Source organism: Pleurodeles waltl, chromosome 6 (genome assembly GCF_031143425.1).
Source record: "Pleurodeles waltl isolate 20211129_DDA chromosome 6, aPleWal1.hap1.20221129, whole genome shotgun sequence".
NCBI lineage: Eukaryota > Metazoa > Chordata > Amphibia > Caudata > Salamandridae > Pleurodeles > Pleurodeles waltl.
Genome location: NC_090445.1, coordinates 1,378,822,677 through 1,379,932,172, shown reverse-complemented (window position 1 = coordinate 1,379,932,172; position 1,109,496 = coordinate 1,378,822,677). Strand labels below are relative to the sequence as shown.

The window sequence follows — 1,109,496 nt, the reverse complement described above, 5'->3', positions numbered from 1 at the left end:
ATGTGGGCCTTATTTAGAATGTGGTCGACATAACATGCTGTCACAAACGTGGTAGATGTATTACAATAGGTATGTAACCTATGACACTATAATGCAGCAGACAGGAAATCCTTCACATTTTAATTGAGTACCCTGTCTGTCAAACTCTAAATGAGGCGCTTGGAATTTAACAAAGTATATGCATATATCTCTGAGCTATATACATTTTAGGTAGGTCTTTGCTCTTCTTCACATGCTTTTTTGCATTTAAATACAGTGTTTGGATTTTGGAATTTATACCTATCAGTGCCTTTACTCGAATGGTTGGACATGGAATTAGAGAAATCCTTACAGTAGGACACTAGATCAAAAAGCTCAGCCATGTTTATAAGTACGGAAAATGCAAGTAACAAATGTTATTGTAGGCAGTAAACTAATAGGCCTCCAGGATGTGTAAATCAACAAAGTTTATAGACAAATTAACAAAGCGTATCACCTCAATAAGTATTCATAAATAGCTTGGCGATGGAGCAAGAAGGGCGGTTCACTCAGACAAGGTCATCTCACGGATTTTACTGTCCCTGGTGAATTATTTTTCTGGGTATCCTATTCAGAACAGCTTTAAATGTTGAACTATTGACCGCTGATTCCAGCCCTCATGATATCAAACAGTGTTGAATTATATGTTGATCTTTTTGAATTGGTGTATACAAAGCCAGTTGGAAGTTCAAGCTGCATATCGTCTGCTAGCCAAGCATTGCCCAATTTCTGTTTGTGTTTGTATCTAGTATTTTTGTTTTTGTTGTTCAATAATGATTTAGGTGCAATTCAATGTCTAATCAGGCTGGACCTCTCATTGTATGAAAAGCGTGAAAAGATGGGTTTCTGGATGTTTCGTGGGCTGATGCATGACAGTGATATAAGTTAGATGCACACAGTGCTTGAAATTGTAACTTTGTCTGATGTTTGGAATTACAGAGAACTTTACCTTCACAACTGCCATTTTTGATGCAACAAGAAAAATCAAAGCCCTGTATCTCTGACTTTCTCTCTTCCATCAGTTGAAATCTAATAATATTTGCCCTAATTGCCTTCCCCTCCCTTGTCCCTCCTCTCTACTTTTTGTGTGTACACTTCCATGGCTAGATTGTAATCTTCGGCTAGGCATAAAAGAAAAAATGGGAGAGGAAAGAGAGAGGTGAGGTATAGAGAGAATACAAGAGTAGGAGATGTGAGGTAAAGAAAATTGAGATTGAGAGAAAGATGAGGTCGATGGAGTAGAGATACCAGTAGGTGAAATGGAAACAGAGAAGTGAGGAGCATAGAGAGCGGTGAGGAGAAGAGAACAAGAGAAGGGAGTAGAGGTTGGCGCAAAGAGTGGATGAGAGACAGGCGACATGAGAGAAAGAGAGAAGTTGAGTAGGGGGACATATATTGCAAGAACGTTGAGCTAAATAGGGGTTAGTTAGAGTAGGCTTTGAAAGGATAGATGAGAGATGAAGTGGAGGGAGATAAAGAGAGAGGGCGAGGAAGATGATGTGATGTGAAGCATAATATAGGGGAACGTTTTGTGAGTCGAGAAAAGTTGAGGGTGGTAGAGATAGGAGATTCAGAGGTTGTTAAAGGGAAAAGCAAATAGAAATGAGGCAGAGAGAAAGGCATGACTTTATTGATTAGTAAAGTAGAGAGAGATGAGCTACAACAAGAGAGGTGGATGAGAGAAGTGAAGATAGAGGTGTAGAGCGGGGCAAGCTATGCAGAGAGAACACCTTATGAGGGAGGCAGTAGTAGACGCGAGAATTTGTAGAAAGCAAGGTTGAGACATGTGATAAAGCAAGAATTTATTGATGAAGAAATGCAAGGTACTAAAAACAGTAGAGTGGTGAGGTAAGGATAGGTAGAGTGTTAGAAATAGAGGTCGTCAGAGAGAGAAAGAGGTAAAGAAAGATGAGAGGATCTACTTACTGTCCCACTCACTTAAGAAGGAGGACCCTTGGAAGGTGGGGGCCATGAGCCAGTGGCCACTTGGCCCAAGCCTTAACTTGTCTCTTCCAGACGCCGGAAAGGCTATGTATGAAATACAGCCCGGACTTAATCTCATTGAGCCAAAAGGGAATGCACATTCAGCTCCATTCACCAGGAGTGTAACAGTGTGCTTGGAGCATTGGTGACTTTCTGGGTCAATGAGGATGCTGAACATTTGCTGCCATTCCCCTCCCCACGCCCCACCCTACTGGGAGCTGGAGTAATTCCTAGTGGGCTTACCCACGTTGCTGCACTTCAAGCTGGACCCTGCAGTGTGCTGTATTCCTATAGAGCCTGATGATGGCAAAGCTGTCCAAGTGGAGTGAAAATACCAGCAGAGTTGGTGTGGATGTTTGCGGAGGTAGCTGCAAGGAGTGATCTAAAAGCTGTGTGGGTGCCAACTTGAAATCAGGCAGCTCAACTTTGTCTGAGGTGTGCAAAAGGCTGAGATGTGGGGAGAAACACTGAGGTTCCAGTTGAATGTAGAGTCATCTCAGTGAGGTACTTTATGAGTGATGTACAGTATTGGAGGTACTGGTGATGGGAGCTCCCGGCCCAAATAAAGGATGAGGCATGAAACTTTCACTTGTTACTCAATTAATGACAAAATAAAAGCTTGTCAAAGGGGGACAAGTAATGTGCTATTACCTTCTGAAGATTTGCACACGCTTCTCTTGAGGGTATAGAGGTAACGCTATCACCTATTTCAGTTCTAGAAGGTTCTACCAGCAGCATATTGTGCCTTAGGGCCCCGGAGTACCACCACTCTAAAGTGCGGCTATGTTTGTTTCTCAAAATGTAATATGAAATGTAATATTCATCTTTCTTAAATAATTGGTTTTGAACTTCTTACGTGACTACCTGGCTGGCCTGAGGTTCATGGTGAGACCATCAGGCACTGGCATGCCAGTCATACATTTGCGCTTGCGTCAAATCTCGAAGGCTGGGAGAGGTCGATGCAGGGCTGACCTCTTAACTGCCCTCGTTTCCCACGAGGAGACCTGAACCCATCCTATTCTTCAGCGCAGATGAAACATAAGCCTGGTAGGGCGCTGCAATTTGAAGTCCTGCGTGCTGTAAACCATGTCATGCATGAGGATTCACCTCACTCGTTAAACTAGAGTGTCACAATAGCCCCACCCTTTATGACAGTCTTTCTTTGTGCCAATCTGTCTTCACTTTTTTCTTTTTGTAAAACAGACTGCATGCCACGGTGATTGTTTTTTGCCACTCTGCACTGGACAGGTAATGTCTAAAGGAGGGCACAACTCAGATCAACACAGCTTTATGGATGTGGCAGTGTACTTAATTGTGCCACTTGAGACAAAGCTACTTAAGTAACAGTGGGTACACCAATAAAGCTGTCCCAGGTAAGATATTTGGCAGCAGAAAGTAATGTATTGCAAGAGACAGCGCGGGAGCGAAGTTGATCTGGTTTCCATAGAGTCAAAACCACTTTAATTAAATAGCAGCAAGCGCCAAGAGCCAAAAAAGCACTATGTGCTCTTTAGTTTCAAAACTGCAGCAAAACTAGATTTTTAATAAAGGGGTCGCAAATACCCATCTCACTTGCATGCCTGGTTTTTCAGTCACCACCGTGTCTCCACGGATCTGAAAGCCTAGAATGATAACGTTTTTAAATGGTCTTTTCTATGGCCTGTATGGTCAACCTTTTTGTGCCACACACACACTCACACTGGCTCTCCCCTTCAAGCCGTAAACCTACTGGACTTGGTGACTGAAGGCACAGCTGAAGTATTGCACTTGCTGACAGTGGACCTAGACAACTGTGGCCCACATCTAAGTGTCTGATTACCTACATTGCCCGCTGCTGTGTTTGGGAAGAATAAGCACAGTGTGTTGTGAAAAGGTTTTAGAATTACCTCTGGCCTTTTTAAAATCATGTCACTGTTTCAGTATATATACATTCCTAAATATTCATAATGTGTGTGCTTCAAGTGAAAGAGTTAAAGTGTAAAAGTGCAGAGCGTTGAAGCACATAGCTCTTGGTGCAATATTTTCTTTTGAAATTGCAATGACATTCTTAACAGATTCACTCCAGCCCTCAGATTTGCATCTCTGTCTGACAGAGATCTGGCGGATTGCAGGTGCTTCCTAAATTAGAGTTTATCTAGTGGCTAGCTGCTTGATATACAATTTGTGGGTGTTATTTTAACCTATAACAATTCCAATGTAGCATGCAGCCAAAGTAAAAGTAAGCAGGAAGCAGTGAAATTAGTCTAAGGACCTGGTAACAATAAAGTAGGTAAGTGGAATAGTGTCTTTGCAGTAAGGAACAATGGGGCATATTTACAAGCCTCTGCCGCCACGTTGTATGCAAGGGGACGGTCTGACGTAAGGGAGGCCCGAAAAAATGTCGCAGTGAAATTTACATTTCACTGTGCCATTTTTTCCATCATTTTTAATGCCTGCTCAGAGCAGGTACCTTTTGATGCTGTTGTCCTAATAACCACCACGGTGCACCATGTTGTAAATGTGGCGCAACCATGTGGGGCAGTGGCAATGCATGAAAAGTGATGCATAGGGGCCGATGCACCACTTTTCTTGTAATTATGCCCCTTTGTTGGGTATTGGAATGGTAACAGACTATTCAACCTTTTAATCTTTCTGAGGCGACTTTCTGTTGCTGAGTAGAGTAATGGCAACTTTGGGTGGTTGTAAATCTCTAAATGCAAATGTCTTGGTGTTACTGTATGTGCACTTGTATGTAGCCATGTATTTGATCACTGGTAAGTGGACACACATTTGTAGTCTATTATAGAGATTTTGGTTACAGGCATTTTACTATCTTTATTGATAAGGGTTTTATTATGTTTTCAGCATCACTGTCTGAGCCATAAGCAAGTAAGGGTGATGTCATTTTTGTGCTGTCTGATCACGGAACTTCTTTGTAATAGAGCAGTAGCACTGCTTTGTGCGCTTGTAGGAAAGTGTTACTGCTTTACCCATGGACTTTCATTGTGAGATTGGAGTAACTTTTGATTTGGTCACCCTACCCCCTTCCATGTAGAATCTCAGCCACAACATAACCTGCTTCTACGGGACTGTGTGAGCGAAATGTAGTGAAAACAGATCCTTTTGAAAATCGATAGGCCAGGATGACTTTGCATACCCTGTTTTTCTTTGCTGATTGAAATTAACATTGCTGTAACTTACTTTTAAAGAAAATTACATTACAAAGTGCTCGGTTTGTTGGGGAGTTGCAAGAACCCTTAGTGACGGTGAAGCATACTTGGCAAAACTCCAAGGAGCCTGTTGAGAACCACTGAGATTTTTTTAATAGATGTATGTCTAATTTATGTTGTAATTATCTAATTTTGCCTTGTTTCTTTTCAAATATTATCAGGGCAGACTACACCCACTTGCAAACACTCTAAAAGGGCTTCAGTCGCTCCCTCCTAGCTTACTTGTTCCATCTTGAAGAAATAATTTACCCCCTCTAACACTATCAAAGTTCACTAGTCGCCACTGGGTTCTACGTGTGTGACAAACAGGTAAGAACCCACCCATAGTGGTGCTTGTGATTACAAAAGATGATACAGACTAAGAAATACACTAAAAGATGCGTACTCATATTTTATGATACTAACATGACAAAAACGAGAAACTGCTTCAGGTACTTGGGCTCACAGACACTCACCACCTTCAAAATATGATTCTGGATATGTTAAATTGAGTAGTGAAGACGACGACATAGATTGATGCCAAGCTGGATAAACTGAAAAAGTCTTGCTGAAACAGGTGAGAAGATTAGATAAAACTGAAAGTGGGACTAAGTAACAGTACATTAGCGTCATGGGACTGATCTCTAATAAAGCAGAGTGAGGACATTTAAAACACTTACAAAGGATAATAAAGCACTGGTGAGCCCCCAAAGAGTGAATACAAAATAGTACGATTGCTACCTAAATGAGGGTCTGTGGATTTTCTCTAAGTGTTAATTCGCTGGATTTCAGGAGTTTTTTCGGTGAATGGTAAGAGAAACAATAGAGTTCTGAAATGGGGGTATGCAAATTATAATTACCGTATGTCACCATACCCTGTATAAAAGAGCAATTACTTGAGAAGCAAAAAGTGGCCTTAAATGATCATCGTCCCGTTCACCAGTGAGTTGCAGACAACTTTTTTTTTTTTTTTTTTAAAGGGCAAAGTCCACTTCAATGACCCCCAGATTAGGATGTTTCCAGATTTGAGAAGATCATATACTTAGTTCCACACCATGAGGTGGAAATGTAGCAAATATTTTCAAATTCACATTAATTCTCGGGTAGAACAACTGCTAATTGCAGCATAATTAATATAAATTAATATAAATCAATACAAATGTAGCCCTAAATTTAAATCTCTAATATCCTCTGTTGAGTGGTCAGAGTGGCAGCTTAAATGCATGCATGGGTTTCTCGTCTTATTGACGCTGCTCCTTAAGGTGCTTCTCCGTCCACTGATTAACAAACTGACCTGTATAATACTTTCCAGATAAGTCAGCTAAGCACTCACAGCTGACATGCCCTTTAACCTCCAGGTCACAATGTTTGAGTGCTACCAAGGTCAACACAGCAGGGGACAAGACAACTATTTCTTTTCGCTTTGCACATTGTACAAGATGTTTGCTCTCCAGGTAAGTAAAAGTATTTTTAGATCGAGCCTACTAGACAGAACATACGCTGTCAGTTGGGCGGCATATTGTGGATTGCATAGAGGAACTTGGAGACAGCCCATTGCTTACCATTGGTTGGCTTTTCTTAAAACTCCTGTTTGCCTGCTTCTTATTCGTGCCCCAGTTTGTCAATCTTGTGCTTGTCCTTCCCTTGAAGCAGTGTCTCTGTCCCATTCCTTTGATTGGCTGCTATCTCTGCTTCCATTGCTTGCTTTTCAAGCAGTACTTTTATCTTTGAGTGAAGCACTCCATAAAAGTGCGTTTTTTGAACCGTCTCCCAAATGTACATCTCTCGCCATGTAGGTCTGTCTCCTGACCCTCCCTTTTCCAACTATCTGTGTGCTTCTCTCCATTGCCTCCCACCACTCACACCCTTCGTGCTGCTTCCCAGTCCTTCCTAACCTCCCTGTGCTGCTTACCTATTCCTAACGCCTTCGCCACGCTGCTATCATGTCAGTCACCCCACACATTCCCCCATTACTTTCATGTTCATCACCTGTGTTGCTGTGCCCCAACCCACCCGCTTCTGTTTGCACCTCCCATTGGTTTCGTCCCCCCTCCCATCTCGCTTTATTAAAAATGTTTATTTTCTTTTTACCTTCTAATCTAACTCTAATCTGTAAAAATAAAAAGAAAACGGGCCAGCGTCGTTTTTTCCTTTTAAATTACCCACCCAGCTCAGCAGTGTGGCTAAACGCCATTGGCAAAGGCAATAAGCCACAAATGCGAGCCCTACTGGTTTTGCCAATGCTTATTTATATGTCTGTTGCAGTGCAGCCTCCCGGGGGTGTACAGCAAAGTCTGAAGCACCGAGCTAACATAAGATTCCAAGAGAAAAAGCTGCACATTACCAAAGATATCAAATTCTTCTTCTGGCTGTGATTGTTAGGTGGCAGTAAAAATCTGTGATTTTCAAACTGCAATGTCCTTTTGACACGGATGGGTAGCGGTGTAGTAGTCAGCAATCAGTGTCTTTTCGACGCGTCGACTGTTTCTAGTTGAAAACAACGTATGCCTTTGCATACGAGGGACTTGATGCAGTCCCCTTTTATAGTTGACTTTAGGTTCCCTCCCCTGAAATTCGGTTGAGTGGGTTACTTTGAGAAGCAGGCCGGAAGGATGCCGCAGCCATCTCAGATATCGATCACAGCAGAACTGTGCTGGTTACAGTTCTCGGGAGGAGAAAGAGATGTCTTTGGCTGGTTGCAAATAGAATGGAACTGATAGGTGACCCATCTGGTAGTGCACATTATCAACACACCCCTGCAAGTACCACAATGTAGGGTCTGTTTCTAAAAACCAGCACCGATCTCTTCACTGATCAAATATTTATTTTAAACAGGGGCGCAGCTTGGTCAGTTTGATTTGGGTATTGGGGGGCACTGAGCTTTTGCGGTGGGACATTGTGTTAAAACACATATGAGAAGCAGAGGGGGATTAGGGGCCAGTGGAAAGGGGGAAATTCAATTGTTAGGGGTACTTAAAACGCAATATTTTTTCAACTGATCACCATTCTTTAAGGCCTACAATACATAGATGTAAGTGTGTGTGTTTTTGTCATTGTGGGCATGTACAAGTCCCAGGTGAAATCTGACAGACACTTCACATTACCCGACTGAAAGCACTTGTACCCAACTATTTACTGCAGAGTACCTTTTTAGGGGCATGTGACACCCCACAAACACCCTTCGAGCACGCCTCTGATATTAAAACAGCCGGCACTGCAAAATATTTTTTTTGAGGAGCAGCACCCGCTTTCTGACTAAAACAGAAAATACTATTCTTTCCTGCCATATGGCACATTGACTCTCAGGACAGAAATGGCAAGAAAAAAATAACTGCAGGAAGAAAATATTCACAGCAGGGCACCGTGATTCAAATGCATGTTTCGCAGTCACATCATGGGGGCTCTGTCATATTAGTGGAACTTAAATAACCGAAAAGACTGACAAAGTAATAATGCCCAATGCCCCTTCTTGTTTGACTTAATTTTTCTTCTTAGGAAAAACAAAAGGCATATTTCGGCACATGGTAAAAATGACGAGTTGCTTCACCTTTCCATAATGTTTGTCTGTCTATCTAATCTGTATCTCTTTCCATTCATTACTCTGCAGTGTGCGTGCAACACATTTTACATACTAGTGGCTGCAGATATTTGATGGGACGAGTTACTATGTAGTCTTAACATCATTCATAATTCTGCACATGCTTAATATTTAAGAGTAGTTATTATATAGTCTTCCTGTAAAGTATCTTTCTTACTATTATGCATGTGCATTACATTAGAGAGGATTGACTGCCAGCAGTATTTCTATCTGATAGAGACTTCCAGGTGCAGATTCCTTACTTTAGAATTTCCCCAGGTGTCAGACTGGATCTGCCACACTTTTTGTGAGCAGTACCCATGCGGGCTGATAGGTAGCGTCATTCAGCTCTGTATGCATCGTTGGTGTCATCAGCGCTGGAAATGATGTCCACAGCACCTATGTAGGTGCCACCGAGGTGCGCTGATGTCAGTTCTTTTCGTGCCTGCTAGCGCTGATGCTGGGAAGAGCTACCCTGTTAGTCACTTTTTGATTTAACTTTTTCATCCTATTGTTGACTCTTTTTGAGGTTTTTTTCTCCTAGTGTGGCAGGGATTTCCTCCAAGGAGGCTGGTTTGAAGTCCTGCGGCACCTGTCACCTGGGCAGACTCTGCACCTCCCTGAATTTCCAGGATCCGGAGCGACCCGCACCCAACTTAGTGTTCAGTGAGGCCATATGCCTCATTTTTGGCCAGGCCAACTCCTCTGGTGTGCCTTCGGGTCCAAAGGAGTCAGCAGGGGGATCCCATTGGTTCCGCCCGAGGTCCTGTTTGGCCCTGAGGATCCTTTCCCAATTCCGGACCGGCGCCAGTTGTACCATCTCAACCTTCCCCAGCGCCTGTTCCAGTGCTGATGGTCCTGGCACCACCCTCATTCTGATCCCCAACTCCACTATGGCGCCAGAGGGGCATCAATCCATACCTTTTTGGCATCATCTGGAGCCATGCTTTGCAGGTTGAGGCCTGCATCCTATTGCATGGGAGGGGTAATTGGGTCCTGAAGAATACCAGCCCTGTGAAGATCCCAAAATGGACTGGTTTGAGGAATTGGATGAAGCCAGTGGGCTGGTTACTGCTCCAAATATTGGTATGTTTTCTTCCTCTATTGTGGCTATGGAGGAGGAAGCTTCATTTGCAATGGTGGTACAGAGGGCAACTGAGGTCCTTGACCTACAATTGCCTTGAGTGGCAGTAAAGACTAATGACTCAATGAAGGTGCCGCAGCTGGGAGTTTCCCCCTCAGAACCGCTGCTTCCCTTAAACCAAGCCCTCATTGATGTTCTTCTGGGTACCTGGTCCAAACCCAGCACAGTGGCTTCTGTGAATAGGATGATTGCCTGTCTCCACCACCCAGCACCAGGGAACACAAACTTCTTCATCCAATACTCTACCTAAGAGAGCTTGGTGGTCCATGCCTCTACATCCCTTGTAAATCCTGGCACATTCCCTCTCACACCCCCAGGCATGGAATCCAAAAGGCTGGGCACTTTGGGGAACACAATGTTTTCTTCCCCCAGCCTGGCATTCCGGTACGTGAAAAATACATGCTTTTTCGGCTGCTCCCACGTGAAACACGGATCCACTGTACTGCCAATGGTCCCGAAGGAGGCCCAGGCTATGCTCTCTCAGGCTGTTGACAATGTGAGAGATGCAGCAAAGTTCACATCTGTTGTGGACTTGACACAACCGACTCACTAGGCAGAGTGGGTTCATTGACGGTGGCCTTAAGGTACCATGCCTGGTTGGGGACAACTGGCTTTTCAGGTGATGTCCATTCATCCCTTTGAAGGATTGCGTCTCTTCGGAGACAGGTCGGTTTTGGAGCTGGAGTGCTTTAAGGACAGTGGGGCTACAGCCATGTCATTGGGCCATTCTATAACCCCATGTCACCCACAATCTGCCATTCGCTTCTTTCGTGCCTATGGAAGGGGCTACCAGCCCCAACAAAACCCTCCCAACTACCATGCGGTTCATGCTGCACAGCCTCTGCATGGCAGAGGCCACAGTACCCCAGACTTTGTGGGTCAGACAACCAGCGGATGAGTCAATCCACCACTTTCCTGACAGCTGCAGCCCCCAAACCCTCCTAATCAGCCCCCATGAACTCATGGGCATCCCCTTGGTGGTAGGATTCCCCATCACCTGCCCCTCTGGCAGTCCATATCATCGGACGGATGGGTTTTGCAGCTTGTCCAGGGCTATTCCCTCCCCTTCACGACCACTCCACCCCGTATGCTGTCCCTTTTAAGTCAGGCTGGCAGAGAATTATCTTTCTCTTCTCCACCAGAATGTTACAGCTCTCTTGGCCAAGGGAGACATAGAGAGGATACCAATGCCTTTGTGGCTATTTTTGCTAATTTCTGGTGCTGAAAAAGGACAGAGGCCTTTGTCCTATCCTAAACCTATGGCCCTTCAAGAAGGAGAAGTTCAAAATGCTCACATTAGTCCAGGTCCTGTCTACCCTGAATCCAAGAGACTGGATGGTAGCACTGGACTTGTAGGATGCACATTTCCACATCCCCGTCCTGCCTTACAGTCTGCTCACAGTCTGCTCACAGTCTTTACCTACGGTTCATGGTAGGCCATGAGCATTTTCAGTTTGCTTTGTTCCCTATTGACCTTACCAGCCCCCCTTGGGTGTTAACCAAGGTGATGGTGGTAGTTACAGCTCATCTGTGGAGATCAGGGATGTCAGTCTTCCACTATCTTGCCAATTGTCTGTTAAAGGTAGGCTCACCCCACCCTGTCAAATCCCACCTCCAGAGTACAGCGGGCCTCCTGCACTCCCTGGGGTTCACTGTAACTGTGGTGAAGCCACACCTGACTCCCTCATGGGCACTCCCTTTCATCAGAGTTGTCCTAGGCACTGTGCAGTTTTGGGCGTATCCTCCTGAACAGTGAGTCCAGGATATTCAGCCTATGATACCGATGTTTTAACCTCTACACTGGATTTCGTGAGACAGACTCAGAGGCTGTTGAGACTCAATGCCTCCTGCTGGTAACACGTGTGGGCTTCATAATGGGACCTGAAGTTTGAAGGGGCGCAGGATCAGGGGAATCTTTCCGACATGGTCGCAGGGGAGGGTCCTCCACACGAACCTGTTGAGTCTCTGCTTTCTTGAGTGGAGGCAGTTGATAGCTTTCAAACCTTTCTTTCGAAGTCCGATGTCATCGTGGTGGCCAGGCTGCCCTTCACTAAAACAGTATACACCTGCAGATGGGAAAAAAATGTGGCATGGTGTTGATCCCCTTTCTGCCCTCCTTTCACAAGTTCTTCTTTCCCTAATTTCTCTTGCCCAGCAGGGCTATACAGTGGGCAATTTCAAGGCTTACCCCTCTGCTATTTCTTCTGCTATCTCTTCTTTCCTGCGGTTGCCTGACCAGTCTTCCCTTTTCAAGTCCCCTACTGTAAATAGGTTACTCAAGGGTCTTGTACATATTTTCCCCCTTCACCATTTATCATGCCTCATTCAAACCTTAATTTTGTTAACATTCTTGATTTGTGCTCCTTTCAATCCGCTCCATAATTGTCCCCTCAGGCTCCTTACAATCAAAACAGCCTTCCTCGTGGTGATTACATCTCCCCCAAGAGTGAGTGCGCTTCAGGACTTATCATCCAAGCCTCCTTACATCACTACGTATCTTGTCAAACTGGTGCTTTGTACAAGCCTCCTTTTTTCTGAAAGAGGTCTCTCCATTTCACATAGGCCAATTTATCACCCACCCTACCTTTTTACTCTCCTCCACAGCTCTCTAAAGAAGAGGAATGACTCCACCATCTGGATCCAAGTAGGACATTGTTGTTCTACCTTCATCGAACAAAAGAGTACTGGATGGATGACCACCTCTACGTGGGATATGTTGAAGCAGAGAAAAGTAGTGCTGAAGGCTGGACTAGCCCTACCAAGCATCAGGTGTATCCCTGGGAGACTGGAAGGGTAGGGGGATGCTTTTGTTACTGGGGGCTGGATTTGTAGCAGTGCATCTGTTGAACAAACACTGCAGAGTTCCTTGTATATCCAAAACTTTTAAGGCAACAATAAAAGTGAAGTGGAAAGATTACTCTGGTGATTAATGTACCTGCTAGAGAGAGATCAGGTTTTGTCTATTGGCAGTCTTAACTCATCTAAGGTAGTGCAGAGGGTTAATATGCCTGCTTCAAAGAATGTGTACAATACAGATCACAAAACAGTATTTTATGTGCATAGCTCAGTGGGATACTGCTTTTGTCATAGAGAGTCTTTTGTTACCTTGCAGTTCATAAGTTACAATTGTAGAACAGTGTGCTATGAACTGCCATCAAAGAGCCGTGTGCAAACTGTGTGGTACAGGTTAGAAAGTTATGTTTTTTCCCAGTTTTTGATTATCCTAAGTTTGCTAAAAAAGGGTTTGATTGGGTAGAAATAATGAGTTTATGCTTCCCCCAGACCAAGCACTCTTCAAAAAAGCCTACCACCGTGTAGTCCCCTTTGTCAACATTTTCCATGTACTGATTTATACACGTATGATTCATCAGCACTGTATGTGTGATGTAAAGTGCTTCAACAGCCCATGCTGGTAAGAGAAGCACTATAAAACAAATGAAATACATGTGAAAGAGGGGCTATGGAGAGATGAGAGGCACTGTTAGAGGGTGAAGGTGAGGGAATCATTGAAGAACCCAATAAAGATTGCTGTAAGGTCATCATTTACTGTGGTTTAAAAACAAATGAATTACAATTGAAGACATAATTAAGAATTTGTTTTAGAATGCACAGTTTTTGCCATTTTCTCCCAAACCTTTCTTTGGTTGGGGGAGAACCCCGCAAAACCCCATTATAGTGGACAGGTTTGCTCGCTATGCATCCTATGGGGGCTGGTCTGGCAACATTTTCCAGGCTGCTTTGGGTTCCCAGTCCAGCCCTGGTCGGGCCGTGCAGAAGCATGCCATCTCCAGATCAGTTGTACTTTGCATTAAGATCTGCTATGCATTAACCGAGAAGCAACCACCTGAGGGTTTACGAGCTGATTCCACAAGAGCTAAAGCTGCGAAAACTGCATTAGCATGCAGAGTTCTGGTCCTCGATATCTGCCGGGGCAGCAATGTAAGCCTCTTTGCACATGTTCAAAAAGCACTACTGCCTCGACAGTCAGGCCTGTCGGGATGGGCACATTGCCCGTTTGATCCTGCAGGACTTCCTCATTGAAACTGGTTGGCGGATCCACCTCCGGGGATGGTATTGTTTGGGTATCTATTGTAAGGTAAGGAATCTGCAGCTAGAAGTTTCTATCATATGAACACCTTACTTACCTTCAGTAATGCCTTATCTGGTAGAGACTATATCTAGCTGTAGATTACATACCGACCAACCCATGCTCCCCACGCTGTGAACAGATTCCGAAGGACAGGGTTGTTTCCTTTTCAGGCCCTAGTTTTCCACTTCAGTCGGTGTCCTTCATGGCTCCCGGCTTCTGGCTTGGGAAGTCATAAAAAATAAACTGATGTCAGTGCGCTTGGTTGGTGCCTATATAGGCACCACGGACATCATTGTCGTGCGGACGATGCGCATGATGCATGGGAGCCAAACAACGCCACCTACTGGTGCACAGGGGTACTGCTCCTGAACAATCTTCCAGATCCAGTCTGACACCTGGGGAGATTCAAAGACAAGGAATCTGCAGCTATAGTCTCTACCAGAAAAGGCGTTACCTAAGGTGAGTAACTTGTTTTTCATAACTGCTCATACCTAATTGTATGAGTTGTTTCACAGCCTTTTTGTAACAAATTAGAAATAATCCTTCAAACAAATGCAGAATTAAGAAAAGTCATATTGAAGCATACATTCTATGTATAAATCTAAGTGACATATATGTTTGTAACATATGTAACTTAAACCTAGCTACAAAGCATCAGAATGCCCATACTTGATGGTTATTTTTATGTCCCATCTATAGACAGCTTTAGCTATCTGTTATTAAAAACCTGTTATGGACAAGATGATTACTTAGAAAAGGTTTTCAAGTAGCCCATTGGGAGCCATTGGTTGGATTTCTTCTCAACCTCGTTTGCTTGCTCTTTTATGCCTTGTCTTGTTTCAGTCCCTCACATTGAGCTTCTTTGCCATCATTTGATTGGGTGCCTTGCATCATTCCACAGTTCCACATCAGTGAACTACTTTTTAGGTCTTGCCTACTAGACAGCACATTTGCTGTTTGCTATGAGAAGTATTATTAGCTTACAGTGGGCTTCAAGCCTACCCATTGCCAAACATTGGTTGGCTGTGTCACTCTCACTTGCTTCCTATTTTCAGGCTGGGTGGCCTTTTCTTCCACATTTTAGTTCACCCCTGGAGCATGGGCTCATTATTAGTGTCCTTCAACTGCTCACTTTCCAAGCACTGTTTTTTTCTTTCTTTTTAATTTTACACTCCACAAGAACTTATGTGTTTTACAGCTTTCTCCCTATGGTATTTCTCTTCCCCCTCTGCTGTGCTCTGTATACCTCTCTCTCGCCTATGTGCTTCTCCTTTCCAGCTCAACTTTGCTCTCTCACCCATTTGCTTTTCTTCCACCCACGCCCTCAGTGTTGCTTCTGGCCCTCAACCCAGGACCTCTCTGTTGCTTCTGTCCATGTGTTGCTTCTGACCCCACTGACCTGTGTTTCTACTGCCCCCTACCTGCGGCCCCTGTATTACTCTGTTCCACTCACTTTAAAAAAGAAAACGTGTTCACACATTTTTATGATCTGGCTTGGCAGCGCAGCTGTCGCCAGACAATTATGCGAGGAACACTTGCGAAGGGCTTTGGGTTCACACATATGTTGGGAGCCAGAAGCACGTTTTGACTGTGCAAAGTTTGGTGCTACCACAAAAAGAAAAAGTGCTTGCCCTCCACCCAGCGGTGATATTTATATTCTTTTATCCAACTGCCTGATTTTGAACTTTTAGGGGCCTACAAATAACTTTGTAAAGCTATTAAAGTTTCTTTGATAACTAGAAATGTATGGGGTCAGATTTAAGAGCCCCTAACTCCTCCTTGCACCACATTAATGTCATGTTTTAAATGGTAATGTGGCCCAATGAGGCCAAAATCGCGGTGCCATATTTACAAAGTGACGCAGGGCAACCCTTTGCACTACATTACGCCTGTGCCAGGCATAATATATGCAAAGGGGGCGTTCCCCCTTTGGGGGGGGGCTGAAAAAACGGCACAGAGATTTATTTGCCTAGTTTGTTTTCAGCACATTTAACGCCTGCTCAGAGCAGGCGTTCAAAGGAGGCTCCCATTGGTTTCAATGCTTCAATGGGCCTCTGGGTGCTTTGCAGGATATGCACCAGAATTTTTTACGCGAATCCTGTAAAGCGCTGAACTAGTGTCAAAAATTCTGACGCTAGTTCCCTAACTACCACCATGGTGCACCATATATTAAATACGGCACACACAGAGGCATTTTTCATAAATCTACCCCCTGCTGTTTTTCTCTGGCAGCAGCACAGATGGGAATTGGGCAGTCATTAACCTATATGGTAGTTTAGGTCTGGGTTGAAAGTTCATCTTTCACCTGACCTTCTAACCTTAACCACTGTTATTCTACAGTTCTTTGCTTCTACACAAATACATATCCATTCCTATTGTAGTTATTTGTAATGCTTAGCATTACCTACAACATTCCTTTAAAGCCAAACCTATTGGCACTGTCAATGCTTGTTTTCTTTTTAATTACTTCTCCTACTTACCAAATTTCATCTTGCTGGACTCTCACAAGTGGATCCACAGATGGAACAAGGCCACTGAGCCAGAACTCCTTTGTAATGAGAAGTTCAGTGAAATAACCGCACACTGTCCTAGAGTGAGAATATTTCTCCAAGAGCAGAAAGATCTTCCACGAGGAAACTCTGAGTACAGTCCATCAGAAAGATCCTTTCGGAACCATCACTCTGCTTATGGACAACTTCTTCCAGGAAAGGAAATAATCCAGAAAATTGACTATTTTCTTAGGGCAGCTAGAAAATCAGGAGCTCAGGTAACGTATCTCTGGATCTACTGAATGTCCTCTGATTGTTGTCACAAACTCCAGCACTTGACAAGTCTTTATTAGGAGCGGGGTCACATCTATCCTTATCTTCTGTCTTTTATTTTTCATCACTGTGTTTTCCTTCTCATTTTGGGCTTGTGGCCATTTCCCTTATGACCCTGTCCATAATGTAGCACAAGAAGTGCTCAAGAAGTGAAAAGGCGCAAATGTTGCTTAGACCATGGCCACACAGACTCAGACTTCAACAAAACCTCTAGCACACTTGGTGAAGGTTCACATATCTTATATCTCCATACCTGTTTGTCTTTTCATACCGTTCCTTTCTCATTGCACCATGGGGCACATGACGGACCAACTGTTTTCCTTCCTCTTTCATCTCATTAGTATTATAGGCTTGGTAAATGTTTTCGTGCCTCAATAAGTGTTTTTTTTTTTATGTTTTGCATGCAAAGGTCTGAAAGACTGAATACTTCATAAAAAATTAAAAAACTATAGGAGTCAAGTGATTGGCGCTGGTCCCTTTATATACCTCCGTAGAATAAATAGGGTCCAGAGATTTTCATTTTTTGTTTGTGTTATTTTATTGAAGAAGTAATTTAGCTTAGGTAGACATTGCTAATCTGGGCTGATTTTCTTTTCTGGACAACATTTTAAAAGTGGCAGATGTGTTGCAGTCATGATGTAATATTTCAGGACCCATGAGACCTCCATGCTTCATTTTGATGTCCAAATATAGGTTTTGGTGGGTGGGTGGGTCAAGGAGTCTTATAGAGACAAAAAATAACTCCTCAGAGCAACCCTTCCCCCATTTTCCAAAATGGCGGCTCTATAATGATGTTTTTTAGCCATCATATTAGTAATTTATTTTAATATTGTTTTTGTTTCAGGTTTTCCCTTGATTCAAATTTGTAAACATGAGTGAAGCAGGTGGTAACAGAGGATATTTACCTCCTGACAAAGTGTTGCTAACTACAAAATCTGAGGACTCCTTCAACAGAGAAAAATGTGTCATATGCCAAACAAATCTGAAGGAAAAGCTAACATGAACTGCTGCTGGACAGAAGAGAGTTTAAGATGCTGCAGAAATACAACAAGTTGAAGTTCACAAAAAATTGAAACTGACTGGTGAAGAGGGTCAAATGTTTTATCATTGTAACAGCAAGTACTACAAGTCATATACAATGAAAAAAAAGCCTGGAAAAAAATAGCAGAAACCAGTAAATCACAACAAGAATCCGGGTCTTATGAGAAAGTGATGACCACCAAACCAAATGCCCATCCACTTAGAAGATTGATGGCTACCCCTTGTCCAGATTCAACCACTGATCAGAAAGCAGTTGATCTTGAATGTATTATCTGTTGTTTAGAAAAAAACAAGGGCCAAAGGGATTGATGAAAGAACCAAAAGAACAAAGTACAGAGTATGTGAGTCTCAAAGGGCAAACACGTTTTTATCTGCTGCTAGTTTCTTCAAAGATTATGTTTTCAGCCAAGTAGCTGGTCTGAACAGCGAGTTGAATTTATTTGCAGACGATTTTTATTCCTACCCAAACTGCATGTAGCATCATAACAGCCAGTCTTCAGGTAAGTTTCCTCTCTTTGATAAGCAAATTAAGTGTTAAAGCCACTGTTGAGTGCTGGCTACAGGTTGGTACTTAGTGAGATCAAAGAAATAATGGTCAACATTGATGAAATTGCATTGATCCATAATAATGAAATTTAGATTTTTCTGGTGAGACTGTACAATGACAGATTTAATTTTTGTCAGTCTTTCAAAAAGAATGAGCCACTTATAGTGTTTTCAGCTGATTTGACTCCTGACGTTCTTGCTGCCAAAATAAGACCACAGGATGCAGTAAAATCAGCATAAACCATTCTAAGAAATGTTCTTAATGATTTAGATTTTGGACTTAATGACACATTTTGTAATATCCCAGAGCTCAGCAAATCATGGGAGTCAACAAGAATGCCTGATGTTCTATTAAATTCTTTACATCGTTGTTTAATATTATCAAAGCAAACCTGTTACAAACTAAAGTTATTGAGTTTGGAACAGAAGCCGACAACATTGATGATGGCTTTGAAGATAAAATCGAAGAAGTGTAAGACAATCGTATGAACCAATAGGCTTATGCTGTGCAAATGCACTGTCTTTTGCAAATCATGTTTTATGAATTACATCACAGCAAAAAAACAAAACTTCACGACACATGATGACTGCCCACTCAAACTATGACAAGTGCAAATGTAAAGTGCTAATCACTTCAATGAATTGGATTGGTGTATCCACAAGTTATGACATAGTACGGGGCAGGAACTTGTTAGCAGCTCATGCTGTAAAATCTTGTGAATTTGAAAGCACAACACTTCTAAGTCACTTTACCAGGAAAGGATTTACTTGCTGCTCTTGATAATTTTGACTTTGAAGACAGCTGTTTCTTGCCTGGAACATCCAGCACTCATGATACTGCCATGGTGCTTTTTCAAGACTGTACTAATGAAGTAGCAACTGGAAAACAAGCTGGGTCTGCTGTAAGCATAAACAAACAAAACAGCAAACTTATAACCCAACAGCCTTTCTAATTTGTGCAAAATCACTACAAGTTCAATCTACCAGAAAGTTTCAAAGTGGCTGAGGACATGGATCTTCTTCTACCTGATGTTGTGGTCCGCAAAGCTGATTTAACTTAATTTATCATATTGCTTGTTCGGTGTGGACTGAAGGATGAATGATAGTCAGTTCCCCCAGTCTGGGATGTAATTCTTCCTCTGATCTACCAGAATAATGTCCCACTGAAGAAGTTTGGGTTTTTACCCGTAATACAATCTACAGTCACAAACTACGCAACAGTATACCCAGCTCTAAAAATCTTTGCAAAAAATGTGCCTGCTCAGTTTGGAGACCAGCCTATCCTGCCAATTTTCTGCGATGCAGGTGTTTTCCATATCATAGCTGACATTTTTAGGAGCAATCCAGAAATGTTATGATCTTTATTCAATGATGGGTGTTTTTCCACATGACAAAAGTTGCGTTGCTGTGTGCAGGAAGTTATCTTTGTGGATGTGGCAATGCACTTATTGAGGCTGAAATATTTGGAAGCAAAACTGTCCAGTCAGTATTGAGCGGAAGTAATTATGTTTGTTCGTTACAAGGTAAGCTCATCATATCTGAGGTTATAGAAACATTGAGTTGAAAAAAGAATAACAAATACTGTTTTGCATATCTTATCTCAGAAGTGAACATGGCACAGGGTTCACTCCATTCAAAAGACATAATGCAAAGACAGGCAATGTTCAAAACACTCAGTTCAAAATTAGAAAACCTGAAATCCAAGTTCACAGAGATTGTCAAAGAATGTGAAGAAAAATCAGAACCTTGCAAGTACTGGGGAAATGTTTTACACATGAGAGCTCCAGTGAAAAACTTGGTACATGCTGATCGGAAGGATGTTTGGGAGCTGCATGTGAAGACTCTGGAGTCACTGATTACTATGTTTTGAGAATTTGATTGCATAAACTACCTGAGATATGGGTGCTGGTATTTAAAAAGAGTGAAGAAGCTAGAGAAAGAAAACCCATACCGCTACAGAAAATAAATCCAAAGACATTTTGTGGTGAAAGACAGAGCGGGAAGGTTCAGTGCTGTGGCTTTAGATATAAAACTGGAATAGACAATCCAGAGATCAGAGAAAAGCTCCAAGGAAATTGTTGGTCAGACATGTAAAAGTAAATATGTTGCTCAATGGCAGCTAGTTTAGCATGAAGTCCTTTCTATTTGCAATGTTTTTGGAGAGATAAAAGATTCAAAATTAATGAACCATCATGAAACTGTTCCTCACCACAAACTTGTGAGAAGGAGGAGGGAACGTTTTAATAAACATGTTGAGATCCTTCTTCATTTCATGCAGCAGCAAGGAAACCCGTTTGAAATGACTGAGCCCGTGCAACTACACAACTTTATGACCAAACAATATATGGATAGCGATATAAAGACACGTCTACAAGATGATCTGGAACATGGATCGAAACTATATACGGAACTGAAGCAGAAGAGATTTGTACTGAAAGAGAAAAAGCAGTTTGACATAGTCACTAAAGCTAAACTTCAACGCTTCAAAAGCCATAGTAAGAGTTTCATCAAACCAACCACTACAAAACAGGTTACAAACAACATCTTTTGCAAGCACATAGAGAGAAGAATGTAGCAAAAGAAAGGGGTGAATTCATAAAGGACATTCTGTTACATGATCTTCTCCCAACACACACATTATTTGACAGAGATGCTGCAACCAAACCAGTGAAGCACAAACTCGTACGAGAGCTGGAAAAATACCTTTCACCTGAAGAATTTCAATTTGAGAAGGTTTCCTCGTTGAAAACTGTTGTTGTGTCACAAGTGCAAATGGTCAAGATTTCATCCATGCAAAACTTCAGAGAGGTCATTCAGGCTGGTCTAGAGATATTAACATCCGTGTGCACCTTGCAAGAACTGCACATTGTCTTTGACAGTTATCTTGAACTATCTCAAAGAATGTGAGAGAATCAGACAAATGTTTCCAAGTGGATCAATTGACCATGCCTGTATCAAAAATGCTACACCTATACCTGTGGAACTTGATAGATTTTGGTCATCAATATCGAACAAGATGAACTTGGAGATGTTAACTCGCCAAAACATTGCTGATGCTTCAGTGAACACTGAATTTTAAATTCTTGCAAGTGGAATGATTGTCAATGAGGAATTAGTGCCTAGAGGGATATATTCAAAAGGTATGGGCCTTATTGTTCAAGAGCTTAACAGCAACTTGGAGGAAGCTGACCCTTATATTGTGCCACATGATGAGTGGACTGTTCAAAATGGTTCTAATGGAGTCATTGTACAGTCAAATGATCGAGATATTATTATTGTGCTACTTAGAACTGTTGCAATGTTCATAATTCAAGGATAGTGAGAGTTATGGATATGTTATGGAACAGGCGAGAAAAGACAGTTAATCATGCTTGATATTCTGTACAAAGAACTTGACACAGAGATGCCCAGTGTTCTTATCAAGGCACATATTCTTACAGGTGATGACACTATGAGCAAAACTGGAACAAAGCTTGGAGTTTTAACTGCTGACCCTGTGAAGTTTTTAGAAGGATTTGCTGCGACAAGACGACTGTGACTTTCAAGACGTAGAAAAATACCTTGTGTATGTGTGGAAAACAAGTTCTGACTGTCACACATTTGACGATCTTCGGTACATTGAGTTCAAGAGATCTGTCCCACTAAGAGACTTTCCACAAATTAGTTTTCTGTGCGTGGACACTTTAAAAAAGTGTTCTACTTGTTCAGAAAATGTGTAAATGTTTTGGATCATGCACATGTAGAGAAAGATCTGTGTGAATTTGAGTGGGAAGATATTGATGGGGTGCTAAAACCTACAAAATTTCAAAAGCCTCTACCCATAAAACTTACATGTACATGTACTTGCAAAACCTGTGCTACAAAAAGATGTCCCGGTCGATATGCTCTTCTTAAATGTTCAACATTCTGCAAGTGTACCACAAGTGATTGCTGAAACAAAGTGCACTATGAAAATGTGTCTAAAACAGGAGTGATAAACATTCATTTTTCATATTCAGATCATAAACATTGGTGTGTACATAAAAAGATTAAAAACCATTATTATTTCTTTCATTTCTAAATATGTCTCTTGTTCCTCTTTTAAAGCGCCTTTTTGGAAAGTTTGGAAATGTTGCTCTGAGGAGTTATTTTCTGTCTCTATAAGACTACTTGACCCCAAAACCTATGTTGTGACACCAAAATGAAGTATATAGGTCTAATGGTTCCTGAAATATTACATTATCAATGTTGTCTGGAAAAATTCGGCCCGGATCAGCAATGTCTATCCAAGCTAAATTACTTTGCTAATGATCCAAAATCACAAATCAAAAATGAAAATCTCTGGACAACAAGAGGTATATCAGGGAGTCGGGATTAGATGCTGTTAGACACCTAAAAGGATCTGTGGTAGCACTGTAGGGATAATGATCATTATTTAACTTTACCCTTTTGTATTTTTAGAGGATTTGCTGGGCATGTTCAATTTAAAATATTATTCTCTGCACTGATGATATGTCAAGGAGCTATAAATATCTCCGCTGATTGTAAAAAAAATAAAAGCTGGCTTCTTCTTGCAAGGTGCTGTGTTGGTTTCATCCTTATGCACAGTAGAAGGAGAAACCATACGCCACCCACACACAGCTGCATAAGCTAGCCATTAAATGGTATGTTCTCTCTAAAAAGGAATGGTGCCTAGAATAATTGAGAGAATGAATAGAACACTCTGTGAGAGACACCCAAATCTGAGCTGGGAAGGTAAAAGTGAAGGAGTGTTTCAGAATACAAATAAATGTGGTCGAGTTTGGATGGGGAGATGCAAGGAGAAATGGAGGAATTTCAAAGATGAGGGGGGAATTATAAAAATTGAGTCATACAAAGGTCGAGTTCATATTTTCTTCATAGCTTTTTCTGCAGAAAATGCCAATATATTGCATTCCTGCAGAGTTTGGACATTTTCGAAATTCCCTGCACCATGTTGATATTTTGGAAATTACCAGCCGATTCAGGGAGTTTTCTGTAGATTTCCTAGCCTTTGCTTACATTTCCAGTCACAGAGAAATAGTGCAGAAAACTCAGAAGGAAGGTCAGGGACCTAAGACTCAGGGTAAGAGCAAGGGCGGACACTTCAATAATGTGAGGTACAAGCTGCTCCAAATTTAACAAAGGGCCAGAAAATTGACCTTTTTCTAGGTATAGCGTTAGCGTAGATACTTTGATTGTACTAAAATTATATAGATAATATAGATAATATATTTACTTATTGAGGATTGTATCCAACTTTCTTCATTCATCCTTCTGTTGTTGTGTCATTGTCATCTTTCTTCAACTCACTACACCATAAGGCATGGGGGCAATTCGTCAGCCTACTTCAGCCATTGGCTAACTTCATTGGGAATGGCTGCCTCATGCTTTTTCACAAGACCGCATCCCCACACAAAGTAGTACCCTTAATGGTCTGAGACCAAAGCAATATTTTTTATTTTATGTTGTTTTGTTTTTTTATATTGGCGGGAGGCCAGGAGATACCCAACAATAACGTTTTTCAAAAGCATCCATAAAAAAACAAAACGTGAATTGGCAAAGCAAAAAAGGCTGGCAGCCTTCTCCTGAGCTATTGGCTTTGCCATTGCTAGTTATTACAATATGTGGAGAGCTGTAGCACTGAAGGTCCTTGCCCCGTTCATGGCCACAGCAGTGCTATCAACCTAGCCAAGTCACAACAATTTACTGTGGGTTGTTACACTTGGTCATCTTAATATCACGTTGCACTTTTTTCCGATTGATGTAAAAATACGCTACTCAAAATCAAAGGTTATTGAAGCTCATTAAAAGAGCTACCGATTGATAGCAACACACTAGAGCATTTGGCCAATCACACATATTCACCACAATGGTGCTGAGGAGATGAATAGAACAACAAACCAATGTTTTTTCCTCACAAATGAATATGTTGATCTGTGGAGAATAGCCTGTGGTGGAGGCTGGAGTCCTCTCTTGATCCCCCATTAAAGCACATTTTAGGCTTCCTGACATTACTTTCCTCTCTTTTGGTCCTCCTTCTCCTTTTAGTGTGGAAAGAAAAAAAAACTCTGAAACTGATATGTATGGAAGATAGTGACAGGGAATCAAGAAAAGAGTAGATGCATTTTTCTCTAAGGACGGTACTGTCCAATACACTAATTAGTACATAAACTACTTTTGTCATCACTATTTCGGCTACTCTCTTTGAGTTGTGATATGTTAGTTTGAAGGGTGAGATTAGTGCGTACCACTTGCTCCTCGTGTGTAAGGGTGGATTGTGCCTGATGAAGCTGCCAAGGGGCTCTGCCTGATCCGTCTACCCTTTTACTGGTTGGCAGGGACTTTGTTCTGCTGGAATGTCACAAGCATAGGATGGACACTTGTAGAGCAGCACGGATAGGACCCCTGAGTAACCACAGCCAATGATAAGGGAGGCTATAGCAAGCAACCAGTTAGCGGTGTCCCCACAAATGGCTACACAAGAGTGTAGTGAATCCTAGTTTGTTTTAATGGAATAACAGGAGTTAGCTTAGTCTTTTGGCTTGCAGGCTTGTGCCCCCGTGCCCACCTAGTGACTTTTAACCTACTTAGCTTGCTCTGTCTTAGACTATTTATTTACTTAATTCTTCTAAGATGGATGCCTTGTTTATAGTTAGGCCCTTTTGTTTAGAGTTATGTTATCAGTGTCACTGCACTAAGGCGTCAACTCAAGCAACAAAGACAAACAAACTGTAGGTGCTCACATTAGAAATTACTGTTCCAAGCATGCAACGTTATCTATTGTTTTGGAACAACCTACGTCAGGGGTCCAAGTAGATCTGTATAAATACATCACACTTTAGACAGATAATTAGAGGGAATCTGACCAGATACCATCGCTACTATCGATGTTGCACGTCGCCTTGACGCTGACCTGGACTTCGTGTTCTTCCGAAGTCTGAGCTCGAGACCTCATTCAAGGTAACCAGGGTTGGGGGCTCCTTCCAGGGACATGGCATTGGCAGATTAGGTTTAACATACCCAGCTCTCTTCTAGGTAGAAGGTTAGACCTATCATGATAGGGTACTAGGACATACTCCATACTTTATGTCTTTCCATGCTAACGCAAGATTGTGGGGGTCTTCATAATTATGACTCTCGTCTTTACAATTCTATTTCTTGCACTGTTCATTATCTTAATCATTGCAGCCCATGCGATTTACCGCATTGTATTAAATAAAAACTATTGAAACATTATTGCATCTTTGTCATTGCCTGTGTTTTGTTGAGACATGATATATCTGTGAGAAAGGGGTAATCTCCTTTTAACCACAACATTCCCTGAGATGTCACACTTCTGAGTCCATGCGTAAAGGCTGCCACAAATCACCTTTAACTGTTTGGGTTGTTGGTGAGGTACTGCTAGTGAGCCGGAAGGGGTGGGACTACAGTTGCAACTTGTAGGATAGGCATAGTCACCTACAAACATAAGTACTGTCATCCTTGAACCAGCAGTCTTGCCCAGAGCAAGAGTCCAAATTTCTACAAGAGCACCAGATTGCAAAAATTCCTCAAAATGGACCTTGCTGCTAGAAGAACGGTGCACCAAGGTAGTAAAATCCTGATTTGCCAGAAGTCTGGAAATCCTTGCACTGGCCGTAAAGGACCCAGTAGATGTGCAGGTCAGAACTAGATTGTACGAAGCTACTCTCACGCATATTGCACATCACCCCCTCAGAGCCCTTATCTCTTCTGCCTCTTCATAGTTCAAATCATCTATGTCATCATTTCCCCATCCTTGGTAGTCCCCATACCACCTACCAGAGTGCTTGCAATACACTTACATCGTCACAATCTCACAACTGGTCTTTTTTTCGACTGCAACAACTTATAAAATTTGGGGCAATCAGTATGGTCAGCGAGCATCCTTTCCTGCCACATACGCCACACCAACGTAATGCTGCAAGTTGCCAACCACATTGTAACATTTGATGTGGCCAAGCCCAGTCAACCTCAATGAAGAATTGGCAAACAAGTGAAAGAAAGATTTAAATATTCTATTCCTATTGTGCATGGCACCCCACAGATGTGCAGAGCTGCAGTCCTCAAGGCCTCACCCCATCCTCCAACGGGGGAAGGATTCATGAACTCTGGGATATTTTATACCCAGAATAATTGTGAGTAAAGGGGCACCTCTTTATCACACCTATATGGGTTGGGCGGGTTAGACTTTCTGAACTTCAAAAAGGATTCCCAATTTGGGTGTGGGTTTGAACTCATTTGTGAGGACTGTAGCAAGGAAGTTAGAAAGATGAGGATTGAGGATGATTTCAGGTAACACATATAGACATTCAAAAGACTAGATGGAAACAGGAAAATGTAGAGCACCATGCTATTTGAGCTCACTACGTAAGGCTACTTTTTGCTTTCGTTTGTAAACTCTATTTCATTGCAGATGTTGACAAGTTTCTATTTGTAGCAGGGTAGGATGTTTTATTCTTTCGTGATTTTTTTGTATACTTTGCTTAATTTCTTTTCCTTAATAATGGCTTTTGGTGACAAGTTCTCTTTTTTCCAACAGAGTCCATTCACCTCCCTACTATGTGGCCAAGGAAGCATTGCTCCAGAGTTGAGCTTTGTGTTTTAAAATTACTGTGAAGCGTTTCATGAGACTAGTCACTAAAAGCTCCGCATTCTACGGCAGGAGAAGTCAGAGTGTGTACATTCAGCGATCTGGGCTTTTCCTATATTTACATTCGGAAAAAGGAATTTGGACCTATACAATTTTCATTCATTAATCAAAACTTTACGTTCCTTTGTGAATTATAACTTTCAAAAAGTCATTGGAAAGATGCTTTCAAAGTTAATGATACTAAGTGAACAAAATTATTTTTACACAAAAAACTGAGATACGATTTCATTGTAAAAAGTGCGCTCTTAATTGAAATAGCAAACAGGAAAAAAACTTAACAGTCAAATGCCCTGCTTCAGAGTTTGTTCGAATCAAGGTCCTGTTTATCATACCTGATAAAAAAAAACATCACGAGGTCTGTTATTTTTCGGGTGCAGTAAACACCTATCATGAGTTTCTGCTGAATAACATGCAAACTTTGGTGTTTATGGCACCAAAATCCGCATGGTGCGGTAAATACTGTATACATTTCCCCTGTAATATTCCGGCATATGTGACCTGCTGAAATTTAACGAAGGTTGAGATATTTAATGCAGCCACTTATTACCAGATGCAGTAAATACGTCCCAGCTAGGAATACCAATTCCCAGTTGTAAAATTCCGACCAACTTGTAAACAGGAACTTTATTTACCTGTTGGCATTTATGTAGTGCAACCATATAGAAGGAGCACCTGAGCACTGTACATCATGAATAGGTGTGGGTGAAATACAAGATTTATACATCAAGCAAGGATTTACATCTTTGAATTACATTGAACATGTTTACACGCAGGGAGATTAGTTTACCCCAAATCCCATAATTTTCAGTCGTGTCATGGCCAGGATTCAAACCCTTGTCCCCTAGTTCCAAATTTGACATCTTAGCCGCTGACCACATGCAGTTCCATAGGAAGAATGCATAGGGACCTTGTTGTGTTTGTTTATGGAGACTTAGTGGAATGACAATCTCCATTAGTTTGATCCATCCGTATCTTGTGTTTGGTTTTGCAGAAAATATAACACCATGATCATTTGAATTGTGGTTGTTTGCTTCAATTTCCTGTGATCTACCCAAATTATTGGACTGCTTTGGTGGTGTGCCTTTTTCCTCCAAGCCCAAGCATGCCTCTCAATCTCTTCTCCAATTTCTTTAAAAGTAAAAACACGAACAGTTCATTATCATGATTAACACGTAGCAAAAAGTTGCTTGTCATGGTGTCAGTCCAAGAAAGAAGTCTGTAGGTTGCAATTTGTGAAACTTTTATTTGAGTGATAAAGACATACAAAGATGAACAATCTGACCCACATGTATCTTTTTGAGATGTAACAGCTTGTTTTTAAATAGAAATAAGCTGGTGCACACCACTTGATCACGTGTTAAAAATGTATTTTTACATTTCAAGGCAGTACACTCGCACTAGCTCGGGCAAGCAAAGATGTGCATGGTTCACAGAAACTAACTTCCTTTTTTTTTTTTTTTTGGTGTCAGCAGGAGTGAGTCACTGGGACACTATTAAAATAACACAAATTATTGCATTACATACCAGTATTTGCCAAGTAATATAAAAAATATTTCGTTCAAAGTTTCAGTGAAAATATCCCCAATGTCTTTTATAAACACTATTTCTTCATAGATCTCCATGTTCTTAGATTCTAGTAACTTTGAATATTTGCTTGTCAGCCAAATGACATATATCAACATTTACAATTAAAAGTTTGGATACTAACCCATCAGATCCATGTCACAAGTAAATCGTAGTTCCTATGCATGTTTTTTTTTTTTCAAAATTACTGTTCAATACCAGACTCCTCACAAGCAGAATGCTATCATGTTATGTGTGAGGGAAACACACAGTGCAGATTTGTATGTATTCCTGTTTGGATTATTCCACATACTTTATCTTGGGACTTTTCTTGCATTGTAATTGATACACAAGATTGGCAGGTTTAGGGTGGTATCACTCCTGAATATGGTGGAATTAGTTCTGGTGTGTTTGGCATTTTGGGCCGTCATGTTTTTATCAGGAACAAGATGCAGATCTCTGAACCATCAGCAATCTGATGGCACTGGAGCCAGGCCTTAGGATGATAATGGGTAAGAAGAACTCCCAAAAAGGTGAAACCTGTTGGTGAAGGAGGAGAGCTTAGGAACACCTTTTGAATTCTGTTATACACGAAAGAAGTGTCCCCCATTAAAATATAGACCTCTTGCTACCAGTCTTGCTATGATTAAGACATTAAGGGGCATATTTATACTTGTTTTGCATCGAATTTGCATAATTCTTTTACGCAAATTCAGTGCAACACTAACTCCATATTTATACTTTGGTGCTAGACCTGTCTAGCGCCAAAGTTATAGAGTTAAAGCCATTTTTTGGATGTGGAAACCTACCTTGCGTAAATGAGATGCAAGGTAGGTGTTCCCGTGCAAAAAATGACTCTATGATCTTAGTGCCATATTTATCCCCTGTGTTAAAATCACGCACGGGGGCAAGGTGGGGTCAAATAATGGTGTAAAGCTTGCTTTGCACCATTATTTAATGCCTGGGTCAGGGCAGGCATTAGGGGATTAGTTTAACCATTGACTCAAGGCGATATACTTGAAAAGCAGAACTATCCCTCTATTTGTTCTGGGGGCTCCAGCTTTTGTCATGTAGAACTTAAATTCTGGGAAGTCAGGTTGACTCTCTTTTTCAGAGCCTATCCCTCCCACACCACAAAATTTGCTTAGTCTTCCGAGACCTTCAGAATCTGACCTAAGCCAGCCAGAATGGTCTCTAAGCCCACAGAGGATTCTGAACCTCTGCAATGGTCACCTAAGTCCATCCACCAATATGAGGAAAATGTTGTGCCTCCTATCTTCATATAATCACTTCCTGAGCTGTCAGAATACTCTTTATTTCGTCACGTATAGATCCTAGGACAATGAGGAACCTCCCTCCTGCAATTGGGCTCTACTCAGGATTGAGTCGTTTTGTGCCAAACGGAAGACTAACATTTACCACTTGCCTCCCCCCTCTAAATTCCTTTTGTGTCTTGTGGTTCGCTTATTGATTTGTTTATTGTGAAGTTCAGTACTCCACTGTTATTTCACTGAGATGAGGGTCTACATCTATAAACTAATAAAAAGAAAACAATAAATAAACATTTTTGAAAGAAACAGTATCAATTGCACATACACACTATTTAAAAATGACATTATTCACATACACCAATTTAAGATGTATTTACTGTGGTTGTCAAAACCAATACAGAAATTTCAAAAAGGCAAACCTTGTTGCTGTATTTAGCAGATGATAAATATTGTACCTGTATTGTTAATAAAACCTCAATTTCCTTTGAGCCAGCTCTTAGAAAATCAAAACTATGCACCTTGTATGAATTATCGATTAAAAGTGGTTCAAAATCATAAAACTGAGTAAGATATTTGGTTTTGCTGAAACCTTCACACGTTCAAAGGCAATCATATAGGAGCAGGTATAAAACTACCTTCTGATAAGTAACCTGTGCTGTTTGTTTAGAAAACAAGGTTATTGGTACCCAAATGCCTGACGACAAGGTAGGCAATGCTGGGGTATGTCTTGGGTCTCTCTGGTGTCCTCGAAGGGATCAGGCTGCCTTTAACACAGGCAATCTTTGTCCCATGTTGCGTAACTGAAACCTCTGCTCTTCAACTCATCCTTAGGGTGGTGCAGTCTATTCTTGGAAGTCCAGGCATGAGTCATGCTCGCTCTGGGTATTTCCCTCCTGTGGGCTCAGGGATCCTGAGTCACTGGGCCACCCACTTCTTCCTCCGGGTAATGGCAGCTGCAGCCATCTTCTGCTTCTGCTGTTTTGACTATCTGTGCAGGAACTGGACATAAAGGAATGAAATTTAGAATTTTCAGCCTACATGGGTTCATCTTTCAGTCCCCACCACACACATAAGTTAAGGTTTTCCATTCATACAAACATTCAGTAGTCAAAGAATAGGCCAAGCAAACATTTTGCAGGCAACGGAAATGGGTCAAGGGACAGATCGATTTGCTGAGTATAATGTAGCAATGTAAAGTTGTGAAGAATGGATTAATGATTTGGTGTCTTGACTCCACCATTAACAATTCTGTACCAAATCAAATCATCTACCATAGACAAAAAGACTTGTTCCACGGCTGATCCATCCTTGAGTCGGAGTTTTTAGCACCCATCTTTATTTTTTGAACATCTGTTTATTGTGTTTTAGGATGTTAAACATTAAGCAGTACAGCCATGATGCAATATCACAATGTAAGAGAGCACCCTACTGTCATTTCTATCCCAACATCCAATGAAAGGGTCCATCTGGTCAATGGCACATTGACTTTCTACAATTCTTATAAGTCTTATCTGGGGGTGGTGGGGTGAGTGTGGGTTGAGGATGTGGTATCAGTGGAATAAATGTGAAAACCCCCATTACATGCACACCTGCTTTGCACTGATTAATAAGAGACCGACCACATTGTTCACCACCACCACAATTCATATTGGCCCTTTTCACAAATGCACTGCCTTGCAGAGAAATCAAAGGAACTGATTTTTGGCATTTTGGCTGGTATTCATAAATATCTGGAGGACTGGGAGAGAGTGACTTAAGTTACGAAACACTGACATTCCAACATATCAATAATAGCTTTACTTTTGTAGACGCTATTTGAGACGGATTAGACCATGATAGATGACTTGAATACAGAATATTTATTATCAAGTTAATTATTATTCATAGGTTGCTGGATTTAGTTGGTTTGACCACACTGCCTTCCGAGAGGGTATTTGCTAAATCCAGGTAAAATTAAAGTACGGCTTGGCTGCTGCCTAGCGATATAGGCCCATATTTATACTTTTTTAGTGCGCATTTGCGTAATTTTTTGATGCAAAAGTGGCACAAACTTATAAAATACACTTGTATTTTGTAAGTTTGCGCCACTTTTGCGTTAAAGCAGCGCAAATGCGGCGCTAAAAAAGTATAAATATGGGCCATAGTTTGAGTCATTCCGATGTCAGCTTTTTAAAGAAGTGTACTTGAAAATGTGAAAGTCTTCTCATTAGCATGTTTGTTATTTTTATGTACACACAACCAAAAACTTTTATTGGCGTTTCAATGCCTGGTACAGAACCAGTACATGCAGTGCCAGGGTGGGACCAAAAATACAAGTAATTGTCTCAGCTTGCTACCAGGGCTTAATTTGTAAAATAAATGCATAAATAACAGTACAAGTGCCTAAGTCATTTTTTAGACAATGCTGCCCACGCTTACTACTGGTACTGCTCACTTTGACAGCAGTTGTTGCGCACTTACACGAACGGCACATTCCAAAGCCAAGTGTAATAACTGAACTGAGTTGTGTGCCATCTCAGCTTCCTACTAAGACTATATTAAAAAAGTGGTTAAATATGAAAATAGCCCACTTGTTGGGTAGTAATGGCCAGACTAACTTAGGGCACAGTGTACTACTCACACTCCTTGGTTTCGGTGCCACTTTACCTCCTGCACAAATGATAGCTTTACCTATTACTCTGTGTGCTAGAGAAGCTTGCACTGTTATTGCTAGAGATGTACCTGCTCTGTGTTTACAGATAATATACACCGTTGGCATTTGTGCTTTTCCTGTTCATAATGCCTTATTGGAGCATACAGATCCTTAAGCACTGGCAATATCAATAGGTCTGTCAATAAAGGAATGTTGTGTGATAATGTGAAACATTACAAGAAAATAGCTTGGGAAGGGATACGTATTTGTGAGGAAGCAAAGAACTGTAGAATAATATTGGTGTAGGTTAAAAGGACAGGTGACAGTTGAACTCTCAATCCATATACCATAATGACTATCATCCTCGCATCTGTGCTGCTTCCAGAGAAAAACACCTTAAATTATCTAGTTATCCGCCATACTTTAATAGCATGACAACGTTATGCATGTGTCCCTTAAAGTTCAAGCTCTGGCAGCTGGATGAATAAACAAAATGATCACAGCTGTGTGGAAAGCAAGCACTTTTTTTTTGTTGCAGAAGCACCAAAAACATGTACTTCTGACTACCGACCTGTGGGGTCTCTGGTAATGCGCACATCACATTAATTTGTCAGGCGACTGCTGAGATACCAAGCCAGACCATTAAAATGGAACATTCATAGTATACAAAGTATGGCTTGACTTTTTTTTTTGTGATAATAGTGATATTGTAACATGAGGTTTAACAGACGCGGTGCTGCTGCTGACAGTTTTGTGCATTCGAGTGCCATTTGCAGTGGTGTAACGAAACTTAAGGGGGGCAAAGTACCTATAAGGGGGACCCACACCCCTGGACGCAGTCAGGGGCCTGCCACACATGCACAGTGTACTGTGCTGAGTGAGCCCCCCTACAGCGCTGGGACTGCAGGGGTCTTTGCTATGTCACTGTGCTCCATTTATTTTGGCTATTGCTTTGCATTTCTGAAACATGTTGGCAGAAATAAGTAGGGCATGTTGGCAAAAATCACTAGAAAATACATAAAATGTCAGCAGCAAAACCGCTTCTTTGACTGCCCCCGTTTATTCTGCGACCATGCCTGGATTGCTTTTAAATATGTTGCTGAAAGTGTTGATTGAGTTACCTAACCTCGTTTAATGATGAATCCGAATCAATGTTTGTTGCTGCTCTTGTTATTTCATTCATTGTACCGCAGTTTCCTTTCTTTTCCAATCCACACCAAGTTGTAAAGAGGTTGTCTTTTACTTTTCATTTCCCTCTGACAATGTCTCTTGGGGATTTCCCACATCAATAGCCAAGCTCTCTCCCACATCAATAGCCAGGCTCTGTTTCATTTCTACTCCCTCCCACTTTGTCTGTTCTTTATATTCCGCTGCAAGCAGAGGCAAAAGGGGTGTTGCCTTGCCACCAATGGGGGAGAGGAAAGAACAGGGAAATAAACAAAAAGCAGCTGAAAATAAATCAGTGTGCTGAATCTCCTGGGTGAACTCTAGTGAACTTTGAAGATGTCCTACTGCACAGGTGCCAGCCAGGGGAGTTATTCTTGGCCCTGCAGGCACAAGCTACAGCAGTGACATAATCAGAGAGGGAATTCTGATTTACAATGCAACTGATCCTGTTGCTTTTGTGGTGTGTGAACACTGGCACTGGGAGGAGTTACAAAACTCCATTCACTTCAATGACTGGGGGTGGGGCAGGCCAAAGAGGACAAGAAGGGAGTGGGTGGCAACAATTGTTGGTCATCACAGAGGGGTAGGATTTAGGAAGGGTGCACGGGGCTGCTCTCCTGGCTATTACACGTGTTTAGTACTGCATTTGGTTTCACTTTGAAAAAATTGTTATGGAGCTGAGCATGACAACATGCTCCTTATCTCGACTGTAGAGAGAGAAGAGAGGGAAGGAACCTGCTGCAGACAACAACTGCACTAGTAGACTAAGAAGTAAGTGTGCAATTAAATTAAGCTTCTGTTAAAGGGGAATCGTCAACAAGCCCAACCCCTCGTATAGTAGCTATGGGGGAGGTTCTTAAAGGGCCTCTTCTTCTGTCTACAGCTTCACAGACAGAGGGTCATAATTAACTTGGGAGGGTTAGTGCGTGGAAGGATGGGGTGGATGAAATGGTGGATGGGTAGATGTATGGATGAATGAGTGAAAGGACAGATGTAAGAATGGAAGCGTGAATGGGAGAGAGGGTATATGAATGAAGGGGAGAGGGTGTATGAGTGAAAGGTGGATGGATGAAATGGTGGATGGATAGATGCATGGATGAATGAGTGAAAGGAAGGGCGTAGGAATGGAAGAGTGTAAGGCAGGGAGGGTATATGAGTGAAAGGGTGGGTTGATGGATGATGAGAGAGAATTGATGATGAGTAGAAGGGTAAATGGGTGGATGAGTGGATGGATGGGTGAAAGTATGGATGGATGAGCAAAAGGATGAGAGAAAGAATGTATGTAAAGATGGATGAGTAAACAATAGATGCATGAGTGAAAGGCAGGGTAGATGGATGTCTGGATGAAAGGAATGATGATTGAAAGCATGAATTGGTAGGTGGACGAATAGATGGATAGATGGATGAGTGAGTGAAAGGATGGATGGCTGAGTGAACCGGTAAATGGACGGATGCATCAATGGATGGATGGGATGAAGGGTGAATGGATGGGTGCAAGGATGGATGGCCGGAGCAAAAGGGTGGATGGATGAGCAAAAGGACAGATGATTGAATGGATGGGTGAATTAATGGATGAGTGAAAGGGGAGATGGATAAGTGAAAGGCTGGATGATTCAGTGGATAGATTGGTTTGATGGATAGGTGTCCCTGGACCAGTGGTGGCTCTCCTTTGTGGGCTCCACAGCTACAATATACTATCCTTGTTTTGAGATCCATTTTTGCTGTATAAAGAGTAAACAATTATTCACTCTTTGTATAACAAAATGCTGACTCGCTTTGGGTCCAGCAACAAACTGAGGCAGATAGTGACGGTTGATTGCTGACACAAGTGCATGAAGGTGCCTGCGCCAGCCATCAAAGAGAAGTTCAGAGCTGGTGAAATCCCAGCACTCTGAGCATGTATGTGTGACTATGTATGTGAGTTAAAGTGAGAGAGAGTCAGTGAGGGAAGTGAGCCAGTGAGTGAGAATGAATGACACTTAGGCCCATATTTATACATTTTTAGTGCCACGTGTGTCATTTTTTGACGCAAAAGTGTCGCAAACTTGCAAAATACATCTGTATTTTGTAAGTTTGTGCAGTTTTGTGTCAAAAAGCAGTGAAAATGCGGCGCTAAAAAAGTATAAATATGGGCGTAGGGATGAGTATGTGAGTGAGGGAGAATGACAGTGAGTGTAACTGAGTGTTACTGTGTGTGAGACTGAGTCACAGTAAGACTGAGTAATTCAGAATGAGTAAAAATGAGTGGGACTGAGTGAGAGAAAGTGGGCCAGTGTAGAATGAGTGAGACTGCAAGAATTAGTGAGACCACGTGAGGCTGAGTGAGACAGTGAACATAGGGTCAGATTTAAGAAAAGTGGTGCTGCACAAAGTGCAGCACCATGTTTCTTGTGCCCATTAGCGCCCCCCTAACACCACCATCTGTGTGCCGTATCCAAGATACTGTGCACCATGGTAGTAGTTAGGGAACTAGAGTCTGAATTTTTTATGCTAGTTCAGAGCTTTGCAGGATAAGCATAAAAAATGTTGACCCTAATCCTGCAAAGCCCATTGCGGCCCATTGTAAACTATGCTGTGCCTCCCTTTAACGCCTGCTCTGAGCAGGCATTAAAAGTTCTGAGATAATGACATAAAGAAATCTCTTAGATTTCTTTGCGCCATTTTTTCTGGAACGCTTCCCTTGCATCCATTATGCTTGGCACAGGCATATTGTGGCTCAAGGGGTTACAAAGTGGCGCAATGTATGCATTTCACCCGTTTGTAAATTTGCTGCAGTGATTATGGCCTTGTTGGGCCACATTAGCGTAAAAAAACGATGGTTATTTGGTGCAAGTAGATGCTGGGGGCTCTTAACTCTGCCCCTTAGTGCAAAAAAGTGTGAGAGAACCCTTCAAGAAAAAGCTCTTTGGAATTCGAGGCAGGGATTACGGCTCACCACCTTTAAAGGTCACCAGCCACCACTGGCTGCAAGACACAATTTGTGACATGTAAACTGAAACCTCTAATGAAAAAAATTGACACCTCAAGCCCAGTATGCTTAGCGCTATCAGATGTAGAACTAGAGCTGGAATACGATCTTCTTCATCAAGGTTGAGAGAAATGAACACGAATAACACATGTTTCTGCATGGAGGCGTAAGAGCTCAAGTTAAGGCCAGTTTAGGATGAATGGTTCTGATTTTTGTTCTGCAGGGGGTGCATAGAACAGTGAAACACTATTCTATGTTTTTAGATGTATTTTCTTTACAGACAGACTTTGAGGTTCAGTAGCTGATGGACAGAGGATCAGTCTTCTGAAGCCAAGTGTGGGAAAGGGGTGAGCAGGAAAGTAGCATTCCAATCAAAGCAGGTACTGACCCGAATCACGTTTACATATAAATAACATGGACATAAAGTGCAAGAATAAATTCACCCATCAGCAAAGCAGGGTATCGCAGACCATTCATTGCCAATCCAAGCCATCTCCACTCATAACTAGCCAACCTTCCACCCATCACCACCATTTTAGCAGTGCTTGGTCATCCATCACAAATCAAAGCCATATCCATCCAATTTCAACCAACCACCTTTCACCACATTAGGCCACGATTGACCATCCACTGGTAATCCATGCCATTCCCGTCCATTCAACTTCGGCCATCTCCAGCTATCCACCCATCACCACATGAGGTCATGCTTGACCATCCATTGCTAATCCAAGCCAACCCCATCCATTGATACATCCAAACTCCGATTTCTCCAGACATCTATCCATCACACACTTATCCACAATGCACTATATCCCAGCACACATCTATGCCAAACCAAAATAAACCCTTGCTCCATCACCAACCAAGTCCATGTATAACAATGCACTCAAAATCAGCTATTCCTAGCCATCATCATCCACCCCAAGTAAACTCAGCCAATGCAACTGCACTTTTTAAACAGAAGACAAGAAAATCTTACTTTGCTTGAAGCCGTTTTTCACCTTCTTTTTCACCCAGGCCACCATGACTATGAAAGGGCAAACCACACACATGAAGAAGAAGACAGACCCCGCAATGATGATATGGTATGTAATGCCTTTTTCTTCTGTAACACATGAAAAACAAAAATAAGTAACATTAACTACAACACCAATATAAATGATTTTGCATTCACCATTAAACTTTGTACACATTCCTGCTATGTTCAAATATGTCCACTCTTGTCAACAAATCTCAATGCACTCCCTCATGCAGAGACAGCTTACGGTCTTCATATTGCAGTTTAGAACATTTGAAAAGGCTAAATATCACACAGACACTAATTATTTCAGTTGCATCTCATAAACTCATATTGTATTTTGGAAGTTTGCGCTGCTTTTGCGTAAAAAAATGACGCAAATGTGGCGCTAAAAAAGTATAAATATGGGCCTTAGTTTATTGGATTGGTGGAGCAATAAGTACAATGATAAAAGAAGAAAGTGGAGGGAGCAGAGGTCTTAGAATAAAACATCACCTTTGATTAGCAAGAGTCAGATAGCTTATTCCTAATATGGAAACAGTGAGGTTTGAGTTTTCAAGGTGTTAGGAATACAGCAAGAGGTGGAAAGTGACAATAAATGCTGCATTGTTTGAGACTGCATGGTGAGATGCTGAACATCAAGAAAGAGGACGTGGAATCCTATGGTCATGCTATGCCGCTGCATTAGTGGTTCAGACTGTGAGTCGAGGCAAAGGGAGTCAAGACCAGTGTGATGTTAGGTTGCATAGTCATTGGATGCCAGGATTGTGAATTTAGGCCCATATTTATACTTTTTGACGCACAACTGCGCCAACGCAGTTGTGCGTCAAAAATTTTACCGCCGGCTAACGCCATTCCAAAGCGCTATGCGGGCGCCTTATTTATTGAATGACGTTAGCTGGTGCTGCGGACTGGTGTGCGTAAAAAAAAATGACTCACACCAGGCAGTGCCGGCGTAGGGGAAAATGGAGGTTGGGCGTCAAAAAATGGGGCAAGTCAGGTCTGAGGCAAAATTCAGGCCTCAACCCGATTTGCGCCATTTTTTTTTTACGCCCAACCCCCATTGAAATGACTCCTGTCTTAGCAAAGACAGGAGTCATGCCCCCTTGCCCAATGGCCATGCCCAGGGGACTTATGTCCCCTAGACATGGTCATTGGGCATAGTGGCATGTAGGGGGGCACAAATCAGGCCCCCCTATGCCACAAAGAAAATACGGAAAAAAAAACATACCCCAACTTACCTCTACTTCCCTGGGATGGGTCCCTCCGTCCTTGGGTGTCCTCCTGGGGTGGGCAAGGGTGGCAGGGGGTGTCCCTGGGAGCATGGGAGGGCACCTCTGGGTTCCTTCTGAGCCCACAGGTCCCTTAACGCCTGCCCTGACCCAGGCGTTAAAAAACTGCGCCCATCAGGCTGGGCGCCGTTTTTTAAGGCCTGCCCCCTCCTTCCTGTGAGTCAAAATGACGTCAGGGTATAAATATGGGGCACAGGCCTTAAAGTCATTTTTTGGAAGGGAACGCCTACCTTGCATATAATTAACGCAAGGCTGGTTCCCCCTTCCAAAAAATGACGCACATGGTGGAACTTTGACGCCCGCGGGGTCGGACGTCAAAGTATAAATATGGGGCAGGGTTTGCGCCGATCGCACATTTGGCGCAAACAGAGTATAAATATGCCCCTTAATCTATAGGTGCAGTTCACAATATAGAACAGAAGACCCTATAAAGGGTGCAAGAAGGGAGCTAAGCAAATATTAGTGTCTCTAGAGTTTGTGTTAGAAATCCCCACACAAACTGTGTGACAGAAGGAGGAACACTGACTCAGCAACACCAGAAACTCTGCGAGCCTCAATAGGTGTGACCAGAAACTTTTGAAGGGTGAATGCAGAAGGGTGGGAGGTGGGAGGGAAATCAAGATACTTTCCTACTTCCCTTCAAGAGAACAGACAGAAAAGAGCTGTTAGTTACACCCTCACACTTCTACCCTTTTACTTCTCTCTTTCTCGTTTACCCTTCTACTCCTCATCCTCCACTGGATGAGATGTGGCACTATGCTGGCAGACACCTTAATGTTTTCCTAGTGGTAAGTGAGGGAGTATTCGGGCACATGGGGGCAAAAAGGTAAAAACAGGAGCAGGCCGCAGCTAAGGTTAATTTCTCCACACAATATACCACCAGTAGCGCAAAAAAGCATGCAGGTATATATAACAGTGGGTTAGACTCCTTAACAAACATGGGATGGAATCGTATCCAGAGGAAAGTACCTTTATTCTGGAATGTATAAATAACCTCTGATAACGATTAAAAGAACCCAAAAGTAATGTATACATAACCAAGGGCCAGTCTTCCTAAATTGGTATGAGGAAGCCAATAAAAACATGGGGGTATGAAAGAAACCCACAGACGTCAGAAATATAAAATTACCATTAAAGGGATGGGGTTAGGCCAAGTTCCCCTACTGATTCGATTTCTCCTTGTTACCCCAGTCACATCTGAAAAGTTAGAGCCAGTAGAAACAATCCACTTCTGTACCAGGGTTGGTGGGCTAATTACTGCTTTTATTCTTTCGTTCATTTCACACTTTTTAAAATTTATACTGGATGGATCATTGTTTTTTTAATTTTTGCAAACATATGCACACCACCTTTAGACAGCAGCCTTTTTACTTTGTATTACCTTTACACTTAATGCCTAGAACATACATTTGCAAAATATATACATTAATAAACACAGGCTTGCCAAAACCAGAACTATTGACTTTGTCAATTCATGTTTACCATGGTTGCTTTCTATTGTCATTGGCTCTGATGCGGCTTTTCCTGTACTGCCATCTGAACTTTACTTATTTTCCAATATCAAAACATTATTGTATGTAAATTATGTAGTGCATTCGCGCAAGCTCTTTACAATAAACAATATTTACTAATGATGAGTGGCCTTGTTATGCCCAGCTTGATATTCTGTGCAGTTCATAATGATGTGCACGTTTCTAATTCCCCCCAAGTACCTTTCAAGGCGTATTTCATTTTATCTAACCAGCACTCTCCAAGTCAGGTATCAAAACACTCTGAAATATCCACTAGTGTTATACAAATTCTATACAATAAATCCTAGTATTAAAAAACCATGGTGGGCTTTAACCATACCAGCTTCCTTCACACTTGTCTACTTGTTGTAGATATGACAAGACAACTATGAGAAGTGACAATTTTAATGAAGGTGTCTGATTGGTGTGGTTAAATCAGGGCCTAGGATCCCTAAGCCTCACGTTGGAGGAGGAAAACTCTAATTAAATATTAAGAGGTGTAATGTAAAAGGTCTACTTTACCCAAGGAATAGTACTATAGTACCAAGCGGTCCCAGGAGAGGACGGCATAGGCGCACGGCGAGCGCCCCCTTTGATGTATGTTTGACTTTAAGGGGACACACCCCCTCCTGGATACCAGAGGCCAGTAGCCTCTAGGGAAAGGGCCTCCACAATGTAATTCCTTGGGTAAAGTAGACCTTTTACATTACACCTCTTAATATTTAATTAGAGTTTTCCTCCTCCAACGTGAGGCTTAGGGATCCTAGGCCCTGATGAATGCCCTGAGACCACTTTTGGCTCACTCCTGAGGGCAGAAACATGTTGGCTACTATTTGATAGTTAGGTGACCCTGTGAGTCCTTGTTCTCACAGAGGTGTCCCAACACCTTTTTTTAACCACACTAATCAGACACCATCATTAAAATTGTCACTTCCCACAGGTGTCTGCTTAGGTGATTTTAATTTTTCACTACATTAGCTGGATCCCGATCTTTCCAGAACAAAAGTTTATTTACGCACTCCCTCCTGTTCCTTTAACAGCGAGGTTGAGTCCGCCCAGGTGGCACTGTCCTACCTGGGTGGGGCTAGGTGGTCAAATGATGAAGCATGACACTATATAGTGTGTGAGACCACCTTGTTCGTAAAGGGAATTACCCCCTCCCCCCCTTTTTCCTTTTTGCCCCCCACCCACACACATCGCAGTCTCTTACTGACCTCTCACTGACCTCACCTATCCAAATAGGAACACGTACAACCAAGGGCAACAATTGTGCCCTTAACGTCTTCTCTATAGAACCCCGTACTTCTTTGTGTGCTTTTGGTTACAGATTTAGGGAGCTAAGTTCGGTTGGGTTCCTCCATGAATTGCCCCTCCTTCTCCCTTACACTCTCTCCATGTGTATTGGTATTCAAGAAATACACCAATTGTATTTTGCGCCACTTTTGGGTCAAAAAATGACAGTAATGTGGCGCAAAAAAGGTATAAATCAGGGCACGAGCGCGATGACTCTTGGAGGCCCTGGGTTTGAATTGCAGTTAACACTGATTAGTGTTTTTGACCCAGTGAAATGTATCTGCATGTCACAGTTTCTACTACCTGATTGGTAGCTCAGTCAAGTTTGCAGTGATTCCTGCATTAATCAGTGTTTCTGATGCAGGCCAAATGTTCGAAAAGCATTAAGACAGTCCAGAGGTCTGTGTGTATCCAGGCGGTTGCAAATTTGATTTGCATGCCTAATATAGTCTTTGAATATGTTAAACAAACCTGTGAATGGATTAGAGGACAAGGTTTCAAATCGTAGTAAGGAGGACCAATAGGTCCAGGTCCTGCTGCTGCGATCTGTGTGTAACTGAAGGTCACATGTTCGAACAGTACTAAGATGCCACTGTTGGCGGAGTATTCTCTCACGAATGTGTCACCTGCGTATGGTAAGTCTAAATCACTGTAAGAGAGATTGGCGGGCCTGCGCACAGTCATCTTTGTAGCACCTGTGGGTTAGAGTCACATTTTAAATAGTTCAGATGGCTCAGTTCCTGTTGCATACATCTCTGCAGGACACAGGTCCTGAGATAGCCGGTAAGTTAATGGTGCAAGCAGATATCTATATGACTGAAAGACACTTACTCGAAATTCAGTAAGGAATGAGTTTATACTTCCCTTAAAGAGATCTGCCTGTAGCATACTGATCACAATTGGCACCTTGGTTAAGATGTGTTTATAAAATGAAAGTCACAGGAGCAAAACAAAAACAGTACTAAACTAAAAGGCAGGGCTTTTATTTGGCACCTGAACAAGTCTAACCTGCAAGTGAAGAGATCTTATCTATTTAGCAGTAGGATAGTTCAGTACATCTGACATCCTTACTGAGATCTGGGTGTACGTTCTCCTGGTAAGTGTATGCACCTGCATTAGAGTGTAATGTTGGAGTGCCAAGTTTGATTTGTAGCATGACTGGGTCCGTTATCCTTCCAAGATTAATACGTATGACATTTGATTGGGTAAACAGAAAAGCAATTAGTAGAATCCACCAGAGGCATCTAGGTGCTAGGATGAAGAGTTTTCAGTTTCTGGCATGTGCTAATCAACATATTACCCATAAAGGGAAAACTGTACACCTCTTTAGGCTGCCAGATGTACAGTTCACTGTACTACTGAATGAAAAAGAGTCTCCCTTGTGCCAACTTAGTGCTGCTATAGCGTCACTTTTTGATGCTAATGCAACGCTAAGGTGGCCTTTCCCCTGCGCCAGATTTACAAAGTGGCACAATTCATGCATTGCGCCACTTTGCAACCCATAGCGCTTCATTATGTCTGTGCCAGGCAAAATGTATGCACGGGGGCATTCCCTGGCAAGGAGGTCCACCAAAATAGCAAAGTGCAATTTACTACATTTCAATGCGCCATATTTTCCATCATTTTTAACACCTGCCAAGGCAGGTGTTAAAATGACGCACCCATTAAAATTAATGAGCCTCCCTGTGCTTTGCTGCACTAGCATCAAAATCTTTGACGCTAGTGAAGCAAAGAGCCACAACAGCATCAAAAATTCTGACACTGTTGTGGTAACGACTGCTATGGTGCGCCGTATTATAAATATGGCACAACCATGCTGTAATTAGGTGGGGCAAGGGCGAGGTAAGAGAAGTGGATGCAAGTCTTCAAAAAAAAAAATGTCTACTTAGGACTGAATGGTGTCTGTGTTTGCGGGGACCAGGTGATTTTCTTGGACGGTCTTCTAAAACTGATCAAGCTGATGCACATTTTCATGATATGTTACTACCTTCCCGGTTCATGTTAGAATGGTGGCTTGCCATACCATGACATAACAGTTAAAACTCGAGATCTCAATTTGTCCTAAATATGGGTCAGTGGCATGTTCAGTACCAATCTGTGTCTACGCATTCTGATTTTCTGTTAATCCTCCATTTAAAACTGTAAAACAAACCAGACGCACCAAAATTTAAAGATAAGAAAAAGACTGGATGAACTACTCACATTGTGTTCAGAGGTCAGTCCCCTGTCTGCCTTGGGATGACCCGTGAAAATAAAAGAGGCTCTCTGCTGCCTTGTTTTATGCACCAATAGCATATTGGGCACCCACGGGCTTATTTATAAGCCCCTACCACCAGCTTACACCACGTTAGCTAATGTGGCCCAACGAGGACAAAATCCCCGCACCATATTTACAGAGTGGCGCAATGCATTGCGCCACTTTGTAACCCTTTGCGCTACATTATGCCTGCAACAGGCATAAAAGTATGCAAAGGGGGCGTTCCCCTGTTAGAGGGGCCAATAAAATGGTGCAAGGCAATCTAAGAGATTTCATTGTGTCATTTTTTTCCGGCACTTTTAACGCCTGCTCAGAGCAGGGGTTAAAAGGGGGCTACCATTATGTATAACTGGCCCCTATATTTTGGCGCTACTCCTGCAGAGTACATCAATAGCGTCCCCCTAGCCTGTGCCATGGTGCGCTATATTTTAACTATGGCGCAATATAGTGGCGGTAGGGGAGGCAGTAAAGGACACAAGAGAAGTGACGCTACATTGTGTGCAGCGCCACTTTTCTTAAATATGCCCCCAAATTTCTTTCCGCCCAGACCGCTATCTGAGCAATCAACTTCCCGTGGCTCACTGCAAACTTTGTAGTGACAGAATCAACTGCACTCATATTCTCTGACTCAACTCTACCTGCTTCCGCTCCACCATGCTAAAAATAGACCACGAGTTGTTTGCATGTCAGACACGGAAGTGAGTCTCATTTCCGGAAGTACACGTAGTGTTCACTGCCTTGTACACCCCGGAGGTTCCTACACAAGCGATTCTCAAGAACTCCAAATCTGTGGTAAAACAATATGACACAGCAGAGAAGGAGGCAGCGCACCATCATAGTCGATTTTGGGAAGCTCTAGACGAACGGACGTTCTTCTTTTTACACAGCATACCGCACTTAAGTCACCTCTGGGTTTTTGGTCAATGAAAATATCCTTATGTACACTCTAAGTGTGAGATTTAACTCTTTTTTTATAATCAAATTCTGCTAGGGAAAATTATGCTTGCTTAAAAATTTTACCATATCATAAAATAAATTCATTGCACGTCGACTGATTTAAGAGAGCTCTCTTGACTGATACACATTTTGAGTAGTTTCATTTCCGACCCTTTGAGACACAGAGCTTCCCTGCCTGATTGCAGCTTGTTTTGTTCTGCATCTGAGTTTGGCAAGCTAGGTCTGATGGGCCTGTGTTGTCCATTGCTCCCACAACCTATACATTTCAGGACCTGATTTAGAGTTTGACTTAAAGCATACTCTCTGACAAATGTAACGAAGTACCGTGTTCGCAAAACTCCTGGGCCCAGATTTAAGAGGGTTTAGTGCTTCCTTGCGCCACATTAGCGTCATTGTTTTGATGCTAATGTGGCCCAATGAGGCCAAAATCGCCACATCAGATTCACAAAGTGGAGCAATGCATGCATTGCAACACTTTGTAACCCGTTGCGCCACATTATGCCTGCGCCAGGCATAATGTATGTAAAGGGGGCATTCCCCTGTTGGGGGGGCCTAAAATATGGCAGAAAGAAATCTAAAAGATTTTTTTGCGCCATTTTATGTAGCATTTTTAACACCTGCACAGAGCAGGTGTTAAAAAGAGGCACACCATTATTTATAATGGGCCTCAATGTGCTTTGCAGGGTTTGCGTCAACATTTTTGCTGCTCCAACTCAAAGCACCAAGCTAGCGTAAAAAATATTGACGCTACTTCCCTAACTACTACCATGGTGTGCCCTATCTTTCATACAGCGCACACATGCTGGCGTTAGGGGGTGCTATGGAGTGCAAGAAAAGTGGCTCTGCCTTGGATGCTTTTCTTAAATCTGTCCCTTTGGTCCGAACGTTTCCTCATTTTGAGGGCAGTAGGCTTTCCATCGACAGAGCCTCCATTGGTTCCCTTTGACAAAAAGTTTTCTCTGACTGTTGGACATAGCAGTGGCCTTGGAGAAAAGCCCCTTCAGGAAGAAAAGACATACACAACCCGCCCTATCTACGGCAGATTGTGTAATGGCTTTTTAGGTGTCAAGTGAGATGCCCTGGCACTTGTGAGGTATTTTGTTAGCTTACAAGGGGCTTAGAGCCAGCCCATTGCTTACCATTGGTTAGCTTCACTGTCACTCTCATTTCCTTATTTCTCTTTTGTCAGTGCGTACCAACTTTAGATCCTCCTTGTGTGTTTGTCCCTCCAATGGAGCATGGCCAAGTACTGCCTCCTTTCAGTGACCTGTAACCGTCCACTGCTCATGGGCTTTCGGAGGTACTTTTTAAAATTTTAGTTGTAGCATTCCATAAAAGTGTATTTGTTTGCAGGCTGTCACTCTCTCACTCCCGCTTACGTTGTTGTTCATCCATTGTTTGTGCTCCATCATTGTTGCTCCATTGCTTGCCCCTTTGTTGTTGCTGTGTTGCTTCCGGCTCTGTTGCTGTTGCCCTGTTGTTGTTGCTTGCCCTGTTTCTTGCCCTATTGTAGCTGTTGGCCCCTTCGTTGCATGCCATGTCATTGTTGCACTGTTGTTTCTAGCCTCATTGTTATTTACCTGACGTCCATCCTCCTGTGTTGTTGTTCGCACTAAAAACACTTGTCTTCCTCCCGCATTGGTGCTTGCCCCCCACTTCCACATCCTCCTGCATTCTTGTTTGCCCCACTCACTCTAGCTTTGTTGCATGTCCGCCCATCCCATCAGGAAGACCAAGCATTGGCAAAGCCGGTAGGTCTTGCCTATGCAAGATCCATTGGCTTTTAAATGTATTTTTTTAGACATGGTGTACAGTAGCTGTGCAGCACTGTTGAATTTTTTTTTTAAAGCAATATGAAATGGCCAGTGTTGACCCTGTTGTAGTTTTACTTTATTTCTTTTTACTTTCAGCTGTGCTCCTTAGAAGCTGTGCTAGTGTACACCATTGCTATAAACATTTACAAAGCCAATAGCTCTCAAACAGGGAAGACCATTTTGCTTTGCAAGTTCAGATTTGTATTTGTCACCACCAGGTGGGCCTAAACTTCACTTCAGCAGTGTTTCTTTCTGGGTATCTTTTATTTCTTTTAGTCACCCATGCGTGTTTCCACAGACTTCAAGTCATAGTAATTCAAAACCAATTTTTCATTTTATTTTCTCCAGTAAGAATCCCTTTCTCCTGTGATCAGCCTTACAACTAAATAGGGTTCCCATAAAAGTTATGTTTACACATGCAGGTTAGAAGGCACAATTACTATTTTTAAATGATATGTGATGGTTCATTTTTACATTTAATATTGGTATTGAAGTTTTGCTGCTATACAAAAATTGTCCCTGTGCATATTCCCTGTTGCACTCTGTTCTTGTATATTTGTTTCAATCAGATTTGTAGCTCTGTAGCCCTTGTTTGCCCTCTTTCCTGGATGACTTGCAAAATTTTCTGAGAAATTCGTACCAGTGGAGTTTCCACATGACCAGGTATGTCTGTCTCGTGCCTTGCATTTAACCCACTTTTACTTTTGTTTCCTGCTGAGTTTTTACCTATTTGTTACCTAGGATTTTCTTAACCTGAGTTCTTTAATGACATCAGCGGAGATTGAGGTTGGTGTCTCTGTTTCCTTGTTTTACAATATCAGGTGTGGCCGCCACCCCAGAATACAGCTCTAACTATGCTAATACCCTTCTGCCCCTCAGTCCCTGAATGTGCATTTCCTTCAGTTTTTTCCCTCTGTCTGCTGTGACCTTCCATTCTTGTGGTGGTACTCCTGTCGGTGTTATTGCTCCACACTATCTGTTGACAGAACTTGTTATCTCTGTCTTTGTTCTTGTTCCATGAATCTCCTGTGGCCTCGGCTACTCAGCTGGAAGCTCTGGTCATGTTTTGTTCTGTAGTGCTTGCAGTGCTTCTTAGTTCAAGAACTAGTGTCTCCTCCTGTCTGTGTTGTTGTACTTTGATACAGACCTACCAATTCGGAAATGGCCACCATGCGTCACGCTATATCGGGCACTCTTCACACAGTTACCCGGTGAAGAACCATTATCACTCAGGCAACATAAGATGGAAAATGGACACAGGGAGAATTTCCTACTAGGATGTGAAGGTTCTGCACTTCTGAAATCCATAACAGGTTTTGAAAAACTGATCTAAAACAAGAGAATATGCTTCAAAAGTCTTTTGTCTGCTGTTTGGGAAAGGTTAGGATTGCCAAAGGCCATGCATATACCATCCTCAACAGGTCCCACCTCCTCAAAGGTCATGCATGTCATGGCTGGGAGGTTCTGAAACCCGCCCTTAAACTCCAGGTCCTGCTCGCACCGAGGCCTCACCAACTCACTCACACGGTGAGAATATTTTTAAAGTTGACAAGTCTGTCTGTTTCTCCTATATCCCTCAATCCTACAACACGCATCTCTGTGCTGTGTTTCTTTTTTTTATTTGCTGTTTTTGTATAATGATTACACTGAGTTAAGGATGCCTCACAACGCCTAATACAGAAATGAGAGTGAGGCCTCTATTAAGAGCAGTGGCGTAGCGTGGGGGGTCCAGGGGGGGGGGGCGTCCGCACCGGGCGCAACATCTGGGGGGGGGACTCGAGTGCTAAAATCCACGGGTTAGGGGGCGCAAATTACTTGCCTTGCCCCGGGTGCTGACAACCCACGCTACGCCACTGATTAAGAGTGATGTGATACAGGAGCAATTAAGTAGTCAAAGAGGTAAAAATTATGTTTTTAAACTATTTACGTCTGATAACAAAATTACAACAGAACATACTTCCAAAGATAACAGCCTTGCGAATGGAGAGATCTCCTATCAAACTATTTATTTTGAGCTGGGTGAAGCCAGAGTGGATCTTGGAATGCAGACCTTAGGCTTCATCTCGGGTGCTATGGAAACATCAGCACCACGAGCCAGATGGGGGTGTAGTCCTGTGGTGCCTTGTGAGCAAAGCACGGGTTTGTGTTTACATCTCTTCTTCCTCACGACAGTAGATAGAATCATTTCAATGATTCTGCAATGTGATCAGTTCTCTTTAGTCTAAACAAATGAGGTGGATGACATAGGTTTACGCCATCCATAGTTTGTTGCTCTACTGATTGACTAGGACCTGTGGCGTCTCTGTCTGTAACAAAACTCCTGTCTTTGTGTTCTTGTTCTCTGATACCACTTCTGCCCTCGGTTTCTGGCTGTGTACCGCTGTCTGTGTTCTGATACCTGTTCTGCACTTATTTCTGATGTTTTATCTCCCAGTGTGAAAAATCTTGCACTCCTATTGATCCCTTTTGCCTATTGTACTTGGGAGCATATTTATACTCTGTTTAGACCGAATTTGCATCATTTTTTTCAGGCAAATTCAGCGCAAACCTAACTCCAGATTTATATTTTGACATTAGACACGTCTAACGTCAAAATATGGGAGTTTGCACCATTTGTTGGATGCGTCAATGAGATGCAAGGTAGACGTTCCCATCTAAAATCAGTGCTATCCCCTTAGTCCCATATTTATTCCCCCATGCTAAAATGACACACAGGCGGGAGGAGAAGCTAAATAATGGTGCAGAGCTAGCTTTGCACCATTATTTATTGCTTGGGTCAGACCAGGCATTAGGGGACCTGTAGACCTGGTTCCATGGTTAAACACCATGGAATGGGTTCGAAGGTGCCCTCCCCAAGCCCCAGAAAAAACCCCACCCACAAAAGAGGGACACCAGAGGATGGGGAGGCCTATCCCAGTTAAGTAGGATAAGTATTGGTAAGTATTTTAATTTTAAGTGTCATCAGGGGCCCTAACGTTGGGCCCCCTGCATGGCACATGGTGTAATGGCCATGCCCAGGGGACACTTGTCCCCTGTGCTGGCCACCAGGGTGGTAGGCATGAATCCTGTCTTTCCTAAGACAGGAGTCATGTTTTTGGTGGCTGTGCACCAGGAAATTGTGCTAGTCTGGTTAGAGGCATTTTTGTTTGCCTCTAACCAGGCTAGCATAATTTTCTGATGCACAACCCCCTCCTTCCCAACCACCACCCCACCCAGCTGGCGTCTTTCTTGAAGATGCTTTTCTTGAAGATGCTAGCCCAAGTTTAGCTCTGGCTTGCACCATTCAATAAATACGGCTCCCAGCTGGAGTTGTTAAATGACACAAGCCGGCGCTAAACCTTTTGCCGCAAAACTGCGTTAGCGCAGTTTTGAAGCAAAAAACATAAATATGGGCCTTGGTTTGTAGAAATCCTTATCCATTCTCAGAAAGAAGCTTCTTCAATCAAAGCCATTGCAACAACTTTTGCTATCCTAGCCAAAATGACATTTTGTCTCAGATACATAAGCAGCCCTGTTGCAGTTGTAGAAGCATCCTAATGAAATAAAATGCCTCCAAATTCCTGGCTACTGTTCCCAAATTGCACTAGTTTCATTCTTTACACATGCGTAAGCCTTAAAAACAGGCATTTTATTTCGATATGCGCTCCCCTTCCTATTATTTCTGTTGTGTCATGATTCTCCTGTCCTGTTCTACCCATTCATACACGTCCTTATGTTGACTTGGGTGGTCCTCTGCAATCCAATCAAGAGCACTTTGCCAGGTAACTTTTCTTTGACCTTCGCCTTGACAATGTATAATAAATAGGTTACTTTGTGATGCATATGTCTTATATAGCTCTTGCCTACAGAGTTTGTGCATATTCCCACCAACTGGCCTCTCTGTTATTAATTTGCTTGGTAAAGCACTGGCTTGGGTCACAGAGCCACTTTGTAGCACTGATACGGTATGGACTGACAGTTCTTCGGAGCTTTCTGGTGCCCCAACATGGACATTTATGGTGCCAGACCACCTGCAATCGACTAAACACTCTGGCCAGTATCTGCATAACTCTTTTATTTGCAGTTAGCCCTGCTAAAGTTTATTCGCCTGTGCACCTATGCATCCTGACAGTCAAACACCAACCATGCGCCGGCTGCGCAGCTTGAAGAGTCGTATACAGAAGGGTGCATGGCCCAGGCCCTCCTGCACTATGCTCAAATGAGGAGGAGAGACAGGCTGCTCCCCAGTGTACTGAATACAAAAGTGCACGGAGTCATGCAAAGTTCATTAAAGTCTATAATATATTTTTAAACAAAAACAGTAACAGGACATAAATTCTAAATAAATGAAATCATCTCATACAATCAACAGTTCCCATACCCCAGCTATAAAGTGCACCTTCACTAATGTCTCTAATACATACATGTGCACTCATAGCCCACAGCAGGAAACCAAAAACTATAGCAATATCTATAAAGACTAAGACCCATATTTCTATGTTTCACATTCCAATGCGCCAGCCGGGTGCCTTATTTATGGAATGACGCTAGCCGGCGCTGCGGCCTGGTTAGTGGCAAAATACATTACTGTAACCGGGCAGCGCAGGTGTAGGGAAGAATGGGGGTTGTGCGTCAAAAATGGTGCAAGTCAGGTTAGAGTCAAAAATCTTGGCTCTAACCTGACTTGCGCCATTTTTTGACGCACAACCCCCATGGAAATGACTCCTGTCTTAGCAAAGACAGGAGTCATGCCCCCCTGCCCAATGGCCATGCCCAGAGGACTTCTGTCCCCTGGGCATGGCCATTGGGCATAGTGGTATGTAGGTGCCAGTTAAAAATAAAATAAAATGACTTACCTGTACTTACCTGGGATGGGTGGCAGGGGTTGTCCCTGGGGGCAGGGAAGGGCACCTGTGGACTGCTTCATTGGTCGGAGACCATGGAAAAGAGCCCATAGGTACCTTAACGATGACGGCGCAAAACTGGCTGGGCCCCATGTTTTAAGGCCTGCCTCCTTCTGTGCGTCAAAATGACGCAGGAGAATAAATAAGCCGCACATGCCTTAAAGTCATTTATTGCACGGGAACGCCTACCTTGCATGTCAATAGTGCAAGGTAGGTCTTCAAGTACAGAAAATGACTCAAACTCCACAAATTTGGCGCTGGACAGGTCCAGCACCAAAGTATAAATATGGAGTTAAGTTTGCGCCGAATGTGCGTAAAAATAAAATGATGCAAATCCGGCGCAAACAGAGTATAAATATGCCCCTAAAACTGCCTCGTCTCTAGCATATTGCTGGCTATAACATTTCAAATCTGTTATCAATAGAACTTATAATTATTTAATGGGTGTCCTAAGTATTGGAAATTGTTCCGAAGTACAGATTGAGAGTGACTGTCAGTATGTAGGATTAAGTACTCATGAGTCAAAGCATTGGAACAACAGTTAAGATCACCCCACTATTGCAGGTTCATGAAGATATTGGAATGGGAATAATAAAGAGCTGTTGTAAACAAATATATATATGAGCTGTATGGATCTCGGAGAATTCATTCTTCATTTAAAAACCATAATTGCATAGTTAATTTTCATTCATACATCAAATAATTATCATATTTGACTTATCTATTGTCACTGACGTAGGTATTAAACGTATGTAGGGTTGTACTAATTCCTGAAACATTGAAAGTGCAAAGTAATTAATAGATAAAATATTAATGGCTAACCTGAAACTCCTGCTACAGGACTAACAGTGACGACAGGAGTAGCGCACATCGTGTCACTTCTGGTGGATCCATTTACCAGAACCTCGAGGCCTTTACTGAGACAGCTTTAGTGTAGAAAAGAACAGCATTGTTATTTGATTGCATGTTTCTAACTATGTTTATACATACTATTTATGCTTATTTTATGCATGTATCATCAAATAACAGAGGACAAAGATGAAAAAAGTGATGAGATTGAGCAGAGTTATAATCAGAGGAATGATAAAGCTCTATTGTCCGGTGCAGAGGAAAATAACAGCTGTTAACTACCCAAGCAGAATAACAGGATTGTGTCAAAGGCAAATAAAAGGGCAAGGTCAGAAGGCTGTGGAAGGAGCCCAAAGAAGTAGATATTGCACTCATTTTGAGATATTCTGATTGAATGATACATCTATAAAGTCCAGCCAAGACACAGTGCTTAATAGTTCGTAGCACCGCAGATCTGACCGTCTAGACAATGATCTTATACGTCTGTCTTAAAGGTGCTAGAATCATCATCCAAACAATTTAATCCACCTTAGAAGACAAGCAACCTTGTCCCCGTCTGCCTTGCTGGGATTCAAAACGGTTTACAACCCCCATCTTCTCTTCCTTCCTGTTACTTGTTTCAGTTTTTATCTTGCTTCTAAGTATACAGTATCTTGCTTAAGCTTAGATATAGCGAGGTAAATGACTGTCATCTAATCTAGTAAGGCAGTGGTTCCCAAACTGTGCGTCGTGGCACCCCAGTGCGCCACCAGTCTCAGCCAGGTGCGCCACGGTCACTTCTTGCACACATTGTTCAGCAGTGAACCTTTGCAGATCATTTCAATGAACTGCAGTTCTTGTAATAGACACCAGATGCTAGTATGAGCACAGACTTCGGAACATCAGCTCTAGTTGCATCATTTTTATTGCTGAAGGACAGTTTCTTTCTACTTATCCGTGTTTCCACTTTTGTAAGCCACCTCATCCAGGTGCAGTTTTTGAGAAGAATGGTATCCCTGCCCTACACACTCAACGTGACTCAGTTTTGTTTTCATTGTTGCATTCTTTCAGCTTTCCTGGAATACTGTTGATATTTTACTCTCTTTTGAAGTAGTGAAACATGCTGGTGTTAACATGTTTTTCTACATTCCTGTGTTAGTAACAGTCAGTCGGGCCTTTAAATTATCATAGATTCTCAGGCTTACCCCTGCAACAAATTGATATAATTTGGATTCCAGAATATATGCAGTAGTAATTTACACATATCCTCTTTCAGTGTCTGATGGTGTACAGAAACAACAGTCTGCCAGGATTGCATTTAGCATTTTAATGTATTCTCTTTTCCCTCACTGTGAACTCCTGCTGCATTAGCCATCATTATACAACGTCCCTGCAAGAGGGCTGATGAATGAGAATCACAGTGCACACTGTAGTCCCCCTCTCCCGTCTGCCAAATAAATGTAATGTAATGGGGAGCTGCGGCCAACGGCCAATTGGTCAAGGGAGCCTCGGGTCGAAATAAGTTTGGGAACCACTGTAGTAAGGGATTTACTACCTGTGTTCATGTAGAAATATTACAATGTGAACCTTCCGTGTATATCATATCCTTCACTATTGTCCCATAGGCACTTCCTTACTCTAAGGTATTTTCATATCAAACTTAATTTTTATGTTATATCTATCTTCTTTTGATCCCCACCTTAGACCAATATTGAAGGTCACTATTGTATATGTTATGACTGACTTCAATTAATAACTTATGTAGTAAATGAAAATCTATAACTCTTTATCTAATTTCACTTCCCTTTGCCTGACCTAATAAAGACCTGTGACAAACTGAGATTAAACAAACTTTGTACACTGTCTAGGTTTTTAAAAGTCCTAATTAAAATCCAAACTGTTTCTAGCTCCTTGCTGGGACAGTTCTATGGTGTCTGTGCCCCTGAAAGGAGGCAGACACTATTAGGAATGTTTTCTTAGGCAAATAAAAATCCAAAGAAGCCTCTTGTCTCCTTGCTGGGGCACAGACATACAAGTCTATGCCCCAGCAAGGGGACAGAGGGCCTCATTACAAGGCTAGTGGTCCCTGGTCTGACTGCCATGTTACAAACCTGGTGGCTGGAGTTATAACGAGCCACGGAGGTGCTGAACTGAGCGCCGCCTGGCTGATTACAACCCCTACTTTCTGCCATCCTTTTCATGGCCGGGACCCCGAGATGGAAAGGCTGGGAAAAAGCCTGGGCATGGTGTCACAAGGGGGCCCCTGCTCTGTCCAAGGCATGGACAGTGCAGCGCCCCCCCGCCCAGCACCGTCAAAATGAGCACTGCCTGCTTTGCACACAGTGCACATTCCAAGGGTGCTGGAGTGCTACAATATTGGCCTTGGCTCCCTTAATCTTAGCACTGTTCCTCCCTGGCAGCCCAGCGGGAACGCTTATTACAATGTTCCAGCAGGTCAGCCAGGCAGGAACATTGTAATAGGCTCAGGGGGGACATCACCGCCATGGCAGTGGGCCCTGCCCGTGGCTTCAGTCCTGTGGTGGGACCGCAAAAGTCGTAGTCACGCCCAGAGTCTGTTTGTCTAAGAAAATTTCCAGTAAGCATCTAGCTCATTTCTGTGGCACAGAGTCACAGCCTTGTGCCCCAACAAGAAACTAAGGACTGTCTTGATTTTTTCTTAAATAAGAAAAAATCTAAACAGGTGCTGGCTCCTTTTTCAGACACAGACAAACACGTCTGTGTGTCAGAAATGAGCCAAAGGTTGTTTGGGTCTTTTTGTAGTCTAAGAAATTAATACAAAATGTGTTTTGCTCCTGTAAGGGACACAAACAAAGACATGTATGTCCCAGCAAGGATCAGGATGCTGTTTGCATTTTTCTTGATTGACTGATTGAAGTGCCTGACTCCTTTGAGGAACACAGACACAAATGTATATGGCTCACAAATAATCCAGATACTAGTTGCATTTTTTTCTTAGGCTTAAGTAAAATCCAAGTCGCATCTGGCACCTTTCTGGGGCACAGACAAACAGGTAAGAAAAAAGGGGCCTTCCAGTCTTTATAATGGGGCGCTATGAACCCGCCAGGAGTAGCGCCAAAGTTTTGGCGCTACTCCTGCAGAGTAGATCTATAGCGTCATGAAGGATGACGCTATTGCCCCCTACCCTGCGCCATGGTGCGCCGTATTTTAAATACGGAGCACACATGGTGGCGGTCGGGGGATGCTAAGGGGTGCAGGGGAAAGTGGCACTGCACTTGGTGCAGCGCCACTTTCCATAAATGGCCCCCATAATGTGTTCACTGCTTGTCCAAAAGACCACAATACTCAGAACCAACAATTGAGTTTTGGGGTCCACTTTGTACTGACCCTGCAAACTTCATCATCAAAACTCAAATGAATATATGTTGGGGGGGTGAACAAAATCTATGTATGTTGAAATGTTCCCAAGATTCTAAGTCTAGGGATCGGTCATCACTCTGAATTCTGTAGCAGCAAAAGTCCCACGCCCAGTGTCCACACACTTCTATTGATAAAAACAGTATCTCAGGTGTGGTGAGGTCTATCATAATGGACAGAAAAAGGAGAAAACTGTGACCATGTGAAGTCAGTGTACTGTCAATATAGTCTTTACAAGGTAATAATTTTGACCTATACTTTTCCCATGCAGTAAGTTCACCCATGCACAAGTGGTACTGTTTTAATCAGAAGAATTGTGGAAACATTGGATGGTGGTATATTTGCAGTTTGACGGAAGTTATGGAATTTTCTGTTGCAGAAAAGCGAAGAAATTGTGACTTATTTGTCAATGATTTGATATTTGCAGGGCATGCTGGGTACTCAAACATGCTAGGATTCATTCTGTGACTAGGATGTTAAGATGTCTGGGTAGAGCATCTATTACAAGGACAATTTTACCTGAACACCACATTTCTTTTTCCTATAGGGCAGTTTTTTCCAAACTATAAGTTGCGACCTACTCGTGGGTCCCGAGCCGATTTTTGGTGCGTTGCAAAGTCCAATCAATACATAAAGATGCCTTTAAATTCTGTCTTTATTCTGTCACATTTGCTGTGCTTTAAAGACAGAGGCAAAATGTCAGGCTACATCTTCTGTCCAAAGGCTGCTTATTTTTTAATAGGGGGATTGGTGTTTACAACTCCACTCACTTTGAAGTCAGAGAAAGAAAAGTACAGTGAATTATGTGACAATCTTGGTAGGGCACAGAGAGTGTGAAATGAAAGGCTAGAGGGTGTAATTTTTTGTAACACAAGGAAATGCTAGTACCTGTAAACGAACTGCCCACAGTCAGCATTTAGGAAGGCAAAAGAGGAGTACATTTTTTAAAAATGTTGAAGTGTGAAGCAAACAAAGATTTTATTAGGATAGAAAACAAAAAAATACACTTTGGTGGTGCACAAATGATAAATATTCACTGAAACCCGATTTTCACACATTATCATTTGTGTGTAATATAGTTCTATCAGTAAAACTGTCTGTCGGTACAAATGTAATGCTCATTTTAATAGAAAGCAAGCTGTCTGTAAATTACACTGAGCTACAATACGATGACTTACCAGTATTAAAAAATTGCCTGCCTCGTGCCCATTAGGGATAGATGGGTTTCAACAGTTTGTCATTCTAAAATTTGAGTTGTGGTTCTAAACGATTTGAGAAGCAATGCAATAGGGTATTCTTAGTTAGACACAAATGTAGAAAAATAGCTCCCTGTTGCAGTTACCCCCCACTTTTTGCCTGGTATTGATGCTGACTTGATTGAGAAGTGTGCTGTGACCCTGCTAACCAGGCCCCAGCACCAGTGTGCTTTCACTAAAAATGTACCATTGTTTCCACAATTGGCACGGCCCTGGCACACAGATAAGTCCCTTGTAAAAGGTACCAGTGGTACCAAGGGCCCTGTGACCAGGGAGGGTCCCTAAGGGCTGCAGCATATGTTGTGCCACCCTAAGGGACCCCTCACCTAACACATGCACACTGCCATTGCAGATTGTGTGTGTTTATGGGGAGAAAAAGGCAAAGTCGACATGGCATTCCCCCACAGGATGCCATGCACACAAAATGCTGCCTGTGGCATAGGTAAGTCACCCCTCTAGCAGGCCTTACAGCCCTAAGTACTATACCACAGGTGAGGGCATAGCTGCATGAGCAAAATGCCCCTTCAGTGTCTAAGTCTATTCTTAGACATTGTAAGTACAGTGTGGTCATATTAAGTATATGGTCTGGGAGTTTGTCAAAAACAAACTCCACAGCTCTATAACGGCTTCACTGAATACTGGGAAGTTTGGTATCAAACTTCTCAGAATAATAAACCCACACTAATGCCAGTGTTGGATTTATTACAAAATGCACACAGAGGGCATTTTAGAAGATACCCCCTGTAATTTACCCAATCCTTCAGTTCAGGACTGACTGGTCAGTGCCAGCCTGTCACTGAGACGAGTTTCTGCCCCCCCCCCACCCCCCTGGGTAAGAGCTTTTGTGCTCTCTGAGGACAGAAACAAAGCATGTACTGGGTGGAGGTGCTTAACACCTCTCCCCGGCAGGAACTGTAACACCTAGCAGTGAGCCTCAAAGGATCAGGCTTCATGTTACAATGCCCCAGGGCACTCCAGCTAGTGGAGATGCCCGCCCCTTTGGACAGAGGCCCCACTTTTGGCGGCAAGTCCAGAGGAGATAATGAGAAAAACAAGGAGGAGTCACCCACCAGTCAGGACAGCCCCTAAGGTCCCCTGAGCGTAGGTGACCCCTGCCTTTAGAAATCCTCCATCTTAGTTTTGGAAGATTCCCCCAATACGATTAGGTATGTGCCCCCTCACCACAGGGAGGAGGCACAAAGAGGGTGTAGCCACCCTCTAGGACAGTAGCCATTGGCTACTGCCCTCCCAGACCTATACACACCCCTAAATTTAGTATTTAGGGGCACCCCAGAATCTAGGAAACCAGATTCCTGCAACCCGAAGAAACAAGAAGGACTGCTGACCTACAAGCCTGCAGAGAAGACGGAAGACGACAACTGCTTTGGCCCCAGCCCTACCGGCCTTCTCCTGACTGGAAAACCTGCAACCAGCGACGCATCCAACAGGGACCAGTGACCTCTGAAGCCTCAGAGGACTGCCCTGACCCCCAGGACCAAGAAACTCCTGTGAGCAGCGGCTCTGCTCAACAACCTGCAACAAACTTGCAACTTTTTTCAACTTTAAAGACTTCACTCTTCCTGCCGGGAGCGTGAGACTTCCTACTCTGCACCCGATGCCCCCGGCTCAAAATCCAGAGAACAAACACCACGGGGAGGCGAGCGACTGCGAGCCCGTGAGTAGCCAGAGACGACCCCCCGTTAGTCCCCATAGCGACACCTGAGGAGACAATCTGGAGGCTCCCCCTGACCGCGACTGCCTTTAACAAGGGACCCGACGCCTGGACCAAGCACTGCACCCGCAGCCCCCAGGACCAGAAGGAACCGAACTTCAGTGCAGGAGTGACCCCCAGACGGCCCTCTACCTAGCCCAGGTGGTGTCTGTCTCGAGAAGCCCCCCCTGTGCCTGCCTGCACAGCTAGAGTGAACCCCGGGTCCCTCCATTTTTTCCTATCTGAAACCCGATGCCTGCTTTGCACACTGCACCCAGCCGCCCCTGTGCCGCTGAGGGTGTATTTTGTGTGCCTACTTGTCCCCCCCCCCCAGTGCTCTACAAAAACCCCCTGGTCTGCCCCCGAGGACACGGGTACTTACCTGCTGGCAGACTGCACCCCTGTTCTCCATAGGTGCCTATGTGTTTTGGGCACCTCTTTGACCTCTGCGCCTGACCGGCCCTGAGCTGCTGGTGTGGTAACTTTGTGGTTGCCTTGAACCCCCAACGGTGGGCTGCCTATGCTCAGGAACTGAGACTTGTGTCTTACTTACCTCACAAACTAACCTTTACTTACCTCCCCCAGGAACTATTGATTTTTGCACTGTGTCCACTTTTAAAATAGCTCATTGCCATTTTAACAAAGACTGTCAATGATATTGCTTTTATTCAAAGTTTCTAACTTAGCTGTGTGGAGTACCTTGCATTTTATGTATTTACTTCAAATCTTGAACCTGTGGTTCTTAAAATAAACTAAGAAAATATATTTTCCAATATAAAAACCAATTCGCCTGGAGTAAGTCTTTGAGTGTGTGTTCATCCTTTATTGCCTGTGTGTGTACAACAAATGCTTAACACTACCCTCTGATAAGCCTACTGCTCGACCACACTACCACAAATAGAGCATTAGAATTATCTAAGTTTACCTCTATCTTACCTCTAAAGGGAACCATTGGACTCTGTGCACACTATCTCTTACTTTGAGATAGTATATACAGAGCCACCTTCCTACAACAAATAATTAATTTCTTATTGTATAGAAATGGAAAGCAAGCACTTACTTTGTCCAGGGCCTACAGAAGCCATTGGTCTTATTGTTGAATGTCTCTGGGGGACACTTCTGGCAACCTTCAATAGCAAAAGACATTATTTACTTGAAGGTAATCAAAGCAAGGAACAAGTACACACAATCAGTATATTTCAGGAAAACTGGTCGATGAGAAAACCATTCTCTCCTTTATACAGCAAATGGGTTAAATTCACTTTGTGACTCACTGGGGTCATGAATTCGTACAAAGCAGCAAGCAGTCAACATTTTGGTGAAGAGTCCAAAAACATGCACTACACTACTCTTTATCAGAAGGTAAAAGTTCTGGTCAGTTCCCTACAGGTAAATAAGATTTGATTCACATAAACAGTAAACTTGCATCAACGTTATGATTTAGGTTAGAGCATGTGCTAGGGTGACCACCTCCACCTAGGTTGCCAGAGACACTGTTTCTAGTCCAAGACCTTTATGTGATAGCCTAATGCATTGAGGGGCATTTTTAAAAATTTTTGGCTCTGCACTATGTGCAGCCCCACTTTTCTTGGCCCTTTACCATCCCCCTACTGCCACAATGTGTACACCGTATTTAAAAGACGCTGCACCATGGGGCAGGGTAGGGGCCAATAGCATAATTTATTATGACGCTATTGATGTACTCTGCAGGAGTAGCGCTAAAAAATTGGCACTACTCCTGCAGAGTACATAGGGGCCCATTATAAATATTGGAAACCCCCTTTTAACGCCTGCTCTGAGGAGGTGTTAAAAGTGCCATAATAAATGACGCAAGGAAATCTGGTAGATTTGCTTGTGCCATTTTTTTGGCCACCCTATCGGGGGAACGCCCTCTTTGCATACATTATGCCTGGCGCAGGCATTATGTAGCGCAAAGGTTTACAAAGTGACTTTGTAAATGTGACACGAGGAGTTTGGCCGCGTTGGGCCACATTAGTGTAAATAAATATGCCACTGAGAGTGTTATAGTCTTGCTTTGCTTCCATTGTTGATCAAACACACCTGAAAGCAATAATTTATAGGTGAACCTGGAGCTAGATCATTACCATGAGTTGCCCAAAATACTGCCTCATCGCCTGGACAACTTCAAATACCATAGGATACACTTGCGATCTTCTTTTGAACAGATCCATTAATGTAATAATCATTATCAATACTAATTGTCAAACGCACAAAAAGAATGCAACAATATTAATGTGACACCTGTTCTATATAACCGAGGCAGGATTCTGAAAGGGGAGCTCCATTATAAAAGCTTCCCTATGTAATGGGCCGGCTTCAGACTGCTGCTGAGAATGTGCCCAAGCTAAGCCTGTAGGAGCGCCCTGTTCCATCAAACGTTTTACCTTTTTTTCTTCTCACGTTCTCGTGCAGGATAACAACATATACCAATGAGAATTGTTTTTGGGTGGGGGTGGAGTTATTTTATTTAATACGAGTTCCCCCTTCAGTGGCAGCCCGTCCTTTAGGGCGGAAGGGCCACGCCCTCCCACCTTTTGCCCCTCATGAAGAGTGTCTGTCAGGCTTAACAAAGGTCAGCCTGACAGACACTCTCCATGTTCAGCTCAGGCAGCCAGGAGTGAGCCATGCGTGATTTGCGCATACTCCTGGCTGCCTGAGCTGAACTTTGCTGGGCTGAGGAGGTCACAGCTCCTATGGGCGTGACCTCCTCGGCTCAGGAAAAGGTGCCTCGAGGCCCTCACCCAGGTGATGAGGAAAGCGTCACCCATTGACTCTGACCTGGGCGCTTCAGATTTAAGCCCTGACGCACCCAGGGCGAGTGTCAATCAGTGACACTTCATCACAGAGTAGGGTGGGGTCAGAAGTCTCACTGACCCCAGCCCACTCTGTGACGAGGCTGGGACTGCTGCCTTCCCTCATTGGCTGACCCAGGGTCAGCCAGTGATGGAAGGCAGCAGTCACAACTCTCCTGATACCTGGAGGCTGAAGGTAAGTGTGTGTGTGTGTATGTGTGCGATCTTTTAAAATGAATGTTTGGTGCATGCGTGCATGTTTGAATGGTATGAGTGTTGTAAATGGATGTGCGTGCGAGCGTGTCTGTGTGTGAAAGAATGAGTGTGTGTGTGTATCCTGCCCACCCTCCTAAAGCTGCCGGCCGCCACTGTCCCCCTTAAATATACTGCTAACGATTTAGAAGTGACCTGAAAGATATTCTCTGGCATTAAAAAAAGGAGGACAAAAATGGGAAAAAATACATTATTAAGGTAAAGGGGGAGAAAGAGTCTTACGTCGGGTTGAAAAAAGGGGGGAATCAAGAAAGGATGGATGGAGAAGAAAAAAGGTACAAAATAGGAAAATTGAAAGGATGACAAGCTGGGCTGATGAAAAGAAGGGAGACATAGATGGTCCTGATGAGTGACACAGGCAGAAATGAAGTAAAGAAGATGTAAACATGAAAAATGAGTTAAACGAAAAAACACAAGTTATAAAGAGAAGGGCAATGGGGGAGAATTCCCAAGGGCTAAGGCATTGTGTAGAAATAAGAAACAAGCTCATCAAAAAATAGAAGGATGTCATTACAATAAAAAGTGGTTCAGGTTATAATGACACAATAATACAAAACAGTAATGAAGGCTCATGAATTACATGAAGATCAAGCAAGTTATACATGGTTTGCAGGGTCTAGGTTCGTCAGGCCACCTAATTGTAATGCTCATTTGGGGTTCAGAATAAAAAGCATGCAAGTCATCTCGACTGAAATTGAAGTAAATACTTATAATAGATTTTGAATGTGAATGTCTGGAAGACCAGACTGCATTTTACCATTTGATACCTAGATGAATCCAGTGTATTTTAAACTCATGCTGCACATGTTATACAGTTTTAATCTTTTGGGTTTTGGTGATATTTGTGTATCTGTGTCAGGGATTAAGGAGCACATTTACAAGCCTCTTGCGCCACACTAGTGTAATTTTTTCTTACGCTGATGTGGCGTTAAGGAGGCAATTTCCCGACGCCATATTTACAAAGTGGCTCAATGCATGCATTGTGCCACTTTGCAAACCCTTGCTCCACATTATGCCTGCGTCAGGCAAAATGTATGCAAGGGGGCGTTCCCACCTAGGGAGGGACAAAAAAATGGCACTGTGAAATTTACTAGATTTTACTGCACCATTTGTGGAGTCATTGTTAACAACTGCTCAGGGCAGGCTTTAAAATGATGCACTCATAATCTCATATGGGCCTCCCTGTTCTTTTCTGGACTAGTGTCAATATTTTTGGCGCTAGTGAAGTAAAGCGCCACAATATCTCCAAAAATGTTGACTTTATTGTGGTATTGTGCGCCTTATTGTAAATACAGTGAACCCATGGTGCTGTTAGGGTGGCGCACGAAAAGTAGTGATGCACCACTTTCTTGTAAATATGCTCCTAAACCCTTTAGCCCTGTGATGCATGAAGCCTTTGATTAAAGTTTTGAATTGTGCATAGATGCAGTCTTACCGTTCTCTGCAGGTTCCTCTCCTTGTTCACAATTCTTGTGGCAATAGTCACACCCCACCCCTCCACATCTGAAACCATTTTTGCATTCACACAGCGCATCTTGTGTGCGAGAGCATCTCTCTTTATACTGGAAAATACCTGCAACCACAAAAAAATCAGTTATAAAAATAGGTGTACACAAGATACTTTTTAAAGTACTTCCTGCTTGTCGCAACTTAAGAGAACCTGTCAGATTGGGTACATGAGTTCATTTACATCATTCAGAATCACATGGGACTCTTAGATGATGCTCCAATTTATTGTCAACCCTATTTTTAGTATGCCCTGACCTACATGCAGCAGCAATATCAAATTGCACACAAAAACAAAGAGTAATGTTATTGCATGAGTGGTGAAAAAGTGGAGTGATGCACTTTACAAGGACCAAAAGTGTTTACTGAGTGGTGAAAAATGACTTTGCCTATAGCGAACGAGAGTGCATTTAAGAAACAGTTAATCAGCAAAAGGACTATAAGGCTTTTAGAACCCCCCCCCCCCCCCCGGACAGTAGAATGCTCTAAATTAAATCTGGAGTATCACAAATACAAACCAAGGAATTCTGCTGGAATGGGGCAGCAGAAGGCCTGTACCAAGAATTACTAGCCCTAGTTCTCTCCATTGTCTTCAATGACGCTCCCAACTTTCTGGTCCTCTCAGGTTTGCAGCAAAAAGTATAAATCAGGACCCTAGTGAATTATTTAGAATTTGGCAGACAGGGTACTCCGTCACATACATGGCAGACAGTCTGAGGTACTATTTTTCCTGTTTGAGACAGGCAGGAAATGTCTGGTGGCCTGAAAAAGAAAGAATGACTACCTCCCTCAGCCCAAATCCAGTAAGAAACCTCTGAGGATATCCGGCTCATTATGTTTTTGTTTTTCAAAAACGAACTCCAGCTTTGGGAGTTTTCTGAAAAAGAAAAAAGTTTACTGAATGGCCACATGAACATGGCAAATGCTCAGTAAACCTTCGGTGCCTTCAGAAAAACCTTTCAATTTCAGAGGAGAAGCTGAAGGCATAAATATCTCCTCCAGGAATGAATAGATATCTAAATATGATAGGCTGTAGTCCACCAGAGCAGTAGAGTATCCCTTCCGGGGGCCTGGCTGAATGTAGTACAGCCCAAAGGTATCTAAATGACCTACTTAGTGCAGAACTGAAAATGAGTTTCACTTTTATTTTGTTACTCCTGATTGCTGCAATCTCAACTAGGCTCCATTGACACTCCATGTTACTCTGGGGTGAATGTCTTTCAAGACCCTGGAAGAAATGTGACCTTCAAAGCCAGTCCCTATGTCACATAATCATCTGGACAAAGTCTGCTTACTATATCTAGTACATCTCACCACAAGCTCGAAGAGCGGGTCTTCTAGAATGTAGTTCCCAAAGCTTACAACACCCTCTTTCAGTTATCAGATGTTCCCTGTAAGTTCTGAAAACTTTACAAGATCTCTTTCTTACAACCAGTCATTTCCTGCTATTTTCCATATTTCCTTTGAAAGGGCCAACCAGTATAATGTTCTCTTCGCCTAATCCTGTGTCACTAGCAAAGAACAACAAAAGATGTTCTAGAATATTTCTTTGTTTGAGGATGCCTACTTGAGAATTGAGATGTATTGTGACAGAACTCACAAGACGGACACTTTAATGCTGTTTTCGCAATGACACTTCCTTTGTTTTGTGATTCCCTGAGAGTGGAGGTGATTATTTTACTATAATGTAAGCAAATGGTATCTCATAACCTATACAGAGAATCAAACATTTTCAATATTTCCAGAGAAATACTTACATAAGAATGACCAACTCACAGGTAATACATAAGCACAAAGAATTGTTACTCTCACACAGTGTAATACTATAGCCTTAGAACCCGCTGTAGCGGGCTCTACCGGCTATTAAAGGCCCGCTCCCGAGTTAAATGCCCGAGCCGAAGGCTCGGGCATTTAACAAGGGAAAGGGCCTTTAATAGCCGGTAGAGCCTGCTACGGCGGGTTCTAAGGCTATTAGAACATTCTGCCACTCAGGGCAGAATGTTCTCTTAAAAAAAACAAATTGCTCACGGAGCCCAAGGGGATTAGAATCCCCTCGGGCTCCGTGAGGCTTTGTTCACAGCTGCCGCTGTGAACAAAGCCCATTGGAAAGTTGGCGCTGCGGGCTTTTACAAGCCAGTAAAAGCCCGCAGCACTCCATTGTTTTCAATGGAGCTGCCAACTTCCAATGTTCTAATATTTATTGTTACTGTACAGCACACAGCAGAAAGGAGCTCAGAAGGACACTGTCTGTTACCTTCACACAGTTTGCACCTGCTGCAGGTCGATGGTCTCATGCCAGCCTTGTTGGAGAAAGTATTTTCTGGGCAGTATTCACATTTACAGCTTCCAGGGCTAAAGAAAGTACCTGTGCGAGTAAAAGTTGAAAATATGCTATTACTTCAGGATTTCATAATATTCATCGGAGTAGCAAGAGGACATTAAATAAACCCACTTAACTCTGATGACAATAGCATAATCTGTAAATAAACGCATTCAAGAGAATCAAAGCACGGATTAAATAAAAGGGAGTATTTAATCCATAGTTTTTGTGATTATTTAGAAGGGGTGTTGCAGCAGGTGGCTGATGGGGTTTTAAGAGCTATAGGACCACAAATGTTTCCAAAGAATCATGGATCATTGAAGCTTCTCATATTCTGAGGAGTTTCAAACGGGTCTGGAAGGTAATCTGAGAAATAAAACACCTTTTAGAGTGTGTAAATCATTGGCGTAGTGAGTGTACCATTGGCCCTAATGCAAGCATTACACTATTAATTATTCATTATTAGGCGGGTTTGGTGCCTGTCAAACAATGCAGCCACTTCATGGATCAGAGTTTAACGTCATGGTCATAGGTTTGAATCTCAGGAAGCCCACTCAGACTTTTATCCTTCTGAGTTAAATCAAATTAGTACCATTTAGTTGGGTGATGATAAACATGTTATTTCAGTGTCAAGACACCCTTCTGGGTGGATGCATACTTTACAAATACACATCATTTTACCATTAGTCATTGTCCATGGAACGCACAAAAGTCAAGATCATTTATCCGTGTGCTTTACACACATCAACAGTATAGCACTAGTCTACACGAGCAATCATAAGAATATGGATCATATCGACAAGTTTACAGCTATTTAAGAGCACAGGAAAAAATAACAAGTCGTGAGAAGAGGTTAAATACCGCATATCAGTTATACCCAAGACACAATCACAGCATACCCACCCAGAAACAATTCTTTTGGAACTAGTCGGGTAGTGTATTCCTGATAACCCTTGGTTGGGAACTAAAAAATAACCATAGTTGAAATGTAGTGGGCCATTCATAAACCTAGGCGTGCTGTACCTAGTTATTGAGACTAGTAATCAGGTAACACCTCTACTTTTTTGCTGTGCAGAGTCAGTTTTGTGGGTGTTCTGCTTTGGGTCATTCTGAGGGTGATACACCGGTTCTGACATCTATTCTAGGGTCTAGGTGTGGGAAATTATTACAGTTGTGCATGTGGATTTGAAGGGACCACAGCATATTAGGCTATTCACCAGCTAGACGCTACAATCTGGTCGAGATGCAAAGGATGTTGGATTCGTGTGGCCCATGATTATGGAAGTGAAGCTGCCAAGCCAGGGGAGACAGGAGGCTTTGAGATGATGGTTTGATATAGTTTAGGGGAAGCTAATGCAACAATAAGTCAGTGATTTAAATGTGTTCAAACATTGGCTTGTACAATTGTTAGTGTGGGAGAGGTATGAATTAAAAACAAAGAGCTCCAATTCAGAAAGTTATTTTTTCTGTATTAGGCACAAAACAATGTCAGAAGTAGACTGCGCTTTGAAGAAAACATGAAGGTTCCTGGTATCAAGGAGGCTGGAAATGGCACTATTTCTTCCCTAGCAGCCTTCGAAGGGAGTCTACTATCAGGTTTCTCTAATCGGTAATCTGTCCCAATCCTATAAAGGCACCCCTAAAGGATTTGTAGCTGTTTGGTTTTCTTTCATCTATTTGCCTTCCTTTTTCCACTGACTCCATAATCATACCAACCCTCTCCTTGCCTCCCTTTTTCCATTTCTCCCAGTTGCTTTGATATCAAGCTTGGGATGTTCTATCTAGATAATCTCTGCTGCAATTTAAGAATGTGTTCCAGAAATGTTGCCAAATCCTTGCAAGAAGCAACATACCCTATGATGAATTACTGAAACCCCTGATTCACTTATACCCTTCAGCATAAGTGCACAGATCTCTTACAATCATAGAATGACAGAATAAATAGAGATTTCTCAAGATGTAGACACTATTGCTATCGTCTGTTGCTATTGCAGCATAAGGAATAAGGGGCAGCGGCAAGCGACCTTGGTCTCAGTTCAACTACTCAGCGACTCAGTGGGCTCTGTTCACCTCATCCGTGGTTAAGGACCATGGCTGTAGATTGTGCCATGCCATGCCCTGCTCTGTCTATGCTCAAGGGGGGATTACATCTCACCCATGGAATCCAGGGACTAGACTTGGTCATGTAGACCTTGAATCACATCATGAAAAACTTAATGACGCTTGAAAGCACATTCACCCCTTGCTATTAGATGCTTTTATCATTTCAACTCTTAGAAAGAAATATTGCAATGCAAAATGGACCATCTTATATTTGAAAAGTACATTCAATGATATCACTTCTTGCCACATTCAGATTTTTCATACAAAGATCCTATTTGCAATTTTTGTTTTTACACTGTGAGACACTGGTTGACTTTAAGGCAAATACGCAAGAGGTGACAAATGGTCTTTCTTCTAATGGTTTATGTGAAGGAAATGGCTCTGGGCATCCATTGTAACCTACTTCAAGTGACAATAATGGGGTTATGTGAGTTCGGGAAGGATTACGTGGGTCCGATCGGGACCCAATTTTAACAGCATTTACAGAAATGGTCCAGAAAAAACTGTTATATGGAACCGAAATGTTATTCCTGAGTGGGATATAAAAGTGTGAAAATATAGAAGGTCAATGTTTGAATAGTATTTAATATGCCCAAATCGGCCAACATTTAGGCGATAAAGTTGGAGACCGGATTGATACCCTGGTATTGTCTTTCTGAGAGGGCAACGCTGAGAATCTGGAACAGATTATTAGTGTCTGGAGATGAAAAAAATAGCTATCTAGAGATGAGAATGTGAGAAGTGAGCTAAAATGGGCTGCGAGGCTAAAACAGCCGGTGTTGAAAGTAGAATATCATTTCTCCCTTGACTCTCCCATTTTTTTCAGTACTCATAAAAATTATGAAAATTGAAATGCGTGTAAGTCAATTCCAGATGTATTTTAATGAAGACGTCTACAACCCAGTAGAGGGATTTGTGGCAAAATGATGTAGTATTCCATATATATCTGCTTTAGGAAACACCGAAATGAGGCAAGAAATGTTCAGATTCAGAACTGGGCTGAATCCCTTTTAAGCGACGTTCTGGTGGCGCTAAGGGCTCATAAATATGCCCCTTTGCATCCGGCGTGTGTCACTTTTCTTACTCAGACCTAGTGCAAAGTGTTGGCTTGGTATTTATAATAATTAAATCACAATTTGGGTTCAATTGTAACGCAAATTAAAGCAACGCAGCGCAGTACTTTGCATCAAACAGGTGTTCCATGGGGGTGGCATGGGCATTCCAGTACGTTCATCCTTGGATTTTGAAGCAACTACATATCTAGAAAGACGTGTAGACATGGATTTGTGCCAAAGTCCTGCACCTCCCTCATGATGGTATAACAAGGAGAAATATTTCCATTTCTTCTCTTTTTTTCTCTTTGCGTCAGTGCTGTATTATAAAGCACACATACAAAAAGGAAATGGCCTTTTAGCATAGTTCTTGTACAGGAAGGAACCCCTTCCTGCACAAAATCTATGCTGACCACAAAGCAGACACCCTTGCACTATGGCCAAGGATGCCTGAATTGGAACATGGCACAGAAAGAGCACTAGGGCAGGGAGAGAGCAAAACAGGACCACATTTTTCTAGGCGCTGTTCTGTTTGCTTCCATTCACACAAGTCAGTCCAGCAACTGCACTTGTGCTTCATTGAGCTATTTTTAAATCTGGCCTAAGTTTCCACAAACAAAGTTGTATAAAGTTCACAACTTCTGCATTTTCAGAAGTTTCAAAGTTGTTGGACTTTACAAATCTTTGTCAGCAAAAACAAAGTGTGTGCGGGAGCATTTGTTCACAAAACCTTATATATTTTATTGGAGAATGCTTACACTAAAAGTAGGATTTACTTTGTTTTACTCCTCTAATAATATTTTTCTTTTAGCTCATTTTCCCGCTCACCTAAAAAAAAACGTCAACTTTGTGAAATGAGGGAAGGACCTTGTGGTCTAGTTTTACTCCTGCATGCACACTAAATACCACCTGAACTTGGCCAACACTGATCTACTCCCAATATATGGGCATGCTGGTGTGCAATCATGGAGCTGAAGGTGCTGTACATAGTAGAACACAGCTCCTACCCAATACACAGGGTGACTAGTTTTTGGTTGATTTTTCTCAGTTTTAAATAATTTGTGTGGTGAGAGGCTGTGCTGACCAGCGCTGTTTCTGTTTCCACCACTGAGTTTAGAAAGGTCTGCTCTTTCAGGAGTGAACTTCATGTACCAGTCTAGTATTAAGAAAAAACATGAATATTTTCCATTGTCTATGAGGATAAACCTCGCGCAAAACTACGGACCATGTCGACTGTTCGTGACCTTAAAAGGAGGTGTGCTCTTTGTAACCGAATAGCACTTGTTAGCGATGGTTGACCTATCATTTCCTGAAGGTGGGTGTGTCGTGCTTCGTACTGTAAGGCAACTGCCCACATCAGGTATTGTAAGGGTGTCCACACATAGTATGTGTGTGGGCAAGCAGTTCATCTAGGCCGCCTACAGTGAACTAGAGCAACCAGACTGTAAATGTGAGTGACGTGCCTATGATTCTTTTGACCTTTCTGCATATGAGGGAGCAGACTCACACGTTCATCAGTCGAAATGTCATATTGCCGTTGTGTGGTGCATGAGTGGTGAGCATGCAACAAGGTAACCATAACAATGCAACTGGTAAATGAAATAAAAAGGGAGTTTATATTGTGATCCCTCAGACAAACACAATAGAGTGGATTTACATTGTGAACTCTAAAACAAGCACCATACAAAGGGGTGGGGGGTAGAATATAAAGCACTGACAGACTTTTGTACAAAGATCTCTAGTTCAGGAGGGATTCGTTTGATCTGGTTTTAATTGGGTGTATTTTTAAGTCTATGTTTAGTGTTTAGCTGTGTGGGCTCTAGGTCAGAATATCATTGTCATAAATATTGACTGAAGTAAAATTTTGTGTCCAGAATATCATTTACGAAAATATCACCACTAATGGGTATCGACTGCAAAGAGTCAATACTTTTGTAACTGATATTTAGGGCACAATTTTAATGTCACGCCGTATTCTGACAATGACATTCTGATATCACAGCCCTGTGTGTGAATTAAAGCACTGATGAAAGTTGATTTATTACGTATTATTGTTAGCTTTGTGGACTTCTTAGTTTCTAACCCACACCACCACTCTGAAGAATGCTTGGATTGCTACCTCATGACCCTGAAAGTTATGTGCTAAAGGTATCTTTGAGTCTAATATGGCCTCAGAGCGTTGGCTCTGCCTCTTTGTTGACCTTCTTTATCTGCATTTGATTGGGCAATATTTGAGTTAACCAGCTTATGACGTAGTTCCATTTCTCACAATTGAGTGAGCCATTATTAACACTGACTTCATATCATATATAGTAGGTAGAGCTTTGAATGGTGCCTCTATATGACAAAAACAGTAGGAAATGATTTTAAATTGTGAACTCTGAAGAATACTGTATGAAGTCGTTTTCTTATATACTCATGCAACGGGATGAGGTTTCGCAACACCCGCTTCAGTAAGTCTTGGACTGCTCTGCCTCAATACACTTACAGTAGTGCCTTAGCGTGAACTTGGTGGTCAGATTTGGTCCAAAAGTAAGCTGGTTTCAGTACCCAAGAGACTAAATACTTCATCTGTGGCAAATGGAGTCTGGTTGTCCCTGATTGGCCACGAACCCTGCAACTTAGTTCCCTCATTCCCACATTTTGCACAGACGGTGCACTGCTATTGCCCAATGGCCTAGAGAAACAGGTCCTGCTGGTCAATCTTCCCCAGCACCCCCTACTGTTGCACTGCCACATTCAAAGGTTGTAGTGCCAGTCACAGGTAAAATAACAGCTAAAACACAGCAAAAACACACGGTGCCACATGTGTTAGAGCAGTAGGCCTGGTAAAATTACAGGAAGACATGCTCTGGATTCCCTGCTCCTCAAGTGGACTTTTCTTGCCACATAAATTGGACATGGCGGTGTCTAGCTAGATGAAAAACGCCTAAGAGAGGAGGCAATGTTACCAAAAAGCAACACACTTAAACATATAAACGTGGGCTTTTTTGCAGTGTGAATTAGTGGAAGACATGGCAAATGTGTTTTCCACTAAGTACTGCACTGGTGAGGCATATGGTAGAAATAATGCTTACATGGCTTTCTCAACCGGATAACGAAAAGTAAAACATTAGTTGGCATAAGCGAGCCGATTCAAAGCGCCATGGCCACCATCAGCATGAGCGCGAAGGAGAGACACTAAAGGAAAAGCTCACATTCAAACTTATCGGCAATCGTGCAATTATCCATGAAATAGGGTCAGCCTGCTGGGCGGTACCAAAACCACCCCAAGGGGGGACAAACGTAAAGCACTTACCAATGATAACGAAGGATTTTTGAAAAGGCAAGCCAACAAACAAGTGAAAGTGATGGGCGTGGTCAAAAGGCCACAATACTTACAACAGGTCAAAGCGCTTGCAAGCTCAACTTAAAAAACACAAACTGCTCTGGTATTTTTCTCGGGCAAAGATGGCGACCCTTGTGCAGCTGCCACATTTTCTATTCACGAAATGTGCCTTCTCGTCATAAAAATGTTCACAAATATTGCAATGGAAGAATGAAAATGCAGTTTGTTTTTTTCAAATTGGTAATATTTCAACATTTTTAAATATTGTTGATGTGAACCGAAAGAGAGAATAGAAAGGAACGGCGTGGTTGGACATACATGTAGAATCTCCACTTTTTAGTTATTCAAACTGTATGGATAGGTTATTTTATTTAAAGGTACATCTATTATATTGTGCATTAATTTCAAGGTTATTAGTCTAGCAACATGGCGTCCAAAGCAAACCTACTTTTTTCAAGATCATATTAGATGTATAGGACTCTTTTTCTTCATTGGAACACTGTGACAGAAGTGGCGCACACACCAGCGCAAAAGCATCTATCACCAAGGAGTTCTTTTGTTGGCCATGTTAGCAATGTTTTTTTTTACTGCAACTTCTATTTCACTGATAGGGAACTCTTAAAAAACACATTTACAGAAACCTGAGGCGAAAACTATTGTTGAAATAAACAGAAAGGTTGGCTTTCAGTAGGAACAATCATTTTATATAAATAAAAAAAATTATGCATTTAAAACATTATTTACTGCCGACGGAAGTGAAAAAATAAAAATGCACTTCTATTAAATTGTGTAGTTTGTAAATGGTAAAGATTATGGGGGTCATTACGACCTTGGCGGGCGGCTACCGCCGCCTACCAGGTGGTAACCGCACGCGGCCCCCATTATGACATTCCCGCTGAGCCGGCGGGCGCAAACCAAGTTTGCGCCCGCCGGCCCAGCGGGGATGAGGCCGCAACATAGGAGCCGGCTCCTAATGGAGCCGGCGGTGTTGCAGCCGTGCGACGGGTGCAGTTGCACCCGTCACGCTTTTCACTGTCTGCTATGCAGACAGTGAAAAGCTGTCCGGGGCCCTGTTAGGGGGCCCCTGCACTGCCCTGCACAGTGGCATGGGCAGTGCAGGGGCCCACAGGGGCCCCAGGACACCCCTTACCGCCAGCCTCTTCTTGGCGGTGCAATAGTAGGGGTGTCATAATGCTTGCAGCACTGCCCTGGCAGATTATCACCGCCGGGGCTAAAACGGCGGGAAACCGCCGGCCACGGCGGGGTCGTAATAGGGCTAGAAGCACCGCCAGCCTGTTGGCGGTGCTTCCGTCCTTTTAGCCCTAGCGGTCTCGGACCGCCAGGGTCAAAATGACCCCCTACATCTTTTGGTCGATTTTGTAGTCAATTGGACCTGCCAAACAATCGACTACTTTAGTTATTCTAAGATGGCAGCAGAGAGTAACTGCTGCCGTGAGGTGGCACTGAGGCAACTCGATCTATTTTACTCATCAGTCCCATCGAAAAACCAGTGTTTACATGAAGAACCTGTACCAAAAACATGGCGGCCTACGGAGGTAATAACAGAGACCCAGCTTGGTGAAAATTGGTGAAGTACCGTTTACCATAATATCTCTCTGCAGCGTATGTGCAGAGCATGAGCGCAAAGAAGAGACACAAAAGAGAAAAGAAGTTCGCTCACAGTCAAACATATCGGCAATCGTGCAATTATCCATGTAACAGGGTCAGTCTGCAAGGCGGTAACAAAACTACCCCAAAGCTGGACAAACATAAAGCACTTACCGATGAAGACAAAGGACCTTTGAAAGGCAAGCCCTACAAACGAGTAAAAGTGATGGGCGTGAGGTGGGCATGGTTAAAAAGCCCACAAAATGTAACTGGTGCTCATGTAAAGCGCTCTACTACCTTCGGTTTCAGTTCGGACTATATAAAACTGCAAAAAAGACCTGCCCAACATCAATCTACTTGCAGGTGCTGTTGATGTAAACAGGAGAACGTAACTACTACCACATGAGTAGCATATTTCGTGTCTAGTTGCATTTTCTCTATTTTAAAACGTCTGTGGTTGGAAGTTGTGCAGACCAAAACTTTGTTCCTGTTTCCACCGCTGAGGTTACTGACGTCTGCTAACATCAGCACAGAAAAAAGAACAAGCATTAGCAATGCAATTGGTCGCGCATTTGCTTGAGTTAGAGGCTATTAGCGTTTTAAACTCCTAACCTGACTTTTCTTACCACATAACTTGGAAATCACAAGTAAAACAGTTTCACATAGGCGAGCCAATTCACAGCGCCATGGCCACCATGAGCATCAGCGATAAGGTGAGACACAAAAGGAAAAAGAAGTTCACTTGTAGCCATGCTTATCGGCAAAAGTGCAATTAGGCATGTAACAGGGCTGATGGCCAAGGCAGTAACAAATCCTCCCCTAGGAGGGACAAACATAAAGCATTTACCAATGGCATCAAAGGATTTTTGAAGGGCAAGCCTATGAACGATGATAGTGATGGCGTGAGGTGGGCATGGTTAAAAGCCCTAACACATAGCAACACGTCGGAAAAGCAGCGCATGCGCGCTATTAGGCTCGACTTAAAAACATAAACTTTTTCTATTTTCTGTGAGGGTTTTACTCGTGCAAAACTGCGGGCACTGTTGAATTTATGTGATCTTTCAAGGTGTTGTGCAAATGAACAACATTTGTAATAAATCAGTTGGTCGGTGACCTATCATTGCACGAAGGTGGGTGTGTGGTGCATCATACTGTGAGCAACTGCCCACATTCAGGTGTTGTAAGGGTGCCTAAAGGGCACATGTGGGCCAAGCATTTAATCTAGCCACCTACACTGAGGTTGGCCAAGGCAACTGCGAACGGGAGTGACATATGTATGGCTAGTTTGGCCTTTCTGTAGATGGAGGAGCAGTTTCACACATTCACAAAGAGAAAGGTTACACTGCGTTAGAGGGTAAATGAGTGGGGAGCATGCAAAGAGGAAAAAATAACAATTTCATGTCTATCGTTCAGTGGTGCGGCAAAGGGGCATAATGCATGCAAGGTAGATGGGTCTTCTGTCCCTTGGTTGGGGAGTAAAAAACAGACATAAGTGGGGTGCAGTGGGCCCCTATTAACCGGGGACCCTGGTGCTACTGCCCTGCATTCAAGTGCACTTGACAGCCAAGGCTTGGCTCTCATTTATCATGTAGTTTCAGTGTCAGTCAGTCTGGGCCTCATTTACAAGATTTGGTGCAGGGCAGGAATGTGCAGTACTGATGAAATACAGCACATTTGAGTCCTCTCTGCCTGCGCACAAATTGGTGCCTAGCGCCAATGCAGGCACCCTTGCATCATGGCGTCTATGCTGTTGTCATGAATGTTTTTGCGCAGGAAGGGGCACCGTACTGCACAAAAACAATCAATGCAGCTGTTTTCCTGTTTGTATGTGTGCTGACATAGAGAGAGAGAGAGAGGAATAAAGTAGGAGAGTCTTTATACTGTAGAGAGGAAAGTTAGACCCCATTTAGGTGACTCCATCAGATAATCTTCATGTCTCTAGGTTAAGTTAAACAGTTCAGTTTTTATGAGTTAGTTCCTCAATCACATATAGATTGTTCCCTCTCACAGGCTCGGATTCAATAAATTCCTCAGCTTTGGACTGTTAGCCAGTAATCTATAAGGAAGGCACCAGAACTAGGCTGGAAATTATAATGTTAGGCTAGATAGCATAATTATGCACCATTCATAGCAAACGTTTCTTCTCAGGAACCACAGAAATGATCAAAACGCAGGAAGCTGCTGTTTGTGGCACTTGTATTTTTTTGGGGGGTTTGCACAAAATACTAAAATATAACGTCAAATCCCAGTTTTACAGGTTGCTTAACTATGCATAATTTTCCTGAAAATATCATGTAATTACGCAAAACCAAGTTATTCACATTTCACACACTCCTAACACGAACCAAAGAGGTGCATAACCAACCCAAAGTGTTGGGGCAAGGAATGACACACACACCCTTGATTGAAGTCACTGCACTGGGCATTGGATTATGTGGTGTGTTGCCTATGGTAAGGATGCTGTGAAGGCCAGTTGTGAAGCTATTAAAATAGTCATTGGGTTTAGCAGCTAGGGAAGATATGAGTGTTGTGGAAAGCTAGTGCCATGCCCCAGCTGGTGTCCAAGAACTTGGGGAGCAATTCCATGTTTTATAAGTGGAGGGAAATTCCAAGGATGGTTCTACGGTCATGCATCAGTATGGTGCACAGCAGTTTAAATTCTTCACTGGGAAAGCGTTGGGGTGGATTCAACTATAGTCAGGAAGAAAAGGAAGTTACTCAGGGGGAGGAATGGTGTTTCTGCAAGTAAAGAAATGGGGTAACAAGCTGAAGGATAAGGTAGTAACCCTGGCAGTGCTTAATTTGTAAATAAAAAGGTGCCTGTGCTCAAAGCTCTCCTCTTAAACAAGCTGCTGCTGCAATTAAAAGTGCGAGCACATAATACTGAGGCAGCGTAATCCTGAAGCAACCTCGGGCCTCTTCAGTCCTTTTACAGCCACTCCCTGCCCCTTCAACTCACTCTTGCAGCTTTCTGCTTTCTCACTTTGTGACGCTTTTTCGTTTTTCTCTTCCTCTGTCTTTCCCAGGTGTCTTTTGCCCACAGCAAATGCTTCAAGGAGAAGACTAAGCGTCGGCCCTCAAAAATAAATGCTGGTGCTCCGCACCGGAAACAACAAGCACAAATTAAGCACTGAACCCTGGAGAATAAAAGTCAGACAGTGTATAAGGAGGCACAGCAAAAGTAAATTCACCTGGGAGGAGCAGGGTTCAGCCAAAACAGCAAGGTAGGGAGACTCCCCTGTAAAGGCTGGGGTTGTAGCAAAGAGTAGGCCTAACAACAATTGGAAACAAATGCTGCAAAGACAACCAAAGTTGTAAAAGTGCTTCTTGTATGCAAGTGTGACCCCCTACAAATGCAAACTGCATTTGGCTACAAATAGGCACGGTCAGGCAAGAGTGGACAAATGACTGTTGCACATCCAAGTAATCTTTTGATGGCGGCAGGCAGAAGTGGACGGTGCTGTAGACCCACGTAAGCAAAGTATATGCACTTCCTTAGATTGGTGGAAGGTAGAAGGTGAGTAAGACGAAGGTGAGTAGTGGCACAGCACAGGAAAAGCCCACCCGTCTATAGGATAACACGGGTGGGGCTGTCAAGAGAATAGGGAGCATGACGCCATAACAAGAGACCTTTGCTCACCGAGTTTTGCTCCTTCTTTAATCCATTTGAACAGTTTTTGAATAATCAAGTGTCCAGAATCTGAAAGTAGGAGATCCTATTGGGTGTTTAGTGAGGAACTAGTGTTTGCAGTAATCCCACTATTTTACAGTGAAAGGTCTTGCTTGTGGTGCATTTTTAAGAATTTCGTTTTTAGACTGATTGTATGGAGCAAGCTGCTAACTAAATTGTCTGTTGTGGCTGGCAACAGGCATTTTATGCCTTACCGCATCATTGCCAGTAAAACAATTGGCCTAGTAAAGATAACAAGGTTAGTTGACCTTTAGACTTAAGGTTACACAGACGGTTTTGAAGCAGGGTCATTACGCCTGAGAACTGTCGTAGCAACTCTCACTGGCTTATATTTCGAGCACACTATAGTCATGTAGATCAAAAGCCTTACTTACCAACAGGGCAGGTCACATCAGCCTTTCCCTGGCATCCTGGTTTTGCAATGCAGCCTGGCCCCAATGCCAGCAACAACAAAACCACAAACTTGATTTCACCCGAACTATCCATTTTTTGATTGGTCAACGAAGGTGTAGGTTAAGGTTGACGTGATAATAGTGTGTTCCGGGAGGCTCCAAAGACTGCTGATCCTGATCGTCAAACCCTACAGAGATCCTGTAGACACCATTTTCCTAGAATAGAGAATGGTGAAAAGGAAGTGAAGAAACCAAATAGATTCATATTTTCATAGTGTAAAATAGATTCAGAAATGTCCACTTTTTTACATTATTTAACATATACATATTATAATTTATGGTATAACAATAACTATAAATGTAGCCCAATCTCACAAGTGAATTAGAGGACCTGTACCAACAAAAGTACATTTACACTTTTATTCCTAAAGTGCAAGGGCCAAATTCGAGTTTATTACCTTAGTACAGCAACATTGACTCAGAAAAACACTTTTACTGCCTCACCGACCGCATGTAACAATTATTTTACATTTGGAAACAACTCTGCTAACTGTCATGAGTTCCGTCCAATGTCATTTTACCTTACCGCATAAATGTAGTCTCTTGAATCCTGCATCTTGGCTTTTGTTAAATACTTTTTATTGAAACAAGCACACTTGAAAACATGCCAAAACTATGGCCCTCATTACAACCTTGGCGGTCGGACAAGTCCGACTGCCAAGGTTGTACCGCCAGGCGGCTGCTCATGCAGCCGGAAACCCACCGGCCGCATTTGGACATCCCCGCTGGGCCAGCAGCCGGAAACAGAGTTTACGCCTGCTAGCCCAGCGGGGATGTGGGCCGTAACATTGCCGCCGGCTCCTAATGGAGCCGGCGGCAATGTGGCGGTTCGGTGGGTGCAGCAGCACCCGTCGTGCTCTTCACTGTCTGCCAGGCAAACAGTGAAAATCGCAACAGGGCTGTGCCTGGGGGCCCCTGCACTGCCCATGCTAAGTGCATGAGCAGTGCAGGGGCCCACAGGGGCCCCCGCGACTCCCCTTCCCACCAGCCTTTGCATGGCAGTCTCTACTGCTATGGACAGGCTGGCGGAAAAGGGAGTCATAATCCCCAGGTCAAAATATGGCAAATTGTTGGCGGTACAATCGGCAATTCAACCCTGGCGGTTGTAATGGGGGTCTATGTATGCAGATGCGCAGAGAGTAATGGAACTGCAAGGTGACTTGCAATATCCTTTAAAGTACATCAGAGAGTATTTTATTCCTTATTTGTTTTGGCCACCCCATGATCTTCCCACACCCTGCTCAAATTCTTGGTGGCTTTCTCTATCATTTTCATTTCAGATATGAAGAATAAAAGCAGAGTATGAACTGCGAAATTTAGCATACCAAAATAGTTAGTGTTTTTTGCCAAAAGATATTAGGATCAGTATCATATGTCAGTTTTTAAACAAATGTCGTATTGAAGCATGGATTCTATGCTGTAATTACCTAAAGCGTGGAAAAACATTAAAGGTTGCCATAAATGTCACATTTCAGCTTAGCACTTCTCGTTTCAGAAAAACATATCAGAAGAAAGGAAAGCCAGTTCCTGCTTTCCTTGTTTAATTGCATTACAGGTGACGAGATGCGTCACAAGTCGCCTGTAATAAGGAAATTAGAGACAGGCTTTCATACGGGGTTAGAGGACCCCATGTGTCATAATTATATATTATACAACATTATGGGGGTTATTACAACTTTGGAGGAGGTGTTATTCCGTCCCAAATGTGACGGATATACCACCAGCGGTATTACGAGTTCCATAGGATGTAATGGACTCGTATTATGGCTGGTGGTATATCCGTCACTTTACCGTCACTTTTGGGACAGATTAACACCTCCTCCAAAGTTGTAATAACCCCCTATGTATGCTATCATATAAAATTTGAATTTTGGGTAAAACCTTTTAAATTCTGGTTCCAGAAGCCTCAAACATTATTTATCACAGGCATCTGAAAAAATGCAAAGATTTCTTAGCCGAAATAGACCCCTTACCAAGGATCGCACGCAATATTGCAAACTCATCTGAAAGAAATGGAAAGCCACCGCTGTGTACATTGTGACAGCCATGCTAAACACTGCACATACCTTCCCCTATACATCCCAACCCCTAGAGACAGGCCAAGCCAATATGAATACAGCAGTCATCTTGCCTATATCTGACAGGTGATTGGGTTGTGGCCCACTAATAGGGTTGTAATGAGTAAGGCTGTCTGTTCCTTTTCCAAAAGACAGCAACGAAGGCCCATATTTATGCTTTTTTTGCATCGCATTTGCATCACTTTTTGACGGTAAAGCGGCGCAAACTTACAAGATACAATTGTATTTTGAAAGTTTGCGCCACGTTTGAGTCAAAAAGTGACGCAAATGCGGCACAAAAAAAGTATAAATATGGGCCTTCGAGTGTAACTTACTTGTCACATGGGTAGTGTCTTTTGTAAGTTCTTAACATTGCTAGTGAGCTATCTCAGTGAAATAAAGATTGCAAAGGGGAACCATGAGCGGGCAAATGCAACTACATACTCTACCTAAATGATCAGAGGGAGCAGGTAAAACATTACACGTCCCAATCGAAACAATTGTGTCAATCAAGTCCCGCCAACGGCATCAGCATGCCAGTCAGAAAGGCGCACGGTTAGGAGAAGGGTGATAAGCAATCTTTCAAAGGATACGTGGTCATCATTTTTCCCTTGGTTCTATCACTGTGGACTAAAAAGTTGTGTCCCAGCTTGGGTTTGTTTTAAACTTGTTGCGAACCTCAAAGACCTGTAGCAGTTCTCTATGGCAGGTTTGTTTAATGCATGCTGTTTTCAGGTCTTGCTTGACAGCACAGCCTTCTGTATAACTTATAAGTTCTTTAAAGAATTCATAAAGTGGGCTTTGGCTCCACCCGTGGGGAGAGTAGGGGGGTCACTTTCACTTCTTGGTTTTAACTAGTACTTCATTCTCCCGCCAGGAAATTCTTCCATTGGAATTCATAGGAACTAATTCACACCTTAAAAATGCACCCAATTATCACTTGGTCACATTCAGTTCTTTATATCCTATATACATTCTACACAGAAAATTAACACTGTTTGCTACTTTCTCCCCATCCATGTCCAGGGGAGATCTGGCTTTAACATGCTAAATAAAATGCATGCAAACAGCATTTGAGCAAGCTTATTACATTAGCACATTAGAGCAAGACCTATAGGTTTTGACAAAGCTTGTTCAAATTGTTACTGCGTATTTCCACAAAGTTCTTGATAGCCCCTCAAAAGTGCCTTGAACATAATGTGGAGAATTTATAGGTAGCCCTCATTTCCGACACATAACAGCAATTATGTATTTTTTTATGGGTGACTTTCTAAGTGGCCTGCTTTTCCCTAAATTAGCAATAGCAAATCAAAAAGATCGAAATTTCAGGTATGGAGCAAAATTAGTTAATGTGGTTGCACTAGTTTGTTTGCAGAATTTGTTCAAGCCAAGAACCAAGCAGTATCCGCAAAAGTGATATATACAATAGAAAAACATCCCCTCTTTCTTACCATTTGTATGTATTGACTTATGATTGAAGGAAAGTATGTGCGTCACAGTCAACGCCATATGATTGTTTCAGGAGTAAGGAGTTTATGAGCTAACCAGGAAACTCCCTAGAGTTTAGGGAGGCTTGTGCTTCCTGTAAAGACTACGTAACAAATTACTATTTCATTTCTGTAGAAAGGTAGCTTGTGGCTGAATGACAGAAGTCATAAAAAACAGTGGGAAGTTTAGTTAGATCGGTGTGGAAACTTAGGGGCAGATTTAAGAAACGTGGCACTGCACCTAGTGCAGTGCCACTTTTCTTGCATCCCTTAGCACCCCTAATGCCACCATGTGTGCGCCGTTTTAAAATAGAGTGCACCATGGCGCATTGTAGGGGGCAATAGTGTCAAAATTCTTGATGCTATTGATGTACTATTCAGAATAGATGCAGTCGTGCTGTAAAGTTACCAATTATGCGGTAAACAATATCAGACAGAGAAAGTGCTCTGAAGTGCATCAGTGGGATTATATGGTAAATCCTTTAGCTTCAAAAGATCCAACTCATTGAAGGAACTCTGAAAGAACAAAGGGAGGACCACATGAAGTCCACTAAGGATGAGTCAGGACCACCTCTGCTGGCATACTTTTAAACCTTTGGATTTAATTGGATGCAGCACCACTTTTCTTACATCTGCCCCTACGTTTGGTGACCTTTTATCCACAGCAATCATGCCCCTCTGTCTTCAACATGACAACTTCATGATTTTGGGGAACTACAACACACATGTGGATGATAACAACTGTAAAGCTGCAGAAGTGCTTAGGAGAGTCTTGTCTGACTTTAACCTTGTACAGAAAGTCAAGGGTCCCACTCATAAGGTGGGGCATATGCTCAATGTCATCTTCTTAAATATCTCTTCTTTTGAAGTTGGCTCCTTGGTCCCTATAGCTTGGACTGATCACTTTCTCGTCCCCTTCAGTTTAATGCTACCCACTTTCTAGGCCCCCGGACCACTGAAGCCATTGCTCTGTCACCCGTGGAATTCAATTAACGATGCCACATAGAATATGGCCTGCTCTCACATAGTGGTTAGCCACCACACTGACATCACGTCGGCAATATTGTCCTTCAATTCAAATCTCAAGGCTACCCTTGATGACTTAATGCTTCTGAGAATTAATAAAAACAGAAGGACCTCTTCCTTGGTGCCTTGGTTCTATGCCTTTCTTGAAGCTGAAAAACAAAGGTGTAAATCCCTGTGGAGGAAATGGCAATGCATCTTCCTGAAGGAAGACAAACCTAGATGTAAAAAAATTACCCCGAAACAGTTTAGAAAACATATATTTTTTTAAACCAAAGCTTCACTTTCCTCCAAACAAATCAATGAAGCAGAAAACACAACTCTAATAAAACCTCTGGTTCAAAATCAATCTGTACCTGCCTCCCAGGAATTTGATGACAGCTTATTCGTTTTTTTCCATGATAGGGTGTTTTTATTATCTATTTGAAATTTCCCAACACTATGGACACAGGGTTGGTCGTCCCTGGACCAAACCCTTACCTGCCCTACATCCTCGTTTGAAAGGCTTGCTTTAGAGGACTCAGGGGGTCATTCTGACCCTGGCGGTCATCGACCGCCAGGGTCGACAACCACGGAAGCACCGCCAACAGGCTGGCGGTGCTTCCTTTTGTATTCCGACCGCGGCTGTGAAGCCGCGGTCGCCCAGCCGGGTCCGGCGGTTTCCCGCCGGATTACCCCCGGCTGGGAGAATCCTCCATGGCGGCGCTGCTTGCAGCGCCGCCATGGGGATTCCGACCCCCTTCCCACCAGCCTGTTTCTGGCGGTTTTCACCGCCAGAACCAGGATGGCGGGAAAGGGTGTTGTGGGGCCCCTGGGGGCCCCTGCACTGCCCATGCCATTGGCATGGGCAGTGCAGGGGCCCCCTTACAGGGCCCCAGAAAGATTTTCACTATCTGCATTGCAGACAGTGAAAATCGCGACGGGTGCAACTGCACCCGTCGCACCCCTGCAACTCCGCCGGCTCCATTCGGAGCCGGCTTCATTGTTGCAGGGCCTTTCCCGCTGGGCCGGCGGGCGCTCCTTTGGCGGGCGCCCGCCGGCCCAGAGGGAAAGCCAGATTGGCCTCCGCGGTCTTTTGACCTCGGAGCGGCCAAGTGGCGGTTCCCGTTTGGCTGGCGGCGGTACTCGGAATGAGGGCCTCAGCAAGACTCTTTCTAAAAGCTCATTCTGACTCACCTCTTAACCTGTGCCCGTCCCACATCCTTGACCTGTACCCGCTTACACATTCTCAAAAGAGCATCTCAGTCACTGAAATCACAGATTAATGTTCTTTTCAACCTCTCCTTCCATTCTGGCTAGGTGCCCATGCGTTTGAAGGAGGGTGTTCCTTCCACTCTTGGAAGAAACAATTTGGGCCCTTCATGCCCTGCTAGTTACAGGCCAATTTCACTTCCAGCTCCGTAAAATGCTGTAATCTGCAGTTTATCACCAAACCACAAAATTTATCGATGTGAATAATATGCTACATCCTTCATAATCTGAGTTCAAGTCGGATTTAGCACAGAGATAGCACTTTTAGAAGTGACTGAGTTTATTAAATCTTACCATGACTTGGGTACCAATATCATTGTAATTTTGATAGACTTATCGGCGGCCTTCGACACAGTGTCACATTCCATATTCCTGCAAAAACTGGAAAAAGCTGAAATTGTTGGCATGTTGTGGAAATGGATTAAATCATTCCTTTACAACTGCAAGCAAGCAGTGGCTCTCCCTCCTTTTACATCTCACTATCGTGAGGTCATCGGTGATGTTCCACAGGGTTCGGTCTTAAGACCGTGCCTTTTCAACATTGATATGGCTCTGCTTGCTTCTGTTGCTTTAGAGTGGAATTTTCGCATGGTGTCATATGCAATGATACCCAGTTACTGTTTTTCTTTAAACACCTTGATGTCTCGGTGTCAGACAATTTCCAGGGATGCTGGCTGGATGTATGATAGCTGCCTTTGCCTAAATTCCAATAAATCTGATGTTCTGCTCTTAAGCTCTTCTTCATTGTCGGATCTCACTCACTTGTGCCCTTCTGTAATGGAACTCCCCATGTACCAATCCACCACAGCTAAAAACTTGGGGGTCAAGCTTGACAATGCTCTCACTTTCAGGCCTTTCATGAAAGACACTGCAGGAGTGTTTTTCCCTTTTGAAAACCTTAGGGATGACTCTTAAATTTTTGCCAGAACACCGCAAGAAAATCACCATTCATGCATTAATAAGTTCAAAACTTGATTATGCCAATGTGTTGCTCCTGGGCTGTCCTCAAACATTGCTAAACAGACTTCAATGAGACGTGAATGCTGCAGCCAGACGTGTGCTGGATATTCCCAAAAGATAATCAATTTGGAATGGGTTAAAAAGCCTACATTGGCTTCCCTTCAAGCAAAGAATAGAATTCAAAGCCTTGACATTAACATTTAAGGCCACCCAACAGAAACGCCCTGTGTACGTCTGCGACAAAATCAAAAGATATCTTCCTTGTAGATCCTTACATTCAGCAACTCACACCTGCATTGCATTCCCAAGATTAAAAGTCCAGAGCAGGCGGACGTTCTTACTCCTTCTTGTCCCTAAAACTCTGGAACCTCTTACCAGATCACTTTAGAGAGGCTACCTACGAGAATTTATTTAAGAGCCTCTTAAAGACTCACCCCTTTTGGAGAGACTTACTTATGATTGGTCCTTCTTATGTCTGCCCTTCTACTGTGTCTTATTTTTCACCCAGTGCTAGGATGCTCCTTTTTGGTGCAGATGTTTTGTACTTTACTAATCTATTTCATTCATTCAAATTTACTTCACTTTCAGCCATTGTGTAATGTCAGCAAAGTTAACCAATGGCTAGTGCTAGCACAAACCCTGGCCTGAGCTAAATTAAATATATTGGGAGGAAGGCTGCAGTCAACGATTCAATAGAAGGAATGCAGTTATGTTACTGAGGCCAGGGATGAGGTGGAGTAGTGCCAAGGAGGATGTAAGAGCAGACGACACGGCCATGGGTTATGGTCCCAGATCTGGGCTCTCTCTATTCAGAGCCACACATATTGCATGCAAGTGTTTGCAGTGAAGTGTTTCACAGGATGGTAGCTTATGATCTGTTGGTTACACAAGGATGTTTTCAACATCTGTATTAACCTGCTTGCATAGTACAGGCATCCCTATGGAAAAAAAAACACTATTGTTGCTATCAGAGTGCCTTTCCTTGGTAACAGGTGGGGGGGGGGGGGGGGGGTGTGTGTGTGTGTGTGTGTGTGTGTGTGTGTGTGTGTATATATATGTATAGAGAGAGAGAGGGGGGAGAGAGAGAGAGAGACACAGAGACACAGAGAGAGAGCAAGAGAGAGACAGAGAGACAGAGAGAGAGAGAGGACTATAGTTTGACTTTTCCTTGAATTACATCCTAGGAACTGCAGGTTAAGTGTCCTGGTGGCACGCTAAATACAGGTGACTTGGGGGGGGGGGGGCTGTAGCCTGGGGAGCTTAGTACAAACTGTCAGGAAGCCACCATGTGGTGCCAGGAAAAGTGTCTGGAGCCATCGGGAGTGTCTGATGGGCTTTGGTGGCACAGGCTAGGGACTGATGATTTCTTAGGGTCACACTGAGGATCCAAGGATTAGCTGGTGTGCTAATATCTAAGGGTCAGCAGTGAGGTTCTCCGAGATCTCTGCTCACTCTCCTTTATCATACATAATCAGGGTCTGCTCTCTATTGCTGAACATGGCAGCCACGCAGGGAGCATCATCACAAATCCTTTGTGAGAGGATATCTTTAAATCCCTTTCACCTCGCTCTGCTTCCCTCAATCCCTTCCTCCCCCAAAGTCCCTCCCATCCATTAAGTCCTAAACCACTTTAGAGAGGCCCCGTCCCAACTTGGGAGGAGGTGACATATGTGAGTTACAAATCTCAGGACCCTGCATTTCTTTTTTTATTTTGTTGCTTTGTTGAAGAATTAGACTTTTGGTAATGGGGGTCTGGAGCCAGCAGTAGGTAACCCTAACTTAATCTAATGCTTGTGTAATTAGGTGGAGATGTGAATAAACCGCATATCAGTGGCAAAATCAGCAAACGCTTCAGGTGGCTAGTTATCTAGTGCCTGCCAACCAAGAGACAAAATTAAACTATACCACTGTGATTTGTTTCTGCTTTTCAGTCTTGCATTTTGATACTTGTAAATCTGCATTTGGATTCAAATAAAACCGGAAGAATTAGAAAACAGTGAATAAAAGGACAAGATGGACCATCCACATCTGACATGGCCCCAAAGGATATGTGTGCACATCGCATGGTACAAGCTCCAATGTACTAACCTGTTGCCTGTACTGTGGTTTGCAGCTGTAACAAAAATCTCTTAAAGCCCAAGTCGGGCACGCCAGCTTTTCTCACCATTGGTAGCATCTGACACGGGTAGTTCTGCGCTTAAAGAGTTATCTCAAATTAAACGAGAAAGACAAGTGCAAAGAAATGAGTAGGAGAGGATGAACTGACCACTCACGCCTGCCATAGAGCTAAGATTCGTCTGCCGCCCCCTGCACTGTACTTGACCTGTGTTTGTGAGTCGGAGACTTGCCCTGCGGATGTCTTTACTGTACCTCTTAGGGTGAGAGAGAAAAAGGTATAGCAACCTGGCTCTGAAGTTCTGGTGCCCCTGAATTGAAAGAATACCAGTGCTGCTGAGACGTTCTGGCGCTGTTCTATTAGGAATATATCACTCTGTTTGGGATGTTGACACTGACAATATAAAAGCACCGCGGCCAGGTTGGGAACTCTATTGTCCATTTTTAAAAGGGGCGGTACTGCCCCATTCAGATTTTAGCAGCACCTTTGTGGTCTCTTTGTACTTCCCTGTAAGAGATTTATCGTGAGTGCCCTGGTAATGAAACAGGTAATTCCCTCCTGTGGTTATGGTATGATGGTTCTAGTACGTCTGGGGATTACCACTCATCTACAAGTGGAAATTTGAGGGTTCCCTGAGAGATGAGAGGTTACTAGAGTAATCGATAATCCTGGTCCCGATTCCCTGCTCTTTAGTACGATAACCAGTGCAAAGTTCTCACCAAAGTGAAATATCATGGGATCCAGTGATCAGCTCTTGTTTGGTTGGTTTCTGTCATAAAGGAAAGGGGACAATCCCTGTTCAAGGCTCCCTGCTGCTCTAAAAGCAGCTGAATAGCATGCACAGGCTTGCTGGGCACTTTAATTCAAAGTACGCCGTACTGTCGTGTAGCCAAAACTGAAAGCAGCACACACACAAGGAATAAAACACACATCATGCTTTGAGCAAAAAAAGGACCATCTGCCAGATGGCACAGTTTGCTCTTTATCACTCAAACAAGAAATGAGCAATATCCTGAGCAAGAGTCAAACAGACCCAGAAAAAGTCCCCTCCTCCTCATCAAAAAAACACACCACATTGTTTACCAAAGCCAGCCTTGACCCCCACGCTGCCCATAAAGGGGGCAGGAAGCTTCACGTTCAGTTACATTATCTTTTCAGCAGAACAATCAGAGGAACCCGTTTGTTTCTTATTCATGTATGCATCCCACAACATAAAGTAAAGTAACACTAGCTACACAACGTTAGTATTTTTTTACCTAACGGTACTTCTTTCACCAGAGTCAGAGAGGTGAAATGCTGAGCTGTCCAGAGAAAAGTTGTTTACACACAGATGTGCGGACCAGGGGCTCAACGCACTGACACATTTCTCTTGCCAATTCACACTTACTCAGAGTTCTGAATCTACAAATCCAACTGAAATTTCTAAAAGAAATTTCTGAAAAGTAAATATGCGCAGCATTTACATTATAAGCACAGTTCAATAAGTCAGCCCTCTTCTCTCCCCTCTCCAAATTCTAGAAGCGCTCCTTCCTTCTTCTAGTCTGTCTATGTAACATACACATCTGTGCCCAGGTTTACTAAAGGCTTGCCTTGCCCAAGCCTTTAACTGGGATTTACTAAGCCACAAGGTGACGCATGGGAAACACAAGCCCTTAAGTGAAATTTACAAAGCCAGGCAGGGCCACTTTGCTAGCATAGTAAATCTAGAGTGACACAAGGCGGCCCTTGCTGTGAGAAGGCATTCAATGGGTGGAGGATGGGTGTTCCTATGTATCCATCCATGGTTTTGGTGCCCTTCCAGATTTACTAAAACTAGGAAACATGGGAATGTGTCAAAATGGTACGCCTTTCAAGGGGAGGTATAACAAGGAGTAACAAGTTTATTTCTCCTCGTTTTTCCTTTTTCTACAGCACACATGTAAGGAGGAAAAAGCCTCAGAGGTCCCTTTCCTGCACAAAAACAATCCTGGCTGTAACACAAGCACCTTGGCACCGTGGCAAAAGGGTGCCATCAATAGTTCTTTCCAGCCACAAGTGAGACAGTGCAGAGGAAGACAAGGCATGTGCCATATCTTACTAGATTTGACAGTTTCTTGCCCTCTCCATTTGACTCAGTACAGCCAGTTGACTTGCTGTATTACACTGTGAGAAATGTTAGTAAATCTGCCCGCTGTCTTTATCAGATTACATATCTTGTCAATGCTGTTGTAACTTCCTTTTGGAGTGTTTTTCCTTTCTGACTGGTGCTATTTATTTCACATCATATTAGATCAGATTGTGTCCATTTGAAACTATTCTGTTTTATGTTGTCCTCTTTTTCCCTTTTTGTTTCTATTCTTCTTTCATCTTTATTTCCTAATTTCTTCTTCCTTTTCTTTTTCCTTCCCTTCTTTCTCTTTCTGTCCCTATTATTTTCATCTGTCTTTCTTGCCCTCTAGCATTCTTTCCTTTCCTTTTTTTCTCCTTTCTTTTTTTCTTTCATTTTACTTTATTTCCTTCTCACAGTCTTTCTTTTTGCCATCCTTGTTTCTTTCATTCATTTTTTGATTTCTTTCATTCTTACTTCTTTCATTTCCCTTTTCCTTCTCTATTTTCTTCTATCTTTCTTTCTCTTTGCTTCTTTCTCTTTCCTTCTCTTTCTTTCCTTCTTTTCATCTCTTTCCTTCTTACGTCTTTCGCTCCATCCAGCCAATGCCAGGCCGATTTACTTTTTAAGTCTGTGTTAGCCAGCATGCATTAATGGGCAATGTACCAGCTCACTTCGGCCATTGGCTGGCTTCACTACGAGTTACAGCCTGCTCCCTTTCACAAGGAACACATCCACAGACAAAGTAGTATGCTTCAGTATCAGGGAGTACTATGGTAATGCATGTTTTTTTAAACCAAAAAACTATTTTGCCTGTAGCATTTTTTTTTTTTTTTTTTTTAGACTGGTGAAGGCCCAGCATATTCCCAAACAATAACGTTTTACAAAAACCATGACAAAACAACACAAGAAATGCAAGAAGGCTGGCGGCCAACACCAGACCTATTGGCTTTGCCAAGGCAAGCTGTATTTGATGTTTATGTAGCTTGAGAGCTTTCTAAAGTGGTTAGATATTGACTGGTTGGAGCTGCAACCAAAATGGTAAGAAAATACATCTGTGACTATATCATCACCTGTGAATCCAAATTTGTGATCCTTGGCAAATCACTTAATCACATTGTGCCTCAGTTCACTGATCTGCCAACCATGGAAAGTCCTTAGGAACATGCTAGTGTATTGCACTATATAAATAGCTGGACTTTTACGTTCACATTTGACTCACATTAACAATAAAGTGGTGATTCAAACTATCAGGCGACAGTGTGGAGTTTCCCAGAAGGCAGTGTACTGTGACTTCAATGAGGTGCCTGCCAGGGTTTCACTTGGACACATATACAAGAAGTGCTTCGCTCCTTGGTGACAGTCGGCAGCAACCAAAGCTGTGGCATAAACCACAGCTTTAAACAGTAAAGACTGTTTCGTTTTCACTCCCTGTGACATCCTGCAGCTTTTTCCTCAGTGTGTAATTGAGGTATCTTGCTAGTAGAAGAGTATGGATATAGCACCTTGATCAAACAAGCCTTGGACACAGGGTCAGGTTGGGAAGCGGGCATTTGGGCATTGGGCCACGGGCTGGTGCCTCAGAGTCACCTGTGGGCTGGTTTTCTAGGTCATCTGTAAACCATTCCAACAGACTTAAGGCCAGATTTACAAGGTCATAGTGCCACTGGAGTATCACTTTTTGTGACGCTCCGCTGGCGCCGTGCACTGCGCCGTATTTACAAGATAGCATTAAGTCACTTTTTATGGCTTAACCCTACCTTGTAAATATGGCACCTTCACACACTTCCTGCACAATAACAATCTCCCCCTGCAACGCATCCTTGCAACGTGGCACAAGGGTGGCTTTGTTGGCGCTCAGGAGCAAAGTTAGCATTGGCAGAAACACAGGGGTGCACCATATTATTGTTAATTCAGCACACCCCTGCATTTTGAAAATGACGGAGTGCAGTGCTACCAAATTAGGCACATTGTCGTACTGCATCATTTTCTTGTAAACCTGAGCCTTACTTTCTTTCCCGGTTCCCGCCAGAACATGTTACTATGGCGCCGCACCCTATCCCGTGTCATGCCATAAATTGAGTATGGGGACAAGGTGTTGCTTTAGCCTTTGGGGAATTTTCATCTCAGTGCCCTGAATAGCATGGCCTACCCTGCCAGATCCCCTGCTGGGCCATCATATTTAGACCATGAGGGATGTGGGGAGGGTGAAAGCAGGGGCCTGCTTGGGGGGGGGGGGGGGGCGGTGGTGAGCAGGTGATCTGGTGCCATTGGGGCATTCTCACCTATCCCTCCCTGGAGCATCATCAGCTTGCTTTTCGTGACACCTCCCTTGCCAGATTATAGCCCTGCCGCTATAATGGACTGGAGAGCGGGTAAGAGAAATAGATTTCCTAGGGGCCAGGTGTTCAACTCATCCCCAGTGTCTTTTAGGCCTTATTGGGAGAGGGTGAAAGGGGAGGGGAGGGTTGCATAAAATTTTATGTAGCGCCATGGTCAGAGTTGCAGACGCTGGAACTAGGTTCGAGTCCTAGCATAAGCTCAACATCCTGTGATTCTGGACAAATCACAATCTCCACTAAAAGAAAAACACCTCACCTAAATTGCTTCAACGCCTTTGGGCCGAGTTCACACTACATGAAACACCAAAAAAAAAAAAACATAACCTGCCAGATTCCAATGACGAGATGGTGATCCACGAAATGGACGATCAGGGAATGTGGCCGCTTTTTTGGGAGAGCCCAAGCCTAATTGGAATCCCATTCCGACCCTCGACACTAGATAGGATTGGCGTTTCAGTTTTAGAACCCCCTCCCGCCACCCTTGCAGTGCTTGAAATGGCAAATTAGAAGTTCAGGCACCTTGTACCAGAGTTCCTACTTGTTTCGCAGATGTACTGGTACCCTCCAATTAAAAGTATTACAGTTATGCCGAGAAGTGCAGGTACTCTCCCTCTCGAAATAAAAAAGGCGCAGTTACTCGGTACAAGCCTATTTAAAGCACTGATTCCCCCGCCTACCTGCCCCAAAATGCTTATACTTTTTGTATACCATTCATCACAATACAAACTGCCTTGCCTAACCCACTGGCAAACTATTCGTTATTGGAAATGCAGTGCTTTGACGCGGCAGCAAAATTAAGTCACATGAAGCAGAGAAGTCTAGCGTAAATCGATTTTCAGTACAACGCGTCAGCTCACCATTACTCTTTTCGGAAGAGCACTGAGGCTGTTTCAGTTACCGAAAAAGACATACCGGAGGTGCACGCTCCCCGCTGTCACGGCTAACGCTGGCCGCTGAGCCCTCAGATCATCTCTGCTTTCGGCACCCGCGGCAACCCCGCTAGACGTCTCGGCTCGCAGACCTCGAGAGGAGAAGTCACTAAGTCTGTGGTACTTGGCATTACTCAACCGATAAAACTACACTGAGCGGCACTCCCCTCGGTGGGCGAGCACCGACTATCATTGTGGGAAATTCCCTCACACACGCAGCCCGGCAAAGGTCATTCTGTTTGCTCAACCCCCAGCCCAGAATATGCCCACTCGGTGAGCAGTTCCTCGGGATTACTTTACATTCCTCTGAGTTCGGGGAAGTGGTTTTAAGCAGAGTCCCTGCGCTAGGTTACTGTAAAGTCAGGGCACCAAAGGGCAAGAGTATATTTTTTGATGCGCTTTATTTTATTATCTAATCGCTGCAGTGGCGTAACAAAGGCTCCCGAGGTGTATTACACCCTCCCCCGCCCCCTTCGAGCTCGGGGGGAGGAGGGGGGGGGGGGCTCAGGACAGTACACTGTGCAAGTACTGCAGGCCCCTGACTAGGTCCGGGGGGCAGAACCCCCTCCAGGTACTTTGCAGGGGCGGGTTGGATAGGGGACGGGGCTCATGTTTCGTTACGCCACTGCATCACAGCACTGGATGTACTCGCTCGCGCAGCGCTTTAAGTGGTCCGGGACACGGGCGCGGGTATTCAAAAACGGAACCTGAAACAGGGTCCTATTTAATGTCGTTAAATATTATGGCAAAACACTAACGGCTTTCCGAACCATGAATGTAAAAAGCGTCTAGGTTATCCATCTCAGCTTTTTAGTTCCCGTTTATAACCCACCCTTTACTTAATCTTGCATTAAGAATGTTAACTACTTCCAGGATGTTGTGTTTCTGTACTTTTTGCTTGTAGCGCAATATTATTGTGTAGTGCATACTTTCACCCAGGTGTTTATGACGGCCACGACTGAGTGCTCTAGCGACGAGACTATGGCAGTGCGAGTTACTCACTTTGCATGTCAGTGATCAAAAAGCGTTCAGATTTCGTAATCATCCAATCCCTGGCCTCTCTGTAGAACACACAGAGCAACGGTCATGTATTCCAGTTGCAAATGTGATTCCTTGCAAAATATTGGCAAGGTGAAAGTAAAGACAGTCCAGTGGTGACAGATGAATGGGTGTGCTTTGTTGTAATGGATAAAGTGCCATATGTCATACTATATAATTCTTTCATCTTTTGTGGTAGACGATATTTTACTTCTTATAACACATGATCCAATCACTATTCTTTCCTCAAAATACCTCATTGCTTGATCTCTTGTTCTTTTATGTGAAAGTCGCAGATATGTCGAATAGGTGCAGATCCTATAGTGCACAATTTAACACTATATTGTGCACAAGAAATGTGTTACACAATGCACTATAAGCAGTTTAACGTAAGTCACTGTAAAAGAAACAGCTTTAGCGCAAAATGAATGGTAACACTGTAATAAATAAACTCACTGCCACAATGACTGTTCATTTCTTGATTATTGTCTGGGTAGAATGTAGGCAGAGTGTGTTACACTCCCTATGTACATAAGATGCACACTTTTCACACAAATCTGCTGCCTTGACACATGCCTACGTTAAAACAGGAGGGGTCTAACCAATTTACCGTCCTAGACCTGGGTAGAAACAAACCATTATTGAAAAGCATGGAAACATTAAAAAGTGGTTCAGATATATATACAATATATTCATGATCTGGCAAGGAGACCAGGCGACTCTGTCCTTATTTCACCAATGGCTTAATCAGCTTACACTTGATTTTAAGTTTACAATGCATGCCAATAACAACAAAGTCAACTTTTTAGACCTTTGGATCATGTCCAAAGAGGGCCACTTAGAAATCAGTTTATATAAGAAACCGACTGACTGTAACACCCTATTGCATTTTTCTAGTGGCCACCCCATGACATTGAAGTAAAATTTGCCAAATGGCCAATTCCTCCGAATTAGGAGGAGTTGTAGCAACAAAGAAGATTACTTAAACAATGCTTTAGATTTGATAATTAAGTTGATTGACAGGGTGTATCCCAAGAAATTGGTTAAATCAGCATCAAAAAGAGCTTGGTTTACTCCTAGGGAAACCCTCCTTACTCCGAAACAACGTCAGAAGGCGAATCCATTAACCTGTGTTATTACCTATAGCCCCAAGGCCAATAATATCAGGTCGATTATTGAAAGGAATTGGAGAATTTTGGGAGGATTAAACATTGATAAACCTCTATTTGTGTTTAAGAAAGCCCGTAATTTACGAGAGCATTGGGTTAAGACAGCACAACCAGTAGAAAATAAAAAAGATTTGAGATCAATGCTACAATTGCCTCCCCTGGAGGGGCACTTCAAATTCAAAAACTGTGTTGCAAGTCAATTTACCAGTGAAACAAATGAAGTAATCTTGAATGGCTTTACACACCGGCAAAACAAAATTTCAAACTGTAATACAAAAAATGTCATATATTGTATAAAGTGCCCTTGTGAGTTGTTTTACATAGGCCAGACATCTCAACCGGTAAAGACGAGGATTTTACAACACAGGTCAAGAATCAAATGTATTGTCAGAAGTGCGCCATTAGTGGGACATTACTGTGAAGCTAATCATAAACCGGATGATATATGGTGGACAGTTTTGGAAGTGATACACACCAAGAGTGATGGAAAATCAGTCTCTTATGTTCTAAACAAAAAGGAGGCAAAACTCATTGAAAAATTCGGAATGGCCAGACATGGATTAAATGATGAAGATGAAATGTGGGCCCTTATATAAATGGCTTAGACATTGGACTCTGTGAACATTTTTCTTGTAACATTATACCCCTTGCTTTAAGTGTAATTTCTTGTGTGGTTACTTATGTATTTTCTTAAGTAGGCAACATGTATAAATGATTTTCCATACGTTCTGTAATGTGAGAAGGTAAGAATACAGGGATGCATGTTTTGAGAATACACAATATTCTATGTTACTGTTTTTGCACTCTCTTTGAGCTCCAATCACCAATACATTGTCAATCTAAGCCGGATAATGAATTCGCCGTAATGGGCCCCAGTGGGCACACTCTTTGTCCTCCACTCTAAGATGGCCGCCGCATGGAGACCGTATTACCCTATAAAGATGGCTGTCACGGAAGCAGTAAAACCTTTATACTTCTGTGTTTTGCAGTCCCTCCGGTAACACCAGGAGACGGATTACCGGACCGGCAGAAAATAATTACAGAAAAACGACAATGCTATTTTCCCCTACAGTAAGTAGGAATGAAGGCAAATGATCCTTTTAATAAGGCCTCGATGTTTTGCCAAACAATGTAATTATGGCCATTCGTTTATAGAGATATTCCTCTATAGAGCTATTTTTCCATAGCTAGTTTCTCTTTTTTAGGCAGCCACCGGAAAGGAATGCTCCGCATTTTGAACGGGATACAAATAAGCATCCCCGGTTTCTAGGGTGAGTACAATATGAAATATGGAACGCTCACCTGACACTTTGAAAGTGGGTTCCTCTTACTACTTATCTATAATCCTCCTGGTTGGTATGCGCAATAGACAGGGTACATATACTTCTTATAACAATGCTGGTCTGTCTCTAACCCACCTGTGTATTTTTTGTCGTAGAGCATGGAATTATTTTTAAACAGCACCACTAGATTTGTGTTTCTTATGCACTTTATGGTGAAGGGTATTCCTTATTTTGGACTAGGTAGTTATTTAGTAACATTGTGGATTTATTTGTTCGGTTTGGCTCTCTCCAGGAGTCCTGAAGAGGCCCAGATTTGGAAAGGGGCCGAAATGCGTCGACTGGTTACAAATGGAGAGGTTGTTTTGAAAATTGGAGTTACCATTTAAGGAATCTTTAATACAGTCCCTTGTTTTTCCCCGAACTGGGTCACAAGTAAAGATGTTTTAGGATTGGGACTGAGTAGACAACCATCTCTGCAATGTGGATTCTCGGTTTAGTTTTAATTGAGTACCGCTTGGTTTCATGGAAAATAAAGGAGGAGAGGAATGTTGGACCAATAATTTATAAGGACTGCTGAACTATTGATTTATGTCTTATGTCGAATATGTTTGTTTGTAATGTTTATTGTTACACCATATAAGTGAATTTTTTCCTGTGAATGAACAAATTGTCTTACCTGTTGGGAATGGAAAAATAATAAGTGAATTTTGAGCAATTAAATTGTGTTCTCAATGATAGATTTATGGTCTCATTGAAAGTGAATTATAAACTTCATCCTTTTCTACTAATTGTCTGTGCTTTTCGATAATGGCTTGACACATGTTTACAGCAATTCCAGATAAGCATGTGAAGACTGATGTACTGGTGTATGTCCTAGGTAGCAAAGAGTTTGATAGTACCAACAATGGTTGACATGTGTCAGCATGACTACCTAGTTTGCTCTGTATAACAATATCACACAGCACATAGCAATACACACAACTTATTGTCACTCACATGCCAGAACAAGAGCAAGGTACCTACAGTTACAAATTATCCCATACATGTTTTGGGCTCCAACAGGGCAATCATATGTGGGATGTGCAACTATATCCAGCAATGTCCAAAAATGTCAGAGACCTATCCAAAAAATGAATGGGAGTAGAAGTAGCCATATATGTTGCATTTGGCTAATGAAAATAGCAGCACTGAAATTATTTCGCACATCAACATCATTCAGTCATGGTAAGAGTTACCATGCAGGAATAAATGCATACCCATGTTCAATGGAGTATGTGGATGGAGAGCTGAAAGATACCCACAGATACTTGGAAATCCAACATGGGAGGTCACTTTGAGATATCACAAGTGCTATGGCAGGTGTAATGTCATGTGTGTGTGGCACTCATTACATCTCACAAATACCGGCAATGAGACAGTAACTATCATGTAGCCAGTAGTAGAAGATGTGTTCATCTACAATTTACACAAGTCACACGTAGCATCCTGTTCATGTATGACCAGACAATGTTGCAGTAGAAGATGTGTACAAAGTGTAAGCATGCTAAAGAATGGGAGCAATGTAGGAGACAAAATATACCTCACCAGTAATGCGTTAAAACATGGAGAAGAAACACGCATATACCAATACTGACTGTGCAACACATCAATGCCTAAATGTGAACATCCAACATATTTATTGAGAGTGTGGCCAGGTCAGTACATAACCCTGTCGTGTTTGCCACTACCATAACCTGGTAGATACCCATCGCATGGCAACATGAGAGGAGGAAGTAACAGATAACACCATCTGTCTACTGTAAAATTGCCAAAATAGAAGTCACAACAGAGATATAACACCTAACTAAGCTGCCCATGGACACAACTCAGGGTGATTGTTGTTTTGCCTGCACAGCACATGTGTGACAATGGGGGGACATCATTGGTAACTATGGACCTTCAGTAACTGTACAGGGTTTGATTAGATATGTCCTACACATGGAAGTACCCAGTCCTCTATACATGAGAGGGGAAGGCTGACACCAAGTACCGCAGAGGAAAATGTGATATCCTGGTCCGTTTGATCACAATTCACAATTATGCATGTGTCTGTCTGCAGGGGAGTGTGCATTGCTCTGCTGATTAGCAATCATGAAGAGGCTAGATCCCTGCTCAAACCACCATAACACCACTGCTCTGGCTACATAAACTTTTGACATTGTCAGGGGCATGATGCATTTGCACAGTGGCCTGAGTAATCTTGAGCTCCGTAAACCAGCCCCTTCACATGCAACCATGGGTTTGTGTTGCCATACAAACTCCCACAGTACTGATGAAGAGTAGGCTGCAATCTATGCCAGACTGCAACACTGCTACACAGTGGTATGCCATTGTATATGACAGTCATAACAAACATGATGTGGACGAATGGATGTGCCTAGTTGGTGGCATGCACACATATACCACATATCTCAGCACACATGTACCACTGTAATGGCTCAGGCATGGTAATGTTTATTGGATTCTGAACAAACGAACCTACCACAAATGGAATGGCATATGTATCACAATATCACTGACTGAAAAAAATGACCTTCACATGTGTTCCGACATACGGAAACATAGGTGGCCCTGATATGACAACATGGGCATTTGTCAAAGTCCAACATGTGTCCATGCAGGAAGATAGATCTGTGAGGTTTCACATCCCATGAACACACCACTGTGGACATATGTTATTGAAATGACACTACATATATCTTTACACCCACATGGCATACAGCAATCTTCAGTGACACGTGTTCATACCATCTCCTGCAACTAAGATGCATGGGGAACAATATGTCACACGTGTAGCAGAGGATCATGAAAGCTAAACCAACAACACACCACAGAGTGGACACACATGCACACCCAAATCGCCAGGGGTAACGTGATGTCAACCCACGTCCTAGTCCATTGCATCCTCTGAGTACAAACTGCCATGGCTGTCACACGCCTTACCATGTTTTGGACAGAGGCCATCATATATTTTGTGTTGTTGAGATGTGTGCATTTGTATATCAGACATAATGTGGTACACCCACAAATAAGTGTTCAAACACATATGTACACTCACAGTACACATGTGCTAACATGTATGTGGACACAGTGTAGCTACACATGCACAATGTATAAGTCATTGCATGCAGCAGACACATAAACAAACATATAGGTACAACATACCAATGTCACCGTAAAGATATCACTGGATAGTTACACACATGTAACCATACCACAATGATGACATTATTGCATAGCCCAGGTGACATGGTATGCAAATCTGGGTGCACTCACACAAGACCTCTTCACGCACAATGAGAAAAAATCATTGCATGACCATCTTGCGTGAAAAATGTATACGCAAACGTCTATACCATACTTTTTGCTTAAGCAAACAAATGCCAGCCCCTGAGCGTCTAACGCACGTCCACAGGCCTTTCCACGCACAATGTGAAAAAATCGATGAATGATCATCATGCATAAAAAAAACGACACATGACTAGAAAAGTGACACACAGGCACAGGACGTGATGAAACAGGATATCCTGCCTGCATACATGGTACAGTGAGTCCACTTTCATTTCACAGTCTTATTGTCTGTGACTATGTGAGGGTGTGTGGAGCTGGTGCTGTTGGTGATTTGGAGTAACTGGAGTGTTTTTGTGCTGTGTCCTGTAGCTGTTGTATATTTTTGTCTTTTAATCAGTCTTTTGTATTGTAATTGTTTTGTATCTGTCACTGTATTGTGGGGTATTTGTCTAGGGGTAGGATAGTTTGTTGGGCAGTTGGGGTAGTGTGAGGATATTTTTTTTCTGCCAACTGCATTTGCATGATGTCAGGGAAAGGGAGGATGGCCAAGATGTTGGCAGATCAGTTGGGGGGCTTCATTTGGCTGGTACAACATTACTTCCCCATGATACTAGTACTGCGTGGCCATGTAATTCAGGGCTACCCCACAGAGGCCAGGAAGCTGCGGGGGTGCAAGGTGCTCCACCACCCGACTTGAGTTTTTGACACCTGATGTAATAACCACCAACTGAAACACCATTGGGATGACCTGATCACAAGGGAGCAAGATCTGCTGGATCACCTGGGCATAGAGATTGGTGGAGCAGTTGGTAAGCATCCCATTTCCATATCAAGTCCTTTATTTGCATGTGCATGACAGGTGCTGATATGGCTGAGTGTAGCATTTCATGTTTAAGGATCTGGACATATTGTAAGCTGCCTGTCTGAAGAGCCTCAGCGCCACTGTCGTAGTTTGGACTCTTGCTCTGAGCAAGACTGCTGGTCTCAGGATGACAGTACTTTCGTTTGTAGGTGACTAAGGCGGTCATTCTGATCGCGGCGGTCGGCGCCCACCAAGCGGTTCCCGCCGAAAGACCGCGGCGGGCATTCCGGCTTTCCCGCTGGGCCGGCGGGCAACCGCCAGAAGACCGCCGGCCGGCCCAGTGGGAAAGCCCCTTCAACAATGAAGCCGGCTCGGAATGGAGCCGGCGGAGTTGCAGGGGTGTGACGGGTGCAGTGGCACCCATCGCGATTTTCACTGTCTGCAAAGCAGACAGTGAAAATCTTTGTGGGGCCCTGTTAGGGGGCCCCTGCACTGCCCATGCCAGTGACATGGGCAGTGCAGGGGCCCCCAGGGGCCCCACGGCACCCGTTCCCGCCATCCTGGTTCTGGCGGTGGACACCGCCAGAAACAGGCTGGCGAGAAGGCGGTCGGAATCCCCATGGCGGTGCTGCAAGCAGCGCCGCCATGGCGGATTCCCTGGGCCAGCGGTAAACCGGCGGGAAACCGCCGGCTCCCCTTTTCTGACCACGGCTTTACCGCCGCGGTCAGAATCGCCCAGGAAGCACCGCCAGCCTGTTGGCGGTGCTTCTGCCACCCTCCGCCATGGCGGTCATGGACCGCCAGGGTCAGAATGACCCCCTATGTCTTTTCCTACAACTATTCGTAACTGTCGTCCAAACCTTACCGGCTTACTAGCTGTACCTCACCAGAAACACAATAGTAAAAGGTGATTTGTAGCAGTCGCTTACGCATGGACTCAAAGTACGATATCTCAGGGTTGTCGTGGTTAAACGGAGATTACCCTTTTCTCACAGATTTATTATGTCTCATACAAACAAAGGCAATAACACAGATGCAGTGAAGTTATAATAGTTTTTATTCAACATAACTGCAATTTGTGATAAGTTGCATGAACTGCAATGATTAGGATAATGAATATACCAAGCAACAATATTGTGAAGAAGAGAGTCATTCTTATAAAGACCCCTACCATTGTGCAATAAATGAAAGAAATATATGTATATGTAAAAGATGGAATAAGCCCTAGTACCCTAAGGAGAATAGGTCTAACCTCCTACCTAAAGGAGAGCTGAGTTCATTAAACCTAATCTGCCAAAGTCGTGTCCATGAGAGGAGCCCCCAACCCTTATTACCTTGGAATGAGGTCTCTATCTCAGACTCCGCAGAGACACGAAGACTGGGTCAGCGTCAAGATGACTGCAGCATCGGTATCAGCGATGGTGGCGATGCCCTCTGGTCGGAATCCCTCTGATTATCTGTCTAAAGTGTGTTGTATTTATACAGATCTACAAGGTCCCCTGACATAAGTGTTATTCGTAACAATAGATAACAGGCATGCTTGGGACGGCAATTAATATCAACAATCCCTCGAAAGTATAGAGAGGGAAAATCCCTAAGTGTGAATACCTACTGTATGTTTGTCTTTCGTGCTTGATCTTGACGCCTTGGCGCAGTGACACTGATAATAGAACCCATAACAAGTGGCCTAACTATAAACAAGGCCGCCATCTGAAAGGAAATAAATAATTAAATGGACTAAGACAGAGCAAGCTAAGTAGGTTAAAAGTCACTGGGTGACGGGGGCATGAGTTCACAAGCCTACGGCTAAGCTAACTCCTGTTATCCCGTTAAAACAAACTAGAATTCACTACACCCTCCCCATTGCCGTAACAGGTATGATTAAGGTAAAGCAACCCAAACTCTAAAAAAGCTGCTACTGAACTAAAAGCCAAAAAACAAAAACGAAAACTCAAGCTAAAAAATGTACTTAATGACAAAATAATTGCTGTGTGTTAAAATTTGTTTAAAAAACATACAGAGATGTTAATATCAACCATGACAAGTATAGCAAACTTTTAGTATAATCGCTTATTTTGGAACCGGGAACTGGTAAGCAAAATTCATCAAATCATGTGTTATATGCAGGATCTTGAAGAATGTCATCGAAGTCACCATTCAAGGATCTTAAAAACAAGTCAACATCGTCTGAAGTGAAATCGAGAGCTGGACGGACAAAAGGGTCCACAGAGCAGAAGTGAGCCACATTCATCGGTGTATCGATACTCGCTGCAGCGTCCTCATCCATGTTAGATCTTATAACAGAAGGCTCATAGGTGGCCTCGCGGAGCAACCTAAGTCTCAAGGGGCATGACCGTGTATGAACCCTCACCGGGGACATCAGCAGTTCGTGTTCCACAGGAGATGTTGGTGCAACAGCAAGACAGACCATAGGCAGATGTTCAAAGAGACACCATATGCAGCGGAACACTGGTTGTACACACCAGAGTAGAGGCCGGAATGACAATGACCAGTCAAACTCCAGTTCTACCAGCAAAGGCGTACCGAAGATCCGAACCACGCGTTCACGGCACAGCGGGGTTGACGGGAGCGGCTCCATTGCTCTGTGTCGCTGGAAAAAAACAACCACCGCGAATCAGAAAAAATAGCAGTAGCTGTCCGCCAATTAAAGCCAAAATAATTGGAAAGCCACCAAACACACTGGAAAAGAGAGGATGGATGGCTGATGGGATGACTCCGAAGACAGTCTGGAAGATGGACACGAAACCAGACCCGACAGCCTTAAATAAATGAACATTCCCAGTTGTGCTTGAAGCATTGAATATTCTGGATACCAACTCTCCAAAGTGGTTGGGGAAATCGGTATTTAAAAGGGATTGTATCTCGGCTGATGATCTCGCAATCTGGAGAGCATACGTCTCTTTTGCGGATGTCAAGGCGACCTGTTTCTGAAACAATAGCGCCTTTAGTCTACTCAACTTGTCATAGTTCACATTAATAGTATCAATGTGGAGCCACATTTCAGATACTTGTATCTCTCGTGTGGGGGGAAACAAAACATGACCACAACACGTAACGACCTTCGTGACTGAGATTGCGTAGGCAATTCCAGGTCGCAAGCCGCAACAGCTGTCATCGCTCAGTAGAATATAACTCCCATTAGAAAGTACATGAAACACTGAACGAATCAAGGGGACAGGAGTACCCTTCAGAAAACAGGCCAAATTCGCGACCCCCGCATTGCAAAGACCGTGAAGAGACACCTGTTTGCATATCATGGAATGACGAACAGCAGTCTCACATTCACTTCCGCTAAGAAAGACCTCCTGTTCACCGTTCAAACATCGATACTCAAAGGGCAACTCCCACTATTCCTTAATAAAGCTAACTCCTAGCCGTTCATATCGTCCTACTGCAAGATGTTTCAGGCAGCTCGAGAAACGAAAGGTCGAAAACGGTAAATTAATAATGCTGTGTAAGAGCCAGATAGTTGAAGGACTCTCTGCTACCGTGAAGGGCAACTTATCTAACTTCTCTAATTGAAGCAAGGTGAAACGAGCCTCCCTTTTAGTCATTGTCTCTTGTTCCCTGGAAAAATTAAAAGCAGCGAATAGTTCACTCCCATTAATGTATTTCCATGGAATGTGGCCACTTCCTAGTGTCTGTAATAACCAACCCAGCTGCATGATGGAACGTAGCTGTGTTTTCCCATGATATAACCGGGACAAATCAGTCTGAGTGTTATCAATAGCAGACAACACTATGTTTGACAGTGAATAAATCCTGTTGGACAGTGTGTTCATGCCATTGTCGACAACAGCGAATGTTTTTTCCAAATTCTCCTTATCAAGTTGCCTTAAACCTGCAGCAGCTTCAATTTGAGAAAGTTTCCAAATTTCATTATACATAGCATATAAAAAACGTTTCGAGCGTTGTTTCCTAGGACCTAATAGGAAATCCTGTAAGTCTATACTGTCAGAAAGAGTGTTCAGGTGTTGTTTAACCGCTGTTAAAGTGTTTGTCTGCACCCATTGCTGGCACAGCTTACCCACACTGTATGTTGTAATTATACCAGTATGTTGACCTGATAGAAAGCGAGGGTCTGGCCTATGTATGGAAAAAACCCCTGAAGAGTTCAAAAAATGCCTTTGACACTCATCAGTGTCGGTGGGCCAAACCAACCACCCGCCAGGACGGGAAAGTGAAGAATTATAAGCACCAGCCTTAACCATTGCATCTAGCCTATCCTCTGAAACATTAAGAAAGTGTTGCCAATCTCTAAATTTTGTCGGAGTAGGGATACTGGGCGTGTTCAGATCTTTAATTTTGCTAACCCTAGACATGATGTCTGCTCAACAGTGTCATTTAAAAAAATCATTTGTACAGGAATTAAGTATGCTCGAAATAAAGCTTCCCTACCCTGTATTTGCCAATCTTGTGTCCCCCATACACTCTTCAAATCGATAGTGTTTTTTTCAAATTCATAACCCTCAATCGAGAGCCAGGAAACAAAGGGATCTGAATAAATCAGTTTTGTATCTGTTAGCAAAAGTTTTTTAAATTGCGCTGTAGGTAATTTAAAATAATATGATTCAGCTTTCTTTGTATCATGCCCAGAAAAGTATGTGAATTTGTCACTGTAATACTTTGGACTCCCCACCTGTGGTGTTGAACAGTGTTCCCATTGTGTGTAGTTAAAGAGAGGCCTATATCTAGTTGCACAGTGCAGGTAGTGATGTCCCCAATTGTTATAGCAGAACATTTCCCCATAATTCATTGTATAATCATATACATCATCACTTCCAAAAGTGGAGTAGTCCTTCATTTCAGTTAGCATTGAATCAACTGTTTGGACATCCCAATCATCAGAGACAACATTAGGTGTAATAACATCAGACATTGAAATTTTGAACACGTATGGTATTTGAATTATCTCTGTAGGCCCATATATATAGAACGGAACTTTGTCCCACACAATCCCATCAGGAATCGGAATAGCTGTAATATTGACAGGGGACAAATCACGTCGGACCTTATGTGATGAATGATGTGGTGTTAAAATTTCATCAACAGGCTCCACAGAGGAGCGATCAGCGATATAGTGACCATTAATTAGTAAAAAGAAAACAGTCACAAAACCAATCCATAAAAATAATGCAATGAATGTCAAACAGAACCAGAGATAGTTCCATGGATATATCAAATAGTTCTCCTTAAGCCATCGATAGAATTTGCTACTTCTCGAAAGTTTGTCAGTCTCAGTTGAGGATGAATCCAAAGAAAAATCATCAATGTCTACAAAATAGCCAGAGGAAGTCTCTGCAAACACAGGACCCGTCGAATTCTCATCCATTGCTCGTGGAAGTTCTTGATAGACAACGTTATTAGCCGTGGAAGTGTTCGTGTAAAACACAGCCAAATCCTGAAGCGGGGTGGTCTCTGAAGTTGTTACTGGAACCAACAAAAGTTCATTTTCCACCCTCCCCATGATCGAAGAAGTGTTCGGAACAGCAGTTGACATAGTTGCATAGTCAGTAGTAGTGATATTCATCCTATTCTGGAGATGGATGTCCTGTTGGGTAGTGAGAGGGGATCGGGAACTACCCAAGGGACCTCCTGGTCTACTGTGAAGAATCGGCCACATGGTGTAATTTGATGTCATCAATGGAGATGAATCTGTTTGATTTGGAACCAGACAATGGTGGAAGGATGACAGTCCTGGTGCCTTTTATCCCCAATGCCGGTACAGGTGCTCTGTATGATGGACCAAACTCTTTTTTGACAGCGATCTTCTCACAAACCAGATCCCCAACGTTAGGAACCCAGCCAGTCGAAGTTTTCGCCAATTCCCTTATTCCCAAGGTGGCAGCACTTGTAGATGATTTATCATCCAGGGGCATCAAGATCGGGGACATACATAGGTGTCCCAAAGAGAACCTCATATGGAGACTTTCCCCCCAAGGACCGTCTTGGCAGATTATTCAGTGCTCTCTGGACCCCATATAGGTGATGTAACCAAGTGCGGCCTGAAACTAATACTCGAGCTGTTAAGGACTGCTTTAGATCACGATTCCGCCTCTCCACGACCAAATTTCCCTCGGGATGGTATGGTGAGGAGTAATGGAGTTCAACACCCATCGTTCTCATGGTGTCCCTGAAAGCTTTAGAGGCAAATGCATGGTCCTGGTCCGAATGGAATGCTGCAACCGCATATGTACCGATAAAGATCAGCAAATCTTTTATAACAGTCCGGCCGTCAGCCGACCGCTGTGGCCATACCCACAGGAATCTAGAACAGGAATCTACAGCCACTAAAATGAATTTATATGCACCATCAGGCTGCAAAGGACCACAATGGTCCAGGTACACACAATGGAGTGGCTTGTCTGACACTAAGGGCCATATTTATACTTTTCGACGCACAACTGCGCCAACGCAGTTGTGCGTCAAAAAATGTAACGCCGGCTAACGCCATTCTGTAGCGCCATGCGGGCGCCGTATTTATTCAATGACGTTAGCCGGCGTTAGCCGGCGGAGCTGCCTGGTGTGCGTCAAAAAAAATTACTTACACCAGGCAGCGCCGGCGTAGGGGAAAATGGAGCTTGGGCGTCAAAAATGGGGCAAGTCAGGCTGAGGCAAAATTTTCGCCTCAACCCGATTTGCGCCATTTTTTTTGACTCCCAACCCCCATTGAAATGACTCCTGTCTCAGCAAAGACAGGAGTCATGCCCCCTTGCCCAATGGCCATGCCCAGGGGACTTATGTCCCCTGGGCATGGTCATTGTGCATAGTGGCATGTAGGGGGGCACAAATCAGGCCCCCCTATGCCACCCAAAAAAAAAATATATATATACTTACCAGCACTTACCTTAATGTTCCTGGGATGGGTCCCTCCATCCTTGGGCGTCCTCCTGGGGTGGGTAAGGGTGGCAGGGGCTGTCCCTGGGGGCATGGGAGGGCACATCTGGGCTCCTTCCGAGCCCACAGGTCCCTTAACGCCTGCCCTGACCAGGCGCTAAAAAATGACGCAAAAGCGGCTGGAATTCATTTTTTTTGACCCGCCCACTCCCGGGCGTCATTTTTGCCCGGGAGTATAAATACGGCGCACATGCCTCGGAGTCATTTTTTAGATGGGAACGCCTACCTTGCATATCATTAACGCAAGGAAGGTGTCCACGCTAAAAAATGACGCAAACTCCATGAACTTTGGCGCTAGATGCGTCTAACGCCAAAGTAATATGGAGTTCGTTTTGCGTCGAATTTGCGTCAAAAAAACGACGCAAATCCGGCGCAAACAGAGTATAAATATGGCCCTAAGAGAGATGTCTGCGGAGGGCGTTTGATATTTGAGCCCTTAATCTGCTGACAAATGTCACAGCAAAGGACATACTGTTTAGTCCGTCTGCATAGACCAGGCCACCAGTACCGTTGTTGTAGAATGGTGATAGTGGCCTGTATACCAGCATGTGCAGAAGCGACACCCTCATGTGCAGCTGTAATCAGCTCTAATCTTTGGTCTTCATTGGGGATCACTTGATCACCTACCTCAGGAATTGTTGCAAAAGCAACATTCTGTGCACTGATATGATAAGTATAGTTCGTAGGGTATCCTTTCGGAAGGGTCTTGCCTGCAGCCGAAGCTTTAACGGCAATCAGTATTTCATTATCCAACCTCGTCCGAGAACGAATCACTGCAGCCACAGAAGCCGTAGCTACTGATGCTTTGGCTGCTTCATCAGCCAATGTATTGCCAGCAACGTGTATTCCTACACGTTGGTGCCCTAATGTATGAACTACATGGACACATGGAAGCTTATCTTTAACATCAGCCACTCTTCCCCACAACATTTTGTGTTTAATGGTGTTCCCTTTAGAATCTCTAAACCCGTTCGGTTTCCAATGATTGAGATATTCATTGTATGACTGGACGCAGTAAAATGAATCACAGACGATCATAGTCTGTGTTCCTGTCTCAGAATGTTCGAGCGCTAGAAGAAGAGCTTTAAGCTTGGCGAACTGGGCTGTGCAGTCCCCTAAGGTCTGAGTGTAGGTATTGTGAGGATGGAAAACTCCTTCTTCCATTACTCCGCACACGGCTGCGCAAGCTGCCGAGTATTGAGGTTTAGTACCCACAGCCAGTTGTGCTGATCCATCAGTATAAATGATGGTATTATAACTGTCTATTGGCAATATATGTAGAGGAGCGGGGTACTCCTGTTCATACTGGAGAAATTCTTGTGTCTGAAGTCTTGGGTCAAACACATAATCAACATCAGTGGCGGTCAGAGACGTTGCCCATTGAATCCAGTGTGGATGTAATGCCTTAGCGTTTGGAACACTCGCTTTAGTGACAGCCTCTAAGGCCGGCACCGGGGAGACAACAATAATACATTTCCCCTGGGCAAGTGGCCTCTCCTTTATGACGGCCATCTGAACTGCTGTCAGAATTATTTCAGTAGGAGCAAAACGTTTCTCAGCATTGGAGTACAAATGTGATTTGTATGCTATCGGCACCGTGTCACCCTCATTAAAGGTGACATAGGTAAATCCAAGGCCCCCAGCTATTATTCTGATGACCAAATTTGTTTTATTGTCACATGTGTATAAGTGTCTAGCTTCCAGCATGTCCCTAAGGATGTGTGTGTGTTCAATCGTCCATCGCCTGCTAGAAAAATTGGGCTGAATTAAGTCATAAAGAGGCTTGATGCGTTCAGCATAATCTGGAATGTATGTTCTGCCAAAATTAAAGAAACCCAGTAATGACTGTAATTTCTTAAGTGTGTTTGGAGGCTGTAGCTGAGCACACTTTTCTAGGAAGTGCGGGGCCAGGCTCTTCCCCTCGTTTGATAGCTCATATCCCAGGAACAATACACTAAGAAAAGCTATCTTGCTTTTCTTAAAATTTAATTTATAGCCGAAGGCTGCAAATCCCAAAATTATCCGATCGACCCTTGCAAGATGAATGTCGAGGGTGTCGTCATTGAGATAGATATCATCCACATAGGATAATGCATCGGAATCAAGCTCGTGCAAGATTGATGTTACATGGGCCGAAAACAGTCCTGGGTTGTTTTTATAGCCTTGTGGTAAACGACAAAAGCGTTCTGAGAGCCAAAGGAAAATGCACTTAGGTCCCTACTTTCATGTGATAAATTCTGGCAGAAAAACCCATTAGATATATCCAATGTAGTTTTATATTTTTTACGCACTATATTATTGATCAGCGCTGTGCGAATTCTGGATAGCATATGTGCGTGTATGACTATTCAAGTGTCTATAATCAACCACTATTCTATATGAATGATCAGGTTTTGCAACGGGAAATAACGGATTATTCAGTGCCGATGTACAGGGCTCAATTACTCCCTGGTATTCAAGTTGTGACAGTATCTCTGTCACTGGAGCTTTCGCTTCATGTTTAACAGGGTATTGTGGCTGCGGGTGCGGTGTAGACCTAACGGGAATAACATGACAAGGAGAGTCCTTGTCCCAACCTACATGATTACGGTATAATGCAGGTGCCTGCGCTAAAGCCCATTCAGCAGCATAGGCTTTTTTGTCTGCCTCCCGAACAAGATCGGAGAAAGAAGGCAAAATGACATCTTGTCATGTGGGAGCTTGCGGACATGTTCAGGTGGCCAGTCTCTCTCGGCCAACAGGATATCTCTAGTAAGTTCACCCAAAAATATTACACTAATAGTGCGTTCCACGTCTCCCTCTATCTGAAGTGTTAAATCATAAACCCGATCGGGTGGGAGTACGTGGCCATCCGCCGTCTCAACTGCGATGTAATCGCTAGTTGCATCCAGATGATCTTTCAGACTCTGGTGACATATCGTGACCTCTGCCTCGCTGTCAAACAGAGTCACTGCCCACCTCTTGTTCCTCAACAGTGTTCTCAATACTACTGGCATTTTTAACGGTCAGTGCTGCCACTTTCTTCTTTTTAAATTGTGGCTTTTGCTGAGGAGTCTTTTCTTCTTTTTTAATGGTAGACTGTGGCGAGTCTTTCTTTTCTTTCATGTATTCTGGACGTCGATCTTGACGGCCTCCTCTCTCGCTACGTTTATCCGGTGCGTCCTGAAAGGAACGAGAAGGACGTGAATCAGTATATCTGTCTGGAGTTCTAATGTTATCCCTGTTCCTGAGATTATACCTCCTTTCGGAGTACTCCGGATGTGGAGAATGAGCTCTTCTATTTCTCCTGTCTTTGAAATCTTTCTGTTTGTCCCAGTGCTTTTTAGAGCCCTCTTGTGCTTGCTTTGTACCTTCCTTTTGGGCGGTACTCGGTATGTCCAATTTTTTAGGTTTGGCTCCCAAACCATCCCGTCCTATACTAGTATAGGTATCGGAGATTATTTTCAGTAGCTGTCTCTCTTGTTCCATATTTGGAGTTTCCCGGAGACGCTGGCGTATTGCCAGTGCCACCGCTTCCCCTTTAATATTACTTAGTATTAGCGAGGAGACGGCGTCAAAGTTACGCATCAATTTCATCCCCAGATCCAGGGCCGGTGCAGCCCCATGCTCATTTTGTATTTGTTTTAACACTTCCGGCAAATTGGCAAGTGTAGGGGTACCGTGTGTGGTAGTATAAACGGCAGCGAATACTGTACCCCAAGTGGCACATTCATCCACCTAGGGAACCATCCCAAACGGCAAGCACATAGTGAGCAATCTATGTTTCTCCTGTGGCCCGTATGGGGGAACACAGCTTCCAGCTGATTTGTTTTCTGAGCAATCCAGAACGGTATTTTTTCCCGTTCCGTGGGCACTTTACCCATAATAGTATGCACTGTTTGTGGATTAATTCCAGTAGCCAATTGATATCCACCAGGTACTGGTGGTGCTGGACGCGCTGGTGTAGTGTTCAATGTTCGCATTACGAACTGAACAAATCGTCTATATAATGACACTAATTCATTATATAATATTCGCAAATCTGCGATCGGCATAGTCTGTATGCCTGGGTGAGGTGTATATGTGGCAAACATGGGCCATGTAGGCCCTTCATTACTTAAAGGACCTAGCCTCACCCATCGTAGTACATGCGGTAGGGAACCTTCAAACCAGTTCTGATGCTCTTGATATGTGAGCGATATTTCATGATACTGGTATGCTTCGTATCTTACGGGTACGTTCGCAATGTCATAAGTGTGAAATGTGTGCGTTCGTTGGTCAGCCTCAGGAAAGGCAACCCAACAGTAAAACGTTTCTGTTTGGCAGGCTTCAGCCACTTCTATAATCAGAGTAACATCCCGCCCTCTTCTGTAAGGCCATGCGCTAATAAATGTTGTGTAAGTGCATGTCTAGCATTTGCAGGAATGTCTATGGTATTAGCCATAGTTGTTTAGAGAAACGGAACACCAAAAAATAGGGGAAGCTTTTTCCGTTTGATGAGTTCCAGCTCGAACAACCTACAGCCTAATTAGGCGTTACCTGTTCAGCTGAGGAGGATTCTCCCAAAGACCACGGACGTCTCCGTATAATGGTACTGAGGGTAACTGTTGTCTGTGAGACAGTGATAGTCAGGGTATCCGTAAATTAGTGCCTAAACACCATCGTTGAGGGCGCCATGTCGTAGTTTGGACTCTTGCTCTGAGCAAGACTGCTGGTCTCAGGAGGACAGTACTTTCGTTTGTAGGTGACTAAGTCTCTTCCTACAACTAGTCGTAACTGTTGTCCAAACCTTACCGGCTTACTAGCAGTACCTCACCAGAAAAATAGTAAAAGGTGATTTGTAGCAGTCGCTTACGCATGGACTCAAAGTACGATATCGCAGGGTTGTCGTGGTTAAATGGAGATTACCCTTTTCTCACAGATTTTTTATGTCTCATACAAACAAAGGCAATAACACAGATGCAGAGAAGTTATAATAGTTTTTATTCAACATAACTGCAATTTGTGATAAGTTGCATGAACTGCAATGATTAGGATAATGAATATACCAAGCAACAATATTGTGAAGAAGAGAGTCATTCTTATAAAGACCCCTACCATTGTGCAATAAATGAAAGAAATATATGTATATGTAAAAGATGGAATAAGCCCTAGTACCCTAAGGAGAATAGGTCTAACCTCCTACCTAAAGGAGAGCTGAGTTCGTTAAACCTAATCTGCCAAAGTCGTGTCCATGAGAGGAGCCCCCAACCCTTGTTACCTTGGAATGAGGTCTCTATCTCAGACTCTGCAGGGACACGAAGACTGGGTCAGCGTCAAGATGACTGCAGCATCGGTATCAGCGATGGTGGCGATGCCCTCTGGTCGGAATCCCTCTGATTATCTGTCTAAAGTGTGTTGTATTTATACAGATCTACAAGGTCCCCTGACATAAGTGTTATTCATAACAATAGATAACAGGCATGCTTGGGACGGCAATTAATATCAACAATCCCTCGAAAGTATAGAGAGGGAAAATCCCTAAGGCCCATATTTATACTTTTTGACGCTAAACTGCGCTAACGCAGTTTAGCGTCAGAAAATTTCGCGCCGTCTAACGCCATTCTGAAGCGCCATGCGGGCGCCGTATTTATGGAATGGCGTTAGCCGGCGCAAGCAGACCGGCGCTGCCTGGTTTGCGTGGAAAAAAGCCACGTACACCAGACAGCGCCGGCGTAGGGGGAAAATGGCGTATGGGCGTCTTAAAATGGGGCAAGTCAGGTTACGTCGAAAAAATCGTCGGAACCCGACTTGCGCCATTTTTTTTCGACGCCCATCCCCCATCAACATGACTCCTATCATTGTAAAGATAGGAGTCATGCCCCCTTGCCCAATGGCCATGCCCAGGGGACTTCTGTCCCCTGGGCATGGTCATTGGGCATAGTGGCATGTAGGGGGGCACAAATCAGGCCCCCCATAACACAAAAAATAAAAAATAAAAACTTACCTGAACTTACCTTAATGTCCATGGGATGGGGCCCTCCATCCTTGGGTGTCCTCCTGGGGTGGCCAAGGGTGGCAGGGGGGTTCCCTGGGGGCAGGGGAGGGCACTCTGGGCTCATTTTGAGCCCACTTGTCCCTTAACGCCATGCCTGACCCAGGCGTTAAAAAGCGGCGCAAATGCGCCGTTTTTGGCCACGCCCACTCCCGGGCGTCATTTTTGCCCGGGAGTATAAATACCACGTAAAGGCCTGGGAGTCATTTTTTAAGACGGGAACGCCTCCCTTGCATATCATTAACGCAAGGAAGGGGTTCATGCTAAAAAATGACGCACACTCCGGGCACTTTGGCGCCCGAAGCGTCTAACGCCATAGTATAAATATGGCGTTAGTTGGCGTTAGTTTAGCGTCGAATTTGCGTCGAAAAAAACGACGCAAATTTGGCGCAACCAGAGTATAAATACGGCCCTAAGTGTGAATACCTACTGTATGTTTGTCTTTCGTGCTTGATCTTGACGCCTTGGCGCAGTGACACTGATAATAGAACCCATAACAAGTGGCCTAACTATAAACAAGGCCGCCATCTTAAAGGAAATAAATAATTAAATGGACTAAGACAGAGCAAGCTAAGTAGGTTAAAAGTCACTGGGTGACGGGGGCACGAGTTTACAAGCCTACGCTAAGCTAACTCCTGTTATCCCGTTAAAACAAACTAGGATTCACTACACCACGTTAGGGCTACCATTGTAATATAGAATAATAAAGCTGAGGCAGGGCAGAGGTGCCATCTTCCCTGCACAACCTTTACAAAGTGTTGTGATGTATGCATAGGGCAACTATGTTTTGAGCAGCACAACAGAAGGCCTGCGCCATTCATCATGTATGGGATGGGGGCCCAACATCTTTTAAGGGGCGCAAATGTACAAGCCTCTGGGAAAAATGAGAAATACCTAAATGCCATTTTTCATGCACTTTGAAAGGCTGCTGAGAGCACGTGTTATACGGGGGCATATAAATGTATATGATGGGCCCCTATGTACTCAGCAGAAGTCATGATGATCGGTTTTGTTGCTACTCCTGCTGTGTACATCAGTTTACGCCATATAAATAGATGCAGTTGGACCCTACCTGCATCATGCAGTGCCTTAATTCTCATTATGCGCACACATGGCTGGGGTAAGGGGTGCACTAAGGGCCACAAGGATGATAGTGATACACTTGGTGCTGCACCACTTTCGTTCAATCTTCCCCTTTATGTAATTGGCCAAGGCCATGTAAAGGAGATTGACTATGCACTGGGTACAGATTACTAGCATTTTCCTCTTCCTGTACATTGTGTATCACATACACTCCAAATGATGTCTATTACCCCACACACATATGCTGATTTGGTACCACAAGCCTGCCACATCTTACTGACAGTATGGGGCAGCTGTGCATCTGCACCATCACTAGCACAGTACTCAGAAACCTGCACCAACATATGCATCCTTGGACCACAGAGCAAGTCTGTCTGTGTTGAGGCATATGTATATGCACATGTTCTTATCCCTTCCTGGACAGAAAATGGAATACCATGCCAACAATGGATGGCCACACAGTATTGGCAATACATCCGTAATTTCAAACAGTCAATGTGCAGATAGGTACAACTAAACAAACATAAGTAAACTCCCATGGCATTATTGCTTATGTGTGTGCCTTTTGATGGCACACACATATTAGTAACTACAGAAAGGATGTATCAAAGCATTCCCCAACACTTTGGAATACCCACACAATCCCAGGGCAGTTGTTCATCAGTTTGCGGTGACAATGAGGTAGATGTTTTCAACATCTGGGGCAGGCTCAAAAGCTATGGGTGTCACAAAGGGATGGCCATTGCAATAGCCATTGCATGCCCCTCAGTTGCAGTATACAGTGTCATGCAGTCCCATATGGTCACGGAGGTGTAAATCTAACAAACACCTGCATGACAATGTCATGTATATATGGTGCAGTGAAAAGCACCACAGGAGTGTTTGGGAAAGTGATGATTTGTAGGTACCTGGGTCTCCATTATCTGGGGCTATGTGTGATTGACTGATCATAGATGTTTGTCAGTTGGTCTTATCTACCACTAGGTTGACTTGCTCACTCAGCCTAACAAGTTGATAGTAAACAATGTCATCCATTAACTGAAATGTACAAATATCACTAAGCAATGTTTTCCATTCATGTATTGCAGGTGGACCTCCACCCTACACCAGATTTGAAGACTCCGGTGCAGCCAGTGTTACCTTGTGTGTCATGTGTGCCATCCAAGGTTTGGTGTGAATCAGTCGGGTGTGTGGAATGCTACGAATTATAGTTTTGCCTGACCAATGATATGATCTCATTGGAGTTAGGATGGTGATATCATGTCTGTTGGCATGTTGAGCATTGAGAATGGCTTGGTTGTAGCACAAAGGGCAACATGTGCTGGTATGGAATTATGGGTATTATGAAATGGAATGCCTGGACACATATTTATCGATATCTATCATGATAGGTGTCAGAGCTGCTGTTTATTTGATTAGCATTCCTATTGACAACAACTTTGTCACAGCACTATTGACAGCACTGTGTGACACACATAGCTTTAACATACTCACATAATGGTACAGATGTAGGTTATGTATAGAGGTCTCTAGGGGGCTTATGTAGGAGACACTTGCACCACAGGTGCCTCAGTACTCTTCAGATATAAATTGAGTCTGTAGTACTGCAAGGACCCATAATGTGCTGGACAACAGTCAGTAGTGTACACACAATTAGGAGACAACTCAGCTCAAGATGGTTGTGGGAAACGTCTGTCAATTGTCCTAAGCTAGATCTCAGCAGAATTCCCAACATGGTCCTGCCACCATGACATTTGTGAGTGATGTAGGTCACATCAAAATTCATATGATGTGAATACTGAGTGTGTACCTGGTACTTTGATGGTGTCTGACATGCATGTGCACATGATATTCAATATATAAGAATACAGTAGCAGCACCCAGTGCAGCGCCAAACTCACTGTGGCCCTAAGGGCACCCATACAGCCACCATGTGTGTGCAGTTTTACACATTTAGCACAAAATAGCACACGGAAGGGGCAGTAGTTCTGTAATGTGTAGATAACTTTGATGTGCTGGTCAGGCTTTGCCCAAACTGTCTGGGGACATTGCATTATTTGTTCATGTGGGGACATCATTAGCAAATTGTGTGCCCCTTGTAACGTATGCTCAGACCAGGTCTTAAACCCGCACATGAATGAAGATTTACCAAATCTTAGAATAGCTAGTGGCAAGTTTCTACCCCCCCCCCCCCCACAAGATTGCCCACATCTTGCATCCATGAGGGCTGGGAAAGCCTTGATGTTTTGCCAGGGGTGTCAAAGTGGTAAATTTTATACAAAGCCCCCTTATGGACAAGGACACAGGTAACCTGATCCTCACAAGTTTGATAATACAAATGTTGATCAAGGACAAATTTGTCCACTCACCTCTAGGCCCTGATGGCCAGCAAGGGATAGCCGTCATCCCAATGACATATGCATGATACTGTAGATGGCTGGTAGGAAATAGTCATGATGAGGAGTAAGTCATTGTTGAGGAATGTGTGGTGGACTGCACATATCATCTGAAGATACATTGCACATTATGTGTCTGTTCTACCTCCACCCAATGCTGTATGCAATGCTTGATTCTCCTCATTTTGCAGCTGCCAATATGACACCTGAGCAACGGCATGCATACCGCCAAAGGGCTGAAAGGTACAAACATAGTTTGGGAGTGGATTCTGGATACCACAGAATGGAAAGGAGGTTCCTCATGGAAATTGCCACAGGGGAATGGCATGCGTTTGCACATGAGGGACCTCCACAGCAGCTTCAGAAGAAAAAGGACAATTTGAGGAAAACATCAGTGGTGCAGGGGGGCTCTGCAGGTCCAAGCCCCTTCACGTCTGCTGCACCTGTAAGAAGCCACGCACTTGTGCAGCCACCTGCTGCAGTCATAAGCACTGACTTTGAAAGGGAAGTGGGACATGGCCACCATAATGGCCAGACTGGACAGGTTGGAGAAGGAGAGTGCGGACAATAAGAAAATGTTATTGTATACAAAAAAAAAAGAAAGGAAATGAAAAATGCCTGTGCCACACCCTCCCAGTTCCTTCCCTCTGCCTTTTACTGTTATAAATAGTTTTGGATGCGTAGTTTTAGGTTAGCGTAGTAGTGTAGGAAAGGCATAGGTTAGATTAAGTATAGTTGGGGGGTGAGTTTTAGTACATTTTGTTTATTGGAGGGGTTCAGTGGGGGGGTCATGTTGGGGTATTTGTGTACATTTTAAAAAAATATATAAAAATTATATTATATATATATATATATATATATATATATATATATCCTAGAAAGAAGTGACTCAAACAGATGATCTCACTAAAGAACAAAAATATATTTCTACTACAACGTTTCAGCTTCCGCCTTCCTCAGGTAGTACAAGATTGTTTGCTCAGTGGCTGCACAGCTGACACTGGTGGATTTTCAAAAAGCATCATGGGTGAAGATTCCAATTGGAATGATGCTTTTTGAAAATCCACCAGTGTCAGCTGTGCAGCCACTGTTGTCGTATTTGTTTCATGTCTCTTGAGGGGGGTAGGAGGACAATGTTTAGAGTGTGATGTTACATTTGTAAGATAAATTTAGAATAGGTTAGATAGGTGTAGTTGTAAGTTAAGTTAGTTTAGGTTAGTTTAGGGCAGGATAGTTTTTGGGATTGTATTAGGTATATAGTTATTAATATTTGACAAAAAAATCCTGTTTGTATAAGACTAATATATTTCCATGTTGATTGAGTGTCTAGGGGTTCTCATGTGTGCACTGACCAAGTTGGAGGAATGGCCTACGGTATGCTTACAGTCTTGATTTCCAAGGATTACCACGTGCATCCCCTATGACAAAGGAGCTGTCAGTTTGGCTGCTAAATAACATTTACTAGTCCATACATTTGCCATCCACAGTTCCAGCCATTCACAATGTGTATGTATACTTTATCTTGGACAGGTAAGCATGGAAATTCAACTATCATTGGTGGGGTCTTGCAGTTTCCTTGTTGGCATGTGTGGCACATCTGACAACAGGCAAATTTGGAACGGTATCCTGCAACACTGACAGGTGCCCATCACTGATATGGTTAGCCTCTTCTGTACCACACAAATTAGTTGTACTGGTACTCCCGACTTGGTTCTGAGCCATACAAGCTGTATGTTAGCTTCAAAGGATAGCTGTTCAATAGTTGTATAGAGTACTTAGTATGTTGGTTGTAGCTGACTACACATTACTCATATTAGGATCCTAGTATGTGGCTTTGTGTTTGACAGTAATGCAGTCATGTAATGATGTTCTGCAATCATTGACATGGATTCACACAATTCAATCATTTAGCTGAGTATATGGATCACAGTAAATGTAGAAATGCAACATACATACAAGGTGCTTTATTTACAGGTACAAATGTATTTTCAAATGCCATACAATGTCCAGTTCATAGACCCCATGAGTGAACGTTATCCATATGTAATACAATCAGGGGTGAGGGACATGTCATGAGACATGGTTATGAGAATTGTGTATTAGTGAGGTGGATAAAAATTTCCTATTGGTAAGAATGGAGATCATTCTCCACCCACACCTGCTTGGCCAACTCCCGCTGGACACCTACCACTGTCCTCTGAAAGGTGATCTCTGGATCCTCGGAGTCCAGAGCTGTGTCAGTACTGGCTTGTGGTGTGTGTTGGTAGCTGGGTCATTCATGTGGAGACCCGCAATGCTGTGTGTCATCCCTGAGACTGGAGGTTGTGTCTGGAGGGATCCTAGCACATCCTGGAGTGTCTATTCATCGATGGTTGGCAGTTGGTCATCCATGTCATTTGTAAAATCCAGGGCAGGCAGCTCGGCAGGAGGTAAGCCATCATTCTCTGCAATGAGATAGTGTAAAGTCAATCTTAAACTGTTGTGGCTGTTCACATAGTACATCATTTATTTGCTACTGGAGGCTCAGTGATACTCACCCAAGGTTGTAATTATACATTGTGTGTAGCATTGTGCATCACGCATGGGTCAAGATCACATGGTATTTTGTGGCATATTTAGGTGTCCTGAGTACCACCTGAGTGTCACTTTTGGTGACGCTCCGGTGGTGCAATGCCCTGCACCGTATTTACAAATTGGCGTTAAGCCACTTTTTTTGTGAATTAACGCCACGTTGTAAATACGGCCCCTTCACACGCAACATTCTGCGTGGAAGATGCATGCAATGGGTGTTGCTGTGGAAATGCCACAGCAAAACCCATTGCATTTTGACGCTGCCTCAGATTTACGAGTTTTCATAAACTGGAAGCAGTGCCAGAATCTAATGCCATCCTAGGGGTGGCGTTAGCATGGCAAAACGGTGAGTAATGCTTTCATTTCTCTTTGCTCTTTGCTTTTTTTATGCATGCTGCATTCAGCAGCACACATAGAAAGAGCAAATCACCATTTTAGATTGTTGTTGTGCAGGAAGGTGTTCTTTCCTGCATAAAAACAATCTCCCCTTCAACGCAGCCATCCTTGCACTGTGGTGCAAGGGTGGCTGCGTTGGCACACAACAGTTAATTTAGCGCTGGCGCAGAGGGAAACACAGGGGTGCACCATATTCTTTTAAATATGGCGCATCCCTGCATTTTGAAAATGACAGTGCGTGACACTGCCAAATTTGGCGCAGCACCACCCACCGCCATTTTCTGTTAAATCTGGCCCTCTATCTTGTCAGATGGTGAGATTGCAGCTACTTGTACAGCTGCACACATGATGTTCACAGACATGTTCTGTTTTCTGATTCAGGGCCCAGATGCAACCCGTTAGCATACATTGAGTGTGTCCTGTGTGAATCCCCCTACTGCAATTTGTGGAATTCCATAAATTCCCACCAGCCACTTACCCTGCATTTGTGATGGTTCTTGGTAGTCTGTGCTGTCCTGTCATGCGAATCCAGTGACCAGCTACTCGGGGATGATCACTGCGACCATCTCCTCCAGCTCATCCCGGTCCTCCTGTGGTGCAGGACTTCCACCTCTAGCCTGCAGAGCTGCCTTTTGGTTCGTGGCCAGTTTCTCCTTAGTCCTGCACTTGCAATCGAGCCAGCGCTTTTTGCACTAGGTGACAGTCCTCTTCACCTCTGCCACGCTGTTGACTTTGTCTACTATCTCCTGCCATAATGCGCCTCTCTTACCGACTGGCAATTTGGAAATGACTAAGAGCTTGTGTTGATGCTCCGTCACCTCTCTGACCAGGATGTCATGCTCCTCCTCACTAAAGTGACACTTCTCCTGGGAGTTTTCAGGACCCTCCTGGCTAGTACTTGGGTGATTGGGTTCTCACTGGGGTCTCTCCTGGCCTGAGAACTCCATTTTGAGTTTCAATAAAAAAAAAATCTGCTTCTGCACTTTGTCTTGACGCTAATGCGGTAAAAAATGGCGCTAACCACTTTTGCGACATATATACGTGCCGCAAAACCGCTTGCCACCACTTTTGCAGCATTACCGTCATTTTTCCTAATGGCATGTCGCAATGTTTAATCTAAGTTTTTTTCTACTCTATTTCCATCAAGGCCTGACAGCTGTGGCCACTGTGGAGTGCCGTCGGCTTCATTTGACCACATAACGTGGGTCTGTGGCTCTGTCCAACCGTTTTGGCGTCAAGTAGTGAAGACACTGAGGGAGGTGACAGCTGTGCAAGTGCAGGTGACGATGAAACACTGCCTGCTGGGCCTCCTCCCCATCCCTAAAAAGGGTTGCAAAATGGCTGATAGATTTGCGCAGCTGGGGCTTATTTTGGCAAAAAGGTGCATTGCGATCCGATGTGCAAGCCCGCACTCCCCGCTGCATGTTACCAGGCTGAGTGATTTAACTGAATGTGGGCAACCGCAGAGGAATGTCGCCTACAAAAGGTTTGAGTGGATGAGCATGCTGACCGTGATTTGGAGATCTGGCGTACTATGATTAATGAGTTATCTGGTGTGCAGGAGAGCGAGGGGAAGGACTCCTTAACAGACGTTTCCGCTAGTTGAGGGCTAGCCTGGCTGATGAAGGGTGATACCCTGAAGCCAGTCCCATGATGCTTGAATCCTATCCAGGGAGGACCTGGCTTGGCAGTTCGGGCTGGATTGCTCCCATTGGGAGCAGGGTCAAGACTGATTTGCATATATCTGGTTCCGAACTGGGGTGACGTGGCAAGCAAAATAACGATGGATTAAACCCAGATCTATGACTGGGGGTGAGCTCTCACCATAGTTGGGCCATTCGAGGAATGAATTTGGGAGTTATAGGGGTATGGATGTGAGCTTTGGTGTTTTATGGGAGGGTGTCAGGTTGGATGCAACGTGACCCCTTGTCTGTAATGTGTGGGTCTTTGAGGGACCTCAAATGGGTAGAATATGTCAAGAAAAAGTTTTTTTTCCCCAAGCGCAATATTCATGAAGTCATCACGACCGTCAGCGAGGCCCTGTATAACGCTGCAACAAATTTGTGAATAACACCGAAATGTTTAAAAAAACACTCACAGACTCATTCAGACACTAATTAATTCACTTATAGATGCAGAGACTCATGCACCCACTCACCAACCCACTCAGAGACAAAACACCAACTTCCACACCCACTCAGATACTTACACACACACTCGCAGACCCACCGAGACACTCACAGACCCACTCAGACCCTCATGCACCCACTCACAGACCCACTAAGTCACTCACACACCCACTCACAGACCCACTGAGACACTTGTGCACCCACTCACAGACCCACTCAGACCCTCAAGCACCTATTCACAGACTCAGTCAGACACTCATGCACCCACTTAAAGACCCACTGAGACACTAACACACCTACTCACAGACTCACTGAGAGACTTGGGTGGCAATAGTGGGATGGCCATGACTAGGCCCTGCAGCCAACCCCTGCTGCGCATGGCCAAAGGCCGTGTGTGGAGAGGGGTTGGGTGGTTATAGTGGGTTGGCTGTAAGGCATCACCACAGGCTAGGCCACGCGGCTAACCCCCGCTGTGAGCCAGCCAAAGGCCATGCTCAGCACGGATTGCATTAACTTATAGTACTTAAAATTACTTTACGTTAAAAAAACCTTAGAAATTCACTGAAAAAAACTAAGGTTACAGAGATGTTACAGTTAGGAAATAGAATTAAAAAACATAGAATGTCAATTAAAAAAACAAAGGTTGCGGGGACTTTAGAAGTAGAATCTGAATTTACTCGCACAAAACCATTGAAATTCATCAGTTAAAATTGTGGTTAGCACAAGTAACTATAATTCGTGCTCTAAGGTAATTATAACTCACACACTCACCATGCACTGATAATTATCTCACATATTACATCACTTATGACATCTTTGATAACAACATTGATAATATCAGTCGAACATTTGCAGTAAAACTAATCAGCAGAAAACTGTGCATGGCCAAGGCGTGAGTTATAGTTACCTTGGGGCACGAGTTAAAGTTACTTGAGCTAACCCTAACTAAAACTGATGAATTCCTATATACTCACTCACTCACTCTCACACACACACACACACTCTCTCTCTCTCTCACTCTCACTCTCACTCTCACTCTCTCTCTATATATATATATATATATATATATATATATATATATATATATATAAAACCATAAAACCCAACTTATCGAGGCTCAATCGTGACGGTCTTGACATGGGATCCAGAATCCCAAAAATATACACCACATATTTTCTCATCCAATAAGACAGAAAGATCAAGACTCAAAACGGATAGTTGCAAAAATATATTAGCAAATACAGAAAGGTCTTCCTCCCAACGCATTTCAGCCGTAGCCTTGTACACGGATGGGGGAATACTACATACACCAAGTATAAATACAAATAATTAAACATAAAGAAAGGACTTACTCCACAGTGCATACATATATCAAAGTGGAAACTGTGGGCGCCGTCTTGTAAGGTTATGTAGAGCATCATACATTCAAAAAGATACTAATGATTACATATATATTTTTGTTTGTACCTCATATATCATTCAAAATGTCATATGTCACAGACATTCATATTTCTGATATCCAACAACTTCAGACGCTGTGGTATGACCAAAAGGCTGCTATGGTTGAGTTTCAGCCAGGGAAGAAAGTCTGGGTTCTGGAGCCAGTGGCCCCCAGGGCACTTCAAGACAGATGGAGTGGCCCTTACCCAGTGCTAGAGAAAAAGAGCCAGGTCACTTATTTAGTGGACCTGGGAACTAGCAGGACACTCAAGAGGGTGAGCCATGTTAACCGCCTTAAGCTCTACCATGACAGGGCAGATGTTGTCAGGAATCCCCAAGGTGCCTCCTGCGTTATCTGTCAACATCCCCAGGGATTAGGGTTCAATCATATCTCTGTTCTTGGTTAAACCTTCATGTTTCTAAGTACACATAATGTGCTGTGTTACACAATTGGATTTATCAATGCTTGTTTTACCAATGCTTGTTTGCTAATGAGAGCAGGTGTGAACATGTGCTTCTAATTGGGTGTGGTGTAGACATGGGTGTGGTGACTCATCCTCATGTGGAAACTCAACTGCTTTCCCGATTGGCTATAATACCAGAGTGAAGCATGCCTCCCTGCTTGTCTTTGTTTTGCTTCCTGATCTCAGCATCTGATTTGCCAGTCCAGCCCCTGCTGTCATCCTTGTATTCAGGACTTTTGAGGCAATTCTTTTCTTCGTTCCTTTACCAGCTGACACTAGGCATTCCTCTAGCACTCCGGAAAAGACTGCAGCTAAGTGACTAGTATTCTTCAGGGAGTTTGTTCTTTGAGTGTTGTGCTTTCCTAGAACAGCTGGTGTATTTCAGACCTCGTATTTTGGCAGAGTGCTTATCTTGAAGAGACAAATGCATTTCTGAACGTTCTACATTATTATTGTAGTTACTTGCCTAAATGTGCTTCAGGAAATGTGCTTGAGCTCACGTACTAAAAAAAAGTGACAGTGCAATTTTAAAAGAGCATTTACATTACTTTTCTTTCTCTAATAGAATAACTCTTGGATTTAAATTGTGTTATTCATGCCTGTCTTTCAGGAATTTGCTTTTGAAGGGGTTTTCACACCCACAGTGAAACCAAACCAAACTGTGCCACCCTAACTGTTTAAACCCAGAGTGGACATTTGTATTTCTTGGATTTTTTTGTTCCTTTTAGTTTAACCCTATGCATGCAGGAAAGTTATATGTGGTATAATTAATGCCCTTGTTTGTCTTTCTTGTGCATGATAAGTGCAACCACAGTTCTAATTGTAGTGTGCAACAGTGAATCTCTGTGAAGCCAGCCCTAGTGTCGCAGTACTTATTGTTTTGGTACTCAGTTTGGGTTTTTGGTAATGCAGTGTTAGTAATTGTGCCAACAGTTATTATTATCCAAGAAAAGTGTTGGAGCATCCCAGTGTTCTTCTACCTCTGCCGTTCCCATATCAGAAAGAGAGATTCCGTTTCAAGGAAGTTGGGTGCACTACCTCCACTATCACTCTGTCAATAACGACCTGTAACCCGAAGATACAGGGTGCGTGGCTGGACTGGCAAGACGTGGCAGTGTTTTGACTCTTTCTCTTCCACTCCCCCTTTCCTTTTGGGACACCTGCTGGGGTTTCTGTGTCCACCAGGAAGTGCCGAGAGGTGTTCCAGGAAGTCGGGGCATACCATCGCCCCTGCAGACATCCTGCTTTTCAGGAGAGTGGCCCCATCTCGACAAATGTAAACATGCTGATGGTTACTGATGAGGATCAGGAAGCAGAGAGTGAACCTCTCCCTGACCTCCTCTCTACTGACTCTAAAGATGGCTCAGTAGATGGAGTTGTCTACTCAGACACCCTCTCTGGCCAATAGCAAGCTGACTGTAAAAAGGTCCTCCAGCAGTTTGCTGAGCTCTTTTCTTTGACCCCTGGTCAGACACGCCTGTGTACCCATGCTGTGGACACAGGAGACCGTTTACCTGTCAAGAATAAAATATTCAGACAGTCTGACGAAGTCAAGGAAAGCATCAAAGTGGAAGTCCACAAGGTGCTGGAATTGGGAGTTATAGAGCACTCTGACAGTCCCTGGGCTAGCCCAGTGGTCTTGGTCCCCAAACCTCACACCAAAGATGGAAAGATGGAGATGAGGTTTTGTGTGGACTACAGAGGGCTCAACTCCGTCACCAAGACAGATGCTCACCCCATACCAAGGGCAGATGACTTAAAAGACAGACTTGAGAGCAGGGTACTGGCAAATCAAAATGGCACCTGGAGCAAAAGAAAATACAGCATTATCTACACCTGATGGGCATCATCAGTTTACTGTTATGCCCTTTGGCTTAAAGAATGCCCCTGCCACCTTCCAAAGGTTGGTGAATTAAGTCCTTGCTGGCTTGGAGTCCTTTAGTGCAGTATATCTAGATGATATTGCTGTCTTTAGCTCCAACTGGCAGGATCAGCTGGTCCACCTGAAGAAGGTTTTGCAGGCCCTGGAAGCAGGAGGCCTCCCTATCAAGGCATCAAAAAGACAGATAGGGCAGGGCACAGTGGTTTACTTGGGACATCTTGTAGGTGGAGGCTAAGTTCAGCCACTCCAACCCAAGATCCAGACTATTCTGGACTGGAAAGCTCCAAAAACCCAGACTCAAGTCAGGGCATTCCTTGGCTTGACTGGATACTACAGGAGGTTTGTGAAGGGATATGGACCCATAGTGACACCCCTCACAGAACGTACCTCCAGGAAAATGCCTAGAAAAGTTAACTGGACCTTTGACTGAAAAGGCCTTTGACACCCTGAAAGAAGCTATGTGCTCAGCACCAGTTTTGAAAGCTCCAGATTATTCAAAGCAGTTCACTGTGCAGACTGATGCCTCTGAGCATGGGATAGGAGTGGTTATATCCCAAACCAATGATGATGGCCTTGACCAGCCTGTCGCTTTAATTAGCAGGCAGTTACTCCCCAGGGAGCAGCGTTGGAGTGCCATTGAGAGGGAGGCCTTTGCTGTAGTTTGGTCCCTTAAGAAGTCAAGACCATTCCTGTTTCGTACTCAATACACAGCTGAAACTGACCACAGACCTCTCAGAATGCTTATGCAAATGAAAGGAAAGATCCCTAAACTGTTGAAGTGGTCCATATCCCTACAGGGAATAGACTTTGTAGTGGAACACAGACCTAGGACTGCCCATGTCACTGCAGATGGCCTTTCCAGGTTCTTCCACTTAGAAAATGAAGACTCACTTGGGAAAGGTATGTTTGACAAACTCCCAGACCATATACTCTTTATGGCTACCCTGCACTTGCAATGTCTAAGATTTGGCTTAGACACTGTAGGGGCATAGTGCTCATGCAACTATGCCCTCACCTGTGGTATAGGTCACCCTGCCTTAGGGCTTTAAGGCCTGCTAGAGGGGTGACTTACCTATGCCACAGGCAGTGGGTTGAGGGCATGGCACTCTGAGGGGAGTGCCATGTCAACTTAGTCATTTTCTCCCCACCAGCCCACACAAGCTGTGAGGCAGTGTGCATGTGCTGAGTGAGGGGTCCCCAGGATGGCATACTACATGCTGCAGCCCTTAGAGACCTTCCCTGGCCACAGGGCCCTTGGTACCAGGGGTACCACTTACAAGGGACTTATCTGTGTGCCAGGGCTGTGCCAATTGTGGAGACAAAGGTACAGTTTAGGGAAAGAACACTGGTACTGGGGCCTGATTAGCAGGGTCCCAGCACACTCAATCATAACTAGCATCAACAAAAGGCAAAAAGTTAGGTGGTAACCATGCCATGAAAGGCGTTTTCCTACAACGGACATCTAGTAACTACCTGCGGCACTGCACCCTTTCGCCGCTGACTCCACAATTAAATAATATTTAAAAGGCCTGCTAGGCTTGAAAATGTGTAATACTCTATGCCAGTGGTGCCCAACCTTTCGACTTCTGTGGACCCCCACTTTGTCATTAATGGACCCCAGGGACCCCCACTGAATCATCATTGGAATCTGGGGACGCCCCACTGAGTCATTACTGGAAGCTTGGGACCTAATTGGTCAATATTCTTTTTATTTTTTTATTTTCTAAGCAGTCGCAGACCCCCTGAGAAGGCTTCGCAGACCCTCAAGGGTCTCCGGACCACAGATTGGGAACCGCTGCTCTATGCACTCAAGGGGCTGATTATAGGGTTACACTTCAATGTTCTTTGCCATGCTGTGTTTTTTATGTGATTATGCCCTCTGGGACTGACTATATAGTTACATGACCATGTTTCTTCCAAATGCTATTTTTACTATGGAGCTCAAAAGGAGCTGTTCGGACCATTACAGTCCAATGCCAAGTGTATGAAGGAATGCACAGACACAGTTTTTTTCCTGATAAAGGTTTAATGTGCTGCATGGCTAAATATTTCTAAGGTCCCAAAGGTGACATTGTCATTATCATTTACAACACCAACAACTCTAACTCTCGCTAAAGCAAGACGAATTACATTGCAAATGCTTGTTAATATATAAACAAGTTATCCCACCATGGCACATTTTGGCCACTACAATCAGCCTTGTACAAGTTTTGTGCAGGAATACTACTTGAGCAGCGTGTCCTTCACGTTTAACAGAATTTACATTTGTAGCTTTAGTAGAGAGAGGATCTAAGTTGTGTCTGAATGTCACTATTGATGTGCAAGGACTCATTGTGACTCACAAGTCCAAAAGAATTAGAAATTCATGTTGTGAACAGTCTGTAGTTTTTGGAATTTTTCCAATTCCTTTATTTCCACTTCACAGAAAGTTGGCGGAATGGCCTAGATTCAGTTTAAACATGTCAAGAACACAAGGATAAGAACTACTGTATGCTGCCCTGACGGGATGCAAAGAAAGTCTCCAGACGCCAGCAGGTAAGGTGTGTGAGGTGCTTACCAATGCTTTGGCAGTTATTTATCCAAAATCTTCTGCCACCAATTTTAGACAGGAGGATCAGGACCATTACAAGGAGGTGCAGCTGGAGATAGCTTTGCCGCACGCCCCACGCTTTACCAGGGCCCTTAACATCTCAATGTGCAGAAGCATGGCCCAAATGAGGCTGAGTGCCTTTATCCCAGCTTCGGCAATAATGGAGGTGCTATATTCTGAGCTTCCCCATGTGGAGAGCAAGGTTTTTATTTTCCTAACTTCCTCGGCCTCCTGTGCGACTCAGTGTCAGGGAGAGCAGCATAGAGCGAGTCCAGTGAAAGCAGAGCGGGGTTATATCTGCACTCCTGACATCTGATATTGTATCTCGGCAGCCGGTGTTGTCTCTGGTCCACTGAGAGGAATTGTAGTGCTTTGCTAGAGCCCCTTCAGCACCTTGCCATACCTGGACACAGCGGTGGTTTCTTCTTGGGGGTGGAGGAGTGTCACACCCTCCTCCTGCTGCAAACTACTGAGGAAAAAATAGAGTGGCAATGAAAAAATGCCATTGCCATTTTATTTTTTCTGTGCAGTGCACATGCTGGACATGTCAGGACTTGAGCAGTGCCTGGACTGGATGCTCCAAAGTGCTCAGGTCAATTTGTCTGGCTGTTTTGTGCCGGCCAAAGTGACATGCAAACTTTGAAGCTCTCCATTCAGCTGTCTTAAGACAAGTGAGTGGAGTCCAAGCACAGGCCTCCAGGGCATGAAGGAACATCCAGCCAGGCCGCTCCATCCAATTCAGGTGTCGCTCTCATGCTGGTTAATAGCGTGAGAGCAGTGTCTGGATTGGTTAGAGGAGCTCTTCCTCTATTGGAGAATAGATGAACACAGAGGATGACATGCCACCCATGGGTAAGTGCCTTTTTTCAAAATGTGTAATGCATGTGTGTGTAATCCATGTAAGAGTGTAATGCATGTAGGTGTGTTTATTTTATAGATCGTGTTATTTGGGCTACTGGAGGGTGGGGTGGTTTACTTTGGGCAAAGTGGTGAGGCACGTCACTCGCCCCACCACTTTCAAAGGGCACAAGCCGCCACCCATGCTTGTGCATCACCGCCAATGGTCTGTGGCATTGCTTGTCACATTGGGGTACTGATCTCTACATGACAAGCCCCTGTGCCTGCCCAGCCTTGGACTGAGAGCAACAAAACTGGTAGTGACCAAAACTTGTTGAGCGAGAGATTGTGTTTATATGTGTGAGACAGAGACTGTGAGCCCCTTCCATGTCTCAAAGTCAGCCCACCAATTAAAGAGCCTACAAGGTGTCTGTAACACAGGCAATAAGCGGAAATGTGTGTATGTAGGAGGGTTACACTGACTCAAGGCAGTGGTGTAATGAAACTTGAAGGGCCCCCTTGAGAAGTACATGGAGGGGACCCCTTGCCCACTTGGATCTCTGTAGCATTAATCTTATTTCAAGCCATGTGCCCAGGCTTTTAATGGTTACAATAAGCATATAGTTTTGCCAAAAAACATAAAATAAACACATGCAGTCCAAACAACTAAAAATATCTTCATTTCCACATGCCATTTCCTTTCATTTTCCAAACTGCCCCTTCGTAATAGATTCCCAGTCATATGTTTATGTCTTAGAATCTACTAGTATGGGGCAGAATGGAAAAAACAAAAGTAATATAAATCTCACAGTAACAGTTAATTGACACGAGACGTCGAAAATTGGACAGGCTCAGCAGTGCTATCACTCAATTTTCAAAGACTTCACAGGATCAGAACACGTTACATCAGGCTTACAATCTCAGGACTCAGACAACAGCAGCAATAATATAATCACAAAAAAATCTATCTACATAGATGATAAAATGCTTATAATCAGGTCTAACACAATAGCCTTAAAAGTAAACGTTTTCTGGTATCAAGAAGCTAAGTTCACCAGCGTCCCTCACGAACTCAGCGTGTTCAAATATCCATTTTTAACATTTTTCAATAATTCAACTATTTTGTCCGCAAACATCAAATTGCCAATTTCTCCAAACACACACACATTGGTGTCAAATGCCGACTTATAAATGTTATTAAGTGTAAATCCCCCAAACAAAAGCTTGTCATGTCCTTGAGCAGAACATTAGCCTTGGCCTGAAATATGAGCTTTTAATTTGTAATGGATATACTGACATTCACAGAGTCTGAAATTAATAGCCATTTCACACTGCTTTGCTACACTTCTACACTTCAGGCACGGTAGTGGGAGAGCAGCAGGCCAGTCTACCAATATCATTTACCCTCTTTCTAGAGGTGATGGCGCTCCGGATCAAACAACACTGTGTGGGACTGGCTCTGCATATATATTGTTGCCTTCTGATCCTTTCCAACAAAAGGGTGTAAGGGCCTTTCACCTTTCTTTCATAATAAACTTTCACAGCCTTGAGCAACCACCCTTGTTTCTAGTCATGTCTTGCCACACACAATAAGCACGTTCTTTGTTTTTTCCCTTAAGCTTTTGTACGTGCTCTAAATTGTAGGTATGACATGGGTAAACCATTCAATCGGTCTTTAATCACTACTAATTCTAGGGCCTACCCTTCTTTTATCCTCAAGAATTCCATTGTGTTTTTGCCAAAAATTCCCTTTTCAAATATCTCCACCTTTTTTCCTTTGTGACAAACCCTACCTGCCCTCTGGGCGCCCTTTAAAAATGAGTGGAAAGTAGTCAAGGGTGCCTTAAATAAGGAAATTTTACTGCAGCATAATTTTACCAATGGATAGTCAGGAATATCCCATTTAATAAGTTAAACTCAAATGTAATAGCAAAGGGTATGCATGACCCCACAATTAGGGTTGCCACCACGGTCGGATTTTACTCCCTGGTCAGTCTCTTTCTGTGGAGGTCATCAAAAAAAAGGAGGCAACCCTCGCCACAATACAATACCATTAATTCCAGATAAGTGATATACAATGGTTTGAATGGAAAATAATAACATCAGACACCTAAATCAAGGAGGACCAGTACTCAATGTGGATTAATTATTGTCTTTCTCCCTTCCACGCAGTATATCACCTACAGTGCAAGGTGTGGTGTGGCCAGGGTGTTATAACTCCTGTCACCAGCAGTGAGAGATTACAGAGAAATAGGTAAGCAGTAGGAAACACTGTGTGACACGATTTGCAGAGGGCTTGGACTACATGAGTGTGGTGTGGTGTATGGTGGATTGAAGTTAGTGCAATCCATTTTGCTATTTACTCCAGGTCATAATGGGCAATGTGTTTGTTCCTGTTTTTCATTCCCACAGGAAACTCGGATAGAATTAAAGTGAAACATTAGTTCTACTGTACTTCTTTCCACTTGGCGATTATGACCTAGAACATATAGTAGGGCTCCTGAACCATGATGACTTACATAAGGTAGAGATGGAAGTATTGTAATAAGTACCACTTTTCCCACTCCTTTGTCTGCTTTTAAGATAGCATGGGGCAGTTTAGTTTACAAAATAAAGTAGTCTCATGAATACATACCCCAATATAATTTTAATTAGTTCTATCTCAAGACCCTTGAAAGATTAGAAGAGGCTCTGATACATAGAAAACAAAAATATAAAGCACTCCAGATGAGCCCATCTTGCACGATTATGGTACTGAGAACGGAGCGTTCCTTTGATGCAGCATGTCACATAATGTCGATGAGGGGTTGCACCCTTTAAAAAATATTTTTCTGTGTACTCATGACACAGAAGAGTGGGACCATTGACCACTGTGTCAGTCTTCTAAAGACAGTTCCTCAGGCACATAATGATATAGCATTGCCCTCCTTCGCCCTATTATTCCTTCAGACTACCAGTCTCTTGACATTGAGTTAAGGGTTTTACCACATCTGTGCACTCTGGCAGAGTTGAAAAGCTGTTGAAGTTTCCTGACCTCACCCAGTTTACTGAGGCAAAGTTTAAACTCTCAGGAAGCACCCTATTATGATTTGAAGCTCTCGGATGATCCTTAGACAGGATAGTGTGAAGCTGAAAATTATGTCACCCTATAGTCCTACATACGGTCTCCAGGTGCTGGTGGGTGGCATTGGATGGTGCTGGAAACTGGGACACCTCAAGTTCAGTTGGAGCAGTAGTGAAAAAAGCAAATGCATGGGCTGTTGCTCCCTGTAGCCCATAATTCATGCAAGCGGGAAACCTCTGAAGCTAATTAAAAAGTGCTGCTAGATATGCATGAAACTTCTGTTAGCTGGTGACATAATTTGGAAGGATTTGGCACCATTTCATTGTAATTTAAGATTATCAAAAATTTCTCATAAGAAGCCAGTTTAATTAGTAGATTTAAAAGGTCCAGATTTATATTCTGGAGTTTGGGTCATCCTCCACCAGTGCAATGGAGTAAATTTCTCCATCGCCCTAGCAGAGGACCCAACAACAGAATTTAGAAATTGTTTACTGGGCTGACAGATATTTCTAGCATTCACAGAAACCGCCATCAAGGCAGTTCCCATGAATGCAATGTAACTTTGATGAATGGCTCCGTCAAACGTGATGGAGCCATATGGCAAAGTTACAGGGTTGTTTTAATTTTCAAAAATAAAACCCTAAAGTGGGATTTTGTTTTTCAAAATAGAAAAAGAAAATCCCCCTATGCCATAGAAGTTATCTCCCATTTCAAGGGAGGCATTTTATGTTTTTACTGCCCCTTTCCACCGGGGTTTTTCTAGCGGTGACAGGCATTAAAAAAACGCTTTATGTCAGCCTTTCTAAATTGGGTAGGCAGACACATAGCCAATTCTCGTATGACCCTTAATCCATCAGATAAGTTTGACCACAACAAAGATAGAGTAGTCTCTGTCGTTGCCAAACTATGGTCTGCCAATTTTTAAATTTTTTAGAGGGATATTATGTTGGCGGTAAGAATACTACGTTTCGTCAATATTCTACCCCCAACATATATGTCATCCTCAAAGTTTCTGAACACTTTTCTTGGCAAGAATCAGAATCATAGTTCACTTCTAACTTCTCCATCAGCATACCAAAGTATGCACCCTACGTCGTAATTCAAGTGAAGATTACAATCTTAATATTCACAGGGCTTGCACTGAGGCACAAAAATGAGCTCAAGTGGGATTTGCCCTTGGTTTACATACCACTAGTGGACGACTTGCACAGCTCTTCCATAATCTGTTGAAGCTTGGGATGTGAGATAATGTGACCGACTTCGCAAAGATGCACATCACTTGAAAGTGGCCCACATATCCTCTGATCCACCCTGTACTGTCGAGGCCTTAGCTGACAGAGGTTTTGGGCCGTGAGCTGTACTAGGAGAAGGTGACTCCTGCTGATGCCTCTTTGCACCCGGTTTCACCTACAGAGAAACACCGATTACTTAATAATCATGGATGGGTGCTCTCCATGTCGGTAGGGGATTCTAGCGCCTCGCTGCTTCATACTAAAACCACCGTCTTGATGAAGTTCGGGTGCTTTCTCACTATTCCTCCTTCCATTTCTTTTCACATCATAACAAATAAGATTGTTTTTTTCTGTACTTATGTACTTATTCCACATTTTCTTACTATATGAATTTTATGACCCTGATTTACCCTCCTTATGTGGGTGTTATTGCTGAGGCTGGACTTTAATGGTTCGAGTGCCGGAGGCCTCAAAATCAGATGTAAATATAAACAAGCAATAACCTCCACCACGTTTGTAAGATGCAGATAGATGTTTTCAAGCCTAGAGGCCGAAATATAGAGTTACACACAATTATGTTCCTCGGTCGTTCACCCTGGTGGGTGGTTGAAAGGTTTTAGGACTCACACAAATGAAGAAACTATTACACGACCTTCCAACTTTAATAGTGCTGTCAGGACTTTCTAAGGCAAAAGATGCTGCAGACAGACTCCCTCCACAGTATATGTAGAAACAGAAGAGAGACTTAGCAAAAATTGTACTGCTGGGGAACTGGCAGAAAATCAGAATCAGTGCAACTATCTTTTTCACTTGGGTTAAGCATAAAAATAACACCTATTTTACACATGATATTTGCCACTAGCAAGAATGTATAACAAGTACCCCAACTTTATTTTAATTGTTAGTAGGGCTGTGACAAAGAGTGGCACCTTGCAAGTCAGGTGGACTTGATCATATGTCGAGCTCTATTGGAAAGATGTTCTGTTCATGAGTAACAATAACATCTCAGTACAAGTGCCAGGGGATACACTAAATGTCCTACTAGGTACCAGATACCACCCATGTTAGTTTCTTGATGGAGTAAACTTGCCACACATTGCATCATGCAACCAAATTTTCATTAGCACATAAGTGGATGCCTTCTTCCTCACATCCTGTGACCTATCGTGGATTAAAATGGGATAACCATACATAATATCACTGCCATAGTATGTGGCCTGTGTCCTTCATGGCTATCTGGTCCCTTTCAAAGAGTATGTCAACAAGAACCTCTTACCTAACCCAGACCGTTGAAGCAGTATGGCTTTCAGCAACCTTGACCTGACAGCAGCACATTCCTTGCATCTACATCTGAATGCCTACTATCATAAAATGCTCTCATCAGATTATAGTAATCTATTGCTTCTATTAGGACACCTAACCATTGATGATTTACTATCTCCCTTCTATTTTCATACGTGATCTCTATATGGTCCTATGTTAGTAACCTTGAAGTTTCTTACATTGCTGATGTTTCCATCCCAGTTGTATAGTCTTGCCTTATGCAATGCTCTAAATGTAATGACATCTTGCTTTATGTCCTGATCCACTAATGCCACATTACAGAACAAGAATTGTGCTTATATCTCAGTTTATACACTTGCCTAATGCAATGCTTTATAAGTAAAGAGATCTTTCTATATGTTCTGATAACAACAATAAAACATTAAAGATCAAGAATTGTGCTTACATCTCATTTATATTCCGTTGCCTTATGCAATGCTTTTTATGTCATGAGATCTTGCTATAGGTCCTGAGACAGTAATAACACAATACAGAAAAATAATTGTGCCTCTATCTCAGTTGTACACTATTGCCTGGCGCAATGCTCTACGTGTAATGATGTCTTTCTATTTGTCCTGATCCACTAATAACACATTACACCAGAGCAAGAAGTGTGCTTATATCTCAGTTATATAGTCTTGCCTAATGCAATGCTTTTTTTTATTTAATGATATCTTGCTCTATGCCTAATACAGTAAACAAACACATTACAGAACACGAACTGTGCTTATATCTTAGTTATATAATCTTGTGTAATGCAATGCTTTATACATAAAGAGATCTTGCTATATGCTCTGATACAGCAACACACTACAGAAAAATACTTGTGCCTATATCTCAGTTGTATAGTATTGCCTGTTGCTACTATTATCAACACTTACAGAAAAAGAGTTGTAATGTCATGATTACCTCCTCAAACAGATTGTTGGCACTTGCTCGAGTTTACATTTAGGACTATCTCAGACAGAATCTTAAATCTTAAGGTTCATGAGCACTGAATGCTCTTGGTGGCGTGCTATCAGACCAGCAGTCAAAATATCGTCTGGTATTAAATAATATGTCCTAAATATCCTACACAATACTATTGCCTCGTGGGACTTAACAAAAGAAAATCTGTGCTGGCTTTATTTTTATTAATTATATTTAGGAAACTATATTTACGTCAGATGAATTTTCTGTATACACTATTCTGATACATAATACTTCTGGCAGATGAGCCTTAAACATGAAAGCTCATTTTAAAAAGCCATTCTTTTTTGGATATGTGAGTACTCTTAAATAGACATAGCACACGTGCAGTTCAAAAGAGAATACAGAATAGCAATACCATGAATGGCATCCTGTTCCCCACTGTCTTGCTATTTGCATTGTGCCAACCACTGCTGCAGCAGTTACCTCAATCGAGGTACCTCTATATCTTCTTTAAGGAATGCAAATTCAGACAAATAGACTCTTGTTTTCAAGCTGATTTACAAATGTTTAAGAATTGTGCCTGCCGTGAGGGTCTTCGACTCTCTTGTCTGCCTTGGAGGATGAAACCTTGAAATTTAATTATCTTTCAGTCCACTAAGTAAATAGAGGCAGGACAAAATACATAGGGGCATATTTAAGAAAAGTGGCGATGCACACAATGCAGTTCTCCTTTTCTTGCACCCTTTACCGCCCCCTACCGCCACCATGTGTGCCATATTTAAAATACAGCGCACCGTAGTGCAGGGTAAGGGGCAATAGCGTATTTGTTTATGACGCAATTGATGTACTCTGCTGGAACAGCGTCAACATTTTGGAACTACTCCTGCAGAGTATTTAGCGGTCCATTATAAACAATGGTGTGCCCTCTTAACACCTACTCTGAGTAGGCGTTAAAAGTGCCCAATAAATTGACGCAAGGCGTTCTGTTAGATTTCCTTGCGCTGTGTTTTTTGGAGGAACTCCCCCTTTGCATACATTATGCCTGGCGTAGGCATAATGTAGCGCAAAGGCTTACAAAGTGGCGCAATGCATGCATTGTGCCACTTTGTAAATATGGCCCGTGGATTTCGGCCATTTAACGAAACATTAGCATAAAAAAATGAAGACAATGTTTCAGTAGATGGCACTAAGGGCTCTTAATTAGGCCCTATAGTGTATACAATTCTGCCATTACTTATTCTTCTTGTTTAAATATATGTCCCTTCATGCCCTTGACATTCTAACTTATCAGGGTATAATGAGTATTTTATCCATTGAACATCAACCGTCGGCGATAATGGGAAAATATTAATGTCTACAATATACATGATTATTACATATTTCTTCATATAAAGCTTTAAATTAGAATATACTTGAAAGAGATGGAAACAGATTAATAGGTGCACAGTTTTCAAATTAGAAGAACAAAAACTTGAAAGAGGTACAAAATCCGTAAACGTCTAGCTGCAGACTCTGGGTTTGTCACTTGTGAATCCTTGCATGGGAGTGAAGTTAAAACACCAGAAGCAAGAGAACAAAACAGGCTATGTATGTCCCTGGGCACAATACGAAACACAAAATGGTAGTTATGAACTAATATGCTCTCGGCTGCTTGGGTAATTTTGAAGTACTTCTCTTGAAATTCCATATAACAAAACATCATGGTTCTTAGGATCCCACTATGCTTACCTAAAATGTTATGCAGTTGAAAGGAGTTGGTAGGAGTTGGGTCACACCTCTAAAAATAACCCAGAAAATGTGTTCAAGGACACCATACCTCCTTGAGCTGGGTCCATTGTTTCCTGGCCCAATTCTCCCAAACCAACAATTAAATTTTGTATCTGAAAGTTGGAAAAGCTGCTATTTTGGTACAACATTAGGTCATGATACAAGGCTAACATCATGTAGAGTAGCCTGATATCAAAAGCAGTTATCAAAGTTCAGAAATGTTGGGAGGGTCAGTAGGACTAGGACATCTTACTATGGTTGACATCATGTGATCTATCTATCATTCCAATATAAGGAACCAAGCAGCTATCTATTAACGAATTGGATGGTTCTAGATTATATCTTCAGCAGTCGTTGGAAATATATTAGGCCTACCATGTGTAGCCTCAGACATTTGTGTCCCAGAACCTGAGATAGTGGAATGTATCTCTGGGTCAGTTCCATGGTCTGTTGATGAATCTTTTGCATCTCTCTTATCTTCTTAATAACTGTTACCTTATCCCTTTCTGCCTAAACGCTGTTTAAGATTGGTAATCTTCCAGCAATGCTTCCTGTTCTTTGGCCTTTGATTTTACAATAGCCACATTTCTTGTTCTGTGATCAGTAACATGTCAATCTGCCAATCTAGTGCTTCCTTAGCAGGTTTGGAAAAGTGTGCTTTCCTTCTGAAAACAGCATATATTTGAATCCCATTTCAAGGAATCTTTTCTTCACGTGCAGATCAGTAATCCTTTTATGTTGCCCACTAAATTGTAATCAGAAAAAGATATACTGTGGTATTCTCATAATGTATAGAGCCAAAATCTCTTGTTCTCTGAAGTATCATTTATCATTCTGAAATTCAAGAGTTGCACAATGACTGGTCAGGATATGAACAAAGGTGTCAGTGGAGATTTATGTGCCCTTTTTACTATGAAACGTTTGGAGGGACCCTTCAGAGCCACTATAGTGCTAAGCCGCTCTTCCAGAACTAACTCTACTGATGGGTCCCATGCATTTTCAGAGGGCCTACCATTCACATGGTGTTGCTTCTGGAGCAGCCTTCAGCATCTTCAGCCCTATACCGAAGATACTATAGTGTTTCCTCCATGTCTGAGGGCCTGATTGCAAGGGGGTTGGTGTATTCTGATCCATGTGCAATCCCGTGTTTGCGCACGGGTCAGAAATATGAGTTGAGAGGTATTTAACACGTACAATAATTATCAGCTATATTAAATATCTCAACCTTCGTTAGTGCATGAAACACCAAAATCAGCATATTCTCTGAAAACTAGTAATAGGTGCTACCTATTGAACCCGATAAATAAAATTTCCTGGAGTATCATTATTTAGGAGGTGCAATAATCATGACCTTAGAGGGTTAACTTCAATGATAGCTGTCAATCTTGTGTTTCAGTGCTATACGTGCTTCCTGAATGGTCTGGAGTGTTTTTACATCACTACTGGCCTTAGTGGCTGCAACAAGTACAGATCTTTAAGCAACATCCCAGACTTAGTTTCCAGCTGTATATTGTGAATCTGTTGTGTATATACTGTTTCATGTTTTAGGGAGCCCGGGATCTGCACATGGTAGCAGGTTGTACATGGCAAGTGTTATCTCCCAATTGGCACTGGAAGTTTTTAACGTGCCATCAGACGAGAATTCCCATATGACAAAGTATGTTGTCAGGTCCAAAGTGTACTAGTCACATAGTAGTTATGGGAATGCACCATTTCCGCTCTCACTGCTAGCCGTGACAATACTTTTAATGTGGCCCAGAGAGAAAATAGTTCTGTGTCTTGTCTTAAGTATGGCCTGTGCAGCGCATTACATGGTTTTAGAAGCAATTGTCGTTGTTTCCAATTTACAGTGTCTCCATCCTGGGCCCAGCACTTTTTATTCCATAGTATACAGCTTCATGAGGGTACATTTCAATGAAGCTGCTTAAGAAAAATGCAGTAAGCAATAAATGTGATGAATTGGAGGAATCCCTCAGTTGTTCAATGTTTACTGTGTTCAATGTTATGAAGTATGTGGTAGCTCCAAGGTGTTAGTGGAAGGCAGTGTTCTCAGTACTGTCCCGGTTGTGAATACCAGAATGTGTATTTGAGTGCAATTTGTCATTACAGTACAAAAATAAGTTACTCTTCAGCTCATGCCTTCGACCTGTTGTCTGGAGAGGGCAATACTTTTTCTGCTTTACATCCCACTCAGACATTCGTTGTCAGGATCAGCACTCAATTTTAAGCTTAACCTTGTAAGCACACCCTTTCAAGGTGGCCACTTGCATGCTTTGATTCAGAATGGCCGCATGCTACGAGCTCATTGCAGCTTCCAGATCAAGTCTAGCTCAGCTATTGATCCCCTGCCTGAGTGATGGTGTTTGTGACGTATAAGCAAGTGACTATCTTTACCTGAGCAGTCTTTCAGGCATGATGTTTCATCTCCCCCGTCCCCTACCACCCCAAGTCAGCTCTTAGAGCAGAAGTTCAAACTACATCAAGGTTTTACCCGATCTCGTCATGCACCTATCAATGGTTGTAGGCCTATTTTAATTTTTTTCTGTGATGTTATTGAATCAGCGAGTCTCTGAACGGAACACATTTCCAAATTGTTATGTCTTCTTGAAAGCTAAGATGACTGAAGATCGAAACATATACTAAACTCAGAAGGTGACCAGCTGCACTGTCGTATACAATTAAGTGCATGTCCTCTATCTCTTAGCCATGACTTTTCTATCTGTCACAAAACACACAGAGGTCTATCATTGTAATGGCTCCTCTGGAATGTGTACTCCGTAAGGAAGTATATCTGTGGAGCCCCTATTGATTGGTGAAAATAATCTTGATGAGATAGGTGAATCTTTAGAGTGTCAATAATAATGTATTATAAGAAGATAATAAATGTGTAAATAATTGATATTGCCTATGAGGTATTCATCTGAAATTGGAGAGAGCAGGAGGGTCTTTGTGTTTTTTTTTCTTGGGTTATCACCAAAATCCTTATAGGTTTGTTGAAGTCCCTTTCAAGTTATGAGAGTATGGGCCAGATGTAGCAATTACCGAATTTGCGATTCGGAAATTGAGAGTTGGTGCGACTCTCAATTTCCGAATTGCAAATTCGGATGCAGAACGGTGTCTCAGACACCGTCTGCGAATCGCTATGGGGTCACAAAGAACCACCTCATTAATATTAATGAGGTGGGTCGCATTTTGCGACCCCATAGCGATTCCCTGCACTCACAGGGATTTTTTTTTTTTTTGTATTGCAGCCCGTTTTCCTTAAAGGAAAACGAGTTGCAATACAAAAAAAATTACAAAACCATTTGGTTTCGTTTTTTCAGAGTAGGCAGTGGTCCGTATGACCACTGCCTACTCTGAAAAAACATTTTTGGCACATTTCCAAAGGGGAAGGGGTCCCATGGGGACCCCTTCCCTTTTGCGAATGGGTTACCACCAGTGTGACACTGGTGGTAACTGCGAATTGCTTTGCGACCGCGTTCGCGGTTACAAAGCAATTTAGCATTGCGGTGCAAGTCGCAAATAGGAAGGGGACACCCCTTCCTATTTGCGAGTCGCATTCCCATTTTGTGAGTCGGTACCGACTCGCAAAATGGGAATGAGCATCGCAATGTGCATTTTACATGCACAAACTGCGATTTTCGCAGTTTGCACCATGCAAAATGCTACCTACATCTGGCCCTAAGTGTCAATACTATGCTTTTCCAATAGGTCACTGCCCACTTAACTTTGCCATATAGATTCATACACCTCACATTACGAATAAGGGTTTTGAGCTGTACTTCAGATTCAATTCTACTCCTCTGCAGGGTATATAAGTCATACAGTATGAGCCAGATATACTAAAAGATTCGACAATAGCAACCTATTCGATTTGCGAAATCACTGGGTTTGCAAGTTCAAAACTCTTTTGTGAAGTAAAATACCTATTTTATCAGTCAAATACACTTTCTGAAACCTAATGAATCCCAAAGTGGAAGGTGCGTAAAAGAGTAATTCCTTCCAAATTGCGTGTCAATATACAAAGTGTCATGGTTTGTGATTGCGGTTCTGGTAAAAAAAAAAAAAAAAAAACACTGTAAGTTACTCACACCTCAAAGGAGGTGGTAACGGATTCGCTTGTTGGCCAGACTCACTCTTTGGGCTTCTTCACGTTTACGAATAATGGTTTCAGCCTCTGGAGTGGAGGTGGAACAGTCACTGGGCAATTGGTTCACTGCATACTCACCTTTATGCTTTTACAAATGGGAAACATTTACATTTTTTAAAGAAGCGCCAGTTCTTTTAAGGAACAGAGGTTGCTTAAAAAAATTCTGCTTGGAGATGCAAGTACAGACGTGGTTGTCTGAAGGTCATTGTCCGTATGTTTGCAGCCAATCACAGAGGGTATCAAATTGCGACCTCACTAATAAAACAGTCATCAGGTATGCCATTGTGCGACTTCCTCCGATTGAGGATTTTGCAATTTAACCTAAAAATACGTAGGTCGGTTCACAAAATCAGACAGTGATAGCAAAAAGTTGGTGAACTGTTTACGACCAGTATATTATTACATCTGACTTTATGGGCCAGATTTACAAGGAACTGGCACCGTGCTGCGTCAGTTCTGAAACGCAGGGACGTGCCCTATTTTCCAAAGTATGGCACACCCCTATGTTTCCCCTAGCACTGGTGCTAAGTTTAGCTGCCAGCAGCAACGCAGGCATCCTTATATCAAAGTGCAAGGGTGTCTGAGCTGAAGGGAATGTTTGTTTATGTGCAGGAAAGGACACCTTCCTGCAGATAAACAATCTACAAAGGCAATTTGCCACTTCTATGTGTGCTGCAGAATGCAGCACACATAGAAGAGGCAAATCGTCGTTATTGAATTATTATGTGCCGGAAGGGACATCTTTCTGCACATAAACAATCATTGAAGGCGTTTTACTCTTTCTATGTGTGCTGCAGAATGCAGCACATATGAAAAAAGCAAAAACAAGGAGAAATAAAAATATTTCTCTTCATTGCACCATGCTAACACCTCCCCTGGTGTGGCACTACCACATATTTACAAATTCTTGTAAATCTGGGATGGCATCAAAAACAATGGCTGTTGTGGTGGAAACGCCCACAGCAACACCCATTGCACGCCCCTCTGCCACAGAGAACTGCTTCGGCAGGGCCCATATTTACAAGGCAGCTTTAATCCACAAAAAGTGGCTTAGCTCCACCTTGTGAATATGGCACAGTGCCACTGGAGCGTCACAACAAGTGATGCTCTGGTGGTGCTAGGGGCTTGTAAATATGCCCCCATGTGTCTTATTGTTATTATGTTGCATATAGGACATTTGTGAGTGGTCTATCAGTAAGCTGTCAGGGCTTAGGAGTGCAGTAGGTGAATCCTGCGCTCTTTTGTCGTGCCCTCCTCCCATACTTTAAAATCCCTATCTCTCAATGTAGCCCCAGCCTCAACTATAACCCTTTTGTCCTTATACAGCCAATAGCGGAGTATCTAAATCCAAAGTGAAGACTGCGATTACCCCACAGGGGATTACTACTACTCCAGCCACTGCAACTGAGACAGTAACATTGTAGCAGGAAAGCCGTTCATTACCCCTGTGCATGCCATGTAGAGGCAGTAACACATAGTCATTTTTCATTCTTACTTCCCCCTCCATTCGCAGGGATCTAAACATTAGTCAGAAGTGTGGAGATACAGTGGCTCTGAGTGTTTCATTTATTCTCAACAGTTCTTTCTGGAGTCTTCGTGGCATCTCTTTACTTTATTTACTACCAGCGTTGCTCTATCATTCACTGTTCCACCTGAGGCATCCATTTATCTCCACGCTGTTGTTTAATGCCTCTGTCCAACCTCTTGTCAGCATTTATGTGGTTCTTATTTTTCTTATTTTTGGAAGGTTTGTGCAGCCTTGCACAGCACTGAGGCAATTTCTTCCCGCTAAATGCACGTTGACTTTCGCTGGGAATGCCATAGGGTATTTCACAAAATGTTCTTACGTTGTCTTCTCAGTCTCTAAGCAGGATTTTGGAGTTTTCTACCAATTAAGTCTGGGAATACAATTTTTCTGGTTCCTTCAAATCATATGTTCCCTTCTCTGGTAACCAGTGTCCCCTTCACAGCAATCTAAGTGACGAGCCGTTGTAGTCAATGGATACTTACCAAGCACAACAAGCCCTCCCAAGTGTACTACCAGAATACTGTGGCCAGAACATCATCTGACAAATACTGTGTCCTACGTATCATTTACATTAATGGTGTTTCATTGTACTTAATAATAGGGAATCTACTTCCAATGGGACGATATTTTTGTATATGATATTAATGTCAATTATATTTATGTCAGAAAATATTTTTATATACAATATACCGAAATATAAACTGCTCACAACCTCAGAATAGCTCAGGGAGGAGGATTCACTGAATATGTTGACCTGCTTGGTTGTGCCATAAGATCTTCAATTATCTTTGGTCTGTTTGTTCTCCTCAGTGTCCTTGGTGCAAATGTTACTCCTGCTGGAGCAGCCCTCAGACTCTCCCATGGTACCGGAAGCATTGCAGACCACTGACGTGCACCTTTATGATCTGGTCTTGAAATCCTCTTCTGCGCACTGCTCCAGCCTGCCACCAAGTTTATTCAACAAAGCATTGCGTTCTACCTTACCATAAGGGGCTTCTAACTTGTTGAGCTACTCCCTAGCGATCACCGCCTTCAGCTTCAAGAACATACTCTTAGCCTCCATGGACATCAGTTTACGTGGAGCCATCACTTCATTAGGGGCTGTTAGACTTTTCATCCTTGGCGTGGTCTCCCTTAACTTGTTGCCTCTGTTCCCCAGGTTGTTGATGTGTGCTGGACTCTGATTTTATTGTTTTTGTTACTCTGGGCACTTTACCACTGCTAACCAGTGCTAAAGTGCAAGTGCTCCTGTTTAAAATATGTACGTAATTGGTTCTCCATGATTGGCATATTTGTTTTACTGTTAAGTCCCTAGTAAAGTGCACTAGAGGTGCCAGGGCCTGTAAATCAAATGCTACTAGTGGGCCTGCAGCACTGGTTGTGCCACCTACATAAGTAGCTCTGTAATCATGTCTCAGACCTGCCACTGCAGTGTCTGTGTGTGTATTTTTACACTGTAAATTCGACTTGGCAAGTGTACCCACTTGCCAAGCCTAAACCTTCCCTTTTCTTACATGTAAGGCACCCCTAAGGTAGGCCCTAGGTAGCCCCAAGGGCAGGGTGCAGTGTATGGATAAGGTAGGACATATAGTAATGTGGTTTATATGTCCTGACAGTGAAATACTGCCAATTTCGTTTTTCACTGTTGCAAAGCCTGTCTCTCTCATAGGATAATATGGGGGCTACCTTTAAATATGATTAAAGTGTAGATTCCCCTAGAGAGTAGATGGACATGTGGAGTTTGGGGTCCCTGAACTCACAATTAAAAAATACATCTTTTAGTAAAGTTGATTTTAAGATTGTGCGTTTGAAAATGCCACTTTTAGAAAGTGAGCATTTTCTTGCTTAAACCATTCTGTGACTGCCTTGTTTGTGGATTCCCTGTCTGGGTCAGTTTGACAATTGGGTTGTTTTTCACCTCGCACTAGACAGTGACACAAAGGGGGCTGGGGTGTAACCTGCATTTCCTGATTAGCCATCTCTGCTAGGAAGGAGGGGTGGAGTGGTCACTCTCATCTGAAAGGACTGTGCCTGCCTCTGACAATGCCGGCTCCAACCCCCTGCTGTGTGTCTGATGACTTGCCTGGGCAAGGCAGGATTTCACAAGTAGGTGTGAGTCCCCTTTGAAGAAAGGTGACTTCAAAGACTAAAATGGGTATAAGAAGGGCACCCAAATCTACAGACTTCAGAAACACTTCTGGAACCAAGAGGAAGCTCTGCCTGGAGAAGAGCTGATAGCTGAGGAAGACGTGCTGCTCTGCCTGTGACTGTGCTTTGTGGAGCTTTCCTGCAGTGCTGCTTCTGCCAGAGTAAGAGGGCAAAGACTGGACTTTGTGTGCCTTCCATCTTGTGAAGAAATCTCCAAGGGCTTGATTTAGAGCTTGCCTCCTGTTGTTTGAAGTCTCAGGGACAGCAAAGACTTCTCTCTGCCAGCACCTGGAGTCTCTGGAGAGACTCCTGCTCTGACAAGTGGTGCCCTAACCAGTCCCTGGGCCCTTGAAAGGAAAGCTGGTGGAATCCAAGGAAATCGACTTCGGACGACTTCAGACCGACGCCGCTGCTGAATCCGGTGACGCCGTCTGCACCTGACGCTGTGACCTTCGCTGGAACGCGACGCTCTTCACAGGCCCGACGCTGCAGCAGCCCTGCTGAAGTCCGCGACTCTGTGGAAGTCGCCGCACCACGTCGTGACCGACGCCGCTTGAAGTGCACGGATTCAACGTTTCGCACAGACGCCGCGATTCCCGACTTCGCGCATCGGCTTGTTTTCACTCTTCACCAAAGGTACTGTACTTGGGGGTCTACACGACTCCGTGTCCGGCGCCGCTGGTGTCGGCTTGTTGGGAACGACTCCGTCACGACGCCGTGTTAACATCTCATTGAAGCATTTTTGTTTCTAAGCGCTATTTTTGAGTTTAATCTTTAAAAATTCATAACTTGACTTGTGTATGTTGGATTTTTGTCGTTTTGGTCTTGTTTTGTTTAGATAAATATTTCCTATTTTTCTAAACCGGTGTTGTGTCATTTTGTAGTGTTTTCATTAAGTTACTGTGTGTGATGGTACAAATACTTTATACCTAGCACTCTGAAGTTAAGCCTACTGCTCTGCCAAGCTACCAAGGGGGTAAGCAGGGGTTAGCTGAGGGTGATTCTCTTTTACCCTGACTAGAGTGAGGGTCCTTGCTTGAACAGGGGGTAACCTGACTGTCAACCAAAGACCCCATTTCTAACAGGGGATATGCCAGGTGGTTCATGGGCATTAATAGGTTCTGTAGTGCCCCTGGAGGACAGCCTTACCTGCTGTTTGCTTGCTTTGCCAATCTTGCTGGTTGTGTGGTCATAATGTAAACCTCAAGGCCGAGGTATTATGCAAACACTGATGTATTTAGGAGCCAAAAACAAACTGTTCCTGTGTATAGCAGAGCTCTTCATGTCGAAACTCATGTTATATTCAACAATGCAACTGCTAGTAAACTGGACCCATGTCTATAGCTCTGAGGAAGTCACCTGTGACAGACAAGCCAAGACTGCACTTCACCCCGTTTCTCCAGGACAGAGGACCATCTCTGCAGGGAATGCAGCACTTTGATGCCCGCATCATCCCTCCCAGGTCCCACATACAGACTCTGGCCATGGCCCTCCTCAGTTTTTACAGAGGGAGGGGTCGACCACTGCACAGATTCTTTCCCATTCAGCTCCAGACTCTGTTGCTACCGGGCACAGCTGGACATGCACTGGTTCATTGGCTATCCTGCACAGCATTCACATGGTAGGGACAGGTTCTCTACTGGTGTTCTTAGGATAAATGGTAAGTTCCCACTTGCAAATTGATAATTTATAAACATTCAATTGCCAAAAATACAAGGATGCTCTGTACTCCGAAACTAATGATCAAACTTGAAATTTATTAAGAAGTTGTAAGTCACTTCATGTCGTGCTACAGGTAGAAGAAACGTAGAAGCTAGTGGATACTCAGCCGTGGATACTCAGCCAACACCTGCTTCTTCCTATGAGCTGCGTTAACCAGGGCTTTCTCAAGGCATAATTGTTGTTCATTTTCGCTAGTGAATAGTGTTCAGAATACTAATATGATAATAGTCAATCCGTACCAATAACTGCCGCAATCGGCCGAGCACGAAAATTCAGAGAGGCGCGTCCGCCGCCATCTCTGCTGGTTTTCCAATTCCTCCATTGCACGAGGGATCGTTTCAATCCATCAGTGCAAGGTGGATTACCCATTCTTCCACTAACTGTTTCCCCACATGCTGTTTATTTGTCCACCATCTCATTGTAGCATTTCCCTTCCTTGCCATTTCTTTGTTATCTGTTGTTCGGCCCTTTTTCCATTTCCTCACCATCTCGTTGTTTGTACAATGCTATGGCACTGTGACTTTTACTTTACCCCCTTTAATAAATAGCATATTTTTCTTATTTTTTAATGCTGCTATATGTACATATATATATATACATATACGCATAAGCACACGCACAGTGTATTAAAAAGGCATTTTTTTTAATTTGCCTAATGCGTTCGTCTCCATGGACGGATCCACACCAAAACTGGCTGTCGCTTTGTATAATCAACCAAAACCCTGCATGCCAATTTTCCTGACATGAATGCAGGTGGAATAAAGTTGAGGTGAGGGCGTGCCTATGGTTACAAAGTTATGCTTTCCCACTGTACTTGCTTCAACAGATTTTGCTCCTACCTACAAAAAAACTGCAGAACAGATTTAGGCTACACTTCGCATGAAAACAGAACTTTACCCAGAAAGTGCTCTTTCACTCGTTTGGCATAAATCCATTCAATATTTAACGAAAGATGAGCTTTTAAAAAAGTTGCAGTGGTTGTTATAAAGGTTTAATACTAACGTACATTGCTGCAGTTCAAAATTGGGGTTCAGAAAATCACGAATCCTATTGCTCACATTTGAATTTTTTCTTAAAAGTGATTGGCTTGGCTGATAAAAGGACTTTTTTCGACTATCTTGAAAATAACAATTGTTTTAAAAATGCAATTAAAAAAATCATAGTAACGCTTAAAAAAAATTTACACGGCCCCCGGGTGGAGGGAGGGATAGAGCGGGAAGAGGGTTTGCACGGGGTAGGGTTGGGTTTACACAACATGTGAAATGCCCAAACCCAAACATCTGTGGGTTGCACCCTGAGGCATGTAAAATGGAACAACGAACAAAATACATAGGCTCGCCGCAATAATAGTGATCTTGAGCTACTAGCTAGTTTCTCAGAATGTACCATTTTCCTTTGAAAATCGTTATTTCTTTAAAATTGTGATTTTTCACTAAAAAACGAAAATGATTAAAAAAAAATTCCCATGAAAAGTGAAAAGAACCCACTGCACACAGCTGAAAATTGTGTAGCAGGGGTTGCCTGCCAGCTTTGGTAATCCCTCAGCAGGTTGGTTGCAGGGCCTGGTAGGGATGCGGCCACCCTCCATGCTATGGGTTAAGACTGTGCACAGCTGTGATTGTGTGTGCACAGAGGGTTGGGCGTTGGGTTTTGGGTCTTGTCAAAGATCAGACCAAAGCATACTGTTTATTGGAGTCAGCTGTGTGCAGCAGGGGTTGACAGTCACGGCAGGTTATTCGCTGGGCCTCGGTTTAGGTAGGCACTGCAGGGACAAGTCTGCAGCCAATGTCTGCTGCACGTGTACTGCAGGGGTTGGTGGCTTACAGTCGGTTAGGCACTAGGCCTGGCCCAATAGTTATACCCTGCTGCACAAGGTTGAACACCATGGCACAGCAAGCGTCGGAAACCCATGTCAGGTTAGCCACCTGACCTTTTCATAGGCTAGACTCTGCCACTAATAACCACAGTGGCCTTGGACAATTGGGCGTGATCACTTGTGCCGTGGGGCGAGGGTGGGGGAGTCCAATGCAGTGCCTGCTCTGCACAGGCTTCAGCCATGCACAGCCGGCAGGGGCGAGCCTTCATTGAGTTGGTTACTGGGCCTGGCCAAAGGCTGTGTACAGAGGGGGTTAACAAAATGACTTGTAAAAAGCCCTAGAAATTCAACAAAAACAGTTAAAAACTGGTATTATGGTTCTGGCTCAAACTTAGAAAACAACTGAAATTCACCCATTATAGTTACCAACACACCAGGGCCTTCCATAACTCATTCTGCTCACAATGCTGAACACATCATTTTGCAAAGGATACAGCAACAAACGACAAACTATCCAGATAAAAACATTGTGGGTAGAGTAAGTTATAGCGGAGATACAGTGTGTCAAAGGTTATGCCTAGATCTAGGACCCTTGCTCACTGGGCAATAGGATTCAAGCTGTACCTCACTGGCAAGGCTAAGACTTAATAAGGTTGAAATCTGTCTGGAATTGATTGAGTTCCCCTTCTGTCTGGACCTGGTCTGGCAGTTCAGGATGGACTGTTCCCATGAGGTGCAAGGTCTGTACTGATTTGACAGGCCTTTGCCTAGGGTGCCAAAGTGGTTGAAATGCTGCCCAGAGCATGCTTTTCACTATGTGCAAGCACAACACTCATCATCTTTTGTGTATTTGGAGTCACAGCGGTGCCAGTGCCATCACAAATGAGAACACTTTATCCTTGGCTCTCCAAACCACCACTTTTTCTGCCCACCTTCAACACTTCTTCGGTGAGCCTCATTGGACAGGGCTGTCCTTTGGTGCTGACAGTAACTTGCCTCTTCTAACCCATTCTCTTGTTGCAACTCATGCAGCCTGCAACAAGTTAGTGCCCCTTGTAGTGAGCATCAGGTTGGATTTTTTCGCTCTATGAATAAGAGGATTAATAAAATCGTGGACTTGCTTGATGTGCTACGATGAAGGTTTGGAACCAGCTCCTCCTGAGCAGCAACAACAGGACAATCTGGACCCCACTCTTACCGTTACCTCTCTCCCTCCGTGTCCACAGTAGCCCTGCCCATTGCGGTCAGTAGCCGCCCTGTCTTGAAGTAGTAGACTCAGAGTCATTTCACCACAAGACATCGCCAATAAGGCGAAGGAAATGATGGGGAAATGGTGAGGAGTAGGGCCTACATGCAGACCAGGAACAGCACATTGCGGAACACCAGATGCAGTAACTCAAAGTCTCTTTCATTGCTGGCTTAGTGAATTTTTTGTTCCTTTGGACATTTATTTTGCATATAGTTTTAAGCTGGCTGGGACGAATTTGTCAGAGCGTTGTTTTCTCAATTTTTATTTTACGGCAACGGAGGTCGTCTTTGATATTTTTAAGCTTTCCTTATTTTGTACCCCCACCTTCCAAGCTTAGACATTTTTTCATAATTTATGAAATTCGTCTCCTCGCAATCTTTACTACAGCCTTGTAGTGAAAAATGTGTAGCATTTTATGGAATCAAGAATTCGTTATATAAAGTACAGAGAACAAATGCTGTTGATATCTAGATGTTTACCACAAACACCTGATGCATTGCTCAAGAGTTTAGCCTTCCTAAAGTCCTAACACTTGTTAAAAAAATGAATGCAAAGCCTAACAAAAAAGGATCTTTAATCATCAAAAAATGCAGTCATGCAGCTGTTATATTTAGTGACAATGCAACAGGTTCTATCATTTGGATTGCAGGGTTTTGTATCAACAGCGAACACAGTTACTAGCAGCCTCCACAGAACACCCACAGCCCGAACATATACTTGTATTAAAGGGATCATAATTAAGAGCATTTCTTTTGTCATAACGAGGCTGCAAATAGAATCTAAAGTGTTTTATAAGATGTCTTACGTAATTTTTATCCACCAATGTTTAATATAATTCCAAGTTATCAAAACAATAAAGGCAAAGTCATAAAACTTTAACACAATATATTTTTATGAAGTTACATGAATAGCTGCCCAAATAGATACGTCGAATGCCAGAATACTGTTTCACCGCATGAATCACCGGGCCCCAAGACTTTGTCCACATATTGTGGCTCAAGGATCAGTTAGAAACAAAGTTAAGAGCAGAGCGCCCATATTTCAGAATACATAGAACAAGAGTGTTTTGCAATGAAGTTTACAGCAGCACAGGTGAAGGGGAGAAGAGGTTAGAAGGCAAACGTTAAGGATCAAAAACAAAACAGAACGGAAAAAGGGACATAAAGGCCAGATGTACTAAAATGTGGCCGCAAAAAGTTGCTGCAATTTGACAAATTATGTTCCGAACCGACCTATGTAGGAATAGGTCAGTTCACAAAATAAGGAATTAGAGTTAGTCACAAGCTAACCTATCTCATTAATATGCATGAGGTAGGAGGCAAATTTAATTCACTCTGATTGGGGGCCGCCATAAAGAGGATGGCCTGCTGGTGTCAGCAGACCACCATACAGTGATCACCTTTACTTAAAGCCAGCTTTTTTTTAGTGCAGTGAGTATCCAACAAGTAACAAGGCTAAGTTTAAAAACAAAAATGTTTCCTTTGTTTGAAAGATTTGTTTGCGAGTTGGTAGTGGTCCACTTTATCACTGCCTACTCCAAACAGACCTTTTTTTCCCCAAGGAGTAGGGGTTTAAATTTGTGAATGGGTTACCACCTCAACTCGGGAGCCAGTAACTTTTCAATGTTTTGCAATCAGATTACAAACACAAAATATTGATGCATAGGGCATCATATCACTATTTGGAAGGGACACTGAAAAGTTGGCCCTTCCGAATACTGATTCAGTATCCATTTCTAAACACATTTAGCTATTTGGTAAACGTTTTCCAATCACTATGTGTGTTTAGTACATAAGAAAAAGGGCTTTAGAATACCCAAACCTCTGGTTTACTGATTTGGATATTTTGCATAAAACCTTCACACATTTGGTTCAAAATTAGAAATGTGAAACGGTCAGCAGTTTCAGTGAGTGTTGGAAAGGAGAGACACAAGACAGGGGACACTGGGGGTTTTCACACTGATTAAGAAATTCAAATAATAAAATAAACTAGGCAGCCATCATCACAACATTTTTTGCAGGTTTTTAACAGGTACGTTTGGTGTGGTGTGTGGTTTTCCCATTTGAAATATTTGCATTTACCGTTGCAACTGTTTTCCTTCAGCAACAACGTCCCTGGCTGTAAGACATTTTATTTGCATTCATTCCTGAATTTTCAGGAGTAAGACACATGTAATCATGGGTCATTTGCATTCTTCAGAAGGTGGGATCTTACACTGCTATCAGTGCCATGGTGTAATAAGAAGTTTGGGGGGTGGGCAGAGTGTAAGAGCGAAAATGTGGACTATTTCGTCAAAGCCAGGTGTGGGGATTTTCTAGCATTCATGAAAATGAATTCACACCCATAATACAGCAAGATTTCCACCACCTAGTTGGATGTAAAGTCCCATAATATGGCAACTTTCCTGCTAAATATTGGCAGGGGTAATGGTTGTACTTCCTTTGGGCTCCTCGATATTTGTCCCTCCTCTATGTCAGGGTCTTGGTACTCTCTCTCTAGTGTCAATCAAAGGCTACTATTGGCTACTAACGACCCAAGGGCTAAAGCCCAAAAGCAACTCCGAAAATACACGACAAAATACCCTTTTTTATGTCTGGCTTGACACTGTGCTAGACATATTGTTGCCATAACAAGTTGTGTTATAGTTATCATATATTCACAGTTTTCCTCTGATAGATTCTAACAGGTCAAACATGCGAATGTAATCAGGGCAAAAAGCACAGAAAAAGGTAAGGCATCAGAACTTTAGTGTGTTAAATTCAGATATTCCATGTTATGTCATTTCCAAGTTGAAAATTCAAAATAGGAGATTTTTAACAAAACTGGCAAATACATCACCTTGAAGTAATGGTATTTACCAGTGATGGTAAATACCCCACACAACTTGAAATCAGAGCCCTAGCGTTTCAGTGGAAATATCTTTACCTGACTTTTTACTCTCTAAAAACGCCTTTGGCATGACCTCACCCTGTCCTCTTCAAATGCCGTTGGACAATTCCAATAAAAGATTCACTGAAACGTACATGAAATATATGAAGAAATCTAGAAAAATGCACATTCAGCAACATTTCTCTGCTATTGATCCCCTTTTTCCCAGGGATTTGTAAAGACATTTGGGCATATTCAACAGTAAAAGTTTCCAAGAACACCTCCAATGGAATTAAAAGATACAATGCACTACCATTAATTTGTTTTTGTTAAACATGATTTTTAAGAATTTTACGGCAATATTCATTTAAATCTCTCTACATTTGCTCTCTCAGAAATCTTCATGGTGATCTTTACTGAAATATCTGGAAACTCTTCTGAACAAAAGGAAATAATGGATTTGCAATTTCTTTGCAAATGTCAAAAGACTTGACTTCCATTAAAGCGAAACCATTATTCTTTAAAGTTCACAATTAGGCAGAAATGAAAGGCACATTCCCCCACAGCTGATAATGTCAATATTTCAAATTCTTGCCCCCTCACAGTATTCTCAATCAAATACCTTGATTAGATTTTCACACCTTTGAATGGTAACCATCTTGTATATACCTTTGGGTGAGCACTGTATTCGTGTATTCAGTAAATCGTATGTGGAGTTCCAAATCATGTGAAAAACAACTAGAACATACTACATTTTGATGATGACGCTGCGGAAGTGGTTTTGGACGCCACGAAGGCCGTTGATTCATTGGTGTGGGAGTATCTGTTTGCACTCTTGGGAAGGGTGGGTTTGAGCCTGCACTTTGTGGGCTGGATTCGCATATTGTACACAGAGCCAGTTGCTCGACTTTGTCTGAACGGAGACATATCCGCCCCTTTCTGGGTGGCTCAGGGGACTCGGCAGGGGTGCCCGTTGTCGCTGCTGCTGTTTGCGATAGCGATAGAGCCACTTGCGCCCTTTTAGCATCAGCATTACAGCAACAGGGGGCTGCAGTTCCTGCAGCGACCCATCTTGATTTCCATGTACGCCGATGATATTGCATTGTATGTGCGAGAGCCCGGTAAAAATCTGGATGGCTTGCTGGATGAAGTTGTACGGTTCGGAGAATTTTCGGGTATAGTGATTAACTGATCTAAATCTGTGGTGCTGCCACTGTCGCGGGGGATGGCGGGCTTCTTGTCCCGGTATCCTATTGCATGGGTGGATGGCCCTGTGAGGTACTTGGGAGTCTGTCTGAGTGGTAACATTGAGAGGCTTTGGACTGCTAATTATGGTACTGTCATGTCCTGGCTGGAGTATAGGATTGAGTTGTGGCGCGCCTTACCACTGTCTCTATTGGGACATTGCCAAAATGATAGTGCTACCCAAAATTTTATATCTGTTTGTGAATCTCCCTCTGGTCCTCACAGCGTGTTTTTTTGAAGCGTCTCCGCTCGGCCATGATTCGTATGGTTTGGGCGGGTCGTCAGCCTAGAATCGCATGGGAGAGGTTGGCGCTCCCGTTTGAGTTGGGCGGGCTAGCCGCTCCGGACATGGAGCTTTACAAATACTGCGCCCAGGCCCATTTTGCGTATTATTGGATCCACTCTGTTCGATACATGCCGCATCTCGCCCCTGAGAATGACGCAGTTTGGCGGGGCGATCTGATTCGCGTATTTGGGGGCCTGTCTCGGCCAAGATCTCAGATGGTAGATACTGTGGCATGCACTGCCTGGGCATGGCGGGCACTTTTGAAGTGATCTGGTGTGCGTGAGCCGTTTGCGCCATCAATGGAGGTGGCTGCTGTGGCAGATGAGAGGCTGTTCCGCATCTCGCAGCTGCGGGCTTATCTTCGAGACTCGGACTTGTCTCTTTTGGGGGACTGGTTTGTGGATGGGCGGCTGATCTCCCCGAAGGTGGCGCTGTGAGACGGCTCCGGGGTTGCGCTGCACCGGCTGTATGTACTGCGTGTGTGTCCGATGCTCCAGGCGCGGTACTCTAGCCTTCCGGCATCCCCGGTGACGTGTCATGCACTGGAGGTTGTATGGAGTGCGCAGACGCCGAGGAAGCTTGTCACCAAATTGTATGGTTGCATGCAGGAACAAAGGGGTGGGCTTGCATTGTCTGCTAAGGTGAGGTGGGAGGCGGATACAGGTGCGGCGATTTCAGATGAGATATGTAGGAAGTGCTGTGAACATATGAGGGCGCTATTGCCAAGCTACATGCTGCGGCTAATTCATTTTAAGTTTCTGCAGCGACTTTACCATACTCCTCGAGGCCTGTGCGCCATGGGGCTGTGGGCGGATGCTTCTTGTGAACGATGTCACGCTCCGGATGCTGACTTTTTCCACCTGGCATGGCAATGTGAAGCAGTGCATGATTTCTGGCTGGAGGTTACGCATGTGATTGGGGAGATGACTGGACTTGAGCTGGCTCCCTCCCCTGTGATGGCGCTGCTGGGCAGTATGGATGCGGTTCCGCTGGCTCAGAGGAAACTGGTGGGCATGTTGCTGCTTTTGGCGAAGCGCATGGTTGAGCTTTTTTGGGGACGCGGTCGGCCTCCTCGGGTCACTGACTGGTTGCATGATTTTGCTTTTTGCCGAGAACAGCTGGAGATCTATTGGGAGTTGGCGCCAGAGAGCACTAGGCCGCGAGATATTTGGGCACCTCTGCATGCCTATTTGGAGACTGCTTATTGAAGATGTGCGCTAGACTCAATAGACATGCATTGTGGGAATGGTTTGTGCCGCCCTGCCTGTGAGAAGATGAGAGCTGTGGATGTTTGCCAGTGCCGGCCTGCCCGTTCCAGCCACCTTGCTATATTTCTGTTTGTAGAATTTGTTCTTTGCTCCTTGAACGCTGACAGTTTTTGTTGAGACCCATAAACTTATATTGCTACGGTTCATCTGTTGGTAGAAATGCTGACTTTTGCTACACTTGAGTAGGGGTCCTTTGGTGCTGATGATGTTATGAAAGAGGGGACTGTTCCTATTGCTGTATGTTCAAAATTATAAATAAATAAATTATAATAAAAAAAAAATATGACATTTTATGGGGCTGTTTTTGATGTCTGTTCTTGCTCCTGTGTCAAACCTTTTAAGGGGAACACTCATCAGAATCATACAACACCCATTTTAAGTAGTTGATGAGGGTGGAAAGATGTATTTAGTGTTAAAAATAAACCTAATGCGTTAACTTTAAAATCTGTTTTATTTTTTTCAAGAGACTAAATTCATGTGTTTTCTTTCAGTTTCTCGACAACTGTTATTTGCTATACAGCGATTTCTCTTTGTGGAGTTATTTATTTGTATAAAAGATGCACAGGTAACACAAACTAGAAACAGTTGTAAACTTTTCATAGCTTGGATCCACAATCTTACAGCATTAACCATACACATTTATTTCAACTAAGGCCTTTCTCTCATGACTTATCAGCTTCGCAGCCATTGCCCCCCGTCCATCTCCCATAACATTCCTGTACTGCTTTTTGAGTCCCACATTTGCTATTGGTCGATTTTAATTCTGAATGGCATTCAGGCTCTGTAGGTGGTGCATGGCAATAAAGTGAGTTTTTAGCAATAAGAAGTGGAGTTTGCTCATATTTTCTAGTGGAGGTTGTGGGAGCGTTATAAATATCAAAAACAACGTACGCATTATAATGAAAACATGCAAAGGTAACGTTAAAGTACTAAAAGGTATGCTGACTGCAAAATAAAAAAAGCAACCATACTTACACGTACTAGGCCTGAAAAGCATAGAAAAAGTAGTTTAAAAGATGACTTGACTAAAGAAATATGCTAGCAAGGAACTTATTGTGACCTTTTGAAAGGCAAGTTTTCATAATAAATAGGTGTTGTGCACAGTGCTTTTTCTTTTTGGTGGAGATGTTGCGACTCCTGAAGTTTATGGTTAGTTAGTGAATAGACATTGTTTGATTTAAACAAATGATAATGAGCAGCGGCAGCTCCTCCGCAAAGGAAACTAATGTTACGATATTATCATTTCTTTTCCCGGGGAAAAGGGGTGGGGCTGTGGTGGGCTGGAGGGAGGGGGCCGGAGGAGGGCTTTGTGCACACAGATTGCGCATGTCTATTTGGCGGCCGTGGTGGGCCAGTCAAAAAAGACATGCGCACTTTGCATGTTCTCTACGCGGCTGTATAGCACAGCCGAGTGGAGAACATGCCCAGGCTCCCTTTCCTGATCTTAGCGGCAAAGCAGGCCACTCAGACCAATCACAGCGCTGCTGTTGCTGGTGACAGCAGCATCCTGATTGGTTCGGAGCCTGGTTACAGGAAGAGCGCGGAGGGGAGACAAACGCATCTCCCCCCACAGGTAAGTTTTTTTCAATTTATTTTCACCCAGTTTACCCCCCCGCCACACCCGTAGAGTGGCAGCCACCACTGATAATGAGGCTCACATAGGGAAGATGCAAGAGGCCAAGAAGGTAAATCATGAGAAACCAGACAAGACGGATGTATGATAAGAAACTGTTGCTGCCCTAAAGTTACTGTTTGAAAGGCATTGTGCACCTGACCAATTGGTCAACACATTGAAAGAATGGGTCAAAAGTTGCAACATGTAATGTGTGTGTTTATAATAGTGTGTGCTCCCAGAGTAGGTTTCATTCCATCTTTTCCTTTATCACATTTTCATTGTGCGACTTTGGGCTGTGGATTTACTCATCCTGGCTAACGTTAGAGACCTTTCTAAGCTTTTGATCTGAAGACTCTACTGAGTTTCTTAGACTTCTCTTCATGAGAGGTTCTGCTTGACTGATTCTCTTTTCTTGTCTGCTGTATTTAAGCTGAGAATATTTTCTACCTTCAAACAAAAACTTTATGCATATGCTTTATTTTCTCTCGAATCAGAGCTCTTCATGGGTTTCTGAATTTACACCTTTTATCTTTCATTCCTAGATAGGGGTTCTTTTCTTTATGGAGCATGTTCATTGCATTAAATTGTGATTTATTGATTACTTATTGACTTTTGATAGTTGAACTAATCTTTAGTGATTGAAACTAAAAGATTTATGCTGTAAACGCAATAAAAATGAACTACTAAGAGATTTGAAAATAAAACCCTTTAACTCACACCAACATCTCTTTATTGACTAATGTAGAATTAGAATCTGAATGTGATAAATATTTTTATTTATAGCTTCTGATTAATCTCCATCAACAGCAAAGATCCCCTGGCCTGATAAAGAGGGGGTTTTTCATAAGGGTCGTTGCCTCCCCTCCATCAGGGTTGATAGCCTCCCCTTGCAAAGTACATTAGTAATACAACCCACACTTGTGCTGTGTCTGTTGCCTCATTTTCTCAGGACATTTGTCTTAATTGTCACTATTACAGCCTCTGCCCACTTTCCCTTTTTTGCATCTCAGCTGAGTAATGTGGGCAGTTTGTGTGATTTCCTGGACGTAGAGACTTTGAACTTCACTAATAGGTGTGCCAGATCAATAAATGTGCATTTCACTTTCATCGTTTTACGTTTCAGAGTATCCCAAAGCAGGCATGTCATTGGTCCAAGTAAGTTCAGCCTACCAGTAACTTCCTGAAAACTAATCTGTTGATATGACCATGAAGCCTTGAGGGTCTTCAGTTTTCTTTTCTTATTTGTTACCCTTCTATGTGTTGAAATAAATACTACGTTTTAGATAGAAATATATATGTATGCAGTGGCATAACCCAAAATGATGGGGTACACCTTGCAGAATGTGATGAGGGACACCTTAGTCTTCCATATCTCACAAATAATATTTGGCCTTTGGCTGAATGGGGCCCCACTTATAGAGTTGGGAGCCCCTTCAGGGTTGGGGGACCACCCGCACCGCAGGGGCTGCAGAAGCCTGTGTTATGCACTTGCATGTATGTCTTCACATGTTTGGTTTCCTTTTAGTGTGGTGCTTTTGAATGCCCTAAATGAACAGAAGATGATGTGAAACTTTCTTGTATGATTTTTACATTGAAAATTAAAACACATTTATATATTTTTATGTATCCTGTTTGTAAATGTTAACTAATTATATATACTTTTTCAAAACAAAAGCATATTCTATTAAACTATGTACTTTTGCAGATGAAGTTAAAATATATTTTATAATACTTAAAGTAAGAATAGCAGTTACACAGCTACAGCCTTCCCCATGACCCCACACACGTTTCCTCTGTAGTGGTTTCTCAATTCAGGAAGTTGAGTTTTTTACAGTGAACCTCATTATGTGGTTTTTGATCCGCCCACCTAGCTAGTTTTTTCGTCAGTTACGCAGCCTGAAAGTTCCGCTGATGCATTTGGTTCTCGCCTAGTTTCTCTAATACGTTCACAAAGAGCTGACAGACGTTCAGCTCATGATCATGACGAAAACATTGCATCACAAAACCTCCAAAAACAGAAAGAAGGTCACAGCACTGAACAGGCCACATTTCCTATGCTGAATGCTTACGGTTTGTTCTTAAAGGGATATCAACATGAGCGAAAAACATTTCAGTGGAGCGGAGGATGTTTAAAAATACCTGCCTGATGTTAGACAGTAAATGGAGTCAGGGTGTCATTAACTCGCTATTTGTTCACGTTTAAAGAAAATAATAATTATTTTAAAATGTCCGAGCATAAAAACTCTCTCTGGGTATAATGATAAAGGGGGTGATTCTAAGCTTGGCGGGCGGCGGGAGCCGCCCGCCAAGCGGGAACCGCCAGAAGACCGTACCGCGGTCAAAAGACCGCGGCGGTCATTCTGGGTTTCCCACTGGGCCGGCGGGCGACCGCCAAAAGGCCGCCCGCCAGCCCAGTGGGAAACACCCTTCCCACGAGGAAGCCGGCTCAGAATGGAGCCGGCGGAGTGGGAAGGTGCGACGGGTGCAGTTGCACCCGTCGCGAATTTCAGTGTCTGCAAAGCAGACACTGAAATTCTTTGTGGGGCCCACTTATGGGGGCCCCTGCAGTGCCCATGCCATTGGCATGGGCACTGCAGGGGCCCCCAGGGGCCCCACGACACCCCATACCGCCATCCTGTTCCTGGCGGGCGAACCGCCAGGAACAGGATGGCGGTATGGGGTGTCAGAATCCCCATGGCGGATTCCCATGGGCAGCGGAAAGTCGGCGGTACACCGCCGGCTTTCCGCTTCTGGCCGCGGCTGTACCGCCGCGGTCAGAATGCCCGGTGGAGCACCGCCAGCCTGTTGGCGGTGCTACCGCCTACTCCGGCCCTGGCAGTAATTACCGCCAGGGACAGAATGACCCCCAAAGTTTGCTCTAAATTAAACAGTCGAACTGGTCCAAAGTCATAACCTTTTCTTAACGCTCACTGACTCTCACCAGAACTACAACCATCATTCGAAATGGGTGAAACTTTCTTGTATCCCAAATCATGAACGATTAGAAAGTCAAATGAGATGAATATTAACAGTGGACGTTTCACAGCTGGCCTGATTGAAACGTTTCTCATATGAGACTAGCCTGTTTCAATTTTCGATTAGTGGTTACTAAAAGCATCTGGATTGCAGTTGATGGCTGTTAGCCCTATGGTTCCCCCGAAGCCACAGGCGACACCCCCATAATAATGCTTCGCCCCTCCAGATGCAACTGTCAGAAGTCAGTACTCAGATGTAGAGAACTAGTTTTGAAAACGAAAACACAGTTTATATTAACGCTTCCTTCACCTCTGAATATGTCCAAGATGCAGGTCAAAAATAAAGACCTAGGCTGCATAGTGCAGGAAACTTCAAACTTTCCTTAATTCTCAAATTATATGCCAAACTGCTGTTGCATGGTTATTTACAAAACATATAGGGGTATGTTGCCATCATTTCACATGCTGAAACTAAAGTTGCTGAACTGTATGGAGGGATAGAACAGAGCAGCACCATATCTCCTAAGTTAAGGTGGTGTTCTCTCTCCCTCTGCGCCAGTGTTCTTTGAGCCTGCTCTGCACAATGCCCACACGCTTGTGCTACAGAGCAAAGTTGCATTTTGTAGCATAGGTTTTGTACAAAAGTAATACCCTTCCAGTACAAAATACTATGGTTAGACATGGATAAAATAGTTCCCACACTGGAAGTGTGTTGTTGAAAACATTTCTCCTTTTTAACGCTTATCTCGAAGAGGTGCTATTTTTTGGTGCAAAGCTGGTCTACTATTATTAGTACACAGGTCTTTGCATCCAACTTTGGGAACTCCCAAGTATCACTCAACCGATGCCCTCCTGAAGCAGCGCAACACACAGCAGCACTAGCGCTACTTAGCGTTACTTTAGGGTTACTGTCCAGCACAAATAGAATTTGTGCTGGAAAATAAATCCCAAATCAACAATTTGCACAGGGCTGTGCCACTTCTGTGATGCAAACCCAGTGCAAATTATTAGTAAATCTGACCCTAAGTGTAATATAGAGATTAACCTTAATGCTGCAGCCGTCACTATAATATATGCATCAGAGTTATTTAGGGCCAGATTTAAGGGAAAATGACGGTGAACGTCACTGCACCAAATTTGGCAGCGTTGCGCACCTTCATTTTCACAACATAGGGAAGCGCCGTATTTAATAGAATAAGGTGCACCCCTGTGTTTCTATCCTGCTTAGCCCCCCCTTAAATACGATGCAGTGCGTAGTGCCACCACAGCATCACTAGCGGTGGCGCTAGGGGCTCTTAAATAGGCCCCTAATTTTTACTTGTCAACTCTCCCTTTTTTAAAGTCTCTCTCTCGCTAGGAACATGAAGCAGATTTACTAAGACAACGCAAAGTCTCTGGAAAGAATTTACGTTTCAGTGGAAAAGGTAATTTGTGCTGGAAAAGTGCCCATTTCTTGTTGCAAATTGACTTCGTGGTACTTTGCGCCATTTTGCGCCAAGAAGGAGTTACATGGGGGTTACTTGGGTGCCACTGCACAATCACCCATGTTTTTTATGAAATAGTAAGACAGGGCTTTGTATCGAACAACGCCTCCCTGAAGTAGGTGCAAACTTGGACAAATGGTTTTATTTATCTTTATTTTTGTCCTCATCACCGTAAGTCTGATAGCCACTGGAGCCCACCACGCTGTGATGGAGAAACCACAGCTCTTGTGGCTGCACTCACCGGCTGTCATACTCAGCAAACATTAACCTTCATCTGCATAGGAAGGTGTGGTAGTCATTGGACCTACTCAAACCCGGAACAAAACCGTTCAATCACTGGAGACCAAGAACTTTCTTTCTTGTTAGGACTAACATATTTCAGATAGAAGTCTTCTTTACCAGTGATATCCATTCTCTATGATCCAGAGGCGATGGTTTAACCCATTTCTTACAGATCATATATCTGGCTAATAGTAGTAAGTAGAACCTAAATTTCAGTTTCATTGTGCTATCCCCATCCATCATCTCTCCTGATTGTGTTACAAAAAAACGAGTAAAGGTGAAGCCAAAATAGCTTGCTACAAAACTGCAGCAAGAATCAAACTAACATTATTCCCAAAAATACCTGCACTCTTGGGTACTCCAGGAAAATCATCCGCCTTTGGACAATTGCACTTCTTACATCTATATTCTTGCCTCCCTTGAGCTTAAATAGTTTAGATGGTGTCCAATATACACTATGTAATGTAAACAGCCAATTCCTTTTGAATGTGTCCAGTTTCACAATATCATATAACATAACAAAAGATGCCTGCAAGGTTTACTCAAAATCTCCATCAAACAGCCTTCCTTCCCAGTAGAGTGTGGGGTGGTGGAGTTTACTCATCCTTTGCTTGACACATAAGATCATACCATTTAGCGATCTCTCTGGTTATCTTCTGGGGTAGCAAAATAAACTTGATACCCCAAGTTTCTTCCAAAACCTCACTAGGAGTTCATTTCCATGAACATAATTAGAGGTACTTAAATTCATTTAACTTGCCACCTGTGGCTCTCTTTAGCTCCTCCTGGGATTTTAGCACTTTGCCATCAAGAAAGTCACCTCATCTTCTTATCTCTACAACCTAGAGCGTGAGACAAAGATCACCCTTTAAACAATCCGGGGTGTGCATTTAATCCCATATTGGAAAAAGTGTGGAATAACATGGTTTCACCCACTTTTTCTGCAGGTTGCACCACAAGCCAGCTGCAGACTAACAACTGTAACCACACTTTATTAACGTGCTTTGGGTCTCTGAACGTCTAGAGAAACCCTTTCTCTAGCCCCTGGGTATGTAACACAGCTCTAAACATCTGTGCTTCATCAGAGTCTTCACCCACCTCTTGAAAGATTAACAAGAACTGAAATGCCATACAATACAGTTGGCCATCTGGGAGTTGCAGAAGTCCTTACCTTAGTTTACATCCTAATTTCTTCCCAAGATACTCTGGCTCCCTTGGAAGTCGATATCAAAGTTAATATTCCCCTGTATTTAAAATAAGCTTTTTGTCAAACGAAAGGGGAATACAATTAAACAAAAAAGGAAACTCTTGGTAAAATACTTTTTTTTACCAAATTGATTCGGCCATAAATAGGCAAGGGTAGATTTTGCCACAGTTTGAGAATAGCCGTAATCTCACTATACACTTTCTAAAAAGTATTAATTGTGATCACTTCGAAATTTGGGTATATCTTAATTCAAGATACAATATTTCTTTTTAACCATATTATTGTGCAGAGCATGATTCCAAAGCATTATCTCAATCTTGTCCTGATTAATAGCATACCACGAGTTTGCCCCAAAATCATTAACTAGTATATCAAAGATGAAAAGATATTCCTTTACACTAACAATATAAAATATCAAGTAATTTGTTTATAACACAAGGTTTTTTGTTTGTTGTTTTTTTAGAAACACTGGACCTTACAAGTTTTGATGGCCAGTTCTTCTCATAGCCTCTGTGCAAAAAGCTCAAAGCAAAGATTAAAAAGCAAGCAGACAACGGCAACCCTGACCAGTTCCCCTTCTCATCTTAAATGTCCCTTTCAGGGCCCCATTGACCAACACCCTAGCTGAAGTATTAGCATAGAGATCCTTACCCACTTGTATAAAAGTCATCAGAACTTGGAATTGAGTTAAGCAGGCCCATAAGTAATCCCACTGCACCTGGTCAAAAGCTTTTGCTGCATCAAAAGTCATTATGGCCAGAGGCACCTTGTGTATGGTTGCCAAATCTTTGAAGTCTGACAACAAGTGCACAAGCTAATGCATTTGCCTGAATTGTAAGAAGCCCTTCTGGTCCTGATGAATGAGATCACCTATCTTCTTCCCCAACTTACTTGCCAATATGCTCACAAATATTTTATAACCTGCATTTAACAAGGAGGTTGGACGTAAGAATCACATGATTTAAGATTCTTATTCAGCTTCAAAATCACCATAATAGTGGCTTCACACCAGGATACTGAAGGTTCTTGTCCCCTCATCAATATGTCATTAAATAAAGTTTTTAAGAAGGGGCAAATCTCTTTAATGGTATATAAACACATTTCTCCCATGTCTCCACCAGGCCCTGCATCCTTCCACTTCTCAATTCTCCCTATAGACTCACAAATCTCTCCCTCTGATGTTTCCTGCACTAACTCCTCTCTCCTTTCTCTTCTGACAAAAATGGTAGTTGTACAGAATCTAACCACTTCTCTATATTTAACATATTAACTAACACAATATTTCTATACATTTCTTTATAAAAACCCTTCAAAGGCAAACTGTATCTCGCCCAACAGCATCAGCTGTTTCTGCCGTACTGTCTGCTATAATACATTGGATATTGTTATGAGTAGCATGAGTTCTTGCTCTCTATGCTAGAATTTTACCCGACACCTCAACAGATTGAAACTGCTCCTGTCTGCTCATCTCCCAAATTTATTGCTGCTTTCCTACTAATACAGACTTATATTCTTGTCTGATAAACTGTATGAGTGTATTGACCTGGTCGTGTTGGTTGGCCAATGCAGGATCGCACAGCATTCTATCCAAATGATATAATTATTTTTGTAGGGACTCCTCCACTGTTTTCTCCCCATCTTCGGTTACTTCCCCATTTAGATATTCCCTCTGTCAGATATACATTGTAGGCGTCCCAGACAATTCTATCTGCACATGTTCCATTTTTATAGATCAAAGACTCCTTAGTAAGAGTCTTAAGATTATGAATAAAGTCCTGTTGTGTAAAGAACCTTTGCTCCATTGTCCATCTAGTCTGTTGTGGACTCATACCTGCTTCAAACATGATTTCTAAATGCACTGATTTATGGTCTGAAATAGCAGTTGGAATGTATTCAACTTGCTTCACCGTGGAGACCATTTTATTATTCATGAACCAAAGGTTTAACCTGCAAATATGGCTGTGGATTCTATAAAATGAATATGCTAATTGGTCTCCCATCATCTCCCTCCACATATCTTTTACCCAAGATCCTTCAACATGAATTTCAAGGTGCGTGTCATCCTAAATGTACTTGTTCCCACCTAGGGGGAAAGACCTTTCAAGGTTATTTTTCATTAAATTATTAAAATCCACACCCCATATACATGGATCTCTATATTCCAGTAGCCTACAAAATGATTCCCTAAGTGGGTCTGGGTCATCCAAGCTGGGGGTCATAATATACCACATACATCACTTTACTCATGTCCACTCTCAGTTCTGCTATCACCCATCTCCCTTTTCTATCTGCCTCTGACCGTAGTACCCATATCTCAGTTTGCCAAGCAATCAAAATGGCCACCCGTTTTGTCCCACTTAACTGAGTTTTGCTAAACTCTTCAAGCACCTATTTCAGTCTAGTCATTACATGGTTTAGCTCTGTTTTCGACAAGTGTGGTTCTTGTAGGATCATGATATCTGCCTCAGAATTTTTAACTGCTGTGACAAGAGCCTCTGTCTTATTCTCACCTGCATACCACTTACATTCCACTTTACAAACCTACTAGATGTATTACTCAATTTTGTCATTTCTATATGTTCACAGATTTGCCCAGCCAACCATATTACTGTAAGGGTGAACTTTACAGTTGCCTAAGCTTAAACCTGTGTTTTATTAAATAAGAAACAAGGAATAGAGGACTTTTTATTTCTTTTTCCCTGAATGCTCCTCACCCTGTGCCCCCTATGCAACCTATCTTTTCCATACACTCAATTAGTGAACCCATCCCAGGAGAGTCCTCCCAACTTCCATGCATTTCCCTTAGCTCGGACAGCCATTTGAGTGAGCCATCATCATCCCTCTCCTAGTGATTATTATTATGTATTGTTATTTGCATCCAAATATCATAAGTGAACTGGAACTAATTGTCCCCCTTTCTCAGCTAGTATGTATGTATCCACCAGATAACTTGCTCCATGGTTCACCAAAATATCTCCATGCTACGTTAATTCGCAATGACAAGTCAACTTCCCTTGTTGTATCTGCTGAACTGGAGGTCTGCATATCTCCCATTACTACTCACATGCATTTTATTTTGCCACATAACTTTCAGAGTGTCTGGGAATTCCAACTGTGCATTTGCTCCCAGTTCCTTGAGCTGAGCAAGTCTATTCTCCAATTCCCACCGCCTCTCCTCTGTTACACAACATATATCGGACCATATAAAACAGAAGAAACCCTAAAAGGAAACATCTCTCATATTTAGGCTTTAGATGGAATTGCTTCTGTGACTAAGTAAGAGCGAATAAAAATGACTAAGATATTCCTTGGCTTCATCCTATTAGGTCTCAGATAGAAAGGGCCCCAGTGAACTCTTTGAATCTCTGCTTCTAGATCTTTTTTGGCATAAACGTTTAAAGAGATCACCCTTAATCATACTAATCACAATTTTCTTAATGTGCTATCCTTTTGGTCCTTCAGGGATATAATTTATCCTAATGTTCTTTCCTCTTGTTGGTTCTATAGTCTTTCCAGGGTGGCTTGGGTAGCTTCATTTTGAGACCTGAGCTCTGCCAGCTCAGGGCTATTTCTAAGTCCAAAGTAGCCTAGTCATTACCCCCTTCTAGTGTTGTTGTCCTTGCTGTTCGATTGACTATTTTCTCCAATAAAGTTTGGAAGGTCTCCTGTATTTCAGTTTGGTTGTTCTCCATGACATCAGTCCTGCTTTTCATCTCCCTTACAATCCCCCGCAATAACTCTTTCATGTCAACCCATCATGTAGCTGTATTGGAGGACCCTCTAAGGAACTCCTTTGGGGAAAGATATTGTTGTCTCTTCTGTCCCTCCCACTTAAACCCGAAACTAGAAGGATCTCTTGTGGTTCATGGGGTAAAACCTGCAGGGCGTTTCCACCATCTTCTGTTGCTAGTTCTTGCAGTGGGGGAAAGCTATTTGAAGTCTGTATCATTATCTCAGGATTACTTCCTTGGGACACTTGATGTTCATGAGTACTATCATCAGTCATCATAGCCATGTTCCCTTTCTCCTGAGCAATGTGAAAATAAGACCTCAAAGAGAAGGTCGACCTTACAAAATTGACATAGCAAGGTCACTGGCCTTCAGAATCTTACTTGTAGCACCTCCCTCCTATACCTTTTTTTTTGCTCCTACCACGTTTCTGCTGAGAGATATTGTCAATTCTGGAACTTTTCTCGGTATGTCCTTCTTGTTGTCGCTCCTTAGAGAGTACTATCACCTACACCTGCCAGAAGAGAGGGAGCACAAGCCTCTGATAAATTGCTGGATCTTGATTGGTATCTATTTAGGCCACCTTCAGCTTGTCTTAATCCTTGTCCCTGTCTTTGCTGGGGCACACCTCAAGTGGCTTATACACATTCATATGACCACAGGAAACCTTTCCCACCACCTTTCTCAAGCAATACACCATGCTTATGCAGGTTACCTGAATCCACTGATATCATTTGGATAGTTTCTAACTTACCTGCTTTGTATGGATTCCTTCGCTTTCTGACTTCAGATTTCAGTCCGGTAGTACTTTCTCCTCTGGAGACGTCTCCTTCCTTACTTCCACCAAGGTAGGTGATCCAGCCTCCTTGTCATCTGCAGGAGCCTCCACTCTGACCCCAGAAAAGATTCCGAGCAATAGCCAGATGATCTATCAGGACTGCCACCAACACCACTCGGAACCAGCCACACCCTGTAAAGGTATCGGCTCACACTCCCTTCAACACCTTTCCACGCACCGTGGCAGCACAAGCATACAACATCAGCAACCAGAGAACAAGCCTGAACACTGGTAATTCACAAGCCTGGTTACAGAGTGGGGCATTGTAAGTATAGGGACAGAAATCTTTAAGGCTGCTACGCTTCTGGCCACCACCATGTTCCCCACCACTAATACAGTCCAGTATTACACCGCTTCCTTCTAAAACTTGCTGGATTTTTTGTCCTAATATTTCACATGTATGTGCTGCACTGTAGATGAAACACACACCCAATGTTTGGGATGTTATAAAATCTGTCCCGTCACAAGATTTTGCACTTGAAGGGTATGCTTCCATTCCAAAACCGATGCTTGATATCACACATCTTATCAAAGGTAAGTGCATGGGCTACACAGACTATTTTTACAAAGGGTAAGAGAGCCGCAGAAGGCCATTATTAGTAAACATGATACTCTACGCTTTCTCTCCTTTGCGTAACATAGTCGAGCAACTTTGGCTGCCGTGCTGCTCTAAAATTTTGTAAAATATTTTCCAACTTTTTCAAGCTATCTTTTTTAACATATGTGTCACCCCGGTTCGTTTTTTAGATCTCCAGAATTCTCCATCCGTAGACTCAACACTTGTTTTTCATTCATTTCCTTAGTGTTTCAAAGTGGATTCAGGACGGAATAAGCAGTTTATAAGGAAGCAATGGCACCACGTCACTAATTGGCACTGTCACTAATATAATGACACAGCCAAATCCAGACTGACACTCGGTCACTGGTACTGAGGGCACTGAAACACAAGCACCAATACAGGCATGAGATTAGAGACACTGGAACAAATCTACAGTCTCAACAAAACATTGCTTTATAACCACCCTTAGCACCAAAGGGACATAACATTGGCAAATGCTGTGAATCAGCAATAGTTCCTAATCTAATGTTGAGGAAATAAGGCAGCCTATGAGCTTCCAAACAAAACAACTCGTTAAGCCTGCCCAAAATAATTAGAATTCTGTGTTGTGCCAATAGAAGTTCACCAGATGCACGTTCACAGAATGCACCTTTTTTTATTTCCAACCTGCAAGATAGCAATATGCTTTCTTATGCAAAACTAAAGAAAAGCGTGCCTCAGTAAGGCTAGCTGTTGTATGATCCATCTTCATCATTTATATTGCAATACCTACCACCTGCTCAGTCAATTCAATTTGCAAGCACTCTACAGACTGCGACCTGAAGAGACCAGTACAGAGTGAGGATTTGGACCCAAAATGTACCACTACCACTCCTTCAGTGAATTGGTTCCCAAAAATTAGTGCTTGGTGTTTGCTACCTCCTATCAACTGCACAAATTAAGCTCTAGGCCCAATGCTCTTGAATGAAGGATGAGTGGTTACATGGCTAGTTCTAGCTCCTGCAACCATGCACTCCCAACAATATGTGCCAACCATATCTTTCTCTCCTGCTAGCTATTTCAGGTACAATCAGTGCAGTCCTGACAGTGGAATCATCCATATCTTAAGATGCACCATATCTGTGACCTAAAACTGTGCCAATGTGATTAGAACGGCATTTAAAATCATTCAATTAGTATCAATGGTTGGTGTTAAAATGTGCCTAGGAAGGTAACACTTGCCTTATATTTCCCCCAAGTTGCCTTAATAAAGATCACATAACCGCATGGATAACTGCATATATATTCTATTCAGTTTGTGCTAATGTTATTGTCCAGAAATCTTTTCAAAGTAACCTTTGACATGCATTTCATAAAACATTCCTGATGTTGCTATTTCACTATGCTTTTAATTGCACCATTTAATACTACTATCAAAAATAGCTGTGAAGGAAGAATGCTTAAAAATACAGCCATATGTGTTGGGTCCTTTAAAATCTCACTATATTGTGTGTTCTTTTTTTTATTTTTTTAAAGGAACTGTGGGAGGGGGGAGCTAGTTCCCTGTCCACTCTGATACCCCTTTAAGCTATTCTTTGGGGACAGACCCCCCCAAAACATTTACCCCTGGCAATAGCTAAGGGTAAACCAAATTCTATCAGCCTTGATGGCTAAAGGATTTTGTGTTCCAGGAGTCCATTCCTCGATGAATTTGTGAACCTCTCTTTCACACCAGGACAGGTGACACCACCAATAAATATTAAGAGTCTGATTTAGAACTCAGAGGATGGGTTACTCCGTCACAATGGTGACGAACATCCCGTCCACCAAAATCTAAAACCCAGTATAGCCAATGGGATTTAGATTTCGGCAGTCGGGATATCATCACATTTGTGATGGAGCAACCCGCGCTCAAGTTCTAAATCAGGCTCTTAATCATAAATAAACATTGTCTGGATAGTCAAGAGTCAGTCTTACAACACCATCAAGGTACTGAGTCAGCTTTACCTTCCAACTGTAATGACACAAATTCGGGGCCCCCTAACAAAGAATTTGTGGTGATGTCTTGGTCTTCCATAAACCAGTTTTCTCTTAGGTGTTGTGGAATCCAATAGCTGGCCACATTCCATACTGTCAGTTGCCCCTGTTGAAAATAAAACTGTTCTGTTTATACTCTAAGAACGTGAACTTAGTTCAAGTGCCAATCAATCAATCAATCAGTTGTGTGCAAACTTGTACAGTTGGTTGTAATTTACTTCACAGCGTATTTTGGTTTTGCACTGCATTTTCATTGCCTTTGGTTGTTGTCTTATTCCCTTAAACTGTAGGTTATTTCATTATGCTGCCAACCATGCAGAATGTTTTACTTCCATCTCCTTTTTCTACAAGAACATGAAGATCCTCCCATGGAGTGTAGGTTCTGGTTAAGCTATATTAAAGCTAATTCAGGGAAGACAGTTTGTGTGGGTGGTTGTGTATTATATGGTATGGCTGTGCTTCTCTACTGTGTAATACACTTGCAAAACTGTCTTGGGTGCAGTCAGGGTCATTTGTAAAACCTTTAGATGAACCATGGATAGCTGTGGTTTTTATTCGCAAAGCTTAAACAAAGGAACTAGTGTAAAACGTTTAGGAGCACCAAACAATGATATAAGAGAGTAACACAACACAAAAGAAATTTGGCACTAATTTATACAAATAGATCATATTTTTATGAATTTCTAGACAGCAAGAAAAGCAAAATCCACCAAAGGGTTACAGAATTATAGATTTGTAGGCAAAACATAAATTTTAGTTTTGTAGACCAAAGCGCAAACAAACATTGGTAACCCAAAAGTTTAGAAACTTGTGAAAAGTTTGAAAGAATTGTGTTTGGCTACTCAGGCCTGAGTGAGACGGCCGAATCAGACAGAGAGAAGGCCAGGGGGGGCCTAAAGATTATTTGGACAGTTACCTGGTCACCAAAGCAGTCTTATGTCCAGTTCCATACTTGAAGTGGTCTTGATGCTGTGGGTGCAGGAGGCTGAAAGATGCTCTGAGTGCTGTGTGGTCGATGGGGGTGCCCTTTCAGTTATTCTTCAGTCCACAGAGTAGGTGGGGTGGATTTGGCCACAGGGCTCTGTGTCCCTTTAACTCCTCGTTGAGCCTGTAGAAGGCCTTCTGTGGCTGGTCTACTGATCGAGGTACTCAGTGGGCCCAGCGGTATCCTTTGGTGAAGGCCGTTATCCCTATTGGAGACCAATCTGGACTCAGGCGACACCCCTGCATTGAGCTGACTTGGGACAACTTTTGGCCATTGAAGATCAGTCTCTTAGGGCACTCAGCAGCAGTCAGCTGCAATTCACAGAAAGTGGCTACTCGCTTGCCAGAATGGGGGTCTTCAGCTCTGATGGCCCTGGTGCTGATTCCTGGGGGCAGCAGACTGATCCTGTGAGTCACTTCCTTGGTCTGGGGCTCGGAAGTGACTTTTCATCAATCAGGAGCCATAGTTTCAGTCCTCTTTTTGCTAGCCCAAGGTATGGCAGGGGCAGTCCAGCAGACAATGCAGCCTCTCTTTCCATGTCCAGGAGTCAGCAGAGCAGTCCTTCTTCGGTCCTCTCCCCAGTTCTGGTATGACCTGAAGTTCAGAGTACCAGGGGTGTCATGTTTATGTCAAGAAAGTGCCCTTGGGAGATGATGCAGTCACAAGTCATTGGGCTACCACGGTTCCCTCTCGCCCTGCGATGACTTCCAGTTATGTGTGGCATCTACTAATCCCAGGGTGCACCATTCTGCCAAGATGTCTTAACTAATCCTTGGAGGTTAGCAGCATAGTAGCACACCCTGGAGGTGTGGCTACTTGTGGCCTGCATAACCGTGGAAAACCAGTTTGGGCACTGGACTCCCCTCTCTGTCTCCCACGCTGTCTATCAATCCCTCAGGTGTGTGATCGTCATTTGCCCACCAAAGGTGGCTTCAGCTTTGAAGCTCGCCTTTTGGCCAACTCCCTCAGTGGCTTCCTGCAAGAGGGAGGTAATACTTCACCCTGTAGCAGGTATCTATTGCTCCTGGGCCTGAAAGTCATTCACACTACTCCACAGGAGGGCAGGAGGCTGTCTGGTGGCAAGCAACTGCGCGAGGTCCCTGGACAAACTGGACAACAGAGTGGCAACTTTCTAAAAGTAGCATTTCTTAAAAGTGATATTAAATTCAACGTGGACATCATATTGGGTTTCATACCATGGTTAATTTAATATCTTGCAGTACCCATTTCAGTAGCCCCATCCAGGTGTTAGCTGGTGACTCTGTGTTAGCCAATGAGTCTACTAACTTTTCCACAGCAAATACAACAATTTAGAAGTTTTGCTGTCAGGACAAATTAAAAGCATATGCCCTACTTAATGATGTACAGCTACCTGCCTCAGGGAACTATAGGCCTTCCTTAGGGGAGACATACATATATTGATAAGGGGAGTGGGATCTTTGCCATTGGTTTAAATAGCAGGGTCGAATTAGTAGTTTAAAAACTGCCCTTTCGGCCCACATTGGCAGCCTGGAAGAAATGTTGTACTTTGTCCGATACACAGTGGCACAATCAGTGCTGCAGTCCTATGGGGAAACCTTGTCTCACATGCCCTAGGTACCCTTGGTAACATATACTAGGGACTTATAAGTCAGCTTATGGCTATTAGTGGCAGCCAATTGAACACACATTTTGAAAGGGGTTAGAGCACTAGCACTGAGGTCTGGTTGTCAGGATCCAGTGCACTCTCAAAGTTGAAACCACCAGCAGGATGATCAGACACAGAGATATAGACCTGAAAGAAAAAGAAAGCTTCTATACAACTATCACGGATGGAAGGTCAAATTGTGTTGAACAATTTGCCTTGGTACAATCTACCTTACTGTGAGGATCCTGACGTTTTTGAGATTTACATTATTCAGTTGGAGAAAGAATTCTCAGGGTCCAGTAGTACACAGATATACATTTTTGACAGTTGCCTGCCAATGAGGCAACTGATGCATTTGTCAAAGTATGAAAAGTATTAGCAGCGGACTGCGAATTTTAGGGATTCACCTCCAAGGTCCTTTGAGACCAGTTAATGGCGAGATGTCATACAAGGAAAATACATAAATGGCTGCCTGCATGCAACTATTCTAAGACAAGGCCATAGATTTGCTAAAGGAATTGAGAACTCCATGAAAGATGCCAAACAATTAGAGAGATCATTGTCAAAAATGTCTGTTTCAGGTGCTGCCACTATTACATCAGAGCAATCTTCAATGCAATTGGATAGTTACACAATTTCCCAACAAAAGCAAGTTGTATGTTACAGATGATGTTCACTGTCAGACATGTCAGCTGCTAGGAAATTCCAGCTACTGCACAGAGGCAAAATGGGTCTTTTCTTTGGAGTCTGTAAGGGGGGAAATCATTGTGCTATTAAATGTGATTTGAGAAACAATCTAGAAACAAAATTGAAATAAAAACAACACCGAAGAACTTATTTTGGTGGTAATCCGTAACACCGTGTCTGGAATTGGTAGAATTGCTGTTCCTAGACTAAATGTGCTCACTGTGTTATATTCAATTACATCATTTCAGATGTTGCAGGGGTGTTAGCAATGATGTTATAGAGCATATCGTAGGTGATGCAATATGTTAGATAGTTAGCAGGTCATGGCAAGGGTGGGAGTTATAGTTACTTTAGGGCACAAGTATAGTTACTTGAGATAACTATTACTGGTGATTTTCACCCAAACTCCATGGATGCCCTACCCCTGCAGTGCACGCCCTTTGGCCCAACTTCCCCCGTAGAGGGCACAGCTGACGATGTGATGTAACAAAATAAAGGATGTAATTTAAAGTAAGACAGACCTACTGGCTTTTTTCAAAGGGTCAGAACACCAAAGTGGACCTATTGACTTTATCAAGGGATCAGCGCATCAACATATATATATATATATATATATATATATATATATATATATATATATATATATATATATAGAGCAGATCTATTGTCTTTGTCAAAAAGTCACCAATGATTATAACAAAATGTGTATTTTATAAATTCATACATTACAATGTTTAATAAAAGCGATTGTCAAAATATTTTCAATAAAGACTTACTAAAAACAAATCCTTGACATGCCTTTGAGCCTTTTTATAAAATCATTTTTAGGACCACAAATACAATCCCAGAACCCACCAGAAAGAGTCCCTAAACAGAACCAGCTATGAGTTCTTTAGAAAGCCATATGGAAATCTCTACTGTGCATGGATTCAATAACCCAGGAACCTTACGGTGTTTTTTTTCTTCAGTGTTGCATAAGAAAAATTGTTAGTGGTGCCCCTGCCTCTTCTAGTGGGACCACCAGGATTAAAAAAATATAATTTTTAAAAGCCCTACGGTTCTAGGGGACACTCCTTGCCAGAGCATTGAATAGTAGATGAGCGACGCCTGCGGCTAATTTATATTTTTTTTTTTAGCCTTTTTAAAACTTTCTTTTAGGTGCCACCAAACTTATTTCATTTTTATACATGGAGTTTATGCATGGAGTGCCCCAGGCCACCACAGGCCCCTGCCGGCTCCCCAGGGAGCACCCATACTGGCTTAGTCATTTTGCATCTGCCCAGGTGGGAGCTGCCTTCTTCTTTGCTTCCACCCTTGCAGGAGCAAAGTTGTGTTCCCTGCCTGGTAGAGTTTGGGCAGAGAATGCCCGCACTCTCATAGGCAGGGAAGGGATGTGGTCCCTAGGACACTACAGCTGCATGGAGCTCTTGGGGGGTGGGCCCCCCGGGGTCTCTACGAGGCTCAAGGAGAGTGCTCCCCCCTCCTCTGAAAGTAATAATCAGCCTCAGGGATGTGGTCCCAGGCACCTCTGCTAGGCTTGTGAGGTGGAGAGGGAAGGGGTGTCAGACCTGATTCTCATGAGCATCATAGTATTAGGTACAGATATCCATTGTAGCTCATGAGTGGGCCATGTACAGCAGCAGTTCCATCACTCAGGTAGTGGAACTCAAGCCCTTGCGGTTTCGGCAGTGCAAGGGAGCCCTCCACCATTCAGCCCCCTCCATCACCATTCTGGGGGCCACCAACCCTTCAGGTGGCTCCAACTCAACACAAGCCAAATGAATATCTGTGACATACATGAGATTGAAGTGCACCTCATCCTATTTTGCTGGTGGGCCCCATTATTTTGCCTTAAGCCACTGTCCTGACTGCCTGTAACCAGTGCATAGCGTACGCTGCTCCACAGAATCGTCTATGGTAACCCATTAGACCACTTACTCTGATTTGGTTGTTAGTGACTCCTCTGTTGCTCCTGACTGGGTCAATAGAGAACGTTTACTAGCAATCAGATACTGAACTCTACCAGGCACCAATAATTGTTGATAATAAAGGGCTGAATCTGACTTAGGGGATGCCATTATTTCATCTTCATCTGTGACTGGTTGCATTTGCTGGTCTCCTTTTCTCGAGTTCAGCTAGTTTTACATGTGTATGGGCTCGATTGCCATTTCATGATCCCGGAGGCCTGGCCATCTGTAAAAACATCAAGCCTGGGGTTGGCCCTGGATTCAATTGTGGGTAGTCTCTAAAAGGTGTGCACAATTACTGGATTTATCAAGCATCCATGTCCTTTTAAAACCGAGGTCTTTAAACTTTTGTTTTTTGCTCTGAGCGCCCCGAAGCAAAATATTTTGAAGTTGGTCCCCCCCCCTCAAAAACTGCAAGGCAAAGATTTTGCGACGGCCAGGGCTGAGTGCAGGGCTCACACTTCAGAGGTATTTTTTCTGTCGCTCATAATTAAAATTGACTTAGAGTCAAAGCATCAATCAAAAACAGAAGTTGGCCAAAAAACATTTCTCCCTATAGTTGGGATGTTATGAGCCTGGAGTCTAGAACTAACTACAAGTAACCTTGCAGGGTTTCCTACCCCCACAATCTCATGCTGCTCAGTGCCCTGTTGACTATGTTTGCTCACTGCCTGAAAAATATAAGTCCAAGAAGAATTATTACCATAAACGCACTTAATGATAAAATTACATAACGCTCTGCAAACAGTGCAAAGCTGAAGAGGAAGAGCTGTATAAAAATTTCCAGCGGCTGAATGCAAAAAATGATGTAATTTATTCAGTGCCTGGGGAAGCAAATTAAAGCATACATGTTGCAACTAGAATTACAGGGAAGAAAGTAATTAAACGTTTCCCATAACAAAAACAACGTTTTCTTGATAGAGAACAAGGGGTCAATGTTTGCAGAAATGACCTGTGGGTATTCATTGTAACAGTCATAAAAGATTTCCAGTAAATTGGCAGCCGTTTTAAATTACGTTCCTTTTCACTTGTCTGTTTTTTAGTTACTTGATTTAGCTTTTTTTTTTTTTTTTTTGCAAAGCACTACTAATCATCCTCCAGTGGTCTCAGATTGCTTTGGGTCTGGAAGCAGCAAAAATGGCAGATAGGAGGACAGTTGTTTGCAGAGTTGGTGTTGAAGATTCAGGTTGTCCATCAGGAAGGGCTAGGCGTGTCATGAACACGCGCCATGTTGTTCTTAGGAACCAGACAGCTGGGACTTGAAGGGCCAACAGAGAAGGATAACTTGCACAGGAAAGAATTATCTGAATGCACCAAAGAATATCTGTGTACTTTTTTGACATTGGCAAAGGTCTCCACAATTTTAAGATATGGAGGTAAGGACTGGTGGAACTTGACCGTTATACCTCTTGTATCCAGTTTTTGGCAATGTCTTTATTGGGTTACAGGAAAACAATACGATTTACGATTGTCCCTGCCTTCTTTTCGGTAGCATCATTTGCATAGTTTGGCTCCTGTATGTACATTTGTTTTCAAATTCAAAGGTCTGAAACTGCGCGAGAAACATTAGTCGAATCACTGTTGGGGGCACACATTTGATTATGTCCTTTCTTTTGAAACAGATCAGTCTATCCGCACTGATGGGGACACACCTCCAAACTAGAGATGGCGCTACAAGACCCTTCAGTTCTACAGAATGTTCTCCAGTGCTGGTGCGCATCTGAACAATCCTTCGTGTGCATGGAGAACAGTCTTGTGTAAATGTGGGAACCGCTTTGCTGATGGAACGTGCTTTTCTTCCTGAAGCAAGTGTATAAGCAAGGAGGCCTCTGCACGCAGCAGAGTGCCTATCATCCAGGAGGTCGCCGATATTTTACACAAAACCGAAGGTTGCCTTTGAAAAAGGGGCTTGAAACATACATACAGCAAACAAACATGCGACCTTGAATTGCATTGTACCCATGTAGGTTCCCTGGCCCCCTTTCATAGAAAGGCAGGGAGAGTATATGTCATGCTTGTCAACACAGCTGGGGGTGATACGTCTATCTGCTGAGAGGCACACTGTCCACCTTGATTGGGGTCCAGGGCTACCACCATTATGGGTGCATCTACCTGTCAACGAGAGGTGCCCCCTCAAACACCAGGGGCCACATCGCCAAAATCCACAATAAGGGTCAAAGTGTTACATTCAATTATGGGACCAGATAGTATTAATTACGGTTTGAAACCAACTTGTCAAAAAGGTAGAAGTGATTAACAACATTCCAGAATGTACAGGTGGGTGAAGGTGGAGCTTTAGCTGATAAAAAAAAGTTTATAAAGTTTGAAAACGTAAAATAAAATAGACCGTGTTAGTGGCCATTTGTGAGAGCCAGAAACTGTTCCAGCTGCTGCTTAGATGCTAATGCCAGCAGCGAGCTGTGTTGCTTTGTGGCCTTCCCACCCCCTGCTTGGAGCAGAAATAATACCAATACACAAGAAGTGTAATTTAATACATACGTAGCTATCGTCCGATCCTTGATAAACTGCAAAACATCTGCACTTCGGTAGTATTCCCTAGGCGTGAAGCAAAATGATCAAATCCCTTAACCAGACAGGTTTTTGAACGAAAACATGCAGAAACTACTAGGTGTTCAGGTTCCCAGAGAACCACTGCCTCTTTCCAGTAATCTCTTGCCAAACAGGACAATTTTGTTTTCTTAAAGTGGTACGTTTCCCCTTAATAGATACAGACTGTTTTTTTCAATGGAGTGTTTCCTGTTAGAGAAATAAAATGCGGGGATGAATGACTACCGTCCATCCCAGGCCTCCATCCCTGCATTCACAGCTAATCACAGGGGGTTGTAGACTGCGACCTGAATAATGAATATTCAAAGGGCAAGTCATTGTATGACCCACTATGAAGGGACAATCTGCAATGAGGCATATATATTATAGGTCACATGTAAACTGCTGTCACAAACTAATTGGTGTGTAAAGTGTACTTCCATGGTTTGTGAAAAGTAATACAACATGAATCCCAAACCACTTTGGAGCATCAATATGTTCAGGAAGGACCAAGAAAAATGTGATGAAGGATGGGGCTTATATTTATTACTTACTTAAAGGTTTCATTCATTTGATTTGTTTGATGTTCCAGAGGTGTGCTTTATGGTTTTGACTGCTATGCTTCTTTGGTAGTAATATGGGTGCATTAGGAAGGATGTGGTTATTTATGTATTCAGACAGATGAAATGTTGGTTTCTCGTCGAGCAATGTGGCAAACGCTTGCCTCAAGATTGGGACAAGGAAAGTTTTCTCAGAGTGATGGAAATTACTGTGAAGAAATAGAGGCATTAATTCAGATTTGCAGCTGGAGAATTACAGTAATATTGTAATGACAATGGAGTATAAACCGAAAATATTCAAAGTAGTAGGCCCAGGAGTGCATCTAAGTCATTAAAAGGGTTGCAGAACTGTAAGTATGACCAGGCCTCATATTTCTAGCCACTTCATGACTCGATTGACACCCCACTGATCAGTTTTATGCAATTAATCTGCACTGTGCATTGAGTGTTCAAAGGTGAACATCCAATTGATCTTTTTAAACATTTTTCGACGATTTTATGACATTCAAACCTACCTATACAGTGAAGAAACGGGTCAGTATCCAGGAGTTCACAAAAGCAGGCCGGTCCAAATATTCATTATTCAAATGACTGCCCCACATGGCTACCAAAGGACGTCTGTTAATGATCAATCTTCTATTGTGGGTGTTTGTTCTCTTTCTCACCAATGGCACAGTCACCTCTCTCCAATCAGCAGATCTTCAGCTAATTTGCCATCAGTCCACTAGTCTCATAGTCATCCCCTCAGATCTTATATCCACCCAACAAAGGACGGCCCAATGGCTTGCTGCCAGTGGATAACTCCATATCGCTTTACTAGGGGAAGGGGCAACCCCGCCAATCTACAACCAGTTTTCTGTTTTTTGGTCTGAGGTGGAACCCAAGTGTACACTGTTTTATTGTCAAAGCGACCACCCTACCCACAGCTCTGTGCATGTGCATTACAACCTGGCCCCAGTGCTCTACTACCATGGGTGTGTGACAGATAATCTTATGCAGCAACGCAGTGGCGATCTAGGCTCGGTAAACAAATCAATACTGTGTGGAATGAAATATTGCATCACTATTCATGTTATAAATGACCATTGGATGACATTCAACTTCCACAACCTGCTCCCCCCTCCCCCTATTTCTCAGACATTGTGCTTTGAACAGCAAAGATGTCTGAAGTGGCCCCTACATAGCACATTGTAAAGTACCACAATTATTCTACCACCTGGCAACAATGAGAGGAGCTCCATTGACGTATTAGATTCAGGTGGGTTCCTAGGGAACCCCTCCCAAATAAGCTGGGCAGTCTTTACCCACGAAGCATACATCCAGAATTGTCCTACATGGACTCCAAACATGTCCCTCGTTTCAGCAAATGGAAGGAACTTGTCTTCATCACCCATCAAAGCTAGTCACCACTATTCTGCTATCCAACACTCATCTCACTTCTCAGCTTGGCATACTGGTACATCCCACTGATTAACTATGTTCTTCAGTGAGCAAACCGATCTACATCAGTTGATCATATGTCTCATGTGTTCAGTTCTTTGTCTGCAATGTTCATTTTCTTGCCCCCTCAGATCAGTTGTTGGATTTCACTTCAACTTCTAGTTGCCCATACAGATACATATACATGTTTTTAACACATACGATAATACAGCTAATTCACTTTTCGAAATGTAATATAATAACATCACATCAGCACTCTGAATATACACCAAGCATAGTCCAACCATGCAATTAACTAGCAGTTAAGGAATCAAACATCGCTTTCTACCATCATCTCCTCAACTCATATATACTCCTGTCAGTCAACGAGAACACATGCCAACTGAAGAGACACAGAAGCAATCTCGTATTGCAATCGACCTCCCAAAAACGTCTCAAGCCATCAAGGTGAACGCCAAACAAGTGCTTATTAACAATATCACTAATAAATGAGAGCGCCTTTATAATGAGTGTATCGAGAGGGAAAGTGTCTCTAGGTGAGTCACTGAGGCCTAGTATATAAAGGTCACAAATACTGCCATGCACGAATACTATCCTAAATTGGCCGGAATTCCAGTACGTTCCTTTGGCTCTGGTTGCACCCATTTGCCCAGCCTCCCTCTTCCGAAACAATGCCCGAAATAAAAGAGGACATTTAATTTGCTGCTACCTCCAGGTCCATCATCTGGCAGTCAGTCTATGCTTAACAAAGATGGTGCACTGAGGTAGGCCAGGCAGCACGGCTGAAGGAAGCGTTCAGGATTTGCCTTCACACACATTCACCTCTGCTCCCAGCCCTTTCTGAAAACTCGCTGCCTTCTTTGGCCACTGTCCTTGCTGTTTTCTGACCTTTCTGCTCCCACACCGACATTGCCCCCTGTGCCCTCTCAGTAGTCACTACATTCTATTCCCACTGCTCTCTCTCAATGGACACTCCTTGCCCGCTCGATCCCAGCTTGTTCACACGGTGCCAAGCTCTGCCCCATCTGCCCTCTCCTTTGCTTAGACACTGCCCTGTCTGCTTCCTGTCCCTTCTCACGACAGTGCCAAATCTGGGCACACACTGTCCACTGTTCCTTGCCCCCTATGAGCACTCAATGCTGCCACTGTTCACACTCTCCGTGTCCCTCCTCCTCATACACTTCCGACATTATTTTGTGAGTTTAAGCAAAATTTAGATGTTTAACAATGTATTTTTGCACGATTTTTTCCATAAGGATTTTCCACCTCCTAGAAAGTATGAATGAGTGAAAAATGCGAATTGGAATATAACTGGAAATCTATCAAAGATTTTGAGAAGGACCTCTGAGATAATTTTAGGATTATATTTCAGGTGGGTGGTATGATTAGCTAAATTTTGAAATTACTAGGAGCCTCTAATTTTCCCCAGTTGTTTTTCAAAATAAAATTTATGCTACTTAAAATACCTAAAACTACTCTGCAGGTGAACTGGAGAGAGGGGTGGATTTCAGGTGTTTCACGTTGTTCCAGAAAAATGTGTAGTTCTTTCTAGCAACAAAACATGGTCAAGGGAAAATAACCCTTAAAAGTATTCGCAATTTATCAGAACCCTTTGCAAAATGTAAAAACATAGGACTCATTCATAAACTGCATTTTGTAGTATGAAAAGTAGCACTGCAATATACAATATAAAATATCAGTGGCGGCCGGCAGCTTTAGGAGTGAGGGGGGTAGGCGGGAAGTGCGCACACACACACACATTGTTTCACACACGCATGCATGCACATCCATTAACAACACTCATAATGTTCAAACATGCACGCATGCACCAAACACTCATTTTAAAAGATCACGCACACTCATTCTTTCACACACACGCACGCACATCCATTAACAACACTCATAACATTCAAACATGCACACACGCACTAAACATTCATTTTAAAACATCACACACACACACACATTTCAGCCTCGGAAGTCCCAGGAGGGTTGGGACTGCTGCCTTCCCTCCTTGGCTGACCTTAGGTCAGCCAAGTAGGGAAGGCAGCAGTCCCAGCGTCACAGAGTGGGATGGAGTCAGTGAGATTGCAGACCCCACCCCACTCTGTGACGAAGTGTCACTGATTGACACTCACCCTGGGCGCTTAGGGGCTTAAACCTGAAGCGCCCAGGTTGGAGTCAATGGGTGACGCTTTCTTTGTCACCCAGGTATGGGCCTCAAGCACCTTTGCTGAGCCAAGAAGGTCACGCCCATAGGAGCTGTGACCTCATCGGCCCAGCAATTTCAGCTCAGGCAGCCAGGAGTCTGTGCATGCCTGCTCCTGACTGGCTGACCTGAACATGAAAAGTGTGTCAGGCTGACCTTTGTTCAGCTGACAGACACTCTTCATGAGGGCCAAAAGGTGGAGGAGCGTGGCCCCTATGCCCTAAAGTACGGGCAGCGCCTGTATACAGTTCACAAATTTATGCCTGAGATCTTTATTTCTCCGTTCTTTTCTGTGCAGAGGCGCAAGTATAAGCTTTAGCAGTAAATGTGGGTTAATTGAGGGGGACTGATAGTAATTATTCCTAATTTTACTATTAAATGGGAGAAGATGAGGGAAATTTAAGTAGGCTGGGGAAGGGGACACACTAATACATACAGACATAAACCCACAAAAGAGTAAGACCATTGCTGTTCACAAACAACACTTCTATATTTACTACAGCCCTAAATGTATCAAAAGATACTCAAATGTACTTTAGCCATCCTTGGAGGAAGTCAAGCACCACACGTGGTCAACTACTGATAGTGCAACACACTCCAGCATAAAAAAAGAAGCATTGGCAAAGCCAACAGACCTCACCTACTGAAGAGCTACTGGCTTTGCCAAAGTGTTTTAGACATGTTGTACACCAACGTGGCAGCTTTTCAGCATGGATACAAGTTAGTGGCATAGAGTGAAATGTCAGAGTGGTTCAGTAGTGTAGAGTGCACTGGCATAGAGTGAAGTGACAGAGTGCAATGGCATAGAGTGCTGCAGAGTAGAGTGCAGGGATGTGGTGTAGAGTAGAGTGGACTGGTGTAGAGTGCATTGGCATAGAATGTTGTATAGTATAATGATGTAGAGTGCCGTGGTGTAGAATTCAGCTGTGCACAATGCAGTGTCTATGAATGCAGTGCCATAGATTAGAGGGATGCATAGTAGAGTGCAGAGTGGAGTGGGGTAGAGTAGTTCAAAGTAGAGTGGTATAATTTGCAGTAGCCCAGAGAGCAGCGACGCAGAGTAGAGAGGCATAGATTGCATTGGAATAGAATGCAGTAGTGCTGAGTAAAGTAGTGTAGAGGTCAGTGGTGTAGAGTGGAGAGGCTTAGAGTAGAATGGCATAGAGTGCAGTGGCGCACAGTGGAGTATAGTGGCGTAGCACGCAGTGGCATAGAGTAGATTGTTTCAGAATAGTGTTGCAGAGTGGCGCCCGGTGGAGTTGTGCAGAGTAGAATGGAGTGGCATAGACTATAGTGGTGTAGATTGCAGTGGAGAAGAGTGCAGTGGTTTAGAGTAGAGTGGCATAGAATGCATTGGTTTAAGGTAGAATGTGTCTGCTCAAGCTAATGAGTGCTGTTGAATGTTTTTGCATTCAGTGAGCAAAAGCCAGTCAATACGAGAATTAACATTCTGATGATCGCCGTCAAGGGGTGGAGGCAGGAAGTGAGGCAGCAAACTGTCCGCATGTGCTGGGATCAGGAAAGAGGATCAAGGTGGTGTTGCCGGGGGTCAGAGGCGGAGTGTAGAGGTGTGTGTGTGTGGTGAGCTTCAGCTTTAGGTCGCACCCCTCCTGTATCGAGGCAAGTGGTGCAGGGAGATACACCCCCAAAGCTGGTAAGCCCGGTATCCTGGCTGTTACCCCAGAGTACCCACTTGTCTGCCTGCTTTGCATGGCAAGGTTTGTCTCTGCCTGCAAGGGCTGCCTCTGCCTGCCCCTCACCTTGCACCTCTTTCTACTTCATTGATGCTTAACCTCCACCTCTTCCCCATCCCTCTCCCCCATCTCATTTGTTCTGCCTGGCCATTCACAGATCACAAGTCACGATCATGAAGCCAACCGCCAGCTCTGCCCCTCATCTTGTTTGCTCTGCCAGTCATTCACAGCTCACACAGCACAGTCAAAAAGCCAGGTGAGACTCCCAGGGAGTAAAAGCATCAAAAACGGTCAGCAGGTGGAAGATAAAAATGGATGAACCCAATGAAGAAAAGTACACACAGAAAGGGATAAACTGTTTAGCTTATTTAAGCACAGATATAAACGTGTCTTCTCAGGAAAGGGGCACAGAGGAATAACTGTCATCATAGAACATGGAACATCATGACATCATAACAATGATGTCCCGATGTTCCGTACCTCTGGCAGATATTGACAATCAAGATCACCACATTTTCCTCTCCTTTTTTTTTTTAAAACTAATGAAAAGATGAATCTTAAAAGACAGAAACTAAAACAAATGCATACATACGTGTTTATGACATGACGTGTTTATGAAACTTCTTTGGCTTTTGACAAACTCTTGTGCTGGTTCTACATCTGTGTTTATCATTATCATCGGGTATATTAACATTATACTTCCTAACCTCCTTGATTGGTTGAGTAACATCAGATTTACTCTATGCAGCTGGATTCAAAGCTATGCGTGATGTATTCCACCAGCTCCCATCTGATAATCTCACAGCATTTTTACGCAATTCACTTATTTGTTGAGAATCATTGAATTTTGATAAACCTTTTCTAACTAAGACAGGATTTTTTTTACTCCTATCCAATCACCCACCTGCAACTTCCCACTTCTGTTATTTACATCTGTTAACCTCCTCAATCCCGTAATGTTAGAATTGTGTTCTGCAAATTGCAGAATTTCTTTTAAATTACTACCTGCATGGAACAATTTTATCATCCAAAAAGGACACATCTCAGTCGATGCCATTCTCCCTCTCGTAAGTTCAAAAGGGGTTTTACCTGTAGCAATATGAGGTGTGGTGCGATAAGACCACACTAACTCTTTGATAGCTCGATCTACCGACAAATGATTTCTGTACGAAGCTTGAATGCAATCTACCAACACACGATTAAATCGCTCAACCATGCCATTACCCTGTGGATGGTAAAGAGGTGTTCTGATGTGTTTGATACCACATTTGCTCAGAAACTGAAGCATTTCCATTGACACAAATTGAACCCCGTTGTCAGTTAAGATCTGTTCCGGGAAACCTTCACGACTAAAGATCTTTTTCAAACAATCAATCACAATTTGAGTTGTGGGAAACCTCACCAGCTCAACCTCGACCCATCTGGATAAGTGATCAATTATAACTACAAAATATCTCATGTTGGGTGGCAAAATGTGGCAAGGACCAAGAAAATCAAGACCAAGTTTTTGCCAAGCTCTCGCTAGTGAAGGAACAAATGAATCAGTTACGCCTTCAGTGATCAACACTTTGGGGGTTATTCCAACTTTGGAGGAAGTGGTAATCCGTCCCAAAAGTGACGGTAAAGTGACGGATATACCACCAGCCGTATTACGAGTCCATTATATCCTATGGAACTCGTAATACGGCTGGTGGTAAATCCGTCACATTTGGGACGGATTACCACCTCCTCCAAAGTTGGAATAACCCCCTTTATCACTTGTACAGCATCCTGTACAGCTTCTAATATAGTCATCAGTTTCTTTATCCATCCTAGGCCACCAAAAGTCTGATCTCAACTTTCTTTTAGTGATTGTAGCTCCCAAATGACCAGCGTGAGTTGTGGCAATTAAATTCCTCCTCCAACATACTGGCGGAACAAGTTTGTTACCTCTGACCAATTTATCTCCCTCATTGGATAATTCATCAGACACTTTCCAAAACGATTGTAATTCTGACGATAAACTTTTCTCCTTGGGCCAACCTGATTTGACCATGCGTATCACTTCACACAGTAACTTATCTTTAAGTACAGCATTTACCCATTCGTTTTCATCCAAAGGTATGTCACTTTCAGTCACACAAGCAACAAAACATTCCTCAATTCTGTTTCCCACTCCTGTTCATCGTTATCTTCAATGGGCAACCTTGACCAACAATCTGCCCTTCTGTTTTTCCCACCAGGAATATATTCAACTGAAAAAGTGAATTCCAGAAGCTTAGCTGACAATCTTGCAATACGAGCTGTCGAATGTTTCATTTTCTTGCCAGACAAAATCTCTACAAGAGGTCTATGATCAGTCTTCAAAACAAAAGGTCCGCCCCACAGATATTGCTTATATTTTCCAATACTCCATACACAAGCTAAGAGTTCCTTTTCAATTACAGAATATTTACGTTCAACCTGCCGTAAGGTTCTTGATGCAAACCCTAGAGTGCTCTCATTTCCTTCATCCGACAACTGTAAAATAACAGCTCCAACACCATATTCACATGCGTCAACTGTTACTATGGTACTCTTTCCTTCTGAAAACGGCTGTAAGGCTGGAACATTGACAATCTCAAGTTTGATTTGTTCGAACATCCTATTACATTCGTCTGACCACAGGAATGTGGGATTCTTCAATATTGCTCTGAAACATTCAGTGTTTTTTGCAAAATGTCCTACAAATTTGGCATAGAACTCACATAATCCAAGAAATGACAATAATTGATCTCTGGATCTAGGGGCGGGAACTTCTAATATGCTTTTTACCAAGCTTGGTTTAGGCTTAATGCCATCTTTTGAAAAAACATGACAGAGATATTCAATCTTCCTAGCTTTGAAAATACATTTATCTTTTCTTAATTTCACACCTCTGCCTTCCAGTGTACTCAATACATCTTCAAAAACTTTTTCGTGCGTTAATTCGTCATTAGAAAAGACTAGGATATCATCCTGAAAAACCACTACATTGGGATTATCTAGGAACATGTCTGAAAATATTCTCTGGAAGGCCGTGGCAGCTGAGGCTAAACCAAAAGGTAACCTACAAAATTGAAAAGTTCCATCAGGAGTAATAAAAGCAGTCAAATGTCTTAAATCTACATCTAACTCCACCTGATGATATGCAGATCTTAAATCTAGCTTAGTAAACCAACTGGACAAACCAATTTTCACAATTAAATCATCAATTCTCGGTAGGGGAAAACTGTCTACCCTAAGTGCATCATTTAAACTTCTCAAATCTACGCACATTCTTACGTCTCCTGATTTTTTCTTGGCTAAAACTATGGGAGACAACCACAATGTCGCCTCAACCTTCTCAATTATACCCTGCTCACACATTTCTCTCAGAAGTTTAGACAATTCAGTCCTCACACTCAAGGGTGCATTTCTTAACTTGGGCTTGACAGGGGTAGCACCCTGTTTAAGTTTTATTGTGCGAGTGTAATTAGTAATCTTTCCTAATTGCTCTTGAAACAATTTCTTAAATTTCTGTTGCCAATCACATACATGATTAGAAACCGTGTTAACCGGACTTAAACTTCCTTTTTCTCTAACTATAGGTTTGTCTCGTCCAGGCTTGATGGCTAGTTTAAATTCTGCCTGATGATGTAGCCCTAGAACATTGATTCCTTTCTTAGCGACAGACTTTTCCACGCAAAGTCTTATCTGAGATGGTCATTGAAGCCCAAAAATAACCCATCAAATCAATCTTGCTTCCTTCAAAAGCAACAGTAGAGACATCTGGGGGATAAAGAATTTTGGAGGCCCAATTTTCTTACAATTTTTCTTGAGACACTATAGTTATGCGACTCCCTGTATCTACTAATAGTCTAATTTTTATCCCTTCAATTGTCACATCAATATCTGGATCAACAACAATTTTGTTAGACAAAGTGGAAGTATCCTTAACCACCATTACATATTCATAATTTGTTCTTCCGAAATATTCTCAGTGTCATCATTCAACACACAAGGGACATTACTCTTTCTGGTACTTCTACACACTCTTCCAAAATGTCCAGTTTTGTTGCAGTTTCTACGTTGTTGATGAGTCGCTGGACTGTTTTTAAAAGAGGAGACATGGGCTGAAGAACCACATCTGTAACAGATAGGTTTCTGATTGAACTTGCTTCTGAAACTGGTATTGTCCTGTTTTCTCTCAGGGCGCTCTTGTTTTTTGTTGTTGCCACTTTGCGCACTTATGACTGCTCCAAAAATAGTCGTATTGGACAAAGATACTTCTAACTGTTTGGCATCCTCCATAGAACATTCAATGCTCTTAGCAATATCAATGGCTTCATCCAGCGAAGGATCCTTACACGTCAGTAATTTCTCTTGGATTCTATTCGAATAACATCTGGCAACTAGTTGATCTCTAATGAGTTGAAATGTAAAGTTCTCAAATTCACACTTAGCCGCTAGAACCTTCAATGCAGTTATAAAAGTATCAATACTCTCACTAGAACCCTGTGACCTTGTAAATAATTTGTAGCGATGCACCACAATGTTCTTTGTTTTGAAAAAATATTTATCCAATTGTGCAATGGCCATTTCAAACTCATCTAGTTCTTCTTCTTCAGCCAATTCATAAGCCGGGAGATGATCAAATATGTTCTGGCCCTCAACTCCCAAATGATAATACATTAAGCTCCTTTTTCTCTCCGGTTTGAATTTATGTCCATCAATGGCACCAAGGTACACTTTAAAAGACCGTAGCCATAGTCTCCACTCAAGAGGTGGATCTCCAGAATCTTGTAAAAAAGGTGCTGGAGATATACGTTTTGCATATTTATTTAGTTATTTATTCTTTGGTTTATCTTTCAAAAAGAAAAAAAATACAAAATAGATTACCTATTTTATAACAGAATTAGGGAAAACCCAAATCCCGACATGCAAAACGTAACATTTACAGGCCCAAACTAAGATGGCTGAACTGTGAATCCCAAAATCAAAAATCAGAGTCTGTTTTCTATTTTGTTGTAGTTCTGAAGTCCAAAATCCGCTTTCTATTTCAGTTCCTGAAGAGAGAAGACAACAAAGCAAATGCCGGCACCGTGTGACTCTCTGATGACAACTCTCTGAAGTTAAGTGTCAATTTCAGTGATAGCTTACTGTACTGGCAGCTCACGCGCAGGTAGAACCAAAACCTTGTTAGAGAACAAGGACATAAAGTTTCTTTGTACAGAGTGCAGCGAAAATGGCAACTCTGATAGGTGGCGCTGTGCACTTCTAGTGGAGAGAGGTCTCTGCACCTTCTTACTCGATATTCACAACTTTACCATCAAGTCTCCTTAGCAAACACCAAAACAAAACGGCTGATGAACACGCGTGCATTCGTAGTGACGAAAACGCGATCGAGCGCCCGCGCAGCGATCAAGCCTCTGTGCCCCATGTAAACAAACAACTGTGGTACACTCACATGAGATATCTGATGAGCGATAAGCAATGACAGAAATGAACCAATAAGGTAATGAAACCGGTTGAGGAAATCAGGCCGATTTCTTCTGGCAAAGAGGTCCCGGATGGTCCGGCAGTGTGGGAGCGGCTTGGCTGTTCCACTTGAGTTCGCCAGCATCCGAGTATGTTTTTTTAACTTTTTTATCCTCATCGCCACTGAAGAAAAGTACACACGGAAAGGGATAAACTGGTTAGTTTATTTAATCATGGAAATAAACGCGTCTTCTCAGGAAAGGGGCACAGAGGAATAACTGTCATCATAGAACATGGAACATCATGACATCATAACAATGATATCACGAAGTTCCGTACCTCTGGCAGATATTGACAATCAAGATCACCACACCCAGACCACTAAGAGCTAGGCATTGGCAATATGCCACCCCACAAGCGGCAGCAGATAGCTGTGGGTCGGTACAGCTTGCTGGTAGAGGGGTGTCTGCTCCTGTAGTGGCTTGTCTCTCTCCTCTTGCAAAAGAAGAAAAGGGGGTCAACTGGTGCCAACGTGCCGAGGAGACAAGGTGAATAGGAACCGAACCATATTACAAGGGCCCAAAAGATCTCAGAATCAAATAGAAGCAATTCAACACAAATATATAAATTACAATTAAGTTCCTCCTTCTTAAGACGTGCATAAGAAGTTCTCTACTTTTACAGACAAGCGCAACAAGACGTACGACAAAGTAGAAGTAAAAACTTTCTAAGTAAGGCAGCCAAACAACTGGTATAAGACCATTAGACAAGCATGCAATAGGCAATGAAGGATTAAAAAAGCATTACTGATTACAAAATCAGCAGCAACCCACAAGGGAAGGTTTTGGATCTTTGTTGGGTGAAACTGCACCAGTTACTAACCTCCATCAGTTGCAAGCAGACAAGCAGGATGTGGCTCTCCCAAATGATGACTGGCCTGATATGGAGATTATTAAAACAGAGAAAACCGGTAATGGCGGGATGCCTGAGGATGAAAATCAGAACTGTGTCCCCAAAAAGAAGTGATCAAAGTTCACAAAAAGAAGACAAGGAAGCCCAGGGTAATGTGGCCTCACCAGTGGTTTTGCCTGACAGTGGCAATCAAAGGGAAAAAGGCCATATTGACCATTTGTTAGGCGGTCATGCATTGAAACCACCATGGCCACTCTCCCATGAAATGAAAATAGTGGCAACTAATAATTGTGAAAACATCCAATCATCTACAGCTTCAACACTAGCGGGTCCCATCCAAGCGTTGGGAGTGGATATCTCTAAAAGTCCTCTTGATATCAAAAAGGCAAATGCTCTGATGGCATAGACATTGTGAAATGCTGCAATCATCAATTCTAGTGTGTCACTTTCTCCACAGGGCCATGCACTGCAAACAAGGGGATGACACCTTTTGAATTTGCTACCAACAATGACATTGATAACCCTCATGGGAACATGGAAGATGAATACATTCTGGACAAGCAGATCCTCAGCATAATGGACCCGTTAGCGTACCAATACAGGGCAGAATGCAGCCTCTCACTTTAACAATCTCACAAGACAAAGAAAACCCAACAGAAATGATCTCTAAAAGCCAAGACCCAGAAAAAAACAGACACTAGCCCCGTGTTAGGTTACACGCCGGAAAACCCATTAAAATCAAACACAAATTCAAAGCAACTAACCACAGACCCTGAATCATGTAGGGGTCAAGGCCAGGACAAAGAACAAGACAAAACTGTTTTGCCCTGTGGAATGCCATTGATAAAGCCCTTACAGCTATTAGTCAAGCATCACTAATGCACGCTGATCAACAGGAAATACAAATAAACATCTTGCAATCATTGGCTAGCTATATCAGAAACCTAGAAATCCAGTTAGATAATCTTAATGCCCTTATTTCAAATGCTCAGCAGTCCACTGTCAAGTCCACGATCTCCTGTTATTGCTCTCACCTATTAGGGACGTTTTCAGCCCTACCAGATATTATGTCTGCTTTAGTCAAAGAATGCAAAGCAATAGCTAAATCCAAATCATGTCCAGCAGTAAATGCTGAAGATCAAGTCAGAAAAGAATGGTCAAAATCCAGATCAAATGGTGAATCTCTGGATAATGCTTCAAGTAGTCAAAGTCTACTTGACAAAGAGAGTGTCACAAACTCTTCTGACATGGGACTATTAAATCCATCTAGCACTCATGCCGATCCCAATACCCTTTCGAGAAAATATAAAAAATACTTCAATAAATTGAACAAACAGCTAAATGGCTGCACAAAAGCAGCACAGAAATAGTATCCTATTTTTGAAGAGGCGAGTGTGGAGAGAAAAACATCAAAAGAAACTCAACAAAAATAAAATACTGTACCTCTTGGAAATTCCACCAATCACTGCTCACAAAAGGAGAGGGACACTGGTGCATATCAGGCGCCCAACAAACAATTGGAGCCAAGTGAACCAAAGGTGCCAGGTAAAACTCACAAAATGACACCAGTTGAGGGGTCCTCACTTAATAGAGTGATGGTGGTACCCCCTCAGGCTGGCACAGCAGACATCAAAGCGGGGCTAGGCATACCTTCTAGTGAATTTGGAGGCACCTCAACTAACTTTGAATCAACAAACTCCACAAAAGAGAGTCAAACTTTGTGCCAGACAGTATGGAAAGATCAGCAAGCACAAGGGCAGTGGGATAACAGCAGCTTTAATGCACTTCAGGAAAGATGCGTGCCACAGGCACCATGAAACCAGAGGACCCCAAACCAATGCTTCCCGCCACTCTCTTAGTAAAGGAAAGAAATCTCGATGACCTAGAGGGACAGGTTCGCAAGGGCAGGAGGACCATACACCGCCTCTCTATTTGCAAGTGACAGTGTCCACCCCTGGAAATCAAGAATCCCGGAAGAGCGTCAGGATGGATGGGTACATCCTGGTAAAGGAAAAATCATTGGCCCCCTACAGAATAACCCTCTGGGGAGGGGTTGCAATGCTAATCCTGTACCGAGAATACACCTCCCAAGGGAGGAAAGCCATTCTAAATCGAAGCAACATTTTAAAGCTAGCAGCCATTCCAGGCTTGGGTAGGATTGAAGTGAAGGAGATCAAATATATTTCCTACATACCTGGTACCAAGGACCGCCCAAGAGAAGCAACCAAAGTGCAGTGTAACCATTCAGAGACAATAAGATGCATCTTGAATCAAACAAAACTGCTGACCCAATGCAGTATAGCAATTAGCATGCCATCTCCGCCACAATACCTAGTTATTTCTGCCAAGATATGTAACAGGCTTTCTCAGGGAACTCAGTAACCCGTAGTCCCAAAGGTCCAGAAAGTGCTAGGCCTGGTGCTGAGCCAATACAGATCATGAAAGTTCTTTCGTACGATACACGAGTAAGCAGGATACAAGGCAATCCAAACTGAACAGCCTCTGGGAAACTCAGAGTTCAGACTGCTAAAACAAGTCTCCAAAACATTCAATGACCATGCAACTCTGCTCTTAGAATATCCACAGCTCAAGCACCTTGGTTACCAATGACGATGTAAGTAATGAACTCAGTAAGAATGAAATAATCTGCCTCAAAGAAACATGGCAACTATCTGAAACATTCTGGCCAGACCATCTTGAATGTTATTCATCAGTTGAACCGTCTAATAAAAAGCTTCTGGCAGAATATCAATCTAATACAGCAAGCTTAGGCAACAAACGTAAAAGAAATGGTAAGTGGCCTTGCGCTCATATATTTAGAAAACTAGCCTTGCCCAATGAAATATCACTCAGGAAATAGTCACTAAACCTCTTAGAGTGCATCTATTTAAATCCTAAACAACCAAAGAAAAGAACAACCACAGCCAAAGTCCCAAAAAGCTTCAAAGCCCTAAGACAACAATATTTGGATGTCATGTTGCTATTAGCAGTTGACTTTAACATGTTCCTTCTTGAATCAGGGTAGTCCATGATTTGGCGGCAAGAGACAGATGCTGCATGGCTGATCCCTTAGATCGCCCTTGAAAAAATCAAGGATAATGCAAGGTAAAGGTTTGCTACCTGGCTCAACCAACCGGGCTTTAGAACGCTAAACGGCAGGAGTATCCTAAACAAGCCACCAGCGTGCATATATATCACACAAAACAGTTCATCATTAATTGATTACATTTGGTATTGGCTGAGAACTACAACCAAGTGAGCAGTTTTCAAGGGATCCCCAGCCTGATTAGTGACCATTCAATGTTGGTCTAATTTATCTCTACAAATGTGGCAAGGTTGCCCCTTGTAGGAACTATTGGCATCCAGGAAGATCTGAGTGGTATGCATAGAATCAAATGGACTACTGGCATACCAGATTATAGAATAGAGGAATTGAAGAATTCCCTTACGGCAGAATTACTTGCCTGTCCAGGCTTTATTTCCGCTGCAATGGCCTAACCTAACGATGAAGCTACTAACTCAATTTTTGCAACCCCCCTTAGTTACTATGGGCCTGATTTAAAACTTTGTGGATGGAATACTCCGTCACAAACATGTACGATATCCCGTCCACTGTATTACGATCTACATAGGTTATAACTGTATCGTAGTACGGTGGATGGGATATCGGTCATGATAGTGATGGAGTATCCCCCTCCGCCAAGTTCTAAATCAGGGCCTATGTCAGGTCAAAAAACGGCTTTCTCTTCATGCATCAATGGAACTAAGAATTCTCAATTTGAAACTGAACAATTTTTTGAGATGGAGTCAGACCAATAATATTTCCCAAGGGCTCCCTAGTGACATGCAAAATGCAAGAAAGGCACACAGATCAAAGTATGGGCACTCCACAAATCAGTTGAAGAAAAACAGTGGCAAGAATTCTACAAGGCCTTGAAATCAAGAAATTCTCACAAACTTTGGAGGTCAGTGCAGAAAAAGTCAAAAGGGAATGCTTTGAGTGGGCAGCCACACATCTCGGCAGTAACAGGGATCAATTATGTCACAAACTTGAATGTTAAAAATGCAGAAAGCTCCAATGACGAGATCTTGATCCTGGGTTCAGTGTGATATGTGGGCACTCAGACAGAAAGGGAGGCTAATAAATACAGGAAAAGTACAGTCAATAATTTTCTCCCTCCTCTCGGCTGGTGCTCCGGGCCTTAATGGACTGTCTGCCTATATATTCAAAGTGGTGTAAGAAAAATGGACCAGTCTTCTTTGCTCGCTGTTCAAGCAATACATGATGACAACTGAGGATCTGGACAGTTGGAGGGCATCAATATTATGCCAAACACATAAAAAAGGTCCAACACACCAGCAAGCCAACTTTAGGCCAATATTACTGATTTATGTAGACAGGAAACGCTTTGCAAAAGTTTTAAACTCAGAGTTCGAAGATTGGGTCACAGCCAACACACTTATGCCTTTAATGCAGTCAGGCTTTAGACAAGGCAGCAGCACAAAAGATAATCTGGTGATACTTTCTTCTTTGATCTTCCTTGATCGAAGCAGCAAATAAAAAACAAGCACCAACTGTATACTCATCCTTCACCGACTATACCACCACCTTTGATAGAGTCGACAGGGCAAGGTTACGGTAGAAGCTCAATAATTGGGGCATACTGCCCACACTGTTGAGAGCCATCGTGAGTTTATATGTAAAGGCCTGGGTGAGAGTCAAAGTCTTTGCCAATAGGGTGACCTCAAAAAAGACCTGGACAACCCAAGGGTTGAAACCGGGCTGTATAGTGGCTCCCTTATTATTCAATGTTTACTTGGCTGATTTAAATAAGGCCCTAACCAAAGCAAATGCATTTCCACCTAAGTTTTAGGGCCCTCACCTTCAGTGTTTACAATACACAGATGACACAAATATATTTGACCATACTGTTGTTAGTCTGCAAAGATCGCTGAATGCTTTTTCTTTCTATTGAAATGCAAACAAGATTACCATCTACGTCTCGAAAACAAAAATAATGGTGTGTGAGAGGAAGAAAGTCAAACAGACCAAACGTTTTTCCTGGATCATGTCAACATCGAGCAGGCCTCTAGCGTGAAATATTTCTGCATCTACTTCATCCAGCTGGCCCGCAGCAAGCACAGTTCGAGGCGATGAAGGGAGTATAGGAAGCCATGTTTTTTAGCTTTCAAAATGATTAAAACAAATGGGAGGTCCTGACCTAACTGAAATCTGCCTCTATTGATGCCAAATGTATTCCAAAACTGTCATACGGCTATCTAATATTTAAAGATCGCCTAGGAATTTGGCTGGACAAGGCCCAGCGTTGTTACTATGGAAGCCCTTTTGAGCTGCATGTTGCCACCCTGTCATCTAAAATCCATCTTGAAGTCAACCTAAGCAAACAAGTGATCACCGAGAAAACAAGGTTCTTAAGTGACTATATTAAACTCAAGCAGCCCCGCCTGGCTCACTGAGGGAGTTAATATGGACAATGCAGGCTAGCAAGCTTGCAAACGGATCACATGCGATTAATTCAATTAACAACATGGGCGCGCGAGAAATCATCGACTGAAACCTTTAACTAAAACCATGTGCCAAAATACTCACTAAAAATGCAAGATTAAAGTCAGTGGTGGATGATCAACAGGAGCTGTCAGCTGAGGCTATGCTCTATTTTTATTCTTCGTTATGACAGTGGGTGGGCGACTAGTACGGCTTCATTCAACAATTTTGATCTTTACTACATTTAGGCATACCATTTGATTGTTGTGGTTTTCCACATGGCACAGTTCACTTTTCACAGCCTTTATTGCACTTTTAACAGTCCCTGGCAAGTAATTCGAGTTTGACGGTGCAATGTAACTGGCGTATATGATGAGCTAACCCTGATCAGCAATACACACCTCGTACTCCCGGAAAGAGCAGCTAATAGACCATTCTGCACATTGTTTTATTATTATAATGCTACAGTTAAGTGATTTTAATTTAGGGGGAAAGTTTTATGATGTTTCAATGTAGGACTGAAGCTTGTGATATCTTGAACTTTCTTTTGCTGTTTTTTTATTAAAAATTCTTACAGTTTTAATAACCAGAAATTATACAATTATTTACATATAAGGTAGAATGGTGCTGTGCAGAGTGAAGTGGCATGGAGTGGTGCAGAGTAGAGTGCAGTGAAGTGGTGCAGAGTAGAGTGACAGAGTGGAGTACGCATGGTGAGGTAGCGCACTGTCATTACAGCCAACACATTTTGAATTGAAATGACCATTATATTTGCACAGACATACAGTTTTACTAATAAAACTATGCAGCGCACAAATGATAATGTGTAGAAATGGTATCGCCTAGTTTACCAATTTGATCATATTAAAGTATTTGCTTCTAACACACTTCAGAATGAACAGAAAATGCACTTCCCTTGTCTGTACGTAATTCTGCTATATCCTGAAATACTCACACAGTTCCTTGAAATATTGTGTGCTATAAAAAGCCCTGTCCTACCCCAAGTATCCAGCAAGGTTGCCAGCAGTTTTCAGGCAAAACATAAAAATGTCAAGATGCCTCTGGTGATTAATGTTTCTGCTGGTGAGAGATCAGAATGTTGTCTAGTGCCAGTTTTGACTCATAGTAGCCCAGAGATTTATAGTATCTGCTGCAAAGATTGTGTACCATGCAGATCACAGAACTGAGTGTGAGTGAACTATGAGTAGATCTACAAAAAAAACAATGAAATGTATGTCAGGTAAGGGCTATGCAGAGATGAGGGGGCAAAATAGATTTCCACGCAGGGCGCTACAACAGCTAAAGTTAAAGTGACAAGATAAGAACAAGATTTACAGGCCTGTTGACAGAAAAGGTACTAATGGAAGAATACAAGGGGAGTTTGTGTGAAAAGGCTTTGCTCTTTGGGAGGGACGCATTGTAGGGAAGTACCATCTTGCCTGGCATGTTACCCCCATTTTTACTGTATGTATGTTTGTTTTTGCCTATGTGTCACTGGGATCCTGCTAGTCAGGACCCCAGTGCTCATAAAGTATGCCCTGTATGTGTTCCCCGTGTGGTGCCTAACTGTATCACTGAGGCTTTGCCAACCAAAACCTCAGTGTTTATGCTCTCTCTGCTTTTAACCCCTTTGCTGCCAAGCCTTTTCCCCCTCCTGTGCCAGGCCTTTTTTTGGCTATTTGGGGCAGTTCACGCTTAGGCCCTCATAACGTTTTGTCCACATAAGCTAGCCAAGCCAAATTTGCGTCCTTTTTTTCCAACATCCTAGGGATTCTAGAGGTACCCAGACTTTGTGGGTTCCCCTGAAGGAGGCCAAGAAATTAGCCAAAATACAATGAAAATGTAATCTTTTTCAAAATAATGGGAAAAAGGGGCTGCAGAAGAAGGCTTGTGATTTTTTCCCTGAAAATGGCATCAACAATGCCATTTTGCGGTGCTAAAATCCCCAGCTTTCAGGAACAGGCAGACTTGAATCAGAAAACCCAATTTTTCAACACAATTTTGGCATTTTACTGGGACATACCCCATTTTTACGATGTTTTGTGCTTTCAGCCTCCTTCTAGTCAGTGACAGAAATGGGCATGAAACCAATGCTGGATCCCAGAAACCTAAACATTTCTGAAAAGTAGACAAAATTCTGAATTTAGCAAGGGGTGATTTGTGTAGATACTACAAGGGTTTCCTACAGAAAATAACAACTGAAAAAAATATATATTGAAATTGAGGTAAAAAAACAGCAATTTTTCTCTACGTTTTACTCTAACTTTTTCCTGCAATGTCAGATTTTTAAAAGCAATATACCGTTACTTCTGCTGGACTCTTCTGGTTGCAGGGATATATAGGGCTTGTAGGTTCATCAAGAACCCTAGGTATCCAGAGCCAATAAATGAGCTGCACCCTGCAGTGGGTTTCCGTTCTATACCGGGTATACAGCAATTCATTTGCTGAAACATAAAGAGTGAAAAATAGCTATCAAGAAAACCTTTGTATTTCCAAAATGGGCACAAGATAAGGTGTTGAGGAGCAATGGTTATTTGCACATCTCTGAATTCCGGGGTGCCCATATTAGCATGTGAATGACAGGGCATTTCTCAAATAGACGTCTTTTTTACACACTCTCTTATATTTGGAAGGAAAAAATGTAGAGAAAGAAAGGGGCAATAACACTTGTTTTGCTATTCTATGTTCCCCCAAGTCTCCCGATAAAAATGATACCTCACTTTTGTGGGTAGGCCTAGCGCCCGCGACAGGAAATGCCCCAAAAACACAACATGGACACATCCCATTTTTTGACAGAAAACAGAGGTGTTTTTTGCAAAGTGCCAACCTGTAGATTTTGGCCTCTAGCTCAGCCGGCACCTAGGGAAACCTACCAAACCTGTGCATTTTTGAAAACTAGAGACCTAGGGAATCCAAGATGGGGGGGACTCGTGGGGCTCTGACCAGGTTCTGTTACCCAGAATCCTTTGCAAACCTTAAAATTTGGCTAAAAAAAACACATTTTCCTCACATTTCGTTGACAGAAAGTTCTGGAATCTGAGAGGAGCCACAAATTTCCTCCCATCCAGCGTTCCCCCAAGTCTCCCGATAAAAATGATACCTCACTTGTGTGGGTAGGCCTAGCGCCCGCGACAGGAAATGCCCCAAAACACAACGTGGACACATCCCATTTTTTGACAGAAAACAGAGGTATTTTTTAGCAAAGTGCCTACCTGTAGATTTTGGCCTCTTGGGGGAACGCTGGGTGGGCCAGGTGCCTGCAACAGAATAAGGCCAAAAACGTGTAAAGATAGAGGGGATAGCACAGCGAGTTGATAAGGACATATTCTTCTTTTATACATATTTAGGCTGACTCTGCTTTGAGGACCCCCACAAGTGAGGTGTCATTTTACTTGGGAGACTGAGGGGAACGCTGGGTAGTAGGAATTTTGTGCTGGAGCAGTGATCGTACAAACGAAAGTCAGGAAAATATGCTTTTTTAAGCAAATGTTGAGGTTTGCAGAGGCGTCTGAGTAAGAAAATGTTGGGGGATCAATGCAAGCCACACCTCCCTGAACTCCTTGGGGTGTCTAGTTTAAAAAAATGTCTGGGTTTGGTAGGTTTCCCTAGATGAAGGCTGCACCCAGGACCAAAAATAGATGCCCCCTCCCCCCAAACATAGGTAGTTTTGCAATATATCATTTTGATGTGTCCACATACGCCTGTGATGTGCCAAACACTAAAATTGTGAAAAGAAATGCACTTAGGTTATGTGAAAAAGACCCCTCACCCACCAACCAAGTTGGTGGCATGCTTCATTATTGGGGTCCCACCTGAGTCACCTAGCGTGTCTCAAATGTGCTGCGATGCTTGATTACAGTGGAGCAGGGTTTGTCATTTGTACCACACATACTGGTTGGATTTGGCACGAGGGTGAGTGATGGTTCAGTACATCAAATTTTATTAACAAGAGATTTCATAAAAGTGAAATGCACTGGTAATAACTGAAAGGCCCAAAAACCGAACCAATGACTCACAGCTCGTAAGCTGTAATGCCACGGCAAGGCACCAACCGCTTTACAGTCCATTCACACACCTTTCATACATGACATGCACAAGACCATTGACGCCGCCAGCCACGGGCCCAGTACATTACAACATTCGCAACGACAGACAGTGCCAGTCAAGGGCCCATCACTTTCATACGCCCACATGCCTGATACAGCAATCACAGCAGCTGATGAGTGTGTGTGGACTGGCGTTTGGCTGGCACCGCTAGCCAAGCGCCACCCCACCCATACCACCAGCCAAGCCTCACCCCAAGCACACCGCCGGCCAAGCGCCACCCCACCCATACCGCCAGCCAAGCACCACCCCAAGCACACCGCCAGCCAAGCGCCACTCCAAGCACACCGCCAGCCAAGCGCCACCCCACCCATACTGCCAGCCAAGCGCCACCCCATGCACACCGCCAGCCAAGCGCCACCCCACCCATACCGCCAGCCAAGCGCCACCCCACCCATACCGCCAGCCAAGCGCCACCCCAAGCACACCGCCAGCCAAGCGCCACCCCAAGCACACCGCCAGCCAAGCGCCACCCCAAGCACACCGCCAGCCAAGCGCCACCCCACCCATACCGCCAGCCAAGTGCCACCCCAAGCACACCCCCAGCCAAGCGCCACCCCAAGCACACCGCCAGCCAAGCACCACCCCTCCCATACCGCCAGCCAAGCGCCACCCCAAGCACACCGCCAGCCATGCGCCACCCCAAGCACACCGCCAGCCAAGCGTCACCCCACCCATACCACCAGCCAAGCGTCACCCCACGCACACCGGCATCACTATTTTTTGTTTATAAACAACAAAGAAACCACTAACTAATTATAAAATAAGTATAAAACTACAAACACAAAACCTCTAACTAAATACATGACAGTAATGCCAACCGTGAAACCGAACATATCAAAATATAAAATAGGCAGTTTACGCTCACGGTATTTCCCCAAAGTTTTTCCTTGTGTGGTAACTTCTAAAACAGCCGGGTACACACAGCCCAGGCTTTGAAGGGCATTCGGGGCAGTACATCCGGCTCTCCCTCCGGAATGATCTCCGGGCACATACTCTACATTTCTTTGTGGGCAAGTCTTTTTTGGGAGTGGGAGGAATGTGATCTGGAAAGTGCCGATCTTTCAATCTAGCCACATCCTCCACCACTTCTACTCTAGGAACTCTTGCCTGTTCCACCACAATAAGGCTTTCTATCACTGACTCCTGAAATTTAACAAATGTCATCCTTGACTCAGGTGAACAATCCTTGAACACAATAAAGCATTAAAAGGTGCCAAATGAAATAAATGTAGGGCCAACTTTTTATAACACACGTAAGACTTACGAAGAGCAGTGTAAGGTTCCAACCTCTGATCTACTCTATCAACACCACCCATGTGCCTATTGTAGTCCAAAATGCACGCGGGTTTGCGCACTTGCGCAACCTGACCCCAAACAGTCACAGGGGAAGTACTCTCGTCATGGATGGTAGATAGCATGTACACATCCCTCCTGTCTGAAAATTTCAGAGCTAGCAGCTCATTATTCCACAAGGCACTGCACTGTCCCCTCTCAAGTTTTTTTTTTTTTGTACAGACAAGCTCCCTTGGATAGCCTTTCCGGTTAGAACGGATTGTGCCACAAGAAACAGTGTCCACTCTAAACAACTCCTTGAACAACTGCACTCCAGTGTAGAAATTATCTACGTACAAATGGTGACCTTTGTTAAACAGTCGTCTACCAAGTTCCCATACAATTTTTTTGCTGAGTCCAAAAGTGGCCGGAAAACCAGGAGGGTCAATACTGGAATCCCTACCAGTGTAGACCCGGAAATTATACACATATCCTGTACTGCTTTCTGACAGCATATACAATTTAATCCCATACCGTGCCCTCTTACTAGGAATGTATTGCTTAAAAACTAAAAGCCCCTTGAAAAGGACCAAAGACTCGTCCACACTTATCTCTTTGCCTGGAACATAGACCTCTGAAAAACGATCTACAAAATGATCAAGGACAGGCCTAATCTTAAAAAGACGGTCACAATCAGGGTGGTTTTGTGGCAAGGCTAAAGCATTGTCTACAAAATGCAGCATACGAAGAAGAAGCAAATACTGATTACGTGTCATAGTTTCAGGAAATATAGCCGTTGCCATCAAGGGACTAGTAGACCAATAAGAAGCCAGTGACGGCTTCCTGATCAACCCCATGAAAAAAGTTAAACCTAAAAACTTTTTCATCTCTTCCAAATATGTGGGAACCCACTGAGTAGCTCTAGACTGAGGCTTAAGTCTGGCAGCGTTGTCCCGCAAATATTGCTCTGCATACAAATTAGTCTGCTCCACAATCTCTTCCAAAAATACATTGTCCATAAACAAGTGAAAGAAATGGACATGCAAAAAGTTTTCCGTATTGACTCTTCACCCTGGGAGACCGGTAAATGCAGGTAACTGAGGCTGCTCCATGTTTAAGGCAATCCAGGTGACAGGTCTTCTCATGGGAAACCCTTCAGCCCCAGGCTGCTGCACTCTTGGCACATCAATGTCCTCCTCTACATCAGGCCCTTCATCTGCACTGAGAGTAGCTTCCTCATCAGAAGAATACTCTCGGACAGAAAACTCACTGCTAGAATCTCTCACTTCCTCCTCTGCCTCAGATGCAGAGTCAGTCTCGTAATCATGGTCTGAAGACGACTCAAAGAGCATGCCAACAACCTGCTGAGCGGTCACTCTGCGGCTAGCCGTGATCCTCACTAACAACAAATGGATTGCCAACAACAACTAGCACTAAAATAAGTAATAAACAAAGTGTAGCTTTATCACAAAGAGTTATTTACTAAAAAACTATACCACTCACTTGCCTGAAAAAGCTACTCACCAGCAACTACTCTGCACAGACACAGCAATCACCAATGATATCCCACTAAAAAGAATAATGAAAAAAACAAATTAGACATATGACAACACAAATATCATTGTGCTCAAATCTAAGGAAAATTTCACACACAATACTGCATTTAGTACACCACCTACAAACATGTCATTCATGCATGTCAACAATACTCCTTTGGAGTAAATTGCTTTCACTTACCTAAAACATGCAACTATGCAAACCGCAGGACAACTACTGCCAAAACCGCAAGGATCCACAGCAAAGGAAGCAAAAACTTTGAACTAGAACAAAAAGAAGAAATAAACTGTTATAATCACAAATACAAATACTTTGCCAAGGGGGGCAGAGATACCCAATACGAAATTTCCCCCCTTGGGGGGGGCGACCCTTGCCCAAGGGGTGCCCCCAAACACACAAAATACACACACACCACACAATCCCTGGCACCTAGTGGGTTTCGACCCCCCCCCCGGGGGGCCAGATCGGACAAAAACATGGGCTATCTAGCCCCAGGGTGGCCGAAACATATTAAAAAAATGATTACCCCCCGGGGCAGCGACCCTTGCCTAAGGGGTCGCTGCCCTAAAACAAAGAAAATAATTTCCCTGGTGTCTAGTGGTTTTCGCCTCCCCCTGGAGACAGATCGGCCAAACAATTGGCCAATCTGCCCCAGGGGGGGCCGAAATAATAAGAAAAAAATAGCCCCCAATGGGAGCGACTCTTGCCCAAGGGTCGCTCCCAAAATATATACAAAATAATAACATCCCAGGTGTCTAGTGGTTTTGTGGCCCCCCTGGGGGCAGATCGGCCGAAAAATCCGCCGATCTGCCCCCAGAGGGGCCTGAAAAAGGAAAATAATGCCCCCCAATGTGAGCGACCCTTGCCCAAGGGGTCACTCCCAAAATATATGCACAATAAGAAAATCCCTGGTGTCTAGTGGTTTTTTGCCCCCCCACCCCCCCGGGGGCAGATCGGCTGAAAAAAGGGGTCACCCCCCAAAACTACCTGAAAAAGGTAATCCCTGGTTGCGATCCTGGAGAAGGAATCCACTGAAAACAGGCACCGGGGGAAAGGAAAAACCCTTTCCTTTACCCCGTGTCTGTTTTCCCCCACCCCCTAAAGAGGGAAGGACTCACCTGAAGTCCTGCTCCCTCGACGCGCTGGAAGCAAATGGCTTCCAGCGCGCCCCTCTGCAATATTTGATGACGTTGGCGTGCTGTAAGCGCGCTGACGTCATCGGATTGCCGAGGGAGGGATCGGGGTGGAAGGGGAAGGGCTTCCCCTTCCATCCACTACCGGGGGTGTGGGTGGGGGGCTCATGAGGGGAGCGCTAGCGCTCCCCCCAGTTCCCGGGTGCAGGACGAGGTGATCTCGTCCAAGGCACCCAGGAACCAGTGCCTTGGACGAGATCACCTCGTCCAAGGCACCGTATGGGTTAAAATTGTCACTGCAGGCTAGTGACTAATTTTACCAATTCTGATTGGCACACTGGAACACCCTTATAATTCCCTTGTATATGCTACCCAGGTACCCAGGGTATTGGGGTTCCAGGAGATCCCTATGGGCTGCAGCATTTCTTTTACCACCCATAGGGAGCTCAGACAATTCTTACACAGGACTGCCACTGCAGCCTGAGTGAAATAACGTCCACGTTATTTCACAGTAAGTTTTACACTGCACTTATAAGTCACCTACATGTCCAACCCTCACTTAGTGAAGGTTAGGTGCAACGTTACTTAGTGTGTGGGCACCCTGGCACTAGAAAAGGGCCCCCACATTGTTCAGGGTAAATTCCCCAGACTTTGTGAGTGCGGGGACACCATTACACACGTGCACTATATATAGGTCAATACCTAAATGTAGCTTCACAATGGTAACTCCAAACATGGCCATGTAACATGTCTAGGATCATGGAATTGTCATCCCAATACCATTCTGGTATTGGGGGGACAATTCCATGCATCCCCGTGTCTCCAGCATAGAGCCCGGGCACTGCCAAACTAACTTTCCGGGGGTTTCCTCTGCAGCTACCGCTGCTGCCAACCCCTCAGACAGGTTTCTGCCCCCCTGGGGCCTGGGCAGCCTGGTCCCAGGAAGGCAGAACAAAGGATTTCCTCTGAGAGAGGGTGTTACACCCTCTCCCTTTGGAAATAGGTTTGAAGGGCCTGGGAGGAGTAGCCTCTCCTGGAATCTGGAAATGCTTTGAAGGGCACAGGTGGTGCCCTCTTTGCATAAGCCAGTCTACACCAGTTCAGGGATCCCTCCAGCCCTGCTGTGGTGCAAAACTGGACAAAGGAAAGGGGAGGGCCACTCCCCTGACTAGCACCTCCCAGGGGAGGTGCCCAGAGCTCCTCCAGTGTGTCCCAGACCTCTGCCATCTTGGATGGCCAGTGCCAGCAGGTGAAGTCGGAGACCCCTCCTGATAGGTGCTTACCTTTCTCTGTAGCCAATCCTCCTCTGAGGACTATTTAGGGTCTCTCCTGTGGGTATCTCACCAGATAACGGATGCAAGAGCCCACCAGAGTTCCTCTGCACTTCCCTCTTCGACTTCTGCCAAGAATAGACCGCTGACTGCTCCAGGACGCCTGCATAACCGCAACAAAGTAGCAAGAAGACTACTAGCAACATTGTAGCACCTCATCCTGCCATCTGTCTCGACTGTTTCCTGGCGGTGCATGCCCTGAGGGCTGTCTGCCTTCACCCTGTACTGGAAGCCAAGAAGAAATCTCTCGTGGGTCGAAGGAATCTTCCCCCCGCCAATGCAGGCACCAAACTTCTGCATCACCGGTCCTCTGGGTCCCCTCTCATCCTGGCGAGCGTGGTCCCTGGAACACCAGAGCTGGGTCCAAGTGTCTTCGACAGTCCAGTGGCCCTTCTGTCCAAATTTGGTGGAGGTAAGTCCTTGCCTCCCCAAGCCAGACTGTAATCCTGTGTACTGCGTTAACTGCAGCTGCTCGGGCTTCTGAGCACTTTTGCAAGACTTCCTTTGTGTACAGCCTAGCCCAGGTCCCCAGCACTCTGTCCTGCATTGCCCAATTCACTGACTTGGACTCCAACGTCGTGGGACCCTCCTTTGTTGTTCTGAGTCAACGGTCGTCCTCAGATCTTCTAAGTGCCTGTTCAGGTGCTTCTGTGGGTGCTGCCTGCTTTTGCGTGGGCTCTCCGTGTTGCTGAGTGCCCCCTCTGTCTTCTCCTCCAAGGGGCGTTCTTCTGGTCCTTCCTGGGCCCTGGCAGCACCCAAAACCGTAAACCGGAACTCTTGCAGCTAGCAAGGCTTGTTTGCGATATTTCTGTGAGGAAACAACTCTGCATCCTCCAGCACGCCGTGGGACATCTTCTGACCAAAGGAGAAGATCCTGGCACCTTCCGTTGTTGCAGAATCTTTGGCTTCTTCCACCCAGAGGCAGCCCTTTTGCGCCTTCTTCCGGGGTTTAGTGGGCTCTTACCCCCCTGTATTTTGCAGTCAGTTGTTGTCCTTGCAGAATCCCCTATCTCGACTTTACTGTCTTTCTGGGGTAGTGGGGTAATTTTACTCCTACTTTTCAGGGTCTTAGGGTGGTGTATCTTGGACACCCTTAGGGTTTTCTTACACTCCCAGTGACCCTCTACACACTACACTAGGCCTGGCGTCCATTCGTGGTTCGCATTCCATTTGTGGAGTATATGGTTTGTGTTGCCCCTAGGCCTATTTCTCCCTATTGCATTCTATTGTGTTCTACAGTGTTTGCACTATGTTTCTAAATGTTTACTTACATGATTTGGTTTGTGTGTGTATATTTTGTGTATATTACTCACCTCCTAAGGGAGTATATCCTCTGTGATACTTTTGGCATATTGTCACTAAAATAAAGTACCTTTATTTTTAGTAACTCCGAGTATTGTGTTTTCTTATGATATAGTGCTAAGTGATATAAGTGGTATGGTAGGAGCTTTACATGTCTCCTAGTTCAGCCTAAGCTGCTCTGCTATAGCTACCTCTATCAGCCTAAGCTGCTGAGACACCTCTAATCTACTAATAAGGGATAACTGGACCTGGCACAAGGTGTAAGTACCACAAGGTACCCACTATAAGCCAGGCCAGCCTCCTACACGCATTCACCCGGGACAGCATAAAACAAATAAAGCCAGCAAACACAAAAAGCCAGAAAATGTGAGTAACAAATCACAATGGTGAGCAATGGGTGGAATGTATACCCAGGGAAGCTTTCTGAGTATAGCCAAGATATCTTTAGCAAACCAGACAGCTGCACAGGCTGGTAGGCTTCAGCTTAAAAATGGTGGCAGGAAGCTTAAACTATAGGAACTAATAAATTAAATTAGTTCTACATTTATATATATATATATATATATATATATATATATATATATATATATATATGTATATATATACACACATTTTTTTCATTGATAAAAATGCTACATAATCGTTTCTAATTAATAGAATATATAACTTTTAAAAACGCTTCCAGTATATTAAATACAAAACATTTACTGAGTGAATACTTTTTTTTTTTTTAAATCATTAAAAAAAAAAAAAAATTATTACATTAATATATTGAATTATTGGATTATTTATTACACATTTAATTTGATTAGTTCTGTAGGTTCGAATTGAAAATGCTACTTACATTGCCTATTCCAGCCATGAGTAGGAAAAGTCAATGCAGCATTCATACCCCCACTAGTTATGGAAGATTCCACTTCTGTTGCCTGTGCTGGGTGTGTGCAAGGAAAGCTCGACCTTCTGCTGGCCGCAGCATACCTGGTATCTGTATTTGGGAAACTTGTAGTACCGCTGTGTGATCCGTACCTCTACTTCTGTTTGTGAGGGGAGCTTGGCCTGCAGCTGGTTATGCGGTACATGCCCTGTGTATGAGGGAGGTTTAAACGTCTGCTGCCCTGTGCTGTACCTGTTCAGTGTAGGAGGGAAGCTTGCATCGCATCTACCTGTCCTGCACCTGCTCTGGGTTGAAGGGAAGCTTTCATTGCCGCTGCTCCTCCCATACCTGTTCTGTTTGTGAAGGAAACTTGTACTACAGCTCCCTTAGTGCCCCGTGTATGAGGTGAGGTAAAATCCGACATTTGCTGCCGTGTACCGTACATGATCTATGTTTGACAGGAACGAGCATCACAATCCCTGTTCTGTGTACAAGGGGAGCTCGCCTGCTGCTGCCTGGCCTGTATTTGTCCTGCTGAGGAGGGAAGTTTGTACTGCTGCCTCCTCTGCTTCATCTACTCTGTGACTGAGGCAAGCTTACAGCGCTGCCCCCAGGCCTGTACCTCTTCTGAGGGTGAAAGAGCCTGACATTGCACAGCTGCTGACATCCTGTACTTGTGTGCTATGTAAAGGGAGCTTACACTGCTGCTGACATATACAGCACCTGCTCTGGGCATGGGTAGAGGCCGGAACTGTTACTGTGAAGTGCCTGTTTCTCGCATGTGTGTGAAAAGAAGCAGATTTTCACTGGTGCCAGAGGTGCTCCCCATGCTTTGTGTGTGTGATGGAAGCTTGTGTACATTTTTCCCCATGCCATACATGTCATTTGTATGAGAGAAACTTGCACTTCTGCTGCCCCGTGCTGTATATGTTCTTTATGGGTACATCAAACTACATGTATGCCCACTGGAACACTAGTTTCAAATATATATGCAAACGTTTTCGCATCTGCTCCCCAGTTTAGCACCTATCCTCTGTATTTCTGGGAAGCCTGCATTGCTGCTGTTCAGTACTGTACATGTTTTGTGTACATGAAACTTGTACTTGTACACCCCCCTGTATTACCAGCGCCTTGAACCTAAGGCGTAAATGTCCTGCTGCTGCCCAATGCTTAAAGTATCCCAAAGAAAAATAAATCAAAGACATGTTAGGATAATAATTGTTTTTTCTTTTACTGCCCGCTACCATAGTCTAATGAGTTCGTAGCACTGTAAATATCAAGTGCTTTTAGTACTCAGTTCAGTAGTACTCCTTTTTAAGTTTTTTTTTAATGGAGTGCTGAGCCATAGCTTTGTTTTTTAGCACGTGACCTAAATGTTGTACAGGGATCTCTTCAGCAAGCCCATAGACCCACTAAGTCCAGGATTACAAATGTAGGTGGTATTTATCGCACCTTATAAATAACCATACCTCTGGGTTCACTATTTATTGAGTGCGATAAACAGCACCTACTACGACTTTATGTGAAAAACATGTGGATTTTAGCGTTTAACGCAGCAAAATCCTCATGATACGCTAATTGTCTGATACTGTAAATTATTAAATCACAGTCGGAATGACAAATATCCCCAACATGATTTTTAAGAATGAAAGTAATTTGAAAAAACAAGTTTCTTTAATAGATAGTATAAAAGGGTTAGGCAAAGTAAATGAGAGACTTTAGAGTTACATAAACTTTTATTTTTGTTTTCAGCAAATGTACTCCTACTCGACATTTTAATTTATTTATTCCTAATTTCATGTTCCATGCTTCTAGCTGTAGGTCTAATCATCCCGGATAAGTGTCCATAGGAAGGATAGCCTGTCGAATTATTAATCTATCATTTAAACAAACATCAGGTTTGTAATGCAGGAAACTCAATATGTTTCTAGGTGTTATGGCTTTGACTTGCACAACTGCACTGGCGTTGACTTAGATAACTGCAGAACAAGCAGCGTTACACATTAGTTAGTGCCTGGGGTTGGTGTTTGGATGGTAGGGTGGCATCTGATAATATGTTAAAGGATGGCAGTGGTGCCAGAGAGTTTGGGGTGTTACCCACGGTGAGCCCCAGATACCATGCTTGCACCGTGGTCTCTGTCACTTGCCACGCCACGTAGCTGCCTGAGGATGCTGCGCGTGCAATTTACCATTTCGAACACATTTTTTACTGCACAATTAAGTGCTGAAATTCATCCTACGAAGGGCACTGTATGTTTTGGTTCAAGACCATCTGTCTGTTGATGAAACTAGGAGCCGCTTCATGAGACATACGGTAAACGAACCAAAGTAAGGCAACTGTCGCCGAAGTAAAGCACTCACTTTCTGTATCAAAAATGTCTGTACATATACGGCAGGCTATCCGCCAAAGGCCCATGGCCTCCGGCCTAGGTTGAAAGAAGTGACGAATAACTTCCCTTTCAAAAGAAAATGTGCCATTGTTAGACGGTACTCATTAAGAGTTAGACTGTCTCTAAACACTTCCAATTTTGGCAAAAAAGGGAACGAACATAAAGGGAGGTAAAGTGATTTCTACATGATAAAGCAATCTGGTCATGTGACTAAGCTGGTGTTAGAAACTAGGCCTTCATTTACTAAAGTGTGCATGGGCACTCCTACAATGCAACAAAACTGGTGCTGCATAGGTATGCCTTTAGAATGGGAAATAAATTGACCCGACCTTTAGAATCGCTTTGCTATACGAGAACCCACGAACACAACTTTAGTAAAAGAGGACCCAGATAAAGGTTCACCTCTGGCAACTTAGCTGCAAGACCACATCCTCCATCATGTTTAACTTCCTTTAAAGCTTACTTTTAAATGTTTTTTATCAGATGAAATCAAATGGGAGTTACACCTATTCTTAACATTGTCTTTTACTCTACTGCATGTTATGAGGTTATCCAGCGGTAATGACAAACATTGAAATAAAACAATTTTTTCTATAAATATAATAAGTGGGAACACTGATCTAAGGTTGTGCCCTCTTTTTCTAAGCACTCCCGGAAAAGCAACTCTTTCATAAACCGAGCTTCAGTAATTATATTCGTTGTGACACACCACTCAGGTGAATGCAACGTAAGAGCTAAAAGAAGATTGCATACATGGGATCTCCCACTTTTGACGTACAAGTAATCTTAACTGCCTTGTCACACACTCTTAAGGCATCTCAAGTAGTACACTGGGAACCAATGCAGCGTTGCTCTCAAACATTTGTTACTCTGAACATACACTACACTAAACGCATCCTTTAATAACTTGGTTAACTGAAGTGTTCATGACAGACCACCAATATCCCTAAATATCCTCAACCTGGTCTTGTCATCCCTAAATATCCTGCATGCAGTGTCTGAATATCCAGTTTCATGGTGCTTTCAGGCTGGTCAAAACGATCATCCCCTGCAGAGATGTCCATCAACCACACAAACTACTTCTCTATAGCCCAATAACTGAGCACACCTCTCCGGATCTGTAGTTCAAAGCCACCTCTTCAATATAGACTCTACCACTAGCCATCACTCCTAATCCCTTTCCAGTTTTGCCCTTCAGTCTTCTCTACTCACCCCTGACTTCTGACCCTGAAAGACTTTCCCCAACCTCTCTTCTTCTCCAGGGGTCTTAGTCTCATAGAAATGCAACAACTAAACATTATACTCAGGTCCAATAAATGCAATGAAAATTTAAATAATGCACACAAGAATGCATCATCCGCTTGCAAATCTTTGTAGAGACATCTTAACTATTCATCGTGAAGATAGCTGTAAGGGGTTTATGATCCATTATCAGTCAAAAATGAATTACCCAAGAAAGAAACAAAACTTTCCCACCGCTCACCCTGCAGTAAATTACCTGTTTTGTTACCAAATACCTAACCTCCACTCTTATGGATCCTGAAAACATAGTCACTGTTAATTTTTCTGAAATTAGGCACTTCAGACACATTCATGCCGTCTATTCTTACTAAGTGGCCACTGTAATGTTGGCACGATCACAATCAATTCAACATTGGTCCCACAATAATACTCAACTTGACCCCACTCTGACCAAACCACTACGATCTAATCATAGAAAACACTACTCCGGATATAGCTTTGGTAATCTTAAATAAGATGTCTGGCCGATGGCAGTCAGGTCAAAGGCGTCTTCTTGAACAGAAAAACTCAAACTGGGTTGATGAATGACATAAGCCTGTAAGAAAAAAAGAAACCCTCTGAACTGCTAGTAGGCCAACAATAAGTTTATCACTGTGAATTTTGTGGTCGGTCTCAAAAGCATAATCATCTCAAGCATGTCTGGCAGAAAGAAAAGGGATGACTGCCACATTGCTGTTTTTAGACACACATAGTAAAATCTCAGCTGAGAACTATAATACACCACCAGTGGGACAAGCCACTCTGTTCCATCCACAGGTTGAAAGATTCCCCTCCTTTCAACTCCATAGCATCCATCAAACATTTTGGTACCCTCCTCAAATTACTCAGATGATTTGTTGCTTGAGGTTAGTCTTATTTCTAAATCTATTCAGATAACATAATTACATTTTTACCAACCTCAAGAAATAGTTCCACTTTCCAGTTACAATTACTTATCAGCAAAACGTGATACTAGCTGTACAGTTTGAATATACTATCTTGTTGTGGCCACCAAGTAGCAATTCATTCTTCTCCTCTGAGATGGAGAAAGCACACCTTAGTTCAGTCTTCCCCATTTCAACCCACCATGCAATATTCGCCTTTTTCAGAACCCTTTTATCTAGTCTGTAAACCTTATTTATACTGCTTGCCGAAATCATAATTCAAAAAGAATCGAACTGATTGTTTACAAACATATCCCCATGATGTGTTTTATCCTTATCTCTTCAACCATCGATTTGTGCCAACCTGCAATCATGGCCTTCTCTCAACAAGATCCACCAAGGCATACCTGGCACACAAAGTCAGATCCCCTTATATTCCCTCATGCCCTTTACAATCATTTTGAGAACCTGCCTTTGGTCCCACAACAAAGCAAGGTCTCTTTGTCTCTTTCAGAGTATTCCATCTCATTTAAACAACTAAGGGGGTTATTACAACTTTGGAGGAGGTGTTAATCCGTCCCAAAAGCGACGGTAAAGTGACGGATATACCACCAGCCGTATTACGAGTCCATTATATCCTATGAATCTCGTAATACGGCTGGTGGTATATCCGTCACTTTACCGTCACTTTTGGGACAGATTAACACCTCCTCCAAAGTTGTAATAACCCCCTAAGTATATTATCAACCCTTTTACTCTATGATAAATAAAAAAAAGAGCCAAGTTCCACTCAGCCACAAATCATCACCAAACTTATTGGGCCTGCAATTAAACAAAGTGGTACCAAATTGCATGGCACGAACCTCACTGAAATCTGTAAATGAAAGAAAGACTACACAAAGCTGTGATATAGTCCCTCGCGGTCTCACCTATATGAGTCTTCATTTTACTGAAGTGATGCTGTTTCATAATTCCATTGTGTGAACATATGGAATCTGTCCAGGCGGAACAGATGTTATCAAACAGATCACACCCAAAGATTTCTAAAATCGTGCATCATGCTTACCATAATGGAAAGGACCACTCTCATTTGTAGCTGTGCAAGAAACCTATAACGAATGCACTCCATCTCCTGCCAGTTGTGGACAGCACGCCGTGGAGCCACTGCTGAAGCTGTAAGTGCCAGTAACTCAGTGAGCAGAATTGCTGTTCCGAATGCAGCACATTCAAGGAAATTTGAGTGAGGCTACCTTGGGGTCTGAGACAAATCTTCATCAAACTACCTCTTCTGCAAACCAACCAATGCCTAGAATTAACCACAGCCGTTTGATGGGTTAGTTAGACTCAGTGCTTAATGTGTGCTTGTTGTTTCCGGTGCTGAGCACCGGCACTTATTTTTGAGGGCCGGGGCTTATTCGTCTGCCTCAAGCATTTGCTGCGAGCAAAAGACACATATGGAAAAGAAGGAGGAACGGAAAAACGAAAAAGCGTCACAAAGGGAGAAAGTAGAAAGCTGATAGAGTGAGCAGAAGGGGCAGAGGGTGGCTTCAAATAGCTTGAAGAGGCCCGAGTTGGCTTCAGGATTACGCCGCCTCAGTATGCTGCAGCTGCGTGTTTAAGAGGAAGACTTTGGGCACCGGCACCTTTTTATTTACAAATTAAGCACTGGTTAGACTACTATCTATGCCGACCTACAAGTTAATCTCAAACATTCCTCATTGGGTTGGTAACCAAGCAGCCTAAAGGTTAGAAGACGAGAACACACCATGCTAGCCTTTAAGGCACCACAATACTTCCCCTGGATGTTAGGATCAAATTAAAATCCTTTGTACCATGCATAAAGTCCATTTGAGGGGAGGTCCTGGTATCTACATAAACTGGCATTCCAATAGATACCATTCAGAGCTCTCAGATTAGGTAGTTCCCCCTTGAGTATACCTACATAATTTAAAAGGCCGAACACGGACACTAAGCTTTAGGAAACCTAGGACGAAAACTCTGTAATTCTCTAACCCTACTTTAGGAGCAGAACCAAATCATTTATAGTTCAAGCACTGAATAATCTAAGCTAGATCCTACTTAAAAATAACTAATGGTGCGAGTAGACACTATCTTATCCATCACAAAGATGTCCTGACCAGCTTATCAACTGAACATCATTATCTGTTTTGATATGACCTTGCATGTCAAAGAAGATCAAGTCTGACCGCCCTACCAACGACTAGCACACACTAATGCCTTGTCTAGGTCACTCCTCGCTCTACACAAACTGGGCTACTGTTTATAATTGGGATTTTGCTAACTTTAGCACGATGAAATCCATGACTTCATTAACAACAATGAGGCAACAATGATATGCAAATCCCTTCATTATAATCAATGCCGGCAGCAACGAAGGCACCAACAAGCAGATAATATCACTGTATTCTGGAACATGGGAAGTAGATGTCTAGTGCTATCCTCATTATTCTGCACCACCAGCAAGGACTCTGAAGGAGAATGCAATTGGCAGCCACCAGCACCAAATGAATTTTCAGTCCAGAGCAGCACATGCAAAGATCCAGTCAAAGGGTCACCAAGCAAACTGTTGGGTGAGTAATGGAAACGTCAAACAGAAGATGGTGTTTAGTATGTGCCAGGGGGCGTTACCAGTACTTATTTCAAGGGACTGGGACTCTTTCAGTCCCTCCCATTGGTGGTGGACAGCAGGACGTGTTGTCAAATTGTCTGGGCGGCTGTCTTTCGTTACAGGTGTCTGCACAAGCCCTTAATTAATCATGGATATACTTTTGTCCAGTGGGTGTTGACCCTCTCTCTCATTTCTATGATGGGCATTAATATTAATTGGTGAGCAGGACAAAAGAGCTTCCTGTCATGTGCCTCGGCTTGCCTCCCATTGATGAGCAGCTGGGCAGGCAAGGATGCAGGACATGGCATGCCTTGATTAGTGCACTCTCCGTGTGCAGTAAGTGTGTCGAGGTTTGAGTCTGGAGCTGAGCCGTCAGTCAAAGGTCAACTGCCCAGGGGCATTTACCACGACCAACCTGCAGCCTTTGCTATCGGGCAGGACCAGTCTCCCAAACAGAACAGCAAACACGATACAAGCTGAGTCATTTTGGGCCAAACAACACAGCCTCTCTGTAGCGGAACTCCACTCACCCAGAATGTGTGTTGATCAAGGCTACGGCTGAAACGCGTTGTTCTGGGAGGAAGCATTGGTGAATAAAAGTTTTTGGGACCTCCATTTGGTGTCCGGGAACTTTCTGCATGTAACAGGAGGATTGTTGGCAATAATATGTGGATGGTTTTTAAGCCGGCTGCAAAGAACAGATCTGTATTTATGTGGTTGCTGAGTAGATTAGTGAAGACATCAGTTACCTGTGCTTTATACCAAATTAAATGTATGTGTGAGGCAGTTTAGCCAGGAACAGAGATGGTGTCTCGTTGGATGACTGCTGCTGAAGCCGTAACTCGGGTTATGGCGGACAGCTCTGAGGCAGGATCAGAGACTGAGACAGAGGATACTGAGACAGCATCTGAGGGACAGGACAATGGAGCAGAATCTGGGAGTGATTTTTCAGTCAGCTACCACTTCACATGTTCTCGAGGATGTGACAAGGCTGCAGGAGTGACACTTTGAGGATCGCATTCCTAAAACAACCAAAAAGGATCATCCACGTTTTTGCTGTAAAGTGTGCTTGAAGGATGGAAGCGGCAGGAGATTTGTTGTTACTGTCCCCAATGCCCATCTAAGCCAGGCCTCAGTTTCCCTACTTGCCTTCCGTTGTATCATACTAAAGCAAAGCTCTGCGAAATCCACTGAGGTGGAGCTGTCCTTGGGTAAACCTTTCAGTGGCTGTGCACGAATACCGAATGTCCACAGGCCACTGCTTCGTTAGGCTAGCACACAGATTTTTAGTTCATCTACTTCAGGAAATAATGGACTTCCTTTTGGCCTCCTCAACACCATTTTCCACCATCAGAATGTGGTAGATGTTCTGTTCTATTAACATGCATTATAGTCCCCACACTGCACATATTAGTGGGCAGAACATATGCCACATTGCTATGAGGTACCCTGTACGGCAAAATGTTAAAGGTGTTAAAGACTGAATTTTGAAGTGCTTGTTAGGGGACTTATGTAGGCTACAGAAGGACCACCCTGATAGCCAACGAGAACCAGTCAAACAAATGTCCTGTGGGACATATTTACCAACATTTCTACTTGCTTGAAAGTGTGCAAACTCTATTTGTAGCTTTACTTTCAAAGCAAAAGTAGAAGTATTGATGAATGAGCCCACAGAATATTTGTTTGGCTTTTTACTTTAGAGTCCTTAGGTAGTATTCACCATCATGTCTGCCTTAGTTTCAACAGTAGATTTGCTTGCTCAGTTCGAGGAATAGGCCTCACAAGGCATATGCGGACACCACCAACTTGCATCCATAAAGTGGAAGGAATTGGATTTAGCACAGTAAGTGCACTGATGGCGCATGAAAGGCATGTTTTCTTGAGCTTCAAGTAGCTGGCACTGAGGGACAATGACACGTATGGGTCCGTGTTTGACCTGCTTGCCATGTTCATCTTCTGTCATAACTTAATAGATGTTTAATTTGCTGTATGAGAAGTGCATTACAGTCACAGCACTGCACAAATGGTGGCTCGTACATATGCTACGTTCTCACGGACTATCCTGTGTGCCAAACACTACCCTTCTTTATAGTTTATGATGTTCTCTTTATGGAACTTCACGAAAATTCCCCAGCACTTTTGCCTTAGTTTCAAAGGTAGATATGCTCACTCACTTCGAGGCATAGGCCTCACAAAGCATACTCGGAAACCCCCATCTTGCATCCACAAACTGGAAGGGAGTTGGATTTAGCACACTGTGTGCGCAAAGGGCCAATGAAAAACATGTCTTCCTGAGCCTCATGTAGCTTTAATGGGGACCATTAATAAGGGTTCCTTATGCATGCCTTGGTAATTGACAGGTGGTAAAATGTAGTCAAACATATTCCATCCTGTGGCGCATAAATGTGAGAAGTTGATGTGAATGCGGGGATTGGTTGGATTGGGCCGGTAGCCAGTGATGTGAAAGTGTTGTGCGTGAACAGCATGTGAATGGACCATAAAGCGATTGGTGCCGTGAAGTGGCTTTGTGGCTGACCTTCAGAAAGCTTGGTTTTAATATTCAGATACTTTGGTAAGTATTCATGCATTGACACCATAATTTCTAGGTGCTTAAGACAACTAGTGTGAGTGGTGGATTAACTTTAACACACTAGTACCAGAGAAGTACAAGGATGCAGGACTGGCGTGGCTCATCAATTTTCTTTCACCCAGAATACCCTTCAAATCACAAACGTTGCTTAAGAATACATTTTCTTTGCATTTCAGTGAGGTAAAGTCCTGGAGTCTGCAGGCAACCACAAATTTCCCACCACCCAGCATTCCCCTAAGTCTCCAGAGAAAAACGTTGCTTCACTTGTGTGGGTGGGCAAGTAACCACAACAGGGTAGGGCCCAAAACGTGTTGTGGAAACATCTAAATTACCTATCACAAAACAGGCTTGTTTTGTAAGACGGTCATCTGTGTCTTTGGTCCTAGGCTCGGCGGCCATATAGAGAAACCTACCAAACCCAGGCATTTCTGAAAACTAGAAACCCAGGGCAGTTCACGGAAATGTGGCGTGTGGGGATTCCACAAAGCTTTCTTACCCAGAATATCTTTTCAAATTTGAAACGTTGATTGATTTCCTGCTTTTCTGTCACATAAACTACAAGAATGTGCAGGGATCAACAAAATTCATACCACCCAGTGTTTTCCCACTTGTCCTGATAAAAACACAACCCCAGTTGAGTGCTTGTGCCTAGTGCCTGTGTCAGAAGTGGATCACCTCAGGGTCAACACTAGCCCTCATGCAAGGACTATCATTGACTCTTGTGTGATCAATTCCTGTCACAGGAACTAGGCCCACGCACACAAGTGGGGTAGCGCTTTTATCAGGACAAGTTGGGGAACACTAGGTGGTAAGATGTTTGTGGAGCCATACATATTCCTGTAGTGTTTTTATTCAATGTTTCACCTTTGCAGGGTATTCTGGGGGGGAAAACTTAGGGGAATCCACACAAGCCACACTTCTGTGGACTCCCCTGGGTGTCTAGTTTTCAGAAACGTCTGGGTTTGGTAGTGTTCCCTAAATGGTTCCAGATCCCAGGACTAATTAGCATACTCACCTCAGTTATCATTATCGCCACAGTACGTTTTGGGCCCTTACCTGTTGCAGGCACTTGGCCTACCCATACAAGTGACTTACCATTTTTATCAGGAGGCTTGGGGAAATGCTGGGTAGAAGGAAGTTTGTGGCTCCCCTCAGATTCCAGACAAAGTTTGAGGTTTTCAAGGGATTCTGATTGACAGAACCTGGTGAGAGCCCCACAAGTCACCGAATTCTGCATTCCCCTAGGAGTCTAGCTTTAAAAAATGTATAGGTTTGCTGGGTTTCCCTATGTGCCAGCTGAGCTAGAGAACAAAATCCACAGCTAGGCACTACGCAAAAAAACACTTCAGTTTTCATTGTAAAAATGTATTGTGTCCAGGTTGTATTCTGGGGCGTTTCCTGTCACAGGCACTAGGCCTAACCACACAAATGAGGTACCATTTTTATCAGGAGATTTGGGGGAATGTTGAGCGGAAAGACGTTTGAGGCTCCCCTCAGACTCCAGAATTTTGCATCACTGAAATGTCAGGACAATGTTATTTTTGGCCAAATATTTAGCTTTGCACAGGATTCTGGGTGACAGAACCTAGTGAAACCCCCACAAGTCGCCCCATTCTGGATTCCCCTAGATGTCTAGTAATAAAAAAAAATGTATAGCTTTGAAAGGTTCCCTAGGTGCAGGCTGAGCTAGAGGACAACATCAACAATCTGGTACCTTGCCAAAAAAGAGTTTGTTTTCAATTAAAAAATGTAATGTGTCCAAGTTGGGTTTTGTGGCGTTTCTTGTCTCGAGAACTAGGCCTACCCACAGAAGTGAGATACCATTGTTACAGGAGACTTGGAGGAACACAGAATAGAAGAGGCGTTATTGCCAATTGTCTTTCTTTACCTTTGTGCCTTCCAAATGTAAGACAGTGTGTAAGAAAGAAGTAATTTTGAGAAATGTCCTGGAATTCACGCTAGTATGGGTACCTCCAAATTCAGAGATGTGCAATAACCACTGCTTCTAAACTCCATATCTCGTGCCCAATTTGGAAATACATAGGTTTCCTTGATACCTATTTTTCACTCTTTATATTTAGCCAAATTAATTGCTTAATACCCGGTATACAATGAAAACCCATTGGAAGGTGCAGCTCACTTATTGGTTCTGTGTACCTTGGGTTCTTGATGAACCTACAAGCCTTACATATCCCTGCAACCAGAAGGGTCCAGCAGACGTAAAGGTATATTGCTTTAAAAAACCTGTCATAGCTGGAAATAGTTACAGAAGAAAACACAGTCAGAAATAACAGTTTTTTCAACTCAATTTCAATAATATTTTATTTTCAACTGTTACTTTCTTTAGGAAAACCTTGAAGGATCTACACAAATTATCCCTTGCTGAATTCAGAATTTTGTATACTGTTCAAAGATTTAGCTGTCCAGGGTCAACTATTGGTTCCACACTCATTTCTGTCACTAACTGAAAGGAGACTGAAAGCACAAAAGAACAGTAAAAATGTGGTATGTCCCAGTAAAATGACTGTGTTGAATATTTGGTTTTCTGGTTCAAGTCTGCCTGTTCCTGAAAGCTGAGAAGATGGTGATTTTAGCACCTCACACCTTTCGTTGATCCCATTTACAGGGAAAAAAACGATGCTTTCTACTGAAGCACTTTTTCCCATTTTTTCCACAAGACCCAAATTTTAGCTGTATTTTGGCTAACTTCTCGGTCTCCTCCAGAGGAATACACAAACTCCGGGTACCATTAGAATCCCCAGGATGTTGGAAAAAAAGGACGCAAATCTGGCGTGGATAGCTTATGTTGACAAAAAGTTATGGTGGCCTAAGCGTGAACTACCTGAAGTAGTCAAAAAGGGCTCAGCGCTGGGGAGTGAGGGGATGGTGTGGGGGCAGGGGGGGAGGCCCTGCAGTTAAGGGGGTAAAGGAAGAGTTACTTACCTTTAGATTTTAAATAGAATGTTGAAACTGTGGGTGTAGAAAGAAATTGATGAACCACTTATTCTAATGAACAGTGTGCCTACCAAAAACAAAAAAGTATGGCAAGAGTTAGTGGATGTAAATGAAGAAAAAAAAAGTTATATCACACCTGAAACAAAATAATATCTATTACAAAAATGTTGATGTTGTTGGAGATGTAGCTTGTATGAATGATGAAACTTTACCATCAAGTGGACATATTGAAAAAGTTGCTAGATCCAAGTCAGAAGAACTATATGAGCACTATAGTATCCATCTACTCAATTCCCAAAAAGTTGTTGGAGATGCTATTGATCTCTAACAAACGAAACAAGCAAAAGGAGCTCTAATGACTGTGTGGGAGAAATCTTTAGAGGTTCGCTGTTTTCCAGAACTATTCCCAACTGGAGTAGGTGGGTTGTATGATGACCAACCGTAACAAATACCAGCTGCTGAGTATAGGTCAACTACATTATATTCAGATTTCGGCAATGCATTCCATACCTATTCCATCTGTTATTTGAGAGAGGCTTGACCAGACTATCATATGCTGTAAACCACATACTTAAGACAGGAAGTAATCCCCAAAATATTTCCGCAAGACAATTTGCCGACAAAGTTCAAGGTAAGCATGAATACTTGCCATATATTTCAAATAATTTGATGGCATACCAACGTGGAACCAATGAATACTGGTATTGTCGTCATAGAGAACTGAAATGTATGCTGCGGAACTTAGTGCAGCTACTTGGTTTGTCACACTCAGTTGTGCAGAGTACACGTGGGCCAATTTATTTGACTTTTTAAGGGAAGCAAACTCAAACATTAAGGAAATCAATATGGAGACACCAAGAGAACTCAGCTTTTTGGATCCTGCTAAAGTTTGCAGATATTTCAACCACAGGTTTCAAGCCATGTTGTCTTATCTGCTACAAAACAAATCCTCCTCTTGGTGAAGTTACTAATTTCTTTTGACGTAAATAGTACAAAGCAAGAGGTGCTCCTCATATTCACATGATGTTATGGATAAAAGATGCACCCAAATTTGGAACACTGTTGCTTGTTATGTCACTTCTTACATTATGAAATCATAGAAGACCGAGCTGAAGGAGATGTGGGAGGGGATTTCTGCTGAAAAGTCTCTAACCAAAAAATTGTAGAGCTTCAGCTTGAAACTGTTTTCATAAAGAGAGATCAGTTCCAATTAAGGCTGTGATCAGTTGAGCTCAGCCAGTTTCTACTCAAAGTCTAGAAGGAACGTTTGGGTCAGTCTAAGCCTTGCACGCATGTGAAATAGAGTCTTGAACTCTTGCCCAGAAATTTGGTACCTAGCACAGCTCGACCCAGAAAGTATGGATATTATGAAAACAAATATGTTAGAAACTTACTATCCAAGAAAGAGTCAACACTATAAAAACATAGGTGGTCATTCCAACCCTGGCGGTCGGCGTCAAAGCAGCGGCTAAACCGCCAACAGGCTGGCGGCAAAAATATTGGCATTCCGACCGTGGCGCTAACTGCCAACAGAGGCCGCCACTTTAACACACCGATCGCCACGGCGGAACCAACAAACAGCGCGCCGGTCACCGCCAACAGACAGGCGGGAGTCAATGTACCGCCCACACTATCACAACCCACCAATCCGCCACCTTTTCCGGGGCGGTAGCACCGCAGATAAAAACACGGCGGAAACCGCTATACCGAAGGGAAAACGCTCACCTCAATACACCCCACGAGGAGCCAGGACAGCATGGAACCGGAACTTCACATACTCCCAGCGATAGTATACCTGCTCCTGTACCAGGAGTACGAACGCCGGTGCAGAAGACAACGGTGAGTACTGCACCTACGACACAGGGGAGGGGGGAGGCAAAAAATTACGGGCACACACATACGTGACACACCCACCCCCACCCTCACCCCCTACAACACACACATCAATGCATAGCAAAACATCACAGTTACACCCCCCAAACCCCCTGGAAGAATGCAAAGACAAAAGGAATTAGTTTGAAACATTTGCATATATCAAAAAACTAGCTATTTAAATATTTACACCAAAACACAATAATAAATACAGTAATGTACAAGTCTGAGCATTGTAGCAGGCATTGTCCGTGGACCACTCAGGCCAAATCACATGGGCAAAGCCCACACAGGATACCTGAATCCAACGGAGAGAACACTACAGGGGCATCAGATGGCAAAACTACAGGCACCTCAGGGGGAAGGGAAGGGGGAGCACCTCAGCCGGATGAGTGCACTACGCCAGATCCACGAGGGGCCTCCATGCCCACTGTTCAATCCTGGGGAGTGCAAAGCCACAGTCTCACAAGTCTATACAGTGGGTGGGCTGCCCACTGCTCAATCCTGGGGAGTGCAAAGCCACAGTCTCACAAGTCAATACAGTGGGTGGGCTGCCCACTGCTCAATCCTGGGGAGTGCAAAGCCACAGTCTCACAAGTCTATACAGTGGGTGGGCTGCCCACTGTTCAATCCTGGGGAGTGCAAAGCCACAGTCTCTCAAGTCGATGACAGTCTCCACTGGTTCTGGAGGGGGCCTGGTGCCCTGAGTGCCTCATCCTGTGCAGGACAGAGGTAGTGGATGCCTTCTTCCACTGGTTCTGGATGGGGCCTGGTGCCCAGAGTGCTTCGTGCAGGCCTGCCCGACACAGATGCGGCCCAGCCCCTGCCGCTCATGGGCCAGCGGTGCTTGAGACGGCGGTGCCCGGTTTAGCGTTGCTTGAGTTGGAGGGCCCAGTTCAGCGGTGCCTGAGATGGCGGTGCCCGGTTCAGCGGTGCCTGAGACGGCGGTGCCCGGTTCAGCGGTGCTTGAGATGGAGAGCCCAGTTCAGCGGTGCTTGAGATGAAGGGCCCAGTTCAGCGGTGCTTGAGATGAAGGGCCCAGTTCAGCGGTGCTTGAGATGAAGGGCCCAGTTCAGCGGTGCTTGAGTTGGAGAGCCCAGTTCAGCGGTGCTTGAGACGGCGGTGCCCAGTTCAGCGGTGCTTGAGTTGGAGGGCCCAGTTCAGCCGTGCTTGAGACGGCAGTGCCCGGTTCAGCTGTGCTTGAGATGGAGAGCCCAGTTCAGCGGTGCTTGAGATGAAGGGCCCAGTTCAGCGGTGCTTGAGTTGGAGGGCCCAGTTCAGCGGTGCTTGAGATGAAGGGCCCAGTTCAGCGGTGCTTGAGTTGGAGAGCCCAGTTCAGCGGTGCTTGAGACAGCGGTGCCCGGTTCAGCGGTGCTTGAGATGGAGAGCTCAGTTCAGCAGTGCTTGAGATGGAGAGCCCAGTTCAGCGGTGCTTGAGATGGAGAGCCCAGTTCAGCGGTGCCTGAGATGAAGGGCCCAGTTCAGCGGTGCTTGAGTTGGAGAGCCCAGTTCAGCGGTGCTTGAGACGGCGGTGCCCGGTTCAGCGGTGCTTGAGTTGGAGAGCCCAGTTCAGCGGTGCTTGAGATGAAGGGCCCAGTTCAGCGGTGCTTGAGATGAAGGGCCCAGTTCAGCGGTGCTTGAGATGAAGGGCCCAGTTCAGCGGTGCTTGAGTTGGAGGGCCCAGTTCAGCGGTGCTTGAGATGAAGGGCCCAGTTCAGCGGTGCTTGAGTTTGAGAGCCCAGTTCAGCGGTGCTTGAGACAGCGGTGCCCGGTTCAGCGGTGCTTGAGTTGGAGGGCCCAGTTCAGCGGTGCTTGAGATGAAGGGCCCAGTTCAGCGGTGCTTGAGACGGCGGTGCCCGGTTCAGCTGTGCTTGAGATGGAGAGCCCAGGTCAGCGGTGCTTGAGATGAAGGGCCCAGTTCAGCGGTGCTTGAGATGAAGGGCCCAGTTCAGCGGTGCTTGAGATGGAGAGCCCAGTTCAGCGGTGCTTGAGATGAAGGGCCCAGTTCAGCAGTGCTTGAGATGAAGGGCCCAGTTCAGCGGTGCTTGAGTTGGAGGGCCCAGTTCAGCGGTGCTTGAGTTGGAGGGCCCAGTTCAGCGGTGCTTGAGTTGGAGAGCCCAGTTCAGCGGTGCTTGAGATGGAAGTGGGCAGGTCAGCGGCCCCGGCCATGGCGGGGTGCTCATTTCCCACCTGACTTGTTGCTGGCGGTGTCCTCCTGGGCAGCTGGGCCGGGCCAGTTGGTGGGGTCCTGCCCACATGGGATGGGGCTGGTGGGCCACTCCTGGCCAGCTGGGCTGATGGCGGTGGTGTCGGCCGTGCTGCCCTTCCCAGCCTTCCCAGTTCGCCTGTGGCCCTTCCCCACCTTGCCCGGTGTGGCAGCTGTCTCCACACTCCCTGGCGGAGGCCTGGTCGGGGTTTTGGTGCCTGATGTCATCTGCCTCTCCCGCCGGCCACTGCCTATCTTCGGGTGTTTCTCCGGGGGTGGGCTGGCCGTGCCTTGGCTCCGGACCAAACTGGCTGCCCTGGTGGGTGGGGCACTCCACTGTCCCTGGCAGACCTTGATGGCAGGGCCCGGTTTTGTGGGGGCTGAGGTGCTCAATCGAGTCATATGACATGGACGGGGTGGGGGAGTTGGTGGGAAGAGGTTGAGTTTCGACAGGAAGAATTTTTTGGGAGCAGTGGGATGGGTAGGTGTAGTGGTTATGGGATTGGAGGAAGAGGTAGTGGTTGGACTGGAGGCTGTCGTGAGGTGGATGGCTGTTGGGTGGGTGGCTGCCTGCGTTTGTGTATGTTGGGAGGGGGCGTCACAGACACACTGGGAGAGGACACAGGGGACGTGTAAATGGCAGTGGGGGTGGTGACTGCACGTGTGCGGGGTGTTCTGGTGTCTGTGCTGCTGAGGGACGTAGTGGCTGAATATGGTGTGCATGCAGGTGTGAATGTAGAGGTGACAGGGAGGGAGGAGGGAGACGTGGAGGAGGGGGACACAGTGGAGGCAGTGGCTGTTGCTATGTCTGCATGGGTATGATGCTTGTGTGACTGCCTGTGGGATGTGTGGTGTTTATGTCTGGCTAAGCCCCCCTTGGGTGTTGAGGTGTGTGCAGGCTGGTCTGATGGTGTCCCTGGGATAGGCAGAGATACAGGTGATAGGGAATGGGTGGAGGAAGTTGGAGGGGGGAGGCTAGACACAGGGACAATGGCTGCCATCAGTGCTGAGGCCAGAGTCTGGAACGATCGCTGAAGGGCCGCCTGACCAGAATGAATGCCCTCCAGGTATGCATTGCTCTGGTGCACTTCCCTTTCTACACCCTGGATGGCATTCAAAATGGTAGACTGCCCAACAGTGAGCGTCCTCAGGAGGTCAATGACCTCCTCACTGAGGGCAGCAGAGGTGACTGGGGCAGGGCCTGAGGTGCCTGGGGCGAAGGAGATGCCCACCTTCCTGGGAGTGCGGGCACGGAACAAACACTGAGGGGCTGCTGGGAGGGCGGTGCTGGTGCGGGGGGGTGGCGGCTGTACCTGTAGTTGGGGTGGCCACAGATGTTGCCGCCACCACAAGGGAGCTCCCTTCAGAGAACGAGTCGGTGTCACTGTTGTCGGCCCGAGTCCCCGCTGTGGAGCTCCCCTCGCCCTCAGTCCCACTGGTGAACTCAGACTCCGTGGTGTGGCCCTCCATGGCCATGTGGGATGCAGCTCCAGTGCCACTTCTCCTCCGCCTGATGATGCTAATGCACACATAAACAGGAAGACCACAAAAAAGGGGGGGGAAAACAAAATAAAGACATGTTGAGGGCATGCATTGGCGACATCGTTGGCGGACAGGACAGACACAGAAGCCCCCTGCACTACGTCGCGCACTTGGGGTCGACTACTCAATCCCTGGGACATGGCCTACAAGCCAATGGACGACATCCGCACACATAGATGACACAGGGCCATGATCTCCTGTACTTGGCACCCTACAGAGGTGGGGGGCGGGGGCACAGGGCCATGCCTTACTGAGGGGCCTAGCCTACAGAACTCGCCCTGGCCTAGGGAGACCCACAGCCCTCCCCCCCCACCCAGACACCTCCACTGCGCGCAAAGTCAGCAGAATGAGAGTGTACTCACCCCCTTGTGTCTGCTGTGATGCCCTCACGCGCCCATCCAATTCGGGGTAGGCCACCGCCAGGATCCGGGACATCAGGGGGGTCAAAGTCCTACTGGCACCCCTCCCACGTTGGGAGGCCATCCCCAGCTGAGCCTCCGCCGTCTTCCTGCTCCTGCGGCGGATGTCCTCCCATCTCTTCCGGCAGTGGGTGCCCCGTCTGCGGTGGACCCCCAGGGTCCAGACGTCCTTGGCGATGGCACGCCAAATATCTACCTTCTGGTGGGCGCTGACCTATATGAAAAGTACGGAGGGAGAAGAGAAGTCATTACCTTCTGCACCGTCAATGTGAGTGGCCCCCATCCCTACCCTTGCCATGTGGCACATGCAATCACCGTCGTTTCATGCACGCCTCAATCTCCCCCCCAACCCCCCCCCCAACTTTCATACACCCCACTCCACACAGGCATAGCCCATACAGCATGCTCCCAGTGTATTTACCTGTTTGTCTGGAGGACCGTAGAGTTGCGCGTACTGGGGGAGGACCCCATTCACTAGTTTCTCCAATTCCTCAGTGGTGAAGGCGGGGGCCCTTTCCCCAGTCGCTTGACCCATTGTCTCCTCCAGACCGAGGTAACAGCAGCACTTGCAGTGTAGGTCCTCTCCTGTCGAAGATCAGGTATCGAGTGATTAAGCAGATAGAAAATGGCGGTCACGTCCACGGCGGTGCGTTCCGCGACCGCCTGCGCACATCGTCATTGGCTCCTGGGACCCATAGGGTTCAATGTTAACCAATGCAGCATTGCGCCGCGGTCTTCGACCGCCTACCGCCACGGTGTACAACGCCAGCGCAGTTACCTCACATCCCATTGTCACACTTCACAGGTCAGGCAGCCGCCATTTCAGGGGCCCACATGCCCTAATATTTTAACTGTGTCACACATACCTAGGCCTTGTCTCAACACTCATACAAGCCAATCTATGGATTAAGATTCTTGTTCTGTGCAAGCTGTGGTTGCGTACCTCTGGGATGTTTGACTCTGTGCTCGCTGTTGTCCTTCATAGGCCCCGTCCGCTGGGACATGTGAGGAGATGGCGGCATCCTCCGGTGTACCGACCTCTGGTGGACCTGTCGACAATGGAAGAGAGACATGTCATACTGACCTACAGGCTTGACCGTGCCACAATCCTGGAACTGTGTGCCCAGCTGGAGCCAGACCTGATGTCACCTATCCGCCAACCCACAGGAATCCCCCCTCAAGTGCAGGTGCTGTCAGTGCTCAATTTCCTAGCAAGTGGGTCCTTTCAAACAACAGTGGCCATATCATCAGGGATGTCCCAGGCTATGTTTTCCAAGGTGTTGTCCAGAGTGTTGTCTGCCCTGCTGAAACACATGCGGAGCTACATCGTTTTCCCTGAGGTGGGTGATTTGCCTACAGTGAAGGGTGATTTCTATGCCCTTGGACATATCCCCAACATCATAGGTGCCATTGATGGGACCCATGTGGCTTTGGTCCCCACCCCCCACAGGAGTGAACAGGTGTATAGAAACCGGAGGAGTTATCATTCGATGAATGTCCAGATGGTGTGTGTGGCAGACCATTACATCTCCCATGTTAATGCCAAGTTCCCTGGGTCAGTGCATGACGCGTACATCATGCGGAATAGCAGCATCCCCTACGTGATGGAGCAACTCCAGAGGCACCGTGTGTGGCTAAATGGTGACTCTGGATACCCCAACCTGTCCTGGCTACTGACCCCAGTGAGGAATCCCAGGACAAGGGCAGAGGAACGCTACAATGAGGCCCATGGGTGAACTAGGAGGGTGATCGAGCGGACCTTCGGCCTCCTGAAGGCCAGGTTCCGCTGCCTCCATATGACAGGTGGATCCCTATTCTACTCACCAAAGAAGGTGTGCCAGATCATCGTGGCCTGCTGAATGCTTCACAACCTGGCTTTGCGTCGCCAGGTGCCTTTTCTGCAGGAGGATAGTCCAGATGGTGGTGTTGTAGCAGCTGTGGACCCTGTGGTGAGTGAAGAGGAGGAAGCAGAAGAGGATGACATAGGCAACAGGAACACAGTTATACAGCAGTATTTCCAATGACAGACAGGTAAGAATACATAGCTGCCTACTACATGTACTTAATCACTACTACCTCTCTCCTGTCTGTCGTTTTCACCCAGTGTATGGTAACTGACTTGTCACTTTCCTTTGCGATTTCAGAAATGTGGCCCCCAGTGTGTGACATCTGCTTTGTTTACCCATGGACTACAGCTGTGTGACATTGGTATGTTGGCATCACAATGTAAATAAGCATTTTGGCACGATATTGTCGGATACATTTGTTCCAAATCACAGCCAGACTCCTGAGTTTTTTGTGCAATAACTGTGTTTATTTGAGTGCTCTATATTGTGGGGTGGTTGCAAATTGGTGAGGGGGAATGGTGGAGGAATGTCCATGGCAGAGTCCAGACTATTGGGATCACATGTGCATTGTCCAGATGCCTGTGGAAAGTGGAGCTGGGGCAGTTTAAGGATGGACAGGGTGACAATGTGGGACAGTGGGATGACAATCAGGGTGGTATCCTTTGCTGGCGGGGGTCTTGGCATCTTACTCGGTCTTCTTCCTGGATCTCAGGGACCGCTTGCGGGGTGGTTCTCCTTCTGCAGGGGGTGGGGTGCTGGTGGCCTGTTGGTCCTGTGGCGGGACCTCCTGTCCACTAGCGCCGGCGGAGGTGGTAGGCAGTTCTTGGTCCATCCTAGTGTCAGGGGCCCTTTGTGGTGCCACGGTGGGCTGCAATGAGGTGGCTATCACATTCAGCACCCCTACGATGGTGCCCAGGGCAGAACTGATGGTTCTTAGTTCCTCCCTGAACCCCAAATACTGTTCCTCCTGCAGGCACTGGGTCTCCTGACACCTGGCCAGTACCGTCGCCATTGTCTCCTGGGAGCGGTAGTATGCTCCCATGATGGTGGTGAGGGCCTCGTGGAGAGTGGGTTCCCTGGGCCTGTCCCCCCCGTCGCACAGCAGCCCTCCCAGTTGCCCTGTTTCCCTGGGCCTCTGTCCCCTGGACCGTGTGCCCACTGCCACTGCCCCCAGGTCCCTGTTGTTGTTGGGGTGGTGGGTTAACCTGGGTGCCCTGTAGTGGTGGACACACCGCTGATTGACGTGTCCTGGGGACAGAGGTATGGGCCCGCTGGGTGGATGCTGTGCTGGTGTTCCCAGAGGGGGGAAGGTCTGCTGTGGCCTGTGGCTGTCTGAGGGGAACCGACTGTCCCGAGGTCCCCGATGGGCCGGGCTGGTCATCTTGATCCAGGTCGACAGAGCTGCTGTCATCGCTGTGGGCCTCTTCTGGGGGTGGGGTGGACATTTGTGGACCCTCCTGCGCGGTGACTTTGCGTTGGGGTCCTGCAGGGGTATAAAGGCATGATTATTGCATCTGTGTGTGCCATGGTGTGCAATGGGTGGCTGCCCGTGTCCCCCAGTGCTTGCGTTGCTGTGTGGGGGCTTTTGTGACGGGGCTTTGGGGGGGGGGGGATGGGTATGTGCAGTGGGCATGCTTTGGTGATGGGTGTCCATGCTTTGTGGTCGCATGCAGGGCTTGGTGTTGGGATGGGTGGGTTGTGATGGTGAGACTTTTGCAAGGAGTAGGAGTGATGGGGGTGAGGGTGAGGGTGGGGGTATGTATTGGCATGCAGGTGGGGTGGGGGGGATGAAGTAGTGAAGATGTGACTTACCAGAGTCCATTCCTCCAGATACTCCGCCAAGGCCCTCAGGATGCAGGATCGCCAAGACCTGCTCCTCCCATGTTGTAAATTCTGGGGGAGGAGGTGGGGGTCCGCCGCCAGTCCTCTGCACTGCAATGCGGGTGTCTGGATACCACGGAACGCACCTTCCCCCGTAGGTCGTTCCACCTCTTCCTGATGTCATCCTGATTTCTTGGGTGCTGTCCCACAGCGTTGACCCTGTCGACTATTCTGCTCCATAGCTCCATCTTCCTGGCAATGGATGTCTGCTGGACCTGTGATCCGAATAGCTGTGGCTCTACCCGGATGATTTCCTCCACCATGACCCTGAGTTCCTCCTCCGAAAACCTGGGGTGTCTTTGCGGAGCCATGGGGTGTTGTGGGTGATGTGTGGGGTGGTGTGTGTTGTGATGTGTGGGGTGATATTTAGTGGTGTGTTGTGTGCGGTGCGTGGAAGTAATGTGGGTGATGGTAATGTGTGCCTGTGGTTGCTAGTTTGTAGATGGTGGTGTCTCTCTCTGTGCCTCGTTCCTAATTTTTGGTTGTAGGGGTTTGTGTGTGATGTGGGTGTGTGTTTTATATTTAATTGGGTGTGTGGGAGTGGTGTGTATGTGTATCAGGTGTGTGTATTTCGATTTGTCCAATGTGGCTGTGTTTTGTAGGTTTGTGTGTATTCTGAGCGCGGCGGTGTGTACCGCCAATGGAATACCGCGTTTGAAAGACCGCCGCGTGGATTCGTGGGTCATGATAGTGTGGGCGTATTTCTGTTGGCGTGACGGTGTCGGTTTTGTTTTCGCCAGTCTATCGCTGACCTTTGGTGTGGCGGACTTCTGTGGGTGTCGGTATTTTGGCGGTTTCCGTGTTGTGGGTCAGAATGACCGTGGCGGTTTACTGCGGCCGCGGCGGTATGGTGCCGGTCTTCTGACTGCGGTAAGAGGCTTTTACCGCCGATGTTGGAATGACCCTCATAGTCTTTATGAGATACTTCAACACTATAGAAACAATGTAACAGAAAATGTAGATGAAGGGAAATATACAGTGGTTGGTTGCTACAGTTGTTTGGTTTGACACACAAAAGATAGTCTACTATACCAGAGGAAACTTAGGACCTGATTTAGGTGTCGGTGGAGAGAATGCTGTGTCACAAATTTGCCAGATATCCTGTCCGTTGTGTTACGATCCCCGTAGGATTTAATGGGATCGTAATACAGCGGAAGGGATATTAGTCATGTTTGTGACAGAGTATTTGCCTCCACCAACATCTACATCAGGTTCTCAATTACCAAACTCTCAATAAAAGAGAGCTTTTCTATTTGGCACTTCTGCAACTGTTTAAGCCTTAGCATTCTGAATCAGAGTTACTTGGCCACTTTGACAGGTATGCAAATACTTTTAGCGCTGTGAAAGACAGCATTCAGCCTTTGCCAACTACATGAAAACGCTAAATGATGAAATTGAACAGGAGGAAACGATTGCTGCTGAGATAGCTAAGGAGAATTCACAAAGCAGTCAAAGTTCAGGACCTCTAAGTCAATAACATCTTGGACACCAGGTATTGAAAATAAAGCTGGCATGAGGTGCAGACTGCAATGCAACAAGCAAGACAGTAAAGTGTGGAACTGGAGCAGTTAGTTGGCAACTGAATGGCAAACAGAAAGAAATACATATGGAGGTAAAAAAGAAAATAGAGCATGGCTCCCTTCATGAGAAGAATTAAATTGAAAAAAGGTCATCATTTAAGTCAAAACTACTATACGTTAGTAGTCAAGCTGGCACTGGGAAAAGCTTTTAAATTTAAATTCTCACCACTTACCTACAGAGGGCTACAGTCTCGAATTTGTCATGTGTAGTAACAGCACCAACTGGATTAGCTGCACACAACATTAAAGGAATTACTTTGCATCGACTACTTATGCTACCTGTAAAACATGACAACAAACTGGAGAACCAAAACTTTTCCAGTGAAGCTTGTCATGACGTTTTCAGAGTACTGAAGAAGTTGAAAGTTTTAATCATCGATGAAGTAAGCATGATCTCAAATTTAATGCTTGTCTTTATCCACTTGAGAATTCAACAGATTCTGAAGACAGACTATGACATACTGTTTGAAGGGAAGCACTTAATTGTATTAGGAGATCTACTACAACATGACACTGGTGGAAGGACAGCGTGTGTTCCAGACACTTCTACATCAAGAAACTTGCAACTCTTTGGGAAGGACTGGAAATGTAGACATTTGGTTAAACTTCCAGTACAAGAAACTACAACTGGAGAACAAACACATTTTGGAACTCATATAAATTGATAAAATGGAGTACCAGGGGGTGACAGTCTGCTAACTGAAAAACTACAATCAAAATTGGATTCATTGGAGAAGTCCGTTTCCAGAAATGCAGGATTAGAAAAGTGTTTACATGTTTGCAAACACTTTAGTGTAACTTTTCTCAGTAATTTAAATATTGAGGAAGGATTAGTCAATTTTTGCCATGGGTAAAGTAATTGATTTCATTTTTCTTCCTAACAGGAATGAGTTTGAATGCCCAGCAATTAAATTTGATCAACTCGAAGGTGTAAAACAGATTGCAAAGTCTGCTGCACATTTTTTGCTTGTAAAAGACTTGTGTGTTCATAGAAAGCAGTTCCCAGTATCGCTACCATATGCTGTAATTATCCATAAATCTCAAGGTACAAGTGTTGATGCAGTATTTATTAATAACTGTACTACTATGTTTAAGCAAGGTATGTCATATGTAGCCTTATCGCGTATTAGAAAATTGTCCGGTTTGTATCAAGAAGATTTTGATGATAGTATAATAAATGTTGATTCAAGATTTGACAAAGAGTTCAACTGAGTGAGAAGCGTTTATGCTCCTCATTTAGGACAGTATCCGGTTTTTGAAAAACCTATCATCTACCCAAAGAGAAAGATTTGAAGGACCATAGTGATATTGTTGAGAAGAAGTGTAAGCAAGAGAACAAGGAACTTCTTAAGAAAAAAAAAAATTCTTACAATACAGGTGATATTGTTGGTTACCAGTTGTCAAACCCCTCTGGTGTCAACTGCTATGCCAATGTGGTTCTAAATGCACTGTTGTCTTTACCTCATCTTGTTCACGCAATTGAACAGAGAAAAGATAAAAGACCGTGCTCTGCACTTTTTGCTTTGTTAGAATGTATATGCAGTGATAGAACTAAAATATATTCTGCATCTCATATTCAAGACCTTGTGTGCGCTGAATCTGTACACTTTACTCAAAACACTCAAGAAGATGCACAATAATTTTTTGGGGTACTTTGTGGTATCTTAGAAGAAGAGAGGGTACCTTTTGACAACTTATTTGGACTCAGTTACTCATGGGGTCATAAGTGTGAAAATTGCTCTTTTACGTCAAAACTCAAATAGATTCAGAGCCATTTATTTACTTAACTCTACCGGATTGCAAAACTTTCAATTTTGACAGGTTGTTTCAAGAAGCTTCACTGAATAATACCAGCGGAAATTGTCAATCAGATCTTCTATCACCTTTGCATATATGACGAAGTGGCAAATATGTTACCCTAATGCTACAGCGATGTACAGTAGATGGAAGTAAATTGGAAAAATAAATTAAATTTTTTAAAGAGGGACAAATATCTATTTCTGCAAAAACATGCAGCACTATGGCTGTTATTCCATCTATTAGAACTGTTCATGACATCATACTGCCTACCAGGGGTGATGTCTACACAAGGAAATTGACACACCCAGGTATACACTGATGCAGACACTGACACACTCAGACACACAATGATAGACACTGACACACCTAGGAACACACTAATGCATACACTCGAATAGCCAGGCATACACTAACATATACACTATTACACTCAGATACACACTGATGCAGACACTGGCACAGCCTGGCATACACTGACAAATACACAGACACACCCAGACACACATTAATACTGACACACCCATATAAACACTCATGGCTATACTCACATACCCAGGCACACACTCACATATACACTGACATACTCAGGCACACTCTTAAACATGAACTGAGACCCCATGCACATACTGATGCATAGAGTGACACAGTTAGGCACATACTAATGCATACACCAACACACCCAGGCATACATTGATGCATACACTGAGAAACCCAGGCACACACCCATGCACACATTAACTGATAGACTAACACACCGATGCATACACTCACACACACCCAAGGACACACTGGTGCATACACCACCACACCCAGGAACATACAGATGCATACTCTGACACACCCAGGGGCAGACAGATACATAGACTAACAAACCCATGCACACACTGATCCATACACTTAGAAAACCATGCATACAATCGTATAAACAGTAACAAAAACACACACTAATGGATACACTGACAAACACAGGCACTCACTCATTCATACACTAATAGACCCATAGACACATATAGACACTCATGCATATAGTTCCATTCCCAGGCACACACTCATGCAGACACTGGCATACCGAGGCACACACTCTTGCATACACTAACACACTCAGTCACACATTGACACAGACACTGACACACCCAGGCACACACTCATGCATACAGTGATACACCCAGGCACACACTGATTCAAAGACTGACACACCCAGGTACACACATGCAAACAGGAACACACCCAGGCACACACTGATAGACAGACTGATACATCGAGGTACACACTAATGCATACACTGAAACACCATAGCACACACTCATGCATACGCTGGCACATTCTGGCACACACTGATACATACACTGACATACCCTGGCATACACTGATACATACACGCATACATCCAGACACACACTGATACAGACAGTAACAGACCCAGGCACACACACTAATACAGACACTATCACACCTGGGCACACACACATGCATACACTCACATACCCAGATATACACTAATACTTACACTATTACACCCAGGCACACACTGATGCAGACACTGACACAGCCAGACACACAATGATGCAGACACTGACAGAACCAGGCACACATTGATACAGACAATGACACATCCATAGACACTCATGCATACTCTGAAATACCTAGGCACACACATATATGCACTGACATTTCCAGGCATACACTTACATTTACACTGATACACCTAGGCACATATCGATGCATAGACTGACCCAGCTAGGCACACACTAATGCATACACTAACATATCCAGGCATACATTGATGCATACACTGAGGCATCCAGGCACACACTGATGCAGACACTGACTCACCCAGGTACACACTTAGCCATACACTGATACATCCAGGCACACACACATACATACATTGACCCACCCAGGGACACACTCATATACACTGACACAACCAGGCACACAGTGATTTATAGACTCAGACACCCAGGCACACACTTGTGCAAACATGAGCAAACCTAGGCACACTCCGCAGATACACTAACACACTGAGGTACACACTAATGCATACACTGACACAATCATGCATAACATGAGACAGCCAGGCACAAACTGACACATACACTGGTACACCCAGGCACACACCGATACATACACTGACATACCCAGGCATACACTAACAAACCCAGGTACACACTGACAGATACACTAACACACCCAGTCACACACTGATGCATGCACTGACACACCAAAGCACAGACTCATGCATACACTGACACACCCAGGCACACAATAATGCATAAACTCACACCCGGGCACACACTAATACATACATTGACATACCCAGACACACACTAAAGTGTACACTTACACACCCAGTCACACATTCAGGCATACACTGGCACACCCAGACACCCACTGACGAATACACTATCAAACCCAGGCACACACATACATACACTGACATACCAAGTCACACACTCATGCATAGACTGACACACCCAGGTACACACTAATGCATATATTGACATACCCAGGCACACATTGACATACTAAAGCACACACATATATATCTATAGAAGCAGACATTCATATATTAACATACAGACATGCAACATATAGTTTATCGCTCTTTAAACCATAAAAGGTTGTTCTAAAAATAAACCTTTTTGTACTTTTTTGTGTTTGAAGAATGTTTTTATTTTATTTTAACTATGGAAAACTGGCAAATTTAAAAAATACGTTCAAAACAGAATGCACAGAACTAGTGCAAGAAGTGGGAAAAAAATGACAAGTGTGGCTTCTTGCCGCATCCAAAATTGCTGGTATTGTCTGTTCTCCAACAGTCAGCCCTTTATGACAGTGCGAACAAAAAGTACCGACATTCGACAACTCAGGAGCCACTGCTGGAATCATAGTTGGAGAAGGAGTTGTAGACTGTAAAGTGTCTCTTGGTGGCCCAGTAGGTGCAGTAGATGTTGAAGCCTGCTGTTCGTCATCCCTCTATGCTCTAGCTAAATGCAGAGGATGAATGGTTTTTAAGTGTTTCAGTATAGAGATGGTGCCATGTGAGTACTTTGTGGAAGTACCCCTTGATAATGACTTCTTACACAGAGTGCATTCCATCCACCTTGTTCTCCACTAAGGGGATGGTTATGATTTCAAGGCTATTTAGGCCTCCTTGGCTGGTAGTTTTTCTTCTTCTGATGAAGACTCCAAATGCTGCACACCTGCTTGATTTTGAGATGAAACTGCCATTTCCCCAAAACAAAAAAACACCAAAGCAAACTACACTGGTATTTAGGTGAATGGGAAAGGTGTGAGAGAAAGCACCACACCCAAAGAGAAAAAAATAATAGAGGGACTTCCTTCACACCAGGTGGAAAGTGTTTTCAGACAATTAAATGCTTTTTTACTGTGTCACAGGGGAATGACTGCGACGCTGCGCCGTCATGGAGTATGATACATACTACTATGTTTCTAGAAAACTTGAAATGTCAAATTACTTACTGTTATGTCAGTTTGTATGACATAATATCAAATCCACGATCTCAAAAATTAATTTTATACATAGATATGAGTTTACATATTGCAGAAAATCACAAAACATTGCAAAACCGGAAGGTGCTGGCAGGATGGTCCGCAACAGATTCGCAAACCTTAAAAATATTTTACAATAATATAAACACTATATTTATACCAATATTATTTAATTCACATAAAGAACATAATATGTTTATTAATGTATTGTAATGAAGGGCATCTGGTTATCTTTGCTGCGCCGAAAAATAAGACGTTGGTTGCGCAGCTGCCTAAAGTACACTTTCTATCTTAGCAGAACAAAACAGAGAATAATACCCTAAATTCCACGGCAAAACAGGACAGAGAATTAAATGTCTGTTCTAGTAACTAGGTGATTGTGAAAAAACAAGCTGTGTCTGCAAATTAGCACAGCTGTGATTAAGAGCACTTCCTAATAAAAACACAAATTAATGAAATATGCAAACGTACCTCTAAAGAGAATTGGGCCTCACATATTTGGCTTTTAACAAGAATAATAATTGTGTCATTTAGATGTCCTCAGTGATGTCATGAGAGATGCCACTGACCACGTCAATGATAATGTAATAATTGGGGTCATAAGCAGTGCATTGCAGGGGTGTAAGCTATAGTTATGGGAGGTAACTATATCTGCTGAATATTCACTAGAAACCTAAAGGTTACAGGGACCTTATTGTTAGGTTCTGATAAACACACAAAACCACAGAAATTCAGCTGTTATAGTTCTTTCAAGTAGCTATAACTCGTGCCTTAAGATAACTATAACTCGCCCCCTCACCATGCACAGTTTTCTCATCAATAAATTTACTGCAAATGTGACAGTGATATTATCAATGATGTCAAAGAAGATGTCATGAGTGATGTAATATCTGAGGTAATTAGCAGTGCATGGCAAAGGCATGAATTATAGTTACTTGATAAAAAATCTGAATTTCTATAGTTTTGTGCATGTAAAATCTGAACCTAATGATACCATCCCTGTAACCTTTGCTTTTTTAGTGAATTTCTAATTTTTTTTTTTAATTCTATCTCCCAACTAGAACGTCCCTGTAACCTTTGTTTTTTTTTAGTGACTTTGTAGGGGTTTTAAGATGTCCATTGCAAGGCAGGATGGGCGGGGGAGGAGGGGTGTAATGCAGGGCCTGGCCTAGCATTGTGCTGCACCTACCCAAACTTGCTGCTCCTTGTCATCTATTGTCCAAGTTCATGCCCCTTCTCCCTCATTAAAGTCATGTGTGCCGGTTATTCTGACATTGTCCTTCCCACCTGCCCTGAACAGTTAGCTTGCTGCCCCGTCCATCTTATCCCTATCTGCTGTTGTCTACGTCCATGCACCAGCCCCCTTACTCTTGCCCTGCCTGGTCTAATGTGCTGCTACTGCCCTCCATTTAGCTTGATGTCCCTGCCTACTCCCCTTGCCCTTCATTGCCAAATACTATGTCCCACAATTGCCCTCCTGCTTTGCCTCTGTGCTTAGCCTGCAGCCCCCTACCCTCCTTACTTTGCCCCCTGATGTCTGTGTGCATATGCATGTCTGCTCCCCACTTTTTACCCACTATGTTGAATAGACCTGCCACTGCTCCTCCTATCTACTCTGAGTGTTCTGTTGAGATGCCACTGCCCCTCCTACCTGCCTGGCATGATCAGTTAGCTGCTGCCTGTCCCTGCCATCTCTACCCTGCCTGTCGTAGTTTGATGCGCATAGCCCCTCCATCCTGTCCCTATGGTCCTATTTGCTGCCACTCCCTTCTGCCCTCCATGCTCTGTTGAGCTGAAAGTGTTTTTCCTGCCTGCCCTATGTAGTCTGTTGTGAAGCCTCTTTCCCTGCCCCCTCTTGTCTGTTTCCAACTCCTACCACTCCATTCTGTCCTCCATTGCCCTTTGTGCATGCTCCTGCCCACTCCCTCTTGCCCACCATGACCATTGTGCTGCCACTACCCCTCCCGATTGCCATGAATTTCCTTCTGTGCTGCCACAGCCCCTTTCACCTGCCCTGTGTAGTCAGCTTGCTGCCCCCGCCCCCTCCCACCTTCCCTTGTCTGAGTGTATACCATTATAGTGTCACTGTTGCCCTCCAAGGTTTGCTGTGCCTCCAGTGCCCATCCTGCCTGCCACCTACGGTCCGCTTGCTGCTCCTGCCCCTTGCCCCGTCCTCTATTTTCCATGTGCAGGCCCTATTCCCTCCCTCCTGCTTTGACTGGTCCATTGTCATGATCCTCCCCACTTGTCCTTCATGGTCTGTTAGGTTGCAACTGTCCCTCCTGTTTGTTCGATATGGTCAGCTTGTTGCCCTTGCCTCTTCCCCCTCTGCTCTCTGATGTCCATGTGTATGACCCTGTTCCTCTCTATTGCTTTCCATGGTCTGTTGTGCTGCATTGCCACCTCATTTGCCTTGTGTGGCGTATTCTGCTGCTGCAACCCCTGGCACCCCCCTTTAAGTCCACTTTGGTGCCCCTGCCTATCTCTCTCCTGCCCTTTGTTATCCAAGTTCATGTTAATACCCCATTCCTCTTGCCCTCAGTGATCCAATGTACCACACTTGCCAATATTTTGAACTTGGTAACAGGGAGATTTGGAAACGGAAACCTGGGGAATTGATTTTCCCTATTGACGTACATTAAAAAAGAGGAACGTTTAGGCAGAAGACAGATAAAATAACGTTGTTTTGTGTTTAAAAACATTGGGAGTCCCCTTCCTGAATCGGGTCTGTTGCTATGTATGGTTGTACTGCCACTGCTGTTTCCATATACCCTCAATTGTCTTGCCTATCTAGCATGGTTGGTTTGTTGTCCCTGCTCCTTTTACCCTACCTTCCATGGTCCATTGTTGTGCTACTGCCCCTCCTGCCTGCCCATCATGGTCAAGTTGTTGCCTCTGCACCCTTCCCCTGCTCTCAATTATCGGAGTATGTGACTCTGACCTCTGCCTCCCTACAGTATTCTAATGAACAACTAGATTGCTAACATTCTATAACAAAAGGGTGGCACACCTGACGTCATCTTGATGCAATCAAAACTATAATACCTGAAGCATTTCCTTTAGAAATTGTAAAAATGAGAGGGTCTTATTTCCATAGAAATTGTGGTTACTGTTCTAAAAAAACTAATATGAGGACATATTCTCTGAGTTCCCATATAGTGACAAAGCACTTTTAAATTATTTGCAATCTGTGTTTTTTATCCAGTTGATCACTTGATTATATGTTTCACTTAGGGGAGAGAATGTAGGGTTACAGCCAGAGCTGCAGACTTTGCAACTGGGAAATGAGGTTCGAGTTACAGTATCAGCTCAACCTCCTGTGATTCTGGGCAAAGCACTTAAGCCCCCATTATGACATTGGTGGTAAGTACCGCTTACCGCTATGCTGACTGCCGGCAACATACCGCCGGGGATCACCGTTACCCAAAGTATGACACACACATAGCAATCCGTCACTATGCAGCCACACACACAAGTCCGCCAGCCCAAAGGTCGGTGATAAACTGGCAGTAGCAAAACCCACACCGTTACGCCAACAGAACTACACCCACAACATTATGACCCCCGAATCACCGCCGTGCTCAAAATACACACACAAAACACCACCACATTGGACAACTCAAACTACACACACCTGACACCCATTCACACACCACAACCGCTTCACTAAAAAACCCACCCACATTATCCACAGCCTTTTACCATCACAAACAAGTGCCACAAGAGAGATAGCAAGACCACAGACAAGACCACAGACACACACCACCATCACCTATACACAATCCACGCACCTTACATCACACACCCTAACACATCACCATACATACCCTCACCCACACCACTTACACTACACCCATGGCACCACAAGACACCCCAGGTTCTCAGAGAAGGAGCTAAGGGTCATGGTGGAGGAAATCATCCGGGTAGAGCCACAGCTATTCGGATCACACGTGCAGCAGACATCTATTGCACGGAAGATGGAGCTATGGCGGAGAATCGTGGACAGGGTCAACGCCGTGGGACAGCACCCCAGAACAAGGGATGACATCAGGAAGAGGTGGAATGACCTACGGGGTAAGGTGCGTTCCTCAGTATCAAGACCCCAACTACCTGTACAGAAGACTGGCGGTGGACCCCCACCTCCTCCCCCACAACTAACAACATGGGAAGAGCAAGTCTTGGCAATTATGCATCCTGAGGGCCTGGCAGGAGTAGGAGGAGGACTGGACTCTGGTAAGTCAAATCTCTATTACTATCACCCCACCCTACATGCATGCCATCCCATACCCTACCCGTACCCTCACTCCCATCACTCCACCACCTCCCACACACACCCCACCATCACAACCCACCCATCCCAATACCAAGCCCTGCATGCAACACCAATGCATAGACACCCATCACAGACCTGCATGGAGACCTATCACTAAAGCATGCATACTAGAGGGAAACAGCTAGCCCACCAAATAACTACTCACACAAGCCAAAGCTACCAGGGCAAAAACAACATTAGATGGCAACCTACCCATGCACAAGATGTCACACGCAGAAACAATAACACTGCATTTACATCCCCACAGGTCCCCCACCAAACGTCACCGGAGAGGAGGTGCCAGCAACATCCAGTCCCCCCCAGAAGAGGCCCACAGTGATGGCAGCAGCTCTGGACCCATGGAAATGGATGACCAACCTGGCCCATCAGGGATCTCCTGACAGGCGGTTACCCAGGCACAGTCCCATACCACCACAGAGCCCCCCCTCTCAGGAAACACTAGCACAGTACCCAACCAGCGGGCCCATACCTCTGTCCCCAGGACACATCAATTGGGGACCCCATGACACCCCACAAACCCAGGACAATCAGCGACCTGGGGTCAATGGCAGTGGGCATGTGGTTCAGGGGATGGAGGCACAGGACAACAGGGTAGTTGGGAGGACTGTTGTGCGACAGGGGGAGGATAGGCCCAGGGAACGGACTCTCCAGGAGGCACTCACCAAGATCCTGGGAGACGATGGTCCAGATACTCGACAAAATGCAGGAGAACCAGCGGCTGCAGGAGGGAAAGTACCTGGGGATCAGGGAGGCCTTGAAGGACATAAACACCACCCTGGTCACCATTGCAGGGGTGCTGGCAGACATGGCCAACACTATGAGGGAGGCAGTGGCACATCACCGGGCCCCTACCACTAGTCAGACTGATGAACAGCCCTCCACCTCTGCTGACGCTAGTGGACAGGAGGCCCCGCCACAGGACCAACAGGCCACCAGCGCCCCTCCCCCTACAGAAGGAGACCCACCCCGCAAACGTTCCCTGCGATCCAAGCAGAAGCCAGAGACTATTGCCAAGACCCCGCCAGGAAATAAGACTCCTGAATGTCACCCTTGTGTCCCACCCGGTCACCCGGTCCACCTTAAACTGCCATTGCTCCCCTTCCAAATTTGCCTTGGACAATGCACCTGTGATCCATATAGATTGGACTCTATCCTGGACTTTCCTCCACCATCAACCCAGCCTATTGCACACCCCTTCTACTTATTAGCACTTAAATAAACAATCTTTGACAAATATAGTATGGAGTATGTCAAATGATTTAACTATGTATTTGTTTAACAAGGTATAAACACTGCAATACAACTGTGCAGTAATATATACATAGGAATGACCTGTAGTTGGCTGCAGTCAACACACCAGGAGAGATAGTGGGACACAAATATCTGAAAATAGAGATGCCAAAGGTTACAATGAGTGGCCATAGAAGTGGGAAAATCAGCCTGCCAGTGACAATGTCAAACACAAATCTGTCAATTATAAGTGAAGTTACACTGTCTTACCTGTGTGTCATTGGAAGTATTGATGAATTATTGCATTTCTGTTGTACTCATCCTCATCCTCCTCATCTTCACTGTCCACAGGGTCCACTGCTGCCACACAGCCGTCTCTAGCCTCATCCTCCTGCAGAAAAGGCACCTCGCGACGTAAGGCAAGGTTGTGCAATATACAGCATGCCATGATGATCTGGCAGACCTTCTTGGGTGAGTAGCACAGGGAACCACCTGTGAGATGGAGGCAACGAAACCTAGCCTTCAAGAGGCCGAATGTTCTCTCTATAATTCTTCTAGTTCGCCCATGTGCCTCATTGTAACGTACCGCTGCCCTTGTCCTGGGATTCTTCACAGAGGTCAGTAGCCATGAGAAGTTGTGGTAACCAGAGTCACTGCAGATATTGAGGGACAACTGTTAGCCACACACCAACCCTTATGGCCCACACTATACCTATACACCAAAATCCACTGGGTTGGAACCAGGGCTCACCTATTAGCCACACCCAGTGCCTCTGAAGTTGAGCCATCACATATGGGCTACTGCTATTCCTTAGGATAAAGGCATCATGCACAGACCCAGGATACTTTGCATTGACATGGGAGATGTACTGGTCCGCCAGGCACACTATCTGCACGTTCATTGAGTGAAGCTCTTTCGAGTTCTGAACACCTGTTAATTTCTCCGGGGGGTGGGGGGGCAAATGCAATATGTGTACCATCAATTGCCCCAATAATGTTGTGGATATGTCCCATTGCACAGAAATCAGCTTTCACTGTGGGCAAATCCTCCACCTGGGGGAAAACAGTATAGCTGCGCATGTGTTCAATCAGGGCAGACAACACTCTGGTCAGCATTATTGAGAACATTGGCTGTGACATTCCTGCTGCCAAGGCCCCCGTCACTTAGAACGAGCCAGTTGCCAGAAATGGAGCACTGATAGCACTTGCACAAGGTGGGGTGGGGTGATGGATACCAGATATCAGGTCAGGCTCAATTAGGCACACATCTCTGTGATTGTGGCCCTGTCCAGTCTGTAGGTGAGGATAATGTGCCTGTCCTCTATTGTTGCCAAGTCCACCATGGGTCTGTACACAGGGGGACGTCTCCATCTCCTATTCATCTGCAGCAGTTGCAATCTATGGGGTAAAATGGTGAGCAGTTGGTCAGTATCTCATATTTCCAAACACTACACTTCATTGCATATTGTGATTGTAACAGTATATTGTACAAATGGTGCCTATGTGTACTGTGACGCAGTTAGGTACCATGGCCTGCCCCCCTCTGAAATGGCATCCGCCTGTCCTGTATGGAGGGACATGTGGAAATGAGGTAATTCCGCTGACGCTGTGCGCCATTGTGGGAGGCGGTCGGGAACCGCCGTACAACTCCTCATTGGTTATCATTTGGGCCGTATGGGTTACAGTGGTCAATGGTGATGTACGCCGGCGGTGACGGTATGTACCGCCACGGACGTGACCGCCATTTTCTATCTGTTCACCCACCAGCTACCTGACCTTCAACAGGAGAGGACCTGCACTGCAAGTGTTGCTGTGACCTGTGTCTGGAATCGACCATGGCTCGTGTCACTGGGGAAAGGGCCCTTGCCTTCACCGCAGCAGAGCTGGAGAGACTGGTGGATGGGGTCCCACCCCAGTACCAAATGCTGTATGGACCTCCAGACCAACAGGTACATTGTGAGCAAGATGCATGGGGTATGAATGCATGGAGTGCTGTATGTGAAGACCTCATGGGGGGGGCTGGTGGAAGGGCCCTGGGCAGCATGCTGCATGTATGTGTGGCCATGTCTGTGCATAAGGGGATGTGAAGGGCTATGGTGGGCCATGAGTGTAACAGGCTAAACTGATGGACTAATATCTTTCCCTGTGTCCTTTTCCCTTCAGGTCAGCGCCCATCAGAAAAAGGGTATATGGCGTGCCATCGCCAAGGAAGTGCGGATCCTGGGGGTCTACAGCAGGCGAAGCACCCACTGTTGGAAACAGTGGGAGGACCTGAGACGCTGGGCACAGAAGACGGCGGAGGCCCCAGCAGGGGATGGGCTCCTAACGAGGAAGAGTTGCCCGTGAAAATCTGGCCCTCCTGATGGCCCACATACTGGCAGAGGCCTACCTGGAGCTGGATGGGTGCTTGGGGGCATCACAGCAGCCAAAAGGGGGTGAGTACAGTGCCCCAATATACTACTAGCGCCTGGTGGGGTGGTATCCGGGTGGTAGATATGGGCCTGTAGATGCCCCTAAGCCAGGCGGACATTGCAGGGTAGGTCCCATGTCGGGTAGGGTCCGATGTAAACTTCCTCCAACCAAGCTAGTAGGCATCCACTAATGGGAAGGGGTCTGTGGGTCTCAGGTATGCTGCAATTGCCGTTAGGTGTTCATGTCCATGGGCTGGTGACTAGCATTGTGACTGGTAGTGCATTGCCTAGTGCGTAGGACTGTTCCCTGTGAGTGTGTGTCGTGTACGCCAACGGTGGTGTTGTTGGCACCATTGACAAAGCATATCCTTTGTCTCCCATGCTCTTTTTGTTTTGTCACCATGTCCTTATGTGCATTAGCATCATCTGGCGGAGGAGCAGAGGCAGGAGCGACTGAGGGAGCTGCATCCCACAGGGCCCAGGAGGCCGAATCCACCGTCGGTGAGGGCACCAGTGGGATGGAGGGCGAGGGGAGAACCACGGCGGAAACTGGAGTGGACAGTTTGGACAGTGATACCTCCTCCGATGGAAGCTCCCCGGTGGTGGTGGACACCTCTGTGCCCACCCCAACTACAGGTACAACCGCCACCCCCGTACCAGCACTGCCCCCCCAGCAGCCCCTCAATGAGTTTCCCATGCCCGCTAACCCAGGAAGGTGGGCATCTCCTTCACCCTAGGCACCTCAGGCCCTGCTCCAGTTAGCCCTGCTGCCCTGAGGGAGGAGGCTATTGACTTCCTGCGATCCATCTCTGTTGGGCAGTCAACCATTGTGAATGCCATCCATGGGCTGGCAGCCCAAATGCAACAGACCAATGCATTCCTGGAGGGCATTCACACTGGCATGGCGGCCCAACAGAGATCAATCCAGGCTCTGGCCTCCTCTCTGATGGCAGCCATTGTCCCTGGTTCTAGCCTCCCCCCTCCAACTTCCTCTACCCATTCCCATTTCCCTCAACCCCAACCCATCGCAAGCACACAGGCAGACCAGCATGCACAGAAGACAACACACAGGAGTGGTTCAGGCAAACATAAGCACCACACATCATCCCACAGGCACCCACACAAACATCATCCAGATGCAGACATACCAACATCCACTGCCTCCACTGTGTCCCCCTCCTTGGCCACCTCCCTCCCAGTTGCGTCTCCACTCACACCTGAATGCACTACATCCTCATCCACTCCCACCATCACGCCCATCACTACACGCTCCTCACTGGCAGTCACCACCACCACATTCTGCACACGTCCCCCGTTTCCTCTCCCACTGTGTCTGTGCCCCCTCCTCCCAAAGTACCTAAATGCAAGCACTCAGACACCCAACATCCATCCATCTCACAACAGCATCCAGCACATGCACCTGCACCCAAACACAGCAAACTGACACGCCCTACAAGCACTTCCTCCACTCCCAAACCTTCACCCTCTTCCCACCCCAATATCCCTAAGAAGTTTTTCCTCTCCACCGTTGACCTCTTCCCTACAACTCCCCTCCCCCGTCCATGTCGGGCCAGGGTGGTCAGAACCCAGGGCTGCTTCAAGGACGGGCAAGGAGCAATCCCCAGCTGCTTACAGGAAGGGCAAGGGGCCTGCACCAGCAGGCAGGAAGGACAGGAGGCCTGGTCCTGGGACTCATTCAGAGCCCCCACCACCAACTATAGTGGCTCAGCCGTCTGAGGCTGCTGGGGAAGGGCTGGAGCCTCCCCCCACCACTGCCAGCACCGCCACCAGGCGCAGCAGCCCCATTGGGCAGCTGTCCGAGGCTGCAGGGGAAGGGCTGGAGCCTCCACCCACCACTGCCAGCACCAGCACCACTGCCAGCAGCAGCCTCAGTGGGCAGCCTTCCGAGGCTGCAGGGAAAGGGCTGGAGCCTCCTCCCACCACTGCCAGCACCGCCACCAGCACCACTGAGCAGCCATCACTGCCAGCGGACAGGGTGTAGTCCTGCATCCATGGGCTGTTGTGCGGCCGGGCCCCTGTGGGTCTGACACCCAGGTGAGAAACTTTGACCTTGCTCACCCCAAGATCTGCATCACAGGGCCCAATGCCCCCTCCAGAACCAGTGGGAGAAGCCATCCACTCACCCCATCCTCCACAGGATGAAGCACACTGGGCACAATGCCCCCTCTAGAACCAGTGGAAGAAGCCATTCACTCACCCCATCCTCCACAGGATGAAGCACACTGGGCACAATGCCCCCTCCAGAACCAGTGGAGAAGCCATCCACTCAACCCATCCTCCACAGGAAGAAGCACAGTGGGCACCATGCCCCTTCCAGAACCAGTGGAAGAAGCCATCCACTCACCCCATCCTCCACAGGATAAAGCTCACTGGGCACAATGCCCACTCCAGAACCAGTGGAAGAAGCCATCCACTCACCCCATCCTCCACAGGATGAAGCTCACTGGGCACAATGCCCCCTCCAGAACCAGTGGAGAAGCCATCCACTAGAGAGACTGTGGCCTTGCACTCCCCAGGACCAAGCAGTGGGCAAACCACCCACTAGAGAGACTGTGGCCTTGCCCTCCCCAGGACCAAGCAGTGGGCAAACCACCCACTAGAGAGACTGTGGCCTTGCACCCCCACGGACTGCGCACAGGGCATGTTGCCCCCTCCAGAGCCAGTGAGAAAGTCACCCACTTGTGAGACTGTGGTCTTGCACTCCCCAGGACAGAGTAATGGGCATGTTGCCCCCTGAAGGACCAGTGGCGTTGTACCATCTTCCGGCTGAGGTGCCCACCCATTCCCCGCCCCCCTGAGGTGCCTGTGTATTTTCAACCTGATGCTCCTGCAGTGTTCTCTCCGTGTTGTTGCAGGAGTGAGGTGGGGTCTTGGCCTATGTGTTGTGGCCCTGTGGCTTACAGACATTGAGGACTGGGCAGTGTCCATACATTTGTAAATATGTATATATGTTTGGATTTTGATGCACTTATTCATAGTATTTTATCGTATTACACTCACTTTCTTCAAATAATTTTGTCCTTGCATTATTCCTGAGGGGTACGGGGTAGATATGCTATGTTGCTGCTTCTGGTTGTGTGTATGGTGTTGGGGGTGGGGGTATGTGTGTTGCGTGTGTGTGTCACTCTCTTTTTCCTCCCCCATCCCTTGTGTGCTAGGCGGAAGTACTAACTGTTGTAGTCTTCACCGGCGTTGGTGTTCATAATGTAGCAGAAGGTAGACAAGCATGGGAAAAATTAGCAGCTCGGGCTCCATGGCGTGGTGGTTGTTCCCGGAGTCTCCACAGGTGAGTCCTTTGACTTCTGAGTTCCGTTTCCGCCAGGCTTTTGATGTCGTTGGTATCGCCCCAGAAAAGGTGGCAGATAGGCCGGTCATAATATAGTGGGTGGTACATGGTCTTCCGCCTGGCTGTTGGCGGTTACCGCCGTGGTGCTTGTTGATTCCACCCTGGCGGTCGGTGTGTTAAAGTGGCTGTCTGTCTGAGTGGTTTCCGCCGTGGTCATAATTCCACTTTTGTTACCGCTGGCCTGTTGGCGGTATTAATGCTGCTTTATCACCGACTGCCAGGGTTGTAATGAGGGCCTTAATCTCCCCATGCCAAAAAACAAAATCCTTTTGTAATGTCGCTGATGGTCATGTAAAGCAGTCCAGTACCTTCCGGTCAAGTCTGCGCTATATGGACTGCAGAAAAACAAATGAGTGTTTTGCACACTTCTGTGATTGGGCTATACTCGGGCTACATTTGGTTGATATTTGCGCTATAGTTGGAAAAAATTTTCTTTGGTGGCCATCTTGCGGGATTTACTTGTTATAAAGCTTTGTAATATGATTTACTGTAATATTCTCTGTAGAAAATGCTTTCAGTTCTTGACTTCAATTCCATCCAGATGGCGCTCAGATGTGTACACTTTTGGGATAAATTCAGAATGTTAGCACTCTAGTTGCTCATTAGAACACTAAGGGGGTTATTACAACTTTGGAGGAGGTGTTAATGCGTCCCAAAAGTGACGTTAAAGTGACGGATATACCACCAGCCGTATTACGAGTTCCATAGGATATAATGGACTCGTAATACAGCTGGTGGTATATCCGTCACTTTACCGTCACTTTTGGGACGGATTAACACCTCCTCCAAAGTTGTAATAACCCCCTAACACTGTAGTAAAGACACTCATCACCAAGGAATTAACTGGCAGTCTGCTGCTGGTGTTGAAAGTGCATGTTTCAGTCTGCATGTCAGAATGCTTCAATGAAATAGAAGAGGAAGATATTTGAGAACTCTCTTAAAACGGTTCCTAATTTTTCTATTTCATAGAGACTTGTAGTTGCAGATTCCTCACATTAGAACTTCCCCCAGGAGTCAGTTTGCATCCAGAGATTTTACTCCAGGGGTACCCCTGCGTGCTGTCAGGTGGCATCGGTCAGCTTCACGTGTCGGCATTGTGCACACCAGACATGTCGTCGCGGGTCCTATATAGGTGCCACCCTGGTGCGCTGACGTCAGTTCTCCATGCCAGCCAGTGTTGATACAAAGAAGAGCTACCCCTAAGTCACTTTTTAACTAGTCCTTTTCAACTTTTTGTTGAAGATTATTGTCTACACTGCTGGTGCGTTGAGGAAGTCGTCATGCAAGACCAGGTTCATGCCCTGTGTATTCTGGTATCGGGCAATGCCTATGACGGATTAGCACCTTGTGTTCCTGTGGTGTTTGGAGCACAACCATGACCCAAAGTTGTGCTCAGAGTGTCGGGTCATGAATCCGAAAGCTTTGAGACAGCGGTCCCGGCCCTCAGCTCCATGCCATTCCCGATCTCGATCGAGAGGAAGGTACAATACTAACCATAATTTCTATGACAAAATGAACCACCTCATTTTGTTCCTGTCTAAATTAAATGGTTTGGGCTTTATCAGTTTGATTCACTCAAGATGGCTTCATTTGTGTCACAATTTTGTCATAAATAAGACTGTTAGTACTCTCATTGTTCTTTAGAAAACTCTGGGAGGCTGTAGTAGAACATAAGGGAATCAACTGACAGCTCCTGCTGGAAGTACATGTTTAACTGAGAATGTCAGGCTCCATTCTCATATGCCTGAAAAAGACACAGTGAGAATTTATAGAACATATGGTCTCATTTTCGCTTCTGGAGCATAATCATGAGGTCGTTTTTCTCTCAAACATGATTCATGAAATTGCAGCAGGCTAAAATCACATTAGAACACACCACAATTCTTAAAACTAGTATGGTACCATCAACAAATTATTTATATTGTAACAAAGATTTGTTATATCCCTTTATATAATTTCCTTTTTGTGAACCTCAAAATCTGCCATTCACTACAATGCATTTCAAAGGGGTGCTATCATGTTCCAAGATGGCTGCCACCACTTTCCGGTTGAGGTGCTGATAGCCAATCAGATTTCAGCATGAGATCTGTGCTTAGGCTCCACAGAGATATACAAACTTGCACCCTAAGGTAACTATAACTTTCACCCTTGACATGCACAGTTTTCTTATCAATAATTTTTATTGGAAATGTTACAATGATATTATCAAAGATCCCATACAAGATCTCATCAATGATATAATATGTGGAGTAATTATCTGTGCATGGCAAAGGTGCGAGTTATAGTTCCCTTAGGGTGCAAATTATAGTTACTTAAAAGAACTCTAACTATAAGTGCTGAATTTCTATTGTTTTGTATGAGTAAATTCAGAACCTTACTATAACGTCCCTGTGACCTTTGTTTTTTTCAGTGAATATCTATGGTTTTTTAGCGTAAGTCAATTTTAATTACTAATCGTTATTCCAACCTCTGTTGCAAACAACTGTGGGGTTGGTCACAAGGCCTGGCCTGCAGCAAGGCCTTACAGCAAAACCCTTATACCCACCCAATCTCACGTCACTTAACCACCCCAAAACACACCTAGCACATTCAAGAGCTCGATTACAGTAAGGTGCTGCTGCTTGCTTGGGTATATTTATTACATCCCTGCATATCAAGTTTGCAATAACCAATGCTTGTTAAATGTCCACTGCTTGTTTATTGTACACATTGGATTCCACCTGCTAAACCTGTGCCAACTGTAACTGCCAAAACATGTGCTCTCCCCAATGTGATCTGTACTGAACATGTGCCACAATCAGAAGGATAATTGCTCATTTCCTTAACAAGCAACTGAAGTGAAATGTGTGTTTTGACCACTGACTTTGTGTTGCACCACTGTGCACCTGGATTAGCTGTCCAGTGTTTACCAGTTACAGACTACATTTTGTATTCAGTTCAGCCTTAGATTTATTCTGCCTACTGACTTTATTGTAGCATTAGACAATGCCATGTTAAAAGCTGCCCGTAATTTTCCACATTGTAAACTGTGCATTATGTCTTGTTTTCATGCTTTTTCTCACAAAGGGCTTTGGTTGATAAGGATAAACTCAGACGGCAGGGAACAGCCTTGTTTTGACTTGACATCTTGGGATTGTGGCCAAACCCCAATGTGTTATTTTCAAAGCATACCTAACCTAGCCAGCATGTTTGAATCAAAATATGAGGGGTTTTACAGCAAACCTCCTTTGGTTTATTAAGATATAAAAAGACCCAGTGTGACAGTGAGAGTGTCAGTGGCCTCACTCAGGATTCTAGACGTCGGATGCCTGATATATTTCCCGTGAGGGTAGAGATCTCTTTCTCTTTCGCGGTCGAACGGGGTCATCGTCTTGCTGGCATGAGAAAGATGAAGCACCTGACAGGCCCTATGGTGATGCAATTTTAATTCATTATTTGCTTTGCATTATAATATAGATACATATATTTGCTGTGTATGTTGCAGTGGAGAATCATTTTTGTATGTTTTCCTTTCATTGCTGTGACTTTTTAAACGTGTGCCCTCAAAATGCTAATCTCCTTTTAGGAACGTTGCATAGTGAAATAATAAATGTCTTCTTTGGATAAAGAAGTCCATTCCAGAGATTTTTGTCAGCTCGGTCATTAGTGAAAAGCAAAACAGAAACCAACTGCCTTTCCACCTGCTCCAGTTGTAACTGCCAAAACATGTGCTTTTCACAATGTGATCTGTATTGAACATGTGCCACAATCAGGAGGATAATTGATAATTTCCTTAACAAGCAATCAACTGCCAAAAAAGCACATATGTACATGTGCTTATTAAAGGTTGCTTGTGAGTCTGAGGCCCTGCTTGGCTTCTTATCTATTGCTCTCCTCACCTGTTTCCAGTCATGTTCCTTGTCCTCCAGCCAGCTTCCATTGGAGTTTCAGTGCAAGTCTAGTTCCTTGTTCTCCAACCCACTTCAAGTCAAGTTCCAGCATTTCACGTCCTCCGGACAGACTCCAGTCAATTTCAGGCAGTCCTCGTCCCCCGGTCAGCTTCCTGTGGATTCCCAGCTCTCCTCTTCTGTCTTCTAACTACAATCCTGTATTTCCTGTAAGAGAGAAAATAAGACATGTGAAAACACCCAGTTGGGGCTCTTCTGAAATTTTCAAGCAAGTAACTTCATTTCAAGGTGAAAGAAGATTAATCGCTTAAAAGAAACAAAACGGAGCTCTGCCCTTTAAAAAAAATTATGACACTAACTACTAGCGTAGTTTATCGTTTGGGAGGAAATCCAAGATACCTCTAGACATTAGGGAAAGACGCATTTCCAGTAACCAGCTCTTCCCTGAGAGTTAGAACCAAGTTTATCAAAACTAATATTGTCAAGAAATTACGCCTGAACACAAAGAAGCCCTTTAGTCAAGTTGATTTGTTTTGAGTTTGGACATTGCTTCAGAGACTCTGAAAGTACTGTAAAAAGAGGAAGAGACTTGTTCAGCCTTATAGAAGGGTATGCACAATGTGTGAACAATAACTCACATTGTGCAATAGTTTATGCAAATTCAATGTATTAATGAAGTATTTGTTAGCAGCCCAGAATCACAAAAACCAAGAACCCAGTATTTTGAGAAATCAGAAGTCCTTACGCCCAACACAGCACGCGGTCCAAGGTCCAGCAGTCCGACACTGTAGTCCACGAAGAAAAATCTGGTATTTTCTCTTTTTCTCTTCCCAAAACCCCCTCCACCTTGAGGACTTGCGAGAGGGCAATGTTCACGTTCACGTTAGTCCTCCCTGGGATTGGGGACTGCCATCGCCACATTGGAATGCCTGGAATTCAGGTGAGTGGATCGCACAGAACAACTATAAACCCTGAAAATGCCCTTGTCATCCAAATCCTCTTACCCATCCTAAACCCTAAAAATACCTATACAACACAAATGCCCTTACCCACCCTAAACCCTACAAATACCTATACCATTCAAACACTTTACCCACCCACCTAAAAATAGGTCTGGTTAAGGATGAGGTGGTGCATGAAATCATGACAAAATGATGGACTTCCCTAAACAAAAGGGCATAACTACCTTGGGAAGGAATTCTGCCCTCTTTCAAAGGACCAATTTATCAGGAAAGAAGTAAACATAAGGAGGCACTGATAAAGTCTGAGGTTCACTCATTTGCCTAGGAGATATAATAAGCTATAAAAAACACTGTTCAGAGACAGCAAACGCAAAGGAGAACTCAAAGGGCAAACACATTAGGGAGGTTAAAACTAAATTCATGTCCCACTGAGGCATAACAAAATGGTACAGGAGGAAACATATGGACCAATCTCTTCAAAAACAAATCACAACTGGAGATGTGGAGAGCGATTGTTGAACTGGCAATTGTAAAATGGCGAAAAGGGCTGGTAAATAACCTTTAATTATGGTCACAGCATGGCCTTGGTGGCCCACCGACAATAAGAGAATATCGGAAAGGGAAGCTTGTACAGGTTGGATATGACGGGAGGAACACCACATCACAAACTTCTCAGTGCCCACCATAAACAGTTTTTGTAGGATGCTTGGCTGCTACACCAACCACTTCAAGACGGAGACCATATGGTGTCAGTTGCTGTGCTCAATCTCCATGCATGGAGTTGTAGGTTGTGCAGGTTCGGATGCAAGATCTGACCCTGCTTCTGTGACAGGAGATCCTCCCAAAGAGGCAGACGGATTGGAGGACCACACTTTCCTTCTCCACTCTGAGGCCACTAGAATGACTTGGGCCCTGGTTTCTCTTCATCATTTTTAGTACCCTGGGCTGTAGAGGTAGGAGCAGGAAGGCATATTGGCGTACGTAGTACTCAAGGCAGTACTAGAAAGGACTACCTTGGGTACCCTAATGCAAAACACCTCTAGAAACCACAAGTTCTCTTCGATGGTGAAGATCAAGCCAGGGCTCACGTTGTTGCTGGAAGATGTCCTGTGCCATCCTTGAGTGTAAATACTATGTGTGATACACTAGGCAATGCTGGCTAAGTTCGTCGACCCTGAAGTTTAAAGATCCTATTAGGTGTTGGACAAAGATATGCACAGCTCATTCAGTCACTTCCAGAGATGCACAGTTTTTAAGCACAGAACTCACAACACCCCACCAGCCTGTGAGTACCTGTACTTATTCTCTCTTGATCTTTGGAAGGAAAGCTTTTAAAGCCAAACGGATTGCTTGACGCTCCAACAGATTTATGTGCAGATGAGTTTTCACCGGAGACCAGAGGCCACTGATCTCCATCTCACCCAGGTGACCTCCTGAAACCATTAACAACGCATCACTCACAATGGTCAGTTATGGAGAGAGTACAGAAAGAGATCTATCAATGGTGCAATTACAGTTGAGTATCCACCACTGCAGATCTTTTGAAGTCTCCTGCAACACTTGAATGGAATCTGACAGACTTCCTTAGTGTTGAGTTCACTAAAACTTTAAATACCACTGCAGAGCCGGCATGTGCCATCTGCCATGGTCCACTAACAGGATGCAGGCAGCCAGGAGACCCAGAAGTCTTACAGCCTCTCTAAGTGAGACCCACGCTGCAGGCTGATACATCAGGATCGTAGGCTGAATGTCCTGGTCTTGTGGCGGAAGTGGTATAGCTCGAAACAACAACATATCTAAGACAGCTCTACTGAAAGGTATCCTCGGCGAAGGAGTCAGGTGTGTTCAGTATAGGGAAAGATGCGGAAGACATTGTAACGCGAAGGGTTAATTAGCTTGAGCAGTGTAGATGAGTGTAATGCCTGTTGAAACCCCCTCCCAAACATCGTGGAAAAGTTCATGATATTATTTTCAAGCTTGTTTGTGTAGAAGACTCTGTCTCAACCTTGAGAACGAGAGTACAGGGAGAAGATGGAATGAAAACAAAGGCTGGAGAAGGACAGAGCAGCCAAGTACTGATAACATAGCTAGAAAATGCCAGAATGAGATAGAATCCAAGCTTCGAGTTATTTAAGCACTGAAGTGTGGGTGAGGGATTTGGAAGCTCGCAGATGGAATTGTGGAAGCTGCCATGGCCCAGCGCTGCCTCCCTGTTTCCTTGTGGTGCTTGAGGGGGAGAGAGGTCCAAGCAGGCGGTAGAGGGCTTCCCAGCATGTCGTGGACTAAGTTAAGTTTCCACACAGGGATAAAAGACCTTTGTTTCTCTGCTCTATTATTATGACTGATTATTTATGCCTGCACTGTGTTTATAACCTGAAGTATTCAGCTCGTTTATATTTTGCTTTCTAAACCTATTTGTGTGAACTGCTACAATAACTGAAACATGCATTTTGGTGTGCAGTAAATCAAAGCTTATCTGAAGTATTCAAATCATTTATATTCTGCTTCCTGAATATCGTAGTGCGATGCATTTTAGTATACAGTTAATCAAAACTTATATCTGTCAATGAACTCTTTGCTTATATATATAAATAGATGCTTTTCATTGCTATTCTTATTCTACTATTGTTAATGTGCTAAATGCCTACATTTTACCTGCAATTCTAGTAAAGCTAAATTGTATTTATAATTGGCGTGTGGTCCTTCATTGAGCATTCTTATTGACTTATACCGAACAGGTGTCAACCAGACACCTGGATAAGACAAGGTGTAACTTTGGCACATTGATGGTAAAACCCAACAATATTAGCAGGTTGTTGATTTTCTGGATCTGGTTTGCAATTGAAGTGAGCTCACCTTCAATAACCACTCATCGAGGTATGGGAAGGCTTGCATTCCCAACCTCTGCTGACCAGCACTATCTCCTTTGTGAACACCCTAAGTGCACTGGTTAGCCCAAAGGGGAGAACAAGGAACTGAAAATGTTCCTGTCCCACCTGAAAATGTGGGTAACATCTGAGATTGCAGGATGGGAATGTGAAAATACACACTCCGCAGATTCTATGCTACTCTGAAATCCCCTGAATCCAGGGCATATTAAACTTGAGCAATGATGAGCATCTTGAACTTATTCTTTCTTAAAAAGAGGTTCAGTGGACAAAGATCTAAAATTGGACGAAGACCCCTTTAATTTTCCGGTATTAGAAAATAATGGAAGTAACAACCAGTTACAGTTTCTGAATTTGACCATGGTAATACCTAGCCAACGAGTCCAGCAAACAATCTGGCAGCACAATCTTCCCTTCATCTGAAATCCTGACATCATTTCCCTCTCTTTGGGCACAACCTGCTATTATCCAACTTCTGTGTTCTTCCTCTGTTGCTTCTTCCTGCAACCTCTTAATCTCATCCCAGGTATCAACCGCTGATATCAAGAAATTTTGATTTGTTTCACCAGTGTCACTTTCATTACTCCACTCTTCATAGAAGGTGAAGCAACAAAGTGCACAATATTTGGCAATTTGGTCAGCATAGGCATTGCCCAATGTTACATAGTCATTAGACTTCTGGTGGGCTACTCTCTTCACAACGGCAATCCTCTCAGGTAATAGTAAGGCATTTAACAACCTATAAATTCTTTCACCATTTCGAATGGGAGACCCAGACAGGGTCATAAAATCTTGCTGGTGCCATAACTGCCAGGAATCGTGGACAACACCAAATCCGTATTGACTATCTGTGAATATTGTCACTTTGAGCTGCTCTGATGTGCAGCATGCTCTTTTAAGAGCAACCAATTCAGCTACTTGGACCGAAATGAATCCTTGAAGCCTTGAGGCTTTGACAACTCCGGAGAGGATGCACAACCTGCTCTCAGAGTACCTTCACTGTCTCTTAAGCTGAACCGATCAACAAAGACGAACTTGGTCATTCTCCTCTAAAGCAGTATCCTGAATATCAGATCTGGGTTTGGTGCACAGTTCAGTGACATCGAGGCAGTCATGTTCTATTTCACTAACATCAATTGAATCATCAATATTTACAGGCATTGTTGTGGTGGGATTTAAGACCGCACATCTTTTGACATTTGCCAATCCAAGGATCAATAACTTATAATGGGTAAGACGGGTATTGGTCAAAAGTTGTGTCTTTGATCTGGTTAAGAGTACTTCAACTGAGTGTGGGACATAAACAATTAAAGGGTGTCCCATCACAATGCCTTGGCATTGACTGATACATACACCAGCACTGGCCACGGTTTTTAAATAGGCAGGCAAAGCAGCCGCAACAGGATCCAGGATCCACTGACCTATCTGTCCTTCCTTCAACTGCACCAAAACGGAAAGAGCACAACCATCACGTTCATGATAAAACAGTGCAAATCCTTTTAAATTTTGAGTCATTCCCAAAGTTGGAGCTCTGCACAAACTCTTTAAACTCAGTGAACGCTTTCATGCACTCTTCATTGAAGGGGACTGGATCTGTGACTTCCTAGAGTGTCAATTTCTGCAAACGGTTTGGAAATTACTGAAAAATTCTGGATCCATTGGAGGCAATAGCTCACCCTGCCCAAATACATATTAATATCTCTGTAACTGGAGGATTCATTTACATAATTGCTGCAACTCTTTCTGAGGAAACTTTCCTTGCACCTTTCTAAATTTGGTGATCCAAATACTTCACTTCTTCACAATACTGTAACTTTGCAGCCGTTTTTACCCAAATGATTTAACAACGCTATGGTATCTTGTCTGCAAGCTTCACGTGTTTCAGGTCATCAACGTACTGCAATAAGGCATACTGAAATAGCATGTTGAAAGACTCTAAATTCTTCTTCAGGATCTGATTCAAAATTAACGGAGATTCCGAGAACCCCTGTGGAGTACGGCACCCTGAATACACACAGTTGCAGAGTTGGAAGGAAAAGCGGAACAGACTATTCTTGTGCAAGGTCACTGAGAAAAAACGCCTGTGACAAACCAATAACTGAAAACCATTCTGCTTCACATGGAATCTGAAATAAAATCACTGCTGGATTTGGCACTAAGGGACAACAGGATACTACAATTTTTCTCCTTTTTCAGATTCTGAACTATGTGACATTTACCACTTGCCTTCCGCAAGTCCATAATTGGTGAATTACACAGGCTGCCCATCACTTCTTTTAGAACTCCCTGCTCAACAAAATCTGCAATTATTGGGGTAATACCTTCAATCACTTCTGGGGTCATGTGATATTGTGGTATTTTGGGGAAAACTGCATTCGTTTAGTAGTCACTTTGACTGGTTCAACACCTTGAATAAGTCCAATATCTTTTCCGTAGAGATCCCAAACTCTCAGTGTTACTGTCTCTTGTAATTCATCAGGCAAGTACTTAACTGTCATGGCTGGAAATAATGTAATGAGAGGATACATCTCATCAATTTGACTGGAAGTTTCATCATCGCTATTGGTTTAAATTGCTATCCCTTCATGTGTACAAGTGATGGAAATTTAAATTTACATAGCATGTCTCTTCTTAATAGACTCACAGGACTTGAATCACAAACTACAAATCGATGCAGACCTTCAAATGTTCCTATCTTAGCTGCAATGGGCTCTGCTATGGGGTTCACCAAGTGCTGATTTGATACTCCTACTATCTGAACTTTCCTCGCCGAAAGGGGACCATTAGGGACTTCTGCAGATCTGACAGTGGAACAAGTTGCTCCAGTGTCAACCAGGAATGAAACACCATGACCCATAACACTCGCATTCACATTAGGACCATGCTGATCTACCTCCAAGGAGCCAGCCAAGACATATTCTTCCTCATATGAACTCTTGCTCATGTATTATTCACTCATATCTTCATCACTGAAATTTATCAATGGGTATTGTGCGATTAACTGATTTCCATTTGCATTTATTCCTTAGTTCACATTCTGCTGAGGAACCATCTCCTAATTCTCTGCCATCGGAGCTTTTAGTATCTGGATTTGCTGAGCAACTTGGATTTGCTTTTGGGGAAATTGTACCTGTGGCTGGGGAACCTGCATTTGGACTACTCCTGAAGTAACATTAATGTTTTGATCTTGTAGCCCTTGGACTCTCTGATTTTGAAACTGACTGGTGTCAACCATCTGCGCAACACCATCATCTTGCACCAAATTATTTACATTATTAAAGGGACACTTCAGTTTCCAATGTCCAACGTTGCCACACGCATGACAAGGAAGCATTTTCTGACCATCTGCCACGTTCACACCTACTCGAAATCCACAACCTCTGCTTCTGAACTGAGGTACCATATTGTCTTGCTGCTGAGTGTCAGGAATCCCCAAGGTGCTCCTGCGTTATCTGTCAGCATCCCCAGGGATTAGGGTTAAATCATATCTCTGTTCTTGTTTAAACCTTCATGTTTCTAAGTAAACATAATGTGCTGTGTTACACAATTGGTTTTATCAATGCTTGTTTGCTAATGTGAGCAGGTGTAGACATGTGCTTCTAATTGGGTGTGGTGACTCATCCACATGTGGAAACTCAACTGCTTTCCTGATTGGCTATAAATAGCAGCGTGAAGCATCCTTCCTGCTTGACTTTGTTTTGCTTCCTGATCTCAGCACTTGACTTGGCAGTCCATCCCCTGCTGTCATCCTCGTATTCAGGACTTTTGAAGCAATTCTTTACGACATTCCTGTACCAGCTGACAGCAGGCATTCCTCCAGCACTCCGGAAAAGACTGCAGCTAAGTGACTAGTATTCTCCAGGGAGTTTGTTCTTTGAGCGCTGCACTTTCCTGGAACAGCTGGTATAGTTCAGACCTCATATTTTGGCAGAGTGCTTATCTTGAAGAGACAAATGTATTTCTGAACATTCTACATTATTATTGTAGTTACTTGCCTAAATGTGCTTCAGGAAATCTGCTTGAGCTCAAGTACTACAAAAAAGTGACAGTGAAATTTTAAAAGAGCATTTACGTGACTTTTCTTTCTCTAATAGCATAACTCTTGGATTTAAATTGGGTCATTCATGCCTGTGTTTCAGGTTTGAGGAATTTGCTTTTTGGAGGATTTTTCACACACATAGTGAAACCAAACTAAACTGTGCCACCCTAACTGTTTGAACCCAGAGTGGACATTTGTATTTCTTGGATTGTTTTTGTTCCTTTTAGTTTAACCCTATGCATGCAGTAAAGTCATATGTGATATAATTAATGCCCTTGTTTGTCTTTCTTGTGCATGATAAGTGCAACCACAGTTCTAATTGTAGTGTGCAACAGTGAATCTCTGGGAAGCCAGCCCTAGTGTTGCAGTACTTATTGTTATGGTACTCAGTTTTGGTTTTTTGGTAATGCGGTGTTAGTAATTGTGCCAACAGTTATTATTATCCAAGAAAAGTGCTGGAGCCCCCCCATGTGTTCTTCTACCGCTCCTGTGCCCATATCAGAAAGAGAGATTCAGTTTCAAGGAAGTTGAGAACACCAACTCTACTATCACTCTGTCAACAACGACCTGCCCCATCAAAGACACAGGTTGCGTGGCTGGACCGTCAAGACGTTGCAGTGTTTTGTCTCTTTCTCTTCCACTCCCCCTTTCCTTTTGGGACACCTGCCGGTGTTTCTGTGTCCACCAGGAAGTGCTGAGAGGTGTTCCAGGAGGTCGGAGGGCATACCATCGCCCCTGAAGACATCCTGCTTTTCAGGTGAGTGGCCCCGCCTCAACACTGAGTACCCTGTATTCCTTCTGCATTCACCATCACTTGAGTTCCCTGCGCACCTGCTGCCTGGGCTGACTTGATTTGAAACACCATTGCCTTTTCCTTTAACCATTTTTGCTCCAAATCAATCTCATCACAACAATATTTTGCATATTGCAACATCTCATTAATCAGCATTCCTTGCCAGCAAATCAAATGATTCTTAATCATATTGCCTATTTCAGGCTTCAATCCCTGAACAAATCTAAACACAAAATGAATCATGTCTCTTAGCTCAATAATCTGTGCCACTGTATTGTATGAATGCTTTTAGCAGTCTCTCATAATAAGCAGGAACAGACACCTTCACTTCATGAGATGTCCTGTCGATCCTTTGCCAATCAATAGCTTTAGGGGAAACTCTAGTTTTCAAAAACTCAATTACCTTGTAATAGTTCTTCATCACCTCTTCCGACGGCACACCTGTTACTACAGCCCTCGGTAGCTCACACGTTGGACAATCAACACTCCTCTTACACTCAACCCACAAATCTTCTGGAACCACAGTCTCCAACAAAGAGTGCAGATCTTCCCACAAACACTTCTCAAGTTTGACAAACCTCTGTTTTCTTGTATCATTCCACTGGTTTCTCCCTCAAATTTGGGTAATCATTTGTAAATGACAATATGCCACTTCTGCTCCAAGGAACATGAACAAAATTCCCTCCAGGAATTTCTCTCATTGGCATCATTTTTACAGCTCCCTCAGTCCGCTGTACATCATTTGAAGATGCAGTCAACTTCAGCTGATCTCTTTTCTTTGCACATCTGCCTTCCGATTTATGTAATGGTCCCCATGTTTGAATTCCTTGAATCAATTTCCGAATGGGAATTTTTATTCCTGGTGATCTCCTGTTTGCGATGTCTCTTGCATCAATCTGTAACTCTTCTTCAACTGTTTGGATTTATTCATTTCGATTTCATATTTATCAGCCAAATTAGCTAATTTCCCAAAAACATGTCCTGCTCTAAGAGTAACATCCTTGCACATGAAGCGCAATTCATTTTCATTGTAAGAATCAAATGTATTCATTTCAAGGGATCCCTCAATCATCTCTTTAATTCCAATTTTAATCTAGCCAAGTTCAATGTCTTTTCTCCCCCAGGCATGCTTCCTGGAACTGATGCTCTGTTCAAACTGTCTTAACCATTTAGTCAATTGTTGGACAGTCAATCCTTGTAAACTATTGTTATTCCCATTGTTTCAAGGCACAAAATGTGGTACATTGCATGGGGCTCTCAGTCAGCTCTTGAACTATGACTGATGATCCCACAGAGCATGGGGAACATGTCACATCAATCAGTGGACCAACTCCTGTATGTGCCTGGTTCACATCAAAGGAATTCATACGGGTCATGGCTAGTACAGCAATGCTCAGTCTCTCTATTTCTGCAGTAGTTCCAAAAGGTGAATACATTACTAATACTGGATTAGGATACTGGGGTCCACTCTCGTTATTACCCTGGGCATACGACAGGACTACTGGACCTATAGTTTCTGGAACTGTTTTTGCTTCTGGTCATGACAAATTCGTCTGAATTAGCGGGGACATTAATCCTTCACCTTGGCCAGTCAATACTGTACCAAAAGCTTGATTTGACTGATTTGGGGCAATATTCTGTGGTCTCATTACTGGGGAATACACAGGCATTGTCTGTCTTTGGTTCACAAATTGTGCAGGTGTCTGTGCATTAGGAATGGACTCAAACTGAGTCTTTCCTGCACTCAGAATTGGCTGTGGCAGGACTGGAACTGTGACATTCTGGGCTGGGTTAACAATTGAAACTGGATTTGGGACAATATTCTGTGGTCTCATTACTGGGAAATACAAAGGCATTGTCTGTCTTTGGTTTACAAATTGTGCAGGTGTCTGTACATTAAGTATGGACTCAAACTGAGTCATTCCTGCATTCTGAATTGGTTGTGGCATAACTGGAACTGTGACATTCTGGACTGAAACTGGAATAAACTGCTGGCACCTGTGCAACATTAGCAGCAGGCATATTAGGAATCATCTGAACCTAGCTTTGTGCAACTGGAGCTGTGACAGCACTTGGAATTGTATTCTGATTTAGTGGGAAACTGCATTATACAGGAGGCGATTCTGCAACAATTGCATTATAAATTCATCCTCTGCATCACTCTTGACATCTGCTACCTTTTATTCTCACCAAATTTCAGTATCTTACTCAGGTTTCTTTTTGGCTTTAGGCTTAACACTTCCGTCATGTTCATGAGTATTTGCTGGGAACAACTTCACTGCATGTAATGTATCTGCTCTCCACATTCTCTACTCTGCTTCCCACTTAGCTTCTGCTAGTGTCTTTTCTGCTTTCCTCACTCTCCATTTGATTTTCTAAGCCTATTTTTGCCTCGCAACGAATTCCCAAATAGCAAGTGCTTCAAATGCTGCAGGTCGACGAAGGGTCTTTGATTTACGCATTACCCTCCTCAAATTCTCCAAATTCTAAAATTAAAAGATCCAAAACTGGCAAAAGCTAAGGTACCTTCCTCAGCAAGGATTTTGCACTATTGATTTACCCAAAGACATGCTGAATCCCCTCTCTCTTTCATTTCCTCGAATGCTGCTGTACCTTCAGGTGGAGTAGGCTCACCCTCCCTAACTGAAATAAAACAATCGCTCCTCTCAAAGCACTACTTAACGCTTTGAAAACTTAATTTTTACTAAATTTGAATTAACACACATTATCTAAAAAAAAAAAACAGGAAATAATTTTCAATCCCACAATCCTTTTCACAACCTATAGCAGCGTAGTCTTGTCCACCAACCCATGCGTGGCTTTTCTCACCAACCGACCTATCCCAGTGTGGACCAAATGACGTCACACTCACTTCGCTTAGTAGGACTGTCAGCAGCTGCAACTCTCACTTCAGAGCCGTCTCATACACCGCTCACGGAAACTTTAAAAGAAAGTATTGTGAGCACAAAAAACAAACCCTGTCTGCTCACTACGGGTAGGACTGAAACACTTTGAAAGCTGTACGGAATTTTTGACTGTGGCCTTTCGCACAAACAGCTACTCTTTCGGCTATGGCTTTCCCACAAATGAATGTAAGATGTGTCCTGAATATCTCATTCCCACTGGTATGGAACCTCCATGTGCACTCAGGATTCACCTAATGCCAACCAACAACAATTACACTCAAGGGAAATACTACTGGTATTGTCAACAGCGCTCAATCGACCAACACCTTACCTGCAGAAAATAAATTAACCAATTGTCTCCATACACTTGTACAATACTACAGAGTCTTAGGTCTCAGAGGACACATTACAACAACCATGTGGACAATGTTTTAGCACAAAGCACAATATTCATTTGAAGTACGCAAACTCCCTTCTCCAGTACCTTGGAGTACGCAAACTTCCTACTTCACTTCATACTTCACCACAATTTAGCCAACGTGTTGCAAGCGCAACCCCTACTCAAAACACGTACCGTACACTTGTAACAACACAGGAATTCCATCAACCCTTACACTACACCAATGTGGGCAAATTCTGACTCTCCTCCTCACAAGAGAAAATCATAACTCTGCTACCTAAAACTTGTGTGATCTCTGGGATCAGGAAAATAAATTCTCTCCCTAGTTCTGGGTTCAACAACCACAAGCGCTTGGGTGGGATACCATCACTATCCACACCTATATAGACTGATTAAATCTTTGGACTTGGCGAAGAATGTAGTAGTCAGAATAATTCAATCACAAATCAATGACATTATTACACAAAACATACTAAACACCATAAGCAATTTAACACTAAATCAAACTCCAAAGTGAATAAAGTTTCAAATTTTTACTACAATCCCAAATTCAATGTCAAATATATGATGCGCAAGACTAAATTATAAACATACATGAAAACCAGAGGCTGACCAAACGCCTGAAAAGATTTAGCCTACCACACGTCAATACTGTTAGAAACTCCAAAAGGATAATGTATATTAACAACAATACAATATGCACATTATTGTTAGAATTCAAAGCAGATGATGGTGAAATCAATAAATCATGAAAATACAGTTTAACCTTCAATTTTCAGATTTCAAAGCTGGGCCATCCCTAACACTAGTATGAATTTGGACTTGCATGTGTGGGAATGGGCTAACATATGTGGGAAAAAGCAAAAATAAAAGACAGACAAAAATAATTTGGAAAAACACCTAACTAGGACAATTCACTATAAAAATATGCTGGTGTAAATACCAAACTGAAAAGGAAACAAAACAAAAACACATAGTTATACCTCTCCTCATGGGACAGCAGACAATAGTAGTTTGTCAGGCAGGACAGTCACCTTCTTCTGGCGTCAGTTGACAGCAGTATCAGGATGGTGCAGAACAAGGGCTGCATTTAGGACAGATTAGCAGTTTAGAATTAGTTAGCCTTATTAGTGCTAAACCACATGACAGAATAGGGCAGTCAAGACTATGATGAGGAAACGCATCAGGGATTTTAGAGAATGGGAGACTTATAAAAAGGGTTCTGGACAGCTTCAAGACAGAAAAAGAACTAACTTCAAGTTTCAAAGTCTCTCACTAATTAGAAATATGCACGGTCCATTAATTGGTCCTTCAGGTAGGCGCATTTCAGACATCAGATTAAGCAAAAGTGCATTGTCATCTATATAATTTCACACATTTCTAACAAAATCTTGCATTCTCTAATTATTTGTGAACTTGAGATCCTTTCTCACATCACACAATAAACTAAACCAATACCTTTCACATGAGAACTACACATTTCCTGTCCTGGTCGACAGCTAGAACAACTAGTGTAACATTGTTGCTTCTAAAACATATATCTTGCCTTCAATACAATAGGCCATTCAACATTCACATTAACAGCCTAAGGAAAGATTTCAGGTCAGAGGGGACAAAATAGAAGGGTGATTTTCAATTGCTGCAGCAAAATGAACCTTTTCAGGACTAGTCAAATTAAGAAGACTTAATACACATTAATATTTTAATACATGAAATAATTATTTGATGCAAACATTATTCATAACATGTTAGAACAAATTCAAACGTGCACTTATTTTTCTGCACATATGTAACTCATAATAATAAAACTATTTAATTCAATGTAAGTACGATTAATTCATATTCATTTAATGCTTTCAATTCTTAATGTACATTTGATAACAATTCACAGTAGTACCTCATTTAAAATGAATGCAAAAACTCACATGTTGAAACAAGGTGTTTAATACGAATTGTGGCCACATGGTTTACCATATTTGAAACATGCCCATTTCCAACTCATGTTATTTTCTCTGTTAGGTCTTTTAAATGTAAATTAATTTGTCACTGTATGTTAACTTCTATGCCACTAATATTTTAATAAAATCTAAACTATCTCAGGTGCTATGGGCATATATCTTTCTGGTTGCCACAGACTTTGTTCCTTCTGCTTGCATTGAGCGATTTCTCATGTGCTAGCTTGGACTAAGTTCCTCCTGGATGCTATGGCAATCTTTTCTCCAGGCTGATATGGAAATTGTTCCTCCTGGCTGATATGGACACTCCCTCCCCATACCCCCCCACCTCTGTTGCTAATGAAATACGTCTACCTGGTTGCTACTGACATTTGTCCCTGGTTGCTATGCACATTTGGCCTCCTAGTTGCTATCAACATAGTTCTCTCTGCTATAGACATTCTCCATCCTGGTAGCTATCAATATATTTCTTCATGGTAGCTACGGACTACTTGCTTTAGACATATTCTTCATTGTAGCAATACACATTATTTCTCCTGGTTGCTATGAGCATAATCATCCCTTGTTGTAATAGTATTTTCCCTCCTAGCTGTTATGGACATATTCCTCACTGGTTTCTATGGTCATTGCACCTCTAGGCATTTTTCCTCCTGTTTGCTCTGGGCACAGCTGACCCAGGTTGCCACGAATATAAATCCTCCTCATTTCCAGGAACATAAATCTAACTGGTTGCCATAGGTATTATGTCTTCTGAATTCTGTGGACATTTTTTTCTCCTTGGTTGCACTGTACATGAATCCTCCTGGTTGTATTTTGTATGGTTCTTCCTGTTTGCTATGAACATTTTCCCTCCTGCTTGCTATGGGCATTGTTCTTCCAGATTGCTATTGACATTTTTCTCCTGGTTCATATGGGTGTAATTCACCTAGGTCGTTTTGGGCTGAACCTGGCTGCAATGGACTTCTGTCAATGGTAACTATGGGCATTGCTCTTCGTGATTTTTATGGACATGCTTCCCACTAGTTGCTATGTGCAAAGTGCTCCCTGGATGAAATGGATATTTTACTTCCCAGTTGCTATGAACAAAGTTCTCACTGATAGAATAAAGTACATAAAAACTAGGAGGAACATTGTCTGTCTGATTTGCTATGGCACATTTCATCCTGGTTGCTATGGACAATGTTTCACCAGGTTGGACATTTCTCCTTGTTGTGGTCATGAACATACTTCACACTGGTTACTATGGACACTTTCTTTCTGGTTGCACAGGGCACAGTTTTCCTGGGTGCTACAGGCATTGTTATTCCTGGATGCCCTGGTCATAGTTCTCCCTGGTTGCCATGCATACTCTCATACCTGGTTAATGTAGACATATTTATACACGAGTCCTATGGATATTCTCCTCCTTGCTCCTGACATAGTTCTCACTGGCTGCTATGGACTGTTTCCCCCAGATTAACACGTTTTTATTCCATCTAGCTATGGACATTCTGGCCCTCATTATGACCTTGGAGGTCTGAAGACTGCCAGGACCGTGGTGGTGGTCTCACCACCGGACCTCATTATGAGTGTGGCGGTTTGGCCTCTGCCAAAGCACCACATCCCCGCTTGTACCGCCAGGGCAGTTGGACAGCTGGCCCGGAGATCAGCATCTCTGACCCGGCGGTCCACGGAAGACCACCGGCGGTATAATGAGACGGCTTTCCACCAGGATTTCCGCAGCAGTAGCACCGCCATGAAAATCCTGGCGGAAAGGCTAGCGGTGACAGGAAATTTCTATCCTGTCACCAGCCGATTACTCCCACACCCACCCCTTGCAATCCCAATACCTCCACCCCCTCCCCTTGTATACCAGCATCTTCCTCCTGCAACCCCTTCCATACAAGCACCCTCCTCACCCCACCACACCTTCCCTATATACACGCACACAGGCACCCCACATATACTCATTCACCAACACTCACATACATACATTCAATCACACACATACACACATTCACTCACACGCATTCACACAAACATTACAACACGCACTCACTTCAACAATCATACTCGCATTCAAACACCCATACACACATGCAAAAACCCATACACACACACACGTACACACTTACATTCAGACATGCAGACAACACCCACTCACATACAACACCTCCTCATCCTCCTCCCCTGTCGGACAATCGACTTACCTTTTTCTCCGGTGAGGAGGTCATCCGCCAGGGAAAGGAAACAGGCGCTTCCACTGCCGGCAGCGCCCCGCCATCTGGACACTACCAGGCCGTATTACAGGTCGTAATACGGCTGGCAGAGTCCTTTTGGCAGGGTGGGGTCGGTGGTGGAACCGCCTCTGCACGCAGCACGAGTACTTGAGGATTCCCGCCTAAATTGTGGCAGAAACTCTTTAGTACTCGTAATATGGCGGTCGGAAGTCCGCTAGCACTGGTGGTCTTCTGGAACCGGTGGCTTCGGCGGTCTTGTGAAAAGACCACCAAAGTCATAATGAGTGCCTGTATCTCCAGAACCCTGTGGGCATGGTTGCTAGGATTATTTTTCCTCATGTTTGCTGTGGTATTTTTCTCCTCATTAGTTTTGCATCATTTTCCTCCTGGTTACTATAGACACACAGTTCTCCATGGTTGCCATGGACATGCTTCTACCAAGTGGCTATAAAATATTTTTCTCCTGGTAGCTATGGACATAGTTCATGCTGGTTGCTGAGGACAATTTTCCTAGTGGTTTTTAATGGCATTGTTTCTCCTAGTTTCTATAGGCTTTTTTCTGTTTGCTATAGACTTTATTCCTCCTAATTCTTAAGGACATCGTTTTTCCAGGTAGCCATGGACATTAGTCCACTCGGTTGCTATTGATAGTTTTTTGTCCTGTCTGCTTTGGACATAGTTTTCTCTGATAGCTAAGTACCTGGTTTCTCCTGGTTGCTAGGGGCATAGTTTTCCCAGGTTGGTATGGATACTATTCCACCTGTTTGATGTGGACTATTTTCCATCTGGTTAGCCATGCACTTAATTCTCCCTGGTTGCTGTCGACAGAGCTCTCAGTGTGAACATTTTTCCTTTTGGTTGTTCCTAGGCATATCTTTCCCCGCTTGGATATTGGGCCAGATGTAGCATTATTGCAAATTGCGACTTGCAATTTGCGAGTCGGAGCGACTCGCAAATTGCAAATCACAATTTGCAATGCAGAACGGTGTCTCAGACACCGTCTGCGAGTCGCTATGGGGTCGCAAAGACCCACCTCATTAATATTAATGAGGTGGGTCACAAATTGCGGCCCCATAGCGACTATAGGCACTCGCAAACATGGAGGCCTGCTGTAGTCAGCAGACCTCCATGTTCGTGACTGCTTTTAAATAAAGCAGTTTTTGTTTTTTTTAAGTGTAGCCCGAGCTGCACTTAAAAAAAAAAACGAAAACTTTAGTTTCAGTATTTTTTCAGGGCAGGTAGTGGTCCCTTGGACAACTACCTGCCCTGAAAAAATTGTTTTGGGTCCATTCACAAAGGGGAAGGGGTCCCATGGGGACCCCTTCCCGTTTGCGAGTGGGTTACCATCCACTTCAAGTGGATGGTAACTGCGACTCCATTTTCGACCACATATGCGGTCGCAAATGGAATTGCATTCCACTGCGAATCGCAAATAGGAAGGGAACACCCTTTCCTATTTGCGATTCGGAAATGCATTTTGCGAGTCGGTCCCGACTCGCAAAATGCATTTCTGCATGGGAAACACGCATTTGCGAGTCGCAAACGGCAAATTTTGCCGTTTGCGAGTTGCAAAGTGTTTCCTGCATCTGGCCCATTGTTCCTACTGGTTGCTGTGGATATGTTCCTATCTTGTTACTACTGACATATCTCCTCCTCGTTTCTTTGGAATGAGTTTTCAATAGTTGCTATGGACATTGATCCTTCGGATTGCTACGGACACCTTGCCAGGGAACAATTTCATATTTTGATATGTCGTGTGGGATAGAAGGGAAGAAAGAGGTCAGTAACGTAACCTACACTCATTACCAGTGTTTCGAATTATAAAACAAAATGACTACTGAAATCAAACCATGAGCTTTACAGAAATATCGACCAGAATGCAGAAAAATGTACGTCTTCAGCATGGCAGATGTAGATAATTTTGTTTCTCAAGAACGATTTAGAACACACACTTTCCAGTAAGTCATTCTGTGATCCTTCTCAATCGTATCCATCAATTGATGAAAAACAGACACAACATAGCGTATATAAATAAGTTATTTATTTGTTAAGTACATTTCATAAAAAAGGAAACCCATATTCCCTTGGCCCACGTTCTGGTCCCTCATCTGAGCATGGTTAATCACAGTGGTTATGAAAAATGAGTCTTGCTGGTGAGGGATGTGGGATCCAAACCTCCTCTCCTGTCCTCCGTGCTGGTAAAATCACAGTTTCAGCCCTGATGATGAAATGCAAGGTAGCAGGCACGGGTATTAAAGACTTTTGCAGAGGAAATTATCACACATGGTCCAGACAGATTGCACTATAGTCCGTTGATCCCAGTCTTAACCACACCAACAACGAACTACAAGGGCACCAGCCAAAGGTTTGCAAAACATTTCAAATACATGTTTTACCCAATTCCTTTGCAGCGCTAGCAAGGAAGCCACTTGATAAAAAGCATATCAATTTCAAATAGACTGCATGCGTTGATAAAACAGAAATGAGAAGGGTTGATCCTGCTTCCATTCTGCCAACAATGACGGTCGTAGATAAATCAGAATGAAATACTGATATGCGTCTGCCACTGCCCTATTCTGCCAAAAGTTCAGAAACACTTCCTGGGTGGGAAGACCAGGTACATTCTCTAGGAGTAAGAAGTGCAACCGTCAGCATGTGCTACATTATAAAGGTACATCGTTACGCTCTCTTCAGTTGAACTCCGCAAAAAAAAGAAAAAAGTAACAGGAGGAAGGCAAAATACCACCCTACAAGAAAAGTATGGGGCATTTTAGAAAAACCGGGGGTGGTTATGACCAGGACAGTTCAAAAGTGCAGTAACATGCCACTCTGTTCCTCGAGGCTTTGCAGTTATCAAGGCATCAAAGTAATTTCACAAAGTAACTTCCTTAGGGCAATAAAGCCCCAAAGCGGAGAGGGCTGAGGAAAGGTTCATCAGTGCCAGACACAGGGAGACCTTAATCAATGGGCACTTTATCACCACTTGCATCAAATATCCCTGTGATCACTCTGATTACCTATCTCCATTAGCACACTTTTCCAGCGTAAGTAAAAACCTCACCATTTTGAGGAAAGTTTCCAGCAAACGAGGTTTGACCCTGTACAAACCAGGATCATAAGGTATGTTTATGAACAAGAGAAGAGATAGGGAGTACAAAACTATCAGAAGAGCACAAGAAAAACCCTGGAAAATCAGGCACAGGAGCAAAAGGCATCGGAGAACAAGAAAACCACAAGAGTTTGACAAAAGGCCAAAAGCATCAAGATGCCAGACAAAAGACCAAATACAGACAACAATTTAGGAGCCAGGCTCAGGAGCACAAGATAAGTACAAGAGCATGCCGAATGCCAAGAAATATCACAAGACGGGCTCAGAGACTCATGAAAATAGACCCAGGAGAAAGGAAAACATCTAAGAACATTAAAAAGATGAAGAGATGAGATGCAGAGCACAAGAGCAGCCTACAAGCAACAGTGGGGCTGAAAAATCTGAACCAGCAAAGGAGTATAAGACAGGTGTAGGAGCAACAAGTGTAAAAAGGCATAGAAGGTTACCAGACAGGCTGATGGGCAACCACACATCTAGACCAGTGTTGCGCACCCTCTGCTCTGCGTATATCAACTTGCACTGTCAAATATACCTTTGGAATACACAAACTTCAAAATGTTGATGGGCATAAAATTATTTCAGCTCAAGAACTCAAATTCAAATTTTATTTCATACCAGCCTAACATGTTTCGTGATCTCCAAATCACTTCCTCATGGCCACCAGTTACCATTTTCTTCAATCAACAGTATCTATAGATCACATATCTCAGAAGGCTCATATGCATCTTGAGATATACTAATTATTACAAGGCATGTATAACAACCTAATATAAAAGGTCCAGAAACAACATAATTCTGAAAAAAGGGCAGCATTCATTCAAGTTCTGTTCAGTACATCCTAAATGTCAAGTGACCTCATTCTGCCTAGCACTGCTGTTTCACAAAAGGCTCAGACATGAAAACAGTTCAGGTGCAACAAGGCTATACTGAGGGCCATCTGTTACAGGGCAAGGACTCCAGTTCCGGGAATCAGAGACAGAGGTAGGTATTCAGCTGGAGCTGTGGACATCATGAGATCTGGCTTTACAGCAGCACATACCATTTTGACCTTCCCAAATAATTCTAGACTCACATCACCCTCTTGACTTGGGGCTCAAGTTATACACCTTGTTTCAAGTTTTGGGATATATATAAGTAAAATTTTAATCACCTGAACTCATATTTTACTATGGGGATTCATGCATACTTAGATGGATATGGATACACGTCAGTTGTAACAAATTAATTTCCTTGGTTTATGTTCGCATTAAGTGACTCAGCAAAAACCAGTGAGGAGCCTACGGGAACACATCTGAAAAGAGGAGTCCTTCTGATCAGCTTCGGCACCTGTACACAAACCCTGACCATTTATATATCAAAAATGGTAAATGTAGCTTTGTCAGCCAATTAAAATAGACAAACTGATAAAAATATTTTTAAATTGACACAATTAAAAATTAGTTTAAGTTGCATAACAGCACATCACGTTTCTCCCATCTGAACCTACATTGTCGGCCACTGGGGTAGGCCAGGCTACAACATTAAGCTGAATACCCACCTTTGTCACAGGATTCAAGAGAGGCTTTCTTCAACATCATCAGGACCAATCACAGTACGTATAAATTATATGACAGTGGGCTACCCTTCCCCAAATGTCGTGCGAGGGCCCAGCTGTAAACTCATTTTTTCTGTAGTGAACAGTTGTTAAAGTGCTCCAAAGTGGCCTTACTCAAATTTAAGCACGTTTTCCATGGCACTGGAAGAGGCAAACACTTTTCACATACTCACTGTACCACAAATACCTTCATTTAGTCCACACAAACAGTAGTAGTGAAATATTCCACTATGTAAACCACATAATCTTTGTGCTGGATGTTGAATATTTGACATCTCTGTTCTCCTAAAGAAGATAATGAGGAGAGACTCCAGCATTAATTGCCACCAACAGAGAAAGATGTGGATTTGCGATCCATCCTAATTTTCCAGCAGTAGGTGCGACGGAGAAGGAGCAAAAAGAAGCCCCTCCTTAAAAGGGTATTTGCATCAGAAAGGCAAAACACCATGGAAGTTCCTGCTATCTATAGCTGGTGGCTAGCAGAACCTCATTCAGGGGTGGCCAGGACAGCTGCTCGCACAGTTCTTTCTCAAGCCTCTTGTAGGACTTCTTGGACTCCTGCTTGCCACGAAGAGAACGAAGACAGTTCAAGGCACCATGGTCAATGGCAGTCTGAAAAAGAAAAGACAGTGTTCAGGACCTAATGGCTGTTTGCACCCTAGACGTCTAAGCCTAGGTTAAAGGGTTTATCATCTCTTCAACGCTGAACTGTAGGGAACTGGAACTTTGCTTTTGTATTTAATAATTTTCCTGTGGTACCCTCGATCCGCAAGTTGGAATATTTTCACAAATTGCACATTTTGCCTTATCCTGCACATTCAAGGGGCTGGTTTGCAGTGAATCACTTTAAGACCAGATTACATGATCTGCCCAGAGCAATCATGAAACCTCAAAACTTGCAAGTACAAAAGTGTTGTGCCTAACTCGGAACCAGTAAAGTGCACAGTCAATATGTTCTGTTTAACTCTGTGAGCTATAGGGGAAGTAAGAGCACTTGTTATGATCAGCGGCTGAGGGTGAGTTACTAAGAGGTGGGTGATTTCCGCAGATGGCCAACAGATACTGGCAGTTCTGCTGAAAAGCGTGATCTCTGTAGAAGCAAGCTATATGTTTAGCAGCAGAATGTATGTTAGTAGCAATGGGCCTGGTCAAGGCAGTGAGGGTTTATTAAAGCCGATGGAGAACAAGGCACTATACTACCATGTGGAGTCACTGTCGCATTTAGTGTAGCAGACCAAACAGTGCAAATGATGCTTGTGAAGTATAGGCCCCAGGAGAGTAGAGTCAACTTCTGCAGCAGGACCTATTTATATTTTTATATATATATATATATATATGTCTAAATGCTCTATCTTATAGTAAGATGTGGAAGAGTTTTGTGTATCTGAAGTGTTTCAGTCTTCAATTTACTAAAAAGCCTAAGATGTGTTCTGTGGCACTAGTTTTTTCCCCTGTGGAGGGGGGGGGGAGAACTGCAGCAGAATAACAGTTCTTCATTATTATATACGTTGTGGTGCAGTGTAAGAAGCCACCAGGTTCTTCTGTAATGGATACTGGCTTGCGTAGTGAAAAGGTGCTGCAGAATTTAACACATTCAGTGTGTGCTATGCATTGTTTAGTGGAGATCATTTTGTATGCCTGCAGGGCGAGAGATCATGAGGTGTTAGCAGAAGATAAATATCTCCTAGTAGCCTTACCTCCAGGAGGAGCGCAGTGATGAAATTGAGTGCTGAAATCCCCAGCAGAACCATCTTGAAGTTCATGTCATTGATGACTTTCAGCTGCAAGAGGGTTTCCAAGAACTGTGGCGGGTAGAGTGCAAGCCATATCATCAGGGCTCCAAGGAAGAGAAGGACACCCAGGAACAATACTGTTGGAGGAAGAGAAAAAAGATCAAACCCTAATCTGTGTACCATTTTAGTAGAACAAGATGAAATTAAATGGTTGGGAGCTGGCCCATTCCAGACACTAGTAACCTGTCAGTAGGCACACACTTTAGTGATGTCAACTTTCGTTAGTCGCAAAGACATCTGAGAAGGTACTGGAAAGGGATTAAATTTGAGTCCCTGTTAACAGGGTCTGAGCAACAAGTGCAAGTTACAACCGCCTAATGTGGTCTTATCAGGGACGTTAGAATGTCATACTAGGCATTTTAAGGCTGACCTCGGGGCAATAGTAATGTGCAACTGCTTCTCTTCCATGAAAAGATGCAGATGGGGAAGAAAGATGGATGAGTGATAGGCTGGTCCTTGTAGAAAGTGAAACTACCTTTGGCAGAAAAGCGCAGCATTTATGTAGGACTAGCATGTCTGGGCAGGAGACATTCAATGGAAAACAAGATCTGAAATTCTCAAAACCTATGGGCTCAAGTAATCAACACTAGGAAATAGTATTAAGAGTGAACAGACAAACAGAACAACTGTTCATTGTTGGTGTAATGGGGACACCATGAGAAATTTAAGAACAAGGGGCCAGATGTATGAAAACTGCTAGAAATGGGGTCTCTGGTTGGCAGTCATGATGCCCTCGGTCTAAACTGGGACCCTCACTCTACTAAGGGTAAGGGAGATGCACACCTAGGGTAACCCCTGCTCATCCACTTGGCAGCTTGGCACAAGCAGTCAGGCTTATCTCAGAGGCAATGTGTAAAGTATTTGTACAATCACACAGAATAACACAGTGAAAACAACACAAAAGAACTCAACTCCAGTTTATAAAATGTAGCCAATATGTATCTAAGTAAAACAAGACCAAAACAACAAAAATCCAAAATACACAAGCAAAGTTATGAATTTGTAAAGATTAAACTTCAATATAGAGCTTAGAAACACAAACTAATGCTTCAGTTTGGTGCTAATATGGCGTAGTGACGGAGTGTTCCCGACAATCCGACGCCAACGGCACCAGTCACGGAGTTGCATGGACCCCCAGGTACAGTACCTTGTGAAAATGAGGAAACAAGCCGGTGCACGGAGTCGGGGATCGAGGCGTCGCTGGATCCGGTCATCTTCGGATCAGGTGCAGCATTGATTTTGGGGCTTGCGGAGCAGAGGAGTCGGTGTGAGGCACCTGGTCCCTGCCACGGAGCTGTGGAGGTGAGGTGGCGTCGGTACGAAGCATCAGATCCTTGCACTTCTGGCAGGGTCGATATCCTAGGGTCACAATGTGGTACAGCAACCTCACGGGGTCGCAGTCACGCCACGAGGCTCCAGGTGCCGATGCAGAGTCGGGTGTCACAGATGTTGGTGACATGCTACTTCAGAACTCACAGAGTCGTTAGGCCTGTGGGGTTGTCGCACTCCAGCGGATACCATGGCTTCAGTTACAGGCAGCACTGCGGGATCCGGCAGCAGTATCAGTCCATGCATCGTCCGAAGTCGGTGCACTTCGTTCTTCTTGGTTTTTCACCAGCTTCTCCTTTCAAGGGCCCAGGGACTGGATTAGGTACCACTTGGCAGGGTAGGAGTCTCATCAAGAGTGCACAGGCACTGGTAGAGGAAGTCTTTCATGGCCCTGAGACACAGAAAAGGGGGCAAGCTCAGTCCAAGCCCTTGGTGCAGATCATTTTGTATGCCTGCAGGAATCTTCTGAAGCAGGATACACAGCAAAGTCCAGTCTTTGCCCTCTCTAAGGAGAAGCAGCAACTGCAGGCCAACCCAGCAAAGCACACAAACCAAAGGGGCAGTAATCTTCCTCCAGCTCTTCTCCTTAGCAGAGCATCCTCTTGATCCAGAAGTCTTCTAGAAATCTGGGGTTTTCGGTCCACTACTTATACTCCTTTCTGCCTTTGAAGGAGGCAAACATCAAAGAAAAGTCTCTGTTATTTACAATATCCTGCCTTGCCCAGGCTTGGCCCCAGACATACACCTGGGGGTTGGAGACTGCATTGTGTGAGGACAGGCACAGCTCTCTCAGGTGTGTCAGCTCCTTCCTCCCCACTCTAGTCCAGGCGACTCATCAGAATATGCAGGCGACACCCCAGCTACCTTTGTGTCACTGTCTAGTGGGCATTCACTAACAGCCCAACTGTCAGACTGACCCAGACTTAGATTCCACAAGCCCAGAAGCACAGAATGGTTAAGCAAGAAAATATCCACTTGCTAAAAGTGGCATTTTCAAACTGACAATCTAAAATCCAACTTCACCAAAAGATGTATTTTTAAATTGTGAGTTCAGAGACCCCAAACTCTGTTCCTCTATCTGCTCCCAATGACAAACTGCACTTAAAAGATATTAAAAGGCATTCGCCATGTTAATCTATGAGAGAGATAGGCCTTGCACTAGTAAAAACCGAATTTGGCATTGTATCACAGTCAGGGCATGTAAAACACATCAGTACATGTGCCACCTTTAACATATACTGCACCCTTAGGGGTGACTTACATGAAGTAAACGGGAAGGTTTAGGCCTGGCATGTGGGTATGCTTACCAGGTCAAAATGGCACTGCAAAACGGCACACACAGACACTGCAGTGGCAGGCCAGAGATATGTTCACACAGCTATTCATGTGGGTAGCACAATCAGTGCTGCAGGCCTACTGGTAACATTTTATTTACATTCCCTGGGCACCTTTAATGCACTTTACTAAAGGCTTATTAGCAAATCAAATATGCCAATCAGGGATAAACTGATCACCAATACAATTTAGACAGAGAGCAAATGCACTTTATCAATGGTCACGAATGAGACATTTTCTTGGTGGACCCATTAGGAATATATCCATCAATATTATCTTTACATGTAAATATATACAGAAAGAGTTAGTAGTAGCTGTATATAGATTTTCAAGTAGACAGTAGTGTAACAATGATGCCATGAGCTCTGAACCCAGCAAAGAAAATGACCCATATGACTGCTGCTGGAATATGACAATACAGAAATTTACATTGTTTAATGGTGCCTGCTGCCCCTGCACCTGTTGCACTAACAGTAGCTCCTCCCCTGATAATAACATCAGCTCATGCCCACTACATGGAAACAGTGAGCTGGTGCCTCTAAAAGAAAATGCTACAATTAGTGTTGTGCAGATGCATAGCTTCCATTGAAGCAGCAGGTGCCGCGACACCGGGGCCCACTGAACGCTGATTACTGTTGTATTTCACAGTTCAAACACTCATTTAGTGGTTGATTTGTACAAAGTGAAACCAGAAAACTGGGATTAATCCCAGCTTTACTGCATAACCATATTGTGTGACCTTAGGTAAGTATTTGATTTCAGCAATATGATATTTTATTTATTCATGTGTATGAAAGCACCTTCAAATATAGGAATAAGAGGCCTACAATCATATTGTGTTTGATGTAACTATAATGTTGCTCTTTCTACACAAATGTGGGCACATACAAGGTGTACATGACAACTTACTTCCCTCAGTTCACAAACAGCAATGTTACAGGCCAGAAGAGGTATGATTCTAAGATTATGCTTAAAACCCGCCTTTCAGTGCAGTGATATAATATGATGTATTAATGCTAAAGTCTTTGTGTTAAGGAAAGGTGCATTTTTGTATTTTGAAGAGTTTTTATCCCATAGCAGGTGATGCTTGCTTCATGATTTAGATGACAAGCAGGGCTCAGCTTGTCAGCCAGGCCTGTCCAGTGATACACTAAGCATGATCAGGCTGCTCTTTATCCACAAGTGGGATGGTTGAGACAAGAACAGCAGAAGCCCTCCTTGCAGGAGCAACAGCATTCTGTGTGTAAACACGAAAAGCACTCCACATTCAAAGAGAAGGAAGGAACCTTCACTGACTTTGCCGCTACTAAGGAAACTTGTACCCATGTTGTGATGGATTCAGCAGGGTACCTGCCAGAGAGAGCCAGATAGATTGCCTTGGGAAGATTGCCAGCCCAGTCTTCACCTTCTAGTCATTGTTGACTGAAGGCACCACTACCTTCTGAAAATCTGAAAACTGGTCTGATTTCAGGGCCTTCTACGCTAAGTTATATTGCCATGGGCAGAAAAACTGTCTTAGCCTTTGGTGACAAAGCAGACATGGAGTCGGCAATACACATGGGGTTCAACTGAGTTTGGGGTGCCGAACGGAAGGGTAGTCAATAAGTCTACAGGCCACTGGCGGCTCAAAGGTGCACTTGAGAGTGCCAGAACAAAGCACCAGGTGTCGCAAAATATGGGAGTGGCTCCAAAAGCACCAGGCGCAGCACCAGAATACAATGATGCTTTGTTGGGCCAGGCAGGAGTAGGATCCAAAGACAATATTAACGATGAGTTAAAGGACAAACCTGCGGACTATTTAACCTGCCTTGAGGTCAGGAATGACGTCAGACTGGAGGAACATTCCTCAAACTGATTGCCATGAGGAGGTCATGTGATGGTAACTCACAGTGGGAAGGAGACTCCTCAAAATTACCTTGCAAGCTAGATCCAGATGAGAACTGTAGCAACAACTACTGAGTGTCTGCATGTGTTCCAGTGGAGGTTGCTTTTCCATCTGTGACAGATTACAAAAATGAAGACCCAATTTAAATCAGACCCAGATTGATCTCAAATTAGGGCTCCTAGAAAGTCAAGTCAAAGAGGGACAAGAGTCAGGCAAAGCAAATTATCTAGGACTAAAATCCCTACAGCTCTGTAAAAAAAGTTTAAATGGAAGAAAATTTCCAAAGGAATGCATTTCGGACTTGCGTCAAAGGGTGAGAAAAAAAAGAGTCGACACTGAAGTGCCACGTAGTGTCATGTTACATCAGGGAGGTCACAGAGCTTGCTGGCACCATCTGTCGATGCAGTACAATGACTAAAATGTTTCAAGATCCAGTCCTGGATGAGATTCAGGTGAAGAAACACAGGAATAAGTATCCATCCGAAGGAAGAGTTACTTACCCTCAAGTAATGCTCTTTTTGGTGGGTAGTTTATCTAACTGCAGATTCCTCATCTTTAGCCTATCTCCAGGTGCCAGTCTCAAGGTGGAAATTTTCTCAACAGTGCTACCGTGCACCGCTAGGTGGTGTTGTGCCTCGTGATCAGCTTCGTTCCACCCCAGAAGAAACAGAGTTGAGTTGCAGAAAAGCGCTGCACCCTTTGTGCCTACTTCAGTTACTTGCTTCACTCTTTCTGCACCATTGGAGGCAGAGCACAAAATATTAGTTGGTACCAGTGTACAGGTCTCAAAATTGGGACCTTTATAGATGGCATAGAAAATGTTACAAAACAGTGCAAACAGTAATAACCAATAGTGACTGACCCTAGGGGGAGCACAAGCCATATATTAAACAAATGGAATGCGAATAAGGTACCCCCACATAGGTAAGTAAAATGTGTGGAGGTGAGCTGGGAGTACTAGAAAACCACGGAGGTAAGTAACAGTACCCCCCAGCAACCAGGAATACAGGAGTAAAAAACTGGATTTTCCCCAAACCACCCAAAAGGAGCAAAAGAAGAAAAACAAGACACCCAGAGAAGGCTGCAAGCAAATCAGCGCTGGAGTCCTGAAGAAAGAAGACCTGTGGAGAGAGGGAACCAAGTCCACGAGTCACAGTGGAGTCCAGGAGGAGTAGGAGCTACTACCCACCCAGCTGTAATTGCAGGAGTTGGTCGACGGTGATGAATAACAGGTCAGCAATGCAGCCCTAGAGCTGGAGAAGAGTTCCTGATGGATGAAGATGATGTCCCATGCTGGAAGGAAGATTGCAGACGGGTGTTGGTGCAGAAATTCCACCAACAACCCTTGAAAAAGGCAAACCTGCTGCCAGGACCAGCAAGGCCCAGAATGTCGCAACCCAGGAGGGGGAGTCACAGGAGACCCTCAGCGTTGCAGAGAATCTACAGGAGCAGAGGCAGCACCCACTGGAGTCCCAGAAGAAGACCGTGTAGCACTACAAAAGAGGATCCCACCCGCAGGAAAACCACGCAGGAGGCTGTGCTTGCAGGATGGAGTGCTGGGGGTTGGAGCTACATGTTGCCTGAAGACCCCTTGGAGGAGATGCAAACAACCCTTGGCAGCTGCAAGAGATGTGGTGCACAGGGGTACTGTCCTGCCTGGGAAGGCAAAGGCTTACTTCCACCAAAGTTGGACAGCTGGCAGAGATGACCAAGAGGACTACTCTGGACCACCGCCTGTGATGCAGGATCCACGCAGCTCAAGATGAGGGGAGATCCACGCAGCCGGTCGTCGCTTATTATAGGTGCCTGCGGTTGCAGGGGAGTGACTCCACTCCGAAGGAGATTCCTTATTCTTCTTGTGCAGGATGAAGAGTTGCAGTCTTCTGAGGATGCACGGCCGGGGAAATGTTGCAAAGCTGACAGAAGAGGTGGAAACAAAGTTGCAGAAGAGTCTTCTTCGTTGTAGCAGCATTGTTGGTTCCTGGAGGGTCCAGTTGCGGTTTCAGTGGACAGAAGTCAAAGTGGAGGTTGCAGAGGATTCCTGATGGAATCTTGCAAGCTGAATCCGAGGACCCACCGAAGAGAGAGACCCTAAATAGCCCTGAAAGTGGGATTGGTCACCTAACCAGGTAGGCACCTATCAGGAGGGTCATCTGACGTCACCTGCCTGACCTGGCCACTCAGATGCTGCCTGAGTTCTCTGCCAACCTTGGAAACAAGATGGCAGAACCCAGGGACCCTCTGGAGGAGCTCTGGGCAGCAGCCCTGCGGTGGTGACAGACAGGTGAGCGGTCAATCCCCTTTACTTTGTCCAGTTCTGCGCCAGAGCAGGGACTGGGGGTCCATGAACTGGTGTAGACTAGTTTATGCATGGAGGGCACCAAATGTGCCCTTCAAATCAAACCAGTGGCTTGTGGAGTGGGTAGTTCCAAAGGAAGAGGGTGTTACCTCCCTCTCCCAAAGGAAATCCTTAGTTCCGCCTTCCTGGGCCAGAACAGATCAAGCAGCAGGAGGGCAGAAACCTGTCTAAGGTGTGGCAGCAGATGGGCTGCCTGGAAAACCCTGTAAGACTGGTGGTAGCAAAGCTAGGGGTCCTCTAAGGAGCCCCCAGAGTGCAAGAAATCATAATTCCAATACTTGCAACAGTATTGTGGTATGGTTCCGACACTTTTGCATGCCCAGGTTCGGAATTACCATTATGTAGCTGGACTTGATAGTGACCTATGTCCAGCACAGGTGGAAAATGGCGTCCCTGCATTCACAAAGTCCGAGGAATGGGTCTGGGTTTTGTGGGGGCACCTCTGCTAGTGCACGGGTGCCCTCACACACATTTACCTACACCCTGCAGTCTGGGTTCAGATGGCCTACCATAGGGGTGACTTACAGTGAACTGGTGTAGTGACCTGTAGTGAAAACGGGTGCACGCATCAGTTTCACGCAGGCTGCAATGGCAGGCCTACAGAACCCTTTGCATGGACTCCCTAAAGGTGGCAGAATAACTGCTGCGGCGGAATGGGAACCATGGAACCGCAATGAACTGGGTACCTAGGTACCATATACTAGGGAAATACATGGGGGGACCAGTATGCCTATTGTGGGAAGAAAAGGTACATTTTAGAGGAGAGAGTAAAACTACTGGGGTCCTGATTAGCAGGATCCCAGTAGACACAGTCAAACATACTGACAATAGGCTGAAAGTGGGGGTAACTATGCCAAGAAAGCGGGTACGTTTCTACACACACGCTGGGCCTGTGCTGATTTACTGTGGGCACTTGTTTACTGAAACAAAAGTCAACTTGTTGAAGAACAGTTTTTTCAAGATTTACAAAAGGCAAAAGTTAAAAACTCATCATATCACCATCTGAGGGGAAAAAAACAGCATTGTTTAACAACAATCACCAAACCTTACCAAACCCAACATCACTGCTCCAACTCATTCAAATTTTCTGGCTGAATGAATCCTGCTTCTCCTTTCCGCGCCACTAAACACTTGCCGATTCGGAGTAGCTTTCATCCATTTCCACATAATAATAATATAATATACACAACACAAAATATATATATATATATATATATATATATATATATATATATATGGAAAATGTCACTTACCCAGTGTACATCTGTTCGTGGCATGAGACGCTGCAGATTCACATGCTGTGCATTATCCTGCCATCTAGTGTTGGGCTCGGAGTGTTACAAGTTGTTTTTCTTCGAAGAAGTCTTTTCGAGTCACAAGACCGAGGGACTCCTCCCTTTCAGCTCCATTGCGCATGGGCGTTGACTCCATCTTAGATTGTTTTCCCGCAGAGGGTGAGGTAGGAGTTGTATATATAGTAAAGGTGCCCATGCAATGGAGTAAGTATGTATGTACATAATGTGTATAAGAGTGATATATATTTACAAATTTACAAGTTTCATCAACCTATAATGTACAATTTTCATCAACTTATAACGGCTACAGGCTCCCGGGGAGGTGGGAGGGCGCATGTGAATCTGCAGCGTCTCATGCCACGAACAGATGTACACTGGGTAAGTGACATTTTCCGTTCGATGGCATGTGTAGCTGCAGATACACAGGCTGTGCATAGACTAGTAAGCAGTTATCTCCCCAAAAGCGGTGGCTTAGCCTATAGGAGTTGAAGTTGTCTGAAATAATGTTCGTAATACAGCCTGTCCTACTGTGGCTTGTTGTGTTGTTAACACATCTACACAGTAATGTTTTGTGAATGTATGAGGCGTAGACCATGTGGCTGCCTTACAGATTTCTGTCATAGGTATATTTCCTAGAAAAGCCATTGTGGCACCTTTCTTCGTTGTGGAGTGCGCCTTCGGCGTAATAGGTAGATCTCTTTTTGCTTTAATATAGCAGCACATTTCACTATCCATCTGGCAATGCCTTGTTTGGATATTGGATTTCCTGCATGAGGTTTTTGGAATGCTACAAACAATTGTTTTGTTTTGAGAAATTGTTTTGTTCTATCAATATAGTACATTAGTGCTCTTTTAATGTCTAACGTATGTAAGGCTCTTTCAGCTACTGAGTCTGGTTGTGGAAAAAAGACTGGGAGTTCCACTGTTTGGTTTAGGTGGAACGGTGATATAACTTTTGGTAAAAATTTGGGAATTGTCCGGAGAACCACTTTATGTTTATGTATTTGTATAAAGGGTTCTTGTATAGTAAATGCTTGTATTTCACTCACTCTTCTAAGAGATGTGATAGCTATTAGGAAGGCTACTTTCCAGGTTAAGTATTGTATCTCACAAGAATGCATGGGTTCAAATGGTGGACCCATGAGTCGTGTTAATACAATATTGAGGTTCCACGAGGGAACTGGTGGTGTTCTCGGGGGTATGATTCTTTTTAAACCCTCCATAAATGCTTTGACGACTGGGATTCTAAAGAGTGATGTTGAATGTGTAATCTGCAGATAGGCAGATATTGCTGTGAGATGTATTTTAATGGAAGAAAAAGCTAGTTTAGATTTTTGTAAGTAGAGTAAGTAGCTTACAATGTTTGTTGCGGAAGCATGTAGCGTTTGAATTTGATTATTATGGCAGTAATAAACAAATCTTTTCCATTTGTTTGCGTAACAATGTCTTGTAGTAGGTTTTCTAGCTTGTTTAATGACCTCCATACATTAAGACTTCAGGAGCCAGATTGCTAGATTGAGCGATGCTGGATGTGGGTGTCTGATCTGTTGTTTGTGTTGAGTTAACAGATCTGGTCTGTTTGGTAGTTTGATATGAGGTACTACTGATAGGTCTAGTGGTGTTGTGTACCACGGTTGGCGAGCCCAGGTTGGTGCTATTGGTATTAGTTTGAGTTTGTTTTGACTCAATTTGTTTACCAGATACGGAAGGAGTGGGGGAGGGGGAAAAGCGTAAGCAAATATCCCTGACCAGCTCATCCATAATGCATTGCCCTTGGAGTGTGGGTGTGGATACCTGGACGCAAAGTTTTGGCATTCTGCGATTTCGTTTGTTGCTAATAGATCTATTTCTGGAATTCTCCAGCGTAGAAAGTACGTTTTTAGTATCTGGGGATGAATTTCCCATTCGTGTGTTTGTTGGTGATCTCGACTGAGATTGTCGGCTAACTGGCTTTGAATCCCTGGGATATACTGTGCTATTAGGCAAATGTGATTGTGAATCGCCCAATGCCAAATTTTTTGTGCTAAGAGACACAGTTGTGATGAGTGTGTCCCTCCCTGTTTGTTTAGGTAATACATTGTTGTCATGTTGTCTGTTTTGACAAGAATGTGTTTGTGGGCTATTAGCGGTTGAAATGCTTTCAATGCTAGAAACACTGCTAACAGCTCTAGATGATTTATATGAAGTTGCCTTTGTTGAGCGTCCCATTGTCCCTGTATACTGTGCTGGTTGAGGTGTGCTCCCCACCCTATCATGGAAGCATCTGTTGTGATCACGTATTGAGGCACAGGTTCTTGGAATGGCCGCCCTTGGTTTTAATGTATAGGATTCCACCATTAAAGCGAGGAGTGTGTTTGGCGGTCTATCAACACTAGATCTTGAAGTTGACCCTGTGCTTGTGTCCATTGTGTTGCTAGGCACTGTTGTAAGGGCCGCATGTGTAGTCTTGCGTTTGGAACAATGGCTATGCATGAAGACATCATGCCTAGAAGTTTCATTACAAACCTCACTTGCTAATGTTGGTTTGAGTGCATGTTTTTTATTACATTTTGGAAGGCTTGTACCCTTTGTGGACTTGGAGTGGCAATCCCTTTTTGTGTGTTGATTGTTGCTGCTAAGTATTGTTGTATTTGACACGGTTGTAGATGTGATTTTTGGTAGTTTATAGAGAACCCTAGTTTGTGAAGGGTTTCTATGACGTATTTTGTGTGTAGAAGACACTGTTGCTGAGTTCTGCTTTTTATTAACCAATCTTCTAAGTAAGGGAATACGTGCATGTGCTGTCTCCTGATATGAGCAGCTACTACTGCAAGGCATTTTGTGAATACCCTTGGTGCTGTTGTTATCCCGAACGGTAACACTTTGAATTGGTAATGCACGCCTTGGATTACAAACCTCAAGTATTTCCTGTGGGAAGGATGTATGGGTATGTGGAAGTAAGCATCCTTGAGATCTAATGCTGAAATGTAGTCCTGTTGTTTGAGCAAGGGAATCACGTCTTGAAGTGTCACCATATGAAAATGATCTGATTTGATGTAAAGATTTAGCGTTCTGAGGTCTAATATGGGTCTCAGTGTTTTGTCCTTTTTTGGGATTAGGAAATACAGGGAGTAAACACCTGTTCCTTTTTAAAGTTTGGTTACCAGCTCTATTGCTTCTTTTTGTAACAATGCTTGGACTTCTAGTTGTAACAGATCTAAGTTTTGTTTGGACATGTTGTGTGCTCTTGGAGGCACATTTGGTGGCAAGTGTAGGAATTCTATTCAATAACCATGTTGGATAATGGCTAGGACCCACACGTCCGTCGTTATGTGTTTCCAATTTTGGTAATAATCTGTGAGCCTCCCTCCCACTGGTGTTGTGTGGTGGGGGTTTGAGACATTGGAGTCACTGTTTAGTTTGTGGGGTTTTTGGGCTTTGGAATTTCCCTCTTGTTTTAGGGAACTGTCCACCCCTATATTGTCCCCGAAAACCTCCTCTCTGATATTGGCCCTGGTATGTGGGTCTGGCTTGTGAGGTGGAAGGTTCTGTGGTCTGGACCCGAAACCCCCCTCTAAAATGCAGCTTCCTAAAAGTGCCTCTGCTCTGTGGGGAGTAGAGCACAGCCATGGCTTTGGCCGTGTCAGTGTCTTTCTTCAGTTTGTCTATTGCTGTATCCACCTCTGGCCCAAACAATTGTTGTCTGTTGAAAGGCATATTCAGCACAGCCTGCTGGATTTCTGGATTAAATCCGGAGGTACGTAGCCATGCGTGTCTCCGAATGGTTACCGCCGTGTTTACTGTTCTGGCCGCTGTGTCTGCTTAGTCCATAGCCGACCTTATTTGGTTGTTGGAGATAGTTTGGCCCTCCTCGACAACCCGTTGGGCACGTTTCTGGAACTCTTTGGGAAGGTGTTGAATGAAATGTTGCATTTCGCCCCAATGTGCCCTGTCGTATCTTGCCAGTAGAGCTTGCGAATTGGCAATTCGCCATTGATTGGCTGCCTGCGCTGCCACCCTTTTGCCTGCTGCATCGAATTTCCAACTTTCTTTGTCAGGTGGTGGTGCGTCTCCAGAAGTTTGTGAGTTTGCCCTTTTCTGGGCTGCTCCTACTACCACCGAATCAGGAGTTAGCTGTTGTGTAATGTACACAGGGTCTGTAGGGGGAGGTTTATATTTCTTCTCCACCCTAGGTGTGATGGCTCTGCTCTTGACTGGGTCTTGAAACACCTGTTTGGCGTGTTTTAACATGCCAGTTAACATTGGTAAACTTTCGTATTGGCTGTGCGTAGATGACAGGGTATTGAACAAGAAGCCATCTTCTATGGGCTCTGCATGCAATGCTACGTTATGAAAAGTAGCTGCCCTAGAAACCACCTGCATGTAAGTAGTACTGTCCTCCGGTGGTGATGGCCTTGCCGGGTAGCATTCCGGACTATTATCTGAGACCGGTGCATCATACAGATCCCATGCATCCGGGTCATCTTGGCTCATCCCTGTGTGCGTTGGTGACTGCATCATTGGGGGTGTTGCTACTGGGGATAGATGTGGCGAGTGCGGTGGCGATGGCTGTGGAGAAAACTGTGGTGGTGTTCTTTCCTTAGCCACTTTTGCTTTTGGCTGAATTTCCGCCTCATGGAATGCGAGCTTCCGCTTCATCTTAATTGGAGGAAGAGTTCTGATTTTCCCCGTGTCTTTTTGTATATGGAGCCTCCTCTGGGTATGTTCCGGCTCTCCCATGCCCAGTTCTTGTTCAAACCTGTGGCCTTGTAATTGTGAGGAAAGGCCCTGTTCTTCTGTGTAGGAGCTGTGTTTCGGCTCCGAGGCTGCGTGTTTCGGCACTGAAACCTTTTCGGCAGTCTTTTTCGGCTCCGAAGAAACCTTTTTGGATTTCGGGGTGCCGACCTCTTGGTGCTGAGTCTATTCGGAGCTGGTATCTCAGGGCCGAGTCTGTTCGGAGCCGGTATCTCGACCGGGGTCGGATGTCTTCGGCTGCTGGGAGGCCTTTTTCGGTGCCGATGTTTGGTCACCGTGTTTTCGGGTAAAGCCATGGCCTGTTGGCGGTGGCGTCCCCTGGGCCTTCATGATTTTAGAAGGAGTCTTTGCCGGGGCTGGTTTACTCACGGTTTGTTGCCTCGTCGGCTGCTCGCTCTCGGGCTTGTCCGAGTCAGAGTCCGAATCTGGAATGGAGAATGTCTCATCCTTCTTCGACGTCGGGGTGTCCGGCCGGTGTCGACGCCATTTGAAGTCTTCGAGCTCTACGATCCCGCAGTGTCTTCTTGGATCGAAATGCCCGACAGGCCTCGCACGTATCCTCTTTGTGTTCGGGGGACAAACACAGATTACAGACCAAGTGTAGGTCTGTATAAGGATACTTCGCGTGGCATTTGGGGCAGAAGCGGAATGGGGTCCGTTCCATGAGCCTTGAAGATGCACGCAGTCGGGCCGACCAGGCCCCGCCGAGGAGTGGAAGCCCGAAGGGCTGCCGGAGCTCTTCTTTTCTTCGGTGTCGATGTGCTAGCACTAACCCGGTACCGAGCGCAAACAATACCGTTGAATTTTCCGATTGCTAACTATCTTTTCCGAACCGAAACACGGAGCGAAGAGGAACACGTCCGAACCCGATGGCGGAAAGAAAACAATCTAAGATGGAGTCGACGCCCATGCGCAATGGAGCCGAAAGGGAGGAGTCCCTCGGTCTTGTGACTCGAAAAGACTTCTTCGAAGAAAAACAACTTGTAACACTCCGTGCCCAACACTAGATGGCAGGATAATGCACAGCATATGTATCTGCAGCTAAACATGCCATCGAACATATATATATATATATATATATATATATATATATATATATATATATATATATATATAAATTTATAATAAACACATTACCAATAATTTATATTGTGCCACCTATTTTTGCTCAGGGTTAAAAGTGGCACCGGTGCAGTCCACTGACTGTCCACTCACTCTACTCCAGAGTCGGATCTTCGTTCATTGATTATCACTGCATGGTTTGACAGTAAGCCATCACAGTGATTGGTCATGCGCCTTTTGCAGAGCCTCTCACCCCCGTGGTGCCATGTGCACAAATTCTGCACCAGAGGCCTAGAGACTAGGCCCAACATCTGCATCTGAGGTGTCTCTCAGCCAATCCAGACACTGCTCCTTTGCTGTTACACAGCATGAGAGAAGCGCCAGGAGTGGCTTGAGTGGGCAAACTCACTCCTCATTAGAACACTGGGGGGGTCTGCAGCTATGAGCAACTCCTACTCAATAATGTGCAGTAAAGGAGAAGCCTCTAGTGAGCATGTCAGGCTTGTCGGAGGAATGGCAGCTGTTCAACCAGACATGCGCACTTTGTGGCCAAGGTGCTGTGCGCTCGCTGCTACTACGTGTGTGTATTAAACTATTGACGCCCCACCCCCTTCAGAGCCTTCCCCTGCACCCATGGCTGCAGGTCGACTCCTGCGGCTGATTGAATAAAAAATAAAAAATAAAGATGCTGGTTTCTAATTCTTGTAAGTGTACTGTCTGTGTAGTGTATATTCAGATGTAATTGGGGGGCTGAGGAGGTGAAATAACAGTGGAGCAATGTCCCAACACCCTAGGGCAGGAACCGCCCCTGTCTGAGAGTCTCCTTACAGGCCCGAGAAAGGAACATCTTGGCTTCCCACTCCCCAATGGCCTTTTGGAAGTGAGAAAGTACAAGATTCACATATAGAAGGATTGTGGTCAGGGTCCAGGCACCAACACAGACATTGTGGGGATCTTATCGAGACATCCTCTTATACCAATGTTGCAATGTTCTGAAGGCAGATACTTCAAGAGATTACAGATTAGCTAGTGTGCTAGTGTTGATAATTTGTTTTGCGGTAATTCAATGAATACCGAACAGCTCCAGCCATGCGTAAGGCATGTCAAATTTATAACTGATCCCAGTGCGCCAGGCAATGGCATATGTAGGTTAGTGTTTTCACTCCTTGTTCAAGTGGAACCTTGAATGGAGAGCCACTGCTAAAGCAAAAGGATTCTGGACCCATTGTGGCAAAGGGGACAGGGGGATTCATCACATAAGGAATGAGCATTAAGAACAGTCCATTAGAAATATGCCCTGCTCTATTGAGTCCCTATGAATCAAGTGAAGGGTGAGCCATGAGAACCATTTGAAAGTCACACAAGAAATATATTATGAATAGTGCTACCCTCCCAAGCACAATTGGCCGTAGCAGCTGTAGTGCATTTTTTGTTCTGTAACATGTTGCAGAGCAGGGGTAGCCAACATAGGTCAAAGCAGGCCTCAACCTTGCCAGATGTTCAGTTGTACCAGTTTCTATGTAAATGAGTTTCAGTTAGGTAAATGCACGTAATTTTATGTTATGCTAGTACTTGGTTGGTAGCATAGACACGACCCTCCATGACATGTTATACATCCTGCTCTAGACATGCATATCCTGACTGACGAATTTAGAGCCATAGTCAAAGTCTGTCTTCTTCATGATAATGAAAGCTCCAGTTCCGTTTCTGGGACTGTTGCAGGCGCAATGCATTATCTGTCCTTTTCTTGGCTTTGCGTTTTCCTCTGTGAGATAGCAGATTACCAATAGCATGGTTTCACCTGTCTTAGGAACTCCAGTTCATTGCTGCCAAGTTTTCATTTTGCTTATGTGTGACATTTGTGTCTGTGTCATGGGAATTATTTAAAAAGTGAGCATCTTGTGTGCAATCTAAAAATCTGGAGAGGGTATAAAGTAGCTGCAGCATCTCTCTGACGTCCTTGAAGCAGGTGACTGATCTACTTCACTTATCTGACATGTAGCAATGTAAACTTTCTGGTGCAACGGAAAACAACTTCGCACACAAGTCATTTTTAGCCATTTTATGACCATTATGATTATACCTGTACTGCCCTCACAACACTGCAGTCTCCTGTGACACAATCGATGAAATGATTCCTTGCAACAGTCAATCCTTTTCACAAAGAGAATCAACCTACTCCACATACTTAGTTTGGAAGTGCCTGTCGGGTTTACCATGCAAGAGAAAGCTCTATTGTACTGTAAAGTCCCTCGCACCTACCATTCTCACAGAACCATGAATCAAGTATACAGGCAGCCCAGAGCCCAGGCACATCCTTCTCACTTCCTCTTTCCTCCTTACATCTGCAAAAGACGTCCGACATACATCTCCTTGCCCCCTCCCCCGCTACCAGACTATTGACACAAACTCCAACTCTTACTAATCTGAAACTAATTTAAGCTTTAAGAGTAAAAAATATTTCATCAAGTAAATTGCTTCAGTTCTGGCCCACCTCAGAGCGTGTGCTTAACAACTTTTATTACAATTTCTTCCAAAGTCATAATTTGTTAAAGCACACAGACCGACTATTGGAATGCACCTCAAACCTACATATATTTCTTCCTAAAATAAACATTTAAATGATCGCAATTTCAGTTTTTAAAAACAGACCTGCATATACAATATTGAAATGTGTGCCTAATGGGACGAAAGATATCACTGACCCCAACTGTAACATGGACACAGAGAGAATTTTTTTATCGAATCGAAGGAAAATGTTACTTACTCAGTAAGCATCTGTTCATGGCATGTAGTGCCGTAGACACACATGCGGTGCATAATCCTGCCATCTAGTTTTGGACCCAGATGCGTGCAAATTAATTTTCTTTGAATAAAGTCTTTCAAGTCACGTCTTTCAAGTAATAGATTGTTTTCTTGTACAGCGGGTGAGGATGGAATGTGAACCAAAGTGTTGTATAGAGAGATGCCTACGCAAAGAAAGAGATCATTGGAAAATAGGAAGGAGACTGCAACTGCCAAAGGCGTCCAGGCTGGAGGGTGAGCGCGTGTGAATCCACAGCACTACATCCCATGAACCTATTTTTACTGGGTACGTAACATTTTGTATTCAAGGCATGTGTGGCTGTAGACACACATGCTGTGGAAAGACTGTACATCAGTCCTCCCACAAACAGTAGTGGCTAGCCTGCGGAAGTCATAGTGGTTTGAAAAAGTGCACATAGAACTGCCTTGCCAACCTTGGCTTGTTTGAGGGCTAACACATCTACACAATAATGCTTTGTAAAAGTATGTGTTGTGGACCATGCAGCTGCTTTACAGATGCCCACTATAAGAATGTTACCCAGAAAGGACATAGATGCCCTTTTTTCCTAATGGAGTAGGCTCTCAGAGGAATGGACAAGGTCCTTTTAGCTTTGGCACGGCATGTTTGGACACATTTAACAATCTACCTTGCAATGCCTTATTTAGACATGGCTTTCTGTCTATGGGGCTTGGAGAAAGCAACAAAAAGCTGTTTTGTTTTCCTAAAGGATTTAGGGCCAGATGTAGGTAGGCTTTTGCACCTCGCAAACGGCGAAAAACGCCGTTTGCGAGGTGCAAAAGCCCTCAAGCGATGCAGAAACACATTTTGCGAGTCGGAACCGACTCGCAAAATGTGTTTCCGACTCGCAAATAGGAAGGGGTGTTCCCTTCCTATTTGCGACTCGCACCGCGATTTAAGTTGATTTGTGACCGCGAAAGCGGTCGCAAATCAACTCGCAGTTACCATCCACTTGAAGTGGATGGTAACTCATTCGCAAAGGGGAAGAGGTCCCCACGGGACCCCTTCCCCTTTGTGAATGCTCACAAAATTATTTTTTCAGAGCAGGCAGTGGTCCTATGGACCACTGCCTACTCAGAAAAAAACCGAAACAAAAGGTTTCGGTATTTTTTTCTATTTGCAGCTCGTTTTCCTTTAAGGAAAACGGGCTGCAAAGAGAAAAAAAAAACTGCTTTATTTAAAAGCAGTCACGAAGATGGTGGTCTGCTGACTCCAGCAGGCCACCATCCCCGTGAGTGCCTAGACTCGCTATGGGGTCGCAAACTGCGACCCACCTCTTGAATATTAATGAGGTGGGTCTTTGCGACCCCATAGCGAGTTGCAGAAGGTGTCTGAGACACCTTTCTGCATTCCAAATTGCGACTTGCAATTTGCGAGTCGCAGGGACTCGCAAATTGCAAATCGCAATTTGGAATCTTTCTACATCTGGCCCTTAGTTCTGTCAATATAATACAGGAGGACTTGTTTAACAACTAAGGTATGGCGAACACATTCCATTACTTAGTCAGGTTGAAGGAAAAAAACAGGTAATTCAATGGACTGACTGAGGTGCAACTGTGAGACCACCTTCAGGAGAAACTAGGGGTTGGTGCGTAGGACAAACCTATCTCTGTATCTGGATAAAAGGTTCTTCCAAGTTGAATGCCTGGAGCTCACTAAAAGGCCTGAGTGAAGTGATTGTGACCAGAAATGTTACCTTCCAAAGGATAAAGTGGATGGGACAGAAGTGAAGGGGTTCAAACAGAAGGCCCAGTAGTCCTGTTCATACAGTGTTAAGACTCCATGTTGGGGCCCGTGGGATTCGAGGAGAAATGACTCTCTATAGAGGTTTTAATGAAGGAATTCTGAAGAGAGAAACATTTGACCTGTTTTGAAGTCAGGTGGCTACAGCTGCTAGATGCAGTCCATATGGAAGTGAAAGCTAAACCACAAGTTTGCAAGTGAAGCAAGTAGCAGACAACTTATTGCACTTTGACTGCTAAGGGGTAAATATGTTTGGAACAACAACCGTAGTAAACTAATCTCCTTCACTTGGCAGCATAAGAGGCATGAATAGTAGGCCTGCGTGCCTCCTTTAGAATGTTCATGCATTCAGGTGAAAGATTAAGGTACCCCCATTCTAAGACTTCATGAGCCAGATCGCAAGGTTGAGAGACCTGGGATCCGGGTGCCTGATTTCTCCATGAATCTGCATAAGAAGGTCTGGCCTGTGGATGAGTCTGTTGTATAGAAACACAGAGTTCGAGGAGGGTGGTAAATCACAGTCGGCATGCCCAGGTGGTTGATACTACATTGAGGGTGAAAGATGTTTGCAGAAGTCTCTAAACCACAAAATGAAGCAGCGGGAGAGGAGGAAAAGCATCAGCAAATATCCTTGACCAACTCATCTATAGTGCACTGTCCTTGGACTGTGCTTGAGGGAACCTGGAGGTGAAGTTTGGGCATCTGGTGTTTTCTGTTATGGCAAAAAGGTCTATGTCTGGTAGTACCCTACTCTGGAAGTTCTGGAGAAGGATTTGTGGGTGGAGTTCCCACTTGTGCCCTTGTTGCCGCATTCTGCAGAGGGAGTAAACAAAGTTGTTGTCCACTCCCGGTCATGAAGTCACCTTGTTGTAGTAGCGGGATGACATCCTGAAGAGTAATCATGTGAAAATGCTCCGACACCATGTATTAAGGGCCTGAGGTCCAAATTTGGTCTGAGGGACCCATCAAGTTTGGGGATCAGGAAATATAGCAAGCAAACTCCAGTGCTCTGCTAATAAGGGAATGGTTCTATTCCTATTTTGTGAAGGAGCGTTTGGACCTCTTCCCAGTGTGGCGTTTGGTGCTTTGCGGAGAGTTTGTGTTTGCAAGGTGGAGTGTGGAAGTGAGCTCCAGACAATAACCATGTTGAATAATATCTAATACCCTCTAGCCGAGATGACGTGCTGCCAGGCAGGAAAGAACATTTTGAGATGACCCCATACAGCTGTTATATGTCTGGGGTGGAAGTAGAAGTAAGTCAAGGGTTAGTGGTAGTGGCAACTCCTTTAGGGGGGGCCACCTGTACCCCTGCCTTTGGAATTGTTTCCTCTGTAGGACCCTCATGAATAGACTGTGGGAGAGGACTGTTGGGCATTTAGCCGTTGGCATGAGATGGAGGTCTCAAAGGAGGTGGTCTTGGAACCCAGAAGGGCGTGTGTTGAAAGGAGCTTCGAGAGGGTAGGTGTTTTTAAAGAGCACCGATCGCTTTAGCTATTTCAATTTCCTTCTTTAATTTTTCTAACAACTGGTCAAATCTGCGGTCCAAACAGATGTTGCCCACTGGAGCGCAGGTTGAGAAAATGTTGTTGGACTTCCGGGCTAAAACTGAAGATATGGACCCATGCAAGCCTGCACATAAGGAGACTGAAGTTGACCCCCATGCAGCAGTGTCCGCAGCATCTAGTTCTCAGGGGATGTTGGAGGTCTGTTTTCTCTCGTTTTCTCTCAGATACAATCTTATAGCCTTTTTTCATGTGCTCCTCTTTGAGGTGTTAGAGGAGTTCCTCCATTTTATCCAAATGGGCAGTCATACCTAGAAAGCAGACCAATGGAATTTGCAATGCATCAGTTGTTGGCCGATTGCGCAACTACCCTTTTACCTGCAGCATCTACACATTTACTCTGGTGGAGGGGCATCACCAGTACTCTGAGAGTTAGCCCTTTTACTTGCAATAGTGGCTATTAGAGAGTCGGTGGAAACTGGCCTCAAATGTAGAGAGGGGGTCAGTAGGAGATGCTTTATATTTCTAGTCCATCCTGGTTGTAATTACTCTGGCATGGACTGGGTCTTGGAAGATGTTGGGGATATGCGGAGCATGCCTTTTAGCATGGGGATAAACTGGAGGAGGTGAGGGTCTCGAAAAGGAAATCCTTCCCTAAAGGCGCTGTATGGAGATCGACCTTTGGAAAGGTAAAAGCCCTATCAAAAAGTACATTGTTGGAGGTGGAATCATCAGGGTGTGAGGAGCGGCCAGGGTACAGGTCAGGATCTGTGTCCCCATGTGGGTCAGCATCATAAGAGTCCCAGGCATCCCCTCCGGAGAAGTGTCAAATGTATCCCCTCCCCGTCCTCCCAGGTCTGAATGTGAGCCTTGAGGTATGTATAGAAAAGGTACACCCTGGAGAAGAGGGTGGGGAGGGTGAGTCTTTTGGAGCTGAAAGAGGCGGTGGTGGAAGAGTGACAGGCAAAGGATTTGTAGCCTTGTTCACTATCTTGACAGCTTTGGTGGCATATTCTGATGACTTATTATTCTCAACTATATTTACAAAAACAAAAACTGTTTAGAGTTTTGTTTCCTTTACTCTCTGTTTTTTAAATAATATTTTTAATATTTATTATCTGATTCAAAACGACTCTAATCCTCCTCAGAAAGCTGCACAACTCTTCCTGTTTTGTGCGATTCCCCCCAGCACTCTGTTTTGGTGGGTCATGGATATTAAATGCATGCTTTTTGACCGTTAGGTTTTATCCACAGGTGTGGTTACCTATCAGAGAATACTTTTTGAAGGGTTGTAGTAATGTTTGGATATTATAAGTAATCACACCTTTTCGCTGAATAATAGGCCTTCATAACACTCGTAGAGAACAAGTCACTAATCTTCTGTAACAATCTTTCTGGTGGATACTTTAACTGCAGATTCCTCACCTTTAGATTATTCCCCAGGCATCACATTGCTTCCAGAAACATAAAGCAGTACCCTTGTGTGCCGGCAGGTGGCGTCATGCTATTTAGCGCTGACGCTGTTCCACTCTGTAAGTGATAAGAAGAGCCGCAAATAGGCCCCACCGATGCATGCTTATATCATTTGTTTTTTTAAGCTGTCCAAGCCTTCAGAAGCACAGTCTATTGGCTTATTGGCACGACCATTGTGCAGATCTCAAAACTGGAATCATTTTAGATGGAAAAATAGTCCAGGTCACGGAAAGAGGTGGTGGTAGGGTTGGTGCGGAATCTGTGGTTAGACAGAGTATCCACCAGAAAGAGCATTTCTGACGGTAAGTAAATTGTTCTTCTGATGGACACTTCTAATCACAGATTCCTCACATTAAGAATGGATACTAAAGCAGTATTTTTCCCAGTGGTGGGTCTGTGAACTGGCTCATACCACAAAATCCTTAATTTCCAAGCGGGAAAAATGGCCCTTAACAGATCTGACTCTCGAGGCGATAGTGCTTTGTGAACAAATGAACCAATGTCAGGGTCTGACTGTGATAGAATATAGGTCCAGGCACCAAATAAAGGTGAATCCCATTAGTGAATCAGAATGCTATAAAAAGTGCCCCACATCAGCAAATTAAGGCAGTTTTAGACTTGTAAAGACAAGCTGTATACTGCATCCATTTGTGCTTGCAGCAGTCAATGTTGGTGGTAATATCAGAGAAATCAGAAGTATAACCATACCACCGGACCACAAAACAGTCTAGACACTAGCCCATATATTGACATATCAGACCAGCCCTTTGCGCACTGCAAGATTGCCCTATTTGCCAGTCCGACCCTAACCGATGCCCACAAAGCTGCCTGGCAAAAGTTCAGGGCAGGTACTCTCTATACTAGCACAGCCTTAGCTCTGGTGAATTGGTCCCATATCCCTTCCAGAGCAGGCTTCTTCACCGGTGTGAAGGAGATATTCATGCTGAAAACAATCCTTTGAGAGATGATCTATTTTTTGCACTGCCTTGAACTTGAAGCATGGAATCCTGCAGAGCTGATGGCCCACCCAATATCTTTCTGCGATCAAAGTAAAAGCTAGGTGCCCTGTCAGTGTCCAAACGGTCAAGTCTCTCTTCCTCCTTAGAGGGATGAGGTAGGGCAAAGAATATCGGAACTGTGACAGCCTGCCCAACATGAAATGGAGTGGTCACTTCCATAGAAAGTAAGCTGGGTCCTCAGGATTAAGTCTGCCTTGGTGTATATAGATCCCCCAAGGCAGCTCACCATCAGAGAAATAATCTAGTGGTCTAGCCACTTCCAGAGGCTTATAGTCAACTGGAACCGGGCCCAAAACCCTACCCTGCTTTGCTTGTTGCAGTACCATATGGAGGTGGAGAACAGCACATTCATCAACCTTCATGTGCCGGTGGGTAGAAAGGTCTTTAACTTTAAGTAAATCACCTGAAACTTCACTGCTCTCATATGGTCTCTCCAACCCAGAAGCGATACAACTGACCCCACTGTTAATTTCCGGTTGAGTAGGAGAAAGGAATCTGACACTGACCCAAGTGCAATCTCGTGGCCACCACTGCAAATCTTTTGCAGTCTCCTATGAAATCTAAACATAACCTCACAAATATGCCTGGTGAAGTGCCCATTGGAGCCTAGTGCAGAGCTTGCATATGCCATCTGGCATTCTTCACACCAGGATGCAAGGGGCCAACCCCAGCGGCCTCAGAATCATCTGCACGGAGATCCAGGACAGAGACTGAAACATTAAGATCAAAGCCAAATGTCCAGGGTTCTCAACTCCAGGATATAGGCATGAAACCATGCTGTATCCAGAATGGCTCAGATGAACATAAGCATATGAGAAGGAGTTAGGTGTGACTTCGGCATGTTGAAGTGAACCCCATCAATGTTAGGAGGAGTTCTGTCATTTGGAGGTGGTTGATAACTGCATGGGTTGAGCCTAGTCTCTTGGGTCTAGGGTAGACAGTACATGGGCAACCTTGAGCCTTTTGAATTAGTCTGCTGGAATACGTTGAGAGAGTGAATATCTAAAATAGGATAAAGACTTCAGTCTTTCTTCGGCAGAAGGAACTAGAGGAGTAGCTCTCTATGGTTCCTCTAACTAAAAGCACCTGCACTTGCTGCCACATGACACACAGGTGTTCCTCTGTCAACTGCTCTGATGGTGGTGGAAGGTGTGTGGAGTAAAGAAAGATAGACAGGCATAGCCCTGATGTGCAATTTGGAGGAGCCACTTATCTGCCTCCCATGGAGTAACTATTGGATCCCGCCTCCGACAGGATGGCGGTATGCCAGAAATATTACACTAAAGCGATTTTGTGTGTCCTGGCGGAACGGGTAACTGAGCTGCACATTTGCCTGGATGGTGTCAGTGTGAGGTGCATCCTCAGACTTGAAAAAGCTGAAAAGCCTGACTGAACGGTCTGGCTTTGGTGAAAATGAAAACACCTACCATAGTCATGGTTGACGAAAAAAATGGAGAATCGTCTGCCGTTACCAGACGGACCCAAGGAAACATGCTGTGGCACTACTCTCTGTGAAACATTCAAGGGCTTAAGACCGAAGACACCCACAACATCCAAGTCAACTTCCGCAACGCCATGACCAACGTAGCAACATGGATTAAAAAAAAAAGCTGCCTCAAACTAGACATCGAAAAAACAGAAGCCCTGATCTTCAGGAAGCAAACCTCGATATAGGACCACTGCTGGTGGCCAACAGAACTGGGATCAACGCCCTCTTCATCAGACCACGCATGGAACCTTGGCATCATCCTCGAATGTCAACTATCCATGAATTGATAAGTAAACTCAGTCGCTTCCTCCTGCTTCTACATCCTCCATATACTCTGCCTAATTTTTAAATCGATCCTTAAGGACACCAGAAAGACAGTCATGCATGTCCTGGTCACCATACCCCTCGACTATGGCAACGCTCTCTACGCCAAATTGGCCTCCCAGCTACTTAAAAGACTCCAGAGTCTACAGAACACCGCAGCCAGACTCATCTTCAACATATTTAAGTGCTCAAGGATCACCCCACACATCCTGAACTTCCACTGGCTCCCCCTCCTGAAAAGATGCCAATTCAAAATTCTCACCCTCGCATACAGGGCTCTCCACAACCTAGAGATGTTCTATATCAACCATCGACTGAGCCTCTGTGTCCCATCAAGACAACTATACTCTGCCTCACTAAACCTTGCGCACACACCCCACATCTATTACGGCCACAGCGAAGGCAGCTCCTTCTCCTACACAGCAGCCAAGTCCTAGAACAGCCTGCCCACCCCACCTCCGAACAGCTCCCTCTCCGGCAGACATCAGAAGGGGAATCAAGACGTGGCTTTTCGACGGAGACACAGCACCCTCAACGCCCAGATAGTGCTGCGCTTTCCAAATTCTATGATTGATGGATTAAAGGCTGAATCCGTCTTTTCGCCAAAAAAGTGAGTGCCATTAAAAGGCATGCCCATTAAAGATACTTGGGCAACCCTGGACAAGATGAAAGACGTTATTCAGATGTGGCGGCTAAGCACCACACGAGTACCCACCAAGTGACCTAAACAGTTGGTGGTGTCCAGGCTGGAATGGTTACAAATTTTGCTGCATCATGGCCATCCTAAATGGTGTGAGTAAGGGAAGCCCAAAGGTGCCACAGTGCCCAAAGGGCATGGCAATAGCTGCCTATTAGACAGCTGGCATTGACAGACGTCAGAGGAAGGTTTGTAGAGGATCCAATCTGCTTGTCAAATTTTTCTTTCCTTTTTGATTCACAATCAAGTGGGGTTGCAGGAATGGCGCTAGAATCTACCTTACTGGGGGACAACTGCATGATCATATTCTCAAGAGTAAGGTGTTGCGTAAGAACGGCTGGGTCTCCTATGGCTGGCCAATTGACTGGTGCTACTAAACATGATATTGCACAAGTGCCCAAGAGAATATCTATAAGGGCTTAATTAAAAGGTAATAGTTTATGTACGTGCGTGCCTACACTGCAGTACCACTGTCAAAACATTTTTCTTCTCTTACATAGTTGGAAGCTATAGGTTTAATACAGAGCTATACTTCTGCTGCTCTATTCATAATCACATCGAAGGAGGTGCTTTCCTCGGTGGCAGGGCCAGGAGGAGAAACAAGGCAAGTGTCTGGAAAAATATCCAGGCCACTGGCATCTTGCAGTTCTCCATACCAGTTGTCATCATATTGTCAATAAAATCACCCCTTCACAGAAGTTGTCATTATCTGATTCAGTACCAAAAAGATTACACAAAGTTTGCGCCCTACTGCATTGTAAGGGCAAGGTGCCACAATCAGAGCAATTACTGGTCGGCTGTACCCCGGTGAAAGGCAGGAACAGCCGCCTTGTTCGTGATGTATTCTGCTCAGAATCTGACAGCACAATAGGCTGCAAGTCCTCACTTGGTAGCAGTATCGCTGTGAGGAGAACTGGCGTAGAAGATGGAGCCGAAACCAGAGATGGCGCTGACCCCAATGTGGGTTTGAGGGCACAGGCAGCGCTGAGGGTGAACCCGGGGCTGAAGCCCATGTAGAGGCCTCTGTGGATTCTTGGGGTTCAAAGGTGCGTCAGAATTAACTGGTAAAGTGCCAAAAATGTGCAGCATGTCCTCCATGAAGGAACCTACTTGCAGCAATGTCACAGACGGTCATGGAATCTGTGAGGTGCAGCAACACTAAACTGTGAATCATTTCCAATGCTGTTCGTGAGTGAAACCGAGAGGCACAGTGATGACCGTGTGCCCTCTCTGGAGGCCAAGAATAGCAGGAGGGGGGCAGATTCCCAATTCAACCTGTTTCTTTTTGGACTTATTTGAAAATTTCGACTGTGGTGATGATCTGCTGTGGGACCAACTTTGGAAGCAGAAAAGGGACCTTCATTTTGACTTCAATCTGGGGGAGGGGTTGCTTGGGGGTAGGGGGTTTGACTGCTGGAGAGGCGGAGGTGGGGGCATTTTCTCTTGCAAAATGAAAAATCCTGCCAAAAAAAGGTCTAAAAGGATGAGCTCCAATCTGCATTTGAAAGTGCGTTAAAAAAAAAGGAAGTCATGTTAGCATGTTTGGGAGTGCAGGAGCACAGCTTTCAAGTTTTCAGATCCAGCCAAATGCCTGGGTAACATTTCAAAGGTTAGGAAACTATCAAATAAAAAGCGCATCTTAATCTGTACATTTTATATGAAGTTTTCCAAAGAACTTTTATCACATTTTAGTTTCTTTAGAGCGCTAGTGGGGGTAACACGATCACTGTTTGACGGGAGTGACCTTGAAAGTTGAAAACCAATTAGGAAAAAAATGAAAGCCAAAATCCAATGTTCTCTACAATTCAGTTTTCCGAATTGATTGTTTTAGGGTTTCACTGTAGAAATGAGGATGTGCTACGACCATTGGCAAATCTTCTACTCTCTCCAATGATAAAAGATGGCTGTAAAGGGTGGGTGATGAGTGAAGGGACATTGAGGTTCCAGTTGCTACTTGTAGTGTAGTGTGGTTAGTTTTCCGTATCCTTTGCACATTAGCTTCTGGCTTTAGGCCTTTGTGCACTTTGCCCTGGTTGTATTTTATTCGTTTGCTTGCAGCTTAGAGCCTCTGTGCACTTTGCTCTAAATGCTTTTTATTAGGCTTCGTACTGTTATTTTTCAAATAGCCAGTTCTACGGTCTTGTTTTATATTCATATCACACTGTTTAGCCTACTTCAGCACTGGAGTTCTCCATAACACATTCTTGTTCACTCTGTGCTTCAGTCAAGGATACAGTCTGGTACATTGCCGATAGACATGGTAGGAGTTTAGTCTTTGGCATTCCTGCGTAGGGACATTTTGTGATCACGCTGACATGTTAGTTATAAAAACACTTCCTTGTCCCAATACACGCAAGAGGGAGATTCCGACCAGGGAACCACGACTATACGCTGACTGCCTCGTTGCAGATGCTGAACCAAGATCACAGGCCTTTGCTCAGGTATGAGGGCTGATGTCTCCCCAGTGATTCAGAAAGGCAAGTTAAAAGCTTAACATGCTGTGCTCGAAATAGAACAAGCAGAGGGAGAGTAGAAACTATTAGACACCATGATAGCTTTGTTCTTATGTTTTACTCTCCTGGTGACAATTTCAATCCTACTGTGTTGTATGGTTCTGGTTATTGCGGCTCACGCCTTATTATCTAAAATGCAGTCGTTTTATTAAAACATTATATAAAACTTATACTGCCTTTGTCATTTGTATATGAGATCATACTGTAAATGAGAGAGTTGGTTTGGATCTGAGTGACCACGACTTCCCTGAGAAGTTCCAAAGATGTCATGCGCTCAGCTGCCCAATCATCTCTTCCCTGTGGGAGAAATGAGGCACTGCTAGTTAGCCGGAGCAAAAACCGGATTTAGGGTGACAGAGTTCCTTACACGTGGGTCAGACTTAGTCCCCCACACCGTGATCGATCCTGCTGCCTAGAAATCCAGCAGTCTCATTTAGGATAATGAGAGCCAACGCGACATGGCGCCGCCAACGATTGGTCAGGCTCTAATTTTTAGGTCCGGCTGACTCTCTCGGTCTCATATATATATATATATATTGACTCCTCGGTTCCATAAGCGGAGACGTCCGTGGGGCTGAGGATTTCCGCCACCACGGGATAGGCATCCTATTACTTAGTGGTTGGTTGTTCAAGCTTGAACTTTGAAAGGAAAACCCCAATATTGGTGTGCCTTCTCTGACCATTTATAAATGGCGAATCCTAATGTAGTGAATATAGCGCCTAATATGCGACACCCGCTCACAGGACATCTGATAGCACATGGACTGACGGTCCAGGGGGGTCCGGTCACTTTTGTGGTGGACGCCCATGCAGCCTATAGAACAGAACTTTTTTATTCTTGGGTCATATTTCCAGCTGTAGATGGGGGTACAAACACTTTTCACGAATACACTGTTGCGAATGTCCCTGGACAATACAGGGCTTATGCATACTTAGAGATATCTTTATCTTATCAAGAACACCATAATTGGCTTGATGGCGTCCTCCCACACACGGTAGCACAAGTAAGGTTAGGTCCACTGAGTAATGATGGTCCGACCTGGCCTTTATTGGCTACTTACACACCATATCCTGCGGTTGCTAATTTGGCAGTGGCTGATGTGCGTCGTTTATATATAGACTTAGCAACTACATACAGAAGACTGGTTCAGTTTGTAATGCAGGCATTAAATACTAATGCAGCGCGTGCTGCTCCGGCGCATCCACAAGCAGTGGTTCCGGGTATTAATCTGGCCATTCTACACTCAGTTATGGGTAAAGTGCCGGCTAAACGTGAGAAAACTCCATTTTGGCTGGCGCAAAAAATGAATACGCTGGAAGCAGTATTTCCCCATACGGGACCTCAGGATAAACATAGAATTTTGGCGATGTGTTTGCCGTATGGGATGGTTCCTACTGTGGATCATTGTAATACGGTGTTTGCCGCGCTCTACACTACGGCACACGGTACACCGACGTTAGCTAATTTACCGGAGGTACTTAAACAAATTCAAGATGAATATGGGGCTGCCCCTGCCTTAGATTTGGGCATGCAGTTGATGGGCAATTTTGCCGCTGTTTCTTCTATTATTTTGAGTAATCTCAAGGGAGAGGCAGTAGCACTAGCAGTGCGGATGCGTCTTCGGGACGTTCCGCAGATTAATCAAGAGCGGGAACTCCCGAGAATAATAGCAGAAACATATTCTAGTATTGGTCGCGATAGCCTAGGGGCTAGACCACAAAAACCCCAATTACAGGGTAAAAATAATAAAGAAAATGCTAAACAACAGCAACCTGAGGGGACTAAAAAGCGCTGGGAAAAGAAACAACAGCAAACACCTAAGAAAGATGGGGGACAGTCTCCGCAACCGGAGAGCCCGCAGAATAGGTATAATCTCAGGAATAGGGATAATTTGAAAACGCCTGACAGATATCAATATACTGATACATGCCAATCTCGTTCCTTTCAGGACTCCTCGGACAAGAGAAGTGAGAGAGATTGGCGGTCAGAGCGGAGAAATGAGTACGTGAAACCAAGACAGGACTCACAACGCTCAACAGAGGTTTCTATTAAACAAGAAGAGAAACCACTCCAACAAAAGCAACAATTTAAAAAGAAGAAAGTGGCAGCTGTCTCAGTTAGACATGCCGCTCAAGAAGAGAGTTCTCTTGACGAACAAGACATGGGCGTTGGCACTGTTAGACAGCGCGGCAGAGGTCACAATAGTTCGCCGGAGTCTTCAAGAGCATCTGGAGGTGAAAGCAACTGATGAATTCATACAAGTCGAAACGGCGGATATGCGAGTCTCTGATCCTGATACAGTACATAAAGTAACTCTGCGATTAGAAGGGGACATTGACCGCATTGTACTCGCCATCTTTTGGGACCATGTGGTAAAATCATATGATGTTCTGCTGGCCGAACAATATTGGCCACTTGACTTTGTTCGCGACTGTCCGGTTGGGGAGGAGGTTATTACACCTTCATTCTCACCACTTGTTCCGAAAGAACTAGCGGTATCCTATAGTAAATCATGGGCTCTGGCACAAGCTCCCGCCTCATATAGAAATAACGTGGGGTGGGATAGACAATCACCTTATCATGTAATTCCAATAAAGGGCGAACCTCAGCCGCAGCCGCAGTATCCTATCAAATTTGAGGCAAGGGCATCGGTTAGGAAAATTCTTACACAATTGGAGTACCTGGGTGTAATTGAACCCTGTGTCTCGCCGATGAATAATCCCTTATTTCCAGGTGCTAAACCGGACCATTCATATAGGATAGTGGTGGATTACAGACACTTAAATGGACATACACGCACATATGCAATACAGAATTCACATAGCGCAGCGCTTATGAATAATATTGTGCGTAAAACATACAAAACAACATTAGATATCTCGAATGGATTTTTCTGCCAAAATATAGCGCCCGAAAGTCGGGACTATACCAGTTTCAGTGCGTTTGGCTCTCAGAAAAAGTTTTGTTGTTTGCCTCCGGGGTATAAGAATAGCCCAGGACTATTTTCGGCTTGTGTAACTGAAATTCTGCATGAGTTGGACCCTGAGGCGTTATCATATGTTGATGATATATATTTGACAGACGATGAGATTCTGCAACATCTAAGGCGTGTAGCACGCATTGTTGTGGGGTTTGCTGAAATTGGCTATAAGTTTAATTTTAAGAAATCAAAGATTGCCTTCCTCAGCATCATTTTCCTGGGATATGAATTGTCGAATGAGGGCAAGAGCTTAGCGCCACATTTTTTGGAGAAATGTGCTCAGTTGCAGCCTCCTAATACGGTTCGGAAGCTCCAGTCATTTTTGGGGTTTCTGAATTTTGGCAGAACTTACATTCCTTATTATGCTACGCTTATAAAACCATTATACGAGTTGATTCGCCCAAATTTTTTGAGTAGATTTTGGACAATTGAGCATACACATATACTACAGGATTTGCAAACTAATCTCTTAGCAGTTCAACATTTACACACACGGGACAATAAAACGCATTTAGTCATCAGGGTGATACCTGGGGCTGTTGGGTTTACGTATGTCACCTTTAATGAGGGTGAGACAGTCCCGATTGCATACAAGTCCCACTTGTATTCTGCTGCAGAACAACGATTTGAACAGATTGAGAAAATACTCACTGCAGTACAGATGGCTGTGATTAAAGAACGACCTCTTGCCCAGGGCCAACGCATCATTGTCGTTTCCCCAATTCCAGCCTTGGAAGCTGTTACAAAAGCGAGTGTTCCTAATTCGAAAGCTTTACACCCGCGATGGATACAATGGGCTACGTCTTTGACAGCCACTGATGTAGATTACATATTTGACCCTAAACTGCAGACTCAAGAATTTCTTCAATATGAAATGGAATACCCAGTTCCTGCTGGCACATTGCCTATTGACCAATATCAAATGGTCATGTATACCGATGGCTCTGCGCAACCGGCGGTTGGGACTAAACAGCAATATTCTGCTGCATGTGCGGTGGTGAGCGGCACTATGGAGGGGGAAGTGTTCTGCCCCCGACATACTTATACTCAAACCTTGGGAGATTGTACAGCACAGCTGGCTGAGCTCAAAGCTCTATTGTTAGCATTGGAGCGCGCAGATCCGGCGACTTTAACATTGCTGGTCTGTGACGCCTACTACTGTGTTCAGTCTTTCAATGAATATTTACACTATTGGAAGTTGAATGGGTTCAGAGATTCTAAAGGCAACACCATTAAACACAAATTGTTGTGGGGTAAGGTTGCGGATCTGAAAGAAACGCTTCCTAAAGTCCATGTTGTACATACACTTGGACACCAGTGCGTTGGAATACACGTTGCTGGGAATACTTTGGCTGATGAAGCCGCAACGTCGGCAGTAGCTGTCGCCACTGTGGCCACAGTGACTCGTTCGAGTTCCAAACCAGACACAGAGATTTTGGCTGCCGTAAGGGCTACGGCTCATGGCACGCCCTTTGCTAAGGGATTTCCTTCTAAATATAGTTACTGCTTGAGTAGTGCGCTAAATGCTGTTGTTAATATTCCAAGCATTGGTGTACGTGAAATGCCCAATAAAATTGAGAGACCTCGATTAATTTCTGCAGCACATGAGGGGGCGGCATCTGCACATGCTGGTGTGGCTGCCACGATTTCACTTTTACAGGCTCGTTACTGGTGGCCTGGTCTCTATAAAGACACAAAGCAGTATGTCCTTTGTTGTGACGTTTGTCAACAAATTAAAGCTTCGTCGGCTAGACGCCCGCAGCAGACGCCCCTTCTGATTTCAAATAAACCTTTCCAGTGTGTGTACTTGGATCATTGTGGTCCGCTGACACCAGTTAGTGCATACAAATATATTTTGGTTGCTGTAGATTCATGCTCCAGATTTGTGTGGGTCTGGCCACAACGCTCGGCTGACGCTCGAACTGTTATTAAAGATTTGCGCATCTTTGTCGATATATTTGCAGTTGCGGCTTTTCATTCGGACCAGGGCCCTGCTTTTGCCTCTAAGGCATTCAGGGACACCATGGCTTCGTTGGGGGTCCAACTCCAATTCTCGTCTCCATTTCATCCCGAGGGAAATTCTGTTGTGGAGCGTTTAAATTGTGATTTAAAGCAATCGTTAACGGCCAGAGTTATAGGTACGGGTCGTAGTTGGCTAGCCCACCTGTATAGAGTACAGAGAGCACTTAATAACTTGCCTAGAAGGTCACTGGGGGGTCGTACTTCATATGAGTGCCTGTTCGGAACACGAATGTATGTTCCTGCTCTAGATGGTCCTGGTGTGGAGGCGGCAGATACGCCTTTTGACATAAATGATCGTGTCAATGTTTTGCAGGATTTACAACAATTCTGTGAAGATAACTCTTCTGCAAGTGCTGGCTCCTCAGGAATTAAGGATGAGCCAGTAACACCTACTGGTTGGATACCCAGGATTGGGGATCTAGTGCGTGAAAAGGTTGCAGTAAAGAAAGAATTTGGTTCTTCTTATCGAGCACCAGTCCCTGTATTAGGGGTTAGCGGTACGAGAACTGTAATTTTACCGCCGCTGCACGGGGCCAAAGGGAATCACTTTGTTTCCATTGATAATTTCAAGTTACAACATGTGGCCGATTCTGCACAGCAGACCACGAGGGACACCCAGTAGTTCCGGAATCCCTCTCACTACTGGGGAAGAAGTCCCGCTGCAGGTGATTTGCACCGACGCTGTTTCCTCTCCGAGCTTGGGGAGGGTGGAAGATGATCTTGCGATTGTTCCACAGACGACGATTAATTTGGAATCTTTTGATCAAGTTGCTATACGTTCTACTGATGTTTCTGAACATGTGGTTTACAGTGTGCCACGGCGAGAGCCTCCTTCTGCTTCTTTGTTCACAGTTGCACCTTTTGCAAGAACTGCCTCTGGCTGCTTCAACGACACTGATGATGCCGTCTCAGGCTCCTCGTCCTCACTATCTTCAATCCGAGGTCCACGTAAGCTGCTGTGTTGGCTTAAACGCACATACTTTGTTTTTCCTTGGAACAATTTGTGGCTTTTTATGGCTGTAATTACTCTTTTTTTGTGGTTGGGATTTGTGGTTACTTTTTTCTGGTAATACATGGTCATTTTCTTCCTGAACGATCGGACATTGAGCACGTGGAGACAGTGTTAAAACCACATTTTTCGTCTCATATGGTTCGAAGCGACTTGTCCAATGTAAACATTTCTGCAATACCGATTCCGGATGGGATTGTGTGAGATAAAGTAATGTTTGATATATATGGTCCCACTGAATTGATTCAAATACCGTATGTTCACAAGTTATCTATGAATGATATTGTTATACCAGGCATTGTTTCTGATGATTGGGATGTGAAGACAGTAGATTCTATGCTGACAGAATTGCAATATTATACTGTCTATGACGATGAGGATGCTTACCTATTTAGAGATAATCATGGTGACATGTTTTGCTACAACTATTATGGACACCACTTTATTCATAAAGCAAGTAGCCCTAAGTCCATATTTGCTTATGTGCAATGGGAACATTGCCCAACTCCTCCACAAGGGAGTTAAAAAACATATTATGATAAATTTGCATATTTTTCTGGGCATAATCAACAAAATGCTAGGTCTTACTATTTTAAAGTTACTCCGTATCCTAATAAGCAAATGTTATTGACCGATACTAAATTACTGTATTCGACTTTGTTTGTATCTAAACTTTCGGTTGAGGGGTATGAATATTGGTTTAAGACTGTTGACTTAAAAAGTGTCTGGGGAACAAAAAATTGGCAGATGCAGGGCAGGGACACATTATTTAGAGCATGTATTATCCCTGTGCAAATGATTTTTCTCAATGACACAGTACAACAGACTAGCTGTTTGGGCTTGGCAACGATTAGAGAGTTAAATTTGCCTAGTATACCTGTCCCTTCCAAATTGAACAATTGGCAGCGATATGTTAATGCTACGTTTAATGAGTTTACACACTGGGTCCAGAATGGTACACTTAACATTTCATTGGTACATCCAGGCGGGTGGTTATTATGGCCTGTAGACACTAATAAGTGTCATCAACGTTTTGTCACCTCTTCAGGGGGGTTCTGGACTAGTAGGGCAGACCCTCGCTACATTTCACCAGAACATGCTGATATCATAACTACATACAGCGTGGGAAAGCTTTGTCAGCAATGGTTGAAATCATCCACGCTGGATGCAGTTAAATCACATCTCACGTTACTGTCTAATGATACTGAATTACAAGATTTTTTTGTCAGGACCTAAGGTACCTCGGAAGAAACGATTTTTATACGAAGTATATAATGAGATTTGGAAGCTTTCACAACAGGAGGCAGCGGCCCGGCTGAGGCAAATTGATCAGGAAAACCTGATACAGGCTTTGTCAGTTGTGGATAATGGCATGCATACCCTTTCTGACCGTGTTTACACAATTGACAGCATCGTTTCCACTGAAATAGACATTAATAAGTCGGATATGTCTTCTTTATATCATGGGCAGAGTCAGACGCGGTCCGTCATGCAGCTGCGTTGGACTCTACAGACCTTGAAGGCAGGTCGCGTTCCGTGGCAGCACATTCGTGCCAAAGAGATCTTTGTCTCCTTTAATTTAACTCGTCAACAACAGCTGATGGCGAAAAAGGAAGCGACGTATGCCATGTTAAATATTGAAAAATTGGAGAAACTGCCTTTCACAGTTGCTGAGATTCCGTCAGCTGAGTGGTTGATTCATGGGGTTATTAATTTGCCTATCTCCACTCTGCAATCTACTTCTTGTTTGAAGCACATTCCGGTGGGTAGATACAAACGGTTGGGAGACAGTTACATACACGAGGTGTGGGAGCTTCCCTTTCTATACAAATGTATTAATGGTTTGAGGGAGGTTTTTCTTAGCGGTAGTGAATGCGAAACTTCTGTCAGCCATTCCATGGTTTGTAAACAGCTGTCCTTGCACGGGCGTGTAACGCTTTGATTGCTAACTTAGCTTGTTATCTGAAGGGAGTTCCAGTCCCGGTTATTAAAAACACTTTCCAGGTGCTTTCTAACGGCAGTTACATTGTTCTTAACAGCGAACGCTGCTGTGGCATGCGTGCTGGAATAGTTTACGTAGTCGTTGTCACCAAGGCCGTTACGTGCTGTGGGAATGTGTTGTTTCCCCCCACTCAAATTAGGGAGGTGGCAGACATCTGGCCTCATATTGCTACTTCCAAGGTGAATTTCGACAAGTTGAGTCGACTAAGGGCTTTATTGTTTCAAAAGCATGTGGCCCTTACATCTGCTAGCGAGACCTACGCATTTCAGGTGGCAAGGTCATCAGCGGAAATACAGTCCCTTTTGAATACTAACTTTCCGAGTCACTTTGGTGAGCTTGTGGGACGTATATTTAATGCGTCCAGCACTGCTGGAATTGCACATTTTTTCAAAGCCGTTGGTGTTGGTTTTGCTCACACCTTCTCTTCCATATTCGGTTTAATACCTTCGGCTATACATTCTATTATCGGAAGCATTTTTGGGGGTTTCCCGATTACTTTGGCTTTATTGGCTGGAGTCTTGTTATTGCTGCTGTTCTTCCGCAATGGCTGTCCCGCCACGACGAGATCCTATATTGCTGCTCCCGTCAGCGCAACTGTGTCGTGAACGCATGATGCAGTCTTTTGGAGCAACTCTCCTGGGACATTTGGAGTGTGACTGGTCGCTGTCATTCCGACCAGTTTTGGATTGTGTGCAACCAGTGTTTCGGTGCCTTTGGTGTTCGTTTGAACATGCACTGGCTTTCTGTCTCTCACTGCAGCGCCCTCCAGTGGTCGATACTCATCTGTTGATGTTCCCGATTAGGGCTCATTCCCAGACTTGTGCACTAAGGTTGCGTTTGCTTCGTGAGGCAGTTTATGAGATTCCCTTCCTGGAGGAAGATGGTATTGTCTCATTCATAGGCCCTGCACGGGGTGCCGCCCTGAATGGTTTTGGGGCTTTGGAACACACCTGCTCCATGGTACTTTTTGGCGTGGATCTTCCGATATTGACAATTATCGAAGTGGAGGAGCTCCTGCTTTCTATTGCTTCTGTCTGACAATTGTTTTTTTTTTTTTCTATTTCCTTAAACATTGACATTATATTGAATTTGGCTTTATCGTCACATGCTTCCAAAATTTATGACTTTGTTGTCTTCTGACCTTGTCGAAATATATATTTTTATCCTCAAGCAAATATGGTCTAAAAGTTGTTGGGTGGCGCACTCCACTGTCGGTGCCAGTGACGGAGAGGACCAGTCTCGTAAAAATATAAATTTCAAAAAGTATTCACTGCACTCCACGAGGTATCAATAGTGCAAATTTAATCCAAATAACAACCACCAACGCGTTTCAACTCCCTCAGGAGTCTTGTTCACAGTAAGTGAGTCCCTTTTCCCTTTTGCTATTTATACCCCCAGGTGATACAGACTAAAGAGTGCATTATGGTCCATGTAGTTCCCAACTAAATAGAAATAAAAATACATTTTTTCTGTATCTTATACTCTCCTCAAAAATAAAATAAAATAATAATATACTAAAAATATATACATTTATAATAAATGGTGCTCTTTCTGTATATTTTCCTTCATGATACTTCTCTTTCCACATTCATATTTATATTGGCTACTGATTACTTCCCCATTAATTTCTCCACTATAATTGTCTGCGCTAGACATGTATATTAATGTCAACCTTTCAACATTTCCCATATGTATATTGTTAAATATTTCATATTATACTACTGTTATTATATTATCTTGGTCGCGACATTCCTATGCATCTACAGAGATCTGTTTACTATATACATAGTGATAAGTATCTTTTTGAATGGTTCCATTGTCCATATATCTTGTATTAATGAATGTCAGTCCTCTCTCGCTCCATCTCTATCATTTGTTTACAATACATATGGTAGTTCAGTAATTCTTAATGATTGAGAGTCAGTAGCCATATTGCATCGTTGTTAACATATATACCTCCTCATTGCTTGATCATAGATGTACATACAGTTCCTCGTCCATGTTCAACCCATAAGGCATCTTTGTACGGAGCTGAATAATAAATTTACTCTCCATTTGTCTCAACAGAGGCCAGCCAAGAAACATTAAATCAGATACAGGAAGATCAGAAGAGGCAAAAGAAAGAAAGAATTATCCTCTTCGCAACAGACAAATGAAACAATAGAGGATGTGGAAAAAACTCAAGAGGAAAATCTAGTGATTAATCTCTCTAATCACGTATTAACGAAGGAAGAGGAAAGTGTACTAAACAAGGGACTGTCATTCTGCCCTGAACACCACATGGACAAGGTTGAAACTAAAATAGACACTTATAAATTTGTAAGGAAAATCAAATTAGCCAAGCACTTTTGCAAACAACAACAAAGGTTCAGAGACACAGAAAATGTCCAGAATGAGGAAGGTCTAATAATTGATCAAATAGAAGATATAAAAGTCTGCTATGAGTTAATGAATAATTTGGAAAATGAGGAAATGACATCAATTCAAATATTGGAAACCAAGATATATGGACAATGGAACTATTCAAAAAGATACTTATCACTATGTATATAGTAAACAGATCTCTGTAGATGCATAGGAATGTCGCGACCAAGATAATATAATAACAGTAGTATAATATGAAATATTTAACAATATACATATGGGAAATGTTGAAAGGTTGACATTAATATACATGTCTAGCGCAGACAATTATAGTGGAGAAATTAATGGGGAAGTAATCAGTAGCCAATATAAATATGAATGTGGAAAGAGAAGTATCATGAAGGAAAATATACAGAAAGAGCACCATTTATTATAAATGTATATATTTTTAGTAAATTATTATTTTATTTTATTTTTGAGGGGAGTATAAGATACAGAAAAAATGTATTTTTATTTCTATTTAGTTGGGAACTACATGGACCATAATGCACTGTTTAGTTTGTATCACCTGGGGGTATAAATAGCAAAAGGGAAAAGGGACTCACTTACTGTGAACAAGACTCCTGAGGGAGTTGAAACGCGTTGGTGGTTGTTATTTGGATTAAATTTGCACTATTGATACCTCGTGGTGTGCAGTGAAAACTTTTTGAAATTTATATATATTTTTATGTATTATTTTTATCTGGGGCATATTTTCTATTATTGGAACCACTTGCTACCGACAAGGGGAGGGTGTAGTGTGGTTAGTTTTACGTATCCTTTGCGCATTAGCTTCAGGCTTTAGGCCTTTGTGCACTTTGCCCTGGTTGTATTTTATTTGTTTGCTTGCAGCTTAGAGCCTCTGTGCACTTTGCTCTAAATGCTTTTTATTAGGCTTCGTACTGTTATTTTTCAAATAGCCAGTTCTACGGTCTTGTTTTATATTCATATCACACTGTTTAGCCTACTTCAGCACTGGAGTTCTCCATAACACATTCTTGTTCACTCTGTGCTTCAGTCAAGGATACAGTCTGGTACATTGCCGATAGACGTGGTAGGAGTTTAGTCTTTGGCATTCCTGCGTAGGGACATTTTGTGATCACGCTGACATGTTAGTTATAAAAACACTTCCTTGTCCCAATACACGCAAGAGGGAGATTCTGACCAGGGAACCACAACTAGACGCTGACTGCCTCGTTGCAGATGCTGAACCAAGATCACAGGCCTTTGCTCAGGTATGACGGCTGATGTCTCCCCAGGGATTCAGAAAGGCAAGTTAGAAGCTTAACATGCTGTGCTCGAAATAGAACAAGCAGAGGGAGAGTAGAAACTATTAGACACCATGATAGCTTTGTTCTTATGTTTTACTCTCCTGGTGACTATTTCAATCCTACTGTGTTGTATGGTTCTGGTTATTGCGGCTCACGCCTTATTATCTAAAATGCAGTTGTTTTATTAAAACATTATATAAAACTTATACTGCCTTTGTCATTTTTATATGAGATCATACTGTAAATGAGAGAGTTGGTTTGGATCTGAGTGACCACGACTTCCCTGAGAAGTTCCAAAGATATCATGCGCTCGGCTGCCCAATCATCTCTTCCCTGTGGGAGAAATGAGGCACTGCTAGTTAGCCGGAGCAAAAACCGGATTTAGGGTGACAGAGTTTCTTACACGTGGGTCCGACTCAGTCCCCCACACCGTTATCGATCCTGCTGCCTAGAAATCCAGTAGTCTCATTTAGGATAATGAGAGCCAACGCGACAGTAGGCTCTATGGACAGTGGAAAGAGAACAATACATTAGATCCTGGCTTCAACTGGACAGCAGTCAGGGCTGGCTTTATATGGTGAGTTTACAGAGGTTAAAAAACTTTCTGGCTACCTGGTTCTTTTGTCTTTGTGACCCTGCAGTGAGTTTCTTGGGGAGGCAAGTGTAGATGAGATTACTACAGTCCACGCTGTTACAACTTCTACACTGTTGTGATTCTGAGAAGTAGCAAGATTTCAAGAAGCAGATTAATAAATAATTCCCAACTGACTTGTTTTTTGAGTGGTGGATGCAAGGGGTGACAGTGAATGAGAAAGAGGAAGGTTGGGTGTGAAAGGCAATGTGAGGGGGTCAGTTTCTCTGAAGAGGATAATCTCAATTGTAGCTCATACTTGTAAAGGAAGCTCTCCTTCATTCACTGGAGCATATGATGCACAAAGTGATGCTGGTATGCTTGTTTTCTCTTTGGCATAGCCAGATGTGGATTTGTGTATCATCTGCAAACAACAAAACGTGATGCTTGATGATTGCAGTGGATTCGTTTGCACTCTCATCAGTGATTTTACTGATTAGGCACCCACAGCAAATAAAATAATGTATGTTTTCGTGATAACTCTCTTTGTATTTAGTCACTTCATGATGTGAGACCTGGCATCATTGGCATAGACTCGCCTGTCTTTTTGCCTCTGTTTCCTATGTTCTGACTGTGTGCTAGACTTTGTTTTTGTAGGTTTTGGTACTCTGAGCACTTTACCACTGCTGACCAGCGCTAAAGTGCAAGTGCTCTCTGAGTAAACTGTATGTGTAATCGGCGTTTCCATGATTGGAATATTTGATTGACTAATAAGTCTCTAGTAAAGTGCACTAGAGGTGCCATGAGCCTGTAAATCAAATGCTACTAGTGGGCATGCAGCACTGTTTGTGCCACCCACATGGACAGCCTTGTAAACATGACTCAGACCTGCCACAACCGTGTCTGTGTGTGCAGTTTTAACCTGCCAATTCGACCTGGTAGGTGTACCCATTTGCCAGGCCCAAACCTTCCATTTTTTGTATATGTAAGGCACCCCTAAGGTATTCCCTTATTAAGCCCTAGGGGCAGGGTGCAGTATATGTTAAAGGTAGGACGTGTACCAATGTGTTTTACATGTCGTGACAGTGATATACTGCCAAATTCGGTTTTCACTGTTGCAAGGCCTATCTCTCTCATAGGTTAACATGGGGACTGCCTTTAAATATCTTTTAAGTGCAGTTTCCCATGGAGAACAGATATAGAAATGGAGTTGGGGTCTCCGAACTCACAATTTTAAAATACATCTTTTGGTAGAGTTGTTTTTTAGATTGTCAGTTTGAAAATGCCACTTTTAGAAAGTGAGAATTTTCTTGCTTAACCATTCTGTGCCTCTGTCTGCTTGTGTATTCAACGTCTGGGTCAGACTAACAGTAGGGCTGGCGTGAATTCCCTCTATATAGTGACGAAAAGGGAGCTGGGGTGTAGCTTGCATATCATGATGAGTCTTATGAGAGTGGGGAGGGAGGAGCTGACACTTACACCTCAAAGGGCTCTGCCTGTCCTCACACAATGCAGTCTCCAATCCCCTGGTGTATATCCGGGGCCAGGCCTAGGCAAGGCAGGATCTTGTGAACAACAGAGACTTTCCTTTGAAGTTTGCCCATTTCAAAGACAGAAAGGGCTATAAGTAGTGGACCTTAAACCCCAGATTTTTAGAACACTTAAGGATCAAGAGGAACGTCTGCCAAAGAGAACAGTTGAAGAGCTGGAGGGGGAGTACTGCCCGTAGCTGCGTGTGCTTTGCTGGGTTTGCCTGCCGTTGCTGCTTGTGCCTTAGAGAGGGCAAAGACTGGACTTTGCTGTGTATCCTGCTTGAGTAGACTCTCCAAGCACTTGGGCTGAGCTTGCCTCATGTTAATAAGTCTTAGGGACAGCAAAGACTTCACCTACCAGCCTCCGGGTTCACTTGCTGTGGACTCTAGCTCGTAAGGTGGTGCCAATTCCAGATTCTGGGACCTTGGGAGGTAAAGCTGGTGAAAAAAAACAAGAAAACCAAGTGCACTGACTTCAGACAACGTCCGTACTGACTTCGCTTCGGATCCCGCGCCGGTGCCTGCAACTGAAGCTCTGGTCCCCGCTAGAGTGCGAAGACTCCGCCGCTGCCTTGGCGGAGTACATGACTGAGTTCTGAAGTGCCGTGTCATCGATGTCCGTGACACCCGACTCTGCCACGGTGCCTACAGACTCATGGCGTGACTACGACCCTGTGAGGTTGCCCCACCACGTCGTGACCGCCGGCTATCGAGCCCACAAAAAATGCAAGGACCTGACGCCTCGCACAGAGGTCTCCACTCCTCTGCTCCGCAGCCCCGGAACAGATGCACCTGATCCAGTGACGCCTCAATCCCAGACTCCATGCACCGGCTTATTTCCTCATTTTCACAAGATACTGTACCTGGGGGTCTGTGCAACTCTGTGACCGAAGCCATTGGTGTTGGATTGTTGGGACGCTCTCATATCACCAAATTGAAGCATTTGTGTTTCTAGGCGCTATAATAAAGTTTAATCCATAAAAATTAATAACTTTGCTTGTGTTTGATGGCTATTTTTCGAACCTGGTGTTGAGTCCTTTTGTGTTTTCACTGTGTTACTGTGTGTGGGTGTAGAAATACTGTTACAAATTGACTCCTAGATAGGCCTGACTGCTTGTGCCAAGCTACAGAGGGGTGAGCAGGGGTCATCCTAGGTGTGTCTCTCACTTAACCTGATTAGAGTGAGGGTCCCTGTTTGGACAGAGTGCACTGACTGCCAACCAGAGACCCCATTTTAACAATATTCCTTAACCAGCTTTGTGAACACCACTCTTTGTGTTTGTTTGTAGTTTAGAAAGTAAGTGATAATAATCACAGTGATTGATCCTCCTAAGCTGCATAATTAAACTGAGTTATCAGAGATAAAACACATTTTTATATTATATTTCTCCTCTTCTTGTTTTTAGTAAAATATCTTTAACTTCTATTGCTACTCCCTTTTTGAACGATGACTTACTTGTAGTTCCAGTGGCCCTTTGCTTACTGTGAAGTTTCTGTTTTTCGAAATCTAATATTTGGCGCATTCTAGACATTTACATTGGTACAGCTACATTGCGTCCCCTTTCTGTGATGTTCAGATTTAAAATACCACATTTTTGTTGAGGACTTTGTTAAAATCGAATAACGTAAAGTGACACCTGATTTGCAGCATCTTTCCCCAAAACAGCCATTGATTATCTATGAGAATGTGATTCTAATCCAGAGATAATTCTTTACAGCCTGCATAACATCAAACATGTTAATATCTGCATCTACTGCTTCTATTTAGGTAGCATGTTTCTGTTTTATGACGCCTTATTATTACCATCACCAGGCATGTATTTCCTGAACACGTAAATTAATTTTCTATGTGAAATTTGGTGACCATTCCACTTATGTTGTTGACCCTCATGAACACCCCAAAAACTAATTGAGAGGCTCGAACAACTGAATTACTACATCCCACAAACTGACGAAGTGTATAAGGGCTACCACATGTTGAAGGAAACATGTATTATTGTAAATGTCTAATTTACTATAAGCTCATCACAATTTATATTTTTTGTGTAAACTACTGTAAGTAATTTACATAACCCACCCTAAACTGCTTTGCCAACTCCAACTTAAAACTTTACAACACATCTTAATTGTTCTTTGAATTATATAGAACGATAGAACAATGACAATAAAAACTGTTTTCTTACTAAGGTATCTTCTAGGTGCTTCTCTTATGTATACTTTACATAGATGGGCATATGCACTTTTGGATTTATTTTTTATTTTTTATAATGTATTCATTTTTGGGATCAGATTTCTTTCATGGCCCAGGAATCTGTGAATCATTTACATATATCCAATAGAAGCACTGTGTATACAGGCTACTGAAATAGCAATTACCTTTGAAAGAGGTTCTGCGAATCTGAATGCCTAATCATGGAGGTCATTTAGGGGTCAGCCAGGGGTCTCAGCTGTCCTGTGCGACTCCCTGACACTGACTTTGCGATCCCTGGCCACAGAGATGGCACATTTAGTGCCAGAACCACGACAGCTCCTCCTTCAGTTGGACCTACATTCTCTGTTTTCTGGCGATATTGTATTAAATAGTGAATATGTGAATAATGTATTATTCACTGTTGGTGTAATGAAAATAGAGTACAGTTAGCTAGAATATGCCCTTCTGTGGCAGCTGAGGTAAGTAAAACATGCTTTGTGTGTGGGTGCTTGTGGAGGAGTGGGATTATGTGGGAGAGTGTATGTGTGTAATTGCATTTATGTGTAAGTATGTGTGTGTGAGTGAAAGTGGAGGTGAAAGGGTGCGTGATGTCACTTCCGCTACCACTGGCATTTCGGTGAACGACGTCCATGTGCCTAATCAGCATTTTGCATATTCTGTGGTGGCAAAAGGGGACAGAGCTGTGAAGAGACTGTAAAGCACTTTGATGTTTTAAGTTCCGTTGCGATTCTACCACTAAGGAGATCAATGGGTGCCAATTTGATGAGGATGTTAATTGATAGTAGCTGCGTCCAGATTGTCTATGCCTCTTGAGAACTATTTCTCTGGTTTGATAACTTGGTACATAATGAAGATGTTTTCCATCTTTAACAGCATGCAGTTTGAGAAGATCACAGACAAGGGGGACTTACCTCAGCTCTACTACACTGACATGATACTCTGGCTCTATGAGTGGACCACATGCTCTGTGGACTGAGCTGTTCCGTAAGATTCCCTTTCCTCTGCAAATGAACTGGTTATAATCATCTGGTGCTAAGATTCTGGAGAGGGATGCCCTGCAGCACGTTCCTCGAAATTAATCTGTCACGGTATCCTATCATTTGACTCCAGTGGTGCGCCAAGCCTTCTCACAGGTGTCTTGTGCTGCCAAGCATTTAGCACAGGAAGGAACACCATACCATGGCGCTCAGGAGCGAGCACAATTATCTCACTGTATGACAAGGAGACATCCTAAGTCACAGATAATTAATCTGTATAGAAGATAGTTTGCAGGCAGAGAAAACACTCGGTTACAGCGCTACTCCCAAATTTTGAATAATCGTATTAGAAGACTGGCAGAAACTGTGTTGATCTGCAGATCTAGGTCATGAAGGTCTATCCTCAACTGTATGTGTTATTTAGGATAAAATAGGTCTTTTATATATACACACACACCAAAAATAACATTTGGATCCTGATCGTAACTTGCAAGAAATTGTTTGGACCCTAGTGGGTGTTTTAACCTGGTACGTAGTTCTTGGGGCATTACTCACTCAGTCACTAACTTATACTAATGGGCACTAATGACAGTGCACTTCTAATTATACCTGGTCTTTTCTTCTACTAAGCCAGTGGGGGACAAACGTTTTTGTGCCCAACTTTTCAGAGGTACACTTCTCTTGTTCTTACCGTTAGTGTAAAATGGCTTCCGGAAAGGATGTCCCTTGGATAGAACAACAGCTAGGATCAGGTACTGGAAGCCGGAGACGCAGAATATGACTGTGTTCTCATAATTGGGCAGATGGAGGTGTACTGTAGATGATGCATTCACAGGGACAAACCTGACTCAAAAAAGAAACGGTGAGATGGCTGAGATAATAGTACAGACTAGGAGTAAAAACTATGCCTAAAAACTGTACATAAGCAAAAAGAACAGATAATGGATGGAATGCCGAACAATGCAAATATTCAACCCAGTCACAAAGGTCTGGGTTTAATCTATCGTTTTTTTCTCACCACGCCACCCCAGGTTGGACCGAGTTATATGCGAATCAGGCTTGACCCTGCACCTCATGGGAACAGTTCAGCCCGAACTGACAGGCCAGATCTTTCCTGGACCAAAAACAAGCATCCCTGGACCAGTTTCGGGGTATCACTCCTCATCAGCCAGGCTAGCTTGAATCCAGAGACACAGTTAGCACAGGACCTAAGTCTGGGCATACCCATCCCACTTAGGGCGACAAAAGCAAAAAGAACAGGTGATGGACGTAATGCTGAATAATGGAATCATCCATCCCCAGTCACAAATCTGGGTTTAATCCATCATCTTTTGATTATAGCTGTGTCCAAAATGGGGTGGCGTGGTGAGCAGAAAACGAAACGATGTATTAAACCCAGATCTGTGACTGGGGCAAATATTTGCATTGTTCAGCATTCTGTCCATCATCCGTTCTTTTTGCATGCCATTCATACAAACCTTGAACCAAAGACCATACGGGTAATTCAAACAAAGTGCAGCCAAACCACTGAATCGGTCTTTCATGCACATTTAGCACTCTGCAAGCCTTTCAAACAAACCACACCTGAACACTTAGCATACATTTCAGGCAAACTGTACGAAAAACAACTTACACGTGATTCACAAAGTATAAAGTATGGCACTGCATCCACATTACACAAAAGTCTAAAAATACTGCACTGGTCAAAAATACAAACTAGGATTTTTACAGCTTTTAATTCAAATTGTGCCTAAAGCGCTTTAGAAAGCTTAACTGCAAATTTCACTGAAACATTTTGCAGGCTCTACCAGAAAGAGGGAAAGGGAGAGAGAACAGGCAGTGCCTTTCAGAGTGCGAGAAGAAGTGTGTGAGGAAATAATGTGCTCGCCACAGTGTACTCACTAGTTCTAAAGAAAGAAGCCTGTGTCTGTAGGACATCGTGCCCAGAGATGATCCTCCTGGTCGGAGGTCATCCGCTATTCACACAGAGATCAGTCTGCAACAGGGCTGGCACAATAAAGATGGCGAGTGAAGGAGCTGCCAGCTGTGGAATTCACTTCAATGTTAAGACAAGCCTGTTCGATCAGTGTGCACTCTCCGCTGAAAGCGGGACATGGGTCTGGCTTTTGTGGAGTGCTACAAGTGACAGGGATGAAAAGGTCTCTTATTGCAGAATGGCCCAAGCTGGGGACAGAGGGCTCGGACTGCCAAAAGAGTGTGAGTGAAAGAGGTATAAACTAAACATTTGCCAGCCGCGCAGAGAGCTTGTTTCTACTAAAAGATGCAACAGCTCTGGGGAATGCACCCAGTACCCGCTTACCAGCTCTGTGTGGTGGTGACGTAGTAGGCTGTAATCTGGATGAGGATAAGCAGCAGAGTTTGCAGCAGGAGGCTGCCCAACACCATGATGCTTATCAGAGTCCCCTGGGGGCGCACAATGCCCAACTCCTTTGCCGGCCCAGTGCGGCCCATCAACACTGCCACCGTAGTGGCGATGACCAGGTCAAAGAAGAGGAATTCAAAGTCACTTATGTTGGTGTTGGCCTAGGAGAGGAGAGAAGTTATTTTGTTGGCATGCAGATACAATGGGAAAGCAAGGTACCCAAACACTCATCTCTCTGTGTCCCTCTTCCAAAACGGAAACAATGAATGAAGCAGAAAAGCTACTTACTTGGAACCCCACTTCTCCATCACAGGTAACTTCCGAGATTACCTGCAACACTTTTTTTTCAATAGGAAGCATTACCTCCCAATCGTAGAAAAAATAAGGCATGTGTATTTATTTTACTTTATTACAGTATACATATATTAAAAATACCAACACATTCAGAATTGGCTTAAAATTAGATAAACCAGCATTGCTTGTAAATCTTTTTTTTGTTTTCTATTTGAAAATAGAAACAATTGAAGCAAACTTTTCATATGAACACAGCCATGAATGAGGTAAACTGTGCAGCAGCTTCAAGGTGTCAAGATGCTACATAGCTCCAGATGGCCCCTCAGTTTATTTTGAAAGTTCCCCTATGCCACTTAAATGACTTTGGTTTGTCAAGAGGAAGGAGGGTTGCCTCTGAGTTTAATTAAAAATCCAAGGATGGTGAACTGGTGTTAGAGCTTAGTAACGTAGCAATCGGGCTTCACAGAACCTTTACCAATATTCATAAACACTTATCTGATCAGCAACCTCCAGGAACGGATTGTTTGATACCAGAGATACTAGATAGTGTCACAGTTCTCGATCGCTCCCACTATATTTATAACTAATATTGTTGATATGACCAAATCCTACCCCTCTGTATCCCTTTCTCTTTATACCTCACAGCGACTACTGGAACCATTTTTCAAGGCATGCAGGTGACGTGGCAATTATTACGTGTACTAGCAGCTTTCCTTTACACCCTTGCACCCTCTAGGTCCTTTATACTGGGTGTTTCTTTCAGCCACAATAAAGAACCGATTATTAATGTGTTACATCCAAATTACCTTTGTTGAGTGTGTGGCGGGGACAAGACATGCCATGGCATACATTTCATGTGTACGTTTTTAATACAAAGGTATTCAATCAAAACCAGGATCCGAAGGGTTACAATTATGCAGTAAGGTAAACAATGACGAAGTGGCCTGCTGACTAGAAGGTGAGTTGTTTCCATGTTTGAAGTAATTGAAGCATGCACTCTGTGAGAGGATGAACGATGGCTTTCTAATGTGGTGTGATGCTTCAGTGGTAATAATCGGGAACTTGACCTTTCACCACTGTAACAAACTCGTGAATGTGCCTTTAAAAGTGCAATTGCTTTAAAGGACGTTATTGAACCGCACGCATTTTGGCCTCGTGAGTTATGGCTCCCTTCCCCACACTCATTCATGGCAATAAACCATATTTATCACACTGCCCATGTGTATATATAGATATAAGGCACAGACTGAGGAAGAAGAGGCCACCTAGTATTATAACACTAGGAGTTCTTTGTTTCTGGTTAAACGCCCGCCCTCCCCCTCCAGATAAATTGACTTTTTATGGCTACGCTGTATGACGTCACCTATGGTAATCCTTTAGCAACCTATGTAAAAATCTAGAGCCCGTGCTCCCACCCATTGTTTGCCTTTTTGCTGCCACGTGTGTGCAGACAGGGTCATAACACTAACACCTTTTTTGGGACATGCAGTGGCTCGGGCGCCATCAGCAGTAGTAACTGTAAATGGGAAACAAATGTAGATAACTGTAGATAACTGTAGAGAAACAACTGTAAACGAGAGAACGTGCGCGGACACGAAGGGGAGGAGAGTGGATAAAGCAGACCATGAGAAAACCTTTTGAGATAAACTCAAACTCTAGCATGGCAAAGGGAATATGATGCAGGCATAATTAGGTTTTATGATCTTGGAGACTGGTGATCAGAAACACTACTGAAGTCCACCAGTAATGATATTTCGCAGGGCTGTTAATCCAGATCTGATGTGTATGGTTTTGAATAAAAAGATCTGCAAGTCTGACAATTACATTTAATGGAATCAAAATATGCACCTCGTAAAGAAAGGCTGTTGTTGAAGTCATAGGAACTTCATCTGAAGAAACTTGAATGCTAGAGTCTGGGAAGAGGATATGGCATGCATGGAAAAAGGCCCTCTTGATATTACATGCTTAATCAGAGTACCTGGATCTTTGAGGTAACTGAGGAGAGAAGCGTTTCCTCCTGCGAAACACCCTAAAAGCCTGACTCACAGCTTAGATCAGTGAGTCCGCAGAAAATCTGATTCTAGACGCAAATATAGCGTGCAATGAAATTGTAGATTAGAAAGCAGCACTGCAGTCTCAAAAGAAGAATCAGACTGCATTATAACTTGCCTATGGATTCTAGGCAATCAGGCGGATAAGGTTACTGACTCTGGAAAAACATGAGTCAGGTTCGCATGAAGCCATATGTTCTAAAGGATGACATAGTAGTGCGAGAGAAATTGAAGTTTTGCCTGGAACACATAAAAGAAAAATAAAGATAAAATGAGTTTGTGGTATGTTTTTGTTTATTAAAATAAAATCAGATATCCATGAAGTAGTTCATTATTAGCTTACTATCTACTATGAGGCCACCATAAGGGACTGTACAGAAATATTGCTCTATTATATCGGGATTCTGCCTGAAAAGATGTTTTGGCACCACAATTCCAGCAGCAGATACTGGTGGAGGTGCTGATGGTGCAGAAGAATTAGCAGGTGCTACTGGAAGTGCAGATCATGGTGCTGGAGGTGCTGATGAACCAGGGGAAGTAGAAAGCGTTGCATTAACTGAAGAAGTGGCCGCAGCCGATCTTCCTGCTTGAGCCTCTTCCATCACCTTCTGATGCCCTCTTTCCACATGCGCCAACCAGGTAGAATGAATTTCCTGCAGGCGTTTCTTAATGTTTCCATGGAAAATAACTTTGTTACATAAGTTGCATCTAACAAGTTTGTACTCAACTTTGCTTCCTTCCAGGTGGCAAAGAAAAATGATTTCAAACAATGGAGCCCTTCAATTTTTTCCTCCGTACCACCTCTTCTCAGAATAAATAACAATTCAATGAAAAAAAACATAAGGTTTAATTAAGATTAGTTATAGCGAGGAAAACTATTTATTATTTACATGGAAGGGAATTCCGTGCCCCTAGAAATAAGTGTGCAGAGCGGGAAGGATGGGTGGGTCGGTAAGGAATCTGCAACTAGAATATAAGTAGCTTCTAGACTTTTAGTTGTAGAATCCTTACCTTAGAATAGATACCCCAGGCAATATCATCCGCGGAGGTGGGACTGCAAGCCAAGATCATACTAGGAAGTCCTGCAGGACCAAAAGGACAAAGTACTCATCCTTTCGGGACGGACTGTCCAGGCAGTAATGTTTGGTGAACATGTGCAAGGATCAATGTTCCCTCTAATTTTTTTCCACTGTGTGCGGCAGTGTGCGGTCTCTGTGCGCTGCAGCCAAGGATACGTGCGCCAAGAAATTGACCATTCACGCGCGCGCAGCGCATAACTAGCCAAGATCTTTGGCATTAGCCTCTCCATACCACCAAAGCAAAAAAGGGATATCATTGCACCATGCAATAGGGCATCAAGGCAGTTTTGTGACCTGGTTGCACACCCCAAGGACATGACCTGTTAAGTGCCACCTACACCCCAGTTAGAGAAAACAGAAATCAGGAGGTTGAACCATTATGAAACTTTAATGAATACTCTCAGAGTGCTGCAGAGGACCCCGCACATCAAATACAGCCAGTTGTACAATTGGTTAACATTTACAGTTTGATGAACACACTGCTGATGAATGCCATGATGCCCCTGCCAAGATACAGGCTGAGAAATGTTCCTACCCCACCCACACACGGACTGTAGGAGAAGCCGCATCAGAGTTTAGACAAGTCAGGTGTCAACGTTAGATGTGTGACATGTTTGTTTTTCTCACCGGTCCTTGCCATTTTTCCAGTGCTGATAAACTCGGTCTAAATCAATTTTCCCATTTGAGAGGTAAGCCTTTGTCCTCATCAGCATATCTAGGTGACTCTCCTCTAGTCTGTTTCTTAATTTGGACTTGATTGAGTTCATGAGGCTGAATCCTCGTTCGCAGTCTGCACTTGAAGCCTGGAAAGTTGCACAGATATCAACAAGCTGAGATACAACACTATACTGTGCAGCATTCCGCAGAGTGAAATTCACCATGTCTTGAAAGGTCCTAAACAATCCGTTTTTTATATGCGCTGCCACCACATATTTATAATCTCTGTACTGCCGAACAACATCACCAGGGGTGTCACAATCACCCAGGACCAAGACCTTCTTATACTTCTCAACAAGTCTTTGTACATTCTCAGTCCCAAAATCAAACTGTGATTGTGATGTTACTGTATGGAAATCAAAGCTTGTCCATTCCTTCAATTCATCTTCTGGGAACCTTCTTTCCATGTGCTCACAAAGAAGTTTAATGAAAGATAACATCGGCTCACTATCATACTCTCGGTCCTCTCTGCACAAAGCCATGAGATCCCTTACTGTGTCGCTCCAAAAGACAGTGTCACCCAAGTACTGTTCCTTTATTTGGGTAATTTTTGCTCTTGCATACTGTACAGCTTCAACGGTGGTCAAAAAACTTTTCTGAAACAACTTGCACAAAGATGCAAGTTCACCCAGAATGTCATTTAGTGCTGCAAAGGAAATATGGTAGTTTGAATCCGATAGTTTTTTGTAGCAATATTTAGCAATTGGGTCATTATCCTCAACTCCTTCATGATCAAAGTATTTGAGAGCAACCTCATACAGGGAACATTGCCCGCGGCCTTTAAACGCTGTTTTCATTGACTTCAATCCAGATTCAAATATTAGCATTTTCTGCAATAGGAGAGCACGACTATCGCTGTAAAAGGCTTATTTGCGCTGAGAAAGTGATAATGCATATAAACAACTATGAAGTATGACAATGATGGAAAAGTTGATAACAGCACATTTTCTACTGTTCTGAAGCATTTCCTAGCTCACTAACCATTTTTTTTCAACATAAATATCACTTGTTTGCTTGTATGCTAAAGTATGCCAAATGATGTTTAAAACACTCCCCGCTGCCTTTAAACGCTGTTTTCATTGACTTCAATCCAGATTCAAATATGAGCATTTTCTGCAATAGGAGAGCACGACTATCGCTCTAAAAGGCTTATTTGAGCTGAGAAAGTGATAATACCTTACCTGCAAACCTGCGTCCTGAAGATGTCCTTCCTGCTCGTCGGCGGCAAAGAGTGACCCTGTCCTTGCGCTGCGTCTGTTATGTAGACGCAGCGCCGACGTCCTCTCTGGCGCACGATGCAGGGAGCGACGTCGCAAGAACGTGCGCGCTTTCCAAAGGGGCCTGCGCGCTGGGGGAAGGAAAGGTGCGTGCGCGCGCCTTACAGGGAACATTGGCAAGGATGCCCACATTACTGCCTGAAAGATGTCAAGGACTGGAACTCTATGTGCTAACGCAGTGGTTGTAGATGTTGCTCTGGTAGAGAGGTTGCGTTATAGCCAGTGCATAGCACATTTCAATGCAGAGAAGAACCCGTCTGGAGATGGTTCTCTTCTGCATTGCTGAACGTTTATCCGTACCCACATAACCAATAAATAGTTGTTCATCCAACAGGAACTCGGTATGAGCAAGATAGAACGCCAATACTCTTTTTGGGTCCAGGCGTTTGATCCTCTCCTCTTCCTTAGGAAGGATGTGGTGGTGCATAAAAGGTAGGCAACGTGACTGACTGGTTTACATGAAAGGGTGTGATGACTTCTGGCAACAAGGAAGCCCTAGTGCGAAGCACCACTTTGTCAGGATAGATGGGAAGGTGGGGCAGCTTAGATAATATCTGCAGCTCACTAACCCTGCGGGCAGAGGTAATGGCCACAAGGAAGGCTGTGTTTAACGTCAGAAGCCTAAGAGGACAATTGTGGAGAGGCTCAAAAGGAGCGCACATAAGGATACCAGAACCAAATAAAAATTCCATTGGGGCATGATGAACAGGGATGGAGGAAACATATGGGTAAGACCCTTAAGGAGCCTACTACCAATAGGAGAAAACAAAGAGGGTTGGTCAGGTAATCTCAGAAATGCGGAAATAACAGACAAAAAACCTTTAGGCTTGCCCAAAGTAGTGCCCTGCTGGGCCAAATTAAGTATGAACAAGAGGATCTCAGAAACAGGGCAAAGAGGGGGTCAACTGACTTGCCTGTGCAAAATGACATAAATTTGTTCCAACAACAGGCATATACTGTTTTGGTGGAGGGACGAATGACTGCCAAGATAACATTACAGACTTCGGGTGGAAGGTCAAAAGCTGTCAACTGCTACCACTCAATCTCCTTGCAAGAAGGCGGAAACTAGACAGGTTCGGGTGGAGAACCCACCCCTGCTGCTGCAACAGAAGATCCTCTCACAGAGGCTGTCTGATCGGAGGATCGATGTTCAACAGCTTGGGATACCAGACTCTTTGAGCCCAGTCTGCAGCCCAAAGTATTACTTGGGCCCAGTCGTTCTTGATGTTCTTTAGAACTCTGGGCAGAAACGGTAAGGAAAGCATCGCCAAGTGAATGCCACCTTGGAAAACTCGCAATACAGCTAACATTGCGAATTCTCTGCAGAGGTGAATAGATCTAACCAAGGTTATCCCCAGTGCTGAAAGAGACCTTGTGCCACCTCGGGATGGAGACGCCATTTGTGATCGACCAGGCATTGTCTGCTGAGTTTGCGCACTCCACGTTCAGAAAGCCTGCCAGATGTTGAGCTGCAGTGTAATGCCCTCATGTTCCTGCCACATTCAAGGCACACAGCCTTCTGACACAATGCCACCCCACCCTGCTTGTTGTAGTAACACATGGCAGTGGTGTTGTATGTGAACACCTGCACTACTTTCCCTTTGAGAGAGGGAAAAATGCTTTCAGTGCCAGTCTGATTGCCTGGCGCTCCAAAAGGTTGATGTGGAGTCTAGGCTTTACCAGAACCCAGATGCCTCTTATCTCTGCCTCTTTTAGGGGACGCCCTAACGCAGGACTGACACATATGTCACTACTGCCAGATCTGGTTGGGGAAGGGAGCGGGATCTGCCTATGACCCAACTGCAGTTCCTTAGCCACCACTGCAGATCTTGCGCAGTTCTCTCTGAGATCTGACCACGTCAGAGAGATTCCCCTGATGCTGGGCACACTGGAACTTCAGGTCCCACTGCAGAGACCGCATATGGCATCTGGCATGATTCACCAACAGGATGCAGGAGGCTATGAGGCCCAGCAGCCTTCGAGTCATTCTCACCGAAATCCAGGATAGAGGCTGAAATATCAGTATCAAAACCTTAATATCCTGGACTTGCCGCTCAGGAGGATAAGCCCGAAACGGTACTGTGTCCAGAACAGCTCTGATAAATGGGAGATTCCGAGAGGGAGTCAAGTGTGACTTGATACGTTTATGGTGAACCCCAGCACATGCAGGAGATCCGCTGTAGTCTGAAAGTGGGAGACGTCTTCATCAGCCAGTCGTCGAGGTAGGAGGGTCATCGAGGTAGAAGGAAGGCTGAAACCCCTAACTTGGGCAGATGAGCTGCAACCACCGCTATCACCTTGGTGAACACCCAAGAGGCGCTAGTAAGGCCGAAGGAGAGCACGTGAACTGCAAGTAACATCTGTGGGCAGGCAAGTAAGTGTCCTGCAAGTTCAACACTACTATCCAGTCTCCTGGGTCCAGGGCAGATAAGACCTATGACTGGGGGTGAGTGTTTGACAATGTTCAGCATTCCGTCCATCACTTGTTGTTTCAGATAAGATCTGAGCCAGTGTGTGCATTTTGAACTTCTCCTTTCTAGGGAAGCGAATGAGGGCCCGAAGGTCGTGTATAGGTCGTGCATAGGGCACAGACCCTTGTCCTTTTTGGGCACCAGAAAGTAGAGGAAATAACAACCATGCCTACTTCTGGCACAGGGACCTTCTCTGAGGCTCCCTTGGCCAAGAGAGTCGTAACTTCCTCGTGGAAAAGTGGCCGTCATCGATCGCAGTATGGTGGTATGGATGAAGGGGTATTCTCAAAGGGGAGGGAGAACACCCTTTGGATTATTTGCAAAACCCACTTGTCTGACTTGATGGACTGCCAGGGGAGCCGGTAATGGGGAATCCTGCCTCCGACTGGTCCCTGGTGGGGAATTGTAGACTAGGTAGGTTTGGAAGCAGCTACAAGGGGAGGGGCTGTGGACTGACCACACCACTGCCTCCCTGATCCCCAAGGACAGTGGATCTCATGTCCCTGGCCACACAGAGGCTGGGCAGCATGCGCGCACGGTGGTGGGAGGTAAACAGACGTGATGGGACTCCCCTTCCGTGGCCACGAAAGGGGAGAAAAGCAAGCTGAAGTGGGCAAGGGGAAGCTGCAAGGCCCAAGGACCTGGCTGTAGCGCGAGAGTCCTTGAAGCGACTAAGCCTGCTTTGTCTCCGAAGACATGAGTGTCATCAAAGGCGATGTCCAAAGGGGTAGATTTGGACATCCTCCAAAAAGCCAGATGTCCTCAATCAAGTGTGGCGTCTCAAGGCCACAGTCAATGCTACAGCTTTGTCCAGTGAGTCGGACGAGTCGAGCCCACATCTTATTGTGAACTTCACTGCGTCCCTCTCATCAGCAACAGCCTGGGAGAGAACGGCCCGTGCCTCCTCCAGAACCCGTGACAGCGCTTGCACAACTGTGCCCTATAAAGCATGGGTATAATGGCCCAAAAGACATGAAGTGTTCATGAAGCACAATTCTGGGCTGGAGGGAGAGAACATTTTCTTCCCAAGTTGTTCCAGCCTCTCGGATCCCTTTCCAGGAGTGCGGAAGGGAACGCATCAGGAACAATGGGTCATTTTGAGCAGGTCTATGGCGGCGGGGGACTGTCCTGTTCACAGGAGCCCCTGTGCTGGGTTTGGACCGGTACCCAGCAGGAAATCGATAAGGGCATCATTGAAGGAAAAAAGGGATTCAAAGGATGAAGCTCCAGGCTGAAGCACCTCTGCCAGGAGGTTAGTCCTAGCTGCCACCGAAGGTAACTTGAGGACGAGGACCTAGGCCGCTCTTGGCACCACAATTGAATAAGACATGCCCTCCTCCAGTAGCCAAGGTAGGGTAAGAAAGCATGCCAGTGTCAGGGGAAGTATGTAGACCACTAGCCTCTCCCAGGTCCATCTGCCTGTCCATAGGGTCCTGAAGCTAGGATTCTAAAGTGTCCAGTGATCCCTCAAATCCCTCACTGTACCCCAATCCACAAGAAAAAGGGTCAGGATCTGATATAGGGGCAAAGCCCCTGCCGAAGTCGGTGTCATGCAAAGCCGATCCGGCTTGGTGTTGGAGTCGGCAATAAGGATGGGGGTTGGTACATTTTACATTTTTGATGCCACCCGGGCACATGGGTGGCATCAGGAGCTTTGACGTCGGATACAGTGTAGGGGACACGACTGATGCAGGTTCGGATCTGGGAATGGATACATGGGTGCCCCCTGGAGCCGAAGCCACCGGCAAGGAACCCAAGGGGGCCACCCTGCTGAACCCACAGGGCCCGAAGGATGCTGCAGGGGAGTTGGACTGCCTAAAGATGAGGCACAACATCTCATAAAATTCCCTCAATTGGGCAGGGGTCGCTCCAGCTCCTGGAAACTCCTGGAAACTCGGGGAGGCGCAAAGCCGACCCAGACACAGGCTCCGAGGACGCATGTCGTGAGTGACAGCGCTCGCTTTCTCTCGTCAGCTGACAGATAAGGTGAAGTCGAAGAACGCTTGTTGTTCTTCTATTTCTTCTTGTGCCTCTTACCCGACCGTCCAGAGGAATCGGAGTAGGATGCTGAAGAAACGGACCTCCGCAACTGTTCTCAGGACCTTCCTCTTGACCTAGATCAGGAGCAATGCAGAGCTGAGCGCCGGGCCGCAAGGAGCTTTAGGCAACACTTCCACAAAGCTTTCAGATCTATGACAAGACACTCGGAGCATGACTTTGGATCATGAGCACGCATCAAACACCACAAGCACATGAGGTGTGGAGTCGTCACAGACACCACCTAATGGCAGGATCCGCAGGGCTTGAACCCCATCTTACGTGAGAACATCCTTGACGCACCAGGAGTGTAGTCACTCAAAAATCTTCAACAAAAAAAAGCAAAAGAGCAGTCAAAAAGTGACTGAGGTACAGCTCTTCTTCAGTTCGGCACTGGCTGGCGCAGAAAGAAAAGAACCAGGGTTGTGCCTATATAAGACCCACCACGTCATGCCTGGGGCACATGACGCTGAATACAGACGCAGAGCCAACTGACACCACCTGACGATGCGCAGGGTTACTGATCGAGAAAAGAGAAAAATCTCCAGATTCAGACTGACGCCAGGGGGAAATTCTAAGAAATCTGGCCTGCAATTCTAAGGCAAGGAATCTGCAATAGAAGTCTCTATTAGATATGAATGCTATGATTTAACACGCTATATGATGTAATATGAAAAGGTATAGGCAGTGAATGGGAAAGGCGCAAGTCATAGTTAATTCAGTCTGGCTAGGGATTTGACAACACTCTGTATGGAGGTGTCAGAGTATTAATAATTTTTGGGCAAGGCGTAAATCATAACCAAGTTGTAGCCATAACTTGAATTTCTAATGCTTTTGTTGCTTAAGTTGCTTTTGTATGGAAATACCAAATTAAGGGTTCCTAACTATAAATAATCTTAAGCCTTTCAAGAAAACACACACACACACACACCATATATATATATATATATAAAAAATGCACCTTCTCAGGAAACTAAAGGAACTCGCACTCCAAAGCCTGGGTATAATCCAAAAGTTTAAGAGCAACACGTTTCAATCTAAATAAGATCTTCCTCACAAACTCTTCCTCAGTAAGTAAGAGGTCGTGAGGAAGATCTTATTTAAAATTTTGCCATTAACTTTTAGATTATACACCGGCTTTGGAGTTAGAGTTCCTTTTGTTTCCTGCGAAGGTGCATTTATTTTAATTATTATTAGCGGTGCCGACTGCAACTTGCACAGTCCTCTGCGTTTTTTCACGTTGGTGGATGTAGCCAGCACATGCAGGGATTTCTTTCTTTCTTTATATATATATATGCTTAAAGATTTTGCTGTACAAATAGCAAAAGACTTTGTCACTATCTAGCTCGGCGAGGATAGCACTATGTTAATCCTATGCTTAAAGACTTTGCTAGATAAGCAGACATTTGAGGTGAGCAAATCTAGAGTGTCGCTGGTGTTGCAGGGTGCTCCTTACTAGAGCAGCTCTCCACCTAAAATTGGGAACTTCCCAGAGTTCTCCTTTGTTTTTTGCATAATTTATGCATCACTCTATCCCTGAAGGGGCCTTGGTTTGACTTATACTGGGTGCTCCCTTGTGTCTGGACAAAGCTATACCCCTCTGGAGAGCTCTAATGAGAGCGAAACACGTGTCAGGGGCTGCTTTACTCATTCCAGGTTGGCTTGGACGGTATTTGACCAGTCCAAAGCTGTAATACTGTGCCTGGAGTGGTAAATGGCTTTTGTCATTTTACAGCTCGGCAAGGATGACACTATGTCAATCCTATGCTTAAAGATTTTGCTGTACAAATGGCAAAAGTCTTTGTCACTATCTAGCTCGGCGAGGATAGCACTATGTTAATCCTATGCTTAAAAACTTTGCTAGATAAGCAGACATTTGAGGTGAGCAAATCTAGAGTGTCGCTGGTGTTGCAGGGTGCTCCTTACTAGAGCAGCTCTCTACCTAAAATTGGGAACTTCCCAGAGTTCTCCTTTGTTTTTTGCATAATTTATGCGTCACTCTATTCCTGAAGGGGCCTTGGTTTGACTTATACTGGGTGCTCCCTTGTGTCTGGACAAAGCTATACCCCTCTGAAGAGCTCTAATGAGAGCGAAACACGTGTCAGGGGTTGCTTTACTCATTCTAGGTTGGCTTGGACGTTATTTGACCAGTCCAAAGCTGTAATACTGTGCCTGGAGTGGTAAATGGCTTTTGTCATTTTGCAGCTCGGCAAGGATGACACGGCGAGGATAGCACTACGTTAATCCTATGCTTAAAGACTTTGCTAGATAAGCAGACATTTGAGGTGAGCAAATCTAGAGTGTCGCTGGTGTTGCAGGGTTCTCCTTACTAGAGCAGCTCTCCACCTAAAATTGGGAACTTCCCAGAGTTCTCCTTTGTTTTTTGCATAATTTATGTGTCACTCTATCCCTGAAGGGGCCTTGGTTTGATATATATATATAAGATATTGCCTACTGGTGGTTGCCAGTGGGGTAGGTAGTTGTAGTTAGGACCTATTTTCCAAAGCGAAAGCGTTTTTTGTTTTGCTAACAACTTTGGTGCTGTTTAACAAATCTTTACAAAACATTCAAAACTAGTTTGCCAGCCACTCCAGCAGCTTTCTGGAACATTTTGTGATTCGTGTCAAGCCTGGGCTGAGAAATAGGGGAGTCCCAAAGCAGGGTTTCCCCAATGAATTCCCCATAGGGATTTTAGACACAACTACAGCCCCACACCACTGAATGGAATTACACCAAATTTGGCAGATGGTTGTCCAGAAAGAGTGCTTTTTGTAATTTGGGTTAAATCTGTTCTGTAGTTTTGGGAGTAATTAAAGAAAAACGATTTCTGAATGCCTAGTGACACCTCTGGAACGATTTCAGCCCTGGGGACCCCATCCCTCGGGACCCCGTCAGATATGGGAAAAGAGGAGGGGGCAGCACACCCCCCTCAATGAGGCATTAATGGCTCTGGGCACCTCATTAAGACCCAGGGCTGGCTCAAGCTATGTCCTGGGGTGCAAGTAATAGTCACTTTAGAGCACAAGTTATAGCTACTTGAGATAACAATAACTGGAATTGCTGAATTTTTTGGTTTTGTCTGTATAAAATCTGACCCAAACTGTAACATCCCCCTAAGCCCCAAATTATATTGCTTTTCAATCAAGATTTGGTTTGTGCTTTTCATTCAAGAATTAGCTTGTGACTGCAGTTAATTTTAAATTTGCCAAACTGCCTAGTTTCTACAAGCTATAAAGAAAAAGAAAGGATACTTCATACACTTGTCTTTTGCAAGACCAAGAACCACTGCCTTAAAAGCTAGCTCTGCAGACATTCACTCAACCCTATTTTAGAGAAATAACCACTCACTGATAGTCCTGATTGAGAAATCTATTACACCTCTTTACTGGGTTTCCAACACATTGTGGCTTTTTTGAGCCAGAAAACAGTACACAGCTGAAGACCTTTTTGAAAACGGTGAGATACAGAAGGCATCTTCATGTTAATAGCGTGCATCTCTGATATTGTGGTCATGGCATCTACATTTGGCATTTCAGTCTTCAGGTATTATCACCCCCGAGGCATTGTTTCTTATAGGGTTTTCCCCTAGAAAGATTGACTGGGAGCCCAAAACTAAAAATGCAAGGACAGAAGAAGTATAGTGCCTGAGGCAGCACAGCCTTGTGGCAACCCAGAAGTATTGTACTTTAGCTCTGTTGTGGGTATTATCATGTTCCAGTGAAACTGCCCTTTTTACTCATGACTTCTGTTTACCTGCCTATGATGGTCTGGTCGCCCTGCAACACAGCTGTCACAGGTTTGATTTCCCAAACTCTGAGTAATTTAAGAGCCAACATCATCTCTGCTGGTTCACTGATTGCTATCTAATGTTGAGGATCCTATAATGTTGAAGTCAAGAAATATTTCAATGTAGAATGCTTCAAGACTAACATCATAGCTTCATGATGTTAAGGACCTTTCTAGTTCCCTCCCAACACTGATGCCTACAATTTGAGACCTATTAAGTGGTCAAACATCAATGCCATCAGTCTCTGTCAACAATGAGGAGCTTTGAACAGTGAGGGCTGCACAAAATGGTAGGAAACCTCAGCAGGACTTTGTTTCATTGTAGATGGTAGGCCCGATGGACTGCAGAACGTAGGGCAGTTCTTCCATCGCCCTTTAATGCCCTCTAATCTGGTGTGGAAAAAATCCAGTCAGGAAAGGGGTATAGCCCTAACCCAGCACAGGTTGCTTCCATTCAAAGTATTAAAGAAAATGTTAAAAACAAACCTCCACAAAAAATGTCCAGAGTGAAAAATGCTGGAAAATACTAATGAAATCCCTGCCTTCCGACTCTTGTCAGAAAACAAAAACAGGGTCTGCATTGGAAGGGATTAGATGAGGGTAAAAAGATTGAAATAGAACACATACTTGCCAGAAAAACAACCTGGCATAAAAACATCCTGATATAAAGTAAAAGATATACAATGACGTACAAGTGATAAATTACTTTCAATTGAAACAGATGAAGATCGGAGCCCCTTGTTTATGTACTCTCTCCACTATGCTGCATTCTTGGGCTATATAGTGTCTTAAAATGACAACACAGTTTAGGGACACACAAGACTGAGACCCAGGTAAGGAAATATGAGGAGACTCAAACGCTATTATGGAATTTGCCTTCAGTACAGTTACAATTCTGATGCAATGTCTATTCATACTGCAGCATCCAGAATCTTAGATGTAGGATTGCGAACCTCTGAATCCAAAAAGCTTAAACTACCTGCAATAGAATGAAGGTAATATATTTAATCACTCGTTCCTACAACAAATACTACATAGGTGTTACCACATGAAGAGTGAAAATCAGGATCGAGGACACAAAGCCCATAAGTCATGGCATTCTGTCCACTAAACTGATGGCCCATTTCAAAGGGTTGGATCCCAGTCCTGACAATTCAAATTGGACAATACTGAGCATTCTATACAGGGCTGGTTGAGTAGTATCCTTCTTCAATTGGGACATCTGAGTATGCTTTTTGTTGGCACAGGAAACAGGTGCTCAGGTGATGATTTAACTTAAGGTCCACCAATTTCTAACTGAGCAGGCAGACCAAGGGTTTGGCAGACAGGGTATTTCATCGCAATTGCAAAGTCAAACTCTACATCAAGGCTTTACTGTCTTGTTCTTTTTGGGACTACATAAGTAGGACAAATATTATGACAAATGGGATCCATCTCAATATCCTCCCAAACCGCTAGTGGATAAATAGGAATAAAAAGGTAGGTCACTCTTTTGCAGCATGAGTACCTCAACTTCGGTCACCTCTGGACCTGCAGTAGGCTCATTGGACATATTCTGCTGAGTGACCTAACTATTATCCTTCTTAAAAGGACTACCGTTGTTGAAATGGTTGCCTGATGTTGCTAAGATCTGCTTTTTGTACTGGCCATGTTTGGGCCTTGCAAACCCGTGGTTGGGTTATTGAAGCTGCAGGACACCCTTAGTCGTAGCTGTATCAATTACTTTTTACCAGCATTTCATCTACCTGTAGGTCAAAGAGGTGTTGCACAGCAAATGGCTAGCTTAATGATGTACTGTTTTACTTTCCCAGTCAATCTTCACAAACACTGCATGAGTCAATAACAGGCTTATTACCCAGTTAGTGAAAATAACCAAGTACCTTATTTAACGTCAATGAATACTCCAAAAGAGATTACTTAATTGATTGAACAACAAAAAACAGCTTGCCATCTGTCTTTACAGACTAAGAATATATTTGGTCTTGTCACGCAAAGTGTGCAACAAATACTAATTCTCTGTTAAAAGTTTCTTTTTCGATTACACAGTGGTCCAAAGTAATGATGTCATTTTAAATTACATTTGGATTACTTCTTACATAAGCGAGAAAAACAATCATTGATCTGCCGCCATAAGGTTATATATTTTATATGAAAGCCAGAAAGAAACCCACAGGTGTGACTACGAACCAAATACCAACTGGTATTCTCCTGTCTTGCGGCTGTGCCTGTGACATCAAATATTTGCAATGGAGATTGTTTGTCTTCCTCACCATTTTTTGCCCTTTTCTAACAAGTGTTTGGGAGATGCTGTATAAGGTCTTCAATCTCGTATCATTGTTGAACATATCTTGAGAGAAGTGCCATGGAATTCACTATGTGCCACTGCGCAGCTGCTCTCATACTAACAAGTTTTCTTGCAGTGTATCTTTTTATCTCCTTATCCAGAGGTGGAGTATCACAATTCCTCTGAAATATTGCCTTAATACCTGCTGCGGGCACAACCAGGCAATCAGGTGTCATGTCCACAAATGACTATGGGATCTTGTGAGCAGCTTTAAATACTCTCTGCAGCCATGGTATTAAACCCTCACCTTAAAAGGGTCTTTTGTACGTAACGTTTTGCAGTGGTCTTTAACACAGGCAAAACGTGTAGTGCTACGCTGTGTTATTGTCAATGTCCCTATGAGCAAATCCTCTCCTTGTTCTCTACAAGCTGCTGGATCTTACGTTGTGCAGATGCTCTAGCTATGACTGCATAATAGCAAGAAATGAAGAGTTGCCCTGGAATACTCTCTGTAGTCTTGCCATACATCCTGCTCATCAGAGGATGGTGGAGAGGACTCTGGTGGTGCTGCAGATGTGATATCTCTCTTCCTTGACACAGGAAATATCCAGATGTCCTAAAAATTGCTTCCTCAAGAGTCAGCTGATATTCCTTGAGTAGTGCCTGACAACCATGAGGTGGTTGAACAATAATCTGCCCCATGTCTGAATCAATATACATAGTCCTTGGTGTGCACCTGGTTGTGTGAGTGGTTTAGTGTCTATGAGATGTGGTTCTGGATCATTCAATGTCACACTGCTTTTCGTGTCAAAGCAGTTTTGGGTGCCAAAGGATTGCCAGGATCATCTGACCTCCAAGGTGTTCTCTTGGCCTCTAGAAGTATTCGGTTTAGAATTTGCCATTTGGTGCATATTGGTCTCGAACACAGTCACTGATTCCAAAAATCTAGGCTTCTTTGGAGGTGTCTATTTGGATAAGGGACACTGCCCTGTGCTATAGCTTACCATGGACAAGAGGGTCCTTTAGAGGTCACTACCTGAAGGGAAGTTGATCAATAGATTGTTTTTCATATCTCCTCTCAAGGCTTGGGGTATTGTGTCCAGTTTTCGGTGTTGTGCTCAAAAGTAATCAGAGTAATCTTTGTCCTGGGTATGGATTTCGAAGGGGCCACTACAGACCTTGTGCCTCCGGAGTCCCTGCGCTAGTAAATGGTTTCTGTGGCAGTAGAGGTGTGGCACCACAGTTAGGACAAAGAAGACCAATAACTGCGTTAAACAATTGATAACGAATGCCATTCCTGAGGCTTTCAATTATGTTTTAGTGATTGAGATTCTGATCACACATTTTTTCCTTTGAGACACCAATTAAACAGTTAATGAGTACACCTAGTCAGGTGTATCGGGGATTGATTCTCCTATTCAAGGATAGGAAACTGTTTTTGACAGTATGTGAATACAGTTGTGGTCCCCCACTATAGTCGATAAAGTTGTGGGACCCTGCAATTGCAGGATAAGGGTGAACACGAGTGCTACATGTTCACATTTTGTTTGGCATGAATTGAAGAAGTTATTGACATAAGTGAACCAAATGACATGTTGTGTTTTTAGAGTGACTCACTTTACATTTCTCCGCTAGAAATGGACTAGTTGGATACACCTGGTTGCGATATTTTATAATAGATGTGTCGTATCCCTTTATAGGAACACTGGCAGCAAAAGGTATATGTGAGACTTATTCTTACCTTATTGCATGACTGTAGTATGCTGGACGGATGATAGGTGTTTTTGTTCTACACCCTGAAGAAGGTCCAGGAGCCTTCTGTTAGAGAAATATTTTTCTAGGAGGGCATCCTTATAAGGGGCAGAAACATGTTGGCACTAGACAATGCTGGAGTGTGGGGAGCCAATGCCACTCTATCACACCCACTTTTGAAAGTAGAACTGTTTCTTGCTTTTATAACTACACTGAGTTCCCTACTAATAACGGAGACTGTCCTGGGATTACACAGAGGTTGTTTTATGTTGAGACTATCTGGAACCCTACGTTGTTCAGAAATGCTTTATTCTGAGCTCCCTTTTCCCCTTTTGGGTTAAGGTCGATACCACTGGTTTGGCACAGTCCTAACACAGGGGAGCGGACAAGCCAATGAGCACTATGTGGGTGAGGCCTTTCCATCCATAAACAACTGAGTGTCTTAGGAATACTGGTACATCTGGCCGGCCCTCACAGTCCGGAATCAGGGATTTCTTAGGTAGTACCCGTGAGCTGCTTCAGTGAGCATAGTGAGTTAAGGCTGTAGGGCGGGTATTTGGACCTCTACCTCTCTTTTGCGTAGTGCCACTTGTAGTAAAAGCATGTCATTTATGCAACAGTTACTTTGGATGAACCCGCCACTCTAAGCCATGGCCATTCATGGTAACTGTGACCCGCATGGCCATTGAAGGTGACTCTCTCAAATATCTATGAGTAATTAGCTTATACAATTCACACAATACTAAAAATTAAACATACACAGCATAATGAGCTGTTCTAGCAGTTCCTTGGGTTGTTCTCACTTCACCTTCCATAGTTTAGCATCACAAACTCAGAACCAAACACCCCAGAGTGGCAGAGGTGTTGCAACATAGGAAGTCGAACATTAGCAAAATCCCCCATTAGTAATGGACACTTACTGTGTATAGGATGAGGACAGACACAAACTGTGTGAGGCTGTACAGTGCCATGAATTTTAAGATGCCAAAGGATGTGACCAGGGAGCAACGTCCTTCCCTGCAGAAGACAGAACACATTTATTATCAGTAACCAGAAATACACCAATTGATCTCGAAGCAAAGAAAAGAGACCTCTTTCAGAATGTATTAAAAACAAAGGAGGGTATAAATGATAAAGCATTTGATGGAGATTGTATATTACTCCCCTACATTCCACAGTCCAGTGAGGCAGATGGAAGGCCCATTTAAAGGGCATTTATTTCTAAACATGTGACACACATTAAATTAGCTAGCTGAAAAAAGAAAATAATCATCATGCTAATTCCTGTATTGGTAATGGTTAATCTTCATTCCTCCGGAGTCATGGGATGTCTTGGCAAATGCCAGAAAGCTAGTAAAAATCTAGTCTCTGAGAGAGACAAGGGACTTAGGAATGAATGCGCTAGACTCCTTAATGTACCCACTTGGGTTTTCTCTGTTCTCTGTATGTACACTTATAGGTGGATAGTGCCGAATCTGTGTGAGTTCATTTAAAATAATGGGGTCTAAGATGAGCAACTGGAACTCCTACTGTTAGTTGCATCTCTCTTACTTTCACAAGCATAAACATTTAAAAATGCATGGGATGGGACAAGCATTGCATAACCTCGATAAAAAACCTTAGAGCGCATAACTAACCTTGGGAAGAAAAAAAACGGAGTGTTCACTTTTTCTGCACAATTGAGGACAACCTCCAAGGTAGGGAGACTAGCAGCCTCAAGGCATTCAAGAAAAGCGCTAGTAGCCTGTACCTCTTGGAAGACACAACCGTTATGTAACAAAACCACACTCAAAAAGTGTGAGTCCTTTTTTCTATGTTCAACTAAAACCTGGAGTCTCTTTAAATTTCAAATGTGAATAATTTTTTTACTCTCAACATTGTACTGAATTTTGTATAAGGCATGAAACTACGACAAAGGTTCCACCTATCTCCCCAGAATTTGTGACAAGGTATTACAGAAGTGTGTCTAGTATTTCACAATAATTGGACAATCCCAGACTAAGTGAAAGAAGTCTACCCTAACATTTATGCACCAAAAGCATGTAGATGAAGATCTTCTTAGTCCGCCAGGGCCTGCATGGGTGAGACAGGTGATGTGTAAGTATTTTAACTCAATGTCATCCAGATGTCCCACCCGTGTTTGCCATTTTGTCTTCAGTACTGCAAATAACTCTGGGAGTGGACAGTTATGGATTTCTAAATGGGGACTGACCCACTTTCCCCCCCCAGGTCCCATCAGGATTTTGGCCTCTGATGGGGTTGATGAAACAACAGAGCATGAAGGAGCTGCAGGTATCTGTAATATCTTGATGGAGTTCAAACTCTGACTGGAAGTCCAGAAAGGATTTAATATGATTGGATAGCTATACATCCATTACCTTCAAGTCCCTGATTAGATTCAATTTCCGAATGGGATATGCACAATGGTCAAGCTAGGTACTGCATCATAATGGGGTCTCCAAAGTAATCTGGTGGTCTGATCCGATCCAACACATGGTCGATCTCTCAATCAACAGCATCGCCCAGTAACTGACCTCTGGATAAGCGCTGGGAACAGGGGACCCATAAATCAACCCAAAAGATTTTATCTCTGCCCACTAGGACAACCTCAGCTCAGAACGCAGGATTCTGCCACCCAGAACTGAGCCAGTTAATTAGGACCAGTATCTGGGATGCCCAATAGAACAGCTGCGGCTCCACCATGCCCATGCTACCATCCTAAGTGGACTGTGAACATTTGATGAATGTTTTTTTGAGGGGGCTTGATTCACTCATGTAAAACCTTATTCCTGTTCTCAGAACAAACTCCAAGGAAATACAAATGGGAAATTCTGAAGGATATAAAGGAATCATGGCAGCATCCTCTTCTTAAACAACACTAACCTACAGAGAACATTATTGATTCTGCAACTGGGGAGGTGGGAGTTAGGAATGATTTAAACACAAGTAAGAAAGACTACCTTGCAACTGTAAAAACCCTATAAGGTTTCAAAACAGAAAATGGTAATGTCACTAGTAGCTACTGATTCAATTCTGCAGGGTTAAACAGCACCCAGATAGGATGTGCAGGACTGTATTTGCATTCCTAACATTACAGTATTCAAAAGAAAGTATAACATATCACACATAGTATATTTAAGAGGATTGAGGTCATTAACTGGGGCTCTAAGGCAGAACCTCAGCTACTTGCTCTTGTATTGGGTCCTCAAAGGCTTTTCCTGGGGCTGTTGCCCAATATGCATTTTGGCTTTCTACAGGTAGGGGCCCCAGAACCAGGTTGCACTCATCGACAGAGGCATATGCTAAAGAACTAGCAACCCTTGCCACTGCAAGAGGTTATCCTAAAGCAGAAGCAGAAAATGCGGGCTCCTTCTCATCAAACAAAACACCTTGCTCTTCCAGAAAGCAGCATGAAATCAATTGCATCTCATGGCTAACCGATAGAAAGTGAGAAAGCCCCAAACATGTTAAAAAAGAGAAACTATTAAACTGTTCACCTCTCCATGGTAAGAGGAATTTGTCAGTTTGCTAAGGCAGTCCTATGCTGGCTGATCTCCACTGCCAGGTGAACTGTAGACTTGGGACAAAGGTGATGAGATTAAGTGCCCCCTTGCTCATCTGTGAACCTAGTCAAATCTTTGATGGAGATTGACTCTTTCCGTTTTTAGGGGCATCAGTAGAGACATGAGAGCCAGAAATACTGGATTTATTACCAGGATAGGTATATGAAGACATCGATCCAGAGGAGAACAGAGGTCAGGGAAATCCTTGCCATTCATGTAGCTCGCCAATTAATTTTCAAGGGGTTGAGCCCTGCAGCTTAAAAAAAAAATGCACTCCACAATATTGGCTTTCTGAATCAAACAATAAACGTTCTCCTGACCTGAAATTACCAGGTTTACCAGCTTTATAAAGATAGCACTGCACACTGTTAAGGTCAGTTCCATCTGTTTTTTATGCTACAGATTTCTTATCCTGCAACACGTTTTTACAGTTGCGCAAATCACAAGCACAACAGAAGGTCTCCAACTTGGATAAACAATCTATTCAGTTTACCAAGGTCTGACATTTTATACAAGTGCACACTTAGAGCTATTAGTCAGATGGGAGCCTTGGCTTTCTGGTCTTGTACCAAGGCAAAGGGCCTGCTTCTCAGTCACCCCTCCTTTGGCGAGATGAGAAGAACAAACACATCCAAGACCACTCCTCATCCCCACAAGCATGAGAAAAGCAGCCAAAAAGAAACCGGATACTTTATCTTTGTCACTTCTGACTTTGGTGATCAATGTTGATCTGGTGTAGACATGAACATTCCATGGCACTGTAGCTGACATTCTCACCTAAGGTGACTGTGCCAGTTCATAAGGAAATCTGACATGCACAGATTGCTTAATCAAACGTGCTACGCAGATCACTGCACTTCAAGAGACATTACTTCCAGCATTTATTGTAATTTGTCACCATCCCTGTGATCTCCAGTGCTCCTTTAGTGAAGCCCTAGGCCACTGAAGTGCCTTTTCAGCACCAAACCTCAGGTAACAAATTTGGTGCTAGTTTCGCAGAGAGTTTTTTCAGCACTTTTCTAGCTCTGTCACTGCGTCAGTGGATTCATCTGTGATTTCATACAAGGTTCCTATCATAGCACCACCTTCAGAGCAGAGCTGTCCTCCCTGCCTGACCTGTTGGAGAAGCCAAGATATAATTAGTGGAAGAGCAAGAACCCTCCCCACACAAATAAACCAGAAAGAGGATGCGTTACACTTTTGCAGGATGTTTTTTCAGGGAAGGTTATGACTCCTGCCTTTCCATTCCTGCCTTTGGCAGCGACAACAATGTTGACTCTGAAGAGGATAATCTTTTACCACAAACCAACTTGCGTATGTGTCTTTTAGCAGAATTGCAGACTTGGCATCGGTTTAGATACATACACTTGGGTGGGGTCTTTCCTCTTTTACAAAAGGTCCTTCATTGGAGTTGCTGGAAAGCTCTCTTGACAACCTTAAAGGTAATAATTAACAAGTTGCTCTGTGTCACACAGGACAGCCGGCTGAATCGCACATTCCACTGATCAATCCCCTCTTGGAACCCAAACTGACAGTCTGAGAACTATTATTATCTGCTTCAGAGGAAAGCTAGAAGGCCACACAAAAACACTGTCTAGAATTCAATGGTAGTGGTTCTTGTGGCTCAACACCACTCACAAACCCTCATAGTCCAAGCTTCCTCCGTGAAAGGAGACCGTTTACCATCTATTATTTCATATGGCCATCTGGCCCCCAAAAGGATTGGCCTTCTGTTTTGTTCATCAGACACGACAGAGATTGAGATCTGTCCAGCTGACTCCCTCATGCTAAAATCAGGTGTCGATTGTGCCTGCAGGATGCTGTATGTGCCTCTGGAAATGAATGTGCAGATTATGTGAAGTGGCTATGAAAAGAAAACTTGCATAGAGAACCTTTCAAGAAGCTAGGGTGCACAAATGGAGAAAAACCCTCTCACTATTCTTGAGCTGTGGACCAATATTTTCCCACTACTGCCCTTAGTCATTGTTTGGCAGAACAGTGTGCTACATGTTTAAATGAATACAGGGAGTGCAGAATTATTAGGCAAATGAGTATTTTGACCACATCATCCTCTTTATGCATGTTGTCTTACTCCAAGCTGTATAGGCTCGAAAGCCTAGTACCAATTAAGCATATTAGGTGATGTGCATCTCTGTAATGAGAAGGGGTGTGGTCTAATGACATCAACACCCTATATCAGGTGTGCATAATTATTAGGCAACTTCCTTACCTTTGGCAAAATGGGTCAAAAGAAGGACTTGACAGGCTCAGAAAAGTCAAAAATAGTGAGATATCTTGCAGAGGGATGCAGCACTCTTAAAATTGCAAAGCTTCTGAAGCGTGATCATCGAACAATCAAGCGTTTCATTCAAAATAGTCAACAGGGTCGCAAGAAGCGTGTGGAAAAACCAAGGCGTAAAATAACTGCCCATGAACTGAGAAAAGTCAAGCGTGCAGCTGCCACGATGCCACTTGCCACCAGTTTGGCCATATTTCAGAGCTGCAACATCACTGGAGTGCCCAAAAGCACAAGGTGTGCAATACTCAGAGACATGGCCAAGGTAAGAAAGGCTGAAAGACGACCACCACTGAACAAGACACACAAGCTGAAACGTCAAGACTGGGCCAAGAAATATCTCAAGACTGATTTTTCTTAGGTTTTATGGACTGATGAAATGAGAGTGAGTCTTGATGGGCCAGATGGATGGGCCCGTGGCTGGATTGGTAAAGGGCAGAGAGCTCCAGTCCGACTCAGACGCCAGCAAGGTGGAGGTGGAGTACTGGTTTGGGCTGGTATCATCAAAGATGAGCTTGTGGGGCCTTTTCGGGTTGAGGATGGAGTCAAGCTCAACTCCCAGTCCTACTGCCAGTTCCTGGAAGACACCTTCTTCAAGCAGTGGTACAGGAAGAAGTCTGCATCCTTCAAGAAAAACATGATTTTCATGCAGGACAATGCTCCATCACACGCGTCCAAGTACTCCACAGCGTGGCTGGCAAGAAAGGGTATACAAGAAGGAAATCTAATGACATGGCCTCCTTGTTCACCTGATCTGAACCCCATTGAGAACCTGTGGTCCATCATCAAATGTGAGATTTACAAGGAGGGAAAACAGTACACCTCTCTGAACAGTGTCTGGGAGGCTGTGGTTGCTGCTGCACGCAATGTTGATGGTGAACAGATCAAAACACTGACAGAATCCATGGATGGCAGGCTTTGAGTGTCCTTGCAAAGAAAGGTGGCTATATTGGTCACTGATTTGTTTTTGTTTTGTTTTTGAATGTCAGAAATTTATATTTGTGAATGTTGAGATGTTATATTGGTTTCACTGGTAATAATAAATAATTGAAATGGGTATATATTTGTTTTTTGTTAAGTTGCCTAATAATTATGCACAGTAATAGTCACCTGCACACACAGATATCCCCCTAACATAGCTAAAACTAAAAACAAACTAAAAACTACTTCCAAAAATATTCAGCTTTGATATTAATGTGTTTTTTGGGTTCATTGAGAACATGGTTGTTGTTCAATAATAAAATTAATCCTCAAAAATACAACTTGCCTAATAATTCTGCACTCCCTGTAATAGCAAAGTAATAGACATTATTATCAAAAGGAGAGTTTGTCCACTTCATTAGCAAGAGAATTCTTAAGGAAATGAGAGACTCCCTAAAACATTCCTAGATTTAGGACTCACTTGCAGTATGGTGAAAGTTCAAGGATAAATTTGAAGCTGGTTGAATAGACCACTTCAGAAGTGGGTTCAACCGGATTTGGTGGACCTGGTGTAGGTAGTACAGGTCCAGTGTCCAAGGTCCATAGGAAAAGGTGAGAGATGACAATGAACAGTCAACAGGGTGTGTCAATGGAACACAAGGGAGAATGTTCAGGAGAGGTTCGCTTCAAACAGTGTTTTGGCATCTACTCCAGCCGGATGTCTGGATGGACAACCACTTGTTCATTGTGCACATATTGTCCTACAGTTGATTAGTGGGGTCATAGTGGGTGATTTCATTGGAGTAGATAGTTGACCTAATAATTTGGTGGCTATAATCCTAATAATAGACACCATTTCCACTGTGAGAAATGCTAAGTGCAGCCTTTTTTGCTTGCTAGAGTTTTCACTTCAGAATTATGTGGTTAAAGGTAGCCTGCTGAGCTTCAGGCCTCAAGGCAGATCTGAGTATCCTGTAAAATTTGTCACTGTCAGATGACATGGTTAACAGTGTTTTAGACATGGGGTGTCCAACACATAAATAGGTTTATTCTTCAAGATGGGAGAAATTGTGATGCTTATATGCTTCACAAGGCAGGGACCTACTTTCACTTTGGTTTGCACAAGACCTGAATTTTGAACTTTCCCTAATCAAACAGGCTTTCAATGAAGGGGAGTTATTCCTTGAAGTGGATGACCTTCTCTTCTGTGTATGACTCACATGGCCCGGCTTTTATGAATGACTCTGGAATTCTGGAACTTGTACTCACTTTAGCTAAAGATGGACATATTACTATGGGCCACGCCCACTTAAAGAGAAACTGAGCAGTGAGACGGTAGCCAGAAGTCTGAGGTCTTGGACTTATGCATATAAAAGTGAAGGAATGACAGGTGTGCATCTGCTCTGAAACCTTTCCAAGGTTTGACAGTAGAGTAAAGAACTCCTGAGACACTTTCTCCAGCCTCAGTGGAACACCAGAGCAAACAGAGGTTAAATTAACTTAGGAGGAGTCCTGTTCACAGGTAAAGGGTGCCCGTTGGAACAGGACATAGGCACAATTCAACACAGACCTCTCAAGATGAATTCTTGTGTGCACTTCTTGACAAAGCCAGAAAGAGTTAAGCACATGGTTCATCTCAGAGAACTCTTATGTAAGTATATTAGTTTTGGAGCTTTTGGGGAATCTCAAGATAACTTACGCTTAAAAGACACCTGGATGCAGGCTCCTATACAGTTAGGTACAGAAGGCACTCAGCCCTTTGTCTGGTAGTAATAGACTTCAGGGGCAAGTTGGAAACCACACCAATGTTAGTCAGGTGAGGCAACTCATTTGTGAGCACAGAGCAGAACTGATACCAACTTACATTCAGCTCAAGGGACTCTTCCAGATTGTAAAAACACTTGGGCTAGAAACACACCCTACTCTGGTAGTTTTCTGGGGCTCAATTTCTGTTTGCCACAGTGAACTTGACAGTCAGTAATGCCACTGGATGGGTTTTAGCTTTTATCAAACAGCAGAGTCATTGAAATGAAGTACCCACCAATCTGTACCTCAGAATATGGATATAACTTCCTCATATCAGTCTATGGTAGCTTGTGAAAGTGGTGGATGATAGTACTTCATTACAGGCCTTTTTACTTGCTCCGCTGGTAGGCAAATTACAATCCTCAAAAAGGGTGCTGCCCATTAACCAATGACTGCTCCAGAACCCAAAGTAAATACCTCACAAAGAAAACTGAGTGGACAACTGGACGCCTGGTAGTGTGGCAGTGAAAAACCGGTTCGGCTCAAGACTGCTGAAGTTTACTCTGTTTCTCTGCTTTGAAACCTTGAAGACTGCAATGGATGGCAAATTCAAAGCTTAAAAGCCATAGCAGAAGCAGGTCTTTAGAAGGCTAAAAGAGACATGACAAAGCCGATAAGACTAGCCAGTGTACCCGAATATTAGGAACTGCAGTTGCGGCAGTCACAGTAAAACTCAGCATCACCTACCGATAGCTATAAGAAGCATTAGCAGAGGAGGTGTCCAATTGCATAAGCTAGGACCTCTTTCAAAAAAGGGCAGAAAAAATTGAGGATGGATGCACGCTATTAAAAAATATTGGATCATCTGGAGCTGGAGAGTAGGATTGAGATGAGTGAAACTGTTGAGTAAATAACGCTGTGAAGCATGTGAGTGTACAAACACCCCAACTGCCACTGACATTTTTAACTTGTTTCTCTGAAAATAGTGCAGCAGGCCCCTGGTCTGCCACTATGATATTCTATAAGTCTGAAGGAAGAGGGACATATCATTATTAAAAGCACATATCTCAGTCCTTTACTGCTGCATTAGCCTGGTCTTTTAAATCTGAAAGGACAACCTTTGGACAAAATTGGGTGGATGGCTATACGTTCCTGAAAGAGAAAAGGCCCGATTCCTGACACCCCCACCAGTGAACCAAAAACATTTGACAAATTTTAGGAATGGCTAACACATGCAGATTTTAAGTTGTGGAATATGAAAATCATCAAAAACATGTGAGTTTATTGTGTGTGTATTCCAAAACCAGTTGGTTCAGGCATAATTTATTTTAATGGCCATATGCCTCGTCTTAGTTATATGATGCACCTACCAGCCTACTGGTGATCGACCTCACAGTCCATTACCTTAATTCCTTCCCCACAGAACTGTCTTGAGTACATTAATACATGTCAACCAGAGACATCGAGGAGACTGCAAGAACTGAATTTCATGACAATAGTTTCATTTATGCTGTATATCATGACAAACATTTAGTAGGTTAGAGACCCCATACATATTTGCAAATATGTGGGAGTGAAAAGCCATAGAAGCTCACAAGCAGAGACATGCACATCTACAAGGAAGACTATCAACTCACCTGATTACCAATGGCACACACTCAATGTTGTCCAGTTTAGATGTGAACGGTGAAGCCACAGATGCTTCTGCCTCAGACAGTGAGATACCTACATCAGCAGCCTTCAGAGCTCCACAGTCATTGGCCCCATCCCCACACATGGCCACACAGTATCTATAAGAGAAAGACATCTCACATGACAACATTCGTTAGATAACAGTTATCATCCCTCTTTGGTATCTTGCAATGGATTCAAACACTCTAGGCTAAAGGTGGTAGGGGATGATTATGAATGTTTCATAATATGAAACGAGGACTTATCTCAAACATCAGAAGCAATACCTCAGAATCACACTGTTAGACAGTAAATGTCATGTTATGATCCAAATTCGAAGAGGGTGGTGCATAGGGGCTTGACGTGTCAAATTTTACTATGACAGTTCTGTATTAACACATTAAAAAAAGAGCTGGAAGCTTTACCATACAAGTTATCTTATGTTTTAGGGTATGCAGTGATGAAAATGAATCGTATGCCACAGTCAGCACAAGATAATGTTCTGCAGTGCAACCATCCAGTGGCGTAACGAAACTTGTGGGGGGTCCACTGCAAGTTCGTTTGATGATGGCCCTATTCCTCCTGGACCCAGTAAGGGGCCTGCCACCCATGCACGGGGGTGCTGCGGGAACCTTTATTACGCCACTGCACCCAGCAAGGTACCACATCCTTGCAAACCTTAGTTCCTATTAAAAGATTAACATTTCAAGTCAGCCAAGACATTTAGGGCCTGATTACGACCTTGGAGGATGGGATACTCTGTCACAAGCATGACGGATATCCCGCCCGCCGTTTTACAAACTCCATAGGATATAATGGAACTTGTAATACGGCGGGCGGGATATCTGTCACTTTTGTGATGGAGTATCCAATCCACCACAGTCGTAATCAGGCCCTTAGTTTGTTTGCTCTGGCTGTTGTAGTGAGAATTTGTGTTATTGTTTGGTGACCAAAGAAATTAAGACATTTACAAGGAAATACAGAAAGTGGAAAGCAGATCATTGAGTAAAAACAGATTCAATCAGTGTCACAAAAGAACGAGAACATCACTACAGTGTCAACACAATCCATTTTTGAAGATTTGGGCCTACTGCATCCTAAAGAACCTTATACGGGATTTTTTTTTTATTTTATTCATGCAGTATTTGTTATGGTTTTAAATAACCAAACAAATGCACTTTTACTTAGGTAGGCCTATTTCTACCTCACAGCATATTACTGTGCATTCAATAAGTGGTAATAGGGGATATGATATATTAAACAAACGAGCAGTTCAACACTCAGGTGTCTCCACCCATGTCCAGATGAGTGAGAAATTCAGGGGAAAATGAATGGGATTGTGTGCAAGCAGTGTAGATGCTCTACATTATGTCAGAGAGCCATTTAAAATGTATAAATATAATACATCACAAAGTGGGTGATAGCGACTGTGGTTAAGGTGAAGTTTGAGGGTGCAAGGAAAAGGCAATTTTTGTTTTGCCTGTAACTTCGGTGCCTGTCATTTAACAGACCAGCACAAAACCTTTCCAAATAACTAAATAATTAAATCAGGCGAGGCTTTGGCACATTAAGTTTCATGCAGATGCATCTGAAATGGTGAGAGGCAGGGAGTTGGTGGTGAAAGAAAAAAGAATGTTACTATTTAATTTAATGAGGGAGATTTCCTCTCTGCTACCGCAAATACTGCTGAATGGAATTACACCAAACTTGGAGTCAAACTAGAAAGAACTTAACTCAGAGTGCCCTCGTTTTGTAGATAGGAGGTTGTTAAAAGTCTGAGCAAAGAGTTAAGTTCTTTTTTCATGTTAGGCCCGTATATTACAGCCACAGTCTGCAGTGGTGTAACAAAACTTAAGGGGATCGCCCCTGCAAAGTACCAGTAGGGGGCCCCCTGCCCACTGGACCCAGTCAGTGGCCTGCTGCCTGTGCACAGTGTAATGTGCTGCGGGCCCCCTGGAGCTCCGGGGACACCCGCACCGCGGGGCTGCAGGGCCTTTGTTATACCGCAGCCACTCTGGTAGACACACAGACCAAACATTCAATGGATCATCACATTCTCACAGCATCCACACCCCAAATTTTACAGCATGGCACTTATACAACACATAAACAGACACATCATGACACTGATCATTGTTTAGATTAGTGTAAATCAGTTTCATAGTTGAAAAATGTGTTTGGTGAGTTTTCAAGGGTTCGAGATATTTCTTGACAGGTGAAGAACAACTTACTTAGCTTAGGTTACACCTTATCTGGTGTACCCCTGGCCGCTGTTAGGTGGCATTGGTCAGCTCAGCCTCCGTCGTCAGCGTTGTGCGCTACAGATATGATGTTTCAGGACCTATACAGGCACCACCCCAGCACGCTGACGTCAGTTTCTTTTCACGACTTTCCACGCCAGAAGCACAGAGCCATGAAGAACACTGACTAATGGTGCATCAGAACTAGGGCCCTAAAATGGAAGTCCTTGTCCCTAGAAGTCAGTTCGCAGAGCGAGGAGGATGGGTGGGTCAATAAGGAATCTGCAACTAGAATCGGTCTATCTGAGATAAGGTGTTACCAAAGGTAAGTAACTTGTTCATCTGATAGAGACTTCTAGTTGCAATTTCTTTACCTTTCAATAGATACCTAAGCAATACCATCCCCGGTGGTGGGTATGAGAACCAAGATCATACTAAGAAGTCCTGCAGGACCGAATGGGCAAAGTACCCGTCCCTTCCGATCTGACTGCCCAGTCAGTAATGTTTGGTGAAGGTGTCCAAAGATGCCCACATTGCTGCCTGACAGATGCCCAGGACTGGAACTCTGCGTGCGAATGCAGGAGTTGCAGCAGCTGCGCTGGTAGAATGAGCGTGCTAACCATCCAATGGTTGCTTTTTAGCCAATGCGTAGCAAACTTTAATGCAGAGAACAACCCATCAAGAGATGGTTCTCGTCTGCACTGACCGACCTTTCTGCGCACCCACATGCCCTACAAAGAGTTGATCATCCACCTGGAAGACTTTGGTAATTTCATGATAGAATGTCAACGCTCTTTTAGGGTCCAGGAGGTGGAGTCTCTCCTTCTTTCTGATAAGGGTGAGGGGGTACGCAAAAAGTAGGAAAGGTGACGGATTGGCCTACATGAAAGAGCGTGACTACCTTTGGCAAGAAGGACGCCCTAGTGCAAAACACCACTTTGTCAGGATAGATGGGAAGGTAGGGTAGCTTAGATGACAATGCCTGCAGCTCACTCACCCTGCAGGCAGATGTAATGGCCACAAGGAAGGATGTTTTTAATGTCAGAAGTCTGAGGGGACAATTATAGAATGGCTCAAAAGGAACACACATTAAAAAAGTAAGAATCAGATTCAAATCCCATTGGGGCATTATGAATGGTGATGGAGGAAACATAGATAGCAGCCTTAAGGAATCTTCTGACAACAGGAGATTTAAACAAAGAGGGCTGGTCGGGTAATCTGAGAAAAGCAGAGATAGCAGACAAATAACCTTTGAGGGTGCCCAAAGCAGAGCCCTACTGGCCCAAAAGGACCCCGAAAGAGGGGCAGAGAGGAGGTCAACAGACTTGAATGTGCATCATTTATTCCATTGGCAGGCATATACCGTTTTGGTGGAGGAAGGCCTGGCTGCAAAGATAAAGTTATAGAATCATGGCGAAAGGTCAAAAGCTGTCAACTGCTGCTGCTGAATCTCCACGCAAAAAGGTGAATCTGGACAAGTTCGGGTGGGGAACCCTCCCCTGCTGCTGCAACAGAAGATCTTCCCAAAGGGGCAGTGTGATCGGAGGATCGATGGCCATGCTCAATGGCTCGGGATTCCAGACTCTTCGTGCCCAGCCCAGAGCCACAAGGATTACTTGGGCCCGGTTCTTCTTGATTTTCTTCAGAAATCTGGGCAGAAGTGGTATGGGCAGAAAGGTGTACAGGAGGTCTGAGCTCCACTATGGGTGAAAAGTGTCGCCGAGAGAGTGCTGTCTTGGAAACTCCAACACACAAAACAGCTGACATTGTGCGATCTAACCAAGGTTCTCCCCACTGCTGAAAGAGGCCTTGTGCCACATCCAGATGGAGACGCCATTCGTGATTGACCAGGCATTGATGGATGACTTCGTCCGCCAGATGTTGAACCACTAGGAAAATGCCCTCATGTTCCTGTCATGTCCAGAGGCACAGAGCCTCCGGACAAAGGGTCTACGATCCCCACCCAGCTTGTTGCAGTACCACATGGCAGTGGTGCTGGCCGTGACCCTGCACCACTTTCCTTTTGAGAAAGGGAAGGAATGCTTTCAGTGCCCGTCTGATCACCCTAAGCTCCAAAAAACTGATATGGAGCCTGGACTTCGCTGGAGACCAGACGCCTCTGATCTCTGCCTCCCCGTGTGGGTGACTCATCCCAGGAGTGACGCATCTGTCATTACTGCCAGATTTGGTTGGGAAAGGGAGAGCAATTTGCCTCTGACCCAACTGTGGTTCAATTGCCACCACTGTAGAGCTTGTGCTGTTCCCTACGAGATCTGGACCATGTATGAGAGGTTCCCCTGATGCTGCGCCCACTGGAACTTCAGGTCCCACTGCAGAGCCTGCATATACCATCTGGCATGTGACACCAGCAGGATGCAGGAGGCCATGAGGCCCAGCCTCAGAGTCAGTCTCACCAAAATCCAGAATACAGGCTCAAACATCAGTATCGTAGAAGCCCGTGCCCTTTTTGGGTACCAGAAAGTAGCGGGAGTAACAACCACAACCTACTTTTGTCACAGGGACCCTCTGTAGAGCTCCCTTGGCTAAGAGAGCCATAACTTCCTCCGGGAGAAGTGTCAAGTGACCTTTCATCATCCGATCATAGGATGGGGAGGGAGTAGCTCCTTCAGATTATTTGCAAAACCCACCTGTCTGATGTGATGTTCCAGCGGGGAAGGTTATGTTAGGTAGGTTTAAAAAGCACATAGCTACCAAAGGCATCCAAGTGCTGGAAAGATAACAGCATGCTCCTCTGAAATAGCAGAGACTAGTTAGCATAGAGACAGATCTTAAGTATCTTACAGAATTTAATTTAGCCAGGTTCAGTTCTCAGATCTTTAGGCATGGAGTTCCACAGTCACAGTGACAGAGATGAGAAGAATCTCCCCCCTCATCTGGCCTTCTTTATGTGTGGAATCTTGAGAAGACCAGTATTAGAGGACCTCAGAGTCCTACTTGGGGTATAGGGTGTCAGCACTGACCTGATCGAGAGGGGGCTTCTCCCATTTGATGCCATTAGCATCAGGCAAAGTGTCTTGAATTGTACTCTTGTGTCCTGAATTGTACTCTCTTCTCCACAGGGAGCCAATGCAGAGCCTCCAGGGCACTTCTGGCTTAGGACCACTTGGGTAGCTTAAATATTGTCCCAGTCGCAGCATTGTGTGCATCTTGAAACCTTTTTACAACTACTTTTGGCGCATCCAAATACAAGGAGTTTTCATAATCCAGGTGTGGCAAAGTGAAAGACTGTACCATCATTCTTCTGTCGAGGGAAGGTATTAAGTCAAGAATCTTACATAGTGTTCTTAACACCGCAAAGCAGGAACTAGTCACTTTCTTGACTTGTGCTTCTATTGAAAGAGAGTTGTCTAGCCACACTCCAAGACTTTTCATATTGGATGATGGAGATGGTGGTGGCCATAAACCAACCGGACAGTTTAGCAGAGCCCGAGAGGGACCAGGATTCCCCACTACCACAAATTTGCTTTCATCACTGTTGAGTTTTAATGAGCAGTTTGTCATCCAATACGCCACTTTCTCCAGACACGGACCCAGCTGATATTCTGAATTTTCCTTTGAGGCAAGGGAGACAACCAGCTGACTATTGTCAGCATAGGAGACAATGAAAATTCCAAATTCTTTTACAATAGTTGCAAGAGTCCGAAAGTAAATAGTAAAGAGAGTGGGGCTGGGAGTAGACCCCAGTGGCCCTGTGACCTTCTGGGTACCAAGGAGGGTTCCCTAATTTGGAAAGTTCTATCTTTTAAAAATGACCGGAGACACTTTAGGGCACCATTCCTTAGTCCAATGTCTCTCAGTCTGCCAGCCAGAATCTCATGGTCGATCATGTCAAAGGCTGCCCTCAGATCAAGCAGTATAATGTTTGCAGATCCACCGCCATCAAGGATCTGTCTCACTTCCTCCATTACCCCTAAATGTGCAGATTCCTCGCCATTTTTGGGTCGGAAGCCATTCTGGGTTGCATTCAGGAGGGAATTCACTTCTAGATATACAGAAAGATGAATAGTAGTATGCTTCTCTAGTACTTTCCTCAATGCTGCTAGCAGGGAAATGGGTCGATAATTTCCCGGACAAGATTTGACTTCTTCAATAAAGGTTTGACCTTTATTAAAGGCCTGTTTCCATTCTCTGAGAACTTGGCCTGTGAAGATTAAGAGATTGAGTAATTCCTTGATGATGGGGAAAGTTTCTTTGCCACCCAATATAAGAATGTGCAGGTGGCGGATTTAGAGTAGAGACAGATTTCACTTCTCTTCGAATCTGCCCATAGGCTGGCGGGAAAGGAAAAGAACTGATGTCAGTGCACCGGGGTGGTGCCTATATATGACCTGCAAAGTCATATCTGGCGACTACAACACCAACGATGGATGTGGAGACGACCGACAACACCTAACGGCGCCTAAGGGTACTGCTTGAAGAAAAATCTCCAGATTCAGACAGACACCTGGGGGAAATTCTAAGGTAACGAATCTGCAACTAGAAGTCTTTATCAGACAAAGAAATTCACTTAAAAAAACAAAAGTTACAGGTACACTATAGTTAGGTTCTGAATTTACTCTCACAAAACCAAGGCAATTAAGGAGTTCTAGTTGAGCTATTTCAAGTAACTATAACTTGCGGCCTGAGGTAACAACTCACACCCTCGCCATAAACTGCTAATTGCCCCAGATGTTACGTCACTCCTGACATCTTCTGTGACATCACTGATAATATCACTAACATTTGCAGTAAAATTATTGAGGAGAAAACTATGCATTGCAATGGCGAACAAGTTTTATCCACATTTTGATAGCATGCTTTGTCATTTAATTGCCTGTAGGCTTCAGCCACATAGCTCGCGCTAGTCATAATATAAACATTTCCCCCTTTATCAGAGGGTTCAATAACAATGTTATCTTCCCTCTGCAAAAAACAGACCACTATCCATTGGCACTTACTCAGGTTAGATCTCTTGAGTCTACTCTTATTTAGTTTCAACATATTCACAGCAACCAGATCACAAAACACATTTCTACTATCTAGTGCTGAGGCATATATATATATATATATATTTATTTAATATATATATATATATATATATATATATATATATATATATATATATATATATGGAAAATGTCACTTACCCAGTGTACATCTGTTCGTGGCATGAGACGCTGCAGATTCACATGCTTTGCACATCCCGCCATCTAGTGTTGGGCTCGGAGTGTTACAAGTTGTTTTTCTTCGAAGAAGTCTTTTCGAGTCACAAGATCGAGGGACTCCCCTTTCGGCTCCATTGCACATGGGCGTCGACTCCATCTTAGATTGTTTTCCCCGCAGAGGGTGAGGTAGGAGTTGTGTATTATAGTAATAGTGCCCATGCAATGGAGTAAATATGTATGTACATAATGTGGTTCAAAGCGATATATTTACAAATTTACAAATGTTCAAGATCAACTTCACACGGCTACAGGCTCCCGGGAAGGCGGGCGGGCGCATGTGAATCTGCAGCGTCTCATGCCACGAACAGATGTACACTGGGTAAGTGACATTTTCCGTTCAATGGCATGTGTAGCTGCAGATACACATGCTTTGCATAGATTAGTAAGCAGCTATCTCCCCAAAAGCGGTGGCTCAGCCTGTAGGAGTTGAAGTTGTTTGAAATAAAGTTTGTAGTACTGCTTGTCCTACTGTGGCTTGTTGTGTTGTTAACACATCCACGCAGTAATGCTTGGTAAACGTATGAGGCGTAGACCATGTGGCTGCCTTACATATTTCAGTCATTGGAATGTTGCCTAGAAAGGCCATGGTAGCACCTTTCTTTCTAGTTGAGTGTGCCTTTGGTGTTATAGGCAGTTCTCTTTTTGCTTTGAGATAAAAAGCAGGTTTGAATGCATTTAACTATCCATCTGGCAATGCCTTGTTTGGATATTGGATTCCCTGTATGAGGTTTTTGGAAAGCAACGAACAATTGTTTTGTTTTTCGAATTTGTTTTGTTCTGTCAATGTAGTACATTAATACTCTTTTGATGTCTAATGTATGTAGTGCTCTTTCAGCTACAGAATCTGGTTCTGGAAAGAACACTGGCAGTTCTACTGTTTGATTTAAGTGGAACGGTGATATGACTTTTGGTAAGAACTTAGGATTCGTTCGTAAAACTACTTTATGCTTGTGCATCTGAATAAAGGGTTCTTGTATGGTAAATGCTTGTATTTCACTTACTCTTCTTAGAGATGTGATGGCAAATGCTACTTTCCATGTTAAGTATTGTATCTCACATGAGTGCATGGGTTCAAACGGTGGACCCCTGAGCTGTGTTAAGACAATGTTGAGGTTCCACGAAGGAACTGGTGGTGTTCTTGGTGGGATAATTCTTTTCAGGCCCTCCATAAAAGCCTTTATGACTGGGATCCTAAATAGTGAAGTTGAGTGCGTAATTTGCAGATAAGCTGAAATTGTGGTGAGATGTATTTTAATGGATGAAAAAGCTAGCTTTGACTTTTGTAAGTGCAGTAGGTAGCTGACGATGTCTTTAGCAGATGCATGTAAGGGTTGAATTTGTTTATTATGGCAGTAATAAACAAATCTTTTCCACTTATTTGCATAGCAATGTCTTGTGGTTGGTTTTCTAGCTTGTTTTATGACCTCCATACATTCCTGTGTAAGGTCTAGATGTCTGAATTCTAAGACTTCAGGAGCCAAATTGCTAGATTCAGCGATGCTGGATTTGGGTGTCTGATCTGTTGTTTGTGTTGAGTTAACAGATCTGGTCTGTTTGGTAGTTTGACATGAGGCACTACTGAGAGGTCTAGTAGTGTTGTGTACCAAGGTTGTCTTGCCCACGTTGGTGCTATTAGTATGAGTTTGTTTTGACTCAATTTGTTTACTAGATATGGAAGGAGTGGGAGAGGGGGAAAAGCATATACAAATATCCCTGACCAACTCATCCATAATGCATTGCCCTGACACTAATCCTGTGGGTACCTGGATGCGAAGTTTTGGCATTTTGTGTTTTCTTTTGTTGCAAATAGGTCTATTTGTGGTGTTCCCAATCTTTGGAAGTAAGTGTTTAGTATTTGGGGTTGAATCTCCCATTCGTGGATCTGTTGGTGATCCCGAGAGAGATTGTCTGCTAACTGGTTCTGAATTCCTGGAATGAACTGCCCTATTAGGCGAATGTGGTTGTGAATCGCCCAATGCCATATTTTCTGTGCCAGGAGACACAACTGTGTTGAGTGTGTTCCTCCCTGTTTGTTCAGATAATACATCGTTGTCATGTTGTCTGTTTTGACAAGAATGTGTTTGTGGATTATTATAGGTTGAAATGCTTTCAGCGCTAGAAATACTGCCAGTAGTTCGAAGTGATTTATGTGAAACTGTTTCTGCTGAGTGTCCCATTGTCCTTGGATGCTGTGTTGGTTGAGGTGTGCTCCCCACCCTATCATGGAGGCATCCGTTGTTATTACGTATTTAGGCACTGGGTCTTGGAAAGGCCGCCCTTTGTTTAAATTTATAGTGTTCCACCACTGAAGCGAGATGTATGTTTGGCGGTCTATCAACACTAGATCTTGAAGTTGACCCTGTGCCTGTGACCATTGTGATGCTAGGCACCTTTGTAAGGGCCGCATGTGCAATCTTGCGTTTGGGACAATGGCTATGCATGAGGACATCATGCCTAGTAGTTTCATCACTATCTTGACTTGTATCTTTTGTTTTGGGTGCATGGCCTGTATTACATTGTGAAATGCCTGTACCCTTTGTGGACTTGGAGTGGCAATCCCTTTTGTTTTGTTGATTGTCGCTCCTAAGTATTGTTGTATTTGACACGGCTGAAGGTGTGACTTGTTGTAGTTGAGTGAGAAACCTAGTTTGTGAAGGGTTTCTATGACATACTTTGTGTGTTGTGAGCACCGTTCCTGCGTGTTGGTTTTGATTAACCAATCGTCTAGGTACGGGAATACATGTATTTGCTGTCTTCTAATATGAGCAGCCACTACTGCCAGGCATTTTGTAAAAACTCTTGGTGCAGTTGTTATCCCGAATGGCAACACTTTGAATTGGTAATGTACCCCTTGGAATACAAACCTTAAGTACTTTCTGTGTGAAGGATGTATCAGTATATGGAAGTATGCATCCTTTAGGTCTAGTGTTGTCATGTAGTCTTGTTGTTTGAGCAATGGGACTACGTCCTGCAGTGTCACCATGTGAAAGTGATCTGATTTGATGTAGATATTTAATGTTCTGAGATCTAATATAGATCAAATGTTCTATAAAATGTTGCATTTCGTCCCAATGAGCCCTATCATATCTCGCCAACAAGGCCTGTGAGTTGGCAATGCGCCATTGGTTGGCTGCTTGTGCCGTCACTCTTTTCCCCACCGCGTCGAACTTACGACTCTCTTTGTCTGGAGGTGGTGCATCTCCTGAGGTGTGTGAGTTCGCCCTCTTGCGCGCTGCCCCTACTACCACTGAGTCTGGTGTTAACTGTTGTGTGATGTACACAGGGTCTGTTGGTGGCTGTTTATATTTTTTCTCCACCCTTTGAGTAATGGCCCTTCCTTTCACAGGCTCCTCAAACACTTGTTTGGAGTGTTTTAGCATTCCAGGTAGCATGGGGAGGCTCTGGTACTGGCTATGTGTGGACGACAGTGTGTTAAATAGAAAGTCGTCTTCAATTGGCTCTGCAGGCAGGCTGACATTATGAAACGCCGCTGCTCTTGACACCACCTGTGTGTAGGCGGTACTGTCCTCAGGTTGTGACGGTCTAGCTGGATAACAGTCGGGACTGTTATCTGACACTGGCGCATCATAAAGATCCCACGCGTCTGGATCATCCTGACTCATCCCTGTATGAGTTGGGGACTGCATCATTGGTGGAGTGGCTACCGATGATGGTTGTGGAGAACGTTGTGGAGATGGTAGCGGGGTTACTTGTCTTGCCACCTTTGCCTGTGGCTGCTTGTCTTTTTCTTGGAAGGCAAGTTTCCGTTTCATTCTTATGGGAGGGAGAGTACTGATCTTCCCTGTCTCCTTTTGAACGTGGAGCCTTCTTTGGGTGTAATCTGGCTCTATTGTCTCTAACTCCTGTCCAAATCTATGTGTTTGCATTTGTGAGGACAGGCCTTGTTCCTCTGTGTAGGAACTTGTTTTCGGTTTCGAGGCCGGATGTTTCGGTACCGAAACCTTTTCGGCTGCTTTTTTCGGTTCCGACGACACTTTTTTGCTCTTCGGCGTACTGATCTCTCGGTGCCGACTTGTTTTGGTGCCACTCTCTCGGTGTCAAGATTGTTCTGACCCGGTGTCTCAGGGTCGAGTCTGCTCTGTGCCGGTATCTCGACCGGAGTCGGATGACTTCGACACATGCATGCCCTTTTTCGGTGCCGATGCTCATCACCTATTTTTCGGGTTAAGCCATGGCCTGCCGGCGGTGGCGTCCCCTGGGCTTTAGTCGTCTTTGCGTGAGTTTTGTGTATCGACGTCTTACTCACGGTTTTCGGCGTCTGTTCAGGATCGACCTCTTCCGAGTCCGAATCCTCGATGGAGAAGGTTTCCTCTTCTTCCTTCATGTGTTTTTGTCATGTCGGCACCGACACCATATGTAGTCTTCTTGCTCTTCAGTCCCTTAAGGTCTTCCTGGACCGAAACACTCGACAGGTCTCACAGGTATCCTCCTTGTGTTCTGAAGACAAACACAAATTACAGACCAGATGCTGATCTGTATAAGGATACTTGTTGTGACATTCGGGGCAGAAGCGGAATGGGGTCCGTTCCGTTAGCCTTGAAGACGCACGTGGTCGGGACGACCAGGCCCCGCCGGGGAATCGAAAACCCCAAAGGGCCGCAGGAGCTCTTAAAAATGGGTGTCGGTCTGTTGTAACTAACCCGATACCGAACGCAAACAATACCGTCGAATTTTCTGAGATTTTCACTAACTTTCTGAACCGAAACGCGGAGCGAAAAGGAACACGTCCGAACCCGATGGCGGAAAGAAAACGATCTAAGATGGAGTCGACGCCCATGCGCAATGGAGCCGAAAGGGGAGGAGTCCCTCGATCTTGTGACTCGAAAAGACTTCTTCGAAGAAAAACAACTTGTAACACTCCGAGCCCAACACTAGATGGCGGGATGTGCAAAGCATGTGTATCTGCAGCTACACATGCCATCGAACATATATATATATATATATATATATATATATATATATATATATATATTCACAGTAACAAGATAGGTTACAGGGACGTTATAGTTAAGGTCTGAATTTACTCACACAAAACCAGAGCAATTCAGCAGTTATAGTAATTTCAAGTAACTATAACTAGCGCCCTAAGGTAACTATAACTCGTGCACCTGCCGTTTTTTCTTCATTGATTTGACTGCTAATGCTGAATTGATATTTTAAATTTTATAAAAGTTCTCATGATTGCAGTAATAAGTAGGGTAATTAGCAGTTCATGGCGAGGGCGCGAGTTATAGTTAACATAGGCCGTGATTTATAGATACTTGAAATGACGAACTCGAACTTTACCGTGAGAATTTCTAAGGTTTTGTACGAGTAAATTAAGAACCTAACTATAACGTTATTGCAACCTTTGGGTTTTTTAACTGAATCTCTATGTTTTGTTTAATTCTATTTCTTAACTATAACAACCCTGAAACTGCTGTTTTTTTGGTGAATTTCTATGTTCTTTTTTAACATCAAGTAATTTTAATTATTATACATTATTCCAACCATCCCTGCGCACGTCCTTCGACCAGGCACGCTGGGATTAGTTGCAAGGCCTGGTCTGCGGCCAGGCCCTGCGGCCAACCTCCTATAACCATCCAACTCCGTGCCGTGCACGGCCGAATTGTCTGGCTGTGAGATTGGGTGCGTGAGGGTCTGAGTGGTTCTGTGAGTGGATGTGTGATGGTCTGGGTGGCACTGTGAGTGGGTGTGTCAGTGTATAAGTGGGTCTGTGTGTGGGTACGTGAGGGTCTGAGTGGGTCTGTGAGTTGGTGACTGAGTGGGTATGTGAGGGTCTAAGTGGGTATGAGAGTTTGTGCGTGAGTGTCTGAGTGGGTCTGTGAGTAGGTCCGTGTGGGTCTGTGAATGGGTACCTAAGGGTCTCAGTGGGTCTATGAGTGGATGTGTGATAGTCTGAATGGGTCTGTGAGTGGGTGGGTGGGTAAGGGCCTGAGTGGGTGCTTAAGGGTCTGAGTGGGTGAGTGAGTAGGAGAAAGAGATTGAAAGAGAGAAATTGGGAGAGAGAGAGAGAGAGAGAGAGAGAGAGAGAGAGAGAGAAAGAGTGAGAGGGAGAGAGGCCAAAAGTTTTTTGGCTTTGATGAATGATATACTTAGAATGAGATATTTGGGGACAAATTGAAAAGAAAAATGTGCCTGTCAATTAAAAAGAGTGAGATCACCTTTCAGTACGTACCTTAAAGTTTTCAAGTTGAAAATATCTAGGGCAGGGAAATGACCACAGACCCACCTAGACTGGAACCCTCAACCTTCAGTGTGAGAGCCTAAGACCTTAACCGCTAGGCTAGAAGTGACTGCTCACTGTGCTTTTTCCAGACTTACCGATGATATACAAGTCACAGATTTTGATGGGAAAAGCGACTTAAATGATCCATTACTGGAAATGTTTAACAGTCAAAACATACGAAAATAAACAGACACGCTTGCATGAGATACCAGAATTTGAACCTTCAACCTACTGAGTGACAGTCCAAGAGCTTTATCAGTAGCCAAAAGTGACTCTGTTCTGCTGTTTAATAAAACATAACTATATTATTCAAATCAAACATTGCTAGTGTGATGCTTTCATGTCATTGTATGGTGACACCATTTCAATAACAATCGAGAGAGAGATTAACAGGATTGCGGGGGAAGCCTGACGACCCCTGCGGTCCTAGCTGGTTCTCCACATCATGAGGGAAAGCGGGCATTGCTCCCGCAAGCGGGGGAGCTTTTGAAATAGCAGCTCCCTGCTTACAGGAGCAATGTTTTCATCCTCATACTAGTGTGCAGGGAAACAGATGAAAACTCTGTTTTCTGGAATCAGGAGCTGTTCGACAGCTCCTGTTCGCAGAAAGCAAAGTTATGTATGCTTTTGCTCGGTGGAAGTGGTCAGCTCCCACAAAGCAAAAGCAAACAGCTATGTCTCGGGGGTGGGCACCCTGGGATGTACCAGGAGCCTGCCCTAGAGGTGGGAAGAAGGGGGAGCTTGGGGGGGGTGGGGGGGGAATTCAAGTCACGTATCTCCCACACTTATGGCTTGCTGGGCATTGATACTGTTGGAATACATCCCTTTATTTTTAAACACCGTGTTCAGCGGCAACACACATAGCCCGCAAGTGGCTTACTGACATGACACTGTTGGGGGCCACTACCAGCTTTTAAGAAACAGCGTGTGGTCAAAGATGACTTGCTCCACACCAGTGCTGCTAGTCTGCATTACCACAATACTTTGGGACACACGTTATTTGTCTATGCCAAACCCAAGCGACCCCTTTATCACCAGGTTGCTCCACATGCAACGGATTGCCCCTACTTGTGTACTGCTTACTTGAATCAGACCCGAGTGGTCTCAGCAATGTCATAATGCGTTGCTCCAAGTCGGGGGAAATCACGAGCTGCATCCCACAGGAACATAACGTAATTAGTATAATAGAAGCCCACAAACGCTCCTGCATGCACCAACTTGCATACATGTTTCAAATGCCTAAGTATTGATTCAGCATATATTCAATGTTTACTTATGATATTCCGGCTTACATTAATTACATCGACCTGTGCTTTAGATGTAGAAGCTCATGCTATTAAAACCTTTGAATTGAATTTTTTAGTTGATGAACTTGTTTTACCCCTTTCGGCAGCTGCTACACATTATTTTAATTAAATGTATAAAAAGTTGTGAAAAGAAACTGACGTCAGAGTGCCTGGGGTGGTGCCTGTATATGACCACCATGTGTCATCACGGCAACCACTAGAGACGCTGAGTCAAATGATGCAACCTGACGGCATGCAGGGGTACTGCAAAAAAATCTCCGGATCCAGTCTGAAGCCTGGGGGAAATTTTAAGGTAAGGAATCTGCAACTAGAAGTCTCTATCAGATAGGCTTATTCAGCTGGACAGAATTCATTTTGTTGCTCTCTGCTGTGGCAAGGAGGCGCGGAGAGGCTAGATGTTCGGCTTAAAGGTTTCATTGCGAATACTAACGTACAAGGTGTCCATGTTAATGATCTTGCTAATTGCTAGCGCATTTATCATATGCAGAATATACTTGACCTTGTGCTCCTCTGGCCCACCAATCACTATTGAGCCCTAAAAAGTCCAGCAAGGCCTCCAACAAAGGTCAGGCTCTCTATGGAAACATGCTATTAATCACGCAGCCTGGAAACTTTCTCAATATTTGACCTAAATTTTCCAATAACACTGATCTTTTCACAAAGCTCTTGTCCAGGGCAAAAAGCAGCAGTGAGCCAGCCATAAAGGACTGCAGCTTGCCTATATTTTATTAGCTTCATCAGTCTCAGTAATAGAGATAGATAAAATGGCGACCTCTGCACCCAGCCCGTCCTGCAGGGGTTGAAAGGTTGCTACTAAAAATGTTCTCAACATGCAAACAACCGCATAATATGCTTGTTTTGTTTGTCCTCCACCCTTTACCTAACCTCCCCATGGTTGCACGCATTTCAAACTTGCTTGGCCGCTGCATTATTTTTTTAAATCTTCGTACTCCACTCTTTACCTTATCTCCCGGCATCATATTACCACCAAATACTGCACAGTACATTTGCTTTCTTAATAAACAAGTCATAACACGAATGGTGTTTCAGTAACTTATATTGCCAAATGCTCACAAAGCTAAAACTTACCACAAATTAATCACATAGGCGAAATCTAATGCATTTACCTATGCTTGTTCTTTGAAGGAAGTCTTTCGAGTCACCTTCTTCATGTTATATTGTTTTTGGTACAGTGGATGAGAGTAGTAAGGAGTGGTGAGTAAATAAAGTATGGTGAGCATGCATAGGAGGACATTTGTGATCAGAGCCACACGCCTCTGGGGAGAAGGGTGGGTACATGAGAAGCTACAGCACTACACCCTACAAACAGATGCTTACAGGGTAACATTTTCAGTTCATAGCATGTGTTGCTGTAACCACACATACTCTCCATAAACTGACACAGTACCCCTTACAAGCACCGGCTAGCATGTATATGATGCAGATGTCTGAAATAGAGTCCTAGGGACTGTTTGGACAACCATATCTTGTTGCCTGGTTATCAAGTTCACACAATGTTTAATAAAGATGTGTAGGGTTGCCCAAGTAGCTGCCTTACAAATGTCAGCTAGTGAAAACACCATGGTCGTCCCATTTGTGTGTGTAGAGTGCGCCCGGGGGTGGTAGGGAACAGGGTGTAGTTGAGAGAACTCTTAGATTTAAGATTGCTGGTCTGGAGGCATTTTCTTCTTCAACCAGCACAACCTGCTTTGGACATAGGCTTGTAACGGTTTTGTAAAGGCTATGAACCTAATGGTTAGTTTTGCGAAAAGGTGTGGTCTTGTCAATGTAGGACATGAGATCTTGTTTGATATATAGGGTGTAAAGGGATCTCTCTGCCATTGAGTCAGGTTGAGGGGGAAAAACTGGAGCTCTATTGTTTGATTAAGGTGGAAAGGGAAAAAGATCTGGAGGTGGAATTCTGGGTTAGTTCTAATCATTACCCTGTTTTTGTGAGCCTGAAAGAAAGGCTCTTTAGTGTGAGGGTGTACATCTCACTAATATGTGTGGGAGATGTTAGGGCCACAAGAACAACTACCTTCCAGGAAAGGTACAAGAGGGGGCAAAAGTGGGTGGGCTCAAAATGTGCCTGGTGAGGGCTATAATAAGGTTCCAGTGTGGTGCAGACAGAACTCTGTGAGGGTTAATTCTTTTGGTGCCCTCCATGAAGGTTTTAATGACCAGTATGTGGAAAAGGGAGGAAGGCTCCCTGTTTTGCATAAAAGCAGTTTTGGCTGCTTAGTGGAGTCATATAGAGGTATAGGAAAGGTTTGACTTTTGAAGACTGAGCAGACAGTAGGTAATGTCCTGGACTGTAGAATTGGGGGTGGTGGGATGTCAAGATGTTTGGGGATGTAGAAGTGGACACATCTGTTCTATTTTGCTGCATAACAGGTATAATTGGTGGGTCTGTCGGCCACACATAGGATGTACATACATTCTTGTGGAAGACGAAGATAGCCGAGCTCTAGGACCTCAGGTGCCAGATCACTACTTTGAGCTGATTGGTATGTGGGTGTCTGATTTGGCCATGACCCCTGGTGAAGAGGTTTGGCATGTTGGGGAGCTTCTTCTGGGGGCTGACTGACATTTTGAGTAGTGCTAGGGGTGTCTGGCCCAGACGGGGGCTACTGGGATGAGAGATTTACTGCATTTTCCGAACCAGAATAGAAGGAGTGGGAGAGGCGGAAAGGTATAACCAAAGATCCCTGACCAGTTCATTCACAGTGTATTGACCACTGGTTGTAGGTGTGGGTACCTGGAGGCAAACATTTGGCATTTTGCATTTTTGGGTGTGATGAGCGGGTCTATGAGTGGAGTACCCCCACGCTGGAAGTAATAAAGCAGTACCAATGGGTAGAGTTCCCCCCTGTGAACTTGTTAATGAGTCCCGCTGATCAGGTAAGCCAGTTTGTTGTCCACTTCTGGAAAGTTGTTGTCCACTTCTGGAAAATTTTCAGCGAATGCCAATTATCATGTGTTTAGTGCTAGTAAAGAGTCAGGGAGCAAGTGAATGACCCCTGTTTCGGGAGGTTGTGAATCGCTGTCATATAGTCTGTTCTGATTTGAACTTCCTTGCCCTGGATGAGGGGAAGAAAGACTTTGAGGGTGAGGTATATTGTAAGGTGCTCGAGGTAGCTGATGTAGTGCCACTGGTGATGAGGAGCCCACACAGGTTGTATAGTTTTGTGTTCCAGATGCGCCCCATCTGGCTTAAGAGGCGTCTGTTGTGATGGTAACTTGCAGAATGTGGTCTGGATGGGTTTGGCTGCAATCGGGTTGTTGCTGTTCCATCACTGCAGAGAGCGATGGGTGTTGGCACTTACCTACATTAGATCTGCCCATACACTCCCTGCTTGTGACCACTGGATTGAGAGACAGCACTGTAGCGGGTACATGTGAAACCGAGCAACCGCAATAAGGTTCCAACAGAGAGATGAGTATAACAGAGAGATGAGTATATGGCTGAAAAAGAGAAAAGAACAGCTGGATAGCTAGCACTGTTTCTGGGCTATGGTAGCCCTTCTCCATAAAATAATTTAGGACTACCCACAGGAAGGGTTTAGTTTGAAGTGTTTGTTTGTGTCTTTCATGGTTTACGCAAGGCTGTGGAAGAGGGAGACAATAGTGTGGGTGTCTGTTTGCTTTCGCTCTTGATTAGCCAATCGTCGATGTAGGGGAAAACATGGGAGATGGGCAACTACTACTGCCAGGCACTTTGTGGTGGTGGTGATTCCATAGGGGAACACCTTGAATGGGTAGTGATATCCACTTACCATGAAGCGGAGATAGTGCTGGTGGGTGGGATGGATGGAAATGTGGACACAGGAGTCCTTGAGGTCTAACACAGTCATGTAATAACCTTGTTGCATCAGCAGGATGACTTCCTGGAGAGTGATGATATGGAAGGTGTAAAGAAATGGCTCCCTGTTGCAGTTACACCCCACTTTTTGCCTGATACTGATGCTGACTTGACTGAGAAGTGTGCTGGGACCCTGCTAACCAGGCCCCAGCACCAGTGTTCTTTCACCTAAAATGTTCCATTGTCTCCACAATTGGCCCAACCCTGGCACCCAGGTAAGTCCCTTGTAACTGGTACCCCTGGTACCAAGGGCCCTGATGCCAGGGAAGGTCTCTAAGGGCTACAGCATGTCTTATGCCACACTAGGGACCCCTCACTCAGCACAGACACACTGCTTGCCAGCTTGTGTGTGCTGGTGGGGAGAAAATGACTAAGTCGACATGGCACTCCCCTCAGGGTGCCATGCCAACCTCACACTGCCTGTGGCATAGGTAAGTCACCCCTCTAGCAGGCCTTACAGCCCTAAGGCAGGGTGCACTATACCACAGGTGAGGGCATATGTGCATGAGCACTATGCCCCTACAGTGTCTAAGCAAAACCTTAGACATTGTAAGTGCAGGCTAGCCATAAGAGTATATGGTCTGGGAGTCTGTCAAAAACGAACTCCACAGCTCCATAATGGCTACACTGAATACTGGGAAGTTTAGTATCAAACTTCTCAGAATAATAAACCCACACTGATGCCAGTGTTGGATGTATTAAAAAATGCACACAGAGGGCATCTTAGAGATGCCCCCTGTATTTTACCCAATTGTTCAGTGCAGGACTGACTGGTCTCTGCCAGCCTGCTGCTGACAGACGAGTTTCTTAACCCAATGCGTTGAGAGCCTTTGTGCTCTCTGAGGACAGAAACAAAGTCTGCTCTGGGTGGAGGTGCTTCACACCTCCCCACTGCAGGAACTGTAACCCCTAGCAGTGAGCTTCAAAGGCTAAAGCATTGTGTTACAATGCCCCAGGGCATTCCAGCTAGTGGAGATGCCTGCCCCCTAGACCCAGCCCCCACTTTTGGCGGCAAGTCCAGGAGAGATAATGAGAAAAACAAGGAGGAGTCACTGGCCAGTCAGGACAGCCCCTAAGGTGTCCTGAGCTGAGGTGACTCTGACTTTTAGAAATCCTCCATCTTGTAGAAGGAGGATTCCCCCAATAGGAATAGGGATGTGCCCCACTCCCCTCAGGGAGGAGGAACAAAGAGGGTGTACCCACCCTCAAGGATAGTAGCCATTGGCTACTGCCCTCCCAGACCTAAACACACCCCTAAATTCAGTATTTAGGGGCTCCCCAGAACCAAGGAACTCAGATTCCTGCAACTTAAAGAAGAAGAGGACTGCTGAGCTGAAAAACCCTGCAGAGAAGAAGACACCAACTGCTTTGGCCCCAGCCCTACCGGCCTGTCTTCCTCCTTCAGAAGAAAACTGCTCCAGCAATGCTTTCCCCAGGTCCAGCGACCTCTGAATCCTCAGAGGACTGCCCTGCTTCCAAAAGACCAAGAAACTCCAGAGGACAGCGGCCCTGTTCAACAAAGACTGCAACTTTGTTTCCAGAGGAGCAGATTTAAAGACCCCTGCAATCCCCGCAAGAAGCGTGAGACTTGCAACACTGCACCCGGCGACCCCGACTCGACTGGTGGAGAACCAACACCTCAGGGAGGACCCTCCGGCGACTCCGAGACTGTGAGTAACCAAAGTTGTCCCCCCTGAGCCCCCACAGCGACGCCTGCAGAGGGAATCCCAAGGCTCCCCCTGACCGCGACTGCCTGACTCTAAAATCCCGACGGCTGGAAAAGACCCTGCACCCGCAGCCCCCAGCACCTGAAGGATCGGAACTCCAGTGCAGGAGTGACCCCCAGGAGGCCCTCTCCCTTGCCCAGGTGGTGGCTACCCCGAGGAGCCCCCCCCTTGCCTGCCTGCATCGCTGAAGAGACCCCTTGGTCTCTCATTGAAACCTATTGAAAACCCGACGCATGTTTGCACACTGCACCCGGCCGCCCCAGTGCCGCTGAGCGTGTACTTTTTGTGTGAGCGTGTCTCTCCCCCGGTGCCCTACAAAACCCCCCTGGTCTGCCCTCCGAAGACGCGGGTACTTACCTGCTGGCAGACTGGAACCGGGGCACCCCCTTCTCTCCATTGAAGCCTATGCGTTTTGGGCACCACTTTGAACTCTGCACCTGACCGGCCCTGAGCTGCTGGTGTGGTAACTTTGGGGTTGCTCTGAACCCCCAACGGTGGGCTACCTTGGACCCCAATTTGAACCCCGTAGGTGGTTTACTTACCTGCAAGAACTAACATTACTTTACCTCCCCCAGGAACTGTGAAAATTGCACTGTGTCCACTTTTAAAACAGCTAAATGTGTTTTATGTAAATAGTATATATGCTATTGTGATTATTCAAAGTTCCTAAAGTACTTACCTGCAATACCTTTCAAATGAGATATTACATGTAGAATTTGAACCTGTGGTTCTTAAAATAAACTAAGAAAATATATTTTTCTATAACAAAAACCTATTGGCCTGGAATTGTTTCTGAGTGTGTGTTCCTCATTTATTGCCTGTGTGTATGTACAACAAATGCTTAACACTACTCCTTTGATAAGCCTACTGCTCGACCACACTACCACAAAATAGAGCATTAGTATTATCTCTTTTTGCCACTATCTTACCTCTAAGGGGAACCCTTGGACTCTGTGCATACTATTCCTTACTTTGAAATAGTGCATACAGAGCCAACTTCCTACATTGGTAGATCAGCGGTGGGGTACAAGACTTTGCATTTGCTGGACTAGTCAGACAATACCTGATCACACGACTAAATTCCAAAAACTGTCATTAGAAACAGATTTTTTAAATTTGAGCTATTTTTCTAAATTTTTAAAAGTCTTGCTAGGGCCTTGTGTTAGTCCCTGTTAGCATTTCTTTTAGAGTTTAAAAGTTTTGTAAAAGTTTGAATTAAGTTCTAGAGATAGTTTTAGATTCTTAAAAAGTATTCCAACTTCTAGAAACACAATGTCTACTGCAGAAGAGACAGTGGTGGAGCTCAACCTCACACCTTACCTGTGTCTTAGGATGTCAGAGTTAAGGACTCTCTGCAGAATCAAAAAAATAAAAACTGGATCAAACACTACCAAAGAACAGATCCAGGAGCTCTTGGCAGAGTTTGCTAAAAACAACCCCTCTGATGATGCCCTCACAGAGGGGGAAGCTAGTGATGTGGAGGAGAATTTCCCCCCTCCAGTCCTAGTTAGGGAGAACAGGGTCCCTCAAACCCTGTCTCCACAAGTGATAGTCAGAGATGCTGCTTCTCTCACAGGAGAGTCCAGCAACTCTGGAAACATTGAGGACAGCCTCAATGAAAAGGACCTCCTGCTAGCCAGGATGGCCAAAAGATTGGCTTTAGAGAGACAGCTCCTAGCCATAGAAAGGGAAAGACAAGAGATGGGTTTTGGTCCCATCAATGGTGGCAGCAACATAAATAGGGTCAGAGATTCTCCTGACATGTTGAAAATCCCTAAAGGGATTGTAACTAAATATGAAGATGGTGATGACATCACCAAATGGTTCACAGCTTTTGAGAGGGCTTGTGCAACCAGAAAAGTAAACAGATCTCACTGGGGTGCTCTCCTTTGGGAAATGTTCACTGGAAAGTGTAGGGATAGACTCCTCACACTCTCTGGAAAAGATGAAGAATCCTATGACCTCATGAAGGCTACCCTGATTGAGGGCTTTGGATTCTCCACTGAGGAGTATAGAATTAGGTTCAGGGGGGCTCAAAAATCCTCGAGCCAGACCTGGGTTGATTTTGTAGACTACTCAGTGAAAACACTGGATGGTTGGGTAACTGGAAATGAAGTGCATGACTATGTTGGGCTTTATAATTTGTTTATGAAAGAACACATTTTAAGTAACTGCTTCAATGAAAAGTTGCATCAGTATCTGGTAGACCTAGGTCCAATTTCTCCCCAAGAATTGGGAAAGAAGGCAGACCACTGGGTCAAGACTAGGGTAACCAAAACTTCCACTGGGGGTGACCAAAAGAAAGGGGTTACAAAGCCCCCCCAGGAGAAAGTGGGTGACACTAGAAATAAAGATAAAGAGTCCTCTGTAGGCCCCCAAAAACCAGACCAGGTGGGTGGGCCCCGAGACACAACCCAAAACAAAGGTGGGTACCAGGGTAAGAACTGGGATGCCACTAAGGCATGGTGCCATAACTGTAGACAGACAGGGCACCACACCAAGGACACTTCTTGTCCCAAAAACAAACCCCCTAGCAAAATCCCAGGGGTGGCCAGTGTAGCCATTGGGGATGACTCCTCAGATGAGGAGGCCTTCATAGCCTTCAACTGGAAAAAGGGCCCAACAGGTGAGTTGGAGATTCCAGAGTGAAGTAGACACTTCCACCACCTACTGGTGAATGGAATCCCAGCCACTGCCCTGAGAGACACTTGTACCAGTCACACTATTGTGCATGACAGGCTGGTGTTCTCAAACCAGTACATCCCAGGTGAGACTGCCAGAGTAAGAGTTAGCCCAGACAGGGTCACTGATAGGCCTGTGGCTTTTGTGCCCATAGAAGTGGGTGGGACTTTTAGCTGGAGAAGGGTGGTAGTCAGTACAGACCTCCCCCTTGATTGTCTCCTTGGAAATGACTACCCAGAGGTTAGTCAGAGCCCAAGAGAGGAACTGGTCCAGTGCCAGTCCTCTCCCAAGGACTCTGGAGGTGCTACCCCTGCAGTAACTGCAAGTAGGCCCGAAAAGAAAAAGAAAGGAAAACAGAGTAGGAAAGGTGGACAACCTTTAGCCAAGGTTCCAGCAAGCCAAGGAGATTCTGCTCCAGTAGGGGAGAACTCCAAAAATTGCACTGTTAAAGTCCAACCTGACCCACAAGAAGTCCTGGATAGTCAGGCAACTGTTAAGCCTGAGTGGGTGGCTCCTCAGCTAACAGAAGAAAGAGTGGAAGAAGGGTGGTTACTACAAGATGTGGTAACCCCCCACTCTAATACAGCAGACAGGCACCCTGAACCCAAAGAAGCCTGTAACTTAGCCCCTTCCCTTGTAGGTGAAGAGCTAAAGGTGTGGTTCTGGGCACTGACAGCTGTCAGTGGCCTCTGCTGGGCGTTAGCCTTTAATGGCTGCACTATCCTTGGCATGGTGGTCTGACCCCATGCCAAATAGCAAGTTAGGCCCCCTGACCCTGTTGGTCATGGTGGGGTTACTCCAGCTCTGGGTAACCTCTTTGGGTAAGCTCGGGGTAACCCTGGCTAAAATAAGATTAGCAGAGGTGGATACCTCTAACCCCAAAATAGAGAGAATGGGTGGAGACATTAAAGACACAGACAAGAGGCAATTCAGACTAGGTCCTATCACTGCGGAAGTGGGTCAGTTCCCCAGAGGGAATGACTTGGACAGGAGGATGTAAGGCAGAGTAGGCCCTGCAACAAACCAGCCTATTTCCTCTACTCTTCCTCGCCTGACAGACTAGGAAGACTCTCCCAGCTTTGGCTGAGTCTCCTGGCCTGTGGGCTGGGGGGGGGCTTGTGTAAAGAAAGGGCTCCCTGTTACAGTTACCCCCCACTTTTTGCCTGATACTGATGCTGACTTGACTGAGAAGTGTGCTGGGACCCTGCTAACCAGGCCCCAGCACCAGTGTTCTTTCACCTAAAATGTACCATTGTCTCCACAATTGGCACAACCCTGGCACCCAGGTAAGTCCCTTGTAACTGGTACCCCTGGTACCAAGGGCCCTGTTGCCAGGGAAGGTCTCTAAGGGCTACAGCATGTCTTATGCCACCCTAGGGACCCCTCACTCAGCACAGACACACTGCTTGCCAGCTTGTGTGTGCTGGTGGGGAGAAAATGACTAAGTCGACATGGCACTCCCCTCAGGGTGCCATGCCAACCTCACACTGCCTGTGGCATAGGTAAGTCACCCCTCTAGCAGGCCTTACAGCCCTAAGGCAGGGTGCACTATACCACAGGTGAGGGCATATGTGCATGGGCACTATGCCCCTACAGTGTCTAAGCAAAACCTTAGACATTGTAAGTGCAGGGTAGCCATAAGAGTATATGGTCTGGGAGTCTGTCAAAAACGAACTCCACAGCTCCATAATGGCTACACTGAATACTGGGAAGTTTAGTATCAAACTTCTCAGAATAATAAACCCACACTGATGCCAGTGTTGGATGTATTAAAAAATGCACACAGAGGGCATCTTAGAGATGCCCCCTGTATTTTACCCAATTGTTCAGTGCAGGACTGACTGGTCTCTGCCAGCCTGCTGCTGACAGACGAGTTTCTGACCCCATGCGGTGAGAGCCTTTGTGCTCTCTGAGGACAGAAACAAAGCCTGCTCTGGGTGGAGGTGCTTCACACCTCCCCCCTGCAGGAACTGTAAACCCTAGCAGTGAGCTTCAAAGGCTAAAGCTTTGTGTTACAATGCCCCAGGGCATTCCAGCTAGTGGAGATGCCTGCCCCCTAGACCCAGTCCCCACTTTTGGCGGCAAGTCCAGGAGAGATAATGAGAAAAACAAGGAGGAGTCACTGGCCAGTCAGGACAGCCCCTAAGGTGTCCTGAGCTGAGGTGACTCTGACTTTTAGAAATCCTCCATCTTGTAGAAGGAGGATTCCCCCAATAGGAATAGGGATGTGCCCCCCTCCCCTCAGGGAGGAGGAACAAAGAGGGTGTGCCCACCCTCAAGGACAGTAGCCATTGGCTACTGCCCTCCCAGACCTAAACACACCCCTAAATTCAGTATTTAGGGGCTCCCCAGAACCAAGGAACTCAGATTCCTGCAACTTAAAGAAGAAGAGGACTGCTGAGCTGAAAAACCCTGCAGAGAAGAAGACACCAACTGCTTTGGCCCCAGCCCTACCAGCCTGTCTCCCTCGTTCAGAAGAAAACTGCTCCAGCGATGCTTTCCCCAGGTCCAGCGACCTCTGAATCCTCAGAGGACTGCCCTGCTTCCAAAAGACCAAGAAACTCCAGAGGACAGCGGCTCTGTTCAACAAAGACTGCAATTTTGTTTCCAGAGGAGCAGATTTAAAGACCCCTGCAATCCCCGCAAGAAGCGTGAGACTTGCAACACTGCACCCGGCGACCCCGACTCGACTGGTGGAGAACCAACACCTCAGGGAGGACCCTCCGGCGACTCCAAGACTGTGAGTAACCAAAGTTGTCCCCCCTGAGCCCCCACAGCGACGCCTGCAGAGGGAATCCCAAGGCTCCCCCTGACCGCGACTGCCTGACTCTAAAATCCCGACGGCTGGAAAAGACCCTGCACCCGCAGCCCCCAGCACCTGAAGGATCGGAACTCCAGTGCAGGAGTGACCCCCAGGAGGCCCTCTCCCTTGCCCAGGTGGTGGCTACCCCGAGGAGCCCCCCCCTTGCCTGCCTGCATCGCTGAAGAGACCCCTTGGTCTCTCATTGAAACCTATTGAAAACCCGACGCATGTTTGCACACTGCACCCGGCCGCCCCAGTGCCGCTGAGGGTGTACTTTTTGTGTGAGCGTGTGTCTCCCCCGGTGCCCTACAAAACCCCCTGGTCTGCCCTCCGAAGACGCGGGTACTTACCTGCTGGCAGACTGGAACCGGGGCACCCCCTTCTCTCCATTGAAGCCTATGCGTTTTGGGCACCACTTTGAACTCTGCACCTGACCGGCCCTGAGCTGCTGGTGTGGTAACTTTGGGGTTGCTCTGAACCCCCAACGGTGGGCTACCTTGGACCCCAATTTGAACCCCGTAGGTGGTTTACTTACCTGCAAGAACTAACATTACTTTACCTCCCCCAGGAACTGTGAAAATTGCACTGTGTCCACTTTTAAAACAGCTAAATGTGTTTTATGTAAAAAGTATATATGCTATTGTGATTATTCAAAGTTCCTAAAGTACTTACCTGCAATACCTTTCAAATGAGGTATTACATGTAGAATTTGAACCTGTGGTTCTTAAAATAAACTAAGAAAATATATTTTTCTATAACAAAAACCTATTGGCCTGGAATTGTTTCTGAGTGTGTGTTCCTCATTTATTGCCTGTGTGTATGTACAACAAATGCTTAACACTACTCCTTTGATAAGCCTACTGCTCGACCACACTACCACAAAATAGAGCATTAGTATTATCTCTTTTTGCCACTATCTTACCTCTAAGGGGAACCCTTGGACTCTGTGCATACTATTCCTTACTTTGAAATAGTGCATACAGAGCCAACTTCCTACAGAAGGGTTCTGAGAGAATGTGGTGATTGAGAAGCCTGAGACTGATGATTTGGCTCAAAGAGTCGTCCTTCTTGGAGATGAGGAAGTAAAGAGAGTAGACCCCTTTTCACGTTGGTAAGGGGGGGAACTGGTTCCATGGCATTCTTATGTAGAAGCACTTGCACCTTTTCCTGCAGAAGTATGAAATGGTCAGTGCTCCGGGTATAGGTATAAGGTGGGATGTTGGGATGGGTGTGAGAAGATATAGGAGGTAGTCCTGATGCACCACCAAACGAATGAAAGAGTAATTTTATTGCATTATTTATTAAAATCATTGCAATTCCTTTGAAGTATATACAAAAGTAACAGTAAGGACACAAATAAATTCATGCAGCCAGTATACTGCAGTACTTTAGTGCAAATTCTATGTTTCCATTATATGTTTATGAAAGCCTATTTGTGCATTAAAATACTTTGGCAATAAAACAAGGCATAACATCATTAAAACTTCTCCCTAATGTGCAGACACAGAACAAAAAGTGCTATATCGAGTAACAGTAGATATGCTCTTAAATACAGTAAAATACAAGGTTAGGTATGAAATTTTATTACAACTTTCATACATTAACCTCAGAGATGACCCTACTAGAAAAACTGATGAAGTGCCTTCAGGTGCGCAACATACAAGGTATAAAATGCAAAGCCTGCATTCTTTTAGGCGAGATGGGTGGCAGGAACCAAAAGCAGCTTACCAGAGTGAATTTAATGAGGTGAAGTATGGAATCTCCCTCATGCGGATGAATGAGGTGAGCATACTAAAGTGCAATTGTCAGTGCTGAATTTCAGTAAGGCTTTTCATCATTAGCGGTAGGGACAGCCTTTCAAAGGGACTGAGTCGAGTGACATTAAGGTGTACAAAAGAGCAAAAAAAAAAGTAAGACGTCTGCATGCATCTCAGCAAGATGGATCTCCCTTGTGTGGCTGAGAGACAGGAGCAGAGTAAGCTGCAATGATCAACACAAAGTTTTGTTGAAACCTTCATGTTGTTAACATCAGGGACAACCACTTTATGGAACTAAATAGAGTGACTTAAGAGGTGCTAAAAACGCAGCATAAACTACAGAATCAGTATGCTTCTTAGCACCATGGATGAAATTAACCTCAAAGACAATTACTCAAGTAAATAAATCAAGTGACCTAAAATGTGCAAAAAAGTAGAATAAAGTGCTAAATCTGCATGCTTCTTAGCAACATGGGTGACAACACATGCCAGCAAATTTAACACAGTGTAATTGGTGAGATAAAGTACCAGGTCACCCTCATATGGATGTACGAGTGGTCATCGTTCCGGAAGATTGGTGTAAGACTAATGTCAAACATTTTTACGAGAAATTGTAATAGACACCATAGTCTGTGCTTTTTGCGCAGGATTGTTCCACTCTGGATGTTGTTCTGCACCGGAGTGTAGTTGCACGTTCATTGATGGAGTACGTCACTATTTAGTGGGTGAGGGCAATTTTAAAAACTCACATGATTCCCAGGGTCATATATATTTCTAGTTAATACTTCCAGGAAGAAGTTGCTAATATTCCACTTTTCCCCTCTTTTCAGTGTGTGAGGTTAGCAATAATACGGGAGGTATGAGGGGAGAGGGTACCTCTCGCCCCTCTCTTATGTGAGAATCTAGTATTAGGATTGCCGGAGATCCCCAGGGGTATAAGGGAGCAATTAGCTCTCCTAAGGAGGATGTCTATAGTGAGAAGGAAAGTAAAGGAAGGATGCTAGTGAAAAAAATAACATGACTGACCGACAGGGCTGGCCGTACAGTGACGATTTGGTAGCATCGATCCTGGCAGGCACGTCCCTATTAGGAAAAACAACCATTAACCGAGTGCTTCCTCAAGGAGAAGGATGGGACATAGACTTAAAGAAGACCATACTACATGGAGCAAATTTACAGGAATATCTTAGAGCCAAGGCAGCCCCAAGGGTCTACTGGTTACAAACGAACCATTCATTTCTTGGAGGATGTTTCCTTCAGAAGAAATTGGTCGTTATTAGAATGGAAACGCACTAGGGACTGGCTCATTTTAATAATAAATACAGCCCACAAACTGTCTGAAACACTTCTCATACAGATCCAGATGAGCAAAAAACACTTGGAGAACCCAGATTCAAATTGCGAGCTTCAAGAAGAAACTGGAGGAAGCAAATGGGGAAGTAAATGAGTATAAAGAGTACTTGACCCAGTCCAAAGTAAACAAATTAAAGAAAGACCTTAAGAAATTCTCTAGGGAGAAGGTATACCCATATACCAATGAGGAGGACATAAGACAGAAGGAGGCCCAGGGCAGTAAGACTAATGCCCAGCATAGGAGGAACCAGACAATTCCAGCACAGGGAGCAAGTCAAGTGACTATGAATCGAGACCTAGGGCAAGAGGCCAGGGTTTCCAACCACAACAGTTACAACGATGCCGGCCAATGTTTAGCCCGGAGTATGGTTGGCCCCCAACATACGCCCACATAAAACCCTTCCACTACCCACAGGCCAATCCTGACACTTTTTTAGTCAGAGTCTGCGGAAGAGGAAGAGGCAAGCAAAAAGGTTTGAGTGTACAGTGGGAAGATCTAAATCAGGGAGTTACCAGGAGTATGAGCTGGGAATTTCAGCAAACCACAAGCAGGAGGCAATCTGATTATGAACAAAGAGCTAACAAAGGATCAGGAAAGTGTCCTTGAGAAGGGATTAGGTTTTGTACCAACCAACCAAGTGGAGAAATGTAAACTATGATGTGAACTCAGTGAGTTCTTTAGGAAACTCAGGCTGCGGGTGTTTTTTAAGGGCCAAGAGACTGAGGGGAAAGAACAAAGGGGACACTGACCTGCGTCCAACATCCACTTTTATACCACCTTCATCCCAGCTATCTCCCGAAATAGGGACCTTCCAGCTGGCAGTCATATATGACTTAGAAGGGTGAGATAGGAAAATAAGCAAACTCTATTTGAACCAGACGAAGGGACAAAGACAGTCCATTAGGGAACTCAGTGAGGAACCCAGTACAGTGATAAAGCCAGCAATAAAGGGGGAGCCATGGTACTTATGACAGCAGAAGCCTACGAAATGGAATGTCTCTGCCTTTTGAATGACAAGAGTAATTATCAGATCTTGAAAGAAGATCCTACACCAGATTGCAGCAGGACAGAAGCTTAATGGTGGAAGAGTCCGTGGCTAATTAGTGGATCACTGATCAAGAGCCCGGTTCCTAGGTACAGAATACCCCCACACCACCATACTTTTACCAAAACGATCACCACCTGGATGACCTGTAGTCTCTGGAATAGGGTCAGTCTTAGAACCATTGTCAGAATTTTGTGACTTTTTCCTCAGACCCTTGGTAAAAACCATGCCCTTGTATTTCAAAGATACCCGGGAGGCACTAACCATTATGATGGATTTGACCTTTGATCCACAGAGGAAACTTTTAGTAGGGATGGACAATGAGTCCCTCTATACCAATATCCCCCAGGACGAAACTCAGAGTGATTGAATCCATATTATACCAACAGCAATGGGATTACAGCACCCCCGAGGAGTTTCATACAGAGTTGAGGTGCAATTGAAGAGAAACTTTTTCCAGTTCAAAACCACTCTTTACTTACAAACCTACAGTACCTCAATGGGAAGCACATTCACGCTGAGCCTTGTGTGTCTATATATTTCAGAGTTTGAAAGATTGCATATTTATTCCCCCACTAATCCATTTAAGGATTCAATCAAATTCTGGCATAGAACCATCAATGATGTCCTAATCATTTGGTGAATGGAACACGCAGTCCCTTCAGGCCTTTATCAAGAGGATTAATTACAGAAACTGTTTTTTGTATTTCACTTTCTCTACAACCAGAGTTGACCATTTTTAGACCTAATAATTAAACCTAGGGGTAGGAATCTGGTTTCAGAAGTCTACCATAAACCTACAGACAAGAATAGTCTTATCATTTAAGAGTTTCCATCCCAAGTCATTGAAAGAGAACCTCCCATAAAGACAGTTCATACGAATCCCCAGGAGCTGATCAGAGGTTGGGGATTTTGACAGGGAAGCCCAAGTACTGAGCATAAAACTGGTGGAACGAGATTACCCAGTGAAAGTGACAGAACGGTCTAGGAAAAGGGCCCGCAATAATAACAGAGAAGCTCTACTGGATATCAATGTACGACCACCAGTAGACAGGGCATCTGTGTGACTACATTTAGCACAGCTTCAAACTTTGTGGAAAAGATTGAACAAACATCGGAGACTTTTTAACTCAAATGGACAAGACTTGGAGAAGCCCATGTTTTTTTTTTAGAAGGGGTGCAAACACAAGACACAGAGACCCAAAAGTCCGGGAGGAATGGAGACTATTAGCTCTTCCCCTGATGTCGGGTCATAACACATGGGGGACCTGCAAAGCCTGCCCACTGACGAACACCACTAAGGAGGTGGAGCGGAGTCTAAGATACCCTTAGAAACATACCACATGCAATTTTGCAAATGTAATATATCTGATCCAATGCCTCTGCGGTTTGCGGTATGCTGGTATGATCACCAGGAAGGTGAAAAACCGGATCATGAAGAAAGTGAGCAATGAGAGATGTGTCAAAACTATGGCTCGGCTCACGTCTCATTATTATGAGTACAATCACAAATTGGAAGAACTAAAGTGGGGAGTTATCGATAACCCTTCAATTCCTAAGTAACAATAGGAATGTGAAACAGTTCCTGTTTCAACATGAGCAAAGATGGGTGTACAGGCTAAGGAGTCACCCGATAAGCCTGAATGATGAAATACCCTGGAAGTCTCTCAGTACTTCATATTAAAGATATCCTTTGAAGAGTGAGGAAGACACACAAGGGTATAGGTTCCCCTAGGTATGACATCTCAGGAGGAGTTTTTTGACAGCCTTGAATGGGGTCTCAGTGTTTAATTTCACAAACAAACCATGCATGCCGGCCGGTGTATTTATGTTGGAGGTAGTGCACAGTTCCCCAAACAAATAGCTTGAATGAGAAAATGGTCGGCATAACAGAGGATTTTATGGGTACACACCACTGATCAGTGTAGACCATTTGCCAAGAAAGTGCCTCTTCATAATAATGAGATGTGCATGTAACAACACATATGAGCACATGTAATATTTTAGCATAGTCTGGAGTAGGAGTGTGGAGTAGGAGCTACTCGAACAAAGGAATTGCACTGTTCTGTCTGCGCGGTCCGGATAGAGCCAAGAGGGCTTAGGAAATATATGGCAGAGGAATCAACTTGACTTGACACATGGGTCTACAGAAGAAATGATATAGACCTTTAACAGTGACTACCTGATCACAGGTCTAGATACGATCCAGTAGGGACCTAAGTTGAGGACGGTCTCTGGATTATGCAGAAAATAACTATGAGTAATATGAAAGTAAGAGAACATAATTATAGCTGATAAGACACTTATCTTCTGTGTATGTAACTAATTTGTAGGGACAGAAGAATTGGGGCCTGTATACAACCCCACTCCAATATCGCGGCCAGTGAGGCCCACCTTTATTTAGACCACTTCCAGCAGCCATCAGATAGGCTGGAGCCAATGTAAGATTCTGCGTACACCAGCCCACTTCCTCATCTTCAGTGGTGCAAGTAGCTGTACGGGCAGCATCAGACCCTTGACAATGTAAGTGAGAAGCAGCAGAATGACCATAAGGGGGCAGAGGGCAGAGGACTCATACCACCCATAACCTGGAATTGTGTGGGGCGTACTCCCCTTGTGGGGATAAAGATTTGTGGGAAGAGAGTGGATAACGGAAGGCTCTGAGTTGAGGTGATAAGCACACCCTAAGCGCCAAACATGGTAGGAAAAAATATAGACTCCTGATACTTCCAGATGGTTGCCATGAGTAGAAGAGGTATATAAAGGCTCCAGCGTCAGATTGACCAGGGTTAGTGAACCCGGAGGTACGTAGCTGTGAGCGGGGACTCGATGTGGAAAATGTCACTTACCCAGTGTACATCTGTTCGTGGCATTAGTCGCTGCAGATTCACATGCTGTGCACATCCCGCCATCTGGTGTTGGGCTCGGAGTGTTACAAGTTGTTTTTCTTCGAAGAAGTCTTTTCGAGTCACGAGACCGAGGGACTCCTCCCATTTCGGCTCCATTACGCATGGGCGTCGACTCCATCTTAGATTGTTTTCCCCCGCAGAGGGTGAGGTAGGAGTTGTGTATGCTCGTAATAGTGCCCATGCAATGGAGTAATGTACATAATGTAGTTTAAAGTAATATATTTACAAATATACAAATGTTCAAGATCAACTTCTAAACGGCTACAGGCTCCCGGGGAGGCGGGTGGGCGCATGTGAATCTGCAGCGACTAATGCCACGAACAGATGTACACTGGGTAAGTGACATTTTCCGTTCGGTGGCATGAGTAGCTGCAGATACACATGCTGTGCATAGACTAGTAAGCAGTTATCTCCCCAAAAGCGGTGGTTCAGGCTGTAGGAGTTGAAGTTGTTTGAAACAATGTTCGTAGTACTGCTTGGCCTACTGTGGCTTGTTGTGCCGTTAGCACATCTACACAGTAGTGTTTAGAAAATGTATGAGGCGTAGACCATGTAGCTGCCTTACATATTTCGGTCATTGGAATATTTCCTAGAAAGGCCATGGTAGCCCCTTTCTTTCTAGTTGAGTGTGCCTTTGGTGTAATAGGCAGATCTCTTTTTGCTTTAAGATAACAGGTTTGAATGCACTTAACTATCCATCTAGCAATGCCTTGTTTAGAAATTGGATTTCCTGTATGAGGTTTTTGGAAAGCAATAAATAATTGCTTTGTTTTTCGATTTAATTTTGTTCTGTCAATGTAGTACATTAACGCTCTTTTGATGTCTAATGTATGTAGTGCTCTTTCAGCTACAGAGTCTGGCTGTGGGAAGAACACTGGTAATTCTACTGTTTGATTTAAGTGGAACAGTGATATGACTTTTGGTAAAAATTTAGGATTTGTTCTTAGAACTACTTTATGCTTGTGTATTTGAATAAATGGTTCTTGTATGGTAAATGCTTGAATCTCACTTACTCTTCTTAAAGATGTGATGGCAATTAAAAATGCAACTTTCCATGTTAAGTATTGCATTTCACAAGAGTGCATGGGCTCAAAAGGTGGACCCATGAGTCGTGTTAAGACAATGTTGAGGTTCCATGAAGGAACTGGTGGTGTTCTTGGTGGTATAATTCTCTTTAGACCTTCCATAAATGCTTTTATGACTGGTATCCTAAATAGAGAAGTTGAGTGCGTAATTTGCAGGTAAGCTGAAATTGCTGTAAGATGTATCTTAATGGAAGAAAAAGCTAGCTTTGACTTTTGCAAATGTAGTAAGTATCCTACGATATCTTTGGCAGATGCGTGTAAGGGTTGAATTTGATTATTATGGCAGTAATAAACAAATCTTTTCCACTTATTTGCATAGCAATGTCTAGTGGTAGGTTTCCTAGCTTGTTTTATGACCTCCATACATTCATGTGTAAGGTCTAAGTGTCCGAACTCTAGGACTTCAGGAGCCAGATTGCTAGATTCAGCGATGATGGATTTGGGTGTCTGATCTGTTGTTTGTGTTGCGTTAACAGATCTGGTATGTTTGGTAGTTTGACATGGGGCACTACTGAAAGGTCTAGTAGTGTTGTGTACCAAGGTTGTCTTGCCCATGTTGGTGCTATTAGTATGAGTTTGAGTTTGTTTTGACTCAACTTGTTTACTAGATATGGAAGGAGTGGGAGAGGGGGAAAAGCGTAAGCAAATATCCCTGACCAACTCATCCATAACGCATTGCCCTGAGACTGATCTTGTGGGTACCTGGATGCGAAGTTTTGGCATTTTGCGTTTTCTTTTGTTGCAAATAGATCTATTTGTGGTGTTCCCAAACTCTGGAAGTAAGTATTCAGTATTTGGGGGTGAATCTCCCATTCGTGGATCTGCTGGTGATCCCGAGAGAGATTGTCTGCTAACTGATTCTGAATTCCTGGAATAAATTGTGCTATTAGGCGAATGTGGTTGTGAATCGCCCAATGGCATATTTTTTGTGCCAGGAGACACAACTGTGTTGAGTGTGTCCCTCCCTGTTTGTTTAGGTAATACATCATTGTCATGTTGTCTGTTTTGACAAGAATGTGTTTGTGGCTTATTATGGGTTGAAATGCTTTCAGCGCTAGAAATACTGCTAATAGTTCTAAGTGATTTATGTGAAACTGTTTTTGGTGAGTGTCCCATTGTCCTTGGATGCTGTATTGATTGAGGTGTGCACCCCACCCTATCATGGAGGCATCTGTTGTTATTACATATTGTGGCACTGGGTCTTGAAAAGGCCGCCCTTTGTTTAAATTTATACTGTTCCACCATTGAAGCGAGGTGTATGTTTGGCGGTCTACCAACACCAGATCTAGAAGTTGACCCTGTGCCTGTGACCACTGTGATGCTAGGCACTGTTGTAAGGGCCGCATGTGCAACCTTGCGTTTGGGACAATGGCTATGCATGAGGACATCATGCCTAAGAGTTTCATCACCATTTTGACTTGTATTTTTTGTTTTGGATACAAGGCCTGTATTACATTGTGAAATGCCTGAACCGTTTGTGGACTTGGAGTGGCAATCCCTTTTGCTGTGTTGATTGTCGCCCCTAAGTATTGCTGTGTTTGACACGGTATAAGGTGTGACTTTGTGTAGTTGATTGAGAAACCTAGTTTGTGGAGGGTTTCTATGACATACTTTGTGTGTTGTGAACATTTTTCTAGCGTGTTGGTTTTGATTAACCAATCGTCTAGGTACGGGAACACATGTATTTGCTGCCTTCTGATATGTGCAGCTACGACTGCCAGGCACTTTGTAAAAACTCTTGGTGCAGTTGTAATTCCGAATGGCAACACCTTGAATTGGTAATGTATCCCCTGGAATACAAACCTTAAGTACTTTCTGTGTGAAGGATGTATCGGTATATGGAAATATGCATCCTTTAGGTCTAGTGTTGTCATGTAGTCTTGTTGTTTGAGTAGTGGAATTACTTCTTGTAATGTCACCATGTGAAAGTGATCTGATTTGATGTAGGTATTTAATGTTCGGAGATCTAATATAGGTCTCAGACTCTTGTCTTTTTTGGGTATGAGAAAGTACAGAGAGTAAACTCCTGTTCCTTTCTGGTGTTTTGGTACTAATTCTATTGCTTCTTTTAGTAGCAATGCCTGAACCTCTAGTCCTAGAAGATCTATATGTTGTTTTGACATATTGTGTGTTTTCGATGGGACATTTGGAGGGAATTTGAGAAATTCTATGCAATAACCATGCTGGATAATTGCTAGGACCCAAGTGTCTGTTGTTATTTCCTCCCAATGTTTGTAAAATTTGGTTAGTCTCTCCCCCACAGATGTTATGTGTTGGGGATGTGTGACTTGGAAGTCACTGTTTGTTTTGAGGAGTTTTGGGACTTTGGAACTTTCCTCTGTTCTTTTGGAATTGTCCCCCTCTATATTGTCCCCGAAAACTTCCCCGCTGATACTGGCTCTGGTAAGTGGGTCTTGTCTGTGAGGTTGTGGGTTCCGTGCTTTGTCCTCGAAACCCCCCTCTAAACTGTGTCTTTCAAAATGTGCCTCTGCCCTGTGGGGAGTAGAGTGCGCCCCTGGCTTTGGCCGTGTCATTGTCTTTTTTAAGTTTTTCGATCGCAGTGTCCACCTCCTGCCCAAACAACTGCTGTCCGTTGAATGGCATATTCAGCACAGCTTGCTGTATTTCTGGTTTAAATCCTGATGTACGCAGCCATGCATGTCTCCTTATTGTTACTGCTGTGTTGACAGTTCTAGCAGCTGTGTCTGCAGCATCCATTGCTGACCGTATCTGATTGTTGGAGATACTCTGTCCTTCTACTACTCGCTGCGCTCTCTTTTGGAACTCTTTGGGCAAATGTTCTATAAAGTGTTGCATTTCGTCCCAATGGGCCCTATCGTATCTGGCTAACAAAGCCTGTGAATTGGCAATACGCCACTGGTTTGCTGCCTGTGCCGCCACCCTTTTGCCTGCTGCTTCAAATTTTCTACTTTCTTTATCTGGAGGTGGTGCATCTCCTGAAGTATGTGAGTTCGCTCTTTTGCGCGCAGCCCCTACTACAACTGAGTCCGGTGTTAGCTGTTGTGTGATGTACACGGGGTCTGTTGGTGGCGGTTTATATTTTTTCTCCACTCTTGGAGTAATGGCCCTTCCTTTTACAGGCTCTTCAAACACTTGTTTGGAGTGTTTTAGCATTCCGGGTAGCATAGGAAGACTTTGATACTGGCTGTGTGTGGACGACAGTGTGTTAAAAAGAAAGTCGTCTTCAATGGGCTCAGCATGCAGGCTGACATTATGAAATGCAGCTGCTCTCGACACCACCTGTGCGTAGGCTGTACTATCCTCTGGTGGCGACGGTCAGGACTATTATCTGACACTGGTGCGTCATAAAGGTCCCATGCGTCAGGGTCATCTTGACTCATTCCTGTATGAGTTGGGGATTGCATCATTGGTGGAGTGGCTACCGGTGATGGTTGCAGAGAGCATTGTGGAGATGGTGGCGGGGTTACTTGTTTAGCCACCTTCGCCTGTGGCTGCTTGTCTTTTTCCTGAAAGGCAAGTTTGCGTTTCATTTTAATTGGAGGGAGAGTACTGATCGTCCCAGTTTCTTTTTGGATATGGAGCCTTCTTTGTGTATAGTCTGGCGCTATTGTTTCTAGTTCCTGTCCAAATCTATGTGTCTTCATTTGTGTGGACAGTCCTTGTTCCTCAGTGTAGGAACTTGTTTTCGGTTCCGAGGCCGGATGTTTCGGTATCGAAACCTTTTCGGCTGCTTTTTTCGGTTCCGACAAAACCTTCTTTTCTTTCGGCTTCGTGGTCTCTCGGTGCCGACCCATTTCGGTGCCGCTATCTCGGTGCCGAACCTGCTCGGAGCCACTATCTCGAGCCCGAGATTGCTGTGTGGTGGTATCTCGACCGGAGTCAGATGACTTCGCTCCCAGCGTGCCCTTTTTCGGTGCCGATGATCGGTCACCTATTTTTCGGGTTAAGCCATGGCCTGTTGGCGATGGCGTCCCCTGGGCTTTAGTGGTTTTTTCGTGAGTTTTGTGTTTCGACGTCTTACTCACGGTTTTCGGCGTTTCTTCGGGATCGATCTCGTCCGAGTCCGATTCATGGATGGAGAATGTTTCTTCCTCCTCCTCGAAACGCTCTTGTCCTGTCGGCGCCGACGCCATTTGCAGTCTCCTTGCTCTTCGGTCTCTTAGTGTCTTCCTGGACCGAAACGCTCGACAGGCTTCACAAGTATCTTCCTTGTGTTCTGGCGACAAACACAAGTTACAGACCAGATGCTGATCTGTATATGGATACTTGTTATGGCATTTTGGGCAGAAGCGGAATGGGGTCCGTTCCATCAGCCTTGAAGAGACACGTGGCCGGGCCGACCAGGCCCCGACGGGGGATCGAAAAAACCCCGAAGTGCCACTGGAGCTCTTCAAAAGTTGGTGTCGATCTGTTGTAACTAACCCGATACCGAACGCAAACAATACTGACGATTTTTCCGAGATTCTAACTAACTTTCCGACCCGAAACACGGAGCGAAAAGGAACACGTCCGAACCCGATGGCGGAAAAAAAACAATCTAAGATGGAGTCGACGCCCATGCGCAATGGAGCCGAAATGGGAGGAATCCCTCGGTCTCGTGACTCGAAAAGACTTCTTCGAAGAAAAACAACTTGTAACACTCCGAGCCCAACACCAGATGGCGGGATGTGCACAGCATGTGTATCTGCAGCTACACATGCCACCGAACATTATGTTACGTGATTAGAGGGTAATAACTGACTGACATTGAAGTCTCCAGGTGCATATCTGGAACTGATTAGTAATAACAAGACATTATCATTGTAGATCCTGGGAATGGCATATGAGTAATTAACACTTATGATTTCTGTATTTAGTGTGTGACTACAGGGCGATGCTCCCACTGTTAACGGGCTTTGAAGCATACTGATGAGACTGGGGTAAGGATGAAGACCTAAAGACCTAGGTCTACATTGGAACAATATAAATGCACAAATGGACATAGAGGTATGTCACGGTATTGCATCACTTGTGGATGAGCACTTGGTGATGGGCAGTGTGCAGCATGCCAACGACCCAATGAACTCCTGATTTGGCAGTCCGTGTGAGTGTATGGAGAAAAGTAAAAAGTATATATTTTTTTCTTCACAGAAAGAATCGAGGTGTTACAAGGGTAAAGGGCCAACAGGGCCAGATGAATGGTCTCTTATAGCATCAGATCAAGTATTATCACATGAAGGTGAGATAAAAGTAAGGCATTGTTTTCTATCCTGATAAAGGCCCAGTGACCTTTGGAGGCAAACAGGGGGCATAAACATATGCAGATCCAGGGAGAGGGAGATAGTGACCCGAAGTCCACCCACACCTTGAGTTTTTAACTCTGCCAAGGGGGGAACTGTGAATACATTTCTGGGGGGTACCTCCCCTTAGACAGTGTTAACAATGAGCTGCAGTAATAGATCCCTTTGGAAATAGGTTTTATTTCCTACTACACACATACACACTTTATTCCGCTGTGAATGTTGATCTGCACCAGAGTGTAGTGGCACGCCCAATGATAAAGCATGCCACTACTTAGTGGGTGAAGGCAATTTTAGAAAACACACAGGGTTTCGAGGGTCATATATATTTCTAGTTAATATTTTTTCCCCACTGCCTGACTTAAAGAAGGCTGTATCCTGTGAATCTCATTTGGTGGCAATAGAGCTGACTGCCATTGTTTTTTCTTAAGACTTGTAATGTCTGCTCCCCACGATAGCTAATGAACTTGTCTCCACTGCTCTATTTAAATAGTTGCTCCAAAATGTGTACCGCACTCTGTATATTGTATTCAAGGCTCCTCAAAATGGAGTAGTAGTATTTTGCAGTTGTACTTAAGCATTCATACTTCTGCTGTGCGAGGCCAAACTCCATTCATATCAGGCTGTAGCGTGTATGTATCAGTAGCTGAAAAATGCGCTTATAGCCCCAACACTGGGCTCTCTCTAAAGGTTTCAATCATTGCCCTGGGAAAGCTTATTGCACACAGGCATCAGTTTTGCTTTGATAACCCTCCTGACTGCCTCAGTCCTTCGGCTGTATAATTGTCCCAAGCCAGTTTGACTTTCACTCAGGTCCCGCTATAAATGGAAATGATGGTGTTCAGGAGGTTGTCTGAGATTTTCCAGCTTCTAAGCTTTTTCCATAATTTGCAGCACACTACCCAGTTCAATGTGGCGGTGTATTCTACAAAACAAGTGAACACCAGCATATTGTTCTTAGCTTTGGCTTGCAGTGCGATGAAGATAAGGCAACAATGGTGTTATTAGTTGAACCCTCCTTACAAAATCCGGTTTGATAGAAGGGGAGTAACTCCTTCTTCAATCCATCTTGTTAATTCCCTTAGTAGGGTATTCGCATCAGGCTTCCCCTCAATATCCAAGTGGGAATTAATTTATAGTTTTTTGGGTTGGTGTTATCCCCCTTTTTAAATACTGGTTGTAGTAATGACACTTGCCATGCATCTGGAACATCTGTTTGCAAGCTGGTTACCCGGGTCCTGCCTAAATATTACTCCTGGAAGTCCATTCGAGCCCAGGGCCCCATCCTTTCTTAACTTTTTTTAATTATTATTATATTTTTTTTTTTTTACAACTGTCAGCTTATCCATCATTATTGATCCTTCAGCTGAGGTGTTTGTTCTTTCCGCACAGGTCCTTGTTGGAAGTGGATCTGGCCTTATTTCAAATGTCAATTTTCCTGGTTTCTCCCTATATATATTCTCTACGTGGTTTTGCTATACTTCGCCAGGTAAAGAGTTGCACTTGTCAGTGTTATCATTCTCTAGCATGCTAACGTATTTCAAGAATTACTTCGGCTTATTGTTTTTTGAAAGGTCAGATGTGCTTTAGTTCTAGCTGTAAGATGAAGGTTTAGTGTTCCTGATTTGCTTCTTAACCTTTGTCTTGAGTCACTACTTCCTGCTCTTTGATGGACTTGCTTGGACCACTTAACTTATAGTAGATGATTGCGCAGTGATTGTATAAATGTACTCAGTGCACTGGACTGGATTTAGATACTAGTATTTCTGCTAAAGCTGAACTGTTTTCGACCAGGCTATACCTCCCCGTATGTTTTATGTCTGCACCAAGGTTATGTAGGTTGAAGTCCCCTATTACTACCATGCCTAAAGTTGAATATTCAAACAGTAATTCTTCCAGGTGAGGTTTCACTGTATTTGTAATTTTCAATTTGTTCTGTCCATATGCACTGATGAATATGTTTATTTGTGTCAATGATACATTGTCTTTGCCGGATAACCTTCCTCTATAGCTGCCTGCCACAGACCTGATTTCACCTTGATTTCTTGGGCAACTAATTCTGTTGAGTGCTTTATGTAGATGGATAGACGGTCTTCCATGGGTATGTTGTTTGCTGGCTGATATATGTATTTCCGAAAATCCCTGCAAATGCATGAAGGTTACTGGCCAGGTTGCTTGGAGGCAGACTATGTCCGCTTCTTGTGGAATTTTAATAGTTGAGTCACTTCTTAGGACCCCAGGTAGACTAGCATCATTCCAAGATATTTTTTGTTGCAGAGTTATTGAATGCCATGCTCAATAGGACGGATCTTACTTTGAAGCCATTGATGGGTTGTATTTGGGCTAAGCACAGCTTTTTTTGTTCTGTTGGTGCGCACACTAGGAGGAATTTTACTTGGAGGCCCTTGATGTACAGCTTTTGTACTAGGTATAGCTGTAGATACCGTCCCTTTTGTTGGCTGTTTGCCTGCTCCAGCCCTCTTCGTGGTTGTTGGTTTTTTCCGCCGACCAGATCATCTTCCTTTGTGCTGTTCCCTCGTTCGGTATGTATTGTATACTTAAGTTTCTGAAATTATAGTTTACTTGTATCCTTGGTGCTCCCCTTAACAGGCCTTAGACTGTTGATCGTTTGACTAGTCAGTCTGTAGTTTTGGTTGTAACGTCAACATGTAAGGGTATTTCACCTCCCTGTTTTCTGGTACCAAAATGCCCCAATCTGAAAGCCTTTCCTTCTCCGTCAATACCCTTTTTTAGCAGGACTGCATTTTTCCATTTCATCACTGTGTACTGCTGGCTGTTATTTTTGTTGTTTCTTTCACAGTGAATTCTGAGGAGGTCCTTATTGGTTAAATCAGATGATGACAGGATGTGCTGCCTTCTTCAACGTTGAGCTATGCCTCTTTACAGAAGAAGTCGGGGTATCGCTGGAGGCCTGATGCTACATCTTTTGGGCACCCACCTCCTTTCTCGACAGCAGAGGGTTTTCTTGCAGTGAAAGGTGAGGCTTGCCTGGCACATGGAGTCCCTGTCATCGGGGGAAGAGGCAGAGTTTGTGCACCATGTGATGATCAGAGCAAAAATACTTGGGGTGGCACTGGGACAGTACTGAAATGGCATCTGAAAAAAAGCAATCTAACAAGAAGTTGGTGCCCTTGTCAATTAAGAGACGAGTCACAAGGCACTGCTACTCGAAACACTTCTTCAAGAGAAAAACATCTTGCAAAGATCCGAGCCCAAAACTAGATGCCAGAAGTATGCAACACACAGACACACACATATATACATATATATTATGTAGTGGCAGTCACCACTACGTAGTTATAGTTAGGACCTAGTTTCAATAGAAAAAGCTGTTTTTGCTTGCCTATATCTTTGTTGACGCTTGACTAATCTTCACCAAATTTTCCCAAAAATTTGACAGTCACGTGAGCTGCTGTCTGGAAAATTTTGGGGTGATCCGCCAAGCGAGGGCTGAACCCACTAAAACACCGATGTACACACACCCAGACAGATAATTTGACAGCCACTCTCGCATCTATTTTCACACCCAGAGAGGCCACGGCCAACTGGGTGCCCTAAGTTAACTATAACTTGAGCCCTTGCCATGCACTGCTAATTAACCCACAAATTCCTGCACCCATTACATCTTTGATAACATGCTTGATAATATCAATGTAATATTTGCAGTAAAAAAAAAAACTTTAGGAAAAAACTGTGCATGGCGTGTACATCTGTTTGTGGCATGAAGTGCTTTAGATTCACATGCTATGCATAGGTTCCGCCATCTAGTGTTGGGCTCGGAGTGTTACAAGTTGTTTTTCTTCGAAGAAGTCTTTTTTCGAGTCACGGGCTCGAAAGACTCCTCCCTTCGGTGGTAATGCGCATGGGCATCAACTCCTTTGTTAGAATGTTTTCCCGCAGAAGGTTGTAGGAAGGAGTGATAGAGTGAAATAATATAGATGTACAAGTAAATGTAGTAAGTAGATATGATGTCCAGGTAAAGGTAAAAAAAACTTATATATACATATGAAAAAATACATACTACAGGCTTCCAGGGAGGAGGGTGCATGTTAATCTGCAGCACTTCATGCCACGAACAGATGTACACTGGGTAAGTGACATTTTCCGTTCGGTGGTATGTGTAGCTGCAGATACACATGCTACGCAAAGACTAAAAAGCAATCCTTCTCCCAAAACAGTGGTGACTAGCCTGTAGGAGTTGAAGCAGTTTGAAATAAAGGTTTAAGTACAGCTTGACCAACATTGGCCTGTTGTTTTGAAAATACATACACACAGCAATGTTTAGCACATGTATGTGGAGTGAACCATGTGGCAGCTTTGCACATGTCTGCCATTGGTATATTACCCAAAAAAGCCATGGAAGCACCTTTTTTTCTAGTAGAATGTGCTTTAGGTGTTATTAAAAGTTGTCTTTTTGCTTCAATGTAACCTTTGTGGATGCATTTAACAATCCATCTAGCTAATTCTTGTTTAGATATAGGATTTACTTTATGTGGTTGCTGAAAAGCAACGAAGAGATGTTTACTTTTCCTAAACTCTTTTGTTCTATCAATATAGTACATTAGAGCTCTTTTAAGGTCAAGAGTATGAAGAGCTCTTTCAGAAGTTGAGTCTGGCTGTGGGAAGAAGACTGGCAAGTCCATTGTTTGGTTAATGTGAAAAGGAGAAACTACTTTTGGCAGAAATTTTGGATTAGTCCTAAGTACAACCTTATGTTTGTGTACTTGGAAAAAAGGTTCCTCCAGAGTGAATGCTTGTATTTCAATAACTCTTCTTAATGAAGTAATTGCTACTAAGAAAGCAACTTTCCAAGTTAGAAATTGAATATCACACAAATGCATGGGCTCAAATGGTGGCCTTTTGTGAGTACAATATTCAGATTCCAAGCAGGAACTGGTGGGGTTCTTGGTGGAATAATAAGTTTTATTCCTTCCATGAAGGCTTTAATAACAGGAACTCTAAAGAGAGAGGTATGTTGTATAGTTTGTAAGTATGCTGATATGGCAGTGAGATGAATTATAATAGAGATGGACGCTAAATTTGCTTTTTGTGAATTGAGTAGGTAGCATACAATATCTTGTATTGAAGCTTTAAGTTGGTCTATATTTTTAGGTTGACAGTAGTAAACAAAACGTTTCCACTTGATAGCATAATATTGTCTAGTTGTAGGTTTGCATGCTTGTTTCAGAACTTCCATACATTCTAAGGGAAGTTGTAAGTATCCAAATTCTATGACTTTAGGAGCCAAATCGCTAAGTTAAGAACACTGGGATTGGGATGTCTGATTTGACCTTTGTTTTGTGTTAACAAATCCGGTCTTTCTGGAAGTTTGCAATAAGGCACTGCTGACAGATCTAGGAGAGTTGTGTACCAATGTTGCCATGCCCACGTGGAGGATATGAGTAACCTGGTGAGAGAGGTGTGACAGAGTTTGTTGACAGAAATGGAATCAGCGGGAGAGGGGGGAAGCGTAAACAAACATCCCTGACCAGTTGGTCATAGAGCATTGCTCTTGGACAGAGGGTGTTGGTGCCTGGTTGCGAAGTTTTGGCATTTTGCTTTTTCGCTTGTTGCAAATAGGCCTATTTCTGGTGTTCCCCACATTTGAAAGTAATGTTGAAGTACCTGAGAGTGAATCTCCCATTTGTGTATCTGGTGCTGTGTCCTGCTTAGCATGTCTGCTAGCTGATTGTGTATCCCTGGGATGTATTCTGCTAGCAAGTAAATGTGATTGTGAATTGCCTATTTCCAAATTGTTTGGGCTAGAAGGGACAGTTGAGATGAATGTGTCTCCCCTTGTTTCTTCAGATAATACATTGTTGTCATATTGTCTGTTTTTATCAAGACAGTTTTGTGCTTGAGAAGGGGTCGAAAAGCTTTTAGGACAAGAACACAGCTAACAATTCTAAATGGTTGATGTGGTAAGTTAACTGAATTGAATTCCATTCCACTTGTATGGTAAGGTTGTTGAGATGAGCTCCCCAACCTATTGTAGTATTGTCATGTTTAATCTTGCATGTGGTACTATTGCTATGCAGGATGCCATCATTCCCAGTAGTCTTGTGATAAACCTTACAGTGTAATGTTGATTTGGCTGTATTTGTGGTATGAGTTTTTGAAAAGCTTGTATCCTTTGTGTATTGGGATAGGCTAATGCTTTTTGGGTATTGAGAAGAGCATCGAGGTAAGGTTGAACTTGTGCTGGTTGAAGATGAGATTTTTGGTAACTGATTGTGAACCCTAATGTGTGTAGGGTTTCTATTGTGTGTTGAGTGTGTTGCTGACATTGTATAATATTGCTTAATTTTATTAGCCAATCGTTTAGATAGGGAAAGACATGTATGTGTTGTCTTCTTAGGTAAGCTGCTATTACCGCTAGACATTTTGTGAAAACCCTTGGAGCTGTTCTTATGCCTAATGGAAGAACTTTGAATTGGTAGTGGTTTCCCGCTATCACGAAACTTAGGTATTTTCGATGAGCTGGATGTATGGGGATATGACAATATGCATCTTTGAGATCTAATGCAGTCACGTAATCTTGTTTTTTTAGTAGTGGAATGACGTCCTGCAGAGTTACCATGTGAAAGCGTTCTGACAGGATATATAGATTTAGTGGTCTGAGATGTAGAATGGGTCTGAGAGTGCCATCCTTTGTGGGAATGAGGAAGCAATTGTAAATCTTGTAACAGAATGTTGTGTTCTGGGGACAACCTGTGATAACGAGGAGGAATGTTTGGAGGAGTAGAAATGAGTTCTAGGCAGTAACCATTGCGGATAATTGAAAGTACCCATTGGTCTGTGGTGATATGTTGCCATTGGGAGTGGAATTGCTGCAATCTGCCCCCCACAGGAGATGTGTGGGGTTGTGGTATACTGAGGAAGTCACTGTCTTGATGAAGTGGTGACACTTTGAGGCTTGAAATTTGCCTCTGAAGTGTTGGCCTCTGTAAGAGCCTCTAAATGCTCCTGTTTGGTATTGCTGTTGGTCTTTTTTAGGTTGTGAGGTGGAAGCCTCTGCGGATTGGGGATTGAAACCTCCTCTAAATTGTTGTTTACGAAAGAAGCCTCTATAAGGTGTAGTGTATAGAGCTCCCATAGCCTTTGCAGTGTCAGAATCTTTCCTGAGCTTTTCAATTGTGTCATCCTCACAACCAAATAGGTGTTTTTTGTCGAATGGCATATTGAGTACTTTATGTTGGATTTCTGGTTTGAAACCAGAATATCTTAAACATGCATGTCTACGTATGGTTATGGCAGTATTTACACTTCTAGCTGCTGTATCTGCAGCATCAAGAGCAGATCTTATTTGGTTGTTGCTTATTGCCTGACCTTCTTCAACAATTTGTTGAGCTCTTTTTTGATGTTCTTTTGGCAGGTGTTGTAAGAATTCCTGCATTTCGCCCCAGTGTGCCCGGTCATATCTCGCTAGTAGGGCTTGTGAATTGACAATGCACCATTGGTTAGCTGCCTGTGTAGCTACCCTTTTACCAGCAGCATGAAACTTTGTGCTTTCTTTGGCAGGGGAGGGTATCCCCTGAAGGTTGGCTATTGGCCCTTTTTCTAGCAGCGCTGACGACAACAGAGTCTGGTGGTACCTGTTGCATGATGTAAGCTGGGTCTTTTGGTGAAGGCTTGTATTTTTTGTCTATTTGTGGTGTTGAAATTCTAGCCTTAACTGGCTCTTTAAATATCTGTCTGAACATGCCAGGCAATATTGGCAAGCACTGGTAAGGATTGTGAGTGGGTGGAGAACAATGTATTGAAAAGGAAATCCTCTTTCAAAGGCTCACTTTGCATCAGTACCCCATGGTACGCATCTGCTCTAGAATTCACTTGTGAATATGCTGTGCTATCCTCTGGTGGCAAAGTATATAGGTATGGGTCATTTAGTGGTATGGGATCAGGATCAAACAAATCCCAGGGGTCAACTGTATCACCATGTGAATAAGAATAGGTATGGGAGTGTGTTGGTGAAGGCAATGGTGGTGGGCTAGCAGATGGTGGTGAGAAATAAAGTTGTGGCGAATGTGGTGGAGAATTTTGTAAAGGTAATGGTTTCTCCTTCCTTTTAAAGATTTTTGCTGGTGGTGGAGCAGAATCAAAAATTTCTTGAAACAACAACTTTCTTTTGGTTTGTGGAGGAGGTGAAGCAATGATCCTCCAAGTCTCTTTTTGGGTATGTATCCTTGTTTGTTTGGCGTCCATGACTTCAGGTATAGGCTGAATATCTGAATCTTCAGAAATATATTCTGATGTTTTAGGCAATTTAGAGGATTGTTCATCGAAAGTCTTTGAGCTGTGTTTTAATCGGCTCAAAAGTCCGTATTCCTCTGTATAAGAAGATTTTTTCAGTTCCGAAGTGGATAGCTTTTTCGGCCCGAAGATACAGCCTGTGGTTTCAGCTCCGAAGCTGGACGTCAAGCTTTGGACTCTTAAGACTGTGCACACGCCCCAGGACCCACAGGACGAGCGGGACGGAAGGGGCAATTGGTACATCGTGAGGAGGGCGCTATGGTATTGTTATATGAGTGTTTTTATTCATCGCTATGATGTATTTTCGTTGTGTTTTTTCTTTTCTGTTCTTCTCTAAAATAAATAAAAATCTTTATAAAAAAAAAAAAAGACTGTGGACACCGGCTCAGCTCGGATGTGGCGCTTTTAATGGATTTGCTCGACTCCAGCATCGAAACAGCGCTGAAACCGAAGGTCGGTCACTAATGATTTTCATTCGGGTGGAACCATGGCTCTCTGGCAGTGGTTCACCCAAGGCCTTAATTGGTCTCTTGACCTTCTTTTTGTTGGCTTTAGGACTCTGGGTACTTTACCACTGCTAATCAGTGCTAAAGTGCTTGTGTTCTCCTCTAAAACATCATATGATTGGATTACATCTGTTTGTCATATTTAGTTTACCTTTACGTTCCTTGTAAAATGGGATACCATATACCCAGGGCCTGTAAATTAAATACTACTAATGCACCTGGAGCGCTGATTGTGCCACCCACAGAAGTAGCCCTTCAAACCTGCTTCAGGCCTGCCACTACAGTGCCTGTGTGCACAGTTTACTGTCACCTTAACGTGACATTTCAAACTACTTATCAAGACCTAAACTCCCTTTTTGCTACACCTAGGTCACCCCTAAAGTAGGCCCTACGTAGCCCTATGGGCAGGGTGCTGTGTATGCAAAAGGTAGGACATGCAATTTTATGTTTTCTAAGTCCTAGTAGTGACAAACAACATATTTTGTTTTCACTACTGTGAGTGCTGCTCCTCTCATAGGTTAGCATTGGGAATTCCCTCATATATTTTTAAGTGGTAATTTCTGATCTGAAAGGAACAGCATTGACATGTTTGGAATGGAAGTGAGAAATCCTACTTACCGGTGTAGTTGAATTTTACATTACTATTTTAGAAATGCCACTTTTAGAAAGTGGGCATTTCTTTGTGTTTATAACTATGTGCTTTGCAGCCTGACCCAAATCCATGTCAGCACTGATTAACAGTTTCACCTTGTGCATACTTTCCAGACAGACAAAACACAGGAGTGGCTGGGTGTAAAAGGATATGATCTGCATCCATCCGAACACGGACAGTCTTCCTGGGCTGGGAGAGGTTGTTTACACCTAACATGTCAATAGGCTATGTCCTGCCCCATGCAAAGGGCTGACATACCCCTACTGATGTCTTGAGCCAGGACTAGGTTGAAAGGGGTTGTGCTACACTTGAAAGGGTTCCTTTGGAGTCACCGATTACATCAAAGACATTTTTGAGTATAAGTACACTGGCTCTGACCCTATGCTTTTAGAACACTTTTGGAACTTGGACTGAACCTCAGTCAAAAGGACTGCTGCACTACACAAAGGACTCATCTGGACTGCTCTTCTGCTGATGCTCTGCTGCCTGCTACTTTCTGGGTGGCCTAAAGGACTCACTGGATTGCTTTTCTGCTAATTGCCCAGCGCCAGCTGCTCCCTAACTCTGTTCCACCAAGAAACTGTAGTGCTGCAAGGAGAGATCGCTCTTAAGAATGCAGGTGTGGTTCTGCTGGTCTGCCTGCCCACTGCTGTCTGCCAGCCACCCCAAGTGTTCTCCCAAGGGCCCAGCGCGTGGTGAGCATTGTCTGTTGCCCCTGGCCCCTGCACTCATACCACATGGTGAGTGCTTTATATCTTTACTTTAGGAATTGTGCCTGGCATGTACTGAGCGTTATCTTCAGCCCTTCTCCCTTGGTGCTCCGTGTACGTTAAGGTCTTCCCTTTTCATCCAGCGCTTGGTGAGCACTGCTATTTATCATATTTAAGCATGTGTGTAGCGCTACTGGATAGAGTGGAAGGATCCTAGAGGGCTCAGGTGCTCTGACCCTGCACCCTCTTCTCCCGCCTCGAGGGACGCACTGCAGTGAGGAAGCTGCAGCGCCTCTCATCACGGCCCCTACGTGGAGGCTCTGTTGGCCACAGATAGACTCTACGTGATGCAGCTGCCTTAACCCGGACCTCCCAGCGACAGTGGGAGGCAGCCAGGATAAGGCGGGTGAAGGTGCTGTGGACATGTGGCAGGCGCGGGCTGGGGGCTGCACTCTGCGTAGATCACGGAAGACCACTTTTGCTGCTGGCTCGTGGTGCACCATGGCCACCCCACTTTTGAACGAGTAGATCGGAAGTGCTTTGATAAATTAGTAAACTTACCTCGCACCCGACGTCCATCAAGGAGCCCAGAAGAATGACTGTCTTATCCTTTGTGGTAATCACAACAATTCCCTTTCGACCTCGAGCATGGAAGTCCTCCCAGATTACCGCAGAACCCTCAGAAGAAGGGAAGGCACTTCTACCTTCCAGCAAGGGTCTTCCCTAATTACAGTATGCTGTGTAGTAGGTTAACAGGCGCTCCTGCAGCTTGCGATCAAAACCTGTATAGCTTAAGCAGTATCCACAGGAAATGTGTCATCTAGCCTTGTTGGCTACAGATCAACGAGTGGTTATCTGACAGATGTGCAGAATGGGAAAGGTAAACATGGTAATCCTACCGTCTGGGTCTAGTTAGGATTTTAACACAGAAAAAAACGTATAAAAATGTACTAGGAGCGCAGGTTCGCTGTGCCTTATGTTTTCCCTGTGATTAATGTGATTTACCTAAACAAACAGGCCTTACCTGCAAAGTAATTATGGATTCATGATATTACTTATGTGCTTGTGCAGCCATATTTCCTACCCTGATGCCATTACATATGTCTGTTGATACGTGCACTGTCAGGATGATGAGTTCTACTCCAGCAATTACACAGTATGTGCAGTACTTATGATTCATGTCGCTATGGCCTAACAATATATTTAGAATATAAGAATCTATTTTCATATAATTCTGTGTGGAGTCTCTTTTGTGGTGTAGTTATTGTGTCACTGGTGTTAGTGTGTTGAACAAATGCTATACAGATTACCTCTGGGATAAGCCTGACTGCTCTCCACTAGGCTACCACAGGATGAGCACAGGTTATCTTTGGTGGGCAACTTATTTGCCCTTACTAGAGCGGTGGGTTCTGCCTGGCTTAGGTGCATACCTAGCCAACCAGAAATCCAAATTCTAACAGTGATGCATCCCTAAAAATAGGAATACAGTGAATATCTAGTGAGTGCTATCACTTCGAGGAGGAACTGTAGTACATCAACAAGAAAAACTGGACAAGTATTCACTAAAAAACACAAAAGCAAAAGCCTGTTTTTTCTGTGCCAACGTAGTAGGGCTGGGCAGACTTTGATATAGACGGCTGAATCAAGGACTCTGGGTCCGATATAGATATTGGCAGACTGGTTACCCAGTCAAAACAGTGCTGGTCATCCCGTCCACCAAAATCTAAATACCATGGATTAAAATGGGATTCAGATTTCGGCAGACAGGATGTCCGTCACCATTGTGATGGAGTGACCCAACCGCCAATATCTAAATCAGTCCCTTAATTTTTTTTTATAACTTCTCATCAGAAACCTATGCCACACTCTTCCCATTTAAGTCAAAACTTAAAGACATTTGGTCTCCTCTAAGACAAAGTGCCTAATTTAGAGTTTGGTGGAGGGATTACTCCATCACAAACGTGACAGATATCCTGTTTGTCATATTACAATTTCCACAGGCTATAATGGAATTCTAATATGGCGGGATATGCGCTACGTTTGTGATGGAGTAACCCACTCTGCTAAACTCTAAATCAGGCCCAAAATGTATTATCACAGACGCAGAGCTAATAGTTTGATATGGCTGCTAAACCTTATTATTGCACCAGTTGGAGAGTTAAACGTTTTCCATTCAGTGACTTCAGTGAGGCTGGAGGAGGGGATAGTAGTAGTGAGTAAAAGAATGGCTGGTGAGGCGGAGAGACAGTAGGAAACAGAGAAGAGAGAAAAGAAAGTGGAATAAAAAGCTGGTAATTAGAGAAGAGAAGTGTGCAAGGCAGCAATGCAACACTTAACATTCATATTCCAAAAAGCAGGTTAGGATGATCCTTTCTTTACTGGGCAATTCAAAGACACCAGATACTCGAGTTCAGACCGCTAAACTGGCAACCAGCGTGTCCTCGAAATCCAGGTGAAGGATGATGGACTGGCTTAAAGTGGCTATATTGAGGGCACTAGCAAAAAGTAAGGGTCAAAGTCAGACTCAAAATTAAGATGCAAGATTGTTTTCGCTTAAATAATCCTCCAGTCAGAGGAAGTGCATGATAGACCCCGAGATTGGTTGGCATTTCCCAGCAGGCAATCGTGGACAGGCTGGTCAGAATTGGTCAAGGTGACATTTTTGAATTAGAGGTTCACCAGTCAAACAACAGAGTTTGGGGTTACCAGGAACAGCCTGCAGTACAAAGTGGAAATGCAAGGGTCAGGTATAGGCAAAGAAAGGCTGTTTTAAAGCAAAGGTATGGTGTTTGACCATGAGAATGCTTCAAATTTGTGAAGTGGGCCCTGACCAGAGGAAAATGCTGAATTCTATCCTTAAACAAGGCAGGCCTGCAGTCTGTAACTCAAACATGGCATTAGAAAATGGACAACGGAGCCAATATACCATTGTTAACCTCACCCATGTGAACGACAAACATCCTCCATATATGAAAGGCAAGGACCCCAGATATGGCAGCAGGTGAACAGTGTCTGAAGGTGGTACCTGTCCATTTGAGGAACAAGATAAAAGTCCTATATCCCTGGACCATAAATCACACCGAGTGACATCACAGCCTGTTAAGAGGGAGGAAAATATAAACACTATGGCTGGAGTAACATTTTGAGTGCACATCCTTTCAGCACAGCTAAGCGATGTGTCAAGCATCCTTTTGATGAAATGTTGAGTATGTCTAGTACAATTACATTTGGTGGATTTCATTGGAAAAAACAAAGCAGGACAGAAATATGAAGAGGACAGTAGATTTTCAGAGGCAGCGCAGAAAACTTGTATCCTAACATAAGGATACTTTTTGAGGAATTTTCCAAGTAGGAGCTCATACAATGGTTTCATTCTGTACCGCATAGGGGTACAGTGAATGCAATGTATGAAGTGATTAACAATGTTAAGCACAGGACAGGGCTGGAAAGAAGAAGTAAAGAATTAGTACAGGTAAACAAGAGACCGTAATAAAGGGGAGTGTGAAACAGGTGCATAGAGAGTGCACAAAGACTTCAGGTGCTGCTGCTCGGCATATTTTGTCCTTTAGGTCCACCCCAGCAGCAACCGGAACAATACCTGGACTGGCAAGGAAGGCTGCCATTAGTGCTTTCCCATGAAAAAGCCCCTGGAAGCCCAAAAGTGCAAGTGGATTTCTTTCTCTGTGTAGGACAAGCCAAACAAGTGCACTACACTACAACTATTAAAGCGATTGAGGGAGAAGTCGGCCTTCTCTCCCAACAGCATTTCTCTGTCTAACACTATGTGCATCGGCACTGGCTGGGTAGCTCTAAGAGCATGTGGAATGCATTCAGCATGTTTTCTTATAGTAACAGCCATTGCCATGCATCAGGTCACTGTGTTAGCAGAATCCTGGCTTCACTTCAAGATTTGTTTGGAGGCATCCATGCCATCACTGACTAGGTCAGGGTTGGGCTTCGTCAGGAGGTCTCCAAGATGGACTGCAGCCATTTTAGCCGGCTCCCATAAGGTGTAAACATACTGACTAAGGAGGTATCTAATATCCATAATACAGAGTGACTTTTAGCAAAGACATGATCATAGACTAAAGCACTATAGCCTCACAATCAAGAGGAATGGGGGGGGGGGTGGGGAGGGTTGAGTTATGATTTAGATTTAATTTACCAGAAGATGTATGTGCCACTTAGCTCTACAGCAAAGCATGTGTTGACAGAAATGTAGGGGAAGCTGGCACATGCCCACAAAACTGTACAATCTGTTTGTAGACTGCTGGCCCAAGACGGGTTGTTCCAAGCAGCCAATTCTGGCTACTAGTGTGTTTCATTAACTGACAACAATAGTTGCAAAGTCACATAAGACACCTGCAAGATTTCAGTTAATTATAGTAATTAAGCTCAGCAGAGGGTAGGGACAATTAGAGTATTTCCACTGCTTTCCTTACTAAGGAGGTAGTACCATGGACATCTTCCAAAGGGATGCCTTGCGGCTAAGGAATGACCCTTTCTGGTGATGTGTCAATGCATTTTGGAGGTTCAAGTAAAGGCCAACATCAACATTATAAGAAGGTAAGAGGTTGTCAGCGTATTTCACTGTGCACCCATAATATTTATTGAGCATATCAAAAGCACTGGGATAAGCCCCAAAGAGTTTCACCACCTAGAAATATTTCTAGGCCATAAGGAAGTACTGTCACATCAGGTTGTCATAAAAACAGGCACAAACCTTTTTTTTTTGCTATTTGGATAATGTCAGCTGAATTCGAGGGTGGAACCAAAGCTGAAATCAGCTCCAAGGGCGGCACAAGTGATGGAATTAGAAGCAGTGGCAAAGGCACATGAGCCAATACAATGGGGGGCAGGAGTTTCTTCAGTTCTTCGGAAGCAGAACCTAGGCCAGAGCCTGTGGAGGTGCAGAGTTCAGCAACATCTGTCACTGGTATCATCAAACCCGCAAGGTCAAGCCCATCCTTTGGTAGCAGCCCAGAGGGAAGTGGATTTGTACTGATAATGGCCCGACAGAATGCCTCTTCCTCGGAAAGGTTGACTGTTTGAGTTGGGAACTCAAGCGTCATCTTCTTCAAAACTGGAATTAGGACCATGATTAAGAAAAGACCAGTATTTGAGAATGTTTTTCGTTGAGTTTCTCAACAGTCCTGGGAGTGTGCGAGGCCCCAATGAGCCCTCACAAAGGATATATGTGGAAACATATGTATTAAACATTTAAGAAAACATATAAGAGGGGACTTGAAGGCAGTTGGTCCGGTAGTGCAAAAAAGCCAAAAGGGCCGATAAATAACCTTTGACAGTGCCCACTGGAAGTCTCTGCTCGGGCTAAAGACAACACAAAAAGCAAGACATCTGGCAGCTTTGCCTGTATTCGGTCCATAATGCAGCAACCACACCAGACCACAAATGTATCCCAATGCAGAAGGATTTTGTAGATGGGCACCTGGCCACTAAATAGACACCAGCTGCTTTGGGGGGGAGGTTCAGTGCAGTGGCTGCTCAATTTCCATGCATGGAGGTGTAGACTGTTCAGGCCTGCATGCAAGGCTTTGCCCTGCTCATATCATAGTATATCCTCCTAAAAGTAGCAGCCCCATCGGAGGACCGATGCTCATGCCCAGAAGCCCCACGCACCACAGTCTCCTAGCCCAATCCAAAGCCATTAGGATGAAATGGGCACCACCGTCATTCTGGATTTTCTTGGTCTGGAAAGGAATTTTTTTGGGTGAGGCATACAGACGTTTTGTGCTCCATTCTAGAAGGAATGTGTCGCCAAGGGAGAGTCTTCTTGGGAACTTCAGCACACAACAGTGTTAACATTGGGTACCCTCAGCGACGAGATTAAGCCAGGATTCTCCTCATTGCTGGAAGCCACCATGTGCCTGAATTAATGTCAGCCACTAGTAAATACTTAGGGTCACAGCTCGTATCATCGTTTTTGGCCTACAATGCCACGTCAAATTAAACCTAGTCATAAGCAAATCAACCCTCATCCTGCTCCAACGGGAATAGTTCAGCCCGAAATGTCAAGCTAGGTCCTCTCTCAGAAGGAACACAAGCAACCCAAGACCCAAGTTATGGCTCTTCAGTAGGAATCAGCTTGGCTCCAGTAGCAAAGTAAGCACCGGACACAGATCTGGTGACACCCGTCGCACTGAAAGATAAACCAAAAAAAAAAAAAAAGATTGTTTGGATGCTTGAATTATCTCAGCCACTGGCAATTACTCAGGGCTGCATTGCAGTCCACCGTTTTTTGCTCACCATGCCACCTTGGTTTACACCAAGCAATAGGCAAATTTGCATTGACCCTGCTAGATGTGCTAGGTGTTGCTAGCTGAGTTTATCCGTCGTGGTGTTCAAAGATTCCACCAGTTGGTTCACATGACTAAGCCATATCCAGAGGGGGAAAGTTTCTTAGCACAAGACTCCACCACACTTAACTGCTGCAATGCCACATGGCGGTGGTGTTGTCCATGAGAACCTGAACTAGCCTCCCTTTGATGGTCAGAAGGCAGGCTTGCACCACTAAGCAAATGGTCTGTGCAGGAAAATGTCCCTTGCTGCAGTGAACCCCCCCCCCTTTTTGACTGATATTGATGCTGACTTGATTGAGATTGTGCTGGGGATCCTGCTAACCAGGCCCCAGCACTAGTGTTCTATACCTAAAAAAATGTACCTTTGTTTCCACAATTGGTACACCTCTGGCACACAGATAAGTCCCTTGTAAATGGTCCCAGTGGTACCAAGGGCCCGGTGACCAGGGAAGGTCCCTAAGGGCTGCAGCATGTGTTGTGCCACCTTAAGGGACCCCTCACCTAACACATGCACACTTCCATTGCAGATTGTGTGTGTTGGTGGGGACAAAAAAGCAAAGTCGACATGGCACCCCGCTCAGGGTGCCATGCACAGAAAACACAGTCTGTGGCATAGGCAAGCCACCCCTCTAGCAGGCCTTAAAGCCCTAAGGCAGGGTGCACTATACCACAGGTGAGGGCATAGATGCAGGAGCACTCTAAGTCCATCTTTAGACATTGTAGGTACAGTGTGGCCATATTAAGTATATGGTCTGGGAGTTTGTCAAAACGAACTCCATAGTTCCATAATGGCTACACTGAATACTGGGAAGTTTGGTATCAAACTTCTCAGAATAATAAACCCACATTGATGCTCGTGCTGGATTTATTAAAGAATGCACACAAAGGGCATCTTAAAGATGCCCCCTCTGTATTTTACCCAGTCCTTCAGTGCAGGACTGACTGGTCTGTGCCAGCCTGCCACTGAGAAATGAGTTTCTGACCCCATGGGGTGAAAGTCTTTGTGCTCTCTGAGGCCAGAAACAAAGTCTGCACTAGGCGGAGGTGCTTCACACCTCCCCCTGCAGGAACTATAACACCTAGCAGTGAGCCACTAAGGCTCAGGCCTCGTGTTACAGTATCCCAGAGCACTCCAGATAGTGGAAATGCCAGCCCCCCCGGACAAGCCCCCACTTTTGGCGGCAAGTCCAGAGGGATAATTAGGAAAAACAAGGAGTCACCCCCCTCAGCCAGGACCACCCCTAAGGTGTCCAGAGCTGAGGTGACCCCCTCCTTGAGAAATCTTCCATCTTGCCTTTGAGGATTAGGGCCAATAGGAAAAGGAATGTGTCCCCCTCTCCAAATGAAGCCACCCTCAGGGACAGTAGCCACTGGCTATTGCCCTTTAACCCCCAAAACGGCCCAAAATCTTGATTTTAAGGGCTCCCTGAACCAAGAGATTTAGATTCATGATGACCTCAAGAAAGAAGAAGGACTGCTGAGGTGAAAACCCCGCAGAGAAGAGAAGGAGATACCAACTGACTTGGCCCCAGCCCTACCAGCCAGTTTACTGCTTCGAAAAGCTGCAAAAGAAAAAGCAAAGCATTCTGCAGGAACAGCGACCCCTGAAAAGCCTCTGAAGGACCGCCCACCTCACGGAGGACCAAGAAACTCCAGTGGAGAGGGGTCCTGTCCAATAAGAAGACAAATAAACCATATTTAATGGGACTCCCACCTCACTGCAGAAGCATTAGTCCGAACTACTCTGCACCGACACCCCCGGCCCGGGTCCAGAAGGACCAACCAGCCAGATAGAACCCCCTAAGGCGATTCCGACCAAGTGTCCACCCTGGGCTGACCTCTCCACCCCTCCACGAAGATGCCTGCATAGAGAAGCCAGAGGATCCCCTTGACCGCGACTGCCCGGGACGAAGATATCCAATGCCTGGAGAAGCACTGCAACCACAGCAGCCCCCAGACTCAAGAGAACCTGACCTCTAGCACGGTAGTGACAAGCAGGCACCCCTTCTCCCTGTCCAGTCGGTGGTATTCCAGAGAAGCCCCCCTGTGCCTTGCCTGCAGCGCCTAAGTGACCCCTGGGTCTGCCCATTGAATTCCATTGGGAACCCAACGCCCTGTTTGCACCCTGAACCCAGCCGCCCCAGTGCCGCTGAGGGTGCGTGTTTGGTGCCTACTTGGGCTCCCCCCGTGCTTCTCTAAACTCCCCTGGTCTGCCCTCAGACAACACGGGTACTTACCTGCAAGCAGACCGGAACCGGAGTACCCCCTGTCTCCATAGGCGTTCATGTTATGTTGGCTCCTGTTTGACCTCTGCACCTAACAGGCCCTGTGTTGCTTGTGCTGAGTGTTTGGGGTTATCTTGAACCCCAACGGTGGGCTACCTATGCCCTAGAGACTGAGTCTGTAAGTCAATTACTTACCTCCAAATCTGTACTGTATTTTCCTCCCCCAGGAACTGTTGAAAACTGCAGTGTCCACTTTTAAAATAGCTTTTTGCCACTTTACAGAAAACTTTATGTATTGTCGATTTGATTCAAAGTACTGAACTTACCTATGCAAAGTACCTTTCATTTAATGTACTTACCTGCAAACTGAATCTTGTGGTTTTAGAAATAAATTAACAAAATATATTTTTCTACATAAAAACCTATTGGACTGGAGTTAAGTCATTGAGTGTGTGTTTTCACTTATTGCTTGTTTGTGTACAACAAATACTTAACACTACCCTTTGATAAACCTAACTGCTCGACCACACTACCACAAATAGAGCATTAGTATTATCGATTATTGCCTCTGTCGAGCCTCGAGGAATCCCTGAACTCTGTCAACACTAACTCATTTTGATATAGTATATACAATGCCAGCTTCCTACAGTCTGCAAGTCCAGTAAGTTGAAGTGGAAGCAGGTCTCTGCTGGAGGCTTGAGTTCCCTGAACTCGTGCACTCCCAGATCATTTCCCCAACCCAGCAGTGATGCCTCTTTCACCACGGTCAAGTCTAGGTAGGGAAGGAAGAGACCTCAGTCACTGGTCCAATTGCAGCTGAGCAGCCAGCACTGCAGCTATTTTGTAGGCTCCTCTGAAACCTGGATGGAACTGGACAGCGTCCATAAGTGCTCAGCCCAATGAGGCTTGAGATCCCAATGCAGAGCCCACTTGTCACATCCAGTGTGTTCATCAAGCAGCATGCAAGTGTCTCACAGCGATCCAGGATCGAGGATGAAAAATTAGGATCATATCCAAATTGTCCTGGATTCGTTAACCTGGTAAAAAGACTCCAAACTGCACTGTTCCTGGAAGGGCTTTGATAGATAGGACTCTCTGCAAAGGAGTCAGGTGAGACTTTGGCACGCTCGATCGAGAACTCCACAAAGATGTTAGAAGGTGTACCATCATCTAGAGGTGGTGTACGAACAATTGTGGCACGCCCGGTTGCAACAGCCATTCGTCAAGGTAGGGGGAAGACTGGTATACCCAACCTCTGAAGATGTGCTGCGACCACAACCATCACTTATGTCAACACACGCGTGGCACTAGTGAGGCCAAAGATGAGCACGAAACACTCAAAATGCTATTCGTGACCATGAACAGCAGGTAATGCCTGTGAGTCCGCAGTACCGAAATATGAAAATAGGCACCCTGCAGATCCTGCGCTGCCATCAGGGGTCCTGGATCTAGGGCAGGTGGAATGTGGGCCAGCATGAGCATTGTGAATTTGTTCTTTTCCTGAAAGAGGCTGAGAGGGAGAAGATCTAAAAAAAAAAAAAGAAAAATGAAAAAAGTCTCCGTTCTTCTATAGCACCAGGAAATAACAGGAATAACATCCAGTCCTGATTTTCCATAGCTGGAACACTCTCTATGTTTGTACAAAAGAGCCTGGACTACCAGCAGGAGAATAGGCAAGTGTTCTCCCGAAAGCTGTTCTGATGTAAGTGGAATATGCAGTGGGTTATAAAAGAAGGGCAGGGAGCAACCCAGCTGGGCTATTTGGAGGATCCACTTGCCGGATGTAAAGCGTTGCCACCCTTGGAGGCAATAACTCATCCTGCCTGCTACAGGGTGGCCATATGCTGCAGAGGGAAAACTTAATTGGGTTGGAAGCTGAAGCAGGAGGTGAAGTTGATAGGGTAGTACATTGTGGCTGCAGGCCTGGGCATTGTCAGCTTGATCGTTGATCTCAGCTACAAAAGGATTGTAAGACCTACTACTGAGGTGGCAGGCCTTAATGTTCTCTCTCTCTGAGCCTCAAAAGGGTCAGAGTTGTTCGAGATATTGTTGCGTGCGAACAGAAAGGCCATGGAAGCGTGCCATTGCCCTACTTTCTCCACAGTGCTCCTGCTTTGTCTCGAAAGAGATGGCTGCCGTCAAATGGCATATCCATTAATGACGCCTGGACATCACCTGAAAAAAACGTGGATCTCATTAACACGTTGCATTGAAGCACCAGGCTGGTACCAACAGTCCTGCCTAAACAGTCGGTAGAGTCTAGTCCTGAATGGAAGGCATACTTCGCTCCATCTTAGCCATACTGAATGATCTGTGTTAGTTTGGTGCAGAAGTCATCTGGGATTGTCAGCAAGACCTCTTTGACCATGTCTCACAATGCATGCAAATACTGTCCAGGAAGATATCAAGCATTTACATACCAAAGGTCAACACTGACTGATGAAAGCATGATTTTCCAAAATGCCTCCATAAGTTCTGACTCCCTATCAGGAGTTGTCGTAGGGCACATGTTTAGGTTCACCCTTCTTGTAGATGCCTGGACCACTAAGCTCTAAAACATGGGATGCTGAGTGAGGAAAACAGGGTCACCTGGGGCAGGTCTCTGATGTTTCGGCACTGGCCCATTTGCGTGGGCAAGACCAAGGCACAGCCCAAGGTCCATTACATGTTCATGAGGGCCTCATCAAAAGACAAAAGCAGCTCTGTCGCAGCATGCCCAAGGCTGCAGAACCACTGTCAAGACATTAGTTTTAACCTCTATGGTTGATAGCTGCAGGTCTAAAACTTCACCTGCATGAAGTATCACTACAGCAAATGATGCATATTGGTCAGTTGAAGAACCAGGTGGGAACACAAGCCAGGGTCAGGGAAAGTGTCCAAACTACTGACCTCTTGTAAATCCATAAAATAGGTTTTCATCATAACTGAGAGACTGGCCATCCCCATCATCACCCAGGCCTAGTTGGAGATAATCCAAATCTTATTTAAAAAGGTTGTGGAGTACTTGTGAGCAACTCCTAGGTAATGGCAATGCTCAGAGTTTGAATTAATACCCGTTCCACTGGGACTTGAGCAGGAACAGACTATGGTTGGTGTTGTGTTACATTAGTTTTGGAGTCTTACAAAATAATCAGGTTCTCTTCCAGCATCAGCTGCATTAATGTGGTTACAATGTGGTAGAGTTTGGTGCCAGAATTGAAGTTTAGTTGTGCATTTGCCCTGGAAGAGGGCCAAAGACCGTAGTGGGGTCAAGAGGCACAGATGGCTTTGAGGATGTATTCGCCAACAGTAATCCAACTGAAGGCCTCCTCAGATCCGTGGGACCTGAAGGTGCGGCACAGGGAGCTGAAAGGGTATCAAATATTCACAGCATGGCTTCCTGGAAAGCCTCTGTATGCTGCAATGTCATCAACTGTCCAGAGAATATGGGGTGCATCAGGTTAAGTTGAGGAATCGGTTCCTCAGTAGGGGACTGAGACACAGAGGCACCACGTGCAACTTCTTCGTCTGAGAGTGGAGGGACAAGGAGGAATAATGCTTCTTTTTCTTGCTTATCCTTTTCTTAACTCACTTGAGGGTTTCAAATGTGAGGAAGGTCTTTTGCAGGAACATGAAGAAAAGAAGAGGGACTGGCAGATTGATTGGTCCAGTGCACGTTCTCCCAAAATGTACGATAAGAGTCACTGAGTGCACAGTTCCAAAGGATGAAGGGTATTAACACCCCTCTCACAGGCACACACTTAATTAGAAGCAATAGCCCTCATGCATCATCATCGGGCCATGCTCCACATTAGACTGGCGCTGAAATTTCTGACGAGGTCCAGCATAAGACCTTCAAGCCATTAAGAGTGAAAATAATGTCTTGGTACCACAAAATCTTTAGGTAACCAAGAGGCGACTGGAGAGATGCATAAAAATATTAATTGGCTCAGGAGCCCCTTCAATATAAGGAAATGTTTAATAAATAGGCGAGGACCCGGTCAAGATTAAAAACAAAAGAAAAGTGAAAGGGAAATAACGGTCCCACACTTTACAGACACAAAGGGAAAAGTAAAGTAACTTAACCCTCTACAAAAGTCCACATGTTTCGCGACCAAAAAAATTGTCCAAAAACAATCCACTGGCGCTTCATCAGGACTCAAACATAAATCTTTCTCCAGAACAATAAATGTAAAGGAACATACTAGTCAATCAAAATAAGAAAAATGGAGTAATTACTCACTATGAGTCTGTGTTTACTAGACAAGACTGTTGGTCATGACCATTGTTTCAAAGAAGAACTACTTCCAAAAAGGAGGGTGAAAAATCATTCAGGATATTGCATTGTCCGGGTAGTACGTAACGCGACGCAGTCCTGAGCCCTATTCTTGAACTACGAGAGCATGGCCCGATGATCATGCATGAGGGCTATTAATTCTTATTAAGTGTGTGCCTGTGAGAGGGGTGTTAATACCCTTCATCCTTTGGAACTGTGCTCTAAGTGACCCTTTTGCAGTAACAGCCTTCAGTGCAGCAGCGGGCCCGTACTCTCAACTTCGACTGTGTTCAATGACAAAGAGCTTGCTTTGCGATCAAAGATTGCCTTGGGGTTTATCAGGGTGCAATCCTCACAAGACTCGGAGTGCTGAAATGGCCTTGAACACTAATGACATACCTCTTAGGAATTTGTCATAGACGTCTGTTTTTGACAGTCCCTGCAAGGTTTAAACATTGTGGTTTTAAGTGGGAATGTGGACTCTTTCATACTGAAAAAAATTACAGTAAAAAGTTTGTCAAAGGTGAGGAATGCCTTTTAGACCGAGCTCTGGAGCTGCATCCAAAGGTGTGGAAAGAAAGGAACTAACAGTTTACAGTAGTGGCACTTGTTTGTGGCTCAGTGGTTACTTCTGGGGCAGGATGAAGAAGACACAGACCTGCACGACACCATACGTTGTAAAATCTCTAGTTCCAGTCCGGCACCTGGGGGTATTCACAAGGTGAGTAATCTATAGTTAGAAGTAATGATATTGAGAAAGAATACTACAAAACGGTAATTGAGATTTTTGAAGATTAGCATAATCATATCATACCCTGAACAGGTATGAGGTACTGGCCATAATGGAAGATTTTGTTGTGGTTGATCCTGCTATGTTCTGCATGAAGGGCATTGGGTTCATTTTTTGTGAATTTAAAAGACATTTTGGCAGTGACTAGGTCTTTGTGATAAACGGTTGGGGTGGGTTACCCTCCTGGTGAACTGTATTATAATTTTTCCAATAAGCAAGCCTATGTTTCAGTGTCACATTTTTTCTTCTGTATACTTGTAACAAAAAAATAATTAATACAAAAAGTAAACAACTCCATCCCTCACTGTCCATATAGGAAATTGAATGATGCAAGAGATAAAGAAGAAGGCATTTCACCCAAGTTCTACAGCATACTTCAAAAAGAATTCCATCTCTTCCATGTATAGCCAATCTCACAGAAGGCTATGCGTATACTAGAGCGACTTACTGCAGAGCTTGAAGGCTGCGCACAAGCTGGGTCTTCTGGTCAGGAGACATGCGGGCAAAGATAGTGCCCTTGACTAAGACCTGAGGAGAAAAAACAGATGTGCCAATTAGATGCAACTGAACTCTGGAGAAGGTGAACACATACCTTAGTATGGTACTGAACTGAAAGCTCAAATCTTAAGAGGGCCTTTAGATCTTATTTTGGGTTAATATGGAAGTGTCAAAGATTGGCTGTGCTGCAAACACTTTACAATAAAAAATGTAAAGAAATATTTAATCAACTTTGAAGATTACATAAGCAAGCATTAAGATAGCACTTTAATTAGCACTGACTCTGGAATGTTAGCCAAACCTGAAGAAAGACTGCATAAGTTTGGGACTATGTCAGAGAACAATGTGTGCCAGAGGGGGGGCAGAACACAGTAGAAAAATGGACAGGTTCCATGAAGGCATATAAAAAACCCAAGTCTCCCATCAAACAGTTTTCTTCATCTGCTAGTTGTGCCATGCATGTATTGGAGGGCTGCATATTGTTAAAGAAAGCTGTCAGACTGAGGTGTAATGTTAACACAGATGCAAGGTTGCTTTCACTCACCTTGGGTAGCAGGGTGGGAAAGTAGTCACACACAACAGCAAATGACTTCCCATTCAGTGCAAGGTGATAGGGCCCCTGGTCCATCGAAACAGTCTCCTGCTGATACAAGTCCTGCTAAAATTTAAAAAATATATATATGTTGACACCATACAGGTATGTCACGGCCCCAAAATGACACACTTGTGGATGCAATTCAGAATAGGTCCTTGTCTGGGAACTTCCATACTCCTACATTAAGCCTTTATAACCTCCTCTAATATGAAGTAGAACAAACAGAAATCAAACTGCTTTTTATCCAGTTAATGTACCAAAGGTAGGCAGCCGGTGCTATGTCTCTGCACTCTATGCACATGGCAACACCACCTAAGTATTCCTAAATGACTAACTGCTTTTCCAGATGTTTTTAGCCAACAGTCTGCAGACGTGCCTATAAATATACAATATAAATATTGAGAAGTAATTAACATTTTTTTATTCTGATGTCTTAATTGAGCTAAATAATTACAGTACTGCCTATCCCCTGGAGTATAGAAGTAGAGGATAAATCCTAATTTGTTTAAGGCTGGTTCCAGTCTGAGGTGGCCTGGTGGCCAAAAGAACAATAGACTGGAATGTGGCCACAGTAAATACTAGTGGTTAAGATTAATTTAAGCATTCCACCCATCACTTTTTTGTGTACCTCTGCACAACTCCTCAGATGCGGTAGAGACATTGAATGATGTATCCATGATTTACGTTAGCTATAGTCAGATATTGGTTTGTGGTAACACGACCAGGATCAAAGGGCATGATATTAAATATTTGTGCAATCATTTTGTCAACCAATGCCATAAATTACAGTGTCCTTGAACATCAAAATGAAAAAAAAGCACTAAGAGAAAGCTTAATGCTTGACTCCTGAGCAGAGTCCTCTTTTTAATATGTTCACTCTGATGGCTAAAAAAGGCTGGAATATATAAACTGTAGTTTCAACACTAATTCAAATGTAGATAAACATAGATTCTGAGAAAGGATAAAGGCTGCAGTCACCTCCTCTCAGGTGGAGTGAAATTGGAGTTGGTTAAACAGTACGAGCTGTTTCACAAATTGGAAAGTCCAACTCTATTGTATTTTATTCTCGGTCTATTTTTCACTAGTTAGAATGACAAAGTATCTGCACAATAATGGCAAGAAATGGTGGAGTCCAAGAACTCATGGCCTTGGGAGGATCCTACTGACATGTATTTGCACTGCAGTAGTTCTTCTCACAAACAGATAGATTTGGCAAACACATCCCTCAGTGACTGAGGAACATTAGATAGTTTCAGTGCAACTCCGAGGACTCTGTCCAATCAAACCTCTTCAGGCTGATTTCATAATAGAAAGGAGAAAAGATGCTTCATGAAGACTTAGAAGTTCTGGCCTCCCACCTCCTAGTTATGAAATTCTTTACGACAGCATGATTTGTGCCTTCCATTGACCAGCTTCCAATTGCCAGGTTTAAGAGCACCTCAGCCTTTTGCATGCAACTAACTCAGGGGTTAGTCTTCCCTTCGTACATTAACTTGAGCAAGAACCTGCTGGAGCTTTTATATCCTAGTAGTAATATTTGCCTGCATGCCCAAATATTTGTATTTTTTCTGAAAAAAGCCAAACTACAGACAGATCAGGCTGTTGCACATGTACTTCGGTAGCCTGAAGATACGCTTTTACCCCGGACACTGGATTATTTCCAGAATTGTATCCATTTGGCCAGGGAATGTTTTTTCAACATACACTGTGATCGCCATTAGCTTGTTTTTTGTGACCCCTCCTGATTGGTACCGTTGTTGGACTACATAGTTTTCCATGGAGTTTGCATAAAGCATAGATAGTCACTTGTGCTAGTGACTTGATCTTTAGATGGTGTATGGATGCCTTCCTTGAGACACTTAGCCATGCCCAAGATAAGTATACGTTCTTCCGTGGCCATGGTCTGGTCACCCAACTTTCACCCGAGTAAGGACTTTTGTACAGTGTCCAAAAAACTACCACTTTGGCCTTGTTTGGTTTGGCCACTAGATTGTTGCTTTCAATGTAGATGTTTAAAGTGTCCAAGCCCCTTTGTAGACCTACTTTGGTGTGGTCTAATATAATCAAAGCCTCCGCATACTGCAGTCAGAGCATCTTTTGCTGCCCAATTTTCGGACTGGCTAAGTTTGCTCTCTGAAGGGCCTTGCCCAGGTTGGGCGTATATGGCTTAAAACGTGTTGGGGCTAGGATACAACTATGTTTTAGTCCCCAGTCAGTGTAGAGTTTTTGAGAGACTGTCTTCCCAGATAAGTTTATTCTTTCCCAGGCTCTACTGTGTAATGAAATGATTGAGTTCAAAAGATTGTCTGGGATCTTCCAGTTTTTCAGCTTCATCCATAACTTATTACTTGCGGCATCACTGAACACAGCCTAGTAATCCACAAAGCATGCAAACAAAGGCATGCTGTTTTTGTGTTTGCTTGCTGTGCTATGTCGGATAAAGTGACGATGTTATCAATTGTTGAGCAACCTTTGTGGAATCCAGTTTGATAAAAGTGTAATATCTCTTTTTCCTTAATCCATCTGGTTAAATCTGCTAGTAAGGTACTGGCATTTGCCTTTCCTTCTATGCCCAGCACAGCAGCTAATCTATCATTTTTTGGGTCCGTATTGTTATCTTTCTTGAAGATAGTTTGTAACAATAAGCCGCTCCATGAATCCAGGATGTCTGCTTGTAGCCTACACTCCGAGTACAAGGTAGATTGAATTTCTGCCGAGCAGGGCTGCTCTTCCTTGAACATACCATGTGGAAGGCAGTTGGGGGTCTGTGGCCCATTCCTTCTGGTCTTTTTTATGATTTTTCTGACCTCAGACTCATTCTGCGCTTTGCCTCCTTCCTCCATTGAAGACTCAGTAGTACTATTTGCTTTAGCAATCGAATGTTCACACTTATTTCCTTGCTAAATCTCATCTGGGTTTTTTGCTGTACATATTTGCTATGTGAGGTAACCATGCTTCCATGGTCACAGAGTTACGCCTATCGATATTCCCAAAACTGCTTCTGTCTAATGTTCTTAGATAGCTTGTGAACTTTAATCAATTCCTCCTCAATGTGCCTTTGTTTCAGCCTTCAAATGAGGCGTTTGCGGACCAAATAAAGTTATTTTCACACTCTCCCTGAGTCTGGAGTGGCTACTCTTTGGTGAATCATTTTTACCCCCCTTAGTTGGCAGATGCAGTTCCTTAGGCTTTCGTCATGTTCCAACTTTGACCCTGGTTTGGCGTAACTTTGTGTATTTTCCTCCTGCCACCCCCAAGAGGGTGGTGCTTAGATCCATTATCCAGTTGCCCCAGTTTTGGATGGTAGGTGTAGATTTTGTGAGTTTCCTTGCACTTTATTGCGCATTCTTCCACTCCCCCAACTCGGCAGCCTTACATGCATTCCGTATAATCCTCTCACAAGTATATGGTCCACCATTCCCCTTGTGTGACTAATGGTCTCAGTTTGTTCACCATATAACTCTAGTTCCAATTTGTGCATCACCTGGTCACTTATTCTATACTGTGCCACTGAGAAATCAGACATATGGTGTTTGAGATTGATGCTTAGAAAGTATCAATTGTAGTACAGTTGCTAAATGAAAAGGGTTTTGGTGTGTTGTGGTGATACTCCTTGGCCAGGGCTTCTACAGATGTAAGTTTAAAGGCTTGTAGAAAGCTGTTGAAAGATCTTTCTGCTGAGGTATTAGCCCCAGTATTGCTATCATCTGACTCTAGATAGTGATGATTAAAGTCCTCCGTGATTACTGTGTCTATAGCTGGATGTGCACACAGTGCCTCTTCTAATGTGGTAATTGCTGCTCTGGTTGTCTCCATCTTTATGTATCCATTTGCGTTGGGGGACATGATTTTTAAAAGTGACATCTTTCCATCTTTGCCTTGTTTGCTTTCCACTATTGCCAACAGCTGCATATCCGAATCAAACTTAATTCCTTCGATGGTGAGGTCAATTTCATGTGTTATGTAGATTGAGATGCAGCCAGATAGCCTTCCGCGGTGGTGCTGTTTACTAACTGGTTTGTGTCGGCCTGCAAAGCCTTCCATCTGTGTTGCATTGGCCTCCTAAGTCTCTTTCAGGCAGAAGATGCCCCCACCGCAACATATTGATTGCAAATTCACTATTTGTAGGAGGCTGGCCTGGCTTGTAGTGGGTACCAGAGGTACTTACACCTTATACCAGGTCCAGTTATCCCTTATTAGTGAAATGTAGTCAGTGTCTACGAGCCAGGCTGTCTAGAGGTAGCAGCAGGCAGAGCAGCCAAGGCTGAACTAGAAGACATGCAAAGGTCTTGCAATACCATTGTACTCACACAGTACTCACACACGAAAGACAATAATCAGTGTTACAAAAATAAAGGTACCTTATTTTAGTGACACATGGCCAAAAATACTTTGGAGACTTTACTCCCTTAGAAGTAAAATACACAATAGGTACACTAGTAACCGAAACAGGTGAGTACACAGTAAGAAAACAGTGCAATTAGTGTAAATCACAATAGGTTGATATGGGCCTAGGGGGAACACAAATCATATACTAAAATAGTGGAATGTGAAAGTCGGTTTCCCACCTAGGCAAGTGTAGTGTGGCGAGGGGAGCTGGGAGTGTAAGAAAACACCAGTAAGTGATAGACCCCACCCCAGAGCCCAGGAAAGCATGAGTAAAACACAGCAAGTTTCCTAAAACACACAAGAAGTCGTGATAGAAGATTATGCTCGAACCAGAAGAGACTGCAAGACACCAACAATGGATTCCTGGACCTGAGGACCTGTGGAAGAAGGGGACAAAGTCCAAGAAGTACTGAAGAGTTCAGGGAGAACAGGAGCCCCCTGCTAACCTGGAAGAAGGTGCAAAAGAAGAACCACCTGTGAGAAGACAAAGTCAGTATTGCACCAAAGAAGACAGATTCGGGTTCCTGGTTGGTGCAGAAGATGTCCCACGCCGGATGGATAAATGCAGTCTAGACTGCATTGCTGGATTCCACCAACAAGCCTTGGCACACGCAAAGCTCGCAGTTAGCGATAACTGGCGCTACCCTGGCACAGTAGGCAGAGATGTGTTGAGGTATGCCTGCTCAGCTGTGTCAGGGGTCCTGCTTCTGCATCCAGATACAATAGTCTATGCACAGACATGGAAGTAATCTATTCCAGGAAGCCCAAAGGTAGCAGCAATCAAGACGATTATTTCCTTCAGGACTGGTAGTTGGCAGTACAGAGGGAGAGGGGTGTATGCAGTTTAATTCACCTGGCACGTAAAAAGGAATCAAATGCTAGTTAACACCGTTGCAACCAAGGCGAAGGAGGTTGGAGATATTTCTGACATGTAGGGTTGCTGACAGACTGAAGTATTACTGTTCGTCTCCAAAGAGCTAGAAGTCTCTTCAGTGACTGTGGAGGAAGAAACAATTCAAACCAGCCAAATGGCCTATTCGTTGGAAAGTTTGCAATGAACCACCCTGCTTTGATCAGGTCACAATTGAGAACTGTGAGCCTAACTGGTAGGCCAATGAGTGGATGGATACGAGTGTGCCAGAGTAGTTCATTACAGTTTCTGCAGGCAATCAGAGGCACTAGACAGCAAAAGACTAAAGAAGCTGTTACTCAAAATAGGAAATGATTATTAACACTGTGGTTGTTTACACAGCATGGAGCATAAATTCTACACACATGCTATTACAGTAGATATAATTTATAGGATGCAGGATTTATAAGGAAGGTGGTCCCAATTCCACACTAGACATAGTGGGCCATTTTAAGTGCTTAAATTATGAGGCTGCTGTTCCATGCAAGTTGGCGGAAAGGACACCTACCGCTGACCATGACTGCTGGGAAATCATTGATTCAGACAGAATGAACTTGAGAGATGCTGGCTTGCTGTTAGAAGGAGGTGATGCACTGACAAAGATGACTCGTTCACTCTGCTCCACCATCCTGCAGCCCCGAGCCACATTGACAGCTGTTAGCATGTTGTCACCTTGAAAGAAAAGTAGAAATGTTGATTGTAGCAAATCATCTTTTTCCCACACATACACGCAAAGGTGCTGGCACACATCTGGCAGGCTTTGGTGAAGCGGAAAAGCGGAGAAGAAAAACAGGTAAATGCATATAATAGACAAGCCGTATGGCTGACAGGAACTGGAAGAACAAGTCACTTTCCTTTGTAACGATTTATCTGGTAAAGACATATTCTATTGCAGATTCCTTACCTTAGAATTTCCCCCAGGTGTCAGACTGGATCTGGAGATTTTTCTTTGAGCAGTACCCTTGCGCGCTGTCAGGTGTTGCCGGTCAACTCCATGTCAGTTGTTGGCGTCATGGTCACCGTGATGATGTTGGGGTCATACATAGGCTCCGCCTCAGCACGGTAACATCAGTTTCTTTTCACGACTTTCCAAGCTAAAGCACGGAGCCATGAAGAACACTGAAAATGGTGCACCACAGCTAAGGCCCTGAAAGGGAAATCCCTATCACTAGAAATAAATTTGCAAGAAGGGAGGATGGGTGGGTCGGTAAGGAATCTGCAACTAGAATGACTCTAGCAGATAAATCAGTACCTTGTTTGTCTGATAGAGACTTCTAGTTGCAGATTCCTTACCTTAGGATAGATACCCAAGCAATAATATCCTGGGTGTTCGTCTTCAACAGCCAGTCGGGCACACTAAAACCCCTAACCTGCAAAGATGAGCTGCAACCACCGCCATCACTTTCATTAACACCCGAGTGGTGCTGGTAAGGCCGAAGGGGAGCACGGTAAATTGAAAATGCTCGTGACCGACCACGAACTGCAAGTAGCATCTGTGGGCAGGCAAAACAGGTGTATGGAAGTAAGCGTCCTGCGAGTCCAACGCTACCATCTAGTCTCCTGGGTCCAAGGCAGACAGGACCTGAGCCAGAGTTTGAACTTCTCCTTCTTGTGGAAGAAATTGAGGGCCCAAAGTTCTAGGATAGGACGTAAGCCCTTGTCCTTTTTGGGCACCAGAAATTAGCAGGAATAACAACCACAACACAGGGACCATGTCTATGGCTCCCTTGGGCAAGAGAGCCATGACTTCCTCACGAAGTGCCGGATGATCCTCCGGTAAGCAGCCGTAGGGTGGAGGAAGGACCAGAGGGGCAGAATGGAATGGGAGGGAGTAGCCCCTTCGGAAGAGCTGTAAAACCCACCTGTCCATTGTGATGGATTCCCAGTGGGGCAGGTGATGGCGTATCCTGCCTCTAACTGGTCTGAGATGGGGGAATGGACTAGGAAGGCTTTGGGGCTGCAGCAGGGACGGGGGTTGACTGGGCAAACTTCTGGATCCCTGTCCAACGAGCTCATGGGATTCCGCGTCCCCAGCCATGCAGAGGCTGAGTAGCGTGGGTGGCACGGTCACTGGAAAAGGACCACAATAGGCGAAAGGTAGACTGCTGTAGGCGAGTGGAGGTCGAAAGGCCAAGGGACCGAGCCATAGTGCGGGACTCCTTGAACCTCTCAAGCGCCGAGTCCGCCTTGTCTCCGAAGATACGTATGCCATCAAAAGGCATGCCCATAAGGGTTTGTTGGACATCCCCCGTAAAACCAGATGTCTTCAACCAGGCGCGGTGCCTCAAGGCCACTGTCGACGCATCCAATCTACCCAGAGAGTTGGTTGTGCCCAGCCCACATCGAATAGTGAAATTCACTGCATCTCTCCTATCAGCAACAGCTTGAGAGATGATAGCCCGGGCCTCCTCTGGAATCTGTGAAAAGACTTGCGCAACCGTATCCTGCAATGTGTGGGGATAGCGGCCCAAAAGTCATGCGGTGATCACGGACTGCAACGCCAGAATGGAGGAAGAAAAAGTCTTCTTTCCAAGTTGGTCCAGTCTCTGACTTCCTAGCCGGGGGAGCAGAGGGGAATGCTTTGGAAGAAGAGGAAGTCTCAATCACAAGACTTTCAGGCATAAGGTGTTGGGACAGGAATTTAGGGTTGTTTGGGGTGGGCCGATGGCAGGGGCTGATTGCTCTGTTCACAGGAGCCCCTGTGCTGGGTCTGGACCAAATACCCAGAAGGACATCAGTGAGGCTTCACTGAATGGGAGTAGAGGTCCAAAGTTGAAGCCCCAAGCTGAAGCACCTCCGTCAAGGACCTCAGCCACCCTACTAACCACCAATGAATAGGAGACTCCCTATGGTAGGAGGAGAAAGCATGCCATCGTCAGGAGAAGTATCTAAGCCACTGGCCTCGGCCAATTCCTCTGCCCAGTCCATGTTAGGGTCATCCAGCTGGTATTTATAAGGGTCCAGCGACCCCTCCACTCCTTCCTCATATTCCTACCCATGGGAAAAAGGGTCTGAATCCTACCTGGGTTCAGTAGGCCCCATCAAAGTCAGATGCGGCGTCGGACAAAGGTGTTCCAGCTGCGGGTCGTCGGGAATTAGGACTGGGTCGATGTTTATTGTGGGCCCAACCATCGTCGTGAGTGTTGATAACTTAGCCGGCACCTTGGAAGGTTGCGATGGAACGACCGGTGTAGAAACAGATCCAAAAACGGATCCAGAGGGGCCCTCGGAGGCCAAAGCCACTGGTGCGGAACCCAAAGGGCCCCCAGTCGAACCCCCAGGACCCGAAGTCGCTGCCGGGGGGAGGTGGTCGGACAGCCTAAATATGAGACGCACAGCCTCAAAGAACTTTTTCAGTTGGGCAGGGGTCGCTCTGGCTCCCCGAAACTCTGGGACGTGCAGAACGGCCCCAGAAGTAGGCTCCAAAGATGGAGGCCTGGAGCATCGATGCTTGTCCTGCGTCATATCAGCCGAGGGACGGAGGGAAGTCGAAGAATGCCTATCCTTCGTGACTACTTCTTACTTGAGTGACCCAAAGACTTGGAAGAAGACAAGTGGTGGTGACTCCGTGAGCGGTCTCGAGACCTTCTGCTCGAGTGAGACAGGATGCTGAGTCGAGCGCCAGGCCACCATGAGCTTGAGGGACAGCTCCCCTCAAAGCCTTCGGGTGCATGGCCCTGCACTTGGAGCACGACTGGGTTGTGGTCGCGCTCCAAACACCACAAACAAACCTGATGCAGATCCGTCACCGATATCATGCAGTGACAGTACCCAAATGGTTTGAACCTGGTCTTCAGGAACATCCTCGACGCACCAAAATTCAGCAAAAAACATGACAAAAGTGTTGAAAGTGGTCAAAAAACGACCAGGGTAGCTCTGCCTGGATCTGCGCGTGGCGCAGAAAGAAAAGAACTGCTATCACTGCGCCGAGGTGGAGCCTATGTACGACCCAGACATCATCACGGTGACCACGACGCCAACGACAGACAGAGTCGACCTACACCACCTTACAGTGTGCAAGGGAACTGCCCGAAGAATCTCCGGATCCAGTGTTGCGCCTGGGGGAAATTCTGAGGTAAGGAAACTGCAACTAAAAGTCTCTGTCCGATTCACATGTTAGGTTGGTTGTGAGATTCCAATTAATGCAATAGGGAGGACATGGAGAACCAGAAGCATGCAACAAGGGGACATGAAAGTAAGATCACTTTATAAAAGGGAGACAAAAAGAATCAAGAGGCGCTGGAAAGAGCAACAGTTACAACCGTAGGGCGAGACACAATTAAAGCCAGATGACAGACATTGAAATTCCAAACAGAATATATGTGCAGCAATAACAAATCAAATGGAGGCGTGTGATAGAAAGGCAAAGAAAATAAATTCCACATAATAGGAAAAAATATAGTCCATGACACACAATAAAATGATCTGGAGAACAAAAATCATGGTAGGAAGCCCATGAGAATCTCCTGCTGCCCCTCTAGAGACAATGACACAGAATAATGGAGACATCTGTAAGGGATTAACTATATAACAATACAGAGAATATGAGTCCCATGATAAAATGATAGAGATTCCCAGAGACACAGTATGGGCAGATGGAGAATCTAAGCCACATGATAGGTATGCTCATGCTCAAACAACCCAATTGGGAGAGAGTGTCAACATATTGCCATGCTACAGTACAACCAGGACTTCCCAGAACATACTTAAGAATGCAAGTCTTCTCAGTACTGCTTGATGCCAACGCCAAATAATTATCAATGACACTGCAAATTTAAAAGCATGTCAATGAAAAAACAGCATTAAGCATTATTTATTAACTCAAACTACAAAACAACCAACAACATACTCAATGAGTAAAAGCATCTAATGTCACCACAGGAGCAAAGGTTTCAAAACCACACTCTTGACTGACATCTGTCTCAAATGCTTAGTATAATCCTGGTATGTATGGACTTGTCCAGACAACTACTGCAGAACTTTAGAAAGATAGACTAAAAATAGACTAGATGGAAAGGACCTGAGGGTACTGCTGGATTGCTAACGTGAGCCACTGTAGAAGGCCCATGTATCCAGTCTTCATGCGCACTGTCTCTATGAGCATGCAAAGTCAATTTATTGGGTGGACATCTCCAGGTCTGAAGCGGTCAGTGTATGCTGGAATGTGTGGCCTGAGCACTACACCTTACAGGCCCTTGCACAAGCAGGTAGTTACAATTTCTCACATACTACACATAATATTTACCAGGGTTCAGGAACAGGTAGGATTAATGTGAACACTAAAAGTCTTTCAGGTTAGTAGAAGATCCTAGTCTGAGGTGCAACCGTCTGATAATAATACTCAGAAAGGAGTGGACTGAGATATGTCATCCTGGAACTTGCTTTACTTCAGTAATATCTCTGGGAAAGGGAGTGTCACCTGAGTTGTAGCTCTGATCTGGCTTGTGCTAATGGGTAATAACACTCCAGGGAGGCAAATACTCAATGCAAACAAGCAGGATTACCAGCAGGCCGGTCTCCACTTGATGGTGAAGCCAACTATTCTGGAAAGGCACAGAGTACTAGTTTAAGTCAAAAGTTGTTATATGTCGGGGAACATGGCGGCCGCGTGAGGGCCGCAGTCAGGAGCTCACTTAGTTCCGGTCGGCGAGCGGTGACGGAAATGATTGTGCGGCGAGTGGAAGCTTGAGCGGTCGGGCATATTCCTTCTGCCCTTCTAGTTTTTTTGTTTTTTGATTCCCGGCGAGTAGCGAGTGGCAAGTGGCAGTGCGGGGAGACCGTGGCGGAGAGCAGGCGGAGATCTGGAGCCTCGGGCGCAGCGCTGTGGACGGAAGCCGCACACAGCGTGTGCCGCGGGAAACGCTGCCGGATTTTCTGCAGCCCTCGCAGGCTGCGATTTGGAAACTTTCCTGGCGCTTGGAAGGGGAAGGAGAAGGCATTCCCAGACTACAGTAATTTGCCCCCTGATACCATGGTAAGGGATTGTGTTTGCATGATGCCGGTTAAGTTGAGGGCTCGGGCAACTTTTCGAAGCCCCCTGCCGGCATTTACTATGCAGCAGCAAAGCATAGGGGAGGGTGAGGAGGCTCCCTCAGGGTTAGTTTTTAGACCACTCACGGGGGCTGGAAAGTATGGCCACGGGAAACGGGAAGGTCACGGGAAACTTGCGGATGACATTAAAAGGGAGAATCACCTGGCGAAAGCACAGCCTTAAACTACGAAAGAGGTACGGCAACAAACCAGGCTTTAATCCCAATTTGAGTAAGGCTACCCTTGCACAGGTCCAGCTGTTAGAGGGTAGTAGGCCGATCTCCCCTCTAGCACATTTTTTGAGGAATCTTTCTGGAGGCTCGGAAATGCTGCCTTCACAGACTCTCGCTTCTGCCTCCCCAACCGAGTTGGTACAAGCGGGGGCACGGCAGTGATAAAGTGGCTGCACAGGTCAACCTGCTAAGCCATTAGACGCACCTGCCCCCCTATTAGTTGGGGTGCCAGAGACTGCTTCACAATCACAGGACTCTGTGGTTCAGAATCTCCTGGTATCATTAACAAATGAAATCAAAGGAAGTTTGAGGTATCTGAGCATAACCAAGAGAAAATTAGAGAATCCTGTGTACCCTTGGAAACTAAATTGAATATGTTAACTGAGAGAATTAGCAGGATAGAGAACGTGGTTGCGGAGCATGAAACAAGGGTACTAGCCAATTCTCAGGGCATTTCTCAATTGGCACGTAACGAAAAAGTGTTTCAAGAAAAGCTGGAATCCTTAGAGAATAGTCTGCAGAGGAATAATATCAGACGGTTGAATGTTCCCAAAGGCATGGAGGCCGAAGACATTAAGGGCTACGTAATAACTTTGTTCAAGACATTTTTTCTGTCTGTGGCGCATTGAAATCTGGAAGAGGATATACAGACAATTGCTTAGGAAAATTCTTATTAATTTTGGTGCATATTCTATGAAGGAGAAAATCCTGTCTGAATCTCTTAAGGCAGGTAGCTTTTCTATGGGCGAATGGTCCTTTCGGATACGTTCAGACGTTTCCAAAGCGACTCTGGATAGGCAGTGGGAGCTGGGCAAGTTCATGCAAGAACTTAGATCCTTCGGAGACACCACGCAGATGAGATTTCCGGTATTTTTAAAAATTATGTGGAGCAATACAATGTACAACATTAGTGATCCTGCTGAAGTTCAGGTCCTGATTGAGAAGAAGAAAGTGTCACCTTGATGCAGCGATTTTCTTTAGAAATAAGCTGACCGGAACTGTACTGAGCTCATATGGGTTGTAATATTCACCCCTTTAAAAGGGTATGGAGGGTTCCCGCAGGGGGGCAACACAGGGTTTCTTTTGAAATTGGATGGTGGTTTTTTCTCACTAGGAGGGGGGTTGAGGGAGGTAGGGTAAAAAAATGGGTATATAAAGGTCCTCCAGAATGCTGTGGAGGGAGAAGTTATGGGTTCGTCAGTTTATCTATATCCTGGTCTTTCTTTGTTTTTTAATCGCTAGTGATTTAGACAACGGCTAGTCATAAGGGAGTTTTGTTGAAATTTCTTTCATGAAATATCAATGGCCTACGGGTTAAAGGGAGGAGGAGGAAAATCTGAGTTCCTAAAAGGGATAGATAAGGAAGCGATTATTTTACAAGAGACTCACCAAATACAGTCCGGCTGGAATGAATGTCTTAAACATTTGAATTGAATGGGTGGGCTTTAGTGCATGTACAAATCAATATTGCGCTGTGAAAGGTGTGGCAATTGTTATAAAGAAATCTGTAAAGGTGGCAAATGTCACAAGAGATTCTAAGGGTAGGTGGCTGATTGTCGAGGCAGGGTTGCATGGGGTTTGGTTTACAGTAGTGGGATATTATGGGCCTGATGTGTATGACCCAGCTCCTTTTCAGGAGTTGTACAACCATTTACTGGAAGCAAAACACCTGATTATAATAGGCAGGGATTTTAATATTTTGTTGGACCCTATGTTAGATAAGTCAACACCAAGGTTGGCGGTGAATCTTCCTAAATCTCGCTCGTGGATAAAACAAGCAATGGTGGATATGAGTCTGATTGATATTTGGCATCAGAAAGGCAAGGTCCAAGGTTTACGTTTAATAATAAATTAATTCTTAATACAGAGCAATTTGAGGGATATGGTGAGATATGTTGGTCATGCCTCGGCTCACCTATCGGATCATGCAGAGGTAAAAATGCATATCCTTCTCAAAACTCAACCATCCTCTCACAGGTGGACAGTTAATCAAGGTCTTTTTTTTTTGGATCAGATGGTTGTTAAGGGTTTGAGGAAGGACACTAAAGAGTTTTTTGTAATTAATCATGGTACCACTACCTTGCAGACTATGTGGGATGCGTATAAAGCATTCATTAGAGGGAGGCTTGTGGGTCTGGCTGCATTTAAGTATAGGGAAGAAAAGAATCAGCTAGAGTAACTTGACTTTCAACAAGAAGCAATCTTTAATGATCATACAGGTGAGGGAAACCAGCTGGGCAGACCTATCTTTGTTCTTGGAGGGGAAAATTAGGAGGAGCTGGGACAGTAGCCGGTGTGCTCATTATGAATACGGAGAAGGCTGTGATAAACTTTTAGCTTGGGAAACTAAAACAGATCACTCCAAGAGCTATATTACATCTATTAAATCGGAGACCACCGGAACATTATGCTCAGTTGGATCTGAGATAGAGGAGGCCTTTGTAGCTTTTTTTCAGGATCTCTATACCGATGATTTGCAATGTTCAGAAATAACGGTTAGGGGTTATTTAGAAGGGATACACCTCCCCCAACTTACAGAAGCTGAACAGTTATATTTCGTGAGGAGGATAGATGCAGGGGAGGTAAAGGCGGAAATTCAAGTTTAAAAAAAGGAGAAGGCCTCGGGCCCGGATGTGCTCCCCCATGAGCTATACTGTGCATTTTGTGATGAGGTTGTCCCAATTTTAGTGAAGTTGTTCAACTTTCTTCTACAGGAAGGTGTAGATATGCCTATTTTGTGGAATGAAGCGGTCATATGCCTTCTCTCAAAGCCTAGGAAAGACCCGGCATTGTGTAGCTCATACAGACCAATATCTTTGTTGAATTTAGATAATAAACTTTATACTTATGTTTTGTATAAGAGACTCCAAGATCTGATTAGGAGGCTGATCCATGAAGACCCTAAAGGGTTTATTAGGGGGCGGCAACTGCATGGGTTAACTCATGACTTATTAGGTGCAGTAGATTTGGCTAATCTAAGAAGGCTCCCTTTGACAGTTCTCACCTTTGATGCTGCCAAAGCATTTGATAGGGTGAATTGGTATTTCTTACAGAGTGTCATGAAGGGCTATAACTTGGGTTAAAAATTTATCAGAGCAGTTCAGGCTATCTATAAAGTCCTGGTTGCTAGTATCTTGGTCAATGATAGAACATCTTTGAAATTTAAGATCGAAAGAGGGACGCGTCAGGGCTGTCCACTGTCCCCTCTCCTTTTTGATTTGTATATTGAGCCCTTGGCTGCAATAATCTGAGCTGATAACCACATCCCTTCTTTTCAATATCAAGGCTGGACAAAGAAGGTTGCATTATATGCCGACGACTTGATGATTTATACTGGTGACCTGACGCATGTCTTTCCTAGAATTATACAACGTTTAAATGATTTTGGTATGGTGTCAGGTTACTCTGTGAATCCAGAGAATACGGAAATTATGTGTTGGAACACTACTTACAAAAGTCCCCTAGTTAAACAACAAATGAGATATTTAGGGATTCAAGTTACCGCTTGCCTTCAAGAAATAGCTAAGATAAATTTTGATAAGGCGTATATAGAGACTCGTAGACTGCTTAGAACTTGGGCGGGCCTTCCATTGTCTTTTCTTGGAAGAGTCAATTTTCTTAAAATGATCATCCTCCCAAAGTTAACTTTTTTGTTTAATGCAATCCCTCTAGAATTTAAGAAATGTTGGTTCACAAAAATACAGGCAGATTTAACTTTGTTTGTGTGGTCATCCGGGGGGGGGGGGGGGGGCAGAAACTATGTAGGACAAAAGGAAAAGGCGGGATTGCGGCTCCAGACTTTTACAAATATTATTTAGTTTTTCATTTGAAGAATGTGCGGATTTTGCTTCGGCATAGATCAGAATATAAGTTTTTTTGGTTTGCAATGACTCAGGAATTGTTAGAGGCCGGCAGGCATTTTTTGTATAAGTTTGGTCATCCTAAATATTTTAAAAAGATTTGTTTGAAGATCCTCAAGGATGCCGCTAGAGTATGGTGGCTGGTTCGACAAGCATTAGAAATTAAGTACTATAATTCCCTGGCCCCGGTTTGGGACTCCCCTGGCACCCTAGAATGTCTTACGGATAAATTAGCACTTCCATTAAAAGGGGTGACATGTTGGGGACAAATCCTGGAAGATTCAAAGTTGGTGTCATGGTATAGGCTCGAGGAACTAACCGAACACAGGATTTCAAAGTTTAAATATTATCAGTTAGTTAGTTGGGCTGCAACTCTTCGGGATAAGGGGGTTATGAAGAATGCTTGGGAGGAGAAATTAGCTCAGGTTTCAGTTCATAAAGAAATTGCGGTCTGGTATCAGGCGCTACTAGAAGCCTCCGATTCAAGCTTTCTTCTACCTGAGAAGAAATGGGGTGCTGTGTTACCAACTTTGGATGTGGCAAAAGTTTGGAAACCATCTTGTTCTATGCTTTGGTCTGTTATTAGGCCAGTCCTGTTAAAGAAAAATCACTTGTTTACCTTGTACAGGGCCTACTGGTCCCCTCAGAGGCTGTCAGCTTTGGGAAAGTCTGATAGAAGTTGCTCACGATGTGGGGAGGTTAACGCAAATGATATTCATATGTTTTGGAGCTGCGTCAGCATCAGAGGTTTTTGGGCCATTATAGGAAGAATTCTTAAACGTATTATAGACCCTGATATAGAGGTAACTCTTCCATTAGTGATCTTTGGGGTAACACCTGGGGTGTCAAAACTCTCTAATCCCTATAAGGATTTGATGTTTTTATTGATTCTACTGGCTAGAAGACAAATATGTTTCAGGTGGATCCCTTCCACCCCCCCCCTCTTTATCTGGCTGGTTGGCATCGGTTAATTATTATTGTCGCCTGGAGGGTCTCGGCCCGCTCGGTAAAAGGGATGATTGCTGGGCCATATGGGAACATTTTCAGCAGAGTGGTGATCCCCTTCTTTCTATAGTCCAATGATTATTGGCCGCTTGTCCAGAAGTTTAACCCCATAAGTCTTGATGGCCTACATTATATAATACGCCGATCAACAGGCTTGGAGATCTGGTCGAGACCGGGAGAGGTGAGAATATATGTGCCTCCCTTTGCAGGGGACACAGGTTGATGACCCTCATCTGGAAATAATGGCTTCTATGATGACAAAAAAAAAAGTTATTTGTCACTTAGATGTCTCCTCGCTGGGCCATAGCCTTTGAACCTACTGAAAACCATTACAGTGAGAGGCAGAGTTTCAAATGGCATTCAAAGTTTGTGGCTGAGGTGGCAGCCTCAAACAAGCTCTTTGCCTCCTTCTAATATAACAGCCTTGGCCTCTGCTTCTGGGTAATTACGGCAATATTACATTGGCACAGACATCGTGTGAGGGATTGACCAAGGCACAGGATTCCATAAGGGGTGTGCAGGAACTGCATCTTAAAGTGGCCAGTCAGTCACAACTAGGGGTGGCATTGGATGAGGAACATTATATGGAGAGATACTCTCCCAACGTAAAATATACAATTACCTCAGGGTTTTCCTTAGAATCTTCTGAAAGGCACAGCGTTCCTTTTGGAATTTTCATTAGTCCTCTTTTCTCCATTGACCACCTCTTGATTCTATATGATGTTCAAATTCCCTTCGTTGAAATATATGTCATAGATGACTATGATCTTTTCTACTTTGGAAGCACTACGGTGTAGGATCGGTTTGGCACAAACTCAATGGCAGACTACCAGGTTGCGAAGGCTTTCAGGGATCAGTGCATCAGTTTGTGTTGATTTTCTCAAATTCACTGTCAAAGAGTTATTATTATTGTAGTTTGGGAGCCAATTTCTGAGCTGGCCCTACAGCCCACTATATAGGAATGAAAAATTCTCATATGACCAGGAAACAGATGCCTGGGAAACAGGTCTAATTTTTTATTCTTGATCAGGTCTTTACTAAGGATTGATTCCAAGTATGCACAAACTTTATAATTCAAATAGAGAACTTCATTTCCAAGCATCTTCGAAGAAATCGTCCTCAAGTCATACTGATTTGTTAGTGTATTTTAACGAATGTCACCATCATCTTCTAGTGGCTGAGTTACTGAGGCCACACCACAACCTACAGATGTTTGCTATTTCTTATTTCATTTCTTCCAGATGTATGGTCAGGCTGCCAACACAGTGCCACTTGCAGTTGAAATTTGAGTTAAGCATATAACCCAGAAGAAGGCATTTTCCACTTGTGGTGATCATACACACTGCCTAAATGATTGATGCGGAGTGCAAACCTGATGCTGTGGTGGTGGGAAATGAAACAACCACTACTCTTGCTCTGTAAGCAGGGTGAAGTGCACCATTGGGAGGCTTTAAATGAAATGACCACTCTGAGCTGCAACAGATGATAAAGAGGTAAGGTGTTCTATAATTAATTCAGAGAAATGGAGTATACTAGAGAGCAACTAGTGGCTTATCAGGATGATAGGGGACTGGCTCTTTTGATGGTTGAGTCACCATGGACAAAGAAAAGGGAGATTTGACCTCTATGACGCTAATGATGTCAAGTCACTCTTATTAGGCTGACCCCGGCCAAACAACTGAGGTGACTGAGGAGGAGGAGGGAGCTCAAGAAGCCAATCTTTGAGAGGGAGAGGAGCCACCAGGGGTGAAAGCCTTGCCACAGCAGCAGGCGAGGAGAAACCAAAGGACTTGAGGCATGAGATACCCCCCACCCAAACTGTGTTTCAGGGAACTGTTTTGCTAAGTTGAAAACAACACTTCCGAACTGGGTTTAATTTTGAAACGTTTAACTGAAATCAGGAAACCACAGGAGGATCAACTTGCTCAGCATAAGGCTCAAAGATCTGGAAACGGAGCAGCAGAAAGCAAAGGTGGGCAGCATGTTGTGTAAAGTCAGAGCCACCAGATTGGCACTTCATCAAGAAACACAGCTTTGAACAACTCACAAAACTCACCAAAATTCAGAATGAGGTTAGGTTTTTTAATTATCCATCAGAAGAGCCTGTGTACTGTAGATTACAGAGTTGCTTGATTAAAAAAAAGGCTGAGAGACACAGCAGGCGTGACCAAAGACGTGTGGTCAGATCATCCAAGCAGGAGAACATTATCCATTTTGACACTCAAGAGAAAGCAGCTGTCCTGCATATGGTGAGGTTAAATGAAAACTGGTAAACAACGGAAAAGACTTTAATGGGCAGCAGACTGACTCTTCCTCTGTCCACTTGGACCAAGGCACTCCCTTTGAGGTAAAATGTAACCCTCAATACACTCAGATTAAGTTCATTTTGCCTTATTATGTGTACTGTAATGTTGAATTGAAAGAAACATTTGCAGTATCTTAGTGATTGAGCAGTCGGCGTTCGGGTTAAAGAACCTTAGAGGAAGCTATTGAGGATACACATTAAGAATTCAGAAGACTTATAAGCTAGTGGCAAAGGTATCTACTTTCCATTGGCAATAACATCCCAGATTTGCCATGTTCTGTCCACTCCTATTTTTTTGTTGTATCTTTCTCTTCCTTGCCCTCCCTCCTTTTACCCTGCCTCAATCCCCTCCTTTCTTAGTTAGCACACCTTACAAAAAAATAGGGTTCACTGAAGCACCAGCATGGAACCTATTGTTTACTTCCTTTAAAAAGGGGAGAGGGGTCCTTAGGGTAATAGTACTTCAAATCTCTGCTGGGAACGTGAACTACACTGGAGGACTAGAAATTAGCTTTTGTTAAGGCTAACTGAGAAGTTTAATACCCTGGTTTGACCACTAAGCTTTCAGAATGGCAGCGTCAAGGTGTCAATTCTTATAATGAGAATACCAAGTGATTGATTTTGTTAAAGATCTTCCTTGAACCATGTGTAGCACAGGTAGTGAACTTAATGATGGGTAGGTTATATGGCAGTTTCTATACTGCAGTAATCGTATATGTCGTATCTCCAATTTGGAAATTGAATCACAATTCCTTTTAAGGTGAAGATTCATTGGTTTTGAAGTCATTGAGATAGTGGTATCACAGGCATAGGCTGTTATGAAGGCGTACACTCAAGTGCTATGCTGAAAAGCAAATACAAGGAAATAATTTGATATGACAAGTTCTTGAGATTAATATATTTTAATCTGGTCTACCGTGGTCTCCTGCTATAGAGCCAAGTAATCCCATTAGTTTCTGGGAAAGCATTAAAGAGATCTTCATATTTCTCTAATTATCAAGGTTTTCGACTGTGTTGCTACGGATCGAAAGAGACTGAAAAAAAACAACAACTTGAAATTGGTGCTGAAGTGATGGTTTCGGTGGGTTTCTGTTTTGTGTCCGAAGGCTGTATGATTGCAAACATGCCCTCAACTCAAAGCCAACAGAGATATTGTTCTAAGTGCTTCTAAATGAACCAACCACAAAATACAGAACAATGCCCAGCATGTGAGTCTCTAACAGATTACTAGGGCAAACATTTCACAAGAAGCAGAATCAAAAACAAATAAAAGTGTTTAAAGTGCTTCTTAATTAAGTTACTAAGAATATGAGCAGACCAAGTAAAACATTTTTTCCCCTTGTGGTCTTTGAACAAAATGTTTATCACCTTGGTGAGATATTAAACTGCGGTCACTTAAAAGTACAATGGAGAATGAATTACTTTGGTGTCCATTTATTTACCTGTCACCATGACTGTTCGGATGTTCGCATTGCGTAGGAGATGTATAACAGGGGTGGTCTCTGGTTTCAGCACGTTCCTCATTATAAGGAAACCTAGGAAAGTCAGCCCATTCTCCACTGAGTTCCTGTGACACAAAATCAGTAAGATCCAAACAGGAAAACACATGCTATGACACAGAAGCGTAAATGTACTAAAAGACACAGCAACAAATTCAGAGTCATGAAAAAAGGGCAAAATAAACACATAGAAAAATCACCAAAAAAATCAACAATACTTGGAAAAGCTGTGCTGTCTGGCCTGGGCCATATCTTTCTTCAAGTGAAAATGAATCTGGGCCTCTAATGGAGGATTTGCCAGAGAAAGTTTGGATACTACCCCTCAAACCTGAATAGGAAAGATGCTGGCTCTGGTTGTAGAAGAATGTTACTAAAGGGGTGCTGGTTTTTTCAGCATAAACACTTTGGAGAGACTATTTACATGCCCTACTTGGTCAAGGTTTATTCAGTACCAGATATTTTGGAACCTTTCTTATTTTCATGTCAGCACATTTAGGAGGAGGGTCTTTTTTAAAATAATCTTTTAATTACATTTTGCATACAACATTACTCTGTGTCGGAGAAGATAAAGAAGTTAGATATAAGTAGTTGGAATCAGAGCATATCATTGCAACAGGCACCATGATACATTATCAGTGTATATATTAGCAAGTACTATGCCAGCTTTCAAAAACGATTTATCGTTGGATCCTTCGAGGCAAAGAATTGGTTCACAAGGATGTTGCCTAATGTATTCTCAACTGAAACAGAAGAGAAAAAAATATAAACTTTCTTAACTCCCATCCACCCATACCGTAGAAACTCACCAATTAACTGACAGACATTTGTCTTCCCCGAGAAGAAGCTATCTTAGGTAGCAGGATCCAAGAGGACATTACTATAGTTGGAATACTTAGGCAAAAGAGATGTATGTATGTATGTATATGGACAGCACAACAGACAGGGCTTATATTATACATTTATGCTTACGGAACCTAGTTTCTTCTTGAGCATTCTCTGCATGTATTCATTGATTGGACCTTCATCCTATAGCAGACGAGTATCCTCTTTGGCATGTTCTATAAAGCTCTGAAGGATTGCATCCCAGTATGTTGCCAAGAGTTACTTTCTCCTTCCCTTTGGAGCTCCGTGCTCTCTGCCTGTGCTCACCTAATAGTTCAGGTAGCCCCCTAGCTCCCGTCACCCCCCAAGGGCTGAAAAGCTTTTTATTTTTATTTTTTTAAATTTGTGGTGAAAAATGCAAATATTTGTGAATCTCACCCTTGCTTATATTTTTGCCCCCAGGAGGGCCAGGTCCTGGGGAAAATTACTTTAAAGAAGAGGCGAACAGGGCCCCATCCTAGGGCTTACTAAAGCCCCGGGGACCACCACCTCCCTGGGGCAAGCTACTGCCATCTCCCCAGGGCTACAAATAATAAAGTATGCAGGGTGTGTCAGGGCTGTGCTTGTTGTGAAGGTGGGTGGTTAAAGTGGGTTGGCCACAAGGCCTGGGGCAGGCCACACTTTGGAGGCCAACCCACACCCCCAAGCATGGCCTTTGGCTGTGTGCACGGTGGGTGGATTAATGTAAAGTAATTAAGGTTACTTTAAGTTTTAAAAAAAACATAAATTCACTGAAAAACACAAAGGTTCCCGTAACATTATAATTAGGAAATAGAATTTACAAAAACATATAAATTCACTTAAAACAAAAAACAAAGGTTACAGGGACGTTATAGTTAGGTTCACATTTAAAACGTACAAAACCAAAGAAATTTACGTGTTATACCTAGAGGGGCTGCGCTGGACAATACGTCCTTCTACTCAACCCTGTGTCTGGCGTTATAGTCACCATCGGACCTGGCTGCCATTTGCTGCTACTGCAGGGAGACATTGCTACTAGCGTCGTCTGTGTGAAGGGAAGAGCCTCCGCACCCAGCAATGCAGGGGACTCCAAGTCTCAGAATCCCCTTTTGCCACAACAGCTGCAGCCACTAAGTGCTATTTAAGCACCTCGCAGTCCCACTGCATGGGATGCACCCCTGCGAAGTCTGGTTTAAGGGCAGGCCTGTTCACGCACATCGGAGCCCAGGCTGGGAACAATCCCCTGTTCCCCCCGCCCCCACCCCCACCCAGCCTACCAACATGGTTTTGGTTACTTAGGCACCATCACACATAACAGGTACTGTGCTTGAACATTTAGACACCGCAACCACAAAGGCTTTTTAGCACAAGCCAATTTGAGAGGCATTCAAATAGAAACAATGACAGTGACATTGTGTGCTTACTAGAGCAGCTGGGTGCTTGGGTCTACTACCAGCACATGGAGTTGAGTTGAGTTTGTCAAGGCAATATTAAATCTTGAACTGATTTAAAATACGTAGCATATTAATGGTAGATGAATTGCAATCTAACGATATTTGTTTTATGCAGGTTGCCTGCGCAAATTTTAGGCCCTATTATTACTTTATCTTATATATTTGCCGAATTAACTGGTCTCATCGCACGTACAGAGGCGATCTTCCAGGAATACATTGCAGTGTGTAGATCAAAATGGGGAAACGAAAGGTAACCAAAGCATCCTCTGGAAAGGGGAAAACATCGAAATTAGAGAGGTGCTGTAGACAGCACAACAGCAGGCATAGATAGCCTCATAGAGGAAATTGAAACTATGCTAGGAGAAAAACCCACGCATCAAAAAGCGGCATTAACAAAAATAACTTCCTTCTGTGTTAGGAAGGAAACTGGGCATACAACACAACACTCTCGGGGAACACATACTTGAGAGGCACGCAGCTCCAACTACAATGGTAATTCCTAACCACCCACGAGTAAGCCCAACATTGTTAGTGTCACAGGGAGAAGGAAGAGAGGGAAATGTGGATTTATTTGCACAAATAGATTTGCACCTCTAGCAGATGAGGAAGCGAAGAATATGATTCAAGACCCAAGCCAATGTGACAACAGGCAGGCAATTCAATAAACCCAAGGGTGGTAGGAGACCCCTCAACTAGTGGGAACACAGAAATGCATAAACAATGCCGGAGAATGACAGGAACTATTGTTAGCAAAGATAAATGTCCTGACCAAGGAAGTTGAAGGTTTAAGTGGTCTAGCAAATCCTTGATGACACAACTGAAAGGTAATGATAACAATCCCTCCCATAAATTAGCTGAAGTGAGCAAAGGGCTATCTAATACATCACACCTGCACAACTTGGACCCTCATTTGCACAAGATAGAGCACCATCTAGTAGGGTCATGCTGGATTTTAAAATACCTGAATAATCCACACCAGTTAAGAAAATAGCCAATATTTATCTGAATTCAACAATACCAAAATGACAAAAATCCAACATACACAAGTAAAGATATCACTTTAGAAACTGGAACTGAGTATTAATCCATAGGAATCAATGACTGTATCTTCTAAGCACAAAGTACATGACAAAACAAAGACAAAGATAAAGCGGGCTGCAGGGAAGGTGAGGTGTTGAAAAGCAAAGCAATGTGTCAGTTCCTTACTGTGCTGTTTTGCTTCACTGCTGAGCAAGCAAAAATACACACTGAAAGGAGTCTGAAATGCACTTCTTAGTCCAAAGAAGACATTTGTTATTTTACTTCGCAAGGCTTGTGAAGGAAGGCCAGAATAACCAAAAGTGCACTTTTAAAATGTGCAACAATGAAGTAAGAACCTGTACAAATAATATTCAATCTATAAACAGCAAATATATACATGTAAAGATTTAAACACCTATATTGATATATATATATATTTGTTTTTTTTCATACACAATGTAAAGGAAGTAATTAATAAAAATGCATCACCGTGGGGCCTATCTGGTGCTTCATCCTTCTCCTGCCAGCAAGTCGTTGACCCCAGTTCGACTGCAACGAGAAAGAGAGATCTACCTTCACGGGAAATATATCAGGCATTCAACGTCTCAATCCTGATTGAGGTTTCTGAATCTCCCACTGTCGACCTGGGTCTCTTATATACCTTAAACAAGCAAGGAAGAAGATTTCTGGAAAAAAAACCTCCTGCTCCGCAAGAAGTATGAAAAACCCCTGACTATTTTAGGTCAGGGTTGAAAGAAACAGGTTGGAACTGGCTAGTTTCACAAGGTGTCTCTCCCAAGCCTTAGCCGTTCCATGCTGTACCATAAACATCATTCTAGTACATCCTTATCTAACTGACTGACTGACTGACCTCTCAACGTTATGTCCTAGCCCTTTGGTGAGAAAAGAACAAGCAGACACGTAGAATAGAAAACACGTTCCATAACATGTTTTGTATGGAAAGATACTAACACTTTTAACGTGGTGGTAAAGCCAAGGCTAAGCTGAATACAAAATGGAGTCTGTAACTTGTAACTGCTGATGTGACGGTGGACAGCTAAGCCAAGTGTAAAGTGGTGCGACACGGAGTCAGTGGTCAAAACACAAATATCACTACAGCAGGGGAGGTGATGCATTGATTCTTTCCTCGCAGGCGAGGCGATTCGGCGGTTTCTTACTGGTAGGGGAGGTGATGCGTTGGTTCTTTCCTCACAGTAAAGGCTATGCATTGATTGCCAGACAAGCAGCCTCGGTTCCTTACTGCAGTGCGGGATTGATAAGAAACTGACATCCCGAGTACGATGCGTGAAAAATCTAGATGCGCTGTGTTGATGGAGCCGGGGTGAAACAGGCGCTGTCGATTCCTCAGCCACAGGACAGGCATTGCGTTGATTTTTCAGCCACAGCACGTAGGTGCATGCATTTCCTTCTTCAGGTCACCACCTTACACTTCCAAGGACTGGAGTTGGCAGCACTTGGCAAGTCAGGACTGTACGCAGAAGAGCCCGGGCACTGGCAAATGAAGTCTTTGATGGCCTTGAGACTCCTAATAGGAGGCAAGCTCAGTTCAAACCCTTGGTGAACCTTGGAAACGTGTAGAAAGCAAACTTGAGTCCTTTAACTCACAGAGTAGCAAGTAGCAGGCCAGCACAACAAAGCAACAGGCAGAGTAGCAGTCTCGTCTACGGCATCCAGCTCTTCTTCCTGGCAGGATGTCCTCAGTCCAGAAGTGTTCTAACTATGTAGTGTCATAGGTCCAGTACTTATACTGTAAGCAAACTTCAAAGAGAAGTCTTTGTAGTGCTGAAGACTCTGCCTTCTCTGTGTTGGCCCCAGATACACTCCAGGGGGTTGGAGACTGTTTTATGTAAAGACAGGCACAGCCCTATTCAGGTGCAGGTGTCAGCTCCTCCCACCACTCTAGTTAAGGAAGACCCATCAGCCTGTCGATGGGCCATCAGGATATGCAGGGCACATGTCAGCTCCCTTTATGTGTCTGTCTAGACTGAACACACAAGCAGCCCAACTGTCATCCTAAACCAGACGTGTATTTAGCAGACAGGCAGAGGCACAGAATGGTTAAGCAAGACAATGCCCAATTTCTAAAAGTGGAATTTTGAAACTTACAATTCTAAAACTAACTTCACCAAATTTGTGTTTTTAAATTGTGAGTTTAGAGACCCCAAACTCCATATTTCAATCTGTTCCCAATGGGAAATTACACTTAAAATATATTGCAAGATAGCCCCCATGTTACCCTATGGGAGAGATGGGTCTTGCAATAGTGAAAAACAAATTAATCAGTATTTCACTATCAGGACATGTAAAACACACCAGTACACGTCCTACCTTTCAAATACACTGCACCCTGCCCTTTAGGCTGCCTCTGCCTACTTTAGGGATGACCTGCATGTAGAAAAAGGGATGTTTTGGGCCTGGCAAGCAGGTTGAAATGACAGTTTACAACTGTACACATAGACACTCTAGTGGCAGGTCTGAGACATGTTTGCAGGGCTACTCATGTGGGTGGCGCAATCATTGTTGTAGACCCACGAGTAGCGTTTGATTTACAGGCCCTGGGCATACATGGTGCCCTATACAAGGAACTTACTAGTAAATCAAATATGCCAATCATGGGTAAACCAATTACCAATACAATTTAGACAGAGAGCACTTGCACTTTAGCACTGGTCTGCAGTGGTAAAGTGCCCAGAGTCAAAAACAAAGCCAGCAAAAACTAAATGCAACACAGTCAAAAATAGGAAGACAGAGCCAAAACGTTTAGGGATAACCCTGCAAAAAGGGGGCATTTCCAACAACAATTATAATGCATCTGTGACCAAATTGATAATGCCGGCACTAGAAATCTATAAATATAACGTCTAGGTGGCTGTCCTGTATGGGTTGAGGCTGTGGGGTACAGGCAATGTCAAACAGCTCGTACTTGGAGAGAATACATTTATGGGAGGATTATTAGGCCTAGCAGTGGCAACACCGCTACTACAGAGATTTGAATGTCAAACAGATAGAGCATATAACTAACCTGCAGCTATTCCTCTATTGCATTGGACTATGGATGATGCAGGAGTTGGTTCATTACATAGAGGCATAGAGGGCTGTGGAGAACTATTGGAGCTTGATAAGGCACTAACTTTCCCATGGCTTAGACACGCTCCGAAGAGGCTAAATAAGCTTGGTCTTCTTTCTTATTGGACCCAGCCACAATTGCTGATGCAGAGCTCGAAGAGGGCAACCTTTGACCCTGCTTGCAGGTAGGTCGCTCCCCGCTTTGTCCTCCGCGCCACCTCCTTTCTCCCGTCCTCTCTGTCTCATTCCCTGCCGCTGCGTCCCCTGCGGCCCCTCCCGCCTCCCCCCTCTTTCTCTCACCGTTCTTTTTCTTTCCCTTTCCCGCCGCTGCGTCCCCTACGGCCCCTCCCGCCTCCCCCTCCTTCTCTCACCGTTCTTTTTCTTTCCCTTTCCCGCCGCTGCGTCCCCTGCGGCCCCTCCCGCCTCCCCCCTCCTTCTCTCACCATTCTTTTTCTTTCCCTTTCCCACCACTGCGTCCCCTGCGGCCCCACACCCCAGCCCTCTCATAGGACAGGCCCTCCCGCCTCCCAGCTGCCACTCCCACCCTCCCCTCCTCTTATGGCAGCTGCGGTGCGGCCGCGCCGCTGGCGCGCCAAAGGCAAGCCCGTCCGCGCCTGGACCGCACCCAGCGCCAGAACCCCTGGCCCTCACAGACACACCTACTCCCACCTCACCCTCCACTCCCTCAACCCAGGCCCCCACCCCACATGCACCACATCTAGCCCCACACACACTCATGGCCCCTTCACCTGCTACACCTGCCACTTCTCCTGCTCATCATCCCTCACACCACACACCAACCATAGCGACCCCACCCTCAACAAACACAACACCACCAACAAAAACTCAGCCACCCTGCACCCACCAACCAACCAACCCCGCAACACACCAGCCCCAACCAGAACACACCCCGCAACAACACCCTCACGCACCACACCAACGCCACCCACCACAACCACCTGAACTGCCTGCTACTCAACATCCGCTCCCTTCACAAACATGCCATAGAACTCTGGGACCTCATCACTACACACTCACCTGACATCGCCTTCCTCACGGAAACCTGGACTTCCTCTCCTCAGAACCCGACATAGCCATAGCCACCCCCAAGGGATACAAACTCCAAAGCAAAGACCGCCTAAACAAGCCATGCGGAGGCATCGCCATCCAACACAGAGACACCATCTAAGTCACCACCAGCTCCCAAGACACTATCGGCAACACTGAACACATGCACTTCCTCATCCACATCAACAACAACTCCACCCTCAGAGGTACACTAATATACAGACCACCCGGACCACGCCCCGCCTTCTGCGACACCATCGCTGACAACATCAGCCCGTACGCCCTCTCCTCCACAGACTACATCATCCTCGGCGATTTCAACTTTCACTTAGAAAACCCACAAGACCACAACACTACCTCCCTCATAGACAACCTCAACAACCTCGGACTCAAACAACTGGTCACCGCACCCACCTACTCAGCAGGACACACGCTGGACGCAATCTTCACCTCAAGCCAACACATAGCCTACACCCACACCACCGAACTCCTCTGGACAGACCACCGCTGCGTCTACTTCTCCTACACCAAACCCCCCAAACACTACCATCAACACACCACACCCTACCGCATGTGGGACAAGATCCCCACAGAACGACTAAACTCCCAACTGGCCCACAACCTCCCCACACACCAGCGACCCCAATGCAGGAGCACACAACATCTCCAAATGGATCACTACCTGCGCAGACACACTAGCACCCCTCAGAAAACACATCACCACCCGCAACATCAAGAACGCCCCATGGTTCACCCCTGAACTCTAAGATTCCCAGCGCAAATGCCGCCAAGCTGAGAAAATATGGAGACTAGAACCCTCCTCAACCAACTTCTACACACTCAAAACCAACATTTGCACCCATCACCAACTCATACCGCACCGCCAAAAGAGATCACTACAAGACACGCCTCCCAAAACAGCAAAGAACTCTTCACCATCATCAACGAACTTGCCAAACCCAAAGCCAGCAACATAGACCCCACTCACACACAGCCCCTATGTGACCCCCTTTCCAACCACTTCCTCCACAAAATCCTGGACATCCACAACAGCTTCATATCACACACACCCACCACACATACCCCTCTCCCACCCATCTCAACCCCCCCACCACACTATCCACATGGACCCCTACCACACGAAGAAACCGAAAAAAACTTGAACTCCATCCACTCCGGTTCCCCCTCCGACCCCTGTCCACACCGCATCTACAACAAAGCTAGCCCTACCATCGACCCCATACTCTACAACATAATCAACTCCTCTTTCCACTCCGCCACCTACCCAGACCCCTGGAAGCGCGCGGAAATTACCGCTCTCCTAAAAAAAAAAAAAAAAAGCCGACCCGGAGATCCTCTACAACTACCGCCCCATCTCCCTCCTCCTGTTCCCCGCCAAGGTTGCAGAGAAATTAGTCAACACTCGCCTATCCCACTTCCTCGAAGCAACCAACACCCTTGACCCCTAACAATCTGGGTTCCGCAAGAACCACAGAACAAAAACCGCCCTCATTGCATGCACTGACGACATCAGGACCAAAGTCGACAAAGGTGAGACCGTCGCACTCATCCTCCTAGACCACTCAGCAGCTTTTGACACTGTCTGCCACCACACACTCCGCACACGCCTCCACAACATAGGAATCTGCCACATAGCCTTAGACTCGCTCTCCTCCTTCCTCACCGACCGAACCCAGAGAGTCCGCATCCCGCCCTTCCACTCCAACACTACCAAGATCACCTGCGGAGATCCCCAAGGGTCCTCTCTCAGCCCCACACTCTTCAACATCTACATGATCCCCCTATTCTAACATTCTCCGAGCACACGGAATCAGCATCCTCTCATATGCAGATGACACCCAACTTATCCTCTCCCTCACCCGCAAACCCTCCACCGCCAAAACCAACCTACACGCCGCTCTCCTAGACACCGCCAACTGGATGACCACGAACCATCTCAAGCTCAACTCAAACAAAACCGAAGTCATCATCTTCGGCCCCAACAAAACCACATGGGACGCCTCCCGGTGGCCCACCGCCCTAGGACCCGCACCCACAAACCGCAACCCACGCACGCAACCTCGGCATCATCCTCGACCCCGCCCTCTCCATGACACAGCAAATCAATGCTCTAACCTCCTCCTGCTTCCACACACTCCGCAACCTAAAAAAATCCTTCAAATGGATTCCCCCAGAGACCAGATAGACAGTCACCCACGCACTCATCAGCAGCAGACTGGACTATGGCAACGCTCTCTACGCCGGCACCACACTCAAACTCAAACGCAAACTCCAAAGAATCCAGAACACAGCTGCGCGCCTCGTCCTGGGCCTCCCCCGACACGAACAAATCTCACCACACCTCAAATCCCTACACTGGCTCCCCATAGACAAGAGAATCACATTGAAGATCCTCATCCATGCACACAAATCCCTCCACAACACCGGCCCAACCTACCTCAATGAAAGAGTAAACTTCCACACTCCCACACGCAACCTCCGATCAGCCGACCTCGCCCTAGCCACAGTCCCCCCGCATCCAGCACACCACCACAGGAAGCAGGTCTTTCTCCTACCTCGCCCCCAAAACCTGGAACTCCCTCCCCACGACCTTCGCAAAACCAAAGACCTACTGGTCTTCAGAAAGAACCTCAAGACTTGGCTGTTCGACCAGTGACCCTACCTGAGCCTTGAGACCCTCACGGGTGGGTAGAGCGCTCTACAAATTTCTTTGATTGATTGATTGAAAGACCCATTTAAAGCAAGTGTATTGGGAATATGTTCTAAATGCCCTCAACAGAAACCCAAATCTAGGCAGGCTCACAACCCAATTACTTGCTGTTAGGGCAATGCCATGCTTTGAAGATTTCCTAGGCCTAATCCAACCACAAGACGATAATTTTCTGTATGAAATTTCGTTATGATATACTTCAAATTAAAGCCTACTCTGTGAACTGTAAGTCACATACTGAAGTTATTTGCACTCGATGCACTTTAGGCTACACTGAAGATGTTTTGTTCTTTTACACAGCCTATGAAGCGATATGGAAAAAATAGATACGCCCATCATTTAAAAGATTAGGGTTTAGGAAACATCAGGAAGCTTAAAGGGTATTGAAGAGTGATACAGCCCCATATATGTAGTCTTTAGCATGAGCAAATACCTGCTATCAGTAGGATTTGCAAGGAGTAAGGTGGGCCTGAAACTGTAACTATAATGATAAATGACCTAATCACTAAATGTGTTTGTAAATCAATTACTACTAAATGTGAAAATGGGGGCATAACTATCATGTCCCTGTAACCTTTGGCTTTTTAACTGAACATAAACACACACACTACCTAGTTAGTTATAGTTAGGACCTAGTTTCCATAGGAAGAGTGTTTTTTTTTGCCAATGACTTTGGCACCGCTTGACGAATCTTCATGAAATTTTCAAATGTAATACAACAGTTGGTTCAGCGGCTGTCTTTGAACTTTTGGAGTGATCAGTCAAGTGGGTACTGAGAAAAAAAAGCAGAGGTCCCAAAATACGTTTTCCCCAAGCATTTTCCCATCCTGACTTTGAACACGACTACAGCACAAACAACTGGATGGAATTACACAAAATGTGGCTAGCTCTTGGTCCAGAAAGCGTGCTTTTTGTGATTTAGCGTAAATCCGTTCAGTAGTTTTGGAGTACTCAGAGATTAAAAAATATCAGAGTCAACGGACGCAGATCCAACTGTCCCCTTACTGGTATCTTGAGCTGAGCCCCACAAAAAAAGTTTAAAAAAATGAAAGTAAGAAAGAAAAGGGGCCAGGGTAGCGTCACCCTTAGTCCCCACCTTGGTTTAGGGTTAACTTACGAATCTCAGAAAAATACGTGGATCCGCGGATTTTTTTGAGATTTAAAAAATAAAAACAAATAAAGGGGGGTGGTTTGTCTCCAGGGAGGCCAAACCCCAGGGGTATTGGGGATTGAAAAAGGAGTGGGGGGCACATAGGACCCCCCTCCTAGGTCTTATATTGGCACCGGGGACCAACACCTCCCTGGGGCTATACCCAAAAATGTGTTGGGGTAGCCGTGGAACAAGCTGTATTTTATATGGGGGAGGCCAGTATGGCCTCCCCAAAAGCCCTGGGGTCCGCCATCTCCCTGGGCTAAAGACAGAGTTTGTGCAGGCGGGCCCATGTGCCCCCCCACCGCAGTCCTGGAGACAGCCACTTCCTCAGGGCTAAATTTCTTTGTTATATGACGGAGGCCCATAAGGCTTTCTTCAAAGCCCTGAGGCCGCCACCTAAATACAGAATTTGTGTGGGGGAATAGAGATGAAACAATTGCTTTTGCAGACAGGGAGCTGCACGCTTAGCAGCTCACTGAGTGCAAAAGCAAAGCCGGCTCCCGCAGGAGGTGGGGAGCTGGCGGGCACCGCAGGGGCCTTGAGGCTCCCCCTGCTGTCCCATTGCACACTGGGTGCCACCCAGGCAGATGACTGGGCCCCGGGGGATTGGATCCCAGGGCCAAGATCAGCCCCACTCCTCCATTTAATAAAGACCGAGCTCCAGTAGATGGGGTCCCCCAGGATGAGATCGGCGCACAGAGCGGGCCGCACAGACCCCCTCCCTCCTTTTAATGAAGGCAGGCCCCAGGGATTTTTGCAGTAAATATATATACATCAAATATGTTACTTACCCTGTAAACATCTGTTTGTGGAAATTAGTGCTGTAGATTCACATGCTTTGCAAACTCCTCACATCTAGTGTTGAGTCCAGATGTGTGCAGGTTGTTTTTCTTTGAAGAAGTCTTTCGAGTCACAAGGTAGAGTGAATCTTCCTCTTGGTGATAATGTGTATGGGCATCAACTCCATTATTAAGACTGTTTTCCACCAGGGAGGTGAAATGGAGTGTAGAGTAAGTGTAAATGATAAGATGTCCAAGTGAACATAAAGAAAATACCTTCAATGGCCGCAGGTGTTGGGGGAGGAGGATGGGCTTATGTGAATCTACAGCAGTACATGCTACAAACAGATGCTTACACACATGGGTAGTAACATTTTCTGTTCGAGGCATGTGTGGCTGTAGATACATAAATAGACTGTAAAACAGTCCTCCTCAGAAGCGATAGCTAACCTGTGGGTGTTGCTTTTGTCTGAAAAAGTGAATGTAGTACTGTCTGACCTACATTGGCTAGTTTGGTGATAGAACATCTGCACAATACTGTTTAGTGAAGGTGTGTGGTGTAGACCATGTAGCTGCTTTCCATATGTCAGCTATTGGAATATTTCCTAGGAAAGCCATGGATGCTCCTTTTTTCCTAGTAGAGTGTGCTCTTGGAGGTGTAGGTAGAGTGCTTTTGGATTTGGAATATCATGACAGATATACATTTAAACACCCTACCGGCTATACCAGATTTAGATATAGAATTTCCTTTATGGGGTAGGGGGAGAGCAATAAATAGTTGTTTCGTTTTCCTGAAAGCTTTAGTTCTATCAATGCAGAACATAAGGGCCCTTTTAATGTATAATGTGTGGAAGGTCCTCTCTGCAACTGAATGTTGTTATGGGGAAAAAACTGCAACTCAATTGATTGCTTGAGGTGAAAATAAGAGACAACGTTAGGGAGGAATTCTGGGCTTGTGCAGAGTTGGAAGAAAGGTTCTTCTAATGTTAAATCCTGGCGCTCACTAACACGTCTAAAATGAGGCAATAGCAATTAAAAATGCCACCTTTCAAGAGAGGTACTGAAGATAGCACGTATGCAGAGGTTCAAATGGATGGCCCATACTTGTGTAAAAATAATGTTAATGTTCCATAAAGATTGGAGTGGAACCTGTGGTGGAATAACTCTAGTAGGCCCCTCGATCAAGGCTTTAATAAACTGGCATTCAGAATAAAGAAATGTGTTATCTATTCTGTAAATAGGCAGCCACGGAAGCAAGATGTAATCTTATGGAGGTGAAAGCCAGACCAGATTTATGAAAATAAAGCAGGTAGATGACAATGTCTTGCACATTGGCTTTGAAAGGGTCAATTTGTTTTGATTGACAACTGACAAAACTTTTCCATTTTGCTGTGTAGCACTGTAGGCCAACGGGCTTCTCTAAGAATGGTAATTCACTCAAGTGGTAGATTGAGGTAAGCAAACTATGACCTCAGGAGCCAGATCGCCAACTTGAGAACTGATTTCTCCATTGTTCTGATTGAGAAGGTCGGCCCTGTTGGGGAGCTTCTCTTGGGGAACTATAGAGAGGTCCAGTAAGGTTGTGAATCAGGGCTGATGGGACCAAGTGGGAGGCAGTAGTAGCATTGTGAGAGATGTTTGCCTGAGCTTCCGAACCAGAAATGGAAGGAGACAGAGAGGAGGAAAAGCGTAGGCAAATATCCTGGATCAACTCATTCATAGTGCGTTACTCCTTGATAATGACTGTGGGAATGTGGAAGCAAATTATGGACATTTTGTCTGTGGCTGCGAACAGGTCTATTTGAGGGAACCCCCATCTGTGGAAGTATGGGCAGAGGACTTGTAGGTGGAGTTCCCACTCATAGACTTGTTGCTGCATCTTTCTGAGGAGGTCTGCAAAATCGTTGTGTGTCCGGGAGGTATTCCTCTGACAGGTCAATGTTATGATGTAGAGCCAATCTCCAAATGGTCTGTGCTAGACAACATAATTGTGGAGACCCACCCCTCCCGGTTTTTTACATTGTACATGACAGTCATATTGTCTGTGCACACTAGGACAACCTTGTGATTGACGTGAGGTAGGAATACTTTCAACTGCAGGTGGACTGCTTGAAGCAATAGGTAGCGGATGTGGAGACCCCGGTGCTTGGCATCCCGGAGACCCTGTATTTCAAGATCCTTCTAATGAGCACTCGATCCCATGAGTGATTCGTCCGTCGTGACAATGATGTAGGCAACAGGGCAGAGAAAAGGCCACTCTTAACAGGGTGTTGTTGGTATTTCACTATTGCAGAGAGTGATGAGTTTAGCGGTATATTACCACTAGATCTTTTAACTGACCCTGTGACTTAGACCACTTTTGAGCTAAACATTACTGTAAATGATGCATTTGAAGTCGGGCATGGGGTACTAGGACAATGCATGAGGCCACCATCCCTAAGAGGTGCATGACTGTCCTCACTGTAAGTTGTTGATTTGTCTGAAATTGAGGTATTAGTGTCTGAACATTCTAAGTTCTTGTAGAATTGTGAAAGGCTAATCATATCTGTGTTTAGAATAGCCCCAAGATATGGCTGAACTTCTAGAGGGTGTAGGTGAGACTTTGTAACACTGATGTTGAAAGCCAGGCAGTGGAACAGATCTATTGTAATTATTGGTATTAGGAAGTATATAGACTAACATACTGAGCCTACGAGTTGAAGAGGGAAAGATTCTATAGCTCTTTTGAGAACTTGGATCAATTTAGATGTCCCGGGGATAGCCTGTGAGTGTGAGGTGAAATGTTGGGGGTTGTGATAGTGAGCTCCAGACAATAACCATGTTGGGTAATGGCTGATGTAATTGTTTTCCATGTGGGTACACAATCCTCTAATCGGCCTACAACTGAACGAGAAGCAGGAAATGGAAGTCGCTGTTTGGGGGTGGGTGTTGCTCCACGCAGGGAGGTCCCCTTCCCTCTACCTTTGGCACTGATGTCCATGGATAGAACCATGGTAGTAGCCCCTTGAGGAGGTACTTTGACCCTGCTGACTTTGATAGGAGGTGAAAGCATTTGAGGTCGCCTCTGAGCTGCCACAAAAGCGGGATGGCAAAAAGCTGTCCCAAGGAGCAGGTGACTGAAGGGCCTTCCACTGCTTTCCCCGTCTCTGTATATATTTTTTTTATCTTTTCCAATATGGCATCTACTTGGGGCCCAAAGAGATGTTCCTCGTCAAAGGGCATATTAAGTACCTAAAACCAGAAATACGTAGCCATCCTGTGGCGCCTGAGCAAAATTATAGTATTAATCCCTCTAGCTGCAATGTCAGCAGTATCTAATGCACAATGTATTGAGGTGTCGGAGATAACTTTGCCCTCTGCCACAAGCTCTTGACCACATGTTTATGCTCATTAGGGAGAAATTGTAGCAGATCCTCCATTTCATCCCAGTTGGCATGGTTGTAACGAGCCTGAAGGCCCTGAGAATTGGCGATGTGCCAATGGTTAGCAGCTTGTGCCGCAACTATTTCCCGCAGCATTGATACACTTGCTCGACTTGTCAGAAAGCAGAGTAGCCCCAGTTGCTTGCAAGCTGTCAGGTTTGCAAGCAGTGGCAGTTACTATGGAGTCTGGTGGTAACTGGGCCCTAATGTATATGGGATCAGATGGTGAGGAATTGAATATTTGTATCGACTGTGGGTGTTAATACCCTAGCCCTAATAGGATCCTTAAATATGTCTTCTCTGTGTTGGAGCATGCCCTTTAATATAGGGAGAGTGTGTGTAGCCCTGTATGTGGTTGAGAGGGCACTGTGTAATTCCACATTGTGGAATGCAGAAGCTCGGGCTTTAACATCCTGATAAGATGTTATGTCATCAGAATGAGAAGGGGAGGAGGATAGAAGTACTGATCAGTCTCCACTGGGGTATCTTGTGTCCTGCATACCCAGCAGTATCCGAGAGAGGAGAACTGTTAATATTGGGAAAACATACGTGGTCAGGCAATCTCGGAAATTTAGGCCTAGGCCTGGGATTACTGACTGACAGGTCACAGGTGGGGCCCCACGAAGCTGGCAGACAAACATGCAAACAGGAAACTCAGATCACAGATAGGCGCAGCAACACAACAATGATCTCAGGAGATTTTACTCCATAAAACACACATGGCCAGAGGGATGCACGCATTCCCAAACACCATAAATGCAGATGCCACATGAAGTTAGGAACACACAGCCAATCAGAACACAGCATGCACAGTAACGCACAGCGATCACGTGCCCCTCAGGCTGAATATCTGGACACATTACTGACTGGCCCACATTGTGTCCATACAAGGTCGAGGCCCAACTTCATTAGTTATCAGGACCTTATTTATGACTCCACGACAACTGTTCACATTCTTTACCTCAAAAGGAATGCTGTAATTGTTTTACAGTACTCAAAAAATGTATAAAACACTGTGCAGAACAAATGTACTTTGAGACAGTCCTCAGTGCCCGGTTCTTCAACTGTACTCCCGGCTGTAATGTTTAATTAAACAAACCATTCCTGTTTTGACAAACGTTTCTTGTCTTTTGTTTTTTCAAGGTAAATTCACATTCAAGCAAAAGATCCTTGGGTGAGATGTCTAATTGGTGTTCCATATATTGTGGTGGTGAAAGTGAACTTGGTGGGGAGGTGGTGCGGCTGGTAAAAGGGGCAAAGGGCTGATGGTTTTCTTCTGCTATTTCGGAGGAACCGGTATCCAGAGCCTCTTGAAAAGTTAGCCTCCTTTTAGGTGTTGGTGGAGGCATCGGAGCTGAAGTTCTGCTCGGCGTTGAGGCAGTCATGGCAATGGTTGGCTCAGCACCGATGGTAAAGTAGGAGCCAGCTGCCATTCCGAGGCCGAAGGGCTCTATGCCGAAGGATTTGGCTTCGATTAGAGTTTCCACGCCAAGCTGGAAGGTGGGTAGTCAGAACTAGTTGATCGGTGCTGACCCTGGCTGGAAGGCAGTGGCGGACCTAGGGCCTCTCAGTGTGGATCCAGAGGGAGCAGAGTGTTGATCTTGGAGGGATCGCTACAATGTAGGGGGTCGGGATCTCTCACTCACAAGTTGTTGAGCTGGTATAACATTCTCCATTGCCAAATCGACCTTGAGGATGGAGCCGGAACTGCTCTCAATGGCAAATGCCTCTTTTCAATGGCGGAGGGTGGCATTCCTCTTCTTCATTGTGTTATGGACCAAGGATGTTTGGAGTGTCATCGATGGTTCTCTGTGATATTTCCAGGCGATGACCTCGATGGTCCTGAAGAGTTTTCTTTGAGCAGAAGGATTTAAACAGGCGTTACAATCCGTGTCCCTGTGTTCAGGTGACAAACATGTAATAGAACACCTGTTGGTGGGTGTGGGGATGCTACGGTAACAACGTGGGCAGTAACAGAAGGGCATCTGTTCCAACACCAGTCAGGCATTCTCAGAAGAATGTGATGAAGCCCAAAAGGAGGCCCCGCAGGGCGAGGCCCTGCTGAGGCCGCAGTCAAAGAAAACCAAGCAAATGAGCCATTTAGAGATGTCAATACGCAAATGGGAAACGTGATCAAAACAATACAGACAAAGGAAATGGGTTACACGAACCGAGTGGCAAACCATGAATCGAAACCGAGCGAAGGCACACACTTCCGAACCAAGCAGTGGAAAGACAACAATCTAACAATGTGTCGACGCCTCTGCACATTTCCTACAAGAGGAGTCACACTAACTTGTGACTCTAAAGACTCCTTAAAAAAAAACAAAAAAAAAAACTTGCACACATGGGGACCCAACACTATATGGCAGGGGTATGCACAGCTTGTGTATCTACAGCCACCCTGGCCTCAAACATATATATATATTCTAACCTTGAAGAATCAAGGCAAATAATTAGCCTAGCTCACCATGTGAAAAAATATGGATGCCTACATCTAGCTTTACAAGACAATCAGTATTAGCATAACTCATAAATCTAATAAAACAGGCTCATAAAGAAAATCCATTTAATTACTATTGATAAAATTCTGACTCTTGCCTTGTGTAATAAGCCATACAGGAGCCCTTAAATTGGGGTGACCTGGCCTTCGTATTATGTTGGAGAAATATTTTCCAACATAATATTAATTGAAAATTCATCAAATTACACCTTACTTGTTTCTAATATAATTTCCCCTATACACTGGTAATTGTTTTTACGTTTTATGTTGTCTATGTTAAGACAATAAAATATATTTATATCGCTTATTTGGTCTTTAATGGGAACTGTGAAATAAAAACCCATCAAGGAAAAAACAACCAGAAAACTCAATGCAATCCTATCACTAGTGAAATCTGCATTATGGGATGTTGTACTCAGAACTGTAAAAGCCCATTTCTTTATTTGGTATACGAGACTACTAAACAGCGTTAAGAAGAGAGAATTTTCTTTGTAACAAGAATTTAAAACATGCACAAAGTTAAAATAGCCTCTGGAGGTCTGGACACAAGTACTGAACGTAACCAGTGCTGTGCCATAAATCATATTGTATTGCTAGAGCACAGAGACAAAACAGAGTAATAGCAACTCTTCTAAAACTATCTCACAGCCATAAAAGCCCAATGATTCCAAAGTTGGAAAGCTAACAAACTCTCTCTCTCTCTTTAGAAAACTCATACCACAATACTTATTAGTTTCTGTGGGCACATAATAAGCAACAAAGCCATTCTTCTCTGTAGTGACCATCATAATGTACTATAAAATTTGCACTTATCTAGAGTGTAGTTAAAAGTCTAGAGAGAACATCTGACACCTACCACTCTTCAAAAAAAATATGGAAGTTTTGTAGCCATTCCTCACTATACTCCCAATAAAGATATACTGCAAAACCTTTTTACGAAGAAGAAAAAATGACATTTGCCTGCACAATACAATCATCTAGAAATGAAAACTATAGCATGGATTTCAAACAATTACTTTAAAAAAGAAATGGAATGCATGTTCTCCGGTGGCTACTGTAGAATATCAACACTCAATTAGCTGCTTAGGAGTAACCCTAATTTCAGAAGCCCAAAAGATGGGAAGGAAACATGTGCTGCTACAGACGTAAATATCCATAACTAGAAGTTTTTATTGCACTTAACGTTTGCTGCAGAGAAATGCTGTTTCCTGGCAGTAATGAGTTTGCATCCTACCATACAAGATTCAGGCTTATTCACTTTGAAAGTTTGTAACTGGAATATCCTAAATTGGGTAATAGTAATATGTCATACACAAATCTTACAAATGGCAGAAGTGTAGTATTTAGAACTATATAAAAAAAAATATGTATTAATAAAGTACCACACATTTGGGGACATTGCAGGGAAAGCATATCTGATAAGTGACATATGGGCCCGCCTTTAGAGAGAACCACTGTCATGAAATCGGGGGCTCCCCTTCTAGCTAATAATACACATCTTTCAAATATTTGTATGTAACCCACAGACCTTGTCAGGCTGTTGAACAATCAGAGTTCTATACGGAAAAGGAGACATGACCAATTTACATATGTCGAAAGAACAACAATGCCACAGATTGCAGGAAAGGCTCAATAAAGAAAGGTAATACAAAGAAATTGAGAAGGAAAGCATTCTTTTACGTTGTAAAATCTGTCTTTCCTTATCCTAAGAAGATTCATACAAAGTAAATAATTAGAGAGGCAGAGGAAAAGCAGAGAAAGTGCCTCCTACCATACACAATAGTCCTTATGATGGAGACAGAAAAGGACATATGTAAAATACTGTTCCGCTTATCTCCTGTTTAGTAATGAAACATGTTAGTTAGTAAGGTGAGAGAAGTGACTAAAAGCTTTAACCTGTTTTCCCACTGAATAAATTTAACTAGTTCCCATTACTAATATAAACTACCTCATTTTGTACCGAAAAAGACATTTAAAGGGAAGGGAACCTGAAGAAAGGAACACTCCAGGATCTCCATTAATGAAAGAAAGGTGCCAGAACACACTTATAAAGACATTAAAAAGAGCATGCTAGAAATACAAATCAAAACTTTCCCTTTACCAAGCATGCTAGTGGACGACTGATGCAAATGCGTACAGCAAAAACATTTGAGGAAGAAGAAACGAAAGGGTTGATTCTCGCATTAATGTGGTCTTGCTAAAAACAGAAGAGAAATATAAATATTGACCTGCAATGCATTGCTCATATCTAAATGTGGCCTTACCAGAAGACCCTTTGAGCGTCCACCCAAGTTTTCATGGTGGTTGACAAAACAGAAATCTATTTCTGAGCCATCAGAATAAGAAAAGAGGTGTCCTGTATGTTCCTTTCATTCTCTAAAAAGTCCTAAAAGCAGTCTGAACTAAAAAACAAAAAAGAAAAGTGAAATTTCTCTTTTATCAGAATTTATCCAAGGAAGACAATAGATCCAAGTAATAAAATAAACCTTTAGTGTGGATAAATGTTATTCTCCACTCCGTTTTAGTAGCTCTCATAAGGGATGAAACACGAGTCGGCTGAACTCTCGACTTGATTAAGAACATCGATACAGATCAGAGCTGTTGCATTTTTATTTACATGAATAATCAATTATTCCAAGAACTATGTATCATGTCAAACTAATTTGTTGTTAAAATTGATCTTTTGTTGATTTATCTACCTACCTAACCACAAGCAGTGTTTTTATTTAATGTATATGTATATTTAATTGATAGTAAAATGTGTACATTCCATATGTTCCTAACCCTTCTTTATCGATATAGGTTTAACTAGAGTGCTCTACTACTTTGTGTTATTAGTCTTAGCAGCGTTAATTCTGGTTGGATCATTCACATTAGGGCAACAGATGTGTTGTAGCATATGAGCACCCTAATTTTGAGATTTTTGTAAGACAACGAGAGGTGCATTATCTAGACCATTGTTGCCTTTTGTAAAAAACACACAGGCATTTATCATGCATGCCTTAAGAACGAACAACAAATGCGGCTTTACACTTTCTTAACGACTTGCCTTAGGGAAAGAGCTGGATTTGGAATAGCATAATTTACTATTCCAACCCCGTTCTGCGCAACAGTAGGTAAAGAGATGGACTTAAAGTCCAACATGAGTTCAACTATGCATTCCTTTAGGCAAGTCGTCACAACAACCTGCGTGGGAAAGGAATGCATTATAATGACACATTTGTGGTTCGAACTGCATTGTAAATGTACAGCGTGGTTCAAGCCGCGCTGTAAAGGCTGTTTTCCAAAAATAACTGATGTACGCGCGCCAAGGAGGACTCTATATAGCAACCGCAGACCATGCCGACAACGGACACGGAGCTGATCAACGCCATCTAACGGCGCACAGGGATACTGCTTGAGAAAAATCTCCAGATCCAGACTGATACCTGGAGTAATTCTAAGGTAAGGAATCTGCAACTACATTCCTCTATCAAATGAATATTAATTAGGAAGGTCCCCATTTGAGACAATCACACAAATGATGATCTGCAAAGGTCAGCAAGCCACATCTTGGTCATAAATTCTCAAATGTTCCTTTCTCTGTCAGCATGTGTTGGTGACATGGAGTGCTGAAGAATTACATGCTATGCATACTCCTGACATCTAGTGCTGGGGTTAGACATGAGCAACTGTTTCTTCTTAGAGGAAGTCTTCGAGTCAAGAGGTATGGTGACTCCACCTATTACTGGTAACTACATCAGCACTGGCTCCAATGGTAGGCATTTTCTCTGAACGGAGGGTGAGGATAAGAAAGGAGCGTTACAGAAGAAGAAGGCAATGAGGAGAATGAAGAAAGAAGGGCCACTGAAACAACCAGAGGCTTCCATTGAGGAGGGTGGATGCATATGATTCTACAGCACCACATGCCACGAACAGATGCTTACAGGGTAGATACATATGCTGTGCTTAGACTGTAAAGCAGTCTCCCCTAAGCGGTGGATAGCCAGAGGATGTTGCGGAGGACTAGAACAGTGTGTGGCGAGCAGCCTGGCCAACGTAACCTTATTAGCATGCTATGCCTTTCACTCAGTAATGCTTGGTGAAAGTGTGTGGAGTAGATCAGGTACCTGCTTCGCAGATGTTAGCCATAGGAAAGTTTCCTAAGAAAGCCATAGAGGCCACCGTTTTTCAAGCAGAATAGGGGCTGAGTGCAACAGGAAAAGATAGTTTGATTTTAGAGTGTACCCGGTCTGGATACAGTTAACCAACCATCTCGCATTTCTGCCTGTGAGGGCGCACCGACTTTGTGTGGTCTGGAAAAATAGACAAATAGTTGCTGCGTCTTACGTGAGATTTATGTCCTATCAATGTAATACATGAGAGCCCTTCTGACAAGCCCTCTCCGACTCTGGATGTAGGAATAACACTGGGAGGTTGAAAGTAAGATAGAGGTGGAAAGAAGAGACCACCTTTGGAAGAAATGTGGGGTTTGTCCTAAACACTACCCTGTGGGCATGGTTTTGGAAGAAGGTTTTTTTGAAGGGCTAGAGCCTGAAGCTCACTCACGTGTCTGAGGGAGGCGATGGGTACTATGAAGGCTACCTTCCAGGACAGATACTGCTAAGGGCATGAGTGGAGTTGTTCAAAAGGAGGGCCCAATATGTCTGGTGAGAAATATGTTGAGATTTCATATAGGCAGGTGGTGGAATAACTCCTAAAGCCTTCCATGAAGGTCTTTGTGACTGGAACTTTGAAGAGTGAAGGGGGCTCCCTGTTGTGAAGGCAGGCAGAAACAGCAGTCAAGTGAAGTCTAATGGAAGTATCAGCTAGGTCTGACTTTTGCAAGTGAAGCAGATAACATATAATCCCTTGGGCTGTTGCCTTGAGAAGGTTAAAGTGCCTAGGACCACAGTAGTGAACAAACCTTTTCCATTTAGCTACATAACAGGCTCTTGTTGTAGGCTTGCGTGCTTCCTGAAGGATGGACATACAGTTGTGAGGTAGATTGAGGTAGCCAGATTCTAAGACCACAGGAGCCACATAACAAGTTTTAGATGCTTGGGATTCGGTGTCTGAACATGCCCTGGCTTTGTGATATGAGGTCTGGCTGGCTGAGCAGCTTCGTGTGAGGCACTAGGGAGAGGTCGAGGAGTACAGTAAAGCAGGGTTGTCTGGCCAAGACGGGTCCCAAGGGATGTTTGCCGTTGCCTCTGAATCACAAACAAAAGACGTGACAGGACTGTGGATGAGGATATCTGGAGGCGAAGCTTGGGTACTTTGCATTTCCAGTGGTGGCAAAGACGTCTACATCGGGTGAACCCCCAACTATGGAAATATGTTATTTAGACTAGCTGGTGGAAGCAGGCCCTGAAAGTCGATGTCCACTGCCAGTAGATTCTCTGATAGTAGATGGACTTTGTCACAGCCAAATGCCCATGGTCAATGCAGACAATTGAGGAGTGAGAGCCACCCTACTTCTGTAGGTAGCACATGGCAATCATGTTGCCGTAATAAACAAGAACTACGTTCTGCTGAACGTAAGTGAAGATGAAGAACAACTTGAGTGTTAGCTGGATGGCCAGCGGTTCCAGGCTGTTGATGTGGAGACCCTGCTGACACACTATGAACAGTGAAATCTTACAAGTGTGTCCACCCCCAGGGCCGTGAGGGAAGCATCCATTGTGATGGTCACCTGCAGAACAGGGACAGATTGATGCTGCTCCACTACTGCAGACAGCAATGAATGTGGCCCAAAATCAACACTAGATCTTCCCAGCACACCGCTGCTTGTGACCGCGGTGCAGCCAGGCACTACTGCAATGGATGCATCTGTAACTTGGCATAGTGAACTATGACAATGCAGGAGGCCATCAAGCCGAGGAGGTGTATGTTTGAGGGGAGATTGCCTGGTGATGGAAAGAACCCACTAATCGACTGTGATCCCCAGGCAACAGGTGAGAAACCCCCAACAGGTGCAGTGTGATCGGGGTGTATGGAGAGGGAGTCACTGCTTTGCTGTAGTGGCTGATTTAGCCACATCCCCTCTACCTCTAGCGTTATTGTCTTTATAGCCTCTCTAGGAGTAACCCTGTGATGGTTTGTCAGTGCTGCTGCTTCTAATAGAAGGTAGATGTCTCGGTGGGGGCGGGGGGGTTGTCTTGGAGTTCACTCAATAGTGTAACCTTGAAAAGGAATCCAGTGGGTAAGGCGTTTGGAGTGCTCCCATCAACTCTGCGATGTCAGTGTCCTTTTTGCTTTTTCCAGCATCTCATCAAGCTATGTCCAAAGAGGTGTTCCCAGTCCAAAGGTAAGTTGAGGAGATGCCGTGGTACTTCTGGTTTAAAACCAGAGAAACACAGCCAGGTGTGTCATCGAAATAGGACACTGAAGTTAGAGCTCCACACTGCAGGGACAGCTGTGCCTAGGGCACAGAGGATGGTGGTGATGGAAAGGAGCTTCCTTTCCGAGACAAGTTTGTGTCCCGCTTTTTTAGCTTATCTGAGAGGTGTTGGAGGAGCTCTGTTCAGTTTGTCTATCTACAGCTACATACGCCACAAAACATTATTCTGGGGACGTACAGCAGCCACTAATTGCACTACCACTTCTACTAGTCTTCTTGTATCAGAACTGCAACCTCCTGGGTCCTACAGACATGGCCTCACATTGGTGGATGTTTAGCATTTCCTAGTGGATTCCAGCTCATTTATCGCCCTATGAGGGTGAATACCAGAGCCGAAATGCACACCACTGGACCGCAATTGGAAGTATCATGGAGTAAGCATTGCCCCCCTTCACATGGGCTTATGCTCCCTACCCCCCCCCCCCACAAGCCCAACTATTTCTCCAGAGAAGAAGGGTACCCCACTTATGTGGATGGGCCTAATGCACCGAAAGTAAAAGGCTCCATACTGTAATTATCTGAATACCACATTGATACTACTTTAACTTCAGATAGTTGCTGTTGTGACCCACACAAGTGGGGTACTGGTTTTACTGGTATAAGACTGGGAATGCTTGGTGGCAGGACTACAGCCAATCCGCAGAGATTCTGGAATTTTCCCTTGAAGAAAGGCTAGAAAGGGTTGTGCTTTTAGCAAATGTTTGATGCTTGTAGGGCAGTCTGGACAGGAATAGTGGGCTTCATGCTAGTCACACCACCCTGGGCTCCTTCCACAATTTAGTTTTCAAAATGTCTGGGATTGCTGGGTTACCCTATGGGCAAACAGACCTCAAGTGAAAATACCACGGCTACTCAACCCAAGAATCTACTTAATTTACAATAAGAAGCTAAACATGTTAATGTTGTGTTTGTGGGCCTTTCCTATCCCAAACAACTGGTCCACCCACACAAGTGGCCACACTTTTTTTGGGAGAAGTGTGAGAATAAAGACTGGTAAAACATTTCTTATTATCCTTTTAATCTCTGTATTTTTTGTTGCTATGTAAATCAGTGTGCACAAAATTTACATTTTCAAGATATGCCCTCAGATTAGGGTAATCTAGTGTTACAAAACATCCATTATCCTTGAACAGAGATTCTTGGATACCTTTAAGAGTTGCATTGCTTTCTTTCATACCTATTTTTTATTCTATAATTGTTATAAAATAAAATATAAATGATAACATTTAACACAATTTAATTTATAAAATGTAATTGATAAAAGTTAACAGCATAGGATATTTTAGGATTTCTGGGATTGGCAAAACCTGTACATACCTTGAACTGGAAGAACCAGATGGGCATTATAGTACATTACTTTTGCAGGTCATCTTTGAAGGAAAAACCTTACAAATGATTTCTCTTTTTGGTGTATTTATTTTCACAACTTTTTAATTTCAAATGTTGTGAAATAAACAAAAATGACAAATGACTGCTTATAGAATGCTGAATCTTGCCTAGGTTTCAGAACTTTTTAGCTTACTAGATTCAATCAGGCAGGAGATTCACGCCACTTCAACCAACCAAGATGGAAGTACGTAGGTCCCTACATCTATTTGCAAATCAGTATTTCTTAACGATTGCCCATCGAATGTCTGCCTTGTGCCACCATAGTTGTCACTTGCTCAATCTCCTGTGATAGCAATGCTATCTCACACTTTTTCTTTTGAGGAAACAATGCCCACTCAGTGCTGGATACGTCTAGGTTCCTTGGCCAAATGTTTCTTGTGACATCAGAGTACACTCCATGTTTGTGCCTCATAACTATGCCCACTCTCTACTTTTTTGTTCATAGCTGCAAGTTTCTAATTGTCTCTTATATCACTCTCCATTCCTTGGTTGTCTCTGGTTTAAGTTGAGTTTCACTGCTCAACTGTGGAGGAGATGCCCATAGTGTCATCAGTATTCAATTACCTGCTGGCCTCTTGTGACATTAGCACCCACTTTTTATCTCTTGTTGAGTAAGCCTTAACACACTGCTGGTCTGTATTATGATTTCTAGCTACTGGTCTCCTGTAGCATAACCAATGCCCACTTGCATAAAGTAAAAATGTAAGGAGTCTGAATGCTAAGGAAACTTAAGTATGACTGAGATAAAGAGCAAAGTCAGCAATGTGCAAGCGCTACTGGTACCTGCTCAGCTCTTGTGCTTCTTCAAAGGTTACATTTGTGCTCAATGGCTTATACGCAAAGCCCAAGACACGGAATCCATCCTTTGTGTAGTGTCGTAACATCCCAGAGAAGTCAGCCGGAACTGCAGAGGAAACAGATTAATTAGACAAGAACAGCACTCTGTCTGTATCTGTTTCACCTTCAAACCTGTGGGTGTCATGCAAATTATGTCAAGCTCATACAGTGACATCTACAGATATCATTTTTTAGGGGGACAGGGATGAAATGGTGCACAAGGGGCAACAGGAAAAGCTAGAGAGACCACCTATGATGGTTAATTGAGAAGCACGTGTATACACATCTATTTAGGAGTATAAAAGTAAGCATAGATATATACACGCCTTCAAGCTTACAGTCAGCATTCACCTAATGCTGATGGCTAAGAATACATACTTACCTCATCAACAACAGTAAATAAAAGTTTAATGGCAGACAGGTCACTTTGTTAACTGCTTTAAGATCCACATACCACATCCACAAATGTGCCAACACTGTACTTTTCATAGATAATGTTAGATGGCATCTTGGGAAGCAAGAATAAAAGCCTATGAAGTAGAATACAAATATTTCATTTAACAACAGCCATGGTGATGGTGCGTGGAGGGGACCAGAAGGAATATAGGTGGGACACAGGAATACCCCTGGCTGCCTCTGGCAATGCCATGGGTCTGTCAGCATTACCTGTCTCACTGTTGCAGAGGCTGGCCACCAGTTCAGGAGCTCCCTTCATGTAGACACAGGTGCCACCAGTGCAACGGACGACAACACTCATCCGCTGCAAGGCAGAGGAGAATGGGAAGCGACGTAGGACCCCAATCTGGATTGTATGCTCCTGAGGTAGGGGAGTAAGTAAAGAAAAATGGTGATAGTGAGATCAACGCTTTCAAGGGGTTGTGCGATAAGAGAAACAGATATAAGACACCTGGTTGAAACTTGCCAGTTTAAGAATCACAAGTATAAAAAGCGGTCGCTGCCACACTGCTATTAAATTCTTTCATTTGTATGGTGTAGTTACAGTAAGTTATGTTTGTGTAAACTACACAACTTACTCCACCTCAATCCGACTGCCTTTGAGACATGGAGAGATGTACAGAAAGAGGAAATCAGAGGAAAGAGGGGCCAAGCAAGCGTGTCGACCAGGGGAACGATAGAGTATTGCCTTTAGTCAACATTAATCATCAGGCTGATGGGTTAGGAAAGGCGAAGGAGAGACAAGAATGCAGCAAAAGGGGTAATGAAGATGCAGGGGACTGCAGCATGTAGTTAATGTCAATGGGTGACAGTGCAAGGAATCAGAGTCTTACAGTTAACATAGATGGTAAAATGAAAAGGGAGATTCTGGAGCAAGCCAGAGAACTCAGGTTACGTGGGTGATTGACTGCTTCACCACTGCCTGTAGTCATGCCTTGTATTTTGTCACTGAAACAGTAATCTAGCAGCAAACACCTGAAGAGGAAGCTAGAACAAGGGGGTACTAACAATAACTTTCCTCATTTCCCCACATGCTTTCTTTGAGGAAGACGCATCATGGGGCCATTTCACTGGCCTAGCCTAAGTAGCTTAGGTGGTATTTAAGAGCCCCAAGATCTCACAGTAGTTTATGGCTCTGACAAATAGCCTGTGCTAAAGGTCCAATGGGAGTTAAAGATACTGTTTAAGTCACATTCAGGGGCATGTTCACGCTAGGATTTCTGGGGCAACAGCAAAAGGAAAACCCTTCTTGCCCTGTAACCCTCTGTTTGTATGTATTATGGATGTTTGTAACTTGCTTTCCTTTAAAGATGTTTTGAGTCACAGTACCTGTTGTGACAACTCCCTCATTCCACAATGTTCCAGGATAAAGACTCCAACTCAGATTATTTTGCCTTCAGCAGATGAGTAATGCAAGTGGAGTATAATTTCGAAGACAAGTGTATTGTGTAATATAATCTGACCAGAAATAGCAAATACATCTGTGATTGTCTCTCAATCCACCCCTGCCCCAAGTGCTCTGAACCCACATTGCAAGGGGCCTGTAAGAAGTACTTGTAGTGGGAGGTAAGGTTGGAGGCTGAAGGTGGGTGACAAGGTCTAAAACACTCTGGATCAGACAAAGGAAGCCTGTCAGGGTCTGCCCTGTATTTCGACCGCACTCTGGAGGCTATCTTGAATCCTGTGTCAGCTTGAGCGTGGTCTCTCTAGAAATAGGGACATGCCCAGCCAAAACACGATTCTCAGCGCAGTTAGTTGAAGGAGAGGCAACACCATCTATAAGCTCCCGAGGAGCAGTCGCACTGGTACTAGGAAAAAGATTGAGACAAGCAAGTATGCCATTAGTTTGGAGGACAGGGAGCCTCCCTATTTAAAAAAGACCTAAACTTTGTGGGCTCATAATCTGTGTGATCATGGGGCAGGAGGGGATCGTTGGCCACAAGATTTAGAAAAGATCTGGAAGAAGGGACAAGAAGCACAGAGAGAAACAGACAGAGAGAGCAAGAGAGAGTTAATTTGCTTTTGGTGTGCACTACTCTGGAACATCCTTTTTTATTTTCAGTGTGGCTTTTGGTACGTGGTTTAAGTACAAAAAGAAGTCTCTAAACCTTAGCATAAAATGTACAGATGTACCTTCAGGTCTTCAAAGGTCAAAGAACTTATGATTAAAGATTGGAACAAAGTCAACGGTGGATGCATTCCTCACTAGAGGATGAGACAGGAGACTGAGTGCAAGAATAATTACAGCAGACATAATGATGAATTTTTGTGTCAATAGTTTTCCCGTCAGGAATTGCATGTTGTTCATGGTAATAAGTTCCAGTCAAATAATGAAAGTAAAGATTCTAATCTATTGTAAATCATTTGTGTGCTTATGGTTACCTTTTGTCTTTACTGAGGTTCCTCATCCCCTCTTTCCACGCAGATAGATCCGGGACCAGTCTAAAAAGGGATTGCTCAGCTGCAGTTCAACACAACACAAACTTCAAGCAGGGTTCAAGATTCTTATTTGAGTATAAGTCAGAATAACCAAACACAGCAAAGGAACCAGCCTGCAGAATATCTCCTGTCGCCACAGGATCCCCTCCCAGAAATCCTTACCCTAACCCCTCTCCCGTACTCCCTGTGGCGGTCTGTCATGTGAGTTTACTTATGGCTGCTGCTCCAAGGTGTGGACAGCAAGTGGGACTATTCTGCCCTGCGTAAGTATCTAGTCTTGAGAGCTCATTGCTGGCTTCTCGCAAGGAGGGTGGGCATGTGAATCTACTGTACCTCATGCTACTAACAGATGGTTAGAGGCTAACTAACATTTTCTATTTGTAGAATGTGAGGTTATAGAAATACATGCTCAACAAAGAATCTACCAAAAGCAGTGGCTAGCAACCAGATGATGCAAATGTGTGGAATAATAATTTTAACACATTCTAGTGACTACATGCTGTTTACGGGCTTGTATATCCACACAGTAGTGTTTAGGCAGACCTTCCAGAATTTCATAATTTGCAGTAAAATCGGAAGATCTGTGCTGTTGTAAAAAGCCCACTCTTTTTACAAAAGTGGCCAAGAAATCTGCTGGAATGGAAACCCTCTCTTGTATTGGTCCAGTGGATCGCCACTGGGCCAATGGAACTATGTTCTCACAGCAAGCAGGTGGGGTGGTGTTTGTATATTTACATCTCACCTGACCGGCCTCCTGTTTCTTTGGGCTGACTGCACACAGGGTAATTGGTGGCCCCAGGGTTACTTTCCCTTTTTTTTTTTTTTTTTAATGTTTTGGTCCGCCCCACACAGAGCACGCAGCTGGCCAATTCTTTAAAAAAAAAAAAATGTTTTGGGCCTCCCGTCTGCCCCATGTACGGCAAGTCCAGGATGGCATTACATCTTTTTAATGTTTTGGGCCCGATGCACACGGGGCACATGGCAGGTCCAGGGTGGCATTCTTTTTTGTTTAATGTTTTGGGCCCACCACATGCCCATGTGTGGTGGGCCCAGGGCCAGGGACATCTTAAGGATTTTGGGGGCCATGGGTCAAATGTATTTTGGTGGCCTATGTTCGGAACATGTTTGAAGTTATGAACCAATTACAGTTCTTTCATGCCCCTTTCGGTCACGTCACTGACAGTGCACAGCACACTAGTCCAAATTGTGTTTACATCTAATATTCAAGGATAGTGACATGTGTTTTCAATATTGTAACACAACAGCAACTCCCTAATATTCCTGTAAAAAAATCTCGGTGACACCCTCCCTTTTCTCAAATGTGAGGTCCTTTTTTGATCTAAAAGAGACTTTTTATGGGATGTTCTATGAAACATCAACACAACATTTCTCTGCAAAATCTGTAACAGTCTTTCACACATCAGCCAAATTAAAAATAAATTAAAGGAAATGATATTTAAAACAATTTGTTTAAGAACTAATCAAAGTCATCATGGAAAGACTCTCTGCAGAACAGCGCCGGCTCAATCCGGGCCCCCCCCCCCCGAAAAGCTGTGGACCTGGGCCACCGCCCACTTTGCCCATGCCTTAAAACGTCTCTGCCTAGGGTGTAATTTCTTTTTTTTAGAGGGGGGGGGGGGGGGGGTCTGCCGTCCATGGGTCATGCTGCAGACCCTAATATTTGAAAAAATAAATGCCCCTTGGCCCGCCGTGTGACCTGTGGCCCAAAACTTGATAAAAAATGAATGCCCTCTGAGCCTGCCACCAAATGTGGCACCTGGGGGCCATTTTTTTTAAATCAAGTTTTGGGCCCCCAGGGTATGCGGCGGTTCAGGAGCATTAATGTTTTTTTAATGATTAGCGCCCAAAAGGCCTGCACGGAGCCCTTAGGGCATTATTTGTTTTAATGATTAGTGCTTGGCTGCCCACAGGGCACATAACAGGCCCTAAGGGCATTTAAAAAAAATCTAAATAGCTAAATAAATTGCCACAAAAAAGTCACAAGATTTGCATGTTTGTACCGCAAAAATTGCATAGCTGTGCAGCACAATTTGCTAATCCATGCTGCAATATCCTGGGGGGGTCTGTTAAGGGAATGTGTGAGGTGTTGACCAGGGGGCAGATTTACAGATTTCTGCTAAAAGGATATTACCTAAGAAAGCCACGATCTATTTTTGCACATAGAATTTGCTTTACAAGGCACAGATGGTAAGGGCTTGGCCTTGGTTTGGCAGATTTGGATTCAGTTAATGGTCTATTTCTCAATGCCTGACTTGGGGTTCGGGTGTGCAATTTGAGGTTCAGCAAAGCCTACAACAATGGTTTAGCCTAAAGGGAGGACTTTGTTGTGTTGTTGTAGTACATGAGCACCCTCTAAATAACTAGTATAGGCAAAGCTCTTTCTGCTATGGAGTTTAGGAGAAGAAATCAGATAGGCTGCTCAATGGTTGATATATGCAAAAAGGTGACACTGCCTTTGGAATGAATTTGAGATTTGTTGTAAGGACCACCCAGTCCCTATGAACCTGAATGAAGGTTCCTCAAAGGTTAAAGCTTGAATGTTTGTATGTATGTGGTATTTCTATAACATACACCTAGCAAAAAGGCAGTGGAGTGCGTTGCACGGTCAAAGACAATCACAAAGTTAACAAATGATAGGAGAGGTAGTTTGTTCATGGTATTAATCTATTGTGATGTACTGTTCTTTGAAACTGAGTGTCTTTATCTCTTTACTACATTGGAGCAGTGCTGGGACAGCCCTCATAAATATAGGGATGTTGTTCCAGATCCTGGTAGCATGGATGGAAAAGGCCTGCTGTTTTTGTTTTTCTTTTTTTACAATTCTTAGTCTGCAGTCTCATGTTGCACTGGGTATGACAAGGGCCACCAAAAATGATGAACTTGTCTAACAGATTAAAAGGAATGCTGGTCGTAATGACTTGGTAAATAATGTAACCGGTTGTGAAGATGCTGGGGACGGGGAAGAGGAGCCAATGGAATTCCATCAGGACAGGGGTGATGTGATCATAATGCTTCAGGCTCTGGATTAGATGTACTGTGGAAAGTAAGATGCTCTTAAGAGGTGCCAGTGTGGAGTCTTGAGGGCACTGAAGCAGGGTATTACCACCATTCAGATGCAATATCAAAAGGGTGTGAACAGCAGTTCCGAAGTCACTTTCTGGAATGAACTGTTTCACTTTCGTTACAATAAAGAGCTGGTACCAGGCTGTCTTATCTTTTTTTGGCAATATGTTATTGGAGGGTATGATGGTCTGGAGGGTGAATCTAAGGGCCATATGTACGAACACTTTTGCCCATAGACAGAATGGGTAAAAACCTTTGATACATCTGGCCCCAAGTGACTTGGCATTAAGAGATTCAGAGAGAGTTTCGGGTTCAAAGCTGTCAAGGTTCATGTCATTAAGCCCGGATTGTACTATTTTTTTGTTTGTTGTTCTTGGCAAATAACAGGAATTCTGTCTTGACAGGACTCAGCAATGGGGAATGTGATGAACATCCAGGTCTGGATTATTTGCAGGCAGTGTTTGAGGCGTTGGATGTCTGAAGCAGAGGAGAATTTCAAGCAGAGTTGCATATTATCGGCATATTGGTGAATCTTGATGCTGTTATCTGTGAGCAGATCACCAAGCAAATCCATAGAGAGGTTGAAGATGAAAAGAGACAGTGTGAAGCCCTAGGGGACTCTACAGGTGAAATTAATCTTTTGGGACCTGGAGGGTGCCCATGTGAAAAAATCTGGTGTTGGCTGGAAAGAGAGGAGAACAAATGAAGGACATTAAATGAATCCCATTTGGGACTTCAGGGTGCGTATGAGAGTAGGATGGTCACAGTTAATAGGCAGCTGTTGATGGATCCATTGATGGAGTTGGTATATTGTTTTGGCTGATCTGAAGAGCAGTCTGTGTGCTGCAGTAACATGAGGTCCAGAGTTCTGTCTGCAAATGGATCACTAATCCTTTGGCAAGTTCTAAAGTTCTAAGCCGGGTACTAAATCCTTTGGCATGCATGCATGTGTGTGTGTGTGTGTGTTTTAATTGAGGCATGGATGTTGACATATTTTTCAGAAATGCGTTTAAGTTGTTTAGAATGGTGCTGACATGGGAAATTTAGTTGCTAGGGAGAGTGGGTTGTATTTGAGTATTAGGTTATGTGTGGAAAAGTCTTTGAAGGATCTGAAAGTTTAAGGCTTTTGGGTAGAACTTCTTTTGTTGGTAGGGCGCTAGGCAGCGACATCGGGATAGCGAAGTTGTTGGTCGGATTAAAGGGTTGCTTTTATTGGATTGTTGGTGCTGTTTAGAAGACAAAGTCACGGATGTGGCCTTTGGTGTGTTTTGATGCATGACATGCTGCACACACACAGTGTGCTGATGTTGAGGAGGGTGTGTCAGATTTTGTGAGCTGGTGTTATCTGTTAGGGTGAACTCACCAAAGAGGGTTGTGTTGGTATGTTGGGTGAACAAGGAGGCGAGGAGACCTGCGAATTCAACAATGACACCACTGTTCTGTAGATGAGATGGAAGGTGGCATCACAGTTGCATAGAGTGGAAAGGTCATGTCAGCCCTTGCCGTATTCAATGTGTACGCATATTCTGGAATGTTATGTAAAGACAAGAGTCAAGCCTGGAATGTTTCTATTCAGGCAATAACTGGAGTTTCACAAGGTGCTGTTCCTGATGGATGGGGTCTATGAATTATCTTTTCCTAATCCCAAGGATTGGATATTGTAATCTGGATCTAAACTCATAAAATATAGTCATCCTTTGCAAGTGATAAAGGTATTTAAAAAGGCTGTCAAGGCTGATGATTACAAGATATGGAATATTGGAAGAGTTGAGAAATTCTACCCTGCAGGGATGTTCCCTGTAGGGATGCACAGGAAGACAGGAGAAAGAGTCTGAATTGGAAAGAGACATGTATAACAGGAAGACAGGAGAAAGAGTCTGAATTGGAAAGAGACATGTGTACTCATGTGATTATGTTTAAGTCATGTTGTATACAGTCCTAATATGGGAATGTTTTTTTCCTAGAACTTTCTACATATATTTATTTAATAAGAGTGGGGTGCGTGGTATTCTATGTCAATGCATATTCTGTAATGCTTTGAGGAGAGAAGTGCTGTAACCAGGGAGCTTGGAATATTCGTATTCAGTTAGTAACTGCAGGTTCACAAGGTGCTATTCCTGATGGATGGGGGTCTTCAAATTATTTTAAATAAACACAAGGATTGGATAGTCTAATATGGATCTGTGTACTTTCTACACAACTCCGTAAATATGAGTGCTAGTAGCTTCCCTAGGATGCAGTGCCAGGAGGACATATGGTTGACAGCAAGGCCTCCATTCTTCTTATGTGCGTGGTCCACACAATGTTGTAGCCCGTGGGAAGTAGGACGTCTGCGATGTGGGAAGATGTGGAGGTGAACAATGTTTCTGTGGTGAAGAGGGTGTCAAGCTTGTGATAGCTGAGGAGATCTGAGGGCTGCGGCGTGGGTTAGCATTTGCTAATGAACGTGAGTTTGAAAGCGTGCTCTGTAGTTTGAGTGTGTGAAAGTTAGTGGGATGTGTATGAAAATGTGTACGTATATGTGTTGTGAAAATGCTAAATGAGTGTTTGGGTCATCTAGGTCTAGTTGTGATTGTGAGGAACAGCAGGGTACATCAGATGATTATATGTTACCTTCTAAGATTCAATGGGCCTTCGTGGCCCAAAAAGGCTCAAAGAGGCAATGCCAATGTCTGGATCAACCTGTGCTGGGGACACCGTGGCGATGGGAAGCTCTGCATTGTTGATTGAGGTAGTGGGGAAGGCAGGAAGTGATTTCACTTCCTGTGCAGACGGATGATGAGAAATAAAGCCCTTTGCTTGGCTTCGTCTTTTAATTATGGTTTTCGCAGAAGGGGTGTATGTACCCTCTTCTGAAGGTAGGCAGAAAACAAAGCCAAATGTATGGATTGTTGTGTAAGCTAACCCCACATTCTGCAAATGTAAGAGTGGTCAGATGCCTTGCACACATACTTTCAAAGGGTTTACTGATGCTAAAGAGGACAAACATTTCCACTTTGCTGCATAGCATGCCCACTAATTAGGGGTGTGTGCCTCTTGCGGGGTAAGCCTACACACCGCCGGGTGCTTGGGATATCAAACTCTAGGACTTCAAATACCAAATTGCTAGGCAGAGCTGTATGGGGTCTGTATGCCCGAGCTGACCTTGATGCAGAATGAGAAGGTTCAGCCTTAAGGGCAGTCTCTTATGTGGGCTCTGACATATCCAGGAGCATAGACAACCAGGGCTACCTGGCCCATGTCAGGACCACTAGTATAACGGTCGTTGACATTTGCTTATTTTCCTCACCACATATGAAATAGGAGGAAGAGGAGAAAAGAAAAGTACCCACGTATTGCAGACCAGTTCATCCTTAGTCCATTGCCCATGGACTGTGGGTACCTAGAGGTGAACTTTGACATTTTTGTGTATCGAGGGGTGAGGAACAGGTGTTATATTTCTGTTAGTATTTTGTTTTTTTGGTAAAATGTGGCCCTTCCTGATGTGTGGAGTTTTCTGTGGAAGGCGAGAAGACTCCAGACTTCAGAGGTGCAGGGTGTTACGTTCACCTGTAGTGAAATAAATTATCTAAATCATCCAGCGTGGAGTGAGTAATTAACACGACAAAGTTGACAAGTAGTGGTGACCTCTCACTGGATTCAAACGGAAGTAGTATGTACTCAGAGTCTGGAATTTGTTTATTTTGTTAAATAAGTGTTGTTCCCCCATCCCCGGGAAATGGATTGCTGATGGCAAACTTTGGATAGGACGAACTACCAAAGGATAAAAAAAAAAAAAAAATGAGACACAGCTGAAAACCAACATAAGGAGACGCACCTTGAAACCAACATGAGTAAGGGAATCAACTGTCTGTGCCACTGTTTACCTTCAATCTGACGGTTGAGCTGTGCTGTTCCACGTTAGCTGCCTGCCACGCTGTTCCCTTTCTTCTGTAGACACACGAGCAGATGCAACGCGTGCTAAGCAATGCAGGTGCAACGAGCAGTGATGCTGTCGTTTCAACGTGTGACATGCACTTGTAGTTACGGCTAGTGCATACCCTCCATTATGGTATTGTCAGAATTCTGACAGATTTCACTCGGATGAGAGGAGCAACTACTGGAGAATCTGTAACAGTAGGTGAGGTCACTAGTTTGTGAGGGCAACTGCCCTATTTTACGCTCAGGATATCATTTTTGTGCTAAATGTGTACACTGGATTTAGTGACTGCTATATTATATTTTTGTGTGTGATTATTTGAAGCATACTTGCAGATATCAGAGCAGTAATTCTTGAAATACTTTAAACATTGGGACATTGCCCTCTGGTCAGTGTCAGCATGCATGCTTAGTTCCTATCAGACTTTTGGTGATCACAATGACGCAACAACATTTTAGCATATGTCCACCTCATGCTTTTTGGCCCTCAGAAGAACAATCTTCCACTTTATAGCCCTGGCCCATTGATGTACCTTCGTAAAGATTGTTGTCCAGAGAGTTTCATATTTAATTTGTGTTTTTGTATCATTAGAGAAGTAATTTAGCTTGGTTAGACATTGCTAATCCGGGCCGATTGTTTCTGGACGACATTTTTAAAAATGGCAGATGTGATTCAGTTTTGATGTAGCATTTGAGGAGCCATAGACCTATATACTTCATTTTGGTGTCAAAACATAGGTTTTGGGGTTCAAGTAATCTTATAGAGACAGAAAATAAACTCCTCATAGCAATCCTTATACCATTTCCATAATGGCGGCCCTATAATGATGTGTTTTAGCCATCAGATCAGTAATTAAATTGTAATATTGTTTTTGTTTCAGGTTTTCCTTTGATTTAAATTCGTAAACATGAGCGAAGAAGGTGGAGAGCACAGGATCTGCAGCTCCTGACAGAGTGTTGCTAACTACAAATTGTTTTGTACTACGTCAACAAAGAAAGAAGTCATATGCCAAACTAATCCGAAAGAAAAGCGAACATCAACTGCAGGTAGACAGAAGAGAGTTTGAGATGCTGCAGAAATACGGCAAGACAAAGTTCACAAATGATTGAAACTGATGGGTGGAGACGATCAAATATTTTATCAAGTGCTACAAGTCGTATACAACGGAAAAAAGTTTGGAAAAAAATTGTCAAAAAATAGCAGAAACCAGTGAATCACAACAAGAATCCGAGCCTTCTGAGAAAGCGACGAAAACCAAACCCAATGTCGATACACTTAGAAAATCGATGGCTACCCCTCATCCATCTCCAACAACTGATCAGAAAGCAGAGGATTGTGAATGTGTTATCTGTGGTTTAGCCTGAAAAAGGGCCAAAGGGATTGACAAAAGAACAAAGTAGAGAGTATGTGAGTGTGAGTCTCAAACGGCAAATATGATTTCATCAGCAGCTAGTTTCTTCCAAGATTACGTTTTCAGCTGAGTAGCTGATCTAAACAGCAAGGTGAATGTATTTGCAGCAGATCTGTATTCCCACCTGAACTGCATGCTGCATACATTCAAAAATATGAATGGACAATGAGCTCCCAGCAGCAACCTAACTGCCAGCCTTCAGTTAAGTTTGCACTCTTTCATACAGCAAATTAAGTTTTAAAGCTGTCCTTGAGTCCTGGCTATGGGTTCACACTCAGTGATAAAAGGGAAATCAAGGTAAACATTGATGAAACTGTACTGATCCATAATAATGAAATTTAGATTTATCTGGTGTGAATGTACAATGACAGATTTCGTTTTTGCAGTCTAACAAAAATAATAAGCCACTTATGGTGTTCTCAACTGATCTGACTCCTGAAGTTCTTGCTGCCAAAATAACACCAGAGGATGCAGTAAAATCAGCAAGAACTATTTTGAGAAACATCCTTAAAGAAAGATTTTGGAGTTAGTGACAAATTTTATGATGTCTCACAGCTCTGCAAATCATGGGAGTCAACATGATTGCCTGATGTTGTCTTGACATTTTTTTTACATCATAGTTTAACCCCTTGGGTGCCCCGGACGAGGTGGTCTCGTCATCGGCACCGGTTCCCCAATGCCGAGGACGAGACCACCTCGTCCGGCTATGGGCCCCAGGGGGCAGCACTAGCGCTCCCCCCGATGGCCGAGCACCCCCCTCCCCTGGGCAGAGATGGAAGGGGAAATCGCTTCCCCTTCCAACCCCGCCCCGTGACCCCCTGTGGCGTCTGATGACATCAGCGTGCTTTTGCGCGCTGACCTCATCAGAGGCCTTCCCCCAGGTGCTGGAAGCTCAGCTTCCAGCGCCCGATCAAAGGAGAAATGCAAAAGCATTTCTCCTCTGATCACGTGGAGGGGGCAGAGAGGCATGAAAGGAGAGGAAAGGTTTTCCCTCTCCTTTCATGTCTCTCTGAGCATTTCTACTGCCCGAGCACGATGTGATTGGGCAGCAGAAATGCCACTAGACACCAGGGACTTTTTTTTTTTTGTATCTGAAATAAGGGGAGTGGCCCCTTGGGCAATGGCCACTCCTCGGCGGACAAATTATTTCTAGGCCGTTTTTGCCCCAGGGGGCAGAAATCCACTAGACACCAGGGACCATTTTATTTATTGTTTTTTTTGTTTGGGGAGCAACCACTAGACACCAGGATTGATAATGGCTTTTTTGTTTATTTTGATTTTTTTAACGGGAGCGACCCCTTAGGCAGTAACCTCTAGACACCATGGATTGGTGTGTGTGTTTTGTTTTGTGGGGGGGCAGCCCCTTGGGCAAGGGTCGGTCCCCATGGGGGCATATTACTGTTGACCATAACTGCCCCCCTTGGGGACAGATTGGCCTATTTTTGGAAATCCCATCTGCCCCCATGGGGGGCAGAAAGCCCACCAGAGACCAGGGAAGATTTTTTTTTTCAAAATAAGAGGTTGGGGGTATGGCCAAACCCCCACCCTAAATAAATGAGGCCAAAGTTGTTCTGATCCGCACCCCAGGGGGACAGAAAGTCTACTAGATGCCAGGGAATGAAAACAATAAAAGAAAATAGTGGGGTGGTGGCTACCAACCAGTATGGGCCTGGTTATGCCCCCACCCGAACTGAAGGGGCTAACAGTCATTCAGCTCTCCTCGCGCACTAAAACATCTTATCCCATGACAAGCAAGAGGACATTTGATTATTTTTGGTTTTTGTTTTACATTTGGGCCATGAGAGCTTGGTAACTCTCAAAATGGTCCCACTTGGAATGGTGAGGGCTGCACTTTTTTTTTTTACTTTGGGAACTTTGGGTAACAGAACCAGGTGAGAGCCCCACGAGTCACTCCGTCTTGGATTTCCCTAGGTCTCTAGTTTTCAAAAATGCACAGGTTTGGTAGGTTTCCCTAGGTGGCGGCTGAGCTAGAGGCCAAAATCCACAGGAAGGCACTTTGCAAAAAAACACCTCTGTTTCCTTTGAGAAAATGTGATGTGTTCATCAGTGGCGGTTTCTGTATAAGGGCGTCGGGGCTACGCCCTCCTTACATTTACAGACTAAAACATGGCAAACATAGCAATACAAAATCTGTTTAATATACTGTACGCTTGTAAATTGCTTTGGGGCACTGTCTGTCTCACTTGCTGTGTTACTGCTGTGATTGTCAATAAAAGTAGTGGGGACACGTGACTAACGCTCTTTCACAGCGTTTCTCAAACTGGGTGGGCCAAAAGTCTAAGTATTTGTTGAGCTGACAGTCTCACAGCCCTGAGGCCTGTGAGGTCACCAGCTCGGCAAAGACTGAGCATCAAGGCCCAGCCTCCACCCCCTGATGACCTGGAGGAAAAGTTAGCCACAGGCGTTTCATGTGCAAGCCCTGTAGCTCTAAGTCTCCACGTCAATCAGGGTCTGGAAAGCATTGTCACCCCACCCTTTCCCAACTTGTTACGTGGTGGGGTGGGACCCACACCCTGTGACGAGATGGAAATGGGTGTGGTAGACTGGCTGCAGGCTGGAAGGCACAAAATCGAGTCTGCGCAGACTCAAGTCAACTTGTGGTGTGAATGAGAAACACTGCTTCGTGCACATGATTTGAAGCTGGATGCCATTTAGCTCCAGTCTGTGGCTGAGTGTTCAGACACATGGCTGAATATTTACTGCAGTCTGCAGAGTCTGCAGTGTCCTTGTATATAGCACTGCAAGTTTGTGTGGTTCTGGGATCTGTACTTTATTACTTGTAAACCTTCTTTATTACCAATACATCTTTTATTAGTTCAACTGTCCATGTCTGAGTGTCCCCATCACTTCCTATTTTGCAACGACAGATTTGAGAAGAATTCCTCACTTCACACAGAGCCCCGAAGATTACATACAGGATTCCTGGCAGCAACCTTCCGCTGCCCGTCCTGGTCAAAATATGTGTGCGGAGCACTTTGGACACGTATATACAAGTTACGGTAACCTGTTTTTAAAAAAGGTTTTTGCTTGATTAGCACTTTCCAGCTCAACGCGGATGTTAGTTGATGTGCTGTGGTTCGAGGGCTCTGCTTGAGGACTTTTACCAGGCATTCTTGTACTAATGGCCATTCCTGCATGTGGTTAGGCTAGGGCTCCTGAGCCTCTGTGCTGGTCACAGATCAGCACACCATTATAATTAAAAGCACAACTCTTAATACTGACCTTCCGTGGCTGCACTGACAGCTTCCAGCCACTCTTGTGTGTCAGTCACAGTCGGCGATTTTTAAGCGGCATATCATCATCAAGCTACCTTTATTCAACAAGCAAGCATGCTTCCTGATTAAAAGAAAGTACGATGTTTATTCAAGTGGTAGGCCTGCCTGCAGCGCACCCCATCATATTTAGTATTGTGGTTGGAATACATCTGCAGAACATCTTCCTGCTTCACGAAATCAGCCTTAAGTACATTATAATTGTACTAATTAGTATGTATTGTGCCAACAACCATTGAATAGCTTTTGTATTGTGCCAACATCAACTGGCACACTTTTTCAAGACGGTGATCAGGACACTAAAATCCTGCTGATCAACGTACAATCTGTCTGGTGGTCCTGACCAGGTCATGTTCCTGTCCTGTTGCACCCAGGGGTGGACGAGGTAGAGGTGGACTTGGAGAAATTAATAGAGCATACAAGGGGGAGACAGAAGCTACCGCTAGTAAAGCTGTAAACCTGCTGACAGAGTTGGGGGAATCAAGTGGGGAGTTGGGGTTGGTTGACCGGCTTCACGCATTATCGTTTCCTGCTGTTCTCAGTTAAGCCAGGATTGTCTCTGCCTGCTGTTCCTTTGGTGTCTTCCTGTCGCCCTCTGGCCACTCCTATGGTGTGCTTTTGTTCTCTATTGCGCTTTGTCCCCTCTGCCTTTCACCTTTATACTCTATTTCACAGTGTTTTCCTTACACACTGGATATTTGGTGATGCCATTTAAATGTGACATTGACATTATTTTAATAGAAATGATATTCCATTTTGTGGAAATTGTAACAGAAGCTGATGCCAATCACAACCAAAGAGGAGCCACTGTGCATTTATCAATGGAATGTAATAGTCACTGCTGCACTAATAACTGCAAGTGCACACTGCTGGGCTACAAGTGTTGTAGGCATAGTTTGCAGCAGCCTCGGGCTTCACAAGAAAGTGCACAAGGGGTCCTTTTACATGGGGGGAGGCGGTCTCAGACATGACTGGTGCAGCAGCATAGTTATGTTGACCCTCAACAGTAGTCGGTGTGGCAGCAAGGCTGGCATGGACCCCAGTGCAAAGAAATGCCCCCTATCCCAGAGACTAGGCAGTAAAAAAGAAGAAATCCCCCCTAATACCCTTATACCGCTCCCCCGCTGGACCAAGTCCAGCCGCCCCACCACTATCAAACCTCACCAGCCACCACTGGTGTTCATGTTGTGTTTTGGGGCATTTCCTGTCGCAGGCACTAGCCCTACCCACACAAGTGAGGTACTATTTTGATCAGGAGATTTGGGGGAACCTAGAATACCAAAACAAGTGTTATGGCCCCTTGTCTTTCTCTACATTTTTTCCTTCCAAATATAAGACAGTGTGTAAAAAAGACATCTATTTGAGAAATGCCCTGTAATTCACATGCTAGTATGGGCACCCCAGAATTCAGAGATGTGCAAATAACCACTGCTCCTCAACACCTTATCTTGTGCCCATTTTGGAAATACAAAGGTTTTCGTGATACCTATTTTTGACTCTATATCAGCAAATGAACTGCTGTATACCCGGTATAGAATGAAAACCCACTGCAAGGTGCAGTTCATTTATTGGCTCTGGGTACCTTGGGTTCTTGATGAACCTCCAGACCCTATATATTCCCGCAACCAGAAGAGTCCAGCAGAGGTAACGGTATATTGCTTTAAAAAATCTGACATTGCAGGAAAAAGTTAGAGTAAAACGTATAGAAAAATGGCTGTTTTTTTCACCTCAATTTCAATATTTTTTTATTTCAGTTGTTATTTTCTGTAGGAAACCCTTGTAGGATCTACACAAATTACCCATTGCTAAAGTCAGAATGTTGTCTACTTTTCAGAAATGTTTAGGTTCCTGGGATCCAGCATTGGTTTCACACCCATTGCTGTCACTGACTGGAAGGAGGCTGAAAGCACAAAAAATCGTAAAAATGGGTATGTCCCAGTAAAATGCCAAAATTGTGTTGAAAAATTGGGTTTTCTGATTCAAGTCTGCCTGTTCCTGAAAGCTGGGAAGCTGGTGATTGTAGCACTGCAAACTCTTTGTTGATGCTAATTTCAGGGGAAAAACCACAAGCCTTCTTCTGCAGCCCTTTGTTCCAATTTATGTTTAAAACATGAACTTTTCACTGTATTTTGGCTACTTTCTTGGTCTCCCTCAGGGGAACCCACAATCTGGGTACCTCTAGAATCCCTAGGTTGTTGGAACAAAAAAGGACCAAATTTGGCGTGGGTAGCTTATGTGGACAAAAAGTTATGAGGGCCTAAGCGCCCTGCCCCAAATAGCCAAAAAAAGGCCTGGCACCTGAGGGGGAAAGGCCTGGCAGCGAAGGGGTTAATATCTGCAAAGCAAAACTGATACAAACTAAAGGTCTTGAGTTCAGAACTGAAGTCGACAACGCTGATGATAGCTTTGAAGATATAAGCGAAGAAGTGGAAGACAATCCCGTGGACCGACAGGCTTATGCTATGAAAATATACAGTCTTTTCCAAATCATGTTTTATTAATTACATCAAAGCAAATATAAAACTCTGCTACACATGATGACTGCCCAGGCAGTCTATGACAAGTGCAAAAGCAGAGAGTTTATCACTTCAACAAATAGGACTGGTGTATCAACAAGTTATAACAACATAGTACAGAGCAGAAGCTTGTTAGCAGCTCATGCAGTAAAGGCTCGTGAATCTGACAGCACACCACTTCCAAGTCACTTTACCAGGAAAGGATTTACAACTGCTGCTCTAAATAATTTTGAAGACAGCTCTTCTTTGTCTGGAACATCCATCACACATGATACTGCCATGGTGCTTTTTCAATACTGTACCAATGAAGGAGCTGCTGGAAAACAAACTGTGCCAGCTGTAGGCATAAACAAATGAAGCTACAAACTTATAACCCAACTGTATTGTCAACGTGTGCAAAATCACTAGAGCCTTCAACATGTCACAGTCTACCATAAAGTTTCAAAGTGGCTAAGGACAGGGATCTTCTTCTACCTGATGCTGCAGTCAGCAAAACTGATTTAACTGAATTTATCATATTGTTTATTCGATGCGGACTGAAGGATGAAGAGAAGCCAGTGTCCATGTCAGCTGGAATTCATGCTCTGAACTCCCAGAAAACCGACCCACTGAAGAAGGTTGGGTTTTTACCAGTACCACCATCTCGAGTCACAAACTACACAACAGTATATACAGCTCGAAAAAAATTCCAAAATGTTCATGCCTAGCTTGAAGGCCAGCCTATCCTCCCAATTTGTTGTGATGAAGGTATTTTCTGTATTGTGGCTGACATTTTTATGAGCAATCCAGTAGAATTTGATGATCTTTATCAAATTATGGGAGTTTTCCACATGACCAAAGTTGTGTTGCGGTGTGCAGGAAGTTATCTCAGTGGATGTGGCATAGACGATGCACTTATTGAGACTGAAATCTTTGAAAGCAAAACTGTCTAGTCAGTATTGAGCAGAACTCATTATGTTAGTTTGTTACAAGGTATGCTCATTATATCGGAGGCTATAGAAACATTGCATTGGAATGCTTCCTGGAAGCAGAATTGCAAAATAGGTTTTGCATATCTTATCTCAGAAGTGAACAAGGCACAGGCTGCACTTCATTCAAAAGACATTATGCAAAGCTAGGCAATGTTCAATACACTCAGTTCAAAATCAGAAAACCTGAAAATCAAGGTTCAATGCTGTTGCCCCAGATATGAAACTAAAACAGACGATCCAGAGATCACAGAAAAGCTCCAAGGGAATTGTTGGTCAGCCACTTAAAAGTGATTATGTTGCACAAGGCAGCTAGTTTACCATGAAGTCCTTTCTATTTGCAATGTTTTCAGAGAGATGACAAATTCAGTTAGTGGATCATCATGAAACTTTTCCTCACCACGAAGTTGTGGGAAAGAGAGGGGAACATTTTAATAAACATGTTGACAGCCTTTTTCATTTCATGCAGCAGGAAGCAAACCCCTTTGAAATGACTGAGCCTGTGCGACTATACAACTTTGTGACCAAACAATATGTGGATTACAATATAAAGACACGTCTAATAGACGTCCTGGAACGTGGATCAAAACTATATGCAGAATTAAAGCAGGAGAGATTTGTATAGAAAGAATTACTTAATAACTAAAGCTAAACTTCAATGCTTTAATTGTCATATTAAGACTTTCGTCACACCACCCACTACAAAACAGGTTACAAAAAAACAAATTTCACATGCACTTAGAGCGATGGATGTAGCAAAAGAAATGGGTTAATTTATCAAGGACATTCTGTCACACGCTCTTTTTCCAATAAACGCATTATTTGATGGAGGTGCTGCCACCAAACCAGTGAAGCACAAACTTGTACAAGAGATAAAAAAAAATTAAAAAAACTTTCATCTGAAGAATTTTAATTCGAAAAGGTGCCCTCATTGAAAACTGCTGTCGTTGTGGTCTAGATGTCACAATTGCGAATGGTCAAGATTTCAGCCATGCAAAACTTCGGACAGGTCATTCAGACTGTTTTACAGATATCAGCGTGCACCTTGCAAGAACTGCACATTGTCTTTGACAGTTATTTTGAACTATCTGGTAAAGAATGTAAGAGAATCAGATGAATGACTACAAGTGGAATAATTGACCTTGCCTGCATCAAAAATCTGACACCCATACATGTGCAACTTGATTAATTCTGGCCATCAACATCAAACAAGATGAACTTGGAGATGTTAACTTGCCAAAACATTGCTGATGCTTCAGTGAACACTGAATTCCAATTATTGCAAGTGGAATCATTGTCAATGAGGAGTTGGAGCCTGCAGAGAGATATTCAAAAGGTATGGGCCATAGTGTTCAAGAACTTAACAGCAAATTGGAGTTAGCTGACTTCTGTGCTGTGCCACTTGTTGAGTGGGCTGTTTGAAATGGTTCCAATCGAGTCATTGTACTGTCAAATGACACACGTTATTCTTTTGCTACTTAGACTTGTTGCAATGTTCATAAGTCAAGGATTGTCGGAGTTATGGATTTATTATGGGACAGGAGAGAAAAGACACTTTATCCCACTTCATATTCTGTAGAAGAAACTTGACCCAGAGATGCACAGTGTTCTTACATATTCTTACTGGTGATGACACTATGAGCAAAACTGGAACAGAGCTTAGAGCTTTAGCTGCTGAACCTGTAAAGATTCTAAAAGGATTTGCCTAGACAGAAGAGGAATATGACTTTAAAGACGTAGGAAAATACCTTGTGCATGACTGGAAAACAAGTTCAGACCGTCACACATTTGACAATCATCGGTACAGTGAGTTCAAGAGATCAGTCCCGCTAAGTGATTTTCCATCGACGTCGTATTCTGTGGGTGGACACATTAAAAGAGCGTTCCACTTGATCAGAAGCTCTGTAAATGTTTTTGATCATGCATATGTAGAGAACGATCCATGTGAATTTGGTTGGGAAGATATTTATGGGGTGCTAAAACCTATGAAATTTCGAAAGGCTCTACCCACAGAACTTACATGTACTTGCAAAACCTGTGCTTGTTGTCCCTGTTGATATGCTCTTCTCAAACGTTCAACATTCTGCAAATGTACCACAAGCAATTGCCGGAACAAATAAATAACGTGAACTATGAAAACGTGTCTAAAACCGGAGTGATAAACATGATTTTTTTCATATTCAGATCACAAACATTCTTTGGTGTATACATAAAAGGATTAAAAACCATCATTATATGTTTTATTTCTATATATGTCACTTCTTCCTCTACTATAGCTGCCTTTTTGGAAACTGGCAGCAGGGTTGCTCTGGGGATTTTTTTTCAGTCCCTATAAGACTACTTGACAGCCAAAACCTATGTTTTCACACCAAAATGAAGTATATAGGTCTCATGGTTCCTGAAATATTACATCATCATCGCAACACATCCGCCATTTTTAAAAATGAAAATCTCTGGGGGGTTTTTACAGCAGTATATCAGGGGGCCAGGATTTTTCATGGGTGGACTGGAAGGACTCTTTCTTGAACTACATAAGGCCACTGATAAAGGTAAAGACATGCCTGTGGAACAAAAGAAGAGGATCCTGTAACACTCCTTGGGACCCCAGGTTTAAAAGATATACAGTTGCGTGCCCAAATCAGCTGTTATAGGGGGATTATAAACATATTTAAGGTAGCATTAAAGGATCTTGATAATTACTTTGCACCCAAAGTATGCGTAGGAATAACTAGATATAAATTCTTCCAAAGGAAGCAAGGGAAGAATGAACATGTGAATGACTTAGTGGAGGATATAAATAAACTTTCAATTGATTGTAAATTTGGAGTTTTACACGAAGAATAATAAGGGACCAACTGGTGATGCATGCTAACAATCCGCAATACAGAAACGCTTGCGGGTCAATGGGGCTTCGCTACTGGATGATATCCTAGTCATCGTATGGAAGGCAGAGATGTTGGGGTGGTGCGCTAATGAGTTAAAACAAGGTGAGAAAAAAAACTCGACGGTGAATAAGGTATTTGTTCAAGATAAAGACAAAACTATGAAATACAGTGTAGAGACAGTCCAGTCGGTAACAACAGTTAATGTTGTTTAAAATGTGATATCAATGACAACCTAGCACACAGTATGAATTGAAATGCTTTGAGAAAAAATACAGTAACTGTGGAGTAAACGGTCAATTTGCCAAAGTTTGCAGGAGAACTAAGATTTATGTCAAATGTGCTGTTGAAGGAAATAAGAGCTCAGAGGAAGATGACAGCCCTGTAACCGACTAGTGGGAAGAGTCTTCGTGGAAATTTAATAGTGAATATCAATGACACAGAGATAAGAAATAAACCAGAATGCAACATGCTGATTGGTCATGTGAAGATAAACATTTATAATGATTCAGGTTTGCCATATACCATTATGAATAAAGAAGCGTGGAGGGACAAATTTGTTAACAGCATTGGAACACACCTGTTAGAACCTCATTCAACCAGAAGAATGTAGCAGAGAGAAAATATAGACATGCTAGATTAATGATGGCTAACATTTAATTTTAAACACAGAATCACAAGTGGAAAACTCTACATCGCAAAGAAAGGACTTTCTGTACTGGGATGGTTCGATCACGGGAACCTGCCCATTGTCCTTGTTCCAAACAATCAACAGAAGGTGCTGGTGGTAGATGATGGAGTTACCGAAGGCATGGCTATGTTAAAAAAAATCCCAAGTTGTTCAGTACTAAATTAAGAAATTTACAAGGTTTCAAGCACATGGTAATTATTTCAAACGACTCTGTACTCAAGGTTCAAAAACCAAGGAGCATACCTATGGTGGTAAGAGAGGAGGTATCGAATTAACTGGGCAAGTTAGTGATCATGGATGTGATTGAACCTACAGAATCCTCAGAATGTGTAGCTCCCTTAGTAGTGGCATTACACAGCAAAGAAAAGATCAGATGGACCTCCTCTACTTGAATGGGAATATTTCCCCTGCCTGGGGTCGACAAAATGGAATTAAGCCTTAGTGGTGGGGGGGAGGTTTCTCCACCACTGACTTATCCCATTTTACTGCATTCAGATACAGACTGTTTCTAGTTCACAAAGATGCTTTTTGGGCTGGCATCTGCTGCTGCAGGTTTCCAGAGGTTAATGCACAAGTTGTTCTGCAAAGAGCAAGGGGTGATGTTCTTCCAGGATGACATCCTCATTTTTGGCAAGAACAGGGAAGTTTATGGCACTAGACTACAAGATTTGTTTAGAAAGTCTGGAGGAACACTAACTGTAGAATTTTCAAAGTGCAAATGTGCGGAACGCACAGTAACATACCTGGGTCATGTTATTGGCACGGGAGGTGTTAAACCTAAACCATCTTTGATTGTAGCTATTGAGAAAATTTCTTCACACAGCAGCACCTACCATCTTGGGTATGGCAGAGTACTGTGCAAAATTCAAACAAAGATTTGCAAAAAGTGGCTATAACATCAGACAACTATTGCAAAACAAAATAAAATTTGAGCTGTCACTAAAATGTGAAGAGGTTTTCATAGAATTAAGTCCAATGTGGCTAGTTCTGAGCCTGAGCAAGACAATTTCATCACAATAGATGCAAGCAAAAAGGGTTTAGAAGCAGTCTTAATTCAAAAGGACAAGCAAGAAATAGAAACTGTAATCTCATTTGCTTCCAGGACCTTATCACCAGCACGTGAGAAATACCATATTACTGAAAAAGAGGCCTTGTGTGTACTGGAGCATTTTAGAGTTCTTATTTGAGGCAAACCTCTAATCATTCAATGTGACCATACACCCTTGGTCAGGTTATTTTTATTTTTCTCAAACGTTCTTCATTGATTTTAGTCAGCCACAGAATCATACACTGACCGCAATGCAAAAGCAGGAGACTGTAAGTACATATCAAGGGTGCTAGTACCATAGACTTTTTTTCCACAGGATACAGGCCTCTCAGTTAGAAACAAATTTTCAGGTGCATTATTGCTGTTGAATCAACAATAAAGTCTAATCAAGACATTTGTCCTATCGCCCCCCCCCATTCTCCAAGAACCCTCAAAAACAAATAATTAGCCTGAGTGTAGATGTGAACGTGTCAAAGGGTGCGTGAGGTATCAAGAACATCAAAGCAAGAAGGGTAGCAAAGTAGGGTCATCCATGCCAAAACGGCAATCATCACTCTCCTTGGACATCGGTTCTGGAAAAGGTGGAGCGCTCTAGTACAAGTGGGACATGTGAAGCGCGGCAGGCCAGTTGAGAGAAACCATACCAAGGGGCTAATATATATTCAAAAATGTTGTCGTTCACTAGGAGTTCATCTGCCATCTGCTCCATGGTAAGGGCCTACCAGAGGCAAGCATGCTACTGCAATACTGAAAGAGCTTCAGAATTCTTCCAGTACACAGCTAGAGCCGTCTTAGCGGGCTCCAAGAATAACCAAACAAGCATTGGCATGGCTAATTGGTTTTGCTTCTGTGTAATCTATTGGTTTTGTCAATTATTTTTTCTACATGTTACACAACAGCCTAGCTGCTGTGCAGCATGTCAAACATAAGAAAGTGCTATGATGCAATCAACGGGGGCCGCTTCGTAGTGCTGTATTTTTTGTTAACTGCAAGACATGCTGCACAGCTGCTCACATTGCTGTGTAACATGTCTCACAGTATGTGGGGGACACTGGAAAGCTAATGTTACACATAGCACAGATTCAAAGGCCATGGAGGGCACAGCTTTGTTTGCATGAAGCACAAGGTTATGTTTTGAGATTTACTGTGCCCTTATCATCCAAAAGTATTCACAAGGCATTAAGAGATCTTCTTGTATCTGTTCTACTCATTAGAAACGCACAATTTATACAAATCTTCTTGCAATGTGTTTCCAGTCTGGCAGCTCTGATGTGCAATCAATTACTGGTTATATTTGATATCTGACACATTTTATGAGTTCAGCAAGTATATATATGCTTCAATTATAGTTCAAAAATAATGTCTGTGTATTGTATCACAACATTTTTATTTTGGTCTTCAACTATTACTTATTTCACTTAGGTGTTCAGATACTCGTGCAAATCGTAATTGCTGTTAAAATATTAATCATTAGTATGCCAAGCAGGGCAGCGTGGAGAAAAACTATAAGTCTACTCAGCCGACAAGAATGGTTCACAAAAAACACAGTTCTACCTAGAAGGACAGAAAATGGCAAAAAAGATGGAGGCAGAAGACACAGATCAGATAATGGCAATATGGAGGGGAGTAGCAGTAACAGTGAAAGAAGGGCTTGTAAAAAGAGCTGGGAAGAGGAGCAAGGACAGTGAGTTTACTTATGCATCGTATGGGTTCTCAATAAGTAAGTGTCACCGTTAGCAGACAAGTAGTCAGTCGTTATTCTTTTGCAGAATAAGTCTGCAATACTGAAAGTGACTGGGAAACTATGAGGAGTTCTCACAAATAGAAGGTGCAGATGCAATCCCAAACCGCCCCCCTCGGAGACCGCTGCCCCAAAGCATAATCCAGAGTGCAGCTGGGCTCCAAAGGGTTTAGGTGTTGTTTGTCCTTGGGCTCAGATTTCTGGGAGCAGGGAGGTTCTCTTTGTCTTTCCCATGAGTGTGGAAGAGCAGCGCATCTGCCCCTTGAACCCACCCTCATTGTGTCTGACTGCAAACTTGTAGGCAGTTTTGTGGGACCCGTAGCTCCTTTAATAAACAATTTAATTTGGGTGGTATCTGGTCTTCTGAAAAACCTCACAATTGTTCAGCACACACAATCACCTTTAAGTGATTGTATTAAAGTCTGATTACTAACGGACTGGGTGGAAGGGCAGACGGCAGCCGTAGGTAGCAAAACAAATGCTTTCAGTAGCCGAACAAAGTCTATGTCTGTCTAAATGGAACAAAAGTCTGCAACAAAAAAATACAAAAAAATGAAGCACATTTCAGAAAGCATACAAACACGAGAAACACCAGCAGATTTACCATTCGACATAAATGAAGTCACAAGCTGACACAAGTAACAGTGATGTAGAAGGCATGCAACAAAAACACGGGCACACTTAAGGAGTGCTAAAAAGCAATTAAAATACAAAGAGCACCTTGAGAAGTATGCTGCTGTGGAAGGACACTTGCTGCCAACCATTTGCACCAGCCAGAAACTGTACTTAGTCCAGACACCGTGGAACAGCATAGAAAGTGGAAATGAACCTTGAGGACGAGGCCCCGAGGCTGCTGACCAATCAAAAGCTGGAAAATGCGAGTGATGGAGAAGCCTACAAATGTTGATTATGAGGGTGGGCACTAAGCCCCTATTGAGATTTTTTTTTATATATCAACAAATGACTTCGCAAGTGCATACCATGTAGGCAAAATCTAAAAATGGAGCGTTCTCTGGTGGTCTGACACTTAAGGGTTTCGTCATACAGCCCTAGGAGAGCAAACAGTGTTCCGAAGAGGATACCCCAAGAATTATTTAATCTGGGCTAGTATCTCTGACAGCAGGGTCTAATAATAGGACAAGCCCATCAAATATTTTTAAAGTCCCCAAGTAGCCCACATCCTCTCCAGTATAATTCAGATGTGTTTGGGTAGAATTTTTTAAGGTTTGTAGTATATAAGTACCAATCAAAACAAACTTTGTAGTGTGTCTCTCTCATTCCAAGTGAGTGGTTGAATCCTGGAATGTCTCTCCAAATCTTACGCCACTGCTCTGAAGTAATCGGCACTCCACGAGTCCGCCTCCAGAAGTCCACATGACGAGGTCTGGTTGTGTGAGTGGTGAAAATCAAGAGTGCAGAGAGGAAGGAGATACAGCCATCTGGTCCACACGCTCTCTGTATGAATTTTTCTATTAGCGAAAGATCCCAGGCTAGCCACAAGCATGTTCTCTGGCTGGAGTACCCAATTACCCAATTGTGCATAGTGATATCCTTCCAAGCCTGGTAGATTTAAGTCCTGTTTACAATTTTTAGAATTGAAGATGTCACGACCCATGGAATAATTCAGATATGAGAAGGCAACCCCCTCTCGCCACAAATCAAAGGGCCTGGAAGCAGCGCCAGTGTGCAGGCTGCGTTAAAGTGTAAAGGGGTGTCTGCCCAGCGGACCAATTAATCTAATCCCAGACAGTAACAATGGTCTTGGTACTTAGGTAAGAGTTAAGTGGCCTGTTTGATTTGGGATTCCACAATACGCCCCAAATGTATCTAGCAACCACCGCCCTGTCCATATGAAGCCAGTGTTTATCTGACTCCCTCATCGACCGTTCAGCAATTACCCTCAACTGATCTGCTTTATAGTATGGTTTAAAGTCGGGTCGGGCCGGGGGCATGGCCGGGAAACGAAGGAAGATGGCCGCATAAGCCCTAAGCTCCGTGCTGCGGCGATCCTGGGGAAACGGCGGGGGCTCCACAGCGGCCGCGGTGAATAACCTGCCCGGCGTCGGAGCTCTTCGGAAACCGCCGAGCCCCCAATCCAAGTGAGAAACGGCCCGCAACTGTGATCTGGAAGGCCTGCGGCCGTCTTGCAAGGAGAGGCCTGCCCGGAGGGCGGAGTCACGTCGTCCCGGCCCCGCGGTCAGCCCTCAGAGACTGCGAGAAAAAAGAAGAGAAGAACAACATTGAGAAGGGCCTCGGGGACCCTTTCAACACCCGGACCCTTGGCCCCGAGGAGAGACTAAAAGTGGAACCCCGGAACACCCGTGACGTGACTCGGCGTTGGAGGCCTTGCCAAGGGGGTGGAGCTGCGCACTCGAGCTGGAGGCGAAGCGGCTTCTCCGGCCTCACGGCACCCGGCCCTAGGTGAGGATCTCCGTGCCTTCATTCCAGCGCCGGCGGGAGGTGATATGTCGATTTAGCCCCCCAGCCCTCCGGCCCGATACCGACCACAGCGCTTCCCCCCTAACCCCCACCTCCCCCCCCCCGGGGAGAACAGGAGTAGGGCAAAGGGGAGTGAGGAGCAATGGAGGCGAGGGGATAGAGGCCACGCGGATAGCCAGAAACCAGCGTGTCCCGTGCCTTCCCCCTGCTCTTTATGGAGCAGGGAGGAAGTGGAAGAAGAGGGGGCACCGAACTGTGGGGACAAAGAGAAACACAGCAGGGAATGAACAAATAAATAAACGAGAGAAACAAATAAAAAAAATAATAAAAAAATTGAAAAATCCACATACAAGGAGTGGGGAGGAGAGGGCCAGGGGAAAAGAGAAAGAAGCATTAAAAAAGGAAGAAAAAAAAAAAAAAAGGAGGGTGAGGAGAGACAAGGGGAGCACTACTGGACAGGAAAAACAAATAACAGAATAAAGAAGCAGGCTATACACTGCCTGCCTCTGTTCCTCCCCACCAAGCTACTTGAATACTGGGACAGGAACAAGTACCTCTGCCACTGTCTGTAGGCATCGATGAAGCCCCGGCGACAATAGAAAAGGAACACAGGAATAGGCACCGCCAATCACAACGGGCAGGGGGTAAAAGCACCATAAAGAGGGTCTTGCCTACCCATCCTCCGACCCACTATAACAGGAGGAGCGCTCCTTAGCAGGATAGAAGGAACTTTAATGAAAATGAAACCGACTAACAATTTGGCGCTGCTCTCACAGCATACCCTGGATCATTACGAGCCTCACACCTGTTTCACTGTCTTAGTACCCTTATAGTCACAACCCTCTTATCTACTGACAACAACGAATGACCGGACCCTACAACGGCCTCTGGGACAGTAAAATTAAAACGGGGACAAAGAAAAGAACGAACAGAAACCAGAAGGAAAACAAGAAAATAAACCATTGAAAAACAGACAGGTGAAGAAATAGAGGCGAGGAATGACTGACTCGTAAACCCTACCCCCCACTGAACCCCAAAGAAGATCTCGAGTCCAACTGGGTAGCCCTCGCAGACCAGAAAGGCGATGCGCGGCAGCAAACCGTACCATAAACCAGCTGGTAAGCCGGCACAACAGCTATTATTTTCAGAGGCGCTCCACCAGAAACGACCAACCCCCATGGCAACAAAGACCCATTCATCACCACCCCCAACCCAGCCCGTCACGACATCGGACAAGGAACAGCCCACAACTATGGAACGGATACTACACGAGATCACTGCCGTCAGCCGTCGAATAGAGGGAATGGATGCTTCCATATCCTCGCTGACCCTAGAAACCAAATCCATGCGATTAGACATCGCAGGTTTTCAATCCAGAGTGACAGGTTTGGAACATCGCATGGGATCTTTGGAAACGCAGCTGGCCACATCCCAGGATAGAGACCAGGACCTTCTCTACCTTAAGAGCAAACTCACAGACTTAGAGGACAGGAGTCGAAGAGACAACATTTGCCTACTGGGGATCCCGGAAAATGAAGAAGGCACAGACATACAGGCCTTCCTGAGCTCTACTCTTCCCAAACTGACCTCATTGAACTTTGATCCACCTTTAGAATTCCAACAAGTACATAGAGTAGGTCCGAAACGCTCCAACGCATCCCTACGGCCCCGCCCGATCAACGCCTGGCTCCTACGCCACAATCAGACCCGGCAAATATTACAAAGAGCGCGTAGCCACAGTCCCTTTCGGACAGGCCAGCACGACATTAGAATAACAGCCGACTACTCTAAGGATACTAATGAGCGCAGGAAGGCCTTCCTAGCTTTAAGACCCCGACTTCGTCAACTAGAGATGAAATACAGCCTCTTTGATCCCGCAAGAATGTGGGTCCCATGGACAGATGAGTACACATTTGGACTTTGCATTTGTGCTAACTTTATAGCCATTACTATCATCTTCAACAATAGATGTTTAATAGGCTTATACTCTCCATAGAGTAATATAAGGTTCTATGCTGTAACAATGTGGTATGGACTGTCTGCTAAAAGGCACAAGGTACACATATTAGTGCATAGATCAGATTCCACCGCCTCCCATAGGACGCACATAAGTCAGGTCCTCGTCCTATAAGGACGTAACCAGGCATAAAACCAAATTTCTAATAAAGAAACAGGCACTCTCCTTACTCCACTACAGAACATTCCACAGCAATAATGCAACACAGCTACATTTGACATAACATATAAACCATATCAATAAACCCTCCCGCCAGATTCCGCTAACTCCCAACCCTCACACAGAAGTCAAAATATAAACGAACCAAGCCATGCACAGGGACACAAATACTAACACTCAACAGGGTATCAGAACGGAGGGAGAACTTGTCATAGGGGATAACATATCACGCAAAACAGGGCTTCGCACGACCATGAACACATCACCGGATTAGCTAATAAACTGACATTTCCTAAATGTACTTCACAGTATTATGACGCAATAATACGATACAAGACACATATGTTAAAGTAAGAAGCCCACACTGGATACACATAGACCAGGACTCATTACAGCTTACTACCAACTATAAGATATGCTCTAAGAAACATGACCCAATAGACAATGATACGATTGTATAATAAAGAACTATGTTATACCATGTTATGTCATGTTATAAGAATTAATAGACTATAATGATACTATGATATATGTTGCAGTGATATTATATAAGTATGGAAGCATCTAAATTGTTATGCGCAAATATATTCTATAGTACTGACCCGGCCCCACACCGCAATGCCCTATGCCCCCCGCACTCCCGGCCCCGCACCCCCCCCCCCTGTTTCCTATCTCATATCCCATATCTTATATCTCGTCTCATGGCGCTCTTCTCCCATCTCTGCGAATACTTCCCCTTCCTTTTTCCCACCACAGCACCCCCATAACGCAGAACCTAAAATGACGGCACTAATCAAGCACGGAGGCCACCCAACACCCCGCACGAGGCATTACCGTACGGGGCATTACATCAGATACCGATGGACACCAGAGTTTCCAATAATACACGGACATTTATATCAACATATTAGGCTCGCTCCACTGCTTGCACGTTGTCCTTCCTTCCCCCGTTGCCCCTCCCCTCGCCATCCCACCCAGGACAGTAAATCCAGATCATGATTACTAACATGGCTACTACTCCTCCTCGAGCTCCTTCCAAGTCGCAACTGCGGCTCCCCCCCCCTTGGAATTCGGAGTCTGCGCACCCCTCTGTCATGAACCAACACCGGCTGCCCTCTGCACATCCGCCGCCTCCCCGGCAGAGAGATCGCACCGACGGCACTGAGAGCTCCAATAGGAATCGGACTCGCCGTCTACAGACCTACCCACAGGAGGCTCCTGACCTCTAGCCTCTATCTGTATTTACCCCTTCCTTCCCCTTTCCTCTTCGATCCTCCCCATTATTTCACTTTATCTCATCCTATATATTAATGTTAACCCCCCTCTTCCCCTCTTTCCTATTATCCTTTCTTTATCTTCTCTCCCTTATTTAACCTTTTTAATTTTCTGCTCCCCCTCCTGCCCCTCATTGGAGTGTTCGGCCCCCACCGGCTAACCCCTCTCCCCCCTCTAATTTATCATATTTCAGTGAGCACAGACCCTATCCCATCGGCCAGGGTACCTCCCCCCCCTTTCTCTCACGCCTGCTACCCACAGAATCGCTGAGATTTTGCTCTACCATTTAGAATGTCAGGGAGCGCTTCCCGTATGACGTGCCCACTACGAATACTCTCTTGGAATGTTCACGGCATGACGAACTATATCAAACGGAAAAAAATTCTATCCTATCTCCAATCCAAGAGAGCGGATATAGCTCTGATCCAAGAGACTCACCTAGATAACTCAGAATCCAGCAAACTCAAACGTGACTGGGTAGGAAGGGTCGCCTTTAGCTGCTGCCCAACCAGCCGAGAAACTGGGGGCAGCACGTCTCGTAAATGCGGTGTAGCAATCCTAATACGCAAATCCCTCCCGGTCACGATTATCAAAACATGGAATGACACAGAAGGGAGATATACATTTGCTAAACTGAAAAAAGGAAATACCTTCCTATGCGTGGGCTCTGTCTATGCACCAACTGGCACAAAGCGCCCCTTTTTCTTGCAACTAAACCGCCTATTGACCGAAATAGGAATGACCCGCTACATTATAGGGGGAGACTGGAACCTCACCCGAGACGCTATACTGGACAGGACAGGCCCCATAGATGTGGGCAATAACCACGATAGGGCATTAATGACGGACATAACTACGGACGCAGGTTTAGTCGACTGCTGGAGGCGAACACATACAAAGGACAAAGAATACACCTTCCTATCATCTGTTCACGGCACCCAATCATGCCTGGACAATTTTTTTGTATCACATACCATAATTCCCCAAATACAAGACACTTGTATCCTAGATAGTGGACTCTCAGACCACTCCCCGATCCTTCTCTTGATACAAGCAGGGCTGGCCTCCCCCGGTCGTAAACCATGGCGTCTTGCTATACACAGATACCGCTCCCCACAACGGAAAGAGCAACTTAAGGCCCACATGTCTACGTACATGACCAAAAACACGGACTCTGTGGCGTCCAAACGGGTGTTATGGGCAGCGGCGAAGGCCACCCTGAGAGGGAACATGATGCGTGATGCGGCACTAGCCAACAGAGATAGGAAGGCCCGTCAGCGCACCTTAGAAAATGAGATCCAGAGCCTCACCAAACAATATACTGCCCATCCGACCCCTGAGCTACGACTCGAACAGGCCTGAATGGCACACAATGAGCTTTACACAACGCAGGCAGAACACGCGCTGCAAAGATTGCGCAGCCGCCACTACGAGCAAGGAGAGAAGGCCGGACGCCTCCTAGCGGCACAGCTCCGGCAAACAGAAGCTGCCTCCGCCATTCCGGCCATAACGTCCTCCTCAGGAGCGGTATTGACCAGCCCGCAAGACATAATGAATGAATTTGCTACATACTATCAGCATCTTTACAACCCTGAAACACTGACCGACCATACACGAACTGAAGCATTTCTCACCGCTGCCAAAATACCCCACCTATCGGAGGCCAGCCGAGCTCTACTTGAGGGCGATATAAGCAGGGAAGAAATAATACAAGTAGACGCAACCCTCCCCTACCATAAATCTCCGGGAGAGGATGGGTTCCCAGCAGAATTTTATAGATGGGCTGGAGAAGAGGCAATCACGGCAGTACATGAGGCGCTCTCGGAGGCATGTCAGGAGGGTTCTTTGGGCGCCCTCTCCAATAGAGATACAATTGTCGTCTTACCTAACCCAGGGAGAGATCCCCTACTTTGTGGCAGCTATCGCCCTATCTCACTCTCGAACGAAGATGTGAAACTACTAGCCAGCGTACTAGCAGCACGTCTACGTAAAGTGATCCCATCCTTGGTCCATAACACCCAGATGGGATTTGTGCCGGGTCGCACCTCCAGAAATCACATGCGTACCCTGTGTCATACATTGATCGAATCACTACATCTACCAGAGGAGGCATTGGCCTTATCCCTCGCTGCGGAGAAAGCATTTGATCACATCGAATGGCCCTATCTATTCACCACCATGAAACACTTCGGCCTCGGAGACCAATTTATTTCCAAAGTCCGATTACTGTATGACCATACCACGGCACAAGTTAACTGCAGGGGCTTTGTGTCAGACCCATTCCCCATCAGAAGAGGCACCCGACAAGGTTGCCCCCTTTCGGCACTTATTTTTACTGGCAATGGAACCCCTGGCAGCCACTATACGGAATTCCCAACAAATAAAAGGTATCCCTCTACAATGGGGGCGTCCTCTAAAATTTACCTATACGCAGACGATATTCTACTAACCCTTTCTGACCTGGAAAGATCCTTACCATCACTGCTCTCCATCATAGAGGACTTCGCGCCCCTATCTGGATACCGGGTAAACTGGGACAAGAGCAAATTGCTGCCTCTATCTTGCATAACGACGAGGGCCGCAATCCACGGTCTTCCATTCAAATGGACTCCGACCCGCCTCAAATATCTAGGAACATATATTAATCGAGGTCTGGAACGTATGGTAAGGGACAACCTCGATCCTCTTATATCCCGGATGAAACAGGACTTCGCCAAATGGTCACTACTCGGCTTATCCACGTGGGGCAGGACACAGGCAGTCAGGATGGTTACCCTACCGCGTTTTACATATGTACTAGGCATGCTCCCTTTGCAGGTAACTCTTTCCCTCCTCCGAATGATCGATACCTCGATAAGGTCTGTCGTCTGGGGCTCTATACGCCCAAGACTGAAGCCTGCAATAATATTGGCACGACGACCCTATGGAGGATTAGGTTTACCCTCAGTAGAACAATATTCTCTAGCCCTACAATTATCGCAATTGGCCTACACATTACCAGGTATACCGGACCCTCCACAATGGGTAACCACGGAGAATCTATTGCAGGGACAGCACACAGAACTAGGAGGGGTATACACTGATTGTTCCCATTCGGCCAACCCTATCCTCATGGCCACAAACACAGCATGGCGTAGAGTACACCGCCTACTAGGCATACATCCCTTCCTACATGCCCAGGCTCCTATAGCAGGAAATAAATGCATAAAAATAGGAGGAAACACTTTGCAGTGGCCCCAATGGAGTACTGCTGGAATTCACAATATATCCCAAATAGCGGATGGTGATCACCTCCGAACCTTTGATTCCCTGCGGGAAGAATTCTGCATCGACAACAAGCAAGAAGGGCAATATATGCAGCTTAAGCACTGCACGCGCAAGGCACTAGGAACCGCCCGTGGACGGTTAAGATTTCACCCATTGTCACCTATCTGCAGACGTGGGGTCGACACAGAGGCGTCATGGCTGGCCTATATGCAGAGATAACAAACCACCTTTACTCGCAACCCCTCCTAGAGCGAATGCGTCTAAAATGGCAAGAACAACTGGAGACAGTCTATACTGAAGAAGAGTGGCCGGACATAATTGAAGCCCTTGATAGGGGGGTCCGAGAGGCCCACCTGAAATTCGGTTTATTTAAAACTCTTCAAGACTGGTACTAGACCCCCATGAAACTCTTCAGGGCAGGCCTGATACCACACGCGAAATGCTGGCGATGCGCGGACCTCCACTGTGACCTACTTCATATTCTACGTCATTGCCCAACAATACAATCCTTATGGGACACAGTGCGTCGCACACTCGCGGACTTTATACTGATACCAGACCCGATACCACCATCACTCATTTTTCTACATGATATGCGTCCATATCCCTACCTATCACGACCCCAAAAACGGCAGCTCCATACGGCAATTGCCATAGCTAAAATCTGCATACTTCGACACTGGAGGTCTAGCGTAGCCCCAACATCAGCAGAATGGATGACAGCCATGTTCCAAACTGCCACTCACGAACGTGTAATTTATAATCTACAGGACCAAGCGGCTCTAACCGTGGAAGTTTGGAGACCCTTCCTGGCGGGATCATGAGGCAGCGGGAGGAAGTCTGGTGGACAGCAGCCAACACTCCAGAACCCCCTCCACCCCCTCCCTCCCCCCTTGCCCCCCCACCCACTCCCGTATTATTATTATTTTCCTTTTCTTCTATCCTCCAGATCGCCCGCTTTGAAAAACGCCCACCTCCCCGGTCCGCTCATTTACGCACCAGATGACTTGCTACCTTCCACCCTACCTTGCCAGTCCTTGAACACTTAATGCATTTAGAAAGATCTCGACCTCTAACACACCCAAACCTAGGCCTACACGGACATTCCCCCGCTTACTTTCCCTCAGTATCTCCTCTCCTCCCCAGACAGGAAATAATCGAAAGACTTACTTAATTATCTCGAAACACTGACTCTCGGGTCCCTCCCCTCTCCCCCCCCCCCCCAACTCCCTTTTTTCTCTCCCTCCCCTTATTTCTTTTTCTTTCCTATCCCTCTCTCCCCCATCCCTCTTTCTTACGGTTTTTGTTTTCTCTCCCTTCCCCCCATACTTCCCCCTCATTCACTCATCATCTTTCCACCTATTAATCAGTATACTTAGCAGATTGTATGCATCCATATACAGGGAGTGAATAATTATTAGGCAAGTTGTATTTTTGAGGATTAATTTTATTATTGAACAACAACCATGTTCTCAATGAACCCAAAAAACTCATTAATATCAAAGCTGAATATTTTTGGAAGTAGTTTTTAGTTTGTTTTTAGTTTTAGCTATGTTAGGGGGATATCTGTGTGTGCAGGTGACTATTACTGTGCATAATTATTAGGCAACTTAACAAAAAAAAATATATACCCATTTCAATTATTTATTATTACCAGTGAAACCAATATAACATCTCAACATTCACAAATATACATTTCTAACATTCAAAAACAAAACAAAAACAAATCAGTGACCAATATAGCCACCTTTCTTTGCAAGGACACTCAAAAGCCTGCCATCCATGGATTCTGTCAGTGTTTTGATCTGTTCACCATCAACATTGCGTGCAGCAGCAACCACAGCCTCCCAGACACTGTTCAGAGAGGTGTACTGTTTTCCCTCCTTGTAAATCTCACATTTGATGATGGACCACAGGTTCTCAATGGGGTTCAGATCAGGTGAACAAGGAGGCCATGTCATTAGATTTCCTTCTTTTATACCCTTTCTTGCCAGCCACGCTGTGGAGTACTTGGACGCGTGTGATGGAGCATTGTCCTGCATGAAAATCATGTTTTTCTTGAAGGATGCAGACTTCTTCCTGTACCACTGCTTGAAGAAGGTGTCAACCCGAAAAGGCCCCACAAGCTCATCTTTGATGATACCAGCCCAAACCAGTACTCCACCTCCACCTTGCTGGCGTCTGAGTCGGACTGGAGCTCTCTGCCCTTTACCAATCCAGCCACGGGCCCATCCATCTGGCCCATCAAGACTCACTCTCATTTCATCCGTCCATAAAACCTTAGAAAAATCAGTCTTGAGATATTTCTTGGCCCAGTCTTGACGTTTCAGCTTGTGTGTCTTGGAAGTGTTCATACAGAATCTATTAATTCAGTAGCTGGAGGTCTAGGATCAGTATGAGGGATCAGTCCATTCTGGGTATTAAGAAGTAGAGGAAGTACATTCGTTTATCACACGGGCATGGGGGAAAGAGCTCAATGACATCATTGGCTAGGAGAGCCTGCACCTCCGCCTTGAGCAGCTGGAGTTGGTCTGAACTGACAACAATGTGTCAAGGTGGAATGTTTGGTGGCAGGGTGTAGAATGCTAAGCAATCCCTCTGCTTTACTACAGAGAGCATTAAGTTGACTGAAGTAATTCCCACTGGAAGGGAAAAAACCTCGGTCTTCCCCCAACAGGTGTTGTATGATTTGGGGAATGGAAGGAGTGCCACTGCTTTGAGGCAGATAAGCTTCAGTTGGAGCCACCTCACCACTTGCTTTGGTCATTGCTTCTCTAACCATCACATGTAAAGGTCCTTGGGGTTTGTGTGTTCTGAGAGAACTACTTCTGGTGCCTTTTGATGGATGCTGGAGCTTAGGCCCAACCTCTGGTGCGGTGCCTCTGCAAGGTGGACCTTTTGAGGTGGAGGACTGTAGAGCACCCAATAATTTAGCTAGGTCTGTGTCTTTTTTTAATCTTTTCCAGTATGGCATCAACCTGAGGACGGAAGAGAAGCTCCTCATGAAATCAAAAGGTACACTGAGAAGTTGCATCATGCTTGGCTCCAAATACTTGGAGCCAAGCATGATGCCTTAAAAAGATGCTGATATTTCTATCACTGGCAGCAGTATATGCAGCATCCAAGGCGCATCTAATGTTGGCATTAGATATGATTTTGTCTTCAGCTACCAGCTCTTTCCTTTTACCAACGTGCATGATTATTTCTTCACTTTCCTCCAGTAGTGACTATCGTAACAGGAAAGCAGGCCCACGGAGTTGGCAATAAATCAATGTATGATGGCCTCTAATACTATATGCTTGCCAACAACATCAATATACTTGCTTTCTTTGTCAGGTGGAGGGGCATCACCCATTGCCCGCACTGAGAAACATTCATGCACCTTGAGCAACACAAGTAAGTTGGGTGGAACTTGACCATGACTGTATACTGAGTCGTCTGGAGCTGGTCTGATTTGTTTCTCCACCCTTGGAGTGATGACGTTTTCCTTCACCACCTCCTAGAAAATTTTTGTAGCAGTTTTCATAATGCTTCTGAGAAGGGGGAGGCACTGTATAGATCTTTCCATTTTGGACAAGAGGTCAGTATGAGGAAATCATGCTTTTTATTCACCACTTGCTTCTTCACATTGTGATAGTGGGCAGTTCTCTGTATTATTGCATGAGAGGTGGTGCAATGAGATGAGGAAGCTTTTTGTGGGGTAAGGATCCAGGTCCGGATTGTCCGGGGGGGGGAGCATCATGATAGTCTTCACAGGGGTGGTCCTCTTTCCGAAGAGTGAAGGGCTTGCAGTGAGGGTTCCAAGAGTATTGCGCCATAGAGGTCTAAGTTTGTCAGCACATTTAGGTGTGGATTGTGGAGGTGTGTGGGGGCGTGGGTGTGGAGAGGGTGAAGGGAAAACCTAGGGGATGGGGTAAGGGGTTTAGGCTTGGGGGGCAGCTTCTAAGCCTCTTTGGGGCAGGAGGTGAGAGAGACTCTCACAGTAGGTCATCCTCAAAAGCCAATCTATTTTTCTTCAGGAAAGAAAAGACCAATATATTGAGAAAAAGACAGAGACTGACAGAGAGATATCAAGAGAGAGAAACAGAGAGACCAGCAGTCTCTTCCATGACACTCGCCCACAAAAGTCACTCTCCAGAATACGCCCTGTAGTGCATAAAAGTTCTGTCAATGCCAGTTGTTGATGGGGGCTTCCAGTTTCAATGCATCAAGAATGCGGTTCATTGAAGAGGCACAGGGGTGCCAGTGAAGAGTCCTTCCAACAAGTGATCGATGGGCAGAAGGTTTTTGCAAAGTCAATGGGTCTGAAGAATGAAAGGCTATCCTACAGAGTTTTGCAATATATGGTCGGTGCCAGAGCTAGCACTTGAACGTCTGACACCGATGGATGAAGAAAACAACCTAAGATAGAGGCTTTGGTCACGTGCATTGTCAAACACAAGAAGTGTAACAACAAGTCTTGTGACACAAAACATGTTGCAAACACGCAGGCCAAACACTAGATTGCAGGAGTATGCATAGCAAGTGCACCTACAGTTACCCATATTATTAAAAGTGAGGTTAAGATGACACCATCTCAAAATATGTTTGTGTAAAAGAATGACCCAAATTTCCAATACACAAACATCTATTAATGGATTAAGAAGAGCAACCTTTAGTATTGCAAGGCAGATGTTCATGGTGGCTTAATTCCAATAATACTACCTCACTCTAGCTGCCACAAGCAACAGAACACAAACACATGCAGAACCACTTAATGATTTGTCCAACATTCAATCCAGTCTTCATAATGCATGCTTGCATCTTTAAAAGTAAGATGAGATGCAATCCTGACAGTAAAAAAAAATTGAAAAAAAGGGGTAGGAGTTGCTGGAACTCTGAATGTATATAGGGTAAACTCACCATTCCAGGAGGCTGCTCTTCCAGTGGGGGAGGCTTCATCACTGCCAGGACTCTGGTCCCGAATCTCTCTGTGGTCTGAAAGTCTGTTTCACCATCCACTAAGGTCTGAAACACAAAGAGAAGGGATAAGAAAGACCTAGATGTCAGGATACATCTGCCCTCAAACACTAGCTCTACTGAAAAATACACACGGAGAGACAGATTTTGAGCCACAGGTCTTTATGCCCTGAATGTCTCAGGGGCACTGACGTCATAAGTGCTTAAACTTTTCTTCTAAGAATCAAGCATTCATCTACTTCCACGTCCACTGATCTACACAAAACACAGTCAGTTTCTCACCTAGTCAACATACTCCCTCATAACACTATTACCAGCTCACATATTAGTCTTCTTGCTATCCAACATCTTGCCACCAGTATATAACTAAGGTGCCACTCCATCACTGTCAACATAAAGCAAATACGCCCACTTACCCAGTCCACTCTCCATTTAGGTACGCAAACACCTACACAATATCCAAACATCCATTCATCTACTGATCACTGTAAGTCCCCCCACAACCTGCTCAGAGATTCAACAACACAGCTATCCATTCAGTCTACAATGACCCTCTAGTCACGGCATGGCACACTCTTCTCCACCCAACAGCCCACTCACCGATTCTGTCAATCGCAGTCCAAATCACCATCACACATTCACATTCATGAATCCAGGCACTTGGTTACCCAGTCATCAGCACATGGTCCTGCCATTCTCTGGGCAGCCATCAGCACTTCTCACTCATTTATCCACATTCACGTACTAGCAAACATGGATTGATACATTATTTCCCATCCCTAGGGAAAAGTGTATAATGTACATAACAAGGGAAACAGTTCTTCCTTTGTGGGCATTCATGGTTAATTAGATTTAAAAGTTAACAAGGTTATCCCTACTGTACCAAATAAGGTTTCATGGTATAGCTGAATGCAATATGGAACAGAACACACAATACTATCTATATAAAAAATAAATTTTAGAACTTATTAGAAGAAAAAGGTGCGACATGTGTGTCTAAAGTGCATGTAAATGTGCAATTTTCTTGACAACAAATAAGGCATGCAAAAGATAAGTACAGTGGTTCTCATTAATCCAGACGTTAACTTGTAACGTTTCCACCACAATAAAAACTTATTATAAAAGGCCATCATCAGGACAATATAAGAGACCATAGGAACGTAGCATCCCTAAAAAATAGAAACACATTTAAAAGCAGTTCCTGTAGTTTGCGTAGACACACACATAATAAAGCTCATAAAATGATAGTTTGCAGATTCAAGTTGTCGCTCTTCTGTTATCTATGCAATCTAGTGCTCTAGTTTAAAAATATATATATCATAGCTGAACTGGTCCAGAAGCTCCCGATTACTAAGGATTGAGATTGAAGAACCGGTTGCTGAGGCAACAGTGGTCCTAGGATTGTGGTTTGCCGATGTTATCATGTCTGAGGTGCGCCAGAGTAGCAGCCACAGCAAGGAGAAGCAGCCATGTGCACCTCTGATGCTGGGAGAAAGGCTGAGAGATGACATCATTGGCCACCGTGTACCAGATCTTCTGTTAAGTGGGCCAAGACTTCATATTCCAATGAGCAGCAAAGCCTCCAGGATGTGGTGAGTCAACCAATGGAGAGTCTGCTGAGCTGGGGGGGTAAGGTGAGAGCTCCTGCCCATGACCCTAGGTGCCACGCCAGACAAAGAAAATAAACCCTAGCTCTATACCACACAATGCCGGGGGGTGGCAACAACACTCAACAAACTCAAAGTAGGATGATCCTAACACTGAACACACAGGGCCCTGACCCTCCTGACCTACATCAGAAACTAGCTGGGATGAAAACTAAGTGAGGAGACACCTTGAGACACCACCCAGAGTGGCAACATTCATCACATGAAAGGGAGGCAAGGTGCTGGGTGTGTGACTGGCCATTCTTGCCTAGCAGAGGGCAGCTGGCATCCTCATGAAGTGTGCACTCACCTGCCCTAGGGGACCCAGTGCGCTACACAGTAGAACAACGGATTGTATTGAGGATTTAGCAACTGTGGCGAAAGGTCATAACTTGCACAAAGTCACCTCCCGGGGAACACCACCACTCACCCACAACAAGGTCAATGCAGGGACCAACAACACCTAGTATATCATGGTCCATGATAAAGGGCTGAAGAATGCACAGGCTGCAAAACTATAAAAATATGCCTTAAGGAGTGACTTTCTGTAGCCCACTGGAAGGTCTCAGTACAGTGCTTGGGGAGAAGAGAGAAGGTCCTTCAGAGACATCCTATGAGCAATTAAAGGCACTGGATCTGTACTGGAAGGTAAAACAGCTATATAGTGGCCACAGACATAACTCTGTCACATGCTGATTTTAAGAAAATGTCAGCAAGGGAGTCAGGGCGGGCAACATTCAAGCTCAATCAAGACACTTCAGAAGGAAAATCAATTGAGGGAAAAAAAATCTAGCAACTCAATGGATTGGTTGAGGTGAAATTGAGAGACTACCTTAGGTAGGAGTTTAAGGTTGGTTCGAAGAACCACTTTGCCTCTGTGTATTTGGAAGAAGGGTTCTTCTAAGGTCGCTTACTATCACGCCTGAGTGAGGTAATGGCAACTAAGAATGCTACTTTCCACAAAAGGAATTGAAGGGGTCATGAGTGTAGGCGCTCAAATGGGGGACCCAGGAGTCTGGTGAGAACAATGCTAAGGTTCCAGGGCGGTGCTGGAGAAACCCTTTTTGGAATAATTCATTTGAGTCCTTCATGAATTCTTTGACAATTGGAATCTTGAAAAGTGATAGATATATTTTATTTTGCATTGCAGCAAGGTGTAACCATATGGAAGCATACGGTAAATTTGCCTTTTGAAAGTGAAGTAGGTAGCATACAATGTCTTGCATCATAGCTTTGAGACAATCAATTTGTTTGGATTGACAATAGTAAACAAAGTACTACCATTTTGCTGAATAATCGGATCTAGTGGTGGGTCTGGGTGCTTCCTTGAGAATATCCATACATTCTGGTGGTAAAATCAAGGCAGCCAAACTCTATGACCTCGGGAGCCAAATTACTAGGTGAGAGTTTTTGGGTCTGGGTATCTAATTTCTCCTTGATTTTGAGTGAGAAAGTCCGGCCTGTTGAGGAGCTCTTCTTGTGGAACTACAGAGAGGCTGTGAACCAAGGCTGATACACCCAAGTAGGAGATACCAGGATCACTGTGAGATGTTTGCTTGAGCTTCCAACCCAGAAACTGAAGGAGAGAAGGAAAAGCATTATAAAATATCCCTGACCAACTCCTCCACAGTGCGTTTGGGCATGTAGCATTTTCTGCTGTGGTGAAAAGGTCAATCTGAGGGAACCACCACATTTGGAAATATGGTAAGAGGACTTGTTTGTGGAGTTCCCATTTGTGGACTTGTTGATACATCCTGCTGCATATGGTACTCTGCCAACAAGTGAACATTGTGGTGAAGAACCCACTTCCATATGGTCTGAGACAGGTGTGATAGTTGCGAAGACTGTGTCCCCCCCCCCTGTTTGAATATAATACATGGCTGTCATGTTGTCCATTTGGGTTTGGACAACCTTGTGAGACTTATAAGGAAGAAAGTTTTCAGTGCTAAGTACACTGCCTGAAGCTCTAGGTAGCTGATGTGTGGAGATTGATGCCTGGCATCCGAAAGACCTTGTACTGGTAGGTCTTGTAGGTCAGTACCCCAACCCGTCTGTGATGCGTCCGTGGTGAGAGTGATGTGGTGAACTGGGTCCAGAATAGGCCGCATTTTTAACAGGTTGTTGGTGTTCCAACATTGCAGAGAATAGTGAATGAGGTGGTCTAGCAACACAAGATCCTCCAATTTACCCTGTGACAGACCACTGACAGGCTAGTCACTGCTGCAGGGGAACACGTGTAACCGCGAATGTCAAAGTGTGGCAATGCAGGACATCCTCAGTGCGGGAGCCTGGTTTATTTGGAACTAGGGTAAGGTTGCCTGAAAGTTCTGAATCCGAGCAGAACCGGGGCAGGCTCGCACCAAATGTGTGTTCAGGATTGCTACCAAGTAAGGTTGAACCTGTAGAGGCTGAAGGTGATACTTGGGGATGATGACAGTATTCCCCGTGAAGCAGGTCTAGCATCTTCTGAGTTTGTTGTTGGCACTGCTGATGTGTGCTGGCTTTGATGAGCCAATCGTCTAAGTAGGGGAATATGTGAACATTTTGTCTTTGCAGATGTGCTGCGATGACTGCCAGGCTTTTTGTGAGCACTTGACGTGAGGTATTCACATCGATTGGAAGGACTGTGAAGTGTTTGCCTGCTATGACACATCTTTAAGTAAATGCAGTGAGAAGGGTGTATTGGTATGTGGAAGTAAGCATCCTTTAGGTCTAATGCTGTCATAAACTTGCCTGTTGAAGGAGTGGAATGACATGCTGTAAGGCAACCAAATGGAAGTGTTCTCATAGCATGTACTTGTTTAGAGGCCTGAGATCTAGGATTGGACTTATAGACACATCCTTTTAGGGGATTAGGAAGTAAATGGGAGCATACCCCTGAGCCCTGTTGTTCACAATGAAGGGGTTCTATGGCCCCTTTGAGGAGAGGGACTTAGATTTCCTGCCTGAGTAGCGACTGATGTTCCTGTTATAACCTGTGAGTGCAAGATGGATTGCTGTGCAGTGTGGTAATGAGCCCCAGACACTAGCCATGTTGGATAATGGCTAGTACACATTTCTCTGTGGTGATGGTATTCCAGACTGGGTGAAAAAACTGAAGTCTTCCCTCAACAGGTGTTGTGTGGTAAAGTGAGAGGATTACGTAGTCACTGTTTTGCAGTGGGTGTTGCTCAGCGTGCAGAGGAACCTTTACCTCTACTCTTATTGTTATTTCCCCTGAAGAAGCCTCTATAATAACTCTTGGTGTAAAAGGTCTGGAGCGTCTTTTCTTGGAAGGTGAACTTCAGTGATGAAAGGAGCCCCTAGGAGTGAAAGTTTGTAGCGCTCCCATTGACTTAGCCTTGTCCTTTTTCATTTTGTCTACCATAGGATCGACCTGAGTCCCAAAAAGGTGTTCTTTGTCGAAGGGCATATTTAGAACTGCCTGCTGGATCTCCTGTTTAAATCCTGAACACCGCAACCAGGCGTGTCTCCTAAGAAGGATACTAGTGTTTATTCCTCTAGCTGTGGTATTTTCAGCGTTGATGGCACAACAAATGCAATTCTTCAGATGGTCTGCCCCGCCCTAACAATTATCTGGCCTCTCTTCCTATGTTATTACTTCTGGGAGGCCCTGTAAACGTTCCTCCATCTCATTCCAGTAGGCACTATCATAGCCGTTCAACAGGGCCTGAGAGATGGCGATACACCAATAGTTGGCAGTCTGAATTGCAACTCTCTTCCCAACAGCATTTAATTGTTTGCTTTCCTTTTCAGGAGGGGAGTGTTCCTAGTAGCCTGACCGCTGGGTCAGTTAACTCAGAATGAATAAGTGGTCTGATAGTGCTGCTTTACATTTCTTGTCCACTCTAGGGATCGTTGAAGATGTCATCAGAACTCCTGGTACCAAGGGCAAAAACTGGATGTCCCTGTGTGTAGAGGCTAGAGTCTCGAAAAGAAAATCCTGTTCCAGGGATTCTTTGTGCAGTTCGACATTATGAAAGGCTGCTGCTCTAGCAATGACCTATTGGTAGGAGGTTGCATCCACAGGAGAGGAGACACGGGCTGGATTTAAATCTGGGTCATTTGGCATGGTGGGATCCATAACATAAAAGTCCCTAGGGTCAGGATCAACTGATGGCCCCAATAGGCACCCGGTCTCTGACTGTGGTGACCCCTAAGGTCAGTTATCCAGTGGGTCATGTATAGGTGAGAATGGTGGAGGAGAATTAGGGGGAGGGAGATAGAGGTGGTCGTGAAGTTGAGGAGGGGAGAGGGTGTAGGAGGAGGGTGGTAGGCAGCGCTATTGGCCTTGTCTTTAGTCTTATTCCTGGGAGGAAGGGAAGATCCAGTGCCTCCACAAAGGTCAACTTTCTCTTTCAACGTGGAGGAAAGGAAGCAGAGTAGCAATGATGCAGTAAGTTTCTACTTGATTTTAATCTTCCTCTGGTGAATGTCTAATTTTTCAAGAATGGGCTCAACAGGGGATGTAGAAGCCGAAGATGGTCTAAAGCCTTTTGTCTCCGAAGATTTTGGTACCAAGAGCTTGGATCGACGAGTCCTGCCGTCCCGATTTTTTTTCTTTGATCGGAACGACTTGCAGGCGTTGCAGTCGGTCTCTTTGTGGTTGGGTGAAAGGTACTGCTTTACACACGAGGTGTTGTTCAGTGTATAGATATTTCACATGACAGTGGAGGCAGAATCTGAAAGGTGTGCATTCCATCACCAGAAACGCATTTTCAATGAAGCTGGTGACAGCAGAAAAGCAGGGCAGGACAGGCCGTGCCCCAATGGGTGGTCCATTGACAAAGCCCGAAACAACGATTTTCGTGAGAAGCGCAGAAGTGGAAAAGTGCAATCGAAAACAACACCGTTGAGGACAGTAAAGAACCGAAGAATCATACTGAACAGAGTCGAAGCATGGAGCAGAGGCACACACGTCCGAATCAGACAATGTAGAGAAAACAATCTAACAATGGTGTTGATGCCCTTGCACAATATCACCGAGAGGAGGAGTCACTCGACCTCGTGACTCAAAAGACTTCTTCAAAGAAAAACAACATGCACAACTCCGGACCAAACACTAGATGGCAGGAGTATGCAGAGCATGTGTACCTATAGCCACACATGCCATTGAATACAAATTTCTATAGCTTCTTGGTATTTCCCACGAAGACTCCATTACCTAATGCTCAAAACGCTGGAGGATTGGCTGGCACGGGTTTTGGACCCAATACTAGGCGGTGCACAGTAAACATTTTATAAAGGGAGAACTCAAACTTATTAGAGGTAGTCAGCAATCAGGGTGAGACATCCAGCTAAGGACACTTGTTATGGCCATGAGGCTCATGGATATCTGGAGAGACAAGCACCACTTGGAAAAGCAGTACTCCTATGCTCATGATACCTTAAACTCCCCATCTAGACCAGATTTCTTTCTGAAAGCAAGAGCACAAGGGGCAAATGTTTCTTGAATACCACGTACGTGCCTAGTGGAATTTCCGACCATTCGTCAATCAGCACGCGATTAGCACATACACCCTAAAGACAGCAGAAATTGGACCTCAGGAAACTACAAAAATGACACAATAAAGAAATTTAGAGTGACCACTACAGAACTAGATTTTAAGGGAAATGCGGGGTCAGTGAGATCAAGGGTGGTGCTACGAGAAGCCTATAAAACACTGATTAGGGAGAGCCTTAACTCACACATAATGGGTAAATGAAGAGGAAAACAAAGATGTGTTAGTGTTTGACACTAACCTTCAGGAGTGGAAACAGGAGTATGCCACCCGATCCGCAACTCATTCACAAGACAGCACTGCACGAGGCCAGTAAAGAAGACTGATGGAAGGGGAAGCAAGGGCACCATATAGGGCCAAACAATTTAGGAGACCACTAGTAGAATAACTTTAGCATACCCTTCTACATTTACAGACACTGTATTTTCCCCTTGCATTCTGTACTTGTTGTCATCGTTATTACACCTTTGACCCCGTGCACTGCACCATAACCTTGTTCACATATGTAGCATCCTTTCCATCTGATAAAAAATATTATATTTCTTTGTGGTATGATTATTATTGTGTGATCTTTTCTTTACAGCATCATTTAACTCATCAATCCAATTACACACAGAATAATTAAGCTCACTGATACATCAACTCATATCTACCACAGCTGTCACTCACTCAGGTGCAAAACATGTACATGCAGCTATCTGCACCTGCTCACAGACCTAGCCTCTAATATATAAACACACATACTTAAATGTGGCAAAGTAAAGGTAAGGGCGATTTATTTCCCACACCATTACTGTGGCCTTTACTTTTCAACATATAATTTGATATGGATCCTGCACCCAAATTGGCTAGGATTATCGTTGGCATAGTAAATCATTTTTGTCAAAGTAATGGTGATGCTGATGTAAAGGTTAGGTCTGTAGCAATGGGTGTCAATGTACTGACAAACATCAAGCTTATTTACAAAAAATAATTAATCAGTGATGCATACCCAGCCAGTCGATTCAATCATCTTCAGATCCATAGGGTCTCCAATGGGCTGATCTTTCAGAAGAGTCACAGAGTGGCAGGCTGCAAGGGCAAAGAGTAAGGGTCCATCTGGAAGATGACGTAACTCATGCTGAATGGGCAGGAAGCAGCCCTGATCCAGGGGCACTACTCCCCAAACATCGAGGCCTTCTTCAGTCAGTGTTCCTGTCTATGGGTAGGCAGGGACAGAGAAAGGGAAAGCAACTGAGCAAGGAACCAAGATAAGCAAAATGGATTAAAACAGTGTGGTAAGAGGAGAGAAATGGCAACAGAAGCGAACAGATGGGTAGGAGAAAGAGAAAGCTGATGAGCATGAGGGAAAATGGAAAAAGGAAGAAGAAGAAAGAGAGCGGGGGGCATAATAGGATCAAGGGGTGAGAAAAGGAGAAGGGAGCTGAAGTAAAGTGGAGAAGAAAAGCAATGGACACCAGTGAACAAAGTGTAGTGAGGGGTAAAGAATGTAAAAGAAAATAGGGAATGAAATAAACAAAAGAAGAAAAACAAGAAGGGAAAGTGACAGGCGATAAAATGCAGACGTGAAAAGGATGAAGTGGTGCATGGCATAAATAAAATGTGTGTACAGAGGTTAACAGAGGCAGATGTACAACTGGAACTGGAAAACATTAACCACACAACAGACTTTAAAACAAATTGGAAAGGACAGAGGACTTTTTTGCGTTCACAATTATGGTTCTGAGAAGGGGTAAAAGAGGTGACAATGTTTCACAAAATGAGAGGCAGGGGCAAAGACCAGCTGTTAAAATAATCATTTACTACACAACACTAATATAAATAGAAATGTTACTTACTTGCAACAATAGTTTTCAGGAGAAGGATTCTCCTCAAATTTATACTTTTTGAATCATTCCCCCATCACCAACTTGGACATCAGAAATATCTACTTTCTACAATATTTTTTCAAACAATTTTTTCTCCCTTCTGTTTTTCCCAAGAACTATTTGAAACTTTAGAAAAGAACAACAAAACTATATTACCACAATGGGTGAATATCTATAAAATGTTACACAGTGAATGAATCTTACTTAGGGGCCGAGAGACCAGCCGTTTTTCATTCACACTGTGGCTTCCAAACTATTTGTCTGGTAGGTTATCAATTTTCCCACCTGCAGTCCTGCACATCCAAATTCTATTTTGATTGATAAGAATACATAAAATAGAAGAAGTTCACCTCAGTTTAGCTGAGTGAGTAACAATAATAACGGTTAATAAATGCTGCATTTGCTATACAAAAATTGCTCCAAATGTCTCCACTTCAGGTATTTGTCTACATTTCTGGTGTTTTGCAGGAACACAGGTGACCATCTGCAGACCAGTAATCAATTGGTATGGAACCCATTAATATCAAGTTGTATCTAGATGCATTTCTTCAGTTGTGTGGTGCAAAAGATCCAGCAGTTTTTGTTTTGTTTTCTTTTTAATCCGGATGGAGGAAAAGTTCACCATAATTTCACCTGACATCAACATAAACGACATTTAAGTAATTCCTAAAAAGTTCACCGACAAGTGGTGTTCATGTAAAGAACAATGCTTCCAGTGGGATGTGATGAAGCCAGTAGTTTATTATGGAGACCAAACACTGGTAGAAATAAATGGTGGTGTACATTTCTCCCAGTGAGAGGCAGATAACGAGGAACAAACTCTTGGCAATCAAAGTGCATCTTCCTGACTGTGTGTGTTTATAGTGGCAGAGGATTCAATGTAATGATGTCAAGATAACGTATTCTGGAAACAAGGCCAAGACTGACAATTCCTAGGCCAGCCAACTCCCAAACAACTAACTCCCAACCCTTACCTTAATTTAGAACGCAACAACAAAGACCAGGGAACACAGAAACAAAGTGTCCCATTGCGCATTGAAATATACCAGTGGACCCATATTCCGGATCAGCCAATTATATCCAACAAGAACATAGCAACCATCAGACAGCCACCCACACTAATCAGAAAACCACATGAACACCATTAGACACCTTTGCATAGCATCTGACAGTACACACAATCAAACGTGCATTGCCTACCACCCTTTATTCACTCTGCAGACAATGTTTGCCAGCCAGTATAACACACTTTACTAATCGCCCACTAAAACAGGGGGGGCAGGGGAAGGTATCGGTGCTGGCCCTTAGTAGAAGATAGCAGCCTATATGCAATAGCGAACCAGGTACAGGACAAAGTGGGAGCTGTCCCAGCTCCTTCTCTGCCTACAAGATATATGACCTGAAAGTGGAAAAGTAGTCTGCTGAGATACAGTCCCTCTTAAATATAAACTTTCCAAGACACTCTGGTTAACTGGTGGAATGCAGCTTTAATGCATCTAACATTGCAGGTAATGTGCACTTTAAGGCTGTGAGCTCTGGATTTGTTACTACTTTCCAGACTGACTTTAGCATTATACTTTCAGCCATACACTCACTGTTTGAGTGTTTTGAGAGGTTTCCCGATTGTCTTGGCATTAATAGGTGGTATTTTGGCGTGGCTTTTTTTGATTCGCAATGGCTACCCCATCTCTACGAAAAAGAGTCACGAAGCTCCCACCAGCTCAACTTTGTCATGCGTGCACAATGCAGTACTTTAGAAAAATCACTTTTGGAAGAACTTGACAAGAATGGGTCATTGTCATTTCGACCGGTTTTCTGCTGTGTGCAGCCTGTCTTCCGTTGCTTATGGTGCCCTTTTGAACACACACGGAAAGTGTGCCTTGTTTTGCAACAAGTACTTTCAGTGGACATTAATCCGATGATGTTCTGCATGAGGGTTCATTGCTGGAGTTGCCCTCTGAGACTAGGGTTGCTACGTGACGCCGTCTATGAGACACCCTTTGTAGCATGGGCATTTTATCTCTTACGTTTTTTATGATCACTCGCGCTTTTACAGGCTAGTAGTTTAATATTTTTACTAGTTTTTTTAAGGTCCTAGACTCTACACTCCTGAACTAGCAAGGGGAGGCTGCTGTGGGTTCTCCTTAATGCCGGGGTTAGACACCCTTTTTTTATTTTTATTTAGCTTTAGGCCCGTTGCTTGTGCCATTTTAAACTCAGACACATTTTATTTTGCGTTCCTATATTTTAACAAGGATGCTTTTAGCTAGTTTTCTTTTTTTCAAATCAGCTGCTTCATCCCGAAAAGACAGTTATTTGTGCTGCACGTTATGTTAGCCCTTTGTACACAATGCACTTTGTGCCCTGTTCAAGGCGGTCATGGTTGGTACACGATATTCTAATTTGTATTGCCACTCCAGGAGATCAGGAGTCAGTCCCCACTTCCTACACACATCAAGACATCAGGCCTGTTCTTAGAAAATTGCACGGTTTATTATCTAAACATCATATAAGCATAGGAAGGGCAGAGGGCATTCCAGGCATGACCGTCCTGAGACGCACATCATTCCATTGTCACCTTCGCTGATCCTGGCTTTGACACTTCAGCTACCAGAGAGGACTGCCGTCCAGACAACAGGCAGAACCTTGCCAACCACTTTAGGTATAGGGCCGAGGCAGAAGGGTTACTACCAGTATGCTTTCGGATCTTAGACAGAGTGTAGGTAGGAATATTTAGGCTTTTAGGATCAAAAATGATGGTGTTTATCTTCTTCACATTGATTGTAATGTTGATGCTTTTTATACTAGGATCCAATTGCTTCAATAAATGAATTGAAATGAATTTGCATCTCATGTCCAGCCTTGGCATGTGTGAGTCGCCCAGCAACTAAACGAAAGGAGTAAGATCTGTTCTCCATGACCTCCCTGAGGAGTCAGTGTCATGTTTCCACAAATCACCTCTTCCTTTCCAGGGTGGGTTAGGCACTGTGGGCTAGCCAGGAGTTAGGCTGACAGCTTCCAGACGGTGTGGGACTGACTCAGTCACCACCACATGGTGGTGCTGCTGCCCTAAACATGCAGTATTATTGCCATAATAGGAACTGCAAGACATGGTGTTTTACGATGAGGCCCACAGCAGGTAACAGCTTCCTGGAACGAATTGCAAGTTGGGTAAAAGCCCTGCTGCCAGCTGTCCAAGACTTCCATCACCCTGAACATGAACCCAGGACATGAAAGAGACCTGGAACAGCAGACACGCCACCCTTTTTAAATAGCAAATATGAAGCCGGGGCAGATGTAAGTTTCCCTGGTGCTCCTTGGGCTGCGAAGAAATCAGAATGTATTCATTCCACATTGCCCGTATGAGAAAGGCAGATACTTTGACCCCTTGTCCCTCTGCCTTGTATATGGGCACCACTTATTGCACAAAGGTGAAGTGGCATGGGAAGTCAGGTATTTGTTCACTGTGCCCCTTCTATCTTGCCTAGGATGAGGGAGACTGCAAATTGTAGAACTCTCACTTTTTGCGGAAGAGATGAAGAGGAAAATAGTCCAGTGGATGTCAACATTTAAAACAAATTGATGCACAGGTAACTTGGCGCAGTGGACTTCATTGGCGTTTAAGGATTCTCTATCTTGACCTGCTGATTTACATTCAATAACCAAAAGAGAACTATCCACATCTTGTTCAAATTACAGGGATGTCTACGGTCTGCTGGTAGACTAGGAGAAATCCACCAGAAGTGCGAACCACCAGCATTGTTACATGACACTAAATTACAAGTTGCAGTCAGCCACATTAAATGAAGGTCGTCAATGACCAAAAAAGTGTTAGGATCTCTATATCACCCCACTGCTCCAATGCACTAAGCGCAAATTGTCGGGTTGGGCAGAGCTCCTCTATTATTAATGGTTAATGGGACAGGGTACCATCTACAAGACCGCTATGATCCTTCATCTTCTCAATGTCACACAAACTACTGTTACCCACATAGAACACTGCTCTTCCAGGACCTCAAAACAATGCTCACCCACTTCCATTAATATGCTGGAACACACCCCTTAAAAGTAATCAATTGCTGGGAAAATTAACTAACGAGACCACGCGTGATGTGGGGCACTACTTCCTCAGGTGGCAACCTTGAGAGGCTCTGTGCATGGTAACTCAGAGGCATCTCCATAGTGAGTGGTGCATGGGCATAAAGTCACAAAGGGATTTCAACTGCTGGCGAAAGAATGCAAACTTAGTAACACTCAGTTCTTTAGATACTTAGAGCTCCGTCATGCTTTGGAGTTTGAACGGTCCCAGAATTCAGCCTTCTAGAAAACAAGGTAAGAGTAGGTAGAAAAGGCATCTCCCAAATTTATAGATGTTCGTTTTCAAATTTTCTGGATCACCTTGTAAACTGGAGAGAGAAATGGTAGGGAGAGCCCACTTTTAGATAAGGAATGGGTGGAGGCAAAAATTAATTCATGCTGCCTAGCCGACTCTGCCCACCTCCGATTAATAAACTTTGAATATTTTCACAGAGTTTACTATCAGTGGACCAGATTGTGGTAGATGGTAAGTGTGTCCTCTCCAAATTGCCCTCAAGGTACAAGCGCTTAAGACACATTCTTAAAAGTGATATGATCATGCCCCAAGATGAAGGGGTATCAGCAGCAAATTAAAAGAATTGTCGATGGCAGTCGACCACCTGTTGCCTCTGGACCTCAACATGACACTTTGGTTATAATGGATGGCTGGGATTGGAACCCTGGCACTATGTAGTGGGATTCTGGTTTGTGGTGGCCAAACAGAACACTACATGCATGTGGATGAATAAAAATCCCCTACTGATAAACGACTGGCAGAAAGTTACAGATAAATGCTCCTCTAAAGAGGAAAGAAGAATGCGTGGCTGTGCAAAGAAACACTTTAGAAGCTTTTACATTACACATTATGTCTGACATATGCAAGATTTGTTTCTGATCATAACATATGCTATAAGAAGTATAATACCTATGCTGATTTATGGAAAACAAAAAATATGTTATGGAAAAAAGAAATGTTAGGAAAACAAAAGCAGTCTGATCAGAAAAGGGATGAGAGGGTAATGGTTTTGAATTATGGTCATGCCTGTAGGTCCTATATAAAACTATAAATTTCTATAGTGAATCAATACCTTTTACTTTAGGAATAATCTTAGGCACACAGTGATTGCAAAAATGTGATAAACTTGCAAGTGTAAGACTGACAAAGTATTCTGTTGTGATGAAATAACCAAAAGGAAAATTACGCAAAACTAACCCAAAGTGACAAACTCAATTTATGTTTCTGAATAAAGTGAATAAAAAGACTGATGCACTGAATGATCTGAGGTCAAACCGCCTGCAGTTACAAAGCTAACGATTCGCAAAAACACAGGATTTTCTACCCCATGCCCAAATATGCACTTCCAATCCTAAACGTCTTTCCAACTGGCAATGTGTACTTTTGTAACTCACTGCGAAGGAGGAGTCGCAATGCTTCCGGGATGGCGTGTGGCAGACAGTGGTTGATTTCCAATACCATTCAAATAATGTAAATTTTCTTTTTCTGATTGCAGTGCCTGTGCTAAGGTATAGGGGTGCAATAAAAAAGTAAGCATCTTGCAAAATAGTGGAAGAAGGTTCTATTGTCTGCTTTACTTAAAGCACATTAGGTAGTACCCATAAATAGAATCCTACCTCATTAATACTAATGAAACAAATTCTACCAAATGGTCATTTTACGCCACAACAGATGTCTACATCAGTTGCTGTGTAAAGTGAAAGTTGGGTAAAAAGACAGATGCGTGAAACAAAATTTATTATACTAGGCCCTCAATCACATCCAAGTTACTACATCAGTTGCAGGGTAAAATGAAGGTTGGGTGAAAAAGAAAAAAAGACTGGTGTGTGAAACAAACTTTATTACAGTAGTCCCCAAATCAGATCTCATATGGTCTGTAGTATTATATACAGTACCACAACTACCCCTAGTATTTTCCACACCTGTGAGCACAACCTAGTTGATTTACGTTAAATGTCTGTTTCTGATCCAGTACCTTCAGGTCTCCTGTTCACATCAGGAGTTCCCTCTCCAAGGCCCAGGCCTCTGCATTTGCAATGCCCTAAGGGTATGTATAGTTTAATGAGTTCTCAAACCATGACCAAAAATAGCCAGAGAAGGTCTCACCCAACCACAGGTTATTGTAAACATCTGACCCTGCCACAGTATCATCTGTAAATAGACATAAGGCAATGTTTCTGTATGATACATAAACCTATACTGTGCTTCTCTGCTGCATGCTTGTCCTTCACTGAGAAGCAGACAGGGAATAAGGGCACAGTGGCCAAAAGCATGTTTGTGCAATGGTAGTGTCTGAAGTAACCAAAATGGTTAATAAAATGAATAAATAGTATTCACTGAAAAGCCAAAAGGTTGAAGTAAAATTATAGTTAAGTGAAATAGTTGTAAACTCTAAAAGACATTGGAATTCATCAGTTATAGAGTTAGCACAAGTTACTCTATCTTGTGCCCTAAGGTAATTATAACACAAGCCCCTACTCCAGGCAACCCCAAGCTGCGCAGGGCATTTGGCTGTGCATGAATGCAGCCAACTGTGGCAAGGCCCTGTGACAAACCCCCTAAAGGCAGCCAACCCCACATCACGCCTGGCATGTTTTGAGGTAATTCGTCAAGTTAGGGCAGATACAAAGGGAGGGTCCTAAAAAACGTTTTCCCCATGCAATTTCCCAAAGGGATTTTGGACATGACTACAGACATAACCGCTGAATGGAATTACACCAAATTTGAAAGAAAGCTAGATCTTGATCCAGAAAGAGTGATTTTTGTAATTTGGTGTAACTCTGTTCAGTAAGTTTGGCGTGATTAAAGAAAAAGATTTAAGTATATCTTGAGATGCAGAGGGTCGATGGACCCTACATCTCAAAGTGATCTGAGTAGGCTGCCGTCACTTCATCCACTTCAAGAAACTATACCTCATGCCCCAAGGTAACTATAACTCACAACCTCGTCATGCACAGCTAATTACATCTCATAATACATCAGTCATGACATCTTCTATGACATCATTGATAATATCACTGCAACATTTGCAGTAAAAATTATTGCAGAGAAAACTGTCCATGGCGGGGTGTGAGTTATAGTTACTTCAGGGCACGAGTTACAGTTTCTCAAGATAACTATGGCGGCTGAATTTCTATGATTTTGTGTGTGTAAAACCTCAACCTTACTATAGCATCCTTATGACTGTTTTTAGTGAAAACATATATAAGAGTATCACTTAAAAAAAACAAAGGTTACTGGGACGTTATAATTAGGCTCACATTTTAAACGTACAAAACTCCATAGAAATTCAGCTGTTATAGTTAGTTATTTCAAGTAACTATAACTAGAGCCCTAAGGCAAATATAACTCCCATCCTCGCCTTTGGCCGTGCACAGCAGAGGTTCCCTGCAGGGCCTGCCGCCAAGCCCACCCTGCACACGGCCTTTGGCCATGCACAGCAGAAGTTGGCCGCAGGTCCGTGTGGCTCACCTCCCCAGCTGATTTCGGCCCGGGGACCCCATTCCCTGGGGTCCAGCTTACTACCATTTATTTTTTTGGGGAAGAGGGGTCTCACGGTCCATGTGCCCTTTCTTTCCAGGCCAAGGGACCCCACCCATGGGGCCCGGCCTAAACAAAATATTTAATTTTTTGTGGGGAGGGAGGCTCACGCAGCCCCCTCCCCAGGCCAATCTCAGCCCGGGGACCCGATCGCCAGGGCGCCAAGGAGCCGGCCTAAACATTTAATTTTTTGAGGAAGGAAGAGGACTGTGTGGACCCACTCACCAGACCAATATTGGACCCCCTTGAGTCTCTTTACTTGACGCCCCAGGGAAGTGGAGGTCCCTGGGGCTGTGCAGGTGGCTGGAGGCCCCCCCGGGGGCTGAATTTAAACAACGCAGGAACCCCCAGTTTTTTTTCCCTGAATTTTCAGCGGATCTGTAGATCCGCTGCGTCTCCTGCCAAAAACTCGGGAAAAAAATGCTTTTTTTGCTCGGGGTCCCCAGCACCAGAGCTAAGGGGTCAGGGTGTCCCTACCCTGGCCACTTTTCTTTTTTTTAATCTTTTTTCCCCGACATGCCTGCAAACACTTCCTTGCTGAAGTGTTGCCAGCCAATCAGATCTCAGCACAATATCCGGGGCCTTTGCATCTATCTATCTATATATATATATATACACAAATACACACACACACACACATATATATATATATATATATATATATATATATATATACACACACACACACACACACACATATATACACCAATTTGTTTCTTCTTTAATTACTCAAAAACTACTGAACGGATCTACAAAAAATAACAAAAAGACGGTTTTCTTGAACAAGAGCTACATTTCTGCCAAATTTAGTGCAATTGCCTCCAGTGGTTCATGTTCAAAATTCCTATAGGAAAAAATGCATGGGGAAAAGGGTTTGGGGGCCCCACCTTGACAGATCACCTCAAAACGTTCCAGCCAGACACTGAAGTGAGCATCATACTTTTCAGAAAGTTCGTGAAGATTCATCAAACCGTGCCAAAGTTATTAGCAAAACAAAAAAACGCTTTTCTATAGAAACTAGGTCCTAACTATAACTACCTAGTGGCAACTGCCACTAGGTTTTATATATATATATATATATATATATAATATATATATATATATATATATATATATATATATATATATATATATATATATATATATATATATATATATATATATATATATATATATATATATATATATATATATATATATACACCTTTATATATTTTTTTCACTGAAAAAAACAAAGGTTAAAGGGACGTTATAGTTAGGTTCTGAATTTACTCACACAAAACCTTGGGCATTCAGGAGTTATAGTTAGATTTATTTCAAGTAACTATAACTCACGCCCTAAGGTAACTATAACTCACACCCTCGCCATGCAGTTTATTGCAAATGTTGCAGTGAAAACATCAAAGATGCCAAAGAAGGTGTCATCAGTGATATAAAACGTAGAGTAGGTAGCTGCACATGGCGAAGGTGTGAGTTATAGTTACTTGAAATAACTCTAACTACTGAATTTCAAAGGTTTTGTGCGAGTAAATTCAGAGCCAAACTTTAACGTCCCTATAACCTTTGTTTTCTTTGTGTTAATTTCTATGTTTTTTTAGGCATGCACAGAAGTGAATATAAGCGGTGGCGGGGTTTGGCCATAGGGCCTGGATGGCCAGGCCCTGCGGCCAACTCTCCTGCATGAGCCCAAACCCAAGCTGCGCACGGCCATAGCTTGAGTTTGGATACATTGGGTGTTTTTTTTTAACATTTTTGTCTGGATTCTCGAATCCTCAAGTGGATTTGTGAATCCTAGATCCGTGGATCTGCGAATCGGATGAAAAAAACAAAAAAAATTGGTCAATTTTTGCCCACGAGGGGTCCCTAGCAGGCCCCTCCATGTGTCCTATATGGTCAGGATACCTGTTATCCTGACCCCAATGTGTTTTTTCTCCCTTCTTTTCCCATCCCCGAGCCGATGCGACAAACAAAATTACAGCAGCAACTTTCCTTTCAGGTTACGGGCAGCCAATTGTGGCGCGTGGATCCGCATCCCTATATATATATTTTTTTTGGCCATAAATTACTCCAAAATTACTGAACAGATTTACACTAAAACACAAAAAGCATGATCTGTGCAACAAAATCTACCTTCTTGTCAAATTTGGTGTAATCGTTCAGTGGTTCGCGCTGTAGGCGGTCTAAAGGTCCTATGGAAAAATGAATGGGCAAAAAGCGTTTTGGGACCTCCCCCCCACCTCATTTTTTCGGCCTTCAGTTGACAGATCACTGTTATTAGCAAAACAAAAAATGCTTTTGCGATAGAAATAAGGTCCTAACTATAACTACGTAGTGGCAAACGCCGCTAGGTAATATATATATATATATATATATATATATATATATACATACACACACACACACACACACACACACTTAATACCCACCTGTAAAACCTTTAAAACAAATATGCATTTACCATTCATTCCTTTACAACAAATTTCGTAATGGCATACGTGGTAAAGGCTGTAAAGGCAGGCGTGGTTATGGTATGCGTGCCAATGTTGCATGTGTGGTTAAGCCGGCATGATAATGGCATGCGGGTTCAGTCTTTGTTGTAAAGGCTACTTTCCCTACAGCACTAACCATAATTTCTACAGAGACCCCTGGATCAAGGCTAGGTGGTCAAGGTTAATGTACCCTGTCCCTTTTTCTTTTCTTTTTGCTTTTTTTTGGGGGGGGGCTAAAGCAGAGTCCCGAAATAGCTGCCAGTAGTTCTTGTTTGAAGTGTTCACATCCTATCAGATCTTAGCAGGAGATATCCCTGGATCTGCATTACTAGATATACAAATTTATTTTCCCTTTAATATCTCGAAAAATACGGAACAGGTTAAAAAAAAATAATAATAATAATAATAATGGTGATCTGTGGACCAAATGCTAACTTTTTACCAAATGTGGTGTAATTCCTTTCACCGGTTCAGGCTGTGGTCGTGTCTAAAGAGTCTATGAGAATTAACAAGGGAAACACTTTTTTTTTTTACCCTTCCTTTTTTCTTGACGCACCCCTCTTGACAGATCATTCCGAAACATTCCATGCGCAACAAGACCCAACTAGACACTTTTTTTGGGAAAATTTTGTGCAGATTTGTCAAACGGCGGCAAAGAAAAAGGCAATTCAAAAAATGCTTTTTCTATGGAACCTAGGTCCTAACTATAACTCCCTACTGGTAACTTCTAGTAGGGGAAGGAGATATAAATATATGATAGATAGATAGATCAGTGTCATAACAGCTCTCTGACGTCAGATGTCCTTAAAAGTACACCTCTGTCATGTTTGCTCCACAATTTTGAGAAAACACTTAACGTATAGCATTCAATGTCAAAGGCACCCAGGAGGCATTAACGATGTCTTCTGCGTTAGAGCGTTGGTCTAAAGCCTCTCCACATCAAGAAACATTTTGAGATTAAAATGTCCAATGAAGGAGCCGTAAAGTCTCTGAGTGAACTGAACAAACAGGCTATATGGGGACAGAAAAACAGGGTAGAGCAACTCACTCCACATAACCTCTGATGTGGTGGTGATCCTCATTCAGGCGCAGCAACCAGATGCTCTTTGAATGTCTTAGAGCCTGTGACCCCTAATGAATGTACATTGAATCCTCACATTTTCTGCACGGCCAAAAACACATTTTGCCCAATGAAGACAAGCAAAATGACAAAACAACAGTATGTAATCTCTGAAATTGCCCCATGGGCAGACAAAACCTAAAGTTGTTTGGATCGGCACAATAAGTGAAAACAAAAAAAAGAAAAAAAGCAGCAAGTGAATGCCTTATAAGAACATAAAATCTGTTAAGATGTCAAGGGAAGTTTCAAAAGAGTGGTTTCAATAAAACATTTTTTGACAGTAGATATTAAAAGGCAGAGCTTCAGGTTCTGGGATGTTTCTGCTGAACCAGAAAACCCACAGGGGCCATCAATCAACAATTGTTCAGGTTGTGGAAGATCGGGGCACTCTCAAAGTCACAGTGTAGTTTTTAGGTTTTGCCTATATAGTCTGTTGCAAGATATTTTATTAGCTTACAGCATCCTTGTTCCCACCCATTTTTAACTATTAGTTGGCCTAATTTTCACTCTCATTTGTCTTCTATTAGATGGTTTGTGTGGTTTTATTTAAAAAATGTGAGTTTGTCCCTCCCCTGGAGCATTGATGCAATACTGTGTCTTTAGGCTGCTCGATTCTTTGGTGCTACACTTTTCTCTTTAGTTAAGCACTCTATGAGGCTGCTTTTATTTTCTAGCTGTCTCCCTCTTCTGCTTCACTGCCTTCCAAATCTGTGTCCATCTTGTCATGTGTTTCTCTGCCCTCCTATTTTGCTCTGTCTCACTGTGTGCTTCTGTGCTACCCAGATCTCCATGATGCTGTCTTGCCTTGTGCTTCTCTGCGCCTCCACAGCTGTTCTCCTTGTTGCTCTGTCTCATCATGAGCTTTTATGTTTGCCTCTTCACCATGTTGCTCTGTTTTATCTTGTGTTTCTCTGCCTACCTCACTCCCAGTCTCCATGTTGCATTGTCTCATTGTAAGCTTCTCTGCCCCACCAGTATTGCTTTCATTACCTGTGTTGCTCCCATCTCCATTTTGCTCTGTGCTTCTGTGCTGACCCACCTCAGTTTTCATGTTGCTGTGTCTTGCTATGTGCTTCTTTGTTCGGCTCGTGTTGGTCCCATCTCCCATTTTTAATTCACGGGAGATGGGAACCCCCATCTTTTTTCCCTTCCTTTTTCTTTTTATTTACCAATCCAACTCTGGTAACTAAAAAAAAAAGTCTCATTTTGTTTACACCTTCACCTACAAAATGATGCAGCCCTTTTTAGGTTGAATATAAGCGTTTGACCTTGTGTATACTTTTGGTATACTTCTTATGGTCTAAAGCGATTTCAGTTGTTGGTTGCAGTGTCCTTTAAAAATTATTGCTCGCTAATGGTCAGCTCTGCTTTTTTCTCCTTCCTTTTTGTATTTCAGAGCAGTGACCAGCTACTATATTATTCCACGTTGGTTTCTTTATCTGTTGCTGTGACGGACTATTTTTGTTATTTCTTTGGTGCTCCGCTTTCACTGTGCGTGTTTCAGGCTGGTAGCTGCCTGCGTTTTATTGCAGCATTCCTTTCCTCCCATCTCCTCCCATGTTGCGGACATTTGTTTTGTCTTTATTCCAGTGCTGTCCCCGTTTACCTCTGGCTACTGAAATAAGCTTATTTTACAAAAGAAACACCCACTTGTTTAGTTCACTGCTAATGAAAGCCACAATATGCCCTTTCTGGTAGAATGAAGCTAAACCTAATAGCAATGATGTGAAACTTGCTTAGCCTCGCATCGCATCTCCAGTCTCTCGCTCAGCCAGCATTCACAAAATCGCATACAGGGCATTGCTTAGCTCCTTTCTTGGGGCCATAAATATTCTCAGGCTGCTCTGCTCGCTGAAATGCGAGGCAAGAATGCTTGCAAGACTTTTACAGTTCAGACTTTTACAGAGGTAGTGCAGTCATCTTCTCGTCTCTCCTCAAGGGCTTGTGATTTCTGATGTCAGTAGCTGCCAATGACCAACAAAACATGCCAGGAAAAGACAAAATTATGAGACAGGGTTGACTAATTTATGTGACAAGAAAAGTCCAGCACTGAAGTTACAATGTCAATAGCTCTAACTCTAGAAAATGCGAGACCTATTGCATTGCAAATGCTTGTTTCTATTTCTTTAGCCATGATGCTCAGCGTCATGCCAGGCAGCATGGCTAAAATCCATTCAACGAGACAACTGGGTCCCAAAGGCAAGACCTATTGATTTTGACAACTCTGCTTCTCTGTGTGAGGAAGTATGCCTGTGAACGGTCCCCTTCCATTCTTTAAAAAAATGGAAAATTAAATAAAAAGGTTTGGCACCAATGATTCTTATTTGTCAGCCATTTACATTTTCAACAGATTCCTCAATATCATCCCTACACATTTTATAAGCTGAAAACATGGCAAGGAAATGATGTATTTTATAAAGGCATTTTGTTTTCTCTTTTGAGTTTTTTTCCTCTCCATTTTAAAAGTAATTGAAGATCCTACACAAAGAAGGGAACTATTCAATGTTTATTAACATGAATTAAGATCCCTAGATAGAGAAAACGTGAAGCCGCTCTCCGGGCATGCTTTGGATTTCAGCAAACAAGCTGGTGATGTGTAAAGTTGAAAGCTGAGAAAAAGGGATTCATCACAAAATCTTAGATGACACCATTGTTTCAATTTCCCACAAGCTGACTTTGCTTTGAAAGAGGCAATGTTTGTGGAAGGTAAGGCGGAGATTGACACAGTGTAGAAAAGGAGTTAAGAGAAAGAGAAAAAAAAAGACAACTCTCCAACAGTTCGACAGGAAACTTGGGGTGTATCAATCTCGGTGTAAAAAAGAAAACGTTAAATGTATTCTTTAAACTAAAACTTAAAAAGGCATACAATAAAATAACCGTTATATTGCAAAGAATCAGTTGATTTAATCTTCTGCAATTATATGACTACGGAGGGAACATGAAAATCCTAGGACAGAAATGAAAATGTCAATCCGATGTAAAAGGTTAGTATTGCTCAGGGCACTACTCATATTGGATGCCGGCAGGGAGTCCTATGATTTACCTTGTCGAAGCAGACCAGCTTGACCTTGCCACAGACATTGATGCGCGGCGGGCTGATGCAGAAGATGCCATGCCGTTTCAGTCGGTTCTGGGCATAGATGGTTCCCACTGTCATGGCAGCAGGAAGAGCCGGTGGCACAATGATGGTGATGACATCGAGCGCACGTATGACAATCTGTGATACGGAAACCTGGCGCACACAAGACAATCTTTCAATGAGAATTACCTGATCTCTGCACACCCCAAAACATACTTTTTATTTTGTGTATTTAAACTGGATGGCATTTCAATCACAATTGCTGTACATAAGAACACTGGCAGTAGAGGGGAGAAAGGAAGACAGCTGGCATAAACAAAAAAGTGCGGAGCAGCATAGATCAGAAACGGCAAATGCAGGCATGTCATAATGTACAACTGATTTACAGGCATCAATATGTATAGTTAGAAAGAGTGAAATAAGTAGAAGGTGTCTTTTGGTAACAGGAGACGATTATTCAGATGTGTTTTAAGGAGTGTAATGGTTAAAGGAGTCGAAAACGTACTCCACTTAAATGACGTGCAGCATCGAAAACCACTGTCAGTAGTTTGTTGAGGGCCTTGTTCTTGGCAGAGAGACAGACAGCCTAAAGACTGTAAGCTGATGTTAGTGGGTGTTTCGGTTGTCCGGATAACGATCTGGTCACAAAACGTAGAACTCTACCCACTGAAGGGAGACTAGTAGACCATTACAACGATCTTGTATACTGAGTACCAGTGAGATACCGGTGCTTGGCTCTGTGAAGTGGAAGGAAAGGGCACATCTTTCAAGCATTCAGAACATGGTAACGCGCTGCAGTGGTGATGAAAGATTCCAGGTGCATGGGCCGGTTGAGACAAAAGCCAAAATCTGTGGCAGACGACGTAAATGTTGCAGAAATGCGCAATTAGTGCATAGTGTTGGCTAAGAGCATAGGTGTGGATGAAGTTAAATGCAGGACCACAGTTCTGGAGAGGTTCAGCATGAGAGATTGGACAGATGATTGAGTGGCACATAGCAGTGAGAAATATGGGTATGCATTCCAGGTTGTAAAGTGTTTGGAAATGAGAAAAAGCTTTGGATGTTAAAAGCATACAGATGATATGAGAAAATTAATGAAGAAATTATGCCACTGAGGGAAATTCTTGGCAGACTCTGAAAGGGGTAGATATCCGCATATACAGTTTACATGTTCATGCCTCCTCCCCTAGTGATCAGTTATTCATGCACTCACACTTCAGACTGGTCTGCTTCTCCTTATCCCACTCCACTCCTTGCTCTTCTTCACCCGCAACTCATTTTCTTTAACATACTCCAGCCACTGTAATACTTCAATTCCTCTCACATAACCTCTCCCAACTCTCAATATTCCCTGGACATGCTCCTGCTGTCTATATCGTAGCCAACTGTTTTCCTCATCTCAGATTTAGTGTTTACATTCTTTTATAATAAATCCTTCTAATATCCCTCTAGCTTTTTCCTAGTCATTGTTTGTTCTCATGCTCCCTCATCTCTCCATTTGTCTCGCTTCCCTCACACACTCTCCAGTCAAGTTTCAACTGCTCTTTTATAAATATTTTTCTTCCCTCCCTTTCACAACCTGTCTGCTCTCATGCTATCACTCTCCTCATGCCAACTCTAATCACATATCAGTTACTTTCAAACTTCCAAGTATGCCATGACTCTAATTCACAAACCTGTTATATGTGGGAGTACTCCTGTGGAAATTTACAAATGTCCTAGATTTCCAAGACCACATCCAGTCTTCTCTGAAGAAATCTCCTCCAAACAGCGGAGTAATCCTAAGAAGTAAATGTTGTGAATCCAGCCCTTACTCCCTATCTCTGCTCAATCTCTTTTTTCTTTCCTTTATTTTTTAGATTTTCTGCACCTCTAATGCTCAAAAGATCACATCCCACATTCCACTTCCGATTCCAGTGCTGTCCCCTCATCTTACTCATTCTTTTGCTATCACCAACAAATTCCATCCCTTCACTCTCCCTTCTCCCCGTGTCCATGTTTTCCAAAAATCCATTCCACTTCATTTAATACCCCATTAAGTTCTATGGCTTACCCCCGATTCTTGTCAATTTGAATTTGGTCATCCATCTATCTCAACCTTATATCTGTTGCACTCAATTGTCCTTCTGATGACGGCAGAATATCTGATTTACAGGTGACATTCTGTCCAATGAGATTAGACGTGTTGAAAGGGAGCAAAGAATATAGTGAGCTAGGCTTACCTTATTCATAATCAGGATGACAATGCTGTAGATGGTGCCCATGACAGCTGTGAGGGAGGAGTGAAAAGAGAGATGTGGAAAAGGCAAAGTGAAAGAGGGTGGATGAAAGGAAATGTGAGATAAAGTTAGCATGAACAAGGTGACAGTAAAGAGGGCAGGGAAATAACGGGAGAAAAGAGAGGAATAGAAGTGGATAAGCATGTCCTCCGGACAGAGAAATGGTAGTTAAGAGAGAAATCAGAAAAAGAGGGTGAATAAAATAGAGAAAGTGAGTCAGGCAGAAAAGGGATGAAAGATCAAATTAAAGAGGTTAAGGATGCAGAAATGGGGAGGAAAGGTGAAGGTGACAAACGTAGACAGGAAGAGGTGAAAAAGGAATAAAGAAGATCAAGAGAATGGGTGGAGAGAAAAGGAGATAATGGTGAAAGAGGGCAAAATAAACAATGAAAAGGTAAAATGTTGACGGGGAAAGACCAAAAGAGAGAAGGAGAGGGGAGAAATACAGAGAAAGAGAAAAAAGAAAGTGAAGGAGAGTGTAGATGAAAAAAATGAAAAACAGCAGGAGTGGGTAAATGAGGGGCAAGAGGAAGAAATAATGAAAGTGGCGAAAAGATATGAGATAAAGGAGGAACAGGGATAAAAAAAAAAGGCAGAATCAAAATGGTTGAATGCGCAAGTAGGAAAAGAAAGGCCAGAAAGAGAATAATAAGAACAAAAGGAGGATGAAGAAATAAAAGAGATGACAAGGAAATGAGAAGAGAGAGAAAGAGTAGTTCAATTAAATTCAAAATACTTCTTGCCTTGCATACCGTATGATGTTCTCTGAAACACTACAAGCAGAAGCACTTACACATTCAGTGTAAAGATGGACTTGAGCAAACTAGCCATACACAAATCTGTCCTGACTTACATTTCTGACAGTCACTACCTTTAAAGAGGCAGAATTATGAATCAGGACACACAGTTTGACACTGCAGGCAGCACGACTATTTCTCATATTACATTTTATACATGCACAGGAGATAGCTACTGAATAGGATCCACAGACAACAGAGGTCCAGGCTGCATTGATGTAAATTCACTAAAATGCCAGGGGTAGTGGAAGTGATATCACATAACCTTTGACATCCACTTTCACTCACACACAGGTATTTACACACACACATAAATTCACACGTACATACACTGTCTCTCACATAAACCCACTCTCACTTGCAAGCATGCACAGGACATACATTAAAAAGTATTTGTTACTTACTGGCAGCTGCCATGGAAGCGCATATTCCAGCTGATTGTACTGCATTTTTATTACGCTAATAGTGAGTAACACATTATGTGTAATAAAAAATTGACAGAAGACAAAGAGAGGGGAGCCCCAAATGGCATCCATAAGGACAAGCTGCCACTGTGTTCCTGTCACTGAATTTCTACCTCTGTGGCCAAGGGTAGCAAGGGCAGTGCCGGGGTACGCATGGCTCAAGCATGGGGTCGCTGCTAGGACCTCTGGAAACCCTTTAATGATGTCCATGCCAGGCTCTGGACAGTAGAGCTATTCAAGGTACATGACAAACAGGCTCAGGCATCAACAAGCAGTGTAATACCTCAGTTACACAGACCCCAGAGGCTAACACCTTAAAAAGCACAGCTAAGCAAGAAGTTACACAGACATAATATGCTTCGGCAACATATGGCAGATCTATCCCTAATCACATATCTTGCTTACTATGCCCTGATACAGAAAAACTATATTCCATGCTCAAGACACAGACTATGAAACATTTCTACTAGAAATACAACTTCTAAGGACTATGCTTTTGTGCAAAAGAGATTGAGAAGGAACAATGCTTATTTGTAACTGACTGATCCAAGTCTGGCGAAGCACTGTGAGTGGAAACGCAATGGCGTATAATGAGGCCCCAAGTGATTAGAGGTGGCTGAGACATTGGCAAGCATTAAACCAATCACCTCTGTGCTGTGCCCACACTGTGACGAGTATACACTGACCGGATGCCGTGATGCCTGTGCCAGAGGACCCAAGCTGCACCTCCCTAATGAGGCCCAAAAAGATTGAAACCAGTCTTGTAATGTTGGTGGACCACTTCAAAGGGGAGGTGGCCTGGTAGTTCTCAAATGGGCTGCACCTACAGGAGCCCAAACAACTCTGATCTGCATAGAGTTGCTTATAATATGCAACAGAAAAGTGGACTAAAACAATGGACTGGAATCCAGCTCCAACAATTTCTACATAATGAAACACTTGCAGGTGTTCTGCTCATTACCTTTTCACATCAGTCTGGGCAATAAATAGAACACAGGCTAAACAGATACTAAGAGCCATCCCACAGGAGGCACACACAGACTACATACTCAAACCTCTGATAAATGTATTTCAGGTTATACAGCTCAATGTTCATTTTATTACTTATTTAATATTCAGCATAAAAAGGTATTCACCTAACACACCCTTTGCAGTATTCAAGTGGGCGCTATAACTGTACTTTACCTAACAATGTCTATGAAGAGTAGGAGTTTCCCCACATTTATCAAAGCGGGAGGGTGTTGGGATTATTGTTAAGTGTCAGCCTACTATGGAAGGTGGGGGAAGTGAGCATCACCAATTCTGTGAGCTACTATTTCACAGAAAGTAAATTGATGGACAGATCCCGTGGCAACACAATACTCTCCTACTCCAACAACACCCAACTGATCCTCTCGCTCACCAAGAACCAACACAATGCCAAAGCCAACTTCCACAAGACCATGACCGACGTAGCAATATGGATGAAAGCCAGCTGCCTCAAGCTCAACACCGAAGTCCTGATCTTCAGGAGCAACACCAACGTATGGGACCACAGCTGGCAGCCAGATGAACTCAGACCAACGCCCACCCCATCGGACCATCCCCGAAACCTCAGCATCATCCTAGACAACCAACTGTCGTTCAGATGTCAGGTGAACTCAGTAGCCACCTCCTGCTTTCGCAAACTCCGTAGAATCTTCAATTGGATCTCCATGAGTGCAAGGAAAACAGTCATGCACGCACTGGTCACCAGCCCCCACAACTACAACAATGCTCTTTATGCCGGTATCCCCTCCCAGCTACTCAAAAGACTACAGACCGTACAGAACACAGCAGCCAGACTCATCCAGAATTTTCCTAGAGGCACCAGCATCAACCCCCACCTCAGGAACCTCCACTGGCTCCCAGTCCAGAAGAGGTGGCAGTTCAAAATCCTCACTCTGGCTTTCAAAGCTCTACACAATCAAGGATTGACACACAACAACCACAGACTAAACTTCCACATCCCCCCAAGACAGCTACAATCTGCCACCCTCAACCTCACACACACCCACTGCATCCATCGCACTCGAAGCGTTAGCCGCTCCTTTTACTACATCGCAGCCAAGTCCTGAAACAACCTACTCCTGCACCTCAGAACAGCTCACTCCTTAGAGGTGTTAAAAAAAGGCTCAAAACATGGCTCTTTGACGGAGACACAGCACCCTCAGCACCCAGAAACCCCTAGGGGTGACAGCTGGTGGTGTTAACATCAGCTTAGTCACAACCTTTTGAATCTGCACCACATATGCCTTGCTGAAATGTGTGATACACTGTAATTCTGTCAAAGAAGGGACAGCAGCTTTACCTACACCGTGGGAGATGAATGTTCAAAACTTCACTGTTGGAAAAGCTGTCCACATCTGCATCGGCTTCCCTTATTGGCTGGCTGAGCCTAACAGACAGCAGTTATCATCCATTCAGAGGAGGAGACGGGGTCTAGGGAGTGACAGACAGAATATTTCATTCTGTCACTACTTGTCCCTGCTGCCATAACGACATTTACCAACACTTACCTTAGGGGGTCCCAGTGATACTTGGCTAGCAAAGGCTCCACAGGATTATCTAACACCATGTGGCATACCAGTCATCAACACCCACTGGAACAGTACAGTGTCATTGAGGAGCAGACACAATGATAAAATAAATTTTACACTGTAAGAAGGCGAGTGGATGATGTTTGCATGCACATGAGCATGTCCCTGATCAGGGTTTCAGGACGAGATGGGGTTGAAATAAAGGAAGGAAGGGGGGAAGAGAGAGAGAGAGAGAGAGAGAGAGAGAGAGAGAGAGAGAGAGAGAGAGAGAGAGAGAGAGAGAGAGAGAGAGAGAGAGAGAGAGAGAGAGAGAGAGAGAGAGAGAGAGAGAGAGAGAGAGAGAGAGAGAGAGAGAGAGAGAGAGAGAGAGAGAGAGAGAGAGAGAGAGAGAGAGAGAGAGAGAGAGAGAGAGAGAGAGAGAGAGAGAGAGAGATATATATATATATATATATATATATATATATATATATATATATATATATATATATATATATATATAACATAGTAGAAGTAAAACCCCCTGGCGTGCTTCGCCCTGAGGATTTCCTGTTACAAGATGTTCTGTGGGTGATACAAACTGGATCAGGCAGGCAGATGGGAAAAGGAAGGATAGACTGGAGCCTGGACTTTGCTTTTGGGAATGGAGGACTTCGTAGGAAAACAAGGGGCACAACTGTAAGGCAGCGCCAGTACCCACTGCCTTGGACACTCCTTGAGGACAGGAAATGTTTGGCACAACTGCAATGGCCCGCTGATCCTGCCAGTTATTTCTGTTTTTACTTTTTGAACTGAAAGGGCTTGCCACTTTGGGATGTCAGCAGAGTTTTTAAAAAATCTGGGAAGTTGCGGAACAGAAGGCAAAATGTGATGTGTCCATGCAGGGCAGTCATCAATGAATCTACTTGATGAAAGTGTCAAGCTGATAAAGGAGGACTAAAGTACTCCTAAAGTAGAGTACAAACTAAAAATTACAACCGTTTTTTTTTTTGCAGGGAATATTTGCTAACTGGAAGTCTAGCTCTCCATCTTGAACTTGCTAGCCTTTGAGAGGCTAAAACCAAGTTTGGAAATTGATCACTCACTGCAAGAGTACTTCTGTATACTACGTTTGTGGATATACAGGTTGAGGCATAATTGAGAACCACTAACATCCACAAATGCAGAGGTTATCATGCCTCTACACAGGACATTTGGTCTGTTTACTGGTAGATCACTGTGCAGATGCGTCCATGAACGGTGAAAGATTGTTTGCTGCACTCTACTGGCAATGGGGCAATAGCTGAGGCTTCCTAGAGCACTCACTTTCACAATGCTAATATCGTTCTTGGGGACTGAGCTCTGTTTCTTGCCTTAAAACCAGTCTTGTCTGCATTACTGAAGGTAGACCAGATGAGAGGAATGAGGACAAAATGAGGCAAATTCCACAAGATAAGCACTAGGAGACTCTAGGCCCTTAGGCACGAGCACCCTAAAAAAACATGTGGATTATGGGAAATCCATGGAACAATCCACAGTGAAAGCGATTGGTCTTCAAGTCACCACCTGCAGTGGAGAAGGAATGGATCCAAATAACTCCAAAGAAAGTAGTGGGCACCCATGGAATACACTGCGCTCTAAGGTGTGGAACCCCAAGTGAAGCCAGATGAGTCCACAGATCAGTCTCACATTGCAGTAGGTGAGGTCCAAGAACAGACACCAGTGAAGGTGGTAAACAACCAAGGCACATCCCTGCTGCAGGATGTTTGAAGAGGAAACAAATACCTGTATTTATACTATACTGACACAGGCACAAGCTAGTCTGGTGGCGGGTAGTGAATGGTTAAAATCGAGAACTGTACAAAGGTGGTTAGGAAAGAGAGCAGACTGAATGAAGCTGGTGTTTTGTATCACTCGCTAATGTCTGCACTATCCCAAGACAGGAGAGCGTCACATTCCCAAGGTAAGAGATCTGTATACAGCAACCCATGCAGGGAACCTCATCAGGCACGTTAACTATTTGTCCTCGTCTTACCCAGTACAGCCAGGAATAGCACAAATCTGATGGAGTCTGTGTAGAATTTGAAGCCCACTGGCTGCGGATACAGGATGGAGCTGACCAAATCACCCTTAGCTGTGCAGAAACCTGGTTTAGAAGAATCAAACAAAACAAAAAAAAACACAAATGAGACACTAACATAGCAGCCTCTGTGTGAAAGGCAAAGATAACTTGCATTTGCCTAGAAGCATCTCGTACCATTTCAGTGGAATATAGGACTGTAGCAGGAATAATCAAATGACTAATGTTTTATTGTGGTGACTTCTTTTTATCATCCTAGTCGGTCACTATGCAACCTCAGATTATGAGTTATACCAAGGTAGAATCTGCTGAAAGTATATTAGGGTTGATTAAAGTAACCGTGCTGCCAGTGGAATTGGTTTATAGAGTAAAATAACATGCATTATTCTATAGGGTGAGATGGCTTTAACATGGCAACCAAGCTCACAGAACAAAGTTAGGGACTGATGATTCAATAAAAACGTGACTGGCAGCTGAGTGGAGGATAGAGTAGATCAGATCAGTGGCACAATACAGAGTGCAAAATGATCATTGGCTATAAGAATATGAGTAAAGATCTTGGTCTTGATGGGCAAGCACTGGAGGCATAGACTGCACATGTACAAACAGTTTGGGTTGGAGGTTCAGGGCAGATTAATCCAAATGTTAAAACAAATGCCCACAGGTTATTACCTGGTTGGCATGTTATTTTAACAGGCTAGCTCTGGGGGTACTGGATAAGCAAAGCCTGTTATATTTAGGAGAAGAATGGAATAACACTGGAAAGTTCTGCAGGTACAAAGAGGCACTGCTGACAGTCACAATGAGGGGCATGGAGAAGAACCTCAAGTTTTGATCTCCGCTTTGGCACAGGTTGGAAATTCTATGAGGGCACTGGCTTCAAATCTTAATGTAATTTCTCATGTCATTCAGTGTCAGAGTGTGGGGACACGGTCAAGTCAAACCTCCATGGAATGGCAAATCAAAGCACCATATTTGCAAGCAGCCGAAAGATGCTGCAAGCACACCACAGTACTGAAATATTTTTACTAATACAGCACGCAACAATCAAACTATAAGTTGATTCAAACCACTCATTTGGGTATGGGAAAAGCCCACAAATGTATTCCTTTCAAAGCCTTTATAAACTATAAAGCATAACACACATCAAATAATCCCAGGAAGCTCTTTAACCATGAAGTGTTTTCCCAACACCCTTATGAACTACAACCTGACCTAGACAACACTCCCCGACACCCACAAACCCAACACCCAGAAGTTCACATTATGTAAAACTGAGCATCAAAGGCAATGCTTTGCGGGAGGGGACAAGCCTATGCAGGAGCGTAGGTGGACGTGAATACATAACAGTAATCCACAACTAACAGTGACAATTCACCCACTATAAATCTGATAGATTACAAAGGATCGCTGTCAGGATATCACTGAAATAAAACAGTACTAAATATAGTTTACAAAAATCTACCCTGCAGCACGATATCTTTAGAAACTAAATTTGGGACACAGTATTCATGTCATTTGACATTTATGACAACATTATGCTGACATGCAACCCCCAATAACAACCAGGAAGCAATGTTTGAAGGCTGATGTTACCTGTGTGAGTCACCATAGCGATCACCTCTTTGTCCAAGTAGGATTTGGCCTGAATTATATGGGTACCACAGAAAAGAGTGTGTCTCTTATGCTGATCAGGCGAGTACAGCACATCCGTGGCCTCAGTACCACCAGGTAATGGGATCTTCATTTCAGGGACACTTTCTCCTAGAAAAAAGTGTGTGTAGTAATTAAACAGTAGGTCTAATTAATTGTCCACTTGCTACCACTTTATCCCTCACATCCAAGAACTATTGCTCTCGCAGGTGAGGTCTCTTTATCTCGCTTTTTTCAGGCTTGAAATACAGTATCTTTATAGCAGATAGAGCAGTGGAGAGATGATTGAAGTGTTGGCATTTCAGAATTTCCAGGGCTACTTCCCCTTCTCCCAATGACTCATCAACAGTTCTTTCTTCGGTGTGATCTTGTGGCAGCCACCATCACCACTTTTGTTCTGTGATTCCCAATTCATTGTCCTCTCTAAGACTTGCCCTGTCCATCAGAGGCTGACTGCTTGAATGAAGTAATCTGCCATATTAATATTCTTCTACATTCACTTCTCTGCAGAAGCATACAAAAAAATATCTCTTGGTCTTTGTGGGTGCTTTATGTGTACTCCTGAACCAAACTGTACTGTTCATCCCTTTGACATCTAGCCTCAACATCGTTCACACCGTCAAAATAAAGATGCTTCCTTTCTCTTCACGATCACACTCTTGCTTGTCAGCAGCTTAGTATTCTAGGATTATTGCCTCGAGACATTCTGGCTCTTATTCTACTCTGTATTGAGTTGTGTGGGTCTCGTCCTCAGACACAATCTCCCTCTAGTCAGTTATTATTGTTCCAGTGTCACACAGATTGTCCTGTTACTAGAGGACCTAACTTTGACTCGTGCTTCAGATAAGAACTAAGTGTACTGCTGTTTTCATGAACTCTCCCTCTGGGTTCAGGAAAACTTTGTAGTGGGTCCTTGGGGCCTGTATTATTTTCCCAAACTTCCAGTTTGGATCAGCCAGATGAAGATAGCTATAATCATTCTGGGTTAGCCTCCTCTGCTCTAGCTCACAAGTGGATTTGCCCTACAGAGCATCCCCAGTGATTTGTCTCGTGGCTCAATAAGTGTACACCATATCTGATGTCTGTGGTTCATAACTGATGTCTGTGGTTCCCTTTCACTAAAAAGTACATTTGTGATGCATCAGGATGTTTGCCCTTTTCAGCTGCCAGTCTCCCTCAAGGTACAAATGTTTATTTTGGCTTGCTGTTCTCTAAAGCATGACTAGCAGAATGGCTTGCAACTTTCCAGAGAGCCCTACACTGTGCATGACTTTTCTCCCACGTCATTTGGTTCAGGACTTCAACAGTGTCACTTCATCTCACTTATGCAATATTCTCTTGTGCAAACAGATTTTGTCAACACTATCTTTCCATGTACGATTTTGGTGCTTTCTGAGAAGTTCTCTACTTTCTGCACCTGATCCGTTGCCTCTGTCCAACTCTCTCGCATGTTATCACTGTCTTTATCATCTGTTAGCACATTCCATTTAGAATGTATATCAGTGTTGGGTAGTTCCCCTTCACCTAATGGTACACTTTTTATTATCATTCATGTCAGCAAGCCTCATCAATTATCACCTCTACTATTACCAAACAGCACTCTGTCGGCTCATCTTGAATCGCTCTATCCCCTCAACTGTGGACGCTCAGCCCCTGCCCTTTTGTCTCCTCTAGACACTCTGCTTCACCCACTCCTGTGGACCTTCTAGCCCCTCCTATCTGGATGTTTTGCTCCATAACCAGTGGGTACTCGCCTGAACACATGCAAGCACACTACCAGCTTTTACTGTATTAAACCGATCATTGGTCAGAATTAGACCCCTTCGCTAATGAGCTCTTTACTTCACTCACCTGTGAGCATGCTCTCATTCACCATGCACTCCCCAGAGAGCAGAGCTGCATCACAAGGCATTATGATGCCATCCAAGGGCAAGAGGAGGCAGTCCCCAGGCACCAGGTCTGCAGAGCTCACCATTTTTTCCTCTGCAAATAAATGGAGTTGGTAGATTGTTTTTAAAAACCTTTGTTAATATCCTGACCTGACCACTCTAATGAAACAGAACACCAGAAACAGGGTAAATACGTTTCCCAATCAGCCAGAAAACAGAGAACTCCTAAACCAAAGAATATGGGCTGGGTATACTTGCAAATGAGAGGACAAAAGGCACAGGGATCTAAGACACAAATGGGTAAAGGACTTGAGATGCCTGCACCAGAGGGAATTGATAGGTGATTCCTTGGTCACAAGGGAAAGAGGAAAAAGGATTTATGGGCCAAATGGAACATACGGTTTCTGGGCCTGATGGAGAAAAGGGGGATTTTGGGGATAAGGGGAACACAGGATTCCTTGCCAGGTTTAACAAAAAGCACAGAATTTTCTAACCATGAGAACCTACGGTCCCTCAGATCCAAATAATAAACAAGCAATGTTGACCTCATGCCAACCTTACCCATCTAACCCAAGAGTTTCTTCGTACCTTAATGAATTCTATACTTACCTCCTGAGGCCAAGCGGATCCTCACAGTGACGGACATCTTCACCATGTTCCGGAGAGTCACGCTTTGCTATGGAGTTCAATCATGAGTGTTAGAATAAGGTCAGATTAGAATAACAAGTGCCACAAACATAATGCATCCTCCTTCTTAAGGAACAAACCAATGTGATGGTCATGTAGGTATTTAGTAAATTTCTTTACCCAAACAATTTTGTTTTTGGCAATCATAATCAACATACAAATGTTGATGACATCCTGTGAAAGGGAGGTTTTAATTCATTTTTTAAAGTGTTGCAGTTTAAAAACCAACAGTGAGGCAATTAAACTGCAGTCAGTCAAACACAAACTTCAATACAAGGATTAAATGTTTGAAGCAGTACCCCTGACTCAGCATGAGGCAGCTGCTATCAGCTAAATGCAGCCTTCTGCCTTCTAGGCTGTGGCATTAACAAATTCCTAGGACCTCCCTTGGAAACTAAGACGACATCCGATGATTTCCTGAATAGACCAGAAAAACATAAAAATGGCTTTGTGAAATGTGAAATCCACTATTTCGAAGAGAGAATCGTTTGATGATGACACTCTGAATTCAACTTAAAGTTGTGGTAAGATATGTGTCACTTTTTTTTTTGGGGGGGGGGGGGGGGGGGGGAGTCGTGCCTATTAAGAATGTGGACTCAAAGCACATATCCCGACTCGAAATTTCTTAAAAGAAAAACAAGTTGTAATGTTTGATCCCAATACTGGATTGCAGGAGTAGGCAGAGATTATGTTTCTACAGCCACACATGCTAAGAACCTACTGTTTTCAATACACAGTATACACTTAAAGTGAACTTTGGGTCAGCCCCTCAATAGTGATTAGATTGCGTTGTTGCTTCTCTCAATTGACTCTTCTTGATTCAAACGCTTTCCTCCCCATGTTTGTGTTTGTCCCACAAACTTCATACTGGTTTCACAATGTTACGGCTGGCTGAGATGTATCCTTCCACTGCATGCTTTTGGGATTTTTTATTATTTTCTCCTAAACACTCCATGGAAGTGCACTGTTTCCTTGCCCACACTGTCTCCTCTCCATGTTCTTTTGAACGTTGTTTCATTTATTTTAGTTATTTCTTATTCTTTTATGAGGGCACCTGCAAAATGCTGCCAGCCTATACATATCATGCTTTCTCCTCTTCCCCCTCTTCCACCCAGAGAGCTCTTACTGACCCTCCCGCCCCCAACCAGGCTCCTACTTTGTTCTCCATATTCTTCTGTATTTTCTTTCTTTATTTATTAACAGGGTGTTGTAACGTAGGTAATGTATGTAATTCTTTACACTTATGTATATTGATAGATTAGCACAGTCTTGTGCTATGATGTAACATTAGAACCTTTGGTGTGGGGAATTCTATGGGTGGCGGTTGGAGTGGAGGAAGCTGGTGGTGAAGGATCCTCTGCCTGTACAATGTTGTCTGGGGCTGCTAAATAAAAAACCTACATCAAAATAAGACTGCAGTGATTACTACAGAAATTGGCGACGAGGATGGCGCAGCCCTGGACGTGGTGAAGCAGATTGTGTTGATGGAGAGGCAGTGACACTACTCTGCCTGTTGCAATGATACTGTAGGCCCTACAGTAATCAAGCTTGGCAGGTGAATCAGACGCAGTACAGTATTGAAGAGGACCAAGGAAACTGTTAATTAGTGAGCCACAAAATACTGGTTCGTTCCCACATGAGTCCTCTAAACATACAAGGAATGTACTTCAACAGTCTCAGAGGACGGATTCAGCTGTGGCAAGTATACGCTTAATTCAGCACGAACGTGAGTACATTTAAAATCCATTACCTACTTTATGCGTCTCCCAGCCAGTCCTCAACTGCCGGATCTCGAGGATTGTGTATCCTCATTCCCATATGATATAACTGCACTGTGAATTTACCCACAGTGTCTCCTTGTGGCAGACATATTTCTGGTACGTTTGCTGTTCCACACAGCTTGTTGGTTAAATTTCAGCATTACAAAGATTCACTGATCAGCACAGCTTATATTGTTGACAGATGAGTCAATCATTCTCTGCTGATCATCACAGCTGATTACGAACACGAACGTTCGAACATTTTGAATGTGGAATCAATTTGAAGAGTTTTACATCATTAAAATGTTATACAACTGCGCCTCCTACTGGGCTTTTATGTAATAACAGCATTTTACACAATTGTATTATTACAATCAACTGTTCACATGTTAGTTGATCTCTATTACTAACACATTGCTGTTTATTATCAAATGTAACCGATATATTGTGCACTTGTGTTATTTTCTTTGTTTCTGCCATCTCATTACAAGCAGTGAAACATGTGTACATTACACTCATTGAACTTATCCAATCCTCAACCATTTATTCCTGCGAAAGGAGAGCCCACTATGCCTTGGAAGGAATGGAAAGAGTACTTTTGTAATTATATAGACACTTTTGAGGAAGAGGATTCCTCACCGGAGAAAAAAAAAAAAGGTACTTCTGTATTGCTTAGGTCCAGGAGGGCTTAAAACATACAATCAGATTGAAAAGAAACCCAGAGAAGGAGGGAATGTATTTACGCATGCTTTGGAGGATCTTGATGCACATTTTTCTCCTATTGTGTGTGTTGCTGTAGATAGGTATAAGTTTTTCCAGAGGAAACAAGGAAAAACTGAGAATGTTGATGACTACGTTGCTGCACTTCGTGCTCTGGCGTTAACATGTCGTTTTGGCCCACTCCAAGAAGAACTTATTCGTGATCAAATTATTATGCATGCGAGTAACCCAAATATTCAGGATAAACTGTGGGTCAACGGTGAAGCACCTCTAAAGGAAGTGATTGCTCTAGTAAAGAAAACAGAACTTACAGGTAGATGTGCCAAAGCGGTAATGGATGAAGTACAAGAAATAAAAGAAGGTAACAAAATATCTAATGCAAAATACTGGAAAGGTGGTGAAACAAAAAAAAAGCTTCAAGAAGCAACGGATTATAATTGCAAACCCATAAGTGTGGAACAAAAGAACTGTTATAGGTGTGGGAGCGCTGACCACTTAGCATTTTTCAAAAAATGCCCCGCAAGGAATAAAAAGTGTTCTCATTGTGGTGTTGTAGGTCACTATCCAAAGGTTTGCAGGAGGAAATCTGTTAACTCAAAAGTGAATGTTAAATACATTAGAGAGGACAGTGACTCTAATTCCGATGATTTGGAGAATACGAATGTTCATCAGGCGTTTTGTATAGATTACGACATTTTAGGTGTAGATCAAGTAAAAAGGATGAAACCATGGTGTGAATTGGCGGTAGGAGGGGTGATGATTAAGGTGATTGCAGATTCAGGTTCACCCTTTACTATAGTGAATGAAGATGTATGGAAGGATAAATTGGTGGAAAAATTAGGCACACATCTTGACAAATCTCAGGTTGTTGCCAAGAGCTATACTGGAGACAAAATTGAATTTGTGGGTTTCCGGGAGTTAGAATTTCAGTTTAAAGAAAGGAAAGCACAGTGCAAATTGTACGTTTCTATAAAAAGGACCCTCAGTCTTAGGTTGGACGGACCAGGGTGATTTAGGAATAATTTTGAACCCCAACAGTCCAGATCCAGTGTTGACAATTAAAGAAAATTGTGAGGGAAAGGAAGAAATATTGGATTCTTACCCAGAATTATTTTCTGGTAACGTGGGGCTGTTGAATGATTTTCAGCACAAAATAGAATTAAAATCTTCAGCAATTCCATGTATTCATAAGGTTAGACACATACCTATCTCTATTAAGGAGGAGGTTCAGAATGAATTGAAAAAACTGGTGGAGGGTGGCATTATTGAGCAAGTTGAGTCAGCAGAATGGCTTTCTCCATTAGTAGTTGTAAGGCGTTCCAATGGTAAAGTAAGATTATGGCCCTCATTCGGACCTTGGCGGGCGGCAGAGGCCGCCCGCCAAAGTCCCGCCGTCAGATTACTGTTCCGCGGTCGAAAGACCGCCGCGGTAATTCTGACTTTCCCGCTGGGCTGGCGGGCGGTCGCCTTCAGACCGCCCGCCAGCCCAGCGGGAAAGAGGCTTCCACGATGAAGCCGGCTCGGAATCGAGCCGGCGGAGTGGAAGCTGTGCGACGGGTGCAGTTGCACCCGTCGCGTATTTCACTGTCTGCGCAGCAGACAGTGAAATACATGTAGGGGCCCTCTTACGGGGGCCCCTGCAATGCCCATGCCAGTGGCATGGGCACTGCAGGGGCCCCCAGGGGCCCCGCGATCCCCCCTACCGCCATCCGGATCCCGGCGGTCGGACCGCCAGGATCTGGATGGCGGTAGGGGGGGTCGGAATCCCCGCGGCGGTGCAGCAAGCTGCGCCGCCGTGGAGGATTCAATGGGGCCGCGGTACACTGGCGGGAGCCCGCCAGTGGTGCCGGTCCGACCGCGGCTTTACCGCCGCGGTCGGAATCCCCATTGGAGCACCGCCGGCCTGTCGGCGGTGCTCCCGCGGTCCTCCGCCCTGGCGGTCAAAGACCGCCAGGGTCAGAATGACCACCTATGTGTGGACCTTAGGGAGCTGAATAAAAACATCTTAATTGACCAGTATCCATTACCACGCATAAATGAAATGTTTTCCGCAACAAAGAATATGTGTTGGTTTTCAACTATTGACCTAAAATCTGTTTACCATCAGGTGCCATTACACCAGGATAGTAAGAAATACACAACGTTCATAACACCTTTTGGATGTTATCAATATACCCGAGTGCCTTTTGGACTAGCATCAGCTGCAGCCATGTTTCAAAGGATTATGAGTAATATATTTAGTGGAATCTCTGGGGTGATGTTTTTCCAAGATGACATCCAAGTCATGTGTAAAAATAGAGAGGAACATGACAATAAGTTGAAACAGGTTCTAGAAATCCTTAAGAGGAAAGGTTTGACAATAGAGTATAGTAAATGTAAATTGGCTAAAGAAGAAGTGGTTTACTTGGGTCATAGCATCAGCAAGAATGGCATTAAACCGAAGCAAGCCTTAGTGGAAGCTATCAAAGAGGCTCCTTCTCCTGCTGGGAAAGAGGATGTGAGAGCTTTTCTAGGTTTAATTGAATTTTATTCCAAGTTCATTAGGAACTTTTCTGAAAAAACGTATCATATACGACAATTACTCAAGAACAAATCCAAATTTATTTGGTCAGATGAGTTTCAAAGGGCGTTTCAGGATTTAAAAATTTAAATTTGTAAAGCACCATTTCTGATGGGATTTGATCCCAAATGCAAATCCATTGTGACAACAGATGCAAGTAATAAAGGGTTGGGGGCGGTGCTAACACAGTGTGAAGATGAGAACAATGAATAGGTTGTTGCCTTTGCATCACGGTCTTTGACCCCAGCTGAAGAGAGATACTCAGTCATAGAGCAAGAAACATTAGCTTGTGTGTGGGCATTGAACCATTTTCGTCAATTTTTGTGGGGACTGCATGTCTTGTTGAGGTCTGATCATAAACCTTTAACAAAGGTTTTGACGACTGCTGGATTACAAAATGCATCTCCGAGATTGAGCAGGATGTCGGTAAAATTGTTGGATTTTACTTATGATGTACAGTATTGGCCTGGAGTTAAGAACAAAGTAGCTAATTTTCTAAGTAGAATGTCATTACCAATTAAAAATGTAGATGAACTAATGGGTGAGGAGAGTTGTGTGGCTGGATTATTTGATGAGCGGATGGAAGGTATTGATATTATGGAATGGAAGGAAGGATGGATTAAGGATGACAGTTTAAAAAGAATAGCTGGTTACATAAATGGAGGTTGGCCTGAAAAAAAAAATCTTGGGGCAGATGGAAAAGTTTTCTGGGAGGTGAGAAATGAACTTTATTTAGAAAACAATATGATGTACAGAGGTGGAAGAGCTGTACCTCCAGTTTCTCTTAGGAGAAAGATCCTAGATTTATGTCATGAAGGACATCTTGGAATATCCAAAACTAAACAAAGAGTCAAAAGCAGGTATTAGTGGCCTGGTCTTGATAAGCAAATTGAAAAAAGAATAAGAGACTGCATAGAATGCAATAGTTCTGATAAGTGTCAGAAAACATTTAAACCACCTTTATTACCCATTGCTTGGCCCAATATGCCCTGGGAAAAGATAGGTTTGGATGTGGTGGGACCGGTGGAATGCAATAATGGTGAATACAAATTTATTCTAGTCGCAGTGGACTATTTTTCAAAATGGCCAGAGATTGAAATAGTTCATAAGGCAGAATGTGAAAGAATTATTAAATTTTTAGACCAAATATTTACAAGAGAAGGTCTACCTAAAACTATGATTACTGACAATGGTCCTCAATTTGTGGCTGAGAAATTAAAAAAAAATGTACAAAGAAATGGTGTGATCCACACTACCTCATTATACCATCCAGAAGGAAACGGTTTAGTGGAACGATTCAACAGGGTCATCAAACGGAGTATCCAGTTGGCCAAGAGTAATGGTTTGAATTGGGAAAGTGAGCTATGTAAGTTAATTTGGGCTTACAGAATTTACTCCCAGTAGCGTCACTGAGGAAAGTCCATTTTCCTTGATGAGAGGTCGTCAACCTATCAGCAAGGATTTTGGTTGGCTATTGTCTGGTAAGCGAGTCGAATGGTCACCTGATCAAGTAAGATTGAAAATCAACAAGGCCCAACAAGCATATAAGGAGTGGTATGACAAGAAAATCGGAACAAGAGAATCCAAAGTAAAATGTGGAGATTGGGTTAAAGTGAGAAAAGAGAGAAAAGTTTGAAAAGGAGAAAGCAGATATTCAGAGCCTCTGAAAGTATATGAAGTATTCCGTAACTCAGTTAAATTAAGTGATGGGAAAGTGTGGCATTTGGGCAGGGTTTCCAAGTGTAGGAATGTTAAACAAGCTGAAACAGAGAATGTCAAGAGTTATGATTGGTTGGAAACAGATGAAAAGGCGAGTAGTGAAGAGGTAAATTTATACAGTAGATTAGTGAGGAGTGACAGTAAAACGTATGCGCTTGAAACACCAATTCATGATAGTATTCAGCATTCGCTGCGTGAAAGTGAAGCGACAGGTACACAAAACTTACAAAACAGTACAAACAATGACAGTCAAATCAACACTGGAAGGTTTGGTAGGATTATTTCCAAACCAAAGAGGTTTGATGACTTTGTATGTGTTAATACAGTTTAATGGAAAAATATTATGTTTGTTTCTGTTAGATTTTTTTTTACATTTCTGTTTTTATCAACCTGTATGAATTTAAAAAGAAAATGTGTAACTTGCTTGTAGTGTATTTATGTGATAAGATATACGTGTATGGAAGTTCTACTATTATTTTTATTTTAATTATTTTTTAAATATAAAAAGGGAAGATGTGTTGTAACGTAGGTAATGTATGTAATTCTTTACACTTATGTATATTGATAGATTAGCACAGTCTTGTGCTATGATGTAACATTAGAACCTTTGGTGTGGGGAATTCTATGGGTGGCGGTTGGAGTGGAGGAAGCTGGTGGTGAAGGATCCTCTGCCTGTACAATGTTGTCTGGGGCTGCTAAATAAAGAACCTACATCAAAATAAGACTGCAGTGATTACTACACAGGGCAATGTCAGCTCCAGCTTACATCTTTTTCACAATTTGCATACACCTTAAATTCATCCTTTGAATATATTAGTTTACTGTTCTTACTGTTCTAACTTAGCTACCTGTGCTATTATAACAGAAAATCAAAATGGTCACCATGCACACACATGCATCATTACTCGTGTGTACTACGGCAGCCATAATTGAGCTAGTTATTTTTAGATAAAAAAGATGGTTATCCATCGGCATGAGAATGGCAAAAAGTGCTGGTAAAGGCAACAGGTAATTGTTTTAGAGCTGAGACGTATTGGCCTTGTCTCTGCTTGTTTCTATTGCTACTCTTGTTTTGTGGGACACGTACTCTGGGAAAAGATTTAACAACATGTAGAAACCTTGAAAACAAAAGTTTTTAATCAACACAAAAAAAACAATCACAACAGGACAGACGATGTCAGAAGTAAATATGTTACTCCTCCATCCAATAGCATTCAGCCCTATACACCAGCATTGAAAAGTGATAAAAGCACTGAATTTAAGGCGTATCAAAAGGACACACAATAAAACACTTAAAGAGAAACTACAGAAACGGAGTAAAGTTGCATACAACTTTCTAAAATGATAATGTAGGAAGTAAAAGATGCCGCCATATTTTCTTTTTCTTTGCCTCATATGTAGGGAAATCCAAAAATGACAAGAAGGGCCTCGGGCTTAAGAGACACACGATCAACCAGTGCCCGTCAGCCGATCAGGAAAGGCAAACACTTCATTTATGTGAAAAATTAAGACAACATCTACGCCTGTTTGAATACTATGCTTCTGACAAAAAGCCACACAACCTTGCAAACACATCAATAATGAAGCTATAAATTAAGAGAGTTCGAGTATGCTCATGGGCGGTCTCCCTTTCAATAAAATGCAGCCTAGATGAAAAATGAAACAATAAATCCCATTATCCTTTTTGTTCAATCTTTTTAGGTTCCTGGTACCTCTACATATTTTGGATTTTTAAATACACAACATGCAAAACATCCAAAAGTACTGAAAACGCTGAAAAAAAGTGCTCATCTGCTCTCCAAACCGTTATCTCACCTTTCTGGTTTCATACAGTGACAGTCCTATTGATATGACAGAAATGACAAAGATGCAACATGCATAGTAGTAATAATCATCTGCCATCCACAGGGCAATGCTGAACACCTGGAAGATGTAGAAGGGGTTCAGAACCTAGATGGAAAAGGAACAAATGCAGAGTCAGTGAGAACACTCCTGGCCCATCTCAGCTGTATAAAAAACAACCGTTTGAGATTAGCAACAAAAATGCATTTAAGAAAACAGTGATCAAGATAATGGCAATACAGATTTAGAGTAAATAACAGAACAGCTATCAGCAGAGAAATTCAAAATGCGATGGATGAAATGCTTGAGCTAATCTTAACCTCTGGTAATTGATTTGTGTACATGAAAAAGCAAAACTAGGGATCTTGATCTTTAGTATATGTCATAGAGACATCTGCTTGAATTATTCCCTCTCAAATCTGGAATCCTCATTCGTAAAATTAAACAGGAGTCACAGGATTAGCAATTTATAGAGTTGCCAAGCTATCTCATTAAATAACAAACTCTGCCAATAAAGTTGTGGCTATGAGCTTAACTTGCCACAGAGGCTTCAATGTTGTCATAATTTCAGAGTCACATTATAGGGTGAAATGAACACGAAAAAAAACACAAACTGGGAGGACGGAGGGTTTTGTGTGATCAATAAAAAATAGAGGACCGTAGATTCAGGTAAATAACTTTTCCTTCTCTGAATCATTCATAGATTCGTTGTTTGAATTATGAAAAGAAAGCAGAGATCCAAAAACAACAGTGGGATGTGAAAATGAGGACCAGGCAGTACTGTGAGGTAAAAGGGTACACTGATAGCCAATGTCCTGCAAATATCCTCCATAAGGAATCATACATAGACTGCAGCACCACTATAATTAATCTGGTGGAATGAGTTCCCATTTTTCTTCATAGCAGTCATGCAGCTTTTCATGACACATCATAATGGCTCTGCCTATCCCTGCAAGTCAACTCTTCTTTAGGGAATACAAATTCCATGGATATATTGAGCAAATGTAACAAACAACCACTCTGATTGTTTTTTTAAATGCCCTATTTCTTTTCAAAATAAAATCTGTGGGTTTTTTTTGGTCATGGAGTGGAAAGCCCTCTTTGTCAATTAAGAAAAAACATATACAAGATAACTTGGTGATAGAGATTAGAAACATGTCTGTACTTTCAGAATGCATTTCGGGCTTGTTCACAAAACTACTACCTGCAACTTTGCAATCATTCTAATGGATGTTATTACAAGTAACAGGGCTACTTTACCAGCCAGATGTTAAATGGAAGGCTTTTTGAATCTGTTTAAAAGTTATTTTCAGAGCCTTCAGAACTGTATTCTGTTCAAAACTATAGATGGTATAGTCACAATTAGAAATGTGCAGATCAGACCCTAATAAACTCCTTAAACATCTTTGCACAAAAAATGCTTTAGTATTAGACTGTGTTTGGTCCCTGAAGGCAGCTACTAGTTGGACCAAAATTGAGGACTCACTAGGCAATATGAGGGAATTGAGGTGGGCTCACTAATAAATGGTCATGTGATCTTGCTCACATACAAAATGTCTATTTTAACCTGTCTGTCTAATTTATCATGCCCATGTTGTTCTTAGAATTGCCATAAAAGACTCTGTAATATATAGAGCATCAAGCTCAAGTTTTAGGGAGAAAGGGCCATATGTACTAAAGCATTTTCTCATAGACACAGAATGGGTAAAATCCTTTGGTACATCTGGCCCATAGTTTCTCCGCAGGAATCTGTAGTGTGCAACTTTGCTATCTGCTCAACAGTTGTCAGTCAGTTTTAAAAAGTATCAAAGTATACGCTGACAGGCTCTAGAGATCCATTAATCAATTTTCCTAACAGAAGCTGGAGCAACCAGAACGATTATGGACGGTCCCACTGAAAAAACACGAGGAATCATGGCAACTGACTGAAATGTATATGCAAATATTCCTTTTGAAGGAATCAAAAAGAATTTCCTTTGACTGATGTCCACCATCTGCTGGTGAACAGTTCGTATTCAGAGAATGCGCAAATAGGCTGAAGGGAAAGTATCCGAATGATGTGACTAGACCAGCTATCTGTCATGCAGCTTCAACTCGTGGCATTCTGTCTTCTCCCTAATAAGTACATCCACCGTGGTGTTATCCACGTCTGGAACGTGCTCTGCTGAGAAAACATCTTACCCACTGACAAAGTCGTTCGGGACCTTGTGAAACGCAGAGGAAATCGGATACCTCCTTGTTCCATTACGCTACACACACAAGACATGTTTGTCTGCTGTGACCTTGATATTTGCCATTTTGGTGTGTAAAATACTCATACAAAAGCAACAATTCGGGGTCAATGGGATACAGGACGACTAACATCCCTGAAAGGCCTTACATTGCCTTATAAAACACAGGCGCTCCAACTGAAACCACAGACAGGGAAACAAGTTTGTGATGCGTCACCATATCTTTTGTCAAATCTTTTGTTATAAGGAGAATTGTGAAGGTTCTGGGGCAGTGCACAATTTAGCAAATGTTTGCCAGTGGTCTTATCCAGGAATTGTTGTGGAGCAATGGGACTAAAGGTAGGGAATTGCAGTTACTGCACAAAGAGGAAGATGGCAAGTAGTGCATTTTACCATTTCCACAGGTTACCATTTATTTACTGAAACAGACCACATCAGGCTGGATAATAGTAATTTCAGTCTTCTAGTATAGCAGTGTGCAGAAAACAAAACCACTAGATATTCTTCACCTATGGTACTAAGCACTGCCATTTAAGCAATTGAGCTACTCTCCAGATTGTAGTGGGATGAGTCTAGATGGGGGAAGGCGGCAGTGTTGATCAACTTCCAAAGGTCTGATTTGAGCCAGGCTACCTGAACGTACAGTGAAGCACAAATTCCTTGCATCGCAACCCATGAAGGCTGGATCCCAGGTCCCCTCTGCTGGATTTAGCACCGCAGGAAAACCTTCACTGCATGGTCCTGGCCAGGGGCCTTCCAGCCAGGCGACATTGGTCACGTGCTGTAGCATGTAGGCTGAGATGATTTGCTGAGGTGTAGTCTTCATTGGTAAATGTGCGCCCCAATGGGCACTATAGCACCAAAGTAGAGATTATGTTTCCAAACAAAGAAAAAAGGTAAGATAAGTTGGGAAAGAGTGCCAGAAAGAAGGGTAGCAGGAGAGTGAGGGACAGAGTAAGAGTGTGAGAGACAAACAGCGGTAGAGAAAGCGAGACAGAGAAAGCTTGCGCGTGTGCATGCTGTGCAAACCCTACAAATCCTATCAAGTGTTCCTCTGCCATGCAGGATCACTCCAGCTAGTCTTCTCTTTTCAGCAAACCTCACTTACCATTCTTAGAGTTTTCTGTTGGTCGTTATATGTATTAGCTTGTGAGACACAACCAAAGTGTTGTATACAGAATTAGTCAGGAAGCTGCCACACATGGCATTGGACCAATTGGCAGCAAAGTCTCAGTGGTACTAAGCGGAAGCAAAAGAATTAAGATGGATGCGTCTTTGGACCAGACCACTACTGCATATCTGTTTCTCATGCCATCCTGAGAAGAGCAGATCATGCAGTGAGACTTTGAGGGCTTATAACACTCAGAGAAAGGTATAATGCATGAGTGGAATGTGTCACTTACAGTTTAACAGACTAAGGCCCTCATTACAACATTGGCGGTATAAGGCGCTTACCGCCGTGCAGAAGACCGCCAATACACCGTCGCGGCCTCGGTAGACCGCCACAGCTATTATGACACACATCACGGAATCTGACGAAAGTCAGACACCCACACAATCCCGCCACACCAAAGGTCAGCGATAAACATGCAGAAACAAATCCTCCACCTCCACGCCAACAGAAACACGCCCATGCTATTACGACTCACGAATCCACGCGGCGGTCTTTCAACCGCGGTATTCCATTGGCGGTACACACCGCTGCGCTCAAAATACACACACAGCTCCAAAACACTGCCACATTGGACAATTCCAAATACACACACCTGATACACATACAAACAACACTCCCACACACCCAACACAATATAAAACACACACCCACAAACCCCTACGACCAAAAATTAGAGAGAAGGCCAGAGAGAGACAGCACAGAATAGAGAACCCCATCACACAGAGGCACACTACACCATCATCCACACAACATCCACGCACAAAACACCACATACCACTACACTCACCACACTCATCAACACATACACCACCTCACACATCACACACACCATCCCATGGCACGCCAAAGACACCCTCGCTTTTCCGAAGAGGAGCTCAGGGTCATGGTGGAGGAAATCGTACGGGTAGAGCCACAGCTATTTGCATCACAGGTACAGCACACATCCATAGCCAGGAAGATGGAGCTATGGCAAAGAATAGTCGACAGGGTCAACGCTGTGGGACAGCATCCAAGAAATAGGGAGGACATCAGGAAGAGGTGGAACGACCTACGGGGGAAGGTGCGTTCCACGGTATCCAGGCACCACATCGCGGTTCAGCGGACTGGCGGCGGACCCCGACCTCCTCCCCCACAACTAAAAACATGGGAGGAGCAAGTCTTGTCCATCTTGCATCCTGAGGGCCTCGCAGGAGTCGTTGGAGGAACGAACACTGGTAAGTCAAATCTTAAATATCATATCCCCCACCTTACCTGCATGCTATCACACACACCCACCCTCACACCCTCCCCTATCACCCTAACTCCTCACTAATGTACCCATAACACCAACCACCCATCCCAACACCAAGACCTGCATGACACAACTAAGCATGGATACCCATCACTAAAGCATGCCCACTGCACATACCCAGAACACCCCCCAACCATCAGCACACAAGCCCCCACACAGGCATGCCTGCACTGGTGTACACGCACACCTAACCACTGCACACCATGAAACACACACATGCAATAATCATGTACTTATACCCCCGCAGGAACCCGAAGGAATGTCACCACACCAGAGGGTCCAGACAACACCACTCCACCCCCAGAAGAGGCCCACAGTGACGACAGCAGCTCTGCCCTACTGGATCTTGATGACCAGCCCAGACCATCGTGGGCCTCAGGACAGTCGGTTCCCCTTGCCCAGCCACAGCCCAACACCGAACTTCCACCCTCTGGTAACACCAGCACAGCACCCACCCAGCGGGCCCATACCTCCCTACCCAGGACAGGTCAATCAGCGGTGTGTCCACCACTACAGGGCACCCAGGCTAACCCAACACCCCAACAACAACAGGGACCTGGGGGCAGTGGTAGTGGGCACACGGTCCAGTGGACCGAGGCACAGGAACACAGGGGAACTGGGAGGGCTGCTGTGCGACAGAGGGAGGACAGGCCAAGGGAACCTACTCTCAACGAGGCCCTCTCCTCCATCATGGGAGCATACCACCACTTCCAGGAGACGATGGCAACGGTCCTGGACAAGTTGCAGGAGACCCTGCGTCTGCAGGAGGAGCAGTATTTGGGGTTCAGGGAGGAGCTCAGGACCATCGGCTCCGCCCTGGGCACCATTGTAGGGGTGCTGACGGACATTCAAAAGACCTTGAGGGACACCGTGGCACTCCAAGTGGCCCCTGACACTAGCCAGGACGATGAAATGCCCACCACCTCCGCCGGCGCTAGTGGACAGGACGCCCCGCCACAGGACCAACACACCAGCACCACACCCCCTGCAGACGGACAACCACCACGCAAGCGGTCCCTGAGATCCAGGAACAGGACAGAGCAAGATGGCAAGAGCCCCGCCAGGAAAAAAGACCACCCTGATTGTCCCCCCACTGTACCATTTTGTTACCCTGTCCAAATCGGAACTGCCCCAGCTCCACTTCCAATGGCCAGATGTGCAATGTACCTGTGAGACTAATGGACTGGACTCTGCCATGGACATTCTTCCACAATACCCCATCCCCATTTCACAACCCCCCTTCATGGTTATGCACTTAAATAAACACCCTTGAAACACTAATAAAACTGGAGTCAGTCAATGATTTTGAACTTTGTATAGTCAATTACAGTGTCAAAAATGGTTACCCATTGGAAGTCCAACATACCAATGTCAAACATCACAAGCCTTTCAAGGGTGCAAGCTGATGACACGTAGGTTACCACATTTGTGAAACTGAAATGGAAGGGGACAACTCAATTAACAAATAGTGAGTGAAATGTAGGTACAGGATAGAGGTAGACGTGTGAAATTTAATGTTATGTTAAACCTGAAAATGTACTCACCTGTGTCTCACTGGAAATATTGCTGTATGACTGACTCCCTGTTGTCGTTTTCTTCTTCATCAGCTTCATCCTCATCACTGTCCACAGGCTCCACCGCTGCTACAACACCGTCATCTGGATCATCCTCCTGCAGAAAAGGCACCTGGCGTCGCAATGCCAAATTATGGAGCATGGAGCAGGCGATGATGATGTTGCACACCTTCTTCGGTGAGTAGAATAGGGACCCACCTGTCATATGGAGGCATCTGAACCTGGCCTTCAGGAGGCCGAAGGTGTGTTCGATCACCCTCCCAGTCCGCCCATGGGCCTCATTGTACCGTTCCTCTGCCCTGGTCCTGGGATTCCTCACTGGGGTCAATAGCCAGGACAGGTTGGGGTAACCAGAGTCCCCCAATAGCCATACACTGTGCCTCTGGAGTTGACCCATCATATCAGGGATGCTGCTATTCCGCAGGATGTAGGCGTCATGCACTGAGCCAGGGAACATAGCATTTACCTGCGAGATGTACTGGTCTGCCAAACAGACCATCTGGACATTCATGGAATGATAACTCTTCCTGTTCCTGTACACCTGTTCACTCCTGCGGGGGGGACCAGAGCTATATGGGTCCCATCAATGGCACCTATGATGTTCGGGATATGTCTAAGGGCATAGAAGTCACCTTTCACTGTAGGCAAATCCTCCACCTCAGGGAAAATGATGTATCTCCTTACGTGTTTCAGCAGGGCAGACAACACTCTGGACAACACGTTGGAAAACATAGGCTGGGACATCCCTGATGCCATGGCCACAGTAGTCTGAAATTACCCACTTGCAAGGAAATGGAGCACTGACAGCACCTGAACGTCAGGGGGGATTCCAGTCGGATGGCGGATTGGTGACATCAGGTCTGGCTCCAACTGGGTACATAGTTCCTGGATTGTGGCACGGTCAAACCGGTAGGTCACGATCAAATGTCTCTCTTCCATTGTCAACAGGTCCACCAGCGGTCGGTACACCGGCGGATTCCGCCATCTTCCAATATGTCCCAACTGACGGTGCCTAAGAAGGACAACAGCGAAGAAACTGTCACCATACCTCCAGATATGTACCCACAGTCACACACAAGACTACAACAGACAATTAACCCATCCGGGAATTTTTTTGAGTGTAGGCCTCGGTATGTTTGACGCAGTAGTAAATGAAGCCATGTGGGCCCCTGAAATGGCGGCTGCCTGACCTCTAAACTGGGACAATGGAATTGTGGCGTAACTGCGCTGGCGTTGGACACCATCGCGGTAGGCGGTCGTAGAGCGTGGCGCAATGCTGCATTGGTTAACATTGGACCCTATGGGTCCCCGGAGCCAATGAACAGGTGCGCTGGCGGTGATGATGCGCCCCGCCGCGGACGTCACCGCCGCGGACGTCACCACCATTTTCTATCTCTTCAATCACTAGATACCTGACCTTTGACAGGAGAGGACCTACACTGCTAGTGCTGCTGTGATCTCGGTCTGGAAGCGACAATGGCTGCTGCGTCTGGGGAAAGGGCCCTTGCCTTCACTGCACAGGAGTTGGAGAAACTTGTGGATGGGGTCCTCCCCCAGTACACGCTACTCTACGGTCCTCCGGACCAACAGGTTAGTACACAGGGAGCACGTTGGATGGGCTAGGCCTGGGTGGACAGGGCTGTGTGGGAGAGGGAAGGGGGCAGAGTTCTTACAACAGAAATGCATGGGGATGAATGGGCCACATGGACAGAGTTGGGAAGGGGCCACTCACATTGACAGTGCAGTAGGTAATGACTTTTCCTCTTTCCTTGTGCATGTCATGTAGGTCAGCGCCCACCAGAAGAGGGACATTTGGCGTGCCATCGCCAAGGAAGTCCGGACCCTGGGGGCCCACCAGGGACGGGGCACCCACTGCCGGAAGAGACGGGAGGACATTCGCCGCCGCAGCAAGAAGACGGCGGAGGCTCAGCTGGGGATGGCCTCCCAACGTGGGAGGGGTGCCCGTCGCACCATGTCCCCCCTGATGTTCCGGATCCTGGCGGTGGCCTACCCGGAGTTGGATGGGCGCTTAAGGACATCACAGCAGACACAAGGGGGTGAGTACAACCTCATTCTGTGGACTTTGCGTGCAGTGGAGGTGTCTGGGTGGGGGAGGTGGGCTGTGGGTGTCCCTAGGCCAGGGCGCGTTAGGTAGGCAAGGCCCCTCCGTAATGTAGGCCATGTGCGACTCTACCCCAGCTCAGAACAGAGGCAAGTTGATGTATAGTTGCCCCTTTGCCATCCATGTGCGCAGATTTCTACCATTGCCATGTAGGCCATATCCCAGAAATTGCATGTGCAGAGGGCAGGAGCACGGCGTAATGCATGGGGCTGCTGCGTCTGTCTTGTCCGCCAACGGTAGCGGTATGCCATGCACTAAAACTCTCTTTCTTCTGTCTCCCCCCTTTTCCTGCTCTCCCTGTCCTTTTGTCCATCAGCATCATCAGGCGGAGGTACAGTGGCACAGGAGCACGAGGGAGCTGCATCCCACATGGCCATGGAGGGCCACACCACAGACTCTGAATGCCCCAGAGGGACGGAGGGCGAGGGGAGCTTCACGTCGGCCACAGGATCACCAACCAGCGACACGGACTCGTCCGCCGATGTGAGCTCCCCTGTGGGGGCGGCACCATCTGTGCGCCCCACTTCTACAGGTACAGCCGCCACCTCCCCTACCAGCCCCGCCCAGTCTCGTCTACACACACACCTGCATGCACCACATCTACAGGCACTAGGACTCGCACCAGGACACCCAGCACCACAAGCCGCTCACCTGCACTCACCACCTCCACTGCCATTTACACGTCCCCTGTGTCCTCTCCTAGTGTGTCTGTGACGCCCCCTCCCAAAGTACACAAACGCCGGCAATCACTCACCCAACATCCATCCACCTCACGACAGCCTCCAGTACCTGCACCCAAAACACCGAAAGTGACACCTCCTACAACCACCTCCTCTACCTCCACTCCCAGACCCCCTCCAGCTACCCATCCCAGTGTCCGTCAGAAACTGTCCCTATGTCAAATTGACCTGTTTGCCCCCACCCTCCCTTCAGTTCATCAGTCCCGTCGTAGCGCCTCAGCCAAAAAGCCTCCAGTGCCAGTGGTGCGTGTTCCAGGTTTTTGGAGTGCACCGTCCACCAGGGCAGGCAGTAGGACCCGGAGCCAAGGCACTGGCAGCCCACCCCCTGTAGAGGCTCTGAAATTGGAGAGTGGACGACTGGACCGTGTCAAGACTCCTGGTGGGACAACAACTGAAATGGGATCGAAGGCGACTGGTGAGTCAGCTGTAACTCCAAAGAAGGTGGGGAAGGTCCCGAGGAAGTCTGCCCAGCCTGTTGTGAGTGTCACGGCGGAGAAGTGCGCCATCATTTCCGGCGGTCCAGACACAACCGTCAGCACCGTCGTTACTGGTCAGGAGACCGCCGCCGGAGTCACAGCCCAGGAGGGCCCAAGTATCGTTACTGGTCAGGAGACCGCCGCCGGAGTCACAGCCCAGGAGGGCCCAAGTATCGTTACTGGTCAGGAGACCGCCGCCGGAGTCACAGCCCAGGAAGGCCCAAGTATCGTTACTGGTCAGGAGACCGCCGCCGGAGTCACAGCCCAGGAGGGCCCAAGTATTGTTACTGGTCAGGAGACCGCCGCCGGAGTCACAGCCCTGGAGGGCCCAAGTATCGTTACTGGTCAGGAGACCACAGCCGGAGTCACAGCCCAGGAGGGCCCAAGTATCGTTACTGGTCAGGAGACCAACGCCGGAGTCACAGCCCAGGAGGGCCCAAGTATCGTTACTGGTCCGGAGACCACCGCCAGAGTCACAGCCCAGGAGGGCCCAAGTATCGTTACTGGTCAGGAGACCACCGCCAGAGTCACAGCCCAGGAGGGCCCAAGTATCGTTACTGGTCAGGAGACCACCGCCGGAGTCACAGCCCAGGAGGGACCAGGATCCCACAGCCCCGCTGGGCAATGATGGAACGTCAAGCCACACACCAATGTCCAGTGTGGAGATCGTCATGCCACACACCAATGTCCAGTGTGGAGATCGTCATGCCACACACCAATGTCAGTATCCGAACCGCTATGTCAGAGCACCGCTGAACAGGGCAAAGACCGCCATGGTGAAGACCGCTGAACATGGCAAAGACCGCCATGGTGAAGACCGCTGAACAGGGCAAAGACTGCCATGGCTAAGCACCGCTGAACAGGGCAAAGACTGCCATGGCTAAGCACCGCTGAACAGGGCAAAGACCGCCATGGTGAAGACCACTGAACAGGGCAAAGACCGCCATGGTGAAGACCGCTGAACAGGGCAAAGACCGCCATGGTGAAGACCACTGAACAAGGCAAAGACTGCCATGGCTAAGCACCGCTGAACAGGGCAAAGACCGCCATGGTGAAGACCGCTGAACAGGGCAAAGACCGCCATGGTGAAGACCGCTGAACAGGGCAAAGACCGCCATGGTGAAGACCGCTGAACAGGGCAAAGACTGCCATGGCTAAGGACCGCTGAACAGGGCAAAGACCGCCATGGTGAAGACCGCTGAACAGGGCAAAGACTGCCATGGCTAAGCACCGCTGAACAGGGCAAAGACCGCCATGGTGAAGACCGCTGAACAGGGCAAAGACCGCCATGTCAGAGCACCGCTGAACAGGGCAAAGACCGCCATGGTGAAGACTGTTGAACAGGGCAAAGACCGCCATGGTGAAGACCGCTGAACAGGGCAAAGACCGCCATAGCTAAGCACCGCTGAACAGGGCAAACACCGTGTGGGTATGAATAGGCCGCCACATCAAGCATCCTTATCCCATGTGCAGCTGGGACAGTGACAGGAAATGAACTTTCACGGGGAGACCAGTCCCACCCAGTACCAGTATAGAACTGCAGATACTTGCGAAAATGTAGCTTTGCATTCCCCAGGATGGTCTAGTGGGCAACCCAACCACTGTAAAGACTTGTGAGACTGTGGCTTTGCACTCCCCAGGATGTAACAGTGGGCAACCCACCCACTGTAGAGACTTGAGAGACTGTGGCTTTGCACTCCCCAGGATGTAACAGTGGGCAACCCACCCACTGTAGAGACTTGAGAGACTGTGGCTTTGCACTCCCCAGGATGTAACAGTGGGCAACCCACCCACTGTAGAGACTTGAGAGACTGTGGCTTTGCACTCCCCAGGATACATCAATGGTCATGGAGCCCCATCGTGGATCTGGCTATGCATTCATCTGGCTGAGGTGCCCCCCCTTCCCTTCCTTCTGAGGTGCCTGTAGTGTTTCTATCTGATGCCCCGGCAGTGTTCTCTCGGATTTTGGTCAGGTATCTATTGTGGGCCTCGCCCATGCATTTTTGGACTGTTGGTGCACGGACATTGTTGTGTACATATCTGCACTACTTCTTGTATTGTATATATAATTATGACAGATTTCGAGATATATATCAGTATTTTTTTGTATGACATGTATATTGGCACATTACAATGTTTGACCGAAATTCGCTTTGTCTTTGCATTCTTCCGGGGGGGATTGTGGGTTGTTCATGTGATTTTTGTAAATGCATTGGTGTGTATGTTGTGATATGCGAGGGTGGGGGTGTTTGGTGGGTGTCCCCCTAACTTTTGCCTCCCCCCTCCCCCGTGTCGTAGATGCAGTACTCACCGGTATCTTCTGTGCCTACGTCGCTGTTGGTCGTAGAGGAGCAGAAAGACAAGGGCAGGGAGTATTTGTAATTCCGGCTCCATGGTGGCCTCCTTCCTTGTGGGATGTGTTAAGGTGAGTGTTTTCCCATTGCTAAAGCTGTTTCCGCCGTGTTTTTATCCACAGTGAATCCGCCCCGGAAAAGGTGGCGGATTGGCCTGTTGTGATACTGTGGGTGGTACATTGTCTCCCGCCTGTCTGTTGGTGGTAACCGCCGCGCTGTTTGTCTGTACCGCCGTGGCGGGCGATGTGTTAAAGTGGCTGTCTTTGTTGGCGGTTTCCGCCAGGGTCGTAATTCCCTTTTTTTGTCCGCCGGCCTGTTTGCGGTATTTCCGCAGCTTTAACACCGTCCGCCAGGGTTGTAATGACCCCCAATATGCCGAAAGGAGCAGAAAGGCAGACTACTACGAACTGGCAGCATCAGCAAGCAGTTATGCAGGTGATGCTGGCTACGTAATATTGACAGTAGCATATGGAGATCCTGGTGGAAATGGCACTGCTATTCTGCCAGTGGAAGTCTGACAAGTTCAGTAGTGCTTCAGTGCTAATTATGGGCCAAATAGCCTAAGCAGGTGGTGCTGCCATAAATTGTCCGAGGAAGTTGGCCATGGAGCAGACAGTCTTCGCAAGAAACACTCTACAAATGATGCAGGAGTGTTTGTTATGAGGAACTGATAGCCCAGCAGGAGTTGCTGTGTTGAGTCCTTCAGGAATTCTGATCCCAGGATGATGACAATCTGCAAAAGGTGGCACTGCAGAATGTGAACTGTGAGGATTTAAGGGCCTGATCAAAAGACTCTAATAGGAACTGTTAGGTCTGCTACCTAAGGGGATCGTACTGTCTCACTGAGTATATAGCAGGGACTTGTGCAGTGTTGTGTAGGCAACTTCAAGCCTCTGCATAAAGCATAGTTGTAGAGTGGTGTAGGACTGACTATGGCCCGAAGGTGCTGACTGATACTGCAGCAGGTAATAATGCGTTGGCTACGAAACTGAAAGGATCGGTATGTGATTTGGTGAATGGAGCAAGAGTACTGAAGTAAAAGGCAATAGAGTATAAGTAGGGAACTGGAGGAATGTAGTCCATAGCTCCAAAGGGCTGCACTTAGGTGTATGTGGAGTGCTCGTGGTGGGTATATTGAAATTACAACAGTATTATAATGTTCCCTACACTGGACCTCATGCAGGGAGCAAGCACCAAAGACACTGGGTAGGGTTGGTGCTGTTAGAGAGGAGCACCATTAGTGGAAGCAGCCTCTTAAAAATGTTTTGGCCATAGCAATTTTTTGTCTTCAGGAGCGGCTCGCGGCTCGCGGCTCGCGGCACGTGACGGGCGGGCCGGTGGGGGGTGGTGGAGGAGGAATTAAAATTAATTTTAAAAAAACCCAAACTTATCTGAATCGCCGCTGCACCAGTCCTCTTTCCTTCACCGCAGGCTGCGGACACAGGCTCCCAAGACTGCTCTGCGGCCAATCTGAACGCTGCTGTCATGTTGCTGGCAGCATGACAGCAGCGTTCGGATTGGTCAGAGCGCCCAGCCAGGGCGCTCCCAGGCAGACTGGGAGCGCTTGCCTGATCTCTCCAACCTGGCAACTCAGTGACAGAGCTTAGTGCGCATGTGTGTCTGGCCGGCCTGAGACGGCCTGCCAAACATACATGCACACTGAGGGAGAGTGCTGAGCACTCCCCCTCTGTGCTCGTCACAGCCTGTAGCCCTGCCCCTTCTACAATAAAACAATCATAAATAGAGTTTATTATTGTTGAAGTTTGGCAGCTGCTGCTGCTGGCTGGGAAAGGGGAGGGTGGGGGAAACAGAGAGTGGAGGGGGGGTGATGCTCCTCCACCCTAGCAGTGATGTTTTTGATGACAATAAGGTCAGATGAACAACCTTGTCTGAGATTAAAGTCATTGCAGCTTCCTTTTTTGCTGAAGTCATAGTTATCAGTTTCTTGTGGGTAGCGGGAACATAATTTACTGTTCTTTCATCCTTGGAGCCATTGACAGACCTGCTGTTGATTGAGTCTGCAAATACAATATAGTAATCATCAAAGATGGGAAAGTTGACAATTTCATGGTTATCATAGTAAGCAGAGTTGTCATGGACGGTTGGGGGGGGGGTGCTAAAGTGCCTCATTTTGGTCTGCTTACCTTTATCCAAATAAAGTTTCTGAGATTTTTTTTTAGACTAGGTAGAGTAGTGGGACTTCTCTTCCGATAATGGTGGCTCACCAACCTTCTTTTTTTTCTAGGGCAATCTCAACAACCAATCTTCATTACCATATAAGGTATTTACTGAGTATTTTTTGCAAATTCTGCAGTTTTTAGCATGTTGTTAAGGATACAAGCAGTAGATGCATTCCATGTGGGGATAGTTCATATATAATTTATTTTTTCCATGGGAGCTGCAGGCTCTAAAAAGGGGTTTCATGCAGATTCTTCAAGGAAGCAGGAATGGCAATAATTCTTAACCAGACTAAAGACTACAAACTCATGAGATAAAGTGAAAGAAGAAATAGAAAACAAGTGAAAATTAACACTGATAGAAGATGCAACGAATAGTTCTTATGGTACTTTCACATAACGTGCAGTAGAAAAACAAAGATAAAAACAAAGGCCTCTAAGTTGAGTGATGTTCAGCGTGATGACGTTTTACTGGCGGTAGTTTGAGTCTTTCTCTATTTTTTCTACAGTGGTGACAGCGTTTATGGCCTCTGGATCTCTTCAGCATAGAATTATGCTATGTGACGGTTACTGTTGGATTTCTAGCTCGAAGATGGAGAATAATTCAAACACGTTCATCTATGAAAGATCCAATGCTGGAGAAATGAAATACGTTATACTTGAACATCCTCTATGCAAAGGACTAAGTAAACAGAAATGCACATTAAACATAGACCATTTAAGTGACATGTTTGACTGTTCTGCTCATCCCCTCTTTAAGGGCTACCAAAGAATCACTAAATCTCCCAGAAGACCAGGCATCCTCACTTCCGTTGACTCCTCTGTGTTCACGACTTTGCTGGGCCGGTGATTGTTTCTCAGGCAAGCTGCATCTAATGCATAAAAACTGCGCCCAAACATGCTTTACCATCTTTCAAAGAAAAAAAGATCGAGCCGAACACCACATCGTCAGTAAAATCAAAGACAAAATGTATTCTTCAGTTCATTAAATCTGAGCCTGTGGCATTGGCTTACGTGCCCAGTAACACGATGCCAAGGGGCAAAAAAAGTGACCTTTCCAGGGGGTCCGATACAACCTCTGAGGACCGATCGACTAAGACTGCAAAACAAAAGCAGCAGGTGCAGTCCAGTTAACAACCAAGAGCCGAAAGATACAAAGAGGTTTTCTACAAGTAACATTCTACACCCTCCTAGCACTTCATATTTGAAAGTCCTACATATTTACTGCTTTGCCTGGCACTGACCATTGAGATGAAATGCGCATTTTTACCTCTTCCACTAAAAGTCGGAGATAGGATTTCACCGGCACATCAATCAGGTTCTGGCCATAAATCTTCTTTCTGCAGGAAAACAAAAGTATTAGAAAGGCTGCACTGTAATGGAGGCGCTTCCCTGGCTGGAAGAGAGGGTCAGGGTCCGGGCTTCCCAGACTCGAGCCATCAAGTAGCGTCTCTGCCCGAGTGGTTTTCAAACTAAGAGGGTGCGTTTTCGCACTTCAGCTGCACAACCGAAAAACAACGTCGCTCATCTCTCCACAAGCAATAACGCAGCAGCCAAAAGAGGTGACAACAATATACGTAGACAGACATAGAAGGGCGTGGCAGGTACAAAATATTTAACGTATGGAATGTAGGATTCTTTGGTAGACTTTGTCCCAGTTCTTTAACTTTATCACAAGCACAGAAGCTGAGCAGATGCGATAGCACGAATAAAGAAACCGTTTTCCTGAATGGTAACTTTCAGCAATTCACGTGTTTTTACGGAATCCAAACTTCTTCAGGTTGGACCCAGGACAGTATTTGATAATGTTTTGAGAGGTTTTCGGAAATGTTACATGTTGCATCATGGTCTGACCTACGCAATTCCTGAAGTCTGCCCCAGGAACAGCGCTCTCACGTTCACCCTGGTGTTCCTAGTACGCTCCCCTCAGACCGTGGGCTCTCATCCTTCTCTGCATACCTAGATCCACCAATATCAATTGTTTGGGTGCTTGCAAAGTGAGCAAGGTATTCACAAACTTCACTGACAACCACAGAAGGTATATACAAATACAGCGTCGGCAGAGGACTCTTTTTGAAAAGGAAACATTGGAAACCCCTGTGTAAAGCTGAGGTCACTATCAATATATGTATTCCTTACGGGGCCTAATCTTAAATTTACATTCAGGTTGTGCAAGAATTAGCCCTGAGATCTGAAAGGTTTCTATTTCTGTTATATATTCTCGTACAGTACAAATTGCAAAGTGACTTAATAAGGTGCCGCCAACGCAGTGCTCGGGTATGTGCTCAAACATAATATTTACCAAAAAAGAGACCACAACAATTATCCTTGGTTCTTAGATTGAGATGTTAAAACAAACATGCATGAAACCTAACGCAATGTTGATTTGTCAATTATCAAGGAGCCAAAGGAGATGAATATTGACATTTCAAACCTTTGTTAATGAAAAGGTCTCCCCTCAGGACAAAGTCGTCTAGTCCCAAATCCTTTTCATTATGAGACGGGGTTGATTTAGTCACTCGTTTGTTTGATCATCTCATTTTAAGAACCAAGGAGGATTGTTGGTGTCTTTTTTTTGTAAATATTTTATTGTTGAGCACACACCTGAGCACTGCGTCCTTATAAAAAGTCACGCTGTCATTTGTATTTGTACTGTATGAGAATATATAACGGCAATAGAAACCTTTCTGATCTCATCTGCCTGAGTTTTTTACAACCTGAATGTAAATTTAACATAATGCTGCGTAAGGAATACATTTATTGAAGGGGACCTCGAGTTTACACAAGGGGTTTCCAACCTTTACTTTTCAAAAAAGAGTTCTATAGTGGACGCTGTATTTGTACATCATTCTGACCCCAGTCCCCGTGGGCACAGAGGGTTGCCCTAGTGACACTATAAAATCACAGGATCAGCATCACTGGCAGCCCCAGTGGAAAGATCTCTGTATGTATAAAGTAAGCATCTGCCATTGCTACGCATGTGCTATATCTTGTGCCTCTTGCTCACGCTTATAAACACCTTTTACCAGCTTTTCAAACTACAAATACTAAAACGGTTGGAATAGTCCGTTCTAGTTTAACCTGTTATGCTGATGAGCAGTAATGACCTTCATACTGTGGTCTAACTCCCTGGTCATCCAAATGAGTTTGATGGAAGGGGGACACGCTGTAGTAAGCAGATAAAATAGCTTTAATAATACTACTAATAATTACTACTATTAGTATAATCATTAGTATTGCTACTACAGTACATGGGAGCCTGTAATCCCAAAATGAACTCCCATCTCTAATTTACTTATTACAAGCGACTTGTGATTCATCTGTTACATATGGGGACATTGCTCCCTGCCGTACACCATCGGGCTACTGCAAGTCACCACGGTGTTCCATGACCATATAGAGGAATGAGGCATAAGGCGGAGTTACTTTATAAGGCTATGAATGGCAATATCCTTATGTACAGCAGAGGATAATTTATTCTTTATAATAAGTGGTTACACCATCACCTTTCCCACAAACCACTTAAATCATTGGCAATTAGCTCTTTCATGTGAAAGAAAGAGCATGTCTGCAAACATGAAGAATAAAAACAGAACCTACAGAACAAAAAAAACAAAAAAAGCTGTTACATTTTTGTGACAAAAAGATATTAGAATCAGTTTAATACAAGTCAGTTAAAAAAATATAAAAAAAGCATAGTTGCACGGAAGGACTAGTTACTTACCTTTGGTAACGCCTTATTTGATAGAGGCTATCCAGCCACAGATTCCTTACCATAGAATATTCCCAAGGCACAGACTGGATCCGGAAATTCTTGAGCTGTACCCTTGTGCGCCAGTAGGTACTCTTTATTGGCTTCGCGGCTAACATCCGTGGTGCCTATATAAGCGCCACCCCAGCATGCTGATATCAGTTTCTTTTTGTGAAATCTCCACGCCAAAAGAAGAGCCATGTCAGAAGGCCGATGGACCACTGTGCAGTCACTAACGACCCACAGGGACCCTCTAGAGAGAAGAAACCATTTGCAAAAATGGGGAGAATTAGTAAGGGATCTGCGACTAGATAGAAGTATCTACCAAAAAAGGCATTATTGAAGGTAGGTAACTTGTTCATCTGATAGAAACTTCTAGCTGCAGATTTCTTACTTTTGAATGAATATCCAAGCAATACCTCCTTGGAAGAGGGTCTGCGAACAGGTTTAGACTAGGAAGTCCTGGAGGACCAATCGGGAAAAGTCAGCATCGTGCTGGACCCAACTGTCTAGGCAGTAGTGGTTAGTAGCAACACAAAAGGATGATTGATGGAGTGCTGACACTTTTCAAGCACTCACCCCCAGTCCCAGATCTGAGTTAAATCTATTGTTCTTTTGCTCACCATGCCACCCCAGTTTGGATCCAGCCATATGCAAATCCGTTTTGACCCTGTTCCTGTCAGGCTAGGTCCTCCCTGGACCGAAAACAAGCATCCGGGGACTGGTTATGGGGTATCACCCCTCATCAGCCATGCTAGCTTGAATCCAGTGGCACACTGAGCAAGGGAGCCACATCTGGGTATACCCTGGCCACTTAGGGCAACCTTAGCAACACACAAGGATGAACGGACGGAGTGCTGAAACTTTTCAAACACTCGCCCCCAAGTCCCAGATCTGGGTTAGTGATTAGTAAACATGTTCAGAGAAACCCACGTAGTAGCTGGACAGATATCCGGGACGGGAACTCCATGAGCTAATGCAGTGGTCGCAGCCTATGCTCTTGTGAAATGAACAGGCAAGCCTTTGGGGATTGCTTTTTGACTGAATGTAGCACATTTTAATGTAGAATACAATTCACATGGAGATGGTCCATCTCTGCGTGACCTTTCATTTTTTGGCTCTAGTGAACCTTACAAGAGTTTATCGCCCATCCAATGTTCCCTTGTGTCATAAATGTAGAACAACAACGCTCTTTTTGGGTCCAGGCGGAGGGAACAAAGTCAGAAGTGTGACATTTTGACCAATGTGGTACGTCATAACCACCCTTGGCAGGAAACACACAGGTGAAGAAAATCAGTTTGTCTGGGATGAAGTTGGTGCATCGAGGGTACATAGAGAAGGCCTAATGCTTGCTAACCTTCCTGGCTGATGTGATGGCCACTAAGAAAGCTGTTTTGATGGCAAGAGATGCAGAGGGCAACTATGCATAGGCTCGAATAGAGAAGACGTCAAAAACATTAAAAACAAACTGAGGTCTCATTGGGGCATAATAAAGGGTTTTGGAGGGAACGTGCTGAAGTACTTTTAGTAAAAAAGTCACAACAGAGAGGGCAGAGGTGGCAACCGTAAGAAAGCTGATATGGCTGAAAGATACCCTTTGAATGTGCCCAAAGCAAAGTCTTGCTTGACAAGCGATAAAACAAACAAAACCTCAGATAAGAACACCGAAGGAGGAGCAATATGCTTTTCAGCACACCAAGTCACAAACTTGTCGAAACAACAGGTGTATATGGTGTTAGTTGAGGAACACTTGCCTGCCAGAATGACTTTGCAGACTTCTGAAGAGCGGTCACAGACTGTCCTCTGCCGCCGTTCAATCTCCATGCATGAAGCCAGACAGTGCACAGGGCAACACAAGATCCTCCTGAGAGGCAGCCTGATCGGAGGACCAATGCTCATGTTCAGACATTCAGGATACCATATCCTCCATGCCCAAACCAGAGCCACAAGAATGACTCAGGTCCAGTCATTTATGATATCTTTGAAAACTATGGGTAGGGCTGGTATCGGCGGGAAGGTGTACAGGAGGCCTGAATTACACTCAAGACAATATGTATCTCCAAGCGAGAGCAGCTATGCAGAAGCGCTGACATTGTACATTCTCAGTGGTGGGAAATAGATCTAACCAGGGTTCGCCCCAGTCGAGGAAGAGATCTTGCATCACCTCATTCTTACTGAGAATGGGAAAGGGGAACCCCGCTGAACTATTTGAAGCACCCATTTGTCTGAGGTGATGGACTTACATCGGGCAGGTGGTGCTTGATCCTGCCACAGACTGGTTGCCCGTGATGGTGAGAGGGCATATTAACGGGGTTTGGGTGCTGTGCTGCCGGGCGAGGGGTGGCAGACCTCTGGCTGTGGCCACTAAAGGACTAGGGAGCGGGTTACCATGGTGGCTGAGCAGGAATGGGCACGCTTGGTAGCCCCTACCATAGCCACGGAAGAGGTGAAAGGGAGAGTGGGGGTGGTGCAGGGCTGAGGAGAGTCACAGTTTTCAGGTGGTGGCCCTACTTCCTTTAAAGGACTTGAGCTCTGAACCTGCCTCATTGCCAAACATTGGAGAGACATCAAAGGGCATGTCATTAAGGGATGCCTGTATATACCCCGAAAAGGCTGTAGGCCTCGGCCATGTGCAGCGATGGAGTGCCTCTGATGAAGCAATTACTCTCCTGAGTGAGTCATTATATTCAGTCTGCAGCAAATAGTGAACTTTTCTGCCCCCTGCGATCAGCAATAGCCTAGAGCAGGATGGCTTGAGCCTTCTCCGAGATTATTGAAGCACTTGCTCAATTGAATCCCAAGCTGTGGGCGAATATATGCCCAAGATGCACGCAATGTTCACTAACCACAGTGCAAGGCTGGTAGAAGAGAAAATCCTCCTACCGAAAGTATCAAGCCTTTTAGATCCCCTATCTAGTGGTGTGGTAGAGAGCGCACCAGGTTGACTCTGGACATGGAGGCCTTGACAACCAGATTCTCCTGGGTAAGGTGCTGGGTGAGAAAAGCTTGGTCCCCAGGAGTGGGGTGATGGTGGCGGGTAATTGTCCCGTGCACAGGAGCTCTTGGGCAGGGCTCAGCCCACGTCCTCAGCAGAACATCAATGAGTGTTTAATTGAAGGGACGAGGTTCTGTGGGGGCAACTCCAGCTTGAAGCACCTCTGTCAAGACGTCTGTCTTGACTGCAACAGAAGGCAGAGTGTGATCCCCAGCCATCCGCCTCGCTACCATGACAAAGGAAGTCCCTTCCTTCCTAGACACACTAGGAAGAGAGAATAGGCCAGTGTGTGGATAGGTGTCCAGGCCAATGGCATCCACCAGTTTCTCAACCAGCTATCTTTAAGCTCTTCCATAGGGCTGATAGCCAGAAGGACCCTCAGATCCATCCCAATCTTTTTTCCCCAGAGGGCCTACCAGTAAAGGGAGGCACTGTGACCGATCAAGAGGGTTATATTCCAGTCAGACTGCTGCTGTTGTGTAACTCTTGTGACTCCACGAGACTGCTGGACGGGGGCAGCAGCACCACCATTTGCAGGTGACTGAATCCCTCCCACACTTGATTAGCAACTGTCAGCCCAACCCTACCAGCTTGCTAGCAATACCGCATCAAGACACAAAGGGTGGAGGTGTTTTGTGGCTGTCTAGTTCATGACACTCAAGTGCCTTCTCAGGGGAGTTGTGGTGAAAGAGCCATACCATTTTCTCTCATAAGCAACAAGTCTGGTACACATACACAGGTTAACGGAAGAGACGCGGAATAGTTTTCAATACATTTATTGAAAAGACTGCAATCTACAATGAAATGCATGAGCTACAATAATGAAGATAATGAGACATAACAGAATTAGGATTGTGAGAATCAGTGATGTAAACATGAACAATCCCAACATATTGCAATAAACATGGATAAATGATTCCTACCTAATGCCTAATCTATGGCCTACAGCAAGGAGATGGCAGTGTTAGCCCAATCTGTCCGTTGAGAGTCCCTGAGAGACTCACCAACCCCCTTTACTTTGGCACAAGGTTCTGACCTCGTCTCCTGATCAGGCTGTCGAGACAAGGCTCAGGTTGACTGAAAAATAGCGTGCAGCATGGAAATTCCTGGCCGGAAGGACCCCTCTAACTACCCTTGTCCCACATGATGTTTATATAGGTAAGCATGTTTTGTTCTGCGAATTAGGCCTGATGTGAACATGTACCTAAGCAATAAATTGTTTATGCAGGCTTTTGACGGCAATATCAGACATTATCTTGTAATGTTCTCATTCTGTTCTTGTCACCCCGAGGGCAAGGAACACAATGGAAGATGTAATACATAATGATAAAAACACTTTCGCTAAGTGACAAGAGATAACAAAGATAAAACATCACTACTAAAAAGCAGGCCATTCTAAAATGAATATATGAAAACAGAACAGTGTATCCAGGTAAAAGGGCACAGGCCACAGGCCTCAGCTAAGCTAAGCTAAGCTAAAATAAACATGCCCAAACCAGACTAAAAATGGACCCACAGCACTGCCAGCACCCAAGGTATAAATACAGCTGCATTGTAAACAAGGAAAACAGGAACTGCCTTTTCTTTCTTCTGATATATTTTTATCAAATGAAAAGAGATCAGCAGAAAGGAGATATTTATGGCAACATGTTTATTTTTTTCAACTCTATAGATCGTTATAGGAAAGGAAGAATCTCTTGATGTTTCAACACAATCTTAGACAGCATTTTTAAAATTGTATTTACATTAAACCAATCCTAACATTTTTGTGCGAAAATGACCAACAGCTTTTTAAGTGTGTTTAATTTTGTATTACTTAGTCTGCTTTTACTCTTTGTGTCTGCAATAAATATTAAACCGCAAGTCACCAAGGATGTAAGCAGTTTGTGGGATGGCTGATGGTATAACCATGTGGGCTAAGAAATAAAATACCCCGTGCCAAACATTGTAATGATATTGCAAGTCACCTTGGCATTCCATCAATGTATCATGGGAATCAGCTTTCAGGCTCATTGCTCTATATAGCCCCTGGGTTACTTGCGATATAACTATAACGTATGGCAGGGGTACTTTATCCCAAATAGTATGCTTATAGTTTTTACAATTTTATTGTTTACATTATGATGATGTTTAATTAAGCTTATACTGTTCCTGAGTTCTGACTATCAAAAAGGACAACACTGGATAATAATAATTATTGTTATGTGATATCCACACAATCACCAAACTACTGGCCTCGTACACTTCAAGAGAGGGTGTGTCCACACTCTTCTGTCTTTATAAACTTCAATAAGACTTCCCTCAATTCTTACAGCACTGAACTTATACACTTGGAAGGAGTCTTGCTCTTTTACCTATTCCCAGTATTACAAATCTTATGTTATTACTAGGCACAAACTTGCCCAGCTGGGCCACAAATGATTCAAGTTGCTACACTCCCTGGACGGAATATTCTGTGAAGTGAGAGGGATTTTCCAAAATCAGGATTACAGGTTGTAGCACGTCTTTTGTACAGATGGAAGAACCTTTGATCATCTGGAATGGCACAGAGGTTGTTCAGAGGTAAGCTGCTTAGCAGAGAATGCCATGCAAGATCGGACTCCTGGCATGTGTGTGGACAGTACATAGGGACTGAGCAAGGAGTGTGCTTGTGATCCCCTACAGAACTATTGTTCTGCCAATGTGAGCATTGTTCCAGGCATCTGGTGAACTTTTCTAACAATCACTGCTCCTACCCTTCAAACCCACAACAGGGCCTACAGCAGCAGATGCCACATGGTTGAGCACAGAGTAGAGGTCGGTGCGTGAAGCAAAGCTGGAGCCTGGTATGCATCAATGGCTGACTCTGACTAGGCCCTTGCCCATGGGGACTGTTGAGTCCAAACAGAACCAAACTAAGCATCCCAGACACTGCCTCTCTCTCTCTTCTTAATGCAGATTTTGTAAGAAAGAATTGCTAAAAACCAGGATGGATGAGCATAATCTTCAGAGTTAAAAGTGTACTTTTGTCTTCAGAACGCTTTCACAGAAACTGGAGATCCAACATTGTGACAGAACATTTCTTACTGTGTGCTTTGTTTTGTTAATTATTTAATTGCACTCAGCGAGGTGTTGAGCCTTTGCTAAGATTGTGCTGTTTGTGAGGACTAGTCAGGTGAATCATAGCATCTCCTGCTTAACCTTACACTTCACATATGCGCATACATACACATGTTCAAACTTAAATCACAGGTAATTTTACTCAGTATATCAAATGTCCGAAATGTCCTTGAAGTGAGAATCTGAATGGTAATAACTACATTTTTCAAAATATTTAGTGTAGTGTAAGGGATGGCAGGAGATGAAAAATTGTATGATAATGTTACAGCAGGGCTATCTGTCTGGACACACAGAACAATTTTGGTTCAGGCTAAACACCTCAATGACCGCAATTAAATATTCAGCAAAATGAAAAGGACTTGGATCCCGCACAGAGTTTGCTTCTCCGGTTACAGCAAAAACAGATGCATGCATTTGGGAAAGGAATATCCTCTGCGAATGGATTTTTGGATGAGTGCACTACTATATGTAAAACAGCTATCCCAACTTTTATTTTGGTCATGGGCCATCATGCTAGTCCAGTGTGCGCAGAAAGGCCTAGGCCTGTCCCTGATAATGAGATGCCAAGTCCTTGTTCTGGGACCTTGAGCAGCTCACAAAGTGTGCGCTCATAACGGCCATAGGTCTACTGTCCATGCCCTGGGTGAATGTTGAAAAACAGTGGTGGCAGCTTACCAATATTTTTTTTAATAAGATGTGTGACCAGACCTTTTTCTCTGTCAGGGAAAGGAGAGTGTCTCATGTAAAGCTCTGCCGTTATTTGAACCCCTAAACCTTGCACTGACATTCCATGTTCATGTTGAGGACTTGTATGAGCACAAAGTGTGCAGCACATGTATGGTAGCAAGACTCAGTGTGGTATGAGTCCGAAAACTGAGATCAGCAGGATCGATTTTGATTTAGCATGGGACATGGAGGGGGGGGGGGGGGGGGGGGGGATTCAGCTTTCCCATACAGTGGAAATTTACTGACTGCATTCCTGTGACTAGAGGGTAGAGATCTAGATACTGAAATGAGAGATGATACAGAGGAGGTGGCCTTTAGAATTTCTATGAAAATACTGTTAATAAAGAACTGTCCATTAGTTCTTCTTTCAGGAATCATAAGTTGTTTATAGAGGCCAGTTGGCACTGTGCTGTTAGCAGACCCCAAAGGGTTCATATTGTTAAACTGAATTAAAGATTGCCAAACAATAGATGAAACTGAGTAATCTGCAAAGAAGATCCTGATGTGTAATTGTACTAGGCATGTGTCATTTCTTTTACTAATAGTGCCAATATGGTTGTTCCTCCACAACTGATACCAAATGATGGTAAGCTAAATAAATATAACTCGTCTGTTTAGACAGTAAAAGCTGTTGGGAATGAGTAATAGAACTCATCATCTCTGAACAGTGGTGTGATCAAAACCACTAAAGTTACGAGATATTGCATCACAAATGTCTTCTGCATTATTATGGATTTCCTTTATAATCACCAACTCCTACGGAAGTTACAGATTTGAACAAAAAAACGTGTTTGTTTCACAAACGGATCAGTGGGCCCACACATTTTGCAAGGTTAACTGATCACCTTTTAGTTGCTGAACACACTAATCCAGTGTTAAACCAGTACTAATGAGGTAAACGTTTACCCAGGTAGTATTAATGTGTGTTAAGATGACAAAATTGTGACATAACACTGCCACATATAGTGTTGCACTGTGTTGTGTGATTTGCCTTCCTGACACATAATTTAGCTAACCATGCCACATAATTTGGTCCTCCATTTCCTCATAATTCCAGTGGCTCCGGATATAATGAACCAAGCATGTGGAAAAGTTCTCTTTGAAGATTATGGGGCAAGGTTTCTTGGGTTTCTTATGAAATCAGTGGTCATTGAGCATTGTCTCTAGAAGCTAATTTCCAAATGGTGGCCCAGGGTGATCAGTGCTGTGCACTCCATTTAGACACATAAAATCTCGAAAGGTAGCAAAGTCAAGCAGCCAAGGTATACTCTATAAAATGACAGAGGTTTGAAAATAGGATACAGCGTGACACAAACAACGCACAAACTTGGTACAATTCAGAAGAATTGGACTTTATTTGCAAGCTGGTTAAGTATGGGTGGTACAGACCACAGAAAATCAGTGGTTGTTTACATACTTACAGGTTTGACTGGAGTTCAATGTTGAGCCCTGTGGTAAATGTAACCCTATGAGAACGTTCTCAGGTGTTCCTTGAACCCTTCGCCGTTGTCAGATCTCACAACAGCTTGTTTAATTTTAATCAGATAATAGGGCAGATATGACCGAAGTCGAGAAACTACTTATTGAATTGGATCGGATCAATCTGGGCCCTCTCCTGTGCTTCTGAGGCTCTGTTTGCACGTCTATGGAACACAGTGGGTTGGAGACCCTGCCGTTGAGCTTGCAGTTAGAACAATCACACAAAAAACAATAAACCCAAACATCTGATTCTTAAAAGCATTCTAGATTCCAAAAGGGCATTAAAGGAGATAGAAAAGTATAACATGTTTCAGTGTTTCAAGTCTGAAACTATAACTGTGAACTTCAAAAGCAAACATGCCACATTTGAACAGGAGCTGATTCTTGTGATTTGGAAGTTGCTTTAGATGCACACTTTGCCAATTCACACTGAAGAATAAGTCAGCAGATCAACCATAACTAGATTTAATCAATGAAAACGTCTCAGTGAGTTGGCAATTCCAAGGGTCTGTATTCTTTAAAATATCATTGGCCCCGAGGTGCCACTGCCATTCCTATATAAGGGCTCAGACATTACCCTGGCTACTGGTTATAAGATATCAGTGACTATCGATGTCTGCCTGCTGCCCACACAACTAAGGAGGTCACTGCAGATTTTAAGCTCTACAAAGCACTGTGCGATTTTCTTATCTTGCATAATTGTTAAGAATGTGTTACTACATAGGTTTTGCAATCCAGCCCTTGACTCAGACTCCATATACAGACATAGTATTACACCTCTCAGCTGTTCTATCACCCCCCCCACCCCAACCCTCTAATGCCTCCGACGTGGACTCCATTTCAGTTGATCGTAATGAAGATTCAAAGTACTTACTTGGCACTGCGCTCTTGCTGGTTAAGCCCGGTTCGGCAACGATGGAGATCAGCACAAGTCCATCCTTCATCCAACACACTGCGAAGAGAAAGAACTGGGTAACAGATTCCATTTTATTCAAAGCCCTGATGCATATGGGATGCTAATATCTCTTTGTGCCAATTAATGTATTTTGGTTCACTGTTATTCTATGTGACTTTTGTGGCAAAAAGGTGTGCTAGACCTTCTACTATATCTAGCACTGAACCAAAAAGAGTGCTTCAAAGAGGGCATAACAAAATCAATACATTATATAAATACTAAGGTTCAGGGCTGTCTTTGTTGTGAGTTAACTTTTACTTAGCATTTTAATTTTAGTTCCTTGCATCCTGGGTAGAATTCCTGTTGCACATCAGTCACTCCAATTTTGTATTTCTCCTGCAATACACAATTCAGTTTGAATCAGTGTTCATGGTGCTATGGTCAAGTGTGGCACAATGGTTAGAGCAGCAGACCCTGATGCAGAGATCTGGTCCGGGACGAGGGTACAATTCCCACCTCAGCGGTCTTGGGCTCAATTTCCTTGGACCAGATAATTCTCGCCTCAGTGCCTAATCTAATTAATGGGTCCCACTCTGTAACCCTGGGCAATAGCTTGCTTAATCTCCACAACGGCCCTCATAGCGCTTGGATGCCTGGCTTCACCCTTGGGCTGTCCAGGAGTGGGCGCCTCCCAGGGAAAAGCCAGGAAGGGTTCCACAGCGGTATGCGTACAGCGCCTTGAGACCCTAAGGGTGAGTAGTGCGCTATACAAGTTTACAGTTTTACAGCTCCATTCCAATGTATCGGTTAGTTCCGGTGAAATTATGCTGAATCATGTGTAATCTCCATAATAATCTAAACCATGAAAGATTGAGTAATGCATTAACTTACATTATAGAGAATGAATTATTTAAATTACGTTTCCAACCCAGCTCACAAACAATCAGGTTTAGAAAACCTGGTCTCACAAAAGCTTACAACCCAGCAGACAGACTGGGTAAAATGCAGACAGCCTACACCGGGCTTCCGTGTGACTACCAAGTTTCAATGTTTGTCCATCCAAGAAACAACATTTTCTCCCAAGGAACTGTCTGTATACTTAATTATATTAAATATTAGGGTGAATCCTTTAAAGAAAGGTGGAATAATACTACACCCAAATAGTGCAACAAATGTAGACTTGCTCACTAATCAATTAGAAGCTGAACATTATTACAGATATGCATATAAAAATGTTTAATTAATGGTTAGCAATTTTATTTCAATACTTGAAACGTAAGGTATAATGAAGTAAAAATTTAAGCTAAAACCCTTTTGCGTTATGAAGTGATCAGCATCTTGTACTTGGGTTCTGGTGAGATTGCCGTGGTCGACACTGTGTACCAATTGATTCAGCAATACTGATGCTTGTGGATATGTACATTTTTCAGCTTTGAGTCTTGGATCTACTTGGAACACCCCTGAAATGTTTAAATTAGCGGCGGCCATGTTGCCTATAAGTATTTAGTCCTGAGGATGGTCTTGCCTAATCATTAGCTTCAAGACTGAAACACTGACAATCTCTGCTTCTTCCTTCGCACAAAATGATGTGCTAATTTACTAACAACGCAAGTAAACCGATGGATAACTGTCACGGACACTACATCATACAAGAGTGGACTTGCACATATTTGTACGCAAATACTGGACATTAAAAACTGGTTTGTTTCAATACATGTATCCACGTGTTCTATAACCGAACCCCTTACATTTGAAGTACTGAAATAAAATGGCTAACAACCAAACATTTTTATATGTACACCTGTATTGTTCTACTTCCAACTGATGTTTGATCGAGTCTACATTAATTGCACTATTAAGACCTGATGGTGTATCACTTTTCTTTGAAGGAGGTATTCAAATTCTGGATCTAATTAAGTGTACAATCAATTCCTGCGGGAGCAACTCGGAGTCTCTTGTATGTACATTCTCAACTTCCAAGGGGTTAGTTGGTTGTCCTCTGTATATGTGAAGGCTTGTCTCTCAGCATCTTGAGGAGGTTATTTCCCTCAAAATCAGACATCACCGTCATTTGACAACCTTAGAGTGCTCACAATAGAAATGAGAGTTTAAACAAACGGTCCCCTTTCGCCCCACTAATTCTCAAATGCAGGGCTTCACAGGCAAATATGGCTATTAAAATCAGTAGTCAGGAAAGGCCTTCACTTCACTTCAGAAAACATGTATAAATTAACGAACCCTGCCTCACAAATGACTGGTTTCAAGCAAGCCCCAGGATTCTCACGTTTAGAGCCCTGCAGTCATTTTTCTCCCTGCCCTGTGAAGATACAGGGAACTGCATAAAGCTGAGACAGTTTGAGGTGTGTCACCCCGTAGGCTTGTGAAAGCTCAGAAATATTTAGATCATTAAAGCAAACAGATACATGATGTAGTGACAATAATGCATTTGCAGCCGAAAGTAACAAGAGTCACAAAAATCTCAAATGTATTTTTTTTTAACAAAAACGTAAACTGGACTGGGGGAATGAGATCAGCAATGGCTAAATGTATTTTTTGTGTTGTGGTAACTGAATAGTGTGCTAAGCACAAGGGGCACTGGAGAGCCCTGGATAACATAACACATACCACCTTAATTGAGATAGGGGAGGTGGCACATTTCTTATAAAAGAAAAAGAATCCAAGGAGAGGACAGTAACATAATGTGAGGACAATGCACCAGGGAAAGAGTTGTTATAAGGTGCAAATGGGAGATTTTCATAAAAATTAATAAGGAATATAGGGTAACAGCACTTTACAACATATACAATTGATTATGACAGGGCAACAACTTTCAGGTTGTTTAAAAGTGAACAGCTGATAAAGAAAATGGCCAGGGGTTAGAGAAATACATCTAGTGTTAGAGAGCAGTGAGAAGGGCAAAACAGTGATTTAGGGTGGGATGGGGTGAACTGAGAAAAGGAGATTTCTGTGATTAGATTTGGTGTAGAAGCTAAAACTATCTGGACACAACTTCACCAACATGTTTATGGTTGAGCACCAATACTGCTCGCTAGCCCCAAGGCCAGTGCTTGATGTGCCTTCACAGACAATCATTGCACACTGTACTTCTACTGAATTGTCATGACAGGGAAACAGCACTGCGCCTCACTAAGGAGCGAGGCCTGCAGTGCTATCAAGGCACTGACCTCGCTCTTTTCCCAGACTTCACAATCATGGTGGCAAGGTGCTAGGTAGAAATTCCTCAAAACAAAAAAAACTGCTACGTGATAAGGTAATTAAGTATGCCATGCTATACTTAATGAAACACAGAGTTCACTCAGAGGACAGGCAAAGTCAGCCTTGTAATTTGCCAAGCACCCTCACGAGGAAGTAATGAGGTATGGACGAGTGAGTCCTCATAGGGATGCAATTCTGAATAGGAGCCCAAACCAAAGTACATTAGATGTAAACCCAAATGGTGTAATGTATATCCTCAACTGCATACTGGCATGAGGTTATTAAACTAGTTTGGGCGTGGAGGGACTTTATCTTTTCTCACACGACATTGCCATCTTGTGTCACCTCTCGGAGACCAAAGACCATGACCCCTGGGCGTAACACTTTTTTGTTAATGGGTTTGTGTTTAGAAATGAGGGTGTAATTGCTGACAGTTTGGGTGGTCAGGGTGAAAGGGGCACCGAGCTCTTAAGCCAAGTTTGGGAGTTGGGGGGTTTAAGGCTGGGATAGTTTTAGATGATGGTTACTGTTTTGTTATGGTTAGCTCAACAACCACTCTCTGCACACTGTACATCACACAGTCATGCACGATCTCATGTTGTTACCCTGTACTGGGTCATCCCTATCACAGTTAGGTCACAACAGGGGACAGAAACACTCCACCTGGCTGCAGATACGTCTTCACTAGCTCAGATGACTTGGAATGTTTGTGGCCTGAATACCCCTAAAAATATAGACTGGTTCAGGCATACCTGGATAGAGACAATGTGTCAATAGCGTTGTTAGAGGAAACACATCTACATGAGAGTATGGGGGGGGCAACTCCTGGCTGATGCACCTCAGTGAAGAAGTTCCTCTGGACTGCCACTGAGATTAGCGTAAGCTTTAGACCTTCAGCTGCCCTCCACAACACCGCTGCGAATGAGGTATCCACATCCATAGCAGGGGACAGTGTTTAGGCCTGTGTCTAGGTAGGTGTCCAGTCACTGTAACCAGCCAAATCCTCGTACCAGTTGTCCTCAAGATCTTCTACCTGTTATCCATAAGGGTCTGCAGACCCCTCCCATTCATATCCGAATCCAGGCCACTCATATGAATAAGGCACTGGCTTTTTCATGGGGAGTCTGTCCCTTTATCTGCACCAGAGCTGCCATCGGACCACACCCATCTTGCTCAGTGTCTAAGTTGGGGATGACAATGGGGATGGTGGTGCTGTGGGGCATCAGCACTGAAGCAGGCACTGGAGAAGGTTGAGGTAGCTTGACTAGCGCTGCTCCAGATCCATAAATGGATCCACAGGGCCTGCCTGGCTTCAAGGACAAACCTGCTGCTGGGAGACTAAGGAGCTCCTTCAGAGATCATAGACGCTCCAGCGGGAACAGGCCACCCAAATAGGTAAGGGTGTCATAAAATTCATTTAACTTGGCAGTGGTTGTTCTGGCTCCTGGAAACTCAGGCACAGAGACGACCCAGGCTCCATCGCAGAGCTAGGCCTCAAGTGGCAACCCAACGCAAAGATGACTTTGACAGACGCAGCAAAGTCTAAGAGCTCTTTGACTTCTTGATCTTCCTGTGTGACTTTCCCGATTTTCCAGACGACCTCAACTGTGACAACAAGCGATTGGAGTGGCTCCAGGACTGATCTCGGGGCCTTCTTCTCAACCAAGATCTGGAGCGTTGCAGAATCGCACAAGAAGTTTGAGGGACCGCTCCCTAAAGGGCTTGGGATGCATGGCGTGTCATTGGACACAGTCCTTAGCATTATGGTCGGACACCAAATGCACAACCAATGTGGGTCTGTCACCGCACATTTGTAGGTGGCAGGTGCCACAGGGCTTGAAACCACCTTTCCTCGCTGACAACTTTAATGCACCAGGAGGAAAAGTCTAAAAAAAAAAATCTTGACAAAAAGTCAAAAAAAGGTCAGTCAAATGGGGTAGCTCTACTCCAGATGTGTGCTGATTGGCACGAAAAGAAAAAAAACTGATGCCAGCACGCAGGAGTGTAGCTCATATAGGAACTGTGCACATCACTTTCGGTGCAGACAACACCGCTGATACACAAAACGTACGCCGCCATCACTGGCACATAGGTGTACTGCTCACAGAAAAATTTCCGGATTAAGTCTGAAACCTGGGGATTATTCTTAGGTGAGAAATCTGCAGCTAGAAATCTCTATCAGATGAACCAGGTTAACCCTAATCTTTCGGTCATTTTCCTGGATGCTGAAAATGTCTTCGTCTCGGTGGAATGGCCCTTTTCTTAGAAATATCATAGCATTGTATAGGATTAAATGCTTATATTCTCCGTATGATCTCTTAATGGTATCTCTCTCTGAATCCTCACTCCTCGTTGCTACAACAATAGAACCCTTGACTTGTAAGCTGAGGCAATACCATACACAAAGGGGCTGGCATTCACAAACAATCGCCTCATAATTTCACTATACAAGGACAATATTATGTTATTTCCTAATCAACCCGAGGAGAACCTGTCCCCAATTCTTCCTGCCATTACACAATTCAGCGGTTATTCTGATAAACTGGGGAAAATCCTAAATGTAACCATGCACTCCCTCCTGACAACAGTTTGTATCCAAACTCCCACTTCAGTGGCAAGAGCACTCAATTCACTACTCAGGTATTAGGAGTCATAGAGATAGGGATGTTGTTATGTTTGATAACTACTGCCTGGCAATGTCTCGCCTGCGCACGAAGATAGACTGCTGGATTAAATTACCCTTATCAATGGCGGGCCTGGTGGTGCTCATTAAAATGGTGGTAATGCCTCGCTTTATTTACCTTTTCCAGGTACCACCATCGACCGTGTTCTTTAACACACTTAAATCGGAGTTCATTAGACTAATCTGGGTGGAACGTCAATCCAGAATAAAATAGGACTTTTTTGACATTACCATTTGCATGTGCTAGACTAGTGGCTCTAGATCCCGAACTACACTACATGGCAACTCATGCACTTCTTTGCAATTTACTGGTTTTACCTCAACCTCCATACCTCACACCATGGTGGAATCTGAGAACACTGCCCAGAGCACCATAAGAACGAGTCTCTTTATAAAGCCGTCATACTTGAGAAAGGTGATAGACACGGTGGCGACGTCTGTAGTTACATGGCATAACCTGAGCAGCGCACCAGGATGCCCCATACTGTACTCCTCTAAGGTCCCAGCCATTAACAACACTGCAATACCTATATCAAATCAACAATCTATCCACAATATTGGGGCATTAGGGCACCTGTTTCATGGTACGACTTTTCTAACAGCTGACAAATACAATGACATTGCAACCACAACTGTGCTGAACGATTTTATATTTTATAGACGGACACGTGTTCAAGGCTTACCGTCTGAACCAAATGGGTCCTGCGCCAATCACCTTCTTCACTTGACACTCACAAGCGGGTCGGTCACCTACATTTGCAAACTCACACTGAATGCACACAATTTGGGCTGGTTTCCAGCAATGGTACAACTGGAGAACGCCCTGGGTGACTTTTGGGACAGGCGTATATGGACACATTGCTGCGCCCAGCTGGAAATGACCTCCATGAATTATAAAACAAACTCCTACACTTTTAAGATAATACACTGACTTTACTACACCCCTGCAAAATTACACCGTTTGGAAAACACCAGGCCACAGGTCTGCACTCGCTGTCACCAAACACATACCACTTTTCTTTATTTAGCGTGGGAGTGCATTTACATTGCTATTTACTGGGTAGATGTGTTGGCAGAAATCGCCCAAATCGTCTGTTATCATTTCCCAAACACCCTTGACGTTGCCCTGATGGGGTATGTTGCCAAATTACCAAAGCCAACATGATGCCTGGTGTCCCTGATTTTATTATCTGCGAAGAGAGAAGTGGCCCTCCAATGAATGAAGGGTCCATCATCCATGAAGAAGACATGGATCAGATATGTAGTGACTTGCAATACCAATGCAGAGCTCTACGCCTCCATGCTAGCTGCAATCCAGGCCCTGTGAATAAAGGATACCACTGCATTCTTGCGTAGCCTGGTCACAAACCAACAGTTCAGACAATTTCTCAACAAACTCCAGGGAAGATGACTATTGCCTGGGCTGAAACACAGATTGGTATTCCCTTAAAATATAGTTGGTATTGTTCAAAAGATGTGAATTAACCGGATGTTCTCTGCAGGACGGCTTTGATTGGGGCTGAAGGAAAAGATGTATTCGGATGTGATTGGGGTTGAAGGAAAAGATGTAGTCTGCTATATGATGCTGGTCTGAACTCAATGCAGGATCACTGGATTTTCATGGGCTGAACGACTGAAGTACTCATTGCTTTTAGTGCTGATATACGGAGGATAATTGTTTAAGATGCAATAAAAATTAAAAAACCTTAAACAAAACTACCCTTAAAACACAAAAAGATTTGTTTAAAAAAAACAAAGGGTCCCACAGATGGCTTAGAATCATAAAGTAAGCATGAATATGTAGATTGTCCACAAAACAGAATAGATGTCTCTATATGTAACTGTACCCACTGAAAATTAACAAACTAAACTTGAAAGAGACTTGGCATTGGTGGTGATGCTCAGAATCCACATTTGTGAACTGCATACAAAATTAGGAGTTGCTGGGAACAGACTGCAGAGAGAATCCTTCTACTTAAATTAGTGGAAATAAATGTGACAATCTATTGTACCCCTAAACGTTCACGTTGGCCTGGGCTGGATGTGTATCACTCTATGGGTCACACATGGTCAAATGGTGGCAAAAGTGATTATTTTTTTTAGACTGGAAGAAGTGGTTCAGTCTTCAGATAGAATTTTGTATTGGCTGTCTACTTAAACCTGCATTACAGGGGTCACATTGACTCCCAGATAATGAGGAGATAGGCAAAGAAAAATGGAAAGTTGAAACATTACGTGACTAAGGTTTGAAAAGTCTGATGGTGGCATTCTCAGCTATACACACCTCCCAGAATGTTTATCTCCCTAGTGTGTTTTCTCCTGTGTCTACCCTTTTTTAATAGAGAGTTAGTCTTTAAAAATGTAGGTAGTAAGAAAGCCAGTCAGTTGTTTAGGGAATATTAGGAGCAGTCTGTATTATTAAATTAACTTGCTTGATGAAAATGCTTTAATGTTTCTGATGTTTTCTCATCAAAATATTCTTCTACACTTACCATATTACTTTACTGTTCATGAATGCTAAATAGAGTAAACTAAACTTTAAGAGAATGTATCAGAGTGTGTACTGTAATTTCAGCATTACACATAGTTGAGAGAGTTTAGGGGATTAGTACACACAAACAAGATCACTGGGTTGGCTGTGTGCAGCAGATGAAACTGTGAAACATAGCAGGATGAAACAGAGAAGTGCACTGGCAATAAGCCAAGAAGACAACAGGGATGCTGAGAATAGAAGCCATTGAGGTTTAGGGGGTGTGCAGGCAGATTAGCCATAAATTCAGAGAACAAAGCATGCTCAAATAGTGTTCATGGTGCTATGTCCAGCGAGACCGAAGGGCAGGGGAGTTTTGAGAAAGAATAGAGACAGCCCTTATCAGGGGAACAACAACTATATAACAGAGGTACACAAAGTCAGCACTGACAAGCTGGAACCAAACAAACAAAGCCACAAGACAGGCCATGGCCGTCCAGGGAAGAGTGTAAAGCATGCAATGTACACAAAAGGGCGAAGGCCAAAGGAGCCATTAAAACAGCAGACAGGGTGGGTAATCTCCTTGTCCTTAGAGTGTGGGGTGGAGGGGCACACGGTGGGCAGATTGATAAGGAGCAGAGTTGGTTATGGGTGGATTACTTAGTGGATACATTGCAGTTGGAAAGTTGCGAGCACTGTTGAATGCGTGGCTGTTTGTACGATGTGTGTATCAAGTGGCTGGGCCTCCTAACAAACAGATGGGTGTTACTTTTTATCACCAATCTGGTAAACCAAATCAGGGACATCCATAAGGCTAAGCCTGGCAAAGATGCGTGCAACTGAAACTCATCATTGTTTCATGAATGATCTGGCCAGACTGACAGTTCTCAGCAGACAGAATTATGGTGGGCAGACACGTTTGAAATCTCAGCTCAGAGGTCGGCCTGAAATCAGAAAGACTATATCCTAACTGCCAGAGATTAAGAACGATTTAAGGCCAATACAAAGGAATTTTATACTCCTGCTGTCTGTGCTGCACTTTTATAGGTGTCGAAGCATGTATCACTCCTAGCAATGTTGTTGAGAGGGCCAGAGCAGAGGTAGAGGAGAGAGAAAATGGGACAGACAGAACGAGGTGAGCAGGAGGCACAAAGAGCAAGTCAGAGATATGCTTTTTCAGGGTAAATTAACACATGCTGTCATTTTTTGGATGCCCCGTACCTCAGTTAATAAACAAGCCAAGAGCCCATTATAACAGAGTCAACGTAATCTAGCCTTAAAAGGTTTACAAACCAACCCGGGCCTATAGCATGTCAAACTGATGATCCTATTTATCAAATCTCAGAACGTAGTCACAACCACCTATGAGAGCTAGCAAAAGATAAGCTTCCTGGTTTATACAATTTTAAAAATAAATAATCCTCACTAGAGTTTCTCACTATTGGGGTTGACGATAGAGAAAGTGGTCACTGAAAGAAAAACTGAAAGAATTCAGGGTTGAACAAGTGTCAATCTGCTAAGAGATTGAACACTTTAGCACCTAAGACAGCTTTTTTGACACACAGACCCAAAAACACAAGTCTGATCTCCAGAAGTTCTGAAACTGTGACATTAAGTCCATGATTAAATATTGCCAGGACCTCCGATGTAAGAATGCTATGTGTTCTAGGAATTCAAGAGGGAAATGATATAAGGTGTATTCTGAGCTAATTCTTCCATTTTTTGGGAGCTTTCTACTCCAATGGACCTACACAGAGCTAACAGAATTCCTACAAGAGGCACAGAAATCAAGAGAAGTGGCATGGGAGTCATTTTTGACATAGGGTCCCAAAGGGTCGCAAAGACAGAGCCAGGAGCTTGCGAGTCCCTTCAAGGTAGTAGAATCAACATTTCATTGACCTATGCCGAGCCACCCAAGTTTGGAAGCAAGGTCTTCAACTAGTTAAGAAGGAATGTATAGAAGCTGGGATGGAGGCTTCAATCAGACAACTTGCACCCTTCTGCATTGTCTGTAAGTTACAATGGGTTATTGAGAAGTTAGGGGACGGAGTTTATTTGGCTAAAGTTCTAGCTCCCTCAAGGACAGTAAATCTACCTCCCTGCGTTACTCTTAATGCCCACCTTATACACGGGGTTTGAGCTGGATAATTCTAGATTTGATTGCTGTATTTGTTCAGAATAAAACTGTGTATCAGTGTTTTTCTTATTGGTGCTCCTTAAACATAGACCTGGTGCTTTTTAGTACTTGCTTCACTTTTATGATATTGCATTCTTTAATGAAAAATATTGAAAACAAATTAAATAAAGCGGCCGAGAGGGTCAGAAATGTGAGAGCTAGGCAGGGGAAACAGAAATCTAATTGGAGGCAAATATAGATACTGCAGTAGGTACAACACAAAAGAGTTGATTATGGCGGCTTAAAAATTCTGAGAACATCAGCACAAACGAAAATAGATGATGAATAGGGAGCAACAGACGAGCTGGGGGCGGGAGGGAGGGGAGCAACAGACGAGCTCGGGGGCGGGAGGGAGGGGAGCAACAGACGAGCTCGGGGGCGGGAGGGAGGGGAGCAACAGACGAGCTCGGGGCGGGAGGGGAGCAACAGACGAGCTCGGGGCGGGAGGGAGGGGAGCAACAGACGAGCTCGGGCGGGAGGGAGGGGAGCAACAGACGAGCTCGGGGCGGGAGGGAGGGGAGCAACAGACGAGCTCGGGGCGGGAGGGAGGGGAGCAACAGACGAGCTCGGGCGGGAGGGAGGGGAGCAACAGACGAGCTCGGGGCGGGAGGGAGGGGAGCAACAGACGAGCTCGGGGCGGGAGGGAGGGGAGCAACAGACGAGCTCGGGGCGGGAGGGAGGGGAGCAACAGACGAGCTCGGGGCGGGAGGGAGGGGAGCAACAGACGAGCTCGGGGCGGGAGGGAGGGGAGGAACAGACGAGCTCGGGGCGGGAGGGAGGGGAGCAACAGACGAGCTCGGGGCGGGAGGGAGGGGAGCAACAGACGAGCTCGGGGCGGGAGGGAGGGGAGCAACAGACGAGCTCGGGGGCGGGAGGGAGGGGAGCAACAGACGAGCTCGGGGGCGGGAGGGAGGGGAGCAACAGACGAGCTCGGGGCGGGAGGGGAGCAACAGACGAGCTCGGGGCGGGAGGGAGGGGAGCAACAGACGAGCTCGGGGCGGGAGGGAGGGGAGCAACAGACGAGCTCGGGGCGGGAGGGAGGGGAGCAACAGACGAGCTCGGGGCGGGAGGGAGGGGAGCAACAGACGAGCTCGGGCGGGAGGGAGGGGAGCAACAGACGAGCTCGGGGCGGGAGGGAGGGGAGCAACAGACGAGCTCGGGGCGGGAGGGAGGGGAGCAACAGACGAGCTCGGGGCGGGAGGGAGGGGAGCAACAGACGAGCTCGGGGCGGGAGGGAGGGGAGGAACAGACGAGCTCGGGGCGGGAGGGAGGGGAGCAACAGACGAGCTCGGGGCGGGAGGGAGGGGAGCAACAGACGAGCTCGGGGCGGGAGGGAGGGGAGCAACAGACGAGCTCGGGGCGGGAGGGAGGGGAGCAACAGACGAGCTCGGGGCGGGAGGGAGGGGAGCAACAGACGAGCTCGGGCGGGAGGGTGGGGAGCAACAGACGAGCTCGGGCGGGAGGGTGGGGAGCAACAGACGAGCTCGGGCGGGAGGGTGGGGAGCAACAGACGAGCTCGGGCGGGAGGGTGGGGAGCAACAGACGAGCTCGGGCGGGAGGGTGGGGAGCAACAGACGAGCTCGGGCGGGAGGGTGGGGAGCAACAGACGAGCTCGGGCGGGAGGGTGGGGTAGCAACAGACGAGCTCGGGGCGGGAGGGTGGGGTAGCAACAGACGAGCTCGGGGCGGGAGGGTGGGGTAGCAACAGACGAGCTCGGGGCGGGAGGGTGGGGAGCAACAGACGAGCTCGGGGCGGGAGGGTGGGGAGCAACAGACGAGCTCGGGGCGGGAGGGTGGGGAGCAACAGACGAGCTCGGGGCGGGAGGGTGGGGAGCAACAGACGAGCTCGGGGCGGGAGGGTGGGGAGCAACAGACGAGCTCGGGGCGGGAGGGTGGGGAGCAACAGACGAGCTCGGGGCGGGAGGGTGGGGAGCAACAGACGAGCTCGGGGCGGGAGGGTGGGGAGCAACAGACGAGCTCGGGCGGGAGGGAGGGGAGCAACAGACGAGCTCGGGCGGGAGGGAGGGGAGCAACAGACGAGCTCGGGCGGGAGGGAGGGGAGCAACAGACGAGCTCGGGAGGGAGGGGAGCAACAGACGAGCTCGGGGCGGGAGGGAGGGGAGCAACAGACGAGCTCGGGGCGGGAGGGAGGGGAGCAACAGACGAGCTCGGGCGGGAGGGAGGGGAGCAACAGACGAGCTCGGGCGGGAGGGAGGGGAGCAACAGACGAGCTCGGGGCGGGAGGGAGGGGAGCAACAGACGAGCTCGGGGCGGGAGGGAGGGGAGCAACAGACGAGCTCGGGCGGGAGGGAGGGGAGCAACAGACGAGCTCGGGCGGGAGGGAGGGGAGCAACAGACGAGCTCGGGAGGGAGGGGAGCAACAGACGAGCTCGGGCGGGAGGGAGGGGAGCAACAGACGAGCTTGGGGAGGGGAGCAACAGCTGAGCTGGGGTCAGGGGGAAGTGGAGCAACAGATGAGCTGGAGATGGGACGGAAGGAGGGAGGGGAGCAACAGATGAGCTGGGGATGGGAGGAGAGCAACAGATGAGCTGGGGATGGGAGGGAGGGGAGCAACAGATGAGCTGGGGATGGGAGGGAGGGGAGCAACAAATGAGCTGCGGGCAGGAGGGAGGCGAGCAACAGGCAAGCTGGTGTGCAACAGATGAGCTAGGGAGGGTGGGAGAGGAGCAACAGATGAGTTGGGGCAGGAGGGAGGGAAGCAATAGATAAGCTTGGGTGGGAGGAAGAGGAGCAACAGACGAACTGGGGGCAGGAGAAAGGGGAGCAACAGACAAGCTGGGAGTGGGCAGGAACAGACGAGCTGGGGGCACGAAGCAACAGACGAGCTGGGGGCAGGGAGTAACACAAGCTGGGGACAGGGAGCAACAGATGAGCTGGAAGCAGTTGGGGAAGAGTAAGCAACAGATGAGCTGGATTGCTGGGAACAACAGACGAGCTGGGGCCTTACGGGGCAACTGATGATCTCTGGGGGAGCAACTGATGATTTCAGATAAGCTGGGGTGGGAGGGAGTAACATGGAGCATGCTGGCGACCGGTATTTGGGAGGTGAAGTTGCACACGAGGGAGAAAGCACAAAAATACATGCACACCAATGGAGTGTTGAAAGTGAGAGCAGCAGAATGATGCCAGTCATCAAATAAAAATTACGCATAGAAGCTATGCTCCTGGATGAGAACAAAGACAAGCGGAGGAAAAAAATCAGAAGCAAGCTAATTAGACTGACAAGAAAGCTGATCAAGGGTAAGTAATGGGCAGACTCAAAGCCCACTGTTGGAATTGGCATTATCGACAACAGGTCCTTAACAACAGACCATTAAAACCTCTCTGTAGATGAGATCTACAAACAGGAAGATGTAGGCATTTCGGCGGTGAGGATCCACCTTTTCAATGGCTTCTAAGTTGCTTTGTGCTCTGCAAACAGTGCTCAGGTCAGTACTTCTTTGGGTGCAGATATCCCATCAGTTTAAAAGAAGGAACCCTGGATGTAGGAGTAGGCTGCACACCCAACATCAAAGCAGTCTTAACATTACAAGTATGCACATCTTTGAGTTACTTATCCTAATAAACCATCCAAGGAGTTGCCAATTTTGATCCCACTGCCCTGCCCCCTTCTCAATACACACAGCTGTGGGAGGCCTTGACAATGAGTTCTATGCACATATGTGCATCAGTAGTTTGAATTGCACAATGTAAATACGCACAAGGTGGACGCTATATCGATGTCATGTAAATGAACGGATATTACCTGACTTTTTCAAACGTCTGCTTCCTTTCCAGCCAGATGTAGCGCAGTCCTTCAAAGATGTAATATCGTAGGACACTATCCTAGAAACACATATAAAATTATAGTGAACAAATCGAATTAAGTCCATTTTAATGGCTGTCAATCCTGAATCGAGCGTCACCTACTGTGCCAGTGCACTTCAGTCTTGATATATGGCACTGATATTCAACAACACAGTCCCAAACATAGACTACCAACAAATCTAATACTGATCAGAATCTGGTGGGTGCATTCTGCACCTTGCAACCATACTGGGGGTACCAGGCTGAAGCAGAAATGGGAGAAGCTGAGAGCAAATACTCCTTCCCTATGGATGATATCTGTATTCACTTTTTTAAAATGGCCATAAAGGCGACCCTGTGGCAGTATGCACTGTGTCGCGAGGGCACAGTTTTCTTAAAAAAAAAAAAAGAAAAACTAAACAGATCACTGTAATCTTTTGTAAGACAATCGATTGTGCTGAATTTTGCCAAAAGTACAGCTACCTTGCTACATAACTTTGTGGATGGAAAGTATTGGGTTGGATACATGATTTTAACCTAGTGTGGAACAATATTATAGTCCAAAATACAGGTGTATTATTGTTTCTACATTTAACAACTATCATTTAAAAAATGATGTTTGGAACTATGCCACAAATTTGGCTAGTATCGTTTAAGATGCTGCATTAAAGAAGGACCAAGAAGCTGAAGCATGTTTTAAGAAAGGCAAGAGGATGTCTACGTCAAGGTAAAGTAATTATATTATGCTAAGAGACGGGACCTTCATCACAGTGCTAAAACAATCTGCCAACCAAACATACAAGGAAAGCTCTCCAGTAGAGACAAACACTTATAGGTACCTTCTGTGTGTAGGGACTGATGTGCTTAGAATCACTTGCCCTTATGGTGAGGTGCTTTTACAACTATGCTGATGACACAAATATACTACTGAGACTACAAGTACCCTGAGAAATAACTGGTGACAATGCATTGACCAACGGATGATGAATAATCATCTTGAAACTGAATCACAGCAATTCGAGGTGATGGTGTTCAGTCGCTCATGCTCATCTGCGCACCTCAAACGTTGGGTCCCACTCAACAGAATCATGTCCAGTACCTGTAATTGTGTCCACAGACTTTGGAGTAGTTTTCAATAAATATCAGCCCTTTAGGCAACAAGACATAAAAGTTCAGAACCGTCGGTTTAACCCAGTGACCTCAAAACCATTTCGGAAGTATATGTACATTAATCCATGAGTCATCCACCAATAAGATTCTAACAATAAGGTGTATCTTGGGCTACGGAATAAAGACCTAGAAAACTGCCACTGCACCACTGCCCAGACACCATTTTATTGTATAACGTACTGTTTATTCTTTAAAAGCATTCTTATGTGTAACTAAAAGCCAAATTTGGATATCGAATAACAAGCCAGGCTCTATGATCTTTATGGGGAGGAAAGAAACGTGTAGGATGAAGCAATTTAATTTCTAGTTTCCATATAAAGGGCAATACAATTGACTGATATTTGGCAGGATTTATTGCTACATAAAATTCTTTCCTCTTCTATAGTGTTGTCACAACATTGTACTACTAAGTAGGTCAAGGTGCAATTTAAATTATGCAAGGGAAATGTAAGTAATTTTGTGTAATGTTTGCTATGTAAAGATCCCCAAATCACACAATACTGTGCAGTTTTAAACCATACTGTGTAAATTTACCATAAACTGTGCAGTTCATGGTAAAATTATAGAGCAAGAACAATGCAAGAAAACAGAACGTGAGAAGCTGCTGTTCACAGCAACTGTGTTTTCGCACAAAATGTATCCTTGCATAGGAAACTGATGTGAAGATGCATTTCTCGCTAAAAAAATAATGCTAAATGAGGGATTTTTAATTTCACATAATTACACAAATTCACGTTTTCCTGAAATTTCTTGTAAATACAAGAAAGCAGGTTATATAAATTGTGAACAACTCTGCTATTACCTTAGTCTAGATAGAATGCGGTTTCCTGTTGAAACTAGACTCAGCATATAAATGCTTTGGTGCTAGTGATACTAGGATCCCTTGAGGATTATCATAAGCGTATATACTGAAACCTTCCAATGGTTTTCCAATTGCCATATCTGGAACTGGGAGGGGTGGGATAAGAACACTGAATGAAACGATAACTGTAGCGAGAACTATATTCTACTAAGAAACCAGCAATTCATGGTGAGAAACCTTTGATTTAGAGCTATAAAAACATCACGAGGATTAGAAATAAACTGCTAGTGGCTCAAAAAACCCAGGAAAAATACATAAATGCTGTGGAACAAAAGAGAAGATATTTACCTGGAGTTTGTTGTTATATGTTTAAACAAACTGAACACAGCATTATGAAGTTCAAGGTTTAGAGACAATCTGGCTAGTTTTGTGGGCCCCTTTAGCTTTGTAGGCTATTGCAAAGGACATCACTTATATCATATTTCGTGCCCTAGTCGTAGGCTGTTGCACAGGACGTCCCTTGTATCATATTTTGTGCCCTAGTAAGTGAAGAGACTAAGAAAGTTAAGAATGGTACCTGATTTGCCCAGATTGCATTATCCCTACAAGTGGAAATTGCTGCATCTTGTACTAGACAGTACATGTACATGGAGTAAGAGTGCAACCCCATGCGACCTCTCAACGACGCATGGTAGTTCATACCTCCTCTCTTCGGTGCAGCTGGATGGTGTCCTTCCATTCATCGTCCTCAATGACCGCAATTGTGACATTTGCAATACCACCGTCAGCCTTCCGTCTAGCAGCTTCATAGCGATGGTCATAACTGGATACAGGAAGAAAAACTAGCTTTATTCAAAAGTGAGCACAGCGAAACACGAGAGGGTAGGAGGGGTGGTGGAAAGGGGGTAGGGTGGTCACACATTGGAATTCTGTGGCCTGGCTCTCAAAGAAGCAATTCAACCTCTATTATTGACAAACAAACTGGAGTGACAGGACGTTAACAAACTGACTCTGATGCTTAGATAGTAACCGGGCCAACTCATACAGCAACACTGCAACCTTGCTTACACATACAACAGGTGCAGAGTTTGTAGCACTAGTGCAAGCTATCCTCAAGCACACCATGGGTATTGCAGAGACTGCTGTAGTACAAGTACCTATCAAAGAGCAGAGATACAACACCAGCAGGAGCTGTACATGCTCCCATTGCAATTATTAAAGAATGCAGAGGGGAACGCACAGGCAGGCCAAGCTTCTCTCCCACACTCAGAACAGGTGCACAGTGCGCTGCAGGCACCATGCGGTTTTGAAGGCGAGAGAGTGGCAAAAAGGCTACCCTCTTGGAAAATAATAAGTAATGATCCACAACAGGGAGTCTTGTTCCAACAGGGAGAATACTGGCAGCTCAGAAGCAATGTAAGCTTTACAAATACACTCATAACATACAGTGGGCGCAACAGCAGTACAAGCTTCCATTATACACAGAACATGAACAGTATGGACATCACACTCGTGCTCGTCCTGTACCCATCTACATTATTGGCCCACTTCTCCATCACCTTAACATATGTAGGTAACCTTGGTGTCGTCCTCAACCCCGTACTTTCATTCTCCTGTTATATCTGCTATGTCTCTAAAATAACTTAAAGAAGAATCATAAAATATGTCCTCTTATAACCCAAGGGCTTATCAAACAGTTGATATAAATATCAATTCCCAGTAAAACTGGGACACCGGAAGTCGTGCCTTCTTGCTAAGGTAGCCAAAACATACTGACCCTTCCATTCCCAAAAACCTGCATCACATTCTCATTGGCTCACTGGCAACACCTGTCATGCCTATGCTTTCTGTGCAATGCCTTCCTTCTATTATTCCTGAACATTCCGCCACTCTCTTTCTAAGCTGTCCTGCCCACATCTACCCAATCTCTGTAATACCCACCTGCATCCTCTTTCAGGTCCATGATATAAAATCTCTGATAATACTCACTGGGACGTTTTGACAACATCTGGTCTTACTTCACTTCACCGCATTCATCTCTTACTTGTATGAGGACTTCCGGTCCACATACCACAACCATGATGTTGCTCTAATTTTACCTGCCCCCGACCTATGTACAACGCACTATAGAAAATAAAATACAACCTAATGAATTATCAAAAACGAGTTCTTTAAAGACTAGGGCAGCCTTTGAGGGTAATGTAAAGGGGTCGGGGCATCAGGGAAAGGTCACAGCTACACCTGCCACCTAAATGCACAGCATGGGTTCACTGAGAGCACAAGGCTTCCAGTAATTTTGACCAATAATCACTGGATTAATAAACCAACCTTGGGTTTCGGAGTAGCGTGCTACCTGCTTTAAAGCGCATCAATGCCTCATCATGGGTAGTGCCTCATCATGGGTAGTACCTCTTCACCAAATCAGGCCTGTGTGAAAGTACACCAGTGATGGCAGGGCGTTAGGCGGGGAGGGTCCCGTCTGCAATTGGTAATTAAAAAGCGGCTTTGAAATGGGTCCCCATCAGGCCCTGTATTCAGGTCCTTAACTTTCCAGACAAAAACGCTGAACCATTTCTGGACAACGTGTGTGAACACCTTCAACTAATACAGGTCACGGTTGCAGATCCTGTTCACAAATCGCGCTTTATAGCATCTTACTTTCCCTAAGAATACTGGGGTTTTCCAAATGTTGGGTTTTTGAGTTTCTTTGTGAAACACGTGACTTGTGCATGGTGTATACTGTGAGCTGAGTTGTCTCTGGATGTGCTGAGGCTGTGGAAGGGTGATTATGACGGGGCATGATTGAGAGCGCTGGGGCTGAGGCTGAAGCTAGTGCCCGTTTCTCGCAGTGCCGATCAGTGGCTCATAAAGGTGCTCCGGTTCCATGCACATCCAATCCTTGACATCGCTGAAGAGCGCACAGAGAGGTGGTCATACATGTGCTGTAAGAGTAAAGTAGTGTCAGCATTTTGCACTAGTAAATTCAAAGGGCCGATCAGGAGAATTGTGACTGCAAATACCCATATTTACCATAAAACCGCGCTGTAAGGGATAGGGAAAAAAATAATGTTCTCGACACACTGGGAGAAAGCTCCTAGCGTGTGGGGGCCTTTTGTTTTTTGTTTTGCAAAGGTCACTCCCGCTTTGGGAGTTTGTTTTCGAAAAACAAAAAATGGTGGAAAGTTTGCTGGCTGACCAGCCATCATGTCTAATGGTATTGTTCAATACTCGTTTTCTGCATAGACAGGAACTGAAATGTCAGCAGTTTCTGAATATGTAGAAAATCGTCCAAAGATATAGTGAACAACTCTAAATTTGGCAAACATAGGTCCCTCAGAATGGCAGATGTATTGTCCTCCGTCATCCTGACAGAGTTACCTCCGTCCCCAAACTCTGATAACAAGCCCATGGTTTTATAATGCAGTCTCTACATTGTAATGTGTTAGTGACTTCTTAAAGGGCCCTGAGCTATTGCTTCTGTTTTATAAAGATCACCCTAAACATCAGAAGGCATTAAGTTACTGAGATACATTTCCCGTCCTGGCCCTTGCTTTTACAAATCATTTGGTGTTTTAGTCTGGATTTGTTTAACTCAACTGAACGAGGATTTATAATTCCAGAATGGCATGATTTGTTTCAGAAAATGAGGTGGTTTGATAACAGGCGCCTTTTGGGAATTGAATCCTATACCTGGCCCAGGTACATTCTCATGGCTTTGTCAGTGAGATACAATAGATAGCTGTAGAACGGCTTCAACTCATCTTAAGATTCTAACCATTTTTATCATAAACCATCTCTGCAGGTAAACGTAACTGAGCATGTGTGAAGCACGTGACAGCTTCATGAAGGGTCTCCCAAGTCGCTGAGTCTTGGTTCATGGTGCAATGGAGTGCCATTCTGTGCCATGTCGGTCAAAATAACTTGGAAACATTAAAAAATTTAGGACCATTAGACTTATAGGTAGAGGTGGGCGTAACTTGTGTAATTTGCTGTAGTGGAATTGCAGCAAATGTACGCCAGCAGTGTAAACCAGCATTTATAGCTATTCTGAAAGTCCAAAATGCACCTTTGCATCCAAAATGGAACCAAGGATGCACTTTGAGCTAACAAAATTGCACTAAATGCAACAGAACACGAACATCAGCAGCCGTTCGCTAAATTTATCGTTCCTGTGCTCCTGCAGTACTATTTTAGCACCAAATGACTCTTAATTACGCAAGCGGGCATTATAGTGTAATTTTTTATAATTTTGCATTGCAAGAGTAAAGCATAATAACCAAAATTACTCCAACTACTCTGGAGTAATGAAAATGTCGCCCAGGCCTACATATAAATTTGTGCTTGCACATAAGCCAGTTTTAGCCCTAAGGGCCTCATGTTGCAAAATCACAGGATTTGTGGCCATAAAAGTGCGTAACATCATGCACAAATCCCTTTTACAAGCTGGAAAATTCTATAGACTTGTAAAAGGACGTTTGTGTGAATCCTAATGGTCCTTTTTTTTTTTATGTCTGGCTACCTTTGAAATATTGGCTAGTTGGTCCTGGTCATCTTGCTATGTGGCTTCTGTGCGCACGTTTCTCCACAGTAGTTGAATGAGTCACCAATCAAATTTGTGTTTGTGTGCAGTTTTTCACAAGACTGCGCTACCTGGCTGTGGCATGCCATTTTGTGTTCATGACGTACAACTGCATTCCACAGTCAAGATGGAGTACCTGGAAGATGTTACCATAGCACCTCACTGCTGTGTCTTTAGCCACCGGTCAAATAGTGTCCCTCTATTGTGGCACACCATCGTGGAGGACGTTCCTAGACATGTTTTGCTGGACGTCTGCTGGCTGGCACATGACATAAGGCACAAGAGGAACAGCCTAATTGTTCGGAGTTTGGGTTAAAAAAACAAAACAAATCCACACACCTTCTGGGTTCTTGAAAGGCCCCAGTCTTAGTGAGAGGAAGGAGCAGCTTAAGAGCTCTCACGTTATATTGGCTGGCTTCGTTTTGGGCAAAGATGTTGAAAGACAATCTTTCGCAGTGTGAAGCTGTAGGAGTTTTCATTGTGCTTAACACATATAAACATACTTTGCTAATGAGAAGATACTGCCTGCTTCAAACAAATATGTTCGTAAACTATGTGCATAACCAGCAATCTGAGAACCTATGAAGTTTATGAGTCACTGTACTGTCTACAGAACGTTTACTACCTTTTTTATTACTATTAAACTCAACACCTAAGCTAAGAGTTGGGGAGCGCTGACATGCTGATTTTTTCTATTATTTAGTGACTTTCAAAAATTTGGGGGCTGGAATTCACCAGGATTTTAAATATTTCTACTAGGAGGTTTCCAAGTACACAATTAATTGTTTCAGTCCCTTAGTGTCTTGGGCATTAGATCGGTTGCCGGTGTTTTCATGATTTCCTTGAAGGACATTTTTACTGAATGAGAGGAGATATTCGCGTATTTAAAAGCTCTGGAAAGATATCATGTACAATGGTTTGTGATGTGTCTATGATACACTGTGTGCTTGAGCACATGTTGAATGGCACCATGCACGATTGTTGTGAAGTATTCAAGAACCCCAGGGTATTTGAGCATGGGCTTAAGGAAACTCAGTACCTCACTGCTTGTCTGGATTGAATGATTCTCTGTTCAGTGTTTGCCTGTACGGTTTGATGGATACCCGGTTCTAACTGGCTTGCAGGAGCTCAGGTACCTTTGCCACGTATTTGCTTCTATAAACTGTCAGAAACTTGGTCTGGTGTTCATTTGTAGAGGCTGAAAGAACACTGTTCCATTTTTTCTTACACAAACTGAAAAGTCCATTGGCCTTTGTCCTCATGCTTGGTCTTGTTTGAATGGGCTGAACGATTTCCCGTCCTTTGGTTTCTTCCACTGGTTAAGACACACCATATTTGCAAAGTTTTAGATTGCTGATTTGAAACAGCTTACATGGGATCAAATGTCATTGTGGATGTACAGTCTGGTAAGTTCAGCAATTGTAGCCATGATTAGATGCATGTGTGCAGAGGTGTGATTCAAGCTTGGCAGAGCAGGAGTAATTGTCCTGTGTGAATGTTGAGTCAGTAGGAGGCACCAGGTTCATGCTTGGAAGAGGTTGAAAAAATGTACTGTGCGGATGTGTAGTTGTGGAATGGTAAAGTTTTTGGATTAGCGGTCGGTTGAGTTTTCACCTGAATATGTATCAGGTAGACCTGGCCAACCAACTTCCACGGGTAGTAGGTATTTCCTAGTGTTTGCTTTCCTTGGTGTGCGTCTGTGTGAATGGATAATTGTACGGTTGAACGTTGGCGATACTGAGTTCACTGGTGGTGTTAATGAGGAATCAATGTGAGATTATTTATGTTCTCTGCCTATGTGGCTGCATGAGTTTTAAACACATTTTGCTGTCCTTTATTTGTGTGAAATTTACTCTTGAATTTATTTCTCAATTAATTTCAAGTTGGTGCATTGTTTCATTTTCTTCCATGTACAGAGGGGAGGCGTGTGGTGTCCTGACTCGAATGCTTCCCTGTGATATAATTGAACAATTAAATGTTGGGACTCTAGGGTTCAGGACCAAGCAACCATTGACATTTGCTCCTGTTGGGATCCCTGGCCGTACCTAGACTTGTCTGTCTAATGTCACCTACACACTTTAACACAGCTGTAATACTGCAACATCCTTGGCACTCAGACCATGTCACCCCTAGTCTGAAGACCCTGCACTAGCAAAAAATAAAATAATGCATCCTCTCCAGAATGTTCTTCATTAACAAAACAATGCATATACTCACATTTGGACGCTACAGACATGGTTTCCAGTCCTGAATCACACCTCACACCTAGGCTTCCCAAAATTAGATTGCCAAATGATAGCTAATTACAAATATTATGGGGATGAATCCGTTCAAAACTAAGGATGTGTCCTCTAGGACTCGCATTGATGCTATCTCATCCTTGAACCATTTCAAATGAAGACTATCCAGTTAAACACTGCTTGTTGACTCACTTAACAGGTAAATCAGTTAGAGGCTTGTTTGACTTTGTCATACTCGCTACCCCTTCCCATGGTGCTGAAGAGACAGCATTAAGGAAGGCTGCGTCTAAAAAATGCCCGAAATCACTGATGTGTGTGAGTGGAAAGAGATTATCACCCTGTAAAGGCAGCAAATCAAGGCGTGAATGCAGGATGCTAGTGCTCCAAAAATACCCCCCTCCCTTTACACTTTTCACAGACAGAGTGGATACAGCACGGGATAGAGTAAGATGCACACTGTGACTCAACATTGTAGGTATGCAATTATCCTGAGGGGCCCTAGGCGTGTTCGTGCTGTGCCTAAACACTGACCTGCCACTGCACAGACTGCATGAGCAGCAGAAGTACAAGCTTCCGTCATTACAATAATGAGCACAATAAGTAGGCAACACAAAGATTCTACTGAACAGAATATACCACTAGATGTGCTAGCGTCACTCGCACAGCCCAGGAGCAGCAAAGCAGGCCTGGGCAGACAGGAGCAATGTATGCTTTCCTTAAACACAACTCGCAGAACATGGACATAAGGTTTGCCCACTCCCTCAGACACACACATACCACATGCAACAGCAATATACATACGAAGTTGCCAAATATGCTCTATTTGCATTGGACACAATATCCTTCCAAAAATTCATTAGCTTACAAATATCCAGAAGCATATCTTGGATCGAAAAACCTTCATTCCTAAAATCAGGTCTGTGACCGCTGGCAGTGCCACACAACTCCAGTCGTGGCTCCATCAACTGTAGAAGTTGCCACACGATTCAAATCAGTTATGGCAATGACAAGCACTGGCGTCCGTTCTGTTGCTTATTTACGCACCCAGGAAAGGTTATGGGGCGGAACTGAACAAGCCAAATGACAGCGCACGACGTTACAACAGAAAGTGAAAAGGTTAGATTTCTTGGAAACCCATTAAGAATGAAGACTAAAACCTCATTAACTATTCTTAAAGAAGTTATTGCTACTGAAAAAGCAACCTTTTTTGATAAGAACTGTAGGGTCAAGAATGCATAGGTTCAAATGGTGGGGCCATAGGTCTTGTGAGTACAATGTTTAAATTGGATGCCGGAGCTTGAGGAACTCTAGGTGGGTTTTCTCTCAAGTCCCTTCATAAAAGCTTTTCTAACAGGAATTCTAAATTAGGAAATATGCTGTCTGTTTTGAAGATAAGCTGATATAGCTGCTAAATGAAGCATAATAGAGGAATATCTCAGATTTGCTTTCTCTAAGTGTAACAAATAGCATGCAATAGCTTGTACTGAAGCCTTAAGTGGGTCAATATTTCTGGGTTGACAACAGTACACAAAACTTTTCCATTTAGCAGCATAACATTTCCGAGTTGTAGGTCTGCGTGCCTCCTTTATAATATCTATACATTCAGATGGAAGTTTTAGGTAACCAAACTCTATGACTTCAGACGCCATATCGCAAGATTGAGTGTGCTGGGATTTAGGTGTCTGATTTGACCTCTGTTTTGGGTCAACAGATCTTGTCTGTTTAGTAGCTTGTGATGAGGTACAACGGATAGATCGAGCAGCGTTGTGTACCAATGTTGACGTGCCCATGTGGGAGCTGTGATAATCAAGGTGAGTGAGGTTTATCTCATCTTTACAAGAATCGCAATGAGTGGGAGAGGTGAAAAAAGCATAAGCAAATATACCTGACCAGTTCATCCAAAGAGCAATGCCCTTGGATTGTGGGTGTGGGTACCTGAATGCAAAGCTTTGGCATTTTGAGTTTTCTTTTGTGGCGAATAGGTCTATGTCTGGAGTTCCTTACATTTGAAAGTATTTTTGAAATACTTGCTGGTGAATTTACCATTGGTGGACTTGTTGCTGCGCCCTGCTTAACAGGTCCGCTAGTTGATTGTCCTTCTCTGGGAGATACTCTGCCAATATTTGAATGTGATTGTGAATGGCCCATCTCTAAATTGACTGGGCTAAAAGGGATAATTGTGATGAATGTGTCCTCCCCGCCCTGTTTCTGCAGATAATATATTGTTGTCATATTGTCTGTGCATATTAACACTACTTTGTGTGCAATATGTGTCAGAAAAGCTTTGTGTGCTAGGAATACTGCTAGTAATTCCACATAATTTATGTAGTAAGTCTGTTAGTTGGAGACCCATTCACCTTGTATGGTGAGATTGTTGAAATGTGCTCCCCAACCTGTTTGTGATGCATCTATTGTGATGGTGGTCTGAGGCACACTGTCTTGAAATGGATGCCCTTTTAATAGATTGAAGTGACTCCACCATTGCAGAGAGCAGTAAGTCTGGCAGTCCCACGACACTAGATCCTGAAGTTGACCCTGTGACAGACCACTGTTGAGAGGCACTGCTGCAGTGCCAGAATGTGAAGTCTTGCATTTGGAGCTATGGCTATACATGAAGCCATCATTCCTAAGAACTTCCCTGTATAAGTGTGGTTGTGTTGTAGTTGAGATATTAAGTCTTGGAGTGCCTGAATTCTTACTGGGTTTGAGTATGCTAATCCTGACTGTGTTGAGAATTGCTCCCAAATATGGCTGTATTTGTAATGGTGGTAGGTGGGATTTGAGGTAATTGATTGTGAATCCCAAACTGTGTAGGAGAGCTATTGTATACTGAGTGTGTTTTTGACATACCTGGCTTGTACTGGCCTTTATTAGCCAGACATCAAGATATGGGAAGACATGTATGTGTTGTGTTCTGAGGAATGCTGCAACTACCGCTAAACATTTGGTAAACACCCTTAGTGTAGTACTTTGAATTGGTAGTGCTTTCCAGCGATGACAAACCTTAGGTATTTGTGATGTGCTGGATGAATGGGAATGTGGAAATATGCATCCTGGAGATCTAATGCTGTCATGTAATCTCCTTTTTGTAATACGGGAATAACATCCTGTAGAGTGACCATATGAAAGTGTTCTGAGAAAGCATATAGATTGAGAGGCCTGGGATGCAGAAATGGCCTTAATGTGCTATCTTTTGTTTTTGGTATTATGAAGTACAGTGAATATACTCCTCATGCGTGTTGGGATATGGGTGCTAACCCTATGGCTCCTTTGAGTAGCAGTGATTGTACCTCCTCTTTCAGTAGACTGACAAGGTCCTGAGTAAGTCTGTGTGAACAAGGGGGGGATGTTTGGTGGAATAGTAATGAGTTCTAGACAATAACCATGTTGGATAATTGACAGAATCAGTTCGAGACTTGTTTGACTTTGGTCTGTAGTGACTTCTTGTCACTGTAGACAGAAATTTACCAGTCTTCCTCCCACAAGAGATGTGTGGGCTGTGGGGATGGTGAGGGAGTCACTGTTTAGTTGCAGCAGAGGAACCTCTGAAAATGGATGGTTTGCCTCTTTCTCTATTATTGGATGCTCTGTAGGAACCTCAAAATGAACCTCTTGTGTAAAATTGTGAGGTGTGTTTTTGCTGTGAAGTGGATGTTGTTTCTGTGGCTGCTGGCTTGAAGTCACCTCTAAATTGTGGTCTACGAAAGCTGCCTCAAACAGTTGTAGTGTATAATACACCCATCGCTGAAGCCATCTCAGAATCTTTCTTCAGATTTTCTAAAGTTATGTCCACTTCTGGGCCAAAACAGATGTTCCTTGTCAAAGGGCGTGTTTAAGACAGCTTGTTGTATCTCAGGCTTGAAGCCTGAGCATCTTAACCAAGCATGCTTTCTGATGACTACGCTGGGGTTTATGCCTCTAGCTGTGTTGTCAGCTGCATCTGTAGAGCATCTAATAGCATTATGGGAAATTGCCTGTCCCTCTATAACTATTTGCTGTCTCCGCATTAATGCTCTGGTAGAAGGTATTGCAACAATTTCTCTATCTCATCCCAGTGGGCCCTGTCATACCTAGCTAAAAGAGCTTGGGAGTTAGCTATTCTCCAATTATTTGCAGATTGTGAGGTTCCTCTTTTTCCAGCAGTGTCTAGCTTTGTACTCTCCATATCTGGAGGAGGAGCACCACCTGTTGACTGGCTGTTAGCCCCCCTTCCTTATTGCACTAACCACTATTGAATCCGGTGGTAACTAAGTTCTTATGAAAACTGGGTCTGAGGGAGCCGGTCTATATTTGTATCTACTCTAGGAGTGACAATTCTGGCCTCTATCGGGTCTGTGTGCAACTGCACATTATGGTATGTAGCTGCTCTTGCTATGAGCAGATTGTAATGCTGTAGTGTCTTCTGGTGGAGAAGGTCTAGCAGCGTACAATTGTTGATCGTTTGAGGTAATAGGATCAGGGTCATATAGATCCCTTGGATCCGTTTCCTGCTGAACAACACTAATATCATCCCTGTGTGGTGATGCTGAGGATGTCTGTGGTGAGAATTATGTGGGTGATGGTGGTGTGGAAGGAAGAAGAGGAGGAGAATGTGATGGTGAAGGCTGTTTCTGCTGTAAAACCTTTTCTCTCTCTTTGTCCTTTGAGACCCTTTTGGTGGAGGTCCAGCATCTAAGGTCTCCTGAAAGGTTAACTTCCTTTCAATAGTCATTGAAGGAGAATCAATTATTCCTCCAGTGCCCTTCTGATTTTTTTATTTGCGCTGTCTAGCATCCAGGACCTCTAAAATTGGTGTATGTCTTAGGTTTCTTGTGTGGTTTACTACTTGTAGTGTTTGGCTCTGAAGGTTTATTCACCAAGTCTTTTACTTGATCCGAAAGTGTTGGCTCCGAATCGGATAAAAAAAATTTCGGCTCCAAAATTGATGTCTCTACTTTTTGGCTTGGTACCAAGACAGCTGGAATAGTCTGTTTTGTTGGTGCCAAATGCACTTTGATCTTTATTCTCGGTGCCGAACCCAAAGTATGGTCCTCCGGACTTGTTTTTCGAATCCAACCATGGCCTGAGGGCAGTGGAGGACCAAGGACCAGTGCTTGAGACTTTTCTGATGTCTTTGGGTGGTGTGATGGGGCAGGTTTACTCCAGTACTGCGACGGAGACATGAAGTGGCTGTCCACCTTGGAGTTGTGTTCAGAATCAGAGCCTCTGATGAAAAGAGCCATACTCTGTTCTTCCTCCTCCTGCACATGTTTCTTACCAAAAATATCAGGTGTATCTTCTGTGGGCTTGGACGCCATTTCCAGTCTATGAGCTCTTCAGTCCTGGAGAGTCTTCTTAGATCTAAATGGTCTGCAGGCATCGAAAGAAGGTCGGGAGATAAACAGAGGTTACACACCAAATGCTGGTCAGTGTATGAAAACTTGGCGTGACAGTTTGTCCCATGAGCCCGACATTGAAGTAGGCCCTATAAGGGCAAGGCCCCTTTTCAAGGGTGGGGGAAAAAAACAAAAATCAACCTAATAGTTTAATCGGATCAACTACAAATAGAAAACGCAATCGAGACAATACCGACAGTTTTATAGAAAAGTAGAATAAGTTCAGAAGGCCCGAACCGAAATCGATCAGAGTGAGAGAAAACACATCCAAACCCGACGGTGGAAAGAAAACAATCTAACAAGAACTCGATGCCCTTGCGCAGTATCACCAAGAGGAGAAGTCACTTGATCTCGTGACTCGAAAACTTTGAAGAAAACACAACTTGTAACACTCCGAGCCCAACACTAGATGGCGGACTTATACAAAGCATCTACAGCTACACATGGCATCGAACATAGTATTCCCAAATATAAGTAACTTATTCTTCGGATTAATACTTTTTCTGCAAATTTCTCGTCTTATGAACAAAGTCCAAAATAGTAACCACCTGGATGCATGTCTGTGTAGTGCCCATTAAACCACATAGTCATGCAGAACAGCACCAGCGAAGCAGAAATCATTCCTCGCTTGAGCAGACAAGGAATAATTCTTGGCAAAGGTGTGCGTCTGAGACCATATGGCCACAGGGTAAATATCAGTCACTTAGAGCCTCTGGCCTGGGCAGCAGAAGTCTCTGTGGCTCACGTAAAATGTGTACAAATGCTAACCGGTCGGTCCTTTATACTTTAGGCACAAAAGATCTTAAAACAAAGAGTGACTAAGGGAGAAAAAGCCTACAAAAAGCTTGTCAACAACTCAGTTTAGGTTCATATGAAAGATGTAATTTAAAACAGTACTTTTAGGGACTGGGCTGTGTAAATGCTTCTCATTGTTCAAACGAAGAGGAGGGGGAAACAATAACATATAAAAAAATAGACCGCACATTTAGAAAACAGATAGGGCAAGGACGCAGGTCCAACTTGTCTGGGTAAAACACTACAGTGACTAGACCATCAAGGCCTGTAACTTCTATCTCCTACAGATCAAGTACTGATCACTAAAAAGGCAGTCTAGAGCAGTGGTTCCCAACCGGTGGTCTGGGGACCCGTGGGGTTCTGCAAAAACTCCCAAGGGGGTTTATGACTGCTAATAAAATGTAATAATATTAACAGATTAGGTCCCCAGCTTCATGGAGTGGTCCCCAGATTCCAATAATGATTCATTTGGGGTCCCCGAGTTCCAGCACTGTTAAAGTAGGGGTCCACAGAAGTCAAAAGGTTGGGAACCACTGGTCTAAGAAAGTCTAAAGACTAACAGAACGAGGTGTGCATCAGTTCATACGGCAATGCTACAAGCCCAATTAGTGCCAAAATTAAGTCCAACAGTGGCACAACAACGAGCAAGGACAGAAACATATTAAAAAACCTCTTAAGAATCGAGCCACAATGGGTAATTAAAACAAAGAAGGCTGGTCAGGAAGGCACAAAGACAGACATTGCAAAAAGTACTCTTTCAATTTGAAATGTAAAACACCCTGCTTAGAGAGAGACAGAGCAAAGAGCATAACATCCAACAGGCAAGCCTCAAAAGGATCTAAACCTACAGACTCACACTAAGAGACAAACTCATACCTCCCAGCGCAAACAGAATCGGTTACCAGTTTCTTGTGGATACATAATATTCCCACAGATTCCACATCTTAAAAATATTTGGGACCGGCTTCAGACGTGTCCAGAAAACATTTTACCCCATTGATGAATCTCCAGCACTGCCCTGTGAAGCCAAACGGCTGAGGCTGTGACACAATGCAACATCACAGGGGTATATTATTAGGTGCCAATCACTGTACTGAAATCAGTTCCTATATACGTTTCTGCTCCTCATCAAGGTATTACAAGTGGAACAGGGAGGGCCACTATAGCATAAAAATAAAGCACGAACTGAGACAGCACTGCTAGGTAGCCTTAAAAGACATCAAAAAGGTAAGAATTAAAAGAATCAGTGCCTTCCTACTCACCGCAATGCACAAATCTATTATAGAGGCCTAATTGGAGGACTTAGGTGGCAGTCTCCCAGGCTGAGGTCTGCAACTTCTTCTGGAAGGCAAAAGGATTCTAGCTGATACCGCTCAATCTCCACATGTGCAGTATTAATGTTGTTGAATTGTGGTGGAGCACCTACCAGGTGGTGGCCAAGAGGTGGCCAAAAGTGGAGTACCTACAGTTAGGCATACCAAATCCACCCTCCCCCCCCACCACCACCACTACTCTGCAACAATCTGAATCAGCTCCATCAGAGCCTCCTACATATTCTGCAGTACTTTGGATAGGAGCCATTTCAGCCAGCCCAACACCATCAAAACCTGAAGGTCTTTCCAGGGATCCATTAGACGAGAAGTGTATGGTTCAAAACTGTGGACACTTCCTGTAATGGGCATTGACAAGGAGATGCACAAACAGAATCCGAATCTGGAGAAGACTGCCTCTGTCAATTTAGGGTGCAGCCCCCAATCGTGCACTTCAGTTAATAGGCAACTAAGAAGACCCACTCTCACACTGAGAAAGCTCATGAGCCGAGGCACCACTTGGAAGATTCCCAGGTGCTGAACCCATTTTCATAGGCCGAATCGCCCACCATCCAATCCCACATATTGATCTAATGAATGATGGTGGTACTGACAGAATTTGGACATTGGCCCCTGAGATGGGAGTAGAAGGAGATTCAGAGCAATACTGACTGCTTGCAGGTCAAGTGCATTTACGAGCAAGTGCTGCTTTGAGACAGACCAAAGGCCCTATGCTGTTCTTTAGCCCAGATGAACACTCCAGCTCAGTGAGGAGGCCTCCACACACACCACAACTATGGCACTATTTACTATTAAGGTAAAAGCCTCTACCTCAACGATCAAGGGATGTGTTGACGAGTATGTTCTGAAGAGGCGGGCAGTCTGAAGAGGAGGATATGTAAGAAGAGGTGCAGTACCAAGTGGATAAGATGCAATACTCTGCAGTCCACCAGGATCGATCCCCAGCTGGTGACAAACTGGTAGACCTCTCCTCTACCTCGGAAAACTGGCAAGTTGGGGATAGTCAAATGAGTTTAGAGGCAGCAGAGCCAACAGAAGATGATGGAAATAGGATTTTCTGCAGCTGATATTTTCTAAATCCACCACTGCTCGAAAGAAGGCATTTGAAGAGCTTGAGACAGTTTCCGCTTCTGGGGCTGCATAGTCCTATAGTGTAACCATGGAACTTACAAAATTGTTAGTGGGATTTCTGTGGAGGTGAGACCAGGAAAAGGATTTGGCTTTTGCCCTACTGTTCTTAGTGCATTCCATCGAACAATCTGCTTTCTCTACATATAGCTATTCTCTGTAAAAGGGCATGTCCACAAGCGAAATCGGGACAGCCCCCCAAATATCCAGTGCAATCCATCCTCTGAGTGCTGGCTGCACTCATAGGCTGGGCCATGTTGTTCACAAAGTCACATTTTATTATCTCTTTTAATGCATCCAGTCCATTGTTTACTAGATCCAAGAACAGCTTCTTCATCTTCTCCTGCAGACTGATGACAGCTTGTTTTGCTTGTTCCCCATAAATCATGGGCATAGCAGCTGAAATGGCAAGTATCATTAGCTATGTGTAAAAGCCATGCTTCAGGAGGCAAAAACTTTGTTACCCAAAAGAGGACAACATCTTAATCACAACTTTCTAGTGATGGATGGTAGGACAAACCATGTGCTGGAGGATTTGTCCATCGGGCTGCAGTTGTTGGGCCTAAAAACAGACCATACCTACATTAATGGGTCTCAAAGAGGCTCATTAAAAAAAAAACACAGCAGCTCCTCAGAAATTGAGAAGGGATGCAACATTTCTGACAGAATGCCCTACATCACTTCCAGAAAAATGAAAGTCAGTTCCAATGCTTTTGCTACCTTCCAAGCAAATATTGTGAGAGAGGAAACTGACTCCTAAGGAGGGCCACAGTGGTTGGAAATGTATCAACTTCTGGAACAGTATCCAGGCCACTGGCATTTTGTAAATCCAAATGAAGGCTAACATCAGCATTTCAAGGATAAACAGCTTCTGAGTTGTCATCTTCAGCGAGTCAGTAGGGCTTAATCCTCCCTAGTAAAGACATCTGAATGTGAAACAAAAATCAAGTCTAAACAGAGTACCTTTTTGGGCATTGGGAAAGGCTCATATAGTGGTTCATCAATGAAGTTAGTCCTGACCTTTTTCCTTGCCCCAAGGGGTCATACTTTCTCCTACTGGCTCCACGGCAGGGCTCTGGAACTGGCTCCGTCAGTCATCACTACCACTTATGTGATCAGTACTGAGAGAGGCCCCGAAAGAACATAGGACAGTGCTTTGATGGTGTTTGGAGGCTTCAGGGTCTGAACTAATACAGTTACTGTCAAAGGTTAAGAATTTAGCAGTAAGACACCACAAGAGCTCTGGACCACACAGATGAAGCACAGAGAAAAAAAATAATTGAGTGTCACTGCTGTCTAGCATACCCTGGTGGTGTCATGTCTGGTATCACTGGGGAGCCACGGTTGGAAAAAACATTTCCTGCACCAATTTAAACACTAGAAGGGTATTTGTAATTCAAAAAATCTGCTGTAAAATGTATTTGTCAGAAATCTCTCATTGGAACTGGAACTCTCATTGGAACTGTTCAATCTCCAAATTTGCAGATGAAGTGCCAGAGTAAGGGGGTGAAGGGAAAGACCAACCTGCTGCCAAAGCAGATCCGCCCTGTTTGGTAGAGAAGGCTTAACATTGAGCTCTAACAGATCGGCATATATCCTCCTGGCAAAGACAAGGGTGAGGAGTATCAGCACTGTACAAACCTTGCATAAGTTCTGTGAAGACCTTTGAGATAAGCAGAATAGGAGGAAACACAAATTACGCCTTGTGACCTGAGAGCAGAGAAGAGAGTACATTTTCTATTAGCACAGTGGGAAAGTGTGACGCCCAAGTTGGGAAAAGACCAGATGCATAACATTAGCAGAGTTCCCATCTGCAATCTTCGAGAGATGGGTGAAGCAAGTCGCCTGGCCTGACATTCCATAAATTGGTTGCCTCTGGAAAAACTCAGTGTTTCAGAACTCACTGCCACAAGCACGTGGCCTTCCAGCATATGAATGAGACCACCCTTCCCCCATCTGCTAAAGTAATGGACACAGGCAACTTTATCAGAAAAGAACTGCACTAATCAGCATAAGATGAAAGAAGGGAAAAACCCTCAATGTTGCATTGACTACACACAGTTCCAGCGCACTGATGTGCAAGTCTGCCAAAGACTAAAGTTCACACATTATACTCTCCCCCCTAGAATGAGCATCCCAGCCAACAAGGAGGGATTTGTCAAGACTGGGGCCTATGACTGCAGCGAACAGAAAGGAAAGCCCACTATGAGGACATACGTCACACAAGATCCAGAAGGACAGTGGTGAAGATTTCCTCCCAGGTACAGAGGTAGAACCATTGGCACCTGAGACACCATTGCATGGCCCTCCTTCTCTCCCAGGTTTATGGTACCAGCAGGATGCAAAAGGCAATCAAGGCTAAGAGGCAGAGAATTTTAAGACCCTTACAGGGCACTGAAGCCCAAAACACTAACCATATCTTAATTGTCGCCACTCTAAAAAGGAGGAATAGCCATCATGTATTACACATTCAGGTTTGCATGGGTGAAGACAGATGCAGAGATTGAGCATGGAGAAACCTCTGCTGATTAACAGAGAGTCCCAAGGTAATGAACAAGGCCAGAGTACATGAAATATAAATTTGTCCAAGTAAGGACATACATTAAAACCCAATCTTCTGAGGGTGGTCGCTACCAGCATCTTAGTGAAACATGGATCATCAGATCACAATGCAGCAATGCAAATCAAAAGTGCAGAGACCTCACTGTGGAGCAAAGGTAATGTCTGCAGGCTGAAGTGTCTTTGAGGTGCAGACAGGCATCCAAGAGCTCCAAGGAGACCATTCAGACCTGTGACTTCGAATCCTTGAGGGCCCAGCTCATAGATAGCACTTTGAACAGGTCAGGGAGGACAAAAAGGTTGTAAAACCTCAAATTCAGAATGGGTTTTGGGCCCTTATATTTCTAGGGGATCACAAAGTAGATAAAATACCTGTGTACCTCTCTTCTCCAGGGGCTATTACTTTTACGGCCCTTTTCTGTGACAAGGCCAGGACTGCCACATTTGAGATAGAAGCATGGTCTATAAAACACTTCATAGTTCTAGTAGATGCTCCAGAGTGGTGACATCAAAGAGGAAGCCATTGTCCTTGTATATCAGCTGATACATTCAGTGGTCTGTGGTGATCATCTCCCACTGGGCAAAATAAATCAGGACTTTCTCCCTCGACCAGAAGCTGGTTAACAGATGGCAACTTAGAGTAGCTTTGAAGCTACAATGTCAGTGGAAATGAGGGGAGGTTGGAACGATTGCTTAAGGTGCACTTTTAAGCATTCCCTGACACAAAAAGAGGGATTGCAGAGTTGTCTGCACTGGTAGCTAAGGTGGTCTCTACTAGGAAGACTGAACTTTGGAAACAAATAAATGTACTGCTGGTGAAACTATTTTGAAGGAGAGGCCTGTCCCGAGGGATGTGTTGTAATGCTTCAAGGAGAAGTCTGCTTCTTTAAAAAAAAAAAAAAAAAAAAAAACAGTTTTCACCAGCAGAAGGCATATCCATCAACACAGTCTGGATGTCTCTGAAAACTTTTTTGGGTGCATCAAGGTGCGCTTGTGCAAGGTCACACTGTTGCTGCTGTAGAGAGGGCCCTAGTATCAACCAAGTGTTGTCTATATTCAAAATGTGTCTGAAGAGTCAGGCCTCTCTTAACACTTCGAGAATGGATGCTTAACATCTTTTGGGAAGCCCATGGTTGACAATTATGGCATTTCTGAAGGGGATGCACATACCACCCAAAAAGACACTACGCAATTCGGTGTGTACGCCCACAGTGCAGAAAGCCAACACTTCATCCCCCATGGAGTTCTGACATTTGGATTCCTGGTCTGAAGGCTCATTATGCAAGGCGCTGGAGTTCATTTTCACCAAATATGCCTGAACCACCAAGCTTTCAGACTAAAATTTTGGCTTGGAAGGAAAGACCAGTTACTGCAATGAATGCACTAGTTCCATTTAAGCCTTTTTGAAGAGAAGAATAGGTTATGGAGCCACAGCTAGAAAATTTCTGTGAGGATGTGGGACTTTTCCTGAAAGGAAGAAATGCACAATTCGGTGGCTCTGCTGGTTTATGTTCAGCAGCCATGAACAAGTAAAGTTTCTCTGAGGGAAAACTCACCAGTGGTGAAATCCAAAGCAGCATTGGTGTCATTGTGATGCTATTTAGATTTAGCTATCATTTGACCATGAACTCCAATTTGTGCCCTGCTGCAGTTGCAGGGCAGTGCAAGTATTTTTCCTAACAAAACATGTTTTTTTTCTTCACTAACAAAGAGCCCGACAGTGCAGGAACATTTTTATGTGGGATGCGGACTAGATACGAGTTCACAAGGCTGAGACTGTTCTTAATAGAGGAATGTACAAGTCCATCTCAGAATAAACATTGGGAGCATGTAATTCCTTAATAGAGGGGAGGGGTTCCTAGAACCTTCTTCTTGAGGTGGTTTAAGATATAAAAGCGGACACGCTGCCTAGGATCTTTGTGATCCAATCGAGAGGGGGGGGTGTTGTGTCCTGCCTTGGTTGATCAAGAGTTCACTAGTCTCGCTGGCGAGGATGATGTCAACACCCATGGTGATGCATTTTAAATCTGATCATTTAGCCTATGCATACATGCTCTGTTAACACATTGCACATTTCTTTTTTTATTCTTGACCACTTGATATATACATTTATCTTTTTATATACACATGTTCTGTTGCATTCTGTCATGAATTTGTATACCTTTTATTTGATATTTGGGAAGTGCCTTAATAATTTCATTATTTAGATTAAGAGTGCTGAATTAGTTTGGCATTGTATCCTCTTAGTTTAATTGACAGCATTACAGTCATGCAAGCCAGCTTTTGGCCTGTAAAGTCCCAGGGTTAGCTGGCATCAGACCTGGAGCTTCAGGGCCCAAAGGGACTTGTCCTCGCTTGGGAGCTGGAAGAGCCACAAAGGAATAAGGAGCAATCTGAAAAAGTCCAGCATAGCCTTCCAAAAAGAAACAATCTGAGCTGAATCAGTGGCCGAAGGCAAAAAATCTGGATGAAACTTTTTAATGACAGGAATACGCGCCAAGGGAGAAGCTGCCACCGGAAAAATAATATCGGCGACTTTCTGAACGTTTCTCAGAGTAAGACCTCCTCCTTTGGGAGTATGCTTCTTAGGCCACTACAAGTGACCATTTTTGGGTCTTCGGATGAGCTGGGGCATGAACAATGGGCCTCCCTCTCTCCAGTGGCCTTCAGATGCAATGATATATAGATCATTTGTCAAGGGCTTGTGATTCGGCCACAGGCACACCATACAGATGTTGTGAGGGTCAGATTGATATTGGTTAGTGACTTCGTCATCGAGGTTTCAATCCTGAAACACTGGGACAGACATGTTGCCTAGTCTGCTGGATAAGAGTCACCGTAAATGTAAAAAATTAAGTAAAAAACAAATTAGAGTTATAGACATCTATTAGAAAGGAAGTGAACAAAAGGAACTGATGGCAGCGCAACAGGTGTTTGCATATATAGACAGATGTTGATACTTTGAGGGAGACGGAGCTGCAATTGGAGCTGAGTAGCACCATCTGTCAGCGCTGGAGAAGTACTGCTAGGAACAAGTTTCTGGCTCTAGTGTGACATCTGGGGATCTTCATAAGGAGAGGAATCTTGGAAAAGAAATGTCCATTAGAACAGATGGTGCCGACTGCTCAAATAAACAATAAAATAAAATAAAAACAAGTCTAGATTAAAGATGAAAAAAATGGTAAGCATCACAATATTGAGAGAAGGGTATAAAACAAATACACACCACAACGAGTTGGCAATGGTGTCGAAGCACAAATACTCTCAGTGCATCAGAGATCAGTGTAAGGCCAGATAACCACTGCAGTTTTTGTATGAGCTGAAAGATGGAGCCAGAAAAAGCAACTACAAAGAGCTTCTGTCATTTGCATGACTTACCAGTGAAGTTTGAAAATGAATACATATACAGTTTTCCACGTGAGCAAAGCGATCCTAGGGATGAGGTCAGAAAGCAGGCGTGTGTCAGCTTCGCGGTAATTAGGGTTTGGGGTTTACGGAGGTTCCGAGTGATAGCCATACACACAGCGAGTCTCTCACCTGCAGTCTGATAGTTGCTCCTTCTGCACCTCGGCGGTAAAATGCTTTCCAAATCTGTCCTGGAACAAACACAGTTTTATGAGTCACAATGCACTGTAGATGGAAGAGGGGTATGTATTGAGAGATAGAGGGGAGAGACTTTTGGGGAACGAATGGAAGGGCACGTATGTGGATAGAACATGTGGAAGGGAGGCTCCTATTTTCCCATCCCTGTGTGGTGCAGAAGGAAAATGTAACTTTAGTGTACATGACTACCTCCTGCATACTCGTGGCTTTTTCAATCATTTTCTGTAGTTAAAATAGGTAGCCCTCCCCTTCCCCCCTCAAAAACTGAGTTCTGTTCTGAGAGCATCCAGAGAAGTAGCTCCAAACAAAATTAAAACTAAGTCTGAACCGAAGTATTTAAGGGGATTGTTGTAAGGGTAATGTTAAATCTGTATATGCTATTAAATCAAGCATGTCTCAAACTACAGTATATACAGTATATATTTTCATATTGCCCTCCGTCCACAACAATCAATAGTCGGACTAAAGCAACAGCAATGCATCACAATTTTGGGTCTTTTTCAATTGTTACCTTATAGTAAGTCACCTAAATATATCAAAAACGTTAATTAAAAGTGATAATTTACTGTGGTGTATTATTTTATCAAATGCTTACGTACTGCAATGGATTTTCATTTCAAACATACAAATGTTTCCTAAACTCCGTCAAAGAATTCCTATAAACATATCTTTTGGCTGTTTAGTTTAATTATGTTTTTTCTTTCATGCCTTCACTAATTGACAACTGTTCTGCCCGTTTCATGCGCCTTTAGCACAAGCTCTCCTCCAAATAAAGGATAAAAATAGAACGTGGGGCCCTTCTGTTATTATAACATACCCTAAGCAATACGGGTTTATGCAGTAGAGATGAGAGGGGCTCTGATTATCTCATAAGGATTACTGCTTGCCCACCGAGGGCGTCTGCTTACTGCTCGTGCTTAGCATATCAGGCTGGGCCCGCAGGAAGCAAAGATTGTGTGGTGTAACCAAGAACCCAGAATTCACCTCCAGCTACAATGAAAGTGAAAATGGATCTCTGGCACTTGTCTGAGTAGGTCCAGCTCTGAAAATAAAATGCTTGGGTAATAGTTTTTTCAGACTCGTGTGGCTCGAGGGTCTGCATTCACCAACGGGTTTCTACAAAGTGTTGAAATATACGCGGGACTAAAAGGTAAATCCCTGGGAATAAGAGCTCGGCAAGGGACGGTAACAACAATTCTAACACCTCTGTTTTGCCCATCAGGCAGTCCTTGTTTCACTCGCCCAAATCTTCCCTCAACCAGATTACCTCACTCCATTCTCCTGGTCACTATTCTCAGCATTGTTCAGGTGCTACTCCACTGGGGCATCCCGGTGCTGAATAAGATGTTTATCGTTCCCCAACTGAAGGGTTCTCATTTCATTAACCTCAGATGATGAAAGGTGAATGGACCTCGCAGAATTTGAACCTGTGACCATGAAGTCAAAAACAGATAACCGTTCAGGCAGCAAGCATTGTGAACGGGCACTGCTTCCATGGCTGAGGCAGGGCTAGTGCAATTTGGTATTTCCTCATACCGCACAGGTTGGCTCGGCCACACTCAAGGAGTGTGACATGGGCTGAAGTGGCTTCAGCTCCTGTCCACTCCTCAGAGAGTGGATCCTCCTATGGATGCGTGGGTTCTAGATCATCACCAAACCATACACGCCATCAATTCTGCATGTGTTGCTCCTTCCTATCCTACTGGCGGCATTGTGAAAATGCCACAAGAGAAGGGTCTGTAAGGTACTCCAACCTCAGATGGGCACTAAGTGTATCTGCCATTTTGAAATGGAGAGTGCAGTTTGAGAATCATTGATCTTTTTGATCTTTTTGAGTTCTCGAAGTTCTGAAAGACTTTGAAGATTAGAGAGGCTGGAGAAAAGAGAAGACCGATGTCAGCACCTGATTCTCAGGATTACATTAATACAAAATTGCATAATGTGCTTTGTACTGTGATTCATGATCTATATCTACCACTTTCTATCAATAAAAAAGGAAAATTGAGGAAGTCTAAATTTAGCTCCCATACTGGCTCTTCCCAGAACCCTTTCCTGAGTGTATTTTCTATGAGGGCATCTGTTCCGGGAGATGCAGCACTGCCAGTGTGACTATCAAACACACAAAAGGTGATGGGAAGATGGTCTGGCATATGGCCCGGGTAATTACCAGTGGCTGAGGTTAATTCAAGCATTCCATCCATCACTATTTTGTATACTTTGGAGTGACTATTAAGATACTACCTTCACAATGCTTTCTTAGAGAATACATTATTAACCCCATAACACACTGTCCTCTTAAATATGGAATAAAGGACTTCAGGACTGATACAATAATCCTACCTTCAAAATGTTGCTGTTAGGCATCTGCCTCTAGCCACATTCCCTGTAAAGGAAGGTGAACCAATAGAGCTTTCCATCCTTGAAGGGAACCAATGAAGACAGTCAATCAAAATGCTCCTCAAATAAAGATCAAGATGTGCATCCTGAGGGTTCAATGCTTTTGAGAAATGACCACCATGTCTTCCCAGAGTCTCAAGCTTTTGGGTGAGTTGAAATCCAGATGCCCCAAGTGATATGCTGAGGTGTCAGCAACCCGATTAAAAATAGGCATGCTGCCAGCAGGACACAATGGATTTAGTAATCCTTATTAAGTTAAATTTACTAATTTATCATAGATCTCGTCTTGGTGTGGAAGAACTGAAGTCTGTCTCTCAAAAGAAACATTTAAGTGAGGGTGCTATCAAAGAGTCTTCCTTTTAATTCCTTGTAACCGAAGTGTTTATCCCAATCGATGGATAACCAAAGACTTAAACATCTCAATTGTCATCTGAAAAGACTCTTCTGCTAACTACCTTACTTTGACGAGCCACCCATGAAGGTAACACTGTACCTGGATTCCTCATCTTTCAAGACCTGAAGCAGACACCATTTAACACACAAATACAAAGAGACAGTTCTTTGTAGTAACTATACTGATCCTCCAATATAAATCTTTCACAATTGTGTAGCCTCTGGACTGAATAGTGAAAATGAACATCTACAAGTGAAGAGTGCATACAAAACTCCTTCCAGGCCAGCAACGCCCATTAACCGAGGGGTCAGCACCTCAAATTTCTTTGTGCACAGAACGATGTTGAAGACTCTCAAATCATGAAATAACTGTGCAGTTACCAGACAATACAGTAAACACAAAAAAATGATGTCCTTTGGGAGGGACCCATTTTACTGTCTTTTTCTTCAAAACAATGCTAACTTATTTCTGTGGTAGGAGTGCCCTTTTGTAAAGCTCATTATTGGAGTAATATTTTATGATTCAGAAATAAATTCAGATTCCTGTGAAACACCAAGTTCTGAGGCACCACATCTCCCTAGTTGATGCCCTTTTATCTGCAAAGATGTTCAAGTACATGTGTGGACAAACATGTTAGACAGTGTGGGTTCAGCGATCTAAAAGAAAGTGAGCCCAGGCTGCTAATTTAGTTTAGTAAGGTATGTAAAATAATTTGGTAAAATGTGCTGTCTGCATGAAGGAAATTTGTATGAGTGGAGGCATCGTTCACTGCATAGTTGTGGAAGGTGTTTTTTTCAGCTCTGGTTCATCATCGAACCATACACAGCATCACGTTTTAATGTGTTGCTCTTCCTTATCCTACTTGCGGCACTTTGGCGATGCCACTTTCGAAGGGTCCAAAAGCCACTACTTACTCTGATGTGGACTAGTAAGTGTAGCTGCTATTTCGAAGTAGAGTAAGCAGTATCAGAATCAGTGATGCTTCTGACTTTTCAAATCTCTGAAAGAAAAGCTTCACTGCTGCAATTTAGAAAGGTACGATAAGTTCTGCTCTCTGTATTATCTACATTTAAAATCATTAAACAGAGATGGTGGGATCCAGGAAATGTGTCTTCCCCATAGGATCACAACATGCAGTCTTCCCATTCCGTCCACTCCAATGAATCGCCTGGAGTGAAGTTGTCAAACACCAATTAATATACCAAATGGAACAGAGTGCAATGGATTTATGGATGCCTAGAATATGTTTCTATATATTGTCTGAGCACCAGCAGAAGATATGCATGGCGGACACTCTCAATTATGAGAGCGCCTTCCTCACAGACATGCACCTTGAGGGTGAAAAGCTCAATGCCAAGTGTCTTGATGAACATGCTCGCCAGGAAACCTTGCTTTTAAGAGGTCTTGCAAGGGACACAGATAATATGTCAGTACTGCCAACTTCTGATACAGTGGATGGAATGCTCGAAGGCTATGTATGTTGCTCCAAAAGAGGGAAAAGGAAATATTAGAAATTCATCACCTATCCCAACAAACACTGCCATTGGCTTTGCAGAATGGCTTAAAGTAAAAAATAAAACAAACACTAGGACGTGGCCAGCATTGACCACATTTTAGCATTTTTTTAAATTTATTTTTTTACCTTCAGCCATGCTGCCCAGCAGCAGTACTGCTGTACATGCCAAAAAAAAAAAAAAAAGGTCTCACACAGTTAGTCTTGCTAATGTTTGTTCTCCTAAGTGTTTTGCAACCTTAATTTTCATTTGGCAATCCTGTATATTCTTTCTGACAGACCCGAAACCCTACCATGCATCCACCTATTGTCAGTCGGTCAGTGACCTGCCTTAGGTATACACTAGGAGTGTGGGTGTGTGCTTACTCAGGCTAAAGGTGGCACTGAAGTGCAACAAAAACCTGTGCGCTACTCAGTAAAACGCATGCTTCTGGTATGTATAGAATGGTATAAAATAATGAAAGACTGGAGAGTCCACTGGATGCAGAGGAGACATCATGGGACTTTGGGGGTAGCAAGTGCTGGCCAGACGTAGGCTGGAGTGATGAACCTAATGGGAAAGGGGGACTAAATAGCAGGGAAGTGAAATGGAGGAAAAAAAGAGTTGGATAGGGATAATGTTTGATCAGAGAGGGAGTTTAGTACAATGCACTTACGGCAAAGGTAGTGCTGGTTCAAAGTGAAAGTTGGGCTTGGGTGTGGACCAATGGATTCATTGAGGTATAAGTGAGTGACTTGTTCCGACAATGAGACCGGGAAGAATTAGGGCAGTCGGACTGGATGGGGGTATTGGGTGTGTTTATGGCCTGGAGGACAGTAAGACCTCTGAGAGTTGGGTTAGAAGAAACAAATGGCAAGAATTGAGGCATGAGGGCCTGCCAGCACACTATGATATAGCGCCTCATATAGCCCACAACTGGACCTTTATGTGGAGTGATTTCAGGAGTGAGAGTCTGGACCTGAAAATGTGGCAACTGGGATGGGTGAAGATGGAGCTCACAGGTGAATGGTGCCAGGGAAGGAAAGTGTGGTTTCAGCCCACGGGAAGGGATTGGCAAGCAACAATGAGGGCGTGCTGGATCTTCATGGGCAGCAGGATGCGGCGGGAAGGGGCAAGCAACTTGATAGACAGGAAGAGGAAGGCAAACAACACAATGCATGGCAGGATGAGGGTGGAAGGTGAGCAAAACACACCAAGGACAGCAGGAGGAAGGAGCAAGTAACACTAAAGACTGGGGAGGAGGGTGGGAAGCGGGCAAGTAGTACTACAGACAGCAGAAGGAGGGCTGGCAATTTGATGGACAGCAGGAGGGGGAATGCAATAACACAGACATCTGGAGGTGGTCCGGAGGGGCAAGCAACACCACAGAAAGCGGAAGGATAGCAGGTAGGGGGCGAGCTACAGGACTGGGAGCAGGAGCAAGTGCATGCACTCTTATTGGGTGCTTCCACAAAAAGAAAAATGTAGTTCTGAAAGTGTGAGCAGATGGACAGTGGGCAAAGAAATACTACTTTGGCCATGCTTCATAGGAGGGGCAAACGCAGGAAGAGGAAGCCTACCAGCATGCACTGATCAAAAAGAAGCAAGCAAATGAGAGTAACAAAGCCAATCAATGGTAGGCACTGGGAGGCTGTAAGCTCCCACTAAGTTAATAAAATGTCTCAGACGAGACCTAAAAAGCATTATGACGCATCATAGCATATTTTTTTTAATTGCTGGCAGAACAGCGGGAAGTATGTCAGAGGGAGGGAGGGTGTGCGACAGGGAGGGTGTAGATGCTTTTTGTATACGCCCTCTCTCCAGAAAAAAAGTGTAAGACACGGCCAACACAGGCCTCATCATAAATATATATCTATTTTGTTTTTTTAAACTTTCAGCCAAGCTGCATAGCATCCACACTGCTGTGCAGCATGGCTAAACACTGACAAAGTTGATAGGTCACACAGGTGTGTCTGACTCTGCCAATGCTTGTTTTTTTCTGGCAGGGTGGGAGGCTCGGAGGGGACAAGCAATAACAGGGGTTGGGTTTGGGTGAGGTAAGTAACAATGAGGGGCAGGGCAGGAGGGGGCAAGTAACAATGCAGAATGAAGGGGCAAGCAACAATGTTGGATGAAGGTACAAGCAACAACGAAGGGACGTTTGGGGCAAGCAACAGTGCAGAATGGGAGTGGGCAAGCAACAGGAAGGAACATGGTGGGAGGCACAAGCAGCAAAACAGGGAGGGAAAGTAACAATACAAAGAGGGGTGGGAAGGTGGAAGAGGGAAAGCAAGAATGCAGGGGCAGAAGGGGACAAGAATAGATGGCCTTCAAACACATGCACTCTTACAGAATGCTTAAACTAAAATAAATAAGAAGCAATTCCAAAAGCACGAGCAGTTTAAGGACACAAGTATTTGGGCTATTCTCCAGGAGATGGACAAACACAAGGAGGAAGTGAAGTTGACACAGAATGGCCAAAGAGTAGCAAGGAAATGAGAGTGACTGGAGACCAACCAATGATAAGCAATGGGTGAGCTTTATGCAAACTGTAAGTAAACAAAATGTCTCACAAGTGACAATGCATGCCCTGTCTCAGGCGAGACCTAACCAGTAGTTCATTCACAGGAAAATAAAAAACTAAGCGGCGGGAGAAGAAACACATCAGCTCATGATTATTAAAAATGGAGAAAAACGCTTGCATAAAATTGAAATATGAAAGGAAAATCATTAAGTTACATTTTTTTAAAAAGAAGTAGAAGTATCAAGAGCTAAAATTTGGGGATGCTAAACACTTAAATATCTGCAATGTAATGGTTACCTTAGTGAAAAGCATTCAGGACTGTCTGAGAAATGAAGAATTTTGAAGACACCGACTCTTAAAAAAGTGAAGACTCGGGCCTGATTTAGATTTCGGTGGACAGGTTATTCCGTCACAATGGTGACACATATCCCATCCGCCGAAATCTAAATTTCATAGGATATAATGGGATTTAGATTTTGGCGGACTGATATCCGAGTCTGTTAAAGTTAGAAAAGGGAGGAATGGGTTGCGAAAAACTGCACCTTATTTACCACTCAATCAGTTCAGCACAGGGACCAAACTCACCTTAATGATGACCCACTCAGCGTGTCTCAGCGGGCAGGGGCTACACTTGCACAGCACTTCAAGTTTTGGCTTCCAGTGAAATATGAGCAGTAGGATCCCTAGGCTCAACAGAGCCCCAATGTAGCATAACGCAACCCGCCATGTTACTTTCCGGTAGCCGCTGATCTCCTAAGAGGGGGAAAAAGACAGAGAAGTTATAAGGGTATCTTGTTAGTGGGATTCAAGGAGAGGGTCACACAAAAGGGAAAAACAACAACAAATGCCAGTTCACAAAATCTGACAAGTATGGCGAGGAGGAAAGAAGATAACAGCAGAAGGAAAAGCAGCCCGAAAGGCAGAGTCTGTAGAGAGATAGTTAGGAAATATGCAGAATGAAAGACTGAAAACAGAGGGACCACAAACCAGGTAAAAAGATAAACTGTTGGAGAGTGGGAGAGGTAAACGAAACAACAAAATGGAAGACAAAGAGACGGAATGACAGGTAAAGACATAGACAACTAATCATCACAAAAGGAGATGGAGATACAAAGAAAACAGATACAAAGAAAAGTGAAGTGAAGGAGGTAGAAAGTAAGAGGAAACTGCAGAAGTTGAACACGAAAAATAAATTAAGTTAAAGAACTGTACAAAATATGGATAACAAGAAAAAGCGAAATCAACTGTCACCTTAGGTGTTAATGTAGTCCTTTAAACCACTAATAGGAAGCACGTGTTTGACACTAGAAACTAAGCAAACATACACACGTGTCATATCCCTAGTGATGCAAAAATAAAACAACATGAACAATACATACCAAGGTAGCTGACCTGGCAGGTGTAATGAAACCGTACTGCTTAAACTGACAGCCTCTTTCTGTCTGGCGCTAGCCAAGATCTTTTATTTTACAAAAATTATATGTATAATATACTTAAGTTAACAAGGGTTTCATCCTTCACCCATTATTCTCATACGGAGTCATTTGCATTTCTCTTCAGCCCACTAAATCATACAGCATGGGTCAATATACCTGCGAACTATAGCCGTCGGCCAACTTTACTGTGAGTGACAGCATTCTGCTCTTTCAGAAGGAGGACATCCGCACACAAAGGAGTCCCTTTCAGCTTCAGGGACTGGGAAGGCATCGTGTGATTGAAACTAAAAAAAACGTTTTTGCGTTCAGCCATTTTTTTAGACTGAGGAGGGGAGAACAAATTAAGCATTGACAAAGCCACAAGGCAGGTAGGCAACGCCAGACTCACTAGTTTTTCCAATGCTTGTAGTCATTAAGACAGCAGATTTATAACTTTGTTTTTCCCCTTTCCTTTCATCTCTTTTCTATTTTTCTGAGCTTCCCCTTTTCTTCCCCTTTGGTTCCTGTTTTTACTTACTTTCTTCTTCGATTTCTTTTTTTATTTATTTATCCGTCTTCCGTTCATTTCTTCCTTTTTTCCTTACTCTTCCCAGGCATGGCACAATCCACTTCCTTTCCTATTCTCGTTCATATTCCACCTCCTATTATTTTACCATGCCTTTTTCCTTTCCTTCTTTTTTATACTCTTTTTCCCTTCTGCTTCCCATACATCGCTTCATGTGTATTTGTGTACACGTATTCTTATTTCCTTTCTTACATTTTACTCTTTCAATTTTTTTTCGATTCAGTATTACAGAACGAAGGTTTAGGGAAAGGTTGATAGGCGGCTGTTATAACCTACCAGGAGGTCATGGGAAGTGGTGCCAGGGTCCATAGAATTGCAGTGGTGCCAGGGTACAGAGCACTTGCTGCCCCCTTCTGGCATGTATTGCTAGGGGTACAGAGGCAGTGCAGTGTTATACGTTACAATCGAAGGCATCTTGATTAGATCAGAAAAGCTTTACACCTGCTTTGTAAGAATCTGGTACAAACAGGTCAAACGAGCATGATGGGTATTTCTTGACACAGTGTAGAAAGCTAAATGCATTATTGCGAGTATGTTTAATGTAGGTCCAGAAAGGCTGGTTCCTTACCAGATTTTGAAGATATAGTCATGATATACTTTTGATTCTGTGAAAGTAAGTAGAACTTATTTACATTGTTGTTGGGAACATACGTTGAACAACCATTAGGGCATACAGTGTTTCAAATATCACCCGCCAAGACACTCCTAATGATGCGTTATTGACTCCTTGTCCCAGCCCTTATTAGTTACTTTGTTTTCTGATATGCAGACTGTTAGAGGGTGGCGTTTTTTGAACCAAATACAGTATAGGGTTTAGGAAACATATTAGTACAATATGTAAATTATGTGTTTAAGCCCCAAATATAAGGACTGGTTAAACGTATCTCAGCAGACTGCCTTAAGTCTCGTCCCCAGAAGGCCTACATTCTTATTTCTTTGGCTATTGATTGTTCTCATCAGAAGAACCATACCAGATGCCTGCATCAGTGGCACTGTCCCTTGGGGGGGGAATGAAATCACGTGCAGGGTACTCCCCACTCCGCCAGGTAAGTAATGGCATATCTGCACCCTGGGGTACCCACACTGTTGGAAGAAGGCTATGCGAAATAGAGCTCCCATTAACTACTGAATACCCCGAGTCAATTACAGCCCTGCAGTGCAGAGTCCCTGTGTGGTTGTGACATCTGCTCGTGCTGACCTGTGGTGGCCACTGACCTCCCACAGACGTACAGTAGGCTGTATTTACAGCACTTTCTTGGACCACGGCTGCACATCAGGCTTGGAACACTGGTGATTACTCTCCCTCATCTCAATGGACAGGATTAGAACTTATAAAACATGCCGGGAAACCAGGAAGGAGATTGCCCAACACACCAGCTATGGTTGATTACCCATTAACGGGGAAACTAGATTTATGGAACTCCAAGTGTGGGGAAAGGCACCGTTAATTTCGACCAGATTCTAGAGCCATCAGCAAAACTCGACCCACTCTTGAGGCGAAAATAGACCCCCGGGTGTAAACTTATTTTGGGAGGATCAACAAAAGCTAAGAAGCAGAGTAACACACAAGGTCACTCTTAAGGAAACTCTCTCGAAGACATCTGATATGATAAATACCAGTTTCGGCTCCCCCACTATGGCAGAGGAGCATTATCCCTCTCATCAAGCAGAAGCCCCTGCAAACCTCTAAAAACAAAAACAACAATAAACTGTGTTTATTATCATTCTACTGTTAGAGGGGCGGGAAATGGGGGATGATAGGGACTAAGGGGGAGTACACAGCACTCCCCCTCAGTGGGCACGTATGCTTGGCCGGCCGTCTCTGCCCCCCACCCCCCCGCAGCACCTTCACAGCACAGCAAGCCGCAACTGATAAAGTCACAGCTTGGTCTCACAGAAAGGATTATGTTTCTTGAGGGCCATGCCGAGGAAGCAGAGGGACAAACCACAGAGAAACAATATTTACATCATAGCAGACCCTGAAAATACTGAGGGGTCAGATCCCAAACAGTGGTGGTCATTACGACTTCGGGGTCTTTTTCGAAGACTGTCGAACCACTGCAGTTAACCGACTGCCATTGCTGGCAGTATGATACTGCCATGTTTTGAGTTAGGATGGATTTCCGCCTGTTTATGGGCAGAAATCTGCCCGAGTCAGCCTGGCTGACGGAGGAAGAGAGGCGGTTCCACTACCAGCACCGCCACACCAACAAGACTCCGCCCGTGGATTATGATAAGTAATACGGCATGGCGGAGTCCTGTCAGCGTCGCAGTGCTGGCGGTGGAAAACGCCAGGACACATGCCCTCCCGGACGACCACCTCGCCGGAAACGGTAAGTCGATCATCCGAAGGGGGGGAGACGGTTTGAGGTGTTGGGTGCATGTCTGTGGTCTGGGTGCGTGTATGTGTGCGAATGGGAGTGTCTGGGTGCGTGAATGTGTGCGAATGGGGGTGTCTGTGTGTGTGTATGTGTGCGAATGGGGGTGTGTGTCTGTGTGCGAATGGGGGTGTCTAGCTGCGTGTATGTGTGCGCATGGTGGTGTCTGGGTATGTGAATGGATGTGGTGTCTGGATGTGTGCATGAATGTGGAGGGGAAGTGCATGAGCATGAATGTGGAGGGGGGAGTGCATGTGCATGAATGCTGAGGTGGGAGTGAGTGTGCATGAATGCGGAGGGGGAGTGCGTGTGCATGAACGCGGAGGGGGAGCGTGTGCATGAACGCGGAGGGGGAGAGCGTGTGCATGAACGCGGAGGGGGAGTGCGTGTGCATGAACGCGGAGGGGGAGTGCGTGTGCATGAACGCGGAGGGGGAGTGCGTGTGCATGAACGCGGAGGGGGAGTGCGTTTTTATGAATGAGGAGGGGGAGTGCGTGAATGGATGCAGTGAGGGTGTGCATGATTGCGGAAGGGGGGTGTGTATGTCTGAGTGCAAATGTGGTTGTGTGTATGGTTGTCTGCGGTTGGGTGGGGAGGGTGCATGCATGTGCGTGGAAGTGGGGGGGAGGGTGTTTGCATGTACATGGAAGTGGGGGGAGGGTGTTTGCATGTGCGTGGTAGTCTGGGGGAGGGTGTGTTCATGTGTGTGGACCTGAGGGGTGGGGAGGATGCCGGCGACAGGAATGGGGATTCCTGTCGCCGGGTGCATTACCGCCAGGGTTTTTGTGGCGGTGGGACCGCCACAGAAAGCCTGGCGGTCTGCTGGGTCATACTACTCCCGGTGGTCTCATTGCTACTGCCGGGCCGGAGGTACTCACCTCCAGCCTGGCGGTGTGACCACCCTGGCGGTACTGGTAGCAATGTAGCAGTTTGGCTGCAGCCAAACCGCCTATCTCATAATGCTGCGGTCTTCACCCTCAGGTCCAGAAAAATTACAGGAGGCCAGGGAGAAACATACTGCACTGTTAGAACGCCTTTGGTGTCTAGATTGACCAACCCATTTGGCCATAACACAAAAGGAAGGCAATTAGGGGGGTGGGCTCCTGGCATGACATTCCAGACCACCACACCCAGAAATACCTATATAATACATCAGAACCACAGGGTTAGTCGTTCAGGCCTATATCCATCCTAAACAAGGAGTCTAAAATATTGAGCAAGATTATTGTTGATCGACTACTCCTCTCCAACCTGGACTTAATAATGAAGACCACAATTTCCTCCAAGAAACAACTTACTTAATATTAGGAAGTCTTAATACACCTTGGTGGTGTCCCCAGTCATGTAGGCTAATGCTAGACATAGAGCAGGATTTTGATAACTTTGTTTACACATTCATGTTGAGCAGGTGCAGCCCATAATGTGCAGTAGGAGGGGGGGGCTGGAACACACACATGCACACTCTCATATGCACACTTACTCACACCCAGCACAAACATGCACAGACCCATCCACAGTATGCATGCACAATTATTCATATATCTACACTCACCCAATATTACTTTTTTAAAAATCTTACCATACAGTAGCGGTGATCTTGTGTGGCAGGACCGAAGTACCTGCTTCCTGGACAATTTGGGTACGGATAAATGAAGAAAGATCCTGCTGCATCCTCTCATTGGCCTTGTCAATGGTAGGCCAAGGAGAGGAGGACTATAATTACCTCATCACAGAGTGGGATGATGTCGATGAGAGCTGCTCACCAAGCTCTGTGACAAGCGTCACCGATGGACATTAGCCCTGGGCACTTCAGGGCTTAGAACTGAAGCACCTAGGTGTAAGTCTATTATTGATGCTCCGTTTTGTAATGAAAAGGAAGCTCAAAGAAGATTCTGCTAGGCTGAGGTCACACCCACTGGGCTGTGAAATAATCAGCCCAGTGAATTTCAGATCAGGTAGGCGCCTATGCGTTTAGAACATGTACAGCACCTGGCTGCTTGACCTGAAAAATTAGTGTCTGTCAAGATGACCATAACTCTGCCTTAATGACAGGCTAGCAGCTGCTGTTGATAATGCTAAGAGGGTATGACATCCCTAATCGCCTGACTGAATAGATTAAGCTTTTATGCTGGCCCAACAGCTACAGCTAAAACTGATGGTATTAGCTCTAATCCCTATAAAATATCCAGTGGTACAAGGCAGGTACTCTCCACATTACCATTTGCTCTCATAATACAGCCCCTAGTTGAAAAGTTGTGTGACCAAGGACGGTCCTGAGGCATCCCACTGGTGGTAAAGGTACATGTTGTGTAACTCTCTTCAGCCGATTAACCTCTTTATATTTTACATGTGCCGCAGACGTTTCTTCAATCACCAATTCCCTAGAATATTTTTATAATGCCTCTAGCCTCCGGGTCAACCATGCCAAATCTTATATCATTTCCTTCAGACAAGCCCTGGCTCAGAGTGTGATTGTGTTGGGAGGGCAAGTGCTTCAATGGGTGCTTCACACCTTTCTATATTTGAGAATTAATAATACCATGGGCAGGCTGATGTCCTGGATGGCAATATGGGTAAAACAATATGTTTGTTGAGATCCCAGGTTGCCTTCTGGACTACTTTGCTGCTAATGACATCTGGACACATAGCAATAGCTAAATGATTATGCTTTCTAGTCTCCTATATAGCTTTGTGAATTTGCTGTTGATTATGCCTCCACTATATCTCAGATAGCTGGATACTCTGAGGTGCTGTTGGTGCGGGGCCACTGAAGACACACAGTTCAGTCTAGCTAAACTAACATTAAATTCTAGCAAGAGCTGCATAGGAGCTGCTGATTTTCGAGGGTTCTACTTCACTGTGCAATTCCAGTGGGCAACGTACTGGTTGGCAGTCCACCATCTTGGAGAAATGCGTGTGACTGGGGAACAAATACGAGACAGTGATTTTTATTTACAGGCACAAAACCTAAAAAGAACTTTCCCCTTTTGGTTGGGACAGCAATAGAAACTATAAGATACTGCATCCAGTACACACTAACCAACATTGTTATACACACTTGCGATCCCACTCGTAAACTAGTACGTTGGGAAAAGACTAACATCCTCAAAAAAGGAGACCTCTATGAGGAAGGGACTCTCCAGGAATTTCAAGAACTAATAGATACCCATGGGTTTTAAGAAGGTCAATTTTTGATCTATCGTAGGATCACCCATGGACCACAAACACCACACTAAACATTACAGCATTTAAATCGGGTATTGCCCACTACACACGCAGCCATACAAATCCTACATGCAATCAGCCATGGGAGACAACTGATTACATTGCTCAATACAGCCCTACTCAAGCACAGTGGGAAATGACTGCTGTTGCCTAAGGACCAATGGAAGCACATTCAGGGCAAATCTATAATGATAAAGAATGTCAGAAGGTCCTGGAATATCCTCAGAAGGTCTCTTTGCAGCACACATTTTACATTTATCCAATTTACCATACTACTACAGAAAGCCTACCTCCCTCCGCACAAACGCGGGCACAGCTATGCCAGTGCCTCAGCCAACTGTCCCAAGTGTCAGCACTCATCTGCTGATTTTTGGCACATGCTTTGAACTTGTACACACTTGCACCCTTTTTAAAAGAATGTATTGCACATGTTTTCAATAGTAACAGCTAGACCAAAACTGGAACAGATAGAGGCTTGTTTACTTGATATATACCACAGACCCTATAAAACCGAGAATGTAACAACATTTACAAATTTAGCACTTGTACTGGCTAAACAAGCTATAACTATGAAATGAAAATCTTCAATCTCTCCTACGACCACCCCATGGCAACTGGCGGTTAGGTATCTGGCAGAGGCTAAGAGCAGTGCCCTCTGGAGAGAAAAAGGGTGTTACATAAACTACAACAGGGAACAACTCCTTCTTACACTAAAGGAACATGGGAAGGATGATGGATGTCCACTATATGCCCCAACCTACCATACAGATGTGGCAGACATGTGTTTACTGTCCATCACTAGATATATTCTTGAAACTTTCCTCTTGACTTCAATCCTACTGCCCCCTTTACACAAGCTGGATGAACCACATTCAGCATTAGCAGGAGATTTCTGTGTGTGGGTCCCCAGAACACCTCTGTAGCCTGAATTATAGAATTCCAGTTAACGCACAAGCACACACCCTACCAATGCAATTAGATAGCCCTCTTTTAAGTGTGCAGTTGCGGACACTCCTAAGCAGGGGGTAATGGGGAGGTAAAAGGGGGGTAGGTCTTGTGCTCACACAAGCATATGTCAGTTTACAATACATATTATTTTAACTGTATGAATAGCACAACACACATTATAATACATAAAGACTTGCATGGCTTTATGTGTAGCCAAGAGGGCCACACTGTGTTGAACTTCAGAGCCCCGTTCGATAACCTGGCTTTACTCCGGACGGTGCACTGGGAGAAGGTGGCCAACAATGAAAAGCTGATGTGCTCTGGCTGCTGTGGAGACTGGAAAGGGGTCAGGTTGTGGGGCTCCTCCGTGGACAGTGTAGGCATGATTTCCGCTCTGGGCTGGATGTGCGGGCAAGCCCCATAGGCCCAGTCACAAGCGATGCAACTGAATTGCCCGAGGCTGTCTGCATATAACTCTCACAGAGGCAAGTAGCCTTGGAGGACCCCCATCCACCCAGACTCATGCATTCACAGGCCTTGCACTGGATTGGCAAATATTACCCAAGTGCTGAGGAACGGTGGTGATTTTATTGATCAAGGATGGTGTCACAGGAAGCCACATAGTGCAGGATCTTCAGAGGGAGGCCGGGGGGACCACGATCTACAATGATTAGACCCTTTTTGCTCATAAGTTCAGGTAGTTGAGCTTCCACTTGAGCCTCCAGAATGCAATTTACATTGTGCCCTTTGACACTCGTTGGAGGATGTGTTTGACCTATGACTAAGGGGCATTAACTGAGGACGCTGGGTGACCTGCTGTCGACTGGCACATTAGGGCGACAAGAAAGAGACAAATATAGCGCCACTGCCTAGACACGGCCTGGTGTGTACAAAACCATAGAGCGGTCCTCCTGCGTGGCAGCCCTGTGAGTGACATTCTGAGGGAGGTCAGACAGACAAAACTGCGCTTCATATTTATGGCATCCTGAGCCAATCTGGCCTAGCGGGGTGGACGAGCAGGGCACAGAGGAGGCTGGAAAGAAGTTACCTAATTGCTCAGTCTCCTTTGGGAAAATGAAGATGGGCAAAGCAATCACTAGAAACAAATCAGGTTAACATAGGGGCATTGCAGATCCGCAAAACAGTTGCCTACTGCTAAAGGCGATGGAATGGATCCCTCATATATAGGGACCACTAGCCCCAGCAATACCACTGAAGCCATGACGCTCGACCTTAAGGCAGGCCTCACGTCGACAGATTGCACATTAGATTTGAGGGCCTCCAGGCTTGATCTCATGACTAAACAACTAGCTCAGCAGAATCTGCAAAGAGGATGATTCTACTCCGACCACAGAGAAAGTACCTAAACTAGAGAAACCGATGCAGGCGATCACTCAGAAAAAAGATGATTCAGGAGGCTTAATCCCACAGAAATAATATTAGGATCACAGGGATTTCAGAATCCAAAAACATGGGACAGCTTGATACTTTTGCCGAAACTCTGCTATCTGACCTCCTCGGTAGAGACCCATTTTCTGACACGTTTTCAGTGGAAAGAGCCCATAGAACTTTGGACCCCAGGCCAGCCAAAGAAAAGGGGCCCATGGTTTAATAGGGAAAAGATATCTATGTAACCAAATTTTACGCTAAAAGTGAAGGAGGCTAAAGGCAAGTTTGTCCAAATAAAGAGCACTTTGCACTCCAATGGCATAAAATATACAATGCAGGTAATTTGTAAATCAGAGATCTTCACTAAGATCAAACCAGAAGGAGGGCAGGAGTAGCACAAAAACCATATCAGCAGTTCAGAGTAATGTGGAATGAGCCCGCAACAGTCATTGTTAATAGGACAATTTAAAGGAGGACGAATCTCCTGTTACAGAACTGCTGTACTTACATATTCATGACATGGCCCTTCTGCTGTTCTACATTTATCTCTCTAGAGCCATTATGTGAAACTTGCTATAAATCAGATAGGCACTAGTGTATGTCCTGGTCACAATATGTCATTCTTTCTAGAGAAGGACTGGGCTGCTGACAGGTAACGCCCTGGGTGTGTTTACCACAACATTACCCGAGATGGGATGAGTTTAGAGCTTTCGCAATCACTGATAATGGAAGTTGGGGCTATCAGTGTGGGCGGAGGGGGAGGAGGGGTCTCGGTTTACATGTTTTTATTATCATTGTATACTGCAGTTCCATTGAAATGTCATGTTCAGAACCATGAATGGACTAAGGGAAAGTGTGATTCCGCACATTTAATGTTAAAATGTTTGGCCACTAAAATGTAAAGCTACAGTCCTGAAACAGAGGGCTGAATTATCTGATTAAGGTAAAAAGAGTTCTTTCATATTTAGATCGGCACAAGAGATACTGCTATGTTATAAAAAAAACCCTTCTCAATGGTGCATCGGAAAAACCTAGCTAGAAGGTTGGGTGGCCACTGATACTTCTTCTCAGATAGCTTATATTCCTAAGAGGTCTACACTCTTATTCGCAATCAGGTTGATTTTAAATTAAAGCAGAGCATCACTGTCTGGGAAGGCAGATATCTCATACTAGAAGGGATACTACAGCATAAGAAACTTGTGCTGATCAACCCTTGCTCACCTACTGTAGATATTCCTGACTTTTTCTGGGATATATTTGCCACCTTGAGGAGCACAGACATGAAAACCGTGATTTGGAGAGGGGAACTTAATCTGGCTCTTAATTTGGAACTACCCCAGTCCAGTTGTAGGTAGCCACATTTAGATAAGGACCTTAGTGGAGATCGTGGAGTCCTATCACGTAGTCGACAACTGGAGGAAACTAAATCCCAAAGGTGCGGAATATTCCTTTTTTTCCACACCACATAATTTCTTCTCACTTATTAACGATTACTGGCTCACAACACTGGATCAAGGTCCGGACAATGAGAGAAATGACATACCATCCTAGAAAGTTGTCTCATCACTCCCCCATGCAATTAGACATTACACTAGTGGGATCGATTGTACCAACCAAGGTGGAGATACCCAGGTGAGTCCTTGCTTAACTTAGTGTTCTGGAAGAAATGCAAGGATCTACTGTAGGGGAACAGTCAACTCTAAACAACGCTAAACATAACAGAATCCTGAAGAATGTACACAGACATTTACAACTATCAGAAAATTGTATCAAACTGCTTGAGCAGGTTGCTGCTGGGGCTCCAAGAGTGACTTAGCTTAAAGACATGCATGCACTCTTACATAAGTATAGAGGCCTTGCAGATAGGGAAGTTAAGTACTTAGGTAAATACATACAATCCAGGATATATGAGAAGAAGGAGAGAGACCAGGACTCACAATATACAGGTTATTTAAACAAGACCGATACTGTAATTATAATATGGTGATTGAAGAGGTGGGCAATGAATATACAGCCAGTGAAAATATTTTGGGGGATATTGCAGAATATTTTACGAACCTATACACTTCACGTTCGTAAGCGACACCCGAGATGGCCATGGTATGCCTAGACACCAGTCACACTCCATTTTTAAATGAACCAATAATTTCAGTTGAGATTATAGTGGCTATTGACTGGCAGGAGGTAAGGCTCCGGCATCTGATGACTTAACTTCAGAGTTCTATAAAGCCTTTAAACATATATTAGTGATTTACCTGCTAAAGGCATATGAGGGAGCCTACATGGAGAGTCTGTTACCAGAGACCAGGCAAGAAGCCCTTATTCTACTTCCCAAACCAGGAAGAGATAAAGGGAGATGTATGTCATACTTTCCACTTTCATTGTTAATCAAACTAACAAACAAAATATTGGCCAGTGTCATAGCCAATCGACTGACTGTTGACAGAGTATAGTGTCATCCATGAAGTCCAGATTTCTCCTACACAGATCTACTGCAATTAATTTAAAGACGGTGTTTGCACTACTTCATCAGCTCAATCTTACCTTAGAGGTAGCAGTGGCTTGTTTAGATTCTGAAAAACCCTTTGATTCCTTAGAATGGCCATTTTTAATGGCAACACTCAAGCGGTATGGCATTCCACTGAATCTTCTTGTCCTTATATAGTTGCTAAATTTGAAACCGGTGGCTAGGGTGCAATCAATTGGCTGCAATCCATTCCCTGTGACTACAGGTGGTCACCGTGGGTGTCCTGTATTCCCAATATTATTTGTCCTAGTTAGGAATCTTCTAGCTAGGAAACTGTAAGAATGTCACCTCCATAAAGGACTATGCTTCCACTCACGTAGAATTTTGCTCTCTTTGTATGCAGATGATATCTTTTTGTTTGTACATCACCCAGGTAAGAATTTGTCTCCCCTAATTCGTGTGATTCTGGGCAAATCACTTAATGTCTCCATATAATTGGTGTTCATGTAAATCGCTCAAAAAGAAAGTCACGTTTGCACCTTATAAAGCAGCAAAATAAATAAAATATCAAGGGGCAGCAAATCCCACGAAACAGCACTTGAGAAGGGCCGTTTGCATTTTCAAGTGATTAACAGCCAGCCGGCCGTAGAATTTAACACCTCTGCAGCCAGACAGCCAGTTATTCACCCTCCTTATATTGGTTCAGCAGAGCAAAGAGCCAAGAAAAGGAGGCTCAGCCTTAATATTTTTAAAATGGAATTTTTGTTACAAAAGTATGGAATTTGCGATTATTTTGCTAACCCCAAAATCGCGCTTGCCTGGGGGTCTAACTACTTAAAACGATAGTCCTTCTTAAATTTCATTACGTGATTTTGAATAACCCATCATTTTAAATAAGGCCAGTTGTTTACATTTAAGGACACTAATTCGGCCAGTGTGGCCAGGAAAACAGCCCAGAATTCAATGGGAAACTCTGACACTGCCATATGAGAGTGCAGTATTAAAGTCCCAAATTTAGAGGCATATTAGAAGGTGGCACAAGCTCACTCTGTCGGGCATTGGTGCCACCCTGACAGGTGGCTGCCATACGTTATTCTTGAGAAAGAATAAATAGAAAAAACTCCCCCTAGAGTCCCTTTTACCACCAAACAGCACTTCGTCCTAAATTGGAAATCCTCATCCCAGGAACCACATTCTGGGCCTGGAAAACCCTGGGAGAAAAGTTGGGGTTCCTTTCTGATACTCACCAGCTCAGAGGGTGGCTAACAACCCCCTCCTTTTCCTTACATGCGAAAATAGGGCAATGCAGACCTTATCAAAATCGGGCCTGCCACAAATGGTGTATTTGTATGTAGTTGGAACATTTTTATCTTTAGACCAATTCAGACAACGCACTGATTAGGCCCTGCTATCCATCTTTACATATTTGAGGTTGCGCCACATAGTACAGGAGAAAGTGGTGGGATTCCCCAGGGAACTGCAGAAGCTAACCTCGTTGACTCCGATAATTAAATCCTCGAACGCCACCAAATGGGTACTGAGGCTTTATGGGATGTTCTTGGTTCACGGTATGTGGAAGACATCACACCACTGGCAAACCAGGGAGAGAGATGTGGTACCCGAAATGACAGACAGAAAATGGAAATATTGTTGCTCGCAAATTGGGTCCAAATCAATTACTCATTGAAACTAGCTAATACATTGTAAGTTCCCACACCGAGTATATTACACACCTGCTAAACAGTTAAGCATAGATCCCACTAGGCCACATTGTTGTCTGAGTTGCAAAGTGGACCATGCAGCCATTTTCCACCTGGTCACCTGTGCCCCATTTATTCACGTGGACTGGGCCGGTGCCCCCATGATCCAGTACTGGCATGACATTTTCGAACCCTGTCAGAAATGCTTGAGGGTAGACCAATACCAAGGATAGGATTGGCGTTCCTGGGATATGTCAAGCTCATAAACCAGTGGTGTAAATGGATTTGTAGCCATGGCATTGCTAATGGCCGAACGTAAAGTCATCATGCATTGGTGCAGAACAACGGTTCAGAGCAGGGAATACTGCTATGCGACCTGCAATGACCAGTGTGAGATCCATGCTGACTTTCAACCCATAACCTCTAGACCTAGGGACATATAGGCTAATTCAGAGCGTTCCTTCCACAATTAGACTCAACTAGCTTAAAGGACTATGAAGTAGTACCAACCTGAAAGGGTGAATGGTTGTTAGGGTGGCCTTACTAATGATAGATAACATATTAGGAGGCATGGTCCCCGACCCTTCTATCCCAAGCCAGAACATCCCTGTTGGATGGATATGCTTGGAAGCAGCAGCACAAGCACCTGCACTGACTTGGGGACTGAATATATGACAGGCTTTGTGATTTATTATTTGTACTGAGAAAGTGACTTTGTAAACGCATGTGAATCTCGCTGTATGTTGTTTTGCTTTTCAATAAAAAAAATAAAAAAATAACGTACAATGTGTTGTAATGTATCTATAGACATGTTTGTATACGGTGCCAAAAAACTGTATTTACCAGTGCAGTAACAGAGGCCCATGCATCTCCCACGGTACTGGGGCCACCTCCAGTTTTGTTACACCACTGGTTGTTAAAATATGTTAATCGAAGAAATTGGATTGTACTTGGTAATAAGCACAAAAATAAAAACAGCTTTTTAAAAAAACAACGTAGATGATGTACTTCAATTAGACAGACATCTAAAGGGGGCTTCAAAAACAATTTGATGACCTTTGCAAGTATGGTAAGGATCCAGCTGGACACAAATTCACAGGAACTAAATCCTTGCACTTGGGACAAAGAAGCCAGAAGATGGGGGGCCTGAAGCAGGAGATGATGCCAGAGCTTTACCGTCGCTAGACAGCTCAGAAGATTCACTGGGCACTGTAAAGGCTTTCACGAGTTTCAGTCTGTAAAGCTTATAATTAAGGCTCCCAGTTTTCCGTTTGTACAGATTTTTACAGATAAAGACAGAAAGCAATGTGTTTCCTGTCTGTATTTATTCTTAAAAGAGGAAAATTACTGAAAATTGTGCTTAAATGAGTGACTTTCCATGGTGTCTGTTGTGAATTCCAAGACAACTGATGAGCAAATAGAGAGCGTGGGGAGTTGAAACAGTTTAAGATTTCTTTAAATACAGACATGTTATAAAATATTTGTAGTAACATGCTAATATTTACCCGTGGTTGTAGTGTTTTGCAATATTTGGCTGCTGAAATTGCGAAAACACGACAGGCATCAAAGTAGGAGTGCATGTCTATCAGTTAAATAAATGCGGAAATGTACCATTTTTTAATCCACTTGTTCGCAAACCACTAAATAAATGTGAAAAAACACTAATTAAATGGCCCAAAAATAAATATAGATAAATAAAGAAATAAATGTTGGAAAAATAAATACTATAAAACCGGGAGTCCTACTTATAATGCTTGCATAAGGTGGAAATCTTGAGGACAAAATGTGGTGAGATATGAGAAGAACATTTGAACACCGTTCTGGGTAATTAGTTTTATGAATTTTCTTTATTTTTCAAGTGAAACCTTAATAAGAATGAAATATAAATATGTTTAAAATATTAAGCGTATGCTGTCCACATATGAATGAAAACATCCAGCGGAAAAAGGAACAGCAAAGGATGGGGCGAAGGGGTTAAAAAAATATGCTAATGTAGCATTGCAGGTTTATGAATATAGATTAATAAATTAACTATTCGTTCTACATCTTTAGATGGTCTGGCCAAATATCTATCAAGCAAGAACATGATTTAGACTTTCTGAAGTGAAGAAAATTATGTCATAATTATCATATTTTGGATGGTGACCTCTGATTGCTTCCAGCCAGGTACAAAGCTGAATCATATGTAACAACCTTTTCAAACTGGGAAATGGGAGATTTTGAAGGGGAGGGAGAACAAATAAAAAAATCTGAGGAATGTATTTTCCCCATTTGCTTATACTGAAAGCAAGACAATTTTAGGTGGGTGTCACCTAAAAAAAAAAGACATTCTTTGACTGCAGAAATTGTAAGTCTGCCAGTTATGGAATCAGGTCCATAACTGAAGGAGACAAAAATGTGATAGATGAAATGCTTGAATTAATCTTGGCCACTGGTAATTACCTGGGCTACATCCCAGCCCATCTTTATTTTTGCCCAGCATGCCACCTCAGTTTGGACCCGGCCATGTGCAACTCAGTCTATACCCTCTTCCAATGGGAACAGTCTAGCCCCAACTACTATGCCAGGTGCCCGAACCAGAACACAAGCAACCAAAGATCGTTTTCCTATTTATTAGGACTCATCAGTTGGGTATCATGGTAATCATATCACAAGAAACAGACATGTTTTCTTTAATGAAATAAAGTTTGTTATCTAGCAAGAAAAAGCCACTGCTGACTCCTCTAGTGGCAAACACCAACTGCTGCTTCCAATGGCCCTCAGAACTTTCAGCCCGATTACTTCACAATGTAACCTGCCAAATAGCATTCTGCATTAAGATATCACATTATTTCCTTGGTTACAAAAGAATGGTACATAATTAAAAAGCACAAATGAACATAACATAACAAATATAAAAAGATAAATAAAAACCAACAGCATCTTAGATACAAAAAAACTATCACGTTATGCAACTATAATTCTTTTACACTTATGTCAGTGAAATAAACATTTATAATCGTATTCGGGCAAATAAACTAGAAATATACACTTTTTTCAAATCTTTTCTATTGAGTTTATCATAACAGGGTTATTATAGTTACAACAGGAATTTGGCAGAAAATGCGTTTTCATACATGAACACAGAGTTCTTGAAACAGATGAGAGGCACATTCATACAAAGTGGGAGACAAAGGGGGGGGGGAAACTGTGGCCAGAACTGAGGTGTGGGACTGTAGCCGGGTACTACATGTCCTAAGTAATGGTTCAGTGTGTGCAATAGATACGCTGGTGGGTTGAGTATGCCATGAGTGATGAACAAGGATAAAGAAGGGGTGAGAAACAGATTGGGGGTACTATACATGAGCCCTTGGGAGTAGGTGTAGTCCGTGGCTGGGGAGGACGGGTCATTGGTGTGTTGTAGGAACTGTGACATGTATGTGTGGCCCACTGTGAGAAGATAGGGCGTGTACGAAGACCTCGTACTTCCTCAAAGCGAAGTGTGTCCTCCTCCGCTGACCCCACTTTCCTACCGCCCCCAGGCAGATAGTGAAGGTGGTGTTGGGGAGTGCGAGTGCAAAGTGAGTGCACGTCTGGCGAGGAGGAGCGCTAGGGAGGCAAACCGATTACGGACTTTGTATTGCTAGCGACATTTGAAGATATCTAGGGAGCATGACTCCCATGTATGTATGTCCAGGAGTTCTGTAACATGTTGCAGTGCGGAAACATGTGGAGATTGGAACAGGACCAAAGCATATGTTGAAGATCTGCATCAGGGAGTTGGCAGCATGGGCACTGCGCTCCAGCGAGTAGGAAAATATGGTTTATTCGGGCTGGAGTGAGGTATGATCGGTGTAGCATACAGAATTGTATATTTTTTAAGTGGAAGTTGTGTGACGCTTGCTGTCGGAATTCCAGGGCAATTTCCCACTCTTTATCATGTGGAGGGTGCCCAAATTTGTCCTCCCAGATACGGCAAAGCGGGTCTAGGGATGCTGCCCTTAGTGTGCAGATAGCCTTGTAGAGCCAGGTGGTAGGGTGCCGACCAGAACCCATTGTTAGAACTGTCTGTAGTACATGATGAGGTGTGGGCTGTCATCACATTCCAAAGGGTTCGTAACTTGTGAGAGTCATTGGTGAGTGAGGAATTGTCCAGGGGGATGTCATAATCTGTGATTAACTGGGTAAAGGAAAGAAGTTGACCATTTTGAAAAAGGTCACCAGCTGTGGTGAGCAGGCAAGTCATCCAATGGGCTAGTACATTGGGATTGTAGTAACCAGGAAACCTGGGAAGACCATCAAGTGGGAGTGCAGGTGCATAGGCAAGTGTGTGTGGTGCAATACAGTGGACTCTGGATATGCAGGCGCACGCTACAGTCACCTGTATGGGCAGTGAAAAGGGGCCCAGGGTTTCCATTGCAATAGTTGATGAATCACAGTGGAGGGCAACATGCCTACAGTGTTACAGGTCTCTTCATCAGTTGTGCTGCCAAGTAATAAGCTTCGAAGGATGGGGCTCCTAGCCCCCCTAAGATCTAGTGGGAATTGGAGTTTATGGAGGGCCACACACCCACTCCCCAAATTAAGTTGCTCAGCAGCGAGTCAACTTCTCTGAAGAAGGAGCGGGGAAGAAATATGGGGAGGTTAGTAAAGTACACAAGGTAATATGATAATTTTCACAAGCGCTATCATGCCTATCAGGGCCGGGGGATGTATGCCACAAAAGCATTTGCGTTTTAATGCTTGCTAGGTCATAGGTTACCTTCAAATATATATTTTTGGGAATGATATAACCGGACATCCAGGTAACGGATAGCCTGTTTATGCCACTGAAGGGGAATGGTGCCTAGCTGCACAGAGATGGGTGGTTGAGTACACTGTTGTTGGTCGATTGTGGCTTCATCCCAGTTCAAATGAAGCCCGGTAACTGTGGTAGATTGGTCTAAGGTCTTGCTGATCGGGTTAAGATCCTCCTACTCAACAGAAATGAGGCGGAGATACAGTTTCCCAAGCAGACATGGGATGAGGGATTAGTGTAAAGTAGTCATGCGTACGCGAGTAAGAGTGGTCCTATTCCCGTTTTGTCTGAAATTGGTAGGGCCATGACAGGGAATCAAAAGCCGTTTTCAGGTCCAGGATCAGGCAGGCTGCATGTGGAAAGCGCCCCTGGACTTGGTCCAGGATATGGAATAACAGTCAAATTTTCTGGGAGGTGATGCGGCCAGGCACAAAGCCATTTTGGTCAATGTGGATGCATTCAGGAAGTATTCTCACACAGTGGTCCGCTAATATCTAAGCCAGGATTTTATTGTCTGATCCAAGTGTAGCAATTGGCCGATATGAGGATGGGAGAGTTCGGTTTCTGCAGCGTTTTAGAATTGAAATTAGGAGAGACTCCGGAGCGATTAGGGCTGTTCGCCCAGGTCTAAAGCTGCTTTGTACATGGTGCACAGTCTAGGAGCAAGTGTGGTGCGATAGGTGTCATAGAACTCAAGTGGAAGTCATCAAGGTCAGGGGTATTATTATGGGCTAAGTCTAATTGCTTGTGCTACATCCTCAGTGGTTATCTGAGTGTCGAGAGCTTGTTGTGTAGTCATAGGAATATGGGGTACTGTAAGTTCTGCATGGAACATCTGAGAGTAATCCTCAGGGGGATCAGGCATTGCTTTATAAAGGGTTAAGTAGTAAGTGTAAAAAAAGGTGTATAATATCTTCTTGAATGTAGACTGTGGCACCTGACAGAGTGAGCAGCTCAGTGATCGGGTTCAGGTTAGAATCCTGTTTGGTTAGCCACGCCAGTAGCAGGCCTTTTTTGTACCCCTCCCAGTGCACCCTTGCGCTGTACGCAGTGAAACTGAAGCAACGGAGACACTCTAATAATTTTTTGTTTTTGTTTTTTGCAGTAATCAAATGGGGAGTTTCATCGGGATTCTAGTCAACTGCTTTGCTTAAGTGGGCAATAAGCATTTCAGCAGCTATTATTTAATCGTCTAGGGTTTTGCTCACTCCCACCTCCTGTTGTATGCAGTGTCCGCGAATGTTGGCCTTAAAGGGATCCCATTCAACCAATCTTGTAGAAGCGGTATTGTGGTTCTCTGTAAAGTTAAACTGTATGCGTGTGACCTACTTCGCACAGAAGGCTGGGTTGTCCAGAGTGTCTGGTTGCAACCGCCAGGTGGGTACCAGCAGTCTAGCAGGTGTCCGCTCTATGTCTACGCAATGTGCATCATGGACCGATATCACGCGGCCTAAGTAATCCACGTGTATTAGGGGGTTGGGGGTCTGTGAAGCCATGCACAAGAATCGATGCGCACATGTAATCGATGCAGTATAGAGTAGAAGGAGTAAAGTTTAACGGCTGGATTATATAGGCACCATGTGCCCACTAAAGGCCAATGTCTGGTCCAATTAGCGAAGCGCACACTCTGCCCGTGCGGAGGGGCACACAGGAGGGGTGGATGGGATCTATCTAGGGGGAGGTACAATGCACAGTTGTAATCTCCTCCTAGTATAAAGGGGAGAGTTGTTTTGTGGGCGAGAACAGTGAAGAGGGTGTCCCAAAAGTCCCCTTGATTAATGTTGGGAGCGTACAAGCTGCTAGGCAGCATGAGGCAACCATCAAGTCGGCACTCCAAAAGCACATCTTCTGTGTCTAAGGTGGCATTCAGAACCCGATAGGGGACACCTTAGCGGACCCAGATCAGGGCTCCCCAGCCATAAGTAGAGTAGGTAGTGGCATATATTTGCCCCCTCCACCATCTGCGTAGTCGGTTAATCTCAGTGGCTGTGTTATGTGTCTCCTGTAGGAGAACAATGTGTGCCTTTTGTCTTTTTACGTAGGAGTATATGGCATACCATTTATGGGCTGCAGTCATATCTCTCACATTTAACGTGAGGAGTCGTAATGAGTTATGGGATGTCTGCATTGGGGTGGTTTTTAGGAAGGGCTGTGGAAGTATGAATGGTCAAAGTTCACACAGCAGTGGCCCGACCTATACCAGCGCATGAGCTTGTGGTCGATGTGTGTTTACCGCAATTTGGGGGGAGGAGGGGGACTAATTTGGGGAAATGCTGGGTAGTTAAAACAGGAAGAGCACATTGCAACACCAATGCATCCAAACAGAGACATTCTTTATATAAACTTTAAAGAATTTTGTGGGGTGAGCGCTATGTTGGTTTGAAACACATTAAGGTGAATAAGGTCCGCCGCCTGTAAGGCACGTCTCCTGTTTTCTTTGATTTGTTCCAGGTTTGGGACACAGCTGCAATCATCTGCTGTATTCTTCCTGCTTGGGATTAGCAACATACACTTAATGCAGAAAATAAAGAAAAGATTGTCTAAACCTCATTGGTAAATTGATGATATGAGAAGATCTGCGTAAGTGGTTCTCGGAGAATGAAAGCGGACTACTCTCTGAATATGATGAACTTCCAAAGATGAATCTTGTAACCAATCAGTCAACATTCCACCCACGTCTTCCTTCAGTTCTAACTGCACTGCCACTAACTTCTTTCACCCTAACTGGCTCACCAAACTTAGGTTTTCCCTTCCTAACAAAACCTAAATTTTGATTCGTACCATATCCCCACCAACAATACAATTTGTTTGACGTTTCCTGGAATCATACTCTTCTTCATGTCTCTTCTGTGACTCACCCACATGCTTCTGTACACTATCATCTATATCAACTCCACAATACCATTCTTAAACCACCCATTCATCCAAGCTGGAAATATCACTGAAGTGGGTTTACAAACATGTAACAGTTCAGATGGAGATACTCCTGTAGTAGAATTAGGTGTGGTGCGCTAACACTAGAACACAGATCCAGCCGATTCGACAATGCCATAATTATTCCTTTTTGCTTAAAAAACACAGTAATTGAGAACTCTGTTCATGCGTTCGACCAAATTGTTTGTTTGAGGGTGACAAAATGAACTCTTAAGATGTTTTATACCTCATCTAGACAAAAATGTCTCCCTGTCAGCTCATACAAACTGGACTCCAATGTTGAAGACCAAAAACTCTGGAAAACCTTCCCTTGTGAACACATTGCTTAGAAACTCAACAGTTCTCAATGGGGTAGGTTCTGAAATGAAACACTTTAGGCCATCTGGAATAGTAATCCATCAGTACAACTGCATAACGATGTGAAGGTGCCAAAAACTGAAAAGGACCAAGTAAGTGAATAGCACAGTCTGGGTGAAAAATCAATGTAATTAGGAGGAGGATTGTGAACACACACAGCCCTTTACAATGAAATGAATTTCCTTATCCTTTGATGGCCGTCAAAAGATAGCTCTAACTCTTCTCTTTCTCACGGTGGCGCCCAATTGACCATCATAGGCACTTATAAACAAACGTCTCTGGATACTAAGTGCAGGAATCAACTTCTCATTCCTCAGAATATCTTCATTTTTTATTGTCAAATCATTTGCTACCTAAGAAAAAGATGAAAAACTAGGAGGTGTAAGTCCTTTTCACTAGGCAAACCATTTTGTGTAAACACCCTAATCTTCAGACTTTCATCACTTTTACAAGCATCATTCCGAACTTTTTCAGAACAAGCACTTGAACAATAAATATTCAATGCCAGTATTAAATAACTTTCTTCGTTCAGTTTCATCTAACAGTAACCAGGAAAGAGATTAACGATTAATGAGATAAACTTCATTTCAAAGTTAGTCTGTAACAACTTGGTTGTCAATCTAGATATGCGTGGAGTATTGTATTTGATATTGTAACCATTAAAAATATTCATTATCTGTCTAAAGAACAAATCTCTTTCCACATGCATAGCGCTGAAATCTCTTTTCACATGCATAGCACTGAAATTTCTCTATTGCCCACTAACAATTTTTTCAATCACAGACTAATGTGACTCAGACTCTCTAAGAACTCTATATGCAAAACAAACAGTATATTCTTCGGCTCCCCCCCTTTTGTTTGCATGAGAACAGCACCTAGACCATATTTACTTGTGTCCACACTTATAACACAAGCATTTGCAATGCAACAGATCTTGCACTTACTTGAGCTGGAGCTAATGGCACTGTAAATTTATAACTGGACGTTTTTGCCACATTAATTCGGCATTGGTCATTGGTATATTTTGGTCCTTTCTGCCACATAAGTCCAGTGGCCCTGCATACATCTAAAGGGCTAGTAGCCCTACTGGAATATTTTTTAAACAAGGCCCTTAAAACACAAACTATTCCCAGCTGCATAACATATTTACTTGGCAGTTGGTAGAGGCGACATTGCCCTCGGGGCAATGAATAAATAATTGCAATCCAAGAATCCATGCTTACTGAATCACTGTCTCTTTACTGCAGTCTGGAGAGTTGAACAAAATGCCCATGATTTTTCACACCCTTGAGGAGAGCCATCTCACATGATAATAATGATCCTCAGTCAGTCTAGAACTTAAATATTAGTTATAAAATATTGACAACTGTGCAGCATAATCAACTATAAGCTCTCCTCGAGGTTAGTTTTATAAGTACAAGCACACACAAGTCAAGTTTCAAAGACTCAAAAATGTGTGTAGTTCATCTAGTCAGGTTTCTGCTTTGTAATTGCAGCTTGTATCACGTTATAAAAATAAAACTACAAGCCCCAGAATGCAAAGCAGAAACAAACTAAATGAGCGAATCAAGTTTTGAACTAGGGAGCTGGATAACTCTATGAATACTGATCAAAGGGCTGGCTTCCAACTTTACAACAATACAGTTGGAATGCCCTCTTGAATAGTAGTGCATCACATTAAAAATATGGCAAAGCCAGGATTTCAGCACCTTACCTGGCTGTTTTCATCACGGCCTGCAGCTACAGCTCATGAGCTGAGGTTGGCTGCTTGCACAGCGTTTGGAAGCGTCCCAGTGCACAAATTTTAAAGGTATACAAAAGCTTGGTAAAGTTGTAATATTGCCCTCAAACTAATAACACATTATTCCCGGAGGCCCCAAAAAAAAACATATTCAAAGCAGAAAACAGCTTTAAAGAAATATGCAGTAACATGGCAGCTGCATATAAACGTTAAAGCACTAAATACTGAGGCAACGTAATTTTAAAGCCATACCAGGCCAATATATTCCATGTCCAGCAACACTCGTCCCCTTCAGATCACTGTTACAGCTAAGTTTTTTTTCCATTTGTGCCATTTTTCTGTTTAGAGTGCATCTAATGTAAAAATGTCAAAATAAATCTGGTGATTTATGTTCTTTCTGGAGAGAGAACGTACTTTTGTCTAGTGGAAGCTTGAAGTCATCATAAGGTAACGCAGGCGGTTAACGTGCCTGCTGCAAAGAATGTGCACTAGGCAAATCACAAAGTGCACGTAATGTAAAAAATTAAAATTAACTCTGGAGATGTATGTTCTTTCTGGAGAGAGGACATACTTTTCTCTTGTGGAAGGTTGGACTCTTTATGGTATCGCAGCAGGTTAATGTTCTTTCTGGAAAGAGAATGTACTTTTGACTAGTGGAAGTTTGGACTCATTATAAAGAAGCACAGAGGGTCAATATGCCTGCTGTAAAGAAAGTGTACTGGGCAAATCACAAAGTGCACTAGCTTGATGTCATCATAAGGTATCGTACAGGCTTAATATGGCTGCTGCTAAGAACGTGTACTAAGCAACTTACTATGCTCTGGACCAGCTTTGTGTGTTGAGGCGTGCAAGGATGCATCTGGGAGAGGCATGGAGGACATCATCCTGAAACACTTAGAACTGGAAAGAGCCGTCTGAGAGGATGACGGAGTACAGGACAAACAGGAAGTGCTTTGGTGACCACAAAACACAAAGGCCTGGGCCAGCCTCGGCATCGCACTGATGCAAGATTATTTTTTCACGAGGATGAAGCACAGAGGACAGCAAAAGTCCATTAAAGTTTCAAGCTTGGGCTAGTAAGAGTCATAAATCAATGCCCCTGAGTGAGTCACAGCTTTCCTAAACTAGGCACCTGCTTGCTAGTTTTAGAGGAAAATAGCAAATTAAAAAAATAACACACCATCACTGCAAAAACATGAAGCATGGCACTGAGTCACGAGAAGAAAGGCTCAAGGCTGGGATTAAAGGAAAAGCCGAAACCAGACGGAAGGAGGGGCCATCACACGGTGTAAAAGGAGGAAGCGTGACAAAGTGTGATGGCCAACCAAAATGTTCTCTTAGTGAAATACCCTGAGAGTGAACTACAGCACAAAAAGGAGGGACATTTTGAAAAATGGACCAATAAGAAGGAAGCATTTAAGACAAGCACAACAAAGAACAAATGGCAAGAGTGGGCGTGGTTAAAAGCCCATATTGAAAACAACATGTCTTGCAGACAGTGCTGTGCGTTGTCAAGCTCGACTTAACAAGGCAGAGCTGGATCAAAAGGCTTGAGAGTTTTAGCATTAGTCATTTCTGTTTTTTGCACACTCAAAAGTATTTTGACAAACATTAACCCAATCAAACAGGACAGACTTCTTTAACATTTGTGAAATGTTTTCATTTCAGAAGCATAGTCAGATATACATTTAGAATAATACTCACATAGGGCCAAGAAGGACCTCCATTCATCTTTGTTTCTGGGACAGTACTATCAACTACAACCTTGGCTAACCCTGGTCTTGGAACAATGCCCTCTAGTGATATCACAAGCCCTAAAAACTAAAGTTGTTTTTTCCAAATTTCACACTTTTGTTTCTTGACAACCAACCCTCCTGCATCAAAACCTTATGTAAAGCAGTGTCATGCACATCCAAAGTTTAAAAAAAAAAAAAAAAAAACCAAGAACACCGTACTGGAAAAGAACCACACGCAAGTTATAGTTACATTAGGGTGCGAGTTATAGTTACTTGAAATAATTAACTATAACAGCTGAATTTCTACGGTTTTGTGCATGTAAAATCTGAACCATAACGTCCCTGTAACCTTTGGTTTCTTTTAGAATTTCTAGGGGATTTTTTTTTTTAGCAGTAAAGTAAGATGCCCATCGCAATGCACTGTGGGGAGTGGGTTGGACGCAGGGCCTGGCCCGACACTATGCTGCCCCCCTCCCACAAGATTGCAGCTTCTGCCGCCCTCCTCCTTGCCATCCATTGTCCATGTCCATGCCCCTGCTCCACCATTACAGTCCTGTGTGACCGTTGTTTTGCTACTGCCATTCTCGCCTGCCCTAAACAGTTATCTTACTGCCTCATCCACCTCCTCCCTACCCTCTGTTGTCTGAGTCCATGCACCAGCTACCTCCCTTCTGCCCTGTATGGTCTGATGGGCTGCCACTGCCCTACATTCAGCTTGATATCCCAGCCCTCTCTTCCTGCCCTTCGTTTCCCAATTCTATGCCCCATCATTGCCCTCCCACTTATCCTCCTTGTTTAGCTTGCTTCCCCTACCCTCCTATTTACCCTGAGTGTTCTGTTAAGCTGCCACTGCCCCTACCACCTGCCTAGCATCATCAGATGGCTGCCGTCTGTCCTTGCCACCTTCACCCTGCATGTCCGAGTTCCATACCCCTATCTCCTCCCTCCTGTCCTCCATGGACCATTTTGCTGTCACTTCCTTTTGCCCTCCATGCTCTGTTGTGCTGCAAGTGCTTCTCCTGCCTGCCCTGTGTGGTCTCTTGTGAAGCCCCTTCCTCTGCCCTCTCTTGCCTGTGTCCGGACCCTACCCTACCCTTCTGTCCTCCATAGTCCTTTGTGTATGCACCTGCCCTCTCCCTCCTGCCCATCATGGCTGTTGTGCTGTCACTAACCCTCCCACTTGCCATGCATGGCCTTCTGTGCTGCCACAGCCCCTCCCACCTCCCTTGTGTGGTTAGTTTGCAGTCACTGGCCCCCTCCCACTTTTGTCTGTGTGTATGCCATTATAGTGTCACTATTGACCTCCATGGTGTGTTGTGCTTCCAGTGCCTACCTGGCCTGTCCTCCATGGTCAGCTTGCAGCTCCTTCCCTTCCCCTTTGCCCCCTGCCATCCGTTTTCCAAGTGAAGACCCCGATTCCCCTCCTCCTGCCTGGTCTGTTCCATTGTTGTGCCCTTGCATCCTCTTCCCTGCCCTTCATGGTCTGTTATGCTGCAACTGTCCCTCCTGTCTGTCTGTCATGGTCAGCTCGCTGACCTTTCCTGTTTCCCCTCTGCTCTCTGTAATCCGTGTGCATGGCCCTGTTCCCTCCCTATGGCATTCCATGGGCTGGTGTGCTGCACTGCTGTCCCGCTTGCCCTGAGTGGTGTATTGTGCTGCTGAAAACCCTGATGCCTGCCGTGTAAGGTCAGTTTGGTGACCCTGTCCATCTCCCACCTGTCCTCTGTTATCAGAGTCAATGTCCTTACCGCATTTCTCCTGCCCCCTGTGATCCAATGTACAATATTTTCCAACATTCTGAGGAGGGAGGTTTTGAAAAAAACCTAGGGAACTGATTTTCCCCATTGACCTACATTAAAAAAGAAGAGATTTTAGGCGGGAGACAGATAAAATAAAGCCCTTTTGAGCTTAAAAACATCCTGCCTGAATTGGGTCTGATGGCATGTATGGTTGCAGTGACACTGCCTCTTCCTTGTGCCTTTAAAGAATGGTCTATTATACTGCCTTAGCCTTTCTTGCCTGTCCTCCACGGTTGGTCTGTTTGCCCTGCCCCCCTTTCCCCTTCCCTCTATGGGGCGTTGTGTTGCCAATGCCCCTCCTGCCTTCCCAGCATGGTCAACTTGTTGTCTTTGCACCCTCCTCACTGCCCTCAATTGTCTGAGTCCATGCCCTTGACCTCTGCCTCCCCACAGTATTTTAATGAACAACTAGATTGCTAACATTCTATGTTTGTTACAAAACTGGCACGTCGGATGTCATCTTGATGTAATCAAAACTGTAATATAGCATTTCCTTTATAAATTATAAAAATAAGAGGGTCTTACTCCTATAGAAAGTATGGTTAGTGCTCTAAAAAACTAAATTGAGAACATATTTTCGGAGTGATCAAGTAGCGACAAAGCACGTTAAAATTATTTGCTATCTTAAAGTTTTTATCCAGTTGATCACTTGATTATATGTTACACTTAGGGGGGAGGATGTGACGTTACAGCCAGAGCTGCAGACTCAGCAACTTGGAGACGAAGTTTGAGCTTGAGTGTCAGCTCACCATCCTGTAATTCTGGGTAAATCACCTAATCTCCCCATGCATAAAACAAAATTGAATGTTTCATTGTGTAATGTAACTGAGGCTCATATAAAACACTTCAATACCTTCTGGGTAAGTCTGCGATATATAAAACTTTAAAAAAAAAAAAGAAAAAAAAAAAAGTGGTGGTGCACACTTTTGTCATTGGGCCACAGTTGGGCTACATTAGGGTGACATTTGTGCTACATATGGGCTATTGTTTTCTCTGGTGGCCATTTTGAGAGACTTATTTGTTATGATGCACCCTATTTTCCTCATTTAGTGCAATATCCTCATGAGAAAATGCTTTCAGTTTTCAACTTCGATTCCACCAGAATGGTGTTCAGATCTGCCACACTTTTGCCATTAATTCAGAATGTTAGTACTCAAGTTGCTCCTTAGAACACTCTAGTAAAGCTGTTGATCCCCATGGAGTTAACTGGTAGGCTGCTGCTGCTGAAAGTGTATAATTCAGTCTGAATCTTTTAATGAAATAGAATAGGAGGATATTTACGAACTCACTTAAAACGTCACAATTTTAATTTCACACAACAAACCATTATTTCTATTACAAAATGAACCCCCTCATTTTGTTTCTTTCTAAATTAAATGTTTTAAGTTTCCCAAGTTTGATTCAATCAAGATGGCTTCAGGTGTGCCATGCTTTTCTCATAAGACTGTTAGCGCTCTATTTGTTCCTTAGAACACTCTGTGAGGCTGAAGTAGGTCACAAGGGAATCAACTGACATGCTTTGCTGAGAATGTCAGACTTTGTTCTCATATGGCTGAGAAAGATAGTGTGAATTTGCAGAAAAGATGCTCTTATTTTAGATTCTGGGGCACGTTTCATAACCTCTATAGGAAATTTCGTGAGAAAACAGTTTTATCTCAACATGTTTCATGAAATCCCAGCAGAAGGCTTTTACACACTGTAAGATCACGTTAGAACACACCACAAGTCCTAAAATTAGTACTGTCCCATCAAAACAAATTATTTATACTGTAACTAAAATCTCTTATCACCCTTTATAGGTTCTCCTTTTTCTGATCCTCAAAACCTGTCATTCACTACAATACATTTGAATGGGGTGCTATCATGTATATTGGTCCTACATTGGCTGTCAGCACTTCCTGGTTGAAGTGCTGACAGCCAAAAAGATCATACCGTGAGATCTCTGCTTAGGCTCTGACCAGATATGTATATTTATTTTCCTTTAATAACTCCAAAACTACTGAAGGGATTTATACCAAATAACAAAAAGCACAATCTGAGCACCACAATCTAGCTTCCTGCCACATTTGGTGTAATTCTGTTCACCATTTGGGGCTGTAGTCGTGTCTAAAGACCAGATGGGAAGGGAAAATATATGAAGAAAATGCATTTTTGGGACCCCCCCCCCCACCTTTTTCTCAGCCCCCGCTTGGCAGACCACCACAAAACTTTCAAGACAGCAGCTGAACTGACTATCATATTAGTTTGGAAAATGTCATGAAAATTTGTCAAACGGCATCAAAGTTATTGACAGAACAAAAAATACTTTTCCTAAGGAAACTAGGTACTAACTAACTACCTACTGCCAGGAGGGTATATATGATAATATTATATAGTAGGCACAGTCTTACCGAACTAACGATATTCTGACAGTGTCTATATAGGGAGCACAATGTGACATAATAAAAACAAACATCCTAAGATGGCCGCCAAATTAGGCAGTTATTTATGCTTCTAATGGAGAGGTGCCCTTTTATAACACAGTGGATAAAACTACTCCCAAAATCACATAATGGCTGCGATGCACAACCACTTGTTTCAAAGGGCAGTCGATGTAGAACTTCCTTTAGTCTCCTCCTACCATTGTCACACCAGACACAGTAAAAGCTAAACTGGTGGGTCGTGAAACTCTGCTTCCAGAAGGAAGCTTCTAAAAGCAAGGTATTTCCGCAGCAGTCTCATGGCACAGGAATCAGGCAAAATCCTCATAATAAATACCTGAGCTTGAATCTTCAAGCGGTGATTCTTCTCTCCGCGCTCATCACCAAATTTGTGTGGTAATCGTATCGCATGAAACAGAGAAGCTTTCTTTACACAAAGTTAATTTTATGGCAAGACAGACGGCTCTTATTATGCTTCTGAGTCTTGCTTTATTACAATGAGCAACAAGCAGTCAAGGAACAACTACAATTCCCATGAGGCAAAGGGAAACCAGAGCCAATGGGAAACAAAAACTTATCGGAGTAAGAACCAATAGGAACATGTGACATAATATAAACTCTATGCTTGACTGCAACCCACCCTCTTTCTTGCTGCTCGCAGTCAAGGATAAGTGTCCATTTTTTCTTATATATCGTTTCTTGAAATATTGTAATTCTGTGTTACTGTTGTTTTTCCTTTATGCAATGTATTTTTGCTGTTGTTTGCTATAATTGTGCCTGTTTCGTTGTGTCGCTCGTTCTGACACTTAGCTTCGTGCCGGCGCTCCGCCGACACCTCTTCTCAACGCGCACCGCTTCTCCTCAAGTGTTCCGTTTCCAACGGCCATTTCAGGCTCGTTGTCGTTGAGCGAGTGTCTTACCTCAACTCGCAGCTTCGTTGACGGCCTGAGTGTCGATCCTCTGCTCCCAGCCAGTGTTGACTGCCACGCCTTCTTTCATTAATCCAGATGACGCTTTCCCAGCCTAACTCGCCTCGGTAACGCCCCGTTGGGCATGTTCTCTCTTTTTTCTTCGTCCAGGCATTTTTACTTAACCCTTTCCTCACTATACTGTTTATTCTTAATCAAAATGAATACTGATAATTTCCCTGACATCTCCAACCAGGATGATGTAATTAACCAGGATTTTGGGAATCTTATTAATGAGGCAGTAGCTAAGGCCATTTCAGTTTCTATGGGCAAAAAGACCAGAAACCCTGAGTCTTCTGTGAAAAATATGGTCTCAAAATCCTTATTGGCCCACTCTGCGGGGGAAAGCAGAAAACGTAAGATTAAGGATTTAACTGCCCAGAAAACCCAATTTAATGTCACCTCTGATGGCGCTGCTTTGACTGGTGAAGTCTCTTCACCCCAGATTGAGGACGAGTCTCCTCCCAGGCCTCCTTTAAAGGAGGGGAAATTAGACAAGTCACAGAAAATATTTTCCTCTAAAAGCAAGCATATTTCTAGCGCGCCAAAGAAAATCATAATATCCCACATTTCAGATACCGATGATGACATGGGTGACATGGATGACCTGAACGATGATCCAGACGTTTGGGGATCTATCTCTCAGTCCTCCCCTCCCCCCAAAAAAACAAAATTTTATAGTTCCAGTCCCTTTGCAGCCAAATTGATCCGAGATTCAGATGGCAATCCTATGTTTGACCTTCCCTACTTCACCATCCCAACTCTACCGATTGGCTTCCCTCCTCCCACGTAGGTGATTATATAGCTTCCCATTTGAGACTACCATTGGATAGGGCCACTAGAGCCAAACTGAGATCTGAATGCCCCAGACCTTCCCTTTGCTCCAATATCGCAGTCACTCCCTCTATTGATCAACCCCCTCCTTACTTTCTTCTCAAAGTTTGGCAAGGACCCCCATAAGGGAGTAGACAAGACCTGGTCGAACTGTCAGGATAAACTCCTGGACTTGGTGGGGCCGCTGGCCCGTATTTTTAATTTGGCAGAGTCTGCTAAAATGGACAATGCTGACATTGATACTTTGTAACTCTCATTATGGATACAGAGAGCCTTTTGCCTCTTGGGCAACACGAATGCAGCTATCAAGCATGAGAGAAGGAAAGGCCTGTTGTTAAAGCTTGACTCAAAATTGGCTAACCTACCATCTATTGACCGAGGCATCAAGGCAGACGGACTCCTATTCGGTGACTCGTTCACCAAAGACCTGGGAAAATTTGTTTCCACATTTGCCTCAAAAGACAAGGCTCAGCAATCCATCAAGAAGGTTTTCGACCAGCGGGCTTTTGCAAAGGCCGGTACAGTCAGGAGCTGCTTTACCGGCAGTTCCTTTCGATCTCAAGGATCCAGAGGCTCCTTCAACTCCACCTACGAACCACAAGCATACAAACCCCAGTTCTATACCCAGCGCGGCAGAGGCTATCGCGGCCGTGGACAACGCAGTGCCAGACATAACTTCCAACAAGGTAAGCCACAATTCTGGCCTTCCTCCTATAGGAGGTCGTCTTCGTCTATTTGCTTAAAAATGGCACACAATCACAAACGATCCATGGGTTCTCAACACAATTCAGGGTTATTCAATAGAACTTACCTCAATTCCCCACCAAAAGTCCCCTTCTCCGCCTCTTCGTTTTTCTCTAGAGATGTCCTCTCTTATCTCGCAAGAGATTCAGTCTCTTCTTTCCAAACAAGCCATACAAGTCGCCCGTCCGGATCCTTCAGGCTTTCTAATCAATCTCTTCATGGTTCAGAAAAAGAACAAAAAATTAAGCCCGGTATCAATCTCAGAGACTTCATTCGCTTCGTGGTCTACAGACATTTCAAGATGGAGACTATTGCCCATCTTCAAGATATTCTTCTTCCTTGCGACTATATGGTTTGTCTGGATCTCCAGGACGCGTATCTATCTGTCCCGATCCACGTGAACCACAGAAAGTATCTTCAATTTCAGTGGCAAAATCAAACCTACCAATTTTCGTCCCTTCCGTTGGGTCTTTCATAAGCACCTTGGTGCTTCACAAAACTAATGAAGCCAGTGACAGCCCATATCAGATCTTTGGGCATCAGATTACTAATCTATCTCAACAATATTCTCCTAATGCACCAGAACCACTCCTCCCTTCAATCCCATCTCCAGACCACATGCTCCCTTCTCTCTCAGTTAGGTTTTCTGATCAACAAGGAAAAATCAATCATAACCCCTTCCCAGAAAATAGAGTTTCTGGGGTTCGTAATCGATTCCTCTTCCGCTACATTACATCTTCCCCCACAAAAAGTAAAATCCATCAAATCAGAAATTCTGAAGGTCCTACACAGCTCCCAGATTTCTTTCAGATCCCTCGCCAGAATTGTAGGCCTTCTCGCTTCTTCAATTCAAGCCATTATTCCTGATCCCCTCCATTACCGAGCCCTTCAAAGACTAAAAATTTGTCATCTCCGAAGAGGGCTTTCATATTCGGAGACAATCTCTTTGGACCAGGAGTCCTGATCACAGCATCAATGGTGGATAGACCATTTAGATGCCTGGAACGGCAAAACTATCTTTGCATCAGCCCCAGATCTTGTGTTAGAATCAGATGCAAGCCTGACGGGTTGGGGCATCCGCTGTGGTTCAATCTCGACTGGAGGTTCCTGGTCTTCAGAGGAGTCCAACTTGCATATCAATTATTTAGAGATGCTTGCGGGCTCCTTTGCGATCAAAAGCCTCGCAAAAAACAGAGTTCAATGTACCATCCTCCTCCGTATGGACAATGTCTTGGCTGTCCGCTACATAAACCATTTAGGGGGAACCAGATCAAAACCTCTAGCAGACCTGGCAAAAAGCCTTTGGGAATACTGTCTCCACAACAAAATCTCTCTTTCCGCAGAATACCTACCAGGTTCCTTCAATGAGATTGCAGATTGTCATTCCCGCTTCCTAAAAGACTCCAGCGATTGGAAACTCCATCCCTTGGTCTTCCAATCTCTTCTTCACAAATGGGGCCCCTTTAAGATAGATCAGTTTGACTCGCGTCTCAACACACAGCTTCGTCTGTTCTTCAGCTGGCGTCCAGATCCTTCAGCTCTAGCCTCTGACGCCTTTCTCCAGGATTGGTCTTCTTCGCTCAGTTACGCGTTTCCTCCGTTCATTATGATCACCAGGGTTCTCACCCAAGTCAGACACCAAAAAGCAACACTAATAATTGTTGCTCCCTTTGGCAAACTCAAGTGTGGTTCCCTCCGCTCCTCGAGCTCACAACGGACTTTCCTGGAAGGTATTGTGTCTTCCCAATCTTCCATTCCTATTTCGGCAGAGGCTTCGGAGTTCATTACAAAGCCTGGGCCCCCGGCACCAGGAAAGCCTACTGTTCCGCCTGGTCTCTTTGGACAAGCTGGTGTGTGGCAAGGAACCTCGATCCCTTTTCAGACTATATAATTAACTTCATAGCTGCCCAAGCTAGCACAGGTAAGTCCTACAGAACAATCAATTTGTATAGATCAGCTATTTCCCTACAGCATTCCTACAGCAACAGAAAGCCTACTCGGTTGTCTTCTCAAGGGAGTAAAATTTTCTTTTCCCCCTTTACCCAAGTATTCAAAGCTTTGGGATGTTAATGTTGTTTTAAACCTGTTTCTTTCCTGGCGGGATAATCCGACTTATCCTTAAAAATGCTTTCCGCTAAACTTATCATGTTACTCTGTCTGGTTTCTATTAAACGAGTATCGGATGTAAAAGCTTTAGACATTTCATCTAGTCAATTCTCCCCTACAGGTGCAATATTTTCCATCTATAGACGCACCAAAACCAATATTCGCTCAGTGTTTTACCCTTATTTTCCCAATCAACCTAAGTTATGTGTAGGTCAATGCCTTAAAGTATATGAAGATCGTACAGCCAATCTCAGAACGTCTTCATGTTCCCAGCTCCTTATTTCTTTTCGCAAACCCCACAAGCCAGTTTCCTCAGCTACGCTAGCTAGATGGGTTTGTTGGGTCATGTCATCACCTCAGTTTTTGGTGTTCACTCCTCCAGAGGTGCTATGGCTTCCAAAGCTTTCGGGGTGGGTTCCAGACTAGAAGACATCCTGAGATCGGCTGACTGGTCAAACGACAATGTCTTTCGAACTTTTTATTGTAAACCAACTCATACAGCAACTTGTGTTATTATCAACATGCTTTAAACAAGCATAATAAGAGCCTCAGGTCTTGCCATAAAATGTAGATTTTCCTAGTATTTTATCACGGAAAGTCTTCATTTTATTAAAGACACGGAGGTTGGGGCAAATCTTTTAGCAATAAACCTAGTCCAAGATGAATTGTTTTGCCTAAAAAACATTTAGTGGTTAGGAATAAAACAGTGAATGTAGGTGACTGTGAATTGAAATTTAAGATGGATTTGAATTATGCACGGTTAAATTTTACATTTATTTTGTTTTAACGTTAGAGACCTTCGATTGTGATTGATTAAGACTCAGCTTCTTAAGTACCACATTTTGAACATACATAAAACCCTGAGAATGTTGATAAGTGGGATCATGTTTAGTTTTATCATACAGTAATGATATTTCTGGAAAAATTTGTAGCCCTCTGGGGGGGCCAGTAAAGCTATTTTTCATCTTTGGCAAGCCATAATTCAGGAGTTATAGTTTTCTAATAATTACATTTGTCACTCATTTTTAGTTCTTAAAAAGATTTTAAAACTTTGGCTTAAATTCACTACAGAACTATTATTTAAGAATCATTTTCCGTAACTAGTTGGATTGGTTATAAAACTGAGGTGGTTCCACTGCATTGCGGAATGGTGTGCTCTGAGTTCGGAGCACGGAGCGCGGTGTGGCGTGCTCGGAACGGAGCGGCTTGGCATCTGCACGCTCTTCTTCTCCCCCTGTTCCCCCCCACTGCCACCGAGCATCACATTAAGGAAGACAATGAGGCAACGAAATTTGGCTGACCTGGACTTGGGCACCATTACTAGGAGCCAGAGACAGCCGGAGTTCAGAGCTGCAGTGTTACGCGGCAGGAGGTATAGCCGCGACTGAGAGCAGCACTCTCCGGCCGGCATCCCCCAGTCCCCAGCATCCCCCCATCCGGCAGTAGGTTGAACGCGGCTGAGGAGCAACGAGTGGCGTGCATCTGGCATGCGGTGTGAACAGCCGCCGCTCGGAGGGGAGAATCTGCGGCAGGACACCTGCCACAAAGAAGCAGCACGAAAAAAGAAGCATCAGCAAAAGTGGAAGAGGAAAAGGAAGCGTACAGTGCCTGTGGGTCCCCCCCCGCACCGGTTCCCCCTCTTGGGGGGGGGGGAGGGGGGGAGATTTTAAGATATTCAGCCAATTCTATTTTGCCAAGTTTATTCAGCCAAGGCAGTAGCCCAGCACAGGTGGAAGGTCAAAGGAGGGTGCCCCAATCTGGTGTCCACAGTGGTCAGAGTGAGCTTGGGTACAGAAAGGAGCACATGGGTGGTGCAACGAGTGCCTTTAACTGCCCCTAAGCACTCCTAATGACCCTCTGAGTACATCCCCGACCCCTGGCGTGACACCGGGCTATGTGGCTTCCCTGGATCTTTAGATCACTAGGCCTTAGCTCTTTCGCAATCTTTCTGTGTGGAAGTAGAGCATCTGCCATTTTTTTTTTTAAATCCACACCAGGCCTCGATGCTGTTCTGCCACATGGTGGATGTGATTTGCGAATGGGGGAGATGAAGCAAAGTCACCGGTAAGAGTAACCTGGGTGTCAGAGATTGAGATGAGTGTGTGAACTCTCTACAGCCACTGACACTAAAGTGGAGACAATACGATTGGTGGGCATGGGGAGGCACAAACTGGGGGTTGAATACGCCTGACAGTGCGAATAACGGCAGCGAAGGTGCTGTAGAAGTACCTAACTTCTGCTTGAGCTGAAACTTTCTGTGGCGGCATGGTCAGTGTGACCAGTACTTTATATATTTATCAGGTGGGCTGCCCCCTCCACCCCCTCAGCCGATGCTCCAAGTATTTTATTGAGAGTCTTGTTGAGAGTTTCTGCAATTGGTGATCTGATTTGTTTGTCCTCTGGAAAAGACCCTTATCGTTCTTCTAACAAATCAATGTGCTTTCCACATTTTCCTTGCAAAGGTACTGGTAGAGGGCGAGGAACCTCCCTTCTTCGCAAAGATGACTGCCAAATGCCTCCAAAGGTGCAGGACTTTTCTTAGTCGCACATGCAAAAAATTACTAAATCTAATCCCATAAGAAATAAGGGCATCCCCCACTTGAACATAAAAAGTATAAATTCTATTCTCCCTTTCGTTCAAAAGGAGCCACCTGAAGAACCAGTCCTCAATGATGGCAATGATTTAGTAGCTTGCTGTTTTATCAACGGGGGAGTTAGGCTGATTTAACCCCTGTGAGGGGGGACCTGCTGAACCACATCCCTCCTCTGGCGAACAAGGATGGCATCTCTGGAAGTGGGGTTGGAGTAGAAGATTTTACCCTTTCTGATACGGACTTAAACTGTGTATATAGAGCAAGGAACTTTTCTGTTAGTTGTCCAAAGACCACTTTGGATAGCAATCTCAAACTTAGTACCCCCAGTCTGGGGCTGTTTAGTGGTATCTCTTCTGACCACTCACTCTCCCCTCCAATATCTTCCTTGACGCCAGAACTCTTGTGCTCTCCGAATCTTCTGAGTGGCCCTCCAGATCAAAATTTAGTATTTTCGGAGTCCATAAATGTCTTGAGAGAACTCTATCTTCAATCCTGGCTCTCCTAGAAAAATCAATTAACAATTCTGATCATACTCAAGAAATATTACTATCTATATTGAAAGCCTTGTTAGATCAAAAGGACATTAAATTAGGGTGTGATGGGAAAGCTTCTAGGGCTACAGAGGTAACATCCCAAAAGTTGGGGTGTGAAGATTCTAGTCCGATTGTGCTCTCATCAGACTCCTGTGTGCCCGTGATCTCATATTCGCTGTCATTTCATTTTGATCAGGGTACTCAGGTGGGAAAGCCACCAGTTCATTGGAATTTTTCAAATACAAAAGGATTCCTTTATCCAAGATAGTACTGACTATTCCCTGGAAAATCTTTTCTCCAGTTCACTTTCTACGAGTAATGTGGCCCCTATTGTTCCAGAACCTACTACTCCACAAACCTAGTTAAATCATCCAGTGGCCTCCTTTCCCATTTTTTTGCCAAAGTATACCCTGACTCGTCGATAGCGGAGCATAAGGGGATTATGGCTGTAAAATCTGCAAAAGAGAAGAAAATGGGGAAAAAAGGGGAAAAAAAAGGGGACAAACTGAGAAATCGGAGAATCTCTAAAAAGCACCCAAGAAAGGTTAAGTTTGAGGACAAGGGCCCCAGTAGATTCTCCTCTCAGCGGGAAGAACATGAACTGGTGCTGAGGAAGGAGAAGCCCAAGGCTGTGTGATCGCTCTGATCCCCTATCCCTCGGGGAGAACAAGACTAAATACCTCTTCGGGTGTGCAACAGACTTTTCCACCAGACTCCGTGAGCATGCTATCTGATCCAAATCCTCATGCCATTTCTACTTGTAATGTGAATGCTAATACAGTGGCATCAAACCGTACTTCAGCTCTTTATAAAGGTGGGAAAGTACACGGTAAGGAGGAAGTTACTCAAAGTCATATAGAGACCCCTGAATGTTAACAGTTTTCTGCTTTATTTGATTTGAATAAAATTTTAAACTGTTCTTTATTCATTTCTTGCTTTACAGGTATTGATGAGTTAAAATGTATTGCCAGTAGTGATCCCTCTCCAGTTTTTCTCAATCAGAGTATAGGTGTGATAAAGACAAAGGTCTGGTTCTTCTCTAAAACTGTTATAAACCTGATTCTAGTTAATTGCAAACAATTACAGTGTAGAGGTATAGATGTGGTCCCAATATGGGGGAAGGAAGTTCCTTTTAATTGGCAGCAGTCCCCCCAGCTTTATACTTAAATGGTATCAACTCTTACCAAACGCCCGCTCATATTGCTTCCTCGTTGGAAAATGTCAAAGTTTCCCTTTTCCATGGCGAAAGAGTGGTGAAGCTCATGGAAGATGTCCCTTCACATCTCTCAGGTCCCAATGAGGAAAATTGGAGTTGGTTGGCAGGGGCTCTAAACAGCACTCTGGCGAAGGGAATGTTCTCACAACCCGCCCATTAACCAGAGTCCCTCTATGGTCTCTTGGAATGTTGCAGGAAAAGGGAACCATTCTATAAAATTAGATCTTATTTGATCTCTACATGCGGACTTAATTTGCATCCAAGAGACCTGGAGCGTATCTGATTTCATCTGTCCTGGGTATTTCCGTCTGAAGTATAAAGGCACAGCACTCTAAGAAAGGGCATGCAAAAGGGGGCACTGCTATTCTGTTAAGCAACAAATATAAATGGGAATATGTTAGTCTGCCTGTCTCCTCAAATCTTTTTCAGATAGTGACAGTGTACCCAATACTGGAGAATGGCAGTAAAACCCCCTTGCTAACAGTAAATGTGTATAGCCCATCAGATAAGGACTATGAGAGACATCTAGTGCATGTTTAGTCATATTTCTGCAATCTGTTCTAATCCATATTGAAAGTGTGAATGAGTTATTGATAGTGGAGGATTTAAACTGTAAAAATTTCCAATTTCTCTCTCTCCACCTTTTGTGACCTAGAGAGGGAAACTGCTTTAAATATTCCTTCCATCTTTTTTCCCCCTAGAATCAGGTCGGTCAAAAGGGGCCACACCCCATTGAAAGGTTTCAGGGACCTTTGTTGCATCATCTTAAATGGGCGTTTTCGTTCAGACTCTACTGCAGCTTTTATACATAAATCTCCACAGAGTAATTCCATTATTGATTACATTTTGGCTTCCTATGTTATCGCCCAATTAGTGGAGGATATGATAGTTAAGGGTACAACTTTTAGTGCTCATAAGATTCTGATCCTTTTGTGAAAAATGCAGCTTTCCTCCATAGAATCCTGGAATTTTATGGGCAAGGACATTCGTTTCTGTGGGAAAACGGGTAGAATGTTTTGAACCCCTGCCAAAATGTAATCTGTTAAAAAAGTACTCAAATGCTCAGTGAGAGATATTGATGAATGGAATGTGGATCCGTGAAATTACTTTACCAAACTCATTGAATATATAATGCAAAGTGATCCATAAAAACGCTGTAAGGCTCCTCAAAAGAAAGTAAAGAGATCCATTCTATTGTTGAATAGAGAAATTAATAAATTGGTAAGGAGACAGTATGAATGGGAGACCAAGGATAGGAGTAGGAGAATATCCTTATTAAAAAGAAGACCGCATGTGAAGTTTGGTAAAAGGAAGGAAGAGGCCGAGCAGATGAGGGTTGTACTGAGGGAACCTGGAGTGACAAAAAATTCCTGTAAATTCTGGGCTATTATCTCTTAAGGTTGTGGAGAGCGTAAATCGCCTAGCGCCCCTCCAATAGCCGAAGTCGATTGGAGGAAGTACATTCTCACCCTTTACACAGAAAACCGGAAGAAGGAGCCATGGGAAATGAATTTGAGCACAATTGATAGAACTGAAGTGGATTGCTGGGGTCCCTCCTCTGTGACTGAGATCGAGAGGTTTATTAGGTCGATGAGGGAATATGGAGCAATGGGCCCCGAAGAGTTCAGATGTCAATAATTAAACAGAGACGTTGCTCTGGGTAAGAATTCTCCACCCAGTTTTCTGCACCTGCAATTAACAAAGCAGAGTCCCTGACTCCTGGATAGGGAGTGACATAGTCCCAATATATAAAAAGGGAGATAAATCTCTGCCCATAAATTATTGCCAAATTGCACTGTTGGATGCAACTGGCAAGATATTTGCGAAAAGTATATTAACACATTTAACCTCTTGGGTCGAGGAAAATGAGATACTCCCTCTGGAACAAGCAGGTTTCAGAAAGGAACATAGTACATTGGATATTATCTTATTGATGCAAATTATAAATGATAACATTTCAGATCAGGGGTGGATTAGTATATGCCGCATTTATAGACTTCTCCACGGCTTTTGATAGGGTAGATAGGAACATTTTGTGGAAAAAAATTATATGAGCTGGGTGTACCCCCAAACTTGTTACGTTTGGTTACAGCTTTGCACTCTTCAGCCTGGTGCAAAGTTCTGTTAGGAGGAGAACAGGGCCTGTCATCTCAATTCCCCACAAAAAATGGTTTGAAGCAAGGTTGCTTATTGGCACCACTGTTATTTTCTTTATACATCCATGATCTGCCCCGTTCCTCGCAGAATGCAGATGGCTTTGCACCCAAAATTGGAGGACATTCACTCTCCTGCCTCTTATACGCTGACGATATAGTTATGACCGACCTTACTCCGAAAGGTCTAAATCAGCATCTGGCTGCGTTGAATCACTACTCCAGACAGCACCATTTGCAGATTAATATATGGAAGTCGCAAGTAGTATGTTTTCTAGGGAAAGAACTGGGTAAGAGAATTAACTTTTCTTGGTCCCTGGGTCAACATAAGTTAGAGCGGGTAAAATCCTGTTCCTTTGGGAAAATGTTATCCTCTTCATTCAGTGACCAACATCACATGCGTAATAACACTACTAAGGCTCTAGCTCAAGCACAAGGTTTAGTGGCCTTTTTTAACGCAGTTGGCCGGCGCCATTTCCATCATTTACTAACTGCTTATCAAACTAATATCCCAGCCACCCTCTTGTACGCCTTAGAGAGTACAGAGATCACTAAATGGTAATTTATCAACAGTATGGAATGGCAGATCCTAAGACGCCTAGCCTTTTGTAACAAATCGGCCTCATTGGCAGCTCTAAGGCTGGAATTTGGTATTAAGAACATTTTTGTACAGGGTCTAGCAGCGGTGGTCCGAAAGGCTTATAGCCTAGCTCATAGTATGGAATTCACTCTAAGATATGTAGCTTATATAGAAATTTTCAGCAGATTAAAAGAAAAATCCAAGTTTTTTTTAGAAACTATAATCTAGCTATGCAATTGCTTAAGCTTGATCCGGGCCTGATTCCATCATTTCCACCTACTGTTTTAAAAAAAAATCTTGAAAGTGGCAACTTGGTCCAAAATCTTCTCTTTAGACTTAGGCCCTCATTACGAGCCTGGTGGTCTTAAGACCGCCAGGCTTGCGATGACGGTCGGACAGACGCAGACAGGGTGATCCGATCACCCCATTATGACCCTGGCTGTTCTGCCACGGTCATCCCGCTGACACCAACAGGCTGCAGCCAGCCTGGCAGTCATTGCGGTTGTAATCCGCCAGGGCAGCACTGCAAGCTGCGCTGCCCTGCCCTGGGGATTACGGGTCCCCATCAGTCAGCCTTTCCATGGCGGTGATTACGGTGATGGCGCCGGGGACTCCCATGCACAGCCCCATCGCGCATTTTACTGCCCGAATTACAGGCAGTGAAATGCATAACGGGTGCTGCTGCACCCGACACTCCTCAACATTGCCGCCGGCTCGATTACGAGCTGGCTTCAATGTTGTGGTGAGTTTTCCACTGGGCCAGAGGGCAGAAACGCTGTTTTCATCCGCTGGCCCAGCAAAAAACTCCTAATAGGGCAGCTATCATACCACCAGCACTGGTGGTATGATGGTGCCCACGGCTTTGGCGGTCTTTGAAAAAGACCGCCAAAGTCCTAATGAGGGCCTTACAGTCTTGTCGCCTAAAGAGGAGACTGGTCACGCTAACTAAATCAGTAACTTTTAAACAGTCTCAGCCGTACGTTGCCTGAAATCTCCTGCATGGGGTGAGGCGGCTGTTCATTTTGTTGAGATTAGATAGACTGCCACTTAGAGAACTAACTTCTAAATGGGATGGATACAATAATAACTGTGATCTTTGTCAATTGGATGTACAGAACTTTAAGCATGTATTATTTGTCTGTCCGGCTTTAGCCACATCTAGGAAAAAATGAATGAAACCCCTTCTACATGTATTTTAATATTCGCTCTGCGGGGGAGGCCTTGGAAGTTGTATACAATCCTACCAACAAATTATTTTAATTATTTTGTTTTAGGATTTTAACATTTTTCCAGTCATTTTAAAAACTTTTTGGAGTCTTCTTGAATGAATCAAGATGACTAAGTGAACTATCAAAGCAGCTTTGAGGATTATTATCAGATTTTTATTCTGTGCATCAATGGAGAGGGGTTTTCTTCTATTGTATGGCAGATCATGATAATATTCTATAGTGTATCCCTGATGTGCTGTGGGTTGGCTGTTTTGGATTTTAATAATCACTTCTTATCTTGGAATGGAAGTTTAGACTGCAAAACTGTCCTTACTGAAGAAAATACTACTTTGCGCTAGGGATTTTAACAAGACTGGTCTCCTTTAGGGTACTGTTTTGCACTGTTTGAGGAGCTTGGTCTTACTTGTAAAGAGCTAATGGGGTTGAGTTGTAATGTTCTGCACATGGAAGCTAATTTCTTTTCTAACCTGCTGTATTTGTATAATTTTAAATCCCTTCTCGTAATAAATTTTGATATCTAATGTCTGACTGTGATTGTATAATTAATGATATTATTTAATTTTATTCAGGAATTTTATTGTTAAGGTCTTATGTTATTTTATGTATCAACTATACATGTGAACCTCTAAGGAGTTCCAATTCATGAAATAAATAAACTATGAAACTATCAAACTATGAAACTATAAAACTATACCAAAACATTTGTTGCCAATTTGTTTTTAGATATTTGTCAGGCCTGTTGCAGAACATACTGTACTTTATTTATTAGCCTCTCATTCCAGTACCCTGATTACAAAAGAAAAACGATGGTTCGAAAATCACCCCGAAATACTTTAATGCTCTACTAACAATTCTCTGTTTATTTTTATGGCATTTTCTTAGAAGCTTTTGCACATGTTTTGAGAATGAAAGAAAAGGTTTGCTACTACCTGTTTTTAGAACTTTACAGGTTACCTATATTATATTATCTATAAGTATGTTACAGATATATTTTGGTAAAACTAAAAGGTTTTGGCTACTGCCAGACTTAAACATAATTTCATTTTCGCGAAAGTACCCAGTATAAATCTACCTAAACAAGAAGGTTCTATTAATCAAGATCCATATTTGATTAAGCATAGGAAAAACAACTTACTAGAGCTTGTGCTGTTGTGAAAAAAATGATAACACCTACTACAGCGGTGATTGGTCTAGTCTAGCATCCTGTGTATAAGAGCCACGGTTGCAAGAACATTCACTGTGCAGAACGTTATTGTTTTTATTCCATTTTTTATTCCAATGTGGATTGTTTTAGACACACTGCGCAAAACTACTGCATCTGTCATTAATAAGTGCAAGCTAAGCTGCATTACCAAAGCAGCAGTCGGTGTATTACCAACACACAAATATAAACAAATACCATGGTTTTACATATCTTCAGTCACAAGCCATTGAATGAGGGAATCCGGAGATTGGATTGTTGAGATACTGTGTAGGGAACGGACAAGAAGACAATATAGCATCACTAGCAACAGCAGCCGTTGATAGATGAAAGACTGCTATTTTATAGACTCGACTCACAAGCACTTGCAAATGACTCCTAGAGCTATGCTGGCAAACAGGAAAAGACTATATATTGAACACATTTGGATTTAAATGTTTCTCTGCAAATGTATTCGAGTTAAACATTTGTGATGTGAATAACATGAACCCAAATCAAGGATAGAAAAGATAAAAGTATTCTCCATCTTGCTTTGAGCCAATCGTGGAGGGCACATCTGCATCTTTCCTTATTTTCAAACAACCTTGGTGAGTCATCGTGGTTTAGGGTCAGTGGAAAGAGGGATTTGAAGCTTAGTTGGGGGCAGCTGGAGGGGATGTAACTTGTTTGTAGGAAAGGGACGCCATGTCTTTACGCATTTGATACCCACCTCTCGAGGAGGAAAGAGATGAATTGGATGAACATTAAAGGGCCGTTAATAAATTTTACAAAATGTATGGCATAACAATAAGATGAGATAGTTAAACGGTTTAGATTTATAAAGGGAGTTCAACTGCCTGGTGAACCTTTAGAAAATATTGTGACTGTGTTAAGATTGCTAGTAGCCACTTGCAAATTCCAACCACCTGGACCATATTTTGGAAGGGGATAATGCCAGGGTAAACAAAATCAAGGTTACAGAATGGTAACCCATGTTTCCAGAAATGTTTAGAGAGTGTCTATGGTTGCTTAAAGTTTTGCCCGCAAAACAATATTGAAGCAATGAACAGGGCCTACAGCTCAAAAAGTGAGGAGTGGGCCATTGGTGATGTATGAGCTAGCGAACAAGGACCTGTTGAGCCTATGAGGAGAGTATAATTGAGGAAACTAAGGAATCTGAATACTCTCCTCCTGTTGTGTTAGATTAAAAAGGCAAGTCTTTTGAGAGACTGGGCAGACCTACAAAATCTCATTATTGTCAACTGTGTAAACAGACACCCACTCCCCAATCCTGAGTAGATGCTGCTGACACTCAAAGGGGAGACAGTTTTCTCCACATCAGACTTGTCATCAGCCTATCATCAAACTGCTTTTCATCCATGTTCTCGAACACTGGCTTCATATATCATGCCAGACTTAAACATACAAGTGTATGCTCCTCAGGCCATATAGGTGCAAGTGTACTGTCGAACTACTCACCTCGCCTGATGCAGTGTTTCAAAGAGCCATGCACCATTTGTTCGAGGGATTCCCAAAATTAAAACTTTTCAGAGGGATATCTTAGTTTTTTAAATAAGCAAGACATTGCATGATGTGGCCATTAATACAGTATTAGGAATTTTAAGGAAAATATTAATTGACTAGAAAAAGAGAGAAATGCAAAACCAAAGTTGACCAGGTAGAATACCACGGTCACAGGTCAGACACGAAAGGAATTTCTCCTAAGGTGACTCCAGTGAGAGCTTTCGAAGAAGCTCTATCACCCCAAACCTATACCAGCTCTGTTACCAGTCAGTATTAGCAGAGTTCCATTCCAATATCTGCTGACAAAACAAAGGTCTGAGTGAGTGGATGAACAAAGATTTTAAAACTGTGTGGTATGAAGGAGAGCTTGTCAAGTAGATAAAATATATTGCACTTGGAACTGTGAAAACCCCATCTAACAGAGTAACAAAGCACATGAACACTGATGCCAGCAATGCAGTCTGGATGCATTCAGATTATAATCTGAGTGGGGGTACAAGTTACTAGAGCAGGTGTATGGAGACATTCGAGGGAAGCATAAAACAACTATTCCACTAGAGACAAAGAAGCTCTGGGAGCAAGCATTATAAATACTAATGCACAGCCAAATTAATAATTAGGGCAGACGACGATCCTTTGGTAGATGCGTTCACCACTTAAGATGCAAAGAGATAGACGTCTATCCCACCGCTACCCAAAGCTTGCCCCCAAGAAATAAACTATTTTAAGAATAGTCCATCTAAAATTTTACACATACATGTTTAAACATACTATTCTCTCTCTATTATCATTTCTGCAGCATCTTCTCCCACCATAACAATACTGTGCGCTTCAAGGGTAGAGTCAAATGCTTTTAGAACCCTTTTTGAGGTAGTCCATTCCCAAAGTTATTGGACACAATACAGATCTCATGAGAAAGAGACATGATATCTTAGTTCAGCTTTTCTTATGTTGGCACATATGTGGAGCTCCTGCACTCCCTTCTTATGTGCTGATCTCCATGACAGCGTGTTGGTGTAAAGATGTACCTCTCGTTCTGGATTAGTGATTTAGTAATCTTTAACTAAAAGCAAAGGCAGGAGAAGGAAGAGCATGCACTCTTCTATCACCAGCAGACACACCAGCTCAACTCACACACTCCATTCTTATAACTGCTTCTCCTTAAGGTACTTGGAGATAGCCGTCCAAAATCACCATAAAAGTCAGGTAAATTGAAAAAAAAAGATGAGAAGAAACATTGAGCGGGTCAAATTCCAGATGTGGTTTGTACGTAATGCATACCCCCTCTATTTTTAAGTTACAGTGAAGGTGTTCAGTAAGTCAAGTAGACGTAACTGAAGTCAGGATGAAGTTTATAGGTTAAGCTACAGGAACCCGCATAGGGAGCAGAAGCAAAGAGAGTGGTGACAGATCTAAAATTTTATTTGTCTAAGTACGGCTTGTCACAGGACATATAGCACTATCCCTTGGAGTGATAGAGCTACTCAGAAGGTCTTCAAGACCTGCTGGGCTTAGATTTCTAAATATCTGTCTGCTCAAAGACAGTGTGACACTCAGCAATAGGCGAAGAAACCAGGTTACTTCAATCAGATTAGGTTATACAGTTTACCTACTCCTTGCTAACAGTACATCAGTGCTTTAAATGAGCCAGCACTCAGTGGTACGGAGTACCAGCACTTCTTTATTTTGAGAGGGAATGTGTCACTATTTTATACTATGGGTAATGCAAGTTTAAAATACTAGCTTATAGGTTCACTATGCTTTCTGTCACAGGCAGGGGCATGATAGCACTAAACATACACTAAAAAACTATTCACTGCTGCACCAACCAAAATTCAATTCTGTGTAACTCTGGTTGCACACATAGGCATCTGCAGTGATCACAATAAGCAACAGAGGTTTCATAAAATAAGAAGTGCATTTCCCACACATTATTTTAACTTGCATTTATTACTCACTGAGGGTGTGCTTTGTTTTGTATGCAGTTACCTGCTTGTGAAAGATCAACCAAACAGTTACAGAATATTTCATTGTTTTAGCCATGCCATTGACTCCACCTCTGCTCTAACTAACCCCATCTCAACTGCACTCAGCATCATAGTACCCGTACTCTGACTGTGTTGAATAGCTATGTAAAATCCATGAAAGCCTGTCATATCAGCACATAGTGTCATGCCTTTCCTTCCTTTCAATATGCGCCCCTAATTGCATTACAAGTAACCAGAAACCTGGGTTCAAATCCAGGCTTCCCTGTGTGACTAAATTGTGTGATCTAAGTTAAATCAGTTTACTTTATGTGCCTAATCTACTCTTAGCGACATTTGAGAGGACTTTCAAGTAACTGGGTTCACGATGGAACCTGTACAAAATTGCACTTGATTTAATAGTCTGTAATGTTCCACCATCCATACCAATAATATTGGCCATGATGTAATGGGCACCAGACTATTGGTACACTTTGTTCACTAATGGGATTGTCAGAAAGGATGGCTATAGATGTTTAAAACTTCATATTTAGAAACATTCACTTCAAATAATGTCAATTTAATGGTGTGATCTTATGTACTAATCCGAAACACTTCATATATTTATTTTATAATTATTATTATTTTTTTTTATATAGTACACGGCTACTCATAAGAGTGTCTTGGCGCTAAGATCCAATCACCAACGATCAGAAGTGGAAAGACATTAGAAGGCCTGGTTAAACAACCAGGTTTTAAAACCCCGTTTGACGGAGCTCTCATCTTTCGTGGCACGTAAATAACTGGGTATTAAGGAAATACTTTCTACATTTGAAAGTATTTATCATGACCCTCCATTTTGTTAGTTGTGCAATTTACATCCCACGTATTCTGAAGATTTAGAAGTTATTTGGCATTTAGGAATGAGCCAGACCACTAGATCGGCCCTGGCTCGGCTGCAGAGACATTTTAAGGCATGGATAGAGTAAGAAATTGCCCAAGGTCAAAAAGGTCCATGGGGCCTCACCCCTGACAATTCTCCACAAGAACGACAAAGGGCCATTGCATCAGCAGAGTTTGCCAGTACGTGTGCTGCTGTATGACCACACTATCTCTCTCTACCCCACCCTACCATGGTGTTCTCCCTAGTCTGGGTTACCCCGTATGAAGTTATCAGGAGTAGCATGAATCAGGCTAAGGTGCAGTGATTTGGCAGTACAGTTCAAATATACTTAATCTTCCATGAACTTGTGGTAAGTGACACACCTGGGCCTCTGCCCACATGCTTAGAGTATTGTGCAATGCAATAGGTCTTATATTTGCTTGAGTTAGAGCTATTGCCGTTGAAAATGCATAACTGGACTTTTCTTGACACATAAATTAGTCAACCCTGACGCATTATTTGGTCCTCTCTACCACATAATTCTAGTGGCCCTTCACATAACTAAAGCACTTCCATTTACTGCAGAGAGTCTTGCCCTGATGACCTTGAACATTTCTTAGATTGGTTTTAGTACTGTTTTCTTTTAATTTATTTTTAATGTGGGTGATGTGTGAGGGACTGTTACTGACATTGTCAGTGCTGCTAAAGCAAGTATACAGCTATACTCACTCTGAACACACCTTATATCTCAGATGGTAAACTTGGTTAGATCTAAACGTGGTGTACCCTATATAAATGCACAGTGCAGTTCAATTGTTTGGAGCATCTTTAGCACAGACTAAGGCAGCTTTGCAAATAAAAACAGTTCATGTCCTTACACAATAACGAACCGGCAAGTCACACTAAAGGTAAAGACAAGATACCAACCTCTGCATTCTCTGGAGGCAGGGCTCTGCACGAAAGCTGGTTTATACTCTGGTTGTGGGGTATCCCCGTTTACGATTACACCACGCAGTTACGGCTCATGTGTGACATTGCAAACAACTATAATGCCTCGCCTATGGCTTCTTGCAGCAGGAGTACTGTCACCCGTTTTGTCTTGACTTCAGTGGGACTGTCGTGGTGGTTTGTTCCTCAATGTTGCAAGGAAACAGGCTTCCCTCGTCCATATCCCAAACTGCTCAACCCAAGCGTGAGGTTCCTGGCCTCAGTCATTACATCTGGCCAAAATCCAAACGCCTCTAAACTAGGAATGCCACTTCCGACTGGCGAACTTCAATACAAGGCAAGCAGAGAGGGGCAATTGAAACCAAGCTTCATGCCGATTGGCAGGCTGGGGCGCCACAGCGTGTAGATGCAAGTGCCAGTGAATTCTCCTATTGGTTAGAATAAATGTCTTGCCCTGGAAATGACGGCCTACCCATTCCTGCATAATGCGCCCCTTCTGCTGCACCAAAGGCCGCTGGATCCGCTGCTCTGTAAGTGGTGGTGCAGCCGCTAGTGGGCCATTGCCCCAGCACTAGGCAGCCAAGCAGCCGCTTTTGACAAAGTGGTAGGTCCAAAGTGATTCTGGCATAGAGTTAATATTTAGTATCCCAGCGAAAATGTGCATCTGCCAGCTCTTCGGCTATCTTCAGAGTTCTGCACTATTGGGCAGCTCGTATGCTTGCACTGTAATGGCTGCAGTGGAGGGACACATTAGTTATGCCTCTTGAAGGATCCGGCTGAAACAGCATCAGTTCTGCTAGAAATACACCCATCACTGTCCTAATGGGTACTCTCAACCAGGCTATCTAAAGCGCAGAACAGATAAGGTTTGGCTTGTTTACCATGAGGCCTGTTCTTACTGCTTGCAGCAATAGTCTCAAGATAATTACATGTTTTAAATGTGACGACGACATGGAAACCTCGAGTATTAAAGAAAATGAGTGAAATAAATTGTACGAAATGCACACGTGGTAAAGAGAATGAAAGTAGGGTGGGAAACAGTAGCGATGAAAACAGAAGGAAATAACGCAAGAACAAAAGAGTCAAGCAGTATTTTGGGAAGGGTGAGAGGGACGGCACACAAGCTTCCAAGAATACCTCCGATTGAGTTTGCACTATATGAAACTTCATAGTGCCATGGCCCCCTTGGAGCGTGAAGGGGACAAATGAAATAAAAAAGTAGTGCGCACACACGAAAATATATGGACGATTGTGGAATAATCCATGAAACAGGGTCAGTCTGCAAGGGGTAACAAAACAGCCTCAAGGCGGGACAAACAAAGCATTTACCAACAAAATCAAGGGATTTTTTAAAGGTAGGGCCAGGAAAGAAAGAAAGTGATGGGCCTGTAATGGTCGTGGTTAAAGCCCACAGAATGGATTACAACATGTCGAAAAGAGCAGTGCTTGCGCAATGCTATGCTCAAACTAAAAAGCACATCATACACGTTGCCTGGCATGCACTCGGTGTGCAAAAAGCCACATGTGCAATGGGGCAGCAGTAGCCAAAGAAGTAGAGAAGATTCTGTTGTGTGATCATTCTTGAGACACACTGACTAATAAGAGACTTTTTTTTTTGCATACTTTTTATTTATTTTTTTATTATTAAAAATCAACCGCTATTACTGGATTCTTTCAAAGAGTTTAATTACAATGAGTATCATGCTTATAATATGAACATCACAAGTTGAGTACTGAGGGAAATAACAAGCTACAGGCAATTAAGCTAACACAACTACTGAGGAGTAATGATCAGTCCGGAATTAATAATAACGAAAAGTAAAAAACATGTATTTTCACAGTGTTTTATCCTACAGACTTGTTAGACAGCACTATCGAGTGGTGCTACAATTAGCAAATTTTGTCAGTCTCAGAAGGCTGAATCCGCACAGTGCGGTTCAAAATGGTGGTCTGATTATCGCTAAAAGATTCCTACAGATGCAGGGATAAGAAGTGACTTATCTGGCAATTGTGTTCTGTGCTGTTTTTGGCAACAAAAAAAATGATTATTTGGTTTGATTACAATATCAGAAAAACGCAGGTCCTAAAAAGTGGGTTCATGGTAATCAGTCAATGTAAAACTCTCCACTAAAATAGTTAAAGGGTCATATTCTCATTCATCAGTGATGTGACAAATAAAGGAATAGGAACACAAACCTTGACCCACAGGACAACCCCACACCCAGTCCCTCCCCTTTTCTCAGTGATGTTTAAACAGAAAACACAAGAAGGTTAATGTGTGGCACACAGATAACACTATTTTGCAGGTGTGTGTATTTTACTGTTTGATACCTTTCTAGAGGCCTATGGGCACTTTAAATGAAAATTAGGGTTGTCACCTTCCACAAGAAAACTACCTGCCAATTGCTGTTGTTTTAAGAGTCTGAAAGGCCCGGATATGATTCTAAATAGGACTTTAAACCAAATCCTATATATTTTTATAATGTCACTTTTCTGCCTTTGATTCCTTCAATTATTAATCCGGGATCGCCAACACATCCCTAAAACACATTAAAAAGTGCTTTCTTTTTATATTTGGTGCTTGACACGTGCACAGATAAAAGGTAAAAATACCGTCTTTCAGTGATTTCGCTTATTTGTACCGACTGTGACAGCAAAATAGAGTTAGCGCTGGTAGAAAACCCTAAATGGAATGTGTCACTGGGAAGTAAATAATCTGCTTTGCCAACTAGTTTTACCGCTATCTTTGGCAATAACGCTACCTGGTGTAAAATGTTCTCCTTAAAATTCTAATTCTATTGGTGCAACGTGATAGATGCATGAAAGTCATACAATTAAAGCGATACGACGTTTACTTTAAGCGCAAATATCTGCATTGATGATAAGTGGCAATTGACGATATAGTTAAGTTTATATGCATTTACAGACTTTTGATGTTCTTTTTCAGCTACAGCTCTTGGTCTGTGCTGCTGCTGTCTCGGTATGTGGAAGGCCTGGGCAGAGTTTGTGGAGTTTGGAGACGTGAGCAAAAAACTCCGCCACACTAAGCAGAGTTCTGCAAAGCAGCTGAGTGTTAGGCCACGTCATTCTTGCTGATTTTTAGTACTCGGTGTTTGTCCTGCGCAAACTGCACCACGTGTAGTGCAAGAGGGCGCTGCTTCTTTTCTGCTGTTATAGTAGATTTTCTATTCGAGCGGCAGATTCCTCAATGCGTATGGAAGGTTTCTCAACACGAGCGGCAGCGACCATCTGCGACTGCCCGTGTTGAGAAATCTCACCAGGAGGTGGTCTGGAGTAGGATTTTCCTTGCTCGCGCTCACAAATTTAACGCTGGCGAACGAGGAAAAAACTCTACTGCACTGCGTGGAGTTTTTTGCGACTCCGCGCTCTAAGCGGAACTCGGAGTAGGAATAACTTCACAAACTCCGCGAGGGGATCAGAGCAGAGTTCACCACCCTCCCCTAGAAAGTGGTTAGTTTATCAAGCTCCGACAGGCTACACTCGGCCTTTGCACTCAAAAAAGATAAATGTGAGGCAGTGAAAAGCACCTGGAGGAAAATCCACGTTTGTAAATGAGTGGTGAGATAGGCTAAGTGGCATGGCCACTGGGAAGTAAGCATTAGAGACTCGAAACCCTCCAAAGACGACACGCTTCATGAGAAAATTATGTTTTGACCCACATTCCAGGTCCTGCAAGCCCTGTCAAAGCCAATTCATCTGGCGTTGGCTTCCAGCCTTTTGGCTTTGTCAACGCTTGGTCTGTTGTGGTTTTCATAAAATGTTATTGTTATGGGAGTTGCAAGGCCCACTCCAATATTTTATTTAAAAAAGTCAAAAAGCAAAAATATTTGTTGGTCTCAAAAAAACAGACATTGCCAATGTAAACCCTAGTAGTAAAGGGAACTACAATGTGTCCAGATGTGCTCCGTGTGAAAAAGACGAATGCTGTCCCTCACAGTTAAGTCAGCCAATGGCTGAAGTGGGTTGACCTGTTGCCCCATTATGTATTTTGTAGTTGGCAGAAGAAAAATATGAATAACACGTGGATGAAAACGGCTAGCTGAAAGACCATGTGGGTAAGTATACTATACTCAGCATCTTAGTAAAATCAAAGGGTCTTCAAGAATGCCAGACTTAATGAATGCTGAGGAATAAGTACCCCACATGTCTAAACAGGACACGACCAATGTCTGTCAGCTGCATCTAAAAAATAATAAAATGACAAACTGCAAACCTTCAAAACATTGTCAATATTTACATACGAATCACCCCAAAGAAGCCAAACAATGGAAAAAAGCATCAAACAAGCCACCCAAGGATAACTCCTGAAAATTGAATGCTGGACTGATATTTAGCACTGCACACCTTTGCAAGTAAAATTGGAAATTTTCCAGTAAGGTTTTCAGTTTCTTAATTTTTATTTATTTTTCTGTATGCAACTGGGCCACTCTGGGGACTCTTCAGAGCATCTTAAGGGAAAGGAAACATGGAGCAACTGTAGCATAATCAGCAGACATGGGAAATACGAGGGACAGGTTTCTTGAGTCAAAAATGATCAGTTGAGGCATTAAAACAAAAAGCTCATCAGAAGAGAAGTGCCTTTGTGGACTTCTTGAGCTTTAGATAAATGTTCTGTGCGCAAATGTAGTGAGTTCAAACAAGACGAGCTTCAGGCATGGATTATTTGCCACCTGGGTGGTCAGTCAGATGCCAGTAATTAATTATGGCACAACTGGGCTTGGCTAAGAACAGCACTGTAAACAAGGCATAGAGTCTTGAACTTAACTCTTTTGTTAGTAGGGATCCAAAGTAGGTACCACAGTGCTGGAGTCACATGGGAAAGGATAAGGTAGGGAGTGTTGGTAGGTGGCTGTGGACTTGAAAGTATGGCGTGCCAATAGTCTATTCCAAAAATAATAATGGCCAGCACCAGAGTGAGCCTTTAAGGCTGATGCTACACAGAGGGGATAACTGACATGTAGACTATAACAGGTAGTTTTTGCTGTATTTTTGGAATAATTGTCAGGATAGCCGTTAGAACACCACCAGTGATAAGGACATTTCTAGAAGGTGTCCGCACCCCATATCTTGAGCCCAGTAGAATGGCAGACAGGGAAGGATGGCCAGTCTTAACAGCACTACTATAATTTTAGAGGCTTTAAGATGGAGACAGGTGTGATGCATCCAGCTTTGAACAATTACAAGCCATTCCATAACCTGCAGATTATGAATTTGTCTGCTGAAGGCAGACAAAATTTGGGTGGTGTTAGCATACACGTCATAACACATAGGAAAATTGTTAAAGATATTTCCGAGCACTGCTATGTACAGTCTGAAGAGGGTAGCAGAAGGAATATTCTTGAAGGATCACATATGGGATTTAATTACAGATGGACATGCAGAGGGAGAAAAATGACCTGATGAAAATTACTCAACAAAACGGAGGCGGACCACTGGAATGAAGTCCTGCGGACATCACTGATGGTTGCAAGATAATTCAGCAGACGTTTTAAACAACCGTGTCAAACACTTAAGAAATCAAGGAGGAACAAAAAGCATGCCTGTTCCAGAACCAGAACTGTCAGAAGATTTTCACAAATGTCAATGTATATGATGGAAGTCTAGTTAGTTCAGCAAGATTGCAACGGAGGTTGAAACCCACAGCAAAGTTCTTACAGATGCACTGTGAGCTTACTATTTAAAGCCAACTCAAGTATTTTATGTAGACAGAAAAGTTTGAATGTCAATTAGTAGTTGAAACATGTGAGGACCCGCTATAGGCAACGTAAGTAGTAGACATTTGAGCGTGTTTAATTGCATAAAAGACTTACTGAGGAAATAGATAACTGAATTTTGTAATGACAGTTGGGAGGTATGGTGGACAGTTTGATGAGCTTGACATTTTCACACTTTATGGAGTGGGTCCGTTGGTTTAGGGATTTAATAATCCAACCTATATAGCCATCGCCACAGAGTCAAATTCATAATTTAAAATGATTAATTTCAGGGAAAGGTAAAATCTGTGATGTGATGGACACAAATGTGTTAATTGTGAGTGTGTGTTGTGTTGCAGAGATGTGCAGTAAGGTTGTCACATAGTCACTGAGATGGTGCCAAATGTAAGCTTGGGAATGGAAAGGTTGTCTTTTCCTGGTAGGAGTTCAAGATTTCTTTGGTAAGGGTGTTAGATCCGATATTTGGAGTTAGGAATTAGGCGTTTAAAGCACAAAAGTGCTTTTATTGCTCTGGCAGCAAATAAATTATGCCAAGCAATCAGAGGGGAGGTTCAATTTCCTCCATAATCTTTCCAGAGCTGTACATTTTAACGGTTGTAGTTCCTCACTATACCATTTGTTAATTGAGAGTCCTTGTTGATTTGTACAAGGGGATTTTTTTTGTCAAAGGCGGATATCTCATTCCTTTTCATAAAGGTTAAGATTTCCATATGTGTGTGACGAATGGTGGGAGCAAAGTCTGGTGAAGATTACACAAGGAAATCAGCTGTTAATTTATTGAGACTGCTGGATCACTAGAAAATATGTCTGCAGGCAAGCAAGTAACATCTTGGAGTCAAGTTCATTTGGGATGGAGAAGTTAATAAGGGCACTGTTCCCACCAAAAGAAGCAAATTGAGTCTAAAAGTGCTTTGCATGGGATCTAAAGGACGATGAGGTAGAGTCTGAACAACAGAACTGGTGGAAGAGGAGACACATTGTAAGAAACCAAGTATATCTAGGTCTTCAATCGCTCTTGCTTAAGTTTGCAAATTGCATGTTTAGAGAACAAGTGAAAGGAAAAGGAAACGTACACAGGTGCTCAGGGAGTACCACACAGAACAGTGGAATGCATGATCCACAAAGCAGCACAAAGAAAACAAAAGACACTTATAAGGGCCAATCAGTATGGCACTACATTGAACACTAGCAACAGCTCCACAATGGTTTTCATGAAAGAACACCTACCAAACATTTAACGAGATAAAGCAAAGATGAAAACGTGGCCAGATACTTACCTGGCAAAAATCCATGGAAACAAACTGTGAGTCAGTCAATGGTGCTCTAAATTCAAAGGTAATATAGTAAATGATAATCCCAAACTAGTCCCTTATTACACCACTGCATTAATACTGCACCCGGAAATCCTAATTCTGTGTGTTGTAGTAATTTCTAGGTGCAGTAGGGCTGCAACATTGAAATTTCCCAGATGGAGTGGGGAATTATTGTGGAATCAGTGTTTCTGCACTGATTACTACATGTAATTGTTGCATTCTCGGTCATTTTCTGCAAACATATTCAGCCAGGGTTTTTCCTGGTGTAACAAGACCTTGGAAAGCCCTTGGTAAACTGACACTCCATAACTTGCATTACTGAATCAGGCAAATCTGCCAATTCCACCCAAATGACTAATTAAGAAATAGTCTGAGTGCAGGCCCTAGTCTTTGAAAGCAAGATGCAAGAACAAGGTAAATGTCAGTCTCAAGAAAGGGAATATATAGGAACCACCCCTTTAGGCATGGATCTTGGGAAGGGAGGGCTCAGCAAAGTAGACTTGGGAGCCGCCTTTCCTCAGGCTAGACACATAATGGCTGCTCACCAAAAAGAAGGGGGAAACTTTTGGTGGCGTTAAATTGTGGCTAGAAGTCCTACACCCATACAGCAAGCGGGGCCCATCTCAGGAGTCTCTTCTGGTCCCCCTCACTGAGTGGTCAGTGTCAGTGAGCATAATAATGTGAGCATGCATTGATTGGTCCATTGTGTCATGGAGACCAGGCTCTTAAGGCCATGTAGAGACCGAGCTATGCAGGCATGGTCAGGAAGAAACTGCACTCTGTGGACAGTGCGGCCATGGAGAGACCAGGCTCTATTGGCTGCATGGCTGTGGAGAAGTCACACTGTCGGAGGACATGGAAAGGCCAGGCTTCACAGTGGGTTTGTTCATGGGGAGAGGTTGTCTGCCTTAAGTGGGAAACACAGGCAATTCTTTGCACTCCAGTGTAAAAAAAATATATATATATATATTGGCTTCCAGAATGAAAACATTTTTTTCACAATTATTCTATAAAACTGTCAATGCTTATATTTTTCTAATCAAATTTAAACTTTACAGTTAAGTAATGTAACCCTTTTAAAAAGGCATCAAATACTTCAGCCAGGCCTTGTTAAAGTGTAAAACTATCCAAGTACAAACCTGTAAAAGTATGATTCTTTATCAGAAACGGAGAGGGGTGGGGGGGCTGAGGATTAGTTGGAGTTCCTTCCCCTTTGATGCCTACACCAAGCCAGGATATGAATGAAAAAGATATTAGTGATGGCGCATTGTAGAGTGGCTTTGTGCACCTATTTTTTTCACTTAAAACAAAGCAATGTTGTCAGGTTGAAGCTGTTCGTGGCCAGTAACCGGCGCCCGTTCTGTGATTAATTAAGGTCCCCCGGTTTGAAGACCTCTGGGGTAGAGGGAGTTTCGCCACTGCACTCTCCAAAATAAATGCAGTTGATACAGATTCAGGACAAAGACTGTGCCAGTACAAAGACAACTGTGTAACATATGGCCTTTGTGAACAAACTGTAATAACTTTGTATACCAGGTTAACAGGTTTAGAGATTAAATGTAGAGAGCAATCGGTGAAGTCAACCAGAACAGAGGTAGCAGAACGTGGAGCACCTACCGGTGTGCCAATGCCATAAGTAATGCAGATGTCAGGTCTTGTACACTTGGTATTAGCAGATAATGCTCTTGGAAAGTACTTAATGAGTGCATAGAGGAGAAAAAGAACGAGCAGAATGAGGGAGTGAGTGAGAGGGTGTGACACGGGCAGGGCCAGGTTTGGAATGGGCAAGCTGGGCCCAGGCTGCCTACAGTTAAGAGGCAGGGGCGGCTCCTCCGCAAAGGCAGAGGAGCATCGCCCCACTGGATTTCCAAAAAGGGAAAAATAAAATGATAATAATGTACACTACGTTATTATATTTTTATTTTTCCTTGTAGTGTGGGGCGGGGCTGGAGGGAGGGGCCGAAGGAGGGCTATGTGCACAGAAGGTGCGCATGTCTGCTTGGCCGGCCGTATGGCGCTGGCCAAAAAGACATGCACACTTTGTGTGTTCTCTGCCCGGCCGTATAACACAGCCGACGGGAGAACATACCCAGGCTCCATTGCCAGTCTGAGCGGTGAAGCAAGACGCTCAGATCAATCACGACGCTGCTGTCAGCAGTGTCATGATTGGCTGGAAGAGGACGGAGGAGAGACAAATGTGTCTCCCCTCGAAGGTAAGTGTTTTTTAAAAAATGGATTTATTTTTAAACATCCTCGCCTTCCCCCAAACACCCTTTGTGCTCTTTCCCGTCCTGCCACCCCTCTTCAGCAGAAGCCGCCACTGGTTAGAGGGGTGCACACAGAGCTCGCCTCCAAAGCTGCATAGAATGATGCTTTCATTCCAGGCCGCTGTTCAGCTCATTACCTTTTAAGTGCAAACTGTATACTTTCGTGACCCTCCCTCCGATTACTTCTCTCCCACTTTCCCCTTCCTTCTCCCTTCCCCGTCTCATGGACTCTCACGTCCAGTTTAGCAACTAAATAGGTGATTAAAGTGAGGGTTGCGGGACAAATGGATGTAATTAACTGTTCACTGGTCTGAGGTATTCAGCTATGGCCATGGTGCGAGATCCCAGAGACCAAAATGGCCACCACCGGTTCCCCAATGGGAGTGAGTAGGTGGTTAAAGGGTGGGGTAGAAGGACCAGGTGGTGGTGGTGGTGGGGGGGGGGGCAAGTTTAGTTTTGCCCTGGCCCCTGCTTGGTGAAAGGCTAGTCCTGGACACTGAGGGAGAGAAATCAACTCCTCAGAGAGACAGGAGAGTGTGTGACAGAGTGAAACAAATCCAGTTAACATCACACTCCAGCAGACTTTGTTGTGATGTTCCTGGCTATACACCAGGCTAAAAATGGGGAATGCTGAAATAAAGGAAGGAGACATACCCAATGCTTAGAGTTTTCAATGACCATAACCAATCAAACTACTCCAGACAGTGAACACAACCCATCTGATAGACTGAGCAACAAGCAATCGAGCGCTTCAAAGGACAGGAACCATGTACACGGCCCTCGAGTTCCCGGGTGCACACTCAGACACAAACTCAACCACATAACGTTCTCAAGGCAGTTGGTAAACATTCCAGGCCAGCCAGCATACTACAACACCATTTCTACCAGACAAGCAGGTTACATACAACATCTTGCTAAAACCCCAATACGCTCACAACAAACAAATGACAACACAAATGCAGCAATACCTCAACAAACCACTTTGAATGAAACCTGAAGAGTCAAGTGGAAAAGGCAGCCATGCGTGAACACGTTTACAGAAGATGAGCAATATAAATATGAGTTACATAACAAATACCATTAAAGTGAGTCAAGTAATGAATATAAAATATTGGCATAAACAACAGTAATCTGAGTAACAACGATCCTTCTCCAGGTATACATCCACAACACAATCTGAAACACACATCATGTCCCTGATGCAGGCCACTGATTTCAAGCACTGAATGCTCACCTCTCTCGAAAACACCTTCCCCACTAAGTAAAAGTAAACACTAACCCCATCCTGGTCAAATCGGTACTTCTACTGAGCATCTGCACGTGCCCTCATCACTAGAGCTGCGCGTATGTGCCAATTTGGACTACGGTTTTCACCCGGAAGGTCGCTGCGAAAGACCTTGGCTGCAGGCTGAGTATCCAACTAGATTAATGAAAGTGAGCTAAATCGCTCTCCAAATCAAGAAACAGCTAATTTTCTGTAGGTCTTCAAACTGGGTGTGGGCCAACCTGAAGGGATCTTAATTGGTGGGCATCAGCCACTGGTCAAGTGAATCATCATGCTAATAAAAAACAGAGTTGCTATAAACCACTCTGTAATGGGTCATTACCTACATTTTTCATTAGTCACAGCCTTGCTGGGAGGAGGTATCAAAGGAGGAGGGCCTCCAAATAATCCTTAAACAACTTCACTTCTTTTTTTTTAGATAAAGAAACACACTGTGTATAGTTTTACACTCTAGTAACACCAGGCTGCCTATAGCAACTTGGCAACCATGTATTGTTTTGAATTTTTGAAAGGGATAATGTAACACTGCAATTTTCAAATATGGTTAGCCATTTTTAAACATTGACAGTTTTCTAGAATAATTGTAAAAAACATATTTGCACATGGGGCGGGAGGAAATGTATATATATATATTTTTTTTACATCAAGTGGGTGCGTCATTGAAAAGTTTGAAGACCACTGTTCTAGGGTAACATAACTGATCGAAGAAATATGCAAGATGTGTGGCGTAACTGTGTAGGGAACTCCTAGTGAGGGAAATGCATTGGTGCATACCAATGTTTGAACTCTAAAAGCTTATGCTTTATTCTCAGCATCTAAACGCTGATGGGTGGAGATTGCTGGTGTGCTGGACACTACGAGTATAAGTAATGTTGTACCCGTCCATAAACCTAGAATGAAGCCAGTCACATGCGGCAGGCCAACGGGTGTACTTGCCTGGTTCATGCTTTACAGACCACAAAAAAAACTAAATTCAAGACTTAATTGTCAATGTATAAATAAACAATGACAGAGGTGCGCAAGGCTGCTGTCTTTCTGGCGCAACTGAGCTTCTACGATCATAAACGGAAGACTTACAAAGACAGCCATTGCTCAAAAAAGCTTCAGTCTGCACTCCTTTTCAATGTTATCAATGAAAACCTATCAAGCACTTAGACCCACCCTATTAGGAATCCCTGTGGATTGATGTTCTTATTGTGGATCCTTACCTCTAAAGTGGTCACCCATGGTTGAAAAAGTAAAGATCTCATATTTGTCCAGATCAGCATCACCAGCAATCTCCAACATTAGGCGTTTCTAAAATGTTTGTTTGTTGATGTCTGCTTGGATTTTGAGAGCTACTTTGACATTATTCACTTTATGGTCCACTTCACTTAGGAATTGAGAGGTCCTTTACTGGGAAGTGTGACTTCCAGTGTGACCCAGCACAGAAAAAAACAGAGCATCAGGCATCTGCCATCAGCTCAAATGCAATGCAAAAAATAAAGCAAGATTTGAAAGCATGATTTCCAGCTGCTTCCATAAGGCATGGAACTTCTCATTGGAGCCTTCGATACAAAGTTACAACAAAGAAAGTTTATGGCACCAAATGCTGTCCGTTCTTAGGTTGTTTGTATTCCATTTCAGAAAGGAACTACTGTGGCAGCTCAGGCTAGATTATTCTTATTGGGGCTGGGTCAAGGCTGATTTGTATATGGCTGGATCTAATCGGGGGTGGGGCATGACGAACAGAAATAATGGTCTGGGATGCATCCCTGAGTAATTACAACTGACTGAGATTAATTCAATCATTCATCCATCATTTCATTTTTTTATTATTCATAGTGTTGGCCTCAAGCCTAGGCACCAAACCACACTCATTTTTAGGTGGATGTGAACATGCAATCAGGAAGAATGCTATCACTCAAAAGGCAATGGAGTCAATGACCTAAGTGATCTGACTCATTACCCCCTTGCTATCCTGGATAGAAGCGCTGTGGCAAATCTGCATAAAATATGGCAGAAGCTTGGAAGGATTAGATTTCCTTTAATTTGTCAAGTTTTGTGTCAACCCATCCAGGGTGGAGGGGGTAAAATTAAACAGGTGGCAATAAAATGTTCATTTTCTTATACTTCTTGCAAGGTTTGGGGAGTCTGCATCAAATGTGGCAGCCAGGTAGTAAGTAACACCCAGTGCTGGTTATTCCAGGCTTTGTGTTGATCATATGGAGTGAAGCGGTTGAGAGGGGGGAGGAAAGGGGGGTGGGTCAATAAGGTTTTTATTTACTAAATAGCTTGTCACCATTTGATGGATCTGTTCCAAATCTAACAGAGACTTAGCATGTGCAACCTACTCTTGGTTTTCTCAATTTCATGCAGGCCCAAAAAGAAGGGACCGAATTAAAACAGGGCAGAAATTAGTGAACGAAGTATTCACTTGCTACTAAATCTGACACCATTTGATGAATCTGCTTAAAACTGAGTATGCATTTAACAGTTTTACCTTGGGTTGGCTAGGTCAAGTTATGGGCAGATGCTCAATAGGTGGCCAAAGATAAAAGGAAAACCCAGTAAAAAGCCATTAAGGCCCTTCAACCAACTCCCTGCTGGGCACCGTCAAGGAGGTTTGGGTGCAGGACCTGGCCAAGGCTATGCACACCACAGCAAGGATACATGACTGATTAGTATCGTAAATTATTTTTAAAAATTAGATTCACTGAAAATTCGACACTTTCAGTTATGGTTCAGAAAACACAAAGCCAAAAAGCCATGAAACTGTCCAGTTACGGCGTCCAACACACAATGTCACACCACCCCATTTTCAGTACAACAGTTAGCCAATGGAATGTACAAAAAAAAAGTTTCCACATCTCACGAAAAACTGGTGTGCATTGTGTGTGGCTACTCATAACCCAATTATTTCAGGGCTTTTTCGGTTTTGTCACAGCTGAATCATAGCAAACTTTTGTAGTGTGGTTAGTTTTACGTATCCTTTGCGCATTAGCTTCAGGCTTTAGGCCTTTGTGCACTTTGCCCTGGATGTATTTTATTCATTTGCTTGCTGCTTAGATCCTCTGTGCACTTTGCTCTAAATGCTTTTTATTAGGCTTCGTACTGTTATTTTTCAATTAGCCAGTTCTACGGTCTTGTTTTTTATTCATATCACACTGTTTAGCCTACTTCAGCACTGGAGTTCTCCATAACACATTCCTGTTCACTCTGTGCTTCAGTCAAGGATACAGTCTGGTACATTGCCGATAGACGTGGTAGGAGTTTAGTCTTTGGCATTCCTGCGTAGGGACATTTTGTGATCACGCTGACATGTTAGTTATAAAATCACTTCCTTGTCCCAATACACGCAAGAGGGAGATTCCGACCTGGGAACCACAACTAGACGCTGACTGCCTCGTTGCAGATGCTGAACCAAGATCACAGGCCTTTGCTCAGGTATGAGGGCTGATGTCTCCCCAGTGATTCTGAAAGGCAAGTTAGAAGCTTAACATGCTGTGCTCGAAATATATCAAGCAGAGGGAGAGCAGAAACTATTAGACACGATGATAGCTTTGTTCTTATGTTTTACTCTCCTGGTGACTAATTCAATCCTACTGTGTTGTATGGTTCTGGTTATTGCGGCTCACGCCTTATTATCTAAAATACAGTCATTTTATTAAAACATTATATAAAACCTATACTGTCTTTGTCATTTATATATGAGATCATACTGTAAATGAGAGAGTTGGTTTGGATCTGAATGACCACGACTTCCCTGAGAAGTTCCAAAGATGTCATGCGCTCGGCTGCCCAATCATCTCTTCCCCGTGGGAGAGATGAGGCACTGCTAGTTATCCGGAGCAAGAATCGGATTTAGGGTGACAGAGTTCTTTACACGTGGGTCAGACTCAGTCCCCCACACCGTTATCGATCCTGCTGCCTAGAAATCCAGTAGTCTCATTTAGGATAATGAGAGCCCACGCGACACTTTTACCGGTGGATTTTTTCAGTGAATATGTAATTCTTGTTTGGGTGCTTTAGTAGCAAGAAATGCAGGGGCATAAAACCCATATTTCACAGGAAGCCATGAAATATGGAAATATGTCAAGATTCCCTGTGAAATATGGATTTCACAGTGATAGTCCACAAACCCATCTGAAGGGTATTACTGTCAGGTCCACTTGGATTTCGCAGCACTAGAGGACTGTAGAAAATTGGGCTACTGGTTGAGGGAGGTGAAACCATAACCACCAGAAACCACAATCTCTGTTAGAGTGAAGTCACAAGAAACCCCAAATTAACCTGTGCTAAATCCTATGGTAGCTTGGCACAAAACCTGTGAGGCCTAACTTAGATGCAGTGGGTACAGTATTTAAGCAGCTCTTCAAAAAGTATTAAAGTGAAATTACAAAGCAAAAAAAACACCCACATCAATTTAGAAAAACAGAGTAAAATGTAATACATTATTTGAGATCGAAACAACAAAAATCCAATTAGTAGGGCCAGAGATATGCAATTTCAAAGTTTTAAGTAAAAATAGTGCCTAAATCCACAAAGTGGCAACCGTGTGTATCTAGTCACACTGAACCAGGGCAAAGTCACAAATTCTGGATGACCTCAGTGGATTGTGGTAGGATAAAGAGGCCGTGTTAGGCCCACTGAACAAAGTACCTTAAATCCTGAGTTGCAAAGCATTGTGAGATCCTGTGTTGACGATGCATGGCGCGGCAGCAGTTCCGGGGAGCTACCGGGCTGAGATGCAGATTCCTGCTTCATCACCGAGGATGCCATTGACTCTGGGGATGCAATGCGAAGGCCTGCATCTGGAATGCATCATGCAGCAGCGCTTTTGAGGAGATTGCAGGCTATGATGCGAGATCTGGTGTCGAAGAAGAGTAGGGCTGCTGCAGTTCCAATGTGCCTGTGAGGAAAAGCATCATGCTGCACCAGTTCTGCTCACAAGACCACAGTTGGGCTGGCAGAGCACATTCTGGCTCACTTCCAAGGAGATAGTAACAGGGTGGCACCTCTTGGAAGGTGTTACTCACTTCAGAAAAAGTCCAGCTCCAGGTGCTGGGTTCAAGGTGGTTGGAGCCTTTTCTGTCCCTGAGGCTCTGATTAGGAGGCCAGCCAAATAGCCTTTGGAGTCACTCTGGTGGTCCAGCTTCAAGATGCAGGTCCTGTCTTATTCACTCAGGCAACAGGGCAAAATAGTAGCAGTCCTACTTGCAGAGCAGCACAGAAAATCTTCTGAGTCTTCCACAGGTCTAGAGGTGTACTGAGAGACCACAATTCATATTGGGTGCCCACTTTGAAGTAGGAGAAGGTTCTGGAGGTTACCACCCTCAGAGGTGTTTGGCATCGTCTGCCTCCCTGTCCTTGTCCCAGCTTGTCTTCGGTCACAAAAGACTAGTGTCAAAATCCTTTTAGAGTGTGCAGGGTAGAACCTAGTGTGCTTGTGTGGAAGGTGACAGTTCCACCCCCTTATCAAGTCAGGGATGGCTTATCTTGTCAACACCTATTGCCCCTTTGTCTCACTGTCAGGGAGTAATCCACAAACACCGACAGCCAGGTATACATAGTCATGTGACCTAGGATACAGGCACCAAAAGGCTGGGACAAGAAAATGGCAACTTTCTAAAAGTGGCATTTTAAGAACAGTGACTTAAATTCTAACTCTACTATTAAAGAGGGTTTTAAAATATGATTCTATAGACACCAAACTCAACATTCCTACATGCACCCAATTGAAAGTTATCACTTATTAAATGTAATAAGTTAATCCAATGTTTTCCTATGGAAGAGTCAGGCCTTGCAGTAATGAAAAGCAAATTTAAGGATTTTTTCACTCTCAGGACATGTAAAACTTAAAAGTACATGTCCAACTTTCTAAATGCATTGCACTGTGCCCTGTGGGCTATTTAAAGCTTACCCTACAGGTGACTTATATGTATTACAAAGGATGGTCTAGACATGACAAAAGGTTTATTTTGCCAGGTCAAATGGCAGTTTAAAACTGCACACCCAACAGCAATGGCAGGCCTAGTGACATGTTTAAAAGGCTACTAAAGTGGGTGACACAATAAGTGCTGCAGGCAGTAGTTTTTAGTTTACAGACCCTGGGTCGAAAGTACTGTAGCACCACGCTACTTTGGACCTACAAGTAAATTAAGTGTGCTAGCTGGGTGCAAGCCAGGTTCGTCATGTTTAAAGGAGAAAGCACAAGGAATTTAGCACTGTTAGCAGGGGTAAAGAGTGCAGAGCTCCAAGGCCAAATAAAACAAGAACAGCAAAAATGGAGGAGTAAGGCAGACATTTTCGGGAAAGGCCATCCTAAGGCTGACAGGCCTACTAAGGGCCAAATTATGCCACAGGATTATCTAAATTATGCTCTAAACAATTCATCCATTTGAGGTGGAACCAACACTTTTTGGACCTCTCTAAATTATGTGTTAAATCAATATTTATGTGGTAAACGCTTCAGTCACAGAATCACAAATCCGTTGGTCCTCAACCCTGTGCATTGTTTGCTTTATCACTAATCTAAGTTAATAAAACCTAAACATTCTAATTATAATCAGTTCCCAATTTTAGCTGCACTGTGATAAAAATACCCCACACAACCCTAAAATAAACAAGCAATATGAAAAATACATAATGAGTAACTTATGTTAGTATAGTCATATAGCACCATTTCGTGCTTAGGGCAGCATTTACAAACTATATCACCTTCAGCTGCTTAGTTTATGACAAGAACAGAACCCCCAAAAGCAATAGTGGACTATATCACACAGAGGGCCTAACAATGATTATCACAGAGCACGCCTTCAACTCAGTGTTTGTAAGAGGAACTAACCATCACAAAATAATTGCCTACTACGGTAATTTGTGAGATTCCACGTAGCAAAATACTTCTTCACATGCTTTAACACACAGTAAAAACAATACACCTATAAAAATGCATTTTGGCTTTAACATGAGCTTTCACAAAAGATTTGTCCATCTTGACTATGCTACTTTTACCCACCACACACAGGCCCCCTTTCCCCAGGTACAGCATGTGCAGCCGCAGTGCAAGTTTCACTTCAATATAAAAGCCACATCAAAGGCAGAATAGGAGCTACCACGTATAGAGCTGGTAAGGCACAGGAAGCAGCAGTGTAAGTGTCTACTGTCCATCAGTAATCATGGCTTCTAAAAATATATATTTTTTTTATTTTTTTTTAAACAAGTTAACAAGATGGCAGGGGGTTAAAAAAAAGGGTGAAGGAAAAACAGAAAAGGGAGTGGCATGTCATCACTACACAACATACAGTTCATTGGGAGCGGTTCATTTGGAATTAAGTTCCTAGTTCATGATGCCTCAAGTGAAGCATTGATACTAATTTGAGGAGCCACATCTGGCATGCTATGCATACATATGGAGGCCACGCTCGCAGTTAATTTGCATCTCGTGGTTTTGTGCTAAGTGCTTGAAGCCCCACCTGTGGCACTATATCCATTTCACAACAAGGCCACCACTGGCATATAGCAATCCAATTTAATGGTCACAACGAATGCACAAGATCCAATTCTCGAGGTCACTTCCTGAATGTCGTACCTAGATCTAGATCACATGTTTAGGAATATTTTTTTTCTTTAGCACATTTTTTTAGGTTTCCCATGCACAAAGCTTGCGCAGCTCTCTCTCTCTCTAGCTGACCTTGGTACTCTGTCATTGTTTTCAACCCACCCTGCTGTTATTTTTAAACCCTCCCTGCCCTCTTCCCACTCTCTCCCTGATCTCTGTTGTATCAAACCCACCCTCCCACTTTCCTCAGCCCAAAAGCTTATGCGGTGCTGGCGAAATCACCTGTATTAAAAAAAACTTAAAATGGGTTTAGAACGTGTCCAATACCTACCTTTACTTACCATTTGTGGATTCCAACGGCGCTCTATTTTACCTGCTTCTGTGTTCTGATTAGTCAGCATGTCAACTGCTTTCACTTCTTCCTGCTCTGCATTGCCTGTCCATGCCATGGAGCGTGGTCGAAGTGCAGACTCCAGTCATTGGTCAGTATCCATCCACTGGCCACAGGTACTCTTTTCAAAATGTTACACCTTCACTCCTGAAGAATGTATGTCCTTGCAGTAAAACTCGTTGACCTCCGCAATCATTTTTAACTCACCCCACTGTTGTTTTTAAACCCACCCGACTCCTTCCTACTCTCTTCCTGCTCTCCGTTGTTTCTAGCCCACCCTCCTGCTTTCCACTGTTTCTAAACCCCTCCTTCTCTTCCTCACCCTTCTCCCGCTTTCGTTCCTTGTTTACCCCATTGCCCACTATGCCTGCCACGGAAGGACGGGGTGAGTTTTTACTACACTTAAATAGTTTATGCTTGTAGGGTAAATTTTGTGATTTCGGTAGTGAATAGTGAAATTAAATCGGGTGTAGTGTTTTCTGGGCATTAATGACAAAGTCAATAAATCTCACATAAGTGATAACTATAGGCTTTGCCAATGCTTGTTTTCTTTTTATGCTGCACTCTTAAAATGCATTCTACATTTGCATACATTCGAATGCTTATCAGTATTTTTTTATATATTTTTGCAAATAACGGTCTTCCATGGAACATCAGTAATATCGCTGAAGTGGCATGGCATTCAGAAAACGGCCACAGCACTTAACTCCCAAGCTAAGTCGTGAATCTATAAATGCCAGGAAGTAGTATTATTGATGGAGGCCTACAATACCTAAAATAAACCTGAATATTTTTCCACCTTTCCACATAAATAGCTGGTAATCAAAGTTCCCTTTAAGGTGCGCGCGCGGGCCCCGTTCTCAAGCGCGCACGTTTTTGCAACGTTATGTCGCTGCCTGCATCATGCGGGAGAGAGGACGTCAGCGCTGCGTTTAAAAAACAGAAGCAGTGCGAAAACAGGGTCACTCTCCACGGCCGAGCAGGACAAAAAAAGACTGTGCAGCCACCCGAGGACTAATCACTGCACAAAGAGAGCACCGGATGAAACAGGTACATGTATTTACATACAACATGTTGCTGTGAGGATGTCTTAAGTTCTGAGCCTGTAATCACCAGGACTTATTAACTGCCGTCTCGTCGACTTGCCAATCTTTTGTGAGTGGTGTATCCCAAGCGTGACCCTTGACCTGCCCATAGCCGAAGGAGAAATCTTTTTTTATTCTGCTTGGGATCTCTCCATTACAAACATGTAATACTTGGGAGTCTAATATTGTCAGCCGCGAATCAATCACCTGCAGGGTGGAAAGCTGAGAGAGTGCCTCTACAAAACAAGATGTGCACTTGTGACTGGCTCCAGGCTGCATCTTTATTTATAATAACCCTGTGACTATTTGACACCCGTTGCTCAAACAGAAAACTGTAATTGCACCACTGATACCTGGTGATGTTGACATATTAAGGCCTGATTTGATTGTCTGGGGGGGGGGGGGGGGGGAGGGGGAGGGGCAGGACTGCGTTTAGCAGTCCCTCGCTTCCAGGCTCTGGGAGAAGGTCGGCTGGATTCCTGGCCCCAAATGTAACATGCCCTGGTTAGGATGGAGGCTATTCCTGTGCCCAGCTCTTAAAAACTGGCAATGCAGCTTGACCTCTGACTGAGGATTGCTTTAAAAGTGCCCTTTTGGAAATACCTGGATGTGTATTAACATAGGTAGTACTCGCATCACAGGCATGTACTGTACGGAATACCAACTTGGCAGTTGGTGGTCAAAACGGTGGAAGAATGTTTAACTTATGTATGAACTTGTGAATTCCCATCACATCTTGATATTTCTTTAATGGAAAAAAAGTTAAAGTTCATTACTTGAAGTACCCCAGAACAAGTTGTGGGTGTGGAAAAGCATATTTTGATTAGGTGTCCTAGCCACGGTACCTGTTAACTGCAGCCGTCTCAATAGATAACAACCATTCTCAAAGTGGCTCTCCTGGCACAGTGGGAGAGCAATACTGAAATATTCGCTGCACCTGTGGTTATGCTCACGGGGCTGACTGCCTACATGACCATGCTGCTTCAAATGTTTTTGTTTCAGTGGCCTCTTGGGGCTGTTTAGATCATTAGTCGAATGCCAAGTTTATTTCTGTTTTTTGGGTTTGCATAATTGTATCTGTTAACCTTTTCTTTTTGCAATTATGACTGATTCAGGCCAACATAACATCCTAATTACACTCAACACTTTGGGGGTGACCCTTCTAGTTTATTTCTCAATTTTGTGTGGTCTTGTCTTTTTGGGAATTGTTAGCCAGCAACTCTACTGGTGGGGTGGTGAAAGTGGTATTTTCTCAGAATTAACATGGTAGACTTCATTTAGGATGCTAAATGGCAACATTGTAATTTGTCCTGCCGATTGAGGAAGTCAAATGTAAGTGCTTTAGTTATATGCAGGGTCCCTGGAGTTATGTAGCTGGAAAGTACCAAATTATGGGGCAAAGTTGACCAATTTGTGACAAGTCCAATTATGCATTTACAACACCAATAGCTAACTCACAAATGCAAGACCTATTGCACTGCAAATTATTTATTTAAGTTAAGCACTCGAATGCCAGTTGCAGCTGTCTCTTCCTAGCTGTGCTTTGCTGCTCTCACCTGTGATATCTCTGGGCCATTTTGTGCCCTTGTATGCTTCTCCCCTGTTGCTTTTTCATTGGTGTGCTTCTCCCTAGAAAGTTTCCTCCTGCTCTCCTTTGCTAGATTTTTTTCTTCTGATCACTTAGACTCCAACTGTGCTAGTGCAGGCTGAATATCATGGTTATAAGGTAAAGGTACTAAAAGACACAAACAACTTTGACAGTGCTCGTTATAAATATGTACAACTCTCCCCAGCAAATTCTCTCTTGGAGAAAATAGGGACATGTGTGGCCTTCCTGTTGCTTGCTGGCAAAAACATGCCTGGTGGGAAACAGGTTTATATAGTGACTGCTAACGGGTGCAAGGCTAGAGTGAATGATGGGGATATTAGATGTAGGCTGTTAAGACACCTCAAATCTTTCTGTGAAGACCACATTTTTGGATTGCCATGATTTGAAAGCTGACTGTGCATATCATGTTGAGTCCACTGCCTAAGTGATTGCGCCCTCTGCACTGGTAAGCAACCAGATTTCCCATGTTGGGAAGGCAAGGCACAGTCAGCCTCCCTGTAGGCACTGTTAAAGCAAGCACTGTCCAATACCGTAAATGGGATGCTGTCATCTTATTGATTGCCTGGCTTATTTTGCTTTAAAGGGGGTTGGTGTGACCAGAGTCTGTTTTTGAACTGGAAATTGTTAAGTTATGGCTTTGAATACAAACCAATAATTTGTACAATACTGGGAGAGCATCTGATGTGAAGGTACTAAATAATTAGCCATACACAATGTGCCTCTGAGATGTGCAACACCATCAGGCTACCACCCATTGGCAAAGCCAGTAGGTTGTACATATGCATAATCGATTGGCTCTGACAATGTTTTACCCATGTGCACTAGCACGGCTGCATTTCAGCATGGCTTGAAAGTTGGTGTTGTGGAATTGAGTGGCAGTGTTGTATACTGGAGTGGAATAGTGCACTGTTGCAGAGTATAGTGTTGAATTAAGTGGAGTACAATGCAGTGTTGTAGAATTCAGTGTCAGTATACTAGAGTGGAGCACAGTGGGGTGGTGTATAGTGCAGGGGTGTAGTGGAGTTGTGCAGAGTGATGTGGCCGGGACTGATGTAGTGGTGAAGACAGCATTGGCACAGGTGTAGCATGTAGTGATGTGGATTGGAGTGCAGTGGTGTGAAGTGCCAATAGATAACACGTTTTCAGTTGAAATTACCATTCTATTAGCACATTTTTTTAATCTGTACAGTAAAGTGTAACCTGCATCACCTAGTATAACGGCTTGTTTTGATCGTATAAAGTGTTTCCAATGCACTTCAGAAATAACCATGTGCTACATTTGTGTTCCTAATGCAAGTATTATGAAATACTTGCATGGTTCATTTAAAAGTTGCTGTGCTAAAAAAAGTATCTAGCAAGATTGGCAGTGTAAATCCTCACTTTGAATCCAAAGAGAGAAGTAAACAAACATCCTTGAAAGACCATTCATTGACCTCTTTGAATGCACAGCAAATGTGATGAGATCAGAACAAGATCTACAGGTCTGTTTACAGAAAGGACACAGAAGGTTGATTTAATGAAGGTTTGGGGAGGGTACAAACTGCAGGTGGACAGCCTAAAACAACCAGCAAATGGAAAGCAGGAAAATGACAACCACAGCCAGTGGGCAGAATACATTCATAGGTCAGCTTTCTGAATGTACCCTGGATGCCTTTGGGTGTGACCTAATAGGGGCTACAATCATCCTCATTATGCTTTATCCTAGGCTACAGGAGCTTCCAATAATCTCTGCCAGCTGTTTGGAAATGGGGGCCCACAGTTGTGGTCTTGTAGGTAATCCAGGGATTGAAGTGAATTAAAGTGCGGAACTGAGTGGGGCCCAAGTTAAAGCTAAAAAATATATTCTGCAGCTCTTATGAACTTTTCACTACCTGTTGTATGCATTTAATGCAAACACTTTAAATGAAGTGCAAACAACAGTAATTAGTGGTAAATGAATTGTTAATGCAATATTAATTAATAAAATTGCCGACTAGTCCATCTAGCACAGTTGTGTGTAGTATTGGGAGGTCCAAGCCTGCTAATAACACCACTGAATGGTAGTCCTAGTTTAAAACTGTATTACACATAGTATTAACATGTTGATGCATTCAAAAGCCATTTACAGGAATAGTTTTCCAGTTCTTTTTTATGGTGTAATGCTCTGCCTAATTTGCCCCCTTGCAAACTGAACTCCACAGCACACTATATTAAATACTCTAACTTTGCAGTCAGAGCAGAAAAGTAACCATTAATCTCCAGGATAAAATATGCAGGAAATTGTAAGAAGACATAAGCTGGCACTGGACTTCTGTCGTTGAACCCACAGCAAATGTGAAGAGACAACAACAAGACTTAAAGGCACCTTCATTGCTCATTCACTGTCTGAATGAACAGAAGACTTTTTTTGTCAGATTGCCAGAACGAGCCAGTAGCCCAAAAATGTCTCACCCTTATAACTCCGATTAGTCATAGCGAGTGGCCGAGCAGATAACTTGAGGCCTCTAAAAAACGCGTGATGTAGGTTTCCAAACGGATGATAATATGAAACCTGAGTTCATCTAAACTGAAAGCCCAGGTAACTACTCACTTGCTCTGGAACTGTCATGCATAATGTTTTTGTAACTCCTATAACTATGCTAAATATCTTCTTTCCAATTACAGACGGTCAACATTTGGATTTGAACGGGCAGGTGTGAGCACCAAGGAGGACCAGGTAATTCTGTAGACGTTCCAGGTGGGATTAAGGGTCTCTAGATAAATAACGTTCATGATCCACACCTTTGCTTCTATTACAGGTTTGTCGGACCAAGCAAGTTATAGATTTGAATGGACCGACATGTGTAGAAGCATAAAGGTAATTATTTGGTAGGTACCTCATCTGGGTCACCTGGCACATTATAATATGACAACATGCTGCAACCAACTGTTAACCATCGTTTCTTTTGCTGCAGGCATCTCAGACAGTACTGGTCATAGATGAGGACGGGCAGACCAGAGTAGCAGCAGAAAGAGCAGGTTATTATTTACTAGTTTTTCCTTATGGTGCAACTGAGACATTGAAACGTTCAGGTGCTTTAATTATTTTGTACTCTTGTACAGGCATCTTAGACCCTGCTACACAAATTTGAACAGGCACACGTGAGTAGAAGCAGAAAGACAAGGTAATGTAGCGGATTTTCATTGTGGTGCACCTAGCACAGTGGAATATGATAACCTACTTTAACCACCTTACCCAGATAGGCGCACGTGAGTAGAGGCAGAAAAACAAGGTAATTATTTGGTAGATTTCACTTGTGATGCACCTAGTACATTATAAAATGACAACATTTTTCAACCCTTTTTTTTTTTTTCTTTCGCAGGCATCTTAGACAGTGCTAATCATAGGTTAGAAAAGGCAGATGTGGCTACAAGCAGGAAGACCAGGTAATTATTTAGTAGTTTTCCTTGTAGTACAACTGAAACACTGGAACACAAGCATGTGCTGTAACCATTTTGTTTTCTTCTATTGCAGACATCTTAGACAGTGTTACATCTACAGGCACCCTAAGAAATAAACGTGCTGCTGCCAGGTTGGGTTTTGGAGTGTGCACCATGCTAACAGAAACTGCCAGTGACAGAGCAAACAGACTAGAAGTGGTTGAACGGCAAAGGTCCCTGTCTGAGGAGATAAAGATTCTCATCAACAATGTGTTGCTAGCAGTCAAAATGAACACGTCAATGTTATCTGTTCAAGACATCCATGACCAAGTCGCATTGTATGTGAAGATACCAGAAGCTGGAGGAGCAAGAACTATGCCTTTGAGTTTTTGGAGGCCATCAACAGCGTGATATGCTCTGACTTCATGGCAGAACTTCGCAGTGCTCGGTATCACACATTGATAACTGACGAGAGCACAGATATTTCAGTTACAAAAATGCTCATCCTCTACTTCAAGTTCCGATCTGTAACATTAACAGAGCATAAAACAGTGTTTGGGCGAATTGTAACTCTGAGAACATGCAGTGCGGAGGCTGTACAAGACTTCTACAATGCCAATAAACTGGATATTATGAAAATGGTCATGTTCACATCAGATGGTGCATCAGTGATGCTGGGGAAGAAGAATGATGAAGCTACCCGCCTCAAACAATCCATTACCCATCTAGTTGAGCAGCACTGTGTTGTGCACAGAGAAGATTTGGGAGTTGATGATGCCTGGAAAAAAGTGCCGATGATCAGGGAAATGGAAACAGTGCTGAGGACTGTGTTCTCCCACTCACCTTTAAGGAAGTCCAAGCTGGATGAAATTGCTTTGGTCACTGAATGCGAAGCGGTCTCCTTTCGGCCACTCAATGAGGTGCAGTGGCTATCAAGGCATTTTGCTGTTGGTGCACTCTTGCGTAATGATGAGGTTGCTATCTAATACTTTGATCATAAAAGAGTTGAGGAGAATGACCCAATTTCTAAATATTGCTACAAAAAACTATCTGTCTCAAACTACCACATTTCCTTTGCAGCACTGAATGACATTCTGGGTGAACTTGCATCTTTGTGCAAGTTGTTTCAGAAAAGCTCTCTGACCACCGTTGAAGCTGTACAGTATGCCAGAGCAAAAATTACCCAAAATAAAGGAACAGTACTTGGGTGACACTGTCTTTTGGAGCAACACTGTAAGAGATCAGATGGCTTTGTGCAAAGGGGACTGAGAGTATGATAGTGAGCCGATGTTATCTTTCATTAAACTTCTTTGTGAGCACATGGAAAGAAGGTTCCAGAAGATGAGTTGAAAGAATTGACAGGCTTTGATTTCCATGCAGTAACAACACAATCACAGTTTGATTTTGGGACTGAGAATGTACAAAGACTTGTTGAAAAGTATAAGAAGGTCTTGGTCCTGGGTGATTGTGACACCCCTGATGATGTTGTCCGGCTGTACAGAGATTATAAATATGTGGGGGTAGTGCATATAAAAAACTGATTGTTTAGGACATTTCAAGACATGCTGAATTTCACGCTGCGGAATGCTGCACAGTATAGTGTTGTATCTCAGCTTCTTGATGTCTGTGCAACTTTCCAGGCTTCAAGTGCAGACTGTGAATGAGGAATCAGCCTCATGAACTCAAGGAAGTCCAAATTAAGAAACAGACTAGAGGAGAGTCACCTAGATATGCTGATGAGGACAAAGGCTTACCTCTCAAATGGGAAAGTTGACTTAGAACGAGTTTTTCAGCACTGGAAAAATGGCAAGGACCGGCGGGAAAAACAAACATGTCACACATCTAATGTTGGCACCTGACTTGTCTAAACTCTGATGCGGCTCCTCCTACAGTCCATGTGGGGGTGGGGTAGGAAAATTTATCAGCCCATATATTGGCAGGGGCATCATGGCATTTATGAGCAGTGTGTTCATCAAATTGAAAATGTTAGCTAATTGTACAACTGGCTGTATTTGATGTGCAGGGCCCTCTGCAGCGTTCTGAGAGCATTCAGTAAAGTTTCATAATGGTTCAACTTCCTGATTTGTGTTTTTTCTAACTGGGGTGTAGGTGGCACTTAACAGGTCATGTCCTTGGGGTGTGCAACCAGGTCACAAAACTGCCTTAATGCCTTCTTTGCATGGAGCAATCTTTATCAAATATCCCTTTTTTGCTTTAGTGGTATGAGAGGCTTGGTAGTTATGCACTGCGCTCGCGTGAATGGCCAATTTCTTGGCGCAGATATCCTTGGCTGCAGCGCACAGAGACTTCACACTGCCACAAACAGTGGAAAAAAATTAGAGGGAACATTGCTGGTAATAGTGTTCTGTGCTTGAGTAAGAATATAAACAAGTACTAATTGTCTTCAATGAAGTGTGCCTCCAATATTGCAATAGTCTATAGGACCTTGTAAATCAACAAAAGTTCTTCATCATCATGAGGAAAAACCTACTGCAAGCACAAGCCCAACAACTTACAGGAATTAAAAAGCGGGAAGTAGCACCTGAAGCCATGTTGTTAACTAAGTGGCTGACGCACCCCCCCCCCAAATGTTGACTAGGAATAGTTTCAAAAAGGGCAATTGCGCGCTCCATCAGCACTTACATATGAGACCCGACATAGACCCTGTACATTAGTATACTGCCACAGGGGGCAGGACCCGAATGGAGGTGGATTATGCATTGCAGGATATCTGTATCTCTGTTTTAAATGTCTTTTAGTGAACTTTTATACATACTTTATAGATTTGGCCTATTTCACTTGTTCTTTGGTATTTTATTAGACTCCTTTTAGGCAAAAAATTTATTTGTATGCTTATATCTTGTAGGTTTGTACACTCCATGCACATTGTGGCGACTCTTACATAATTCCCTCTAATAAGCTCTCATAAGCGCACCCAGATTCTACAATCTTAATAGGTGCAGGGAATCCTTCTTTTGTAACAAGTAACTAATATGTATCGCAAGATGTGGGTATGTTACATTTGTAAAGATCCTCTACACGCCATTTAGCATTCTATAATTATAACCAAGTTTGTGATTTAAGTCCACTCTAGTCCAAGAGAACTTTAGGTAATGGAACGACGATAGATGTTGTAAAGTGTAATTTTAGCTTGGTCGTTGTTTTATCGTATTTTCTACTATTGTGCTCTTTGCAAAGGTTTTAAATAATCATGCAAATAAAGATTATTCATTCATTCAAGTACTAATTGTCTTCAATGAAGGAGCATGCCTCCAATATAGCAATAGTCTATATCCACCTTGTAAATAAACAAAATGTGCTTAAATTCCTTGGGGACTTAATTCTATTGATCATATTCCAAAATATTTAAAGTGAAAGAACATAAGAGACTCTTTCAATATGTATGTGCTCACTGTGTCAGCACGCCCTCCTGTGAATGAATCCAGCCTCCGGGCCAGGAAAGATTCAGAGGTTCAGCTCGTCAAACAGTACTGCCCGAATTTATCAAACAACTCTCTTATTTCCATGCCACACCGCTGGCTAGGTTCGAGCTACAAATACCGCACGGTATGCTTGGCGGGATGCAGGCTGTGTATGAAAGTAGCGCAGCAGGCCAGTGGCCACTACAGCGGCATAACGAAACAGGACCCCCACCCCCATCCACCCACCTGCAAAGAACATGGAGGGGGCCCCTTCCAGACTCCCTCAGGCGAAGGACTATATTGAGGCACACCCACCCTGGAGGTCGGGGGCCCTGCCGCACTGCGGGGAACTTTTGTTATGCCACTAGGCCACTAGACATAGCCTTTGCAGGCTGACTGCAGGGAGAGGACAATTCTGTAATCTTTAGGCCGTAGAGAACCTGCACTACAGCTACAGGTCACGGAAAGTCCAAGCCTAAGCACTTTTTCAAGTACACCATAACAGGACCCCAAAAAACGTGACTGAGCAAATGTCTGTTGAGACAACGTAGGTACGTAGTAAGAATCTAACATAAAGAAAAAAAGCACACTTCATCTGAAAGACCTCTACGAATACGAACCAAAACACAAATTCACCGTTACACTGCCACAAGGTCCCCAATAGACACATGGAAACCTATGGAGATACATGCACTTCGCTTAAATCAGTGGCGGCTGGTGACATTTTAAAGTGGTAGGGTGTAAAAATTCATGATGAGTGGCCAGTCGCGAGGGAGCATAGCGAGCAAGCCCGACTGCTATAATAGGGGTTTGTGGGGTAGGGGGTGATTCTCCCCGTCTCCAAAGAATTTTTTTTAAAAATGTGGGCAAATTGTGCATTTTCAAGCATATTGGAGAAAGAAAGCAAGGTTAATAAAGCAATTGTGAAAGTGTTGTTACAACCTCAATAGTGCTCACTAATATTACTGCAAATAATCTGTGTGATCCCTCATATTTCTCATATGTGAGGTTCCGTTTTGATCTAAAAGAAAGCTGTTTTATGGCTGTTGAATGTACATAAACACAACATTTCTCTGCAAAATGTCCATAATATACCCACACACATCCCCTACATTCAAAATAAATTAAAGGAAAACGTACTTAAAACAATTTGTTTCAGAATTATTCAATGTGATCAAGGCAAGAATCTGTGCAGAACAGAGCTGACTCTAAAAGGGGCCTCCCTGAAATTCTGGGGCCCTGGGCCAGAGCTGAGCCCACTTCGCCCACGCCTTCAAACGTCTTTGACCAGGACCTGTGTTTCTGTTTATGTCCTGACAAATGGCACTGCATTTTATTGCTTGCATTTGGAAGCCTCTGTTGTTGTCAAACTCAAGCCACTTTACATAGGCTGCACGCCATTTGTCAGGCCATAAACAAACTAGACGCATTAATTGCCACTGGTGAGGCACTGGAGAGGGAGGGTTCATGGAATAAACACACCCACGACGTGCGTGTAGGTATTAGACTACATCGAGCTTGCTTGTGACGTGTTCCATGGCAAGCGACAGATTACTGCCTGTGGCCGCATCCAATGCGTTGTTGCCAGACATTCTCAGGCTCTCTTTGCAGACAGACGTGCAGTTTACAGTTCCAGGAATATTATCCTATGTCATCATCCCACTCACAGAGCCGCAGTGGGACAGCCACAGAAGGGATTACCATGTATGGGAGCTACAGCTCAATTACAGAGTGTAACACAGTAATACCATTGTGCTTTCTCCGGCATTAATGATTAATCCACACATCAATAGCATTAATGGCATCCATTCTGTGTTTATGTACTCGGAGGTGGCAGAAAACCGATGCGGATGGGATTTATTTGCACTCTTTCCCGGACTGCGATGTGTGAAGTGCGGCAGGACCTCACCAGACACCTGCGTGCAGCGTAGATTGAAAGGCCTGTTAGACCGGAGCACAGACAGATTACCAGTTTGTGACATTTTAGGCAGCTGTGTTACTGAGATTTTAACAAAAACAAGCACTAATTTCAATTAATGCAAAACATGTTTTCAATATTCTCTCAGTTGCGCACAACTTCATAAACAGTGCAGTAAAATAACCCATAAAAATGTGATATGTACATTTGTGGTAATGACAAGGAGGGCACCTGACCAACAGATAAAGAGGCCTCTAGATTATTATTTTTGAGCTGTTTGTGGGAAAACGGCGGTCGCGAATCATTTTTAGCAGAGGCAGAAGCGCACTTTCTTCAGTGTAGTGTACCTAACCAGGTTTTGATGCTTTTAAACTCACAATACTGTTTTGTGCTTTTAAGCACATTTCTATGTCAAACGCCATTCGCCTGCAGGTTTGGGGTTTCACATATGAGAGGTAACGTTGACAATACTGTGCAAAACCGCTAGACTGTTAGATTGAGAATAAGACCATACTCACTAACACTATCTTTGTATATGGGGGAGGGAGAAGGGTTTCACACTGTTTTGTTTTGATCAGCCAGACAGCCCCTGGGGGGGTGGAGGGGGTGAGGACTCCAGGTCATTCCATAGCAGACATCCAACTGGGATTGCAGAAGAGACCACTACCCGTTTCAGGCCAGTAACCCCTCCCCATTCTAAGGTCACCATAGCCATGGGATGGAAGCTGATTTTCCACACTCACTTATGACTGAGCGAGTAAGATGTATCACTGTTCGTTTTTTTAATGCATTTGAGGAGGGTTTTCAGCACATCATGCAAGATCACTAAAGTCTCATCAGCAGTGCTTAATTTGTAAATAAAAAGATGCCGGTGCCCAAAGCCCTCCTTTTAAACAGGCGGCTGCTGCAATTAAATGTGTGAACACGGAATACTGAGGCGGCGTAATCCGGAAGCCATCTCGGGCCTCTTCAATCCATATAAAACCACTCCCTGCCCCTTCAGCTCACTCCTGCAGCTTTCTACTTTCTCCCTTTGTGAGCTTTTTCGTTTTTCTCTTCCTCCGTCTTTCCCATACGAGGCTTTTGCTCTCAGCAAATGCTTGAAGCAGAAGAATAAGCCCCGGCCCTTAAAAAATAAGTGCCGGTGCTCAGCACCGGAAACAACAAGCACAAATTAAGAACTGATCAGCAGTCATCTTGGTTTCCTGATAAAATCAAGCCTCAGCTCGTCTCACCCTCCATCCAATCCACATTCTGAGTTTAATATCGTGGCAAGACTTCACCAGGACCTGCATGCCGTGTGATTACTAGGCCGTTACTTAGGCACATCGATCTTCAGCAGAAATAAAAATAATTTATTTATTATTGATTATCACAGATTAACTTAACTTTCTTTAAGGAAGAGATTGATGCTGCTGCCACTATGCCACAGTCAGTCACGTGCCATTGTCCACCACTACACTAACACCTGCCTTGTTTCTGCTAGGGCCAGGCCCTTGGGGGTGCGCACACTGTTTTGATCTGATGACGCGGGGGTGAAAAATTACGGCGGCTGAACATAAGTAGTACAACAAAGCTAAAATGACACAGTAAAAACACCAGTATTTCATGTTGTACTTACTACTAGTAGAGCTGACAACTCACTGACCAGACACTGTGATCAGATTCAGGCCTGGCAGGCTCAAAGAGAGTGTAGCGCAAATGACAATTTAAATGAAGTGCTATTGACTGTGCAAGGTCTCGCATCAGGCTCGGGCCACAATGTCAGTCTCCTCATCTCTCTCTCCACTGTCCCTTGTGTACAATGCAGTTACTGGCAACACACAAAGATGGAAGGGGGAGAGAGAGGCTTAACAGCTAGGGCAGAATAGCCAGTTACTGCACAGCTTGACAATAAAGCCATACAGCGACTGGTCATTATGCTGCAATTGCTCCTTGGAGATGACTGAGGCTTCCATCCCGCGCTGCCTGCCTCTCAAGTCTGCCTAGTAACCACTAATGCGGGTCTGTGAGCCATTCCGGGTACTGCTCCTTTGCTGTCACACAGCAAGAGAGCAGAGTCAGGATTAGCCTGAGCAGGACAACTCATCGCTCTTTACACTGCCTTTTGGATCCCCGGGTCGCCAATTGTGCAGGTGAGACTGCTCAAGAGTTTGCATGTCAGGCTGGCCAAGGGAAGGCACCAGACTAACCTGACAAGCGCACTTTGATGTTTACTGGTTCTGGTTGTCCTGCCCTGCTCAGCAGTCGATCATACGAAGGAACCGCCCTGGCTTTCGTTTGCTTTTTTTTTTTGTTTAAACACTTCTTGCTCTGCCTTGTCCCATTTTTGTTCAGCTATTTCTATTGCGGATCACTCTGCTCTACCCCTCTTCCAGTGCTGGAATTGGAAACATTTACTTCAGGAACCCATAGATTGGGGGTCAAGGTGCCAAAGAACAGGGTGGAGTCACGAGGCGTGGAGCTTGAAAAGCAAAGTCTGACAGTCAACTTATACATTTATTTTAAAGAAAAAAATCTGCCGCAAAAAAACTGACAAAGAGATGCCCCCCAAATAGAAAATCAGGTACACTTCCAAAGTCGACTCTCCACTCTCAAGGTGAAACTGGAAGAACAGTTTCTAAGGCTTGTTATAAATGCAAGGTACGTTTGAAACTGAGTTTTTAATAAACTCAATAAATCATTTTCCAGCCAGTGCTTTTACGTTTAAAAAAATAAAACGGGTTTTAAAACACAGATCTAATACTGATGGAAAAATTACAAATATAAATGCAGAATATGCACTTGACAAAACAATATACAAAATAGTAAACAAGTTCGTCTTTGTGACCAATTAAGTAAGCTAGAACAGATTCACTGTCACATATTCTCCTTCTAATTTCTTTGCAGCAGATTTTTTTTTTTTTTTAATAAATGAATACGTTGACCCTCAGACTCTGCTTTTCAAGTTCCACCCCCTGTGACTCCAACCCCTTTCCCCTGTCACACTTTGAGCTCCATTTCATGGGTTGCCAGAATCATTTTTTTTTTTCCAATTCCAGCAATAAAACAGATCATGTTTAAGGTGCAGACATCCTACTACTAGTGAGAGAGCTGAGCTAAGAGGATTCAGGAAATCTCTGGGCATCTTCACAAACCTTTCACGCTGTGCATCTTTGTTTTGTTCACCTTCTGCGATGCACCTTAATTTATTTTCAAAATAGACGAATCAGTATCCTAATTTCTTCCTCCATAAACGTCTCTACCCAGGCGTGCAAAGATCACCTCAACTCTAATACTCTCGGTAGATGTGTTTGAAACCTCAATACAGCTGGTCACTCCATATGAAGGGCAATAAAGGCCATGAAAGTCACAGTGCAGCATTCAGATGTGCAACAGGCTGGCAAATTAGTCAATATTAGTTTGGCAAAAGAGAAAGTATTTGTCTCTACAATAGGAGGATCTCACACATTAAACCAAAATGTCCCTGGTACTTTCTTCCAAATCTCATAAGTCTCAGTTCTAGAACTTTGGTATGAATATATTAATATTTAAGTTACAAACATGACAACAAATTTTGTCTTTGGGTTTTTCAATAACGGTTGACCTAAAGAGGTTCCAAACCTTACTTCACTCACAGTTTCATCAAAATGATTGTTACTCTCATCGCCCACATGCCAACCTTTCCTGGCGTACATCAATGCAAAATTCAGGGTGGCTAGTACACCATGGCTCTTGTGGTACAGATGAGGAATGATGTGAAAGGACAACATTTGATAAGCAGAAATACGCTGCCCAGTGCGGGAAAAGCTTCCCTGAAACAATTAGGTTACTATCACTGGTCAACGAAAAGCAGGAACTCGTGGTGGGGGTGGTGGGGGGTGGGGGTTACCTTCCAACAATGAACAAGCATTGGCAAAGTTAACAGGTCTCACCTATGCAAGAGCTTTTGTCTTCGATAATGGTTTTAAGACATACTGTATAAGAGCGTGGCTAAAAGTAAAGAAAAAAGTGCTGTGACAGTCAGAGTTGGCCACGTCATATTGCTTTTTGTTACTTCCAGCTGTGATTCTGTACAACAAGTATTCTTATGGAGGGATGCAACGTAAACAAAATTGTTAAAATGCTCTAAAAAGTAGGACTATTAAATCTGATGAAAGTGACACTTATCACTCGAAAAAATAATATGACTGCGTGGCTAAAACACACGATGCAGCGTGAGATAAACTGGCATTTTCCTAATACATCATTAACAAACCTTTGCAATGCAATCGGTCTTGCATTTGCTCCAGTTAGAGCTATCAGCGTTGTAAATTCCTAACTGGACTTTTCTTGACACATAAATTGAAAATGAAAAGTACAACAGTTGACAAAAACAAGCTGATTCAAAGCGCCATGGCAGCCATGAGCGTAAAAGAGAGACATAAAAGGAAAAAGAAGTTCGCTGACAATCAAACATATCGGCAATCGTGCAATTATCCATGTAAAAGGGTCAGTCTGCAAAGCGGGGACAAATGGAAAGTATTTACCAATGAAAACAAAGGATTATTGAAAGGCATGACCACGAATGATTGAACGCAATGGGCATAAGGTGGGTGTGGTTAAAAGCCCTCAATACCTACAACAGGTCAAAACGTTTGTGCGCTCGATCTAAAAAGAGTAAATGTAACCCTAGTGCATAATCACACCTCTCTTGCATCCCCTGGAGGATGAGCGCCTTGTGTGCTCCAACTGGGTTGGCTTGAACTATTGCTAAACAATTAAAAATATGTACTGAGAGAGTGCAAAATATTGCTTGTAACAACAAAACCAGATGACTGTAAAATTGAATTAAACAATGTATATGTGCTCGCTGTAGATGTGGAACGCACAGCATCTCATACTTTGCACAATGCTGTATTTTCACCTAAGAGCATTTACATATACTATGGGTCCGACCATATACTTCTCCCTTTTCAACTTACGTCGCCTATAACCTAGAAAATGCGTTTTGTTGCTAAGACTTTTGGAGCTTGGTGGTGGTGAAGAGATGGATTAAGGGGAGAGCCACTGTGACACAATTTTTTGTTTAATTAAAGCAGGCAATTGTGAGGCACATAGACCAAAACAGAGACAGAAAGACTGAAAGTGTGTTGCCTTTTTTTCTAAAGTAAACCAAGGATATGTGTATTTCTTTTAAGGTTCCAGGCCTCAACGAAAAATCCACTCTTTATTGTGGGGACTGCTCAAAACCCAAGTTTAAGTAATCAACTAAATGAATAATATTGCATCACGACTGTGCTTGTGGTATGATGTTTATTTTTTTGGTGAGCACAAGCGCAGGTTTGACTTGGTCACAGTTCATACCGCAAATGGATCACGTTGCTAAAAACGTGGACTTTGGCAAAGCTTGACTAGTCATCTACCAGCTACTTATTACTGTATTTGGTTGTTAATCTGGTACTAATGAGGTGAAATCTTCATCCAGATAGTGTAAAGCCACTTAAGCGAACTGGCTTCTGAAGCAACCACAAATGGCCAAAAGAGAACACCAAAAAGGCTTTATTGCAATGGGAAAGAGAGTGCCCGAAAGACAAAATGTAATTTTTCCTGGGATCATGAAATAATTGGATGATATGGAAAGCATTAAGCAAAAAAGATGAAATAACCAGAGAGCCCTTGCCAACCTTTCAATTGACCACTTAGGTACCATTATACACCCATAAATACATATAACAGCAACAGGGTCCACAAAACAACAGCTATATTTGAACGGCTCAATTTGATTTTCGTCCAAGGAAAGGTTCTGTGTTGGGGAGCAGAGTGTCTGGTCAAATATGTGATTTTGTGGTCAAGAAAATAAAGGAGAGACAGGCCATAAGATGGTGAGTGCAGTTAGAGTTGTCATGAGGTGATGAGACAGATGGGGAATGGGGGTAAAAGTGGACAAACTGTCGGAATGTGGAAGCAAAGAAAGCGACTGTGTGTGGTGCTGGTGAACTTTCTCTCTCCTGCTAGGGAGTACTTCTCCTCCGGGGTAAGAAGAGATCTGAAAAAGGAGGCATACAGAAGGTCTGCCTGTGGAGTCATGTCAGGCTTGCATCCACATCAAGAGTTCCAGACCAGGAGCCTGGGACACGCGGTCAAAACAAAGGGCGAGGAAAGGCAATAAGAGAAAGAACAGGGAAGAACGGCTATGGAGATGAAACAGACACAAGGGTGGGTGGAGGGAGATAAGTCAGGGGCGGGTTGAGGATAAGATGAAACGGACCGGGGTGAGAGGAGAGAAGCACAAACACTCGCGGAGGGCTTGATAACAAAGAAAAAAGTAGCTCCAGAAATGGGCGCCACGGAAGGAAACAAGTACTTGGTCCACGCTCCAGAGGAGGAGAGACAATATGACGCGTGCATGCCGTGCAAATTCCAAATAGAATAAAACAACGGCGACCCATGTAGTGGGCGGATTGTTTCACCCTAACTGTAAACCACATGTCTCAAAGACATGGCACATTTGACATCTAGGAGAGGCCTAAGAAACGCCATTAAGTGGGAGCACCTCAATAGTCGAGAGCTGAGTTGCTTCAGTGAAGAGAGGTTCAAAGTTCCTTCGCAGTGCACAAATGAGTCATGGAGGTTTGCATACACAGCTCAGTTTGCACCGGGGAACGCCGCCTGCGAGAACAGGGAAAAAGAATCAATTGAAAGCTATGAGTCATCAGCAAACACCCGCAGCACCAAACATGCCAGGTGATGACATACATCACCGCTGGGCGAAGAGACATGCTGGGACGTTGTAACTGAAAGCCCAAGGTGCAAGGACTGGCCAAGATGTACAGAAAAGACAATAGGCGCTGCGTACAAAGTCGTCATTTTTAGACTTATAATAATAAATCACTACTACTCATATAGCGCACTTCCATTTGCCTGGTATCGAGGCGCTGAAAACGTGTTAATTAGTAGCCAATTTAATAGTACTCATGCTATCGAGAACGGACAAATGAAAATCTTAATGGACCACCCTGGGATTCAGACCTATGACATTCTGGTACCTCACAGACCCAAACAATGGATGCATGAGTCCGCTGAGCTATCGTACAGGATTTTGATGGTACAAGACTACAGTTGGAGAGTGATTCCTGTCACTTGTTTGAAGAACAACTTACAACCAAATGTAGTGTCAAATGCTTGCACATACAACAGCTACATCAATCACCAGTACATGCTTCCATGGCACAGAAGTGGTCTAGCACCAGAATCATTTTGGGTTTCCTCTACACATCGTGGTATACACCATGCAGCCGAACAGCAAAGTTCCCTTGCACACAAAAAATGTACAGCTCGGCAAGCAGCAGGCACAACTTTCCTCACACAGACCTGGTAGAGCACAGGTTAAAAAAAGTACAATCTTGTCATACACACAACCTATGCCCCACATGCACTAGCATTTTAAGATGGCAAAATAAGCCCAAAAGGCAGCAGTAAGGCAAACTTCTCTCACATACAAGTAATTCAAACGGAGATGTGCTGCTAACTTCCCCCAGACACTGCACGCTCGCACAACACACACGCACAGACCACCAATAGGTGCAGGAATAGATCTACTGGCTGGGCATGTATGTACTTTTGTCCTGTCACTTACATAAACAGACCTGACTCCAGATCTAGGGAGAAAACCAGTTTGCAATCCTTCCAGTCCAAAGGCCTGCAAGCACCTTTAATGATTGATGCTCATTCTCTCTGTGCCTTCCTGCCGATTTCGAATCGCCCTGTTCCTACCATTTCTGAATGGTTAACATGTCTCAGGGTGCCCTGAAGTAAACGGAAGGTGACAGGTTGGAGCTGCACAAAATACATAAACACACAGTGGTGGCAGGATTTCAGAACGATTCTACTCACCATGGAGGTCTCAGCGATCCCGGGTTCGAGGGCCCCGTAGTTTATGTATTGGGTTCCTCCCAGCAGCCGGCTGTTATCTGCTGTAAACACACAAAACATTCTGTTAAGAGGTTACAGATTGTCAACCGTGCCCTTTAGAGAATAACTAACTACAGGAGACTCTGGAGAGAGGAGGGGACAAGGAACCCACCATTTCCTGATCATTCCTGACACACCCTCCCTCCCATCCTGAAAGGACCTGTTCCGTTTGTGAACAGCCTTCCTCATTTCCTGTGCCCAGTAGGCACCAGACACACAACACCTCATCACCAGGGGAAACAATTGTAATTGTATTTATATGGCACTTACTACCCCTGATGAGGTGTTGAAGCGCTTTACGACCAGTAGCTGTCCAATCCAGAACCCAAGGTTAGAGGTTAAACTAGTGTTTATTGTTGGTTATTGAGATTAGCTGTGTGCTCTTAAGAAAACAAATGCATGCATTTACCCAAGCTACTTTGTCATACATTATATTAATATCAGTTAGGTGTGATTATTGGGGGGCCAATGTGGTTTCAGGTGAATAGCTAGTGAGCTCGTGGATATTATTAATGTAAGTTTACGGGGATAGATAGGGTTTTAAAGAGGAGAGATTGTGGTCTACCAAATGAGGTATCAGTCAATTTCAGAATTACAATAAAAAGGATTAAGGCAGGCATGAGACTGAGAGAAGGCTATACTCAGAAACAGAAGACATGCAGAGGATGGAAGATAAGAAGGTCACTGAAGAAAGAAAGAGGAGAAATCAATTTAAAGTACGTCAAGTTAAATTTTTCATGCAGGGTTTTAGGAGTGTGGTGAGGGAACTCTTTCTGAGATAGAAGGCAACTGGGGGATATAAGCTGTAGAAAGAAAGAACATTATGGTACTCCAAATCCGAAGTGTACACATCATTAAAATATTAAGAGCCCTAGGCTGTTCTGTGTCAAGCCTAGGGGTAGTCCTCTTAAACATAATGTTGAGTTTCCCAACATTGGTAGAGGGTTTGTATGCTGGACAAGGAGAGTTGTCACAGAAAAAAGAAAAGTCTCACTTAAAGATCTTTCACTATTCAGTAATTAAAGGTTTTTGCCTCACTCACTAAACATGAGTTATTTGGCACTGTCTGAGTGTCTCTCTCCATACCGTTTTGTCAACTAATCCCATCCATGTGTATGTTGTGTGTTTGTGGCTATTGTAGTATATGCATTGTACGTTTAAGCAAAGCAAAATGATCAAGGCCTGAGGGTTTCATTTTGGAAGCCCCTAGCTTGTTCCTGTGCACAAGATAGGGGTGATTTTTTTCCAGGACAGTGGGGATAGATTACAAGAGATTCAGGAGGTAGGATACCTACACAGTGAAGTGAGGACAAAGGAGACAAGGCTTCTATAGAAATTTGATTCTGTAGCACTGCCAATTGGCAGATGGCAGGGCTTAAGGGGGTTGTGGTCTGTTGTTCAAAGCAACATCTTTTAGAAAAAAACACCTTTTGTCTCTTTCCTGATCACTGCCTTGTGCCTATTCATAGCCAAGAGTAGATAGTTCACACCTCTTTATGCCTCTGTTGTGGGTGTTCCAGGCTGGAGAGCCTGTTGTGGGGAGCATCACCCCACACCAAAGCGACATCTGTAGAATTACACTGACAGATACTTGAAAAGGAAGTCACTCCAAATCTCCTCCTGCCTGCAGAAATCTGAAAGGAAATAAATTGCTGATTTGCTATGGCGTGAAGAGCAGAAACTTGCCTTACACAAGGTCATAAACAGCTCAGCAAATGCAGGTAAATTGAGACCAGGCTGCTTTACAAACAAATCGGTAACCCAGAGGCAAACAAAGCTATATGTCTACAGCAAACCACTGAACTCCCAGTGTCAATGGGCGACCAGAGGAGAGTTAATAAGATAAAATTTAATAAAAATCCAACCTCACTACTAAATTCTATTATTAATAAATATAAAAAAGGTCTTTGAGCAAAGTCCGTAGCTAGTACTGATCAAACGTTCTGGAATATAGTGCATACTCTATGCTTTGACTTTTCCTATATATCAGCTGCAGCTTGACCAGTGAATGCTGTTTTGGGTCTACTCTATGACGGAACATGGCATTTTTAATGCCACTTGTATTCCACTCTTACAAATTATGTACCCTACCTTGTACCAGCAAGGTGCATTTAGGGGGGGACTTACTTAATATTTTAAATCAGGTTATCCTACCTTTCAATATGACACCTTGTGTATAGGCTCATAAAGAGAAGCCATCAATTCAGACAGACCAAAATTAAGGGTGATAAAGGCTGTTGTCTAGGAGAGCAAATCGTATTTAACACTTCACAAAAAAGTCGTTGACAACTGGGATAATGAAGAGAGATCTTTGGAATCTTTTTGAGCAGGGCCTTTAAACTGAGAACATACACATTATTTTTCCTTTACAGTCAAAGGTGGCTTATGTTGATGGTCTTTTCACATCTTTCAGAATGTTCATACATTAATGCATGTAGAATTAAGAGTCTATACTGTATAATTGCAGTAATCAGGCTGCAGGATTCAAAGACATCACAATGCGAAGGTGCAACTGTCCACGTGTCTCTTTCAGCAAATTTGGTTTGCCTGGAAGCTTTCCTATGTAGCATTAAAAATGCTTGAAGAGGTTCTGAAAGTCAACACTGTTTTGGCCATTCAGCGGTTCTGACAATCCTTTGTACTCAAATACTTCAACTTCACATGGAGTAATAAAATCAGTGGGATTTTAAGCCAGTATGCCAAAATGGCGCTGCCCAGCGATACCTATTCCAATACTCTGGCAGTGAAATTCTGGCAACATCGTCTAGAATCTACTTATGGTTTTCTATGAAGTATGTGCTGAGAAGAACTTCTTCGTAGTTCTCCAGACCCAGACGACAAACTGACTTTATTAACGAGCTTCTTACAGAGAATTCCAAATTATTTACCTCAGAACTGGATCAGCTGAGCTGCTGCTTAGCTTGTTAAGATACTGAAAAGTGGTAATGTTTTCCATCAGAATTAGTATCCAGGAAGACCTTGAGAGCCAGATGTCCTCTATTGGAGCTCAGTCCATTGATGTAACAGAAGCATTACCAGTCCAAACACAAGCCTCGCTCTGCCTTGTTCTGCAGATGGTCTCAGCATACCAACAAAAAGACATCTGCCACAATGGTTTGTGAGTAACGTCATGATGAAGTGATTCCCTTGAGAGATTGGACTTCATGCTCCACTATGGAAGAAACTATTCTGCAGGTGAAGAAAAGATTAATCTAGCCTCCAAGTTATCTTCCCACTGATGCCATAGCTCATCCAAGAACTGCTGCCTAGGTCTTGATAATTCTTGTATTCAGGGCAAAGAAGAAACAAGAGGCCCTCTCCCTACTCCTGTCAGACATTTCACTTTTACAAAGCATTCTAATCAGCCACTTTACATAGTTCAGTTTTCCACCATACCCTTATAGGAATCTACTTGTTAAATGGCAAAGTAGCTCTCCATCATAGAGGTCCATGTAGCCTGGGCAAGGGGAGGGCTGTGGAAGGGGGTATTAACTTCTTAGCATTGGTTGGTTTTGTCACTCATATGCTTGTGTTTTTGTTAGCTTGTGTGGGCTTCCTTACTCCTATGTTTCTTCCTCCCTAGAGTACGACCTCATCACTTGTGGCCTTCCACTGCTTAGTTTTCAAGCGCTATTTTTTTCACTCTATGAGATGCATGCGCTTTCCAGCTGTCTCCCTCACACACCCCTTTCTCCCTTTGCTGTGCCCCCTCTCCTGCTTGGGTATTTCTCACTCCACTTTGTTCTCTAACCATGACAGGTACATCTCACCCACACTCCGTGTTGCTCTCCCCACCTGCACCCTCTGTGTTGCTTCCAACCCTGCCCTTATTTTTTCTGTTCCATCGGTCCTCCTTGCTTCCACCCCCTTGCCCACGTGTAGCTTATTGCTTCCCCACACCTGCTTTAAGAAATGCTTTCACACTACATTTTTTTAAATTTACTGATCCAAGTTAGATCAGTAAATAAAAATAAAATGAAAAGTGCCCATGTTATTTTGTTGGTGCGCATTGTACCCATGCTTACAAAATGGCGCAAAGTCAATAGGTCCAAAGGAAAGGCCTGTTGCCAATGCTTGTTTGCAACCCCACAAAAGCCATGAATACAGGCGTACTTAAGGGTAATCAAGGGGGTTTTCAAACCCAACGTGAGGTAACTTTGGCCTCTTTGTTCTCCTGTGACAACTCCGAAATCACTCTTCGGCCCGAATGTGCCGAATCCGAACTTCCTGGTATCACTACCCTTTCTCCTATCCCATATGGCCACCGACACCCTTCTACACGGGTGTGCACTTTTTACCTCCCACTAACCTCTTATTTTACGCAACTTGGTTGTGTTTGAGGTGGCGGGGTAGGCTCATGATTGGCATTGATCTAAGCTTACCTATCACTATTTTTCATACTACACTTGAGACATATTGGCATCATTGTTTGTACCACAGAGGAGGACCCAATAATGTTTTTGGTGCGGGGGGCTGGAAGATAGCCAATGCACCTGCTCAGGGCCTTCTCTCGGTACTCCACCTGTAGCTCATGGGGGAAGAGAGATGCGGTTAAACCAGGGGTCAAGCTTTGGCCCATTTGCAATGTTCCATCTCCCAGAAGAGTGACATACGAGCTCTGTGGGAATACCAGTAACCCTTTTTGTGTCCATTATCATTTTGACTGTACGCGGAGCGTCGGAAGCACAAAATGTAAAGGGGTTAGGCAGCCTTTTGTACAACATGTGAAGTAGTATGTACGACTTAGGAAGCGCATGCCAGCAAAACACGAGCCTACAAAACGTTTGACAGGTATTGTCATAAATAAGTTTGACATTTCGTTTACGTAAAATTGTTTCAAAATGATTGTTTTTATAGTAATTACAGTGATTTTTTTGTATTTTCATTAGCTCTATTCCACACTCGTGCTTTGGGTCTGTTTATTTTCTTGTGCTGGCTCCCCTTTCATTCCCCGGAGTCCCACCCTGAGGAGCGTCACTGCCACGATGACAAAGGCATCTCCCATTGTTATTTCTTCATCTTAAAAACACCAAGAATTTATGAGGGTGCTGTGGACTCCCTTGCGCCCCTACTTCCAGTGCCACTGGGGAAATGATGAATAAACGCCAGTTGCTGCATGCTACTCCCTAAAAAGCCCTAATCCCCATTATGCCCTGCACTACCAGGTACATTAATTCCAGGGTAAGTAAATAAAAGAGAAAACAAAAAGCGGGCTGCCTCAGCATGCGCATCTGTACTCTATCAGAAAAGAAGGCAGTGGGAGGTTTGCAGGGTTTTACGCTGTGCTCGGTGCGAGAGAGAATGCTCTGATGCTCCCCGCCGGTGCTGCACACGCTGGACCGGTGCTGAGTGCTACGGATTCTGCACTGTACTTTCCTGTGCAGTGTGAGCGAAACTCACCCTACCACAGCCCGTGACATACCCATTCTGCATGCGAGGGGTCCATCTTCTGGTCTTAATTTTTGGAATATAGTTTTATATAGGTTTGTAATAATTATCCATGCTTGATCTTTCCAAGGTCTATGAATGAAATGTAATTACCTAGTTATTCAAAGTTGTGTCCTGCAGAAAAGTGCTGTAAAAGTTCTATAAAAATGTTGATAGTACTGCAGAGGAGTGAGACTGATCCACTGAAAGTGTAGTAGTCTTGCAGAGACGGACCTATACAAACCTTAGAGGAACAGTTGTCATTCTAATGCACTATAGCGGCCTCGTGAGAAGGGTTAGTAATGCTCAATACTACCGTAACAATACTACTGAGATATACTACTACATTAGAAGAGCAGATAAACAAATAAGTGTTAATACCATGAATTTGGTTCAGTACAATTATAGTGGTGACAAGTTAGTTTTCTAAAGTACATTTTATCTAGGCTGCCCATCTGTCATGATTAACTATTCGCGTCAGCGGGAGTGGGGGGTGTTTCCCACTCTCATTATGTCAGTATAAAACATCCTGCAGGGCAGATAGTACGAAAAGTACAAAGCCATCACAACTGCAGCTTGCCTATCTGTCTGAAAAAGTCGCCATCTTCGTGGCTCTCGGCACACCAGTAGTCAGGACACCATCAAACTGGAGACGAAGTGCACCCAAGATCATGAGCAACATCCCTCTAACCACCAGAACTGAATAACCCTAGTCCAGTTTAGAAAAGAGCAGAAGACGCACCTCATTAAAGACCACTACACCACGACCCAATAACAGTCCCCTTCTCCACCCACCTACCTCTCCAATCACTCACCGACTGTAGCTTGGCATAAGAGCTATACAGCTCTCCACTGTTTTCCAGCCTGGTTTATGCTACCACAATATCAGGATTTATTTTCTGTTTGAGCCCAGCATTCTTCGTTTTCCCCTCGGTAGGAGGATTCGAGGTAAACGGAAAATAAATAAGATTATTTGTATAAATCTATACCATGTATGTTGATCATGCGATCCCTTTCAGAACTTTAGTACATTAGGCCGTTAAAGTGATCACCTTCTAAAAATAAGACAAATAAGAGTCTAGATATTTTTCTTGAAAGACAAGCATTTGTAAAAAGTATAATTCTGAGGACATGCAATGGAAATGTGCGTTTGACAGTTTCACATTTGGAGGAAATGGCTGGAATCTGATGATCTGGGGGACAGATGTGGAAGGGGCAATATTAGGCTCTGAACACAAAGGAAACCTCAGAGAGTGCATATCAAAGGTATTGGCCCTGGTCTCCTTGGCCAGATTCTCCATGAGAATAAAGGGCTTTCCAATTGGCGTCATGAAAGCCCACAGTGTTGGGCTCCCGAGAGTTAGCAGGATCACGACCAAGAGACATTATGGTCATGCTGAGTTCATCACTCATGAAAGACTGTCTCCTCCCGGATCAAGGAAGAAACAAGATATATGAACAGTGACATCCAGCCAAGAGGTCTCCTAAAGCATCTTGAATAAGAGATGAGCTCTGATACAGATATCTAGTGAGCTATGAAACCACCATATTCACTAATGCTAGGCATTCCAATTCTCCCGTTGGTTCCAAATAAATGAGACGTTCAATGTAATTTGTACTATGGACAAGGGTCAAGCAGCCTTTGAATCCTGGGACTGAGTGGCCAGAAGCCAGGAAATGCCAGAAACACTGCATAAGAGCAGGGGTTGTTGGGAACTGGCCCAAAAGTCCAAGGGGAACTCAAAGATTAGTTTAATATTAGCTATTTCGAGTGGTCTGAGTAATCCTATGTAGGATGAGTGGTCTACCTAACTCCCCCAAGAATGCTTTTTTATCAAAGTTGAATGCTGTAATGAATATCCTATGATCTACTTGTCAAATGTGAGACAAATGAGAACTTCTTGTGGTTTCTAATAAAAAAAAATCACATAAAGGTACAGACTACTTGAGATGATCGGGCAACTTAATATTGTTCCTGATGCAGCTGTGAACAAGTATGCAGGAGGAGTGCTATCAAAAGACACTGGGTAGGGCTTTCTGAGGTGGTGCTGATTGTCCTCGGTGTGAATCTCATTCACACATCAAACAGATCACTGTCTTTTTGCATGTACACAAACCTTCCTCCAGAATAGATCTCTTGTGGGGACTGGATACTATAATGCAACCCACTACTGGTGCCGATATAGGAATCCGGTTTATTCCAGGTTAAATGAGATGAGGATTTAGGTAATATATTCAACAGGAAGGGTATGTTGACATTTGGTCTGAAAATATAGGACTTATGCACCATGAGCTGAAAGGTCAGATTAGGGAATACTTTGAGTTAAAGGATTAGTGTCACTGAGCACAATATGGGATGCCTTTAAGGCATAATTAGGCATAGGTGTATCGCTGCAAATGCGGATCAAAAAACATAACTGGGACTTGGTGACAAGAAAGTTGGAAACTGATCACTACAGGCATAAGACACGAAAGCCCATGAAGGCCAAATAAAGTTTGTGAGGTGGGGAAGAGAGATGCGTTCTGGGTGTTCTAGGGGAACTGGAGGTTCCTATTTTAGAATAAGAGGTGTCTATAGAGATAAGGACAATTACACAATAAGGCTCCTGGTCCGGATGGGTTGGCCAACTTCCTGCATAAATACTTCAGATGTGTTTTGGCTCCCAGATGGATTAAACTCTTCAACTCATTCATGCAAACTAAAAAGAGTTATATTCTCCATGATAGAAGCTAATAAAACTTTAAAACGTAGGTCTGGACATCCCACAGATATACGCCTCATAGTGGCTCATCTTTTTACTAGATAGTGATTCTAAACTATTTACAAGAATTCTTGACACCTGATTAGCAGACCACATGTGTGTGTGTGTACCACCATACGAATCAGGCTTCACAAACCAGAGAAATACATTTGATAGCATTCAAGGAGTTCAGCATTTGAAAAAGAAACCGAATGTAAGGAAGATCCCTCTTTTTATCCCATCCCTTTATACTGAAAAGCATCGGAGTGGGTGGACTGAACCTTTCTGTGCTATTTACTGTTTAGGATGGGGCTGAGACCAGTGGTGCAGATGCTTATTGGGGCAAATGAAGTAGTGCCAAAGGCCATGGTAGTCATCAATGGTCTGAGATTGGAAACAGAGTTGCTGGGCCGGGGTGTGAAGCAGGGTTCAGCCCCTGTCGCTTCTTTTTGTCTTGATGGTTGGAAATGTTGGCGGTAAGGATCTGTAAGCAAGTGAGATTAGGGAACATCAATCTGGAATAGACCAGCACAAGATCTAACTCTTTACATACGATATATTACTGACACACAAAAACCACCTATATTGTGTCATGATGATCCTTGAGTCCTACAGAGAGATTTTAGTATTTCAGTGAATTGGGATAAATCTGAAATTTTAAGAGTGGTGTGGAGCAGGAAGCACATGACCAGCTGGAGAGGGTTTCCTCATATTGTTGGCTAAAAAAATATAATATCTAGATATTTGCATCACACCCACATTGAACAGATTATACAAGGCTAATTACTCATACCTAACAACTACTCTAAATAGAGACCTGATGAGGTCCCCACTTTATTTTGTGGTTTGGAAGAATGGACTCTTTAAAGATATTATCTTGCCACATCCAAAACACCTTTTTCAGGTGCTACCTGTAATGTTGCCGCCAAAGAATATAGCCCTCCTCCCTCCAAACCGCAATGGGTTCTTTAAATGGCATGGTAAAAAGGCTAGGGTGTCCAAAAAGTGATTAGAGCATTGAAACACTTGGGTGGGCTGGGTCTTCGAGATGTAGCTAGATATCAGACATGCCAATTAGTGTTGTAGGTTTAGAAGGCTTTCATCCCCCCTAAAAATAATTTTCCTGGTTTAATTGGGTGGTGTACAGTTGTCCAGTTATTTGAGGATGTGTATCTCCCAAAAAATGAAATTGTACATTTCCACAACTATTGATGTATATTTTTGTGTCAAATGCAATAAGAGAATTTGATCTCCACATAATCATATCAGGAAAATCATCTATTTTTGAGGTGAAAGCCTACAATTTTGAAACCTGTGGAGCAGGAGGGCGAACTTCCTCAAATGCACCATAATTCACCCACCCTTAGACAGACAACTGAGGCATCTGTACGAGACAAGACATGTTTGGCCTTTTATAGCGTAAGGCAAATGGTCCTTAATGAAAAGAGAAAAACATTAGCTTGATTTGAAAGCCATGATGGTGGGATGATCACTGCGGAATTTAATTTGGCTCTCTAAGCAATCCAGACCTGCAGTGACATATGTTTTGGATGTAACGCGTCCAGCCTTTGAGGTCTGGAGTGAAGTGGCCACAAGCCTGTCTCCTACATCATTTCCCTCAGCCTACACAACACAATTCCATATTCCGGATTTTAAACCAGGGAGTGTGATTTGTTAAATTTATGGAAATTATGGGATTATAGGATGCATGAGAGTTTGTTTCGATAGGGAAACTCAAGGGGGCGTGGCTAAAGGCACATAATGGCAGCCGCCTTGTTTTAGAGCTGCCAACTAGAATCTTGAATCCTACCTTGTAAGTTCCCAAGGGTCTACAGCCGGGGTACGGTAACACCTGTGTGGCATGCTGATGCAGACGGGCTTCAAACCAGTCAAACAGACCTGTGGAGGAGGAAGGTAGGGTGACAGTCGCCTGCGGCTTTGATAGTGGTCACACAACATGCTGTTCACTCCGTGGGCACCATTCTCTAAGAGCTTTGTAGACTGCGAGCTGCGCAGTGACCCCTCTGCAGAAGTTGTGCATTAGTATGCTGGTGTGTACTGGGGTTGCATACTGTGCTTTCTGGAGCATGCTACTATCCCCTTGCAGAATTAATGGGGCGAGATTGATGCTCAGAAACACCTCTGAGAGTTATCTTGTCAACTCAAACCTATACAAATGTCTTTCATGCCTTGATGGATCAAAAGCTTCAGGCTATTCGTGGCCCTAGGTTTGCATTCAAGACCAGTTTAAGGGCAATTGCTGCTGCTTTTACCCTGTTGTGGCAGGAATTCCGTAATGATGTTGAGTAGGTGACCAAGGTTGAGGCCTGTATCTTTGAACTGAAGGGCACATTGAAGAACCTTAATACAACTGTGCAGTAGCTGAAGCAACCTACTAGCAATATATCAGTCCATGTCAAAACATAGCAAGTCGGTCACGCCACAACAATCTAAAGTTTTGGGGCCTTCTCAAAGGAGTAGATGGTCTGTATCTGGAAGCCTTTCTGGAGGGAGGCTGAAAAGCTTCTTCCAAACAGTAAGTGCTTCTCATGCTTTCTAACTGGGAGGGCCCAACACCTCCTCACTCAAAGGCCTCCACCCAAGCCCCAATCGCCCACCTATAGTTTGCCACAGAGACTGGGATTTAGTTCCATGGGTGGCAGGGGAAAAGGGTGAGGTCAGGTTGTATACATGCAGAGACTTTATTTTACCCCGACCACAGCATGCTTGCGCAATCACAAAGCAAATCCACTGAGCATATGAAACAAACTTAGAGCAATGAATGTGAAATACATGTTCCTATTTCCAGCTAGACTCAAGGTCATTTACTAAATCATTTTTCATTCAGCATATGGAGCGGGTGTGGGCTTGGAATGAGGAGAGACCTCCCTCCACATCTCAAAAATCTATCTCAACATAGAAAGAAACACTGGGAGCCATGCTTAGGTCCCAGCATCCAATGCCCTTCTCTTACAAGAGATTTACTTACTAAAGCTGCAGTAGGCATGGAAACCCAAGGGTGTTCGACACAGGATTCACTAAAGGCTCCCAAAGGGTGGCCATACTCTTACACAAATCCTTCTCACTGGTGGTATCAAAGGTTTGCATAGATGACCTAGGCAGGTTTGTGATGATAACACCAATGCTGGAAGGCATGGTATGGTCCATAATGAGTGTGAACATCCACCCAATCTAACTAGTATCAATTTCAAGTAGAAACGGACCTGTTATTGACCTACTCATAGGCATGACTGTTGTGGGAGGGTGCGTCAATGTAGTTAAGAACCCTTCCCAAGATCTGGATAGCACCTCCTTGAACCCTACATCCGGGACACTGAGCATGTGGGCACAATCGGTGGGTTTCTGTGATGGGGGGCAGAGGTGGTACCCCGTGGCCAGACAATATATCAATTATTCCATACACCACCACACTTTCTCCAAGTTGGGCTACCGTTTTTTCTCAAGTCTGTGGCGTCTCCAACCACTCCCCTGTTACAATGTTGATTGGCCGTCCGAGTGGAGATGCAGAGTCATATATGGCACTTGAAGGCATGGTGGTTGGGAGATTAATTTGCAGACCACTAGAAGGGGGAAGGTCACAGAAGAATACCTTGGGCTCAATACTAATTTAGTCACATCTGCCATGAGCCTCTGGGAAGCTTTCAAGGCAGTAGTGAGAAACAAGGCCCTACACCTGGGGTAGAGGAAGGAAAGGGAAAGAGAATACGACATCCACTTCACAACATCCGCTTAAGAACAAAAGGCAAACCTAGAAATCCAGCTGGCCGTGTCATTCAGTGCCATCTCACATTCTGAGCTTGAGCTCACTCAAGAGTGCAGAGAACAAAATTATTTGACACAGCAAAGTTAGCATGAACATTATTGCAGCACTGGGTTTACAAGCTTTGGAATAAGTGTGGAAAACTCCTTTATTGGTTTCCTGGCAGGGCCACTGGCCTCAGAATCATCCCTTCAATACAGGTGGGAAACTGCAGCAGTCTCTCTGACTCAGAGGCAATCGCAGTCCACATTGCCTCTTACTTTCAGGACTTCTATCAGGTTCACCAACCTCCACACCTACAATTATCAAACTCCATTGCAGCAGATGCCCTCTTGCACAGTGCCAGACCTAATGGTTTCCCAGCAAATTTTTTAAAAGTATGCCTCACTTACTGTGCTGCACGCACCTGCAGGCAAAGATTGACAAGGCTGCTGGGCATCTTCACTCCACTATGATCTCAGACGTGTGACAACAGAACTCCTTTGAAAACCCAGTAAACCAGCAATTGAGTGGTCTTCTTATGAGCCTCTCTTTCTAATCTCTTTAATCAATTTATAGGCTAAATTGTTGCAAAAATCCTGGCCAACAGATTGGTGAAGGTCATCTGTTCCTTCATACACTATGACCAGAACCATTTCATGCCAGGTAGGGGAACCCAACACTGTTTGCGGAGTGTGCAGGTGGCACTTAAGAGGGCAACTAACCAACTGCTCTGGTCCTTGTAGACTTTGAGAGGGTCTTTGACTCTGTCCATTTTCCCATCATGCTCCAAATACTCAACGGGATGATCTTCGGCCCTCAATTCCTTAAATGTATTATTACGTTATGTTAGTCCTTGTGAGCTCAGGTGCGAGTAAATGGACTGCTGCATAACCTATTACTAGCTATGGTCATGGGGTTCTTATGGGCAGGCAAGATACCTACAAACTCCTTCGCGAAGTCCACTCAATTATAATGATGGAGCACTCTGCCCTGTGGAAATAAGATTTTATTATTTAGCCTCCCCTGTACTCCACATCTATTATTGGCTTTTCAGTGACAGTCACAACCCTACCATCCTGCTAGAACATAGTATACCAGACAATCCTGCAATACTCTCTTCAGTTTATGGGGGTAGATCATCTCGCTGGTTGCAGCAAATCACAAAGCTAGCTTTCGAAAGCTGGCAGATGGCCCTAGCACACATACACTGGTGTGGCAGGACAAACAAAGAGACTCGTCTTTGAAACGGGTTGTGGTTGTTATATGTGTCGAAACTTCAGGGTTTCAGAGTCTGGGACCTGATTGGGATATCCACCTCAGGGGATGTTTGGATAGGTTCAAATATCAAATTCTTTGAAAACCTGCTAGGGGACTTTCAGTTGCATCGCATATACAGTTATTTAAATATTTACATCTATGCCACACTTTTGATTCACATAATAAGTATGTGCCTGAGGTTCTAGAATTTAACCCGCTAGAACTCAAATTAACGATGGAATCTATTTTTCAGCAAAGGCATCTCAATGGTGTCCAAGACTCTGGTCATCAATTGTCATGAACCCTTGTGTAAGACAAGGCCCAGTTGGGAACAAAACTTTGGCGGGCTGCAGGACTCAGATTGGCAGGAGGCGAAGATGGATGCTCCTTCGCTAGCAACCTCCTTCCACCTCAGACTAATCCCAATCAACTACTTTCATAGGTCCTACTATACCACCAAGAGGATATGGAATATGGGTATTGCCTCTACAACTCACTGCAGCTGGAGTAAAGTTGACATAGGCACCTTTAGAACTGCTCTGAGTTTTTTGGAGACAAATACACGATACATTTGTCACAGTTTTAGAGGTACCTACTCTTTTGGAACCAAAAAGGACACTGATGGGGGTAATGAGGGGGAAAAAAAACTCACGTTCTGTTGCTGATATGACTGCCGATTGCCAAATGAGACCCAGCATGTCACTGGAGGGACAGCAATCCCCCTTCTCACTCATTGAGTACCCCAGAGATATGGATTACCGGGTGTACTGCCATTTGATGGAGTTTGTTTTGACCAATGACTTTGTGTTTCACCACTGCGCATATTAGTTGCTCAATGTTCACCAGTAGCACATGGTATGTTTTGTTCAGTTTAGCCGCCTATTGGCTTTGACATGGCATTAGCCATTACTTTCTGTATTCAGTTTAGCCGCCTATTGGCTTTGACATTGCATTCCTATTGGCTTTGACATGATGTATTCAGTTTAGCTGCCTATTGACTGACATGCTATTCGATATTCTGCCTATTGACTTTGACATGATATTATATATTGCATTTTGTATTCAGCTTAACTGCCTATTGGCTTTGACATGATATTAGACATTGCATTTTGTATTCAGCTCCGCTGCCTATTGGCTTTGACATGATATTATACATTGCATTTTATATTCAGCTCCGCTGCCTATTGGCTTTGACATGATATTATACATTGCATTTTGTATTCAGCTCAGCTGCCTATGGGCTTTGACATGATATAAGACATTGCATTTTGTATTCAGCTTAGATGCCTATTGGCTTTGACATGACACTAGACATTGCATTTGATATTTAGGTTAGCTGCCTATTGCCTTTAACATGACATTGCATTTGATATCTAGGTTAGCTGCCTATTGCCTTTAACGTGGAGTTAGACATTGCAGTGGAGAATCCAAGCTGTATTTTTCCAAGCTGTGTTTTTGCACCAGATGAACCAAGATGTTTTGCTCTCACAGTAGACTAGACCTGATAAGAGAGGGTACATGGGTGTTGTTTTTCTCTCTGCTTGAGCTTGGGAACAGGAGTAGTCTTGGAGACCTGGCCAGTCTCCAAAAGGCTTGCTCAGTTTCCCAGGTCTAAGAGGAGGGGGCACACCTTTGTAACGAATGACACAGGCTGCAGAGGGTCAGATTCGAATCTGCCGGACCCTGTGCTGGAGCTTGGCGCCAGCTGCCAGCAATCCTGTGTGGGTAGATGAATCTCTCTTTCTCGCGGCTGACCGGGGTCCTCAGCTTGCAGACCTTAGAAAGATGAAGCTGTGAATAGTTCCCACACGGTGAAGTATTTGTTTTGCTTTGCATTCAATATCTTATAAATATAACCTGCTGTGTATATTGCAAACTGATATATTTTGTTTGATTAACGCGGACTTGAAAGCTACTAATTCGTCATACATAAAATATTGTGGTTGGGGAAGAATTAACAACAATAAAAGTCTTCTTTGACCTCAGAAGTGCATTTCTGTTGTGTTATGTTAGTGCTTAGAAACTAGATAAGAGGAAAGCACTACAATTGGTACCTGGAGTCGTGGGGTCGGTCATTAAGAGGTGATTAAGAAGGGGTTTGACGAGTTAGTAGATTTCTAAGTGCACACTTTAAAAGTGTAATTGTTTTTTTGTTGTTTGGAGAGTTACAGAAATTGTTTTTTGTTGTTTGGAGAATCACAGTAGCACGGCAGACCATGTCATGTGTTGTTAAACTGCCTGATGGTGCTACGAAAAACTGTGAATTGTTTGTTGTTTGGAGAATCACAGTAGCACGGCAGACCATGTCATGTGTTGTTAAACTGCCTGATGGTGCTAAGAAAAACTGTGAATTGTTTTCTGTTTGGGGAATTACAGAAGAAAATGCATGTGTAGAAAACGTGTGTTTTGGAAGTAATGATGTCAGAAAGGTCTGGATACCTTTATCTGCTTACAGAGAAATGCAGGAGAAATGTAGGAAGTTGGAACATGAAAATAGGAATTTACGTGAGCAAATTAGCCCGACTGAAAGTTATAAAAAGGCTGTTTTTGAAGAATCTTTCTTGTCCCATTCCAGTAATGAGGGGGTTAAGACAGCTCCGAGCTGCACTGAGTTTTCGTGTGAGCCAGGGTTTGATTTTTGGAAAAAGAATAGCCCTCATTTGAGAGAAATCCTAACACTTTTGTATATGGTCACTGTGAAAAATAATATGCAGCTGCTCGCGTGTGATTTGGCAAATGAAATAATGCAGACTTTAGGTTTCTGCGCAGTGCAAGAAGGAAAAACTGATGTACATGTAATTCAAGAACAAGGGAAGAAAATAGTGCCCCTAGCTAGAATCATACAATGGATCTGGTACTTGCAAGACAGGGCTAGAGTACCACAGGTAAAAGAGTTATCAATGAAGTTGTGTGCACCATTTGAATTCGTGTCCACTGAAGATAAAAAGCATGTTTGTTTTACTAATGATTCATTGACTGAAATGTTGTTTTCTGGCACAGTAGAAGGAACAGCGTTGTATAATGTGTGTCAGATTTTAAAGGAAGAGCTACGTGAGATGTGTCATTTTTACGCTGATTTTTGGTTCTTTGATAATGTTTTAGCCACATGGCTTGTACCTAACTGGTTCAATTACCTTGCAGATGTTAATGAGAAAAATTCAGAGAGAGAAGTGTACACCCAGAATTCTGCCTTAGTGGGGATGGCTAAGTGGGTGCCCCAGAAATGTGAACAGCTGAGAGAAAAAGCCACTTACAGGTGGGCAGAGATGAGAGAGATGCACATTCCCCTAGTTTTGATAAAAACTGTGCAGTACGCACAAAAGCAATCTGTCATGCAAGCAGTCACAGAGCAGTTGGGGAGAGAAAAGTTACCAGAACAGAAATGGCAAATTGATCAGGTTTTAGGGAGAGTGATTGCTGCAAATTACCAAGGAAAAATCGAAATTATGCTGATACCTAGAAAAGAATCTGATTCATTCATACAAATTGGAGACAGAATGGCCCAAATTGACAAAAATGCAGTGAATGGAGGTTTGTTAAAGAAGGAGTCTGCCCCAGCCCTTCTGACAGTGCAAGAAAAGGGAAGCTGTGGTGCAGCAGATAAAAACCTCAGTGCTGATGTGTGGGCTGAAGCCCCAAGTGATCCTCCAGAACCTGCAGCGAATGTAACAAAGGGCCCCAAAAACGTCCTGCTGATTATAAAACAGGGAAAGAAAGAGGAAGGGTGCAGTTTAAATGAAAAATGTTATTTGCAAGAAAAGTCATACTTGTTTCTTTTGCAGATCCTACCACGTTTCGCCACTGTCCCTGAGTGTGCTGTGTGGTCCCCCTTCCGGTGTGTGCGTGTGGGGTCGGGGAAGGGACCGAACTCCCAACCTGAACCTGGCTGAGTAAAGTGCCAGCACCATGGATCTTCCACTGGAACTAAGCCCTTCTCGTATGGAACTCTGCCTTTTGCTTATCTTCCAGCAAACCTTTCAGGTGGACCGTGCCCCTTTACATGAGCAGAACTCATGCCACATCAAATTGCTAACACTGTTGAATTAGAGACTCATTCAGAGTATAAAAATTGCCCAGTCTTTTCTGTATAGATGTATCTGATGTGAAAGGTTATGAAATCAATGTGTTAATTCACTTCTATTGCTTTACAGGGATTGCTTTGATCATTCAAATGTAATGTTTTTTTTTTTTTTGTGCTGATGTTTTTTTTGTTTTTGGTTTGACACAAGAGATATGTGAAACAAAAATTCATTGGTCAAAGGGCGGAATGTACTGCCATTTGATGGAGTTTGTTTTGACCAATGACTTTGTGTTTCACCACTGCGCATATTAGTTGCTCAATGTTCACCAGTAGCACATGGTATGTTTTGTTCAGTTTAGCCGCCTATTGGCTTTGACATGGCATTAGCCATTACTTTCTGTATTCAGTTTAGCCGCCTATTGGCTTTGACATTGCATTCCTATTGGCTTTGACATGATGTATTCAGTTTAGCTGCCTATTGACTTTGACATGCTATTAGATATTCTGCCTATTGACTTTGACATGATATTATATATTGCATTTTGTATTCAGCTTAACTGCCTATTGGCTTTGACATGATATTAGACATTGCATTTTGTATTCAGCTCCACTGCCTATTGGCTTTGACATGATATTATACATTGCATTTTATATTCAGCTCCGCTGCCTATTGGCTTTGACATGATATTATACATTGCATTTTGTATTCAGCTCAGCTGCCTATGGGCTTTGACATGATATAAGACATTGCATTTTGTATTCAGCTTAGATGCCTATTGGCTTTGACATGACACTAGACATTGCATTTGATATTTAGGTTAGCTGCCTATTGCCTTTAACATGACATTGCATTTGATATCTAGGTTAGCTGCCTATTGCCTTTAACGTGGAGTTAGACATTGCAGTGGAGAATCCAAGCTGTATTTTTCCAAGCTGTGTTTTTGCACCAGATGAACCAAGATGTTTTGCTCTCACAGTAGACTAGACCTGATAAGAGAGGGTACATGGGTGTTGTTTTTCTCTCTGCTTGAGCTTGGGAACAGGAGTAGTCTTGGAGACCTGGCCAGTCTCCAAAAGGCTTGCTCAGTTTCCCAGGTCTGAGAGGAGGGGGCACACCTTTGTAACGAATGACACAGGCTGCAGAGGGTCAGATTCGAATCTGCCGGACCTCGTGCTGGAGCTTGGCGCCAGCTGCCAGCAATCCCGTGTGGGTAGATGAATCTCTCTTTCTCGCGGCTGACAGGGGTCCTCAGCTTGCAGACCTTAGAAAGATGAAGCTGTGAATAGTTCCCACACGGTGAAGTATTTGTTTTGCTTTGCATTCAATATCTTATAAATATAACCTGCTGTGTATATTGCAAACTGATATATTTTGTTTGATTAACGCGGACTTGAAAGCTACTAATTCGTCATACATAAAATATTGTGGTTGGGGAAGAATTAACAACAATAAAAGTCTTCTTTGACCTCAGAAGTGCATTTCTGTTGTGTTATGTTAGTGCTTAGAAACTAGATAAGAGGAAAGCACTACACCGGGCTAAAGCAGAAGAACTAGTTTACAAATGGAGTGGGTGCGCCAGCGAGCGCAAGGGAATTTAGGGGCCATACTGGTATTACATTAATTCTCCTTAACCACTGTTTTTACTTTGTATTGGGTCATGTGATGTAGATATTGTAATACTGATACTGTTGGTTAGAGCGTCGTGTTTGATTGTGTCTTTCTGATAGAATCCAATAAAATAGAAGTCTTCTGCAATATGTGAACAGTCAGTGCTCTTTAGGTAAAACGTAAGGGCTACTCTTCTTTCAATTAAAGAACTAGTCACTGTGCTTTTAGCATTCTCGCAGACAAACTATGGAATAATTTGAATCTCCACCTTTGACTAAGTCCTTGCCCACTAACCTTTACGAAAATGCTAAAAACATGGCTTTTCAGTCACACTGATGCAAGCGCATCAGGATGCCCTAGGGGTAATAGTCTTGCTATATAAATCGCATAACATAGGGAAGTGTGGCTCTTAGCTGCCTGGGAAACGCCGGTGGGCCTTGCGAATTAGGCCCATCTGATTTTGGACATACAAGGAGATTTGGGTTCAAATCAGATACATTTTTACATGTCACTACAAGCAGCAATAGCTGACCCAACTTTACCAATACACCCCTACAGACACACATAAATACATACAGAACAATGGCTTTTGGCATTTTTTAAAGTTGCAATTGGCTGGGCAGGCTGTTCTTAAAATCATGGTATTTTGTGTTCCTCTACTGTAAACTCTGTCCAATGCTGCAACCTACATACTGTCACTTCACCGCAGTTAATTTTCTTTTGATTTATCTGAAACGAGAACTTAAGACTTGGTTACAGGGTGTTGTATGTCCAGGATAATCTAAAATAGTTAGTGGTTTGTTTTCCAAGTTAGTTTTATTTTGTTTCAGCTTGTTTGAGACTTTTTGTGAGTCTTTTGTTTATTTACTGCACATAGGTTTTCTACTGGTCGTTTGACTTGTTAAAGATTAAAGGTAAGTTGTGTATTTGTATACATTCTGAGTTCTTTTTTCTGACTGTGTTTTTTAAATCTGCTTTGACTTTCTCTGATAGTTGTATGGCATACAGCCCATTTTCCTCTCTTTGATTTATCATCACCGTGTCCTGGGATTCAGACCTTTCCGGAAATCCCGATGCCCTGCGATATAGACCTTTGAGGAGGTGTATTAAGATCACTTCATGAGGTAGTGTGAACCCCAAGGAATCTGCCACCCAGGCCAATGAAATTGGAGAAACGTCCTAAACAACGCATTGTGAACAACTCAGACATTTACCACGCAAGCGCAACCACATTTGCCAAAACAACGACTGCCTTTAACCACTCATAAGTCAAACAACGCATTTGCGTGGTTAAAGCACAGAAAAAGGCATAGTGGATCGGGAGAGGACGCAGTGAGGTAAGTGTGGCTGGGGCAGGGTTAGAGGGTAGTTATAGGGGAGGGGGGAAAAGAGGGGGGAAAGGAGGAGGTCGGGATATGTTTTTTTTTTTTTTTTTTAAGGTGTGGGTGGGGGGTTTGGGTATTTGTTTTAGGGCATAGTGTGGGGGGTTGGGCTATATTGTGTGTTTTCTTTTTTTTTTTTAAGGGCTTAAGGTGGCGGTGGGGTTATTTGTTTTTAGGGGTGGGGAAAGTTTAAGGAAGGGCAGGAGGAGGGAGGGGAGAAGAAGAGGAAGGATCAGGAGAGGACGTGGTGAAGCATGTGGGGTTGGGGCAGGGCTGGTGTGGTGGTGTAGTGATATTTGTGTTCTGACCACTGACTCCATGTTGCACTACGTTGCACTTAGCTTAGCTTGTACACCGTTACATTAGTGCCCACCAACTACATTCTCCATTCTGTAATTATCTTAGCCTTAGCTTCACCGCCACGTTAAAACTGCAAGTATTTTTCTGTGCACAACATGTTTTTGCTCATGTTTTTATTCTACTTGTCTGCCTGTTCTTTCTCATCAAGCGCTAAGGCATAACATGGGGGAGTTAGTCTGATAGGAATGTACTAGGATAATGTTTATGGTACGGCAGGGAATGGTTTGGTTTTGGGAGGGACACCTTGCGAACCTGGCCAGTTCCAACCTGTTCCTTTCAAAGTTGACCTGATGTAGCTCTGAATAACAGGGAGCGAGGGGGGTATTTCTAGAAATACCTTCTCTGGCTTGTTTAAGGTATATAAGAGACCCAGGATTGACAGTGGGGAAATTCGGAGACTTCAGTCAGGATTGAGACGTCAAATGCCTGACATCCCATGAAGGTAGATCTCTCTTTCTCTCCCAAGCCGATCTTGGAGTCTACGGCTTGAAGCTACTGAGAGAAAGCTGAAGGAGCAACTGTGCTCCATGGTGATGAATTTTTACTAATTACTTGCTTTGCATTGTGTATGAATATATCTATAAATATAGGTATCTGTATTTTGCATGTATATATTTGCTGTTTACAGATTGAAGATTCTTTGAACATGTTTTCATTTTATTGTTGCACACATTTTAAATGTGCACTTTCGGTTGTACTGACCTTCCTTTATGAGCCTTACAGAATTATTTAATAAATGTCTTCTTTAGACTAAGAGGTGCAATACAGAGATTCTTTTCAGGGTGAGTGTATTTTAGCTCGGTCAGCAGTAAAGCAAAACAGGGGGGTCAGGGTAATTTCTTTTTTCTTTAAGGGCTCAGGTCGGGTGTGGGGATTGTGGCAGTTTAGTGTTTAGGGGCAGGGTCGGAGGGGGGTTGGGAGTTTTTTTTATTTTTTAGTGTTTACGATGGATGAGCGGTTTGGGGGTAGTTTACTTACTGGGGGAAGGTTTTAGGGATCCGGGTTGGAGGGTGTTGTGGTAGTTTAGTTTTTAGGGGTGGGGGTAGGATAGTTTTTTATTTAGGGCTTAGGGAGGGTGGGGGTTGGGGCAGTTTCTATTGGGGGAAGGTTTTAGGGCTCAGGATGGGTGTTGGGGTAGTTTAGATTGTAGGAGGGGAAGGGTCGGGCTTAATTGTTTTTTTTTTTAGGGCTCAGGGCGAGTGGGGGGGTCGGGATAGTTTAGTTTTTGGGAGTGTGGGGGGTGGGATAGGTTTTTTTTTTAGGGTTCAGAGCGGGTCAGGGGTTGGGGTAGCTTCGTTTTTAGGGCTTAGGGTGGGTGGGGGTGTTGGGTAGTTTAGTTATTAGGGGTGGTGGAATTTTTTAGGGCTAAAGGCGGGTTAGGGGTGTCAGGGTAATATTTGTTATTAGAGGTGGGGGTAACGTTGGGGCTCCGGGCAGGGGGAGGCTTGTATGACAGAACCACATATACCGTTTCCACATATGCCTTTACTAAGCATGCTTTTACAACTAAATTAGTGGTAAAGGCATGAGTGGGAAAATACATGTTGTGGTTCTGACTGTGTTGTTAAGGCATGTGTTGTTTCACCATGCGTGGTTCTGTCATATAACCATGATGTTGAGGGTCACCAGAGATCAAAGATTGTGGATTTGAAGCTTGAAAAGGGTAGCAAAATATATCTCAGAAATTGGGAGTGGCTCCTCTCCATTACTGGAAACATGGTGCAAGAAATTTGAATGGTATGAAGTTATGGAAGAAGTAGAAATGGGGGTGTTCAGGCAATGGGGGTTGTTCAGGCAAAATAGTTTAGGCAAATAATAGTCATTTCACCTAGGCAATGCTCTGTGCACTACTACATTATGAACAAGAGAATTAGGAGCACTATCCAAGCCATATATGTATGTACATATACACATATTGGATCATCATAAAGGTTTATATAAGTAATGATAAATTAATGTGAAGGACTATCCTAAGTCTGCAACAAATGGCTAAATGTATTTTCTTCAGGCAGAGGGCATGTTGAGCCTGTGAGAGAACAATACAAATAACTTTTAAAAGCTGCGTGGCATTTTAGAGTAAAAGATAGGAGGACAAGCAACTCAAAATGCAAAAACTAAAGATGAAATTACAACTGAACCACAAGTCCACACTACTTACTGGGGTAGAGTGGTATAGGGTAGCATAGAGAGGCGTAGAGTGAAGTGGCATAGAGTGAAGTGGCATAGAGTGCAGTGGCATACAGTGGAGTGGTGCAGAGTGAAGTGGCATGGAGTGGTGTAAAGTGAGTGGTGTGGAGTGGTGAAGAGTAGAGTGAAGTGGCCTAGAGTGGGGTATTTATGGTGTGGTAGCACACTGCCATCACAGACATTTTCAATTGAAATGATCATCACATTTGTCCTGACATACAGCTTTACTAATAAAACTATACAATGCACAGACAAATGTGTGGAAATTGCATCACCCATTTTAACAATTCATTTTGATTATATTAAAATGTTTGTTTCCAACACACTTCAGAAATAACAAAAAATGTGCTTCATTTGTGTGTTCATAATTCTGTTATATTCTGAATTACATATACAGTTTGTTTAAATGTTGCAATAAACTAGAAAATAAACTTTTTCCTACTCCCAATATCTAGCAAGAGTGTCACAGAAATCCCCTCACTTTGAAATCAGAGAAATAAAATTAAACACGTGGCCTTGGAAGACAGGCCTGACAACTGACCTTGAACTTTTAATGCACAGCAAATGTGATGAGATAAGAACAACAATTAAAGGGCTGTTAACAGAAAGTGAGTTGGTGGAAGGATACTGAAAACACCGGTTCGGCAACAGGACGGACAAACAACACCTGGAAAGCCTAAAGCAAATAAAGCAAGCAAACGGAAAGTACGAGTTACAAACCACAAAGCCAATAGTAATCAACGAGTGGAATGCATTCCTAGGTCAACTTTCTGAAAGTCCAAAATGCCTTTACCAAACCAGTCAGCTGTGATGTCTAGTAGGCTTCAACCTAAAAAGGTTACACCCTATAACATTAAGACCAGTTTTATCTGGAGTAGACAAGTCACCAAAATGTGCCAAAGTTAACCACTTTTCTACATTTCTCCCAAGGTGGATTTTGACTATACAGGCTAATGCTCTCAATTTGAAGTAATGGCTCAAAGGGTTTTGGCCCATTTTCCTACCACACATGGATGCTACCTTCCAAATGACTATGCCATGATGATGATCCAGTTAACTCTTGTTGTAGGAGTCTAAATACCTAGAATCAATAGTATGTACTGGCTTTATGCAACTCTATAAAGGTGAATACATCACACATGTATTTGATTTATTCCTGGCTGCTGCAATGTAAACTCTTGACAGACACTACATAGTTGTTGTTTATGTACCTTTTCTGCTTACTTTGTTGCACATTACAATCACTAGTGCACAGCGTCATCACTCTGTTCACTCCGTCAGCATCCTATTTTCCATTTTTCTTACTTTTGTACTAACGAACAAGAACATTGAATGAATAAGTAATCCTGATTTGTTCCTCTCATTGTCTATACCTTGGAGCTATTACCATTCACCAGAAGAAGAGAAGTTATGTGAATCCACTGGATACAATGTATTTACTCCTGTGTGCTCAAACATGACTCTGAAACAGTTTTTTTTCCTTTCACACACACATAATACCCAGGGTTTGCCCGTTTTCGTTAATTCAACTCACAGTGGGGATAATTTGTGGGTGCCCTGTTCATCCTACACTTTATTGCAGCCATGGAACCTTGAAAGTTCACACTAGTGAAAAACAAAAACATTCATGCCATAAACTTTGGAGAAATGCATTCAAAAATATGGTTGTATGCAAACAATATTTTCCTAGTGCAGGTTACAAAGCTAATTTAAATAAAAAGAATGTCAACCTCTTTCAGCTTAATGCCTTACACAATTTTTAAAAAATTGGACAACCAAATGACGACATTACACATGGATCCCAGGTCTCAGCTAAGAGTGTCGCTTTGAAGCAAGGACACTTTCATCAAAACAAACATTTATCCTAATCATTTACCACTCATTTTCAGTGCTTCCTCTGTTTTGGGGGTAAAGAGTAAAAGTAAAACAGCCAAACCCTCTGCACCCTGGTTCAATAAAACCCTATAACAGGAAAGGAAATCCTTAACATTGCTTAAAATACAGTAGAGACAATCACCCTCCTCTCATGAATGCCTTTACAAGCCAAATCTCTCTACATAAAGGAACATCTTGCATGCAAAATCCACCCATTTCAGATTTCTAACAACATCTTGAAAAAACAAACTAAACAACTATGGGAATTAGTCAGAGCTGTTAACAATCCACCTCCCGCATTCAAATTTGAGGACCCTTCACCTACATCAGAAAAATGTGTTCAGTTAATTGATAATATAGTAAACTCAACTGAGAAGTCAGTACCAACTCTCCTTGATTCACACGTGACTATGATCTCATCCTGCAAATCCAGGGCTACATGGGAACATTTTAAATTAGTCTACGAGAATGTCATATTTAAAAATGTTCATGCATGCCAAACCCTTGAATCGTTCCACTTACCCACTATCCGAGAATTTTGCCAAGGATTTAGCACACTACCTACCAATGCATGTGGTGTATCTTGTAAATCTCTCCATCAGTCAAGGAGTGGTTTCAGACTCAAGATTGGCCAAGTCACCTCAGTCTTCAAGACACACATGACTGAAACAACTTCCGCCCTGTATCTGGTCATCCTTTCATTGTTAAAGTAATTATAAGCTATACTACAAGCCAACTTACTAAACACATTTGTGAGAACGACCTCTTAAATAAGAACCTGTGAGTCTTCAGTCAAAGTTCCAGCCCAAAAACCATACAGCCCCAGGTGGTAGACTACGCAATCTGCAACATGGACACGGAGGCTCTTGTGTCCTTGTCCAGATCTATGTGCTGTATTTGATAAAGTGAATTGACGAATGTTCACTTGAACGCTCAAGAGATGGATTATGCATTGAACGAGTGGCACTAGAGTGGCTCATCTCAAACTTGATGACCAAAGGATAAAACTTGACTCATGTCCAGAGAATAAAGCAGCTGGGGGATTTATTTAATTTATTTTTCAATAAACAGTTCCCATACTTTTTGTAAAAGAAAAAAAAGACAGAAGAAAAACAACTGTTCCTGAATGATTAATGCGGTCAGTGAGTTGCCTCAGGACGAATGAGAAGGAGGGATGTCTCCTCTACTGTGCAGGGAGAAAAGGGACGGCTAAAAAAGAAACATCCCTTCTTTTCTGTGCTCCTGCTATCTGAAAGAAATGGAAATGTGCCCAGTTGGTTATTCGGTAAATAGGAACGCCCCTTGGGAGCCAGTATAGGCTTTAATTGATGAGGCTTCACAGAGCCAAATAATTATTCTTATTGAGATACACTTTAAGAGCGCCACCAGTTCCGGAATGATTCATTTTATCGGAAACCTAAAAAAATATATATATTGGCACTACGTGTAGTATGGTTACGTATTACTAAAAACATAACTTTTAAAAGAACAATAAGCATTTAAACCCTTAAGCCCCAACTCCAAGTTTATCGTAGTAATAAGTGCGAGTTAGCGCACCTGAAAAATAAGATACCCCGGAGTACGTTATTTATCAGGTGTGATAAATAGCACCTATTTCAAGTTTGTGGGGAAGAACATGAGGATTTTTATGCTTTATGCTCCAAAATATGTATGGCACTATAAATAGAGTATATTATTTCCCTGGTCTATTCTGGCAGGTTTGATCTGCAGAAATGTAACGAAGAGCGGTGCGTTTAACACCAAATTACTAAAATTCCAATTCCTATGCAAACAGGGGTGGGCAACACCTCCTGTAATCCGGGCCTAAATCTTTTTGCACCAGCCTTACATGCGTGCATACTATTATATACTGTGTACAATACACTATTTAAACAGATGACACATATTAAGTGCTTTTTGTCACAGCCTGGGGCCTCACAGAATTATAAATATACATGTCATTATTTCTCGGTGTGCAGGATTCAAATTAGTAACACTTCATGTACATACACAGGCACCTGAAGTGATTGCATAACCCTATTGATTTTCCCAACCAGATCAATGCATTTTCCACAGATTAGCTTACCCTGCATTAGTTTTTATTTATAGTGTGCGTTACATTTAATATACACCTACCTGTGAGTGAAAACCCAACAGTGTTACAGAATATTTTGTTCTTTTTGGTACATCACTAATCCCGCTGCCACACTCACTGAACCTGGCCCCTGTTGTACTTAGGACTAGGGGTCCAATATATATTTTAAAAAATGATATGATCATGTTTCTGAAAATTGGTCACCCAGACTCAAGGGGGTCCCTAAGGGATCCATTCTGGCGTCTACCCTTTTTAATTTGTACATACAACTACTCGGAAACATGTTAAAGAACTCTGGATTCCTTTATCATCTATAGCTCACCTAGTGCATATTATAAAATCTGTCCAAGACTAGATGCCCATTCATGACCTAAAAGTCAATTCATCTAAATGGAATTTCTTTTGATCTCCTTTTCGAAGCCACTAGTGCAATCAATTGACTCAAATAGCATCCTAGACAGCAATCCTATCATCACTGACGGCGCCAAATCTCTAGGTGTCATTCTTGACAAAATACCTAACCTCCAAATACAGAGCAACACCATGGAGAGAAACCTGTGCTTGCAACAGAGACTGCTGCTCTGGGAGAATTGCAGCTTAATTCCTCAAGAAATTGTCAAAACACTCATCCAATTACTGGTGCTATCAAGAACTTACTATTGGAACTCTACCAGATGGGGCTTCCCAAATCGGACAAGCTCCTCTGCGAGCAGTGCTTCATGCTTCAGCACAGTTCATTTCTTCATTTCTGGCATCAAAAGACATGAAGCATTTCATCAGTACAGCTAAAACTGATATGACTGCCTACTGAAGTTAAGAGCTTTGGTACAAAAAAGGTCCTATACACCTCCACATTCAAAGGTACCTGACAGCCAAGCTAAAGAATTTGGGTGGAATTAGACCCTCACGTAGCGCCGACACACTGCTTCTTGAAACCCCAATTTCTAGAAGTAACACACAAAGGCACAAGCCTTTCTGGATAGTGCTCCCAGGGTCTGGAACCCCTTGCCTTCCGATCTACGAACCACTACCTCATTGTCTTTAGTCAACGCTTAAATGAAAGCCCTCCACAGATAATTTCTCTTGATTACTCTTACTTTTTTTCTTCCCAGACAGTCTCTGCCAGACAATGTACACATTCTTGTTGGATCGGCTTCTAGCTGCAGGACTCTTCTTCTTCTATACTCTTGTTCTTTGTCGCTTAACACACCTCCTCAGCACCTACTACATCATGTTCATGTCATATTACCCCGAATCTTCTTAGGAAAATATCATGTAGACCGTGAAGGTTTTTTTTTTTTTTTTTTTTTAACTAACGGCTAGATGGACCAAGCCATGTTTAATATGCTTATCCTTCTCGCTGTTTTTTTTATTTGTTATTCTTTTATTAAGTCTGAATAGGTATGCACTTAACTGAAACTGTGTATGTATTTATAACCTGCCTTTCCACAAACAAACTTTGCATAACGTTTTACACTTATGTGATGTTCCAATGTCTTCGGGTAATGCATGCACCACATTAAATTTCATAAATAAATAACAAAATCATTAACTACAGTGGCTGCCAGTGAAGCAACACATTGCTCTTAAATCTTGAGGCATTCCTCACCAAGCTTTTGATCAAGCCAGCTCTGCTTTACTGCATGAAAAAATGGATCTTGCACATCTCAACACAATAACCTAGATTGGGGTCCAGGAGGGCAGCTTAAATGGTAGTTTTTCAGGTTAGCCACATCAATATATATACCATTAATCTAAACTGAATGCATTTAGCCTGAAACTCTGGCATACATTCTGCCCTGCTGAACCTAAATTGGACACTAATGATCTAGATTATCACACAACCTTCTAATTAGATTTACATACTTTATACACATTCAAGCACTCAGCACATTTTCTGAAATGAACTCCACAGCCTAATCTCAAAACTGCACAGACATTAGAAAAAGAAGAAAAACCTCTCTGTAGACCAGCCAAAGTTGAAATAATTTTAATTGTGTGATGGTAAAAGAAAGGAGGGAATGAGCCTCACAGGTGCAAGCTGGGGCGAAGGCTCGGGCACTGCCTCCCCTCACACGCTACCTTGTCCCATAACAAAACCAAAGTCACCTGGAGCCGGCAGCAAGTCCTGAGGGGTATTAAAACCGTAAATGATCTCCTGCAATACAGAACATTCAGACACGCGCTCCAAACCCACTCTAGGCAAGGGTTCCCAGCGCATCTTTGTGCTCACTGTGTGACCGTGCTCTTCACTTGGGGAATATGTAAAGACTGCTGAAACCATGTGTGACACAGCACCATGTGAGTTGGGAAGCTCAAGTCTATGCCACATTTACTTCTACTTAGATAACTTAGGGCCAGATGTAGCAAAGGGTTTTACCCATTCTGTGTCTATGGGAAAATGTGTTCGTACATATGGCCCTTAGTGCGAAAGCGTGAACAAATCCTCGCTGTAGCTTTTCGTTACCTAAGATATGCCACACACATTCTAATTAACCCTAAATATGGTGTACAGAACTTGTGCACAATACCCCAAAATATTCAAAAACGTCACACCATCCTTCATAGAACTACACATATATAAATACCCAATAGAAGCCTTGCCATAGGTAAAACATACCTTAACCATTTAAAATGGAAGACATCATGTTCAAAGCGATAGGCCCACCCACAGAAGTGGAGTACTGTTTTTAAAAGGGTTAAGGTAACCCATTAAAGGGAGAAGTGCAGCAACACGAAATAGTATAACATATGTTATTATCAACAGAACTTCTCTCCATTTCTGACTTCCAAATGAAATCCACAGTACAAGAAAGAACACATTCGACAAAATGCCCTCTGAATCGCCGGACAGTATGGGTAACCTAAATTCCGATAAGTCGAAATTAACCACTATTCCTAAACTCAGTATTTTTAGTGCCTTTCAAAAATGCTTTTGTTTCTATTACACCTATTTTTCATTCATTAATGTTATCATATGAATAGCGGCTTTGTCGGTCCACAATGAAAACTCATAAGCTGCAGCTCAGTTGTTAGCTCTGCATATCAATGTTTTTAGACAACCAACAAATACTACACATTGCCGTAATCAGAAGGGTCTGACGGGCAAAACTGTTTGCTATAATTTTTACACAAAAAATAATAAAAATAATTTTTTGGGACAAAAAAATACAGATAAACGTTGTCTGCTTTTTTTTACATCATGTTTTTAATTCAACAATTATTTTGTTTCAGAAACCCATGAGCGATTTACACAAATGACTCCTTTCTGAATTCGGTCTACTTTTCACAAATGTATAGCTTTCAAGGTTCACACCTATTTCTACCACACACAGCAGGTAGGCTGAAACAACAAAAGTAGTAAAAATGAATTATCAGTTAGAAAAATGCAAAACCTGGGGTCACTGTGGTCCACTCTGCTTGTTCATGAAAGCTGGGAGGATAGCGATGTAGCACCGTAAACCTTTTCGTGATGCCATTTTTAATTAAACTAAAATGGCATACAATTTCTTGCACAGCACTTATTTCCCATTTTTCCACAAAAAACTTATATGTTGGCTATTTTCTCAGGTCTCTCAAGGGAAATATACGACACTTGTGTACCTTTTGAATCCCAAACATATGTGGAAAACGAAGCAAATCTGGGCTTCATATCTTTTAAGGAAAATAATTTATGAAGGCTTAAATGCGAGTGCCCCAAACATAAAGAAAAGAGCGCTGCACTGATGGGAGAAAAGCCTTAGCAGGTAAAGGGTTAAAACGTGCCAAAGGTGTCAATGAAAACGCAGGCTTCCTTGCTTCTCACCCTCTTCAGGGAGCGGTAACACAGTTGTGACATCTTCCAGCGCTCACAGGGAAGCCCAAACGAAGGGTGAAACCAGTCCTCTACCCCTTCGCCCCCACGGGGTACTCTATGCACGTGTGGCGTTTCCAGTCAGCTAGATCAGCATCCTGAGACCTAAATGAGTTAACAAGGGCGTTTAGGGAACACGAATTCCAGTAAAACCTGTTGCAAGGGCCTTGCTGGCCCGGGCCAGGTCCCCAGAACACCGCCCACCTCAGCACCAACCATTTCATGAAGATACCAGCACTGACCGTTTCATGGCAGTATTTCCTCTCCCTACATGCTTCATATAAGTACCAGTGGATTTGCAATGAAACCATATCCTTCAAGAAACCTATCACGGAGCTAGCCCCAAAACCTGGCATAGCTGGATAACTAACTGCCTGGGACGGCAAAATCGAAAGAAATCATATCCTCCCAGACTGAATATTTTATTGTCCGGGTTTGTGTTTCTGTAACTTGTCATTAGCTGCTCAAGGCCGCTATTGACGTGTACAGAAGTTACAGGTAAGACGTTCATCAGCTCTTAACCCACAACATCATTGCCATAAAAAATGCAGCACATTTTATTTCCTCAGTGACACTTAAAAGTACATTTAAGCAGCCCATCTAGTTCAAAAAACGGTTGGTTTTACTCGGTAATGCATCACCCTTAATCACTAACAAGTATTCTAGAACGCTTCTTTGATTGAGGATTAAAGTGTGGCTTTTAAGAGCTATTGGGACACCATTTACTGGGTGGCCCCTCTTAAACATTCTCAGAAACATACTGTTGTAACAAGTGTTTGCTTTGAGTAAGTTCTAAGCCCAAGTATTACTTCGATTGTAAAAATGGTGTACAAAAAAACGGTATTAAAATGGCCTTCCACATTTATGCAGGTGGCATTACTTAGCTGAATTGTTGATTTCATATAGCACCCATGGAGTTATACAGCTCCTTCACTGTGCTGATTAAAACCCGAAATTATGTCAGTGATGCACAAAATATAGTGGCAAGGTATACAAGATTTTGTGATCAACTTATGACTGAAGTTTAGAATGTGGCAATAACATTGCACAGCTTCTTAAGGCAATCTTTTAGATCTGGGTTTAGCCAAGATATTTTGATTTTACTAAAATTAGATTTATAACATAATACTAATAATACTTGCATGGCTATTCTGCCGGTCCTCTGCGTCCATAGGTCTATTATATTAATGTGTCATTCACAGTTCTCCTCCACTCACTGCAGCATACATCAAGGGTCTCCAACCTTTTCTGCAGTGCAAGCAACTTTTGATCGGTGAAACTCATTGTGAGCTACGGAAGGGCAAGCAACTTGTGGATTTCTACCAGACACCCCCATGTCCAGCTTCATTTACCTTAAGCTTAATGTCCACAGAGACAGATAATATAGTTTGAAGAAAATACTTCGACTAGGGGCACTATGACAGGGTAACAATGTGTGTCAGGGAGTGTGTTGTCTGCAAGGTTGGTTGAACATGTATATGTGAATATGATGTATGGGTGACTGGGAGCCTGTGTCATATGTAATTGTGGCACAGAACCTATCTTTCACCATAAATTGCACGGTTACATATATAACACAAACACAATCATTGTTTTAAATGGGTGAAACTTAGTGTCAAAAAATGTTTTGCCAAAATGTTCATAATATTGGAACATTTTTCTGTCCTTTAAATGTTTCCCATTTTAAAAAATGGCTGTATTTTTCAGTTATAAATATGGCGTTGTGTCTTCCAACCACTGGGAGCAAGATGCCTATTCTGTGTAAATGCACCACCTTGAAAAGGAAGAAAGTTTAAATGAAGAGTTAACTTTAGGTTTACACGGATTCCATAAAACGTGTAATTTTAATTTTCTTGTGATCGACCAGTTGGAGACATCTGCCATCCATCATGTCTTGGAACAACTGTTTGATGTGCTGCAGCTATGTCATTGGCTAATTTCACTGTGAGATATCGCATTCAGCTCTTTCATAAGAAGCACATCCACACACAAAGCAGTTCCTTTCAGTGACAGGGAAAACTATGGTAATGTACATTTTTGTTAAATTAGGTAGGGCACAGCAGATTCAAAGCAAACAAAAAATGTTTTCTAAAAAACCATGGCAAAACCAGCACTGAGAAAGCCAAAATGATGGCAGCCAACACCAAACCTACGGCTATGCCAAATCTTGTTTAATGTCTAGCGCATCATTGCCTGTCATATAACCTCAGCATGAGTGTGTATGGTGGAATATTTTACGTGACTGCTGAATCTTTATAAACCTTGCACATGTTACTGTTAATTTCCTTAATAGTGCAATGTAAATTTTAAAAATAGGAAGTCAATTTGTAACCAAGGCAGAAAGAACTTCAGGACCAGTGTTGGCACCCCACCAAAGCAGAGCTATGTTGTCAGATTCATGTAGGCAAGTGATGTCAGGCCTGCCCTGCTTGCCCAATTAGTCCACAAAAAAAGACGTTCAGGCGCCCATGTTGTGCTCCCAGGTCATTTAGTTGAATGAAAAAGAGGCAGTCTATAAAATCAGTCAATCGATAAGTTTTTGTAAATTGCAGCTACTCACCTGTGAGGGTCAAGGCGCTGAAAAAAGCAGTGAACAAAGACATGTAACTTTTTCCATGAAGCATGACGTATGTGTTTAAAGCTGTGGCTTAAACATGTAAGCTAACGTCCAGTGTTTCACACAGCATGCCACCTCATTAGTATTTGAGTGCCTCTCTGAAATTTTGGTTAGTGAATCTGGATATATCACACAGTAACGGTCATGTGCCTAAAACAAGTCAGACCTTCTGGCTTTATCAATGTTTGTTAACAGTATCAAATAAATGAAAAAGAATGAAACCGCTGTAAATAAACAGAATGGAAGATGTTTCAATTCTGTAAGTATGGTACTCTGAATTAAACATTACTAAAGATTTTGGAGCAGTTTTCTGAGTATCTCAAGCACTCCGGTTCCTCCCTTCACAACTCTTACTTCCCTAGTCTCTCACTGTTAGACAAGCTCCTTTTCCGCCAAGATTTCTATTAAACCCCTCCATCTGTATATTTCACATCTTGTGTCCTGCTTTCACACACTTTTGTTAGTCTCTCCTTAAGCACGTAACTCTGTGCACCTCCTTCCCTTCACACACAACACATTCATTTACTTTCAAGTACTGCATGGTCTTAATTTCGCTTTGTCAATATTTCAACAGCTTTGTACCTTCTTCACTCACTTTTGCACAGAATCACAATTACACTTGGCACACAAGACCATTGTTCTGTGCGTTCTGCAGAGGGGGCCCCGGACTTGATGAGCTTGTATTCTGAGCCTATTTGTGATCCACTGGAAGCACTGTGAGACACTCGCAATGCCTTCAGACTCAACTGCAGAGCTCTCAATCACGGCTCACTACAAAGGTACTCAGACACCCAGGGGCAATCCAGTTCACACTACCCACAAAAGAAAAGTAATACGCTGCATGAAAAAACTACTGAACAACAATATACTGATAAAAGCAAATAGTCTCAGGAAAGTAAATAACGTTAAACGTGTAAATCCAAACAGGAGCGTCCTCGCTGACCGTGGTTACAGAAATGTTTTTTACAGTCATTGTTGAAAATACTGATGTTGAGAAACTAATATTTTTTTTCCTAATGTTAATAATGTGAGTATGAGGGCCAGGTATAGACACGGGTGGTCGCAGTTCACTAAATGTCTAGTACAATCTCCTAATTTCCTCGTCGGAAAGAATCCACGTGGGGGGACCACCTCACTCAATGACAGTAACGAAACGATTTCCAGTCCTGGGCTTTTCACCATCAAATAATCAGGCGAGTTAGACTATAATACCAGGAATGGATTATTTTTTCCACACAGAGCCAGAGAGAGGCTGAAGTATTTTACACAAAAGGCCAGAAACCAGATTGGGAACCCAAAGCAGCCCTGACGGGCGAATTGTGTCAGACCAGCCCCTCTGAGGTGCTTAGCGACTGAGCATGACCCCTACAAATGAGCCTGGAGAGTTTGCCTCTCCCCCAATTTTTTTTTTAAAACATGCCAAAAACTTTGCATTCTACAACAAATCCTCCCCCAATTCCCCCCCCCCCCCCCCCCCCCCTCACTAAGGAGACATATCCGATGCCCGTTACGGCCGGTTCGACCTTGCCAGAAGCCCTTCTCAAACCCTTCAAGTAAGCTGCGTCCTGACATGAAGCGAGGTGGTCATCCTATATCTGAGCCCATCCACTCAACCCACCCAGATGCTTTTTAAAAAGGGCGGCCTCGCCCATATTAAATCACCCTCACACAGATATGGCCCGTGAATCTTACACAGTTAAAACATTTCCCCCGAGGTGGAGACTTGTACACACAACTCGTCCACTTCCTGCGGCCTGAACCACCCACCATGCCACGCTCAGTCACCTACTTTCAGGGCAGCATAAGCATTATCCAGGCTGTTCTTGAAGGATTCGGTTATTTTCTAAAACCAGTAAAAGTTTGGCCGAGGAACTGAGGTCCCCTGTTTAATCCTATCATTCTGGAGTCCGCGCACTTCTTGAAATAACCTCTCTCAGGCACCCAAGTTGCTAAACTTCAGCAGGACTTAAAACAAAGCTTCCACGTGTAAAAAAACACGGTGGTTCATGTGATGGGCTGATAAGGCAGAGGCAGCAGCGTAATCCGAATGATGTCCACTGCCCTGCAGAATGTGAAGAGGGACCCCGACTTTCCCCTACTTCTCAGTGATTCAGTGGCCTTGGGTTCAATGCCACCACCTTTTTCTCTCGAAGGGCTGGCAGTCCCACTACACTGCAGGAGCTTGTATTACGCCCCTGGCAGAGAGGGGCAAGTCCGACATTGACAAATCTGCAATTTGCCCAACTATAAACGGGAGACTACCGATTTAAGCAAACAGTTTTTTGTTTATGTTAGTTCTCTTGTATGTAATAATTTCACAATTGCAATGCAAGCAAAACAACTGAAATTAAATTCCGCGATGTTTTCTTTATACCGCCCGTTTAAGTGTTCACGAATGCTGCCAGTTGTGCATCTGTCTGCGCCAGCCCTGGCAACCCCTCACGTTCCCACTGTGAACTCGAGACAAACCCTCATGTGCCACTGAACACGGTATCGGTAAGTACACATCTCCTTTACCCCTGGGACACCTTCCTCCGGAAGCGACGGCCTGGGGGAGAGGTAGTGCGGCCCCTGTTTTCGCACACCTATTTATTCCAGAGGATCAGCTGACTGGCGACTCCCCCTTCCCAACTCTTATAGAAACAGAAACGCTCACACCCCACGCTGGGCGGTTACCTGGGGGAGCACGGCTGGGGCCTACGACAGTCTTCCGGACTTCGCCCGGCTCCTTCAGCCTCCTCTGCTCCAGCGACGCCGTCAGCTCTCGGACTGCGAGGCTTCCAGGGCAGGCGGCTTCCCTCCCACGCACACCTGCACTACCGGTTTAGCGTCCGTGCCACGCCTAGAAAGCACACTCGGCACACCTGCTCCGGGACCGGTAAAGCGGCTGTCACGGCTGATGCGCACAGCGGAACAGGGGGAGAGCGGGCGCAGCGGCACCGGGCCCAGAGATGCGAGGGACCCTCTGCACTCCAGTCACGGTTATCTCTTTCTACTGCCAAACGTACAGCCGCAGGTCGCCGCAGGTCTCCACAGTTCTGCCCTCCAGCTCGGGATCTAGAGCCTCGGTCGCCTGACGGGACCAAATACCAACCTTCCCCCCTGGAAGCACTGCCGTATAGGTGATATGGCTTAAAGGGAAATAACGAGCTTGCATGACAAGCCGGACGGGATGCTTTGAAAGGGCAGCAGGGCGGTGCAGGACACTTTCCATCAAATTGCAGCCTCAGTGCTTAAAAAACTCCTTAAAGGACGATATACAAGATGACCGCAGTCGAAAATACCACATAGGCCCCTTACGATTTGACAATACTCATCTCACCAAAACGTGACATTTCTTTGGCGGCTTTGGTTTATTTAGAATTAATTGGCCTCCTTTCCCAGTCATCGTTTGCTTACTTTATGACCTTATGTTTCAGGTCCAAACATAAAAAAGTTAAAACCTCTTAGTAAAATGAGAAGAACGAGATTAATCAGCAGATATAACCGACCCAGAGCCCCCAGGCCCAACAACTAAACCAAGAATGAATATGGGGAGTGTAACAGGCCAAACAACCTCTCTCCCACCTCACCCCGAAACTACCTACCTGATTTGAACATCTACAACTGATTTCAATAGGAAGCAAACATGGGTGCCCCCCCCCAAAAAACATGTTTAATCCCGATAAAGTGTGTTTTTTGTTGGTAGGAAATTAACCTCAAACCTCTGAGAAATATGTATAGCATTGACTTTAGAAATGAAGTACCACGAAGATGTCAACATCTCAAAAAGGTTGGTTGCCTTCAAGAATTGCAAGACAGGATGGAGGCTATTAGTTCAAGGGGCACCAATTTTGAGCCTTGGAGGTGCGCTGTTATAATAACGCACATTATATAGCGGTGGTGATCCCTGAATTGGCGATGGCAAACACACATTTAAACTCGACATGGAATGAAAGGAGTGGGTGGACATCAGTGCTTAATTTGAGCAAGTGGTTGCCAGCCCTTATTTTTGAGGTCCAACACGTATTTTTCTGCATCAGGCAATTAATGCGAGCAAAAGACACATATGGGAAAGACGGAGCAAAGAAACACGAAAAAGATCACAATGGGAGGAAGCAGAAAGCTGCGAGAGTGCGCTGAAGGGGCCGGGAGTGGCTGTAAATGGATTAAAGAGGCCTGAGAAGGCTTTAGGTTTATGCTGCCCCAGTATTCTGTGCTCGCACATTTAACTGCATTAGCCGCGTGCTTAGGAAGAGAGCCTTGGGCACAGGAACGTTTTACTTACAAATTATTCACTGCGGCATGGGTTGGGTGCCCTGGAAGACTGTTGTAGCAAAACAAGACTTCGCTGTGAAGCGTAAGGACGCACAGACCTTATAAGCACACATAAGGAAGGTGAAGCCATAGGAAACCTATAGGCCGCAATTATCTCGGCAGGCGAATACATCCTGAACATTTCCTTGGCTCTTTTATGAAAAGACAATATGTTTATTCTTAGAAAGAGGTTGCACCCATCATGTTCTTGTAGACAAGCCGAGGTGATTAATGTTTAGATTACTTTCAAGTAATCTCAATTACTATGCCTGTTCCTTTCACATCCTAAAGCTTACATAATGAGGAGAGGAGGGTCCTGCCTCTACCAATCAAGCACCCCATAAAAAACTTTCTTAAAATTATTCCCCTGAAAGGTAGTGCCACCACCACCCTTAGCATGACCAGCCCCTTGCATGGCTCCTGAAAAGGGAATGGTCTTGCCAATATCAATGAACAGATCAAGATCGCAAACTAAGGCCCACCTAGGAGCCCCATTTGCAAGTATGGAGTTACGTGCTGACAACTCAGCAGTGCTAACTTCCATAGGGTCCGGAGGCCTCCAAAACGGCCCCAGCTCCCCCCGCCAGGAATACCCAGAGCGACAAATTCTTATCGTTGGAAGAGGTTATATTTATTTTTAAAGTTATATTAAAAACATATCATAACTCAACAAGTACAACGGTTCATAGCAAGTGTAGCAAAAATGAATCATTTAAGCAAACATTTTTATTTACATGTTAACGAGAATTTATTGTGACCGTAAATCAACCTGACAGGATCCCTTCCTGTCCTGAACCACCATTGGACCACACAGGTGACCTGTGCCTCACCTGTATCCGTAGGAGGGGCGGTTACCCTGACTACACAGTACCTTGTCCTCCTGCTTAGGGTTCCGCCCCCCCCCCTTCAACCACCAATCAGCCCTGGGGTGTAATGGGAGGAGCTAAGAGCTGAAGCCCTATGTTCCCCCCAGTGATCTGAGGTCTCTTACCCCCTGATCTGGTGTATACATGCGCTGGTTGGCTCAGAACTTCAGGATCCCATCCCAGATGTCCTCCCGGGGGCCCCACCTTGGGGACCCCCTCCGATTGTTTCTAGTCACATTTATATCTCAATTTCTGCCACAAGGGCGACCAGGGCCCAAAAGGTCCTTCGCCCCCCCTGCCCCCCTCCCAAAAAGAGGCTGCGGGAAAAACCCCATATGTCACAGATAAATTGATCGGTTCCCTGATCAGATAGATGCACCTGGTCCTAATGAAACATGTGGGCACCCTTCAACAGTTTGTGGGGGATGTTCCATAGGCGCCCTGGTCCTGGGCACAATTTTGCCATCTCGGCGTTAAGCCGGCGTACTGACACGTTGATGGTCCTAGATCTTATCCCCGGTCCCCATTTACGACGTGGTACCATGTGAGACCAGGCAAATGCTGCCGCTGGGAATTGCTTTGCCACCCTGGTGATTTCCAGGAATACCGTCTCCCTCAGGGCCTTCCGACCTAAACGGACCAAATCGTTGCCCCCCAAGTGAATGATGATTAGATCCGGAGACTGCAGTCCCCCACATCCTCCCGCCATATTGACCAGATGTTGTAATTGCGTGATGCCTCCTCCACCAATGCCGCACCAGCGAAATGCGATGCTCTGCATGTCTGCTGGCTTCGACCCACGGAGCTGTTGCAACCGGTACACCGCCCGACGAACAAATGAATGCCCCAAAACCCAGACCACGCGTTGAGACATTGAACTGAAAGAAAAGAGATAGGAGCGTGAGACATCACCAACGAGCATCTGAATTACCATTACACCAAGTCTGGCCTGATGTATCGCCTGTAACACTCCGAAGACCAACGACCTATGCTTTTTACCGCGGACGCTGGAAGGCCCGCTGCCGCCGCTACCGTGGCTGCCCCTATTCTAAATGAATGTGAAGAGTACCCTTTGGGGTCCACCCCAATTGCTTTCAGGGCTAACTTAAAAACTTCCGAGAACTGGTAGCGTGAAAGGCTTTCCCCGCCGGGGTGGACAAACAAGGCCGGAGAGCCTGTAGGACGGACTGCCAGATAACTGTTTGTAAGTGTCACAGGGCAGACGGGGGAGCCAGGCGCCACATATAGCGTGATGCACGTCCCTTTCCTGAGCTGGTCCGTCTTGGATTTGCGCAGTGTTATGGATAGTGACCCGGCGCATACCAGCACGTCGCTCTGCTGCAAACCCCCAAGATGGTCCCCCCTGGAAGAGCCCACCAACTCGCTAATGCGAACAGGCCCGTACAAAGCCAAAGCGAATGCCGCGGAGAAGATCGCCGCCTCTGCTGGGGAAGAGCAGATTACTTGTAGTGCCTTTAAGAGTTTTTCCAACAGAGGGGTGGTGACGGGACGCCTAGCATCTGTGCTACCGGGGGAACTCCTGGCCCAACCCACTAGGGCCTGTCTTAAAGTAAACGTATTCAGTGGCCCTTCCAAATTGCGGATTTTTGCAAAGAAGCGTATCGCCGCCAAGTGGGCCTTCGCGCAAGACACCGGGCGCCCTGTATTTCGTAAGTGTTGCAGAAATACCCCCACTGCTGTCTCAGAAAATGTATCCGCAATACGCCGAGAGTGCAAAAATCGCCTGTAAAGGAAAAAACTGTTCTCATAAGCTGTTTTTGTGCGTGGCGCCAGGGACGACGCTACTAAGTCGGGGAGGGTGGGGCACCAATCTTCCACAGAGATTCTGGGAACTCAGTCATCTTCTCCCTCGCCTGAGGGTGATACTGCATAAAATCCTGCATTAACGAGCGAGACAGTGCGTCAGCTGCATTGTTATGGACCCCAGGCACATGTTTCGCCTTGAACGTAATATTATGCTGAAGACAAGCTAGAATCAGGTGTTTCAACAGGCGCAATACCAAAGGGCAGGATGCCCCTTGGCGGTTAATAACCTCTACCACCGCCATATTGTCAGACCAAAAGACTACAACCCTGTTTCTTAACTCCTCCGCCCAGATGTTTACGGCAACCACTATTGGAAATAATTCCAGAAAGGCTATATTCTTGGTCCACCCCCATCCAGCCCATTCTTCAGGCCAGTCTGTTCTACACCATAATGTGCCCAAAATGGCGCCGAAACCAATGCTCCCTGCGGAGTCAGTGTAAAGGCCCAGCGTGGGGCTGGGTATCGCTTTTTGTGGCCAAATGACAGACCCATTGAAAGTCCTGAGAAACAGGTCCCATAATCTTAAGTCGTCCCTAACTTCTCTAGACAAACGGGTGTGGTGATGTTTCTCCTTCAGTCCCGCTATTGAGCGAGCTATTGACCTGGAAAAGGGGCGGCCCATGGGTATGATTCTCAGAGCAAAATTCAGCTGGCCCACTAAAACCTGTAATTGGTGCAGGGTCACCTTCTCTTGGGACAATACAGCACGGATGGGCTCTTTAAAAGCCAGCAACTTATCCCCGGGCAAGCGACACTCCCCTGCCATTGAGTCGATTTCAATTCCCAGAAAAGTGATGCAGGTAGAAGGGCCAACCGTTTTTTCCGGTGCCAAAGGTACCCCAAATTCCTCGAATAAAGTGATCAATGCCCGCAGGCCCCAACTGCACCTGTCAGAGCTCGGGGTACCCAGAACCAGGAAGTCATCTAAGTAACGGATGATCTCACGGTGACCAGTACGCATAGAGAAAACCCACTGCAGAAAGGTGCTGAATTGTTCAAAATAACTGCATGATATACTACAACCCATGGGCATGCATTGGTCATAAAAATATTCACCCCGGAATTGGAAACCCAATAGATGGTAGTCGGCGGGATGGACGGGAAGCAGGCGGAAGGCCGATTCAATGTCGGTTTTTGCCAACAAAGCCCCCCGGCCCAACGCCCTCACTTTATCTATGGCGTTGTCTACCGATGCATAGCGGACCGAGCAAAGCTGGGGATCAATGGCATCGTTGACCGACGACCCCCGAGGGGCAGACAAATTGTGAATCAGCCTGAATTTTCCTGGCTCTTTTTTAGGCACTACTCCCAATGGGGAACACACAAAACCAGCTAGCAGTGTGCGTTTGAAAGGGCCGGCAAGCCTGCCCAGGGCCCTCTCCTTCTCCAATTTTTTGGCTACCACTGCAGTGTTCTGGGAAGCAGATATTAGGTTCCTACAGTGACTTACGGGGGAAACGTTGGGGGCGGGAATCCGGAAACCGGAGGAAAACCCGTGAAGAAGTACCAGTGCCGAATCCAATGAAGGGTAAGCCTGCAACCAGGGGCAGTGGCGGCCCGTCCTTTAGGGCGGAGGGGCCACGCCCCCCCCCACCTTTTGCCCCCCATGAAGAGTGTCTGTCAGGCTGAACAAAGGTCAGCCTGACAGACACTGTTCATGTTCAGGTCAGGCAGCCAAGAGCAGACACGGGTGATTTGCGCAGACTCCTGGCTGCCTGAGCTGAACTTTGCTGGGCTGAGAAGATCACAGCTCCTATGGGTGTGACCTCCTCAGCCCAGCAAAGGTGCCTCGAGGCCCTCCCCTGGGTGACGAGGAAAGTGTCACCAATTGACACTCTCCCTGGGCGCTTCAGTTTAAGCCCAGAAGTGCCCAGCAATAGTGTCAATCAGTGACACTTCGTCATAGAGTGGGGTGGGGTCAGCAGTCTCACTGACCCCATCCCACTCTGTGACGAGGCTGGGACTGCTGCCTTCCCTCACTGGCTGACCAGGTCAGCCAATGAGGGAAGGCAGCAGTCCCAACCCTCCTGGGACCTGGAGGACGAAGGTAAGTGTGTGTGTGTGTATGTATGTGATTTTTTAAAATGAATGTTTGGTGCGTGCGTGCATGTTTGAATGGTATGAGTGTTGTTAATGGATGTGCTTGCGTGTCTGTGTGTTAATGGATGTGCGTGTGTGTGTGTGTGTGTGTGTGCCCTGCCCCCCCCCCTCCTAAAGCTGCCGGCCGCCACTGACCAGTGGCATAACGCCTCTAATCTAACCGGGGAGGGCAGGGGGTGTTCAATTTGATGATTTAACAGAGTCTTTCCCCCGCTCTTTTGATTTCTTGATACACTTTGATTCAGGGTGGGAGGGGTGACCGTAAAAGGAACAATTATGTCTGAATTTGCAGGTTCCAGTGGGACGTGTACACATCTTCCTGTTGAAAGCCCAGCATGACCCTTTCTTCTCACCTGACAGCTGAGGCCGAAAGGGCAGCTTCCCTGAGACCTTGTTGTTAACGCATTCAAGCCAGACATGCACCTCAGTCTGATCCCACCCGATGGATGGGTCCTCAACCTTAGCCCCACGAAAATCTCTATGGTATTCTAACGAGGCCATCCCCCCATATGTATGTTGAGCTTTCATAATTTTATTCGTGTAATCAATCAAGGAGGTGCCCAACTCTGGATTTTTCTCCAGCAGGACGGACATAAAAACGTTGAAACCAAACAGCCAATTTGTGATGCTCTCCTCAACTTTGGGCTTTCTTTCCCCATAGAAAGATGACTTATTTTCTTTCTCCTTCACTTCCACCTCCCTTCTTTTTGCCCTTATCAATGAAAAAATGTCCACAAATTCCCCCTTCCATATCTTCTCCTTAACTTCAGCACTAACGTGAGCTGCCAGCTTACCTGGTCTGGATAGTAACGAGTCTGTAGTCCCCTCCTTAGTACGGTTGACCTGATCCAGAACCTTGCTGGTGTTGGGCAAGACGTTTAGAACCCCAGGGGGAGAAGGGAGACCAGCGCTCGGAGCCGGGGTGGCGCTCGAGCTACTGTTTGCAGGCTGTAAAGGGACCGAAGTATGCGCTGCCATCAGTGAATCCACCGGACGCTTTAGGTCTGATACAGCATTCTGCCAAGAGTCACCTGTGCAGGTCCCGGCCGTCGCACGCGGGTAAAGAAGGACTAGCCTTCTTTGGGGGGGCTCTTAATAGCCTCCCACTGGTATGCGGCGGCCGGAACCGGCCCCAGTGACCAACGTCGGCCCCACGACATGCCCCCCCTGCCTACTTCCGCACCCCAAACACCTCGCGAGGTGCGAGGGCGGAAACGCGGCCGATTCCACGTACCCCTAGCGAGAGGGCCGACCAGACAAAAGGGGGGAGTGCCCCAGGGCCTTGGAGGCCCGACCCCTAACGGTCTGCGCACCCCCACTTCGGGGCGAGCGCTTTTCCCAATGGGACTGCTAAACATGGTACTTAACTATACAAAACAAACTGTTATATTAAACCCAACTTATTGCTCAAGTCAAATTGAATGTAACTTTTGTACAATTAGCAACATCTGTAAGTTGCCACTTCTTTGCCTAAAGTTCTATGTACATTTTTACGGTTGCACACAAGCTGTTGTCCTTGAGACAGCCTTCTGCACTTCTGGCAAGACACGAAGCAAAGAAACAAAGGACCTGACAAGAGTAGAGGCGTGACCTCCTCATGGCAGAATGGCCAGAGTGGGTGCTTGCCCAAAAGGCGAGCTTTAAAGGGTAAGCCACCTTTGAGGAGCAATTGGTAGTCACACACTAGAGGGACTGCTCCTTTCTTTTAGCAGACAGGCTGTCATTTCAGGCCAAGAGAACCTGTGGTCAAAACAAGTTTTTAGAGGACATGTAGCCCCACAGGTAGCCACACCTCTGGGTTGGGCTAGGGAGCGCCACACACCAAGAGAAGGGTTTTACCATGTTCAGTGCGGGCAGAATAATGCAGTCTTAGCTAGCTAGATCCCACACTTCACAAGAAGTCATCATCAAACGGAAGCGGACATGGAAATCCATTGGTTAGTTAGATTCCACAATCCCCTAGGCTCGTAGTGGGCATAAAAGCAGCGCTTCTGGCACACTTGCCTCAGATCACGCATGCACAGGAGAAAGGACCGAGAAGGATTGCCCTGCTGTTCCTTGGACCCAGCAAAGAAAGGCTGTACTAAAGACTTGACTCGACCTGCTGCATCTTGGGCTAGCACAGAAAGGACTGTGCCTGTGGTGTTCCTCTTGTGGTAAAGTCATCCCCAAGCTAAAACAAAGGAAATGACTCCAATAATCAGTTGGCTGACTCCCTGATACAACCACATGACCATAAAAGCTGAGAAACTCACACCTTTGAAAGCCCAGTGCTTAGCATCCTGATCAATGTTGGACAACAAGGTGCAGCCCGGGAGTTAGATTTCCGACCCTCAAAGTTTGTACTCTAGTCTGCTAGACCCGGGAGAATCATCTGAGTGCAGTTTAGTTGCCCAGAACGGAAGTTACTGCAGGTTAAAGGGAAATGCCGGTTTTGCTGTAAACGGAGACCAGTAGACCAGTGGCAACTAAAATTATGCTGACCACCAGGACTTAGAGGGAGAGCAACAACTAAACACAAAGTTGGCACCCCATATCCCACATGCTCAAGGATTAAGGGGTGGCCAAAGGAGGTCCCCCACCCCACCAACACCAGCTCAACATCCTTGAGAAACTTCCGCTTCCTGTATACACTGCATCAGGTCCACTCCGCCTTTTTGGTGGTTTGCTCATAGAACCTGGAACTGGACTGGAGACTGCTTAAACTTGGAGGTAACTGACATGACTGGTTCTTGTAAGTGGCTCTCTGTCATTGTTAGTCACCACAAGAGTGCCCATGTATCTGTTTTCAAGTCACTTGCTGTGGCTAACCTTAAAACATGAGTCACAGTAGACAACAACAATTTACTGCATTGAGTGAAAAGCTGTGATTTGTTGTTTCGAGAATTTATAACTCCAGAACCCCTAATGGATTTTTGTGTTGCGGTATCTATTTAAAGACAAAAATACAACTTTTTGTTTTATAAATCATTGTTGACTTTTTACTGTGTTGCGATTTCTACTTATTCAACTGGTTCTGTACTTCTTAATGCTTTACACTTGTTCCTTTGATAAAGATTGTCTGCTGTGAGCCACAGCTATCCAGAACTGAGTTAAGCTCCCACAAATGAACCTGACTGAACCTGATACGGAATTGACTATTACACGGTGAGGTCACCAAACCACACCATTTAGTAAACCACTTTCCTCACACCAAGCATATTGAAGTAAAGAGAGAAAGAGTTCCACCTTTTCAGAGCATAGGGAGCCTGCCTTAGAAAATATAACAGGAAGTTGTAGCTGAACCAGTCCCTTTTCAGGAGCTAAACCAGGGACGGGGCACACTAGGGGTTAGTGGGGATACATTTCAGGGGACTTTTCTTTTGCCTCTCCTCCCCTTATTAATTAAGTAAAGGGACAAAGAAAAAGACAAGGAGGTAATGTGTCCATCATCATGTGTTTTTAAATCATGCCACACTCAGTAAAGCACGAAATAAGTATTTTCCTCAGCTGAGAAATCTACTGTTAATCATTAAAGGAGATAATGTTCTGCCTGTTTATGTAAAACAGCATCAAGTGAGCAAGCGTTCTGAGAAGAACGCAGGGTATGAAAGTTTATTTGAACAGCTAACAGTTTTAAATATTGAATAACATACAATGGACTAATTATATTTTAAAGGAATACCATTTTGTATATGCAGTTCATTATGAAGAGCGTCTTTGACACTAAAGGGTTCTGTATGAAGAATACTGTGTATTTATCGTCTTCCTCAAAACTGTTATAAGCTGGTTTGCTTGTTTCTATGACTCGTCTTCCCAATCTTCAGTATTTAATTGTGTCTGGGTTGCTGTTTGAGGCTAAACTAATATTAGTTCTATTTTGGTGAATTATATAATCGTATGGGAAGAAGCAGGAAGCTTTCTATAATTTGAAATAAAAATATTTATCTTTCAGGTCTTCAAAATGCTGCCCCAAAACGATCTCTAAGCATGAGCCCTTCATTCTTTAAAGTAACCACATCAAACAAGTCTTGTTAGAGTATTTGAATTCTAGCCAAAATAAGAAATATGTATTTCTCAACTCTGCTGCAGTCAAGTAACGCCCCCCCCCCAAAAAAAAAAATTATTTTCTGTCAAAATGTCTGATAACCTATCTTTGTAAGCTTTATTTGAAAAGAATGGCGGACTTCACCCATTTATGGAGGAGAATGGCAAAGCTCTGCCAAGGCAAGATGACATATTGGGCCTTATTATGAGTCTGGCGGTCCGAAGAGCACCAGACTCGCGGTGGAGGTCGGACCGCCGTGGGTGTGGTGTTCCGACCACCACATTACGACCCTGGCGGTCGGACCGCTAAAAGATCTCCGTCTCCACCATGGATATTTGATCCTGACGGGATGACGGCAGTAGTGGTTGTAATCAGCCACAGCGCCGCTGTGCTGATGACAACAATGTTCTCCGCCAGCCTTGTCATGGCAGTTCAACCACCATGAAAAGGCTGAAGGAGAAAAGTCCTGGGGGCTACAGAAGAGCCCCTGCACAGCCCAAAACATTGTCATGGGCACTGCAGGGGCCCCCAACTCCAGCACCGTTGGATTGCGCACTGTCTGCTAGGCAGACAAAGCCCATTCCAAGGGTGCAAGGGGGGGCCCTGTGCGACGACACTGGACTCAGCTCTATGTGGAGAAGAGTCTGCTGCCAGTGGAAAACTCATAATGGGTCCAGTGGGGAGCCCCCCCAGCACCATGGTGGTCTCCTCATCGGAAGTTTGTCTGTCAGGTTTTTCCGGCCGCAAAACTCTTAATCACCCCCCCTTGTCTGTTGTAGAAGGGTAACTTTCAGAAATGGAGCAAAGGATCAACAATGCACATGATGAAATACCTATCTTAGTCAAAAAGGCAAAGAAATATCTTCATTTAAGCTGCAACTTGAAGAACTAGAGAACTGAAAGCATAGAATAACAAAGGTTTATGATTTTTGGAATATTCAGTAAGAGGCAACATATCTTAATTCCTGGCATCTGTTTTTTTCACAGGTATTAGACAAGCCCGAAGTAGCAATGGGCAACACCCAGAAAGCTCATACAATTAGGGGAAAATGCTATTAGTAGTATAAGCAACTCTAAACACAGATATCACCATTTTAAATATACTCCTCTCTTAAAAGTTAAGATGGAAAATAGAAGAATTTGAGATGGAATGTCCAGAATATATTTTATTGTTCAAGATGTTGCAAGAGCTACAGCTGCAAGATGAAACTAAATTTTGGACTGGTGACCAGCATTAAGGAATCTCAACATTAGATGTGGTCCTGTTTCTTTTTCTTTTTCAAATTTATAGATAAAAATGAAAGTATTACTTTCTGTGACCTTATTAAAAATAAGGAATAAATCTTTGAAAAAAAATGATGGCCTGGATATTCTTTATAAAAGGTTTTTAAAATTTCAAGCTATATATCATGTTTTAAATGTAACAATGTAAGCAGTTTGTTCTTCCTTCCATGTAAACGGCTTAGTTCACATATGGAATACAAAATAATCTAGTTAAATCTCTTCCTTCCTTTAAGGTTTGTGTCTCCCTCATAAAGTTTGTATTGCATTCTATTAGGTTCACTGGTGAAAATCTCCATCTCTTACAGTAGGAACTTAACTAGCTGCTTTCTGTGGTATCCACTTTGCTTCACAGTAATTATGTTTGGTCTCAGGGTAACCTTTGTTATATCTATATACAGATATCAGACTTCCTATTGTCCTATTTGATTTGTTCTTTGATTTGCTCTTCCTATGCACTTTATAAGTGTCTTTCACTTTACAATGCTATTTGGCATCTGAAAGCAATGTACCATTTTTTGTCATTTATTCGTGTTATGAGATAGTCCGCATAATTTCCTGAAATATTAAAGGTCCCACAACCTGGTTAAATGTCAGAGTATTACCTCATCTTTGCAGATTAAATGCTGATTTTACATTATTCCAATAAACTAATTTAAATGATGCTGAATCCAAAAATTAGAAAATAAATTGGCTGAGTAATATTGTTTAATCTACAGCTTTGCAAGAAAAGAATAAGGTTGCTGTATTATTTATAGTACTCTCCATATTTTTGTGGGTTGTACAAGATCATAGTTTAAAGATAGATGGTGTTTTACTAATTTTACAATGGGCTCCCATTATTATGAATACATACATACATACAGTTCTAATAATGTTAATTTGGTTCTTGCTGTTCTATGAATGAGGAATTAAAGCACTAGAATGATGACAATTTATTCGTAGTCGGGCTGCTATTAGATTGCTTTTTTGGCCGGAAATTGGATACTACATTTAATTAATAAAATGTACAAACTGTTTAACAAAAGTGATACACTTTCAGAGCCATGGAGAAATTGTAATCCTGGTAAATCAGAGTTTACATGTTATTCGCTGGTACACTTTTCACGTGGAAAATAAAAACATTTTCTAGTAAAAAGTTCCCTAATTTGTTGCATTCTGAAACAAAATGCATTTGGATTTCAGATGATGTCCCAGTTTTTTTCAGATTCTATCCATGCCCTTCGTACTTGGGGCATCAGAAAACAAAGTGATGTATGGACTGCTTGTATTAATCTCAGCCACTGGCGATCGCACGGGACCACATCACAATACATTATTTTCTGCACATCATGCCACCTCTGTCTGGACCCAGCCTTATGCAAATCAGCCTTGACCCTGCTCCACTGGGTGCAGGGCAGCCTGAACTACCAGGGGAGGTCCTCCTCGAACTGGAATCGAAGCAACCCAGGACCGATTTTGCCCTTATTATGGACTCATCAGCACGTATAGCTGGATTCCAATGGCACAGTGACCATGTGGGGCATGCCTTTTACCAGTTCCGGCTGGACTGTTCTCAATGGAGCAGGGGCGAGTATGATTTACATATATATCTGGGTCCAACTTGAGGTGGCATGGTGTGCAAAATAGCAATGGACTGGGATGCATCTGAGTAATTATCAGTGGCTGGGATTAACTTAAGGATTCTATCCATCACTGTTAGACCTGGCGGCTTTTTGGCATGCTTCCCCTGTCTTTTTGCCTTCTGACCTCCTGTTTGTAAGGTGTACTGGACTCTGTTTTTGCTGGTTTATTGTCTCTGCACACTTTACCATTGCTAATCAGTGCTAAAGTGCAAGTGTGCCCTATATAAATTGTACTGTTGATTGGTTTATCCATTATTGATTTACTGGTAAGTCCCTAGTACAGTGCACTAGAGGTGCGTGGGACGTGTAAATCAAATGCTACCAGTGGGCCAGCAGCACTGATTGTGCCACCTACATGAGAAGCCCTGTAAACATGGCTCAGACCTGCCACTTCAGTGTGTGAGTGTGCAGTTTTAAACTGCCAATTCGACTTGGCAAGTGCTAAACCTTCCCTTTTAGTACATGTAAGGCACCCTTAAGGTAGGCCCTAGGTAGTCCCATGGGCAGGGTGCATTGTATGTTAAAGGTGGAGCTATCGACTTCAAGGAACTGTATTTTTAAGTTAAAATTTAGAAACTTCATATCTTTAGAACTGTATTTTGGAATTTTCTCGTTTTGGTCTTGTTTTACACAAATAAATATTGGCTATTTTTCCAAAACTGGTGTTGTGTCCTTTTATAGTGTTTCACTGTGTTACTGTGTGTTATGTGCAAATGTTTTACATATGGCTTCTGGGATAAGCCTGACTGCTCGTGCCAAGCTACCAAGGGGGTGAGCAGGGGTTATCTGAGCGGGTATCTCCATTATCCTGACTAGAGTGAGGGTCCCTACTTGGCCAGGGTGCAAACCGACTGCCAACTAGAGACCCCATTTCTAAAAATCACTTTTTTGTATACTTTGGTGTGCGACCCTAATTTCATTACACCAGAGAAAGTAGGGCTTGTAAAGGAAAGGATTGCCTCAGACAGTTCAACAGTTTTATTAAATTGTATCAGCAAAACAAATATGATGAAATCTCCCTTTAAAGCGTTATCTTTGGATGCCGATGAATCATTTGAATGCCTTACCTGGAATTTTATGTGAAGGGCCTTGAAATGGCATGGCTGAGGCTCTAAATTTTAAAATATGATTTATTTGTTGTATAAAACTCTGTGTTCCTCACATTTTATTATTATTATCATTTATTCTCTATTTTCTACTTAAAGTGAAACAAGGCAAGGTTGTCCTTTGTCTCCTCTTCTTTAAATGTTATCTTTTGAACCTCTTCTAACCAGGATCCAACAAAATAAAACATTGAAGGGTTCCTTTTGGCCCTATACAAAATACTCTGGTTAAGTGGCTGACATACTGCTTTAAAACACAACCCTGACAGTACCTTAATAGTTTTGTATGAGGAGGTTGGAACATTTTCTTTTGTTTCTGGGAATAAGCTTAATCCAATCATATTAGAGGTTTCCATTTAAACAGTTTTTTCCAAGATATTTTTTTAAACTGATTTAATTTGGTGTAAGGAAAAAATAAACGTGCAGGTGTTTGGTTCCCTAGATCTTACAATCAAACTTTAAAATCTGACTTACAATACCTTTTGGGGAAAAAAACACTTCAGTTAGCAAATGGTCTCCAGTATACCTTTCTGGGTGGAACAGATTTGATTTTCTTAAAATGATGATTTCACCTATAATTTTATAATCCCTTTCCATGTTACCCGTTAATTTGCAAAAATCTGTAAAAAGATAGATATTTAATTATTAATTTTATGGGGGAAAAACATACAGTAGCACTGTATAACTTATAATTACCGGAAAAAAATTAAGGGGTTAATTTCCATAATTTGTCTTGTTAACACAATGCTTTTTCCCTTTATCAACTATGGCTTGGGTTAACAAAGTCACTTTTTTCACTGAATCTCTGATTTGACCAAATTTGGAGAGATCCTTCATTCCTGCCTTTTCTTTGTCTGATTTTATTGTATTTATATTTCACAGAAAAAACAATTTCGCTTTACCCATGTGTTGAATGCATCAAACACTTGTTTCTAAGGACAGAACAGGTTGGAACAAGACACTAAAAGCTTCACCTATCTGGTACAATAAATAAATTAAAATCAATAGTAAAACTATTTTCTGGAATAATTGGGCTGACAGAGGCATTTTCTGGTTAATCTGCTCTTTCATAATGGTGAAAATTTTACTTTTGCTTAACTACAATACAAATATATTACACCAAAGTATTGTTTAAAACAACACAGTATATTAATAGAAAATAGTTTTTAATTCCTTACAGGAGACACCTATGTAAATGCTGTGTAGCCCTCTGCGGAGTTACTAATGTATGTAAATTTAATTTACCCTCCAAAACTTTGGCATGATATTCATTATTGAACTATGTTAAAAATGGTGTTACATTCAAAGTAGAGGCGAGCAGGAGACCGGCCTTAAAAAATATTTTTTCACCCTCAATATGGAGGAAAAATAGGGATACAGTTTATATCAATCTCACGTGCCTATCACTGAAACTATATTCTTTTATTTACAGCAGCTTATATTTTAATCCACTTTCTATTAATAAATGTAATGTTCTAATGTCCATTTCTAGTTGATGTTCAGTCTCTCTTATGACTCTCGTAGTACTTTCTCACATATGGTTTTTGAATGTAGCACTCTCATAGTACTTTCACACATACAGTTTTTAAATGTAGTTTAGTTCATCAATTCTGGAAACTTTTCAGGGAAAATATTAATGTTATATTGCAGACTAATGCTCCTATTTTTGCAACATATTTCCTTGGTAGCCTAGCTCATGAATTTCAATATCTTCCATTGAAAGGGCAAATTACCGGATATTTTGATTACAACTGGGTTGCAACAAATCTCACTGAACTGGGAAGACGGTTTCAAACTTTCCAATAATGCATAGTGCAATGGAATATGTTATGCGCATAAAATGAATACAATGAATTATCCTTTGATCCAGAGGCTCATGAAAAATAGCAAATTGTTGTTAGCTATGAAAGAATACTTAAATCATCCTTGCCTTCTACAGCACAATGGATGGCAAATTCTGAAGTTGATAAACCCCCTTGAAAACATTATCTGATGGAGATTGCAGTCATATAAGAAAATATTTCATATTTTGTTTACATTACTATTGTGATATTATTACTGTAAGGTATGCGTTTTGAGACATTTAATTACATCTTTTCCCTATTTTCTTACCTTGCCCTGCATTAATTACTGTTTCCTTTTATTCCTTTATTCTTATGTTCCTTTTCTCACATAGCATGGTTCTGACCTATACAGTATTTTAATAATCTGTCTTTAACTAAGCTATTATATATTATCTCTTTTATTGGATTGCCATTAGATAAATACTTAATTTACTGTAATTTTTTTCTTAGTAAAATAAAAATTTAATAAACATAAAAAATGTACAGCGCTTGATGTTGATGCCAGACTATAATTTAAACCCTTAGCTGCTGAGGCTCTCCTCCAACTAACGCCCCAGTGAGGACACCGACGACCTACCTAGCTCATCTGGGACTCCTGGTCAGTCTACGACTTCCTCCTGGCTCACCCTGCCCACATCTATTCCGCCCAACCCTATAGCTACAACGTCACAGCCAACCCTTTGTCCCCAAACCTGTGTCCCAAAGACTGTTCAAAATACTGTGTGCCCCACAGTACAGGGACCTGAATCGACCCATCAAACCCCAGACAATGAAGGTTCTGCTAACACTGGGAGTGGGCATACCGTGCCAGGGGCACAGGCACCTTGGGGGAAGGGGTGTGGCAGGGAAGCTGTGGGCCAGAGGAGCCCCCCCCTCCCAGGGACTCCACTGACCAGGAAACCATCTCCCAAGTCCTGGTAGTATACCAACAATCAACAATCCCAGGACAGGATGGGCCAGATTATCACCATGTTGGGGGAAAATCAAAGGATGCAAATGGAATACCACCAGGCGGTCATGCAGCAGTGTCAGGCACACAATGCCACCATGGCCTCCATTGCAGGGGTGCTGAGGGACATCAGCAGCACCCTGCGTGCTTCCTCGGCCCACCATCAGGCCCCTTCCAATAGAAACCTAACATCTGACCAATCTACAACAGCGGCCTCAGAAAGCCCTCCCTCTGTAGCTGAATAACCCCCGCAAATGTAGACGCCCACCCAGACAACCGTCTGGAGCAGATGCATAACCTAAACCACTGATAGATAGTGATCCTCACCTGATTTGTCTACCCTGTTTGCTAATGAGACACCCTGTTGACTTTTCAGTGACATTACTCCATTTTCCAATGGCACACGGGCACTTGTCCTGTGCAACCAACTGCTGTAGCAGCTACTCTGATGATTCCATATACCATGACCTCACTCATCACCCTTTGGACAATTTGAGCACCTTAATTTTGCCTTTCACAATCATGATATGCACAATAAACACCATTGAACACAGCTACTCTATATGTGTCATTGATAAAACATCAAAAATTGTGATGCTTGCCAACTGTGTTGCGGTAATGTCCCCTACATCGAACAAGCAGTGTAATGGACAGCAGACAGAGGCACCCTCAGCAGGAGACACATTACAACAGATATGTCCAGGACAGATGTGAGAGGTGTTGAAATCCAGGCCCACACATATGCAGGTCATAGATGTCGCGCCCACTCTAGTGTACCTCTTAAGCAGGGGCCCCCAGATATTACCTATACATCACCAGATAAAGAAATTCACACGTCACCTTACCAGCCATCTGTCATGTACAACCCTCATTTCAGTAATCATTTACCAATGGCTAATGACTACGATTGCCTCAAACCAAAGGTAGCAGAATCACAGATTTAAATGCCACAGTCAGTGTGTGGAATGACATGAGAACAGGAGACTGCAGGACACATAGCTCATTACTGGTCTGTCCAATTGAGAACTTAATATAGGAAACTGCAGTGAGAACACATGTTCAAACTGAACCACTTTTACTGTGCACCTTACATTCTATCAGCAAGCTTCAACAGCTCACACATAGGGATAGGACCACATTAAACCCCCACTGATGAATCACGTCAGGAGGACTATTGTCACCAACGAATGTGGACATACAGGACTTGAACAATCCCACTCAACATACCTGTTTGTCACTGGAAGTACTGATTGATGAGCTCAGTCCCAGAGTCAGCTGCATCTTCTTGCTCTGGCTCCTCATCACTTGAAATTTCAGCATTTCCAGCCACTGGTCCAGCTGCCTTACCCTCATCAGCTAGCAATTGTATCTGGGGTCTCAGGGCTAGATTGTGGAGCAGGCAATGATGACTTGGCATACCTTTTGGGGAGAGTAGAGGAGGGCACCTCCAGATAGGTCCAGGCACCTGAATCTGGCCTTCGGTATGCCAAATGTTCACTTTATTACACGCCTCGTCCTCCCGTGAGCCTCACTGAAACCGAGATCCCCTTCTGTGGCAGGGTACCTCACTGGTGTCAACAGCCAAGGAAGGTTTGGAATCCAGAGTCACCTGTGTGCACAAATGTAGGACCAGTGAAATTACAGGTACAGCAACTGTGCAGAAGGTGATGACATGCCATAACAGTGAAACACATCAATATCCATACATACCAAGGAGCTAAGCCTTCTCTGTGTGTAGTGGTGCAATCATCTGTGGAACATTGCTATTCCTTACAATGTAGGAGTCATGCACAGATCCAGGAAACTTGGCAGTGACTTGTGAGATGTACTGGTCTGCCAGACAAACCACCTGAATATTTATGGAGTGGTAGTTCTTTCCGTTTCTATACACCTGTTCATTGGCACTGGGAGGGAACAGGGCTACATGGGTGCCATCAATCGCACCTACCACATGAGGAATGTGTCCCATATCATAAAAGTCTATGTCACGTGTCATTGAACATGTGTGCTGACTGAGCTGTCTTGTACTGATCAAACAATATGTATTGGAATCCACCAATCTATAGCCGTTGACTATGTGCTTCCGAGTATCTTAACATGGCTATCAACAATTATACAGCCACATTACGTCATTGTGATAAGAATGTCGCAAACAGAAGCACTACCATGACGGCACAATATAGGGTTACACCTCCATTTGGCCTAGCATGTGTATGGCGCACTTATTTAGGCACATCCATCGACTCTCTGTGCACAAAATGGCAGATGCCTATCCTGACGTAGTGGACAGTTGGAAGTAACCCAAGTCTGCCAGCGGAAGTCATCATGGTGGTAGGCGGACGCAAAAGCCATGCACCTTGTCACTGCTTAACATTGCTGCCTGTGGCAGACTGGGGCCAATGGTAATGACTGCTGGCAGTGATGGTCCTGTACATGGCAGCCATGACCACCATTTGCTGCAGCCTTGCCCACTTGACTCCTGACACTGTTGCTAACAAGACCTCCACGATGTGAGCTGATGTGTACTGCCTCTGGGAGCCATCATGCCATGTCCTGCAGGTGATCGGGCCCTTGCCTTCACGCCGGAAGCGCTGAAGAAGCTGGTGGAGGAGGTCCTACCCCTGTATGGACAGCTATATGGGGCACAAGAGGAGAAGGTGATTCCTATGCAATATTCATTTGTGATGGGGGTTGCGTGTGATGTTGATTCGGGCAAGTGTACTGGTGAGGGAGTATATGCATGCAGAGGGCATTAAGTGAAGACGTGTGAACAGACAGGATGGGTATGTGTGGGCACTTGCTGTGGCAGATGTGTAGTGTCCACTCCTGTTGGTATAGTGTATGTGTACATGAATTTCTCCTTTTGTCTGTGTCATCCATGCAGGTGAACGCCCATCAGAAGAAAGCGATCTGGTGTGCTATCGACAAGCACGTGCGGACCCTGGGGGTCCAAAGCCAGCAGAGCACCCACTGCCGCAAGCGGTGGGAGGACCTGAGATACTGGGTCCGGAAGACCACGGAGGCCCAGCTGGTGATGTCCTCCCAACAAGGGATGGGTGCCTGTCAGACCCTGACCCCCCCGATGGCCAACATTTTGGCAGTGACCTACCCTGAAGTGGATGGGAGTATCAGGGCAGCAGAGCAGCCACAAGGGGGTGAGTACTGACTGTACCCTGGTAATTGGCTCTGGATGTATGGTGTTTGCTGCCTCACTGTAGCTTCGGTGACACTGTAGTAAGTGCAACATGTATGCAGACTAGTGGACATCTGTAGTTCCGACCTTGCCTGAGTATTAAATGTAGCTGTGGCTTCATGGGTTGCTATCAGTAGATTTACATCTCCTGCGTCCTAACATCTCCATGTCTGCATGTGGAGATGGTCAAAAGACTATGCCATATGTGTGACTCCATCCTGCCTATTCTATGGATTAAGCTTGTGAATCACCCTACCCATTGAGTATGACCTGGTCCATCTATCTGCATTTGAGCATTGGTGGCTCTAAGGTGTCTATCCACTCCCATCTGTAATGATCACTTGTATTTTTACCTGGCTGACTCTCATAGTTGGTACAGGGACTATATATGTCTAGTACTGGTACAGGTATAGACTCCATGTGAGGCAGCAATTTCATTTAAAACACAGATATGGCCTGTGTAGGACTGTACTTATGGCATGGTAGTTGTAGCCTCATTGTCTGTTCATCTTCAATCAATGGGGTATGTGAAGGTAGCAATAGTAGGACAATATGATTTGGTTGCCTGATTTGGTTAAATTGGACTCATTATGCAATTCCATGTGCTTGACTTGTGGGGATATTACCATCAACTCAATGGACTGTTCTAGAGGTGTTAAGTGCCTAGGCAGATCTTTCACATTATACAATGTAAATGCCATGTTTGCCAATGCCCTACCAATTACAGTGCAAGTTAGCTTAGTTGCTGCCTACATTATGTCTCAATGGTTGTTTGGGGGCACTTCTGATGAAGTGGGACATTGACTGCTACCCTTGGCCTATCTGATGTGTGTAATTTGGACAGGATAAGGATTTTATGACCTATGAGATGGTGATGTAAACTTTTAGTTGTATCATCATTCCTGAAGCATATTCCTAGTGGGATATGTTGTCAGTGCAATGGCAGTCGTGTAGGTGCATGTGTGCAGTATGCGTACATGTCATTTCCGTCTGATGTGTGTTGTCAGGACTTACGTACAGGTAATTAAGTGTGTGGAATGGTGTGAGTGATAGTGTTTTGATCATGTTGTGAAGTCTAACTACTGGAACTGCATGTCTGGTAGATTGGTATGTGGCCTATGATGTAATATGTGGCTTCCTGAAGTTCATTAGTTGACACTGTACTCAGTGATTGACTATGGATGTGTCACGTGTGCTATGCAGGCCATTGTAGATGCACTTAGATGTATGAATAGTTGTGATATATACGTGTTTGCAGATGTTCATCTGTGATAGGGTCTGAATAGTCACATGGTTGTACCCCAGACTTGTATTCTACACATCATATGTCACCTGTATGGGAGTCCAACTTGTAGTTGATACATCAGGTATTTTATCGATATTGGCATTTCTGTACAGAGTGTTAGGCCAGCCATGTTATGTGATAGGCAGGTGCTGACTGGTCTGTGAGTGGAGTAGTCTTCACTATCAAGGAACATTACAAATGGACATGGATTGATCAGGTGGAGTGTCAGTACAGGCCTGAAATGTTTTGTTCAGTAACCTCCTCTTCCAATAGGTGATAGGAGTATGGAGAGGTATGATCTAGATTCAGGTAGTCATTTGTACTTCAGCTAGGGCAAGATGTGCATTCAGACATGGCTTTGCTGGTGATCATGTGGTTTACTCCAGTCGTGCCCCCTTACTTTGATTTTGATGAGGGTGTGTGGGTTGGCATACAGGGGTGGCTAGTTGTGACATGATGTATGAAATGGGTTTTGCCACCAGAGATAGCATAGCCAGGAGACTTTTACCTACCAGATGTGCATGTTTACATGTGTGTATATGAGAAATATGTTAACCCTCTCTCTCCCTCTCGTTCTCTCTCCCTCGCTCCCTCTATCTCTCTCTTTATTTGTGTGCAACAGCAGGTGAAAGAGACTCAGCACAAGTGAGTGGGGATGCTGCAGGCCACGGGACCCGGAGTGCTGCTACCAGCGACAGGCGCAGTGGCACTGTGGGCAAGCGAAGTGCCACCTGGGAGACCGGATCATCAACATCATCTTCAGAATCCTCTTCCAGTGGACACTCCCTGGCAGTGGTGGACCCTTCTGGGACCACCCCCGCACCATCTAAGTCTCCCAACCCCTTTACTACCACCGCCCTACCTGTAGCTCCCCACCGAGTTGTCCGGGCCCACTCACCCAAGAGGGTGGGCATCTCCTGCGCCACAGTTACCTCTGCCCCAGTCAGCCCTGCTGCCCTCAGTGAGGAGGCTATTGACCCCCTGAGGGTCAGTCGACCATCGTGAATGCCATCCAGGGACTGGCAACTCAAGTTCAACAAAGTAATGGTTTCCTGGAGGGCATTCATGGTGAACTGGCTGACCTACAGAGATCCTTTCAGGCTCTGGCCGCCACAATGATGGCAGCCAGTCACCCTTTGTCTTCTGTCCCCACTCCAACTACCTCTTACCAATCCCGGACCCCTCTTCCCCGGCCCTGCCAAAGCACACAGACAGACAAGCATGCACCCACCTAAATATCCAAGACTACAGCTGACAGGCACAAGCACCACAATACCCACCGCCGGCATGCACACAATAACAACAACCCCCTGCAGTCACACCAGCATCCTCTACCTGCAGAGACTACCCACCACCTCCACTTTCACAGACACCACAGTGGAAACACCTGCAGTCACCACACCAACATCCACTAATACAGCCACCACTCCAATCCTACCAATAGTCAGCACAATAGCAGACCAGCAGACATCCACCCCAGTCACCAGATCCGCAGACACCAAAACCACTGACACACCCACATGCAGCACATTGTCCATACCTGCAGACACCACCCCAACAGACAGTCATCCATCCACCATGGCATCTCCCGGCATCTTCCAGCATCTCCTCCCCTCTCCCAAGACACAAACGCCCACACTCACCCACCCAACACCCACACCATACCTCGCACAAATATGTACCCAAGACATCCACCATGACACTTCCTACAACCACTCCCTCTACCTCCACTCCCAAATCCTTCGCCATGACCGTCCATGTGCATCTAAAAAGGTGTTCCTCTCAGAGTTTTCCCTCTTCCTCACTCCTCTCCCAGCCCATGATAACCCCAAGCGGTCTGTGTCCCTCCCCAAGTCCAGCCCTTCCACCTCTAAGTCCTCCCCTGCTACTACCCATGCCCCTACCCCTCCCAATAAGTCAACCCCTCCCAAGTGTTGGCAGCCCTCCCCTAAACCTCGTCATAAGCCCCCCCCTGAGCCCCTTTCAAACTGAAGTCCCAACCCCACCTCACCTCCCCCCCAATCTTTGAGGTGCCTGCCTGCCCCTTTGACGACCCTGCCCTGTGGAGGAAATTTAGCAGTCAGGAGTCCTGTAGGGGCACACACATGTGCCACATGTGCATTGTGAACATTGTTATTTGGACTGGCCTATGGCCTTTTATATTGTACATAGTTATTTATTAATTTGCATATATATTTTTATAATATGTCTGGGCCAACCAGTTGTTTGTTTCATGGTCACATATTTGCTCAGTCTTTCTTTCTACATTGCTGTTTTGGTCTTGCCTGATTTGCTGTGTGTGTACGTGTGTGGGTGTGTGTGTGTGTGTGTGTGAGAGACGTGTGTGTGTGTGTGTGCGTGTGTGTGTGTTGGTTGTGCTGCAGTTGTGTCTGGGCAGCATGTGTGTGTGTGGCCCTAGCATTTGTCCTGCTGTAATGGCTATGTATTGTGTGTTGGGCTTGTTTGTGTATGGTAAATGGATGTATGTAGCTATTGTGTGTATTGTTTGTGTTCACATATGTTATTGGCACTGTTGTGTGCCCTTGTGTGGTTGTACTGTGTACATGTGTGTGGTGATTGGTATATCAGAACTGTTGTGTGGGGTGTTTGCGTGGTATGACGTATGGTTCGTTGTATGACTGTGTGATTGTGTGTATTGGTTATATATATATATATATATATATATATATATATATATATATATATATATATATATATATATATATATATATAGTGTCAGGTGGAGGTGTGTACTGTGGTTGCTTGGCGGTGTGTTTGAGATGCTGCGGTTGTGATGTGGTTGTGTGATTTTGTGGTGTTGTGTACTGTTGTGTTTGACTATGCCGTTGCTGTGTGTCTGAGGGTTGGTGTGTGTTTTGTAAGTCTGTGTTGGCTGTGGTGTGTGTAGTATGTGTGTGCGTGTGTCTATGTGGCTGTGTGTGAATGTGTGTATCAGTGTGAGGTAACCTGTGTGTGTCGCCCTCGCCATTCGTCCCAGATGTGTATATTGTGTGTGCATGGGTGCTATGCCTTTTCCCTAAGGTGTCAGGTAGGTATGTGTACACACGGTTGTGGTCGTCGCCACTTCCGGAGTCGTTGGATGAGCAGGAGCAGTGGGAGGACGTGCAGTTCAGGCTCCATGGCAGCTCCAGACACGTTTGTGTTCCAGAAGGTGGGTGCCTCCTTTTACACGGTTGGTTTCCTACAGGGTTTCCGTGGTGGTGCGGCCTCTGCAGAAACCTTGGCAGTGTGCAGCCTCGTAATGTGTTCAGCTGGAACATGGTGTCCGCCGGCCTTAAGGTGGCTACCGCCATCCATGGTGAGGTGACCCCACTGGCGGTGCCAGCAGTTGTTTGGCTGTATTTTGTAGTGAACACCACCATGGTCATAATTTGGCTTACTTCTCCGTCGGCCTGGTGGTGGTACGACTGCCGCTGCCAACATGGCAGTCCTGAGACCGCCAGACTCGTAATGACCCGCAGATTGAGAAAATTAATATATGTTATGTTCAGCAGACCATTCTGGTTACAGTAACACATAGGCCCTCATTAAGACATTGGCGGTAACTGCTGCCTACCGCCATGGCGACGGCCACCAACATACCGTCGCCGTGGCTACCAGCCGCCCACCTGCATTATGACCCTCGTCGGAATTCCACCAGAAGGCTGGGTGAATACCGCCGACGGTCATGGTGGCGGACGGCTGTAAGGTGGCGCTGCTGTCAGCAGCAGCGCCAAATCAGCAAAACCCCGCCTACCGTATCATGAGCAATGATACGGCCTGGCGGTGTTTAGCTGGCGGACGCTGCTGCTGACAGTAGCACCGCGTTCCGACTCCAGCTGGAGGTCCCCCTGCATGCAGATAAGTCGGGTGTTCCAACAGGAGAGGGGGTGGAGGGTGTTGTGTGAGTGTGTTGTGTGTGTGGGGGGGGGTGTCTGTTCATGATTGCGTGCATGCGGGTGTGAGTCGAGTTGAATGTGTGCGTGAATGCCTGAATGTGAGTGTACGTGTATGTTGTGTGTTGTGAATGCATATGTGTGGCAGAGTATGTTGGTGTGTGTTTCGGTGTGTGGGTATGTATGTGAGCATGCGTGGGTGGATGTGGGTATGCATGTGTGCGCGTGTGTGGGTTTGGTAATGTGTGGGGGCAGGAGAGGGAGGGTGGGGTAGGAAAGTGGGGAGGGGGGTGGGGGGAGACCCCTATCAGTGCAGGGAAAGAATTCCCTGGCACTGATAGTGCCTACCGCCATGGTTTTCGTGGCGGTACGCTTGTCACAAAAACCATGGCGGTAGGAGGGGTCATAATCCCGAGGGTGGGATTGTGACGGCCGCCTGGCTGGAGACCGAAGTCTCCAGCCCAGATGCCGTTACCACCCTGGCAGATGGAGTGGTACATTGGCAGTTTGGCTTCAGACAAACCGCCAATGTCATAATTTGGCAAAAGGTACCGCCAGCCTGTTGGCAGTACCTTTCCCCAAATTACCGCCAACCACCAGGGTCGTAATGAGGTCCATAGTGTTTATTGGCTGCCCAAAAACATGTGATATCCTGAGCCAACGACTGAGCTGCAGCTTATAATGTTTTTTCATTGTATGCAGACTATGCTTCAAATCATATGAAAAAATAAATTAATTAAAAATGGGTCTGAAGGAAACCTATATATATTTTTTTAATGGGACGAAGATGTTGAGATTAGGAATACTGGCTATTTACACAATTCTGAATTTGGGGTTACCCACATTATCATGACATTCAGAGGTCAAATTTGCTAACATGGAGAGAAATTCAGTTGTTCCACTATTCTGTATTATCACCCGAAACAGCGATGCCCAAAAACAATATGGGGACATCAAAATTTTCGTCAGAAAAATTGACCCATTTTGGAAATGTGTTCTGCAGCGACATTTGGCCCTGCGCTTGACCACTGCCCAGGCAATGCTATTAAACCTAGTAATTTCTGAAAACTAGACACCAATGGCAGTCCAATATGGTGTGACCAACATGGATTCCACTATGTTTTGTTAACCAGAATGCTTGGCAAACATCAAAGTTCAGATAAGAACATGAATTTCCCCTACGTTTCTATGAGGGAAAGTTCTGGAATCTGCAGCGATACAAATGTAGTGCGCTTGACATGAATGTTTTGTCAGGTGCACTTAAATGGGTTAACAGGAAAGGAGATGCCAAAACTGGATACCGATCTGTTTTATCTGGCTGTGTGACTGTAAATAAGACGGAATCAACATTAGTGAGAGCGATTAAAGGCATCACAGACTTAATATGAACAATGCATAGGTTCCTCGGTCAAATGGGATTCCAGTGGAATTAATGAAGTTGTATGCTTTCCCTTTGGTAGCTTTATTCGCCCACTATTTGAAGAAGTAACTAAATCCAGGACTATTCAGCCGCCCTACAAAGGTATAATATAATATATAACTTTATTCGGTATGAAAAAATTGATCCATTACAATAAATATTCTCCAAAACATTTGTTAAAAATAGCAATAAAACCATAAATAATAAGAACGCCCATCAGGAATAAAAAACATATATAGTCACATACATAGAAACAATAAAATAGAAAATTCATTCTAAAAACTCCACATTATTACACCTAGTAATAGCTCCCTTCAGGAATGATCCCAGCCCCTTCCACACCAATACATCTGAGGCCATCTGCAACCACATAAAAGCAGGACGATATTGCACAAAACCTTTGGGCCTTAGAAGAGGTAATAAAAAACGAGTTCTGAATGGTGCATAAAAAACACAAAACAAAGTAAAATGGGGCAAGGTCTGTTGGGACACCCCATCACAGGGGCAGGGTCTAATACATTTGTCCCCATACTGAACTAACGGGAAACACAGATTACTTCTGATGATCCCCAAGCGGAAACGGGTTATGAGAGACCTTTCCCTCACATCCTTTATCTCTAAGAGATAGCGCTCAGGCCCTACCCACATCTTTAGCATAATGAAATCCCTGATCGATTTTTTCCCTAAGGCCTCCCCCTCCCTCCTGTTCCTCTGGATTCTTAAAAAATTCTCCTTAACCCATTTCTTATCACAGCTAATCAGGCCTTCGGGATTATCAACCAGTTCAGGCCGCCCCAAATCACGAGCCAACTTCCTTATGTGCATCAACCAGGGAATATTCTTTGCATTATCACAAGCCAGACAATCCTTTAAAATATCCCTATTCAGAGTGGCATGTTCGTTAGTCCAAACTGAGATCCATAGCAGAAGGGGAGCCAACTGAATAGTGTCCTGCACAAACTCTAGCTCCAGCTCCAAATGGAGGCTAAAACCAGGGGTATTTTGTCCAACTCCCAATAGCCTTCTACAGAACCGATTTTCTTCCACCGTAAAGGCTCGGGAGTCCCTATACCCCCAAAGTGCAGCACCATACAGCAGGACAGGGAGGCATTTCCGCCTATAAATTTCAAGCAAAGGCTTGATAGGTTTACTGCCTACCCTTACAGCAAAGTCAAAAGTCGCGCCAACAGCTGCATGAAAAAGCGCACCCCTTCTGGCAATACAAGGTTTCCAAGATCCTTTCTCATCAAAAATAATCCCTAGGTATGGAAACTCATGGACCCTGCTAATAATTTGATCTTCTACCCTTAGCTCCCCCACCCTACTCAAGGGTCTTCCACACACCATAAAATGAGATTTCTTAAAATTGACCTCTAAACCCAAAGCTGACATAAAGGAGGTATAAGCTCTAACTATTTCCCGGAGACCATTCATAGTACGGGCCATAAGGACTGCGTCATCCGCGTACGTCAGCACAGGGATATCAGTACCATTCACCTTTGGGACATCCCTACAATGTTTCATCAGAAAATCAGACAGTCCATTTGTATATAGAAGGAACAAAGTAGGAGCCAGAACACACCCCTGGCGCACACCCCTTGAAAGCTTAAAGACCTCTGAGCATTCCCCATTCGACCCCACCCTCACATTTGCAACCGTCCCAGAATGTAGATATCGGAGCAACTCTACAATATTAGGATCCAGCCCTAGCTGATTTAACCTTTCCCATAATATAGACCGGTTCACCTTATCAAAGGCACAGCTGAGATCCATAAAAGCAAGATAGAGCGTACCTTTCCTGGCCTGCGTGTATTTGCCGATCAGCATCAATAAGTTGAGAGATTGATCTCGCGTGCCAAGGCCTTCCCTAAAACCATACTGGTCCCGGCTTAAGATATCATTCCCTACCATCCAGGACTCCAGGCGCCTTAAAATAATCCGTCCCAGAATCTTCGCCGAAGAGTCCAGTAGAGAAATAGGGCGGTAGGACTTAGGATCATTTTGGTCGCCCTTTTTAAACACTGGGACAATACATGCCAGTCTCCAAGAGGCAGGGGTACCCACAGTAACTGCTGCATTAAGGACATTTAAGAGAACAGGTGCCCATAACTGGGGGTTCGCTTTATACAAGTCCATAGGGATCGAATCAGGGCCCGGAGCTTTATTGCTCGCACTACACTGTATCGCATCCATAACCTCCTGAAGCGAAAGCCTAATTGCTAGGTTGGGAGCCATCTCATACTCGTTCTCCCGGTGATTTCTTAGGGGAGAACCCTCAAAAATACTACAAAAGTGAGCTACCCATGCTTCCAGGGCGATGTTACAGCAAAGGCCCTCAGATGTATCTGTTCCAAAGGAACCTCTATTTACCACTTTCCAGAACAGGCCAGGATCCTTCAGAGCTATGGCACGTTCTAACTCTTCCCAGGCTTTATCTTTATGTTTTATCTTGCTATCCCTCAGGGCCCTCTTATATTTCATTCTAGCTTCTTTTACGAGGACCCAATCTCTAGGATATTTCTTAGTAGCCATCTTCAGGTTTGCCCTTGCAACATAGCAGGTCTTATCATACTAACCACAATAACGTTTGCTAGGTTGGCTGTCTACTGAAAAAAGGCAGTCTCTCACTGCTGCATTTACTACTGTTATTGCATTCATAACAGTTTTAGGATTAGGAGCCTCTATCAAGAGTGTGTCCATAATTAAATGTAAATTTTCCCTCACCACCCTCTCTACAACTTTTAGGGAATCCACTTGCTTCCACCCAAGCTGCCTACCCTGGTCCTTTATCTCCACTACTACCGGCCTACCTCGTCCTAATTTTCGAAGGGCCCCAGGGAGTTTAAAGGATACTATAAGGGGATTATGATGACTGAAACTCTCCCCCAGCACCTCCCCCCCAATCACCAGGTCTTTCAAAGGTGGAGACATAAAAATATAGTCAATAGTGGATTCAGATCCTCTTCCCACATAGGTTGGGAGTTGATGAGTGCCTACGGCTTCTATATCACACAAATTCAGAAGGCCCATCTTCCTGAGTTCCTTGATTAGAACCCTGCCTCTGGAGTCCTGCAGACCATCCACTGAATTATCCTCTTAGTCAAAGATAAAGGGATTAACCACAGTGCTGAGCCTCCCCAGCTTGCCATTAAAGTCTCCAGAGACAATAGCACAGAATTCTAACCCTATCTCCTCCATTCTGTGTTTCAAAACCTGAAGAACGGAAAACAGGGCCCCAATTTGGCACCCCACATCCCACACAGCATTATAAAAGTTAACCAGTAAAATATTAAAATTATTAGAGAAAATTACCGATACCAGCAATATACCTTGGTGATTGCAGTTAATTTGAAAAGCACCCACTATCTTAGAGAGGCGGATTAGGGTAACCAAGCTACCTTTTGAGCGGCCACCAAGAGACTTCACAGCTGGAATTGCAAATCTGTTATACCCATCCCACACAGCCCCTCTGACCAGGTTTCCTGAAGCATGATCACATCAAAAGTAGTCACACACCTAATCCACGCCTGATCAGATAACTCCGCATCATAGCCCGCAATATTCCATGAGATAAGCTTACACTTAGAGCCAGGGTCTTGGCGCATTGTCAGTCCACCCCTTCCAAAGATAAATTACTGTTAGAGACAGTTCTTCTGCTGGTTGCCCGGTGACTATTTTGACCCGGGGGGGGGAAACCTACCAGAACCTGGAGATACCCCAGCACTCAATCGCATGTGGTCATAAAAATAAACCAAAGGGACCATACCAATTGCACCAGCTCTAAATACAGCAGGGCGGTAGGTAGAAAGGAGCCTTTGACTCAGGGCTGGGTATCTAACATTTATAATAATACAATCTTCATCCTCCACCTTTTTTTTGGGCCCAACCCATCCAATTCTTCTGGCAAACAAAATATCATTGAAATCCTTACATGAGAAATCACAGTTCTTACTCAACCAATATCCAGCCTTATTTGTGAGTTGGGCCGTGGACTCAGTTACCCCGGGGGCAAGAGCAGGTACATTCGTCAACATCACCACATAAGGGGCACAAGCTGGGGGGAGATCCAAACAGGTCAATGCAGGCCTGGCCGTCAGGAGATTCAGATTATTATTCCCAACCAGCTGTTGGTCAGCCCCCCGCCCGCCCGTTACCACAAATTCAGGATCAGGCTGCCTACTACAGCTAGGCCTATTGATAATCCTATCCGCCCTTAATATAGAAGTCGGTGCAGCCGACGCAATCTCAGCATGAGCGCCCTGTCCCCCAGAATTTCCAGAATTAACCAATAACTGAGATGATTTTCCCAGAGGCCCCAATGGTCCCGCAGTGTCCTCCGGCAGGAGCAACTCCTCACAGGGATGGGATCGCATGGTCGGGGCCACACATCCACCTACACAGTGCTTTCCCCTGGCTTCCTTGCACCGAAATCAAAGAAACTGCCTTTTCTATGGCCGATAGTTTCGCCACAACGGGGGATAAAAGCTCCTGGATCATTCCACAAAATTTTGACAATAAAATAGTAACATCACAACCCAGCTGCTAGCAAGGTGCAGGGTCACTACTTGTACCCTTAGGGAGTTCCAGGGGGAGTGTTTTCGGCTTGGGGATTGATTTCTTTAAGACCTTTTTTTTTCTCAGGGGGGACTACATTTATCCAGGGGGCAGGCCGGGGGAGAAGATAAAAGTCTTTTACTCCTTCTGGAAGGTCTTTGGCCACCAGAACCCTCTGTTGTCTCAATTAGCTCAATTTGAGCAGGCTCAGCAGCAACCATAACAGTACCTTGGTCTCCCCCCGGATAAGTTACCTCCACACCCACAACCTCATGAGGACCACTATCTAACGGGGCCAGACGCCAGTCCTCCAGTTCCATGGATAACCTCCTCTCTGCCAGGTCAATCTCCTTCGTTACAACCCCGACAGCTCTTGCGAGGAAGGAGTCCAATGTGGTGGTGCCACTCCCTTGTCTACTACTGCCACCACCACCCCCTATGGGACCAGTTAACGGTCCTCTTTTCCTGCCCATTTTAACAAAAAAAAAATTTGAATAACGAATCAAACAAAACAAATTAAAAAATAAAAATTAAAAATATTAAAAGCCCACTAGAACCACTAAAAGGGCTCCAAAAAAAACAAAAACAAATCCCCAATATTAGTAAATGTATAAATAGTCACCCTCCACTGGAGATGAAAGAGTGGAGATGAAAGAGGGGTGCCCAGCCCAGCCTCAGACGGGCGCAATACGGGCCCGCCCTTGGCCCGGGCTTTGCCCGGGCGCCGCCCGCGCGCGTCCCGCGGTTGCGGGAGCACGATTAAGTTTTAAAGGGCTCCTGCCCGATTGACGCCGCCTCCTCTCTCCTCGTGCTTCCCGCGGTTGCGGGAGTGGGATTAAGTTTTAAAGGGCCCCTGCCCGAGTGACGCCGCCTCCTCTCTCCTTGCGCTTCCTACAAAGGTAGCTATCTAGCTACAAAACAAGCACTGGCAAAACAGGAAGGGAGAGCCAATGCTTTCTGAGAGCAGGATGTGGGGGTGGGGGGTAGGAGTGACAGCAAGGAAACACATGCACCCCTTAGAGTGCTGAAAACTAAATTGCACTGGAGGGATACTACTGATGTGATCGTCTGGAACAAACACAAGAGGAAGGAAAGTCATCAAATCAAGAATATAATACTGAGATAGGCAAGAGGAAGAGGCTGACCTTATTCCCACTTGTAGGATATGTTATCAATTCTACACAACATGCATCCCTCTACAGGCAGCTGTGCAGATGAGCGTGTTCCACATAAAACTGATGTAAAGAGTCACAATCATTGTAAAATTATTCATCTCTCATTATTGTGGGCCGTCTACATAACCAATGTTACAAGCTCCTCTGACCCCCCCGGCCCCCAATCCTGCGCCATCCGCCCGCTTCCCTAACTATTTTCTCCTACTCTACACCCCCTGCCCTCCCACCTCCCCCTCCCCTCTAGCCACCTAGCGTTATTTCTCACCCCCCTCCCCACTCCCTCACCCGTTTTCCTGCCGCTTCGGTCCCGCCCCCCTCCCGCCCCCAGCTCCTCCTCCCTCCCTCCACCCCCTCTTAATGCAGGTCGCTGCACTACTGCGTAGTGGGCGCACGCAGCGGGCGCGCCAGAGGCAAGCCCGTCTGCGCCCGTCCGCGCCTGGACCGCGCCCAGCGCCAGAACACCTTGACCTCGCACTCCGCACCGCACACCGCCGAGTCTCAGCTACGACGCCGCTTCCCTCCACGCACTCAACAACGGCCGAGACCAACACTGCTACCAAGCCGCCCCGAAGCACACCCACGGACCTTTCGCCTGCCACAACTGCTACTTCACCTGCGACCGAACCCCCAAACCAACAACCGCCAGACCGAACCACCTCCGCTGCATACTGCTCAACACCCGCTCCGCACGCAAACACGGCGTGGAACTCTGGGACCTGCTCAACAGCACCGCCCCGGACGTAGCCTTCTTGACCGAGACATGGTGGAACGACTCATCCGCGCCAGACATCGCCATCCCAGACGGATACAAGATCTCCCGCAGGGACCACACCAACGGCTACGGAGGAGGACTCGCCATCATCCACAAGTCCACCCTCAAGATCACCACCCACACCGACGACCACTTCAACACCGCCGAGCTTCTACACTTCTGAATCCACACCGACCCCAACACCACCCTCAGAGAAACGCTCGTCTACAGACCCCCGGGACCACGGGACCAGTTCTGCGACGCCATCGCCGACCTCGCAAGCACCCACGCACTCGCCTCCACGGACTACATCCTCCTCGGGGACCTCAATCTTCACCTCGAGAACAACAACGACCACAACTCCACCACGCTGATCAGCAACCTCACGAACCTCGGACTCAGACAACTCGTCACATCACCAACCCACGCCGCCGGACACACACTGGACGCCATCTTCTCCACCAGCGACCACGTTACCTTCAACGACACCACTGAACGCTACTGGACCGACCACCGCTGCATCCACTTCACCTACAACAAAAACACCGCACACCACCACAGCCGCCAACTCCCCCGCCGCTGCTTGGGCAAAGTCACTGAAGAACAACTTCTCAGCACCCTCTCCCAGAACCCGCCGAACGAGCTCACCGACCCAGACACCGCGTCCTGCAACTTCAGACAATGGATCAACAACTGCGCCAACATCCTCGCCCCGCTGAAGAAACCCCCCCAGCAACCTCGCCTGCACGAAAGCCTCCTGGTTCACCGACGAACTCCTGGCCTCCAAACGCGCCTGCAGGAAACTGGAAAAGAAATGGCTCCAAGAACGCACACCGGACAACCACGCAACCCTCAAAGACGCCACCCGCCGACACCACCACCTCATCAGGACCACCAAGAGGTCCTCCTTCAAAGACCGCCTAGACAACAACGCACACAACAGCAAAGAGCTCTTCCGCATCGTAAAGGAGCTGTCCACCCCCAGCGCCAACGACATCCCGCCCTCTCAGGAACTCTGCGACTCCCTCGCCGTTTTTTTCCACAGCAAGATCGCCGACATCCACAGCAGCTTCAACACCCCGACCACGCCCATCTCCGTCACCACCTCGAACCCAAGCATCGCCAACCCCATCACCGCCTGGTCCAACGTCGACGACGACGAAACATGCAAAATCATGAACTCCATCCACTCCGGATCACCGACTGCCCCCTGCCCCACCACATCTTCAACATAGCCGACTCTATCATCGTGCCCCAACTCCGCAAGATCGTCAACGCCTCCTTCGAAACAGGCACCTTCCCGGAAAGCCCTCCTCAAGAAACCCAAAGCCGACCCCAAGGACCTCAAGAACTTCCGCCCCATATGCCTCCTCCCCTACTCAGCTAAAGTCGCAGAAAAGATTGTCAACCTTCAACTGACACGCCACATCGAAGACAACAACATCCTCGACCCCTCGCAAACCGGATTTAGACGCAACCACAGCACCGAGACCGCCCTCATCGCCGCCACAGATGACATCAGACGCCAACTCGACCACGGCGAAACCTCCGCCCTCATCCTCCTAGACATCTCAGCGGCTTTCGACACGGTCTGCCACCGCACCCTACTATCACGCCTCCAAGAAGCCGGAATCCAGGAAAAAGTCCTAGCCTGGACCTCATCATCCTCTCCGGCAGAACACAGACCGTCCGCCTCCCACCCTTCCGCTCAGAAGCCAACAACATCATCTGCGGCGGCCCCCAGGGCTCCTCCCTGAGCCCGACGCTGTTCAACATTACATGGCCCCCCTCGCACAAGTGGCCCGCCGTCACGACCTCAACATCATCACCTACGCCGACGACACCCAGCTCATCCTCTCCCTCACCAACGACCCCGCCACCGCCAAAGCCAACCTCCACGAAAGAATGAAAGCAGTCGCCGACTGGATGAGAAATAGCCGCCTGAAAATGAACACCGACAAGACAGAAATCCTCATCCTCGAGACATCCCCCTCCGCCTGGGGCGACTCGTGGTGGCCCACCACCCTTGGAACAGCTCTGACGCCCACCGACCACGCCCGCAACTTGGGATTCATCCTCGACTCCTCACTCTCCATGGACAGACAAGTCAGCGCCGTCACCTCCTCCTGCTACAACACCCTCCGCAGGATCTACAAGTGGATCCCGACCGACACCAGGAAGACAGTGACCCACGCCCTCGTCGGCAGCAGATTGGACTATGCAATCTATGCAGGAATCCCAGCAAAACACCTCCAACGACTTCAACGCATCCAAAACGCCTCAGCCAGACTCATCACCAGCGCACCCCGCCACAGCCACATCACCCCACACCTCAAAGAGCTCCACTGGCTTCCCGTCGACAAGAGGGTCACCTTCAAGCTCCTCACACACGCACACAAAGCACTCCACAACCCGGGCCCACCTACCTCAACAACAGACTCAATTTCTACACGCCGACCCGCCAACTGCGATCCACGACCCTCGCCCTCGCCACCGTCCCCTGCATTCAACGAACCACCTCCGGCGGCAGATCCTTCTCCTACCTCGCCGCCAAGACCTGGAACACGCTCCCTACCTACCTCCGACAGACTCAAGACCTACTCGCCTTCAGAGAACTCCTCAAGACCTGGCTCTTCGAGCAGTAGCAGTCACCCAGCCCCCCCCTCAGCGCCTTGGAACCCTAACAGGTAAGTAGCGCGCTTTATTAATGTCTGTGATTGATTGATTGAACATTTAAACAAGCTTATCAAATGTTGCTATGATCTACAACGGGATGCTGAATCAACACTTAAATGTAATACACTGCCGGGCTTTGCAAACTTTACTGCATCTAAGACACGGTATGCCATAAATATCCTTGTGCTTGAAAATAGATTGCAGAGATGGGCTTTGATAGTTAAAATAAATATCATATAGTTTACAACTTAAATATGCAAAACCTGGCACTTTATTATATAATGTTAAAATATATTAAAAATATTAACGGTACCTAGTGTGGGCTTGGTGTACACAGTGAAAGCGTAATAAATAAATATCAGCTTCGAATTGCGAATAGGCATGTATTTCTTTTAAAATACACACTTTCAATTTTAAAGCAGGCTTTCTTACTTCTACCATTGTATGCCAATATAGTTGGGTGTTATGTTGATTTAAAACCACAAAGGGCAATTCGTAAGAACGTATTTTTCCACAGAATAGGCTAAACTCCTTGATACATCTGGCCCAATGATCCTTAAGTGACCTCTTGGTACCTAGACCTCACTGACGTTTTATAAGATTTAGAGGTCCTAACAGATACAACTGAATGGTGAAAATGCAGGAGTTACCTCAAATGATCTGTAGACTTTACAGACTCGGTTGTTTAAATGCTGAAACAGCCGAACATATAATATGTATTAATTAAATATGAAGGTCTTAAGAATTAAATTATTCAAAATCGAGTAGCTAAAATATGGTATAAAGCCTGTAAAGAAGCAGCTGTTTTTCACGACGTTGGTATTACAAACAAAGGTTTGTCTACTTTAGCAAGCAAACTGCATCTTTGATTTAAAAATAAAACAGGGCAGGCATTAGACTATCAAGAATAACTATTCGGCAAAAAGGTAGTGAGCATGAGAGCGGGTTGACTAACACACTATTCACTTTTTTGTGCAAAGGCACACGCCTGCTGTCCACTTCTTGCAATTTTTCACATCAAATCCTCTGTACGTCTCAGCACTTAAATTTCAGCATTTCATTATTGTGCCTTGTTTGGTGTATCTGTCTTCTCAAGTTTCATAATCTTTTAATTCTTTTGACAGTACTAGAGTCTTTTTCCAGTAACATATATACAATACTACAGTGTGAAAAAAAGAAAAAATTAAAGAGGAAGATGCACTTTTGCTTTTTAGCTACTTGGCTTCCAAGCCATTGCAACCTATGGGAAGGTTGCCACCTAGTGGCCATTTCGCAAAACTGTCCAACCCAGTTTTTAGGTCTCGGCTGCCAATGGAGAGACCTACTGTGCCCAATATATTTTGTTCCATTATGTTTTGATGATCAAAATAACTATTAGGAAATAGGGCAAGAGAATCCTGAATCACTACCGGACGCTGAGGCAAAGATCAACAGGGCTCGCTTAAAGCTTCCATTTTACATTGCACATTTTAACTTGGCCTTGTACTGCAAAATCACTGTGCATGCAGCATGTTTCTTGTAAGCGTTGCTGTCATTCAGTCTGTGCACTCCATCGAAGGCTAGGCACACAGAAGCGATGCCCTAGTAATATGCCTGTCCGTTGGACACAGCTCCTCACTTGCAGACATATCATCACATCGACTCTACACCTCTGACACAGTGCGATATGATTGGTGCTTGTATTATGAAAACTGCATCTGTGCTACATTCAAAATAGGAGCACTTATGCTACAATTATCCTGGAACAAGATGCACTGTGGCTGAGATGCACCCCTGCTGACTTCGACCTCTAACCTGCAAAGGACGACGGGTGGTACATCTTACCCAGGTATGGAGATTAGGCTATCCCAATTGATCTGGCAGTGGGTTCTCCCACTATGCTCTCAATAGTGTCGGTTTTAATAGACAGGAGTGTACCAACAACATTACATTATCATGGTTGAAGTGTATCTTTTTCGTAACGCTGGTTACCATGCTCTGTCTCTTTTGCCTAATAATTGCAGCTCATGTTTCTTTATGCAAGAATACAACTGTTGCAATAAATGTTGAAAAGACATTTTCTTATCTTCCGTTTGTCTTACCCTGGGCAAACACTAACAACAAAAGAGTAGAGCCGTTTCCACAATTTCTTTGGGAATCTGAGTAGTCATGTTTGAGGATGCTGTTACCATCTCGTATCCTGGTATGTTTAGGGGTTCTGATGGGGCACTGTGAGTTAGCTAGGAACAGTGTCAGCATCTCCCAATGGAATAGGCAGACTGAGTCCCTATACATGGACGTTTATTTTGACCAGATACACAGTCCTATTTGATTTGCAGTAACCGTACTACAAAGACAGATCTCTAAGTAATTTCTACGGTTTCTACAGTTTGACCCTCAAAATAATAAGCAAAATATAGAAACAAGAACATCTCATCAAATACACACATTTTTAAACATTTTAATTCACAAAAATAGAAATTGTAACTTTAGTGGGAAAGTTGGAGCTTTTCAAAATGTGGCTTTATTTCTAAAAGGTGAAGCGATATGCTAAGGTAGCATTTCAGTTTGTCATTTTAGCTCCTAATGCGTGCTCTCTTTTTTTGTTAGTGTATAACAAAGGTTATCTTGAGGCCATTATTACTAGATTCCAGTGCACCGGACATAACTAAAATACAAGAGGATTTTAATAAAGGCAACCGTAAAAAACATCACACTGTATAATGTAACAGAAATTGGTGTCGCAACAATAAAACAACCCTCACTTAAAAACTGTACAGTCAAGTCTGAGCTATCTTCATATATGAACATGAACATGTATATACAGTATATTACTCCTATCTAAAGCAAAAGTACTGGCAGGTTACTTGTCTTTTAATGCAAAGCAGTGAATGGACAATAAGAAACTCTACATTTAAAGCATAATCCTTGTGCTACTAAACGTTTGATCATGTCCACAGTATGAAGTAATGGAGAATTGTATCTTCCTAACATGCAAATAAATAAATATAAAGGACTGAAAATATTGTTTTTTATTTGGAACTCATGAAGTTGGTGTCAGGGCAGTTTTGGTTATATTTTCTTAAATATAGCACTACTCGGGCCAACTGCTGGGTAACAGAGCGCTTTACAGACAGTATTTGCAATAAACACAGAAATCAGTAATAGTTTAATCAAGTAAAGCATATAGTAATCATATGACTGAAGTAAAATGGGATACTTTAAAGATATAGGAAGGATTACATCAGCAGCATTATACATCAAGAATAAATTACGCAGAAGAATATATTAGGAAAACATAGGCATATGGGACAGTACTCAATGGCAAATAACAGCTCTGGGTCCCACCATGACCAAGTGTTCTGAGTAGCAACGATAGCTTGCTTTGTTTCAATCTTAATTGTATTAGACAAGTTGAAAGGTGAATATAGTCTGAGATTATTGTGCATGGGCTATATTCATAGCTTGAGAGAACAGTGGCGGCTGGCAGTTTTAGGAGGGAGGGGGCAGGCGGGCAGCACACTCACACTTTCACACACACACACCCATCCATTAACAACACTCATCAATATTCAAACATACACGCACCACCAAACATTCATTTAAAAAGATCTCACACACACACACACACACACATACTTACCTTCAGCCTCAGAGGTCCCAGGAGGGTTGGGACTGCTGCCCTCCCTCACTGGCTGACCTAAGGCAGCAGTCCCAGCCTCGTCACAGAGTGGGATGGGGGTCATTAAGACTGCTGACCCCATCCCACTATGTGACGAGGTGTCACCACTCGCCCTGGGCGCTTCAGGGCTTAAACCTGAAGCGCCTAGGTCGAAGTCAATGGATGACGCTTTCCTCATCACCCGGGGGAGGGCCTTGAGGCACCTTTGCTGAGCTGAGGTCTTGCCTATAGGAACTGTGACCTCTTCAGCCGAGCAAAGTTCAGCTCAGGCAGCCAGGAGTCTGCACAAATCGCATGTCTGCTCCTGGCTGCCTGACCTGAACATGAAGAGTGTGTCAGGCTGACCTTTGTTTAGCCTGACAGCCACTCTTCATGAGGGGCAAAAGGTGAGTGGCGGGGGTGTGGCCCCTCCACCCTGATGGACAGGCTGCGCTCTTTGCAAGAAGGAAACTAACTTTTCTATACAAGAAGCGTGCAGAAAATATGGAGGTATAAAACAGGATAACCTGTTGTGTGCACACTGACAACTATTTTGTGCAACCAGGATCTCAAATTCCCGGTTCCTCATTTAACTCCAGAATCAAGTAAAAGACGAGCACCGGACCTGCCAATCTTCAGCGTGACACGACTGCCACGATGCGCACCAACAAAGGCTGTCAAGTAGTAGCTTGCTGCTGTAGACCAAGCAGATTATCTCGGCATCTCCATTAATGTAATAATGTTCAGAAAGGTAGGGCACCAACAATGCATACATTGGATTTCCACGTCATTTTAGTGCATTCCAGATATAAATCTATGTATAAAGGCCGATTAAGGCTGAAATGCGACAGGTAACGTCACACGTATTTGTGATAGATTAAAAAGTGACACCGCTCTGAAGTAGCCTGCTATGTGCGTTACTTAAATAACAAAAACGTAATCACAAAAAATTCCAATAGAACGTTTTTGAATTCGTATGTATTTTTTATATATCACATGCGCATCTTACCAGCGACCCGAAGTGGCCTACGGATGGCAAGTGCGCTTTCCAAAAAAAAAAAAAATGCCTAGGGAACCTTTCTGAGTTCTGTTCTACTTTTTCTAAACCACGTCGAGTTTCTACATATCAGTATATAATTGCATAAAAAGACAACCTTTTTAAACAGACGCACGACACTTCGTAATGGCATTTTAACTCCATATATAATTACAGTTACATCAGGACAGACGTCTCCTTGCTGCTAGTGTTCTTTCATCGGCTTCAAACACTAAAGCGTCTCACATTCCTGATGCTTACGGTAAAATAAATAATGCTGTGATTTCCCCATTTATTCATAGTTATGTTAGTCAAAGATAACCCCCTGCAGTGCTGTCCCACTATACAAGAGAAGATGCAGCCAGGTGGAATGCTAAAGACACACCGGAGGCACATTCTAAGTGAATACACGGTCATGCAATTGCAAGCAAAGGCATTTACTGGGGCACAAGGTGACACTACCAACACTTCCAAGCCTCCCTCTCTCTTGGGTTGCGAGGGTGTAGTGGCAAGTATGAAGGATGCGAGGGAGCCGGATTTCATGTTAATATCTTTTATTCTTGCCACAAGAAATAAGGCCCACGAGCAGCCGGCCGGCCGCAACACCGCGCTTTGTTCGCGCCTCTGCCTTTCCGCCGCGCCGTCCCCTGACGTCACGACCGTCCTCGCTACGGATTGGTCGTGGCGTCATGAGGCGCCTAAACACAGAAGACAGACCAGTTCTGTCCCTCCGGCCTCGTACGTTAACTCATGTACGACAGAGGGACTGCTCTTCTCGCAAAAGCGGTGTGTGTTTTTTTGGGGGGAGGGGTGCATCCATGCACCTGCGTGCGCCCACCGCGACTTATGCTATGGAAGATTCTGTTTACTATGCTTCTGCTGCTCCCACAAATCACAGTTAGAACAACAACTTTATGTTTAGTCTCCAATTTCGAATTCCTGCACATTTACAGAGTGGCTTACATTTTCCGCTTGTGTTTATCCATGGATTCTTTATTAATGTTGTAACTACATTTAACTTTCTGAACGGATCCCAGACCACTGGTTTAGTGGTTATGGATGATGTTATTTTTAGCCACAACAGGGCAGTATTGAGGGAAAAAAAAACGAAAAGGTCACCGGATCCATTCTTTCAATGACACATTTGGGCTCTGTAAGCAGAACCATCGAGCCCCGCTGGTGGTGAGGGGCCCATTTGCCGCGGACAAAGGCGGAGTGACGTGACGCGACCTCGGGCCCACCGGAAGAGCGGCTTCAGTCCTGCACAGCGGGGCCACTGATCAGGCAGCAGGGGGCGGTCAGGCCCGGTGGGGCCAGTGAGGCTTGTGAGGTGGCTTAGGCCGGCATCGTCGTTTGTAGTAGATTGTGACTGCCTGGCGGTGCAGACCTTTCCAAGACCGACGTCCCCGCTCTACAGAGCCAAGCTGGTAAGTGCAACGTGCCCCAAGGACAGGGCAGGGCTGCGGGGGGGGTGGGGCGGTGAGAACTGCTGCACTGATTCAGTGAGCCAGAAGGGTAAATGTGGCACTGCGGTGGCTGTGCAGGGCGCCGCAGATGTGGTACACAGCGCTGCATGTGCTGATAATCCTGCTCCGGCGGAGGTGGGGAGTGCGCTTGGGGCCCTGAAGGTCGGTGAGGCCGTGTGTGCCAGAGATGCACGGTCCCGCATCAGAGGTGCTTTACTGGTCACCTCTGTAGAGGCATCAGAAGAGGGTGAAGTGGCTAGGGCCTACCTGTTGGGCTGCTCTCTGTGAAAGCTGTGAGGCTCGCGGAACGTGTTTTCGCGGTCTGGTAGAGCAACTCTCCATTATGGCCAAAAACAGACATCACAGCCCAAGTTGCTGTTTGAATCACGAAAAACCCCTAAAAGCTGAGATGACGGCACATCTACAGCTGAGTGCAGGCAGGACTCTCCCATGCTGGAGATGGCCAACGAATTACAAAAAATCTTGTCTGCTATGCAATACAGCCTCACCAAGATAGACTACAAAATCGACGCTCTGTCCTTTCGGATGGATACAATGTCAAAACGCCTGGATAAGCCTACTGAGCGTCTCGACGTGGTGGAGAGGCGTATGTCTGACAATCAACAAACCCTGGCGTTACAGAAAAAGATAGAGAAGACGCTCACCACTCTACAGGCTAAGGCGGAGGTCATAGTCCTATTCCACTTTATTTAATTATTCTAAAAGAGACCCGTTAGAAATGGGGACTTTGGTTGGCAGTCAGTTTACCCCTGTCCAAGCAAGGACCCTCTCTAGTCAGGGTAAATGAGAATTACCCTCAGCTAACCCCTGCTAAAGCCCTTGGTAGCTTGGCACAAGCAGTAGGCTTAACTTCAGAGTGCTAAGTGTGAAGTATTTGTACCAACACACACAGTAACGTAATGAAAACACTACAAAATGACAACACAGGTTTAGAAAAAATAGAAAATATTTATCTAAACAAAACAAGACCAAAACGACAAAAATCCACAATACACAAGTCAAGTTATCAATTAAAAACCCAAAAAGAGTCTTCATGTAATTTTAAACACAACGCTAACGATGTTAGCATGGAAATGTACCTGGATGTGTCAAAAATAATCCCGCACGGGCGAGTGTGCATCAAAAGGGGCTTGCAATGCGTAGATATCACTCACGAGCGAGACCGTGCGTGCGTTGTTTCTTCTCTCTGCAGAAGAGAGATACGTCAATTCAAACAGCACTCTTGGGGCAGGCCTTGCGTCGTTTTTGCACAGCCAGCGATGTTTGCGTCGGAAATCCTGCCGCACGATGATCCAAAAACCACGCAGTGCGAGTTGCGATCTCACCAGCCTCTGTCAGCGATGCTGCGTGTCGTTTCTCCAGCTGCGTGCATCGAACTTCCAGCCGCGCTACAGGCGAGCGTCAATTTCAGCCACAAAGCCGGTGGCGCGTCAATTTTTCAGCTGAGTCTCGGAGTTGCGTTGATCTTTTCCCCACCCGGCGGTCTGTGCTTGGATTTCTTACTCTTTTTCTGACAGCTTCTCCTTTCAGGGTCCCAGGAGCTAGATGGGCACCACTTGGCAGGGTAGGAGTCTCAGCAGAGGCTCCAGGTGCTAGCAGAAAGAAGTCTTTGCTGTCTCTGAGACTTCAACAACAGAAGGCAAGCTCTAATTCAAGCCCTTGGAGAGTCCTTCACAAGCAGGAAGGCACACAAAGTCCAGTCCTTGTCCTCTTGCACAGGCAGAAGCAGCAACTGTAGGATAGCTCCACAAAGCACAGTCACAGGCAGGGAAGCTCTTCTTCCTCAGCTCTTCAGCTCTTCTCCAGGCAGAGGCTCTTGGTTTCCAGAAGTGATCTAAAATCTGTGGTTTTGGGTGCCCTTCTTCTACCCATGTTGCCCTCTGAAGTAGGCTTACCTCAAAGAAAAAGTCTCTCTTGTTTGTGAAATCCTTCCTTGCCCAGGCCAGGCCCCAGACACACACCAGAGGGTTGGAGACTGCATTGTGTGAGGGCAGGCACCTCCCTTTCAGGTGTGAGTGACCACTCCTGCCCTCCCTCCTAGCATAGATGGCTCATCAGGATAGGCAGATTACACCCCAGCTCCCTTTGTGTCACTGTCTAGTGAGAGGTGCAACCAGCCCAACTGTCAAACTGACCCAGACAGGGAATCCACAAACAGGCAGAGTCACAGAAATGGTTTAAGCAAGAAAATGCTCACTTTCTGAAAGTGGCATTTTATTTTCAAACACACAATCTTAAAATCAACTTTACTAAAAGATGTATTTTTAAATTGCGAGCTCGGAGACCCCAAACTCCACATGTCCATCTGCTCCCAAAGGGAATCTACACTTTAATCATTTTTAAAGGTAGCCCCCATGTTATCCTATGAGAGAGACAGACCTTGCAACTGTGAAAAACGAATTTAGCAGTATTTCACTGTCAGGACACATAAAACACATTACTGTATCTCCTACCTTAACCATACACTGCACCCTGCCCTTGTGGCTACCTAGGGCTTACCTTAGGGGTGTCTTACTTGTAAGAAAAGGGAAGGTTTAGGACTGGCAAGTGGGTACACTTGTCAAGTCGAATTGGCAGTTTAAAACTGCACACACACAGACACTGCAGTGGCAGTTCTGAGCCATGTTTACAAAGCTACTAATGTGTGTGGCACAACCAGTGCTGCAGGCCCACTAGTAGCATTTGATTTACAGGCCCTGGGCACCTCTAGTGCACTGTACTAGGGACTTACCAGAAAAGCAAATATGCCAATCATGGATGAACCAATTACATACAAATCTTTTATAGGTGCACTTGCACTTTAGCACTGGGTAGCTGTGGTAAAGTGCCCTGAGTAACAAAAACAGCAAAAACAGAGTCCAGCACACATCAACAATTTGGGAAACAGAGGCAAAAAGTTAGGGGAAACCACGTCAAGGATGAAAAGTCTAACAAGACCATAAAATCAAACATAACATACAAATTAAATACATATTTCATAATCATAAAACAGCTGGTATAAAAGACATAAAAAGTAAGTTAATAAATATTACTGTGCAATCATATTTTTCCTTAAACACACCACAGACCATAGAAAGCTTAAAATCTTGCAGCAAATCACTAAAGAATTCAATTGTTGTAAAAACAGTCATAAAGATAAGGTCACCCAAGATAGGTACAATGACGCATTTAAGAGGCACAGCACAGACAGAAGAACTTAAAGTGCAAGGAGCACTGGAATGGGAAGGCTATCAAAAGGACCAGTCATTAACAATGGAAAAATTAACTGAACAATAAAAAATACCTAATTTAAAATGTGTTCGAACAAACCAGTGCTGACGAGTCTGAATAGCATTAAGGTACAGCTGAACTCCATCTGTAACGAATGTCCGCTGGTTTTTGACAAGACTGGATTTAGCTATTTCTGTGTAAAATCTTTGCTCCTTGAGGAAGGACAGACAATGATTTTCAAGTCTCTTCTACTCACATTGTGAAAGGCATTGGGTGAGTCAAAACATTCCAGATAGCCCGAATTTTAACAAGTTCAACAGATTTTAACCAAGAAAATTCTCCAGAACTAGTCAACTTTATACAATCTTTAAGAATTAAACAATTCAAAATAGTAAAACCGCTGGTCTAACCTTTGTGCCATAGTAATATTGGCTGAATGTCAATCAAATCAGATAAAAACGGGGCCACTAGTTCTACGTGGAAAACTAAGTTGGAACAACAGCTTGGGACAGCCAAAAGGTTCCTTGAAAAACACATTCTCCAGCGTCTGGAGCTGGGTGACGTTATTAAAACCCCTGATTCTCGTCCAGTGTATGGCCACGGATACGCATTTTGGATTGTAGATGGTTAACATTTCTTTTATTGGTTTATTGGCTAACTTGATAGCAAAAGTGAGCAGTGAAGGAATAGATTTATCAAAATACTGCTTACTGATATCAACAATCGGGGTCCAGAGACCACAATTGTCAAATAAAATACCAAGGTAACAAAACTGCAGGGTAAAGCTTAACTTAATATTGTTTATCATAAAATCAGGGGTGCTTCTGGATTTGCCTCCCCCACTTCACCACAAAACAGTTTTCCTTATGTTGACCGTCAAACCAAGGTCTGACATAAAGACTACAAAGCTGTTAGGTAGGTGTGGTAGCCCTGCAGAATGCGAAACAAAAGCATGGCGTTGTCTGCATAGAGCAGACAAGGTATAGATCTATGACTGATCAGGGGGGAAATCGCTTAAAGGTAATGATTAGGGCAGACTCTAACCTGTTAATGCACAGGGTAAATAAGAAAGGTGCAAGCACACAGCCCAATCTGATCCCTCTCTCAAGATCAAAAGTGCTACTGGAATCTCCCCTTAAGCCGAAGCGTACTCTGCCTTGCTGCAGGAGTATATACCTCTAAGAAAGCTTATAATTGGTGGGTCCAGCCAATTCTCTGATATGATAGCCCATAATTTGTTATGAAGAACGTTGACAACGGCACTCAATAGGACGACAAAGTCTAAGAATAAGTAGTCCTTTTTCATAACAGTGTATTTACCAATTAACAAGTTAGGATTTAACTACTGCTCGATAGTCCCCAAGTCTTTACGGAAGCTATACTGAAAATCGGAGAGTGTAATTGGTGCCAGCCCACTCTGCCAAACAATTCAGCAGTATTTTCCAAAGAAAGAGAAATAGGGCAGTAACAGGTGGGATCAGCACAATCAATTTTCTTAAAAATTGGTATGGTTATAGCCTCCAACCAGGTTTTAAACATACTACAATGACAAGCCCATAACACCTTGATTAAAATAGGACCCCACAAGGGGGTGTTGGCCTTGAACAAATCAATGAAGACGCCGTCCAGTCCTGGGGCTTTATCACCTTTGCTACGTGCTATTGCCCTGTTTATTTCATCCAAGGACAAGCACAAATTACTGAAGGTTTAAAACAAAGACAGAAGACAGCAGACAATAATGTTCCTACCCTCTGTACATCAATCTGTGTATTGGATTACTACAGAGTGTGGTCAACATGTTTCACACCATGGATGTCCCTACGGATCAGGCGGCGTTTCTTCAGGACCAAAAAAAGTTACCTAGTCCTCACTAAACCAAGATTAAGATTGCTCTCAAGTTAGGGGTGTGTATCATACATGTGTGACTTATACTGATACATGGATTTACTATGTCATGTGACCAGAAACATACAAAAATCAAAGCTCAACAATACCAAACTCTCAAAGTGGACTAATTTCAATCACAAATAGTGCTCATAAGCACACACTTAGTGAGCAAGCTTGTTAGTAAGAAAACGCCAAACTGATGCTGTCGTAGAACTAGGAGAATAAAGCGGTGCAAAATACTGATTGAAAGCAGGCATAGAGTAGTAGTCTTACCCACCAAAAGTAAGAAACAGGACCATTGGGAAATCGCAGCCTGTTCAGCTTCTGCAGATCTTAAATGAACAATTTAATTACACTGAGGTTGTGGAACAGTAAAAGTAGCCAAGCAAAATGTTTGGGTAAATTGTGAGGATCAATCTCAATATGATGACCCAAATTGGTAAGTTGCTGAAACTATAGGGATTGAAGCAGGAGAGCTTTGCCTCTATGTTCGCGAGATTGGGCAATACTCTTATTTTGGAGGGAGAGACATATTCAAAAAAGGACGGTAGCTCCCGAGGTGTCCATCAATGCATGACAGCTAATTATGATGGGGGCCTCAGTGCCATTTGTATTCATAGTAATACATTGTAGTATATACACAACTCATTTGTCAACTTGAGGTTTTTAGTGTCCATAGTATCGCTCCCAATATCACATTGGTATCGACCCCACACATTAGCACCCGCCTAGCAAACTCCTTGATCAGTATAGCATGAAGTACATGGAGGGGCTACTGTAGCCTATATAAATAAGGTACTTAAATCAGGCGAGAGGGCAAAGAATGCGTAACACAGAAGCGTTGAGGTTGCACTGTTGTAAGATGTCAACGATATGTCCAACTCAGTAAAAAACACTGTTCGTTTTGTTTAAGCCACATGAATGTTCGCTCCCGCATTGTGGCTCGTATAATCAATGTTATGAGAAGCACACAATATGGTCCCCGGGTAGTCAGAAGATTCATGATGAAAGAGTGCGTCCAAAACGCATGGATAATATATGTGATAGGCAACAACATTGTATTGTTAAGGGATTGCGCCAATAAAACCAGCGCGCTAGGTAGCACCCGTCCATTGTAAGAATTTTAGTTTGATCATAAATGCGACACGTTGTAGTCGAAAGTATCATGAGAAGTGCATATCAAAGAAGAGGGTTTGTAAAAGGATAGGGATAAAAATCCCACTTACTTTCTGCCATCTGAGCTGAAAGTCTGGGACCTACTCGATGGCCGTGAACCCAGAAGTAACCTGGGACAACTAATGGCGCTTGTTGGGAATGGCCCTTTATGCCGGATTATCCCCAAGCTGTTTGCCTTCTTCCTTCTATTTTTTCTGACATTTGTGTGATGACTTTAGGACAGTGGGCACATTACCACTGCTGACCAGTGCTAAATAGCAAGAGCTCTCTGTCAAAATTGTATTGGTAATTGGTTTATCCATGATTGGCATATTTGATTTACTAGTAAGTCCCTAGTATAGAGTACCAGATGTGCCCAGGGTCTGTAAATCAAATGCTGCTAGTTGGCCTGCAGCACTAATTATGCCACCCACATGAGCGGCCTGCAAACATGTCTCAGGCCAGCCATTGCACTGCCTGTGAGTGCAGTTTTAAAATGCTATTTTGACCTGGGCAGGGACAGGCAGGGTCTTGTGTGCTACAAAGAGTTCTCTTTGAAGTTTTGCCTACTTCCAAGACAGAAATGGGTATAAGTACTGGACCTTTGACACCACAAAGTTAGAAAATTTCTGGACTGAGGACATTCTGCCAGGAAGAAGAGCTGGATACTGTAGGAGGGAATGCCTCTCTGCCTGTTGCTTTGTTGTGCTGACCTGCTGCTTGCTGTTTCTGCCCTGGGAGTGAAAGGACTGAGCTTTGCTTTCTACATCCTGCTTTCCATGGTTCTCCAAGGGCTTGAAATGAGCTTGCCTCCTATTAAAAAGTCTCAGGGACATCAACAACTTCATTTGCCAGTACCTGGGCTCTTCTGCTGGTCCTGACTTGCCAGGTGGTGCCAACTCCACTCCGTGGGCCCTTGGAAGTATAGGCTGGTGACATGAAGGAGAAAATCCATGCACTGATGCACCCCCGGCTGAAACATCAACACAGCACCTGTCCTGTGGCTGGAGAATCAAGGCATATCCTGTCTAGCGGCTGCAGAATCAACTTAGCTCCTGTTTCGCATCAGCTCCATCAACAGCGCGTCTGGATTTTCCATGCCTCTTTCCTGGGCCTCAATTTATCATCTATCCTGCAACACGGTTAGGAACCATGGCTACAAGTCTGGAAATCAACACAACGCCTTTCCTGCGAGGAAAGAATCAATGCATCACTTTCCCCTGCCAGTAAGTAACTGACACATCGCTTCGCTTTTCAGCGTCTCACCTCCACTGCAGCCTGCATCGTCTTTGTTTGACACATCCCAGGTATTTTATGCTAAAAAGATACAAATATTGATTACTACGTACAAAGACTCATGTTAACCGTTTGACAATGAAACCTCTACTTGTGTACATTGGATTTTTGTCATTTTGGTCTTGTTTTACTCAGATAAATATTTTCTATTTGTCTAAAATGGTATGGAGTCCTTTTTGTAGTGTTTTCACTGTAATACTGTGCATGTTTGTACAAATACTTTACACATTGCCTCTGAGATATGCCTGATTGCTCGTGCCAAGCTACCAAGGTGGTGAGCAGGGTTTATCTTAGCTGTGTGACTCCCTTACCCTGACTAGAGTGAGTTCCTACTTGAACAGGGTGCAAACCTCTGCCAACTAGAGACCCCATTTCTGACACTTGTGATCAGCGGTGAGGATAGGACTTGTATTTGTACTTTACGTACAGTGATTAGTGTACATTACTTGCATGTCACAGACTATTACAACACAACATAATGGTATGATTTTTCTCTTTGTGCAACTTTTGAGTTTGATTCACAATCATGTCTCAGTCTGATGAGCTATCAGTTGGAGCTACAGAGTTGGTGTTTGAGCAGGAGAGGTTGGAGACCTATTCGGTGCCTCAGCTCAAAAAGTTCTGCAAGGAGCTCAAATGTCTCATTAATGGCCTTACTAAAAAGGAGGAGCTGCAAAAGGAGCTGAGGGCCTAGTTGGCAGCAAAGGAGGATGATCTACACACAGGGGAGCTGAATGGTATTGTTAAGGGTGAGGAGCTGAAACTGCTGGATGATTTGATGGATAATCAGGACCTTTCCTGGGAGGAGAGCACCTTCCAGGGGAAGCACAGTATTTCTTCAAGATGTCTGACCCCAGAGGAGCTGGAGGACAGGCGGGAAGCTGGGAGGCTCCAAATGGAGCTGGAGAAGCTCAAGCTGAATCATGAGCTGGACCTTCAGTTGGAACTAGCCAGGTTCAAAAGAGAGGCAGAGAAAGAGAACATTGTTGGGGATAAAGAGTAAATCGCCATAAAGAAGAAGAAAATGCTTTTAGCCGAAGAGCTGAGCTTGAAGGAGGTGGATCTAAATAGCATGTCAGCGCAGATGGTGGCAGAAGTTTTACAGTGCAGTGCAGTCTGACACAGATCAGTGGTTCAGGGATTATGAGGTAGCACTGAGGATGCACAGGGTCCCTGAGAGAGATTTGGGGACAGGACACTCAAAGTATTTCTCAATGGAGGGGAGGGACACCTTTTTGGCTTTAGAAGAAGAGGAGAGGATGAGGTCCCCTTCAATGAAAGATGCCCTGACCAGCAGGTATGGTCTCACCTCATAGAGGTGCAGGGTAAAGTTTAGGGAGAGTACTTAACTTGGGTCTCAAACTTGGGTGGACTATGCTGATTCTTTCTGAAGAGCCCTGGATGGTTGAGTGCAGGTTAGCGAGGTAACAGACTATCTGAGGCTGTACAATTTGATTGCATGGGAACATTTGCCTAGTAGTTTTCCAGAGCTGTGCCGGAACTTGATTCAGAACCCGGTCCAAAAAAAGCTGAATGTGGCAGACTCAGTCAAGGGTGGGCAGGGTCTCCAACAGATGGAGGGGGAGGTCAAGGGAGACACAGACAGGTCCCAGGATAAGGGGGGAGAAAAAGGTTCCCATGTCCCTTCTGACAGGAAAGAGGGAGGTTCTGGTGGGCGGTGGCCCAGGGCACCCCATTTTCAGTCCAGTTGCATTGAGTGTTCCCAGCTAGGGCACAAGAAAAGGGACTCTGTCTTTCCTAAGAAACCCCCCATTGGTGGCCCCTCTACAGGGGTAGCCAATGTGGTCTTAGTTGGAGATAATCCCCAGGGGCAGGTCACCGACCCTGCCATAATCTTCTTTAGTTGGGTGGTGAACTCAGAGGGTGAGTTGGGGGTCCCAGAAGATGGGAGTCATCACTTCCACCAGGTAAAAGTAGAGGGGGTCCTAATCACTGATCTGAGGAACACCGAGGCAAGCCGGACCATGGTTGTGGAAAGACTAGTTTCACCAGAGCAGTAGACCGGACCAGTGTGTAGAGTGATTCCAACCTATGGGCAGGACTTTTTCCGCCCCATGGCTCTGGTGTCCCTAGAGTGGGGTATGGGAGGTGACCCAGAGAAGAGTCATAGTTAGTCTCCAGATGCCCATAGACTCCATTATGGGGAATTTGTTACCGCCAGTATCAGGGGAACTGGAAAAGGTAGCTGCCAAAGATGCTCTAACAGTTCAATGTTCTGGGGGTACCACTCCAAATTGGAAGGTACAGGCCCCCAGCAAGAGGGGCAGGAGGACAGAGAGCCCACACCCTTGTCCTCTGCTCAGCCTGAGGGAGCCTGAGGGTACAGACCCTAAGTTGAGAGACCAGTCTCAGAATACCCCCTTGAACTGGTAGTAGGAGAAGTGAAAAAAGGGTGCAAGGAACCTGGGGCTACTGCTTCCCACTTTTTGAAACCACAGAGGCTAGAGACCCCGGGATGGCCTGGTGCTGGCTCTTGATATGGACTGCTGTCAGTGGCCTCTGTTGGTGGCCTTCCTTGAGGTCCAAGTTTTCTCTGGGAGGGGGACCAAAGTCAGACCCAATGGGCGGAATGGACCACCTCACACTGTGGTACTGTTTGCCTACTGGGATGCATCTGTGAGCAAGGTAAGGTTAAGTGCTACACAGATGGAGTCCACAGATGAGAAGGGTTCCCCTTGTGTTAGTTCAGTGGGCCCTGAGAGTGTAGACAAAGGGATCCACCTGGGTTCAGAGATGCACAGAACTGGCAGGAGCCCCTGCAGTAGTGGACCACAGTCCAGGTTTTATTGCCCTTAGCAGGGAAGTCCAGCAAGGTATTGATTGGACTACCTTGGCTTTAGGCTGGGAGGGAGCTGTGCTGGAAATTACCCTTTTTGCAGGGTTACCCACAAGTGTTTTGCCTTCTTCCTCCTATTTTTTTCTGACCTATCCTTGGTGCCTTTAGGACTCTGGGCACTTTACCACTGCTGAGCAATGCTAAAGTGCAAGTTCTCTCTGTCAAAATTGTATTGGTAAGTGGTTTATCCATGATTGCTATATTTGATTTACTAGTACGTCCCTAGTATAGTGCACCAGGTGTGCTACTTGTGGGCCTGCAGCACTGATTGTGCAACCCACATGAGTAGCCCTGCAACCATATCTCAGGCCTGCCATTGCATTGCCTGTGTGTGCAGTTTTAAACTTCCATTTCAACCTGGCAAGTGCCCCCATTTGCGAGGCTCAAACCTTCCCTTTTACTCCACGCAAGTCACCCCTAAGGTAGTCTCAAGGCCGCACCATAGGCAAGGGGCAGTGTATTCAAAAGGTAGGACGTGAACTGGTGTGTTTTACATGTACTGGCAGTTAAATACTTCTAATTTCATTTTTTCACTATTGCAAGATACATCTCTCCCACAGGGTAACATGGAGATTGCCTTTAATATATTTTAAGTGTAACTTACCTTTGGGAGCAGATAGAGATAAGGAATTTGGGGGTCCCTGATCTCTCAATTTAAAATACATATTTTGGTGAAGTTAGTTTTTGAATTGTACGTATGAAAATTCCTCTTTTGATAAGTGGGCATTTTCTTGCTTAACCATTCTGTTCCTCTGTCTGTTTGCTGAATACACTTCTGGGTCAGGATGACAGTTGTTCTGTTTGTGTACTCACTCTAGATAGTCACACAAAGGGAGCTGAGGTGTGCCCTCCATATCCCGATGGGCCATCACCAGGCTGATGGGTCTTCCTGAGCTAGAGTGGTGGGAGAAGCCGACACCTGCACCTGAACAGGTGTCCTTACACAAAGCAGTCTCCAACCCCCTGGAGTGTGTCTGGGGCCAGGACTGGGAAAGGCAGGGTCTTGTGCATTACAAAGACTTTTCTTTGAAGTTTGCCTACTTCAAAGACAGAAATGGGTATAAGTACTGGACCTCTGATACCACATAGTTAGAACACCTCTGGACTGGGGACATTCTGCCCGGAAGAAGAGCTGGATTCTTTAGGAGGGAACGCCTCTGCCTGTTGCTTTGTTGAACTGGCCTGCTGCGTCTGTCTTGAGAGTGAAAGGACTGCATTTTGCTTTCTACATCCTGCTTTGCAAGGTTCTTCAAGGGCTTGAACTGAGCTTGCCTCATTTTAAGAAGTCTCAGGGATCTCAAAGACTTTATCTGAAAGTACCTGGGCTCTTCTGCTGAGAGTCCTGACTTGCCAGATGGTGTAAACTCCACTCCCTGGGCCCTTGGAAGTATAGGCAGGTGACATAAAGGAGAAAAACCATGCAATGACGCACTGCAGCTGAAAAAACAACAGCACCTGTCCAGTGGCTAGAGAATCGACGCAGCGCGTGTCTCGCGGCTACAGAATCAACGCAGCTCCTGTTTCACATCGGCTCCATCAAAAGTGAGTCTGGATTTTCCACGCATCTTCCCTGGGTGTCAATATCTCATCTACCCTGCACCAGAGTAAGGAACCGACGCTGCATGTCCATAAATCAACACATCGCCTTTCCTGTGAGGAAAGAATTGACGCATCATCTCCCCAGCCAGTAAATAACTGACCCATCACTTTGCTTTTCAGTGCCTCACCACTGCGGCATGCATCGTCTGTTTTTGACGCACCCCTGGTAATTTGTGTTAAAACTATACAACCACTGATTCCTATGGGCGCTAAGACTCATTTAAATCTTTGAACAATGAAACTTCTACTTATGTATGTTGGATTGTTGTAGTTTTGGTCTAGTTTTACTCAGATAAATATTGGCTATTTTTCTAAACTGGTGTGGACTCCTTTCTGTAGTGTTTTCACTGTGTTACTGTGTGTGTGTACAGATATTTTACACATTGCCTCTGAGATAAGCCTGATTGCTCATGCCAAGCTACCAACGGGGTGAGCAGGGGTTATCATAGCTGTGTGACTCCCTGACCCTGTCTAGAATGAGGCTCCATACTTGGACAGGGTGCAAGGCACTGTCAATTAGAGACCCGATTTCTAACAGTGCTCCTAAAAGGGTGTCGCCATGCTAGCAGTGTTTGCTGCCTGAAGATTATCAAATGATGTGGCCCACATGGGGTTCATTAAGGGGATAAATAAATAGCGGAAGTCCCAAAATAAAGGGTACTGTGGGAAAACCCCATTCCTGTGGACATGTATTGTATCGGCTTATGTGAAGGGTGCTTTGTTTACAGACATCTAAAGACTGTATATTGTCTTAAAAGCGTAATCTTACTCTTTGTTTAGAGAGGACTGGCTAACCTATTTTGGTCCTGAAGAAATATCGCCTGATCCATGGTGTGAAACATGTGGACCACACTCTGTAGTAGCCCTATACACAGATTTATGTAGAGAGGGTAGAAACATTATTTTCTGCAGTCTTCTGTCTTTGTTTTGAACCTTGACATAGGTACTTTTGGTTAGAATAAAAGGTGACTTTGGTACCTATAGTCAATTTTAACCTCACACTTCTCAGATCCTCACCAGATCACACCTTAGGATCCACAGTACTCCTTTAGTTCCTGATGGCACTACTACAAAAGATCTCTGTCAAAGAGCCCTCTTACGGAGCCTGTGGTGCTTTGCAGCACTGGCCTGACGGGTAGCAAGCCAGATGATGAAGCATGCCACCAATTGGTGGGGGAGGGCTCTTGCTCCACACTAGCGAAATACGAGGTGGTCTCCATTCTCCCCTAATTGGATTTGAGGAACATAACTTACGGAACAGTATATTGAGTTGCTGTGATTAGTACTTTGGGAGATTGTATATTGGTCCACCAACATCTCACCTCCAGCCCTGCCCCCCCCCTTTTTTTTTTTTAAACATAGGTGGACAATCCCCCCTTTGGTCTGCCGGCCTGAGACAGCGGACTGATGGAAAGTCTTGTATCCATTGATATGTATAGGATCCATGGCCACCATCTCTTGGAAGCAAAAAAAGCCAACATTTTGAAAAATAAATCCATCCAGGAAAAGGGAAGAATCTCACATTCCACATTCCAGAAAAGCAAGTTGTAGAAATGGCGCAGCTTGGTAACTGTGATCATAGGCTTGGAAACAGGGGTATGACTGATCACCATTGTGGGTATGGCCTCTGCAACTGACAAATGGGACTCGAGACTCAACTAAGAGGTAGATGGAAAACATGTTGGGCGGTCTTCTCAGGCACAGATGAAAGTCAATCAGTACCATCCCTCTCAGGCAACAAAGAAAAACGATTCTGTGTAGAAATTACAGACCGATGAACAGGGAGATTGACATGATCTGGTGCCCTGGGAGGGTAAAGCTTCACCTCCGAAACTGGGAGGCAAGAAAAATACCCCAATGGGAGATCAATCACTTGTTGTGGAGAAGATGAGGAATTAGCTCTGGTTCCGTTCAAGACAGACTGCACCAAAAGAGGAAATTTAAAAAGACATTACTATGCAATGCCAGGTAGATTGTTTATCCAACTAGCCCTTCTGACCATATTGAAGTCCTCAAAACTGCTTTCATCATAGATTTTTACCCACTTTTCACTTTTTAAAAGCAGGCTTGCATGGCTTGACAATGACTTTGGGGGTTTGTAAAGGTTCTTCCTGTACTGGGTTGGTCGGTTTTCCCGAAATGGAAACAGGAATTTTCATGCATTTAAGTGCAGGATCTGCGAATAATTATGAGGAAGAAACGGGGTTAACTACGTCTGTAGTGAACTGGATGCACCTCTTTGTTGTACGACCAGCTGTGTCCCCATGTTCTGTGGGGGCCAAGGTGGAGATCGAAATAGTGATGCAAGGGGATCTTCTAATGTCTTCAACTGTACGACTAAATAATACTAGTCTCTGTTTGATGGAGGTTATTTCTTTCTCAAGGGTGCCCATAAAGCTTGTCAGATAGTATGAGACTGAAGAACTGGGCTTACCTTGCACACTGGATGACTGCAGCTTGCGCTTCTCCAATGTAAGTGCTAGTGGAGGATTGAGAGGTCAAGAGGGGGCCCAGTCCAGCCTTTTCTAGCTATGGATGGGCACAGACTGGCTCACTCTTGGTCCGGTGTTCATGTGGGCACAGGCCCAGGTGCGGCCTCACCACGGGAGCTCAGCGTGCTCAGATGCGCTTACCGTACTCCTGGGCTCATGGTAACAGCTTGATGCTGTAGTCCTTGGTGCAGAGGATCTATAGTCTAGGTCACACTGTAATAACTTCAGGTTAGTAGGCCTGGCTGAACCCAACAAAAACTTGCAAAATGGTGAGAAATGTGGAACAACTCCTGATAGACCTCCTGGGGTGCAATACTTTTTCAGACATCTATGTGGCGGAACGCACCCACCAGTCTGTCGTGCCACAACCGGTGCCGGGGGCAAGGCCATGCCTGCTCATAGCGAGGTTAGTAAACTACAGAGACCACGATGCATGGGAACTAAAGGTGCTTAGAAACGAGGGTGCGGAGTTGTCGCTTTTCCCAGACTTCACGCAGCAGGTTCAGGAGGCACAAAGACAATTCATCCTAGTCAGGCAAAAGCTACAAGAACTCTAAATGGAATACAATATGCTATACCATGCTCGCCTGCGTGTGATGGTGGACGAGAAAGCAAACATTTTCGGCAACCCTAAACAATGGCAGCAGTTCCTAAAGCAGCGTGTGGCCATGGGCCATCTGCAGCGCTTGCTACCATTGGAAGAAGGGGAGCCCACCGCATCACAGGACCGGGATGAACAGGATTAGTACCCTTTGTGCCAAAAGGACCATTGATTACTGACTGAACTGTGACTCAGAGCTTCAGCCAGAATCTTTGTGTCTAATGTACAGTGGTTTGGTTTGAGCGCCTGACATTATGACAAGTGGCAGATGTGTCTGGGGCGGCGACCCCGAAGATTGGCTGTGGATGGCCGCCAGTGATGAACATGATTTGCCTACACTGTGGGGTGTGCGCTGCCTGGTTCGGAAAGGGGGACTCTCCGGTGGAGATCCATATGGCCCTGGCGTTGGATCAACAGTACGCAGAACAGAGGCAGAGATGTCTCTTCATTTACATTATTTGGTTGTATGTAAGCACACTCTATGCATGTTAGCGGCCCTCTGCGGTTGACATCAGTATGTCATCATCTGCCCCATGTATGCTCCACAATGGTTTGTCCGGGACTATGTTGTTTTTGTACAGGGTGGGGCATGGAGGGAGCAGGAATGCTTTGCTGTGCGGGTTGCGGGGTACACAGTATGGGAAGGGGTGGGTCTTGTTTAACATAATCACTAATTGCATGCTGGAGAGAGTAGAGTACTGAGCAGGTTCTGCAATATCTTTGGCACTGGCACTTGTTGCATGGTGGCAGCTGATGGTTCATGAGGTGGAGTGGTTGATACTAGGGGACTTCCATAGCTTAATTTCCTTACCTGGAACATCAGGGTTTTGAACAGTTGCAGGAAAGTGCACAGAGTCACAGCATAGTTACGGCAGAACCATATAGACGTTACTATACTTCAGGAGATGCACCTTGCTCCTGGAAGTGGCCTACTCATGCAGAGCAGGCCGTATGGTGGTGGTGGGGGTGGACTGCTCTGCAGCAGGCTTTACTGCGCGGGCATGGGGTGTGTTGATCTGGGTGCAGAATGGCTCTGGAATAAAAATGCAGAAAGTGTGTGTGTGTTGTGTGTTGTGTGTGGTGTGTGGTGTGTGGTGTGTGGTGTGTGTGTGTGTGTGTGTGTAAGGCCCTAATTATGATGACCAACAGTTTAATCACTGTTTGCGTGCCGGGCTCACTGGGTGTGGAGACATGCCGCATATATGGGGCACAGATTTTAATTGTGTTTTGTGCCCAGACTGGATCGATCCAGGGGGGCGCTTATGTGGCCCTGAGCTATGGCTGTGCCCTTATGAGATTTCTGAGCAGTGCGGTCTACTTGAGGTTTGGCGTCACACTCCCCTCCAAAGTGGCAGGATACCCGCCTTACTGTCAGAGGCACGACATCCACATGCCCACAGATTACTCGCTTATCTCTCGGAGTTTGGTACCATGGGTCTGGAGGTGTGAGCATTTACAGTGCACATACTCAGCCCACTCCCCAGAGTCAACAGAGCTGGTGCTGGACAGCTCACAACCCCCGCGTACACTTGACGTTATCGGTCTTACTCTCTTCTGAATGTAACATTTAAAGCTTACATCTGGTGGGGGTAGGGTCACGATTTATAAGCATGGAGGCGTGCTTAGATCACTGCGGGGCCAATTGACGTGGTTGGAGTCTGAAATAGCTGGCTTTGAGCATGTGCATAGAGAGACAGCTCAGCAGAGCATACTAGGTGACAGTAAGGCTGAATTGGAAGAGTACCATGAGGTGGCACAAAGTGAAATCACATACCTAGGGAAATATGCGACAGCAAGGGTTTATGGTGAGGGCGAATGCCCTAGTACAACACTTGCATTGCTCCTGAGAACTCAATGGGAGGAAAAGACAATTTTAGCAGTCAGTGATGAGCAGGGCATGCCCCTGTGCACAACAAAACAGGTCTCAAATGGTTTCTGCCATTAGTTTGTGTGTTAAATATATGCATTGTGTTGCGTCTCCCTCACAATGAACAGACCACTGCGGACTACCTCACCCATTTCACGATGAAGCGGACGGTGGAACATAAAGAGCAGAGATTGTGGCAACTCTGAAGGATATGTAATGTGGGAACGCACCGAGCACTGATGGGCTGACTGTGGCCTTTTATAAGACCTACCAGGCCAAACTCGACACGCATCTGGGCAGCTCTTACAAAGAAATAGTGGAGGGCTGCTTGCCACCCACAATGTGTGGATCTCTCATGGTCTCTTTGCTGAGATCAGGCAAACAGGCCGACTGTTGCTTGTCTTATAAACCTTTGTCGCTGTTAAACACCAACACTAAATGTTTTGAGAAAATCAGACGTTAGGCACCTCTGCTCCCGGGCACTGTTAGGCACAAGCAAGACAGGTTTATACTGGGTCGATTATTAATCTGCAACGCAGAACCCTTTTTGGTGCAATCAATCATATCAACCCAGATGTGCGTGCCACTGCCATGTTTCTGGATGCTGAAAAAGCATTTGGATTCGGTTGAGTGGGGTGGGGGGTTCATGTCAGTGTGCTGCGTCATGTGGGGGTGGGAGATGGTTCCTGCAACTCACCAAAGTGCTTTATTCGCGGTCGACAGCCCGTATCTGGGTTTACGGACTAGTCTCGGAAGCCATAGATTTTGCACGAGTACCATGAACATTGGTGGAATCATTCCCGCACTACAATTTGATAATCTGTGCTTATGCAGAGGATACACTCCTCTATGAGCAGAACCCTGAACACAATTTGTCACCGGTTCTCCAAAAGGCTATGCTATTTGGTGGGCATTCCACCTTTCATAATATTCGGGATAATATTTTGGCTTACCATGGCCACAATGCCATGCAACAGGAGGACCCATTGGAGTGGATGACAGACTTGGTGCGCTATTTGGGTATACAGGGCCACACAGACCCTTTAGTGATGTTACTGGCCAATTATGGCAGGGCCGTGAAGCAGCTCACAGAGGCGGTGGACCGCTGGATAAAACTGCTTTAGTCTCTCAGCAGGCGTATCCCCATAAGGAAAATGGTGGTTTTGTCCGGCTTCTTGTTTCTGTTTGCGAAAATCCCGATTCTTCTATCCTGTGCTGTTTTCAGTAACTTATGGGCTCTCTTGGTGTGCTTGGCCTGTGCTGGGAAGCAACCGTGTGTGTGCTGGACACATTAACTCTCTCCTATGGTAACTGCGGGCTGAATGCCCTGGATCTGGAAGCTTACTATAGAGCTGCGCAGAGTATGTTTGCCCATTATTGGCTGCATGGCCAATGTGATTGACTCTATTTGTGGCTTTAGAGACACGCCACCTCCCCTCTTTCATTGCCTAAAAAACTGTTTGATAGGTCTATGCGATACTACGAAGCCTTAGATCTGTTAAACACATGGCAATGTTGTGGAACAGGCTGCTGAATCCCAAACTGGGCCTATATTCGCCAGTGTTGCCGCTCAAGTGGTGCGTGTGGTTTCCATTGGGACAGGATGGGGGGGGGGTGCAGCAGAAGTACTGTAGGGGTTGAGCCTGTGGCACATGGTTGACTTCTTTCAGGATAGGGTGCTGAGCAGCTGGGAGCAGGTGAGTGCGCAGGAGGATATGCACACTTTAATAGCCCAGATTCATTACTATAGAGAGTGTCACGCAATGCGCAAGCTGTTGGGGGAAGGTTTGTAGGAATAACCAGAGTTACCAGCTTTGACATATTTGATGCAGACAGCGGCGTCTCAGCGCATTATAGCAAAACTATATGCATGTTCTCAGGGTGCGCTGCAACTGGGAGTTACGGAAGTTAGGCTAGAGTGGCAGTAGGAGCTAGGAATAACTATGTGTGATAAACAGTGAACCTTTTGATGCTCTGTTGTCAAATACATATCCCTGAATAGACGGCACCAGTTAATACATTTTAAATACCTTAACAGGATGTATTACCCTCCGGCCCGCCTGTTCCACTATGGCTTTAGGACAGTTTGCACTGCTTTCGATGCACAGAAAAGGAGTATTTTTGCCCACATGGTGTGGTTCTGCCCGTGGTCTTGGGACACAGTGCTGTGAGAGTTGTAAGAGATAATGGGCGAACACACTGAGTCGTCCCCACTGCTGGGCTAGGACAGGGACATCCCATAGTCCATAAGATGCTTTGTAGCCTTAGGATATTGCTTGCGAAGCGTAAATTAGTGATGCGTTAGGAGAAGGGACAGCTTAAGGAGTGGCATGTGGACAGTGCATATTGCAATAACCAGTCCGACACATACCATGACCTGATGCTGATCCATAATCATCCAAAGGACATTTGGGGACCCTACCAAGCATACCTGCCTCGGGCACAGATTGCTGTGGCCGACAGCCTGGGGGAGGGTCAGGTAGTGAAGGAGAGAGCGGGCTGTTAGGATGTGGAGTAGGCCACCTAACTGTTCGCTGCATGTATTAATCCATGGTGTAGCTTGGTGTGAGGGATTGGTGTACAATTTAGGTCTGGCTACCGCCCCAGAGAGACTGTGGTAGGAAGATGCATCTTGTACCCCTCAGCCTGGCGTAAAGAGCTATGGAAGTGCTGTTCTAGGGAGTGCATCTGGCCCCACTGAGGTTTGCTCCACCTGTATCAAGCATGAACCCTGAATGTATATTCTATAAACATGTAACCTGTGCTGTCTTAACATGCTCAGTGCACGTCATGTCAGTAATTTATATGCCATTTGTATTTTTACGATATTGTTTTGCTAGACTTGACTCCTAAAGGCCTTCAGAAGTGTCTTGATCTTTCATCATCCTAATCTGATGCTCTGTTTCTGAAGGTTGACATAAATAAGACTAAAGTTATGAGTTTTTGTCCAAAAGGATGTCCGACTAGCAAAAAGTAGAAGTGTTTTTATAATAATTCTACCTTAGAAGTAGTAAAGCCATATTCTTGTCTGGGAAGAAATATATCAGCAAATCTGGCTGAAAAGGAACATATTGCACATACATCTAATAAGGCATATGTCCACAGTAATGCACTAAAGGTACTTAATAGAGGAACAGACTACAGACACCTTAATCATCTCCTAACAGTATACAAAATGAAGGTTGCTTCAACACTTATATGCTGTGGAGACAATAAATATTAACCAATGGCATTTTATGCACAAAGATTATTCGTGAGCATTTTTATAAGAGGTCTAGCTGATATTCTAAGATGGTACCATTGTATTTTACATGCCAAAGAAAAGTCTGTAAGGAGTCTCTCATAGCTATAAAATGTCTCCTTTCCTCTGCCAAGACTAATAATTTATCTGCACTACAGCAGTTTTCTTTGACTATCTTATAATCCAGAATATGAGCTACGTTCACCTTAAAAATGTCTTAAAGTAGAATAAAGTAGACGGATATGGATCTATGTAGTGCAAAACCTGGTTTTCATTGTGTCATTCAATCATATCAGGAAGCAACATCGTCAGTATATCTAAATTGGAACCTGGAACAAAGAGTGCAAGGGTGTATAACGCTATGTAGGCTGAAATGTTTGCCACTAAAAACTGTAACGGATGCATGGCAGAATGTAGCCTAGGATTAAATAATATATAACTTACGCCACAATGACGTACAGACGATTGAATAGGTTATATTTTTTTGTCTTTTTTTAAGGGTCTACCAACATAGATTTGAATAAACACTCTTTAAAAAGTATGGAATTACAAGAGCGAAAGCTGCTATGGAGATGATAAACTGCCCAGTGAATGAATAATGTGTGGAAATGTTTTACATTTTTTAGTTCTTTTTTAAAACTGTATTAAATTGATGTATTTTATCTATTATAGCTCTCATTGTAAGATCTAAATCTCTAATAAAAACTTGAACTTGATAGTGCAAGATGATGGAGGAAAACTGTGCATTAAAGCACGTACTTAGTTTTTGGATACTATGCGACCTAAAAACAGGATGACTTCTTCTGAGGCGAAGTAGATGGGTAAAGCTGTGAACTTCTGCAAGCAGACTATTCGAATCGTGGACAGAAGACACAAAACAAGGGAAAGAAGAACTAAGGCGCACAGATTCTATAATTTCATCAGTAAGCACAACATGCGCAGAATACACAGCGTCCAACGCATCTTGTGTCCACACTGCCTGCTCTATGTCGACTCTCCTCTGTGTTATTTGAAAGGCTGGAGCGCTGAGTAGTCCAGAAATTCCAGAGCGAGCAGCAGATGGCCAGCCAAAGGGCACCTTGTCAATGCTAATTAATGTGTACTTGGTCAATGCGTCACTGCAAGAATAGGAAGTGGTGCTTGGCAAGCGATGCCTAATGAGTAGGCAGCAAAGAAGAGCAACAGTGATGCTAACTAATAGTAAACTATGGGCAGCTTCGAAGCCCATTACTGAAAACAAGAGTCTCACTAGCAAGAGAGCGCACGCTTGTGCATGCTTTCATAGGCTCGATCCAAAAAGTGCTAGCCTTTTACACAGCTGTGATCCTTTTGTTTATTTATCCTGCTGCCTGAGCTTAAACTTTCAGGGGCACACACACGGCACAGTAATACTATTAACGTGCCCTAGTTAACTCATTTATGGTGTGTTCCTCTGATTGCAGCACAAGTGGGAGTAGGGCAGTCATTAACCTGCATGATGTTTATGTTCGGCTTGAAAGTGCAACTGTATCCTGATCTTTTAACCTTATTAATGTGCAGTTTTTTGCTTCCATTTATAGATACATATCCATTTCCATGCTACTTATAATGCTTCACATTGCCGTACAACATTCCTTTAAAGCCAAACCTATTGGCTCTGCCAACGGTTGGTCATCTTGGGGTGTACTCACTAACTTAATTTCTTCTTTCCTGAGCCCACTGTTAACGTAAATGTAACGAGGTTAGTAGCTGAACACACAGAGTTTAGCTTCCCCTTCTAACTATCTATAAGGCAGCCAAGGTAGAGTTGCTGACACATGGTTCAGTAACACTCTGAATTTGCCACAACTGGCAAGTGAAAGGCTACTTAGGCTCAATGGCCGTTTACTCTTTGCAGCCTTAGCACGGCACGTTTGAGTGCTGATCAATGTACCTGATTACATTACTTCCTTATCTCTTCCTAAATTTCTCTATTATTCCCTAATCTTATTGCTTTCTTCAAACCCCACCCTTTTTTTTACTATTTCCAAATTCATACTTCTTTCTACTTCTTATGGACATTTTTCATGTGTTTCTTTTTCTTCCATTGTGCGTTACTTCATTCCATTAAATGCTTCTCCTGCCCTTCATGTACTGCCTTCTTCCTTTTTAAGGGTTCACCTACCAGATGGCGAAGGCTATCGTGTTTCGACAGACCTATTGTGTACTTACCAAAAACTTGGTGGGCTTTGGACCCACCAGTTGGCTTTTCTGTTACTCTTATTTTCCTGCTTCCTATTTGTTGTTATGCATTCCTCTTCTTAAGATCACTCCACCCCTTGAGCATAGCCTTTTTACAATCATTTTGATTAGCTGACTGGTAATTTTAATTGTAGGTCTCACCTACCACATAGCGCACGCAGCCTTGTTGCGAAGGACCAATTGTGAATTTACAGTGGGTTCACAGCACACATGGCTTACGGTTGGTTGGCTTTATAGTCATTCATTTGCTTGATTCTTAATAAATAGCTTGCCTTACTCCTCTTGTGTTTATCCCTTCCCTGGAATATAGTTTTTTTTACAACACTTTTGATTGGCAGAGCTGTATCCTTCCACTGCTCACATATAACAAACTACTTATGACTTTTTAATTCAGCAATGCACGAGGAGAGCATGTGTGTTCTAGCACTCTCCCTTGGGTGCATCTCCCCTGAAAGTAACTGTTTAATGCTATGTTGCTTTTCAACCCTCCCAGCTTGTTGGTAAAAGCAGAGCAAAACTAATATTGTAGATGGGGTGTGGCTGAAAGGCAGACTTTATAGGTTGTTTTTGTTTTAGTTCCTGCATTTAACATGTTGCATGAAAGCAGAAATGCCACAAAGGATTTTATTGTGGTGGGGCAAGCCACCTGCTGCACTCACTCAGTTGGTGTCTGAGGCAGGTAGTGTACTCAGCAGCACACGACTCTTTGGTGCCCATAAATATAAGTATTTGAAAAATAAATCATGGTACTTAAAAAGGTTAAAAGCAATGAATTCAATGTACAGTTTTGAGGTACCATAAGATATTTGCTTGCCTTTGTTCCAGTATTTTTTTTTTTTTTTTTTTTAATGACTTTACGGACAAATATTGGCAAACGAACATCTCAGCATTCGCATAATAAAAGGACAGATCTGCTGGCTTTACCAATGCGTGATTCTTTTTAGCTACGCAGTCCAGGGGAGTGGATGTGTTTTCCAGTTCAGATCCTTATGCGTTTCTACCCCATGCCCTGATGTTGCTCTCTTTGTTATGTGCTTCTCACTCTTGTGTGCTTCTCGTACACCTCCAAACTTCATGTTGCTCTCTCAGTCGAGATCTCTTCCCTTGTCTTAAGTGTAACCCTCTCTTATGTACTGCTTTTGACCTCCTCATCCTACCTGGCTTTATTTTTAATTCATCTCCCTTCCCACCCACTCCTCCGTGACTTCTTTTGGTGAGTCAGGCAGCAAATTGCTGCCAGTGCCTCTGTGCTGTACGACTTTCACTCTCCTTCAAATTATGTATATACATAAATATTTTTTTTCCATTTTGCGATCCACTCCAGATAGGTACACTTTAAAAAACGGTGCTTGCATGCACTTGTGTAATGATGCATGCACGTGCATACAATATCACACATACATACACCTACAAAAGGATGTGGCCGCCAAAAAGGACCGTGTCATTACATCTTTTTTTCTTTTGGCTATGCTGCACAGCATTTTGCACAGGCAAAGTCAAGGGTTCCCTAAGGCTTTGCCCAGACATCTCTCATCTCTTCTGTTTCAGAGCAGGTGCCCAGACATCTCGACCTTGACCTTGTCTTGCCCTTCTGACTCTGTTAGTGTCTGTCTCCTGTTTTTACTGTTAGCTGCTCGTTCTGCCCCAGACTCAGTAACTATTCTCTTTCTTCCATCTGTTCTATCTGCTCCATCTGTCTAACCGCTCCTTTTCTATTCTTTGTTGTTATTAACTACCTCTTTTTGCATCTTTTGTCCCTCTTACTGCTCTGTTTTGAATCTTTGTTTCTCCGGTCAGCTTTTGTCCTAGTTTGCTCTGCTGATCGCGTATTTCCACCTTGCCACTACCCCCAGACTTTCCCACTCTCTCCGCCGGACTTTCCTGCTCTTGCTGAGCCTGCCCACTGCTCCTCTGCAATCCTCTCACTCTCTAAAGTCCTACTTAATGGAGGCCGCACCCCGGACGTGCACAGCAGGCATGCCACCGGCATCAAAGAAGAGCATCAAAGGCAAGTCGGTCTGTGACCATCTGCGCCTGGGCTGCATCCAGCGCCAGGAATCCTGGTCCAAATGCCTCCCCCAGCTACACTGCTGACGAGCTCTACCTGTTCAACCATGGATGCCGCCACAAACGCTGCTGCCAAGCTGCACCTCAGTCCATGGTGGACCTCTCCGTCAGCTCCCACTGCCACTGCTCATGCCTCCACACACCTGCTCCCATCGCCCACAGCCACACACACCAAGTAAGAAATCAAGACAACACACTCATACCAAACAACAACACTCACTTGCATGCCTGCTCCTCAACACATGCTCACTCTAACAACTGCACTGAGATGTGGACCTCATCAACTCCAATGCAACAGACTTCTTCTTCATCATTGAAACCTGTCTCAACCCCATATCAGTGCCGGAAATCACTCAAGCCATTCCTACTGGTTACCAAATCCTGCACCAGACCGAACCGATAAACCAGAAGAAGGACTCTCCATCACCCACAGAGACACTATCAATGGTACATCTTTCACTGACCCAGAAGCCACTTTTATGGAACACATGTTCTTCAAGCTTCAGACAGATAGTTAAACCACTATCAAAACCACTCTCACCTACCGGAACCCAGAACCTCACACCCACTTCAGCAACCTCCTCACTGACGTCACAGGACCCCTCACCGTGGGCACCAAAGCCTTCATACTCCTACGTGATCTCAACTTTCATCTTGACGACCCCATTGATTCCAACTGCAAAAGCTTGCTTGAAAGTCTAAAGAACATCAGCCTCACCCAGCTCGTACAAGGCCCTACTCACATCGCCGGGCACACCTTGGACCCCATCTTCTTCAGAGAAAGGTTGAATCAGCCACATCACTCCACTCACATGGATGGACAACTCTATTGTCCCCTTCCATATTACAGAGCCGCCAACCACTCCTACCTAGTCGAACAATACCCTAAGATGCGTTTGGAAAAAAGTTATAAAATGGAGTGGCTCAATACCCTCCAACTAAACTAGCCAGACCCCACCAATGACATCACCTGCACAAACAACTTCAACTGGATAACCACATGCACCAATACCATGGCACCTCTGAAAGATACCAAACCCAAAAGATCCAGCGAACAGTCTAGCAGGTACAACATTGACCTCAGAAAATCCAAGAAAGTTTGCAAACAACTCAAAAGGAAATGAAGAGCCACCAGAGGAACCACTGCAGGAAACACCACCAAGGCCACACTTAATAACTATCAAAAAGTGAAAGAGACCAAGAAAAAGGCCCTGACCCTGAGAATTGAATCTTGCTTAAATAGGAACTTTTTGCCATTGTTGAGGAACTCACCAACCGAATAGCCGCAAAAAACACCATCACCACTATACAAAAACTCTGCAACAACCTCTCCAACATGTTTCTTCCATGAAAAAATAATCACCAAGATCTACAGCAACTTAAAACCCCAGCCACTCCACATCGACCTTCCCAGCCTGCTAACCTTATCAACCAAAGGCTACGAACTGACAGCATGGAACCCTCTATCCATTGAGGACACTGCAGCAATAATGAAGACATTCGATTCAGGGGCGCCCACAGACCCCTGTCCCCACCATATCTACAATCTGGTAAGAGCCCACCTTCAGCGCTGCACTCACTTCCAACACCTTCCCAGGTAGCTGGAAACACATGAAGTCACAGCCCTCCTCAAAAAACTCTCTGCTGACCCCTGAGTACTCAGCAACTACCAACCTGTTTCTCTGCCCCCCCCCTTCCTAGCCAAAGTCATTGAGAAGACCATAAATAGACAACTCTCTGACCACCCAGAACACCTTAAACTCATGGATGACTTGCACTCAGGATTCCGAAACAACCACAGCACCAAAACAGCCCTCTTCGATGCTACAGGTGACATGTGCATCATCCTTGACCATGAACAGATCGCCGCCCTCATCCTCCACAACCTCTTTGCCACCTTTGAAACTCTCTCCCACCACAAACTCATCGCCAGACTAGACACAGTGGGAATACAAGGACCAGCCCTCAAATGAATAGCCTCCTTCCTCTCCGGAAGAACGCAATGAATCAGGCTCATGCCTTTCACATCAGAACAGAAGTAACTAATCTACGGATCATAACTCAGCCACACACTTTTCAACATGTACATGACTCCTCTAGCTAATATCATCAGATCCCATGGAATCAACATAATCTCCTATGCTGATGATGTAGGAGGCTGGACTGGCTTGTAGTGAGTACCAAGGGGTACTTGCACCTTGCACCAGGCCCAGTTATCCCTTATTAGTGTATAGGGTGTCTAGCAGCTTAGGCTGATAGATAATGGTAGCTTAGCAGAGCAGCTTAGGCTGAACTAGGAGACGTGTGAAGCTATTACAGTACCACTTAGTGTCATATGCACAATATCATAAGAAAACACAATACACAGTTATACTAAAAATAAAGGTACTTTATTTTTATGACAATATGCCAAAGTATCTTAGAGTGTACCCTCAGTGAGAGGATAGGAAATATACACAAGATATATATACACAATAGCAAAAATATGCAGTATAGTCTTAGAAAACAGTGCAAACAATGTATAGTTACAATAGGATGCAATGGGGAAACATAGGGATAGGGGCAACACAAACCATATACTCCAGAAGTGGAATGCGAACCACGAATGGACCCCAAACCTATGTGACCTTGTAGAGGGTCGCTGGGACTATTAGAAAATAGTGAGAGTTAGAAAAATAACCCTCCCCAAGACCCTGAAAAGTGAGTGCAAAGTGCACTAAAGTTCCCCTAAGGACAAAGTAGTCGTGTTAGAGGAATAATGCAGGAAAGACACAAACCAGCAATGCAACAACTGTGGATTTCCAATCAGGGTACCTGTGGAACAAGGGGACCAAGTCCAAAAGTCACAAGCAAGTCGGAGATGGGCAGATGCCCAGGAAATGCCAGCTGCGGGTGCAAAGAAGCTTCGACTGGACAGAAGAAGCTGAGGTTTCTGCAGGAACGAAAAAGGCTAGAGACTTCCCCTTTGGTGGACGGATCCCTCTCGCCTTGGAGAGTCGTGCAGAAGTGTTTTCCCGCCGGAAGGACGCCAACAAGCCTTGCTACACGCAAATCGTGCGTTTGGCGTTTTTGGACGCTGCTGGGGCCCAGGAGGGACCAGGAGGTCGCAAATTGGACCTGCAGAGAGGGGGGACGTCGACCAAGACAAAGAGCCCTCACTGAAGCAGGTAGCACCCGGAGAAGTGCCAGAAACAGGCACTACGAGGATGCGTGAAACGGTGCTCGCCGAAGTTGCACAAAGGAGTCCCACGTCGCCGGAGACCAACTTAGAAAGTCGTGCAATGCAGGTTAGAGTGCCGTGGACCCAGGCTTGGCTGTGCACGAAGGATTTCCGCCGGAAGTGCACAGGGGCCGGGGTAGCTGCAAAGTCGCGGTTCCCAGCAATGCAGCCCAGCGAGGTGAGGCAAGGACTTACCTCCACCAAACTTGGGCTGAAGAGTCACTGGACTGTGGGGGTCACTTGGACAGCGTCGCTGGATTCGAGGGACCTCGCTCGTCGTGCTGAGAGGAGACCCAAGGGACCGGTAATGCACCTTTTTGGTGCCTGCGGTTGCAGGGGGAAGATTCCGTCGACCCACGGGAGATTTCTTCGGAGCTTCTGGTGCAGAGAGGAGGCAGGCTACCCCCACAGCATGCACAAGCAGGAAAACAGTCGAGAAGGCGGCAGGATCAGCGTTACAGAGTTGCAGTAGTCGTCTTTGCTACTATGTTGCAGGTTTGCAGGCTTCCAGCGCGGTCAGCGGTCGTTTCCTTATCAGAAGGTGAAGAGAGAGATGCAGAGGAACTCGGCTGAGCTCATGCATTCGTTATCTGAAGTTTCCCCAGAGACAGAGACCCTAAATAGCCAGAAAAGAGGGTTTGGCTACCTAGGAGAGAGGAAAGGCTACTAACACCTGAAGGAGCCTATCAGCAGGAGTCTCTGACGTCACCTGGTGGCACTGGCCACTCAGAGCAGTCCGGTGTGCCAGCAGCACCTCTGTTTCCAAGATGGCAGAGGTCTGGAGCACACTGGAGGAGCTCTGGACACCTCCCAGGGGAGGTGCAGGTCTGGGGAGTGGTCACTCCCCTTTCCTTTGTCCAGTTTCGCGCCAGAGCAGGGGCTAAGGGGTCCCTGAACCGGTGTAGACTGGCTTATGCAGAATTGGGCACATCTGTGCCCAAGAAAGCATTTCCAGAGGCTGGGGGAGGCTACTCCTCCCCTGCCTTCACACCATTTTCCAAAGGGAGAGGGTGTCACACCCTCTCTCAGAGGAAGTTCTTTGTTCTGCCATCCTGGGCCAGGCCTGGCTGGACCCCAGGAGGGCAGATGCCTGTCTGAGGGGTTGGCAGCAGCAGCAGCTGCAGTGAAACCCCAGGAAGGGCAGTTTGGCAGTACCAGGGTCTGTGCTACAGACCACTGGGATCATGGGATTGTGCCAACTATGCCAGGATGGCATAGAGGGGGCAATTCCATGATCATAGACATGTTACATGGCCATATTCGGAGTTACCATTGTGAAGCTACATATAGGTAGTGACCTATATGTAGTGCACGCGTGTAATGGTGTCCCCGCACTCACAAAGTTCAGGGAATTGGCTCTGAACAATGTGGGGGCACCTTGGCTAGTGCCAGGGTGCCCTCACACTAAGTAACTTTGCACCTAACCTTTACCAGGTAAAGGTTAGACATATAGGTGACTTATAAGTTACTTAAGTGCAGTGTAAAATGGCTGTGAAATAACGTGGACGTTATTTCAATCAGGCTGCAGTGGCAGGCCTGTGTAAGAATTGTCAGAGCTCCCTATGGGTGGCAAAAGAAATGCTGCAGCCCATAGGGATCTCCTGGAACCCCAATACCCTGGGTACCTCAGTACCATATACTAGGGAATTATAAGGGTGTTCCAGTAAGCCAATGCAAATTGGTAAAATTGGTCACTAGCCTGTTAGTGACAATTTAAAAGTAATGAGAGAGCATAACCACTGAGGTTCTGGTTAGCAGAGCCTCAGTGAGACAGTTAGGCACCACACAGGGAACATACACATGCACACCTATGAGCACTGGGGCCCTGTGTGACAGGGTCCTAGTGACACATACATATAGGCCACAAACCTATGAGCACTGGGGTCCTGACCAGCAGGATCCCAGTGACACATAACAACCATACTGAAAACATAGTGTTTTCACTATGAGCACTGAGGCCTGGCTATCAGGATCCCAGTGAGACAGTGAAAACAGTGACAAACACCCTGACATACACTCACAAACAGGCCAAAAGTGGGGGTAACAAGGCTAGAAAGAGGCTACCTTCTCACACAACCCCCCCCCCCCAAACGAAGGACAATAAGGCTAACCTTGGCCAGTTGAGACTTTATTGTCTAAGTGGTGATAAGTAGAGAGTAGCTCTGCAATAGACTGGTTACTCCCTTTATCATCCACTATATGGTTACTTCCCTGTGGGGATGTAAACCACCCTGTTTGAAGTTTTTTAGCTAAGCAACAATGTGAAGATGTATTTTCAGAGTTTCTATCAGTAAGTTTTAGTTTAGAGCAGTGGGAATTGTCCACTGAACCTATTTGTAGTGATGGAAATGCCAGACAGGGATGCTGTCTCAGAAAAGCCATAGCAGGGCAAAAACTTTGTCCATATGGCTGGAAGAGAGAACAGGGATGCTGTTTCTCTTGGGTTGGAGCAGGGCAGGGATGCTGTCCTATCAGCTCCACACTAGGGCAGGGATGCTGTCCTAAGTGTTGTGAGGCAGTGCAGAGTTTCTGCACTAAAGTTTCTCTGGGAGGGTTGGAGGGATGCTCCATGTTAACTAAAATGGTGCTCTTTTTCTCACCAATGTTAGTTATCCCACAGAGAGGTACTTCCACCTCAGGGAGTACAGTTTTGCCAACTGATGATTCCCTTGGAACAGGTGCCACCCCAGGAGAGGTTTCTCCCACCACAGGAATGGTATCCTGAATGGTAGGGTGGTTAGGGGATACTGTGATACCCTTTTTACCTGTTGATGGAGAGGGATCCTGAGTTTTCAGGCCTTCTCTCCTTTGCTTTTTCATTTCAGTAGAAATGAGAGGGAACAATTCCTCAGGGATGCCCAGCATGGCTGCATGGGCATAAAACTCTACATCAGCCCAACCTGAGGCCTCTAGGTCATTACCTAAGAGACAGTCTACAGGTAAGCTAGGTGATACCACCACCTGCTTAGGGCCAGTAACTCCACCCCAACTAAACTGAATTATAGCTAAGGGAAGAAACTTAGTGGAGTTATGGACATCAATAATCTTATACTGTTGTCCAATGATGTGTTGATCAGGGTGCACTAGGTTTTCAGTCACCAAAGTGAAACTGGCACCTGTGTCCCTGTAGGCCAAGGCCTCAACACCATTTATTGAAACTGTCTGCCTGTACTTATCCATTGTAAGGGGACAAGCAGCCAGTGTGGCAAGGCCAATGCCACTAGGTGTGACAGAAACTGTCTTGGGACTGATTACATCAGTTTCCACTATGGACCCATAAGTGAACCCAACTACACCCTTTGCTTGACTGTTGCCAGCAGTCCCACCACTAGTACCACTACTGCTAGGGGCACTAGAGCTTGATGTATTAGTGGTGGTAGGCTCAGGGGGTTTACCTGGACAGGACTTATCCCCTGGCCTATGGCCTCTGTTTTTACACACAAAGCACCAAGGCTTTTTAATGTGTGCAGGTTGGGAAGAAGAGGAAGAATTTGTTTTATCCCCACCCTCTGAAGAGTGTTTAAGATTTGAAGTGGGATCTTTGGTTTTACCCTTATCCCCATGCTTATCTTGAGATTTTTCACCATCTTTCTTCTTATTGCCATCTTTGTCACCCCCTGTATGAACTTTTCTGTTCACCCTTGTTCTGACCCATTTGTCTGCCTTCTTTCCCAATTCTTGGGGAGAGGTCAGATCAGAGTCTACCAGGTACTGGTGCAACAAATCAGACACACAGTTATTAAGTATATGCTCTCTCAGGATTGTGTTATACAGGCTTTCATAATCAGTAACTTTACTGCCATGTAACCACCCCTCCAAGGCCTTCACTGAATGGTCAATAAAATCAACCCAGTCTTGTGAAGACTCCTTTTTGGTCTCTCTGAACTTTATCCTGTACTGTTCAGTGGTTAAGCCATAACCATCCAGGAGTGCATTCTTAAGAACTTGGAAATTATTAGCATCATTTTCTTTCACAGTAAGGAGCCTATCCCTACCTTTTCCACTAAATGATAGCCATAGGATAGCAGCCCACTGCCTTTGAGGGACATCCTGTACAACACAGGCCCTCTCAAGTGCAGCAAACCACTTGTTAATGTCATCCCCCTCCTTATAAGGGGGAACTATCTTGTGCAGATTCCTGGAATCATGCTCTTTTGCAGGATGACTATGGGGAATACTGCTGCTGCCACCATGGGTATCTAAACCCAACTTCTGTCTTTCCTTCTCTAATTCAAAAGACTGTCTATCCAAATCCAGCTGTTGCTTTTTAAGCTTCAGTCTGGTTTGTTCCACCCTCAACTTATTGAGTTCCCTTTCTAACAATCTGTCATCAGGGTGGGTGGGAGGGACATTTCTAGATACAGAGGTATGATGGGAATGAACAGAAGGAGACCTGTCCCTTACAGAGGGCACCCTAACAGCTTGGCTACCAGTATAATGTGAGAGCACACCATCAGTATGGTGTGATTCAACCTCTGTACCAACTATGCTAGACTGTCTAGTAATGGGCAGGCTGAGAAGTTTCTTTCCTGAATCTTTTCCTGGGGGAGTCCCTGGATCAGATTGAGAACCATTAGCTACTTTTTCTACAGATTGGGCACTTATGGCCTTATCCTGTACTCTAAGCATGTTAATTAACAGTTCTAAGGAAGGATTATTCCCTACACTCAAACCTCTCTCTATGCAGAGACTCCTTGCTCCTTTCCAGCTAAGGTGATCATATGCAAGTTTGGACAGTTCAACATTTTTTCCTGTGCCAGACATTTTTTAGAGAGAGTTAAAGTGATAGAAAAAGAGAAAAAAGTTTTCAGAACTTTTTGGAAGTTTTAGAAGTACTTTTCAGCACTTAGAAAGAGTGCAAAGAGGAAATGCAAAACTTTTTGGCTATGTGTATATACACTGACCTTGTTTTGTATATTTTTCTCTTATGAAAAGTACAATGACAAGAGTGGTAAGTAGTCTCAAGCACTTATCCCACCACTGCACAACCAATGTAGGAGGCTGGACTGGCTTGTAGTGAGTACCAAGGGGTACTTGCACCTTGCACCAGGCCCAGTTATCCCTTATTAGTGTATAGGGTGTCTAGCAGCTTAGGCTGATAGATAATGGTAGCTTAGCAGAGCAGCTTAGGCTGAACTAGGAGACGTGTGAAGCTACTACAGTACCACTTAGTGTCATATGCACAATATCATAAGAAAACACAATACACAGTTATACTAAAAATAAAGGTACTTTATTTTTATGACAATATGCCAAAGTATCTTAGAGTGTACCCTCAGTGAGAGGATAGGAAATATACACAAGATATATATACACAATAGCAAAAATATGCAGTATAGTCTTAGAAAACAGTGCAAACAATGTATAGTTACAATAGGATGCAATGGGGAAACATAGGGATAGGGGCAACACAAACCATATACTCCAAAAGTGGAATGCGAACCACGAATGGACCCCAAACCTATGTGACCTTGTAGAGGGTCGCTGGGACTATTAGAAAATAGTGAGAGTTAGAAAAATAACCCTCCCCAAGACCCTGAAAAGTGAGTGCAAAGTGCACTAAAGTTCCCCTAAGGACAAAGTAGTCGTGTTAGAGGAATAATGCAGGAAAGACACAAACCAGCAATGCAACAACTGTGGATTTCCAATCTAGGGTACCTGTGGAACAAGGGGACCAAGTCCAAAAGTCACAAGCAAGTCGGAGATGGGCAGATGCCCAGGAAATGCCAGCTGCGGGTGCAAAGAAGCTTCGACTGGACAGAAGAAGCTGAGGTTTCTGCAGGAACGAAAAGGGCTAGAGACTTCCCCTTTGGTGGACGGATCCCTCTCGCCTTGGAGAGTCGTGCAGAAGTGTTTTCCCGCCGGAAGGACGCCAACAAGCCTTGCTACACGCAAATCGTGCGTTTGGCGTTTTTGGACGCTGCTGGGGCCCAGGAGGTCGCAAATTGGACCTGCAGAGAGGGGGGACGTCGACCAAGACAAAGAGCCCTCACTGAAGCAGGTAGCACCCGGAGAAGTGCCAGAAACAGGCACTACGAGGATGCGTGAAACGGTGCTCGCCGAAGTTGCACAAAGGAGTCCCACGTCGCCGGAGACCAACTTAGAAAGTCGTGCAATGCAGGTTAGAGTGCCGTGGACCCAGGCTTGGCTGTGCACGAAGGATTTCCGCCGGAAGTGCACAGGGGCCGGGGTAGCTGCAAAGTCGCGGTTCCCAGCAATGCAGCCCAGCGAGGTGAGGCAAGGACTTACCTCCACCAAACTTGGGCTGAAGAGTCACTGGACTGTGGGGGTCACTTGGACAGCGTCGCTGGATTCGAGGGACCTCGCTCGTCGTGCTGAGAGGAGACCCAAGGGACCGGTAATGCAGCTTTTTGGTGCCTGCGGTTGCAGGGGGAAGATTCCGTCGACCCACGGGAGATTTCTTCGGAGCTTCTGGTGCAGAGAGGAGGCAGGCTAAACCCACAGCATGCACAAGCAGGAAAACAGTCGAGAAGGCGGCAGGATCAGCGTTACAGAGTTGCAGTAGTCGTCTTTGCTACTATGTTGCAGGTTTGCAGGCTTCCAGCGCGGTCAGCGGTCGTTTCCTTATCAGAAGGTGAAGAGAGAGATGCAGAGGAACTCGGCTGAGCTCATGCATTCGTTATCTGAAGTTTCCCCAGAGACAGAGACCCTAAATAGCCAGAAAAGAGGGTTTGGCTACCTAGGAGAGAGGAAAGGCTACTAACACCTGAAGGAGCCTATCAGCAGGAGTCTCTGACGTCACCTGGTGGCACTGGCCACTCAGAGCAGTCCGGTGTGCCAGCAGCACCTCTGTTTCCAAGATGGCAGAGGTCTGGAGCACACTGGAGGAGCTCTGGACACCTCCCAGGGGAGGTGCAGGTCAGGGGAGTGGTCACTCCCCTTTCCTTTGACCAGTTTCGCGCCAGAGCAGGGGCTAAGGGGTCCCTGAACCAGTGTAGACTGGCTTATGCAGAATTGGGCACATCTGTGCCCAAGAAAGCATTTCCAGAGGCTGGGGGAGGCTACTCCTCCCCTGCCTTCACACCATTTTCCAAAGGGAGAGGGTGTCACACCCTCTCTCAGAGGAAGTTCTTTGTTCTGCCATCCTGGGCCAGGCCTGGCTGGACCCCAGGAGGGCAGATGCCTGTCTGAGGGGTTGGCAGCAGCAGCAGCTGCAGTGAAACCCCAGGAAGGGCAGTTTGGCAGTACCAGGGTCTGTGCTACAGACCACTGGGATCATGGGATTGTGCCAACTATGCCAGGATGGCATAGAGGGGGCAATTCCATGATCATAGACATGTTACATGGCCATATTCGGAGTTACCATTGTGAAGCTACATATAGGTAGTGACCTATATGTAGTGCACGCGTGTAATGGTGTCCCCGCACTCACAAAGTTCAGGGAATTGGCTCTGAACAATGTGGGGGCACCTTGGCTAGTGCCAGGGTGCCCTCACACTAAGTAACTTTGCACCTAACCTTTACCAGGTAAAGGTTAGACATATAGGTGACTTATAAGTTACTTAAGTGCAGTGTAAAATGGCTGTGAAATAACGTGGACGTTATTTCACTCAGGCTGCAGTGGCAGGCATGTGTAAGAATTGTCAGAGCTCCCTATGGGTGGCAAAAGAAATGCTGCAGCCCATAGGGATCTCCTGGAACCCCAATACCCTGGGTACCTCAGTACCATATACTAGGGAATTATAAGGGTGTTCCAGTAAGCCAGTGTAAATTGGTAAAATTGGTCACTAGCCTGTTAGTGACAATTTAAAAGTAATGAGAGAGCATAACCACTGAGGTTCTGGTTAGCAGAGCCTCAGTGAGACAGTTAGGCACCACACAGGGAACATACACATGCACACCTATGAGCACTGGGGCCCTGTGTGACAGGGTCCCAGTGACACATACATATAGGCCACAAACCTATGAGCACTGGGGTCCTGACCAGCAGGATCCCAGTGACACATAACAACCATACTGAAAACATAGTGTTTTCACTATGAGCACTGAGTCCTGGCTATCAGGATCCCAGTGAGACAGTGAAAACAGTGACAAACACACTGACATACACTCACAAACAGGCCAAAAGTGGGGGTAACAAGGCTAGAAAGAGGCTACCTTCTCACAGATGACACCCAGCTTAATTTTTCCCCTCTCAGACGACACAGTCACCAAGACCAACTTGAAACAATACATGACCAGCATGGCCAATTGAATGAAAGAACGCTGCTTCAACCTCAAACCGACAAAACTGAAGTGCTGATCTTCAGGAATAAGAACTAACCAAGCTAAGAACCTAGGCCTCATCCTCGCCACAAACCTCATGAAGCCCCATGTCAACATTGTCACTTCTTCAAGCTGCCACATCCTCCACATGTTATGTAAGATCTTCAAGTGGCTTCCACTGGACATCAGTCGTAACATTACACAGGCTCTAATCACAAGCAGACTGGATTATGGCTATGAACTCTATGCTGACATCCCAAACAATCTTCTTCACAGACTTCAAACTATCCAAAACACTGCTACCAGACTCATCCTTGTCCTGCCATGTGAAACCCACACCACACCAGTCCTCATACTGCTGCACTAGCTCCCCATTCAGAAATGCTGCCAGTTCAAACTCCTCAACATGCATTCAAGTCACTGCACAACATGGGATCCGCATACCTCAATCACCGGGTTCACTTCCACCAACCCACCAAACAACTTCACTCAGCATCACTCTCACTCACCTTGCATCCAGAGAAGCAGAACAGGAGATCAATCATTCTCCTAGCAAGCCACCTACCTCCCCCAACATATAAGGCCCTCCTCCTCACTTTTTGATTTCTGGAAGAAGCTGGAGACCTGGCTTTCAATTAACCTTTTTGCAGGACAATTAAGGCTGCCTATACTTGGGCCCAGCCTCGCCACATGCCTACACTCACCTACTCAGTGCCTGGAAACCCTCACAGGTGCCAAGCAGCTCTCTATAAATGCTTGAATTAATCTCAGCCACTGGTAATTACTCGAAGCAGCATCCCAGTGCACCATTATTTTGAACCCCAGGCAACCTTAGTTTAGAACCAGCTATATGCATGTCAGTCTTAACCTTGCTATGATAGGAACAGTCCGACCCAAACTGTCAAGCCAGGTCTCCATGAACCAGAACACAAGCAGCCCAGGACTGTTTTTGATCTTGTTTTGGGATCAGCAGCCAGGTATTGCTTGATTCCAGTGACTCAGTGTGCTTGGGACTCATGCCTGGGCATACATGTCCCACTTTTGCGACTAAAGTATACAAAAAAAGTGATGGATAAAATGCTTGAATTAATCACAGAACCGGTAATTACACGGGCTGCATATCAGCATGCTGCCTCTTTTTTCCACTTCCTGTCAGGTACAGTGTTGTAGATATTTGTTATATATATATATATATATATATATATATATATATATATATATGCTAGCAGACCGCTTGTTTCAAATTTTTGGTGTGTACTTGCAGGAGTGAATTTCACCTTTTTTCAGATTTTAGTTTACCAGTGTTACATGGCTGGCCACCATGTTGGAAAGGCAAAATCAATAGGTCTCGCTTTAGGGACCCATTGGCTTTGTCAATGCCTTTTCACAATGTCGGATCAGCGTGCAGTAAAAAGCATAAAAAGTAAAAGGACCACTGGGAGACTGCAATTAAGTAAGTAGTTGGTGGGGGTTGTGGGGGATAAATGCGAGACTCCAGGGAGAAAGCAACATGGGGGAGTGGCCGGCAGACTCAGCTGACAGTCTGATGGAGAGTCTGGCGAAGCGGCTGCAAAGTCAAAGTGTGACGAGTTCACAGAATCAATGGCCAATCAGAACAATCTTCTGCATAAAAAAAAAGTATAACTGTAAAACAGGGGTGTAAATGGAGGCTTTGCCAACGCGGCTGAAATGATATTCTAATACAAAAGATGAACGTGATTGCTTTACTGAAGGCAAGAAAGAGCTAACACTAACAAATGATGTGGAGAGTTTGAGAGAGAAGGAATGCAGGGAGTCACACCTCCAAATTAAATCTTCCAGCCACCTCCTAGTCACACTCTCTCTCCACTCTTGCCAGGGTACCAAAGAGATCAGAAGCACCTGAAAACGGTATGACGGCAGTATCCCATGCTTTTAATTAAACAGATAACGACTCCACCAGCAAGACCTATTATTAAATCACCCCTACCCTTAATCGAAGTTGGAATAATTGTCAAAGCAAGAGGTGTTTCGAAAATTAGTGAGAAACTTTATTTAAGAGGTTTATGATCCTCATTATTGCTCCTTTTATAATGTTCTACCCGAGCCGCGTGCACTAGGTGAGACATTGTAATCTGAAGGATAGTAGGCGCCGCTGGCTCTCTACCACAGGCGCATACATAAAGCCATGAGGTACAACTCTAATAAAGAAACACACATTTGAGAACGGCCTCACCATCCCGACAGCAGAACGTACCTTTCATTTTCAGCATTATCTTGCCTCCAAACGTATTCTTTTCTCTTCAAAGGCCCCCGCTATCGTTGGTGCAGAGCAAATGGACGCTGCTCATAAAGAGACAAAGCTGGACAGCACACCACTTCAGTCACAGGCATAATGAGGCAGTTCAACTCTTCCGGATCGTTGCTAGGAGACCCTCGTGTTCTGGGATAATGCTCCATCTCGTGGAGTGCCCCATCAGTAAGATAGACGCCCCTCTAATAGGAGATACGGTCTCCATTGACAAGAGATATGGACCCACCTCTATGAGACGTGCTCCGCTTGTAAGAGAATAAAGTACAGAAAAAAGCGATGGTGGGAATGCTTGAATTCATCTCATCCACTGGTAATTATTCTGGGCCGCATCCCAGTCCATTATTAATTTGCACACCTTGCAGCCTCAGTTTGGACCAGGCTGTTTGCAAATCAGTCTTAGCCTTTCTCCAATGGGAACAGTCCAGCCAGGCCAGATCCTCCATGAACCGAAACACAAGCAATCCAGAACCGATTTCGCCCTAGTTAGGGCTCATCAGCCATAGCTCAGTTCCACGACACTGTGCACAGGTCCAACATATCCATCCCATTTAGTGCGACACACTAAGGCCCTCATTATGAGTGTGGTGGTCTAAAAACCGCCACACTCACCATGGCTGTCGGACTGCTGCAGACTGTGGCAGATGGGCCACGGTCCGACTGCCGGCACCACCAGGTTGCCACCTGACAGCCTGGCAGTTTCGGAGGTCACAATCTGCCAGGACAGCATTGCAAGCAGAGGCGCCCTGGGTATTACGAGTCCCTTTTCTGCCAGCCTTTGCATGGCGGTCTCACCGCAATGCAAAGGCTGGTGAAAAGGTGGCATTGGGGGCCCCTCCACTGCCCATGCACTTGGCATGGGCAGTGCAGGGGTCCCTATGGACAGCCCGTTGCGCATTTAACTGCCCAAATTACGGGCAGTAAAATGCGCAACGGGTGGTGTTGCACCCGACACACCATCACATTACCGCCAGCTTGATTACGAGCCGGCGTCAATGTTGTGGCACGTTTTCCACTGGGCCAGCGGGCTGAAACGCTGTTTTCGCCCGCTGGCCCAGCAGAAAACTCTTAATAGGGTGGCCAGCATACCGCTACCAATAAGAGAGGCTCCACCCATCTAGGGGATGTGACCTACATTAGCAACATATATGGACCCATCTCTAGGAGACGTGCCTCAAAAGTAAGAGAACCCCACCCCCTCTTGGAGATGTTACTACCATTAACAAAAGACAATAACCGTACTCTAAGAGTGGATTTCCCCTCAAGGAAACATAAGCTCACCTCTAGGAGGGGAAGCCTCACCACAAGGAGATAAGCCCCATCTCTAGGTGAAAGGCACCTACGTCCAGGAAGCTGTCAGCAATTGCCAGAAGACTCCTACTACAAAGTGCGCCCCACCTCTGTGCAATGAGCTCCTAATCTCTAAAATCTATTGAAGGCAACCCATCATCTCTAGGAAATGTGACCCTGTCTAGATAATATCTAGGAAGCATAATTTGATCTCTAGAGTCTCAGCCTCAGTTGTAGGTGACTGGTGCCCACAATTTCTGCACTGGACATCCTCATCTCTACTGGACATCCTCATCTCTACTAGACACCTCCTCTTTAGGAGATGTAACCCACCCACAATTCTCTCAGAGAGGAGGCATCCATTTACAGAAGAGGATCTCCAACCATCAGCTTATTTAATTTCACCACTGTCAAACGTATCATCATCTTCAGGAGATAATGTCCTGCTCTAAAAAATGCAGCCCTGTCTCACAGCCCTGTCTCCAGGAGACACAGACACACACAAGGCTCGAGCTCTGGGAGACAGCCCACACTTTAGAAAGAGCACACCCGACTCTAGAATAAGCTCTTCAGATTCTGCTTGATGTACCCCCAACCGATGGAAACATAGTTTTGTCTTTGGGGCACATGAGCCAACACCAGAATACATGCCCTATCTCAAGGAGACTTCACCTCAATCACCCATATCAGTAGGAGGCAAGCCTCATAATTTATTGAATCTCTAGAAGAGGTGGTTCCTGATCTCTCTATCGGACTTATAACATTTCTTAGAAACCTGCCTTCATCTCTAGGATCTGCACCTCTATTACTCAGCCATAAACTATCTCTGACAGGACAGCTTAGATCTCAAACAGAGGCACTCCACATCCAGGGCACGTGTTTCATCACTGCACCCAAAGAGTTTTTTTTCCTCTACTTCAGTTCAAATCAAAGTCTCATGGGGATAGAGTTCCCAGCTAGGCTAAGAATGGCTAAACCACAGGCTCAGAGTGAGAAAATGTAGCAACAAATGTGGTCTTCGACTTGAGTGCATCATAATGCATTTGCACAGTTGGGCAATTCATAACAGTAGAAGCAGCTGGAAATTGGAGAATTTAGAGAATTTAGAAAAAACACCCATTTTTAGACATGCCATTATTCAAGGCAAGTCTCTTTCGCACTATATTCCACAGCTATCTGCTAAGCTGAATAAATTGCTTTGAAAGTTCAGTTTGTCATGGATGAAAGAGCACATGTTCGTCACCTATCCCTTTCGACTAGCCTTTTGGAAGTTGTCTTTTTCCACATATTAGTTTAATAATTCAGTCTCCGGTGATCACATAGCTTCTGACCATTTTGCTTGGCTGATATGAACAGGGGGGTCAATAATCGTTTACTGTTTCTATGATCTACACCCGGTTTGTCTTTTTTCTTAACTCTGGAATCTCAGAATGGCGGAAAGAGAGTTTTTGATAGATTATTATTAACAGCATCAATCCAAACTCAAGGTGGCACCTTCATGCATGGACTAAAATGGTGATGCATATGCCTCATAATTATAAATCAAACCAGGATCTATACTTTAGTGTCTCTGCCTCCTGTTCCTGCTTTTGATGTAATTCTACCAAATCTATTTTAGTGAGCTGTTTAGGTATGTTTTTTTTAGAGCCGTTTCAATTGTAAATTGTTTGTTTTTCAATCTCAGTCATCTTGTATCACTTTCACTTTCAAAATAAAAACATTTTAAATCGTCAACTTTCGAAGGAGTTTTAAAGCGGTCAATGTGAATGTGTCTGAGACCCAAAGTGGTGGCACTAGACACACCCCTTCTGGGATCAGTGGTCTTCTCCTCCTCGAGAAGGTACATCTAGACATCTCAGAAACTAGACCCACCACTGTGTCGGAAACTGGAAAGGAGGAATACGGAGAGGAACCTTGTCCCTAATGCATAGATTCCAAGTAGGAGGATTTCTTAGGCATCAAATAAGCAGCAGCTATATGGTGAAGGAAAGGACAGGCCGGCTACAATAGCGCTAATGGGCTCTGCCATGGATGGCCATTGCTGGGATGGACAGGCGGATGTTTGTTATTCCTGTGTGTAACCTGAAATGGATTGCTTTTCAAATTTTGGAGTCACAGAATGTGCTTTTTGGCAAACTACACCATAGAGCACTGCAAATGCCAAGATCAGAATTAATAGCTTCCCCTAACGCCAGAGCATGATTTTCTCTGAAGAGTAAAGGAAGAATGAGTTTAAGTGTATTTAATTTAGGGGTGGGGGATGAACTCAGCTCGCAAAGTTTCCAGAGTTTTTCCCACTTTGCGCTCTGCTTAGAGTGCAGTGTTCTGGAAAACTCCAGAGGAGCAGAGTTTTTTCCTCAATCGCGCTCCCCAACGTTAAGTTGGAGAGGGAGGAAAATCTCAGTCAGACCACCTCCCAGTGAGATTTCTCAACGCGGGCGGTCATGGGTAGGCACTACTGCTCGCGTTGAGAAACCTTTCGTTCGCATTGAGGAAGGTGCAGCTCAAGTAGAAAATCTACTCAAGTGGCAGGAAAGAAGCAGCACCCTCTTGCTCTGCATGTGGTACCTGAAACGCAGATGTTTCAGAGAAGGACAAACAACCGGCACTAAAAATACGTGCAAACAGCATGACCTAACGCACTCCACCGCTTGCAGAACTCCACGTAGAACGGTGGAGATTTTTGGTCAGTGTGCGGAACTCCGCGAATTCCACCCAGACCCAACTTAATTGAAAAAATAATAACTGACTACTGCTCTAATCTGGGTAGACAGTCTCGAGTTAAATGAGAATCATATTATAATGCTTTCTCTATCCCCCGCTCTATGTTATTTGAGCTGCCCTTCTGACCAAAAAATAGTGACCTCTGTCTAACAGATGTAAGGATTTAGCAGTCATTCATCCATGACTCAATATTATTGAATACATTTTACAAATGTCTACAGGGAAATCCTCCTCGGATTCGATGGAAAATTGGGCGTTCTCTGTATGTAACTGAACAGATACGTGGGTGATCCTTGAAGAGGTTGAAGAGTGAATTATCATAAAAATATTGTCACCTCTGTCTCGTGATTTCGTGTGTTGGGAAATTCTCCAAACCCATAATGGCCACCTTCAAGAAAGCACCCTTGCAATCTCCTCAACAGCAATAGCCGGTGTAGACCCAGTTCAATGTTCCAAGAAGAGTAAATAATGAACCTGCCCAAAAATACCATTTCTCCTCTTGGGAGGTTGGGCCTGTGAGTCTGAAATATAACTCCAACTTTTTAAGATGGGCAGTAAGTTAGCAAAGACGCAACCAGATTGGGTGGATGATGTGAATTTCGATGCAACCAGTTTGGATGGTTGGTGTGAATTCATTTATCAGTGGAACCAACTTAAAAGGCACTGGGATGCATACCAACTGCCACAAACTGAGACGATAATCTAAGACTTCACCCCAATTTGAAAAAAAACACTTGAACAAATCTGCCTGTGCTTCCTGGATAAGAGGCACGTGATGCCTTACCCCTCAAGGCTGGGGCTACAGCTGAAGTTATATCTGAGGCCCTGCTGTCGTCTGCCTGCCAGCTGCCTCGAAGTGCTAGCTGAGAAGAAACCAATGCCAGCCCAAGACCAGAGGCTCCGCCCAGACTTACTGGCAGCTTCCAGATACTAATCAGCAGATACAGTGAACTGTTGAAGCAACCATAACATCAAATGCCAGGTCTCCAACTTTGTGCCACTAGCACCAACAGGACTGGAGATACACAATCCCAAACGTCAGGGAGTCTGTAATCTTAAACTGGAGACTGCCGAGCCCCCCAGAGCTCTGAACAAGTGGAAGTTTTGAACTGCAGCCATACGTTATCCCCGTCAGTAGGCAATGACAATGTGTTAGACTATACAATCTGCTCAAAATGTAGACACCCCAACATATTAGTCGTTGTGGCCTATGTTGGCCCTAGATACAACTGTGAGGTACCAGAGGCTCAAACAACACAGAGGTGATGAAATATTTCATCCAGGTTGAACATGATTTTTTTTTTAATCAAAATGTATTTCTCTATGGCTTACTTCTTAATAAAACAAGTCAACTCAACCACACATTTATTTCAGGAACAATCCTGGATGGGTGGCACAGATCCATAATATACCTGATATTTAAAGGTGGTCATAGATCCAAGCCACAAAACTACTGCCTGATAGCTCTGCTGAATAATGAGGCCAAATACTCTGCATCATCGTCGGCTGACCTAACAGCATGGTCAAGCGTAATTAACACTGTGCCACCAAACCAAACAGAATTGTAAAGGTACCAGCACTCTAACATCCTGGCTCTGGCAATCATCATGGACAGACAGAGAAAAAAAAATCCGGTCATTTATGTTTCATCTATTTTAAAATCGGACTTTGATTGTGTGGACAGAGGTCAACTTCGCAAAATAGGGAGAGGGTTACACCTCCCCAGGAAGACATTGACTACCCAGGGGCTAAAACAAGTGGGTGTGCTTGCACCGACCCTCTTCAATCTTTTTCTATCAGATCAGACAAAGGTACTCGACTTGACTAACAGCCACTCCCCACAGCTGGGATCTTTCAATTTAAACCACCTTCTGCATGCAGATGGCGTTGTCCTCTGCAGCTCCACAAAAATCGGCCTACAGTGATTTATATTTGCATTATTTGAGTATGCTACTGAAAACGCATGGGAAATTAACAGAAACAAGACAAAAGTCATGCCCATCACAAGGTGCAAAAAGAGAGAATCAACATGGTTGCTCAACAAGCACTGCGGTGCACAAGGTGGGGACAGCACTTTTCGGCCCATGGATCAGCGTCCCTCCTATGGGGACCTCTAGCTCCTGCAACATATCGAAAGCGGCACGGCCTACCTGGATGCTTCCTCTTGGGACACAGACCTGACCGCACCCCCTGGGGGAGACTGCCCGTGGGCTCCCTCCTGTATCTGAAAATCGATCTGCGGCCAAACTTACTGCGCTGTTATTCTGCAGCAGACGGCAGCCTGTTGTGTGGACTGGACCCCCAGCGACAGAAGAAGGGTGAGTCTTTCTGTGGGCCCCTCCTACCTGCCTTTGAAGAAAACACACAAAGATCCATAAGCTGCAGCTTCCGCCATGATGGTGTCTAGGTGTAAGAAAGACCACTCGCTCAGGGATATACTGACAAAGACTTCAGGGGGTCCTGCGGGGGACAAGCCTCCCTCAGTGGGGGACGAACACCCACAGGAACCCAGTGATGCAGAGTCCAGTCTTGCGATCTTTCCTGGAAGAATGTTTAGGCCTCCCTGCAAGAGGACTCGCAGGCAGTCAAAAAAGACCTCTCCTCTGACCTCCAGGAGGTACATTGCGACTTGTACAGCGTTGGAGAAAGAGTCGTGGCCTTAGAAGAAAAAGATGCTGGACTCAGCAACAATATTGAATGGCTCCAACAAGAGATTCCTCAGCTACGAGAGCAGTAAATCAAACAACAATGACATGCCAAAGACTGAGAGAACAACTCGATACAGGATAACATACGTATTTTTTGGGTGGGGGGGGCACGGCTGCTGAAGTCTCCAACCTCAGAGACTATGTAGGAGCCCTCTTCCGTTATATCCTGAGAGGCCAGGCAGATATGGAGATAAAACTGTGTCAGCTCCATCGCGACGGCCTTCCGAAACCTACAAATGGCCCCCTGCGGACATCTTAGTCTGTGTGTATGACTTTCAGGTTAAAGAATACATCCAATGCAAAGCCAAGGACCAGCACCCACTCCAGATCTGTGGCCACGTATCTTGCTTTATCAAGATCTAGCGGCCATCACTCTTCAGAAGAGACATGACTTCCAGCCAGTCACATCTCACTTGAGGGAAAAGGGGATCACCTACTCCTGGGGCCACCCGTTCTGGATTATTTTCTGACTCGACAGTAAGCTGTATCAACGTAGATCACTCAAAGAGGCTTGCCTGGTACTAGGCATTGAGGAACCTGATCTTGAAAGCCGCTCAAGCAGCCTTCAGAATTGCTCGACACACAAATGACCGCACAGAGGGAAGCCTTGCTGGCCCTTAGACACTATGCGCCTAAACCCAGAGACTATGCCGTTGGAGAGAAAATCAGTCTTGCACACGCTTTTTGGGGATGCCAACAAACCTGGGGCCTCATGGTGTCGGAGGCATTTCTACCTTTACAGATGCAATATGCAGTTGAGGAAGATGGAGGTAGGGACAGGGCATGGGGATTTCTATACACAACATCTGAGCCTTCTTGCAGAGGTGCCCCCACCCCAAGGGGTTCTTCTCGGTGTCTGAACTCGCCAGTCTGGCCTGAACTCCCTCTCAAATATCCATGTTCTAAGGACGGATGTGTGCATTTGACGATGTTCTAGGTTTAATGTTTATTCCTGTTATGTCTTCTGCATACTGGCTCCTCCACACATCACGGTCATTTTCTGGCTGTTGGCAGAACAACATAAGGGTTGGGAATGGAGTTATCACTTCTATACCATGCGCTGACATTGCCTACTGTGGCATACTCTTGACACCTACATCTCTGACACACTGCTATGGCACTTAATAGTGTTAGTTTTAATTCAGGGGGTCTAAACAACTCCACTAAGACTAGTGGTTCTCTCACTCTTGAAGAGATCCGATGGTGACATCTGTCTTTTGCAAGAGACCCACTTACTCTCTAAAGACTCACACAGAATGCGCTCCCAGTGGTTCCCAAGTCTAATCTGATCCTCCTGTCCTCCAAGGCAGGGTGGATTGCCATCCTTTTTCATGTGATTTTAATAGGGAAATCTTATCGACATAAAAGGGTGCCTCCTGACATTCTGACTAAAGATGGGTTCCTTTTCCTTTACACTAGCGAATGTCAATGCTATTAACGAGTGCCAAGATGCCCTCATTGTGATTTCCTTGGCTAAGTACTTCAAACCCCTGACGGTGCAGTTTTGGTGGGAGGAGACCCGAACCTTGTCATGGACATTGGCTTAGACCGATCTGGAAAATGCTCTGCCCAAGCGGGTTCTTTTTCACAACTGGCCTACACTGGCTTTCTGACTGCAGACTTCATGACTTGTGGCGGAGACTATTCCCATCCTCTAAGGACTACACATTCTACTTGGCTGCCCACAAAAACGTATGCACGAACTGACCATTTCCTAGCGACTCCATTCATGGTCAAATTTGTCTCTGATGCATCCATTACTTTCCGCTCCCTCTATGACCATGTGACCTTGTGTGAGAAGGTAGCCTCTTTCTAGCCTTGTTACCCCCACTTTTGGCCTGTTTGTGAGTGTATGTCAGGGTGTTTGTCACTGTTTTCACTGTCTCACTGGGATCCTGATAGCCAGGCCTCAGTGCTCATAGTGAAAACACTATGTTTTCAGTATGTTTGTTATGTGTCACTGGGATCCTGCTGGTCAGGACCCCAGTGCTCATAGGTTTGTGGCCTATATGTATGTGTCACTGGGACCCTGTCACACAGGGCCCCAGTGCTCATAGGTGTGCATGTATATGTTCCCTGTGTGGTGCCTAACTGTCTCACTGAGGCTCTGCTAACCAGAACCTCAGTGGTTATGCTCTCTCATTACTTTCAAATTGTCACTAACAGGCTAGTGACCAATTTTACCAATTTACATTGGCTTACTGGAACACCCTTATAATTCCCTAGTATATGGTACTGAGGTACCCAGGGTATTGGGGTTCCAGGAGATCCCTATGGGCTGCAGCATTTCTTTTGCCACCCATAGGGAGCTCTGACAATTCTTACACAGGCCTGCCACTGCAGCCTGAGTGAAATAACGTCCACGTTATTTCACAGCCATTTTACACTGCACTTAAGTAACTTATAAGTCACCTATATGTCTAACCTTTACCTGGTAAAGGTTAGGTGCAAAGTTACTTAGTGTGAGGGCACCCTGGCACTAGCCAAGGTGCCCCCACATTGTTCAGAGCCAATTCCCTGAACTTTGTGAGTGCGGGGACACCATTACACGCGTGCACTACATATAGGTCACTACCTATATGTAGCTTCACCATGGTAACTCCGAATATGGCCATGTAACATGTCTATGATCATGGAATTGCCCCCTCTATGCCATCCTGGCATAGTTGGCACAATCCCATGATCCCAGTGGTCTGTAGCACAGACCCTGGTACTGCCAAACTGCCCTTCCTGGGGTTTCACTGCAGCTGCTGCTGCTGCCAACCCCTCAGACAGGCATCTGCCCTCCTGGGGTCCAGCCAGGCCTGGCCCAGGATGGCAGAACAAAGAACTTCCTCTGAGAGAGGGTGTGACACCCTCTCCCTTTGGAAAATGGTGTGAAGGCAGGGGAGGAGTAGCCTCCCCCAGCCTCTGGAAATGCTTTGTTGGGCACAGAGGTGCCCAATTCTGCATAAGCCAGTCTACACCGGTTCAGGGACCCCTTAGCCCCTGCTCTGGCGCGAAACTGGACAAAGGAAAGGGGAGTGACCACTCCCCTGACCTGCACCTCCCCTGGGAGGTGTCCAGAGCTCCTCCAGTGTGCTCCAGACCTCTGCCATCTTGGAAACAGAGGTGCTGCTGGCACACTGGACTGCTCTGAGTGGCCAGTGCCACCAGGTGACGTCAGCGACTCCTGCTGATAGGCTCCTTCAGGTGTTAGTAGCCTATCCTCTCTCCTAGGTAGCCAAACCCTCTTTTCTGGCTATTTAGGGTCTCTGTCTCTGGGGAAACTTTAGATAACGAATGCATGAGCTCAGCCGAGTTCCTCTGCATCTCCCTCTTCACCTTCTGATAAGGAATCGACCGCTGACCGCGCTGGAAGCCTGCAAACCTGCAACATAGTAGCAAAGACGACTAATGCAACTCTGTAACGCTGATCCTGCCGCCTTCTCGACTGTTTTCCTGCTTGTGCATGCTGTGGGGGTAGTCTGCCTCCTCTCTGCACCAGAAGCTCCGAAGAAATCTCCCGTGGGTCGACGGAATCTTCCCCCTGCAACCGCAGGCACCAAAAAGCTGCATTACCGGTCCCTTGGGTCTCCTCTCAGCACGACGAGCGAGGTCCCTCGAATCCAGCGACGCTGTCCAAGTGACCCCCACAGTCCAGTGACTCTTCAGCCCAAGTTTGGTGGAGGTAAGTCCTTGCCTCACCTCGCTGGGCTGCATTGCTGGGAACCGCGACTTTGCAGCTACTCCGGCCCCTGTGCACTTCCGGCGGAAATCCTTTGTGCACAGCCAAGCCTGGGTCCACGGCACTCTAACCTGCATTGCACGACTTTCTAAGTTGGTCTCCGGCGACGTGGGACTCCTTTGTGCAACTTCGGCGAGCACCGTTTCACGCATCCTCGTAGTGCCTGTTTCTGGCACTTCTCCGGGTGCTACCTGCTTCAGTGAGGGCTCTTTGTCTTGCTCGACGTCCCCTCTCTCTTCAGGTCCAATTTGCGACCTCCTGGTCCCTCCTGGGCCCCAGCAGCGTCCAAAAACGCCAAATGCACGATTTGCGTGTAGCAAGGCTTGTTGGCGTCCTTCCGGCGGGAAAACACTTCTGCACGACTCTCCAAGGCGAGAGGGATCCGTCCACCAAAGGGGAAGTCTCTAGCCCTTTTCGTTCCTGCAGAAACCTCAGCTTCTTCTGTCCAGTCGAAGCTTCTTTGCACCCGCAGCTGGCATTTCCTGGGCATCTGCCCCTCTCCGACTTGCTTGTGACTTTTGGACTTGGTCCCCTTGTTCCACAGGTACCCTAGATTGGAAATCCACAGTTGTTGCATTGCTGGTTTGTGTCTTTCCTGCATTATTCCTCTAACACGACTCTTTTGTCCTTAGGGGAACTTTAGTGCACTTTGCACTCACTTTTCAGGGTCTTGGGGAGGGTTATTTTGCTAACTCTCACTATTTTCTAATAGTCCCAGCGACCCTCTACAAGGTCACATAGGTTTGGGGTCCATTTGTGGTTCGCATTCCACTTCTGGAGTATATGGTTTGTGTTGCCCCTATCCCTATGTTTCCCCATTGCATCCTATTGTAACTATACATTGTTTGCACTGTTTTCTAAGACTATACTGCATATTTTTGCTATTGTGTATATATATCTTGTGTATATTTCCTATCCTCTCACTGAGGGTACACTCTAAGATACTTTGGCATATTGTCATAAAAATAAAGTACCTTTATTTTTAGTATAACTGTGTATTGTGTTTTCTTATGATATTGTGCATATGACACTAAGTGGTACTGTAGTAGCTTCACACGTCTCCTAGTTCAGCCTAAGCTGCTCTGCTAAGCTACCATTATCTATCAGCCTAAGCTGCTAGACACCCTATACACTAATAAGGGATAACTGGGCCTGGTGCAAGGTGCAAGTACCCCTTGGTACTCACTACAAGCCAGTCCAGCCTCCTACATTGGTTGTGAAGTGGTGGGATAAGTGCTTGAGACTACTTACCACTCTTGTCATTGTACTTTTCATAAGAGAAAAATATACAAAACAAGGTCAGTGTATATACACATAGCCAAAAAGTTTTGCATTTCCTCTTTTCACTCTTTTCTAAGTGCTGAAAAGTACTTCTAACTTTCTAAAAAGTACTAAAAAGTTTAAAAAGTTTTTTTCTCTGTCTTTCTAAAAGCTCTGACAAACTTTTTTCTCTTTTTCTATCACTTTAACTCTCTCTACAAATGTCTGGCACAGGCCAAAATGTTGACCTGTCTAAGATTGCATATGATCACCTTAGCTGGAAAGGAGCAAGGAGTCTCTGCATAGAGAGAGGTTTGAGTGTAGGGAAGAATCCTTCCTTAGAACTGTTAATTAATATGCTTAGAGTACAGGATAAGGCCATAAGTGCCCAATCTGGTGAAAAAGTATCTAATGGTTCTCAATCTGATCCAGGGACTCCCCCAGGAAAAGGTTCAGGAAAGAAACTTCTCAGCCTGCCCATTACTAGACAGTCTAGCATAGTTGGTACAGAGGTTGAATCACACCATACTGATGGTGTGCGCTCACATTATACTGGTAGCCAAGCTGTTAGGGTGCCCTCTGTAAGGGACAGGTCTCCTTCTGTTCATTCCCATCATACCTCTGTATCTAGAAATGTCCCTCCCACCCACCCTGATGACAGATTGTTAGAAAGGGAGCTCAATAGATTGAGAGTGGAACAAACCAGACTGAAGCTCAAGAAGCAACAGCTGGATTTGGATAGACAGTCTTTAGAATTAGAGAAGGAAAGACAGAAGTTGGGTTTAGATACCCATGGTGGCCGCAGCAGTATTCCCCATAGTCATCCTGCAAAAGAGCATGATTCCAGGAATCTGCACAAGATAGTTCCCCCTTATAAGGAGGGGGATGACATTAACAAGTGGTTTGCTGCACTTGAGAGGGCCTGTGCTGTACAGGATGTCCCTCAAAGGCAGTGGGCTGCTATCCTATGGCTATCATTTAGTGGAAAAGGTAGGGATAGGCTCCTTACTGTGAAAGAAAATGATGCCAATAATTTTACAGCTCTTAAGAATGCACTCCTGGATGGTTATGGCTTAACCACTGAACAGTACAGGATAAAGTTCAGAGAGACCAAAAAGGAGTCTTCACAAGACTGGGTTGATTTCATTGACCATTCAGTGAAGGCCTTGGAGGGGTGGTTACATGGCAGTAAAGTTACTGATTATGAAAGCCTGTATAACACAATCCTGAGAGAGCATATACTTAATAATTGTGTGTCTGATTTGTTGCACCAGTACCTGGTAGACTCTGATCTGACCTCTCCCCAAGAATTGGGAAAGAAGGCAGACAAATGGGTCAGAACAAGGGTGAACAGAAAAGTTCATACAGGGGGTGACAAAGATGGCAATAAGAAGAAAGATGGTGAAAAATCTCAAGATAAGCATGGGGATAAGGGTAAAACCAAAGATCCCACTTCAAATCTTAAACACTCTTCAGAGGGTGGGGATAAAACTAATTCTTCCTCTTCTTCTCAACCTGCACACATTAAAAAGCCTTGGTGCTTTGTGTGTAAAAATAGAGGCCATAGGCCAGGGGATAAGTCCTGTCCAGGTAAACCCCCTGAGCCTACCACCACTAATACATCAAGCTCTAGTGCCCCTAGCAGTAGTGGTACTAGTGGTGGGACTGCTGGCAACAGTCAAGCAAAGGGTGTAGTTGGGTTCACTTATGGGTCCATAGTGGAAACTGATGTAATCAGTCCCAAGACAGTTTCTGTCACACCTAGTGGCACTGGCCTTGCCACACTGGCTGCTTGTCCCCTTACAATGGATAAGTACAGGCAGACAGTTTCAATAAATGGTGTTGAGGCCTTGGCCTACAGGGACACAGGTGCCAGTTTCACTTTGGTGACTGAAAACCTAGTGCCTCCTGAACAACACATCATTGGACAACAGTATAAGATTATTGATGTCCATAACTCCACTAAGTTTCTTCCCTTAGCTATAATTCAGTTTAGTTGGGGTGGAGTTACTGGCCCTAAGCAGGTGGTGGTATCACCTAGCTTACCTGTAGACTGTCTCTTAGGTAATGACCTAGAGGCCTCAGGTTGGGCTGATGTAGAGTTTTATGCCCATGCAGCCATGCTGGGCATCCCTGAGGAATTGTTCCCTCTCATTTCTACTGAAATGAAAAAGCAAAGGAGAGAAGGCCTGAAAACTCAGGATCCCTCTCCATCAACAGGTAAAAAGGGTATCACAGTATCCCCTAACCACCCTACCATTCAGGATACTATTCCTGTGGTGGGAGAAACCTCTCCTGGGGTGGCACCTGTTCCAAGGGAATCATCAGCTGGCAAAGCTGGACTCCCTGAGGTGGAAGTACCTCTCTGTGGGATAACCAACATTGGTGAGAAAAAGAGCACCATTTTAGTTAACATGGAGCATCCCTCCAACCCTCCCAGAGAAACTTTAGTGCAGAAACCCTGCACTACCTCACAACACTTAGGACAGCATCCCTGCCCTAGTGTGGAGCTCATAGGACAGCATCCCTGCCCTGCTCCAACTCAAGAGAAACAGCATCCCTGTTCTCTCTTCCAGCCAGATGGACAAAGTTTTTGCCCAGCTATGGCTTTTCTGAGACAGCATCCCTGTCTGGCATTTCCATCACTACAAATAGGTTCAGTGGACAATTCCCACTGCTCTAAACTAAAACTTACTGATAGAAACTCTGAAAATACATCTTCACATTGTTGCTTAGCTAAAAAACTTCAAACAGGGTGGTTTACATCCCCACAGGGAATTAACCATATAGTGGATGATAAAGGGAGTAACCAGTCTATTGCAGAGCTACTCTCTACTTATCACCACTTAGACAATAAAGTCTCAACTGGCCAAGGTTAGCCTTATTGTCCTTCGTTTGGGGGGGGGGGTTGTGTGAGAAAGTAGCCTCTTTCTAGCCTTGTTACCCCCACTTTTGGCCTGTTTGTGAGTGTATGTCAGGATGTTTGTCACTGTTTTCACTGTCTCACTGGGATCCTGATGGCTGGGCCCCAGTGCTCATAGTGAAAACACTATGTTTTCAGTATGTTTGTTATGTGTCACTGGGGCCCTGCTATTCAGGACCCCAGTGCTCATAAGGTTGTGGCCTATATGTATGTGTCACTGGGACCCTGTCACACAGGGCCCCAGTGCTCATAGGTGTGCATGTATGTGTTCCCTGTGTGGTGCCTAACTGTCTCACTGAGGCTCTGCTAACCAGAACCTCAGTGGTTATGCTCTCTCATTACTTTTAAATTGTCACTAACAGGCTAGTGACCAATTTTACCAATTTACATTGGCTTACGGGAACACCCTTATAATTCCCTAGTATATGGTACTAAGGTACCCAGGGTATTGGGGTTCCAGGAGATCCCTATGGGCTGCAGCATTTCTTTTGCCACCCATAGGGAGCTCTGACAATTCTTACACAGGCCTGCCACTGCAGCCTGAGTGAAATAACGTCCACGTTATTTCACAGCCATTTTACACTGCACTTAAGTAACTTATAAGTCACCTATATGTCTAACCTTTACCTGGTAAAGGTTAGGTGCAAAGTTACTTAGTGTGAGGGCACCCTGGCACTAGCCAAGGTGCCCCCACATTGTTCAGAGCCAATTCCCTGAACTTTGTGAGTGCGGGGACACCATTACACGCGTGCACTACATATAGGTCACTACCTATATGTAGCTTCACAATGGTAACTCCGAATATGGCCATGTAACATGTCTATGATCATGGAATTGCCCCCTCTATGCCATCCTGGCATAGTTGGCACAATCCCATGATCCCAGTAGTCTGTAGCACAGACCCTGGTACTGCCAAACTGCCCTTCCTGGGGTTTCACTGCAGCTGCTGCTGCTGCCAACCCCTCAGACAGGCATCTGCCCTCCTGGGGTCCAGCCAGGCCTGGCCCAGGATGGCAGAACAAAGAACTTCCTCTGAGAGAGGGTGTGACACCCTCTCCCTTTGGAAAATGGTGTGAAGGCAGGGGAGGAGTAGCCTCCCCCAGCCTCTGGAAATGCTTTGTTGGGCACAGATGTGCCCAATTCTGCATAAGCCAGTCTACACCGGTTCAGGGACCCCTTAGCCCCTGCTCTGGCGCGAAACTGGACAAAGGAAAGGGGAGTGACCACTCCCCTGACCTGCACCTCCCCTGGGAGGTGTCCAGAGCTCCTCCAGTGTGCTCCAGACCTCTGCCATCTTGGAAACAGAGGTGCTGCTGGCACACTGGACTGCTCTGAGTGGCCAGTGCCACCAGGTGACGTCAGAGACTCCTTGTGATAGGCTCCTTCAGGTGTTAGTAGCCTATCCTCTCTCCTAGGTAGCCAAACCCTCTTTTCTGGCTATTTAGGGTCTCTGTCTCTGGGGAAACTTTAGATAACGAATGCATGAGCTCAGCCGAGTTCCTCTGCATCTCTCTCTTCACCTTCTGATAAGGAAACGACCGCTGACCGCGCTGGAAGCCTGCAAACCTGCAACATAGTAGCAAAGACGACTACTGCAACTCTGTAACGCTGATCCTGCCGCCTTCTCGACTGTTTTCCTGCTTGTGCATGCTGTGGGGGTAGCCTGCCTCCTCTCTGCACCAGAAGCTCCGAAGAAATCTCCCGTGGGTCGACGGAATCTTCCCCCTGCAACCGCAGGCACCAAAAAGCTGCATTACCGGTCCCTTGAGTCTCCTCTCAGCACGACGAGCGAGGTCCCTCGAATCCAGCGACTCTGTCCAAGTGACCTCCACAATCCAGTGACTCTTCAGCCCAAGTTTGGTGGAGGTAAGTCCTTGCCTCACCTCGCTGGGCTGCATTGCTGGGAACCGCGACTTTGCAGCTACTCCGGCCCCTGTGCACTTCCGGCGGAAATCCTTTGTGCACAGCCAAGCCTGGGTCCACGGCACTCTAACCTGCATTGCACGACTTTCTAAGTTGGTCTCCGGTGACGTGGGACTCCTTTGTGCAACTTCGGCGAGCACCGTTTCATGCATCCTCGTAGTGCCTGTTTCTGGCACTTCTCCGGGTGCTACCTGCTTCAGTGAGGGCTCTTTGTCTTGCTCGACGTCCCCTCTCTCTTCAGGTCCAATTTGCGACCTCCTGGTTCCTCCTGGGCCCCGGCAGCGTCCAAAAACGCCAAACGCACGATTTGCGACTAGCAAGGCTTGTTGGCGTCCTTCCGGCGGGAAAACACTTCTGCACGACTCTCCAAGGCGAGAGGGATCCGTCCACCAAAGGGGAAGTCTCTAGCCCTTTTCGTTCCTGCAGAAACCTCAGCTTCTTCTGTCCAGTCGAAGCTTCTTTGCACCCGCAGCTGGCATTTCCTGGGCATCTGCCCTTCTCCGACTTGCTTGTGACTTTTGGACTTGGTCCCCTTGTTCCACAGGTACCCTAGATTGGAAATCCACAGTTGTTGCATTGCTGGTTTGTGTCTTTCCTGCATTATTCCTCTAACACAACTACTTTGTCCTTAGGGGAACTTTAGTGCACTTTGCACTCACTTTTCAGGGTCTTGGGGAGGGTTATTTTTCTAACTCTCACTATTTTCTAATAGTCCCAGCGACCCTCTACAAGGTCACATAGGTTTGGGGTCCATTCGTGGTTCGCATTCCACTTTTGGAGTATATGGTTTGTGTTGCCCCTATCCCTATGTTTCCCCATTGCATCCTATTGTAACTATACATAGTTTGCACTGTTTTCTAAGACTATACTGCATATTTTTGCTATTGTGTATATATATCTTGTGTATATTTCCTATCCTCTCACTGAGGGTACACTCTAAGATACTTTGGCATATTGTCATAAAAATAAAGTACCTTTATTTTTAGTATAACTGTGTATTGTGTTTTCTTATGATATTGTGCATATGACACTAAGTGGTACTGTAGTAGCTTCACACGTCTCCTAGTTCAGCCTAAGCTGCTCTGCTAAGCTACCATTATCTATCAGCCTAAGCTGCTAGACACCCTATACACTAATAAGGGATAACTGGGCCTGGTGCAAGGTGCAAGTACCCCTTGGTACTCACTACAAGCCAGTCCAGCCTCCTACACCTTGTCTCTTTCACTTAAATTACCCTCCCCTTGAACCAGAACGTCCCATTGGCGTGACTCTCTGCTACAGTCCTAGACAACCGTTGCCGCTAGCAAGATGGCAATTGCGTCCTACAATCAAATCAATGACAATGGGGAGACTTCCCTGCACTCTCTTTGGGAAACCCTGAAGGGGTGGGACGTGGAGAGCAACCTTGTCATCCGGAAACTGACACCGATGAGATCAGTGAAGTTCCCTTGAAAGGTCCTGTGCCAAGTCTGGAACCATAGAGAAGCGCACTGGAGACCATAGGGTGTGGTGGGAGATAGAGTGAGCCCAGCTTCTCCTCTACTGTCTCCACTCACATAGGATAGAGTATGCTAAGTTACATCTCAAACGTAAATTTTATCTGAGAAGCAACCGGAGTGGTTGCAAGCTAGCACTCCGACTGAACAGCAAGATACACTTGTAGTCTGTGAAAAAAATCCGCACTGGCCCTGCCCCTGAAGTAAGCTCCACTTAGGGAATAGAATCAGCTTTTCTGGACTTCTACGGTTCCCTTCTTGATGGTGCTAACGCCCCAGTGAGTTATCTTCAGGATACAGCTCTCACCTCTTTACCAGCAGCTGAGGCTTGCAGCTGTGGAGCAGCCTATTGCATCCATGATGTGATCTGGGCCATAGCCCGGCTGAAACCTATAAAGTTCCCAGGTCTGGATGGCTTTAGCACACAGTTTTACAAGACCTTCTGCCAAGACCTAGCCCTCTTACTTTCCCATTTGTATAACTCCTTCTGATTCTAGGTCACTAACTGACTACATGCTGGAAGCTGTCATCTCAGTGATCCCGAAACCGGGTAAAGATCCAGCACTCTGTGGGTTGGACAGACCTATTTCTCTTTTAAATATAGATGAAAAGCTATTCATCAGTATTTCAGCTCATCGTCTCAGCCCATTAATGCCAGGCTTGACTGATACAGATCAAGTGGACTTCATCCCTGCAAGCCCTTGCTCCACTTTATAGGCAAAGCCTGGCGGTCACGCCAGGCAGCTCTGCTCCTATCCATCGATGCAGCAAAAGCATTTGATCGTGTCCTCTTTCCCTAGCTCTTCGATATGCTTTGAAAATTCAGGTTTGGTGAGCATTTCTGCAAATGGGTCAGTAGTATCTATAGCAACCCGAAAGCCTATGTCGCGTTTAATGGCATTTCCATCCATCCAGAGATGCACGCAACAGGGCTGTCGATAGTCCCTTCTTTTTGCTATATATATATATATATATATATATATATATATATATATATATATATATATATATATTAATATCACGGGCATCCCCTTCGGTGGGGAACAACATCTGATCAGCCTCTATGGGGACGACATCATCCTATCTATAACAGAGCCGGCAAACTCGCTCCCAGCCTTGATATATGAACTCTGTGCCTTTGGTAATATCTCAGGCTTCAAAGTAAATATGCAAAAATCACAGATCTTGAACCTCACTATCAGCCCTTCTCAAGAAGTGGCCCTCGGCTCCCTCTTCCCTTTCCTGTAATCAGCTGATACCATTCCATATCTGGGCATCGACTTAGCCTGCTTTGCCTCCAAAACAGTGATTGTCAACTATTCAGCTCTTGTTTCGCAGACCCTAAAGGCTTAGAGTCGTGGAGTCTCCTTCACCTATCATGAATGGGCAGGGTTACAGCGGTCAAGATGACCGTTCTTCCCTGCATCCTATATCTATTTCAGACCCTGCCTCTGACACCACCTCCGACCGCGATCTGCTCTCTTCAGCTGGCGAACAATATATGTATCTGGGACAGCAAGAAACCCCGGTTGCACAAGCATTTGATATGCCGCCCGAAGTGAGAAGGTGAGCTGGTGGCCCCTCACCTGGTCCAATATTTCCAGGCGCCTCAGCTCTGCTTTATTGTGGAATGGAACCGCCTACTCTCAGAGAAGCACTGGACATTTATGGATCAGGCTGTTGCAGGTTCTCCTATATGGAAAGAGGTCTGGCTTCCCCGCAGACCTAGGGCTTGGGACCTTTACTCCTCCCTAGTGACTCGCTCTAATCTAGGAGTGTGGGACTCAGTAGCAATCAAGGCTGACCTAACAACATTCCCTTACCCAATAACCCCAGTCTTGACCACCCCAGATTCCCTTCCTGGAATGCATCCTGAACAGTATCATCGATGGCGAGACAGTGGCGCAAGTGGGTGGGCTCCCTCTTCGACACTCAAGAGATGATACCTTTCAATCCGCTCAAAACTGACTATTCCCTGCATGACACTGACTGGGTTAGTTATCGACAAATGCGCCACTGGGTGTTGGAACCTGGGATGGGACAGGAAATGGGACGACCAATGAAACCCTTTGAGATATGTGCACTTCTTAAAACTGACAACAGACGCCTCATATCAGAACTGAACGCACTCCTGGGAGGGGAGCACTCACAATCAAATCTGAAGGGCAACTTCAATGGGAGACCAAATAAGGTAGAACTCTCTCCACTGAAGACTGGGCGGACATATTTTACAGGGCTCAGCACACAGTGCAAAACATGTCCAGCACCGAAATGGCATACAAGATTGCTTCCTCCTGGTACCTGACCCCTTCAAGACTGCAGAGGTGGAAGCCAGGTAGCTCCCCAGATTGTTGGAGGGGTGTGGTGGCACTGGGACTCTGCTATACCTCCTACGGCACTGCCCCAAGCTTACCGGTTAAGGGGAACCAGTCCTTCACAACAGTGATACTGCCTTTAACACCTCTGTCCAGAGGTTCCCAGCATACTCCATTTTAGGTCTTCCCAATCCCCTGACTTTGCTCTCTTGAAGAAAGACAAATGGCCCTATCTTTGGTTGGGGGCAGTGTACCAGAATATACTTTCTCTATGGGGCACGGACAAAACACCAGATCACATCTCCTGGCTACATAAAATGTGGTATATTTTGGGAATGTACAAGCTATCCCTTGCAATGGAACCAGGCCGCTCCAGATGCAGACAAGTGGCCCCCCTTCATTAACCTTCTTTCATCTAAATGTCTGGAGCTGATGTGCCTGACATACTTGAGTACTTCGCCGGTTCCCAGACATACCCCCACTAGAAACCTAAGGTGTCCTTTTCTTTCAACCAGTTTCCACAACCAGCACTTGATTTGCTATATTGCCACTGTTATTTACCACTCAGCCACTGACAGACCGTGTTTGATTTGTATGTCTTGCTTTATTCTATATGCCCGACTTACGCTGCGGCCTCCGTGTTGTAGGCAGAAGCTGTGTCCATGACGCTTCTAGTTCTTATGCTATCATCGCAGCCACCCATGGGGTTGTAGGCCACATGCTGTGTACGTAAGAAATGGCTGTAATATCAATAAACAGAATTGTTCCTAAATGCATTGAGGAAAAATCTCTGATTTAAGACGAGACACTTCTTAATGAAAGATCTCAAAATTGGGTGCAGGATAACAGCTATAAGCAGCTCAAATCGTCTTTATATTTTAGTCAAACATACTCTGCCTTTTTAATGAGAAGAACATTTTGACCCTTTGGTTTGGTGCATTTCCATATCTGGCAGAGAAACCATCAGGGCAAGAAAAAGAAGGCCCCGCAAGACGCTTGCGTGGTTAACCAAGAAAGGACCTACTCCAGCTTGTCTGCATCTGTCCAAAACTAAAAGAACCAAGAAGAAGTCTACCAGTAAAAGCATTTAACTCTAGAGGGATTAGAACTTGTAGACAGGCCATCACTGCCTGCTTAAGTCCCGACGATCCCATATTGAACTGTAGATTTATTGAATTTCTTGCCAGATTTCAACAGGTCTTGGCTGCAAGGTCTGGAGTGGAGAGCCTTAGATCAACAGGTCAGTCGGACCCCATGGTTATGGTCCGAGTCTGCCTGAAATTTTAAAGGCAATAGCTTTGAATTGGGTAGATGAGGCCAAGAAATTATTTTGACACTAGGTTATAAGACCATACAGGTGGTCATCTTTATGACTTAGTGATCATAACTGGTGTTGTTCCTGGCATGCTATAACCTATTACCTTTGGAATGGAGCAACTGAGTCAAGAAATTCCTGGCTTATGATTTGGAGGCTCCAAGGATGGGGCTGTTTTGAATGTTTGTGGTCATAGTTCCTGACCATTGAAGGGAGACTGGGTTGGAAAAAAGATGCTGTGGGGGTCTTCATCTGTGGCTCACAGTCAATCAGCTGCTTGACACCGACTGGCAATGTCAGTGCAGTGCTTTTAAAGAGTGGGTTGGGACACTCTCCCGGTATCATAGCCAAGAAGGGATTAAATTCCATTTTTATCGCCCTATCAGGCTAGCTAGGTAAATGCAAGGTGAATAGATCCCCCATACAAAGCAAAGTTTACATTTGTACATATTGACATCTACACTCCAGGGGAGGCACACCTGTGGATGAGGCCTTGCAATTCTCTATTGATTTATTAGTTTTTTTATAGGGCAGACCAGACCCAATGGGTGTCAGAGCACTTTATACCAGCAAACTTAGGTCAAAGTAGGACACTTTAAACAAATTATGAGGTGACTAAATGAATGAAGGATACACAATACTACTTAGAATATAGTCAGATTATGTGGATCACGAAAAGATTTGCAGACAGGCAACTGTTCATCTTAAGCAGACTAAGTCACATATCTGTCATTACATTCAGATGGGACTAAACGTTGAAACAACAGACATTTTAGTTCTTTTCTGAAAGTCTCAATTGACTATATTGTGCTGATGACGAAAAGAATGAACTTCAGGTCCTTAAAGGACTTCTAGAAAAGTATTGCTTTAGTGTATTTGCAGTTGAATGATTGAATTTCAAGGAGGGAATTGGGATATCCACATTTTTCTCTGATCACCTGTGATGGTCAATTTCTTTGGGAAGACAGCTGAGTGTGGATAAGAAGGAAAAGATAGAATTAAACTTTTCGATCCAGTGGCTAGCCTAGCTGCTGCACTGATAGCTGTTTTCAGTTGACCTAGTTGTATTTAAGGTATTCTGATGAGCAGAAAGTTCGATAATCTTGTTATACTACCATTGGGCTTGGATTAGTTTTTTTTTTTAAGTCAGTTCCCAGATTTAAGGGTTTAATACAACGCTAGAGTCTCAGTTGATTTTGTTCCAATTCAAATAAAATTACAAGACTCGAAAGGCAATTGTGTTAAAGCCACCTAAAGACATGTAAATAAACCTCTATTCCATTAAGCGACCAGGATGAATGGAAGGTGGAATGAGAATGAAGTCCTACAAAATGCATAGAGTTGGAAGGAGTGCCTCAGAATGCTCCAGCTGGAGGTGTGACCTGACGTTTTTAAAAACAGGGAGCTGGCATGTTCAGCTACAGGACACCTCAAAACGCATTCCCCATTCTTCAAAAAGTCAGAGTATGTTTCACTAAACTATAATGCTGGCTTGAGCTGCTTATAGCCGTTATCCAGCACCCACTTGAGAGATCTTTCAATAAGAACTGTCTTGTCCGCAATCAGAGATTTTTCCTCAATGCAGTTGTTTAAAACCCTTTTAGGAACAGTTTCTGCTTATTGATATTACAGCCATTTCTTACGTGCACAGCAAGTGGCCTACAACCCCATTGCCCGGCTGCAATGATCCAAGGTCTGTGATTTGTTATCTTACATACATGAGTTGGACAGGAGACCACATGTCTGCCAGGTGACGTTGTGGTCACTGCTTTGTCTTTAAAAGTAAAAGTAGACATTGTGTATGGAAGGTGGATTCTTCTCCAAAAGGAGAGCTGATATGGGTGAACATACAACTTAGCACATAATATATGGTAAGTTTCCACAACTCGGGTATTGAGAAATATAGGAAGTACAAAAGGACATCAGGATAATAAAACTGTTCTAAAAATGTAAGTGAAATTAATAGTAAATCTGCTAGTAATTGGGGTGGACCTGGAATCAAAGGTAGTGCCTGCGATTGTAGACTGTATGCATGTGTGCGTTCTTATAGCACACACCTAGCAAAGGCTGTGGTGCGCTGTAAAGGCTCAAAGCTGTAGATAAAGATGTGTTCTTTAAGGAGGTGTGTCTTCAACTCCTCATACATTGGATCAGGGTTTGGAGGGGTCTTGGTGGACAATGAAACATATTTCCAGATTCTGGGAGCACAGCAGGAATAGACAGGTTGCTTTGTTTTTTTCCCTTTTTGGGAGTTCTTTAACTTTAGTCCGACTCTGTCCTGACTGGACATGCTGAGAGCTTGTCAGCCATGTAGGTGGGAGTGATGGTTGTGACCTAAAGGGTGCAAGTGGTTTTGAAGATGATTTGGGCTGGTAAACTGGATCCAAAGGAGTTCCGTTAGCATGGGTCAATGTGGTCCTATTTCTTCAAGCAAGCAGGATGGTCTTAAGGGGGCCCAAAGTGGAATCTGGGAGTTTCTTGGTACTCCATTACCACCATCCAGTCTTTGTTTCTTGGCAATGTGCTCCTTGAGTGAGCGGCTGGTATCCAGGATGAATCCAAGTGAGCTGGCATTTTATAAATGTCTGATTTTTGAAGCTGTCAAATTTCATGGAACTCTGACAGATTTCGAAACACAGTCAATAAATGGATAAACACTCAAAAAGAAATCAGAGATCAATTTATAAAAATAACAGATTTGTATATATTTTTACACAACAAGTTCATCAATATCAAGGAAGTACTTTCCGAGTTATGAATTTCGCAAGTAAATCCAAATAGTACATAAATAATGGTTTTGAGGCAGTAGCCTCGACCGCAGTATTGTTATACTATGGGAGGAGAGACCTACTGCAAAAAGATACTTCCAGTCAAAATTCGGGGTTCCCTTTGGAACTTAAGGTACTAGAGGGTCAGTGTCCAGAGAACCACTAGCAGTTTCAGTTTACCTTCCCTAGCATGTCCGGGTGCAAAAGTGCTGGACCGGTTGGTAGCCTCATACGCTACACTGTTGAGGGCAATGGGCACCTGCAAATAAAGGCTGCAAGCAGAGACTTGGGGACAAGTCCGGCAGAACCTCAAGGGAGACTCAGCTGTTAAGGGTCTCTAGAGCAAGGGGGCACAGTTGGTAGTCGGGGACCCAGGCTGTGGTCCTAGGGTGCAGAGGTGTTTGGCCGGCCAGTTGTGTTGGAGGCTCTCATGGTTCTTCTTGGTCTGTCCTTCAGAGAAAAAGGAAACCGCAACTGCAGAGCCACTCTCCACGTGAGCCTCTGAGGTCCTGAAGTCCCTCATCGGGCAAGTCAGTGTTGTGGGCGGTGTTGTGCGAATGGACACAAACAAGTCTTGGTTGCTGCAGCTGCTCTGGTACTCAGGGTATTGGTGCAGGGTCTAAAGTCTCGAAACTTGGCAGAGAGACAGGGCTGACCCCATAGAACCACAAACAACTCCTCCTGGGGAGATGCTACCTCAGTGAGCCCAATGGCCATCAAAACATTCATCATCATCATCATCATCAAAAATGCTGTTGGTGCCTGCAGATGCAGGGGAATGGCTACTCTACCCCAAGGGAGATGTTACGTGGTTGGCGAGGCGCTGGATAGTCCTTCAAGGGCTTGGAAAGATGCACAGCTTTTGGATGAGTTGGGGCAGCACAACTGTTGAGGTACCAGCAGCAGGGTTTGGTGCCAAGTCTGGTGTAAGTCATGAGTTCTTGGGGTGAATGCACTTCTTGGTCCGTCTTCTGCTCCTAGGTAGTCAAATTTGTTAATGTGATGTAGAGGGGCCCCATAATTACTCAATTTAGGGGCATTAAGTGGAGTGTAGGGTAGTAGCCAATGTGCTACTTATTTCTGGGGTGACTACACCCACTACATGACCACTTCCTGTGCGGAGTGGTCATAACACTGATCCAGAATTCTCAAGTTTCACCAAAACCAAGATGGAGAAATCCTTCCTAAACTGTCCACTTCAGGTCGGCCACCTTTGAAGCCTCTAGCCATGATATGCTAAATCACTAGCCATCCTGCTGGTTTAGGTGTGATCACCTAATGCCAGATCAAGCATTGTTTCTGGCCTCTGAGAGTTCAGGCTGTCACCTGCAGGTGGTCAGAAACTCATCTGAAGTGGCAGGCTGGACACTACCAGTCAACCAGCACACTATGGGGCTGGTATGTTTTCAGGGTGTACCGCTAAGGTGCCCTCTGGATGCATGTCATCTTAAATCTTTTACTGGCACCTGTACGGGTTTATCAAGACGAGATGTTTGATACCAGACACCAGTATTTTCAGTGAAGGCATCAAGTAACTGGGTAACTCATAATGACCAGTGCACAGTACATGTCCTTGAAATTGCCTCCTGAACATATCGCAATGTCTAGCAATGGAACTAGGCAACACATGAGCACATCTGCTTATGCAGATGTGCTCTTACATGTAGTATAATTCACCCTGCCTTGGGGCTTTAAGGCCTGCTAGAGGGGTGACCTACATATAGGACATGGAGTGGGCATTGAACACAGGGTGTGTGCAATGTTTAGTTATCTAAATGGTTTCACTATTTCACACATCCTGCAATGGCAGTCTGCATGTATTTGAGTGTGGGTCCTAAGGGTGGCATAATGCATGCTGCATCCCTTAGGGACCCTCTGTAGTACACATGCCGTGGGTACCAAGGGTACCATCTAACAGGGACTTAAATGGGAGCTAAAGTCCTTGCCAAATGGGTTACAATAGGGCATTTGCCTTGTTTTTACGGAAAAGAGCACTGCCACTGGGGCCTGGTTATCAGGTATACAGTGCACTACCAAGCAACAACATCAGGAGCAGTGAGCAAAAAGTGGGGGTGACCATGTCAAAAAGAGCCACTTTCCTACAAGGAGGCGTAAACCTACTGTGGGTGGAAATCACTGGACACAAACAACACCATTACCCTCGTCACCTTTTTACCAGTCTCAGAGGAGAGGCCAATGTCTAGAGGGCCAGAAGTTTAAGCACCTCTGCTTGCTGCCCTCACAACAATCGGGGTGGTGGTGGGGTGGGGGAGGGGAGGGGTTTGGAGAGTGGTCCTCCGTGCAGCAATTTCCATGAATGTTACATTATTGAAAGCACAAAGAAGCCTTTAAGACCACAGTGGTGCTCTGCAAAGAACATTGCTGGAGCAAGAATTCTACCCACCCTCGGTGATGAACTCCGTGCAGTGCACCCACCTCTGGCAATGAGCAGCCGCTGCTGCTTGCAGTGACAATCAGACACCATCCTGGTAGTGTTGACAAAGACAGGCGCATTGTCCTGCCTTGGCCTAAAAAGATTTTTGGGCAACCATTCATTATTGAGTTGTAATCAGATCTATAAATCACTTGAGCATAAATATAATGATGGCTACTGTTCAAAAGCGCAGACTGAGAGCATACATGGAAGCAGCATTTCCACTTGCTCATCTATCAAAACACCAATAACAAAGATAGAGAATCACTCTTTTCAATGGAGCCAGAGAAATGAGATGTAGCCTGTCGGGACCAGGATCTGGCATGACGTAACCGGCGTCACGATGCTGCAGGCAGTTTGTAATAACTACTGCTTCTTATCATTAGGATCTGCAGTACTCAGCCTGCAAAGCCGAGCCGGCTCGGACCAATTTGTTATGTTCACGTGACAGCTCGCGCCGGGAGCGGTGTCTGGAGTGGGAAGGAAAATATGTCAACTCTCGTGACTGGGATTAGCAAAATGCCCTTCAACGTAACACTCACTTCAAACATAGGGTCTTGATTCCTACAGTCACCGTCATGCCCCAGTGCTTGTCGGGACCAGGACAATTCAAAGTCCAGTGGGGTGCGGTGAAGGGGTGCTGGTCTTTATGAAAGGTTGGAGAGCGTATAACAAATGGTGTTACCGTCTCTTAACTGGGGTGAGTGCCTGCACTTATCATTTTAGCTCCCCTTCCACGATGTTGGTGGGCATGGAGCCAGCCTGTCGGGCGGTGTTTTGCACTAGTCTGTTCCTGGTAAGACCCACACTCTAGTCCCCCTCCATTCACCGGAACCATCCGTCCACTCACCAACCAACACCCAGCCCCGCTCCCACCCCCAGATACCCTTGTTCTACCCAATGCAAGAGGTGTGTGAAAATGCCAGAGTGCAATTAGGAAGGTGAGGCTGATACTGCTTAGACCCAGAATGGCACCTGTCATTCTTTACTTCCGCTCTGGTTGTGAAATGTGCAGTTAGTCTATTCATTTGACTTGTTGGTATTCATTTGGGACGGTTTCGTTCTGGAGGGACAGATGTTCGGGATGGGGCATTTGATGGCTTGTAGTAAGAACCGTGTTCTAACTATGCAGATTTGTTTTAGGAGAGTGGCACTGGCATGCAGAGGCAGAGAAAATATTGTGAGTGAGTACGCATCCTGGCAGTTGGACTCACAGGAGTTCCGGAGAAATTCAGTGCGTTATGTGAGATGCACAGCACCTTAAGGCCGATGCGGCATGGCACAGACAGCCACTGGATTATGCTTTTTAACCGGCGTCAACATAAACTTTATAACTTCCCCCAGTCTGTATTTTGACAAATAAAGCAAAAAAATAACAATAATTCAATTTGACTTTTTCAACTGCTGCAATCTCGGGGAATATTGTGGTAATACATACGAGCGCAAATTATGGCAATATCTGGTACAAGAGTAGCTGGAAAAAAGAGAAAAATTACGCGTTTTTAACAATTTATTAAGCGCAAAATTGTTTTAAGGAGCAGCAGTGCTCTTTACAGAACTGCTTAGAATGTGCAGGACCACGCCGCCTACGGGTATGCGTGAGGGTGCGTAGAGAAGTAATATGGCTCCAGTAGATGCGCGGGAAACAGCGCAAGGCACGCGCGCCACGGGGCTGGAACCCTGGGGAAGCGGGTTGGTATCTATTGCAGTAAAGGACGAGTCAAGCAAGTGACAGTGGCGGATTTCTGGACAACTGACCAGAGTCAATGATGGCGGATTGGCTGACCGCGCGTGCCTGGGAGGGTTTAGGATTCTGGGGGCTGTAATAAATGGTATCATAGGAGCACACAAGTAGAAGACGACTCCAGGCAAGTAAAGGCTCCGTTCTTAAGTGAGAGTTTATTGCATGACACAATACTCATACGCCCTTAAGCTAAGTAACTGTGTCCGCCTCCCCACTTCTCCAACCTATTTTCTCACCCTCCTTTCAAATATGCACCTACTTCGCGAGACTGTAAAGCCCGTTCATTTCAAGGAAGGCATCATATGAAATTGGCACGAGCATCACACAAGCGTGTCCCGTACGGGGGTATTTCATTTACAACATGACACAAGTACAAATGTAAAAGTGCGCACGAGCGTGAGCATAACCTGTAACATGTCAGGCTGGTGCACTCAACACATCATCCCATTTTTAGGTCGAGCCTAGGCAGCACACAAGCGCTGTCTCTTGACATGCTGTAATCTACATCAGCGGGGTTTAACAACGCTCATCTCACGCCCATCACTTTAATTCGTTCCTTGGCCTGCCTTTCAAAATTCCCTTGATTTCGTAGGTAAATTCTTCACATTTGTCCCGCATTGAGGCTGCATTGTTACCCCTTGCAGACAGACCGTGTTACATGGATGATTGCACGATCCGCCATACAGCTTAGTGTGGCACACAATATTTTTTTTACCGCCGCCGCTTCGCGCTGCGTGGCCATATTTTGTTTCTACCTCGTTTTGGGCATGCCGCTGTTTGTGGTGTCGGAGCACTTTACATGAGGATGTGGAGTTTCGTATAGCATGAAATTGATAGTAAGAGCACTTTACATGATTATGCACATAGCGCAAACTCAATTGGAAGCGCACTTTACATCACTACATGAAGTTACATATAGCAAGACTTCGTACTTATTTTTATTTTCAAACAGCATATCTCGTCTCCCCTCCCTCATAGTCTGAAAGCACAGTGTAAAAATTTTCATAAAACGGGCGTCGCACTTCCTTTTTCAGCATGGCACCTGAAAGTCATTGGGGGTGTGTAAAATTTAAGATTGCAGGGTGCAGTACTTTATGCAGCGAAAAAAGGTCCCAATGGACACCTACAGACAGCCTGTGGTACTGTGCCCTTTCCCTGCTTTGTGCACATTAGAATGGTAAATTTGCAGGCTTTTTTCAGCCAGCATAATATTAGTGTAAAAGCGTTAACATAACCATGTTCTTCCTGATTACATTTCACATGCTGTACTTAATCTTTTTTTTGTTGGTCCATGGTATCCAAGCATTCCCACTGTAATTAATGCGCTCCGTCATTAGATGTCTCAAATGTGGATCAGCGCCAAAGCTGCTCCCTTTGTAACTGGGGAACAAGGTTCGAGTACCAGTGTTGGTTCACCATCCAGTGATTCTGGGCTACTCACTTAATCTCCCCATGCCCCCCAAAATCAATCTACACTTCTGTAATATAATTGGTGCTCCTGTAAAACACTTTGGTGCCTGCTCGGAAAGTTCACAATATATAAAACTGCAAAATAACTGCAGTGGTTTTGGAGAAGATTTTAAGCCATAAGTCGTCCAGCACCAAGAATTCACATAAATGCCAAGCTTGAAGTCGCTTTAAAATGTAAACCCTGTCATCCTTTGTGGCACGGAAAGGTGCTTTCAATCTGGTATAGTGCGGTGTCTTTTACATTTTGCCAGGCAAACAAAACGTTCACATTCTCTCCCTCTCTCTATTTGGAATGACTTCAAAAATGTTGGTCGTTTCACAAAGTAATGTGTTTTACCCCACTTACTACACCTACAAAATCTGCATTCCTCTCTGCTGCCCCTTAAGCTCCTCTTGTACGACCAGCTTAACATACCTTAGTATGTTTCAGCCACTGAAAGCGTGGGATGTAAAAGTGTACGTACACAGATTAGCGCTTGTCATGTTGATTAAAAGCCACCCCTCCAGTTCCAACTTATTCTTAGTAACGGCAGCGAGATGTCAGTCATCATGATTCAATTTTGCCCAATGTAAAGCTCCATGTCGGTCGTAAACTCTTGAGCAAATGCTTTTCAGCAGCCGAGCCATCTTCATAAGATATACTCTCTGCTTCTGACAACTACAGTCTAATCAAATTCCCTACTTGTGCAACCACATTTATCATACTTTCGCCATAGTTCTCCCCTGGGGCATCTTAAGGATTGTGGGGGTCCCTGTTCGCAACAGATTTGAATTTATGATCCAGTTCCAGCTCTTTCTCACCCTCTTTGGCCAGGACACTGACAATGCGCAGGCACACCTGTCCAAATTTTATATGTGTTTACAGCTAATATTCCAGGATAGTGATGTGTGTTTTCAATACATATGTGAGGTCTTGTTTTAGTCTCAAAGCACCTTTTTATGGATACTGCATGAAACAACCACAACATTTCTCAGAAAATGTCAGTAACAGTCCCTCACACATCAGCCATACTAAAAATACATTAAAAGAAAACAGTACTAAAAACAATCTAAGAAATGTTCAAGGTCATCAGGGCAAGACTCTCTGCAGTAAATTGAAGTGCTTTAGTTAAATGCAGGGCCAATGGAATTATGTGCCAGAAAGGACCAAAGTATGCGGTAGGGTTGACCAATTTATGTGGCAAGACAAGTGCAGGTTTGCATTAACAACACCAATAGCTCTAACTCATGTAAATGTGAGACCTATTGCATTGCAAATGCTTTTTTAAAAATAAAATCCTGGAGCTTCATAGGCGGACAACGTGATCTCACGTTCCTGCGATCAACCTTGACAGCATTTTCTGCTCTTGCATTGGCTACTTCATTCATTTCTGTGTTCTTGACACCCCTGTTCAGCCACACCCAAAAAACATGTCACTCCCATGTTTGTCAGAACTGAATTCCCTACCCTTGAACAGCAATACACTGTTAAGGTTCCAGACACTTGCTCCGTCTACTCGTACTGCATTCCTGAAAACCTCAATAACTTTTGTGGGATTCGACCAGCTAGCAAACCCTTTACAATCCATCCTCCCCTTTTTAAGGCGAACCATATCACCAAATTTCACAACCTACTTACTTACAACTCCCCTTCTTTTGTTTACTTCCTGCTTCATTTTAACTTTATACTCACACTCTGCTTTGGGCTTTGGATTTCTTCAAAACCCATCTCTGCAATCTCATTCAAAGTTTTGTTTTGTTCTTCAAGCACCAGGGAACTAACCTTGTACTCAGTTTTCACTCTCACAATAACTCAAAAGGGCTTAGAGAAGTCACAGAACTTGGAAGTTCTGTGCCCCAACAACATAGATTGCAATACATTTTTTGAATTCAAACCACTTTTCCCAGACAACTGAATCACTTCTTTGACCACACGTTTGAACCTCTCAAACTGATCGTTCACATCGGGATGGAACACAGCAATTTTTTCATGCAACACTCCACACTTCTCCAAATAATATTCCATATATTTACTAATACACTGAAGTATGTTGTCTGTTACCATTTCCTGGGGAATGCCTTCTCTACCAAAAAATTCCATCCCAAAACTCTACTACATTTGCTGAAGTAACATCCTTTACCATTTTAATCTCAGGCCATTTTGAATAATAGTTAACCAACACAATATCAAAAGCCTCCTGTCTTGGTAACAAAGTAAACTGGCCAATGATATCTAGACCCAACTTCCTCCATGGTACTTCAGAAAACTCGTCTGGTTGCGGTTCAGAAGATAATGGTTGTCACTATATGCACCTACTCTACACATCTCTACTTGGTGTTCAACAAATGTATCTATCCCCCACCACTGAACATTTACTCTAACACTCCTTTTAATGCTAGAGATACCCATACGACCTTCATAAGCCATACTCACAATTATTCTCCTCATATTAAAAGGAAGTATGATTCGATCACTTCGTACAATACCATTCTCCACAGCCAATTCTTCCTTTACTTTAAAATAAGACATTAATTCTGCTGGGATTTTACTTTTCTCTGGCCAGCCGCACAAGGTACACTGTATTACTTTGTTAAGCTCACCATCTTTCTCCATCTTATCCTTTAATTTAGTTTCCTGGACAAAAGATTGTTCTAAACCTACTGAATTAATATCTTGCAGTGTAAACACTGCCTCACATTCCTCTACATCCACTTCATTGGGATCATTTCCAGGTGCAGTTAATCTGGTCATGCAATCAGCAGGCATATATACCTTCCCAGGCACATACTCCAGCTGATACTGTAAATTTGTTACTCTAGATGCCAATCTGGCTGATATTGCATACATGGCCCTCCCCCCCCCCCCCCCCACCTGGCGCCATCATATGTACAAGTGGTTTGTGGCCCGTTTTAATGATAAACTTCGTCCCCGACAAAAGAGTCCTAAAATGTTCTGCACCCAACACGCATGCCAATAATTCCCTCTCATACAGAGTATTTTTTTTCAGGTTCACGCAAAGCCCTTGATGCATATCCTACAATCCACTCTTTGTCAAAATCTCTCAGCATTAACACACCACCCAGTCAAATTTGCTGGCTTCAACCATGATCAAGCACTGCTTCCCTATGAGGAAAGATTTGAGGCATGGTGTGTTCACAATTAATCCCTTCAAAACATTGAAAGCTGCAGTCATACCTTCAGTACATTCAATTATTATTATTTTTTTTTTAAATAAAGGTATTAAAGAATCCAATTTGGATGTATAGTTCAGAATACATTTTGCATTGAATTCAGTTAGCCCAAGGAATGCTACTAACTGCTCCTTGCCGGTGGGAACAGACGTGTTAGTAATGTTTTCTACACGGCTGCATTTGGGTTTGATACCATTACCATTAATACAATGCCTCAGACACTCAACCTCACATTTCTTAAATTAAATTGTTTTCTGAATGCAACGTTAGCCCTTTCATGCCAAAGCCGCTAAAACGCACTTCAAATTATTATAATGTTCTTCTGCGTTTTTGACAAACAGCAGTATAACATCTTGAAAGACTATAGTCCTTTTATGCCTTCAAGTGTTTCTTTCATTAGCCTTTGAAAAACAGACAGTGCACTAGCTAGACCAAACAGCATTCAACAAAACCTAAACAATCCCTCTGGAGTGAAGAAAGCTGTAAGGTTTTTTGATTCTTCAACCAAATGTTCTTGGTGATAGGCACTTGCTAGGTCCAAACAAGAGAACACTTGTGCCTCTGCTAGGGTAGTTGCCATTTCATGTAGATTGGGGCGAGGATGAGCATCCACCCAAATAGCACTATTAAGACTGAGCAAATCAACACCGAGCCTCAATTCCCCAGAAGATTTAACCAAAATCACCACTGGAGACACCGATGGTGATGATTCTACAGGTTCAATTATTTTTTTCACGTCACGTTTTTAAGTTTGTTCCTGTAAGACATCGGTACATTATTCACCCTATGGCGTGACAAAATAGTATTCACACAATCTGATGCAATGCTTAAATCCTTGTTATTCCCCCAATTTGTCACTGAAAACATTAGGAAATTGTGACTTTAATTCTCAAACGAACTCATTGACCTCACCATTATTAGGGTTACGAACAATATTGGTGTTAGGCGGATTTCCAATAGTGTAGACAGGAGGATCAGCCCTTCTGGCTGATCTAATCCCCATTTCTTCCTGGTATGGTCAAAACAGATAAAGATTGCCCACTTCTAGCCACATACATTTTCCCATATATGCTGTGTTCATCAAGCTATAGATTAGCCCATAAATAGCCAACTAGGTCAATCTTATGGCCTGTGTATCCACCAGGGGCTACCTCTGGAGGCAACAACATTTTATTAGGCCATTCTCCTTAATGGTATCACGCAATATGATTGTGCACCACGCACATGAATCTATCAACGAATGTATACCCACACCAACCACAAAAATTTCACATGAAGGAAATTTAGGCTTTTGCCTTCATTAATGTTCAACACAACATTGATGTCATGTTCATAATTATCATAACTAGTGTCATACTCTTTATAATGTTGTACGACGTTCAGTCTGCTGGGAACTGACCTGCACACTCTACCAAAATGCACCTTCTTGTTACACCTGGAACCATTTTTTACTATTTACTATGCAGGAAACCATGTTGATTTGCCCAGATGTCCACTATTACCACACCTATAGCAGAGACCTATATTTTTTTTCCTTCAGGTTTTTGCCATTTGGACTTTATACCATTACTTGCGTTACCTCATTTCTGTGTCTGAAATTTCTCTAACTTATCTCTTTTGGTACAATTTCTACCTAATACTTTTCATTGATCCTTATTTCTTGAACACATTTTTCATAATGCTCAATAGCTTTTGCAGTTTTCATGGCAGCAATGAGAGACATGTCACTAGTCGTCCATAACCTTTCTTACATTTTTTAATTATTAGTTCTAATCAAAATTTGATCTCTTAGAACTTTCTCATATGTGATATGCTCGGAAATGCAAGTCACAGCTAGAGATCTGAGTGTAGATACAATCTTCTATAGATTCATTAAAGCGTTGTTTTCAAGAAGATGAACCCCATACCTTATAGGCATTTGCTTAGAAGCATATTGGTAAACATTCATATTACCAGGATTTACCAAGCTTGGCAAATTCTTAAATTCTTTCAAGTCAAGGTGTGAGCATCACGGTTGTGGCACGCACTTGTAAATCCGGCGAGTAACGAACACTCTGATAGCTGCTTAGAAGGTGTCCGCATCACCATACTGTAACATGCTGGAAGGTCTGGCAGGAACTCAGTAATAGATTATATCCAACCCGACAAAGGAAATGAAAGAAAACGCTCCCCTTGGGCTACTGATAACTCACACACTCTTTGTGAACTGGTAGAAGCTGGCAATATACCGCACGAAATGTTGCCTCTCAGTAACTCGGTCCACCAATGAGAATGCGCAATAAAATCCAGTGACTTCCCCCTCCAATTGGTAGGTTATACAGATCCGCAAGAGCCAATCAGAGGATTCAGAGTTGAATAAATATACAATCACGACTCTAAACATTATCCATCACGGCTTGTCTGCAGAGCAAACAAGGACGTGTTTTTCCAGTGAAATTCGTGCCCGCTCATCGCTGGTGTAATAAATAGTATCGTAGAAGACACAAACAGAATTTGACTCCAGGCAAGTAAAGGCTCCGTTCTTAAATAAGGAGTTTCTTGAGGGACAGCACACTCTCCAAACTATTTTCTCACCTCCTATCAAATATACACGGACATCGCGAGACTGTAAGCTAATTCAGGAAGGCATCATATGAATTAGGCACGAGCGTTACATAAGCTTGTTCCACTTGTGACTATTTCATTTACAACATGATTCATTACAAATGTAAACATGTGTGCATGAGCATAACCTGCAACATGCCACGCTCGTGCATGCAACAGGGGCCCTGAGACAAATGTATTTGTGGGGGCCCTGTTCGGAAATGCTTTGAATGTATGATCCAATTTCAGCTGTTTCACGCCCTCTCTGGCCAGGTTACCGACAGCGCACAGGAACACTTGTCCAAATTCTGTGTTTACATCTAATATTCAGGGATAGGTGTCTTTTCAATATTGGAACACAGCTGCAGACCTCTAATATTACTGCAAATAATCCAAGTGACAGCCTCCGATTTCTCCTAAGTAAGGTCCTGTTTTGATCAAATAAAAAAATAAAAATGGATGCGGAATCAAACATAAACACACCATTTTCTGCAAAATGTCTTTAATAGACGCTCACAGATCACCCACAATAAGAATAAATTGAAGGAAAACGGTGTGTCAAACAATCTGTTTAGGCATTAGGGCAAGACTTTGCAGAACAGCACTGGCTCTATCAGGGGGTCCCATGAAAGGCTGGGGCACTGAGCATACTGGTGCTGTCCGTCGGCAGCACTGATGCCAATTAATGTTTCACTTCCGGCATGAGTTGAATGGATTTGACATCTGGGACGGACCCTGTTGCCAATGGCCTTTACGGAGAAGAGGGATTGAACTGATGGACTTCAAGGAGGCAGGTACTAGGCCTCATTGTAACTGTTGGAGATACATAGGGTAAATGAATAACTTGCCAATAACCAGTTTGATCAGATGACGAATGTTCATCTCACTGAGCTATCGTTTTGGCCTATTGATGGAAAGTTTGATAGCTGACCAGCGTGCAGCATGATAGGCCTCAAAATAGTATTATATTATAATAGCCATTGCACATGAGCCACTGATTTTAATGCGATGAAAGCGATGGTTTAGGCCTCTACAATAGTTGTGGCCAAGAAATGTAGCTAGGAATCTTTTATAAGAGACGTGTTAATGTAATTGTGGTTGCGGCCTAAAATGTGAGATCAGATCTTATGCTTTTAAGGTGTGCCATCTAATCAGTATTTGAATGCCCCTGTTAGTGAGTCCAAATAAATCACGGATGGAACACGTAAACCAAGTCAGACTATTTGCTTTACCAGAGTTTGCTAGCAGTGATTTGTATTCCATTTCGTAGAAATGAAAATTCTTCCCTTCACATCTCTTTCCACTGCAGTCTCCCGCTCTCCTTTTTCTTGCTTAGGGCCAGATGTACGACCGTTTTTAGTGGTCGCAAATTGAGAATCGAGCCGTTTGTTACTGCTAAAAGAGGTTGTAGCATGTAACAACCCCATTTTTCAAGTCGGTAACCTGTTACCGACTCGTAAAATGGGTTTACAAGTCGCTTGTAGTAAGGGGTGTGCCAAGAGCGTACCTTCCTAATAGCAAGTCACGGGGGGATGTACGATTGTTTGCGACCAGGAATGCGGTCGCAAAACAATCTCAGCTATGACCAATTTGAAATTGATGGTAACTCATTTGCAAATGCATAGACCACTGCCTACTTTGAAAAAATGAATATATATATATATATATATTTTTTTTTGGTGTAATGCATCCCGAGGCTGCATTTAAAGAAAACGTGCTTTATTTAAAAAACAGTACAGACATGATGGTCTGCAGACCCCAGCAGGCCACAATCGCTGTGATTGTGGCCATTCCCAAACAGGTCGTAAAACGCGACCTGCCTCATGAATATTAATGAGCCAGGCCCCTTGCGACCCATCGGCGAATAGCAAACAGTGTCTGAGACACAGCTGTACATCAGCTTTTGCGACTCGCAAATTGCGAGTTGCTAAAAATTGTAATTTGCCAGTTGCAAAAGCTGACCATGGTACAGATGGCCCTTACACTCTTTTCTGTTGGTGGAGTACCAAATAATGTGACCGGGATGACTAAATTATGTGGAAAGAGAAAGCAAATTATGTGGCATAATGTCGCACGTTTTGAAGCAGTAATGCTTCAGTATTTTGCATTTTTGCACAGGGAAACTCTGTTTGACCCAAGGTCAACACCTAATACATCTATTAGCATGTGAAAGATGACCTGCCTCTGTGGGGCAAAAGGCCTGCCACTGAGCTGCAACACGTGTTAGAACGTTTTTAGTAACTTTTGATTTGTTTGAGCTAAAGACAATTTATTTTGATTAAAACCTACAAATTATGCAGGAGATGATAAAAGATGTGAAAAGTGCAGCAAATTAATAATTATGCGGTAAATGCCGCGGCTGCAGAAACACAACTCCAGTGGACCTGGTTGCTTAAAAAACGAAACCACAGAATTACATCTAGATAAAATGAATAAGGTTACTATACATATAAAACGTTTGAAATGTGATAGGCTCTGCATCGGTGACCTCGATTTCTTAGGGTTCTCGCATGTCGAGCAAGAGATCAGTGATTTGAAATGTAAAGTTAAGGGCGTGTAAATAGGGCCTTGTAGGGACCCGTTTCATTGTCTGTTTTAGTGCTCCTGCTTAGTACTGCTGCTGCCAAATCTTGGTGTTCGTGTCCTTTAAACATGAAGTACGGATAAAACAAAGGTAACATAATGTCCGATCTCACTTACGTGTGGGTTCATGTATATCGACCTGGTTTCCATGGGCACAGTCTGGCCACTCTGCCTGGGATGGCCACTAATGAACCGGCCCAGCAGGGAAAGGAGGTGACAAAGATCTACCTGGTCTCTGCTTTCGTCACTGGAGAGGTTGCTCAGCCATCCCCACCCCACCCCACCCGTGCTCAATATGCAGTGTAGAGGAAGGACAACAACCACAAGCAGTTTCATTTCCCCCCCTAGGAGGACCCAGTAACCCCTGCTCCTTCCCTTTAGGGCAAGCGTCTAAGCTAGCCTTATACTTCAACGGGCTTGAGGCCACCAGATGGACCTTTGGTGAAGGAGCACAGTACAAAACTGCACAAAAGCGCCTCGAGACCCTCACAGGTGATTAGCAGCGCTCTATGGATGCTTGATTGATTGATTGAAAAATTGACCACTGCACAAAAAACGGGCGCACTTTTGACCCTCATGTACCAGCCCATCGCTCGGTGCCCCACTGCCCGCCTTACCAATCCAAGGCTGGTGCCCCTGCCCTTATACCCCCAGCTTATTGGGGCTGTGGTTGATTCTCAGTTATTTTTATCCTGGTGCATCAGAGCCTTTAAAGAGGCTTCTCAGATTTCAACGTTCAGACCGCATTGACCTTGTAAATTTCATCAGGATGACACAAGATGGAGATTTCTGAACCGGCAACAAGGATGGAGACATTGTGATACCTAAAATAACAAATAATCTGCCATCCAAAGCATTGTGTAAGCAGAGTTCGAAGCATTCCCTCGTTTTTGAAGGTGGACACCAAATCGGTACCACAGCAGGAGCGTCACTCGATCTGTAGATATCCCACTACTAGGAGAAAACAGGGCTATCAAATGGAAACCACAACTGAGGTGTGCTTGTTTTCACCAGACATCTCTCAGATAGTGTGGTGTCTAAAGAGACTGAAGGCGTACAGGCGTGCCGAGTGCCACGCCGAGACAGCTAGCTGCTGCTGAGGACCACCCTGATACAATGTTAATAATGCAAGGAATTTTAGAGAGCAGTTCTGCACATTTTGTAATCTGGCTTCACAACTGCTCGTTTGTAGGAGTTGTCAATTCACAGCTCTTTGAGCTACCACCCTTGAGTAGGTACAGGATACATTTGGAAGTTATAATGGTAGGGAGTGAGGCGGTACTTCAAACCATAATTACGCAGGAAAGAAGGTTGTTACATTTCTAGAGCCATTCCATGGAGCAAAGAAAGCGATGTCTGGCGAGGACACATAGATGTACCCCCAAAAGAGTTGTTGGCAGCTTAATAAGGTTTTTCTCAGTGTTTGTTATTCTGCTCCATGTTGCCAGCTACCGATTCTTATAGGGTAGATACGCAAAGGGGTTTGCCAGGCCCACTACCAGAATGGAGGCACTATGATCATTTACATAAGAAGTGATAGGTCCCTGCAGTACGTTTTGCACAGGCAAGGAAGTGAGTTCACTTATGGGCAGGTTAGAACCAACTCAGTCCCATAGCAGTAGTACCATAATTTGAGGGAGCATTTAGCACCCGAATGGGGAAAAGAAAACAAGAGATATAGGTCATCACTTACACCACCATCACCTCTACCTGTAACAGCGATCTGCACAGATTTACCATTTTAACTGAGGTCCTTGAATGCTAGAGCCATAACGAGTTAATGACCACAGTTGAAGAAATGATAATGCCAAGAAACAATACTAGAAATGTTGATAGTTCAACCTTTTTGAACTGCAAGTGGAGCATCACAAACAAGATGGTGTACATAGGATAGTACCGGGCACTAGGCTTCTGATTCGAGTCAAATTACAACAAGCACTGGCAAAGCCAATAGGTCTCGTCTATGCAAGAGTTACTTGCTTTGCTAATGTATTTTAGACATGTTGTACACCAGAAAAGCTATTGTTCAGCATGGCTAAAGGTTAGTGGCATGGCATAGAGTGTCAGAGTGATGTAGCATGGGCGTAGCGTGGTGTGGAGTGGCATGGAGGGAGTAGAGTGCTGTGTAGTGGAAGGGCATAGAGTGAAGTAGAGTGTTGAAGAGTAGAGAAGTGTAGAGTGGAGTGGTGTAGAGAGCTTAGTGGAGTACAATGTTGTAGAGTGGCGTAGAATGAAGTAGATTGTTGTAGAGTGGACTGTCAGAGTGAAGAAGGGTAGTACAATAGAGTGAAGTAAAGTGGCATGGAGTGGTGTAGAGGGAGTTGCGTAGAGTCACAGACTAGAGTATCGTAGAATGGAGTAGACTTTATTGGAGTTGGAGGAATATCATGAAGTGGACTGAGTGGCACAGAGTGTCATTAAGTGGTACGGAGTTGAGTAGTGTGTCGCAGAATAGAGTAGAGTAACGTGGCATGGAGTAGCGTAGAGGGAGTTGCGTAGAGTCAGACTGGAGTAGAGTGTTGTAGAGTGGCACAGAGTGAAGTATGGAGTAGAGTTTATTAGAGCAGGGTGTCAGAGTGAAGTATCATGTAGTGTAATGTTGTGGAGTGGAGTGGAGTGGAGTGGAGTAGAGTGGCCTATAGTGAAGTAGCGTAGAGTACACTGGTGTAGAGTAAATTGGCATAGAGCGCAGTGACCTAGAGTGGTGAAGAGTAAAGTGTCACAGAGTGGAGTGGCGCAGCATAGATTGCAGTGGAGCAGAGTGCAGTCATGTAGGGTAGAGTGGAGCAGTTCAGGGTAGAGCACAATACCACAGAGTAGAATGGTGAAGAGCAGAGTGGCACAGAGTGGAGTAGGGAAGCGTAGACTGTAGTGGCACAAAGTGCAGGGAAGTGGTGCAGAGTAGATTAGAGTGGCGTACAGTGCAGTGGCATAATGTGAAGTGATGCAGAGCAGAGTAGCAGAGTGCACTGGTGTTGAGTGGAATAGAGTTGAGTGGTGCAGAGTAGAGAGTTAGAGGGTACTGGCACAGAGTGGTACACAGTAGAGCTACGTAGAGGGCAGTGGTGTAGAGTACAGTCCTGCACAGTAGAATAGAGTTGCGTAGAGTGCAATGGAATGGAGTACAGTAGCATAGAGTGCATTAGTTTTGATTAAAGTGGCGTAGAGTGGCATAGAGTACAGTGGTGCAGAGTGGAGTGGCGCAGAGTGGACAAGTATAAAGTTTAGTGGCATAGAGTAGATTGTTTCAGAGTAGAGCAAAGTGGCATGGAGTGGAGTGGTGAAGGGTACAGTGCAGTAGCCTAGAGTGCAGTATCAGAGTGCCGTGGTGCAGAGTAGACTAACTACAGTGGATTGGCATAGAGTGGACAGATGCAGAGTAGAGTGGCATAGAGTGCACTGTCGTAGAGTGGAATAGTGCAGTAGAGTGGTCCAGAAAGTCAAATTCACACTAAATTACCAGCACAAAGAAAGCCTCTAGAATCCCATTTGCATGAGCTTCCAACTGTCACGCAGGAGCTGATTAGCTTTTTTGATGAAGAATGATCTTGCTCCCACAGCTGAAACAAAGGCCTTGGGTATAGGGAGGTGTTCTGTTTCTGTGACAGGATGCCTATTTAGGCCGGGTCCAGGAAATACATTAACCTCAAAGAGGTCTACTGTGTCACAGTTAGATTAGTTAAAACCTTCGAGTGTGTCCTCATTTGCTAACCTAGTCAGACAGGCACCAATGCCTGTGGGAGAGGTGCTGCCCCCAGAACCACATATGAGTGACCACAGAGAAGCGGTTGCTCATTTTCCTGGCCACAACCTCTGGGACGTGAACAGGAGCACCTCACAAGGGAAGAAAGGTTTTGCCAGGTTGGATTTAGGTAGAGAGGGGCACTGTGGGATTGTCTGCGGTACGGCACACAGGAAGCGCTGCCAATGTGGGTGGCCTTGGACCTCCAAGTGTTATTCCGAAGGTCTGGAACCCCCTGAATGGTATCATTATACTCCTCACGACTAACCAGAAACGCTGAGACTTAGAAACGTTTTGCTAAGTTTTTGCCTAGTATACTGTCATGGAACAGGATCAGCCGGCCAATCCACTGATGGTGTATTGCCTGTGGAACACACTTCACCGCAGCTCCCGATATGTTTTACTCGGCAGCAGCAAATCTGATTCAGGGGGATGGAAGTCAACTGGTATCGGCATTGCTATAGCAGGACCTCCAACCTTCCTCAGCTACAGCCTACAACCTTGCCCCCCGAAGAAATCTGACTGCCAGAGTGCAAGTTCGAAGGCAACAAAAAATGACCAAGCCAAAACCTGAGCAGTAACCGATTGGCATTGACAGCTTCCAGGGCACAAATCTGGGACTTTTCCCACCTTCTCTGACAGCTTAACTGAGCCCTCGTCCTTCATAAACCCACTGTTAAAAGCCAGTCTCCAGATCTGATCTGCAGCCTTGCCCCACTAAAGACTCTACCCTCCCTGAAATTTCTGACGTATCATGATAACTTTTTAACAGACACATTCAACCCACATATCAAAAACGTGCTCCATCAAGGTCGGCCTCAAACTTTACCCTTGTCCAGCGACCAGTTGCCCAAGGTAGGAGTTATTATTATTTAAAACTTTAAAAAAATAATTTGTTTTCCCTTTTGTTGTTATTTTGTTTACCAGAATACTCAGCTTTTACAAGTCAGAGTGGGATTTCATTGTATTGTGCTTTAAACTTTTTAACTGTTTTGGTACTTCTAAAAGCAAATGTGCTGTGTTAGGGTGAATGCGCTGCTCCCAGGGCAGCCAGGAACTAGCGTTGCTGTAGAAAAACAAATTCTTGTGAAAAACTGAGCCGCTGCTTTGAATCCTCTCCATGCTTCACAGTGTAGGTGGGAACCCACCTGCACTTTTAAGGGGGATTAGAGATCCCTTTGCAGGCGGGTGCAGTGAGTGACTGATCCTGCCTGCAAGGGGATGTCAGGGGTGGGGGTCCATGGGACACCTTTACCTCCTTCCAGAGGGCTGTCTTCAGGGGGCACTCTAACAGCTTCTTTGCCTCTGCTCCCACGTGTATGATACAGCACGGGCGCAGAGTCAAAGATTTCATTTGCATGGGGCCATGCCCCAGTGCAAATTAGGGAACGCCCACTGATGATAGTGCTTTATGTGCAGCAGCGCTATAGATATTACAGTGGCAGATGCACACGCATCTGCAGCCCCTTCTGTAATACCAAAGTGCTCCAGGGGTGTGCAAAGTGGGCACAAACTCCTGTTGTGCCCCCAGGGAACTTCTGTAATAAGGCCCACGGGTTGAGCTCAAGTTTAAAATACTGGAACCAAAAAAAAATAGTGACCTTATTACTTGTGGTGGGCTAACGCCCACCCAATTAATAATCCACTTTCTCTCAACATATCCACACACAATATTTGTTGGAAGTATTGGTTTCAAAGGGGTTGCTTTTGGTACAATAAAGACAACTAAATATGAATATAAGTGCCACATAATAATAATGTGTGATTATTCTCACCGAAGCCTTTATAAACTTCACACTGTTAGAATTATAGCTAATGGTACAAGTGCTTTCTTAAAAAGGGTGAGAGAGAGGTGGAGACGTCTTCAGATCCTTTAATTTTTAAATGATAATTTGTTTTTACTAACATTTGGGCCTTTGTGCATAGAGTGGGCATGGTTAGTGCTCCAATAATGCACTTAGGACTAAAATCTATTTTCTAAAATGTTGCCTTAACATTATCATTATCAAATTTCTTTCAGTATCAATACTCAAATGTACTGCCATTTCCTCCTTTCCCTTATAATGTTCAAAGATAATGGCCAAGGTTTTTCTTTTATCAACACAACTGCCTGTAATAGAGCTCACATGGTCTGTTTGTAATTATATTTTAGAGAACCACTTCTACATGTCTTGATCTAACGTTTGTCAGTATAATCTACATTTATTCGAGAAAACTGTCAAACTCTGTAAACATGTTCCATTAATATATAGCACAAAAAAAGAGAGAAAGTCCATAAAGCCTAATACCACAGCTCTCCCCGAGGTGACATTTGTGCTAAATTCAATTCAGAAGACAAAGGGGGTCATTCTGACCCCGGCCGGCGGCGATAGCCGCCGGCCTGGCTGGGCCTGCCAGAATACCGCTGCGCGGTCAATAGACCGCTGCGGGTATTCTGGGTTTCCCGCTGGGCTGGCGGGCGACCGCCAGAAGGCCGCCCGCCAGCCCTGCGGGAAACACCCTTCCATGAGGATGCCGGCTCCGAATGGAGCCTGTGGAGTGGAAGGGGTGCGACGGGTGCAGTTGCACCCGTCGCGATTTTCAGTGTCTGCATGGCAGACACTGAAAATCTTTGTGGGGCCCTGTTACGGGGGCATGCCATTGTCATGGGCACTGCAGGGGCCCCCAGGGGCCCCACGACACCCCATACCGCCATTCTCTTCCTGGCGGCCAAAACCGCCAGGAACAGGATGGCGGTATGGGGGTCGGAATCCCCATGGCGGCGCAGCAAGCTGCGCCGCCATGGAGGATTCCCCAGGGCAGCGGAAAACCGGCGGTACACTGCCGGTTTTCCGTTTCTGACCGCGGCTGTACCGCCGCGGTCAGAATGCCCAAGGGAGCACCGCCAGCCTGTTGGCGGTGCTCCCGCGGTCGTTGGCCCTGGCGGATTTTACCGCCAGGGTCAGAATGACCCCCTAAGTCTTCCACCGTCCAATGGTAACAATCAAGTTTCAATCACAGGTACAGCATACACATAAAAATCTTCCCTTCACAGGCCCAAGTTCCTGCAGCTTGTACCTTAGAGCATCAGGAACCTGCCGAAATTAACATCCATATAAAAAGCAACTCTATTTCCTTGGCGCCAATACCATCTGCTAACATAGTTTAGTTATTTTAGATGTGCAGTTCAGTACACAAATTGTTCTTGTATAAGTTCCATACTGAGGTAGGGCAATTCGACCCTTATCTCTATTTAAGACCTCATGGACTCTCAGTCTCCTGTCACCAATAAAAGTCTTGGACAGTCTTTTAGGAACATCTGTGACTGAAATTGGTTCTTGGGCCTATTAAAGAACCTCATGACCCAACACCCAGTTGTAGGAAAGTACCATCTTGCCTGGCATGTTACCCCCATTTTTCACTGTATATATGTTGTTTTAGTTGTATGTGTCACTGGGACCCTGCCAGCCAGGGCCCCAGTGCTCATAAGTGTGCCTGTATGTGTTACCTGTGTTATGACTAACTGTCTCACTGAGGCTCTGCTAATCAGAACCTCAGTGGTTATGCTCTCTCATTTCTTTCAAATTGTCACTAACAGGCTAGTGACCAATTTTACCAATTTACATTGGCATACTGGAACACCCTTATAATTCCCTAGTATATGGTACCAAGGTACCCAGGGTATTGGGGTTCCAGGAGATCCCTATGGGCTGCAGCATTTCTTTTGCCACCCATAGGGAGCTCTGACAATTCTTACACAGGCCTGCCACTGCAGCCTGAGTGAAATAACGTCCACGTTATTTCACAGCCATTTTACACTGCACTTAAGTAACTTATAAGTCACCTATATGTCTAACCTTTACCTGGTAAAGGTTGGGAGCTAAGTTACTTAGTGTGTGGGCACCCTGGCACTAGCCAAGGTGCCCCCACATTGGTCAGGGCCAATTCCCCGGACTTTGTGAGTGCAGGGACACCATTACACGCGTGCACTACACATAGGTCACTACCTATATGTAGCTTCACAATGGTAACTCCGAATATGGCCATGTAACATGTCTATGATCATGGAATTGCCCCCTCTATGCCATCCTGGCATAGTTGGCACAATCCAATGATCCCACAGGTCTGTAGCTCAGACCTGGGTACTGCCAAACTGCCTTTCCCGGGGTTTCACTGCAGCTGCTGCTGCTGCCAACCCCTCAGACAGGTTTCTGCCCTCCTGGGGTCCAGCCAGGCTTGGCCCAGGAAGGCAGAACAAAGGACTTCCTCAGAGAGAGGGTGTTACACCCTCTCCCTTTGGAAAATGGTGTTAGGCCTGGGGAGGAGTAGCCTCCCCCAGCCTCTGGAAATGCTTTCATGGGAACAGATGGTGCCCATTTCTGCATAAGCCTGTCTACACCGGTTCAGGGACCCCTCAGCCCTGCTCTGGCGCGAAACTGGACAAAGGAAAGGGGAGTGACCACTCCCCTGACCTGCACCTCCCCTGGGAGGTGCCCAGAGCTCCTCCAGTGTGCTCCAGACCTCTGCCATCTTGGAAACAGAGGTGCTGCTGGCACACTGGACTGCTCTGAGTGGCCAGGGCCAGCAGGTGACGTCAGAGACTCCTTCTGATAGGCTCCTTCAGGTGTTGCTAGCCTATCTTCTCTCCTAAGTAGCCAAACCCTCTTTTCTGGCTATTTAGGGTCTCTGCTTTGGGGATTTCCTTAGATAACGAATGCAAGAGCTCATCCGAGTTCCTCTGCATCTCTCTCTTCACCTTCTGCCAAGGAATCGACTGCTGACCGCGCTGGAAGCCTGCAAAACTGCAACAAAGTAGCAAAGACGACTACTGCAACTCTGTAACGCTGATCCTGCCGCCTTCTCGACTGCTTTCCTGGTGGTGCATGCTGTGGGGGTAGTCTGCCTCCTCTCTACACTAGAAGCTCCGAAGAAATCTCCAGTGGGTCGACGGAATCGTCCCCCTGCAACCGCAGGCACCAAAGAACTGCATCACCGGTACCCTGGGTCTCCTCTCAGCACGACGAGCGAGGTCCCTTGAATCCAGCAACACTGTCCAAGTGACTCCCACAGTCCAGTGACTCTTCAGTCCAAGTTTGGTGGAGGTAAGTCCTTGCCTCCCCACGCCAGACTGCATTGCTGGGAACCGCGACTTTTGCAGCTACTCCGGCCTCTGTGCACTTCCGGCGGAAATCCTTTGTGCACAGTCCAGCCTGGGTCCACGGCACTCGAACCTGCATTGCATGACCTCCTAAGTTGTCCTCCGGCGGCGTGGGACTCCTTTGTGCAACTTCGGGTGAGCACCGTTTCACTCCACTTCGTAGTGCCTGTTCCGGCACTTCTGCGGGTGCTGCCTGCTTCTGAGAGGGCTCCTTGTCTTGCTCGACACCCCCTCTGTCCCCAGACGCAATTGGCGACATCCTGGTCCCGCCTGGGCCACAGCAGCATCCAAAAACCCTAACCGCACGACTTGCAGCTAGCAAGGCTTGTTTGCGGTCTTTCTTCAGGAAAACACTTCTGCACGACTCTCCACGGAGTGAGGGATCCGTCCTCCAAAGGGGAAGTTCGTAGCCCTTGTTGTTCCTGCAGAACCTTCAGCTTCTACTGTCCAGTAGCAGCTTCTTTGCATCCACAGCTGGCATTTCCTGGGCATCTGCCCATCTCCGACTTGCTTGTGACTTTTGGACTTGGTCCCCTTATCCCACAGGTACCCTCGACTGGAAATCCATCGTTGTTGCATTGCTGGTTTGTGTCTTTCCTGCAGAATTCCCCTATCACGACTTCTATGTCCTTTGGAGAACTTTAGTGCACTTTGCACTCACTTTTCAGGGTCTTGGGGTGTGCTATTTTTCTAACCCTAACTGTTTTCTTACAGTCCCAGCGACCCTCTACAAGGTCACATAGGTTTGGGGTCCATTCGTGGTTCGCATTCCACTTTTGGAGTATATAGTTTGTGTTGCCCCTATCCCTATGTGTCCCCATTGCATCCTATTGTAACTATACATTGTTTGCACTGTTTTCTAATACTATACTGCATACTTTTGGTATTGTGTACATATATCTTGTGTATATTTGCTATCCTCATACTGAGGGTACTCACTGAGATACTTTTGGCATATTGTCATAAAAATAAAGTACCTTTATTTTTAGTATATCTGTGTATTGTGTTTTCTTATGATATTGTACATATGACACTAGTGGTACTGTAGGAGCTTCACTCGTCTCCTAGTTCAGCCTAAGCTGCTCTGCTAAGCTACCATTATCTATCAGCCTAAGCTGCTAGACACCCTATACACTAATAAGGGATACCTGGGCCTGGTGCAAGGTGTAAGTACCCCTTGGTACTCAATACAAGCCAGTCCAGCCTCCTACACCAGTGCCTCAATCAAGTCTCATGATGGTCTCCCTTTTAAGCTGCTGCACACTGTCTTTGACATACTCTGTCTGCATTCTCTGGCATTGCAAGGATTCAGGTGCTGTGATTTTTACACATGTTCCAAAGGGCAATAGGATACACACACAGGAATCATGCTTCTACTATTGCTTTCGTTCAATCTGGTAAGACTTCTGCTGCACAGGTGTAAATATGCCCCTAGAATCCCAATGTGCCATAGGTGGTTTATTACAGGGGTGTCTAATACTGCTGTTATGTGCTGCAGTGCCACAGTGTCCGATTCAGCCAAGCGAAAAGTTAACACCTTGAGAAATGATGCTCTAATCTAAATGAGAATGATATTTCCAGAACCATCTCACTAAAAAATGGTTCAGCTCCTGAAATAGCTAGAAAAATCATGCCTCCGTGTCCAGGACATTTTACCTTTGACTTAACACGAATAACATTCATATCAACTTCCAACTCCTGCCTGGATCTCATGTGCTTTGTAGATAATAGCTTAGTTCTGGTTGATGTGTAACTGCATTTTATATTCTTTATAAATACTGTTTCAAAAATACGAATGACATGTAAATATGTAATAGCGATTTATTAATGAAATGTACACTGCACAAGTTCGTAATTTCTGATTCCTAAATGTACATTCTGTGATGAAACTATTCTCCAGAATGGAATCTTCAATACATAAAGTGCTCCGATGTCTAACGTTTTGTAGTTTGTACAGTCCAATACCACATTAACACTTTTGTCTTGTTCATCTAATTGATTTAGTAAACAGATAAGGCGAGCAGGTTTATTTGACTGCCAAGTAGAATAAGTAGAGTTTTTTTTTTTTAACAATTCCTCACACTTGGCCCTTTGCACGGATGAGTAAGTCCAATGTCTATATGCATTCATGTTATTAGCTCCAATAAAAACATCAGCTGTGAAAGAGACAATATTTTGTTGGTAAACTTAATTGCATACAAATAAAACAAAAAGACTGTTCATTTGAGGAGCTCACTAAAGTATACAAAGGTGATGTATGGAATGCTCAAATTAATCTAAGCCACTGGTAGTTACTCGGGGTGCATCCCAGTCCATCATTACTTTGCACACTATGCCATCTCAGTTGGACCCAGACAAATGCAAACCAGATTTATTCCCGGCTTCCTTGGGAACAAGTCCAACCCGAACTTTCAAGCAAGGTACTCCCTGAATCGGAACACAAGCAACTCAGGACAGCTTTCCCCCAGTTAGCTTAATTCCAGTCACAAAGCATGCACAGGACCCACGTGGGGCGTACCAATTCCCCTTTTTTTTCTTTGAGTACTTATGTGCCTCATCTTAAGTGAGACGGGTATTCCCACACGAGGGTCCTGTGCACACTAAGCTACGGGAAACAAGCCAAAACTGATTTACAAATGGCTGGGTCCAAATTGAGGTGGCATAGTGTGTAAAATAACAATAGACTGGGATGCAGGCCTGAATGATTACCAGTGGCTGAGGTTAATTCAAGAATCCAATCCATCACTCTTTTGTGTAATTTTCATCCGAGGAGCTCAGCAGCATTTCTAATAGATACTCAGAAGTCAAGCACGTAGGACTCAAGACACTGACTGACAACAGCAGCAGGTTATTTTAATATATTTTTTAAAATATTTACCCTCATTCTCTTTGCCAAGCTTTTAGTTTATCTATGCCCAAGTCAGGGGAGGAGTTAAACTCGTATGCAATTCACAATCACATATTTGTAAGTGATCTGTGCGGATGTTTTTAGGACATTTCGCTCCGAATCTGGTCTACTGTTTAGCAAAGGGTGCTAAGGTGGAGTGAACAAGGAAGATGCATAGGCATCTTGGGTACACGCTGCAGGTCAAACAATTCATGTAACTCAGTTTTAGTTAAAATTAAGGAATTTTCTTTTAAATAAAAAAAACCAAAAAAACATTGGTACATTAGACCCCGAGAAAAATGGCCAAACAGAGCAAATAGCCAATTAATGGCTAATAAATTAATGTTATGATACGCAGACCATGGAGAATACTGAGCTGCTTTTCCATGGGAACACTTCTTTCTTCCATTGCCCTTAGCATCATCTGTATCCCTTTCTACTATGTAACCATTTTTAGTTTTACATTTCCCTGCTAGCTGCTTGATGATAAAACACCTTTACAGCACTTTATGAAATCTGCAACGCTCAGTGATTGGAAAGGAACTAGGTCTTTCAAAATTAGCAGTATACCGTTCACTCTTTAAAAAGTGTATTACTTTGATGTCCAGTGCCAAACAAAATTCGTTCACTGGTGTAGTTTTCTCTTTTACCCATCATAAAGAAGAAAGCGTATCCCATCTAGAATATCAATTCTGTATGTTAATGATTTCAAATACCTATTGAATGCTTTTATTGTCTTAGAATGTTTTATGGACAACGATCTTAAACTTGTTTTCTACCTGCCTACCTATTGATGTCTCCAGTAGTAAATTTAATCTCCAACATCTGTAAGAATACTTTCTTAGAGGTCAGGAATTGAACAGGTTTAGCTCACCAGGATCCATCAGTTGACACTCGAAAGCTGCTGCAGAGCTTCTGGCTTTTGCGCCTTCTTTAAATTGGACGACTTTCCTCTCTCAGTTTTTCTGGCAGGCTGAGACATACTAAAATAAACAAAGAAAAAGGATGAATTTTTTTTGATGAACAAAAGCACTTAAGCCTATTTAAGATCCAGAGAGAGAAGAGCTCAGCACTGACTTCTCTTTGAAGACTGGCTCTCCAATCTCCCCAGACCCCTGAAGCTAGTTTAAAAGTAAGTGTAGAAAGAGGAACCTTAAAACTTACATTCATTGTGTAAGAGCTAAGGCTTGCCGAGCTTGCCAAACAGCAACCTTAAGCTGACATTGTCGGGAACTTCCAGGGTACCGGAACACGCCTGACCGACACAGAAGCAAACACTTCCAGCAAAGAAGGAGATAAACTGCCATGGGCAGGGTAAGCAGTGGAAAAGGACACAAAAAGAACTGTTTGGATTACCGGAGGGGGGGAGGCTTGAAAAGCATGTGTAGAAAGGCTGGGTGTAGGAGGCTGTACAACAGAAGCATGAGGATTGGTGTGCGGTGATTTATTACAGTATAAGGATCAATACAGGAATCACAGGTAATGGAGATGATTACTGGGATCAGGGGGAATGGTTAAGACCTTAAGTAATCCATAGCGACTACGGAAAATTAGGAACCTGCAAAGCTGTTGCCACTCCATCCATGTGGCAAACCTGTACATGCAGCTACTAATCAATGATGTAAGGCAGTAATCCTGTGTTGTATTTCCTCACTTTTGGTAGCAGTAGTTAAAAGTAAAGCAAATTTCGACAGGCAGTAGTTGGGGGTGGAGTGAACCATAGTAGAGTGCAGTGGCTTACATTTTAAGAATGGCCACAAATAGACACTTACTTAAAATTAAACATCTTTGTACTGAATTTACAATGTAGAACAGAACACGTGCAAGGAATAAAACAGACTTAACATTCTCTGAAATCAAAACTACACCTGAAGACACAGGACAGAGTCATCAAAGAAGTTGTCTAGGTATACCTGTGCACTTTTAGATATATATGGTCATCAAGGTCCTTTAAGGCAACGCATTCTGAAGTTAGACCATTACTATTAAGCACTCCCAGGTAGTTGGCTTGTGGCTTCTGCAGATTTCATAGTTATCAATACAAAGGCAAAACAGGCCTACAGTCTCAGAGAGTGCCACTTCATTTTGTCTCAAGGTAGAGTTCTCCAACCATACATAATGCACTGAGTTGCATTTGCAACAGGAAGACAGACTTTCTGCAGTTTCCTCAGATAAGTAGGGCAAGTACACAATTATCACAAGATCAGGACTAGGGTAAGACCAAAGTACTTTTCCTGAACATATGGCCTATGTTGACCTCATCATATCAGATTTTCCCGGATTTGAAATTTTGACACTGTGTCTGATAAAAATTCAAGTCGTGAGCTCTGATTAAGGATTTAAGTCTAAGTTACAAACTAGCATAGTTCATAATAGGTTACAGTGCCTTCAAACACAAAAATTTACAATCATGTGACAGTACATCTTCATCAATTCGAACCTCTGCTACAACACAGTGCATCTACTCTTTCCTTCTTTAGGCTGTCTTCAGATTTGGAGGGAGAAGGACAGGGATTCTGCCTGGTTCAAATAAAATCATTACATAAAATATGTACATCTCGGCTACAACTAAAACATTTTAATTGTACTCCAAAGAGGATAGGTTTGTGGAGATGTAGTCTAACAAATACATTCATATACAAACTCTGGAAATGCCCAGTGGTGAATGCACACTGTGCTAAAGTACTGAAAGTAGTTGATGAGGCCGTTGGCGAGCCTCTAATGCTAGACTCACCCACAATCCTGCTAGGGATATGGGAGGGACCTAACTGTTAATCACTACCAGAAAATATTTCTTAACTTTCAGACTAATAGTTGTGAAGCGGAATGTAGCACTTTGATAGAGAAATGCAACTATCCCATAGCATAAGGAGTGAACCTGGAAAGTGGATTGGTGCCTGGCTCGTGAAAGCGCAGTCTACACAGGAAGTGGATGTCCCAAAACATTTGAAACTATATGGGGAAGTTGGAGAGCATTTTCATAGAATAGACAATATTTGAAAGGGGTAGAAATAGCGTAACGGGTCAAGAGAAGGATGCACAAGGTAGGGCTACATGTGGAAATTAGTAAGTAAATCAGTGTAACACCAAAGGAACAGGTATAGAAATGCAATGTTCTATTGACAGACTTGTTGGGTGAGATATACTAAAAGCCCAGTCCTACTCTAGCCTACCCTCCCAAGCCAAAGCCACCTCAAACATGTCCAGGTTGATCCTTAGAACTTTTTTCTCATGGCAATAAGAATTATTGAAGCCGATTTGAGGAGTGGTGGGATAATGGATGAATATGAGAGATTGATTAGTGAAATCAGGTCATAACAGGCAGAGGGCAACTGATAGAAGCAGATGGCGTACTATTAAAATAGTCCCTGAGTGATGTGCATAAGCACGTGGATAACCCATGGTTAACTGCGCTTTAGAAGCACTATGGACATGAAGAACATTACTGGCTTAGAGACTATTACTATGTTAGGCATAAAAGGCATTGCTGAGGGTTGAGAATGAGGTGTAGATTAATAGGGGGAGATTATCTGAAGGAAGGGGAAGATTGCTGAAGGACAGAGGGCATGTGAGAATTACTGGTCGCGAAGAGGCTGACAACCAGTTCGGTGTCAAGATTAAAAGGGTTCTGTGAAATAAGTCATTAGAATACCTAACCTCGACTTTGATAGAGAACAGTCCTGAAACAGAGAAGGAATCTTCGGAAAGTTGGGAAAGATCACACAACCAGGACATCAACCTCTAGCAAATAAAAATGCTGTGATCTCAGGTATCATGAGTCATATGACAGTGATCCAAAATACAAGGAGCCACAGAACAACATGATCTACGACTTAATGAGGCATAGTAACAAAGATACTGCAAGCCACAATACATCATAAGCCAAGGTCGACAGTGACCAAAGATTTAAAATAAAAATGCATCAGGAACTAGGATATCAAACCATGGTACACAGAGATTCCAGTTATCACAAACCAAAGAAAATTGTTCTTTCAAACCAAAGGTCAGTAAATCTACTAAAATGACATCTTTAATCAAAACGTCAATGTCAGTATGTTTCTTCTTGATATAAAAGACATGATAGTATTCTTTACGCCCATGAAAGAAGTAATGTGTGTAATAAATATTCATATCAACAACTGTGAAACGATGAAAGGATGAGTTCAATCGGTCTTTGGCATTTCACAGTGATTTGGATGGTCATGGCCATGGAGGGAAAATGCAGGAGATAAGCGGAGACTTACAAACATAAATCTGCAGTTGTAATTATAATCAACTCCGCATTTGTACTAAACTACTTACTGTAAATGAAAATATCCACCTTAAGGAAGTCTAAAGTTATATCTGGACATATCTAATAAAAGTCCTTAAATGAAGCCACTATTTTAGAACAATTTACTTCACACAATCTGTGTAACTTACAGTTTGAATGGTACCAGATAGCAGTTGGGGCTAAGACATAAGCTAGCTAACCATAATCCCAAAACAAAAAGAACAAAGGTTTTTACCTTTGTGGGTCTAAAGGAGGGACGATCAAACTATTACCACCGAAACGTGTCAACCATTTTCCTAGTCCCTAAACCATTATCAAACAACTGTAAAAGATATAAATAACAATCTCCTCTTTTTGGTATTGAAGGAATGGTTGGGTATGAGTGTGCATCAGGCTGTCTGAACTGTATGCTTGTTGGGTTTTTAAGTTTGTTTTTGGGTTGTGACTAATGGACTGAATTTTGTACCTTAAATTGTGCAATAAAAATATAAAGTATGATATGTATTGTTGACCTGACTTTTGAAATGAAAATGCTACAACAAATGAACATATTTTATATTGGCAAGAACTAATTAAGAAAGAAATATTTTTGATAAAATATATGTTCGGTGATTATCTGTTGATGTGTTTTGGAACTGAAGGAATACAGGTAAAGCAGGAATTTTGTTTGTGAAATATTAATCTCTACATGATCAACTGTAAGCTAACGTGGCCACACTTTTCTGACTCATGGTGCAATATTCATAAAAGTAGTGCGATCAAACAACAGATAATACACAGAGATGGCTCATCAGAGCAAAAGAGGGCCCTAATCGCCTACGCACAAATAACCGGGCAGGGATGAGAAGCATCCTCCTCAGCCCCTTGCATCAAGAGAAATTAGAGAGGCCTGAGACAACAGTCAGGGAGACCATTCTTAAATCTATGGCAGTGGGAGACCCAACACAGCCTTCGTTTAGTTTGTCACTGGGAGGAGGAGATTTGTCTCTTCTTAAAACTCATATAGAGGAAGAGGGGGAAAAAAAGCAGTTCCCTTCCGGGCCAGTGGCTCCCTCACCCTACAAAACAGATCCTGGTGGCTCCAGTCCAACTACACTCAGGGAATCTAAGAGAGCACTATCACCATTCGAGGAAACAGGCCACAAAAGATGCAAAAAAGCACAGGAAAATTGATCAAACCAATCAGCCCACACCGCAGAGGATTTACAAGTTCTTGCGAAAGTTCTTTCACATCTCCACTCAAAGGAATGGGAGAACATATTGGCTTTGTATGGCAACAAAGCACCTAAAAATTCTTGACCCATTACAACTGGAAATGAGGAACACCAAAAGGTCCCCAGAGACACTCTGGGTTACAGTGCTTGGAATCCTGCCGAGCACTGTGGAAGCAATACATTTCCAAGCCAACAAAATGGACATACAGATCATCCTCCTGAACACCCTAGCAATGTATGTGGCAAGAATTGATGAAAATATCTCAAATCTAAACGACTTGATAAAAAGGGCACAGGCTGACACACAAGGGCCTGACCTGGGTTGCAACTGTTCCCCAGTTCTTGACAAGTTATCTACGCTTCCAGAGATGATGTCAAAGTTAGTGGGCGACTTGAAGCAAGTGGACAATGTGAAATCACAAAAAAGAAAACGAGGCTCCTAATAAAAAGAATCAACAGATGATTATGGAAATTAGGTTGGACAAGGAGACTGCTTAAATGTGATTATGTCCGGTGAAGCTGTGAAACCACAGTATGATATTTCCAGTGTTATCCCCACTGAAGGCAAAAACCAGAGCGTGTCAGTTAACCCCTCTGGTGCGGGTGTCGGCCACTGGCCATCACACTTGTTTTCCCTACCGGAGCAGGAAGCAACAAGTAAGGCCGTTTCCTGCTCCTGTGGGGAATACATGCCCAAATGGGCCTCCCCACCGTTCGGCAAGGCCTTGTTTGAAAGGAGAGATTCTCCCCTTTCAAATGAGGCCTTCTTGAAACGGTTTCCTGGCCCCACTAGACACCAGGGAATTCCCTTTGGGGGTTGGGGGGTGGGGGAACGATGACTGCTGCTCAAGCCCTAACTCAGGTTATATATGACAGCTCTGACGTAGGATCAGAGACTGAGACAGCAGATACTGAGACAGCATCTGAGAGACAGGACAATGGGGCAGACTCTGAGTGATTTTTCTGACAACTCCTCTCCAAGTGATTCTGCGGGAGGTGATGAACTCAGTCCTGCTGTCCCTTCGCAAGCACAGCCTGTGCAGCGGGACAATAGCGGGTTAGCCCAACCCAGAGAGCAGGTGCGGTGGTGGCAAGCACAGAGAGAGTGCTCTCTTGGGAGCTCTCCAATTTAGTTCAGCCCCAAATTCCACCACCCAAATCGTACTGTGGAGACATCAAAATTATCTATTACAAAATAATCTGGTTTTGTAAGGCAGGCACCTGTGTTTTTGGTCCCGGGCTCGGCGACCATATAGGGAAACCTACCAAACACAGACATTTCTGGAAACTAGACACCAAGGGGATCCGCAGAGGTGTGGCTTGTGTGGATTCCCCAACGTTTTCTTACCCAGAATACCCTGCAAAGGTGAAATGTTGAATAAAACTCTATTTTTTCTTGCATTTCTGTCACACACACTACAGAAATTTGCTGGATCCACAAAATTCCTCCACCCAGTGTTTCCCCACCTGTCCTGATAAAAATGCTACCCCATTTGAGTGTCTGTACCTAGTGCCTGCGTCAGGAATGGATCACCCCAGGGTCAACATTTGCACTCATGTAAGGACTAACATTGACCATTGTGTGATCCATTCCTGACACGGTCACTAGGCCTACCCACACAAGTGAGGTACCATTTTTGTTGGGAGACTTGGGGAATGCTGGGTGGAAGGAAATTTGTGGCTCCTCTCCTATTCCAGAACTTTATGTCACCGAAATGTGAGGAAAAATAGTTTTTTTGCCAAATTTTGAGGTTTGTAAAGGATTCTGGGTAACAGAACCTGGTGAGAGCCCCACAAGCCATCCCATTCTGAATTCCCCTAGGTGTCAAGTTTTCAGAAATGTCTGGGTAGAGCGATCTCAGGTTCAATCACTCAGTTAGTGGGGTCCTCTTTCCTCTCTTGATAATGTGCACACCAATAAGATTGGGATGACTGTGTATGAAATAACCAACATCACGGAACGCCCCCAAGGAAGTGCTCTATATAACGTCACAGGAATGGCCTCGATAGGTAATCTGGAGCCCCAATACAACACTCCTGCCGACAGTTAACATAGGCAGGTGGCCTTCACCTCAATTACCCACATCCGGAGACCCACTGTTTCCCTTAATAACTTGCACAGTAATAATGATGTGGCAACAGTCACGTTCCTTAGTCTTGAGGGGGAATTTCACAAATCGCCATACTTCACCACCCTCCTCCACAAGAGATCTTGCATTACTCGCTTACCTGGACTGGGGTGCTCAACCACCTTTGGAGTCATGTGCTGGTCTTCAAGACAATTTGCAAGCTCCAACCTGAACAGCCTGCACGTTACTCTATCCGGAGTTCTAAACAAGGGCAATATCCTCAAGCTCGTTCGATCAATGGGCACGGTTGGAGAAGTCACATCGCAAGATGATTTCTCTATTGAATTCATCGAATCAGGCCCTGGCCAGAGCAATGAACCCACCAAAGTAACCTGAGGATCTACTGAGCTGGCCCAGAAGGTTGTGGGAAATACCGAGACCTTAATGCAGTGGGGGATTATAATCACTCTGCATGTTTTGGAAAGCTTGAGGAAAGAGGCCTCTACACCAATTCGACATAGACCAGTCTATTCAGTTCTGAGAAATTCCCTAAGTAAAGCCCAGTCTCAGAATCTCAGCAAATCAGCAGGCCTTATGTTAAGCCTGCTTCTGGTCCCGAAGCGGTAGATAACTGGGGTTGGTAGTCAGAAACTTTAAACTCTACAAGATTACTACATTGACAAAACAGTAATTTAACCAATTACTCAGATTGATCTTCAAGGTATGCTTCTGGAACATCAATGGACTGGCAAACAGGCTGGAAGACCCTGTGTTGGAGGCTGGTTATTAGCAGAGGTAAGTACGCACTTAACACTAACAATAATGCCCCCAGACAATGTTAGCTTCAGTCAAGGTCTCAAAACATCAGCCCCTGGCTCATCTGCTGGTAGCTTGGCAATGAGCAGGCAGGCATAGCTCAGGTGACAGGTATGTAAAGCATTTAAATACACCAATACAGTAAATAAGTAAGCCACAACACACAATAAAAGTCCCACAGGGGGAGTGATTGGGACGTCAAGACAGCCGGACCCCTCTGTCATCCACCACCATCGCCCGTGGTGTCCTACCTCATTTACACGAGCTAGGAACTGTTCTAATCACTGTGGAGCTCCCCCATTGGCATGCGGCGATTCTGTGATCCTGTACAGCCATTTGAGACACCCACAGCCTGAGCTTGCTGGGGTGCCGAAAATGACATACCAGGATTCTGCCTAGGCCTGCTACTAGTGCCGCCAACTGTGACCCTGCAACGGAGCTGAATCTCCCAAACGCCTGAGGCCCTGGGTGCAGGAGACCGGGACCAGCCTGGTGCAGTGCTGCCCCACTTGGATCAAAGAGAATGCCATTGTTACTGCTGCATGATCGTTGAGAGTGATAGGTGCTGCCTTCCTTGACAGAGACCACAACTGGGGGTACAGAGGGGACACCCAGTAGTTCACAGCGACTCCCTCTCCTGCAGCGGGCCTGGACTACACCTTGCAGCTGCCTGGGTAATCGACCGGCCGCTTCGCCCAGAACTTTGAAGCCCCGCCGGCCAGGCCTTTAAAGAGCACCGTCGGGTCGGAGTTAATCCTGCCAGGCCTCTGGGCCCGCTGACCACCTCGCCACACTCGGGGTGGGGCCCTTACACGCCCTTTGCAACTGGGGGCCTTGCACTGCAACATCTGCTGAAAATAGGCCCTACCTTACGAGACAGAGGCCCCCTCTTGGGAGACCGGTTCCTGCAGGAGAGCGCTTTTGGCAGACGCCTGGGCCCGTGCCTTGGAGGGTGGCAGAGGCCTCCCTTTTCACCCCATACCTGTGAACAAGATACCACCTGTCAGCAGCGGCCCACAGCTTGAGGTAAGACTCTCCTCCTGGAGGCATCCCATTGTTGAACCACCTTTTTCCTCTCATGCACATGCACCCTGTGGCCTGGGACTTCCTGTGAGGAGAACACTTAACTCTGTTGGCACTGGAGGAAGCCTCAAAGTGGACCTCTTCCAGTGTGGGTCCCAGTGGAATTTGCTTCCTCCCTCCACTCTGCTTTGGATAATCTAACTGTCCTAGGCCCCACATGTGGCTCCTGCTTACCCTGTCCCTCCTCTCCTGTGCTTCGTTTCTCCCCATCCACCTAACATCCCAGCTGCAGATCGTCGATCAGCTCTATACCTGGCGGCTAATGCTACCTACCGTGAACAGCAGTAAGTGGGCCAGGCCCTCACAACTTGAGGCAGTGTCATAGTTGCGGCTATGTGGAAAGACAAAGCAGGAAAACTGCCACCCCCTCTCAACCCTACATTGACCAACTCACCACTCCTGCTGAACCAGCCGGGGCGAACCCCTCAACAAGGGAGCAATTGACAAAGGTGGCTTGGGCAAGATCCTTCAAGCCATACCCAACTCTCAGACCGTGGTTGAGTCGAAGATAGGGGAGGTCCATGAGGATGTGGCGCCCCTCCACCAAGAATTGAGCAATGCCTCAGGCCAAATCACGGAAGAGAAGGAATGCATTTCCACGGTTCAGTAAGAAGTCGCGACCTCAAGGTTAAAGTAGCTTCCCTACTAACTCGCACAAACCAACAATCTGCGCTTCATGGGCTTCCCAGAGATGTAGCGTGCTCTCAACCCCCCGAGTTCCTGGAACAACGGCTTAGAACCTGGATGCCTACTGACAAATTGTCCCTGTGGTTCACAGTCAAAAGGGGCCACAGGGTGTTTACTTCCAAGCCTCCCCCGGGTGCGCAACAATGACCCATAATAGCAAGCCACCTCAACTTCAAAGAAAAGAGGCAATATACTGAGGAAGGCGAAGGCACTACTGGACCTCCACCACCAAAACTCCAGAATACTTATCTTTCCAGACTACACGGAGCAGACCCAGGCCAAATGCCGATCCTACGAATCTGTAAAACAGAAACTCCATGCCCTCAAGTTGTCCTACATGCTCCTATTTCCAAAAACTCAAAGTTATACATGATAGTAATCCTTTTTCTTCGATACACCAGAGTCGCCCTGGGAATGGCTCCATTCTATATCTCAACCCTCTCCCCCGGCCACTCTGCATTAACTGACACATGAGCACCCATTGGATTGGTGCCAGAAGAGGGGCCGCACTCGCTCTCTGCCTCGCCGGCTGAAAAACATCCCCAGTGCTGGTTCCTTGATGCCACCTCTCAGATCTGACCAATCGTTGAGAATCAGAGGTGCCTTGCACTTATCAACAAAAACCAAGAAGGGATTGAGCCAGACACCCTCTCCCATCTAACTCTGGCATGACTCGCTTATACCACATCCCTCGCATGTTAACGCAAGATGTTTACTGACTACCTGCGTGGTTACAGGCACTGCACTGCACTGATCCTCTATCTGGAGGGAGCACCACTCCACACCCATCTTAGAAATGTTTGTTTTGAGTTTGGGTTTATGTTACAGGGTAAAAAATGCTTCTTGGAGGGGGAGTTATGAGGGTGAGGCGGAGCATGGGGTGTGCGGAATTACGGGGAATGGGGTTTTTGGGCAGGTTTAGTCCTGTCATTTGTTTCTTGTGGTTTCCTTTTTCAGTTGCTCATATTGGTCTGCTACTGTTAGGACAGGATGTCCGCAAGGGGTGTTTCATACATAAGCGCGCACACACACGAGGGCTCACAACCTCACATACCTGCCCCCACTGACGCCTCATGCCCGCTATGATTCCTTTCAGTGTTATGTCTTGGAACATCAATGATCTCTTAGAGCAGGTTAAGTGCTCCGCTGTGCTTAACTACGCACGCTACACCTTACCATCCATCCTGTTGCTGCAGGAGACCCACATGATGGGGTCCAAGTGCCCCATTCTCACCCGTGAGGGCTATGATAGAGTCTATCAAGCAGGGTACAGTAGGGGATCCCGGGAAGTGGCAATTCTGAAGCAATGCGGCTTCCCCTTGGTCGTGACCCAGGTTTGGCTAGATCTCAGGATCATTACGGTACACTGACAGGTATGTGCCTTTATGCCCTGTGCCACTCTAGAGTCCTTCCTGAGTATTCTCCTTGACGTGGTAGCGCAACTTCCTCAAGGCCTTAAATCATTGGGCGTGACGTCAATGCGGTCCTAGACCAGTCTATGGACTCCACAAGTCCCCCTTCGGACATCTGTCATAGCTGCGACAGGTCACTCCACAACTAGGTCACCATCCTAGGCCTTTGCCACCCCCCTCCCCTCCGCCGCGGGCCACCACATTCATGCCAGTATAGATATGCTCTTCATGCCAGCTTCAGACATTCGTTCTGCGTCCCACATTCAGATCCTACCAAGCGGGCTATCCGATCACACCCTGATTCTCCTGCGCATCGGCAATTACTGTCCCATGCGGAGACTTAATGCCTGGTATCTTCATGAGTCGTATACCTGCGAAGTGGGCCAAGAGATCATAAAAAAAATTCTGACCAACATAGGACAGTGCAGTTGTCCAATACTCTTTGGGTGACGTGTAATTCTACCGTGCGGGGCTTCTACAAAAGAACCCTCAGAAACATAGAAAGAGAAAGACATAAATGTATTACACAACTAGATGCCTGCGCCCATCGCTTGGAAACACAGCTTTCCACAACTGCTCACAGTGCCATTACTAGACAAGTGGAGATCAGACTCCTTTCCCTTGAGGCAGCAAAGCACATCTGGCGTGTGTTTACAACACGGGTCTACGGATGGGGTGACAAAAATGGGAAGTTGCTGTAATGGATAGCATCTGGACCTCTGGCTAGCAGAGTCATATCTGAGATAGTTGATGATGATGGCCAATCCCATCGTGCCTCTCCTGCCATCACCCACGTCTTTGCTAACCATCCTAGCTACTCATCTGTGCCATATTTTCTGGTCCTTAATCCATCCAGACCAGTGTGGCTTTATGCCTGCTCGGAGTACGAGATACTGTCTAAGACAACTCCACATCGCACTAGCTCATCGTCTTTGCTTATCCCAACATGCATTACTGCTAATAGACTTCAAAAATACAAGCAGCACTGTCAACTGGGGTTACCTGGCCAGAGTGCTGGAGAGGGCGGAGTTCGATACCAGGTGTGATTGCCTTGTACAGGTCCTATATTCCACTCAGTCTGCACAGGTTCAAATTAACAGGGTGGGTTTCCTCGGCATTCCCCATAAGGCGGGAGACCCAGCAGGGTTCCCCCTATCCCTGCTCCTCTCTGCGCTGGCCATCAAACCCCTGGCAAGACTCCTGAGAAGTAACACACAGATGAGATGAAGGGAGTGGCCCACCGGAAGCGAAGATCGCATTGCACAGTATGCAGACAATGTCCTCCCATACCCTGCACATCTAGCCAGTAGTGGCCCTCGATGCCTACAGCTTCAAGCACTTTTTGCACAAGCCTTACTGTTAATCATGCCAAATTGGTGCTTGTTCCATGGACTCCCTCGGGGGACAGCACTGAGTGGCAAACCACATTTTTGATTCATAGCCTCAGTTTTCGCTATTTAGGCGGCAGCAGAGGAGCCCTGAAACCAGCGCTCACGTGGTCCCTCAACATTACACCCCTCACAAGTAAGATTAAAGAAGACCTTAAGAAATGGAAGACACTCCCATTAAATGTCATGGGGAGGATAGCACTCTATGAAATGATGAGATTACCCTGCTTCCTTTAACTTTTACAAAATTTCCCGCAATTGATTTCCAGACACTGGTTTAGGGAAATGGATTCTGTGCCAATGAAGTTTTTAATGGCATAACTTGCGCCCGCATTTAACATTCATGACTTGTCAGCGAGCCCCCTAGGACAGCGGCCTTGGCATGTCCAATTTATAATTGTACTATCTGGCCTCACAACTTCTGGGTAGTTAATGACTGGCTCAGTGGCAGATGGACTGACCCTGCATATCAATTGGGGCTCCTGACTCTAGGTTTTCCTCACACTCTGGCAATGCTCTAAGGTGGCTCTGTCGTCAATACACTTCCTGAAATGCTCTGGATGGTGTTTTAAAGGGTGGAAGGCTGCACTTCGACACACACAATGGTGGTCTAAACTTACGCAGCAGAGCTCTTTATGGCATGGCACCTGGTTGGGTGAGGTGGCTGCGCTGGAGGGGTTTAGTCGGTGGGTCACCATTGGAATCACTCTCCTGGGGGACGTTTGGAGTGGCACGTATATGTAATCTTTTCAGGAGCTCCAACAGACGTACTCCTTATCAGAAACACAGATTCACAAATATCTACAACTGCTTCATCACACACTATGAGTACATATTCAATCAACTACACAAATTCCAGAATTTAGCCAGGTAGAGGCCAGGATCATGATGGGCACCCTTGGCAAAGGAGGCATATGCAAATCTACCGCACCCTGATCATAAATGCTGCAGACACGCTGACAACCATTAGATCTTAATGGGAGGGCTGGCTGGGACCACTGGATGACAACAATTGGTGGGACCCACTGATGGCCCCTAGAGTTTTAACGCTGCCATCACATCTCATAAGACGAACACAAACATATTACCTAGACTGTGCATACCTCATCCCAGACAGGTTGTTCAAGGCTGGATTCCTGGCCACCCCCACGTGTTTTTGCTGTTCACAGGTCCCAGCTGACTTCTTTCACATGACGTGGTTGTGCCCCATAACAACACGATATTGGGAGGCGGTGGTGGCTGAAGTCTCCAAAGTCCTAAACCTCGAGACTGAAATGTCCTTGTGGTTGATCCGTCTAGGTGTACGTGAGGGGGTTTGGGGTACCAGGACAGCCCATGCGTTCCTAGGGACGGCCCTGCTGATTGCTAGGCATGACATCACAGCTCATTGGAAAGTCTCCAAACTCCCTAAGATGTCGCAGTGCAGATGCAAGGTGTACTGGTGTGCTCAAGAGGAGAGGCCAGTCTATGAGGCTCGGGGGTGTCCAGTCAAACAGTAAAATATGGAACAAATGGTGTAGGGCCACGGGCATTGACATGTTGGAGAAAAGTTGAAATAGCAAGGTCATTGTGTCCAGTGTATAGAATGTAGATGACTGCATTCATTACACCCGAGAAGGTCCCGATCGCAGACTGTGACTTTTTGTCAGATCTTACTGTGACTTGTTTTATCTTTCATAAGAGAATAAAATACATTTGTCAAAGAAAAAAAATCTCACACCAATTGATGAAAATAGGAAATATTATTTATCTTTGAAATGACACCAACACAACAAAAATCCAATATACGGAACCGGAGTTATGAATTTTGAAAGATTAAATAAAAAAATGTGCTTTCTACTGCTTAGAAACCAATAGCGCCACCCAGGGACAACAGGTCACAATTGACTGGGACAAAGACAAGTTTTACCTTCGAACGTAGAAACTTTTCTGGAGCTTGTCTCTCTCTGCATCGTGCGGTCCTCCTCAGCAAGCTGATTTTAGGGAGACGTTGTTAGACTGCTTTTCCGCAGGGCCCTGGTCAAACCTTGTAAGTTTGGAGTTCAGGAGCTTTCAGCGGGCCAAACCTGAATTCCTGGCCCGGTCACGGTTATTTGTACTCTGCTTGATTCATGACAGATTTTTAGTCCACTTATGGAGCTTTTCCAAAAGTTGCTCTAAAGATCTGAAACTTCTTCATGAAGTTCCTCTTGAGCGTTCAAAGTGTCCAAAACACAAATTCAAAGGTCTAGAAGCTCTGAGATGGTCTTTGGAAGTTTAGGACCATGATTCCAACAATGCACCTAGCCAAATCTTTAAATGTCCACTTGATACATCCCAGGCCGGGGACTTTTGTGATTGTTGGTGCAGGCAAGTTCTGCTGACCTGTTGCTTTCACAGATTCCACTCCTGAGTCCTTTTTAAAGCAAGGCATAGTCCTTGGAGCTGTTGTTCCAGTGTGCAACAGGAGCAGTACTTCAGTGTGCAGTCCACATGGTTCCAGAAGGGCAGTCCTTCTTCTTTGGGTTTCAGGAAGCAGATCTGAGTTGCAATGCAGATCAGCCACTTTTATTCAATCATCTTGGGGGATGAGCGGGGGGGGCACCCTTGTCCAATGAGCTGCAGGATGCCACCCAAAAGCATGACAGCTTCCTCCGAAGTGTGGCATTTTCTTGTCCCATAAATAACTGAACTTTAAAATTCCAGGATGGATGAATTACCTTAAGGGGAACAAGATTTGGTTAATCAACCTACTGGTGTGGCTCATTCCCATTAACACTCCTCCTTTGGACATCTGCAAATTCCTTTCCTGGGCCTGCTATCTCTCTGTGGGGTACAGGCAGGGTGAAAGGGCAGGTCCGGATGGCATTAATTTCTCTCCTGCTTCCTCTGAAGCCCACTTTGATTTACCAAGCCAGCTTCCTGGCCTGGCCTTAGCATCTGCCAATCTCCAACCATAGATAGTGTAGGCCATTTATCACCTCATCAAAGCAGCCTGGCTAATCCTGTTAAGGCTTACCTATGAGGAAAGGCCAGAAGCAGGCTGGAATTTGGCTTACAGAAAAGAAAGTCTTAAAACAAATGGTAATGATAAATGCAACAGCTTGCCACTGTAGAGTTTATCATTCCAAATGCAGAAAGTAAGTTAGGAGTCCTTTCATAACACATTTAGCTTCTTCCTAGCAATACTTAAGCTTATGGAAAATATTCCCTAGTTAGACTATCAAGCTAAGTATCTACAATCAGGACAAATTAAAAGGTGCAGTTTTTTCCTCACCAGGGCATATAAAACATTTTATAATGTTCCTGCTTGTAATTACATGGCACCCTATCCCTGGGGCACCTAGGGGAGACTTTAGGGTAAACCTTAGGGTAACATATTAAAATAAGGCAGATTATCACTTTGGAATTACCATTAATTCCAAAGTCAAATTTTCATACATTTTACTTTTGAAACACAGTATGCAAGACAGGGCTGCCTTTAAAAGGGACAGCAGGCAGCACAGCAGTGTACAATCCAGTGCAGGAAATCTACTGGGCCTCCAAAATTCCCTAACCTATTATATCCTAGGAACTTATAGGTAGTTTGAACCCTCCTTGCCCTATTATCAACTAGGGACTTACAGGAGTCTGTCACTGCCAATTGTAATTGTACCATTTTGCCATATACCTTTTATTCAGAGCACTGGCCCTGTTTAGCAGGGCACAGGCAGGGTCATTTACCACCAGTATCAGTCAGAAACATTGGGGTGAACATGTTAAAAGGATGACTTTCTCACATGGCCCCCTCCTACACGAAAGGTGATGGGTAACTAACCTACATCCTGGTAGTCATGATCAGCAAAGTGGAAAAATCTGGAAAGTCCATCTGCATTACGATGGGCCACCCTGGTGTGTGTTCCACTGTGAAGGCAATGCCTGTAGGGAAACTGACCACCTCAACAATTTAGGGTTCTTGCCTCTCATCTACATGAGCCATCTTAGAAGTATGTGGTCAGTTTGAACACGAAGGTGAGTACCAAACAGGTAGGGCTAAAGTTTTTTCAGGGACCAAACCACAGCAAAGGCTTCCCTCTTGATGGCACTCCATCTTTGCTCTCTCTGGAGCAGTCGCTTGCTAATGAAGGCAAGTGACTGATCAAGGATCTCTTCATTTACCTGTGCCAACACTGCCCCAATCCCATGCTCTAAAGCATCTGTCTAACCCACAAATTCCTTTGTGTAATCAGGGGCCAGCAACATTGGTGCTGTACACATAGCTTCCTTCACTGTAAAAGGCCTTCTGACACTCTGGGGTCCACAGAACTCTCTTTGGTCTCTTTTTAGAAGCAAAATCTGTGAGGGGAGCCACAAGTGTCCCATAGTCCTGCACAAATCTTCTAGATTACCCAGTCACACCAAGGAACGCACCTGTGTCTGGGTTGTAGGAGCAGTCCAATCCAATATGGTTTGGATTTTAGCCTGAAGAGGTTGTACATGGCCGCCACCTACAAGGTGACCCAGTTACTCAACTAAACTCTGCCCTATTTGACACTTACTGGCCTTAATAGTCAGGCCTGCCTGCTGCAGGACCTGAAGCACTTCCTTCACGTTGTTCAGGTGATCCTCCCAGGTGGAAACGGGCACAACTATATCATCTAGATAAGCTGCATTGAACTGCCTCAGCCCAAACAGGACCCTGTTCACCAACCTTTGGAAGGTGGCAGGGGCATTCTTAAAGCCAAAGGGCATTACTTTAAAATGATAATTTCCCTATGGGGTGGAGAATGTGGACCTCTTGTTTGCTCCTACACTTAGAGAAATCTGCCAGTAGCCTGAAGTCAAATCAAATGTACTCAAATACTTGGCAGCCCCTAATCTATCAATCAGCACCATGACCTTCTCTAGGACTGAATAGGGCCAAGTCCACTTGTCCTGGCGGGCCCTAGGTGTCACAGGTTCCAACACCCACAAAAAAGTGTTCTGGTTTGTAATCAGCATAGCAGTCGTCTAGTCATACCAGAGCTTCATGATCTCTTGGCTGGCCTCCAGGTTCTGGCTTGCTTTGTACATGTACTCTGCCACGCGAGATCTCAGGCCTAGTACATAGTCCCAGCACATTGTCCTTCACTTCCATGAGAGACATTTCCCAACACGCGCTCATCAGGTACATATGCGGTGCAATCTCCCAAGGACCTCCTGGGCAGATTGTTGAGTGCTCTCTGAACCCCATATAGGTGGTGAAGCCAGCTATGGCCTGAACCTAAACTCTCACTGTTAAGGACTTCTTTAAGTCTAGCTTCCTCCTCTCCCCTACGCTGTTTCCCTCAGGATGATAGGGTGAGGGATAATGGAGCTGAACACCCATCATTCCCATGGTGCTCCTGAATGCTCATGAGGCAAAGGCAGGGCCCTGGTCGGAGCGGAATGCTGCATCTGCATATGTACTGATAAAGACTTGCAAATCTTTACTAACAGTCAGGGCGTCAGCCAACTGTTGTGGCCATACCCACAGAAATCTATAACAGGAATCAACAGTGACTAAGATCTATTTGTATGCACCATCAGGTTGTAGGGGACTACAATGGCCAAGGTACACACACTATAGTGTGAACAAACATGTCCAAGGCACTCGTATACAGAATAAAGTTAATATCCATAGTTTCATAGGTAGCAAATTTTCTTGTGTTTACTGCACATTTCTTCTTCAGTGTCATCCAAATCGGCCCAGCCAACGCAAGATTCATCATGCGACCAATCCTCGCTTTGCCTTCATCAAGGCTGTAATTAACAGGATTACCATATAATATCACTGAATAACACAAGCAAACAAGATATGTGAGTGTGCTCCCCAGTGCTCACATAATTATTAATTTGCCACAGTTGTCCATTCTTGTGTATCATTGGTTAATTGAGCAACTATATCAATATAAAGATGAAAGAAAAAAGAAAAAAATGGTGGGTAGTAAATTGTACCATTAATACCATATAATCTCTTTAATAAAATAAACACCGACAGTCAAGGTTAGTGCTAGCCACCCCAAGTGCTGCATCCATAAAGGTATGGCACCCACTTCACCAACATAGCGTGCACCCCAGGTATAGTGCATTTAAGTAATCACAAGTATAAAGTCAAAGTCAAACTTGCCTCCGCTATATGAAAAAAGGATCAAAAGTTCCACAAATTTTAGAATTCTTAGTGTTGTCTATTCGCAAGTCTCTTCCAAAATCTTGTATTACACCAACACTCCAGAGATCAGTGTGGCTCCTATATATAGTGTCTGTCCAAAAAAATATCGAGTATTGAGATACCATCTGTGAGATAAATGCCATCCACACAGGACACCTCCTCAGGATCAATCTCATGTAGTATTGATGTTACTCGGGCTAAAAACAACCCTGGGCTGTTCATAGATCTTTGTGGTAAACAACAAAAGCGCATCTGCAAGCCTAATGAGCTAAAGGCACTAAGATCATGACTTTCAGGTGGTAGATTTTGGCAGGAAAAAAAATGTAAATATCCAAGGTTGTTTTGTATTATTTGTGCACTGGGTTGTTATCTAGTGCTGTGCTGTGCGCATTTGCTATTGCATAGGTGCGCATGTGACCGATTAAGTGTCTGTAATCTAAGACTATTCTATATGAATGATCTGGTTCTGAACGGGGAAGAACGGTTATTCATTGCAGAGACACATGGCTCAATTACTTCCTGGTACACAAGTTGTGTGATAATCTCTCTCACCAAAGCTTTAGCCTCATGTTTAATAGGGTATTGCGGTTGAGGCTGTGGTGAAGATTTAATGGGTATTACATGGTAGGGGGAATCTTTATCCCACCCTACATGGTTGGGGTACAGAGTGGGAGCCTGCGCCAGAGGCCAATTACCGGCACAGGCTTCGTTTGCAACGTCCGAAACCAGGACTGAGAAAGAAGGCAAAATGACATCTTCCCCATGTGGGAGCCTGCCGACATATTCAGGAGGCCAATCTTTTTCTGCCAATAGTATATCACAGTTTAGGTTGTCCCACAATATTAAATTGTGCGCTCTATGTCCCCCCTCAATTAGGATATTTAATTCATAAACCACCCTGTTGTTTATCTCAGCGTTTTGTTTAGAACCCTCTGGTGCATATTTATGACCTTGCTTAGGGGTAGTAATTTTAATTGGTGGTTTAGTTGGTCTGGCCCCCAGACTATCCGTTCCCATACTGGTATAGGTTTCAGAGATAATTTTTGCCAGCTCGCGCTCCTGCTCCAGTTGAGGAATCTCCCAGAGCCATTGTACATCCATTTCATCCCCAAGGTACCATGTGTGGTCGTGTAAATTGTGGTGAAAACTGAACCCCAAGTGTTATAGTCCTCTATTGTGGGAACCATACTAAATGGCAAGTACATTGTGAGAATTATATGTTTGTCTTGGGGTCCCATATGGGTTAGCACTCCATCCAGCTGATTAGTTTTTTGTGAAATCCAGAACAGAATCTTCTCCCACTCCGTTGGTGCTTTTCCTATTACTGAGTGTACTGCTTGTGGATTAATTCACTGAACGGCCAATTGATGAACAGATAGATCAACCCTTGATGAGGTGGTGTTCAAAGTTCGCAATACCAATTGTATTACATGTCTATATATTGCTACTAGCTCTTTGTAAAGTGTGCATACTTCCGCCATATAGCCTGCACATTGAGGTGTGGCATGTACGTGCTAATTGTTGGCCAGGTCGGTCCATCATTACTTAAAGGACTCAAAGGGTTGTATTACATGTGGAAGAGCGGCATTAAACAGGTTTTGTTGTTCTTGATAAGGGAGAGGTATCGCTAAGTATTGATAAGAGTGGTTCTGCTGTGGTATGTATGCTATTCTGTATGTGTGAAATGTACTTTCATTATCATCTGTTTCAGGGAAGGTAAGCCGGGAGTAGAATATTTCTTTTCTATATGCATAGTGGGGTTCCGTGACAAATGTAACATCTCGCCCTCTTCTGTTAAGCCATGGGCTAAATGAAACTGCATGAGCCAATGTCTGCAGTTCTCCTGAATGTTTATCATCTTTGCCATACTTAAGAATTGACATCAGGGCTAGGAACACCAACTGGGGAAATCCTTTTAAGGGTTCAAGCTTGAACAACCTACAGCCTAGATAGGTACTCCCTATTTAGCTGAGGAGGATTGTCCCCAAGACCACGATCTCCATATAATGGTACTTAGGTTACTTTCACTGTGTGTATGAGACAGAGATACTTAGGAGTCTCGTAAAATTAATGCCTACACCTTCATTTGTGGCGTCATGTCGTATGGACTCTCGTATCTCAACGAGACTGCTGGATTTGGGGCGGCAGCACCTCTGCTTGTAGGCTACGGAGTCACTCCCACACCAGTTGGCAGTTGTCAACCTAACCCTCTAGACTCTCTAGCAGCACCTCACCCAAACCCAAATGGCAAAAGTGATTTGTGGTAGCCTAGCACATGGAATTCTGAAAACCCCTCAGGGAAATCATGGTGAACAAGCCTTACCCTTTTCTCTCCACATACGAGTCTAGTAAAACACATAGGCAAGAAAAAGAGATGCAGGATAGTTTTCAATACATTTATTGAAAAGACTGCCACCTAAGATAAAATGCATGAGCTGCAATTATTAGGATAAGGAGAAATAACAAAATTAGGATTGTGAATTTTAGAGATGCAAAGATGAACAACCCCAACCTATTACAGTAGCATGAATATATATAATTCCTACCTCGAACTAATCTCTAGCCCCTAGCGATAGCATGGCGGTGTAAGCCAAATCTATCCATGCAGTGTCCATGAGAAGCACACCCAACCCCCATTACCTTGGAACAAGGTCAGGTCTCCAGATCAGGCTCCAATGAGACACAAAGGCTGAGGTCAGACGCAAACCGGCAAGTAGTATGGATGGAAAATCCTGGCTGGAAACCCCTCTAATGCCCCTTGGTCTTACAAGATGTTTATATTGGGGACATGTTTTGTTCTTGCACAGAAGCAGACGTGGGTATGTAACTAGGTGCTGGACTGTTACCTCAGTCTTCTAGTGGCAATACAAAATATTATCCTATGTGCCTTGCACTGTGTTCCTGCTAGCCCGAGGTAAAAGAACACAATGAAAATTATGTCATCCATAACACTGATAGTGACATTCTTGCAGAATAGCAACGGATTATGAAAACAAAGACACTGATACTAAAACTGTCTCTGCTAAAATAAATAAAACTGAATAAATGAAAATAGAGCATATTATCTAGGTAAAAGGACACAGGTCGCAAGCATAAGCTAATATTGTGCCCAGGCAAGGAGCCAAAATGGACCCAAGACAGTGGCACAGGACTGCAAAACTCCTTCACTTTGGCAGAAATGTTGGGCCAATAGAAATGGTTCCAAGTCTTATTCTGACCCAAATGACCTGCCAAGGGGATGTCATGTCTCAAAGTGAGGTAGAGTTCCCTATACTTTTGAGGTGCCACCAACCCTCTGGTGGCTCCCTCCTTGAGGTATCTGGCCTCAGTGTATAGGACTCCCTCATCCCAGTAAACGTTATGGGATCCACTAACATCATCCACTTCTTGCCTAGAGGCAATCTGCCTCGAGCTCTCAAGAGTGGGACACACTCTCTGTCCCTGGCGAAACTCCTCTCTGATGGGTTCACCAGTTCCTCATAAGTTGGGCAGATCTTGCAAGGGTGGAATACCACCATCTGAGGTCAGATCCTTCAGTACCTCTGGAGTTCTCTGGGATGGCTCACCAGATCCAGTGCCCTTTCCCTTGACATCGGATTCTTGGTCCACTATTCCAGAGTCCAAGCGTCCAGCCCTACCCTGCTGAGCAGCCTGTGTCCTGGTCACAGCACATAACCACTCAGGGAGATCCAGCATCCTTGCTTTGACCATTCTCTCTGCCTCTGACCAGTCAGAAGCTTCAAGATCATTTCCCAGTAAACACTCTCCTGGGAGTGCAGGAGACAGAGCTACCTGCCTTGGGCCCGTCACACCTTCTCATTCCATACTCACCATTGCCATGGGATGGAGTTTGGTTCTGCTGTCTGTATACGTTACCTGGTGGTACTCACCAGTTATGATCTGCTCTGGAGAAACCTGCTTCTCTGTGACCATAGTCACACTGGCATCTGTATCTGTCAGAGCCCCAAACACAGTTCCATTGATATTAGGCCTCTGCCTGTACCTCTCCATCCTGGGAGGCAAGGGGGCCTTCACTGCAATTTCCGCCCCACTCAAGGACACTAAGGTTGCCTCTGTTAACCCCTTCATCTCTGGGACAATCTCCAACCCCACACCTACACTAGCAATCGCTGTGGACTGCCCACCGGTGGGGGCATTGTGCAAACAGCATCTCCACATTTGTGTCCTGGCTGATCACAGTCAAAACACTAGTCACAAAACTTTTCTGCCTTTGTAGGATTAAAGTTCCTCCCCAAATAACCCCTTTTCCTAAAAGTGGCATGGCTTGGGGTCCCACTCTCTAGTGCAGGTTTTTGTTGGCCTTGTGGAGACTCCCTGTTTTTGATCTTCCTTCCGCTGGCCTTTCCCCCTGGAAGAAGATCTGTCCTCTTATCTTTTGGTCACCTCCCTGGTGTTGATTAGAACCCCAGGTTCTCACCCTCTCATTAGCTGTCTCCCCCAGTTCCGTGGGGCCAGACAACCAAAGTCCACTAGATACTGGTGTAACATCTCTTGTACACAACAAGTCAGGATGTGCTCTTTAAGAATTCAATGATGTAGCCCCTCATAGGTACTCACTTGGTCACCCTTAACCCAGCCGTCTAGTGCCTGCCCTGAGAGATCTACAAAGTACACCTAGGACTGTGTGCACACCTTTGAGTGTCCCTGAACCTCACCCTGTACCGTCGTGGGGTCATTCTTGACGAAGCATTGCTTTATGTGGGAGTAAGATTTTTCCCAATCTCTCAGTAGAGCCTCTATGAGCCTATCCCTCCCAGTTATTAGAATCAGTTCCCACAGGAGTGAACCTCAATTCAAAGAGTGGATCTCTTTCATCTCATGGGCCCTTTCAAATGCAGTCAATCATTTATCAATATTATTCCCCTCAGTGTACATGGAAAGTAATCCCTTGGGGAAGTCTAAAATTACCTCTACCCCACTTGGGTTTCTCCGCACTTTCTTTAGTGTCACTACCACCATTTCTTCTCTCTTCTTCCCTTGCCCACCTCTTCTTTTGCAGCTCTAGCTTCTCCTTTTCTATAGCTTTGAACTGAGCCGGACGTTTTCTCTCTTCAAGAGACAGTTTTGGCTCCCCTCTGAGAAAGCCGTTCCTTTCTCTCCTAGCTGGGAGCACAACTCTAGTACTGCAAGTTGTAGACAGGGTGTCATCCTCCTCCTTCTCCTGGTGGAGGTTGTTGGGCGGGTTACCTTCCCCCCACCCCTTTATTCTTTGGATCTGTCTGTACCCAGGCCTTCATGGATCTAATCGACTCTGCCTTCCTGATCTTGTTGCTAGTAGGTAACCCCCAGACCTACACTGAACCCTAAGCTCAGCCACTTTGTTCAGTTTAGCCAGATCCAGCTCCAAGGTATCCCTTGTTTTAGTCACAAAAACTTCACAATCAGAAATAGAACATGCTTGGAGAATCAAAAGAATGGATTAAAAACCCGTTTTTAGTCCAAATTTCAAAAATCCTAAATCAAAGGTTTTGTTCTAAGTCAATTTAGCAGATCTTTACTGATCTTAACTCACTTTACAGTATGGTGTAATTCAAACACAAGTCCACATCCACACCGCTGAACACCAATTATGTTGGAGGCTGGTTATTAGTAGACTAAGTATTCACCTACCACTAGCAATAAGGCCCCCAGACAATGTGTGGTTCAGTTAAGGTCTCACAACATCAGCCCCTGGCTCAATCCCTAGTAGCTTGGCAACAAGCAGGCAGGCTTAACTTAGGACACAGGTATTTAAAGCATTTAAATACACCAATACAGTAAGTAAGTATTGCACAACACACATTAAAAATCACACACACATTTATAAAAATAGTAAATATTTTTATCTTTAAAATGACACCGCACCGATAAAAATCCAATATGGGGAACCAGAGATATGAAATTTTAAAGATGAAATAAAAACAAACGGGCTTTCTAATGCAAAGAAATCAATAGTGCCAACTGGGGACATCTGGTCGTGCTTGACCCCGACCGCAATGGAGCCCTGCTTGGATATACTGAGCGGGAGGCCTCAGGCAAAGTTTTATCTTCGCAATTAGAAACCTTTCTGGAGCATTTCTCACCTGACGTTTTCAGTCCTCCTCAGAAGGTTGATTTCCATGCAACGTCGTGGGAGTGCTTTTCCAAGGGGCCTCTGTCAAATCCAGGAAGTCTGGACCTCCGGAGCTTTCAGCAGGAAGAAACTGAAATCCTGACTGGGTCGCGGTTGAAGGTAGTCTGTTTGACTCATGACGGCGACTCGGTCCACTTGCTGACCTTTTTCCAAAAGTCTCTCCAAACATCTCGAACTTCTTCCTCTTGAGGGTTAAAAGTGTCCAAAATACAAATCCAAGGGTTTAAAAGTTGTGAGACGGTCCTTGGACGTTTAGGACCACAATTCCTGCAATGCACCTGGCCAAATCCTTAAAAGTCCACTAGACGGAGTCCGGTCTGGGGACTTTTGTGATTGTTAGTGCAGGCAAGCTCTGTTGACCTGTTGCTTTCGGGGAGTCCACTCCTGAGTCCTTTTTGAAGCAAGGCAAAGTCCTTAGGGTTGTTGTTCCGGTGTGCAACAGGAGCAGTACTTCAGTGTGCAGTCCTCATGGTTCCAGAAGGGCAGTCCTTCTTCTTTGGGTTTCAGGAAGCAGATCTGAGTTGCAATGCAGGTCAGCCACTTTTATTCAATCATCTTTGGAAACAAGCAGGGGGCACCCTTGTCCAGTGAGCTGCAGGGTGCCACCCAAAAGCATGACAGCTTCCTCCAAAGTGTTGCATTTTCTTGTCCCATAAATACTACACTTCAAAATTCCAATATAGATTACTTTCCTCCAGGGGAGCAAGGCCTGGTTAAACAAACCTTCTTGTGTGGCTCATTTCCATTACCACTGCCCCTCTGAACAGTTGCAAATTCCTTTCCCGGGACTGCTATCTATCTGTGGGGTACAGGGTGAAAGGGCAGGCCTGGCTGGCATTCCTTTCTGCCCTGCTTTCTTTGAAGCCTATTTTGATTTACCAAGCCCCTTTCCGGGCCTGGCCTGGCCTCAGCATCTGCCAATGCAACCCCCCATCAGATAGCCTCTGCTCAATGTAGGCCACTTATCACCTCAAAGGAGCCTGGCTAATCCTGTTAAGGCTGACCAATCATGAGAGGCCGCTAGCAGGCTGGAATTAAGTTTACAGACAAGCAAGTCTTATAACTTCTTTTCTGCATTAGTTATGATACATTCAACAGTGGCAAATTGTTGGATTTACCCTTACCATTTGTTTTGAGTCCTTTATTTCATGACACATTTAGCTTCTTCCTAACAAAATATTCCATAGTTAGCCTATAGAGCCAAGTGTTTACAATGAGGAAAAGAAAGGTGCAGTTACCCTCACCAGGACATAAAAAAACATATTTTATGAAGTCCCTGCTTATAGTTACATGGGACCGTATCCTTGGACCATCTGTGGGAGACCTTAGGGTGACATATGTAAAAATAAGGTAGATAATCACTGTGAAAGAACCTTTAATTACAAAGTCAAATTTGTACACATTTTACTTTTTAAAGACAGTCTGTAAGGCTGGACTGCCTTTAAAAATGACAGCAGGCAACACAGCAGTGTACGCTCCAGTGCAGGAAATCTACTGTGCCTCTAAACATCCATGCCCTATTATATACTCAGGACTTACCAGAGTCTGCCATTGCTAATTGTACCATTTTACCATATACCCTTTATTGGGAGCACTGGCCTTGGGCATGTGTAGTAAAGCCCTGAGCACTGGGCAGGGTCAAATACCACCAGTATCAGTCAGAAACATTGGGGTGAACATGCTAAAAGTCTTCCCACACCCTGAAACCTTTCGCTACCATAGTTTGTTTCAAATTATCCTACTACAAGAGACCTGGTCACAGAAGGCTCATCATTTGGAGGGCTACACAAATCACTTCATCCCTGCAAACAACAGAGCATGAGAGAACCATGGGTGGCTTTGCCATTTATGTATCAATCACCAGTGCAATTGAGTCCTGGGAACAAGAGTGATGATGCTGGGCTACAAGTAGTACGTCTGTCCCTCAAAACTTCTAGAGGTTAAAACAAGAAAATCACCTTAGTAGAAGGTTACATTCATACAAATGCTAGATCAAGGACAGAGGCCTCTGACAAGCTGATTGACATCTAAATAGGCTTAGGGTCAAAGAGGCCCAGCAATGATCTCAGGTGAGTTCAATATGTGGCCAAAGAGCGCACTAACCATGAGTGAGATAACAGAGGTACAAGATAGCAACTGGATGATACCGCCTCAAGATTTTCCTGGGTGGCACAAAGACAATAAAAAAGGACAGGCCTTACAAGGCAAACTTGAACACCTAGGCCTCGGAGACTTAAATGGTCGCATACCTCTGGACAAACCGCCTGGCCTCTCATACTTAACAACAACTGCAGCATATTTAATTGATTAAACTTTCGTCAGTCTCTCCCTGCTGAACGCCGTTTCTTCCTTTGGCTTTAGAGAAAAAATTAACAGTAACCACAACCACAAGAGATAACCGTTGCTATTGGTCTGGATAACTAAGACTGTGCAGCAGACCAAGGGATTGAAGGTCATACAATCAATCTCAAATGCATCAAATATACCACAGACACACACTCAACCTTGGCCTTAGAGGCTAACTAACTACTGGCATCCACTCATACTCTTGCAGGAGATTCTCTGTCTCCCTGGGTAAGGTTTACTGAATCATTTGTACACCAGCATGATAAGCCTGTTCTATACAGAAATAAATACAAATCACAAAACATGATCCTCCATTAAGGATGGGGAACCAACCACTTGATAAGGAGGGCCAAAAGGATGGCAAGCTCGCTGTGGAGATTCCTTAAAACGTCGCCAATCGATCCATCAATATTACACAAGCAGAGGCAAGAAGAAAGCTGAAGGAGGAGAAAAAGAATAACCTGAGGGAGAGATGAAACTCCTTCCGGTCAAAATTACTGTACAACATCAGGGCAGACAATTCCACAAACTTCTAGCGGGCTGTAGAGTGGGCAGAAATCTCCCAAACGTCGCCTCGGAGACAACCTGGTTCCTCTTCCTGCTTGACCATTTCAATCACTCGGCACAGCTGAATTAATCTCATGTACAGGGAAATGGCTTGGAGTCTATTAACCTCTTGCAACTGCAGCCCTAGAGCAGCGATCACAGAACATCCTGGTGTTCTATCTCTGCCAGTTGAGTCGAGAAACATATTGCAAAAGGCCAGAGAAGGGCACGCCAGGCCCAGGCAGAATCCCACCTGCTATTTACAAGGAAGATCGAACATTCTGGACAATTAGCTCCACTTTTCTCTACCAACTTGCAGCTGAACTGCATTCCTCCTTCAAGGTGTGGCACGATTTTCGCACCAATATACAAGGGTGGAGACAAGGGGGTTTCTAGGAACTATCGCTTGGTATCAACATTTGATAATGATGTCAAATATTTTGCATGGGTGTTATTAGAAGAGCTTACAGCTTTGGGTTGAGGCTAATAACATCATTCCGCCAAGCCAAACCGGGTTCATGAAGCATACTGGGACCTCGGTCAACCTCATGGTTCTTTCCCTAATATCTGACCAAGCAAAATCCAGTTGCCAACCAGTCTATTTGGGTTTCATCGATTATAAGTCTGCATTCAACAAGGCCAACAAGGAGAGGCTTTGGCAGAAATTGGCCGCTCTGATAAAGTAGACCCGGGTGGCCTACTTAGGGCCCTGGAATTATTGCATAAAGACACATGGGCTTGGCCAGGCCAAACAAAACCGCGTAAGGTCCCAAGCAGGGTTACGCCCTTGCACCAACACTTTTCAACCGTTCCTATCAGTTCTGACTTCCACATTAAATTCAGTCAATTTCTATCCGTCCAAATTAGGGGGGCTTTCAGCTCTCGAATTTGTTGTATGCAGATAATCTAGTCTGATTAGTAGAACCAAAATCAGCCTGCAGCGCCTTCTTGACGTAACCTCAGCCTTTTCAATTAGGAATGGCTTGACAAATCAACAAAAAAATTCTAAGATCCTGGTAAATTAAGGAGCTAGATAACAAAAACCTATGTAGTTTCTGGATCAGGAAAGGTCAGAGTCAACCAAAAGCTTTAAGCACCTCGAAGTCTACTTCAATGGGAACAGGAGCGATAGCGATCATTTAGGAAAAATCAGAAAGAAAGGCAATGCATGGATTGTCGGCCTTAGGCCCCTTTGTCTCCCACAAAATTAAAAGACCCTACCTCTGCTTATGCTTATGCTTCAGGTAGCCCAAGCAAAGATGCTTCCGACCTTAACTTATGGAAGTGAAGCTCGAAATTGGAGGGGGTTAGTGCAATCCTGGATAACATACTACTTAAGGGCTATAGATCAAATTTTCAGCTTCCTTCCCATTCATTTCCAGCCCAGATAAGGCTGGAGTTTGGTATTGTTAATCAATCATTGGCACGGAAGGCAGCATTTATGATGTGTTGCCATAAACTTAGGTCTGCAAAAGAAGAGTCACTAGGCCATTACCTTTGGTCTGAACTGGAAACTAAGCAAAGCTCCCCAGCAAGATCTTGCTAGTCACAGGCCTTGAGCACTCTAGGTCTAACAAGGTCCTGCAGTCTATCTACTAGCCATCAGGAGTTCAAAAGGACGGCAAAATCAAGCACACAACACTCTCATTGTTAGCGGACAAGCCTCCCTACAAAACACGGCTGAATGAAGCTTCATACCTATATATGGCTGAAACCCCAAAGCTACCTAAGCAAACTTTATAACAATTGGTCCAAGGTACAGTTTTTGAAATACAGGATGGGGATAATACGGACTCCAATTTATTCTCCCGTATGGAAAAGACAGACGGGACTATCCATATAGTGTGCTTGTGCCCCACCTTAATGGAGGACCGACAACAATTGCTACGAAGAATTTGGGATGCATGGGGCATAAGGATTTGCAGGGAGACTGTTGGCCTGCTTTAATTCTATGGATATTAGGTTAAACTGTGCACTGGTAAAATTCCTTCAGCGATTCACGAAAAAGGTGGAGGTCATGGCTCAAGCAGATGAAGGGAAGAGTTGTGGCTAGATAATTAACAGCTTTGGCTTCAGCCTAAACTCCTGTCCTTAAAATGTTTTTGTTTGTGTGTGGGCTCTGTAAGCCAGATAAAGTATCTGAATACCAAGTCTGTTGTAACCGCACCTCTTACAATAAGATCCTCAACATCCTACCGACTTGGCAGTGTGGTCATGGCTCCTCAAACTTCATCAGTCACTCTTGTTTATCACTTAGGAAATCAACAATATTTCCAGCCCTATGCTGGTCTGTTACTCAACTATAGTCTTGACATGCCTGGACCCTTGCACCTGTACTTTCTATTGATAACAGTTCAAGCACCATAACCACCCTGAGCTCTGAAGCAGCTTTTATTCTTACTCTAGATACACTGCACTTTATCTTTTGCACCTGTATGTTTATGGTTTTATTGATCACAAAAATTGCTTCTTATGCAATCCCAACAAACTTGCTCTTTTACGGAATAATTGTTTATAAAAACAGCTTTTTACCCTAGCCGAGTTGCACTGGGGGAGGGGGCCATGCTTAGAATATAGGCTACAGTTTACCGGCCTGCCTTAATTATATATACACCAGCCTGTTGTCACAACTGGCGTTAACCGGCTTGGGGTTGATTCACCTCATGCACAGGGTCCGAAGTGATCCCCTTTTAAATCTCGCCACAAAATTTTCCTCCAGATGGGACAATGGTGATGGCACTATGTGACTGTTTCATGCATTTTTCTTTTTGACATATTTTTATTGTGTTTATTTTATACTGTATTGCTTTAACTTCTTCTATTCCAGTGTCGTAACATTTACATCTTGGCCCGGACCCACGAGGGAAGTGCTGGTGCTCCCCCCGCGGGCCACCCACGCCCCCTCACCGGGAATGGCAGCAGCCGACCACCCCCCACTCAACCCCCCAGCAATCTGATCACATCAGCATGCCGACATCATCAGATGGTGCCAGTGGCGGTGGAAGCCATTTTGATTCCTTTGCTGCAACTCGTTGTGGCAATGGTAGACCTGCAGTTTGTTTAGTTTCATGTGTTTGGCAATGCCATTTATTAATGATGTTTTTGTAAATGGTGTACTAAACGCAAGATATTTAGCTTATGTTTCAAATTGCCTTTAGATTTGTGCACAGATATTTGTGTTGTCTTATGTGTAATTTTAGTTTGTTTTTCCTTTTTAGTGGTATATCATTGAGGCTTGCTGTGTCTGAGCAGAGTGGGAGTTGGTGAATCTAGCTGTCCCAGGCAAGTGAGTGGTATCCTTTTGGCATATATGGGACTTTGTCATAAAACCACACTTTGTTTATTACTTATTTTTACACAGTGTTGGTTGTTGTTGGCGTTTTTGTCAAGTTACTTTTATTACGAAGGATCACAGCTAGCCACAGGATGACTGCTCAGCAGGTTATTGGTATGCTTTTTGAGTCTTCTTCTGACCATGATTATGAGACTGACTTTGCATCTGAGAAAGAGGAGCAAATGCAAGATTCTGGCAGTGAATCTTCTGTCCTAGAGGAATCATTTGATGAGGAAGCCACTTGCAGTGCAGATGAAGTGCATGTTTTAGAGGAGGACAGTGATGCGCCAATACTGCAACAGGCTGAGGCTGAAAGGCTTCCCATTGGAAGGCCTGAACTCTGGGTTGCCCCAAAGATGGAACAGCGGGCGTTGCCTGCCTTTACTGGTCTCCCAGGGTGTATAGTGAATACATAGAACTTTTTGCCTATCAATTTATTTCAGCTGTTTATAGACAATGTATTTTGGAAGAGATTGTTGAGCAGACTAACTTGTATGCTGAACAGTATTTGAGGGACAACAGTCAGTGAAAAACTTAGGCCACACTCTAGAGCTACTGGGTGTATTCCCACAAATCTGGAAGACTTAAAGTCCTTGGGCTAAACTTTTTGATGGAGCCGATAAGGAAGCTGTCACGGTCTTCATATTGATCTACTAGTCCCTTGATGGCAACGGCCATATGTCCTGCAACCATGAGTCGTAATCAGTATTTGCTTCTTCTCCGGATGCTGCATTTTGTTGATAATGCGTTAGCGTTGTCAGAAGATCACCTTGATTCTGACTGTCTTCTTGTCCTTGATCACTTTGTAGATTGTTTTTCAGAGATCACATTCCAGGGAAAAAAATAGCTGTGGATGAGTCTTTGGTACTGTGCAAGGGCCATTTGGTTTTTAGGCAATACATTCCTAGCAAGAGGGCACATTATGGAATTAAGATGTGTAGGCTGTTTGAGAGCAGTAGAGGGTCTGTCTATAATTTCTGGGTCTACACTGGTACGGATTGCATTATTGACCCCTCCCCCCCCGGTTGTCCGTCCACTTTTGGAATTAGTGAGAAAATTGCGTGGACTCTTGGTAGACGACTATTTAACAAAGGTCACCATTTGTACCTAGATAACGTCTACAATGGTGTGCAATTGTTCAGGGAATTTTTCAAAGTGGACATTGTTGCTTGTGGCACAATCCACTCTAACTGTAAAGGCTGGCCAAGGGAGCTTGTGTATATTAAAAAAAAAAAAAAAAAACTTGAGGGGACACTGCAGTGCCTTGCGTAATGATGAGCTTCTAGGAGGGATGTCTACATGCTGATTACCATCCATGATGAGAGTACTTCACCTGGGACTGTTTGGAGTCAGGTTGCTGAAGAGCACAAACCTGTGTGCATTTTAGTCGACAGTAAGCACAAAGGTGGTGTAGATAGAGTAGATCAGAGGTTGGACTCTTACACTACTGTTTGTAAGGCTTACGTTTGGCATAAGAAGTTGGCTATACATCTCTTCCATTTAGCAACTTTTAATGCTTTTGTTGTGTTCAAAGATTGTTCTCCTGAGTCAAAGATGACATTTGTTAAGTTTCAGGAGTCTGTGATACAGAGCCTTGTTGTTGTGAAACACGCAAGAGTTCCTAGAGAAGCAGTGGTGGAGGATGTGGCTAGATTGAAAGATTGCGCCTTTCATGATCACATTCCTCCTATGCCCAAAAAAGACTATTTAACAAAAGGTCACCATTTGTACCTAGATAACGTCTACAATGGTGTGCAATTGTTCAGGGAATTTTTCAAAGTGGACATTGTTGCTTGTGGCACAATCCACTCTAACTGTAAAGGCTGGCCAAGGGAGCTTGTGTATATTTAAAAAAACTTGAGGGGACACTGCAGTGCCTTGCGTAATGATGAGCTTCTAGGAGGGATGTCTACATGCTGATTACCATCCATGATGAGAGTACTTCACCTGGGACTGTTTGGAGTCAGGTTGCTGAAGAGCACAAACCTGTGTGCATTTTAGTCGACAGTAAGCACAAAGGTGGTGTAGATAGAGTAGATCAGAGGTTGGACTCTTACACTACTGTTTGTAAGGCTTACGTTTGGCATAAGAAGTTGGCTATACATCTCTTCCATTTAGCAACTTTTAATGCTTTTGTTGTGTTCAAAGATTGTTCTCCTGAGTCAAAGATGACATTTGTTAAGTTTCAGGAGTCTGTGATACAGAGCCTTGTTGTTGTGAAACACGCAAGAGTTCCTAGAGAAGCAGTGGTGGAGGATGTGGCTAGATTGAAAGATTGCGCCTTTCATGATCACATTCCTCCTATGCCCAAAAAAGACTTTCCCGGTAAGAAATGTAGAGTCTGTGCACGAAGAGGTGCCCCGATTGTCCTTCTAAGCCTGGGCTGTGTGTAGATGGCTGTTTCAGAAGATACCACACCCGGAAGAATTATTGGGAAATACAGTAAGAGTGAACTCCCTGTTCTGTATTGTTTTATATTTTTTTGTTCAGTTTCACGGTTGGCATTACTGTCATGTATTTAGTTACAGATTTTGTGTTTGTAGTATTGTACTTACTTATAATTAGATAGTATTTTCTTTTTGTTAAAAAAAATGTGATGGCGCTGTGCATGGAGTGGCTCCTGGCTGGTGGTGTGCGTGGAGGGGCGCTTGGCTAGCGGTGTGTGTGAGCTGGCGCTTGGCTGGTGGTGTAAATAGTGAATTGCTGTTGGTCACTACAACACACTGCTAGCCAACCACCAGTCCACTGACTCCATCAGCTGGTGTGATTGCTGTATAAGGCATGTGGGCGTGTAAAAGTGATGGGCCCTTGAATGGCGCTGTCTGTGGATGTGAGTGTTTTAATGTGCTAGGCTGCGGCATGTATGGTCTTGTACATGTCACATATAAAAAGGTGTGTGAATGGACTGTAAAGCAGTTGTTGCCTGGACGTGGCTTTCCAGCTCATGAGCTGTGAGTCGTTGGTTCAGTATTTTTCACCTTTCAGTTATTAACAGTGCATTTCATTTTTGTGAAATCTCTTGTTAATACATTTTTATCCATTGACCCATCACTCAACCTCGTGCCAAATCCAACTATTATGTGTGTGGTAAAATAAAACAAATTTTTAAAAAATGCTCCGCTGTGATCAGGCATCAAAGCACACACGACATGCTAGGTGACTTGGGTGGGATCCCAATGATGAAGCATTCCACCAACTAGGTTGGTGGGTGAGGAGACTTTTTACCAAAACCTAAGGGCATTTCTTTTCACAATTTGAGTGTCCGGAACATCGCAGAAGTAAGAATCTTGATAGCATGCTTGCTTCTTTTCTAGAGAAAAAGTACCAACTCTAGATAAGTTTGAAAACTAGACACCCAGTGGAGTACAGAGTGGATCTCAACAAGTTTCTCAGCCATAATGCCCTGTAAACTTTAAAATGCGACTAAAAATAACACATTTTCTTGTATTTCTGCGCCATATTCTTCCAGAAGCAAAAATAAACTAGAAACTTCCTGCCACCCACCATTCCCCCCGGTCTCCTGATAAAAATGCTGCCTCACTTGTGTGGGTGGGTCAAGTGCCCACGACAGGGAAGGGGCCAAAACACAATGTGGACACATCAACATTATCTATTACAAAACAACCTGTTTTTTCGGGGTGGGGGGGCACCTGCGTTTTTTGTCCCAGGCTCGGCAGCCCATCTAAGGAAATCTACCACACCCAGACATTTCTGAAAACTAGTCACCCGGGGGAGTACAGGGAGGTGTGGCTTGCGTGGATCCCCCAACATTTTCTTACCCGTACTCACCTGCAAACCTCAAATTTAGCAAAACAAAGCACATTTTCATCTCTTTTCTGTGTAGATTCACCCCGCCGGCAAAAATGTCCTACCACCCACCGTTCCCCTTGGTCTCCCAAGTAAAATGATACCTCACTTGTGTGGGTTCCCAAAGCAGAGTCAGCCTAAAAACTTATTTAAAAAATTGTGCTTATCAACTTGCTGTGATATCCCCTCAATCTCTACACGGTTTTGGCCCTTCCCTGTCGCAAGCACTTCTGCCACCCACACAAGTGAGGTATCATTTTTATCAGGAGACCGAGGGGAACGCTGGGTGAAATGAAATTTGTGCCGGCGTGGTGAACTACACAGAAAAGTGAGCGCAATGTGCTTTTTTTTTTTTTTTTGCTCAATTTAAAGTTAGCAGGGGATTCTGGGTAAGAAAACGTTGGGGGATCCATGCAAGCCACACCTCCCTGGACTCCACCGGGTTTCTAGTTTTCAAAAATGTATGGATTTGGTAGGTTTCCCTAGATGACCGCCACACCGGGGACCAAAAACGCAGGTGCCCCCACCCTTGCAAAAATGGGTAGTTTTGCAATAGATAACTCTGATGTGTCCATAACGCGTTTTGGGGCATTTCTTGTTGCGGGCATTAGGCCTACCCACAATTGTGAGGTATAATTTCTGTCGGGAGACTTGGGGGAATGCTGGGTGGAAGGAAGTCTGTGGTTCCCCTCAGATTCCAGAACTTTGCAACACAAAATGTGAGGAAAAGGTGTTTGTTAAGCCCAATTTTTAGATTTTCAAAGGCTTCTGGGTGGCAGAAATCAGTGAGAACCCCACAAGTCACCCGCATCCCGTAATCCCTTAGGTGCGTACGCTCCAAAAATTCACAGGTTTGGGAGGTTTTCCTAGGTGCCGGCTGAGCTAGAGACCAGAATCCACAGCTAGGCACTTTAAAAAAAAAAAAAAAGAAGCCCGTTTTCTTTGGGAAAATGTGATGTGTCCATGTTGTGTTTTGGGGCATTTCCGGTCGCGGGCACTAGGCCCTACCCACACAAGTGAGGTACCATTTTTATCGGAAGACTTGGGGGGAACACAGAATAGAAGAACAAGTGTTATTGCCAATTGTCTTTTACTACATAGCTGCCTTCCAAATGTAAGATAGTGTGTAAGAAAGAAGTCATTTTGATAAATGCCTTGTAATGCACATGCTAATATGGAGACCCCAGAATTCAGAGATGTATGAATAACCACTGCTTCTAAACTCCTTATCTCGTCCCCATTTTGGAAATAAAGGTTTTCTTGATACCTAATTTTCACTCTTTATATTTTACCAAATGATTTGATGTATACCTGGTATACAAAGAAAACCCACTGCAAGGTGCAGCTCATTTATCGGCTCTGGGTACCTTAGGTTATTAAAGAACCTACAAACCCTAAATATGTCACGACTCACGTGCTGCTTGCGCCTGGAGTTTGCAGATCTTGAGGTGTGGATCTTGAGGGTTCGACTTTGTCCCAAAAAGGGGCGACTCTTTCTGGTAGCCACGGTGCTGTAGGCGAGGAAACGCCAAGGACAGACCGTGACCGTGAGAAAGTAGCGCCAGAGGGAAAAAACCCCTTCAGAAGAAGAGGAAAAAACCTCCCAGAAGATTCGCAGGGGATTCCTGGAACAAGAACAGAGGAACAGGAATCAAAGGAACTGACGTAACACAGAAATGGCGAAATCCAGAGCCAAGGGCTAGGAAATCAGGAGCGAGGACACTAACTGAAACAGAGAGTGTTGCAGCGCAAAGAGGGAAAGAAAAAACACCCTTAAATACCATAAAACAGGAAGTGACCCACAGGAAGAAAAAGGACACCATCTTGCATAGGGAAAAGTAGATAGAATAGACTGGAGCAGAAACCATAGAGAATAGGGAAGGAGGAATGCTGGGAAGACAGAGGTAACCTGGGAAGGGGAAAGACATAAAGGACAGAGGAGAAAACAGACCCAAAAAGAAAGAAAGACAGAAAAGAAGAAAGAGGAGTCCCCAGACAGGTAAGAGGGGTCAGGAGACCCCAACAAGACGGAGGGAGAGCGCAGCGCGAGGCCCCTAGTAAGTCCTGGGGCCTCGCAAGGTGCAAGAAAGGCTCGGGGCGCGCCGCGTCTTAGAGACGCGAAGCGCGGCCCGAGCCGAACGCGCGGCTTGTGCCGAACGCTCGGCTCGCGCCGCGCGGTGCGGCGCGACAGTAGGCCCCCCTCCCGAAGGCCCTGGTTTGAAAGGAAATAAACGGTGAAAGCGCTGAGTCAGAAGAGGAGCATGAACAGAAGATGCATCTTCCCAAGAACACTCACTGAGAGGATAACCCTTCCAATGAATCAGATACTGCAGACGGGTGTGAAAAAGACGAGAGTCACAAATCTCCTGAACCTCATATTCAGGAACATCATCCACTAAGACAGGAGGAGGACAGGAAAACTGACGGGAGTACGGATCTGGTACATAAGGTTTGAGTTGGGAGACATGGAAGACTGGATGAATCTTCCATGTGTGAGGCAAGTGAAGACGGACAGTGACGGGATTAAGCAACTGGAGAATACGGAAAGGCCCGTAATAGCGAGGTGTGAATTTGTTCTGAGAAAGACGTGAGGGTAAGAATTTAGAAGAAAGCCAAACTTTATCCTGTGGAAGGTAGTCCGGAGTTGCCCTACGTTTCTTGTCTGCTACTTTCTTCATATATCTCTTGGTGTGTAAGAGATTAGAACGAATCAGTCTATGGATTTGTAGAAGACGTTTGGAAAAATGAGTAATAGCGGGTAAGGGAGTGGGAGACAGAGAAGAAGTAGGAAAAGAGGTAGGATGAAAACCATAAGAACAGAAAAAAGGAGTGGTCTTGGAGGCACTATGGACTGAGTTATTATAAGAGAACTCAGCGATAGGGAGATAAGTGTTCCAGTTGCTTTGAGTTGAGTTGCAAAAACAACGAAGGTATTGTTCTAAGCCCTGGTTCAGACGCTCGGTCTGTCCATTGGTCTGGGGATGGAAGCCCGATGACAGAGCTCTATCGATGTTTAGTGTCTTACAAAAATACCTCCAGAACCGGGAAATGTACTGAGGACCTCTATCAGATATAAGAGTATGAGGGAGTCCATGAAGACGGAAGATATGTTCAATGAATATCTGGCTTAATTCTTGGGATGTAGGTAGTTTTTTCAAGGCAGTGAAGTGAGCCATCTTAGTAAAAGAGTCCACAGTGACCATGATTACTCGGTTTCCTGCTGAGAGTGGTAACGAACACATGAAATCGGTGGAGATGGTGTGCCATGGAGTTGGCGGAACCGGCAAGGGCTGTAGTAAACCCGCAGGCCTGGTTCGGGGAATCTTGACTTGAGCGCATGTGGGACAAGCCTGAACGTATGTTTCAATGTCTTTTTTCCAAGTAGGCCACCAGAAAAATCGGGATAACAGTTCTTGCGTGGCCTTGATGCCTCTATGACCAGCAACCGGTGAATCATGACACATTTGTAATGCCTTTTCTCTCACTCTGTTAGTGGGGATGAATAACAGATCGTGATAATAATAGTATCCTTGTCTCTTATGTAAAAGAGGCCTTAAGTCCTCTATTTCATCATCAGATAGATTGGGGTACTCCAGTTGTACCTCCTCCAGAAAAGACTGGGCTACCCCAATGATCTTACTAGGTTCCAGTAGGGGTTGAGCTGGGACAGGAGTACAATCTGGATAACGACGTGATAGAGCATCAGCCAGAATGTTTTGGGAGCCAGGAATATATGTAATGCAGAAATCATACTGGCTGAAGAAGAAGGCCCAACGAGCTTGACGACTATTTTGGCATACGAAATTTCGTAAACATTGTAAGTTTCGATGGTCTGTTCTCACTTCAAAAGGTTCCTTGGAACCCATCAGAAACTGCCTCCATTCAATACAAGCTGTTTTCAGAGCCAACAATTCTCTTTCCAATACTGAGTAATGTTGTTCTGCAATAGAGAGTATATGAGATAAATAGAAAACAGGATGTTCAAGACCATCGTCTTCTTGTTGTTGGAGTAGAACGGCACCAATGGCTTTTTCAGAAGCATCGGTGACGACAATAAATCGTTTGTTGGTATCTGGATGTCTTAAGATAGGAGCTTGTGTAAATGCCTTCTTTAATTCTTGAAAAGCTGTTTCAGCAGTTTTAGTCCAGACAAACCCTTTAATAAGATTTTCCTTCTTTAAAGTGTGAGTTATGTGGCTAGTTTGTTTAGCAAAGTCTGCGATGAATTGTCGATAGAAGTTCGCCAATCCTAGAAAGCATTGTGTTTCTTTAATGGAGGATGGAGAAGGCCAATCTAGGATAGCTTGCACCTTTTCTTGATCCATGGCTACTCCGGTGGTACTTAAATGATATCCTAGATATTTGACTTCTGTCTGGTCAAACTCACACTTTTCGGGTTTGCAAAACAGTTGATGTGCCCGGAGTCGTTGAAGAACTTGTTTAACATGGGAAGAATGGAGTTTGGGATTTCTGGAATAAATAAGAATATCATCAAGGTAGATTACAACTGTCTGATTCAGGAGATCCGAGAATACTGAGTCCATAAATCTCTGAAAAATTGCCGGGGCATTAGTAAGACCGAAAGGCATTACCCTGTATTCAAAATGACCAAATGGAGTCCTAAAGGCCGTTTTCCACTCATCTCCTTCTTTAATGCGTAAGAGGTGATAGGCTCCCCGTAGATCTAGTTTGGTAAACCGTTGAGCCCCTCTGACTGCCTCTAAAATGTCCCTTATGAGAGGCAAAGGATAACGATCTTTAATAGTTATTTTATTCAGGCCTCGAAAATCCAGGCAAGGGCGAAGGTCCTTTGTCTTCTTGGGTACGAAAAAGAGAGGAGCCCCAGCCGGAGAAGACGATGGAACAATAAGCCCACTTTGAATATTTTCATCCAAATACTCCTTTAGTACTTCCTTTTCAGTTTCCGTGAGGGAATACATCCTGCCAAAAGGAACGATAGTGCCAGGTTCCAAGGGAATAGCACAATCGTAATCTCGATGTGGAGGTAACACAGGTTTGGAAGGTTTTTGGAAGACATCTTGAAATTCCAAATAGTGTTCAGGAACTCCTTGGACTGTATTTATGGTCGAACCGGTGGTGCCCTCCGTGATAATTGACCTCTTAGGCGACCAATACTTGTCTGAAGCAAAACAGTGCTCGTGACAGAACTGTGAAGACAAGGAAACCGTCCGGGTAGCCCAGTTCACATATGGATTATGTCTGATGAACCACGGGATTCCAAGAATGATGGTATGGTTGGGGGAAGTTATAAGATCAAAGGAAATGTGTTCCTGATGGTTACTGATCTGTAGATTTAGCATCAGGGTAGTTGTATCTACTGGACCCGATGATATCAAAGATCCATCCACCGTGTGAACTTGTTCTGGAACCTCCTTAGGTTGTATAGGAACTTGTTGAGTGGTGGCCCACTTCTTATCCATATAAATGCCACTAGCTCCACAATCTAGTAGTGCCATAGTCTTCTCTAGACGGCCATCAGGTAATTGTAACATTACTGGTAAAGTGAACAAGGATGTGGTATTGTCGTTGAAAGAACTGATGGAAGGTATGGCTGCTAATCCCGTCCCCTCCCTTCTTACAGAGGACGGGAAGCGGCGTTTCCCGATGGCCTTGATGGACGTACTGGACAGGTACGCAGTATGTGGCCGGCAGATCCGCAGTATAAACACAACCCCTTCTTTCGTCTTTCTTCTCGTTCGCTAGGGGAGAGAGGGCCTCGAGTTGTATCCACCTGCATGGGTTCTCCTTCGGTGTCTCTGACAGGAGGGCGAGGTTCCTCAGAACGATGTGGAAAAACTCGTGAGGTGCTTGGTTGAAAAGACCCTCTGCTTTTTCTCTTCTCTGCTCTCCGTTCCTGAAGGCGATACTCGATGGAGAGGGCTTGATCCATCAGGCCACGAAGATCCTCCACTCTGGTGGAATGTACTAGTTCGTCTTTGATCTCTTCTTTGAGTCCTCTACGAAACAAAGTCACCAAAGTACGTTCCACCCAGGTGGTCTCTGCCGCTAGTTGACGAAAGCGTGTAATGTATTGAAGGACTTCTTGTGAACCTTGATGAATATCGCATAAGGCCTCTTCTGCTGAAGCCTCCAATCCCGGGCGACTAAACATCAGCTTGAAACGGTTCACAAAGGCAGAATAGTCCGACAATACCGGATCGTTAGATGATACCATCGGGGTTGCCCAGGCCAAGGCAGGACCAGATAGGGCACTGATGAGATAACCCACCTTTGTTCTGTCATGGGAGAATTGGGTGGGTCGGAAGGCAAAGTACACTGTCAAGGAGTCAAGGAACTCTCGCAGCTTGGTTGGTTCACCCGAAAAACGATGGGTAGAGGCGGAGAGCGTCGGGACATCACCACTACGGAAGGCCAAGGCCTGTCGCAACGCAGCATTCTCACTGCGTAGTTGCTGTAATTCTTGAGCTTGTTGCTGAATTGTAGTTAGCAGAGCTTGATCCGGATCCGCAGCAGCTACCACAGTGTCTTCCATGGTGTTAGAAGACGTCGGGATGGTTAGGCGCTGCAATCTGTCACGACTCACGTGCTGCTTGCGCCTGGAGTTTGCAGATCTTGAGGTGTGGATCTTGAGGGTTCGACTTTGTCCCAAAAAGGGGCGACTCTTTCTGGTAGCCACGGTGCTGTAGGCGAGGAAACGCCAAGGACAGACCGTGACCGTGAGAAAGTAGCGCCAGAGGGAAAAAACCCCTTCAGAAGAAGAGGAAAAAACCTCCCAGAAGATTCGCAGGGGATTCCTGGAACAAGAACAGAGGAACAGGAATCAAAGGAACTGACGTAACACAGAAATGGCGAAATCCAGAGCCAAGGGCTAGGAAATCAGGAGCGAGGACACTAACTGAAACAGAGAGTGTTGCAGCGCAAAGAGGGAAAGAAAAAACACCCTTAAATACCATAAAACAGGAAGTGACCCACAGGAAGAAAAAGGACACCATCTTGCATAGGGAAAAGTAGATAGAATAGACTGGAGCAGAAACCATAGAGAATAGGGAAGGAGGAATGCTGGGAAGACAGAGGTAACCTGGGAAGGGGAAAGACATAAAGGACAGAGGAGAAAACAGACCCAAAAAGAAAGAAAGACAGAAAAGAAGAAAGAGGAGTCCCCAGACAGGTAAGAGGGGTCAGGAGACCCCAACAAGACGGAGGGAGAGCGCAGCGCGAGGCCCCTAGTAAGTCCTGGGGCCTCGCAAGGTGCAAGAAAGGCTCGGGGCGCGCCGCGTCTTAGAGACGCGAAGCGCGGCCCGAGCCGAACGCGCGGCTTGTGCCGAACGCTCGGCTCGCGCCGCGCGGTGCGGCGCGACAAAATATCCCTGCAACCAGAAGAATCCAGCAGAGGTAACAGTTTATTGCTTTCACAAATATGCCATAGCTGGAAAAACTTACAGAAGATAACGTAGACCGAAATAAATGGCTATTTTTCTCAACTCAATGTCAGTATTTTTCTATGTCAACTGTTACTTTCTATCGGAAAACTTTGAAGGATCTACACAAATGACCCCTTGCTGAATTCAGAATGTTGTCTACTTTACGGAAATGTTTAGCTGTCTGGGATCCACCATTGATTTCACATCCATTTCTGTCACTAACTGGAAGGAGGCTGAAAGCACACACAAAAAAAAAAAAAAAAACAAAGGAAAAATGTGGTAAATCCCAGTAAAATGCGAAAAAAGATGAAAATGTGTTTTTCTGATTCAAGTCTCCCTGTTCCTGAAAGCTGGGAAGATTATGATTTTAGCACCACAAACCCTTTGTTGGTGCCATTCTCTGGGGGAAAAACAGATGCTGTCTTCTGCAGCTCTTTTTTCCCCCATTAAAAAAAATTGCTGTATTTTGGCTAATTTCTTGGTCTCTTCGAGGGAAACCCACAAACTCTGGTTATCTTTAGAATACCCAGAATGCTGGGAAAAAAGGACGCTAATTTGGTGTGGACAGCTTATGTGGCCAAAAAGTTATGAGGGTCTAAGCGCAAACTACCCCAAATAGTCCAAAAACGGATTGGCGGGGGGGGGGGGGGGAAGAGAAGGACTGGCAGTGAAGGGGTTATTAATCAAGCAATAAACATTACTTACTTAGTGGGTAGTTTGCTTACTGAGATTAAAACTTGTAAATATGTGCATCCAGTTTCTCAGAACAGTAAAAAACAAAGACTGCTTAATATAGATAGTAAAGGCCCTGCTACCAAAATCTGTGAATTGTCTGAAGTTGTTTGTCTACTGTGCCAAGCAAACTAATCAACAATGTTTGATCTTACCTGCCTAAGCTGGCAGGGAGAATAGACCGCAGTATAAATAATGATAGGAAATGTGCAGTTTCAAGACTGATCTAGGGGAAAAAGTAATAAAAGAGCAGCTCAGCAAACGCTGAGTCATTCTTGTTAAATAGAGCTTGAATGACCAGATGACACATTTGCGCAGATCATCCAGGAGGGGAGGAGGGGAGGGGAGGGGTGGACCTACTGCAGATATATCAAGTTGTGGAAACAAAATCCCACTACAACCGAACCACAATCCACTTGTGGCCCAATACTTAGGTGTATAAATTAAAATGGCTAAACTGTTGGGAATTCACAGAAGGCAGCGTTTGTGCCTCAAAGATGGATGCACCTTGTGTGCTTTCCCCATACCTCAGAGTGGAGCTCTGGGGTCTCAATCCATTGACTAGGGAGAACCCTCACTGGGCTTCCAAGACTGCCAAAGTCCTCCAAGGGAAAAACACCACAAACGTCAGCACAGTAAACAAAAGAACAGGGAGCCATGGCTCTCAACAGTCATGCAAAGGACTTTCCAACTGAATATCGTCAAAGCAGGGGCCATCCGCCTATCATGTGTGGGCATGATACAGGCTATGTGTGGCCACTGCCCTGTATCCCCAACCTGTTGGATACTGACACTTCATCTCAGCCTAGGTGACTGGCAGTGGGGGTAGTGCAATTCTAGTCCACTTTCACAGTTCTTTCAAATTGAGGACTGGATGGGGTGGACTACTCTACTAGCTCTCCCCTATGAACGTCCATCTAATCTGCCATAACGGGTTCCTAGCCTGCCCCTATGTATAGGTAAAACACGTTGTGTGTGGGTGTTTCAGAGTAATAAGGGTGAAATGTGCCATCATACCCAGGATACACGGTTCTCCTGGAGGCAGCCTTTGCCCAGGGCGGACATTGCTCCCTACAATTCTTCTTTATCCAAGATCTCTTTCATAAAACAACATTACCAACTTGTTCGGTGGGGGCACTGCAAAAGTCATTAAATTTTTTCGGAGCAGGTTTCCCTTTCCCTACCAAAATTGACCCTTCCATTTCTTTATCTGTTGTAGCTATCGCCAAGCAACAGTAGACTTTTAATGCACTTTCTCTGAGGCCAGTCTGCATCAGCACCTTGACTGGTTTGGAAACCCACAATAACGGGAGGACAAACAGAGATATACAGTCCTCTGGGATTTACAGAAGTGCTTACATTTTAATTTAGAAAAGGCAGTACTTTGTTTGGCGCAGGCTTTCAACACGTGGCTCCATGGTGGTGTAAACACCGGGCCTTTGGTCCGAAGGTTGTACACCACATGGAAAACTTCTTGCCCAGAGATACTAAATGGGGCTCAACCTTAAGTTTTAGTGCAATACCGCTGGCATAGTATTTTCCACCTCCAAACTAACTTTGACGAACCTTTTACCCATCGCCACACTGTGCCCGTGTTACATCTTGTTCAGCTGAATGCTGACAATGTTCTGCTCCACTCCTGGTTGGGATTTGATTACAGAGACTTGGGACTGCACAAAAGATACACAAGAATGGGCCACAGTCGCATTAAAATCATTAGTGAAGGCTCGCCTGATTGATTAGTCGTTTTTGTGGTTTTCGGAGCCGTTAGTTAGTTCAGATCTGTCTGGGTTGTACGAATAACCAATCACCTCTTGGCTGTTGGTAAGTCTGAGCACCTTGCTCAACTTTCTTTCTTCTTGCAGTTCCAATCCCTTTAAGGTCTTCATAGACTGAGCCACCTGACATATACGGCACTGGAGGATCATATTATGCGGCAAGGTTAGGTAATTTTTTTTTATTGATTTGATACATTTCTAAAGAGTGCGAATACCCAAATGTTAGTCGAGTGCCGAAGTCATGACTTCCCTAAGAAGTAATCAGTCAAGTCTTTAGGCACTTGCTTTAGTTATACAGATTGATTTCACACTTTAGTTTTTAAAGTAAAGAATTCCAGCACAATGCTGAATGAACGCCAACAGATATAACCCATGGGCACAATTCTTTTATGTTGCACGATTTGTAGCAGATACGTCAATAAGGATCAGAGAGCCCTGTTAAGAAGATACCAGGAAAACAATTACTTATACATGCTGGGATCGGGCCGTGCAACACTTTAAAACAAATAAATATAAAGGCCTTTAAGAATAATACACTTCTCAACTGGAAGCCAGTCTACTGATCTCAAATACCCTGAAATCTGAGCACGAATTGGTAATGCAAGAAGCAAATCAGCTGTACAGTTCCAAACGATATGAAGGCAGTTCAGTGTGTATGCTAGTAAATCAAGAAAAAAATGGTTTAGCATAAGCCATTCAGGCTCCTACAAGTACTTGTATGATTTGGAAAGGTGTCGATTTGGGGATAAAGGGAAGGGTTTTTCTTAAATTTGTATACAGTGAAAGTAAGGGGCATAAACTTTTTCAACATGGGGAGAAAATGAAAGATGCTCTACAAAGTTGGTTACTAATGTGTGCATGGCCTCAAACAGTGTCGGGCACTGGCTGAGCTTGCGAGGCCACCATTCACAAGTCATGCAAGAACGGGGGAAATCCCCTCCCTAGTATCAGTACTGGTGTTGTTTTTTCCTGAATTAAGTGTTTGGAAATGGACTGTCTAGTCATGCAACGTACAAGTTTAACAAACTAGGTTTAGAAGTTAACCTTTGTGGTATTCTGCAAGTCAATTTTAGTGGGGGTTTTCTAATGGGCATAAAAACTGCTCGACTCAGACTCCGTGAGGAAGGAATGCACCCAAAGCAAAGCAGTCACTCCAACATCAGGTCTCGCCAGCCTGTCTGTCAGAATGGAGTGACAGACTACATCAAAGGGGGAAGAGAGATATCGGAGGGTAAGGGCAGCCACACCTCTCTGCTGCATTAAAAGGCAATTTGTGCAGCACAACACAGCGCATTCTCTGGCAAAATAATTTCGTTATTTTGTCATTTCAACAGACCGTATTGTCTAGGCCAGTGTTTCACCAAAATTAGTACTAGTTTAACATCCAAACACAGCAATCAGCATCTGAAAGGTGACCAGTTACCATATGAAATCATCACGCCACTGCAGTAGTGCATGTAGCACTTTCTGGTAGCAATATGTTTTTTTAAACTACAAATTAGGCAACAGATGGGTGATAATGTGGTAGGTTTGTTAATTCCATAACTATTCAGATAACACTTCTGCCAAAGTGGCCAAGATTAGTGTGACTTCTAAAATCTGCTGGCTATCAACCTAGGACTGCCTTCATGCTGTGGCATTGGTTTCATCAGGTCTCAAGATTAAGGGAGACTTACAACCGCAGTCATTTGCCCATTATTTAGGGTGGCAGTAGATTGATTGGGGGGGGGGGGGTGTAATTCATATTCGCATGGTTTACAGTTTCCATTTAAAAAAGTGTAACGTGTCAACCCTGCTTGGTTAATGCACAACCCCCTGTGTCGTGTTTGTGCCGTGTTTGGTTGGACACATCCAATAAAGATGGAGGATTCATTTTTTTTACCCTCGACTTCTCCCTTCCTGTGTCAATTCTTCTTTAGTCCCTGGCCACACTAGCCTACTGACTCACAGCAATATACTTGTTCCAGGATAAATACTATCTCACATCTGTCCACATTTGCCAGCAGTACTTTTTATTTACTTTCTTCATCACACCACCATACAATAAACATCCCACAGACATGAGCAAAGACAGAATCGTGGGGTGTGAAAAGTCTTAAAAGACTTTTCACTTTCAAACATTCTGCCCTCTGACTCTGCGACTCTCTCTCTGCCCTTGTATAGCTAAGGCACTCTTCTAACTCTTAGATGTTGGCTTACAGGGTGAATCCTCTCATCTGAGCAGTGCTTATTGGCACTCCCGCCATTTAACTCATTATCTATACAATTAAAAGCTGCTCCTACTCCATCACACTCCATAGCTAATTTAATTGTTTGCTTAATATGATGGAAACAGAGTTAAGGAATAAGGGATACTCGAGGCCAACAAAATGCTTGTGTGCTAGAAGATATGCCAACCACAGACACATACTCAGTAATACAGTAATGGTGCTAGCAGCAATAAGTACTGCAGTGACACTCCCTTACTCACTAAAGGCCCTACACCAGCAGCCAGGTTGAGCAAGGGCAGGAGCAACACAGACAATCGTGGCCAACATACGTGTCGGAACTGTTCAGCGCTCTCCAGGCCGAAGTCAAAAGAAGCAGAAGTGAAACAATCAGCTTCAAGAGATTTCTGGGAAGCTGCAAGTATATTCAACGTGATGTTTTAACAGCAGCACCTGATCTGCGAAAATGGTTGTGAAACTGGAACTGCGAAAAGTAAAAAATAATAATAAAAAAACATAACTCGATTCCTCATCAGTGGCAGATTTGTGAACTATCCCCATAAGAGTGATCGAGGGTGATCAGGGTGAGGAGGGAACGTGTGTTGTATTGTATTGTATTGTATAAGTAAAGAACGCACTGTCTTATAAAGTGTTTACCCCGTGCTTGAATTGCAAGAAGGAAGCGCTTGACTTGGAATGGGGCATTTAACTAAACAATCAATCAATCAGCGGATTTGTAAAGTGCACTACTCACCTGTGAGGGTTTCAAGGCACAACAATCAAACATACTTACCTGCTATACCACACATTATCCTACTAAGCTTTCTCACTCTTGTGTGACCATTATCAAGAGTAAAGTTAAGGTCAGCACCATTAAAAAATATATATGCTCAGTCCCCCACCTGATGCCAGGGTCACCAAGAGTTTGGCACAGTCAGCAATTTTGGGGAATGGATTCTAGACATCTTTGAAGGAGTCACTGTCAGTCAAGGAGATAAGTAACTGTGGGACCTCACCCACTAACTGAAGTTGCCTTACTACCTTTAGTAGGCCGTAACTTCCAAATGGGAACAGATAACCAGTTCCTGTATGGTATCTTTGGAATTGTGATGAAAATCCTGCCTCTAGGTGAAGTCGGATTTTTATTTACAATTTTAAAAATGCCACTTTTAGAAAGTTGGCATTTTCGAACCTTAGCCATTTACAGCATGCAGGCTGTCTCTGGGTCACATGACTGGGTGTGACTGAACGTCGGGCTTTGTGCATTCCTCCTAGACAGCCACACAAAATAGAGAGAACAGGTGTGCCTGGATGCAGTGGCGTAGCGTGGGGGGTACAGGGGGGGCCGGCTGCACCGGGCGCAACATCTGGGGGGGGGGGCGCGCTCGCACTCGCAGCTCTCTGCCCCTGCCTGGCTCACTCACGCAAATTACTTGCCTTGCCCCGGGTGCTGACAACCCACGCTACGCCACTGCCTGGATGGGCCATTATTGGCAGGCTGTGGAGGGGGAGCTAAGCACAGGCCTACTTACACTTGATTAGGCTATGTCCTGCCTCCACACAATGGGCTGCATACCCCCTGTAGTTAGTCTGAAGCCGGAGCAGGGGAGGCAAGAAACCTGTGCACTTCAAAGGGAAACCTCTAGAACCTTCTCCCACTTCAAAGAAGGCATCTGACCTGGTATAAATACTGGACTTCTGAGGCAAACTCCTCCGTACACTCCAGTACCTGTGGACACTGCCAGGAAGAAGGACTACTGTGCTGCTGAAAGAAACACTATTCTGAATGACTGCTGCCCTGATGTGCTGACCTGCAGACTGCTCCCCTCTGGTCTCGGTGAGAAGAACTGGGCCTCCATCTGCTGAACCCAGGACCCCAGGGTGACTTCAAAGGCTAGGTTGCTGGCCTCCTGACAACAGCCTCAGGGACAGAAGGCTCAAACAACCTTGAACCCAGCACCTGGACCCTGCCAAGTGGTGCAAGCCCAGTCCTGGATCCTCAGAAGTGGGCCTGAGAGTACTCTGTCAGCCGATCTATGGATCTAGCACAGCCAAAGCATTTCCTCTTCTGAGTGGAGCAACCCAAGAAGAACTGGCACAACGCCTCAGCTGCGAGGATTCTTCCAGCGCAAGGACTCAGCTTTGACCTCGCAGCCTGCACTGGAACCACCGCAGTGCGATTAATTCCCAAAGCAGGTACTCGCATTGCAATCCTCTCGGCGATGGCAGCCTTGACAATAATACAGTTTCTTGTATCGCAGCCTCACAGCCCCTCGGAACAAAAATTGCCTCAACTGTATGATACAACCTGGATACCAGACTTCATATCGCTCCGCAACCAGGATTTCAGAAACTCTTGGTCGGCAGGCCTAACTGGGTCCCAGTAGCTGGGCAGCACTCCATCATGGTCTGCCTGAACCTGTGACTTTGTACCGGTCCAGCGCAATCAGATTCCCACATTCAGCGATTTGAGCTTTTGGGTGATTTTTTCACCTAACTCTTTGGAACTGCCTATCTCCTATTCTACTGATTGTGTTTTTGTTGTTTTGGCATTGTTTTATTTATTAAATTTTACCTTATTTTTCAAAAATTGCATGTGATTTTTTTGCGGTGCATTTCACTTTAATTGTTTGAAGTGCTGCAAAAATACTTTAAAATTGCCTAGAAGTTAGGTCTGAGTGCTCTATACCAAGCTACTAGAGGGCTGAGCACATGTTAATGTGAGGTTTGCTTGGAACTTCACCCTAACAAAGATTGTGGTTGCTTCTTTAGTGGGGTCAACCAGTAACCCAATTTCCTACAGACGCCATCAGACTGCACATTAAGAATTGTATCAAAGTCAAAACATGGCAGCAGGTTTTTTCCGTCTATGCATCCATGATCTGGTACAACATCTCCACTTCCATCAGCACAGCCCCAATGGTACTCCATTTAAGGAAAAATTCGAAGACTTAATTGTTTAAAGGACACTATATCATAATGCTTTTGCCATACACAACAAGCTACCTTTCCATCACTCGTTGACTTCATGGTTGTCTTAAACCTTGTTGAACGCTTCAATTACTTTTGGCTTAGTTCATGTTCTAGAAATACAACATAAATAAATACACACTGCTTGCAGATTAGTTTGTCATTGAGTTCTGTGTTACTGTCTGCAGATGTGTTGTTGTGGCGAATTTCCAGTTTGCAGCAGCACTTCAGTGTGGGATGTGGCAACTTATCTAGCATGATGATGTAACACAAAAGAATAGTCTTTCATATGTGTGCTGCAGGAACTAAACAGAAAGTACCCATGCCTCACTACTGGAGAGACTTTCCCGTAAGCTGCCTGGTGCACACCAGTGGAGCAATATCAAGGGCACCCATGAGTTCAAAAGACTCCTATGTGAGGTAACCCCCACATCCTCCTCCAGTATATCTCTCCCAATACACTTTGATCTTTTGGGAAGTGCAACTAGTTCTGAACAACTGGTATATTACTAGTTGCTATTTCTGTAAAAGGCTCAAGAAAGTAGATGCATAAGACCACATAATTTCAAAGGATCATCAATTTATAAACAATGAGAACAGTTATATCAGATGTCCTCTACTGTTTTTAACAAAAGCCAATGCATCCTTTTACAACAAGCAAACATAAAGTGTGTTTAGAAACATGTCAAAGAAATTTTATATGTGACATCTCCAAACATGTTTCTATCCATTGTATGATACGCTTGATAAAATGTTGAAAGCCATGAAAAGATGCACTGTTTATCTCCCTTCCTAATCTGGCCTTTGTCCCACTTTTGACGCTCAGCCAGCGAGTCGGAATATGACCTAAAGCAGTGGTTCCCAACCTTTTGACTTCTGTGCCCCCCTACCCCCCCCCCCCCACTATCAATACTGGAACCAGGGGACCCCCACGGAATCATTTTTGGGATCCGGGGACCTCCCACTGAGTCATTACTGAAAGCTGGGGACCTACTCTGTTAAAAGTATAAAATTTTCTAAGCAGTCGCGGACTCCCTGAAGAGGCTTCACGGACCCACAGTGGTACCCGGACCACAGGTTGGAACCACTGACCTAAAGTATAATTGTGCAAATGGATAATAATCAATCTATGGAGAGTTTCACGATGGATAAACTACATGTGATAACACTTCAAAGGGAAGTGTAAGCACAGCTCATTTGGCAGAACTGAATGATACGTGGTGAGCAGTTAGCCAGAAGAATATGCTCATCAACATATTCACAATGAGAAAAAAAAGAATTGTTTTGCCCATAATTTACATTTTCAGCACAGCATGCAAATATTTTCTTTAACTTCAGACCGTGGTGTAATATTTTATTCAGCAGATGCATAGAGTCATGTCTGCATCACTAAAATATATAAGTTAAAGCTTACATGACACCAGCACTGAAACTAAAATATCTCAGCAAGAGAGGCTATCACTTAAGATTTCAAATGTAAAGAAGTACTGCTATAAACATCTAAATATTGATGCTTAGAGTCTTCATAAACATTCTTGATCATGGTGCAAGCACGTTCTTAAGTGATGCAGGAAACAATCATTGCAACTGACAAGTAGGGGAATTGACTTTAGACAACTTGAAACGGCAGTCCAATGACAGATGTGTTTTAGAACAACATCCTACATTTAAGTCACCACTATTGCAGAAAACAATTTAAAGAGAAATTGTGTGTGTTTTTAAGTAGCGAGCACAAAAGAACTTCACATACTGTGAAGCACTTTAAAGTGAAGGAGACAAAATCGAACAAGCACTGACAAAGCCAAAAGGTTTCGCCTATACCAGAGCTAAAGGCTTTGGCAATATGTTTTACCCATATTGTACACCAGAGTGGCTGCTGTTCAGCATGGCTAAAACTTAGTGGAGTGGAGTGGGGTGGGGTGGGGTAGACTTGAGTAGGGCAGATTGGTGTGGGAAAGACTGTAGTAGAGTGCAGTGAGGTAGACTGGGTGGATCAGAGTAGGGTAGATTTGAGTGGGGTAAATTGAGGTGGAGTAGATTGAGGTGGGGTAGACAGAGATAGATTGAAGTGGGATGGATTGGGGTGGAGTAGATTGGACTTAAGTGGAGTGGGGTATACTGGAGTGGAGTAGATTGTAGTGAAGTGGGGTACACTGTGGTGGAGTGGGGTAGACTGTAGCGAAACGGGGTGAGATGGAGTGGTATAGATTTGGTTAGATTGGTGTAAAGTGAAGTGTGGTAAATTGGGGGTACATTGGGGTAGACTGGATAGGAGTGGAGTGGGGTGGACTGCAGTGGTGCGGAGTAGACTGGAAATGAGTGGATGGGTAGACTGAAGTGGAGTAAATTGAGGTAAGTGATGTGGAGTGGATGGGGCGTTGAGAGGAGGGGCATGATGTGTTGTGGAGTGAGTGGTATAGAGTGGAATGCTGTGGAGTTGTGAGGAATGTCAGAGTGTCTTAGAGTGGAGTGTCATAGAATGAAGTGGTGTGACTTAGACTGGAAGGGTTGGAGAGGAGTAGAGTGATGTACATTGGAGTGGAGTAAAGTGCAGTGTCGTAGTGTGGAGTATGCATGGTAGCACACCAACATCAGAGACAATTAATTGACAATTAATTGACAATTACATTGGCATCGATATACACACACGAACAATGCGCACAAACAATAATGTGTGGAAACATTATTACCTAGAGTATTGATGTGGTTTGGTTGAATTCAAATATTTGTTTCCACCACACTTCAGAATTACAAATAAATGTGCTTCGTTTTTACTTTCCTAATTCGAAATATATTCTGAATCATCAACATAGTTCATTTTTGTTGTGTGCTAGAAAAACATATAATCCTACATCCTCTCCTCTCACATGAGTGCTCAGCAGGATTGTTACGTAAATTGCCTCAATTTGAAGTTAGAGAAAGAAAAATAAACACTAAGCTACCTTGGAAGCCAGACCCTGACATTTGACCTCTGTCTTTAAATGCACAGCAAATGTGACAAGATAAGAACAAGATTTAAAGAACCGTTTATGAAAACAGAGTCCTCAGAAGGCTACAATAAGTAAGGGGATACAGTAAACAAGGAATGCTTATAAGAAAGACGAACTCAAGTGGGACAGCCTAATGCAAAAGAGCCAGCAAACAGAAAGCAAGCAACTGATTTACAAACCACAAAGCCAATAGTAAGCAATGGGTGAAATCCATTCCGTTGGAAAATTTCAAAATGCCCACAAGAAGTCGTGAGCAAATCAGACAGCTGCGCTGTCGGGTAGGCTTCGACCTAAAAAAGGCGACTGATTGTCAAGGGAAAGCAACTCAAGACCAAAAGACAACAATGCGTCATTGACACAGCATCCAAGAACAGTAATGTTTACTAAAAAAAAAAAAAAAAACTGTAAAGAGGCCATGCAGTGTAGAGTTAAGGTGGAAGATGACCACCTATGAGTGGTACAACTGGGCAAGGTAGTAAGGGATTGGGACTGGAAGTGTCACATGGGAAGGGAATGGGAAGCGAAATGACAAAGAACACCATCAGCCGTGAAGCATTACAATTGAAAGAGTTGGAAAGGATTATAAATGTGATAGTTTCACAGTAGACACCCACCTCTGTGATAACGGTGCCCCATCAATCGCAGAAAGGAAAGACAACACCACCAAATCCCCCAGACTATCACCATGTTATTCAGAAAATAGCTTGCAAAATATTAGATCATAAATCACTCTGAAATTTGTATTTAATTTTATAATCAACTGATTAGATCATGTAACGCTTACACAGCTTCCCTGGACTTGTCAAAACACTACACTGCTGGCCAAATGTTTAATATTATAAAAAGCATTGCTATATGCATACTTCTCGCTTAAACATTTAAGAAAGCTTGTACATACCCCAGTTTGAATAAAAAAATGTAAAGCAAGTAAAACCTTGGTGGGTTGAAGACATCTTGCAACAGAAGCATTTGCGTCAGACGTGCTGTTGTATAGCACAAATTATTAAAACTACAGGCAGCCAATTCCCAGAAGAAAGTAGGTGAGCTTTATAAAAAAAACACATTTATGCTTTATTCTTACATGGATAGTCAGAACAAGAATACAGCCTCAAAAGGAGAGCATTAAAATTTGCACACACTGTGGTGTGCACCATCACCTGGTAGTTAGGGGACTAATCCTGCCTCTGACTTATTGATCCATTTACAAGGTGAAGGACAGAGAAGTGTGCAACTGTGCGATACCACATTGCTCTAGTTGTCTCTCTAGGGTATCCACAGCAAGGCAAACTGGGCCTAACAGTGGTGTACATGATACTGGTCATCAAACAGTAGAAAGGAAGTTGTAACTAGGCTTACCTTAGGATGGAATTCTGATTAATTGCTCCATGGTGCTCTGATCTCTCAGGTACATTTCAATAGTCCTTTTTCGGTGGCAGACTGGGGAGACAACATCATGGTAGCTGAATTACACTTTATTCAGGGCTTTATGTGGGATGAAAAAGTGTGGGGGCGTGTCTCAAACAAAAAGGGTAATGGCTTTTGTAGATAAGGACTTGGCTTAAACATGTAAACTAAATTCCTGTGATTTGCATAGTGTGCCAACCAACCAGTATTTTGATTCCTCTCTGAGTTTTCTCAGATTGTATTCAGACATAGAATACAACTGACATACAGCTAAAACAACCCAGGACTATTGGCTTTTTCAACAGATGTTAGCTGTTCAAGTTAAATGAGTAACAACAACAATGTTGTAAATAATTAATACTGAAAATGTTTCAATTCTCAAACTGTGAGATTCTGAATTATACATTTGTGAGGCCTGTAGGTGTAGTAGTATTCAGTGTCTCACTCACTCCATTTATGTTGACTCACTCTAAAGACATGTATGCCCACTCTCGCTCCACATCTTGTCCATCTGTATTTCTTATGCCTCATATATTTTCTCTTCAGCACCGTCCTTTCACTCACTCCTGAATGCACTTTCTCATATCATTTTCACTATACCATCCCAGAAACACACAACATGCCCAGTCACCTGTAACCTCTGCAATTTCTTTTACTTTCGCCTAGTAAATGTTTCAACAACTATGTTCCTCCTTCACACACATCTGCACAGAATCACAACTGTAACTGGAATATGTGACCATTGCTCTGTGCGCTCTACAGAGATACCAAGGATTTGATAACTTTGTATTTTGAAGGCCATTTTGACCTTCTGACAGGCACTGAGAAACTTGCACTGCCTTCAGACAACTCCAGGGCTCCCCATCCTGGCTCGTTATGTTAAATGGTTTTCTAAAGCGCTTCATTACCCAAAAGGTATCTTGGTGCTGGTTTTGACGACAGGCAATAAAGTGAAATGACCCATGGACTACTACATGTTAAACAGCCAGGTTTTCAGAAGCTTCCTGAAAGCTACTAGATTTGCTGCCTCCTTAATATGCAGCCGGGAGCGTGTTCCAAACCTTTGTGGCTCCTAGTACAAAGCTCTTACCTCCCAAAGCTGCTCGCTTCAACCCAGGGAACACTGCGATTTTAGCTGAGGCTGAGCATAGGGCCCTGCCTGGGTGTACCATTCAAAACTGTTTTGTAAGAAAGCTGGGCCAAGACCGTGAAGTGCTTTGTAGGTGATGCAGAGTGCTCTGAAAGTAATTCTTTAGCTCATGGGAAGCCATTTTTTTTATAGAACCGGCTGCCAAATGGTGTTTAGGAGTCTTAAAAGGGAGTCTGGCTGCTGCATTCTGCAATAAGTATTGGGGGGGCCCCGTGTGAAAGACTTAATTGCAGTAGTCCAGCTTTGTCATAACCAATGAGGTAACAAGTGTTTTTTGAGGTGCAATGGAATTAAAGGTATAATCTTTTTTATGGTCTTCAGAGTGAAAAGGGTTGAGACGGTCATTACATTGGCATGGTCTGTTTAGGTAAGGTTGTCATCATCAATACTTCAAGTTTGCGAGTCTTCCTCACAAGAGTCGGTAGAGAGCCCATTTCCTGCAGCCAGGAGGTCGGGATCTAACAGGAAATTTGAGCTCCAAACAGTAAGACCTCAGTCTTTCCTGAGTTGAGCTTTAGGCAGTTCTTGTCCATCCATGAGTTAACAGCCTGTATGCAATCACAGAAAGTGGACCCTGTACCCTTGACATCGTTAGCTGGGGAGGTACCATCTGGGTCTCATCTGCTTACCATGTCAGTGAAAAACTGAAGGTTTTTATCAGGTCAACCAGTGGGATGACATAAATGTTAAAAAGGGGTGGGCTGAAAGAGGAACCCTGAGGGTCCTCACACGGAAGAAAGAAGGGTGTGAGGTAGTACCACCCAGGCAGACAGTCGTCTCGTGGCCCAAGAGGAAGGATTTCAATATCACCCAGGCTAAAGCAATGATCGCAATATTTCCTAGGTTGTCCAGCCCCAGCCCATGATTAACGGTATCAAAGGCTGTCGAGAGATCGAGCAGGATAAGGGCTGCCCCTTTCCCCTGGTCGACTGCCAACCTAACCTCTTTGGTTGCCTCGATCAGTGCCATCTCCGTGCTGTGGCCTCTACTGAAGACAAATTGAGGTGAGTATAGAAGTTTGTTACAGTGATTGTACTCATGAGGCTGACAGTTCATAATCTTTTTTTTGCTACTTAAGCAGGAAGAGGTAGGCAAGAGATGATGCGATTGTTGTTTGGATCTTTGGTTTCTGGAGTATCTTTCTTTAGGAATGGAAATACTGAGGCTTTCTTCCATAGGGATGGAAAAGTGCCATATTTGAACGTAAGATGAAAGACGGTCATGAGCATTAAGGCAATGCTCTCAGCTGCTAAATTAGGCACCCTCACGGATCCTTAGGGGAACCTGACGTGGTGGAACAGAGTATTCTGAAGACATCCTCCAAAGGAGGAGGGACAAACTCACTGAAAGTCTTCTGTTATAAACAAATGAAGGTGATTCAGTTCGAAGTATACACTGCTCAAGAGGAATATGCCATACAAAAAAATACAGAAACACAACACACTAGAAATCACTAGCACTCTTAAGAAATGTAAGATTAAGTAAAACAAACAAACTAAATCCCTGACATTGAGTGCCTTAACATTTATTGCATTCATCAGAAATCAATCAATCAGTTTTTTTGCCAGTAAAGTTAAGGACATGAATAGCGGGCCTGATATGGGCCAGTTTCCATGTCTGTTTGACGTTACTACTAGATCAGAGATCGTATCACTTGAAGTCCTAACTTTATACATAATAAGTTTAAACAGATGGGTTTTTGAACGTTTGACATAAATGTAGGGCAACTCAATTAAACATGACTTGTATATAAAACAGTGGCATGTGATACACTGATGTCAATTCACCAAACTGGTAAAGGATAGGATGTAACACACACTCTTTGATCCCAGATAGCATCATATACTTGACCCCTATCTCACCCTTAGGACCTCAACTGTGCTCCCCAGCCCGGGAGAAAGCAGGTGAAATATACCACACAGGAACCACAGTCAAACATTACTTTATTCTTTAGCATACACTCATGAATTGTTCATTACATCATACTTTCCCTTAGCTACACCTTAACACCTCCCCACACATCACGTACTTCCTGTTCAGAGTTTGCACACAACCACGAGGATTCTAGTGTGCGTAACATCAATATGTTACATCTCTCCCTTTGTTAAATAAAAATGTGTCAGACATCACTGAAATCACATTTCCTCAATTAGTTGGTGAGGAGCTGTCACTTATTTGCTGGTTCGGGTGATCTGGGATGATCAAGATAAACCATGATTAGGCAATGGTAACATAGGCTCAGGCACTTTAGCTGGACCTGCTGCTCAGTGCTCGGTAAGTTTTGTGGTAGGTGTTTAAAATGTGATGTGTCCCAAGTGATGGAATATCCAGAATGATGTATTGTCACCATATGTCCTTTGCACGCCACAATCTTTAACAGATCAACAGCCAAAAGGAGTGTCCGTTTTCAGTCTTAGTTTTTGCTTAACCAATATCCAGTCTCATTTGTCAAAAACTGTCTCCTGGGCACAGCGACGCTAATCCGCGTATTTTTTCATTTTTCTTTTCCAAGCCCAGTCGGCATCTCAGATCTTGTCAGAATCCACGGATTGGTCCAGGGTCCAATGAGGTAGTTTTGTTCTGAAGGCTCTTCCAAATGGCAAGGTGACTTGACTCTCACCAGTTGTGGAGTGAGGAGCTGATCGATAGGTCCAGAGGGCCTGACACATGGTTTAGTTCAGACCGATTCCATCCATGGATACTCACTGACTGACACTGGAGGGTGCCCATGAATCGTTCAACTATGCCACTGGCTTGGGGTCGTAGGTGTGTACTCTTTTTGACGTTGAGTCAGCCGAGAAATTCTTTGAACTCTTTTCTAATATAGGGTGGGCCATTGTCAGGTTTGAGGGTCTGTAAAAATTTTATCAAGCCGTTCTATGACTCTGTCATGGGGTGTCAAAGATAGGTATTCCACCAAAAGAAAATGGAAATATTTGTTTATGACTACCATGTGATGGTGTCCATTTCATAAAGGCCTAAAATGTCAACTGCAATTCTCAGTGGGTGTTGTGTCACCTTTGGGGACAAACAAGTGCAAATGTAGCATGCCTTCAGCTCCTTCTAGACTCGCTCATCTAGCTGAGGGAACCACACTCAATCTCTTAACAGTCTTTTGGTGGTTACAACTCCAGAGGGCCCTTCATAGACCAGATCAATGACCCGCTGTGTTGGGCTTGCAGATATGACTAGACTCAAGCCTCATAGTATTACGCCTTCTTGGGTGACTGCTAAATCATCCTGTACATTTTTGAACTTTTGGAATTCTACATCATCGGCATGGGGCTGGGTACTTCTCTTCCATGACTGAGTGCTAATCAGTTCTTTGATTATGTTCATGCCTTTATCTGCATTGGTGGCAGCAATGATTTGTTCCACAGACAGAGCCACTGATGTGCTGGATGTCACAATAAAGTTGAGATCTGCTTCAGCTGTTTTGGATGTCGAACTGGGACGATGGAGCAGCAGCAGTGAAAAGTAATCTGATGGGTTTTGATCCTTCCATGGTTTGTGCATAATCTCGTAGTCCTATTCTTGCAGTCTTAACCCCCCACCTCTCAACGCGAAGGGACATCTTAGCCTTGGGGTTCCATAAACTGTAAGCAACACCAAGCAATTCGTGATGACAGTGAATATTTTTCCATAGAGGAATAAATGATAATATTCGAAGGCCCATTCCACAGCCAGACTCTCTTTCCGTGGCTGAGAATAAGCATGTTCTGTATCAGACAGGCATCAAGTGGCATAGGCGAGGATGTGTCTCTGAGCATTCGGATGGCCACTGTGTTGAGCAAACATTGCCACTAGCCCTACCGGGCTTGCATCCACTGTTATTTCGGTAGGTAAACTGGGATCAAAGAAGGCCATTTCCCTTGAATTCAAAGTCGCTGTAGGAGGCTGGCTCAGTTTACGGTGTACACCTATGGTGTGGCACCCTATGCTGAGTCCAGGCAACCCTTAGTGATAGTGATTAGGTGTCCAGATAGCAAAAGCTCTCTAGGGGTATCTGAAGCGAGCAACTGAAGCTTATCCAGGAGGAATGTAAAGCACTTGCAATACCACAGTAGTCAGACAGTAACTCACTCACAAGAAAGACCCACACAAGTGTTGCAAAAAAAAAAAAAAAAAAAAAGAAGGATACTTTATTACAGCAATACTACTACACTAGCATTGATATATCTCCCTTTGGAAGTATCTCAACACCAAATAATGAATAGAAATAGCACAAAAAAGCACAGGGTCCTATGAGTGGGCCAAACCAAATACTAAAGAAGCAATTGCAAATCAATAGGTCTCGCATTTTCTCAGTTAGAGCTACTGGTGTTGTAAATTCCTAACTGGAGTTTTCTTGCCACATAAATTGAAAATGAAAAGTAAAACATTAGTTGACATTAGCGATCCGATTCAAAGCGCCATAGCCACCATGAGCATGAGCACGAAGGAGAGACACAAAAAAAAAAAAGACGTTTGGTCACAGTCAAACATATCGCAATTGTGCAATTATCCATGTAACATGCAGGGGAATAAAAAAACCTACCCAAGGATAGACAAACGTAAAGCATTTACCAATGATAACAAAGGATTTTTGAAAGGCAAGCCCACGAACGAGTGAAAGTGATGGGCATGTGGTAGGCATGGTTAAAAGCCCACAATAGTTACAACAGGTCAAAGCACTTGCGCACTCGACCTAAAAAGTGGAATGTGAAATAGTGACCCCAACCAAAGCAAGGTTGGTAGTTAGCTAGGGGCAGAAAGAAACAGCAGAGGTAAGTACAGTAATTCTCCCCAGCAACCAGGAGCAAGGTAGTTACCCACCCATAGGCTAACACATGAAGTAGTGGTTGGAATTCAAGAGCTTTCCCAGTGGACCCCGAGGAAAACGGCAGACAAGAGTAAGGATGAATAGTGCCCCTACCCTAGGGTACCCGGAAGACAGGAGTATCTCCATTAGGGAACCGGAAGCAGAGGGGAGAAGGGACCCTCTCAGAGGTCAGTGGATGCCTCAGATTGTCCAGCTGCTGTCACGACCCGTGGACCAGGCCGGTAGAACCCCGGGACGGATTCCAGACGTGGAGGAGCTGAAAAGGGAGCGGACAGACACCAGCACCTTTGAAGATGCCCAGGTGGTTCAGGTGGCAATGCCCACCTTCCCAGAGGTGATGTTCATACAAGTCAGTGGAAGAAGTACAGCTGTGGGTTCCAGGAGCTGCAGAAGATCCCAGGATTCGCCTACGAGCTGTCCCTCAACAGACGCCAGACTGAAGGAGGGTCAGTGACCGGCCAAGTCACCAACAAGCACTAGCAAATGCAAACAGGAGCTGAAGAAGTATTTGCAAAGTTTTGGGGACCAGCAAGGTCCAGGAGACTCTACCCTTGAGGAGGAGCCAGGGCTGGCCTCAGCACGCAGGAAGGCCAGCAGAGGTCGATGGCACCCCCACAAGTGACCCACATGCGATGGACACAGGGAGTCACAAGGAGACGTCAGTAGCAGAAGAAAACAGAAGTCCCACATCACAGAAGTTGCAGGACAGGGGCTGATCTTAGAGTTACAAAGTGCTGGAAGCCGGGCTTCTTAATGCCTGGAGATCTCCTGAAGGAAGAGTCAACAAGCCTTAGAAGTGCAACAGTCGTGGTGCACAGCAGTTCCAGTCCACTGGCAGAAGCAGAGACCCACAGTCTCACAAGTTGGTTAGAAGACAAACAGGACCCAGAGGAAGCCACAGACTCAGCGCCTGTGAAGCAGAGTCTTCAGATGTCTGTGGGACAGAAGACCCCACCAGCCGGTTGACGTTGTCCTGAGGTGCCTGTGGATGCAGGAGAGTGACTCCTTCACTCCAAGAGAGATTCATTCATGCTTCCAGGGGCAAACAGAGTCCCTGTGACCCTAAAGGATACACAGCCTTGAATGTTGTAGAATTCTTGCAGGATCGAGAGAAACAATGTTGCAATGGGAACCTTCCCACCAGAAGCAGGCATGTTTCTGTTCCCAAGCAGACCAGCAGCGGTTCCAGAAGCCAGGAGCAGAAGATGTCTTGCAGAGAGCTCCTTGGAAAGTCTTCCTTGACGAATCTGAGGACCCTCCCACAGGGGAGGCCTTAAGTAACCCTAAAAGGGGGTTGGTCACTCTCTGAAGTGACCCACCAATCAGGTGGGGTCAGGGACATCATCTACTTGGCCTAACCAGTCAGATTATTCCAGGTACCTCTGCCCATCTTGTCTGCAAGATGGCAGAGTCAAGTGGCCACCTGGCAGAGCTCTGTGCACCTCCCTAGGAGAGGAGCTGTACAGGGGGGTGGGTCACTCCCCTGCCCATTGTGTAGTTTCGTGCCAGAGAGGGAACCAGGGGTTCCTGAACTGGTGCAAACCAGATTATGCAAGGAGGGCAACAAAGGTCCCCTTCAAAGCAGTCTGGTGGCGCTCAGAGGCCACCCCACCCCAGCCCTTAGACACCTAATTTACAGGGGGAGGTGGAAACACCTCTCACTTGCAGGAAATCCTTTGTTCTGCCTATCCGGCGCAAGCCAGGCTCACCAACAGGTGAGCAAAACAGTGTATGGGGTCAGCAGCGACGTGGGCTGGCAGTTAGACCCTCTAAGGCTGCACAGGCAGAACTGGGGGATCCTCTAAGGAACGCCTTGAGTACATGGTATCATGCAACTAACAATGGAATTAGTGTAGTTGCATGATTCCAACTTGTTTGATACCAAACATACCTAGATTTGGAGAAGCCATTATGTAGTTGGACCAGTCGTGTTGACCAGTGTCCACTACATACCTTAAGATGGCTTCCCTGCACTTACAAAGACCAGAGAATCGAGTCTGGGGTTTTCAGTGGTACCCTGCTCATGCAAGGGTACCCTTACACTTAGGGACATGCACTCTGCCCTTGGGCTGAAGGGCCTACCAGAGGGGTGACATAGTGTCTAAGTGCAGTGACTAGGTTCAGTGGTGGAAGGGGGCATGCACCATTTCATGAAGGCTCGAATGGCAAACTGTGACACAGTGATAGAGTTTACATGGGCTCCCATGGGGAGCACAATATGTGCTGCGGCCCAAGGGAGACTACTGGTGTACCAATGCCCTGGGTACCCAAGCACCATGTACTAGGGACTTACATGGGTGCACCAGTAGGCTAATTGTGGGTGTAAATAGTTTACTAGCAACCAAATTTAGAGGAGACAGCACAGTAACTAGGGTCCTGATTAGCAGGATCACAGTGAACAACAGTCTAAACACACTGACGTCAGGCAAAAAGTGGGGGTAACTATGCTAAAAAAGATGGAGTTTTCTTACAGTTGCATGTTTAGTGTCTGAATCTCTGGTTACATACCAGAGACCACTGGAACAGTACATTTCGATTTGCCAAGTCTCTCTAAGGGGCAGTCCCGGTAGTAAAACTGCGAATGTATCTTGAGCAATAACTTTGTTTGCCTGCGCATATCAACACAAATGCGCACGACTCCGTTACTGTCCTTTTTTAATGCTACTCCTATGGCCGAAACCTATGATGTGGTGCCTGTTGAATGATCGATAATGTCATGTTTTAAGAAGGCTTCAAACTCTTTCTCAACAGCTTCTTGAAGATGAAAAGCAACATTTGCACAGTCGCTGAGCAACAGGGCTAACAACTTCATTAATATGAAGCTGTACTTTATTTTTCTTGAACACGAATCAGACTGAGCACAAAGGTTATAGTTGAGGGATATCAATCCCATGTCAGCAACAGTGGCAAAACTGAGTAAACAGGCACCGGACAAAGTCCCTTGTAAAACATGAATTGTGTCTCACACCAATATGTTTTTGCATTGCTTTGTCACTAAGAATGACCCTTCACTTAGTAATGGATCAGAAGCATTCCAGGTATACACCTTCTTGCCTGATGGAGCGAGGCAAGGCACAGGGGATTGGCTGTTAAACTTTTCTACTGGCATGATGTTAATTGACACATCAATGTCCATGATAAAAGTTTTTGGATGATTGTTCACTTTCAACTTGATTTTGGGACAGTGTTCAAATGATGTTTGACGCACTTTCAAATGCTCATCATTAGACTGGCTTCATGCAATCAACAAAGGCTAACATAGGTCAATATATATACGTAACGTATCATAGTTCATCTTACTACCTTGTAAAGTGACAGAGTGTATACCTCTGTTTTCCTACATGGGCTTCTGAGTCAGAGTGGGTTATGGCAAGTGCCCAGCTGTGACCTCAGGACTCTCCTTGCTTGAACACAATTCGGGACAAAAGTAATTGTTGCTTGGCACAGCACACACAAAGATGTACAGGTTAAGTGTTCCAGTATCTCCCATTGCAAAAACAACAATTGGAAACAGCCCTGACTTGAGGATAACAACCAGGACCAGACCACACCACGCAGCCACCGATTCCTGTGGAAGAAGAACAGAGACTTGCACATTGATGCAGGGCTACTTATAAGCAATACAATAGTGCACAGCACACAGGCCCGGTTGTAGTGGGTGGGCCAGGCCCATCCAAACATGACCTTTGGCCCTGCCAGTCAGGGTAGAAATGAAAATGCAAAATACACCTGTTAAGTTCTGTGTTGCTGCAGAACGCTGTAGTGGTTTCCAGTTCCTGATTACTGTTACTGGAGTTGCGTGATGGGGCCAAGATCTCTGTTTCAAAGGAGACACATTTTAGAGAGGTGGTCTTTGTCTCCACTTACAAGTAACCGGTACATTATGGGTAAGGCGAGGAGAGTAAACCTGTTCCTCTCTTCGGGTGATCTGGAATTCTACATGGAGGGGCTGATACCTTTCCCACAGAAAAATACTGTTTATTCACATTTTAACCATTTAACCTCCATGGACGTAATGGTTACGTCCGTGGCTGCGCCCCTGAGGCGCCATGGATGTAACCATTACGTCCAGGTACCGGCCTTCGGGAGAAGCGCTAGCACTCACCGGAGGGCCACCTCCCATCCCCCCAGGGCAGGAGTGGAAGGGGAAATTGCTTCCTCTTCCACCCCGACCCCCCCAGTGACGTCTGATGACATCAGCACGCAATCGCATACTGACCTCATCAGAGGTCACCTCCAATCGCTCTGGAAGCATACTTTCAGCGCAATGCAGAAGAGAAATGCTTAACGTTTCTCTTCCGCTCGGAAGGAGGGGGCCGGCAGAGGCATGAAAGGAAAGGAAAGGAAAGGCCTTTCCTTTCCTTCCATGTCTCTGCAAGCATTTCTGCTGCCCGATCGTGGTGCGATCGGGCAGCAGAAATGGCCACTAGACACCAGAGATTTTTTTTATTTAGGTGATTGTTAAGAGGGGAGCGGCCCCTTTGGCAAGGGCCTCTCCCCAGGGGGTCAAATCATTTTTAACCCATTACTTACTGCCCTCCTGGGGGCAGATCGCCCTATCTGCCCTGGGTGGGGGGGGGGGGGAAGGGGGCAGAAAACCCCTAGACACCATGGATAAAAAAAAAATCGATTTTTTTTTTATATATATGTGGGGAGCGACCCCCTTAGGCAAGGGTCGCTCCTTGGGGGGCCAAATTATTTTTAGGCCACCAGGGAATTTTTTTTCTTTATACTTACGCATAAGGGGAGCAGCCCCTTGGGCAAGTGCCGCTCCCCGGTTGGGGGGGTGAGGGGAGGCAAAATATTTTTAGGCCTTTTCTACCCCCCACCCTCCGGGAGGCAGATCGGCCTAATATAATTAGGTTTTTCTGCCCTTAGGGGGGGCAGAAAACTCTAGACACCAGGGATATGTATTTCTTTTAATTTACTTTATGTTATTATGTATGGGGAGTAACCCTAGGGGGCAAATTGTATTTAGGCCATTTCTGCCCCCCTTGGGGGCAGATAGGCCTATTTTTGTTAGGCAGAAACCACTAGACATCAGGGACTGGTGTGTGTGTTTTGTTTGGGGGGCAACCCTTTGGGCAAGGGTCACTCTCCATGGGGCAGATTACTGTTGGCCAGATTGGCCTATTTTGGAAGGCCCAACTGCCCCCAAGGGGGGCAGAAAGCCCATTAGAGACCAGGGAAGATTTTTTTTCAAAATAAGAGGATGGAGGTATGGCCATACCCCCCCCCCCCCCCTATAAATGGGGCAATTGGGCAATTACCCCCGATCCACACCTCGGGGGAGGGGTAAGAAAAACTAGGAATTGCCTGGGAATTTAAAAAAAACAAATAGTGGGGAGGTGGCTACAAACCAGTATCTGCCTGGTTATGCCCCCACCCCAACTGAAGGGAGTAGCAGTCTTTCAGCTCTTCCCCCGCACACTAAAACATCTTATCCCATGGCAAGCAAGAGGACATTTGATTATTTGGGGTTTGGTTTTACATTTGGGCCATAAGAGGTTGGCTAACTCTCAAAATTGTCCCACTTGGAATGGTGAGGGCTGTTCTTTCTTGCCTTTGGGACCCCGCCATGTAGAAAAATCCACAAGACCTAGACACATCTGAAAACTAAACATCTGGTTGATTCCAGGGTGGTGTGCTTCACATGCACCCCACACCATTTTCTTACCCACAATGCCCTGCAAACCTCCAACTTTGCTGGAAATCACACATTTTTCCCACATTTTTGTGATGGGACCTTCTGGAATCTGCAGGAACCCACAAAATTCCCACCACCCAACATTGTCTCATATATACCGATAAAAATTCTGCTTCTCTTGTCAGCCTAAAAATGATTTTTCAAAACTGCCCTTTTGGACCCGCTTTGGTTCCCCCTCAATTTCGACAGGTTTTTGGCTCTTCCCTGTCACAGGCACTTGGTCCACCTACACAAGTGAGGTATCATTTTTACCGGGAGGCTGAGGGGAACGTTGGGTGGTAGGAAATTTGTCCTGGTGCGGTGAACAACACAGACATGTGGGAAAAATGTGATTTTTGTTTTTTTTTAGCTAATTTGAGGTTTGCTGAGGATTCTGGGTGAGAAAACATTGGGGGATCCACGCAAGTCACACCTCCCTGGACTCCCTCGGGTGTCTAGTTTCAGAAATGTCTGGTTTTGGTAGGTTTGCCTAAATGGCTGCTGAGCCCAGGACCAAAAACGCAGGTGCCCCCCCTCACGCAAAAACAGGTCATTTTGTATTTGATAATTTTGATTTGTCCAGATAGTGTTTTAGGACATTTCCTGTAAACCTGATGAGAGCCCCACAAGTCACCCCATCTTGGATTCTCCTAGATGTCTAGTTTTCAAAAATGTGCAGGTTTGCTAGGTTTCCCAAAGTGCCGGCTGAGCTAGAGGCCAAACTCCACAGCTAGGCACTTTGCAAAAAACAGCTGTTTTCTTTAGGAAAATGTGATGTGTCCACGTTGTGTTTTAGGACATTTCCTGTCGCGGACGCTAGGCCTACCCAAAAAGTGAGGTACCTTTTTTATCAGGAGACTTGAGGGAACGCTGGGTGGAAGGAAATTTGTGGCTCGTCTAAGATTCCAGAACTTTCTGTCACCGAAATGAGAGGAAAATGTGTTTTTTTGCCAAATTTTGAGGTTTGCACAGGATTCTGGGTAACAGAACCTGATGAGAGCCCCACAAGTCACCCCATCTTGGATTCCCCTAGGTGTTTAGTTTTCAAAAATGCGCAGGTTTGGTAGGTTTCCTAGGTGTCGGCTGAGCTTGAGGCCAAAATCTACAGCCAGGCACTTTGCAAAAAACATGTCAGATTTCAATGTAAAAATGTGATGCGTCCATGTTGCATTTCCTGTCGCGAGCATTAGGCCTACCCACGCAAGTGAGGTACCATTTGTATCGGGAGACTTGGGGGAACACAGAATAGCAAAACAAGTGTTATTGCTCCTTGTCTTTCTCTTCATTTTTTACTTCCAAATGTAAGACAGTGTGTAAAAAGACATCAATTTGAGAAATGCCCAGTAATTCACATGCTAGTATGGGCACCCTGGAATTCAGAGATGTGCAAATAACCACTGCTTCTCCACACCTTATCTTGTGCCCATTTTGGAAATACAAAGGTTTTTTTGATACCTATTTTTCACTCTTTATATTTCAGCAAATGAATTGCTGTATACCCGGTACAGAATGAAAACCCATTGCAAGGTGCAGCTCATTTATAGGCTCTGGGTACCTAGGGCTCTTGATGCACCTATACGCCCTATGTATCCCCGCAACCAGAAGAGTCCAGCAGACGTTACAGTATATTGCTTTAAAAAAATCTGACATCGCAGGAAAAAGTTACAGAGTAAAACGTGGAGAAAAATGGCTATTTTTTCCACCTCAAATTCAATATTGTTTTATTCCAGCTGTTATTTTCTGTAGGAAACCCTTGTAGGATCTCACAAATCACTCCTTGCTGAATTGAGAATGTTGTCTACTTTTCAGAAATATTTAGCTTTCTGGGATCCAGCATTGGCTTCACACCCCTTTCTGTCACTTAACTGGAAGGAGGCTGGAAGCACAAAAAATAGTAAAAATGGGGTATGTCACAGTAAAATGCCAAAATTGTGTTGAAAAATTGGATTTGCCGATTCAAGTCTGCCTGTTCCTGAAAGCTGGGAAGATGGTGATTTTAGCACCGCAAACCCTTTGTTGATGCCATTTTCACAGAAAAAAAAACAAGCCTTCTTCTGCAGCCCTTTTTTTCCCCATTTTTTTAAACAAATTTTTTGCTGTATTTTGGCTAATTTCCTGGTCTCCTTTAGGGGAACCCACAAAGTCTGGGTACCTCTAGAATCCCTATGATGTTGGGGAAAAAAAGGACGCAAATGTGGCATGGGTAGCTTATGTGGACAAAAGGTATGAGGGCCTAAGTGCGAACTGCCCCAAACAGCCAAAAAAAGGCTTGGCACCAGAGGGGGAAAAGGCCTGGCAGCGAAGGGGTTAAGGTTCTGCAAAGGCTCAGGCATGATCCATAAATAAAACAATGTAAAAGAGTTTGTTTTTTGCTTAAAACATTCCCTTTCCGACTTTGTTTACTTTAACTAATAAGGTATAAATGTGCAACTGCAAACACATTTTAAAGTACGTTCTTCTTATCTTTACTGTAATGGAAAAAGGGGAAAACATACTAGTCTTGGGTAATTTTAATAATTTTTCTACTAATCGGGACAATACAATTTCAGCGAGGCCTGCATAGACTAGAGGAGGTAAGACCCCTAAATGTTTGCATTTTGAGCTGCTGGACATAGACTTTGAGGCTTTTATCGGTTTTACAGAAATGGGATACTTTGGGGGAAGTTTGGGGATGTTGGTGTGAGGAGTGAGGGACCCTTGTAAGCAGACAACAAGAGATTCCAGGTGTAGCAAGCACAGTGGCTCCAGGGCCCAGAGGCAAGAGGGAGCCCCAGAACCCTGATTACTGCAGTATTTCACAATTCACACAGGGGGCTCATTTTCTCCATTGCACTACGACCCATGAGACCAGATACCAGGGATGAAAACTCTTTGAAGTGAGACTTTTTATGTTTTGTTTTTTGTTTCATATTGCAGTCGAACACTAACTTCTTCCTAAACTATTGGAGGTCTTGTGATGTGAGAACACAGTGCACCTTTTTAAGACTGTAGTGGATTTGGTAGACCGGTGTGGTAAGATTACCTGGCGCTGATGGAGTAAGACCATTTCTAGTGGCATAACACAATGATGGGGTCCCGTCTGCAGAATGTGTAGAGGGACCCCTGAGCCTCCTGTATCTGACATTTTCTATATTAATTGGATTTGGGATGAATGAACCCCTCTGTAGGGTTAGGGGCTCCCCTGTACCACGTGGGATACAGGGGCCTGTGTTACACCCTTGATCACTCTAAGCTATAACCAATCGAGAAATATGCAGAACGTAGGTGCAGAGGGACACCACACTCAAAATTTAAGATACAAGTTGAAAAGTTTGACACACCGCTATAAGTATATCAGACCGATTCTAATCAGATCCTTTGGCCTAGGACTGGTGAAAATGCACAGATCATGTAATGGAGAATTAGTATTTGTCACTTGCATGTAATTCTATGTGGGAGGTGGTTGTCGAGTCTGGAAGAAGGAGCGAAGTTCCTGCTTAGGGGCATAGGGCTTGACCTCCTGCGGTAAGTGGCAAGCAACTTGTATGAAATAGGCAAACACCCTAAAGTTGAAGTAGGCCAACCTGTGGGCCAGTTGCAGAACTGTTGCTTGTGGTGAGGACTTACATGGCATCCTGAGTCTCAAAGGATAGGAGTTCTTCTGAGCTAGATCGTGGTTAATATGTAGATTTCTGCTATGTTAATCTACTCTTGCGCACCTTCCTTGCTCCTTTTACTCAGTAGTCTGAGATGCATTTCCAAGTAATACTTTGTCCCCGAACTCCTGTAGGAAAGGAAGACCGCAACCCAGACAGGTGGCAGTTGGAATCCCAATTCCAGCAGTCCTGCCTAGGCCCCATCCCATTTAGGAAGCTTTCTCCCATGGAAATCTAAAGGTATCCGAAGCAATTATCTGTGTGTAGGATGACAACTTCCCTCCATGTAATCACAGATATTGCTTCTAATCCTACACTTTAAACTCACAAATCATTAGTATTCGTTTTTGTCGCATTCATTTGATAGAACCAAACTAAGACTACAACCCACAACATTCTTAGACCATTGCCCACACATAAACCCTAAAATCAAACTTACATTCCTTACCACCCCATCTCTAAACCCTAAAATTACCCTTAACTCAATTTACCACTATTTACCCCGCACCCTAAAGCCATACTTTCCCCCGATATACTTATTGAATTTACATATTCTTAGCACACGTGGAAAAGGCGGATGCATGATAACAGCGTGTGTGGTAAAGGCTTCTTTGTAAAGGCAGTATTGTAACGGTATTTTCCCAAGAAAGATGAGAAATTTTGCAATTAAAGCTATCTTCCTATGCTGTCAGCTACGTCACTATAATGAGTGTAGGTATCAGGCCATAGGCTGCAGTTTGGTACTTACCCCTCATATAACCCATCTGTAAAGGGATACCGTAATACAGAGTGTATTATATTGCTTGACACTGGGCAGAGGACGGCCATACTAGTAACGCCCTGTATCTGGTGCAACCATTAAGCTGCACATCTGTCGTTCATGGGTGGATGCATACTGTGTATATGCTGGCTGCCTGTAACCTTTTTATGCGTTGATTGCTTCTCTGCTTCTGCTAGTTGGACCCAAAGCCAATTATCTATAATGCCCATAACAAGCTCATGTCCATGCTATACATTCCTCTTGCTTCTGCATGGAACCTAGACAGATCTACTGTGGCTGCCTGTAACTGGTGCACTCCTTTGGATCTCTGGTCATCACTGCTTGATGAGCTCAAGATTATTTGCCATGGCTGGTATGTATAGAGTACATGTCTGCTGGGCGCTCGCCTAATCTGGGAGAACTATACAGTGGTATAACAGGACTGTTGTTATCACAAGCATGTCGTTTATCACTCATCTGTTGTGGCTAGGTGGATCCTAAAGTGGCCTCCTCAATCAGATATTGTAAATTGTACGTATTACATCTCTCAATCCTTCCTGATATTATACATCGAGTTAATTACTATCAAGTTTCCCAGATCTGTGCATGACTAATCAGCCCAGTCCCGTTTTTTTTCTTAAAATTCTGGGACTTGTTGTTCTATTTTTAAATTAGGTTAAATAAGAATACAAGTCCCAGAATACAATTCAGAAACAAAACTGGACTGGCTTTGTTAGCATGGACCTTAGAAACTTGGAAGTCATGCTAATTGTAGAGAAAAGAAGATAAGAGCATTACTCTGATAACTCACGCACAATAACTTAGGACTCCCCATTACGATACAATGCACCACTCTTTCAACTCAGAACTCCCCTGACAGGAACATTTTGAAAACCATATTATTAACATAAAACTGAACAAACATACCTACGACAGTGTCAGTCCTTATGAACTATACAGAGACATATGCAAATCAATGAACCTACAGATTGCTAAATCAGAATGCCGTGGATTGGAGGGGAGTTAAAAATGATGTCCTGTATAACACATTCAGTTAATTACTAAAGCTGCATATCCCCCCTCATTTGGGAATTTATAAATCCAGGCTTTTATGTTAAAGTCAATGTGCAACGTACACATTTTTGCTATTACTTTCAGGTAACCTTCTACATCCTCTGTATAAACACAGAATCTATGCTTTGTATCAAGGGGCCTGTTTGGAAGTAGATATGATGTAATCAAGGGGTTTTCGTCTCCCTCCAGAAGCGACAAAAATTTAGCCCGTCACTGCTCTCGAATGCTCCCATGGCCCATCCAGATACAAATTCCATGAGCCGGGCCTGACTGCAAACGCTGCTTGTGACATTCCCTCAATGAACCGGCTGAGTTCATTAGAAGAACAAGCAGAAGAGAAGCATTATTTCAAACTCGTAAACCATCATATGCAGTAAATCACCTGATAGAGCAACAATTTTTTTTTCATACACTGCCCGATTCCGAAAGTACATATGTCTGGCACTTTCGTCGTAAGCACAATACATATAGATTGAATATGGACATCTATTGAGATATGTGTGCTTTTCCTAGTAGACATGCATTAGTGAGAAAACACACCTGCTCCTGCACACCACGAGCATCCAAACTCCTACTGTGGGTCGCCTAGACCTGTACTGCTGCCGCTGCAGACACCCCTTCGAGTCACCCCGTCGTGGCGGTTACGGGCGGATCCAAGCACGACAGGAGATGGGAAAGTGCTGGTGGCAGGAGCTACATTTGTGTGCACAAATCCCGTGCCCACTGAGCTGCCCAGCAGCACAGGTTGGGGCTTGGCACCACCCCAGCGTGAAGCCCCAGTGCCAAGCCTGGCGGGTTTGACAGAGGATCTCAAGAGTTAACCCACGTGCTGACGCTCTTAGAGGCCGGGTGGCTCTCGGTACACATGGCGCCAAAGCGCTGCTCAGGGGCGGGCCACATTGCAGAAAGAAGGCAGACTTTGGGAATAAACTGTTCGCTGGTGTTGACAGGGTCGACGTTTGTTCAGCCTGGATGTAAGTCAGTTGATGGTGGAAGTGAAAGATATTTGGAAAACTCCTTCAAGCCCAAACTGTAATGAAGTTCTTACCCCCAAAAAGCAATCCACAACTACCCCCCAGGTCCCTCTAGTCCTCGTCCCATTCCTCTCAAAGTGTGACATGAGGGGAGCCGCTCTGACCCCCCTCCTATCTTGGTTTATGTGTTTGACCTCTGGGTCACGTGTTGGTGCATATAAATAAAGCGTGGCCAGTGGGTGGGGGAAATAAGACAGGAGGATAGAGGCAGAGTGAGTACGACCTGCTGCGCCACAGAACCACAACCTGTGTGTTCTATTATTACCGGACCAGAGCCAGCGTACTGCGTAGTGTGTCGACTCTACATTTTGGCAACCAGGGAGTCAATCAATCAATAAATTTAAAAAGCGTACTAGTACCCGTTAGGGTTTCAAGGCGCTAGGGGGGGGGCGCTGCTACTGGTTGAAGAGCCAGGTCTTGAGGAGTCTCCTGAAGGTGAGTAGGTCCTGGGTCAGTCGTAGGTTGGTAGGGAGGGTTTTCCATGTATTGGCTGTGAGGTAGGAGAAGGATCTGCCTCCGGATGTCTTTCGTGGATGCGGGGGACGGTGGCGAGTGCGAGGTCTGTGGAGCGGAGCTGTCGGGTGGGGGTGTAGAAGTTGAGTCTGTCGTTGAGGTAAGCAGGTCCGGTGTTGTGGAGTGCTTTGTGTGCGTGGGTGAGGAGCTTGAAAGTGATCCTCTTGTCCACAGGGAGCCAGTGGAGTTTTCTCAGGTGGGGAGTGATGTGGTTGCGGCGAGGTACGTTGAGGATCAGTCGGGCGGATGCGTTTTGGATGTGTTGGACGCATCGTAGGTGTTTTGTCGGGATGCCTGTGTAAAGTGCGTTGCCGTAGTCTAGCCTGCTGCTGACGAGGGCCTGTGTTACTGTTTTCCTTGTGTCTGTTGGGATCCATTTGTAGATCCTGTGGAGCATGCGGAGAGTGTTGTCGCAGGAGGAGGAGACTGCGTTGACCTGTTTTGACATGGAGGGGGAAGAGTCGAGGATGAATCCCAGATTGTGTGTGTGGTCGGTCGGTGTAGGTGGGGTTCCTAGAGGTGTTGGCCACCAGGAGTCGTCCCAGGTGGAGGGGTTGGGTCCGAAGATGAGGACCTCCGTCTTCTCTGAGTTCAGTTTCAGGCGGCTGTTTCTCATCCATTCGGCAACGGCCCACATTCCCTCGTGGAGGTTGGACTTTGCGGTGTGTGGGTCCTAGGTGAGGGAGAGGATGAGCTGGGTGTCGTCGGTGTAGGAGATGATGTTGAGGTTGTAACGGCGGGCTACTTGGGCGAGGGGTGCCATGTAGATGTTGAATAATGTTGGGCTGAGGGGTGAGCCCTGGGGTACGCCGCTGATGATTTTGGTGGCTCTGGAGCGGAAGGGGGGGGAGGCGGACTCTCTGGGTTCTGTCGGAGAGGAAGGATGTAGTCCATTCGAGGGCTTTCTCTTGTATTCCGGCTTCGATGAGGCGGGTTCTCAGAGTGTGATGGCATTCCGTGTCGAAGGCGGCTGATAGGTCCAGGAGGATGAGGGCTGATGTTTCGCCGTTATCCATTTGGCGTCTGATGTCGTCTGTGGCGGCGAGGAGTGCGGTCTCGGTGCTATGATTTTGTCGGAAGCCAGATTGGGAGGGGTCCAGGATGTTGTTGTCTTCAAGATGGCGAGTCAGTTGTACGTTGCCGATTTTTTGTATGACCTTGGCAGGGAACGGGAGCAGGGAGATGGGTCTGAAGTTCTTTAGGTCCTGGGGGTCTGCTTTTGGTTTCTTAAGGAGAGGGTTGATTTGGACGTGTTTCCAGCTTTCAGGGAATGTTGTTGTTTCGCAGGAGATGTTGATTACCTTCTGTAGTTGGGAAGCGATGGCTGCATCTGCTTTGTTGTACACGTGGTGAGGGCAGGGGTCTGATGGTGATCCGGAGTGTATGGAGTTCATGATTTTGCGTGTCTCGGTGTCGCTGACGTTGGTCCAGGCGTTTAGGCGATTGGCGCGGGTGGTGTTAGCCGGGGTGGTGCCTGGCGTGGTGGGGGCGGCTGTGGTATTGAAGCTGTCGTGGATGTCGGTAATCTTTTGGTGGAAGTAGGTGGCAAGAGAGTCGCAGAGTTCTTGTGAGCGTGGAATGTCGTTGATGTGGCGCTGGGGTTGGAGAGTCCCTTCACTATGGTGAAGAGCTCTTTGCTGTCGGGTGCGTTGAAATCTAGGCGGTCTTTGAAGGAGGATCTTTTGGCTAGTCTGATTAGTTGGTGGTGTCTGCGGGTGGCGTCTTTGTGGGCCGTGAGGCTATCAGGTGTGTGTTCGGAGAGCCATTTATTCTTGAGTTTCCGGCAGATACGCTTGGAGGTCTGGAGCTCTTCGGTGAACCAGGTGGCTTTCTTGGTGACTTGGTTGTGGGTGGACTTCATGAGTGGTGCGAGGGAGTTGGTGCAGTCGTTGATCCACTGTCTGAGGTTGTGGGCGGCGGTGTCTGGGTCGGCGGGGTCATTAGGCGGCTTCTGGGCAAGGGCTTTGGTCAGCTGGTCTTGGGTGACTTTGCTCCAGTGGCGGTGGGGTGGCTGTAGGGTACGGTGGTGCTTGACCTTTTTCTGGAAGGTGAAGTGGATGTAGGATGTAGATCAGTCCAGTGGAGTTTGGTGGTGTGGTCGAAGGTGATGTGGCTGCCTGTGCAGAAGATGGGGTCAAGCGTGTGGCCGGCTGCATGGGTGGGAGCGGTGACGAGTTGTCTGAGGCCGAGGTTGGTGAGGTTGTCGATCAGGGTGGTGGAGTTGACGTTGTTGTTGTTCTCGAGGTGGAAGTTCAGGTCCTCGAAGAGGATGTAGTCTGTAGAGGCGAGTGCGTGGGTGCTGGCGAGGTACGAGATGAAGTCGCTGAAGGGTGCACTTGGTCCAGGGGGTCTGTAGACGAGTGTTCTTCTGAGGGTGGTGTTGGGGTCGGTGTGTATTTGGAAGTGCAGATGTTCGGCAGTCTTGAGGGTGTCGTCCGTGTGGGTGAGGACCTTGAGGGTGGCTTTGTGGGCGATGGCTATTCCTCCTCCGATTCCGTTTGTGCGATCCCTGTGGGTGATTTGGTAGCCCTCTGGCTACGGCGATGTCTGGTGCCGAGGAGTCATTCCACCAGGTTTCGGTAAGGAAGGCCACGTCCGGGGCTGAGGAGTCGAGCAGGTCCCAGAGTTTGATGGCGGGCTTGCGTGCGTAGCGGGTGTTTAGGAGTATGCAGTGGAGGTGGTTGGTTCTGGTTGTTGGAGGTTTGGTGGTTCTGTCGCAGGTGAATCTGCAGTCGTGGCAGGTGACGGGGCCGTGGCTATTTCTTGGTGAGGACTGGAAGCATGCTTTGGGGCGGCCAAGGTTGAGTGCGTTGAGGTCGCTGGCAGTGTAGTGGTGTCTGGGAGTGCGGGGGTCACGAGGACCAGGGGGGGTGGCGCTGGGCGCGGTCCAGGCACGGACGGGCCCAGACGGGCTTGCCTCTGGCGCACCTCCGGCGTGCCAGTTGCGGGCCCGCTGCACAGGCGCGCATCGACCGCCATTAAGAAGGGGAGGAGGGAGGGAGGAGCAGCGGGGAGGCGGGAGGTGTGGACGAATGGGGGCTCGAGGGGGGCAGGGACGCAGCGGCAGGAGAAGGAGACGGCTCTGGGGAGCCGAGGCGCTGGGGGGGGCAGGGGGTCAACAGTTTTGCAACCTGTTATGTAATGTTGTTCTTATTTAGAATGTAGAGTTAGTGGAATGTTTGTAGTTGAAAGAATGGAATGGGGAGAATGTGAAGAATTGGAGTTGGGGGCAGTTGGAGCTTACCAGGGTGGAGGACAGGCAGACACTGGTGTTGGTGTGCTTTCATAGATGAATAAACTACAATGAAACACAATGCGGTTTGCTGACTTATACTACAAGAATTTTGGCGACGAAGGATTCAACTACATTTGAAGACTGAAACCCTCGCTGATTCTTCTCCGTCTTTTCGGCCACACGGAGTGAGTAGTGCGCCAACACCTCCCACTTTCTGTAACTGGGTGTCCCAAAAGCAGAATAGCCAGCAGTATAGCCCGCTTTTACAGCTGCGCTGCACCCTGTGTTATTTTTTTTATTGTTTTTTTTGTTGGACGAGCCGACCAGCGCTGTGCCGTTTCAACGCCGCAAGGCATCAACCGTTGCTCTCGTGCACTGTGAGGCTGTGTAGAGGAGCGCGTGGTGCGAGGCTATGAAGTGAGCGCGCATCACTGCACACGCGTTCATACAACGCTCTCGCCCAAGCTACGGTGAAGGGCGTGAGGTTTTTCGAAAAAAGAGCACGCAGCTCCCACCGTGCGTCTCGCTGCACACGCGATCATACAACACTTGCGCCCAGGCAATAAAAGAGGGGCGCAAGGTTTTCTATAAGCGCTTGAGTCCACAACAAAGCTCTGCAGAAATAACTAGGGAAGAAGCCCAAGTGTCTGCTTTACCTTCGTGTACTTCACACGCTCGCTCCTTTGCACTCACTGTGGTCTCGGTGATGTGATCAGGGTGTGTACTAATTTCTACGTCATCTTGGACACTAGGGGCCAGATGTAGCAAAGGGTTTTTCCCATTCTGTGTCAATGGGAAAATGTGTTCGTACATATGGCCCTAGAACTCTTGGAGGTGTCTTTTTGGGGGCCATATTGGATGTATTCTTGTTTTGTTTTAGAGACATCTTTCGTAGTTTTGTGGAAAAAGAAATGAGTGCTGCTCAAACATTTACTCTTAGTCCTCCACAACCTTTTCTGACTTCCACTGGAGATCAACAGGTCAAATGGCTAGAGTGGAAAGAATACTTTTTGAATTATTTAGATACTATTGATGACGAAGATTTGACTCAAACTAAAAAGAAGAACATTTTGTTACACTGTTTGGGTCCTATGGGTCTTAAGGTGTATAACTCAATAGGAAAAAAAAGTTCAACAAGATGGGGACTTGAATGTTTTTTCTCATGCCTTAGAAGACCTTGATAGATATTATTCAACATCGGTCTGTATTACTATTGACAGATACAATTTTTTCAGTAGGAAACAACAGAAACAGAGTCTATTGAAGAATATGTTTCAGAACAAAAAAAACTGGCACTTACCTGTAGGTTTGGTGGGTTGCATAATGAATTTATCAGGGATCAAATCATTATGCATGTTAACAATTCTCACATTCAAGAGAGATTGTGGGTAGATGGAGAGTCACAGTTGGCGGAAGTTGTGGCTCTAGTCAAAAAAGCTGAAATTTCAAATAAATGTGCAAAGGCCATTTATTGTGAAAAAACAGAGGTACAGAATGAAGTAGTTAGCAAGGTTCAATTTAAAAAGAACAAGGAAGAAACACATAGGAAGCAAGTTGAAACAAAGAATATTGAACTAAAATGTTTTCGCTGTGGGAGTAAAGAGCATTTAGCATTTTACAAGAAATGTCCGGCGCGAGACCAACAGTGTGCTAAGGGCCATTTCGCTAAAGTGTGTAGGAGAGGTAGAAAAGTTGCAGCGGTTATCAGTAAATCTGTTTCGGAATGCAATTCTGATTCTAGTGTTGATTCAAAGGGCCATGAGTGTGTTTTAGGTATTAACAGTGATATTAATGTAGAAGATTGTGTGGAAGTAAATCAAACAGAAAATTCTTGTATATCACACTTAAGTATACAATCTAGAAATAAGCCTGTTTGTGAAATTCTCTTGGGGGGAGTGCGTGTGCTGGTTGTAGCAGACTCTGGTTCCCCCTACACAATTATAAACAAGAATATGTGGGAGCAGAAATTTCAAAAGGTTCTTGGCACCACATTAAATCCAACAGATGTGTCTCCGGAGAGTATTACAGGTGAATCCATTCCTATGATTGGTTTTAGAGAAGTGGTTTTCAAATTCAAGGGCAGGAGAACCGTGGGCAAATTATATGTTGCTGAAAAAGGACCAGCAGTATTGAGTTGGTTGGATCAAAGGGCCCTGAATATTATTTTGGATCCCAACAGTGTGGAACAGGTTAAGGTAGTGGGTGACTATAAAAGTTATAGTGTTACTTTAAGAAACACATTTTCAGAACTTTTTTCTGGGAATATTGGTGCCCTTAAGAATTTTACCCATAGAATTGTGTTGAAGGATAATGCTGTACCGAAAGTCCACAAATCACGTGATATTCCCTGGGTGATAGGAGACAAAGTGAATAAAGAATTAGAGTCTCTTCTACCCAGGGGTATTATTGAAGAGGTGGATGCCTCTGAATGGATCTCACCTTTGGTGGCCGTACGCAAATCCAATGGGAAGATTCGTCTATGCATCAACTTGCGGTACCTAAATAAAAACATAGTAGTGGAGAGATTTCCTTTACCCAAAATTTCTGAAATGCTTGCCCTGACAAAGGATATGAAATGGTTCACTTCCATTGACTTATCGTCCGCTTACCATCAGGTGAGATTACACGAAGATAGTAAGAATCTGACTGCTTTCATGACCCCTCAGGGTTGTTTCCGTTATGTTTGTATGCCTTTCGGACTGGCCTCAGAAACTGATGCACAAACTCTTTAAGGATATGGAAGGTGTAGTTGTCTTTCAAGATGACATTTTAATTATGGGAAGGAACAGATTGCAACATGATAAGAGAGTTAATTGTGTATTAAGTATCTTAAGAGAGAATGGCCTTACAGCTGAATTTTCGAAATGTAAATTTGGAGTTCAATGCTTGAATTATTTAGGGCATGAAATCACTATGAGGGGGATTAAACCAAAAAAAGAATTGTTATCAGCCATTAGGGGTGCCCCAGCTCCTAGCAATAAGAACAAATTACGGTCGTTCCTTGGCTTAACAGAATTCTATGCAAGGTTTGTCAGGAACTTCTCTGAGAAAACGATTAACTTAAGACAACTGCTGAAAGAAAGATGTAAATTTGCATGGACAGATGCTTTACAAGAAGATTTTGAATGTATAAAACTAGAGATTTGTGAGGGCAAGGCGTTGTCAGGGTTTGACCCTAACCTTGCTTCTATTCTCACTACTGACGCCTCAAATAGAGGTATTGGTGCTGTATTAAGTCAGAAAGGTATCACTGGTATGGAAGTTACTATAGCTTTTGCCTCTAAAGCGCTTTCTCCCACAGAAGAGAGGGATTCAGTTTTTGAGAGAGAGACTCTGGCGGTTGTTTGGGGATTAGAACATTTCAGGAATTTTCTGTGGGGTTTTGACATTGAATTCAGATGTGATCATAAACCCCTAATCAAGGTCTTGACTAAGGAAGGATTGTTAAAGGCAACGGCAAGAATAGCTAGAATGTCCATAAGATTGTTGGACTTCAAATACAATTTAATATATCTTCCAGGAGTTAAGAATAAGGTGGCGGACTGCTTGAGCAGATTGCCCTTACCTCTTCAAGAACTAGTAGGTGATGACGAAGAGTTCATGGTCACTTGGTCAGGGAGTTATGATTGGAAGGCCATTAGTTCTGAGGTTTAGAATGAAACTGTTGCAAATGACCCCATATTAACCACATTTAAACATTATACTCAAGAGGTTGGCCAAAAAAAAAAGGAATGTCAGCGGAACTCAGAGTTTTCTTTGAGTTACGCGATGAATTATCTGTAGACCAGGATAAGGTGTTGAGGGGTGATAGGATAATTCCACCTGAGAAATTAAGGTACTCAATTATTAAAATAAATCATGAAGGACATCTTGGCATTGTCAAAACTAAAAAGAAAGTTAAGGAGAACTATTGGTGGTCCCGTATGGATGTCAATATTGAAAGAATTGTTAGGAGTTGTGATTTATGCATGAATGCTGACAAATCGCTTGTGACCTTAAAACCTACTTTACATCCCCTGCCTTGCCCTGAGATGGCTTGGGAAGTTATTGGTCTGGATGTAATGGGACCAATTGTGGAGGAGAATGTGCAGTGATACATTATAGTAGCAGTAGATTATTTCTCAAAGTGGCCAGAGATTAAAATTGTTTCCAAGGCTAATTCAAGGAATGTTCTGATATTCTTGCATGAACTTTTTCAGAGGGAAGGGCTACCAAGGAAGATAATAACTGATAACGGGGTGCAATTTAAGAGTGAGGAGATTGAAGAAGTTTTCGAGAGAAATGGCATAGAACACAAGTTGGTTTCTGTTTACTACCTTAGTGGAAATGGAGAAGTAGAGAGGTTTAATCGAGTTATTAAAGATTCTGTACAACTAGCAAAATTTAGAAATGTTGATTGGAAAACTAGTGTTAAAAAAATGATCTGGATGTACAGAACCACCCGACAGTAACAGGCCACACTCCTTTTACAGTCATGAGGGGTAGAATTCCATTTACAAAGGATAATCAGGGTTGGTTAAGCAAATCTAGAGTAAAAGAATGGTCACCTGCTAAAATTAAGGAGAATATTCAGAAAGCACAAGAGTTGTATAAAACCTATGTGGATTTAAAAAAAGGTGCAAAAAACGTTGGATTGAAGAAAGGTGATGTTGTTCGAGTTAAACTACCAGGTAAAGTTAAGAAAGGTGATACTAAGTTTTCAGAGCCCAGAACAGTTATTGAAGTTTACAAAAACTCTGCCAAATTAAGTGATGGTCGTGTGTGGCATATGAGTCGTTGTGCAAAGTTAGTGGGTGATGCTATTGAGGCGAATGGGAATACTTCTACAGTACCTATGAAGAATTATATGCGGCTAAACTCTGTTTATGAAGACACTTCCTCTGGAGCTCCTAACATCCTGGAAACTGAATCTGCATCAGAAGATGTTCTGGACAATTATGACACTCCAGCACAGGAAGTGGAAGTGTCCAAGGACCATCCAGACAATCTTGGAAGGAATGTAACCTACAGGAGCAAATTGGGTAGAATGATTAAGAAACCTTTGCATTTAAAGGACTACATTGTAAATTAGGATTTGTATTGTAAATTAGTTTACTTTGTATTCCTTTCCTTCCTTTCCTTTCCCTGTGATTGATGTTTTACTGATACTTTATTTTCCAAAGGGGGAAGATGTGTTATGCAATGTTGTTCTTATTTAGAATGTAGAGTTAGTGGAATTTTTGTAGTTGAAAGAATAGAATAGGGAGAATGTGAAGAATTGGAGTTGGGGGCAGTTGGAGCTTACCAGGGTGGAGGACAGGCAGACACTGGTGTTGGCGTGCTTTCATAGATGAATAAACTACAATGAAACACAATGCCATTTGCTGAATTATACTACACAACCTACTGTGCTTCCCTAAGCCGTGGTGGCTGCAGATCTCCCACAGTGCTCATGCCGCATGCGTCTCCGGCAATGCTGCTCCTGGCCTCTGACCTCAGCGTGAGGCCTCACGATCCCCTGCCGGGCCGTGTGAAGTACCCAGAGCAAGCTCTGGTGAGCAACGCGCAGTTCCAGCTGCACGTGCTGCAGAGCGTGTGGCTGGCCTGCAGAGCCCCGCCCCCAACTGAGCCAACCCAAAGAGCCGGAACATGCTGCCGCACGCCGCCTGCCACCGGATCAAGCAGTCAGGTACGGAAGCAGCTGGGGCTGTTTCATTCTGCTCTGTGTGCCTCCCAGGAAGGTGCCTCTGAGGACACGTAGGCCCTCATTACAACCCTGGCGGTCGGTGTTAAAGCGGCGGTAAGACCGCCAACAGGCCAACGGTAAAAAAAATTGAATTATGACCATGGCGGAAACCGCCAACATAGACAGCCACTTTAACACTCCGACCGCCACGGTGGTACAAACAAACAGCATGGTGGTCACCGCCAACAGACAGGCGTAAGACAGTGTACCACCCACACTATTATGACAGGCCAATCCGCCACCTTTTCCGGGGCGGATTCAACGCAAACAAAAACATGGCGGAAACAGGACTTGGAAGGGGAAACACTCACCTCTACACAACCCACGAGGAACCAGGAGGCCATGGAGCCTGAACCCCAAATACTCCCTGCCATAGTCTTCCTGCTTCTCTACCAGGAGCACGACCGACGGCGGCGACGACCGTGGTGAGTACTGCACCTACAACACAGGGGAGGGGGAGGGAAAGAGAGTGACACACACACATGCAACACGTAACACCCCCACCCCCACCCTCACCCACAACAACACACACACAATACATGCTGAAGCATTACATTTACACCCCCCAACCCCCCTGGAAAAACGCAAGGACAAAAGGAATTGATTGTAACCAATAAACATCCATTAGTCCAAAATTTATATACACTATAAACAAATATGTACACCAAGAATTCAAGCCCAGGTACTGCACCTATATAGTCCGTGGACCACTGGGCCCAAAATGCATGGGCGAGGCTCATACAAGATACCCGATCGAAACGGAGAGAACACTGCAGGGGCATCAGATGAAAATGAAACAGGCACCTCAGGGGGAAGGGAAGGTGGGGCACCTCAGCCAGATGAGTGCACAACAACAGCTCCACGAGGGGACTCCATGCCCATTGATGTTTTCTGGGGAGTGCAAAGCCACAGTCTCTCAAGTCTTCCCAGTGGGTGGTTTGCCCACTGCTTTATCCTGGGGAGTGTAAAGCCACAGTCTCTCAAGTGAAGAACAGTCTCCACTGGTTCCAGAGGGGGCATTGTGCCCAGAGTGCTTCAACCTGCCAAGGACTCAGTTAGTGGATGAGATTCTCCACTGATTCTGGAGGGGGCTTTGTGCCCAGAGTGCTTCATCCTGCTCAGGACTCAGTTAGGGGATGATATTCTCCACCGGTTCGGGAGGGGGATTTGTGCCCAGAGTGCTTCATCCTGCCAAGGACTCAGGTAGTGAATGAGATTCTCCACTGGTTCTGGAGGGGGCTTTGTGCCCAGAGTGCTTCATCCTGCCAAGGACTGAGGTAGAGGATGAGAATCTCCACTGGTTCTGGAGGGGGCTTTGTGCCAAGAGTGCTTCATCCTGCCAAGGACTCAGGTAGTGGATGAGATTCTCCACTGGTTCTGGAGGGGGCTTTGTGCCCAGAGTGCTTCATCCTGACAAGGACTCAGGTAGTGGATGAGATTCTCCACTGGTTCTGGAGGGGGATTTGTGCCCAGAGTGCTTCATCCTGCCAAGGACTCAGGTAGTGGATGAGATTCTCCACTGGTTCTGGAGGGGGCTTTGTGCCCAGAGTTCTTCATCCTGCAAAGGACTCAGGTAGTGGATGAGATTGTCCACTGGTTCTGGAGGTGGCTTTGTGCCCAGAGTGCTTCATCCTGCCAAGGACTCAGGTAGTGGATGTGATAATCCACTGGTTCTGGAGGGGGCATTGTGCCCAGAGTGCTTCATCCTGCCAAGGAATGAGGTAGTGGATGGTCCACTGACGGTGGGGCAACATGGAAGCTGCCCAGGCCCCTGGAACTGACCACCAGCCACGTACGGATGACCACTGGGGATGGCAGCCATGTCTGCGGTGGTGCCACTGGCTCAGGTTGTCGCGGGTCCGCTGGCGGTGGTGTAGGGAAGAGGTCAACATTTAAAAGGAAATGTTTTTTAGACACACTGGGATGGGTAGATGGAGGGGGTTTGGGAGTGGAGGAAGAGGTGGTGGTTGTAGGAGGTGTTCGTTTGCTGACTTTGGGTGAAGGTGCATGGGCTGAAGACTGTCGTGAGGTGAATGGCTGTTGGGTGGGTGTGTGACTGCGTTTGTGTACTTTGGGAGGAGGGCTCACAGACACACTGGTAGAGGGCACAGGGGATGTGCGAATGGTAGTGGGGGTGGTGAGTGCACGTGAGCTGTGTGTGGTGATGGGCGTGCTGGTGATGGAGGTAGTGGCTGAATATGTAGTGCATGCAGGTGTGAGTGGAGACGTGAGAGGGAGGGAGGAGGTAGACTTTTAGGAGGGGGACACAGTGGAGGCAGTGGATGTTGGTAAGTGTGCATGGGTATGATGCTTGTGTGAGTGCTTGTGGGATGTGTGGTGCTTATGTTTGCCAGAGCCACCCTTGTGTGTTGAGGTGTGTGCCTGCTGGTCTGATGGTGTGCTTGGGATAGGCTGAGGTACTGGGGATTGGGTCTGGGTGGAGGAAGTTGGAGGGGGGAGGCTGGACACAGGGACGATGGCTGCCATCAGTGCAGAGGCCAGAGCCTGAAATGCTCGCTGTTGTGCTGCCTGGCCAGAATGAATGGCCTCCAGGTATGCATTTGTCTGTTGAAACTGCCTCTCTACACCCTGGATGGCATTCAGAATGGTAGACTGCCCAACAGTGAGGGATGTCAGGAGGTCAATAGCCTCCTCACTGAGGGCAGCAGGGCTGACTGGGGCAGGGCCTGAGGTGCCTGGGGCGAAGGAGATGCCCACCCTCCTGGGTGAGCGGCCACGGGACACAGGCTGAGGTGCTGCAGGGAAGGTGGTGCTGGTGGGGGGGTGGCGGCTGTACCTGTAGATGCGGTGGGCACAGAGGGGCCCACCACGACAAGGGAGCTCCCATCAGAGGAAGAGTCGGTATAGCTGGTCTCAGCTCCTGTCCCCACCGTGGAGCTCCCCTCGCCCTCCTTCCCACTGGTGAATTCAGACTCCGTTGTCTGGCCCTCCAGGGCCACGTGGGATGCAGCTCCCTCCTGCTCCGGTGGCACAGCTCCTCCGCCTGATGATGCTAATGCACACAAAAACAGGGAGACCACAAAAAGGGGGGGAAGAAAGAAGAAAGACATGTTCAGTGCATACCATACAGCTACCGTTGGCGGACACTACAGACACAGCAGCCCTCTGCCCTACGCCATGCACTTAGAGTTGCCTAATTATTCACAGGGGCATGGGGTACATGGCCTATGCCCGATTGCTGCACACATGGAAGTCACAGGAGCCTGACTAGGTGTAGATGGCTCTTACCACTGGTGGGGATGGGGTGCCACTTAGCCTGCCTCACAAAGGATCCTTGCCTACAAAGCTCGCCCTAGCCTAGAGGAACCCTCTGCCCACCTCCCCCACCCAGACACCTCCAATGCGCTCAGAGTCAGCTGAATGAGAGTGTACTCACCCCCTTGTGGCTGCTGTGATGCCCTCAAGCGCCCATCCAACTCCGGATACGCCACCGCCACGATCCGGAACATCAGGGGGGTCATGGTGCGACGGGCACCCCTCCCACGTTGGGAGGCCATCCCCAGCTGGGCCTCCACCGTCTTCTTGCTCCAGCGGTGAAGGTCCTCCAATCTTTTACGGCAGTGGGTGCTCCGTCTGTGGTGGACCCCCAGGGTCTAGACGTCCTTGGTGATGGCACGCCAAATATCCTTCTTATGGTGGGCGCTGACCTAGAGGAATAGTACAGGGGAAAATGTCAAACTTTTACCGTCCGGACCGTCACAGTCATTGCCCCATGTTCCCACCCTTGCCCTGACGCACATACACTCACCGTCCGATCATGCAGGCCTCATGTCCCCAGTATCTTCCATCCACACCACTCCAAACAGGCATTGCCAATACAGCATGCTCACAGTGTACTCACCTGTTTGTCTGGAGGACCGTATAGTAGCGTGTACTGGGGGAGGACCCCATCCACTAGTTTATCCAACTCCTCCGATGTGAAGGCAGGGGCCCTTTCCCCAGACACATGAGCCATCGTCGCTTCCAGACAGAGGTCACAGCAGCACTTTCAGTGTAGGTCCTCTCCTGTCAAAGATTAGGTATCAAGTGAGTGAACAGAGAGAAAATGGCAGTCACGTCCACGGTGAAGCGTACCGTCACCGCTGGCGTACATTGTCTTTGGGACCTGGAACCCATAGGGCCCAATGTTAACCAATGCAGGATTGCGCCGGCGCAGTTACCTCATATCCCCTTGTCCCACATTACAGGTCAGGCAGCCGCCATTTCAGGGGGCCACATGGCATCAATTTTTAATGCTTCACACATAAATAGGCCTTGCATATACACAGAGACAGGCACATAGCATATTGAAAATTTGTGTGCAATAAAATTATTGTTTTACTACCTCAGTGTTGGCTGACTCTGTGCTCGCTGTTCTCATCCATAGGGAACGTCCGCTGAAGCAGGTGAGGAGATGGCGGCATCCTCCTGTGTACAGACCGCTGGTGGACCGGTCAACAATGGAAGAGAGACATGTAATAGTCACCTACAGACTTGATCGTGCCACAATCCATGAACTGTGTGCCCAGTTGGAGCCAGACCTGATGACAGCTATCCGCCATCCCTCAGAAATCCCCCCTCTAGTGCAGGTCCTGTCAGTACTCCATTTCCTGGCAAGTGGGTCTTTTCACACAACAGTGGCCATAGCATCAGGGATGTCCCAGCCTAAGTGCTATAACGTGTTGTCCAGAGTGTTGTCTGCCCTGCTGAAACACATGTGCAGCTACATTGTGTTCCCTCAGGTGGAGGATTTGCCTACAGTGAAAGGTGACTTCTATGCCCTGGGACATATCCCCAACATCATAGGTGCCATTGATGGGACACATGTGGCCTTGGTACCCCCCCGCAGGAGTGAACAGGTGTACAGAAACCGGAAGAGCTACCATTCAATGAATGTGCAGATGGTGTGTTCGGCCGACCAGTACATCTCCCATGTGAATGCCGAGTTTCCAGGCTCAGTGCATGACGCTTGCATTTTGAGGAATAGCAGCATCCCCTATGTGATGGGGCAACTCCAGAGGCACCGTGTGTGGCAAATAGGTGAGTACAAGGACCCTATACCCTGTGAATAGTTGTCTGGGGTTGTCCCTAAGGGTTAGTGTGTGTCTAACAGTTGTCCCTAGACATTTGCAGGTGACTCTGGGTACCCCAACCTGTCAAGGCTACTGACCCCAGTGAGAAATCCCAGGACAAGGGCAGAGGAACGCTACAATGAGACACATGGGCGAACTAGGAGGATTATAGAAAGAACCTTTGGCCTCCTGAAGGCCAGGTTCCGGTGCCTCAATATGACAGGTGGTTCTCTGTACTACTCTCCAAATAAGGTGTGCCAGATCATCGTGGCCTGCTGTATGCTGCACAACTTGGCCTTGCGACAACAGCTGCCTTTTCTGCAGGAGGATGGTCCAGAAGGAGGTCTTGTGGCAGCTGTGAACCCTGTGGACAGTGAAGAAGAGGAGGCAGAAGAAGAAGACATAGACAACAGAAACAACGTGACCCAGCAATACTTCCAGTGAGACACAGGTTAGAAGACATCACTGCCTCCTACATCTGATAAAATTGTTAGACCTATCATCTGTCTGTCACTTTCACCCAGTGTATGGACCCTGAATTGTCACTTTGCCTTACCATTTCACAGATGTGGCTCCCACTGTGTGACCTCGGCTATGTTATCTCATGGACTAGAGCTGTGTGACATAGGTATGTTGACAATAGAATGGACATTGCTATTTTCCTCGGTTATTGCAAATACACATTTGGGAAAGCACAGACTGACTCCAGATTGTTTTGTGATTCAAAGGTGTTTATTTAAGTGCTAAATAGTGGAGGAGGTTGTAAAATGGTCAGGGGTGATGGTGGAGGAATGTCTATGGCAGAGTCCAGTTATTAGTCTCACAGGTGCATTGTCCAAAGGGGCATAGGAAGTGGAGCTAGGGCAGTTTAAGGATGGACAGGGTGACAAAGTGGGACAGAAGGATGACATTCAGGGTGGTCTCATTTCTTTGCGGGGGGTCTTGGTATTGTTCTCTGTCTTTGTCCTGGATCTCAGGGACCGCTTGCGGGGTGGTTCTCCATCTGCAGGAGGTGGGGTGCTGGTGTCGTGGTCCTGTGGTGGTGCCTCCTGTCCACTAGCGTCAGTGGAGGTGGTGGGCAGTTCATCGTCCAGGCTAGTGTCAGGGGCACCTTGTTGTGCCACAGTGTCCCTCCTGGTGTTCACAAGGTCCTTCAGCACCCCTACAGTGGTGCCCAGGGTGGTATTGATGGACTTGAGTTCCTCCCTGAACTCCAAATACTGCTCCTCCTGCAGCCGCTGGGTCTCCTGAAACTTGGCCAGTACCGTTGCCATTGTCTCCTGGGAATGATGGTACACTCACATTATGTTGGAGAGGGCCTCGTGGAAAGTGGGTTTCCTGGGCCTGTCCTCCCCCTGTCGCACAGCAGACCTCCCAGTTCCCCGGTTTTCCTGGGCCTTTGTCCCCTGAACCATGTGCCCACTGCCACTGCCACTGCCCCCAGGTACTTGATGTTCTTGGGTTTGTGGGTTTGCCTGGGTTCCCTGTAGTGGTGGACACACTGCTGCTTGACGTGTCCTGGGGACAGAGGTATGTGCCCGCTGGGTGGGTGCTGTGCTGGTGTTTCCTGAGGGGAGAGGCTCTGTGGTGGCCTGTGACGGTCAGGGGAACCGACTGTCCCGAGGTCCCAGATGGGCCGGGCTGGTCATCTAGATCCAGTTGGACAGAGCTGCTGTCATCACTGTGGGCCTCTTCTGTGGGGGGGGGTGGACATGTCTGGAACCTCCTGTCCGGTGACGTTGGGTAGGGGTCCTGCAGGGGTGTAAAGTCATGATTATTGCATCTGTGTGTGCCATGGTGTGCAATGGGTGGGTGACCCTGTACCCCAGTGCTTACATTCTTGTGTAGGACCTTGTGTTTTGGCGTCTGTGTGGGTATGTGTAGTGGACATGCTTTGGTGATGGGTGTCCATGCTTTGTTGTTGCATGCAGGGCTTGGTGTTGGGATGTGTGGTTTGTGATAATAGGACATATGTGAGGAGTTGGAGTGATGGGGGTGAGGGCGAGGGTGGGGGTATGTGTTGGCATGCAGGTATGGTGGGGGATATGGTAGTTAAAGATTTGATTTACCAGAGTCCATTCCGCCAGCTACTCCAGCGAGGCCCTCAAGATGCAGTATAGCCAAGACCTGCTCTTCCCATGTTGTTAGTTGTGGGGGAGGAGGTGGGGGTCCGCCGCCAGTCCTCTGAACTGCAATGTGGTGTCTTGAGACCACAGAACGCACCTTCCCCCGTAGGTCGTTCCACCTCTTCCTGATGTAATCCCGTGTTCTTGGATGCTGTCCCACTACGTTGACCCTGTCCACGATTCTGCGCCATAGCTTCATCTTCCTAGCAATGGAGGTGTGCCGCACCTGTGATCCGAATAGCTGTGGCTCTACCCGGATGATTTCCTCCACCATGACCGTGAGCTCCTCCCCAGAAAACCTGGGGTGTCTTTGCGGTGACATGGGGTGGTGTGGGTGATGTGTGAGGTGGTGTCTTTTGTGATGTGTGGGGTGATGTTTTGGGGTGTGTGGTGTTTTGTGCGTGGATGTGTATGAGTGATGGTGTTGTGTGCCTCTGTATGCTGGTGTGGTCTTTGCTTTTCTGTCTCTCTGCTTCTTCCAAATTTTTTGTTGTAAGGGTTTGTGGGTAATGTGATTGTGTGTTTTATAGTGTTGTGGGTGTGTGGGAGTGGTGTGTGTATAGTATCAGGTGTGTGTATTTTGAATTGTCCAATGTGGTTGTGTTTTGTAAATGTGTGTGTATTTGGAGCGTGGCGGTGTGTACTGCCAATGGTTTACCGTGGTTGAAAGACCGCTGTGTGGATTCGTGGGTCGTGATAGTGTGGGCGTATTCCTGTTGGCGTGACGTGGAGGTTTTGTTATCGCCAGTTTATCACTGACCTTTGGTGTGGCGGACTTGTGTGGGTGTCTGGATTTTGGCAGATTCCGAGCTGTGGGTCGTAATAGCTGTAGCAGTATTCTGCGGCGGTGTTTTGGCGGTCTTCTCAAGTATACCAGACGTGCGTCAGTGTCAACCGGAGAACCATCCGCAAGCGTTGTGGTAGACCCTCCAATTTGCAAGTAGGGGATAAAGTATTGCTGAAGGAACACTCCCCTGGGAGTAAATTCCATCTGCCATTTGACAAAAATCCCTGGCCCTTTGTGCATAGCATTGTATCCATGGTTGTGGCCCAGCGAGGAACTTCAACTGTCACCAGGAACATTTCTATCTTCAAGAGGTTTCACTGCCCACAGATAGACTGTGGGGGAGAATCTGACCTACCATTGTCTGACATAGATCAGATGTCCATGCCTGACTTAGACAACTGTCTCTCAACCCCTCCGCTGGTGTCCACTCCAAGCCCTGAACCCGCTGTAATTGGTTCAACACTCGCGGGTGTCCCAGAGCAAGATCCAAATACAGACCGGTCTACTCGTACCAGATACAGTTTACGTGGCAATCCCGCTCTGTCTCTGAGATTGCGAGATCATCTGGTGTAAAGGGATATTCCACCCGGTTTGAGGGTCTCCTCTGCCTCGTGCTATTTGTTTTTGGGAGTAATGTAGTGTCGCGTCAGTGACGTAACTGGTTGCGGGCACTCTATGTCTGTTAAAAATGTGACATGAGGGGAGCTGCTCTGACCCTCCTCTGTATATGTGTTGGTGCATATAAATAAAGCGTGGCGAGTGGGCAGGGAAATAAGACGGGATCCATGCAGAATGAGCTACAGGACCACAACCAGTGTGTCGATATATAAACGCACTATTGCCAGCGCACTGTATAGTGTGTTAACAAGACGGCTGACGATGTTGATCGCGCTGGTTTATGCTGTGTGAAAGAGGTTTGGCCATCATTCCCTTGGCCTGCTGGGCTCACCAAGGTTTGTTTTGGAACCGTGCAGCTTGCTGGCCCTGTGGAGGGTCCCTGGTCTTCCTCACTGCCTCTTCTGCTGGATAGCTTGTCTTGGATTGTCACAGGTGGTCGAGGTCAAAGACCAAGGTCATGTCTTTGACGTGTTGTTTTTTTCCTGGCGATGTCTGTTGGAGTTTCCGCTGAGGGATTTGTTTACTGCTGGCTCCTGGGATGGGGCGGATCCTTTTTCTTCAAGGAAGCAGGCAGCCTGACTTCCTGTCGCTCCAGACACTTGTGAACAGGCGTGCGGGGTGCACTGCCTCATTCTTGTTGCATCCAGCCGAGGACTTCTTGCAGCAAGTGTTGAAGCAGATATGCTAATTAGAAATTATTAATGAACGTTTATGTGTTTTCTTTAACAAAAAAGTTCATAGAGAAGTTCATTGTGGAGAAAATAATGTGCACGTTTGAAAATGTGCCCATGGAGAATGACAGACACTTATACAAATTTGTAATAAAATAATAAAAAATGTGTGAATTAATGAAAATGTGTAATAATAATGTAGATGTTTAACCTATGTTTTGCATTATATTGTAGAGTTAACTTAGCCGAAGTTGTGGCCTAGTTTTGCCAGGCCTCATGCAGAAGCTGAAATATTAGAGCATGCTGGAGGAAAGCGACCATGTTAAACTAACCTTGAACCACCCAATGTTAAAGCCTGCTTAGCTAGAATTTTCTGCAATGTACCGACGGACTGGAGATAATGGAATCAAATTGATACAATTATGTGTTGAGTAGACAAGATGTACTTTCCCAGGACTCAAACAATAGATACACTGACTAAAGAGGAAGATGCAACATTTTCGATACCTAATGAGCCGGATGATGAGGACATCGTACAGTGAACCAATCAATGAACTGAGAACGGCGAAATACTAGAATTCATAGATTTGTAGAATTGAATGTATTGGGTAGCGTCACATATGGTGATTAATTGACCAATTAGGAATTAGGGAGATGGACTAAAAAACTCATGACAAGGGGCTAAAACTTCAGATGCGAGGGGTGAAATGCTGACGTCAAGAAACGCGGTTCGAGATTCTGTTATTGGGCTTATGCACCTGAAAGCTTGATGTGTTGCTGATCAATTGATGACCTGAAGACTAAGACTGACTTTGTTGCTGATCCAGTCCGTGGATAGGTAGCTATGACAATGTGACTAATTACGTTTTGTGCCTTTTCTTCTAGGTACCAACTGCGCTGTTTTTATAGTTTTTCTCTTAGCTAGATGTTTTTCAACTTCTCCAGTTGAAACATGCTGATGCTAATCTGGATTAGGTAGGGATCTCTTTGGGTGACGTTGACAGTGACAAATTGTTTGGCAAACTGGTTGCTGAACTTGCTATTAATGTCGATATATTCATCTTTGTTGGCTTATGCTGAAGCATTAGAGTACATGTTTTCTCAAGTTCTGAGTAGATTTTGTTATTGGTGGTCGCTAATAAACTAATTCTGAGCTGATTGAATAAAGTTTGAGGTAACCTTATGCACTAGAGTTGCAACTAATAGGGAAATAAAAATTGTTAAACGTATATTGAGTTGTGTTTATTCATGAAATGTTGATATAATTGTCTAATAGTTAATGATTCTCTTCGTGGTTATTGCTGAGCTATATTGAATATTGATAACATTGGTCACTACATGGCTAGGATACTCCATGCGATCCAAAAGGTTAATCAGCCTATACGCATCCCCTTGTAAGTTTAATTACTAAGGACCAGGTGCGCAAGCACAAGCTATTTCAGCGCCGTGGTCGTTTGGTGAGTACTGCTTGGTGGCAGCTTTATTTTTGGTGGTCTTTGCTGATTGTGGGTTGCTGGCAATTTTGTAATGTGCAATAGGGAAGCACTCCCATAAGAGACGGCATGTGTGGTGGGGAGTCATCTGACTCCTCGTCCTCTTCTTCCTTTCCATGTTCTCACTCTCTTTCTAGACTGTCAAGCCAATGTATGGAGAAGGCTCACCTTAAGCGCCTTATAAAGGAGACCTTATTGTAGATGGGGGTGGGGGCACACAGAGGGCCCGCCGTTGGTTGGTTCTCCCTTATCTAGTTCTGGTGAAGAGGATCCTGCTCATGAGGAGTTGACTGGCAAGTACATTGCTAAGTATCAGGTACCAAAAGTAATATGGGGTTTCTGGATGAGGAGGTTCCAGAGACTTCTTCTTCACTTTTTCGCCAGTTTCAAAGTTCAAATCTGATGGATGGGGGCATGGGTAGCCAGCAACAAAGATGGCTGGACACTAGCTGCTGCCAAACCAAATCTCCAAACATCCACCATAAATTCTGCAATGGGGGACTGAAATCGAGTACGATATGCAAGACTGACCCGCAGATTAACAGCAGAACGGCGGGTGCCCGAGAAGTGGTGACAGCTGAAGCAACGTGGCCGACTAGCTCCGGAGACAGTGGCCCACAGGTACATCCTGGCTCAGGAGCCCACAAAATCTGAACTGCTGCCTGGAGGCCGAGCGGTGAAGAGGTGTTGCGCGGTGGATGACTGCAGCAGCCTGGGGTTCTGCGGGCGACAAATGGATTGAGGTGCGGTGCCACGCAGGGCTACGGTCGTTCCCACGGTCCGCTTGAAGAGAGAGGGGTCGCAGAGTCCGGGGAAGGTACGAGATGCACCGCACATAAAAGAGGACCCCCACGCCCCGAGGAACGTGATCCACTAACTGGGTGACACCTGGAAGACGGAGGTGACCCGGGAGAAGCCGGGACCATAACGAGATGGTAGGGGCAGCAGGTGAAAGGTGGCGCTGGCGATGAAAAAGAGAAGGCCTGAAGGTGGACTTCCATGAAAGATGAGGGAAGGCACCCTGAGATCACAGAGAAGCCCGGGACACCCACCACTGCAGGGTATACCACAGGATGGCAAAACTGAGGCCAGTGAGTGCTGTGGGCAAATAAAATCAGTGGTGGCAGGGTGAATACAACCGAAACAGACCCCAGGGCCTAGCAGCGTGGAAAAGTTGTAACAGCCTACAGAAGAGAAGGGTATGATGAGAAATCGAGGCCTCTGCCCCACACAGTCAAACAGCATTGCCAAATATGCAGTTTCACTAATGGCAACTAAAGGAGCATCGGGCCCACCTGAACCTGGAATTGTTCATCCAGACCCTCCACAGTAAACAGAGCCCACACTACGAGACATTATGACTGCAATTCAAAGCGTCAAGGACACTTTGGAGCAAAAGGTTGACACAGTAACGCTTGAAGTGAATCTCATAAGGGCAGACCTCTGAAAAGTTACAGAGAAATTGACAGTGATTTCAAAACAAACAAAGCGGCTCAGTTAATGGCGCCGCGCTCCAAACGCCGGTGCTCAAACCAAGGGCAAGCCGATCCCTCAATGAAATATTCCAAAACAACGTTCGGTTGAGCACTCCACCAAGAATGGTAATTCAATTATTTATTGACTGTGAAAAAAGAAAAGAACAACACGTTTCGACTGTTACGGTCTTTGTCAAGTTCAAACAGTTCATAATTCCATTCCCATTCTATTTATAGCCAATTACATTTATACTCAAGCAATGCAAGCTGGGACTCGTAGTGTTAACTAAGCAAAGGAGGAAAGGAAAGGAAAAACAAAAAATGCCAAACTACAAAACATTTACTAGCTGAAATTAGTAAGGAACATATATCTATTTCCTGCATACTCTTTGACATAAATCTGATTGTATTAAAAAACTAAAAAATCAAAATTTAGAGATTAAAAATTAAAAGTTTAGTACTTTTGCTATCACATGCAATGTTAACTCATTATCCACATCAATTAATCAATACTCAAAACCTTTTCATATTAATCTAAGTCTCCCAAAATTATATTAAATTAGGTGTTATTTCATACTATTCCTTATGTGTTAGAACATCGTACAATATATAAAGAAATGCTTACTAACCACAGTAGCTGATTCATCATCAAATTTTCTCAAAATTCCAATATTATATTGATATATTTTATAAATGTACATGAAGTTCCTCTTCGTAATTCATTCCATACGGAATTCTCGTTCGCATTTGAATTATGTACCTAGACTCCAGCTGTCGTATCTTTTTAGTACGGTCACCTCCTCTTTCCTGGTCTGGAATGTGATCTATTCCATAATATCTCAAACTTCTCCAATCATTCAATGTGTGTGTCTGCATATGTTTTGCTGTTGCATAGGTCATGTCTTTATTAGTTATTGCTCTCATGTGTTCTAATATTCTTTTCTTAAGTTTGCAAATGGTACTCCCAATGTATTTATGACCACAATGGCATTCAATAATATAAATTACAAATTTGGTATTGCAAGTAATTCTGTATTTAATTTTCCTCACCTGCCCATTTGCAAATAAAATATTTTTCATAGATTGACCTATTTTACACGCTTGACAGCTATTACACTTGAAGAAACCTTTTTGTTCCAATTCCAACCAATTTGAGTCTTTATTAAGAGTGAAGTGACTTCTCACCACTAAGTCTCTGATACTGGGTGCCTTTCTAAATGAAAACTGAGGTTTGGAACCCACTAATGGCCCCAAATCCCGATCCTTTTCAATTATTTTCCAATGTTTCTCAATTAAATTCTTTATACAGCCGCTTTCTTTTGTGTATTTCATAATCATTCTCACTGGTTCCTTCAGATTAGATTCTTTTTTCTTAAATAAAATTTCCTCTCGTTTTTTTGATTTGATTAAGGTCATATTTTTCTTTAATGTGTTTTCATTATATTCTCGATTCTTAAACCTTTCATAAGTTTCTAGACATTTTATGGATAACTCTTTATCATTAGAACAGATTCGCCTCATTCTAAGAAATTCTCCCATGGGTATACTCCTCATCAAGGGTTTAGGATGGAAGCTTTGGCCGTGTGATACACTGTTGCAAGCTGTTTCTTTGCGATATACTGTTGTTTCTATTTTGTTGTTCTTAATATAAATAGTGATGTCTAAAAAATTTATCAATGTTGTGCTTGTTTCACATGTAATTTTTAAGCCTACCTGATTATTATTAAGGATAGTGAAGTACTCCATAAATTCAGCTTTGGACCCATTCCAAATAATAAAAAGGTCATCAATAAAGCGGACCCACAATAGTACTCTCTCAACATATTGATCATTCATTCTAATCCATGCTATTTCTCTTTCCCACCATCCCATTACTAGGTTCGCATAATTTGGGGAAAGAGAAATGCCCATAGCTGTGCCACACATTTGGTGAAAATTTTTGTGATTAAACATGAAAATATTATTCTTTAAACACATATCAATCATAGATAGTAACATGTTAGAATGTTCTAATTCAGAAATATTCCGTTGTTTCAAAAAATATTCTATTGCTTTCAGTCCAACTGCATGATTGATAGATGTGTAAAGGGAGACTACATCAATTGTAACCAGTAGATAATCTTCCTGCCAATCGGTATCTAACAAGATTTTTAGTAAGTCTCCTGAATCCTGAATATATGAATTTAAAGTCCTAACCATAGGAGCTAAATAAATATCAAAGTAATCCGACAATCTTTCAAATAATGAGTCACATGCCAAGACAATTGGTCTTCCTGGTGGTGATATTAATGATTTGTGAATTGTTGGTAGAAAGTAAATTGTCGGTAAGGTTAGATTTTCTTTTCTCAAATAAATATGTCCTTCACGATTCAATAATCCCTGTTGAAACCATTCATCCAATTTAAAATGTAAATGTGCAGTCATCTCTTTTAAAGGATTTTTCGTCAGTTGTTTGTAATCATGTGGGTTGTTCAATTGTCTATAGGCTTCTTTCATATAGTCAGATGTGTTGAGAATCACTATGTTTCCTCCCTTATCCGCAGATTTTATTACTATCTGATTATTTAGCATCAGGTTTTTCAAAGCTAAACATTCCTTTTTTGTCAAATTTTCCAAGTGCCTGGTTTGTTTTTTATTGCACAACCGTTCTATATCTTCCAATACCAATTCAGAAAATAATTCCACTTTGTTTCCAGGCGAAAGCATCGGACAGAACTTAGATTTTTCTTTTAATCCAGAAGGTTTATGAACTTTTGTGTCAATATCTAGTTGTTGTAAAATTTCCTTTTCTGTGTACATTTCGTCCTGTAGATTATGTTATAAATCAAACAAGGTTTTTAAATCAGATACTTGGTCAATCCTTAATTGAATTGCTTCCGGTTCTTCAATAATTTGATTCATCATACTAGATGTTACCTTTTTGGTTTGCTGTGCATGAAATTTCAGTAATTTTAATTTCCTTACAAATTTGTAAATGTCAATTCGAGTATCAGCGTAATCAAAATGAATCTCAGGACAAAATGACAATCCTTTATTCAAAATATTCATTTCCGTGTCATTTAGTTGATAGTTTGAAAGGTTCACTACTAGATTTGGTCTAATAACTATTTCTTTTGGCTTCGCAGGGGATATTGTCTTGTTTCTGCCTCTTTTGGCTCTCCTGGTTTTCCTCTTATTGATCCTATTTGGTTTCGCCTGAAACCCACACCTCGACCTCTGCTCCTGCCTCTTCCTCTTGATAACTGTTGGTCCAGATAAAGGACCTGCATTTCCTCTAAAAAAGTAGTGTTGCCATTACCCGATCCTTCTCCTTCACTTGATTCTACTTCTGATTCAATTGAAGTTTCTTCATCATTGCGGGTCAATAATGACTTATTGTACCTCGACTCTTGTTTCAAATGTTCAAATCTCTTTGCAAATGTGTACACTCCGCCAAATTTATAATCCCGTTCATCCCTTAAGTATTTATTTCCTTTTCTCTCTTGAATTTCATCCTCATCAACATTGAGATGTTTCTCCATCGTTTGGCGTAGAGGACTCTGTTCACTCTTGTCCTCATGACTAGTTAATTTATCTTCTAATTCTTTTATTTTAATTTGAATATCCTCTGCATTCAGTTTGGCATGTTTGATAAGAATCCTCATCATATTTAAGGAACATTGCGTGTTATTTTCTGCCCATTCTGTGTATAATTCGGGTTTCATACCTGAATATGTTGGAATTATAAAGATGCGTAACCCTCTTGGAATTCTTTTTACTTCAATGTATTTTTCTAAAGAAATGATCTCCCAACTTTTATTAATCTCCTTTTTATAGAGTTTTTCCAATTCCAAGTATGATTGTTTTAATGATAAGTTAATCTGTGAGTTAACTGCTGTTCCTGCCGGTTTCCCTCCATTAGATACATTGCTTGTATCAAAAAGTTTTGTGGCCACTTCTGCTCTTTTGGCTTTTCTATCCTCCATTATTATATGTAACAGAAAAGCGGAAACGAAAAAGAAAAGAAAAAGAAAATAGTTTCACGATTCCACAGTCATTTACTTTCCTTCCTTAATTGTTGCTTCTTGGTGACCCCGTTTTAGTTAAAAAGTCATTGTAGAACAAAAGGGGGCTGCAACGGCAACAATTGATTTGTGAATTCAAAACTGAAACACTATGGGCTTACCTGACGAACAGTTACCTCCTAGCCGGCGTCCTCCGACTCCGAGTCGGAGGTTCCGATCACAAGGCCGGTGTGTGTTTCGTATACAGTGACAGTGACTGAAACACACATCTCGGGCCTGCAGTCTGTCACTAAATGTCTGGAGGAACACGTTCAGGGCATCATGAAACAAACTATGTCCATCACTGCCCGCCTCAAAGAATAGGAGAGCAGGGCAAAACAGAACAATATTCGTGTAGTGGGGGTGCCTGAAGGGGCGGAGGGCCACAGTGTTGACTTATTTGTGAAGGTCGGGGTCCTAAATCTATCACAGCAAAAAATAATTTCGATGTTTTTTACGGTGGAGAGGGCACACAGAGACCGAACCCCCTGGGTGCCTCCCCCCCCCCCCAAAAAGAACAATCATAGCTCGGATATTCACCTATAGAGACCAGGAAGCCATCCTACAGGCAGCCCGCACACATGAAGATCCTAAAATTTAAAATATCACGGTGCACATTGTTCTTGACTTTACTCTACAAGTTCAGATGCGACACAAGTGCTTTGATTAAATAAATCAAGCTCAATCAGAACGAGAGATGAAATACATGATGCTATTTCTGGTGAAGTTGAAGGTCATTGCGGAAGGAAATATATGGTTGTTCACCAAGCCAGAAGAAGTATAGGGCTGGCTTGAGGGCTGGTAGGTACAGAAGAAGAAACTAGGGACACGCAGGCCATTGCCAGATCCTCAGCAGGGTCGAAGTAGACGGCGGCCTTCGGGTGAGAGCAGCCAGTCAAGGAGCACACGCACTTCACCAGAGACATAGGATCATTTACACTCCAGCACAGGATAGTCTGGGAGGTCAGGAGCAGGCCTAAGTCACCACCACATAAGTGTGGAAAACTCCCACACGAAATGGAAGCTGGGGAGTTTGAACTAAGGCATATCCAATATCCTGAAAAATATGGTGCATTGGTAATGTCACATCCACGCTTGTTTATGTTCCTAGGGCGACAGGCTCTCTGCATATTGGGGAGTTGGGTGGTTCTTAGAACTGTTTAAGTTTCAAAGTATTTTGATTTGTGTTGATGATTGCTCAGATAGTGTTTCTATTGAGACAGCGAAGCAAGGTATGGCGGACTGCCAGAGACCAGGCTCTCATTATAGGAAAAGAAGTACAACAGATTCTCTCCCCTTAGTAACATCTCAAAACTCAAACTATGTCTATGTCACGTAACTTACTTATATGGTCCTAAACCGTGAACGGTCTGGGCAACAACATCAAATGCACATTTATTCTCAAATACCTCCGGAAACACTCCCTGGATTTGGTGCTTCTCCAGGAGATGCATCTGAGAGGCACATCATGCAAAGCACTAAACAGATTTGGTTATAAACTACTAGCACATGCAGGCTATACTAGCGACTCCGGAGGGGGATAATGATAAAAAAATCGACTCCCTTTATACTGTAGCATAGCTGGAATGACACACTGGGGGGGTATGTAGTGAGATCATAAATGTGGGGTCTGTATATGTTCCCCCATGCCTGCACTCACTGACAATCCCTGAACTAAACGCAACCCTGCTAGATCTCCCACATAGGACCCTGATTTAGGGGGGAGACATGAATGCCGTCATGGACCCAGAGCTGGATAGGCTTTCTGGAGCCTCCACCGGAGCGATGCCAGGGCGCTGAGTTCCTTTGTGGATGTCTTGGGGTTGGTAGACATTTGGCTGGCACACAACCCACACTGCCGGTAGTAAACCTACTTTTCACCTTTCCATAATAGCTTCTCTCGGATAGACTATCTGCTTACACAGTGCGCAGACATACACAGATTCCAAGAGGCTAGTATTTAACCTCATGGAGTCTCCGACCATTCCCGGTTGAGGTTAAATTGCTAAGCGCAGTTTGGTCCACAACTCTTCCCCCGAGGATTAGTGCATGGTATCTTAAAGACCCAAATATCAGGGAGACACTAAGGAAAGGGGCAGAAACATACTTCCAGGAAATTTTGGGTACAGTGGCATCTTCAAGTTCTCTATGGGAGGCATTTAAAGTGGTAATACGGGGCCAGACACAGGCCCTCATAGTGGGGGAGAAGAAAGAAATGCTCCTACAGTATACCGCGCTTGAGCGAGACATTGAACGACTAGAATTGAGGGTACAGACAGAGCGAAACAACGATCTTGGTCATCAACTGCGCCTTAAGCAGAGGGTCCTCCGAGACTTGGCTGAGGGCGCTGCTACCAGTAATGTCCTCGCAATGCAGCAACGTCTCTATGATGTTGGTGATAATGCTAACAAGCTTCTGGCGTTGCTGGACAGGAGAGATCGGGAGAGGGCCTGGGTGCTAGAGATAGAAGTTAAAGAGGGAAGACTCCAACGAGATAGTCCAGCCATAGCTAATGCAGTCGCTGACTACTATGAGGACCTGTATCAACCGGCCACCTCCATAGGAGAGGCTGATTGTATGGAACTCTTGCAGGACATCTGCCTCAGCGAGTTAGAGGAGGAGTCGAGAGTGGCTCTTGAGGAAGACTTAACGGTGGAAGAGATAACGCAAGATATGCATCGGCTTCCGTCGGGGAAGGCCATGGGCTCAAATTGGCTACTGATAGAGATGTACAAAGTTATGGCGAATAAGGTAGCACCACATGTACTGGCCATGCTCCAGGCTGCACTACAAGATGGAACCCTCCCGGAAGACCAACGCATGGCCACCATAGTAGTAATACATAAAGCAGGGAAACCACACACCAGATACAGCTCCTATAGACTGATCTCCCTATTAAATGCAGAAACCAAAATCTTAATGAGGGTCTTATCGAATAGGCTTCAGGCAGTAATAACATCACTGATCCACCCTGACCAGACAGGCTTTATGCCTCGTAGGGGAACGAGATTCAACCTTTGGTAGCTGTATAGAGCACTCCACATGATAAGTAGCCCTGACTCCGAGGAGGTGGTTCTCATGGCGCCAGACGCTACAATGGCCTTTGATAGTATTGAATGGCCCTATCTATGTGCCACACGTCACAGTGAATGGCACGATATCTCCGGGGTTCACTCTACACAGGGGAACCAGATAGGGCTGCCCCTTCTCCCCATGAACTTTGCCCTGGCCATAGTGCCTCTGGCTGCCTGGGTACGTCAGGATCCCTTTATATGTGGGATATCAGGATGTGGCAACTGGGAGGAGCGTGTCGCTCTGTATTCCGACAATGTATTATTGTACCTCACTCGGCCTTCTCGCTCAGTGGACAAGGTTTTGCAGGTCTTCTAGACATTTGGCGACTACTCTGGATACCGCATAAACTGGTCCAAATCAGTGCTATTCCCATTGACAGGGACCCCTCCACGACTTTCGTGGCACTCAAATATACCAGTGGTGCAGGATAGCTTCACTTACTTAGAGATACATGTCACAAGGGACCCACAGAAGTTTCTAGAAGCTAATCTCATCCAACAAATTGAGTGACTTAAAACTGATGTCTCGCATTGGCAATCTTTGCCCCTGTCACTCATAGGCAAAGCATCCCTGTTCAAAATGATGTCTCTCCCCTCCTACTGTATATCCTGCAAAACACACCCTATCATATCCCTCAGAATCTATTCTGACAAATAGATCAATGCTTATGCTCCTCCTATAGGGTGGCAGGGCCCCACGCGCTGCACTTTGCAAGCTACAACAAGGAGTGTTTGAAGGGGGTCTGGCGATCCCAGACATCTATAAATACTACTGGCCCGTGCAACTGGCGGTAGTAAATGATTGGGTGTTTGCTGCCAGGAATGAGCCAGCCTACCGACTAGACAGCTCACAAATGGGAAGTAGAGATTACTTAATGGTGCTATACAGGCACACAGTAGAGAAGACACTTCCAGTTCACACGAGGACAGTGGTGAGGACCTGGGGGAAGCCAATAGAACCATACATTTGTGAAATACATTAATAGAACAGACCCTCTTGTGGGCTAGCAATCTCCTACGGGAGCTGGGTGGCCTGGAGGGTTTCTCCAAGTGGGAGAGTCTGGGCATAGAGCGCTGGGGCGACATTTGGAGAGACCAAGTATATATCTCCTTTGAAACCCTCGCAGTAGAATAAGGCATGGGAAACTCATAACGCTATAAATATCTGCAACTGGTCCATGCCTTGCGGTGCCACATCAGGACGGGGGAGCAATTCGCATACGCCACACCTCTGGAGGATAGGCTCCTCACAGAGCAAATGCCAGACAAAACTATTTCATTGATATACAGTATACGAAACTCCTGAACAATGCCGCAGATACATTGGGACCCCTCAGAGAAGTGTGGGCCAGAGACTTAGCAGATGTGGATTGGCAAGAGGCACTGCAGAGCCCAAGGGAAATTGCTATCTGAGCCAGATTCAGGCTGATACAGTTAAAACTCCTACACAAAGCATACAGCTCTAGAACCCTTCTTCATAAAATTCATGAAGTAGATACTTCTACCTGTCTCCAGGGTTGCAAGCAAGTGGGTACCTTCTATCACATCCTGCCCGGTGCTACAGTCCTACTGGGCGAGTATCACAGCACGTGTAAAACAGACCCTGGGGCACCATATATCTGAAAATTTGATTTTATTGCAAATAACAGAGAATGAGCAGAAGCTCAGATATGCTAGGATTTGGGCGATGCTAGCATTTGGGGTGGTCAACCTTAACATCATGAGGCTGTGGGGCCACCCTGCCTCACCAACTGTGGAACAATGGGAGTCAGACCTTGACTGGTGCCAGCAAACTGAGATAGTGGTGTATCAGAACCGGGGATGCCCTCACAAATGGAAGAAAATATGGGGACCCTGGAGAACGGCCATGGGAAACATGAGTCCTGAATTGTAGCGTCCGCACCCACTGGGGTAGGAGGGCGGAAAGTTAGAAAATGTAAGATATGCATTGAAGTGAAAGTGCTTGGGCCGTAAGAGCGCCAAATCTAAAGCCTAGATAGATGTGGCAAATGTAAATTGATACAATCACCACCGCTGTACCACGCAGACCTGTAATTGTGAATTATATAAATGGTACCTTGAGCTTGGTTTCAATAAAAAAAATTTTTTTTAAATCCAGTGGTTGTTCCAGTTCATGCCTGTATTCAGGAGGTGATCCAGCAGGAATGGAGGAATCCCAATAAAATGTTGTTGCCCCGTTTTATGGCTAAGCTTTAGCCACCTCATGATATGCAGGCGGATTTACCGTATTACATTCCTGTGAACTCCTTTGTGGCTGGCCTGGTGGGATGCACATCTTTGGCAGAGGATGCTGTGCTCAAGGATCTGGTAAATAAGAAGGTTGATGGTGGATGAATCCTCAGACTTCTCTCGAATTCTGGAGCTCATTGAGAGGCAGGAGAAGTTTTTGTCTGACATTTTCTTTGAAGTTAACAGGGTAATAATCTTGTCTTAAGGGCTTGGACGACTGATGTGGCTCAGAAAACAGCTGTGCTCAAATTACCATTTCAGTGTTCTTTGGGCCAGAGTTACAATCTTGTCTGCAAAAACTTCTCAAGGAAAAGAAACATTCTTCCTCTCTAAATTCGGGATAGGGGGATAGACTTTTTCAGCACCAGCCTCCTATGCGTCAACTTCCTAGGTGACAGTTTGTGAGGTCTCAGGGGCAATTTCATTCAAGGAAGGGGTGGAACCAGAAGGGAAAGTCTCCCTAGGCCCAGCCGCGTTCCTGGCTATATGATGGCATTGCAGGATGTGGTGGTTGGAGGGCGTCTTCAAAGATTTCTTCCGGCTTGGCTGACATCTACTTCAGATGCTTGGGTGGTATAAATTGTTCAGTCAGGCTACAGGATCGAATTTGGGGACAATCCTCCGGCATCTGGGGTTTGTCAAACCTCATGGCCCTCTCTCCCTGCCATGCAAGTGGTCCTCCGTCAGGGCATTTTTTCTTTTTTGCAGAAGCAGGCAGTTTGTGGGGTTCCCCTTGTTCTGAAGTTTTACCCACTCATATTTCTGGTGGTGAAAGTGACAGGGGGGTTTCCACCTGGTCATGGACTTGAAGGCCCTGAACAAATTTGTCTGTCATGTTCCTTTCAGGATGGAGATGTTGGAGAGGATGATTCCACTGGTAGCACAGGGGCCTTTCATGTGTACTCTGGAACTTCAGGATGCCTGTTATCATGTGCTGGTGCACCTGTCTTGTCAACAGTTTTTGGAGATTCTGCCTGAGGGGTGTCCATTACCAGTTTACTGTGTTACCTTTTGGTCTCTGCTCTGCACCACAAGAGTTCACCAAGGTGGTGGCGCCATTGGCGGCTTTTATTCATTTTCAGAGTTATCATCTTTACTGGCTCCTGCATGCTCAGTCAAGGGAGGGACTTCTGGATGATTTGCAGGTCGTATGTTCTACCCTCCAGTCCCATTGGTTTTGATCAGTTGGGACAAGTGTCAATTGCTTCCTTCACAGGACTCTTAATTTTCATAGAGGCCAGGTTCCATAGAGACATCAACAGGGTTTTTTCTACACCTGCCCCCCATAGGACAGAGACTTTGCAGTCGTTGGCTCGGACAGTATTGAACATGTCAGCAGTCAAGGTTTAAATCTGGCTTCGCCATTTGGGGTTCATGGCAGCAGCGGTGTTCTAAATACCCTTGGCTCAGTTGCTCCTCAGGCCACTGTGGATACATCTTTTGGCCTCCTGGAATCCTTAGTCGTGGGCCTTGACTTTCATGTTCCATTGTTTTCTGCCATTCATAGAGACCTGCAATGGTGGACTGTTCGGTACAATCTCCTGAGAGGACTGCCTTTGCAACTGGCTCCTAAGTTTGTTCTGACCACGGACGACAGTTCCCTAGGGTAGGTGGCTACTCTAGGGGATTTTTGGTTTCCAGGCCCAGTGGTCTTTTCAGGAGAGCAGCAAATCCTCCAGTTGGAGGGAATTGATGGCCATCTGTCGGGCGGTCCAGACGTTCCATCATCTTCTAGAGGGTGAACATCTGGTGGTGAGGTCAGACAATCAGGTGACAGTGGTGTACCTCAACAATCAAGGGGGGATTTCCTCCTGGTCTCTCAATACGGTGGCTCTAAAATTGTTTCAGTGGATAGAGTGCCATCTTCTATCTGTAAAGACAGTTTAGGCGAAGGAGTGGACAACGGGGTGGCGGATTCTCTCAGCTGTTGTTTTCCTCCTTTTCAGGAGCTGTCTTGCTCAGGGGCTGTGTTTCGTCAGGTGTGTGAGAAGTTTGGTATTCCCTTCCTGAATCTCTTTGCTTCCTGCCACAACATCCAGGTTCCCAGGTTTTGTATCCACTTTCCTCAGGTGGGGGCTTGGGGGGTGGATGCTTTGACGATTCCTTGGCCCAAACGGCTGCTGTATGCATTTCCCTCAGTGGTTTTGATTTCCCAGTTTCTTTCTCGTCTGTGGCAGGAGGCTCAGGTGGTTATTCTGGTGGATCCCTTTTGGCCTCGAAGGGCGTGGTTTCCCACTTTTCGGGCATGGCAATCGGGTGTCCTTGGTTGATCCTTTCTTCTCCATTTTCTCTCATGTCTTTCCCCTCTCTGTATCTCAGGCGTCTCCGCCTGTCAGTTTGGAAGTTGAGGGGGGGTAGCAGCATAAGGGGCTTCCCAGGGATTTAGCAGCAGCTGTACAAAGGTCTAGGAAACCGTCTCCTCTTCAGTCATATAATTGCCATTGGATTAATTTCAGGAAATGGTGTGAGGCAGCTGGGATTTCTCCGCTGGAGTGTTCTCTGCCCACAGTTCTCCAGTTTTTGTGGGAGGGGTTCGAGAAACGTCTAGCAATGTCTACCTTGCGCACCTAATGGGCTGCTATTAAGGCGTTTCGTTCCCCTTTGGGTAATCTGCAGGGTGTGGGCAAGTTGGTGGATAGGTTGTTGCGTAGTTTCTCATTGCAGCAGCCTGTCCAGAATCCTGCCTTTCCTTTGTGGGATTTACCGTTGGTCTTGCGGCCTTTGGTTCTTCCCCCTTTTGAGCCCTTAGACGCTGCGGATATCAAGTTTTGTCACCTTCAAAGTGGTGTTTTTGGGAGCTGTGACTTCTGCTAGACGTCTAGAAGAATTGAGTGCCCTGTTGGCTCGGGAGCCTTTTCTGCCCTTTACTGAGGATGGTATGGTTTTACACCTGGACTCTTCCTTTGTGCCTAAGTTACCGTCTCAGTTTTATTGTTCTCAGGAAATCCTTCTTCCAGCCTTGGGGGGAGTGGAAGAAGAGGATTCTGGTCTGGACTGATATTTGTTGGATGTTACGAGGGCTTTGCAATTGTATCTGGTGTGGACTCAGTCTTTATGTAAGTCTGAGTCTGTCTTTGTCTTGTTTGGGATGGGGCTGCTAAGGGCTTCTGATAAAGCAAGCTATTGAGTGGCATATTCTGTATCAGGGTGCCTTCTCCAGTAGGGGCCCACGGATGGTCCACTAGGGGTGCTGGAGCATCTTGTGCTGAGCTGCGTGGGGTGTCAGTACAGGAGATTTACAGAGCAATCACCTGGGCTTCTGTGAATACATTTGTCAGACATTATAGCTTGCATCATGTCGTGAGTTCTGAATAAAGTTTTGGTATGGGGGTTCCGAGAGCAGTCTGTTCTTAACTGTTTTTTTTCTATGGTGAATAAATACACTTTTGGGGTTCTGCAGATTTGGTGTCAGCTCCCTTTTTTTTTTGCGTTTCCAGTATGCCTTGGAGGTTCAGAATGCCCGCTTCTAGCGGCTTGGGTATACTCCACTTTGTGAGGAATGGGAAGAGGACTAGAGGGCCCTGGGGGTAATACTTTATTACTTCCCGTAATCTTCATTACTCCTGGTCCTGTTGTCCTCGTCCCATTCCTCACACCCTACCCTCCCACCTGCTCTGCCAGCCTTCTATGAGAGCTTGGTAGTACATGAGAAATGCTGGGTAAGTACACTTAAGTACTACCTAGGGGAGGGGGGGGGGACCAGCATTCCTCATGTTCTTTTTTCTGTTGTGGTGATAGATTATCTCCACTTTGTGAGGAATGGGATAAGGACAATAGGACCAGGAGTAATGAAGATTACTGCTAAGTAATAAAGCATTATATTGTAATTGTTTCTATGTAGCGTTTCGCACCCCTTAACCCTCCCCGAAACAGAATCGAAAAGCATATATGAAAGGTAGAATGCAGGGTTGCTACCTTTCTCAAAGGTGAATTCTAGCCCTTTGTATTTCAAGGGCTGCATTTTAATAACATGTTCCATAAAAACACACAAAGGTGCTTTTATAAGGTTGCTATCAGAGACATCACTTCCAGTGCTGTGCTCTCCCTTTAACAGCGTAATGTAGTATGGGAGTTGTAGAGTTTGCTTACTTCCACAGTGCCATTTTCTAAAAAGAATACCAGGTCCGGAACACAGGTTACCTGACAATTAGTGCTCTAAATGGGCAGGTACTGTGCACAGCTCTGCCAAGTGTCAAGCATTTCACATTAGAATAATGCATTTCTGGTCATTCTCCTGTATTACTGCAATGACTGAGATTGTCACACAAGTCCTGAAGTGCGGCAAAACCTTCTTGTTCCAGTTTCTCACTTTTCTAGGTAAGCTATGAGTGGTGTTTATCAAAGGTCACAACATGGTGCTGGTGTACAATGGAAGTTATAGTATTCTCAATATATTACAATATTTATATGGTTCCCTTGTCTTCCTTGCTTGATTTTGCTTGCAAGAAAGTGTCACGCATAGTAGTTGAAATGTCACTCATATTTACACTTAAATTATGAAAATGTCACATAGAGTAATATGAAACCTTAACAGCTATGTGTCCATCCAGGTACTGGGCAGTATCTGCACTCTTTAAATTTAAAAGGTAGTGTTAACGCCAATATATTAATTCTAATTTATTAATGGATGTTTATGTATTTTGAATAACTAAAAATGAAAAAAAAAGACTAATGTAGGAATATAATGTGCACGTTTACATTTGTGACCTTGGAGAGTGACTACCAAGATTCACGAATGATATTAAAAGAATGACTAGCATATGTGAAATATTGAAAATGTATTAGTAGTTTGTCATATTGAGAGATGTAATTTATGTTTTGCATTATATTGTAGAGCTTAACTTAGCCAAAGTCGTGGCCTAGTTTTGCCATGCCTTGTGCAGAAGCTGAATATTAACATTCAATGAAAGATGCTGACAAATCAGACTAACCATGAACTGCTTATTGTTTAATAAAATTGTTTAGATGAAACCCTTGCATGAACCAACGGACAGGAGACAATGGAAACTAGAATATATCAACTACTGTGTAAAGCGCTCAGAGCGTACTTTCCCAGGACTCAAACAATAGAGGCACTGACTAAAGAAGAAGATGCAACATTTTTGATACCTGACGAGCCGGATGATGAGGACATCGCAAAGTGAACCAATCAACAATCTGAGAACTGTGTAATATTAGAATTCAGAGATTTGAGTTATGAAGATTATTGGACAGGGTGAAATCATGTAATTAAGTGACCAATTAGGAATTGGGGGATAGTCTGGGCGACTTTTATATAATGCTGTGACAAAGAGGGAGAACTTCAGAGATGCTAGGTACAGATGTAGAGAAGACCATATTCCGAAATTGATGCAAGACCGAAGAAGATTCGAGATTCTCTCATTGGGCTCATGCTCTTGAGAGGCTGATGTGATGCTGATCGATTGACGACCTGAGGGCGAAGACTGACTTGTTGCTGATCCATAACGAGGATAGGAAGATATGATAATGTGACTGAATTAACTTTTGTGCCTTTTCTTTCTAGGTACCAACTGCGCTATTTTAAATAGTTTTCTCCTAGCTAGATGTTTACAAATTTATGTCATAAACTGGTTTTGCATGAATTCCCACATGCTGATGCTAATCTGGGTTAGGTGAGGTTCCTACCTTATGACATTGACAAACACAGAGACAAAAGGTTGACAAACTGATTTGCTGAACTCTGCTACTCAAGTTGACTTATTCATTTCTGATTCGGTTATTTACTTATGCTACTGCTTTAGAATGTACTCTGATGCAAGTTTTGATTAGGCTATGTTTTTTGGCACCTTCTAATGAATTAATACGGATTTGTTAACACGAATAAAGTTGAATTACTTTTCATGAATTAGTATTGTAACTAATAGGGAATAAAACTACTAAAACGTATAGTGAGTTGTGGTTATTCATGAGGAGGGTCATGGGGTGTTATGTTTCTGATTCATTGATTATGATGACTAATGCTTATTGAATTGCATATTTATCATTAGTGTGACTGACATTAGCCTAGCTAGGATACTCCATGCGAATCAAAAAGTTAATTGACCTATACACATCCCCTTGTAAGTTTACTTACTAAGGACTAGGCGTGCTAATAGTTTTTGGTAGCAGCTTGATGGTTAGTTTCCTGAGAGAACTAGCTAAGTGGTTATGGTAGTAGTTTAAGGTAGGTTAGTTATTTATTTTGACATCTGAATTTTGTTTTCTGAAATGGCAATAATAGCAAAGATGATGTCCCCTTAAGCCCAGAAATGACTTTCCCAGATCCTGGCTCCTGCAAGTAGAGTTGGGTATGTTCTTGGCGTTTTAGTGATAGTGTGAAAGTGATAGGTTGCGCTTGCACAGCTTATGCAAACTGCAGGTGAATTGCGACAGATGTGAGGGAAGTAGGGAGTCTGCGTACTCCAGTTGAAGTTTAGTAGGAGTGTGCGTACTCCGTAGTATGAAAGTAGGGAAGTCGTCAAACTTCATATGTGTGTGGCGCTTTGTGCTAAAAAATTTCCATGTGGTTGCAGATGATGTACAGACCCTGTGTGGTCCAAGACTCTGGAGTATATTAGGTGTAGGAGACACTTGGTTATATGTTGTAATCTGTCTGTTTTAGTAGGTTGATCGGGTGTGGTCAACAAGTCGGTGTGTAAGTTAAATGAATAAGAGAAATTCTTCGACTGAGATTTGGTGAGTCCTATGTGCACCAGGACAGACCCATTGATCAGTTGAGAGTAAAACTCGCGGGTCGAATTTTACTTGCGAATGTGGGAGACTGAGAAAGAGGAAGAGCTGCATGAGCAAAAGGGCCATCAGAGAAAATCCGTAAGGTCTCTGAAGCGATTGTGTTACCTTCCTGTAGTAAACCAGCAGATTTGTTTTTGATAATTGGTTTTTGGTTAGTGCTCGCAGTTATTTGCATTAGTTTTGTTTGAACTGGAGTTTAGGAGGACGAGCCACAAGACTGTACCAGCCGCCGTGTGTGTGAGTGTGACGTAATTTGAGCCGCACTGGGATAGGATGGTTACTGAGAAGAGTTGCGAGCGGATTGGCAGCCATCCGTGAGAGGCAATTGGTTGAGAAGTAGGTAAAGGGAATCTTGGGAGTAAAAGTAAATTCCTGATTTGATTTGAATACACAAAAGCTAGAAAAGATTAAGTTTTTCAAAGCGTTTAGCAGTGCCATTAAGGGTGATACACAAGGAGCTTTAGCATTCCCAGAGCATTGATCGTTTAATTTGAGAATTTGAGAATTTTAGATCAATTGCGGATTATGTTATATGAGACAAAGCCCCTTCCGAGACCAGCACAGTTTGAGGCTTTAGTGGTTTGGAAACTCATAGCGAGACAACAGCAGGAAATAAAGTTTCAAAGGAGAATAAGAAAGGTGGAGAAGACTCTAGCTGAAGCGAGATGGGATTGGGAACAGAAGAAGTGGGGAACAGTGACATTGCCGGATGTTACGTTGTTTCCTGCTATCACAGAGGAAGCTGAGGCAGAAGGGAAAGAGGAGACTAGCAAAAGTGATAAGAGTTCGTCAGAGAGTAAAAAGAAGAAAAAGACTTACATAGAAGAAGAAGATTCAGATATTGAGGATCTTATTACTCAGGTGTTGAGAGACCGACCTCCACCATATGCGGTGCATGAAGGGGGTCCGAGTACGAGTTCTGCCCGAACTGCCCCAGCACAAGTGTCGGGGACAGCGGTACCAGTGCAGACAGATAAAGGACAGGTACAAGGAGTAGTACAGAGTACTCCTAATGCATTATCAGCTTCGGTGCTCCAAGCATAGATGCATCCGCCCCCGATACAGAGAATTTATCCTGAAGTACCAATTCTTGAGACATCGAACTTAGTGGTACCTACAGAACAAGTGGTTCCAAGACCATTGTTAGTCCAGACTGAGCCAACACTGATAATGATGCCCCAGGCAGAGCCACAGGGTATGCCGAGGTTTACACCAATGACAGGAACACAGTCAGATGTGACTCCAGTGATGAATCAGAGTATGGGAGTAGCCCTTCCACAGAATATGGGTACTAGAGCAGCCACAGATGCAATATCACTGCCAATTACTGTTGGCCCAGTGGTACCATTTTTTGTGCAGCAGGAATCAATCACTGCAGAACAGGTTGAAATGTCACAAAGCCTCGTGGGGAGGGGGGTGAGAGAACATGTGCAGGTAATTTCTTCCATGGGTCAGACTTTTGATGGATCCAGGCCACTTATGGATCTCAGTCCACTAGTCGTGCTTCCCAATACAGTAAATGGTCCGAGTGCAAGTCAGAGCTTGAAGTGCTTGACACCGCAACCTCCAGGTGCAGTGGCGCAGCAGGGGCCATCACCAAATGCGAGTAACATTACTTTACAAGGATTGACTGCACAGCAGCTGAATGAGTGGTTGGACAGTTTGAACACTCCACAGAATATGTCCAAAAGTGAAGAGCAGATTGATCGTGTTAGGTTGAGTACGAAAATAACGGAACTAGTTGAAGGGACAATGGGAGTGAATAGGCTGGAATCCTATACAGAAGAAGAGCTGAGATACTTATGTCCGAGAATCACGAGAGAAGTGGGCAGGTAACATCAGAGATTGGCAGATTTAGCAGAAAAGCATGATGTTGAACTTGGAAAGACAAAGCATTTGAAACAAAGTTACAGGTTAGATATTGAGGCAAAAGATTTTGAACACATGAGGTCAGCTGGAATGAAAGCACATCTTAAAGAATAATTATTGCAGAGTGCTCAGATATGGGGAGCATTGGAAAAGTGGGAAGGCAGATGGGCAAAGAAGATGGATAAACGGAAATGAGATTCACAAGAAGGATCTGAAGGTGTTCGGAAAGAAAAGGATCCGGTAAAAATTTAACCAATGAGGGAGATTCCAGGAGGGCAGTTTGTTCACGTTCCTTTGCACAGGAGTGATATTCTGTCATCCACAAATGATTATCCAAAATTGAGGGAGAAACCGGTTGAATGGTACCAGCAGACAGATAGATTTGTGAAGCTTTCGAAATGTCTGTGGGAAGACTTGAATACTCTATTGGAGATAGTGGTTCCAGCTGATTTATGGGTGGAATGCAAAAGAGCTGTAGATTGGCCATCGAGTGAGCCAGAAAGGGATAGGACTACAGGTGCACCATCACCCGACGTAATGAAGCATTATTATAAGGTGATTGAATTCCTGAAGATGAGAATTGCGCCTAAAAATATTGATTGGCAGAGAATTGACAAGACAGTGCAGGAGGTAAAGGAGTCAATACATGCGCACTATGAGAGGTTGTTAAAAGCGTTCAAGGAGTACAGTAGCAAGGAAGCGATTGAGCCGAAAGACATGTTACACTTTGTATTCAGATTTGTGGAGGGGCTGAGACCTTCAGATGATTAAGAGTCTCTTGATTTGCTGGCAAGCAAAGCTGATTGATGAGGTGTTGCAGTATGCAAAATACTGTAGTGATGAGATTGAGTTGAAGCCAAAAAAATTGAAGGAGAAAGCAATGGTGATGCCGATTAAGGCAGCACAAACAGGAGTGCAAGGGACTTTTGTTCAGCAGATACTGTGGAAACTGTGAGTCCGTCACATTTGGGACGGATTGACACCTTCCTCTGGGGTTGTAATCAGGCCCTATGTGCTGAATTATAAATAATATCAGGAAATAATAGATATAGAAAGATTAGGGTTCTTGTTGGGATGTAGAGTGAGTTAGTTATGTGATAACATACTTCTACTAAGGTATATTGATATTTAAAATAAACATATTAGTGCAGTAATAATAATGACAGATGACGTGTTAGTGACAGTGATCGATTTCACTTAATAAGAGGCTAAAAGAAAATAACACAAGTGGATGTTTAAACATCTGCAGTACATGTAGTATGTTGAAGTCATGTGAGCGCAACTAAAGTATCAAAAGGACAATGAATAAATAAAATGCAACACATTTGTCACAAATGTATTTTATTTTATAGCAGTAACAGCAATACTGCTTATATTGTATCAGGACAGTAGATCTCTTGTAAATATTAATGGATTCTTTAATGGATCCACCTAATTAATGTGCATTGCACTTTGTACAATGTCTCTAGCTATAGGAATATGTTTTGAACAAAAAAAGTGAATGTGATGTTTTAGGGTAAAACATTCTGGTTACACATATCTTATAAGATACACAGGGTGAATTCTGCACTCATAGTTAAAATAAAATATGACTATGAAAGGAAATGAATTTATTGAAGGAAAAGAAATTTGGGTGCAGTTATGCAATGTTACAGGTTATGCCTCCTCCACAGGTAAAAGAAGAGTGTGTGGTTTTTATCCCACATGTATCCACTGACTGGATGGTATTGATCCAATGTTTTTACTGTAATTATATCTGTGGCATTAACTGATAAGCTCTGGGCACAAATTTACCATTTATCTGCGAGGTTCCTGCATTAGTTGTGGCAGTTAAGATTACCTTCCCCATTTCTGAAAACCACAGACTCTGGGCATGGCTCCAAGGGCAAAGCAACGGATTGTTGCAATATGTCGCCATGAGGGACAAAGTAGAGGTGTGGTGCACACGATGATGGGATAGTGTGCTGAATTTAGCATGATTCTTTGAAGTATGGAATAAAGAATAAATGTACAGCTGAATGTTGATGCCTAATAAGTATTTGGATACTGTTAATTTTAAAGTTTATATGATTTTATTATGCACCCTGGACGCAGGGATGTATGTATCTACGTATATATATGTGCATATAATTGGCGGCAGGAGGAGTATTTTTCTATCCGTATTTTTCCTAGGTTTCAGAACATGGACAAGAAGATGTGTTTTCTGTATCCGTCTGTCTATGTTCCTTTTTATGTTTTCATAATAATTGGGAGTCTTCCAGGATACATCTTAATGTGCACAGTGACATGGATTGCCTTCATGTGTTGGCAGATTGCAACTATATATATTTTCCATAGTGGTTTTGAGTATTGAACATACCTATATAAGGATAGAGGTATTACTACTTTAAGATGTGCTATGTAGTACTGCAATACAGCTATTAGTAATATACTTCTGATGATGAGGGTGCCAAATATAAATTGCATCCTGTTTGTATTTTTGCACTATGAAAGAGTTTAGCCAAAATATAACTACTGATTGTGGGCGCCCAGTAAAGACTGGTGTGTGTCCCATGCCCATATTTTATCTTAAAGGAACATCGGCATTTCACAACATCACACTTGTACGAGAAAGGGGAAGTGACTTCTGATGGCGGTGATGCCTGCAAGGTCCCAACCCTTCCAGCATTGATGCAAATATTCTGTGTGTTGAAATAGAATGATAGGCTACAATGCTGTGTTCCAAAAATACTGTCTGTATACCGGTGTAACGTGTTTTCTCCTGACCTTTGGATTACCATTTGTTTGGTGAAATAGTTTGTGTGAATATTCTACTGTTACTGAGTGTCATTGTTATTTATTTTTTGAGTGCTGATTTCCGTTTAAGAGTGTACTAGTATATGTGATTATAAGGGCTATCCAATAGCATCTATTTGTTCATACTTATTAAATGCCTCAGTGATGGGACTTTAGATACAGGGACAGTAACAAAATATTATATAATGTTATCAGTTGATCTACAATGTCACTTCTGAATGTATGTCCTGTGTTACACTTACACTATAAGAGAAGGACTTGATCCATTGATTATACACTTGATTATACAAGGATGGTTGGCTATTACTATTTACATGTGTTTTCCAAATTTATTACTGCATATTATTTTTGAAAGTATAATTAGAGAAGTGTATGTTGCGAGTGTGAGGCAGTGATGAGAGGGAGAGAAATTTTATTTCTGTGTACAGATTTATGTCATGTTTAAATATACCTGTCTTCTTTCAGAAGCATGTGGTTACACAGAGAAGCATGTGGTTACACACAGAGTAGAGAGCCTTTCCCCCGACGTGCCTCGATTGGGCTTTCCTTTCCTGATTGAAAAAAATTAAAAGAGCATAAAAAAAAATATATATATAATAAGGAAACAAAATATTTTTTAGATGCATATTACCCCTAGCTCCACTTTAGCCTCACGTAGTTGAGTTACAGGTTTCCGATGTAGCACATGTATGGTTTGCAGTGATAACGATTGTGCCTTTGATATGTGAATATTACTGTCCTGCCTACATTAGTTGAATAGAATGGTGCTACTAACAGTGATGTTGTATGTTACATGTGTTATGATGATCCAGTTTTTGATATGAGTAACAGCTGACAGGTGGTACAATAGACTGTGGGATTAGGTGTGCGCAAAGAGGAGGGGGTGAAATAATTTATTTAAGTTAGTTACCCCATAAACCATTCAGATATGCCCCTTTATAAGATTTTGTGCATCTGCTGAGCGGTTCTAGATTGATGCACTACCATTTGCTTCATTGGTCAAGAGAGGCACCCTTGACAAAGTTGGTCAAACTGAGCACCGACTGAAATACTGTTTGACTGGCCTATGAACATGTCTGGTGCTGAGAAGTTATTATCTGATAAGACATTTTGACAGCAGTTTGCATTGCCTTCAGCATTAGGTGCTGCAGGCCCTTCCTGAATAGACAACACTACCTGGACATGATCTCCAACAGGAAGATTGGGCTTTGGTCACCTGTAATGTAGGAGGGACTGACCTCCTGGATCTACAGCTCTTACACCAAGAAGGTAGCGGAACATGGACATCCGTAGCAGCAGAAATGAGTGGAACAACTGATGAACCCACCATCACGGTAGAGTCTCCGCTCAACAAGGGCTGCTCGTGCTGCACACCTCCAAGAGACCGAGGGTGTAAGCGGGCCCTGTTTGGTTCTAATACAAAGTAATCAAGTTATCCTTTGGTGCCACACTGAAGGGGTACCACCGACTGTGGCACAGCTGATTGCCATTCTATGGTACTATAACTGCAGGCTGTTGGCTCCGGGAATAGGAGCCCTCTACAACTGCAACATTTAAGGATCTCTTCGTCTCCTCCAAAGAGTATAACTGCAAGGACTATGGGCACCGTCAACCTCACTAAACTGTCAACTTCAACTTCACAACCTTCATCTCCTGCAGTTCTGGCTGAAAGACCTCAGTAAACCTTCAGTTCTAGAGTACCTGGCCTCCATTCTACAATACCTTTTGCCTCAAGTCCTGGTGACCTCTGGGGCAAAATATAAGGTATAGGAAATTGATCATTTTGAAATTCTCTTATGAAATTCAATAAGGCAACGATGTCCGACACCCCTTCAAGGCCCACCAAGAAATAGCCCTGGGCCCTAGATTTTGTTGTTGTTGTTGTTGTGCTACTTCTCATGGAGTCTGCTGATTTCCCACGGATCACCCTTACTTCGAATAGGAGCATTAAATGACAATGAGACTTTGAACATTAAAACTTTGAACTTCTTTCGCAAATTATCAGTAGAAGTAAGCACCACAGAGATGAGCAATGATGCTTTGGGGGACAAAGAAGAATGTTAGAAGAATGTTAAATTGAAAGTGAAGTATGATGCAAAGCTAAATATATTGTGTCATTTGATGTTTGCGCACACCTGCTCCAACAGTGCTTAGTAAAAAATAAAAAAAATACAGAGTAGTGCCGTACATCACCTTTACCAACTATAACTGTGAAAGACATAGAACAGCATCAACATTCCATTTCCTGTCAAATAAGAGTTGTCATTGATAATAATGCATAATATCAAGTACAGGTGTAGTGATCATAATAGGAGGAATGGGTTGTTGTTAGGTTAAGACTAGATTAGTAAGTAGTGGCCCAACTTTGCTTCCCAGATTCCAGGTAGAGGAAACAAATATTTGTTCATAATTACACACACACACACACACACACACACCAGATAACAACTAAGGTTAATGTCCCATGTGCAACATTGCTTACAAAAAAAAAACACTTATAGTGATATATCAGGTATAAATGAAGTTTGAACAAGAGGTACAAAAGATGACAAAAGACAGCAATAGTAATGATTTCCAAGATAGCAACAGCATGCATACCAGACACAATATCTAGACCTAAACACTGATGGGTGGGAGACAGTTCCAGGAGGATTGGGAAAACCATTTCATCATTGATTATCAGAGGACGGATTATTATCCCCCAGGCCTGACCTCATCCTGTGATACTCAATGATGTACAGGCCTGAAAAACATATGCAGAAGGTTGAATGACCTTTAGTACATTAACCCTGACAGGCAGCTTGTAATGCAAGGCTTGCCTAAAAGAGACAGCTCATGTGACATGCATTGCTTCATTCGCCCAGCAACAGACAGACATCTCGATGTCCACATAGGTCTGAGGAGAGGTTATGAGGAAGCTGGATTGGTGACACCTTGGAAAGTCCCAAACGTCTGAGAAATGTGAAGGTCACGCTTGTGGTCATCTTGTATCACGCTGCCACCATGAAATGTTATTCTACTGTGATTGGATAGATGCCTAATATATGTGTAATACCATGCATCTCCTGATCAACATCATGCCATGTACTTGATGAAGAAATTATCTTTCAGTTGTTCTGATTGGATGATGTATTTTCACCCTTTTGTGGTTTTCATGCATAAAAGATTGTATTGGAGTTCCGCAATTCAGACTGCTTGGCCTTTCAAGCCACAGTCTTCGTGCATGTATTATTAAATATTTCTGCTTGTACCTTAAGGCTGGCTGGTCTTTGGTTTGTTCCTGAGGGAAGATAGAAAAGGAGGCTTCAACAATACCACAGCAGCAGGGAACTGTCATGTTCCAGCCTCAGATGAGAGGTAGGGGTCGTGAAGTCAATATGAATTGTGGTCCGGATTTGAGTACAGTAGTGGTTCAAAATGAGGTGCAAGGGATGAAGAAGATGTTACTGTGTCATCTTTGTGGAAACTTGGGACACTGGAAGCGAGACTGTCCGATGATGGTGCAGGATGGTGTTGTTCAGCAAAGTGGTGATGTCAATACATTTCAAAATGTGAAAGTCCCAAGAATGAGAGGACTTAATCCAAATTTTCAGAATAATGCAAATCAGATGCAGAATTTTCAACCCATGCAGCAGGTGCAAATGCCACGTGCACAATTTACTCAGTTACAACCAGTGCTGCAGCAGGTTCCCTTGGTACCTAGACATTAAATGCAAATACCTCAAGCCCCGATGGAGCAGCAACAGGTGGTGCTTACTCAACAGGTCACAGGTCAGAGACAAGACAGAAGTAGTAGTACCATGCACCAATTTCCACTACATAGTGAGAATGAAATAAACGGTGACTGGTTGAGTAATAGTTCGGATGAGGAGAGATGCATGCTTGCAGCGTCCCGAGAGGTAGATCAGAGAGGACCTTTCGTGAAGGGAAAAGTAATGGGTCATAAGGTATCATTTCTGGTGGACACAGGAGCCACACGTTCCACAGTGAGGGGTGTAGAAGTTCTGAATTTACCTATTTCAGCGAGAATAGTTCAGGTTGTGGGGGTAGCGAATAAGCAACTGACAAACCCGATCACAGATCCAGTACAAGTTGAGATTGGCAACTTCCAGGGACTGCATAAGTTGGTAGTCTGCGATTCCAGTCCAGTATCCCTACTGGGACGGGATTTATTATGCAAGACTAAGGCCCTCATTATGAACATGGCAGTCCAGACCGACATGCCGGCGGTGCCGCCACAGGCATGGCGGTCTGCACCACCATATTATGATCAAATGAGGACCGCCACAGGTGGCCCTCTGCCACCACCAGGCTACCGCCGACAGGCAGCCTGACCATTTCTTTATACGATTTCTTTATACGTCAGGACAGCGCTGCCCTCCTGATAAAGGACCCTTGTTCCTCCATCCTTTCCCTGGTGGGTTCCCCCACCAGGGAAGGGCTGGCAGAAGGGGTGCTCTGGGGCCCCCGTGCACAGCCCCGTCGAGCAGGTCACTGCCTGATTTACGGGCAGTGATTTGTGGGACGGGTGCTGCTGCACCCGCCGCACTTAGGCATTGACGACGGCTCCATATGGAGCCGTCGACAATGTCCAGGCCAAGCATTCCGCTGGGCCGGCGGGTGGAAACACTGTTTCTGCCTGCTGGCCCTGAGGAATGTTCAGTATTGGGCTGGCAGACTCCTCAACAGGCTGGCAGTCTGTGTTCAGACCGCCAGCATGAACATGGCGGGGATTCCCACCATGTTCATAATGAGGGCCACAATGTTCAATCTCTTGCTTAATTACTGGGATAGAAATTCAGACAAATAGTGACGATGAAGAAGAAGTAAATCCGGAAAGGGAGAATGACAATACCACTGAAGAGTACCCATTGATTGAGCTTTTCTCAATGTTCACAGTAAAGGAGCTTCATTCAGATTTGCAGGGAACAGTACAGGAAAATGTCTGGGATCTAAGAGGCAAGGAAGTGGGTTTGATCAAGGGAGTGGAGCCAATTAAGGTTACCTTTAAGCCAAATGTAGTGTTTCCGCAGCTTCCACAGTACAACATGCCACAAGATGTCTTGATGAAAGTAGCACAGATAATTGGAGATTTTGTGAAGCAGGGAGTCTTGAAAGAAGTGCTAAGCAGCCCATGTAATTCACCGATAATGGGTTTGAAAAAGCTGCGTGAAAAGGTACGAATTGTGTAGGATCTGAGAAAAATAAATGACATAGTGGTCAAGTGTTGACACCGTGGTGCCAAATCTAGCAGTAATAATGTTCCAGATTCCGTGTTATGCAGAATGGTTTACTGTGGTTGACTTGTCACAAGCTTTCTTTTCTGTGCCCCTTCATGAAGATAGTCAGTTTCTCTTTAGTTTCAAATTCCTAGACAGAGTCTACAGCTGGTGTAGGCTTCCTCAAGGGTACACAGAGTTACCATGCTTGTTTAACCAAATCCTGAAAAAGAATCTGGACTCTTTCGAATTTCCATATCAATCAACTCTGGTGCAATACATTGATGACTTACTCATTGCCTCCAAAACAAGAGACAAGTGTAAGTACGACTCAATTGCCCTATTGAATCATTTGGGAAAATTTGGTCTAAAGTGTCACCATTAAAATTACAGTATTGTCAGAAGTCGGTGAAATATCTGGGTCACCAAACTGAGAAAGGGTCACGGATAATTTTCCGAGAAAGGATTACAATGATATTGCAGAGAAGTCCCCCAACTTCACAGAGAGATGTCAGGATGTTTCTGGGAATGGTAGGCTATTGTCTCCAATGGGTTCCAAATTTTGCTGAAATTTCAAAGCCATTGCAACAACTGACACATAAGGATGTTATTGATCCCATAACATTAGACTACGACCAGATGAAAGCGTTCACTGAGTTGAAAGAGAGTTTGTGCAGAGCTCCAGCATTGGGTATGCCCGATTACACAAAGCCATTCACATTGTTTTGTCATGAATGTGATGCTTGTTCTCTGTCTGTCTTGACACAGGTCCATGGAGTTGCTTATCGCTCAGTAGCCTATTTTTCAGCTACCTTGGACCCAGTGGCAGCAGCCTTACCCGTTTGTTTGCATGCAGTTGCCGCAGTTAGTCAAAGCCTTTCACAATGTGAGGGAGTAGTGATGGGATATCCCCTGGCAGTAATGGTCCCTCACTCAGTTGATATTTTACTGACAAGGACAAAAACACAGTATTTGACTGGTGCCAGACTGACAAGGTATGAGACGAGCATTCTAGGTGCTCCAAATGTAACATTGAAAAGGTGTACAGTGCTGAACCCGGCAACCTTACTTCCAACCAATACTGTTGAAATTGAAAAGGAAGAAGATATTGAGCATGATTGTCTCGAGGTAACTAAGTTGTGCACAAAACCAAGACCTGACATCAGAGATTCTCGGTTAGAAATAAATGATCAAATTGTTTTTGTTGATGGTTCATGTCTCAGAGATGGTACAGGGACACTGAGAGCAGGCTATGCCGTGTGGATAAGTACAGGTACTTTAGAAGCTTCCTTGCTTTGAGGTGTTTATTCTGCATAAGTAGCAGAACTAGTTGCTCTTACTAGAGCAGGCCATGTATCTGCAAGATTAAGATTTACTATCTATACAGATAGCCAACATGGATTTGGAATTGTTCATGATTTTGGACAATTGTGGTCACCAAGAGGTTTCCTGATCTCTACTGGTTCACCAGTGAGAAATGGCAAAAGGATAAAAGAATTGTTGTATGCAATACAACTGCCTGAAGAAATTGCCGTGGTAAAATGCAGTGCACATCTAAAATCACAGGATTACGTATCACTGGGAAATGCATATGTGGATCAAATCGCAAGGTTTTGCGCATTGAACTGTATATCGTTCAAAGACAAGGGGGAACTGATGTCGGAGGAAGATGTTGCATGTACAAGTTATGCATTAAAGGTGATTGACACACTGGAAGAATTGAAAAATTTGCAGAGTAATGTTGACAAGGAGGAGAAAAGAGGGTTTCTGAAGATGAAATGTACCCAGAGACAGGACGAGCTAGGGGTATCAGAAGAGGGTCAAATGGTTCTGCCAAATATTTTGTTATCACAAATGGCTAGATATTACCATGGTCAGGCACACATTGGAAAGGATGCCATGGTTAGTTTGTTAAAAATTGATTGGTTTAACCCTAATATTAGACAAGCCGCAGAAGTCATCGCTGTGTTATTTGTCAACAGTTAAATGCGGGAAAAGGGACTGTAGTAAACTTGAGCCACATTGGAACAGCAGGGGGTCCATTCAGCAGAATGCAATTGGATTTCATTGAGATGCCTGCGTGTGGAGGTTTGAAATATGTGTTGGTGAGTGTGTGCATTTTTAGTCATTGGATTGAAGCATACCCTACAGGAAGAAATGATAGCCTCACAGTAGCAAAGCTGTTGCTTAGAGAGTTAATACCGCGGTTCGGATTTCCGATCTCTTTAGAATCAGGTAAGGGAACGCACTTCAATAATGAGGTGATTAAACTTTTGTGTGCAGCACTAAATATTGAGCAGAAATTGCATTGTAGCTACCGTCCTGAAGCATCAGGACTAGTGGAACAGATGAATGGTACTCTAAAATCAAGAATTGCCAAAATGTGTGCAGCTACAAATCTGAAATGGCCAGATGCATTGCCTTTGGTGTTGATGTCAATGAGAAATACACCCGACTTAAAGACAGGACTGTGACCCCACAAGATTATCATGGGCAGGGCAATGAGATTACCAGCAGTTCCAGCCAATATACCTGTTAATATTACAGATGATATGGTGTTGGACTACTGCAAGGGTTTGGCTGATGTGGTACGCTCTTTCTCTCAGCAGGTGGAGGCCGCCACACTGCCACCAATTTACGATCCTGGGCACAACCTGAGAGCTGGCGATTGGGTTGTCATCCGCAAGCATGTGCTCAAGACGTGTTTAGAGCCTCGTTGGTGGGGACCCTACAGGTGATTCTGACAACCACAACAGCTGTAAAATGTGAAGGACTTCCAAACTGGATTCACGCAAGTCACACGAAGAAAGTGCCATGTCCACTGGATCATGAAGAAGCATTGTTGAGAGCACCAACAATCGTGAAACAGGTTGCAGCACCTGAGCTAGAAAAGGAACAAAAAGAGACCTAAATTGATCAAGAAATTGTGGAAGATGGATCAATCACCACAGTAAGAGGTGAAAGTGAAGAATTACAGGAGGGTGCGGAAGAATCAAACTCAGCGGATACAGCAGGAGAGCCTAGCACAGAAGGGGTTCTCCCAGAAGCAGATGGTTCTGAGAAACAAACAGAGCAAGTGCCAGACCAAAAAGGGGAGAGAGTAGAGTTGGATCAAAGTCAAAGGCCTTCATTACAACCTTTGCGGTCGGTGATAAAGCAGCGGTAATACCGCCAACAGGCCGGCGATAATAAATATGAAATTATGACCACAGCGGAAACTGCTAAGACAGACAGACAATTTAACACACCGACCGCCTGGGCGAAACCAACAGGCACCACGGCGGTAGCCGCCAATAGCCAGGCGGCAGACAATGTACCGCCCACAGAAATATGGCACACCTGTCTGCCACCTTTTCTGGGGCGGTACCAACATCAAAAGCCTGGCGGAAACAATGCACAGATGGGAAACGACTCACCTCTGGAGACTCAAGGAAGAACCACGCCGCCATGGAGCTCTAGTTGCATGTGTTCCCCATGCTGATCTACCTTCTGCTCCATTACGCCTATCAACGCCGGCGAAGACGACCGCGGTGAATACTGCCGCCTAGCACACAGGGGAGGGGGGGAGGATAAAGAGAGTGACACACACATGCAACACGCAACACCCCCACCCCCAACACCACACACACAACCAGATGCAGTAACATAACATATACACCCCGTATCCCTCAGGAATAATGCAAGGACAGCTACTATAGTGTAAAAAGGCTGTAATAAGATAAATATGGGTGAAATAAGTGCATCCAAATCAAAAAGTATACACATATTTACAATGCAAGGGACACTGCCCAGTCCTCAATGTCCCTGGGCCATAGGGCCACATCACAAAGTCCAAGGCCCAACCTCACTACTGCAACAACACGGATAGAACACTGCAGGGGCATCAGGTCGAAACTAGACAGGCACCTCAGGGGGACGTGGAATGGGGGGGCACCTCAGCTGAAAGATGGTACAATGCCACTGGTCCTGGAGGAGGCAACATGCCCTGTGCTTGGTCCTGGGGAGTGCAAGGCCACAGTCTCTGAAGTGGGTGATTTGCCCACTGCTTGGTCCTGGGGAGTGCAAGGCCACAGTCTCTGAAGTGGGTGTCTTGCCCACTGCTTGGTCCTGGGGAGTGCAAGGCCACAGTCTCTCAAGTGAGTGACTTCTTCCATTGGTTTTGGAGGGGGCATTGTGCCCAGTGAGCTTCATCCTGGGGAGGATGGGGTGAGTGGATGGCTTCTCCATTGGTTCTGGAGGGGGCATTTTGCCCAGTGAACTTCATCCTGGGGAAAATGGGGTGAGTGGATGACTTCTCCACTGGTTCTGGAGGGGGCATCGTGCCCAGTGATCTTGGGGAGCGCAAGGGCACAGACTCTCAGCTGGGTGTCATACCCACAGGATTTGCAGTGTCCAGGCCCCACAATAGCCATGGATGCAGGACTACACACTGTCCACCGGCCGAGATGGCTGTTCAGTAGTGGCAGTGGTGGTGCTGCTGCTGCTGGTAGTGGTAGTGGTGGGGGGAGACTCCAGCCCATTCCCTGCAGCCTCCGACGGCTGCCCACTGGGGCTGCTGCTATTGGTAGTGGGGGGAGGCTCCAGCCCATCCCCTGCAGCCTCGAACGGCTGCATCACCATGGTTGGTGGTGGGGGCTCAGACTGAGTCCCAGCACCAGTCCCCTTTTCCTTACTGGCTGCTGGGACAGGCCCCTTCCCTTCCTGCCAGCAGCTGGGGATGGCTCCTTGCCTCTTTTTGACAACAGCTGGTGCTGGCTCCTTGCCCTTCCTTCCTGCAGCTGGGGCTGGCTTCTTGGCCTTCTTTGAAGCACTTGGGGCAGGCACCCTTTCCGTCTTGCTGGCTGGTGGCTGGGATCCTTTCCCACCTGGAGTTGCTAGGGACACTACCATGCCCGTGGACTGGGTGGCTGAGGTGCTTGCCTGGGTTTTGACCACCTTGCCTGATGTGAGGGATGTGGGGAGGTAGGGAAGAGGTCAATGGTGAAGAGGAAAAGCTTCTTAGGCACATTGGGGCGGGAAGAGGGAGATGGTTTGGGAGTAGAGGAAGAGTGAGTGGTTGTAGGAGGTGTCAGTCTGCTATGTTTGGGTGCAGGTGCATGGGCTGGATGCTGATGTGAGCTGGATGGCTGTTGGGTGTCTGAGTGCTTGCGTTTGTGTAATTTGGGAGGAGGGGGCACGGACACAGTGGGAGAGGACACAGGAGATGTGTGCATGGATGTGGGGGTAGGGACTGCTATTGAGGGGTGTGTACTGGTAGGTGTGCTGGTGATGGTGGTAATGGATGAGGATGTAGTGCATGCATGTGTGAGTGGAGACGCTACTGGGAGGGAAGTGGACGAGGAGGAGGAGGAGGCCACAGTGGAGGCAGTGGATGTTAGTATGTCTGCATCAGGATGGTGTTTGTGTGAGTGCCTGTGGGGTGAAGTGTGGTGCTTGTGTTTGCCATGTCCACTCTTGTGTGTTTTCCTGGGTGCGTGTTCGTCTGCCTGTGTGCTTGGGACAGGTTGGGGTTGAGGGGAATGGGATTGGGTAGAGGAAGTTGGAGGGGGAAAGGCTAGAAACAGGGACAATGGCTGCCATCAGAGAGGAGGCCAGAGCCTAGATTGATCTATGTTGGGCCGCCATGCCAGTGTGAATGCCCTCCAGGAATGCATTTTTCTGTTTCATTTGGGCTTCCAGCTCCTGGGTGACATTCACAGTAGTTGACTGCCCAACAGAGATGGATCGCAGGAGGTCAATAGCCTCCTCACTCAGGACAGCAGGGCTAACTGGGGCAGGGCCTGAGGTGCCTGGGGCAAAGGAGATGCCCACCCTCCTGGGTGAGGTGGCACGGAAAACTCACTGAGGGGCTGCTGGGAAGGCAGTGCTGGTACGGGGATGGTGGCTGTACCTGTAGCTGGGGTTGGCACAGTGGTGTCCGCCACCAGCAGAGAGCTTCCATCGGAGGAGGAATCCATGTCAGAACTGTCCCCTCCTATCTCCACCGTGGTGCTCCCCTCGCCCTCCGTCCCACTGGTGCCCCCACCGTCAGTGAATTTGGCATCCTGGGTCCTGTGGGGTGCAGCTCCCTCCGTCACTGGTGCCTCTGCTCCTCTGCCAGATGATTCTAACACACATAAGGACAAGGTGACAAAACAAAAAGGGGGGGAGAGACAAAGGATACACCTGGTCAATGGCGTCAACAACACCACCGTTGGCATACACAACACATACACACAGGGAACAGCCCTACGAACTATGCAGTGCACTACCAGTCACAATGCTAGTCACCAGACCATGGATAAGGACACCTAACGCCCATTGCAGCATACCTGAGAACCACAGACCCCTGCCCAGTAGTGGATGACTTCTAGCTTGGTTGGAGGTATTTTACATCAGAACCCTGCCCATCATGGGACCTACTCTGCAATGTCAGGCCTGGCCTAGGGGCACCCATAGGCCCACATCCCTCACCCGGATACCACCCCACCAGGCGCAAGTTGTATATTGGGGCACTGTACTCACCCCCTTGTGGCTGCTGTGATGCCCCCAAGCACCCATCCAGCTCTGGATAGGCCACCGCCAGTATGCGAGCCATCAGGGGGGTCAGAGTTCGACGGGCACCCCTTCCTTGTTGGGAGGCCCGCCCCAGCTGGGCCTCCGCCATCTTCCATGCCCAGCTTCTCAGGTCCTCCCACTGTTTCCGATAGTGGGTTCTCTGCCTGCCGTAGACCCCTAGGGTCCGCACGTCCTTGGCGATGGCACGCCATATACCCTTTTTCTGATGGGTGCTTACCTGCAGGGAAATGGACACAGGGAAAGGTATTAGTCCGACCGTCCTGCTTGTTACACTCATGGCCCACCATGCCCCTTCCTATCCCCATTAGCACAGACATGGCCCACCATACATGCAGCACGCTGCCCAGGGCCCATCCACCGCACACCCCTTACATGAGGCCTTCACACATAGCACTCCATGCATTCATGCACCATGCATCGTACTCACGGTGTACTCACCAGTTGGTCTGGAGGCCCATACAGTAATCATAGTGGGGAAGGACCCCATCCACCAGTCTCTCCAACTCCGCTGAGGTGAAGATAGGGGTCCGTTCCCCAGTGACACGAGCCATGGTCGGTTCCAGACACAGGTCAAAGCAGCACATGCAGTATAGGTCCTCTCCTGTCGAAGGTCAGGTAGCAAGTGAGTGAACAGATAGAAAAAGGCAGTGACGTCCGCAGCGGTGCATACTGTCACCGCCGGTGTACATCACCAGTGGCCATTGCACTCCATAGGGCCCAATGTTAACCAATGAGGAGTAGCACAGCGGTTTTCGACTGCCTCCCGCAACGGCGGAATTACCTCATTTCCACCTGTCCCTCACCTGCGGATGAATAGGAGGAGGAGACATACCCCGTGTACAGACCCCTGATGGACTTGGCAACAATGGAGGACAGGCACATTATCCTCACCTATAGACTAGACAGGGCCACAATCACAGAGCTGTGTGCCGAATTGGAGCCTGATCTAATCTGTGCTATCCGTCACACCACCGGGATCCCCCCCTCTTGTGCAAGTGCTATCAGTGCTCTATTTCCTGCCAACTGGCTCCTTCCAAGTGACAGTGGGATTGGCAGCAGGAATGTCTCAGCCAATAATCTCAATAGTGCTGACCAGAGTATTGTCTGCCCTGATTAAACACATGCACAGCTACATCGTTTTCCCCCAGGTGGAGGATTTGCAAACAGTGAAAGTTGACTTCTATGCAATGGGACATATCCCCAACATCATAGGGGCAATTGATGGAACACATTTTGCATTTTTACCCCCCCCTGCTGAAATGCCCCACTGGCAGGCTGGTTTCCCACTTCTATGGCCACTCACTGTACCCTTTGGCATCCCTGTTTGCAGATATTTTTGCCCCACTATCGCTCCTGGTGTGTAGCCAACTACAGGTCATTCCTATGTATACATTACTGTACAGTTGATTTTCAATGTTTAAACTTTGTTAAACTAATACATAGTTAAATCATTTGACATACCCCATACTTGCATTTTTTTCAAAGGGTGTTTATTTAAGGTCTAAGAAGTAGAGGGGGATGTGCAATGGGCCGGGGTGTCGTTGTGGTGCCATAGGTGTAGTGTGAGTGGTGGGGGTGAGGGTGTGTAGGGTGATGTGTTGGGGTGTGTGCTGTAAGGTGCGTGTGTGGTGTATAGGTGATGGTGGTATGTGGCTCTGGTTGCGTGAGTGGTATTTCTGTCTCTCTCTGTTGACAGTTTTTTGTAATGGTAAAGGGTTGTGGGTCATGTGGGTGTGTGTTTTATAGTGGTGTGGGTGTGTGGTTGTGGTGTGCGTATGTGTGTCAGGTGTGTGTAATTTGAATTGTCCAATGTGGTGTAGTTTTGTTAGGTTGTGTGTATTTTGAGCGCAGCGGTATGTAGCACCAATGGTTTACCACCAGTGAATGTCCGCCACAGTGATTTGTGAGTCATAATGCTGTGGGCGTAGTTCTGTTGGCATAACTGTGTGGGTTTTGCTACCGCCAGTTTATCACTGACCTTCAGGCTGGCAGACTTGTGTGTGTGGCTGTATAGTGACGGATTGGTATGTGTGTGTTATAATATGCTTGGCGGTTATCCGCCGCCGTGGCATTATGTTGGCGGCAGTCGGCATGGCTGGAAGCTGGATTTACCGCCAATGTCATAATGAGGGCCACAGTGATTTAACTCCTCCTGAGTCTGTTGCAGGTCCATCAAGAGAAAACACCAAAGAAAAGGAAAAGGAGAAAAGTCCAATCCTGAGAAAAATATTGTCAGAAGATTCGAGTCACGAGTAGCGAAGAGAAAGGAAGTGGTAATAAATGAAACGATAGAGGAAAAAGTAGATACCATGGGAAAAGAAGAGTTAAGTGAAGGAGAGTTAAGTGGTGACCGAAAGTTGAAAAGAAAGAGAATAGCGAGTCAAAAATACGTGGGTCCTGAATGGGCATATACAGCTACAAACGAATGGCAGCACGAGTTTATGTCTTTTTGTTTTGATAGAGAGGTTCTGAGTCAGTATTTTGATGTAACCCGAGAGATATCAAGGAGCTGAACTGTTAAACCAATCTGAAAACCATTTTGAGGAAAGAGACTGTTGAAATATAACTGGAAAAGACACTGATAACCTTTTTTACGTTGAAAATCGGATGTGACAAGCTGCTAATCGATAATGACAAGGATAAGGGTTCCTGGATGTGAAACTGAGCTGTTGAAAGCAGAATATTTTTATTTTTAATTTTTTGCTGCATTTTCCAAACGTTTCTTCCTATTCTTTACAGATCATGGCTGAGTTAAATAATCAGATTAGGAATGCTAAACACTGTAAATATCTGAGTATTGGATTGGCAATCATGAGTGGGATTTTGTTTATTGTATTGATTGTGGGTATGTCTGTTCTTGATGCGAAAGGAGCGATCCATTCTACTTCTTTTGAAACTACTAGACTAACAGCTTTGGAGAAGTTTAGGTCAGATGAGAAATATTTGCATGACTATACACTAATGCTCAAGGAGAACTTTTTTCTAATGTCTTCTAGCGCTTGTTGAGTATGTTGAGTTGATGGATGCAAGGGATTGTCTCGTGTGTACACAAATTCCTTCGTCAGTAGAGGAAGGAGTTATGTACCACAGCCTTCCACTAACTTACGGGATAAGTTGTTGACTGCTACTAACGGGGTTCTATGATCAAGAGTATATATTGTATTTTTACTCTAATTACGACGTATTGTTTTCTCTTGTTCCTATTATTAGATATATGAGTAGAGTAGCTAAGGATCATGATATAGTATTGGTTAGAGGATTCCTTGAGCCTACACTAATGTTTGGAACGGCATATGCAAATAAGAGCAATCTCACATGCTTGCTTACACCTTTAGAGAAAAGCTTTTTAGGGCATACTGATGATAGGAGAAGAGGAGAAATTAGAAAAAGGCTTAAAGAAAATGACTTACAAGAATGATTATGCTTACACTGCATTGAGGACTCAAGGGAAATTAGCTTTAGCTGCAGTACATGTAGGGAAGCTTTGTATATAAAGGTCAAAATCACACACTGACACTTTATTTGTGGGTACGAGTGAATGTAGGCATGTGTTTTTGTTTCAGAGTAAATGGACTTTTATGTTGAATGGTCAAGACCCTGTGATTCCAGGTATTTACTACAGTATATTTGTGGACTTAATGCTTATTACTGTCTTCCAAAAGGATGGTATGGGACATGTTATTTGGGAATAGTGTTCCCAAAGAGTTACCAGATAGAGGACTTGAAAAGGTTTCTGAAATTGACTGAATTACATCATAAGCGACAGAGGAGGGAATCCTCTTCTGCGATAGTGGGAGATATATTTGCTGCTGTGATTCCTTCATTGGGAGTCATCTTGAATTCAATCAAGATTCAAAAGTTGTCTACTATTGTGGATAACATGTTGACAAATTTTACAGGGGCAATACTCCTGATAGATACTGAATTGGCTGCGGATAGAGCTATGACTCTTCAAAATCGTCTTGCTTTAGACATCCTTCTAGCGAAGAACGGCGGAGTCTGTAAAATGATTAACTCTAGGAATTGCTGTTCATACATCCCTAACAATGGTAAGGAGATAAGAGACTTACTTACTAACTTGACTAACTCAAGTAAGGATTTGAAGGAATTGAAGGAACCAGATGTATGGGAAAAAGTTGGGAAAGGTTTTGCTTCAGTGGGTAATTGGCTTAGTAGCACAGGGAATAGGGTATTACTAAAAATTATACAGGGAATATTGATTGTAATTGCTTGTATATTAGGAATATGGGGACTATGTAAATTGTGTCAAAAGATTACATTGAAAAGGTCTAAAAGTAATCAGAGGAGGGAAGAATGAAACAGAGAAAGAATCTATATGGAAGATTTGAGGAGAAGGCAAAATGCTGAAGAAACAGAATTGTAAAATCGTTGGTGGTAAAAGTAATGTGATGACATATTTAGTCATTAGAGGAGGGATTGTAAACGAAAATATATTAATTCAAATTTATTAATGAATGTTTATGTATTTTGAATAACTAAAAATGAAAAAAATGACTAATGTAGGAAAATAATGTGCAAATTTGAAATTGTGACCTCGGAGAGTGACTATCAAGATTCACGAATTATATTAAAAGAACGACTAGCATATGTGAAATATTGAAAATTTATTAGGATAACGTAGTAGTATGTCATATTGAGAGCTATAACTTATGTTTTGCATTATAGTGTAGAGCTTAACTTAGCCAAAGTCGTGGCCTAGTTTTGCCAGGCTTCGTGCAGAAGCTGAATATTAACGTTCAATGAAAGATGCTGACAAATCAGACTAACCGTGAACTGCTTATTGTTTGATAAAATTGTTTAGCTGAAACCCTTGAATGAACCGACGGACAGGAGACGATGGAAACTAGACTGTATCAACTACTGTGTTAAGCACTCAGAGCGTACTTTCCCAGGACTTGAACGATAGAGACTTGAACTAAAGAAGAAGATGCAACATTTTAAATACCTGACGAGCCGGATGATGAGGACATCGCAAAGTGAACCAATCAACAATCTGGGTGAGGTGGCACGGAAAACTCACTGAGGGGCTGCTGGGAAGGCAGTGCTGGTACGGGGATGGTGGCTGTACCTGTAGCTGGGGTTGGCACAGTGGTGTCCGCCACCAGCAGAGAGCTTCCATCGGAGGAGGAATCCATGTCAGAACTGTCCCCTCCTGTCTCCACCGTGGTGCTCCCCTCGCCCTCCGTCCCACTGGTGCCCCCACCGTCAGTGAATTTGGCATCATGGGTCCTGTGGGGTGCAGCTCCCTCCGTCACTGGTGCCTCTGCTCCTCTGCCAGATGATTCTAACACACATAAGGACAAGGTGACAAAACAAAAAGGGGGGAGAGACAAAGGATACACCTGGTCAATGGCGTCAACAACACCACCGTTGGCATACACAACACATACACACAGGGAACAGCCCTACGAACTATGCAGTGCACTACCAGTCACAATGCTAGTCACCAGACCATGGATAAGGACACCTAACGCCCATTGCAGCATACCTGAGAACCACAGACCCCTGCCCAGTAGTGGATGACTTCTAGCTTGGTTGGAGGTATTTTACATCAGAACCCTGCCCATCATGGGACCTACTCTGCAATGTCAGGCCTGGCCTAGGGGCACCCATAGGCCCACATCCCTCACCCGGATACCACCCCACCAGGCGCAAGTTGTATATTGGGGCACTGTACTCACCCCCTTGTGGCTGCTGTGATGCCCCCAAGCACCCATCCAGCTCTGGATAGGCCACCGCCAGTATGCGAGCCATCAGGGGGGTCAGAGTTCGACGGGCACCCCTTCCTTGTTGGGAGGCCCGCCCCAGCTGGGCCTCCGCCATCTTCCATGCCCAGCTTCTCAGGTCCTCCCACTGTTTCCGATAGTGGGTTCTCTGCCTGCCGTAGACCCCTAGGGTCCGCACGTCCTTGGCGATGGCACGCCATATACCCTTTTTCTGATGGGTGCTTACCTGCAGGGAAATGGACACAGGGAAAGGTATTAGTCCGACCGTCCTGCTTGTTACACTCATGGCCCACCATGCCCCTTCCTATCCCCATTAGCACAGACATGGCCCACCATACATGCAGCACGCTGCCCAGGGCCCATCCACCGCACACCCTTTACATGAGGCCTTCACACATAGCACTCCATGCATTCATGCACCATGCATCGTACTCACGGTGTACTCACCAGTTGGTCTGGAGGCCCATACAGTAATCATAGTGGGGAAGGACCCCATCCACCAGTCTCTCCAACTCCGCTGAGGTGAAGATAGGGGTCCGTTCCCCAGTGACACGAGCCATGGTCGGTTCCAGACACAGGTCAAAGCAGCACATGCAGTATAGGTCCTCTCCTGTCGAAGGTCAGGTAGCAAGTGAGTGAACAGATAGAAAAAGGCAGTGACGTCCGCAGCGGTGCATACTGTCACCGCCGGTGTACATCACCAGTGGCCATTGCACTCCATAGGGCCCAATGTTAACCAATGAGGAGTAGCACAGCGGTTTTCGACTGCCTCCCGCAACGGCGGAATTACCTCATTTCCACCTGTCCCTCACCTGCGGATGAATAGGAGGAGGAGACATACCCCGTGTACAGACCCCTGATGGACTTGGCAACAATGGAGGACAGGCACATTATCCTCACCTATAGACTAGACAGGGCCACAATCACAGAGCTGTGTGCCGAATTGGAGCCTGATCTAATCTGTGCTATCCGTCACCCCACCGGGATCCCCCCCTCTTGTGCAAGTGCTATCAGTGCTCTATTTCCTGCCAACTGGCTCCTTCCAAGTGACAGTGGGATTGGCAGCAGGAATGTCTCAGCCAATAATCTCAATAGTGCTGACCAGAGTATTGTCTGCCCTGATTAAACACATGCACAGCTACATCGTTTTCCCCCAGGTGGAGGATTTGCAAACAGTGAAAGTTGACTTCTATGCAATGGGACATATCCCCAACATCATTGGGGCAATTGATGGAACACATTTTGCATTTTTACCCCCCCCTGCTGAAATGCCCCACTGGCAGGCTGGTTTCCCACTTCTATGGCCACTCACTGTACCCTTTGGCATCCCTGTTTGCAGATATTTTTGCCCCACTATCGCTCCTGGTGTGTAGCCAACTACAGGTCATTCCTATGTATACATTACTGTACAGTTGATTTTCAATGTTTAAACTTTGTTAAACTAATACATAGTTAAATCATTTGACATACCCCATACTTGCATTTTTTTCAAAGGGTGTTTATTTAAGGTCTAAGAAGTAGAGGGGGATGTGCAATGGGCCGGGGTGTCGTTGTGGTGCCATAGGTGTAGTGTGAGTGGTGGGGGTGAGGGTGTGTAGGGTGATGTGTTGGGGTGTGTGCTGTAAGGTGCGTGTGTGGTGTATAGGTGATGGTGGTATGTGGCTCTGGTTGCGTGAGTGGTATTTCTGTCTCTCTCTGTTGACAGTTTTTTGTAATGGTAAAGGGTTGTGGGTCATGTGGGTGTGTGTTTTATAGTGGTGTGGGTGTGTGGTTGTGGTGTGCGTATGTGTGTCAGGTGTGTGTAATTTGAATTGTCCAATGTGGTGTAGTTTTGTTAGGTTGTGTGTATTTTGAGCGCAGCGGTATGTAGCACCAATGGTTTACCACCAGTGAATGTCCGCCACAGTGATTTGTGAGTCATAATGCTGTGGGCGTAGTTCTGTTGGCATAACTGTGTGGGTTTTGCTACCGCCAGTTTATCACTGACCTTCAGGCTGGCAGACTTGTGTGTGTGGCTGTATAGTGACGGATTGGTATGTGTGTGTTATAATATGCTTGGCGGTTATCCGCCGCCGTGGCATTATGTTGGCGGCAGTCGGCATGGCTGGAAGCTGGATTTACCGCCAATGTCATAATGAGGGCCACAGTGATTTAACTCCTCCTGAGTCTGTTGCAGGTCCATCAAGAGAAAACACCAAAGAAAAGGAAAAGGAGAAAAGTCCAATCCTGAGAAAAATATTGTCAGAAGATTCGAGTCACGAGTAGCGAAGAGAAAGGAAGTGGTAATAAATGAAACGATAGAGGAAAAAGTAGATACCATGGGAAAAGAAGAGTTAAGTGAAGGAGAGTTAAGTGGTGACCGAAAGTTGAAAAGAAAGAGAATAGCGAGTCAAAAATACGTGGGTCCTGAATGGGAATATACAGCTACAAACGAATGGCAGCACGAGTTTATGTCTTTTTGTTTTGATAGAGAGGTTCTGAGTCAGTATTTTGATGTAACCCGAGAGATATCAAGGAGCTGAACTGTTAAACCAATCTGAAAACCATTTTGAGGAAAGAGACTGTTGAAATATAACTGGAAAAGACACTGATAACCTTTTTTACGTTGAAAATCGGATGTGACAAGCTGCTAATCGATAATGACAAGGATAAGGGTTCCTGGATGTGAAACTGAGCTGTTGAAAGCAGAATATTTTTATTTTTAATTTTTTGCTGCATTTTCCAAACGTTTCTTCCTATTCTTTACAGATCATGGCTGAGTTAAATAATCAGATTAGGAATGCTAAGCACTGTAAATATCTGAGTATTGGATTGGCAATCATGAGTGGGATTTTGTTTATTGTATTGATTGTGGGTATGTCTGTTCTTGATGCGAAAGGAGCGATCCATTCTACTTCTTTTGAAACTACTAGACTAACAGCTTTGGAGAAGTTTAGGTCAGATGAGAAATATTTGCATGACTATACACTAATGCTCAAGGAGAACTTTTTTCTAATGTCTTCTAGCGCTTGTTGAGTATGTTGAGTCGATGGATGCAAGGGATTGTCTCGTGTGTACACAAATTCCTTCGTCAGTAGAGGAAGGAGTTATGTACCACAGCCTTCCACTAACTTACGGGATAAGTTGTTGACTGCTACTAACGAGGTTCTATGATCAAGAGTATATATTGTATTTTTACTCTAATTACGACGTATTGTTTTCTCTTGTTCCTATTATTAGATATATGAGTAGAGTAGCTAAGGATCATGATATAGTATTGGTTAGAGGATTCCTTGAGCCTACACTAATGTTTGGAACGGCATATGCAAATAAGAGCAATCTCACATGCTTGCTTACACCTTTAGAGAAAAGCTTTTTAGGGCATACTGATGATAGGAGAAGAGGAGAAATTAGAAAAAGGCTTAAAGAAAATGACTTACAAGAATGATTATGCTTACACTGCATTGAGGACTCAAGGGAAATTAGCTTTAGCTGCAGTACATGTAGGGAAGCTTTGTATATAAAGGTCAAAATCACACACTGACACTTTATTTGTGGGTACGAGTGAATGTAGGCATGTGTTTTTGTTTCAGAGTAAATGGACTTTTATGTTGAATGGTCAAGACCCTGTGATTCCAGGTATTTACTACAGTATATTTGTGGACTTAATGCTTATTACTGTCTTCCAAAAGGATGGTATGGGACATGTTATTTGGGAATAGTGTTCCCAAAGAGTTACCAGATAGAGGACTTGAAAAGGTTTCTGAAATTGACTGAATTACATCATAAGCGACAGAGGAGGGAATCCTCTTCTGCGATAGTGGGAGATATATTTGCTGCTGTGATTCCTTCATTGGGAGTCATCTTGAATTCAATCAAGATTCAAAAGTTGTCTACTATTGTGGATAACATGTTGACAAATTTTACAGGGGCAATACTCCTGATAGATACTGAATTGGCTGCGGATAGAGCTATGACTCTTCAAAATCGTCTTGCTTTAGACATCCTTCTAGCGAAGAACGGCGGAGTCTGTAAAATGATTAACTCTAGGAATTGCTGTTCATACATCCCTAACAATGGTAAGGAGATAAGAGACTTACTTACTAACTTGACTAACTCAAGTAAGGATTTGAAGGAATTGAAGGAACCAGATGTATGGGAAAAAGTTGGGAAAGGATTTGCTTCAGTGGGTAATTGGCTTAGTAGCACAGGGAATAGGGTATTACTAAAAATTATACAGGGAATATTGATTGTAATTGCTTGTATATTAGGAATATGGGGACTATGTAAATTGTGTCAAAAGATTACATTGAAAAGGTCTAAAAGTAATCAGAGGAGGGAAGAATGAAACAGAGAAAGAATCTATATGGAAGATTTGAGGAGAAGGCAAAATGCTGAAGAAACAGAATTGTAAAATCGTTGGTGGTAAAAGTAATGTGATGACATATTTAGTCATTAGAGGAGGGATTGTAAACGAAAATATATTAATTCAAATTTATTAATGAATGTTTATGTATTTTGAATAACTAAAAATGAAAAAAATGACTAATGTAGGAAAATAATGTGCAAATTTGAAATTGTGACCTCGGAGAGTGACTATCAAGATTCACGAATTATATTAAAAGAACGACTAGCATATGTGAAATATTGAAAATGTATTAGGATAACGTAGTAGTATGTCATATTGAGAGCTATAGCTTATGTTTTGCATTATAGTGTAGAGCTTAACTTAGCCAAAGTCGTGGCCTAGTTTTGCCAGGCTTCGTGCAGAAGCTGAATATTAACGTTCAATGAAAGATGCTGACAAATCAGACTAACCGTGAACTGCTTATTGTTTGATAAAATTGTTTAGCTGAAACCCTTGAATGAACCGACGGACAGGAGACGATGGAAACTAGACTGTATCAACTACTGTGTTAAGCACTTAGAGCGTACTTTCCCAGGACTTGAACGATAGAGACTTGAACTAAAGAAGAAGATGCAACATTTTAAATACCTGACGAGCCGGATGATGAGGACATCGCAAAGTGAACCAATCAACAATCTGAGAACTGTGTGATATTACAATTCAGAGATTTGAGATATAAATATTATTGAACAGGGTAAAATTGTGTGATTAATTAACCAATGCCTTGACAAAGAGGGAAAACTTCAGAGATGTTAGGTACAGATGTAGAGAAGACCATATTCCGAAATTGATGCGAGACTGAAGAAGATTCGAGATTCTGTTATTGGGCTCATGCTCTTGAGAGCCTGATGTGATGCTGATCGATTGATGACCTGAGGACGAAGACTGACTTGTTGCTGATCCATAACGAGGATAGGTAGATATGACAATGTGACTGAATGAACTTTTATGCCTTTTCTTTCTAGGTACAACTGCGCTGTTTTAAATAGTTTTCTCTTAGCTAGATGTTTTCAAATTTATGTTATAAACTGTTTTCGCATGAAGTCCCACATGCTGATGCTAATCTGGGTTGGGTGAGTTTCCTACCTTATGACATTGACAAACACAGAGACAAATGATTGATGAACTGATTTGCTGAACTCTGCTACTCATGTTGACTTATTCATTTCTGATTCGATAATTGACTTATGCTACTGCTTTAGAATGTACTCTGATGCAAGTTTTGATTAGGCTATGTTTTTGGCACCTTGTAATGAATTAATACGGATTTGTTGTCTCGATTGAAGTTGAATTTATTTTCATGAATTAATATTGTAACTAATAGGGAATAAAACTATTAATCGTATAGTGAGTTGTGGTTTTTCATGAGGAGGGTAGCGGGTGTTTTGTTTCGGATTCAGTGATGATGATGACTAATGCTTATTGAATTGTGTATTAATCATTAGTGTGACTGCCATTAGCCTAGCTAGGATACTTCATGTGAATCAAAAGGTTCATTGACCTATACGCGTCCCCTTGTAAGTTTACTTACTGAGGACCAGGCGTGCTAACAGTAGAGTACCTGCACTTCCCAGCACTGCTGCAATACTTGTGATGGAAGAGTGCAGGCACAAACAGGTACTGTGGATAGTGAGTACCAGCACTTCTTTGTTTCCATTTAAAGCACTGCTGACAGCAGACATCCATTTCATAACCTTAGACTCACTGTATGTTTAATAATAATTTGGAAGTATTTTAGAGGACACTAAGATATAATGTAAGTGATTTCTAATTCTATTTGCTGTCTAAAGTTTATATTTCAGAGTTTACTAATACATTTACCAATATTTACTTTAAAGGTCTGGTCAGTCCTCTAAAATACTAGCCAAGTGGCAACCGTAATAGCATTCTTTACTGGAGTACTTGATTCAAATAGTGTTTAATTGCTGTGCATTATGTGGGAAGCATTCAGGTATCAAGCATGGAAAACCAGAGAGGCACTGTTATCCTGTCTTAAGTAACTGCGCCTAGCTGTGAAACTGTGGAAAGGAATGAGAAATAAAACGTATACACTTGAAATTATGTGGTGAATTAAGACAAACTCACTACTCAAGATGAGTGGGAAAGGAAGAGCTTTATTCACAACAGTCTTAACAGAATCAAGAACAAACAGGCAACTGCCAGGAATCTTGAGTTCAATCCCCACCCAACATTCCAACAACCCATAACATAGAACCTTGAACTAAGATAATGTTAAAGACACATTGTCACAACATTTTCTCTTCTTCACACACAAATGAAACTGCATTACCATTACAAAATGTAATCCTGCAATCTTAAAAACAAATACAAGACTTAAAATCAAACTTCTAGAGAATGTAGTCACTTTTTAAAAACTTTGTTTATTGAATTTTTACCAATAAAGCTCACAAAAAAGAATAGATGTATTGCACATATGTACATTGGTATCGACAGGACATATGGCACTTCAATTCTAAAAAAAAAAAATGTTAAGAGAAAATAAATATATTCTGGTTCTAAACAGGGTATCACACAAGGTTTGTACAGCATGGACTGCCCATGTAGTGTCATTGGGGTTTCAGGAGCCTAAGGGTGGGTATGTGTGACATGGGGAATTCCGATATTCAATCTGAGTCAGCCAGTTCTAAGCAGAGTAAGTAATCTCGCACAGACATCCTTGGACCTTGAGGTGTGAAGTTACAATTGCGCATAGTCTTTGGTAGTTTTGTCACTCTGAGTGATGTGTTTAAGCCAAGCACAGCCAGTGAGACAGCGTCTACTACCACAATGGAATGTCAGTTCTTGCTTGGCAAGAAGAATTGCCAAAGAGGTAACTCTGGTGACAGATTTAGGAATTTTGTAGGTGTATCGTAACAGTGCCACCAGGGGGTCTGGCATAACCGCGGTGCCTATCACAATGTAGAGTTTTGAGAAGATAGTAGCCCAGTATCGCCCCTTAGGAGGACATTTCCAGGTAAGTGTGCAAAGTTAGCGCCTAAGGGCTGGCACTTGAGACAGTGGGACAAGCACGTAGAGTCTAAGTGTGCGATATTTGCAGGTGCTATGTATGCATGATGTAGGAATTTGAAATGTAGAAGTTTATGTTTGTGGTTGACAGATATACTTTTTGTTTGGGAACAGCAGTAGGACCAAACTTTGTTGGAGACAGGATAATCCAATTCTGTCCTTCATGTTTCCTTGACTCATTTAGAAGTGTCCGGTTACAGGCCAGGCAGGCACGATATAGTCAAGATAATGTTTGTGTTCTGTCCGTATCAGAGATGACAAGCGTTAAAGGCGGGAAGACATCCAGGGCCAGGGGGCAAGTGGGGATACAAGAGGGCAAAGTGTTTTATAGTCAGCGCAGGACAATATGATCAATGTAGGTGGCGTCATGAAAGTAGGTATTGTCTGCCTGTGTCAGGATATGGCCATCGGGGAACAATTCTCCTACGGTGTGTAGGTAAAGACGTAGTAAGGTGCGCTGAGCAAGTTGTTCCTGCGTAGGGAGAGCAAGGGATTATTAGTCAGCAGTGGCAGATTCTGACCATGGGCGTCGGGGCTCCGCCCCCTTTAAAAACAAAGCGATCATTTTTTTTATATTAAAGAATAATACCTCTATAAAACTTTATAAAACAGGGGGCACTATCTCCCCCTCACCCAACACCAGCATTATTGTTGCTGGACAAGTGAAGTGACGTGACGTCATGTGCTCACTTCAACTGCTCCCTTGTAGGCAGGCCCAAAGTGAGTGTATTTGCCTTGCTGATAATCTCACATCCCTGAGGTCATCAGCTCAGCATCAAGGCCTAGTCTCCACCCCCTGATGACGCAGAGGCCAAGTTAGCTCTGGGCGTTTTTATTCAAGCCCTGAAGCGCTTGGCCTCCATGTCATTCAAGGAGTGGAGAGCATTGTCACCCCACCCTTTCCCAACTTGTCAGAGGCAAAGGGCGTGGTGGGACCTTCCACCCCGTGACGAGCTGGGAAAGGGTGTGTTGGCAGGTGGGAAGGCTTGCATCGCATCAATTTTTCAGGAGAAAAACAGTGCATTGAACTTTTGATCACTTAATGGAGGTATGTGAAAATCAGCGTGAGCCCGAGCTAGACAAGTTATTTGCATTCCTACTGTCATAAAAAATCATATCCCATTACCCAGGACCTTGTTTCTTTATTAAATACAGCCACAAGAGTGTTTCAGGTCTGGCAATATAAGCCCGGGAAAACCTACTCTGTATAACTCAGTGTAACAGCTTTGAACCGATTCCACTAAAAAGTCCCACTTGAGCAGATCTGCACTCAATCAAAACAAAAAGACACATATTACTTTTAAATAAGATTAGCCTTTATATTTTGCTGCTTAAGTTAAAACTCTACATGTCTTCCTCTCGTTTTATGTGAACTATAACATAATTATATTTAAGAGAATACTTTAGACAAATTAAAAACTTCAACTAGAACGTGCCTTGCACGACAATTAATCTCTGGCAAAGCAATATGTTTAGTGATATAGTCTAAAGGGCGATCATCAACAACAACAATGAGGAGGCAGTAGTCACTTTGGCAGGTTGGCATTTCTTTCAAAATAGCACAGAGGAGTAATTATGTCAGCTCAGAGAATTGGTATACGGACATTACATGTGGTACCGCGTGGGCCTTTATGCATGATCTTGAGTTTCAGTACGGGAAAACTAAACAATATATTATTGTATGGACTAAGAAGGCATGGACTCTGTTGGACCATCATGAATGCCATTTTATCTCTGGCATGCAATGGCTCAGTAGACAGCTCCAACCTTTTTATGCAACAGCAACATCATTAAATTGTGATTATTAGTCCCTACCTATGGTATTATTCTCTATATATCAGCCTGACATATTCACATGGAGAGGAGAACTCATTTCACAAACATGTTGTGAGTGAGATATCAACCCCAAAACGTCTTGATGCTGTACACAATGCTAAAGAAGGAAGTCAGGCTTGCCTACCAAGCCAGGCCAATGAAAGCTATTTTGTTTTTTTTAATTTTAAAAAATGTATCTCAATTTTGTTAAATAGGATTTGCAGAAGAAATGGAAAATTGCTACTAAACTCCCGAAAAAATGCACACACCCATCCCCCTCGCTGCCAAGCCCAACCCCACCACTCACAAACCTTACCAGCCGCCACTGTTAGCCGGGGTTATGGCAGGTAACTATAGAACCCCGCCCTGAGTACCCTATGAAGTATCCTATGAAGTGTCCCCCGTGGTGAAAATGTTGTTTTTAAGGTCTGCATGTCAGTGGGATCTAAAGGGATGATACATATGAGATCAGTAGATCACCAAGTAGGTCCCTCTCAGGTTAAGATAAGGGATCCAGGGGTCCAGATGGTACCAACGACAGGCATTGTGCTGCAAGGTAATAAAGTTGAAAATCCGGAACTCCAAACCCATAGGGGAGAGTCAGAGTGTGTCCCAGTAGATATGAGGCTCACGCCAACCCAAATGAGTCGCATTAGGAGGCTGCGGAGTGTTTTAAAGAATTGGTGTGTTAGTGGTTCAGGAATATTAAGAAATAGATATAGAAAGCGAGGAAGGACAACCATTTTGATTATAAATACCCGACTGGCCAGGGACAGCAGGAGCTTAATCCATCTCTTCACCTGCCCCATGAGCTTGTCAAAGGCTGGGCCGGAATTAAGGAGAAGTATCTGGTCTTTATCGCTACGCAGGTGTGTTGGAAATGGCCCATTTTCAAACTTTTTGCTTCTTCTTGCTATTTTTCAGAACTGTTTTTGCTGGTTTATCGTCTCAGTGCACCTCACCACTGCTGATCAGTGCTAAAGTGAAAGTGTTCCCTATTGTATTAGTGATGGTTTATCCATAATTGGCATATTTGATTTACTGGTAAGTCCCTAGTAAAGTGCACCAGGGGTGCCCAGGGCCTGTAAACCAAATGCTACTAGTGGGCCTGCTGCACTGATTCTGACACCCACATGAGTAGCCCTGTGAACATGTCTCAGACCTGCCACTGCAGTGTCTGTGTGTGCAGTTTTAAACTGCCAGTTCGACTTGGCAAGTGTACCCACTTGCCAGGCCTAAACCTTCCCTTTTTATACATGTAAGGCGCCCCTAAGGTAGGCACTAGGTAGCTCCATGGGCAGGGTGCAGTGATTGTTAAAGGTGGTACATGTACTGATGTGTTTTATATGCCCTAACAGTGAAATACTGCCAAATTCGTTTTTCACTGTTGCAAGCATATCTCTCTCATACGTTAACATGGTGGCTGCTTTTAGTTATCCTTAAAGTGCAGTTTCCCTTTGAGAGCACAGACAGAGATGTGGAGTTTGGGGTCCCTGAACTCACAATTTAAAAATACATATTTTGGTAAAGTTGGTTTTTAAATTGTTTGTTTGAAAATGCCACTTTTAGAAAGTGGGCATTTTCTTGCTTAAACCATTCTATGCCTCTGCCTGCTTGTGTATTCCAAGTCTGGGTCAGACTGATAGTTGGGCTGTTGTGAATTCCCACTAGACAGTGACACAAAGGGGCTGGTCATGGAGTTGTATGGACCCCAGGTACAGTACTTTTGAAAACGATGAGGAAACAAAGGTGTTGCACGGAGCTGGCGAAGTGGGGTGTCGCTGGAGCCTGTTCGGCATCAGTTCCTTACTGCTGCTAGGGAGGTGGCACGTTGGTTCCTTACTGCTAGGCAGGGGAGGTGAGGTGTTGGTTCCTTACGGTTGCAGGAGAGGTGATGCGGCGTCAGTGGCGAGGCTTCGGTTCTTTATGACTGGTGGGGTCAATGAATCTAGCAGGTCAAGATGCAAGGTGTTGACTTTGCGGTGTCGAGCACACCATGGGTGCTGCGGCAGAGTTGGGTGTCACGGACATTGGTGACGCAGGACTCAGACTCATACTATGGCAGGACTTCGGAGTTGCTGTGGTGACATTGGGCTTGTGGTGTCGATCGCGGTCATTGCACTCAATGAATTTCTCCAAAGAGGGTATCCACCTACACTTATGAAAGATTCTCTGAAAAGAGCTAAATATTATGATCGCCAGTCTATGTTTCAAGAAAGAGAAAAGAAAATGAAAGGTTGGTGTGTGCCATTCGTCACTTAAATTTAAATGATAGAATCAGACAAATTATAAATTCTCAATGGCACATTCTTAACATCAGTTCTGATTCAGAATTTCTAAACTAACCTCTCTTTGCCTTATAGAAGAACAGAAATTTAAGAAACATTCTAGTTAGATCAGCCATGAATAGCAGCAAAGAATCTATGCAAAGATCCATTACAGGTTTAGAACCAATCAGAGGCAGTCAGAAGTGTGGAAATTGTCAGGCATTTTACAGGCTTACAGGATTACATGCAATAATAAGACAGTTGACCTGACAACTATGAATAACTGTAGATCCAAAAACATTATCCATCTGATCTTATGCCCGTGCAACCTAGGCTATGTAGGTGAAACATCCAGGGAATTTAGAATTAGGTTTTATGATCACAGATGGGCTCTTAAGAAGCATAAGCACAATGCTCCACTTGTTACACATTGGTCCATTCAAGATCACAAGGAAGATGAGATTAGATGGACAATTTTGGAGAAGATTGTCGCAAAAAGCGGCCTCAGCTTGGAGGAAGTCAGGAAAAAATGTGAAGCTTTCTGAATTTTTGTATCTAGATAATTATGATGATGGATTGAACGAAGATATGCCCTGGTACAATAGCTTATAGGTTAGCTTTCGAGGGAGGCTTAAAGCCTTTCAAGATGACCACCCTCGTTTAGATACTCTGTACAATCTTCTCTTTCAATTTATAGTCCTCTGTCGATGTTTCTTGCAAATCGTGGTTCGCCCGATTGAGGATAAGAATTGCGCCCACGGCAACAAACGCTCTGCGGACCTTCTATGACCCAAGTCTGACGGAGCAAATATTTGAATTTTGGTAAGCAGAGGCCTTCTAACTACGATCTCTGGGGAAACTCTCCAGTATTAATAAAAGAAGATGTTTTGATTACGATTTAGCGCATCTTTGTTTTTCTAGATGCCTTTCTTGACATGCTGTGTCCAGGTAATAGTATAAGGGAGGTATCAGGCTGTGGATGCCTGCAAACCTATCCAGAAGTATTCATGCAGGACCTATAAATATACATTGCAGGAGAGCCGCTAGATGTCGGCTGTTATGCGTTTGACATGCACCCGCGCTGTTTTCATCTATGCGCCTTCGGCAAGAAAAGCGTTTTTTGCGATGGTTCTTCTGCGCATTCCTCCTCTAGATGTTATTTTATTTAGATATGTTGCAATTGTGGAATGAGCCTTAAGCGTGATATTATAGTTGGCAGACTTTCAAACTAACTAACGTACGCATTTACGGCCTTCTACAGATATACGTACTGTGACTGTTAATCACTATTCCATAATGTGTGCTTGTGGCACTCAGTATCCTTTTTTCGACGTAGGAGCAGAATGAGATTGAACTTGTCTTTTTTTTTAGGACTCTAAGGAAGAACTGGTCGAAAGCTGATTAAAAGATAAGGCTCGGCCGGGTATGGAAATACTTTGTACATTTTTGGTCTCTCCTAGGAATGGACTTTTATACCATAACTTTCTTTGAAAAAATCTTTTAATCTGATGACACGTTTGGTGCAGTGGGTTTAGTTTTTTCACGTGACTACCGTGTGGGTCACATTGGGAAGAGCGTGCATTAATGTAGGTGTATCACGTTTTCATTTCGGGTGTCGCATATATTTTTCATGTGATAAGTATTCACATTCACCTATATACTATATTGGCAGCATATGATAAATGTAACGATTTCCTATGATGTGTAATACATATCAGTTAATAACAGATCCTTTTAACTTTTTTGTTGAGATTCATTTTGTTTAATTTGGTACTCTAAGAAGTTGCAGGAGACCCAGCGGCTGCAGAAGGGACAGTACCTGGGGATCAGGGAGGACATGAGGGACATCCACACCACCCTGGTCACCATTGCAGGGGTGCTTGCAGACATGGCCAACACCATGAGGGAGGTAGTGGCACACCAACGGGCCCCTAACACTAGCCAAAACGTTGAACAGCCCTCCACCTCTGCTGACGCTAGTGGACAGGAGGCCCCGCCACAGGAACAACAGGCCACCAGCACCCCACCCCCTGCAGAAGGAGAACCACCCCGCAAACGGTCCCTGCGATCCAGGCAGAAGCCAGAGAACATTGCCAAGACCCCCACCAGGAAATAAGACTCTCCTGATTGTCACCCTTGTGTCCCACTCTGTCACCCTGTCCACCTTCAACTGCCATTGCTTCACTTCCTAAGCCCCCTTAGACTGGAACTCTTACCTGGACTCTCCTACACCAACCCCCCCAGCCTATAGCAATACCCCATCCACTTATTAGCACATAAATAAACGTTGTAAAAAAATAAAAGTATTGAGTCTGTCAAGTGATTGAACTGTGTATTCGTTTAACATCTGTAGACACTGCAATTCAACTGTACAGTAATTTATACACAGGTATGACCTGTAAGTGGCTGCAGTCAATACACCAGGAGCCAGAGTGGGGCACAGATATCTGTAATGGACATGTCAAAGGGTAAAGTAAGTGGCCATAGTAGTGGGAATATCAGTCTGCCAGTGAAATTTTACAATACATAACTGCAATGGAAGGTGAAATTACTGTGTCTTACCTGTGTGTCACTGAAAGTACTGTTGTATGATTGATATTCTATTGTCCACATCCTCAGCCTCAGCCTCATCTTTGCCACTGTCCACAAGCTCCACCGCTGCCACACGCCCATCTCCAGCCTCATCTTCCTGCAGAAAAGGCACCTGGCGATGTAAGGCAAGGTTGTGCAACATGCAACATGCCACATGCCACGATGATCTGGTACACCTTTTTGGGTGAGTAGTACAGGGACCCACCTGTTAGATGGAGGCACCAAAACCTGGCCTTCAGGAAGCCGAAGGTTCGCTCTATAATTCTTCTTGTTCGCCCATGTGCCTCATTGTAACATTCTTTTGCCCTTGTCCTGGCATTCCTCACTGGGGTCAGTAGCCATGAGAGGTTGGGGTAACCAGAGTCACCTGCAAATACCGAGGGATACCTGTTAGCCAGACACCAACCCTTAGGGCCAACCCCATACCCATACACCAACATATACTGGGTAGAGACCATGGGCTCACCTATTAGCCACACCCTGTGCCTCTGGAGTTGGGCCATCACATATAGGATGCTGCTATTCCTCAGGATAAAGGCATCAGGCACAGACCCAGGATACTTTGCATTGACATGGGAGATGTACTGGTCCGCCAGGCACACTATCTGCACATTCATCAAGTGAAAGCTCTTTTGATTCCTGATCACCTGTTCATTTCTCCGGGGGGGGGGCAATATGTGTACCATCAATTGACCCAATGATATTGGAGATATGTCCCATTGCATAGAAGTCAGCTTTCACTGTGGCCAAATCCAACACCTGGGAGAAAACAATGTAGCTGCGCCTGTGTTTCATCAGGGCAGACAACACTCTGGTCAGCAATATTGAGAACATTGGCTGTGACATTCCTGCTGCCAAGCCCACTGTCAAATCGAGCACAGATAGGACTTGCACAAGAGGGGGGATCCCAGGGAGGTGACGGATAGCAGAGATCAGGTCTGGCTTCAATTGGGCACACAGTTCTTGGATTGTGTCCCTGTCAAGTCTGTAGGTGAGGATAATGTGCCTGTCCTCCATTGCTGCCAAGTCCACCAGGGGTCTGTACACCGGGGGTGTCTCCTTCTCCTGTTCATCCTCAGTGGTTGTAATCTAGGGGGCAAAACTATGAGCATCTGGTCATTATTCAACATTTCCCAAAAAAGTACAGTGCATTGCATGTGGTGACAGAAACAGTATGTTGTTGTATAGGCCCAAATGGTGCCTATGTGTGCTGTGACACAGTTAGGTGCCATTGCCTGCCCCCCCCCGAATGGCGTCCGCCTGTCCTGTGTGGATGGACAGGTGGAAATGAGGTAATGCTGCTGACGTGCGCTGTTGCGCGAGGCGGTCAAGTACCGCCGTCCAACTCCTCATTTGTTGTCATTGGGCCCTATGGGTTACAGTAGCCAATGGTGATGTACCCCAGCAGTGATGGTACGCACCATCGCAGACGTGACCGCCATGTTCTACCTGTGCTCTCACGTGCTACCTGACCTTCAACAGGACAGGAGCTACACTGCATGTGCTGCAGTGACCTGTGTCTGGAACCAACCATGGCTCGTGTCACTGGGGAAAGGGCCCTTGCCTTCACCGCTGCAGAGTTGGAGAGATTGGTGGATGGGGTCCTACCCCACTACCGAATGCTGTATGGGCCTCCAGACCAACAGGTGAGTACACTGTGAGCATGATGCATGGGGCATGAATGAATGGAGTGCTGTATGTGAGGGCCTCGTGTAAGGGGGGTGGTTAAAGGGTCCTGGGCAGTGTGCTGCATGTGTGATGGGCAATGTATGTGCATAAGGGAATGGGAGGGATATGGTGGGCCATTAGTGTAACAGGCCGGACAGTATGACTGATGCCCTTTTTCTATGAGTACTTCCTCTGTAGGTCAGCACCCATCAGAAAAAGGGTATATGGCGTGCCATCTCAAAGGATGTGCGGACCCTTGGGGTCTACGGCAGGCAGAGCACCCACTGTTGCAAGCGGTGTGAGGACCTGAGACGCTGGGCAAGGAAGATGGTGGAGGCCCAGCTAGGGATGGCCTCCCAACGAGGAAGGGGTGCCCGTCGAACCCTGACCCCCCTGATGTTCCGCATACTGGCGGTGGCCCATCCGGAGCTGGATGGGCGCTTGAGGCCATCACAGCAGCCACAAGGGGGTGAGTACAGTTTCCCAATATACTACTTGTGCGTGGTGGGGTGGTCTCCGGGTAGGGGATGTGGGCCTGTTGGTGGCCGGACATAGCAGGGTGGGTTCCTTGTTGGGCAGGGGGTGATGAACTCCACCTCCAACCAAGCTAGTGGGCATTCACTACTGGGCAGGGCTCTGTGGGTCTCGGGTATGCTGTAATTGGCATTAGGTATTACTGTCTATGTAATGGTGACTAGCATTGTGACTGGTAGTGCATTTCCTAGTGTGTAGGGCTGTTCCCTGTGTGTGTGTGTGTCATGTACGCCAATGGTGGTGTTGGAGCAGTCATTGATCAAGTGTATCCTTTGTCTCTTCCCCCCCTTTTTGTTTTGTCACCCTGTCCTTCTGTGCATTAGCATCATCTGGTGGAGGAGCTGAGGCACTGGCGACGGAGGGAGATGATCCCACAGGGCCCATGAGGCCGAATCCACCAACGGTGAGGGCACCAGTGGGACGGAGGGCGAGGGGAGCACCACGGCAGAGACAGGAGGGGACAGTTCTGAAAGTGATACCTCCTCCGATGGAGGCTCCCTAGTGGTGGCAGACAGCTCTGTGACCACCCCAACTACAGGTACAGCCGCCACCCCCAGTACCAGCACTGCCCTCCAAGGAGCCCCTCAGAGAGTTTTTCGTGCCCCCTCACCTAGGAGGGTGGGCATCTCCTTCGCCTCAGGCACCTCAGGCCCTGCCCCAGTTAGCCCTGCTGCCCTGAGTGAGGAAGCTATTGACCTCCTGAGATCCATCTCTGTTGGGCAGTCAACCATAGTGAAGGCCATCCAGGGGCTGGCAGGGCATTTGCAACAAACAAATGCATTCCTGGAGGGCATTCACTCTGGCATGGCTGCCCAACAGAGATCATTCCAGGCTCTGGCCTCCTCCCTGATGGCAGCCATTGTTCCGGTCTTTAGCCTCCCCCCTCCAACTTCCTCTGCTTAGTCCCATTCCCCTGAACCCCAACCTATCCCAAGCACACATTCAAACCAGGATGCACCCAAGACAACACACAGGAGTGGCTCAGGCAAACACAAGCACCACACATCTTCCCTAAGGCACTCACACAAACACCATCCAGATGCAGACACACCAACATCCACTGCCTCCACTGTGTCCCCCTCCTCCTCCTCCTCCTCGTCCACCTCCCTCCCAGTAGCGTCTCCACTCATACCTGCATGCACTACATCCACACCCACTGCCTCCATCACCATCACGCCTATCACTGCACACCCCTCCCTTGCAGTCACCACCCCCACATCCATGCACACGTCAACTACAGGTCTTTCCTATGTAAACATTACTGTACAGTTGAATTGCAATATTTGAACCTTGTTAAACAAACACATTTTGAAATCATCTGACATACACCATACTTGTATTTTTTCTAAGTGTGTTTACTGTAGTGCTCTGAAGAAGAGGGGGTAGTGCAATGGGCTGGATTGATGATGGAGGAAAGTCCAGGGTAGATTCCAGTCTATTTGTATCACAGGTGCAGTGTCCAATGGGGCATAGGAAGGGGAGCAATTGCAGTTCAAGGTGGACAGGGTGACAGAATGGGACACAAGGGTGACAATCAGGAGATTCTTATTTCCTGGTGGGTGTCTTTGCAATAGTCTCTGGCGTCTGCCTGGATCGCAGGGAACATTTGCGGGGTGGTTCACCTTCTGCAGGGGTAGGGGTGCTGGTGGCCTGTTGATCCTGTGGCAGAGCCTCCTGTCCACTAGCGGCAGCGGAGGTGAAGTGCTGTTCAGTAGTCAGGCTAGTGTCAGGGTCCCAGTGGTGTGCCACTGCCTCCCTCATACTGTTGGCCATGTCTGCCAGCACCCCTGCAATGGAGACCAGGGTGGTGTTAATGGACTTCAAGTCCTCCCTGATCTGCAGGTACTGTCCCTCCTGCAGCTGCATGTTCTCCTGCATCTTGTCCAGAATCTGGCTCAGCATATCCTGGGAATGTTGGTAGGCTCCCAGGATCGTGGTGAGTGCCTCCTGGAGGGTCGGTTCCCTGGGCCTGTCCTCCCCAGGTCACACAGCAATCCTCCCAACTTCCCTGTTGTCCTGTGCCTCTGTCCCCTGAACCCGCGTGCCCATTGCCACTGACCCCAGGTCCCTGATTGTCCTGGGTTTGTGGGGTGCCCTGGGGTCCCTGTGGTGGTGGACACACTGCTGATTGACGTGCCCTGGGGACAGAGGTATGGGCCTGCTGGGTGGGTGCTGTGGTGGTGTTTCCTGAGGGGGGGAGGCTCTGTGGTGGTGTGAGACTATTGCTGGGTAACTGACTGTCCAGAGGTCCCTGATGGGCCAGGTTGGTCATCCAGATCCAGGCAGGCAGAGCTGCTGTCATCACTGTGGGCCTCTTCTGTGGGGGGACTGGATGTTGCTGGCACCTCTTCTCCGGTGACATTGGCTGGGATAGCTGTGGGGATGTAAATTCAGTGTTATTGTTTCTGTGTGTGATATCTTGTGCATGAGTGGGTTGCCCTCTATGGTTGTTATTGCCATGGCAGCTTTGCCTTGTGTGAGTTTTTATTTGGTGGGCTAGCTGTTTTCTCTAGTGTGCATGCTTTTGTGATAGGTGTCCATGCAGGACTGTGTGTGATGTCCATGCATTGGTACAGCATGCAGGGCTTGGCATTGGGGTGAGTGAGATGTGATGGTGGGGTGTGTGGGAAGTGGTGGGGTGATGGGAGTGAAGGTGGGGGTATGTGATGGCATGCAGGTAGGGGGGTAGTAGTATTACAGAGTTGACTTACCAGAGTCCAGTCCTCCTGCTACTCCTGCCAGACCCTCAGGATGCATGATTGCCAAGAGTTGCTCCTTCCATGTTGTTAGTTGTGAGGGAGGAGGTGGGAGTCCACCGCCAGTCCTTTGTACAGCGAGTTGGTGTCTTGCTGCAGTGGAACATACCTCCTCTCATAGGTTGTTCCACCTCTTCCTGATATCATCCCTTGTTCTGGGGTGCTGTCCCACAGCGTTGACCCTATCCACGATTCTCCGCCATAGCTCCATCTTCCTAGCAGTGGATATCTGCTGCACCTGTGATCCAAATTGCTGTAGCTCTATCCAGTTGATTTCCTCCACCATGGCCCTTAGCGCCTCCTCAGAGAATCTGGGATGTCATTGTGGTGCCATGAGTGTAGTGTGAGTGGTGTGTGTAGGGTGATGTTGGGGTGTGTGTTGTAAGGTGCGTGGGTGGTGTATAGGTGATGGTGTTGTGTGGGTCTGGTCTTGTCAGTAGTTGTGATGTCAGTCTGTTGGCAATGGTTTGTAGTCGTAAAGGGTTGTGGGTAATGTGGGTGTGTGTTTTATAGTGGTGTGGCTGTGTGGGTGTGGTGTGTGTATGGGTATCAGGTGTGTGTAGTTTGAATTGTCCAATGTGGTGCTGTTTTGTTTGTGTGTTTGTGTATTTTGAGCGCGGCGGTATGTACCGCCAGTGGTTTACCACCATCGAATGTCCGCTGTGGTGATTCGTGGATCATAATGTGATTGGTGTTGTTCTGTTGGCGTAACAGTGTTGGTTTTGCTACCGCCACTTTGTCACTGACCTTTGGGCTGGTGGATTTGTGTGTGTGTCTGAATAGTGACGGATTGGTGTGTGTGTCATAATATGGTTAGCGGATATCTGCCGCGGCAGCGGTATATTGGCGGCAGTCGGCATGGCCGTAAGTGGAATTTACCACCAATGTCATAATGAGGGCCTAAATCTGCTATTTTAACTGATGGCTGCACATTCACCTGGATAGCTTCTCTTTCAGACATCCCTCTTTAATGTAGCTTTTAAAAACGTAAGATCTTCATCTTTTGAAATACTAATTCTTCTTCATTGAAACCATTTTTTTGCATACATCAATTGTTGCGATCCATCACTCTTCATCCTCTTCCTCATTTCCCACACTATTTACATCAAAAGGGATAGCAGACTGTGACAAATAGTCAGCTCTGATATTTTTCCCCCTAACCAATCCGAACGTTATACTGTACCAGTTTGGAGCTCAACCTAGATATTACGGTTGCACGATCTTTGATAACTCCCCCACTCAAAATGTTCACTAAAGGCTAACAAAACCAGTGCTTCCACTCAAGCACAAAACCTGTTCCCCTCACTGGCACTCAAGAGAAAAGCACTCCATCACTGTTGCATGAGCCACACCTCGTGACACCAGTACTCTACCAATGCTGCTGGAGCATGAAACCAGTACCTCACATGAGCACTCAAAAGCAAAAAAAGCAATTCGCATAGTACAATAAAAATCCCTATACACCTAGCTCTGTGTTTTAAGAAAAACTGCATGCGCAGCACAACTAGCCTTACAGAACATCTCCAACTGGCCTGACAGAACATCTCTCTCAGCCTATGAAACTCCAGTGGCATGCGATGAGTACTCCTCATAACCTCAAGATATCCACCCTTTGGTTTCTTGGGTGATGGGCTGTGGTACGCTCCTCATCATCAAAATCGTGGCGAGTTAACACAAACTCACTACTGAAGGTGAGTGAGAAAGAAAGAGCTTTATTTGCCTCAGCCCACACATCATCAGGAGCCAACAGGCGAATGCCGGAATCTGGGGCTCAACCACCAACCAACATTCCAAAAACCCAGAACATAGAACCTTGAACAATGGTGATGTTAAAGACACATCACCACACAGTAGTTTACTGTTGCACCTGCTTGAGGGTTCAGTATAGAAAAAACCTACCAACAACAGGGAGTAGGCCTCTGCATACCCTGGAAACAGGTTTTAATGGCAGATGCTCACCTATTTACCCTGTATATTCTCTCTCATTGCTTGATCATAAGGTTATTGCTTCAGGTGCAGGCCAAAGCTCTCAATATTTCCCTATGTATGAATCAAGCCATCACTTTATAATTCCAACCCCTGAGACTATCAGCTGCCTGGTTTTAACGGTGGTCTAGCAGCTGACAGACTGTTTTAGAGCCATCTCACATGCAAATAATGATGTTTTTTCTACTGTTTTGCATTGTCAGAGTGCATGCTAACTCATCTTTTCTAAAGCCCTGCGTGAAAATTTTGACCATTACTTAAAACTTCAGATTGTCGCATCTCCTTTTCTGTTAAATGACCCTTCCCTTACTTTCAATTCTGTGCATGCCCCTCTTCCTTGTCACAGCCTGTTCTAAACCATGTGTGTGCTTTTCTTATCTATTGTTGTATTTCTGCAAGTTACCCCACCTTATATCAAAGATCACGGTCTTTGAAAGTCGTACTGTGCAATCTAACTACCTAATCTCCTCTAAATCACCTACTAATCCCTCTAACCATCTGCATGAACTCGCACACCTCAAACCCACCATTAGTCACACCTACCTCCTACTAATTTAATACACCACAAAGACACTGGAGTAAATGCACGGAAAGGGTTTCTTGAAAGCACAAGACTAGTCCCAATAATCAATAATAACCACTGGTATACCAGTGAGCTGGGGTTCCGGAGCAGAATGCTGCCCAGCGTAAAGTGCCTCAATGCCTCTGGAAGTAATACAATTACAATCCAATAATTCCCTTGAGCAACATGTTAGTGACTTACAAACATGCAACGTACAAAGCTGTTCATGGTAAATGATCTCCAGTGGAATAACCTATCTAAACATAGCCATAGGAAATGTTCTTTAGTGACTACCCAGCAATGACAGAGGAGTGGTCTACAGGCTTCAAGTGGTTACATGCAGCCATCATAAATGCCCTATGTGGTTGCCCAGGTGCACCAGGGGATCAGTGCAAGGTGTGCACTAGTTACAAGCAACCATGATGAATACCTACAAGGACCACCCATGAAAAAAAGGAGCAACCTATAGAATACAGTAGTGACAAACAGCCAGGGTAAGTGTTTGGAAGAGTCAGTCATAGAGAAAGCGGTGGCAGCAACCTAACATTTATCTTATGCTCCTAGGACTACAGTGTTGGTAAAAGAAACATTCTTGTGAAAGGAAAATACATAGTATCATTAAATTAACACAATCCCAACCTCAAAGATTAACATAAACCCAAACTCAAAGAAACATTAACGTTGCACCACAGGAAGTTAGAACTAAATGTTGAAGACTCATAGTGCACAAATAGTTACCAACAATCGGTAACTGCAATACTTATTTTCCTTGGCAAATCAAAATTTGAGTACAAGAAAATACAATACTATCATAGTTAAATACCTACAAGGTTTCAAAGTCAAGTCTAGAGCTCCAGTTGTCCTAATTAGAGGTTTATGTTATAGAGAGGTAGCGATAGGGATATCTGTGAAAGGGTTAGGGAGGTGATATTTAGAGATTTCCAGACAGAGGCAAGGGAACTGAAATTGTAGAGGATTCAGTGGATGGTCTGAGTAACAAAAAAGACAATAGTCTGAACAAGTTTTTGAAGCTCTTCAAATCTATCCAAGTATTGAGGTCTGTGTAATGCACGATTATTAATAAAATTCCCCTGGGTTAAAATCATTTGAAGCCAGTGCCTTGAGACCCTCATGAGTGATTTGCCGCACTCTTTAAATGTTTGATTGATTGATTGATTGAAGTATAAACTGTACAAAAACTTTCTACACAACAAACAGATACGCACGATTATTTATTAAATATGAATGCATATAATGAAAATTATTAAACTTATGATGCAAAACATGATCAAAACACACAAGGAACCATCCTGTGTATATTGATTTGGGAAAGAGTATGATACAGTATGGATTTTGCTCAAATGATTGTAAGTATGATATAAATTTCAGAATGTGCAAGATGGAACTTCGAGAAACGGTGAAGAGAATGATATGTATGATTTTTTTTTTTTCCAGGAATCTTTTTATTGGTATTTCAATTGTTATAACAGTTATTTCGTAATAGTTAGACATTATAGTTATGATCGCACAGGAAACAAGTACATCAATTATGCATTACATAGGTTCGCGAGCAATGCCTGCAGCAGCCGGTGCATTTACGGTAACAGTAGTTAGGTAGATGAATGAATTATCCGAGTTTATGTGTTTCATTGTACAGGTAGCAAGGTTTACCTGGATTCGGGTATAAACGTTTCGTATGATGCTGGAATCGAGTCTCCGGATTTAAACACAGAGTACTAGTGTGGTATTGTATTTATATCTGTATCAACATTGTAGGTATTGTTTTGTAGTATATTAGGATATGTTTGTATGTTATGTTTTAAGGTTATTTGTTTAATGTAGTTTTCATTTGGTATCTTCTGGTCCCTCCTTCAGCATTTAGTTTCTTCCTCAGCTGGACAGCATTCCGTGCTGGACAGTTGATGAAGCTGGAGGTTTTACTGTAGGCTGGAGTTCCTGTTATTTTACCTATGAAGTTTACTGGAATAAATGGTTCTATAATCATCACCTGCGTGGATTTGGACTCTTACTCAACTTTGATACCACAGCTAGTCAAACCATCGTTTCTGACGCTTTTTCTCTTTAAATGTATATTCGGGTGCACAGTTATTTATAAATGAAGATCCTGGATTAATAACAAATAGAAACAATACCTTCATGAACAGTGGAGTACATTATCTACAGATTTTTGATAGTAGTAGTGTTCTGCCTTCTTGTGTGTGGAATCTTCTCAATGTTATATGCGTGTGCTAGTGTAGTTTTGAGCCGCGTTTGGGTACCAGTTGCGTAGTGAATACCTTGACTCAATTTGGCTGTTTAGGGATAAGAGTGGAATGTTTGGTGAGCGTGTCGGTGAGCTTCCCATATTACTCCCAGTGTTTGATTAACGTTGGGCTGTCCTTAATTGTTAGTTTATCTCCGCTGAGTCAGAGTCTGCGTCTGGAGTTTGTAAGTGTCAGTATGGCACCCCAGCAGTCTGATAGTGGGTATTTGTGCAGGCCAAGTGCGTCCTCCCTCCTCAATGCCACCCCTTTGGCGCCCGCCCAAGTTGTGAATGATCATTTCCAGGCCAAGGCATTGGGAGCCTACACCGATTTCCAGCTGCGAGTTATCAGTCGTTTAAGTGTTACAAATCCCAAATCTAGAAATCTTGCGGTGGTCGAGGGCCCCTAGGAAATAAACCCAACACACAGTTCTCCCATGTAGCAGGGCTGCGATCAAAGGCTCAGGTGTGTCGGGGGGACTCAGTGCGGCGGAGTGCTGCCGGTGGGTCTGTAGCGGCAGTTGGAGATATTGGGATGAGCTCTGAGGTGGCTCTTTTATTCGTGTACAATAAACATACTTCATGACCTTATTTTCTTCCTTCTTTTCACTACATAAAAATGGCGACGAGGGACCTGAGCCACCTGAGGGACCCACGCAACATCATGTGATGACAGATCAGGCAGGATCGCTAGTAGCAAGATAGCAGTGCTGACGCTGTTTGCTGCAACATAACTGAGCTAATCTTGTTAATACCTGGTTGAAGGTGTTTCCAGAAGTACGGGGGAACAGTGACTACTTCGTTTTATTATCAGCTCGCGCTCCTGCTCACGTGCACCTCATTCCAGCCATCAAAATTACAACTGACTCAAGATGCACGGGAGGAGTCAGGCGTAACAATGCATTCCACAATTGTCGCTAAGAAACAGGTAATGCTGGCATATACTTCCCGATATTGGCAATGATTGGAAAACTAATATTTGTTTATAACGCCGACATGAACGGCCTGCTTATTGTCCCAGCGTGTCAGTGCAGTCTGGAAAAGTAATTACTGTAATCAATACATTGACACGCAAAGCTCATTGTGTCAGCGTGTCAGTGCTACCAGTCAAGGAAATATTTACAGCATTTTATATGCTGACACGCACAGGAGGTCAGCGTACGAGGAACATGTGAGATGCCCTGTGCTTTAAAATTAAACATAAATTAACACAACTATGACACAAGCATAAAGCTGACACAGCTGTGAACAACGAAAATTAGCTACAGAGGTTATCACATATTTGTTTTTATGTTGAAAGGTGCTTTTTCACGCTGATAAACACAGCTAGCTTAGCTATTTATGGTTTACAGTTGGATCAGGTGCTGCTATTAGGTAGTCCACCTATGTTCTATCCACTATTATAGCAGATTAAGAGGAGGTGTCAGCTTTAAATATGCAGTGAGTGAATGTTCCACCACCTTTTTTAGACTCTCCTGGCAACCGTCTATTCTTCTGCAAGCAATGGTTGGATGCATTTGAGACTTATTTGGGTGCCAAGGGTGCCTCACGTTTCAGGCCTGAGAGGAAAAATGCCTTATTGCTACACTCACTAGGTTTTGAAGGCAGAGAGATCTTTAGGCATCTACCAGATGTTGTGCTTGGAGATGATGAAGATTTGGATGAATATCAGGAAGCTTTAAAGAAGCAGACTATAAGGTTTGACAGGCAACCTAGCCTAGTGGTGTTACATCACAAGTTCTTCAAAAGAGCGCAATTACACAATGAAAATGTGGATGACTATATCAGTGCCCTGAGGAAATTGTGTTCACAATGCCAATTTGGTGCGTTTCATGATCAGGTGGCAGGGGTGTGGAATGTAATAAAAAATATCTACTAGTCCATGGGACAGGTTGCTTCCTAAATCTACTTGTCCTGTAAAAAAAATCTACCTGTCCCATTGGTGCCATGTAGTGTGGCGACAAATTATGGCAGCAATCTCTTATATAAGTGCTATTATAATAGCCTCTCTGATTATGCCAGGGCTATGAATATAGTAGGGCTTGAATACTTGCAACTTCAATCACTACAATAGCAATTTCCTTATTTTGCCACCTTTCCGCAGATCTACATACTGGGGCTGGAGGAAGCAGTAAGCAATAGTTCCAGGACTCGAATGCTTTGGAGTCTGCAAACCTACTAACTTGCATGTTATAAGGATTTTCACGAGCTCTTCTCTAATCTTTTCCCGTAATGGGAAATATTGGAAATTTACTCCTGACAATGGCAGAAGTAGAAGTTCTTCCAGGGTTGGGAAAAAAAGTGGTTGGAGGAAAAGTGAGCATGTAAACGCTCAACAGATTTTCACATGAGCAAATCTACACATGCATATTTGCTTGTGTTATAATACAGTTCACAAATATTTTCTAGGGGTACGATTTCCTGGTCTACTTCTGTAAGTTCTTGTGAATTTATGGAAACCACTAATTCAAAGACACATACCATGGGTGCACTTTAGTGACTTTCTTTAAGAATGTGGTCCCTAATTAGGTCTGGCGTTAACAAAGACTTTTTGTTTTTATTAAACTGCTATTTCTCTCTCTACATATTGGCTGGCTTTACTATGAGTGATCACATTCTGCTCTACCACAAGGAGCATATTGGCACACAAAGTAGTTTTGTTCAGTGGCAGGAACTACTGTGGCATAACAAAACTGGACGGGGTACCCCTGCAAAGAATACAGAGGGCTCCCAGACTCACTCAGGGCTGGTGCTGTGCTGAGGGGTCTTTGTTACACCACTAGTGGCAATATGTGTTTTTGAGACCAAAAACGTTTTTTTTCTTTTTACCACTGTTTGTTACAATGGTGAAGGCCTGGCAGTTCCCACAACAATAAAGTGTTACAAAAACCATGTCAAAACAAGGAACGCATTGACAAAACCAAAAGACTTACAAAATATGTTGGATGTTCATGCTTCCCATAATCTTGTTTGAAATGGTTACACTGATTTTCCATTAGGAATATTGTTTGGAAATACTAGCATGCAACAACACATTTTACTAAATGACGCTTGTAGGAAAGTACCATCGTTCTTGGCATGTTACTCCCAATTTCTGCCTGTTTTTCAGTATGTTTTGCCTTTCTCACTGCCATCCTGATAGCCAGGACCCCAGTGCTCATAGTTTGTGGCCTATACGTATTTTCAGTATGCTTGACTGTGTCAGTGAAGTTCTGCTCTCTCTACTTACCAAATTTGTCACTATAGTTTAATGACTCCATATTCCAATTCTGATTGACACACTGAACCCACTTTATAAGTCCCTAGTATATGGTACCTAGGTACCCAGGGCATTGGGGTTCCAGGAGATCCTTATGGGCTGCAGCATTTCTTTTGCTACCCATTAGGAGCTCATACAAATCATTCTTCAGGCTGCCACTGCAGCCTGAGTGAAATAGTACACACACTATTTCACAGCCATTTTTCACTGCACTTAGTAACTTATAAGTCACGTATATGTCTAACCTTCATTTACTGATGGCTAGGTGCAAAGTTACTGTGTGTGAGGGCACCCTTGCACTAGCAAGGCACCCCCACGATTGCCCAGGGCCAATTCCCCAGACTTTGTGAGTGTGGGGACACCATTATAAGCCTGCACCACATATATGTCAATACATATATGATGCTTCACAATGGTAACTCCGAATATGGCCATGTGAGGTGTCTAAGATCATGGCATTGACCCCCCAATCCAAATATGGTATGGGGGGGGGCAATCCCATGCACCCTGGGAGCTCCACCATGGTACCCTAGTACTGCCTCTGAGGTTTCCACTGCAGCCCCAGCTGCTGCCACCTCAAAGACAGGTTCTGCCCTCCTGGGGATTGAGCAGCTTAATCCCAGGAAGGCAGAACAATGCATTTCCTTTCTGAGAGGGGTGTTACACCCTCTTCCATTGGAAACAGGTGTTACAGGCTTGCTAGGGGTATCCTCCCAGAACCTCTGGAAATGCTTTGAAGGGCACAAATGGTGCCCTCCTTGCATAATCCAGTCTACACCGGTTCAGGGACCCCCAGTCCCTGCTCTGGTTTAAAACTAAACAAAGGAAAGGGGAGTGACCACTCCCCTACCCATTACCACCCCAGAGGTAGTGCCCAGAGCTCCTCCAGAGTGTCCCTTGCGTTAGCCATCTTGGATTCCAAGGTGTGGGGACCCTCTGGAGACTTCTGAGTGGCCCGTGCCAGCAGGTGATGTCAGAGACCACTCCTGATAGGTGCATACCTGGGTAGGTAGCCAATCCCCCTCTCAGGGCTAATTAGGGTCTCTCCTCTGGTTGTTTCCTCATATTCGGTTTGCAAGATTCCTCCAAGACTCCTCTGCATCCTCTGCTACAGCTTCTGACCGTCGGATCGACTGGAGACTGCTCCAGGAACTGCTGTAACTGCAACAAATTATCCAGGACGACTCTTGTGACCTGGAAATTCAGCCAACATTTGCAACAGTTTCTAAGGTGTGAAGCTCTGAGGACTGCCTGTCTATCCCTGCACCAGAGGAACCGAAGGAATCTCCCGTGGGTTGACGGAGTCACTTCCCTGCTTCAGCAGGCACCCTTCTGCAATGACAACCAGTACACTGGGACGCCTCTCCTAGCAACGAGCGTGATCCCTGGAACACACGTGGCAGACTGAAGTGACCCAGACTGTCCAAAGGTCCAGCTGTCCAAATTTGGTGGAGGTAAGAGTTTGCCTCCCCCTGCTGCGACAGTACCCCTATGCACAGCATCTTCTGCAGCTCCTTGGGCTCCTGTGCACTTCGTCCAAAAGTTCTTCATGCACAGCGTAGCCCAGGTCTCCAGCACTCCATCCTGCGACGCACAGCTCCCTGAGTTGTTCTTCGGTGGCGTGGGACCCTCCAGTGTAGTGCTGCGACGACCGCAGTTTGCTTCTTCTTTGTCCCCATATTCAGGGACTCCCGTGGGTGCTGCCTGGTCTTCTGAGGGCTCTCTGAAGTGCTGAGAGCCCTCTCTGTCTCCTCTGTCCGAGTTGAGACCCCCAGGTCCCTCCTGGGTCCAGGCAGCTCCTCCTTGATGCAAAACGCGTATTTGCTTGAACCAAGGCTTGTTGGCGGAATCCAGCGACGCAAACAGCCTGCATTCAACAACTCGACGTGGGACATCTCTTGCACCAAGCAGGAACCCGCAGCTATCTTCTTTGGTGCATTTCTGTACTTTTCTTCTACCCGGAGAATCCACTTTTGAACCTTCCTCCAGGTTGGCAGGGGCTACTGTTCTTCCTGGACTCTTCTTCGACTTCTGGACTTGGTCTCCTCTCTCAACAGGTCTTCAGGTCCAGGAATCCATTGTTTGTTGCTTGCAGTATTGCTTTGTTCTCGCATAATTCTTCATCACGATTTGTAGTGTGTTCTGAGGGAAACTTGCTGTACTTTACTCCTGCTTTCCTGGGCTCTGGGGTGGGGTACTTTACTTACCTGTGGTTTTTCCTACACTCCCAGCACCCCTCTACGCACTACAGTTGCCTAGGGGGGAATTCGACATTCGCATTCCACTATTTTAGTATATGGTTTGTGTTGCCCATAGGCCCATTGCAATCTATTGTATTTTCTACTGTTTGCACTATTTTATGACTGCTTACTTACCTGATTTTGTTTACTAGTGTATATATTGTGTATAATACTTACCTCTAAGATATTTTTGGCTTTGTGTCACTAAAATAAAGTACCTTTATTTTTGGTAACATTGAGTATTGTCTTTTATTGTGTATAAGTACTGTGTAACTATAGTGGTATTGCAGGAGCTTTGCATTTTTCCTTAGTTCAGCCTTGGCTGCTCTGCTACAGCTACCCCTAGACAGCTTAAGCTACTAGAACACTGCCTACGTTTCACTAATAAGGGATAACTGGACCTGGTATAAGGTGTAAGTACCTTAGGTACCCACTACAAACCAGGCCAGCCTCTTACAATGCTACAGAGAAATAGCACCTAACATTTCATAGTAGTGAAACTTTTTTTTCCTACTTGCATTTTTTTCTGAACATTTTATTTTGAAAGGAAAGAATCATTACTCTTGCTTACAAGCTTGTGCAAACGTTTGCATATAATCAGAGAGCATTCTGAGATCATTATACTTAGCCTCATATTGTTAAACTTTTCAAAGTTGTGTGTACACCTTTTTTTACTGGAACCAAGGTAAGTAGTGCAGTGTGACCCTAAAAAGTTTATTTACAGCACTTACCCTAATAATGAAGGCTTTTCATTAATGAACCATAAATACAAGTTCAAACTTGATTACAGCATTAACATTTAGACACACATATTACCTTAAAAGAAGACAGTTCCCTTTTCTGTTAACTACCAGCCAAAGGATTTGTGCTGCAGGGGGTTTGGCCCACTTGTCCCAAGGACACAATAAACATGAAAACTTGTTGCCCTTGACCCCAAACAATATGTCCTGGGCCTTTTGTGATAGGAATTCCACATCCCTGAGTTGGTCAGGGATTAGTTCATTGTATAAACAAACACATTCAAAAGAAACTGTTGACTATGAGATACCCTTCTCTGGAAGAGGTGATTAGGGTTGCAAAGAGTTTAAACTGGCAAAAGTTTCTCTCAAAGAGCTTGCCATATGTTTCAACACAAAAGGATAACAAAAGTTTGGATAAATGCTTTTTTAAACTTATTTATATATGTTTTAGATGTGGCAATGCTCCCCACGGGAGGGACTGCAAGGGGTGTCCAGGAAGGTTGTAGATGTGGAAAAATGAGTCATTTTACAAAGGTGTGTCAGAGTGGGTCTAACAAAATCTTGAAAGTCGACAGCGTCATAGAAGCTGACCATGTTACAGACAAGCAATTGGCAATGGAATTTCAAGACTTGATTGTTGTGGTGTCGGATGATGATCAGAGTGAGTATGATCAGGTGATCAGAGTGAGTATGTTGACCCCAATGTGTATGTTGTGGTTGGTGGAGGGACATTACATTTAAAGGTGGACTCGGCGGCCCGCATAACTATGGTGACTTCAGAATTAGTAAGAGGACATGGGGTAGCAGGAAGATGTTCCCACCTGAAAGAGTCACAGTTTCGTATAAAGGCAGTAGAATTGGGCTTGAGGGATATATTGAGGATGTCTTGGAATTTAAGTGGTGCAAGATACAAGGCATGGTCTATGTCGTGGTAAACAGACTTAGGCCCTCATCACAACCATGGCGGTCAGTGTTAAAGCGGCGGTAATACCGCCAACAGGCCGGCGGAAAAAAAAAAATTGAATCGCGACCATGGCGGAAACCGCCAACATAGACAGCCACTTTAACACCCCGACCGCCACGGCAGTAGAAACAAACACCGCAGCGGTAACCGCCAACAGACAGGCGGAGGACAAAGTAGCGCCCACCCTATCACAAGAGGCCTATCCGCCACCTTTTCTGGGGCGGAACCAACGCTATCAAAAGCATGGCGGAAACAGTACACAGAAGGGAAAACACTCACCTCTCGACACCCAACGAGGAACCAGGACGCCATGGAGCCTGAACTACACGTCCTGCCTATGCTGCTCTTCTTCCGGCTCTATCAGGAGCAGGACAGACGCCATCGACGACCACGGTGAGTACAGCACCTACAACACAGGGGAGGGGGGAGGGGGGAGGGAAAAGAGAGTGACACACACACGCAACATGCAATACCCCTACCCTCACCCACAACAACATACACACAAATACATGCAGCAATGTATAAATATACACCCCTCCACCCCCCGGAAGAACGCAAGGACAAAAGGAAATGATTGTAACAATTGTAATCATGAAAAATCTGATAGTCAAAATTCCTAATTCAGTATATACAAATATGTACACCAACTATACAAGTCTGGATAGTGTACAAATCATTGTCCGTGGACCACTCGTCCCCAAATGCCTGGGCGAAGCCCACACAAGATACCTGACTGGAAACAGAGAGAACACTGCTGGGGCATCAGATCGAAAATAAACAGGCACCTCAGGGGGAGGGGAAGTGCTTTTCTCCACTGGTTCTGGAGGGGGCATGGTGCCCAGAGTGCTCCAAGTGCAGTGTGGCCGGTACCATTCCCTCCCCTGGGTGTGTGTGCCACGAGATTGCCGAGGAACAGGTAGCATGATATGCCATGGAGGCAGCGACATACCCCACACTGCTGGGGCTTCGCCTTCCACCTGCAGGTGCAAACAGTGATGGAAGTCATGCCTCATGGAAGCTGGCCAGGGTCCAGGAAGTCTCCTCCAGCCTCGGACGACTGACACGGTGGATGGTAGCCATGTCAGCGGTGGTGCCACTGTCCGAGCACGTCGCGGGGCTGGTGGCGGTGCTTGCGGCGGTGTCTGTGGTGGCGGTGGTGCATGGGTCAGCACCTGCTGAGGGACACAGCAGGATGTCTCCTGCAGCCTCGGACAGCTTCCCACTGGGGAAGATGCTGGGGACTGTCGCTGAAGCTGCAGACGTGCAGGTGGCGGTGCAGGTGGCGGTGATGGTGGCGGGACAGCTTGAGGTGTTCGCCGACGTACAGGTTGGTGTTGTCGTGGACAGAAGGGGTGACACTGGTCCCTCAATCGGTGCCAAAGTGCCCTGTCCTGACCTGCTCTTCTGCTTTTGTCCCTTCCCCACCTTTAATGGTGCTGCAGGTGTCTTGCCACCATCCCCTTTTGTTTTTGCGGAGCCCTTGGTGGCTGGTAGGTGCGGTTTCTCCCTCCGGGATGTGGGAACCTTCTTCACCTTGGCAGGTGGCAGAATGTCCTTGCCCTCACTACGTGGCACACTGGCAGCCCTGATGGGTGGTGCACTCGATGACCCCGCAATTGCTGGCACCACTGTGCCTGGGGATTTGGTGGCTGAGGTGCTGGGCTGGGACCTGGAAAGCCTGGCTCTAGGGGAAGGACGACGGAGGTAGATGAAGGCAAGAGGTCAAGGTTTGACAGGAAAAGTTTTTTGACACACTCGGACAGGAAGATGGAGTGGGTTTGGGAGTGGAGGAAGAGGTACTGGTTCTAGGAGGTGTACATTTGCTGAATTTGGGTGAAGGTGCATGGTCCGGAGGCTGTTGTGAGGTGGATGGCTGTTGGGTGGGTGTGTGCCTGCGTTTGTGTACTTTGGGAGGTGGGCTTACAGACACACTGGGAGAGGACACTGGGGATGTGTGCACGGTAGTGGGGGTGGTGAGTGCACATGAGCGGTGTGTGGTGATGGGCGTGCTGGTGATGGAGGTACTGGATAAAGATGTAGTGCATGCAGGTGTGAGTGGAGACGAGACAGGGAGGGAGGAGGAGGAGGACGTGGAGGAGGGGGACACAGTGGAGGCAGTGGATGTTGCTGTGTCTGCATGGAGATGGTGCTTGTGTGAGTGCTTGTGGGATGTGTGGTGCTTATGTTTGTCATGTCCACTCTTGTGTGTTGATGAGTGTGCATGCTGGTCTGATGGTGTGCTTGGGATAGGCTGAGGTACAGGCGATTGGGTCTGGGTAGTGGAAGTTGGAGGGGGAGGCTGGACACAGTTACAATGCTGCCATCAGTGCTGAGGCCAGAGTCTAAAAATGCTCTCTGTTGGGCCGCCTGGCCAGAATGAATGCCCTCCAGGTATGAATTTGTTTGTTGCAAATGCCTCTCAACACCCTGGATGGCATTCAAAATGGTAGATTGCCCAACAGTGAGGGATCTCAGGAGGTCAATAGCCTCCTCACTGAGGGCAGCAGGGCTGACTGGGGCAGGGCCTGAGGTGCCTAGGGCGAAGGAGATGCCCACCCTCCTGGGTGAGTGGGCACGGCACACACGCTGTGGGGCTGCTGGGAGGGCGGTGCCGGTACGGGGGTGGTGGCTGTACCTGTTGATGCGGTGGGCACAGAGGTGCCCGCCACCGCAAGGGAGCTCCCATCAGAGGAGGGGTCGCTGTCACTGGTGTATGCTCCTGTCCCCGTCGTGGAGATCCCCTCGCCCTTCTTCCCACTGGTGCCTTCAGACTCCGTACATTCACCCTCTAGGGCCAAGCGGGTTGCAGCTCCCTCCTGCTCCGGTGCCACTGCTCCTCTGCCTGATTATGCTATTGCACACAAGAACAGGGAGACAACAAAAAAGGGGGGGAAAGACAGAAGAAAAACATGTTCAGTGCATGCAACACCACTACCGTCAGCAGACACAACACACACGGAGCAGCCCTTAGCACTACGCCATGCACTAACAATTCCTAGCAAATTCACATGCCCATGGGGTACGAGGCCTCATCCCAAATGCTGCACACTTGGAAGTCACAGGAGCCTGACTAGGTGTAGATGGCTATTACCACTAGTGGGGTTGGGGTGCACAGAGCCTGCCTCACAAAGGTCCTTGCCTACCAAGTTTGCCCTGGCCTAGGGGAAACCACTGACCACCTCCCCCACCCAGACACTTCGTAATGCACGCAGAGTCAGCTGAATGAGAGTGTACAGACCCCCTTGTGGCTGCTGTGATGCCCCAAGCGCCCATCCAATTCCGGATAGGCCACCGCCAGGATCCGGTACATCAGGGGGGTCATGGTGCGTTGGGAGGCCATCCCCAGCTGGGCCTCTGCCATCTTGTTGCTCCAGCGGCGCAGGTCCTCCCATCTTTTACGGCAGTTGGTGCTCCATCTGTGGTAGACCCCCAGGGTCCGGACGTCCTTGGCGATGGCACGCCAAATGCCCTGACGCACATACACTCAACATCCGCACATGCGGGCCTCAGCCCCCCCAATGTATCTTCCATCCACACCGCTCAAAATAGGCATTGCCCATGCAGCATGATCACAGTGTACTCACCTGTTTGTCTGGAGGACCGTACAGTTGCGTGTACTGGGGGAGGACCCCATCCACTAGTTTCTCCAACTCCTCCGAAGTGAAGGCAGGGACCCTTTCCCCAGACACTTTAGCCATCGTCGCTTCCAGACACAGGTCACAGCAGCACTTGGAGTGTAGGTCCTCTCCTGTTGAAGGTCAGGTATCAAGTGAGTGAAAAGACAGAAAATGGCGGTCACGTCCGTGGCGGTGCGTACCGTCACCATCGGCGTACAACGTCATTGGTTCCTGGGACCCATAGGGCCCAATGTTAACCAATGCTGTATTGCGCCGCGTTCTTCGACCGCCCACCGCAAAAGTTTACAACGCCAGCGCAGTTACCTCATTTCCCCTGGTCTCACTTTACAGGTCAGGCAGCCACCATTTCAGGGGGCCACATGGGATGGATACAAACTGAGTCACACCTATCTAGGCCGGGAATACAGACAGATACCGGGACACTGCGAATTACAAAAGTTTCTGCAAATAACACATTGTGATACCTCAGTGTTGGATGACTCTCTGCTCGCTGTTATCCTCCATAGGGCACGTCTGCTGGGGCAGGTGATGAGATGGCGGCATCCTCCGGTGTACAGACCCCTGGTGGACCTGTCGACAATAGAAGAGAAACGCATCATAATCACATACAGACTTGATTGAGCAACGATCCAGGAACTGTGTGCCCAGTTGGAGCCAGACCTGATTTCAGCTATCCGCCATCCCACAGGAATCCCCCCTCTAGTGCAGGTCCTGTCTGTACTCCATTTCCTGGCCAGTGGGTCTTTTCAAACAACACTGGCCATGGCATCAGGGATGTCCCAGCCAATGTTCTCCAACGTGTTGTCCAAAGTGTTATCTGCCCTGCTAAAACACAGCTACATCGTTCTCCCTCAGGTGGTGGATTTGCCATCAGTGAAAGGTGACTTCTATGCCCTGAGACATATCCCCAAAATCATTTGTGCCACTGATGGTACACATGTGGCATTTGTACCCCCCCTGCAGGAATGAACATCTGTACAGAAACTGGAGAAGCTACCATTCGATGAATGTGTAGATGGTGTGTTTGGCAGACCAGTACATCTCCCATGTCAATGCCAAGTATCCTGGCTCTATGCATGACGCTTACATTTTGAGGAATAGCAGCATCCCTTATGTGATGGGGCAACTCCAGAGGCACCGTGTGTGGCTAATAGGTGAGCCCAAGGTCCCAATACAATTGACCTCGTGTCTGGGTATGGGGTTGTCCCTAAGGGTTAGTGTGTGTCTAACAGTTGTCCCTTGACATTTGCAGGTGACTCTGGTTACCCCAACCTGTCATGGCTACTGACCCCAGTGAGGAATCCCAGGACAAGGGCAGAGGAACGCTACAATAAGGCACATGGGCGAACTAGGAGGATTATAGAACGCACCTTCGGCCTCCTGAAGGCCAGATTCCGGTGCCTCCATCTGACAGGTGGCTCTCTATACTACTCACCGAAGAAGGTGTGCCAGATAATCGTGGCCTGCTGTATGCTGCACGACCTGGCTTTGCGACGCCAGGTGCCTTTTCTGCAGGAGGATGGGCCAGATGGTGGTCTTGTGGCAGCTGTGGAGCCTGTGGACAGTGAAGAAGAGGAGGCAGAAGAAGAGGATATCGACAACCGAAACAACATCATCATGCAATACTTCCAGTGAGACACAGGTAAGAAGATGTAACTGCTTCCCACATCTCATACTATTGTTGGAGCTAGCATAAGTCTGTCATTTTCACTCAGTGTATGGACCCTGACTTGTCACTTTGCCTTTCCATTTCACAGAACTGGGTCCCACTTTGTGCCCTCTGCTATGCTTACTGCTGGCCTATAGCAGTGTTACATTGGTATGTGAACAAGTACATTGACATTGCTATATTCCATAGATATTGCAATTACACATTTGTGAAAGCACAGACTGACTCCAGATTATTTTGTGATTGAATTGTGTTTATTTCTGTGCAAATAAGTGGAGGGGGTTGTACAATGGGCTGGGGTGATGGTGGAGGAATGTCCATTGCAGAGTCCAGTCTATTTGTTTCACAGGTCCAGAGGGGCTAGGAAGGGGAGCAATGGCAGTTTAAGGTGGACAGGGTGACATAGTGGTACAGAAGGGTGACATTCAGGGGGGTCTTATTTCCTGGTGGGGGTCTTGGCAATGTTCTCTGTCTTGTTCCTGGATCTCAGGAACCGTTTGCGGGGTGGTTCTCCATCTGCAGGGGGTGGGGTGCTGGTGTCCTGTTGTTCCTGTGGCGGTGCCTCCTGTCCACTAGCGCCAGCGGAGGTGGAGGGCTGCTCATCGTCCAGGCTAGTGTCAGGGTTTGTTGGTGTGCCACTGTGTCCCTCCTGGTGTTGAGAAGGTCTGCCACCACCCCTGCAATGGTGACCAGGGTGTTGTTGATGGACTTCAAGTCCTCCCTGATCCCCAGGTAGTGTTCCTCCTGCAGGCGCTGGGTCTCCTAAAACTTGGCCAGTACCGTGCCCATGGTCTCCTGGGAATGGTGGTAAGCTCCCATGATGTTGGAGAGTGCCTCGTGGAGTGTTGGTTCCCTGGGCCTGACCTCCCCCTGTCGCACAGTAGTCCTCCCAGCTTCCCTGTTGTCCTGTGCCTCTGTCCCCTGAACCGTGTGTCCACTGCCACTGCCCCCAGGTCCCTGATCGTCCTGTGTTAGTGAGTTTGCCTGGGTTCCCTGTAGTGGTGGACACACTGCTGATTGACGTGTCCTGGGGACAGAGGTATGGGCCCGCTGGGTGGGTGCTGTGGTGGTGTTTCCTGAGGGGGGAGGTTCAGTGGTGGTTTGTGACTGTGTCAGGGGAACCGACTGTCCCTGATGGGCCGGGCCGGTCATCTTGATCCAGGCGTGCAGAGCTGCTGTCGTCACTGTGGGCCTCTTCTGTGGGGGGACTGGATATGTCTGGCACCTCCTGTCCTGTGACGTTGGGTAGGGGTCCTGTTGGGGTGTGAATGCATAATCCTAGTACCTGTGTGTGCCATCTTGTGCAATGGATGAGTGACCCTCTACTCCTGTGATTGCATTATTGCTGTGGCCCCTGTGTGATTGGTGATTTTGGGGCATGAGTAATCCTCTCTACCGGACATGCTTTGGTGATGGTTGTCCATGCTTGGGGTTACATGCAGGGCTTGGTTTTGGGATGTGTGGGTTGTGTTAGTGGGGTATCTGTGGGTTGTTGGGGTGTGAGGGTAAGGGTGGGGGTATGTGATGGCATGCAGGTGGGGTGGGAGGAATAAAGTAGTAAAGATTTGCCTTACCAGAGTCCAGTCCTCCTGCTACTCCTGCGAGGCCCTCAGGATGCATGATCGCCAAGACTTGCTCCTCCCATGTTGTTAGTTGTAGGGGAGGAGGAAGGGGTCCACCGCCAGTCCTCTGTACAGCAATCTGGTATCTGGATACCACAGAACGTACCTTCCCCACATAGGCCGTTCCACCTCTTCCTGATGTCATCCCGTGTTCCTGGATGCTGCCCCACTGAGTTAACCCTGTCGACAATTCTGCGCCATGGCTCCATCTTCCTTGCAATGGATGTCTGCTGCACCTGTGATCCGAATAGCTCTGGCTCTACCCGGACGATTTCCTCCACCATGACCCGGAGCTTCTCCTCAGAGAATCTGGGGTGTCATTGAGGTTCCATGATGTGGTGTGGGTGATGTGTGAGGTGGTGTCGGTTGTGATGTGTGAGGGGATGTGTTGGTGTGTGTTGTTTGAGGTGTGTAGATGTTGTGTAAGTGATGGTGTTGTGTGTCTGTGTATGCTGGTGTTGTTTTAGGTAGTCTCTCTCTCTGGCTTTCTTTCAAAATTTTGGTTGTAAGGGTTTGTGGGTGATGTGGGTGTGTGGTTTAGATTGGATTGGGTGTGTGGGTGTGGTGTGTGTATGTGTATCAGGTGTGTGTATTTTGAATTGTCCAATGTGGTTGTGTTTTGTAAATGTGTGTGTATTTTTAGCGCGGCTGTGTGTACCGCCAGTGGTTTACCGCAGTTGAATGACCGCCGCGTTGATTCGTGGGTCATGATACTGTGGGCGTATTCTTGTTGGCATGATTGTGGAGGATTTGGTATCGGACGTTTATCACTGACCTTTGGTGTGGCGGACTTGTGTGGGTGTCTGTATTGTGGTGGATTACGAGATGTGGGTCGTGATACCTGTAGCGGAATTCCGTGGCTGCAGCGGTATGTTGGCGGTCTTCTGCACAGCGGAAAGCGGCATTTACCGCCATAGTTGTAATGAGGGCCTTAATATATTAGGGTGGTTCCATCAGGGCCTTTTTGACATAGTGCTCAAACCTAGTACATGTGGACAGGTGATGGTGGTCAAAGAATCATTAGAATCTGATGTTGACACTATACAAAGAATTTCCTAAAGTTTCAAGATTGATTAGGATGCATTGTTGGATTCAAACAGAATCAAAGTTAAATGGGGACAGTTCCTATTAAACACAAACTTAGGACAATTCCATTCGGTTTGAGAGATGGTCTTAAACAAGAGTTGGAAAAATTACAAATGAGTGGTGTGATTTAACCTGTCTACCTTATGGCTTTCACCTTTCATTGTAGTGCATAAATGCAATAGTGAGATGTGTCTGTGCATTGGCCTAAGAAGGCTAAATAGGGAGATTTGGATTGTGTGAGAGTCACCAGATCCTCGGGGTCTGCGCACGTTCCCAATACGTCCACCACAAGACAGCTCCAATACTCTGATTAGAATGTCACAGAGTCTAAGAGAGTCCAAGTGGGGAAAAGGGGATTAGGTAGGGAACAGCTGGGAAGGAGACCTGTAGGAAGCAAAAGGTTAAAACACACAATATCAAGATTATATCATATTAATCATTACTAGACTATGATTCTAAGCATTGTCATACTGGAAACATGGATAACTTAAGCATGGACTAAATAACTAGGCCTCAAGATGTCTGGTTACCTGTGAAGGAATCAAGAAGGATTAATACAACTTTTCAATGAACTTCTCAATGAAATGTTACACATGGATTAGAAACACCTGAACCTTCTAGAATTACATTTTCAAATTCAAGCATAGTCTTTTGCATAAGGACAAGAAAATAATTTGAATGAATTCTATAACACCATAGGAATTGTTCTTAAGGGACTTATTATGCACATACAATACAACATCTAGAATACTAGCACTTTAGTTTCTTAGAATGCAAGAACATGAATTGCGCACATTGCGGATTTCCACAAGAATTTGTAAATGCCATGAAATGGTTGTGCACAATGAATAACATGAGTTAGGCACAAGAACTGAATCGCGCATATTGCCAATTCGAAGGCCACCAAGTAAATGCCATGCAATGGTAGCGCACAATGAACATCATGAGTTAAGCACAAGAAATGAATTGCGTGTCTTGCCGATTCAAATACCACCATGTGAATGCCACAAAATGGTAGCGTACAATGAATAACATGAGTTCAGCACAAGAAATGAATCGCGCGTCTTGCCGATTCGAATGTCACCACGTAAGTGCCAGGAAATGGTAACACACAATGAATATCATGAATTAAGCACAAGAAATTAATCACACGTTTTGCCGATTCGAATGCTGCCTTGCGAATGCCATGAAATGGTAGCGCACACTGAATATTCATGAATTAAGCACAAGGAATGAATTGCGCGTCTTGCAGATTCAAAGGCCACCATGTGAATGCCATGACATGGTAGCGCACCATGAACAACATGAATTAAGCACAAGAAATGAATCGCACGTCTTGCCGATTCGAATGCTACCTTGTAAATGCCATAAAATGTTAGCGCACAATGAATATCAAGAGTTGTACACGAGCAAAGAATCGCGCGTCTTGCCAATTCGAGTGTCAGCATGTAAATGCCATGAAACACCAAACGCACATTCACACGCACAAGATCAAAACTGTTTTATCATGCAAATTAGGCCCAAGAACTCGAAAGCTTTCGAGAACGGGCTCGGGGGCCCAACCCGACCTCAGTCTTACCGCCCTGATCAAGAATCACCAACAAAGTGAAAGTGCAAGGCCTGGAAGATCAAAGTAGGCCTCCGGAACAGGAGCTCAGGAAGTTGCTGCTGCTCTGCACCGGGACCTCTGAATAGTGAGCACGTGGAGCTGGGCTGGCTCCCTTATATAGTGTCTTGGCCCAGCCCACAAACCACACCCAGGCATGCTGCAGGGAAAGCTTCTAGAAGGCCCTGGAAAGTGACCACACCCTGACATACTCTGAAAGCCTGCAGCAATACATTGCAAATGAACAGTATTTACAAGCACCTTGAAAATAAGTCTTCAGGATTAAAATCTGCAATGCAAAAGGTTAAATAACAGTATATCAGCACAATGCATAAATTACGTTATCTTGAAAGGCCGGGGTTTTTGCATTCTAGTCGCCCGTAGAGCGTGCACTGCCCTGATGTTGACAGGTTGATTCATTGCTTAAGATCAGTGATCTATTAGAAGAACTTGAAGGGGCTGAATGGTTTTCCAGAACTGACCTTGCATCAGCGTACCACCAAGTTGTGCTTGAGGAAATTTGAGGCATTACACTGTTTTCAATACACCTTTTGGCAGTTTCCAATTGTGTAGGATGCCTTTGGTCCGGCATCAGCGGCTTCTGCTTTCCAGCAGGTTATGTGTCAGTTGCTAAAGGATGTTCAAGGAATTTTGATATTCCAGGATGACGTACTTATTTTCTCAAAAGACCTGGAAGAATCTGATTCTGTGCTCAAGTCGGTACTGCATATTTTTGAGAAAAGTGGTGTGGTAGTAAAAAATTTGAATTTTGGAAGGAAAACATTGAGTTTTTAGGGCATGTTATATCCAGTGAAGGCATTAGCCACAGACCAGGGTTGGTCAAAGCAGTCAGAGACTGTCTTACTCCCAAGAACAAAGATGAGTTACACTCCTTGAGAAATTTAACCAATATGCTGAAAAATAGTGTTGCTTTTGACTGGGGCAGGGATTGTCAAGACACTTTTCGTTTGGTTAAATCAGAAATGACAAATGCTAAGGCGTTGTGTTCTTATGAGGCCCAGCTGACTTGCACTATCAGAGTAGATGCCAGCAAATACGGTGTGGGGGCAGTTATAACCCAGGAATCTTCACAAGGTGAAGTTACCATTAGTTACGCATCAAGGGTTATGAGAGAAGCTCAGCTGAACTACTCAGTGATTGAAAAATAACTTCTCACATGCTTTTGGGTGTGTGAAAAATGTAGAAGTTATGTGTGGGGAAAAAAATCTGTATTACAAACCGACCATTAACCACTTGTGTATATGTTGAGTGGGGTCAGGGTTAAATATTTTACTCCACGCATAGCTCGATTAACCACAAAATTGCTGCACTATGACTTAGAAGTTAGGTATATCCCTGGCAGAGATAATGTAAGGGCTGATTTCCTATCAAGATTACCTATTTGTGAAGTGGACAAGATGGATGTGGAGGAGGATAAAGAAGACTGTTTTGTTGCTAGTATGGATTTAACTGAATGTAAAGCATGTAGTGAAACCGACTGGAAGGAAGCTGAGAAAGTAAATGCGGTGATAGCTAAAGTGAGGGGACGTGTGGTGAATGGTTGGCCGAAAGAGAGAAACTTGGAGATACTATCGCAACCTTTTTGAGGAAGTTTCTATTGAGGATGGGGTCCTAATGAGGTGTGAGTAGAGTATTCCACCATATGGGGTTCATGCAGGATTGATAAATACAGCCCATGAAGGTCAACTTGGGGCAACAATGATGAAACTGAGACTAAGAGAGCATTATTGGTGGCCTTCCATGGTTAAAGATGTTGATTCAGAAGTAAAAGGGTGTGTGGTTTGCAGCAGTGCTGAGAAAGGTTTTAAAGTCAGCATACTGCCGCTCCAACCTATATATTTTCCTGAGAAATCCTGGGTGAAACTCGGTATTGACATAGTTGGCCCGTTTAATTTTCTTCCTCATAATTTACGCTCTGCGTTTGTATTGATGGACTATCACAGTAAATGACCGGAAGTACGTTTTTGTGCCACACCATCTGCGTCCAGTGCGGTGAGGTTCCTGAAAGACATTTTCATGAGGGAAAGTTTTCCAGAAGCAGTTATATCAGCCAATTGTCATGCTATTAATTGTGTTTGACCAATGACTTTGTGTTTCACCACTGCGCATATTAGTTTTTCAATGTTCATCAGGAGCACATTACATTCTGTATTCAGTTTAGCTGCCTATTGGCTTTAACGTGGCATTAGACAGTACATTCTGTATTCAGTTTAGCTGCCTATTGGCTTTAACGTGGCATTAGACATTACATTCTGTATTTAGGTTAGCTGCCTATTGGCTTTAACGTGAAGTTAGGCATTACAGTTGAGACATTGCAGCTGAGCTGTGTTTTTCCAAGCTGTGTTTTCCCACATGGTTGACCAAGCTGTGTTTTTCTTATTGAATTCACACCAAACCCTAGCTGATAAGACAGTGTAGATTTTGTGTTTACCTCTCAATCCAGCCTGGGAACGAGTGAAGTTTGGAGACTTGGTCACTCTCGAGGGTTATTCGGTTCCCACACTGAGCCAGCATTTTTGCTTTTAACAGTGGCCCTGGGCAGCGGCAAGGGGAGATTCTCCAGGACTTCAGTCAGGAGCGGACGTCAGCTGCCTGGCTCCCGTTTGGGTGGAAAGTCTCTTTCTCGCAGTTGAACAGGAGTCATCAACTTGAAGATAGGAGAAAGATGTCAAGCAGTGATAGGCATTACGGTGATGACACTTTGACTTTTATTCTTTGCTTTGAAGTTATGCTATAATATAATCATATGTATTTGCTGTGTACATTGCAATTGAGAAGTACTTTGATAGGCATTACGGTGATTACACTTTGACTTTTATTCTTTGCTTTGAAGTTATGCTATAATATAATCACATGTATTTGCTGTGTACATTGCAATTGAGAAGTACTTTGATATATTTTGCTTTCATTGTTGCGACTACTTTTAAACGTGTGCTTCCAACCTACTAATCTCGTCTTTCAGGAACCTCGTGGTGAAGTAATAATAATAATAAATGTCTTCTTTAAACTAGAAGTGCATTCCAGAGAAGTTTTGTCAGCTCGGTCATAGGATAAGAGAAGGAAAGCAAAACACCAATGGAGTACACTGTTAGTTTTGAAATGGAGTGTTTCTTGAAACAATCGGGGACTAGACACCTAAACAGCTCTCTTTATCATCCTCAAACCAATGGTGTGCAAGAGAATGCATAAAATGGGAAAGGAGCAACAATTTTGATACTGAAGAGGCAGTGAAAACCATGTTATGGTTTTACCGTACAACACCGCATTCATTGACAAAGGTTTCTCCATTTGAAGCTTTAAGGAGTCACAAACCTAATTCCATTCTCTTCCCTGTGTGGTTAGCCATGTCTCTAAGGAAAGAGTACCTGAGAGATGTGGAGGGTGTAGACAGGTTGGAGAGAGTTGTGTTGGGTCAAAATAGAATGAAGAACAGGTATGATATCATGAAAGCTACCAAACAGCAAAGTATACGTCTGGGGGACATAATACATATAAAAAACAGTACATTTGTAAGAAAAGGGAAGGCTGTTATAGGGATCCTGAGAGAGTGAAGAAAACAAGTGGCAATATTGTAATGGAGGGGGCTCGATGGTGGAACATGGCTAAGATTGTAAAGAAACAAGAGAAATTTCCCACAAGTGTTCAGAGTAATGGGTGGCCTGGAAGTTGCGCAGCAGAGGGTCTCCCAACAGAAGAGTCAGGGACCCCCATGTGCAAAAGGAAGTGAGTTGTCCACCAGGAGGTCCTAGGATAGATTCTATTGTAACAGAGAAAATGGGCTAACACAGGTCTACCCGGGGAAAAAATTATAGCTTGGAAGCTGAGACAACACATGCAGTTTCAGAGAATTTAATTTGTTTGGTGATTGTTACTTTAGCATATTTGTGTTGTTCATAATCGTTTTTCTCATGCTCTATTTGGTTATTTAACTTATGATATAGCAGCATTGTGTTGGTGTTATGTTTTATGTCTGGTACTTACACCAATCAATGTAGGCTCTATGTCTACTGAAGTACTAAAAAATAATAGGATTGATTTATATTTAAGTTTGTTCCTTTGTGGATATTATCTATGTCAAAAATAAGAAGAGATAATGTTGTAGTTAGCTTGGGGTAGAATTTAGAACGCTGTTTGTTTACTAACGTTCCACTGGAGTGCTGCCGTGGGTCTGTAGCGGCAGTTGGAGACATCGGGATGAGCTGTCAGGTGGCTCTTTATTCGTGTACAATAAACATACTTCATGACCTTACCTGGTGAAGATTTCTTCCTTCTTTTCACTACAAACCCCTTTGGTTCTGGCTCTGCAATGAAGTATTTGTGGATGTATAGGCCCATATTTTGAGAAGAGCGTTTGTTGTGCTGAACCTCATCAATAGAAACTGGTATCTTTTAAACTGTGAGGGTATAGAGATCATGGATAGACCCTTCTTTGCTTTTAAGAGAAATAGGAATTTGAGTAACAGCTTAACGCATGCATATAGAAAAAATGACAAATGTGCTAGACTTGTCCAAACTGATTGGCAACTTTAAATGTGGATCATGTAGTACCTGTGAATTTATAATTGGTGGTGCTTGTATTGAGTGCCATGGTCAAAGGTATTGTATTAAATTCACGGTCAATTGCAGAAGTATTTACCTACTAAGGTTCTTTCTTTGGGAAAGAGGATGTAGGTGAGGCTGGTCATGAATTTAGAAATATGTTCTGTGAACACAGATTGCCTACCCATACTAAGAAATGGAGAGCCCCTTTACTGGAGAACTATCTGAGAGTGAATCATAATGAGAACGAGATGAAGTGGTTTTGTAAGGGAAAGCCTCCCAAGTTTTTCGACTGATGCTGCTGATTTTTCAACTCTGAGACTGCACTGAGTCCTGCTAACCAGACCTCAGTACCAGTGCCCTGACCCTAAAAGTATAGGTCGAATTGGCTATTCCCAATTGGAAATGGCTAAGCTACCTGTATGTCCCTAGTAAATGATACCCTGGCACCCAGGGCATGCAAGTTAGAGCACGTAAGTTACAGAGGTACCCTAGGGCTAGCAGCACTTACCCGGTGGTCTAGTTGCCATCACAAGTAAGTATTTTCCTTTTCTTTTCTTCTCTCTGTCGCTCTTTCACTCTTGCAATATCTGCCTTTCTCTTCTATCATTTACCTTTTCTTCTCTCTGTCGCTGTTTCACTTTTTTCATTTTCAACCTTTTTCTTCTATCACCCCTCATTTTCCCTAGTGCATTTTCCTTTATCCCCTCTTCCTCTGCCCCCCTCTCCATTCCGTGAAGCACCTTTCTTGCCCTTCTGCCTCCCAGCTGACTGCTCCCCCTACCCTCTCCTCTTCTTAATGGAGGCTGTGCGCAGAAGGCGTGCCAAAGGCAAACCAAGCCCGTCTGCGACCGTTCGCGCTTGGACTGCGCCCAGCACCAGGAACCCTGGTGGCTTTCGGTTGAGGCCCCCCCCGCCCGGCACCTTGAGACACTCACAGGTGAGTAGCCTCGCTTTATAAGCATTGATTGATTGACTGTGCCAACCTGTTGGTCTCCCAAGTAAAACAAGTCACCAATCCGCCACTGCAGACCTGTCGAGCAAAGCCACCACTTCCCTTGGAAAGCCACCACTTTCCCTGGACATGTGTGCAGGCCACCCCTTTGGCAGGTCTAATGAGCCCTTAAGGCAGGGTGCAACATATGACACGGGCAGGACATTTACTTCTGACAGTAAAACACACAAAATTACCTTTTTACACTGGAAAGACTTTGTTACCCAATTGACGAGTCAAGGGTTGGACGCTGAACTCCTCAGCTGTGCTAACTCCGGAACAGTGCAACCAAAGTGGCACTCCAAGGTATCAAACAACTTGTTCTATTAAGCCAGACCTGTATCTCAAGGCCAAATTGATGTAACTTGTTGCAGTAAGGAGCTTTAGCAAAGCTGCCTCTTTGCTTCCCTCAGAACTACTGTGTCTTCCTGGGCACAAATGAAGCCTGCTCCATGAAACAGCTTTCTGCCCTCCTGGAGAGACGTGCTAAGGACTCTCAGGAAGAAGATCAATTAAGAATTGCAGGCCAGGGAGGTGTCACCTCCCTCCTGCAGGAAGCCACTTGGATGTTAGCCCCGACAAGAAGACTACAAAGGTGAAGCTGCATTTGAAGAGCAGATGTGTAGCACAGGGGGAGAGGGGGGAGGGCTTTCACACTGTTGAGGTAGACAGGCTGGCACAGGAGGCAGAGAGGAGAAACTAGTTGCCAAGCCGGTTTTCCCTGGTGCATGTAGCCCTGGGGAAGCCACACCCCAGGTGTAGGCGATTGGGGTCCGTTCATCAGGAGCGAGGTGTCTTGCCATCTTGGGTCTGGGCAGAATGGTGCATCCTGGATAGCCAGATGCCACACTCCACAGGAAGTTGGCACCAGGTGGGAGGGGGGGGAATGTGGAAGCCCATTGGTTACTAATCACATGCTGCCGTAAGGACATTTTCCAAGTGTAAGGATGTGGGTGTACTATAGGATAGGCCTAGGTAGACTTATCATGGGTACACTTGCAGAGATCTTTTTAGGAAAGAACAGTACAATGTACTTAACCTCTAGCTCAACTCTGAGTAGCAATGGTTGCGAGCAGTAAGGTTCAGTAAAGGAACTTAGGGCCTGAATTAGATCTTGGCAGAGGGAATACTCTGTTACAAATGTGACTGATATCCTGCCTGCCTTATTACGATCTCCACAGGATATCATGGGATGATAATAAGGTTTATGGGAAATAAGTCATGTTTGTGATGGAATATTCCTCTCCGCCAAGACCTAAATCCGGCCCTTAGTGTAAAGTATTTAACAGCACCATATAAGGAAATAAGAAAATCACACACCAATAAAAAGACACAACAACAATGTATAAAAATAAAGCATATTTCTATGAATTTTTAGAGTCATCAAAATTGGCCAGAAGGTTCTGGAGTTACAGATTTTAGAACTTATAAATACTTTTAAATGCAACTGCAAACAAGCAATGGCAGTGCTTAATTTATAAATAAAAACGTGCCGGTGCTCAAAGCTCTCCTATGAAACACGCGGTTGCTGCAATTAAATGTGCGAGCACGCATCCCGAGGCAGAGTAACCCTGAAGGCATTGCGGGCCACTTTAATCTATTTACAAACACCCCCTGCACCACCAGCTCACTCTCGCAGCTTTCTGCTTTCTAACTATGTGACGTTTTTTTTGCTTTTCTCTTCCTCCATCTTTCCCATATGTGTCTTTTGCTACAAGAGCTCAGAGCAAATGCTTGAGGCAGAAGAATAAGCCCCGGCCCGCAAAAATAAGTACTGGTGCTGTGTTGACGACTTTTTCTTCAATTGTTTTGGTTCTGTTTAAATGCTTTACACTGGTTCCTTTGTGTAAGCCTAGTTGCTCAGTGCCACAGCTGCCCCGGGTTGAGCTGAAGGTTTTCCAGGTGAAACCTACTGGACCTAAAGGTGTTGGTAAGTGTATTACATGGTGAGGTCACAAAACCACACCATATAATGCACCCCATTTCCTCAAAGGTTCATTTTAGAAAAGATTTTATTTTTAAAAGGTGTCTCTATGGTAAGGAAAAGAAAGGTGTGTGAACAGTTTTTCATGTCCTTTTTGTGACATGTAACAACAGTGATGAATGGGATGGATGTATTAGTCATTAATTGTGGTCTAAATTTGTATTTTTATGAGTATTTTGCGCAACAACAAAAGCTTTTTCTTATTTTAAGCTGGCAGCGTCACTTTGGTGGTCATTCTGACCTCGGTGGTAAAAGGCGCCTACCGCCGGTCAGAAATCCTCCATAATTCCGCCGCGGTCGCGGTAACCCGCCACGGTCATTCTGACCCGCAGCAGCCAAACCTCCGAAAATCCGACAGCCACAACAGACCGCCAGACCAGCGGTCGGCGGAAAAGTGGAGGTGACCAAACCTCCACCGTCACGCCAACAGAAATACGCCCATGCCATTACGACCCACGAATCCACGCGGCGGTCTTTCAAACGCGGTTTTCCATTGGCGGTACACACCGCCGCGGTCAGAATACACACAAACGAACAAAACTCAGCCACATTGGCCGATTTGAATTCCACACACCTGATACACATACACACACCACTCCCACACACACAATACAATATAAAACACACACCCACATCACCCACAAACCCCTTCGACCAAAATCCGAAAAGAAGCACTGAGAGACACATCAGCGATCACAGAATACCATCACACAGAGGCACACTACACCATCACCCACACAATATCCACACACAAAACAACACACACCACCACACTCAACACACTTAACTACACATACTCCACCCCACCCATCATACACACCACTCCATGGCACCCCAAAGACACCCCCGCTTCTCAGACGAAGAACTCAGGGTCATGGTGGAGGAAATCGTTCGGGTAGAGCCCCAGCTCTTCGGCACACAGATCCAATACACCAGCATTGCCCGGAGGACGGAGCTATGGCAGAGGATTGTCGACAGGGTCAACGCTGTGGGACAGCACCCCAGAAATCGGGAAGACATCAGGAAGCGATGGAACGACCTACGGGGGAAGGTGCGTTCCATGGTATCCAGGCACAACATCGCCGTGCAGAAGACTGGCGGAGGACCCCCACCTCAACCCCCACAATTTACAACATGGGAGGAGGAAGTCTTGAACATCCTGCATCCTGACGGCCTCGCAGGAGTCGGCGGAGGAATGGATTCTGGTAAGTTGAAGCTTCACTACTGCTTCCCCCCCACCTGCATGCCAAATCATACCCCAACCCTCACCCCCATCCTCGAACCCCACCCTCACCCCCATCCCCATCCTCACCCCCACCCTCACCCCCACCACCATCCTCACCCCCACCCCCAGCACACCTATTCCCTGCCAATGTCTCACCATCACAACCCACACATCCCAAAACCTAGGCCTGCATGCGTCCACTAAGCATGGACACCCATCACCAAAGCATGCCCAATGCATATACACATCCCCCCCACAAGCCACCCTCACCAAAGCCCCCACACACGAATGCCAGCACTTGGGGACACGGGAACCCACAGATACACCCATATGCCACACATTGAAACTATAACCATACCTCTATACCCCTGCAGGACCCGACCGTCAACACACCGCCACGGAGGGCCCAGAATTCTCCACACCCCCCACCCAAGAGGCCGTCAGCGATGACAGCAGCTCTGTCGACCTGGACACTGATGACCAGCCCGGACCATCGGGGACCTCTGGACAGTCGGTTCCCCTCACACAGGCACAGGCCACTACAGACCCAAACCCCTCTGGGAACACCAGCACAGCTCCCACCCAGCGGGCCCATGCCTCTGTCTCCAGGGCGCGTCAATCTGCGGTGTGTCTACCACTACAGGGCACCCAGGATAACCCACCACCCCAACAACAACAGGGACCTGGGGGCAGTGGTAGTGGGCACACCGGCCAGGGGGCAGAGGCCCAGGGAAACAGGGCAACTCGGAGGGCAGCTGTGCGACAGGGGGGGGACGGGCCCAGGGAACTCACTCTCCACGAGGCCCTCACCACCATCATGGGAGCATACAACCGCTCCCAGGAGACGATGGCGACGGTACTGGCCCGGTTCCAGGAGATCCAGGTACTGCAGGAGGAACACTATCGGGGGTACAGGGAGGACATCAGAGCCCTCACCTCCACCCTGGTTACCATGGTAGGGCTGCTGCAGGACCTCATCAACACCAGGACGGACACTCAACAACAACAAAGGGCCCCTGCCACTAGCCTGGACCAAGAACAGCCAACCACCTCCGCCGGCGCTAGTGGACAGGAGGCCCCCGCACAACAGCAGCCCACCAGACCCCCACCTCCTGCAGGAGAAGAACCACCCCGCAAGAGGGCCCTGAGTTCTCGCAAGAAGACAGAGTAGGATGTCAAGACCCCCGCCAGCAAAGGATACCACCTGATGTCATCCCACTGTCCCACATTGTCACCCTGTCCATCCTTGAACTGCCCATGCTCCATCTCTCCACAGGCCTCTGGACAATGCACCTGTGTGACTGTTACTCTGGACTCTGCCATGGACATTCCTTCACCATAGCCCCCACCCACTTGAAACCACCCATCCCATTTTGAGCACTGAAATAAACACCTATTTTGCACAAAACTATCTGGAGTCTGGCTGTGATTTCAAAATATTGTAATTGACATGACAGTGCAAATATGTCCTTGTACATAGTGAAGTCAACAAACAGCTGCCACAAAGCTGTAGTCCATGGGGAAACGAAGCACAGGACTCGTAGTGGGGACCCCAGATCTGAAATAGGGAGGGAAAAGCCACAACTCAGTCATCATACACTGGGGCAAATAGACAGGCAGCAGAGATGCAGGAGAGTAGTTCACATTTACTAAATTATGTTTGAATTGTTACCTGTGTCCTATTGGAAGTACTGTTCAATGATTCTGTCCCTGTTGTCTGTTTCAGCCCCGTCGTCTTCCTCCTCGTCACTCTCCACAGGTTCCACAGCTGCCACAACACCACCGTCTCGACCATCCTCCTGCAGGAAAGGCACCTGGCGGCGCAAAGCCAGGTTGTGAAGCATGCAGCAGGCCACGATGATGTGACACACCTTCTTAGGTGAGTACATTAGGGATTCACCTGTCATATGCAGGCACCGAAACCTGGCCTTTAGGAGGCCGAAGGTGCGTTCGATCACCCTCCTAGTACGCCCATGGGCCTCATTGTACCGTTCCTCTGCCCTGGTCCGGGGATTCCTTACTGGGGTCAGTAGCCACGACAGGTTGGGGTACCCAGAGTCCCCCAATAGCCATACACGGTGTCTCTCTAGCTGTTCCATCACGTAAGGGATGCTGCTATTCCTTAGGATGTAGGCGTCATGCACTGACCCTGGGAATTTGGCATTTACATGCGAGATGTACTGGTCAGCCAAACACACCACCTGGATGTTCATGGAATGGTAACTTTTTCTGTTCCTGTACACCTGCTCCCTGTCTCTTGGGGGAACCAAAGCCACATGGGTCCCATCAATGGCACCAATGACGTTGGGAATATGTCCAAGGGCATAGAAATCACCCTTCACTGCAGCCAATTCGCCCACCTCAGGGAAAAGGATGTAGCTCCGCATGTATTTCATCAGGGCCGACAACACTCTGGATAACACCTTCGAAAACATGGGCTGAGACATCCCAGAAGCAATTCCCACTGTTGTCTGAAATGACCCACTTGCCAAGAAGTGGAGTACTGACAGGACCTGCACCAGAGGGGGAATCCCTGTGGGTTGGCGGATGGGGGACATCAGGTCGGGCTCCAGCTGGGCACACAGTTCATGTATAGTGGCACGGTCAAGCCGGTAGGTCAGGATAATGTGGCGTGCTTCCATTGTCGACAGGTCCACCAGCGGCCTGTACACGGGAGGATTCATCCGTCTCCTCGCCAAACCCAGCGGACGGTGCCTAGGAAGGACAACATGGAGCACACAGTCAAGCAACCCACAGGTACGTACTCACAGCATGCACAGTAAACGATTCTCTATGCAGTGAATGGCGTGTCTGAGTGGCTATGCAAGGCATAGGCCTGTGTGACGCAGTTGAAATTGAGCCATGTGGACCCTCGAAATGGCGGCTGCCTGACCTGTGAAGTGTGACAATGGGATGTGAGGTCAATGCGCTGGCGTGGCACACCGCGGCGGTCGGCGGTCGAAGACCGCAGCGCGAAGCCGCATTGGTTAACATTGAAGCCTATGGGTTTCAGGAGCCAATGGCGAAGGGCGCCGGCGGTGGCGGTACGCACCGCCGCGGTACGCACCGCCGCGGACGTGACCGCCATTTTCTATCTACTTATTCACTTGCGACTTGAACTTTCACAGGAGAGGACCTATACTGCAAGTGTTGCTGTGACCTCGGTCTGGAAGGGACAATGGCTGCTGCGCCTGGGGAAAGGGCCCCTGCCTTCACTGGAGAAGGGTCCTCCCCCAGTATGCGCTACTCTACGGTCCTCCAGACCAACAAGTGAGTTTAATTCTATATGGATTTGGGGCCACTGGCTGGCTTGGGGGCCTGGCGGGGGGCCTGGCGGGGATGGGGGGCATGTTGGGCCTGGCGGGGGGCATGGCGGGGGGCCTGGCGGGGATGGGGGGCATGTTGGGCCTGGCGGGGGGCATGGCGGGGGGCCTGGCGGGGATGGGGGGCATGTTGGGCCTGGCGGGGGGCATGGCGGGGGGCCTGGCGGGGATGGGGGGCATGTTGGGCCTGGCGGGGGGCCTGGCGGGGATGGGGGGCATGTTGGGCCTGGCGGGGGGCATGGCGGGGGGCCTGGCGGGGATGGGGGGCATGTTGGGCCTGGCGGGGGGCATGGCGGGGGCCTGGCGGGGATGGGGGGTATGTTGGGCCTGGCGGGGGGCATGGCGGGGGGCCTGGCGGGGATGGGGGGTATGTTGGGCCTGGCGGGGGGCATGGCGGGGGGCCTGGCGGGGATGGGGGGCGTTGGGCCACTGGCAACGAAAATGCAGACAAACTTGAACGTGGTATTTCTCCCTCCCTGTACGTGTCACATAGGTCCGCGCCCATGAGAAGATCGGGATTTGGCGTGCCATCGCCAAGGAAGTCCGGACCCTGGGGGTCCACCATCGACGGGGCACCCACTGCCGCAAGAGGTGGGAGGACATCCGCCGCGGGACCAAGAAGACCGCCGAGTCTCTGCTGGGGATGGCCTCCCAACGTAGGTGGGGTGCCTGCCGTCAACTGACCCCCCTGATGTTCCGGATCCTGGCGGTGGCCTACCCTGATTTGGATGGGCGCGTGAGGGCAGCACAGCAGACACAAGGGGGTGAGTACAAGCATTATCTACTCTGTTGTCGCGCAGTGGAGGTGTCTGGGTGGGGGAGGAGGGCTGTGGGTCCCCCTAGGCCAGGGCGATATCTGTAGGCTGGGCACCCCCGTAAGCCCCTGTGTCCCCAGCCACCACCCTCAGTAGTGTGCCAGTACAGCCATCCCTGGGCCGTGTCATCCATGGGTGCAGTTGTCAACTCTAGGCGTGTAGGGCATGTTCCACGGAATGTGTAGGGGACCCCAAGTGCGCAACTTAGTGCAGGGGGCATCTGTGTCTGTCATGTCCGCTAACTGTACCGGTGATCCATGTACTCAAAATCTCTTTATTTCTCTCTCCCCCCCCCCTTTTTGTTTGTCTTTCTGTGCTTGTGTGCATCAGCATCATCAGGCGGAGGAGAAGTGGCATCGGGGCAGGAGGGAGCTGCATCTCACATGGCCCAGGAGGGCCATGCCACAGAGTCTGACTGGACCAGTGAGACGGAGGGCGAGGGGAGCTCCACAACGGGGACGACTGGACCCTGCAGCGACACGGACACGTCCTCGGAAGGGAGCTCCCTTGCGGGGGTGGCACCATCCGTGCCCCCCGCCATTACAGGTACAGCCGCCACCCAGCCCACCATCTCCGCCCTCCCAGCAGCCCCTCAGCGTTCGCCCCGTGCCCGCTCTGCCAGGAAGCCGGGCATCTCCTTCGCCCCAGGCACCTCAGGCCCTGCCCCTGTTACCCCCGCTGCCCTCAGTGAGGAGGTCATTGACCTCCTCCGAACGCTCATTGTTGGGCAGACTACCCTTTTGAATGCCATCCAGGGGGTGGAGAGGGAGGTTCATCGCAGCAATGCGTACCTGGAGGGCATTCATTCGGGTCAGGTTGCCCATCAGCGATCGTTCCAGGCTCTGGCCTCAGCACTGACGGCAGCCATTGTCCCTGTCTCCTGCCTCCCTCTACTAACTCCCTCCTCCCAGTCTCCTGTTCCTCTGCCTGTCCCACCCACACCATCAGACCAGCCTGCACACACCTCAACACCCAAGAGCAGCTCATCCAAACATAAGCACCACAGATCACGCAGACATTCACACAAGCAACATTCCGATGCAGACATGCCAACAGTCACTACCACCTCTGTGACCCCCACCTCCTCGTCTCCCTCCTCCCTCCCTGTGACGTCTACACTCACACCTTCATTCACCTCACCATCAGCCAGTGTTTCCATCACCAGCACACCCTCCAGTCCAGTCCGCACACGTGCAGTCACCACCCCCACTGCCATTTACACGTCCCCTGTGTCCTCTCCCACTGTGTCTGTCACCCCCTCTTCCACACCACACAAACGCAGCCACCCACCCACCCAACAGCCATCCACCTCACGACAGCCTCCCGCTCCTGCACCTGCACCTGCACCCAAAGACAGCAAAGTTGTCTCGCCTACAACCACATCCTCTCCCTCCACTCCCATTCCCACTGTACCTACCACTATCCATTGTCCCAGGAAAATCTATCTCTCTACTGCTACCTTCTTTCCTGACCCTGAGCCCCCCCCTCCTTCTCGTCGGGGTAAGAAGAGCACCTCAGCCACCACCAGCCCTGCAGCCCCCTTGACAAGGGTGCAGGGGTATTGGAGCCCACCAGCCCGCAGGTCTGGATCTTCGCCCAGCAGCAAGGGGACAGCCAGCCCACCCCCTGGGAAGAGGAGCAGAAGGCGGAAGGGCCGCCGCCGGAGCCCGGGTTCTATATCCCCCCAGGACACTAGCCAGCCACCGTCAACAGCCACAGCTCCAAAGGGAGGAAAGGGCCACAGACTCCCGACTAAGGAGGGCAAGGGCAGCAAGGCGGAGAAGTCAGGCAGCAGGCCTGCTGCCCATGGAGGACCCCTCACAGCTGCCCAGGAGGAGCCCGCAACCCCCATAGCCGCTGCCCCGGGAGGAACCGGCACAGCTGCCCCGGGAGAGCCCACCACCCCCATAGCCGCTGCCCAGGGAGGACCCAGCCCAGCTGGCCAGGAGGGCCCCACCACCCACAGCCCAGGTGGGCATTGAAGGAGCACCATCCCCGCTGCCCAGGAGGGCACCACCAGGCAATGAGCAGTTGGCCATAGAATGTCCGCCGTCTCCAGCACCGCTCCGCTGGGGACCGCCGTCTCAAGAACCGCTGAACTGGGCCCTTCAAGGCAAGAACCGCTGAACTGGGCCCCGCCGTCTCCAGCACCGCTCCGCTGGGGACCGCCGTCTCAAGAAGCGCTGAACTGGGCCCCGCCGTCTCCAGCACCGCTCCGCTGGGGACCGCCGTCTCAAGAACCGCTGAACTGGGCCCTTCAAGGCAAGAACCGCTGAACTGGGCCCCGCCGTCTCCAGCACCGCTCCGCTGGGGACTGCCGTCTCAAGAAGCGCTGAACTGGGCCCTGCCGTCTCCAGCACCGCTCCGCTGGGGACCGCCGTCTCAAGAACCGCTGAACTGGGCCCTTCAAGGCAAGAACCGCTGAACTGGGCCCCGCCGTCTCCAGCACCACTCCGCTGGGGACCACCGTCTCAAGAACCGCTGAACTGGGCCCTTCAAGGCAAGAACCGCTGAACTGGGCCCGCCGTCTCCTGCACCGCTCCGCTGGGGACCGCCGTCTCAAGAACCGCTGAACTGGGCCCCGCCGTCTCCAGCACCGCTCCGCTGGGGACCGCCGTCTCAAGAACCGCTGAACTGGGCCCTTCAAGGCAAGAACCGCTGAACTGGGCCCTTCCAGGCAGGAACCGCTGGCCCTTTGGCAGACGTGGCAGGGCAGGATCTGTCTCGGGCAGGGCTGCAGGATGTCCTCTGGCCAACATGCCTCCTCCAGTGGCAGTGGAGTCTGTTAACCCACTGTATGGACTGTTTGGACTGTGGCTTTGCACTCCCCAGGATGGCCCAGTGGGCAGGCCACCCACTGTATGGACTGTTTGGACTGTGGCTTTGCACTCCCCAGGATGGCCCAGTGGGCAGGCCACCCACTGTATGGACTGTTTGGACTGTGGCTTTGCTCTCCCCAGGATGGCCCAGTGGGCAGGCCACCCACTGTATGGACTGTTTGGACTGTGGCTTTGCACTCCCCAGGATGGCCCAGTGGGCAGGCCACCCACTGTATGGACTGTTTGGACTGTGGCTTTGCTCTCCCCAGGATGGCCCAGTGGGCAGGCCACCCACTGTATGGACTGTTTGGACTGTGGCTTTGCACTCCCCAGGATGGCCCAGTGGGCAGGCCACCCACTGTATGGACTGTTTGGACTGTGGCTTTGCTCTCCCCAGGATGGCCCAGTGGGAAGGCCACCCACTGTATGGACTGTTTGGACTGTGGCTTTGCTCTCCCCAGGATGGCCCAGTGGGCAGGCCACCCACTGTATGGACTGTTTGGACTGTGGCTTTGCACTCCCCAGGATGGCCCAGTGGGCAGGCCACCCACTGTATGGACTGTTTGGACTGTGGCTTTGCTCTCCCCAGGATGGCCCAGTGGGCAGGCCACCCACTGTATGGACTGTTTGGACTGTGGCTTTGCTCTCCCCAGGATGGCCCAGTGGGCAGGCCACCCACTGTATGGACTGTGGCTTTGCACTCCCCAGGATGGCCCAGTGGGCAGGCCACCCACTGTATGGACTGTGGCTTTGCTCTCCCCAGGATGGCCCAGTGGGCAGGCCACCCACTGTATGGACTGTTTGGACTGTGGCTTTGCACTCCCCAGGATGGCCCAGTGGGCAGGCCACCCACTGTATGGACTGTTTGGACTGTGGCTTTGCTCTCCCCAGGATGGCACAGTGGGCAGGCCACCCACTGTATGGACTGTTTGGACTGTGGCTTTGCTCTCCCCAGGATGGGCCAGTGGTCATGGAGTCCCCTCGTGGATCTGGCGTCGTGTACTCAAGTGGCTGAGGTGCCCCCCCTTCCCTTCCCCCTGAGGTGCCTGTCCTTTTTTCTTTCTGATGCCCCTGCAGTGTTCTCTCCGTGGAGTTCTTGTCGTGGGACTGGGCCTTGCCCCTTTGCTCAGGACCCCTGTGGTCCACGGACAGTGGTTGGACTACATTTAGTAGATGTATATATTTTGTACATAGTTTATTTATTTATTGGGATTACTGCTGTCCATTTTTCAATATATCTGCCCGTTTAAGATCTCTTCTTTTGGTCTTTGCATTATTTCGGAGGGGGGGGTTTGTGGGTTGTGACAGTGATCTGTGGGAATGCATTGATGTGTGTGTTGTAGTGGGTGTGGGTGGGTGGGTGTGTGCCGGTAATCTTTTCCCTCCCCTGTGTCGTAGGTGCAGTACTCACCGATGTCTTCCGCGCCGCCGGGCGTGCTCCTGGTACAGGAGCAGGTATAGGAGTGCGGGGATGACCTGCAACTCGGGTTCCATACTGCCGGAATCTCGCGTGGAGTATGTGGAGGTGAGCGTTTTCCCGTTCGTAGTCTGTTTCCGCCGTGTTTTTATCGGCGGTGCTCCCGCCCCGGAAAAGGTGGCGGATTGGTGGGTCGTGATAGGGTGGGCGGTACATTGTCTGCCGCCTGGCTGTTGGCGGGGACCGCCGCGCTGTTTGTTTGTTCCGCCGTGGCGGGCGGAGTGTTAATGCGGCGGGCTGTGTTGGCGGTTCCCGCCAGGGTCAGAATTGCATATTTTGGACCGCCGGCCTGTTGGCGGGTTGGCCGCCGCTTTATCACCGACCGCCAGGGTCAGAATGAGGGCCTTTGTATCTTAGATATGGTTCTTTTTGATGTCTGGTTTGGTTTATGTATTTTATGTTTTATGTTTTTTCTTTCAGTTGATGTATCTGTATAAAATCTTATTTTGTTTTAAATTGATGGCCGCTTTAAATAATTTTTAGAGGTTGTATCCCTTGATTGCCTTTTTGGTTCAGGTTTTTATGCAGTTATCTAGTTTTGTTACCTTATGGTAATTGCATAACATGTCATATATTTTGGTAAATTACGATACATCAAGTAACCACTAGAAGATTTTGCCCTCTTTTTATGATAAGAGTAGGTGGCCATTTACCTTATATTGTGATAACAGGGCATAAAAGGAGGAGTTGATGTTACTGAGGTTGCCACCTTATGAATTGGGTGAGTTTTGCATTCAGTGTGTGCGAGTCAGGTACCGAGGGACCAGCAAAGAGAGGCTGCAAAAGAGGTTACTACACAGTCAGTTCCGAGCACACATCTGTCAACGGGGTAGTCATATCTTAAGTTATTGTTACTCTAGTGTTCAACTTGCCATGTATTTCAGTGACATTGATTAAGATACAAAATGAGTTATGGTACATTAGGTGACCACTAGCAGTTTTATTGTCTGTGGATTTTGGTTGTTACATATAGTGACGCCAAGCTTTACCGCGGCGTCTCTTTTTCTGACCGCGGTCGGACCGCAACTCCGATTATCGGAGTGACGTCGTCCGAGTTTTTGGCCAGCTTTTACGAAGCGTTCCAGGAAGCATTTTTCATGCTCCCGGTCACATCGTCCTTAGATGTTTTTGTAATATTTCTAATTGCCTGTCGGTGGTGGACTCCTTTTTTTTTCTTTCTCTTCTTTTCTTTTGTTTTCTGTGCACTTGTCTATTTTCCTTTTTTCCTGGTTTTCATGCTGTCTTCTTACAGGGTTCCATGTTGTCTTCTGTTCCTTTTTCTCAGCATGCCTTTTTCTCTTATACTGCTATGTTTTTCCCATTCTTTTCTATGGGCCTTCTCAATCCAAGATGGTGTTTGTTTCTCTTTCCTGTGTTGTCACTTCCTGTCTTCCAGTATATAAGTCACTCAGTCCTGATCTGCTTTACGTTGCAAACACTTCCTCTTGGTGGTGATCTTCGCTCCTGTTTGTTGTGTTTTCTCCAGTTCCTGTTGCTCTGATTGTGATTTTTTCTCTTTTTTCCTTTTTTCATTCCTGTTTTTTCCTCTTTTTCAGGAGTTCCTGTTTTTAAGGTTTTCCCCATATTTTTGTTTTTTTCCCTCTGGGACTCCTTCTGGAGGGTACGGTCTGCTTAAGCATCTACCTGTCAAGCAGCACCATGGCTACTAGAAAGGGTTGCCCCTATCTTGGTCTATCCAGAACTAGCAGAAGACCGGGTTCTCTTTCAAATCCTTCAGTCAAAGGTGAGAAGCATTGTGGAGATCGTACACATATGGCATAGTATGAGGGTTTGGTGTTATAGATGTCATCCTCCTTTTGAGTTGCATCAGGTGAGCATTGTTTTTGAAATGCCGCTAATTAGACAGCAATTAGAGCATAGTTTGAGTGTGCGTTTCTTCCAACTACGCTGCCTGACAGCAATGATTACATGTCCTTCAATAAAGAGGTAAAAAGAGTTGTTTTAGAGTATCAGAATATCTTCTTTTAGTTCATTGAGGTTGTTTAATTACGTTTTTATTGATCTTTGTAGGCGCTGCCCCCATAAATAAGAACGTGTGGCATATTTGTGAAACATATGAACTACTTTACGTACCGCTCAGTTCGCCCTTTATGAGATATTAAGGGCGTTTTGCTTTTTATTGTGGGACTATGACTGAGGTTTCTCAGGGAGGTTGTTATTGACTAAAATATATCTTATATGTGACTTAGGGATTTGTTGAGAAGTTACTGGTGGTGAATAGATATAAGCCAATTTCTATAGGATGGATTTGTCATGGATGCTTTTTGTCATGCAGTTATTCTTGTGGGTGAGTAAGATATGCACACAAGATACATTCCACCTTTGTATTTAAGTATTTGTATCATTAATGGGTTGTGTAAGAAATTGGGTTAGTGCTTGACTGGGGTCTGAACCTGGTCAAGTAGCAACTACAGTTGCAGTCAGGGTAAGGCACAAGTAAACACCAAATTAACCAGTGCTCACCCCGGCAGCTCGGCACAGAATAGTCAAGCTTAACTTAGAAGTAATGTGTAAAGTAACACAACGAAAACACCACATAACAAGGATCCAACACCAGCTTAGAAAATAGAGCAAAACTGAATAAATAAAACGAGACCAAAGCGACAAAAATCCAATAAGTAGAATCAGAGTTATGAATTTTTAAAGAATAAACTGCAAAATAGCAACTAAAAGCATAAAGCGCTGAACCAGGCCAAAGTCAAAAGTTCAGGCCAACGGTGATGGAGTACAGGTTCGACACGGTCCCATACTAGTCTCTCTGAAATGTCATCTTCCCACGTTTTGTGCCAAGACTCCTGTTTGCAGTAGAGAGGGTCACAGGGAACAAGGAGAGCATCGCGGGTGGTGGTTGGTGTGGTGCAAAGAGCATGCCGGGCGCGGCGGGTGGGGAAGACTGAAGGCAGTGATGGCAGTCCTCCGCTGGCAACCAATGCTTGCTATGTGGTGCCTGTCAAGTCCTGGACCCTTGGTGTAGCTCACAAGCTCTTGAAATAAACCTTTTGGGCACTTCGCTACCACAAACGGGCCCGCTCGCACAGAACTCTGCTGCTTGCACCGAAATTCAGGGTGACCTACCGCCAGACCATCTCTTCGCACAGCAGCATAGACAGCCAGTGGGGTCTCTCCGACATGAAACTCTAGATCACTTTCCACGACGCCCAGTCTGCTCCTCGCATCACACCAACTGCCACCTACAACACTCTCCTTGCTCCTTGTGACCCTCTCCAACGCAAGCGAGACTCTTGGCACAAAGCTTGAGAAGGCAAACCTTCAGCTGGACTGGTCTGAGACTGTATCTGACCTCAGCTCCACCGCGGTCATCCTGAACTTCTGTATTTTACCCGGTCGAGCGACCAGGAAGCCTTAGTTCACGCTTTCTGTTTTCAGGCGCTATATTGCAGTTTTTTCTTTAAAAAATCATAACTCTGGTTCTACTGATTGGATGTTTGTCATTGTGGTCATGAGTCATTCATTAAATTCAGCTCTGTGTTTCTAAATTGATGTGGGATTCTTTTTGTGTGGGGTTTACATCGTTTTCCTGTTCGAAGTATTGCACAAATAGTTTAGGCATTGCCTCTAAGATAAACCTAACTGTTCTGTGCCAAGCTACCAGGGGGTTGAGCACAGGTTAATTTCGGGTTTGCTTCTGCCTTAGCTTGACTAGGATTGTGTTTGCTACCTGACCAGTGTTCCCACCCTAATTAACAAGTAAACCAATTTCTAACAGGTTATGTATTTATTTATTGGAAAACTTGCCTATTTTGATACACAGCTGAGATTTGTACCACTAGAGGATGATGTACTTTCTTTCTTTGAGGTACCCTTTGTCAGGAGGCCTTTTCTAACCAGGCTAAACAAGTGATGGAATATCTACTTTAGCAGGTAAAGTCATATTGTGTATATTGGATTTGAATCGAGTATGTAACATGTTTTTGTCTGTTTTGTTTTCAGACAGGTTTGTGTACTTAAAATTTGCTGGGACTTTTAATCAAGAATTCAATTCATATATTAATTTGTCCTGAAGAAGGTGTTTTTTTTAATAACCTTATCCACAGAAACGGGGCAACAAGCAAAATAAGTGTATTATTTGTCACATTGGATTTTAGGAATTTTAATAAATAAAATGGATCTAATATCTGATGATGTGTGACAGAAAATGAACATTACACATGTATTTATTTATAATTTGATTTATTGACTTGGAGTTTGTGTTTTTTGTTCATGTTGTGCATCATGATTTGTAAATAAAATCTTAAACTACGTGCATTCATATTTAATCAAATATACATTTTTGTATATCCATTTGTTATGTTGAAAGTTTTTGCACAGTTTGTACTTCAAGTGACCTTACCCAGGTGAATTTTATGGTTTACTTGTCCCTAGGACCCTGTCTCCTTGGTTCCTAATTTCTCTCTCTCTCAGTTGTTTCCGAGCTTGCACAGCAAAAGCTCCATAACACCTGCAATATATTGGTCAGATGAGGAAATGGTAGAGAAACTCTGTAACCTTCAAGTTAGAGGCTCCAGTCTAAATATGATGACTCAGTGTTGAGTGTCTGATGTATATGTAACTTGCCATTTCCAGGCCCAAACGTTGGTAAAATCACTTGATGAGTACCACCACATTAAATTCAAACTCTGGCAATCCATGCAACTACTGTTCTTTATTCACATCCAGAAATCTATTTCATATCAAAGAATTCATCATGACACACAAACAAGAATGGGGCGACGCGTTTCAACCTTCACGGTCTTCTTCCTTGGCCCACAAATGAAAAAATGCACAAACCATGTGGCCACTCCTATTTCCAATGTAACAAATTTTGCACATCATGGACATAGAAGAAATTCTTTTATTTTATTTTTTATTTTATATATATATATATTATTCCTCTTAACTTCTCTTTTCACCCTTCTGCTTCTTTCTTTCTTCTTCTTATTCCGTACTTCTAATATCACCTGTCCCACTAAACATAATACCAACATACTCACAACGTTACTGATTCAGCTGATTGGATGGCCAGTATCCAAATTAGTCTTAAACTTAAAAAAAAGCCCTAGACAACTAAACCCTCTCATATATCCAAAACCTGACTAGCCAATGTGAACAAAAAGTTCCTCATCCTTGTTCAATCCCCAAGGATGTCGACTATTTAATCGAATAATGTATTCAGATTCCAGCTTTCTTAGTTGCCTCTCTCTGTCACCTCCCCTCGGGGTACCCAATAACTATCAATACCAAAAAATGTCATCTTTTCCACCATCCCTCCATGTGCCAAGTTACAGTGGCGAGCTACCGGGTACGTTACATCCTTGTTCACAATTGCTCTCCAATGTTCAAGAATCCGTTTCTTGAGGGGAAAAATTGTACTCCCCACATATTGTAGCCCACATGGGCACCCAATAAAATAAATAGCAAAATCTGATGTGCAACTAAAAAATTTCTTAATCCTCTCTTTTCTCCCCGGTAGGTAACATATAATCTTCACGATTTGTACTATGTCTACATGCTTTACACTTGGCACATTTATCGAAACCTTGTTGTTTATCCAGAAAGGTTCCCTTCCTTTTAAATGCATAACTATGTACCAGAATCTCTCTCAGGGAACTACTTCTCTTATAAGTTATCATTGGAACAGGACTAACTGACTGTCCAATCACCTTATCAGCCTTGATCAAATGCCAATATTTAGTTAAAATCTTTTAAACTTCCAATGAATATGCATTAAAAGTAGTCACAAATCCCGGGGAATTAATATAAGTCCCTTTCTTTTTTGGGACTAGTAAAGTTCACCTTTGAACTTCCTCTACCTTACAGCAAGCATTCTTAATGATTTTATTTGGGTATCCCCTAGATCTGAACCTTTGAACCATTGTCTCTTGTTCCCTTTCAAAGCTCTGTGATGTACTGCAGTTTCTCTTCGCTCTAAGCAATTCCCCATAGGGTATGTCCATTTAACACTGGACGGATGGTGACTCGAGGCATGCAAAATACTATTTCCAGCCGTGGTTTTTCTGAACAATCTGGTATGTAGAGTGCCTGCTTCAACCCTGACCTCTACATCCAAAGATTCCATAACCTGTTTGTATATTTTGTGTGTGAAATTTAAATTCAAACTATTTTTTGGTAACCAATTCAAAAAGTCAAATAACTGAGGTTCAGAACCATCCCAAATCATGAATATATCATCGATATACCGAGTCCAAAAAATGATATGATGAAACCATTTTGCGTTTTCATCCACCAGGACAAATTGTGTTTCCCACCACCCCATGAATAGGCAGGCATAACTTGGGGCAAAGCAACTCCCCATCGCAGTACCGGTTATTTGCCTATACCAATGATCTTCATACATGAAAAAATTATTTTCCAAACAAAATCTTAACATTTTCAAAAGCAACTCAGAATGTTCTAGGAGTCTAATAGGTTTGTCCCTGAAAAAATGTCTACATGCCTGAATTCCGTTTTCATGTGGGATACAAGTATACAATGATACAACATCGATGGTTACCATGATGTAATGAGTTTGCCACGGAATATCTTGTATTTTTGTTAAAAAATCTGTGGTGTCTCTACAGTATGAGGTCAAATTGAATACATATGGACTTAGGAAATGGTCTAAATAAATAGAGGCATTTTCCAAGAGACTCCCTCTCGCTGACACTATAGGACGCCCTGGGGGATTGTAAATATCCTTGTGTATCTTGGGTAACACATAAAAGCAAGATGCCAAAGGTTTCCTCACCAGTAAAAACTTGAACTCATCATCAGAAATCAAACCTCTGTTTACACTTTCAGAAAGTAAATCATGAAACCTGGTTATTGATTCTCGATAGGCTGACACAGTCTATTCCTCATAGCAATTTGAATACATCAATTGTCTTTTTGCTTCCTGTTGATATTTCTGTGAATCCCACAACACCACATTGCCACCCTTATCGGCTGGCTTAATGACAAAAGAAGTTGCTCTGTTCAAAGACATTAGTACTGATCGTTGACCTGGAGTTAGGTTCTGTGCAAAAACATCATCTATCTTCTTCCATAATTTGACTAAGTCAAAGGTCACAGCTTTGTGAAAAGCATCAATATTATCATGCGGCAAAATTGGATTACATCTTGATTTCAATGTAAATTTAAATTTCACACACAAAATACACAAACAGGTTATTGAATTTTTGGATGTAGAGGTCAGGGTTGAAGCAGGCACTCTACATACCAGATTGTTCAGAAAAACCACGTCTGGAAATAGTATTTTGCATGCCTCGAGTCACCATCCGTCCAGTGTTAAATGGAGCATACCCTATGGGGTACAGATCTAGGGGATACCCAAATAAAATCATTAAGAATGCTTGCCGTAAGGTAGAGGAAGTTCAAAGGGCAACTTTACTAGTCCCAAAAAAGAAAGGGACTTAAATTAATTCCCTGAGATTTGTGACTACTTTTAATGCATATTAATTGGAAGTTAAAAAGTTGTTAACTAAATATTGCCATTTGATCAAGGGTGATAAGGTGATCGGACAGTCAGTTAGTCCTCTTCCAATGACAACTTATAAGAGAAGTAGTTCCCTGAGAGAGATTCTGGTACATAGTTATGCATTTAAAAGGAAGGGAACCTTTCTGGATAAACAACAAGGATCTATAAATGTGCCAAGTGTAAAGCATGTAGACATAGTACAAATCTTAAAGATTATATCTTACCTACCGGGAAAAAAGAGAGCATTAAGAAATTTTTGAGTTGCACATCTGATTTTGCTATTTATGTTATTGGGTGCCCATGTGGGCTACAATATGTGGGGAGTACAATTTTTCCCTCAAGAAATGGATTCTTGAACATTGGAGAGCAATTGTGAACAAGGATGTAACGTACCCGGTAGCTCGCCACTGTAACTTGGCACATGGAGGGATGGTGGAAAAAATTACATTTTTTGGTATTGATAGTGTGTTGGGTACCCCGAGGGGAGGTGACAGAGAGAGAGGCAACTAAGAAAACTGGAATCTGAATACATTATTTGATTAAATAGTCGACATTCTTGGGGATTGAACAAGGATGAGGAACTTTTTGTTCACATTGGCTAGTCAGGTTTTGTATATATGAGAGAGTTTAGTTGTATAGGGCCTTTTTTTAAGTTTAAGAATATTTTTAATCTCAATTTTAATTTGATAGTATTGTCCAAGTGGCCATCCAATCAGCTAAATCAGTAACGTTGTGGGTATGTTGGTATTATGTTTAGTGGGACAGGTGAGATTAGAAGTACGGAATAAGAGAAGAAAGAAAGAAGCAAGGAAGGCAGGGTAAAAAGAGAAGTTAAGAGGAATAATATATATATATATAAAAAATAAAAAATAAAGAAAAAAGAAAAAAAGAATTTCTTCTATGTCCATGATGTACAAAAGTTGTTTTATTGGAAATAGGAGGGGCCACATGGTTTGTGCATTTGTTCATTTGTGGGCCAAGGAAGAAGACCGTGATGGTTGAAACGCGTCGCCCCATTCTTGTTTTTGTGTCACGATGAATCCTTTGATATGAAATGGATTTCTGGAGCTGAATAAAGAACAGTAGTTGCATGGAATGCCAGCGTTTGAATTTAATGTGGTGGTATATATTAAATGGGTCCTGCGCCCATTTTTTGAGCACCAACCTCGCTAGGCGAGCGCAGGAAGAACAGCAGAACTTCTTCTCAGTGATATATATATATGCTGAACAAATATGTGTGCGTGTGTAGGTGCAATTTCATTTCATAGTTATTTTATTTTTCTGTTTGGTATTTGATATAATGTAAACCTACCTGCAAAGAGCGGCCGAGTACTGTGAACGGTCGATGGGTTTCCATCCCTTTGTAATGCAAATGGATAAACGAAAAACTGGAAGGGTTACTCCTGCGTTTATTTGGTGGTCTTTTGGAATGTTAGGTATATAACTGTTTTTGGTGGTAGGTGATCTCCTCAGGCTGCCTTTTTTTCTCAACCACTTTTCTGCATCCTCTCCAGGTAGTGCAGCTTTTGGGATGCCTTCGTACCTCAGCCAAACCGCAGAGGAAAAGGAATAAGGAAAGTATTTGCTTTGGGTTAGAGTTTAGGGAGGGGTAGTGCTCATGAGGGGAGCATGGAAGTGAGAGAGTGTTCACCCATATAGACTTCTGGCTCCTTGGTGTTCCTCAGTTTCTACATCCATGAAGGGTCAGGTATTGCCTTGATGTCCTTATATGCAGCCCCTTTCCTGGTCCGCTTTCCTTCCTCCTCCAGTTTCACTCTCTCACTCTCGCTCTCTCTCTCACGGTGCGTCTGTGCAACCTAGCAGATGTCATCCCCCTAATATAGTCCTTCCCTTAGACAGCCACATCCCCCCTGGAACGTGGCTGGGAGCATGCACCTGATGTTCTCCTCTCCTCCTTTGGACTCGTCCGCTTTATCTTTCCTCGTCTGTGCTGGTCCTCCTGGCCCCGGTTGTGTCTTCACAAGTCCCCGACTCTACTCCGTCTGACACTGCTTTTCCTCGAGTCGCGTTCTCCTCTTCTCCTTCTCGCTTTCCTGGCATCCGCCGTCATTTCTCTCACTACCTCTCTTAACTCAGAGGTCGCAGTCCGACTGCAGTCCCCCAAGGGGACTAGGGAAATGGTCTGTCACCGGGAAAGGCTCCCACGGCGTTCAGCGCCTCTGCAGCTTCCCTGTTGCAAGTTCTTTATGGAGAATATTTTTATAGCAGTGGGGGCATCTCAAATTGAATGTGCTCTATGTGATGAGGCTGTGGGGATAATAACAATGGGTTAGGGGTGTTAGCAGTACATTGCATGCAATATATCGACCACTACACCAACCTAGCTCTAAATAGAGCTTGGCAATCTTGACACATAATAATATCATATTTAATACTTTGCATGACACTAAACTGCAGTGTTCTTAATTCACCTACATTTACCTCCCAAGGTAAGTGTAGGTAGAGGTAAAAACAGTAAATAAATACTTACCTTACAGAGTAGCGGTAGCTTATTGTAGTGGATTGGATAATACTGATAGTTGTAATAGTCGATCTTGATATAGTTACATAAAACAACAGCAACATGTTATTGGGAAAATACTAGGCAGCTTACTATATAGTTTTTATGGTAATCATATTTTTATTACAGCATTGTTGCTAGAAGAACAATGGGTGGCAACTATATGGATGAACACTAGACCATCTATGCACAAAGACGGGATAACGTACTTGATATAACGTAATGAAATGGCAGAAAATTATACATCGTTAACTCACCCTGCAGCACGGCCACAGGACTTCTGGAACTGATGGATTGGGTGGTAAGACCAAACACTGAATAGCGATTACTTGATTCATCTTCAAGCACTAGTAATATCTTAGGCCCTCTTCAACATTTTAGACCTCTAAAGTGGTTGATTTGGTTATTGCCAGGTACATATGAATACTCTGGTGAAATCACTCTAACATGGTCAAAGGCACCAGTCGTAAGATCGATTATGAGGATGTTGGCTTGATGGCCATACAAATGGGATATATGACTGTTGCTGTATCACTGTCACTGTAATATGTACCAGGAGTATCTGTGTTAGAAATCCTTTGTATTCCACTAAAATGAAATAAAGGTTTATAAAATAAAATGGAAATAAACACATTTTTATTATATTATAAAAATTAACAATATGAGGAGAGAAACAAAAATGACGAAATTTCAACATGGTAACAATACAATTTTTCAGATTGGCTGGAAATGCACCCACAGCCTGTGGTAAGCATTTTACCTTTTCCAACCCTCCACTCTCCAACAACAGAAATAAAGGTATTTTCAAATATAGGTCACAATGGATTTGTAAGAAGAATTAGTAGCAAAATGTGTTTACCTTTGTTAAATATAGAACTGAAAAATCGGATTGTCTCATTGAAGGTGACATCTGGAAATTATAAACATGTTGAAGGAAGACTCTGAGCCCACTCCTTCCTTCCCCCTATGAAAAATGCACAAGGAGGTATGCCTGGTATGTCGCACACATTCTCCCTCCCAGCTGCAAACAAGCAATGGTAAAGGATGATATATTTTGTGGGTTTTCTGGAAAACAATGAACACACCACATTTTGGCAGACTGGTTAATTGACTCTCCCTATAGTCTGCCATGCATATATAGGTTTTAGAGACTCTTCTCTACAGGATGAAAATCAAGTATGGAGATAACCTTTTCTTTTTGTCTCTTAGCAAATTCTTATCCATGGTCACATGACCTGTCACTTGCTTATTTAAACACACTGGGAATGCTGGCAATGTTTGATTCCTACTCGCATGGGTTGAGCGGTTGCGGATGGAGACAGATGCTAGCGGTCCCATATTTAGAAGGTATGAATACGCTACAGCGGAGGCAGCTTTTTTCTAGAGTTCATGTTGTTAAGCAATTTTAATTATGGATTTGTTTACTTGGGCTTGTAGGTGGTGGCTTATACTAGTATCCACACCTGTGTTCGTGGTATTTCCTTGGGTTCAACAGACTGTACACATGGTGTGATTTGGCAGATTGCATGTTCTGTTTTATAATTAATTTTCCTTATGTGTAAGTATTTTTTTACAACACTGCGTCTTGATGATGGTCTGACGGACCCCTGACTGCCACCATAGACCGAAACTTTGACATTACCTTCTCATCTGAGGAGCTGAATAGAAAGACCATGATATTGCTTGAACTGGGACTGAAACGCAGCAATTATTGTGCAGGATTGTGTCAAGGGGAGGGTTATAACCCTTTCGGGATCTTCTGTTGGGATAAAATTGTGTGTTCTAGAGGGATTATATACAGTGGTGTTGTCTATGGGATGGACATTCATTGTATTTGTTGTGCATTTTTTGAACTTCCTGAATCCTATTAATTAACATATCGGATTTGAACAGTACAGAGTTGTCTTATTCATTATTTGAAGACTGGATCTTACGCACCCAACTTATATACAAACAGGTAGGAGCATTTTAAAGTGAGACATTGTCTGTACCCAGTTCCTAGGGGAATACTGGGTTGCCCCTAAGTGTGTTGACTTTTAGAAAGTGGGCATTGTCTTGCTTAACCATTCTGTGCCTCTGTCTGCTGAATACATGTCTGGGTCAGGACGACAGCTGATCGTGTATTCACTCTAGAAAGTCAATAATGGGAGTTGAGGTTTGCCCTGCATATCCTGATGGCCCATCACCTGATGGGTTTTCCTGAGCTAGAGTGGTGGGAGGTGCTGACACTTTCACCTGAACAGGGCTGTGCCTGTCCTTGCACAAAGCAGTACCCAACCCCCTGGAGTGTGTCTGGGGCCAGGGGAGGGAAAGGAAGCTTCTTGTGCACTACAAAGGACTTCTCTTTGAAGTTTGCCTACTTCAAAGACAGGAATGGGTATAAGTACTGGACCGCTGACACCACACAGTTAGAACACTTCTGGACTGAGGACATTCTGCCAGGAAGAAAAGCTGGATACTGAAGGAGGAACTGCCACTCTGACTGTTGCTTTGTTGTGCTGGCCTGCTGCTTGCTGCTTCTGTCCTGGGAGTGAAAGAACTAGACTTCGCTTTCTACATCCTCCTTTTCAAGGTTCTCCAGGGGCTTGAACTGAGCACGCCTACTGTTAAGAAGTCTCAGGACCAACACAGACTGAGAGTCCTGCCTTGCCAGGTGCTGCCAAATCCAGTTCCTGGGCCTTTGGAAGTGAGCTCTGGTGCAACTAAGAAGAAACTCCGCTCTCCGACTCTGCACCGCCTCCACAGGAGCCCTTATTCCCCCTGAGTGAAACGACCACAAACTGCAACACAGGCCTGATGCTGCTGCAGTGCCTCAGAAGTCCCACCACTGCATGAGTCCGGAGTGCCGTGTCACCAGCGACCATGACATCCGACTCCAATGCATCACCTATGGCCCGTGGTGTGATTGCAACACCGCAAAGTCTACGTCTTGCATCTTGAACTGCAGAATTAATTGACCCAGCGGGTCGTAAGGAACCAACGCTTCACCTCTGGCGCCACATCACCTCCCCTGCAACCGTAAGGAACCTACGCCTCACCTCCCCTGCCTAGCAGTATGGAACCGACGTCTCACCATCCTGGTAGCAGTAAGGAACTGATGCTGCACCGGCTCCAGTGACACCTCACCTCCCGAACTCCATGCAAAGTCCTTGTTTCCTCATTGTTTTCCAAGGTAATGTACCTAGGGTCCGTGCAACTCCGTGACCAACCCGCATTTCCGTACGAGCAGTGTGGTGTAATGAGCACCAACATTCAAAAACACATTAACAAAACTACCCCCTCATGAGCTATGTTTTTCTTTTAGTGTCTGTTCAAACACCAGGAGATCTTCAAGATTTTAAAGGAATTTAAAATCACCTTTTTCTCCAGAGTCCATCTTTCATTGTTTAGTGTCGAGATAAAATTTAGAAAGTACTCTTTTCTCTCCTGCCAGCTTATGATAGGTCACCCAGGGGCTGCAGAGAAGAGCAGACATGTTGACTGTGCACTAGTTCCTTGTCCCTTCTTCACAAACCAAAAGATGTAGTAGTTCATTGTTTATTCATCACCTTAAAGCTATTCAAATCTTCTGAGGATATATTTCACAAAATATTTTTCCTCCAATTAATACATAGATTCCAAATTTGAAGAACATCTGTGAGAGCGGACTGGAATTCCTGTCGGGGGCCACCAAAATCAAAACCATCTGCGGCTTGCCCCAAGGATCTTCTCTCAGCCCAACTCTTTTTAACATCTACATAGCACCGCTCACCAACATCGTCCGATCCCACAACCTCAACATCGTCTCCTACGCCGACGACACCCAGCTGATTCTCTCACTCACTAAGGACCCCGCCACCACCAAAACCAACCTCCACGATGGACTGCACGCCATAGCCACCTGGATGGAAAAGAGCCGCCTCAGACTTAACTCGGACAAGACAGAGGTCCTCATCCTCGGCTCCAACCGCTCTGCATGGGACGACTCCTGGTGGCCAGCCACCGTAGGAACCGCACCAACACCCACCACCCATGCACTCAATCTAGGCTTCATCCTAGACTCATCGCTCACCATGACCCAGCAAGTCAATGCTGTCTCATCTTCCTGCTTTAACACCCTCTGCATGCTTCGCAAGATCTTCAAATGGATCCCCACTGAAACAAGAAGGACGGTCACCCACACTCTCGTCAGCAACAGACTGGACTACGACAATGCGCTCTACGCAGGAACCACAGCCAAGCTTCAGAAGAATCTACAACGGATACAGAATACCTCCTCACACCTCATCCTCAACATCCCTCGCCGCGACCACATCTCAGCCCACTTCAGAGACCTGCACTGGCTCCCTGTCACGAAGAGTATCACCTTCAAACTCCTCATCCACGCTCAGAAAGCCCTTCACAACACAGGCCTGGCTTACCTCAATGAGTGACTCACCGCCCATACTCCCAGCCGCCAACTCCGCTCCGCCAACCTGGCCCTCGCCGCCGTCACTCGCATCCATCGAACTACAGCCGGCAGCTGATCCTTCTCCCACGTCGCCGCCAAGACCTGGAACACCCTCCCCGCCCACCTTCAACAGACCCAGGACCTCCTGACCTTCATAAAACGCCTCCAGACCTGGTTATTCAAGCAGTAGCAGCCCTTCCCCCACCCTCTCCTCCCTCAGCAGCTTGAGGCCCTACCGGGTGAGTAGTGCGCCTTACAAATGTTTGATTGATTGATTGATTGATTGATTGATTGATTGACTAATCCATAGCAGCAAAGGACAACCAAGAACTGCTTGAGGTTAATTTATAATTTTCAAAGTAAATTAGTTAGATTATTTGGATAATATACCCTTGTGCAATACTCAGAGATGGGAGACAGTGTGACCTCTGAGACACTCCTTTAGGTTATGCTTCTTTGCGTGCTACAATCGACCTCCTGCATCAATAGCTCCACATTTAATACGTTCACTGTCACCAATTCAAGATGGCTGAGAAGCCAGGAAAACGACTTGACCTCCCTTAGTGCGTCTAGTAAAATACAGTCTTCATGACGATTGATTCTGCACTCCAGGATGCTGTTCCTGGTCCATGCCACAGAGTAGTACATAACTCTTGCAGATAATACGCCTGCACATCATGTGATTTGGGGGAGCATTGAGCCTTCACTGTTAGTTACACGAGCATGACTAACCATCATACCTTGTAGTATGTTGAATTTCAAAACTGTTCTGTAGGCCTTATTGACGTTAACAAATGGGGTGCTGACACGGTTCGGCCGTCATCTGTAAGGCAGTGAGGGGAGATTTTCCATTGCTTTTTAAACACCCCAGTGACAGCGCCGATCTGAATCAGTAGCTGCTGCTACTACAAGCCCATGACATTCAGTTATAAACAGAATGCAACTACAGCACTGCAGAAAACGGCATCCATATAAGGTTTAAAAGTCAGGTATCATGTAACAAGACCTTCACTGCCCTTCTCTCTCTCTTGTCATCATAGTTATACCACCAGCTTCTTGTTACCACAGTTGAGGAAGCTTGCCCTTGCTGATGCCTGTGCTATTGATAATTGTGGTATGTATGCTCGCGCGTGGCTCTCATTAGTACAGCATGTACAGTGGCACAGTGGCCCAGGGGAGTGAAGGATCTACTGCCCCTAAGTACAACATACTTTTCAAATACAAACGGGCTTTGTAGGGCCCATTTCTCTCGCTTGGATTCGGGCCCATGGCATCCTTGCTACGCATCTGCGCGTGTCACAGAAGCCAGAGATTTAAACGAATATGAACGTTCAAAAACATCAGCTAGTAAGTTACAGAAAAGGAAGTAATGTTAAAGCCACTCAACATCTCAGAGGAAGTAAAAGTGTCCAAGAAGCTGTAACCGTGAATTGCAAAGCTCCTATCAGTTCCCTCCAGGGCCGACAAAAAACAGTATTTCACCACAAACAGGAGAGTCAGATTTCAGTACGTCAGTCTCACACAGAGTTCAGGCATGAAGGAGGAAGGGAATACAATGTTATTGTGTACTTTTTCCCACCCTCTCTAAGGACGCTTCAACGATCATAAGGAAAAGAAAGGTCCCTGGAGCCTGTGGAAAAGGTTGGTAGAGGGACAAGTATATTGGAACAAGAAACCGTAAGATTTGATATCTTAGGGGTGATTTATTTAATATTTAAAATCAGGTTTTCCTACTTGTCAAATGGGTGATTTCGACAGGTCTGTGCAGCGGCTTTGTAGCTGCTCCTGTCAGGCCATAAAGTGTAGTCCTGAAGCCATGTTTTCACTGCCACTGTAGAGGATGACAAAGCAGGTGCTGCAGTTTACAAGGTGCATACCTTTTCATGCCACAGGTGTATTAGTGCACTATATATTATGGCCATATAGGAAAGTTCAATGTGTTGATCCGGTCTAAAGCCAATTTAGACATGTTTTAGGGGTCAGAGCACATATACTGGACACTCTATAGCAATGCCCCAGTGTTAGAGTTCAAAATTACCAGTTGGTGAGTCCCAAAAGACATGAAAACACGTGGTGATCACTCAAACAGGGTTCACTTTGCAACAACTACCGTATTTTGAGTAATGTTACTAAGATTGATACAATTATAGAACACAATTTTACCCTATATTCACTAGGCATCTGTTAGTGAGAACCCACGATCACCTCCATGTAAAGTTCTCAAGCAGTCAGCTGAAGGATGACCAATGATGGTGGAAGAATCTCATCACAAATAAATATTACTAAAGGGTTTCATCAATGGTTAAAATGTTATTCTCCAACTCTGATTTTTGGCATTCTCTGGATCAAGATATACATTTTTACAACTATGTACAGTTTCTATGGCTTGACAAAATTACAGTTTGCAAATATTTTTAAAGAATTTCTGGAAGTGCCCACATCCAGTGTATCTCGGCGTTTAAATTAGATCACATTTTGGTCATGACATGGGCTTATATTGGGCTCTAAAATGCATAATTTGGCATTACTCTAAATAACTTGCAAACTACTGTTAATTACTTCTAATTTGTATGCATTAATTTAGAATTTTACATTTATTAGAGGACTGGCTCATGTGTTAAATCATATTAAAATATCTATGCTCTTATTTACTCGTAGGAGTTACTCATGATTCTGGTTGATACACAGACACATATTACACATTGCTTTTTAAATGTTGGGGACTCCTACTCTATGGGCTCGGATTTCGAAGGGCGGTGACCTTTGGGGGTGGGCATTTCATCTGAAAGTGTCTGAAATAACAGCCCAGACCTTCTTTCACCAACCTCAAATACCATCTAGTAATGAATGACAGTGGTTGCGTATAGTACTTGCCCAAATTTCAAGGAGTGAAATAAGTGACCATAGCTATTTCTAAGAAGACTCAAGATCTACTCCAGCCAAGTAAAGTTTGAAAAAAATGGGTCATATAGTTCATTTTAAAGCACAGTTTTCACATACATTTGCTAAAAACAAATTGGTCCTGACAAGCAGCTCATTAAATAATCAGGCATGTTCACAGTGCGCCAAGCCAAGGAAACCTCACACTCCTCAGGAGTTGACCCCATTTTCCTTAAAATGTACGATGATTCACTCACATTGATCACTAATTACCTCCTTTGTTCTAGGGCTAGCATTTTGTCATGGATGCCCCCCCCCCCTCCCACTTGCCATGAGTACCCCTCATGTCTAGAATTACACAACATTTACCTGTGGCAAAAATGTGGCCCTGATGCTGTCCATGTACCATTAGTGACCCATATGTAAAAGGAAGTTACCTCAAGCATTTTATCATGGCTACATGCCTCCCCGATATGCCACTGTTGTCCTACCTTAAATCCCCCATTAAACCAGCACTAGTAGTTTTGTCACAGGTGTTCTCTATGCTTAGAATTACCTGTAGTGTGCCAGCAACAGTACTTTGCCAAGAGTGCACCCCATGCCAGAATTTATCTCCAGTATTCGAGTAGCAGCATTTTTGCCACAGGAGTGCTATATGCCATGAATTAACTCCAGCGTCCCTGTGCCGATGTTTTTATGGGTTCTCGTTATTCCAAGAATTACCTCCAATATGGCAGCACCTGTATTTTTCCGTGGGTGCCTTTTCTACCAAGAATTACCTCCAGGATTCCAGTGATAAAATTTTGCCCTGGGTTCCTCAATAAGCACAGAATTACCTCCAGTATACCCAGTTTAGCAGTACAATAGCAAAAATAGGAGAGCCACACACATAAACGTACTGATGCACTCTTCTATTTAGTCACACACTCATTCTTGGTCATGCACACACCCCGTCACAACCTCTAACAAATGAATTTGCATTCACTGTCTTGCTCAGTTACACTCACTCTTACTCTCTCAACCTTACTCAGTGTCATTCGTTCTCAATCATTTCTCACTCACAGTTACATTCACTGTCAGGGTGTCATTCTTATCCTACCTTCACTCAGTTTCACTCACCGCTACAACCCAACATACATGTGCACACATCGAAACCCTCCCTCACACACACACACATCTGAGATTTTTGTTGTTGTTGCCCACCTTCAGCTGCCCGCACCAGTCCACTTCAGCTCTTCATCTGCCAGTAGTGCATGGACCCCCAGAGCAGGTACGAGGATCCATCCCACCTCAGGCACTGAAGGAGGAAGCTGAAAGCTGGGTCACCATCCTGATGCACTGCATAGGCTCCAGCTTTCAGCTATCTGCCAAAGCCTCTTGTTTTTCACCTCACACTCTCCCTCTCCCAACTTATTACCCGACGGGGATAGTATAGATGGGCTGACCAAAACACATTCTGTGATGAGTTGGGAGAGGGTGACGCAACAGACTGATTGACATGTGGTCCCTGGGCGAGTAGAACGGAAGATTGAGATGCCCATGGCTACAGGTATGAATTACAATGCATCAAGGCCTAAATGTGGAGGCAATGAAGTGTGCCAAACCGCTGATGCCAGGGTAGTGCCTGTGCCAGCCTTGGAAAACCTGTCTGATGGCTAACCCCTGTGCCAGTCATCAACAGGGGTGTTGCCTCACACTGCTGCTGACCCTCGCTCGCAGTGAGGGTCAGTATTTATGTTATCATACTCACAGTGAATAATAGCAAAGGGGCACAACACAAGGATAAAGTGGACCCACGGGCGTTAGGGGCAAGCAGCCACTGACCAGGCAAAGAGAAGCCTTCAGTCTCACTTTTCCTGTACTAGAAGGTGTGCCCAATTACACCCGGTCTTGTTCGGGAGCAACATACCAATCTCAAGGTCCCAGAACCTTAAGGACTCCGTTAAAGATCATTTGTCTGTATAGTGGAACACCAGACCCTTCCTCACTCTTGTTTCCTCAATCCTTGCCATTTCTTCCCCCCTTCTCCCTATATACCCTGAAAAGTCCCCTTATGACACCAAAACGGGATCGAGACAAGGACGTGGGGGCAATTTCAGATGAGTGGGCAGTTGATTCCAGATGATTACTACATAGCAGGAAAAGACGTGATGCTTTATTTTTGTCTTTTAAAATGAGGCTCTCTATTTTTATAAGGGTTTGCTGCAGGGTTTGGGCAGCTTGAAAGATGTATCTCGGTGGTCTTGCTGTGTGTCATGTGCAGCCAAAATGTTTGACACGCCCTACATGTCTGAAATTGAGAAATTCATCCTCAAGCAGTTAAAGAAAACCTCCACGAATGATTATACACTGCTTTCAGAGAAAACACATGAGCTGGAGAAGGTGGCGTTTAAGAAATATTAGGACCAGAATGAATACTATTCTCTGATTTCCTTTACTGTGAATACAGCATCTTTAGTTCTGAAGTCTTCTAAATAAATGAATATCAAACTAATCACCGTCTGTTCGTTTTCAACCTGTCTAGTGCTTTGAAAAATGAGCCACTGACCACCCATTGACCGTAAATCCACCCGTAGCTAAATTCCACCTTCCTATGAAGGTAGCCTCTTTTTAGATCAGGAATTAGCCCATGACCGACAATAGGGCATTTAGGGTGGTGCGACTGCTGCAGCCACAGCTGTTTCTGAGCTCTTTGGGGGGGGGGGGGGGGGGGGGCAGGTTCTGTGATTTGAAATAATTTATGGATTTAAAAGCACCTGCTGTAGAGTTCCTTGTGCATCAAGCAGTTTCAAGGATGCAATCAAAATGGCAAGATAACTTTGGTGATTAATATTCCTGCTGGAGATAGATCAGAGTTTTGTCTAGTGGCAGTTTTGTATTAAGTAAATAGTATGTTCCCCTTAAGCACTATCATTCTAATTTTGGGGGTGGGACCAACTGATCTTATTCTGTAGCTGTAGAACACCAGAGCTCAGGGACACCACCACAGGAAGATAAAATGAATATGAAGGGCAAGTCATAAGAAGTCACCTACAAAAGAGTCTCATTGTGGTATTTTTCAGCCATTTCCATGCAACGAAGTTAACTGCGCACAAGGGCCCATATTTATACTTTTTTAGCGCCGCATTTGCGCCGCTTTTTGACGCAAAAACGGCGCAAACTTACAAAATACAATTGTATTTTGCAAGTTTGCGCCGCTTTTCCGTCAAGAAATGACACAAATGCGGCGCTAAAAAAAGTATAAATATGGGCCAAGGTGCCTTACAAACTTTACAATCACGTTTCTGAGTCGGGCCATTTAGATAAGTAATCCTTAGTCATGTCAAATATGATATGCCATCTACAATGCAAACAAAAGGAGCACTCATGATGAAACCTTAAGAAAAGAAGTCAGTACAAGCCACATCCATTAGGATTATGAAAGTGCACCAAAAGCTGGAATATGAAGAAGGCAAGAAAAGAACGTCCCTGTATTTTATGGATTGCAAACTCACATTTGGAGAGCGCAACAACTAGTTTATGCACACAAAAAAATTAGTTTCATAATCTAGCATTTTTTAAAAACTATAAAAATATGAGTGAGGTCATAAGCAGTACATGGCAGGGGTGAAAGTTATAGTTAGTGCTGCTGACTATAACTGGTGAGTTTCTGTGTTTTTTTTTGGTTCCAAATATTAATGTTGTTATTGACACATTCACCTAACCATGACGTTCCTTTCACCTTTAGTTTTTTTCAGTGATTTTCTTAGCTTTTTTAAAACTAAACAGATCGTTTTATCACACCTAACTATATTACTTTAAACTTTGTTTTTTTCAGTGACTATATAGATATATGAAACTTTATTCTGTCGATTAGCATTGCCCAGGCTGTCCGTTCTGTTAATGGAGCAGGTTCACTGCAAATTCTTCTCCGATACTTAACAACAGGAATATCTAAAAATACACTGCTCCTGTCCTTAAAACTATCCACACACCTTGCAAGCACCTCTTTAAACAGGGACACGTGATTAATCATTTTAAAAACCTCAATGGCTCTCACGGAATCAGACAAACACCCTGTCTCTTTCATCATGACCTTGTTGTTCTTAAGGCGTACAAAATCCCCAGGCACCCATTACTAAAAACTCCTCTTCCCACATTCATAATGTTTCATTCTACACTTATAATCCTCGAACTTTTTTCATTATACTCCGAAAATCAATTTCAAAGTCAATTCCCTTCCTATGCTTCAACCACCATGGCACAGGATTAGTACTCGTATTCCGTCCCATCATAGCTCAAAATGACTCACCAAGCTCACTGAATTGGGGTTAGTCCTATATGCCGGCACCATTTTCTGGAATGCTTTCCTCCAGTCTAACCCACCCTTGACAACCAGCTGAATTGCATCCTTCACCACTCTCTTAAATCTCTAAACATGTTAATTAAATTCAGGATGGAAAACCAAGATCCTTTTTTGATTAATAACACATTTAGCCAAATACTCTTGAGTGTATGTGCTAACAAACAGGGGGCAATTGTCTGAAACAATCTCCTCCTGAATTTCCTCTTTGGATATATAGTTCATCCAAAAACTCTACAAACATTTCTGAAGTGACTTCTTTACCCATTTTAATTTCAGACCATTTTGAAATTCACTCCACAACAACACCATATACTTCTTGTCTAGACAAAACTACAAATAGTCCAGTAATATCCACTAAAAATTTCCTCCAGGGTCCGTCTGGAAATTCAAAAGGAAATGCATCACTGAATAAACACTTAACAACAGGAATATCTAAAAATACACCGCTCCTGTTCTTAAAACTATCCACACACCTTGCAATCACCTCTTTAAACACTGACACATGATTAAGATTCTACAGCATTATACCAGCCACATGAACATCATTTTAAAAACCTTAACGGCTCTCACGGAATCAGACAAACACCCTGCCTCTTTCACCATGACCTTGTTGTTCTTGAGGCGTACAAAATCACCAGGCACCCATCACTAAAAACTCATCTTCTCACATTCATAATGTTTCATTCTATACTTATAATCCTCTAACTTTTTTTATTATACTCCGAAAATCAATTTCAAAGTCACTCCCCTTCCTATGCTTCAACCACCATGGCACAGGATTAGTACTCGTCTTCCGTCCCCATCACAGCTCAAAATGACTCACCAAGCTCACTGAATTGGGGTTAGTCCTATATGCCGGCACCATTTTCTGGAATGCTTTCCTCAAGTCTAACCCACCCTTGACAACCAGCTGAATCGCATCCTTTGCCACTCTCTTAAATCTCTAAACATGTTCATTAAATTCAGGATGGAAAACCAAGATCCTTTTTTGATTAATAACACAATTTGCCAAATACTCTTGAGTGTACGTGCTAACAAACACGGAGCAGTTGTCTGAAACAATCTCCTCCAGAATTTCCTCTTTGGATATATAGTTCATCCAAAAACTCTACAAACATTTCTGAAGTGACTTCTTTACCCATTTTAATTTCAGACCATTTTGAAATTTACTCCACAACAACACCACATACTTCTTGTCTAGACAAAACTACAAATAGACCAGTAATATCCACCCAAAATTTCCTCCAGGGTCCGTCTGGAAATTCAAAAGGAAATGCATCAGTAAATAAACACTTAAATTACTTCTCACAAGTAGCAAAACTACGGAAAGGCTTCACATGGTGATCCACCATAACATCCATACCAGGCCACCAGAAAGTATCTCTAACACGTTTTCTAGTACCTGAAATTCCCAAATAACCCTCGTGACCAAGGTCAATTATCTGTCCCCTCAAACCAAAAGGAAGCACAAATTTGTTTCCTTCATTCCTACTCCATTCGCAACTGCAAGTTTTTCACTTACTTTGAAAAAAACTCATCAATTCCCTCGAAACTTCCTTTCCTAAGGCCAACTATCCTTAATGAATTTCAACCACACTCAAAGAGGAATCTAATTTCAACTATTTACACTATGTAGTCTCTTCAACCACAATATTGTCAACATTAATTACACTGATATCATTTCATGTGAACACTACCTCAAATTCATCCGATTCTTCCTTAGTGAAACTTCCCTTTGACAAAGGGAGCCTTGACATACAATCTGCTTGGACACTAGGACAAATTCAATGTTATAGTGGAACACCTCCAATCTAGAAACCAATCTATCCAACCTGGTTGTCATCTTGCGGCTCCATCCGGTGATTGCATATGTACTAACGGTTTGTGGTCTGTTTTTTATCACAAATTTGGATCCCCACAAAAACATCCCAAAATATTCAGTACCCCAAACACACGCTATAGGTTCCCTTTTTATAACCAGATCATTTATTTTAGCCCCAGAGAGTGTTCGGAATGAATTCAAAACAATCAATTCCTTTCAATTTTCTCTTTACTGCATCTAAGTCATAATTGCTCAAATCCACTACAACAATGCATTCTTTATCCACTAAAAAAAGTTTAAGACAACGTGCATTCATTATAAGTTTTTTAATCTCATTGAATGCTAGAGTCATAAAATAATTCCACATAATTTAAGCATTCGTCTTTAGCAGACATCTGAATGGTTCAACCTTGGAAGCTTAATTCTGAATTAACTTTAAATACAATTCGGTTAAGCCAAGAAATGTGCTTAAAAACTACAAATTGGAGCCTTCAGAATGGCTTCCACATGACTGTGCTGCTGTCTAATACCATGACCAAGATATTCCATTTCATGAATTCGAAACTCAAATTTTGTTTACTCCAATGTGAAGCCCCTCTCCGATAATGCTTATAAAACACAATCAAGATTCTTGTTGTGCTTGTCCTCATCACACCCAAAAACCAAGATATCATCCTGGAAGTCAATTGCACCACTTAAGTCTTCAAGGGTCTCCTTCATTAGTCTTTGGAACTCTGAAGCAGGGTTGGCAAAACAAAAAGGCATCCTACAAAGCAAAACAACCCTTCTGGTGTGACAAAAGACATCAGCATTTTGGACTCATCATCTATCTAAACATAATGATAAGTGCTAGCAAGATCTAAGGTAGAAAAAACGTGGGCACCAGTTAACAATTAAACCATGCAAATTCAGAAGAGGGTCAGAGTCAATCCAAATTGCATTGTTCAGGCTGCACAAATCAATGCAAAATCTGAACTTCCCAGATAACTTCACTGAAATAAGCACAGTAAACACACATGGAGAAGATTCCATTGTTTTAATAGTACCATCTTTGCATATGCCATTTAACATCACATTATGTTTCTTTCAATAACAAAGCGGATCATTTCTGACTTTATGTCAAACTGGTATAGCATATACCTTGAGAATTATACAATACGTAAGACCAAAGAACTCTAATAGTGTACAAAACACAATAATCAACCTGAAAGAATATTCGTTTTACATCTATTGTAATTTTACCTGAGGGAACTCCCTTCATATCTTTACCACACACACTTAAAATGGTATTGCAAACCTATTTAATATCTCCATAATTAACCAATTATTCATCACCTATTAAGTTTACCCGTCTATGTTTGGAGCTATATGCTCTTTTATAATGTCCTTTCTTATTGCATTTTGAGTAGTCTTTATCAATAGCAGGACACTTTTTAAAATGATTAAGATAGGAGAGACTCCCACATATTTAGCGTGAGAGAGACTTTTTTTTGGTTTCCTCTTTCCCAGATGAGTTTTTTTTTATTTATCTGAAGAGCCTTTAATCAAAACATTAATTTCACCTCCATAACCTCCTCTTATTTTTTTGTGCATTTTTTCTGAATGTTCAATTGGTTTGGCTAGTTCAGTATCTGTGTTTGTCCAAAGTCTTTCTTGGGCCTATTAGTTTCCATTTAAATCTGATTGTGTAACACCTCTTCGTAATATATGTTGTCACAATCACAAGTAGATGCTAATGATCTTAATGTTGATACATAATCCTCAATGGATTCTTCCATATCCTGTTTCCTGGAATTACATTTACATCTCTCCAAAACCACATTAGGTTTCCTACCATATCATATGTTCATTTGTTTGAATGCAAATTGGTTATCATTCAGAGTACCGGGATTAATCAAAATAGATACATTTTTATACTCTTTAAACCCAAATCCGCCTAAACAATGTTTCAATAAGGATAATTTTCTCTCTCTGGTCCACAGTCATCTCCCTCTAAAACCTATACATAAGCTAGGAATACAGCTTCCCGTTTTTCGCAATTGCTGGGAGGTTTACCCTGCATTGGTTGAAATGCAGATGGTGGCACAATACTTGAGATTATGATGAAAAGTTGGAAAATGAGTAAAAAGAAGAAATAAAAATAGAGAAAGTAGTCAGCATGGTCTTACGATGTTAGAAACATCAGTGGTGTGGGCATCACTGTAAATGAGATTGAAGACAATCCTTACAACAGGTACTTATTTCAAGTGTGCGCAGAAATCACCATAGATGCGCTAGAAAAAAATCCTCACACCAGGTATTTATTTTTGTTGTGCACATTACCGTAAATGCAGCAGAAACAATCTTCGCTTAGAGGCAATTATGTTCCCTGTGCACATCACTGCAAATGTGTCGACTATTTTTTAAATAACTGGCGCCGATGATTTACTTAAGGAAGACTTACTAATTAAGTATGGCCTCCTGCCATCGCACATCAAGACAACGGGCCTGATTACCACCTTTGAAGATGGGATACTCCATCACAAACGTGACGGTTATTCCATCCGCCGTATTACAAATTTCTTCATATCCTATGGAACTTGAAAAACAGCGGGTGGAATATCTGCCACGTTTGTGACAGAGTATCCCATTCGCCAAGGTCGTAATCATGCCCGTAATCATGTATGTCATGAGATAAGCTGTGATGACGTGTGACCCCAATCAGAAAGAAAGCGCAATAGACTGCTGAGGATAAGAGTCGTTGGTCCACTCCTAATTGTCCCCAGTGTAGCCAAAGAAGAACCTCCAGCAATCAAAATCACTGAGATGCAGTTAATTCCTTTAATGTGCAGCAAGGTAGAAGGGCACCGCAACTTACATTGCTCCTGACAACTAAATCCTGAGTCTTTTATCCCCCATCCACACTGCAGCACGCTCTTACCCTGAATTCAGTTCCACTGCTCTCAGTGCCACTGCACTCCATGCCTTTCAACAACTCTACTCTTTGCCACTGCCCTCTGCATCACGCAACTCTAAGCCACTCTACTCCACTCCACTGCACTCTACACCACTGAACCAGACTGTGGAATTTAATAAAATATCTACAAGTCCATGTGACAAGTTGCTTCATAAATCTACTTGTCCTGTAAAGAAATCTATTTGTCCCTTTGGTGCCATGCAGTGCGACGACAGATTATGGCAGCAGTCTCATTATATAGGAACTCTGATAATATAGCCTCTGTGAGTATGCCAGGGGTAGGGCTTGAATATTAGCAATTTCCTTATTCTGTCTCCTTTCCACAAATCTACATTCTGGGGCTGTAGGCTGCAGTAAACAATCGTTACAGGGTTGGAATGCCCTATTGAGTCTGGGCAAACGTACTAAGTTGTATGTTTTAAGATTTTCAGCTCTTCTTTAATCGTTTCCCATACTGAGAAAGTTTGGAAATTTACCCCTGACAAGAGCGGAAGTGAAACTTCTGCCAGGGTTGGGTAAAATGTGGCTGGAGGGAAAGTGAACTTGTAAACGCTCAACAGTTTTTCGCATGAGCATATCTACACATCCCTATATCCTTGCACTAAAACACAGCTCACAAATATTTTCGAGGAGAACAATTTCCTGGTTTACTTGTGTATATTCTTCAGAATTCATGAAATACGTAAATCTGTACCAATGCCTTTCTTTAAGAATTGGGCCCCTAATTAAGTCTGACTTTATCCAAGACCTTTTGTTTTTATTAAAATTCTAAAATTCTCTCTCGCAATAACCATGTGTCGGCTGGCTTCACTGTGAGTGATAGCAATCTGCTCTTTCACAAACAGCACATCAGCACACAAAATAGTTTTGTTCTGTGTCAGCTACAACAATGGCAAAGTGTGCTTTTTGAGACCAAAATAATATTTTTGCTTTTTGCTAGTGTTTTTGAAAATGGAGAGGGCCCTGCAGCTCCTACAACAATAAAGGTTTATAAAAGCCATGTCAAAACAAGGCACGCATTGACAAAACCAAAAGACTGACCACCAATACTGGACCTATTGGCTTTGCAAACACTTGTTTATTTTCCTGTTTACCATAATCTTGTTGAAACTGGTTACGTTGATTTTCATTTAGGAATAATTTTTGGAAATACTAGCATGCATAAACACATTTTAGTAAATAATGCTTCAAAGAAATAGTAACTAAAATGTAATGGTAATTTAGAAAAACATTGTATTCCTGGTTGCATTTACTTTGTGAACATTTTATTTTGAAAGCAAATATCACAAATAATGCTTTCAAGCATCTGCAGATATTTGCATCTAATCTGAGAGTATTCCAAGAACATTATACAAAGCCTTGTATTGTTAAACTTTGCAAACATGTATACACACTTCTTTTTACTGCAACTACTGTCAGTAGTGCAGTCCGAGCTTAGAACACTTATTTATTCACCCTAATAATAAAGGCTTTGTGTTACTGAACCATACATTCAAATTCAAACAGCATCAACATATGGACACAAATATTATCTCAACTGAAGACAAATTCCTTCCATGCTCCATAACCTGGTTCTGTAAACTGACAGCCAAAGGGTTTGTGCTGCAGGGGGTTTGTGCCTATTTGTCACAAGGACACAATAAACATGAACACTTGTCCTTGACCCCAAACCATATGTCCTGGGTGTCGGGCTATAGGAATTCCACACTCTACGCCACTCTACTCTGCGCCAATCTACTCTGATCCTTTCACTCTCATCTATGCCACTAACTTTTAACGGGGCTAAACAGCAGTTACACTGGTGAACAACGTGGCTAAACCACACTGGCAAAGCCAGTATCTCTTGCCTAGAGGAGACCTATTGGCCTTGCCATTGCTTATTCTGTTGGACACTACAGCTTTTCAGCTGTGACCAGAGAGTGGCATGCAGAGTGAGGGTTTGCACTCTAGGTGGACTTTTGGCACTGGGAAGAATTTCCTTGCTAATTTCAACTTTGCCTATGTTGGCATAGCTTATTATAGTAAGCAACTGTCAAGCACACAAAGGAACAGGCAGACAAGCAGCCCAGTAATTGATATTGCACCACATTATGATTGTGAGAGCAATATTGGCCACCTCGCCAACACACAGTAGGCCACAAGAAGCCCACTAACAGGGCAATGGTGAAAGTGCCAACTCCACTGGCTAGTGTGTCCTTGGTTCTGTGGCCATCTAGGTCAGAATTTTCCATATCCTTGTATAAAGTAGATATGTTGTTCTGGGAAAGCAAAGTTAACCTTTTGCCAGCTGTCAGTTATATCAGAACAGGGAATATGAGTGGGGGTCTTGGGAGTGTAGGTCTCATGTGGCAGGAATAGTATGTCACAGATGCACTGTAGAGATAGCAGTGCTTCGGATTTGAGGCTTCTTTGATGCTTAGCTCATTACTAGTCCTGTGCCAATCAGGCTAGTGCTGCATCTTGGCCTAGTGTCTCCTCAAATCACCCACCCTACTGATCATCAAAGTACAGGCAATGAGGCATAGTTAAATTGTGGAGGATGGTGCACAGGCTCTGAAACAGGCTGGAATAAAGCCACATAAACCCTATTACCTATTATCAAAAGGGCTATAAAGTGACCACCAGAAAAATGCTTTGAAACTTCAGATTTTTATTGAATCGTTTGAGAAAAATCAAGGAGGGACGGGAACTAAATAGGGAGAAGCTAAGGCAAAGCCATGCTCAGACCATTTCTAAGAATGTTGTGAAAACCGCCAAGATCCTCAAACATCAATTGCCTCTGTCCCAAGGATCCCTTAGGTTGGACAGTATTTCCCTCTATGCCTCAAGGTCCTCTTTTTCCACTTTACCATAGCTCCAATGCACCAATTAACTTCCTTCTTGGTTTCTGCATTGCATGGTGAGTTCTGAGGGTTACATTTAACCTACCTGCTACTGATCTTTGCTCCTACCCTAAAATAAATTGAGTAATTAGTTGTGTATCACCTGTAAAAGTAATAGGTTCCCTTTCTGGGAACCATGCACCCTATTGTAGCACTTGACTCTCTCAGGGTAGTGAAGCAGAGCAGGCCAAGGTTCTACTCAGGGCATGTGATGTTGACTAGTAATTGGCATTCACTGAAAGGCAATAATAGCATTCAATAAATGATTGTCCAGTCAGTGTTTTTTCTTCGAGAAAAAGAAAAGTACATTTATCACACACACACCTAAATATTATGCAATTAATTTACAAATACATACATCAGGCAGATGGAATTATCTTTGTTGACTGAAGTCGGGCGACTACCACACCCAGGAAGTCCAAGATGGTTGTCACCATTGTTTTGGGGGAAAAAGCCTGCAGCACATTAGTTGCTCTGGAACATGTCATGTGAGGAAAAGGAAGTAACGCTGTGGAACAGAGAAGGACCTGTGGCAATGTTGTGCCTCGGCGAGTGCGGAAGGGGAGAGAAGACGCTAGATAAATGCTATCCCAACGTGGATGAGGGAGAAGCCGGAAAGCAGAGAAGAAAGACGGGAAGGCAGCGTGAAGCACGGAGAACCCAAGGAGCAGGACAATCGTTTAAAAACAACTGCCCCCAAGACCAGCGGTTCCAGAGAGCAGGAGGATGCTGAGGCTCCTGACACCACGACCCTGGAGGGCGGTGGCCTCAGGCAAGTCCTGGGTTCTTATTTCTTTTCACTTTGGAGGTGGTGGGCTGATGTGCGATCACTGCATTGGGGCCACGTGGGGGTGGGGAAGCATGCTTGAGTCAGTGAGCACCATCTGTATCACGAGCATTGTGACAGGCACGATAACCTGAAGGAAGCCTGGAAAAACACTTTTATATTATTTACCTCTTATTATATGATTTACTTCAAGGGCCACAATAATCCTGATTCCTGTGATATCCGAGGGAAAGAAGACCCAGTGAGGATGTGGAGAAAGCAGATAGGAACCAAATGAAGATCCAGAAAGACGACTGAAGGCACAGCAAAGAACTTGGGGCCAGATGTATGAAGCATTTTTCAAGTCGCAAATGGGCCAATTCGCAGAATCGGTCCGTTTGCGACTGGAAAAATGCTTTTTGGGATGTACAAAACCCAGACTGCAAGTTACTGAATCGCAAACTGCGATTCAGTATTAGGAAGGGCCAGGTCAAGGGCGTCCCTTCCTAATATCGAATCCAAATGGTATGTATGAATGTTTTGTGACCGCGAATGTGGTCGCAAAACAATCGCAGTTAGCACCAGTTTCAAGTTGGTGCTAACCCATTCGCAAACGGGAAGGGGTCCCCATGTGAATGGCAGCGAAAATATTTTTTCAGAGCAGGCAGTGCATTTTTTATCTTGAAATGCATCTTGTTTTCCTTTAAGAAAAACGGTCTGCATTTAAAAAAAAATGCTTTATTTAAAAGCAGTCACAGACATGGTGGTCTGCTGTCCCCAGAAGGCCACCATCCCTGTTAGGGCGGGCATTCTCAATGAGGTCGCAAATTACGACCCACCTCATGAATATTCATGTAGTAGGTCATTTGCGACCCCATTGGGAATTGCAAACAGTGTAAAGTAGACTGTTGTACATCCAGTTTGGTGACTCACAAATTGCGAGTCACTAAGACTCACAGTTTGCGAGTCGCAAAACCGGATCTTTGTATATGTGGCCTTTGGAACCTTGTGGGTTAAAAGGAAAAATCTAAAAATCCTTATAACCATTTCAATAAAAAGTCAAACATATTTGCTGCTAAGTGTATCTTTCAGGGAGTAGGGGGGCGGGAACCACAGTGACATTCTGAAATCACGGTTGACCCCCTACTGCACGAGATAGAACATAACAATATAAGGGGCATAGTTTTAGGTAAAGCAGGCTTATTGGCGTTGTCAAGGAGTTACCACATCAATATATAGGGTGAGCCAATTGACTTTGTCAGGGGTTCAACGTGTCAATACATAAGTCAAGCCTATTGGCTTTGGCAATGGGTAATGACAATTTGATAAATAGCAAGGCTATTGGGTTTGTCAAGGAGAACACCACATTAAAATGGAAATAACCACATCATCCAAATCACCGTCATAACACTAGAATCAATAATCATTCTTAAATGCAATCATTGTTGTCAATCAATAAAGCATTGCAATGTTTATCCAAAAATCACTGACAGCAATACATTTAAACATTTAAAATCAACGTGAAATGTGACTAAGTCATTTAGATATCACTTTAAGTGACGTAAAATGCTGCCACAGAACCAACTACTAGAGGTCTCTCCATTCCCAAGCTGTAAAGCTAAGGCTCCAGCTTGGGAATACAGGGACCCAAGGGGAAAAAAAAAAAGTCTCCCCTGGTCCTGCATTCTAGGACCTGGGAGACGTAGAGTTGATGACTTAATTCTGTCTTGGGGGGAGCGGGGGCTGCTGCCTTCCTTGAAACCCCCACAGCATATTGTGTGGATGTGGTGTTCCACCTGTCCAGATTGAGACACCACCAGAACCAGAAACATGCGCAAATAAGCCCCTCAATGCATTATGGGGCACTCCTTCCCTAGAGCAGTGAATTTTAATGAATGGGTTTGTTCACTTTAATTTTTTTCTGCAATCCTTTTTTTTTTCTTTTCAGGTGCTGGGTCTCACCCAGAACACGTGAGGCACTTTTCTTTTGTGGGGGGGCAGCATGGGAAGCCCACTTCTGAGCTTTCCACGCTCACTTCCTGCCCAGTACTGCTCTTTGCCAGCACGGGAACCGTCTTCTGCATTCTCTTGGTCTGCTCCATGCGGGCCAAGTTGGGGATTTTTGTAGTGTGCGCCCACTCCGCCTAGACACAGGCGCAGGGAGTAACTTGGCAGTGGGGAAAGGGGGCCTGCTGGCTCCCCTCTCTTTTCAGGGCCCAGGGATAGGGACCAGGAATTCGACATCCTTCTGCACTGTGTGCCAGAGCGATGGGGGCTCTGAGGGGGAATCCAAACATTGGGTGGGTGGCCCTACACATGCCCTCTCCCCCAAAGACCATTGTAGAAGTTTTTTATGATGTCAAATTTTAGGTGACACATTATTTGTGCAAATTTTGATTATGCATAGAGTCAAAACCGATGAACTAACGATGTTGCACTTGAAATTACTTGATTATTTTGTTTAGAAGTTTGATTAATGATGTAGTACAACAATGCCACATGTTCATGCAAGACACCATTTATTTAAAATGTATGCAGTTTCTGGTGATCAGCTCATCTTGCACCTGTCATTTTCCCTCTCCCAGTCAGTGACCCACTGAGTCGTCTGACCTACCAGTTTCCGCCGAGCACAGAGTGCTATGAAGCAATGGGCGATTGTATTCAAAAGCGTGTATTGTGAAGAAAACATTCCATCATGTACCTGATGCATCATTTTGAAGGATTTCTGCTGGAAGTTCCAATGCAGGTGTGCAGAAGAACATGATTTTATGAGCATTTGTTTGAGAGATGATCCATATTATGTTGTACATGTCCGGAGTTCAGTTGCTGAGGCAGCAGGCAGAATATTGGTCTTAACTGAAAAAATGGGTTAGTGTTTAGAAGTATTTAATAATTATAAGGCTGTTTTTCATATGCCAGTGTCACTTAACCATAATCATACCATGCAGAGTCTACAGTTTTATTAATTGACTGCATAAATTATGTATAAAGCCCCTGGTTTTGTAGGTTTGGGGCGACATTTCATTTTCCTCTCAAGACAGACCGATTATTTTGAGACTTTCTTTTCCTTCCCTAGGACACTGTCAATACTCTTTATGAGTTTGACACTTATAATCTATAGAGATTAGTTGTCTAAATAGGGATTTTTTTATGATTCTGTGTCCTGCATCTGAGCCTTCTTGGCAAATTCTGCATTCTTCTATATTGTTTTTATTATCAATTCTGTGAAAAATCATTTAAACTCTATTTTGATCTAGGACACACTAATTAAATAGTCCTAGTTTCTATTCTAACTTTTTCTCTGCTATATTATTGTTTGATTGATGGGGAGGGTAGTCTTTTGCCCCCATATCAATGAGAGATCATGGAGCTGAACTGCCTAAGATAAAAATTTCAGTGCATATGATATTGGAGTTAGGAAAATTATTGGGGTCAGCTCCCACACTGTCATAGCGATTTTTGCTCCAAAACCCAAGCACTGGCTCAGAGTATTTGAAGGACTATTGGTGAAGCCTCACAGTCTCCATTTTCCCAGCAAATGTCAAAGGGCAAAGATCCATAAAGCTGCATAACTCAGGCACCATTGTGCTGATCTGGTCGATCATTGGCTCATTTTGCTCCTGGTGGCAGTGTACTCTGTGGGGAGCTGTTTTACTGGCCCCCTGCACTAGATCTCCTTTGCCTGACTGCTGGTGCTCATCTCTTCATACTGGGGCATAGAAGTCCAGGTCTTTCCCCAACTAGTCCTCAGGTGCGTTAAGGGGGCCAGCATCACTGGCCCTGAAGAGACCCACTAGTCCTGGATTCAGCTTCAGACAGGGTCCTTATTTCATCTAAGCACCAGGGGGTGTCATTCCAGCGGTTCAATGTGCCAGTCTCTGGCCAAAAGAAGCATTATGCTGATAACAGGGCTTTGTTTCAAGCTGAAAAAAAAGAGCATCAGTGAACCGCTCAGTAATGGGCCATCACTAACATGTTTTGTCATTTATAGCCAAGCTGGGAGTGTATGTCAAAAGGGAAGGGACTCCAAATACTCTTCAAACCCCTCACCCCACCCCCCAATAATCACACTTTGGACACTTTTACACATTAGTAAGGCCTACCTGACCAGAATAATATGTTTGATTGCATATTTAAAGCAGTAACAGAACTTAATTGTAAAGTTTAAATAAGTTTAGACATATTTAAACACGGCCAATGTAATAGAATAATTGTGATAAATTCGGAGGGGGGGGCAATTATCATTTCTTTTCACTGGGGGCACTGTATTAAAAGGTTTGAAGACCACTGCTGTAAGGACATGTTCAACATTAAATTCCTACTTTTAAATGTGTGCACTGTGCCTTTATGTGCAATGCGGCCAACATATGGCTAACTTATTAATATTTAAAAAGAAGGTTTAAGGCTGTCAAGAGGGGTATTTTGTCAGGCTGCATTTACAGTTTAAAACTGCCACAGGCAAGTTACCTGTATGCAGTTACCAGGCTGCACACAACTGTATTCTCTTATCTGCAGCCTGCACATGTGCATACATGTGTGTGCACACAAGTTCACATGTAACCAGTCCAGTGCTCCTTACCTGGCAGCATCGCAGCAGCAATATCTTAAAAGGCAGACGCAGGAGGTAAACATGTGCAGCCCGATTACAGAGCAATTATCATGAGTCTTAACCACAATAAAGGTCCAAAAACCAGGTGATCAAAAAGCAAAACAAATCCTGGCTTGCTAAGTGGGCAGAACCCATTTACAACATGCCTCATCTGAATAAATGTATAAGGCATTGACCAATTAACTCCATGATTTCCATAGGGTTTTAGAAATAAGGCCCATATACTCCTTTGGGCCCACTATTCACATTCAGGCAAGAAGTGTGTCACATAACCTGTGGTAAAAGTGCCTAAATGGAAAATAGCGATAGCGCCCTAAGCGCTGGGTATACTGGTAGTTGTCATCAAGCTAGGGCATGTTGAGATTGCATTCTCTACCTTTTACCATTTCCCTTCCTTTCTGCTGACTCGTCTTTTCCTCAGCGATTTCTCTGATACGACGCCCATGCCCAATATTTTTTGTCAGGCCTAATGTTGCAACTCTTCTGTTGCTTTTTTATTGTCATATATTTAACATTTTGCTAGGAGTTTTTAATTTGAGAGGATATGATTCTCAAACCTCAAATCAATATTATAATTTTAAAAGTTTCTATCCGGGTGTGTAGGCTCCAATAGTTCCACTTCGAAGGAATCCAATATAAGGTGTTTGTTTCTTAGGCTCTTCACTATCCAACCAAAATGTGCAGAGTTCCTCAGTCCTGTAACTATTCATATGTACAACATCAGTACATGGTGGTCTGTACATGGGCAAACGTTTTGTGCATTGCAGAAGTTGTAAAATACTGTAATAAGCAGAATTCCTCTGCATTCAGCATAACTACTTCACAAAGCTTCTAAGGTTTGAGAACTTACTTTTAATCCATCAGTGTTTAATTTAAGCTGGTGGTTTTCGATGCTCGGCACCCACACTTAATCATCTACACCTGCAGTAATGACGTCCGCCACATGGTGACATTGTCTGTCTAATTTTGAAATGAGCACACAAACAGTTGTTCTATAATTCAATATATAATTATAATAATAATAAATGCCTAATAATACCTGACACCCAGGCCTTTATTAAAACTTTGAGTGGTCTGTAATAGTCCGAATTGTCACAGTTGGAGGAGTGCGATGGATATTATTTGTGCTGGTCCTTCATTGGAAGTGCTTGCAGGGGCAGTGGGTGGTGCAAGCTGCGGTGCCAACCTGCGAAGTGCCCTGGCACTTAATTCTTTTTACAAATTAAGCACTAAATCCCATCAAATGTTTTGAGAAATTCCATCTAGCAAACAGAACTTCTACTTCTCACCCCCAAAAAACATGTATGAGGTTAGGAGTACCAAACACTGTGCAAACCCCAATTTGAATGGAAACAAGAGCTTGTGCTGAACTAGAATTATCCTTAGCGTACTATTCACACACCCAATGGTTAAAAATGAAACATTTCTATTTAGCTACCTTGGAAAGGAGGAAAACAGGTGTAATTAGGGCATTATTCCTCATTCGGAGAAGATTTGTGCAGTAATTGGGAGCCTGCCAGGTACGGCACGTTGCGGGAAAGCACATTGTGGATGTTCTGTTACCACAAACACACACCACTTAAATTGATAAAGTCATGAAGTACCTTGAACGTGGTCACTTCTCAAACACTGAACTCTTGAGTCATCCTCCATATCATAAAGATGGACATCATTGAACACGAAAGCCCTCCTTAACTTACAAACTTATTAAAACACTATAAGCTGCTTTATTACCAGGGGATTAACTGGCAGTCTGCTGCTAATGTTGAAAGTGCATGTTTCAGTCCGCATGTCAGAATGTTTTCATGAAATAGAAGAGAAAGATATTTGAGAATTCACTTTAAAAATGTCCTAATTTTTCTTTCTACAGCACTAACTATAATTTTTATGACAGAATAAAACCCCTCATTTTGTTCCTTTCTAACCCTTTCACTACCAGGCCGTTTCCCCCTCCGGTGCCAGACCTTTTTTTGGCTATTTGGGGCAGTTCGCGCTTAGGCCCTCTTAACTTTTTGTGCACATAAGCTACCCACGCCATATTTGCATCCTTTTTTTCCACCATCCTAGGGATTCTAGAGGTACCTAGAGTTTGTGGGTTCCCCTGGGGGAGACCAAGAAATTAGCCCAAATACAGGTAAAATTTCGCTTTTTTAAAAAGAAAATGGAAACAAGGGCTGCAGAAGAAAGCTTGTGTTTTTTTCCCTGACAACAGCATCACAAAAGGGTGTGCATCTTCCCAGCTTTCAGGATCAGGCAGACTTGAATCAGAAAACCATATTTTTCAACACAGTTTTGGCATTTTACTGGGACATACCTCATTTTTACTTTTTTGTGCCTTTACCCTCCTTCCAGTTAGTGACAGAAGCGGGTGTGAAACCAATGCTGTATCCCGGACAGCTAAACATTTCTGAAAAGTAGACAAAATTCTGAATTCAGCAACGGGTCATTTGTGTACATCCTACAAGGTTTTCCTACATAAAATAAAAGCTGAAATAAAACATATTGACATTGAGGTGAAAAAAAGAGCCATTTCTCTCCATGTTTTACTCTGCAACTTTTTAGTGCGATGTCAGATTTTTTAAAGCAATATACTGTTACGTCTGCTGGACTCTTTAGGGGTTGTAGGTTCATCAAAACCCAGAGCAAATAAATAAGCTGCACCTTGCAATGGGTTTTTATGCTATACCGGGTATACAGCAATTCATTTGCTGAAATATAAAGAGTGAAAAATAGGTATCAAGAAAACCTTTATATTTTCAAAATGGGCACAAGGCAAGGTGTTGAGAAGCAGTGGTTATTTGCACATCTGTGAATTCCGGGGTGCCCATCCTAGCATGTGAATTACAGGGCATTTCTCAAATAGACATCTTTTTTACACATTGTCTTACATTTGGAAGGAACAAATGTAGAGAAAGACAAGGGGTAATAACACTTGTTTTGCTATTCTGTGTTTCCCCAAGTCTCCTGAGAAAAATGGTACCTCACTTGCGTGGGTAGGCCTAATGCTCGCGACAGGAAACGCAACATGGACACATCACATTTTTACATTGAAATCTGATGTGTTTTTTGCAAGATCCCTAGCTGTAGATTTTGGCCTCTAGCTCAGCCGGCACCTAGGGAAACCTACCAAACCTGTGTATTTTTTAAAACTAACACCTAGGGGATTTCCAGGATGAGCTGACTTGTGAGCTCTCACCAGGTTCTGTTACGTAGAATCCTTTGCAAACCTCAAACTTTGCCAAAAAATACACTTTTTCCTCACATTTTGGTGACAGTAAGTTCTGGAATCTGAGAGGAGCCACAAATTTCCTTCTACCCAGCGTTCTCCCAAAGTCCAAAAAATGCAGCCCTCACCATTTCAAGTGGGACGATTTTGAGAGTTAGACAAGCTCTCATGGCCAAAATGTAAAAACCCCAAACCCAAAATAATCAAATGTCCTCTTGCTTGCCATTGGGCTAAGATTTTTTAGTGTGAGGGGGGAGAGCTGAAAGACTGTTACCCCCTTCAGCTGGGGTGGGGCATAACCATGCCAATACTGGTTGGTAGCCACCACCCAACTATTTTTTTTTAATTCCCTGGCATCTAGTAGGCTTTCTGTCTCCCTGGGGAGTGGATCGGGGGTAATTGTCCTGGAACAACTTTGTCCCCATTTATTGGGGTGGGGATATGGCCATACCACCTCCCTCTTTTTAAAAAAAAAAAAATCTTCCCAGGTGTCTGGTGGGCTTTCTGCCCCCCTTGGCGGTAGATGGGCCTTACAAAAATAGGCCGATCTGCCTCCAAGAGAGGCAGAAATGGCCAACAGTAATATGCCCCCAGAGGAAGTGACCCTTGCCCAAGAGGCTGCTCCCCCAAACAAAACACACACACAGGTACACAACAATCCCTAGTGCCTAAGTGGAGGCAGATCAACCTAAGAAAAAATAGGCTGATCTGCCCCCAAGGTGGGCAGAAAGGGCCTAAAATAAAATTGCCCCTCAGGGGAGCGACCCTTGCCTAAGGGATTGCTCCCAATCTGTTAAAAAAAATCCCTGGTGTCTAGTGGTTTCTGACCCCACCCCTTGGCGCCAGATCGGCCTAATAAAAAAAGGCCCAAGGAGGGCAGAAATGGCCTGAAAATAGCCCCCCAGGGGAGCGACCCTTGCCTAAGGGTTCGCTCACCACTTCAAAAAAATTGGCTCATCTGAAAAGGCCTAATAAATCATTGCCCCCTAAGGGTGCGACCGTTGACAAAGGGATCACTAAATGCTCAGACAGACATAAAGGAAAGGAAAAGCCTTTTCTTTCATGTCCTCTGCTTGCCCCCACCCCACACAGCAAAATGGCAATGGGGTGTCAGTACATCGATATGTCTCTGCCACAATAGACTCATTGAGAGTAGTTGAACAGCATAGACCAGGTCACCAATAGGTCCAACCAGAACTTTTAGAGGCCAAAGAAAATGTTTCAGAGAAGGTCACATGCAGAACGAGACCGCAGGGGATCGCTATTGGCTTGACTGGTGAACCCTTCAAAACAGGGCTAGTGAAGCTTGAAACTGACCAGGGAGACAGAGTCTACTGACAAGCCGATATTAATCACGAGTTCTATACTTATTACTCTTACCTAAATAGAAGCATCAATGACTGGTCCGATGGCGACATCGATGCTCTTCCAGCGCCTTTGACATTCCTAGCAGTATCTCCTGAAGAGGCAGAAGAGCTGGGAGGAGAATTCATGCTAAGATAACTACAGCTTGCACCCTTGCCATACACTAATTGCCTCAGATATTAAATCATTCATGACAACTTCTATAACGTCATCAAAAATATAAAGGAAACAGTCAAATTATTGATGAAAAAACTGTGCATGGTGGGGTCACAAGATATAGTTAGCTTAAAGCGAGAGTTATCATTACTTGAAATAACTCTCTTTATAACTGCTAAATTTCTATGGTTTTGTATGATCTAACTATAACGTCCCTGCAACCTTTAGTTTTCTTCAGTGCATATATATATATATGGGTTTAGGTGGATACAGTTTTTTGGGTAGTAATGGTAATTTTAGTGTTTAGAGTGCATATGGGTTTTGGGATGGCAATGGAATTTTTAGGGTTTAGGGTAGGCATTGATTTTTGGATGGCAAGGGTGAATTTAGAGTTTAGGGAGGGTATGGGTTTTTGGGTGGTAAAGGAATTTCTAGGGTTTAGGGTGGGTACAGGTTTTTGGGATAGCAAGGGTCTTTTAGGGTTTAGGGTGGGTATAGGTTTTAGGACGGCAAGGGCATTTTTAGGATTTAGGGTGGGTACAGGTTTTTGGGATGGCTAGGGTAATTTTTGGGGTGGGTATGGGATTTTGCGTGGGAAGGGTATTTTTAGGGGGATATATATATATATATATATATCATTAAATAAAAATAGAAACTTGTTTATACTTATCTGTTCATTTTTTACAAGTATGTATTTATCATGTGTGCTTTTACAATGGAAATGTAAGTATTTTATAAGTAAGTATAAAACCATTATACATGTGTTTAAAAAAGGGTTTATTCTTACCTGTAAAATACTTAGGGGAATATTCAAGAGCCCCTAGCGCCACCTTAGTGCACCATAGCGTACATTTTTTTTTACGCTAAGGTGGCGCTAAAGTGTTTTTTCCCACGCACCAAACTCTTGCACCACATTATGCCTTTTTCATGCATAATGTATGCAAGGGGGTGTTCTGGGGCTAGGAGGCCCATAAAAATGGCGACGTGAAATTTAATAGATTTCACTGCAACATTTTTTGCGTCATTTTTAATGTCTGCGCATAGCAGGCATTAAAATGATGCTCCCATAGAAACCTATGGGCCTCCCTGCACTTTGCTAGACTAGTGTCAAAATGTTTGACTCTAGTGGAGCAAAGCCCCACAATAGCGTCAAAAATATTTATGCTATTGTGTCTAATGCACCACTTTTTCTTACATTTTCATGGTAAAGGCATTCATTGTAAAGGCATACTCATTGTAAAAAGGATAGATGTAAACACTTACATAGTAAAGACTGTGACGTTGTTCAAAATTAGTTGTAAAGGCATTCATTATAAATGCCGTCTTTATTTTGTCATATATCCAGGTGCAATATGTAAACAATGGGGTGTGGGAATGTCAGAACCTTCACACCACAAGAGCTGTCATTATATTGTTATGTCGTCAGGGACCATCAAAGCAGTCACCTGACTATACAAGGCGATTAGGGACTCTCTGCCATCCTCCATGCCTGCTGTGAGGAGGACCTGGTGAACCCCATACTAGAGGAGTGGTAGGCGAGTATATGGAGATAGTACCTAAGATATCAATAAACACACGCTTTAAACTTTTAATCTTCTATGTTATACATAGGGCATACCTTACCCGTGGGTGGCTAAAAAGATACTTTCACACAGAAGGTACGAAGTGTCTGAGATACATGTTCTGGCATTGCCTGCTGCCTACATGGAGGGGGTCACTAATGTGCTGGCTGACGTCAAGGAGAGAGAGGTCCCCTGCACTCTAGAACACTGCTTATTACATTGTTTACCACATATTGCTAAAACCAAAGCTACAAGTAGGTTTCAGGACCTAGCTTTCATACTTGCAAAGTGGGAAATTACACAGCACTGGAAGGCTCCAGGGGGACCCCATGTAGTGGTGTGGCTGACAGAAATGGAATGATCGGCAGGCTCTGCAATATGCAGTGCTGCTCCGAGAGGCTGGATGCGGACAAGGATCAATAGATATGGCCAGGACTTGGGAGGCATTGGTAGATTGTACAACAAACCCAGAACCTTCGTCCTCTGGGGCATCAGTGGGAACTCCCTAGATTTAAATGTTTGCATACTCCCACACAGAGGTAGCTGAGACTGTTGACCTGCTGGGACCCACTGGCTCATTAGCAATAAATACAGATTCCTTGGGGCAGATTTAGTTGTGATGATTTTATTTCAACCATAGCTTTAACACATGCTATGTAATTCAAGGATACAATGGAATGAGATGGTTGAGCATAATGGAGTGGGGGGGGGGGGGTAAAGTTTTAACAGCCTCTGTTAAGTATTTGACTTACATGTGCAGAAAAGAACTTTGTATTCCTCAACTAGTTGTAGTTGGATGCAGATAAAACCCAATAAAGTTTGTTTAAAAAAAAAAACACTAACAACCTCCTCAACTGGTTGAACATCGGACTCACCCAACTCATCCACGACCCCATGCACACCGCAGGCCACATGCTAGACCCCCACCTTCACTTCCAGCGACTGCATCAGGTAAAGCCACATCATGGAACTCACCTGGACCGACCACTCCATCGTCCACTTCAATTTCACCAGCTCACTGACCTCTGCCCCAAGTCTACCCAGTGCCGCTCACCGCAGCTGGATCAAAGTCCTAAAGGACCCATGAATGAATTACCTGAACACCACCCACCCCATGTCCTCCAGCAACCAAGAACAGAATGTCAGAAACTTTTATCACCAACTTCACAGACATTGTCGCTCCCATTGGCAACAACACACACAGAAGGCCCACCAAGTAAGCCAGCTGGTATACTGAAGACCTCAGAACCGCTAAACGACACTGTAAACAACTAGAAAGGAGATATGAGGACATGATCAACAAGACCGCCTTCAAGACAGCCCTCATGCTCTATCACCGATTGAGAGAATCGAAGAAAAAGGACTTAGCCTCATGCATCTAATCAAGTTCCAATAACAGCAAAGAACTCCTCAACATTGTCAAAGTATTCTCCAACTCCTCAACTGCACCAAACAACATTAGCATCTCTCGGGAACTTTGCAACAACCTTGTAAACTTCTTCCATGACAGGATCGCCAATATCTACAGAAACTTCAACCCCAGACTAAAGTCACCGACTTCTTCAAGCAACAGAACGACTCTTCTACCACCACAGACATCTGACTAACCGAACAGGACACCGTCTCCACCATGAACTCAGTCCACCTGTCACATAGGCTCTCATTTTTCTATTGAGACTACTGGATTTTGTGTGGCAGAATCGCCTGCGGTGTGGGAGACTGAGTCTAATCCACTACAGGTGACATCTGTTGCTCCAATCTGGGTTTTGCTCTGGCTAACTAGCAGTGCTTCATCTCTACCCAAGGGCAAGGATGATTGGGCAGCCGAGCGCATGACATAACTGGTTTCTCAGGGAAGCAGTGGTCACTCAGGTCTCATCCGTTTCTCTAAGTTACATTAGTCTCATTTACACAATGACAAACAGAGGCAGTATATATTTCAATAATGCTTTAATAAAACAACTGCATCTTAGATAGCAAAGCGTGGACTGCATAACCAGGACAATACAGCATGACAAGATTAAAATTGTGACAAGAAGAGTGAAATACAAGAATAATGCTGCCATATTGTCATTAGAGTCAACAGACTAAATCCTACATAGGCTATGATAGAGCACAGTGTGTTAAGCTCTAATTCTACCCTTCAGGCTCCCTTGGGAAGAGATCATCCCCCACACCTGAGGAAAGGCCTGAAGTCTGCAATACAGCTGTGGCAAAGCATTCAGCAATCAGCTTACAGTCGTGGTTCTCCGGCTGGAATCTCCCTCTAACGTGTAAGAGACAGGGAAGTGTTTTTATAATAAAACAGCTGATGTTCTGAGAAAATGTCCCTACGTAAGGATGTGTATTTTCCAGTGGCGGCCGGCAGCTTTGGGAGGAGGGCGGGCGGGGCACACACACAAACACACACACAGACTCATTCTTTCACACCCAGACACGCACGCACGCACGCTCACCCATTAACAACACTCATTCCATTCAAACATGCACGCACGCACCATTCATTTTACAAATTCACACACATTCATTCTTACACACACGCACGCACGCACTCACATCCAGTAACAACACTCATTCCATTCAAACATGCACGCACGCACCAAACATTCATTTTACAAGATCAAACACATTCATTCTTTCACACACACACACGCACGCACATCCATGAACAACACTCATAACACTCAAACATGCACGCGCGCACCAAACATTCAAAGGAAAACATAACACACATACATACACACACACACACACACTTACCTTCAGCCTCCAGGTCCCAGGAGGGTTGGGACTGCTGCCTTCCTTCATTGGCTGACCTTAGGTCAGCCAATGAGGGAAGGCAGCAGTCCCAGCCTCGTCACAGAGTGGGATGGGGTCAGTGAGACTGCTGACCCCACCTCACTCTGTGACGAAGTGTCACTGATTGACACTCGCCCTGGGCGCTTCAGGGCTTAAACCTGAAGCGCCCAGGGAGAGTGTCAATGGGTGACGCTTTCCTCGTCACCCAGGGGAGGGCCTGGAGGCACCTTTGCTGGGCCGAGGAGATCACGCCCATAAGGGTCGTGATCTCCTCAGCCCAGCAAAGTTCAGCTCAGGCAGCTAGGAGTCTGCGCAAATCGCGCATGTCTGCTCCTGGCTGCCTGACCTGAACATAAAGAGTGTCTGTCAGGCTGACCTTTGTTCAGCCTGACAGACACTCTTCATGGGGTGGGGGGGGCGTGGCCCCTCCGCCCTAAAGGACGGGCCGCCACTGGTATTTTCTATGAATGTCAGAGACTAAACTTATACCACGTTCAGCACAGAGTGAGCAAGAATGTCTTGTTTGAGAACAGAGTGCTGGCCTAGGCAAAAACAGTCAGATAGTGAGAAAATAAAACAAGACCGTAAAAGTGGCTACTGTAACAATAATAAAGCAAAGCTGAATAAAATATATCTAGGTTAAAGTGCACAGCGGCAGGCCTAATATGTTAAAATAGTGTGCATGAAGCTATAACTAAAATGGCTACACAACACACCCAGGGGCCCCCAAACCACCCATGCCCTCACCCCATCTTCAACGTAGTAATTCGAAGCCAGAATCAGCCATATTCTCACCACCTTGCTCAACACTTCAACTGCCGCTGCCACCTTCCCTAAGCACTCAAAGTATATATTGTAGATGATGGGAGAGTGCACCCATCGGGCATTTCCTGAATGTTACAGACCAATACACATCTAGTAAGTATCTACATGCATGAACCATTGCATTTTTTTCTCAGGTTTCTTTGATATGCAGTAGACCTAGCTACACATCTGCTGCTACAGAGTTTGAGCCCTCTCTGCGAGGCATGCATGACACCAAACCACTTCCCACATAGGCCGCACTGCACTCACAATTTATAACTATTGATACAATAGCATCTGATGCATAAATGTCCTGTCTTGCACTTATTTTCTCGAAGAAACAGGATTGAAGGACAACTTTTGTCATCATGAACGTTATCGAAATGCTATTCTCAGAGGCTAAGTCACGACACGGAGTCTTCTACCAATAACATAGGTACTGTACTGAAAAATATTACACTAGTGTAACCGATGAAAATCCTCACATGCGACCCCGCCCCTTACCCCCGGCAAAGTCCCTCAGCAGGGTGTCCGTAAAAGGTGTAAGTTATCATCACATCCAGGAAGTAATCGGTATGATTTCTTTGTCGAAACGTGCTGCGTTTGCTGTAATTTTGAAAAGCAATTCAACACTTAATTTGGAATCTACGTGTTTGGTTCATTATTTTAGCAGTGCCCCTTTTGCTTTCCCAGACATTATCGTTCACGCCCTGTAGATACATAAAATAATAAAATATCGCCTGATTTGCTCCAGTGTAGAATTGCTGTTAGTAAGGCCACAGTGTCCAGACGCAGCCACGCTCCAGGCATCCAGTCACGTGCTTCAAAGCGAACCTTTTGATTGTCTGCCAATATGTACCGCGTGAGCAGCAGCAAACCACCACATTACCGTGTGCAACCAATACGAGGATAAAATCAAACAAAACTCTGTTTATCTCCTCTATACACAAGCACGCGCCCGAGTATGCTTCCGGCACAGTAGAAATGGGAAACAGCTGACCCGTTGCTACATGACCGCAATAAAAGCTGTAAAACCCGATAACGAGGGAATAAAGTCCGCTCTTATACAAAGTTAGTCTGATTAAACTGGTGCCAGGAAGCAGAGCTATGCTGTCACTGCCTCGTCCCATAACTCACAGAACACCAAATTTTATTTCCTCAAACTTAATTTAAACACAACACTGCTACTACTTTTTTCTAGTTTACGCATTGTCCTGGCGCTGCTACGTGGTGTTGAAACTTTGCTGAACTCTTTAATACAGCAGTTCATCACAATCATTCTCAAGGTCTTAATTCTTTCTAAAGTTGTTTTAGTACTCCCCTGCATAAGTGAAATAAGATGAATAAACCATCAGATCAGGAATATGTAAGTATTGCTAAAGGCAAAAACAGACCTAAAAGGAAGGCAAAACATAAAGAGGTCACATTGTCAATGATGTAACTTTTCTGCCAAAAGAGCGAAAATAATAACGGGACACAGACTATAAGTGTTTTATAAAGCGCGGCCATGAGCCAAGGGTATCTGAGCGCTGTACATGAGGATGATATACAAAACAGATACACAAAATACAGATACATCAAAAGAAACAAATTCAAGTAAAATATGGCATGTTGTTAGGCCACGGGATAGAATCTTCAGGATGGTTTTCTGAGATTGTTCAGAGGACATACAGTTCTAGGTACCAGGGGAGCAGACATTGGGTGGTGCTCTCCTGGGCAGGATGTATGGATAGTATTATCGTTCTAGTGCTCATTGAACTCGGAAGACAGCCTCACCTAGAAATGATGAGAGGAATGTATTCATTAGGATCTTTTTCACCTCTTTTTTGAAAAAGTGGGTCGATGGGTTTGATAGCACCTCGGGTGGTAGGCAGTTCCAAATCCTTGGAGCAACTCCAAAAAAATAGCATGAGTAGGTTTTATGTTTACTGAATCTCAGGGGTTCAAATCGGAGAGAGTGTGCACTTCTGAGGGAACGGCTACCTCCAGAGATTCGAGTCTTTTCTGCCAGGTACCTTGGTTCGTTAAAATTTAAGGCTCTGTGTGTGAGGCAAGCAATTTTCAGTTGAGTTCTGGCTTCGGGGTGGCAGATTAGATGCCTAAGTGATGGGGTAATGTGTTAAAAGCATCTAATGCCTATTACCAGTCTCGCTGCTGTGTTGAGTCACTTTGCGTGGAGCGTACTTGCCTTGGGGAGACCTGAGAGGGTTGCAGAACCATATTCTAGTCTGGAGACCACTAATGACTGTACTGCTTGTTTGAAGTCTGAGGGAGACAGGAACAGTTTAACTTTCTTCAAAATATTAAGTAGGAATGACACGCTGCACGTAGTTGCAGTGATATGTGCTAGCATGTTCAAATTCTTGTCTAGTGTTATTCTGAGGAATTTAGTGGAATCAATAATGGTAGGTTTGCAGCTGAGGGCATCTAGGTGATTCAGCCAATCTTGGATACATGAGGGGATAAAACAAGGAATTCTGTTTTCAGCGATTTCAGCTTGAGGTTGTTTTGAGATAGCCAGGACTGTGTTTTGACTAGAGTTTTATTTAGTTGGGTGACATTTTCAAGGGAGGATATCGTTAAGTTTAGTTGTGTGTCATATGCGTACATGTGGTATGCAACGTTGAATTGTTCGAGGATTTTCCTTAGTGGCTCCATGTATAGGTTAATGAGTGTGGGGGAAATGATTGACCCTTGTAGTACTCTGCATCTCACCGGTGAGGTATCATCCAATGAGCTGCCTAGTTTGATTCATTGTTAGCAGGAAGGATGCAAACCAGGTGTCCACTTTCCCGGATAGTCCCATTCTGTCTTCTAGCAATTTTAATAGGTTGTTGTGATTGACCGTGCAAAATGCTGATGAGAGGTCTAGGAGGATGAGTAGACAGGAGTTATTATTGTCTTGCATTTAAACGTTGTAGTCCATGATGTGAACAATAGCTGATTCGGAGCAGTGCCCTGGCCTAAACCCTGATTGAAATTTGTCAAGTAGATTGATTTGGTCAATGGGCTGAATCAGTTGGTTATGCACACATTTTTCCAACAATTTGGCCAGAAATGGGATATTCGCACCAGATGAAAGTTGCTCAGGATTGTAGCGTCTGCTCCTACTTTTTTCAAGAGCGGTGTCACTTGGCCACTCTTCAGGCAGTCAACAAAGAGCTGGAGCAAAGAGCAAAGAGCTGGAAAGACCTGCACCTCAGAGAAAGCCCATCTCTCACCATCTTCAGGAAGAACCTCAAGATGTGGCTCTTCAAATGAGGCTCTGTCTTCCCGCCCTCTATCCCTCTCCGTGCCTTAGACCCTCACGTGTGAATAGTTGCGCTCTATAAAAACTGATTGATTGAATAAGGGATAATGGCAATTTTTAGCCAGGAGTTTACAATCTTAGTCAGTATAGGTGAGAAAAGGTGACTGAGTTCTTTCTCGTTGTGGAGGGAATAGGATCATTGAAGAGAGACAGTGGTTTCATGGATAGTGAGATGCTGAGGACATCCTCCTTAGATAGTGATCTGAATTCACTCCAGGCTGCTTGATTTTTGGTCATAGCTGTGTGGTATGATCCTCCACTGGGGCTGTAGATTCACCGTTGGAATGGTAAAAGTTGACCATGGGGGTTCACAACCTTTCTTTGTTGGTTACAGTTTCTTTTTTGAGTTCAAGGATTTTGTTGTTGAAGAATGGAGAAAGCTATACATTTTTCACCTGAGCTATTGCTAATCTTGGTCACAATGTTTTTCCTGGTTTGTGGTTGACAATTTAAAACAGCTTTCTTTGGCAACTCTTTGCATTCTTGAAGCGGGGTCTGAAGTACAATGTCTTTGCTTTTCAAATGTGTTTCTTGTAGGTTTTCACGTAGTTTTATTAGAAGCAATGTCGAGGGTGCCTCTCTCTACATTCGCTCAGCATGTCCCAGAGTCCTTGTTTCCTCATTTAGGTTTTGATTGTACCAAGGTTTGGAGGGTTTGATTTTTTGTCTTTTGAGTCTCAGTGGGGCTACTACCTCTATTATGTTTGATAATGTTTGGTTGTAGTGCTCAGTTAATTCCAGAGCATTAAGGTTTGTAGTTGGAGGGGTGAGGATTTTCTTGCAAAGTGTGGTCAATAGCAACCTGTCCATGTTTTTGGTGTCTCTGACCCAGAGTTTCTGTTTGGTTTCTTGACCTTTAGTTGTCTGTGTGCATGTATTTAGGTGAAATTGAGGATCGAGTGTTGATCAGACCAGTCATTGGGAGTGATTGAGTCGATTGTCAGCACATACATATGATTAGGTCGAGCAGTGAACCCTTGTTATGTGTTTTGGGCTAGTGCATGACTGGACTAAGTTTTGGTCAGTGATTAATTGTTGATGTGTGGACCCCTTGTGTTATGCTCATTGTTCCAATGCAGGTTGACGTCTCAGAGAAAAGTTCCATCCCCAGCAGGACCACCGCAGTCTTCCGGGCCCAGTGTCTCAGGTCCTCCCACTGTTTCCTGCAGTGGGTGCTCTGCCGGCTATAAACCCCCAGGGTCCGCACCTCCTTGTCGATGGCACGCCACAGGCCATTCTTCTGATGGGCGCTGACATGCAGGGAAACATAAACAGAGGAACACCATGAATCCGAATTACCAGCTTGTCACACATATGGCGTTCAGACATCATTTGCCCCTCAAATGGCACACACATCACCCAAAGCCCTGCATGTACACTACCACCAGCCATACCCCACACCCAAATGACACACTGCCAGCATACACACATCTCCATGCAGCCTTGTCGCTTGCAACGTCCGCATGGTGTACTCACCTGTTGGTCTGGAGGCCCATACAGCTGTCCATACAGGGGTAGGACCTCATCCACCAGGTGCTCTAACTCCTCTGAAGTGAAGGCAGGGGCCCTTTCCGCTGTCGCACGGGAAGGTTCCAGACACAGGTCACAGCAGCACACGCAGTGGAGGTGTTGGCCTGTGTAAAGTCAGGAATCAAGTGAGGTTAAAGTCAGAAAATGGTAGTCATGTCCACAGCGGTGTACAC

At 44.5% G+C, this 1,109,496-nt stretch overlaps 2 protein-coding genes and 2 long non-coding RNA genes across 11 annotated transcripts; 2 read left to right on the top strand and 2 right to left on the bottom strand.

Annotated features, from left to right (window-relative positions):
• Window positions 1-30,271: 30,271 nt before the first annotated feature.
• On the bottom strand, window positions 30,272-92,430 carry TNFRSF9 (TNF receptor superfamily member 9). The gene is made up of 8 exons (XM_069240698.1): window positions 92,278-92,430; window positions 77,966-78,199; window positions 65,744-65,854; window positions 63,419-63,556; window positions 59,958-60,024; window positions 52,529-52,632; window positions 37,661-37,786; window positions 30,272-30,913 (listed from the first exon to the last, which is right to left on the bottom strand). Exons 2-8 carry the CDS (start codon window positions 78,075-78,077, stop codon window positions 30,816-30,818), a joined length of 756 nt encoding a protein of 251 aa, XP_069096799.1. The 5' UTR covers window positions 78,078-78,199; window positions 92,278-92,430; the 3' UTR covers window positions 30,272-30,815.
• A 3,064-nt stretch (window positions 92,431-95,494) lies between these two features.
• LOC138302140 (uncharacterized) lies at window positions 95,495-177,504 on the top strand. 2 transcript variants are annotated; one of them, XR_011205304.1, is made up of 5 exons: window positions 95,495-95,572; window positions 95,707-95,772; window positions 127,634-127,743; window positions 130,808-130,889; window positions 176,807-177,504. It is a non-coding gene; the product is annotated as an uncharacterized lncRNA (long non-coding RNA). The 2 variants fall into 2 exon arrangements; XR_011205303.1 differs by lacking the exon at window positions 176,807-177,504 and adding an exon at window positions 143,422-144,089.
• Window positions 177,505-269,890: 92,386 nt separating this feature from the next.
• ATP13A2 (ATPase cation transporting 13A2) lies at window positions 269,891-941,741 on the bottom strand. 7 transcript variants are annotated; one of them, XM_069240690.1, is made up of 31 exons: window positions 941,470-941,741; window positions 923,755-923,835; window positions 869,937-870,045; window positions 702,338-702,417; window positions 615,777-615,944; window positions 608,318-608,376; window positions 587,476-587,596; window positions 584,761-584,840; window positions 570,430-570,507; window positions 558,776-558,845; window positions 543,340-543,474; window positions 534,688-534,754; window positions 534,041-534,172; window positions 532,133-532,300; window positions 530,492-530,602; window positions 524,605-524,651; window positions 522,347-522,535; window positions 507,185-507,391; window positions 498,990-499,094; window positions 461,149-461,299; window positions 460,429-460,549; window positions 433,758-433,882; window positions 419,391-419,554; window positions 413,533-413,646; window positions 412,939-413,018; window positions 349,218-349,370; window positions 339,975-340,071; window positions 321,244-321,467; window positions 319,615-319,766; window positions 274,265-274,437; window positions 269,891-273,179 (listed from the first exon to the last, which is right to left on the bottom strand). In XM_069240690.1, exons 3-31 carry the CDS (start codon window positions 869,944-869,946, stop codon window positions 273,027-273,029), a joined length of 3,534 nt encoding a protein of 1,177 aa, XP_069096791.1. In that variant the 5' UTR covers window positions 869,947-870,045; window positions 923,755-923,835; window positions 941,470-941,741; the 3' UTR covers window positions 269,891-273,026. The 7 variants fall into 7 exon arrangements, with proteins under 7 accessions (XP_069096791.1, XP_069096794.1, XP_069096793.1 ...); XM_069240693.1 differs by having other exon boundaries at window positions 413,533-413,643; window positions 941,470-941,730; XM_069240692.1 differs by having other exon boundaries at window positions 702,338-702,414; window positions 941,470-941,730.
• Window positions 846,311-1,070,094, top strand: LOC138300861 (uncharacterized). Its single transcript, XR_011205030.1, has 3 exons — window positions 846,311-846,445; window positions 900,396-900,463; window positions 1,070,012-1,070,094. It is a non-coding gene; the product is annotated as an uncharacterized lncRNA (long non-coding RNA).
• Window positions 1,070,095-1,109,496: the final 39,402 nt, after the last annotated feature.

Excerpts from the sequence above, each read along its gene's own strand:
- TNFRSF9 (XM_069240698.1), bottom strand. The coding sequence starts at position 78,077 with ATGGATAGTTCGGGTGAAATCAAGTTTGTGGTTTTGTTGTTGCTGGCA. Across the intron at positions 37,787-52,528 it reads TCCTGTAGCAGGAGTTTCAG|AAGAAAAAGGCATTACATAC; the intron begins GTTAGCCATTAA and ends CATGTGTTACAG. Across the intron at positions 30,914-37,660 it reads GAAAAACGGCTTCAAGCAAA|TTCCTGCACAGATAGTCAAA; the intron begins GTAAGATTTTCT and ends CTTTATGTCCAG.
- ATP13A2 (XM_069240690.1), bottom strand. Across the intron at positions 570,508-584,760 it reads CAGACGTTTGAAAAAGTCAG|TGTGTTGGATGAAGGATGGA; the intron begins GTAATATCCGTT and ends TTCTCTTCGCAG. Across the intron at positions 530,603-532,132 it reads CGCTATGGTGACTCACACAG|GTTTCTGCACAGCTAAGGGT; the intron begins GTAACATCAGCC and ends CTTCTAAACCAG.